Source organism: Equus caballus, chromosome 17 (genome assembly GCF_041296265.1).
Source record: "Equus caballus isolate H_3958 breed thoroughbred chromosome 17, TB-T2T, whole genome shotgun sequence".
Taxonomy (NCBI): Eukaryota; Metazoa; Chordata; class Mammalia; order Perissodactyla; family Equidae; genus Equus; species Equus caballus.
Genome location: NC_091700.1, coordinates 86,238,421 through 87,185,958, shown reverse-complemented (window position 1 = coordinate 87,185,958; position 947,538 = coordinate 86,238,421). Strand labels below are relative to the sequence as shown.

The following is a 947,538-nucleotide window of genomic DNA, read 5'->3' as shown; positions in this document are numbered from 1 at the left end:
TTATCTAACATCCTTCCTTCTGGCAATATTCAGTGTGCACATCACGTCTTCCAAGAGGCCTTCTCTGACCACCATGACTTCCCTGCCACCTTGACATTTTATTTATCATAGCAATTATCATAGTCTAGTATAAATATGTCTTGCTTGTTTATGTGCCTCACTAGTCTTTATGAGAGAAGTGACCATGTCTTTCTTGCTCATCAGTTTATCTCCAGCACATAGAACATGCGGTGATATAATAGCAGATGCTTACTAAATAGTTAATGGTTAAGTGGATAAACTTGAAAATAGCACTAGTAATAAAGTGGCAAACACAAATGCAGGGTTCAAGCAAAAACCTTGATAGTGAAGCCACAGAGACAATGTATGTAGGCTGTACTACATGTATATTTTTTAAAAAGTTAGACTAGAGAAGGGAAAGGAGAAATAATATGAAAGCCAAAAGGCCCAACACAGTTATGAGATCATCTCCTTTGTTGGATATACCAAAGTCAGCCAGCTTAGAGGCAAGGGGAAAATTAATCTTTGGTGATGTTTAAAATGGAGGTGATTTCCATAGAAACAAAGTCTATCTTCAAGTGGAAAAGAATAGGTGTCCTAGAACAGATGGAAGTGTTGACTTTCCAGGAGAGATGTCTAGAGAGGAGGAGAGGTTGTTTACAGCAAGAGAGAAATGAGACAGAAAGATAACTTGCAGGTGGGCCTGATCTGTAACAACTCAGTTTTAGGGCTCATTTTTCTCTCAATGTAATATTTCCAGCCTCTACTTCCCCCACTTAGACCTTTGGTATACATTGTTTTTTATTTTCCTCTAGCTGTTTTATGTATAACCCCTATTAGAAGTCTCTTGAGGACAGAGACCATGTATTAAAATCTTTCTGTATCCTTCACGTTGCCTAGAATGGAGCAGTGCTGAATTGATTTTTGTTGATGGATTTTTGTGTAGAATTCTGGAGAAAATTTGCATACTTTGGAAGAGACTGGTAGTTCTTTTTTTTTTTTTTTTAATATGCGGGTTGTTGAAAATGCAGCAGGAGATAGAAAATTGGTTTTATAACTGTCAGAAAAAGTTGTAGTGTTTTCAATTGAATTTATCACAAGAAAGGTCAACTGGTTCCTAAATTTTCCCTGTAGGTCTAGGGACAGAAGACTCTGGGAAAAATTAGGACTAACATTTCTGGGTTAAAGAGAATAGAATGAAATAAATTGCATAAAGCATGTAAATAAAATGTCTGAGAAACCCTTCACATAGAACTTGGCACATAATAGATGCTTGATGTATGTTGGCTATGACTATTCCTGCTACTGCTATCATCATCATCATCATCATCATCCTTATGTTCTAGAATTCTAGCTAGATTTCACTGAAGAGTGATTACTGTTATGTCAAAAAAGTGATAGTGGACTAAAGTAGAGATTTCCAAACTTTCTTGGTTGGTGGTGCTGTAGATGTTCAGAATTTTTTTCACTGTGCTCCTACACCAAAAATAATTCCTAAAAATACATAATTGTTCCATTTATAAAGTAATTAGGTCCCAACAACTTAGTGTTTCTATTTTAACAACTTCATAGCTGTTTGAAAAGTTAATACAAAGAGCTTAAAAGAAAAAACAGGGGCCGGCTCCATGGCCAAGTAGTTAAGTTCGCGCTCTCCGCTGCGGCGGCCCAGGGTTCGGATCCTGGGCGCGGACATGGCACCGCTCATCAGGCCATGTTGAGGCGGCGTCCCACATCCCACAACTAGAAGGACCTGCAACTAAGATATACAACTATGTACCGGAGGAGTTTGGGAAATAAAGCAGAAAAAAAAAAAAAAAAAGATTGGCAACAGTTGTTAGCCCAGGTGCCAATCCTTAAAAAACAAAAAGATTGGCAACAGTTGTTAGCCTAGGTGCCAAAAAAAACAACACAAAAAAAAAACAAAGAAAAAACAATATTTTTATTTCGTTCTTAAATAACTCCAATTATAGTCATGCACCACATAATGATGTTTTGGTCAATGATGGACCACATCTATGATCGTGGTCCCATAAGATTAGTACCATACAGCCTAGGTGTGTAGTAGGCTATACCATCTAGGTTTGTGTAAATACACTCTATGATGTTCTTACAAAGACAAAATTGCCTAACAACACATTTCTTAGAACATATCCCGTCATTAAGTGACACATGACCGTAGTTATTAATGGATTGTGAGTGCCTATTGGGTACTGCATACCATTCTCAAAGCTTGAACTCAGATTGGAACCACTCCTCTCAATTCTCATTTACAGTTCCACATTGATTTTTGTGCGGTACTCGCTTTTCATCTTAGCAACTGCTGGAAATCCAACTTTGCAAAGATACATGATATCATTGAAAGGAATATAGTGTGATTCTCATATTGACACTGAATTACATTGAATTAGTAGTCTTCACAGTGTCTAAAAAATGTTGAATATTTCTATGCTTCCCTTGGAAATGTAAAATATCCTATGGAAACCTATGAGTACACTGCAGTTTCAAAGCACAGTTCAGGAACCATGACTTTAAAGCAAGAGTTCCAACAGGTTGGCTAACATCAACTGTCCTATTGTTTTCTCTGGTGTGATAGTTGCATCAAGCCTCGTGTCCTGGGGCCCAAAGGCATCTGAAGTTGCAGAAGGAAGGTCTGGTCAGAGGTGACTAGACGTGTCCAGCCCTGAAACTGAGGTTGTTTGAAACCAATCCTTGAGATGTGGATGGAGACTATGATCCTCCAGAATTTCAGAAGCTTGTGGGCCAAAAAGAGAAGAACATGATGAGACAAAGAGGATGCTGAGTGCTGCCCGCTGTTTATGGGGAGGGGAACTTACCAATAACCATTGCCTTTCAAAATGGTGAATTCTGAAAATATGTGCAAAGAGAAAAGAACAATGAGACTTTTTTCAATCGTTACTAGACCACATAAATCTTTTGCAGCTTATCCCCACTCTTCTCCTATGCTAGTTAGGGGATCGCCATGAGTTCCTCATATTTACTGTTATGTTCACTATAAAATGACTATAAAATAAAAAGAAGGAGTATTTTTAGACCCTGTCTCCACTTCTCTATATTAAAGTAGTACTTCTGACAGAGAAGAGAATCCTCCCAACCTAAAATGCTAGAGGCGGCTGGCATGCTCTTCCTCCCATTGGGTTACTTGAAAGATTCTTCCGTCCATTACCTTCTGCCCATCTTCTGACTGAAGGGTCAAGCTGGATAGGAGTCCAGTAGAAATTGGATAGAAGGAGATCTACTCACCTTGCTCTACTTTTCCATAGCACCTACCACCTTTTGTCATAATATATAATCTACTTAATGTTTACTCTTTGTTGTCCATTTCCTCCACTAGAATGTAAGCACCCCAAGGACAGGGGGCTTTTTCTGTTTTGTTCATGGTACACTCTTAGTGCCTATTATGGTACCTGACATATGGGACTGATGATAAATATTTATTAAATAGATGAATAAAGTGTGGAAAGACTGCAATATGGTGTAGGATGAACAGGAAATTGTGTCTAAGACTCAAGGCCAAGCATCAAAGCTAGAGTAGATCTTCCTAAGGGACTTCCAAGGTCATTAGAGCCATGAGTGTGAAAACCAGGGAAGAGTCAAAATCACCAACTGAGAGTGCAACTTTGGCACCACCCAACAGTGTGTGCTATTGCAGAGTTGGGATTTTACGTTTCTGGGATGTTCAATGAGCAGCCCAGATCCCTAGAAAGGGCCTTTAATGAAATGGGAATAACTCTTTTTCAACAGATTCGTAAGTGGGTGAGTTTGAGAAAAAAGAAGATCCTGGTGAGATCGTGGGTGAGCTTCTGTGATGGGGGGAATATGTAAGCTCATTGATTAGAGAAGACATTGTCATCTCTGAGTGAAAATATGGACTGGATATGGGAAACAGATAAAGTGTGGCATGCGTCTAAGTGCGGCTTTGATTACAAGCTTGTATTAAAAAAAAATAAATGCAACTGGTTTTATGTCAGAGGTGGAGGTAGCGGGGTGGGGGATGGGTAAAATGGATCAAAAGGTATAAACTTCTAGTTATGAGAGAGATAAATCTTGGGGATGTAATGTACAGCATGGTGACTAGAGTCAACAATGCTGTATTGTGTATTTGAAAGTTGCTAAGACAGCAGATCTTAAAAGTTCCCATCACAAGAAAAAACATTTGTAACTATATGTGATGATGGGCGTTAACTAAATTTATTGTGGTGATCATTTCACAATATATAGAAATATCAAATCATTATGTTGTATACCTCAAATGAATACAATGCTATATATCAATTATATTTCAATAAAAAAGATTGAAATATGGGAAAAAATCAAATGGTTTTGATTTACTACAACATAGCATTCTTTGATGAAACTCTTTTTAATGCTTTTATTCTTATCTCCATCTCTTTTTGTTTCTCTCAGAGTTGCTACCCTAACTAGATCTACTTTTTCACTCATCTGATTAGGATTTATCAAATACTTGCTATATATTGGTCCTAATTCAGACGTGGAAGATATAAAGATGAGTGAGACACAGACCTGACCCTGAGGAGCTTGAAGAATTACACAGCGATCTCAAAAGTGAGATCTGTGCACACTGGTCACAAAATGTTCCCTAAGAAAAGAAGCCACAGCCAAGTAAGTTCAGGAAATGTTGGAATAACCAACTAAACATACACTTTCACCAAAGGACTTCTCAGAGCTTTTATTCTGGGAACGTGCTTTGTGAATCTCCAAAAAGGGGAATATGGTTTGTCCCGTTTGTGAATTTATTTTACTGCAGATGCTCTTATTCTAAAACCATCTAACTAATTTGGTGTTCTTGCGGATGCATTTTGGGAAACACAAGCCCAGATAAGGTTTGTTTTCTTTCCTGTTCTTTGGGTCATGTCCATATCTGCTTACCTCGTTCAACTTAACATCTTTTATCTGATGCCATCTCTTCTGAGTTTACCAAGATCCTCAACTTTGCTAACAACTTGTGAGGCATCTGCCATGTCTCAATGCTACTTTCTATTCATTTCTTGAACTACAGTTATCTGGACGTCCCTGTGGTTCCAGGATATCTTCACTGGACCAGATCTTCACAGCCCCTCTGCTCAGTCAAATCTTGGAGACCATTTGCCCAGGTTTTTCTGGCCAGCAGAGGGCTCCTGGTGGCTGTGTAGTGACCTATGGGCCTAACTACCCTTCCAAACCTTAATTCTGTCTAAATTCTCTGTTCCAATGAAAATACCAACTTCTGGAAAATGTTACTCATCTCTTTTCTCCACCAAATGCCACTCATGACAAGTGCTGCTTGAGAGTTCTCATGGTCTTGGGGGTTAGGGGGGTGCAGAATAGACAATTTATTTATTAAAGATTTACATAGCAACTACTATGTGTTGAGTACAACACTATCAAATACATGCTATTATTATCCCAATCTTACAGATGAGAAAAGTTACCTGGAGGGTTAAGTAACCTTTCCAGGGCCACACAACTAGGCCAGTGGTGGAGCCCATTTGCCCCAGGCATGCTGGCTTCAGCGTCCATTTTCTTTACCACAACACCACGCTGGTTCTAAATATAGCAGAAAAATCATACAGCAAATTAGAAGGTGTTAAGTGTAAAGGGCAAAAAAGGAAAAGTAGGACAGTCAGGGGAATCAGACAATCTGAGGTGGAGCTGGGCGCTTGCAGCTTAAATTGCATGGGCAAGACAAGGCTCCTTGAGAAAGTGCCCTTTGAGCAGAGATGTGAGGAGGTGAGGAAGTGTGTCATAGGATCTCTGGAGAAGCATGTTCCAAGCAGAATATGCAAACTCCAGGGAGAACTCTGGAGGGCACTCAGGTAGGAGGGACTTCTGTGTTCAACTGCTGTGGCCTCCAGTTTGTCTCTAAGTTCCTTCCCTTGTTTCTTAATAGTATTTCTCAGCTATGCCCTATTCTCTTTGTACTAATGGCATAATCCATATTCAGTTTGGATCAGTTGACAGCCGTAAAATGGTGGCTTCTGTCTTTCTGTCTTCAAACCCAGGACTCCCCTTGCCACCTTCCCTCTGTCAACAGTCATAAGGTGACAGATCTTTCTTTTCACTTCTAGGTGTTTCCCTATCTCCCTTTTCACTAAATTCAAAATACTGCTACCTCTCTTCAAGTTGATTCATCAAACTATGTCATTCTGATATTCATTTAGATCTCAATAGATACTCTTGATAAATTAAAAATTCAAACTTAAATAAAATGTTCTGAATTTTCTTCCAAGGATATGTGTTATGTTTTATAATAAAAATTTTATCATTATTTAAAAAAAATAATTGTGCAAAGAGAAAGCATCTGGCTTTGTTTTATCTGCTACAGAAAAGGGATCATGTCATGGATATATTCTTTACCAGAAATGGGCAATTATTTAGCCTTCCATCTGGATTAGAGAGAAAAACAGGTTCACCTTAGCAACAGCAATCTGATGCTGATGTCACCACCTTGCATCACTTGGTCTCATGTGTTCTTTCTCTAAGATCTCAAACTGGTAAAATCTCAAAGCTTTATAGATCTCGGCATTTAAAAGTCTTAATGAAAAAGGAAGAAATAACCATATTTAAATATTCACTGAGTCATTATAATCTTGAACTCTGTTAGCAGGTCTCTCTTCCACAGCAAACCAAACTGAGAAGTGTTCCTTTTTGACTCACTCCAATTTTTGCCACAGCATTGCCTGCACCCTCGTATCTCTTGAGCAGAGGCCCACAAGCTCCCTCTCTGAGCCCCCAACCTGTCAGATCGCCAGCCTCCCCAACAAGCCTCATCACTTACAAGTGTAATTATTTTATTTTGCAAAGCAGTCCGGTCCTGAGGCGATTATGGTGAGATTACAATCGTGGATCCTAGGGCTGGAAGAAATCTTACTATTCATCTAGATTCTAGTTCCTTATTTGAAGAAAACAGACAGAAACACAATGCTTGGCTTTTATTAAGGACAGAAAAGATTTTAATCCTCTAGAAGTTTGTGGTTCCTCAAAATTTCGGTGACGATTGTCACATGATGTCAGATCATGGTGGGATGCGTGAGAGCATCCCCCCCAGCCACTGCATCCGGCCCCCTCCACTCCCCATGGTCCTCTCCATACATGAAAATTCTGTACACCCAAGTTGCTGAATCACAGTAGCCAGCAATCCTTCCTGCACCAGAAATTAGGCTGAGTCTCCTCCGCTTAGAAGCTTAAAGATTGGCTTTGGTCTCAAAATAAATAACATTTAAAAATTCACAGTTGTGTAGAATCATTTAAGTTACGCTTATTTATAGTAATAAACATTTGCATGTATTGACAGGAAAAATTCGCTATCAATGAATAGAAAACTATCCACACACATATGACACTTTGGCGAAACCAGGCTCTCAGCTTTCAAAACCGCGAGCTGTGCAGCGAAGACAAAGACTTCCTTCATGAGCTTTCATCACACATTAAGCGGCATGTTCCAAAAGTAATTTTAAAAGTTCTCAATTTGCTGGATCCCTGACTAAGAAGCACAGATGATATTTTTAATCTATTTTAATCTTAAAGTTATTTTTAACATAATTAAGCATTTATAACTTTGCTTTATATATACTTTGAGTTATATAATATCGCTGAGCTAATAATTTGGACACACTTTTGAAAAGTTCTCTATTCTCAAGATTTCACATTTAAATATAATGAGAAAATTGCCTTTTGGTTAGAAATCAATATCTCCCTTTTACAGGACTTTTTATTACTGAAAATAGCAAAACAAGAGATTCCCAAACTTGTAGAAAAATGTAAATTTTATCAAATGAGCAATTAGAACACATTTTTCATGCTGAATCAACTAATAAGTACTTATTGCCCTAATTAGACTAACTGACACCCAAATACAGATTCTATCATTGTTCTCAGAGGAGACAAAAGAGCTGCCTAATTTATCTTTATGTCTCCAATATTGGAAAGATTATTATTAAGCATTCATTGCACACTCTCTTTTCAAAAGCACTTTTTAGTAATTTATCAATTTATAGTCAATCTGGGAGGTCACTTTCTTGACCTTCACTTTACAAATAGAGAAACTGAGGCACAGAAGGTTGAGGACTTTGTCCTGGGTCTCTTAAAGAACCTTGTGGCTGAGGTGGATGATGGACCCAGATTCTGTGTAAAATGTAGGCCCCTCCCCACACAGGTCCTCAGACACGGTCTAATCCTGAAACTTGAGCAAAGGTGCATACTCTTTCGACATGTCTGGGTGAGGAGTTGGCAGTGACATTTTGGTGGGTTCTCTTGTTCACACAGAGGAAAACAATAAGAGGAGAGATTGTCTTGGAAACATGGAAATATGGAGAACTTCCTGCAATGTCCTAAAGGATATACAGAGGCTAATTTAAAAATTCATAATTACATTACCCAAATCATATCTTTATGCATTTTGAATTAATTTCTTAGGTGCTTTTAGTAGCTTGGTGGCCTATTTGATTTTTTTGTCCCTACTTTTAAGAACTCTGCCTAGGGGCTGGCCACCGTGACCAAGTGGTTAAGTTCATGCGCTCTGCTTCGGCGGCCCAGAGTTTCGCTGGTTTGGATCCTGGGTGTGGACATGGCACCGCTCATCAGGCCATGCTGAGGCGGCGTCCCACATGGCACAACCAGAAAGACCTACAACTAGAATGTACAACTATGTACTGAGGGGTTTGGGGGACAAAGAAAAGAAAAAATAAAAAAAGAAGATTGGCAACAGATGTTAGCTCATAAAGAACCCTACCCAATGAACGAACCAGCTAAAGCTTGATAGACCAAAATAATACTTTGTAAGAACGTATTTCCAGTCAGTTTACGTAGTCACTGAGCTTAATGTCCAGGGCCACTGTGTGTGACCAGGGAGGTTATGCGTGGCACATCTCCAGGGCATTATTCAGGTCATAGTCAACATTCTACAGTCACCGTTCTTGAAATATGTGCACCCCTGGAGTTGTGTAATGCACAACCTGGTCAACTATACATGTCTGTCCAATCAATATCTTCAGATTAAGATTATGGTGGGTAGATATTAATAGGGGCTGGTCACAGATTTACTACTTGTAGATAGTCTTTGTGTTTGTCCTCTGACTTTTCTAGTCTTCTGTAAATCTTGTCATTATTTTCTCAAATATTTTTCAAGTCCCTGACCCATATACATCTATAAATGAGACTTCTCTACACTGCCCCTAATAGCCAAAGACTAGTAACTAGGGTTTTGATATCCCAGGAGATTGACACGATAAATCCCTGAATCAGCTTTTACTTCTAGAGTTCTAGGAACAATCTAGTTCTGTTGGACAATCTAGGCCAGGCTGCAGCTTCCTCAAAAGGCTCGAGTTCCAGCTTGATCAAAGAATCAGAGGTGTGAGGCCGGTCTCATTGCCCAACTCCCTAAGTCACAGAAACAATTCCAAGGACTGAGTCCTACGTTTATTGATTGGTGCTACCAGAGTCCAAAACTTTCCCCCACTTTTTTCCTGATAAATACAAGTCCTGCAAGATGATCTGGGACAATACAAAAGGATTCTCTTTTATATTTGTTGGGGAAACACTGCATACTACATTGTTCAATTGGAGATTCACACAGTGCACTAGCTTATTAAAGACTCTGAGAAGTCCTGCAAGAAATAAATCTGTTTAATTTTTCTTATTCTTAAACTCATGTATTTACCTTTGGTAACTCCTAATAATATCAATATTGCACTTTGGGAAATGCAAATATACAGAAAAGCAAGTTCTACAAACAATGCTTCTCTACATGATTTAAGACTCTTTCCTGATTTCACCCCCATTCGTTAGCTAGTTTTTAGCACCCAAAAAAGTGTACAAAGAACAACTTTGACCATTTACAGGTTTTCCTGAGCACTTCATAGGTTTTCACTGTATAATGAGTTAAACTTCACAACAGCCAGCATGCAGGAAAGAGAAGGAGGGATCCAGGGCACTATGGAGACAGAGGTGAGTAGAGGGAAAGGAGCCACAGATGGGTGACAAAGGGAACTGGAGGAAGGTAAGCCTGTTACTTGGCCCTGATTTATTAAACCCATCTTAGATATGGGAAAACTGAGGCTTAGATGAGTTAAATAACTTGCCCTAGTTCACACTAGCAGCTTGGTGAACAGCTTTAACCTGAACCCATATTGCCAACTCCAGATCCTGTGCTTTCACTTCATTACATTTGGCGTAATATCACACCATTGTTAATATTGCTCCTATGAGAAAGGTGTCATGGTATAGTGTTGAGTGTAGGCTCCACCTGGTTCTCAAGTTCAACTCCCATCTCTCCCATTGATTAGCATGTGACTTTGCCTGGGGTCCCTTGTACCTAGGATTCCTTGTCTCTGCAGTGGGAATAGTAATCCTCATAGGATTATCAAGAAGATTAAAGGAGTTGGTGTTCAGAAAATACTTTGAATACTTCCTAGCAATATTCAAATAGATACTCAATAGATGTTGCCAATTACTATTATTACTACTATTCATGGCTTAATTCTCACATTTTCCAAGTTTCACAGCCAAGGCCAGGCTATCAACTATCAGGGACCACTGGAATCAATAATAAAATATAATCTCCCTCTCCTTCCTTTCCCATAAAGCTGAAGGAGGGCTAAGAGATCTTAATGTGAAAAATCACACACTTCTTAAGTAGACTGTATGAGATCCTCAGTCACAACGTGGCGACTAAAGAGTGAAAATATTGAGCATGGAAGGAGAAGAGAGACAATATCCACTTGGCTTGTGCTCTGAGGCTCAGAATTGTATGAATCACAACTCAGAATTAAGGGTGATTTTTGCTGGGTCAAATGCTCTCTTGCTGATTCATTACTGAGGATATAGCTGATAGAGAAGAAGGGATGTTTACTGAGAGCTAAAGCCTTGCTATAACTACTCATTGGTTTTTATATTGATTGATTTAATAGCTTTGATCTATAATCTCAAAAACAACTCTGTTTTTTTTCGTAACAGTGGAAATGCTATTAATACTTTCCTGATGAGGTAGACTGAGCATTTTACATGAGTTAGAAACAAAGGAAAATAAATGTAAACTATTTTCCACTATTCCCAGTATTTCTCCCTTTGTGTTGTCTTTTTCTTAAGTTTGATTAAATTTAGAATTAAATTTGACATTGGTAGTGCATTTAATGCCTCAATATATTTTGATGACACATTACTGCAGCACAGAGATGAATTTCGTATTCTATTCGGGTCAGCTATGTAAATCAACAACATTAATGAGCTTTATTAAATCATCTTAGTAAAAGCTCCACTGTCTTAACTGTTTACTTCAATCTACATCCTACAAAAAACAGCTGTCACTTTCTGATGATCTTATTCTAAGTGAGGATTTTCTTCTTACAATAGGAAAATTGATACAGGTTGTAATCCAACAGAAATGTCATATTTAGAGTCTTTAAAAGAGATGCTGTGTTATAAAATGCAGGACTCATAGATCCCAACTTATTGTTAAGAGAGAACATTGGTGAAGACAAGAGTTCAAGGAGAACACTGCGCTTCTGTCATTTACTTTGTATGCAGAACACTACTCTGCAGCAACCGTTGAATTACTTTATAGACAACTGCATTGACTTGGGGACTCAGCATCTGGAAATTCTGGGGAGTCAGGCTGAAGTAGGATGAGCTACAACCCTCCTACTCCCTCAGAAAGGAAAGGGTTCCTAAATAACTTGATACGTCATTCAGCTGCTACATAATTTTTAAAAATTTTCAATATTCTTAAGAAAGTATACTTTTTTCCTTCGTTAAACAGTAAATTTAAACAGTTTATGTAAATGAATGCTTCCACAATAAATGAATCTTATATGTTCAAGGAAACAAAGCTAGGAGTCCCTCATATGGTAATACTTTGTTAACAGCTTGATTTGCTTCTATGTGCTTAGATTAAAAAAATTGTCTTCTTTTAAATAGATTTTGTAAAATATTTAATACCTATGTTTTATTATTTCAGATGAGCATTTTCCTAAGACATTTAATAACTAATCGAGGCACTGAATCCAAGCCCAAACCTTAAAACTCTCTATGGACAAGCTATGGGCCCTATAACAAATTGCAGCCCCCACCCCACATGTGTGTCTTTCACGTGAAAGCAGGGCTCCCTGAACAGAGAAGATGATCTCATGTGGTGGGGTTGTAGGAGAAGGTCACATGGCAGTTCTCCCAGAAAGGGGACATCCCTCACAGCTGCAAATGTCTGGGGTAAATCAAATCCTCAGGTGGGTAGCTGGGACTCTGAAGACAAAGTGTAGGTAGCTAGAAGAGGGCACTGGCCTTTGCCAGTTAGAAACGAATGAGCAACATCTTGTAATGCCAAGTTTTACATTTCTTTCAGAACTTATTTCTCTTGCTCATTCATTCATTATCATTCATTCAATTAAAGAGATATTTAATTAATACTGACTATGTGCAAGGCTGTGTTCTAGGCATTGGAGATCTATTAAAGAAGAAAAATACAAATAAACGCCTTCATGGGTTGGGTGGAGATTCATAATTAACTAAATGAATAAGTAAATTATAGAGTGTGTTGAATGATGATAAATGCTATATAGCATAGTAAAGCAGAAAAAAGGGATAATGAGTGCCAGGGCAGGCAATCGTTTATAGTCCGTTTTAACCAGTTGTCAGGGGAAGCCACCCCAAGAAGGCTGTATTTGATCAAGCACTAAGAAAGCCAGTCATAGAGATACCTGCGAGGTCAGTTTTTGAGGTGGAGAAAAAACAAGCACAAAGACCATAGGGGCATGCTTGCCTGGAGCACATTGGAATGGCGAGGGAAGTGGTGGGAGAAGAGGTTAGACTACTTACCACGTGGAGGTGGGGGTGATGGCTGGTGGTGCTCCAGACAGTTCATGGACTCGTATAGTATTCTAAAGACTTTGGCCTTTATTCATAGGGTTATTCATTGGTTTTGCAATTATTAATGTATATTTGAATTAACAATAGCAGGTTTTTGTTTCTACATCCATACACTTAGCAGTGTTTAAAATAGGCATTGGCAAAATACTGATGACCCCCAAAAGTCTTCTACAAAGCAACAGGTTTTGACCTTTTTACTGAAAGTGGTCTCTATTATGAATAAAGTGCTGGTTCCTTAAATCCAGTTAAAAGCATCCTTCCCTATAGCTTTCCCATCTGCAGCATAGCCCTTGCAGACAAATCCTTCTGGTCTACCCATCACTCTAAACTTTTCGCTTCTCTACAAAGAAAGGACAAGAACATCAGTGGTAGAAGGAGAACTGAGGAAGAAAGAGAACCACAAAGGGAGAAGAGTAGCTAGAGGGAGTCAACGTTGAACAATTCCTTTGGCAATGAATAAAATCTGCTGGCTGACAATACGTCGTCCAATTCTAGGGCAAAGCTACCCGTGGTGCCTACTTATCAGCTGAATGTAGCATATTAGATTGCTTTGGTTTTTTTAAAATTGAGATTCATGATAGTTTACATCATTGAGAAATTTCAGTTGTACATTATTTCTTGTCTGCCACCACACAAGTGCTCCCCTTCACCCTCTGTGCCCACCCCCCACCACCCTTCCCCTGGTAACCACTGAACTGTTTTCTTTGTCCATGTGTTTGTTAATATCTTGCATATGAATGAAATCATATGATATTTGTCTTTCTCAGTCTGGCTTATTTCACTTAGCATAATACCCTCCAGGTCCATCCATGTTGTTACAAATGGGATGATTTTGTCTCTTTTAATGGCTGAGTAGTATTCCATTGTGTATATATATATACACACTACATCTTCCTTATCCAATCATTGGTGGATGAACACTTGGATTGTTTCCATGTCTTGGCTATTGTGAATAGTGCTGCAATGAACATAGGGGTGCATATGTTACTTTGGATTGTTGATTTCAAGTTGTTTGGGTAGATACCCAGCAGTGGGATAGCTGGATCATATGGTATTTCTAGTTTTAGTTTTTTTGAGGTATCTCCATACTGTTTTCCATAGTGGCTATACCAGTTTGCATTCCTACCAGATTGTTTTGATTTTGAAAGGTTCATCTTTAAAATAAAGAGCATTTCTTTTCTTTTACTTTCTGCATTCTACAGTCTAACCTGTCAACTTCCTTGCTTTGAGTCATCTGAAAACTTTAGTGAGTACTCTTTCTATCTTAAAACCTAGGATAATGGTATTCATGTCTTTTATTTATTTAACGTTCATTTTTTAACTATTGCAGTAGGTGCGGAGGGAAACAAAGCCATGGAGATAAGGCATCTTTTCAAACAATGACAATAACAGTAATAACATATCAGTTAAAACTTGAGTGATTGCAAATATGCTAGGGTCTGTTTTAGGGATTTTACACGTATTATCTCATTTAATTTTTACAACCCTGTGAGGAAGGTACTTTATACCCATTCTACAGATAGAGAGCTAGTGAGTGGCAGATGTGGAAAGGAAACCTCCCTCATTTTGACTCCAGAACCTATGCTTATCACCTTAGTACTGCAGTGGCAGTGTTTAAAGATAACTTTTTGTTATGAAAAAATGCCAACACTAGCAGAAGTAGAGGGACTAGTAGGATAAGCTCCTACGTATGCATCACCTAGTTTCAGTAATTAGCAAATAAGGCTCGTCTTGCTTTGTCTATTCTTCCCCCCAATACTTATTTTGAAGGAAATTCAAAACATCAGATCACTTTATCTATATACTTACTGAGATGTTTATATCTCAGTATAATTATAGATAAAAGAGAAGTTTAAAAAAATATAACCACAATGCCATTAACACATGTAAAAATATTAACAGTAATTCATTAAGAACGTCAGATATCCAATCTCGAGCTGTGGTTTAACTGCAAGGCCGTAATCTTATAGGTGTGATACGACTTGGTGCAGATGAAGAACTAAACTACCCACCCACTAATTGGATCATTTGTATTCCAGCATTGACACGTAAATGGTGTTTGATCAGATGAAACCATTTTACATGCAGTTGCTTAGGCTGTGTATTTCTTCAAGTGGTGCAGTAAAAAGCAATAGGATTTAGAAAATCTAGGTTCAAGTTTTGGCTCCTATGCTGAAGTTTACCTCTTATAGTCTTAAGGTCCCAGTTTCCTATATATAAAATGAGGGGTTTGAACTATTAGTGACCTATAATTTAAAATTCTCAAATTCTAGAACTTTCTGAAGGTTATAATTTAAATATGTATATATGAATATAGCCCCAAAATATTTTATTCTATAAATAAGATTTCTTAGTGGACAAATCCTTCTAAACTTGACAACGTAGAATCATGGTGTTAAAAAGGAGTAAAAGGTAAATTATTTCAAATAGCCTTTTCTTCTCTGACACTCAACATATTTGTCTCTCTATCCACCTACTCATTCACCCATCTACTGATCCATTTTTCCAGCCATCAGTCTATGTGCCTACCTATATATCTAGCAAGACATGTGTCTAAAAGTAGTGTTTTATAATATGTGAAAAGAAACTATTATTTTCACGGAACCCAAAACATAGTCAAGCATATGGATTATAATATTATAAGTATGATTGCTTTGTTATGTGATATGGGAAGAAAAGGAATAATTGCAAACTCAGATGAGAATCAGACAGGAGAGCTTATGTGTTTCCAAAGATAAGATAGTCTTTGAAATTCCACTTTTCTTCTTGTGGGCAGATGACTCTGACCCTCAGCCTTGTTTTACGAAGAAGAAAGTGATAGATCGTTAAAAACTCATCACTCAAGGGCTTCAAGGAAGAAGTGGCTTTCAAAGAATTTTTTTTTTCTCTTTGTGGTTATTAGCTTAAGGAGCAAGAGAGAGGAAATAATCTCAGAGAGGGAGGAGAATCTGAGGTCAAAAGTAAGGAAAAAGGACAAGGATGGATGAAGAGCGATGAACTTTTATAAACAAAGGTAGAGTTCAAAAGGAAATAAGTAAGAGCATCGTACTGCAGGACCTTGGGCAGAAGGTCAGCCAGCCTCGTTCTATAAAGAACCGTTAGCCCACCTCCCTGATGCATCTGGAACTTGTCTCCAGGAATGGAGTGCAGAGCAACGTGCTTTCTAGCAAACGGCAGTTCAATACGTCTCCTTAGTTTAAAATGCTCCACAATTGCTTCATTCATCTTTTAGCGCTGTCTGTAGGTGCCAGAATATTAAACAAGATATTCAAATACAAGTAATGTTTGAGGGATAAAGTAAATTGCAAATTTTAGAGATGTGGCCAAAATTTATTTAAAACTGTTTACAGTCAAAATCATGAAAAATGTAATCCAAAAGGATTTTTGTTATCTACTGTCTATTAATATTCTATACAGAGAGATAACTTATAAAATGCAAATATTATGAGTAGAAATTCTTACAACTGTGGCGTGTCGACTTAGCTAAGCTGGAACAGTGTTTCCCCAGATTCCTTTCCTTGTATGGTTCTGGGTTAGTGCTGGCCACAAGAGACCTTCAAAGTGAGATGTGGAAGTGAAACAACAGCCATATTTCCTACACTCTGAAGGTCGGTGCAAGGCTCCATGTACTGTGGCAGATTGTGGACGTCGTGCCCGATGTACTAGCTGGCCTGATCGGTGTGGTGCATCATGCCAACTCCTTGCACCTCCAGCTCCCAAAGATCTGCTCCTTCAGCTTTTCTACTTTTCTGAGGCATGGAGCAGGTGCATATGCACCTCTATGTTGAAAGACACCAGCTTTTTCCCTCCATGCCATCCGGATTGGAGGTGGTGAGACACAGATGCAGGCTCCAATGTGTCTCGCAGGGTCCAGTTGAATTTGTGGGGCTCCAGTTAACCATTGCAGGCTCCTGTTTGTCCTTGCTCTCAACCGCATCCAGCTTTGTTCTCCATTTGCCAGTCTGGCTGGTCCAAAGGCTCTGAACTTCCAGCTTAACATTGGGTGCACAGCCAACAGCTGGCAGATACTGCACCACCAGCTCCTACACTTACACACAAGTCTAACTCCTATAATGAATCCCTTATGTTTTATTATACATAGCAATTCTGCCTCTTGATAAAACCTTAACTGATACAATAACCCTATGAAGTAGGAAAACTATTCAGAAACTAAAACTTATTCAGTGAGTAAAGGAAAAAATATCCTCTAAAATTCATACAAAGTCCCCCAAATCAGCAAACGATTTAAATATTGAGTATAAAATTGTATCTGATCTTTCTTGATTCACCAAGATACTTATTAATCAATAGTCTGTTCATTAAGACTAAAAGATCAAACATTAAATAATTCTAAATAATCAAGTAATTGTGATTATTTAATAATGATTAAATAATTAATTTAATAAAAATAAATTCTAAAAATTAAATAATAATTCTAGATTAAATACTTTAAGCAAACATTAAATAATTCTAATTCAAAAGTTACATAATTCATTAAATAATTTTTGAATAGGATAATTTTTTGGTCATTACAGAGCTTACAGGAAGATAAATTTGTCACAAATGCAACATCATAGAGTTTTGAGCTTCATTGTGTGTTTTTGCTTTGCCAACTGTAAATAAATTCTCAAAATTAAAGAAACAATATCAAAGAGAAATGTCCAAAAATCACCCATTAAGAGCTTAGCAAACAATTTCATGTATTTGCATTGCTTCAGCAATCTCCACTTTTGTGTGACATTCCCCATAAAGGCATTCTGAACTCCAAACCCACACTCAAATGTCTGCTAGATGTATTCTATTGAATGTTCCATTAGAACCTCAACCTCAAACTCAACTTCTCAACATCTCCTCACCCCTGAGCAAACATGTTCTTTCTCCTGACTTCCTAATTTCTGTTAACAGTAGAAATTGATATTTGTCATGACTTATGCCTTCCAAGCATCTTTTAAATGCACTTCTTTTCTGGCCTTCCTTGCAGTTCTGGTGAAGGTGTTTGACTTATGCTACCCCTCAGTTGTAGCCAGGAATGACTTCCACTCAGAGGAAAGTAATGGGACAGAGTAGGCACCATTTGGAATTGAGTTTCTGGCAAAGGTGGCACTTGGAAGCTTTCGGCTTTCCAGGACAGCAAGGATAGAGGTTCTGGCTTCTGTTGCCCAGTTCTGAGGTGTGAATTGTGGTGTCTGTTCTCCACGGCAACAGTAGGGTCTTTGCAGTATGCTCTGTGCACTGTTCCTGCTAAGTAGTCACTAAGCCTGATTCTTTGGACATTCTGAAGATTTTATGAGCTACGTAGGCAGGATTAAATGCTTAATCCATTTAGGGCAATTCTCTTACTTGCAATTAAGAACCTGGCTGATGCATTACATAAGAGCAAAACATCAGCATCCTCTTCAACTCTAAGCAGTTGCAAGATCGGAGTCCTTTTGTGTTTATCTGCAAAATGTCTTTAGAATTTGCCCTCTTCTTTCTCTCTCAATCTCACTGCCCAGTCAGGCTCTGAAAATAGCTAACAGGGTGTTTTCCATATATCAGAACAGTCTAAGCTTTTTGTGTGTATTAACTCACTTAATCTTTGTATCAACTCTGTGATGTAGGCACCATTACTGCCTTTAGGAAGCAGATGAGGAGACTGAGGTCTTAGAAAGATTAGGTAATTTGCTAGAATGTTGCAGAGATGGGGCTGGAAGCCAGGTTTGCCTCATTCTAAATTCCATACTATGGTAGCAACTTACACACAGATATCTCAATCCTTCCTTCACACTGACTGGAATCAGTTTATTCTAGTCATTTCAAACCAGCTGCGATATCCCCTATGCAATAACTTTAATGACCCCCTGCTGCCTCTGGATAAAGTTTACACTTGTGGCTGCCATCCAAGGTTCTCTATGTTCTAGCCACCACCATCTCTTCATCTTTATCTCATCTTCCCTGTGCATGCCTCCCATAATCAGAAAGATCAGACCATCTTACTTTTCACGGGCCACATCTTGTGTTTCCCTGCCTCGTATGTCTGCTTACCTGGTCCTTACACCCAGGACACCCCTTCAAGTTTTTGTTTGCCTAACAAGAGTGACCATGCATGGAGGGGTGCCTCTTGTGCCAGGTCCCACCTAAACATGACACAGATTAACCCCTTCATTCTTCACATTAACTCTAGGAAACAGGCATTGTAAGTCACGTGTCCAGTTAAGAAAATGGAGGGTCAGAAAGGTGAAGGAAGTTGCCAAAGGTCACCAAACTTGTAAGTGGCAAGGTCGTGAGTTGAATCCAGATATGTCTGACAAGAAGCTCAAGCTTTTAGTCACTGTGCTGTTAGCCTTCCATTCAGTCAAAAAGTGGATCAGAGGTTCCTTGGGCATGAACCTTCCTTGGTCTTCCTAGCTAGAAGTAACTTCACATCTCCGCATGCATAGCACCTGTCTCGTAAGTCTTCTATAGCAGTTAAACACTCAACTTTCATCAACGGTCGTTTGTGCACAAGTTCATTCATTCATTCAACACATATTTCTTAAGTACCCATTTGGTGCCAGGCACTGGTCTTCATGATGCAGCAGGGAGCAGAACAGGCAAACTCCTTGTCCCCATGAAGCTTACATTTCAGTGAGGAGACATCAAATTAAAGAGAACATGTAAAATACGTGAGGTGGTGATAGCTGCTATGGAGAGAATAATGTTGATAGGAATTGTCAAGTGGAGAGGGTTCAGTAGGGAACCCAATAGGAAGGGAAGGGTTTTCTGTCAAGGTGATACTTGATAAGAGATGTGAAAGAAGTAAGGGAGCCAACTATTAGAACTCTAGAGGACAAGTATTCTAGGGAGAGAGAACTGCAGGTGCAAAGGCCTGAAGCGGGAGGAAGCTTGGCACATTCTAGGAACAGCAAGGAGATCATTGTGACCAGCACATCTGAGCAAGGGAGAAAGTGGAAGTGGATAGGCTGGAGAGGTAGCATGGGCAAGTCATGCTTGACTTTCTGCAAGCAATTTGTAAGGTCTTTTGCTTTTACTCTGAGTCATGGGAAGCCACCGGAGGGTTTTGAGCAGAGGAGTGACATGACCTGGCTCACGCATTAAGGATAGACACTGAGAGCAATGGTGGGAGCAGTGAGGCCAGTGAGTTAGCTATTGATTATTGCAGTAGGCAAGACAATAGTGGCTTGGATTAGGGTGCAGTGTTTGCAAATATTTTGAAGATAAATCCAGTAAGTCTTCCTGAAGGATTGTTGTGGAATGTGATAGAAAAAGAGAAGTCCAGGATGGCTCCAAGGATTTTGACCTGACTACCATGAAGGGTGGAGTGCCATTTACTGAGGAAGGGAAGACTATGGAAGAAGCAGATTAGCGGAGGGAAATCAAGGGCTTGGTTAGAGGTATGCAGAGTCTGAGATACCTAATAGACACTCAAGAGAGGGCAGCTGAATGTGAATCTGAGGCTCAGTTGAGAGGTCTGGGCAGGAGACACAATTTTGAGAGTTTTATTTATACTAAAATCTTCCTGACTTGTGCTTGCTTAACATTTGTATCTAGCATAGAAGTAGGGGCGCAATATATAATCACAGTGGGGAAAAAAACTGCGGATAAGAATCAGGCAAATGTTTAAGGAGTTAACAACCATAACTAATTTAATTGGATCCCGATATAATCCAAATACCCATTAATATTATTCTCTAGAGAAACATTACATTACTGAAATCAAAATTAGGGGAATTATAAATACTTCAAACAAAGTAGTAGTGTATTTGTAGATCAAAGAACACAAACATATTACTCGTGATTTTTATCAAGAGAGTTGAGTATGAGAAAGAAAGCATAGCGAATGAGCACAGCTGGCTGGAAAAAAATGACTAATCAAAAAATGCACGAACAAATGGAAAACTGTCTCCAGAGCAAATAAAAAGAAAACCAATTGTAGCAGAACACTTTCGAGAGATTATCAATATTATTCCAGGAAAATGAATAAACACAAAGCTGCTACACTAATGGAATTAATACAGAAACTCAATAACTAAGACTACAAGAAATCATCGTTTTAACCAAGGATGGGTAATGGATAATTTCACTTATAAGAATATGAATCTATTGCAGAGATTATGAATTCATTCTTGAGTTTGTTCTGATTTTGTAAAAATGTAGGATATAAGGCAGAATGATTGTGCATGCAAAGAACAGTAATTTTTCGATAAAAGTAGAAGCACCATATCAAGACAATTTAGCTACAGAAGAAATACAGTGTATTGGTTACTCAAGCTAAAGAGAAAGCTTTCTCTGAGTTTACAGATCTGAGAGTTAACACGGGAGGTATCTGACCTCCCCAGTCAAGTAGCAGGCTGGATAATCAATGTCTTTTGAGGTTCTGCGACTCTGCTTTTTAATTTGCAGTATCACTGAAAGCAATTTCCTGGCATTCCACAATCCAGCTCCAGGGGCAAAGTAATTGGTGACCCTTGGTCTATGCAAACAATCTGAATAACAAAGATCACAAAAGGGACATTAGAGGGACATTCAATTTAAATTGCATGTTTCTAGGCTGCTGGCTCTCAAAGAGGGATTTTCAGAACCATATGGTGGCAAAGAATATCTTGGAAATGGGGAAGTTTCAGAAGAAAGTGTGTTTGTGGCATCATGGTAATTAGAATTGTGAATTTAGATAGTTACTCTCCTTTTGTCTCTCCTTCATGCCCACCTTTCTGTGTCCTGGAGTTGATACTCTGTTGACTGAATCACCTGGACACCAGGAGAAGGTATTTTCCTTGCTTGTTTTGAGTCGCATTTCTGGAAGTGGCTGTGACCTTCCATAGCTCCAGCTGCTGTAATGGGCCCCTCCTCTGTGGCTCCAGTAACACTTCCCCTTCTCTCCCTTTCAACCTAAAGGTGATGATGGCTTCCTACTGTTGCTAATCTCTGGGTGCCACAACATCTCTTATAGGTTGCCCCTACCGTGCCTTCACCTTTGTGGGTAGTCCCTTCTTTAAAGCCTTCTGAATCACTTAAATTGGCTTCTGTTTCCCTGAATGACACAAGAGTCCTAAGTAATTTTTAAGTAGCAACAAAAAATTGAAGGGTAGCAAATATGTAGTCTTATAATTTCCAGAACACCTTCTATGGTCCTTCAAACGCAGTGCAATCCTAATACTTTTTTTGTGCAGAAATTGTTGGTGAATTGTAGGCTCTATGCAAAGCTGTTTGCTTCCTATATCAACTGGATCCACCTCCCCATCAAGACAGTCATTTCTCGCACTTTGAGGTTTTCTATCATTCCCACAGAGGATGCTGAAGGAACAGAGCTTCAAACTTTTGTTATTGTTTTATGGAATTGATATAGGACATGGCAAGGAAAAGATTTAGGTCAAAATTATTTGAAAACTAATGTTCTCTAGGATGAAACAAATGTAGCCACTTGTATACATTTGTCTTGCTGGGACTATGGAAGTCCGTGGAGATTTTCCTTCACTTACCTTTGACTGATGTTGTCCACTGTAATGAACGTATAAAGTAACATTTGCTGTAGCTTTAGAGAGAAGAACAACATGCTGCAGAATATACGGCTCTCACAATAAAAACGGATCATCACCAAGTTACATGTCAACCGGCAATATTACAAGTGCCCGATTACCAAGAATCAACCATTAGTGAAAATGCACCTAAAACCTTTTAAAGTCACTTATCACATCTAATTATCTGATGCCAGGTATAATTATGCTATTATATATAATTTTAGTACCATGGCTTACATCATGCTAATTCACCCTATATGCCACATTGAATTTCTAGTCTAAAATTATCAACATATTGACTTCAGTAAGACTAGTAAATGAGTAGTCTAACACAGCTATTCTCAGGGAATATTTATCCATTCATTTATTTATTTGAAAAATTTTTGTGATCACTAATTATGTGTTATATAAGGTGCTAGATTCCAGTGATACAGTCACAAATAATATGTCCTTGAGGCACACATAGTGCAAAAGAGAACAGGGTTCGGAAGAGAAAACTAATTCCAAATAGGGGGCCATGCATAGCGGAGGGAGTATGAGGGGGTATGAGGGTGTTAGCTGGCATCTCTGGGGCGGGCTGGGGGATGATTGAAATCATAGGAGATAATGCCTAACTTCTCTAGGAGGACAAGGACACAGGCAAAATATTCCTGGTAGAAGTACTATCCTGAGAGAGGGTGTTGCACTTATAGGTTGTCTAGGGCTTGCTATGGCTGCAGTACAAAGATAATAGAGAAATGTGTTAGGAGAAGGGCCTGGACGGGTGGGCAAGAGCCTTAGGTGCTAAGAGCTTTGATCTGTGCTGTGTAATCTCTGGAGACCACTGAAGTTTTTAATCAGTTTAATTAATCTGGTCATTTCACAGGTATTTAAGGAGACTATGTATGGGGTACTATGTTAAGCATTGAGGATATAAGGGCAAACTAAATGGAAAGGGTCTCTATCCTGATGGAACTTTGATTCTAAAGGAGATGTGGTGGGGTGGACATTGAAAGAAAAACAATTTTAATGAATAAAATATGTACAAATTATTAATGTTACAAAGGAAATAAAGTGCTGGTGTTGAGAATGGTGGGTTAGGGGAATGGATTTTAGGTGGGGTGTTCAGAGAAGTCCTTTCTAAGGAGTTGTCTTTGAAGGAAAGGCCTGAAAGCTGAGAAAGATTCAGTCATATGCAGAGCAGGGTAAAGAATATTTCAGGAAGAAGAATATTCTAGAAGGATGTTCCAGATAATGTTATGCCCTGAGGTGGCGAGGAACTAGACCTACTCCAGAAATTAAAAGACCAATGAGGCTGGACCATAGCAAGAGAGAAGAGGGTGACCCAAGATGATATTGGAGGGTTCATCAGGAGTCCGATCATGGGAGGCTGGGAAGTCCAGGGCAAAAGATTTTGAGGTTCACTGAAGATTCTCTAGGAAGTCATTTAAAGGCAGTGAGCAGTGAGGTGACATGACATGACCCTGGCTACCAGGTAGAGAATGGATTTCAGGTAGGTGAGAATGGAAGCAGGAAGACAAAGCATATGGCAGTTGTCCAGGAAGGAAGTCATGGTGGTTGGGACTTTGAGTGGTGGCACCATATACTTTGGAGGTAGCACTGTTGTATCTTCTTACAACATTGCTGTGGAATATGGGAGAAAGCATTTAATTACAGATGATTTCTAGCTCTATGGCCTGGACAAACATGTCAATGTTGAAGCTGTTTACCAAAATGTGGTCAGCCATGGGTGGGGTGGGACGGGAAAAATAACAAATTTACACTTTAGAAATAAAATTTTACTTGTGATTTGCTGGATTTACTAAGCTTTGTGGAGTGTGTGGGAGAAGGGGAAGGGTAGGGATACTTCCACACACTGGAAGATTTTACCTTCCAAGGCTAAGAAGGCTGCCGTAACACACTGAGGAAATGACTACAAGAGGGACAAATGCTGGTGAGAACTGAGGAGCCCCTGGAGAAAGCAATGGAAGAGTTAGCTGGAGGATACTTTCTAGTCATTCAGAAGGTGCAATTTGCTTATGAAATGGAGACTCTGGTGAGACTGGTAGAATGGCCAGCAAGCAGGAAATGAGGCCCAAGAAGGAGAGAGTGGCTGAGGGCCAGAAGTGACAAAGAGCCCTAGATGCAACCTTCTGAGAAGTGCCCGTAAATTTGGCAATTACATCATCAGAGACCCTGGCAAGAGCAGCTTAAGAGGGATGGTTAGAGGCAAAAATGAATGGTTGGTGAGGAAATGACAGAGTATAGATGAATCTGTAAAGTAGCTTCATTTTAAACAAGGTTAGGTTGGAACGTTAAAACGTGGAGCAAATTGAAGCATGTTTGTGTGCTAAGAGGAATGAGTCAGTGGTCAAAGAGTACTTGAAAAGGAGGGTTGATTGATAGAGAAAGGCCTAAGAAGACAAAGAACTTCTTATTATAGCAACATCCATCGTAGATAGCATCTACCTAGTAATTTCCAGTCATTTTACCTTGAATATCATGTTTAATCCCCACAAGAACCTCAAGAAGTAGGAACTATAATTATCTACATTTTGCTAATAAAATAGTTGAGATTCAAGTATTTTGCCCATGGTTTCTCAAGCGAAGAAGCAATAACACCAAGATGCAAACTAAGTTCAGCTGCAGAACCGGTCTTTTAAGCTCTGTTCTATACATCCTTCCTACTCTTAGCTTTAATCCCAGTAGAAGCCAGCAAGTGCATGTGTCCCCACCAGCTCAATGTCCATCAACATACCTTTCAGTGTCCTGCCTTTCCACTGTCACCACATCTTGCCCTCAACCATCCCCAGGGCCCTCAGAGTGTGATCACCAACATGGCAGAACCAAATCCAGCTGATTGAGTGCATCTTTCCCTGGGGCTGGCTTGTCTAGAGAAGAAAGTACTCAGGAGAACGTGTCAGTTCTCTTGACAGTGGTGCTGCTGTTACCTTCACACCCGCTGGGCTTCCCTTCCCTTCTGACTCTTCCTAACAATCGACACACCAGGTCCCTGCCTGCAACCTTCTCTCAGAGCAGTTTCTGTCCTCTACTTAACCACCCAGCTAAAAAGGCTCTTCCTGGCCTCTTCTCAGGATCCTGGGTTTCTTGATTGCCAAACTATGGAGAGTAAATAGCGCAGCTTACCTGGGCATCCAAGAGCCTGTTCACATTCAACAATTCTTGGGCACCCTTGTCTACTCTGATGGGCTCAATTCCCTCTGCTTTCCAACTGGCCTAATCCTTGGAGTATTAATTATGTTCTTAAAGCTCTGATATTAGCCCAGCCTTCAATTCCAAATTACTTAGTCTCACTTCTGCCTCTGATTGTTTGCACTTGACACCTGCCTGGTGGACCAGGTCTGATCTTAGCTTCTCTGGTGACATTTCAGGTTCAGCCCAGGATCATATCCATCCTAGCAGCAAAAATTACACTGGAAAGATAGCGGTGGGATCAGACCAAAGCTAAATTAAATAGTTGGTACATTTTTGTGAAAAAATGAACAATGAAGGGGCTTTTTTCCTGAATACGTATCCTTTTATATGATGTCTTCCTCAATTCTGAAGATGTTAGTTTCTCATACTGTTTTCTTCCATTTGAAGATTTGGATGTTAAGCTTGAAAAGGTCAACTAACCTGCAGCAGTAACAAGGCTGACCATCCTGGGTCCAGATTATTTCTGTGTTTTAGAACTTATAGTTAAAGACTGACTGTCTTGTCTGTCTATAGCAGGGAGTCAAAATCTGGAAATGCATCATAGTCACTCCATGACCTACAAACACCTAAATTATGAATGTCCTATATATAGGAATGTCCTGTGCTGAGCCCCAAACCGTGGGCAGAACATTTTCTTTTCTTTCTTTGAGAGGCCATGGCAGATGCAGCGCGAAAGATCCCTTCTCATCCTGTGCCAAGTGTCCAGCACGGCTGCAGACGGAGTCCTCCTTCCCAGCCTCTTCTCATTGGCAAACGGGGTGTTTCCCCTACTCTTCTGAAAAAGGAACCTGTACTCACAGCAACTTGAGTTACCACTCATGAGTACACTTTCCCATAAGAACGGTGAATAGCTGCCCATGCTAGTCCACAAAAGTTCTTTTAATCCAAAACACAGCAGCATTATTACCCTTACATTTTGCCCACACTGTGATTAGATAGGCCTTGGTGGGCTGGCCCAACGTGGATAACGTGTTTTTCTGTGTAACTTAAGTTATAAGTTTCGAACAACCAACTTGTGAATGAAATTTTAGAACACAATCCTCACGTAAACTGAAAAATACTCATACATGGGGTTCAGATAACAACTCCTTTATCAGAGTTAGTCATCTATGTTTCATACACAATAGCATGGCGTCATTACAGGCACTGATTTCCAAAGAAATAAAAAATTTTCAACTTCATTTGACTTATTTTCAATGAAAGTCTTCATCTCTCATTAAAACTTTCTGTTATTATCTGTAATCAAAGCAACAGGAGCTATTTTAGCCAACTGATGATAAGTTACAATAAAAGATTAAACCAGTTCATGGTTTTTAAACAAGTAACCCATTCTCCCTTTCGTAGGGGCATTAGGAGCTGATGTATTCTAGCGAGACCATAAATTCAGCCTCAGGCTTCAAACTCTGCCAGACTGGCCTCTGAAGACTAGCAATCAGAGCAGATGATAACCAGTCACCCTGGGGGTGGTCACCCTTTATAGAAATTGGCACTTTATAACTCACAGCATTCTTTCATACACACCATTTTCTTGGACATGCAAGAGGCAGATGTTTCTTTTTTAGTGATGAGACTACTACGCCCAGACAAAGCCAGTGACCTGTCCAGGTCCTCTAGATGTCTGTGGACAACCTTAAATACCTACTACCTCTAAGCCCATGGTTTTCCTACTATATTTCACTTTCATTTTGGAATAAATATCTGATCCAAAATGAACATGACTTTTCAAGCCTCAGCATGAATAATTTGGGAGAAATTATCCTTCTATTCTCATTTTCTTCATTTGTTTTTTTTTTTTTTAAAATTCATTCTGACTTCCTTCCTCCATTGTTACAGAGAGCAAACAAAATGATACATGTGAAACATGGAACAAACTGTGAAGTGCCATCCAAAGGACAGGGAATATAATTATGCTGGTCTTCATGTAGCATTTTCATACCACTGCCGATGAACTGGAAAATTTACTCAGAATATTGTCAGCATTAGCGAGGCCATGGGGTCGGTTTCAGGAAAGGCTGAGCTTTAGCTCCTGTCACCTACTGTGGCCAGTTGGATTTGCTTTCTGTCATGCTAACAGAGCACATGGACTCTAAGCAAGGATCCACTGCGGCAGGTGGCCAGAGCCCCATGCCATCTTCTATGCTGCTGACACGCATGGTTTGAACTCCTTTGCCCAAACACAGACTAAGTGATAAAATATATATCAGGTTGGCCTATCTGGTATTTTTCTCCCTCATCTTTGTAATCAAGCATGATTGAAGAAGCACTAGGTAGCAGGTGGCCCACACAGCATCACCAGCTGCACATGCTGTGCATGTGGTTTCAAAAGTAAGCATCAATAACCATTTGCTGAAAATTGGTTAAAAGTCCTTATCTGTCCCTTTAAATTGTAATCATATTAATTTCATTTGTGTGTACAGTGGGTTGTATAGATATGCTGATAGGTGATCCAGGAAGATTAGAATATGTATGTATGCACATATATACACATGCATGCATATAGACACAATATATACATATAAGCATGCGTATGTTTTTGTACACACATATGTGCCTATACACGTGTATTCATATATGCAGATATATACATATGTATATGCACGCACACACATGTGTGTGTTTCCTTCTCCACAGAAGCAAGGAACTATTTTGATTATTCTCCTACTAAAACATTGTTTCATCTTAACAAAACCAAAATGCTCTGCTTCCACTTTGAACTAACTTCCTTCCTTCCTTCCTCCCTCCTTATTCTCTGCAATAGGCATTTACTGAGTTCCACCATGTACCAAGCACCTGCAGAACAAAGATGGAAGGTACAGTTCCCTACTCCAACAGTGAGGGACCCAGGCAATGAAACTGACCCCTAAAATTCAGTGGAAGGGTGTTTTTATGGGGCTAAGTACAAGGAGTGTAGAGCACATTTCCCTCCTTGGAGTGATAGGATATGGCTTCCTAGGTCAAGGGCTGCATGAGGTGTTTAAAGGATAAGATGGCATTAGCAGATGGAGATAGAAGAGTCCCAGAGGGACAGATGAGCATATGTGGGCAGTGGCGTGGGAGCCCGAGAAGGCATGGCTGTTTCAGGAAGTTCAGGCAGTGTTGGCTGAGAGTAAGGAAGTTAGCGAAGCCTGGGTTGGAGGAAGTGGGATGGAGGTGGGACAGTGAGAGATGAGCCAGAAGAGATCGACAGGAATCGAATAATGGAGACCATTGGTTGTTGTGATAAAGAAATTAGAATGCATGCTCCAGGAAGACCTAGCCCATGGCCCAAAGGAAATAAGAGTGGGTTTCATGAAAAATAAGGCTTCAATGATATGCATTATCTTTACTTCTCTTTTTTCTTTTGGCTTGGTTTTCACGTGTATTGGTGTTCTGGGGAAATTATACGTGCATCAGCTGCATACAGAAGATTGGTTCACTCAGCCAATTGATTCAGAAAGCTCTACGAAGCAGTAGGTCAGGTTAAGGGGAAGGCATTGTATATTTCAATCCGTATGTGGCAGATGTGGGTTCTGAGATCTAAACAGAAGTGCAGGAGGAGTGGCAGGCGTGTACGTTCCCCCAGTAGCTTTCACTGCTCTGAGATGATGGGTATGATTAAGGCCCCAGGAGTGATGATAATTCCTGATATTAGTGCATGACTGTAGTCATCTTGGGGTGCCCTTATGTCCTCTTACAGGGCGTTATTTGGGAAAGCATCCTGTAAAGGGTCTTGAACATAGATTTCTAGCCCAACTATGTAGAGGAGAAAGCCAGGATCTGGAGAGGTGGTGGAATTTCCCTGCCTTTTTGACAATGGCTACAGCAGAGCCATTTGTCAGCCCTAGTGCCTCCTAAGGATCCTCTCACCTTTTGTAAATTCATTTGAAGGACAATTACTCTGTGAGCGAACTTAGGGAAAATATTCCCTCTGCAACCTGCAGCAGCCTTGCTCTAAGCATGAATCTGCCAGTGCTGGCAATGAGAAACAAAATGTTCCCCAGCAGATTTTTCTAGTAAATCAAGGGCTACGTCAGCTCTCTGTGGGTTAGGGGCTAATATCTCAGTCCTCAGTGCATTTAAGGAAAGATATTGTATCAGTTTCATTTTCTTTCTTTTTTTTTTAGCCACATACTGCATAGTTTGAGGGTTCCCAATGGCAGAAGGAAACTGATAGGTTTGGCTTCCTAATTACATTAGGGAATAGTACGTGTGGCTCTGGGCTCTGATTCCTTATGGTTGCTGCCACAGCACAAATAGGAGATTGCTTCTCCTATTTTTGAAGCTTTTAGCTTCTCTGTTTCATTTTTTCCCCTCTGGCACAGACAAAAGCCTCTGAGTTACTTGCTACTTAGACAAAATCCTGGAAGAATATGAACCAAATGTCAACAGTGACTAACTCTCAGTGGTGGATTTGAGATGTTATTTATTTTATATCTCTTAGTTTATACTTATCTTCATTTCTTTGTAATGAGATCATATACTTTTTATAAGCAGAAAAACAATAATTCTGGATCCCATTAGGAAAATTAAAAATTACATACTATCTAGTCTACATTCCAAAAAGTACATGGTTTGTGCATCTGCATATCACCTGCACTTTCTGAGTTCTAAGTCGTCATCTGTTAGTGAAAATGAGGTAGGCTCTTTAAGAATCTCATCACCAGTGGGATAAAATGCACAGGACAGGAAAGAATTTGGAGACAGATTTCTTCCTGCTCTACTTGAGGGTGAAAACAAGCAGTGGAAGTCAATGGGTCTTGACCAAATAAAGTAATTGAGTGATCATTTGAGGAGCCCCTGGGATCCAATTTCAAGATATCATATTAACCCAGTAACACTTTTTGAGCACTGGAGCTGACAAGAGTGGAATGCTACCCTTGTTTTTCTGTGTATGAACAAAATATCAATGCCTATATCATGATTTAAAGTGATCCTTTTTAATGCTATCATCAGAGTAACCTGAAAACAGGAATAACTTCTTTCTGTAATACTAGACTAATCTTAAAAGGATTATTCACTGTGACCTCCAGAAGAATTTGAATGTACCCACAGTTGGAGAGGAAAGATCCTTTGATTAGACTGGTGAAGGCCTTAGTTAGTAAGGGGAACAACATTGTATGTCTAAGAACTCATGCATTGCATATGGTTGGATAACCACTCTGGCCTGTTTTATTAATTGACAAACCAATTTTAATGCTATTTATATATTAATATTATATGTAATTTTTATTAACAGCTAATGACAGCTAAATTATACTAAAATAACTGCTATAGTCTACTATAACCACAGTCCTTGATAGATAGGTAAACTACAAATATCCCAAAGTAAACAGTTGAGCAGTCCTCCATATTGGAGCCTAAGATTGGAGTATATTCTATAGGAAGATGGAGGGATCTAAAATAACTCTGAGGTTTGGGGAGGAGATAACTGGGTGTTGCTAATAACCAGCATTGAGAATACAAGAGAAGGGATAGGATTTGGGGAAATTGTGAGTTCAGTTTTAGACATGTTGAGTTTAAGTATCTATGGGCACATCCAAGTAGACATGCCCAATAAGTTTTGGACATATAGATCTAGAATTCAGGAAAGGCTTGGGGTAGTGCTAAATCGTTCATGTCTTATGGATCTGGAAAACCTTGCCTAATATCCCCTTTTGGACACGTGCTGCACTCAGAGTGCTGTTCCCACCTAGGGTCCCAGGTCCTAAGGCCAGACCTTAAAGAGACAAAAGCTGGGTTATCAAGAAGAGAGCGGCTAGGTAAGTGAACCTGGTTCACGAACCGCAAATCCAAAGGGGTTGAGTATAGAGGAAAAAAGGCATGGGGCAAAAGTAGCAAAAAGAGGAGAAGCAGTGAAACGACAGGTGGGCGGTAGAGTTTGGAAGGAGACCTATATTCCTTTTGTAGGTTCTAGGGGAGACTCTCTTTCCAGGCCTTTTCCGGCTTCTAGAGGCTACCTGCGTTCTTGGCTCACAGCCTCTTCATCTTCAAAGTATATCACCCCACTTCTGCTTTCATGGCCAAATTACCTTCATTCACTCTCTTGGCTTCTTCTTATAAGGACCCTTGTGATGACGTTGAGCTTAACGTAGATAATCCAAGATAATCCCCTGATCTCAAGATCCTACACTTAGTCACATCTACAAAGTCCCTGTTGTTTCCTAAGGTAATTTATTCACAGGTTCCAAGGATTTAGACGTGGACATCTTTGGGAGACGGATTATTCAGCCTACTTTTGAGATGTAGAAGGAGTGAGGAAAAACCTGATTCCCATTCAGAGGCACTCCAGATTCAAGACGTCTTTCTTCTATAAAATTATTATCTATTCAGTGAACAATATTGCATGTCAACTGCAGGTCACACACTTTGTGCTTAGCTTTCATTTTGGGAATTTTCTTAGAGCAATTCAGGATATCATGGATATGAATTTTGTTCTTTAAGATGGATATCAAATATCATTGTAAATTAGAGTATGAACACTCTACTGAACACTAAGCAACAATTGAAAGCATGAAAAACACACAAGAACACAAAAAATAATTGAGATTGCGAATGTGAAATACAAAAATAGACCAGAAGGAAATACCATAACAAATGAATAATTGTTGTTTGGTTAGAAACATGGGAATATTTAGTCATACTTCAGTCCTTTTCTCTAATTTTCAAGCATTCTATAATATAAAAAAAATAATTTAAAGCCATTTTTAAAAAGTGACATACCAAAGAATTCATAAGTGCCTGACTCAGGGAGGAGCTGGAGGAATAAGTCATTAAAGCCAAATGGAGAAAGGAGGGAAAACAATGGAAATGGAGGAGTCACGGGATTTGGGAGTAAGATGGTCACTGGGGATTAGCAGTGGAGGAGCAGCTTCCGGGGTGAAGTGGGAGGGCAGGCAAGACAGTGAGGGATTGTGTTGGAGTCCACAAGGATAGCAGCTGGAGATCACTGGTTAGGGAGGAAAAGATAGTAAAACATCATGGAAGCCAGGGAGCAATAAAGTCACGTAAAGTTGTTTAAAGAGAAGAGAGAGTTGATAAGTCTTACCAAAGCATCAGGCAGAGCTGTGTAACAAGAGCTGGGCTACGGTGAATATATGCTTCACATGTCCCTAAGATGATACTCTCTATATCTTTCAGGAAAGAGAAGCAGTGCCGAGTAGTATTGCGAATGTGAGAATAGTCTTTTCTCTCCCTAACTAACTGTGGGAAAGATACTTCTGCTTGACGAGCCTCAGTTTCCTCACTTTTAATGGGTGTGGCTTGGATCGGATGGCTGCTAATGATCACTTAAGCTGTAAGATTTTATTCCCATCTCTGAAATCTGTAGGTCCATTTAAAAAGTCTTAGTTTCACCCTCTCGTCAGGATGATTAGACCAAAGCAGTATGGTAAAGAAAAGACTGGGGATTTGGTTTCATATCCGATTGTCTGATTCTTGTGCAGGCCAAACAATTAGCTCTCTCATCTAGAAGCGCTTTTATGAAAGCAATTCAACAACGAAAAAAATTGGAAATGCCAGAGGAGGTAGGACAATAAATTCTCCCTCTTACTGACATCAGAAGTGGGTAAACACCACCTACTTGGGCAAGATCAGAAATTACCATTAAGATCCCAATCTTTTTCCTTTCATGTCCTTAAAAAAAAAAAAAGAAAGAAATTACCATTAAGAGAACAATTAAAGGAAAAAAGTGAAGATGTGTACAGGAGGATGCACATTATACCTTTCAGTCAGAGCAGGCCAAGGGGCTTTCTGACTGTGGGCGTGAAATTGTCAAAGACCAGGTGTTTGCCTCTATGTATTTAGGAGAAACACAAACGGCTATCTGGGCAGAGACAGGACCCTGTTGGGTATTTGGCAGAGTATGATGGCAGATTGGGGAGGGCTCAAGGGAAAAGTAGAGGGAGAGATCAGCATCAGTGGGGCTATGAGAAAGCATTTGCTGAACTGCATCTCCCAAACAGAAAACACCCTAGTCTCGGGCAACAAATGAAGGCAAGGAATTTTATGGGTACACTGGAAAGAGTCTTAGGTTCTGTGTAATTAAGATAGAGGTAACTAGAGTTTAAGAAACAGCTGCTGAATTTTGAGTAATTACTCAGATAGAATTCGGTACAATTCCTATTAAATATTATAATAGAAGGAAGGAATATTTGGGACACCAGAGAGACACAGAGAGGTCACTGGTACTGAACAACAAAGCAGAGGAGAAAAGCAAACTGGGGAGCCATCGGTAGCTACACCTAGATTAAACTTTCTTCAACTCTTTGTTGAAAAGAGATTAGAGTTAATAAGAGAGCTCTACTCTGTAACGTTTGATTTTGATACACCTTCATTCATGCTTGATTTAACTATATAGTAACTTTGTAGTAAACTGTTATGCTTTCATACTATAGTGGTGAAAAAATCATACTTTTTTCCTGACATTATAAAAATCTTGAGTTTAACTTTTCTCCGCATATGGCAATAGACATATCTTTACTTGGTGGAACTAGCAATGGACATTTGTCCTTTTTTTGTTTTGCTTTCGGCTGTCAGCATGCATCCCTCTCCCAAGATCAACCCAGTTTCCTTGCCAAGATGAAATACACAATGGAGGGGAATAATTCCCCAGGATGAATTCAATATATTCTTGGAAAGGTGGCGGTGTTGTGCAACCAAAAACAAAAAAACAAAAAAACACTTGATATATGCCTAATATAGTCCACTTGGTTGCCCAAAATTCACTACATCTTTATTCCCATCTTGATAGTTCAAAAAATGCCCCAAACTAACATAAGTTACCTTTCTTGACATAGCAAAAGTGCACTAATCTCCTCTCTCAAAAGGAAGATAACTCAAAGTCTTGCCAGTTACCCCATCCATCTCCAAGGCTAGATTATCTGAATCCACTCCTCCTCTTGTTCCACTGTATTCCATTGTTCTCATCAATAGTCTTCCACTTATGAGCTAAATGACATATTAGTGACACCACTAATAAACACTACATAAGATAGTGGGGACAGGGATAGGAAAAAGAAGGGAACTCAGGTAAAACATTTAATATATGGATAGCATAGCAAAGGAGAAAAAATGAGTAATAGTTGTAATTATTATTTCTGTAACCTGTCTTTCGTTGGTAATTGAGTATTCATGACTTCCTTCTTCCACCCTCTACTTCAATTTCCCTTTTATTAGAGTCCCTTGCCATGCATCTATTTCTGAGCCCTAGGTGGATCTCTCTATTTAGGTTGCATGAGTCATCCAATGGACATGGCATTACAAGGCAGCATCCATGGGATTTCCTGGGTTTCATCCATGTATCTTCCTTCCACCCTTGTGTGGCAGCAGTTTATTGTTCCCTGATAGTCAGGGTCAAAAACACCAGCCTAAATGCTAACCCTTCTTTTGCTTGTTTGTCCAGTGGCATGATGAAATAACCAGGCTACAAAGAAGTTGCTACCTCTTTGGAACCATGCTGTGTCCCCTGATGGAAGTATAACTCCCTTGGGTTCCAAACCTCTCAATCAGCATGTCTCAGAGTTATAGGGGTAGGAAACAAAACTTTTGTGAATATCTGATTGGATGTACCCATGAGAGATGTCACTTTCATGGTGGCTGTATACTCTGTGTACTGAGGCCATGACAAAGGAAGTCAAGATACTAGTACACAGAGTGAGAAGACCAGGAAGAGCAGTCCGCTTACTGAATGGTGTCTTAACAGAACTTGCTACGCCATATATTATAACTCATCAGACTCCTGGGTAGAAAGCCTCCATAAAAACAGCTGAACAAATTCTCAAGATGTGGGCTTCAGGGATAATTTCTCATTCCTGTACATGTTCAAAAGGAACAGTTTCTTTAGGGATAAAGGTATCTAAAACTTTTTGGGTAAAAACAACTTGGATTTCAGCAGTACTGTGAATTCCATTATTTCCCTTGGTTCATCCATTATACTTTCCATTAATCCATTATACTGTCTTTCTGAGTTTGATCCTATCAGATTAGAGGAAAACAACATCTCATTTAAAATACCTCATTTATTTTTTAAACCACCTGTTCAATAAACATTTACAGAGTTGTGTCTTTACACCTGTGTTAAACAGAATAATGGTTCCCCAGAGATGTCCACACCCTAATCCAGGAACCTGTGACTATGTTGCCTTACATGACAGAAGGGATTTTACAGATATGATTAAATTAAGAATCTTTAGATAGTGAGATTATCCTGGATTATCCAGATGGGTTCAATGTAACCACAAGAGTGCTTATAAGTGAGAGGCCAGAAGGTGAGTGTCATAGAATAAGAAATGACAATAGAAGCAGAAGTCAGGGAGAGAAAAAGAGGGGAGTGGGGAGAGATAGAAACAGAGACAGAGAGAGAGAGAGAGACAGAAAGAGACAGAGATTGGAAGATGCTACACTATTGACTTTCAAGATTGAGTGAGGAGCCACAAGCCAAGGAATGCAGAATGCAGGTGACCTCTAGAAGCTGGAAAGACAAGGTGACTGATTCTCCCTAAGACTCAACACCTTAATTTTAGCCAAGTGAAGCCCGCTTTGAATTTCTGACCTCCAGAACTGTAAGATAACAGATCTGTGTTGTTTTAAGTCACTAATAGATTGTGACAGTTTGTTAGAGCAGTGATAGAAAACTGGTACACCTTTGACTACACCATTTTATCTATCAACGCAGATTCTTTTGTGCTCCAGAACTGTATGTCCAGCTGACTTCTTAAAAATCATCACTTAGCTGTCTCAAACACATCTCAAGCTCAAAAACTTATGATCTTCTCTGCTAAACCTGGCAGCATCCTCTTTATCTTTGATTACCACCATCAGCTACTCAACTGTTCAAGCCAGGAAACTGGGGGTCATCTTTGATGGCTTTCTCTCATCAGCACCGAAGAAGTCATTACTGAGTCTTGTTGACGTTCCCTCCTAAATCTCTCTCAGTTTCAATTACATCTCACCACCTCCACCATCACCCCCCTAATCCAACTGCTGTTAGTGTTCATCTGCACCATTCTTGACGGGTTTTCTCTCATCCATGTCTTATATATTCTCTTTACTTCATCCAAACTCATCTTTTGTGGAGATCTGATCACGGCTATTCCATGCTCCAAACAATTCAATGGCTTTCTACTGGTCTGAAAATAAAAACAAAAATCCTCACACTGAATAAAAGACCTTGCATCACGTAGCCCCAGCACACTTCTCCAGGCTCATCTTTAGTCTCTGTTTTCCTTGCTCTCTCCTCTCTGGTCTTCTGAAGTCCTTCTCTTGACTTCTTTTTCTGTCCCTCTGACATGCCATGTTCCTTCCTTCCTAGGGCTGTCACACATGTAGTCTGTTTGCCTGGACAGGCAGAAACTGGATTCTCTGGCCCAGGCAACGATTTCAGGAGCTGGGGCTGGGCAGAAGAATGAGCAAATGGGCCAGAGATTCAGGGAACCTAGTGACCTCATCTTAGATGAGAGCAGGTGGGGGAGGGAGCAAGTCTGGAATTTAAGTCCAAGGAAACAGAGAGGAGATCCTCTGCTGAAGGGTCAACCCCTGAAGAGAGTCCAGAGAGAAACCTGGGAAATGACCTGGGAATTGAGTTACATGGGTTGAGAGAGCTTTTCTGAGCACAGTTGCATGTCAAATAAAAAAAGCAGAACCTTTGGAGGGAGTGAGGAGAAGAGGAGTGACCAGAGGGGCACAGAGAGTAGGAGAAACTGGTAGATAAGCCAAAAGAGAAGGCCGTTAACATTGTCAAATAAGGAAAGAGAATTCATGAGATTGAACAACAAAGAGGTCAGTAAGAATGGCGGGTGGATAAGTAAGTGGAGACAGTGAGGACAGTTGCCACTAAAGAAGCTGATCTGTGAAGAGATGGAAATGCAGCAGCAGGTTGAAGAAGCCAAAGTGTCACGGAAGGTTTGTGGTGCTCTTTGTTTTAAGATGGGAGAGGCTGGCACATGCTTAAATGTCTGTAAATTACTCATAGCTCTTTCTTATTGTGGAAGTGATTATCTTTAATTTTATATATATATTCAACTTTAATTTTATATATAATATGTGTAACTATATAACTTTATATATATATATAATCAAAGCAAGACATGTTACAAAGTTTTAAAAAGTCAAATGGCTCAAAAGCTAATAAAAATAAATATAATTCCCCTGTCTCAACCTTCCATCTTCAAGACTTACTTCCTAGAAACACATTCAATGTTTTAGCTGTTTATTTTGATATTTGCCATTGTATTTCTAAGTAATGTTCATTTGGGACATTTCTATTGACTCCCCACTATGAAAGATGAGGTAGAAGCATGCTTAGAGAAATCCTATGTACTCATACACATATTTCTTCTCCTCTACTTTCCCCAAATGGTTATGTAACAATTTTTTATTTAAATAAATATTCAGTGTTTACTACATAATTATTATTTGCGTTGAACAACAAAGTACACTGTTATTGCTTTTTCTTTCTTGTACAGTTTGTTTTTTCATTAAATTTCTTTGTGCTGATCGTTAATTTCCCCCCACCATCTCCAGCAGAACTGTATATTACTCAGTGCAGTCAAACGCATAGATAAATCAGTTCCATTTGGTTGTTGTTGTTGCTGTTGAAGCCTGTCCTGCTGTCATCCTCCATCTTTCTGCTTCAATCCACCTGGTTGCTCTCTCCTCATACCAAAGGGCTAACATCCTAGCAGTTTTTTGCCAGGATCTTGTGGATTAATTCCCACAGACTCTTTATGTATCAGAGTCCCTGTTTCCTCGGTTCTACGTCTTTTTCTTTCTTGATTTACTCCATTATTTTGGTAGTACAACTTCTCCAGTGAGCTTTCTAGGAACATACACATAGGAGGTAAGTTATTGAGATCTCAAATATCTGGAAATAGAAGTAATCCATTTGCCTACTTAATTGATAGTTTGTCTTGGAGAATTCTATTTTTTCCACCAGAATTTGAAGACACTGTTCCATTTTCTTCTGTCTTTCAATATTCTAACTGGGAATTCTGATGCGATTTTAATTCTGGATCCTTTATATGTTACACATTTTATCTTTTTGGAAGTTTCTGAGGTTATCTTTTTATCCTTAGTATCCTGAAGTTCAATGATAATGTGTCTTGTTTATATTTTCAGTCATTGTATCTTTCAGGTATTTTCTAAAAGTATATTTCTTTTAATTTTGGAAAAATATCCCTATTATTTCTTTGATAATTTTCTTCTCTCCTTTTTCCCTGTCTCTATTTCTGAAATGTAGGACCTAATGAATGTCTCCCTTATTTTCTTCTTTTCTTCTATTTGCCTTTTCTTTTTTACCTTTTGTTCTACTTTGTCCTGAACTTTATCTTCCAGAACTTCTACAGAGTTATTGATTTGTACTATAATGATTTCTAAATTTCAAAAGCTTGTATTTATTTTTCAGATGTTTCATTTTGATGGTGTCCTATTGTTCTTTCACAGCTGTAGTAGCTTCTCTTATTTCTCCGATAAGGATCGTGATATGTTTTTATTCTTTTGTGCCTTGTTTCATATCCATTTCTCACAGTTTGTTTCTCTTTTATTGTTTGTTTTGTCTTTGCCTCTCCAGTTAGTGAATTTTCTCAATTGTCTGTGGAAGCGTGACTTATGGTTCACATTCATGATTTATTGATTTATATTCATACTTAGGTACTTAAAATCTGTTTAGAGGATATTCACTTCTGTAGTGGCAAAGCAGCTGATTGCAGACTAGTCCTCTGCGAAGTATAACCGAAAAAAATATGACAACATACATAAAACATCTGCTGGGCGGTATCACAAGGCTACTAAGGCATATACAGGACTTGAGGGACAAAGATCTCTGAGGGAAGAGAAACATTTTGAGGTGAACCTTGCGTTCTTTGGGACTTTCCCCCTTAAAGTATTTGCAAACCCTTATGCAGCAAAAGCTGTACTTTTTGTGTAAATGATGCCATTTACCCTCTTGAAAGTGCATTCCTGATGGCCTGAGTGACTGCTGCATCCTCTGAGCCCTCCAGAGGAGAATAATCCTCAAGAGATACTTCAGGCCTTATGCAGTATATCTACTCCAGCTGGCCTACACTGCTCAGTCTTTTATGCCTTTCTCTGGATCTGCCAGAGAAATCCAGGCATTTCCACTTTACTCAGTGTGGACCAAGTGTGTTTGTCTAACAGTGAGTTTGCCCCAAGCCCTGAGATCCTGGCCAGAGTATTGAATCCTGTGTTCCAAGAAAGAGCTCCCAAATCAATGTATTCCTGCTTATCCAGCTTTATATTCTGACCCCCATGATCAATCACCCTCAAAATCTAATCCCAGGGGTACTCCACTGGACCTCCCAGTACATGTTAGCTAATTTTTACAGCTTCTTTGGTAAGTGATCCCTTCCCTCCCTTGTCAGAGCCAATGTGTCCCCAGCCAGGTAATGCTGGGATTGAACGCTGGTTTTCCACCTGGCAGACAGGAAAAGAGAGAAGCATTTGTTGCCTTCCTTGCAGGGGAAAAGCCTCTGTAGCATCTTCAGCGTGGCAGAAGTAAGAGCTTTTACTAGGGATGGGAGGATTAGGAAGGTGCTGAGATTCAGGGGTGTCTACAGAGCCAAAATTTTGGGGGACCTTTGTTTGGACATCCCCATCCTAAGTTTCAGGGTTCCAGATTTTCATAACCAGGGACCTGCTCTTAGCGTAACAAACCTACCTTGGCGGGCATTTAAGCAACTCTGGAGGTCTTGTGTCTGCTGCTTAGCTATGTCCACTTTTCAAATGGAGCAGGAGAGGGGCCCTTTGTAAGCTACCAGAGAGTCCCTCTGGCTCTCATACTTAGCCTTTTACTATGTTTTTACTATTCATAGCTTCTCATCATCCCTCTACAGGGTGTCAATACAAATTAGTAATTATTAGCCAACTCTGCTGTGGTTGTGGGCATTGTTCCCCTGTTAGCTTCTAAATACTTGATCATCCTGAATCTTTGCGCCACCAAAGGGCATTCACTTCTACTGGGACATTTTCCCACATCACTATCAGTGAAATCTTCAGTTGGGTCACCACCTCATGCCAGGGACTACTCATGCTCCACATTCCATTCAGGATGGGGGCCTCCTTGCCAGCCAGATGGTGAATGAGCTAGTCTCCAAACCTTATCTTAGCATCTGTTTCCTTGAACCACTCTTCATATCACTTTGTCAGTTCAGATCCTCTGAGAAAAGACCTCAAGGCAGGATTAGATGTGTAAGAGATTCATTGGGAGAAACACTGAGGAAGGATGAAGGAAGAGGGAGCAGGAGTAGGAAGGAAGTGCTGTCAGACTACAAAGCAGGTCTGGGAACTGTGAGAGGTGAGAGGAAAGGAAGGAGTGGATAGGAAAGCCCAAGACTGCAGTGAAGTTTGGGGAATGTCTTGGCTGGGCTGTCGGAAGTCCCTGAGCAAAGGTTGCCCATTGAAGTGTCCCCTGTCAGGCTTATACCCCTGAAATATTCAATCATTGGCTGGATGTAATCCAGGGACAGGTGGCCTTAGTGTAACTGTTCTCTCCACAGGAGACTCTCTTGAGGGAAATCTGGAGCACACTTCCATGGCTGCCACAGGGAGTCATTTTCCCCATAGAAGAATTCTGTAGTTGCCTTCCTAGGGAATCAAGTCTGGTTGCCAGTAATTTGTGAGCTGAGTGGGAGAAGGGGCTGAGGATATTATCATCAGTTTGTGGACTTTCACTGAATCCTCTTGTTTTTAGGGGAGTGACTCACCATTTCTTTCCACTAGTTGCAGTGTTTCTGAGTCTGAAGATTTCTTCTTCAATTTTTCCAGAAAATACATCTTCCGATGCTGAGCTCAGAGAAGGTGGTTAATCTATTGTAAAGTGTGCAGATGAGATTTAGGAGCCTGCTCCTTATGTAACCAGTCTTGTTTTCAACCATATTTTATAAACCTGCCTTCTTAGGTACCTCATGCCTCTGATCTCTCAGTCTATGCTGGGGTTTGTAGCACAAATCAATTTGCTTCTTGTTAGCATTTCCCTATGTAGACATGTAGCTTTCAGTTATTTTTCCTTTGCCAAGTCAATGGCCATTTATACATCCTCTTCCATCTTCCAAAGTTGATTGACATTTCCCATCCACTATAAATTTCTTTCTTCTTTTCCTTTGTTCTAGTGGGTCTGCACAATTTGTGCTCTTTTATTCTTACAGGTTTGGAGGTGGAGTAGAGGTAAAGAGTATAGGAAACCTACCTTCTTTAAATAGAAGCTCCAAAACTGGAGCACATTTAAATTCTGGTGGGAAACCTCAATTAGTTGAGAATACAGGTGATAAGGGGGATAATCAATGGAATGAGGACCTCCTGGAGGAAGGAGAAAATGGGATGTAGAAACGAAGCGATAAACCTTAGTCAAGAGAAGGGCCAAGTCTTCTATGTGACCAGAAGAAAGGCAGAAAGAATTGGGTACAGACAGTGATAAATATGGGGCTGTAGAGTTGGGATTTGAGGCCATTCCCTCCTGAATGCCCTGTATTTGTTTCCTCTTATAAGCCTATCTTCTCTCAGACTCCCCTGCCCTCCCACCAATATCATTCCAGAAACAGCTTATGTTAATGATATTTCCGCTCCATGTAAGAGAAAGCTCCCTTTTATGTCTGTTTTATACAGAACAGAGAAAAGCAAAATTTAAAAATTTATTTTATTACAGGCACTGCATGCAAAGCCCTGTGTGTACAAAAACACATGGCGTGTAGCCCCTGCCTTTAAAGAATTTAAACTACTCAGATAGATGGTGTAAAAAGACAAATTTAACATAATGTGGCAAATCTTTATGGCACAGGAATTTATTTTTTTTAATTTTTATTTTATTTTATTTGAGGAAGATTAGCCCTGAGCTAACATCTGTGTTCATCTTCCTTTATTTTATATGTGGGACGCCTGCCACAGCATGACTTGATAAATGATGTGTAGGTCCATGCCTGGAATCCCAACTGGTGAACTCCAGGCCACTGAAGTGGAACACGAGAACATAACCATTATGCCACCGGGATGGTATGGCACAAGAATTTAGAGATTGCCATGGAAACATAGAGGAGGACCCTTAATAAACCTGGGAATCAGGCAAGATTCTTCAAGGAACTGAGGCCTCAGCTAAGTGTTGGATGATTCCAAGTTAGCCAGACAAAGGCAGGAAGGGCAGACACTCCAGAAATAGGTGATAGAATAGCCAGTGTGTGGTGGCTGCATGTGGGGAACTGTAAGGCAGAGGAGACAAGTGGGAGGCTGGGGAGTCTTAGAGGAGGCTGAAAAGTGCAAGGGCTAGATCATAGGGTCTTTTTGTGCCTCTAGAAGGAATTAAAGTGAGTGACATGGTCTGGTTTGGATATTAGAGACATCACTTAGGCCATAAGGACTAAAAAGAGGGCAAGGCAGACTGGCAAGTGGCAACAAGGGCCTGAGGCAGGTGAGTGAGAGCAGGGATTGAGAAGAATAAAGGGCAGCAACTGTACCCAGGACTATGCTGGAATCATTACTCTTCCAATCATGTGTGCATTAAGACATTTGACCTCATTCCTGCAGAGCAAACCACTCTCTGCTCTGTGGTTAGTTCTGCACATTAGACAGGACGGTCCCACGAAGAGCCTAACATAGTGGTTGGCACAGAAGCTGTAGTTTCATTCCCTTTCCTCACTCCATGTCTTTAAGCAACTTCCAGTTTTCCCTACTGTCTTGCCTTCAGTAGTTATTTTAGGACGATTGGAATGATAAATAAACGGGCTTAGTGGATTTCCTTGCTTCAGATTAGTATGCACCACAGCCCATCCATCCATTGTTACACTACTTTTATAGGCAAATGTACAAACACACACATAACGCACATGTAACATACATCCCTTTCTTCCTGCACTTTTCTACCGTATTCACCATCTCCCATTGCTCCCATCCTTCATTTCTTGGGCCAAGAATCCCAAAGAGTTTTGAGGATACCCAGAAATTCAAGATGTCTCAAAGATTTCATTAAGTTTGTGTATTCATTCAACTTAATTTTTTTGAGCACTCACCCTATGACGTCAAACAAGAAAACTCCTTGCCCACGTGGAGCTTTGGAAGAGCTGGCAGGGTTGGCAGGTCTCTCATCACACCGTGGGCTTCTCAATCATTTGGAGGCAGCATGTTCTAGGATTCTTAACTGATGGCGACGAGGTAACTAACGGGTATGAGATACGTTGTTTTATTTTGCCAACAGAATAGGATGGTGATTTCATTTTTAGCTACTCTAGGAATAATTGACAGCAAATTCTCATCTAATCATGCTGTCTTCATATATGTAAGCTTCCCTGATATCTAAAGAGCATGAGGTTCAGAGCCAAGTTCAAAGGAAAATTTGCTATTTCTTCTCGGATTACATGCAGATCCAAGAATCCATCTTCCTACAGTGGGACAAGACTTGTCACAAATAGCTTGGATTTATGGGTGCTCTTCTGCAGCAGAAATCGTTTCACCTTTTGAAGTAACCTTTACAGAATCATAAAATCAATCAGTTTTATTTGACATCCAAATCAGAGCTCTGCCCTAAATAGATTGCTAGCACTTTACATGGAGAACAAAACAGAGGCGAGGAATGGCCCCAGGGCTAGGTGGAAGAGGACACTGGAACAAGAGCAGGACTATTTAGAGTTCACACAGTTGACTAAGTATCAGGCAGTGCCCTGAGTGTTCTGTGCCTTGGATCGCTGTCTGTGATCCTGGATGCTGCCAAAATAAGCTCTCCACCCGTATCCTAGGGTGGACCAATGAAAATGAAGTGGCAGGCTAAAAATGAATTGCACACAGGTTGATTCTCCTTTCTATCCTGTTTGGTTTGGTATCCACGGGAATCTGTGTAGATTTGTCTGGTGGGGAAAGGGGAACAATTCTGATGTATTCTCTGTAGACACATGGGATATTTTTGGCTTGGTAAGTTTCAAACCCCAAATGATTCATATGGTGATGACTTCAGGAAAGGGGTGTGAAGCATGCAAATGTCTGCATGTGTGTGTGTGTGTGTGTGTAGTGTACTATGTGTGCACAAGAATACATTTAGGTAGTTTCAAAGAAAATTTTTACAGTTCTAATGACTTTGCAAAACTATCTTCAAAGGTATTTGTTAAGGTGAGAAACCAATATAACATAGTGGTTAGGAAGGCCTCTGGCAATATGTTGTCTGATTTCAAATTTCAAGTCTATGACTTATAAGCTGCGTGACTTTCAGCAAGATCTTTAACCACTCTCTGCTTCAGTCTCCTCGGTCATAATGATGGCACTTACCTTATTTATGAGTATTAAATGGAGATAATATAAAAGCACTAATAGTGTTTGGCTCACGGTGAGTGCTAAGTGCTATGCACTAACTACTATTATAGTTAAGTGAGCATGGTTGAACTCTGGAGAAAACCCTAGGGTTGGAATGGAGAGGCAGTCTGTGTAAAGCTTGAGATTGGACAAACATACATTTGGATTCCAGCACCTCTGCTGCGCAAACTTGCGCAAGTTACGTGCCCATTCTGGGGACAATTATGTCCCATAATTATTATCAGAAGTTTTAAATGAGAGAGCACATGTAAATCTCCTAGCATAATGGCTGGTTCATAGTTGGTACTCAATAAATGAGAATGATCATTATTAGCATCATTTACTCACACAAATGCTTTAAATGTCATCACAAACCTATATGTAACTCTTAACTAACTCCTAGCACTTAGAATTTAGGAAGAACTCAGGCAAGTAAGGAAATGAACATCCTAGTCACAGAATAGTATCCCAAATGAGAGGAGTCAGGATGACCCCATGAAATGTAGCATCAGAATGATCAGAACAACCACTGTTAAAATTTCAGCCTTGGAGTGCTAATGATTTAGGCAGTTACTGTTAAGACGTGGTGGCAATGTAATTAAAGAATGACCAGACTCTTCTCTATTAGCAATTGGATTTCTTTTCCAAAATGTGCTAAATTGAAGCCATCTCAATGGGATTAAAGTCATAAAATTAAATGCGCCATGTGAGTTCCCTGTTGAATGGCCCTCTCAAACAATGTGTCAGCATCGCAGGGAAATGACCTCCCAGAACACCACCCCATCAGCATCTTGGTGAAATAGGGGGGCTCCTTTTAAGCATACTCACCAGGCAAGGTTTGGGAAGGGTGGCCCCAGTCATAAATGGGAAGGCAGGCTACAGGAGTAGAGCAAAAGGAAGACTGTTGGTCCTGTTATTAGACTTTCTAACTTGAGCTTTTCACGTTACGAACCATGAACCACAGGAAAGATGGAGAACTTAAAATGCAAAAGACAATTACATGGTCATTTTGTATTCATAATACCATTTGGGGACACAAAAATCTTTTGAAATACACTAAAATGGTTTGGCTTTGGCCAGCTTGAGTTTTCTCAGAAAACTATGAGAGCAGAGGGTTCTTGTTTTTGCAAAATTTTCAACTTAATTTATCTCTGGTTAAAGACATTTGGTGAAGGCTCAAACAGTGATAGGTAGAAATGAAACCATCATATCGGATGTGTGTGTGTATTTATTAAGACTTTATTTTTTTAGAACAGTTTTAGGTTCACAGCAAAACTGTGGGGAAGGTACAGAGATTTCCCATCTGCTCCCTGCCCACACACATGTATAGCCTCCTCCATTATCAACATCCTCCACTCGAGTGGTACATTTGTCACAACTCACGAACTAACACTGACACATCACTATCTGCCCCCCTGCCCCCCCAGTCTATAGTTACATTACGGTTCACTCATGATGCTGTGCATTCTATGGGTTCGGACAAATGTATAATGACATATATCCACCATTATAGTATCACACAGAATGGTTTCACTGCCCTAAAATATCCTCTGTGCTCCACCTATTTATCCCTCCCCCTTTCCATCAACCCCTGGCAACTACTGATCTTTCTACTGTCTCCATAGTTTTGCCTTTTCCAGAATGTCATGTAGTTGGAATCATACAACATGCAGCCTTTGCAGATTGGCTTCTTTCACTTAATAATATGAATTTAAGGTTCCTCATGGCTTGATAGTTCATTTCTCTTTAGTGCTGAATGATATTCCATTGTCTGGATGTGCCACAGTTTATCTATCCATTTACCTATTGAAGGATATTTGGCTGCTTCCACATTTTAGAAATTATTAATAAAGCTAACATAAACATCTGTGTGCAGGTTTTTGTGTGAATGTAAGTTTTCAACTCCTTTGGGTAAATACCAAGAAGTATGATTGCTAGATCATATGATAGGAGTCATTTAGTTTTGTAAGAAACTACCAAACTGTCTTTCAAAGTGGCTGCACCATTTTGCATTCCCAAAAGTAGTGTATGAGACTTCCTGTTGCTCCATATGCTCCTCAGCATTTGGTGTTGTCAGTATTTCAGATTTTGGCCATTCTAATAGGTGTGTAAAGGTATCTCATTGTTATTTTAATTTACCTTTCCCTGATGACATGTGATGAGGAACATCTATTATGTGCTTATTTTCCATTTGCGTATCTTCTGTGGTGAGGTGTCTGTTAAGGCCTTTTGCTATTTTTTAATTGGGTTGTTTGTTTTCTTATTTTTGACTTTTGAGTGTTCTTTGTATATTTTGGGTGACAGTCCTTTATCAGATGTGTCTTTTCTAAGTATTTTCTCTCAGTCTGTGGCTTGTCTTCTCATTCTCTTTATGTTGTTTTTCTCAGAGCACAAGTTTTGGATTTTAATGAACCCTAACTTATCAATTATTTCTTTCATGGAATGTATTTTTGGTGTTAAATCTAAAAAGGTACCACCATACCCAAGTTTATCTAGGATTTCTCATGTGTTATTATCCAGGAATTTTATAGTTTTGTATTTTACATCTAGGTCTGTGATCCATTTTGAGTTAAGTTTTGGAAGAGTGTAAAGTCTGTATCTAGGTTCATTTTTTTTGCTTGTGGCTGTCTAGTGATTCCAGCTGCACTGGTTGAAAAGACTGTCTTTGCTCTATTGTATTGTCTTGCTTCTTTGTCAAAGATCAGTTGACTGTATTTAAGGGGATCTATTTCTGGGCTGTCTATTCTAACCCATAAATCTATTTGTCTATTCTGTCACCAATACCATGTTGTCTTGATTACTGTAGCTTTACAGTAAGTCATGTAGTGTCAGTCCTCCAACTTTGTTCTTGTCCTGCAATATCGTGCTGGCTGCTCTGGGTATTTTGCCTCTGCATATAAACTTTAGAATTGGTTTGTCGATATTCAGAAAATAACTTGGTGAGGTTTTTGATGGGATTGTGTTGACTCTATAGATCAAGTTGAGAAGAACTGACATCTTAACAATACTGAATCTTCCTCTCTATAAACATGGGCTATCTTTTCATTTATTTAATTCTTTGATTTCATTTATCACAGTCTTTTCGTTTTCTTCATATAGATCTTGTAGATATTTTGTTAGATTTATACCTAAGTATTTCATTTTTGGGTATTCTAATGTAAATGGTGTTGTGTTTTTAACTTCATTTAAAAGTTTAAATTTCATTTATTCATTGCTGGTCTATAGAAAAGCGATTGACTTTTGTGTATTAACCATGTATCCTGATACCTTGCTAAAATCCCTTATTAGTTCCAAGAATTTTTATTTTCAATTCTTTCAGATTCTCTACATAGATGATCATGTCATCTGTGAACAGAGAAAATTTTCTTTCTTCCTTCCCAATCAGTATACTTTTTATTTCCTTTTCTTGCCTTATTGTTTTAACTAGAACTTCCTGTAAGAGGTTGAAAAGGAGTGGTGAGAGGGGATATCCTTACCTTGACCCTACCTTAGTAGGAAAGCTTTGAGTTTCTTGTTGTTAAATATGATAGCTATAGGTTTTTTGTAGATATTGTTTCTCAGGTTGAGGAGGTTCCTCTTTATTCCTAGTTTACTGAGAGTTTTTATCACAGAAACCATCATTTTTTAAAAGTCTTTATTGTTCATCACTGTACCCTCATTGTCTAGCAGAGTGTCTGACACACTGTTGCATTATTTTGTTTTTTGTCAACTGTTGGGGGATATGAGTGAAAGGAAATGAAACCACCTGAGATAATTACTCCCTCTATTTCATTTGACAAAGTAGTGTCCAGTAAGAACTATAAGAATGTGGTTGTCAAGTAAGAGTTACCTGAAGTTATGGAGCATTCAACCATCTGACCTAAATACATTTATGATAAGTCATTGGTCATTGGAATGGCCATCTACAAGGATGTTGCCTAGAGGGCAGCTTAGGTGCTGTCTGAACAAGCCTGAGAGGAATCCAGAAATGACAAGTCATGTGGCTGTGGGGAGAGTAGATAAACTTTGCCTCCAAAAGGTACAGCTTCACATCTGAGCTCAAGCATTTTCTGTCTTTGCTGTTTTAGCACAAATCCTTAAACCTGTCTGAGATTCAGTAGCCTCCTTTGTAACACGGTGAGAATAGAAAAAAAACTCCCCAAGAGGCTGCTGGGAGATCAGACGAGACAATGTGTGAAAAGGCTCTTTGTAAATTGCTTAAGTGCCATAGAAATGTTATTTAGTTTATTGTTTCTGTAAAGCACGACCTAGTAGTCGTTGAGAGAACGCTATACCACATTCTATTCTAAATAAACACTGATAGAAAATTGGGGCTCTAAGCTCTTATGTGTTTGCATGATATTTGAGGTCCTTCATTAGGCCTATTCAAGTCAACAAATACTTATGACATGCCTACTATGTGCCAAGCATTGTTTAAGCACTGAGGATGGATCAGAAAATAAAACATACAAAACTCCATGCCTTTGTGGAGATTACTTTCTAGCAGGAGTACAGGACAATAAACAAAGTTAAAAGTTATAAAGAATATTAGAAGATGGCAGTTTCAATGGGAAAAAATAAAGTAGGAAAGGGAGGTAAGGATGGGGGCTGCAATATTTATATAATATTCCTAGTCTCTTCTATCTGTGTAGTATCTGTTCTTTCTTCATTGCTCTTCATTTGTTGACAGTTCTGGGGAGCCACAAGGGAAATAAAAGTTAATTTGTGAATTAATTGTGTTTGCTGAGTTTTCAAGCTGATCTTTTTAAACTTCTGAACCACTTTTTATTTCATTAAAGCATACGCCAACAAAAATTTTGGATCTTCCCTTTTTTTCGCTCTGCCGTAATGTATGCTAATGCGCAAGAAATTAGTCAACTTGAAATTTGAAAAATATATAGGTTAAGGAACAAATAATATAGACACTTTCTGAGACATAGTAGTATATACTCATTCCTCAGTTCTCATTTTCTATTTTTGAAATGATCTCTACTCTTTGGGACACAAAGAACTCTGGGAAGATAGGAAAAACATTACTTCTAAGGTCATGTCTATGATCCACATAGAATGACGCCCTTTAGTTGAATACCCAGCTTTATGATTAGATATGAAATTCAGCTGTAACCTAAGTATGTTAAATGAACTGATTTATGAAAATATATAGGGGCCAGCCTGGTGGCCTAGTGGTTAAGTTTGTGCACTATGCTTCAGCAACCTGGGGTTTGTTGGTTTGGATCCTAAGTGTGGACATACACATTGCTCATCAAGCCATGCTGTGGCAGTGTCCCACATACAAAATAGAGGAAGATTGGCACAGATATTAGCTCAGGGACAATCTACCTCAAGCAAAAAGAGGAAGATTGGCAACAAATGTTAGCTCATGGCCAATCTTCCTCACCAAAAAAATGTAAATGAGTCCAAAAAAATACATGAGTCCAATTTGAGATTAATTTTACTTTTTGAAAACAATGAAATACAGGCTTTTATAAATAAAAGGAATTAATTCCCTATGGTTTCGTTTGTTCATTTGTTTTTAATATTTTATTCCCTTTTACTTTGTAGGTTTTCCTATCCGAAATTCTACTTTCTGGTTCCCATTTCTCTGATCCACCTTTTTTTTTATTTTAATAAGTCATTAATTGATCTTCTCATGTTTGGACAAGGATAACGTCAACACTGTGGAGCACGTAGGTGAATGTCACAATTGAGAGGCAATTCTGACAGGAATTTGATTTTCTTGTCTCTTTAAACAAAAGGTACTCTCCTACATATGTTCTGTTTGATTTATTTTGTTGTTCTGGTTTTTGGCTGCAATTCCTGAGATTTCAAATTGGATGATTCTTTGCTATTTTACTCTATTAATTACTATTCTTAATGTGGGTAGGTAGCTGCCTGATATTTTAATATTCACTTACTCATTAATTAAAAAAATATTATTGGGCACTTACTCTGTGTTGGGTAACATCCAAGGCATTTCTCTTATCTCAAGTCTGTAACTGGTAGCAGAGCTCAATGAGTGGATGGAGGTAGAACAAGACCTTCATGGTAGTACATCCTTCAGGTTGTTGGGGTTCCCCCAATCTGCTGTGCTGCTGTCACAATTATCCAGAAAAGGAAAGAATTGAGACAGCATGCGGATGTCTCATGCCTTATCTATCTGTCTCATCCACACCTGAAACTAAGGTGGAGATGAGAGGCGTCCACTACAGAAAGAACATTAACGTATTAATAAGCTCTAAAAGGAGCTTTTGAATTCATATGATTCATGTGCAGCCTGATAATTTATTTAATTTAGGAGGAAACATCCTAAACAATACACCTCCTAAGTTAAAAAATCACCATGTCTGCCCCTAACGTTGACTTTAACCAACACGGAATACCATTTTCATATTCCAAAGAAATTTGTGCACTGCCTTCTTCACTCCTGAAGATTTCTAACAAACTGTTACTTGGTGTTTACATAGCAACTATCCCCTATGATTGGAAAGAGTTTCTAGTTACTTGTCTTAAAACATCGATAAACAGTAGCCACGCAGGGGGCACCACAATTTCAATGATGGAGGAAGTCTACCCAAAGTAATAGGTTACAGCTTCCAGGTTTGGAAACAGACTTCAAGGCTCTGGATACCCAAAGGTGGACTCTATGTCACTTACAATACGAATTATATGAAGAGAAAATAAGAATACTAGACTTGGTGGTATATTTTGTAAAGCACATGCCTCTTTTCAATACGCATAAATGTAAACACAGTGTTCAAGATTCTGATAAACAGCGTCCCTCTCGGGGAGTGTTATAGTGCTAGTGAGTTGCTGGTACTCAGATGTCTGTCTTTTACTTTTTTTTTTTTTGAGAAATTACTTTTTTTTTTTGGTGAGGAAGATCGGCCCTAACATCTGTGCCAATCTTCCTCCATTTTGTATGTGGGGAACCTGCCACAGCATGGCTTGATGAGCAGTGTGTATGTCTGCACCCGGGATCCAAACCCATGAACCCTGGGCCGCCCAAGTGGAATGCAAGAACTTAACCGCTACAGCACTGGGCCAGTGCCCAGATGTCTGTCTTTTATGTGTCCCTACTGGTGAGAATTTGTCACTCTACTTTCCATAGTTTGTATTATTAAAACATTTTTTTAACAATTTGTAGAAATAAATCTATATTACAATGTTGAATATGCTTTTCAAACTACTCATTCCCCAAACCTTCCAGCTGAAATTCTTCTTTACTCTCTTTTCCTCTGAATAATTAATTCAGAACCAAAGAACTCACAAAAGATGTTGGCAAAATGATGTCAGGAAGTTTTCTTTTTGCTGTTTTTTCTCTTTTTTGAGGAAAGTGGCTCATTTTGGGTCAGTGCTTTAGATAATAGAGTTTAATTGTGTCACAGATAGAAAAGAAATGTAATAGCAAAGCCCCAATTAAATTAAGGTGACATTTCCCCTTTTAAGGGATTATTATAAAAACATTCATTTCTCCTTATTTCCCTCAGGCTGTTTTTGCATAGCCCCTTAGAATTTGTTTTGGAAATAGAGCTTGTTTTCTTTTCCTAAGTGTGGGAAGTAATGAGAACTGCCGGATCCTGCCCTCAGGGGGCCCACACCAAATCTTTGTATGTGGTCAAGGAGACCTGGTCCTTGATGGCATCACTTCATGGTTAAAATCAGAACTGGGTTCCCTGCAATGAAGAGGGAGAATGATTGACATAATGTCTAAACACTGACATTATTTAGAAACAGGGAAATTTGGTTAAGGTGTTTCAAGGTAGCTTAAAACAATAGCAGTTTTTTGTCTCGCAGTTCTGGAGGCTAGAAGTCCAAGATGTAGGTGCTGGCAAGCTCTTGCTCCTTCTGAAGCCTCCAGGGGAGAATCTGTTCCATACCTTTCTCAGCTTCTGGTGTTGCCCGCAGTCCTCGGCATTCCTTGGGTTGTAGACACACACTCCAGCCTCTCCCTCCAGAGTCGCGTGGCTGTCTTCCCTCTGCGCGTCTGTGTCTTCACAAGGATTCTCCTCTCTCTGTGTCTGCTGGGGTCTCTCTCTTCTTATAAGGACACCAGTCTTATTGGATTAGTGACCTCATCTTAACTAACTACATCTGCAATGACCCTATTTCCAAACAGAGGCACATTCTGAGGTGCTGGGGCTTAGCGTTTCAGTAGTTACTTCCTTTATGGAGAGGGCAAAAACTGATCTGGGTTCTGATGGATGAATATGAATTGCCAAGAGGGAAGAAATCATTTGTGTGTGTGTGTGTGTGTGTGGTGGGGGGGGTGAGTGTGTGGTAGTGGTGATAGGCATTCCAGGCAAAGGCAGCACCATTAGCAAAAAGTAATTTGTGGTTGGCAATGGCACCAGATGAGACTAGAGTGCCGCCTTGAACCTGGGCAAGAATGGCGTGGCACTGGGCCCCACATTTCAGTGTCCCTACATATCTGAAACACTGCAACAGAAAGCATTTTTCTCCTCAGTCTAAAAGAAACATTTTGCAAGTCATTGACCAGTTGAGAAGATAGGAATTACCTGAGGAGGATGCAGGAAAGAAACTGGGCCCCCAGGCCAGATGATAAGGAGTAGTTGATGAGAGCATGAAGTTATGTGTGGGGGAAGGGGGCAATCACAGCCTCTGCTCATGGGAACCAAAGGAAGAGTGGATGCTTTTGTCTAAAACTGGCCACGCAAATCACCCAACTGGGTATTTGGGCAATCTGGGTTCTGCTTATAACTGCAACCCTCTTCTCCCACCTGCTCAGGTGGTAAAGTTTTGAGAGGTGCTCAGAATTGCTTGATTTGGAATCCTGAGTTGGAAATGTGAGGTGTGGAGAAGGAGCACCTGCTTGGCCTGACAACCCACAGAGTTTTGCAGGTCAGTCCCCTTTCTGGATTTGATGAGTCTGCCGCCACTGAGGAGTCCTGGGCCTTGACCAGCTTCTACTCTGTCCCACCCCAGCAGATATGTTCTGTGTCCCTCCCAGGACCCTGCACAACAAGGCTCCCCTGGGGGAGACATTGCTCCATTAACTATTGGATTGCCTTTTATGATTTACAAATTTAAATACCTGGTATCAGAACCTCCACTTGTCCTTTTGTCTCAGCCCACAAATGTTGTAGCCCCAAGACAAAAAACGGAGAGTGGGGCCAGGTCATGAAAGGTGTAGACTGGTACTTGCCCTTGTTGTGTGATGCTCTCTCTGCTTTTTGCTTTGTTTCCCCTCAAGCTTGTAAGTACAGAGACCATTCATTTTTGTGGTTTTGATTCCATTGTAGTGGTTGTTGGTGATGGTCGTCTACAAATCTGATCAGTCTGCAGCTGAAGGTGGGCACACGCTCAGGTTGGCAAAGGAAATTATCTTCTTGGTGTCCCTTCCTCTTCCCGTGAATGCCCAAATCCCCCACCCAGGAAGCTCATGCTTATCAAGACCTTGTGTTTTGCCATCTTTCCCCAAATGCCCTGACTTTCCTATCTCCCTCACCCAATCTAAGATCTTCTCTGGTCACTCAGATCTCAGCTAGGTATTAATAATAAATCTGTCTTAAGTTATATCTTAAAAATAAATTACTAAAAAATATAACTTTGCACTCTTTACACTCTTGCAAGCAATATGCAAAGGCAAGTATATTCACTCCCACCAGCCTGAGCCAGTGGGGAGAGGCTGAGCTGCACAATACTTTTCCTTCCTTAATAACTGTCCTGACTTCCTCCTGAGGACAGCGAAAGAACAGTGAGGAGCACAAGATACCCAGCTATTCCAGTGTTTTAGGACCTGCCCTTCATAGTTTCATAATTTCCCTAAGCCACGAGCAGCAGGAACTGTAGTCATAAGACACAGAAACCTATGGATATAGAATGCATGTATTAAAAGTAACAGGTGTTAAATAGAAAATAGACTCATCTCCCAATATAGGGCATTCTCTTTGCAAGAATTCATGTGTATGAGCCACTGCTTGTGTACTGAACGTTTCCACTTATCAAAGGTTGGAGCCCAGTAAACAGTCTGTTTCCTGTTCTCCCACTGTAGTTTCCATTCTTAGAGTTGGTTTGATGTAGATCTCAGCTGGATGTGCTTCTCAAACCCTGTGTTCTGATGTTAAAATATAAAACTTTTATCTTTAAAGAAAAATCGCTCTTTATTATATTCAAAAATGGATCCCAAACACCATGCAAGTGTGTCTACCAGTTCTAAGTAATTTTCACAGCTTGGGGCAACCGAAGACATGGCAGGCACCCATTTCTCAGCCGTTCCTAAGTTCCCAGTTCTATCAGGAATGTTATTCTATCAGTGGAATGATAGAATTCAGTCATCTACAGTGTGCTATTCTATTATAAACGCATATTTTAGACACTGTCAAGGTGATGTATAAACTTACTTGTTCATTCATAGAACTATCACAATTATAATACTAATTATAATGAAAACTCATAATAATTTGTACAAGTTTTGCCCAAAACTATTGGAATCGAGGATGCTACTAAAGTGAAAGTAGTAAGAATCACTAGAATAGCTGAAAGATCCAACGTGCTCTGGGAATTTCAGATCTTAAAGGCCAACACTGACATGGAACCCACCCAAAGACCGCCCTCACCCTCTGTGGTGAGGTACAACTTAGCTGCAAAAAGAGTTGAGATGATGATGATAACGAGCAAGCAATGAGAACGGAGCCAAATACTCAAGAGTCTCTAGAAGTGGGTGGGCAAAAGAAAACACTGGGTTCTTAAAAACCAAAGAGCATAAAGTTCAACTGGATAAGTTTTCCTTTCAGTGCCATATGCCATTGGAATTAATCTGCATTGGCTTCGGTGAAAGATGACATTTTAACCAATGCCTCTCAAAGTTTACTGTGCATATGAATCACCTGGGGATTTTGTTAAAAAGAAGAAGGAGGGCTTGAGATTCCTTATTTCTAAAATCTCCCAGATGATTCTGATGCTGTTGTCCATAGACTGCAATTTGAGTAGCAAGGACCAATCAATGTCTTCAAACAAACCACAGAATATCCCATCTTCCATCTCAGACAAAAGCTTGTGTGATATTCTTCATCTCTGTGGAAAACTCAAATGCAAATTGCCTCTTTTCACTTTTGCCTAAACTATGGTGTCAGAAAAAATAGGTCTTAAAGAAATATACAGTTGTTGAGTGAACCGAAATACAGCAAATCCCTCTTCAGCAGGCCGTAAAGCCAATCTCTGGCTGCGCCCATGCTAATAAGAGCAAACTTTTAAAGCCAAGATTCCTGATTCTCATTCCAAGGTGTTTATCCTTGAGAATGAAAAACCAATGCCAATAAATATGGTTAGCTCAGCTCTAATGAAGCAAAGGGGCAGCCACCCAGGCCAAGGAGAGAGCAGGGTGTTGCAGGCAGATGGATGTTGGCCAGCCAGGGCTGCACGGCTTACTGACACCCACCTGATGCGTGCTCCAAGAGCAAGAGGGAAAGCACATCCGTGCTCAGAGAATAAATGGGGCTGAGGAGCAGCTTAAATGGTTTGTTATTGCCTCATAAATTACATTCCATAAACACAATGGTCCAAACGCTGCCTTGAGTTACTCACCTTCAAAGCCAAGAGAATTAAGTGCACAGATCCAAAAGAGAATTGATGGATCCAATATTTTTAATTTTCAAAAGATGCCTTTATAGTTGGCCGTATACCTTTTAAGCATATTTATGGGCTCACCTGCCTAATTTTGTCTGTCCGGGTGTGTGTGATTACGTGCTTCACAATCAAGCTACAGAAGTTAGTGCTACCTCATTTTCACACCATTTTCAAAGAGTGTGTCAAGGGCAAACTAAGTGCAGTTAGACAGAAACAAAGAAATGTCTGCTCTACATTTCTCGTATGCAGAAGTCATCCTATTTTGGTGGACCAACATTTATTCTTACCTTGATCCATGAATTCTTTCATTGAAAGCAATCCGAGATTTATTAGGGGGCTTCTTGCCTTTTGCAGTGAGCATGGAAGCAGTTGGCTCAGCAAGGTGAGCGAAATGCAGTTTGGAGTTTCTTTACAATTCAGCTTAAATCACACAATTGGCTTCAGAAACAACTGTTTAATTCCAGAAGACTCTTTCACGCCAGATTTAATGCTGTACCGAGATCTGTCCCTTAATAGCTAAACTGTCTTTTAAACATAGGAAAATAACTTCCTTCCCAGGAAATACAATGACTTTGGATTTAGACAAGGATAAGAATGAATAGAACAGACTTGATTTTGGACAGAAAAGTTATTTTAAACCTGGATCTAGAAATATATACATTAGCCATTGGTAAAAAGAACAGCATGGAATGAAAGCATGGAAAATGTGTTTCTAACTCAAATAAAAATAGCTGAAAAAAAAATCCTAAAGTCCATGTGTGTAATTAGTCCCATGGTTCCCTGAAATCTAAACCAAGGAAACAAAGATCTCTAAAAATGAGACCTTTTAAAGAAGTGTGGACCTTGGGAGTCTAGGCTCATCTCAAAATCGTACTTATAGAAGCTGAAGGGGCTGGAATACTTACGTACTAACTGTGTAGAAGCCATAACATCAGATCTGTCCAAAGATTTCTTTTTTGAAATCAATGCAACCTATTTACAAGTCTCCAGTGTATAATTCTTCAGCTCTTAGAATCACTTTCTTAATAAGCCAAGGTGAATTTCTGATGAATCAGCTCAACTATCCATCCATCCAACCATCCAACCATCCATCCATCCATCCATCCATCCATCCATCCATCCTTCCACCATGAGTATTCAAGAATCATTTATGTAGTATCAATCATGTGCCAAGTACTCTGTCAAGCATTAGGGATAAAAGCAGAACATGACACGCTTCTCTTCTTGTTGCCTTGCCTGCTACCTCCAGACAGATTTAATCACTCCCTCTCTTGCACTGCTGATATGAATCCATATGGTTAAAAACTCAAACGGGTGAAAAATAGGGTTAACATTCTCTTGTGAAAATTAAAAGCCTTTCCCAAAATTCTTATGAGAATTAGAAGGTCAGTTCATCTCCAGTCTAATTTGTTTTCATATTTAGTTCTATGATTGTGGGTTTCAGGGGGAAGAAATTATGCCTGTCTCACTTATTGAGTCTCCCCAGCTTCTAGACATATTAGACACAAATATTGAAGGAAGGAAGGAATGCCTTTGATTCCTGAGCACACGGCACAGTCTGGCACAGAATATTTGTCCTACAGAAATATTTATTAAGTGAAACTGAATTCAGAGTCAACATCAAGTGAGTGAGACACACATAGAAATTGATCATTGGAGTTTGGCTAAGTTCTTTTTACATAGAAGTGTGTCAACGAGTAGTGGTAGCATATAGAATAAATTTCCAAGCACAGTTTGTCTGGAAGCCAGCACATTGGCACGTTTTCCGAATGTTAGGAAATCTCACGGTAAGATGGACATAGTCAAGTTGTTGGCCACTTTGTTGCCACCCCTTTGTGAAACAGCACCAGACATCTGGGGGGAGTAATAGTTTATAGTTTGCTTCTGCCAGGAGTACACACTACCGTTTGTTCTAATCATTCAGGAAATATTCAGGTATTCACACATAGTTCTGGCCTTACTAATGATTTTCTGTTTTCTCTAAATCTCATTTTCTTTCTTGTTTTGTATTTACTGTTTAATCAAAATTATATGTAATTGTAACATTAAAATGAATTTTTTTATATAAGGCTCACTAAAAAAAAATCCCAGTAGCCTCTTCCCACCTGCCTCCCAACTACTTTTTTTAACTATTGCTATTTGACTATATCCATTGATTATACTTGCACTTATATAAATATTTTGCTCATGCTGTTTCTGTTATTTTTTTTTAGTTCTCTATAGAAGACTAGAATTTAGGTTTTTTAAATTGTCCTCCTCCCAACACACACACACACACACACACACACACACGCGCGCGCGCGCGCGCACACACACACACATTCCCATTCCCTTCCCCATACAATTATACAGTTATATTACAATGTGGGTTTGGATCAATATATGGTCTTTTACATTGCTAGGAGTTTGGAGAACACTATTTGCAGCTGAGCCATGTAGTATGGTATCATTACATTTCCTTTCTTATACTCATTTTTATGACTCGAGCTAGTAATTGTTTCCTTTTTTTTTTTATGAAGGGTGTTGCTTAGTTTTCTATGTACCTATTACTAATTAATCTCCAAACTTTTTACCATAAATGTAAATCTCCTTTTAATAGCCACACACTTTCATTGTGCTATTGATTCTTCCTTTTTGAGACATCCCTCTAGAGTGCTCTGCCTCCCTGCTCTCATATGGAGCTTATGTTCCCTGGATTTAAGGCTGAGATGTCCTCCTGGGATCTCTTCACCATCATCCTTGGGGATTCCCTCAGTTAATCTTTGTGTCTGATTGTTTCCTGGATCCAATGTCTTTTTTGTTGATATACTTCCTTGTTTTAAAGGATTTCCTCCTCCAGTAGCTTCCTGAGAAAAGTTTTAAGGGAGGAAAATGTGGAGACCTTGAATGTCTGACAATGTCTATTTTATCCTCTCATTTAGTGGATAGCGCGACTGGGTGTAGAATATTAGATTGGAAATCATATCCCCCTCAGAATTTTGAAAGCATGTGTTGATCATTCATCTCTACTTTCCAATATGCTGTTGAGAAGTTCAATGCTATTTTGCATCTTGATAATTTGTTTTTACTTTCTGAAACCTTTATGAAATTTTTTCTTTGTCTCTGGTGTTCTGAAATTTAATAGTGGTGTATACGGGCTTGGGCCTTTTCTACCTATTTTGCTCTCACTTGGTAGTCTCTTTAATGTGGAAATTCATGTACTTCCATTCCGGAAATTGTGTTTGTAACATTTATTAGATAATTTTCTCCTCTCTATTTTCTCTTTCTTTCTTTATGAAACTCCTGTCATTAGATTTTTGGACCTCTTGGCTTAATAATCTATTTAAAAATATTTTTCTCTCATTGTTCATTTATTTGTCTTTTTTCTTTTCTAGAAGGTTTCCTGAACTTTATCTTTCAACTCATCTATTGAGATTTTCCTATCACACATATATTTTTTTAATTTTTAAGATTCCTTTCTGCTTTCTGAATGTTTTTTATAAAGGCTTCCTTTTCTTGTTTCATGAATGTAGTAATCCATCTCAATCTTTTTTTTTTTTTTTTTTTATTAATGTTATGATAGATTACAACCTTGTGAGATTTCAGTTGTACATTTTTGTTAGTCATGTTGTGGGTACACCACTTCCCCCTCCGTACCCTCCCCCCACCCCCCCTTTTCCCTGGTAACCACCAATCAGATCTCCTTCTCAATATACTAATTTCCACCTATGAGTGGAGTCATATAGAGTTCGTCTTTCTCTGACTGACTTATTTCGCTTAACATAATACCCTCGAGGTCCATCCACATTGTTGTGAATGGGCCAATTTCGTCTTTTTTTATGGCTGAGTAGTATTCCATTGTGTATATATACCACATCTTCTTTATCCAATCATTAGTTTCTGGGCATGTAGGCTGGTTCCACGTCTTGGCTATTGTAAATAATGCTGCAATGAACATAGGGGTGCAACGGACTCTTGAGATATCTGATATCAGGTTCTTAGGATAGATACCCAGTAATGGGATGGCTGGGTCATAGGGTATTTCTATTTTTAACTTTTTGAGAAATCTCCATACTGTTTTCCATAGTGGCTGTACCAGTTTGCATTCCCACCAACAGTGTATGAGGGTTCCTCTTTCTCCACAACCTCTCCAACATTTGTCGTTCTTGGTTTTGGATGTTTTTGCCAATCTAACGGGGGTAAGGTGATATCTTAGTGTAGTTTTGATTTGCATTTCCCTGATGATTAGCGATGATGAACATCTTTTCATGTGTCTATTGGCCATATTCATATCTTCTTTTGAGAAATGTCTGTTCATGTCCTCTGCCCATTTTTTGATCGGGTTGTTTGTTTTTTTGTTGTTAAGCAGTGTGAGTTCTTTGTATATTATGGAGATTAACCCTTTGTCGGATAAGTGGCTTGTAAATATTTTTTCCCAATTAGTGAGCTGTTTTTTTGTTTCAATCCTGTTTTCCCTTGCCTTGAAGAAGCTCTTTAGTCTGATGAAGTCCCATTTGTTTATTCTTTCTATTGTTTCCCTCAACTGAGGAGTTACAGTGTCCGAAAAGATTCTTTTGAAACTGATGTCAAAGAGTGTACTGCCTATATTCTCTTCCAAAAGACTTATTGTCTCAGGCCTAATCTTTAGGTCTTTGATCCATTTTGAGTTTATTTTGGTGTGTGGTGAAAAAGAATGGTCAATTTTCAATCTTTTGCATGTGGCTGTCCAGTTTTCCCAGCACCATTTGTTGAAGAGACTTTCTTTTCTCCATTGTAGGCCCTCTGCTCCTTTGTCGAAGATTAGCTGTCCATAGATGTGTGGTTTTATCTCTGGGCTTTCAATTCTGTTCCATTGATCTGTGGACCTGTTTTTGTACCAGTACCATGCTGTTTTGATCACTGTAGCTTTGTAGTATGTTTTGAAATCGGGGATTGTGATTCCGCCGGCTTTGTTTTTCTTGCTCAGGATTGCTTTAGCAATTCGCGGTCTTTTGTTGCCCCATATGAATTTTAGGATTGTTTGTTCAATTTCTGTGAAAAATGTTCTTGGGATTCTGATTGGGATAGCATTGAATCTGTATATTGCTTTAGGTAGTATGGACATTTTAACTATGTTTATTCTTCCAATCCATGTGCAAGGGATGTCTTTCCATCTCTTTATGTCATCGCCTATTTCTTTCAAGAAAGTCTTGTAGTTTTCATTGTATAGATCCTTCACTTCCTTGGTTAAGTTTATCCCAAGGTATTTTATTCTTTTCGTTGCGATTGTGAATGGGATAGAGTTCTTGAGTTCTTTTTCTGTTAGTTTATTGTTAGTGTATAGAAATGCTACTGATTTATGCATGTTAATTTTATACCCTGCTACTTTGCTGTAGTTGTTGATTATTTCTAATAGTTTTTCTGTGGATTCTTTGGGGTTTTCTATGTATAAGATCATGTCGTCTGCAAACAACGAGAGTTTTACTTCTTCGTTACCTATTTGGATTCCTTTTATTTCTTTTTCCTGCCGAATTGCTCTGGCCAGCACCTCCAGAACTATGTTGAATAGGAGTGGTGAAAGTGGGCACCCTTGTCTTGTTCCTGTCCTCAGAGGGATGGCTTTCAGCTTTTGTCCATTGAGTATGATGTTGGCTGTGGGTCTATCATATATGGCCTTTATTATGTTGAGGTACTTTCCTTCTATACCCATTTTACTGAGGGTTTTTATCATAAATGGGTGTTGGATCTTGTCGAATGCTTTCTCTGCATCTATTGAGATGATCATGTGGTTTTTGGTTTTCATTTTGTTAATGTAGTGTATCACGTTGATTGACTTGCGGATGTTGAACCATCCCTGTGTCCCTGGTATAAATCCCACTTGATCATGGTGTATAATCTTTTTGATGTATTGCTGTAATCGGTTTGCCAAAATTTTGTTGAGGATTTTTGCATCTATGTTCATCAGTGATATCGGCCTGTAGTTCTCCTTCTTTGTGTTGTCCTTGTCAGGTTTGGGGATCAGAGTGATGTTGGCTTCATAGAATGTGTTAGGGAGTTCTCCATCTTTCTCAATTTTCTGGAACAGTTTGAGGAGAATAGGTATTAAGTCTTCTTTGAATGTTTGGTAGAATTCTCCAGAGAAGCCGTCTGGTCCTGGACTCTTGTTTTGGGGGAGGTTTTTGATTACCGTTTCTATTTCCTTACTTGTGATTGGTCTATTCAGATTCTCCATTTCTTCCTGATTCAGTTTGGGGAGATTGTAGGAGTCTAGGAATTTGTCCATTTCTTCCAGGTTGTTCAATTTGTTGGCATATAGTTTTTCATAGTATTCTCTTATGATCTCTTGTATTTCATTGGTATCTGTTGTGATTTCTCCTCTGTCATTCCTGATTTTATTAATTTGCGATTTCTCTCTTCTTTTCTTGGTGAGTCTGGCTAGGGGTTTGTCAATTTTGTTAATTCTTTCGAAGAACCAACTCTTTGTTTCATTGATCCTTTCTATTGTCTTTTTTGTTTCAATATCGTTTATTTCTGCTCTTATTTTTATTATTTCCCTCCTTCTACTGACTCTGGGCCTTGTTTGTTCTTCTTTTTCTAGTTCTGTTAGGTGTCGTTTGAGGTTGCTTATGTGAGCTTTTTCTTGTTTAGTGAGGTGAGCCTGTATTGCGATGAATTTCCCTCTTAGGACTGCTTTTGCTGCATCCCAAATGATTTGGTATGTCGTGTTCTCATTTTCATTTGTCTCCAGATAATATTTGATTTCTTCTTTAATTTCTTCAATGATCCATTGTTTGTTGAGAAGCGTGTTGTTTAGTCTCCACATTTTTGCACCTTTCTCTGCTTTTTTCTTGTAGTTGATTTCTAGTTTAATAGCGTTATGATCAGAAAAGATGCTTGATATTATTTCAACTCTCTTGTATTTATTGATGTTTGCTTTGGTTCCCAAAATATGGTCAATCCTTGAGAATGTTCCATGTGCACTTGAGAAGAATGTGTAACCTGCTGTTTTTGGATGAAGTGTTCTATATATATCTATTAAGTCCATCTGGTCTAATTTTTCATTTAATTCTATTATTTCCTTGTTGATTTTCTGTCTGGATGTTCTGTCCATTGGTGTTAACGGTGTGTTGAGGTCCCCTACTATTATTGTATTGTTGTTGATGTCTTCTTTTAGTTCTATTAAGAGTTGCTTTACAAATTTTGGTGCTCCTGTGTTGGGTGCGTATATATTTATAAGTGTTATGTCTTCTTGGTGGAGAGTCCCTTTTATCATTATATACTGTCCCTCTTTGTCTTTCTTTATCTGTTTTGCTTTGAAATCTACCTTGTCTGATATTAGTATAGCGACACCTGCTTTCTTTTGTTCATTATTAGCTTGGAGTATTGTTCTCCATCCCTTCACTCTGAGTCTGTGTTTGTCTTTGGGGCTGAGGTGTGTTTCCTGGAGGCAGCATATTGTTGGATCTTGTTCTTTGATCCATCCTGCCACTCTGTGTCTTTTGATTGGGGAGTTCAATCCGTTTACATTTAGAGTGATTATTGAGACGTGGGGGCCTACCACTACCATTTTGTGTCTTGTTTTCCGGTTTTCTTCAGTTTCCTTTGTTTCTCGTCCCATGGTTTAATCTGTTCTGATGTAGAGCTGCTACTCTCTGTTGTTGTCCTTCTACTTATCTCCTCTGCTCTTGGTTTTGTAGCCCCTTTCCTTTTTTGGATTTTTCAGGAATGAGGGTTTTCCTGAGGATTTCCTGAAGAGGAGGTTTTGTGGCAATGAACTCCCTTAATTTTTGTTTATCTGGGAAAGTTTTTATTTCTCCATCGTATTTGAAGGATATTTTCGCTGGGTAGAGAATTCTCGGCTGTAGGTTTTTGTCCTTCAGATTTTTGAATATATCATTCCACTCTCTTCTAGCCTGTAAAGTTTCTGCTGAGAAATCTGCTGATAGCCTGATGGGGGTTCCTTTGTAGGTTAGTTTCTTTTGCCTGGCTGTCCTTAATATTTTTTCCTTGTCGTTGACTTTTGCTAGCTTCACTACTATATGCCGTGGAGTTGGTCTTCTTGCATTGATAAAGTTTGGAGATCTATTGGCTTCTGTCACCTGAAGATCCATCTCCCTCACCAGATTTGGGAAGTTCTCAGCCATTATTTCTTTGAATAGGTTTTCTGCCCCTTTCTCCTTCTCTTCTCCCTCTGGTATACCTATAATCCTTACGTTGCATCTCCTAATTGTGTCTGATAATTCTCGGAGAGTTTCTTCATTTCTTTTAAGTCTTGCTTCTCTCTCCTCCTCTGCCTGCAACAATTCTATATTGCCATCTTCCAAATTGCTAATTCTTTCCTCCATATTATCGGCCCTACTGTTCAGAGCATCTAGATTTTTCTTAATCTCCTCTATTGTGTTCTTCATTTCCAGTATTTCTGTTTGGTTCTTCTTTATCGTATCAAACTCTTTTGTGACATAGCTCCTGAACTCGTTGAGTTGTCGGTCAGAATTCTCTCTTAACTCAGTGAGTATTTTAATGATGGCTGTTTTGAAGTCATCATCATTTAGGTTATATATCTCATTTTCTTTGGGATTGTTTTCTGTGTATTTGTTACTTTCTTTCTGTTCTGGAGATTTAATGTATTTTTTCATATTGCTTGATGATGTTGATTTGTGCCTCCGCATGGAGATAGAGTTTAGTTGCTCCTTTCACTTGTTTCAGCTGCTGCGGTGGGGGGAGCAGCTGTTTATACTTCACCAACCAGGAACCCTGTCCGTAGTTGCTAACTGGGCCTGGGCCCCTCTTCTTAGCCACAGTGGCCCTTTGGATTCCCTCCTCTGCCGTGGGGGCCGTCACGGGGGGCTTCAGGCTGCAGGTGCCTACTGTTGTTGCCCACCTAGATGCGCTCTCTCCTTGGGGTCTGCAACGGTGTTATGGGCTTTTCCAGCGGCCAGGGGTGGGATCACTTTTATTTGTCACTCGGTTGCTGTCGGCACCCACCAAATCTCACTTGTCCTCTATGGGTCGCAGGAGAGCTATTGGCATCTTCTACAGTCTGTGGTTAGTACACCTAGCTATGCTGCTTTTGCCCTGGGGTCTTCCAGCCTTGTGGCTGGCGGCTGGGTGCCTTCTACTGGTGCTGTGCAGAGGCTTTCCCTAAGGCTTCTGTGAGCCTGTAGGGTTTCCCCCTAGGCTACTAAGCTGGGTCTCTGGAACTCTCTCCAGCCCCAGTCCTCTCCGAGATCTCCGGCAATCCCTAGCCTCACCGGGTGGGCAACGGCAGCTGGGGGTCGCCCCGCCCTCTGGGCTTCTCTCCGGGCCTCTGCCGGGAGCTCTGAATGCTCAGCGTGGCCCCTCTGCTACCGGCAGACAGAGAGTTTTGTCTGCTGCCTGGCGGAGCTCCGGCGCTTCCCCTCCGGGTCGCCGGACCCGCCTTTGAAAGTTCCCCCGCCCCAGTCCTCTCCGAGATCCCCGGCAATCCCTAGTCCCACGGGGCGGGCAACGGCAGCTGGGGGACGCCCCGCCCTCTGGGCTTCTGTCCGAGCCTCTGCCGGGAGCCCTGAATGCTGGGCGTGGCCCCTCTGCTAATGGCAGACAGAGAGTTTTGTCTGCTGCCTGGCGGAGCTCCGGCGCTTCTCCACCGGGTCGCCGGACCCGCCTTTGAAAGTTCCCCCGCCCCGGTCCTCTCCAAGATCTCCGGCAATCCCTAGTCCCACGGGGCGGGCAACGGCAGCTGGGGGTCGCCCCGCCCTCTGGGCTTCTCTCCGGGCCTCTGCCGGGAGCCCTGAGTGCTCAGCGTGGCCCCTCTGCTACCGGGAGACAGAGAGTTTTGTCTGCTGCCTGGGGGAGCTCCGGCACTTCCCCTCCGGGTCGCCGATCCGGCCTTTGAAAGTTCCCCCGCCCCGGTCCTCTCCGAGATCTCCGGCAATCCCTAGTCCCCCGGGGCGGGCAACGGCAGCTGGGGGTCGCCCCGCCCTCTGGGCTTCTCTCCGGGCCTCTGCCGGGAGCCCTGAGTGCTCAGCGTGGCCCCTCTGCTACCGGCAGACAGAGAGTTTTGTCTGCTGCCTGGCGGAGCTCCGGCGCTTCCCCACCGGGTCGCCGGACCCGCCTTTGAAAGTTCCCCCACCCCGGTCCTCTCCGAGATCTCCGGCAATCCCTAGTCCCACGGGGCGGGCAACGGCAGCTGGGAGACCTCCGTGCCCTCCGTGTCTCTCTCTGGGACCCTCCGGGCGCCCCGAGCACCAGGCCGGGTCTCCCCGCCAATGGCGGGGAGAGACTCTCCCCGCGGGCTCAGGTGTGCAACTCCAAAGTTTCCCTCTGCGTTTAGGAGTAATTGCGGGGGGTTTAAGTAGGGTTCTGGTCACCTGTTTCCACCGTCGCTCCTCTGTTGTGTTCTCGCTCCTGCCCTAGATGTGTGTGGATCCTCTGGGGGCGTCCGTTGGAAGAAAGCCGCTTGCGGGTACTAGGCTGCCCGTCGGGGTCGGAGAGTTTTCACCTATTTCCACATCCTCCCGGAGGAAAGTCCGTCCGCCTTCCGATGTATAGTCGCGTGGGTGTCTCAGACGTCCTGAGATGCTGTCTGGATATCCTTTGTCAAGCGATAAGTGTCCAAATAATTGTAGACTCGAAGGGCGAGAGACAAAGAGGACTACTCACGGCGCCATCTTGGAATTCCCCCCATCTCAATCTTTTTGAAGTGTTCTTCTCTCTACATTGTCTTTAATTCCAAATTCCTTTTTCTCTCTTTCTTTTTTTTTTACCTCTGACTTTCAGGTTGGCATATTTCCTAAAATAACTGGTCGTCTCTGGATATCTGTTTACATGTCAGCGGGTCTGTAAAGTGCCATTGGAAGCTCTTTGTGGGGAGGGCTTGTTGTCAGAGGAAACTCATTATAGAACAATCTGGTTGGTCATTTTACAGGGGCACTGAAGGCTATAAGAATTTCCAGGTCCTCTTGATCTCTTATCAACCAGTCAGATTCTCCAAGGGAAAAAACTTCCAGTATACTGCCTATAAGGTATTATCCTGGCTGTCGGAATATGGGCATCAAATAGAGAAGGTGGAGGTTATCTCACAGTTTGGTGTGTAAAATTCCACTTAATTTCTCTATTTTTAGCCTTCTCAGTGGTCCTGGAGCCTGCTTGCCCCAGTTCACCAAAAGCTGATTTTGTGGGTCTCTCCCCAACTCCATGATCCAAGACATTATGTTAGCCTGAAATTAGCTGAGGTGGGAGTGTTTATGCATCTGAAATCGGCAATGACTACAAATCGTCTCCCCCTCCCCTAGCTCAAGCCGATTGTTAAGGTAACCAGTGCTCCATGGAGAACAAGGAGCCTGCCCCGGCTGTGTCTTGTCTTTCCCCATGCCAGAACTCCTCTAGTTTACTCCTCCAAAAGTACACTCTTAGTCTCCGGCCAGGCCTGGGGGAAGGGCACATGTTCGAGTGTTGTGCAGAGCAGGAGAGAGAGAGGGACTCTAACTGCCTCTTGGAGTTGCAAACCACTCTCTTGCTTTCAGCCCTTTTCACCTTCACTTCCAGGAGCACCTGGCACCGCCCCTCCCGGTTCTCTGAAGCACAGTCAGGTTGCCTCTTGTCTTTACCTGCTGCTGGCTTAGGTTTCAGCTTCCTGGGATCTGCTAAGTCAGTGGTCATTCATCCATCTGTTTTCCAACGTGCAAAATTAGGTTTCTGTTGTCTCCTCTTTGTTGAGGGCTTATATCTGTTTTTCTTTTCTTTTTAACCCTTTAGAATCCTTTTAGAGGTCTGAGGGGTGAGCAAAGTAAATACAAGTTCAATCTGCCTTCTTTATCTGAAAATCAAACTGAAGAGTTTATGGTGTGTTAGGGGCAGGCCAAGAGTCTGAGTGGTCCAGAAACACTCCTTCTACCCTGGGCCCACCCAGAAGTACCTCTCAAGACCCTGGGCAGCCCCATAGCCAAGGTGGCCTTTCTTGGGTTACAGTTAATAATATACAGGTCAGGATCACCTCTGGGGGCAGGGTCAGGACCGCATTAAGTGCGGATGGAGTTACCTCATATTTATTAAGTATTGCCTGATATATTCAGGGCTTGGCCAACTGCTACAAACTTGGTAACTCTGACTTCCTGAAAACTCCCTCTTGTTGGCCTTCATAAAACGCATGCATATTTTCTCTTGGAATAGTTTCCAAGTACCAGGGCAACCTGAAGAGATCCTGTGGATACGAGCCATTACCTGTTGGTCTATAAATTGGTTAGAATTTATTTGGCAATTGAGAAATAGCTAATCTTGCTCCTGTTCCATGCAGCCTCAAGGTTCACAACATTCATCTTGTTAAATTCAGTTTTTCAGCTCCAAGAAGTAAGGAGGCATCTCAGCATGAATAACTCTGAAAAACAAATGGCATTTCTGGGCAGATCACTTAAGAAAAACGTGTGCTGGGCAAGGAAAAAGCCTTGCTGATTCCTCTCATTCTGTGCTGGTGGACCTACCGATGGTGAGTGTAGGATGTCTGATTATTCTGGACTGGAAAAGTTTTCCACTTTTGGTTATAAGATTGGCAACAATTTCTGGGACAAAAAACACTCCTGTCACTGTAGGGTAAAGTACAATTGGAAAGTATACTCTAAATTGTTGGCCCAGACTCTTAGAGAGACCAACCAGAGACCCCGTTCATAGTGAGCTGGTGTGTGATATGGTGGGCACCTCAAGCCAGTCATTTCAATGCACTTCCTGACTTCACTTCTGGGAGAACAACTCTGCTGCTGAGACAAGAAGGAAAGGCATCCATCCCTTTAAGATTTATCTTTCAAGTGTGGGAACGAAGTTGATAAATGATTCCATCCGGAAAAAGTGGTGCCATATAGGGGTAGAAGAGTAGGCTGTCCTTCACAGAAGCATATACATTTGGAGCTAGTAATGTACGGATCCTAACCTCTGCTCCACCAGTTTCTAGCCATTTGTCTTTGGGCAACTGGCCTTCTCTAAACTTCATCTTCTTTTTTTTGTAAAATAAAGTAGTAATAACTACCTGGAGAAGCTGCTGGGAGGAGTAGGTGAAAAAGCAGGTAGCCCACAGCCTGCCTCATAAGCTCCCTAAATGTTTGCTGTCATGGGTTTTTACTGTGGGTAGCATGTCTGCCCCCAGTCAGCCCAGAGTCATCTCAATGTGGTTACTTTTGAAGGTATGGATCACGGAGCAGGGTCTACTCTCTGGGGAAGTGCCAGTGCTGCTCCCTGAGAAAGCAGAGAATGAGTTAGTGAACCTAAGCAAGATGCAGGGTTGACATTAAATATTTACTAGGCATCCAGAGCATATACGAAAGCAGATGGATTTATCTCCAGGAACATTTCACTGAACTTAAGACACGGCATTACACATCCATCTGAAGCATGAACATGTCCTCGTTTAAGCGCTAATGAGAAGGTACCTTCAGATGCATAATATTACATTCTCTTAATGCCTGCCAGGGCTGAATCTTGCCCTATCACTTTCTCTCCCCTCTGTTTTACACCCACACGGCTCAATGGCAAAGCCCCACATCTCCAAGATAAACAGCCGTAGCGACAGTGTATCTTGGCTCGAGCACAGGCATGTTTCGTCAAATCCCTACACACAGCAAACATATTGTGTGGAAAGTTCCCAAGTTCAAAGTTGGGCTTGAGTCTCTGCTCCTCTCCAGGCATTTTTAGGTTTTTTTGAGTGGTGAAACTTCTTGTATGTGTGTGTACAAGTGTGTGTGTACTAGCATACACATGAGTGCATATGGATTCGTACTAAGAATAAACCTAATTAGCCCACTTTTACTTTTAATAATAGTAATTATTTCCTACAGAAAATCACTTTGTATTACATCACATTCTGTGCAAAACATTCACTAACTCTGAAAATATGAGGTATAAGACATACACCTTAGCATAAAAATCTTGAAATTTTCCATGGAAGATAGTAAGTAATAAATTAATATAGATCCATATTTTATATGATGCTGCCTCTTTGTCTGTATGATCATAAATTGTTTTTTTTCTATTTCTAAAAAATAAACTTTATTTTAGAGCTGTTCTGGGTTCACGGCAAAATTGAGCCAAAGGTACAGAGATTTCTCATATACCCCCTGCCCTGACACATGCACAGCTTCCCCCATTACCACCATTCCCCACCAGAGTGGGACACTTGTTATTACAGCTGATGAACCTACATTAAAGTTCATAGTTTACCTTAGGGTTCACTCTTGGTTTTATATATTCTATAGGTTTTGACAAATGTCTAATGATGTGTCCATGGATTATTTTAATATTTCTTTGGGCTTTACTGAATTGAAAGAATAGGACATGAATATAGAGATTTTCCTTCCCAGGTCCCACAGACAGAATTGTCTCAGCTAAGAAACATAGAGTTACCTCTTGACTCAGAACATTTTCTAATGATATAACAAGGCTCCAACTTTAGAAAAAGTGTCTTCACAGAAGTCTGAAATGAACATTGTCAATAAATGGGTATGTTTTCAGGGACTGAGCCTGAATTGTTATCTTTTCCCTGTAACTAGTTGTTTAACATCCTTGTTTCTCAACCATTTATCCTAAACCACGGCAACTCCTATTCTTTCCAAGGTCAAGCTCACATATTGGCAGTCTAGGCTGAATGGAGCCTTAACCCATTCCTGACTTGTGGTCATTTCTTCCCCTTTTCTAGTTCTCTCCTGCTGCTGCCAAGAGCCACGGGGTCCTTGGCGTTCCTCGTTCCCATCCCCACTTGCTCCTGGCAGTATGTGTCTTTGGTTGCTGCCTCTTAACTCTGGAGCCTGCTTGGTCAACTCCTTCCTCACTCTCAGGCACCTCTCATCTCCAAACCATGAATTTCTTCTTTTTTTCTCATGAAAAACACGGCTTGGGCATCATATGATGAAATCTCTGCTGCCCTTCCTTGTGTACCCAAATGGATGCTGATTTTAATGCTATTTCTTTCTTCTTTAGCTATTAAGGGCAGAGAAGGCTCTAGTTTTCATTGGCACCATTATATTTTCACAGCGCCAAACATGTTCTAAACCATAACCAACGTGAGAAATGGACTATTTCATTTGCAAGCCAAAGAATCAGGTACATACAAGCATTTCTTTATTTAGTTAGTGGGAAAAAAATCATTCTAGATTGTCCATGTGGGACCATTCCTAGCCACTGGTGGGCTATTGCTTTACACTCAGCCAAAGTTACAGAGCTGGGCAGGGAGGCATGATTATGGAAATAGAGTTAGGGACAACTGCCAACATGAACATGCATTATATAAACACAGCTCAAATTACCTTCATACATTTTGAGTTTAGAAATCTCACCAATCCACAGATGAAAAACATTCTTGCAAGTATCTAAATCTGAGAGAGTGTAAAGTGAATGGACAATGCATTCAGCACTGGAAGTAGTTAGGCATTACTGATGTTTTGTGCAACTTGCCTACTTCACGAGCAACCAAAGGAGCAGGAGAGCCAACCACAATAGCTCATTTAACTTTTCAAATTTCCAGATGCTCTTCTTGTCTCTGCTGCCGTTTGGATGACTGCCATTATGCTCCATTTCCAATATAATCTAATGTCCAGCACTCTCCTCCAGATGCTGCTGCCCTCTACCTCATCCCTACCAAATTATCCAAAATGAATAGGGGTCTGCTGCAGTCCAGAGTACGGCAGGAACCCCCCATCTTGCTTCAGACCCAAGAGTTGCCTTTTCAACTGGGAGATGGCCATTGTGACTTTCCTTGAAAAAAATGAAAAAGAGATATCCAAACCAGAAGTAACCTGTAAGCCTCATTTTGGTCTCACCCACCTCATCCCCGGAAGTCAATAACCCCTGTGATTGGTGGGTGACTAGCTATGGTTCTCTGGAAACAAAATATGTCCTGGGCATCCCCAGCAGCTGCTCTTGACTTTGGAGAGGAGGAGAGATTCTCCATGAATTCTAATGAAAATGCTAGAATGTGGCTTGGGATTCTGAACGGGGAAAGGCTTTTTGTAAGGTCAGAGATTCAGGCAATTTCCTGTCCAAGTCATTCCCCCAACATCCTCCCTCCATGGGACCCCCTCTATAGGTCATTACCCACCGACCATTCTTAAGGCCCCCTGATCAAGTGAGATCACTGGGCAACAGCAATCTTCCATTAATAAGTTGTATTCTTAAGCTGCAAACATCGTTTTATTTTGAATGAAGAGTTAATTTCATCCATGATGCTTGGATGGAGTACTAGAGAAGTGTGTGATATCTTGTCCATGATGGACTGGATCTATTGTTAGAAAACTGTTTTTCTTTTAAAATGAGAACACTTTCTTCAAATAAAATCTTATGTGGAAGCCTAGTATACACATCAGATACAAGTGCAGCTGCTCTGGTGGAAACCAAGGTCGGTCAATTGCTCGTCCACCTTGCCTGGTGTCAGGGAGCAGCCTCTGGGATAACCATACAGAAGCCTTACAGTATCTCAGGGTATGGTCTAAAGAACTCAGAACGAGGTGAGTGGTCAGGCTCTTTTCTTTCATGAACTATTGTTTAATAATAAAGTTGGACTATCCAGTTTCAAACACCATCCAATGCCCGTGAGTTTTAGTTTATTTACATGTGAAAATAATGCTGGCCTCAAATATACAGGTTAAGGCATAACTAAGAGGATATTAGCTAACAACTAATGAAATAAATGAAAATACACAGTTAATATCAAGGCCTATACACTTACTTTACATGGCAATTTATCACTCCAGATGCACTGGCAACCACCCAGTTACCTTGGTTCTTTTCCTTTGTCACTTTTCTGTTTCTCTTTCTTAACATCCTCTGCTCTCTTCTATTCCCTTTTGGTCCCTTCTTTTCTCCATGTCTTTGTTGATCTCTCTTTTTTTCTCTCTTTTTCTTTATCTTTAATTCTTTCACTTTCTTTCTTACTACGTTTGTGTTTGGCATTGTTGTGTTTGGTTGGATGTTCTCAACTTCTATCTGCTCTTTCAGAGTCAGTCAGGCTAGCCCAGATTACACCATAATAACAAACATCCCCCAAATCTCAGATGCTTACAGCAACAAAGTTTATTTCTCAATCATTCCACATGTCCATCATAGTTTGGCAGCAGGCTCTCCTCATTGTAGTCACTGAGGGATCCAGGCTGATGGAGCAGTTGTTTTCTCAAATGTTGCTAGAGCAAAGAGAGAATGTAGAAAAGCATACATTGTCTCCAGAAGCTTCCACCTAGACATGAAATACATATCACCTCCTTCATATTTCATTGTCAAATCAAGTTACACAGACATGCTTCGAATTGATGGGGAAAGTGGACTTCTGTCATGTGCCTGTGAGATTAGAAGGTCCAAACATATGGAAATGCCCCTGATGACTACAACGGTCATTATGTAAACTCTGCAGTTCTACTTCAGAATCCTCTGCTTCTAATTTTCTTTCCCTCCAGCCTTATCGCTTGCCCTCCTCAGTTGTCCCTGTTTGAGATCCTTCCTGATTTCCTCTTCATCCTCAGCCCATCATGTGGTGGCAGCACCAAGGGCAGTCATAAGTATCACTTAGAGGCAGAGAGAAGAGTGTCATGGTTTTAAATGCATAATCTCTTGTGTAACATGATGATAGTCCTCTAAGCAGAAGAGAAGGTTGTGTCAGGACCCTACAGCTGTTGGGCCCTAGTTCAGGCCCCTCCCTCACTGAAAGATGCTTTTCTAGTAGACACTGGCCTTTCCCAGTGATTGGTGCTAAAGCTGTGCTGCTTAAGGCTCACTTGGAGCACACTCTCCCTTGAAACCATTCTACCTGACTACATATTAATAATCACTTAAACTCTCTTCCTCCATAACCATTTCTTAGCTGCCCCAAAATAAGTTGGGGTAAAATCATTCCCACTATATTTTATAAATATATAGTAAAGAAAGAAAGCAAAAATATAGAGGGGGGGGGTTACCTAGTATCAATTCTTGTAAGAATGAATCCCAGAACATAGCCACATAGTAAAATTACAAAGACCTCTCTAGAACAAAGTCAAATCTTAGCTGTCAATAAAACATTACCTGGAAGCTGAAGAAAGGCAAGTTCATTTTATTTGAGTTTTATTCATTTCATCTGCTTGGTCAGATTGCACTGGGACCAGTAAACCAGACGCCAGTATGTCTACTATCCCTGCCTCCTCTCCCCCAACCTGCTGAAGAGTCGTGTGCAGTTTTGCATCTTAGACTTCCTGGAAAACCAGAAGGACCAAAGACAAGATTGAGCACCTTCTCATTTTTCCTGAGGAACAGTTCTGATTTTTCTCAAGGCAAACCATAAAATTTTCTATGATACAGAGGAACGTTAAGTTTTCCAAAGCTGTATATTAGTCCTATTCCTTGGGCCACTAGGTATATCCTAGATTTCCCCTTAGGGTAGGTCAACGTGTTACAGTTTGCTGAAGAGTGTCCCTTTAAGTTGTTGATTCCAAGATGGAGGACAGGAAGCTGAAGTGGAGGTCAGGATGGGAGGAGATGCTCACAGGAAAGCTGAGGGCCCAGAGCAAGGCAAATCTGGGGTGTGCATGACCCAGACTGAGCCATCCACTGACTATTTCAAGTCCGTGGGGGGTGCGTAGGGAGGTGTGTCTGGCTTGATCAGCTCTAGGTTTTGAGAAACTGAGACCTGAGAAGTAGTGAGTTTTCATAGAAGTTGCAAACACTTTCAAATACATAACTGTTTTTAAGGGGCTAGAGACAAGGACCTTGCTTTCAGCATTTGATGATTCTATTTACAACTGAGAAATTAAAGGTGAATATATCATTTCATTAAGACAAGTTATTCTGTATAAGAAATCAAATAATATGGATTAATGAATGAAAAAATGCAGCGTTATTAATACTTTACTAAACTTTCCTATTAAACAAATCACTTTCTACTGTCTTGTATACAATTAATAAGAAACAGTACAGTAATAAGATGCATTAACTCTCATTGAATGAGAAAGCTAACATCCCTCGGGATTTTACCTTTCATTTTGCTTCCTTTTTCCCCCTCTATCAATGTTCCATCTAGAGTTGTTACTTAATTTTTTTCTCTTTTGTTTTGTAAACTAACCTTCTCTCTGGCTTAGCTCCTTAGGTGAGAAATATTGGCTGTGCCTTAGTTTAAGGAACTGAGTAGTCCGAGACACAAAACCCACAGAGAAGAGGTGACCGAGCTCTGGCTGCCTTGAGGGAATGCTCCGTGCCTTCTCAGTCACAGCTCTCCAGCCTCTGCAGAAGTCTGCTTTCCATCTGCCTCCAGAACAAACAGCCACGGGCCATGTAGTAGCTACCAACTCCAGTCCTGCATGGGAGTGACTCATGTCACAGAGAAGGTGAGTCATTCTGTCCTCTTAGGGAGTTTACACACTGATGGCTTAGCCCAATCATTGCTTTCCCCGCACTTGTCACCTGCCAAAAGCTTTGAGGACTTTGAACTCCATTAGATGATCTGTAGAATGTACGAGAGGAGTGACACAGTGTGTGTAAATTGTAGTGAGCACAGATGCTTCAAACAACTTGTAGGCATAATCCATTTACATTTCAAGACAGGAGAAAAAATATATGTACTACTTTTAAATGAAGAATATTCAGCATGGAAAGCAATTGAAAGAATTCTAACATGTATTATTGCCTCTAAATAAACACTACTTCCTCAAAAGAACTGATACAATTGGGTTTGGGGGAATTTTCCTGCTCTTATGAAGATGGTTTAAAATGGACTTACATTTCAGATTTTTTAAAAATTATTGAACACACATCATGTCATCAGATCCATCTACCAAATGCCATCCTAGGAACAAGCTCATGAGACGGCAGCTCAAGCTTCTGTCTAAATGTCAGATGTAGGACAGGTATAAAGGACAATTTTGATTGCAAGTTGGGGTCAAAATGATTACTTTTGGATACTTTTCCCACAATACTCTTTTTCAGAGAGCTTATGACTTATCTGTTTGCTCTAAATAAAGCATATTATTTTTCATAAGAGAAAAAACTGAGTTTTTATGATCTAAAGATGGTAAAATATAGCCACTATTTATTATCAAAAGCAAATATATTTTCTTTATAAAAGACAATGCAAAAGCCTTTATAGACATTATTTTTATCAGAATCTGCCAAAAAAAGAAAGAATGAGAAGGGCACAGAGAGTGTTGCTCAGACGCCAAACCCAAAAGAAAAATCCTGAGAGAGATAAACATTATGTCATGTTTCTGAAACTTCCTGATCATCCTAAAGTCGACCATCTGTCCCCGATGATGGAGCTCACTGGGTGAGACCTTGAGGAATGTAGCTCTTCGTAAAATTTCTGAAACGTTGAGTTTGTTCCCCACTATTCCAACTTTGTAGCAAATCTGTTACCCAGATGTAAATTTAGAAGCATCAGAGCTCTTGGCTCCCTGAAGCAAGAATTGCAATCTAGAAAAGGCGTCATAGATTCTAACAAGGGAAGAATGCTCAAAACCTAAATTACCCCAAACAAACCAGTATGCGACATAAGGGAAGCGAATGGAGAATTCGGCAATAGAAGGTGAGTTCAAGCCACTCTTACCACCGGGAGGAAAATACTGTGACAATAAACAAAAATGAAACTCACCAACATGATCCAAATGCTAAACATACGGTCCAGATTTGACAAAAAGTTCACCTTTTTTGCCAAGCATTTTCCTAAGTGTTAGTACATGACCAATTTTAAATTTGACCTTCACCAAAGGTGTGTGTGTATGTGTTTATGTGTGAATCTGTCTGTATGTCACCAGTCCTCTACAAAGAGGCAGATGGTACCGGGGGAAAAAAGTTGTCAAACAGAGAACCTCACTATAAATCATGATAAAATCCTTAAACTGAGTAAAAATGGGATGAGTCATAAAAATTCAACAAGAAAACCTTCAAGAATGGACAGGTGAAATGGTGGAAGACATCAGGAAGTGGAGCTGACTTGGAAAAATTAAGCGGGAGAAGCGCTAAGCAACAGATTCCATGTAATCACAAGAGGAGCAAGAGAATGGGTCCAGCCCCTCTGTAAGAAAGTAGATGAATATGATTGCTGCATGTGAGAACAGGAGAGATAAGAGGGCCAGAGGAGGAGATGACGGAAGGGCAGAAAGGGAAATAATGTCCTGCTTCCCAGCCATAGGGCTGCTATACCTTGCTCAGAAGGGGCTGACTGTGGGCATATAACGGGCTGGGCAGCCTCCCAAATCTGCCCATGGAAGGCCATGCAGCCCTCCGGCTGTGGATGTCCTCAGAGCCTCTATGTGCTTCTTAGGCCGGACCGCACCACATGAGAAGGTTCTTTCCACTCCACGTACAACAGTTGTCTGAGGGCAGTTGAGAGCAGTGGTTTGGGATCAAAAAGACTCACCAAAATGAATCTGACATGTTCACAATATGCCTAATAGCCATTGTATATGTGGCAATTATCCTGTAAATAGGTTTTATAAATCACTACATTGCTTTTACACTGCCAAACCAAGGTGGTAATTTTCTATTTCATTAGATTTATCATAGTCAGGATAGTATAGGATAATGAACACCATATACCCACAACCAAGAATGAACAATTATTACCATCTTGCCACATAGGCTTTACTATTTCTTTGATGTAGTACTTAAAGTAAATTTCAGCTATCATGACACTTTACCCCGAAGACTTCAGCAGCATCTCTAAAAACATTTTCCTATATAATCACCATCCCTTACGGCACCTACCAAAATTAACAACAATACCTAAATATCATGTAGTCCTTGCTCCATATTCAGATTTTTCTAATTATCCTCCACTTGTGTTTTATGACTCATTTATTCAAAGCAGGATCCACTCAAGGTCCACAAATTGCGTTTGGTTGTTACATTTCTTTATTCTCTTTGAATCTTGCAGAGCCCCTCCACACTGCCTACCTCTGTGTTTTTATGTTCATGTTATTGACTAGTGGAAGAGACCAGCAGGGGTCCTGTTGAGTGCCCTACCTTCTGGATTTGTCTGATTACTTGCTCCTTGAATCATTTATCTTGGTTCCCAACTCCTATATTTCCTGTAAGCTGGAAGTTAGATAAAACCAAGTTCAAACATTTTTGGCCAAATAACTTCATTGACGCTGCTGCGTGCTTCAGAGCAAATTGCAGCAGGACCCACATGTTGTCCCGCTTTTCGTGATGCGAAGATGGATCGCTGGGTTAAGGTGCAGTAATCTGACCTACGCAGCTCTGGCTAAACCCCACTTCTTAACACCCAAACCTGCTGAAGGAAATGCCCACCGGCCAGCTTTGCTGCGCTCACAGCAGACGTAAGCCCAGGCTAAAGTCTCCCTCAGCTCGTGCTCCCCATGCCTCACCATCCTCCCCTTTCTTGCCCTGACCCAATGGGCTAGACTGTAAGACTATTATTCTGTTTCTTGTGTTTGTCACATGATTGGCAGGAATAAGTGATAGCTATAAGTATTCATAGACTTCCCCCACCTCGTGTGCCAAGACACGGTTATATTTAAGGATAAACTGGGGTCGGCCCTGTGGCCAAGTGGTTGAGTTCTCGTGCTCTGCTTTGGTGGCCCGGGGTTTTGCTGGTTTGGATCCTGGTCATGGACATGGCACCACCCATCAGGTCATGCTGAGGTGGCGTCTCACATGGCACAACCAGAGGCACTCACAACTGGAATATACAACTATGTACTGGGAGAAGAATGAAACAAAAAGAAGATTGGCAACAGATGTTAGATCAGGTGCCAATCTTTAAAAAAAACAAAAAAAAAAACAAGCAAATTCCATTTATTTTTAAAAGAGGATAAACTAACTAATATCACCTAATCATTGGTTTGGTGGGAGGTGGGAGGGCACTGAGAAGGAAAGAGAACACAAAAGAGTGGAAGTTTTATGTGAAATCAAGAGACAAAATAAAAATTAGGAATCTAGGGAGACTTTTCTTTAAACTGATAGAGTGATAGAGCATGGTACCCGAGAGTTTACACTCTAAAATCAGGAGACTTGTATCCACACACCAGCTTTCTGACTGTCTGACTCTGCTCTTAGGTATCTAATTTAACATTGCTGGGCCCTGTTCCCTTATCAGTAACTACTGAGAATAAGAGTACTTCTCTAGTAGGCTTTCTGGGCAAATCAATGCATGGAAAATGCTTAGCACAGTGCCAGGCACACAGCAAAAGACCAATGTATAGAGGTTGCTACCATTGCTAAATCCTGCTGTGAGTTAAGGAGCCATTTGCTGGCCCTTTACTTTTCCACTGAACTCTCACAGGAGACTTCTTAAGAAAGTTGGGGGTAAGGAAAAGCCATCAGAAGCAGTAGTTGTATGGGGGTCAGGAACATTGGGCCCAAATTCTCTAAGCCCAACTTGACCCAAGGATGGGTCAGGGATGGGTGGGGAGAGCAGCTAAAATGGAAACTGTTTTTCCCCTCAATGCCACAGAGCCGGAATCTTCTCAGACGCATAATTTCCTCAGATTCTTCTTCACCACGTGGCCACAGAGTTGATGAGATTCAAGGAGCTGAAAGCTCTCTCTCCACCTCCAAGCTCCTTAGGGGACATGACTTGAATTCAGTAGGTCTCAGAGCCGTATGGCTTAATGGGTAGTTTATGGCTGACGCCAATGGACCTAGTAATCAGCCAAGACAAGGGCAGTTAAACAGAACATCACCAAATGCCAGGGAGAAATGTTGCTGCATCCACCATGGAATGCTCAGTGGGTTAGGCACACAGTGCAATACTTTCTCTTTCCTCTGAAGACTTCGCTTTCTCTTCTGCAACAACTAGCTCAGTGGGTGCCTCTCAGATGAGAAATCTCATTTTCCTTTGGGACTTTCATAATGCAGTATTTCATTTCAATAACCAAGGCAGTCTGCTTTCTGCAAAATGGAAAACCAATGAATTCTACCACTTGCAATTTTACTCTGACAGGAATTAATGTGGAAGGTTTCTCATTTTATTGAGCCACCCACAAAAGGGAGTGGAGAGAGCCCTGAATTCCTCCAAAAGCTCATATTGGAGCAAAATAACCCAGACAAATATTTATACTTCAGCTTTAAGATCATTTTCCCAAGTTCCCTTTTTTTTTTTTCGTGAGGAAGATTGGCCCTCAGCTAACATCTGTTGCCAATCTTCCTCTTTTTGCTTGAGGAAGATTGCCCCTGAGCTAACATCTGTGCCAGTCTTCCTCTATTTTGTATGTGGGATGCCACCACAGTGTGGTCACTGATGAGCGGCATCCACGTCCAGGATCTGAACATGCAAACTCCAGCCTGCTGAAGTGGAGTGCATGAACCCAACCACTATGCCATGGGGCTGGCCACGAGTTCCATTTTTAACTTTTAGTGCAGTGGAATCTTGTCAAGATGGCTACTCCCTTAAAATTGGAGCTGGTTCTGTAAGGTTTAGGCATCACCTACCAGAAGAAGGAGACACTCAACTCGGCAGACATTTATTAGGCACTTACGCCACTATTGGCCTTAGGGACCATCCTTAGACGAGCGTCTCCTAGGAGCTTCAGAAGGCGATTGAATCATGAGACATTTCCCCAGTCTCTCAATATATGGAGAGAGGGACAAGCTTGGAGAAGAGAGAGGAGAACCCTGCATGTATCTGTTAGTGTAGTTCTACAGGTGATCAACTGCTCTCCGCCTAACCCTCCCCACCTATGGCAGAATGGGAAGGTGCCCATCTTTCATCTCGTTAACAGCTCATAAAACCGGTGCCATCTGGTCACCTGTTCCTTAGAGGCAGCCCCCCCTTTCCACTGCCTGTTACAGGGACCAGAACAGGAGAAAGTAGAAAACAACCCATAGCTGGGAGCCCTGATGCCACCTGTGCCATCATGAACGCTAATGAGTATGCACTGCACACTGAAAAGGCTATTTTTTTAAAAGACATCATTGTGAGGGGATTCTTGTCAATTTTTTAAATCAATTACTATCTATTTTGGTCTCCTTTAGGGCTTTTGATCAGTCTACAGCCTCCTGGAAGCCTTAAGAGCCCAGTCCAGAAGAGCATGATCGTTTGGCTTCTTGACATCCCTCCATCACCTAAGCACAGTACCGGGCTCACGGAAGGTGCTCAAATATGTCTTGCTGGATTGAACAGAAATGGTCATTAATGTGGAATTAGAGATTCCATAATACCTTTTGTTAGTTGAATACTGTCTATATGCCAGGGACATATATGTACACTAGTTTCTCACATATGGTGTTTTACTGACTTCTCTCAACAACCATATGAGGTAGTTATTAGTCTCATTTAAACATTAGAATAGTAAACATCACAGAGGTCTCACAAAGGCAGACAGTAGATGGAGCTGAGCTCTAAATACAAGTCCATCTCGCCCCATTTTAAGCAACATGAAAAAAAATGGGGGGGAGAGAGAGAAAGAAAAAGTGGGAAGACAGCAGTCTTGCCTTCAAGAGATTTATAATCTCACTAGAGAAATAAGACACACTCCCATAAAATAATTAAATAATAGTGTAACACAGAACACAAAAAATTGCCTGAAGTAGGCACTTAGGTTTCGTGAGCAAATACAAGAGGTCAGTTGGTGTCGATGAATGCTTCCCGACGGTCAGGGAGGCAGTGAGACGAAGGTGGGCTTTAGCAGACTGCCGTGCTCTCGACAGATGGTAGTGTAAGGAGGGCTTGGGTGGGATGGGGGAGGGGCAGTAGAGCTACACTAACAGATACTTGGCACCTGGCTTTGTTCAGGTGTAATCTGCCCCGGGTGCTGAGAGGCAGTGGGAAATCACAGTGTGTAAGGGAACGGTGAGTGGATAGCTTACAAAGCTCAGTAGATCTTAAAGGAAAAAGAGAGGCAAGTAGATTTTGGCAGGAAGAGCAAGTGAGTGGCACGGTGAAAGCAGAGTTCCAGGAAGGGCTGTAGGTGGTGGAGGGCAGGATTCACTCCAGAAGGGGCCTGGCCACGGAGAAAGTACCTTCCAGTTTTCCAGTCCCCAGGTGGAGTGAGGAAAAATGGAATTTCTTCCTTATTTTAGCCATACCCAGGGGGTTTGGATAGCTCTGTGGAGAAGGCACAGACATTTGCCCTGGCTTGGACCTGAGTTAGATATGGGTAAACATTTGCTTTGCCTCAGCTGGAGAAGATGGATTTTTAATAAAGAGACAGCATGACTTGTGCCACAGAGTGTACCAACAGTTCAAGAAAAAGCCACATCAGAAAATGCCAGAATGGCAGGCAATGTCTCTTGATGTGCTGTCTGGACGGACCCCCCCTCCATCATACACACTCACACACACACTCACATTCACATACGTGTACACACACACATTCCCTTCTCCCAATGGCACCATCACCACTTTATTCTTTGGTGTCACTATGGGCCCGATAGGTCTCCAGAGGACACCTTGGGTCTGGCTCCCGCAGTCTCTGCAGAGCCCTTGCAGATTCAGCTCCCCTGAAAGCAGTGAAGTGTCTTGGGTTGTGAGGAGAGGAGGCTGAGGGCCAACCAGGCTGTGCTCTATGACACTGTCATAACGAAACCCACCATGGTATCTGTAGAGAGCGGAATTTTCATATGGCCCCATGATCTCCATCCCTCGGTGGTGTGCCATGTATAATCCCCTCCCCCGAGGTGTGAGCAGGACCAATGGAATATGGCACAGTGATGGGATGTATTTATGTCCCATAACTATGTACGCACACTTGCTAGCAGACATGTAGAGACTCTCTCCTGCTGGCTTTGAGGAAGTAAGATGCTATGTTGTGAGAGGACCTGCGACAGGGCCAAATGGCATCAACCATGAGTGGCCTCCTGCTGACAGCCAGCAAGAAAGTGGGCACCTCAGTCCTACAACAATAAGGAGATGAATTCTACCAGCAGCCCAAGTGAGCTTTCAAGTGAATTTGTCCCTAGAAGAGAACACAGCCTAGTCACTACCTTGACTGTAGCCTTGTAAGACCCCGAGCAGAGGACCCGCTTAAGCTGTGCCAGGACTTCTGACCACTGAAATTGTGAGATCATAGAGGTGCATTGTTTTAAGCTGCAAATGCAGTGATGGATAGCTAATACAGCTTTCATTTTCCTGTCTCCCCACAGGAAGCCCAATAAAACTGGGGTGATATGGGGAGCCAGAGACTCTTCCCAAAGAAGCTGGAAGGAAGGAGCATGGTATAGAGTTAACTCTGAGGACGTGGGGTCTAAAGCTTGGCTCGCTGGCTATGCAACCTTGTCAAGTCATTTTCATTCTCTGGAGCCCAGTTTTCTTATCTCTAATTTGATAGAGTTAGATGAGCGAGACTCTAAGATTTCTTCTAATTCTAATAGAGATTTTGATTTACAAAATTGATGAATGAACAAATTTAATGTTTGTTGAGCATTTCTTGAGGTGACATGCTAAACGTTATTACACTTCATTTCATTTAAACTTCAAAAAATCTCATATTCAAGTTATCATTACAGCTGCTTACGAAGATAAGTAAACTGAGATTCAGAGAAGTTTGATAATTTGCACAAGACCACATGGCTTGAAAGTGGTAGAGCAGAGAATCCGACTTATGATCTTTGCCCTGCATTATGCTGGACCAGAGTCTATTCAACTGATAACTAGAAGCAATCAGGGGACGAGCAGACAGAGAACCTCAGGAAGGGCCTTGGAGTTGTAATAATCAAGTGGAGGGCCATATGAGAAGTGATTCCACCTGACAAACTGAAAAGATTCCACATGATGGCTTTGAAAAATTTAAATCATCAGGAAAGTTCATCAGAGGTCATTTTAGAGTGAAGGGAGAAATTAGGAATTTAGGACAATATCTTCCATCATACGCTCAACGCTGATGGCTCTAAATTACTTTCTGTGGCCCAGCCATCTCTCCTCAACTCCAGACTTACCTCTGCAGCCATCCTGGTGGTCTCAATTTCCAACTCAACATGCCCCTAAACCAAAGTCATCCTTGTACCCAACGTCACCTTCAGACAGGGTCCCCACCCTGTTTCAATGACTTGTGATTCACCCTTATGTCTTTCATCCCCAGCAACTCCCTTTGCTTATTCCTAACTTCTTGGTAGTCACCCAGATCCATGGATTTCACCTCCTAAATGTCTTGAATCATTGTGCACCTCATCACCCTAACTCAAATTCCCATCACTTCTCTGCTGGTCTATTTCTATAGCCTCTTAACTTATTTCCCTATCCTCCAGCCTACACCCCCTACCTTTTCCCTCCACAAGTCTATCTTCTACATTGCTTCCAAGGTGAAGTTTCAAAACTGTAAGTCATAGCCATATTTAAAGCCCCTTAAAGACTCTCTAGCACTAACCAGATGCATTTCAAACTCCTTGATATGGCACACAAGACACTTCCTTCTACAACCTCATGTCTACCACCCCTCCTCTTCTCCATTTAACTCTAGTCTTAACCATGTTCATATTTTACCCCTTTGCCTGGATCATTCCCTGCAATGTCCTTTCATGTTTTGTCTATCACTCATCATTTCAGGGTTCAACTCAAGCGTCTCATCTGCTGTGAAGCCTTTTTGTGACTCCTCCCAGAGCGGCCATGTTGCACATCTCCAGGGTATCACTCACGCTGGACTCTAAAGGCTGCCAATCACATGGAAAATCATGTACATCATCACCCTAGAGGTTGCAATAGAGAGCACCATATGCCATCCTAAGTGAGCTTGAATCCTCTCCCATTATGAGTACAATCTGGTACCATATCTGTCTCCTCCTCCAGACATTAAGGCAAGCTCTTTAATGTAAGGGTCGTGTCTTATATTGAGTGAACAGTCAGAGGAAGTCTTTGAAAGTCAGCATGTGAAAGGACAAGGACCTAAACTGTACATTCAGATTTAGAATCCGGAAGAAAGAACAAGTTTCATGGGCCAGCTTAAGTTGGGCCATTCTGGGTACAAACACCAAAAAGAACAATGCCAACTAATTGGCTGGAGTGCCATTAGTCTGATGCTGTTGGTGCAGAAAATATAGCCAGTTCTTTCCAGCTGTTCTGGATACACGCACAAGATATTTTTGCTCTTGGTGAAAAATCTCAGTTGGCCTGATTCCAGCCACATGGAATGGATTTTTGTTTTTTGGTCAACTTAGGAGAAACTTGGCCATTTCATCATAAAATACACTTATGGAAGGTAAATTGGTGTCTTAGTAGTTTTCTGGTAAAACATAGGCAAATATTTAGGGGTTTTTTTGTGTGTGAGGAAGATTGGCCTTAAGCTAACATCTGTTGCCAATCTTCCTCTTTTTGCTTGAGGAAGATTGTCCCTGAGCTAACTTCTGTGCCAATATTCCTCTATTTTGCATGTGGGATGCCACCACAGCATGGCTTGATGAGCAGTGTGTAGGTCCATGCCTGGGATCCAAACCCCTGAACCCCAGACCACCAAAGCAGAGGACATGAACTTACCCAGTACGCCACCAGCTGGCCTTGGTAAATACTCAGTTTTAACTAAAATATACCAGTCTAGGACTGTAGGAAAACTTCATTTTGTTTATATACTAAGAAATTAGGGTTCCCATCCCACTCTGTTTCTTCTAGCTGAACAGCTGAGTGCATGGTTTTAGACTGCAAGAGAGCCTGAGACTCTCCAGGGAGTTTTAACTCAGCCACATAAATAGCGGCACAGACATCTACATATTAGGAAACTGATTCTAGAGTCTCTAGCCTTTCCCAGTTGTTTATGGGCCTCAAGTGTGTGTGTGTGTGTGTGTGTGTGTGTGTGTGTGTGCACACATGCCCCCCAGAACTGGTCTGATCTAGAAATTCCTCTGCCATGTGCTCTGGTTCAAAGTAGACCTACTGTCTGGAAAGAGTAGCTTCATAATTGCACAGTGTGTACCGTTTCTTCTTAGTTTCAGAACCTAAGATGAAGTTTCTTCAAAGTCACAGTTGCCAGACTCACTGGGAATAGAAACAGAATTCACTGAAAAGCTCCAGTCTGGGGCATTAGGAATAAAAAGACAATGAAGACATGGCCTTTATTCTCAAGGAGCTTACCTTAAATATTGGTAAACTGCTTCCTCTACTTTATTCTGACCTCCTGGAGGGTATCTCCTCCATGCCCACTTCTCCACATGGAGATTTGGGATCTTCAGGAATAGCCCAAGTGCCAGCCTCACAGGTGTGTGTCTATCTGAGAAGTATACACAAGTCTGAGAGTTTCTGGAGTTAAAAGTTTTCAGCTCAGGGGCAACTCCACCAAAGAAAATATTATATTACACACTAGGTATGCCCCTTGCCCAGGGATTTGCAGGTCAGGATTGACTCTCAGAAATCCCCAAGGCCCCTTAGATTTCTGTCTCAAAGCTGACAATGCCAATCCAGTCACAGCTGGTAGATCATACCGACGTGGCCATTTAGGCTAATGTATTTGTGTCTTTTGGGAGAGGTCACAATAACTATACTTTAAATACAAGCTAAACTAATATGGCCAGCAGCTTTGGACACATGGTAGAGGGCACTGTATGTTGAAACAAAACATTGTTCAAACTTCTGAGACACATCAGACTGCTAGTTGGACAAATTAAACCTGGTAGATATTATTACCTGAGGTGAAGCTGACAGTTTTGGGGCATGTGCACTGAGGTATTGTTGAATGTGGGGGGAATTCAAAGTGGATGTAAAGATAATACCCCAAAGAGGCACCGTGATTTCCCAATGAAGCCATGATTCCCATATGTTCTGTAGGTATAATGGCGAATGCTGACTATTATCTACAAACAGCACCATATTGGAAAATTCCGTACACCATTAGCCCTAGCTCCATTTGCCTAAATACATATTTAAATAGGGCTGAGCTCATAAACCCTTATATGTTGCATAGTCATCAGAAAGAACCTGATATACTGGAAAGTGTTTAAGACTGAAAGACAGAAAGAGCAGGATTTTAACTTGGTTCTCTCGGTAATTAGCTAGGAGAATTTGGGCAAGTCATTTCAGTTCTCTGAGTTTCATGTTTTCTTCTCCATGGGCAAAAGTTTTTGTACAGACGGTCTCCAAGACCCCTCTCTGCTTTAGATTTGGTTGTTAGCTAATTTCCTTTCCCCCTGCACTCTGTATTCATTATCCCTTACATCAATAAAGACAAGCCAAATGATGAATATCACTCCAGGCCAGTGAAGAGTAGTATGGAAATGTTAATAATAACTTACTAATACTTAAGGTAAGCTCCTTGAAGCTAAAGACCATGTCTTAATCATCTTTTTGATGAATGTCCAGCACAGTGCCCCATACATTCCAGAAGTCTGCAAAAGTCAGCACATGAAAGGACAATTTTTAGTTAGAATTGTGACTAGCAAGTGGTTGTACAGGCAAGGACTCATTTTCCAGCCTCTTGCGTCTAGGTGGGGCCATGTGACTAGTTTTCCCCAACTGAATATAAAGTCTAGTGATTTGTGTCCCTCCCAAGACAAGTGGATGTATCTTCTTCACCCTCTCTTAGAAACTTTCTGCTGAAGATGACAGAGTTCCTGGGTCCCTGAATCTCCATGTGGAGCAGAACACCCCATTCCTCACTTGCATCAAACTGTTCCAAAATTGAGAAACAAATGACTCCAAGTCATTGAAGTTTAGGGGTTGATTTCTTATGACAGTTGCTTTTACTTTAATGAGTACATAGAGAGTAATAATTGCTTGAATGCCAAAGCACATTAGATTTGCAAGAGATAGGCTGAGTAAGGAAGAGAGGGAGAGAGAGAGAGAAAAGAGACTCAGAGAGAGAGAGAAAGAGAGAAGGGGAGCAGAGAGAAGGGGAGGGAAAGAGAGGAGAGAGGATAGAGGAGAGGCGAGGGAAAGAAAAAGAAAGAGCTAGTTTTGTCTTGAAAAGAGTTTCTCTAGAAAGATTAAAAGGTCAACCTTGTAGGACTCAGACTATAGAATTTTTACAATAAGGCTGGAAGAGGGAAGTACCTAGGACATTATGCAAGCAGGATATAAGCAGTTCCTCTGCATATAAAGGGCTGAGCTTTGAACCAAGAGAGTGTTACACAGAAGAACATTAGAATGGGTCAACGTCTCTGAGTAGCTTTGATCCAGCTCCATTCCACAATCAAAATTGTGTTGGAGAGAGGGGCACATGAGAGGTTAGAAACACGGAACAGGATAAGAGGGAATCCATGACTGTCAGGGCATATGCCCACCTGACTGGAACTCTGGAAAATTCGGAACACCTTGCCTTATGTTCTGAGCCAAGATGGTGGCCTCCATGTTTAGATAAAGAGGGCCTGAGATACACTCATTGCTTCGTCTCCATTAAGTGCTGGGAAAGGCAGCCAAGACACTGAGAGGGTCAGTGGGCTGCAGAGGTCTGGGCTCAGGCTAAGAAGGAAGACATGGACCCCATAATTGGGATTGCAGCAGAACTATGGACTTTAGCAGCAAATACAAGTGCAGGGCACTAGGGACCAGCCACTCCAAATAGGCACAGTGGCCTTCACACAAAGCCCCAACTGTACCAGCCACTCCAGGATGAGTAGGAACAGAAGACTGTGACCAGACATCGCTTCTGGAAGCCAACGTACATATGCACCCTGGTTTCCCAGAGGAGAAGAAAACACTGAGGACTTGAGCATGATTTTCAATAGATTAAACTTAAACTCAGGGTTTCAGCTGGAAAAGTCTAGTGTGGAGCTGAACAATCCTCAAGAAGCAGGATTTTCCCCTCCACCAGTAGAAATGAAAGCCCACGAGGAAACAATTTCATTATAGAAAAACGAATTTACATTTCTACACATCTTAATTACAGTGCATAAATTTTATGCCCACTTAATATACGTAATTTTCTTCTAAAGATAATACAAACCTGGTTAAAAAGCCAAGGTTACTGCCTTATCCTGAAGTCTAGGAGAAGTAAATTGGAATTTGATGGCCTTTTTGTAGGGAAAATACTGTCCAGAAGTTTGAGGGTTAAGAATCGTGATCTCTATTTAATGACAAGGAGAATGGGGCTGAGAGAGACTCAAGAATGTGCTCCAGAAACAGAATGAATAAGTGGCATCACTAATATTTGAACCCAATTGGGCTCGAAGCCTGAGTTCTCCCTCTCCCCACTACAGACATGCCAGGATTCCTGGCTTCGGTCTTCCTGCAATGGAGTAGAATTGTGGGCCTGTTGCCTCCCTCAGCACAGGGGGACTCCTTAACATCTGTCCATGGCCCTCTGTGGAGGATGGGAACTGTCCTCCACTCCGTGACCAGAGCAGACCTCGTTGTGCCCCCAAACCTGCCTTCTGACTCCAGGGCAGAGAATCTTCTTGATTTCTGCAGGAGCAGAAAGGCCTGGGTGGAACCCAGAGCCATCAGGACCCAGTGCTCATCACACTCATCAGCTGAGGCCAGAAATGGGCAAACAACAGACCTGTGAGGTGACCAACTGTGCCAGATTGCCCGGGACTAAGTGGGGTGGGTAGTGCCTGGAACACAAGACTTTCAGTTAAAACCAGGAAACTCCCAGGCAAACCGAGACCAGTTGCTCACTCTGTACTCTCTTCCCCACTGGAAGGCCAGGCCAGGTTGGGGAAGAACGGAGACCTTCTGCCAGGTGGAGCATAGATGGGTAGGGGCCTCTCCTGCATGGCGAGGTCTTGGAGCCCTCCTTGTCAGTGTGGAGTTACATAATAAAACGAAGATGGAGATGATTCATCCTCGCCACCCGTGGAAGAACATACACACACCTAAATAGAATTTACAAGTGGCTCCTCTTGGTGGTATTGCACAACCAAATTAGCTCCTTTAAAAAAAAACACCCACTTCAAAGCACAACAGATGATATGTACTTATGCTCCAAATCATAAAAGTTTGCTCTAGTGGCAGAAATGGCTTAGACAAACAGGACAGAATTTGGATTGAGTTCTGAGAGAACTGTGCTTGTTACCGTACACCACCCCAGGTCTTGAGCAACTTCTGAGATTACGGCCCTGATCCAGCCTCCTCCGATGCTCGGCCTTCCCGTGAGCACACACTCTCAAGCACACGAGGTACGCCTGATTCCCTCCACTGCACGGGAGAGATTGATAATGACTAACAGAGAAGGGGGAGCACACAGGGCGCGTGAAAGCTTGCATCTGGAATGGCAGAGATCCTGACTGTACTTCAGAATGATTGATTCCTCTCAGGAGAAGCAGGCTCATAGAGGAGGACCGTAACAGTCCAGGATACTGGAGTCAAACACCCAGACCTGGGAAGGGGGCCTGCCTTGGTGAACTCCCAGAGTGCTGTCCTGCTGAGTGTATTCGGGAAATCTGTTTTGAATTTATAGCACCGCTTCTTTAGGAGGGTATTTTAAGATGCTCTGCCAACCCACAAGGGCTCCAAGTAGCTTTTGTTTCTGTAGTCACACAGAGGAGGAGCTAAACTAATTGAGAGAGTGACCCAAATTTGTGAGGATCACAGAGTGTGACAATTGGCCTGAATTCCTGCACCCTTTGCATGGATCTATATTCATGCCCATTTGGAAGTCACTCTTGGAAGCAAAAATTTCCTCCCCCACATATAATCAGTAAATAAATTATCAGTTCCCCTCCTATGTGATAATGTCGCAAGGCCTCAGGAAGAAGAATTTCAGGGGCTGAACTCTTCCACAGGCTTTTGTTAACATACACACAGCTTAGCAAAACAATTACTGTGTTCTTTCTTTGTTCAGTGATGGCACAGCGCTGCTTGTGCTCAGATATCTTCCTTTAATTGAAATAATTCAGGTGTCCTTTATTGATCTACTCAAGGTTGTAAGGGTAGGAGACTCGCCTTACAACCTTGGAATGTTTTTATTTTTACTCCTCCAAGTGTAATTTCCCAGCCAAGAGCACTTCAAATTGTCATCAGAATTCACTGAAGAAAATAAAAGGGGGAAAAAATCCTTCCTGCTCCTCTGTCTCCTCCTCTCTCAGCACACACACACACACACACACACAGAAAAGGAAGGAGGCATTTAAGGTAATGGACTGGAGTGCAGGTCCACCCAGGGGGCCTGTCAGAGAATCTTCATTTCAAAGGGCATTTTCCATTTAGTTTGTAAGTCTCTTTCTCCCTTTCCTTATTCCCAGCTTTCAATCTCCTTCATGATTAATAGATACGCCAGAAAGCTTCTTATTCTCTCTTTGGGAATTATGCCTATGACAAAGAGTAATTTGTGCAAAAAGCGTGTTGCTGAGAGAGGGTGGGCAAGCGAGGCTCAGGAGCATGTAAGGAAGAGCGGCGAGGCAGGCTTAGCACAAGGCGTGTGTGGGTGGCCTGCCAAGCGCAGCAGTTGGTAGGGACAGAAGGCTTCAGATGGACACGTCTAGGTCTGGGCTGCTGACACTCGCTCACCTGCACTGCGTCAGGCTTTGTGCCACCAAGCCGCGGTTTGCCCAGTGTCCCATCTCCAGGTCGACTTAGCTGCTGACGAAACCCAAAGGCGAGGTGCCTCACCTAACCCCTCAATGGCTTTTTCTGAGGCGCGATTCAAACAGGGGTTTGGGGATTGAATGTGATTATACTGCATGGGGGGCAGAGAGAGAGAGACTGAATCAACCACTGAATAGAAGCATGGAGAGAAAAGTGTGAGAAGAACAAAAAAGGATATTGAACTTGCTAGAACCTTGCTACTCAAAGTGTGGTCCATTGACCAGCAGCATTGACACCTGCTGGGAGTTTATTAGAAATGCATAATCTCAAGCCTCAACCCAGACCTAGTAAAAAGGAATCTGCATCTTAAGAAGATTCCCAGTGATTCATATGCATAATAATATTTGAGAAGTGCTGACCTAGGTTGTCCCTTGAGAGCTTTTAAGAATCACCAACAGCTCTTCCCCTTCCTCGGTGCTTCTGGGTCAGCAGGTCTGGGGTAGGACACAGGCCTCAGTATTTGTTAACAGCTCCTCAGATGATTTGAATGGGCATCCGGAGTTGAGAATCAATAATATACAATCAAACGATGGTTCTCAAAATGTGGTCTCCAGGGGCCAGCCCGATGGCGCAGCGGTTAAGTGCCCACGTTCTGCTTCGGCGGCCTGGGGTTTGCTGGTTTGGATCCTGGGTGCGGACGTGGCACGGCTTGGCAAGCCATGCTGTGGTAGGCATCCCACATATAAAGTAGAAGAGGACGAGCACGGATGTTAGCTCAAGGCCAGTCTTCCTCAGCAAAAAGAGGAGGATTGGCAGCCGATGTTAGCTCAGGGCTGATCTTCCTCAAGAAAAAATAAAAAATAAAAAAATGTGTAGTCTCCAGATGAGCAGCATCAGCATCACCCAGGAACCTGTTAGAAATGAAACTTCTTGGGCCCTATCCAGACCTGCTGAATCAGAAACTCTGGGGGTGGGGCCTGCACTCAGAGTTTTAATAAGCTCTCCAAATATTTATTCAGAACCACTGCTATAGAAGGACCTGAAACAGGAGTAAGAGGTGCAATACATTAAATTCCATTCAAAAACCTCCAGAAATATCCATTACGTGTGGTAGGAAGTCCAGACGTTTGAAACGACGGCTTCTCCATGAGTTAATCCAACATGACTTTCTAAACATGCCTCCCAGAACGCCCTTTAACACACGCTGCTAAAATGAGGAGATTGGTTGCTAGGGTCGCTTCAGCTACCAAACTTAGTGATTCCAAGCTTCCAAAGCTACAACTTTAGCCAAGCTCATTGTCTCCCTAGATATGGTAACTAGATATTCAACCTTTTTTGCCTACACAGGTCTCTCTTTCTTCCCGTCTCCCTAGATCAGATTCTGCTTGTTCTTTCAGGCCATGTGTAAACGCTACCTCGTCCACTAATTGGATCCCGCAGCCAGAATGAAGCTCTCTCCCCACCTTTCATCTATGGCTTGCTCATTGCATTCACTTCATTGTTTTCTATTAGTCATTTGCCCAGCGCTTTGGCTCTCAGCCGTGTGTACTGTTCCTTGCAACAGAATGGTGTTTTATCTTCCATTAACTACTCCCAGCTTCCAGCACTGCCCTCTGCACACAGGAAGTGGCGCATAAATACTGATTGCATTAAAACGAATGGTTTGAGGGCTCTCAAGAGAATTTGGACTGTAAGATGAACCATGACTGGTTTTTCAAATACAGTAAGCAGGCACTGAATTCCAAACCAGCCAGCAAGAGCAAAGGTATAATGAGTCTGTTCCAAAGATTTGATTTCAAAATAAATCAAGTCACATCCTCAAGCGAAATCCATGAAAGGAAATTATATCAAATTTTTCATTGATTGGCATACCTGGGTTGCTCAATAATTATTTTATTGGATGAATTTTTGGGTCAATATTGATAGAAAATTTTCTAGACAAAAGTTCTAGAAAACTAAAAATGTGTTCATTTCCACTCCCCCTTATATTATTAAATATACCCTTTATTGAAATTTAATTTGGCTTAACCCTCTGCCAGACACATTACAAACTTTATCTCATAATCTTCACAACACTAAGAGGGAGATATTTTTATTCTCTCTTCTCTGGGTAATATAACTTTCTCAAGGGCATCTGGCTAGATAAGAGGCAAGATAAGGATCCACACTCAGATCTTATTAAGTTCAGAAACTTTCCTCCCTCCAGCGTACAAAAATGCTCAGTATTTCAAAGATCTCAAAAGATTTACTCATCCTATGTACTACGTAGACTGTGTGTCTATTTCTCCTTCTTATGTTGGTCACTAACTATGTGCCTTTGGATGGTAAGGCAACCAACAGAACTTTGTGAGAATGATGGCTAACAAACCCTTTTTATGAAGAGTTTCAAGTGGAGAGGAACAGGAGGATGAGACAGAGAAGGAGCAGAGCATGTCTTCTAAGCAGGATGTGACAGAACTGCAAGTGTGTCTGCTAGTCCTTTAAGGAAACTACAGAGACAGTCTTGCATCTGATGAAATTCCTCATACACACAAGCATCAGCAAACCACTGCCACATGCCAAGGGCAAAGGGCAGAAAGTTTCACAATGGTCAGCTGCCATTGATGTGCTGAAGAAATCTGCGAAATATGTGATTTTGTCCTCCTATCTCCCTTTGTCAACAGCCCCCTCAGCTCATACAAAGTGCTGCCTCATTTCCTTGGGCTCTGGGATCTTTATGTTTTTAGAACATCTCCCTATAAATCATCTCCCTTCTTGCCTCTCAGTATTCCACATTTAAAAATGAACCCCCTTCTCCCCAATCTCCTACCTTTATCCTGGACTGCCAATTTGTCATTGAGTGATAAAGTTATTTCATACTAAGGAGTGAATGACTGATAGACACTCTCTATCAGGCGAATGCACCTGAAAAAAAAGACACTTGTGATCTTAAGTGAGTTTTCAATTGGTTAAACATGTAGAATTATTTTGGAAGGTGAACTTGCAAGTGTTTTTGGTTTTTGTAGGGGGAGGAGTGTGTGGAGGGTGAAGTTCCCTGGATTCTTTCTTGTTTAATTCTTGTTTTCCAGGGCAGAAAATTAATAGCCACCATTTCTACCAGGTAGGAGACTCTTGATGTGACCTAGTTTTCTGTGATGGAGTAGCCTTAAAACTGTGACTTTGATTCCGATTCTCTCTGGTTTATCTGAAAACAAAACTCATCAATATATAAATTGAACTCAGAGAGGCTGGGGTCAAAGTCAAGCACAATATAAGAACAATGAAGAACCAAGGATGTTTAGGAAAGAAGAGCTCAGTGCCACAAAGGAGAGATGAAATGGAGCGCTGGAGTCAACACCACAAACAGAAGTTGTCATGGAAACCCCCATTGGAAGGCAGGCAGTTAGATTTTGGAAACTGGATGAAGCCAGACTTGATGGCAAGAGAGAGGCGGAAAGGCTGAAGCCCCAGAATGAAGTCAGACCCTGAAGAGGAATGGAGTCATCATGCTGCCATCGTGCCCAGGAAAGTGCACATCACTGTTACAGGACTGCAGCATGACAGATCTGGAAGGCTGATGTGTCCAGCCAGGAGGTCTATGAGTAAATGTGCTAGAATCTTCCTTTTGTGGCATTACAGTGCTCATGACTCATCTTGCAGAACAATGCGATAGGTGGGTGGAATCTCTTTTAAAAGATTTCCAAGAAGAATAGGTAGCATGTCCATATGTAATTTCTGGCAGAAATTATTCCTCCTCTCGAGTATTAAGAGTAGAGGCAGGTAAGACAATTGCTGCCGGGCGTTTTCACACTAAGTATTCCCTTTTGAATATGGACATAAGGATTGTGTAGGCATACCAAAGATTGATTTCCTCATTTTCTGGCTGGAACGTATTCTGAAATTATATGATTACACAGGCTTATAACATTGGCACTCGTAATACACATGGATTGGTTTTCCATAAATTACCTCTTAAAGAAGAGTCTGTAGTTCTAAACATACACATGTGGTTACAAAAATTTTCCAGAGAGGAAAAGCAGAGAGCCTGCCAGAGGAAAGAAAGAACGCTTTCACAGCACATAGGAACTACAGAGGGCTGATTCAAAAACAGAGTACACGTGTACGTTCTGTTACCTGAATATGGAAGAAGAGATTCTTCTGGACAGCAAATAGCATACATGAGGAAAAAGTAAAACAAGTCACCATAATGTAATATGTAGGGGAAAAAAGACCAATTGACTTTGGCAATATAACGATCTGTCATGAGTAGTGCTGACCAGACTAAATGGTCTATACTTTCATGTAAAATAGTACAACGTCTATTTATTATGACGCTCGTGACTTCCTTTTGTATTTGTGACTTATACCCTACCTTGAAGTTGGGTACCACAAGGACTTGAAGTGGAATGACAGGGATAGAAAAACGCTATACTTTTAAGCAATTCATATGTTACTAGCTTAATACTACAACCCTGACAGTCTCAACTAAGGGACATCCTGAAACTTCAAGACGAGGGTGGCAGCGGAAGGAAAGAAGCTAGGACAAAACAGGGACGAGGTAAGACCCAGCCCATGGGAACAAACTTGGCTGTGTGATTTGTCAACTGGAGAGATGGGACAAGAATTCAGTGGTTAACCAACATTGATTGATTGGAGCCAAAAAGCAGATTGGAGCCAAAAAGTGAATAAAGAATGAGAGCAGAAGTTTCCAGGTGGTAACAGATATCAAACTGAGTGATGGCAGCCCTTTAGTTCCAGACAGGTTGTCTAATCTGGAGCACAAGGTCAAGAGGTAGACTGGATAAGGGCACAGAGCTAAGTTCCCTGATATGATTGACCAGCAAAATTTAGGAAGGATACAGGGCCTTAGCCAAGTGGGCTGGGATCTACCACACAGGTTTAATTCTTTCAGAGGATTCAGAATACAGCCCAGGAACAGAAGCAGAAGCACAATCCCATAGATTGATGCAAGCACAGATGGGACAGAAAGGTTCTATCTCAGTGAGCTCGAAGCTGAGGCTCGGCTTAAATTCATTTCCAAATCATTGGCTACCTGATTTGTCTCAATCAAGATTTGGCCAGAAAACTAGAAACGATTCCAGATATTTCCAGAAGAAAAGATTTAATGCAGGGAGTTAAAAGCCTACAAAACCTTTGGTAGACTTGGAGGACAAAGGTCAGTGAAAGCTGCTTTTAGAATTTAGGAACTCAGGAAGTACAGGAATTGCAGGAGACTATAGTCAACAACCTCAGATGCTGGCTGATCACAGAAGGACCCCTGGAAGCCAGGGTCGAAGGCGCACTTGGCCTCTGAGAAAGCCTGCACACCTGCCTGCTGCTGCTGCAGGAACAGTGTTGATGTCAACCTCTCTTCTACCTTTGCGTCTCCCCGGAGATTTTGTCTTCGGCACAGTCTAAGGCGGAAGCCCCTGGAAAGGCTTCTGGGAAATGTAGTTTCCAGATTTGACAGCCCTTGGGGTTCAGGAAGGACACGGAAGGAGGAAAGAGATGATCTGGCATGAGGCCTAAGTGAGAACCACTACTAATATCCTGCTTGCTAGTGGAGATGTGATCCTGAAAGGAGTCCCTGAAATGGGTTAGACGGACCCAGGATGTTGGTAAGGCTGAGTCTGGGTGGGATTGATGCTGCGAAGCAAAGTCCAGTAGATGCTGCAGAGGCAGCTGAGTGCTGTGAAAGAGCTTGAAAGGATGAGTGTGTGGGACTACGTAGGGAGAGAAAGGCAGGAAGGAGGAACATTGCGGGTGCAATGTCATGACCTCCAGGAGCCACACGATCCACATTCTGTTTTAGAACTTTCATTGGAGAACAGAGCATAAATGGGAGTCAGAAAGCACAACTAACTGGAGGCAGGCAAGCTAGAAGGAAGATTCCTATAGTAATCCAGTCATTCAACTGATAGTTATCGAAAATGTTTTATGAATAAAACATTATTCCAGACCAGGTAAAAATTAAAATAGCCTGAATTAGGACCACGGTGTTGGAACTGGAAAGGAAGAGGCAGAAATGTGAGACTTTGAAAAGGAAGTTGATAGACCTTGACAACTCAGTGGATAGTAGGGAGAGGAAAGAGGTCACACAAGACTTCCCAGTTTGTGATCTGGGTGACCCTGTGACTGCTACTACTAACGGAGATACGGAGCACAGACTAAAAGTTGGATTTGAGTAGTTCTGTTTTGGGTCTGTCGGGTGTGAAGCATGTCAGGATGTCTAACGGAGACGTCCAGTAATTCACTGAAGAGGTGGATGTGGGTCAGGTTGGTCTTCCTCACTCCTGGTGGACCCACAGGGTAGGCCTTACGTGCAGAGGGAAGTAACAATAGCCTCCATGTGTGATTTTGGATATTTCCTAGTCATATTCCCTAACCCAGTTCGATGTTTGAAATCCAACTATTAGCACTTCACACCAATAGCTTAAAGTTAAAGCCCTTTCAACTTTTGCTCTTGTGTGCCTCCTGCAGTGTGGGAGTGTGGGATTGCTCCTTCCAGCACCACCAACCTGAAGCCAGTCCTGAGAATTTATATGTCCCAGTTACTACTGCTCTCCGATCTGAGAGTATGGCCAGGAAGAACTGGAAACAGAAGAACCTTCCAATCCCACACGATGCAGTGACAGTCAGAGAGACAGGTAGGGCTTGTAGATAAAACATTCCTGCAGTTTCTCTTCTGTCTTCATGGGCTCCTTTCCTGCTTTAGAATTTTTATTTCTTTATTAATAACTTGATTGCTGAAATCTTAGAAAATTCCAAGCCTATTTCTCCCATCAAAGCAAACGGAACTCATCAGATGGAATCATGACTCCATTAAGACAGAATGGCGCATCTCCATTAAACTATGATTTACATTGTAAAACAGATTAACAAAAATGGAAGCACTCTGTTGGCAGGGAAATACATAAAAGACTCTTTTAGGGCTATCTAAATTACATGAAATAATATTGTGAGAAAACCTGGAGCGAGAGAAAACAAGAGACAGAGAAAGGTATTGATGGAGAAAAAAGCTGAGCTGAAAACCCATGAGCCAGTTAAGTGGTGTGACTCATAACTCTCAGTTTTGGGTAGACAGCTGAAGCCAGAGAACATTCAGAGCTGCAGACAAACACTTAAATTAGGCATATCTTGGTAGAGCAAGGGCTCCCACTGCAACGGCCTGTCCTGCAGCTCATATGAGGTCATTATTGGTATGCTGATTAATAGAGCTCCTGAGAGCCCCTCCTAGCCAAAAGCAATGGGTTTTACAAATGGCTCCAAGTGGACCAAAAGTACTGCTCACTTCAATCTATTCCAAAGAGTTCAGGAAAACAATCATATGCCAAGAACCATTGTATTTTCCATATAATTCTGATTGCTTCAGTGAGAAAAAGTGGGGAAAAAAAACTGAAAGTAGTGATTCCTACTGTTCTCCAGAGCTATAGGTTAGTATGGGGCCTAGAACCTTTTTCAGTCCCTCCACCAGGCTGGCGTTGCTTTAATCTTCTTCATTTATTTGTATAAACATAAAGACCTTTGGCCAAAAAGTAGTTTGAAAACCTCTGGCTTAAAGAATTGATATGTCTGAAAGAATTAGACGCTAGATGGAAACAAGATGCAGAAAGGGACGTGAAAAGATCAATGGTCATATTCCCCTGACAAGGGGATTGCTTCGATGATGCGCTGGAGCCAGCTCATTTGTAAGAGCTCGCAGCAAACAGTCTTGTACATCTCTGCCCAACTCTATATTCAGTGACGTCATGTTACTAGCTTGAAATTGGCCACGGTAGGAGTATTTACACTGCAGAAATTGGCAAATGGCACAAATCAGGGGCTTTTCTTTTCTTTTTTCCCCTAGAGAGCCAGTTATAAAATACTTACCACCAGAATTTAATCCAAAGATAATTTGGTCAGCAAAACAGCCAAAGCCCTGCGAAGCTCTGACCAATGGCCTTCTGGGCATGGTCAAGTTAGGGACTGTTAGGAAGTTTGTAGAATCTGGGAAGAGGGAAGAAGTTCTGCTTGGAAAATACACCTTTGTTATGTAGTCATAGACAAGGCCATAGATGAGGGATCTAAGAGTGGATGTGGAAAGGACCATGTGGTGTGTGGTAAGCACGGCTCAGACACGGAGTAGGGAACCTTCCTCACTTGACCAAGGACTCCAGCCAGATAAAGGAAGTTGAGAGAGTCAAGACAGCTGAGACTCAGAAGGACTCGTGCACAGGGCATTCTGACAGCTAACCTCTGCTTCCTCTGGAGTTCAGACATAAGAAAAATGGGCTTCAGCCACACATTCCTAAGGCATCACAGAGAAGTTTCCTAGAGCAAGGATCAGCAAGCCCTGGGATGAGTAACCGAGTGACGTGGCAGAAGCTCTTTCTGAGAGACTTTGGATGGATACCATCTGTCTGTGATGTCTGCGGTTCCCGCCTGGCTGGAGCAAAGAGTGGGAAATCTCTTCTGCTCCCTTTCTGGGTCCTAAGACTCCTCTGGCAAGATGTGTTATTAACCCTGAAGTGGTTTCCAGTGGGGAGGAGGAAAAGTAGAAGCTGCCAAACACAGAATAAGAAAAACCCTGGAAGACCAACGGAAGGAAGTTTCATTCAACTTTGAGGGAGAAGGTGATTGTTTGAATGAGTCTGGGGCCAGCCTGCCGTTGCTTGAAAAGCCCTTTCTAAGTCCCTCTGAGCCAAACATGTTTAAAGCGTGGGGATCAGCTCAGGCAATCAACACACAGCACCGGGGGGCCATGGAGTGAGCTTCCTATTTTAACCAGCTGCCTGGCAGTTGTGTGTCATTGTCGCTGGGCAGCCAAGCATGACAGTGCAGGCAATAGCGCTTGCTCATCTCAATCCTGCAACCCAAGTTCAAAGGCAGTGTCCTCCCCAAGAAGGCTGAGCTCAGCCACATTTTTCCTAGGGGGCAGCATGCTTTCCTGATGGCTTAATCTGGAAGAGTAAACTTTGCTTCCACAAGGAAACACTGACTTTATTTAGAAAAAGCTTTGGAGTACGGGACAGTGGCTTTAAGAGCTGATACTCCAAATAGTTAAGAAGTATGATATGGACACTGACCCAGCAGCACAGATGCTGGCCTCGGTGCTCGAGACCCCTTGCCTGCCAGCCTTAACCCCTTAGATGCCAGATTGTGGGGAGACCTGGAGGGTTCTGGAGCTGGAGCCTGAGTTCCTGGGCAGCAGAAAGACACTCTGGGAGTGAGAGGAACACTGCCACTGCAGAAATATCTCAGCGTCTCATGGCTCTGGAAACTCGACCATCTAGGACTACATAGCCCAAAAGGAAGAGTCTAGGACTTATATTTATATTTCTTAAATACGTGTTAGATTTCAAGTAGGTTCTTTATTTTCACATCTCTCTTAATCTTTTCCATTTTTTAAGAGCACCCTTTGATGTCACTGTGATGACGTTTATTTATTATCTTCTCCAAACCTGCTACGACACTAGTACCTTTAGATACAATACTGATTCACGCTCAATGTTCTATATTTGGGAACTATCTGAGAAGGATCTGAGTCTGCATTTAGCCCTAAATAGCCACAAATAAGGGAGGAGAAGCAGCATCCTTTCACAAGCCTTTGTAGGAAGTGTCGTGCCAGGGGTGGTATGACATCCAGGAGCTACAGGTGTCAGAAGAGCTATAAGTGAGCGAGGAATCCAGGTAGTAGCTGATTACAGACTCTAAGATGTGTACTATGGAGCAGTCCCCCCGCTCCTTCCAGATGGGTTGTACGGAAACATTTCAGCGTGTTTATCTGTCTGCCCAACCCTATTTAGCAAAAAATGATTGCTCTTTGCTTCTTGTTACCATGCTCAGATGATACTATGGCAACCAGGCTGCATAAAAGGAACTGAGGAGGGGGGTAGATGCTGCTTAGCAACTTGAAGATTTTTAAAAGGCAAGTACTCATTTTAACAGCAACAGTTTTTAAAATGCCAGCTTTGAGGAGAGAAAAGAGAAGAACACTAGAGACAGCAAATGGAATGACACAGGAGAGAAGTTAAAGAAAGCTCCTGGGAGCGTGGCAGGGTCTCTGTTCACTGACGGGGAAACTGAGGCGCACAGGGGGTGAGTGGTGTCTTCAGGGTCAGTGACCTAGTCAGGGGCAAGGCTGGAACTAATATGTAGACATCCTGATTCCAAATTCCACATGCTTCATCTCATCATGCTTTTCCAAAAGTAATGAGAAAATCTGAGAGGAAAAAATTTTAAAACCACATGAAACTGTCAACAATACAAAAAAAGATGGACATCTGTTTTTCAGGTGGATACTGAATGAAAAGGACAAAAATACATTTGAATGCATTTATTTAGGGCAAAAAGTGGTGACAAGCAGACAGTATTGAATTCCGATGTCCCTTGAATGAACTGGAGGTTGCCTGTTTCTGGAACACACAGCAACTGGAGGAATTCCCAGACACTGCAAGGATTCAACACAGAGCGGGTGGAAGAGAGGGGAGGGAAGGAAGGGAAGGAAGAAGAAGAAAGGGGAGTGGAGATGAGAAGGAGGGGAAGGCTTGTTCTGACTTAGGAAGAAACTGAGTGGGAAAAACAGGCCTCAAAACAGATAAGCACGTCCTTTTGACCAGGACTGTGTAACCCAGGATGGTTCAAGCTCCTACCTGCTTCCTCACTGACTGATAATTACATTTCCCAGCTCCTCTTTCAGCCCAGCGCTCCACCCTGGGAAAGAAAGTGGCTTACAACTAAGCAGTGCTCAAACATGGAGTGACTGTGGCATTAAGCTTCATGAGAGTGTCCAATAACGGCGACAATGACAACAATAAAACGTACTATGTCCAGCTAATGAGCGATCTCTGAGGCAGAACCTGATAGACCGGGTTTCTCTACCTTATGCCCTTTCCTTAACCATCTCGGCGTTTAAGAGATGCCATTCAAATCAGTTGGAAGGCCTAAATTAGGACCAACCTATTCTCCACTAGCAGAAGCTTTGTCTTTGTTTTGGGCACTTGTAGGGCGTGTAGATGGAGGTGCGTGTGCGTGGAAACCAGCCGTTGGTGGAGCTTTCCGCTCTGCAGTCCCTCCTTCGCTCATGCCTTCCACAAGCATCACAAGCATATGGAGGGCCTGCCGTGTGCCAGGTGCCCAGCGCGGCGCGTGCTGGGTCTCCTCACTCCTGTGCCTTCTGCTGCCCTGCAAGGGGAGTACCACAGTGTGAGGGCCTCAGGACTCCGAGCCCCTACGGCGCCTCCCAGAAGAGGCCACTGTTTCCTTCCTGCTAATCACACAGAGCTGACAAGACAAACACAGCTTTGGGTTCCAGCGGTCAGAACCAAGACACATGCCGGCTCTTCTCCGCCTTGTTTCCACTTGCTCCTAATTGTGCGGATGCAGAGGCGGCAGGAAACAGTAAACAGACTGCTTTTTCGTGGACTCACAGTTAGCGCGAAGGGTCTAGGCTCTTAGTAAGGCTCCTCCTACCTAACCAGACGCCACCTAGCATTGGTTCTTTATAAAGGGCCAAGAGTTTGAAGTTGGGGGAACCCTGCCCTTACTCATGACACAATAAATATGAAATGAGCGAACTTTTGGGTTCTAGTCCTAATTTCCATTCGCTCCCCCATCCAGCTTTTCATCACCCCCATCCCCATTTACAGCATATGGCACCACATTTCTTAAGAGCCCCAAACATAGCTCCCCACATCCCTTCACACGGTTCTCACTTCACCATGAGGCATTCACATCACAGAGCAACGCCTTCCATCTCGGACCACTGCAGTCGGTGATAACTGTGACTGACATTTGTAAAGTATTTTAAAACGTGCAAATTATTTTCAAATTCATTATCTCATTGAATAAAAAAACAGTTGTTTAGAAAGCAGCATCTGTTTTTATAGATCACAAGAATCAGAGAAGTTGCATAGCTGGGCTCCTCCAGCTTGACCCACCCCGGTGACCAGGAGGGAGCTAGTGAGGTTTGGGATAACGTCCAACTGCAAATCCCCTACTCTTGAACGATCTGGAAACCTCCTTCTCTTGTGGCTTCTGTTAATTAAACCTAAACCTGCCTTTTAGAGGAAAGCAAAACAAATACACTCTCTCTTTCAAATATTGTCCTTCCAAATATTTGAAGGCAGCTACTGGCTGCCCACCAGGGTCTTTCTCCCCACACTTGAACGTGCACAGAAGTCACGGGGGTTGGGGGGGGTGCGGGGGGTGCTTGTGAAGCTGCAGATTCTGGTTCAGCAGTTCTGGGGTGGGGCCTGATGCTATTCCTAACCAGCCCATCTCTTCCCAAATCAGTTGCTCAGGAGAGAAAAACAGTCATACCCTAGAGAAAGACTAGGGTATTCTTTTTGGTTTCCTGCTCCCCTGCATTTATAAAAGTTCCTAACTCACAATCGAGTACTTAACAAATGTGGAATAATGTTTGGACCGAAGGGAGGTAGACACAGTAAAATAAAATACCTCCCCTTCTTCAACCAGCCCCATCCTCGGTTTAGAAAGAGCCTTTGCCTCTTACACCTTACTAACATCTCTAAATTGGGAATCCAAGTGGCTGCCTTAGGCGGTGCTGAGGCGCTAACGGTCAGACCTACTATGAGGCGCCGAGCACGGTGCCTGGTGCAGGGGAGGGAGATGCCTTACGAAACGTAAGGATTACCCCTCAAACAAAACCCAACCAAACAAAGCAAAAATTGGAAAAAGAGCTGGGCACATAGCAGTTGCCAAAACCCTGTGTCCTCAGTGAAAATGCCTCCACTGAAAAGAACGCGCTGCAAGGAAGTCTCCTTCGGCCTCTCCCGAAGGGGAACATAATGGCTTGCTGTTCGCACTCCCGGGGCGGAGGAGCGCCCGGGCGGTCGTGCTTTGCTGCCCTCTGCTGGACGGAACGCTCAACCTGCGCCAGCGAGTCTGGTCACATCGCTGCAGCTCCCAGGGGCCCCGTGTCCTCGTCCAGCAGGTTATGCAACACCAGGCTGCAACCAGAGCACGTTTGAGAAAAGGAAATCACTGACTTCATGGCGCATCGATTAAACTCGTGATAAGAGAAGGAGAGGATAAGAAAAGAGCAAGTGCCTTCCCAAAGTAGAAGGCACCGAGCCATGTACGTGAATTCTGTCTGCGCAGGAACCTTGAAGAGCAGGGGGAGTGACTGCTGTTTTGTAAATGAAGCTCAGGGAAGATTGGGTACATTACTGAAGGAAACATAACTAGGGAGAGACCGGCTAGGTTTTGAATTAGGGCCTTTCTGACTTCAGGGTACCAGGTTTCCACACCTGGCTCTGCCATTAATTAGCTGTGGGCGCTGGACCAAAGAGTCGTGTTGGGTCTTGGTGCTCTTCATCTTTGGAGTGAGGGGTTGACTGAGGTGAACTTTGAGTTCCCTTTAAGCTCTCACATTCTGAGTACAAGCCTTTGTTACTATTTGTTCTTGTTGCATGGAAATGGACTATGAGATCATCTCCCCCAGGGGGACGGTGCATTTCTCATCAAGCAAAGCTACTGGGAGACAACTCCCACTCCTACCCGGCAGCCCCCAACAAGCCAGGTCCCCCGCCCTATTCTCCAGAGGCTACTCGGCTTCCATTCTCCTCCAAATAATGTCAAAGGCTCGAGGTGTGTTCTCTAACAGGCCTTCCAGCTTTACGGTCTGACCACTGGTGAAATGTACCAAAAGGTCAGCCTCACTCACAAGGGCACACAGTGTATGTGGAAGAGAAAGGAACATTACAAACTGAGCAGATTTATCCCAAGCCCATCGGAGCCCAGGAGCGATGGACATTTTCATTTTCTCCAGAGTGAGTCCCTGAGGTCTCACCCCGGGAGTTGGTGGGACCATTTACCTTTTCTAACTGCTTTATGGAGGTGTGATTGACAGACAAAAAGCTGTAGAGGTTTAATGTGTATAACTTGATGTGTTTGGAGATAAGTGTGCACTCGTGAAACCATCATCACAATCAAGGCCGTGAACTTATCCATCATCTCTGAAAGGTTGCCCTCGCCTGCTTTGTTGGTTGGTTTGTTTTCTTTTTGACCATTCGCCATTTACTTCAGGCATATTTGTTCTCAGTCTGAATTAATCCTCAAGGAGTTTTAGTTTGGTTCTTTGCTGGTATGAGGGGGTGGACATTTCAGTCCTATCTAGTTTGGATGTTGACTTATGACATTCCTCCAGTTCACTGGAATCTTCAGCTCATAAAATACTTTAAGGATCTCTTTTCCACATGGGGCTATGAAGCATCTCTGTCTCTCAGACAATTTAATGGAACATTTGAAAATTCAAAGACACACAAACTGGAAGGCACCTTAGAGATTATCTGATCCCATTCTCTTATTTTATGGATGACAGTCTGAGCTATTTGTTCAAATAAGCATAGTTTTCTAGAAACAATAAAAAGAGATGGACTGAGCATCTTTCCCCAAACTTTGGAGGGTACCTTTCATCCGTCAGCTGGAAGGCATTAGGAAAGCTGAGTCAACACAGCATCAGGGCAGCCACGAGAAAGTCAGGATTCAGCCTGATTATTATATTCACCAGCCCAGAGTCAGGTCTCGTGCCAAAAATCTATTAACGCCTTTTCCAGAGCTCTCCCTCTGAACATGGTGCCTGGAGGGCTCCTCTGGTCTCATGAAAACACTAAACCTCAGATGATCTAAAGGGGCCTGAATGACGTCCACCCCTGAACTGATGATAAAATGCCGATCAAACCCTGATCAGACCTCCTTAGTCAGGCAGCCAAGTTGCAGTCGGAGACTGGCAGCATCTCTAGGCTGAGAGCACATGCCAAACGTAATTGAACATGAGTCTGATAAGCAATGATGGACCACTGACAGACCACGATGCTGTCAGGACAAGGTTCCCAGCCATCCTGGAATTACAGGGAGATACTGGGAGGTCCGGCTGCACCCCAAACACTACTATCCCAGCTTAGAGAAAACTCCTACTCCTAATTCCCTTAAAAGAATTTTAACCATTTCATTCTGGGTTTTTGTTTGTTTATTTGTTGGGTGTTTTTTTGTCCCATCCACTATTTTCCACATTCATGTGGAATTTCTGTGGCTTGTTTTTTCTGTCACACCATCCAGAGCAGTAAAAAACCTACAGAGGACCAGGCAGCACCCCAGGGTGACTGGAAGTGTAGAGGCAGCGTAAGGGGGTTTTGGAAGCCCCAGGGTGAAGTTGGCCCATGTTCCAGGAGCATATTTATAACTCATCATTTTTCTTTTGGGGAGGAAGGAGGAGGAAGAGGTGGAACTGACATATTATAGGTAGCAGGGAAATTTCGCATGGACTTGTAAGATAAAGCATAAGATTTTAAGGAAATTCCTTGTTTGCCGCTGATTGCTTCCAGCTATTGACCCCTGGGTGACTCCCGTCTTGGGGGCCCACATATGAAAAATGTAAGATGAGCTATTTCGTTCCATCTACAATTTTTCTTGGAAATATGATTTCTACTACTTCTACTCCTGCTTACTGCTATTACTATGCCACCACTCCCACTCCTTCTCCTGATCACATGCCCCCCTTTTCCTTCTGTTTTAAAAGTTGGAGAAATCCTGGGACTCCAGGGCTGGGGGGCATGGTAGGGCCACTGCTTGAGTGCTGCAGAACCTGAAAATATGGAGCTTCCTTTGACTTCCCACCTTAAGACACATCTACAGGGGCAGGCCTGGTGGTGCAGCAGTTAAGTTCTCACGTTCCACTTTGACAGCCCGGGGTTTGCCAGTTTGGATCCCGGGTGCAGACCTATGTAACACTTGTCAAGCCATGCTCTGGCAGGTGTCCCACATAGAAAGTAGGGGAAGATGGGCATGGATGTTAGCTCAGGGCCATTCTTCCTCAGCAAAAAAGAGGAGGATTGGCAGTCAGTGTTAGCTCAGGGCTAGTCTTCCTCAAAAAAAAAAAAAGGCACATATACATAAGAACTTATAATGGCTGAAAATGATAATTAATAATACAGACCAAGCTGCCAACTTGGTGGCCATCAGGGCCTGCCAGCTTGTCCAGACCCCCCCCCAGACGTTCCATGCTGATATTTGAGTGACACTCGGGGGAGGTGGATGAGGCTGCCCAAGGCCAGCAGCCTTGGCAGGGGGTCCAGCCATCCCAGGCCTTTCCTTCGGAACTGAGGGCCTAATACCACACCCTTGAACCATCTGCGGCACACCAGAGGCCGGGTCTAATTTAGCCGACTCAGGGCAGCAAACAATTTTAAGTTTCTCGGTTAGGAAAACAGCAGACTTCTCTTTGGACTGATTAATCACAGATGCGAAGGAGCTTTTACTGGAAGTCTGCATGTGACAGAGATCCCAGGGAAGTCTATTATTTTCTCTCTGGATTCTGAGACACCACTTGCTGGTGTTTCCAAAAGGTTTGAGGCTCGGTCTGCTCTTAAGTGGAAAAAAATGTCATTTGTTCATTTGTTTCATTTCATTCATTCAACACATATTTGTTGAATTCCTACCATGCACTGTGCACTCTGCTAGGCACTGAGGATACAATGATGAACAACCATGGACGTGTTCCCTCCCACCATGGAGCTTTCCAGCTAGAGAGGGACACAGATGAACAAGCTGACTTGAAACAGCACGACAGCAGAAAGAGAGAGTGATATACGGCACGAGAAAGCAGATTCTTGGTCTGACTTTGGGAATCAGGAAAGACTTCCAGAAGAAAGTGCAGGGACCAAGCTAAGAGCTGACAGGATTAGACGAGTTAGATGAGGGTGGTGGCAAGAAGGTTGCAGGCACAGTCGCAGGGACCGGCAACCACCAGGTGGTGCTGAGGGTGGAAGGTTGGGAAGACAGTGAAGGAGATGACAACTGGAGGTCTGGCAAGGGCGGGAGCAAGAATCTGCATCGTCAGTGACATCCCAGCTCAGTTGAGCAGGGTCAGCCCCGCCTCAGCCTCAGGGTCCCTCCTCATTGTTTTTGGCTGGTGGGGTCAGGCCCGCCTATCCGCTGTCACTTCATTGAACTGGGGGCTGTGCTATAGATGCACTCTCAGTTGCTGGGCTCAGTTGCATAGGCGACTATGTGAATAAATAGAAGGCTACCGGCAGCTGGATTAATGTCAGCCACTCTCCTCCCAACCGAGACTTACAGATGTACAGATGAGGCCTTGGCCTCCAGTGCTCACCCCCGCTGACCAAGGGGAGGGGAAGATGTGTTATTCAAGCTGGAAACTTGCCTCAGGAGAAGCAAAGCACGTAAACAGGGATTTCTTGCTCCTTTTTTTGTTTTCTGAAATGTATTCCCAGATCTTCATGATCTCAAAAACTTTTATCGCCATGTGTATATACGTGTGCATGCACGTGTGAATGTGTGTGCATCTATGTCACATGGCCCTCCAGTGTTGGGAGGTATTGGGACAAGAGTCTCAAGAGGTCTGAACATTCCTGCTCATCTATATTCAGGTCTGATCCCAAGAAACCTGAAGGCTAAATAGAGGAAATACAGTTCGAATTGGAGCAGGCAGCGTGCACACAGCCATCCAGGCATCCGCAGACTGTGGACGCTTGAGCCCGGCCCCTGCCTGATGCTGGGGGCACCATGATCAGACTCTCCTCTAAATGCAGCTTCTTCACAGCCAGCACTGACTTATTTATGAACCCTGGATTCCCTTTTCTTCTTGCCTTGCAAAAATATTTCTTGAGAACATCCTATGCACAAGATATTATGTTGACAGCTGGTGATAACTTCATACACTGCTGGTGGGAATGTACAATGGTGCTGCTGCTGTGGAAAAGGGTCTGGCAGGGGGTAAAGTTGACTACACTAGAATTAAGAATTATTGTTCAACAAAAAACTCTACAGGGTATAAAGACAGATCACTAACCGGTATATATACACAAAAACATATGTAGCTGGAGAAAGAATTAGTATCCAGAATATACAAAAAAACACACATAAACCAATAAGAAAAAGACAAATAATGAAACATAAAATGGACACAAAACTTTGACCAAAGGGGAAACACAAATACCCAATTAAAATCTGAAAAGATTGCAAGCCTTTTAGTAACTGTGGAAATGTAAATTAAAACCACAATGAACTACTTTTTCCTAATATCCGATTGGTAATATTAAAATTCCTGTCAATTCCAAGTGTTGGGGAGGATAGTGAACTGGCAGGAGTTTAATGACACAAACAATCTGGGAAACAATTTGGCGTTATCTAGACATGGAGACACATATCCCCTAAAATGCACCATTTTCATCCTTACAAGTAAGACATAAGAAAAACTGGTGAACACTTATATCAAGGGACACATAAAAATAGTCATAGAAGCCTTCTCTGTAATAGGTGACACTGGAAACAACCAATATCAACAGTTGAATGAATAAATAAATCTGTTATATTCTTACAGTATAATATTAAACAGTAGTGAAAATGAATTACAGTTACTAGCATCAACATAGGTGATTCTTAAAACTGAATTTTGATTGAAAACACCAAATTGTAAAAAACTATATGTATAAAGTTGATTCCATTTATATAAAGGACAAAAATAGGCAAACCTGAGGAATTTATGCCACATAGATGGTAATACTGTACAGAAAAGCAAGATAGGTGGATCTTCTTTTTATTTATTTGTTTTATCCTCAGATGGGCATTCATTACCTATATAGTAAGATAAAAAAGTGTTTTGATGAATAGTCCACAAGAAGTTTCACTGGTAGGATGAGTTGGTACTTGGACATTTCTGTTCCTCAGGGCCCACTTTCTTGTCCCTCACCCTGGAGTCCATACCAAGACCGCTTCCTCTCTCTTATCCTTTCTCTCCTCCCTGAAGTTTATTTCTTTTGGCCACCACCTGAGGCTTGGGCAGTCTTGTTTTACACACAACGTAACTGATTGAGAGTAAGAAGTGGCATGGAGTGAAGTCACCTCTTCCACTGATTTTGGGAATGGAGAAGGAATGGGCAAGGAGATGCACTCCTGGCTCAGAAGCAGGAGGTGGAGTTCAGGATGACCCCACCTGCTTTCTGAGATCCATACGTTTGAATGACAAAAAACTCATTTAAAATTCGGAGACTGCTTGTTCTTCCAAGTGCCCTTTCCATTTTTCTGACTGTATCAGGATCTGTTTTGCATATCAAAGCTTGTCCCATTGCTTGAGAGGCAGGAACTCCAGGATGCTTAAACTCATCTTCCTTTGAATTTTAACAGTTTGAGTCTTCACTTACCATAGATATAAATCTGCATCACCTCATTATGAAAGTTGTTTAATTATATATGAAAATGGAATGCTTCACCTTTCTCCTACATCTTTGATCTTGATACAGTGTTTGAGTGTTTTTCAAATATTTAAATAAATTCATATTTAGTTATTTGAAGCACATTTTCAGGAATTCCTTTAATTTTTAAAAACATTTTTATTATTGCATAAGTTATAATTAAAGAAATTAGGGGCCGGTCCTGTGGCCAAGTGGTTAAGTTTGCACCCCCCACTTCAGTGGCCCGGGGTTTCAATGGTTTGGATCCTGGGTGCAGACCTCGCACCACTTATCAAGCCATGCTGAGGCGGCGTCCCACATAGCAGAACTGGAAGTTCCTATGACTAGAATGTACAACTATGTCCTGGGGGACTTTGGGGAGAAGAAGAAGGAAAAAAGATTGGCAACAGATGTTAGCTCAGGGTCAATCTTTTAAAAAAAAAACCTTGCTCCCAGGGGAAAAAAAAATGAAGGAAATTAGAATATGTAGATCAGTGGTTCTTAGTCAGGGGTGAATATGCTCCTAGGGGACATTTAGCAATGTCTGAAGATAATTTTGGTGGTCCCAACTGAGGATACGGTGTTACCAGCATCTAGTGGGTGGAGGTCAGGGATGCTGCTAAACATCCTACAATGCACAGAACAGCTTCTGATAACACAGAATATTCCAGCCCCAAATGTCAGGAGGGCAGAGGTTGAAATTTACATAGATTTACAGTGAACATACATATGCATACCTTTTTCTTTGTTTTGAATATTTTAGTCTTAGACTTAGACAACACACATCAATTTCATTATTCCTTCCTAGACAACAGCCATTTTGTTGTTGTTGTAGTTAGCCAACTGGGTCAAGGCTAGGTTTCTCAGCAGTCAATCTCTTTACCTAGCACAATGCCCTATCTGAGAACTTCTAGTTTCATCCTATACTACTTCACCTGTTGACTTTGCTTGGTAACCAAATTTAGCTGCATTAACTCTCAAGGAGTCACAGAGCTAACTGTCTTTCATTTTATATCTCTGATGAATTTTAATGCAAAGATGGAGTGTGTATCAATGTGCCGGTGATTAAGGATTTCACTTTTTCCTTCAAAATCCAAATGTTTCCACTTGCTCAAGCAAGGTAGTTGTGTTGATTTTGGATAATGAATGAAAAAAATTGTAATTAAACATAGCCCCCAATCCATGTCAGTGTTAGTTCTCAGGCTATAAGTGAACTAATCAGAGACCACAGTAGCTTCAGGAAGACAGGTGCACTCGAAGTAGCCTAAAAATCAATTCTTTTATTGTAATTAACTCTTTTAGGGGATTTGGCAGAATATTCACCTGGGTCTCGGTGGGCTGAATGCTGCGGATCTTGGAAAATAATGCCAGACGACGGTAGGCCGTTCCTTTGTACAGCGGTCTCCATCTTAAGACCTCTGGCTGGGCAATCATAATAACAAATATTATTCAAAAGGTTAAAGGGACAGCTTTTTAAAACAATGCAGATTCTCAGGCTTCGTCTTCAGAGACTTGGGTGAGTGGGTTGGGAATGGGAGCCCAGAGTATCTAACCAGCTCCCCCAGGTGACCTGAAGCAGATGGAGAAGCCCCAGGTTAGAACAGCAGCTTCTGCTTCCTAGCTTGCCTATCAGGAAGTTCCGACAGGCATTTCTTTCACGCCTGTCCTTGAGTGCAGAGAAATGTAATAATGATTTAGAAGAAGTAACCTTGATTAAGTGCTGCTGGGGAAATGTTTGGCCTCAGCCCTGTCTCTTTTGTCAAGGCAAAATAAACTTAGATGTTACATGTGAAAATGCTTACCAACTGTAAAACAGAAAATAAGCCTATTTCACGCACTCAGCAAATAGCTCGTATGTTGCCTCTCACACAACAAGGTGCTTAGTTGTATGACTAAGCAGAGAAAACTACAGAATATCAAAATGTGACTGTACTGTTCTCTCATTTAGAGCTTAGAAAACAAGGAAGGATCGCTAGATGCAGATTGACAATGTTCCACACGATGCAAGGAGCTCCAGATTCAAAGAAGATTAGAATCCTGGCGTTCCATCAAAGCAGAAGGTCATCTTTGTGAGACTCAGCAGAAATATACCCTGCTCAGAGTACATCAGCAGATTCTTCAGGAAGACTCACACATTTGGATGTAGAACCTTCCTGAAGGCTTGGGGGCCTGGCCTGGACACTTACTATCTTCAATTCCACTTAATTGCTAATTCCATGATACAGCTACCTACACCTTGTACACAGTGTCAGCCAGCACTGTCCAACAGAAATGTATAATCCACAAGTACAATTTCAAATTTCCTAGTATCCCTGTTTAAAAAAGTAAAAATAAACTGATAAAATTAATTTTAATAGTATATTTTAATTATATATACCCAAAATATTACCACCTCAGTATGTAATCAATAGACAAAAATTATTAATGAGCTAATTTACGTTCTTTTTTTGTATGAAGTCTCTGAGGCTTTGAGGTCTGGCACGGATTTTACACTTACAGCACATCTCATCTTTTCCTTTTCTTCTCTTCTTTTTTTTTTTGTAAGGAAGATTGGTCCTGAGCTAACATTGGTGCCAGTCTTCCTCTATTTTATGTGGGATGCCATCACAGCGTGGCTTGACAAGTGGTGCTAGGTCTGTGCCTGGGATCTGAACCTGTGAACCCTGGGCTGCTGAAGTGGAGTGCATGAACTTACCTCTATGCCACCAGGCTGGCCCCATAGCACATCTCATCTTAATTATCCATTTCAAGGGCTCTATAGCCACATGTGACTAGGGGCACCATATTGGATTGAGGAGGACAATTCAGTCCATTTAAATATCTTTTCTTGTCCCTTTAATTTACATTATTATCTTTTTCATAAAGGGACCTACAAGGGCTAGTGAGGTGTCTGAGGATTTTTATAGGTTTACTTTATACTTTTAAGCAGCAGATGCCCCTTTTTTGGCATAGAGCTCTGTGAGTGTTGATAGACGCATGGAGTCATGTAGCCGTGACCACAGCAGGATTCAGAATAGTTCTCTCACCCTCCAAAATCCCCTTGTGCTCTTCTTTTGTGGTCAAACTCTCCCCCACCCACACTTCCAATTTTTTCTTTTCTGTTTGGAGCAGTTTCTCCCCTTTTACCAAAAAATGAATTGAAGAAATAAAGATAGGTGGGAAACAGAAACATAGCAGGGAAGATACAACCGTGATAGTGGGAGTATATTCTTTCCCAAAGCTCATGTGCAATGAGCTCTGCTTTACTTGAAGTCACACAAGCCCACTCAGAGGGGGGCCATGTGCTTTCCCTTCCTCCACAGTCATCTGTCATTCCTCTGCAGGTGACAGGAATAGGAGGGCCTAGCCCAGAATACTCCACATGACAGATGGCAGAATTACACCAGGAGAGACCCGCAAGAGGGATGCAGGCAAGGACTCCACAGGTGAGAGCCTTTCCATGGCTAAAAAAGAGGGCACTGAAGGGGACCCCCACTGCATGCTAGGTACTCCTTTCGGGATTCTCCACTGCCTCTATCTTTCCATGGCCTCTTTGCTTTACTAAGGAGACCAACTTATGAAATAATAGCCCTTTCGTGCTTGTGCAGCTCCTATCATGGACAGGCCTGGAGTGCTGCCTTCATCAAAGTGTGGATGACCTGGGTTGTGCCAAACACCACAAGGACAGGTGTCCTTGGGCCAACTGACAGCAGTGGCTCTGGCTTTGCTGTGCCTCTCAGCGTTTCCATTCTGTTCACAAAGCCTAGGAAACAGATGGGAAGGGGCATGTGGAAGTGCCTCCCTCACATATATGCCACTATTGGCACCCAGGTTAGGGAGGGGAAGGTTGTTTGTTTGCTTGATGTCGTTCCAGGGGCACATGCCTACTGTGCTGTCCTTGGAATCATGCTCCAGAGATAGAGTTCTGCAAGTCACTCACACACCCACAAATACACGCACAGACACATCATACACACATGCAAGCACATTACCCTCAGTTCACATTGCTGAAAATTCGTCTTTGCAATTTGTGATTGTAACAATGATGGTCTTTAGACTGTCTATTCTTGGACATCGCTGTAGTATTCCCTACACTTTATATACTTCTCCTAATACATTTTTTTATCTCCTACCCTCCCTCACATAAACATAAAGTTTTGGGAAAAAAATCAAGAGATAGTGATAACATAAAGGAAAGCACTGTCCTAAAGATATATGCATTAAGTGGCCAAGTACTTTGAGTAATTATGTTGTAAAAGTAAGGTAGTAGAAAAGCAATTATGTCAGAATCAAAAATTCCTTTTAGAGCCAGCCCTCATGGCCTAATGGTTAAAGTTTGGTACACTCTGCTTGTGTGGCCCGGGTTCAGTTCCTGAGCACAGAACCACATCGCTCATCTGTCAGTAGCCATGCTGTGGTGGCAGCTCACATAGAACTAGGACTTACAACTAGAATGTACAATTATGGGGCTTTGGGGAAGAAAAAACAAGAAGAGAGAGAGGAAGATTGGCAACAGATGTTAGCTCAGGGCAAATCTTTCCCAAAAATAAATAAATAAATAAATAAAATTTAAAAATCCTTTTGACCTTGTACCTTGTCTCTCCCGCAGTCTCCCAGAAACACTCTTATACTGGAAAACCTGGAAACCCTCTAAAAGTCTGCATATCTGCACTGGATGGTTATCAACTAGTTTACCTAAGCCATTTTAGGTTTACCATGTAGTTCAACAAAACCAAGTATCCTCATTGGCATCACTTTAGAAGGGAAGATGTCCTGTGGACACGGGGACTTGTTAGGCAAAGAAGAAAAAGAGGGAAGTAGTGGAGGAAGTAATACTCTGTGTTCACAAATTCCCTTTCATTTTCCTCCTGGGCATGTGGGAAGTCCAGCTTTTCCCAGTCTGCCCGGCTAACTGAATTGTGGCTGATGAGATGTGGACAGGAATTGTTGCATGCCCCATCCAGACCTACCTTCTCAAACCGCTAGGCATTGTCCTTCTCAGCCAACCAGATCCAAGATATCCCATGAGGACTCTGAGGCCCCTGGAGATGGTGGAGCCACTTAATGGAAGGAGCTTAGGTGTTTGTTTGAGCTGAGCCTCTATCTCCAATCCTCAAACTACACTGGACTGTGAGGTGAGCCAGAAATAAAACTCTGTGAGTCTCTGAGCTTCTGGAGTTGTTTGTAACAGCATTTTTCATTTCCTAATCAATACAGGTACCAACCACCTGACTCCCAACTTTCCTCACCTCTGGTCTCAAGGTAGGTCAGTCACACCCGGTGCTCCTTCAGGCGATGTAGCTATGAAAGATATGGTGCTTATGACTCTTTAGGGACCAGGGCTTGCCGTGTCTAATTTTACTACTGTTCAATTTACTACTGTCTACTGTCCAATTTTCATTTGCTTCTTTCGGTCTACAGGGGAAATCATTAGTGACAACTTGGGTCTCCTAACGCCACTAGGGCAAATAGCAGTTACACGCTTGTTGGAGCCTGATTGCTGATGTGCTGGTAAATGTTTAAGTTGGTTCTCTGGGAAAAATCATATACATATATATAAGTACATAAGTCTACTATTAATTTTACTGATATTAAGAATATGTAGCACATCATTTACAAATAAAACATACAATACTTTTTATTGAAAACTTTGTATATCCAATTGATTCTCACAGAATGCTTTCATCGATTTTTACTAAACTCTTGCATCCATAGGCAATCTATTATTGCTGTTCAATCATGATTTGACAAAGTTGCATCCTAATCTGCTAATTCTTTTCCTAATACATTTATTGTCATTAAATCTGAGACATAGTCTCTGTTAGATTATTTCTCAGCCTCAAACAAACTATATCCACTAAAACGAAACTTCTTTCAGCTTCAGCACTACATATATGGGAATTTCACTCATTTGTCAATTACATGAGCAACTTTTTTGCTGAATTGGATAATAGTTTTTGAATCCTGGAAGAATATTTTCACAACTTTTCATGCTAGGCACAATGCAATAGCTATACACATGATGCCCTTTTATGTTTAACCTGCATTATTAATATTTTTCTCCATCAGTTTCTTAAGTCTAGATCAAGGGTTGGGAAACATTTTCTGTAAAGGGCCAGATAGGAAACATTTTAGGATTTCTGGGCCAGATGGTCCCTCTCACCACCGCTCAACTCCTCCATTGCACAAAAGCAGCTATAGACAACCCATAAACAAATGGGCATGGCTCTTTTCCAATAAAACTACAAAAACAGACCATAGGCTGAATTTGCCTCACTGGCTGTAGTTTGCCAAACTCTGTCTAGGTAATCAACAAAGCAATAAATCAAGTTTTGATATACAAGGTTTGCCAGTTTGTTTGGTGTAAATACTCCCACCATGGTCAATGCCAGACAACTGATGTGATGTCACTGAATGCGGAGTTGGGAAGACATGTGCAGTAGCAGAGCATTATGTAATATTTCTTCCATACAAACACAATAGAAAAAACTGCAAGACCATAGACTATATAATACTAAAGTGTAATAAAACAATTAGGAAGTGATATTGAGTATTTATCACCTTTTTAAAATGCAATTTAATTATAAGACTGTATAATTTAATTTTTAATAATGATTGTATTTAACAACTTGCTCACAACATTCCCGAAAACTTATTAATCAGATCTCACAAGACAGTACAAAATGTTTGTAACCCACTGCTTAACCCTAAACACTTTCTCTTCTCTGTGGCTGTTGTATCAGAGTAGGGGCATATCTCTTATTGATTGATTTTTTTCTTGAGGCACAGTTAGAGTTGTTGGAAGGTAAATATTCTTGAATCTTATCTTGCTCAAAAGTTAACTTTGCCAACACTCAAAACTTAAAGCATCCATCAGTTCTTACTCACATGTTCAAAGCTATTACAGATTCATCGTACACTTCAAACCAAAACATGCTCAATCTTTTCCTTAAACATAGTGTGACTTTAATTTATCTTTATTTAAGAGTAGATATGATAGATTATACCATTATGTGAAAAATTCTTATGCACAGCCTTTTACTCTTTTTAAACATCTACCTCAAGGTGAGATAATCAAAAGCTCAAATGTAAATGTATTACAGCAAAAGAGATCCTTACTTAGAACATCTATTCATGAGGCAATGTGGTTTAATTGAGAAGGACGCCAACTTTAGAATCAGAAAAATGTAGGTTCAAATCCGTGCTTTGATATGTGCTCACTTTATGATCTAAGGTAAATTTTTTAACCTTTTTCAGCTTCAATTTCCTATTCTGTAAAATGGGTCATGAGGTTGTAATGAGGCTTAAAGGAGGAAAAAACCCTGTGAAGTACCACAATGTTCAGCTCGCATAAAACTTTCAGTAAATGGTAGCTGTTACTGTTATTCACTAAAACTTTCATATTATCCAATTAAGTTTTCCAATCATGAAGCTGATGATCACAATAGTTATTTAAATGTCAATGATTATTCACTTTAATGGTTCTATGTTTGGATTGGGGGCCCTGTATTTCAGATACATGTGTCCTCTTTGTCATGCAGTAGGTACCAGCAGCTGTGATGAATAATCAAAAATTTTCAGATCTACGAAGTTGAACTGGCAGATATCAATTTGCCCATCTGGTAAACTGAGCTTCGTATACTTTTCAACTAGATATAAGAAGCGAAAACATGACACACTACCACTTGAAAATAATCTAGTGGCTTGCCGTCTCAATGATTTTCCTAAGTTACTTTGTAAAACCATCTGAGATGTCTTGCCATAGCTGAATAAATGCACTCAGTTTCAAGTTAGCTCCACCTTTTCCTGTTCTGTGTCAGGGATGGGTAATGGGTTTAGACATGGTATTAAAATTAAGGCATCTATTGTCTTTTGCACTTCTAAAGGTGCATCCTAAACTGTTTATACAAATGTTCAAATAAGTTTTTAGGAATATTTCTCTTATTAACTTCAGTATGAGGTAAACACAATGCCATCACATGCACTTGAGAGTTCTAACCCAGTACTTAAGGAACATATAAGCATGTGTTGGTATTGTCATAAATTGTTGTCTTTTCCCAGTGATCTCTTTATCTCCTATGGCTTTTAATGTTGATGACACAGCCTCATTAAAAAATTGACTCACGATTTCACTTTGAATCTTCCTAAACTCCCATTGAAATGTCCAAAAACATAGAAGTGAACCCTGACTTTCCATACAATCATCTGATTTTATTATTTTATCGTACCTTAGACACCCATGCAGTGAGAAAAACTCATATTCTTGACCACTTTAGAGTTGCTGATGACATCAAACTAATGTCATCATGGTGATAGATATGCTTGATACGTTTGGTGAAAGTATTTTCTTCATCATACTTAGCGTACATAGTTAAAAATAACCATGAGGTCATTTGCTTTGATTTCTTCTAACATGCTAAATAAAGCAGTCACCAGGCCCAATACAGGTCAAAGAACTACCAGAAGTAAAGGAATAAGTGACATTCTTTCTTTATGTTTCTCTTCTTATTTCCTTTTTTCTTTCAAGTAATGTGTACTTAAATATGATCTCTATTTGCTGTATTTTGGTAATCAGATACCTTATAGCAAGGTAGCTTTCTGGAGCTATCAAGTTGTATTTTGCTCCCTATATATTTTAATTCTCCAATTTCAAGCACCTAGCAAAGTCCTTAATGTTTTCTTGCCTCGGGAATTTTTGAAGAGCTGAAAGCAAAAGCCCTCAGCTTTTCCTGCTTTTCGTGAAAGCCTGAACACATGGAGGAGATTATAACTGGGTTTCCTGGAGGGGAACTGGAGACAGAGATGCCACTTTAGAGAGAACATGGGCGAGCTGAACAGGGGAAATATTCTTTAGCAGTGGGCTTTGTGAGATGTTATCAGAAATGTTTAGTGTGAGCAAAATCTTGTTTAGTAGTTTGGAGAAGAAAACTGGTTTTCATAACTGCAGAGATCATGAGAATGGAACAAGTGCTCTCTGAGTGGCAGGGCTCAACAATTTAGTGGCAAACACAGGAGAAACTCCTCAACAAGCAGTGGAATTCTCTCCTGGACAACTCTCTTAACAGGTAGATGAAACTCTACCGAGGCAAAAATGGATAGACAGATAGACAGACAGAGAGAGAGATAGACAGACAGATAGATAGATAGATAGATAGATAGATAGATAGATATTTTCCTGTCCTCTTTAAGGATAAAAAGATTTGAATATATAAATATATACATTTCCAAGACAACTTATTTGAGCTCCACATACTGAACTCCACGTAAGTATCTAAATGGATAGGAAAACAAAGAAAATATTATATGGTAAAAAAAATCTTGTAGTTCAAAAGAAGCACATGCATCTGAGTTTTCAGAGGAAAGATTCTGTGATGAAACAGATTAAACACCAAGAAAAAACCAGGAGAAAACTATTTTTAAAATCTAATTTATATTTTCAATATGATTCCCTAAGATATTATATAAATGAAAAAGGAAACAATTGAAAGCAGGGGACAGTACTTTCAGAGGGAAATCGTTATATTAAAAATGACAAATATAGTAGAGGTTCTAAAGAACAGAATGAATAGTAAATTAAGAAATTAGATAAACAGCTTGAGAAATCCTCCTCGAGCAAAAAACAGAAAAACAAACCCCACAAGTAATTACTATAAAAAAAATAGGCAAAGAGAATAGATCCAAGAGATATTATATAAATAAAATAGTATAAAGCTTTTCATACATATTCCTACAGAGAAACAGTAACAGAAAATAAATATATTTGTATACATCTGTGTATATGTAGTAGGGAGTGGAGAGGTTGGTGGAAAATGAGGAAGGATGGGTTCTGACCAGGGGTAGAATATCATGTGATCCACAATAAGCACAAAAGGTATTTTAAGTGTCTTATTTTATCTTTAAAACTCTTGCAAATTTAAATTTTATCCCAAAATATATCCAAATTTGTTTAACGTGATGAGAAAAAAAAGAGAACTGTTTCATAGCATTTTCTGCTGCTTGTATTAGCTGCTAAGAAGAGCTAAAAAAAAATTGGATGAACTTTTAAAGTATATTATTGAGTGCTAACTATATAATAAATAAATGAGTACCCTCAAAGTTAAGGAAACATGGAAGTCTCTTTTGCCTTGAGGAGTTTGCAATCACAAAATATTAGAATTGTATTTTTGATGGGATTCTAAGTGGGAAGAGACTGAGAAGAAATCCCAGGGCCTGTACAGATAGGGCATGCTATCAGAAACTCTCTGCAACCAACTTCCTCCATCATCCCCCCAGAATAACCCCTGAGACCCCAAATGGCCATGTACTCAAGGGTGAGGGCAAATCAAAATGGCGAAACTCATGGGGAATTTCATACTGGTATCAAGCACTTTGGTTCTACAGGTAATATAAAGCCTTGAATTTGGTTTAAGGAGGTCATAGCATTACAATGACCCCAGGTAACTTGCAGAAGCAAAAGTAAATAATTTCTGGAGGCATGCACCTTTAGTGCATGCCTCAACTAATTCCAGCAAATAATTTTTCATGTGCAATATACACACAGCCAAAGATAACTGGAAGCCCAAGCAAATTAGTCTTTATGAGCAAAACCAGGAGACTCTAACAAAATACCTTAAAAGGCTTCCTATACTGGTCCTATTAGAGACAGACTGTAAAACACCTAGGCTATATGTAAACAAATACCAGATAAGCTTAAAGATATCTGCAGAAACAGAAAACTATAAAAATGCAACATTGTATATTTGAAAAATAACCAGACAGAAATTCTACGAATTAAAAAGAAATTAACCGGGGCCGGCTCTGTGGCTGAGTGGTTAAGTTTGCGTGCTCTGCTGTGGTGGCCCAGGGTTCGGATCGGGGGCGCGGACATGGCACCGCTTGTCAGGCCATGTTGAGGCAGCATCCCACATCCCACAACTAGAAGGACCTGCAACTAAGATATACAACTATGTACAGGGTGGGGCTTGGGGAGATAAAGCAGGAAGAAAAAAAAAAAAGATTGGCAACAGTTGTTAGCCCAGGTGCCAATCTTAAAAAAAAAAAAAAGAAATTAACCTCTTTAGAAATAATTGATGGCTGTAACAGCAATTAGACACAGCAAAAGAGAGAATTACTAAACTGGAAGATAAATTAGGTAATTAAAGTATCCAGAGTATAGCACAAAGATACAAATGTAGCTATTATACAAAAGAGACACTAAGAGTCATATAACACAGAGTGAGAAAATTTAATATATTTGGAACCAGAATCCAAGAAGGAGAAAAAATTGAATGAGACAGAGGCTCCCCTCAATAGCAGATTAGACATGGTGAAAACAAGATTGATGAGCAGGTAAACAGGTCAATAGGAACATCCAAAATGAAGACACAGAGAGAAGAAAGGATTTAAGTTGCATAAATAGCATTAGCAATGTGAGACAGATCAGGAATATGCAACATACGTTTAATCATAGGCCCAGGAAAAGAGGACAGAAGAAATGAGACAAAACCCATATTTAAAGAGATGATAGCTGAGAGTTTCTCAGACATGATGAAAGGCACCAGTCCACAGATCCCACAAACCCAATGAACCTCAAGCAAGATATATAAGAAATCCACTGTTACAAATTATGGAGAAACTGCAGAAAATAAAAGGCAAAGAGAAAAACTTAAAAGCAGACAGAGAATAGAGATAGTTTAACCTCAAGGAAGCTACAGTTTTACTGTCAGCTGCCTTCTCAATATAGTAGAGTCCAGAAGTCTGTAGAATGATATCTTCAATGTACATTAAAAAAAAACTAACTTGGGGCCAGCCCCGTGGCTGAATGGTTAAGTTCGTCCACTCTGTTTTGGGTGGCCCAGGGATGCTGGGCACAGACACGGCACTTCTCATTAGGCCATGTTGAGGTGGCGTCCCACATGCCACAACTAGAAGGACCCACAGCTAGAATATACAACTATGTACTGGGGGGATTTGGGCATAAAAAAGCAGGAAAAAAAAAAGAAGATTGGCAACAGTTGTTAGCTCAGGTGCCAATCTTTAAAAAAAAAAACAAAAAAAACTAACTAGCAAGCCAGAATTTTATATTCATTGAAAGTATCTTTTAAGACTAAGATGAAATGATGTTATTTCAGTCAAGTAAAACTTGAGAGCATTCACCACAAACACTGCACTAAAGAAAATTCTAAAACGTGTACTTTAGGTAGAAGAAAATGATTCCAGATGGAAGATCTGAATTGTAAGAAGGGATAAAAAGCAAAGGAAGTGGGAAATATGTAAGTAACTCTAAATGGATTTGACTGTAAAAATAAAAAAGCAAGGTTTTTTCAATTTTAAAAAATATATAATTAAAATATTGACAAAAGCAATATAAAAGATGAAAGGAGGTAAATAGTGTTAAAATTTTTAAAAGATCTTTGTATTGTTCAAGATGAGGATAAAAGTACTAATTAACATTAGACTTTGATAAATTAATCTAGATTTCAATTTCCAAAGTAAAAATAAAGAATATAAACAGGATATATAATTCAGAATAAATAGAAGAAACATATGAAACGCTAAAAATATAGCCCAAAGGAAGTCAAGAAAGGGGAAGGAAAAACACGGAAGAGGCTAGACAACTAGAAAACAAAATAAGATGGTAGATCTGACTCCAAAATATTAGTCATTGTTAATTTATATGTGAATGGATTACTTGACTGACTGTTGTCAGTCTGGATTAAAACAAAACAAAACAAATACACCATTTGTTTTTTAACAAAAGATATATTTAAACAAAACAAAACAAACAAAAAACACCAGAAAGGTTGAAATGGATCCTAAATCATCCTAAATGCTTAATGTACATGCTAAATCATCACTTAGAGAAATTTATAGTCTTGAAGTAAATGTGTTAGAAATGAAGAAAGGCTGCAAATTAATAAGTTGAGTATTCAACTCAAAAGCTGGAAAAATAATAGAAGAATAAAACCTTAAGAGAGGAGGAAAGTAAATAATAAAGTTAGGAGCAGAAATTCATAAAAATAAAAACAAATATGCAACAGAAAGGAGCAATGAAACCCACCAAATAGTTGTCCTTTGAAAAAGTTTAATAAAATTGATAAATCTTTGATGAGGCTGATTCAAAGAAAAAAACAGAGAAAGCACAACTGGCCAGTATCACAACAGATCCTTCAGACATTAAAAAAGATCGTAAAAGGATATTATGGTGAGTTTATGCCCCAAACATGACAATTTAGATGAAATAGACAAATTCATAGAGAAGGTTTAAGCTAAAAACACTGACTCCAAAAGAAATAGAAAAACTAAACAATCTTAAAACCCTTGAAGAAAGTAAACCAGTAAGAAAATATCTTGCAAAAAGACCTGGCCCTGGTGATTACTGTGTCAGTTGTCAATTCATTGCTTCTTAGCTTCAAATGCACATGTGAGTATATGCCCCTCCACTCTTCCTTCTTCTCAAGTTTTGCGTTGTAGGCCACCTGTTCCAGAATGCAGTGTGAGGTGAGAAAGGATTATCTGACCCACACTGAATTTTGAGGGGTTAAGACATGAACTGTTACTGTTTTAAGCTTCTGAGACTTAAGGGTTTGTCTATTATAGCAGCAAAGTTCAATTATCTTGAGTAATACCCAAATGTATAAAAAGAAGCCTGTCCTCATATACACTAAAATATTAATTGTGATTATATCTGAGTACACAATTATATGTGAACTTTCATTTTCATTGTTCTTAGCTAGTGTGGTTAAAAAAATTCCCCTTTGATCTTCCCTTGCAGATTTGGGATTAAAAAAATGATACAGGTGTTCAGTAGTGTAGTAGAATTTTTCCAACCAAATAGATGCAAAGGTCATATTACCTACTTGGAATTCAAATAATATGTATGTTTATATTAAAAATCTCAGTGGATCAGTGGTAACTTTGCGTTGATCAGCAGGACAAACCATTATTAACCTTCAGTCAATAACTATGTCACTAAGTAAGAAATAGTAGTTGAGTCAACATCAAGTATAGCTAACATTTATCGAACATTCACTATGACTCAGGCCCATCTACTAACCCCTTTAATGCTCACAACCATCCTGCGAGGTGGATACTGTTGTTATCTCCAGTTTCCAGAGGAGATTGAAGGACAGAGACATGAAGTGACTTGCTCAAGATCTCAGCCTGTAGAAGCTGACAGAAGGATTGCAGACCTGATGGTTTGTGCCAGTACATGTGCTCTTACCCGCATGCTGCATTAGACCCTATAATGCACTCCTCTAAATGAATCTCAGAAGAAAATCTATCAATCAGAGGGAAGTCCATACCGTAGGTACTATTCTTAGGGGGAGATGGGCCAGTAGGAAGCAGGTCTGTTTCTAATTGACCGAAGTTATATTAGAGGGGGCAGGGAGGCTAAATGTGCAGGGGAGGGTGCAAAGTGCTGCTAGATAACCAAGTCCTGATGAGAAGAAATGGTCGCTTCGGCTTTTCTAAGTGTGATGGTTAATTTATGTATCAATTTGACTGGGCCATGGGATGCCCAGATATCTAATTAAACATTATTTCTGGGTCTTTTTGGAAAAGATTAGCATTCGAATTGGTGGACTGAGTAAAGCAGATGGCCCTTCTCAAAGTAGGTAAGCATCATCTAATTCATTGAGGGCCTGAAGGGAACAAAAAAGGTGGAGGACAGTTGAATTCACTTTCTCTTGGCCCAACTGATTGAGCCAGGACATTGATCTCCCGCTCCCCACGCTTAGGCCTCGGGTCTTCAGACTTGGACTGGAATCTACACCATCAGCTCTCTGACTCTCAGGCCTTCCTTCAAACTACACCACCTCTTTCCTGGGTCTCCAGTTTGCAAATTGCAAACTTCTCTGCCTCCATAATTGCATGAGCCAATACCTGATAATAAATCTCTTTATATATATATATATATATATATATATATATACACACACACACACACACACACACACACTACTGATTCTGTTTCTCTGGAGAACCCTAATACACTTAGCATATTCTGTTTATTCCCCTTCTGCTACTAGCCCGAGATGGTTGCAAACACTCCCCACATAAATTTCAAGCCTAATAATAGACAAAATGGGACTCTGGAATAGTCCAAGTAAGAGAAGTCAGGGACAGCTCATCTACCTTCCATCCTGGGAAAACGTGCCCCCTGTCCTCCAAGGTAGCTACCTGGGGACAAGAATAGAAGGTTGGGGGCAGGGGAAGGAGAGATTGATGTTCAGTCTATTCCCAAATATTCAGGACTCTTCATTTTATAAATCACTGGTATTAAGAGTACCATCATAGCCATTTGGTCATGAGAGGCGACTAGTAAGGATTAAAATATGGACCATTGGTAATTTTTAACTAATCCGGTGACACTGCAACTCAGCAGCCCTCTGCGCAGCCTTTAGACTCTCAGGAGAAGCCTTGACAGCTGTTGACTAAGTAAATTCCTGCTGCTTCTGGGCAGTTGCAGGAGTCACCCACACAAGAAGCTGCTCAGTTCCAAGTGTTGCCACCTCTACTCACGACTTTAATTTGAGGCTGTGTCTGAAAATACTACTGTTTGTTCGGTCCTTGGCATCTTTACCTACCTTGGCTTGAATGACAGTCATATCACTTGTTTTTGGCCTCATACGGATAGTTCTGGAGAACAACCGTAAATCTCTCTGAGATGACCCACCCTCACCCCCAAACTCTAACAACGTGAATTTTGAGTGTGTTTCATGACCTCTATTTTAAGTTAAATCATCCCACTGCTATCTCCCAATTTTCACAAAATTTGATAACAGGTAGAAAAAATTGTATTTATAGAGATTTTTTCCCATTAAGCATGTTTCTCCGTTAAACATTTTGAAAGACTAAACAGAAATACCCCTAAAATGATAAAATTGGTGATAATCTGAGTGATAGAACTGTAGATGATTATTCTCCAAATTTTATGAGATGGTTACTTTAGTAATGGTAAGGTTGAATAAATAAGAAAGCAAGCTGATTCTTTCACAGAAATCTTTATAATTGTTAATAGATAGATTCTTAAGATTATATCAATGCATATACACAAAAATGTGTTGTATGTGTGTGAATATATGTGTATGTCTATAAGTGTATATATCAATATGAGTGTTTATATGTATATACACATATACATATCAACTCTTAGGGCTAAAAGGACCTTAAAAGTAATCTTGCTTCCTTCACAAAATATGAAAATTATCTGTTGTGGCCTGTGGTCATTTTAAACCTATTTATATTTTAATTTTTATATTAATTGGTTGGTTTGCCTGGAATTGCAGAGAAGCAGGGAGTCATTGTATATTAGAGCCAGAGGAAACTTAACAGACCCAACTCAGGCCCCTGCCAGGAAAATGATGAATTCATAATCATAATAAGAGGTGACTAAGGAAACCAAGCCCAACTTTGTTAACAGGTGTATCTTGGGAGTAATTATGTCTGGGCCAGAAGCCAATTTCAAGATCATTCTCTTCTTCTAAGTAAAATTTCATGTTCAGTCCCTTTGCTAGGTTTTCAGAATGCCAAAACCAAACCGGCAACTGAACCATTTTAGTCACAATATCATTTACTGAGTTGGTCAACAGGATACCAAACGATTAAATTAATAGTTTTTTTGCCCTAAGTTCAACAGATGTTTTGGTGTCTATTGGCAGTCTTTCTACATGTGATATTTAGGACTTTCATCTTCAGATGTCCTACACTCCAAAGTATTATCCAAGACAGATTTAACTCATATATACACCACACTCAAAAATCAATTCGTCAATTTCAGATACATTGGAGACTGATTAATTGTGAGAGATAAAACAATAAAGCTTATAAAAGATAACATGGGATAATACTTTCATGACCCTGAGATAGGCAAAGATTTCTTAACGGTGCACAAAAAAGTACTACTAATAAAGATAAAGGTCAATAAATTGAAAAACTTCTCTTCATCTAAAGACACCACTTAGAGAGTGGAAAGGCAAACCACAAGAAGGAGAAGATAATTATTTTCAGTGGCAAAGAACTCACATCCAAAATATCTAAAGCACTTTTACATATTAAAAAGAAATAGACAGCTCAAACAAAACATGGACAAAAGATTTGAACAGTTACCTCACAAAAAAAGATATCCCAAAGGTCAATGAACACATGAAAAGTTATTCAACACCACTAGTCCTCAGGAAAATGCAAGTTAAAACTGAGATACCGCTACACACCTAGCGGATGGGCTGTGATAATTGCATAATCTGACGTTACCAAGTGTTGGTAAGAATGTGGAACAACGGGACTTCATGTACACTGTGCATGGGGGTATAGACTGATACAGGGCTTTTTAGGAGTACTTACTAAAGCTGAACATAGGCTTACTCTAGAACCGAGCAATTCCACTCCTACATATGCTTACACAAATACAAAAAAAGACATTTACCGAAATCTCCATAAGAACAATTTTCATAATAATCTCAAACTGGAAATAACTCAAATGTCCAAGAGCAGTAAACTGAGTAGATGAATTGTGATCTATTCACACAGTGGCATACTGTAAGGCAATGGATGAATAAACGCCTGGATAAATCTCACAAACATGCTGAGAACATAAACCAAACACACACAAAAATACAAATACAGTACGGTTTCATTTATACAAAGTTTGATTCTGCATTATACATCAATAAGAAATATTTACAAACAAATGAACAAAAGCAATAAACCCAGGTTTGTTATATGCTTGGTAATAACACTAACCACTCAAAAGCATGACTCTCATGCCTGCACGGAACAGACATACAACCTAGTTTACATAACTCATTCACCAGGGAACCAGTAAAAAGGTAAAGCTGACTCAGACAAGAATTAGACGAACAGGGTCATAAAATCCACCAGAGAGACATACTGAAATAATTTTCTGAGCCAGAGACAAAACCATTTAATGTCCTACGGGGCATTAACACTAACTTTTCTGTTCGATCCGACTGAAATACGTTCCAGTTGACTCTGAAAGCACACTGAGCTATTCTTTGTGGGTATCAGTGCTATTAAGCACTTGATTTATTATCTTGAAGGATTGAGTGTGTGGAAGGAAGTGGGTTGTAAAGACTGAATAACTAAATATTTATGTACTTGGAATGACTATAGGTAGTCCAAAAAAAAAGACGAAATTTTGGAAACCTGGCTTCACATTCCAAATTTTCTACAACTCCTACTGAGCCGTCTGCCAGTATATCTGAATTAGTGATGGACCATTTTAAAAAATAAATGGTACTTGACAAGAGGGTAGGGAAGAATGCGAACTCCTTGCTTTGCTGGGAAGTAAACAGGAATTAAACCGGCTGTGAGGTTGCCGTGGAGACACGCCACTGACGTAGTAAAAACCCACTTCTCAATTCTGTCACCGTTCTGCACCCACGATACTCTTCCTGAAAGGTCTGATGATGTCATGTCACTTAAATTGTTTTAATTTATGAAATTATAAGTCACCTGTTCTATGTGGTCTCAAGGCATTCAGCATTCGACAGGCAGTCACAGACCCTTTCAGTGCAGCAGGCCCTGTTCCAAATGCTGGGTGGTAGGAGGCAATGCGTAAAAAGGGAGCGGACACATTTTGATGGTAGAAGATGATTCTTTAATGGATTAAAAAATGGGTGGATAGGAGGAGAGAGATGAATTAGGGATGATCTTGGGGTTTTCTCCTAAGAAATTAGAAGGATGGTATTACAATTTACTAGGATGGTAAAAAATGTGGGAAGATCAGACTTACAGGTTGAGAAAATTAGAAGCTCCAATTTGGACTTGTTAGGTTGAAAACGCTTATTAGACACCCAAAGTGATAACGCTGAAAAAGCAGGTGCATATATGAGCCTCGAATTCAGGAAGAGGCCCAGCCTGAAGATGCAGACATAGGTGGCTCTTAAAGCCACAGGACTGGATATCACCAAGCAGGTGTATATGGACAGAAAAAAGAACTGAGGACAGAACCTGGGGACACTCCAAAGTTTAGAGATCTGGAATATGAGAAGAAAGAAAGCAAAGGAAACAAAGAAGAAGGGACTAGCAAGGTGGCAGGAGAAGCAAGAGAGAGTGGGTCCTGGAATAGGAAAGGCAGAATATCGAGGCACAGCTGAAAGCAGGTTGATTGAGGACACATGAAAGTTCTCTTCCTCCTGCTTCTAATTTCAGGAAAATAGGAAGAAGGGTTATCCACTAGGAGTGAGGATGGGGCAAAGGTAGTGGAAGTTGGGGACAGATATGGCCCAAAATAGTCTAGGAGAGTGGGAGAGTGAACCAAAGACAGCTGATGGTCCTAAGGCCACACGAGGTTAGCATCATGAAAGAAACTGACATGACAACATCGTTTTGTGTTTTTCTCCAGCCACAGCCAGGTGCTTCAGTGCAGGTGAAGAGAAAGCAAGAAGCTGGATTAACCCAGGGACTGGGCTTTCCCCAATGACTATGGCAAAGGGAGAGAGAGAGAAGAGAGCTCAGGGCACATGCAAAGCATGTATGATGGACCATGGAAGCTGAGCTAGGTAAGGAGGACAGTGCTGCTATGAGAGGGTGGAGGGAGTGGAAAGTTTGGAGGATCAATTAAATGTAAATCGTGGGTGCAATAAGTTTTTAGTTAGGGTGTATGAAGGAGTGAGTTAGCAAAAGATGAGAAGTGGCAATCTCAAAGGGGGATGTGAAATCAAGGTCAGGAAGAGGCGCAGTGCTTAGTAATGCAAAGGTCTAGGGTATGATTATGAGAGGGGAGGACATGGTCATTGGAGAAGAGGAGGCCTAAGAGCTGAGACAACAGAGGGCTGGGAAGGTCATTTATGTTGGCTCATCAAGAAATACCTCAGGGGGCTGGCCCCATGGCCCAGTGGTTAAGTTTGTGCGCTCCGCTGCAGGTGGCCCAGTGTTTCGCTGGTTCGAATCCTGGGCGCAGACATGGCACCACTCATCCAGCCATGCTGACGTGGCGTCCCACATGCCACAACTAGAAGGACCCACAACAAAGAATATACAACTATGTACCGGGGGGCTTTGGGGAGAAAAAATAAAATCTTAAAACAAAAAAAAAAAGAAAGAAATACCTCAGGACCTGTAATGGGCCACTATCTACAATTTCTATGAGAGAGGAGGGCCCAGGTCATGGTATAAGGAGACTTCATCCAGGTGAGGACTTGGTGTTGGAGTCTGATACAGGAGCTTTAAAGATGAAGTGGGGAGAATGGTCTGAAAGCAGCAGTGAGGAGCCCAGACTTAGGACTGCGAGGCATGAGAGGGAGAAACCTACCAGAGGGGCTGTGGCTGCATTATCCTCAGGGAAGACGGTATCGCATCCTAGATCAAGAGACTGGAGACATAGTTTTTGCTACTGAGTGTCCTCTTCAGAGGGCATAGTGGAGGGCAGGGGTGTGATGGGGTCAGGTTAGTGGACCTCATGGGAATGGGGGTCCAGGTGTTGAAGAAGGTCATGGCAGTCTTTGGGCTCCTTGTGGTGCTCTAAACAGAAGTAGTGGACACAATGGGGCAGTCCTGAGGCTGAGGGCTGGGGAGGGGGCAGGAGAGGTGGAGGGAGCAAACAAGTCTCTGGGCTCCTCTTCCCTCTCTCCAAGGCAGGCATGGAGGCTCATGGAGCAGTGGTGTTGGAAGAATTGATTATTGATTATTGCTACCTCTACAGAGAAGGAAAAATAGGCCTACTAAGTTTTTGAAGTGAATGCTAAGAGCCGAGAAACAGGAAGAACAGGTGTCTGCTCCAAACCCTCCTTCATCATTGCACCACTGTCCATAATATTTCTCAGTCAGGTGGAAGTTTAATCAGCTCACAGCACAACAAGGCCACATGGCCACTGATTAGAAGGGCGGTTGGGCAATAAGAGAGATGAGACTCCTTTCTGCTGAGGGCTGAGCACAGGGATGGGAATTTAAAACCTCCTTTCCTGTTTATATGAAAAGTCAGGATCCTGGTGAACACAATTTTGGAAACTGACCGTTGGTCAGGGGTAATCCACTGGCAAATGGATACCTCCCGCTGTGTTTTCTATTCCTCAGGAACCATGTGGAGAATTAATATCCTGCTTATCCAGAAGCAAGGGAGGACGGCAAAGAAGAGAGGACGCCAAGTTCAGACGAGCCCATGGCTGCTGCTGCGGAAAGTAAAACAGTATGAAGTTTAATGGGATGTGGGGAGAAGGGAAACTCAGCCAGGAACAGCGAACTGCACTTTAAGTGGAGAATGGAGAAGACTGCTGTCCTGAGATGCTCCTCCAAAAAGAGTCACCTTTTAAGTGATTTGATTTCCCCAGTAAACTGTTTGCCCATGAGATAAGTACTCAAGGCAGAGGGAGAGTTGCATTTGAAGAGATTAGTGTTTCAGGCTTTTAGATCCAGGAGGAAAAAAAAATACCAAGAATCAACTATTTCTTGAAATTGCCAGAGTGATGCTTCTCTCCCTCCAGGTAATTGCTCCTGGAGGAGGCCAGCCTTCCTGAATTAGCATCCAACCCGGATCTAAAGCTGATGGCTTCTAGGCCTGAAAGGATGGAGAACAACTGAAATGGAATCACAGCACTGCCTTACAGAGGTGGCACATTTGCCCCAGAAAAATCAGAGGGTGATTTGTCTGCAATACTCCTTGGCTGGCTGGAAATCTTTACTTGGTTTTTAAATCTTAGGTCAGATTCCCCAGGGCCCCGGCATCTCATCTCTGAAAAGCAAGGTCAATTTTAATGGTGGAAATTAGCATGAAGGAGTGAGGGTGTGCTTCAAGGGGAAGGGGAGTAGCTGTTCAAACGCTCAGTGTTTCATTCCCCTGACAGCTACCCAGGCGTTCCTGATTATTCTGGTGAGTGTGCTGGAAGAAATCCCAAAGGTGGGGGAATTCGGAAGGCAGGGCTACAAACGAAAGTTCAGATATTAAATGGCACTTAACCGCTGGATGCTTTAGTCTCCAAATTGTTCTGGGCACAGCTACCCTTGCTTCCCTGCCTAGGGAGCCCAGTAGGTGGGAGGTCCCAAATAACCATTAATTGTAGTGGCTTTCCTTGCGCTCATCCCTTGTCAAGTTGAAAGACCAAAAACAAACTGAACATTAGTGATGCCATGCACCACTCATCAGGTTTCTACAAGCCAGAGGAGGGCGAATGTGCCTGATGATCACGTATTCTGAGAACTGTCGAGATGCTGAGTGAACAGGTGATTTATTGGTGCTGAAAGCCAATGAGAGATGACTAATGGGAGCAGGACCCAGGAAATCAGTGACTAGATGATTTCCTAATGACTTGAAAGAGTCACGGTGCTTTCCTCCATCCCTAATGGAATAGCACAGGGTGCCCTTTGGACCAGGGAGAGAATCTGGATCATTAACCCTTGCTGGATGATTAAGATAAGAGGATAGTGTTGAGGCTGAGGGGAACTGCAGAGAGTCGGGAAATTCTTTTCACTGATGGAGATGCATCATAGACTTACATTTGTGGTTTCTTGGATCATGGAACACCTCCTTGGAAAATGTGTTTTAGACTCTCTCTCACTCCACGATGTGTGTGTGTATCTGTGTTTGTGTGTCTGTGCACACAGACACATAACAGATTTTACACACAATTTCAGAGAATTTATGTCCTCCTAAAGCTCACCCATTAAGCCCAGTTTAGGAAGCCCTGCCCTTTATAGATTAGGAGGGAAATGCTTTATCTAATCACAAAATCCCCTTTCAAAAAGTTTGAAATATTGTATTCAGCGTGTGTGTGGGGGGGTCTTCCTCATCAAAACAAATAAGTAGATATGGGTTTTTTTCCTCTGATTGAAGTTAAATCCCTGAATATTTATCTCCAGTTTCTCTTCCAGGCTTTCCTTGTCAATTTGTCACCTCCAGAATTAAATATGGGTAAAACTTAGTTGTCTATTAACAAAATATGTATTTAGCATTTATGATGTGCAAACAAACATACTAAGAGCACTGCCAAGTATGCAGAGATGAACAAGGCATGTTCTAGATGTTCAAAGAGATTCTGAACCTACTGTAAAAATGAGGTACTTACAAAAGCAGCTCCGATACTGCCAGGAATGTGGCTACAAGACAGGAGTCCAGGAGCATCAAAGGAGAAAGTTCATTTCTGGGCCACATGATCTGGGAAGCTTTCATGGATGACATGCAATGTAAGGTGATGCGAAAAGTGTTTTTCAAACTGTCTCATCCTCAACCTTCAGTGAGAAATACATTTCATATCACAGCATAGTACATATATATTTATATATGTATATGAATGTATTCATGTGTGTATATGTATGAATATATATGAAATAAAAATTTCATGAAGCAATATTTTCCATTATTATGGGCCAATATACTCTATGTCCTTCTCAACTCTACCGTATGGAACTTGTTTTTGTTTAACCAAAAATCATAATTGGAACCCATGAAGTTTATTTCACAACCAATGGGTTGTTACCTATAATTCGGTAGATGCTGCCTTAAAGGATGGCAAGGGTGGGGATACTTTGTATGATTAATATCACTTGATACTTCTGAAAATTCTATGCCATAGATGCCATTATCATGTCTGTTTTTCAGATAAGAAAACTGAGACTTGGAGAGACTCAAGGTCATGCACCTTTTGGTAGTCCAACAGGGATTCGAAAACAGCACAATGTGACTATGGAAACGCCCAAGACCAGGGAAAGGCATAGAGGGAGGAAACTATTTGGGGCAACGTGCAGTTTGGCTGTAGTATAGGGATAAGTAGGAAAATTAAGAGAGATGATTATTAAAAGCATCACATCATTATTATTTTTAAATATTTAAGTAAAATTCTTTGTCTTTAATCCCCTGTCTCATTCTTAACTTCTCCTTGGAAAATCTCCCTGCAATTTTAGTCTAATTCTCCCATACTTGATTTGTAGTTATATCTATTAAGAAATACAGTTCAACTCACAGGAGATAGTTGAAGACTTATGTGTTTTAATGCTCAGGAAGACAGAAAAAGAAAATATGACAAGAAGCCTGTACTCAAAAAATCTTACTTGCCAGGCAGAACTTACATAAGTGAAATAACTACAGGTATATTAAACATACACACACACATACAGTGAAATGTTAATTTATTTTTTAAAGTAAAATATGTAGGACAAATTATAGGTACAATCTGGTAGTCAAGAGAGGGAAGAAATGTTTCAGTTGGTTCTTGGAATGTTTCGGAAGTAGATGGGATTCAGAAGGACAATATAGAAGGAAGATATCATTTCAGGTAAGATAATGATAAGTTGGAGCCGAGAGAATACTTGGGTAATGGGTGGTGGTAGGAGGTAGAGAGATAAATGGGATGAGAGGTAAAAGCAACTGGAAGAGATTAGAAGGGTGGCAGAGAGATTCAAGGCTGGGCCTGGATTGTAGAGGACCATAAATGTCGTCTTAATTAAATTCTCATCTTCTATAATTAATAGTAAATGTGGACTATACATCTGATATCTCTAAACTGAGAATTTCATTCCTATAGATGAAATAGAGAAAAAGTCTAAGTATAAAAGCAAACCACAAACCTAGCCTGTGTTTATAGCTTGAAAAGTTATCTGTTGCATCTTTTAAGTTAGTATTATTTGGATGAGAATGCCGACATATTTAACTAACCTGGGGACACTTCAGAGTTAATATATAGTGATTTTTGTATTTACATTTTGAAGAAATAATGAAACACTCTCGTTTTTTCCCCCATGTTTCATTAAATGCATTAAGTTAACGGAAGGCATCTCCTTTAAAAAAAAAGTATTTTAGATTGTTGGGTTGAGGTTCTTAATAATGACTATTCCGGCAATGGTAATGAAACCATGGATAACAATCCTCTTCCTACTCCCCAAGTTATCATTTTAGTTCGGTGATGACTTGCTGGATTATTTGCCATTTATTTTTAATATAGGTGCCTGATCAATAAAGAATAGATCTCAAAGTATCCTTTTTGATTATTTGTGCCTAATTTTCAGTAACAATAAAATGGAAAGACTAATTCATGAAATAGATCCACTTTACATGGCTATTTGCAGAAAGCAAAGCAAATATAAAAAGATATCTTTAACAACTTCCAAATTCTGAGACAATTGCTCTCACAGCTTCGATTGGAAATGTGCCTCCAACAGCAAGCACTCGCCTTCCGGACTGGTCTAGTAGGAAAACGAGGGTTCTTAGCCAATATGAAAGCACCAACTTGGCTATCAGTGGGAAGTATGTGTGTGTGATTTTGAGGAGAGTAACTAGCCCGACCTTATTTTATCTATTTTGTGTGAATACAGCTAAACAGGGTTTGACCGTCAAACATTTGTTCTCAAAATCTGCACCTGTATGAAATTCAGTCAATTCTTGTTTTTCATGATAGTTATGTTTTATAAAGTTGCTGTGAACACTGAATTAGTGAATACTGAGGAAGAATACAGAATGCAGAAGAAATACAGGGTTAGGTTCCTGTGAGCCTCTGGTGACATTTTCATCAACTGATTAATACATAGCTGTGTTTTATGTGTGTTTCTGTTTAAAAAAAGCTTATTTAATATATATTACTGTTTTATTAACATTGAACTTGGCCAACAGAGCTAGCACTCATGCTAAACAAAGCTCGCTAAGGTGCAGTGCTGTCCAATATTGAAAACTGGAAGTTAAAGAGTAATGTGTATAGTGCATCTCTTTCTTGTAAAAACAAAAAATGTATAAGTATGTGTGTGTTTGTGTGTACACAAGCATGCAGACCAGAGGTGAAATATAATACTAGCCTGTTAGCATTATTTCAGGGCAGTAAAGAGTGGAATGGGGAGAAAAATATTAATTTTTTCTTTACGTATCCTGCATTTTTTACATGCAGCATCAAATAAACATGTTTTCCTAATGTGTGTAAAATAAATAAAAATGTATTTTATGAAATTTCATTTTGTTATTTATTTATAAAAGAATAAAAGTGCGAATAAAATTAATAAGCCACTAGCTTTCTTTAGCTAGGCAAAAGAAAACATAAAGAAATTAACCTTGGAAGCATTATATGTGTGACTACTAAGGAGGAGTTTTAAATTATTTAAATTAAATTTGAATTATAATCAACTAATGATAATAGATTTGCAAATCCCGATAAAAGTTTAGTTTTATAGAAAATATAAATTACCAAAATGACTTGAGAAAAAGTAGAAAACCTGGAAAAATAATAACTATTAAAAAAATGAAAAAGGTATCCAAGAATTATTTCTCCAAAGAGACTAAGGCCTGATGAGGTTAGCAGCCAATGCTTTTAAGCAGCTGATTTCAATACCATAAAAACAGGTGAGAGAAGGAAAAACCTATAAAGCTACTGTATTCATTTCATTGAAATGGATAGATATGTGTGTGTGTGTGTGTCAAACACACACTATGAAAAAGAATACATCTATCACCTTACTGGGAAAAAAGTGTGAAATTAGAGAACCAGATACTTTGAACAATGTTTGGAAGAAAAGGCGGACTGGATCAGAAGGGCATAGAAACCAGAGAAAGAAAAAGTATTAGACACAGAAAAGAAATGTGCAGACTAAAACCGCACTTTTCTCCCATTGCAGCCCCCTGGCCACCTAAACCTGGAAGGGCTCATGCAATTCCTAGAGCAGAAATTGACCTTGAGTTCCAACATGAAAAATATAACAATTTTACTCTTGTATGCATTGAATAATGTATATTAATAAATGTACAGAACTAATAATAAAAATAAGTAAATAATAATAAAAATGACAGCCCTATAAGGAGAAATTGACAAACCTGCCAATATAACGGGAAACTTTTCAACTCTTGAATAATTGATAGACCAGGCAGACAAAAAAAAATCAGAAAAGATATACAGGATTTAAATAACACAACTAATAAGTGCCATCTCATGGATGTTACTAAAATATTCACCCACGTATCTATCAGTCAGGAGCCAACCAAGGAAACAGGAGCCACATTAAGTCTTTAAAACAGGGGTAAGGGGATTTAGTGCAAGAAATTGGTTACACGTGTGATGGAAGAGTTGCAATGACAGATGGGTGTTGCTGAGCCAAGAGATTAGCAGCAGTGGGAAGCCACCAGCACTCCGAAGCTGGGATCAGTAATAACAGACAGCTTTTTCAAGCAGTTTTACCATAATTAGTTGGAGAGGGATTTGGGGTCAGGGTTTGGTTTGGTGTTGCTTTTTTAAGGGATCTCTCCCCTTGCTCCTGGAGGAAGACGTTCTCAGCCTCCTCTGCTGCTGCTGCTGGAGGTTTGAGGTCCGAGGGGAGAGCAGCTTAATGAAGAGCATATGGAGGCCCAGGTCTGCCTCTTTAATTTCTAAAAAAAAATACCTAAATATATTATGTGAGGATCATTCCCCGAAACAAATCTGCAGATTGAAGCAGAAGTACACCGTGTTCCAGAAAACTGTAATGTAGAAAGCCTAACACAGAGGCATATCCTGGGGAAGTGGTTGAACTTCTAAGATGAAGGATTTCTGCAAGCATGCAGGCAGCAGCATCGTATCACCGCAACAGAGAACACTGTCGGGCTGGCCTCCAACTCTCTCCAGGGATGCCGAATGCCAGAACACGTTGGTGCTGTGTTCTGAAGGAAAGAGTGACTGAGAACTGGTATCAGACACCTTGTCTTTCAAGCACAACCAGCCACATAATTTGGGGTTCCCAAAGCAAAATGAAAATGTGGGGCCCCTTATTTAAAAGAATATTAAGAACTTCAAGACTGTGACAGCAGAACATTACACCAAGCACAGGGTCCCTCTCTGAGAAGGGTCCCATGCTGTATCACAGGTTGCACACTAACAAGGCCAGCCCTGCTCTCTAGTATAAAGAGACACTCAGGCGTACGTACAAAATACAGTGTGGACCCTCGTAAGTAAATTATTTGATGAAAAAAATTCCAGAAAAGAAGTAAAACAGGAACTGAGAAAGAGATTGCACTGGTGGTGAGCACTGAATATCTCTCTATATAAAACAAATACTAAACAACTCTTGGAATTATGGTTACGGAATATAAATATTTGACAATAAGAGGAAGAATTAAATTGCTAATGCACTTCTCTAGCCCTGCAGGTAATCAGCTGATACTGCCTAAAATTACATTATGTATTTAATGAACTGTAATGACTCCACATTCTCAATGTTTTATTTAGTATCTTTCCTTAATTTTAGAGGGATCTTTTGTTGGTAAAAATCTCATAGAACGAAGAAACATTTATGTGAAGTTTAAGGGATTTCATTGGCTTTACTTCAGTGTATTTTTCTTGCATTAAATTCAGATAAAGTATATTTAATACTTTTTATTAAAAATATGAGACTTTTTAATGTTTATTTTTAAGTTATTTTTTGAAGTACCATTGATTTGTAACATTATGTAAATTTTAGATGTCCATCATTATATTTCATCCTTTGTATAGACTACATCGTCGTCACCACTAAAAGTCTAGTTGCCATCCGTCACCGTACACATGTGCCGCTTTACCCCCTTTGCCTCCCCTGACCTCCCTCACACTCTGGTAACCACCAATCTATTCTGTGTGTCTATGTGTTCGTTATTGTTTTATTTTCCATATATGAGTGAAATCATAGGTATTTGTCTTTCTTTATCTGACTTATTTCACTTAGTACAATATCCTCAAGCTCCATCCATGTTGTCACAAATAGGAAGATTTCATCTTTTTTTTTCTTTTGAGGAAGATTAGCCCTCAGCTAACATCCACCACCAATCTTCCTCTTTTTGCTGAGGCAGATTGGCCCTGAGCTAAGATCCATACCCATCTTCCTCTACTTTATATGTGGGACACCTGTCACAGCATGGCTTGATAAGTGGTATACAGGTCTGTGTGCAGGATCCAACCAGTGAACCCCGGACCACTGAAGCAGAGCATGCAAACTCGGCTGCTATGTCACCAGGCCAGCCCCAAGATTTCATCTGTGTTTATGGCTGAGTAGTGTTCCATTTTGTGTATATACCACGTCTTCATGATGTATTCATCCATTGATGGGCACTTTGGTTGTTTCCAAGCCCTGGCTGTTGTGAATAATGCTACAGTGAACATATCTTTTGGAATTAGTATTTTTGTGTTCTTTTGATAAATACCCAGATGTAGGATCATATGGTAGTTCTCTTTTTAATTTTTGAGGAATCTCCATACTATTTTCTATAGTGGCTCCATCAATTTACATTACCACCAGCAGTGGTACATTACATTAATAAAAAATGCTATCATTTACATTACAAATCAATGGTCTTTTACACTCCTGGAAGGAAATATGTGTGTGTAATTTTCTTTTGGTAGACTAGAAGGTATATACTAAGTCCATGACAAGGGCTACCTTTGGGGAAGGAATCTTTGGGAAGGAGAGAATTCAGACTGGGAATAGAGAGCAAAGAGACTTCAAATTTTATCCATAAGGCTTTATTATGTTTACTTTTTCAAAAAAAGATTTAAATCGAATATATCAAAAATGTTAACTTTTAATACTGGGTGGTAGGTTCGTGAATACTTGATATATGTTATTTGTACTTTTCCGTATTTTTAAATTTCTCAAGAAAAACAGCACAATAAGGTGGGTGTACTTTTAGTAAATTATGGCTGCATGTTACCCAGATATCTGCTCCAGTTATATTGAGAAACTGGAAGTGTGAAACTCCACCATCTGTTCAAGAAATCTTGACATCCATGGATAGCACAGAACCCTCAAAGACTGACATTGAAACCAGATGACAGAGCAGATATAGTTGAGGACATTTGGACAACCACCACCATTTGGCCAACAAAACCTGGAAACAAAAATCAGATTCCATCACAGACTTGGGAGGAGCATCTAGATCTTCAAGATGAAATTATCAATGCTATTGATTAAGGTTTCGTATATGACTTTTCATTAATTTTTCTGCTGGATGGGGAAAAAGAGCTTTTTTAGCTGAATAAAACTTGTTAAAAGTGCAAGCTGTTCCAAGGAATCCGTATGTCTATTCCAGTCTGTTATTATAGCATTAAAGTGTTAAGTGTGGGGAGAAACCCAGCAACATTTGACGAATCGCAGCTTAAGTGCCCCCTGCCCCACGCTGGAAAGGAATTGTTTCTCTGACTCATCTTTTGCGCAGACAAATTCATTAAAAGGCACTTACATGACTGTGAGGCTATTTCCTTGCTGAACTTTTGTGCTGGAGACCTGCTGAGAACTGACTATGGTGACAATTTCTGAAAGTAGGTGCTTGCTGTGTAAGCACTTCCCTTGGTAAATAATGCCCCAATTAATAAGTAATTGTGCAATCGTGCAGCCATTTTTTTCATTCAAAAAAAAAGTCAGATATACTTATGTTTCAATTCCATTCGCTGCTTTAATGCAGAGAAATCTACAAACTGTATGTCACAATATTGATATCCCCACGTGCTCGTATTTAGCAGAAATTTTAGATAAAATAAGTTTTGGGCTTTATTTATTAATTCAGTTCAACTAACTTTCATTTAGTCTTTACCAAGTGCTAAATACTTTGTAAGACACTGAAAATGCCAAAATGGAAATTACGTTTCCGACTTTTTAGGTGGATGTCAAACAGCAAGGAGGTTATGTAAACGTGTTTATAGTTTAATAAGATGCTAAAAGATGATGTAACTGTGAACAATTTTAACCCCCAGGAGGGCAGGACCACATTTTCCTTTTTCATAGTTATATTGTCGGAACTTAGCCTAGTGCCTAAAGCATTGACTATACTGAATATTTAGTTTATTAATGAGAAAAGTACTACAGAAGAGAAAGTACGTATGATAGAAGCCCTTCTTATCAGATGTTATCAAGGACAGTTATTAATCAGAAAGTTTGGTCAAAGTAGTTAGTCAAAGAAAAGAATACATACAAACCTTAAGCATTTTATTTAAAGTAAAACATCATTTTTTGTTTCTTGTTTTTTGCCAATCCTCTGAGAAACAGCCAAGCCTTTTCGAGTCTAAGCCCACAGACTGGAAAACTGAGACCCCCTTCTTGTGTAAACCACGTCTATCACGAATCTTCTGTGATTTCCAGTTTCAATGTGTTTACAGAGCAGCAAATCCAAAAAAAGACTCTTGTGAAGCAGCTGAGTTCGCTATTCCTCTAGATTTTTCATTGTTTTCCCAAAACTTCACACTTGTTTTGCCTATTTAGTTTTTGCACTTTTTCTTTTTTTGTTCATGAAGACTTACCTACATTGAGTCTTCTCAAAGGAGCATTCAAATCAGTTTTCAGAGAACGATATCTTTTGCTCATGCACATTTTCTTGGTTTGTGTAGGCTTCAATTAAATTGTATGATTACAATAACAGAAATCACTGGTCCAAGTGGTTTGAAGTGACTCTTGGTGAGCACATGCCAAGATGACAAGAGAAGCCAGCTGGAGCACTGAAGAACACGCCAGAGAAGCCTGCCCTGGGTGTGCTGTAGGCATTTTACACAGCAAAGGGCATGCTGGTTAATATGGAGAGTTGGGGAGTGGAGATTGTTAAGAGAGACCATCTAACGTCAGATGAGTTGAGGCCAAAGCCAGGTTTAAAAGATGGTTAAGATTTGCAGGGTAGACTAGAAAGAAAGCTCTCCTAGAGCTCTTGTAAAGATACACAGCTCTTAAGCAGGACTATGACTCCCCTTTGGGGGAATCTGACTTATTGGGATGTATCCTTATAAGGGTTCTTTTGAACAAGGAATTGCTTTTTCCAAGAGAGAGAGAAGCAGGATTATCAACCCAGTCCTTATTAAGGTGATTAACTGAGATGACTAATATAGTTGCTATCTGCATGAACCTATTAGTGAACATACTTTTTCTACAGAGTTAACATTTGACTTTGCATGGGGAAAAAAAGGAAGGAAGAAAGAAGGTGGAGAAGGAGGAAGGGAAAATACGTAAATTGATTGCAAACAAAAACTTCCTACAAGAGAAATTCTGACAGACATGGTGCCATACTCTGGTATGTTTATCGAGGGGTCTTTCGTTTCATTAAAATTGCAAAAGCAACTTTAGAAATTATTTTACTTATTCCCATGTGTATTCACCCCCATTCCTCCCCACATAGATAGTCAATCCCTTTTTAAAAATATAATTGTATTGTAAATTTTGACTGTAATATCTATCATAAGCTCATAATTTCAATATCATTATATTGTAAAAACTACGAATGATCATTACATTCCAATAGCATACCTAAATTTCCATGAAGACCCTTTCCTAAGAAAAATGGTGTTCTATATGAAGGTTCATAAGATTTATAGAATTATTATTGTCAAGTCATTAAAAAGCTATAAAAGAGTGAAGATGATCCCCTAATTGACAATTTTTCTTTAATTGAGAGGTCACGATTTTGTATTCCAAAGAAGGAAAGTGCATGAGCTGACAAAGTTTACTGTACAGATCACTAGAACTTTTAGATTTTTCCAGCAACTTCTTCTCTTATGATGCTTCAATTCTCCCGTTAGAAACCCTTCTCTGTTTCAAAACATCTAGCTTTTTAGCGAGTTTTAAGGCAGGCCCATTTCGGACCGTAGAGAAATATTTGCTCAAAACCATGGAAACAAACAAATAGAAAACCAGATCGTGGAAACAAATCTTAATTAAATCATCATTTTAGCTTTTAGAGCCCCTTTATTGCAACTAGAGAAGATCTATTTTAATGCGTTCCTCAATTATTTATGGGTAAACAAGTGTTTTAGTTTAATTTGTATAAAAATAAAACATGTACATACTCTGAAAAGTTTAAAATTTCCGATAAGGAAAAACAGAGAACTTCTGTCCTGTCCATTTTTTACCCTTCAATGATAAATCTTGTGGCCATTTTTTCAGGAATTTATCTCATGTTTTAAAATAACAGTGTCATAATGTGATTTCTTCATTTAAAAATTTAGATATCTAAGGATTCTTACTATGATAGGTGAGAACTTAGTCCTCTACCCTCTCTCTCTCCATTTTCCCCAAATCCCTATATCACAATTCTCCATTTAGTCAACCTTCATGGTTTCTATTATTATGACTTATGAATCTTATTCACAAGGGAGCCACCCTGTGCGATTATTAGAATTCTTCGCTGGCACATCTTTCTGTTTTCCTGTAGTTAATCAATGCCTTATTTTATTTTTGTTTGCTGAGTTGGCTATGTCTGTACTGCAATTTTTCTTTAAACTCTCCATGAGAGCAGAAAAACTTCTCTGGCTAAACACCATTTCTCTTCCTTTCGGTGACATCTCTCCTGGAGTCTTCTGTTTTTCTGCTCCATTATGGAAAAGCTGTGTTCAGATCTGCTGACCGGCTCTCATCCGGGGACTTTGTATTAACGTCTTGTTGAATTCCCTTCACCTCACTCTCCAGCGTCAAAGGTTTTGTTCCTTGGCTCCCAAGTTTTTTCTCTCAGTGTACTCCCTTGCTTTGGTGGAGAGCATATTACCGCTTCCCCTGTAGTTTCCTGAGAAGAGTACACAAGAAGTGAAAATTAGGAGACTGCGAATATAGGAAAATAATTTTGTTCACCTTTGCACTTTTTTTCCAAGATGGCTGAGTACAGAATTCTCTGGTAGAAATCCTTTCCTCTGGAAGTTTGAATGCATGGCTTCACGTGTTCTAGCTTTCAGTGTTATTGTGAAGAAGTCCAACACTGTTATGATGCCTGACGTTTTGTATGTGCCTGATTTTATTTTTTCTCTCTGTTACTTTTTAGATTTTTTAAAAAATACACCTACTGTACTGAAATTCGTGCTGATATGCCTTGGTAAGGTTTAATTTTCTTCATCGTTTTGGATACTTACTGACCTCTTTCAGTTTGCAAAACTGTCCTTCAGATGAATTTCTTTTTAATACACTTTTTAATAACTTGCCCTCAGTTTTCTCTTTCCCGCTATACTTCTTGATAGACAGTTGTTGGATTATCAGTTAGAAACGCATTCAGACTACCCACAAACATGAATACCAAAATCAGGACTTTTCTCACATAACAAGGAATATGGATAGAAGCTCAAAGATGACCAGGGCCATCTGTTTGTAAGATTCTTGGACTTTTCTTCATCTCTGTCAGCTTACTAAGAAAAGATGACTGCCGGCATCATATCTACTTTCCATGCTGGAAAAGGGGAAAGGGCAGTGGGTGAAGTGCCATGCAGGCCAATTCTGTTCCCTTTCATCTGGAAAGTCAAATACTGAATAGGTGGCCCCGTCTGGCAGGCTTTCATAATGGTATCCTGACAGTATCATATGGCCCAAACACTGGCTAACGCAGTGAGATTACCATTACTGATTGAGACTCATTGTAGTTCCTCCTCTGGAGGCTGGACTGGAATTTGCGTACATGAATGGGGCTTGTCAATGGTGGACTCCAATGTAGTGCACACCCCAGCTGTTTTTGTTTGGGAGCTCCCAGCAATCAATACCTATATATCTTTTCTCTGAGAATCAGAAGTTTCGCCAATACTGAACGATGTGGGCCCATTCTCGGAATCGCAAGAGGAAGGTGATGGAGGGAAGGGAAGAAGAGTATGACAGGATGAAGCTGGAGGGGGGAGCAAGAGCAAGATCATGCAGGATCTTGTGCTAGGAGATTGTGGGAATGCGGAAATGGGCAGCTCATGATCCCTGTCCTTAGGAAGGTTGTAATCTCTCTGGAAGAATCTTTATGAATTGAAGAAATCTTGATATAATGTAGTGCTAAAAAACTAGAGTTCATATTCTTAATTGCATTGTTTATTTTCCATTTAATAGTCTTCAAAGAAAAGGAAATGTTTTCAGACCCCATAGTCACCAAAATATAGCCACTATTGTCAAAAGCCAACTGGAAGTGATTAGGGATTCTTCTATAATCCTTAGTTCTGGGGCAAAATGATGTGCAAATGTTCAAGCCAATTTCCAGTGCCTGGGACCCAAAAACCTGTAAGGTTTAATTCCAAGTATTGAGGGAATCGTTTTTGTCAAAGCTCCCCACCTTTTTTAAATTGAGGTCACATTTGTTTATAACATTACGTAAATCTCAGGTATGTATCATTATATTTCAACTTCTGTATAGATTGCATTGTCTTCACCACCAAAAGTCTAGTTGCCGTCTGTCACCGAACACATGTGCCCTTTTACCCCTTTCACTCTTCCCCTGCCTCCTTCCCCTCTGATAACCACCAATCTGTTCTCTGTATCTAAGCATTTGTTTATTTATCTTGCACTTATGAGTGAAGTCATATAGTGTTTGTCTTTCTCCATTTGGCTTACTTTGCTTAGCATAATACTCTCAAGGTTCATCCATGGTTGTCACAAATGGCAAGATTTTGTCTCTTTTTATAGCTGAGTAGCATTCCATTGTATATATATGCCACATCTTCTTTATCCATTCATCCATTAATGGGCACTTACATGTTTCCAAGTCTTGGCTATAGTGGAGAATGTTGTGTTGAACAAAGGGGTGCATGTATCTTTTTGGACTAGTATTTTCGTGTTCTTTGGATAAATACACAGAACTGGAATAGCTGGATTATATGGTAATTCCATTTTTAATTTTTTGAGAAATCTCCGTGATGTTTTCCATAAATGAATAGCTTTGGGAAAACTGGACAGCCACATGCAAAAGAATGAACGTAGACCATTATCTTACACCATACACAAAAATTAATTAAAAATTGATTAAAGAATTGAATGTAAGATCTGAAACCATAAAACCCCTAAAAGAAAACATAGACAGAGCACTCAGTCTTAGCAGCATCTTTTTGAATATCATCTCTCCTCAGGCAAGAGAAACAGAAGAAAAAATAAACAAATGGGATTACATCAAACTAAAAAGCTTCTTCATGGGAAAGGAAACCACCAACAAAACAAAAAGAAAACCTACCTAGTTATTTTGCAAATCATATATCTGATAAGGGGTTAATACCCAAAATATATAAAGAAATCATACAACTCAACAACAGAAAAAACAACTTGATCAAAAAATGGGCAGAGAAGATGAACAGACATTTTTCTAAAGAAGTTATATAGATGGCCAACAGGTACAAGAAAAGATGCTCAACATCAGTAATTATTAGGGAAATGCAAATCAAAACTACAATGATATATCACCTTATGCCTGTCAGAATGGCTATTATTAAAGATAAGAAATAACAAATGTTGAAGAGGATGTGGAAAAACAGAAACCCTCAAACACTTCTGGTAGGAATGTAAATTGGTGAAACCACAGCTCTGCTTTCCATCTCATAAGAGAATTCAATCAAACTCTTGACTGGGTAGGACGGCTGTCCATTTCAAATACATTTCAGGAACAACAGAGCTGCCATTATCAGCCCTGGATAGCCTGCCTCCAGACTCCTTTTCTCATGAGAAAAAAAAAATTACCTTTTTTAGGTCACAATTATTTTTGTTTTCTAGCACACACTACTTAATCTAATCCTGTGCTATACAACATACAAGTAAGGGATTTCCTTAGTTGACAAATACTGAGCATATTATGTATTTGAATTTATACAAGCCAATTAATTAAAATTTTCTAAAAATATAAGTTTAGAGACAAGAAAAATTTACCTTGGTACCAAATCATTTGTTTAGTAATACAATTCTAGATTTAAATAAATACTGAAAGCTTCACTTTTATGATATGATAAAATTTATTACGATTATTGACTATTAAAAGACTCACCAGCAGATTTTTTTAAAGAAAATAAATAAATGTTCTATATTCCAAAATTTAAGGTTTACCAGGGCAAGAATTTTCACCCATTTTACTTAATAATATCTCCCAAGGATCTGTCATGTAGTGAGAATTAAATAAATGTGTTTTGAACAAATGAATAAGCAGATGTAGCAGGGCTGAGGTATTGCCAGTGTCAAGCGGAGGTTTTGCTTTGCTACTATATTAATATAGATTTGATTATTATATATCTAAATTTATATAGATATATAAGGAACACAAAAGCATTATATAATTTATCCTTATTTTTAGTTAATATCTAATATGTTTTAAAGTTGAATGTAATTTTAGGGTGAAATTCATCAAGGAGAGTTTTCTTGGTGGAAAAAGCAGTACAAGCAGAGGCTAAGGAGTAAAAATAGCTGGTGGGGTCTGTAGTTTGGAGCTGTGTAGGCCCTTATAAATGTCTGGAATTTATCGTCTGGGTATTGAGGTAGGGATGCACTGAAAGGTTTAACTAGCGTACAGATGTGCCCAGATCTGCTCTTCAGATAGATGAGGTCGATGGCCATGTCGGGGATGGTTTCAAAGGAGGCAAGGGGACCAGGGAAAGGCTCGTTCTTTGGAAGTTTCTGTGAGGACAAGGGAAGGGGATGGGATTGAGAAATATTTGGAAGACAATCCACAAGACTTAGTGATTGATTGTAGGATCAGGGTGAAGGATAGGAAGGTGTCAATATCTCTGGGCAACTGAATGGCTTGTAGGACCACTCACTGAAATGGGATCTAGGAAGAGGTTGAGGGTGAGGATGTGGTAACGAATTTAATTTACACAGGATGCTCATGGGATATCTAGTTGGAGATTTTGAACAGATAGATAAATGTAAAGTTTGCTGTAGAAGTTTATCTATAAAAATATGGATAAAAATTGCCACCTAAGTACATAAACACACACAGAGTTATCCATAGCTATGTGTAACTATATATTTACATGTGAAGATATAGCTTATCTTACATACTTATATATAGACAAATTTATCAGTATTGTTTATATAACCTTATATGAGAATTGAGTGCATGTTTAAATATTAAATTCACATATCTGAGATATAAATAGCTAACTGTAGATCCGTAGCTTTATCTGTGTGTAGATATTTCACAGACACAACACATACACACTGATATTCTAAAAGGTTATAAAAGATGTCAGTATATTCTAGATGGTTAACTCTGGAAAGCCACAGTGGTAAAAAAAAAATAGTCATATTATGAAATGCTTAAATTGAATATTCTGTAAAACTTTTTAACACAAATATAAAGGGTGAGAAACTCATGCAAAAATCGAGAAGGAAAGAAGGGAGGATGACTTGACTGGTACGATGACTCAGTAGGATGACGCGAGAATGCTGACGGGACAGAGCTTCTAAGGCCACAGACCAGGGCTTCCCCCAGAAAAGTGACTCCAGGATCCTACCCTCTCATCTGGGCTAAGACTGGGAGGTGAGTTTTGCTTGCCATATTGTGCCAATTATTTTAAAAAACAAGTAATTTTCAAAAAATATATGCTTTCTCTTATAAGCACATTTTCTGTACTAGACGTAGGGTCAAAGTTAGCAATAACGCCAAAGAGAAAACAGGGAGGAAACCTCTTTGGGCCTAGAAACAGCATTGCCTTCCTTTAAAACCTGCTGTTTTTTGAATTTTCTACTTGTCAGCAGCATGAGACAAGAAGATAATGTTGCATCCCCACCTTGTGGCTCTAATATGTAACATTAGGCGTCAAGAGCTAACATCCACATTGGAAATAGACATTGTTCAGTGACTTAACCTAAAATTTGTTATCTAAATCATCCCCCTTCCACTAGACCCCTCACCTGCCATACGCTACATGCACACACGCACGCACACACACACACACTCTAACAGCCTGAATGATTATTAATGATCTCACATATCTGTGCCTTTTTCACTTTTCAATGAGTTAAGATTTATACTTTAACCAGATTACAGTTTGGAATGTAAAATTCCAATGCCTGTTCTCCACAAGTTTTTTCTACCCACCCCACCCCCAACCAAGAGATCTCCCTTTTGGAAAGCTTAGTATTTAACCAGTTGAGTTTTAGCATACTTGAAATTTTCACCTTCTCAAGAACTGAATCTTTGACCTACAGGAAATTTCTGATGGGGAGCCACGTACACGACTAAAAGCATTTAAATTCTCCACTCTTTAGTATTTGCTAACTACTGTGCAAACCAAGCGTCCCTCAATGCTTGCCATCCCTGAGCCCTGCACCATGGCTAGGGCAGTGGTGGAAACAACGTGGGAGTCAGACACCATAAGGCAGACAAATCATAAAGTCTGTAGCCATGTGTCTACCATGCTCATTGATCAACATACAAAATAAAAATGAACGTGGCATAAACTGTGTTTCTCGGAGAGAGATGTCAGAGATTTTGAGATGCATATCATGTTGTCATGATATCCAGGACAGTGCACATTATTTTGCTTAGAATTCACGGTACCTTCTGAGATCAGCAAGGGTGAAGATATCTGTAGCCAATGAAATTGGAATTTTAAGGCAACATGACCAACATGCCTTAGTTTGTGCGAGAAGTGAGGAGGGGGGAAGTCAGAGGTGGGCAAGGCAATAATCAATACAATTTTATGTTTACAAAATGAAAAGGAAATTATTGTTCTGTTTTACAAAGTAGAGATGATAAAGCTTGAAAGGACACTCTTCCTGGGTGGCAGCTATGAATCTCCAGGAGGGAGTGAAGATGCTGAAATTTTTATGGTTATTGAAATGAGCCAAGGATTAAAACTGTCATGAAACACTGATCTAAGTGTGGAGAACGCTCTGCCTACTTTAGGCTCCCTATTTAAAACCTTCATTAGATTAGATATATATTAGAAAGTGGGTTGGTGCCAGGTCCAAAGAGAAAAACTGGACCATAAATATGATCCCTTATTCATATTTCCAAATTGGACGAAAAATCATTTAATATTTACATTGTTTGCTCTGTGTTATGACGTATTATTTTCAGTCATACAACTCCTCTATTACAACGGTTTTGTGGGACAGACCTCTTTAAGACCAAAGCTGTTATAAAAGTTATTTAAAAAAATATTTTCCATTTCTTTTCACCATGAAGGTAATAAATTCTCAATAAAAACAAATAAGTGCAAACACTGATACAGGAAAGTCATAATACTTTTTATCTAGAGTGAAGATTAGACATGGATTGAAGGTCGTGGCTCGGTGATTAAAATGCTCAGGACCTTCACAATCTGACAGGGCCTTTTTGTGACAGCGCCAGCGTAGATGCTGTGTCTGGATACTCGCCCTCTTCAGGCATCGCAGGGCCTGCCACTAGGGGGAAGACAAGCCCACTTTTGTCATTGAGCCTGCGGGGAAATGGGATTGAGGCTGCAAAGGAGGTTTTGCAGATCTGACAAGGAAGCAAACATCAAAAAAACCCCAAAATTTTGGAAATTTATTAAAATTTTTAGAAAAAGTCAAAGAAAAACTGGACTGTGTAGTTTCCTCAATTCAATTAAAAACACTGACAGCTATACATTTTTGTGTATGCATCCTTGCAAAACACCCTAGTGAAATAGTGTGCAAGGGTGGAGTTCCCAGGACAGCATGAGGGAGTGAAATGGCAGTAGGCTCCTTTGGGAAAGGACAGGGTGATATTGATACCCCCAAACAGTAAGCATCATCGTGGCCCCTGCTGGAGTAAGAACATACGGGATAGCTTAATAAATGGAGTCGTGGTCCAGGGTCGGCTCTCAGTGGGCCCATGGGTCACACAGCGGTAATTTTCTCAGTCCTTAGATGTATAATTGAAATGGACATAGGTTGGTTGAAAGAAAAAATATGGGAAAAGTTATACCAGGAAAATGCTAAGAATAAGGAAGCTAGTGTGACTATGTTAACGCCAGACAAAGTAGACTTGAAGACAAGGAGTATTGCCAGAGGCACACAGGGACGTGTCATGGTGATAAAAGAGTCATTTAATCTGGAGAACATAGCAGTCACAAGTAAATATGTCTCAATAACAGAGCTCCAAAATACTTGAAGCAAAAATTGACAGAAGAGAAAATATATAGTGATTTTAATGGGGCATTCTGTATTATCTTTACTCGATACATTGGGTGAACCCATGTGTTCAGGATGCCAGGAGACATCCTAATAGTAATGTTTTTTAGACTGTTGGGATGTATGCATTAGATACTAAAGAGAAAGACCTGGCTAAGAGGGGACAGCCCAGTGACATAGTCGTTAAGTTTGTGCACTCCACTTCAGCAGCCCTGGGTTCACAGGGCATGGACCCAGCACCACTTGTCAAGCCATGCGGTGGCGGCATCCTGTATAAAATAGAGGAAGATTGGCACACGTGTTAGCTCAGTGACAATCTTTCTTAAGCAAAAAAAAAAAAAAAAGCGATTGAGTGAAAGATCTAGCCTAAGGACTAGGGCAGGACGGTCACGGTGAATTGTTTATTTGGCTAGAGAATTATAACCATCATAGACCAATTTATACTGGCCCTATTGTATCAATAATGAACTATCAAGTTTATCTTGCAGGGGCAATGAGCAAAACCTGCAAGTCAAGCAGCTAGACCACGCTCAGACTCTGGGTACCCTGTCCTCAGATGACCTTGAGCTGCCTAGGAACCAAAAGTTCCCTAACTACAGAACTCAATGTGAAGAGAAAGCTGCATGGGGAACATAATGAGAAGAGAAGGGTCCTTTGATTTGTGGCACACGGGAGGTATAAGACTGTTACCCTCCCACTCTCCAATCAGATTCTGCCACACTAGTATTTTGTGTAACCACTCCCACTCCCAACTCCTCAAAAGTCCGTCCCTGCTTCAGCTTGGGGAGACAGATTTGAGCCTTGCCTCCAGTCTCCTTGCTGGTCAGCCATGCAATAAAGCTCTTTCTTCTCTCAAAAGCCAGCACTGTAGCATTGGCTTCTATGCCCATTGGACAGTGAGTGCTTGCTTGGTAACAGAATCATTCCACAAAGTAGGCACCGCCACTCAGTTTCAGACTATTTGTGATCTAGCAATTAGCGTTCCTCAGGAGATGGAATTTGAAGATTAGTGTAAGTCAAAGGATACCCCTTTGCTCCCCTCGTAGCACTAAGCATCACCCTCTGTCTTCTTACTACCAACCAGTTTGACCAAAACAGAGCCCACATCCAGAAGCAAGGAGTGATGGCATATTCTTTTGCCAAATGAGCTTCTGAAATCACAGGACCAAGTTAGAAAAGTGTGCTAATTTATCTTAGAAAAGTTCTCCGTAGTGAACCGTGAAACAACTTCTTAAAATTTAGGTAGAATTTATTTCCCAACTTCCCCAGACAGTAGAATTTACTACACTATTAGCAAACATTTTCAAGCAACAGATATTTTTAAAACCCTAAATGATTGATATATTTGTAGACAATATAATTTAACGGGCATCCTATTATTTGATTGTGAAATCATTCATGTAACTGCTGATTTTATCCTAAAGTTACTGAAAGCAATGATCACGGTAATTTTTCAGAGTGGTAGGATACTTTTGGGAGGAGAAAAGTGTACAAAAATCACAGCCATATTTCTCTGGTTTGCTAGAGGTATTTGTTCATTCCTGCTGCCTTCATGGTGAAGGTGGGGTCCAGAACCATGTCTCGTGCACTTCTACATTCCTGGACCCAGCAGAGGTGCTGAGAATGCCTTTGTGTGAGCCTCATTTCCACTGCTTTTGGTCCCACCTGCCAATGTGAGACCTTCAGCCTCTGCAAATTCTCTCCATTATTTCTATGCATTACTAGAGAGTGTCTTGCATGTGCTCGCAAGTAAGTTTGTTCACTAATTTCCTGTGACTCTGGCTTTCTGTTTTCCAGGACCTCTGCTCTGGTTGAGTCCTGTTGGCTGTGCGGAATGAGAATGGCTCTGTGCTGATCACTGAAGAGCTCCTAACACCACATTCTTTCCTCGGCCTCCCTCCCGTTCTGCTGCGTCCGAGTTATCAGAGTGGAGTCAGGTTGTCTGAAATCTGCTGCATTCTGTGGATTTGAAGTGGGGAGACAGATTCTCTCCTGCTTTTGCATAATTCTTTGTCTTCCTGCGGAAGCAATATTGTTTGTAACCAATGTCTCACAGAGATTTTAGTAACATAGTTCTCTTGCTCTCCATCATCTTTGTCTCCAGTAGATGCTAAACGTTCAGGGCTAAGAGGCAACAGTGACATCTGCCGGTAAAAGGAAACACTTTCAACCACAACTAATTTTTTTTTTTGAGCAAGATTAGCCCTGAGCTAACTATCGCTAATCCTCCTCTTTTTGCTAAGGAAGACTGGCCCTGAGCTAACATCCATGCCCATCTTCCTCTACTTTATACGTGGGACGCCTACCACAGCATGACGTTTGCCAAGCCGGGCCATGTCCACACCGGGGATCTGAACCAGTGAACCCTGGGCCGCAGAGAAGCAGAACATGCAAACTTAACCACTGGGCCACCGGACCGGCCCCGACACAGCTAATTTTTTTTTTTTTCAAAGTTTATGAGACTCTTTGTAGTCAGGTCAAGACAACGCTGATCAATAAGAACAGATCTAATCCCTGACTGGCCAGAATTACTTTATTTGTAACGTGTTGTACTGTATATTTTCACTGCTGAGTATACATTGTTTACTATTTGAGTAACATATGTAGGAGATTCTAAACAAAATGAGTGAGCAGGTCAGGGAACCGCCTAGAAGACCCCACATTTCTAGGACTTTTTAAAATTGAAAAATATTAATTTACCAGCTGCTTGGATACTATGTAGAGAGAGTTTCCACCTCCAGTTCTACAAAGGCACCAAACAAACAAACACATCTGTGTTACACTCAACCGTGGCGATATAGAACCATGGCGATATAGAATTGTGGTTAGAGGTGGGGACTCTAGAGCTACAGAGCGTGGGTTCGAATCCCAGCTCTGCCACTTAACTGCTGCAACCTTGGGCAAGTAACTAAATTTCTCTGTAACTCAGTTTTCTTATCTATAAAGTTGGAATAAAGATAATACCTACCTTACAGGATTAAACGAGCTAATAGGTACAAGTGCTTAGCGTGGCCCCTAGAATATAGTCAGTATGCTGTAAGTTTTAAGTCTTATTATTTTATTTAAATAGTGTTATTAAATGTTTTGTATTAATCCTGACTGATTATCGGAGAAGGGCTGGTAACGAAATAAATAAAACAAAGAGCTTCAGAAATATCAGATATTTCATCATAATCAACACGAAAGCAAAACGAATTCTGCCAGGGAATGCTCACATTTACAACCCTTCTTGCACATTTAAAACTGAAAATTTTTTGCTTTTTTAAAAGTTTTACAAATTGCTTTATTTTCGCTAGCTGTTGAATATACCAAAAAAAAATCAAAAGAAAAAATGGAAAGACATTTTTAGCATTAAGATGGAGTTCTCTTTCTTTTAGAATCCCAAATGAATGGTTTTATTTTATAATTTAAAAAAAGCTTTATATTTTAAGTATGAATAGATATTAAATCCCAGCTTAAATATAATATCCTAAGTTAAATGTAAGCAGATCCCCAAAACCAGTGTATTAAATGGCACCGTTTGAATCACATTAATCGAAACTTTACCTAACACAAACGACCACTGGAAGAGTGTTTCTTGATTAAGAATAGTTTACCCCTACGTTAAGAGGCAAAAAACCCCAATGACAACAATAACCACAACAACAGAGAGAGTTGCCCTGTGGTCTACACCTCTTTGTCATTTTGAAACGGAGGTTCGCACACCCCTCAGGGCCACAGCTATGTTGGAGGCCCACGGACCCCCAGGGGAGCAGAGCAGCATCCTGTCAGCATATTTTTTTTCCAAATCAACAATATGGGAATTTTATTTTTGTATTCTTAAGTTTTTATCAAAGCTATGCACCAGCAACATTAGTAGAATTCCACATCTCCATGTTGTCTAGTGAGGTAATTCAGGTCAGTTCAGAATTACATTAAAGGACAAACTAATATAAGAGAGCAAAAACTGATGGAAGTTTGTACTAGAATGACCTCAAATCTATCGCAGGTCAAAGAGAGGCACCCATCATAAAAAGACTTGTCCCGTCAAAAAACTCGAACAACAAATTTTGGTGGGCCCCAAGGACATACCTGAACAGCTCACTGATAAACTGAGCTTGATCGAAGTTTTATGACATCTGGATGAAAGCCTGGGAGGGAAGGGCTTAGTGCTTTGCTGTTTTTTGCTTTAAATACGAAACAATTTTGATCCATTTGTAAAGAATTTTATGGTAAAATCCCAGAATGTGTGCGCTTGTTGTTTGTTTCTAATTAAATCCATTTTCAAGTGGGAAAAAGGAGGCAACAGCCTGTGGATAGGGCCCACCCAGGACAACTAACCCGGCATGAGAACCTCCAGCAGCCACTGCTTCCACCACCAGAAAACGGCTCTCTTGATTTTTGCAGGATATTCAAGGGCTAGTAGAAATAGAACAACTTGTAAAACTTTTTAAAAAACAAGCAAAAATATGTCTGGATGAGATGCTTAACTAAGCACAGGCTGTCCGTTCCTTCGCACCTTCAGGCCAGCCCTGCAGGCACCAGAAGAGCGGTGGGAGAGTGATAGAAGATACAACAACACAAAATGCAGCGTGAAAAGAGAGAAATGACTAAAAACACAACGGAGATTATAAACATTTATATATATATTTAAATATTACATATATAATGCATATGATACAAACATAAAATCATATATATATAGGACACACCTCAATCACCATAACCTTGAAAACCTTGATGAAAAAGAGAAATTTCTAGCTAAAATGAGTTTTAAAAATTGGCATAAGTAGAAATAGAAAATACAAATGGACTAAAAACCAGTTAAATATTGATGTTGTAATAACCAAAAGCACCAGGCCAAACAGTTTGTACAGGTGCATACCACAGGTAATCATTGTCTTCTACGAATAGAAGTCAAGTGTTCTTTTCCCTGAGCCATGCAGCCATCTCTGAATCTTTACTAGAAATAACAAATAATATGAATTATAACTCGTGTTGAAGGACTATTTCAATTTTCTCTACAACTGGTCTCTTAGAGTGTGACAAACGTAGCCATATCTGAGGGCCTGACACCAGCCTGGCCTTATGTCTCCTCGACTCAGGCCTGGTGCATTTGAAGCAGTGAGTCTGTGGCCACACCCTGAGTTAGAGCTGCTGACCCAACTAAAGCCAATAGGTGAGACCACAACCTTCGGCATCTGTCAGGTTTTATTCAGGTGCAGTTATTGATCTGCAGACAGACATGCTGAGAAGTTTCTTAGCAGGAGGACTTTATGGAATCCTAATTATTTTAATAAACTGTACTATGTACTATTCCAGCTTAGGTTAACTTTTACAATACACAGCAGCAAAAATCACCTGCCCACCTTGGAACTGTGGGCTGAGTTCTTGCTAATTCACAGGTGGATCAATGCGACAATTTTGAAGTGGTCTTTGATATAAAACACGCACATCAGCTAAACCTACTTACAGTTGTGGCCCACAAAAGATGTGTGCTAAAATATTGTCTGAACCAGACAATTTTCTTATTGTGGAATTGTCCTTGGCCCTAATTCATCTAGATATGTAAGATAATACTGTGCTGTTACTATCCATTAAAATGCTTTTGAAGTTATAAACATTTGTTCATTCTACAATCTTTTATATGACCAGCTATAAACTAGACAGAGTTCACGATGCCAGGGAGAAACTGATGAACAAGACAGACCAGGTCCTTGCTTTTATCAAACTTGTATTCCAATGGAAAGAGACAAACAAGTAACAAATAACACAGTTTCCTATAATAAATAAAATAAAGAAAAGAAACAGGGTGACGAGGGAGTTATTTAATGGGCCTGGGGGGAAGGTTAGAGTGATATGGGAGGACTTCTTGGAGGAGGTGGTGTCTGAACCAAAACTGAATGTTGAGTACTTCAGAGTCATGGGAAGATCAGGCAAAACCCATTCCAGACAGAGCTATCAGCAAGCCTCAGGGCCTAATTTGAAATGAGCTTGCTGTGTTCTAGAAACATCCACAAGGCCAGAATACCTGGAGACAGTAAATGAGAGAAAGAGCACAGAAAGGTAGTTAGTGGCCTCATCACATAGGCCTCATGAGCCAAGGTGAGGAATCCTGAAAAGATTGAGACACGAAGTAATGAGTTTTAAAGCTAATTTATTTTAAAACAATTTATTATTACTTACAAATTATTACAAGGAAGAAATGTTCCCTAGATTTCTTTCTAGGCTTAAAAGAATCTGCAATAGTCCTTTTGTATGTGTCAGTTTCATTAGAGATAGGTGAGGGAGGTTGGAGTGAAATAATTATCACGAGGTTGGTCAGTAAAAACCAATCTCCCATGACAAAATTAGTTAGCAACTTTAGGTGAACAAACTTTTTTTTTTTTTTTACAACAAAACAATCTTAGAAATGTGATATACTATAGTAGACATTTTTAGTCTCAAGGACACACGTCAATAGTCCTGGAACTTTTTAGAACCTTTTCAAGATTACAGGAAACCTCTTGACTCCTTTAGAAAATAAATCGATGGGAACTCACCCATGAAGACAGGTATATAAGCAGAGATTTCACTTAAACTTTTGGGTAACTAGTATGTACATCAGCTACATTTTCCTCTTATTTATCTAACAACAAGTAATGCCTGTTGAACAATTTGTCTTCTCAAGCGCCCATGTCAGCAGGTCTTCTATTCTTTCAAGGTTTCTTCTTAAACTCTGAAAGGAGGCCTGTGGCTTCAGTTACATTTTCTGAACAAACAAATATGGGGTTTATAATTTACTCTTTCTAAGGAGTTTGCTATTATTCTAAGTGTAACAGAAAGCCATTGGAGGTTTATGAAGTAGGAGAGCAATACGATGTAATTCATATTTTAAAAACAACACTATAGCTGCTGCCTGTTAAAGAGATGGTGGTGGTCTGAGAGTGAAAGCAGAGAGACTGAGTAAGAGATTAGAGCAGTTTACTAGGTGTCAGATGGGCGACTCTGATGGGTGGAGTGGTAATAGTGATCAGATCTGGTAAACATTTTGGAATTGGAACCAATAGGATTTACTGCTGGATTTGATGGGGACCTGGGAGAGGTGGTAGAAAGAGTGGAATCACGAATGACTTTTAATTTTAGGGTTTGAGCAGTTGGGTGAATGCTGCTAAGATTATATGGGATGGGAACGAGTTTGCAGGTGTGGAGCAGAATCAGAATTTTGGTTAGATATCTGAAATTTAAAGTGGTCAATGAGACATCAAGATGGAGATGATTAATAGGTAGTTCATTATATGTATTTGGTAATTAGGGAAGATTTCTAGGCAGATATAAATTTATTCCACAGGACCGAATGAGATTTTCTAGGGAGAGCGTGCAGGTAGAAAAGAAAAGAGGATGAAGATTGAGCCCTGATGCATTTCAGCATTAACAGAACAGAATGGCAGAAGGGTCCAGCAAAGCTGCAAAAAAGGAGAAGCCAATGAAGGGAATGAATACCAGGAAAGCACAATGTCCCAAGAGACAGATGAATAAAATACAAAAAATGTATGGGCTTGAGAGATTGCCCCTGGACGCAGGAGTCTGTGTGTTCTGATCAGGACAGGTTCTGGGATGCTGCAGGAGCAAATGGTCCAACAAACATTCATTTCTCACTCATGCTACATGTACAGCTCAGGTTGTCTGGGTGCTTTGTTCACTGTAGTCACTCAGGGACATGGCCTGGAGGACCTTCTGTTTTGACATATGCTTCCGTGATTGACAGGGCAGAGGGAACGGTACATGGAGGCCAGGCATTGGTTCTTAGAGCTTTGTTTGGAAATGACACAGGCCAGTTCCCCTCACATTTCATTGGTCAAAGGAATCAGGGCCACAGCTAGCTTCAAAAGAATCCCCAGAAGAGGTGAAAATGGGGTACCTGTAAACAGCCCTGGTGGCTACCACGCAGAGGGCTGCTAGTAATACACAGAAGTAGGTTGGCAGTGGTGCTGTTCACCACTTCTGGACATTTAGAGACCAGAGAAGATGTTAAAGAAGGTTCTGAGATTTATTTGCCCTTTCTCTACTGTCAAAACTAGCTACCACAGGTGACTTTCATCCATATCATTTCACAGTGACAGTGGAAAATTGAGGATTGGTTAAAAGTTCTAATGCTTTCTCCTAAGACGTATCTCAGATGCTTAAAGACAACACCACACTGTCTTAGGTATGAGTTCCGAGTCCACCCCCTATATATCAGGGTCCAGTCAGGAGACCAATATTTTCACAGAGAGAATTTAATAGAAAGAATTCTTGACTAGGTAAAAGGTGATTAACTAGAAGATGGAGTAAAAGAGAACGTAAAGGTTTCACAGGGGCAGGGACTGTAGATGGCAGTTACAAACATGGCACCTGAGGGAAAAGCGGACAAAGAAGGAATCTGGAAACTTCAAGGAGAGCCCTGCAGGGCTGAGATTCAGACCTCTGGGCTGAAGGAATGGTGGATGGAGGAACACGCTGTGGCCTCTGAGAGAAGAAAGTCGTTGGAGATCACCTGCTCTGGAACTCTGAGAGCCACAGCCACTACACTCTGCTGAACACTGCTGGGACCACAACTTGCCTTATGAGTGGGCCTCACGAGGAAAACAAAGCAAAGAAAAAGCATAGTCTTGTTGTAGGCTGAATTGTATCCCCAAAAAGATATATTGAAGTCCTAACCCCTGGTGCCTGTGAATGTGACCTTATTTGGAAACAGTTTTGGCAGATATAATTAAGATATAAGATTAGATGAGGACATCCTGGAGTAAGGTGGGCCCTTAATCCAATAGGACTGGTGTCCTTATAAGAAGAAAAGAGACACAGAGTCAGATACACACTAAGGAAAGACTACCACATGAAGACACAGACGTGCAGAGGGAAAATGGCCATGTGACGATGTGTGAGACTGGGCGATGCATCTACAAGCCAAGAAGGCCACGGACTGCCGGAAACACCAGAAGCTAAGAGGCCTGGAACAGATTCTCTTCTACAACCTTCAGAGATGGCATGGTCCTGTTGACACTTTCATCTGAGACTCTCAGCCTCCAGAACCAAGAGGGAATACGTTTCTGTTGTTGTAAGCCACCCAGTTCGTGGTGCTTTGTTAGGACAGTCCTAGAAAACTCACATGCATCCTTTCTCCCACTTCCAGCCTTCCTGCCTCCCACCAGGGCTACCTGTGGGCAGGCAAGCAGAAATGAGGTTCGTGGAGTCCCCAACCCATGAAGCAGATAAAGAAAAGTGAGTATGGAGCTGAGAGGCACTAAAGTAATAACTGGTACAGCCTTGGAGACCTCGGACAAGTCGAAACACTCCTATGATGCTCAGTTTCCCCACATATTCTGTAGGGACAATGATACTATGGGGCTTCCTGAGGGTGTTGTGAGAATAAATGTGAAAACGCATACAGTTGGCTTGGTTTAGTACCTGCAAAAAGAAAGCAGTTAGTAAGATGCTTCATCATATGCTCAATATTTTCAACATGAGTTGAAGTCAAAGGAATAGTTGCTTGATTTCTGAGGGAATTTATGGTATGCCCACCCTTCTTTTGGGGATATAACAGCATGATGAAATTTCAACTCTCATAACAGTTTAAAGGCCCTGCGTTTGGAGAAGGGAAGGACACAGTTGCAACCCCTACAAATCCATCCAGCCGAAAGAGGGTACATCCGAGGCAACTCCCCCAAATATACAAATTATCATAAATCCTGAATACTTTCAGCATCCCTACTAACAAATTGAACTTGAGCAGGAAAACAGAGCAGTCAATTAAAAAAAAAGAATGTTATATAACAAACATCAACAATGCTGACACCAAAAACCCTGGGCTGCTTCGTTCTTCTAGAAAGTGCCTTCTGCTGCCTCTAACTTGCCTGGGTTGGAAATTTTTATTGCTCCCTGCACACACAGAACATTTCCCACCAAACTAAGGGTCACTGGTGAATCTATTTCACTGTCTTCCATTTGTGTTAACGAGTTAAGTTTTAAAATGAAAGGAAAGTGGAAACAAATTGTGGGTCATTCTAGAAGATAGCTGGAACAAGTTTGCTCAAGGAAACAACTTTAAGGAGGCTACAGAAATAGACTCATCTCTGTTCTCCTCAAGCATGATCATGCTCAGAATTCACAAGAGTTGACCCCAAGGAGAGGGGCAATATGAAAATTTTGGCTTTGCTAATGTACCGTATGTATTACAGGGCAATGGCTGTGTTCTGATGACGTCAGGACCCATCCCTACCAGGTCAGATCCCATAGCTTCGTCCATAAAGGCACCCAATCCCTGAAATAACAACTCCAGGTTATTGAATGGCTACCACGTGTCAGACTCTGTACTAGGCATAGGGAATACAGTGGTGAAGAAGACACAGACTTACAGCAGGGAAGACAAGCCCTGATCAGTAATGACATGTGTGATGATCGTTCTGCATCTTGCTGTGCTTAGAGCTTCTGGAAAGCACTGGTATTCAGGTCATCCTGGAACTGGCATGTGGTTCCTTATTAGAGCCTTAGAAGGTTTGTCTTAGTCCAGACTTGTTCTTGTGGAGAGTAAACATCCCAAACTCAGCGTGCTTCATATGGCCGCACACTGCAGGGTGTCTGACTTCCCCTGGCCACCAGGGGCATTTTGGCCAATCCCTGGCTGAATGTCAAATGTCCACTTGCTCTATATCTCTTAGAAATTCATCTAGGAAAGTGCTCTGAATCATCTGATTCTGAGTCACCCGGCTGTGAAGCCTGGTTCGGAGAGAGCACGCTCCCAAAGGCAAAGATCTCTAAGATCTCTCATGGTAAATGTCCATCAATAAGTGGTCATTTGAGAACCAAGTTCAGCTGCACAGGATTGATATCCAATAAAGTGTGCTGGGAGCCTGATTGAATAGGCCACTCTTCAACACCTAAACATTAAATGAAAACTCATGGAAAAAACCTCTTAAAAAGAAGCCATTCAGGGAAAAATATCCCATTTCTGATATCAAGTGCCAGCATTACTTTCTCAAGCCCTGAGAACATGGCCTCTATGTTTTGTCCGGCAGTGTGGGGAGACAGAGCTGAAATGAACACAAGACAGTTATTAGCAGAGTCAGAATTAGGACAGTCATTTCAAGGTTCCATTATTTTTGGAAGGAGGCACCAAAGACATAAGTGAGGTTTCAGGAACCAGTGAGTTCTCTCAGATGTTTGAAGAAGGAATATGGGATTGCTCTTAAATTTGTCATAGTCTTCTCCAGAACAGCCTTCTCGTTAAGACCTTTTCTTTTTTAAAACTGTGCTTCCCCTTGGTGTATTCAAATCGCTCTTTATTATCTGACTTATTTTGACCCCCCCAAGAGCCAGAAATGCTGTTACATTCTATTTCATTAGGCATGGGACCAATATTATTTTAAAGAAATATGCCATAGATCAGTACTTTTGAGCAAGGGGGCACAATGAAAGAGTCCTAATAAAATATTGTCCATTGGCAGAACCAGCCCCATGTGTGGGCAGAGCCGTTGGCATCTGTAGGACATGCTTGGAGATTTCCTGGAAGACGCTCTCTCCACCAGGCATCAGAGTCTCCAGTCTGTTGTATTCCATAAAGGCCTTTATCAAGAATTCTACCTTTTAAATAGGTTGACAGATTTTGAGAACTTTCAGTTGGGGATCGCATTAAGAAGGCTTAACCTTTATGTTTAGGCTATTACTATGATTTATTATAAACCTAAAAGTAGGGCTCTAAGGGAAAGATACGCACATAGGGTCTTTGAAAGGATTACCATATTGATCTCTTCCATAGCTAGGTCTGCTTAGTTATTGTCTGTGGTAAATATTTAATATCAATAAAAGGAGATAGCATGGTGTCAAAGTAAAGTTAGGATTCTGAAGTTAGACTTCATAGGTTTCATATTCTGGATCTGCCATTTTCTTATAGCTATGTGACCTTCAAAAGTTGTTTAAAATCACTGCATCTCATCACCTCATAAATAAAATGTGAATAATAATGGAACCAACTTTGTAGGGTAAAGTGTTACTTGTTATTAACAAGATATAATGTGGAGATCTAAAAGAGCATATTTGTACCACATATAGAGCCTTTCCTCCCCACTAGATTGTGAGCTTATGTCAAATAGGCATGAAATCTTAGATATTTTCATTCTACACTGCCTGGCGTGGTATTAGGCACTTGATAGTAATGCCTGACATTGCAATAGCCCTTAACAGTTTCCTTATGGCGTATTAGTATATGTTCAATCTTCCCACAAACTGCCAACTAGGCAAGGAGGTATTTTCATCCGTAATTTATTATTGAGAAAACAGAAGCTTCTGGTATTTTCATCTTTAATTTACTATTGAGAAAAAGGAAGCCTCCAGAATTAAATAACTTGTCTAAGTTCATCTGGTTAGAAATATCCAGAGCCAAACTCTCAACTACATTTGTTGTTATACCAAACTCAACGGCTGCCCTGTCCATGTCACCAGCTTATTCTTTAGAAGGCTCCCCATTAATATCTATGACCTGTTTTGGCTGATTGATGGGAAGACAAGTCATGGTGAATGCTGGGTGCCTGGGGGGTTCCCCAAGGAGGATTTGTGAGACACTGAGGATATAGTGCCTTTCCACAATTTTCCAGACTCAGCTCTGCCCACTCACTTGGCTTCAGGCACAGTGTCTCTGGCACCCTACTGTAGCCAAAGGATAGGTCACTGAGAGAGACTGACGGCAAGAACAGAGGCAGGTCCAAACTGGTCTCTGTTTATCCCTGCACATGCGTGGAGCTGAGGTCAGTGCACAAGGACAAGAAGGGGAAGGATGGTCACTGCTGCTCGGACTTCAGAGCCCAGCACACTGTGCCCCTGAAGACAGCAGTCTAGCTCTCATTCTTTGCTTCCAGAAAAATGACAGAGGGGTGAGGATTTGTTTTCTAAGCCTTCATATACACAAAGAGAAAAATGTGGCTGGAATGCAGCTCACTGGAGAAACATGTGCATGTGGCCCCATGGTTCTTTCTATTGATATGCAACAAGTTCATTCTCTGAAATAAGTTAAAGGAGTAAGGAGTAGTTGGCAACTGTCCTATTATGCCTGAGGAGAACAGATTATTTGCAAAGTCCTAGTATCCTCCTTGTCTCTGGTAATTAATAAGATAAAAGCTTAAATTCTGCATAGAGTCAGCTTAAAAAATGTCAGTTACAGACAGATAACTTGGTATCTCTGTCTTTGAGGAAGGACACCATGTTACTGCTTTCTTCTCCTCCCTCTCTTTCTGTGTATGTGTGTGTGTGCATGTGTGTAACAATGCTGTGGAATGACTACATGGCTCCTTTGGGGCAAATTTGCAAAGGTCTTTCTTCACAGCTCCCCTTTTGCGTTTCAAGGCATAATTATCTACATATCGTCCCCTTGCAGATGGAGGGTCATCTACTGTGGATAGAGTCCACCTGAGATGCAAGTCTCTAATAAATCACACATGTACAAATGCCATGTCCCAAAGACATCATCACTGGAGAGTCTGAGCTAGAATTACCAAGAAGGGATAAAACGTGGTGGCTCTGCAAGCTGAGACTCAAGGAGTTAAGAAACGTATGTGCCTGCAGTCATTCAGAGACAAAACAGTACCAGGAGCCAGAGGTAATCCAGTTCATTCATAGTTTATAAAATTGTTTTGTGGCATGGAACAGGGAACCAGAGGTGAGAGAAGCCATCCCAAAGAACTCAATCAAAGATAAACAAATTTTGATGTCTCTTGTGGTCTACCAACACAAGAAATAGTAACTTAAATGTTTCTTCCCAATTGATACTTCTGAAATGTTCTTGGCTTTGACTACTTTTCCCGGATTGAACCTGAGTCAATCAAACAAAGGATTTCCTAATTCAAGGCCGTGGCTGATTTCATGGGTGTGTGATCTACGCATTAGTCCAGGGGCCATGATCAAAAGGGTCCTTTGTCTGGTTTAATGTTCTGCTGTTGCTGTCTTGAAATTCTTAATAATATTGTCTTTGAACTTGTGTTTTGTAAGTGAAATAGGATGGGACAATGGAGCAGGCAAGTGAGCAAAGGAGATATATGCAATATGTGTGTCCACTGCCATTCCCTGCAGCCCTATTTACAAGTAGTATTCACGATGCTCAATGAGCAAAGAATGCTGGTGAACCCATGAGGCATGGGAGTTTAGTGATTCAAAGAAGCACAAGTATTAGATCTATGACTGGGTAAGAGGGTAAGACAGCTCCTGTAGGCCATGCTTTCCGTTGCTTGCTCCAGACCAGAAAGAAGGCAATAGCCTCCAATAAACACGAATGAGCAAGGAACACTATCATGTCATTTTTCACTTGTGTTACTTCCCTGGATAAGCCAATGACTATCACTGAAAATGTTGACATAGAAAGAAAAGAAAAGATCAGCTGACCCATAGTTTATTTTCCTTTCAGTCTTATCTCAATCTCAGTAAGATGAAGATAGAGTTGGTAGCATGTATGTGTATGAAACTGTGAAATAAAAACAGCTGAGTTAGTTTTGTGCAGTTTCCACTGTTATGGTAAAACCAAAATACACACACATGTATGATTACACATGGCTTGTGTAATTTTACGATGCTTCATATGAGTTAAATGCTCTTATATTTGCATTTAAAACCGGCATTGCACCATAGAAAGGTGAATGGTAAATTTCATGCTAATAATTACAAATGTTAATTTTTCTTTACTTTGATTGACATTAAATAGCAAATTTAAAAAAACCATGACAAATGAAGAGACTGCAGAAGAAAGAAAAAAGCTTTATATTTTATTACCTTTAAAGGCATTTTCCCCCTGTTTTTGTGAACAATAAGCCCCACATTTTCATTTTGTAATGAAAATTATATGGCTGACCCTGCTCAAGGCCTAATAAGTGCACAGGTCAGGGGTACAAAAAGAGAACGCTTAAGTGTCCACTCAGGTAATAAAGTTGGGAGAGAACACCGACCAAGAGCTCGGCTCCTTCAAAGGGCAAGTGAGTGAGGCCACTGGGCACATGTATGATCAAAACAAGCCTTCCCTGGAGTTGTCCTTTGATCGTAATGGGTCTGCAATGTTGCTTTTTAGGAGGAAAGTCTTCGAGACTCACCTCCGTCTTTATACAATCTCACACCCCTGCTCTCTACTCACGTGGATGTCACTGTGACATGACCACAGAGAATTGAGAAAGTCAGGATTGAAAGCAGTGATGAGGGAAAGGAGTGGCAATATTTCTTTTTCAAATAAATATGTAATAAAACAACCAAATATAGACATATCTCTTCAAAGAACATGACTTTGAGAGTTTTGGTGACCTACGTGCTCCTAGTTAAAAATGAAATAAAACAGAAAGTTCAGCTATAAAGACTCAAAGGACGTCTAAAACCACAGGACCAGTGATCAGTGTGTTGTGACATGGAGAGGAGGGTCAGGGAAGTTTGCAAAGGCCAGGAATAAACCATCTTTGCAGATTGAGTAGAAATGAGTGACTCATCTGTTCTCAAAGGATAGATTACTCAAAGAGCATGCATTGTCTCTGCAATTATCACTGGACACTTGTAGGAATTTCACAAAAGTCTGGATACACTTAAACTCACAATTGGGATTAAAGCAGGATTTACAGTCAGAGAGGATTTCAAAAATTTGTTTCAATTTAATGAAAAATCAATCTGGTATAATTAGGAAGGGAGGCACAATAAACAGCTTAACAGTTTTAACTAACAATCATACATCAGTGCACAAAGCAGAAAGGGCAGACTCTTGAGGACTGTCTGTGAAAAGTCAAAGGAAGGAAGAAATAGCTGCTATATTAAATTACTTGCGTTTTTATTTTTCTAAAAGTGGGCACTAAGACTAGCCACTCTAACGTTAAACATGATGCTATTTTTACACCCTAGTTACGTCCCATTCCGTTCAATCTCCTCTTATTCACACCATCTCCTCCACTAGCAGAGCCAGTCCATCATGGAGATGAACTTGTCTGGCTTATTGTTCATAAAGCCCAGCCTAGTTGAAAACTATTTTGGGTTTCTTACTCAAATCAAATTTCAGCTTGTACTTTCAAAGGTTAATAGGTTAGTGCAGTGGTCTGTTGTGTCAACAGGGCCCTGGAAAAAAATTAGTCATGAAAGCAATACCAAAAGGTCAAACGGAAGAAATTGAAAGTGCTATAATAAAGAAATTACAGAGCCTGTTATGTGTGTTTCTAAGGCATTTTAATTCAAACACAGAGGCATGACAAAGAAAATAAGATGATACTGCTCAATGTGGCTGCTAAAAGGGAAAAGTGATGCTAGCAGGGTAGGGAAATGAATTTCAACAGCTCATGATGGCCTAATGTTCTCTCGAGAATCTAATGGAAGAGGAGAAATCTTAACAGAGGTAGGAAGGGAAAGGAATCTCTGGCAACAAATTATTTTTTTAATGTTAGGCGAAGTTAACGCACTCAGCATTGGCTGCTATAGAAAATGCAAGCAATCATTACTTCAGCACCGAAGAATTTGAATCTCTGAACTTCTGTCAGAGTGTAAGTATGATTAATGTTCTGTTCATACAGCAAATAGAACAAAGTAGGGATACAGAAGTTGAAAGCAATGCTGGAACAATTTTCTTCATTCACTTCAAACTTAACCATCCTACACTGGTCGTTAGTAAAGCGATTGGGGTGAGGAAGCATCACAAGTTGCATTATGGGACTTTGGCAAAGGAGAGAGCATGGAGGTAGTTTTACTTGGTGAGCACGTTTGTGTGCATAGAAGGGGGCGTTCCTTCATGGTCTCTGGGGTAAAGACAAAGATCACGTTGGTGTGATATGCTGGTGTAGTAAAATTTCTCTTATGTTGGCAAGAGACTTGGCACTGGCCCCTGAATCTATTTGTCTTCCATAAAACCAGAAGATAGCTTAAGGAATCATGTGGTTCTGGCCCAACATTCTTTTCATAGTTTCGAAGTTCCAAAGAAGAAAACGAGGAAATAAAACCTTAACCACCACCAAAGTAAACACCAGAGGATGAAAACCTGAACAAATAACCAAAACGTGATATACAATAGATATAACTCAATATGTAAATAATATAAGAAATACGAAAGACTGAATATTTAAGGTAACAACAACAACAATAAGTTGGTTCCTTACATAGTTCCCTGGGATATCCTTTTTTTCTTAGTAGAAACTTGCTGATAAAATATTTGAACTAAATATCTGCCCAACAGAAAAACCAGTGGACAAGAAGGTGCTAAACACATTTGAGACAGTTTTTCATACACTTCCCCACTCAAACGCTTCTAATGGCTCCCCTTTGCCTGTGTAATTAGATTCATGTAATACTGACATCTGTATTAATTACCTATTGCTGTATAACAAAGTACCACAAATTTAGTGGCTTAAAACAATACACATTTATTATTTTACAGTTTCTGTGAGTCTAGGGTTAGGCATCCATGCACAGCTTAGGGTCCTCTGCTCGGGGTCTCACCTGGCTGCAGTCAAGCTGTTGGCCAGGGCTGGGTTCCCATCTGAGGCTCAGGGTGGGATCCGCTTCTCATCTCCCTGCGGTGTTGGCAGGAATAGTTTCTGTGTAGGCTCAGGATTTGTGATTCATGGCAGCTTGCTTCTTCAGAGCCAGGGTTGGAGAGAGGGACTTCAGTCTCTCCACAATACACTCCTCTGCTACTTTTTTAAGAGTCACTCATCCCCACTCTCTTCTGAGTGTACTTTCTTTTTTTTTAGTATTCCAGGAAAACTGGACCTCATGCTATTATCTGAACACTTCCTTCAATTCTCAGCCTCCATATTTTTGCATAAACTGACCACTCTTCCTGAAATTCCCTCTCAAAAACATCTAGCTTTGTATAAATCCTACCCAAGGTCCTTCTCAAATGTGTCCTGTATTCCTTTTCAAAATGTAACATTTTGCTAATACTTCTTATGACACTTGTCAATCGTACCATTTAATTTTGGTTCATTTCGGAGGAATCATCTTCAAGAAGCACTGGCTGCTGCCCAAAAGTTACATCCCAAGAAGACGACTGTCCAAGGACTGAGCCCCAGGCCCCAGACCAGATCCTCGATGCATTGCTCCTCTCCTTTCTCCTGGTTTTCCCCGCTTGCTTTGTTTTCTCATTTCAGCTCTACGTCACCCCCTCAGTTTGATGTGGGTGCCTGCCTGTCCTGGCTGTCATGTGATTGGTTTTCCAAATACTTTCTCTGCTGCGAGAGCTGCCCTCACCTGCTATGAATTGCCCTCCATTCAGTCCTCTTACCTCCACTGAAGGGCTTGGTTCTCCTGGACAGCTGGTCCCTTTATTCAGGAAGTGCTCTGCATAGAGGGTGGGAATCACCTGGGGAACTGTTACACTGCAAACCCGGGAGCCTCACTCCAGGAGTGCACATCCCACAGGATCTGGTGTGGGCCCCAGGAATTTGTTTTTTTTCAAGCACCATAGCTGCCTCTGATGCAGATAATCCACGATCTCACTCTGAGAAAAGATTGTATCTATCCAACCCCACTTTCTGTTATCAAACCTTTCTCAGATTCTCAAATTTCCTTCTTCACTCTTGTCTCAATCTCAGCAGATGATTTAGCCCAGTGGTTCTCAAACTTTCCTTTGTATTATAACCACCTGCGTAGCTTATAAAAACCCCAATACCCAACCTATTTCCCATACCAATCAAATCAAATCTGGTTTTGGAGGGTTTTTTAATCAAACTATAAATACATACAATAAAATGCACAGATTTAAAGTACACAGTTCAATGAGTTTTGACAAATGTATTCATCTCAGTAACCAACATCCTAATCAAGATATAGGACATTTACATCAACCTAGAAAGTTTCCTCTTTCCCATTTGGGTAATATCCTCCCCTCCCCGAAGCAAACACTATTCTAATTTTTATCCTCAGAGATTTGTTTTTTCCTGATCTCAATGGAATCATGATGGAGTCATACAAAGTGAGTTCCTTTGTTTCTGGTTTCTTTGGCTTGACGCAATGTTTTTGAGATTTGTTCATGGTTGGCATCAGTATTCTTTAAAATTTTTGAAGTACTCACAATGCGTAGTCAAGTTTGAAGATCAAAATTTATCCTAATCATGTTCAACTTTGTATAGTGTGTTAACCTGGAGAGCTTTAAAAAAGGCCAATCCTCATGCCCGACTTCAGAGTTTCTGATTTAGTTGGTCTGGGGTGAGAGCCAAGCATTGGTGTTTTTGAAAGCTCCCCAATTGATTCTAATATTCTGCCAGCATCAAAAACCTCTGGACTAGCTGCGGAGACAATGGAATTACTTTAAAACATCAGCCTTCAAGCTACGTCCTTATTTCTTTCTTCCCATCACTCCCAAACACTTATAACTGTCAATTTTACTCTTTCACCCACTGCACAAACCGGTTTTAGCTCCCACCATGTGACTAAAATAGTTCTCAGGTCGCTGATGATTTCCTAATTGTCCCATTCAGTCTTTCAGCTTAGTTTTCATCCTGCTAAATTCTTGACTACTCTTTTCCCATGTTCTTTTTCATATGTTCAACTGATTGGACAGAGACTAGTGGGAGTCAGCTTGGTCTTAACTAGTAACTAAAACCTAGAACAACTTAGTATTAATTAAGGTCAAATGAGGAATCAGTTATAGTAATAACTGCTGAACAGCAATAGACAATTGTAATTGCCAGATCTGTACCTATTTAAGGAGCTATGCAAGATTCAAAGAGGAGAATATGAACTCCCCTCTCTTGAGATGTAGACAATTTTGTTGATTAGACAAGAATCAAGTTTATAAGACTATTGTAGTTTATAATACTATTAAACAGTTTTAAAATGAGTAAATGCTAGACTGCGTGGTACAGACTACAAGCACAGTAAGTGTTCAGGGGAGAAAAAATATTCTGGGCAAAGACGCTCATAGAGTAGTTCGTATTTTATTAAGCCTTAAAGAAATTATAAGATTCAAGTCAGAAAGCTGGGATGGGAAGGATAGTCCAAGCAGGGACCCTGTACCAGCAAGGGCAATGATGAGCTCAATTTCTTGACGATGGCTTTCTCTATTCTCTGGCTTTTCTATACTCCTTTTATCACATTTCCTTTCATCTCCAGTCTCCATTTATCCTTGCTTCCATTGGTCTCCATTCTTCACATTAAAACGCCTCTTGAGCAGACTGGCAATCCCATCCTTAGCTGTGGCCATCCTGTGTAGTTCTACTAACTGCCTGGGTCATTATCCACCTAGAAGACACAAACTATTTCCCCAATTATACTGGAGTTGGATCTAAGGGTGGACAGTCCAGTCATTCTTTTTCCCAACAGTTGTCTAAATTCTCCAGAAAAACCCTTTGTCAAAGAAGTGTCCAAAACACCATATCATTTTGAAAACATTTAATAATCTTCAACTGTTCACATAGAAGCATAGCAAGTGACTCAGACTGGCACAGAAATGTCATACATCCTTTTCTAAGAAACAAAGCTTTGAGTTTTTTTTGTTTTCCCAACTAAGATCCCTCTAATCTGGAATTGGCCTTAGAGAATGTCTTGTCCAGCCTTTGCTTTTCCCAGATAGAGGCCTAGAAAGGGAATTTCCATTCCTAGCAATTTGAGTTGCTTTCCAAACACTAAAATTCAGGCCTCAAACTTCTGGAACTCTCTCCATTATACCGTAATGTCTTCTTCCTAACTGAAGAAATACTGCAGGAATCTGGAAGGCATTGCAATAGCTGAATTTGTTGCCTAGTAGAGTATAGATCAAAAACTTGCTTTGTTTAAACAGTACATCTTTACTGAGCAATCCATTTTAAAATCACTGGAAAACAAGTTAACCATTTTCTTTTTTAATCAAGACAATTCATCTCATAAGAATACTGCTATTATACTAAGATGTGTCATATTGTGGCCAAAGTTACAAAAGAGTTTGACAAGGCCATAAATGGTGTTTCAAAATATAGGTTTTGTTATTATTTCCACATAGTAAGGCCAACACATTAGGAAATTATTGTCATTGAAAAGATAATTTGTTATACTCACAGATCCCAAGAGGAAAGGGCATCGTCAGGAGACAGAGGGAGAGGGGCAGAAATGTGGGCAAGAGCCTTTGTTGTGGTTTCTGTGGGAAGGAACAGCTGAGGGAGGGGACTCATGCTTAGGAGTGGCTAGTTTGAATCATCTCAGTGGGCTCTGGGGCATAGGAGCTGCCCAAAGTTGTCTGGTACCTGGCCCTGGAGTGATTAGTATAGATAGTGGCCCAGAGTATCAGGGCCCAATAAAGGAGATTGGTGGGAAAATGGGCTCTGGATGGTTCATCTGCATTTGAAAGTACACTCTTTGGTGAATTTATCATCTCTAGGAATTGACTAACCCTGGAAGAGGCAGACTCACCTGGGTCAGTAAGATCCCAGAGCAAAGTATTAGATATAGAAAATAATAGACAATGGTTAAGACAAATGGTTGGGAATGATGGGGAATGATAACCAAGGGAGAGAGGAAGAGAATGGTCCATATTGTCACCAATGGTTTGTTCCTTCCTCACTCACCTCTGAGTAGGAACTAAGACTAGTTCGAATGTGTTACTCCTTCTTCCCCATGCCAACCCCCAACTCAATAATTAGTGGCTCTTTGGAGAATTCTCCTTGAATCTGTCTTCTTTGCAGAGTTTGGCAGGCTTTTTGGAGCAGGAGACTAAGATATCAGTGCTTCCTAATTAGAGAAATTCTGAGCATCCAGATTATCACGGAGATAAGCCCCATCCCCTGCTTCAAAGGAGCAGTAGCAGCACATTGCAGGTGGCACCTGTGCTGCTCAAATAGCTGTGAGTTGAAGTGCTGGAATCCAGTTCTATTGGGTGCTCGTTTTAAAGGAGAAAGTGCATTTCTGAATCTGGGCAAGAGACCAATTTTAAATGGAAGTTGAATTTTGCTCATATAAGTCTTTGACTTAGGGTTGTTGAAAGACAACTTCAAGGTCCCAAATTTGAAGCTTAAAACGCAGTCTAAATTAGTGACATCATTTTCTAATGATGTTGTTGCTGTAGCAAGTTGTTCTAAAAATATATAAATTAGATTATTCTTTTTATTCAGAGATGTTTAAGATTTATATTGGTTTATATTTTATCTTCCTGCAAATTGGCTACTTTATATGTGAAGATTTCAAGGTGTAGTAAGAAATCATATTTACAAATAAACATTAAAAGATAAAATAGACAATTAGTCATAAAAATCATCTTGTTGATGGAGCTGATTTAGAGTGTTGGATTATAGCCCATTGCTTTCTGATAAAGCCATGGCTTCAATCAAGTGGCCAGCCAGCCCCAGCAGCGTAGTAAGAAAAGAGGCTGGAGCGCTGGTCTTACACAAGCCTCCCAGGCCCTGTCTTCAGCCTTATCACTTTGACCTCTCTAATTCTCAGTGTCCTCCTTTGTAAAGTGAGACCCTTGGACTGGATTTTTTGCGTGTAAGATTGACTCTCAGCTAACGTCTGTTGCTAATCTTCCTCCTTTTGCTTGAGGAAGATTGTCACTGGGCTAATGCCTGTGCCAATCTTCCTCTCTTTTATATGTGGGATGCGGCCACAGCATGGCTTGATGAGGCGTGTGTAGGTCTGTGCCTGGGATCTGAACCTGTGAACCACGAGCAGCCAAAGTGGAATGTGTGAACTTAACCACCACACCACCGGGCTGGTCCCTGGACTGGATTTTTTAACAAAAATTTTTAAATTGTGGCAAAATATACATAACATAAAATTTACCATCTTAACCATTTTTAAGTATACAGTTGAGTGGCATTAAGTGCATTAATATTGTTCTGCTACCGTCACCACTGTCGATCCCCAGAACTCTTTTCGTCTTGAAAAATTGAAACTCTGTACCCATTAAACACACACTTCCCATTCCCTCTACCCCCAGCCCCTGGCAACCACCATTCCATTTTCTGTCTCTATGAATTTGACTACTCTAAGTATTTCATAAAAGCAGAATTATACAGTATTTGTCCTTTTGTGACTGGTTTATTTCACTTAGCATAATGTCCTCAAACTTCATGCATGTTGTAGCATGTGTCAGAACTTCCCTCCTTTCTAAGGCTGAATTGCCCATTGTGTGTACATACTACGTTTTCTTTATCCATTCATCCACCTATAGACATTTGGGTTGCTTCCACATTTTGGCTATTGTGAATAATGCTGCTATGAACATAAGTGTATAAGTATCTCTCTGAATCCCTGTTTTCAATTCTTTGGGGCATATACCCAGAAGTGGGTTGCTAGATCATATGCTATTTCTATTATTATTTTTTTGAGGAAGCATCATACTGTTTTCCATAGTAGCTTCACCATTTTACATTCCCAGGAATTGATATTTTTAAATGTCCCTTCCATGTCTAAAATTCTAGGACCCGATACTTGTTTTTAAATAATCTCTTTAAGCCATTTTCCCTTCCCTGGAAATCTTGATCTTCAAGGGAAAATGCTCAAATGTCTTTTATCCAGAAAGTCTTTTCTGACTTCTTTCTCTTACTCTTGGGTTATGTTCCCTGACAGCATCCTTATTTCCCAGGGCCAAACCCTAATCACTGTTTACAGTAACTGTTTATTTTTCTCGACAATATGAGTTCCTGGAAGGGAGAGATCATGTCTTATTTTTCTTTATCTCCTCAGTGCCTGATACAGAATAATCAAGCAGCAAATGTCTGTTGCATGAATGTGTGGATGAATTGGAACAAAACAGGGTCAAATAATTCCAACTGATGAATTGAGGAAGTGATTAAAAATAGTAAAATTGGACAATAATTTTTCTCTGAATGCAAAATACTTCCCTGGAGAGGCTGGGACTCAAATAATAATGATAAGCCTAACAGTAAAATTACCTAATACATTGCTGTCCCCACCATCCGCTGGGGAGACTTTCTCACTTGGGCTCTGGGGTGCCCGGTTTAGCATTCTTGCTCCTGCAGGCTGGCCTGCCCAGAGGATGGACCGGTTGTTTTAATGCCCATCGGCATGGCAACGCAGCAGAGGCATGCAACGCCCATTCACGGTGGAGCATAGACGGGGCTTTCTCTGCGTGTCCCCCTTAGGCAATAGATAAAACCCGTCTTTTGAGGTTGGATGGGAACTTAGAATCCAATGATTCAGAGCCTATCCACTAGAATGTTGTAGCCGAGTTTCAGAGAAGGGAAGAGACTGTTCCGGAGTCACATGGCAAGAGGGCCGCAACCTAGATCTGGAGATGCAGACACATGCTCTTCCTACAGTTACAAACTAGGCAGTTTAGAAACAGTTTGTGGGGGTCAGGTGGATAACTAGATACGGTGAAAAGACACTTCAGTGGTCTCCAATTTGAGGGGCCAGAATTTAAGTTGCTTCTATCCCCTGCTAAATAATAGGCTCTGACCTGTGTGCGAGCAGGTGATATTTCTGGACCCAGACAACCGGACTGCAACCCTCCTGGGGCAAAAGCCCTCCTGCCAGGCTGTTTTGCACCTCTGCAAATACTCCCTTTGGGCAGTTCCGCGCCAAACCCGTACGGAGGTTGTCCAGAGAATCCCCTGGAGTGGAAGCTGCTGTCCTGTGTCGGCCTCGAAAGTGGGCGAGGGAGGATGTTGTCCGCTCTCCACCGGGGCGGGACGGAGCATGCACCTGCTCCCGGAGCTGCGAGGGGTGGGAGGGGCAGGGGCGGCGCGCAGGCCTTTGCTCCGACCGTCCCGCCTCCAGGGCATAGCGGAGCTCTGAAGGCCGCTTCGGGTGAGCGGCGGCCGAGCCCGGGTGCCAGGTGAGCGGCGGGGAGCGGGGCCCCGCGGGCCGGAGGGAGCTGGGTGCGGGGAACCTGCGCTGATCCCAGAGTGGAGACGCCGGGCGCCGGAGCCTGAGGAACAGAGACCCCGGGCGTGTCCCTGCGGCAGGACGGGAGGGCTGCCAGAACAGGGCCCCCTAACTTCTTTCAGAGGCAGCAGGAGCACCCCGCATCCTGGCAGGGGCGCCTTTGGGGAAAATAAAAGCCTAGGATGGCCAGAGATTTGTCTCAGGGAGGCCTGGAGAAGTTCCGCACTATCAGGTCCCATCTCCTGCCTTTTTCACAACTAAGTGTGGGGACTTTGGGGACAAACAGAGAGCTCATCTCTGATACCGATTGATTCTGCTCCCTGGATGCATTCTTAGCTACACTGTATGGTTCTGGCTTTAAGGATATTAGCAAAGTCGGAAGACACTGCTCCCCAATCCCCCCACTCCTCAAGAAGCAAGCCAGCAAAATCTTCTCCATGGTGTGCCTTTCTTTCGTTTGGTTTGTTGCTATAGATTAAGCGAATTAGTTTAGGATTGTCTCTAAACCTCCAAATTGTATGTAAATTTTGTGTCCATAAGTGCATGTTTCTGTAGAGAACATCCCTGGATTTTATTTGATTCTCCCAAAGATGCAATAGCTAAAATCATAGCTTTGGGCACCATCACCACGGCCAGTCCTAGGGGACTTCAGTGTCCCTGAGTTGCGGTTCTGATTGAAACTTGGGATGGAGGGAAGAGCTGGGGAGAGGGTTCCTTCAGGGCTCAGGGAGGACGACTTTCACCCATGTCACAAATTTATCTGGGCTAAGAATCGGACTGTTTTCCACTAGTATGAAATCAAATTAGTTCACAAATGTGTAGACAAGGAAACCAAGATGAACCTTTGTGAATGAAAGATCTATACAAGTTTCTTCTTGGTAGCCAAATGTGGCCCAAGCTGCGAATTTTCCAAGGCATCTGAAGGACAGGAAGGGGTGCAGTCTTCCAAGTTTATACCTCCCTGGTCCACTGGCAGCCTGGGAAAAGGAGGGCACAATGGATGTTCGCTCAGCCTTGCAGCAGCACCCAAAAACCCAAGGTGGGGAGGTGTGCTGTGGTGGGTTGGGGAGTTGGTGGATAAAAAGTTAACCACAAAATTAACAGATACTCTAGAATAATCACATTTCATCATTAATCTCACTTGTTCCCACCAAATGGGCAAGAACGCTCTATGGATGTAAAGTAGTATATGCTGCCACTGGAATAGGTCCCATTTCTGGTCCTGCCTTCTTTATCTACAGAAGCCGGGAATCCCGGTCTGTGAGGTTCGTGGGCAAACTGGCATTAGGATAGCGGCCCTCAAGCTTGCATTCCTGAAACACTGATACCCTGCAGCTAGCCTCAGATAGTCACAATCTCTCCCAAATTTCAGAGAAAAAAATAGAGGCTAAAATTCTAAAAGTTTTTTCCTTTTTAAAATTCTCCCGAATCTTTGGTGCTTGCTTCCATTCATGTGGCATCTAGTTTAGTTCACACTTAGATATCTGGTTATGTCGAAGCTTAATAAATCGTGAATCCTAGTTATCATGAGTCTGTTTGTTCTAGGTGATCGGTAACCACCCTATGGTTGAGATCCACTGTGTAGCAGAGTGAGGAATACTTACACATCATTCTTGAATGCCCCTTGATTCCTTTGGGGACAGCTGATGCTCTGGGTGGTAGCAGCGAATTGCTCAGGACTCTGTGACCATCGAGGAAAGAAACTGCCTCCTTCTACTTGGCTCACAGCCCGATCAGGTTTTGTCTGCTATTTTTAACTTCAAGCCTATTTTGTAAACTCAGACCTTTCTTTTGGGGAGGTTTATGGGAGCAGGTTAAATTTCTTAGTCAACCCCCCCCCCTTACAATTGGTTAGTCAGTCTTCATTAAATCCCAAGTTGAACTGTTGTTTTCCAAAACAATAGGGTGGTTGTTTCTGCCTACAACCTGTCTTTTCCTGATATGATTATTGTTCAGAGTGGTCCCATAACACGGCAGGGGTTTATTTGGCAATGACACAAATTAATTTTGCTCATTACTCTAAAAGTCATTAAAAAACTAAACTTTATTTTTTTGAACAATGGTTGCTGCTTCACTAGCCTTTCAGCACAAGATGAATTTTGCTGGTGTTACTCACTGTTCTTTTATGTATTCAGCAAATATTTATTGAGCACCTCGTGCATGTTGGCTTCTGGGGTACCAGGTGACTTCATTTTCCGCTTTCCAAAAGTTCACTGACAAGCAGTATGGACTTGAATCTTGACTCGCTAAGTCCTGACTTCAGGAAGAGCTACTTCAGGGACTCTCTGACTCTGACCTTTTCTTTCAGGTCTAAATCACTGCCCCCTTTTCGTGCATGAGCCCATGTAAGGTGTTTGGCCAAGGGAATGGTTCCCCACTGTGCTTTCCCAGCCTCACAGCGCCCTTGCTGGTCAGTGGTGCCCGACTCCCATCACCTTGGCGCTCTGTAGGTGAGAATTCTAAGAACAGCATTGCCAGCAAGAGTACATTAACCTACAACGAGAGAAACAGTCACTTCTGATGGTAATACATCCTCCCAGGAGCCCTGGCCTTTCCCCTTGAGGGTCGTAACAGCTGCCCAGTGGCAAGTGTCCCATCCCTGGGCTATACTTTCCCCAATTCATACTGAATAAAAGTAATAGAGGTTTAAGTGCCTTCTGAGGTACATCCTAAGTGAGACCTGGAAAAGCATAGGCAAGGCCAGTCAACAGGGAAGGATTCTTCTAATGTTGGATTTGTTAAGTTGGGCCAGTCGAAATACATCTCTGTACTCTGCTGAGGAAAAGCTAGATAGTGTAGATTTTAGAACCAGATAATAGTAACGCTGACGGCAGACCCGGGATGGAGCACTGACTGCCGGGCACCTTTCAGAACACTTTATGGATATTAACTCATTTAATCCTCTCTCAACCCAAGGAAGTGGGGACTATTATTGACGTTTTAGCCCCAGATCACGCAATTTGGGATGCTTCATTTACTGAGCTCCTCTGGGATAAAGTCTAACTTGTCTTTGTTGGTTTTAGGGCATTTCTTTCCCTCTTGCCTCCTTGTTGTGAGAGGTGGCTCAGCTCTGCAGACAGACTGTCTGGCCTGTGTCTTAGTTCACTACTAACTAGCAGTGTGACCTTGAGCAAGTCACTGCCTTCTCTGTGCCTCAGTTTCTTCATATGTAAAATGAGGATGATCACAGCACTACCTCACCAGGCTACTGTGAGGATTAAATGAATTTATATTTGTAAGACTCTTAGAGGAGTGCTTTGTACACAGGAGGCACTGTTATTTTTATTATTAGCTATTTTTTCTTTTCAGCTTTATCTCCCAACGCCTCCTAATATAGCAGCCATGCTGAGCTACTGAGAGCTCCCCTGGAACTCTCAAACTCTGTCATGTCTCAGTGCCTTTGCACATGCTGTTCCCTTTACCTGGAATCCCTTTCCTTTAGTCTTGGTTGATCCAGCTGAAACGTTCCCTCCTAAAGGCCTTCCATTCATGCCCTCTCCTATTCTCCAGGTAGCTGCTCCCTCCCTTCTCTGTGATCTCAGTAGCCTCCTACATTCATCTATCAAAGGACTCCCCCATTAGCAACCTCTCAGCGTTTATTGAGCACTTATTATGTGCCAGTAGTGTTCCAAGATTTCTTACTTTTTTTTCCCCCACATATTGACAGCTTCATGAGGTAGGATTTATTTTGTTAAAATTATTTCCCTTTGCATCTCCCCCAGTAGACTGTGATAGTGGCTTGTACATCAGTGTGTGTTATTCATTTAGTATCTCTCGGACCTGGCGGAGTGCCTCATTTGTACACAGTTGGTGCTCCATATCCGTGCAAGTGGATGCATTTTACCAACAGCTATTTACATCAGAAAAATAAGCTAATTCTAAGTAATTCTTCCTTTTAAATAATCTTCTTGCTTTTTTTATTGCAGAAATTCACTGTTAAAATTTTAGAAAACACTGACATGCAGGAAGAAGGAAGATAAAAATCCCACTCCCCTCAGCCCCGGAGAGCTTAAGCAACTTGCTTAAGGACACACAGCTTCTCAAGGTCAGGCCCTCTGGCTTCAGAACCCAAACTCTTAAGGCTGCATGCTCCTGCTACTTCTCTGCACCCCCCCACCCCGAACACCCCCACCCCACAAACAAATGATGTTAGCTACTAAAATGGGCTGGAAGAGCTGAAATTTGAAAATGAAATCTACCGTACATAGAATGTTGCAATGCATGAGATCTACGTTTAAGATTCCCAGTGTTCAGTCTTTTCCTGCCTTCACCCTTGATGTTCCATCGGTTATTTAGGGTAATCCAGACTGAGAGGCAGCAGAGTGAGATAAGGGAGAAAGAAAATGGCTTGTAAGTCAGACATTGGATCCCGGCCGTTCTGCCAGACCGTTACCAGATACAATTGCATAATCTCCCTCAGTCTTAGACTCTTCTGTAAAATAGAGATAATAAAAAGTACTTCTCAGCCTTTTGTCAAGTTTAGAGGGAATGTGGTGGTGAGGCGCTGGAGATGGATTAGCAGTGGCTCTGTTTGTTGAGTCTCTCAGGTGATGCCTATGGCTTGTCCAAACAGCAACCTGGTCAAGTCGTTTTCTGCAGCTACATGTGGATTATTTTTCCAATCCTTCATTTTCATTCTCATGGTAATTTAACTTTTATATTATTATTCGATGTCTTCAGTAACTAGCCTCAGGGTTATTTTCTTAGAAATTCAATCTCTTCTCCACAGGGTCTCTTTTGAGATTAAAGAGAAAGAAGTGGCAAATTCAGGATGCGAGAGCAATTTTCACTTAAAAGTAGATCAGTGTTTTCATTGTCCCATCATTAATGTCCTCTATTTTCCTTTATCAGCGAGTTACTTCTCAGTTGATTCTACTGCCAAACTGAACTCTCTTGGATTCTTGCAAGATGAAAGGAGACCACCATGAATGAGCCACTAGACGATGTTGCAAATGCTTCTCATTTCCCCAATTATGCAGCTGCTTTTGGAAACTGCACTAATGAAAAAATCCCGCTCAAGAGGCACTACTTCCCTGTTATTTACAGCATCGTCTTCCTGGTGGGCTTTCCAGGGAACGCTGTAGCAATTTCCACTTACATTTTCAAAATGCGGCCCTGGAAAAGCAGCACCATCATCATGCTGAACCTGGCCTGCACAGACCTGCTGTATCTAACCAGCCTTCCTTTCCTGATTCACTACTACGCCAGTGGTGAGAACTGGATCTTTGGGGATTTCATGTGCAAGTTTATCCACTTCGGCTTCCATTTCAACCTGTACAGCAGCATCCTCTTCCTCACCTGTTTCAGCATCTTCCGCTACTTTGTCATCATTCACCCGATGAGCTGCTTTTCCATTCACAAAACTCGGTGGGCCGTGGTGGCCTGTGCTGTGGTGTGGATCATTTCGCTAGCGGTCGTCGTTCCCATGACCTTCCTGATCACGTCAACCACCAGGGCCAATAGATCTGCCTGCCTTGACCTCACCAATTCGGATGACCTCACTACTGTCAAATGGTACAATCTCATTTTGACTGCAACCACTTTCTGCCTCCCCCTGCTGATCGTGACACTTTGCTATACAATGATTATCTACACCCTCACCCAGGGACCTCGGACTCACAATTGCCTTAAGCAGAAAGCTCGGAGGCTCACCATTCTGCTGCTCCTCGTGTTTTATATCTGCTTTTTACCCTTCCACATTTTGAGAGTCATTCGCATTGAATCTCGCCTGCTTTCCATCAGCTGCTCCATAGAGAATCAGATCCATGGAGCTTACATTGTTTCTAGACCATTAACTGCCCTGAACACCTTCGGGAACCTGTTGCTGTATATGGTGGTCAGCAACAACTTTCAGCAGGCCATGTGCTCCATGGTGAGATGCAAAGCGAGGAGGAACTCAGAGGAAGCAAAGAAAATCGGTCACTCAAACAACCCTTGACAGACTTCCTTTACTCAACTAAAGAGAAAAGCCTGCTGATACATCAACTTTGACTTCTAAGAAGTCCAGAATATCTCCATCAACGGAACTCTTAGTAAATATTGTGTATTCAGGTAATTATGGGCCAAAGCCAGGCAGGGCTGCTAGGAGTTCTTTCACCCGTTTATTGAGATCCTCCCTTGGGTAGGTGTAAGAATGGGATCCACGCCTATCAGTAAAGGATTCAAATGTAAAACTGGAGCTATTGGGACTCAGGCCATTTCGAGAACATCTAGTCTCACCAACTTACTACGTATGTGTGCTAATTGAAGTTCACCCACTTGCCTGGATCCCTCAGTAATTTATGCCAAGATAGGAGAATGCCCATTTTTCATGCGTGGCCTCATGATCCTTCATACTGGGGCCTATGTGTATGGAACCCCTAGACTGCTCAATCCATTATTTGTATCTTTTTCAATATTCATTTTTTTTATATTATGTATCTTTAAAACTTTTTTTCCCCCAAACTTTGCTTTGAGATGATTAAACTGTATTTTTCACTAGGCTTTAGTCAATTTTGTAGATTAAAGCAAGCCTGGTATGTTACACTGGAGACAATTCAAAGATGTCAGAGCAAATAGTTAAAGCTAATACCTGTAAGATATTTGGGATATTATGTCTTTAGTGTTGTAGATCATTTTAAAAGCTGTTATTGAATTTATAAAATTCATCAAACTGTATTTGTAATTATCAACATGTCCTGAGGAAACGGGGGCACTTTTTGCGGAACAGCAGTACTTTGAAATATCCTGTATATATTGGGTATTAAATGAAATCTAACGTTGTTTTGATTTCTGTGGGAAAGTATTCCCGGAAACACTAATTCTCTTTAGATACTTTTTCTTTTGTGATTATCATAAAAATATGATCGCTATTGTAACAGCTAAAGCTATTTTTGAATTGTATATGAGCTTAATTATCACAAAGTGTAAATATTTGAGAGAACGCCTACTGTGGATATTTAAAACCCTAGTAAATGTGTTGATACTCTTAATAAACTAATTTAAAATCACTGAATAGGCTGGTAATATTTTTTTGTGAAAAAGCAGCTTTACCACAATTATATTTACATGAATCTCATGTTCTCCATGTTTAGAGAATAAAAATAATTTTAAGAATTAGTTACAGAATAAAGCTGGAATAGACGATTTAAACAGAAGGAAGGGTACCATAACAACGCTTCCTGATTTGGGGGGTTCTTCTAGGACATTACATCTCACTTAGACCTAAGAGAGGATGTTCATCAGGAACCTCTCTGTGCTGAGCATGCAGGGGAAGAAAGAGGGAGGCCAGTGGCTCTGAACATGAACTTTTCTCGATGATGGTGCTTTCTCCACGCACCACCTTCTGAGCCATCTTCTTGGGACCTTCCTATGGCACATGGAATGAGCTGTTTCCCTAGAGCACCCAATGTGCCCATCCATGCTACTGCACGGCACGGAGCAGCATTCGAAGGTCCAGTTGGAACCTGGAAGCTTGGTAGCTCTCCTCTCCCGTCTTCCTAATGTCCAGCCAGCTCCTGAGCCATCACCAAAGTGGGGCCAGATTAGCTTTTAATCACTGCTGTTGTTAGGCTAGCCCTGGGCATAAACCCCTTTCCCTTCTATCTCTTCTTATTCCGAAGATTTCACCCACCAGAGAAAAGCCACCCCAATCTCCTTCATATCTATCTCAACTTGTCTCTGTAACTTCTTTTATCCTTTTCCTTCTTCCCACCAATTTACAGAATAGCAAATATCTTTCTGATACTAAGTCTTCCACTGTATCCTTGGTCCTCATTCTGCTCTCACAGGGACTTGCTCCAACACTCGATCCCACTTTGTCAAATTTTTAACGTTTCTACTACCCTGAATAATTGATCTTAGCTTGGGAACAGGCATAATTTTCCTTTATCCTCAAAATACCTTCGGTTGACTCAGCTGTTCTGTCATGCTCATATCTGACCCGCTCCCTGCAGTTATGGGTCAGATGCAGAAGGCTGTCTGCCCTCCAGGGTTCTATTGACAGAATAGCATCACAGAGACCCCAGCTAAATTGGATTCAAAGGGTCAGTTTTATTTTCCAAACTGAGGAGTTCTGGGCTAATTGTGTTGGAGGATGCAGTTTGGAACTGAGGCCAAAAAAGAGATTGATGATACTTCTGAGACTAAAATGGGACTCGAATGACCTTGCCTTATACACCCAGTTGCAGGCAGTGTAAGAACAAAAGGCAGATCTCCGACTGTCTGCCAGAGACAGGGCTGCCCGGTCTGCTCACCACATGAGGACTGAGGTTCAAGCCAGGCTCGCTGTGCCTGAGCTCAGGGAATCCAGAAAAACCTGTCCCGAACTCTGGAGACACAGTAACCCCTCCATTTTGTTTTCAACTTTATATCACGATAGTTTTCAAATGGTCACAAAATTGAAGAAATTAGCAAATGACTTTACATGCCCATGCCTTAAATTCACCAATAAGCAACATCCTACTATTGTTATTTTATCTGTCCCTTCCCACATTTTTTTGCTAGAATATTTAAAAAAACAAATCCTGGAGAACACAGTAGTTTCACTCATAAATGCTTTAACATTAACCTCTTTCAAAACATACAAAACCAAAACAAAATAAAAAAATGGTTCCTTAATATTATCTAATATCTAATCTGTATTTTCCTTCCCCTGGTTGCCTTAAAAGTGTCTTTTTCTTTCTTTCTTTCTTTCTTTTTTGCTGAGGAAGACATACCCTGAGCTAACATCTGTTGCTAGTCTTCCTCTATTTTGTATGTGGGTTGCTGCTGCAGCATGGCTTGACAAGTGGTGTATGTCCATAGCCTGGATCTGAACCCGTGAACCTGGGCCACTGAAGCAGTGTATACTGAACTTAACCACTAGGCCACAAGTCAGCCCCTAAAAGTGTCTTTTTACAGTTGGTATTTTTCAAATCAGGGCCCAAACAAGGTCTCCGCATTACATTTGGTAATAGTCCATTAAATTTCTTTTAATCTGTTAGAATTCCCACTCTCTTGATTTATTGCCATTTGTTTACTGAAGAAATCAAGTTGCTTGTCCTGTGAAATTTCCCACATTGTGGGTTTGGCTGTATTCCATTTTGTTGTTTATCATGTTGCTCCATGCCCTGTATTTGCTGTAAATTGGAAGATAGAGGTAGAAGTTAGACTAGGCACAGAGTCCTTCCTCCCTCCCTCCCTTTCTCTCTCCCTCCCTCTCTCCTTCCTTCTCTCTTTTCTTTCTCAGAAGCACTAACCCACCTGAGGAGGTGCATAGTGTCTGACTACCCTCCATTTAATGACCGAGCAGAGGTTTCAGGATGTATCAGGCTGATTCTTCTATCATGAAGTTCTGCAACCTCCTTTGCCTTCATAGTTTGTCAGTCAGTGCTTGTTGTTGTCTCAGTCCACTAGGACTTTCACAGTGGTGACTTTTAAAATTCTAACCTTCTTCTGCTTCTGTTAGTTATGACTCTTCTGTAAAGGTCTTTGACTCATCAACTCTCTTTACCCCTTCCACTCTGAACACAGCTCCCACTGATCAGATTTACCTGTTCCTCCTTTGGGAAAGCATAAGGGAGGGATGAAAAGAGAGCTGGAAGCTGCCTCTCCGGTATTTCCTCCATAAGAGTGTAAGTGTTGACAGAAATTTTGACAGAATTTCCTTTCAATATGGGCCACATTTTTGTTCTTGAACTCTTTGGGATTAAGACTAAGATCCACAGGGCTGGAGCTGCGGCCGTGGGGTAGGAGGCCCTCAGAGGAGCTTGCCCTACTGCCTTTGTGTGTCTTCTTGGACAGAGCAGGCCATCTGGGTTCTCCCCAAGAAGGCTCTGAGAAGGGGTGGAACTAGCCGTTAATAAATACAAGGCCATGTAGCACTTGAGGTCAAGCATCACTCCCTGTTCTAATTTTATTCTTAAATTCTACCCAGCAACACCATTCAATGTAATCCACTATTATACAGTGAGCCGAAAGGGTACCAAATGATACAAGGCCAGCAACATGAAAATGCTTGAGGCTGAGGGCCCCTTCTATTATTGACTTCCCCAGGGAGAAATAAAATTATAATATGCACTGATCTATTTTCTTTAAATTCTATTTTCCTTTCTGCACTTCTGTGTGAATATTTTCTATTGATCTGTCTTTCATTAATCTTACCTTTACTGTATTCAGTTTGCTACTAAATCCAGCCTTTGTATTCCTAATGTCAGCTACTGTATTTGTTTCATTTATGGAATATACATTTGGTTCTCTTTATTAGTTCTGTCATTTGGTGAATTTTCTTGTCTTTTAATCTATTTGTCCACTTTTTCACATATTTTCTAGGACTGAATAATCATAGTTATTTTAAAGTTCTTATCCACCCACTCTAATGTCTGGATTACTTTTGGGTCTGCTTCTGTCTGCCATTTTCCACATGTTTATTGTTTACATGATCATCCCTCCTTGCAGATCTATTAATTTTTGATTGAATGACAGAAATCTCATAGGAAAGAATCAAAGAGGCTTCCCTGAGAGGTTTTATTTCAGATCCTTTACTTTTCAATTGTAAATTTTCTATTTAATTTCACTTCTGCAGTTTCCTCTTATCCACTAAATAAATCGTATTTCCCTTTAACTCTTTAAGTATATTTAAATAGCTGTTTTAATATCTTTGCCTATTAAATCCAGCATCTGATGTGTATTACTGTCCTCTGAATGCTGTGACAGATTACCACAAATTTCGTGACTTCAAAGCTCGCAAACTTATTCTCTTTCAGAGGTCAGAAGTCTGAAATTAGTTTCCCTGGGCGAATGTCAAGGATGTAGCAGCCCTGCCCGACTTCTGGAGGCTCCAGAGGAGAAGCCATTTCTTTGCATTTTCCAGCTTCTAGAAGCCACGTGCCTTCCTTAGTTCACAGCCCCTTCTTCCATCTTCAAAGCCAAGAGCATGTCGCCTTCAAATCTCTCTGACTTGCACTTCGATCTGAACATCTCCCCTCTCTCACACTGATTCTCCTGCCTTCCTTTTATTGTAACTCTTGCAATTACACTGAGCCCACCCAGTAACCCAGGATAATCGTCTCATCTCAAAATCTGTAATTTAATCATATCTGCGAAATTCCTTTTACTATGTAACGCAACATATTTACAGGTTCTGGGGGTTAGGACGAGGACATCTCCGAAGGCTATTATACAGCCTATTGCAGGGATTTCATAAGGGATAACCAGCTAAGGTAACAATAAGAACAATGTAAAGTGACATTGAGGTCAGTTTCTAATTGCTTTCTTTTTCTTGGCTATGGGACATGTTTTTCTGTTTTGAGTGTCTAATGATTTTTTACTGAATTCTGGATATTGTGAATAAATTATTGTACAGACTCTAGATTATTCTGTTATTGTCCCCTGAAGACTGTAAACTTTTAGTCTAGTAAACTCATCAAGTACTTACTACTCACGGTGAAATTACGTTGATTTAGTTTTACAATTTTTTAAGAACAGATTTGTGAAAAGCCCAAGAAGTTTTCCAAGCTCTTCTAACAAGCAGCACCCAATGGCCAAATTCTGTTTCTCCTGTGGTCTTGTCCAGACTTGGTTTTAGGCACTTTTTTAAAGCAAGCCTAGAGTAGACTTTACTCTAGGGCATGATCCTTATGCCTAAGCTACAGTTTTCTGCTGTCTCAGTGAAATGAGTTACTGGGACGTTAATGAGATTTTTCTTCTCTAGTTGGACAAGAACACCAATGTCCATTAGCATTGCTTGACCACTAGTATCTCTCATGCCATAACAGCCTCTTTTTGGTTAATCTCAAGTAGTCTGTCCCTGCAAACAGCCCCAGGAGTCATGGGGAATCTCCGTGATTCCTTCATTGTTAGTGCTCTGCTTCAAATATTTTAGACATATCAACAATGTCAAACTCTGACCTCTGCCTCCTCAGCTCAGTGGGACTTCTGTGCTCTGCGTGGACTCTAGATCTCTGCTCCATGGTCATGAAATGATGCCTAGACAGAGCTGGGATGATTGTGCGGCTCACAGTATATTGCTTTGTCTATGCCTGAAAACATTGGATTCATATATTTTGTCAAGTCTTATTGTTGTTAACAGTGGGAGAGCCTCTCCATTACATTCCACTATAATCTATCCCAGGTGAGGGAGCAGGACCCATATGGAATGCGTCCTGCCTTTCCCATTAATGCTTCTTACTATTTACCCTTCCACAATGTGGGAGAGACTTCAATTTAAACATGGCAGTTCAACCACTATGCTCTCCTCTGAAAATGACACTAAAATGACAATGGGAATATAACTATAAAAATATTGGAAATTTTGGAAACTGCAAAAGGCTGGATGAATGGTGAAACCAAGTGAAAACAAAGCTGGCAGTGGAGAGAATCCTGAGGCAGGATAATGTATTCTGCTTGACTCCAAAATGCTGAGGAATTACAACTACCAGCCTCTGAAAGAAGGTTATAAGTGAGACTGACAATAGACGGTTTGATTTAAAGCCTGAATAAGAAACAGTTATGTCCCTAGATACTCGCCTTTATCCTGGACAACCAATGACTGTCCCTTTTCCACACCAAGAGAATTCCAAGCTTTTCATTCTGGAAGGTAGAAACAGAAAGATTTGTGACTTGGGGACAATACATACAATTAAAGGCAGCATAAAAGAGAGGCCCTAAATATTGGATAGAAACATTTGGCTCTGGTAACACTAGCAGCTCATGCTTACATTTTCTTGCAGATATTGGTACATTCTTCTCCAAGGAAATGGAAAATATAGCAATAACAGATACAACTTATATAGCACTAGTAACATGTAGGCTCCATTTTAAATGCTTTCTTTGTGAACCCGGGCAGTCTGACCTCAGAGCCTGTGTGCAGAACCCCTGTACTATGCTGACTTACACAAAAGGAGAGAAGATTCTAGATACTAATAGTCAAAGAACAGCTCAGCCTGCTGACCCATAGTGATGCCCTCCAGTTGACCTGTCTTGTCAACACAGCTTCTTAGCAACTTACTCTTCAGAATGAGCAGAGTTGCCCAATACTGAGGCAACTGTTGAAAGTTACAGTAGGAATCAGAGACTCCAAAATGAACAAATAGGGAAACAGAAACACTGTAGGGAGCATAAGAAACTTTCAAAATACCAATAATTGATACTCTCAGAGACATCCTGAAACAGATCAGGAGATTCTAAAGGAATGACCATTCAAAGAACAGAAAAGAGCTCTTGGCTTCTAAGGTGGGGAGATTAGTGGCGTTATTCCAAATGCCCTCCACTGACTGCCTACAACTGGGTACGTGCTCTGCACCAGGGAGATAGGAGCACTACTGGCATGTTCTTTCAATTTATTCTGTCTGTTATCTAGAAGAAAGTCTTAGAGGCTGGTAGTATGATGCCAGAGTTATTTCCTGCTTTCAATGTAGGTGAAACACTCTCTGATTTTTGTTATTTTGTGTGCATTTCAGAGGTTTTAGGGAAGCAGAGCTTGTTAAAGTGCTGCTAGAGCACTGAGTTTCTTGGAGTTGCTCTATTTCCTTATTTTTATTTTGTCTCTATGATTACATATTAAATGATGTAGGAGTATATGTTTATGATTATGTAATAGCATATAATTAGTTTTCTGTGATTTGAAAATATGCCCATAGCCTGAACACATTGTTTTTCTTTCTGGAAATGCTCGTTAACACTACATTAATGTTTCTAAATGATGTGTTTTGGATTAATCACAATACTTTCCACAAACATTTGAAAAAATAAAATATAGATGCATAAAATATTCTTTATTCAATTCATATCCTTGCTTGTTGAGCACAGGGACTTGTGGAACGGAGGGATGTATGACCAACCAGTTTAGGACTACAATACCAGTTTTAAGTCTATACAGATAAACTGAAATCAGCACCTTTTGAATCCCTACTGTGCACAAAGTACTGTGGTATACCCTGGAGATATAAACTTTAGTAATAAACAGTTCTACCTTCAAAGATATTACAATCTTGCAAACTAACTGCATTATTCATATATGCCTTTTGGGTTGAGTATTTATGTTATGCTGCATTTACTTATCAAAACTCAGTGAAATGTTGATTCAATTCTTTTTGCCATTATAGTGTATTATTATTTTAGTTATATTCTAAAGAACTCGATCCAACGGGAGCTTTTCAAGAACATACATAATTATCTAAATCCTTCTCGCTAATAAACCTAAAGTGTGTTCTAAATGGTAAATCCTCAGAAATATTCTAGGGTGCTAATTGTACATGGTTAAATGGCCCCACTTACCTGTTTAAATCCACCTAGGAGATGAACGGTACAATAGTGTTTCATGTTGCATACTTAGTATTATCCCATTTTCAGAGACAACATCACTAATATCTGGATCTTATAACATGAGAGTCAAGAAAAAAATCTATATATGTGCCACAAATGATGCTCTGTATATCAAATAACTACCTCCTTCTTGCAAAACATTTTCTGATTCACATAGTCCATCTAAAATTTTAAATAATAGTGCTGGTTTTTTCCTCTAAATTCAGGGGTAAACCCAGATATTATTCATATTAAAGAATTAAAACAAGGCCAATGTTAAAGCCCCTTTTCAAATGTTAGCCGTTCATGAAAGCACTGCCAAAGTTCAGCTTTACGAATCTTTCTGCCACCACCCAGCCCAGGACGGCCAGTCCTACAACTTCTTTCTCCTATTCCTGGGGCCCTTTGGGCACTTTCTCATGCAGGCTTGCATCCCACTCTTCCATGTCCGTGTGTGCTTTTTCTCCCCAGTGAGAGTATTAACTCCTCCAACACATGGTTACGTTTACTCGTGTTTCCAGCTCCTAGCAGTATGCTAAAGGTGTGATATACAGAACAACAACAAAATAAGCCTCTTTTAGAATGAGAAATATCTGCTTTTTAATCCCAATTCTTACTCGAGCAATTTCTGCATGTGGAAAATTCATGCTTGAATTGAGTCTGTATTGCCTTTGAAGACGAGGGGGAAAACTTCTGTTTCGGGTAGCATAGTAGATTAATTCTACTATACAACCTTCCAATTGAAAACAATGAAAGTGGCTAAATAAAATATTTTCATAAACACCTATAAAAATGCTCACTGAGCTGCTCAGAAGCTAAAGAATCCAGAAAGGGAAAAAACAAATATAAAGGTGGGAAACTGAAAGTCAGCAGGCAGCGAAATAGCGATTTTCCAAATAGTACCTTCAAAATCCTGATGCTTTGGAATCTGAGTTTCAATACCTGTTTTGGCATGTGTGGGGTAATCATATATCCTGGTTTCCCCAGGGTGGTACTGGTTAATACCTGTTGCCATGGTGGAATTAGTAATAGCATCCATTTTTGTTGTTAAAAGTGTATGGAATGATATATAGTCATCCTAGGTATAAGAGATGGGACATAACGTATGGAACTCAAAAAGGGAGGGATTTCAATAGGAGATCTTTGAAAAACTCTGCACATTAATAGGCTCCACTCTCCATGTTAGGCTGAATAGTAAATATGGCTACGAAGCAGAAGGGGCCGCCTGTAAAATTGCCTGTATTTACTTTGACACTGGGTAGAAGGAAAATGAATTTGCCCCTGAGAAATCACAGTCAGCATCAAGCTCTCATGTACATTTGCTGTTACCTGTATGTTGAAATTGAAGCACAAGTGGAGAATTGAATTTAAAGTGATTTCCAGATGGATAGTACCACCAGGCAACTGGCAGAAGCATATGCGAAACCTCTCTGAGGGAACACAGCTTTAACCCAGGTTTCCAAGAATTCCCATTGGTAAAGATTCTAAGGAAAATGAGAAACACATTTACAAAGAAATCAAAAGAAGTACCAACAGAAAGGCACAATGGGCAAAATGCATCAGGATTAGAGGATAGAAGAATCAGACAGTCAAAGATTTCATATGTGAGAAATATCAAATCCTGATTGCAAAATAGAATGTTTATTTTGCTTAAAAAATTAAACTCCTAAAAGTTTAGGCTTCTAGAAATAACAAATAATAAATTGGAATAAAAAATTCTAATGGATGAGTGAAACAGAAGATTAGACACAGCAAAAAGAGAATGAATGAATTGCAAGTGAGATGAGAAAAAACTCTCTGGGATGCAACCCAAAGAAACAAGAAAATAAAAAATATGAAGGAGGGGCTGGCTCTGTGGCTGAGTGCTTAAGTTTGTGCACTCTGCTTTGGCAGCCTGGTGTTCACTGATTTGGATCCTGGGCATGGATCTATATGCCACTCATCAGGCCATGCTGTGGTGGCGTCCCACATAGAAGAACTAGAATGACTTATGACTAGGATATCCAACTACATACTTGGGCTTTAGGGAGTGAAAAAAAAAAGGAAGATTGTCAACAGATGTTAGCTCAGGGCCAATCTTCCTCACCAAAAAAAAAAAAAAAATATATATATATATATATAGACATATGTACATACATACATATATACATACATAAAGATATATGTGTATATATATATATATGAAAGAATTAGATCTGGAGAAGAGAGTGAGAAAGTCCAACATATATATGAGCAGATCTTCAGAAGGAGATAAAAAAGAGAATGGGGAAAAAAACAAAAACAGTTGTGTAATTAGATCACAAGTGTTTATTGTATTAATTAACAAGCAAATGTGGATTATATAAAGGAAGGCTTTGCATAGAACAGTGATGAAAATCTGTCATAAACCAAGGATTATGATTAATCCAATTCTGTTCACTTGGGAGTTATAAAAGATGAATAAATAATAAAATCAATGAATTCAAATGAAGTCAAGAAAGAAGAGGGAAAATAACCCCAGAAAAGTGGGACAAATGGAGACCATAAAATAAGATGGAAGGATAAATACAAATATGTCAGTAATCACAATAAATTTGAAAAGACTACATATTCCTGTTTAAAAAAAACAAGACTTTCAGACTACACTTTAAAGTAGAATAGTCTATGCTCTTTTAAAGAGACACATCTAAAATACAAAACAACTTACAATTTATGAAAAACAAAAAATGGAACATGCTTATAACGATGAAAGAAATAGAATTAGAAATTGTCTCATCACAATAGAAGTTTATTACTCTCTAGAAATCAGTGTAGTGCTCCCGGTCAGAAGCTCACTTTGGCCACACAGTGATTCAGGGACCCAAAAGCCTCTCAGCTCCGGACTCCTCCACTGCCTCTGGCCTCAGAGGCTGGCCATCCTCTTCCTAACCGCCTTTCTCACGTTCCATTGGCAATAACTGGTCACAGCTCTTTCCAAATGGTCTGGCTGTAGATCCTCATCATCCAGCTATTTAGGAATTAAAAGACTAGTTATTTGGGGACAGTCTTCAACCCCAATACACAAAGACAGAGCAGATTAAAGATAACTTCAATGTAGCAGCTCCTTCAGGAAAAGGAAAAGGAGACCACAGGCATGGGAATTTTGAAATCCCGCCATGCTGGCATTGTGAAGACCGTGTTCCCTGGTTGTGGTGGAAGATCTCTGATGAAACTCAATCCTGTTCTCTAGAAGAAACTTCCTTTCCACTGTTCCCCACTGGCCAGGAGATTCTGCCTCATTCTTTCTCCTCTAAGGCAGCGGTTTCAAGCCTTAGCAAGCATCAAAATCCCCCGGAGGACTTGCTAGAACACAGATTGCTGGGCTCCATCCCTCATCCAGTGAGTCTGGATAATCTGTATTTCTAGCAAGTTCCTGGGTGACTGGTTTGGGGACCACATTTTTGGAGAACCACTGCTCTAAGGCCCATCTGAAGTGGGCTGAAGGAATATGTCCTCCTTGAGGGGGCTCCATTTTCCCTGACAGTTTCCTGCTGGGGCAAGCTTTGGAGGCATGCATGCTATTTTATAGGCACAGCCTTTTTAAAGCCAGACTGCAGTTTATTTAGCAAGACAATTCCCAGAGATATTTGGTGGGCTCTTCATCTATTTGCTTCCAGTAAATCCCGGATGTGAATAACCACATTAGTTCTTCCCTGGACATAATTTTCACTCTGATTTGTATCTCTGCTCCCCACCTCCCACCATGGCCTCTCTCAATGCAATGGCAGGTACCTTGAGGCCATCTCATAAAGTAACCTTGAGTTGGAAAGAAAGAACCTTAATCTGATCTTTGCCACAGGGCCTAATCCCTTTGCATAATAGAGAATTCCTAATGGACCCTTGTGGCTCAAAGTCCTTTTCATTCTAATTTTTTTAATCCTGGTTTAGAGGGCAGAAACAACTTGCCAATCTTTGAAACTAAATTTCTGGACTTTCTCCATTCCTTTGTTTCTCTTCTCTCAAGCCAACCACTTTTTCCTTGGACTTATCTTTTCCTTTTTGCACCTTGCTATGGGCAGTGAGTATAAACCACTATACAATTACATGTCTAGCTCCTTCCGACTACTTCCTGCGGAACTACACATCTGCTAGGCACTTGCTCTGCTTCCACAATTACAGAAGAAAAAGTTTTCTGCTAATATATAATAGAACTCTATTTCTGTCTGTCTTTATTTTTCTTCCTTCCTGCCTCCACCCATCCACTATGTCAATGCTACATATTTTAGAATTTGTTAAAGTATCTTCCCACTTCAAGATACCAATTCCGTCCTGGTTAGAGTAATACTAGCTGATGAAACAAAATAGCCCAAAAATGTAGCAGCTAACACAATAGAAGGCCTTTTTCTTGCTCAAGTTACTGCTCATATAGGTGTTCCTGGTTGGCAGGCTATCTACCTACGTGCAGTGATTCAAGCATCTATGTTCCTTCTGTCTGTGGCTTCACCAAATCCTAGTATCCTGGAGTCCTTGCATCTTTGTGGATGGGGAAAGAGAGCAGTCACACACTACTTACATATAAGTGCTACATCATTTCTACACATGTTCCATTGGCAAGACCTAGTCATATGGCCTCATCTAGATGCAAAGATAGGTTACCTAAGTGCTGACTGAGCAACTGCTTCCCAAAAAAACGCTATCCTCTGAAAAGGGGGAAGACCATGAGAATCTGGCGGACAGTTACCTTTCTTTGTCACAAATACAAAGGACAATACAGTCACACTTTAGAAGGTATAGGAGCCTATCTTTAAAAATCTGGGAAGGAAATGTTTTTAAACAAGTCACAAAAAATACAAACTATAAATAAATAATTGATAAATTCAACTACGTAAACATTTAATTGCTTCTATTCAGCAAAATACACCATAAAGAGAGCAAGAGTAAAAGTCTCAAACTATTGTTGAAGGCTATCTGTTGAAGATACTTGCTATATAAACAGCTGACCCTACATATCGAGAATATACAAAGAATTCTTACAAGTGAATAAAAACCAAACAATTCAGTAGAAATCATAAGTAAAAATACATAGATAGGTATTTCCCAGAAGATACAGCATCAATGGCCCATAGATACATGGAAAGCTGCTTAACCTCACTAGAATTCAGGGAAATGCAAAATTGAACTATAGTAGATGCCATTTCTCACCTACCAGATTGATAAGTGTTTGAAAGTTGGATAATACAAAGTGTCAGTAAGGAGATATAGCAAAGGACCTTTACACTCTAATTTGTAAACGGTTTGGCATGACCTCATAAAGGTAGCAGGTACAAAGGTATTTGTTTTCTTTTTATTCAATAGTAAACTGTATATGTGTGTGTGTGTGTGTTTATGATCTATTTTACAATATAAACCTTTAAAACAATAATCTTCTGAAAATATGACGTAACAATTATGGAAAAGGTGGTCTTAGTAGTTACACCTTAACTCTACTAGACACATTTTGTAACATCTATTGCTTCTTCACCCTGCCTGTCTGTTTAGAACTGTTGCTTTCTTCCATCACTGTATAAGCAATGGATAACGTTACTTCTTAGATTAATGTGAAATGCCGATCTGAGCAAATCCACCTCATCACCTTCATCTTTGGAGGATTAGGGGATGAGAGAGTAAGAGCGCAGAGAAGTGACATCTCCTCATCCCAACACGCTGTCCTCTGGAGGGAACCCGTGGAGGTAGCACACCTTCTGTTTATGTCAGAGGGGTTAATTAAGAAGAGTTGGTGTCATTTCCAATAATTACCAGGGATCAAAATTTACAGAAGGCACAACGAAGGCCTGGCAGCTGTACCAAAATAAATCTGCCTCTGACCGCAGAGCCGCAGCTGTTACATCTCAGAACATATTTTTCAAATCACCTTGGCTTTTTGAAAACGCAGACATGAGCATAGCCTGATTCCTATCGAATTCACTGGACTTGAAAACGGGAAGAAGGGCCCCCACAAAATGTTGCGTGACTCTACTCAGTGGCCTTAAAAACTGATGTGACTCATTTTCCATTTCTCAGAGGAGTACATTAAAGCTTCTTCTCCAGGAGCCAGAATTTAAGGACAGAAACAAGCTCTTCTCTGTTAATTTTCAACTCAAATAACCAATTCTTATAATAAACTATCAAATGTAGCCTAAATGAGGCAGAATTTCCAACAGTCTGTGGTGGGGAGCACAGGAAAAGAGGTTGGAAAACTGAAGCAGAAGTTTGAACCTGTCTGCGCAACATGAGGTGAGGTCGTTCTAGAACCCCCTCTCGCAAGGCGGGCACTCAGAAAGCCTTCAAATAGCACGATGAAGGCACGGCAATCATTCCTTTCATCCTCCTCTGGCACAATTTTGCTCCCTGGTTGTACGCTGTTTTGCTTCAAAAGCCAGAAGCAAAACAACCACTAGAGGGCATAGAAAACCTTGTTAGAAATAAAAGTGCCTCAGGAAACCATCAGTGTCTGAACAAATGAAAGGCTGAAAATGTCTCTGAGCCAAATACAGCTGGCAAAGGCAGAAAGGATGCATTTTTTAATGCAATCTTTTTATAAAATATGATTGTCCTTTTGGAATATGAATTAAATTGCCAAAATTAGTAAAGGTACATATTTTCCCATTGATGTGAAATGATTTCCAATCTACCTTACAACTGAGATTAGCCCGCAGATATCAGTGGTTAATTAAAATTTCCATCTAGAAAGGTTCTTTATAAAAAGTAATGTAGCAGCTATTAAAGATTATATCACTGTTGGGTTACAAAACCAATACCTTCCTAACTTACTCTGTGTAGAAAAGATTCCAAGGGACCCTTGAACCACAAGAGATGGGGTCTAGTGTGTGGAGCTTTTGTTGAGCAAACAGTAGGATCCTCTGTTTTAGGAATCTGACTGTGCCCTGGGCCCAGTGGGATAGAAGGTAATGGTCATGTGGCTAGCTAATCCTTTGATTGGTTAGTTTACAGTGTTTGCTTGGACTGATGAGGTGGTGGTGGTTGTTATTGGTGGTGTTCATCTTGTGTCCATGTGTGTCTCTTTCCAGAATGTAAGAAATGCATTTAAGCTTTGGAATACTGCTTCATGATAAAAATGAATTGCTAGGTCATGCTACAACTTCACTTGACAACCACATTCCCTCTGTGCCTGCTGAAGTACAAATATCTCCATATTACCAAAACCACTGCGAGCCACAAGCCAACTCCCAATAAGCATTATTGCATAAAGAAGACAAGAACCCACCCTGAGGCCGTACCTGCCTGGGAAAGGATAGAGGAGAGCTTGTGGTCTGGAGAGGAGATGTTGAGGGAAGTTCTGTTTATTCCAACAGGTTTTATTAGTTTTATACCTGCAGGAAGAATGGAAGTCAAGGGAGAAATTGTCAAAGAGTAAAATATTATCTTGTGAGTTATTTGGTTAAATGGAGTTTATGGTAGATTAGAAGGAAAAGGGAAAATGAACAATGAACCAAAGGAGATACTCCATTCTAACAGAGCTCAACGTGGAGACTGCTGTTGTCTTTGTCTTTGGGAATAGAAACTGGATGAAGTGCAGATGGAAGGTTTTGGATGAGATTCTCATCTCTAGTGACAGGTGCAGTTTCCAGACCAAAGAATTCAGTGGAATCTCATCTAAAATTCCCTTGGGTGTCAGAGGATTCCCAAGTGAGCAGAAATAGTGAAGGTTAAGTTTCCTCCTAAAAAGGTGGTCCTTGTGCTTAATTCTTGACTCTGTGCTTGGCTTAGCATGTACTACAATGGTGTCATTTCAAATAAAAATTAAGAGGAAGGATTAAATGGTCCCAAAATGATGATGGTAATGATTATTATGATCGCAAATTATTTATAGTGCTTGATTGTAAGCACTTTACATATATTAACTCTTTTAATGCTTACAACAACCCCATGAATTAGAAATTATTATCGTTATCCCCATTTTACAGATGGAATTGAAGCACAGAGAAATTAGGGGACTTGTCCAAGGTGATACAAGTAGTAAAGAACAGAAATGGAATTGAAGTCAAGCAATTTGACTTGGATCCCAGCACAGGTTAAGAAGAATGTCTCATATAAGAGTGAGCAGTAGGGGCTGCCTGGTGGTGTAGTAGTTAAGTTCACATGCTCCGCTTCAGTGGCCCGGGGTTCACAGGTTCAGATCCCAGGCATGGACCTACACACTGCTCGTCAAGCCATGCTGTGGTGGCAACCCACATACAAAATAGAGGAAGATTGGCACAGATGTTGGCTCAGTGACAATCTTCCTCAAGCAAAAAGAGGAAGATTGGCAACAGATGTTAGCTCAGGGCTAATCTTCCTCACCTCCCCTCCCCAAAAGGAGTGAGCAGTAAATAAATGTTAGTTCTTGCTCTCTACACACATTCCCATCCAGGTTGTGCATCTTCAAATATACAGTAGTACCTCAAATAGTTAACAGGTCTCAACAATGTTCTTCAGGTTTAAAGGAAATATTCCATAATTTTTCAGATTCTTAGTCAGCTGCAAGGAGTTATTGGGAGCAATGAAAAGAAGGTAAGTTCAGCCACTGATGTCACCAACTCAACATCTCATCTCCTCTTTTATCTCATTCCCACTTCTTCTTCTTCCTTTTCTAGGCCTTTCCGCTACTTATAATTGTATAAAATTTGGTCTCGCCAAGAAGTTCAGAAACTTTAGTAGGACTGGCATCATGCAGTGTTGAGTCTTTCTCTGATGATAAGTTTTCCTCCATTAATCGTTTTTAAGTACAGCTTAACTAAAAATTTATATCTTTGATCCAACCTAAAGAATCTCCCCAACTAGAAAAGATTGAAGGAGGACACATGTGGTGCTGTTTGTATTGGCACAGTTTGCCTATTACCATATCTCTCTCCCAAATAAAACACTTTAAAATATAGATATTAAACAAAGACCCAGTTGGCTAGAGCATGGTTCTAACAAAATGTAGGTTTTATATCCAATCAAACTATATGAATTCACGCCTTTTGCTTACCAAGTTTATCTGTGCATCAGCCTAAAATTTCTAATCATTTCTTCAAGATAATACTTTAGATATTAAGAAGGTTTGAAAAGACCATTGAACAATGTCACTCTTCTCACAAACATTTTCTGCTTTGGTAAATGTAGCTATTTTTCAGAAATATACATGATTTTTGTCAACATGTGATGCGTTTACTGTTGTCATTTTTAAATTAATAAATAAATTTAAACTTTTTATCAGCTTTAATTTCTAATACACTACATATTGATAGATATTATCCACATTAACCAAAGCTCTTCTCCATCTTCAGAATTTTTTTGACTATAAAGTGGTCCTGAGACCAAAGAGTTTAAAGACTGCTGCTTCAGATGGCTGGCCTTAGTGGCCACAACCTCAGTGACTTATCATAGGAAGGTGCCAGGCTGCAGTGCAAGGACCATAATGTTGGAGTCTATAGACCTCAATCTGACCATGACTCACCCATTTACTGGCTCCATGATCTCAGCTAAGAGACTTAGCGTCACTGAGCCCTCCATGCCTTCACCTGTAAGGTGGAGATGATAATAATAACTACTTCTCAGAATGTTAGAAAGCTGTGTGAGTTGCCACAGACAGTGTATCCAGCCTAGTGTCTGGAATAGGGTGGGCGAGAAATACATAGCAGCTTCCTCTGTTTCCCTGAGTGCTTGTATCCACCCTGCCATTACATCATATTGTCTTTAAATTCTTTATTTTTCCCCCAAGAGTATAACAAACAACACTTGCTTATCTCTTTCCTAATTAATACTCTTTTCAAATCTTTCCTCATGACAAAATTTTATAACCAAAATTATAGCTTACATTGATATAGCACTTGCTATGTGCTAGGCATGACTCTACATGCTTCATCTGTATTAATTCATTTAATCCCCACAACAAACCCAAGAGTTAGGAGCTATTAGATATATAATTTTACACATTAATGAACTGAAGCACAGATAGCAACTAAGATCGCACAACCAATAAGTATTGGAGTCAGGACTTGAACCCAAGCTGTTTCCAGATTTTGTGGGCTCAATTTTTCCTCATAGCTCAATTCAAATCTCCTCAAGATTCGACACTGGCTCCTAAGGAATTCTGTGGGACTCCACCGGTTCCATGTGCATCCAGCTAATATATGACTCATCACAAATTGACTCAATCACTTCACTATTTGCTCATTTTAGAAATTACAACAGTGTCTTCTCTCCCCGTGTATCCATCTCTCCATTGCAAAACAGACAGACCTGCCACCGTTTAAATAGTGTCGAACGAATCAGCCCATCCTCTTCTTCCAAATGATAGTACTTTGTGATTGGAGTTACTTAAACACAATCAGATAATTGCTTCTGACAGATAAACAGAAACATTTAATATTTTCCTTCCAAATAATTGCATTTTAATCAATTGATTGGACTAAGCCCTCATTGTCAATTGCTACTTGACAGCCTGTGTTGACCCTCTCTGAATTACCAGGTTTGGAGATAATGGGATGTTGATATTTTTGCCTATATTGCCGTGTTTATATCCACAGATACTGAAACCTTTTTTTTAATAACATAATTACATAAATGCCTGACACACATTGTATATCCACTCAAGTAGTGATTTTAAAACACATCATAATTTTTAGAACAGATGCTACACAACTGCCAGAAGAATCTGAACAGGCCGTTGTTTGGTGCCATTAGAATGTTTCTCTTAATTTGCTTTTTTTTCTCACCTAGGTGTTAAAAGACTGTCATTATTTGTGTCATCTCCAGTGCCTAATCAAGTTAATTCATGGCACCAAATATTTTTCTACAATAAGACATAACTTTTATAAGTTTCCCCAAGCTAGATGAAAAGCTTAGATTCGTAGAATATTAAGGTGGAGGGGCCCTGCGGGACCATCTAATTTCTCCCTCTAATTTTACAGGTGGGGAAGTTACTGGTTTTGGTTCACAGTGGGGAAGGGAGGCAGGAGTTTGGAAGGGGAGAAGGATGGTACTTCTATTTCTTTTTCTAAATTTCCTGGCCAACTCTGATGATCAGTTTCTTCAGAATTCCTCTTTCTTTGTTCTGTTTTCTTCGATCTCTGTCCTTTGCTGTCAGTCTTCGTGTCATCTCAAACGTGGGTCACAGATCTGTCTCTTTCATGGTCCAGAAGTTCCACCCACGCGAAGCCTCCGCAGACAGTAGACTTTCATGTGGGGTAAGTGGGAGCAATGGCATGGGGCTATTGCCTCTCATGACCACATGGTGGATGAATGTAAATTGAATATTGGATTCCTCTTTTTGTAAAAGTCTCTGCCCATCTGGCAACATACATTTCCACTTCCACCACGTTCTCTTGATCTCTTTAGCTCATCCCCCAACCTCTCTGCCCTCTGTTCTATCCCAGCTCTAGACTGCCCATATGGGGGCACAGTTCTTTAATCCGTCTTTGTGTTGTTCCTGCTAACCTGTCCTCTGAGGCCTTACTTTCTGTTAGTTGCAGCTTTTCGGTGTGTTTTCCTGAATAGGAACTCTGGTGCCAACCACAAAACAATGATCTTTTTTTTTTTTTTTTAAAGATTTTATTTTTTCCTTTTTCTCCCCAAAGCCCCCCGGTACATAGTTGCATATTCTTCGTTGTGGGTTCTTCTAGTTGTGGCATGTGGGACGCTGCCTCAGCGTGGTCTGATGAGCAGTGCCATGTCCGCGCCCAGGATTCGAACTAACGAAACACTGGGCCGCCTGCTGCGGAGTGCGCGAACTTAACCACTCGGCCACAGGGCCAGCCCCAACAATGATCATTTTTTTACCCAGTCATATCATAACAGAAATATATTTAAAGGGCATTTGTGAACCATGAGGGAAAAGTATTTAATTCTACTAGGAAAGGTCAGGTAAGACAGCATTTGCTCTGGGAAATGAAGGTGGCAAGATGGAGGAGGAAAGCATGTCAGGCAAATAGAGCCACCTGGGCATGAATGTAGAACAAGGGGCAAACGGTGGGGCGTGGAAGGTGCCTGAAGTTCATGGCTCCTATGGCAGTGGGTGAAGATGATAGGCAAATGGGTCAGTGGCAGATAGCAAAGGGATTTTATCTCACGGGAAAGTATTTAGATGGGGAGCTCGAGGCACCAGGATCTGTTCTTCCGGTTCTGTAAGTCCTCTCCTAATCATACTTACTCCCCATCTACTCTGCTACTACCTTAGTCCAGGCTGCCACGTCTTTTTCCTGGCCTGTTACATTGTGTTGAGGTACAGAGACACGTAAGAACCTGATACATTAGGAAAATGGACTATTAACTCAGGATAGAGTGAAAATGTGTGAAGGAGTGATAGGAAACGAGCTGAAGAGACAACCTCTAAGAAGGAGCATTCTCGCCATCTGAACTTTTTTCCCCACTCCCCTCTGAAAAGAATATGAACAATTTACAATTCTAGCAAATTTCCAGAGTAGCATAAAGTTTATTATAAAAACAAATATCAACATAACAATATTTTATTGATAGACATCAAAGAAGCTACTAGAGATGCTCCTCATTTACAAGAACTCGTTTTAATAATGTTTAGTTATTCTAGGCCATCTGCACGAACATAGAACTAGCCTCATTATATGTAAACACATAATAATAGTAGTTATTAAAATTTGATTCTCCTTGTAGTGTACTCAAACAAAATGAGAAGCAGAGAAGCTAAGGTACCTTTTCTATGAATGTGGAATCAGGGAAATAATTAGATGTGAAAAGAAACTGTAGAGCTTGAAAATTCTTTCTGGAATACCTGAAATTTTTATCAGAAAATCCAAGCTGCCCCATAGGTAAACCTAGCTATTGGCTTAACCTTAGTCACTCAGAACTGGCAATGTCCTGTATGAGGAAGTCCACAGTCACTGAAATCATCTGGCTGTCTTTGGAAGGGTTGTCTGCCACACTTTGCTATGCCGTTGCACTGATTGAGTGAGATTGTCTGTCAAAGTCCCTGACAACCACCAAGCCCAGAATAAATGGTACCTTCCTGCCCTTGATTGGCTGGAGAAAGGGCTCTATTACCTCCACTAGATTTTTACTTTTACAAGTTATGTTTATTTGTTTTTTTTTTTTTTTTGTGAGGAAGATTAGCCCTGAACTAACATCTGTGCCCATTTTCCTCTACTTCATATGTGGGACGCCTACACAGCGTGGCTTGATATGCGGTGTGTAGGTCTGCACCCAGGATCCGAACCAGCAAACCCAGACTGCCAAAGCAGAGCATGCGAACTTAACCGTTATGCCACCCGGCCGGCCCCTACAAGTTATGTTTTGATTCTCATTGTGGTTGTATAAAACATAGCAACAGTTTGTTGGGTCCCTGGTCTCTGCCAGGCACTAGGCACAATATTTTTCATACTTAATTTCGATGGCCTCAGATATTGAATGAATGCTCAAGACTATAGAACTAATGAGCGAAAGAGCCAATATTTAGTTCAGCTTCTTGGCTTTCCAGAGCTAGCCCTCTTCTTGCACATCCCTGTTCTCATACCATCAGCTTTTCCCTGTGGGACTTGTAACTTAGTTAAAGAGCCTTAAAGCCTTTTTCTTGACGCATATCAAAAAAAAGATGTCCAATACTTTGAATCAGCTAAGTTTGGGTTAGACAGTTAAAGCATATTTACTGTTCACTCATTAGCTTTTGAAATTCCTCTGAAATTGGTAGTCCTCACTTCGCAGATGCAAGCTAAAACCATGCAAAGTGAGTTTAACAATCAGTGGGAAAAATGATGATTCTTCCTTGATCTTTAACAATTTTTGTTGGAACGTTGAAAACTCTCTTATTTCAGTTGTAAACAAAGGAAAGTGATGAAATAATAAAACTAATATGTATTTAGTATACTGTAATTAAAAGCACTAGAAACATTGAGAATCGAAGTGTTTTATTTCTTTGTTTGAATAGTGCTTGCTTTCTTCTCATCATAGAACTTACAACATGGAGCAAGCATCTTTTCCATGCCTTGCTGAATTGTCAAACTCCATTCTAAGCTTGGATTAGCTTTCAATGCTATGTACTTTGTGCCTTCAATGTTGTGAAATATCTCTGAGAATTCCCTTAATGTGAAGGTTTTTTTGCCAGCTTCACTTCCTCTGAGATAGCTTCATATTTTTATGACAATCACTTTCCTCATTTATTTTGATAAGTTCACTTTCATTAAATTCCTCTGGCTGCATATCAAGACTCTCTCAAATGGTGGCAACCTAACATTCTCACGTCCACCTATGGCTTCTATAACTCCATTTATGTTTGACTCGAATTTCACTTCCAGTGTTGTCGATTTTCATTTCTTTGTTGGCCACATTTGTTTACCAATTACCTCTTCTTTTGATTATCCTCACTGGTAAAAGTAAATGTATAGACACAGAATACCGTAATGGGGGTGTGTACATCTCTTTTAACTCTAATATATAAATTAAAAGATAAAAGTATTAAGAATAACTATAAAAAACAAAAGCAAAAACTTATTAATGGACATACAATATAAAAAGATGTAAGTATAACATCAATAACATAGAGGATTGAGGGAGGAGAGGTAAAAGTGTAGGGATTTTGTATGCAACTGAAGTTAAGTTGTTATCAGCTTAAAATAGATAGTTGTAACTCTAAGATTTACGTAATCTTATGTTTCATGTAAGCCCCATGGTAACTACAAAGAAAACATCTATAGTAGATACACAAAAGGAAAAGAGAAAGGAATCAAAGCATATCACTACAAAAAATAAGCAAGTAACAAAGGAAGATGGCAAGAGAGGAAGAGAGAGATGAAAGAACCACAAATCGAGCAGAAAAAATTAACGAAATGGCAGTAGTAAGTCCTTACCTATCAAGAGCTCCTTTAACATAAATGGATAAAGCTCTCCAATCAAAAGATTTAGAGTGAAATCAGGAAATGTGATGACTCCGGCTTTGTTCTTCTTGCCCACAATTGCTATCTATTCAGAGTATTTTGTGGTTCTACATGAATTTTAGGATTGTTTTTTCTATTTCTGTGAAAAATGCCATAGGAATTTGGATAGGGATTACATTGAATCTGTAGATTGCTTTGGACAGTATAGACATTTTAACAATATTAATTCTCTCAATCAATAAACATGATATATCTTTCCGTTTATTTCTGTGTTCTTCAATTTCTTTCATCAATGTTTTATAGTTTTCAGATCTTTCATAAGTGGAAAGATTTTGTCTTAAATTTCTTTCATCAATGTTTTGTATTTTCAGTGTATGGATCTTTCTTTTCCTTGGTTAAATTTATTCCTAAGTATTTTATTCTCTTTGATGCTCTTGAAAATTATTTCAAATTATATTACAAAGCTATAGTGAGAGAAAAGATATGGTGCTAGTATAAAAATAGACACAAAACCAATGGAACAGAATACAGAGTCCAGAAATAAATCCACACATATACTGTCAGCTAATATTTGACAAGGGTGCCAAGAATACACAATGGGAAAAGATAGTGTCTTCAAAAATGGTGTTGGAAAAGCTGGGTATTCAAATCAAAAAGAATGAAATTGGACCTTTATCTTACCCCATACACAAAAATCAACTCAATATTGATTAAAGACTTAAACACAAGACCTGAAACAATAAAACTCTTAGCAGAAAACATAGGGGACGTCAGTCTTGGAAATGATTTCTTGGATATAACACAAAAACACAAGCAATGAAAGCAAAAATAGACAAGTGGGACTACATCAAACTAAAAAGCTTTTGCATAACAATGGAAACAATCAACATAATGAAAAGGCAACGTACGGAATGAGAGAAAATATTTGCACACCATATGGTTGATAAAGGGTTATTATCCAAAATACGTAAGGAACTGATACAACTCAATAGCTAACAAACAACTCAATTTAAAAAATGGGAAGAGTCCAGCCGGGTGGCGCAGGTTAAGTTCGCACGTTCTGCTTGGGCGACACGGGGTTCGCCGGTTCGGATCTCAGGTGTGGACATGGCACTGCTTGGCAAGCCATGCTGTGGTAGGCATCCCACATATAAAGTAGAGGAAGATGGGCATGGATGTTAGCTCAGGGTCAGTCCTCCTCAGCAAAAAGAGGAGGATTGGCAGCAGTTAGCTCAGGGCTAATCTTCCTCAAAAAAAAAAAAATGGATAAAGGACTTGAATAAACATTTTTCTAAAGAAGACATACAAATAGCCAACAGGTACATGAAAAGATGCTCAATATCACTAATCATCAGAGAAATGCAAATCAAAACCACCATGAGATATCACCTCACACCAGTTAGGATGGGTATTATGTAAAAAAGAAGGAAGACAACAAGTATTAATGAGGATGTGGAGAAAAGGGAACCCTTATACACTGTTTGTGGGAATATAAAATGATGAAGCTGCTATGAAAACAGTATGAAGTTTCCTCAAAAAATTAAAAATAGAACCATCATATAATCCAGCAGTCATACATCTTGATATCTACTCAAAAGAATTGAAATCAGAATCTAAGTGATATCCGCACCCCCAGGCTCATCACAGAACTATTCACATTAGCCAAGATATGGAAACAACCTAAGTGTCTGTTGATGGATGAATGGATAAAGAAAATGTGGTATAAAGTTATGTACAATTGAATATCATTCAGCCTTATAAAAGAAGGAAATCCTGCCATTTGCAACAACATGGATGAACACAGAGGACATGCTAAGTGAAATAAGCCAATCACAGAAGAATACACACTGTATGATTCCACTTGTATGAGGTACCGAAAATAGCCAGACTCAAAGAAGCAGAGAACAGAAAAGTGGTTACCTGGGGCCAGGGAGAGGAGAAAATGTGGAGTTGTTCAATTGGTATAAAGTTTCAGTTATGCAAAATGAATAGTTCTAGAAATCTGCTGTACAGCTCAGTGCCTATGGTCAACAATACTGTATCACACACTTAATTTGTTAAGAGGGTAGATTTCATGTTAAGTGTTCTTACCAAAGAAAAAGAAATCCCCAAAGGGATGTGAGGAAACTTTGGACATATTGGATATGTCTATTATTTTGATTGTGGTGATGGCTGCATGGATATTTACATACGACCAAACTCATCAAATTGTGTATATTACATATGTATAATTTATTGTGTTTAATTATACCTCAATAAAGGTGTTTTTAAAAATCCTGCTAAGTGCAGAAAAGGAAAAGTGAATTTCTTGGAGAACTTCAGAGCTTTCTTCCTGTTCTGGGTACCTTGTGAAAGAGTCACCCTTAGTCTTTCACAACACAGATCTTTAAATCTGCTTTTTAGAGAATTATTTCCATGATCATGTATTTGCCCAGTTCTTGAAGTCAATGAAAAAACTGCTTTCACTAATATTTACTTACTGCTGTTAACAGATCTGAATGTTGAATGGCAGCTGGCCACCTCAGTACTCATTGGGAGTTTTTATCTTCCTTTAGAGATGAGTTTATTTGACTATGTCATGCCCGACATTCTTTATGATAAGTCAAGATATTTGCTCATATAAATGTTTCAGGAAGCAATACAAGGAGCCTCGGAAAGAATTCTTGAAAAGGAGAGAGATTTAAGTTCAGATTCTCCTCCTACAACACTTGAATTCTTTCTTCCTGTTCTTTAAACACAGTTCCTAAAATACTTCATCAGCACCAGCTCTCCAAATTTGAAGTGTCTTCTAGAGAGGGCCTAAAATGGGGCCCCCAAGGGGCTGACAGAATAGCTGCCGTGTCTTTAGAATGTGGCCTGTGAGGGGGCATCTCACCCTCATTGTAGTCCAGGGCCATGTTGTGATGGAATGTGGGAGAAAGCATTCAAAATTAATATCTTGGTATTTTGAAAAACCCTAATTATGAAAAAAGTGGTATTTTGACAATTCTTTCAACAAAGTGGAGGAAAGGAGGCTTTATGCTCAAGTGACTTACTTTGTTGGTTATGCTAAGGTTCTTCTCCCAGTGTGAGGCAAAGCACTTGGGCACTCAGGGGGAGGGAGGCGTTTCTGAGTTCCACAGGCAGATTAGCCACAAGACGTGCTTTCATAAAAGGAGCAACAGGGGTCGAGCTGCATAGGACTGACTGTAAACTCTATGCTTCCGCAGTCTCTCAAGCTTTGGGAGAGCTGAAGATCAGGGCCGAACAGGAACGGTTCCAGTTGTGTCTTCTCCTCCACCACCCACTTACTTCTTCAAAGGACTGAGGATGGCAACAGTCAAATTTCACATAAAAAGCACATGTTCTCTTTTCATAGATCATGGGGCATCTTGGTCAGGAAGAGTGGGCTGTGTGCCTTCCCAAGTGAAGTTATGCTGCAAGCCTCAATTTGTTTGCTTGGAAAATAGTAGTGCAATCATCTTCAGGGAAATTGATTGTCAAAGGACGCTGTAAATACTAAAAACAAAATTTAAAAAGGAGAAAGGGATCAGCAATAAAGCTATTGTTACCGAACCTGAAGTGAGTTCGCTCACCCGTTGCACAGCAAGCCAATCTTTGACACCGGGGGTGGTGGAAGAAAGTAGGAACTTTATTTTTGCACAGCGCTGAGCAAGGAGAGAGGGCAGCTAACGCTCAAATCCCAATCTCCCCGAAAAGCTAAAAGGAAGGGTTTTTATTTGGGGCTTTAGGTAGGGGAGGGGGATCATATGGCCTTGCTGGTCGGACCTTTCCCACCAGCCTGTCTTTGGCCTTGAGACACTTGCAGAGAGGAGGGAGCTCATGACCTTGCTGGTCAGCAGCTTTCCCACCAGCTCGTACCTCTTTGTGGGGAGGAGATGGTCCAGGTGCTTGTCCTTGACGGTGTCTGTCTCCATGGAGGATAGCGGATTCCGGAGGTGGGGAGCCAGAGAGTAAGCAGGGAATGAGTGTTTTGGTTTTAACCTCATATATGCTGGGTTTAATGTGGGGAAACTGATACCAGGGTCGGCATCACTATTAGTAAGGAAATGTCAAAACCAGGGATCATCAAATTAATTCAACGGATATGTAATGGGTAAATCCTGTGTGCCAGGTGGGCCTGTCTTGTATGATTGTGCAGTGCGTAGACTGCACAAAAGCACCTGGCTACTCACAAAGAAACCATGGGCTAGCAATGGCTTGGAATCAGAAAAGATTTTCAGCCCTGGGGATAAAATGGTGAACCAAATCTACAAAGTCCCTCTCCTAACAGAGCTTACATTTCAGTGGAGGATGTGGACACGTTAGCAGGCAATTATATAACAATGTGTTGGATGTTATGTAGGTGGCATGTCGTGGGCACACAAAAGAGTATTCTGATCCAGGTAGAGGCTTCCTGGAGAGGGTAGTGGATAGGCTAACACCAGAGGGTGAGTAGGATTTAGACAGACTCGCAGACAGAATGTGGGCAAGGGGAGTGTTTCGGAGAGAGGGAAGGAGATTTGCAAAAATTCAAAAGTGCTACTGAGTTTGGTACTTCTAAGGCTTTCAGTGAATTCCATTTTAGTTGGTGCATCAAGGGTAAGGATGGAGAGTGAGTCTGGAGAGGCAGGAAGGGCTGGCTCCTGCAGAGATGGTGACCCTTCTAGGGTAGTTGGAACTGGTGAGTGAATGTTTCTAAGCAGGAAGTGGCCATGGAGGGGGTGGGGTGACAGGACCTGCATTTTGAAAAGATCATAATGAGTGGAAGGGCCAGGCTGATTTATGGGGAAGAAGAGGAGAGGGCGGGTATGAGAGACTGCTCTGAATACACCCCACACTGTAGTTTTTACTTTGGAGCCATGGAAATAGTTGATTTCAACATTTAAATAAATATAAAAAGTAGTTATTTAGAACTGAAAATCAGTTGCAATGAATGGCCTTAACTATGTATCTATTTGGTGACAAAACCACACAAAGAAGAGTTTTCCAAAGTGACTTTAAAAAACAATGGATTGATTGTCTGACCCTAGTGGGATGTACCCTGAGAGAAAATGCACTGCCAAAAGAATTCTCAAACTGTTTTCAGCAGTCATTTTGTTGGAGGAAATGCGAATATAATTATTCTGAGATTTTTCTGGCTGTTTTGTGAACGGTATCAAATAGGCAATTATGTGAGCTTTCCAGCATAGTTGAAAGGAAATACAAACATATGATCAATGAGGTTAAATGAAAACTTTAAAGGCTTGAATTTGGATTGGAAGTATTACTATACATTTATGCAGTATTTTTTATTTTAGAGAAATATGTTATTTCCTACTACGTCCAGCAAAAAGGCTAGAAACAATGACCAGTCCATTTGTCGTGATGCCACAGATGCCCAGAATGTGGTCCATACACACCAAAAGGAATCGGGGATCTTGTGAGAAACAAATTATCCTAGGTCTGAGGCAGGAGATGTACAAAACGAATGTACATTTTCACACCAAAAGAGCCCAACTGATTTAGCTCCTACTGGCCAAAGATGAGCAAATTCGACCATTAATAAGTACAATGGATTAAAATACAGTGGCTTAGTCCACTCAGGCTGCTATAACAGAAATACCATAGCCTGAGATGGCTTCTAAACCACAGAAATTTCTCACAGTTCTGGAGGTTGGAAGTCCAAAATCAAGGTGCCAGCGTGCTCAGGTCTGATGAGGGCCCTCTTCTGGGTTCTAGATGGCCTGCTTCTCCTCGTATCCTCACCTGGTGGATGCAGAACAGAGAGAGGAAGCAAGCTCTCCTGTGACTCTCATAAGGGCACTCACCTAATCCTAATAATGCCCCAAAAGGCCCACCTCCTACAACTATCATGTTAGGGGGTAGGATTTCAACATATGAATCTGGGGGGACACAATCACTCCATCACACACAGTAAATAGGTTTAAATCTATGAATTCATAATGATACAATAAAGCAAGCCAATAAAGAAAGAAAACAACAAACAAAACAAGAAAACAAAACAACAGCACTCTCATTGGTCGGTATTGGAGGATGCAAATGACCGACCTAATGACCAAGGGTCCTTGAAGTCTTTTGACATAGCTGAAACCTTAAAGCTATACAGTCAGTCCCTGGGAACAGGGTTAGACCTCAGATTTAAGCAGTGTAACACATGTCTGTGGGGTCTCTGTTTTGCAATGCTTAAAAATCCCATTTATACTCTGGGCCTGAGAGCAAGCCCATTATTGCCTAAAGCAATAGGTCTCACTCACCGAGGCGACACCACCTTTCCTGTTGTAAATGCAACTAAAACTCTCTTTGGGCTGCTACCAAAAATTTTCTAAGGAACATCCATCACATAAATGAGATTTCCCAATCGTTTAAGTGCAAGGATTTCCCAGCATTCTAAAGAAATTGATTCCTCTCAGTTTAAACAAGAAAATGTGTCTTTCTTTTAAGATATAAACAGTGACAGCTCCAGAAGTACTATGTCAAACACAAAAAGGAATTTTGTCCATTAAGTAATTTCCAGAGATTGTCATTTTCTTAAGGGCCAAAAAAAAGCCAAAAAACACTAATACAAATTGGGAAAGTTTGTATTCGAGATTGGGAAAATCTCATATTTTGCTATTTATGTTACACTTGTTTCTTCTTTTTCTTCTAAAAATGACAGCAAAAAATAAATAAAATTGTGAAGCTCTGTAAGGTAAAGTAAGGTTACCAATGAGGAACATACAGAAAGTTGCTAATCCTGTGAATTTAGTTGGTTAATTGATTGTTTTTATTGTATTTTTAAATGCAGGAAGAGTGACATCTACTCAGGATACCATAAGATGTTGGGTGGCAAACCTAAGAAGTGACCCAATTTGTATCCAGAACCCCATAGCCATCTTCCGTTACCCTTTACTCTCCCCAGTTTAAGAGATACAGTTACTCGAAACTTAAACAGAAAAAGGACATCATCTTGCATTCTTAGAGTCTCAATTAGTGTCTCTTACAAATCAATAAGGAAAAACAAATAAACAGAAAAATTGTGCAAGAGATGTGAAGCTGCAGTTCACAGAACAGGAAGCTGAACGTCACTTATAACGGGAGAAAAGATGATGAAAACAGCGGTATGATGCCATTTCACATCTGCCTAACAGATAGGCAAAAAATTAGAAGTCTGACCAACCGAAACTGGGTGAGGATGTGGAGTAGTGGGAGCCCCACTCCCTGCTTGTAGGAGTAGAAATCAGCACATGTACATTGATGGAGAATTTGGCATCATCTAGAGAAGCTGAATATTTTTGATTATGAGATATTTTGAGTGTGCAAAAAAGTAGTGAAAATAAAACAAACATCTGTGCATCTACCGCCCAGTGTGAAAAACACACTGAAAATGCCTGTACATTTCTCCTGCTCCTTCCCTTTCTCCTCTTCTCGGATGAAGCCACTGTCTTGAATTTGGTGTTTGTCATTCTAACGCTTATTTCACTAGTTATGTATGCATTTATACGCCAAGTCTTTGAACTTTACATAAATGATGTTATATTATATATCCCTTCCTGCAACTTTGTTGTCTTATTTTTGTTCTGTTTGGGCTCGTCACTATCTTTTTAGGATCTATCCATGTATCCACTTATTTATATATCCATGAAAAATGGAGCTGTAGTTTGTATATTTTAACTTCTTAGAGTGTTCCTTTGATAAATACATGGTAACGTTTTTCAGTCTTCTACAGATGATCAATTAGTTTTATTTTGCCATGGTTTTTTGCTGTTACAGACAATACTGTAACATTCTTGTGTAGATATTTCCCATGAAAATATGGGTGAGTTTTCCTGAGTGTGTATGTACTCTAGTATGGAGGGGTCTAGCTCAAAATTTTTCAACCTTTAAAATACATTAGAAACTTTTACAATGCAGATGCTGATTCAGTAGGTCTGGGGTAGGAACAGAAACTCTTCATTCCCTGTAAGCTCCAAGGTGATGCCGATGTTGCTGGTCCATGGGCCACCCAGCGGACTTAAGAGATCTTATAGCTGTTTGCTTTCCAGGCAGCTTCTTAATAAATCCCAGTGCCCATCTGTCAGTATGCAAAAGAGATTCAATTTTTTCGCTCCAGTCTTGGAAGTTATTCAACGTGGTCATACACACATCTGCTCTCTTAATTCTTAATGCTGTCTTGTGTTCCAGTGATTGAGGTTCCGAATTTTATTTAACCAGTCTCCATTTAATGGACTTTGAGGTTGTTTTCCTGGGCCTTCAATAGATCCCATTCTGTCATGAGGAAAAATATGAAATGTCTAGGGACACTAAACCGTTTTTTGACAAATTTCTGCTTTAGTTCTTGCTTACCCATCCTTTTTCTCTTTCTATCAATCATTTCTTCCAGCTGAGGTTTTAATTAGGGTTACTAACCATTTTAGTTGGCTCAGGGTTTTCTGGAATGCAAGACTTTCTATGCTAAAACTGGGACAGTCCCAGGAAACAAATGGGTCAGTTGATCACCCTGTAACCCCTTTAAAAGTTCAAATAAAAGGAAAAGGAGCCACTCCCAACAGTTGCAGGTGGCTTCCTCAAATCTCAGCCAACAGTGAAGGAAGTACAATCCCTCTGCTGGGCAGACAGGCCCCCACATCTCAGCTTGGGGTTCCCTCTGAGGCCTCTGCAAACAGATAAATATGCACCTGTCTTTATCTAATGCAAGAATGAAAGGAAGGCTTTAGATAATCTACCTCTTTTTATCAAAGGGATAAACCACTCAACCTAAAAGAATAGTTAGCCACACTGGGCTTGGATTATGGCCTCATAAAACAGCAGGGTTCTTCTATTATCACCTAAATAAAGCTGCCATCAAGCTGGAACAAATAGGCCAGGCAGAGAGAGTCTCTGAGAAACAAGAAGCTACGAATTTTAAGGGCTTCAAAAATGTGCTGCAGAGTGGTGGAAGCGGTGTTTGCAGTCAGACTGGCCAGAGGCCTTGAGCAAATGACTTCGTGTCTCTGAATCTCAGTTTTCTCGTCTGTAGGGCCTGGTGCATGGTAGGTGGTTAATAAATATAGGTCCCACTTCTCTCCCTCTCCTAGGAGAGGACAAGCAGGTCATGCCAGATGGACAGAGGTGAACGTGCATTCCAAAAGGGCAGACAAGCACATCCTAACTTGACGTCGCCCAAAATATGAAGTGCCCTTGGAAAGAGGCAGTGAGAGGAATCTCCAGAGAGCATGTGGCCTGTTCCCTGTGCTCAGAAAGGTGAAGGATTAAGTCTACTGAGCACAAATGTGCTATATCCAGAGACAGAGATATTGCAAATCTGCTCAGCAGCAAGTTTGAGTGTTTCCACAAGGAGTAATGGCCAGGAGATGCTTTCTCATGCCCAAGGGAAAGATTTCCTGCCTTAAGTTTACTGCTTCATGTTGCGTTGTTGGCATTCAAAGCTATCGTTCTCCTTAGGAGGAAAAAGCCCGCTTTCGTATATTTGAAGACTGTAAATCAAAGCACCTTTCAGCTTTACCTTTCTTGGACTCAAAACACCCAATTCACATACCGTTTCCTCAGGAATGGCAAATGTATTTGTGCGGCAGCTTTGGGCTCTCCAACCACAGCTGTCATTACACAGTCACCGTGCCCAGAGACTCCGGGAGGAAGCTGTTACCTGCGCTTGCCAGTTCAGTGGTCAGGCTAAGTGGAATAAAAAGGGGCCCCAGGCAATGGGCACCCTCCTTTACTTCATGATATTTCTAAATAGAGACACAGATGTCTATGGGTTTGCTATTTTTATTTGTGAGTATCCTGTCTGCAGAAGGGCATTTAAACAAAAAAAGCAACCAAACACATCTGTTGGGGAAGGAAAACAAAATTATCATTTGAGGGTAATGAAAGGTGCCTGAGGATTACAGAAGGTCATTAAAGATTTTTAGAATCGACAGGAATCTGGAGTCTCACCTGTTTCACATCAGAAAGTGTTATCAGAAAGATAGCTATGATGAAGCCACTGCTCCTTGGCCATGGGGACAAGGAGAGGAGCCAGAGAAACTGGGAGGAGCAGCAGACAGATTTCGCTTTGTCTGGAGGTTCAGACAGCAAGAAGAAACAAAGAAGGGTGGTGCCCCATTCTGATTCCTTCTTTTTGTTTTGTCCTCTTACCTCTCTCAGTCCTCACTCCCACACTCTGGCTCTGAGACCTTTTAGTGATGGGCTTTCTGACCCTGCAAACCTATAATTTATACAGCCATCTTAGGAAGAAGCTAGGATTGCATCCTTGAAAATGTCATTCAAGGTTTTTGCAGGAATCATTTTGGTCTCCTTGGTTACTTCACCCCATCCAGATGACGTGCGCATCTTTCACAAGTACACACTGAGTGGGGGCAGTTGAGAGCTCTATGCTTCAGGCAACAGCGTGTAGACTACCCACATTCAACAGCAATAGCAGTAGAAAAGACAAACTCATAGAGAGCGGATAAGCATCTCAATAACGAAGCTTATTTCCACTTTTGAATTTTTCACTGTCCTAAGTCATTCATTCATTTACTAGACACTTATTCAGCCCTAGCCGTCACCTGCCTCACCTTCGCACTTTCTTTGCAAACACCTTTCATTCCCTTGCTCCTCTGTACCTGGTCAATACCAATACTGGAGAAACCAAATATCCACTTATTGCATTCCTGAAGCTGAGCAGCCAAACATTGGCTTAGCAAAGCACACAATTTCACGTGTTTGTCTCCCTTTAACGCGTGTTCAGACATTTCAAATGGGCATACAAGGCTGCTTGCTAATCTCATTATAGATCCCTAGCAGTCTCTTTTCCATTCATTCCCTAAACTGACTTGTAACACATTGCCCTCTCTACTCAAACCTTTTTCTTTCCCTACTCCCTTGTCACTCTCAACAGATGACCTTGCCCTAAAGTTTTGAGAGAAGTCAGAAACAGTGAGATAGGAATTCCTTCCTCTCCCTGCCACTAACTTTACCAGCCTACAGAATGTGAACCTAAACTCTTCACCTCCCTTCAATGGCAGTGGCCAAACTATCCCCGCTTCTGTCAACCACACGTCATCCATCCTTTCCTTCCTCCTCCGGAACTTCACTCATCTAAGCATCCCTGCTCTCTCCTGCATCATTAGTTTCTTCTTTGAACCAGATCATTCCAATGTGGGACAAAAATGCCTCCAATCTTTAATACAATAAACAACAGAACAGCAAAATCCTCTCTTGACAACCTCCCTATGGCTACCAATATCCTCCTTACCCTGCCCAAGCAAACACTATTGAAGACTTGTTCGGAGTTCCTGTCTTCACTCCACCCTGGCACACCACTAAAACCGCTCATTCAAGTTCCCACGACCCTCACTTTGCCGCGTTCCTCCTCCGTTTGGGCCTCACCTGATTTCGCAGCCGTCTGTGGTGCACTCGGCGGTTCTTCCTTCTTCAATCACTTCTTCCCGTTGGCTGCTGTGTTAGCACACTCTCCCGATCTTCCAGTACTTCACTGTGGCCTCTCATTCATGCACATTCATTCTAGTGGCTTTTGTTGACTCCCCCTCCTCTGCTTGGCCTTTAAATGCTGGAATCTTCCCAGGGATATCTCCCAGGACCCCTTTTCTTCCCAATCTATACTCTCCCTGGGTGGTTCCAAGTGGCCTATTTAAATGTCATTTATAGGATGAAAAGTCTCACATTTGTGAATATTCAGCTCTTTTAAATGCCAGACTCTTACATCTAACTGATTACTAGATCCCTTTACTCAGCAACGTCTCCCAGTCTTTCCTACAACGGTGAGTGACACTTGGAACTGAAAGTCAAAAACAGGATGGAGTCCTTTTTGTTTTCTCTCTTTCCCTCATCCATCACATCTAACCCATTAGAAGGGTCTGAGGACTCATCCTGCAGAAAATTTCTTGTATCAATCTACTTCTCTACATTTCTAATGCTGCTACCTGAATGCAAGCCATCACCACTACTTCTCTAGATTATTCCATTAGCCCCTCAATGGTCTCCTTGCTTCCATGTAGGTATTATTGTTATTTTACACATGAGGAAACTAAAGCTCAAAGGGGTCAAATGACCTTATATATTCATTCAAAAATATTTCTGAGCACCTGCTTTGTGCTACCAGATGCTCACCTAAGTTGTGTGGTAAATAAATGGCAGTGCCAGGTCTATCTGACGCTAAAGTCCTGTTCTCAGTCTCATACGCCATATTGCTATCAGGAATGTTTCAGAACATTCCCTCTAGAGCAAGCGACAAATACTTAGAAAATAATCCCAGTACACTGTGGATAAATACACTGGTATGTAAATATACCATGTGCTTCCCAAACAAAAGTAGACTAAGTCCCCCTGAGGGTTTTGGGAAGGTTTCCCAAGGGAATCGAAGTGATCCATGGAAAGTTCTCCCAAGGAGCCTGACGTCTTTTCCTGTACCAATGCAGCTACCTGGAATGCCTTGCGGTTCACATGCCTGGCTAACAATGAACTCAACTCTACAAAAGCATCACCTTATCTGGGAAGTCTTCCTTGGTCTCTCCACGTCAAATAACAATCCCCTTCCTCTGTGCTCCTTAGTTGTCTGGGTGCACTTTTATCATGATACTTATCATACTGTACTGCAATGTTGGGTTTATATTTACAAATAACTTTGCCAAATGCTTTCAAAAGTGTTAGGTATAATTGATAAATCTAGGTATAAATACTTGAAAAATCCATAGAGGAAGGTCTAAATATCTAAAGTGCAAAATCTGACACTCATAACCATGTTCTCCCTTACTAGCTTAAACTTCCTGAAAGCAGAAGAAGTAATAAATGTCTATTGAATACAGAGTTGAATGGAAATGTAAGCTACATCAGTCACCACACCACACTACACCAGTGTGGGAAACAAATACAGTCACTTCCCTTTGGTTTTTCCAAAGAATCGCTTAAGATTCATTTGCCCTTCTTAGCAGAGTGGTGGTGACATTCCGTACGGCAAAATGTTAAGTCTGAAACAATTATTCCCTTCCCTCTAGGAAGTGGAGGGTCTGTAATTGTGTGGCTGTGCTGCTGAGCTATCCCAGTGCTCAAAGGAAGTGACAACTAGGTGTTTTGTTCTTGTATATATATGTATTTTTTTATTCCAAATGACTTGGGTTTTAGTTGTAATTGCTGTTGAAGCTCTTCATTCAAGGCTCTTCACCTGGAATGCACCTGTGTTCAAACAGAGTCAGGTTTATGGGTGCGTGCTGCAGCAAGTGGGACCAAACATCACGGAGGCCTGCGGACCACCTCAGTAAGAGGGTGTTAGGAGGGCTTCATTATAGGATTTGGGCTTCTGCAGGGTGATTTTGGGGAGAGCACAAGGAAGCAGGACTACCCTCTGCATAGAGCACTGTCAGGGGTAGGGATTTCCAGAATCCCTTGGACCCCTGCAGGATGGCAAGGAGGAGCCCTTCCCACACCTGAACTTAGTGGTTAGACAAATGCAGTTAGAGCTCCTGGGGTGGGTCCTGGTGAGCAGACAGGTCTGTTACGTGGTGATTGTGGGGCGTGCAGTCAGCAGAGTCTGAATCTGGTGGCAGGGGTCTGAATTGCTCCTGCCAGCCCCCGGGCCCTGCATGGGGCTGCCTCTAAGGCAGAGGTCATGGAGCCACATGCAGACAAACACACTGTTGAACACGATGTGTCGGAAGTGCCATTTTTCCAGGCCTCTTTCTTTCAAGTGTGTACTTTCACACACAATAGATCCCAATAAAGCCTGTAAAACTACCACAATTTTCCCATTTTAAGAGGGGCTGGTTTCCAATTACGGGGAGGGGCTGTGCGCAGCCAGCGTTAATGCGGTAAATCATAAGGATGGGCTGCGCACGCACTGACTCCTTGCTTATGAGCTTTTAATGTCTTCCTCCGTCACTGTGGAATATGTTATTTACTCTCTGCCAGAGCTTTGACTTCTGCCCTTCTACTGGCCGTAAAAGTAATAGCCAATGTTTGCGCACAGTGACAAATCAGACAAAGCAAATATTATACCTGTGGAGTACAAATCCACCTGAACTCTTTTTGATCCCGTATCACAAGGTTATTTGGATGTGTCAGAATAAGAGGATTTGGTTCTGTTTCCTTATCAGTGCAAATCTTGCAAGCAAGCAGAGCAAATAAGCGAATACGGAGTTTGATTTGAGAGATGCAGAGAAGGGTCTCTCTCCAACTCCCCATCCTCCACAAATCTATCTCCCCCATCAGCCTATTGCCTGATTTCAAATGCTACCCTTTGCAGGTATCTGCATTTCAAGTCATGGCAAGAGTTTAAGTGGAAGGAATACATCTCTGGTTGTATAATTTGGCATCAGTCATTCTGTGGAGGAGCAACTTGCTTCATCATGGCAGGCTGAAGTCCATGGGTATTGGGCTACAATTTGCTATGCATGTGAAACTGGGTTAGGGCCCACTAGGGTCTAATGATACAGACAACTCCTTTTCGACGATGCGTCCCACTGTGGCCACTACATTCTGCTTTGGCTCAGTTGCCTCCTTAGGATTCTACATGTAAGCAAAGAGCTGCCAACATGGATTGTGATGAAAAGAATTTAATTAGCAGCTTGATGAAAAGTCAGAAATTCTAACATCCCACCTCCTAAGAAGCTATGCTAGTTCCAAGAAGCAAATTCCCAATTTGGTGGAGTATCTAAGAGCTTGGAGATGACTTTCCTAGTAGGGCTGTATTCTATGGGAGGCCCATGCTCTGACCTTGGGAAAAGAAACCAGAGACCAAGGTCAACTAGTAATCACAGCTCAGCCATTATGGAAACAAAAGAATGGAACAAGATATGTCTGGAAGGATGGAGTCAAGGAAATGTGACTCAAGGTCAAGAGATTCTATCTTGTTGTGAAGTCTGAAACATAGTTTAAAGTAATTCGTCTTAGGTAGTGAGAACTTATGAATGTGCTGGTAAAGTACAGCTTTACTCCAGGTACAAGTGATTGCTTTACTCAAGAGTGCCCAGCCTGTGGGAGGTCAGCTGGTATTATATTGGAAAATGATGCATTTCCAAGGCAGCTACTACATGTATTTCTGGTGGCCAAATCTCAGTCAACCCACACGGTGTTAATTTGTATAGTGGATGTTAGAAATGGGTTTTTATTGGTGAAAAATAGTGACCTGTTGACTAATGTGAGAGCTGTTAGAAATGCGATCCCATTGGTAAAATTCAAGGTTGCAAGTTATGTAGATGAGTTAGAATATTTTAGAGACATCCCCCACCCTTTTCTTCCCCCACATCTTGCACGGCCAGGGTATAAAACCTAGCAAGGTCTGCACAGCTTGCTTACTCGGGTGTGGCACCTGAGAGCCCTAAGTGGTCCTTCATCCGGCCCTCAGTTAGAAGGATTTCTGAACGGCTGACTAACTTTAGGGCCCAGAATACTATTTCCGCAGTGAGGCTGTGTTTGGCTCAAGAGAACCTTTCACGCAAAATAAGGCCAGAAGACTTAAAAAGATCGAAAGCAGGAACTTCATTGAGCCTAGCGAACATTTCGTGCAAATTATTTTTCCCTGCTTGCTTAATGTTGACTTAAAAAAAGTCTTGCCTGTGGATTAGCATTTATGCCATGCTTTCTTTAGAATCTGGTAGTGGGGTTGGGGTGAATAGCTACCCCTTATCTACCTCAGTCATTTTTGGTCTCCACCAAACAAACAAAAACACAAAGAGTTGTATGTAACCATTTTTTCAACTATTCAAAATGTAGTTTGAAATCACTTTCTAGAAGGATAATTATATTTTGGATATTTAAATATCTTTCTAGATATGAGGATATGTGGGGACATTTCTCTGGGGGTATGGGGGTCAGACAAGGGTTAACAGGATGGGGTAAGAAGAAGCTCTGAGTCCTTGACGTGGAGATGGCATCGAAAGAAAAAGAGCACTGGAGGGAGTCAGAGAGACGCATTTTTGCCTTGGTTCTACCAACAAACAGTTATCTGTGGTTGGGTTTTCCTTTTGGACTTCATTATTCTCAGTAAAACAAGGAAGATGAATAGCAAAACCTTGAAGGTTCCCTCTGCTTCTCAAGTTCTATGCTTTCATTACCAAAAGCCCCAGAGCGTGGAAGCAAGCAGAATTCCCCACTTCTTAGGCAAGCCACCAGGAAGATAATTCCATCCCAACAGGCTCACCTCCTTTTCTGAAGTTCAGCTAACAGGCTCTGCAGTTAGTTGAACAATCCTCTTCAATACAGTATTGTTGTAGGACAGTGGGAAATTTTAACTGTTCACAACTTAGTGGGAACTGATTTCCTTGAATTGCTGTCTTTCTGATGACTTGATAGTTTATGAACCAGAATGTTGACTGTTTTCTCCTGAGGGGAAGGGGAGGTGATAAGGAGAATAAGGGAGAGGTCATTTTGATCTATGGTACAGAACTGAGGATAAGAGTGGGGGACGAGTGTGTGTTGAGAGGGGTATAGGACATGTGTGAGCATAAGTAGTGGTTAGTCAAAGCCTGGATATCCAAAATTTGCAGGAGTCCAGGGAGTAAGAAGGAGAAATTGGGAAAGGAGAGATAACAAAAGCACATATGGTTGCTTAGCAAATTTCCTTAGGGGTCACCTCTCCTCCCACAGGCTCAGTGCCGTTACCAAAACTGCTAATGAACCTTGGACCTTGAGTTCATAGATTGGAGAGTAGAGAACTCTATTCAGATGGGGAGAAGGCTCCTCTGTCTTCAAATTCTCCAACCCTCCAGCTAGCTGCCACCTTTCCTCCGGAAGCTGCTGCTCCTTCCTTCTCTACTCTTAGCTTTATGAGCTAACTTGAAGGGAAGGCTCGTTTAATGAGAGTGTTCATGCAGAGCCATTTTGGGTGAGATCAGCTTCTCCTGCCTGCAGTTCAGAGGGAGCTCCCCTGTCTCGTCTGGGCACCTCTAACAGAAGCTGACAGCCATCAACCTTCCAGTGTTTGTGGTAATTCCAGCATTCCAAACACACTTCACAAATCTTGCTCAGAGAGCAGGGGGCTGAATCCCCTCAGAAGCCCAAGTCATGGGAGAATCTTACAGTCCAGAAACGGTAGCCCTCTCTTGTTTCCTTAGTGATCATCCAGCCAGTTGCCTATCTCTTCTGCTGAGAACATCTTCCAGCAGCTTTCTAAGACAAGGAGAACGAGAGGGAAATTAGAACCTTTGTGTGTCTGAGCTCACTTTTATGCTTCCTACTCACACTTTGTTGATCCCTTAGTGGGTAGAGAATTCTGGATGGAAAATAATTTTCCATTATGATTTTGAAGGTGATGCTCCACTCTCTGCTAGTTTGTGATGGTAGTGTTGAGAGGGCAAAAGCCATTCTGACTTCTTACCCTTCGCTTTTTGTCCCTGGAACATTTAGGGATGTTTAACTACACTGTAGGATTTTGAAATTTGGCAGCGCTATACCTTGATGTCGGTGTCCTTGCTTTAACTACGGTGGATGCTCATTTTCGTCATTTCTCAGAAATTTGTCATATTTCATTGATTGCTTCTCCATTTTCTCTGTTCTGCCTTCCTAGAATTCATTTTTAGTTGGATGTTGTATGTCCTAACTTGATTATCTAATTTTCTTCTATTTTCTTTTCCATTTTTCCAACTTTGTTTTGTTGTTGATGCTCCATTTGGCATTTTGTAAAGAGTATGCTTTCAACCATTTTTATTGTTATGTTTTCATTCTCCTCAAAACACTCACTTTAGAGTTTATTCTTCACTTTTCTACCTCAGTCTATGCATTTTTTTCCTTCCAGTAGTATCATTTCAGTCAAAAGAATCTCCAGAAGCATAAAGAAACAAACCAGATACAACACACAGACTATGAAAGTATCTTAAAACTCTTGAAATAAACATGATATTCTTCTACTTCAGTATCCCTTTGTGTCCACGTGTGTTGAGATATTCTTGTGGTTCCAGTGGCCCTTATTCAAGGTCTTATCCTACCTCTAAAATTCTGATTTAATGAGAAGTTTCAGGAAAGAACTGAGTTGTCACTGAATCCTCAAATGGAAAGAGTACGCAATCATTGTAACCAAATCAGTGAGCAAAGCTCAACTTGTAGCTCCTTCAAAACGTTGACTCAGACCACAGGAAATCAGCATTCTAGAGTGAGAAAAGTGGAGTCACCACCCTTCTGCTCAGTTCCAGAATTATGAGCCAGGATGCTTCATTTTCACCAACTGCAGAGGATCCAAGAGGTCGCTTGGAATTATCATCGTTATTGCAAACTTTCTTACTGGCAACCCAAGTTTAAAGTTTAATTATACCCATATCCAGGTACCTATACTCTGTTAGATTAATTTTCACAAAGAAATAAATATATTTTTCTGGTTGTTGTTTTCCTTTTGGGTATCAAGATCTAAATTCAATAACTACAGAGCTGAGGACACTAAAGCTTTTTTAGCCACAGGCAGTTCCCTATTTAAAAGACAGATTCCAAATTGGCATTTATCTCCAGTTCCACAGTTGGGGAGTGAGTAGTAGCATGTTAAGTGTCTCTCTACGGGGAAAAAAGGGACTGCTGGGGTCAAGGAGACCAGGAGAAAGCAAGGACAGAGGTTATCAGGTTGTCTGAGAATTAAGTCATTTCAAATATGTGCTTTTCTGTCCCTGTTGATGTAATAGTAAAAGAAAAAGTGTTGGAAAGGCCCTATTCTCTATAAGTGTGAGAACTTTTTCTATACTGCAAGTCTGTGCGCTGGGAAATCTGATTTTAGCAGGTAAATCATGTGGAAGGTATCTTGGCAGCTCTTTCTCATTCATTCCTTAAGTTGAGTCTAGAGATACAAACTGTTTAACTTCATCAAGACCAAATATTTCATCAGGATAATAATCAGATCCCATAATTATACTTTCACATTTCTGGGAATTTTTTTCTGAGGAGATAATTCCAGAAAGAAAATACAACTTGATCTGTCCTTTGCAGCAAAAATAGTTATAATTGCAGGACCATTTTGATCAATCTTAGTGTCACACAAGGGGAATGGCAGGTAAATTATGCTATTTCCTTGATGAATGTTTAGCAATAATAATTATTAAAACCATGTTACACTAAGAAAAGAAATTTACAGTTAAATTTTAGTGAGAAAACAAGAACACAAAATATTACCTATATCATTATTACAAATTTAAATGTGTATTTATATGGACCAGGAAGAGGAAAAATGCAAAAACAAAAAAAATGTTTATCAGCAGTTGCTGGCGGAAGTTTGGTTGATCTCTCTTTGTTCTCGTTTGTCGAATTGTGGTTACTGTGCAGTCTGATTCTTGAACAGCAGCTCTGTGGAGAAGCAGCTGGGAATCGTTGGTCTCTGACAATACTTCCTAGGTGTGTTTCATGGTATGCTAGCTAGGTCTAGGATGTTAAGGATTCCGTGAAAACAACACAAAGCAAAACAAAAAAAGATTTTTGACCAAATGAATGTTAAATCCATTTGCCCTCAAAAATGTCACCATAGGGCTCCTTAGAACCTTCAATATGCTAATATAGAATGAGTCTCCCAGCAGGGAAATAAATATGCAGCCATTTAAAGACACATCAGGCTACAGATCACACCCCCTCCCCCAACACACACACACAGCATTTTGTATGAGCCGTGTTGTCCAGCAAGCTGTGGGAAATTTCTGGTTCTGCCTCATGCAGTCACTTGGCTCTGCCAGAACTAAGTAAACACTTCTCCGGTGTTCATAAGGTAACGTGGTAGCTGAGCAATTTCTTTTCAACGTTCAAGTTCTCAGTCCAGTGTCGCGTCCTCGATGAAAACCTTCCCAACCCCTCTGGCAGAACCAATCCTTACTTCCACTTTGCTCCCATTCCACTTTGCCTTTTGTTGTAGCACCAGGTATTCTGTGACATTTATTTGTGTCTGCTTTTCAGCTAGAAGAGCGATTTTCAGGCCAAACTATGCTTCAGCATCCACTGAGAACCTTAACACAGCACAGATGCCCAGTCACAACCCCCAGAGATTCAGTCCCACTGGGTCTGGGGCGAGACAGCAGCCCGGTCTTATTGAAGACCACAGAGGATCAGCTCCCAAAGGCCAGATGCGAGTTTTATTTATCTTTGTATTACTAGTGCCTGTCACTTGTGGGAGGGCACAAACTGTTGCCAGATTAATGTGCCATAGCAAGGAAAAAAATGCTTGCTTAAAAACTAGTTGTCTAATTCCTCTTAGTGAAATAACATGTTTTTATTACCTAGATTCCTTCATTTGTCATTTTAGTTAGGGGAAGATGTCTCCACAGCATCTGTGAGATGAGGGAAGAAAGAACACAAAAGATCTCCAGGAGCGGGAGACCGTGAAGAGTGAGAAGTCCTCTGGTGAGAAGCAAGATGCCTGATGTTCAATATTCAGTTTTCCATTTTGCTTTAATGCCAGACCTCGCTGTTGCTCTCAAACCTGCGGAGTGGGTATTTCCGCATAACGCCCTGCAGGTCAGTTGGTTAGGGCCTGGGCTGGGCGGGCCCTCGAATTACTGCCCAAAAGGAAGATAGACCAGAGCCTGGATTAGGGCCAGGTGAGCCTGGGACTTGCCTCGGGAGCCAAAAGATTCAGGAATCAAGATAAATACTATTTTAATGCAATATTTTCAAAAATTGAAGTGACAGCAAAAACATGTATAATTAACAAATTATCAACATTTTAAATAAAGACAGGATCAGTTACAGTGGTGTGCCTAACCACACCAGAGCCTGCGGCAAAAGGAAAAATCAATAATACTAATCTCATCTTTTTTTAAAAGTGGTATTATGTTCATCATGGATTTTTGCATTATTTTTTATCGTTTAATATATTGTACAAAGTAGTATTTATGAAAAACTTTATTTATCTCGATCACTGAAGTATTTGGTGCTCTCTCCAGTTTTGTGCCTGAAGCAAGTATTTCATTTGCTTCACTGTGGTCCCAACCCTGAGATGGACACTTCGAAACTTCTCTGAAATTGGTCTTCCAGCTTTGCAGAGGATGCTGTTTGAGAACACACAAGACCCGATTAAATTCCAAGGAAGGAAGCTAGCCAGCAAAGTCCTTCGAGGTTACAGTATAAACCAACATAGATAGACACAGAATTTCTTACAGAAGAAAAAAGATTATTTTCTGAAGGGAGAAAGCTTCAGACTGATCTGGAAAAGGAATCCCACTGGATACAGACTGCGTGCAACCCCGATCTGGGGATTGTCTTGGGAGTGACAGAAATTGGAAAAGAGGATAGTGAAAACCAGCAAGAATACACCAAGAATCTACTACACCCCTGATCCATCTCAAAACAGAGAAGCAGGGCGCTCCTATATTGGGATCAGAGTCTCGAGTGCAGAACTTCAAATGCCTCAGTGCGAGGAGACTTCTGCCTCATAGCCCATGATTGTTTGTTAGGGTGAAATATAACCAGGACTTGCAGGTGCAGAGTTTGACTGTACAATCAAAAGTATAGAGAAAAACCACTGATGTATATGCATATCAGAAAGATCATTGCGAAGGGAAATACCAAAGGGCTGTCAAACACAGAAATGGAACGAAGCATTTCTGAGACTGTTTTGTGTGAAATTCTTTGGAATAAAATGAACTGGAGTGGCACAAGAGACTTATAGGAATGCCTGAAGTATTCTTTCCAGTAAAATTACTTTACGATGAGGGAGTTTGGGAGGCAGAATTGGCTGCTTTTAGGAAAAATCCAAAACTGCAGAGTCAGCGCTGAAAGTCCGAAGCAGACAGAGGAAATGGGAGTCATTATGGGTAAAAAATTCAGTGACAGGAGATTGTGTTCCTGACATGGAGGAAAGAGGTGCTATGCCAATCTTGGCCTCCAGTCAGGGCACTGTCCACTCTCTGCTAGAGCTGTGAGGCCAATAAACGGTACAGCTGTAGCTCACTGGGCAGTCCTCCTTAGGAAGCTAGAGTCTTCTGTAGGGAGTAGAAAAAGGTACAGGAGAGTGGGGACAGGGCTACCCAGGGCTTGGGGACTCAGCATGTCCCAGAGCTCGTTGGTTAGGGTTCTGGTTGTGGAGAGAGCATGCAGAGCTCTGAATGAGGAATGCTGGCCCAACAGAGTGCCCGGAGCAGGAAGAGAGCTGTCCTGCTCTGAAAGGGATGCCAGGAGAGCTTCCTGCAGAGAAGGAGCCAGCCAGCTCTGGGTGAGGGGCGCTCTTGGCTCCGAGTCCGGCCACCAAGTGGAGGCTGAACGTTCAACCTTCCCCTGGTAGAAAACCTGCAGGAAACTCCAATTCTGTATGAAACTAGGACCCCTAAGAAAAAAAGAGAGAACAAGAGCTGTGACAGAAGAAATCTTGTGTGGGGACTGTGAGAAATTCACTTCATAGTTATGCTTAAACGCATTGCTCATGGTCCACAAACTATGGGTGATGCACACACAGTTTTTGGTCTGTGTAAACCGTTTTCTCTTGGGGATCAACGTGAATAATTACTCAATGTGAACAATTCAGGTTCCCCAAATAAATGATGTGTTTCTTTCTTTCCTCCACCCCTACACATTACTTGGGGGTTAAAATTTGAGAGGCTTATGCCCTTGCAGGGGCTGCAAAGATTTTGCTGAGAAGAGAATGTAGCAGGAAAAAAAGCCAAAAAACGACTATTGTTGGTATACCGGCTGGTGGCAGAATTCTTTCCCACTGGGGTGAGGAATTTTTTTTGTTTGTAGCAAGACATCTTTAGTGTGTCTTGTTTTAGTTTGAGTGACTGAGCACCCAGGCACGGCTTAGATAGTCAGGACAAACAGAGGGACCCATGTTGCTCTGCCTTGTAAAGTGGGAGATGAGATGATGTGAGTTTCAGGAAGTCACCATGATGGATGGCACGCCCCGCTGGAAAATGGAGATAAGAGGAGATGCTGGAGGGAAAATTGAAAACAAGGTGAGTGCCTTTGGGGCCTAGAGAGAGAAATCTGCCAGGCAGAAACTCAGTCTAGAATAGGCTGTCCAATGCTCTATTTAAAGTTATCTGCTGCACTTTGCTTTGCTGTCATCTCTAGCATCACCCTCACTCACTCCACCACCAAAATCGTCAGTGAAAATCTCTCTAAACACAAGTGATTTTAGCAAATGGTGTTTTAAAGGAAAAGCACAGCAAAACCAAAAAGTGTCAGTATTCTGTGTTTGGATTGATAGTGGGGTGAAAATGAAGTGAAATGAATAGTCATAGAACATGAGCTTCAGGGGAAATTGAGAATGAAACTGAAATAAAACACGGAAACAAAAAGAGACAAGAAGAAACAAAACTCCTTGAAACTCCTCGGCCCTCGGCAAGGGGAAAATGGAGAAATTGGGCATGAGGTTTCCTCTCACGTGAAAGGGAAGCTCCAGCCATCTCATTTCACTATTACAGCAAAAGGTGACCCCTTAACTCTGGTCGAGGTGAGGACTTCTAGGTGGCTGACATAGAAACGAGAGCTTAAATGCCATCATGTATTGCATAATGGCATCATAGAATTTCTTTTCCCAGAATCATAACAATGCACTTGACAAAAGGTTTTTACATGAGTAAAGAGAACATAATTTCTGAATATTTAATGCAAAATTGCCATAGAATAAAATGATCATTAAATATGTAAATGCTTATTTACACATGCTTATTACTACCATAACTCATCTCTTATATAATACAATCTCTATGCCCTAAATTGTCACTTGGTCATAGGCTCCACAAATCAAAATCTGGGGCAGCTTCTCACAAAGAAGCAAGCTGATGGAATGCACAAAAAATATCTCCTTTCACTGCTAACAGGAGGTTTCTGCATTTGGCCTTGTTGTTCTTGATCAGAGGAGGAAAGACAGAGATGAGCACCCTACAGAGAACTGACATAATGCCAGGTGGTAAAGGGCCATTTGGATCAAAGGTAAGTCAAATATTCAGTCTCAAGTAGAGACCAGTGGTCTCCATGGTCTCCTTTAAATGTAGTGCTAAACAAAAGATTAAGAAATATTTTTAAAATTGCTATTTATTCATCATAAGTGAGCCAGTTTTCTACTTTTTCGTGAGGGATGCTTAGGTGGTATTTAATATTTTAAAAAGAAAATAAAATGAAACTGGCAAGAGCAGCCTCTCTTATTCTGACCCTCATTACTGTGTACTTTTTCACTTTCATCAAAGGGACCAGGGCTGACCATTCAAAGCATAGTCTGTGGATCCGCAGCATTTGCATCACCCAGAGCGTGTTCCGCACTCAGAATCTCAGTCCCAGAGCTACTGCATCAGAATCTACATTTTACCAGATTCCCAGGTGGGTTGCATACACATCTGTGGTGGTTTTATAACAATGAATATTTGGATAAGCTAGAACTGCATTTCTCCGGTAGCACCCCAAATTAGAGTTGGCCAAAAGAGAAATCTCATGAGATTGACAAAGCGGAAGTGGAGCAGCGTCCGTTGCTCTCTGAGGGGCCTTGTAGCTGCAGTGAGACACACAAATGCATGCTGCTGGGTCGCTATTCCACTCCACACTCAGCTCTTCTTTCTACCTGTCAGCCCTGCTAATTAAAGGAACTCCAAGCCCCGCTCCAGACATGGACTCAGACTTGGTCAGCATCCCTTCTCCTTCCCATGGGCTTCCGAGATTTCCCTGAATGCTCCAACCTGTCCACTCAGGCCAAAGCTTCAGGAAGGTACTTTAGCAACCTTTCTCTGATTCTTCAATTCCACCTACCAGACTGTACTTCCCAGCTCATCCCACAATTATAATAGGTCCAGTTCCCGGAATAAACCCCTTACTCTACGGTACCAAAGGTGGTTTTCCTTTCCTGGTAGAACCCTGACTAATAATATGTTAAACTTTGAGAAACACCGGTCTAGGTTGCATACATGATTAACAAGCAACATTGCAAATTACCCATTTTCAGCTAGCCCACTAGCCCCATCCCTTGGAGGGTTTATCTGAATGAAGTGTGTGCTTTTCAAGCAGCAGGTGCGGCGCTTTGGAGGTCTCTGGTAAATTTAGTGATCGCCTCTCATTTACATTAGAACTAGTGAAGCGGAGACAGGACAGCCTGGGAAGGCTACTGCAGTCCCTTCAGCTGGTTGGATGTTCCAGCTCAGAAAAGGCAGAAGGTCAAAGTGAACTCTTGTCACTTTGGACACCTCCTCATCCCAATCCTGAAACTTTTCCTGGTGCATTTTTGAGCCATCAGCTGTGACCTCTTTGAGTTCTATGTTGATTAGGTCTCTTTCGTTTGCAAGTAATAAAAACCAACTGAAGACGAGACTGAGGTGGTTAAAAATACTGGTGTTTTCTTCACCTAACTAAAAAAAATATCTTTTTGGTTGGGGGGAGGAGTCAGTTGAGTCTCAAGCATGATTTGATCCTGGGATTTAGATGCTATCATGAGGACTGAGTTTCTTTCCACCCCTCTGCTTTGTATCCTCCTCTGATGGCTTCATTTTTAGCAGGATTTCTTTCAATGGCTGCTGGGGACAGTTCACAGCTCTAAGTGCGGCGGAACACAAAAGAGAACACCTTCTTTCTGGTCAACCAGGAAAAAGTTCTGGGATTAGCCTGATGAGACCTGGTAGACTGCTTTGTGTCACCTACTTATCCGTGACCCAACCACTTGGCCAGGGGAAGGGATGCGCTGATGATCCAGGCCGGGGTCCACCCTAGCAGCTCAATTGGAAGCGTCTCCACCCGGAAGTACCCGGCAGTCCACAGGTACAGCAGAAGGTGGTTCTTTACAGGAAGACTAGAGAATAGCTGTAGGCAGGCAGAAATCACCAGCACCACCAGTGAAACCAATAGATGGCCACTTCAGCTTCGTGCTGAAATGCACTTTGGACTTTTCTGTATTAGGTTTCTAGAAAGGAAATATAATAGACATCATGGTTTCTAAATTTTAAATTTATTAAATGTTCATAGTCGAAGTTTTAGAAAGTGTGGGAAAGCATATAAAAGGAGAAAAATCACAGTAATCTCACCACCAAGAGAAAATCATTGTAATCATGTAGGTGTGTAAACTTTTTTCCAAGTAATTTACTAAAGAGTATTTTCCATATCATTAAATGTACTTCTACACTGTGCTTTTCAAGTTGCATAGTTTTCCATTGTATGTTTGTACTACGCAACCAGTCCCATATTGATAAATCTTTTTATTGTTTCTAAATTATGAAGAGTGTGTTTAAAATGATTACACAGAAACCTCTGTGAACATCTATAATAATTTTTACAGGATAAATGCCAAGCAGAGAACTTGCTGGGTTAAAAGGCATGAACATTTTCCAAATTTCCAACGTTTTGCCATCCATAAACGTTGCATCAATTTATGTTTCTATCAGATGTGCATTTTGCTGCTTCCTCAGCAATGATTATTTAAAAGCACATTTTAAGGGGCTGGCCCCGGGTGCAGCGGTTAAGTTCTCACGTTTCGCTTCTCAGCGGCTCGGGGTTTGCTGGTTTGGATCCCGGGTGCTGACATGGGACCGCTTGGCAAGCCATGCTGTGGTAGGCATCCCATGTATAAAGTAGAAGAAGATGGCCATGGATGTTAGCTCAGGGCCAGTCTTCCTCAGCAAAAAGAGGAGGATTGGCATTGTGAACTCAGGGCTAATCTTCCTCAAGAAAAAAAAAAGTACATTTTAAGCTTGCCAACTTGATAAGTGAAAATGATATCACTGTTATTTTCCTTTGTATTACTTCGTGAAGTTAAAACACTTGTTCATTTGAATGTTGGTGCTTTTGTGTCTTTTTTTCTGAACTACTTCTTCAGGTCATTTGCCTCTTTTAAAAATTGGAGTATTCATCTTTTCCTGATTGTTTTGTTAGGCTAGGCTTTTGGTTGTCTTTGTTAGGTTTTGTTGTCTTTCTATACTAGGGACATTAATTCTTTATATTATATTATTATATGTTATAAATATTTTCCCCAGTTTAACATGTATTTTTTAACGGAAATTGAGATGTTTACATAGATCAATCTTCTTTTTTTTTCTTTTTTAGCACTATGGAGAAGGTAAAGCAGGAGTGGCAGATAAGGAAGTGTGAGGGAGAGGATGGAGTTGATTTTTATATACTTTTCTTTAATTCTTCTCTACAATTTCCACTGATAAGTCTACGCAGCAGAGGAAAAAGCAAGAAGGGAAGAGTTGGGGAGAAAGGGAAAGAATTCGAGTATAAAACCTGTGATTGGCATTGAACATCTGTTATTTTCATTCAAAAGTATGGTATGAAGAAAAACCTCCCGAAGGACCTGCAGAACCATCCTACCTCATGCACATGGGCACGTTTTGAAGTGTAATTGACACAACTGCATATTAGTTTCAGGTGTACAATGTAATGATTCGATACTTGCTATGTTGCGAAATGATCACCACAACCAAAAACAATCCATTTATGTAATCCATTTATGTAACTTGCCTTTAGTATCATTCTTAAAAATGCCTCCTTCACCCCAATAAAGGGATAAACAGAAGAAAAAATGAAAATTCCAAAGTCTCTTCCAGGCATTCTGTGCTGTTAAACTGTTAATAATAGATATTTCGTTACCTGCCGATGTGAATTATACCAGTCACACTGCCGTCCCTCCCAATCTCCTTACCGAAGAAGAGGAAAGTTGCTGATAGCCATTTCTGACATAAAATATTATTTTGTGCTGTGTTTCCCATGTGAATTTTGGATTGTTTTCATCTGGATCCATTCATTTCTAGGGATATATGTGTCTGTTCTAGCTCCAGAAACATACTCTGTAATAACCACCGCTTGGTAGTATCTTTTATTTTCTGCAAGTACGAGTCACATTTGTTATTTTGCTTATGTAAAATTTGATTACTATTTAATCATTATTTTTTAATACACTGCAGAATAATTTTGTCAAACTAAACAAGTGCTTCTGAGATTTTTATTGGAATTACTTTAAATTTATGGATTAACTTGGGGAAAAACTATCTCTTCCCATCCAGTAGGATTTCATATTCTTTTCTTTTTCTCAAAAAGCATGATCCCCCAAATTGAATGTGCTTTAAGCTCCATGAAACCAGGGTACCTTTTCTTCCATCATCCAGAAATATCAGGCCTGGGACTGACAGCAGGGAAAAGGCTCATCTTTCCTCTTCCTGGCTGACTCAGTGGTCCTTCTGGCATTGCCAAGGCTTTCCAGTGAGGTCTGGGAAGCTCTCTGTAAAACTCTCTGCAGCCAGATGAGAGCTGGCCTTGGAACTCCCGCTCTACCATGAGAAAGAGAGAGTAGCTATCAGCCCCTCCCATGGTCTTCACTCCTGAAGGAAGGAAGACAATCTACAGATGCTCAGCCTGAAGCATCTCCTCAAGGAAAGGTGGCCAGAACTCACAGTAGCAGAACTGGTCATTTTCTTCCACCTCAGAGCAAATTCTTTTAGAGCAGCAGGAAATGAAATGGTATTCACACTATCAATTACCCCAGCTGTTTACCTAATGAACTCAGCTGCAGAGACAGCCATTTTCAAGACCAAAAGAATATAATAGGCCCATGGTAACCCTGCAGTAACAAGCACCTTGGCAAACTCAAGGTCTGAATTCACACGATTACAGTCTAGCTGCCAGGAAGATGCCATCCCATCACTGACTTATAATGCCATGTTATTTATTGAGATAATTATGCTTTTCTACCCCTCAGGGGCTCAGAATCTGAGAAAGTAAGCAATTTATCCTTATTCATTCAGTATGTGAGCAAATTTCAAATTAGAATAGATCGCTCCAAGATCTATTATATGATGAGGGGGCATCCTGCAGGCTTTGGCCTACCCCTAAAGATTCCAGGGGCTTAGAGGGCATTGTAGAAATCAGTGGGAAGTTGGTTCTTCTAAGTTCATGAAACAAATTTCTGTTTTATCAGAGCAGTTTTGCCTGGAACTCTCACTCACCGCCCCCAAATGTTAGCATCTTGCACCTGCTCTCTGAGCTTCTTTGTAACATTGTGTGTATTAAAATGACATTTTAAAAGAGCATTACATATATTCCCTATAACCCTGCAAAGGAGTTCTTGCTGCAGATGAGGAAACGGAGGCTCAGAGTAGTTGAGCGACTTCTTTGGTGGACACAAGTTAATAATTTTCTTTTCACTGAACACAATTCACTTGTTTACTTATCTCCTACCAGGCTTCCAAGTCCTTGAAATCAGGCATCTTCTAGCAGGATCTTGAATGCCCCAGGCTCTGGAGGAGGTCCTGATGTATGGTGGGAGTTTAATGATTGTCTGTTGAATAGAGGGAAAATGCTGGGCTAGAAGTCAGTAAAATGCTGGGATCCAATCTCAGTTCTAATAATTATTAGCCTGTGAACTTGGGTCTATCACTTTTCTTTGATCTTCATTTTCCTCATTTCTAAAATGAAAATAATAATACCAAATAATACTAAACTTCTGCTCTTTCTCACGGGTTTGTTGTAAGAATTAAATGAAATTTAGTGTAGGAAAGTGTCTTGAAATAAATTACGTATGTAGATAAAATGAAATCCATCTTACTAAGTATTTGTTAATAGAAATGAACTAGATTAGACCATTATGAATCTTTGCTCTCATCCCTCTTAACATGCGGATCAGAGCTGTTTTCATGACCTCAGGGTTCACCTAGTCTATTCTAGCCAATCTTTCTGATGAGCTGATCTCTAGGCTCTGGACCCTTGTGAGTGGTGCAGTAGAAAGATCTCTGACTACAGAATCAAATATTCAGGCTTAATATCTGTTTTGCAGTATAAAACATGTGGTCAAGTTCCTTAAACCCTGGACTTCAGCTTTTCTTTTCTTTTCTATAAAATAGCGATGGTGATAGTGTTGGTTGTGGTGTATACTGAGAGAGGGAGTGGGACAGGGGGCACTGACTAGATTCTCTCTAAATTACACTGCAGCTTTATTATTCTGGGATTCCATGTATGCCTTTGAGGTCTCATAGTTATTGTCAAACTGGAGTTTAAAGACAGTGGTGTGAATAAGATGGGATCCTCAGAGTTTGAGTCTTATGTATTAGCACAGAGGGTCACTGATAAAGAATGAGAATCAGGAATACCATCTCACCTTCTGTCCCTAAAAGAAAGCATTTTACATCTGGCTGTTGGGAGTAAATCCTGCCCCAGCCTTGGACATACTTCCACTGGAGTAGGAGTAAGTTAGACTCCAAATCTAGCACGAAGTACCGTCGTTCCTGGGTATCCATGGTGAATTGGTTCCGGGATACCCGTGGATACCAAAATCTGTGGATGCTCAAGTCCCTTATATGGAATGATGTAGTATTTGCATATAACCTATACACATCCTCCCGTACACTTTAAATCATCTCTAGATTGCTTGTAGTACCTAATACAATGTAAATGCTATGTAAATAGTTGTTATACTGTATCGTTTAGGGAATAATGACAAGAAAAATAGTCTGAATGTGTTTAGCACAGATGTAACTGTCATAGACCTTTCGATCCAAGGTTATTAAATCCACAGATGCAGAACACGCAGATACCCGGAGCCAATTGTACCTTCTAATTGGATGGCTTCCTCCCTAATGAGCCATTGGAGCTGGGGCAGAGAGGCCCTACTGTCAGGACCTGAATTGTTGACTTCTTCAGTGAGGGAGGGTACTTATGGGGATGTTGTCACAGGCATTTGATGTGACTTTCTGAGGCGAACTGTCAGCCCACTGCAGCTTTTGTCCAGCTCTGACCATTACTCCAGTTCTTTCTCCTCCTGGGGGTGTCCCCCACTCAATCTTCTCACTTCCCTAATGAATACTGCCCAGAAGTTGCAATTCTCCCGCACCTGTGAGAAATCCATTCCCCTTTTTGGCAGGCTTCAAAATCTGCTGCTTACTCAGAGGATGGGGTCTAAAATAAAACCGGCTTCCTTAGCAAGGGAATAATAATTTCACAAAAGTCAAAGTCCCATTTTCTCTGTTGTATTTCACATGGATTTCATGTGATTCACATGACTTGCCATATTTTACTTTAAAAAATTGATGCTTCGTGTGGAAGAAAATGTGCACTTGCAAAGTTTGTAATGGAAACTTTCCGTGCATCAGCTGTGTTCCTGCAGTTCTCCGGGACTGGTTAGTTACACACCCTGCCGAGACCTGATTCACATTCACGGTAAGAGAAAACAAGCCTCTTAAGACATCCTCGAACTTAAAGGCGAAGAAACATGCCTTCAGCTCCTCAGTGCAGCTCAGAGCCACCACATGTGTGGGAAAGCTGATGAAGAAAGACAAAAACATTTCTTAGTCATGGATTTTACAAGCTAAACCCCGGGGATTAGCTCGTGGTGGCGGAAGAATGTGAGAGGGACATGGGCAAACAGCCTGCTGAATAATTTTAATGGCCTTTCCTATGAATAAAACAGTGTTATTACTTTGTACCTTTGCTAAGGACTAGGACCTAGGACAAGGGAGGCAGGACAGAAAAAGATAGCGTTGACTCCAGTGGTGGAAAGTGTGTTCCCAAAATAATCGCTCAGGGCTGTGGCACGCCGCTGGAAGCACTATTTAAGAACAAAGAAACACGGTAAATTACTGTGATCCAAACTTAACGTGGGTCTCAGTACTGCCCCAGCAACCTTATTTTTCCTTGTAGACTGCTGCCTTCGTTGTTCACGGTGGTCATTTCCAGTCTTCTCCATTTTCTCCAAGTACTCCATGCCACCTTCCCGACAGACTCCCCGAGGACGAGGTTGGGTCCACGTTTACAGCAGAAATCAGGTCAGAACTCCCTAGACTTCTTGCCTGTCAACATGCAAACTTACCTTCCCTGGTACCCTATTAGTCAGCTAGGGTACAGCTGCTCTAACAACAGACTACCAACTGGGTGGCTTAAACGACAGAAATTTGTTTTCGCACAGTGCTGGAGGTCCAAAGTCCGAGATCAAGGGTTGGTTCCTTCTGAAGGTGCTAATGAAGGATCTGTCTCAGGCTTCTCTCCTAAATTTTGATGGTTTGCTGGCAACGTTTCACATTCCTTGACTTCTGCTGCATCATCTTGATCTCTGGCTTCATCTTCACATAGCATTCTCCTTGTACATTCATATCTATGTTCAAATTTCCCCTTTTGTAAGGACACCAGACATGTTGGATTAGGGGCCCACACTAATCCAGGATGACCTCATCTTAACTGATTACATCTGCAACATTCTGAGGCACTGGGGATTAGGTCTTCAATATATGAATCTTAAGGAGATGCAATTCAACCCATAACAGGTACCCACGCCTGATCTTTTCAGAAGCACCTTTCCTCTTCAGTGTGGCTACTCCCTCCACAGATGTTTTGGAGTCCAACCATCCTCCTCCACAGAAACACTGCCCAATCAGGCACCACCTCTCTTTTCAACAGCTACAATTACCTCTTCTGTACCAACTCTTTCTAGTCAGCCTTTAAAAGAGTTCACTTCTTTCCCATCTCAAGAAACAACTGTAACAACAGTAGCTTTCCATGGACCTCAAGTCTCACTTTAGCTTTGGCCTTGCACTCTCTTCAAATTCACAGCCTACATCAGCTCTCTCCACTGGCTGTCCCCTATTCACTCAGCCCTCGGCGGCCATCTGGCCTCCTCTCTCACCACTTCACTGAAACTGCTCTTCCTGAGAACAGTGGATGACTTCCTTTTGCTAGATGCAATGACCATGACAGGCTTCATCTTACTTGACTCTTCATCGTAGCTCAACATTGGTGACCTACTCTGACTTCTGGAAGTGTCACCTGTTTCTGCTTCCATATCTCCCCATTCTCCTGACACCATGTTGTCTTGGTTTTACTCATTATTGCCTAATGGCAAACATGGACCTTTTTAAAGTTTCTGGAGACTTCTGTGTATAGTTTCTGCACTTGGTATCCAAGAAAGAAGAGCTTGGGACTGGACAGACATTTGCCCAGCTGAGGATTTGATGAGAAATCGTGTCCAGCACTATTTAGTATGAGATGTACATTCTGTACCCATTTAGCAAATGGTTATAGGCTAAATGACTACCCTCCTCTCTCTGAAGAAAGGGTAAGATATCCCCGAGGTAAAGTAGAGACAGGTAGGATTTCAGTGCTCCTTGCTGCAGACGGTTACATGGTTCTACGATTAGCCTTACATGCGTCCGGCCTTAAGTGCAAACAACAGCACTGGCCACAGTTTTCAATAGTTTCTCTGGAGGTTAATGCACTGGCTTTCAGCGGGATTTGACACAGCACAGAACAAGGTGCCGTGTTATTAACTCCTCCAGAATTACAAATAGGTTTATGGTAGAACAGATCTGATTTGGAAATGACATGAAATGGAATGATCTGTAACTTGCATTAAAAATAGATATGAAGAAAATATTGCCTTTGCGTGCAGCTTTGTCCTAAGGGTCAAATTTATCAAATCCTCATTATTCCAGCTTTACCTCAAGGGCCCTGGGCCTTCTGTAGTCAATGAGTCTCCTCACTTCTGTAGTCAATGAGAGTCAAACACAGGCAGAAGGAAGATGGAGAAATGAGCTGAAATATAGAACAGACGAAATTGTCTGGACCTCCCTGCTGAGAGGTGATACTCAGCCCTTCCTGGGGAGGCATGGCACCCAGCCTTCAGGGTTCTGCCATGTCAACACAAAAACATTATCTGAAGTGTCTCCCTGCCTTACAGCTATTTTTCTTACTCTTGCAGAAGTCCAGAAGCACTCTTGTAATCCAATGTTCTTCAACACCCACACAAGCCCCAAGCAATTTCCATCTTTTCAAGTACTAGAACTATCACCAATATGCCACAAACATGGAAAGCAATATGACATACTGTTTATTTGTAGAGCTCCTGTAAATCAACAATATAGCACGAATATCCTAGAGGAACTGGGCAAAGAGCACCAACAGATAATATATAAAAGAAGAAATGCAAATTTCTAATCTACAATGAATAGATCCAGGTGTCACTAGTGAGCAATTTAAAGCAAAAATGAGCTGGAGCTTTTCACGTCTCAGGTTGGTGATTATTTGGAAAATATTCATGAGTGTATGGTAAGATAAGCAAGCACTCTCATGTACTGTTAATGGAACTGTCAATGGTATAACCTTTCAAGGAAGAAATTTGGTAATATCTACTGACTTCAAATGTTTCCTAGCCTTTAAATCAGTCATTATCTTTCCAAGACACAGTCCAAAGGAAAGAATCACACACGTGGACAAGGGTTTATAGGCAGAGAAGTTTGTCATATTTAGCCAAAATTGGAAACCTCTTAAAGGTCTAATGAAAGAGTAATGGTTAAACAACATTTGGTACATTATAGAATATTACAAACCCATTATAAATAATGTTCACGAAGAATATGAAAAAATATTCAAGATATAATCTTAAGGGCATGAGTAGGATAAATGGGCAAAGCTATGATCACACGTTCCACAGAAGAAGCCTCAGAGATATACAGTTCTATGAAAAGATGTTGAAACCTTGTAACAATCAGTAAAATATGAATACAAATAAAAATGAGATACTGGTTTACAGGCATCGAAATAGCAAAAATTAGAAGAGTATATTATACAAAGTGACACTAAGGATGTGGGAACTTGGGTAATGCTGGAAAGCAATGTGGTGGTACTTAGAGAAGTTTCCTCTGTGAGGTCCCTTGAACTGATAATTCTACTCACTCCTGGTTGTATATCACAGACGCATTCTTACACAGGTTCTTACAGGAACATATAAGGGGCGTTTGTCATGATATTGATCAGAGGCAAGACGTCAGAGTAAACCAAGTGTTCAACACTTGGAGGAAAAATAAGCAAAATGTAGTAAATGCATGCTATGAAGTGATAAAAATTAGATGATGTGTACCTCAATAAATCTGAAAAATGTAGGAGTAAAAAAAGTAAGGACAGGGTCTGGCCGTTTGGCCAAGTGGTTAAATTCACGCACTCCACTTTGGTGGCCCAGGCTTTCGCGGGTTTGGATCCTGGGCATGGACCTAGCACCACTCATCAAGCCGTGCTGAGGCAGCATCCCACACAGCACAACTAGAATACATAATTGTGTACCGGGGGTGCTTTGGGGAGAAAGAAAAAAAAAGAAGATTGGCAACAGATGTTAGCTCAGGTCCAAATCTTTAATAAAAAAAAAGAAAAAAGTAAGGACAGAATGAGATTTTAGTACAAACGTATATTAAAGAACATGTACATGAAGCAATGCAACATATTTTTCAAGAACAGCTGCATATATCGAAATCAGTAGGGAATTAGCTTCATCAGAAGAGAATAATAAAAGTTATTATTATTATATTTACAATTGTAATAGAAAAGGGCCTTGCTGAAATTGATGTTCAGTGATGAGTTCTTCTACAAATGAAAGGCATGATGCATTCAACACACTGGTACCTGAGATTTTAAAAAGAAAAGAATTGATATTAAACTCATATATCACACAGTCTCAACTTTATAATAAATGTGTGAAAAACACTGGAAGGAAAGGAAAACATTAAAATATTAACAACTATAATGTTTGAACGATGATTTGTTAAATTGTCTTTTTTGTGTTTATAGCTAGGTGCCAAACTTTAGCCAGCTGTGGGGTCCAGCTGTTGGGATTTGAAGATGTTTGAGTAAGTAGGGTGGGGTGGTATGGCATGGCGTGAGCAAGTTAAGATCCAATTTGGATCAGTGTTCTCATGGAAGAAGCCCAGAGCTCAGGCACAGAAGGGGCAGGAAATGTCCTCTGAAAACTCATCATATGGACATAAAGCTTAGGCCAAGGGAGAGAGAGGCCACAGCCGGGAGACAAGCAGTCCTTCTCTAGTCGGCCAGTGCCTTGGAGGAAGATCTGGCTGGGGTGGGGCTCGTTTTCTCCATTTCTGCATGAAACTCTGAGAGTGTGAATTGCACAGAGGGTACTTTGGCAACTGGAAGACTCCAGGGCTCCAGTTCCTTAGGGAGGGGCTCTGAGTGGTCATCTCAAGAACAGCCCAGGGGGTCCCATCTTTCAGTTTTGTGGGGAACAAATATCATTAAGTGTGCCTCAGGAAAGGGAATGAGTCAAAAGCCACAAATAACGGGCCAAGCTAAACTGTGAGCATGAGTCTGGGTCCCCAGGCCCCTTGGATTCCTAATACTGACTAGAAGTGAGGGAGGGGACAATAATTGTTCAGGGATTTGAGAATGTGCTTTGAGGAGAAAAAGGAGGAAAAAGCCAGTGAAATACGAATTATTACTATTAGTAGGCTTTCAGGTTGCATGAGCTGGAGAAATATGTTACATATTTTGTCTATTTTCTGAGCATTCTACGTGCAAAGAAAATTTATTACTTTATAATAAAAAAAGTTATAATAAATTAAAAAATAAAAGTCTCAAGTATAAAAGAAAGACGCAGAGGCAGGTATTTCCAAGACAAGTTCTGATAATAAATTATTCTTCTCATTCTAGGCTTACGTTGCCCGTGTCTGCTCTGTCCTACGCCTTGTGCTAGAGTCTGGGAACAAAGAAGGAGAACACTGCCCTGTTTTCAAACAGCTCACAGTCTTGTTCTGGTGGAAGGGTGTCTTAAAGTGGTTATTTTGACATAAGATATTTCAATTCTAGAGTTCAAGTTAAAGGAATGTTTCTAGGGCTAAAGATGTCACGTTTTGTGGAAGGCTGTATTCCTACACAAATACTCTTAACAATTAAAAAGTGATACTACATATGGATTTTCTTCTGCGGTAGGAAGGCAGGAGGTCAGATTTACCAGGAGTAACCATCTTCCAGAGGAGCATCTTCTTTCTGGCTAGTTTCTTGAGTCCCATGGTAACTATCCCGTAGTCCTTAACCCACAGGTCTTCCTCCTGTTCCTTTCCTCTAAATTCTAGAGCCAGGACCAGACTTTGGTAAGACTGATTGTCTTTGGTACTTTGCCTCCCTTTATCTGCCTCTTTTTCATTTCCATGGTCTTCGTCTCCTCCATCCCCACTCCTCTCCCGATGCCCCACACCTCCCATTCTGATACCCACATCCAACTTTCCACCATGGAGCCTCGTACTCTAATATCTTCTCTCCCTCCCCCTTGATATTCTATCTCAAAGTTATAGTTGAATTTTTAAAGCACATATTTGTTATCACAATGGATCTGTTAGGTGTGCTATATATTTTATTTAGTTGTTTGTTTATTTTCTGCCTCTCCACGTACCCTCTCCCGCTCCCCAACTACAATATAAATTCCATAACATCAGTGATTATTGTTTCTTATTCTCTGCTATTGTTTCACATTCTAAAATCAGTGCCTGGCTTATAGAGGAGATGCTTAATAAACATTTGAGGGGCAGCCCCAGTAGCCCAGTAGCTAAATTCAGTATGTTCTGCTTCGGCGGCCTGGGTTCAGTGCCTGGGCGTGGACCTACACCACTCATCTGTCAGTGGCTGTGCTGTGGTGGTGGCTCACATACAAGAAGAGGAAGATTGGCAGCAGATGTTAGCTCAAGGCGAATCCTCCTCAGCAGAAAAAAGAAAAAAACAATAAGCATTTGATGTAAGGATAAAGGGATGAAAGAATGAATGAATTTGAGGGAAATAATGTGGAGTAAGTTTCCAAGCAGCCCATAAACAGGAACTGGTAGATGATTGGCCATTCCTTTCACTCATTCATCAGCTATTTATAGAATAACCACTAAGTGTCAATCACTAGCACCAGCGATTCAGTGGTGAGCTACACACAATTCTTGCCCTGGAGGAACTCGCAGTCTACAAGGGTGGACAGACCAATGGAAGCAAAATGGTATGAAAAGTACTCTAATTGGGTAACCGTGGAGTAGGAGCACAGAGGAAGGGCATCCAGTTGGGAGTTTCCATAAGGGCTTCAAATCTCTTCCTAGGCTGAGGCTGAGAAGGGAGGGGAAGGTCCAGAAAAATGGGAGATGGAAAGGTTTGACATAATGGGGTTTGGGGCAGAGGAAGAAATTGTGCCAAAGCTTGAAAGTGAGAGAAGATAGCATGTTCTGGGCTTGGTGCCGCACAACTCAAGGGGACTCAAGGGGATGTCATTCACATCGCGTCATAAGTGAACAGCTCTCCTAGGCATTAACAAATATGCAGAAGCAGAGACTGCCAGGCGTTGGGGCCAGGAGGCCACAGGAGGCCTGGCACTTCATAAAAGTGCTAGCTCTACTGTAAGAGAGAATAGGAGGCTTCAGGTTGAATAGAGGGGCGGATAGGGCTGATCTTCCTAAGAAGATGAGCATGGATCAAATTGTAGAGAGCTTTCTGCCAACAAGGAGGTCCCCCTGATCATTTTACAGTAGCAGCACTGTGGCATATGGAATACACAGACAAGTGGGGGAAATGAATATGACAGTTGCTGCTGGGATTGACTGGGGGTCAATGGAAGGGGAGGGCTAGTTGAGAGTATTGAAATAGTTCAATTGTGAAGTGACTCAAGGTGTCAACCAGAATGGAGGCAATGTGAGCAGAAACAAGGGGCAAGCATGGGTAAAGGGAGGGTTTCTGGGCCTTGGTGACTGATGGTATGGGAAAGGAAACGAGGTGGAAGTAAGGAGCATCTCTGCAAGCCTGGGCTCCAGGAGAATCATGGTGACATGGTGGGAATGAGGCAGGGAGCCAGAAGGAGGCCTTGTTTGCCAGTAATCAGCCACTAGCAAGTGCTTGTCAGCCCTCTGAGCCGCTCTGTGACAAGACAACCCACATGACAAGAAATGTGTTGTCATGCTAATAACCAAAAAGGCTCAAGATGCTCCTGCTCTCAGCATTTTAATAGAAGGTGAAAAATATTAAACCAAATGAATGAATCTCTAATTGTGGAATTGGCCATCCAGGAGCAAAATAAGGATATTTAGGGAGGGAAAAATAAACTTTAAAATCCCTCCAACTCACAGTAAAAGCCTTCAGATAAGATAATAGTGAATACACCTGCCAGGATGACTATAATACAAAAGATGGAAAATAAGTGTTGGCAAGCATGTGGAGAAATTGGAACCCTTGCACATTGCTAGTGGGAAAATAAAATGGTGTGGTTGCTGTGGAAATAGTTTGGTGGCTCCTCAAAAATATATAAATATAGAATTACCATATGACCTAGCAATTCCACTCCTGGGTATATACCCCAAAGAACTGAAATCAGGGACTCGAACAGATACTTGTATGCCACTGTTCATTGCAGCATTATTCACAGCAGCCAAAAGGCAAGAGCAATCCATGTCCATCAACAGATAAGTGGATCAGAAAATTTGGTACATAGATACCATGCAATATTATTCAGCCTTAAAAAGGAATGAAGGGCTGACACACACTACAAAATACATGAACCTTGAGGACATTGTGCCAAGTGAAATAAGCCAGGCACAAAAGGACAAACATTGTGTGATTCCATTTATATGATTCCATATAGGACAATAAGTAGATTAGAGGTTACCAGGGGCTGGAGAGAGAATTGGTATTGCTAAATGCATACAGAGTTTCTGTTTGGGGAGATGAAAAAGCTGTAGAAATAGATAGTGGTGATGGTTACACAACATTGTGAATATGATTAATGCCACGAAATTGTACACTTAAAAATGGTTAAAATGGAAAATTTTGTGTTATATATATTTTACCACAATAAAAAAATTTAGAAAGTATGTTGACAAAATACGTAGGAAAAGGTATCATAAACGTGTGCCAGGGAGTTAGTATAAATATGTGGGTTTTTTTCTTGATTTTTGTGCTGTGTGAGGTAAATTTTAGCTTTTATATTTTGTAATTTGTTGTGACTTCTTTTCTCATTTTGAATAAAATTTCATGTTGTAAGAAAAAAAAAAAGGCCACTGAGCAGTTGATATAGTTGTCACAATACACTTGAAGAATAGCTGACTGTTGGCCCTCCCTCTGTCGTGTTTCATCCCACAGCATCCCTGGCTGTGGTACTAGGATCCTCTTCTCTCAGGTGAGGAAAGTGAGCTCAGCAGCTGGAAGGATGAGCCAGAGAGCTCCTCCTAATGGAAGGTGCCTCTGATTCAGAAGCCCGTGCTTGTGGATGATGCTGCCTTTCATTTGAAAACTGCTACATTAGACTATAATATGGTTCAAGAAAATAAGCACGGTGCACATTCTATAATTCCTTCCTAAGCAAATATATTATATGCAAATAACTTAAATTTTTAGACTGGAAAGAGTGACCTTTCCCTCTGAAATAAAAACTGCAATCCTGTCCTGGCTTAGCCACTGATAAGTCACAGGTGCTGGAAAAGCCATTTAGCTGCTCCGGGCCTCAGTGATAGCATCTGTAAAAGCCAAGTTGATAATATTTATTGAGTGGCCATGAGGTGCAAGACCCCGAGTGAGGCTCTGAAGGATGCAGAGGCAGCATCAACAGCTTTGCTCTGGGCGAACTCAGGATCTAGTTGAGAAGACAGGATCTAGTTAAGCAGAATGGAGAGACCCACGAAAGATGGCTGGAGCGAGAGGATGGGACATCAATTCTGTCTGAGGAGGCAACGCTTGATGAAGTGTGAGAAGGAAATTGGTAGGCATGTCACTGAGTCACCACCAGCCTTTGTTTCTTGGGGCCTTGGGGCCCAGGCTTCTAGAAACAGTGAAATCATTTTTTTCTGGTTAGCTGGTTGAGTGAAACCCCTGCTTTGGTCTCTTTCTTTCTTGTCTACATTGAATGATCTCAATCGTCTGTAGGGGATCTATAGGAGGTGCGAGAGGGGATTAGCTATTCTCCAGCCTTTGAACAGCACATGGGTGGCACACACACACACTCACTCCAGAAATGGTGAAGTGCTTTGCTTTCAGTTCTCATAGGGAGAATGCCACTGAACAGAGCAGGAGAAGGGTAGGAGGCTGGAAATCCTCACACACACTCATGTCTGCACATGTCTTTCCCACGGCCTCCTTGCTGCCACCATCTTGGTGCCACCATCTACCCTGGAGTGGACTTTCCCTTACTCCAGTTTCCAGGGTGTCTCTGTAACTCTCTCTCTCTCTTTCTCTGTGTCGTGGCCCACACCCAAAGGCTCCTTTGTTTCACTCCTCCATCCTGGGAGTCTTGACCTCTGTGAGTCTCTGGCTGGCCCTTCCTCACTGTTTCTCCTCAGTATCAGAAATCTTAGATGTAATGGGTGAGTCACTCTATTCCATTTTCCCTTTGTTTCTGTTGTTGGGTTTGTAGAGGTGGGTGTGAAGGAATTTTGGGTCCTAAGAGTGTGCAGGATGCTGGAAGGGTCATTTTTAAAGATACGGATACAGAATGGCAGCCTTTTTGTCTCTTCTCAACCTTTAATTACACTTCAAAGTCTCATTATGTGAACTTTATTTGCCTGCTATTAATTCTTGATTTTTTCAAACAACCACTCAAAGGACCATGAATAAAAGACTATCCCATCTCAGACACAAAGGGAGGAGGGTAGTTCTGGCAGAGAGAACAGAAGGAGCCAAGTAGAAGAGATGGGAATATACATGATGCATCAATGGCATGGAAATAGTCTAATCCAACCAGTAAATAGGGTCCTGGCAGATAGCAGTAGAAAATGAATTCTCAGCAGTAAATTGGGGGCACTTGTGAAAGGTCTTGGGTGTTTAGACATGTTGGCCTTCATTCTGTTGCAAATGAGAGACAACCATGAAAAGGTTCTGGACAAGTGATCATATGATTATGTCTTTGTTTTGGTTAGTTCTGATGGTTGTGTAGAATGAATTAAAAGGGAGAGAATCTATGAATCAATTTTTTTCATTTATTCAACAAATATTTATAAATTGCCTACAATATCCCAGGAAGTATGCTAAATGCTGAAACTAGACTGTGAACAAAATGGACAAAATTCCTGCCCTCACAGAGCTCAAAGGTTAGGGGTTAGAATACTGTAGGATTGTTGTGCCTTTCAACTGAGTGATGACAGTGGGAATAGACAGGAAATATGAGATAATATTTTGGAGGTCAATTAACAGGATGTTGAAAGCTGGGGTATGAGAGTAGGTGGTAATATAGTTGAGTGCTCTTAGTTAAGGTAAGATACAGAGAATAAGAAGAAAGTTTTCTATAGATTTCAGAAGGGTATGTTGTAAATATACTAAGCATGAATACTTTATAGGGCATTCCTGTGGTGGTGTCCAGATGGCAGTTGGAAATGTACCTGAAGTTTGAGAGACAGCTCAAGAACTACAGTTGAGAGACATCAGAATATAGGTGGTAGCTAAAGCCATAGGTGGAGAGGGAGTCATTCAGAAAGAATATGTAGGGTGAGAAAGGGAAATCAAAGCTCAGAACTTTCCTGAAGCTCAGAAAATGAAGCTGAGAACTTTTGACTTCTGGGTCGAAAAACAAGAAATCAGTGAGACTGAGAAAGAGTAATCAAAGAAGTAAGAAGAGAAGCAGAGGATATGGATGTTTTGGAATTCAAACAAGGCAAGTATTTTAGGGAGGAATGGCTAGAGGTAAGCACAGGGCGAAGCTCAAGGTGGCTCATGAGAAGGTCAAGCTAGTGCAAAAGCCTTGAGAGAGCAGCTTCCTTAGAGCAGAAAGATGCAGCAGGGAAGCCTAGCTTTATAAAAGGAGTGAAATAAAAGGGAGGGGAAGAAGTCCTATACGGCATTTTCCAACTCCATATTTCTCAACTTGTCAAGAAATTGTAGCTTGGGTGGCTGTGACTTTCTCTGTGACACTCATTTGACAAAATTCCTTTTCTATAATTTGTCCTATGGATCCCAAGAGACTAAACAGAAGGAGTGCAAAAGAATCCAACTTCTTCCTAAAGCCTAAATCAGGAAGCGTCTGACTTGAGAGAGGTCTTGCGCTCTCCTCCAAGAGCTGGGAGGCTTGGATTCCTTCCCCATTGTCCGTGGAATGGACTCAAGAACTGCAGTGACTGAGTGCTCTCCCAGCATCTTAGGACATCCCATGGACATGTTTCCCTCTTTCTTAGCAACACAAGGAAGTGGCTTCAGATTAAAGACAAAATTCTAACGAAGCCTTCTTTGTGGTCAAGATGTCTAGAAGCTTTTTGACTGCAAAGCTCTTGAAGATCTTACAGAAAACTGGGTCTTCTTGGACATTCCAACGTCAGTATTTCTGAGGCATCATACATCAGTAAATAATCTTTTTTGGTTCAAAATAAACTGAGTGAAGCTCAGCTGAGAGCTCTTAACTGGATGAGGCCTGCAGGAGATTTAAGGGATTAGTAACTCAAACTTCCTCCAGTCTACTTGATGACACAGCTTGATGCTGTCATAGGCACGCCCAGTACCCTTTTTTATTTGTTGGAGTTAAATTGCCTCTTCTTTCCTCCCATGGCAGTTTTCAGTGACATTTGTGGCCAGCTTAATTTATTTGTTCAAGTCTGCCCCCTTCAGCTTTCCACAGAGGTTACAAAATTAAACGTTGTCGGTACCCATAACAGCCTGACCTTTTCAATTGGAAAAGTTCAGAGCCTGGCCCATAGGGGCTAAGAGGCAATTCTGCCAGGAGCAGCTGTGGCCTCAAAGAATCAATGTAAATATTTCAACAGGTAAATAATCAATCAGAGAGCTTGGGCCAAAAAACTACAAAAGTGGAGCAAGATGCAAGATGACACAGGTGGAGCAAATTTAAAAGGAAAGCTACAGAAGTGACATTTTATAGGAATAAAACCTTGTCAGAAGAAGAGCTGTGAAGTAGAATAATCTAAGTTCCGATAAATGGCTGCTTTTCAAGGGAACTCAAGAGAACAAATGGAAGAATGTGTGAGGGCCTCCATTCATCCTGGATTTCACACTGTAAATGCTACATCATCACAGTGGCCAAATTTATTATTTAAAAACTACTCAAAAAAAATTTTTTTTCAGTCTTCAGGAGTTATTTGGCTGTTGAGTGGCCAAGTAGAAAAGAGAGCAAGAAGTGCTTTAGTGAATGAGAGAGAAAAATAAAGGCATGATTATGTGGCCTGAAAATCCCTCAAAAGTCTTATGACTAAGAGAAAGAACAAAATGGAGCTTATTGTGGCTGGAATCTTCATCACGAAAGTTCTATAAAAATAGAGGTGTGTGAGAATGGAGAGTACAGAAATAAACTCATACGTCCATGGGCAATTGATTTTCGACAAGGGTGCTAAGACCATTCAGTGAGAAAAAAATAGTCTCTTCAACAAATGTTGCCGGGACAACTGAATATCCACATGGAGAAGAATTAAGTCGGACCCTTACTTCATATTATATACAAAAGTTCACTCAAAATGCATCAACGACTAAATAGAGAAGCTAAAGCTATGAAACTCTTAGAACAAAACAGGGGTAATCTTCATGTTCTTGGATTTGGCAACAAATTCTTAGATACGACACCAAAAGCACAAAAAGCAAAAGAAAAATAGAAAAATTAAACTTCATCAGAATTAAAAACTTTTGCAATCATATATTTGATAAGAGTCTAGTATGCAGAATATATAAAAAATCTTCGCAACTCAACAATAAAAAGATAAATAAACCAATTTAAAAAAATGGGCAAGGGACTTGAATAGACATTTCTCCAAAGAAGCTATCCAAATGGTCAAGAAGCACATGAAAATTATTATGCCCAACATAATTCATCATTAGGGAAATGCAAATCAAAACCACAACGAGATACCACTTTCCATTCACCAGAATGGCTATAATAAAAAAAATAAAAAGAAAATGACAAGTGTTAGTGAGGATGTGGAGAGATTGGGGCCCTTGTACCCTACTGATGGGAATGTAAAATGGTGCAGCTCCTGTGGAAATCAGTTTGGTGGCTCGTCAAAAAGTTAAACATAGAATTATCATATGACTAGAAATGTCACTCCTAGGTATGTACCCAAAAGAATTGAAAGCAGATATTCAACCTAATACATGTACATGCATATTCACAGCAGTGCTATTCACAGTAGCCAAAAGGTGGAAACAACCCAAATGTCCATCAGTGGATGGATGGATAAACTAATTGTGGTATATACATATAATGGAATATTATTCAGCCATAAGAAGGAATGAAGTACAGATACATACTACAACAGGGATGAACCTCAAAAACATCATGCTAAGTGAAAGAAATCAGGCACAAAGGGTTACATATTGTATGGTTCCTCTTACATGAGAAATTCAGAATAGGTAAATTCGTAGAGATAGAAAGTGAATTGCTAGTTGCCTGGAGTTTGGGGGAGGAGAGATTGAGGAGTAACTGTTTAATGGGTATGAGGTTTCCTTTTGGGTGATGAAAATATTTTGGAACTAAATGGAGGTGGTAGTTGCACCATATTGTGAATATACTAAACACCACTGAATTGTTCACTTTAAAATTTAATGCAAACTTCACCTCAAAATTTTTTTTTAAAAAGTAGAGAGATGTGTTTCATAAAATTGAAGAGTCATGAATTCTATACAGAATGACTTAGACTTGCTCTTGTAGGAAACATCCAAGTCTTGTAATTGTAATGTAAAGCAATATGTTTCCATAGAGCTCAGCCCAAGGAAATATGTGAAGTAGCTTTTGAGACTTTCCCCTCCTCATTCCATCACACAGAGGCTGTGGGTGGGTTAGGGGAGGTCTATCTCTAGCCACCAAGCTCACCTGGCTCTCTCTCCCCACCCCATACTCCAGAAGGGCCCGAGGCTGCCACCCTGAACTCTCGATTTCATCCCCCCAGTAAATCTCACTTATCTTGCATGCTTTCAACTCGGGCTTGTCAAGTAAACCAGTAAATTCATTCCTGCTATAGCATTGCACTTCTTCAAGAAGGAGATTCATCAGACTCATTCTTTAAGGCTCAGTTTAGCTGTTACCCTCTCTGGGAAGCCTTGCAAGTGCTTAGGGAGAATTCCTTCTCTGTGCTAGCTCAGTTTATTCATGCTATTAGTCTCACTGTTGCAGGCCATCTGTCAACTCCCAGTGCCTAGCAGAGTGCCTGATCTATAAGGCAGATCAATTCAACGCACTTAGATTGAAATACCCTTGCCAGGTAATATGTCTCAAACTCAGTAAAAATGTACTTGTTCCTTAGCAATATCTTTGCGCGCGCGCACGCGTGTGTGTGTGTGTGTACATGTTGGGCAGAATATATTTGCTTGTGGAAGCCTTTTCATGAACATGAGTCGAATCATCTCGCCAGATGACCTCCTGTCAATGCCTACAGGTATATCAGTCTTGCTGCCACAGAATTTCTGCCCTTCAAAGAATAAATTTATCAGTCAGAAACCAGTTAATTTAACCTAATTCTGTCTTCAAAATAAATTGGGAGCTGCTTTAATGTGAGGCTAGCTCTCTGAGATGGGGATGCGGAGGGGCTGTTGAAATGTGTTTGACGAACAGCCAGTCACTGGTTGCTGGAGAACGGAGGAGACCAGGAGGCAAAGGAAACCACCTACTGCTCTGCACCTGGCTGTGATTCTGTCGCCCAGCCAGGCTAGACAGGCGATGGAGGGGCTCAGAAGCCGTCAGCCTCTGGCAGCATCCTTCCGAGAGGAGGAACAGGAGACGGGAAGTGGAGAAAGGCAAGAAAAGAAATGCAATCATTAAAGCAAAAATATATTTTTCCCCACAAATCTAGAGTCAACTCAATTACTTCAATTTTCTCATTGTATAAACTCTCTCTGAAAAATGTCCGATTGTTCTGAATGTGAGTTCAGAACCTCATGTGGAATGTAGCTGATGGCAGTGGGAGTATTCAAGGATGCGGAAGACTAAGGGGAATGAGCAAGATTGTTAGAGCATGCATTCCACACACCAGACACGGGGGCTCAGTAGAGCAGAGTGAGGGCCAATTAATTTAAACTAAAATTTGAGGGTTTTTTTAACTTAACATTACTGCTGCTGCTGCCCATAGCACATGTGGGTTCTGAGAGCTTCCGAAGACGTGTGGTTTATCTTTTCTACTTACCGTTTGGGGAGGAGCCATTTTATGGGTGTGTTTTGTGAATATGCTCTGCAATTGTTTCCACCCAGTACTCGTGTGGGGCCTTACAAGCTCAGACCACTGGAAATCATTTCATTGTGTGGCACCCTCTTACCTTGTTTGATTCTTCTTAGGAAAGCCACTATGAAAAAAAGTTAATCAAGTTTGTGATATTGATAAGAAAAGGTAAGAGGCTGGAGTCTTGGTGTGGGAGACACCGGACAGAGTGAGCTGCCAGGAAGTGGGTACATTGTCACTACACAATTTTAAAACTGTGGTAAAATCAGCGTAAAGTCAGTCATTTTATTATCGCCACGTAGTTGCAATTCTAAACCATGTCAGTGTTGAAACGCTCCTCCCTGCCAGGGCAAATCAAACCATTGGCCTGAGTATGTGCCCATATTTAGCATGATGCTGAACTGCTCATTGTAACATATTTTTGAATGTTGAATCATAGGATATTAAGATCAAAAGGCAGCTTAGATATCACATAATAATATCTCTTTCATTCTTCCTTCCCTCCCTCTTTCATTAAACAAAAATCTGAGTGGCTATTACCAGAGATCGTGTTTACCCAGACATGCCCTTGCCCTTGAGAAGCTTATAAGTCAGAGAAAGAGCCGCTGATGACTTTCTCAAGGTCTCAGGAATGCGGAGAGGCTGAGTCAGAGCAGAATCCACGGTATTTTCAAATGACCTTCCTTCTGAAGGGGTTTGGAGAAGCCACAGCCCATGAAGCACAGAAATGGCAGGGCCTTGAAATGCCTCCCAACCTTTCACCAAAAAAAAAGCATAAAATTTCTGGTATGTTTTATGAAAAATTTGTTCTGAGTTTTGCTTTTCCCCCTTAGTATGCAGGTATTCCCTGGAATTTTGCAAGGGCTTCTTCACCCCCTACTGTTTACTATAGGGATCTTTGCCAGCAGCACAATTGCACGTTCAAGTTTATGCTTTGAAGTTAGTGCTAACAGTGGTCTCCCCAGGTGCCGGAGCCGAGGCAACTCCCCCAGCACCACCTCAAATGACTTTTAATTAAATGGAACTCAGTCAGTCATGACTCACGCATTGTGCTTCTGTTTTCTACAGCTGAAGTTCTATTTATAAACCATTTAGTCACATGGGCCACTGGATTTGGAATCTAGTTAGAGCTGTGTATTATGATATGGTCGTCCCAAACATATGCATTGCTTCCATATGAGGCAGGCTAATTAATTGCTTGTGAAGGGCCATTTGCACTTCCTCACCAGGTTTGCTGTTGAGTCCTTCATCTTTCCATCTGCAAAATGGGGCTGAACACCCTCAGCAATCATTTCAGCACTGCCCATCTTGGAAACTGGCGGTGGAGTGAGCAGAATTGGCAAGGCAGCGGGGAGGTAGGAAGGCCCCTGGGTTGCTGGTTGGAAGCTGAGAGCTGGAAATAATTCTCTCTGATCTATTGGCTGGAGAACACCATGAGCCAGCTGGCCTGAGAAGATAAGGGAATTGTTCTTCTCCAGGGCTGGGTGGTGCCATTACCTAACAGGAGCTGGGCAAGATGCTTAGCAAGCGGTGCTTTTACTGTGTGCCAAAGTCTGCCCGCGTTTCATCTGGATTCCATTTTTCATCCTTTGCCACACTTTAAAAATTATTTTAGATCTTCCCTGGAGGAAGTAACCACAATTACTCCAGCTTTCCTCAGACAATTTGTTCTAAGTGTAAAGGATTGGAGCTGAGGGTGGGAACAGACCTTGAACTAGCCAAATTTGAGAATGTAAAATAAAATGCTTGTATTTCAAAAGGTGATTTGGAATCACTTTGGAAATAACAGTAGCTTTGCATAAATGCTATGTTGGCTCTCGCGTCCTCCTTTGTCTGTTTGTCTGTGTGTTTGCTCTTGCTGTCATATTCTACCTTGATGGAAGCAGGCTGGACAACTAAGAAGAAGGGGAAGCAACTGGTTTTTACCTCTGCAGGTTGGCAGCATAAGAAGGGAATTGAGCATTGTGATGAGCAATTTTGTGGCAACTAGGCTAGGCTGTGGTGCCCAGTTGTTTGGTCCGAGACCAATCTAGATGTTCTTGTGAAGGTATTTTTTAGATGTGACTAACATTTAAATCAACAGATACAATTTTGACACCAATCCCCATGTGTGCCTTGTCTAACATCACCAAGCAATTCTCCGACACCAGCCTGTGTCCTACAATTTAACTCAATTCTGACATTGTTTAGCTAGAAATAGCATCATATATCACAGGTTAAGAGCTCAGTCCCCCAAGACTGTCCCCCTTTTCAGGTGTCAATCACTAGTCCAGGTTGTCTCCTCTACTTCTGACCAATTGGTTATAGATTGGAGCTTCCCACAACTCCCATTTAATTAATTTGCTAGAATAGCTCACAGAACTCAGAGAAACATTTCACTTAATAGATTACTGGTTTATTATGAAAGGATATAATTAAGGAACAGCCAGATGGAAGAGATACATAGGACAAGGTATGCGGGAAGGAGCACAGAGCTTCCATGGCCTCCCTGAATTGCCACATGTTCACCAAACACAAGCTTCCAGAACCTCATCCTTTTACGTTTTTAAGGAGGCTTCATTATTTAAGCACAATTGAACTAGAATCTCCCGTCCCTCTCCCCACCCTAGAAGTCGAGGGGTGAGACTAAAATTCCAACCCTCTAATCACATGGTTGATTCCTCTGGTGAGAAGCTCCCATCGTTAGGTGACCCAGAGGCATTTCACCTCATCAAGAAAACAAAAGATATCTTTATCACACTCATCCCTTAGGAAATTCCAAGTGTTTCAGGAGCTCTGTGCTGGGAATGGGGCAAAGATCAAATATGTATTTATTGTAATTCACAGTATCACAGGAGACTTTGAGTAAAAGAGATTATCCTCCATATTGTGAGTGGGCTTCATCCAATCAGTTGGAGGCCTTAAGAGCAAAGACTGAGGTTTCCTAAAGAAGGAATTCTCTCTAAGACTGCAACATAGAAACCTTGCCTGAGTTTCTAACCTGCTGCCCTGAAGATTTTGGACTCGAGACTACGGCATCAACTTTTGCTTGAGTCTCCAGCCTACTGGCCTGACCCTCATGTTACAGACTTGCCAGCCCCCCACAACTGTATCCAATTCCACAAAATCTCTTCTCTTCTGTCTCTCTCAACATGTATATACAGAGTCCCCTGACTAATACAAGCATCTCACTCTTATAGCAAAGGGGGGACATGCTTCTCCCCAGGAAGTGTGGTTGAACGACTGTCAAAAGGTACCCCACCCCAATTCATCCTCCCTCCTATTTGTTTTGGAAAGTCATTGAGAAAAACAAGATTATGTATAGAATGACATAGAAGTATCCTTACCATTAGGCTGTTAACCTGGCAAATTTCTCAGATTAGTTTGCTGGGCCCTAGACCCTGAAAAGAGAGACACAATATTGACTGCTGAAAATGCAGTTATATTCTTATACTCACAAGCCCTGAGGCTCAGGGGCAGATAAGGGAAGTCTAAAAGGATGGAACAGGAGCTGGACGGGATGCCTAAAAGGAAGGTGAAAAGATGCCAGGAAGACAATTTGGTATGTTTAATAAAATTATGAATAATCAGCATTATAATGTTGATAAACTCCAACCTGACCATCTAGTCATTGGGGGACAAATATCAACTCACGAACATCACACATGTAGCACTGGGGAGCTGGGCACCAAAATACTGAGGTGAGCCTCATGTCCCTGACCACTTCCAGCCACCGTCTGCTCACTAAGCAAGGAGCCCAGATAGGTGCATGCCATTGGCCACACTCAGGGACTTTGCTTTCTTGATACGGGAAGAGACACTTCCAGGTCCTCCAGCTTTACAAGACTCCCCAAATTTCTCCTTCCCCCCATCTCATCCCTGGGAAACTAGACCCTATACTGCAGTGGGTTCTTTGCTTGGCAGTAAAACTCTTCCTCTCAATACTCAATCTTTGGTCTCTTGACATTCTTTTTCTCTTTAAAAATAATTACCATTGTCTTAGTTCCTATTCTCTTATCCCTACTTATAGCCCTTTGGAGTAAATATTTCTCCATTTGGCAAATGAGGTAACTGAGGCTGAAAGAGCTCACCCAAATGTTGGTGGACAGATTGGAGCCCAATTGACTGAGTGATGGTACTTGTGCTGACCAATAAGGGATTCCAGAAATGATAGAGATAGAAATGCCACAGCTGAGGCATCTTGGCCTAAGAGGGACTCTGTGGTAGGCCCCCATGCACAGCAGGAAAGAAGAGGAGAAAGGAGTTATTTAAAATGAAAACCAAGGGCTCTGTATTCTGTGAATTTAAATGCAGGCATGACATTAACGGCATGACAACCCAGGAATACTAATTCATTGCTCATAATTAGACCTTGCACGCCTTTACTCTTTGACAGATGCAAAGAATTTCAAAATATAATTAAACTTTCCAATACCCTTGTGAGGAGGCAGCATCATATTCATTTTACAGATGGATGAACTGAGGCCAACAGAAGACAGGTCTCTGAGTGTTAACTCATGAATCTGTGAGAAAACATTAAGGAAAGGCTGTGCTTCTTTGATCCTCTGTGCTTCAGCTCCAATGGGCTCAGAGCAGTGGTCTAGTATTTTTAGGGGAGTAATCCAGATTGAATGTTGTTAGAAAACTTTCACTCATATTTATCCATCAAAATCTCTAAGGCAAATATGTGAGACAACAGAAGAAAAGTCACTTTATATATGTGCCAGTTGCAGTGGATTTGTGAAGGGTTTCCACACACTTGCTCTGTCATAGGATTCCCTGGTGGTATTTGCTAATGAGAGAGGTTTTCTGGGTTCTCCTCTGGAGATTCTGGCAGGGCTAGAGTGGATCCTAGGATTCTATTTTTGACAAGCCTCCAGGTTACTTTTTATAACCAGGCAAGTGTGGGAAACACTGGATTAATCATTCTGTAAGTACCTCTAAAGCCTATTATCTATGTGCCTAGCACTGTGGTACGTTGCGGCAGATATACCCAGAGTATAAGAAGCAACTTCAAAAGTCCCTTTCTCCCCACTACCTGGTATAATGAAGAATGCAACAAATGTTGATTGCACTCCTCCTCAACCAAAAGCCTTAGTTCTTTGGCTAAGCTCTTTGGCTGGGAGCAATGGTAGTCACAAAGATGAAGCCAGGAGAGACAGACAGCTAAACAATAACTGTGACAGCATGAGACAGTAACATAATGGAGGTTTGTACAACCTGGTATTCTGATGAAGGAGACGAGGCAGCAGGTAAACCTGGCTGAAAGGAAGAGAGGAGAAAACGTACTACAAGGAAAGATCTGTGAACTGGGTTTTGAAGGATGAACAAGAGTTTGTCCATCAGGAGCACATTAAAGGGAAAGCAGAATTACATAAGCAAAGGAATAAAAGTGTGCATGTGTATACACATATTTTAATCATGACTCTTTAGAAGAAGGACAAGTGATACAACATGATGAGAGCACGAGTCTGTGATAGGATGTGGGAAGAGCTGATCACTAAGGGATTCTTTTAATGTCCTTGTATGTCTTGCTCATTCATTCAACAAATAGGTATTGAGTACCTGCTGGGTACCAGGCAGTGTTTTAGCTTCTGGTGATTTATCAGTTACAAACTAATTTTTCAAAATGCCTTTCCTTGTTAGTTTCCATTCTAGTAGGGGGAGAAAATCAACAGACAAATAAAATATATGAGATGTCAGATGATAATAAATGCCAAGGAGAAACATAAGATAGAGGAGAGGAAGAGGGAGTGCCTGTGCCAGTGGTTGTGCCTGGACAAGGCCTTGCTGAGAAGGTGATATTTGATCTTTGCTCTGAAGGAGGTGAGGAAGGGAGCCAAGTGGGGGAAGAATGTTCCAGACAGAGGGAAAAGCAAATGGAAGGGCCTTGAGCATGGAGTTTGCCTGGTGCCTCTGAGATACAGAGAGGAGGCCAGCATGGCTGGAATGGAAGAGGATGGGAGAGAGTGGTAGGAGATGAGGTTAGTAAGGTGACACCAGGCAGAAAGAAGGGGGCTCTGATTGTGAAGGGCTCTGTAAGCCATCTGATGGATTTTTGGCTTTTATTCTGAGTGAGAAGGAAAACAACTGGATGCTTTTAAGTAGAGGAGTGACACGATCTGATTTTAGCTTAAAGATGTTTCACTCTGACTGCTGTGATGAGAACAGCATGTAGGGGCCAAGGGCAGATGATATGAAATCAGAGAAGAGACTACTGCAGTGATCCAGGTACTAGATGTGAGTGATTTGTGGGTGGGTAGAAGTAGGGCAGGTGGTACAAAATGGTAGAATTCTTTATGTCTTTTGGGATTTGTTAAAAGGGTGGATATGGGACACAAAGGAAAGAAGGAAGTTGAGGATTTGGGGCCTCATTCTAAAAACCTCTGCAATGGTATTACCTGAACTATGGTTTTATGAAATCTTTCTGGTTTTCACTTGGAGGGTAGGTGAAAGGCATTATAACAAGCAACAAGGCAAGAGTTAAGGAAGGTTGACTAAGACTGGGTCTTTGAGTTCCAAACACAGAATCATGGTGAGAGAAGTTTTGGAGAAACAAGCTGCCAAATTTGGTGACAGATTCAATGTGTTTTGTGTGATTGGTGCATGATGGAGAGAGAAAGTAGAAGTCAGATTTGTGGCAGGAGAGAGGATGAGTTTGGCTTTGGCTTGTTGATCTTGAGATGTCTGTCATCTTTGGAAGGGAAATCATTAAAAGACTATGAGCACTTTAGCTCTGCTACATGGGAAGGAGGACGTGGCTAGGAAGTTGTGGAGACAGCTAGTGATTTTGGATATTGCACACTAATTTTAAAATGAGACTTCTAGATCTTGTCAGGATAATGATTTCTACAATATACAGGGATAGATCTTTAAATTTAAGTACCAGGGAAGCTTAGGAAATGCTTGGAGTTAAAATAGTCCAGCAGAATGAGTATGAATGTTGGGGACAGGTGAAGGGGAGTCTAGTGGGCTGTGAGAAATTCCCCAGCCTCCTCAAAATGGCCATCCACTACAAGCAGACTGCGTTACCTGTGAGTTTTGTCTTTGCATAATGTAATAAACACAATCATAAATTGTCTTTGCATTTTTAAAGGGGATATATCATATAGAGGGGATCCTTAGAAAAATTCCCAAATGGGCCTTGCAGTACTAATATGAGCCATATGGCATAATTTTTTCCCATTGTGCTTATAGGATCAGAGGCGATTAATATCATGAGGGTTTTCTTGATCAAGACAGCCAAAGTCAGTGCCCTTTTTTCTGTAAGATGTCTGTGGGTTTGCAGTAGAGACAAATGAACAATATACACAAACTCTTTCTTTCAAGTTCCTTTGTGCAGGAAGTTTATTTCCTTAATTTACATACAGAGACTAGTCTCTTGTTTCCCAAATGAATTGCAAGAAACATCTGATGGAAATTTGCCATGAGCCTTATAGGATTAAACCATGGGGGAGGTTATTAATAGATTTCATTGTGGGCAACAATCTTTGCTCCAGGAAAGGTTATTAAAAAAGATCAGGACATCCCCTCAGTTTGTGAGAATTCCCCATTGTCACCCACAGTGGCGTGACTGTTGGCTAGCGGCAAATCCCTTTGTGTCCACCCTCTCATTTAGCTATGCCAGCTTGGGAGTCCAGATCACTTCAGAATATCCAAGAATTGTACCTTTGTTAGAGAGCCAAAAACTGTACATTGTATCTAAATATTGAAATTCCCATCACAGCATAATTAAAAGAATCAAAGCCACTCTAGCCCAGAAAAAGGAGGCACTTTTAATTTTGGCAGCCCTAAAATAATCATCACCACTTTTGGGGAGCTTTCACACCTATTGATCTCCCCAGTAGCCTAAAGCAGGTCACTGGGGAGCACTGTAACGTGTTCTGGTGATATGAGAACTTTGAAGAAAGAAATGGGAACCCGAGTTTCAGTTCTGGCACTGTCACCAGTGACCTCAAGCAAAAAAATCTCCCCAGAGTCTATGAGCAATAAGGGCCACTCTCTCTCACTCACAGATTACAGTAAAGAGGAAGTGAGAAAGTAAATCTAAAATCATTTGAAAAACGAACACAATCCTTTGATGTTTTCTCAAAGGGGAAAAGAGGAAGATTTTACTGATAATATCTGGGAGGTAAGGAAGGGAGCAATCAGCTCAAGAATAGGGGAAGTTTTGTGCACAGTGGGAAACACAGATAGATTCAAAGAGAGAGCAACCCTGGCTAATTGTGGTAGGGGGCCTTCTGAAACGGCTCCCAATGGTCCCTGCCTCCTGGTCTTCATGCCCTTGTGTAATCTCTTTACCTTGATTGTTGGCTGGAAAGTGACTCACTTCTAATGAACAGAAGATGGCCAAAGTGATGGGATGTCACTTCTGAGAGTAGGCTATAAAAGATTGTGACTTTCATCTTGCTGGGACTCTCTCACCCTACCTGCTCACTTTGATGAAGTCAGCTGCTATTTTGTGAGCTGCCCTATGGAGAGATTCATGTAGCAAGAACTAAGGGTGGCCTCTGGCCAATAACCCAGGAGAACTGAAGCCTGGAATCTAAAAGCCATCAGAAACTGAAGCCCACCTACTACTGCCGAGTGAGCTTGGAAGCAGATCCTGCCCCTTGAGCCTCGAGATAACTACAGCCCCAAACGAGACCTTGATTGCAGTCTTGTAAGAGGTTGAGGGCAGGGGTATCCAGCCCAGTCATGCCCAGATTCCTGACCCACAGAAACTGTAAGGTAATAAATGGGCATTGCATTAAGCTGCTAAGATTTGGGATAATTTCTTCCACAATAGATAATTAATACATCGATTAACCTAGGATAACCTGGGATGGTTCTGGCAGAAAAGAAATGAAGGGTCTGACATCCTGAACTGGGAAGTTTTAAACATGTCACCCTGCCATGGAAGAAAAGGGGAAAAAAAAGGCTTTAAGAAGCACTGGGGCAGAGAATAAAGAGGGAAGTGTAGAAATAAATGAAGACCAACCCAGTGAGAAAAGCAGCGGCTGTTTATTCGGAGCTTGCGTTTGGCAGAGTCTCAAAGGCAGGTGGAGGAGTGGGGGAGCTTCACAGTGAAGAAAGGGAAGGCTCCAGGGGGGCCCCAATTGGAGGCAGTTGGCCTGGGGAAGCTGGAGGTGCGCTGACCAGGAGTAGGGTGTCCTGTGGGATTGGTTAGGGGTGCATATTTGGCTTTCTCTGCTTGGCCCCAAGTTGGAAGTGAGGATAAAAGTTAAGGAAGGTGTCAGTTATTTATCAAGTTCTGACCATTTGGGGTCATTTGTTGCCAGGATTATGTTTGGCTTCCTGGATTGTTGCTGGTGATAGTAGTCTGAGTTCCTACAAGTCTGACGAAAGCTGGCTGGCCTTCTGAGCTGTTGAGCAGAGATAATGGTCTGCTTGCTGCAGATTGTGGGTCAGAGTTCTGTTTTTCTATATGGTCTGGCCATTGTCTGTATATTCAGTCTCTCCGAAGGAAGAGTAGCTATGAAGAAATGAGGTTTCTGAACCAAACCAAGGAGATTCTCACAAATGAACTTCAGACATCCTTAGTCACAGAGGGGAAAAGCATCAAGAGAACCTGCTCCTTTTGCACAGACTCATAGATAAATCCACAGAGAGTACCAGAGAGAAAGGTTTGGCCATATCACCCTTCAGAAATCTGGACACGTGACAAGTCACTGGTGCGATTCAAATTGCTTGTGACCATGTTTAGCCACACTTGCTTTTCCTTTCGTTACCTGGGTCTGAAAGCAGGTTTCTACAATAGACTTAAAAGTCTTCATATCGTTGGCTCTCTGTCACGTTTCTCTCCATACAGCCAGCATTTAAGCGTACTTTTACCACTAGAACTTTCTTTTAGAACCGCTCCCAGGAGAGTCTTTACCTCCATGATCCGGAGTTGCAGTGTAGGTTTCTTTGCTAGATCCCTTTTAATACAATCTTTTCTCAGTCAGACTCTGGAGAGGTTTTTTATTTTTTTCTTTACCTTTTTACCTGCTGCTTAACTAGAAAATTACCCTCTGAGTAGGAAAGTAAATGCTATCTCATCTTGTTGCTAGAATAAAAAATTATCTTGTAACTTTGCTCTGCTGGGCAAAAATCTACATCAGATCAACACTCCCTCTTAGCAAGCAGTGGCTTTCAGAAGGGTACCGGGGTCTGGATAATAACAGCGGGGCTTGTAATCTTCCCTCTGCTAATGAGGGTCGCATCCTACCTGACTTGTGGGCCTTCTGCTGAGAGAGTTGAAGCTTCTCCTCTCTAATTAGCAACTGCTGATGGAGGGGCAAGTCTACACCTTTAAAGGTATCCATCCTAGTGGTTTGAACAATGCAGAGAACGATTATTTGCAGGCCCCATGGCAAAGATGGTTAATTAAAATAGTGATGATGCCGATAAGAGGAATGACAAATGGGGGTCCCTCATTAATGAGAATGGTCGCATTCTCTGCTCCCTTCTCCCCTTGCTCATCAGGAAATAGCAGAGCGGAGGCCCCAGGAGACTCCCACTCAATTAGGCCCTGCAGGCAGTGGAAGCTGCCAAAGGCCCTGTGAAGAGAAAATTTAACCACCTCATTTGGGAGGGAAGGAGAGAGGGCACGGCTTTAATGGAATATGCCACCGGCACTTCCAGGTCCACAGTTGATGGGCTGCGCCAACTTGAAAGACTTCTTGAAAAGGCAGGAGTGTGGTGTGAGGAAGAGACACGGGCTTTGAAGCCACATAGACCTGCGTTGGGATCCGTTTTGGCAATGTTACTCCACCTCTCAGAGTCTGTTTTCTCACTGGAAAACATAATGACTTCATCGAGTGCTGTATGAGATGATGTATGCATGTGTAGGGGAGAGAGAGAGAGAGAGGACGCACAGAACACACAGGTCACACAGTAAAAATTGGTACCTTTCCTTTGTACCTGCTCGTGTCCCAGCACATCTGCCCTGATGGACTTTATCCCTCTCAGCTGTCTCTTTTACAACCTGCTCCTCGTGATCGATAAGACCTGTTTACAGTGGTCCACACTTTGCCCACCCACTGTTCCATTGAAGGTGTCCTACAGATGTTTCTCAAGCATTTTGTGTTATTTCTTCTAGGGGCCAGACCCCTAAGAACAGGAGCCATTCCTTCTCTTTCTTTGTCATCTTCCTACCATACATCCTCAACAGACCCCCAGTCGTCACATCCAAGTTGGACATCAACCCCTCCCCTAACACCCCTAACAAGGGAAGGTCCTTGGAGGGACTCGGGGAACTAAAGAACCCTAAATCTTGCTCTTTCTCACTTGGGGAAGCCCTCATTGGTGCTAACACCTATCTTCGTAAAGCATAATCGTCTCACTATCTCCTTATCATTCTTTCCAATGACCCCATGAGAGGGATAGGCTGGGTGGATTCCCAAAGTTTAATTAACTTGGCTAAAACCTAACTTTTAGGAAGAGGCAGAACTAAAGCCATGTATTCCAAGGAAAAGTTGGAATAAACTTTCTATTTTCTGGAAATAACTAACATTGGACTTTGTATCACTCAGGGTAGTTTATGAAAATCTCAGTGGCTTAAAACAACAAAGTTTTATTTCTCCCTCATGCTACATGTCCATCCCAGGGCAGCTGGGGCTCTCCTCACTCAGTCTTTCCCTATAATCCTCTGCACTCTGAGACCCAGGCTGATGGAGCGGCTGCTCCTTGGAGCATTGCTAACTGCTGGGGAAGAGGGAAAGTCAAGCATGCCTAAGCACGTACTTGCCCTTAAAGCATTGGGCTGGAAGTGACACATTTCACTCCACTCACATTTTCATTGACCATGCCTGAGTTCAACAGGACAGGGAAGTATAACCCTCTCAGAGATACTGGTGACCAGTTACATGGTCTACCGTCGATCCCATTGCTCTTTGTTTCAATCCTTGGTGATGTAGAAATGAGTGGAGATTGGAAGTGGTCTACTCAGCCTGGATAGTGGATGTAGATATAGACGGAGGATAGTGGACCCCTCTCCATGCCCTTTGTTGGAAGCAGAGACAAAGCAAAGACATCTGCAGTAGTGGTTGCTTTGAAGCAGACAACTCAGAAGGTGATGTTTGAGCTTGGCCATCAATAACACGTTTAAATCCTGGACCAAAAGTTAACATATTAGCAACTGCAAAAGGAGAAGCTATACGGGCTGACCTCTTACCACAGAGAGTAAATTGCTGTTCCAGGTATGAGAGCAGTTCAAAGCCACATACCAATGTTTATGCTCTTCAACAGGAAGGCACTAAAATGTCCCAGTTTTTTGTTTGTTTGCTGAAAAGAAGAGAGAACCAAATAACTTGCTGGTGACAAAAGGCTACATATCCCCCCTAAGAACAGCAGAAATAGCATTTCTAGGGTGTTCAGTACTGACACACAGAAGACGGCCAGGGGCCTCAAGTAAAGAACCCAGTGGCTGAGATCTCCTAGGACTGGAGCTCCCCCAGGGCAGGCCACATGACTTCTCCCTTTGCATCTGCAGTGCATGTTGAATCTTCATCCTATAAAACTGGCTTGTTTGCAAAAAACAAAAAATAAGAACCCAAAGCTTCTTCCAGTCCATGCAGCTTGTTCTAACAGATAAACATCAGCTATATTTACTTACCTACTTAGAGTCACACCTCACCTACTTCCAGGAGGATTTGAGGCAGGGTCTGCTTTAAACAAAATATGAAATTGCAGCAGCTAGAACTTTAACCAGAGCAGAGACTGCATGGTGGGAACAGACCAAGTAGATGTTTCCACATCCCTGAAAATAGTTAACAACACTGAGCGCTGACTTGCCTTCATAGGTCCTGGGAGCTAAGGCACAAAGGACCATGTTGGCCTCTTTGGGAGTGTCATGCATCTGACAGTCTAGCTGATTATGCAGGTGAAGTGCCACTTTGAGGGCTGTCCTCTCCTGCTTTGCTGGGACTACTGGTCCCCATCTGGAGGCTTAGGAAAGGCTGAATTATTACTAGGATAGGTGGGTGTGCAACAAAATCTGTAACACCAGCCTACCCACCAAAGGTCTACAGAGCTCTCTGTCTGTTCTGGCCCCTCCTTCCCTCCTAGCTAACTCTCACAGGGAGGAAAGGAGTCTTATCCATCTCCATGTTCAGATGTTAGCTGAGAAGACCATAAGGAAATGACCTGATCTAGGGAGTTTTGTTCAATTATGTTTATCTAACATTTATTTATTGACTACATATTCGGAGCCTGGAAATACAGAAATGAAGAAGAGGGTCTGAGCATGAACACTAATTGGTTGAACCATCCTAGACCTAGGCAACCAGGGTCCCCCTTGAATAGAAGGCCCACTCTGGTCCTTCTCCCATCTGGGCCCTCCCTATAGGGAAGGATTCTGCAGGATCAGGGGGGATGTGTCCAGCTGAAACCTGTGACCCTCCCTCCTTCTAGTCTAGGTACTCAGCACCCCTACTCAAACAAGCCACAATAGCATCTGGGACCTGCACAGGCCTCCCCCCAAGATCCAACCTGGCCTGGTGGGAGTCATGAAAGGGGTGAGTCCTGGAGGGAGAGCCCACTGGAACTTGGACTTTTGCTCTGAGGTGTCCACAGACTGGAGACCACCCCCCTCACAGTGTGGGATGAAACAGGGAGTAAAAGGTAGAGCAGGGGTCTCTACCATTTGAACTACTGGGGTCCCTAGTCCTGAAAATGTGGGGATGGCCTTGTGATTGGGCACTCTGGGAGGTGACAGCAGAGCTAAGGTTAGTGAGAGGCGGGTCCCAAGTCTAGAATGGGTTTCTTTTTCCAGCAAGGGGTTAATCCACCACTGTTACCTATTTCTGATTGTTTACAGGAAGATTTGATCATGAAAGGCCAATGAAAGTGTTCAAGAGTCTGATTCTTCTTGTCTATCTAAATTACCATCTCAGGAGGTAAAGCAAACCAATTTACCTCAAGGCTTTCATCAAGAAATCTGTAGACAGTCCAGGAACCACACGCTAACAAGATAATGAGGCCTAAAGTAGGAAAACAAACTAAAAAGCCAAAGTCAAACTAAAAAGCATTGCTTCATGATAAACTCCCACTTATTCAGGCAAAAGAATCCAAGGATAGCAGTATCATGGGAAATACAAATATTGTGGTTAATCAAATGTTAGGTTAGGATTACCTGTACTCACAGAATTAAATAGGGAAATATTAAAATTATACTAAATATCATTATATCCCTTCTTCTCTGTCACTAACTTCAGTAATTGTGGCAGATTGTCCTTTTTCTTTCTTTTTTTTTTTTTAAGTTGCCAAAATGTACTTAAGGTCTCTCCTCCAAAGACTGGTTAAGAAGTAGAAGCAGGACAAAATGTGCCTAGTGGTCCCCTCCTTGTTATGACCAAAGACAGGCCCATAAGATCTTTCGTCAGGGAGTGTCAGAAATGTCCCTACAGTCATGGCCTCCTGTGTGTAATTCATGGCTTCATTGCTTTGTGATAGTATCTCAACATCCGCTTGGACTCTTCTCAACTATTGTCATTCTAGAATGTGCAGCTTACCAAAAAATTCTCTTTTAATAAAGAATTTCAATCTTTTCTGCTTTACTTCTGGGGGTAGAATAATAGTTTCCTACTCAGTCAAAACGGTTATCTTGCTATTTGAGGTCCTCTACCTGAAGAATGTCCAGGTCTCTGTTGTCCTTTAACTTTTCCCTTATCTTCTTAATCGACTCCATCCATATCCACTCGATGATCCTTTTAGGCATTTTTCCCTCAGACCACTTGGGAGAATTCTCCAGGAATTCTGTTTGACTAGAATCAAGGACAAATTTAAACAGAGAGCAAGTTGGGGGGTGATGGGTCCTAAATGCTGTTCTACAGAGTGTTTTCTTGATCCTAAGGTCAACAGATCACCATTAAGAAGGCTGAGCAGGGAAGCGATAGGACCAGGTCTTTGAAAGGGCAGTCAGGCTGAGAGGAAAGGTTTTGGAGGCTCGGAGGACAGTTATCAAATAGTAGAACTTGGGCTTTTGGTTGAAGCAAAACTGACTTCAAATCCTACTTTCAATATTTGTCAATTATGTATCCATTAGGTGCTTATTCCTTACTTTCTCTGATACTCAATTTCCTAATTAGAAAAAGTCATAATGCCTCACGGTGTTGCTGTGAAGGTTAAAATAGGCATAAGAAACTTCTGTTGGCAAATGGGATGAGATAGGAAGAAAGTCTAAACCAGGGCAGTGGGTGTGGGAAAGAGAGTAGGAGATGGTCATCAGAGATTGAATCACTAGGATAGGTAAGAGGAATTGAGAAGTGACTAGGTGTGGTGTTCTTCCTTGAGTCACCCGATAAGTTGTACAGCTCATGGTTGAATGAGGGTTAAGGGAATATGGAAGGAAGCACAGGGTTTTTTCAGATTGAAAAGGAGCAGATAATGAGTTTCATTTTGGGTACGTTGAATTGAAGGAGTGAATGGAAGACATTTAGGTGAAGACGTTCATTAGTTTACTAAGGGAATATCTATAGAGCACTTCTATCTGGGACTCATCAGAATGTAGGTCATTGTGGTCACCATGGGATTTGCTGAGCTTGCCCAAGAGAGCAAGTTGGATTCACTCTTTCATTGATTCTTTTACCTGCTAATTCATTCATCAAATGTGTACTGAGCACCTAATACACACCACGCTGAGTGCTATTAGACAATGTTGAACAGGCAGAAGTAGTCCTTGACCCTCAGGAACTTAAGTCTAGGGTATAGAATCAAAGAGGGCTTGGATGGCCTTGCCCATCAATCCCGGGCATCTAGGAACTCAGGTCTGTGTATGGCTGGATGCGAGGATGCTGAGCTGGGCATGGAGTGAGTAGATCTGGTCTGTGGTTTGGGTCATGTCACAAGAGGAGGGAAGACTGTCCAGGCTGTGAGTGTCTGAGGACAGAGAAAAATTCTGATTTCGAATAGACTGTGTACAACACAGGACAAGAAAGGTGGAGTGTGCAGGTTCAGATGGTTGAGGGTAGAAAGATTCCCTGAGGTATTTCTGGAGGACAAGGCAAGAGCCTTTTCTAAGGCACGTGTCACTTGGCTTGTGGGTGCTAAAGAGATTGCTAAAAACATTATAGTGTTTTGGATCCGAAGGACACTATTCTTTCAACTTTAGCATCTAGCCTCCAGTCTTGTAGAAATGCTAGTGGATGTTTTTTAGAATGGAAAGAAAAAATGAATACTAAAAAGAAAAGCAGGAGGAGACATTGAAAAGAGTTAAATTAACATCATTCTGGGCTGTAAATTTAGAAGGTGGTAAAGAAGTTGTGGAATCTCTGCTGACCCTCTACCAAGTCATAGAAATTATTGTGGAGGATAAAAGGTTTGGTAATCTAGGTTTCGGGAGTGTTGAAAATTATGCAAGTTTGCTCCAATTACTTTGAGTAAAATTGTTAACTAGTAACAGCAGGATGTGCAACGTCATAGTTTGATGATGAACATATCCTGTACTTTTTCTAAATTTCAGAATCTCACCTAGGGATGGCTTTCTCTCCCGGAGAACAAAGAAAATGACAACATTAGCAGAAGATCGTGGCTCTTCAGGGACAACTGAGCTAATACATCATGCTCCGGTTCAACCTTCACGTGGGGAGCAGGGTAGGGGTGGCAGGGGGATTACTGGCTATGCTTTGCAGTTGCACATGTGAATACTAACCATCAGCAGTGGCTTCTTAGAAGAATGGTAATGTATATGCTTCTGCTTAGAACTTAACTGGCAGGCTTCCTGCAGGGCTCCTGGGAGTGATGCCCTGATTTGCAAGGACTTAATGACTTCCTGTCATGTAACACCTGTAGGCACAGAGGCAAGAGGGGAGGGCATTAGCACCTGGCTGTGTCCCAGATAAAGTGAGCACATTGGATTTGTGAAGGCACTATCTTTCCTTTCCGGAAAAGAACTCTTTATGTTACATTTATTCAATCACTGTTACCTTGATATTATCACCGGTGTTCTTACTCAGAAATATTTTTAAATTATATTCTTAAATTAAAAAAAAATGTTCTGCTATCTACTACAGAAGACTGCTTCATTACCCTTTTTTCTGTGTGTTATGATGGGTTTAGTTAGTCATAAATTAAATTGAAAACAATTGCATTTTCCGAGTCCTGATAAAATTTTCACTCCTTTAATTTTTTTCTCATTGAACAGACATATTCACAGGAACTGATGACACCCTGAAAGCTAGCTGTGCCCACCGCTTTTAAACACCAATTTGTGAGGTCCTAATTTCCTCTTTATCTTCATATCTTCTTATTTCACATGCAACAAGCTGTTGGAATAATTTAAATGATCAGATACATGCAAGCGTCACCCAGAAGTGTGAGGACATTGACTCTGAAAGCAACTCAGTATGTCCACGTTAGGATGAGAAAAACAGTTGCCTAATTTTTACTCTCCCATCTCCTTTGACATAGTTATAATGCTAACTATAATAACGGTATAACAACAACAATATGAATCTAAACTTCCAGATTATTTCTAATCCAGGGTTGTTACTCGGAGTATTAAAACAAACAGTTGGAAGTAAGATGAGGGAAGCATATAAACATAAACATCTTCAAATTACACATGGGAAAGTCAAATAAATTTGGATGCATTCTTAACATTGGTTCCAAAGAAATCATAGCTTATCAAAACAAGAGAAAATACAACAGAAAAGAAGCATAAGTAGCAGAAATTATAAAACAAGAAAACAACGGAAGATAGTAATCTATAAATGATTATAATTCTCAAACTAAAAGACAAAGACTCACGCTATGTGAAGAAAAATTAAACTACATGTTAATTACAAATTAAAGTTGAAAATCATATTAAATGAAAGTAGAATTTAAAGCAAAAAGCATTAAATGATACAAAAGGGGTCATTTCATATCGAAGGGCATTTCCATCAGTAAAGACTATAGAAGTCATAAACACTCAATGACAAGTCACCAAAATATATAAACTAAAAACTGCTATGAGGGCCAGCCCAGTAGTGCAGCACATTCCGCTTCTTGGCGGCCCGGGGTTCGCCTTGGGTTCGCCAGTTCAGATCCCAGGTGCAGACATGGCACCGCTTGGCAAAAACCATGCTGTGGTAGGCGTCCCACGTATAAAACAGAGGAAGATGGGCATGGATGTTAGCTCAGGGCCAGTCTTCCTCAGCACAAACAAGAAGATTGGCAGTAGTTAGCTCAGGGCTAATCTTCCTCAAAAAGAAAACTTATGAAATGATACAAACACAGTTGAAAGATTTTAGCGTGCACTCTGTCTTTGATCAATTAAATATTTATATATAAATACATTTATATGAGTATATATACATACATGTTTTATAATTTAAATGATTATATATAAGGATAAATGCGTAATATATAAATATACGTATACAGTCATGCATTGTCTAACGACGGGATACGTTCTGAGAAACATGTCGTTAGGTGATTCCATCATTGTGTGAACACGACAGAGTGTACTTACACAAACCTAGATGGTATAGCCTACTACTCACCTAGACTAGATGGTGGCTATAGAACCACCATGAGATTATATGTTGTGTTTGCAGTTTGTCATTGACTGGAACATCATTATGTGGTGCACGACTGTACTTTATTTGTATACATTAATATTATATAGAGAGATCTCTCTATAATATATATAATTTAACAATGCAATACATATTCTTTTCAGACATCTATGAAATTTTTACAAAAATTGAACACGTACAAAGCTGCAAAGGAACCTTAGCATAGCTTAAAAAGTAGAAATTGTGCAGGCAGAGTTACCTGGGCACAAAATATCGATTAAAAACAATAAAACAAGTTTGCTTCAAAATAAAGGGATAGTTACAACCAGCAGTGAGAAGTTGAAATAAATTTCGATAGAAAACTTGATTATAAAGATAAGCTGTCAATGAAAATGAAAGGTTAAGTATTAAGAGATAGACGAAGTTGGTTTGACTTAAAATAAAAGATAAAAAATTAGACCAAAGAAATAAAAGCTTGAAAACCATAAATAAAAAAGAAAGAAATTTTAGGTGAAAAATCAAGCATAAATGTAAGATTAAAACTTAGAAATGAAAATTAAGAAGTGGAAGGGTAAAGTAAAATATATAAAATATATGCATAAATAGGAAAAGAAAAATATTATTAAAAGAATGAGCACAAACTGGAAGTTTTATGTAAGAGATGAGCAAACAGAGAGAAAAATCCGAAAAAGTAGAAAAGGAGTGAAGGTGAATGGTGAAAAACTGGAGTCTTGAAATTGAAAGAATGTGACAGAGTCAAATAACGCAAAAGCAGAGGAAACAGAGAATCAAAGGAGGTTTAAAAATTTAACAGCAGACTTGTTTCTAGGAACTTAAGAGACTGAGCAAATACAGATTCTTTTTTCAGCAAAAAACAAGTAGAAATGTTGGACAAAATATGCCAAAATAACTTTTCAAAATATAGCTGAGCTCAAAAGACAGGAAAGGAAATCTACAGGTGCTGGAACAAGGAGGAAACTCAGCAGAAGGCTGTGGAGGCCAGAACACGGGGCTGATGGAATTCTAGGTCCCTGGAGAGCAGAGTTGTGGTGGAGATGCGTGTGGAAGGTTGGCTGGGGACATACCTCCGGGGGAGTGAGGGCTGCAGGAGGGGCGGAGGCAGAAAGGGAGCTGGGATGCTTTGCAGTGGAGTCTTCAGGTGATCCTACAGGGCACTTTGGAGCTGAGATGTCACCAGTCAAAAGAGCTGGCCTTTACCTCCACAACAGTGTCGTTCAATATGGCATGGCGGGAAAAAGGTGGCATGACCTTGGGGGAGGGCAGGTCCTCCTGAAAGACTCAGCTCGGAGCTGTCAGCCCACAGCTAACACTCCCAGCATCTTGGGAAATGAGAGCTTCAGTTCAGGGCCAGGTAGGTGATTCTGGAGAGCCACTTATAATTTTCCTTGATTATATGGATAACTTTTATTTCAATTTTCTCAAAATTCACTTAGCTGCATCTACGTAATTTTGACTATCTTGAATACTTTCATTCCGAGTTGTTGGGAAGATACAACCAAGGGGTCCACTGTCCTCTCTCCAACGGGTGAACAAAGACACTTACGTAGATGCCGCTTATGTACAAATAAATTCATTTTAGTGTTATTCATATTAGTGGAAAAACTGGAAATGACCAGATTGCCCAAAAATATGGGAATGGTAAAATCAAATGTAGCTATTAATGATATTTTCAAAGAATGGGTGTTAAGATGTTAATACAGGTGTTTTGATTGCATAGATTATATGATTCTAATTTCCTAAAATATTTGTTATTTAAAATTTTACTCTAATTACTAGTGCATAAAAAAATATGAAAGGAAATAGATCAAAATAACGTTGGAATTGGACTATGGGCTTTTTTAGTATCTTGTATTTTCCAAATTATCTAAGATCATATATTACTTTGTAATCATGAAAAACAATTAAACTGTTTATAAAATAAAGAATTATACTGAATTAGATTCCATTAATTTTCAAATTTATATTTGGTATGAAAACTGATCCATGAGAGTAAAACAGTACTAGATTGAGAACAGATTTTCACTAACGTTTCAGACATTTCGTCGAATCTTACGTTCAACGCTATTTTCAAAGTGAATGGGGGAAAGAAGTGAGTCTTGAGTGTTGCTTAGTCCTTCTCTTAACTTATCTGAGGTTTTTCTAGGAATATAAAAGTCCCCAAAATGTCTTCCTCTGTGTGTGTGTGTGTGTGTGTATGTGTGTGCGCTCGCATGTGCATGCATGCAAGTGTGTTTGTCTGTAACTTCTACTGTCTTGTGGAAACTTTCTTATGGCTACTTCAATTGTTCAAAGTCAAGTTCCCTTTGCATGTAATTGTCACTACATAGAAGGACGCAGTCACATGGCATCTTCCTAAGGCTCCAAATCTCACTAACCCACAAGCAAGGAAGAAATCCACAAACCCCACTTCTACAGAACAAAAAGAAAGTGATAAATTGCACCTTTCAAGGGATTTTTGAATGAAGGAAGTTTTTCTCTACTAGAAGTTAATTTTCTCTTTCTTTGCTTATACTATAGAAACTAGTCGTTTTTTAGAAATCTGGCAAACCATACACACTGAAATTGTGGAGAGACCTAAATTAGATTCCACTATTGTTGTTTTTTTCATTTTCTGTTCTTTCTCTCTCTTCCCTCTTCTCCCTTCCTCCTTTTCTCCTTTCTGTCTTTTAGATTGAATTCCAAACTCCTTTGTTCCAATCCCTGTTTTTCTCACCCACCACTCTTCCTCAAACCTTTTCCTCATCCTTTCAGCTCCAGGTTGCCTTTCCATGTTTCGCAGTGAATGTCAATGTGCTGGGATGAGCATTGAAGAGGAGAGTCACTAAGAACCATGCTTTTAGAAGCTTATGTGTTTGAGAGCCTGTGAAATCCTCCCTGGCCTCAGAGATTTTAAATGGTTTCGATCTATATTTTCTGTGTCTTTTGTGCTTTTAAAGTTTCACATCCAATAGCCACATTTGTATCCAAAGCATGGATTTTTAGAGTTTGACAAAGCTGATCCCGCGGGTTCAATTTCCATAAATCCCTTAAAGTGTTTAACCAAGTTTTCTCGTTTTGAAAAAATATCCAACAAAAGCACAGGGGAAAGCAATTGTTCTTGACATCACAACAGTTTAATATGTTAACTTATTCATTAAATTGTGCTTCACGTCAATGGAAATCCTCAGTTCTACAAACTATCATTTTTAAATAGCAATAAGGGTTGATAATGTCACAATACAACCTCCTCGTACCCGAGTTCATATGTATTATTGCACAGAAACAAAAGGAAACATCTCTTAGGGGAAATAATTTACTATCTATTGAATAACTATCTTTACACTAAAATGGGGCACCAGATAGAAGTCCAGATTTTTTTTCCAACATTTTTCATCTCTGATACGGTAAATGAAAAATAATGCAAGCAAAACCCAGAAAGTACTTCTGGCGGAAAAAAAGAAAAGATGATCGTATGATTAAAAAAACGACAAGCGGGTGTAAGACAAACGTGACGAGACTAAATCACACAAACTCTGCTTCCTCGGGACGCGATTTTCCCCAGCAGAAACTGAGGTTTTTCAGCACTAACATCTGGCTCTTTGATGAGTTCCCACAGTGCAGAAGAACAGGTAACTCATGAAGGTTCCACTTAATGTGCCCAAGGATGACAGTGCAGTCTTTTCTACATACAGCACAGACTCAAGAAACATCTGCGCTCCTGCGTTCTCAGATCTGAGTTCTGTTACCTGGAGTCCCAGCCTGAATTTCAGGGGCTTTTGTCTTGCAGATGTTGCTGGTGTTCACAGCGAGGCCAGTTCTCTAGAAATCTAGGCACCTCTGCAACGCAGGTTGGTCCTGTCAAGGTGTGGTGAAGACGGGTCCATGTGCATTCCATCCACTAGGCTACAAAGCACACGGGTCTCAGAACCTGATCTCTTGCTCAGAAGGGCTAATTCAGTTTTAGGGAATTAGTTTAGATGTGTCCAAGGTGAATGTGGTGAGAGAATAGCTGGCTTATGTCCTGCAGAGATGGAGGAAGGGGATAAGAAGGAAGCCGAAAGTGCCTGGGAGAAAGACCCTTTGCACGCTCCTGAGAGGTGACACAACCAGGTAAAGTCATTGGACTCAGTCAGCCCTGATACCCAGCCTGGAGACTTTCAGATGGAGCTCTGGTGACCAGCTGAGGCACAGTAACTATGGGAAGGGGAAGCCTTAGAGACACAGTTGTGATCAGATCACAGTATTCTTTGCCTAAATCCGATTCAGCTTTCCCTTTGATTCAACTCCTCCAACTCAGTCAGCCTTTACTTTGGTCCCTAAAACCATTCCAATGCTCTGGTCCTGTCTCAGGAGCCTGATACCCTTTACTGCTCTTTTAAATGGCCAAAAGAATAACAGTCCACATGTCTCCAGCCTGCCCTTGTTCTTGAGGACAGAAACTGTGTATTAGTCATTTTTCTATTTTTTGATATTGCCTGGCAAATATTTAATTCCTCATCTTTCCACCTTTGTAAGACCCGCTCTCCTTTTAGAAGCCCTGCTTTCCTCTGTAGTTACCCCAGCTCTTCCTAACCCCCACCTCTGAGTGATCCCATTATACAGGACCTTCTTCTCAGCTACAGGTCATGGTTGGAGAGGAATCAGATACACTTTCTGTGTGAAGATGTTAGCTTATGACAGCTTAAAGCATTTTCTCTCTCTAGCAAATGTGCAAAGGGGCCCAATTAACACCAAATAAAACCTTCAAGAACAAAGCAATAAGTTGCTGATAACATTCCAGGGACCTGGGGAAGAAGTAGAGAGGAAGGGAGATTTTTTTGCACAGGGGTTCTATTGATCACATGCTAAGCTTCACTATTCAGGCTGCTACTGATTCTTATATTTCCAAAACTGAGCTTCCCTAAGGAGTTATGAGCACGTTCCCTCACCCTTCATTTTGAACAGTTTTTGGATCGGATGGGGTGGACATCCAGTTAGAGGTGTTGCGTGTCTCTGCTTCTCAATCTCCCCTGCAACATTGCCCATCTCTTGGACATTTCTCTTCTAATAAGAGGCTCCCTCAGTGGAGGTAGGGGGATTATGGGCCAACTCTACTCGTTTCCTTGGCATTTTCTAAGTCACTGAAGGTCCATGAGAAGGTAAGGGAAGGTAAAAAATCAATAAAGATTTAGATTTCACATTCTTGCAATTCCCAATCCCAATACTAACACTGAGCCGCATAAAGTATAGGAAAGGCTATAAAGTCAAAAGACTGATGCTCTGAGTAACTTTCTTGCTAGTAAACTAGAATCTTTGGGAAATCTTTCAACATCTCTGAATCTCCATGTCAAACTATCAAACGGGATAGTGAATAGAGGTCTTATTTAACACATAAAAATGTAGTGAAGACCAAATGAGATATTAAATGTACAAATGTTTTGAAAAGCATTAAATACCATACAAAGTTATGAATTTTTAATCTTATCCTTTGTAAAATATATGATGAAATAGACGACATTAAAAAACTGTTGAAATATTTTCAATTCCCTTTTGTGTCAGAGACTGTTAGTTTTTATCAGTATTAATTTTCACATTGCCTCTTTGATAATAGAACCCTCATATTTATCAAGGCACATGGCAACCATGAATAAAGACATTTCCTGGCCTTCTTTGCAGCTAGACGTAGCTAATGGCTAGGTTCTAGCCCATAAGATGTGACTAGAAGTGATATGTGCAACTTCCCACCATTTCCCATCTGCTGTCTTAAATGTAAATGAGATGGCAGGAGCTGCAGCACTCATCTTGGACCATGAGATGGAAAGTTGCACGGTAGGATAAAAGAGCAACAAAAGAGGGCCTGGGTTTCTGACAATGTCACATACTAGAGTTATCAAACCAGTTTGTCTCTTAAGCAAGAGAGCAATAGCTTGAACCTTAATGAAGTCACTGTTATTTTGAGTTTCTCTGTTAAAGCAGCCAAATGGGAATCCTGTCCAGCAGACGGATATTTATTTTTTAATGATCTATGCTCACCTCCTGGCTAGGTCTATCTAGTAGACTTTCTTCTCCATATTAATACTATCTCTATTCAGACTTTTGAACAAGTCCTCCTATTTCAAACCTTTTTTTTTTTTTTTTTAAAGATTGGCACCTGAGCTAACAACTAACTGTTGCCAATCTCCTTTTATTTTCTGCTTTTTCTCCCCAAATCCCCCAAGTACATAGCTGTATATTCTAGTTGTGGGTCCTTCCAGTTGTGGCATGTGGGACGCCACCTCAACGTGGCCTAACAAGCAGTGCCATGTCCGCACCCAGGATCCGAACCGGCGAAACCCTGGGCCGCCAAAGTGGAGCACACAAACTTAACCACTCAGCCACGGGGCTGGACCCTCAAACCTTTGATCAAACTATTTATGACAAAGTTATCTCCTTTAGGTAAGACAGACATTTTTATAATTTTTAAATAACACACATGATATCCCTAACCATTGCCTAACACTGATTGCTAATGTTATCAATTATTAGAGAGAATATCCAAATAATTCTCAGGGCAAGTTTTTCTCTCGTTACCAAGAGTAGGCTGCCAGAAAACTAGTAGGAGACAGAATAGACAGCAAGTATCTTAGTCCTTAAAAATAATTTAAATATATGTATACACACACGCAAGGACATCTCATCCCAATCTGGTTATTGGAGCTGCCATTGCCAAGAGAGGGGAAAGAATGTCTACTGGGAGACCTAGGAGCCAATAGGATGTGGAATTCCCTAGGGAATTTTTTTTTTTCTTTTGTTGCCTCTTCTTGGGCTTTTAACACTAATGTATCTGAAATTGATTTGGTTTGGGATCTTAAGACTGCTGACTTCCCAAAGATCCTTAGGTCCAGATGACTTCTGTTGGTCTCCCTTCCCCAAGCTTCACTCAGCATGTTGGTGTGCAGTCAATTTTCGGAGAACAAACAGCGTCCCTACCTTTTCATTTCTATCAACATGGGACCCCAGGGATATGACAAGCGTGCTGCTTTAGAATGAAATGATATGAGGGAGGAAGCCCGTGTAGGCCTTTTTAATTTGCTCAGCACTGGCCTCAGGCCAACACAAAGAGATAGTTTCTCCCCTGAACATCCTGATATCTGGTCTCAAGTGGAGTACCATACATGGTGCCTTCAGCGGCAAGGCTGTGGAAAGCCTTTTGCTATAAGTCCCGAAGTGCCTGAGGAACAGTGTGAAGCTAGCTGAGCCTGTCTCCAAGTCTCAGCTATGCATGAATTCCCTGCCAAAATTTAAAGTGAGTTTAAAAGAAACAATCCGAATGCTTGCTAACTTGTTTTGATTTTCCACATGACAAAACACTGGATTGTTATAGTATGTGTGTGTGTGTGTGTGTGTGTGTCACAGTGGCAGGCAGGAGGATAATTTGCAGCCCTGCCATTCTATGCAGAACATTAGATCCTAACAGAAATGTGAAGATAGAGAGCGAGCTGCTTACTAATCTCAGCTGTAATTCTCCTTCCCCCCACCTTAGGAACAAATCATCAGAGAGGGAAACACTAATATTTTGTGAGCTTAATCTCTACCAACCAACAAGAAATATTTACTTGGCCCTTTAACTCACCCTCATATGTGGCTCAAGAAGTACAATTGCCTAAAAAGTCATCAATCTCTCAGCTCATTGTTGGGTCAGTGACATGGAAAGGGCTGGATTTGCCCAAGGCAGCATGGCTCTGGGTCACTGCTGGCTTGGTGCTTTCACACTTGTTCCACTCAGATGGGTTGGAGATAAACCCTTCTGGACAATAACAGCTGGCTTCGTGCATGATTGGCAAGAAGTTTTGATCCCATATGGGAAATACGATGAAGTAAAAAGAGCTTGCACTTTGCAGTCAGTGAGACCTAGCTTACAATCCAAGAGGAACCTACCTACTGCCTGTGGGTTTCATTTTCTCATCTATGAAACTGAGACTAATAACATCTACCTTGTTGTGAATAGATTTAAGGTATGAAAAGGGCCTCCCACAGTTCCTGGCACAAGAGAGGTCCCCAATAATGCCTTCACTCTCATCACAGACGAGGCCAAGGGTAGTGAGAGAAGTACCTAAGCCGCTTCTTCAGATCTCTCTTTGATGAAGACACTGGGCTCCCCTCCGTGCAGGCAGGCACTCCGTGAATGCTTGTGGGTTGATCGACTCTCAACCCCAAAGAGAGTATTCTAAAGGCTGAGACGTGGCTTATGTAAAGCTGGCTTAAACATCAAACATGTTGGACATCAATGAAATAGGCTTTTCCATCTGATTTAGGGGTTTCACTCATTTTGCCTGCAGCTCCTTGAAGGGATTGATCAGATCAAGCATTTGTGATACTTCTACCCACTCTGATCCTCCTACTGGATGCTAGGCTAGGGCTCTCTATTCCTGTTTCCATACGTCTCCCTGTATTATTCAACAAACTTTGTGTTACTGTAGCTGTGACTGCAAAAAGGTGAAAATAAGAAACACTTGGCAACACAGCACATTTTTTGGTCCTGTTTTACATACTCAAGCTTGGTTTGCTCGCTATAGCCGCAGTCCCACAATAGCCAAAGTTCATGTAGGGAGAAAAACGTTATCAGGCTGGAGATAGTCAAGATGTCGGGAGGGAGAGTCTTTCTAAACTCCTAGGATGACTACCCAATTGAGTTCCATGTCTCTTGGCCTAAAGTAGAGTTATTATCTATTTAGCGACCTCTAATACGTTTTGTATACATGCTAGCTAAGCTCCTATTCTTCAGGTCAAATTCTTTTTAAACGTCTTTTCCTCTATGATAGCAGAATGTCAAACTTGGCAGGACCATACCCAAAATGACTGCTCCAAACAGGTAAAACTATGAAATAGTCCTTAAAAAACTAAGGTTCTGTAGCAGGTCTGGAAATGTTAGACATATAGTTATCCTCCCCTTAATTTATCATTCATTCCTTACATTGAAAATGAAAAGTGGTAAAGTGTGATCTCCTTAAGCATTAGTCAATAAGCACATTTTCTCCTAAATGCCCCTACCAGTGTTCATTTCTCAGGAGCCATAGGTGCCCCTGTCCTGAATCCACTAGCCATTTCCCTGAAAGATCGAGGAGGAAGCATGGATCAGGGCTAAGATGAGGGGCTTTGAAGGATGTGAGTCTCTGGTGATAGTCAATAGTAGGGTAATCTCATTTAAAAACAATTGCAATGACAAAACACATTACTCTACTCAGGACTGAAAGCACATTCCAATAGAGTTCAAAGATGAGAGCGAACAGCCAAGTGAGGGCTGGTATAAAACCTCATCTAAGGGCTGAAAAAGACTTCTTTTTCTCTCTCTTTAAATACACCAACATTTCCACTACAGAGACATTATGAAACAGACCCGTTTCAGCAGAACATCCAAGCCATACTTTGGCTTTTCATGTGTGCCTCTGTGGGTTCCAGTTGCTTCAAATATAACCTATGCTGCTGCAAAGGAGATTGCAAGGACTGTTTCCTTCTAGGTGCTTCTCTCTCCCTGACCTTCTAAAGTGGCCTAGATTGGATGCATTCCTACCCTACTTAATCTCATAGATTTAAAAACATCAGGAAAAAATGAACAAGACGGATCATCTCTGGCTGGATAAAGATGAAGACAAAGAGGAAGCAGGTTTCCAAATCAAGCAACATACAGCCAGATGTCCTCAGAATGGTCCAATGTTCTCCAAGGTAACACCACAGAAGGCCTGTGCACCTGCTCATCCTCCCCGTCCTGAGGGAGAAGAGGGCAGGGGGTCACCATCTCACCACCTGGCTGTTGTAGTCCTCAGTGACTGCCCCCTCTGTGTTCCCATCCTCCTTGGGCCACCGGTGGCCCCTGTGCTCCCGCTGCAGCCTCCGCTCCTCTCGCCTCTTTTGCCGGTGCCTCTGGTGCTCCAGTTGCTTGGTGTGGTGGTAGCGCTGCTGGAAGAGATCTTTTGCATACTCATAAAGCTGCATGTCCAGGAAGTTTAGCTCCTCTATGCGCTGGCGGGCACCCTCGTTGATCTCCACGTTGGAAGCCCGTGTGATGTTGAACTGCGTGAACGGGGAGATGAACTTGAGGTTGAATGTCCTCTCAAAGAGAAACTGTGTCTTCCTCTGGAATTCCGTGAGCCCAAAGAAGGCCATGTTCTTCAGGTTGTTTTTCGCGCTCTGCAAGAGGATGGTGTTTCTTTCACTCTCGTTCATGAAAGTCAAGTTGTAGCAGCCCACCAGGCTGAGGTCAGCTAGCATGCGCACTTGGCGGTTGTTGGCCAGGTTGTAGCTGCAGTCCATGAACTCCCGCAAGCTGACCCCAGACCAGTCGTCCCCAGGGTAGCAGGTAGGCAGTTCATCGGGGGTGGGACTTCTCCCATCACACATGTGGAGGGAAGTTTTCCATGTGGCCCCTCTCTGGACGTGTTTCCACTCGCTCAGGTAACGCGACACTGGATCCCGCAACATTGTGATGTAATAGAAATTCCTGGAAGAAATTAGAGGAAGAGTGTCAATTGTTGACAGCTATAACTCTAGGATTCTGGACCTCTGTGGTGTTTATATCAGCACTGAGTGAATGAGCTCTTCTGCCAGATGTTCATGTTAGAGCATTTGCCTGGATTTTCACCCATCAGACAAACGTTCCCACACGTACGTGTTTCCATAAACACTCGTGGACCAGTTTGCTATACCAAGTTTGCTGGGCTTTTCATCCCCACACCAGGGTGGGTAGGGACGCTGTGGTGGGATCGGATCATTCTTTCACTCAGCAGTTATTCACTGATTAAATTACTATCGGCAATAACAATACCTTATATTAAGAGAATACACCATGATTTTTGAAAGTTATTACACATCTGATGTTTTATTTGATTCTTACAACAAACTTTTGTAGCAGACATGGGACTATTTGATAAGGAAACATGCAAGGAGGTAAAGTGATTTACCCACAGTCGTGGGACTAGAAAGGGCAAAGCTGGAAGCCAATGCCCCTTAATCTTTTCTCTTTATTATATATATATATATATATATATATATATACATATACACACACACACACACACACATATGCTATTCTGGATTATGAGGTAGGTGGGGTTAGGGAAGGATATGTTGTATGTGGAAACTAAACCAACATTCGCTGAGCACCTACTATGTGCTAGGAACTGTGCTAAGTGCTTTATGGATACTAGCACAGATGGTCCTCAACATGACTTTATAAAGTGGGTTTTATTACTTTTTTTCAAAAAAGCTGAGAACACAGAGACTTAGAAAGGTGAAATATATAGCCCAAGATCCTAGAGCAAGTTAATACTTGCACTACATTCAAATCTAGGCCTATTTGGTTTCAGAATCCCTGTGCTTTCCTGTGCACCATAGTGGTATTTTAAAAACAAAAATGTAACTAATATTTATTGAGTGCCTATTAAGTGTCAGGTGCTTTAATTATTATTTTTACAGGTCTTATCTAATGACATGTTGTTGGAAAGTTGAGAAGAAAAATATTTTAATGATCAGGAAGAGATTGGGGTACGCCTGGCTTAAAAGGGCAAAAGAAAACAAGAAGAGAGCTGGAAAAGTGGACAGATAAAGACACAACAGTAAGCATTAGAAGAAAGCAAATATCGATTCAAAAATAAGAAAACCCCTCATCATTTGAGCATCTTACCAATGGAATGGGCTGTCCACCCCACTTCTGTCAGCAGGAGTGTTCAAGCAGGGCCTGGAAATCCTTTTGTCACAGAAGCCACAGAAAGGACCCTACTGAGGAACAGGTTGGACAAGAGGCCTCCAAGCTGTCTTCAGTTCCAAGAGCCTACTTTGTCCTTTTCTCCTTCCATGGGAGCCAATTTGATCCCAGTTTAATCCTAGTTCAGTCCTTGGTTCATTGAGGGGCCAGCTCCAGAAATATAAGGTCAGTATAAATGAACTCAAGAGTTCCCCTAGGCTAACAAATATGGTCCTCAAAAGTTCTGAAAAGAACACCAGGCTTCCCTGACACCTGTACAAATGACTAAAGTGCTGCTGAGAACTCTAGAGCCAAGGCTGGTGCTGGGTTGGACAGGGGCTCTGCCAGGTAGGCCTGAACATGACCCAATTATACAAGGTGAGAAGTACTTTTGTCCAAAGTGCCTGCCCTTAACCTGGCATCTAGAGGGCTGGGGCAAAGCTAGGTCATTTTTGCTTGATTCAGCTTAGTGTCTGCTCTTCAAAGAAACTTGACCACTAAAATAAATACACACACATGAGGATAGATGGATAGATGAATGGATGGATGGATGGATGATTAGAGAGAGAGAGAGAAATAATCTGTTGAGGAATGAATTTTTCTTATCACTGCATCATGTCATATTTTGTCAAATATCTGTTTTAACGAAGGGAGCCTTGTAGGTATTACTCACCTGAATCACCTATATGCTATTAGGGCATACATTTGCGGTTAAACATAAATGGTGATGTGTCTCATTCTATGTTTAAATCAAAGAGCATTTTAACTCTGCATGGAAAAACTGACCAAAAAACCTGGAGGAATTGGAAAGTCGCCACCTTTATTCTCAGAGCACTCCTCTCCACTGCTTGTTTAAGACAGAGGCTATCACATCAGAATACGTTCTAAGTTTGAAGAGAGCCAATTTGTCACCACACTTCAAAAATCAGCTTCAGGGGAAATTTTATTATTGCTTTGAAAGGAACAATGAGAGAGAAGAGGGAAAAGAAGACTATGTCACATTTTGAGTGTGTGTGGGAAGTAAGTGTCAATGGAGGTGATGAGAAGCTCAACAGAGAAGTTGAGTCAATGGAAAAGAACACATTCCCAATTCCCAAGGAAGAGAATCTGGCCTATAGAGGAGCTGAATAAATATACAAAAAAAAAAAAAACTAATTAATGAAGGTTTATTTTATCTTTAATGGAGATGCTTCATTCATTCAAGTCTAACTGATTGCTGCCTATACCATTTAAGAAAAAATATGTTTTTCAAGATTTGGGGGCAAAAGTTTTCTAACTTTGTTTTAAATTTCAATGATAACATTTTTATGTAGATAAACTCACCTAAACACTTGCATGCTAAATGCCTTCCCTGTTGACCAGACCCCAAGATCAATGATGTTACAAGCTTACTGTATGTCAGGCTCGATGCTAAGCGCATAGCCGATTTTAAGAATCCCATGAGGTAAGTGAACATCATTATTTCTTTTTTTCACTACGTGTTGAATAAACTTAAGATTTTGAGAGATGAAAATAAGCTGCCAAAGATCATACTGATAGTAAGTTACAGAACTTGAATTTAACCCAGGTTTGGCTTACTTCAAGAAGTACTCAGTCACTATATTATGAAGAAAAAAACCTCTTATTCCATGGGAAAAACTCAATCTAGTAGTACTTGCCTACTTGGCCAACCTAAACTAGATTTTTAAAAATGCATACCTTGTAAAAGCAATGAAAAAAATAAGGAATTTAAGGGTGCAGTGTTTTTATGCTGCTTTTTAAAATGAATTGATGAACTATAATATTTAAAACTATACATTTACTGTATTCAGTTATATTTAATGTTTAGCCAGACAGTTATGAAATGTGTTACAGAAACTTCAAAATCTTAAGTAACACTTGCTTCTCTTTAAATCAGGAGGAGGACTTTATTGAAATTGCCACAGACAGGCCAGCCTGATTCCTTGCTTGCCAACCACCATTTTACATTATTCTGTTGTCTTTCACTGTGACAGAATGACAATTCCATCAGTGGGAGAAAATTTCCCAAAAGGTCAGTAGGGAAAGCAGAAAATGACTGACACAGCTTCTGGGCTCTACAAGGAAACGGTGATGATAAAGTTTTGCTCAGAGTGGATGTTACTATAGTTGAAAATTATATAACATGCTGTCATTAACCCTACTTGAGTCCTATGTTGGAACTTCTTCACATTTCAATTCTACAAGCAGAGACTGAGTTTTATTTCACAAAACAATTGCGTAATAAATAGAGAAACAATAATAATGACAATGATATGTCAGGTGGGTTAAGGATACCAAACACACCAGGACAGAAGAATTTAAATCAGAGAAATCTTTGCATTGGGTCAAATAAGACCACAAATGGAAAATGTATAATTTCCCCGTTAATTGGACAAAACAGAAAACACACAAAAATATTTAAGTAGAAAATATGAATGATTATCAATTGGTAAGACTCAATCCCATTTATGTGTCTCATATTTAGACATGATCCATATTTTTAAAATAATCATAAGAGTTGGAGGATTTTAGGGTTGGGAATTACCATGGTTTGTGACATAAAGGTTAACTGGAACCTGCTCCTGGAATCTGAGAGGCTTTTGTCTTACTTGGGAAAACTGGCCACAGAGTTCCCAGTGCCTTTGTTCCATTAGAAATCCACATGGTCTCAAAGCTGACTGAAACTAGCCTGGCTTAGAATGGTCTTGGTTTCAAATTTAACTTTATTCAATTTAACATTGCATTTAACAATGACTAAACAAATTGAAGGGTAACATTTACATGAATAAAATAAGTCTCAAAAGTCTGCAAGCTCTCCTAGCCAAATAGGTAAGAGGTCAATTTGTAACTAAAACTCTGACATTAAGACATAAAAAGGTACTGGTGGAACATTTATGTTGACGAAGTACAAAGTTGTCCTTTCTTGTGGTTCTGGAACCGAGTGACTAGCAGCGTTTGGGTATTGCTTTAGTCAGGCATATTCTCACGTATGTTTGTTTCAATCCTGCAAAGCATTCAAAATAGAAAATTAGAAAAATAGTAAAAAGAAAATAATAGGGTTGAAGAAGACCCAACTATTGAAGGGAAAAAAACACTCAAAATTTGATTAATTAAATCATTTTTTCTCATCTCTATTTTTTTCTCTATTTTCATTTGCTTCTCTACTTTCAGAAAGAAAACTGAAAAAATCGTTGATGAAATGATATTTACCTCCAGGCCTCACACCCAATCTTCACTGTTTACAAGCTTTGCTCCAGTTTCATGAATCTCCTACCCACTCCAAAACAACAGAAACTCATTTTCTTCTGCTCCCATAACTCCCAATTCAGTTTCTAAGGGAAATACTTGAAGGTTTTAGTACTACTGAAATCTGCAACTTTGCTTTTTCGGCCTTCCTTGTTCAATAGCACAATGGAGTGTAAAACAAGGAATAGAAAAGAAGGACAAGCAGCTCTCAGCAGAGCCTGTTGTGGCCACAAGGCAGAGAACTTCATGAACTCCTTCTGTTCCTTTTAACTCAATCTTCTAAGCCTAGACAGTATCATCTGGTCGTCTATTTGTCCTTGCAGTTAACCAAAACTCTCCCCAGATTTTGGAAATAAAAATAAGTAAACTATTATTTTCCCCCCTCATCTATCCATTCAAGCAATAATTGAGTCCCCCTTGACCATCCGTATTTGCCAAGCACTGGGGCTAGGCAGTGGGGACTCAGAGATTACTAAGACATTGTCCTCAAGAGATCTCAGGTACCGAATGATTTTGGTAAAGTCAAAGAAATGCTAACCACCAACTTACGGGAAAGTTCTGCCAGTCTCCCTGGACCAGAAGAATCGCTAAGACAGATAACTTTGTCTCAGTGACAGCAGCCTGTCAGCAAGTCTTCCATTTGCTACCTACTTCATTGAGGGTTTGAGTGAATTCATTTAAGAATGTCTGTAAAGCAATCGCAGTTCTTTAGAATCTTCATTCTTGTGGTCCCAGGGTAATGATGGCAAATACCTGTGTACTCAGGAAGATTAGCGAACAGGGTGCCTTGCTTAGTTCAACAATCATTTTACATGATAATTATCATATGGGCCATCGCAGCTCACTCATGTTCAAAGACACAGAACTCACTTTTCCGTGCCTGCTTTAGAACCACTTTAGTGTCTTGCTCTGCTGTAAGGTAATCATATTAAAAAATTCTGACTACAGCACAAGGGCATTACTGCCTTCCTTCAGTCTCTGCTTTTTCCTTTGCTCATTTGCATCCTGCTCATCATCCTTCCTGGCCCAACTCAAGCCTCATATCCATCTTCCCTGACTTTTCCAGCCTCTAGAGTTTCCTGCCTCGCTTACTACACTTTTGACTTGCATGTGAAAGTCGTGGTCGCATCTACTCTTTAAGTCCCTTTTTGATAACTGGACCTCAGGCCTCATGTCCCACAGCACCTGACAAAAAGTCCTGCTCACAGCAGATATTCAATAAATGATGCTATGTGAAAGAAACGATTGTCACATGAGATAAGTGTATTTCCATGACTAAGCTTAATCTTGCTTTTGATAAACATGCCTTTCTTTTCTCTCCTAAAAAAAACCAATCTGATATTATTTTTGAATGTCCGAAATGCGTGAAAAGAGTAAAAAGATATATAATCTTCTAATACATCTATCATTTGATTGTGATGATTCATATGCAGAGAGACACAATCAATACAGACTTTGGATAAAAAGCAAAATATTTCATACAACAGGTAACTAGAAGAAATAAGGTTTTTTTTTAATGTTAAACTTACTAGTTTTCTTCCCTACTGCTTCAAGAATCTGTCTTTCACTAAATAGTTTATTGTATAATTGCTCATTTCTTTATTTAGCAAGTCACTTCACTAACACATGCTTATGGAGGGTTTGATATGTGTAAGGAGCTGCTCTAGGAAATGTGGAGAACAGAAAAAAAGAATAAAATGCCCTCAAGTAGCCTGGGTGTGCAGGTGGTAGATTAGAAAAAGGTATTGATGAGCAAGTTATGAGGTAAGGGGTGGACAAGGAATATTTCAGAGAATATTTAAGAATGTACAGAGAGCAGAGTGGCCTAATTAGATCAGGAAGTTCATGTTGTGCACTTCACTAAACGTTTGTTTAACAAATGAATGAATGAAAGGAGGGCATAAACTGGAACAGGATACTGAGGCCAAATTATCATGGGCTCTGAATGCAACTGTGAATTGCTAAAAGAGGAAAAGTGTTCATTTAGAAAGATTCATTTGACAACAGTGTTTAGGAAAGACAAAAGTAGGCTGAGACCAGGAGAGACATTTGGCAGCCATGGTGAGAGACCCGCAGGAAAGACCCATGCACATTGATAAGAAGAAACAAGGAATCTCACACGCCCTTCTGTCATCGCTCCCTCCCCCTTTCTCACTGTCAGCTTCTTTTAAACTACGTTTTCCTCCTCCGTATTTCCTTCTTCCCCTCTATCTAATCCTTCCTTTCTATCCTGCCGTGGAAAAGAGGCAGACCTAGTACACTCATCAAAATGGTGCAATGAATAGTGTAATAAGTCTCTGGAATCATTCCGCCTGTGGTGGTTAAAAAATATTCACTTTTATGAGTGAATTCACTCTTCTGACTTGCCTAGCGAACAAAAACACATCTGAAAGAATCTACAAAAGGCTAAGTTCACAGGGGAGGTTTAACAAATATATTCCTTCTCACATTAGCTTAAGCCTTGTAAAATCAAGCAACAAAATTAAAATCACGCTCCACAATTCTATGCATTCAGAAAAACCAGTTCAAGTAGAAGCAATTCCAGCCATCCTTCTGTGATGTCCTCCAAGGGAGGGATTTCTGCCCCCTGAAACCTGTGCCTTTCCTGCTTTGTCTTCATTCCGGTGACCAGTGATTGCCTTATCCCTCAAACAGGCTTTATGCTTTATTCATCTTTCATCCTCCAGAGCATATGATACATGACCTTATGCATCATGGATGTTCAGTTGTTCAATGTTTGTGGAATGAATGAATATATAAATTTTATCAGCCACTGTTTCAGGGATTCTGATGGTGATGCCCACGGAAAACAACTTGTTGGTGCTTCAACCAACAGAAGTGGCCCAGGCAAACGGTTTCCCTTAGCCTAGACCTTGTGAAATATATGGGAAATAATCAATTTCTCCTCCTTCCTCTTGCCCTACAGACTTTGAAATGAGTTGTCCCTACATAATCAAGTTTTGCCAAAGCTCAGTGTCTCACAAAGAACCCCCTGAGCAATTGTAAGGTGGACTTGAGGGCACCTGAAGGAGATCTTTGGTCCTCACCGTGGAATATGCACAGACACCTGGTACATCTTAAACGTTTATAAGCTGATGTGTGCATTTTCAAAACGTGAAACTTAGCTCCCCCTCCGCCCTGCTGTACTGTGTGCTGGAGTCATTTTCCAAATGCTCAGAGTGGAATTAATTTCCTGACTCTCTTTAGAGTCGCACACTCATTATGGGCTGCCCATTCTTCATTATCTCAGTAGAGAATTATCTGTACTATACTGTGTCTGATAGTGGGACTCGCAGCAGTTAGAGCTGGGCAATCACACTGCCCTTTGACACAGTGATGAAAAGACCTTTTATTTGAGCCTTGAAAACAAATTAGGAATTTAAGAATGATGATCTAAGCAAATGGGAAATTGGGAACTATGATTGTTAAGTATCATAATAAAGAACTTTAGGAGGCCGACAATGGTGTGTGTCAGAGCGACTGGTTCCAGGGGCGTCCACGATTGTGAGGGGAAAATGGAGACACGGACATGTGGTTATCTTACCTCACACAGAAGCCACACAGCCCACACCATGCTGCCATCACCTCCTCCTTCCAAAGCAGCCAGAGCCTTTTGGCTAAGTCGTTTTTATCTTACTTACTACCCAGAGATCGTGACTCTTTTCATTTGGCAAAATAATGGGGAGAGGAATGCCCACAGCACTGCCCTCAGGAAGACAGAGGCTCTGCATCCCTTTTCTTTACCTGTGTACCTGACAACTTTAAGGGGGGGGAATTCTTTGGCTGTAGCTGGTCTTTCTTTCTTTCTTCCTTTTTTCTTTTAATCATTGATCCCCCTGCACCCAGTTAGAAATGCAATGCATTGTCATTATGGAAAATATGAGCAATGCAGAACAGTAAAAAAGAAGAAAATAAATATTACTTACAATTACTTCACTCAGATATAACCACAGTTAAATATATATATTTCTTTCTTTTACATATTTGAGATCATAATTTACATTATTTTCAACCTGTATTTTAACTTAAAAATACAAGGTAAACATTTTTTACATTTTATTTAATATCCTTCCATAAAAGCATAATATTCCAACTATGGATGTACCATAATTTATGTGATCCATCGCCCAGTTTTGGACAATTAAACTGATTCTATTTGGCCGGCAGCTATTATAAACAATAATCTGATGAACATCCTCAGCCATCAGTATTAGTGTAGAGAATAAATTGCTATGAGTAGAATTTCTGAGTCAAGAGAATTGCCCCCATTTCATTGTCAAAATGCCAAAATACAGCCTACCACAGTCAGCACAGGAAAGCACAGGGCCATTTCATGAAGCCTGACATCATCGGGCGCCAGGAGATAAGTCACCTGGAAGCCAAGGGAGGGCTGTGAAACAGGCTCCTGGCTCTGCTCCCTCCCAGCTGGACCAGGAAATTGCCCTGCCGGATCATGGATCATGAGCCTAAGATGGACATTCCACAACAGCCAGGGAGGGGTTTGTGACAAGTTGGTGAGAAACACTCTTCCAAAAAGATTTATTTTGTACTTAGTGAGCAGCTGGAATATATAATTAGAGACTAAACATTTGTGGAATCAAATCCCAGTCATCAGCACTACAGCTATATTAAAGATGACATCTGGATCAGAAAGATGGAGGTTCCTCGCCCAATTATACTCAGAGTTGGTCCTCAAAGAAGCAGCCTCTTGAGAGGCAGCTTTTCTGCAATGTCCGGTGTCAGTTAACTTTAAGTATGAGAAGGCACACAGGATACTGAACCAACCAAACAAAAGCATGAAATAAGAGGCTTCCGGACGTTACTGGTTATTTCTCAGTGATGATCACTCCATCTCCCAATTTCCTAAAGGAAGAGGTAGTATTTACCAATAAGATAAAATTTTAAATCCTGTCATGTTGCTGATTTATATTGACGTGAAACCTATGAGCCTCAGACTCACTAAAATGCCACGATTTTCCGTGGTTGTCATATTTGCTTTCACTTTCCCCCAAGTGGCTCTGCAAGAATAAATTTCGGAAAATGCATGTTCCAGGGGCTTGTTTTTGCTCTCTTGCTGAGTACAGTTCTTCCCAGGACAGTTTCCAACATGCCAGGGAGGGTCCTGCTCTCATGCATTATTCAGGGACTTCTGTGATTATTTGGTTCAGAGGCGCCCTGCTTCCGCTGCCTCTCTGGGATTTGGGCCTGAGGACGTCTCAAGGCACTTTGCTCTGCAAAGCTGTGGTTTATGCATGCGGGCATCCACCTGAAGCCTGGAGCCGCCCCAGAGTGAGATAAGGCCCAATTCAGCCTTACCCGCAGCTCTAATCCCAGCCAGGCAAGGCAGAACACCAGATAGCACATTCAGATCCTCTTATCAGACCATTCGTGTTCAGCGGTGCTCTCTTCTTAGCTAATTTCTCAGACGCTGCTTTTAGGGAACGTGAGAATCACAAGGGTAGAGGCGACAAGGTGGCTTCATTGCAATTGTTTTGCACCAGCCAATTTGGAAAGCAAAAGAAGTAAAGCAGGAAATCTAAGAGCAAGGCACGTGTTTCAATATTTAGGCTTACATCTGACAGATTGACACAGCTTTTCCTAAAACATCACAACAACTAAATAAAAAATCATCTCTGCCAGATTTCGCCATGTTCTTCGGTAAAAAATTCCTCTGTGTTGGGATCTTTCTACATTCTGCCATCCAGACTGAACAATCACTTTAGCATATTTGACAAAATGCCTGAGAGATCCCCACCTGATTCCATCCCTGGCCAGCTCTCAAAGAAAGAGTGCCTTGGAGGTCATCCCCCAGGCAATAATTAAGGAGCAAGCTAACTTAAAATGCAGAAAGTTCATGTGAAATAAAAATTGATATTAACAGCAATAATAATAATGGCTGACATTTATTGAGTGCATACTATATCCATTACAGTTCTACATGGTGTACTTGTATTATGCAATTTAGTCGTCAAAACAACCCTTTGAGCTATGTAGGCTTTTAGACGATGTCTGTAATTTCACAGAGCTATGAGAGTTCTGACAGTCTCTTCCATCATCTTGTGAGCGTCAGGCTGTCTTAGAGATGTGGTTTGTGACTGAATGCTGCAGTGGTCCAGGCTTTGCTGAACTCAAAGCTCTAGAAGCAAAATGAGCATCTCAGGGTTAAGGGATTTGTGTTGACACATGGGTAGGCAGCAGGAGATGAGAGTGAGGCAGCACACTGCAGGGTTGGGGAGACAGAGGGCGTCTATCTCATCTCAGCCTCATGAGCGTACGGATCCAGACGGTCCTCTAGATATTTACAGCTTAGGAGAAGTCCTAGAAACAATTTTCCTGAGCTCAGCACACCCATAAAACCGTGTAACAAATTTACACTTGAGAAAAGGGTGTTAGAGACAAGGGGGAATGACTGCAGTTGCATTAGTTTTTAACACTCCCAAGGAATCTAGGAGCCAAAAGCTGTAGTAATCTCAGGACAATAAAGGATGGTTAGAAACAGTGATACAAAAGAATTCAGATAAAGCCAAAGCCCGTGCAATGCTATAATTCTCTTTCTGGCTTTAAAACAGATCTTTTTTGAACAGAATATTACCAAGACTCAGAACTGTGTTCAAAGGAGGTTGCTGGATCCCAGAGTTGGCTATTCCAAAGCCTTTATGCAGGAAGAGGAGATTCAATAAGATACAAGCCAACTCCATTCATTTGGACAGAGCGAGAGCGCATAATTTCAAGTATGTTGGAAACTTCACTTAAGGTGCAGTGGAAAGAAAATATGTTTGAAGTCAGAAAGATCTGGGTTTCAGTTTCAGGTCTACCTCACTCTGGTTTCACCTAGTTAGCTTATATGACCTCTGGGAGGCTTAGTTTCCTCATCTAAATAGACAGGGTATAAAGGCTTCCTTCACAGGGTTGTTGGAATTGTTGAATAAGATAATGAACGTAAAGGGCTCAGCAGTAGCTGATGCGAAGCAGATTCTCAGCAAGAGCACACACCCTCCCGTTCAGCAGCTTCCCTTCCTCCATGAATATCAGAGCCTCTGAAACTACCCAAATACAGTGAAATTTTAAACATTGAACAAGCTGTGTTAATAATAAAAAACCCAGCTGATAGTGTTTTTCTGTTTGTATAACATGTTTACAGTTTTCAAAACACTTTCCTCATCCATCATTTCATTTCATCCTCACTAAAAGATTGTATCAGATGCGGAATTTTACAGACGAGGAAACCGATGCTCAGAGATAGGAAAGGATGTTCCTGAGGTGAAACAACTCAGAAGTACTGCAGCTGGGACTTCTCTTTTTCTTCTTCTTCAGCTACTATACTCTTTATTTATTTAAAAATATTTGTTGATTATGTCTTTCAGGCCAAGCACTATGCTAGGTTCTTGGGATATAATAACACACAAGACAGCCTGACCTCAGGGAGCTGACTGCATAGTCATCTTTTGTTTTTTTTAGGAAAATTAACCCTGAGCTAACATCTGCTGCCAATCCTCCTCTTTTTGCTGAGGAAGACTGGCCCTGAGCTAACATTCGTGCCCATCTTCCTCTACTTTATATGTGGGACGCCTACAACAGCATGGCTTGACAAACAGTGCCATATCCGCACCCGGGATCTGAACCGGCGAACCCTGGGCTGCTGAAGCGGAACATGCGAACTTAACCACTGTGCCACCGGGCTGGCCCCAGTAGTCATCTTTTGACAACCCCACACTGTCATATGTTGCTCTAACATAGTTAAGTTAGAAAGAAAACATGAAATTATCAGGTCATTCTACAGTTTGGAGGTTTCACTGATTTGTACATTAGCTCATGTTCTCTTTGTAAACCATTAAAAAGGGGGACCCAGAAGAACTAGCCAGAAGTGCCAGAATATGGATATACCTTCAGGTAATATTTAAAGTTGTGGGAAAAAAAAAATCATCTGAAATAATAAACTCATTTCTAAGCAGGCAGTGGTGTGGACTTTCAATCTGGAGGCACATAATGTCTGATCTCTCTTTTTGTGATGCCAGTAGCCATTGATGATCATTCCTTAGACTATTGCAGAATGGTGATATCCAGATTCCACCATTTCTTCTTCATTTATTAGCTGCCAGGCTTCTAGGAGGAGAAACTTCCCCTTATCTGACACCCCAAGGTATAGTTCATATAGGAAAGTAGATAAATGTTTGACTCATTTTATTTACTGGTTTTCAAACTAATAGGTTGCTTTCCTAGAATCTTCTAAAGGGACTTTTTGTTTATGTTGTTTGTTTTTATGTCATTATGAGCTCATCACTCCAAATACATTGAATGAGCTTCAATACATTGCAGTCATTATCCGTATTGATGCTCAAATTATCTACATTTTGACGAGTAGGAGCTTATTCAAGATGGAACCCGAGTCTTTCTGATACACCCTTGTAGCCATTTATGCATATTCTTAAAGGAGCTTGCACATTGCAGAAGTTCTATATTTTAAAAAAAAAAAAACAAGAAAGATGGTGTTGGAGCTTGAAATTTTCTACAGCTCCCAAAGAAGGAAGCGACTACTGCCCCGGATCTCATCCTGGCCAGCATTACCTGTGCGCCACAGTCTTCTCTCTCACTCCCTACCAAGCGGTGTAACTGCTGTTTGTGCTAATCACACCCGTGCATTGAAGGGGAAATAGATCAGACACCATCTTTAACTTTTATATGTTCTATCTAAGCTCTACCATCAGAGGTTTTCTCTTTATCGTTTTTCCTCCTCTTTTTCTTCTTCAATTCACAGACACGACATTTTCCTCCACGCTAGGAACAATAGGCCGGGCTGGTGATTCCTTTGTGTCTAGATGCCAGTGTCACTCCACAGACTAATCTAGGAGAAACCAAATTCTGCTGGAGGTAACATGGAGCCCTCATCAGGTCACCTCCAAAGTCCACATAGTCACAGTAATAGCCTGAGATCCCTCCAGGAGCCGAGCTGACCACATGGACACTCAATGGGATCCTTCATCTGCAGCGGGCTCTGAAGTGCAGCTGCAGCTCTGCCTAATTAATAAAGCAGTGACGGAACTTTAGAGAAATATATGCACGATAATTTAAATCTCCCACGTTAAAATCAATTCATTCTGTCTAAACTTTGCCAAGGGGGCTTCCTTCATCAACTCAAGTGTGGAGCACAGTGACCTAAAGTTGCAGAAAATACTTTTCTTCGGGCATGGCTGAAGCACCAAAGAGGTAATAGCTTTCAACATCCATTTCTTAGAGATTTTAAAACACTCAAATGAGGACACTTATTCTACCACTTTTCTCTGCTACAAGTAAATCAGAGAAAATAATCTTTAAGGTGTTCAAAATAAATGTAGCTTGGGGCTGCTCGAGGTGGCGTTTACCTTTGTGCAATCAATATATGGATTAAAAATGAGGGCAGGCATCACTTAAGAAGCAGAATAACGCAACTGTAATTCCCCTTGCTTTGTGAACTTCCTTAAACACGCCCCCTCTGCATTTATTATTAATCTTGGTGATAAGAATCTGAGTTCAATAATCAGAAAAAAAGAAGTAGCCTGTCCTTTTAAAATTGACAGTGGCTACCATCTCTGAGTCCTCCATTGAAATGAGGTGAAATATCCTGATGCTAATCTAAAACGAAAAACAATTCATTCAGAAAGCAAACAAATGTAACCAAAAAGAGAGAAAAATCAGTAGAAAAGAGCAACAAAAAACCAGCTAAAAGCTTTTCATCAGTTTTCAGCTTAGGTTTATTATAGCCACAAGGGGGCTCTCAAATCTTTCCAAACACTAAATAAGTGCTGAGAGCTGTTTTTCTAGTAATTAATTTCCACAAATCAATATCACCTATTAATGTACATTCCAGAGACAAGCTACAGACTTCTGACACTTTACACTCAAGGTAAAGAGAGAATTTCCTATAAAAATTCAAGGGGCCCTCAGTGATTGTAAGTCAAAACCAAAAGGAGTTGCACCTGTGAGTTCCTGTGGCTGATCTAGCATAAAAAATCCCTACACTGCAAATTCCGTCAAAGGTTAAAACTGAATTTGAAGCACTGTGTACATAATGGAATACATTGACCGCCGATGGATTTTAAAGGCGCTCTGCCTCCTTCTGCCACATAACGCGCCCCCAAAACAGCCATGGCGGCTGACACACAAAAGTTAAAATGCAGTGACCCTTCCCTGGGGCAACGGGAAGCTGCTGGGGCCATCAGTTCTGGAGGTTTTCAACTCATGCTGAGAGCTTGATGGTGTTGATGGTGTTTACAGCCTGCACCACAAAAGGCCGTTGGAACAAGAGAGGTATTTTAATTTTCTGTTCAAGCCAGAAGATTGGGGCAGAATCTAGTGCGGTGCTTGGGCGGAATGGGAGGTTTCAACAGATAAGGAAAGACTGGAAACGCAGCTTTCTCCAAGGCTCCGGCAGAAGAGAGAATATCACCTATCATCCCTACCACAGGGAAAATATGGGAGCAGACGTGCTCCCAAAACATCCTGTCGGATTAAATATCAAAATCGCCTTTGTACAAACTCAGAAAGCACCTCTGAGCTTTGATATGAAATGGCTTTTGATGACTGCCTTTCCTGTAATTGTAAAGTAGTCCCCAAGAAAGGTAAGGGTTGGTCCCAGTTCTGCCACAGGGCAGGAGTACTTCCGTGCCCTGGTGAGGATGTGGTCTTCCTTCTGGACAGCTTGCGCTCCTAGATCTTGGAACCTCGGGGAGCGGGGAGGGAGGGGAGTGAGGGAAGAGGGAGACACTTGCTCCAGCAGCGCCATTGCCCCTCCTGATCCCGGTTTCCACACGTCAGGGTCTCACATTCACTCGTTTCTTGAAATTAAAAATTATCATAGAGTAAATCCCTTGTCCAGGAAGGCTAGCCTTGTTTCTCTGACTCAGACACCCCAAAGATGTGTTCTGGAAAAACAAAATTCTCTCTCATGAAACCCTACACTGCTCATCATATGCCCCCAATACAAATTGAACTAAACCTTGACGTAAACTAGGGAGATTTTTAGCTAACATTTTTTAGAGTGGGTGCTTCCCCAAGTATAATTCCCAGTTTAGTGGGAGTCCTTCATAATTTGCCTTAATCATTTTTTTTTTTTTTTTTTTTTTTTAGAATTTCAAAAGGTGCCTCCTGGGAGGCATCATGGTTTTTTCAGTTCTAATCCAGACTTCCATTTAAATCCTTCCTCTTCCTCACTTTGCAAGTTGCTTTTGTGCTCTCCCACATCTATCCCAGAATACTCTCTCTCATTCGTGCACCCTTGGAAGGTTGATCTTCTAGTGGGACATCCTTTGTTAGAGCATTCCAGCCACGACCTGCGGCTGAAGTTCAGCCTAGGGCTTGTGTGTACAGGCTGGGTCCTGACTCAGAGCCCTGCCCTCTAGAAGGGCAGCTGGGACTGAGGCACATCTTGTGAAGGAGGAGGATCAAGCAGGTGGAAACATCCAGATCCTTAACAGATTACAGGGCATTTAGTTTTTGGATAAAGCACATCTAGTCAAGTTTAAGTATATTTTTTTGAAATACATTTTGGCCTGCGTACTTAAAATAGCTCGAGGTAGTAAACAGAAGGAATTTCCCACCTCCAAGCAGAAGGCAAATGTTATAGACGGTATGTTTGTGTCCCTCAAAATTCATATGTTGAAACCCTAACACCTAATGGGATAGTATCAGGAGGTGGGCCTTTGGGAGGTAATTAGGTTTAGATAAAGTCAGGAGGATGGCACCCCCATGATGGGATTAGTGTTCTCATAAGAAAAAGAGACCAGAGGTCACTCTCTGTACCATGTGAGGATACAAGAGTATAGCTGTCTGTAAACCAGGAGGAAGGCCCTCATCAGACACCAAGTCAGCTGGCTCTCTGGTCTTGAACTCTCTGGGCTCCGGAACTGTGAGGAATAAATTCCTGATATTTAAGCCACCCAGTCCATGGTATCTTGTTATAACAGCCTGAACTGACTATGACAGCAAATGCTGGTGTTTTAGAGAAAGTAAAGGAATAAACCTTTCCTCCACCATCCTTCCCCTCTCCTAGAGAACCTGGTTACAGCGGTATTTGGCCACGCTAGCACCTGCTTTCTAAAGAAATTAAATGATCAAATGATCTGCCGTGACGGGGTGGGGTTGGGGGTGAGTTTTTGGATGACTAGTTTTTCTCAGTTTAGAATTCACTAGCCCAACTGCTAGTCTTTACTAATCAATACAAAACCTATTATTATCTCCCACTGAGAGGTGTTATGGGTTGAATTATGTGCCCCCAAAAAGATGTTGAAATCCTAACCACCAGTACCTGTGAATGTGACCTCATTTGGAAATAGATAGAGTCTGTACAGAAAATCAAGTTAAGATGAGGTCATTAGAGTGAGCCCTAACCCAATATGACTGGTGTTCTTTCTTTTTTTTTCAGGAAGATTAGCCCTGAGGTAACTACTGCCAATCCTCCTCTTTTTGCTGAGGCAGACTGGCCCTGAGCTAACATCCGTGCCCATCTTCCTCTACTTTATGTATGGGATGCCTACCACAGCATGGCTTTTGCCAAGCGGTGCCACGTCCACACCCTGGATCCAAACCGGCGAACCCTGGGCAGCCGAGAAGCGGAACGCGTGCGCTTAACCGCTGCGCCACCAGGTGGCCCCGACTAGTGTTCTTATAAAGAGGAGAATTTGGGACACAGAGACAGACAGTGTGAAGACACATGGGGAAGATGGCCATCTACAAGCCGAGGAAGTCTGAGGCTACGAGAAGCTAGGAGAGAGGCGGGGGACAGATTCTCTCTCATGGCCCTCGGAGGGAACCAACCTTGTCAACACCTTGTTTTGGACTTCTAGACTCCAGAACTGTGAGAGAATAAATTTTTGTTGTTTAGACCACCCAGTTTGTGGTATTTTTGCTACAGCAGCCCTGGGAAACTAATTCAAGGGAGATATTTATTGGAGAAAGAGATGAACATAAGGCAGAGGAAACCCACATTAGCTACCCACCTTAACAAGTCTAGTTTTTATCTATAAATAGGAATGGACCATTAAGGGTTACTAAACATTTGAGAAAAAAATGAATAAATTGATTAACTGTCTGGAAGAAATAGGTGACTTAAGAAACAAAGGAGAGCTTTAAAAATATTATTGTGACTATCCTGAAAAATTATTGCATTTATTAGACAAGAACAAGATATTAGGGAAAAGAACAAGAAAGATTTCTTAGAAATTAATTTACACTCATATATACATTGGGCCTGAAAAAAATCAATAGCTAGGACAAACGATAGGGTCCAGGAAACCTGCCAAATGTGATAGGGAGGGGAAGATGATAAGAAATTAAATTAAGTGACAAGGAGATGGGTTCTATAGGTCTAAAGTCCATCTAGAAATAATTCCTGATAGAGAGTAAAGAAAAAGAAGAAACCACGGGGAAGAAATAATAAAAGTAAATATAGAACATTCCTTAAGGCTGAAAAAGCATGAATGTTCAAATTGAAAAGGTCTGTGGAATTCAGGGGGTGTGAATGAAATTTTAGAACCCAAAACTAAAAAGAGGATCTATAAAGCTTCTGGAGACAAAAGACCTAAAAAGAGTTTACACACACGGAATAAAAATCAAATTGCCCACAATTTTCTTATCAGAACTCTAGAAACTGCTAGAAACCGAATCAGTGACTTCAAACTTCCAAGGAGAAATTATTTTAAACACTGAATTTTCAACCTCGTCAAATTATCAAGCAATTGTATGGATAAAATAAAAAATGTTGACGTGCTCAGAGAATTACCTTCTTTACACTCTCTGTAAAAATAGAAAACTATATTTGAGAAAGCATCCCAATATAAGTAATAAGAAACCTATAAAAAAAGAAGTGGGATCTGAGACACTGGTTTTAGCCTGCAAGGGAAAGATTTACAAGGATGACAATTGGATATCTTCAAGAAGAACATATGTGAGAGGAAAGTGATTCCCTTTCAACAAATACCAGGATTCACAGGTTGAATATTTTAGATAATACTGATGAAAGAGGCATTGAATTCTCCTCTCCGTAAGATAAAAGAAAGACAATTAGCAATCCCAAGAAAAACAAAAAGCTGAAAGAGAAAGTCACAATCAGATGTGAAGCAATCAAAAACATGGGAATATTTTAAGGACTAAATGGAGTGTATGGGAAGAGAATCCATTTGACTTTGGTGTGAGTTGGAGGACCCATTGTACATTTCCTTTTTTGTGAGTCCAATCACACAATTTGTGAATATTTACAGGATCACATATGCATATTATTTATTGGCTTTTCAATTTTTCATTTTTAGAATCAGCCTACAGAACAAGTTTAGAAGCCTATGTTACATTTGTCATCCTTAAAAATGAAATAGCCAGTTGGTTTACCAGCAAAATGAGTTTACTTGGGAAGAGCAGAGGAATTGCAATTTGGGTCAAGGAGGCTATGGCAAACCATAGCAAGTCCAGAGAAAAAAAAAGAGGGGCTTGCTATTATAGAGGAAAGGAGAGAGTTGGGAGGGGCTGTTTTGAACAAAAGTCCAATGCAGGAGATAGAAAGTTTCAGCTTCTCACTGGCTGAGGGTGGTGGTTTCTCACTGGCTGGAGAAATCTTTCTTCCTCCTGCTGGGGTAGTAAAGTGCGCTTCTTCCTGTGGGGGATGAAAGGTACATCTCTTCCTGTTTAGGATCTGCAGATGGCAATGAATAGTAGAACTGAGAGCTCCTCCTTTAGGGCTTCCTGACTCCATTTAAAATGTGGTTTCCTTTCTTTATTTTCACACATTGAAGGCTAGAATGCAAATGTTCACAAAATTCTTACAGAATGAAGGTAAAGCCAACAGATGTTGAGGGTGGAGTAAATTGAGGGGGCACAGAGGAAACTAAATGTGCATTAATTTCCTCCATTTCCATAGTGGAGAGTCAAGACATCTCTGGGTGACAGTGAAAGAAAGAAAGCTTTTATTCATTGAGGAACAAATCCTTGTTGAGCCCCAACACAGCAGAGGAAAGAATAGAAGCAACACACAGTAAAGAGGCTGTGGTCCAGACACCTTATCTTGACCGGACAGTGACAATGTCAGTGACAGAGTGTGAGATGGAGCATACCCTTCTCAAGGATTGTTGCATGCTGATGCTTTTTACCACTCTTGCATTCAGCCCAATTACATTACATGGGACAGATTCTCCTAAAGTCAGATGCAGAGTTCACACTATACCCCTTTGCGGTACTTTTCACCTCTCTCCTATTTCTGCTTTTATTCCTTTTCATTGATCATAGGATAGCTGTGGGGTAGGTAAACCCGTTCTTATGCTCCTATCTTTCTGGAAGTAAATTGTAAAATTTATCTTGATAGCCAAATAGCCTCAGAAGCAAGGGCTTTATGTATAGTTCTCCTGCCAGGCCAGAAATGGGATTAGAGAGAAAAGTCCATCTCACAGGCACTGTGATCAGAGAACAGGAAAAGAAGGAAGAACGCCCTGTGCCCACCTGAGTCCTCAGAAACGCCCATGACAGGAAACTGAGAACCCTACACCAGATTCCTTCAGGTTCAACTCTGCCAGAGTCACTGAAAAAATGAAACCTTCCAGTGAATCAAGTATCAAAACTACGTCCCCACAGTCCAACACCAATGCCTAAGAGGTGTGTGTGTGTTCATTTTTAAATACAAAGATAATTCCTCACATTCAGAAAGAGAAAAGAGACCATGTGTGATATTGTGATTTATAATAAGATATATTATATATTTGGTCTGTTTCCAGTTCCTGGCCCAGAGCTCCTAAAACCCTTGGAATTTCCTAAGCCATGAGAGCATAAAGGTATCTTTTGTTATGTTAATGGCGTGACTTTTTTGAAAGTCCCTAGGTAACACAAGGGTGGGGGCAGGTTGACAGGAGAACCAATCATGTGGTTACAGGGTTAGAACTTTCAGTCTCAACTGGCCCCCACCCCCAACTCTGGGGAGGGGAGAGAGGCTGCAGATCCAGTTCAATGCCAACAGGCAGTGATTTAATCAAGCATGCCTATGTAATGAAACCTCCATATAAAACCAAAGGACAGGCTTTGGAGAGCTTCCAGGTTGGAGAACACATGGAAATGGGGGGAGAGAGGCGCACTGGGAGAGGGCATGGGAGCTCCACACCCTTTATCCTTTCCTCATTTCTTGTCCTATGCATCTCTTTCATTTGGCTGTTCCTGGGTTATATCCTTTTATAATCAACGTAGTAGTAATTTAGCCATCTAGTAAGTAAGCTGTTTCTCTGAGTTTTGTGAGCTGCCATCGCAAATTAATTGAACCCAAGGAAGGGGTCGTGGGAAGCTGTTAATCAGAAGCCCAGGCCACAATGTGGACTTGCAATTGGCATCTAAACTTGGGGAGGGGAGGCAGTCTTGTGGGACTGAGCCCTTAGCCTGTGGGATCTGATGCTGTCTCCAGTAGATATGTGCAGGTGGATACTGAATTGAATTATAAGACACCCAGCTGGTGTCATAGAATTGCTTGGTGGTGGGAAACCTTCCGCCACCCCCAGCCCCCGAGCCACATTGTGATTGGAATTGGAATTATACCATGATTGGTTGACAGCTTTATAATGAGCAGAGCATCACCTAATAGAGTAACCAACATCTACAAGCCTGAAGAATAAAAAGTAATGGTTAGAAAGCTAACAATTGCTAACAGGCAAACTGCCCTTCTGTGTAGATCTTCATTGTCTTCCTGTGCTAGTGAGGAGGAAAAAAGTGTTGAAAAGTTCATTTTAAGAGTCAACTTCAGAATTCTCCTCAGGAAGAGAACTGTTCTTGCTTAATGAAATATCTACACCATGTATGTGTTTTTTTTTTTTTTTCTTTTTGAGGAAGATTAGCCCTGAGCTAACATCCAGCACCAGTCCTCCTCTTTTCTTGCTGAGGAAGATTGGCCCTGAGCTAACATCCATGCCCATCTTCCTCTACTTCATATGTGGGATGCCTGCCACAGCATGGTTTGATAAGCTGTGCATAAGTCCGCACCCAGGTTCCAGATTGGCGAACCCCTGGCCACTGAGTGAGGTGGAGTGTGCGAACTTAACTGCTGTGCCACTGGCCCGCCCTCCATGTGTGTTTTTATATAGAAGGAGCTCTGTGCTTAGCATGGCCAGATAAAGCAAGGATTCAGATACTTTCTAAGAGAAGCTACCTTGAATTTGGGGTAAGAGCAAGTAGGAAGGAAAGAGAAGCTTCAAGAGAGAGAAAGACAGTGATGGGCCAAGCATCATGGGGGAGGCATGTGGGGAAATATTGGCCAGCAGGAAGTTTCCGGTGGCAGAGTGAGTGAAAGATTTGAAAAACAAGGATGACTAATATTAACTTTTAAACTGATTTCTGTGTGATTCTGTCTTGTAAGACCTCTTTGCCACCCTAAACCATCAGTAGAGTCAGCTAAGCAAGCAAACGTTTTGTGTGAGTGGTGAATTGGGGCAATCGAGAAAAACAGGCTAAACTTTTCAGTCGGGCCAGGGTTGGGATGCCACTGGATGCAGCCTATCAGAGCCAAAGGTGACCTTGAAAAGGAATAAAGTCCTTAGAGTGCATAAAAAATTGGGGGAAGGATATGTGCTCCCCTGCTTATCCCCCAGACCCTGATTCCAGCCCAGCTTGTAGACCCCAGCCTCACCGCCAAGCACATGCACTTTCTGGCCAAGACTCTCCTGTTACCTGTCTGTTCTGAGCTGATTTTTTCTGATCTAACAGAAATTGAACTTGCTAGCTTGACTGCGACTGGGGCTTGAGACACAGATATTCCTGGTCCTTTCCTACTTCTCTCAAGCCTTAATAGTCTTCATATTTTAAGCAGAGGTTTTCTTTTGTTGGTGAAAGACTAAATTACAACAGTAGGTACGAATGGTTATTTATTATATGTATTCAACTTTCTAATTTGTTTTTAATGAGGTCTCCTATTCACATGTTTTTTATTCATTAATTCATGCAACAGATACTTACATACCTACTACGTTGCAGCCACTGTCGGTTCTATTCCATGAAGTAATTCTCCTTTTCTGTACATTGTAATAAATGTATTTGCTTCCCAGTATAGAAAAAGTTCAATAATATTAAGCTTTTCTTTGATATTCTTTTTTACAAATAACTGCGTTTTTCCTATTTACCTAGAGCTCAAGACATTCTGAACATTTTCCAAAGATTCTTTAACACTCCAGCCAAGTGGGAGAAAAAGAATTGCTATTCTGATTCAAAGATGATTTAGGAACAGGGCCCAAATAACATTAGCAGTAGAAAAGCCCTTTAAAAATAGGACCATTTCTCTGTGGTCTTCTCTGCCAAACCAGCACCGGGCAGGGTCTCCTGACAGTACCTTATTGCTTCCTCGCTAACATGCTGAATGCTATTTCCTTTGCAGCCCCGAGGTAAGCAACAAGAATGGCTTTTCATTTCTGCTGTTGGTTTTACACCAGTAAAAATGTTCATTTTACTTCATTAGCAAGAAACAGATTCGCTCTGTCTAGGGGCCCAGTGCTCCTTCATACAGAACCTTGTTTCCTTGTCACTTGTCCTAAAACAGACCCAGCGGAGTTGGAGGTCTCTAGAGGATTTGTTTGGGGATTGGCCCCATTAGTAGTACTTAGTGTACTGTTCACAGCACGAGACCTGTAATTAAGCCGCAGGAAAACAAATGGTAATTTCTTACTTTTGATGAACACAGTAATAGAAAAATTACCTAAGCTCACTGGCTACATTTTTTGTTGTTTTGTTCTGTCTCGTGGACAGTTTTCCATTAGGTAAGGGCCAAGTAGATTTCCTCACCCATAACACACACCTAAGCTCTAAGTTGGCAGCAAATTCCCCAGACATAGGGCAACTCATATTTCCCCTCTATTTCAACTTAACAACGAATCCATTTTTAACACTGTCCTAAGATTTGCTCATTAGACAGAATTCGAGCTTTGATACCACTTACTTGAACAAATTATTTAACCTTTCTGAGCTTTACTTTCCTTGTGTCTAAATGGTGGTAAAAATAGTAACAACCTCAAAGGGTTTCCTGTGAGGGTTCAATGAAACACAATATGGAAAAATCTTAATGCAGAGCCTATCACATAAAAAGCATTAAATGAAGGTCAGCCATTCTCATCATTCACAAGGTTTTATAATAGTAATAATAATAATAAATGATAACAACCCAAACAAATATCTTCATTTGTGCCTGGTGAGGGGAGAAAATAGGTCGACTTTCTCCTTCTTTCCTCCACTGCTTGGTCTCCCTCCCTCACTGAAGCGGGGAGAAAGGATTTCTCATAATGTTGGTTAGAGTCTGGAATATGGTGGAGCCATGTTTTCCTGATAGGAAGAGCTACCAAACTTTCAAAGTGAGCCACCATGGTGAGACCACCCTGTACTTGCTCCTCTCACCCTGGGGAGCCAGGATGCTCACTGTGACCTCCAGCTCTACACCGCATTCTCCAAATCAACTTTTACCTGACTTCAGCCTTGCTTGCAGGGTATTGTACGCAGTCTCAGTCCTCAATCAAGAGGAACTTTGGCTCCTATTTGGCATTGTCTCCTTAGTTAAGGAACTCCAACTGTAGCATTCTTGTGTGCTGGCCATAATCCCATCATAACTGTACCAGAATCTCACTTCAAATCCCTGGCCCCAGGCACTGTGCCAAGCTCTGTGGAAACATAGCCTCATGTAAGCTCCGTAATCCTCAGAGAGGAAGGTGTCATTATCTTTAAATTTTGGAGGACCAAGCCAGGTCCAGAGATGTTATAGCACCTACCACAGAGCTAATAAGTTTTAGTACCAGCAAGTAAATCCACATCTGTCTGGTTGCAAAGCCAGTGTCTACAAGTCTTATATGGCTCTGCCTCATATGTGCTAGGAATGATAATAAGTGCCTGGGATACCAAGATAATGAAAACACTTCCCTGCCTTCACAGAGCTCAGGGTTGAGTCTAGGAACTCCGAGTCAATACAGCGTCCCTCCACATGTGTGGCCTGCAGACCCCTTTACACATGACCTGAGCTACTTCTCTAACGTGCAGGTTCCTAGATCCCTTGTCTTAGTCCTTGGAATTGCTGTAACAAAAATGCCATAGACTGGGTGGCTTAAAGAGCAAGCATTTATTTCTCACAGTTGTAGAGGCTGGGAAGTACAAAATCAAGTTGCTGGCAGATTGAGTATCTAACAAGGACCACTTCCTGGTTCCTAGATCGTCCTCTCCTCACCGTGCCTCACGTGGAAGAAAGAATGAGAGAGCTCTCTGGGGATCTCTTCTTATAAGGGCATTAATCCCATTCATGAGGGCTCCACCCTCATGACCTAATCACCTCCAAAAGGCGCCACCTCATAATACCATCACACTAGGGGCTAGGATTTCAACATATGAATTTTGGGGGAATATAAACTTTTAGTCCATAACACCCCTCTGCCCCCATTCCTGCTGAATCAGAATGCCTCTGAGATGGGCCTGAGGATTCTGCAATTTTTAATACGTCACCAGGTGATTCTTAAAGTAATTAAAAGTTGAAAACTACTAGTTTTAAATTTAAAAGTAAAAGATAAGACAGAATAAGAAATAGCAAAGTCTTAGGAAATCCCCCTAAAACATTAATTCATAAGGATGTTCTCTTTGCCAAATGTATCTAAATTCTTAGCCTGAATATTTTCTGGAGTTGCTTAAATCCACCAAATATAATTCTTTCTTAGGAAGAATCATGTTAGCATTGGATTACAATAAAAATTTTATTACTAGGCTTCACTTTAAAAAGAAGAGGACATTATTACAGGGCTAACCAGAACCATTACTCAAACATGATAAACGCAAAATCAGAGGTCCAAGAGCTTTTTCCTTGAATCTAAAACATTAAGCCAATAGCTCAAATGGTTAGAGGTGAATCTGTAAATGCTCTTCAGATTAGCATGTATTCTTGTTTTGTTCTTTTGTGGTTTAAGTGAGAGTCACGCCACCAGTTTAGGAAAACTTCTTATCTTCTCACATCTCATTTGCACCCTGCAGCAGCCTGACTGTGCTCCCTTCTCTAATTCCCAGGCACCACTGCCTTCATATAAATCAGCAGATTACCTTCCCACATCTAGCCTCTACTCAAAACCAGGAACAGGCTTCTGAAAGAAGTTCCCATTTCTTACTCTGACATGCAAAGTTCTCTGCAATTTGGCCTCTCTCATCTTTTTTTAGACTTTACTTCTTTTCAAAATTAACTTTTTTTAAGGAGTTGACCTACTTAAGATTCTACATTCCCATATCTATGCTTTCTCTTTTTCTTTCTCTCCTACAAATGCTGAATCAGTAAGAGTAGGCTGGGTTATCTGCAGTAACGAAACAACCCCTAACTCGCAGTGGCTTAAAAAAATAAAGGCTTATTTTTTGCATAAATGGTGTGTCTATGATGATTTGGCACAGAGCTGGCCTCATCTTACACATTACAGAATCAGCAGATGAAGTAGCCATTTTGAACATCGCTGGTTGCCATGCCAGAGGATAAAGAGAGCTCAGGGAGACTCAGATTGGCAATTAAATGCTTTGACCTGGAAGTGACACGTGTCACTTTGCTCTCTACTCATTCATCAGAACTAGTCGCATGGGCCCATTCAACTACAATGGAGTCAGGATCTACAGACCCACCAGTGGCTCAAATGGGTAAAAATATTGGTAAACAGTGTTCATGACTAGCAAAAGAAAGTACTTTTCAAGTCCTATCAATACTAAAGGCTGAGCTCAAATACCTCCTCTGTTGCTTTTCCCACAGAGCCCAGCTGGATGGCAGTGGTGTCGTTTTCCCTTCACTCTTAGAACATTTATTTTTTATTTCATTTATTTGGTACTGTCATATCTAAACATTTTAAGTTATTATTTCATGTACATATGTCTTATCTCCAAAACTGCATCATTTTGGAAATCATTCACCTGATCTACCACAGTTAAGAGCACATAACAATGTTTAATAGTATATTTAGACATTGATTACCTTTCCAAATTACATTTAAAATATGGCATCTATCACACTACTCGTTCACTTTGTGCCACGATACATGAAAGCTTTGAACTCCTTATTTATCCAGTTTAATTCTTATGACAGTCATTTCAAATACTATTTCCTTAGTTGTTGGTTTTATCAAGCACTTATATTTTATTGAACACTCATTAGATATTTGCTAATGTTTTACATGTATCCCAAACACATAAGATAGTCACTGACAAATAATAAGCATCCAATAAATACCTCATTGAATAATTCATTCTGTGTTCAAAATGACCCTGAAAGAAAGAATCCTCATTTTACAGACAAAGAAATTGATTGAGGCTTAGAGATGTCTGGCAAACAATGCAGTATAATATTCTTATACAAAATAAAGCTGCTTTTATCAAAGCTGTTAAAAGGATATTATATTGATTTAGTGTAGAATTGATATTTTTAAAACTTTTATTATTCTAGCTGGGTTCTTGATGACGATCAAGAGAAATCAATTCTAGCTCACTAAGGCAGAATTTGGGTGGGGGAGGAGGTAAAGGAGAGCTTGTAAAAATGAGGAACTAGCTAAAGAATAGGTTCAGAGAGGAAAAGCAGGATCTAAGGGAGGCAAGGCCCAGCTTTAGTCCCGCTGCAGGAAGTCAGCTGAGGAAGACTTCCCACTGGCCCCTGGCTCCCCAGCTGTGGGGCTCTTCACCCTACTGTAACTCTCTGACGATTGTCGACTCTTCTTGGACCTGTGAGCCTCCTCAAGAATTGACGGGCTGGAATTGACGGGCTGGTATAAGCCTGGTCAAGCGTTCTCACATGTTTCTATCATAGACGCCCACTGGTACAAGATGGGTCCCTGCTTCTCTGCCATCTTGGGTATCCCCAAAATAAGAAGAGGAGTAAATGAATCCAATGACAAATTTCCAATACAATTAATGTGGGTTAATCAGACCCCATGAGCTGGACTGGCCTTCCCGACCTTGAATCAAAAAACTATGACCAACATTTCTATCAGACATGAAAGAGTAGAAAGTGCTTCCCTACAAATGACCCCCTAGGGGTAGGTAGAACCGCTATTCTCCTCTCACAATGAGAAAACGGAGTCTTAGGTGGGTTACCTGACCAGAACAACAACACAAAGTAAGTTAGTGGAGGCAGAGTCTAAACTTAAGTCTTTCTCTTTTCATATGCTGTATTCATTTTACTGCACAATACTGCGTTTCAATCCATATTGGAATTCAGAGAAGACAAAAACATTTTGTAGAACAGATAGAACCAAGTTTTCTTTAGTTAGGACACTGCTTCCCAACTTCTTTCATGTAGTGGCTGATGTAGAGAATGATCATTATTGTACAGACCTCTGGGAGAAAATGGATGAGGCTGTTCAGGGTGGCCTTCTGTTAAATCCAGAGCCTATCAGGTTCCATGGAAAGCGGAGGGCATCAATATTTTAGATCATATTATGTGGGAAGCTCTAATATATAATATAGCTACATGAAAAAAATTCTAGGAAGCATTTTCTAATCAATATATCTTGGAGTATAATATTAACACAGCCCATGGTCAGGGATAATCCCCTGAGCACTGGTTTCACATCTACTACTGGCCAAACTGAGTGGTCAGGGCAGAGAAAGACAGGTCCACGTGTTTAAAGAACTCAGATTGCCATAGGAGACACAACAAAGTAAACAGAAAATTGCTGTGTGGTGTGATGTGGCCACAAGTCAAGGAATGCTGGCAGCCACAGATGTTGGAAAAGGCAAGGAACAGAGATGCTCCCCTAGAGCCTCTGCAGGGATCACACCCTGCTAGCACCTTGATTTTGGCCCAGTGATACTGAGTTCAGACTTCTGGGCTCCATATCTTCAAGAGAGTACATTTCTGTTGTTTTAAGCTGCTAAGTTTGTGAGTATTTGTCACAGCTTGAGTTAGAGTGTTTTGTTGTCAATTTGGGAGCAACATTGCTCAGTCGCTGTATAGCCCCAGATTAAAATTCCCAAAGTGAAGTTATGTGAGATTTGGAAGGTAGAAACCAAGCAGCAGCCGTTACACTCTGAAGGTCATCACTGGTTAGAAGCCGAGACCCGTGCAGAGGTGAAGTCATGTTCTGCTCTGGGCTCCGTGTTACCAACTCTGCACCCACATCTCAGTCTTAACAGCTGGCCCTGTCGACTGACTGTGCCTCCAGACACACACTAGACCCTGTGCTAGGAACTCACAGAGCCATGATGCCATGAGTAGTCAAAAACCTTCCATAGGCTTCTGTACTAACCACCTCACCGCCCCACTGTGTTAGCTGTACATGTCTACCTTCAAGATTTCTTTGCGAGATTCGATTCATTCATCCATACCAGAGCTGATCAGTGATTTTTATTTGATTTAAAAATTCTCCTTTTCAGATTTTTACCTTCTAAACTCCTCCCACAACTGTGAAAGTTCTTATTCCTATAATAAATTCCTTAATATGCACAGTGGTTTTGCTTCCCTGATTGAATCTTGACTGATCCATACATGTGAGCTGAACTAGGCCTTAACCAAATGTACTTGGAAGGAGGGGAAGGACATGAGCAAAGGTAAGAGATGTGGTGACTGAGTGGAGGTTGAGAGAAGAGGGAGAGGATTAGGGTGACTCCTTGGTTTCTAGCTTGAGGTTGTTTGGGGGACCTGTGTTAGTTTCCTAGGGTTGCCATAACAATGTGCCACAAACTGAGAGTCTTAAACAACATAAATTTATTGTGTCACAGTTCTGGAGGCCAAAAGTCCAAGATCAGGGTGTCAGCAGGGCCACACCCCTCCTGAAGGTGTTAGGGAAGAATCTGTCCCAGGCCTCTCTCCCAGCTTCTGGTGGTTTGCTGGCAATTGTTGATATTTCCTGACTTGTAGATACATCACCTCAATCTCTGCCTTCGCTTCACATGGCATTTTCCCTGTGTGTTCTGCTGTGCTTTATTTTAATTGCTTTTTTAATTATCAGTGTCTATTAGTAGATCATATGCTCAGCGATGAGAAGGGCTGGATCTATTTTGTTCCCATTATGCCTCTAATACCTTGCACATCTCAATAAAATTTCTATGACTGTATGAATATATACATTAATTGAATTTTGATTATTCATTAGCCTGGGGCTTGGAAATATTTCAAAATTATTTTATGAGGAATGTTTTGGTTCTGCGTATGGACATTCTGTGAGAGAATTTACAGTGACTTGTTTGCTTACGTGTCCTTGTCAGTCCCCACCACATTTATAAGACAGAATGAATCCCACCTCTAGCTATGGGCTGGATTTAACAAGTGATATAGACATCTGCAATTTCAGGTATTTGTCAGGGAGCTTTTAAAAAAAGCTTTGAAATAGAATTTGCCGAACATTTGTTTTGAGGATAGAACTACTCATGCCTCTAGATAAACGAAAATATATCCTTGGGTTAAACCAAAGCATTAGGAGCCTGCATACCTGGACAAAATTGTATGACTTCTTATGGAATTTCTTTAACAAACTTTACTTGGATATAAATGTGACATTGTAACAACTTCATAGTTGTTCTAATGCTAACTCCATTAGATTCACCATAAGAATATTTTTGAGGATATTGGTCGCATTGCATTGTGACCTCCTGTTGGGCACCCATGGAGTAATGTCAAATTCCAAATTCTACTTCTTTTGGAAGATCTGTTTGTTTTTATCATATCATCAAATTTCAGTTTCATTACCTGAAAGATGAGGAAAATAATTATATCTACATCATAGGGTTTGGGACAAAATAAAATGGGATAATATCAACAAAATGCTTTTACTTAGCACAGCGCTTTGTGCATGATAAGCAATGAATAAGTATTGATCATTTGTCACCATCATCATTGTCACCATCACTATATTACCCTCCTGACATCTAGGATTGGAAAACACCCAGGCACATGCCTGACCACCTCCACCAAGTGGAATTACTTTATGGACAAAATAACCTTAAGTTCATCTTAATTTTTCCTACTCTTACTTTCCCCTTGAACAAATTTTCTCATTTACATATTTCTAAGTACATTTTTGTTCACACTTTTGGATGCTGGCTTACAGTCTTTGTGGGATAAAGTGAGTTATTAATACATACACACGTACATACATTAGTTTTCAAAGGGCAAAGATGGATCACAGAGAGGTGAAATGTACTCAAAGTAGCAAAGCAGGAGAAATTCCTGTGTTCTTAATCTTAGCTCCAGGGCTTTTTCCTCTAGAGCCACTGAAGCTTCTCTTTTGCAGAATTTCTACGCCATCCCGTCTAAGAGTTTAATAAGGTTTATGCCACATTCCATGCTACTTATTGTCGAAATAAAAGCTTTCCTTCTTGTTTGGCACAGAAACTGCATTGAGGGAAGGAAGGACCCTGAGAGTACAGATCACAATAGCTGGAAAGGAAGAAAGAATTCCTGGCGTGTTGTGTACTGCCTAGGTGACCTAAATATTGCACAGTGAACTGATATAAGCAGGAATTTTAATATTATTTTTAAAGAAAGAAAGTCAATTTCTCTTTTTTCCCAAAGGTAGCTGTGATTAATCTGTGGTGGTACGAAGAGGGAGTAGCCAGACACTGAGCCCTTGAGGATTTATGGCTCTGTATGTATAATAAACATAAGTTTATAAATACATTTGTGAGCTCCAGGCTGTACCCTTAAACACTCCAGGTACCTCCCTCCTCCCTCTTTATACCACATGGCCTTGGAAGCCACATCAAGGACATTCGGGGCTGCCACCTGCCCTACATTTCTCTACAGAGATTGGTGTTTCTCTCTTCTGACCACTTTAGCTGCATATCTCTCCACCCCCACCACTACCACTGCCACCTCTTGCTTTACACTTATATTTTCTCCATTTGGATTTGGTAACTTGACTCTGAACCATTTGCCTTGGCACAAGAGAACTGGAAACCCCATGCGGAATACCGACACGAGCAACTGTGCCACTGCTCAGCTTCCAGCTTACACAGCCGTGTTTTAGGTGCTAGCTCTGCTCTGCCTGGTTCCAGGATATGCCAATAGGGATGTGCCACTTCCTGCTGGAGTCAGAGGGAGAGATGAGTCCTAGACACTTTTCTCCAGATACGCTGCAGGCTACTGAGGGCAGGAGTCACTTCACTTCCACAGTCTATCCTGTTCTGCAGAACAGGAATCATGTTAGAAATGTCTTTTTTTTGTACATTCACCCCCACCCAAAACACACACACCATCTAGAGGTATATTCCACATGACTTAGTAAGTGCCTATTTAAGTAGATTATACAATAGAAACAGAATTGCAGTTTTCCTCTCTTGCTAAAGACTCCAGATGCTGGAATTATCCTCACCCCAGCACAAAACTTCTTGCCTACCCACTCTCAGTATTGGATCTAAAACTATGAACAAATAAACAAATTCTGACAAGATTTCCAATTTGAATATAGGCCGTTTGCCAGAAAATATTGAGTTCCAATCTCGGCTTTAACTCAGTCTCTTTTTGGTCTTAAAAGAGAAAAACAAAACAAAACATATTTTCTCATCAATTTGTGCAAAGTCATTCTCACCTGCCCCTCTGGGTACAGTGAGGATTAATGGTTTCTATTTCCTAACAATACCCTAGTCCCTCCCTGGTAGTAAGTTAGGGATATGGGCCCATTAGCTGCAAATGTTGCTCCAGTGGCCTTAAAGGATTAATATACTTCCCAAAGCCCTTAACTTACAAATCTGACTCAAAGAGTTAATGGGCTAATTAGTTACTTGTCAACTCTGCAGAGATGGGAAGTATTGTTATTTTGCATTTTATTAAATTCTTGAGGATTGACAACTGCAGAGAGCAGATGTTAGGAGGATTTGAAAGAGGCTGGATGATGGTGACACACAAGGTTGGCTCTTGTCAACAAAGTCTTGTCCAGCCTCTACTAGGGGGGTACGGTGATAATGTCATTAATTATATCCCATGGGCAACTCTGACAACCAGAGCAGTTGGGAAGAGATTGGATCCATCATGTAAAAGTACTTTTGATGTGAGAGTGCCTGTCCTAAAGTAAAATACAGAGTCACATGGTAGAATAATTGTCAGTTTCCACGTTATTGAGTGAGAGAGAGATTATGTAGCGATGTGTGAACTGGGGCAAGATTTAATCCACAGCATAACTGGATATGCAGAATGGTGAGGTACTTTATAGTGAGGCTTTAAATGCCACTTGAAAATATGGTTTACTGTAGAGCCAAAGAAAAGAACATGGGGAGAATATCTAAAAATGTGAATATTCTATCAATAAGAATGAGGTGAGACCAGCACAAGACATCTGAGTCAGAGATACTATCAACAAGGGGAAGTCATTGGAAGATATTCAAATTGCTAGTTATGATCACAGATTATATAGCTCAGACAACTTGTTTCTAAGGAAAAAACTTTAAAATTGCATGAGCCTCTGGATGATTTGGGAATGTGTTCAACCCCTTAGCATACCAGTACATTTTGAAAAATTGGAAATCCTACACAGAACAGTCACAGACCAAATGATGGATAATTAAGCATGCCTGGTACCACAGGAAGCATATTTTATTTAAGGCTCTTGCCAACAAAATAGCTAATTAGACTTTTGTAAAAAAATATGTACAAAGAACAGCTGAAAAGTCCTTCCCTTTTGTTAAAATGGAAAATGGCTTCAAAATGGAACATACACAAACACAAATGTGCAGTCACAGATATTGTAACTGATATACTCCCTGAGAAGTGGAGTGGACCCTCTTGGCTGTCTGGGCAATGGTCATCTTCCTTTCTTTCGTGAAAGTCCTGATTTTCTTCTGATTTCTAATCCTCTGCCCTTCCCCACGATTCAGGTAGATCCTGATAAATCTAAGCCATTAATAATGGGTCCATTGCTGCCAAGGTGGGTAGTTTACAGGTGGTATGTAGCCAGTTTTGTCAATGAGATGTGAGAGGATATTTACTGGAGGGCTTCTGTTCCTTCCTGATAAATTCCATAAGTCAAAAATATCCCTTTTCTATTGCCAGATGATGTTATACTTTGGTATGCTTCTGTAACTACTTCAGCCATCTTGCACTTATAAGGAGAAATAGCCTTTAGATAAAGCTAACACAGACAGCAAAACAGAGAGCTGGAAGAGCTCCTGATCTTGCTGTGACACACCTCTGGAGTTCCTTTCAGAGCAGTGATAAATCCCATTATTTATTCCAGTTGAACTCAGTGCTCTGTTGCTTGCAGCCAAAGGCACTCTACAAATCCAAAATAAATGGTCATATCCTGACCTAAAATTCCTTTTTGCTCTAGAAATGCTAAATGTAACGTTGTACATTTATTAAGAGCACCAGCAATAGAGTCAGACACGAAGTTGGACCCTGACTCTGCCACTGACTGTATGAACTTGGATAAGTTACCTAGACTCTCTAAGCCTCAAGTTTCTGTCTATAAAGGGACAATAACCACTATTTCATAGGGCACTTATAAAGATTATGTAAGAGAACGCATGCAAAGTGTACTCAATAAGTAATATTTGAAATGCAAACATGCATACCTTCCAAAGGCTCTTTTCAAGTAGGAAACAAATCAAGTGAGAAAATAAACACCATTCAAGCAGCAGGATAAATAAAACTAGAAAGACATATGGTACATCGGACAGCATCTGAGTATTTGACTTAAACACTATTTTTTTTACACCTAATCCAGGATAAAGTGAAAAATATTGGTATTTTTTTCTGATCTCTTAGGAACCTGGAATCTAAGGGGAGGATCTCTTAGGAACCTAGGATCTGAGAGGTGCTCAATGTCCCAGGTCTTTGAGATTGTCAGGCAAGGATCAAACAATGAGACTGAGATGGAGTAGCCAGTGGTGTAGATAGAACAAGAATCAATTGAATATGCTGACTCAGAAACCAAGAGAAGAAAGTGTTCATGAAGGATAGAGCGGATGACAGTGTTGAATACTGTTAAGAGACTAAGCACTATAAGAACAGAGAAGTGAACATATGGATTTCCATGGGGGAAGACGATGAAAACCTGACTGGAGTGGGTTGAAGAGTAAAGTATGGTTGAGAAATTGGAGACAATGACTGTATATACGTTTTATATTTTACTACAGCAAGATTAAAAGAAGTAGGGAAGTAACTAGAAGGCTACCAAAGGTGCTTTTTTCTTTCTTTTAAGATAAGATGTGCTGGAACATGTCTACCCTCTGATGGGAATGATGAATTAAGGAAGAAGAAATTGACCGAGCATAGAGAAGGGAGATGATGGCAAGAGTAAAGTTCTTGAGAAGGGGAGATAATGATGAGACATCTGGCCTTAGGTAGGAGCTGGGAAACTTTATTCATTATAGTAAGATGAGCAGTATGGCATGTGCAGACAGATGCATATATGCAGGTACTTTGATGAATTTGGTGATGGGAAAATAAGTAGATTTCTATCCAGTGACTTCTATCCTGGACAACATGATATAAAAGTCAAAAGACACAGAATTGCCCAGAAATGGGTAAATGTTGTACATTTACCTTGTTTCAGATTTCACAGTTTTGACCTTAGGATAAAAACACAGAATTCTGAGGAAGAAGAGCAGAATTTGCTTCTATTTAGAGAATGCTCTAATTGCTCAGACACTGAGCTCCGCTACTTGGATGAATAGCTTCTTTGGAATAGATGCAATATAGATGTTTTAGGGCAGGATAGTCATGAATTTAATAGGAAAACTAGTTCTCTATTATCCAACTACTTGGTGGCAGCACAATGTGGTAGAAAGAAAATAATATGGAGTCAGAAGAAATGAGGTGCACTTCCAGCTTTAAAACTGACAAACACTGTCTAATACTGGGTGGGTATTTTACCTTCTCTGCACTTCAGATTCCCTACCTATATATAAAATTATTGTGACAATAATTTGCATCTCACATATTTTATATAAAAATCAAATTATATGAGAACAATAACAACAATAATGCCCCTGATAGTAATAAAGGCTATTACTTATTGGGTGCCATCTAGGGGGCAGTAATTCTAAACTCTACTCTCTGGGGCCAGCCTGGTGGTGCAGTGGTTAAGTTTGCACATTCCGCTTCTCGGCGGCCAGGGGTTCGCCGGTTCACATCCCGGGTAAGGACACGGCACTGCTTGGCATGCCATGCTGTGGCAGGCATCCCACATATAAAGTAGAGGAAGATGGGCATGGATGTTAGCTCAGGGCCAGTCTTCCTCAGTAAAAAGAGGAGGATTGGCAGTAGTTAGCTCAAGGCTAATCTTCCTCAAAATAAATAAATAAATAAATAAAATAAACTCTACTCTCTGTGTAGGCTTTTATGGGCTTAATTGTGTGCCCCTCAAATTCACACGTTGAAGCCTAATGTCCAGTCTCAGAATATGACTGTATTTGTAGTCAGGGCCTTTACAGAGGTGATTAAGTTAAAATGAGGTCATCAGAGTGGGCCCTAATCCAATATGACTGGTGTCCTTATAAGAAGAGGAAATATGGACACACAAAGAGATACCAGGAGTGCACAAACACCAGAAAAGATCATGTGAGAACACAGGGAGGAGGCGGCCATCTGCAAGCCAAGGAGAGAAGTATCAGAAGAAACCAAACCTGCTGACACCTTGATCTCAGACTTCCAGCCTCCAGAACTGAGAAAATTAATTTCTGCTGTTTAAGACCCCTAGTTTGTGGTCTTTTGTTATAGAAGCCCTAGCAAATGAATACATACATATTTATATATGTATATATATATTAGCATGTATGTATATATATATAGTAAGTATTACGTATATATACATATTGAGGACACAGACTTAGTTTAAGTGACTTCTTTCAAGGTCACATATGACAGGTAAATTCTTACAAAGTGCATACTAATCGTAAGATTGCTGTTAAAGGTAATTGTAAAAAACTGAAGTCACAGAAACAGAAATTTTTTTTAAAAACTTAAATTTGTCTGTTTTCCAAAACCACACTCTTAGATTCCTAGCTTAAATGCTGTGAGTTCATAGCTTTTTGCTGTTGTTATTTTCAAAGCTCCAGCAGCACTGTCTCTTCCAGGTTTATCAGAATTTTTAAACATCCTTTTTATTGCACCTTTTATTCGTCCCTCATTGCAATTCTATCATTCAAACTCAATTAACCAGACTGTTTATTCTTTTGGCCTTTGTTCCCATCTCAGCTGGGATCACTCCAGGGGGTTGCAGCTTGCCAGTTCTGCAATGAGGTGCTTAGATCAGAACTCTGAGTGGGTCCCCATTTACTGGGACAGCGTTGCAATCAGATGGCGCCTATGTCAGTGCAGCCCAGGACCTCGTGGCTTCGCAAACATCTGTGCTCTTTGCTTTCCCCTGCAGCATTTCACTTCCATGAAAAGTGGAGCCTCAAATCTTCCTTGTGCATCTGCGCCTGGGCACTGGGTGACTTCCAGTTGAAGGGTCAATAAATATAATTAAAAGACTCATCCAACTGGATCTCATTCTCTGAGTGCCTTTCCTTGGAGGGCCAACTCTCTCCATCTCATAAATGGATTTTTTAAAATATGAGGGCTTTGAAAGGTTGCAGATGTCCTCAGCCTATTGATTTGCATAGTTTAATGTCTGGCAAGTTATAGTCAGGGTCCTCAGACTCATAAGGACACACCCTCACATGCAGAAATTTAACAAATAATGTTCACCTCATTATTGCCTGTCCAATGGTCACCTACTGAAGAAATGGTCATCTACTCAGCTCTCCTCATAGACACTAATAATGCCTTGACACATTAGGAAATATCAGTGAGAGAAAAACAGCAGTAGTTGGTTTCTTGAGCAACTATTATATGACAGGGCATTTCTTTACAGACTTTAGTCCTATTTCGTACAATAACATGGCAAACTGCCAACTACTACATCTCTCTCATTATTAAGGAAAGCTAAGCGTGCTGAATTTAATATATGCAAGGTCTCATAACTACAAAGTGCCCGAGATTGTCTCACCATTTCCAAGGCTCATGTCTTTTCATTCTATTAGATTTTCTTTCAGCCAATCATCACTGACATTCCAAAAATATGAGTTTTCTTTAAAAAGTTACCCTTTGAAACTTCATTAAGTTGAATGGTGCTTTCTTATACCAACAGTCTGAGCTGCTCTCCTGCTTTAGAAGTCTAGATGTTCAGTGATCCTTTGAATTATTGGTTTATTGCCATATCATTCAAAAGAAATGACAGGGTGGTTCATTTTAAAAATTTCTTTTGCGTCTGAGGTTTTGCCAAGATCTGTTTATCGCTGTCATGTGGAAAAGGAAAATATGATGAGGCTTGAAACGCTCAAATGTGAAGTTTCTCTTTTCCCATTCAAATAAGGGCCAGCAACAAATCAAAAGGCAAGATTTCATTTTCAGCGATTGACTTAGACAAAATAAAAGCTGAATAAATGCCGGAAAAATTAAATGTGGTGACTGCTGCTTAAAATATGTGAATCTTAATGCTTCTGAAAGGTAACAGACAGATCAGAAACAGATCTCCTATCAAAACTAATGGTAACATCGAGGATTATGATGATGGGGATTTGGGTTTGAGTTGCCTTTTTCCTTCCCACCATCTCAAAGCCATCAACAGATATACTAGAAAACAAACAGCACAACTGGACACGTACAGTGAGCACCGTGGTACTGGACCACTCTGTCTCATCTGTCTCATCTCCAACAAGTAGCAGTCCCTCTAGGAAGTGAAGCTCCTTGCCATTTGGTGGAGACTGCAGAGGAGAATTCAGTCAGATGCTTGTTGCCATGGGGATCAGAGTCAGGAAAAGAGCCATTCAATGAAAACTGGTCTTCCAACATAAAACCCTTCCTTTTAGATAGGATTTTCTTTGGGCTTTCTTGGGGCTAGGTTGAAAATAATTTGGGAAAAGTCAGTAACTTGAATGAGGAAGAGCATAATCTTTAAACATATTTTTGATAGTTACATTCATATTGAATTTTTGTTTGAAAAATATAAGGCAGAAATTAATGAATGAATAACAGAACCACCGACTATGTAAAATTGTAATAGCTTAGGAGTCTAGAGAATGAGATTGGGATTCAAAGAGACTAGCTTCAAATCCTGCTTCTGTCGCCTAATAGTTATGTGGACTTGAAGAAGTTATTTAACCTTTTTGTCTTTAGTCTCCTCAACTATATGATGGAAATAATAATGCTTAACTTATAGAGCCATTGGAAGAAATAACAGCCATAATGAGTATGAAGCACATTTCAAGAACCTGGTACAAAGATGACCTTAAAAATAGTAGATTTTAATATTAACATTGATTATTAATATTATTATAGTATTATGATGATAAGACTGGGTAATGAAGCCATCAGTCAGTTAAAAAGGTAGGTTTATAATATCACTTCCAAAGATAATAAAGAGGATGAAAAAGTGTGAAGGTTTTGAGAGATAATGAAAGGACTTGTACTGGAATGACTTTGATATAAATAGATTTTTTTGGAGAGTGGGGTATTTAAAAAGAAACTAAACTGAGCGTTTTTAAAACCACACAGTAGGGTACTAAGGTGGAAGATACAGATGAAAATCAATATGCTTTGCCAAAAATAAAAAGAAGAAAATTTATCAGCTGAAAGAAGCATTGCTACAATGTGCATGTTGCTTCCATCTGGAAGAAAAATGCTAGAAAGAAACTTAATATTCATGACTGACACATTTTCTTTGTACTGTCAGTCAACTGGAACCAAAATACACAGCTGGTTAGAAAGCCCATCTCTACTTCATGTTTCATCTGATGACCTTATACATCAAATCAAGAATTGTGGGCTGAAACAACACTCTTCATCTCAGTTTATTTTTTTCAGAGGATGATACAGTGACCAAATTCTGCCACAATGTAGACTGTTTCCTTTCTTCACCTTTCAAGTTTTTATCAGAAATCAACACCAGAATTCAAGAATATAAATCCACTTATCAGCCCAAAAAATAAAGGAGACAAAAAAAATACACACTCGGTCAAATATCTTACTTGCAGGCAAAGTAACTTGTCAAATAGAAGATTCATTTTTGTTTTCAGAACACTGGTCATGTAGAAATATCTTAAAATACATTTTTTTGAAACTTGGCTAGAAGTATTCAGGAAATCTAAATGTTGGAAAGAATCTTCATTGTTAAAATGTGTGTATTTTTATAGGTTGTAAGTTTCTGGAATCAGATCCAAGCTTATATTACACAGGTTCCTGGAATTGTAATCTGCACAAAGGGCTATTTATCAGCTGGTTTTGCACATACATAGAACTCATTTGCCTAATTATAAGTTCGGGGCTATGCATTTTCACATAGATGAGTGCCCAAAATTTTACTGTTTAATCTGTCATCAGGGATTGAAACAAAGGAATTGACACATGAAGGATGACACTGAAGTGTCTGGTCTCCTCAGAAAAGAAAATCAGTAGCCATAGCCATTTGTCTAGAGAGTGGAAGGTGTCATAAGTGCAAAATCAGTGGAAACAAAAGTAGTCAGATAAATGCATGCTTAAATCTTCCTCAAGTATTCCATTCCTCTTAGTGTGTCATTTGTATTCAATCAATAAGAAAATATTTGGGTAATGACAAAACTAAAATGAAATGCACTATTATCTTTAAACAATACTTTATGAGTGAGGGAGGTATTCTTAGAACCATAAGAATACCCTTATTCCCTCTCAAGGGATTACTTAAAACTAGCATAGAATTCCCATAGCATTGTAGTGGAAATCAATTCCTAGCACTGGCCTTCTGAGAATTGATTGCAGATTTATATATCTTTGCTTGCTACGGTATGGAGGAGACTGTAAAGATTCCTGGATGATGGAATGCGGTTGCAATCCTGTGGTATGAGAGATTTAATTAGACATCGAATGTGAATTGCCTACTGATGATTTTTCAAATTATCAAGGCACATATGCAATTCTCTGGCCCATGCACCAGAAGCATGAGGTAAAAAAATCCCATAAATCCCCCTTTGATATAATGGGATGCAGGGAAATATCATGTTACCATTGGCAGGCTCACAACTCACCAACTCTCCTTCCCTAATGTCTGGGCTGTTTTGTATTTCACAGATGATTGCTGCTTATTCTCTGTCTCCCAACAACCAGGTCTGTTCGCCATCACATTGATCAATTTAATACCTTAGTTAATTTCACCCCAGAATAATGTTTTTGTTTATAGAAGTCTAGCCTTTGTGGCAAGCAACAAGCAACCATGAGTTTCCAGGTAAGCAATGATATGGATGTAAAATAATAAGGGGAGCCTCTCCAATCGAAAAACAGCCCCCGCTTGCATGCCCTGTCTGCCCTCACCATCCTTGGGGAAGTGGTGGTTAGAACCCTGCCGTGCGCAGCTGTACTTCTCCACACAGCCTGTTGGAATGGGTGGGTACAGAGAGGATGCCTCATTACCATGACTTTCAGACTGTGAGATAAAGAATAATACGAAATGAATCCTTTCAGCTAAAGGTCAGGGCTACTAGGGTATGTTGATGAGATGCAAACTCACTTATTTCCCTGAGCTCAGCAATTTGCTTCATCGCCCTCCATCCTTCTAACTCACAAGGCATGGATCACACATGACCAAAGAAAATCAACTCTTGGTCATCTCAACAAATTGGTTTGGTGCCAGGAGGGAAGGAAAACTTGCTGATTTGAGAAGGATTGATGACTGCAAGTGTTTTCCAGGTATAAACCATCTGGGCAGGTGTCTTTTAACTAAGATTGATAAACATATGTTGCCACAAGTTTCTCATTACACGAGGCATGATAATGGAGAATCAAAATTTTCAATTCAAACTGCCAGGCTGCCATAGAGCAAAATCTCTCCAGCTAAACAAAGCCGTGCCAGCTCAGATAGGAAAAGCTGCTCTTGCTGCACCGGAAATGTTTTATGCCCAAGGTAAATAGTCCTCTTTCTCTCAGGAAAAGTGAATGTGGACCAAAGGTCTCTCTGTTCAGGCCAAAACACAGGTTATAAAATTACCTCCCATTGCTCATATGGACCAAAGCACCATCCTGGCCTCTCAGTTAACGACTGAAGCCAAGTAAGGGACTATTTTAGAAGTTCTCATCAGAAATTGGTGGCCAGGAGGCTGAAGAGATCAACAATTTCATAGGGCAACTACACAAAGTCGAAGACTATGGTGGCAAATGTAGGAAGTATTCCGTGGATACTAGAGGGGGAAACACACATGGTCAATTCAAAATTTCGTTTCTCCCAGAATGTCAAATGGGCCAGGGCTGTGAGCTCCCAGGGAACAATCTGAGCCATGGATCATGTTTCAATTTCAGGATCAAAGTGTTTATTTCCATTCTACAGCTCATGTGTGTAGATCTATCAGTGAACATTGATTTAAATCTTGCCGTGAAAGTGTGGGCAAGCTCTTTTCACAAAGACTGTCAAATGCTCAGAAAACAGAGTGTAAAATCTCCTTGTCCACAAAAGATAATTTTTAATTTTTCCATTTTCTTGAACTTGTAGTCGAATGACAACTCATTTTTCACTTTAAATGTAGGGTAACATTTGTGTTTGTGTGTGCATAATATATACACACATATATATGTATATAAAGTTATATGTATACATATGCATTGCATATAGTGCAATATATATGTTACCATATATATGGTATAGTATATGTGTGTGCATATACTATTTATATACAAAAATATATAAGGACACAGGAAAATAACGAACACATTAATTTGCCTCATACAACCATTATGTTGATGAAAAGTAGACAGTCAAACTCTGAACAAGGACTTACAGGAAGTCATCATTAATTTAAAACAGTTATCAGGAGTAGAATGTCAGAGATCTGAAAGCCATGATGTTACTAGAGAATGGCATGAACTGTGAAATACAAGCAGATTAGAGAAGGACAGACAAAGGAAGAGGTGGTCAGTGTTGTATTGTCAAGGTAAAGACACTCCTTCCTGCTCTACCATGCCCTAAACATTAACAATTTTCACATAAGAATGACAATGAGTATTTTTTCCCCAGATTACGTATGTTGCTACCTTTTAGAGCCTAGCATAGTTATGGCAAATAAATTTCATCCCATGTGTCAAATTTGACTGTTTGATGTGGTTGCCTGGACCCCCGTGTTGAGAAGGATTCTCAAGCTGCATCTGGGCTCAAAGAGAGCAGGGATCACGAACAAATAATATCTGCTGTGGCTGTAAGAAAGGCAAATGGTGATTATACAACATATACTCACCATCATTCCCTCTGTACCTAATACGTGCTTATTAAATATTTTTTATTGATAATAAAGAATGGAATATTAGCATGCAAGACGCCAAAAGACCAAAGGTCAGAAGTTAAAGGATAGTAATCAGTACAGCAAAGAGAAGCTTCCTAATGAAAGAGAGGTCCAACGGACGTCAATAACTTGAAGAAACTGGCTGCTGCACGAGGAAGTCATTTCTCAATCTAAGAAGAATCTATTTCATATGGCAAAACTTGAGGAGCTGGTACTAGAAATAGTAACTAAAGGTTAAAGGAAGAAGCTGTCTCAGAACAGCACCTCATATCAGTGGTGGTAGCAGGGAAAAAAACCTCTAAAAATACCATTTCATTAATAACATTAACAATTTAGAGAATCAAAGCATATATGCTCTCTTGAAATACTATGGAGATTTTTTTTAAAGGGGAGGTAGTGTTACATTCAAGGGGCAGTTAGACAACCACTTAGAATTTTGTGAGGGAATTAAGTCACGAGATAGCCAGTCACTCTGAATCAAGGTGGGCACCATAGTCACCTGTGGAGACAGTTGTGAAGCCATGTTATACAAACCTCGGGGCACGGAACCCAGGAATGCATATTTTATTATGTCCTCAAGAGATTCTGACACAGGGACAGTATTGAAAACAATGTTTTACAGAATGTCTTCTTAAGTTCAACTTGGACAAGCAAGATTTTGTAACAAATAAACAAATATCACATCTGTATGAATACTTGGCACAGTACTTAGCATGGAGTAAGACCTGAATAAATATAGGTTGAATCTGATTCTTAAGTTAGAATGCCTTGGATTTCCTTATTTTAAGTGTTCCCCTCATTTCCAAAAATGACAAGTATTGCATATAGCATGTTACTTGACATGTGATCAGGAATCAATAAATACTGATTGAATTTGAATTTTGAGTTAGTTTTCAAGACTTCCTAATTTTAAGCATTTTTTTCATTGTTAGTTCTTGTGACTTCCTAATTTTAAGCTTTACCCTCCTTTCTAACAATGAACATAAGTGTCGCATATAGTATAGAAGGATGTGCACGTGTGTGTGTTTTAGAATCCTTTTATGGAGTTAGTTTCCAGGTATCTTAAGAGACAAAGTCCTCATCCATCGAGTGGTCCGTCTGCAGCAAGGCTTACAGCTGCAGAGGGATATCTAGTGTTTCTGCTGCTCAGACTGACACTTTTCTAAAAAAAGATGAGATGATCCGAATAGGAAAAGTTGCAAGTCAGAATTGTTAAAAAAGCTGATTGTTCACTTGCATTGTTTTGCTTAGGATTAGAATCAATATTCATTCTTACTGGTTTTAGAGCTCATTGTAACTTAATCTGACTTCCAGATTACAATTGTACCTAGAGTTGCAAAAACATACAACTTTAAAAGTCTTTCTTGAGGTTCCAGTGCTGTTTTAAGGTGGATTAAGTAGAACCTGCCCTGCCTCTCCCACCAGATGCACCTAAACGTCTTTGAGAGAGTACACGGAGTAACTATCTGAGGATTCTGAAAAACGAATGACAGCAGGCAGACTGGGGAAGGAAAACAGATCTCCACAAAGCAGCGGGGAATTTGTCAATGTGTTTTGCTTCTGCTTTTTCTCGGCCTGGACTCAAAAGCAGTCTGAAGCACCCAGAGCTGCACGTTGGGTACAAACAGAAAAGTCTCCAACAGAGCTCTCTTTTTATTGTATGAGGAGTGGGAAAGAGGCCCCGTGTAGGTCAGAGAGAGTGGGAGAAATCATTGTTTGGTTTTTTTTCATTGTTTTTCTCTCCTGCCCAAGCCTTCAGGTAATCCTATGGTTTAGGTAAGTGCCTAAAGCTCTGAGAGGAGGAAACTCCCCCTCTAATCAGAGGAACTGTGGTCCTAAGAGCACTGCCGAGGGATCCCCATTGCTTTTCATTTGCAACTTCGTCCCAGAGGCACATGCAGTCACAGGAAATTTATGACAAAGGAGCCAAACTAAGTCCTGGGTTTCTCCCCAGAGGGCCATGAAGGGGTCCCCTTGGGAGCAAGAGTGTATAAGGGAGCTCCTAGAGAGGAAGGAGCCAAAGAAAGAAATCCCATTAAGTTTCGGATGAACTCCTGAGCTCACTACCAAGCCGCACATGAACAGATCCGAATCTAGAGAGCTTTCCAAACATAATAAGGTTAATCGCTGGCTAAACAAAAAAAATCAACATTCTCCATAGAAGCCCATAATATAACATTCAAGCTGTCTGGGGTACAATCCCAAATTAGTAAACATGTGAAGAATCAGGAAAATCTCAACATCTCTCAAGGATAAAGACAATCAAGAGATGCCAACCCTAAGAAAAAACAGATGTTGGAATTATCAACAAAGACTTTAAAGCAACTATTGTAACCATGCTCCAAGAAGTAAGAGTGAAAGTTATTGAAATGAGTGGAAAGACAGAAAGTCTCAGCAGAGATATAGAAGTTATAAGGAATGACTAGACTAAAAGTTTAGAGTTGAAAAATATAATAGCCTAAAAAAATGAAACTCAATGAATGGACCCAATAGCAGAGTGGTGACAACAGAGTGAAGTCAGTGAACTTAAAGACAGATTAATAGAAACTATGCAATTTGAAAAATGGAGAGAAAAAGATTGAAAAATTTGAACAGTATCTCAAGGATTCATGGGACAAAACCAGAAGGTATTTGTGTAATCAGAATCCTAGAATGAGAGTATAAAGTGTAGTGCGGAAAAACTACTTGAAGCAATAAGGGCTGTAAACATCCCAAATTTGGTAGAAAACAAACTTTTAAGCTCATAAATTTCAAACAAGATAAACTGAAAACATTCATACCCAGATACATCATAATCAAACTGCTAAATACAAAAGTCAAAGAAAAAAATCCTAAAAGCAACCAGAGAAAAGTGTCATATTACATACAGAGGAAGGATGATTCAAACGGCTCATCAGAAACCATGGAATTCAGGAAGCAGAGCAATAGCATTTTTTAAATGTTTAAAGAAAAGTACTGTCAACCTAGAATTCTATATCCAGCTAAAATATGCTTCAAGAATAAAGAGGAAATGAAGACATTCTCAGAAGGAAAACTAAGAGAATCTGTCAGCAGCAGCAGACCTGCTCTAAGAAACAAAAGAAAGAGAAATTATGTCAGTGGGAAATGTGCAACTTCAGGAATGAAGGAAAAGCAGCAGAAATGGTAGATACCTGACTAATACAAAAGATGATGTTTCTCATCTTATTCTTTAAAAATTAGCAATGGTTGAAGGCAAAGATTATAACATTGTCTAACTGGGACTTCAATTTATATAGATGAGGATTGCAAGGAAATGAATGACTATGACAACAACACAAAAGAAGAAGGACAAAAATACCTCTATGGTGGTAAAATTTCCATGTTCCACTACAAGTAACACAATATTAATTATAAGTAGTCTATAAAATATTAAGTGGGCATATGGTAAACCTTAGAAAAACACTAAAAATTGATACACAGAGAAATATTTAAATTCAATAGATCAACAAAAGTAGAACAATAAAAAATATTCAAGTGTTCCAGAAGGCAGGAATGGGGGAAGAGAAGAATGTAAAACCAAGGGAACAAACAAACAAACAAATAATAAAAATGGTAGACCTAAATCCAAGTGTATTAATAACTACATCAAATGTAAATAGTCCACACAGCAATTAAAAGAGAAAGCTTGTCAGAATGGCAAAAAAAGAGAGACTCAATTATGTGCTGTCTAAAACAACCTACTTAAAATATAATGGCCTAGGTAATTTTCAAAGATATCCATACAAACACTAATCAAAAGAAAGCTGAAGTGACTATTAATTTCAGACACAGTAAATTTCAGGACAAAGAAAATTACCAGGGATAAATAACAAAATTTCGTAATGATAAGAGGGTCAATTCACCAAGAATACATAATAAGCCTAAATGTGTATGCACCCACCATTAGAACTTCAAAAACCATGAAGCAAAAACTGATAGAACTGAAAGGAGAAATGAACAATCCACAATTCGACACTTTTCCCCCACGTATCACTATAATAAGTAGGCAAAACATCAGCAAGGATATAGAATTGAACAACATCATCAACCAATGGATCTAATTGATATTTACAGAAGACTCCATAAAGAGCAGCATAACCATATGCTAAAAACCACAAAAGGTTGATGAAAGAAATCAAAGAATAATAGTTGACCTGATATACCATGTTCATAGATTAGGTGACTTAATATAGTTAAGAAACATGCCACAACTAGAAGGACCCACAACTAAGAATATACAACTATGAACCTGGGGGCTTTGGGGAGAAAAAGGAAAAAAATAAAATTTAAAAAAAGATACCAATTCTCCTCAAATTGATCTATGCATTTAATGCAATTCCAATCAAAACTCCAGGAGGCTGTCTTGTAGATTTTAAATTTAGAATTCTAAATTTAGGTGATTCTAAAATTTAAATGGAAAGGAGAAATGGTATAGCCAAAACAATTTGGAAAAAGAAGATTAATGTTGGAGGATTCATACTATTTAATTTTAAGACTTACTATAAACCTGTAGTAACCAAGACTGAGTGTTTTAGCAAAGGGATAGATTGTATAGGTCAATGGCACAGAATAGATAACCCAAAAATAGACCCATGCAAGGATGATAAACGAATTTCTGACAAGGATACAAAACCAATTCAATGGAGGAAGAATAGTGTTTTGAAAAAATGGTGCTGGAGCAACTGGACATCCATAAGCAAAAAAAAAAAAAAAAAAGAACCTTGATCTAAACTTAACTCCTTATACAAAAATTAACTAAAAATGGGTCATTGACCTAAACTTAAAATATAAAGCTAGAAATACAAATTTGTTTTTTTTTTGGTGAGGAAGATTGGCCCTGAGTTAACATCTGTTGTCAATCTTCGTCTTTTTATTGAGGAAGATTGTTACTGAGCTAACATCTGTGCCAATCTTCCTCTATTTTGTATATGGGATGCCACCACAGCATGGCCACTGATGAATAGTATAGATTCTTGTCTGGGATCTGAACCTGTGAACCCAGGCCGCCAAAGCAGAGTGCACCAAACCCAACCATTATGCCATCAGGCCAGCCCCTATAAGAACTTCTTACACAAGAAAACATAGAGGAAAACCTTCCTGATGTTGGGTTAGGCAAGGAATTCTCAGATATAACTCCAAAAGCATAATCCATAAGAGACAAATTGATAAATTGGACCTTATCAAAATTTAAAATTTTTGACAGTGCAAACAATACTGTCAAGAGAAAGAATAGACAAGCTACAGGCTGGGAGAAAATATTTGCAAATTACAAGTCACACAAAGAACTTGATTACAAAATACATAGAGAACTCTTACAAGGCAATAATAGGACAAAGAACTCAGTTTTTAAGATGGGCAAAATACTGAACGGACATTTCAGTAAAGAAGACATAGAGAAGAAAATAAGCTTATGAAAAGATTTTCAACATTATTACTCATTAAAGAAATACAAATTAAAACTAAATTAAATACCTCTACATTCCTATTAGAATGGCTAAAACAAATAAGTACATACACACGCACATACATACATACATGCATAAATGATAATGCCAAGAGCTGGTAAGGATGAGGAATAACTGTAATTTTCATACTGCTTGTGAGAATTCAAATTGGTACAGCCACTCCGGGAAACATTTTGGCAGTTTCTTGATAAATTAAATATACGTTTACCACTCCTGTAGTAAAAACAGCCTGACCCAACTATCCTACTCCTGTCTTTACCCCAGAGAAATGAAAACTTATGTTTACACAGAAACCTGTATACAGACACATATAGCTGCTCAATCTGTAATTGCCAAAAATTGGAAATAACCCAAATGTCATCAACAGGTGAATAGATAAACTGTGGTATAATCATACAGTGGAATACTACTCATTAATAACACACAACAAATTGGCTAGATCTCAAGGGAGTTATGTCAAACGGTTACATATCGTATGATTCCATCTATGACATTCAGAAAAGCGGAAACTAGAGTGATGGGGACAGATCAGTGGTTACTGGGGGTTGGATTCGACGAAAGATTCAGCTGAAAAAGAGCTACACGAGGGAGTTTTTGTTGCGGTTCTGTGTCCTGATTGTGGAAATTGCTATAAAAACCTACACATGTGCTAAAACTCAGAATTGTAATATATAAAAAAGTCGATTTTACTGTATCTAAATTTAAAAAATAAAATAATTTAAGGGGCTGGCCCAGTGGCACAGTGGTTAAGCTCACCCACTCCACTTCAGCGGCTCAGGGGTCACCGGTTCAGATCCCAGGCATGGACCTACGCACAGCTTATCAAGCCATGCTGTGACAGGTGTTCCACATATAAAGTAGAGGAAGATGGACACAGATTTTAGCTCAGGGACAATCTTTTTCTGCAAAAGAGGAGGATTAGTGGTGGATGTTAGCTCAGGGCTAATCTTCCTAAAAAAAAAAAGTTTAAAAGACTTTTTTGATCATATGTCGAATTTTCCTAAGTTTGTAACGTGTTCTCATGCAAGTGTGTGTGTTTTGTGTGTGTGTGTTTTGCCTCCGTGTGTAACTCTACTCACCTGTATAACCACCAACAGGAGATCCTTACAATCTAATGAAAGGAACACATGCTTTGGGGGCAAACCTGAATTTAAATTCTCATCCCCAAACTTTATCCAATTATCAGTCAATATTCACTGAGCACCTCCTATATGCCAGGTATGTACTGGGTTCTGAGAAGAGAAGGGTAAATAAAACAGATGATTTGACACAACGAGAATGACTTACAAGTAGAATATACAACTATGTAGTGGGGGGCATTGGAAAGGAGAAGAAAAAGAAATTTAAAAATTAAACAAAGAGGACATTGGCAACAAATGTTAGCTCAGGTGCCAATCTCTAAAAAAAAACAAACAAAAAACAGCATGATTTGATATCAAGGAACTTATAGTCTTGTGAGGGGAACAAACAGTAAAAAGATAAACACTGGAAAAGATAAATAAAGATGATTATAGACTGTGGTGAGTGCTATCCAGAAAATAAACAGGCTGATGGGCTAGAGCAGAATGAAGGTGGGGAGGAGGCGCCAGGAGGACATTTGACATCTGAAAGATGACAAGGAACCATCCATGCAAAGAGCTAGGGAAGGAGGTGTTCCTACTGCAGGGAACAGCTAGTGTAAGGGAGCAGCCGGAAGGAAGGGTCTGGAGTGTTCTGAGAACAATAAAGACACTGATGGGGCTAGAGTGCTGTGAAGCATAGAAAGGAGAGAGATGAAGTAGCCACGTTGCGGAGACTTGTAGACCATGGCATAGTCTGATTGATTTTAAGAGCAATTTGAAGCCATTGGTTTTGTTTGTTTGTTTGCTTTTGTTTTTTCTTTTGGTGAGGAAGATTGGTCCTGAGCTAACTCCTGTTGCCAATCTTCCTCTTTTTGCTTGAGGAAGATTCTCCCTGGGCTAACATCTGTGCCAATCCTCCTCTGTTTTTTATATGTGGGACACCACCACAGCATGGCTTGATGAACAGTGTGTGGGTCCGTGCCTGTGATCCAAACCCGTGAATCCCGGGCTGCCAAAGCAGAACACATAAACCCAACCACTACATCACTAGTCCAGCCTGGGGAAACCACTGGTTTTTGTCATTGTTTTTTTGTAAGCAAGGGAGTAGCCATGACCTGGTTGATATTATCAATGTGACCTTTGGAAAGTTCTTTTAACTCTGACTCAGTTTCCACATATGCCAAGTGAGGACAATATCTACTAAGCAATATTTTTGTGAGAATTATATATATAGGTGTCTAGAATTGTGCAGGTTTTGGCAGGTGCTCAATAAAATATGGGCTTCCCTTCTTCCATTGTGTCTCTTCCTCTTTCTGTGTGTATGTGTGCCCCTTTATTGCTTTTCTGTTTGTGTGAGCCCCTCAGTTCTGTCTCTTTTTTTCTGCCATCCTATCTTTTGCCTACTTTGTCTGACCTTGGAAAGACAATCTACACAGGTCCTCCACCATGAGCACAGTCAAAGCCTCTGGTTTCTGCTGTCTCTGCCCACTTGCGCTAGTGGACTGGGAGACAGGCAGCTCAAATTCTGTTTGGTTGAGCCATATGAAATGGCTATTTCAGTAGATCACAACTGATTGAATTAGGCTGAACCAACTTCATGTGATGTAGCTTCACAGCACACTAAAATGAGACCAGCACGGATCCTAACTGTTTTGTGCTAGAGATTAGATTATTTTTGAGAACCGTCATGGTTCTAACATCCGTGATTCTAATCAAGCCCATGTTCATCAAAGACATGCCCATTCTCACTAGCATAAGTGAGCATTCACCTCGCTTGCACATTGCCTCGGTCACCAACAAATCGCTGGGGGGATCTTTTCAGAGTCACAGCACCAATGTACAAAACTTTTCCAAATACTGCATTCCATATCAAAAGCATTCGATCCTCGTTATCTTTTTATTAGGCAAATTTTATGCTTTCATTGCATGAAACACTATTTCTATCACTTCCTTGAGGATGGGCTTGAGAAAAGGTATAATGGAATTAGAGAATCAAGTTTAACTAATCCAGTCAGTTGATAAAGTTCTAGTTTTCATGTTCAATTTGAGGCACCTAATTTATAGTTCCTTGAGGATAGCATGTAACATCTATGAAATGCATTTTGAACAATGTTTTTTAGCCTACTAACTAGCTGTTTGAAATAGAAGTCCATTCTCCACTACTTTCTAAGCAAAGCCAAGCCATTTGATCTGTCCACAAGCAAGAATGACCTTATCACGCTGTAGGCGAACACAGTCCTACAACGTTGTGTGTGCGCATATCACACTCTATTTTAGCACATGCTGTTTTATCCAGCTCTCTGCCTCTCCCTTGACAAAAATAAATAGATAAAAATTAAAAAGTTACAAATCTCAAAAGCTCATTTCCTGGGGCTGGCCCCGTGGCCAAATGGTTAAGTTGGTGCACTCTGCTTCGGTGGCCCAGGGTTTCACCGGTTTGGATCCTGGGCTTGCACCTAGCACTGCTCATCAAGTCATGCTGAGGTGGTATCCCACACAGCACAACTGGAAGGACCTACAACTACAATATACAACTATGTACTGGGGGGCTTTGGAGAGAAAGGGGGAAAAAAAAAAGATTGGCAAAAAAAAAAAAGCTCACTTCCTGAAGAGCAGGTTGCAACTCCTTCCTTTCTCTTCCTGTCTTTGCTACATCTGCTAACTCCACTTGTGAAAGCCCCGATTTTCAGCAGACAGGTCAGTTAAGCAGGTCTTCTTCATTTCCGAAGGGTTTTCATTACCGCCATTAATCTTTCCCCAGATCATCATGAGGAGACAAAGCAGATATTGATACAAATAAACATGCAACTTATTTATTCATATCAAAGCTCCTTTCTTCTCAGCAGGAAGGGAATTTCAGCCTCAGTCTCCAATCTCCCAATGGTGATGAATCAAACGGCCTGCAGCGGAAAGAGCTGGAAAATATTAAGATTTAGGAGGCCTCCAGGGCCTGACTGTCCTCTGCTCTTTCTACTGAGTCTTTCTTTCTTCAGGGTGTTGACATTAAGCTCATTGGTAAGTGCTGGGGTGCAGCACAGTGGGAGTTTCTGAAGATCAATGACACACCCTCTTCTCAACTCAATCAATAACAGCTTTGATGTGATCTCATGATGCAAATTTCTTACACACATCGCTGCCAGGCACTGTCTAATCCCACTTCATCTTCCTATTCAAGAGTTTTCATGGTTGAAAACTGCACTTCTCATCCCCCAGAAAAAGGAATTTGTTTATATTGTGTCAAATTGCCTGGCAAAGCTTCATTGGCTCCGTCCTGTCCGTACACTAAGGTATCGATGTCTGAGCCCCTGGAAGACTCTTTTCTTCCTTTCACAAGAGAGAAGAAACACCTTTATTTTTCTAATACTCAATAGCCATGGGTGGTGGTGGTGGTAATCAGTTGTGGGATTCACGATTTCTTATTAGAAAAATAAAAACCATTTTGAATTTCAAACTCAGAGACAGAAATGAAGACAAGGCGGAAAATGTCAGAGATTGCTACAGCCTGTATAATACTTTTTAAACATTGGACAAAAAATGAAAAATTCAGCCAGCCAGCCTTCTTGATGTTTAGCTGGTAGGGTGTCAATGCCCTAATGGGACTAGAGGTAAGAAAAAAACCAGCAGAGTCATGACCCAATATAGGGGCAAATCAGCCCTGTTCAGGAATACAGAGACTAGCTATATCTGTGGATTCCCAAGAAAGAAATGGTCCCAAAACACAGCTTTCGTGCATTGAGAGTGAGGGCTCATTCAGTGCCATACATTCTGTTTTTATATTTTTTGTGTCATGTCCATGTAGGTGCCTAACATTCTTCATTCCTAAGACTCTTTGTTTCTTCAACAAATAATATGCTCTCCTTTGCCTTCATTTGATCACATGGTTATGAATAATTTAGTCAGCTTATAAATTATTTTGGGTCTGGTTCCTCTGCCTGTTCTTACAGATGAGAATGTCTGGCCGCTCAGAGTTCATCTTTCCTGCCATAGACAGTGTCTGCTCATTTTCTTTCTCTCCCTTCCTAATAGGGACCCAGAAATTCCAGCCTGAGGTATTTGGAGGGCTTCTCCTCTCTCTACTTAGAATGAGTGATTTGCCGCGAAAATCAGACATGCCTTCATTAAGGCCTACCAAATCCCAAATCTCCCTTTGTACGTTCACCCTTTGTAGCACTGGTTAATGGCCACTGAGAAGCTCCCTGCCAGAAGTCCATGTGCAAGAAAAGACACTACAGCTGAATAGGAACAAAGAAAATTCATTCTATCTGGCAATGACATGACGTGTTCGTGGCAACCATTGTGGAGAATATGGAGAAAACTGGCAATCCTTAACTCTGGGATAATTTTACATACTTCAGTTTCTTAAATAATTCAGTAACCTTCTTTGTGTAAACATTAACATGCGTAACTAGAGGAAATAGGGAACAGCCTCAGGCTGAGGCTGGTAAATTGATTATGTTCTCTGAAGAAAAGCATTGGATTCTGGGGAAAAAACAGTGTAGGTAAGACAAGTGTGAAAGTTCACCATCAATACGGATACTAAGATATCACAAAATATGCTGTATCATTTCTATTCATTTTCCTCACAAATTTCTGAGTTATCTACAACCATTCCTGTTTCCCATGAGAAGTTTATATTCAGGCTAAGTGTTATTGGACATGAGATAATTATTTGGGAACATACTTATGAAATAAGATTACTTTTTCAAGGTTTTAGCCTGTGATTTTTCCTTCAAGGTTTGACAACTGACTAATAATAATGCCAATAAACACCAGCAATAACATATTTGTCATTCCACTATAATAGCTAAGTGGAAGCGATTTTAGCTAAACATGATCATCTCTTGAAAAGAAAATTTGGATTTGTGAGAAATAAAAAAAAGGTTCACGTTTTCCCTAATAACAGGAAAGAGATTATTTTTGAGGCCCAAAGACAACATAAGTTGTTTTGAATTGGGCTTCATCTCATTATTGATATATTTTCATTTTCTGAACTGCGGCAGAGTTATGATCTGCCCTGGTTTCCTGCTGAGGGGTTTATCTTTCCATTTTTATAGTACATGCTTTTTCAAAAGTGTAAACTTCCAGAGCAATTTGTTTAAGAAGATACAGCTACTGAATATCAAGATGACTGAGAAACTGTCATGAATACACCACAGCTTTTCCTGAGAGCAAAGCTTTGTCCTTGGCTCTTCACCTCTGATAGCATTTTGGAGAATTTGATTCAAGGCTGCTATGTACAGATGGGCAGGTTGTTCACTGCACAAGGGCATCTGGCCAAGGGTTAAGGGAACTAAAATCTGGCCAATGTTCTGCTTGCTCAGCCATGTGCCCTGATACTGGGCTGCATCCACCTGGAAGAAGGAGTGCCTTTTACTAATTTGCACAAAGATATTTGTGAGCTAGTGGTGGCTCTTGTTTAGCTTGGCAGCTGACACTGAGTAGGAAAACTCCAAAATACTAAGATTAATTTTTGCTCTGTAAAGGGCAGAAAGAAGAGAATCTCCATGAGAAAGATGCAGGAATTAGAGATATGGAAGGAAGAATTCCTCAGAGTCAGACAAATGAAGCTATTTGCCTCTGGATAAGTCAAAATTAATTCCTTCTAGACTCAGTTTCCTCATCAGTAAATTAGGTATAATAATGTTTACATAGCAAGGTAAAGTGTATCATATAGAGGCTGGTACTCTATAAGCCTGTAATACTTGGTGGTAGTTGTTGCTGCTGTTGCTGTTTTATTGTGCTATGATTAATACCTCTTTCTTCCCCTTACTCCCTAGTAAGATTGTCACTCCATCAGAATCAGCTCATCCATACATACATGTGCAGCTAGGAATACTCAAGAGGTGAGGACACTAGCTCAAACCCACTCGGTCTTCAGCCTGCCACATATATATAAGAGGGAGGCAGAGCATTTTACTTTTCTTGAGAGAAGCTGGGTGTGCTGCAGAAGAGCTGACTTATTCTCATCCTGGACTAGTTCTCAGCCAGAGGGCTACGAGGAGTCTATAATTAGAGGAAATATTTGAGTGTTCATGAGTCTTTGCAATCCTCTGATGAGTGAGCCTGTAGCATTCACTCCATTCTGGAAGTGCCTCCCACCCAAAGGTGAAGAACTTCAGCTCTAGACTAAGGAAAAAGAGGGAAGGAATTAAGGAAGGTGATTTCTCCTTCACTCCAGGAAATGGAGGTCTTATCTGGAATGAATGTGTTAAGAATGGCCTTGTCCAGCTCTTTGCCTCCTCTTTATCTCTTGCTATAAGGTTTGGGCTGTCCAACTAAAGCTGCTGGTTCTTACTAATGCAGGACAATCACTCCTAGCTTGAGCTGAAGCAAATATGTGGCATAGTATCGAGAGGATTTACTACTGCCTGCTGTATGTGCTGTTGGTCTCTCTGCATGGATCCTTAATCCCTGCTATCCACTTTCTCTTCCCAGCTTCTTACTCCTTGATACCTATTTACCTTTTCCTTTTGGTATATCCATTCTCCCCTAGTTCTAATTGTTACAGTTCCAGATATGAGCCCTTCCTTGGGAATTGTGTCCCACGCCTGCCACTGAGACCAATCTCCTGCATGCTTGCCCTCCGCTCACTCTGCTTTCTGATCTCCTGGTCTTAGTTCTTTGCTTTAGTCTGCTGCTCTACTCATACTAATAGGATCAAGCACAGACTTTTAAAATTAATCATGTTATTCAGCAATATATTCTAATGACCACATTTCCATTCTGGGATTGAACAATAGGCCATTTAAGCCTGCAGTTTATGATTCCTCTTGGCTTCTTTCCAGTCCCTCAACTTGAATTGCAATCTGGGTGAGCTGGACAAGAAGGATTCAAATGCCCCTGCAAAAGACCAGTGTTAAGTAAGATCAAAGATTTTAATAAAGCAAATATACCTGCTTGATCTTGGGGCAAACCCAAAAGCGAAAGGGCCATGAGTTCTCTCACCCGTGTTCATGGATTTGCCCTCATGTTTACTCCTGCACAGTGTGTGGAGTACTCTACAACCCTACATTTTCATCTCTAGTCCCTTTTTACACTCTGCATTTTCGACAACTATCACATCTATCTTTGTATGGATGTTATGCTAGCTCCTTATACTCAAAATGTCCAAATTCTCAGTTCACTGTCTTCTCCCAAAATGACCTCCAAACTCAGATGCATCTTTTACACCATAGTCAGAGCAATCTTTCCAACATGAAGCTCTGATGTAGTTGTTGGCTACCTCAAAAAGCTCTGATAACATCCCATTCCCATAAAACAAATTCCCATAGAGTGAATTCTATTTCCAGTCCCATAAAAGGAATTCCCAAACAACAAATTCCAAACTTCTCAAGATGGCATTCAAAACCATGGTCTGCTTGAGGAGGAGAGACCATGGTTTAGCCAACACTGCAATAATTTGGAGGGATGTTCTTCTTCTTCTTCTTCTTTGTTTTTTGAGGAAGACGAGCCCTGAACTAACTGCTGCCAATCCTCCTTTTTTCTGAGGAAGACTGGCCCTGAGCTAACATCCGTGCGGGTCTGACTCTACTTTAGGTGTGGAATGCCTACCACAGCATGGCGTGTCAAGCGGTGCCATGTCTGCACCCGGGATCCGAACCAATGAACCCTGGGCCGCCAAAGCGGGAGGTGCACACTTAACTGCTGCGCCACTGGGCCGGCCCTGGGATGCTCTTCTTCATGAGTGTTCATCCCATGCCCATTCAAAAACATGGATATATCTATATAACTTGATGCACCTGGATAACTTGATGGTCCTAGCACCGTGTTCTGGCTCATAGAAGATACTAAATAAATAGCATTTTATTTCACCACATCTGTGCCCTTAAGACAATTTTTCAATATTTAACACCAACACAGAATCTTTGATTTCTCCCATTTATATTATATATATATATATATATATATATATATATATATATATATATTACAATATTCTGAGTATTTGATGAGTATTTGATGCTAGTGGCCCAAAAATCACATGGCTTTTTTGTTCTGGGGTCCGTTGTCTTCCTCTGTCCAATATAAAATTGCTCTCTTTGTTCTTCTTTAACTGGGTTTGCCTAGAGTACAGAATAGCATTGGAATCTACCATTCATGTTCCTGGAATGCACTGGAATTAGACATTTCACAAGCCCTATTAAAATAAGGCAAACCTCTACCTCTGGAAGGTGAACTCCAGATTTGGAATGGGCAAGGGTCCAGCAGTAGCTGATCTAATTAGCACCAATTCTGATAGCCTTGCTGAGTTTCACCTCCCTCTTGGGTCTCTCTCACCTTGATCAGTGTGGCCTGCATCAACATCTTGGTTGCCAAATGTGTACTATTGTTCAGATAGAACTCCAGCCTCTGCATGAACCCAAATATCTTCCCTCTCTATCCCTTATCAAAGCTGAAACACCATGGAATAAAAACAAAAGACTTCAGCAAATATGAAGGGAGAACAAAAATACAACAAATGAAGAACCAAATAACAAACTCTGTCATTATTACACCATATAGATTTGTGATATTTCACAGCTAGTACTTCACTATCACTGTTCATTGCGCATCCTTGTTAGAACTAGAAGTTAGGGGGAAGATGGCCTCCTTGCAAAACACATTTATATATATATAGTAGTTCCTAGTAGCCTTGCCAAAGGTTGATGCCTTATCTATAGAGGATTTTTTTCAGTCAGGTTGTGATTTTGAGCATCAAAAGCAGTCATGTCAGGATCTTCTCTAACTGCCTGGGAGAGAATGGAATGCCTGCTGTGTAACAGGACAAAGCTGCCAAGATCTTGGAAGTCTTGGCACCTTGATAGAGGAAACAATGAACATTTGTTTATTGCAACATTCCTAAAACGTACATATGCTCTCGCAATTCAGGACTGGAATCATTAGGGTTCTCTTCCCCTACCTCTCAGCCATTTTCGGTCTGCTTATTTTATACTTCTATGAATAGTTGAGCGACTACATCATTAGAATGCTTATCCGGCTTTCTGAATTCTTTCAAAAGATGATCCTTGCTTTCAATATATCATCAAATTTGCTGATCCAATGAGAGCCATTCTGTCAATGGATTAACTACTGACTACAATGCTACCCTCCATTCACAGACAATTACTGATAAAACATGTAACGTCATCAAGACTACCCTTGATAGGGTGATCAGAGCACCCACAGAAAAGCCCTCTACAGGATGTCCTCAGATCTTAGATGCAGACTCAAGCTTGATGAAAGGGAGTACTATTTCAAACTCTTCTATTGGCTTCTGACAGTTACTACACAACAATTAATCAATCCATAATTCAATACCAATTTATTGAGTACTCACTGTGCCATAGAATTTACTATTTTTTTCTAATATCTCCTTCGATTTCATCCCCACCAAGAAAATAAAGTGCTTTTTGTTTTGCATTATAGTTTTTTATATATTGCAGTAAGCAAATGTTTGCCTTATAAAACCACTATTTATATGAAATAAATAAAATATCCAATTAAGAATTATTTAATTCTGTAAGGCAGGTATTTAAGGAAAACATGAAAGTGTTAGGTCTGACTTATATTTTCTAAGTTTCTGGTCATTTTAAAAGTGAGAACATGCCAGCTTTAAAATTATACTCAAGAGAAATTGTTTGAGAATTGCTAAATGGCACAAAATATAATCAGGATCCATTTTCAATTAATAAGTCCATCCACTGGAGCTCCAGTCTGGCTTCTAGAAATAACTGAGCTGCATTGGGCAGAGAAGCCAATATTTGGAGCCAATAGCTGTGTGAGCATAGTTCTGGACAATTTATTATTCTGTACTGTAAATGGCTGGCCCATAATTCACAAGCTGAGAGTTAATGAGAATATCTGTCCCTAATACCCATAAGAAAGATAAGGACTGGTATAATGTGGTTTATCCAGTACTTCTGAGCCTTTCAAGGGCAGAAGTGAAAGCCTCTGACAGCAAAATGCAAGAAGAAATATTGCACTGACCTACAGACTTCCTGTTCTCCCATCAAACCAATCCGTGTGCACAGGCATTAAGGAACAACTCATTCTGAATGACTATTCCCAAACACCTAGATCCTTTTTAATTGCTGGCATAATTAACCTAATGATATAATTATTAGCTCCAAATAAGACGGGGGTAGAGTAGGGATAGCAATTTATTTCTTCCTCATAACTTAGCTAGCAAAATTAGAATATATATAATATTATAATATATATTATATGCAAAACTATATATAAAAATATATATTCTCTCTATATATTCTATCCTAATATATATCTATTCTATTCAAAAGTGTATATGTATATACAGAGAGAGGGTTGGTTTGGAGGAAGAAACGAATTAAACAGGGGAAAGTCCCTCAAATGACTAATTGTTTATCAGTTTATCTGCTTTTATTACCAACCTTTAGAAAGTAAATATATGCTGGGGTTTCATCAGAGCAGTAATAAATATTAACAATTACCAATTGACTAGAGGTTTTAAATGGTCCTTTTAAAGCAATGTGTCAGCAATACTGTGTTCCTAGTAAGCACAGAATGGATGTCTGCATTAATGGCTTCTCCTCTGTTTGGGGTGTTAAAGTCAGGGATGTTCTCAACGGTCTATCCTAATGGCCCTCTAAGTCTCTTTGCTATTTCCTTGAAGGCAGTTGAAATGTCTTGTAAAGAAGATGTGTTACTGCTCTGTGCCGAAATGAACCTACCAAATCCCCTGCCTTGAATAAAAGCAGATTGTGTGTGTGTGTGCGCATGTGTGTGCGTGTGTTGTTTTAGGTACCTGATAGTGAGGGGTTCTCCATGCAGGTCCTTCAGCCAGGAGTAGCGCTCCTCCAGGTGGTTCATGGAGCAGCAGCAGCAGCATCACCTCAGAGCTCATTAGAGGTGAAAATTCTCTGGTCCTTCCCATTGCCAATCTACTAAATTTCTGGAGCAGGGCCCAGGAATCTGTGTTTACAAGCTCTGCAGGTGATGTGTTTGCTCCCTAAAGTTTTTGAAGTGTCAGTCTAGAGTTTTTCTTGACTCGATATAGTGCTGTGAATAACGTGGGTATGAGCAAGCAGGTGGCAGAGACTAAATAACGTGATTGCTGGCATCTTAGATTTTATATAAATGGCTCACAGGGTCCATGGCATTGCTTGTACACTAACTGAAGAGTTTGATATTGCTTTTTATGAAGGGCATGCTCACAGGGTCTGAAAAAGTAAAAGTGGTACTAAGAGTCTTTTTTTTTTCCCTTCTTCACTGTGGCTTACGTGGCAGGAAAGAATTCATTTTATTCTCAGTTTAATCACACTTCAGTCAGGGTACAAGAAATGAAGTTTGAGTATTCATGTTAAAATTCTATATCCTCGAACAACTGTGTCTGAGGAGAAAAGAAGAAAAAGCTAGATGAGAATATAAAAGTGACGTAGTTGGAGTTTGTGATCATTTGCTACGAAAGGCTTATGTATGTACTTAAATGTACCACTTGCAAAATGCAGGCCCCAAATCACTGTTGGCAATTACTTTTCTACACGGTCAAGTAGCTGAGGGAGTGACGCTAAGCATTCTCCCTTTTGCATAGATAACGTTCATTCTCCTTTCCCTTAATCTGTGGCCTCAAAGGCAGTTAAGAGCCGTGTCTGCATGCTGAACAAGGGCAACCTACCTTCCAAGCATCAGCAAGGTAAACAAAGAGAGCACGAAGTTGGAGCTGGTGATTGGAAAAGTAATGAAAGCATTCTTCTCAGGCTCTCCGCAAAGAGTGTGAGTCTCTAAGACTCTACTGTGTCTGCCTGAATAAGAGAGGCGGGAAGCAACGTATGGTGTGACCTCAGGGATGTGTTGCTGTCCAGTCCCCAGCCTCATTCTTCTCAGCTAAAATGGGAGAGCAAAAATATTATGGCTTCCAATGGGGGCGGAAACACAAAGAAGTTATGTGATTTTAATATTAGCTCATTCCAAAGAGTCAAGGCATTCCTGGTTCTAAAACAGGCCTGGGTGATAAAGGGGTGTTGATGCCTTCTTTTTTCATTCTCAGCTCAGAGTATGTACAATCTCTTGCCTGCTAAGTAGTTAATTTCTTGGCTGAATGGGATTTTGGCAATACATAAGCCTAGCTGGCTTCATGCCACAGCCCACATTCCATAGTTCCCAGTCTAATTTCTTCATCCTGATCCACTCCACATGGATTCAGCCACCGTTTATCACCAAACACCACCCAGACCTCCAACGGGCAGAAATTTTGTCAAAATCCATATTTACTGCAACATGCACACACTCACCTGTATTTCAGGTTTGCAATTCAAGAGTTTATCAGACCAACGTGGAAGCAGTGTACAAGATGTGTAACAGGTTACAAACGGGAAAAATTTTCTGTGTTTTTGCAATTCCCACTCCCATCCCCAACAAAGCTACAGTTTCATAACTGCTCAATATCACAAATTTTTCCAAACCAGTGGTAAGATCAAGGCAAGCAGAGCTTCTGTCAAATAGACTGTGACATAGGTGACCTTTATTTTCTTAAACCTTAAGGGTGGGGTGCATGTGTGTATGTGTGTGTGTACACATATGCATGTGTGTGAACATGTGTGTTAGTCACAGTGTGTCACATATAGGTGGTATTTGGTGAATGTTTGTTGAATGAATTATTGAAAATATTTGCTGAACACTTGCTATGTAACTAGCATTGTCCTGTAGTAGATGTGAAATGAGAAGACCATGGGTAGGATTTTGATGTGGGGCTCAGGATTCTAGACATGATGGCATCACCATAGTCTCATAGCTAATGGCTATTTCTTAACTATAACTTAGCAAAGTTGCTCAAAGCCTTTGATGGATAGATGCCAAAAAAATATATGGTAATAATCATAGTGTGCATAAAAATTACACTAAAATTACAAATAGCTTGAGGTACTTCGCTCATCACTAGCTCAGTTCAAAAGCAAGAGATGTACTCTACAACATTGTCCCTATAATTAGCAATATTGTATTTTACACTTAAAAATCTATTGAGATAGTAAATCTCACGTTAAGTGTTCTTACCATAATAAATAAAAGTAAATAAATAAATGCATGTTATTCATAGCAATTATAAAAAAAAGTGAGCTACTCCTGGAGTGAGTTTCACCTATTTGTTAAGTATATTAATTCTTTCAATAAGTAGGGTTCTAACAGGACAAAGTTAGTGTATCATTTCTTGCGCGCAACTGGAAGAAGTCTCAAATAAGCTTGTCGAAGGGCAAATATCCTAGCTGGGAATGGCCTCATAGCTATAAATTGCATTTTGGTGACAAAGGGGGGATTATTTTCATCAGAAAGTAAAAAGGTTGAAGCTGGTGCAAGGTTGCCTCAGAAATATTTCTCGGTGACACCCAAAAGGAAGCTTATCCTTAGAGAAAGCTGCAATCTTTGATGGATTACAAGTGAAAGGATTCCCCTTAAAGATGTTAGAGACTCTCCAAGTCCCACAATTAGCTGCAATCATGTAATCAGTCATCTCCAAACGTTATATCACACCTAGGCTCATAGAACTTCCACTTAATAATTTTGTCAGGCAACTCCCCCCAAGGGAATTTCTGCCTGAAGAAAGTAGGGGGAAAATAGACATATGCTACAACCTTCCCAGTTAAGGAATTGAACTAACAAGCAAAAGACAATTAGCGCATATAATTAGCACTTTGGAAATTTGCTGCTGTTCAATGTTTTAAAATTCTGCCTTTTAAGATGATTAACACCATACTGTCACATTTACTTTTCAAATGGATACAAACAGAAATTTTGCATTATACAATTTTTCAATCATTTGTTTTGGTTTGTAAATTGAGGTTCATAAATGTTTCTCACTGGATAATTAAGTGTTGCCCTTTGATGTAAGTAGTAGGAAAAGAAGAGAAAACTCTAGTCTCCAAGATTTTAACCTCTAATTTTCTTACAATCTCAGGGCTACAAAAAAGAATGAAGAAGAGACCAATTTGTAGTTCTGATTGATTGACAATAGGTTCTACTGCCAGTTTATACTCAGAATGTGTATATGGAAATTTGGAAGAATTTGCCTCATATAATCAAATAAAAATCAGCCGCTACTACTCTGATTTCATTAACTGTAACAGCATTTATTACAGTGTCATTTCTACATCTTAGATGAAGCTTTTATCTTAAAATAGAATGTGTCCTCATCTCTCTCTGAGACCTGTTTCATAGTAAAACAGCTGCCAACACTCATAAAAGAAGAAAAAAAAACTCTTTAAAACTCAGAGGCTATATTTAGTACACAAAGCTTTTGTTGAATACATTACCATATTCTTCGTCAAGTACTTGGTTCCAACATACAAGGTGAATATAAGAGAGGTACATTTTGCTAGATGGAGAAAAAGAGAAATTGAGAGAGAGAGGCACTGCTCACAATATCCAAGGTAGTACTGCCAAACCCCAAAAAAGTTCCTGGAAAATTCACAGACATGCTAGTACCCGAGGAATCTTATAGTCATCTAATGCAATCTTTCCTCTCTAGAGATGAGTAAGCTGAGGATGAAGCCAATAGAGATAATGTGTGGCTACTGAGTGCTTGAAGTATGGCTAGGGCAACTGAGAGACTGAATTTTTAATTTTGGTTACTTTAAGTTCCAACTTCAATTTCACTATGTTTATATGGCCAGCGGCTACCCTGCTGGACAGCTCAGAGGCCTTTCCTACACCCTTCTCTTCAACTGGGTTTAAAGACATGGCCAATGGGTTAAAACTCAAAAGAATTAAAAAGACAAAAGTCATTTACAATTAATGAAATCCTCAAAGGCTTCTGAAACCAACCACAAACGTGACAGGCATTCCAGGGGAAAGTGATCAATAAAACAAAGACCTACAAAAATCAAAAACACTTACGAGGACTTAAATTCTTCCTTGGGAGTTGAAAGGCTGAGAAAGAGCCAAAGTTGCACAAGAGAACAGCCAGGGACCAGACTTGTCATTTTGACCTCTCAGCTAGCAAGAATTCTGCCTGAACAGAAATAGTGTGAAGGAAAGCTTGTCAAGATGCAATCAACGATTTATAAAAGGTGAGCAAGATGGTGGGTTTGGAAAGACCGAGAAGATCATCCTGCCCATCTCCTTTCCTCATCATGCATGAAATCGATGCCAAGAGGATGAGTGGGCAGAGGATGCTACTCAAGTACATTGGATTTTTATCGCTATGTTAGCAATTTGGAGTATGACCTTGGGAAGCACACCTAACTCGCTATCTCACTTGCTTTGTCTATTTAAAGAAATGATAATGAGACTTGGTTTCAGGTGCTTTGGGAAGCCTAAGATGAAAGTGTAAGATATAATCATCACTTGTTCCTTTTTCCCTTTTCCATCAGGCCATACTTCTCTCTCCTGTTAATAAGACCAATCACTTTGAAACCACAGTCTAGTTCCTTGTTATAGAATCACTCTTTGAAAACAGTCAGGCTTAACACTTTTTTTAGCTTCTTTGAAAAAATAACAATTGGAGCTAAAATTAGTGTTGTTCGTGTACTCAATAGAAAAGGCTTTAAAATATTTAAAGAAGGAGCATGACTATGTGAGGAAGTCCATAGAATCTACAGAAGTGGATGTGAGTAAACGTTGAATTAAAAATACTATGAACTATTCTTAATTAAACTACAAATCACTGTGATTCTGCAAGTATAACTGCAAGTCACTGTAATTTCTTTCATTTCTACTATTTTTCTGCATGCCATGTTTTCCTTTAAAAATTTGCTTATTTTCTAACTTCAAGGAGGTTACCCAAGGATAATTATGTTTGAAAAGCATATTGTTGCAATATGACTTGTATTCTACTTTCTTGTCCAATTTTTTCCCATTTATTTTTTATTTTGGCTATTAAGGAAACTACATGGTGTTTGGTATATAGCCAACACCAATCTAAGCACTTTACAACTATTAACTCAGATAATCAACAACGTTATAAGGTAGGTACCATTATCACCTCCAATTTATAGAGGAGGAAACTGATGCAAAAGGAGGTTAAGAATCTTTTCCAAGCCATGGAGCTCCTAATGGTGGACATGGGATTTGAACCCAGTCAGTCTAGCTCTCTTAACTGTTAGGTCACACTGCCTCATTTTAGACAGACGCTTATGTCAAATTTAAAAATAATCTCTGTAAAATTAACTGGCTTTAAAAGGTTTTTAGTAGGCCACACTGTTTTCTCAGTGCTGTTTCCCACCACCCTCTGTCCCTCCTTGCACCTCATCTCCCAAGAATCTAAACAGGTAATACGCTGCATCATCTCATGTATGCAAATCACTTGTCTCAAAAAGAGCTAAATCGCCACTTGAACAAGGGCCATATTGGGAGAAGATGTTGGCTCCAGTCTCTGTTTTTTACTTCATTGTTTCTGAAATTTAAAGCACATAAATGCAGAGAAGGCAGACTAAAAGAAAAGAAAGAGGTGGAAGGGATCAATGAAAGAGGAGAAAGAACAGTGGAAGCAATCAGGAAATGTAGGAAAAATGCAATATCTGTCAGCCTTGCAAAACCTCCTAAAATGCTCAGTTCTCGTAAGATAAATTTAGTAACTGCTAATTATTTAGAGTAGTTAAAGAACAGGTTGGACTTCAAATAAATATACCCTATTCTCCCCAAAAGAAGTGATCTTCAGTAAGGCTATTGAGCCAGTGAATAATCCTTAGTTAATTTTATTCACAGGGTGCTAAGGACAACTAAAGACCAGAGAATAAGGCTCCAGCTGGAGTCTACAGAGAACCAGCCTACAGGAGAGATCAGCACAACTGCAGACATCACTTTCTATTGCTGAGTAAATGCAATATGAAAGGTTGATAATTTGTGTCCTAACAACTCTCAATGTTTAGAACATTTTCAATAACTCCTCCACTCAATTTGATGTTATATATCTAAATAGCTACACATTTTAATGGCAAGCAATGTAATTTCTAATCTCATTAGTATATGTATATATATAGTAAAACATAAAAATAAATATAGTAAATATATAGCTATATAGGTATATATGTAAATAAATATTTATACACACACACACATATATATATATATACCATAATATTGTACTAATTTACTTCATGTTGTACTAATTCCTTTTTTTTCTTTTGAGGAAGATTAGCCCTGAGCTAACTACTGCCAGTCCTCCTCTTTTTGCTGAGGAAGCCTAGCCCTGAGCTAACATTCATGCTCATCTTCCTCTACTTTCTATGTGGGACGCCTACCACAGCATGGTGTGCCAAGCGGTGCCACGTCTCCACCCGGAATCCGAACCGGCGAACCCCGGGCCACTTAGAAGTGGAACGTGTGAACTTAACCTCTGCGCCACCGGGCCGGCCCAATTTTTATTTTTAAATTTATTATTTACTAGGCTCAGAGTTCAAGACAGAGAATTAAGCAAACAATTTATATCTCTTTCTTCCCAAGGTCACATGGAATGACAGAAAATGAATGCACTCTGTATGTGTGTGTGCGTGTATGTGTATCAACTTAAGCAAAGCTCAAACACATGGAATTGAGTAAAAGCAAGCACTCTGAAATATTATGTGTGCTCCATTCACAATATAATATTTATGTAAATGAAAATTCTCAAAACAACACTACATATTCATTTAACATATGAAATAAAAGTATGAACATATGAACTAGAAGAATGCATACTTAATTTACATGAGAGATTTCTTCAGGAAAGGAGGAAGATAAGACTGGGAAGGGGCACAAAGGGGCCTTCATCACCTATTTTTAAAAATAATTACTAGAAACAAATTAAAGCATTTGCTAATTCTGGGTGGTAGGTGCATGGATGTTTATATTTTTGCTTAGTTGAAAAAATACGGACTAATATTAATGGAAAAACAGAGGCACCATATATGCAACCCAACAACAGAAATCAAAGCTGTCTTACCAAAGGAAATCTCCAAAAGTCAACAGAGATAAGAACTGTCTTACTGAAGGAAGGCCCCAAATTAAATGAAAATATGAAATTAAAAATCAAAAAGAATAATAGGACTAGACTGGGGAGAAATCATCAGGATAATTATATAACTGTTCGTGAAACAGCTGGACCAGTTGGATTTCCACTCCAACTGTGCTCCCTGACAAAACCGGAGCAATTCGTGAATACAGAGAAAATCCTAAAAAGATTTCAGAGAGGAAAACTAGGTTGCTTACAAGAGGAGAGGACAAAATTGACATCAGCCTTCTCGGTAAGGGCACTGGATGCTAAAAGATAAAGCAGCCATGTGTTCAAAGGGCAGAAAGAAAATGAATTTTAATCTAAGATTGTGTACCCATTCAATCTATAAATGAAGAGTGAGGACAAGGAAAGACACGTTTTCCAAAGCTCAAAAACTCAGTAATTTTACTACAAATGCTTCCCATGCTGAAAGAAGTAGAAGAAGAAGAAGCAAAAGAAGAAATGAAGGATAAACTTCTTTAGGAGGAATACGAAAAATTAAAAATAAAAAAGAAGAAAGTAATTGAGCAACATAGAACTTAACATTTTAAAAAAAATAACAGAGAGGCTGTTAGACTGAGCTATTTGAAAGAGTCTCCCTGTAGCAATTCAATGATTTGTGATGTATGATTTAATGATTTAGTATATGATTGCATCATCTCCACCATCAGTTCAAACACTTTTCTTGCTTCTATAGCAAATAAAATTTCCCTATACAAACCTAATACTGTCAATGCAGATTAAAAAATAATATGTAAACTTTTAAAATCACCATTTCACAAAGTATAAAATGTTTAATTATTTTTGCAGAGCAGAATATAAATATTGTAAAGCTTGACAGTGCAAACATAATCATTAACTAAATTAGTAGGTAGAAGTAAAATGGAAGGATGAGCATGAGTGCTCAATTTCTCAACTTTCATAGCAGGAAGTCAATAAATTTCACATAAACTGATAATTGAAGAACTAGAAATAAGAGTATATAATTCAAATCATAATTGTAGCCATAAGAAGAGAAAAGATTTTTTGAAAGGAACACTTGTAAGTACTTAGAGCTGAAGACTGAGGAAAGGAGTTGTTATTATTGACTTTGGAAACATGATTATTTTTGCGATATTTTTCCATAGTCACGTATTACTTTAATAAAACCAAACATTTTGAAAAGTTTTACTTTTAAGAAGCTAGAGAACAACCCTTCTAGAAGTACAACAGACTAGATAATCTGAAGGCTCTCCTACTACATCACAACTAGATTGTGGATAAATCACAGCAAACAGACCTTGTTAAACCACTGCTGAATTTTTATGAAAATAAGGTGAATCTCCAAGTGATAAACAGAAAAACACGTTTTAAATCCTGAAAAGAGAGCTGAAAGCGAACACTAAAGCTGGAGTTGCTTGGAGCTTTAATACTAAGACTGGGATCAAGAGGTTAAATTCTGGAATAAGGCATAATTGAAGCTAAGACTCAAACATTAGGATGAGACCCTCATGTCCATAATTGGTATCACCCAGTGGCTCTCAGCAGAAATAAATCAAATCTTCTCTAGAGGAAAGCAATCCAAATTTCTCCTCTAAGGATTTCCGGACAATAAATCCAATCAAATGTAAGCTAACAACCAAAAATTAGCAACGTTTCATTTCTTTAAAAAAAGAAACTTGCATTTTTAGTGCAAACTATAGCATCATATTGTGGAGTTAATAACAAATGTAGATTTAAAATATATCACAACAGTAGCAATAAACGATGGTGCTGTGGAGTGGAATTATGTTGTAGGACATTGTCAAATTTAAATGAAGTAGTAAAAACTAACTCTAGGTAAACTGATAAGTTAAGGATGCACATTATAATCCCTAGGGTAAACATAATATACATATATAGGCACACACTGGAGGTATACTTAAAAACCCATTAGAGGGCCAAAAATGTAATATTGAAAATATTCAGTTAACCCAAAAGAAAGCGAAAAGGATAAATATAAACCAATGGGACAAATCAAACACAAATAACAAAATAGTGGACTTAAACTCAATCGTGACCATAACTATATTAAAAATAAATGAGCTAAACACTGCAATTAAAAAACAGAGATTTCTGGGGGCCAGCCCATGGCCAAGTGGTTAAAATTCCTTATGCTCCACTTCAGTGGCCTGGGTTTGTGGGTTGGGATCCCAGGGGCAGACCTACTCCACTCATCAGCCATGCTGTGGAGGCATCCCACATACAAACTCGAGGAAGACTGGCACAGATGTTAGCTCGGGGCTAATCTTCTTCAAGCAGGAAAAAAAAAAAAAGAGCAATACTGGCAACAAATGTTAGCTCAGGGCAAATCTTCCTCACAAAAATAAAAATAAAAAGATATTTCTCACTGGATAAGAATACTGACCTCAATAATCCATTAGTCAAAAAAAGATATTTTAAGGGAAATTAAAAAATCATTTTTAACTAAAAAATAATAAAAATATCAAAATTTGTGTGATAAAACCAAAGAATTTTTTAGAGGGAAATTTATATCTTAAGCTGATTATATTAGAATGGAATAAAAGTTTAATAGCAATGATATGTTTCCACCTAAAGAGCATAGAAAAAGAAAGCAAAGTAAACCAAAAGTAAGGAGAAGGAAAGAAATAAAAAAAGAGCAGAATACCATGAAACAGGAAAAAAACAACAGATGGAATTAACTAAGCCAAAATTTGGTTCTTTGCAAAGATTTTTGAAAAATTATACACCCCTAGCAAGATTAATCATGAAAAAACAGAGAAAGCACAAATTATCAATATCAGCAATGAGGGAGGGAATATCATTATTGATCTTTTAGATATGAAGATTTAAAAGAAACAATTTTATAGCAAAATATTTGACAACTTTGACGAAATAGACAAATTTCTTAAAAACACACATTTTCAAAATTGACACAAGAAAAATGGAAAAGTTGAATAGCCCTAACACATATTAAAGGAATTAAATTGTAATCAAAACCTGTCCATTAAGAAAACTTCAGCCTTGGGTAAATTAAACTGGTCATTCTTTCACTTATGGCAATAATATCAATTTATAGAAAATGTTTTAGGAAACAGAGGAAAAGTGTACAAATCTCTACACATGTCATGAGTTCAACATAACTTTGTTAACAAAATCTGACAAAGATATTACAAGAAAAGAAAATTCCAAATCAGTATTTTTCAAGAACATCAGTATATACAAAATATTAGCAATTTGAATCCAAAACACATAAAAAAGATAATATATCATGAATAAATATGTTTTTTCCAGGGAATGGAAGATCTGTTTACTATTTGAAAATGAATCAATATACTTCATATATCCATTAAATGCAGGAGAAAAATGATGTGATCATATAAATAGATGAAGAAAAGAATTGATAATATTTAATACCACTCATCATTAAAAAATTCCCAAATTACAAAGGTGGTTTGATAGCAGTTTTTAAATACAATTCATCACATTAATAAGGAAAAGTAGAAAAAACATATATCCTTTCAATGAATGAAGAAAAATCCATGGTAAAATAGATTTATTCATTATAAACAATGTTAGTAAGCTAGAAATAAAAGAAAACTTCCTGAAACCAATCAAGAATAGTTCCAAAAACCTAGATCAAAAACATTCTTACTAATAAAATGTTACAAGCAATCACTTTAAAATCAAGAGCAAGAGATGTCCACTATCTCATTCCATGCAGGTTATATTAGAGGTCCTTCAGTGTATAGTAACACAGAGAAAATAAATTTTAAAATGTAAAAACTGGAATGGGAAAGACAAAAAATGTCATTTTTCATAGGTGATATAATTATCTACACAGAAAATTCAAAATAATTAACAGAAATATTAATAACAATAAAAGAGTTTAGCAATTTGGCTAGAAATAAGAGCAATACACTTAATCCAAACACCATTAATGACAACTGAGAAAATGTAGTGTTTAAAAAAATATGTAGCATTTAAAATATAAACAGAAATATACAGTATTCAAAAATCTAGTAAGATACAGAAGACCATTATGGGTACAATTTTACAACTTTATTGAAAGACATTAAAGAAGTCGTAACTACATGAAGAGATATAACCTGTTTAGGGGCAGGAAGCTCACTATCCTAAAAGGTACAATTCTCTACAAATTTATCTAAAGATCCAAATTCCATCAGAGTTTTTTAAAAAATAAACTTACCTAGGTGATTCCAAAATTTATATTAAAAAAGCAAAATGACATAGACTACTCAAAAAGACGAATGGTTTGTGAAGACTTACCCCATAAGATTGATGTAAGGCTACAGCAATTAAAACACTCTGAGATAATTACAGGGATAGATAAAAACAAAAACAAATACACAATGAAACTGAATAGCTGATTTATGACAGAGATGGCAACACAAATCTCTAGAAAAAGAGGTGACTCTTCAAGGATGTGCTCTGGGACAACTGGCGAGTGACATGAGGAAAGAAATGAAATTTGAACACTGCCACTCACCATTCACAACAATCTGTTCTACACGTTTTAAATACAAAAGGCAAAATTTTAAACCTTTTAGAAGAAAATATCTTTATACTCCTGGAGATTGGAAAGAGTTTTGAAAAGACACAAGTTAAAAACATAAAGAATTAATAGATCCACTTAATTACATTAAATTAAGACCTTACCATCAAGACATATTATAAAGATGGAGAAAGATAAGCCACAAACTGAGAGAAGATATTTGCTACATATATAACTGACAAGGTATCTAGAATACGGACAGAAATCTTAAACATCATCATGAGAAAGACAAATGATTTAATAGAAAAAGTGAGCAAAAGTCATGACTACGCAGAGCGGAAGATCCAAGATGGCGCCGTGAGTAGTCCTCTTTGTCTCTCTCCCTTCGAGTCTACAATTATATGGACACTTATCGCTTGACAAAGGATATCCAGACAGCATCTCAGGACGTCTGAGAGACCCACGTGACTATACATCGGAAGGCGGATGGACTTTCCTCTGGGAGGATGTGGAAATAGGTGAAAACTCTCCGACCCCGATGAGCAGCCTAGTACCTGCAAGCGGCTTTCTTCCAACAGACGCCCCCAGAGGATCTACACACATTTAGGGCAGGAGCGAGCACACAACAGAGGAGCGATGGTGGAAACAGGTGACCAGAACCCTACCTAAACCCCCCGCAATTACTCCTAAATGCAGAGGGAAACTTTGGAGTTGCACACCTGAGCCCGCGGGGAGAGTCTCTCCCCGCCATTGGCGGGGAGTCCCCGCCGGGGGTTCGTGGCACCCGGAGGGTCCCAGAGAGAGTCGCTGAGGGTACGGAGGTCTCCCAGCTGCCATTGCCCGCCCCGTGGGACTAGGGATTGCCAGAGATCTCGGAGAGGACCGGGGCTGGGGGAAGTTTCAAAGGCCGGCTCTGCAACCCGGACGGGAAGCGCCGGAGTTCCGCCCAGGCAGCAGACAAAACTCTCTGTCTGCCATTAGCAGAGGGGCCACTCCCAGCATTCACGGCTCCGGGAGAGGCCCAGAGAGAATCCCAGAGGGCGGGGCAACCCCCAGCTGCCGTTGCCCGCCCCGTGGGACTAGGGATTGCCAGAGATCTCAGAGAGGACCGGGGCTGGGGGAACTTTCAAAGGCCGGCTCTGCGACCCGGACGGGAAGCGCCGGAGTTCCGCCCGGGGAGCAGACAAAACTCTCTGTCTGCCATTAGCAGAGGGGCCACGCCGAGCATTCACGGCTCCGGGAGAGGCCTGGAGAGAATCCCAGAGGGCGGGGCGACCCCCTAGCTGCCGTTGCCCGCCCCGTGGGTCTAGGGATAGCCGGAGATCTCGGAGAGGACTGGGGCTGGGGGCAGTTCCAGAGACCCAGCTTCGTAGCCTAGGGGGAAACCCTACAGGCTCACAGCAGCCTTAGGGAAAGCCTCTGCACAGCACCAGTAGAAGGCACCCAGCCACCAGCCACAAGGCTGGAAGACCCCAGGGCAAAAGCAGCATAGCTAGGTGAACTAACCACAGACTGTAGAAGATGCCAATAGCTCTCCTACGACCCATAGAGGACAAGTGAGATTTTGTGGGTGCCGACAGCAACGGAGTGACAAATATAAGTGATCCCACCCCTGGCCACTGGAAAAGCCCATAACACCGTTGCAGACCCCAAGGAGAGAGCACATCTAGGTGGGCTGCAACAGTAGGCACCAGCAGCCTGAAGCCCCCCTGTGACGGCCCCCACAGCAGAGGAGGGAATCCAAAGGGCCACTGTGGCTACGAGGAGGGGCCCAGGCCCAGTTAGCAACTGCGGACAGGGTTCCTGGTTGGTGCAGTATAAACAGCTGCTCCCCCACCGCAGCAGCTGAAACAAGTGAAAGGAGCAACTAAACTCTATCTCCATGCGGAGGCACAAATCAACAACATCAAGCAATATGAAAAAATACATTAAATCTCCAGAACAGAAAGAAAGTAACAAATACACAGAAAACAATCCCAAAGAAAATGAGATATATAACCTAAATGATGATGACTTCAAAACAGCCATCATTAAAATTCTCAATGAGTTAAGAGAGAGTTCTGACTGTCAACTCAACGAGTTCAGGAGCTATGTCACAAAAGAGTTTGATACGATAAAGAAGAACCAAACAGAAATATTGGAAATGAAGAACACAATAGAGGAGATTAAGAAAAATCTAGATGCTCTGAACAGTAGGGCCGATAATATGGAGGAAAGAATTAGCAATTTGGAAGATGGCAATATAGAATTGCTGCAGGCAGAGGAGGAGAGAGAAGCAAGACTAAAAAGAAATGAGGAAACTCTCCGAGAATTATCAGACACAATTAGGAGATGCAATGTAAGGATTATAGGTATACCAGAGGGAGAAGAGAAGGAGAAAGGGGCAGAAAGCCTATTCAAAGAAATAATGGCTGAGAACTTCCCAAATCTGGTGAGGGAGATGGATCTTCATGTGACAGAAGCCAATAGATCTCCAAACTTTATCAATGCAAGAAGACCAACTCCACGCCATATAGTAGTGAAGCTAGCAAAAGTCAACGACAAGGAGAAAATACTAAGAACAGCCAGGCAAAAGAAACTAACCTACAAAGGAACCCCCATCAGGCTATCAGCAGATTTCTCAGCAGAAACTTTACAGGCTAGAAGAGAGTGGAATGATATATTCAAAAATCTGAAGGACAAAAATCTACAGCCGAGAATTCTCTACCCAGCGAAAATATCCTTCAAATACGATGGAGAAATAAAAACTTTCGCAGATAGACAAAAATTAAGGGAGTTCATTGCCACAAAACCTCCTCTTCAGGAAATCCTCAGGAAAACCCTCATTCCTGAAAAATCCAAAAAAGGAAAGGGGCTACAAAACCAAGAGCAGAGGAGATAAGTAGAAGGACAACAACAGAGAGTAGCAGCTCTACATCAGAACAGATTAAACCATGGGACGAGAAACAAAGGAAACTGAAGAAAACCAGAAAACAAGACACAAAATGGTAGTGGTAGGCCCCCACGTCTCAATAATCACTCTAAATGTAAATGGATTGAACTCCCCAATCAAAAGACACAGAGTGGCAGGATGGATCAAAGAACAAGATCCAACAATATGCTGCCTCCAGGAAACACACCTCAGCCCCAAAGACAAACACAGACTCAGAGTGAAGGGATGGAGAACAATACTCCAAGCTAATAATGAACAAAAGAAAGCAGGTGTCACTATTCTAATATCAGACAAGGTAGATTTCAAAGCAAAACAGATAAAGAAAGACAAAGAGGGACAGTATATAATGATAAAAGGGACTCTCCACCAAGAAGACATAACGCTTATAAATATATACGCACCCAACACAGGAGCACCAAAATTTGTAAAGCAACTCTTAATAGAACTAAAAGAAGACATCAACAACAATACAATAATAGTAAGGGACCTCAACACACCATTAACACCAATGGACAGAACATCCAGACAGAAAATCAACAAGGAAATAATAGAATTAAATGAAAAATTAGACCAGATGGACTTAATAGATATATATAGAACACTTCATCCAAAAACAGCAGGTTACACATTCTTCTCAAGTGCACATGGAACATTCTCAAGGATTGACCATATTTTGGGAACCAAAGCAAACATCAATAAATACAAGAGAGTTGAAATAATATCAAGCATCTTTTCTGATCATAATGCTTTTAAACTAGAAATCAACTACAAGAAAAAAGCAGAGAAAGGTGCAAAAATGTGGAGACTAAACAACACGCTTCTCAACAAATAATGGATCATTGAAGAAATTAAAGAAGAAATCAAATTTTATCTGGAGACTAATGAAAATGAGAACACGACATACCAAAACATTTGGGATGCAGCAAAAGCAGTCCTAAGAGGGAAATTCATCGCAATACAGGCCCACCTCACTAAACAAGAAAAAGCTCACATAAGCAACCTCAAACGACACCTAACAGAACTAGAAAAAGAAGAACAAACAAAGCCCAGAGTCAGTAGAAGGAGGGAAATAATAAAAATAAGAGCAGAAATAAACGATATTGAAACAAAAAAGACAATAGAAAGGATCAATGAAACAAAGAGTTGGTTCTTCGAAAGAATTAACAAAATTGACAAACCCCTAGCCAGACTCACCAAGAAAAGAAGAGAGAAATCGCAAATTAATAAAATTAGGAATGACAGAGGAGAAATCACAACAGATACCAATGAAATACAAGAGATCATAAGAGAATACTATGAAAAACTATATGCCAACAAATTGAACAACCTGGAAGAAATGGACAAATTCCTAGACTCCTACAATCTCCCCAAACTGAATCAGGAAGAAATGGAGAATCTGAATAGGCCAATCACAAGTAAGGAAATAGAAACGGTAATCAAAAACCTCCCCAAAAATAAGAGTCCAGGACCAGACGGCTTCTCTGGAGAATTCTACCAAACATTCAAAAAAGACTTAATACCTATTCTCCTCAAACTGTTCCAGAAAATTGAGAAAGATGGAGAACTCCCTAACACATTCTATGAAGCCAACATCACCCTGATCCCCAAACCTGACAAGGACAACACAAAGAAGGAGAACTACAGGCCGATATCACTGATGAACATAGATGCAAAAATCCTCAACAAAATTTTGGCAAACCGATTACAGCAATACATCAAAAAGATTATACACCATGATCAAGTGGGATTTATACCAGGGACACAGGGATGGTTCAACATCCGCAAGTCAATCAACGTGATACACTACATCAACAAAATGAAAAACAAAAACCACATGATCATCTCAATAGATGCAGAGAAAGCATTCGACAAGATCCAACACCCATTTATGATAAAAACCCTCAGTAAAATGGGTATAGAAGGAAAGTACCTCAACATAATAAAGGCCATATATGATAGACCCACAGCCAACATCATACTCAATGGACAAAAACTGAAAGCCATCCCTCTGAGGAAGGAACAAGACAAGGGTGCCCACTTTCACCACTCCTATTCAACATAGTACTGGAGGTGCTGGCCAGAGCAATTCGGCAGGAAAAAGAAATAAAAGGAATCCAAATAGGTAATGAAGAAGTAAAACTCTCGTTGTTTGCAGACGACATGATCTTATATATAGAAAACCCCAAAGAATCCACAGAAAAACTATTAGAAATAATCAACAACTACAGCAAAGTAGCAGGGTATAAAATTAACGTGCATAAATCAGTAGCATTTCTATACACTAACAATGAACTAACAGAAAAAGAACTCAAGAACTCAATCCCATTCACAATCACAACGAAAAGAATAAAATACCTTGGGATAAACTTAACCAAGGAAGTGAAGGATCTATACAATGAAAACTACAAGACTTTCTTGAAAGAAATTGACGATGACATAAAGAGATGGAAAGACATTCCTTGCACATGGATTGGAAGAATAAACATAGTCAAAATGTCCATACTACCTAAAGCAATATACAGATTCAATGCTATCCCAATCAGAATCCCAAGAACATTCTTCACAGATATTGAACAAACAATCCTAAAATTCATATGGGGCAACAAAAGACCGCGAATTGCTAAAGCAATCCTGAGCAAGAAAAACAAAGCCGGCGGAATCACAATCCCCGATTTCAAAACATACTACAAAGCTACAGTGATCAAAACAGCATGGTACTGGTACAAAAACAGGTCCACAGATCAATGGAACAGAATTGAAAGCCCAGAGATAAAACCACACATCTATGGACAGCTAATCTTCGACAAAGGAGCAGAGGGCCTACAATGGAGAAAAGAAAGTCTCTTCAACAAATGGTGCTGGGAAAACTGGACAGCCACATGCAAAAGATTGAAAATTGACCAGTCTTTTTCACCACACACCAAAATAAACTCAAAATGGATCAAAGACCTAAAGATTAGGCCTGAGACAATAAGTCTTTTGGAAGAGAATATAGGCAGTACTCTCTTTGACATCAGTTTCAAAAGAATCTTTTCGGACACTGTAACTCCTCAGTTGAGGGAAACAATAGAAAGAATAAACAAATGGGACTTCATCAGACTAAAGAGCTTCTTCAAGGCAAGGGAAAACAGGATTGAAACAAAAAAACAGCTCACTAATTGGGAAAAAATATTCACAAGCCACTTATCCGACAAAGGGTTAATCTCCATAATATACAAAGAACTCACACAGCTTAACAACAAAAAAACAAACAACCCGATCAAAAAATGGGCAGAGGACATGAACAGACATTTCTCAAAAGAAGATATGAATATGGCCAATAGACACATGAAAAGATGTTCATCATCGCTAATCATCAGGGAAATGCAAATCAAAACTACACTAAGATATCACCTTACACCCGTTAGATTGGCAAAAACATCCAAAACCAAGAGTGACAAATGTTGGAGAGGTTGTGGAGAAAAAGGAACCCTCATACACTGTTGGTGGGAATGCAAACTGGTACAGCCACTATGGAAAACAGTATGGAGACTTCTCAAAAAGTTAAAAATAGAAATACCCTATGACCCAGCCATCCCATTACTGGGTATCTATCCTAAGAACCTGATATCAGAAATCTCAAGAGTCCGTTGCACCCCTATGTTCATCGCAGCATTATTTACAATAGCCAAGACGTGGAACCAGCCTACATGCCCAGAAACTGATGATTGGATAAAGAAGATGTGGTATATATACACAATGGAATACTACTCAGCCATAAAAAAAGACAAAATTGGCCCATTCACAACAACGTGGATGGACCTCGAGGGTATTATGTTAAGCGAAATAAGCCAGTCAGAGAAAGACGAACTCTATATGACTCCACTCATAGGTGGAATTTAGTATATTGATATGGAGATCTGATCGGTGGTTACCAGGGAAAAGGGGGGGTGGGGGGAGGGCACAGAGGGGGAAGTGGTGTACCCACAACATGACTAACAAAAATGTACAACTGAAATCTCACAAGGTTGTAATCTATCATAACATTAATAAAAAAAAAAAAAAGACATGAATACGCATCTCACATAGTGGGAAACACAAATAATCCAAAAATTTATTTTAAGATGCACAACTCAATTATTAATCAGGGAAATGCAAAATAAGACCCCAGCTAGATTCCATTTTATACTCACTAGATTGGCAAAATGAAGAAGACTTACACTACCAAGTTTTGAAGAGTATATGGGCAACAGAAAACTTTGCTACATTGCTGGCAGGAGTGTTAATTGGTGTCAACATACTGGAAAACAATTTGGCTTTATCTTGCACCCCTAAACACGTGCACAATCTGAGAATGTGCAAGTCCAGTACACAATGGTACATGAACAAGCACAGTAGTACCCAGCAAATACTTACAACATGCTGCAAATAGCTCCAATATCCATCCACAGAACAATGGATACACAAAAAATGGATGCAAAAAATGAATGTAGCTTGTGGATAAATCTTAGAAATGTTCATTGAATGATAAAAGCATCTCTGAAATGACTACATTGACTATGATACCATTATATAGACTCTAAAGAAAAGCAATATAGTATTTAGGGAAACGTAGTTTTAGAATTTTTTAAGAAAAAATGATTTTAAAAAAGTCAGAGAGTTGTTACATCTGAAGGTTATTTGCAGGTATGTGGGAGCAGGAAGACCACATGAGCAGCCTCATTAGTATTGGTAATAATCCTGCTCTTAAATTTGGTAGACAGTTTATAAATTATTTGCTTTAAAATTTTTCTATATTGAGTTATGCAAATAATTCTATATTGCTATAATTCTATATAATTCCCTATAGATAGACATATATCTTAGATTATAGATGCATATTTGTAACGATGTTTATGTATATATATTATATGTATTATATGTAGGTATATAGACCACATAATTTTTTTTAAAGAGAGAGACTACAGTATGCAATATATATACAATATATAACTCTATCCTGGAAATCAGGTTTTATTCTTTTAAACACAATATCCAATAAAATCATTGCATTAGCTATGAATAACTGCACATCTACTTTTTTGAACATTTTAGAAATCCAGGCTCCACTTAAAAATGTATTCACTTATTACAATTCCCATGTGTATATAGGTGTGTTAGTTTCCTAGGTCTTTCATAACATATTACCACAAACTGGGTGGCTTAAAAAACAGAAATTCATTCTCTCACAGTTCCGGAGGCCAAAAGTCTGAAATGAGGTGGTATTGGGTCTGTGTTCCCTCTAAAGGCTGTGGAGCAGATTCAGTCTCTTTCCTCTCCCAGCTTCTGGTGGCTGTGGGCATATCTGGGTTGGTGGCTGCATGACTCTAATCTCTGCCTCCATCTCGCCTGGCCTCCTCCTCTGTCTCTCTAATTTCCTTCTGCCTTTCTTGATAATGACAAGATTAGATTTATGGCCCACTCAGATAGTCCAGGATGATCTCATCTCAACATCTTTAAATTAATTACATCTGCAAAGACCCTATTTCCAAATAAAGTCATAGTCATAGGTTCCAAGAGGACGTATCTTGGGTGTAGGGGTACCATTCAACCCACAACAGTAGGTAATCCACATAGACTTGTTAAAATTAATAAAGGAAACCTCAACTAAAATTAGAGTGGGAATTTAGAGGCAGCTCTCATGCCCTACCATTCATTCATTACCCCAAACAGGAAGAAGTCAATTACAGACTTCAACAGGAAGAGATGTACCTTGCACTCCCAAACAGGAAGTGCAACTACTTTACTACTCCAGCGAGAGGAAGGAAGACTTCCTTCTTGCCCGGCAAAGAGCCCAGCCAATGGAAAATGCTGCAGCTCAGCTAATGAGAAGCCCTCCTCATCTAAACTTTTCTTTCCTCCAATGAACTCTCATTCTCTCCTTGCTGATGACTTCTTTTCCTTGTCCCACCTTCTTTACTATAAAAGCCTTCCATGCTGTGTAACCCCTCAGAATATCTCTCTGCTTGCCAGATGAGATATTGGCTGATTCATGAATTGTTTAATAAAGCCAATTAAACCTTCAAGTTTACTCAGTTGAATTTAATTTTTTAACATATTTTATTTTATATATTATTTTAAAATCTGAGATAATATTCACAACATATGATGAGGGTGAAAACGGTTGTATGATTCCCTTAGTGCAAATGTAGATAAAATACACATAGATGTCTGAAAAGGGTATGAGCCAAATTATGATTCTCTCTATGTGGGAAAAAATAAGGAATTTTAACTTTATAATTTTTGGTATTGTTTGAAGGTGTTTCAATGAACCTATAATTTTTTTTACAAATACAAATATTTAAGCTCTTTTTACTTTAAAACTAAAATGCTATCGACATATTTCTTTTTTGTATTTTAATATCTTCACCTATATTTCCACTTAGGTTGACAAAATTTTAAAGGAAGCTAATGCTATTTCACAGTATGCTATGTCATGGCTGGTCTCCTGCCTGTTTGGCAAAGTTTCCAGTCTCTCTTGAACATCTTTATGATTAAATGCCTTCCAACAGAAGGCACAGGGGTTGGACTCAGATCGGAGTTCAAGGCCAGTGGAACATTTCTTTTAACCACAACTTCTGGGGCTAGTCCCGTGGCAGAGTGGTTAAGTTCCCAGGCACCACTTCAGCGGCCCAGGGTATTGCCTGGGCATGGACCTAGCACTACTCATCAAGCTATGCTGCTGGCAGTGTCCCTTATAGTAGAACTAGAAGGACCTACAACTATGTACTGGGGGGCTTTGGGGAGAAGAAGAAAAAGAGAAAAAAAGATTGGCAATAGATGTTAGCTCAGGGCCAATCTTTAAAAATAGCTGCTTCTTCTGGTGAAAGACATATAAAGGACTTTAAAAGCATTATCTCATCAACAATAACATTCCTGTTGATATAATGAAAGAGTGATTGGGAGGAGGTATGTGACAGTGACTTTATCATCACTTCACTGTAAAAGACAAACAGGGATGTTGAAAGTGAGATGTGGCTTGTCAAGTTCACCTGGTGAGGAAGGGAAAGTCTACAACTGGACCCAAGGTCATCGCCACTGGTCTTGTATCACTGGAGATTGCAGCAATGGAATATTGAATTTCTTAAAATCCCTAGTTTTCCCCTGGGCTTGTGCACAACTAGGCAGCATGTATAGGAGCAACTCAAAAAGGATGGTAGTTTTAGTTGGGCCATGTAACTATCATTTTTTGACTTTTTTACCAACTGCCAGCGTTGCAATGTATGGTAATCACTACAAGGTCTCTTCAATGGTACCAGGGTAATTTAAATATGTAAATGAGAGAGTTGGGAACTTCTGATTATTTCAACTGTCTTCATGTTAAAGTGATGGCGTTTATTATGGGCAAAACACTTGTGAGAGATTTCTGCAGTTACTAAAAACTCTTTACAGAAAATAATATCTTCTTTGATTTAATTAAATAATAGTATACTGAGAGCTAAGAATTTTAAGTTTGACTTATTCTCATGTTTATGGATTTGGGTAACTGATAAATCAGTTTACTTATTAACTCTGGATTATGATATCAAGGCATATTATGAATTAAATAATAAATGCAGCAAAATAAAGCTAAAGAGAGCAGGGAGGTAAATTTATGAAAAATAAAGGTAGAAATTAACTAGAAAACTAAAAGACAGTAGAGCTCAGTAAATAAAAACATGAAATATACAGTCTTAACCAATCTGACAAAAAGAGGGAAATACAAATAATATTAGAAAAGTGGCATTACTACAGATACAAAAATGATTTAAAAATTGTAAGAGAGTACTATGTACAACCTTATGCAAGTACATTTTAAAATATACATGAAACGGACAATTTTTAATGAAAATGTAAATTACCAAAATTGACTCAAGAAGATTTAAAATACTTCAGTGGATGAATGACCATAGATGAAATTAAAATTTAGACACATCTCTATCCCTAATTTAGACTACCAACTTAGATAATTTTACAAATGAATACCAAAAATAAGGCAATGAAAAATACCTGTCTTACTCAAACTATTCCAAAGCTTAGAAAAAGATAGAAAGTTTTGCATTCATTCTATAATGCTTATATAATATTGACCCCAAAACTGGACAAGGAGAATACTCATGCACACACACACAATCCAAAAAATTAATCTCATTTATGAATTAAAAGTAAGAATCCTGAATAAAATACTAACAAAGTAAATCTAGCAGTGTGTTGGCAAATTAATATACATATGCATTTATATGTGTATGTATGCATATGTGTGTAATTACATATGTAATTATATATATAAATGACTAGATTTATTAGACTGTATATATTGTGCTTTTTTCAGTCAAAATGTGAAAAATATCTTGACTTCTTTTCATCTTCACCAATAGTATCTTATTAGTTGCACAGTATTCCATAGAAATCACCAGTTTAAGGCAAAATGAAGAATTAATGTGTGTTGCACATAAGGCATATTTGCAGTGATATTAAGGAAAAAACCAAGCACCTGACAGTTATTCATTTTATGCTAGTTTCAATAACTCCTCCACCAATGTGGAATCAACTATTAATTTTCTATTTTAGTGAGAGACTAACATGGCAGAGAGAGGAGGTCAGCAGTGACAGGTAACTCTAAAGATCTGGTGAGCTAAAAGTACTTAAATGTCTGAGCTGTTTTTCTCCTAAACTAAAGGGTAATAGGAGAGGCAGGGAGTAGGAGACACCAGAAGTTTGAGGGAGGATACCAAATACCAACTCAAAGGAAGACAATTAAAGTGAACTTATACTGGGGCCAGCCTGGTGGCACAGCAAAGTTCGCATGTTCCACTTTGGTGGCCCCAGGTTCGCCGGTTCAGATCCCAGGTGCAGACATGGCACTGCTTAGAAGCCATGCTGTGGCAGGCATCCCACAGATAAAGTAGAGGAAGATGGGCACAGACATTAGCTCAGGGCCAGTCTTCCTCAGCAAAAAAAAAAAAAAAAAAAAAGAGCTTATACTATTACAGAGCAGCTTGTGCCAACCAGACTCTACCAGTTGCTATACAAAAGGGAAAAAAAGCATGATTATTATTAGTCATTTCACAAACATTTTTGAGGTTATGCTGTAAGACAGGCAGAGCAATAGGCAAGACACAATCACTTAATGAAGCTTTAAAATGTACCCTGTAATTGATGAGACCATGCAAACATTCATGAAAAAGAAGGCATACTAGGAGAAAATATAAGGATTGCACCTGAGACATTTGTAAACTAGATTAGCTTCAAGTAGCTAAATACAACTGCATGAGTTTGATTGATTGACGCTGCATAAGATTGGTTATGGTTAATTAACTAGCTGGGACCAAAAGCTTTTTCTCCATATTAACTGAGGACTTTTTTGCTTTTGGCTTGGGGTCTGCTTCTCTAACTGTATTAGAAGGTTTTGCCCCAATTATTCACCTTTTCATAACACCCTACACACCCAGGTCACAGGGGTGCACAGCCCTGACCGGTGCCTGGTCAAGCAAGCATTAGATCCCCATTTCTCCATCTGTAGTGATTGGTCCAAGAGAGGATATAGGATCCAAGCAGGGATACAAAGAGTCTTGTCCCGGAAGTTGCACGTTGGCTTTGTAAGACACGAGTCCTCTTTATACTATGCTACACAAGGAAGCTAGCAATCTCAGGATGCCCATGGCCATCTTTCATGCTGTATGGAGAGCACTTGTTTGCAACAGCAGAGGACGAAGTAAATACAGAATGAAAGAGACAAGCTAAGATAAGAGATAGTTCAAGAAAAATGCCCTACGTCATGCATGAAGTGGGATTCACCTCCAGCCTTCCCATTTATTTGAGCTAACGAATTTGTTCTTTGCAGCAGTCAAAATTTCTGACGCTTGCAATCAAATGCATCCTGAATATGTCTTCCTAATACCCTGCTCCTGAGAGATTTCCATATGTGAATGCTTCATGCAAAACCCTAAGCATCACCATTTTTTAATTATACTGTCTCCAGTGGCCCTGAATCTCAATCTACCTCAACCACCACTGGACCCTTGTCATTACCCAGAACTGCACCATTATGAAATGCTATCCCTAATATCCCAATTTCTATTAATTGTAGAGATACACATATTTATTCATAGCTGGATTATGAAAAATCAACAGTGACAGATTACATAATATAATTAGGTGTTATAAAGTTTTCAAAAGAGTCTTTCTTATTTGGGGTAGTAATATTGAAAAAAGCTCAAATGTTCTACATAATTTCTAGCTAAGCATATGGCACATAAAAGAATAGATCTTGCTAATGATTTTCATTGCCCCTATTTTAAAACACATGGTATTCTTATATATTGATCAGTCTTTAGCCAAAATAGACAAAAAGGGAAAACTGCATCATTCCAATCCTGCCAAAAGCTAAATATAGTTGATCTTTTTTTCTTCACATTTCTTCTAGCCTTATGCTGCATTTTTAAGAAGATATAGAATTAACTGAATCTGATGAGTGACGGAAATGTTCTGGGAGCACTGGGATAATAGAGAGGTAAGGAGCTGGGCCACTGCTAATCATAACAACATCCCACTTAAAAGCTGGAATGCATCAGCAACCTGCTGTTGCCATATTGATTTCACTTAGTCCTTCTGGATGGAGTATCAGGGAGAATTTCCAGTATAAAATCAAGACAGATGGTAGGGAGGTTGGGGAAAAAATAGTCTCTCAGTGTAATGGAAGTCACAGTGAAGCTTTTTAAAAAATATTATTATAATTCCTTGACAAACAACTGACATCAAACCAAAAACATCTATTAGTACCATGGCAAGAATCAATGGCATAAGAACCTTACAGTCTTCAATGACGATCACTAGCCATTTACTTTTTATCAATAAGGTTAGACCTTGCAGGGCTATTGGTATGACTCCCTTATAAGTAGTTTCCTAAAATCACTTTACAAATCAAATGATATAATACCTTTAATTAGATTAGAATTTCAGGGGCAATCTGGATCTGAAAATGGAATTTTCAAAATAACGTTTGACTACAGAGCAATTGTTTAAATGTAAATCTTTAATAAAAAATGATCCCTGATATTCATGAATCAAACATTTATGATGACACATCATGATTTCATATAAGACCAATATAAAAGCCAAAATCATGTTATTCATGACATGCAAAAAGGATGGAAACTCAGTCTTATATGGGAAATATGCACCATTTTCATTATTTTACCTAAAGCATTGGATGTAACTAGTTTAAACTAGTTAACTCTACATAGCTACTACACTCTACCTTCCTTGCATATATCTTTCACTTACTATCCTTTTCTTGATCTTTAGAATTTGAAAGGAACTAAGGTAATTGCTATTCTATGTATTTGCAAAAACAGATACCATAGTGAAAAAGAAAATAGAATTTTGAGGTCAATGCTTTTAATCCACATCTACCACGTATTATGTTTTTGACCTTAGACAGGTTACTTAGCCTTTTAAACCTTCAATTCTTCAATGCAAAATTGGAATTATGTCAAATAGTGTTAAAGGTTATTAAGAAGATCAGATATATAATTATATAAAAGTGCCTGGATTAGTTCCATTACTTTCCCTTAGTCTTGGCAAGAAAATACTATCTCTTTAAAGTGTAAGTGGGGTTGGATAAATTTGAGATGGACTTTTTTGCATCGTCAATTAATCCAATGCATTTCGTGGGTCTAGTCCTGATACTGGGGGATTGACTCCTTACTTATGCTCCTTTTGTTTTCTTAATAGAGCTGACAATTTATGCCTATAAGGAAGGCGAGTTCAACCAGAAACTGCTGCTCCAACACATTGCTTGGGCTTTGTCTTTCTGCAGCAATGGAAAGCCTGAAGATGAAAGTGAGGCACCGGGAAGAAGGCCAAGCAAGTAGAAGCAGGGTTCCAGAGGAAGTTTGCTTCCGAATCATGGCCAGCAGCCAGATGGCTACAAGAGCAATACTGGAGTCAAAGCAGAAAGTTTCAGGGGTGCATATCAAGCCACCTCAAGTGTGAGTCAAGTTGGAGACCTATAATTTAATGCATTGAAATGAGTTCTGAGATTCTGAATATACATGAGCTGTAATTGGCTCATACTGGAAACTCTGCCCTCCACAAAGAGGTCTGGCCTTGCCCTCTTCCATCATGCCAAAGCCAGTTCACTGAGGGAACTGACTCTGTTAAGGTTACTGTCATGAGTTTTTGTGCATTGCCGAAATGTAAATGTCTCCCGCTCTGCTCTGACACAGCTCCAGGAGAGAACTGATTGATCTCTTTTAAATGAACGTAGAGTCATGTATATCTAGCAAGACAAGAGGCTATCACTTTTACAACTTGGCTGGGCACTGCCTTAAATCCTAGCACATTTTGTCACTACCATTGTTTTGTACTTTATTTGTTATTTTTTTGCCTTTTGATCTCTTCCTACTTTCTCCTCTACAGGTCGATAAGTAGGTTCAGTTAATTCAGGCTATAATGTCTGAGCTGGAAGGTGCATCAGAAAATATTTATTTAAAATTCCTCAATTTTACAACTAGAAGGCCCCACAACGAAGAATATACAACTATGTACCGGGGGGCTTTGGGGAGAAAAAGGGAAAAAATAAAATCTTCAAAAAAAAATAATAAATAAATAAAATTCCTCAATTTTTCCAAAGGCCAAGAGGTCAGGTGACTTGCAAAGGTCATAGGACTAGAGGTAGAGATAGGACTAGAACCCATATGTCTTGAGAGATCTTTTGTACTTATATAAAGCAATATATCTTCTCTTGGATATGGATCACACAATTTTCTGTGCACTTAGTAGGCCTTCAACAATAAATGTTGGGTTAGCAGTTGTTCGACAAGTAATTGCCATGTAAGACATTTGATCAGCAAAAAACTAGATTCCTCTGTGAAGTTGATGTAAGGGAGAAAACAATCTGATTTGTGCCACCATTTTCTCCCTGTTTCTTTAGATCTGAGAATAGTGAGACACAGCACAAGTGGGTAGAAAAAACTTAAGCAAAATGTGCTGGCAAATACACAGGTAACAGATTTGGTTTTGATAGGCAAATATGTTCATATTTTCCCCTATCCTCTTGGCTACCTTGCCACCTCAGAAAGTTCTGCCCTCTGGACTGCAGTGCATTTGCTTGTACGAAGTTGATATTAAAAATCTGGTTCATCAAAATAGGAAAAAAGACGATTGTCTCAAGGGGAAGTCTTCTCAGAACTGAAGACAAGCTGCTCCTTTCCAACTGAAAATGTCAAACACTTATTCATATGGTTCTTACCAGACTTGATTTATATGAGCAAGTGCCAATCCGTAACCTCCTCCTCATGCAAGTGCAAATGGGAAGCCTGTTCATTCAGCCATTAATATCCCCTTAGTTTTGTTTGATATCCTGAATAGAAAATCATTTCTTCCCTCCATGTGGGAGTTATTGATTTACCCTGTCGTTCGCTTCAAAATCTTCTAGATTCTAAATATGGTGGTGGTTTACCTGCCGTGTCGTAAAAAATACGATTATTTTCTTTCTGGTTTTCTAGAAGTTTGGCTTTAAAGAAATAAACATTGCTTACAACCTGATTTCTAATTTGAATTCATATTTTTCAAGCCAAGTGAAAATTACACTCTTTACAGAAAGAGAAAAAAATCAAAACAAGATAAAATTTCATTTGTACTATGTTTCCAAGCAACAATGTGGCTTATATATTGAAATCTATGCATTTTCCTAAGAATTCAAATGTTTTAAATTTTTTACTTCTTGCATTTCCTAAATGATACATGACTTTTATAGAAATATTCTTTAAATGAGCATTCCTAGATAATGGGGGAATTAACAGAAAAAAATGACATGTATGCAGTTGAGGCAGACGAAAGCAAGGTTTTCAGTGAAAATGAAAAAAAAAAAAGAAGAAGAAAAAGAAAAAGGGATAAGCCTGGCCCTACAGAATGAGTCATTTATTTCAGAAAGAGAAGAAGGAATCAGAAAGCCTGATTTATAGTCCCATAGTCCAATAAATCATAGCCAGGAAAAAGAGTTGTAAGGTACAAAACATTTCCTGTGATATACCTTTTCAAGCACCATATTGATAAATCTTCAAAAATTAGACCCTACCCCCAAATGGATATTACAATAGAGAGCTGTCTTGAAACCTCCTGAATCACAACACCCTCATTGTCAAACTAACAAAGAAAAGACCGCAAACTGTGTTTTGGTTTCATTTCATATAGCACAAGCACTAAGAGCTCCAGAAAAACTATAAAGAAACATGCCCCCATTTCCCCACTTCAAAAAGAATAGAAAGATCCATTTTTCACTAAGCAGGATTTCCACTGTCATTATGGGATTTTACTCACAGTATGTAGCACTCCTACAGGAGAAGAATAGGGGAAGTTTAATGGCCATGTTCTCCAGGGAAAGCTGGGTCATCTCAGAGGCTTGCTCTCCCAATACAAATGCTCAGTCCAAAGACTCACAAAGAGGCCAGAGCAAGGCAGTATCAGGATGGCCCCACGACTGTTCAATATCCTTAATATCTTAAAAGCACAAATTTTGAACCTCTCAACTTTTTTCAACTCACTTTTCCACATCAAACGACTTTCTTTTGAGGCACCTCTGATGAATAACTCGGAACAAAGAATGGCTTGAGGCAGCATAACTTAACCACTGGTTTCACTATAAGGAAACCCACCCCCTCCACTAGTATTAATGAAATCAGACGTGATCATTCAAAGCTGGCAATGAAGCATGGGGAGGACTAGAGGTCTCCTTGGAAATGTCACACTCGTTACTACAGCCATATGAGGAGATGTATTACCACTTTAAAAAAATCAGTCACATTTCTCCATAAGTCTTGGAAGATAAGAAAAAGGTTAGAGGGGACACAACATAGTATCCTGAGAAGATTCTCTGTCCACTCCAACACTGGCAATCTGCACTTGGTTTTATCAAAGAAGTTACAAGTCTTCAACATTCCCTCAATTAACATTTTACTGGACTTAAATTGCAGCATCTTGGTACTCAAGATCATGAGCTATAGCGAAAACAGTTAGGACGTAATTTCCTACTGAAATGTGTTTCACATAGAATGCACCTTCATCTAGAGCATTTTAATAAGAAAATGAAAATATCTCTAATCATAGGAATGTAATTCTATTTTATGAAAAACTTAGAAATGAGCATTTTTTTAGGGAGAAAATGACCTCAGAATTTAGAACAAGCCTGAATATTCCATTGAAATACCGTGCACTGAAATCGTGGTATTTAATTATGTGTTCTTGTTTCTCTAAAATGTGCAGGAGCTGGAAATCTTATAGTTACAGGTAGCAGAATAATGCGACTGCAGTGGCCTCAAGTACATTTATTGTTAACATTCACCTGGTATATCTGTTTTCCTTCTTTCACTTTCAATCTTTCTCTGTCCTTATGTTTTCTTTGTGTCATTTTATGTGTGTCACTTGTAAACAGAATGTAGCTGAATTTTGGTTGTCTTTTATTCAAACTAAGATCTTTGTATTTAAACTAGAGATTTTGTTCCTCTTATATCTATTGAGATTATTGATATATATGGAATTATTTCTAATCATCTTATTTCATTGTTCCTATTGTTCTGATTTCATCTGTGTTTATGTTTTTCTTCTTTTCTGCTGTATTTTGGATTCAAATTTTTAAATCCCACTCCCTCATCCTTTGCCCCTGGTTAGGACGTGGCACGCTCTATTCCTATTCTTTATTGCCGTTTGTATTAACTAGCATTCACTCAAAATAAGTGAAGCCCTTTGTAATTTTTAACAACATTATAACCACTAGCTTCACACACCCTCTCTCAATGGGATGCTGGTATAACATTAAAGATGACAAGGCTTTGTCTTGCTTATAGAGACACGGGATATCTGTTAATCTTGTGAAACCAAAGAATCACACAGAAGGCAGAGCAGCATTGGAAAGAAGCATGTCCATCATGCTCCAACAATGTCTGTGCTGAACTCATTCATGCAGCCATGTATTCAAATAGCAGATCTTTGTTGAGTGCCTCTCATGCTATTCACTCATTACTTGATAATAAAACAAAATTGCTTTATATGTAAGGAGTTTGTCTTCACTGACTATATCGTACATTTCAAAGGAAAAAAGACTTTGTCTTCTATTTATTTTCCATTCTCTCACTCATTAGTTCTCAAACCATAGTGAGCATCAGAATCACGAGAATCATCAAAATCACAGATCATTTGGCAGTCATGGGGGAGGCCTGAGGATTTGCATTTCTAACAAGCACTCTCTCAGATGAAGAGGAAGCACAATCACACTTGTATTGTCTGTCCTGTCAATTCAATGATTCACAAATGTTTGTCACAGTGAGGTAGATCGTTGGACTAGAATCGGGGCAGGTAGAAGTCTACATTTCTACAAACCAATAGGTCAGGTATTAGTGGAAAATGTCTTGATAGTGTGGTATGCAGAATAAAAGTTAATCAAAAGTAATAATAACCATGATTACGTTTTATCTTTATATTAGTCTGACTCATTTAACGCCATAAAGTTGTACCAAGAACCTAACTCTTTCAAAATCCTCTCGGGCTGAGAAGCTCTCAGAATAGATTAAGCCGTGTAAGACAGAAAGGGAAGCTTTGGGATTGTGCAAATGTTGCTCAGTGGCAAGAAAAAAAAATGCACACATTAAGAGAATTTCAAAACTTTAATCATGCCACATAATGTCAAACGGCAGCCAATTAGACACTTTTCTAAAAGAAGACATTTCTGGTGGCAGTAAATTGTTTTCAAGACAAAAAGTTACTTTTAAAAATAATAAAGAATGGATTGTTTCCCTTGTGGGTTTATGTTTCAGTTGGAGGGGAAAACGCTTAATGCTAACAAAGCATCTTTGCTCGGCAACATCATAACTGCTACTTCTAACTTCCCACAATTACGTGCTAGCTAGTATCTGGCACTTGTTTAATCAAGTATTGTTTTTGCCCCAATCTTGTTGCCAGACACACTGAGTTGGTCCATTTTGTGAGCACTATCCATCTGCTGTTCTAAGGCTGGCATCCGTCTCCCCCTTAGAGGAGAAGATGAAATCTTGTTGCTGTCGTTCAAGAACTAACTTGACTTTGGTCTAAAAAGCTCTATCCTTCTGGACACTACTTTTCTGCAAATTCTCTTAAAGAGTGGAGCAAAGGAATGGGAAAGGATGAACTAGTGATTCAGAATATCACCAAGAATATAAGTTCCTCCTTATTGACATATTAAATTACCGCTGTGATTAGCAGAGACACAACCAGAGAAAAGAGAATGTTGGGTGACCTCAAATTGGTATCGAATATTTCACACCCTTGATTCAAAATCTGTTACTCCATCCCAACTCACAATTGAGACTAGAGGTTTTAACTAATATTTTTTAATTGTTTGTAAATAATCTAATTTGATTGTTTTAAATGAGTAACGCAGCATAAAATTCAAAGATTGAAAATGTATAGATTTCCCATTTCTCTCCCAGAAATCTGGTTCCCCTCCACAGAGAAGCCTTTATCATCACTCTCTTGTGTATCCTTCCAGAACTATGCTATGCTCATATAAGGAATTCATAACACTGAGCAAATATTTATTGAGCACTCAATACGTGTCAGGCACTGAATACAGTGCGTATGTCAGTGAACAAGAGTTACTACTCCTTGCCATCAAGGAGTCTACATTCTAGTGTATAGAGACAGGCAATAGATGAGATACTGATGCTAATTTTGTAGTCTATTAGAAGATCATAATTACTATGAAGAAAATTCAAACAGGGAATGGTGGTGGGGAGTCTTGGGGAGGCATAGACATGGGTGGAAAAATTTAAGAATGGTCAGAAAAAGCTTTACAGACAAAATGACATTTGAAGAGACTTGAAGGAGGAGAGAGAGTCAGCTCTGTGGATGTTAGGGAAGAGCATTCAGGAAGAGTAAATTTGGGAACAGAGTGGGAAATGAGGTCAAGGTCCACAGTGGATCAAATCACGCTTAGATGTGTCACTATGATAAGCTTAGCTTTTATTCTGAAAGAAATAGAGAGCCATTGGAGGTTTTTGAGAAGGAATGACATGATCTAACTTACATTTTGGCAGGATATCTTGGATACTTTGTTGAGAATAACCTAAAGAGGAGCACTAAGAAAGACACTGTAGTAATATAGGCAAAAGATGATGACTGGTGACTTGGATCAGGATGGCAGCAATGGAGGTGGTGAAAAATGGTCGTATTTTAGATACACTTTGAAGGCAGAGTCAACAAGAACACACCATGGCTTGCATGTGGGCTGCAAGAGGAAGTTGGGCTGGAATCAAGAAGGACTCTAAAGAATTTAACCAGCACAACTGAAATAATGGAGGTGTCATTACTTGAGATAGGAAGACTGAAGGAGGCATAGGTCTTAAGGGGGAAGATGAGAAGTTCAGTCTTATATATCCTAAGCTGGAGATGCTTATTAGACATCAAATTGGAGATGCTAGGCAAAGTTGTATATATGAGTATGAAACCAGGGAATAGATCTGAGCTGGAGATAAAAGATTGAGTCAAAAGCAAATAGAGGGTATTTGAAGCTGTCAGTATGGAGGAGACCCCAAGGAAGTGCTTGTTGATAGAGAGAGGAAGGGAAGAAGGATGCAGCCCTGGGATCCTCCAACAATTAGTAGGGAAAGAGACAAGGAGGAAAAAGCAAAGAGACTAAGAAGGAGCAGCAATTTGGAGGAAAACCAGTGTGAGATGTCCCGGAAGCCAAAGGAAGAAACATACCTCAAGGAGGAGGCAAGACAACTGTGTCTCATGCTGCTAAACAATTGATCAAGATTGAGGTCAATGGTAATATTGATGGGAAGAGTTTTAGTGGGACAAAATGAATTAGAATGGATTGAGGAGTAAGAAGCAGAAGAGAAACGAGAGAAAATGTGTATAGATTAAGTTTCCTGAGGAATTTTGCTGTAAAAGAAAGCCAAGAAAAGAGGTAATAACTGGAGGGAGAAAATATGATCAAAGGAGATTCGTTTTTTAATGGGAGAAATAAAACGCTTGTTTGAATACTGATGCTAATGATCTAATAAAGACGGAAAATGTGTGTTTACAAATATTCATTTTCTTGCATACATGATACATAGTTACTAATCTGAACTTTTTTCCACTTAACTACAATATTCAATCAAATTTAAGTTCTCACTGACCAGAAGATACACCATTATTATTTTACTGCTATGAAAGAAAAAATATTCTGCCATTTAAATATGACAGGCTATTATTTGAAAGCCATATCTTGATTTCAGAGATGTTAAAATGTAAAAAAAAAAGGCCTCTCATAAACAATGACATATGATCTGCGTCTTGGCAGATTTCTTCTGTCTCAACACAAAGAAAAAAGCGTCTCTCATGAAAGGCTGCAGCATATTCCATTTTATCAGTGTACCATAACTTATTTAACCAGTTCTTTTTTCGTGATGATTTACTTATTTTCAATTCTCTGTCACTTAGTTTTAGGAGTTTTCCTTCTATAGAGTATAGATGTGTTTTCTGTGGTATGTCTGAGAGTCTCTTAGATGAGTTTGGCCAGTTTAAACTTTATTATATGATAGATATATTTAGTCTTAGCTCATCTTTACTGCTTTTGTTTAGTTTTTAATTACTCCGTATACAGTAGGAGAGAGCACAGTTTCCATTTATTTAGTGCAGAGAGATAGGGAAGTCTGGAGAAGGGTAGACTGGGCCCATTCTTAAGTGCCAGGAATGAAGACCTTGGGTCTCTCTACTGTTTGTTCCTCAGAATACAACATAGTGTTCTCAATCAATATCTATTCTATGTTTTGAACAAGTTTTCACGCTTTGTATTTCATATCATCTCTCATACATGCTGATGACTTTTTTAGAGCGAATGCTTATAATGAATAAGAATGAGTTAATTGGTAACAGGTATAGGTAACTGTTATGAGGAGAGTTATCAGACATGTTTCCTGATAATTTCCCAATACGATTCTCGGCATTTCTGCATTTGCATGGCTCCCTTCCCATGTCCCTGTCCCACCCCTAACACACAAAACACATCTGCCCTTCTCAGATTTTTAGAATAACAATGTTGCCTTTTAGAGATTTTGTGTGTTCCTCTGTTTTTGGCTGTAGATGGTTTTCATCATGCATCTTCCTAGGTTCTTAAAAGAAATTATGCAGGTAAATAGCACATTAGAACTTCTTGGCTAACGCACCCAGCTGAGCAGTCTACTGGATTGCACAACTGAGAGCCTGATGGTTTTACTTTTTTTGTCAACTTAATCTATTATGTTCCTAATTTGAATGAGTATAAATGTCAAAATCCAGCATCCAAAATAGCCCTGCAGCATCTCAACCTTCAGCTTTTGGGGAGAATGCCAGAATTTGTTCTCTGAGATGCTTCTTAACTGCTAATGATTAGCACCTTGAAGCTTAAAGGCACTCGTGACTCCTCATCTGAAAAAAATACCCATTAGCAGAAGCTATACTGGTATGCGTGAATGAAGGAAAACAAATTTCTTCAGACACCATGTCCTGGCGAGAGATTCACATGGTGGGTGTGCTGTCACTTGATCATTCTCTCTGCTAACGCTGCTCCAGGCATTGCTCATCTTAGTTTTGCATTAGCAAATAATCTTATTAAAAAGATGGTCATGATAATGCTGATTGATGGAGAGGAAACATGCCTGGTTTAAAACACTCATAATTTATAATCAATTGTGCTTTAACAATGTAAAAATGTCATTTAAAATGCTGTGTATATTTAATCTATTTCTGAGGGAGCAATTACATCTATATGAAATTCTAATGATTTGAACGTAATGTTCATCAAAGGATCCTCCAATTTAATTTGTCCCCTCCTCTTTAACAAATAGTTACTTTAATCTATAAGAACTGCATTCTTGAATACTCAATGATTATTAAATGTCAGCTTCTGGAGAATGAAGGTGGGGCCACTGGAGGAGCAATCATAGTTTTACCGTTTCTCACTACTAGGTGTCTTTGAGCAATCTATTTTAGAACACTCACCTAGGAGGAGAGCGTATGACCAAGCTGGGAGAAAAGTCTTTCTCCCTTGCAGCAATAATGCAGAGTATTTCCTTCATGCAGAAATATTTGTGAGTGCCTCCTGTGTGTTAGGCAATGTGCCAGATATTGCCAGGTATCTGCTGAAATGACAGATTGGTCCCTGTCCTTTCATAGCTCACGGTCTGAGGGAAGCGGCCAGATCATAAGTAAATAAGGGCGTTGGATTTGATTTCAAGTCAGTGAGAAGTCCCTGCAAGGTGTAAGCAATGGAGCCTCAGGATCTGATTTGCACTTCTACAAGGTTAAATCTGGCTGTTCTTCAAGCAGCGAACTGGAGAAGGGCTGAGTTGAAGCAGAAAGACTTAAAGTCCATGACAGTGATTCAGGGGCAAGGTACTGAGGTGGCAGGGGGTGGATTTGAAGTAGTCTCAAGAAAGTGGCAATGCGACTTGCTATTGTTTTGATGTGGAGGTGAAAGACGAAGCCAATCACAGGTCTCTTTTGAATTCATTTCCGGTTTGAGCAATGGGGCAGCCATTTTCTGAGATTAAGGAGACGGAGTAAGAATGTGTCCCGAGTCCATCGTATGCCAGGAGTTCTCCTAGAGCCTTATTTACATTATCTGTGACATTCACAAACTCTCGTATGGTGAAATATTATCATCCCCATATCATTGATGAAGAAACTGAGGCTGAAAGGGATTACATAACTTGCTTGAGGCCATTTATCTCATGAGTAATAGAGTCAGAATTCAGTCCTATGCTGGCTACTAAACTCAGACTCTCCTCTCTTCTCCCCTCTGCCACTCTTGATAGAGTCTAGAAGGACTTTTAAAATATTTCTTCCCTTTTATTCTCTTTTAATTATGTTCTTCACTTATGTCCTATGATAATTGGTGTTGGTCTTACTGTAAATATGGATTTCTTATAAGATATTTCAAATCCTATTAAGAATTCGGTAGGGTTATAGGGACATCTTTAAAACTAGTTAGTATTAAAGTTGCTATAGAATATATATATAGTATATGGATACCTTCCTTCCTTATTGTCTCCATCAGTACCTGGGTTAAGATAGTATCTAACCTATCAAAAGAAATGTAGCATCCTTAAATATTTAAAAACACTAGTGAAGGTGACTGAAAGCTGTTTTAAAAAAGTCTGTCACAAAAAAGATTTATGTTCTTTTTTTTTTTTGGTAGTAGTAGGGACTGCCAAACACACTGAATAAAGCAAATGGCATACCTGGTGACCCAATTCAGTTCTAGTAATGTTTATCTAGAGCTTATTACGTGCAAGGCACTCTACTATATTCTGAAACACCAATCACAGAATTAATTTAAAATGACTGCATATGAGCAATATCTGGAGGATTGGAAAGTGGCTGGAAAATCCATGAAAAAAAAATACTATGATAAAGGGCAACATGTTGAGCTGCAAGAAGATGACCAGAAGGGAGCCATGGGAATGAATGTCAGGTTTAGTTTGAGCTACAACTTTATTAATGATCTGGAAAGACATGTACATTAATGAAATTTTCAGATGATACTAAATAGGGAATTGCCAAGCATGCCAATGAAAACAGAGAGAGAATATTATGTGCAAAGGCTAATAAATAGCAAGAAATAAGGATAGGCATACAGGAAAGATGTAACTGCATGAAACTCCATGTTAAAAACTATCATAGTCTACATAAAAAAAAAAAGATTCAAAAAATAAATAAATTCTAATTGGATTGACCATGTACCAGAGGTGAGAGAAATCAGTAAAGTAATAAAATCCAAAGAGACCAAGGTGTTACATATACAGAAAATGAAGAAGTTGGAAAACCAATTGCTAAACAAATGGACTAAAAATATTCTGTGATGTTTTGAATATAGAAAGTATAAAACATTTTTAAAAGCCTCAAACAAGTAGTGAAACAAAAGTCAAAACAGAAATAATTGACTGAATTAAGCATCTTATGTCATGCAGGTTCTGCCTCAACTCCTTGGTTTCTGCAGTTCAGGGCAGAGGATGGCCCATGTCTTCTCTCTACTCCTCTGAGGGCAGAGCCTCCTTTTGTATCCATATCAGCTGAGATGATGTAAGAATACCACTATCTTTTAAATTAGTGAAGGTTCTGTGCTCAACGCACCTCTGGAGGTTGGGATTCCAGCCCAGATGGGCATTCTACTTATCACCCTAGAGAAGAGAGGCCCTCCTGCACCCTACCCCTACTACAGCCACTGGCATTAGCCTCTGAAACTAGAAAACTCCTCCTTTTTTTCTCTCTCTCTCTCTCTGACATACTAATTTTATTATCCCAGTTTGTCCTTGGGTTAGACAATGAAAGAAGGCTTCAGCCCTTGCTCCTCAAGCACACTTTGTGTATTCCTACATGAGATGATTCACAGTGCTTGCTAAGGCATGTATTGCTCACCTAAAGATGAAAACTCAAAATTTGATACTAAGGAAATGTCTGTCTCTTTGTCTCCTTCCATGTAATCCAAATGGAGGAGATAATTTCCATTACCACTACCATTCTGTGTTATAATTTGGTTGTAAATTGAATGGTACAAAGTATTTTTTCTAAACAGAACTAGCTTTTTACTTTTTTTTTTTTTTGAGGAAGATTAGCCCTGAGCTAACTACTGCCCATCCTCCTCTTTTTGCTGAGGAAGCCTGGCCCTGAGCTAACATCCGTGCCCATCTTCCTCTACTTTATATGTGGGATGCCTACCACAGCATGGTGCGCCAAGCAGTGCCATGTCCACACCCAGGAGCTGAACTGGCGAACCCTGGGCCACTGAGAAACAGAACATGGGAACTTAACCACTGTGCCACTGGGCCAGCCCCTAAACAGAACTAGCTTTCATTGGGCAATAACAGTATGGCAGGCCGTTTGCACATATTAGTTCCTTTAATGCCCGTAACAATCCTATGACATGAAGATCTCCAACTCTATTTTTAGAAAGCACTTCTTTTAACAAGAACCAGAAATCTCTCTCTCTCATTAGACACACATACACACAAACACACACACACACTCACATGCACAGGAAATTCAGTGAAGAAAGAATTCTCTTATCAAAAAATGGTGCTAGAACAACTGGATATCCCTCAGCAAAAAAAAAAATAAAATAAATAAACTTTTATCCACATGTTGTACCTGTACAAAAATTAACTCAAAATGGATCATAGTCCAAAAGGTAAAATGTAACACTCAAAAACTAATAGAAAAAAGCATAGGAGAAAATCCTTGTGGTCATGGTGAAGCCATGATTTCATAGACATCATCATAATCCATAAGAGAAAAAAATGATAAATTTTACTTACTGAAAATTTAAAAAATTCTGCTCTTCAAGGTACTGCTGAGAGAAGTAAAAGATAAGCCAAACACTGGGAGAAAGTCTTAGCAAATCACATATCTGACAAAGGATTTGTATCCGTAATATATAAAGAACTTGCAAAACTCAATAATAAGAAACAACAACAATAAAAAATAGGCAAAAGATTTGAAGAGATACTTTACCAGGGAGAGATATGAATAGTAAATAAGCGTATGAAAAGATACTCAACATCATTAGTCATTAGGGAAATGCAAATTAAAACCACAATCAGATACCAGTACACATCTATCAAATACTATGTATCCCCAGTACCAGACGTCAGGGCCAGTGTGGAGTAAGTAGAACTCTCATACGCTACTGGTTGGTATGTAACGTGTTATAGCTGCTTTGGAAGACAGGCAGTTTCTGAAAAGGTAAACATATGCCTACTATATGATCCATTCATGCCATTCCCAGGTATTTATTCAAGAGAAATAAAAACAAATGTTCATTCAGGGCTTGCATAAAGTGTTTCTATAATATCACCAAACTGGAAACAACCACTAGTTAAACAGACAAACAAATTATGGTATATCTATATGATGAACTACTACTCAGCAATAAAAAATGGATAAACTATCAGTGCGCTCAAAACATGGATGAATCTCAAAATAATTATGTTCAGTGAAAAAAGCCAGACCAAAGAAAGAGATATTTTATGATTTAATTTGTATAACAGTCTCAAAAATGAAAATTAATCCATAGAGAAAGCAGATCAGTGTTTGCCTGGATGAGACTGGGAGCAGGGAGCCAATGGAAGGAATGACAACAGGATGCAAGAGACTTTTGGGGCTGATAGATATGTTCACTATCTTGATTGAGGGGATAATTTCATGGTGCATACATATGTCAAAATTTATCAAATTGTACATTTTAAGTATGTGTCATTTACTGTATGTTAATTATACCTCAATACAGCTGCTTAAAAAGTTACAGATATCACCAAAGACTCCTACCTTACCCCATTTCTCCCCCTGCTTCCAAATATGTAATCACATTAAAGTTGATGTGTACCTACTTGGTACATTTTTTTTCTTACTTTCTCTACATTTTTGTGTACTCATACAGTACATACTACTGTTTTGTGTGTTTTAAGTGTACATAAATGTTAATGTGCTCATTACTTTCTATCAGTTTTAATCTCACCAGAGTGTTGTGAAGAATATATGAGCTTCGCTTCTGAAGCTGGACTGCGGTCTGGGAAGAAGCCAATATAATCCCAAGAGAGGAATAAAGCAATGAAGAGAAAACTTTTTCTAAAATGGGAAAATGAGACAGAAAGAAGAAAGAAAGAAAGATCTGATGAAAAATTTGGAAGAGAGGAGGCAAAAAGAAAGCCTAATAAAGTATTTCATAATGAAACATCAAAAGAGTTCTAGAATCATAAAATAGGAATTAAAGGAATTTAAGATGAGACCATTAAAAAGATCTAAAAGAGGCCATAGGAAATGAAAGTAGGATAAAACAACAATGTCATGGAAGATGCCTTACATAACAAACTGCTGGTTAAACAAGACCATGCTGAAGGGTTGAGAGAAAGAAGGCACTGCCACCAGGGTGTGAGGAGGAGGTACCCACAGCTATGCTGTGAAGGCACCACAGGAATTAACCAATCAGCTCCAGCTGGAAGGTTCAGAAGACCTGCAAGGAGAGTTTGTGGGTGCCAATAAAACGTTAATTATGAGCACAGCTCAAGAGAACCAACATTTATTGAAAATATTTATAAGTTAGAATTAGGTTCAGCTATAAGCATCAGACAACCCAAAATAACAGTGGCTTAACAAGATGGACTTTGGCTTCTCTCTTCACAAAGGAAATCCAGAAGCAGGCAGTGCAGGGCTGGAAGGCCAGCTCCACAGAGCAGCAAGGAGCTGCCCAGCTGTCATCTGCTCATTATGCCACCACCTCTAGGGTGCAGCCCTCCATTATGGTCCAGGGACGTCTGCTGGAGCACCTTGTGGGGGTTCCAGGGTAGAAGAAGCAAGACAGGGGAAAGAACAAGGGGTATACACCCACTATTTCCTCAGGTTTTCTGGAAGGTGCCATCCAGCACTTCTGTTTTCATTTCATTGGCCACAATTTTGTGTCATGTCCACCCACCCTCAAGGGAGGCTGTGAGACGTAGTCATTATTTATAGTAACCATGCAAAAACTAAAAATTAAGGTTCTGCCATTAAGCAAGAAGAGGAGGACAGGGACATTGGGTACACAATTAGCAGTCTTGCCACAAACTCCTTTAGGCTAAGCACATTATTTATTTATTTACTTATTATTTTTTAATGTTCACATAGCCTCTACAAGATACATATTATTACTCCCACTTCAGAGGTGAATAAAATGATGTATCAAAAGTTCAAGTAAATTATAGAAATTCACTGTATGATTAAAATCTAGATGTGTCTGGCTCCAAAGTATATATTCTTTTCACTATTAAAATTTGTAAATTTAGGGAGTGATGTCAGCAACATGGAAGAGTGAGCGGTTTTCTTTGTTTCTCCCCTTTTGAACTACAACTAAATGGACATTCACCAATCAATGGAGGATACTCATGCAGCACCTCAGGATGCCTGAGAGACCCGCACTGCTATACGTTGGAAGGTGGATGGACTACCCCTGGAGAGGTGGTGGAGATATGTGAGAACTCTCCAGCACCCAGATAGGCCAGTACCCACAAGTGACTCTCTCCCAGCTGAAACACTCATAGCACCGCCACAGTCCTGAGGTAGGGTCTGTGCATCAGCGTGACTGTGGAAACAGGTGACTGCAGCCCTAAGCCCCCTGTGATTGCTCTTTGGACCAGTGGGAAAGTCCACAGTCCCACTGTGGCCCCAGAGAGTGACTCGGGCTTAGACTTGGTAGGGAGGCCACACCCACCAAGCACAAAGGCTGGTGCGACCTAGGAGCAGACACGGTGCAGCTGGCCAGGCAAACCGCTGGCTACCTTAAATGCCTATAGCTCTACTGCAGCCCCAAGGGGGCAAGTGAGATCCAGTGGGACCAGAAGGTGGCAGAGCTGTGAGTCTGAGCAAACAAGCTCCCATCTGCCTCAAAAGCCCATAACACTGCTGCAGTCCCTAAGGGTGAGAGTGTGTCTAGGCAGGTCTGTGGGAGCAGGCAGCAGCAACCCAAAGCCCCTGTGTGATTGTTCCCACAGCTGATGGGAGACCCCTTAGGGCCAGTGTGATCCCAAGGAGTGGCCCAGTCTTGGTTAGGAACAACTGACGGGGATCCTGCTGGGTGCAAATTACATAGCTCCTGCCCTCTCCCTCCAATGGCAGTAGGTGGAAGCAGTAACCAAACTCTATCTCTATGCCAAGGCACAAATCCATGCTATCAAACAGTAGGAAAAATATATTAAATCTCCAGAACAGAAGGAAAATGACAGGTACCCAGAATACAATCATGAAGACATAGAAATCCATAACCTAAATGACAAAGAATTCAAAATAGTTATCATTTAAAAACTCAATGAGTTAAGAAGAGAATACAGATAGATAACTCAAGGAGCTCAGGAGCTACATCGCAAAAGAGCTTGAAACTATAAAGAAGAACCAATCAGAAATGTTGGAGATGAAAAACACAATGGATGAGATTAAGAAAAATCTGGAATCCCTGAACAGTAGGGCTGATAATATGGAGGGCAGAATTAACAGTCTGGAGGATAGGAATATAGAAATGCTTCAGATAGAGGAGGAGAGAGAACTAAGACTAAGAGAAATGAAGAAACTCTCTGAGAAACATCCAACTCAATTAGGAAATGCAAGGTAAGAATTATAGGTACCCAAGGTGGGAGAAGAGAAGTAGAATGGAGCAGAAAGCTTGTTCAAAGAAATAATAGCTGAGAACTTCCTAAACCTGGGGAGGGAGCTGGAAATCCATGTGACAGAAGCCAGTAGATCTCCAAACTTTATCAATGTAAAAAGACCAACTCCAAGGCATATATTAGTAAAGCTGGCAAAAATCAATGACAAAGAAAAAATATTAAGGGCAGCAAGGTAGAAGAAAATAACTTAGAAAGGAACTCCTATCAGGTTGTCAGCAGATTTCTCAGCAGAAATCTTACAGGCTAGGAGAGAGCGGAATGACACATTCAAAATTCTGAAAGACAAAAACTTTCAGCCAAGAATACTCTATCCAGGAAAAATATCCTTCAAATATGATGGAGAAATAAAAACTTTCCCAGATAGTCAATTAAGGGAGTTCATCGCCACATGACCACCCACCTCCCAACAAGAAATCTTCAAGAAGACCCTCATACTTGGAAAAAAGAAAAAAAAGGAAAGCGGTTACAAAACCCTGAGCAAGAAGATAAGTGGGCAGACAAAATCAGAAAACTGTAGCTCTCCATCAGAACAGGTTAGAAAATGCTTAATTATAACATTAACTACAAAATAAAGGAAAAAAACAAGAATAAATAAAATCTCGTCATTTTAACCACAAAAACAACACGAGAATAAAAAAATGTGATAATAACAACTTAAGAGGGGAAGAGGAAAGGGATGGAACTGGCTTAGTCTAAAGAAATAAGAGGCTATCAGAAAATGGACTATCTCATCTATGAGATGTTTTATACAAACCACATGGTAATCACTAAATAAATAATTAGAAAGGGAAAAAATTACATATAAGAAGAAAATTAAGAAACCCAGCATAGAAAATTACCTAACTGAATTGGTAGTCTGAAACACATGGGATGAGAAACAAAGGAAATGAAGGAAAACCAGAAAATGAGCAATAAATTTTCAGCATTAGGCCCCTACATTTCAGTAATCACTCTAAATATAAATGGATTGAATTCTCCAACCAAAAGACATAGAGTGGCAGGATGGATTAAAAAACAAGACCCAACAATATGCTGCCTTCAGAAACTACACTTCAGCCCCAAAGACAAACACAGACTCAGAGTGAAAGGATGGAAGGTGATACTCCAAACTAATAGTGAACAAAAGAAAGCAGGTGTCACCATACTTATATCAGACAAAGTAGACTTCAAGACAAAACAGGAAAAGAGAGACAAAGAGGGGCAGTATATAATGGTAAAAGGGACACTCCACTAGGAAGACATAACACTTATAAATATATATGCACCCAACACAGGAGCATCAAAGTACATAAAGCAACTATTAACAAGACTAAAATGAGATATCAACAATACAATAATAGTAGGGCTCCTCAACATGCCACTTATACTAATGGATAGATCATCCATACAGAAAGTCAACAAGGAAATTCTAGAATTAAATGAAACACTAGACCAGATGGACTTAACAGATATATCTAGAACACTCCATCGCCAAACAGCAGGTTATACATTCTTCTGAAGTGTGCAAGGAACATTCTCTTGGATAGACCATATGCTGGGTAACAAAGCAAGTCTCAATAAATTTAAGAGGATTGAAATAATATCAAGCATCTTTTCTGACCATAATGCTATGAAACTAGAAATCAATTACAAGAAAAAAGCTGGGAAAGGGGAAAAGATGTGGAGAGTAAACAACATGCCACTGAACGACCAATGGATCATTGAAGAAATCAAAGGAGAAATCAAATATTACATGGAGACAAATGAAAATGAAAACACACCATACCAACTTATTTGGGCTGCAACAAAAGCAGTCCTAAGAGGGAAATTCATTACAATACAGGCTCATCTAAACAAACAAGAAAAATCTCAAATAAGCAATCTCAAACTACACCTAACTGAATTAGAAAAAGAAGAATAAAGCCCAAAGTCAATAGGAGGAAAATAATAAAAATTAGAGCAGAAATAAATGAAATTGAAACTAAAAAGACAGTAGAAAGGATCAATGAAACAAGTAGTTGTTCTTTGATAAATAAACAAAATTGACAAACCCTTAGCCAGACTCACTAAGAAAAAAAGAGAGAGGACTCAAATAAATAAAATTAGAAATGAAAGAGGAGAAATCACAATGAATACTACAGAAATACAAAAAATTATAAGATAATACTATGAAATACTATATGCCAACAAATTGAACAACCTAGAAGAAATGGGTAAATTCTTAGACTCTTACAACCTCCCAAAAGTGAATCAAGAAGAAATAGAGAATCTGAATACACCAATCATAAGTAAAGAGATTGAAACAGTAATCAAAAACCTCTGCAAAAATAAAATTCAAGGACCAAATGGTTTCTCTGGAGAATTCTACCAAACATTCAAAGAAGATTTAATACCTATCCTTCTCAAACTATTCCAGAAAATTGAGAAAGATGGAGCACTTCCTAACACATTCTACGAGGCCAATATCACCCTGACACCAAAGCCAGACAAGGACAACACAAAGAAGGAAAATTACAGGCCAATATCACTGAGGAACGTAGATGCAAAATTCCTTAATAAAATATTGACAAACCAAATACAGCAATACATTAAAAAGATCATATACCCTGATCAAGTGGGATTTATACCAAGGACACAGGAATGATTCAATATCCACAAGTCAATCAATGTGATACACCACATTAACAAAATGAGGAACATAAACCACATGATCATCTAAACAGATGTAGAGAGAGCATTCAACAAGATCCCACACCCATTTATGATAAAAACTCTCAATAAAATGGGTAGAGAAGGAAAGTACCTTAACATAATAAAGGCCGTACATGACAAACCCACAGCCAACATCATACTCAATGGAGAAACACTGAAAACCATCCTTCTGAGAATAGGAACAAGACAAGGGTGCCCATTCTCACTACTCTTATCCAACATAGTACTGGAGGTTTTGACCACAGCAATTAGGCAGGAAAAAGAAATAAAAGGAATCCAAATAGCCAGTGAAGAAGTGAAACTCTTGCTGTTTGCAGACATGATTCTACACATAGAAAATCCTAAAAAACCCACCAGAAAACTACTAGAAATAATCGACAATTACAGTAATGTTGCAGGGTACAAAATCAACTTATATAAATCAGTTGCATTTCTATACTCTAATAACAAACTAACAGAAGGAGAACTCAAGAACACAGTCCCATTCACAATTGCAACAAAAAGAACAAAATATCTTGACATAAATTTAACCAAGTAAGTGAAAGACCTATACAATGAAAACTACAAGACTTTCCTGAAAGAAATTGGTTATGACATAATGAGATAGAAAGACATTCCATGCACATGGATTGGAAGACTAAATGTAATTAAAATGTCCATACTACCTAAAGCAATCTACAGATTCAATGCTATCCCAATCAGAATCCCAACGATATTCTTCACAGAAATAGAACAAAGAATCCTAAAATTCACATGGGGCAACAAAAGACCCCGAATTGCTAAAGCAATCCTGAAAAAAAAGAACAAAGCTGGAGGCATCACAATTCCTGACTTCAAAATATACTACAAAGCTATAGTAATCAAAATATCATGGTACTGGTACAAAAGTGGGCACACAGATCAATGGAACAGAATTTAAAGCCCAGAAATAAAACCACACATCTACGAACAGCTAATCTTCAACAAAGGAGCTGAGAACATACAATGGAGAAAGGAAAGTCTCTTTGACAAATGGTGTTCGGAAAACTGGACAGCCACATTTAGAAGAATGAAAGCAGACTATTCTCTTATGCCATTCACAAAAATAAACTCAAAATGGATCAAAGTCTTGAAGGTAAGACCTGAAACCATAAGACTTACAGAAGAAAATATAGGGAGTACACTCTTTTACATTAGTCTTAAAAGGATCTTTTTGGACACCATGTCCTCTCAGACAAGGGAAACAATAGAAAGAATAAACAAGTGGGACTTCATCAGACTAAGAGCTTCTACAAGGCAAGGGAAAACAGGATTGAAATGCAAAGATAACCCAGCAACTGGGAAAAAATATTTGCAAATCATATATCTGGCAAAGAGTTAATCTCCATAATATGTAAAGAGCTCTCACAACTCAACAACAAGAAATCAAACAACCTGATCAAAAAATAGACAGGGGATATGAACAGACATTTCTCCAAAAAAGATATATGGATGGCCAATAGGCACATGGAAAGATGCTCATCATCACTGATCATCAGGGAAATGCAAATCAAAATGACACTAAGAGATCACTTTACACTCGTTAGAATGGCTATAATAAACAAGACAAAAAATAAAAAATGTTGGAGAAGTTGTGGAGAAAAAGAAACCCTCATACACTGCTAGTGAGAATGCAAACTGGTGTAGCCACTATGGAAAGTAGTATGGAGATTTCTCAAAAAGTTAAAAATAGAAATACCGTATGACCCAGCCATCCCATTACTGGGTTTCTATCCAAAGAACTTGAAATCAGCAATTCAAAGAGACTTATGCACCCCTATGTTCATTGCAGCATTATTCACAATAACCAAGATGTGGAAGCAACCCAAGTGCCCATTGACTGATGACTGGATAAAGAAGATATGGTGTGTATATATATATATATATATATATATATATATACAATGGAATACCAGTCAGCCATAAAAAATGACAAAATCGTCCCATCCGCAACAACATCAATGGACTTTGAGGGTATTATATTAAGCAAAATAAGCCAGAGAAAGACAAACTCTGTATGACTCCACTCACATGTGGAAGATAAACAAACACATGGACAAAGACAACAGATTAGCTGTTACCAGGGGAAAGGGCAGATGGTGGGCACAAAACTTGAAGGGGCGCACCTATAAGATGACTGACAAATAATAATATGCAACGGAAATTTCACAATGTTGTAAACTATCATAACCTCAATGAAAAAAAAAATTGGAAATTTATGGGACTAGCCTGGTGGTGCAGCAGTTAAGTTCACACATTCTGCTTTGGTGGCCTGGGGTTTGCCGGTTTGGATCCCAGGCTTGGACCTACACACTGCTTATCAAGTGTGCTGTGGCTGGTGTCCCACACATAAAAAAAGGAGGATGGGCATGGATGTTAGTTCAGGATGGCTCTTTCTCAGCAAAAATGAGGAGGACTGGCAGTGCATGTTAGCTCAGGGCTAATCTTCCTCAAAAAAAAAAAAGGGGGTGAATTTAGGCGGCCAGCCTGGTGGTGTAGTGGTTAAGTTTGCACACTCTTCTTTGGTGGCCTGAGGTTCATGAGTTTGGATCCTGGGCGTGGGCCTAGCACTGCTCATCAAGCCGTGCTGTGGTGGTGCCCCACATAAAATAGAGGAAGATTGGCACAGATGTTAGCTCAGCAACAATTTTCCTCAAGCAAAAAAAAGAGGAAGATTGGTAACAGACGTTACCTCAGGTAATCTTCATCTCCCTCCTCCCAAAAAAGGGAAATTTAAATGTCATGACCCTAAGGAAAAGATCTTTGAGAAGGGCATAAACGTGAATGTAAAAAGGAGGCAGGAGACTGGAGCAGAATGATCAAAACTTTATTAAAAACAGGACAATTTATTGATAATTTTGTGAGGTTGTTCTTTTTTCTTTGTTTTATTTTTTATTCTTTGACATTGAGTATACTACTTGAAAAAACATTTTTGTTTTTCACCTTTTGACCCCCACCAGCCTCTGGTAACCATCAATCTGTTCTCTGTACCTATGAGTTTGCATTTTTCTAAAATTCCACATATAAGAGAGATTATACAGTATTTTTCTTTCTCTGCCTGACATTTTACTTAGCCTAATGCCCTTGAGGCCATCTACATTGTTGCAAATGGCAAGATTTCACTCTTTCTTATAGCTGAATAATATTCCATTGTATACATATATACCACAATTTCTTTCTCCATTCATCCATTGACATACATTTGAGTTGTTTCCATATCTCAGCTTTCGTAAATAGTGTTGCAGTGAGCATGGGGATGCGTATATCTTTTCAAGTTTGTGTTTTCATTTTCTTCAGATAAATACCCAGAAGTAGAATTGCTGGATCACATGTTAGTTCTATTTTTAATTTTTTGAGGAAGCTCCATACTCTTTTCCTTAGTGGGTGCCTCAATTTACACTCCCACTAACAGTACACAAAGGTTTCCTTTTCTCCACATCCTCGCCAACACTTATTTCTTGTCATTTTGATAATAGCCATTCTAACAGGTATGAAGTGATATCTCATTGTGGTTTGGATTTGCATTTCCCTGGTGATTAATGATGTTGAGCATCTTTTCGTGAACCTGTTGGCCATCTGTATGTCTTCTTTTGAAAAATGTCTATCAGAGCTTCTGCCCATTTTTTAATTGAATTGTTTGGTTTTTTCTATTGGATTGTATGAGTTCTTTATATATTTTGGATATTAACCCCTTATCAGATATCTGTTGTGCAAATGTTTTCTCCCATTCAGTAGGTTGCCTTTTCATTTTGTTAATGGTTTCCTTTGCTGTGCAGAAGCTTTTCAGTTTGATGTGGTTCCACTTGTTCATATTTGCTTTTGTTGTCTTTACTTTTGGTGTCAGATTTTTTAGTAAGAAATTGATGTGATGTTTGTGAAACATTTTTGGCTTTTGTAAGCAAAAACCTGGGCCTTTAACATATATTTTGTGTAGGTTCCCAATCCCTCACTTGTATGCCAAATCCTCAACTTCTGAAAGCTAAATTTTTTTTCTAAATCATTTATTAGCAAAACCTGACTTAAACTCATGTGAGATTCCTTATACTTATTATTTAGTTATTTGGTGTGACTGTTCATAAGTTTCATTGCAGCAACATTAATGAGCTTGACTACAGGCACTGCTGTACAACCCCTGGATGCTCTGTAACACATGGTATATGTATATTTTACCTTTAAAAGTCTGAAATTTTTGTTTAAGAAATATTTCTGGCCATAAGGGTTTGGCAAAGGTAATGTAGACTACATAGAAATATTTCTACCATTAAAAATCAAATAAGGTAATATCTGTGAAAATGCATGGGGATGAGCTGAGAAATTCATAAATGTGTAATATATTACTATCAGTCCATGGCCCAGATTGGCTCACTTGCCTTTAACTCAGTAAATCAATACATGAGGTGTGTGTTCTTCCATAAAAAGAATGTGTCTGTAAATTTATCTTGAATATAAATGTTAGACATTATTATTATTATTAGATAAATATTGTGATTTATGCTAACATTCTAATTAGCTCAGTTCAATTTGGTTGGAGGAAGATCTCCCTCAGAGACAACACTTTATGTGTGGTTAATCCCTAAAGACTTCTGACTCGAGCACAAATCACCTGCAGAGGCAAATATGAGGTCATTAACTAGATAAAGATATAAAAATGCTGCGTCTTGTTCTAAAATAATATGTCTAAGCATCTCGCACTCAGGTGACATGCACCATAAAAACACATAAACACCTCGTTCTTCAACAAGAGGAATTATCATCACCTCAGTGTAGAGGCAATCAGCATGAGAGGGTTTTGAAGAATTTTAAACTCTGTTGCAGTCTGCTTGTTAATTCACAGTCTCTAGGTCTCCACTATCTGCTCACCATGTGTCTTTCTGCAAATTGTATGACTTTTCCTCAGTTCCTGCAGTGGTTATCATTGCACGGTCTCTCAATGAGCTCTTCTAAAGATGCTCAATGAAGAGAGAACAGGAAGATGTGCTAATGTGAACTGTTCTTTTAATGACACCCTTAAACATGCGATAGGAAGGACATAAAACACTATTTCCTAAGTAAGCGGTAAACTTCAAAATACTGCAAGTCAATTCCATGTCATCATCTGAGGAGCCAGAGGCCTATCAAAACGCGAGGATTATAAACAAAAGAACAAAATGTTGATTTCCATATTGCTCTTGATCAACAAAAGAAATTTCCTTTCACAGAGCAATGTTGCCTTTTTACCATTTCAGGATGAGAATAAAAGTGAAGGATGGTGAATAGCAACCAAACAGGCTATCAGTGGCTTAATCAGTGTAGACAACCACAGCTAACCAGGTAGGTTAGTTCAACTGAAAATAAATTAGAGAGAACAGAGAAGACACTAGCGTGTCACGGAAAGGCTCCTTCTTAGTTCGTTTTTTCCCCTAGCCCCCACAAACTCCAAGAGGCAAAACATAGCTAATGCCAAACCCAAGGATGGTAGAAGAATGGACATGTACTTCTCCAGCCTGGATCTCCTCCCTGGGAGCTTTCAGGGGCTGCTTTAGACAAGCAGCAGCATCCTGTAGGGCTAGAGTCTCTCCTTTCTGTATTTCATTACCACCTACTACATGCAAATTGCTATGAGTAATACAAAAAGAAGGAAGATAACCATGGCCTTGTGGAGCTTATAACCCATTTTTCTGAGATAAAAGTACAAGAACAAAACAAATTCTGTAGAAGGCAATACACATGAGTGACAACTGGGTCTTAGAACCAACATACATTATTGCGTTTAGAGGAGAGGGGGATTATTTAGGATTCCTCCAGAAGCCGAATGACTTCTTTTTTTCACTGTCTCCAGTGTTCCAGTGACCTAAAGAGGAAGCCAGGAAGGGGAAAGAGTGGGCCAAAACAAGGGAGCCAGAACGGATGCTTTGGCATCTGGGGTCCCAAAGACGCACACCTCTAATATTCAGCACCTTGTCAGCAAGGGTGAGAGAGCGCCCCCTTGAGTCCAGGGCTGCCTGGGAAGGTGTGAGTTCTTCAGCAGATAGGAAGGAAGGTAGAGACAGAGGCTGTTAGGGAGACTGGGCTCTCAGGGTGGTGGAGAGTGTAGTGTGTGGGTGTTCTTGTCCTGGGCTTAACTCAAAGACTCTCTAGGACAACTTTGTGGAAGTCCACAGTTGTAGGTAACACCATAGGTGCTAAATTATTTAACGACATTTTCGTTAGTCCTGCAAGCAAGAGCACCATAAACCTGGAGAAAGACTGATTCACTGAAAAAGCCAAGTACAGATCACATAATGTAAAACAGTAATTATGCTGGCAATTACTCATTTTAAAGTCTAAGCAAGCTGGCTTTAATAAACCACAAACCACATATCACCAATACTCTCTTTTTTATTGCAATAAAACAGCACTTTCAAGCTTGTAATTGCTTTATCAACCTAGAAATAGAATGTTGATGAGATTATTTCCACAGGGTTCAAATATTTATGAAAATCCTAATAATTTTAAAAGTCAAAACACAAACAAAAAACCCCATGAAATAAAACAGTCTCTCCATTGCTTTTCCTGTTTTCTTTAAACCAAGAATAAACTTGCCCTCACATTTTCTACCTTCTTCAAGTAGGAGCTTCTTAGTCGCCATTTCAAAGAAAAGATATTGTGAGAAATTTGGATGGTATGTGTCTGGGCTATTTCCAAAGGAAGAAGCTTCTTTATGAAGGTGCACCTTTACTAAAGCTTTTTACTAAAAATCTTCATTATTTAAAGAAATATGTTATAGCTTGAAGGAGAGAGGGAATAAAAAGTGAGAGAGAGGCAGAGATGGCTGATGAATAAAGTGGAAATGGTAGCCACAATGGCTAATGTAAGTATTTATCAAATGTCTTAGTCCATTCAGGCTGCTATAACAAGTACCATAGACTGAGTGGTCTCAGTCTATATAACCAACAGAAATTTATTTCTCACAGCTCTAGAAGCTGGAAGTTCAAAGTCAGGATGCCAGCATTGTCAAGTCTGGTGAGGGTCCTTTTCCACGTTACTGACTGCTGACTTCTTGTATCCTCATATGGTAGAGAGCAGAGAGAGGAAGCGAGCTCTCTAGTGACTCCTACAAGGACACTAATCCCACCATAAAGGCTCCACTCTCATGACCCTTCTAACTCTGATTACCTCCCAAAGGCCCCATCTCCTAATCCTATCACATTGGAGGGTAGCGTTTCAACATTGGAATCTTTGATGGTACACAAATTTTCAGTCCATAACATCGAATATAGGCATTCATTCATTCATGCTCTCATTTAACAGATTTTAATAAGGGCCTCTCCCGTGTCCAGCATTACCTTTTTGGAAGTTATATCAGTAGTTATTCAATCCTTTCTCAAATTAAATCTCACTATACAAACCATACTGAAGAGGTTCTTTTATAAAGCTAGTTGTATGTCATAAGTTCAAGTTTATAATCTTTATTTCGTATAGTCAGTCACCAAACAGTACGGTTATTTTTATGAACCCATGAATTTATTTTTAAAGATTTGCGCCTGAGCTAACATTTGTTGCCAATCCTTTTTCTTTTTTTTCTTCTTCTTTTTCCCCCAAAAGCCCCCCAGTACATAGTTGTATATTCTTGTTGTAGATCCTTCTGGTTGTGCTACGTGGGATGCCACCTCAGCATGGCCCGATGAGCGGTGCCATGTCTGTGCCCAGGATCTGAACTGGCAAAACGCTGGGGCACTGAAGCAGAGCACGCAAACTTAACCACTCTGCCACAGGGTGGCCCTGAACCCTTGAATTTGAAATTTGTAGTTATGGAAGTCAGCATCCAATTTATTTTTCCCCTCTCCCTTTTATTCGTTGGTTCCATAATATAGAAAAAAATCTTGGTTCATGCCAAAAAGGAGTCACAGTTGGTAAGAGTTCCTTAAGAGCATGACAGCATGTCTTGTAATCTCAGGGTAATCTTCAATTAAATAAAGGTGGAAGAAAAGCTTTGATCTGAGGTCTGCACAAAAATGATTTGACCTGGCATTTATTTATAGATTCAATAAGTCACTGCTAGAGATATAGCGGTGAGAAACTATCTTTGTCATCTTCGTGGAATCTAAATCTGGCAGGGGAGATAGACATTAAACAAGATTAATTCACAAATTATTATTTAATAATTATTGTAATAAATGCTAAGGAGTGCTATTTGAGTGTGTAGCTGGGATGTTGACCCAGACGGGCGATTCAGGAAATCTCAGGATTTGATGGTTAGTTGGGTGTGGAAGGCTGGGAAGAGAGAGGTCAAAGACTATTGGGTGGAGCCTGAGACAGGGAACCCTGAGTGGAGTGGGGCTTTTACTATCACTTTATTTTGCAGGGCAGGAGGAGTCGCACGTGCTGATCTCTAATGTGTTAAAATTTGGATATGATACCTCTGAGTGTATTTTATATTTTTAATTTACAGCTAAATGATGTACTAAAACATGAAATTTGCCCCCACACATGTGGAACTTCTAAAGCACCTCTCTGGGATCCTCATGTCGCCTTCTCATCAGAGACATTCTTGAGGACATACTCCAAGGTTAAGTCTAAGATCACCACTTCTAGCTCGATACCAGCAAGTTCTGTCTCGTTTCTGAGTGTTGATTTCCCCCTCTGTGAAATGAAAGCAATAAAGCCTACCTCATGAACTTGTGAGGAATAAATAAAATGAAACATGAAAGGCACCTGGCACAGCACTTAGTAACTAACAGCCATGTAGTACTTGTTACAGTTCCATTTCCTTATCTCTTTCTTCTTTATCCATCTGCAAAACAAGAATGAGGATGGACACTTGCCAGGGTTGGTGTGAGGATTAAGTGTCATTCTCTATGTGAAAGCATGGAGGATGTGGTATACTTTCATAAGGTATTAGGGGGAAAAAACTGGAAAAAGCTTGAGAAATATTGTACTTCACACTCACTTGGGACCAGACACTTTATTATTCCCAGAACCTGCTGCCTCTGAGCACATAATCTATCAATTATAGAAGGGCCGATATGTTTCCCATTTGCCTACCCAAGCACTGGTCCCCAGTAGGCATTTGTCTGATATTTGCTTCAGGCACCTGGACAGCAGAATCATAGGATCTGCCACACGAGTGTCCCTACTCTATGAAACTATACTTACTTTCTCTTCCTTGACTACATGTTTTTTCAGAGTTAGGGGTTCAAAAATTGAGTGATGTACACTGTTCACAAATTACTCCTGGATATTTACTGACATCCCCCACACAAAGGCCTAGATATTCTTGTGCTGCCCAACATCTGTGTAATTTCCCTCCAGAGCCTCACAGTTCAGACTTTGGATTTGCTGCTGGACCCGAACGTCAGGCCCACCTGGATGGAGGGAAGTGACACCAGGTGTTCTTCCATTACCGTCTGCTGTTAGCTCACTGCTTCTGCGGCTAACATTTGCCTTTCTACTTGGCCCACTTATCCACACTAATGGAGGGGTAAGAGCATCTGCTGTCTCTACCCAAGTTTTTCTTTTCTTTTTCACTTTACTTTTACTGTATGCTGTCTTTTAAAAGTCTGAAAATCACCTTGTGTCCTTTCTGGAATGAGAGAAGATATTAAATGGCATAGAGATAGGCATATATTTAGATAGATGGATGTCTATATAGATGATAGACAGAGAGATGATAGAGTAGATAGGTAAATAGAGAAATAGGAAGAAGGAAAGAAGGTGATAGATAGAGTTGTGGGCAGAATTCTAAAGATGCTCCTACCCAGGTTATTCAATCAAGCGCTAATCTGGGTGCTGTTTTGAAGGGATTTTGCAGAGGTAATTAAAGCCCCAGGTGGCTTGAAGTAATCACAGAAGCTCTTCAATCAAAGCAGAGAGCTTTCTTCAGCTGATAACAGAAGTCAGAGATTTGAAGTTTGAAGATGAGTGAGCCACATGAGCAGAAATGCAGGTGGCCACCAAGAGCAGAGAGCAACCCCTGGCTGACAACCAGCAATGGGACTTTATTCCTAAAACTACTAGGAACAGAATTCTGTTGACCATGTAAATGAGCTTGGAAGCAGATTCTTTCTCGAAGCCTCTAGACAACAACCCAGCCCAGCTAACACTTTGATTTTGGTCTTGTGAGACTCTAAATAGAGAACCCATCTAGGTTCACCAGACTTCTGACCTACAGAGCTACGAACTAAATTTGTGGTAATTTGTAATGTGGCAACACAAAACTAATACACGTAGACAAACAGATAGATACCACTGCCAGCATTTTGCGTTAATTAAGATATTAGAAAGTTGAAATTAGCTACTCAGCGACACATCATAGGAGGACTGGTGGTGAGTCTGGATCAAGTACACCCTCTTGCTTATTGCTAGAGACAGAATTTATGTGGTGCTGTTTGTTGCTATTTCTTCCAGAAAGATTTCAACCCCAGTTTAATCTAAAGCCAAAGATTCAAAAATTCATTTAACATGCTATGTAACAATGATGGGTTAGAATTTCAAGTAGTTCCTTTCTCCTAGCTAATAGGCTCTTCTAGTCATCTGTCCAGATTCATTTCTACTTAAAAAAAAAAATCTTTCCTAATTATATCAGTCCCTCACATGGAATGCTTGATATTATGGGATGTTTGAACAATTCAAGGAAATAATAATGGTAGCTAACTCAAGAAATAAAGGCAATTAAAATTTCCAGGAAAAGCAAAAAGCAATATGAGAAAAATAAAACCATGATTCACTGTTTGGATCGATTTTAAAACCACACTAAATAATCACAATAATATAAATATTCCTTATTGATTTTTTTCTCAGAATTAGCTCAGAGACAAAGAGTAGAAGATTTAATTATGATTATGGAACAGAACTCAGATGTTATCAATCTGAATAATGTAAAAGCACAAAAGAAAAAGTCTCAGAGGTGGAAGGGGAGGAGAGCAGTAAGAGGAACCACCTTAGAAATTAGAGGAGAAAGAAACACAGCCTGTAATTGATGGAACAAGAAATGAAGATTTACATGTAGCGTGTTTCTTAAAACTCAATACGAACCAACCAAAAACGTCTTGATATAACCATGTTTCAAAATTAAGAATGGAAGGCAGGAAGTGGTATAAGTGAGTACAATCATTAACTTTTATCATGGGAAATAGATAATGTTTCAATTAGTAGGATTTTGACCATAACTAGAGATAGAGCAGTAACTGCTGGAAAAGACACCTAAAGATAGTCAAGAATGGTTGCCTCTAGGGAGGGGTACAAGGAATGGAAAGGAGATAGGAAGGGAACTATTATGTGTTTTTTAAAATTTTAAATTAGAAATATTTCAAGAATTCAAAATAAAAAAGAATAGATAATAACATAATAAACATATAGGTACACCCAGCTTTATCAAATTTAGTATTTTCCCTTGTTTGCTCCAGATTTTTTCTAATTTAAAAAATGTTAACTTTTTTTAATTAAAAAAAAGTAAAATACAATTGGAAGACCCAATGTACCTCTCTCACCATCATCTACCCTCACTCCCCAGAGTTAAAGACTAGCTTGAGGATGGTGTTTTATTTCCTTGAATGTTTTGTTTTTCCCTTCATATGTATAAATCCATAGCATACATAGTATTATTTTGCATTTTTTAAACTTTAAATTACCAGTTTGCCAATTTTTCCTTCAATATTATTTCTTTGAGATTTATTCACGTTGATACATGTAGCTCTGCTCCATTCAGGATGTTTGTTTGGTTTTGCTATTTAGTATATTTAGCAAAATGCTATTTGCATTTTGTGACTACTCTTATTTATTAATCCTTCCATTAATGGACAGTTGTGCTGTTTCCAAATCTTCACTATTATAAGCAATCATGAATATCCTTATAGATCTACTTGTGTATTGATACACATGAACAAGGTTGTTTTAGGCTACGTACGTAGCAGTGAGTTGCTAGAGAGGAAGGAATGTACACCCTCAGTGTTATTACATCTTACCAAATTAATACATGTACAGTAGCGATGCCAATGAAAATTCCTACCAGCAACACATGAGTGTTCCTGTGGCTTCACAATCTTTCCAACTCTCGGCATTCTCAGACATTTTAATTTTGCTTACTTGATGAGGTAAAATGGCATTGCTTTGCTTTATTCTGCCTTCCCCTGGCCATTAGTACGGGAGAGCATCTTTTTATGTTTATTGGACATTTGGGTTTCCTCTTTTGTGAATATCCTCCTCCTACGCTTTGCCCACTTTTCAATTCTGTGATTTGTTTTTCCTTGGCAATATATGGAAGTTCTCTGTACACTCAAGATACTAATCTTCTGTTGAAATATACATTACACATATCTTTTTTTAGATTGTCTTTCCACCTGGTATGTGATATATTTTTATAGAGAAGTTATGCGCTTTAATATAGCCCTAATTTATCCATGTTTTCCTTGAAAGTTTGTGGGGTTTTCTATCTTAAGAAATCTCTCCCTACCCAGAGGTCATAAAATATTCTCTGATATTTTCCTCCAAAAATTTTGTTTCATTTTTACATATAATTCTTTAACCTCATGGAAGCTATCTGGGGCCTACTGTAAGGTAAGAGTCTAATTTTGTCCTTGTGGATAACCAATTATCCAAGCATCACTTCTAGATTCACCCATTCTTCTCCCATTGGCTTATATACTACCCATGTCATACCAAGTTTCCATACACATGAAGGAGGTTTCTCTGTTCTGTGCTCTGTTCCATTAATCATTTATTTTCCATCATCAGATCTTCTAAAATATTTACTTTAACCATCTATGTATATTAACTTCAAAATAATAAATACTAATAAAAATGGAAAATCTAATATTTTTTACTCTAAAAGTAGAGAGTATTCATTTTTCTTTTGAGGATCTATAAAAAAAGTGCTTTCAGTAAAACCACGGCTGGCTGCTTCTACCAAAGCATCACTCAAAGCTACAGACTTTCACAAATAGTCACAAAATTTTTGAACACACATGCCTTGAAGAATATATTTTATTTAAAACATTGGATAAATTACTCAAGAGCATAATCCCCTCCCTTGGTATAAGATAAGATTCATATACGGGAGGTGTTCAGGATCTATTTTTGGAGAGGAGTTATAAACGGGCTCTAATGTATCTTTTGGAGCCATTGAGCCTTGCCAGGTAAATTATGTGTGTTTTAAATATCCCTGAATCTATATTTACAGTCATATGATAAGTGGTAATGGCTCCAAAGAGAAATGTTAAGATCTAATGGACATTTAAAACAGCCCCTAAATATGTATTTATGCAGGGGATCCAAAGAGACTCAAAAGCAGTTTAGTTCTAGTTGATCAATGGAGATCAATGGTTATGAAAGATGTAGAATATTTAGAGTCCATATTTAAAACTCCTATAACAAGCAGGCTTACAAGATTATGGTTATAAATGCTTCTCTGTAGCTTGGGACAGATGTGGAATTTTGAAAATATCCCATTAGTATCACACCAAAAAAAAAAAGCCAAGAAAGTTTAGCACAGAAAAAGATGACATTTCACAATAGTAAAGTTGTGGTACCAAACAAGGAAAGCTGGTGCATCCTTTTTATATCTTCAAATGGATTTTCATTTTATGTTATTCGGTAGGAGTCATTTTGAAGACCACTTCTTCTGAAAAAAAGCTTTGAAGCTTTACTGTTTTTAAAAATCTCATTTGATTCAGTTTGCACAGGCCTTGGTTTCTATTTCTGTTCTTTTCTCCCTTTAGAATCACTTACATTTCCATTGTATCGTTTGAATGGAAGAATCGAATCACACCTACTGAATCCTTCAAATACCCTGGAGGTTTGGGAGGGAGAGGATGTCCTAGAATCAGAGTTTGCATCAGATTCTTGGAAAGCCTTTATTGGCTAAAAAGTGTCAGGAAACTGGGGGGGACATTTGGACGCTATCTAACAGTTGTCTATCAACATATGAAATGGAGTCACCTTGACTGATGTGGATAGTAAGCCAACACTTCTTCCTCTGGAAAAATGGCTATTTGACCCTCCCAAAGCATTAAGGTGCAGTCCTGGTAGCTAATTCATTCTCTCACTGTCTGGCCACACACCACCCCTCAACCCTCACCCTAGAATAAGAGACTGTATGCTTTTGTTTAAGTGAGCTAATATCTCATTGAGTTCGTTACATAGAATTCCTATCTAACAGAGTCTAACACTGTGAAACTCAAAATTCCATAGCTCCAAATCATCAAATGATCCCAATCCATCTGTTCCCTGCCTTACTGGTATTCTAAGTTCTTACAAGACTGTCACATCAGGAAGTATCTACAGAGATACTGGTGTCAAGAAAGGTGAATCTGTATCTCTCAGTGTTCATTAGTGTCCAGGCCCTAAAACTCATTTAGTTATCTCTACTCTTCTCCTTAGTTCAATTCAGTTCAATTTAGCCATTTTTCATGAATCTAGGCAGTCCTTACACAATTCCTAATCTATAGGTCACTGAGTGAAGTGAAGAAAAATCAGGACTGGTTAATGCAATAGATAAGAAATGAAATCAGACCACTCCTGGATTATGCACCTTTGGACAAATATGCCATATTAGAGTGAAGCATCTCTTATCCCAGAAAACTGGAGTTCTACACAATTCATACATTATTCTACTGGGGCAGAGAATCATAAGAAATCCTAACTTCACACATAAAATACTAAGTGATCTACTCAATCTATTGCAATTATACTCAATGTCACTCTTTATATAGGATATACCAGAGATGATAAAACAATTCAGGTTGATCACAATCTGGATTATAAAATCACAAGGTATGGATATAAATAAACAAGGAGCCATAAAGAATGACCCACAGGGAGAGTGTGGCACAAAATATATTTGGAAACACATGGAAAGTCTGGAATGAGATGTGCAATGATACATAAATAGAAAATAGTGGGAAGGCGGCCCCTGGAAAAGTCCTATGGATATGCAGGTGCTTAATTGATGCTTTGGATGGTAGCTTAATAAGGAGACATCCTTAGATGTTAGGAGAAAAAAAAATATGTATGCAAAGTAGAAACTAAGAGGTTCATAGGAGGACATGAGGTGACAAAAGTCAGAGAGAAAGAAGACAAGCAAAGATGAGGACCATCTTGTCATAAGTGCTCATATTCTACTTTCATATAGAGAATTACTTAATAAATTTATACGTTTCCCACATAGAAAATTATTCATCTCAACATAAAATGTCTATTTATTTTTTCTTGTTTTATTACCACATATTACTTTATTAATAAATTATACATATATTTCAGAATTCATGCATTATGTATCATTAGAGTGCTTGCTTACTTTATTTTTACTACGTAATTAGATGAGGATTCGGTGTCCTGGCTGGCCAGGCTCTGAGAAGTTGGGAGAGTGGATCATTTAGCTTGGGCTATTAGGGACTATATGCTGAGGTGTGATCAACATTTGGGAGACAGGTGAGGCTATGGTTACTGGCCAGTGCAGATAAAGGTCTAAGAAAGATGCCAAAACTGAGTATGGAACACAGGTCACTCACTTCTCTTTGATCTGGGCTGGTTACACACAAGGCATGTCAGATGTACGACAGACTTAGGACAAATGGTAATTTTTGTTGGTGAGGCCAGCAAAAGACCAGTCAAGGTATTGAATCATTGAGAAATCTGAGAGAAAAGTGCTATTCTGATACCAGTGTGGTCCATCCACACTGGCTCAATTCACTCTGAGATAGCTCCCGAGGGACAATTCGTTTAGGCCTAGTTTCCCAGTACGGAGCTAGATTCAGCTTCCATCCAGAATTCTCCATGTGGTCCTCACCATCACCGGAGAAGCATTTTTCTGCACACAGAGAACTTCCTGTGCCTCATTAGGGGTATCAGCTTGGATTTGAGAGGGGTACTTGCCTCGGAGGCAGCAGCTGACAGGAGGTGGAAGTATGACATGGGGCCCACCACAGTGGGGTCAGCCTTCTTCTCTTCAAGGCAAGAGGCTGGAGGTTGGACTATGCCTGGTGCTTAATAAACATTTAAAAAACATTTGTTGAATTGTATATGAAAGAATGAGTTATCTGCCTATCTGTGTATTTATTTGCAGAGAGAATCCCCATTGTTACATTGACCTGAGAAAGGCCAAGGCCTGATACAGCCCAGTTTTATCACTTTAGTCTCTGGGACCTGAAACAGTCAGCTCTTGGCTGGCTGTGCTCAGGAAGCCTTGCTGGTGGGTGTGGGGATCAGGGGTGACCCAGAGCCAGCTGCCTTCAGGAAGAACTCTGCTAAGTCAGGCCCCTCAAGGAGTTGACCAGTTCAGGCTGGGACCTGCCTGATGTTTTAATATCTACATTTATTGTTAGATGACACAGCTTAGTCCTTTGTCATATTTCCTTTGGCTATCTTTTTTGCCATTTTCAAAATCTTGAATTGTACAATTAGTAGGCTAATTATATATAGCAGGCAAATTAGAACAATAGTCATTGCAATAGTAATTAACACCACCAAGTGATTATTTACTATGCACCAGAATTGTTTCAGCTACTATACCTACCTGACCTCTCCAAGTGATTGAGAAGCAGCATAGAGTGGCAATTAAGGATGGAGACTGCAGACTTAGGTTCAAATACAGCTCTGCCACTTAGGGTCCTTGTTTGAAGTATAATTCATTTTCTTTACATCTTCTCCAAGTTACAAATTGGTAATTATAATAAGGAAGATAGAATATCCTATTTCAATTTACCACTTCATGTAGATATTAAAATTAAATAGTATCTTAAAATGCTTCACCTTGAGTTATGTATTTGACGTTTATTGATTGCTTACAGTTTGAGCTCAGGCTGCTGTAACAAAGTACCATAGACTGGGTAGCTTAAGCAACAAACATTTATTTCTCACAGTTCTGGAGGCTAGAAGTCCAAGATCAGGGTGCTGGTATGGTCAGGTTCACGGTAAGGACCCTCTTTTTGGTTTATAGGCAGCACTTTCTTGCTGTATCCTTACATGGAATCATCTCCCTCCTGTTTCTTCTTATAAATCCCATTCTTGAGGGTTCTACCCTCATGACCTAATTACCTCCTAAAGGCCCCACCTTCAAAAAACCATCACATTGGAGATTAAGGCTTCAACATAGGAATTTGGGGGGAAGCACAAACATTGAGTCCATAGTACTCACCATTGGGAAAGGTTCCAGGGACACAAAGATGAATAAGATACAATTCCCACACTGAAAGAAATTGTAGTCATGTGCATGTATGATTGTGTGAGTGTGCGAAAGAAAGAACATAAGAGGGAGACACACTGGGAAAGGGTGAAGAGATGGTGTTTAGGAACAGGGTGGGCAAGGGGTATCCAAACATTTTTTTCTCCTATCCTTTCTTCTAGCCTATAAACAACTGAACAGCATCTACTTTGTAACATTGTCCTTCCATGCCCTTGTCCCTCATTGATAGGCTTATCATTTTGCATCTCCTCCCATAATCTGTTGTGCTGGAAAACTGCTCCCCAGACTAGCTGAAGAGAACAATCACATTCCTCTAGCTCAGTTGATGTGGTCTGGCCAGGATCCTTGGGTCCCTCATCACTGAGCTATTCTTCCCCTGGGGATCAACGTCTCTCCAGAGAGAACCAGGTGCTGGGCTGTATATGAGGGCTGCTTAGTTAAATAAAAGCCTGACCTATGTGTATGGAGAGAGCAGGAGCCATATGAGGAAGGAAAGAGAGGATAGTACTATTGGTGATGAGAAAAGAAGTGAAGGATGTGCTAAGAAAATTGAATATTGTTGATGTCATGTATCAATACTTTTTTGACTTTCCTCAGTGAGATAATTAGCCTGACAGAGGCCAGAGAAAGAGACTGGTGCATTCTCAAACTGGACTGTCCACGCCTTGGAAAGTCAGAATACTATTATTGAAAAATCCATGTTATATGCTATAAATACGAGGTCCAGACTTTCCTATGGTCTCTTGTTTTTCAGAAGCCTAATCAAAGTCATTAGCTGTGTTCAGATAATTATGGGAAAAAAAGTAAAGTGGCTTCTAAGTGCAATGTTTATTCATTTTCCACAAACACACTGCAAAGTAGCGAACACGTAAATAAGAGTGTCGGAGTGATTTCTGGCCTCTGTTTACTTGAACTCATGACACCAGCACTTAGTGTTTTTCTGCAGGCTGGCTGAAAGGTTCACAAATCCAATATCCCCAGGAGTTATTTCATTAGATTTCCTAACTTTAAAGCCCATCTGGATGACTTCACTCCTTTGCAACTCTTATTGACTGACGCTGATTATGCCATCAGCAAACCTCACTAACTCCAGTTCTTCATCTAGATCGTTAATGGTCAATAGAGGGCCTGAGATGGTTCAATACTAACTTCTTTCCATTCAGAGGACATTTCATTCAGAGGACTTTGTTTTTCCCCACACGCTTAGCTTGGTTCTCTATAGGGAAAAGGAGAGTGAAATAAACAAATCCTGGATCCTACATTCTTCCTATATGTACAGGAGCCCTAGGATTGTCAGGACATCTCTACATGAGCCAAGCATACAGGGTGCAGAGGAGAAAACTTCCAGTGTGTCTGGCTCCCAGTACATGTGCGTAGAAGCCAGAAGGAGGCATGGCCAACATGAACCACTGACGAGGATTATTTTAGGCTGGTTACCTTTAAAAACTGCAGACAGGAAGGAGGCTCTGAGGAGTGGAATTTGCTTGCCCTTTGATGAGAGACATTAGCATTTGTGAAGGAAGTCTCCATTTGTGGGGGTGTCTCCCTCTCTGCACCAGGAGGAAGGAGGGATGACCTTATCTCTAGAAACCCTTATTGGGGAAGGCAAGGAGTCTTGTTTATTGTGCTTGTCTGGTAACCTCATGTAACTGACTCCCCCCACCACCAACTTCCTCTGGGAAGCATAGGACATCCTGACTTAATCTGATCTGATTCTTATCTAAAGTTATAGGACCACCCAATAACCAGACCCCACCTGCACTGATACCATTTTAATGACATTTTTACATATTCTTTGCTTTGTCTTGTAAAGAGATAACTCACATACCTATGCCTTAAATTTAGCCCTACCCTCAACCCATGTTTGCAGCAGCTCTTCCTGCCCGTGGGTCCTGTCCCCATGCTATTCCACACTATCCTCTAAATAAAAGAGCACTACTGCCAGACCTTGAGAGTCCAAGAAATCTTTCTTTCAACTCCTCGGCTCACTGAGCCCACATCACCACCACCACAGTCTGGTGCAACAGTTCTCTGGTGTCAGCTCTTGGCTCAGGCTGGCTGGATGCATCACGATGTCATGGGAGGTTTGAAAAATGCAGAATCTTGGGTCCCACCGTAGAGATACTAATACAGTAGAACTGAAGTAGAGCTCAGGAATCTTTTTTTTTTAAGCTACTTAGGTGATTCTAATGCAAACCGAAGTTTGTGAACTGCTATTCAGAAAGTTTTCAACATCTCTCCTCTGCTCAAAAGTGCCAAGGGTTGGAATGAGAAGAAAGATTATCTGTTGGTGCAGACAGAAATACTGTCTTGTAAGCATTCTGAGCAGGTTAATAATTTGCCACTCCTCTAAACTACTAGTTCCTCTAAATTAACAGTCTTCAAATACTTTTTTTTTTTTTAAACTTATTTGTGGGAGAGGCAGAATGTTGCACAGGGGATAGAAGTCGATGATGGGTTCTTGGGGACAGTGGTCAGCCTTACCTTCCTTGTCCTGAGAAATTCAGCTCTGGTCCCAAAGGCATAGGCGCCTCCTTCTGCTTAGCAAAACAAAAGCTCTGCAATTAAATGGATTCCCTGTCTTGAGAACAAATTTACTTGACCCTTAGTTGTTACCAAAGCCTTCCTCTTGGGGACCTCAATATCACCCCATTTAACTCATCACCTGTACTTCTTAACCTACACAGTGCTCTCCCTGGTCAATATAAGATTTTTCCTTGCTGTTACACTTCCAGTGATGTTGTAGCTTTCTGAGATGTTTTGAATGCTTTTTTGTTCGGAGACCCAGGATACTAACAGCTCTGCCTGTTCCTCAGTGCATCTCCAGGTGTAACACATGACCCCAAACACAGCTTCCAGGAACTGCCTGCTCGTTTTCTGGGGGTGTGATCCTGGGAGAAGAGAAGCATGCTCATTCCCTTTCTGCTCTGTGGGGACAGATGTACTAAAAGAAGTAAGTTTCTTTTTTTGTAAAGAGTAAAAAAGGCAACTCAAGATTATATTTTGTGAGAAGTGCCACAGGGAAAAGAAACAGTGGATTATTCTGAAAGAAAATATTCCTAGATGAGCCTGGACTTGGCAAACTCTTGTACTGAAAGTAGAGAACTAGCCATATCTAGGAGGGAAAGAGGGTGAGCGCCAGGGAGAAGTGTCTGTCACTGTCATCTTCCTTTGGGTGAAATATGCAAGAGTTTAATGATGGGACCTACAGCTGGAGATTCGACGAGACCACCGTCACCTGTGCAGGTGTGCAGAGCACCAGCAGAGAGGCTGGACAGATGCTTGAGTGATTCGCTGGAACACGAGCAGACTGCCGAGCAGAAAGCAGCTCCTCATCGGTTGGGAGTGACGGGAGAGTATGCTTTTCTGCCCACCTGTTAGGTTTCTCCAGTACTTCAGGCAAGGGCTTGCTTTGGGGAAACTGCACAAAGTAACTCTCTGAAGATGCAAGTCATGGAGAGGAACGTGAGGCCTTAGCTGGAAGCCACCCACCTTTGAGTTTCACACGTGGGCGCATAGAAGGGCCATCAACATCTGGGTGCGAGGGAGGAACGTTGAGAGGCCAGGATGGCTCAGTCAGTTCCAGTGTCTTTGCAGCACCCTGATGTAATTGCTGATTTCAAACACTCTCAGGAAAGAAAATATGCTAAAATGCACAGTATTCCATGAAAGATATCACCTGGAATAATTTGAGTAAAAATCACATTGACAGAAGAGTTAAACTGAATCATTATTTTGGCTGCTTTTACCCTTCTAAAAGTTATTCTTACATTGGTTTATATGCAATTTAAAAAACCCTAAGAAGTTAGAGGGAACAGAGGGATGAACAGGCAGAGCACAGAGGATTTGGTGAAACGATATTCTCCATGACACAATAATGGTGGATACATGGTATTATACATTTGTCCAGACTTATGGAATGCACAACGTCAAGAGTGAATCCTAACATAAGCTATGGATTTTGGTTAATAATGACATGTCAATATAGGTTCATCAATTGTAATGAATGTACCACACTGGTGGGGGATGTTGATAGTGGAGGAGGCTATATGTGTATGGGGACAAGGTATATATGGGAAATCTCTGTACTTTCTACCCAATTTTGCTGTGAACCTAAAATTGCTCTAAAAATAAAGCCTATTTTTCAAAATGTACAAATAGAATTTTTTTTTTAACAAAATCACTGCTTAGACAGTTTCTGAAAAGAGGCCAGATAGCACCCCCAGGGATCCCAAGCAACTTGGACCCTTAAAGGTTCCATTCCCATCCCTGATAGAGACTTCAGGTTGCCTATAAAGCTTAGTTGCAGGTTTAGGCATTTAGGAACTTGGGGGAATTTCTCTCTCTTCTAGTGCTCTGACTCTTCTAGTGTCTGGTGTCTCAGTTTTCATAGTTTTCATCCTGCTCCCTCATACCTGGCTTCTTCTCTGCTAGGCCCCATGAGGCTGACTCTTCAGGTGCTCTGGACCTGATTTCTTCCTCTGCCTGCTCTTCAGCCCAGGCCCTAGAGTACTCAACTCAAAAGCAACATCTTAATTCCAATATAGAATTTTGTACATATTGCTTTCTACGTGGATGCAACAATCTTAATTTCTGGTCTTTGCTCCTCAGTCCTCATCAAATTATAACTTATTAATCTATAATTATCTCTCCACTTGAGGCATCCACACCAGTTTGATTGATCTAACTACTGAAGTTTGTCCTAGGTAAGCAGTTTAGGGCAGTCTAGCTTGAAAATGATTCCCATAAACTATTTAGACTAGATCCAGATTGAGTATGGAGAAACAAAAGACTTCTAGGTTGAGAGTTATTCTGGAGACAGAGAGCAGACACTGTAGGAATGTCAGGTGCAGAATCCCATCTAATCTGTGTAAAGTTGACCAGAAACAAGGCTCTCTGTCTGCTGATATTGCAACCCCCTGGGATTTTTGGTTTGGGACAGGTTGTGGAGTCACCTGATATATTTGGGGTTAATTAGAAGTGCCTACTTAGAACTACTTAGAGGGCAAGGACTAATACCAACATGTTTAAACCAAGTTCTTTTGTACAGAAGATATCTAGCATCCTTTAAGTGTCCCCAAAGTGAAGAAAGTAATGGCAACAAATCCAGCAAACAGAACACAATAGAGCACTTGTCAGGAAGTAGTGGTAACATTGATGCCTGTGAATTTGCTGCATTTTCTTTGTTATCCCCACTTTAAATGTATGAAAATATTTCCAGCAATTTTATGCTGAACAAAAAGCAAGCACTCAATCAGGCTAAGTGCCTCTGATGAGAGCATAACATTATTTTCATTCTCCATTTTTAATTAGGATGCACCAGAAAATTGTAGGTTGGTTGCTCTTCTCACAACCTGAACAAATGCAGATGAGCAGAGCTGCTTCTCAGGTTAACACTGAAAGTTCTCAGTGTCATCTATTAAATACAGATCCTAAGCAAGCCAAGTAAAAGCATCAACGATAAGCAATGCCATGTCAATAGATCATTTAGAAAAGTCAGTCTTTGAGTGGAAGCTATCTCATAGATACACATGGTTTGGTATTTGGAAGCAGAAAGTTCCTGGCAACAGAGCTTATGCCCAGTAGTAGAAATTAATTTTAAGATTAATATAAGCAAGTATGTCCAATATACATAAATATTTTAAATCTAGAAGAGAATGGGCCTTGGAGACCCTATAATTTAATCATTTTGTTAGACAAAGAAAGAAATCTTAGACGAATTGAATGGGCTAGCTCAAAGTTACAGAGCAGAAAATAACAACAATAACAGCTCCTCGTGCTTAACTTTCATAGTTTAAAAACATTCCTGCTGGGACCGGCCTCTTGGCACAGCGGTTAAGTTTGCACGGTTTGGATCCCAGGTGTGGACCTAGTACCACTTGTCAAGCCATGCTGTGGCAGACATCCAATGTATAAAGTAGAGGAAGATGGGCATGAATGTTAGTTCAGGCCCAGTCTTCCTCAGCAAAAAAGAGGAGGATTGGTGGCAGATGTTAGCTCAGCTCTAACCTTCCTCAAAAAAACCCCACAAAAAACAAAACAAAACAAAACATTCCTGCTATGGAAACTGAGGCCCACAGAATTTAATCGACTTGCTCAGGTCTCTTACTCACTTCGTCTTTCATTTCCTCTGCTCCATGTCCAGCTAATATGCCTTGTGAACTTGAGTACTCCTGGTATTTCATGGGAGATATTTAAAAGCCCCTTAACAAGATTTAAATCCAATGATCTTAGTTTTATTTCTTTGGGACACTCACTGAAATCAAAAGACTGAACCCTCCAAAGTCTCCTTTTTCTGTATACACAAGCAAGTTATGTGTTCAGTAGGTTTTCAGCAGAGAGATGTGCAGCAGGCTTGATACAGCTGTGCTGATGCCCAAGGTGGTATCAGCAAGAGAGAGTGGACGATCCTCATCATATCCCAATAGTTTCCACATTATACTTTAAAAGTAAGATGTTATTGGTTAATATTATTCATTTGATTGATTTGCACACTCATTGATAGTATTTCTTTTAAAAACTGCCAACTGAACTATTTGGAAATATTGTCCAAAAGGCCATTCTGAACATGGAACCACCAGAATGTTTTGTCTGAAAGGCTCCAAAGACTATGAATAAAGGTAGGAAAATCCCTGCAGATAAACAGATTCCTCTTACATTATCTTACCAGGATGACTACAGATAGCTTTTGACATGAGAAATGGACTATGTGTTCTTTCAGGGTCTCTTCTACACTTATGATTCTTCTCCACAACTAAAATGGAACAAACAACCAATATTGCCTCTATCTGACTTCACCCAGATATTTAACACCATAGATATTGCACAGCCATACTTACTGGTCCTCTCATCATCTTCCTCTTCACATCCTCTCTCTGTCCACCTGCCTAAGAAGTCCAGTTATCACCTTGATCCAGCCTCTACCCCTTCGTCTGTTGTGTATGTTCTTCGTTGTTCCCTTCACCTCTCCTTGCCTATAGTTAATTCTTGCATATTCTTTGTCTTCCTCATTAAATTATAAGTAATTTGGTCATGGGGGTCCTTTTTATTTCCACCAAATGCCCAGTATCCAGTAAAGTGCTCTGAGTATTAAATTTTGACTGACTTTTCCTGTCAGCTTTGTGAGTTCTATAACTTTGGATTTTATTTTTGCTCCCAGGAAAAAAAATCTAAGGCAAGTTAAATATGTATATTTAACCACTTCCAATAGTTATTTAAAATCCAGCCTCTTCTAATTTTATTCTTAAATACCATAATTAGGATTTGTCTATACCTAATGTAGAATCTCAATGAGCTACCACATTATTCCATTAGTCATTCTCTACTTCTTCAGACCAGTAATTAACATTTCACCTGTCTCACATTGCGCATAGTGTCTTAGATGAAATGAAAACAAAGCGAAAGGCTGGTTTTAATAATATACCATGCCAGTTGTCATGATAGAAAAGTTGTGACTTTGGTAAGTATAGTACTTTTGTTAGATGGTAATTTTGATGGATAGATCAACTCAACTATTTAAAATAGTTGATTATTATCTAACATGTTTCTTCTCACCAAATCAGGTAAAATAAAATTGTTCTGCTTATTATGATGATCAAAACAACTCTGTGAGTAAACCATTCACCCTCAAATTGTGACCACGTCATTCCGGGAGGTGGAAACCAGGTCAATTGTTTCTTCTGGTGAACTAAATATGACCCAAACGTCCCAATGTCCTTGCCTTACATGAGTAAGGAGTTTACATTCATTAAGTTATTATCTAGCCTAATGATTAAACCCAATGAAATAAGAGTGAATCATTCGCTCGGGGGGAAGTGTGTCATCTATTTTAGGCCAAAAGGAAACAATTTTGCAAATGACCTTTTCCAGAGCGATAAGCAGTCCCTTTCGAGCCAGGGGGAATTAGCCCTCCTCTTCCTTACAGGGAACAATTTTCCTCCTCTCCTGCACAGACCCAGATACAGCAAGATGGCAAGCAAAGGACTCAAGGTGTTTCTTTCAGCTTTAGGAATAACACAATTATTCATTTAGGTTTCATATATTAAGATAAAAATCAGCCTTCACAAAAATGTTGACAACATCCATGATAGGCTGTTTGAATAAAAAGAATTGAAAACGAATATTGTAAAGATTTGGACATAACTACAAAAAAAAATATGAAATAAACGCTCAGGTCCTAAGTAAGGGAGATATGTCAGGTACATACAAATGAAAAATAGTTTAGGAGTCGAGAGTGTCAATAAGTTCAATAAGATTCAGCAAAACTATTGTCACCAAAACAGCTAATGCAATCTTAGTCCACTGCTCAGCAGAAATAGTGTTTAAAAGAAGTTATGCAATAAGCTGGTACTTTAAGCACTGAGTAGGCTATATATGGTATTTGTGTTTGCTTCTATGTATCACTCTTAAAAAAGTATAAAAACATATTATATCAGGGGCTGGCCTGTGGCCAAGTGGTTAAGTTCATGCACTCTGCTTCGGCAGCCAAGGGTTTCACCGGTTCGGATCCTGGGCGCAGACATGGCACTGCTCATCAGGCCATGCTGAGGCAGCATCCCACATAGCATAACCAGGACCCACAACCAGCATGTACAACTATGTACTGGGAGGCTTTGGGGAGAAGCAGAAGAGAAAAAAAAAGAAAAAGAAGATTGGCAACTGATGTTAGCTCAGGTGCCAATCTTAAAAAAAAACAAAACAAAAATATTTAAAAAATATTATATCAGTCTCTGGAGAATATCAGAGTATAATATAAAAATACTCCAAAAACAAATGAAATCACTCATCATCCTACCATTCAAAGATAACCATTAGGTAGTAGAATTCTGTGTTCAAAACCATTTTCCCTTATGGTTTTAGTTTAAAGGTATTTTACCATTATCTTTAAGCATGCATTATTGCTGACAAGACCTCTTTCAGAGGTTAGTTGTACTTTTATTTAAGTTTTCTCTTCACCTGGAAACTTTTAGGATATTTTCTTTATTTTTAGTTTTCTGAAATTTCACACTGGTACGTCTAATTGTTGGCGTTATCTCATTTGTTCTATTCAACACTCAGTGGAAACCTAATTGGAAGGGTCTTGGCTCTCTTTACCTCTAAAAATTTTCTTGCATTGTCACTTTTCTAGTTTCTCCTGCTATATTCTTTCTTCTCTTTTGGTGGCACTTTTAATTGTGACATGTTTAAGTGCATGGGTTGATTTTAATGTCTCTAATATTTTTATCTCACGTTTTCCCACTGTTAGACTTTCATATTTTTGCAATACATTTTCCTTTTTTTTCATACACATACACACATTAATTTCTGAGGGTATCTTTTTTCTCTCTTTCTCTTGTTCATGACGTCTTTTTCTTGTTTTATGAATGTATTACCTTTTCAAATCTCCCTAAATATAATAGTTATAGTTATTGTAAGTTGTCTTCTGTTTCTTGAATTTCCTGTTTCTTCTGGGGCAGTTTTTCTATGCAGTCTTTCTTTTTTTAAAATGCTGCATTTTCCCTCAAGTGTCAGAAGATTCTGATTGGCCATTTATACGTAAGGACATGGAAATAAATAGAGGGTCTGCCTGAGAGGCCTGTGTGTGTCTGTGGACTGCACTTGTTCATTACGGTTTGGTTTAGTGTGAGCAGATCTTGAACTTGCTGTCAGGCTAGGGGCCTCTTCTAAGAGCCAAATGAGGCAGGCCTTACCCTCATCTGTCAACATCCGTGTTGGCTGTCCTAATTCTTCCCAGATGTTAATTCTGCTTCCTTAGTGAAAAACTCTCCAATATTTTGCTCAGGTTTAAAGGTTAGCTGTGTAGTTAGTTGCACTTTTATACAAAAGCCCAAGGAAGAAAGGTGTGAGGAGATCAAAAGACCTTCATAAATATCCACTTTTCTGCCTCACTTCCCAGTCCTGTACAAAAACCATCCCTGGGGTTCTGCCAGGCTGCTCAGCTCCCTACTCTGCTGTTGCCTCGACAGTTTATTATATATGCTGGGACTGACTCCTCTCTGATTTATCAGAACACATTCTTCCATCCATTTTCTGTCTTCTACTGTGATAGTCAGGTTTATGTATCAATTTGGCTAGGCTTCAGCTCCCAGTTATTCAATCAAACTCCAATCTAGCGGTTGCTGTGAAGGTATTTGTAGAGAAGATTAAAAATTCACCATCAGTTGACTTTAAATAAGGGAGATTATCCTGGATAATCTGGGTGAGCCTGATTCAATTAGTTGAAAGCCCTAAGATCATAGCTGAAGCTTCCTTGAGAAAGAAGACGTTTTACCTGTTGACAGCAGCTTCAGTCTATGCCTGAGACTTCCAGTCTGCCCTTCTTGACAGCCCGGCCTGTGGATTTCCCACCTGCCTAGAGAGCCACGATAGTCATATAAGACATTTCCTTGCAATAAATCTCATAATATATATCTCCTACTACTTTTTTGGTTGAACCCTGGCATCTAGAAATTTGTTGAGCTCTCTCACCTATTCAGAGACTCCAATCCCTGTATAGTTCTCTGTACTGTTATAGACTTATTCTAATATATTTTAATAAATTATTGTGAAAAAAGAAGAAATGAACATATATTCTCAGTCTACCACTTGGTGCCAGAAGCCTCTGATTATTTAACTCACTCATTAGGTTTGGATAATTGGGTTTTTCAAAGATTTTGTTATCATCATTGTTATTATTTTTATTAATGCTGTGTTGCACATCACTGTGTATGAACCTTGTACATCTCAATATTTCTTCATGCTAACTTCCTGCAAGAGGCATTCTTGGATCAAAGGGTAAGCACATTTTACAATGTATTGCCACATATATCCAAATTGTCTTCCAGGAATTTTATGCATATTTCTCATTCCCACCTGCCATCTGTAAGAGTGGCCATCAAACTTTCTGAGGGGCCATGACTGGAACACCTTCAAATGAGACTGTCGATCACAAAGGATAGAATCAGTAGAAGACCTGCACTCAGAAGAACTATGTGTGGTTGACCTAGAGAAGACTCAGATGGTGCATGAGAACAGTCTTCAATATTTTGCCTCAAAGGAGTAAACCGGGACCAATGAGCAGAATCTAAAGAAAGAGATTTTTTTTCCTGGCCAACACAAGAAAGAACATTAAATAAAAAATAATTTAAAAATAAGACAATAGTATCCTTAGATTAAATGGGTTTTCTCATAATTAGTTCTGTTCAAGCACTTAGCTGGTATGTTATCAAGCATCAAACAACTGGGGCTTTGAACCAAAAGACTTTTAAGGATACTTCCAACTCAGAGCTTCTAGGTTTCTGTCTTTCTGTGCAGACCAGTGTGTGTGTGTGTTTGTGTGTGTGTATCCCTTATTTTGATACATCAAGATGGTTTTTTTCCGTAAGATTTAAAACTACGGACATGGAAAGAAGATATGATTATCTGCAAATATAAGGATATTACTGCTTAACATCAGTCGCTATTAGAGTTTTAGGTCTGTAGGTTATAAAGAGATGTGAGGGCCACAATGAATGTGTATTAAGGATCAAATCTGAGCCTGCATAACTTTAATTTAAAGAGGAGTCTGTGACAGGGCTAGAGCCCATTTCCAAATGAAAGGTGTTCACAGATTGAGAATGTGAATATGAAAGTAGTCCATTCTTGCTTTAACCTTTGTGAGAGATGGTCTCACCCCCAAGCTGTGTTTGTAGCCAATCATCATTTTACCAAGAGAACAAATAGCTGAAACAATTTGGATTATGCAGTAACTCCAATGCAACTCTAAAGAACCTGGCTAATTCTTTTTAATGGCATAACAAAGTCACATATATCTGATCTTAGAGAAGGTTCTTTTACATTCAGTGATGAGGTTGGAATCTGTTCTCATATTTTTATTAAAAACAGGTGAAACAGGACAGTAAGCTTTCTTGTCTGTCACTTGTAGAGTATAGAAAGCAGCCTTATCTACATAAAAGTGAGGTAATATGGGCTGGCCCCGTGGCCGAGTGGTTAAGTTCGCGCACTCCACTGCAGGCGGCCCAGTGTTTCGTTGGTTCGAATCCTGGGCGTGGACATGGCACTGCTCATCAAACCACGCTGAGGCAGCGTCCCACATACCACAACTAGAAGAACCCACAACGAAGAATATACAACTATGTACCGGGGGCTTTGGGGAGAAAAAGGAAAAAATAAAATCTTAAAAAAAAAAAAAAGTGAGGTAATAGATGAAAGGTGAATTCATTTCAGAGAACTAAAATGAAATTGAGAATTGGGATTGTAGATGGACATCAACCCTTGGGAGTCTTTGTATCTAAGTATGAAACCTAATTTTTCAAATTGGGATTATCATTTGGCCACAGATGACCTTTTCAAGCAAAAATTCCAATATGACCTTGGTAAAATATACACCATACCATGTCCCGCAAATAGTACATTAGAAAATACACCAGTCTAACAATATATTTTCTCCTACACAGTCATTTTTGAGAGTAGTGATTGGATTTGCATAATTCTGAATACAAGACATCAGATAAATAAAACACAAAAGAATTAATAATAGGAGACCAAAATTAGTAAATAAGTAAATGGAAAAATATACATTTTTGTTTACTTATTTGACCAATAATAGCTATGCCAGAAACAGAAGTAAAAAATGAACATCTGTTATTTCATGAAACATTATTAATATTTATATAGAAATAGTTGCTCCTGAATCATTCAGTATGGAATCTTAATGAGTGTTTAATTATTTTCGTCGTCTAGATTTGCACAAGCTCCCTGAAAGCAATCTGTGATTAAAGTTCCCAACAGATTCAGGAATCTGTAGCCGTCCTAATAGTGGCAAGTGTCCTTGAATATACTATGAAATCAGCAAGGCTCTCAAGCCTACATAATTCTGTAGAAACGAAGAAATTATTTCTTTCCTAGAAATATTTGTTATTTGAATGAATCTGAAAATTTTGTCTTAGGTGATTACTGAATGATCAATCTTCATAGTAAACATGATTTCGTTCAGTCAGGGCAGCAGGAGTAAAAGCACACCATATGTAGGCTTTAGCTCAAGTTTGAAGGCTCTTTCTCTCACTCGCCAGTTTTGTGACCTTGAGTGTACTTCTCAAGTTTATTGTTTAACTTCTGCCATCGTTTTTTGTAGAGTCAGAATGTTAATACCTATCTAATGGTGATTGATTAGGGTAAGAGTTAAATGAGATGAAATAGTTCCTCGGTTAAGAGTTAGTTAAGAGCAGATACTCATGTAAGACTTAATTTCTTTAGGGCACACATTCACCAAATTTGCTATTTTTCTTTAAAATCTCCTCTTTGCTAAGTTAGTGGTCAGCCTGTTCCAATGATATAGGATGAGAAAAGGAAAAGAGACAAAAAGTAGAGAAAAGAAAAGAAAGAAAAAGAAAAAAAAAAGAAAAAGAAATAAAAGAAAAAGCAAAACTAAGCAGAGTTGCCTGAGCTGGCTAGTAGACATAAAATATGCTAGGCCAATTTTGCCATCTTACAAAGTCAAAAACTTAAATTATCATGTGTTTGTTTAAATTCCAACCAATTGTCCCTTCCTTCTGTTCTCTGCATGTGACTACCGGTATTAAGAAAAGATACAATGGGGTTCCTTCGTTGGCCAACAATTTGAGAGACTATGGCATTCAAATGAGCGAGGGTAGGGGCATATAGAAGTTGACTACCAGTCTTACATTTAACACCCCATTTTAAATCCTTTATCTTCGGTAGCCTGTCACCAGAGCAATCGTTTACACATGGCCCTCTGACAACTTATCAATCACAAGACAGCTGCAAATTAAATATTTTGGCTGAAAACACCCCCTCCTTATGTCAGGACACATTAATTTGAAATAAACATTTTGCCGAGATGTGAACTGAAGCAGATCCATTAAAGGCTAGTAGTCATGTGTTTTGATTTATTACTTTCTGATGTAGTATTTGCTCTTGTGCAGAAACCGTAATAGGTGACCCATGTGATGGATTCTCCGTGGGACAGGAAGGCAACCGGAAATTACAGAGGGCTTGCTGTGTGCCAAGGACTGTGTTAGACATTACTTTTCATATTTCCCTATAATAATCTATAAAGTAGGCATTTATTCCCAACTTTGGAATTGAAAAATTTGAAACCTATCATAGTCAGTCAGTGACAATAAGAAGAATAAAAGCCATATTCAGATTTTTTACTTCTATCTCTTGTGGGTGTTCATTTCATAAGGGACACGACCTTCCCATGTATTTGGAATGGATTTTCCTCTATCCCTATCCCTAGGTAATTTCCATGCTGAGTAATGATCTCTGCACAGAGGCACTTTGAAATATGATCCAAAAATGCATTTCAACAATTTCAGAAGTCCTTGACAGTGCTTGAAGGGTAATCTCTACTCAGGTAAATGAAAGTAAACATTACAAGATGCCAGAGCCAAGAGTATTTCCTCAGTATTCTCTCCTGGTCTGGGAGACAACTTTCATTTCCTATGATCCATGAAGGTCCCAGGGAGCACACGCAAGATGTCTGTGTTGTATTTATAAGATAACCCATTATCTGGTTTCAAATACCAAGTCGGAAGGGAGTCATGCAATAGTGTCTAGAAAAGCTTTTGTTACGAAAACTCAAAATACCAATCTATCAAACAAAGATGACTTGATTGCATTTTGAATAGTAAATCATACACAGCGCACTATGTCTGCATATAAATTATAACCTGAATAATGAAACCAAATCTGTAGTATTTTTGTACTCTTGCCTAATGTTTGGAGTCCATCAGTTTTTTGTTTCCAGGGTTTTTTTTTCTTAAGGGTGATTTTTTTCCTGTAAGTTTCTATTTCATTTCATTCAAAGATTCATTCATGCTTTTAAATATAATATTGTAAAATAGGATAGCATAATGCCCCTTTTGTAAGGACTAAGTCAAATATCTCAAATCTGTGACATAGCAACGTTTACTGCTTAAAAGGGGCTTTCTGTCCACAGCACCCATTACAGGTTTTCTTCACTGTAATTCGAAACACAAGCAATTAAAAGACACTTAGCCTTTGTCAAAATGGGCCAATTTTCCCTGCTTGTACCCTCTTTCCTGTGATTCTTCAACCTAGTAGCCAGAATATGATATAGCTAAATTACTGACATTGATACAAAATCAAAACTGGATGCTGCATATTATAATAAAAAAGGAAATACAAGTGGCCACCATCATCTGAAGTTAATTTTGTATATCTTGACAAATAAACTTCAGGATGCTGAATAAAGAAAGAGTATTGAAAGAAGTAACCTTCCTCTTTCTAGGAAGAAGATGAGCCAAGTTGCACTGCATATCCTTCATACTTGTAAATTAGGTACATTATTTCTATATGTCAATTAACCACATGAACAATTACAAAATATTCCCACAAACACAACTGATGGTCTAATGACTAAGCAACCAATTAACTCATCTTGGGGGGACCCTTTTACCAAGCTATGAAAGTGTGCCTGTCCTTACATAGATCACTGACAACATAGTTGGGATATAGGGCATGTACATAAACTACACCAGAGTATAGTTTATAATAAAGCTAAATTTGCTACCGATCAGTATTTTAGAAACTTAGATGATACTAAGATATGGGAAACAAAGAAGAACTTGGATTTTATTGCCCAACAAATTTGAATCTAAATTCCAGTCCCTCCACTGACTAGTTGCCAAAGAGATTAGTGATACCCACCCTCCAGGACCCCTATGAGGATTGGAAATGATAATCATTTGCTTGGTGCTGACCATGTGTACTGAGCTAACCGTTATAGATGCCACTTTATTTACCTTCAGAACAACGCTGAAGGGTTACAGAAGGTTGTACTTTGATTATCCCCATTTTACATAAGATGAATCTAGGACTCAGAGAAATTAAATAACTTGCCTAGGTCACACAGTTGGTAAGGAGCAGAACACAGGCAGAATCTAAAGCATGACTCAATATCCATGGCTCTTCACTGTCTCATCACCAGCTTTCTTACAGGAAATACAAGGACCTGGCACAGGCCCTGGAGATAATAGGTGGTCTATAAATGGTGGCTCTCTGGACTGGGGTGATAGGAAAGGCTCCAAGGAGGGCAGAATTTCAGGTGGATTTGGAAGCATAAGTAGGATTCAGATAAACAGGCAGCAGTAGGAGGATGCTTAAATTGGGGGGTGGGGGGTATGGGGTAAATAAGGATTGGCAAAGCATCCTTGGTTTGTCCTAAGCAGACCACAGTGGCTAGCTGAAGGATATATGCCAAGGACTAGTGGGGCCCTTTGCATAGTGATGGGCAACTTATTTAATGAAGATTATAAATATATTTCATCGCACTAAATAGGTCACCATAGAGGAGAGAGAGTTCATACACAACTGACAGATTCATAAGTTCAAAAACACCTCATTTATAAAAACACTCTTAAATTCAGAGGTTGTGAATTTGACAGCTGATAGGGTTAGAATAAACCCCTCTATCAAGTGAGCATCTGTTCTCTATTATTCCTTCAGCAGTATCCTTCAAGACCTGAAAGTTAGGGGCAGCAGTTAAAAACAGAAGGAAGAAAGTACCTTCAATCTACCATCCTTGGGGTCTGCACTAAATAATCCTACCTCTTCATGCCATCAGCTGGGTGAAGCCACGTCAATCACAGATAACAAAATACATTAAAAAATAAAAGCACATTTTATTTGCACATAAAAGTACAGCATCCAACTGATCTCCCACTGCCCAGCTTAGTATCACCAGGGGGAGGTTTGAAAGATTTTGGCTGACAAAATTGGAGCCAGAAAGAGTCAATTCCTTTCATAGATCTATTATCCAAATGGTATGAATGAGGACTAAACCAGTGTTTGACTATCTCATTCACTATTTTAGCCAATTTTTAGTGAGAAATTGCAATGTCAGTCATTGTGTCTCACTGGCTTTCTCTTCTTCATTTATTGCCCATGCCCCTAAAAAGACAGAAGGTCTCAATCCTTGACATCCTCCCAACCTTTTACTACTCTATTCCCAATGCCACCAACTAGCATGACTGCCCTTGTCCAGGATAATATTTAGATACATCCAGCCCACCATGTGAACAGCCTTTTGGATTGACATTCACACTAGCAGATCATTTTAGAGATGGAAAGTGCTTCACATTTTTCAGAGATTTGCTGATATGTGAGTTGGAAATATATAATCATTTCTGCCCTTCATTTCCTACAAATTTAAAATACCAAAGTGAGCTCAACTGTGGGTATGTTTAGAGACATTCTGCATATGGTACTCATTCTTTAAATCCACCCTGTCTAGATGTGTTACAAACATAAGTTGCCCAAATTCAAAGTAATTGACTTTCAGCCAACTGTGACCAAATCACAAAAAAAGAACATGCCATGTGTTACAGCTCAAAAACCCACCCCAAACTCAGAAGTTTCCACCCTAAGAAAACTTTTAATAGCCTGCCTTGAAACCACACACATATTCTACCATGGATAAAAATAACATATTCACTGGGGGTGGAGAGCATAAATTTATCCCACTGCACAGATTATTTTTTTAACAGAATTATTTTGTCTATTTGTTATACTGAAAATATTCACAAAATGAACATCTTACCATCATATTTATACAAAGAAAATAAAGGTTTTTCTAGCTGTTTCAAAATACATTTGGTATTTGTTCAGTGTTTCTTTAGAGAAAAGGAGAAAAGAGAGCCTGGAGGAACGGGAGCAGCAAGCATACATAAATTAAATTGCACTTTTATCTCTAGTGAATATTAAATACCAAAACTCACATTTTAATATATCTGATTATCACATGTATTGGACTCCAGAATGGGGAATACTGTAAAAAGTAACTATAGACCATAGATGGCAAATAAAATGTACGTATACCATATGGCTATGAATCCATTCCTCAACACCAGTGTTATACAGAGTTATCTTCTAAGTCTGTTTCCACAATGGAAAAATGAAGCTTCAGAGCTATAATTTTACATATGGACAACGATTAGAGGACTGGGGCAAACATATGGCACTTTAACTTTTCTTGACTGTAAGCGTGCTTGCTTTATCAAAGAGCCTTTTCTGTTTTATTATTTAGTTGCACAGATCATGAGCTTGCTGATGGAAGGGGCTGTCTTGCGCATGCAGTGTCTTAGGAATGGAAGTTATTAGAGGTACTAAATTAAAACAACAACAACAGCAATAAAAAAATGACTATCAATCCTTCTCAGACGTGCCTAGCCAACACAAGATAGAACATTAAACCCGAATAGGTTCAGTTACCTTGCATTCAATAGAAAACTACAATAACTCAAGACAGTTTTTAGATGGCTTTGGCCTCTGAGCAGTATGTACTCAGCACCATTTCAGCACTATTTACACAGGTAATAAACCATAATTATTAAAGGGGAATAAATGCATTGCTGTGGGCTAAACCACAATCTGGTCTTTCCATCAATAAAAATATCTTTTTGCTTGTGACAATCTTTCTCGTGGCTCGAAAGGTCATCATTTGCCTGAATAAATAGGCAAAGAGGAAGCTTTTCAAGCTGTGTTTGTAAAGAAAATGAGACCCCAAATTGGAGGAGACATGTATGGTAATGAGAAAGTGTGATGATGAGTTGTGCATAACTGCAGGCAAACGCCTTCCTCCCTGTATGAAAATTTAATGATGGGTTACTTTTCCAATGGGAAAGTAATAACTAGGTAAGGAAAGTTGTACACTCCAAAAATGAAATTATTTTCAGTTTTAAAATATAACCTCAATGCTATATACCTGCAATTTTGTCTGCCACTGTCATTAACCGAACACGTAAAATGAACATCTCATTCTTTGAATTACTCTCTGGCCCTTATGATTTGGCAGGGAGTTAGACAACATGACATAGATGTGGATCACATTTCTCAGCTCATCGGAAGTTCTGGCAAATTATTCTGGGCAAATGAGGGAAAACAGGAATGAAATGCAGTAGTTGTCATCTTTCCCATGGTGTGTCTGTGTTTAAGAGATGATATTTTACCTGCTTGAGGTATAATTCTACTTCTTTTCCCTTTTAACCCCGTCATGGAATAGGTGGACATAACTCATACATGTCACACTCCTACAGAACGGGAGATCTCAACTGCACGATGCCTCAAATATTATTGATTCTCAGCATATGCTAACTGAATTAGTGAAATAATGTCATGTTTATTCTCTATGCAGTATCTAACACAGACACTACATGCTGGTGGGATGGAGCCCACAACATAAAAAACTGATTTGAAATATAAATTTGTGCTTGTGATAAAAAATATTGAGTAAAGCTACAAAATACAATGTGGGCTTCGTCCTTCCATGTTCCCATGCCAGATATTTGAGAATGAATACTTCTTCCACAACCACAATCACTCATCCTATTTCCATCGTTTTTTTGACCAACAAAACCCAAGAATGAGGAATAAACTATCTGCATGTAATCGTTTTGAGTTAAGTTAAATAATTTCTGTTCTACTTAATGCCAACATGATTGGTTTGACCTGCATCATCATTTTTCATTGGTTTGTTTTGGAATCATGGCAGAGAGAATAACAGTTAAATAATACTTACATATTAAAAATAGAAGACTGCCAGATTAAGAGAACCAGCCCCTGACAAATAGATCACTTCTGAGTGCTGTGTGCCGAATACTCATTTTGTATATTGATCACTTTTTTCACCCATATGTCTTTGCTAAAAGCTAAAGAACCAAATAAAAAAATGCTTTGCAAATATATTTGTGTTGTATGTGTATACGTGTGTATGTGTGTGTGTATTATGCATATCATACACACACAGCATTTTCTTATTGTGGCTGTCCTGGCAAGCAGCCCTTAAATCATCTAGTAACTTCTTGCTTGGATGGGTCTTCTGATGGCATCCTTGCTGTCATATGCCACTGTGAATTGCATTGTAATTAGCTGTACATTTCATGTCATGGAGCTGCACTACCAAGTGATAACAGGTTAGGGCTGTCAGTTCAGGTGTCAAGAGTATGAAAGGATATTAAGTGCAGAGATGACAAAACAATGGAAATACTTCAAATCCGGGAGACATTTAAAGTTTGGTCCTCTATCAAGCAACAGGCTACCTTTGCAAGAGAATCTATTTGTAGGATCAACAGGCCCTCCTCACATCCCTCACAAATGTGTGCATAGTGAGAACTTTGTTCTGAGGCTTGAGTTTTGGAGAAGCCTCTAAAATTATACACACAAGTCCCCCAGCCCTGATTCCACTTACATTTCTGACTGCAAGTAAAGACCTCTTTTCAAAAGTGTTCGATGGTATCAAATATTAATGCCAACATTTTATTTAGCTACTTAGTTCAAAAATTAGACATCTATTGCCCCTATGCATGGTGTCCCTGGATATACAGAAATGTAGTTTAAAATAGACCATCTTTTGGAACATCCATGTAGAAACCAGTGAAAACTGACATTATGAAAGAAATCAAAATACAAAAGAAATGAAGAGAAAAGATAACTATTCTACCCAGACTCCTGGAAATTATATGTAATAGAAAATATAGAACTTTTTACTCTGAGCAAAATAGTTTAGTTTTTGAGGCAACAAATGCATGTGTGAAATCAGGATTTAACTGGTGCTACCCAAATCCACCTTCTCCAAAATTACAACTGCTAAACTATTTCTAGATAAGTAAATATTAAAGGACTTGTAGAAAGTGACTTAGCTCTCAACCTTTCAGATTTCCCAGTATACGAAGATTATTTCAATTAGAGAGGTATGCAGAGAAACATGGCATAGAAATGCCTATTTCTATTAAAAACAAACACTAGCCTTCAAATTCATCCACCCATGTTTCAACTGTTTTCAGATTCTCTGTGGTTGGTAATTCTTATACCCCAAAGTTTTTACAAACTGAAGATAAAAGTATTGGGTTCTATTATGCTAAATGACTTAGGAATTGTTTAGGTGTTGTTTTTGTTATCATTAAAGAAGGTTTTCCCCCCTACAGAAAAATGTAAGACTCTTTCTTACGCAAGCGATAGTTCAGTAACACCAACAGAAATTAAACACACAATGAGAGTATTTCCCCAAGACTGAAGATCGTTTCACAACAATGTAATGACTTAGACAGACAAACTCAAATCTATTAGTACGAATGGCTACCAACCTTGTTCCCACAGTGCGCACTTGCTTGGAACAAAATGACAACAATAAGTGAATTCTCAATGTATCAAACCAATGGCGAAGTAATACCTACTAGTATTCATGCTCTTACAATGTCATAATGAGCATGCAATAAAAGGGAGACTGCTTTAGAGATGTCTCCATCAGTAAAAATTCTGCCAAGGCACACTAAGGTTTAATTAAAACATCAAAATGTGGGGGAAAAGCAATTTGATAGATAAATTTGAATATCATAGCATTGTCACTGAGCTTTTGTAATGAGATTAGATTCCTTCTTTAATTGACATTTCCAACAGAGGCACAAGTAAGACAGATTTAATGGGAGTAGTTATATATAGTTGGACTCTAGTTGGATGAACAAGTGTTTGACATTTAAATATTGTAAACGATGTATTATATGCTTCCCTCACTACCTCACTGTCAATGTGAAGAAGGATAAGCAGATACTTTAAGTATATAAGGTACGGGGAATAGCACAAGTGATGCAAGTAAACATTATGATAACACTGTTGCATCAAACAGACCTTCATGAAATCATTTCCATTCAATGCACACAGGGTGTTATACAAAAAAGGAAAAAGCCTCACATAGACTCTCTAAAGGTAATTTAATTTCCTGTTTCTAAAAAGGAATGGGAGGATACAAAGTTGCTTCTGAAAGTCTGTCAAAGATTTTTTTTTTTTTAATAACACTAATAAGGTGCTTTTCTGGAATTATTTTCATTTGGCACTAAAAAAGACATGGGAAAAATCCATCAACTAATGCAAGGCTGCATCATTATCAAGACAAAAGAAATAAACCCATCATTTATTTTAAAATATCAATACGAGAGCTTCTTTCTTTATTAGCCTGTAATGAGGTCTCCACCATGAATTCACCTTAAGTACTTTAGCTTAATGAACAAAATTTGCTATTATGAAGTGTCTTTTGTATCAAGTCTAAATTCCAGGTACTGCGGTTCCAGGATCTATGCTCTATCCACTGCATTCAGTTCTTTAAGAGTCACTGGTGGCCCCTGGAGTCAAAGTCACTCTCCTCCATTTGCCCACTTTACAGCTGGAGCTCCTCTGATAATTCAGCCTGTATCAAAGAATCATTGTGTTCCTACAAACCTTTAAACACAACTGCACAGGAACAAAGAATAGACTAAACATAGAAGAGGAATAAAACATTTAGCTTCAGGAGGCAAGGCTTTACCAAGCATGGTGAGTATGAAGAGAAAATAAATGATATGAAGATTGCATGCTTTAAAAAGTTGTCATGATGTTACCCAAATATTTATTCACAAAAACGATTTCAGTGAATGCAGTATGTATTTGTGAATATAAAGAGGTCATACATTCATTTCTAATTACATACATGTCCGCATATGGACAGGTATCCTTAGCATCTAGACTGAGCCCTGTGCATTAATTAACGTTTTGGAAAGGAAAAATAATAAGTAACATTATGAATTTTGTTCTATTAGTTTCCAAAATATTTATGAAGCACCCAATATGGTCCAGACACAAAGATAAATAATACATTTCATTGGTCTCCAGCAGCTCAGTCTATGGAATAGATAAGAATATACCCGAGCAATTACATTAAACAGACCCTTGAATTTGCTTGAGTAGTCAGCCAAGGCTTTGCACAAGGACTAATGCTGAACTGAATACTAAAGGATGAGGAGGTATTCTTCACAAGGATGATGTGGAAGAGAAAGGAGAAAAGATTTCTAGATGAGGCAAGAGAGAACGAGGACTATTCGATAAATGGCCACAAGTCAGCAAGTCCAGACTTAGTCAGTGGTTTAAAAGTGGGCTGCATAGCGTCTCTTGGTACAGGGGCTGGTGGGGAAGGAAATGGAAGACCGAGTGTCAGGGCTCCTTGCCCCCACCCTCGAGCTTAACTGGAGCAGCCCCATTTCATTCATTTTTCATATCAGGTTTTAAATTGGATTTCCTTTGAAGAAGTAGTCTGCTGCTAAGAAAATATATTTGGAAATTATTTCATTAGAAACACATGGTCCATGATGGGATGTATTGGGGATGATAGTAAAAACAGTCTAGGTTAATTAAGAGCCTTGCATGCCCATTCAAGAGGGTTGGACTTTATGACAATAAGGCCAATGAAGGGTATGATCAGGTTAGTGATACAATCAGTTTTGCTTTTTTGCAAGGTAAGTCTCATGGCAGCAAGACAGAGAATGGTTTGCAGTGGAGGTAGAACAACAGAATCTAAGAGAGCACGAGCATCTACAGCAAACGAATCTGGGATGGAGAGAAGGTACTGTCAAGCATTTGAGTGTGGGGTTGAGAAAGAACAGTCTCAATTTCCCAGACTTGATAAAGGTGACTGTTTGAAAACAGGTGTCATAATTCCTTATTTCACAAAGCATTCTTACTTGATCAATGTACAGCATATTTTGGGGGCCTAGTTTTATTTCTAAAATGCATGCATCTAGCTAATCCAAACAAAATTTACATTATCAGGTGTTATTATTCTTATTGGAGCCAAAAGTGTGGAGAACTCATATAAGCAGAGCCCACTATCCCAACTAGTCAAAGGACGCAACTACCTATGTAGCATGTTTTGATGATTTTAGGAAAAAACGACCTAATGATAGTAAATATTCCCCCTCCCATTTTAAAGATTTTTAAACTGAGGCCCAGAACACTGAAATACCTTATCCAAAGTCATATAGGTAGTTAGTGGTGAAGTCGGTATTCCAAATCATGTTTATATAGCTCCAAAGTCATCATGCTCTTTCTCTATCCTTTCCTGCCCTACCTACATACTCCCAACTCTTTATTATTTTATATGATGCATGACATTCCAGCAATGACTTTTATGAAATATAGAGGCCCTGGAAATTTAAATATCCCTGAAGTGGGAAGAAAAATATGCCCATGGTTAGACAAGGGGATGGTTGTACCAAGATGGTGGGTCAGCCTCTCGTGTAACAGTCTTCTTCACAAGTTGGCCATGGTGGCCCACGCAGATATGATCAAGAGATGTAGTCTCACCTCTTAGGAGTATAGTGGTGCTAAAACCTACCTTGGCTGTGCTAGCATACTGTCTCCCTTCTGTTGAAACATATTCTACTGTATTTGTATAATGGAAGTGTCCTCTTCCCTGTGTCCCCAGATTGGACTGCACTAAAGGGTCTTAGTTCATCCCAGAGTAGGAGTCCCTGAATGTCTACCACTGGGCTTCTAATAACATTTAGTTTAAATTCATTCTCTCTAACCTCTCAGAAGAGTCTTGTGATCACATGAAGCTTACAAATGTGTGGAACGATTGACAGGTTATATTTGTCCATATTTCAGGGGTTCTAATGCAGTGCAGTATCTAATTGGGATGTGAGGAGGTGTAGCTGATCCATGTGGTGATGAGCTGACAAGATTCATGGATGCCATCAAGAGGTGCAAAATTCGAGCCAGCCCTGATGGTCTAGTGGTTCAGGTGGACCAGGTTCACTTTCTGGTCATGCAACCACATCACAGCACTATAAGAGCTTGTAACTAGGATATATAATCATGCACTGAGGCTTTGAGGAAGAAAAAAAGAGGAATATTGGCATCAGATGTTAGCTCAGGGAGAACCCTTTTCTGCAAAAAAAAAAAGAAATGCAAAATTTGCTGAGAGCCCAAGGACTGTGTGGCAGCCTGTTTGGGTCACTTGTCCCCCAGAAAGAGTTGCTAGGATGGGCCCACAGCCTTTCACAGCCACTTTTCCCATCGACAAACACTGCACCTCCCAGGCAGCATACCTGTCCTGGAGGGCTGTGCTGGGATGGGCTCCAGGGCTCCTTCCTCACAACCCAGAGCCATATCCCTTTTCCATCCCTTGCATTCCTTTCCCATGTTTCTACCATCTCTGCTTTTAGGTGTGGAATAGGGTCTTTGGGGTCTTGGGCCTCCCATTTCTTATTATGCCCAAACTCTTCCAATGGATTCCAATGCTCACAAAGGTCAGTACCTAGTGTCTTGGAACTTTTCATCATATTATTGGATCCCAGCACATACCAGATCCTTAAGTGTTTGACGAATGAATGTGTGATGTCTACCTCACAGAAAGAAACGACAAAGAACAATCTGCTGCTGTATATAGCACGGTTGCCACAGTAACCAGCGGGTGACTTCCATGAAAGAAGGTGTCTGTGGGGGAAGAAAGCTAAGGGAGAGCAGCATTTCAATGGAGTTCTTCATAAAACGAAAAAGAAGCACACCACAAAGACTAGTGAGCAGCAGCAAGCACTAAGGATAAACTGTCTTTTGCTCGGCCTTGCAGCAATTGCTGAGGTGGGCTGGGCTTTGAACATTTGAGTGGGCGTGGATGGTGAGAGGGATAGGGAATGTGGGAGTAAATAAAGGCACCAAACATGCGCATTGAAGGTATCTGTGTAGCCATTTTACATTAAGAATCTATGTAGTCCCTAGGGGAAAGGGTAGTGAGGAGTTCCTGGTCCAGGCTCTTGGGGTGAGACAGATGTGGATGCTGGCTTGGGCTTTAAACAAGCCTCCTCAGAGCTTGTTAAGGAGATGCTCATGTTTCTCAACGTTAATTAGTTAATTAGTTCAATCATCAGTCAACTTTTGACGGTTACATTAAGGTGCTCAGAACCCAAAGATAAGTGCTGGTCCTATCTAGCAGCCTAATAAGGAAACAGGTTGGAATCTGACGATTATATCTCCATGTGGAAGTGAAATAACAAGCACAGAAGAACTTTGCTGAGACAGCCAGATGGTGAGGGCGTGGTGGTGAAGAGAGCAGAGCCACAGCACTGACTCCCCTGGTCCCTACAGGAGTGACTTCTTTATTCTATGACCAGTTGAGGAAACAGGTGTAATTTTCCTATCATCTCCACGCTCACGGTGATGAGAGCTTGACGCTTTAATGAATTGTTTTATAAATAACAAAAGCATCCATTTGAAATTCTGCTTTCTTTGTTCCCTCTTCCTAATGCTGTGAGGGCTGCACAAATAGCTGAATTGATAAGAAAAATAAATAAATGATGAAATGCATAGCGTGGTAATTAGTAGGTGCACAGTATCGAAGCAACTTTATATTACTTTCAATTCTTCACGTTGTTCTTGAGTTCAGAAGGCCAATCTTGCTTTTATCTGGTTTTAAGGATCAGCAAGAATGCTATAATAATGTATTATAAATAGAAGTATTACCAAATGTTGCAGGTCCAAGTCCTAAAGCTATTTCTCTACATTAAAGAACTCAGTACGAAACAATAAATAAATAAACGTTTTGACCAAGTACAATATTCACTTAAATTTGAAATGAGATTTATGTGAGTCTAGTATGACTCAAGTTCTCGAGGAGAGAAAAAGAGATGTAATCAAATATTTACAACACAATGTCATAAGACATATAAGAGAATTGAGTGCAAAGTGATATGGGCTCAGAGTTGCTAATAATATCTGAAAATAAATCTCTTTTAAAATGAAATCCTTCACAGGGAATGAAAATGATATGCAACCTTCTCTTTCACTTTAATTTTTCTCGAACAAAAAAAAGTATGATATACATGTGTGTATACAGACACACATACACACGTATATAATATATGTGTGTGTACATATATATGAAATGAAATTTAAAATGTGAGAGACACTCATGACCATTGTAGGAAGACCGGTCATTCACATTCTGTTTAATGGAGAGGCTTTTGGTCCAGCCAGATGTCACATCTGCGGGCAAAGAGTAGGGGGGACACAAAGCCAACCAACATAGCAACAGAAATTCTGACTCACTTACCTCCTCTTTTAATGGTATTTCTTACCTGACATTTTATCCCATCTGTATTGGTAGAGAAGATGTGTCTTAACACAAACCAACCCAAACAACCTGCTTTAATACAGAAAACTCTGACTTCCAAAAGACAACAATGTAGATGTTCTTGTACTTTAGCTCCATATAATGTAATCTAAGACCCAATTGATGTGTCAAGCAACTTTTTCTTTTAATCTGAAAATTTCCCCAATCACCCATAGAGATGACCCGTGCTCTGCCGCAGAGATCTGCTGCATGCTTCATGATGCAGCATTGGACGAAAAGCAAATATAAAGCCAAGTTTACTATGGCTTTGACCCTCCTCCTGTTTCTAGTTCACTTGGAGAGATTTTCTAACCAAGAAAACCTGCTGATCACCACACCCAAGGAAAGGGTGCTGGAAGAACCAGAAGAACTTTTTGAGGAAAAATCACAGCCATCTAAATTACTCCTCCGACAGAGCAATGGATCTTACAGGTGAAAGGGAGCAGAAGGTGTCATTTATCTTGACTTCACAAGTCTTGTCAACTTTTCTTGGTCTTTTCTGAAGAACGCAATCACAAATAATTTAGAAAATTGTGACTTAGACCTCAAAAACTTTGAGGTAGACGACCACAACCTGGCAATGAGGATTTAAAAAAAAGAGTTATCTGTGTCTCTTGGGAGTGGAATGGGAATCATAAAGCAATTTATCAAGGAAATTTATTGAGCCTAGTACTACCTGCAATTGATATTAGGGATTCATATCTTGGGTAATTCACCTTCATTTAATTCAGTAAGTATACAGTTTAACGGAACTGTAACGGGGTTGAACATTGTGCACTGGGTGTGTCAGTTATGTTGTTTGCCCTCTGAGTGTTGGCTTCTGGTTCAGGAAGCTCTGCCCCGCAGAACCTGTTATGAGTTGAACTGTGTCCCCCCGAAAGTTCATAATTTGAATTCCTAACCCCAGTAGCTTAGAATGTGACAGTATTTAGAGATAGAGTCTTTAAAGAGGTAATTAAATTAAAATGATGTACGCTGTAATCCAATATGACTGGCATCCTTCTAGGAAATTTGGACACAGACACACAGAGGGAAGATGATGAGAAGACATAGGGAGAAGAGGGCCATGTACATACCAAGGAGAGAGGCCTGGAATAGAACCTTCCTTCACAGTTGTCGGAAGGAATCAACCATACCAATACCTTGATCTTGGACTTCTAGCCTTTAGAATTTTGAGAAAATAAATTTCAGTTTTTTAAGCCACCCCATCTGTGGTACTTTGTAACAGTAGCCCTAGCAAACTCATACAAAGTCCTGTGCCAAGAAGCAGCTCTGTGTTCCCTGTGGTGCACAGTTGGCTTTTATTGGACCAGGGATTAGCAGTGAGTGAGGGTAACTCATCTATAGGCTGATTGACCCTGTTGGGTGGCCAAGAGCACAGCTCTCAGCCTAACTGGACAATGATAGTGAGCTAGCCAAACAGTCTGGCTTGCTCCAGCATTCCCACTGGTGGATAGAGTGGATTGATAGTCAAAATCTAAAGAGGGTGCAGACGCACACAGAAAAAAGCAACAGCACAGGGAGAGAGACCATGTGGGCTGTTAGGGAAAACCAGAGAGAGAGGTTAGCCCGTCAAGCTGCTTCAGACTGATTTCCAAATCTAATTCTAGTCCTCATTTAGCCTTACAATAACCTCTCTTGCCTTGTTACTTTTCTTTTTCATTTCACATATGTTTATGTGTTTGTTTATGTATTTATGGTGAGAACTTTTAAGTTCTACTCTCTTAGCAAATTTCAACTACACAACACACTGTTATCAACCATAATCTCCATATTATACATTAGATCCTCCGACCATATTCATCTTACAGATGAAAATTTGTATCCTTTTCCCAACCTCTCCCTATTTCTCCCACCCTCTAGCCTTTAGCAACTACCATTCCACCCTCTGTTTCTATGAGTTTGAAGTTTTTAGATTCTACATATGAGATCATACAGTATTTGTTTTTCTCTGTCTGACTTATTCCACTTAGCATAATACCATCCATGTTGTTGAAAATGGCAGAATTTCATTCTTCATTATGGCTGATTAATATTCCATTGTAAGCATATACCACACTTTATCCATTTATCCTTCGATGGGCACTTAGGTTGTTTCTATGTCTTGGCTATTGTCAATAATGCTGCAAAGAGCACGAGAGTGCGGATATCTCTTTAAGATAGTGATTTCATTTCTTTTGGGTATATACCTAGAAGTGGAATTGCTGGATCACATGGTAGTTCTATTTTTAATTTTTTGAGGAAACTCAAAAAGTTTCCATACTGGCTGCACCAATTTATAATCCTACCAACAGTGCATCAGGGTTCCCTTTTCTCCACATCCTCGCCAGCATTTGTCAGCTCTTGTCTTTTTGATAATAGCATTCTAACAGGTGTGCGGTGATATCTGGATGAGGTTTTGATTTGTATTTCCCTGTTGCTTAGTGATGTTGAACACCTATTCTTTTTTGTTTCTCTCTCTCTTTTTTTTTTTTGCTGAGGAAGATTCACCCTGAGCTAACATCTGTGCCAATCTTCCTCTATTTTTTAGTATGTGGGCCATCAGCACAGCATGGCCACTAACAGAGAAGTGTAGGTCTGTGCCCAGGAACTGAACCCAGGCCACCAAAGTGGAGCATGCTGAACTTAACCACTAGGCCACCAGGGCTGGCTCACATGCCTTTTCTTTTTTCTTTTGGTGAGGAAGATTGGCCCTGAGCTAAGATCTATTCCAGTCTTCCTCTATTTTGTATGTGGGACACTGCCACAGCATGACTTGATGAGCGGTGCATAGGTCCTGGGATCCAAACCTGCAGACCCTGGGCTGCTGAAGCAGAGCGTGCAAACTTAACCACTACGCCATTGGGCTGGCCCCCAAAGCACCTTTTCTTAAAACACTTTTATGTAACCAAATGTCCAGGAGAGACTTGATCTTATATTATTTTGAAATGGGGAAAAATTGTTATTCTAGGTGGTAGAAGGAGAAGCCCAGAAATTGCAAACTAGATTTGCCTTTGGGAGAGATCATCCTTTGTTTGAAAAGAAACCTTTTTTCTCTTCAAGAAAGTGGGACCTTTTCACTCTTCAAATATGAGAAAGTTCTTGCCCATTTTACCATTTTGTTCTGAGGAAGCCCTATAATCAATGAGATAACCCAAATGCCCTTTCTTTAGAATGAAATCGAAAATTTAGTCTTTAGTATTAGAAATTGAGTATGGAATAGACATACATTTAAAATAGAATACATATATACATAGAATATAGTGAAGAATTTTTCCCTCTCAAAATTAGAAAATATAGTTCTTGATTTCCTTAACTGGATGTAGCTTTAGATTTAGAGATTTGTAAATGTATAGAATTAAATTTGCACTTAAAATTACAAATTATACCAGGGGTGTGTGTGCATATTTTTTTTGTTTGTTTGTTTACATTCTTATCCAAGCCTTAGCTTCTCAAAGGCCAGGAGTGGAGACTGAACTCCTGCAATAAAGGCCTGCAGGCCTGAACTTCTCTCCATCTCATCCTGGGAGAAAGGCTGGGCATGACAAGGCAAAAGCTGGAATGGGTTATTTGGACGCTACATTTACTGTTATTTCAGACTGGGTTAAACATGGTAAATTGAATCCATCCATTTATCTCTGCTTTCTTCTGAAACGTGATTTTAAAAAAATTTTAAAAACTAAAGAAATGAAAAGGGCATAAATTCATAAGGATCTTTGTCTTCAGGATGGGAAAGGAGACAATAGCAAGTAAGAGACGTCAACAAAACTTTTTACAGCAGAGCTGGAATATAAGTCTATGGTGTGTGGAGGGAGGAATGAGGACGGGGCTAGGCCAAGAAGTGAGCAGAAGAGCACTGCTGACCACACAAAGCCTCAGAAATTGGAAGTACCATGTGCTTCTAAGGCTCTTCCTCCATCCTGAAGAAGGAATATTTATTTCTACTGAAACTAAATCAGAGTATGTGAACCCAGGAACATTGAGTCCGTTTCAGGGCCATGAAAGAGAGGACTAGTGGACGGACTAAGTGGAAGTCTGCTCATGAACAGTGAGAAGCCTGGCCCCTTTCCCTCCTCACCCCCTACAAAACCAGGAGCTTGGCTCAGCCTCCTCAGGGGGAAGGTAGAGGGTTCCTCTCTCAGAAAAAGGACCAGAAATATGAAAAAAAACACACACACAAAAGACTTAGAGAAATTGACACTTGGAGGTCATCCAGCAAAAAAAGCTGAGTCACTTTGTGATCATCTTCTTAAGTTTTTATTACCTCACTATTAAGTATGAGGAGATAACCAGACATTTGAAGAAATCTTCCCACATGAAAGAGAGAGGTAAAAACAAACCAAATTTTTTTTTAAAAAGCACTTAAAAGAAAAAGAGATTATACAGAGAGTTAAAAAAAACTAATTAAAAAAATCCTAAGAGATGAAAAAAGACATTATGGTCATGAAACAAGAATTGATGCTATAAAGAGGGAGAATACTATATTAGATATTAAAATTTTAATATCAGAAATATAAAATATCAATAGGAGGATTAGAAGATATAAGTTAAGGATATCTCTCAGGAACTGGAACAAAAAATTCAAGAAACAGAAAACGAGAGAAAATATAATTAAATCAGAGGATTCAGGGGGCCAGCCCCGTGGCCTAGTGGTTAAGTTTGGCACACTCTGCTTTAGTGGCCAGGGTTCGCAGGTTTGGATCCCAGGGGTGGACCTATACCACTCATCATCCATGTTAACTCAGAGCTAATCTTCCTCAGCAAAATAAATAAATAAATAAATAAAAATCAGAAGATTCACCTAGGAGAGCCAACAACCAATGAATAGAAATTCTTGAAAAAGGTAGGATATAGCAGGAAAAAAACCAAAGAATCAATAAAGAAAATATCCCTGGAATAAAAGACATGAGTTTCTAGATTAAATTGCCCACAAAGTGCCTACAAAGCAAAATGATTGATAAAAACTAAAGCCAAAACACATTAAAAATAAATTTCTGTTGTCTAAGCCACCCAATCTGTGGTACTTTCTTACAGCAGCCCTAGTAAACTATTACACTTGGGAACTGCACTACGGCAATTGTCTTATCGAGGACATGGGTCCAGGACACATCCTTGCAGTTAGGCATAGATTCAGTTGAAGGGAATTGCCACTGTCAGTCATCTTGGGAAGAGGGTAAATCCTGGTGCAGGAAATGAGTAGACCTTGAAATATATAAGGAAGAAGAGACTTTCTTCTGATTTGAGTTCTAAAGAATCTGGGAGATGATGGGTGATGGCATTCAGGCCTGGACTCTAAGCTCTGAAAACACCTGGAGCATTCCTAGTAATGAGGTGAGCTAGATCCCCTCAATCCATGTGGAAGCAGGAAGGGAGTCAGCCCAGCAGAGATTCTCTTAAGGTCAGATTTGGACAGAGGGAGTCTCTTCTACTCATAGCTGTAAGCTACTCTCTTGTGATGTACTTTCATTATCCCTGTAAACGCCTAAATTTCATAGCCTGTTCTTGCTGCACTGGGGGTCTGATCCCAGATACTAGAACACATGGCCAAGGAACAGCCAGAATGGAGCATCAGTGGTGGACTCCTAAGGAGGACAGCTATGCTATAAGGTCTTTGGCTGCACAAACAACACAATATTTTCCATTTCTGTTAGCTGCTCATTATCTATTTGGCACAGTTGGCCAAATGGCCAACTTTCTTCCAAGGACCAATGGATTATTCAAAAGCCTAAGAAAATGTCTGATTACCCAAAACAAAATTTGAGTAAATATAAAGAGAATAATTCAATATTTTATTTAATGAACCAAATCTCTAAACCTCATCCATCTGTACCCATATACCTGACATCCATCCAATAACTATAGATGAACTCTCCCTGAATGGATCCAGGATCAGTATGCCACTTGTATACCAGATTCCATTCCCTCCCTGGCATTTTCTCTCTAGCAGTATCATTTCTCCCTTATACAGAACTATTTCCACTACCATACATTCTTACTACAAGATCTTATACCTTAAAAAATTTTATTCTTGATCTCACATTCCTCTCTGCTGTTCTCTGTTCCTCTTTATATTACTCCCTGAAAAGGATGTCTATGTTCACTAGCTCTTCTTTTCATCCACCATTCTCTCTTGAATTTACCTCAAATAGACTTTGTCCCTATTACACGACAAAAAATGACTTTGCCAAGGTCAACAAGGACCTCCTCTTATTCAACCTTTAAGCAGCATTAAACACAGCTGGGTTTAATCCTTAAAGCATTTTCTTTATTTGGTTTCCAGGACACCACATTCTCCTAATTTTTCTATTTCATGCTGTCCTCACTTCTTCTGAGACTCCTTTGCTGGTTCATCCCCCTCTTTTCAGATCTCAAAATGCCAAAGTGCCCCTAGGGCTCAGTTCTTTCTATATTAACTTCACTTTCTACACTTACCCTTAGGTGATCTCACACAACCCCTTGGCTTTGAAAATAATCTATAAAATAACGGCTCTCAAATTTAGATCTCTGGCCTCAATTTGTCTCATCAACTCCACATCAGTGTATTCTATGCTACTTAAGCCTCAATTTCCTGCTCCTCCTCCCAACCCCACTTCTCTCCCATTCATCGTGTCTTAAGGAACAGCAGTGCAATTTTTGTTGTTGTTAGAGTCGTCCAGTGGGTTCCGACTCCTAATGACCCTGTGTACAGAAGAGCAAAACCATGTTCAGTCCTTTAGTGCCATGCTCTCACCTTCTGGTGCTGTATCAGACAATGCTCCACTGCTAGTCCAAGGGCTTTCATGGCCAATTTTTTCTGAAGTAGGTGGCCGGGTCCTTCTTCCTAGTCTCTCTTAGTCTGGGAGCTCTGCTGAAACCCATCCACCATGGGTGACCTTGCTAGTATTTGAAATACCGGTGGCATAGCTTTCAGCATCATAGCAACACGCAGCTGCCACAGTATGACAACTGACAGACAGGTGGCGTGGCTCCCTGACCCGGAAATGAACCCAGGCGTGGCGCGGAGAGCACCGAATCTTAACTACTTTAGCTGGCTAGTAGCGCAAGTGCCTAAGTCAATAAAACAGTTTTGAGACAATTTCCTATTACTTTTGCCTTAGGACATAAGGTCTCTATTATGGACCTCCTTTATCAAAGAATGTTTAATATTTTAAAATACTACCTTTTTCAGAGCAGGATCCAGAGCAAAATAATGACAAGAAAAAAACTTTTTTTAAGTGTTAAAGAAAATAGATTACTTCTATCCAAGTATAGGAAAGTTGAAGAGCCATCAAATCACGCATATTCTCTGGTTACCAACTCTTCAGAAATTAAAGAAGAAGATACAGGTTTAAACCATTGCTGGAGAGACTGAGAGGCACAAGGGAGGGCTTCTTCCACCTGAGCCCAGAAGGCTCCCAACTAGAAATAGGCCACTAAGGAAGGGGCGCCACATTGTCCCTCCAAGCGCTTACAAGACTTGAGTAGCGAACAATCTGTTCTGGAAGATTTCAATACACTGTGTCCTCCCTGAAGGGAGGAAGAAAGATCCAATGACCTCCTGAGGGCCCAAATAAGTCCTAGATTGACAGTGCACCATCACATTAGTGCTATGTTTTGGCGACACAGTGCAGCAAACATTTAACATTAAACCCAGTCGCCATCTGGGACCTTTCTTGGCCTAGGCAAACTCAGAAGCCATACAGGGTTTACATCCAAGGAGATGTACACAGATGTGTATGCCGCCAGCATAGTTTATTTTATTTTGTTTTAATACATAGTGCCCTTCAAGTTTCCTTTTAAGTCTACCACAAATAACAGGTTTTAACACATCAGGTGATATTTTGCTTCCTGAAGCATTTAAACTAATTTTCTATTACCAATGCAAATGTGTGCTTTCCAATTTACCCACTGCACAATAAAACCTAATTTAAAGCAATTAATGTTCATTAATGGCCCCATCTGCATGTTTATCACTTTATCCTTAAATACTTGAGACATGGTATCCATATTTTATAGCTCACTTCCTATCAGCAAGAATTCTTATCCTCAAGGGTAAATGTAAGACTAATGTGCCAAGATCTCATATCTTTATAAGAAAACTACATTGCCTTTTTTTTTTTTTTTTGGAAAAGCTAGATGAACAGGTTGAATGTGCATTATACAAAAGGTACCTAATAGAAAACAGAGGCTTTGTAGGTTTGTACTTGTGTGCTCAGCTCCTCTGTTGTCTTCCTTTTTCTCCTGAACTGGTGTGGCACAGCAGTAAGTGTGTGCCGCCCCCATTCTGCAGCCCTCTGTCAAGATTCAGCCAAGAATGGGATGGAATGCAGCGGGTAGCAGCACTGTCAGGTTTTCCAGCCTTCCCCGGAGTTAGAAGGGGATGCCTTGCAGGGAATGGGCATGTGGGCATTGAGTCTTTTGATGTGACAAAGCATTCTGAGCCTGTGCATTACCATCAGCCACGTATTGCTTTGCCACTTCTTAGTTGCATTAGCAGTGTGCATTTAAGGACATTGTCTAACCTTTTTGAACATCTGTTTTCTCATTCTGCCTGATTAGGTTTTTCTCAGGACTGAATAAGATGATATGCTAAAGGATAGAAGTATGTTGTAATTAAGAGGGTGGTCTCTGCAGGTCCAAACTTCCTGGGTTCAAATCCTAGCTTCACCTCTCACCAGCTACGAGTGCCTCAGTTTTCTCACCTGCAAAATGGGCATCATAACAGTATCTATCTCAAGAGGTTCTTGTGAAAATTAAAATGAATTAATACATAAAGAGCTTAAAACAGAGCTTGGCAAAGAGTAAGGACCTGGGGAGCATTAGGAAAAAAACAAAAACAGTAGGTACTTTGGAAATAACAGCTATTTTTATTAAGGCTTTTCCCTAGCGTCACAGTCTGGGCTTAGAGAGAATAATTCTGGCACAAGGCTCATGCAGGTGGCTGGTCTCACCACCCCCTCCCATCCTAGAGGAAGGCATAGTAAGTACCCCTTCTGTGACACTATTATGGCTAAAGCCCTAACAGCCAAATGCATATATAATTCTTGCAAAAAAAGAGAGAAGAAAAAAGTCAATAATATGTTTATACCATTGTAACAAGAAAAGCAAATGAGTTTGGATGGGATATTTTTTATAATGTTGCTGAGCCAAGATCAACCCGTCTGAGTTCTCTATTCCTAAGGAAAAAAAAAAGAAAAGTTAATAAATGTTTCTACACGTGTGATTTCAGTGAAATTTACATTTAGGAGTCATTATCATTTTGGTGGAAGGCAAAATGATATTCGGCTTGTCACCGGAGGGGCAGATGGAGATGGAGCTTAGGAAGTTGACACACTAGCTGACAGAAATGAGTAAAATTTACGTTCCAACCAACTTAATGGCAAGCAATTATCTCTGAACTAGGATAACAAATGTGCTTTTTTATCCTCAAAAGATGACATGCCTTATACAAGTTTCCAGAAGGCATATTTTCTGTAAAGAAGCAACTGCTTCTGTATTCAACATTTAGCACAAGAGTTTAATTGGATACTGACCCTTTCAGAAGATTTTGTTACAAGTTAAAGTTAGATATTAAGAAAACTGAAAAATCTACCTGAAGTTGTCTGCTACTTTCTGTTATCTATTTCTCTGTTTAAATATTGCCTTACAAATGTACTTTTACTTCACATTCAATACCGTTAATAGATTTTGGCATTAGCAAAATATGAATTACTCTATACACAATCCATAGTCATACTATTTTATGAGCATCATAAATAAAACAAATACAAGTGAAAATCTGGTGTTTATCTTGGCTTAAAAGACTATCTTAGCATAAGAAAGCCATTTTTGATTCCATGATTAAAAGACATCCTATATAACAAAAAAATTGGCAAATATACGGGTGTAATTTATCACAGATGAAATTGTATAATTAAAATTTATTGGTATAAGCGCTTAAGACAACTTAAATGTCACATTGTGTGAAATGTTTTGACTCATAAATTTATTCTACATATAAAAGTAACCAAACTAGATGGACTGTCCTATCTACAAATTGCATATCTTGAAACAAGATGAAACACATACATGAATGACTTTTATTTACTTATTTTCATGAAGGCATAAAATATAACTACTATTTGGTAAAGAAATAAAATTTTGAAAATTAAGTTACACAGAAAGACCAGAAATATACATTCACAACCTGTTAGAGACAGAAATGACCGTAGTTACTTTCTAGTTCAAATCACTCGTGTTAGAAATAAGGCAGCCAAAACTCAAAAGTGTTCCTGTAACATTCTAACTGTGGTATTAAATAACATCAATGGTAAAGAGAAAATAAAAATATCTTCAGCCATTTGAAAATTAACAATAACACTATTTTAATAGTATTAAAATCTTAATCTAACAAAAATATTGGAAGAAAGGTATACCAGGAAAACATAAGTATGAAGGTGATGTACTTCAATGAATTGAAGGTGGTCCTCTCAGATCAAAGGAAAGAGCAGAAGAAAGGAAAAGGAAGAAAAGAAATAATACTGAGCAGCCGCTATATGTCAAAATCACAGTAACATAACTTATTCAAAAAGACAGTTTAAAATCTGTCTTGCTAGTCTTACTAAACTTGCTAGTCAGTGCCCTTGGATGAATCATGCCCAGTGAATCTCTGATACCACATTTCAAAGTGAAGGTGATAATACCTAAGCTATTGTGAGGACTAAATGAGATAGTGTACGGAAAGTATTAAATTATTCATGCAGTATTGTAAGACTATACTGTTCTCTTGGCTCTTCAGATGGGTTCTGTCACTTAATGCTCATGACCACACCATGGCACAATATCAGTGGGAGAGCTAGATTCAAATTAGGCCTGTCTAGTCCAAAACTCAAGCAATTCTCATATCTTTAGCCTCAAGATATTTGTACATATTGGTCCCTCTGTTGGCAACTCTTTCCCCACTCTTCTACCCTAAATTTCCTACTGCCTGTTCAACCCTCTTCATCCTTCACAATTCATTTTAAATATAACTTTTTCAGTGAACTGTCTGTCCCTGGAGCTTCTATTATAAGTTCTCTTAATATTCTGATATTTTTCCTTTGTTGTACTTATTAATAATTAAAGTTAGTTAATTAGTTTTCTAATTATTTTTAACTACCTTCTCTCTACTAACAGGTAAGCAGCGGGAGAAGGGGCCGTTTCTTTCTTGCTGATCATCATGCCTCCAGTCCCTAGGAAGGTATCTGGCACAATGTAGGCATTCAATGAAAATTTTTTGGATACATCAATGAATGCATCAGTGGATAAATGAAGAATGAAGAGGAGCTTTGGATTGGCAAATATTTTTGTTTGGTTTTGTTCATTAATGACAGAATATTGAACATGAAAAAGAAGGAATGGACAAATTTAAGCTACAGTAGAGAAATTACGAGAGATTGAGTAAGGTCCCTGAAGATGTCAAAGGATTTGATCCAGGGTACAGGAGCAAGAATTGCTCAGGAAAGGGAAGAGGAAAAATTATGACACTGAGGTAGGAAAGAGGATGGAAAGATCATTGCAGATGCAGAAATATTTTCAAAGGAGAGCCCTTCATAGACATTCTATTCTCTGTAAAGTAGGAGATGGCATTCACATGTGAGTGAGTGAGAGGAGGGAGATGGGGTTTTGAAGAGTTTAGTGAAGAGAATGGGATAAAGTTATGAGCCAGAGACACAGAACTCCCAGGAAGCATCAAGCATGCAGCCAAAGTCAGAGACTGTGAATTTTTAACATTACCAACCTACACTGGCTTGGGGAGTATTTTCTGCTGCACAGTTCAGCAACTAAGGTCTTGAAGACAGATGGTTATACTCAGTATAAAGATGATAGTGATGATGAAGAGGAGGATGAGAAACATTAACTCACTGTTACCCTGTCAAGCACTGTGCAAAGCTGTTTCTATGAATTTCCTCATCTATTATACATACACACACACACGCACACACAATGTTGTATATATCCATTTTTTACAGGTGAGAATACTGAGGCTTTGTTATACAACTGTAGTAAGGTATAATTTACATACCATAAAATCTGCCCATTGCATGTGTAGAATTAAATGATTTTTAATAAATTTATAGAGTTGGCAGCCATCAACACAAGTCAGTTTTAGACTGTTTTCATCATTCTAAAAAATTCCTTGAGCCTGTTTGCGCTCAATTCTGCTTCATTCTCCAAACCCAGGCAACCACTGATTTCTCTATCTGTTTCAATAAATTTGCCTTTTCTGGACATCTCATGTAAATGAAATCAAATAAAATAGAGATTTGTTTTTGTGTGTGGCTTCTTTCACTTAGGATAATGTTTTTGTGGTCAATTCACACTGTAGTATGTATCAGTATTTTGTTCCTTTTTATTGCTGAATAGCATTTAATTATATAGGTACCCTACATTTTGAAATTCATAAGCATTTGGATTGTTTCCAGTTTTGGACTATTATGAAGAATGTTGCTGTGAACATTCACGTACAATTCTTTGTGTGGACATATATTTTTACTTCTCTTGTGTAGATTCCTAGAAGTGGAATTTGAAATTGCAAGGCTGTGTGGCAAGGTCATGTTTAACTTTTTAGGAAACTGTCAAAATGTTTTCCAAAGTAGATGTACCATTGTATATCCCCACCAGAAATGTATATGTCAAATGTGTTTTCTGTGTCTATTGAGATGGTCATGTGGTTTCTGTTCTTTAATCTATTAATATGGTTATTACATTGGTTGATTTTCGGATATAAAAAACTTTGCATTCCTAAAATAAATCCCACATACTCATGGTATATAATCCTTTTTATACGCTACTGAATTTGTTTTGCTAATATTTTGCTAAGATTTTTTTTCTTGTGATGTTTTTGTCTGGCTTTGGCATCATGGTAATTCTGGCCTGAAATAAAAAAAGAAAGAATGAGGTGAGAAGTGTTTCCTTCTCATCTATTTTCTGAGTTTGTAAAAACTGGTATTTCTTCTTTAAATATTTGATAGAATGCACTAATTAAGACATAAGAGGCTAGGCTTTTGTTTGTGGGAAGATTTTAAATTACTAATTAAATTTCCTTAGTTCTAGTCTTTTCTGATTTTCTATTCCTTCTTGAGTCCATTTTGGTAATTTGTAAACACACGATTTTCTGCTCTAATTTTTATTATTTCCTTCCTTTCTTCCTCTGGATTTAGTTTGCTCTCCTTTTTCTACTTTTTTAAGGTGGAAGCTTAGGTTATTGAGATTGGAAACTTTCTCCTTTGGTTTTTGGTTTGGTTTATAACTTTCGTGTTATAAACATTTAGAGTTATAAATTTCTTTCTACGCACTGCTTTAGTTGAACTCCATAATTTTCATTTGTTCTGTTTTAGTTTTAATTCAACTCAAAATAATTTTGATTCCCCTTTTGGTTTCTTCTTTGACTGATGGGTTATTTAGAAGTGTATTAGCACCCAAATATTTGGCACAGATGTCTTTCTGTTGTGGATCTCTAATTTAATATTTTTGTGGTCAAAAAACATACTTTGCATGATTTCCATTTTTAAAAAATGTACTGAGAATTATTTCATGGCCAAGCATATAGTCTATTCTGGAGAATATTCCATTCCAAAATGTGTATTCTGCAGTCCTTGAGTGAAATGTGCTATTAAGTCAGTTAATAACATTGGTTGATAATGTTGTTCAGTCTTTTATACCCTTGTTAATTTTCTGTTGAGTTACTTGTATCACTTATTGGAGTCGGGCATTGAAATCTCCAACCATTATTTTTAATTGTCTATTTCTCCTTTCAATTCTTTTATTTTTGCTTCAAGTATTTGAGGTCTCTGTTATTAGGTGTATATGCATTTATAATTGTTGTATCTTTCTAATGTATTGAACCTTTTTAACACTAAGAAATGCCTCTCTTTGTTTCTAATGGTATTTATTACATGAAGGTTTATTTTGTTTGATATCAATATAGCTACTTCAGACCCATTATGTTTATTGTTTCACGGTATATCTTTTTCCAATATTTACTCTCAAGCAATTTGTGTCTTTGCATCAAAGGTGCGTCTCTTCTAGACAGCATACACACATCACAAAACACCAAAGAAAACTTAATATTTCTCTCCTTAATTAGCACCCTAAGGATTTATATTACAAAGCTAGTAAAGACATCATCTACCCTGACCAATCAGTTGTCAGGATAGGTAATGAGATACAGAAGTTTTAACACTGTATTCTTTGGGAAATTTGGATACCATTCCTTTTAGGTAACTCTGCAATGTGGAATTAAATGTTTAACTGTTCTGACAGAACGGAGATGAATGATTTTGAGTTTCTTAGTAACTGTCTTCTTTCACTGTGTTTTTAATGACTTCAGATACTGTGTTAGTTCTAAGGATACAAGGAAAACAAAAACATTTCACTATATCATAAGATTCCTTCACTGAAATTGAAGAATGCACTTTTCTCTTTTTGCTTACAATATTGTCAAACAGGTCAGTGACTGATATACCAACAGAGCAGGTATTTGACTTTTTACCGTTAATAATTTCCTGACTCTATTAGACACTGCACTGAGAGTTATGACTCATTGCTTCTTTTCAGCCACTACACGTGGTCATTTTGTCTTCTCCTTGCTCACCAACAACAAGTACTCTTCTCCTAAAATCTATGCTTTCAAAACACTTGTAATAATATATTACTATCTCTGTCAATCCAATTGCATCCAATTCTAATCATTTAATATTAGGAGACATATTTCCATGTCACCTAGGTTATTATTTCCACTGGCTGACATGCAAAAAGAAAGACGCTGTGTTGCCTAAAATGTCACCAGGCTGGGATTAGTGCTCTGAAGAAATCCATATTTTTCTGAACCTCAGGAAGGTAAGACTGAGAACCATCCAAGGAGCTGAGTGTAAGGAGCACCATCTTGGAATAAGTAAAGGCAGATACATCTTTTTTGATCTCTGCCTTGGGTAGGTTGAAGATGTCAAAGTCAGCATGTCTCCTACAGACCATTCCAAAATATCTAAGAAGACTATCCTTCTTCAATGTGATTGCTAAAATTGCTAGTTTCCAAGCAATACATAATTATCTGACTCCAACCATGGTCAATTTATTGACTGTTTTATTCTCTTCATATTTCTAGGCCTTTGAATTTATGTCTGAGACACCTTCATTGACTTTTGCAATCCAGGCTAGCAAGTCTACCTGCCACACCTCATCAGGCGATGACAAGGAGCAAGGGGAAGTTCCTCTTGAAATTTGACAATCATTTATTTGATTAACAATAATTACAGATTTAGGATGGCTCCAATTTTGGATATAGGGCAAGTACTTAATATTTTAAAAGTTACTACAATTTAAAGTTATTGAATACTGGAGGTCTCTTCTGAATTACAGACTTGTCCCAGATCAGGTCTGTTTCCTTATGAACAGGCTAAAATGATTTTCTGTTTGTCAAACAAGCTAAAATAATGTTATGTTTGTCAAACTTTTATTCATCAATAAGAAAAAATGTTTTTATAAGAGTTTACAATTTCCAAAGCACTCCTATGTCCATTAACATGCTTTATTCTTATATAATTATGGGAGGTAGGTGTTATTGTGCTCCAATTACAGCTGAGACTTATGATGTTCAGTTAATAAGTGGTAGAATCTTGATTGGAATTCAATTCTTCTGATGCTGTATTAATGTACTTCACACTATACAATAGAAGTTCTCTTCATTAAAAATTTAATTGTTTTGCTATTCTTACAGCATTTGTGTGGAACAAAGGTGCATAATGATTCAGTATATGTAAGCGAGAAAATAAATTTAATACTTGAGTTCGCAAGCTGCAAGGGATTAAGTAAATTTTAGTGCATCTATAAATTAAATCCTGTCTATCTATTAAAAGGGCATTATGTTGAATATTTATTGTCATGAAAATATAATCATAATAAACTAAGTGGAAAAAAATTTACAAAAGACTGTGTAAACAGGTTAGACAATCCAGAAATAGATGCACACATACACAGTCAATTAATTTATGACAAAGTTTCCATTAAAATTCAGTAGGAAAAGAATTTATTTTCAATAAATGGTTCTGGAGCAACTGGATATCTATATGAGAAAAAAATGAACCCTGCCCTATTATTTCACACTGTATTTAAAAATTAACATGAAATGGCCTATGAACCTAAATGTGAATAAAAAACAATAAAATTTCTAGGAGAAAACAGAATATCTTCGTACCTTCGGGCAAAAAACAATTCTTTAATTAGTACACAAAAACAACATACATCAAAGAAAAATGATAAATTATACTTTACTAAATTTAAGAACTAATTTATCAAAAGACACCAGGAAGAGAATGCAAAAAATAACCCAAGGAGAGAAGATATTTATAATACATATATTCAATAAAAAGCTTATATATAGTATATTTCAAAAACTCCTACAAATTAATATGAAAAAGACAAACCTACTTTTTAAATTGGACAAAAGTATTAAACAAGCACTATGCAAAAGAAAATATCCAAATGACAAATTAGCAAAAATCAATATAATTAATAATCAGTGAAAAGCAAATGAAAATCACCATGCAATAGAACTACATTCCTTTTAGAATAGCTGAATCCAAAAGACTGATGATACCACTTGTTGGTAAGATTGTGGGGTCACTGGAACATTCATATCTTGCTGGAGGAAGTCTAAACTGGTGCAACAACTTCGGAAAACTGTGTGCCATTATTCCCCTATGATCCAGCAATCATATTCCTAAGCATACGTCCAAGAGAAACAAGTGCATATATCCATCAAGAGACATATACAAGAATGTTCACACAAGTCTTATTCATAATATCCAGAAACTAGAAGCAACCCAAATATTTATGAACAGAAGAATACATAAATAAATTGTGGCATGCAATAGAATAGTAGACTGTATTAAAAATTTAACATGTTAATGATACATGAAATAATATCAATAAATCTCCTAAGACATTAAGTTGAGGAGCCAAACACAAAAAAATTCATATAGTATTATTCTATTTATATGAACATCAAGAATAGGCATAATTAATCAATGGTGATAGAAGTAAAAAAATCATTACCTCTAGGGGGAAGGAGTACAGTTGAACATCCTAGAATGCCAGGAATGTTCTGGATCTTGATGCAGGTGACAGTTATACATAACTGCAAAGTCAGATGTTGCTTCAGTTTCGGTGTGCTTCCTTACGGCCAATGCCTTTTAATTGTTGTATTAATGTCTGGCCAGCCGCTAGCTGTGGTGTGCTGCTTTTTCTTCACAATCGTCTGGACGGTAATTTTGAATACTGAATTTCCACTTGTTAAAACAAAGTTTTAGAATAGATACTCTGCCATCTCCTTCCCTTCACCTCTTTCTCCACACCTACTGCCAGGTAAGATTCTGAAAGACTCCACTGAACACCTCTGGTGTCAGCAGGACCATAGCCAGGAAGCTTCTGTACAAAACCTCATTTTGCAAAAGTCACTGATAGCATCTTTAAACCGCCAGCACGCACAGCAAAGCATTTTTTAAACTTCCAAAAATTTCTTTTGAAACAATGATGACGGTATACTTGAGCATACTTGCTGTAGTCTTAATATCTTAAAAGTGAAAGAGTTCTAGATAATGTCTTTTTCCTGTTGCTTTTTAAAACTATCTTTGTTATTTTTTATAATTTTGCTTTGCAATAAATAAAAATCAGGGAAGAATATGCCTCTTTTTGCTTGTACTGAATAAATATCAGAACTGGCTGGCATCTCACTTTCTTGCTTTGCCATTTGAGGCATTTACTAGAAAAAAAAGCCACCGAGACACATGCACATGCATTCTCTCTCTCTCTCTCTCTCCCTCATACACACAATTAAAAGAAGTCAGAATAACCCATTTGGCCATGACACATCTGGGTTTTGAGAGCTTGCATCTAATGGAGAGGCATCCCAAATATGGCTTTAGAGCAACCATGAGACTGTTTTATGTATAACATATGTGAAACCAGTCAGTTTGCTATGAAATTTAAGATTTAGAACCGACCTAAAGCTTGGAGCTCAGGACATCAGCCCTAGTTTCTCAGTACAGCCAGTTATTCAGAGAATCCAACCAGGATCCCTATGGCATCTTTTTTATCTTTCCTTCTCCTTTCTCCATTCCAACAGAAGGGCTCAGAGTGGAGCACTGGCCAAAGGAGAGAGTTATATTGTAGCCCGGTCCTTGAGCCCAGAGCCTTGGCCCCATACACACCTATTCCACACTGTCATATTTTGGTTTCATTTAGTTTCCTGGCCCTTATTCTAGTCCCAAAGTGAGTAGAAGTTTGAACTAAGTTCAGAATTAGTTCCAACAATGTATTCCTACTCATTTTCTTTGAAGATGAGTTTCACTAATAACTTCTGAACCTGAACTTTTGATTTGTGATAGCAAAAACATGAGGCTTCCCTTAATAAATGAAAGACTATGTGACATAACTGGTATATTGTAAAGCATCCTGAGAATTCATGGATGAAAAGCATTATTGAAGAATAAATTATTAATTGCATTAGTGGTCTGCTCTGTTCAACTCAGCATATAACTTTATATCTGGCATCTAGGCCCATTACTGTAATTTATTTTTCTTGTATTTTAAAAATATCACATGAGTATTTTTAATAACGCTGTTTCAAAAGTAGATCAAAGACAATCTTCATAATTCTCTTAGGTTATGAACAAAGCCACAGAAATATTAGTCTAAATTGGAAGCTCTTGAGTGGATTTTATCTATTGTTATGTTTTATACATTATCTAATTTCCTCTTGGAAACCACAGATTCTGAATTCTAACTGTGGTTACCATAATAACAATGAAAATGGTGACATCTATTATGGCCATGAACTGTGCTCAGCCCACTCCTTTGTTCTTGAGATGCAGGATCTCCTTTCAGAAGATGTAGAGAGCCCTGAGCAGCCTGACACAAGGGTGACGGATAAACAAGTTTGGGTGACACACTTCTCCTCTCTATCATAATGTTGTCTGACTGTCTCTCCCTTCACAGACATCCCAATTTCCAGGAAGAAAATATGCATCTGGTTAGTATGGAAGGGACGGCATCTGTGGATGTTTGGTAGTTTCATTTTACTCTTTATCCACAATGCCTGGTCTTCCTCAGCACCAGCAGTAGTGATAGGCATCATTCTACAGTCAGAATTTTCTTCCTGGAGACAGCTCATTACAGATGTATTAGACGGTCTTCAAACAATCTTGTAAACAAAAGGACTAGTTCTTTTGTACAGGCTTCCAAGAAGACTAACTATTCTGGGATAGAGAAGAATGAAAGAACCTAAGCCAAAATCAGCAGTCCTCCCTTTGACAGCCTATTCTCAAGTTTTGAGTAAGAATTCAAAATGATGATGATGATTTCTATGGTATTCACCCTCCTGGAAATAAGCAATAATCCTGTGCATTCCAAACACTCTGGTATTCCCTGTTGAACTAGACTTTGAGGCACGTTTTCTAACATATCAGAAACGTCCCCTGATTTAGCCTCCTTAAGGAACATTGACAACCTACCCACTGTCAGGGGTTCACAGTTTCTCTAATCACTGTCACCATGAGTATGTTAGATTGAGAAATTCAGTTGAACTGAAAAGCATAAAGTAAGGAACTAAGATGCTCATTTTGCTCTCCCCTGACAGATATTGGCAGAGAGAAAATAAAAACTTAACAATGTCCTAAGGGCTCAGGTGATCTTTTCCCTCCACTTATAAACACCTCTAAAATAACGAAAATTGCTGGTGAGCCAGTGAAGACAGCCCAGAAATTCCTTCTTCAACATTTTGTAATGTAAACTCTTGAGGGGAAAAATTGGCACTGCCCTTGTCAAATTAAATAATTGCTTCAGACATGCTAACTCCAGGCTTTTTTCTAATAACGATGGCTTTAGGAACTGGCACATCCAGTAGGTATAAAAGAGGCAAAGATGGGACGTGTGTTCTTACAGTGATGATTAAAAACGAACCATAGAAAGTCTGCGTCATTATAGATCTCTTTTGTTTCAATCAGGATATTTGCTTTTTGCAAGTGGTGATTTTAAAAACAAAAATCTCCAAAGATTTTATATATTGCCTACTACTCAGCCTCTGTTTCTTTGAGAAGGAATGGAACATAAGAATCAAGCAAACACTGTGAACAGACAATTGAGTTTTCCAATTCTCTTGGTTCAAGATCAGGATGAGTAATAAAGTGAACTTCCCCTGCCTTTGCATTCACCTCAGAAAAGATTTTAGCAAACACAAGACCCCAAATAGTACTGACGTCAAACTTATTTTTTTTAAAAAAGCATTTCTATTTTCTTGCAGAGCAAAGGGTCAACCATCAGTGTTTGGTCATCAATTCATTGATGATTGTTATGATGTGATTGGAACTTTGTGACAACATAAGAAAGTCCTCCTCACTTCCTCTATCAGTGCTGCTGGGTTTTACGGCATTTCTAAAGAGCAACTAAATATCAGGTCTAAGATGGTCTGCCAAAGCCTTTTAAAATTTACATTTTTAGAGCAATTATGAGTCCTTTTGCTGACTGCAGCAATATTTTCAGAACTCATACCCCACAAAAGTCCTCAAAGACTGAAGGCACAATTCACATCACAGATTACCAGGCACTTCTTTGACTAAAGCCAATCTTCCCTTCAAAAAAACATACGAAACAATTTGTTCTAATGCACTGTACAGTCAAGAACAAATAGGTGAGATGCTTTCAAACCATAAGCCTGTATATCAAGAATTCAATACAAGGCGATGATGGTTATTTTAACCATCAGCACCTTTTCTTGTGTGTACCAAGTACATCAAAGCAGAGTCATATCTTAAAGATCAAGCATGAGAAAGCATACAATGGACAGGAGGAGGAAGGAAAGAAGACAGGAAGGAAGGGAAGAAGAGAAAAGAAAGGAAAGTGGAGGGAAAAGAAGTGAATGGATGGAAAGGAAACAAAAAGCATGTCTGTGCATCTCTTCCCAGGCCTCAGACCCTATTCGAAGATTTACTGATTTGATGATGGGCAGGGAGTTAATCTATGTTTGAATGAGGGAGAATGGATTTACATTCAGTAAAATCTGTTTTTCTCACAGAAGAGTCATCCAGAATGCCCCAGGTCTAACTTTCTCAGTGCTCCAGAAGCCCTAACCTCTTCCTGGAGAGATGGTTGCTCCTTGAGATGAAAAGAGCGTTAGGAACTAATAAGAGGGCTGGCCTGACAGGCACAGTGTCAGAACATCTGTGACAAAGGGACAAGGGCAAGAACTGGAAAAGAGTCCTTTTTTCTAGTTCCCATCAGGAGGCCTATGGAACACTCTCACAGCTCACAGCATGTTCCCTGTGCCAAGAGGCCTCCAAGGGGCCTGTGCTAACATGTGACTCTTTGACACACACGGCCCATGTCTTGCACTAGATGGCCATGACACCATGATGCTTCTGCCTGTACTTTCTGTTAGTTAACTAGAGAGCCTTCTCAATACATTTAGCCCAAGGGAAGGGAATGGTATTAAGCTTCTATATGTACCAGGGACTGCATACCAAATTATATATATATCTACACACACAAATGCATGTGCTTGTGTATATATGTTATATATACATCAGGTATATACATATACAAATGTGTTTATATATATGTATACATATACAGAGAGAGAGAGACTGTATTATATGACTGTATTATATACAATAGTAGAGATTTAATACAGTATTATAATATAGATGTATACATACATATGTATACACACACACACGGTATATAGTAGAAACTTAATACAGTATATTTTATATATTCACAGATGTGTGTATATATATATGTGTGTGTGTATTTATATACAGACTATTATATGCCTGCATTATATACAATAGTAGAATTTAATGCAGTATATATATGGGTACACACGTATGTCTAAGACTGTATACCAGGCATTAAGCTTCTATATCTGATATGTGTCATGACACTAACATATGGAGCCAAATATGGATGCACTCATTCATTCCACAAGCATTTACTGAAGACTCTCCTATGAACAAAGAATTGGACCACACACTATGGGAATAGAGAGCCAAGAACAATATGGTTTCTGTGGTCCAAATGAGCTTCAAGCCACATGAGGGAAAAGGCATGTAAATAACTCATTGAATACAAAAGAGTATGAAGCAAATACCCTGATATAGATAAAACCAGAAGCTGAGAATGACTGAAGGAAAGGAGGGATTATTATGACATGGTCCGAGGGGCAAAGGAGACAGCGAAATGTTTCTTAAAGGAGATGCTTTTGAGCTCATTTTAACAGCTGAAGAAGTAAGTTCTGTGAGCCAAAGAGAAATGTGAGCCAGGGCATGAGATGAGGAGGGTATAACATGCTGAGCAATGGCAGGTAGGTTCACTGACCTGGAGTGGAGTTGCAGCAAGGGACCCAAGCCAAGGACAGCAAGGGGGTCAAGGTTGTTTATCATGCGGATACTATGCTGAGTCAAGATCAGAAAATGGGGCAATAACTGATACGTCAGGAATGATCATGTAAAAGACAAGGCATTTCAACTAAGTATTGAAAGATAAATATGATTTATATAGTCGGAAGTATGACGAAAAAGGACATCCTAAGAAAAGAGGATGACAATAGGAAAGAGGTAGAGACAAGAACACGTAATGTGGACTTGGAAAATGGTGAATGGCATGACTAGGATAAAAACTTTTGCTCATTCCTGGCACACACTAGGAGCTCAGTGAGTACGTGTTGAATGAATAAATAAATGACTAATCATAGGGAAGTAAGGGAGAAAGAAGTTTCAAAATATGGTTGGAGTCAAACCTTGAATACTAGACTAATAAGTCAGGGCTTAATCCGGTGGGCAATGAGGAGACCCAAAACGATTTTAAAAGGAAGGAGTGACAGGATCAACACTGTGATCTGGAATATGAATCTGGAATTGAGATGAAGGACGGATTAGACAGAAGATATCAGAAAGAACAAGCTATTCCTGTATCACAGACTCATGTTAACAGGGATTTACATAACAGCAGGAATTTAATGGATAGAATGAATGGAAGAAATATCAGAAAGGCAGAAGTATCTACCGCTATTACACAGCTTTACCAGGCTTATCCTCTCACTCACAGCAGGGTGTTGCAGGCCAGTAAGTATATACCACAAGACCTCCGGGCCTATTTTGGCCTGGGTTTTCACACTTTGCTTCCATTCTTGTATGTCAGTCTTCTGACCCTTTAGCTCTATTGGCTGTTTCCAGGCAAGTTTCCACATGCCTCTTGGACTTAAAGTTCTACTTCCCAATTTGATATTCAGCACTCATTGTTGTACTCTTTCAGTTCCTGGTTGTTGCAGATAAGCACAGCCCTCATCTCAGCCTCAGCTGCGGGACCAAAATCCCAAAGGTGACCCACTTGTTAAGAACCTACCTTATTCCTTGAGACACTAGAAGCTTGAGGACTCACCAAGGAAGAACTTAAAAGAGGAAGGACTTGGGCTGGCCTGGTGGCATAGTGGTTAAGTTTACGCACTCTGCTATGGCGGCCTGGGGTTTACGGTTTTGGATCCTGGTCACGGACCTACACACCAGTCATCAAGCCACACTGTGGCAGCATCCCACGTACAAAATAGAGGAAGACTGGTGCAGATATTAGCTCAGGGACAATCTTCCTCATGCAAAAAGAGGAAGATTGGCAATAGATGTTAGCTCAGGGCCAATCTTCCTCACAAAAATCAATCAATAAATAAAAGAGTAAGCAAGAAGGGGTATGATAGGAAATGAAATCACAGGAAGTCTGAGACAAACCTTGCAGACTTTTACAGGCCACAGTGAGGACTTTGGCTTTCACTCTGAGTGAAGCAGGACCCACTGGATCATTTGAGCCAAAGAGTAACATGATCTGACTTACATTTCCAGGGATTACTCTGTGAATTCCGAAAAAATTATAAGGAGCAAGTATAGAAACAGACCCATGAGGAGGCTTCTGCAATAATCCAAGGAAGACAAGACAATGGCCACACCAGGACACAGCAATGGAGGCGGTGAGAAGTGAGCAGAATTGGGATATGTTTTCATGGTAGAACCAACAGGACTTCCTCCTGAGAAATTGGATAGGAAGTGATTGGATTGGATAGGAAGAATCAAATGGGTTTTTTTGCTTGAACTAGAAAGATGGAATTTCCATAAACTGAGATAGAGAGGACTGTGATTGCAGAAGATTTGTGCAGATGATTAAGAGTTCAGTTCAACCATGTTGAGCTCAAGATGTCCAATAGATATCCAAGTGGAGATGTTAAATAGGTAATTAAATATAAGGGTAGGCAGAGAAGTCTGAGATGGATATATAAATTGGGAAGTGTGCAATTATAAACTTTATGTAAAGTCATGAGACAAGATGGAACTACCAAAAAAGTAACTATAGATGTAGCAGAGAAAAGAAGAGGACCAAGGACTGAGTCCAGAGGCACTCAACATTAAGAGATTGAGTGGAATAATGGCGCTGTCCCTAAAGGAGTAAGAGAAAATCTGAGTGTGGTGCGAGATGACTGGTTTGATAAATTAGTTCTATTTTATACATGTTGTGTTTGAGGTGAAACTACGAAATTCAGGTGACAGCTAATGGTGTGCTGGGAAATATTTAACAACTGGCTCCAGGTCAGAGGAATGTAATTTGTACCATTTACCAATTTCTCTGGTGTAAATACCCCTATTATGACTAATTTTGAGCTACCAACTTGAAGTCACTACATTTAGTGGCAACTGGAAATATAGGACTAAAGACCAAACCAAAAATTTATTAAATATATTTTGAGAAATCATCTCTAGGGAGGGAACAATTAAAGTTATTGGAAAGGATAAAATCTTCAGAGGACATATGGTGATAAACAGGAGAAAACTAAAGGCAAGATGTGTGTGAATGCCCTTATCAAAGGGCTCAGATTTCAAAGTGGAAAAAGCAAAGTTAGGGGCCAGCCCGGTGGTGCAGTGGTTAAGTTCGCACATTCCGCTTTGGTGGCCTGTGGTTCTCCGGTTCGGATCCCGGGTGCGGACATGGCACTGCCTGTCAAGCCATGCTGTGGTGGGCGTCCCACATATAAAGTAGAAGAAAATGGGCACGGATGTTAGCTCAGGGCCAGTCTTCCTCAGCAAAAAGAGGAGGATTGGCAGTAGATGTTAGCTCAAGGCTAATCTTCCTCAATAAAGAAAGCAAAGTAAGAAGCTAAGTTCCAGAATGGTTTTTCAAGCTAGGATTATTTTGCTACTTCTGGAAAGTATCTCTTCTTTCTTTTTTTTTTTTTTTTTTTCCACTTTTTTCCTGATAGGTGAAAGTATATCAGACTCAGATAGGAATTTTTCCTTTTAGCCTCTCAGAGAATGGACACAAGTTCGTCATCATGTCCATAGAAGGATTTCAGTTTGAACTTATTTAAGAACAATTTTACCCACTTTCAGCTTCCTTAAAATAAAATGTCATCAGAATATCTACATACTCCAACACATACACCATTTGGATTTCCCAAATGGTCAATGTGGTTTCCTAGATGTGCTCAAAAAAATTTTTTTTAAGTCATGTGACATCTGGTACAAGGTATTAACAGCCAAAAGACCTGTTACACTGATTAATACTAAGGAAAACCATTAGGAAAAGGTAGAATCCACACAATTTGCTTTTGTATGTGTGTGTGTATAACTCAACTTCATTGATGAAGAATAAAATCAAATGAGTATGGTTAATTCTTAATTATTTAGATAAAAATCATGCTATGGATAAATAGAAGAAGAACCTGACCACCCACTTCTGAAAAATTGGCCATGAAAAGCCTCTGAACAGCCGTGGAGCGTTGTCTGATACAGTGTGGAAAGGGGAGAGGATGGCACAGAAAGACCAGTCAGGGTTCCACTCTGCTGTGCACAGGGTCACTAGGAGTTGGAATCGAATCAATGGCACTAACAATGGATAATTAGACATATGTTCTAACAATCAGACTTATGATACAACTTTTTAAAAGCTCTATTTAGCTTTGAGGTATACCATACGTATGCTAATCACATTTCTAGAATTTTTCAGGACAATCTCATTGTCCTCATAAATGTATTTGTAATTGCCAAACCATGTATTCTAATTTTTTCTTTGGAAAACATGAACACTGTCAGCACATTTGCTTTGGGCTAAATTAAATTTAGATCCCACCCCCAGTGTCTGCTGGATGGTGGAGAAAGCCGACCTAAGTCTAAGAGCTACTCGTGGAAAAAGCGCTAAAAACCTGACCCATGTGTTCATTGGGTCTGCAGTCCCAGGAAGGCTCCGCTGGTCCAAGCTGCTGTAATACTAAATGTTTTCTCAAATTATAGTTGAATGTCCCCCCTAGTTCTTAGCAGCAGCTCTGAATCAAAAGAGCTCTGTGTTCTCAGGACATTGAAATTATGACTTGAAAAGAAAAAAAAAAAAGCCAGTTATTGCATTTTTCCTGGATGGAATATCAAGTCAAAGACAGTGAACCTCTTCCAAAAGCCAAGCGTGGCCTCGCGGTTAGGGGTCCTTGTGCAGTCTCCCTCAGGGCCCATACATGAAATGAGGACAATACGGAGACCCACGTGTTCAGATAATGGATCCACTTTCATCCACATAAAGGGATGAGGAAGTCTCAAATTATTAACAGTCCAGTGCTTTTACAGCTCCCACCTACCACACACTTATCGCTTTCAGATTTCTCCTAATTGAATTACTGAGAGCAAACCAAATGACCTTAGTTGTCCAAGCACTATTTATCACATTTTATTTTAAATGAATTACATTATTAAAAGAAAATATTCTCTGAATCTATTTTCCATCTTATAGTAATTATATCCACGGTGTCCTAATTTTTCTGTGACTTTTCTTTTCAAGAAACAACTATTAACTTTCAACATAGTCAGTGACCTTGTTTGGATGACTCTGTCCCCTCAGGTGACCTTGAGGCAAAAATTATAGAAGCATCAATTGGCAAGTTCGCCAGCATTCAGCAAAGTATGAAAAGGGTAAGAGCTCTTCATTTCCCAGCACTGGCATTCATCATGGAAAGACACATAAAAAGAAAGGGCAAATTCCAATGACATGCATCCAATAAATTGGAGACTCTTGTCATAGTAAACGCCAATTCAGCAGTTTATAATCACAATGCATAACAAGGCTACGCTCCTTATTTTTTAATCCTCAAAACTGGGGCGTGTAGTACTGCTCCTTCTGTTTCTTCATTTATATCATTGAAAATTCTAAGTTTTGTCTGCTATGAGATCATCTTTCTGAGTCTGTTGAATTTCCTGTTGGCTGTTAGTAACAAATTGTTTTTGTAATAGCATCCAATTAAGACTCATAGATTTTGAAGAAATCTGAAAGGTCACTTAGTTTCAAGTAGACCACTGTGCAAACTGAACTAGAGAGTAAATAAACTACCAAATTGTTTGTAAACTATCTGCAGGTATAACAAACCCACAGCTTCTCCTAGCAATTTGCATGACATTTCATCCCCTTTAAGCTGGCAAATGGGGTCCGAATTCTCTTGCCTGAATGGGAGTTAATTTCAAAACCAACAATCAATCATGAATTGATTGTTGAATTCATGAACTCGTGAATCATCACTCCTAAACACATTTGTTTATGAACTAAAAGAGTTCATAGTCCAATACAGATTGCATCAGTGGATAGAGATCCACACTGAGTGATGTTCTCTATCAAATGTGATTGATTGTTTTTCAGATAGTATGAATCCTATAACCAAAGTACGTATAATAATGTCAAATACACTTATGGAGTGCACATGTCTGGGCACTCTCACCTCAACATTATATTTCACCTAAGTGGAATAAGTGAGATAGAGCAGTAACATGGAGCAAGCACTGGACAAAAGGAATCACAGGTATGGGGTTAAACTCCAGCTCTCTGACTCTTATGAATTCTATTAGTCAGTCGCCCCAACTCCCTGAGCCTCAATTTCCTCATTCATAAAAGTATTTCTGGAGTCATATAATCCTATAGGTCTGGGCTGCTAAAGGTAAATACCAGATTAACAGCAGGCTTTGCTCCTCCTTCTCCTAAAACAAAACAAAGCAAAGCAAAAAATACAAAAACAGAAAAGATAACAAGGACACAATTGGCTTTACTTTATATCTGAGATGGTGCTGAAATTTTCATCTTTGCAGTACTGCTCCCCTAGGCACTGTGAGAGTATTTAACAGCAGTGAGAAGCAACATGGGGTTAACCCATGCTCAGGTATTCTGATGATGCTCTGAACCCTATTAAACAACACATTTCTTAAAAATTGTTTTTCAAGTCTTAGTTTTCAGAATCTCTTTATGGTTTATCTCTAGTGACCGAAGCACACATATTAGGATTTGAACAGTTAATATTTCTGGTATGGGACTGATCCTGGTTATTAGGCAGAATATTTCCTCCACCTAAATCAGAATTTTATTAGAGATTATCCTTCAAAAAACTGCCATTTATGAAAGTACATCATCTCTGCAGAAAGATCCATGAGGAAAACCATTTCCAGAGATTTCTCCTCTGAAGCATGGTTTGTCTATTTACTATACCAACAGGCAAACAAGAGGCTTTAACAATTTTGTTTTCTTGAGTAAGATGCTCCTATGACTTTACTGATCCTAAAGTACAGCCATGGGTTCCTGCTATTGATTTTCACATCCAACGTGGAGTTTGCTGGCCACATGTTATAAAGCCAGTCCCCACCACATCCCATCAAGAATGTCAATCAGTTTTCTAGGCTGCTTCTACTCTCTGCTCTCCATCCCTGGAGGCAAAGCCCTAATCGTCCCACATGAACTCTAGCAGAACTCCAAGCCTACAGGCAATGGTGGACTCCAAAATAGATTCACTAATAAGATGAAGGTCTCCTGCTCATATGATGCTATTTCAGGCATCTCAAGGGCTTCTCTGCCTTAAAATCAAAATTCTACTTTTCTCACTGATGCTTCAAATTCCTTTAAGAGAATAAAGACATGACTCGATCCAGGACACATTTTCTTGTGAGAGGAAACATGTGACCTGAAATTTATATAATTGACTAATCTGACATAATTGATTAATATCAAATTCCTTCCTGAGGATGGACTTTGATGGAAAGCCCCACTGGCAGGTGAAATGGGAAAATTACAGTAAAAGGAGATGGAAGACACCAAATATTTTGCTTCCTTTTGCTTCCTTATCATTTGTAATACAATAATAATGATGTTCATTTTATGAGGTTATTGAGCTAATTAATAGCAATAAACAAACACCGCTTATTGAGTCTTTCAATAGTGAGAGGTAGCATCAGTGAAAATACTGGTAAGGACACACAAAAAGCCTCTCCTTTATAAACGCAATGAGAACACTGGAAAAAAATTGTTAGAATTGACTTTTTTATAATTCTGAAAATTAGCTAAAGACTTGTAGCAATTTATAGGGCATTTAAAAAAAAGAATAAATCTCATCAAAAAGAGCAGGTTTCATGGTGTTTTAAGTTGTCCTATTCCCACCTCCACCCCTAGATTTGCAGTACTCATGAAGACCAACAGCCACAATTACAGTTAAAGTCAGCAGTGTGGCAGCCATGGGAAGGGGTAAAATAGAGTTGGAGCATCTTCAAAGCCCTATTCCTTGAGAACTTGTCATTATTTGACTTGTCTAGTGGTTCCCTGAAAGACACCGCATACAAAGCTATTTTTATATGACTTAACTTGAAGTTTACTCAATGTGAAAAGCCTTTTCCCAGGGTGTTTGCCAAAAAAAAAAAAGCAATAATCAGAGGTAATTGTTTAACATTGCAGCTACCTGAGGCAGAGGATAACAGTCAAGACAATAGGCTAAACAAAAAGCTTAAAAAGAAAAGATGGAGAATGACATGTCCATTGGAGGTTCTGAAAACCTCCAATATATTCCTGGTAATCTCAAAGCCCATGTGCATGTGTAGGACTTTGTATATGGCTAGGAATGTACGGATGCTCAGGAAGACCTAAGAAAGTCTAACCTCTTGCTAAATTTGAGGCTCTGTGCAAACATAAAATGAAATCTAAGAAGGAATAGCCTAGCTGAGTGTTGAAGGTGTTTCTCAGCACACACTCGAGCCTTTGGCAAAGGCTTGGGGACTTATTAGTTCCAGGCATTAAAGGAAATCTGTTTAATCATTAGCTGACCATTAAGATAACTGAGCAGAGGCTTCAGTGACCACACACAAAAAACAATACAGAATTTGTTCAGAAAAGTCACTAAACAAACAACAAATAGCAACAGCAACAAACCCTGGGGAGTGGGGAGAATCTGATTTCCAGAGGTGCCACATTGTATTAACTAATGTTCAGTTTTCAACAAAAAGTGGAAGACATGCAAAAAACAAGAAAGTATGGTCCATACACACACAAGGAAAAAAAATCAATCAATAGAAACTGTCCTTGAGGCAGGCTAAATGTTGGGACTCTCAACAAAGACTTTAAATCAGCTATTTTAAATATAGTCAAAGAACTAAAAGAAACCACAGCTAAAGAACCAAAGGAAATGTGAGAAGGATGTTTTTACGAAATAGAGAATATAAATGAAAAGATAGAAATTATATTAAAAAAACAGAAATTCTGGAGATTAAAAGTACAGTAAAGGAAATGAAAAATTCACTGTAAGAGTTCAACAGCAGATTTAAGAAGCAAAATTAAAAATTAATGAGCTTAAAGATAGGTCAATTGAGATTACCTAGTCTAGAGCACAGAAATAAAAAGAAAAAACGGAAAATTAAAACAGCCTCAGAGCATCAAGCAGACCAACATGTGCACATCGGGAATCCCAGAGAGAAAGAAGAGAGCATAAGAAAGGGACAAAAAGAATATTTTAAGAATGAATGACTGAAACATCCCAAATTTAAAGAAAATCATTAATCTACATGCTCAATAAGCTCAATAAAGTCCAAGTAAAATAAACTCAAAAAGATGCACAACTATACATGTCATAATCAAATGATTGAAAGCCAATGACAAAGGGAGAACCTTGAAAGTATCAAGAGAGAAGAGACTCAAAACATACAAGGGATCCTCCACAAAAACTAACAGCTGAGTTCTCACCAGAAATCATACAGGCCAGAAGGCAGTGGGATGACATAATCAAAGTGCTGAAACAAAAAGACTGTCAACCAAGAATTCTACATCCAGCAAAACTATCCTTCAAAAACGAAGTAGAAATTAGGATATTCACAGATAAAAATTGGGAGAATCATTTTCTTGCTTTTCTACCATATAAGAAGCCCCTCAGGCTGAAATAAAAGGACACTAGACAGTAGCTTAAATTCACATAAAGACATAAAGAACATTCATAATGGTAACTACCTAGGTAAATCTAAAACACAGTATAATTTTTTTGTTTGTAATTTGTTTTTTCTCCTATCTGATTTAAAATACAACTGCATAGAGTAATACTTATAAATATGTCTTGTTGGGCACAAAATAAAGATAGAATTTCTATCACAATAACAACACAAAGGAAGGGCAAGAAATAGAGCTATATAGGAGCAAAGATTTGCATACTATTGAAATTGTATTGGTATAAATCCAAACTAAAACCTAAGACAATTGTAATTCCCAAGGTAACCACTAAGACAATAACTCAAAGAAAATATAATAAAAGAAATAAGGGAATTAAAATAGTGCACTAGAGAACATCTGTGTAACACAAAAGAAGGCTGTAATGGGGAAAACATTAAAGACATAAGACAGAAAACAAATAGAAAAAAGGCAGGGTAAATTCTACCTTATCAGTAATTTCACTTAACATAAATGAATCAAACACTCCAAAAAAGAGAAAGAGATTGGCAGACTAGATGAGGAAAAAATATGATCCAATTATACATTGTCTACAAGAGACACACTTTCAAAAAGACAAATAGGTTGGAAGTAAAAAAGATATATCACGCAAACAATAACCAAAAGAGAACTGCAATGGTTATGCTAATATTAGACAAAATAGAATTTAAAAAAAAACATTGTTACTAGAAACAGATAAGGACATCTTACAATAATAAAAGGGTCAATCCATCAAGAAGATACCGCAATTACAAACATATGTGCACCCAACAATAGAGTCCCAAAATATATGTAACAGAAACTGATAGAATTAAAGAAATACATAATTCAAAAATAATAGATGAAACTTCAATAACCCAATTTCAATAATGTACAAAACTACTAGCAGATGACCAAAGGAAATAGAAGTCTTGAACAACACTATAAACCAATTTTATCTAACAGACATCTTTTGAACATTATTCAACACAGAAGAATACACATTCTTCTCAAGTGCACATAGAACATTCTCTAGGATACACCACATGTTGGACCATAAAATAAGACAATAATTTTAAACATATTATGAAAATAGAATGAATTAGAAATCAATGGTCAGGAAATCTTTTAAGTGACTTACATGCATTGTTTTATTTAGTTCTAAAAGTATCCTATGAAGTATGATATGATTAGATAGGTGATGTATGATTAGGTGTAATAATTATCCACTTATTACAGATGAAGAAACTCCACTAGAGAGGGTTATATAACTTGCCTAAGATGAAACACTTAATAAGAAACAAAGTTGGAAGCTAAACTTAATGTCTTTGTCATATTTGAGGTCTCAGCTTAAATGTTGCCTCATTAGAGATACTTTCCACTCACACTATACAAGGTCCCTCCTGTAATTCACTTCCACAGCATCCTATTCTCTCTCTTCATGGAACTTTTCCCAATGCTAAATTATATATAGATAAGATCTGTAGTGTGAACAACTTATGCTGGTTGCCTAAGACTTTCCTAGAGTTGACATTGATAGCCCCAAGTACTGGGAATCTTCTCAGCCTGGGAAAACCAGGGTAGTTGGTCTCACTAAGGAATAAATAAGCTAACAGTGTTTCCTCACTGACGCCACACAACTAGGTGTTCCCTTCATGAGTGATAAGAGCTGTTACCCAGGAGATAAGAGAGCTGTCGCCAACCCTCTTTCCCCCCGACAACCCTAAGTGGCTATTAAACCTCACGAGGGTCTATCCACTACAAGGTACCCTTCTCAGTCACCACGGAAACACCATGTAGAAACCAAACAAAGATAGGATTTCAACCCAGGCTTTGAACAAAAACAGAGACTCTGCAAGAAAACACTACCATTTTGCGAGGAAGAGAGAGTGCATTACCGTTTGTTTACTAGTTTACTCTGCTTCTTTCCAAATGGGGTTCACTCCATAAGAGCAGGGCCTCACATTTTTGTTCACCACTGAATATGCAGCAGCTAGCAAATGCCTAGCACCTAGTGAGTATTCAATAAATATTTGAATCAATGACCATGAGACTTCTAAGGCCTCGCTTTTAATTGCCATCTATTACCTGCCTTGATTTAATGCTTTAATTCGCCTGCCTTAATACAAATACAAGCTAATAGTATGAACGACTCACAACATGCCAGGCATGATGTAATCTCATCTAATTGACAGAACAAGTTTTTGAGGTAATTATTCCCATTTTTCCAGATGAGGAAACTGAGGTTAAGAGAGATTAAATAACTTGTCTAAGACCTCAAAGTTGATCTCTATTTCATCCACGTATGTGCGCTGTAATTTCTCAACTTCATCATCCTTGTGGCCAGAAATATTTCTGTATTCACACAGTATAAAACACAAAACATCAAGTGCTTAACAAATGCCCCTTATATAGACCTCTTCTCCAAGCCTCCAATATTGTTTATCATATCAATCTGGAAGGCTAAATATTTTCCTCTCTGACATGAAGGTAGTCAGCTGGGCCCCTCTCCAATTAATGAAGTTCAAATTAACACACAGTTTTGTAATAATAACCTCTGAATTCATCAAGCACCAGCAAATTTTGAGTCCAGAATTATATCATTTGCCAATGTCTTTTTTTTCTTCTTCTAATTTCTACAGGGCAACCAAGGAAACTACTTTCATTCCTTTTTTTATTTTTTATTTTATTTTATTGTCCATAACCAATAGGGCTCCAAAATGTCTCCTTTTTCCCTCTTCTTCTTTTTTTGAGGAGAACCTTCAGATATACATGCATGATGTTTAAACTACACTCCCTAAAGCCGAATATAATTTATCTTCACACAGCAGAGAGAAGGGAGGAGAGTAGAAATCTTCAAATATATCTATATTCATAGCTAGCTTCTACTGAACTCCTGCCCTTGTCAGCTTTTTTAAGAACACAATTTTCCAAATGCCACTGCTTTCTGGGATTCAGGGGAGGGTAAGAGAAAGCTTTCATTTCATTAGATTTGTGTCAACTCCATTCTGTGTTTCTAGCAATAGAGACTCTTGGAAAAATATGCTGAGCTTCCCTTCAGGGCTGGCTGCTGCAACACTGGCACCACAAAGCACCAAAAGTAAATAAAATGGCTCACATTGTGCTCCAGGCACAAGGGGACCCAAGAGATAGGATGAGAAATCCAGTTGATGTGCCCAGACTACCTCCAATTGCATGCTGCTGTTTTCTCAACAGTCAGGGCTGCAGCTGTGGCCAAATGGCACACTTGGATCCAAATCCCCCCCTCAGCTCTGTGTAGGCAACTTCATCCAAAGTCAGTAGGTGTGAAGCGTGTATCTAAAAGTGACATTTGGCAATAGCGCCATTTAGTTCTCTTATTGGCCACATGCACACTAAGCAGTAAGTGCCTTTCTCCCAATTCCTGCACAAACGTGAGCCTGTTTGCTATTATCAGCTGGCAGTGCTTGCTGTACAATTTCCTCACTTTTTAAAGCTTTTTGTGTTTTGCCAATCAGAAGCACATTTTGCGAGTCCCTGGCAAACACAAGTGTACTTTCTTCTTGGCTTAAACACTTGCAGAAGCCACATGAAAGAAACAGCTTGCAGGGAAAGGTTGGGATTTCATTACCTCATCGAGGAAGTAGTCCTCTGCCCTTCTAGCCAGGTTTTGAAGGGATTGTATTTCCCTAGCTGAAGAAGTAAAAGTGCAGAAGGGTAAGTGAAGGAAAGAGCGGAAGCTTTGCCTCATTGGAGAAGTATTTTCCCATCCTTTCCTCCGCTCTTCTCCCTCAGGCAGTTTCCACATCCTGTGTGCACCTCACACGGTATTAGGTGGGGTGGGATTTACCAGGTACGTCTCCCACTGTTCAATGTGGGTCCCCTGAGGCAAGACCAACATAGCATTTATCTCATATTTCTGCCATACTGCAAGGGGTCTGGCAGTTGAGGTAAGGAAACATTTACTGTTTGTCGACTCTGTGTTAGGCATCGCATCTTCTCCCACAGATGGGGTGGGGTTGCATACTTCCTCCCCTGAGGAACTTAGAGTCTAGTCAGGACATGGATGCATAAGCATAACATTTATGCACAAAGTGAGCAGAGGCTACATAGAGTATGACAAGGGTGCCAAAGGGAACACAGAAGATGGGTATGTAATCCTGGGGGTATAGTCAAGAAGACTGCTGGCAGAAGAATATGCCAGAGCTTAGTCCTGAAAAATAAATAGGAATTAAGTCAAGAATTAGCAGGGAGAGGGGGGTTGGCCCCGTGGCGCAGCGGTTAAGTTTGCACGTTCTGCTTCAGCGGCCCGGGGTTCGCTGGTTCGGATCCCGGGTGCAGACCTATGCACTGCTTGTGAAACCATGCTGTGGCAGGCATCCCACATAAAATAGAGGAAGATAGGCATGGATGTTAGCTCAGGGCCAGTCTTCCTCAGCAAAAAGAGGAGGATTGGTGGAAGATGTTAGCTCAGGGCTAATCTTCCTCAAAAAAATTAAAAAAAAAAAAAGAATTAGCAGGGAGAGGAGAGAGTTCCAGCCTAGGCAGCAGAGTAAACTGCAAGAGGGCATAGAACAACATGAGTAGGCAGGGACTTACAAGTGGTTTGCCCTGCAAATTTCAAGTGCCAGGCAGGGAACAGCAGGCTATTAAGACTGGAAAGGTGGGCAGTGTCCAGGTAACCATGAACGCTTTTTTTTTTAAGTAAATAATTTTTGAGAAAGATAGAAACTGAAAGATTTCAACCCTAAGAGAAACAGGCTCATATCTGTGTTTTAAACAATTTAAATTGGGAACTTAATAAAGGGCATGGATTTTATTTGGGCAAGACTGAAAACAGGGAATTCAACTGGTAAGCAATTTTAACCATCTTGGTGAAAGACCATGGGAGCCTATATTAGCACAGTGTTATTAGGGCTGAGAGTCAGACCATGCAAGAAACATTGACAAGGCAGAATGCAAAGGACATTGTGCTGGTTGAGAGGCAGGAGTTGTGTTCTGAGATACTCATCAGGCCTTGGGCTAAGTGAGCGTGAAGCTCAGGAAAGTCAGAGATTAAGAGTAAATTATGTAACTCTTAAATTTACGGGAGTAGAAATAATCCTTGAGAGAAGATGAGATTTCCCATGAAGAACTGGTTGAAAGAGATAAGCAATAGTTGAGAATCTTTGGGGGAAAAAACACCAGTTAGCGGTGAGTTGGGGAATAGGTGCCTCCGAAGGTGCTGAGAAGACATTTCAGAGACCTACATGTGAGACAAAAAGTGTGAGTTCTTGGAGACTCAGCAGTAAAGATTTTCATAGAAAAAGTAGAAAACAGTGTTAATGCCACATTGCAGTAAAGTCAATATAGAGTAATGTCTAATAGCTTTGGCAATAAGGAAGTCTTTAAAGGCCTTTTCTGTAGCAAAGACATTCATACATATAGTTTAATAAATATACGAATGAACGAATGAGACCAAGTCTTCACAGACTCTATTACCTTAAGATGTAAAGAGTGAGGCTTCATTTGTCGGATGAAGATTGAGTTTCAAAGGAGCCCAAATCTCTAGCCTTATTATCCTTATTTAGTATTGGTGACACAAAGCAAGTTATTCTGTCTCAAGCCTTTTCTTACTGACTTTTCTTCTCCATACCCCGTGCCACGCACATTAGCAATGACAGACAAGGCAAGCACTAAGGTAGAAATGCAGAATCCAGGGATATGTTTCCTCCATCACTTGTCACATATAGGACCCGCGTCCACATTTACACATACATTTGGGGTGACAGATTGGCACACCCTGTTTGGATACATCAAGAACTAGATTCCATAAGGTCAGAGTTTTAGTACCAGCTCTTTAATTTCCCAGCTCAGTGCCTAGAGCTAAGTCCATTAAAACATTTCTGGGCCTTCATGTCATCATCCTTGAATTGAAGTAATAGACTAAGGACTTCTAAATTTTTTTCCACTTTCAAGTTTTCCTAGAGTCTTCACTTTCTAATGCCTTTAGAGCATACTCTATTTACTTAATAAGTGCTGAACAAAGATTTCAGTCACTAATTCAGTCTTTTGAGAGCAAAAGTTTTATTCTTAAGCAAATAGAACTGTGTGCTGTTTGTTCCTGAATCGAGCTGAGATTTATTTTGCTTTCTGCCATTGCACTTCATTTCTGCTTTCCCTGTTGTGCTTGTACATATGCCTTCACTTTATATTCCTGCCTTTCCCTCTGGATGTCTGAGAGACACCGGTCCCTGCCAAAGCATACAGTCATGCTGACTGATCCATGGAATGGTACCGAAATCCATTCCTCCATATTTTGACTCACCACAGGGAAGAGGCACACAGCCAAATTTGCAGCTTCCAGTGTTAGAAGAGAGACAGGAAAGCAAGACGAAAGAATAAGGAAAGAATTAGAAGAGGTTCTGATTACAAGTGTGGCTTGCAGCACAGTGAGAGGGACAACACAAACAAATGACCTGGCTGATTTCACTGTAAACATGCACATCTCTTTCACGTAGTCCCAGATTTTTACATCTACTAATGTCTTGCCTGGTGTATTCAGATGATGCACCATATGGACAGAGGCAATGTTTTCCTTAATCCTTAGTGTAGTGTACAGCCTGAACTATCAAATTTCCATCACCAACACTAACAATAAAAAGAAATAGCATTGCCGCTGAAAAACAGTGATTTGCTTTCAGTATGGAAGCTGCTAAGGGCAGGGATTCTGTTTATGTTATATACTGTTCTCAGAGCTCACCAGGCAGTGACAAAATGGCAAAACCAGAAAGCCTATCTTCTTTCATTGGTATCATACATTTAAGCCCTCAGTGGTTGCTTAAATTCTCTGTGTTTCCAAGGGTTGGTGCTTTGGAACTGCTTTGCAAAGGTATTTTAGAAGATTGAATTGCAGAAAGCAAGAAACGTTTTGATGTTCAGAAAACAAGTTATATTATGCGGGATTCTGGTGACCCCCCCAAAACAACTGTGCACCAGATTATCTTCTTGAATCGAAAGAGCTCTCCCTTAGATCCAATCATTGGAACACCCCACTCACTCCTATCTCAACTAACCTGAGCTCTAACTTGCATGGATTTCCAGATACATCTACATTGGGTTTGCCAAATGGCAGCCCTTCCCAGTCTGCTTTAGCATTCATAGTCCCTTGGTTTAATTTCCAGGAGATTTTCATGAGCCCCGCAGCACTGATTCTGACATCCTATCATTGCTGGAAATGTTTGAGAAATATATGACATCTCTTCAAAACTGTATAGAAATTAATGGGCTTTTTGAGAATTTTGCAATATTATCTGGGGATATCTGGAGAAAATCTTGATTGACGTTTAAGAAATATGGCATATAGCCAAAGTATACTAAAGTTAATTGCATTTTAGGAATTTCGCAACATGTCTCAGATATCAGTAGATAACTAAGATGTTACAGACTGGGGCGGAGGACCCTAATGATAACAGAATCTTCCAGTAGAATGACTGGTAGTAAGGTTGGTGCAGAGAAAAAGAAAAATGGAATAAGTAGCTATTTCTTTTTCCACACAAACAAGATTGTTTATTCTTAGAACTTTCTTGTTTACCTCATTAAATTTTAAGGCTTTTGGACAAAGTTAGTGTGTCTTATGTTCTCAGTCTTTTGAGAATGAAATTTACAGCATTCATTACTGTTATTTCATGATAAAAACATTCATTATTGCTATGCCCTTTGATCTAAACAGGGCCATGGGATGCTAAAATTTTATTTTTAGAAATACCGAAGAATTGATAGATGATATCCAGGCACCAAGGAGAGAACAGGTCCATAATCCATGCTAGACTAAAACCACTCTGAAGGACTGAGAAATGCCTGGGAAAAGATGAACGGTTTTGTGTACGCCTGGCCCCGCTGTTAAAATTAAAGAGGCCTGCCTGAAATATTACCACTAATTCCCCAGCTTGTATGATTACAAGCCAGTTCTGTAGACCTTTATTTCCTCACAGGAAATTAGCAACAACCTCTATCTCATATGCATTTGCACTCTCACATTTAGGATGTTTCTGCCTGGATTTTATATTTAAGAGTACTGAAAATCAATGATTTCTAATTATAATGGTGAGCTTCTAAAAAATGTAAAACTCAATAAAATAAATTTCATTCCTATCCCTATTCCAATGGGCACTATAAAAAAAAGGCCTATTTAGAGAGGACTTCACATTGCTGAGAGTACAGCAAGCTAAATTTCCTGTTTCCCTTTGAAAGCTCCCAAAACCATTGAATAAAATCATTTTTAAAACACAGATTTTTAAAGCCATCTTGGAACTCGTGAGGAAAAAAAGAATCACAGATGAATTGAACCCCCCAAAATGAAATAAAATCCAGTCCCCAGAGAAATAAGCCAGCATCAAAGCCTCAGCTGTCCTGAGGGTATTGGCCAAAACTTGTGAACTTGACTCTCTCTTTGGATGGCTTGTCAGGGCACAGAAGGTGAGGGATAAGAGCCAGGGTTTGCTCACAGTGTGGAAGGTAATAGAGCTCTATGTAAAGCTGAGATTCCAAAGTAGAAGGGTAAATAAACACAATCCTCAATGTCAGGAAAGAGAGTAGGGAACTTGACTGTCATCACTTGATACTAGGTATGAGGAAAAAGAACTCTCCCTGAGAATCAGTAGTCACAAGTCAATTCTCACAGAGAATCTTGGATTTGTGACCCACATTTATGCTTTCTATGTGTATTGAAAATACACAGAAAATAATTAAATCTGCAGCCAGAGTGGAAGTAATCCTGAACATCCTCTCTAGAGGAGCTCAACATCAAGTGGGAGCTCTAATAGTTCTCACGGATAATTCCAAGAAAAACAAGGAAATCATAATAAAAAAGATTATAAAACACACAAAAAAAGACAGCATACCAAGAATGAGAGGTGGCATAATCATCACAAAGATCTCAGATATTGAATATATAAAAATACTCACAATATAAGAGAAACATATTTAATATTCTGTAAGAAATAAAAGACTCAAAAACATGAAAAGACAAGGTGACACTTTTGAAAAAGTCAATTTTTAAAAGAATATATTGAACTTACTGATTTTTAAAATGGAATTTAGAACTCAACAGGATAAATTGGCAAATTCAACACAGCTGAAGAGAGAATTAATAAAGTTGAAGATAAATCTGAAGTAACCAACCCAGAGAGACAAATATTAAAAATAGAACAAAGTTGAAAAGAGATAGAGAGGATAGGCTGAGAAAGTTTGAAGTACATCTAAATGGAGTTTCAGAGAGAGCTAATGAATAAAATTGGGAGAATAAAATATTGAAAGGAATAATAACTAATATATTCAACAAGTTTTGAAAGATACTGGACTCACATCCAAGAAGCTCAATGATTTCCAAGCAGATTAAATGAAAAGAAATCCACACCTATACATAATGAAAGTAAAAATATATAACACTGAAAATAAAGAAGAGATATTTAAAGGAAGCAGAGGAAAAAATGAATACCACTTACAAGGAACAATTATATTTATGACTGACTTCTCAGCATAGCAATTGATACCAGAAGACAGAGTGCAATGCATGGAGACAAAGCAACTAGTACCCTAGAATTTCATACCCAACACAACTAACTTTCACAAACAAGGGCAAAATAAGGACATCTTCAGAGAAGCAGAACCTGAGACTGTTCATCACTTACAGACTATCCCTAACTGAAACTCTAAAGGATACACTTCAGGCAGGAAGAAAATTAGTCCAAATGGAAAGTCTAAAATGCAAAATGGGATGCTGAGAAAAAATACTAGTAAATATATGATAAATACAAACAAACATTGATGTATAAAGTAGTTTAATTTGTGAAGATTAAAAAAACATAGGACTTAATAAGTGGAAAATAATAGTATATAAGTTGGGAAGGCAATGATTAAAGCTAAAGCATGCTAAGGTTTTTGTATCATTTGGGATGAGAGTAAAGTTATGATTAATTCTAAGTGGTGTTATTTATGCATGTTAAAATATCCATAGTAACCACTAAAAATGGCATAGAGAGTAAATTTCAAAAATAAGTATAGAGATAAAATTCAAAAGGAAGGAGGAAATGAGGAAAAATTTGAAAATAAGGGTAGAATAAATTGAAGGGAAAAAAAAGGTAAAATAAAATCCCAATACAATAACTCATCCAATAACTTTTTAAGAGTTTATTACAGTGAGCACATACACACTTCATTCCTATATATATATGTATACATATATATATACACAAACATACACATACACACACATTCTGAGCAGGAGAGAAGGCAAAAGGATGAAAACAGTTATGTCAAACAAATACTAACCCAAAATATCAAAGAGAATAGACTTTAAAGGGAACAAGTATGAGCAGAGATAAAAGTCTCTTCATAATGACAAAAAGTTTAATTAATCAGTCAGGCATAGCAATTTTAGACTTATATGAAACATATTAATGTAGCTTTGAATATCTAGGACAAGAACTATATATTTGAAAAATAAAAAACACACATGCTTCTGAAAAACATATGGATCAAAGAAGAAATCATGATGGAAAATTTTTAAATTAATTGCTAAATGATAATTAAAATACTGCATATTAAAATGTGGGATTCAGCTAATAAGTACTGAGGAAAATTTATAGACATGTGAATGTATTTAAAAGGATAAAATATTTAAATTAATGAGCTAAGTATCCAACTTAAAAATTTAGGGAGAGAACAACAGAATAAACTCAAAGAATGATGTAGGAATTAATAAAGAGCAATAAAGAACTAAAAAACAAACATATAATAGAGGGGATCAAAACGCTAAAAGTAATTTTTTTGAAAATAACAACAAAACAAGAAAACTGCTGGTAATATTAATTTAGAAAAAGAGAAATAAAAACAAATGGAAAATAATTGGAATGAAAAAGAAAATAAAACTTCAAGATGCAGAAGAGATTTAGCTGATATTGAAAGGACATTAGAAACAAATTCAGCCAAAACATTTGAAATCACAGATAAAATGGATAAGCTTTTAGAACATACACGTGTAACTTATCAAAACCGGCTCAAGAAAAGTTAGCAAACTGAAATGGTCATGTAATCATTAATGCAATTAAATCCATGGTTTAAAATCTTTTCCCAAAGAAAACACCAGGCCTAAATTACTTTACAGAGAAGTTTCCTAAACATTGAAGGAGTGAAAATATAAGGCATACAGAAACTCTTTCAGAGAACAGAAGAAGCACACACAGTCTCTAACTCATTTTATGAGACTAATAGAATCTTATATTCTTGTCTATTTTTTTGCTTTTGGCTCTTGTTTTGAGAGGATAAAATAATAGGCAAAATCATGGATATAGTTCCAAAGTTCCTAAATAAAACATTAGCAAAAAACCCTAGCATTACATTAAAAAGATATTCACCATAGCCAATTGTCTTCAATCCATGAGTACAAAATTGATTACTCTAAATCACTATAACAACAGATTAAAGGAGAGACATATATGATCTTCTAACAGATGCATAAAACCATTGGTTATAATTCAACATGCATTCTTGAATAAATCAAAACAGAAACTCTCTCAGCAAACTATTAATAGCAAGAAATACCCTTTACTCGTTAGAAAGTCTTTACAAAAGCACATACGATAAATATAATATTTTGAAATAATTAACTTGAAGGTCAGAAACAGGACAAGGATGACTTCCATCATCTTGCTTTTCTTTTTTTTTTTTTTTTAGGAAGATTAGTCCTGAGTTAACATCCACCACTAATCCTCCTCTTTTTTTGCTGAGGAATATTGGCCCTGAGCTAACATCTGTGCCATCTTCCTCCATTTTACATGTGGTATATATCAAATATATCTTATAAATTAGATAAGTGGTGTGTAGATCCATGCCCGGGATCAGAAATGGTGAACCCTGGGCCACTAAAGCAGAGTGCACAAACTTAATTGCTACGCCAGCCCACTATCACCCTTCTTTTAAAAAAATCCCATGAGAGGTCCCTGCCAGTAAGTAAGAAAATAAAAATACAAGAACTAAAATGAAAAAATAAAACTGTCCTCATTTGCAAAAGATATGAGTGCATCCATAGAACACGAAAACATATATACAACAGATTATAATTAATGAGATTTTAGCAAAACTATTAGATACAAAATAAATATTTAAAATTAAACTGAATTTCCAATAGTCCTGCAATAGCTAAGAAATGTAATGTTTAAAATGCACTGTTTAGGGGCCAGCCCGGAGGCATAGTGGTTAAGTTTACATGCTCTGCTTCAGCGGCCCACAGTTGGCAGGTTCGGATCCTGGGCACAGGTCTACACACCACTCATCAAGCCATGCTGTGGTGGCGTCCCATATACAAACCAGAGGAAGACGGGCACAGACGTTAGCTCAGGGCTAATCTTCCTCACAAATAAATATATATATATATAAAATAAAGTCAAAAGAAAAAAATACACTGTTTAGAAAAGCAACAAATCATGTTAAGTAACATGGAATAAATTTAACCAATGATATGCAATACTTGTTAAAATTTACCATTTTTAACCAAAATATTAAAGGCTACAAAAAAATTGACAGGAATGCCAAGTTCATGAATAGAAAAACCCAATAATATGAAAATTACAATTCTTCCCAAATTTTTATATACACAAATAGATTCTAAAATTTATATATATTAAATGATCAAAAACAGCCAAGATATACTTGAAGAAGAAAATAAGGTGAGAATACCTGTCCTAACATAGCTCAGTACTCACTGTATAATAAGACAGTAAGATATCAGCTCAAATACATACGGATAAGCCAATGAAGCAGTCTGAGAGCTTTTAAACAGAGCTATGCATATATAAAAAGTAATGATTGATGGAGTTTGTTGAAAAGCTATAGAGAAAGGCACACTTTTAAATAAATGTTGCTGGTGAATTAATTTTCTATGTTAATAAAGTAAACTTGGACTCCCTACCTCACACCATATGCAAAAAATCAAATCTAGGCATATTAACAGACAGTGTAGGAGAACATCTTTGTGAAATGGCTGCAGGATGATATTTGTAAACAATAAACAAAAAGAGGAAAATATTGATAAACTGGACTAGGCTAAAAGTAAGAACTTCACTGTATAAAAATAACCATAAAGAGAGCAAAAGGACTAACAGAAAGTTGAATGTTATTTTCAACACATATGATGTACCAAAAATTAGGATCCAGAATATATAAAGAAATAAAAAGTCAATGAAAAGAACAGAAAGTGAGCAAAAGTCACAAATAATCACTTCACAAAATAAGATACACAAAAAGGTTTATATACATATGAAAATATATTCAGTCTGATTAGTAATTAGGGAAATGCAAATTAAAAACATAATGAGATCCATTTAATACCTAAACAGCAAATATTAAATTGTCAAAATTTAAATATTAAATTGGCATAATTTTAAAAATTGAATGTTTGAAAGAATATGGAGCTATGAAACTTTCATACAATACTCGAGAATGTAAATTGGCATAATAATTTGGTAAACGATTTGTTCTACCTTGTAAAATTGGACATGTACATGACTTACAACCCAGCAATTCCATTCCTCAATATATACCCAAAGAAACTTCTGGACCCATGCACCAAAATTCTGGTTCAAAATGTCCACGGACCCACTGTTTGACAGCCCAAATTGGAAACAACCCAGTGTAAATTAACAACAGAATGGTCCAAAAATTGTGTTATATTCATTCAACAGTATATTTTATGGTTGTGTAAACAAATAGTACACCAGCGGAACACTCCAGCGTGGGTGAATCTTAAAAATAGTACTGAGCAAATAAAAGTGAATTAAAAAAATATCGTATTATTCCATTTACATCAAGTCCAAGAAAAGGCAAAACTAAAAAATATATTATCTATAGTTGCATATGTATGTAGAGGTATAAAGAAATCCAACCCTATCAATAACACAAAAATCAGAAGTGTTACTTAAGAAGGAAATATGGGTTCTGTGATGTGATGAGGTCCAGAGGACTTCTAAGGTACTGATACTATACTATTTTTTAAGCTGGGTGATGGCACCCGGTTTTTCATTTCATTATTATTCTTTAAGCCATACACATATGTATGTATATATTACACATACTTTTAAATATTTAACATATTTTAACAGCAAAAAATAAAATATACTTCACCATAATAGCACATCACAAGAAGGCCAACTTTTATGTGATGTTTCACGTACCTAGCAAAATTCTACCTAAGATAGATACTTAGTAGAGGTGAGGTCTTCCTAATTAAGAAAAAAATAATTACATAATCTCCACAAGTCGAGGGCTATTTCCTAGCTTGAAACAAAATAGCACTAAATAAATGCTTGTTGAATTGGACTAAATTAAAATACAGATAATACAGTGGGCAAATGTGTGGCATTGGCTATTTTTGGTTGTCCATCTTAGCCCTTCTTTCTTGGCAACAGTATTCCACTTTTCATTTGGACATCTATCCCTCACCCACACAACCTACACGCTACTAGGAAAGGTGACCCCACTGTCAGCAACCGAGGCGGGTTCTGGTTGGTTTAAGCCGATCAGCATCTCCCAATCTTTAGCAACAGTGTCTGGTTCAAAGCAGTTAATGAAAGATGAGCCCATGAGATACAAGAAATTACTCACCAGAGGCTGGGGGCGTGGGAGCAGCACAGGAGTCCTCCTAGGTCTCTGAAAGATCCTCAGAGAGACACTCACCCTGTCTGTTGGACATATGAACAAGATTGGCTACCCATCCCTGCCCCTAGATGCTGCTGGAGTCACCTCCGTGACACCTGGGGAGCCAGCTTTAAATCAAACTGCCAGATAGGGCAGGGTCAGCCCTTCTGGTAACATTATTGACTAGGTAATTAGAAACCCACTTGCAACAGAACACTTAGAAATGCCAAATAAAACATAACAAACATCCTTTCTATGTGCACGGCTGAGCCCAAAAGAAAGTAAGGGACATCTCTCAGCCAAGCCAGTTGATGAGAGTGGAGTCACCTTCCCCAGAAGTACGTAGGTTGCATAGGTGAGGGATGGAAATCCAAATGAAAAATAAAATAAGGACGGAACTGAAGAGCAGGAAGGGTAGGCTGGTCAAGGGGCTGAGACTGGTTCCAGCTGCTATAACCAGCCAGTCAGTACCAGAAGCTTGCATTTTATAGCTCATGGTGATGTCTTGGGTTTGCAAAGACAGGAGAAGATGTCTTAGGTCTGCAAAACGTCAGAGCTGTGACTGGGATGCTATGTAAGGTTTATGCCCTCACCCCCCAGAACAGGGAAATACACTGGTATCTGAGTGAATAAAAGTTTCCCTGAGAATATGTGCTCACAAGTATGCTCTCACATAGCTATGAGATCTGAATCTTTACTACAGCATAATACAAGAACTGACAATCTGAAAATTTAACATACAATATTCTTGGCTAGTAAACCCCTGAGATTCCTGTCCCCAATGCCCACCCTAATGCTCTACCCAGGCTGCATGGGATTCCAAGAAATAAAGCTCTGAGGAAAATAAGTTCACAATCCAAAATCACCAAATAAAAATTGGAAAAAAATCCATCACGTAAAAGTCAACAGATAAACAGAAATAGGTCTCCAAATAGATTTCAGACAATAGAACTATATGACACAGAATAACAATTAAGTATATTTAAGATGATTGAGAACATAAAAAGAGAATTCAAAAATATCTAAAAAGCATGAACACTACCACAAACCCAAGTAGACTTGAAAAATAACCACCTGGAATTTCTAGAAATAAATTAATTGAAATATAAAACCCAAGAGACAGATTAACAATTAAATAAGGCCTAGATGAAGACAGAATCAGTGACATGAAATATAAAGATGATAAAATTAATAAGAAAGCAAGAGTGAGAAAAAAAAGTATAAAATATGAAAGAAAGGGTCCTAGAGAATAGAATATAAAGGCTAACACTTAATCATTATGAGTTTGAAAAGAATTTATATATTTAAGATGTGAACAGAAGAGATAATATAGAAAGCCATGGGAAGAGAGAGAAATAAGATATTTAATGATTTTTTTAAAACGTGCTTGATCAAACCTTGCCTGAAGCCCTTTACATTCCTCAACTTTTCTGTTGTTAGCCCGTACATATTTAATCCCATTTACGTTGAGTATTTTGTTATTTGCCAGCTGTTTTCCTGATATGGATAGTAAGATAGTAAAACTTAGACTGAGAATTTTTTAAAAGTAGCTAGTCACGCAACATCTGGAATAATAGGCACAGATAAAGCCAGCTGAAAGTAAACAGGAAGCAATATTTCTCCCAAGTACATACTACAGCTATAAAGTGTCATAACAATTCCCTTCTTTGAATGACCACTGCTTTTTTACTCACTGAGATGCTTCGTTCTCTAAAATCATTAAGTATCAAAACTTTGTTTTGGGGAAATTACATCAGTAAAAGTGAAACACCCCACTCTTGCCTAGAGGATCTAAACCACTTTGACACAGACAAAGCCTCAATTTCCAATCCAGGTGCAGAGCTTCAAATAAGGGACTCTAGACACAACATTCTACATCTATCTTCACTTTGTCGTTTCCAAGGAAACAGGACCTTAGATCCACTTCACAGTCCAGACTTGATATTAAACCTTTTGCACACAGCCCTGCTTTGCTTTGAGCCTATCCAAACACTGCTTTATTTAAATTTAACCTAAACTTTGTTATCCCTCAAAATCCTATAATAACCTCTAGCTTTTCCTTTGTTTGGTGAGATGACCCACAGTTCCCCTGGTGAGTGGTCTCTCTCATTGCCATGGTGCCATAAACCTGACTTTGCTGAATAAAAGCTCATTTCTGGTGATCTCAGGCTGATCAGCTGGGTAAGGAGATAGATAGCACAAACCAAATAAACCAAAATATAAAATTATATTCTTAGCATTTACCTAAAAAGTGTTATAGAGAGAGCAATACAAAAGAGGTAAATGATAAAAATCACTGGGTTGGTCTGAAACTAAATAAGGAGGGTTGGCACTGATGATCGCTTTTCGGAGAAGGCTAGTCTTGAAGAGAGAGAGGAAGAGGTTCTTATGCTCGAATGAGAACACGGAACAAGGGGCAGAAGTGCTTTGACACAAAGCCCCCTTGCTTCTGTTTGCAGCTGGACGCACACTTCCAGATAGGGACAGTTCCTTATGCAACACAGGTGGCCCACAGGGCTCCCAGAAAATTGAGTGCAGCCTAAAACAAGTGCCAAAGCACATTTGGGGACCCAGCTGCTTCCATGGTCTAGGGCTGAGCTCCTGGGCTGAATTTTCAACAGCAAACTGACAGTCATAAATGTCAATCCCTAATCAGCATAATCCCCTTAGTTCTCCTAGCTTAGCTCACAGGGAGTAAAGGTGGCATCAAGAAGATTTCCTATTTTGGAAAAAAATAATAATTGCTAAACTGGGATTGGCATAATATTAGCAGTATTAACGTTCTATAGGGCTTTTATCTCCAGCAGGTTCAAGATTACTTAAGCATTTGTAGGAGTTAGATTTCTTTGTCATCAGGACAGAACACAACATTTTGGTGCCTTCTCTGATCGCTAAGGATGGTTATTTTTTAGGTAGGGGAACTAAAGAGAACATATCTGGAGTAATGCCGCAGTACAAATAAATTAAAAAGTGAAGTAAACGGAGACGTAGCTCTCTGAGATCCTCAGTTTCCAGAAAGCCCTGCTTCCCCTCTTGCCTTCTTCAGGTCCTACAGCCTCGACCTCGAACAATGATAGTGATACCCGCAACGCATGGGTAGGCTGAGTAGCGTCTGGAACTCAGAGTACTTTAGTAAGTAAACACTGAGGAAAACTACACATGAACCAAGCACAACTGCATTTAAAAAAATAGCTTGAAAACAGTTCTAGTTCTAACTAGTTCAGCTTTAGATTAACTAAACTAATCTTGGGCTCTACCAGTCCATGTCTATGCTTTCTAAGCTTTTTTCTTTCTTCCTTTTTTTTTTTTTTTTTTTGGTGAGGAAGATTGGCTCTGAGCTAACATCTGTTGCCAATCTTCCTCTTTTTGCTTGAGGAAGATTGTCACTGAGCTAACATCTGTGTCAATCTTCCTCTATTTTGTATGTGCGATACTGTCATAGTGTGGCTTGATGAGCAGTGGTAGGTCTGCGTCCAGGATCTGAACCTGCAATCCTCCAGCTGCCAAAGTAGAGTGTGCGAACTTAACCACTATGCCAACAGGCTGGACCCTAAGCCTCTTTTTAAAATGCCAAATATGTCGATTTTCTTGACTAAACCATATTGAATAAAAAGCATCAAAATGTGTGTCAAGGAGGTTGATTCTAAATCAAATATTGAGAGATTGAGGACACAACTTTCTTTTGTAGCAACAGTTTGGGGGCTTTAAATAACTCAGATAGGTCATGCATGGACACTCTCCATCTCCATTGGGTAACCTCATCACCAAACGCCATCAGCTTTGCAGAAGATGCAAAGTGCGCCTCACCTGTCAATCTCTAGCAGTGTCAGCCTCGCACAAGAACAAGACAACCAGCCTCTCAGAAAGGGGAGGGATCTGCCAATTCGCCTACCTTGTATATTTCACAGACAGGAAATTTTAAAAGGCTTCAAGTCCTAAAGTTTGGTTGTTTACACTGATCCTGCCACCGATATGTTGCTGGGGTCTGCCACCTGTCAACTTTGTGCAACCTACCCAAAAGGAAGCCGTAAGGGTGCATGTGCCATTACTGTAGAATATGGGATATTAAAATAAAAAATATTCCAGCTCTTTGATTTCCTCTGATTTTGTGGGTAATACAATAACCAGAATGAGATAGCTGAAACCAATAAAATCTGATTTATAGCATTAAAGGCAATCTTTATAGCACTTATTTATGGTACATTACATCTAAAATCCAATTTCACAGGCTGCTGTTTGAAACTTTCTGTTCAATCATAAATACACTACATACACTGTACCTCAGTGCCATAGAGTCAGATTATATAAATGTCTGTATCTCCAGAAGGTATTAAAATTCGGTTACTATGGTGGTGAGTGAGCTTGACAGTAATTTCCTTAACCAACTCTTCAACCAAAAAGATCCAGTCAGCACTTGAGAAATACTGAAAATGCTAGCACATTAAACCAAAAAAAAAAAAAAAAAAAAAAATCACTGCTTAGATAACTCTACATTCTGGAATGAAATTAATTGGAAAGAAGTCAGAGAGAAATGGGATAATTGATGATGCTGAAGGATACTTGCATTAATGTCATGGGGTGCATTTTCAAGCCAATGAGCAAAAGCACTTCCTTGCATGACACCATCGGTATTAAGAAGAGACACATGGCTAAGCCTATACATGCTACTTTGGAAATATAACCTTAAGTGTCTACATTCATACACTTCAATGGAGAAGACTATTTTCTGTTCAATTACTATAATCATTGTCAAAGAGAGGGCAGAGAATGCAATCTGACTTTCAGAGAACTGTCATTTGAGTCTTAAGCAACTTCATATTGGTTTAAAAAGGTTTTGGTCTTAAAAAAAAATTTCAACTCACCATACACTTTGCTTGCGCTGTATTAGATAAATGTAAATGGAGAGGCTGGAATTTTCACCTGACCTGACAAGCAAGCGGACTCTTGCTTTGCGAGAAACTGCACCCCTCGGCACTCAAGTTTTGTTTCTTAAATATATCTCAACCTCATTGTCATCCAGCAACATGGACCATGGACCCATCACCTAGCATATGTGCTATGCTGGCAAGTCATTCCAGAACACAATTCAGAACTCAAATGTAAATGACAAAAGTGACAGGAATAGTGAAAAGACTGAATACCGACATAACTAACACTTAGGAAGCCTCTGGCACTTGTCAAGCATTGTACTATGCCGAGAGTGCATCGGGATTCTGTGGCGGCCTGAAGTTAACACAGTTTGAGGGTCCTCCTTAAGAAAAAAGAATACAAACTTCAAATACAAAATCAGACTCAAAACACAATAGTATTTAGAAGGCACTTGCATAAGTGGAGGTCCAACACTTGAGCCTCATTAGCGACATGGTAAAAATGTCTCTGGATCTTGCTTTTCATGTGTCATTTCCAGTCCTCACAAAGGCCCAGCAAGGTGGGCATTGTTCTACAGAGGAGGAAGCTGAGGCTCAGATAGATTACCCTAGACGACTGAGTTAGGAATCCATTCACTGGGATCGAAGCTCAAGTTTGTCTACATGGAAACTCATGTGCGCTGTTGAGTCTCTGTTTAAATTCATTGAGGTTTGGGTTGCGTTACCTGGACTCCCCTGAGACGGGATGGTATTCTTAGCTGTTCTAGCCCCCAGAAAATTCACCATGTGAAGGGAAGACCTAAAGAAGTGGTGCTGAGACTTGCACACGGGTGAGAATCACCTGGAGCGCTTGTGAACCCACAAGGTGCTGGGGCCCACCTCCAGGGTTTCTCAGTCAGCAGGTCTGGGTGGTGTCTGAGAATTTCCCAGGTGATGTTGACGCTGCTGGCTTGGGACCATAACTTTTAACCCCTCGTTTTGACCTAGAGAAACTGAATCAATACTAACATTCTGTCCATGTTATCTTCCTCCAGTGAAACCACAATCACTGTAGTTCAGGTTTACTTTTACCAGCTCAGCTAACAAAGAGCTAAACCCCGTCTATCCCTTCATGAAAGCCTTGGGCTAGATTAACAGTGGCTGGAATCCAAAAGATGCTGAAAAGGAAAGACTTTAGTGAAGGATTATGTGGAAAGTAAAGACTAATTCTTAAAAAGCAATTCAACCATGATAAACTCAATATATTTAAATTAGCCTCACAATAGCACAATTTAAAATTGCTGAGTATCTGTAGTTAACATAAACTCACAGAAATACCCTAATTTTCTTTTCTGTAAACTAATAGAAAAATAGAATCAGTGAATATCATGAGAAGCCAAGGAAAGAGAATTGCCAAGTAGAGAAAAGAAAAAAAAAACACTAAGAGGCTAAGGGCAAGAAATGTCACTTGAAATTGAGTTAGTAGGGTTTAATCAAGGTATTTAAATGCATTCTACAATAGAGTACAACTTACAGTCTGTATTTAAGCCTGATTCAATATAATAATGATGGGCTTGTATTACAGGATAGCTATTCAACGATGCTTATGAAATGATTGTAGACAAATTATCTCTATGACATACTACAAAAGTCACATCGATAAATAAGTTTAAGACGCAGCCCTAAGTGTATAAGGGTTCGGAAGACTCCAGCTCACTCTGAACTCCTACATCTCTTGCACATGTTTATGAAAAGAAGAGATGACCCTTTTGCCACTAGTATCTCATGAATTATTCTGTAGTGAGCATCCTGTGTATTTGTTTTTTGGTTGGAAGCTTATGAGGCTCTTTGATTACTCAACAAAGAATTACTGATACCTACTAGGAGCCAAGGATACACAAATTAATAAGATACTGATCCAGCCTTCAAAGAATTAGTCAACTACATCATTTTCTGTTTACTTTACTTGAAGAAAGGAAATAGAATTAATACAACTATGCAATAAGTCATCTCAGAGATAGACAAAAATAATTTGAGCTTTGGGTTCACGGAGTTTTTCTTCTGTTACTTCTGTGTGATCTATAGAAATGAATGGTCATAGATCTACAGTTTTCTCACAAAGTGGTCTTTCTATTAGAAAACAGGCTAATTTCTAAGAAATACTGTGAATATGGGCTCTGGTTAGAATAGTTTCTGCTTCCAGGAGCAGAGGTTCATAGGGAGGGTTTGTGTGCATTGGTGTTTACGTAGGAATTGTTTAAAGAGGAGGAATTGTTGGGAGTGCCGATAATTAGAAGAAATTGAGAGTTTTTCCAAATAGAAACACAGATAGCCACAAAAGCAACCACTGATTTTCTGAGAAACTGGTAATAAAATGTAACCTTTGATCTGATATAAAAGAAAGTTCTGCATTCTCCTAGAAAATGTACCATCAGCGGCAATAAATCTTAGCTCTGACTTCCAGTCAATTATCTAGTTTCTGAACCAGTACACAAGAAAACAACAAATTCCCAACAACTATCATGGGATATAGGTACCTTCACATGCAAGAGATTCCATTGAAAAGACATATATGCTTCATAATACCAACATTCAATACCATTAGTACTTTCTAAAAATGGCCTCTACAAATTTATTTTTCACTTCACATTTCATAGGCGGATGGTTTAAAAAATACTGTTTAGCTAAAAAAAAACAAAAACTTTTCCTAACCGGTGTCAGCTCTGTTTCCATTAATCTGGAATATCTGGAAATAATTCTTTCGATTCTCTCAAAGTTGTTAGCAGAAAGTTCTTGTTGATTATAATTAAGAGAAATCAAAAATTCCTAATAGAAGCAGATCACTTAAAAGATGCAACTACTTTACCAAAGTAAACTTCAGGTCACGTATATAAAAAGGTGTCAATGTTGACATGAAACCAGCTTTTAGTACTTTCCATTTGAAGAGATGCTGTCCATTTGCAGACTGCCTAGGATGACAGGTCCAAACGCACTTCACGGGTGTCACAAGGTGCCATGAAACTTTCATGTTTCACCAAAATCTTCTAACAGATTCCTCTAATGGTCATGTTTAGTCTGTTTCCTTTAGTTTTAGGTTCACATCAAGTCTCAGATCTTTGAACTAGAAGAGACCTTGAAGATGATTTAGTCTTTTCTCTTCCAACTCCCTTTCAGACATGATTTATTGAGACCCAGAAAAGTCTAGTGATATGTCCAGTGTCTATATCTGGATGACGAAAGGGCCAAGCTTGATTGAAACCATGGTCACAGGATTCACCGTCCATTGGCATTGCTCTCACTATGCCATTTGATCAATGATATTACATGGTGCCCTGACACCTTCTTTGGAATTACATGCTCTCAACAGCTATCTGAGGGTATTGCATCCAGTCATTTGAAGAGTAAGTAAAAAGAGAAGCAGTAATTTGCACATGGAATTCTGAATTAGCTACCCTTCATGTAACTCACAGAACTATTTCTAGGATTAACTGATATAAAGCAGGTAAACTGTTAAAGCAACAGGCTTTGTATAGCATGATGCAATGTAAGCATGATACAAACGTAACGAAATTCAAGACCATAAAACTTAAAATGTTGTTATATGAAAGTTTCTTAAAGAAAAACCTAGATGTCTTGTCAAAGATATATGGAATACCACAAAATATTTATGCCAAATTTTATCCACAAATAAAATGATTGGATAAATTTTAAAGGTATATTATAAATAAATATTAAGAATAATCTTGTTACAAAAATGTATCTGAGATGGAAACAAACCTGAAATTCAGCAAAAGCTTAAGCAGCATTTGTAGAATTTTGCTTGCTTTCTAAAACTGTACCAAAATGTCAATTCTAAGAGGAAGAAGTTAAATAAAACCATAATCTCACATTTTCATAATTAAAAGGAAATGCATTTTAAACCACCTATAAAATGATAACACATTATTTTATTTCCTGTCAGCCATTTTTATATATATGCAATTGTGAGCCTTCAATGGCCGTAGAGCAATTTATCGCGTTAACAAGAAATCAGTTTCTCACAAATTAATAGACATTTTCCTCATGAAATATCAATTTGAAGAAAGATTCACAACATGGTAAGTTTCCATTATTCATGCTTTTTTCTCTGTCTGGAAAGCCTTCTACCCACCGTCACCACCAACAGCCCTTGGCCCAAGTTGCCCCCACCCTGAGTCAGCCTTCCAAATACCCACTAACCTCTTAGGACACCTAACACCCTCCCCTCCACCAAGCCTTTCCTGTCACCTCTCCCTCTTTACCCAGTTCACCAAACTCATGGCTCTATGTTCCTGCTTGTGCCCTAGTGATAATTTTTGTACTTACTCATGTACTAGTCTGTCTCTTGGACTGTGAACTCTGTAGACGTAGGGAAACCTTCCACATCTTTATACTCACAGCACAGTTCTTGGCACTTGCCATGACCAACATAACCTTGCTCAGTTTGATAAAGCTAACATTGCTCATCAAATACCTTTTTATTGACTATTTCCTACAGTGCAATTAAAAGGAGGAAATCTTAGAAAACAAGCTTTCTTTTGATTAATTTGCTCAACTCAGCACATAACCATAAAAAAGCACTCAAGTATTTAATATTTAGTACTTACTGCTGAGTTTACAATAATAGTGTTTTAATAGAAATTGGAATCATGCAGGCTGATTAAAAAAAATCCAGAGAACTTAAAAAAAGTGATATTCTCAAAAAAAAGAGTACGTGGTGATTGAACAAAAACAAACTTTCTGATTTTTATCTTCCTATATTTCCACTGGTTTCTGAACCTCAGAAAGAGATGCTGTGCCACCACATTAAATTAATGTAGCCAAAGTTCATTTATTCATTAAATCCTGAGGGGTCAGGCCACATCCTAGGTGCCAGGGAAGCAGCATTAACAGTGAACAAAACTAAGTTCCTGCTTTCAAAGGACAGTAAGACCTAGCCAGTGATGAAGAGGCCAGACTGCTGGGTTTGAGTCCGAGCTCTGCCATGTCTGAGCTGTGAGATCTTCTGTAATTTACTTAAGCTCTCTGTGCTGCAATTTCCTAGTCTATAAAATGGGAATAATACTACCTATGTTGTGGGGTTGTTATGAGTATACAATGAGTTAATATTTGTAAAGTTCTTTAAAGAGTGCCTGGCATATTTGATATAAGTGTTTGACAAAATTTCAAGGTGCTCAAATTCTACCAAAAAGAGACAGACATGAAACACAAACCTATATAATAGGTCAAGAAGTGATAAATGCTGTGAAGAAATAAGAGGGGAGAGAGAATAAAGGATGGAGGTCATTGCTATTATATACCAGGTGGTCTCTCCCAGAGTGCCTCCCTGATAATGTGACTTTTGAGCAGAAATCTGAATAAATGAGGATGGAGCTCTGCAACTTCAGGATGAGCATTAGAGGAAGGGAGACGTACAAGTGAAAGGGCTCTGCGGAGAAAAATGGCTTAGAGCCTTGAAAGAACCATAGGAGACTAATGAGAACCACTGAAGCAAAGGGAGTGAGGAGGAGAATGGCTGGAGGCCAGGTAAGAGCAGGAAATCCCACAGGGCCTTGCAGGTTATAGGAAGGACCACACATTTTAACCTGTGGGAGATGAGAAAGCACTGGAGGATTTAGAATGGAAGGGTGATGTTATTGGATTTTTGTGGTAAAAATATCTGTGGTAAAATAACACAACTGTGGCTGCTATGTAAGGAAGAGACTCTCAGGGGTGGGTCAAGAGTCAAAACAGGAAGATCAGTGGATGAACAACAGTCTAGGTGAGAGATGATGTGTCTTTGATGAAGACGGTAGTGGAGGATGAGAAAAGAAGTGGCCAGATTAGTATTAATTTCTAGGTGTAGTCCTCAGGATTTCCTGACTGACGGATGTAGGGTGAGAGAGAGGAGTCTAGGATGATTCCAAGGTCTCTGCAATGACGGAGTTGCTATCACTTGAGATGTGCAAACTAAGAGAAAGTTTATCTGTGTATCCGACACAGGTCAGATCATTTTCCTCCTCAGAAATCCTCAGTGGTCCCCTGCTTACTTTGTGAAGTAAGAATAGAATCCCCTGGGCATTCTATTCAAGGTCCTGCCTGTTGACAACGCAGTCTTGTCTCCATCCATTTTGTTCATGCTCTTTATGCTCCAGCCAACCTTGACTCATTCCTGGTCCCCAAACCTTCACAATTTGATGACTTTTTCATGATATTCCCTTTCCTGGAAGCACTTCCTCCTCTTTTGTGCCTAAGAAAATGTTACTTAATCCTTCAGTGATTAACTCGAAATCCCAACTCTCCGATGAAGCCTTCTCTGATATTGCTTGGTAGAAAGCTTTGGACTTTGTACTTCTATCATACATATTTCACTTCACCTTAAATTATTTGACATAGTTGTTTGTTTTCCTGTTTCACTGAAAAGACTGAAAGCTCTTTGAAGGTAGACATCATACCTTATTTAAGTCAGTAGGTCCTCAATTTCTAACACACTGCTTGCATTAGATAAGCATTCATACTTTTGTTGAAATGAAGCTAATTTTTGTACCTCTTAAAATATCTTTGATATGAAAAGCTCTCTTTAAACTGTTAATTTTATAATTTTGTCATTTTTAATTTTATCAATTTTCTATATAATCCAGCTATTTCACTTCTGGGTATTTATCCAAAGAACATGAAAATGTGAATGTGTAAAGATACATGCACCCCTATGTTCACTGCAGCATTATTCACAATAGCCAAGACTTGGATGCAGCCTCAGTGCCCATCAAGGGACGAATGGATAAAGAAGATGTGGAATATATACACGATGGAATACTACTCAGCCATAAGAAACGATGAAATCCGACCATTGGTGACAACATGGATGGATCTTGAGGGTATTATGCTAAGTGCAGTAAGTCAGACGGAGAAAGTCAAATACCGGATGGTTTCTCTCATAAGTGGAAGATAAAAACAACAACAACGGCAACAACTAACAAACACACAGATACAAAGATTAGATTGGTGGCTACCAGAGGGGAAGCGGAGAGGGAGGAGGAAGAAAGGGATGACTGGGTACTGGGCACATGCGTATAGAGACAGATGTTAATTAGTCTTTGGGTAGTGAACATGATGCAGTTTACACAGAAATTGAAATATAATGGTGTACAACTGAAATTTATTTAATGTTATATAAACCATTGTTACCTCAATAAAAAAATAAAATGTTGAAAAAAAGAAACATAAGAAGTTTATGAGAAAACCAAAAATTGCTTTTAATTTAAAATAAATAAAACCACAAGCATTTTAATTTAAAAACAAAAAAAGTAATAAAATTTTCTTTTTTTATAAAATGTTGATAGGTAAATTAGAGAACAAAAGAAAGGAAAGGAATAATGGAAGAGAGCACTGATGTGTCTCTGTTTTTTTGTGTGATTTTTAGCCTGATACATTTCTTTGGCTGATCATGTGGTTAATACCCTTGAGCTTTACATGATAAGGTTAAAAATCTTTCTCTGATATCCCAGTATATAGTTCAGGAAATATGCCGTAGTTTTTAGTTTTTCATTTTTTTTTCAGCATAGCTACAAGGTTCTCTGGGGACCAGCTATAAGGCAAAGATTTGGTACTGTCTCTTCCATTTCAGAAAACTACAAATTATGTGCTTTGAGACACAAGGAAGTAAAACATTGATTGTATAGAATATTTCAGTAGAGTAGAAGATATTCTAATTAACATGATAATCAACACAGGTCTTGTCATTGGAACAGATTGTATAATCGAACATTCCTTATGGATTTTGATAAACGTACTTTCTTCTCCGAGACATTTCAAGCTTCCAGTGCTATTTCTCTTTTCTGGACACAAGGTGTACAATTAAGACAAAAGAACAAAGGAAGAACCCAATGCTAACTTATAAATTAGCTATCACTTGATTATATGAGGGAATAACATGAGTCCCTCACTCTTCCGGGTGCTGATTAGAATCAATCCTATCGGGGACACTGGAAATCAGTAATGGCCTGAGAAATTCTCTATCATTTTTGATATTCATGCATAAACCTCACCCTCCATCCCAAAGTTTTGATTAAAAATAAATAAATAATTCTACCTGGGGCAGGAAGATCACAAAGTTTATATGAAACAGTCACCTTTTATTGAGCACAAACTATGCCAGGTTTAGAACTGAGCATTTTATATATAAACTCTTAATTTTCACAACAACCCAGAGGGTGGCTAATTTTATCCCCAAGTGCATAAATTGAAGCTTGGAGAGATTAAGGAATTTTCCTAAGGCTACAGAAGTCATTAACTGTAGGAGCTGGGATTTGAACCCAGACTATCTGATGCCCAGTCACTCTTTTATGTTATGATCTATTCCCTGAGATCTGCCTATGTGCCTGTGTGCCCTGCACTGTGCTGTCACTAGGGACACATGGGTGAAGAACAGCCCAGCAACTGCTCTCATGTACTTACCTAACAGCTCCACAAGAGAGAAAGGAAAATGGCTCCTATCATGTATGTTTTCTTTAAGATTTAAGGGGAAGGCTATATTGAACTTCCTAGTTCATTTTCCATCATCACATTTTATTAGAACAATTAAAATATTGTATATTTCAGATTAAAGTATCTTTTAATGGAATTATATTCACAAGTACATTTTCAAAGAATATAATGATTTTTTCCCCCTGTTATATTCCCGCTTTGTAACTGAAGATAGTGTTCCTATGACCTTGGAAATATAAAACTCTATCTGAGAGGACCTGCTGATGAATCTACTGCACATATTGGGAGGCAGTGTCAGCTGAATTCTGGTCCTGACATTGCCATGATGGACTCGGTTCTCTACTGTAAGATGTCCATCACAGGCACGCCTCAGTTTATAACAGACTGTTGTCTCCACCTATTATCTATGCTTTGTAGCTCATGGAAACATTTTGCCGTGTCATCTCTCTGAACACAGGTTCCCAAAGACATCCATACAGTCTGTTTTGAAACTAAATTTTACAAGGATGTAAAAAAATGAAAAATAAAAATCCTCCAAGGTAGAACCCAGAGCGAAAACCTCTCTTTACAACTTAGTCCTATCTGTCCAGACATTGTCAGAGTCATATTCAACCAAACAGAAATCCTTGACTTCTTATGCTGGACCAATTAAAATATTGACTTGTTTAATTTTTCCAAGTTTCTTGTTTGCTTGGTCTTCAAATTTTAATTGAACCTTCTCTTGAAAAAAAGTTCATAATATATCATTTACTCTATACTAGATATTCTGTTTAGTAATATGGGGAAAAATTGGGTGTGGGAGATCATGTGAACAATGTGTGGGGCCCAAGAGACTTAGGAAAATGTAAGTATGTACTATTTCATAGACAAACTCTAAGGAGTAAATAAAAAGCTATGGCTTCAATTCATCCAGTCAAATAGAAAGAAGACACAAGTGAAATCTGATGGGATTAAAATGTGTGCCTCTAAGATGGTTCATTTATTTTAGACGTGATGATTGGTGCATTGTAATATTATTCAGAATTTAGTCATTATTTCAAAATAATATTAATATATGATAGGCTCCTGTAATCGACAGGAACATTGTTACTAATTATTTTCCATTCCTTCTGCACAACATACCCCTTTTCTTTAAAGGGAGTAAAATATCTCTACTGATAGGTAAAAATAGCCTCAGGTTCCAGAACCTATAAGAACAGGAGTGGAGGCTTTTCAAATCTGTTGATAAATTATTTAAAACTGACTGAGCCAGAAATTCACCAGAAGAGAAAATATTTGGTAAATGATGTAGAAATCTTAAAAATCGTCAATACTGGAATATTTTAAAGCCCCTTCCCTTTTCTTCTCCACCTCTCATCTCATCCATCAATTCTCCAAACGTCAGCTTGAACCCTCTGGCCAAATCCTGTTTCAGGGAATCTACTTGTGGAAGTGGCACAGCAGGCACTGAAGATGCCATTAAACGGACATCTGCTCCTGGATACATGAACCTTAAATGGCCCATAAGCATATAATGCACCATGCCAACTTAAGAGAAATAAAAAGGCAGAAGCGAGAAAACAGAAACAAATTAAAAATATACTTAAATGAAATTTTAATTTAAATGTATGCACACACACACACACATTAATATGCTCAACTTGGTTTAGATTCCTAGCATTGAGTACAGAATTGGAATACCATAAGCTCCATCCTTATAGTAACATATGTTTTGCATTATTTTTAAAGAACTAATCCTTACATTCTTTTTGCCAAGGCATTATATTATCATTACACCAAAGCCATTTACATCTCTACAAACTTTGATCATACAGAGAAAGGATCTCTTCTTGATTTTTTCCAAATAAGCCCAAACATATCTTACAAAACAAAGCTACACATCACCCAATACGCATTGTCACTCCAAAGAACTAAAATTCTTTTCCCAGCACCCTGACCCAAAAGATGCTCTCACTATCTCCATCTCTAAAATACACTTGAAATTGACGGAGAGTTGAATTACACCCACTGCCTCTATTTTTAAAAATATTTTTACAATGTAGCAAATTGTTTCCACTCAGTAAAAATGATAGATTATTGTATAGTGTGAAAAAAATTAATGAGCAGATGGAATACCAGCCCATAATTCATTAAAATATTGCACTGGGTTAATTCAGCAAATAAAAATGGAGAAGTGAGCAGATGGCCATTTATAGTTCTCTTGATTTCTTAAACTACTTCTTTACAGCCAGAACTGCTCCTATATTTAACTTGAAATGCACAGCTCTTACCATATGCACAGTAAGTAAGCATTCATGTGACCTCATAAACTTTTCATATTACACAGCAATGATTTTTATGATTTAGTTAAAGGAACACTACACACTTACAGAGTAAGTTATTCCCATATCTCCAATATTCTGGGGATAATGTGAATTTCCTAGACTCAGTAGATCCTTGCCATCATTATCTGGTCTGAAGTAGGTTCAAGTAGTCACACAGGTAAAATCTCACAAAAGGAAGTGATCAGCTTTGTTATAAACGCTGAAGGATGCCAATGCCAAGCACACAAAATTATTACAGAGTAGGTGGTGTTTCTCTTAAGGCAATGCTTTTTCTCCATCATACCCCAATCCTATAACTAACTGCCTTTTAAAAAATTCTATCATCATGTAGAGCAAATGGAACTCTCACACAAGTAAACTGAATCAACCACTCTGGAAAACTGTCGGGCAGTATCTACTATGGCTGATCATATACACGCTGTAAGGCTCAGCAATTCCACTCCTAGGTATATACCCAACAGAAATGGTTGCAGGTACCCACAGAACACACAGATACGTATATTCATAGAAGCGCTATTTGTAAAAGCTTGAACCACGAATTGTGACATAGTTATAGAATAATATAATATAACATAGATATATAATACACAATGAAAATCAGTGAACTCCTGCTACAAAAATAGCACAAGTGATGTCACAATGCCACAGACATAAAGCTGAGCAAAAAGAAGACAAACACGAGAGCATAGATCGTGCAATTCAATTTATATAAATGTCAAAGTTCGACAGACACTCTGTGATGACAGAGATCAGCATAGCGGCTGCTTTGGAAGAACAGTGACCAGGACAGCAGGGGGCTGTTGGGGCTGGCCAGGCTCTGTTTCCTGATCTGGGTGGTTGTTACATATGTAGGTTCCTATTGTGAAAATGCATTGAGTGTCACACTTACGATTTGTGAACTTCTTAGTAGGTACAATAGACTTTAATTTTTTTAAGTTCACTTTAGAAGATAAATGAACACTATTAAAGAAAAAACTCCTCTATATCAGTGCCAAGTATACTGAAGAAATTATGCCAGTGATTTACAGCAAGAGTTGTATTGTGTCAGAGTTAACACAAGTGATATAATAAAATGAATATTATTCTAAGGTTTTTCATAGAATTCTCCAACGTCCAAGTTCAAAGAAAGTCCTTGGAAACTTCACGTGATGCCTCTCCCCTGTTATAGAAGACACGTGCTGTTTCTCCCAAGCATGGGCCCTTCCTCCTTCTGCTGAGTGCCCTACCTTTCATTTGTGAAACTCCTTTCCCCAATTCTCCTCTATGTGGTTTGTGCCCAGTGACACTCTCTCCAGCTCTGCAGGTGAGCGCTGGGTGACTCAAGCCAGTGTTTCTCTTAGGAACAATGTTTTCATTGGGGCAGGACAATCCCTTGTTGTATGGGACTGACTCACGCATTGTAGCATGGGTTACTTCCCTGGACCTTACCCAAGATGCCTGTAGCCTGTAGGACCTGTAATTCCTAATACACGTAGCCTAGAGTTCACCACTGGTTTTCTTCAGAAAATATCAGAGACAACAGACCAGGCATAAAGTCTTGTTCATTGTTATTCCACCTAAGCCTAACAGTGCCTTGGGCATATTAGCTTTTCAATAAAGGTCATTTGAATTTATTTGGCATATATTCAATGAATGTTTATTGAGTGTCTTTATGTGCTAGGCATGATTCCTGTCAGTAGGGATACAGCAGTGAATAAAACAGACCAAATCTTGCACACATCGCTTCTCTTCAGGTAAGAGAGAAAGAGATGATTAAAAAAATATAATAATAAATGAATACAAACAGAAAAACTGCAGATAGTGATAAGTGCTCTGAAGTTAAGAAAGCAGGGTAATACTATAGGAATAAAGCGGAAGGGGGCTGGGTGCATCAGTAGTTCTCAACCAGGGGTGATTCTGCCTCAGTGACATTTGATGAGGCGTTTTTTGTTTTTTGTTTTTTTTGAGGAAGATTAGCCCTGAGCTAACATCTGCTGCCAAACCTCCTCTTTTTGCTGAGGAAGACTAGCCCTCAGCTAACATCCATGCCTATCTTACTCTTTTTTATATGTGGGACACCTGTCACAGCATGGCTTGCCAAGCAGTGCCATGTCCGCACCCGGGATCCGAACCGGCAAACCCCGGGCTGCCGAAGCAGAATGTGCACACTTAACCACTGCGCCACCAGGCTAGCCCCTGATAAGGTATTTTTAATTGTCACAACTGAGGGCATCTAGTGGGTAGAGGCCAGAGATGCTGCTTAACATTTTACAAAGCACAGGACAACTCCTCCCCACAAAGAATTACCCAACCCAAAATGTGAACAGTGCCAAGGTTGAGAAACTTGACTTTAGATAGAGTGATCAGGGAAAGGCTCTCTGAGGAGGTCCCATTGGAGCTAAGACCTGAATGATGACAGAGAGCCAGGCGAGCAAAGTTTAGGAGAAAGAACATTCCAAGTCAAGGGAACAGCAAGCGCAAAAGCCCTAAGGTGCAAATCAGTTTAGGTAGTTTGAAGAAAACAAAGAAGAGTAAAGGGGCTGAACTCAACCAGGGAGAACAAAGGTACATTCAAGACGAGTTTGGGCAGGTAACAGGACATTCAAGAGAAGGTTGGGCAGGAGGCACAGACTAGATCATTGAGGGCTTTATGAGTTATGGTAAGGAGTTTGAATTTTATTCTAAGTACAAAGGGAAGTCCCCAAAAAGTTTCAAGCAAAGAGATGACATAATCAGATTTTAAGAAATCACACCACCCGTTGTGTGGAGAATGGCTTGTAGGAGGGCGAAAGTGGAAACAAGCGGTGAGTAAGAAGACTGCAGCAGTGGTCCAAGAGAAACAGGATGACGGCTTGGATATACATATGCAGAGTTGCCAAATAAGATACAAGAAGTCAAGTCAAATTTGGATTTTGGATAAACAATAAATAATTTTTGTAAGTATATCCCATGCATTATTTGGGACATGCTCATAAAAAAAAATTACTTAGTATTTATCTGAAATCCAAATTTAACTGCGCATCTTTTATTTTTATTTGCAAAATCTGGCAACTCTATGCATGAATGGATGAAGATCTGCATAAGTAAACACAGGATAATATACGTTTGGAAAATGAGCTAACCTGCTACATTTTTCAAATTAAAAAATAAAAGGTTCTGCATGAATGGTTTCTGTATGTGGAAGAAGGATATGTTCAAATAGATATTGTTTATATAGGAGATCAATTAAGTACCTAATCAATTTTGACATTTACCTCTCCCTCTCATTAGTTTAAAATCTCCAACCAGCTTCAGGTTATCCCTCCAGTAGCTCAGTGAAAGCTGGAACATACATAATAAATTGGTTCTGTGGCCCCCTAAGCTGTTTTCTGTTCCCATCAACCTGGAACCAAGAGTTCCTGGAACCTACCTTGTGGTAGGCTTCTTGCATGATTTTTATTTCATATGTGAAGTAATAAAATTTCCAAGTTCTGTCAATTCTTTTGCAATTTCTCCTTTTTTTTTTTTTTTTTTTGAGGAAGATTAGCCCTGAGCCAACTGCTGCCAATCCTCCTCTTTTTGCTGAGGAAGACTGCGCCTGAGCTAACATCCGTGCCCATCTTCCTCTACTTTATATGTGGGATGCCTACTACAGCATGGCTTTTGCCAAGCGGTGCCATGTCCGCACCTGGGATCCGAACCGGTGAACCCCGGGCCACCAAAGCAGACGTGCGAACTTAACTGCTGTGCCACCAGGCCGGCCCCTCCTGCTTATTTCTTGCATGGTTACCAGGGTTCTCTCTCTTATTCACTAGTATCATCATGTCACTCTCAGGTTTAAACCTTCCAATGTTACTTATCATTGGCAAGAATTGGAGACTGGTCATTCTTAGGCTGCATCAGGCCAGCAGGTATCTTTAATCTGGCTTACACAGTAATAAAAAAGAGTCAATGTTTAAAATTGAGCATTTTCTTTAAAATCTGGGTGTCTGGCTGTATTTGAAAGATCTGAAGATCTGGTCACATCACATCTGCACTTACTCATGGCTATAACCACTGGAGTTGAATACAAACTTTCTCTCAATAGGACACACGGGTCCTCACCTGCTTAGGTGACTTGGCTGGCATCTGACATTGTGGCTGGAAATGGATTACCTCAAACGCCTTCACAGCTAGCACTGGGGACCCCTGGAAGTTCTTCTCTTGTTCCCCACTTCAGGTCAAAGCTCCGTGAGGCCTCTAGCCCCAACAATCTCATTTTGTCCCCTGCTTCTTCACCTCCAATAGCTGTGAAAACCTGAATCCACCTTTTTTCTTCTTCAATCCAGATTTTCTTTTTGTTTATTTTGATTTCCCATTTAAAATCGGTTTAGAGCAATCTTAACATTGTTCATTATTTTGATTTGCTTTCTGAAAGTTCACAGGCGTGTATTCCCTAGGTGTTTCTTAGGCGCTTGTCTCATCTCGCCAAGATGACTGCGTCAACTCCCTGAGGACAAGGGTCCTCCCAGCTGCTCCTTCTAGCAGGTCTGGACTTCCCAAAAGCATGCAAAGTTGTTGTTGCATGAAATGACTATGCTGCAATCTAATCAGCATATAAAAAGAAAAGGGAGCCTGAATGTATTCCTTTTTCTAATGGTATAGAGGTATGGTTTCAAACTGGTAATTTTTCCTGAAATCAATTATTAAAAATAGTATGTAAGAAATAGACACTAAGCCAGCTCTTTTAAAGTTTCTGTTTAAAGTAATTTAATAAAGCCCCTCTATTAAACCATATTATCTCATTTTATTCCACAGATATATTTGATTCTATGACCAATAAAAACTAAAAATTCTACTCATTTTGCTCTTACTTCTTATGAGATTATTAAAACTCAGAGATTCAATTTTCCATCGTTTTAAGAAGGCTGGTTATTTAAACGTTAAAGGCTTGAAATGAGGAAATAAAGCATTCTCTGGCTTTGTATGTATCTGTTAGAAATAGAAGGAAGGAGAGGCGAAGTGTGAATTATAAGAAAAAATTTTCTAACTGTGAGCAGATATCAAAACCCAGTCCTTTTAAACTGGTATGTAGAAAACAATGAGTTTTAAATAATTTACTTAAATCATATACCTTAAAAAAAAAGAATAACTTTTGAAGAGAGAGGTCCAAAAATCAATATTTCCTCAATCACAAAGAAGTTCTTTCCATACAATAGTTACTTGGAAAGAAAATTTTTAAAAGGTTCAAAGTAAAAAATTAATTAGTAAGAAATCCACTCACAGCAGGGATTATCAAACAATCTGTGTTTTCCTAAATCAGCTCCTCTTGATGCGTTGTCAGGATCATGAGGCATGACAAATTTTAAATGGGCTCACTGCCGAGAACTCATCCATAAGCTACAACCATTTCGCACAAATGCACAAAATCTGAAGCAGTGAATAAAGCAGCAAATACGCGTGGTTTAGCTGCTCCCATTGTGCAGGCAGTTAGTGAAGATGAAAATAATAACATTATAGACAAATCTTTTAGGAAAGGCTCATACTTTAATACACCATGTGAAATGATGGATTGCATTCTTCGTAAACTTATATACATGTGGTTTGGAAGATGCTTATTCATTAACAAATAAGAAAAAAAAATTCCTCAATCAAATAGAATCTTTGGAGTCGGTATAGAATTTCGGGGAAAAAGTATTCGTAGAAGGACACTAGTTTCTGATTGGATTAAATCGTACACATTAAGGGAAGAAAAGTCAAAGAAAATTTGAAAAATCACTAAACAGAGAAAATTAATTATCAACTCAAATATAAGATAGCAGCCAGTAATTATTCAAGGGAGATTATATTGTTCACTACCCAGCACAAGACTGACTGATATCAGAGAATTCACAGAGAATCTTATCATATACCACGTTAGTTAGCACTTGGGAGGGATCGTAATGAGTGTCTAAGGCCTGTCACTCTGGAAATACCACCGGGAAAGGCTGTACAGTGACTTGCACAAGGTCGCCCAATTTGTCAGTGACGGAGAAAGGGCTAAAAGTTAGGCTTCCTGGTGTGGAAAAAAATACCGACATTTCTTGAATTAGCTGAGCTGATTATTTGCCCTGATAGCATCTTGCTTGTTGTTGGCTTGTGGGTATATTTATTTAAATGAAAGGTTAAGCCAAATATTCTATCTGTCCTAAGAATGTTTGAGAGAGGTTTAAAAGGCTCTTTAGTCAGGGATGTAAAAACACTATTGCCAGCAAGAGGAGACTAGGAGATATTGAGCAGCGGAGAAGATTAGGAAAGCAACTCTAAGAGAGTCTCAGTTTCAACCTAATCTGAATATCTTTGAGCAAAGTGAGGTCCAGAGAGGTGATACAGCTGGTTGCTGGCAGAAATGGGACTAGAATGCAGTCTACCCGTCCAGTCCAGGGTTCTTTCCTCTGCATCTGGTCCCTGAGTTGTGTGTTCAGGGAGAGGCTTCATTGTAACATTGAGAAGGAATTATTCATTGAATAAGATAATCATATTAAATGTAAATGCCAACACCATACTCGAAAATCTGACGTAGATGATTTTTTGGTTATTCGGTGTTGTGCAACGTGTCTATTACTGCTTTTTGAAATTAGAATGGACTAACAGCCATTGCCTTAGCATACGGCTCACGTGTCTTTAATGCACTAGTTCATCATGAGCAAACAAGGACCCAGGCGGCACCAACGACTCACAGACTCTAGGATTGAAAGTCATGTCAAGCACTGGCTGAACCAATGCACTAAAACTTCATTGATTCAGACCATTTGGGAGGAACGGGGTATGAGGCGGGGGCAAATCAATGGTAAAAAATGTCTGAAATTAAATACTTTTAAAGAAATACAAACTAATTATTTTGAATTAGTAAAAGTAACCATTTAAGTACTGTCAAATATAAGTCCTTTAGGGCTTATTTTAATAATTGAATAACTCATTTGTAATTAGCAAATTGTTTATATGCAAATGACATCAGAAAGCATTCAAAATTACATTAAAAATATGCCATCAAATCTTATTTGCTCCAAACTTTGCATGGAAAACTTTTCCCTAAAGAGAGTAGAGAGGTAAAATTTAGTCTAGTTCTAGTTAAGTTGTAAAAAGTCTCATAGTAATAATGCTCTTACTACTTACTATAAGAAGTGATAATAATAGTAAAAATAATTTATTTCTGGGGCCAGGCCGGTGGCGAAGCAGTTAAGTTCGCATGTTCCACTTTGGCGGCCCAGGGTTCGCCAGTTCGAATACTGGGTGCAGACATAGAACCAACCGTTTGGCAAGCCATGCTGTGGTAGGTGTGCCACATATAAAGTAGAGGAAGATGGGCACGGATGTTAGCTCAGGGCCAGTCTTTCTCAGCAAAAATAGGAGGATTGGCAGATGTTAGCTCAGGCGCTAATCTTCCACAAAAAGAAAAAAGAGAAAAAATATTTTAAAAAATAAAATAAAATAATAATTTGTTTCCACCCCTCATAGGCAGACCATATGTATTTTCTAACTTTTGCCCTAACAGAGCTCTGTGCACTGAGGGTTTTCTACCAGCATAGAGGTGAAGATATAGCAGCAACGAGTTCCACAGCCTAGACTAGAACCCAGGTCCTCTGACCCCTGCTATGCACCCTTTCACTCTTCCACGTGCTCTCCATGATGGAGCACAGTGCTCTGGGTTAGGCCAGATGAGCTCTAACATCATTTTTCGCCCTCAGGGTCTATATTTCTATGGCTTTATGGGCACCGTGACCTCAAAGAGTAAGGTACACATTACACATATGCACAATTGAGGCTTAAACTCGCTGGCTTTCAGAGACTCTGGATTTCCCTTCAGTGGGCTGTTCAGTGTTCCATGGATCGGCACCTGTGTTCAATACCTTCAATCCTTGTTGATATGAGGTAGGCATAACTGTTCAAATTATCTTTGGTTCCTCCAACTCTTTTCCCTAAACACCAGGTTTAATTCATAAAGGAAACTGAGTCAACTATCCCTTAGTTATTCTAACAGCAAAATAAAAATGGTAGTTCCCTATCCACCATTAACATTACCAAGACCTAAAGTTATGGATAATCTCTTCTCAGGCAACAATTAACTGTGAGCTTCAATTTGGCAAGGATAACAGAGACTCCAAAAAAAAGAGTCTTGGAGATTAATTTGTCAAATGGAGAAACAAAGTGTGATAAGGACAGGTGTTTTTGCTGCTAACTATTAATAAAGAGGAAGCTGAAATAAACTTGCCCTATAGTTCAACTGTAGAGTCTCTTTCACATTATCCTATATATATATACCAATATTATGGTTATTATTGGCCTTACTTACATTGCTATAGATACAATCTTAAACATGACACAGTTTAAAGTTTACTAGCAGTGCAATGTCACCTCTTAGTTTTAGAATATGATGGAAGGGAAATCTTTTTCAATTGATACATGTGCACATGTCTAACTGGCCAGTGACATCAAATTTGGACAACCAAATCAACTAATAATTGATTAACATGCAGAGTTGACTAATATGCATACAGAGGAGAAAAGATGACTTGAGCCTTAAATAATGCTGTGAATGGATTAAGTGAGCACTCCCTTCATCACTCTATCAGTCCTTTATCATCTAGATTTTTCTGCTTGATTTCCCACCATACATATCCTCCACCCCGGACCTCCTGAACTATTTACTCACAGTTGCTTCAACAACTATTTTCTTGCCACTATTCCTTTGCAAATGATGTTTCTCACCTCAAATAGCCCCTTTCTCCCTTCTCTTCTCTACCTACAGAATTCTACTCATCTTTAAAGACTCAGCTTACATGTCACCTCCTCAGAGAAGCCCTAAGTAAATGTACATTAATCTATATTCAAAAGTACTTTGGTCAAACCATTACTATAGCACTGGCCATAATCAGTCATCACTTGATTAGACATTTCATCCATTAGATTGTACATTCCTCGTGGGCAGCATCATTGTGTTATTCCTTGTTATATTTCTGCTACTCCTTAGCCATTTGCCCCTTACACTTTTACCCCTGACCAGTATGCTTCCCAGTATCTTGCACAGTGTTGAGCATCAAGTAGGTCCTATAAATGCCCAATGGAACCAGAGTAGTAGTGGCCAATGGACAGTCGGGATCTAATGGGTAGTTAGATTTGTGTGTGTTGAAAACCCTCCCAAATATAATGCATTGACCCAAAGTCTCAACTCCCTGACCTTTCATTTAGGCTGTAAACCAGAATGTATGAATCTTTGTTCATTCTTTTAATATGCTATACACTTATATTTCAGCCTTACATTAATTCAGGATATTAATTCCACCAGTGCTTTTGATGGAAGCTATAATTTATATCATTGAAAAACCTTTCTGTGGCTTAATATTCGGAGGTGTAAGAATACAAATGACACTAAACATTAATTAGGCAAAGAAATATGAGTAAAGAAACTGTACTGTGTATAAACTTAGGGCCAAAATTAAGGCTAAAACATTTCACAATTAAAATAGGATCAAACGAACAAGTGTCACAGGTCATGCATTAATCAGAAAGGATGCAAACCAAACCAAAGGCACATTTATTGCTTAAAAAATATCCTCAACTCTAAAACACCTACAATTATTAATTATTTATAAACAAGAACTGGAAGTGTTGACATTGTATATTCCCATAAAATGAAACATAAAATAATAATGTCTCAATCCTGTACAATCCCATCAAGTTAATGATACAGTTGAACAAGGATCCTGTGAAGTTTTAGGTGGGTAGGCACTGATGACCACCTAGAAATGGCATGTATTGTGTTAATATCTCAGTCTCCTCTCGCTTTAAACAGTGTCTCTCTTTTTGACACTAATACCATAGAGAGACAGTATGAAATGGCCTATCCAGCCCTGAGATATAATCTTGACATGCCACAAACTTGCTGAGTGACCCTGAGCAAGGTTTGTATTGCTCTAAGCATAAAGCTCCCAATTTAAATAAAAGGGGTAGAATAGTTCATCTTTATTTTGTTTCAATGAATATTCAATCATTTCTTTTTGTACAGTTTATTTGATTTGTTTTCCCTGACTGTACTCCTCACTCAGAGGAAAAGAGTGGTGGTCTGGTGGTCTGATAAAAAACATATGCAATTTTTAGCATATTTGGTAGCTGCAAAGTCAGTTTATTTAAAGATGTTATTCATTGTCATGCTTCCAGCCTCAAGTAATAGAAAGTCTAACTTCATGCAAAAGTATTCTCTCATATAATAAGATACCTGGAGTGTGGATGGGCTCAGGGCAGGGTGAAAGATATCATCAAGGACCCAGGTTCTTTCCACATCTTTGGTTAATCAATCCCCAGATACCACAGAGAGAGGCTAATCAATCCCTAGGTTAGTCAAGGCCTGGCTGAAACTCCAGGTATGGTTAGATAGTGTGACATTATTCTTACTTCTAGAACAGAAGAAATTCTGTCCTTTTTATTTTAATGAATTTATTATCATAGGCTACACTGACCTTGTTCTTGAAGTGACTAAAGTTCATCAATGCAGAATGCATTTCAGATTGCAGTGGATTGCAACCAAGCGTTATCTGAAATATCTGGAATAAAATTTTCAACGAGATAAATATAGTACAACACCAAAACAAAATCATAGCTGCTATAGATTAAAATATGGCATATGGTATGTACAGTCCATTCCCAAACCCACTGTTCTCACATATCACCTGTTTTTGTATTGGTAAATACTATATTGCAGTCTAAAAATGGACTATGTGAGGAGACAGTAACCATACTATCTAGGCACTTGAATGTAAAGATTCACATAGTTAAATGGTAGTATTTGCCAAAAACACTGTAATATGAATACATCACAGAATATTTAGCCATGTCCCTATTTTATATTTCCAATAACATTCTAGTAGCACTCACGTACATGCCTTCTGGAGCGTATATAATTGACAGTTTCTCTGTGTTGGAGTCCTGGTAGTGGAAGTCCTCCTGGGTCATAGGGTATGTACATATTTTATTTTCACAAATGCTGCCAAATTACCTTGCAAACTGCTTGTACTCATTCCCATAAGCTGTATATGAGAGTTTTTGTTTCACCACATTCTCATAAACACACGATATGAAAAGACATTTTAATGTTTACCAATCTGCTGGGCACGAAGTGGCATCTCATTTTTGTCTTTATTTGCACTTCCCAGGTTCCCAGTGAGATTAAACTTAAACACTTCCTTATGTCCATTAACCACGATATCTTTCTCCTTCTGAAAAAATGCCTATTTGTTCTGTTGGCCTATGTTTCTATTAGGATATTTTCTACTTCATATTGACTTTGTAAGTTTTTCATATATATGTTGGTTCTTGCGTGTTAATGCCTTTTATTCCTCTACTCTCATTTTATTTTTGTACACCTTTATTGATGTATGATTGACAAACAAAAATTGTCTACATATTTTGGTTGCACAATGTGATTTTTTAAAGGAGTACAATGTGATAATTTAATATACGTACACATTCTGAAGTCATTACCACAATCAACTTAGCTCACACATCCATCATCTCATATAGGAGTACAGATATCTCTTCGAAATACTGATTTTATTTCCTTTGGATATACAACCATAAGTGGAATTGCTGGATCATATGGCAGTTCTATTTTTAATTTTTTGAGAAACCTCCATATTGTTTTCCATAATGTTTGTACCAATTTACATTCCCACCAACATTATTCAAGGGTTCCCTTTTCCCCACATCCTAGCCAGCACTTGTTACTGCTCGTCTTTTGGCTAATAGCTATGCTAACAGATGTAAGGTGATATCTTATTGTGGTTTTGATTTGTATTTCCCTGATGATTGGTGAAGTGGAGCACCTTTTTATATACCTGTTGACAATTTGTATGTCTTCTTTAGAAAAATATCTCTTCAGGTTCTTTGCCTATTTTTAGTGAGGTTATTTGTTTTTTGCTATTGATTTATGGGAGTTCCTTATATATTCTGGATATTAACCCCTTAACAGATATATGGTTTGTAAATATTTCCTCCCAATCCATAGCTTGCCTTTTCACTCTTTTGCTTGTTTCCTTTGCTGTGCAGAAGCTCTCTAGTTGGATGTAGTAACACTTACTCATTTTTGCTTTTGTTGCCCATGCTTTTGATGTCATACCCAAACAATCATTGCCAAAGTCAAGGAGCTTTTCCCCTATGTGTTCTTCTAGGAATTTTATGGGTTTCGGGTCTTACATTTAAATTTTTAATCCATTTTGAGTTAACTTTTGTGTATAGCATAAGATAAGGGTCCAATTTCATTCTTTTGCATGTGGCTTTGCCAACACCATTTATTGAAGACACTCTTATTTCCTCATTGTGTATTATTGGTGCCATTGACAAAGAGGAGTTGACAAAGAGGAGTTGATGTGTGGGTTTATTTCTGGTCCCTCTATTCTGTCCGTTGGCCTACATGTCTGTTTTTACACCAGTACCCTACTGTTTTGATAACTACAGTTTTATAATAAAGAAATAAAAAGCATCCAAATCAGAAAGGAAGAAGCTAAATTGACATGAATCAATCTTATATACAGAAAATCCTAAAGACTCTACCAAAAAACTATTAGAAATAATAAATTCAGTAAAGTTGCAGGATACAAAATCAGTATACAAAAATCAGTTGTGTTTCTATAGACTAATACTGAATTATCTGAAAAAGAAATTAAGAAAACAATCTCTTTTAGAATAGCATTAAAAGAATAGAATACTTAGGAATAAATTTAACCAAGAAGGTGAGAGATCTGAAATAGTACACTGAAATAGCACTATAGTATTTGATATAGTATCTGATCAGAAAGTATCTGATATAGTACACTGAAAACTATAAGACGTTGATGAAAGAAATTGAAAAAGACACAAATAGATGGAAAGACATATCATGTTCACGAATTGAAAGAATTAATATTATTAAAACGTCCATATTACCCAAAGCAATCTACAGATTCAATGTAATCTCTATCAAAATTCCAATGGCACTTTTCACAGAAATAAAAAAAAATAATTCTAAAATTCATGTAGAACCACCACAAAAGACCCCAAACAGCCAAAGCAATCGTGAGAAAGGAGAACAAGCTGGAAGCATCACACTTCATGATTTCCTTTATTCTCATTTTACAAGGATTTGGGAAGGGGAGAGAGGAGAATGGACGTAGCGAATCTATTATGTCAGCCAGAAGTCCTGAGCTCTCCATACCTAAGACCCTCTTCCCTCTGTCATACATGCTGGTTTATGTACTTCAGCTGCAGCTAGAAAGTTACCATGGCCTCTGACCTGTCCCTTTAATATATCACCCACAATAGCACTTTTAACTTCTTCTCTCATCAAAGAGATAGATGGAGAGAATGCTTTTATTCTGCTGCAAATATATGTGGAAAATGGACATTTTCCCATGGATTTAGTAGGAAATTCAGTTACTATGAGTTCTTTAAATAATTTGGACTTTCTATTTGTTCTGTTCTTGATATGTTTGAGCACTATCCCAGAGGTCAATTGAGCACTTATCTAGGGTCATGAGGAATAGCTTGCCTGTTTTAAAACTGGGGATGGGGATGAGGGAAGACTCAGTGTAATGAGATAGTCTGTCATTTCCATAGATTTAATTAAGAGCTCTTTATTTTAGATTTGCCCAGATCGTTTCATGGAGAAAGCATCCCACATTAATTCTCATGACCTTGTACTTTCTTTCTCTTTTATTTTCATGTATATATTGCCATGGTTTTAAAGAGTCGCTCCATTCAAATAGGGAATTTCTTCTGGTTTTGTGACTAAGTGATACTTAAGCAGTATGCCAATGAGACATTCATTATGCAAGGTGCTAAGGCAAAGCGCCCAATGATCTGTGAAGAAAATAGAGCTTCATCTCTGGTATTTGAAACTACTTTCCAAGACAGCTTATAGCAGCTCACCACGAAGGAAAAAAATAGTCTCGAGTAATTTTATAAGACAAAAGAATAGCGAGTATGTACTATCTTCACTTAAAAACACATAAACTGAATACAGTCTGAATTTTTCCCAAAGAAAGAGTTCCTGAATAGGTAAAAGAAAAGTTCTACAAAATGCATCAGCCAGAAGTACTGTGCTAAATTGCCCAATTACTCATGCTCTATAGAAACTTTCAAAATGCAGTTCACACCACTTGCTGAACTTGTTAGTTCATTTTCAATTGCAAGGAACAACAAAGTGGTTTCTTTTTCCTATTTTTGGGCAGTGAAAAATGAGTTAGGTCATAAACTAGATGTGTATCATTATCATTTATATCTGAAGAGGCTACAGCCAATTATAGCATGTCCTGTATATCTGCAGGGCAACAAATAGAGGCAGGAGAAAAGTCAAAATGGTGTTTGCACACAGGCTGGCCATACTGTTATGGCACAGACCTGAGCCTCAGGGCCAGGGCAATGGGAGGGGAGCTGGTGATTATGGTGCATAAGAGGCTCCTTGGGCTCAATTCTCTTCCAAAAGCCCATCAACCCAGAAGAATATAGCATTACAACGGAAGGTGATGAATTTTGGCATCAGGCATGCCTCCCCAAAACATGGCCATTAGCAAGTCACTTAATCTTATAAGAGAAAAGGGTATGATAATACAAACTTCACAGGGCCTTCATCAAGACTAAGAGATACAATCCGTGTAACATGGGCAGCACAGTGTATTGCACCTAACAGGTGCACAATTAAGTTCCTTCAAATCCCCCTCTCATGTTACATAATGGATCCCCGTTGTTAAACTGGGTGTTATTATTATGCTGGGAGTCCACGCCAAAGAGCAGGGCACCTTTCAAAACCTTTGAGCAGCTGTATATAGAGTGACATGATTCTGCAGGACTGTCACAGACCCCCTATACCTGTACACCGACTAGAGCTTCTGCCAGTGAGTTCTGTCGGCGTGACCAGCCCTCCCTTCCTTTTCTTCTATACTTGAGAGTCTTCCTCACAAATGTAACTTGAAGCATTTTTTTCCACTGCTACAAGACTTCCTCAAGCATAAGAGGAAATACCTGAAGTTGGGAAAGCTTTCTCAAAAAACATTTTTTAAAGACTAATGGGTGCTTGCTTTGGCAGCACATATACTAAAATTGGAAGGATACAGAGAAGATGAGCATGGCTTCTGCGCATTATGACATGCAAATTCATGAAGCCTTCTATATTTTTGTTGCATCACTATTTTGCACATCTGAAACTAACATAATATTGTATGCCAATTATACTTCAATAAAAAAAAAATAAAGACCAGTAAGTGTTCATGCTGAAGGAAGAGGGATCAAAAAAATAATAACTCTCAAAGCAAAACAAAAACTGTCACTCTGTCACCATCAAAGATACCTGGGGTCTGATTTCTTTTTAAGGTTTTCTTCATTCCTTTACAATATACATAAGTGTGATAGGTTTCTGTTTAACCAAGAATGGGATCTCACACAACGTGATGGAAAGAAATTGAGCCTCACCTAAGCCACTGCCAGACCTATGTCATGAGATCCTTTTTATTACAACCGCTATATAAGATGATTACAAGTTTGATTTATTAGAAAAATTAAATCGAGATCAGAAGAAAATATTTCATTGGTTGAATTACCAACTAGTTTTCCACCCTTAGGCTCTTTTTCTGTTCTCTTAGCTGGATCCATGGCTCAGTCCAGCCCTATCTCCAGGGGGCAGCTCTTGCCTTCTTTTTCTCAGCCAGACCTCAGTCAGAAACCTCAGTTTCTCTCTGGATCCCTGATGTCAGCCTTTGCTGCTTTCTCTCTGTGCTCCCTGACCTTTTATGAACCAGAAACAAGGAGCCTCTTACAGTTCCTCTAAGATACTTGAGTTTCCTGCCCTCTTCCCCCCAAACTGCCACATGGAGGGCTGCTGGCTCCTTACTTCTGGATGAAAGACGCTCATGTCACTCACACTGTCCTCTTGCCTGTTGTATGTACACAATGAAATACAACTGATAATTTTACTGAAACTCAATTGCTAGGAAAGATGTTTTTCCTGTTGTGATCCCAAAAGAAAGAGATTCCATCTGCTTGATCTGAACTTTGACTCTATATTTTAAAAATCTGAAATGTCAAGAACAATGTGATAAAGACTATTTAGAAATTTTGGGGAAATAAGTCTAAATTCACTGGTTAAACATTATCACTGATGTTCATTATTTTATTTTTAAAGAGCTACCATTTATTGAAAACTTGCCAAGGGCTTGTTGCTAAGGGTTTACTTAATACGAATCATCTCATCTAATTCTCACAAGGTAACATTATTCTCATTGGTGATTAAGTAACATGTCCCACGTATGGCCACTAATAGGTGAAGTGCATATCTTTGAGCCCAAGCCAGCACACCCAGGAGCCTACAACTCAAACCCCCGCAGCAACACTTTCCACGATAAATAACATATCTGTCCTTCACCTAGCAGGTTAGACAAGCTTCAGGGTTGTTTCCAGCTATAAGTCTGTGGAGGGCCTGCACTGAAACTCTCATAGATCTCAATTCAGGAATATGCACATAGGAATCATGAATACACGCTTTTTGATTAAGATGATAATAATTAAAAATAAAATTATATGAATGATCATATGGAATACTGATTAAACCAATTTAAAAAAACCCCTATCACCACTCCACTAAAGATGCATTTTAGCATCTTGATGATTTAATAGAAGATTGCTATATTGCAATTCCCAGCTGCACAAAACCTATTCTCAAGGATGATCATTATAATCTCGTGCTTTATTAAACATCTGAAAGGAATGGCATAATGGTTCTTCAAGGACAGCTCCATTAGGAAAAAAAAAATAGAATAATCTACAGTATAATGTGTTTAAAATGCTTTTTAAAATAGTGTTGTCATTAAGGTGATCAGCACCTGGGTTATTCTCATTGAAACAGCCTGAGGTCTGCTGATTAAAGAGACAGCTATGCCTCCTTTTCCTGGCCCATTAAATGAACCAAAGATATAATCTACACATATCTTCCTGTGGTCTAGTTTCATTAGGATGAAAATCTTCAAAGACCAGTTAGATATCAGTGCAATAAACTAGGCTGGGAAATAAAGGAGTGGAATGATACATAGCTTTATCGACCAATAAGATTTAATTGACTATATATCTTATCACTTAGAAATTGGTCAAAATGGCCCCAAAATTTAGTTTGATGCTAATAGAGCCATATTCTAAAGTCAGAACGTGATTTTTTTAAAGCACAAGCCCACCATTCTTCATCTTCTCTTGGCCAAAATTATATCAGGCATTTGGAAGGAATCTTGCCCAATAATTAATTAATATTCCTCATTTCACATCTAAGATTACAGGTGGGACTCTATGGGTCTGAAAAATGAATAATAAGATTAATAAGACTTACATTTCTATTTTGACATAAAATATCCAAAAAACTTTGTTTGTTTCCATTTTAAAATTCTGTTTCCAATTTAAAATTTAAAACATCAACAATATTATGATTCCCATTTTTCAGATGAGGAAAATGAGGATCAAAAAGATTTGCCTGAGTTGACATGAAGCCTAAATGGCTAAAAGAGGAGTCTAAGCTAGACCATCAAACTGGCCCTAGGCTCTTTATACTACACTATCTTTTTTAAGTTAAAATTTCCCCCTCACCTGGCACTTGCCATCCTGCCTAAATTCTCCAGAACATTATTGCATGCTTTGTAAATGAATCTGTAAATGGTTTGTGAAAAATGAACCTCTTACACTCAGCAGGCAGCCGGCAGTGATAGCTGTTATCTGCCTGCTGTGAGACTTAAGGCAAGTTAGTAAATCTCTCTGAAACTTAACTTTCTCTTCTTAATATCAAAATAATAACATACTTGCCTTTGAGAGAATCAACGAAATAGCATATCAGAGGAACTCTCACAGAACTTGTCATCTAGTGAGTTCTCAAAAATGACCTATTTAACATGCATCTCAATTTGAGGATTTTCAGAACCTTCATGATAATTAAAGCTGTGAATGGAGTTTTTTCTTTTCAAAGATGGGATTGTTGGAGGTAAAGGAAGTGAAGAGTGGACTCAATGGCATGCTCATTTATAAAATAGGAAACAAAAGAGCATTGGGACGAGATAGAGACAGGAAAAGACCAAAAATTTCAATAGCAAAAGAGCAAAAGGTAAAGGCTGAGGGAAATCAAAAAAGAAAAATAATGATACCTACACATATGCACATATCAGCCTGTGAATGATAACTGAAAGACCCAAGCAGATAAAGAATTTACATATTTTGTAAATCCTCCTGCCAACACTATGAGAGAGCTATTGTTGTTATTGTACTCATTTTATAGAAGAGTAGATTGAAGGACAGAGAGGTTAATACGTTACCCAAGGTAATACAGCCAGTAAGTATCAGAGCTAAGATTCAAACCCTGGCTGTCTGACTCTAGAGTCCATGCTCTTATTCCTGTGCTAGTCTGCCCCTGCTCTAAGCTAGGAGTCAAAGACAGCAGAGAGGTTAAATGGGTACTGAAAATACTCAATTACTCAACTAGGGGACATCTGCCTTGAAGGCAAAAACCACCTGAGCGTGCCACAGTTTGGACATACCTGGCCTGGTGCAGGGGTCACTAAAAGCTTGGAACAATGAGACCACAGTGCAGACGCTGTTCTTCCCCATGCACTTGCCAAGATTGTTGAGGGATCACTTAGGTTGAGTTACTGTGGCTGAAAGACATCAAACTTCCCAGCAATCCATTTTAAACATTGGGCATGTGAGGACTGTCCTTTCCTGGAAAGCTCAGAGAGGCCTGGGAGAGCTGGCTGCAGCACCTGCGGGCTTCCACCTTGCCGTGGCATTTTCGTGGTTTGTGTTTGGCTACTCCTTGTCCTCCTTACTCGTCAACATGGCCGCTGCAGTTCATTCATCCCAAGCTGCTTTAGATGTCTGCCTGCCTGCCTTTACCAAGCAGACTCCAACAGGTGGCACCCTCCAATACCGCCTCTGCAGTTGGAACCAGTACCAGTTCAGAAGGGTTGAACCATTGCTAGTTGTGTGACCTTTACCCTCCTTGAGTACATCTCCATCTATAAAAATTGGTACCACAGGACCTGAGTCCCAGGGTAGGTGCAAAGGTACAATGAGATTATATCTGTGAAAATACCTGGTGTTCTATAAACATTTGTTGGATCTGGATGTCAGTAGCAAGTATTACTTAAGAACAGCTAGACCCTCACTGCTGGGGGCTCCATCTCAACTTTAAAGATGACCTATAAATCACCTGGATTAAGCAGTTTAAGAAATTGGATGTGACATCAAATATAGGGCCATCTCTTTTCAGCGTATGCAACAATGGCAGTTTGCTGTAGCCACCGCTGCCGACAAAAATGAGTGCAGCCAAAATATCCTGAGCCTTTATTATATATCATTAATGTCACTTTTAGCATTGGAAAACTGCTTTCTGTCATTTTTGTGAGTAATGACTCACCAGTGCCTGCAACACAGTCACTATTGTTCACTCTTCTCATAGAAGTGGATGGTTTGGAACACAAAAGGGTTGGTATGAGAATCAGGCTGGAACTGCCTCACCTGCCCTGCATAGTCCAATCACGCCTCACCGACCAGGATTAAAATACCCTCATGTTTGCAAAACCAATAATTTTCTCAATTAGCCCAAAAGTATATCCAAGCAGAATTTTTGTTATTTTTTAAATGATCAAGGGATAATTCCAATTGACAAAGTTAGGGATAATGAGTTCTGGACAAATCTGAGAGTGATTATGGAAATTTGAAGATGCTCATTCAGACATCAATTTCTAGGAATGGATAGGTAAGAAAGAGGGTAAAATCTAAATAAAATATTGTTTATGCTAAAAAGGAACTTTAAAGCTAAGGAAATGGGGGCTATAACTCAAAACAACATAGTTACACATCTAGTTAGGATGAAAACTAGCATTAAAACTGGTCTTTTTCGAGCCGGTCAGTGGCATAGTGGTTAAGTTCATGCACTCTACTTCGGCACCCAGGGTTTGCTGGTTCACATCCTGGGGGCAGACCTAGCACCTCTCATTAAGCCATGCTGTGGCAGCATCCCACATAAAATAGAGGAGGATTGGCAACAGATGTTAGCTCTGGGCCAATCTTCCTCGCACACACACACACACACACAAAAGCAACTGGTCTCTTTCCTTCAAGTCCAGTGTTTTTTTTTTTTTAAAAACACACTACAAATATAGGGGTATGAAAACCTAAGGAAGATGTTACTTTATGAACAATCAGGATCCTCCTACCCTAACACCAGAGAAAACCCAGCTGCACCTCTCTCCAAGTTTATGAATAGCCTAGGAAGGGCCCATAATCAGTAGTGGGTTGATGGAAAATTCATTTCCATTGTACTAAGAATGGTCTAGATTCTCTAAAGCACAGACCCACCTCAACTGACCTTCAGACCCTTCCAGAAATTTTCCATTTCTCCTTAATTCATATGCACAGGAGATCAAGATATAATGATCTGTGGTGCTCACTTAAGGTGGCTGAAATTCTGGGCAAATAAATTGTTTGAAGCAATTTTCCCACTAAAATCTCTAGGATTTATTATCTCTGACTGGCATTTATTGTCATTGACATCTGTGAAGATTTTCAGACAAGAATGTATCGTCTTCCACGTCTCGCTCCAGTTCAGTGCACTGTATTTCATTCAGGACTTTTTTTTTTAAAAGAACCATCTGTTTAAAATGACTTTATTAATTCCTTTTGGTGTATCTTTTGACATGTCTACAAATTACAGATTATAAATTTTCTTATAACAAATCGTTCATAGAGCTCTAGGCAGAACCTAACATAAGAATCTAAATATAGAAGAGGTATTTACATATGTACCCAAGTAATTCACACATAATGGAAGCCATGTTTGCTCCCACCAAGATCAGCCATAGACAAGCTTTGATAACACCCAACACAATGCAGCTGCACAGTTTCTCTTAGGGTCTAGGGAACTCCGCTAGGTGTAGAAAGGCTGGATTTTACTCTCATTATACATCTCTGTCTTATCTCATTGTTTTCTTTAAAAGTATCATATTTGACTTGAAGTGTAAAGCATATGATTTCTGGAAAGTTTGCACTGAGACCATTATTCCCTTATCATAAACCATGTGACCACTGGCCCTGCTTCCATTGGTGTTCAAAAAGCAGAAGGAGAATTAGATCTGATACTGCTTATTTATAAATACCCATACTGTATCTCTTTATTCTGAAGTGTGTAAAATTCTTCAACCACCACATCCCATTAAATCCCACAGCACCTTTTCCTAGTGCATGACGGGAAGTACCTAAGGGGGTTGGGATTATGATGGTGGGTGATGTGCCTGGAGAGCATGAGCTGCTGATGAGAGAGGGAGGGGCTCCTATGCCTCGAAGCTGTTGAGAATGGGCTGTGCTGCCATCTTACAAGGTTCCTTCCTTGACCCCACGCCCACGGATAAGGAGACTCTGCCCAGATTCTTCACCAGAGAGCCCAAATAAAAAGTTTTTGTGCAGTGAACACTGGATTTGTTATAGCAGAGATAAAGGACTTCTGTCAGCTATTTTTTAGCTATTTACATTCTAAATAGAAAATAGATGTATGTACTTGTTTGGCTATGATACTCGTATGCATCTTAATTGTTAACTTTTACTGTTCTCTCTCTATATATGCCATTGTAGTTTATATATCCAAACATGTTTAAGTCGTATATATATTTTTCTTTTTTTAATGCAGAGCAAGACATGATACCTTCTCCATGAAACTCTCATCTCTTGGCTTGGTGACACTTATACTTTCCTGGTTCTCATCTATTCTGAATGGTCCTTTCTCCATTTCTTTCTCTTGTTCCTTGTTGTCCTTCTGTCTCTTAAATGAGTATGAAATCCCAGGTCTGACCTCTCTCTATCTCAATCCCTAACATATCCCCTGGGCTGTGGCACCACATTGTAATTACCCGAACATGTTCACATCTATTTCCAGCTACCTGCCTAATCAACCTATTTGTATTTCAGTCTTCAGCATTCATTACTTAGCCTAGTCAAGTGCATGCACACACACACACACACACACCCATGCAGGACCAACTCCTTCTTCTAATTTCCCTAATGCTATTTATTGTACCAATATTCTCTGAGTCAATCAGATTCAAACCCACAGCCATCTTTAATTCTTTTCTCATCCTCACCAAATTGTTACCATCACAGGCACGTCATGATGGTGGCAGAGTTGCACATGCTTTCTGACATGGCCTTCTTCTTTGCATCCTCATTTAATTCACTTTGGATAAAACTAAGCACCTCTTTGATTGTATTACTCTTACTCATAAAATATTCAATAAGACTGAAACTACCACATGAAGCTTCAATGGAATTAATCTGACACAAGATTCTATCAAATGTAGGCATGTCTGTGCAAGATTACTTTTCTATTCCAACCTTTTGTCTCTTTGCTCTCCTAAATACCAACAAGCCTAGAGAATGTTTTCCTATCTGTACACCTGCTCTTCCTTCTGCCTTCTCCCCTTCATCTACATCTACTGAAATTTTGCCCTCCTCCAACGCTCAACTCAAACAAAATTTCCTCTAAGAAGCCTTCCATGCACACTCCTGGGGACCTCTTTTTCTGCTTCTAAACTGCTGTGGCACTCTAGAGCACTCACACCACCTCTATGACAGAGTGCCTTGACTTGTCCTCACTTGTACCTTTGTCATAACTCACCACCACAGTGTCAGCATCTTGAGATGGAAACCAAGCCTTGTTGACCACTGTAGCTCTGAGAGCATCCCACACATGCCCTTGTACATAGTCAGTAAGCATACATTGAATTTTGAAGAACAGGCATTTGAGGTCCCAGGAAGAGGGAGGAGACACTATAAATCAGGAAATATAGGGATCCCAATGTAGAACTGACAGGGGATAAGGAAAATAAAGCATGCATGTGGGACTTACATGGACCCCTTCAAATATACTTTGAGTTCCATGAAGCCAAGTATCTTCAGTGAACCCAGTGTCCACACCCCAAGAAGAACCCACTGATCCCTAATGTCAGGCTTACCTTTCCCAGCCTCTACCTCACTCCTGTCCCTGCAGCTGGACAACTCAAACCCTTGTTAGACTCCAAGGGCCTTTGCTACAACTTCTGCTCCAGATCTTTATTTTAGCCATTATAACTGGGCTTATCTCTTCTTCCACCTAATACTCCAGGCTGGTAGCTGAATTCCTTTGCTTTATGTTGTGTGTATGCCTTACTAATCTTCCCTTTCCCCAGTCCCTTGAGTTTTGGACTCTAGTTTGTGTTTCTCAAATCCGTCCTGACACCTCCTCCAGCATAAGCTCCTACACTTGATCCTCAGCCAGGCGCCATCTACCTGCTGAAGTGGCTCTTGATACCAAGTGCCACTCTCCTGTAAAGCCACTACCAAGCTCCAGCCTCCTATGCAGATCCCCTATCAGTCCTTCCTGTGGAGTCCCCCTTGTGCTGGCTCTTCTTGGCCTGGATATCTACTTTGGCAGCCCCACCAGATTTGCTCCAAGAGCAGGCAGCTGGATGTATGTCCACGGTGCCCACAGCACCCAGGTGGGAAGGTCTGGATTAGAGCCCTGGATCCTTGCCTTCTGACCCTTTCTGTTCTAGTTGACCTGGCTTGGACCGCAGATGTGACAAGTTGGCAGGAGGCCTGCTGCAGAGAACCCAGAAATACATAGCACAAACCCATGCCACTTTCAGAGCAGTGGGGCTCAGCTGCTGCCTCTAGCTTCTCTGGCCCTCAGGCAACCCCATAAGGCTGTGGTCAGAAAAATACAATGGAACATACTTCAGAAAAGGGGAACATTTTTAAGAGGAAAGACATTGAAAATATCATTATAAGCCACTATACCTCCATAATAGGTGTATAGCATGCACCTAAGCAATAAATACATGTACTTTGAATTGCTCCAAAACCATTGAAATAAACCAAATTTCATTTTTAATGCGTGCAATAAAGTTCTTCCCTAGGATATCAGTTAAGATTGCTCTAACTTTAAGAAAAATAACAACTGAGTTGTTCTGTATTCCTATAGCTCAGAATAAATAGATCAACTAACTTTAAAGTTGGCAGGTTTACAGTTCTCACAGAGAAGAGAAATTAAAGCCAAACTGAAGATAAAAAGTAAGTATTTTTTTATATTTATGAAGTCTTAAAATTACAGAGCTGAACATACAAGGTCAATGCAGAGCTGGCAGAGAGCTGAAGTTAGACACTTCCCACATTAGTTTTATTTCCTAAAGTGAGAAAGTGCGATCTAGGGGGTGGAGATGTGAGCTGAGCAGTAAGGAAGGGTGGGCGTGGTCCCAATGCTCAGGGCAGAGTAAACACTTACAGGCACATCCTCCACTCAAGGCTTTGACTAAATCCCTTCCCAAAGATATGTCAAAATATGAATTGTGAAATACAGTGCTCTCCCGAGTATTGCAAATTATCGTGTCTTTATTTTGTGTTTATTTTCTGGAGGATTTGCATTTCCCTATTCATCAAGAGTAAGCTCCACAGCACCAGATCTCTCCTTTCCTTCTTTATGGCCAGAATCCCAGTGACCACAGACAATAATGCCTGACACGTGGCAGTTGCTCAATAAACATTTGTGGAATGAATGAATACATTTTTATTCCTATGACCCCTCTCAAGGGAGCTCACCAAGCCTAGCATCTATTTCATGCTCAAAAAAAATTTTTTTTCTTTTTCACTAAATATACAAGGACATCCAAGCACTGTAATTTAAGGGGTTGCTTTCGAAGGTAACATTTTATTTTATCACCTTGAGAGCCTGAATCTAAAGCATGGGTAAGAATATCAGTCTTCCTTGTATTTGTCTCGCTGATCACTAGAAGTTTATTAACAACTAACTGTCTTGAATTTGAATTTGGTTTCCACAAAGCTTCAAAGAATCAGCACACTCTGAGTAAATCCTTGTAGGATATTAGTTTTGGATATCAAAGGATAGTTAATTTAGCTTTTTTTTTTATTACATGACAGATTTGGACAGAGTTAAAGGTTAAATTTTACCTTGAATGTCTACATATAACTGACAGTTGATATTAATAATTTTATAATTACTGAAACTATGATTAGAATTACCTAAATATCTTGTGCTACTGAAAACTGTCATATGATTCCTGCTCATTCTTCTGGGAGATGACCTGACTTTTGAATTTTCATTACCCTTAAAATTATCAGCTTCAAAACAGCATTTATGAAAAGAAATTAACATAAACCTTTAAATGAGGTTTTTCTGAAAAGCTTCTTGCTCGTATAAAATTCAAAGTCAACAATGAAATTACCTAAATTAATCATTCCTTCATTCACTCAACACATAATTATTGAGCGTCTGGCGTGTGTTGTTTACTATGTTAAGTTCTGGGGATGTAGGAAAAAAAATCTCACAAGATACTGCCCCTATCTTTGAGGAGTCTGGTGGGGGATTCCATGCTCATTTGTTGATTTAGTAAGCATTGGTCTTTACAAAGACAGCATGACCTGGGTTCACATTAAGCTTGAAGCTCCATGAGGGTAGGAGCTAGGCTGTGCTGCTCACCGTTGAATCTCTAATGTCAGAAGTATTAATAAGGATGTACTAATGTGTGATGCTTTCCAAGGTGCTGTAGAAAGACAAATGTAGGAACAGAGCACAATACACATTGTGACAGGTGAGAAAATAAGGCAACACACACACTGCTTTATTGCCTAGAAGAAATGCCCAAGTCTGCCTGAGGAAGGCAGAGAAGGTCTCTCAGGGCAGACACTGTTGGGGGAAGCACCGTCGGGATGAAGCATTATCATGCCAGGCATGAGACAGTATTCCAGGCAGACAAACAGCATGTGCCAAGACATGGACGCGTGAGAGAACACGGCGTGCTCTAAAGCCACAAATGTTTTGCTGCAGCTGGCAAGGAAATCTGAAGACTACTGTAGATATAATCAGGACTTTTCTCAGGTTTTCTTATAAACTATTACCTAGGAAAAAATAGTGCTTCTGCAAATAATCTAAGTGAAAAATTACTATTGGACTAAAGTTAATTTCTCATAATTATTTAAACAAAGGATAGAGGAACTTTCACTATATCGTTTACAAAGTTTAATTAAGAGTTTTCTTTTCAAATATTAGTATTTTCTATTACTTCCAGAAAAACAGTTTAACAATTTCTATATAAGCCTGGAATCAAATCAGAGCCACAGCTGTTCCTCAATGTAATGAGGATTTAATATTCTAATCTTCTATAATCTGAAAAAGCCAGCATCGAAAACTGCAAACCTCGTGCCACCATTTCCCCCAGTCTGACAAACTATCTCAGCTGTGTACCAAAAACACACAAATTAATACACGCATCCAACCAACAAATAAACGGTAGTTCTTGGAGGCTGTAGGCATTGTTTATTCTGTGTGCACACCCAGGAATAATTTCTCCTGAGTGCTTAAGAAGACTAAAACCAAAAAGACAAGGGAGATCTGGCCATCCTTGGAGAAATGGAAGGGTAAAAACAGCTCCCCTTCTTTGGGACAGGACTGTGGGGATGAGGGATGGTGGGGCCAAGGCGCAGTGAGGGCACTAGCATCTCAGACTCAGCTGTGAGTGGAATGACTGAAGATCTGAGATGTTTACGTTGAAGAACTGTGTATCAAGAGAAATAAAGGTAAGTGTCTTCCATTGTTTGTAGGGAAAGTGTGACGGTTAATTTTATGTGTTGATTTGACTGGGCTACAGGGTGCTGAGATATTTATTTGGTCAAACATTATTCTGGGTGTTGCTGGAAGGGTATTTTTGGATGAGATTGACATTTAAAACAGTAGACTGAGCAAAGCAGATGGCTCTCCCTATTGTGGGTGGGCCTCATCCAATCAGTTGAAGGTCTGAAGAGAACAAAGGCTGGCCCTCCCCACAATTAAGAGAGAATTCTCCTGCCTGATGGCCTTCAGACAGAATATTGGCTCTTCCTGGTTCTACAGCAGCTTCTGGTCTATGGACATGAGCTGGGATCTCAGCTCTCCAGATTTTGGACTTGCCAGCCTCGATAACCATGTGAGCCAATTCCTGATAATAAATCTCTATAGATAGATACATAGATAGAGAGAGATAAAGACATAGATATACATATAGATATAGCTATATCTCCTATTGGTTCCATTTCTTTGGAGAACTCTGACTAACACAGAAAGTAATAATGAAGGGAGAATAGCATGAGAAAATATGAAAAGTTAAGAAAGTATAAGACATTTTGGGGTGACAGTGGATGGGTCAGTTTACATGAGCAGAGTTCTTAAGGGGCACTGTGGAGAAGAAGATGGAACAATTGGAGCCATGGGATTGATTCCTGCAGGTGTCCACGTCATTGGATGTCTTTCGGGGGGGAGGGTAATTAGCTTAGGAAGATGTGTCTGGACTCGGTGTATAACCTCCTGAAGGAAGAAGAGTCTGGAAGCCCCTGTTCCAGTCACACACTGAAGAAGAGTGAGCTCCTCCATAAGATCCCAAGTCTGAATCGAAAGAACTCAAAAATATTTGGAGTTAAAAATGAGGTTGGCCAAGATGGTGGGGGTGGGGGGAGCTGCACTTCAAGTAAAACAAAATCATTGAACAAAATGTAATAGACTGGATTTGTCTTTCTCTAAACATCACAATTTTGAAATTTTTGCACTTTTCTGCATTTATTCTAAATAAAGCTGCACAGTGGAAGAGAATTGTCATGACTTCCTTGGGTGCCTCTGTGACAGCTGCATCTTTCAAGCAAATCTGTAGGATAAAAAATGGATTCTCAGACCTGAAAACACACCAGGGTACTGTAAGTCTTTTAAGCCCAAAGCAAACGACAGACCAAGCAACACTAAGGCCTAAAACTGGAACCTTCCGCATGCAGTAGATACACTGGCCAAAGCCCCCACAACTCAGACTACAAATGAAGATGAGGCAAACACAATCAGGGTGGCAGATAAAGCATTGGGACTGTATAAAGGGCAGAATTAATTTAAATGCTCTGCAGAAATACTTAAGTTGAATTCCCATTCTCTCTCTCTCTCTCCCCCAACTCCCCTGCCTCCCCGTTGGCCTTTCATTTTTTGGACAACAAGGGAATGACTACGGTTAACTTTATCATGTTTAAGTTTCAAAAGCAATACTAGGAAAGTAATAAACACCACATTAATATAGCGCCCCTAATTTGTCTGTAATGAAAGACATCTACGGATGGTAGAGCTCTGTTTGCAGTGCCTTTTAAGGAATAAAGAAATACTAGACCAAATGGCTGGGCAAACCCAAAAAAGGGGAAAGAGATGCTAGAATTGCTGATGGATCTGCTATGAGCTGTTTTGGTACCAAGTTGACATCCTGATGTTAACAGGTGCCCGAGCCACACCTGAGCTTACCTAACCTTCACCCATGTCCTACACTACCCAGCTCTTCTCTCCAGGGTTAATTTCTTCTAGAAAATATTTATTGTACCCTAGTGAGAGGAGTTCACTCCAGTGTCTCCTCACTTCCACTCTGTTCCCACAGTGCTTGTTAGCAACAGCAAGCTTTCACCTGACTACTCCTATAAAATAGCCCAACTGTTGCCAGGGACAATGATGCCACAAGATTTTAAGAAGTAAAACCTAGACCACTATACTTTTTGCTTCTGTGATTTACCGTTTTGTCTCTGGCTTTAGTGGTGGGCTACCCACATGGTATTCTCCTCCTGCTATTGTTTGTAAAGGAATAAACGAGGGCCGCATGGCTGGAACAACTGTGGACATTGCTGGCCCTCTAGGAGTTTTCATTATAATGTTCCAGGCCAATGCTGAAATATGTATTCTGGGGTAAGTGCCTGTTGTGACTTGGGACTTTATTTTAAATTGAATCTTTAATATGCAAATATGAGATTCACCTGGGGTACCATAAGAATGAAATCTATCCTCCATCCTGTCTTGTGCTGTTATATCAGAGAGAAGAAGAGTAATTTTTAACCCACCCCTACAATGGTTTTATGCAAATTCTTCAAGCTAGGCAAATTATTTTTGTGTTAAAATTTTTCAACCCCATAAAAACAGGAGTGAATTTATGCGGCATTTTAAAACGATGTTAGGCACATTGTAAAGCTATTTCATCTCATTTATAAAGAAGAGTGAACATAAAAACAGGCCATGGCATAATTAATAGTGAAATGATTTACAGTACCAACTCCTTCTCCATACATATTTATGTATTTTCTGTAGTCTGGTGCAAGTTTTTCCCCTCCAGACCCCCAATCATTGCTCTTGCCACAGGAGAGAAAATAGTATCAGGCAAAACTCACAATATGGAGATTAAAGTCTCTAACACACACTTACATGTGCACACACACACACAATGGTTCCCAAACTTGGCTGCACCCTAGAATTTCCTGGAGGACCCTAGAAAATACTGATACCTGGGTTCCACTCCCAGAGGGTCTCCTTTAATTGGTTTTTGGGGTAGTCTGGGGCACTGAGATTTTTACAAGGTCCCAGGTGAGGCTAACGTACAGTCCAGACTGAGATCTACTACATTAAAAGTATTTTAAAATAATTAGGCAAATCTACACTATGGAATTTAAATCACCACTGTTATTGAATAACTTGAAGAATAAGGTCAGAGGCCACGCTGTAGGTTGTTCCATTTCTAATTCACCCTGCAATTTATGAGTTATAGCAAATTCAAGAAATATTTCTTGAATACCTACCATGCGCCACACACTGCAGTAGGCCCTGGAGTTACAAGAATTAATAAGACAGTCATGCCCTGTCTTCACAGAGCATGGAGTTCAGCAGACATTTGTGGACAGCTTTTCCTCCTTCCTGTATTCCAGCTACTGTTCTATCTGCTCTTGATGGCTAGGCTGTATCAGGAGGTTCTTGAAGTAGGTATTGGATTTTTCTACTTGGAACTTCTGTTTTCAAATTTCTTACAAATACAGATGAAAACTAGTGAACTCATTTACCTTTATAACAGCAATAAGAACACAGGTAATAAACTGATTTGAAACCAATTAACATTTCAGAGAATCACCTGAAAGATAAATAGGAAACATTAGCTCCTTATGAAGGTTTGATCTTCTGTTGTGATGTTGATGAGAGAAATAAAAGTTCAGCACAAACTATACTGACCACTCTTAAGGTAATAATAGTCTGATCTCCATCGGAAGTATTGAGTTACATCACTCTTCTCCTTCTCATGATGATTGATGTGGTTTTCAGCATCGTTTGAAATAAGCTCTAAAATATTTCCTAAGCTTTTCAAAAGAGTAATTTAGCCTATAAAGGGTGTGCAGAATAGTAAATATGCCAGCATCATTTGTAGGATGTCATTAATTTCTCTTTACTATGTTCAGCTGAAAACTCTGCTCACAATGGTTTGATGAGGTAAATGGAAATAATTGCTCCATTCTTACATGGGAGAACATGAGCACAATGAGCAGAGTTATCAAACTCACAATCCAAATAAGTAGCAGAAATTCGAGCAAGAATTGATTCAAAAGAAAACCAAATTTTAGTCTTGAATAGAGCCCACCACAACTTTCTCATGGCTGACACAGGCTGCATAAATAATGCCAGTAAGACCTGGATAGCAGTATACAGAGATGCTCTCAAACATTTCTATTATAGATTCACCAGGCAAGGAGTACATTTCCCATTTTGTAATTATCAAAAATCCCTCTGGTTCTCTCTAGAATACCAATTTTGAAAGAAGTTTCTTTATTGTTATAAATTCCAAATATTCCTTCTAGTATAAGCTTCATTTCAAAGCAATACATGCGTGAATTTCTACAAAGGTTCATTTTTAAATAGGATAATGAGCCAGAGACATAATGCCCAAGTCACTCCTGGATAGACTGCTGAAACTTCCAGGCCAGTAGGAGACCACTTATCACGTTCCATCAGACATCCACCAATGAAGATGGCACTGCAGAAGTAGATGCAAACATTATGCGTGCACAAAAGGGTATAGAGATGAGGGACTCAAAGCTGGAAGATATTTGTATTTTGGATTTTTCCATATTGTGGGTCAAGAAGGAAGACTAACAAAGAATTTTCTTGATGATCATAACAACAACTAAAAATAAAGATAACTAATAGTGATTTACATCTGTTCAAGCCCCTACTTGATCATTTTCAGTGACAAAGCATTCACCATGTTGTGAGGGAGCTTCTTCTACTGTCAGACTGTTCTAGTAAAGAACTCCTGTCTCTCCGCCATCAGTTCTCTCGTACAACACAGTTTCTATCTATTCATTCTTCCATATGCTAGCCATGCAAATATTTAAAGAAACTTACCACGTTTGCTACGTCTTCTCTTTCTGTGTTAAATTTCCCAGTTCCAGAAACAGTTCATTGTATTATACAGTTTTCAGATGCCCTTCCATTAAATTCAACTACTTTGAATGCTCTCTGGTTCATAATTATCCCTGTCAGTGAGTTAGTCTCCAAACTATATACAATCCTCCAGATTTGAGCTTACCAGTGCAAATGTCTGTGGGAATATATCCTCCCATGTTCTGGGCACTTACCCTTTCATTGCTATGCCATGCTGTGGACATGGGGTAACTTCACGTCTGCTGAATCCTCAGGGTCTTTTTTCACAGCAACCATTGTCAAGTCACATCAGGTTTCCCCAATCCTGAACTAGTGCAGATGAGGTTTAGAATTCAGTACTTTATACTTATTCCCTGTCATATTTCATATCCATGGTTGAAACACACCATTCCAACCCATTAAGAAAAAATTTTGATTCTGTCATCTATTTTTGTCCTTAGCCTATTCAATGTTTTTTTAAAAAAGTAACTCATATGAAGACATGTTTTAAAATTTATTTGCCATCCTTCATAGATTGTCTCTTAGAAAAACTCAGAAGTATGTTTTCTATGTGTAACTGAAGCATAATTCACCTACAATTTCCTGAAATGCTACTTGGATAGAAGAACAGATCCTGAAACAGATTCCCTTTATGTAATAATTATAGAATATCCTGGTTAAGAAATTGGTTTGGCTCCAGATTCAAGGGAAAATATATTAATTGCAAAGTTTTTGCTCAATGTTTGTATAGCTACGAGACGGCCCATATGGAGTCAGTGGGCCCTGTAATGGTTCCATTTTTTTTATATTCCCACAGATTTCAGTGTAAAGACCAAACATTTGCAGAACAATAAAGTTCACGAAGTTGTTCATGATCTCTTTTCTATGGGCAGGGGAAACTGTGCAGATTACGCTTCTCTTTCAAAATATGTTTTGACCGTCTAATCTCTGAGCATTGTTCTTAAGGTTGAGTGCCTATTTGGATGCTGCAGTTACCCAGTGGATGACTCCAAGATGAGTAGACTTATCACATGCTGGCAAGGAGACATTGAATCAACCAGACCTGAGCGAAGGGGATAGCTAAAGTCTCTCAGGGGATTATTCTAGACTGAATAAATCCAGTATTGAGTAGTGTACTGCTGGGGATGCTGTGTCCCAGATTGTCGGGATGGGAGATGGGAAGAGAGAGAGAATCCTGTCTGTGAGTGGGGGTGGCATTCTCTAAATGGAGCCAAACTATGGATGTGTGAAGATATAGATATACACATGTGAAGAATTAAAACTATAATGTCTTTTGTTTCATAGCACTAGTTGCTAACTGAAAGCATCTTTTTTATTTGGTCTTCATTTTTTTATCTTATTTAATCTTGTTTATTTGATTTTTTTTGAGCAGAGATTCCTATCATATTTTTTCTCTTGTGTACCAGCATCTAGAACAATGCATAGAGAGGCTCTCAATTACTATGTGTGGCTACACGGCCTTGTTGACAGACAGACTGAGACAGGGTAGGACTTGAAAGTGGCAGAGCAAGGCCCTAGACTATGTCCCTGAAGGAAAATCCCTATTAAAGATTGAACCTCATTAGTCCTTTTCCCTTGAGCGCACACCTGAACATGTGAGCAGTAAAAGGATAGAGTGGTAGAGGTGAATGCAATCACGCCCACATTTACCACTCTGCTAAAGTTCATGAGAGGGAAGATACACCAAATATAGGGGACTGTGGTTAGGAGGTGGCAGAAAGGGACCAAGAATGAAGTGAATGCCCCTGATTCCATCAGGAATATGACATCAAGCTCCTCTTTCCCAAATATGCCGGAAGAGGTTGATTCTTGAAAGAGTGGGAAGCTGTTACTTTTATTGTGTATTTATATAATCATGAATACAATTACCAAATGGGACTACAGATTACCTTTAAGGTGACATGAATCTAACACTTTACATATAGATGATCAATCAAAGGAGTCCATCTGACTCTATTATCATGCCGTCCAATTTCTCCCTACTCACTACAGGCATATCTATATGGGTAAAAAAGCTACTGGATATGTTAAGAAAACAAAAATATACTGTATCTATGGGTTATGGTTTTTCTCTTCATCTGCCAGTCCACTAATCATACTCACAAATGTGAGGAAGTAACTTTGTCATGTCTGATACTTAATGTGTCAAGAACCATCTCTTTCTTATGTAATTGTTCAAACATAATTTATTAAGTATTTGTTTCACAGGTTTTTTTGCCCCTTGGCATCCTTGATTCAAAAAAGTTTCAGATCTATAGAAATGCATAACTAATCCACAGGAGGTAAAGCATATTTGATCCAATAACACTAGGGACAAAAATAAAAATTAAAAATCTCTCAGGAAATGTACACTCTGTTAAACTTTACTCCTATACTGTTACATTTCAATTGACATAAGAAGAGCAATTGGTAAATTGGGGAACTGCCTCCAAATCAAAGGATACAATGAGTTGTAGTCTACCAAGAAAATCTCATCATGAATAATTTAGCACTGATGAAGACACTATGTGTTGGGCCCTGGGCGACTATTTTGGGCATCACAGTTGCAAGCCATAGCTTATGGGGAAACATTCCCAGAGATTCCATGAGGTCACACAGCATCGGTGGATTTGAGGAGGCACCTCCCATTCAGCCGTGGGCAGACATCATATCATCCCATTTTCACAGGTTTCAGTAAAGTTATTATTCCTATTTTGCATTTTTACAGCACCTGTAATCACAGCTCCCAGGCACTATACATTGTTAATTTATTACAGTCATTTCATTTTTGCTAGTTAACTCTCGGGTCTCCTTATGTGTAAAGCTCTAAAATCAGTAAGAAGAACTGAAACTCTGAGACACTCAAACCAGTGTACATTCTCAGGAACCAGGAGACCTGGGTTCTACTACTGTTTTTCCACTCATTGGCTCTATGACTAGGGAAAGTCAAGTCACTTCTGATTTCTAGGCCAAAGTTTTCTCACAGGAAAAATGTCTGGGTTGGACTAACTGGCCTCTAATATCCTCTTCAGCTCTAAGATTTTTCTGGTTTTGTCTATCAGAGCTCTCAGGAAGATGTGTCTGACATATATCTGTGCACAGATATGTATTAATCTGTTCCTGAGGTCATGCTTACTCTACATTCTCTAACGGCATCATCCATCCTGGTGCTCGCAAGCTGACAGCTCCCTGTGGAGGACTCCATGTCAAATCTAATTCCTTAAGGTCCTTGGAACCAGAAATAAATAGGAATACCTAGGGCTAATTTAGATGTCCCAAGCTAAGCAAAGGGAAGTGAATCCTTCATGAGATCTATTTTAGAACAAAAATAGTTTGCAGAGTGCAGTGAAGCAAATGGCATTAAGTTACAAGAGCATGTTAGTAATTAGTGGTATAGCCGGAAAATGTCAATTTAAGAGATTATCCTCAGTGAGAAATCCATCGACAAGGTCTCTTTGGCTGAGGAGGAATTGGGGATATTGGATTAGATAGAGGGGGTCAGAAAATGCCCCTAAACATTTCTTGCCCTTCACATGCTTATCATTTAGCAGATAAAATGAATCGAACATTTCAGTGAAGAGATAAGTTAAAAAAGAAAAAGAGAGAAACATACGAATTGACAGCACATGATAAATAGCTGGGAAATCTTGAATAAGTTTTATACCCAAGTGCTCTAACAACCTTAGAATGGATATTCAGGGAAAGGTAGCATTTGTTGTGGAAAGTGGCTTAGAAGAAATAAATACAAAACATATATTGGAAAGTATTTGGGAAGAAATGTAATCAGGTTGAACTTGCCAGAGAATCCAGTGAGAGTGTCTAGAGTAGCACTCACCACACAGCAAGGCCCGACCTGCCAGAAAGTTTCAGAACTCTGCCTGGCCATCCCAAAGTTAGCTTTCAATGTCATGTCACCATACAGGAATTCTCCATAGACGTGAGGTTTTAGCCAGCATCCACAGCCCCCTTGCCTGGCCTGTCAATGACCTATATCCAATATTCCACTCTTGTTATCCATTGGAGAGACCCTGAGAGTGAAGGAATAAAGTAGATTCTCACAGGAAGAAGGTCCAGTCTCTGGGCCATAAGAAAATACCAAGCACATTTATGGTGTAGGCCATAAGGGAGAGGTCTTGGGGGGGTGGGAAGTGGGAAATGCAAAATAAAAACAGTAGTTAAGGACATTATCTAGGGAGCAGTAGTTAAGGATGTTATCCAGTAGAACAAATGGATGTGTTAAGATACCAAAGGGAGCCACTGTGGCTTTCTGAACCTAGGGGTGGTTACATGAGGGAAGTCAACACCTGCTATTACTCAGCCAATTATCCATTAGAGGGTTTCCCTTTTCAACTCCAAGAACACATTAAAATGGAAGCAAAACAATGAAGAACAACCTGAAGAGAAACAGACTTTAAAATGAGCACCTAAATTGAGTTATGCAAATGCTTTGGTTGGGTAGGATTTTGCAGCCATTGTAGTCACATCATGGATACAAATTTGGGCTCAGATTAAAGTTTATGGAGAAAACTAGTAAAACAATGAATGTTAGAACAGGACACAAACTTTTTAAGGGACTTTTTAAGTTTATGATTTCCCTATTTCCCAACCAGGCTGCCCAAAGTGTAGAGCATCTCCTTTATGTTGACCACACTTTTTCTAGACGGCCTTGGCATCATTGTCTGTTGAGAAATGCTCTGCTGAGTAATCTGGGATAAGCAAGCCACTCTTACACCTGCAATGATACCACGACCTAGAGAAACACTGGAACAGGAAAATGTTGAGATCATGCAAAAAACACAGAACAAGAAACCTGCCCAAATATAACTTATAGAACAGTCAGAGATGCAGTCCTCTGTAACCTACCCTCACCAAGAAACGGTGGAACTAGCAAAAACAAAAAGAAAGAAAGGAAAAAAACACTGAACAAGCAGAACTGGTAAAAATTTAGAGATAAGGTTTTTCCTAGTTGAAGTCTTGAACTTTCTATAAGATCTAAATATTACTAAAATCAATTTCCATATACTCAAATATTTCACTAGGATATCTCATCATATTTTTAAACAAAACTATTTTCCTCTCAAATTTTTAACAAATTTATAATGCAAAAGATCTCTATCATTAATACATAAAGCAGAAGAGAGGCGTGGCCATCATTTTTTTCTTCAAAGTGTGATTAGAATTACTTCATAAATTATTCACATGTTCTTCTAGAATAATAAAACAGCGTCTCTTTCTACATAAATCACATCACTTATTTGGAGTATGTAGTAAAGTTCCTTTAAAATGTTGTTTTGATAACACATAAGACAAGGCACCTCAAGTTATGATTAGTGTTTGGTTCATCCTATTTTGAAGTACAGTGTGAGTATCACACTTGCATTAGCATCTGCTTCATCTGCATCTATTCCATGTGGAGCATAACCTTTAAGGTATGCCAGGCCTTCGGCAGAATTGTGAGGTTGAAGGGGTGAGTCTCTTTATCTCACTCCCTCCACCTTTTCTGGTACCCTCTCTCTCCTTTTAAAGCATCACTACCCACCCACACCTTGCACCACGCTGAACCTGTATCTTGCCATAAGCCTCTGCAAGCAGGCAGACTCTCTCCCATGCTCATTTATAAAACAGATTTCTGACATCCAACCTACCATCAAAAATTTATCAGTTCTTGCATTGGTTTATTTATAAAGTGGCTTTACTTGAGACAAATTAATGAAATTAACTGATCCAGGCTAAGACAATCTTTTTCTGTTGTATTATAATTAACATTTAACTATGTGAATAGCACCCTACTAGTCATTAGGTAAGTAAGTCAACAATACAAGGGTGTGTGAAACATGTTCCCTGTCCTAAGAGAAGTTTATGATCTTATGATCTATAGGGAGGGAAATGTGTATAATAGAGTGAACAGCCAGCCATGGTGGTCTGGTGGTTAAGATTTGGGGCTATTACCACCACGGTCTGGGTTTGTTTCTGGGTCAGGGAACCACGCCACCTGCCTGTAGGTTGTCATACTGCAGTGGCTGCACATTGCTGTGATGCTAAAAGCTATGCCACCACTATTTCAAATACCAACAGGGTCACCTACAGTAGACGGTATTTCAGCAGAGCTTCCAGACTAAGACAGACTAGGAAGAAGGATCTGGTCACCAAAATTGGCCATGGAAACCCTATGAGTAGCAGCAGAGCACGGTCTGATATGGCACTGGAAGGTGAGAGGATGGCACAAAAAAAAATGGGCAGGGTCCCATTCTGCTGTACACAGGGTCACTAGGGGTTGGAATATACTCAACTGCACAAAGAACAAAAAAATAGAATGAATGGTTTGAATGGGGGTGCAGCACAGAGAAATAAATGCCCAATACAGGATGAACATGGAAGTAGATGTAACCGGGAATGGGGATCCCTTTTCAATCATGGCCCATAATAAAGTCTTCCTCAGCTCTTGGAGGCAAGAGAGGAGTGCTTTAGCCTAACTATCAGAGTATGGGCTTCTTAACAACTTCTCATATCATACACAGAGCAAAGTGCCTGCCAAATGCTGAACAGATGATTTTTTCAAATGAGAAGAGGCTAAAAGGGAGGACCATCAGGTATAGTCAAGTAGTCAGGTATCGTCAAGATTTTCTCCAAAAAAGTAGGCTATTGGTATTTTTTTGAAACCATACAACTTAGATAGACTATGCATGGGACAGCCCCTTTTTTTTTGCATAACTATCGTTGGAGAAACTACTGCTCATCACAGACTCTTTGAGATCCCCTCAGACCACATTCTACCTGGCTGTTTCAGGTTATCCTAAAAAGAGGATGGCAAGCATCAACCTGTCTCTTGGGAGCCATAGTTTTCCACCTTGTTTAGCCAACAGAAGTCAGCATTCCAGGCATCGCTTTGCCTCTCCCCTCCCCAAGCACAGATGGAGAAAAGCCACACTCTCTAGCTGTCTAGAGAGAAACTAAGGCCCTCAGCTAAGAATGCCCTTTATATTTGATCACTCAGGATCTGTACAGTTTTTCTCTAAGCATCCCTATGCGTGCTATGCATGTGGAGAGAGAGCATCTTGTTTTTATGTTGTCTATAATAAATTATAAGTGTAACAGCAGGAGCTTTCTCAATACTATTTGTAAATGCAGCCAGAGGCTATTAAGTGATTGGTGTTTCAAATAAATATAATTAGTAAATAGCAAAATAACATGTTTGTAAACTGCCTTTGGAAATATGTGATTAGACCAAAGACAACGATTTCTGCCAAAGCTTCTAAGTGTTTCCAAGAGATACCAAGAAAATGATTTAACAATTTCATAACAACTTTGAAAAATTTCCACGTAAATCTTCTAAGAAGGTAGACAGCACATTTACTTAATCCAAAATCCTTTTGAGTGTTTCATGTGGAAAATTTAAGTGCAGGGGTATGCTTAAGTGTGCATCATCATTTTTCCTGGAGAGTTCAAATGTGCTTGATTATTGACTATAAGTTGTTAAATTGGCAGTTGATGAGGTTAAGAAGAGTTATAAATACACCTCCATGTGCAGAGTGCTCTCAGGCTGTAGAGTTATTCTCAATTACTAACACTTAAAATTATTCCAGCAAGTCAATCAGTTTGGAGCAAGGTGAACTCATCCTGCCCTTCTCTCATACTGGCATTATGAAAGGGAGTTTGCCCCTTACCAGCAAGGTGCTTCTCATTGTCTGGCAACGGAAACTGAAGAGTCACCCAAACCCATTGATTCTTCCTGAGAGATGTAGAGAGATGCTCCCGTTTATTCCTTACTCATCTTCACTTATCTCACACCCAATGTCTGCAAACCCCTGCTTCACTCATTTCTCACTTCTCAGCCTCTCACCGTCAATCCACATTAATTACTCTTTCAAGAACTTCACTTTTATATGTGACTTCCTGGTAAAGAATATAAAGTGGCTCTCTATGCATACACATCAAGCCACAAGCTTAAACCCTACCTAGCTTTCAAGATTCTCCAAAATTCAGGTCTACTCATCCCTACATAATCTAATTTTCTACTAAGGCCCAGTCAAACCTTCTACTCAAGTGGGGCTAGCCTCCTAAATATCCCTGAGGGCCCACTCCCAGGAAAACCTCCATTCCTCATGTCATTCATGACTTTCTGCCCACAGTGACTTATCTTCTACGACCTAGATACTTTCCCACTAAGTCAGATTTCTCCATACAATTCGAGCAGGCCCAACTTTGAAATTCTATGCATTTGTGGTCTGTGCTGCTTTTCCCTAGTATGTTGTTCCAGTATGTGTGTCTTTTTTCTTGTCTCTCCCTGCACTTAGAAATTCCATCTGGGAAAAGAGCAAATTTTATATCTCTTGGCTCCTCAAAGAGCATGTAAATAATGATAATCATGATGATGATGATTATGACTACAATGGTAACTAATGTATATTGATTCTTCGCTTATGTGGGAGGCCCTGTGCTATCAAATGTTAATAAATTATTGCATTTAAATTTCATAACAGCCACATGGGATAGATACGATTAAATGTGCCATTTAAAACATAAGAAAAATGAAGACATATGAAGGTCAGTTTGATTAGCTAGTCAGTTAATCAAAACTGAATTTCAAAGAGGTAGGTATACATAATTATCCTTGAGATATTTACTAACACAGTATATTCATCTGGAGTACATTCAGAAATATATGGTTCTTAATTCTATGATAAGAGCATTCAACTAATTTAATGAGCATGCATTTACTCATTCATTCATTCAATATACATTTGTCGAGCCATCTCTACGTGCCATTGCTAATTTCTAAATTATGGGGGTTAAAAAAATCAATAAGATAAGGTCCCTGCCCTCAAACAGCTCACAATCTTGGCATTCCACAAATAACATCTATAGTCTTATTTCCCATAAGTTGGAGCCTGGGGGAGAATAGTGTGGGATGCTAGAGAAGGAACATTTTAAAAGGAATCAAGATCTAATAGTCACTTTAGGGCCTGGATGATCAATGTTTCATAAGGTAAAAAATGATGAGAAAGGAAAAAGGTATGTAGGGAAAAGATAGACTGGGTGAGTGACTGGGAGAGCTCCAACAGAAACTTCTGAAAGAGCAAAGATCGAATACGGATTTCTAGAAAAATAATCTCTGGACCCTGGGGCAGTGTGCTAAAGCCCATATCTATCTGTCCATTGCAGAGGTGTGAATGTGCGCAAAGACCTCAAGGCCAGATCAAATGAGACTGTGCTTCTTTCCAGTTTGGGGGCCTCTGGGGATTACTTTAATACTGAGCACTTAGTCATCATGTTTGATGGCTTCGGCAGCCTCATTTATCAAGGATCTATAGTTAAATTTAATTTTCCTGTGAGTGGAGGACATCCATGGCAGCCGGGCTCCTTGTTGCTGATCTGTCCCCGTTGATGCCTTCTGAAGTGGAAATGATGGATGCCACATGTTCTGGCTGTGATTAAATTTGCTTTGACAAAGCAGCATGGAAATCTGATTTTCAATAGACTTCTGCATTTCACCTAGTGCTGAGTAAACAGATACAGAACATAATGCTTACATGGCTGTCAGGCCGATAGCTAATTCATTGTGCCCATCTAATCAGGCTGTCCATTAAATTATTATCTGTCAATAACATGCAGGATCATTTTTGAAACTCTGAGGAATGGGAAGCTTGTTTTTAAGTAAATAAACATGGAGGGCTTGACAATGTCTGGGGACTTTCCTCGGAAGGTCCAAATAACTCATCAATCTCCACGTCCCCACCCCGCTGAAGAATCAAAGCACCATTTAAGAAGTTTTTAGTTTCACTTCACTTGGCTCCCATTTCAAATGCAAACAACATCATCCAATTACAACAGAGAATGAAGCTACAAACATTGACACTTTAGCTCCCCAGTTTATCTTTAAAGGAGAATGAAGCAGAAAATCACATTAAGTATGCATCTTACGTTAGAGCTTTTAACCTCCTGCCTAGAAATGCTGAGTGCAGACCACTTCCTGGAAAAGGTTCCACTGTTGGGGAAACACTGGAGAGCTGTCTTATGAGGCAGCACAAGTGGCAGAGTGTGCTTGTTAATGCTTGTTCTGTCTAATCAGTGGTGGAAGTATAAAATCTGGGTGTCTTGTACCATTAGGAAAGGTCCTCTTTCTTATCCAGGACAATTTTTCCTCCTCCAGACCTCCTCACTTTCAGTACTTTTTTACTTCCTGAAGTTCAGGCCAAGCATTTTCTCACCCTTCTGTAAGCCCTTCTAGAACATCTGGCCTTCCATCAACACTCTCTTCTTAAACCCATTCCTTGCCAACCACCCCCATCATCCTGAAATATATTTGCCAATGGAACCCACAGACATCATACCTTTCATATTACTCAGGAGCTGAAAGTGTGCAGCACAGTTTTATATCCACACCAGCTGAAAGAACTTGAGCAAGTTTCTTAAGCTCTCCAAGCCTTACATTTCTCGTTGGAAAACTAATAAGTATATCAAAGTGCAGTTGCAAGGATTAAACGGAATAATGTATGTGTAGAATAAACCATTTTTTCCCTCATTAGTTACCCCTTGTGACGCATCAGATAGGAATTTCCCTCTCTCAGAAGTACTGGAAAACCAGTTATCAGTCTTCTCGTCAGCCATTCTTGCCTTTCCACAGAGAAAGGGTGACCACATGATGAGGCTTGGCTGTTCTTTAGATCCAGCTGGAGCAGGTCCTAACCCTCCTGGGAACAGAGTGGGGCTGGGGTGTCTGAAGCGGCCTGCAGTTACCTGTCTGGCTCATCAGCTTTTGGAGATAGGTATGTTTTATTGAGGAAAGAAGAGGAAGGGATCACATACTGGCCTCAAGTCCAAGTCGTGTTCTTCCACCCAGCTTTACCTGTAATAAAACTAATATCCAACAGTTGTGTTTATTTCTCAAAGGGAAAAGGACTCAGGAGACAGGCAGCATGAATCATTTATTGCATACATTGCCCCAACAATGATGACTGGCACACAGCAGCTACTCCATTTCTAGTGGCTTTAATAATAAATAAGTAATTCCAGGAGATATGGAGTGGGAGTGATGTTGCTTGTTTCATCTAGCTTCACAACACCCCGGGTAGTCAGATAGGGCAAAGAAAACCTCCATTTCATATGTGAGGAAACTGAGTTTCACAGATGTTTGGTGATTTGCTCAAGTTCACAAAACTAGTAGGATCCAGGACAAGAAGAATCAAGCTTTGTAATGTGTGTTCCAATGCACTTTCCGCAAGCACACTGCATGTGCGTCCAGGAGTGGAGGGATACCTGCAGCAGTCCCTAGGTTCTGAAAATCCCTTGGATCTCTCACTGTAAGCTTTCTTTACAGGTTCCATGACCTCAGGCCACTGTGTTACTTTCCTTATTCTAAAGCATTTTGTTGCCAAAACACTAACACCCTCAAGGAAGTTGGCATTTCCATAATGCTTACTGTAAAGATGGCCATGTATTGGCCCATGCCATGTCACAGCTAGAAAGATGGTCCTGGCTGCAACAGCACTAGTGGATCACAGTCCACACTCTACCCTGCTGAACTGCACTGGGAGAGCAATAAATATAAGAAACAGTCCAAGGCTTAATGTAATTATCATGAATGGAAACTTATGCTAACTAACACCCAGCCAAGACTGAGATAGTCCCAGAACACTCCTCTTCTAAAGTTTGGGCTTGTAATGATCTTACAATGACTACTCAGAAAAGGATCAAATCTTCCACAGTATGTCTGAAAGGCAATGAAGGGACGTCTATAAAACATGATTTATTCCAAGGAAAATCCCATTTTTCCAAATATCAGTTTGTCACCAAAGCAGGAGAATTTGAATCTCTCAGAGCCTGGCTGTGCAGACGAGGTGGAAGGTCTGCAAACTCTTATTTTGCTGCAAATAAATTCATTGTTTATTAGGAGAGTGATTAGAACAATGATGAGGGCAGAGAGGAGGAAGAAGATGGAAAGAGATATGGCTATCAATACAGATTGGACAGTTTCTGATCAGCATTGAATGCTGCTCTGAAGATGAGGCATTTATAAGCCATTTGGAGTGACGTAAACCTTTGCTACCCAGTGTGGTCAATGGACCAGCAGCATACCATTCAGACGAAACTTGTCAGAAATGCAGAATCATCAGATCTACTAAATCTGAATCTGCATTTTCATGAGACCCCAGGTGATTCTAATACACATTAAAATTTGAGAAGCATTCACTGTTAGGGCTTAATGGATTTTAAAATGCTGATTGATAGTATCAGATCTGTTTCAAGTCATGGCGGAGAGGGGAACAACAATATGGGGATAAATTATCAATAAAGAACTACACCAGGGCAGCCAATTGGGATTCTATTGTAACAGTACAGGTGTGTGATGATAAAGACCAAACTGTTGCTGGAAATGGAATGAAGGGAATAGATTTGAAAAACATATCAGAAATAGAATGGATTTGGAGACCGATCAGATAAAGAACATCTGTGGAAAGGAAGAATTAAGATGAAGTTCTAAGGCTTCCATCTTGGGTCATTTGTCAAATAAGGGCTTGTTCACCTTGTATTCATACCTGGAACAGAGAAGGCATGCATTTTATATGAGTTGAATGACTGCAGGCACTATCTAGGCCAGAGGATTTCAAATCATGTCCCACGAACACCGAGGGATCTGAAGAGATGCTTGAGGAGCCGCCATGGTGGGAAGGAGGAAGTCAGGTGGGTAGTACTCCAAGTCCTTACTCCCAAACTTTATTTGTGAAACATACAATGACAACAACAACATATCCATCATATTTTTCTCAATTATCTTACAAATTTGATTTTTATAAATTATCTTACAAATACGGTTATGATCACATAATTTGAAGATAAGTCCCAACTCTAATGTGTGGGCTGTTACCTTCTGTATTCTTGGATTCATGTTATTCCTTGAGGTATTGAGACAGAAAAAACTTGGACACACCTGGCCTTGTTATTGGCAACCTCCAGAATAACAGAGGGGAGAAGGAAGAATTGTTTAGCATAGGCAATTTGCTTTTGGGTAAATAAAAGGTAAGGGTGATTCTCTCCGAACTTATGCTAAGGAAATAATTCAATAGAAGAAGGCTGTTATAAATGTAAATATATTCAATTAAAATCACCTAAATGTCTTACAAACAGAAATCATAAATGAAATTATGGTGCTTTTGTTTTATAGAGTAATATGTAAACTTGAAAATGATAGTTAAGAAGTTTAAGCCTCCACATGGAAAAGTTTACAATAAAAAGAAAACCAAACAATGAAGAATATAAAATGTAAGATTGCTATGGTTGCAATTATATAAATTCATATAGCATGTGATCAAAAGGTAGAAAGGCACATAGATAAATAAGAATGAGGTAGAATATTATAGATATCTGAATCATCGGTAAATGTTACAGGTTCTACCTTCAAAATGTATTTTGAATCCAATGCCTTCATACTATATCTACCATCACTACCTTGATCCAAGATTCCATCTCTCCCAACTGGCCTCCATACCTTCTCTTGCAATCTCTTCTCTCCTCCAGTAGCTACAGTAATATTTTATATATAAATTAGATCTTGTCATATGCTATGCCTAAGTTCTACCTATAACTTCCCATTATACTTAGAATACAATCCAAATTTCTAACTTTGAATCAGCAGTTCTCAAATTGGCCTCAGGAGCTCAAATTTTATCATTAGCAGCAATTAAATGTCTAAAATTATTGAGGACCCCAAAGAGCTTTTGTTTACATGGGTTATATCTACTAATATCTACTATATTTCACATTAAAACTAAGAATTATTTTAAATATTAATTTACTAATTTGTTTATAAGTAGCAATAATAAATCCATTGCATGTTAACATATATAACACATTTTTATGGGAGACAAATTATACTAAATTTCCCCTAAAATAATCAGTGAGAAAAATGGCATTGTTTTGTATTTTGTAAATCTCTTTAATGTCTAGCTTAAAAGAAGACAGCTAGATTATCATATCTGTTTCTGCATTTGATCTGTTTTGATATGCTATTTGAGTTGAAGAATAGGAGAAAATCTGGCCTCCCACAAACATGTAGTTGGATAAGGGGGAAATATTTTAATGTCATTTTCGGATAATTGTGGACATTTTTCTTTGGTCCTGCATGCAAACTTGATGAGTAGTAGTGTCTTCACGGTTAGTTGCAAGGTGGAATCTGATGCTTTAATCACAGAAGTTCTGTAAGGTATTATGGTAAATACATTGGTCTGTCTTGCACTTTGAATGAATCTTCTACTCAGGCTTGATTTTTGACATTACACATTGGTCATTGGGAACTATCAGTTCATTGAGTTAAGTACAACCTCCAAATGTTTACATATTTCATTATATAATATAAAAAAAATCACATTTGTTAATATTACCACCAATCTCATCAGTAAAGCCTTTCAGTATTAGGCATCTGTCATGGATGCTGATACAGGCTTTCCAAAAATTCTAATTTTCTCCTGAGAGCTCAAATTTTATCATTAGCAACAAATAATGTCCTTTGCTCTTTGAAGTGATAGACTCACTTTCAAAATGATGGGTTCACTTTTGAGAAACTGTCTGCCAAATACCTACGTCTGAATAACCATAATTTGTAAGACATTATCCAAGTAAAAATGATGTTCCATGGAAAACATTGTCAGTTCAGCTCACAATCAATTGCACCAGTGCTTTTCCTGGGGTCAACAGTCTTATTTGGGTCTGCAGCAGAATTGTTTAAAGTGTACTTCCCATTTCATTACAAAGAATGTTAAAATGATGTGTACTCAAAGCTCAAGATTTAATACAATTAATAATTACACTGCTTTAGCAAGGTCATTCCTAAGTGAACCTGGCATCCTGAGTACTGGTCCTGAATGGCAAGGAAGACACAGTGACTACTATAGTTTAGCACTCTTGCCTTGATAGGCATTAAGGCTCCACCCTTTCCTTTCCATCAGGAGTGCAAATATTAACACAGTAAAACGGTTTTGACCTTGCAGATGCCCCTGAAAGGTCTTGGGATCCCCAGGGGTCTGAAAACCACACTTTGAGAACAACTCTGCCCACTTCTCAAGGTATCTCTTACCATTCTCCTTCCCTACTCTACCCCAGCCACGCTGGCTGTCTTGCTATTTCTTGAACACACTGATCTTGTTCCTGCCTCAGGGCATCTACATTTGTAGTTTCCTCTGCTGGATGCTCTTACCTGCAATGTTTACCTGGCTGGCTCCTCCTCATTCCTTCTACTTTCTCTCCAAGATGCTTTACCTGAACCCCTATCCACTTTAGGATCCATCTTCCCCAGCAGACCCTCAGGAAATTTTCTGCCTTAACCTGCTCTGGTTCTTCATGTCACTCATCACTAACCAGAACTCCATCAGGCATTAATTTGCTTACTTGTTGATTATCTGCCTTTCCCATTAAACTATAAGCTCCATGAGAGCTAGGACTTTGTTTTATTCACCCCTACAGCTCTGATGCCTAGAAAAGTGCTTGGGATATCATACTCAATATATACTTCCTTTATGAATAAATTAATTTACTTGAAAAACTCCCTTCAATGCTGTTGCTATGTTATTTTTCGACAAATAAAAGGAGAGTCTTCTGAGTCAATGCTCTCCAAGAAAAAGATAATGTGAGCAAGAGATATAATTTTAGATGTTCTAGCAGCCACACTAAAAAAAGTAAAAAACAAGTGAAAATGATTTAATAATCTATTTTATTTAACCCAATATATATAAAATATTATGATTTCAACACGTAATCAATATAAAAATCATTATTATGTTATACTCTCTTATTTTTCTTACTAAATCTTTGAAATCCTGTGTGTATTTTACATTCACAGAACATTTCCATTCAGATTAGCCACATTTCGAGTGCTCAATAGCCAGCAGTGACCAGTGGCCACTGTGTTTGAGAGCACAACCTAAGAAAAGATGAGGGGAAGCCAGGTAACAGCATTTGCTTTCTCCCAAAACTAATGGAATGAAGAAAAAAATTACAAACAGTAACAAAAAATAATAATAATATTTACCAGCAGCAACCAAATAAAGAAAGAGTCCAACTTAATACCATGAGTTTTGCAAAAATGGCGGCCATGAATGAGGCAGAAAATCTTGTCATGGCTCCACACTTCTAACCATCCTTACCTCAACCCCTAGAAATGGTAATAGGGAAAGGAGATGAGTTACCAATTTGCTGAGAATTTTCACTATTACTTTCTAATGTAGAGAGGATTAGAAAGAGGAGGTGAGCAGACAGCTAAGCCCTTAACTATCACTGTTGGATCTCAGCAGAATAAAATAAATCCTGCACAGCACCACAGTGACTCGAGGGAGTAATTCTAAGTCTCCACACAGCATCCACAGTGACCTTTCTAAAATGCAATTCTGATCATGACACTCACCTATTTTAAATCCTTCACTCGTGCACCTCATCCTCCCAAGAAATTCCAAGCTCGTCAGCACACCACACAGGCTCATTGTGGTTGAGCTCCTGTGTCCTGTCTGGTCTTCATCCACTTTCATCTTCATCCTCCTATCTGCATCACTCACCGTCACGTCACCAAACAAGTGTCAGTTCTCTAAATCAGGAACATCTCTGTACCTTTCGCTGAGCCACTCCATTTGCTCAGAATATATTCTATCTTCCCATTTCCTGCCTAACTCCAAAAATCTTCCAGACTCAACTCAGTAACTTACCAAAAATCTTTTCTCTTCCCCCTAGTTTACCTAATGATGGGTCCCTGTTTTTTATGTAGCGTCCTGGAAACCTCTAGATTAGTGTACCCATAGCACTACAATTGTGACTTTACTTGTACATCTTGCTGAAGTGAAGTGCAAAATCCTTGAGATCAGGAACAGTGTCTCTCACTGTTTTGTGTCCAGAGCCTACCACAATGCCTGGGTCATGGTTTACACAATGCACAGTTGTAGAACAAGTGAATTAATATGTTTAGACTTGTTGTCCTTGACTGGTTCTCATCACACTTATAGTTAATAGGTACATAACAAAGAAAATTGATAATGAGACAAAAACATTCCAACTAGGCAGAATAATAATTCCAATTGAAGTTCTTTCAAAGTCACAGATTGCATCTGAAATAACTGATAGCAAAACAGATCATTAAAGATCCAAAATTGAGTCTGGGATGTGTGTGTGTGTGTGTTTAATACTGAAACATTAGGAATATGTTCAAAGCTTTTGTGTCAGTATATTTTTCAGTAGCTGGTGTGCTCCGTTGGCTGTAGAGGGAAGAGTTGTTCTTCCTGGTGTAGCCCCAGAGTGGCCACAAAGTTCAAAGTTCATTGGTAACCAGGACAGGTGGGGAAGTGAAACAGAAAATGAGATGCGAAATTAAAGAAATACACGAGTCCCTAATCTCCCATCTCCATCCTAGCAAGTGCTGACAATGAGCAGCTCAGAATTCACCTTGAGGCAAAACAAACTGAAGAACTCTTTTTTTTTACAGAAATTAAATAATGTGCTTGTGGAAAACTAGTGTGGGTAGAGAGAAGGATTGAGGGTCAACTCACTAACCTATTTCATACCCAAACAATCTATATTTAATTGATGCTGGAAGAAACATAATTCAGGCAACAAAATACAACTTGCAAAACATGAATTATTATCCTTGTACATTTTAAAGAAGATATTGCTGCCATAAAATAAAAATAGGAAGCAATAAGGGAGAATCGCATGCAAAAAGTAAAAGAATGTAACTACCTCTTATAATTATAAGCATACAATTATCAAAATAATCCAAATAAAGCGTTATAAATTATTTTTAGGAATTTGTTTAGAATGGAGACAGAAGAAAAGGAGACAGAAAACAGGATAAAATTTAAGAGAGAAAGAGAATCAATGTAGGAGAGTCAACATTGAACCAATAGGAGTTCCAAAAAGAGAGAACAAATAAAACAGGTGAGAGGATACAATCAAATAAATAACAGAAGAAAAATTTTAGGACCAGAATGAAAATAAAAAAAAAAAATTCTGCACCTGGGCACATCCTTGTGAAATTTCAGAACAATCAAGATTAGCAGAAAATCCAGAAAGCGTCTTGAAGAAAATAAAACATGAAGATTATCTACAAAGTCACGACTGTTAGACTTTTCAGTATCAACACTAGATGCTGAAAGGCAACAGAATAGTGCAGTTCCAAGTCCTGGGGGGACGTTCCATTTTCCTAGAGCGCTATGCCAACCCAAACTATAGGTTAAGTGTGAGGATAAAACATTAACATGCTCAGGCATTCAAAGACTCAGAAAATCCTCCTCCTAGGCACCCTTTCATAAGAAGTTATCAGAGTATGTGCTCCAACAGAGCAACCCACATTGCTTGTTTTATGGAAAATCACAACCCTCAATAAAAAGGAATGAGCTATCGAGCCACGAAAAGACATGGAGGAACCTCAAATGCATATTCCTAACTGAAAGAAACCAGTCTGTAAAGGCTACATTCTGTATGCTTCCAACTACACGACATTCTGGAGAAGGTAAAACTGCAGAGACAGTAAAAAGATCAGTAGTTGCTGCGGGTTCTGGACAAGGGAGGGAGCGATGAATGGGTAGGTACAAAGGATATTTTTGGGCAGTGAAAGTGTTCTGTATGATACTGTAATGATGGATACAGGACACTATATGTTTGTCAAGATCCACAGAACATTCAACAGGAAGAGTGAACGTTAACGTAAACTACAGGCTTTAGTTAATAATAATGTATATTCATCAAGTGTAACAAATGCACCACACTAATGCACGATAATAACAATAAGGGAAACTGTGGTGGGAAGTGGTACATGGGAACTCTCTGTACTTTCTGCTCAGTTTTTCTGTAAACCCAAAACTGCTCCAAATATAAAGTCTATTAATTAAAGCAATAAATTGCAACCCTGTCCCTCACCAGCTCTCCTTTATTCTGATCTACAGTGTCTACTTTTTTTCCTATAGCACTCATCAACTTCTGACATGTCAATATAATTTACCTATTTTTTATTGTTTATTTTCTGCTTTCCTGACTCTAATGAAATTTCCACAAAGATAGGGATTTTATCATTTTATAAACAAGTATAACAAAAGTGCCTGGAACAGCGTCTGGCACACAGCAGGTGCACAAAAAGTAATTTTTCAATAAATATGAAAACAAAATAAAACAAAAAAATGCAAACAAAAATAAGGACAGGGATTCCTGGAAACAGGAGACACTATCCAGGATACAGTGAAAGCTGCTTCTTGCATGATGCTATGACACTGAGCTGCAGACCTGGAGAGAATCCCACCAACATCGGAGCAGGAAGTGGGCAGGCTTTGGGACAATGTCTAAGATATAAAGTAGATTCAGCAATGTAGATAGACAGATAGATAAATAGATAGACAGATAGATGAACCACTGTTATTCTTAATCTTAGTAATATCATAAAGTGTATGTAAGGAAAAAAAGTAATTGAAAATGCCCCCAAAATAAAAAAGAATAAATAATTTAAAGTTAGTCAAGGAAGTCATAAGAAATTAAATAAAATGTGGCCTGCTTTCGAACGTTTAATGGCATTTTTAAAACAAGAATGCATTTGGTCTTGAAGCCTGAAATATTCTCTTCTAGGTAGTATAAGATTAGGGACATTAGCTTCTATATTTCTATAGGATCAATCACTGTTTGAATCACATTTGCATAATCATAACATAGATGTTGATAACTTTTTTATAATCTTAGAATTAACTTATAGACAGAGCAAAATATTTAAATATTGGTTTCAGATGAGGGGGTAAATTTTATAAACCCTGGTGATATGAAAATAATGGTAAAGATAGCAGACTTTGGGATTTAGAGGAATATATGGACAAAAGTCTAAAGATCTACTTTCCTTCAAGTCAATGTTGTAGTGGGCAATCGTGAAACATTGCCTAAACTGGATGGAACAAGGAATAGAGGATCAAATAGACTATTAAAAGGTAAACAAAAGAATTATTAAATATAATAATAAAACAACCATCAGTTAAGAGAAGTAGAGGGAAGGAAGGCTGGGAGAAATCAAATAATCCTTCATTTTTCATTTTGGGGGTCAAAAAGTAACACCTAAATTTTCCAAGTCAAGATCTAAGTGTATATATATATGCTTACAATTTAGCATTACGTAGATAACCACCAGCAGAACGAGGAACTCCATTTTCAGAATGACTTCATGAGATAAGTGTTATTATTTTGCCTACTTTATATGCATGAGGGAATTGACACACAACAAGGTTAAGTCATTTGCTTAAAGTTTCACACCTTAATAACTCATGTAAATGGGATATAAACTCATTTGGCCTGACTCCAAAGTTGTGTTTATATCTATTATACCATACTGCCTCCTGAGCTATAAATGGACAAATAAAGGTCACCTCCCCAAGCAAGTTTAAACTGCCTAAGAGCAGAAATATTTGTTATTCAACTTCATATATACCTTTTGGTGGCCAGTTCATTACCAATCACACCACTGGAACCCAAAAAATGGCCACTGGTCGGACCGTGCCCAGAAACATCCATTCATTTGCTCCTCTGCCCCCCAGTGATAGGTCAGCACATGTAAGAGTTCTGCTTAGATGCAGTCATTTAAAGCATAGAGACAAGACCTACCCCAAAATAGCCAATCTCTGTACTATAATTTAGAAGAAGCATAGATCACCAAGTGAAGCCATAATTCTTCTCCAGTAGACAGACAATCAAACACTATACCAATTTCCTGCCAACCAATTAGGAAAATGTTGGAGTCAATGAGAACTGAGACCACCATTCATTAACAAAGTGATTCAAATGCAGCATTAACCATGCTTTAGACCAAGAGGATTCTTCAGGCATTTCTCTGCCCTGCCCACGAAGAACATATCTTCTGAAAGCCAGGGAGAATGAATTCCATTACCCTGTGCTAAGTAAATAGCTTTTAAACAAGTGTTTTATCATTTTAGACAACTTACCAATAAAAAATAAAATAAAACAGAATGCACATATTTGGACCATAAACTCTCTATTCTAAAGTCATTTTCAGCCAAAATGTGAAAATAAATGTTTTCTAAAGCCTTGTATATAGAAAGGATAGGGATAATGTTCCAGAACATGGAAACGTGTCCATTTTAGAAATAAGTGAAATGATTTTAGCATGAATGCTCCTTCATAAAACAACCTGAAAACTATAAGATAACTTTGAAGGAGAGGCATTATAAATGGCAGCCTAATAAATAAGAAGTTCAAAAACACTACTAGACATTTCCTTTTCACATGACAGTTGCATTTAATGGGAACACCATACAGACGAATAAATTATTGCTGCCTTAATCCAGTCCTGCTAATTTCTACAACTTAAATATCTAGTTAACTACCCATTTAAGATAAATAGCTACTTATACCAAGCAAGTAATCCAAAAGAATCTTTGCAGAATTTATTTTTACCACCTCAAGGAGAGGGAGGAGACATGGTGGTGAGGTAGACAGAATAATATGCTTTTGTGATATTCTTTATAAGCAGTTTCAAAGTTGCTATATAAGATACCTAACATACTACATAGGTGAAATAAATAGTACTGCTTTTCTGAATATCATGCTCTAAGCTACTAAATCAACTAGTACTATTCCAACTGCGTCCCATAAAAAGGGGAAGAAAAATTAATTTGTAGTCATGTCCACTACCTCATGTAAGACATATTTAATTAATATTTGAATGGTCTTAGTCAGAAAGAAATTTAGAATGTTCTAGGTCTGTATAGGAGATAGTGTCTCTACCATGGAGAAGGAAGCATTTCAAGGAAACCCAAAATGATCAGAGAAAATACTTACTTTAATAAAAGTACATGGGCCACTACAATTATCTAAGCTTCTATGTCAAGGAAAGTTTAAAAGCCCCATCTGGTAGATTTGGCTCCCCCTTCCTGCTCCCCAACCCTGACCTCCATGGGAGGTGTATACTTCTCTGCCCCATATAGGTGGAAGTGATGATATGCTAATTCTGACCAAGGCCTCTTGCCCTTTTGAGAGCTTCCAACTACTGCCATAAAAAGAGCATATCCCTGGTAGCCTGCTGGTCACAGAAGAATGAGAAATGTGAAGCTGACGCGTACATCACCATGGCTTTGAGCCAAGACTAGCTAACCCAATGGTTGATCACTGACCCCCAGAAAACCCGCAGATCCATCTGTGAGAAAAAAGTTCTTATTGCCATATGCCACTAGATTTGGGGGTAGTTGGGTTACACTGCATTATTGTGGGAACACCTAAGGTTAACATCCAATAATTTTGAAAACTATTTAGATTGTCAATCCACCAAGACTAGAATAAATGCAATTTTTTTCAATAAGTTCACTGAGGTTCTAATGCAAATGATTACTCCAAAGCAATAACAGTTCTTCCATTATTTTTTCTTATGCATAGAAAAGAAAACTGAAACTATAAATTAAAACTTTACTCAAAAAAAATAATGCAAATTTAAGAACATTTAAATTTCAACAAAATATATCAGGGATGGAAAATGCTTTGCTGTTTAATAGCTATTTATTGATCATCTATTAAGTGCTCAATAGACATGGGAACACAGAGATGAGAAGTATAGATTAAGTAAATGAGGCAGTGTCAGCCACGTAGTAAGTATAATATAAATGTTAATGCTGTTACTATCTTCATCATCATCTAGACAAACAATTGAGTATATTATAATAACGATATATACAATAACTGCCAAATGGAACTCTGCACAAAGTTGAAACAGGAGTTTACAGCACCAACAGGCGCTGTCTGCTTTAGGGAGTCTGGACAATCTTTTAGAGGAGGTAGCATTTAAGGTGAAAGTAGGAAGATGTCTAAGAGTTTGCAAATACAGGAGCAGAGAAAAGGCATTCTAGCACATATAGAGGCACAAAACACGAACACACTCAGCATGCGTAGAATGAACGAAGCAGAAGCGACTACTAAAAGGTCACCAAGGCCATCCCCTCAGGCCTAACATTAGCAAGGATCTCACTAGCTCACTGCCTCAAGTGATGGTCTGATCCCCATGATGTGGACTAAGGGAGCCCTCCTAGTGGGCTGCATACTGATTCGATAAATATAATTGCTTTCTTCCATTCTTACAAAGGAATTACAAGAGACTCCACAGATCTGATTTTTATTAGAGCTGCGTGTTAGTGACTTATTCAACTTTATCAATATTTGGTATTCATAAACAAACGTTATATTATTCCTAGTGTTAGTGTGGGCTCTAGTGAAGGAGAATAATGAGGCTGGCTGCCACACCAGCTACGAAGCTCCTTCCTCTGAGGCGAAGGCATGCATAAAGATAGATCGAATTCTTACCCATTTCAGAAAGGACGCTTTGTTTTTAGTGCACAATCAGTGTTGCCTTGTGGTGGCTCTGACTTTCAATTGCTACCCTAGGTTTTTTATTATAAATTACTGTTAGTTTACCTTCATTATTATTAACACTTTTTACCTGAATTGCTTGCTACTAGATAACATCACTTGCATGTCTAATAGAATCTCAAATTTAATTTGCCAAAAATCGAACTCTTCAATTAATAACACCATGTCAAAATAACTAAGGAAGTAAATCAATAAAAGGTACTTCACTCAGAGTTACTATATGAGTCTGCTCAAGCTGCCATAACAAAATACCACAAATGGGGGCCAGCCCAGTGGCATAGTAGTTAAGTTTGCATACTCCACTTCAGCGGCTCGGGGTTCGCAGGCTCAGATCCTGGACGTGGACCTAGTACCGTCCGTCAAGCCGCACTGTGGTGGTGTCCCACGTAAAGTAGTGGAAGATTGGCACAATCTTCCCCCCAACACACACACAAAAACAACACAAATTGGGTTTGTATGGGTGTGCAGAGAAATCTCTCTCTCTCTTCCTCTTCTTCTAAGGCCAGCAATCCTATCAGATCAGAGCCCCACCCTTAAAACCTCATTTAACCTTAAATACCTCCTAAAGGCCTCATCTCCAAATATAGTCACATTAGGAGTTGGATTTCAACATATGAATTTGGGGGGGACATAATTAAGTCCATGGCAGTTACCTATGGTAAATTGCATCACCATTCACCCCAATGATTAAGCCAAGAAAAACCTTGAAATTGGACTCCTTTCAAACTTTTTTTTTATCTCATATTGAATTTAGCACCAGATCCCACTGGCTCTACCTTCAATATAAAGCCCAAATCCAGTAAATTCTACTCTGCCCCAGTCTCATCAACCTAGTTCAGGCCTGTGTCATCTAATCTCAGGATTATTAAGATTGTTTCCTATTTGTCCTCCCCCCACCTTCATTCCACCCCTGAGCTCCCAAAATCTATTCTCTACTCAGCAGCCAGAGTGATCCTTTGAAAAACAAGTTATGTCCTATCACTCTCCTACCCAGATCCCCCACTGGCTTTCCATCTCACTGAGAATGAAACCCAAACCCTTCCCACATCCCACGGGCTCATGAGCAGACTCCTGCCCACTCTTGCAATCACATCTCCTCCCTGTGGCGCCTCACTCGCCTTGCTGCAATCACGCTGCATTCCCCGCACTCCTCCACACTCTTCAAGAACCTTCCTGTCTCGGGGTCCCTGTACTTACTCGCCCCTCTGCTCAGGGACATTTCCCCCTGATAGTCACATGGCTCTGTTTCCCATTTCATCTCTCTCAATTCAAGTCTCTGCTCAAAGAGAGCTCTTTCCTCTTTGCCCTGTGTAAAATGCCTGCTTACCTTGGTTTGTTCCCATAAATAATACTATATGATATTTATAGTTACGTGTTTATTTGTTTATTATCTATCAATCTCTGCTAGAATGAAAGTTTCACAAGGCAGGGAGGTTATTACCCTCCTCCCTCCCTCTTCGTTCTCCTTCTCTTAATCCTCCTTGTCCTCCTCCTGCTTCTTCTCCTTCCACTATATTCCTTCCGCTTAGAATAGGACCCAGACCATACTATCTATTTAAGTAATGTATATTGAATAAGTGAATGGATTTAGGTTGTTAGGGTTTCTTGGTTAGCCCAACAAAGTAGTGATACATATTGCATCAACATTATTTTAACCTAGAATTTTCCAACAACTGAACTTTAAGATATCTATGGGCTACAATTCAAATGTAAACCATCCAACTCCTCACTTCTAAACTAAAGATGCAAAACTAACACTCCAAATTTGCTCATACTTTATCATTGGATATTTGTGGTTATTTTTCCATTGGAAAGTAGGACCTGAGAACATGGACTACAGATAAAATGTTTGAGATCCAGTGCACTAACCTGTAATGAACAAACTCTTAGCAAAAATACTAATGAATAATCCTTGATAGTTGCACATAATATGTCCTTATTTACATACATATTTATGTATGCAATATACTTTATGAACATATCTACTATACAATGTGAAGCCCAGACCAAGAGACCTGAGAGAAGATGCATACCTCCTCAGACCTCAAGCAGAACACAGATGTTCTCCAGTTTACCTGTACAGTTGCGAAAGAAAGCTTCAGGGATCCTTGGATTAGAGTAACGAGATATAGAGTCATGGCCATACACAACAAAGGTGGGTAATGATTCTGAAAATCACAGATAGATACTGTGAAAAATCAGGGAAAGACTGCTGGAGGAGAAACCATGCCACACATCTAATTCTATCGTTTACCATGAATATTTTCTTGAGGGAGACGATGGCATATAAGACAGAGGGAATGAAGAAGACTGACATGCAAGAGCCACATGACAATAGTAAGGTTTCTTGACCTAAAAAGTTTTGCTCTGAGCCATAGCAACCTCTTGAACTCCCAACCTGAGAGGAGTATCCCCAGTGAGACTGAGTGAGAAGAGGCTTTAGATTGCTTCATCTCCCAAACATCCAGCTTTCATTGTCCACATGTGCTTCCCTTCAGTAAACAGCTGTCCCCATTACCATAAGTAATCATCTAAAAGGATCCAGTAGCACAATTATGCATAAACTCTGGGAGAAGAGAGGAGTACAGGAAGATAAGCAAAGGCACCTGGAGAACATACATCACAAGAGTCAATATCCAAAGAAACAGGCAGAGTTCAGATAATTCTCTGCTGCCTCAAAGAAATTATTCCCAGTATGATGGCTCTAAAAGGAAGACCTCAAGAAAGAGATACAAGTGTTCAAAGAATCTTTAAGACAACAGAAGGAAATAAAAAGTAAGTTGGCATAACTCAGACAAGAAGTGGAAGGAAAAGAAACATAAACAATTACAAAAATTAGGATAAATACACGTAAAATGAATGTGAAGATCATGGTAAAAATCACACAAAACAAAATAGAAATTAACAAAGATATTTAAATGATTATGTGAATGAGCAAACACATGAAAACAAAGAATACTCCAAATGAGTATTATTGGTATTCAAAAAGAAGAGAACAAATAAATGAAAAAAAGTGTTCAATGACATAATCGAAAAAACTTTCCTAAAATAAAGACTTGAATCTCTAGATCTTGTCCCAGAAAAGAGTGCACAGAAAGATCAAGGCCAAAATATATTGTGGAAAGCCATTGAACCTCAAGGATAAGGAGAGATATTATAACAGATAACCAATAAAGGAGGGGAAAAAGAAGGCATTCAAAAGGGGAAAAACACAGTTTGATCTCAGATTTATCCAAAGCAACACACATTGCTATGTAATAGTGCAGAAGTCCACAGAATTTCAAGGGAAAGAGGCTTTACAATAATTTTAGAATCATCCAATTGGAGTAATAGAAAGATATTCTAAAGCTTGCGAGAACAAAGGGAAAACAACTTCCGTGGAGCTTTCCTTAAAATCTCTGAGGAGCAGGACTGTCACTGCTTCTGTAGGGGAAGGCCTGCCCATACCATAAGAAACGAAGAGAGAAATGAGAGGTTGGAAATCAGAAAGGGGGGAGAAAGAGAAAACAATCCTTATTATTTATAGAGGATGTAATTGCCCACACAGAAAAACCAACAGAATCAACAAACTGCTAGAATTAGTAAGAGGGTTCTGTGAAGTTGATAGACACAAGATCAGCTTATAAGAATGGTAACATTTTTCTACATTAACAATAAACTACTAGAAAATATAACTAAGAATTAAAATTCCATTCACAATCACAATAAACTCATGAAATGTCTAGGAATTTTAAAAGAATTCATATGTCTCATGTACAAAAATTTTAAACCTACCGAAGAGATAATAGATGGACAGTTTACACTCTTGGATGAGAACGCCTAATATTAAGAATAAGTCGGGCTGGCCCCGTGGCCGAGTGGTTAAGTTCGCGCGTTCCGCTGCAGGCGGCCCAGTGTTTCGTTAGTTCGAATCCTGGGCGTGGACATGGCACTGCTCGTCGGACCACGCTGAGGCAGCGTCCCACATGCCACAACTAGAAGAACCCACAATGAAGAATACACAGCTGTGTACTGGGGGGCTTTGGGGAGAAAAAGGAAAAAATAAAATCTTTAAAAAAAAAAAAAAAAGAATAAGTCAAGTCTTCCCTAATCAATCTAAAATTCAATGTAACAAAAATCAGAATTCCAGTTGAATTTTTGGTAGATTTCGATAAACTCAATCTAAAACTTATTTTTAAATTTCAATAAAAGTTGCAGGAACAGCTAGTTCAGTATCACAAAAGAAAAGCAAAGAAGGGGGGCTTGCTCCAAGAGACACTTTTAAAACACATGCAAGTCATAGTAATAAACACAATATGATACTGAGGGAAAAAAGAGAGACTAAATATATAATCGTATATCTTTTTAATATAATAAAATTGGTACCTTAAATCAATTGATGAATATTAGTCTGCAACGTAAGTAATGCTGGGAAAATTAACTCACTATATGAAGGAAAAAAAAACTGCATTCCCATCTAACAGTGTGTACAAAAGTGGATTTCAAACCAAAATGTAGAAATTAAAGAAATAAAGTTAACAGTAAATAAAGTAGGGGATTGTCATAACCTAGCGATGCAGAAAGACTTCTCAAACATAAGCCTCAAAGCACTGACATAAAGCAACATTGATGGATTTGATTAAATAAAAAATAAGAATTTCTGGTCAACTAAAGACATCATGTACAAAGTTAACAACACAACAACAACGTGATAGACTGGAGATGTCTGCAATCTAACATCAATAAGAGAATCATATCTAGAACGCCCACACATCAAAATCAAAGAAATAAAATCAAGAACCACCTCCACAAAACAGGCTAAGTAGACATATAGGCAATTCAATGGAGGAAGAAACTCAAAAGCTAGCGAGCTCAAACCCACTAGTATTTAGAGAAACTCAAAATAAAATAACATTGAGCCCTTACTGTAAAGCCAGCAGATTGACAAAAACTGGAAAGCTGCCTGATGTCAGCCATTGGAGGGATGTGAGAATCAGAATCCTCATGCACTACTGATAAAATTTACACAGCTGCAGGCATTCTGGAGCACAAACTGGCTGGTTAGACAAACCAATTAGATGGACACCACATTCTCACACAGTTGTATGAGGGACATATACAAGCAAACCCATCTCAACACAGTTAGTTGGGGCAGAAAGTTGGACACAAGCTATGTTGCCATGAATACATCCCTGAAAACATAAATGCGGAGAGGGTATCCTAAGGATTAGGTGACCACGCATCTCGGGGGCCTGGCTCAGCCACATTGTATGTCCATTGTCCTGGCATAATTATTACTAAGGCCCTTTTTAGCCTCAAAAGTGCCCCATCAACTAACTACACACAAGACTAGGCAGAGATAAAAGGAACAAACTAACGTGCAGAAACATGGATAAGACCTAAAAATATCATGTTGAGTGAAGAAGCAAGAAATTCAATGAGGTTAGTATGTCATGTAAGTAAAATAAAACATTATGTGTTTTTCAAGAAAGCAAACTCATATGCATCAAACACCTGGGATATTCGTTAAACACATTAGAATGATTATCTATGGAGTAGGGAAAGGAGAAGGAAGTTAGGGGATAAAAGAGAATAAATAATAACAATAACAGAATAATGATAAAAATTCTTTTAAAAGAGGGATTTTGTGGCATGAACTAAGGAACAGGATTAACCCACCCTCTAGACCTGAGATCCAAAATTACAGAGGTGGGGGATGGCTACTGCTTAACAGAGCCAGCCAATTAACAAATGAATCAAAGCAAAAATCTAAAAACGGAAAACCAGCAGTAGAAAGGCTGGAGTTGAGAATTCTATTAATTTAAATATCCCATTACAATTATGAAACCATGGCGATTAATATTAGCCAGGAAAAGGCAAATGTTATCAACCTTGGTCAGGTAAAACCTAATCATGTAACTAATAAAAATAGTGGGTAGTGGGGTATAAAAGCGTAAAATTGTGCTAACTTGTTCATCTTTCATAGCAGGGAGTGCATAAATAAAGTCTAAATTTCAAACACGTAGGTATAATATACATTGTAATTGAAACTTTTAAAGCTCTTTATTAACTCATTTTTAACTTTGGATTCTCTCAGGTTCCAATATTCCTCGTGAACAATTTACCTAAATTTCAACTCCTTTGGGTTCATTCAGCTTCTTTTGTTAACTTCAACTAAAATTCAACTGAATAGTTAATATTAAAATTTTATATATAGTGTAATACATTCTAAAGTTATTTCAATTTTATTTTTATCAACCTGTCTACCTATCTGCTTAGGGCAACATCTAGAATGATGCCCACCAAATGTTAGCAATAATTTACTTTCATTTTCCTTGTGTAAAATTTTAAGATGCTTGTAACCTTTTTACAGAAACAAAAAAGCTATTACTAATAAAATGAGAGGAAAATAGTGAGGAAGTGGTGACAATAATAGAATCTTTCTTATTAGCTGTTAGGCTCTAAAAGTAAGTAGAGATAGAGGAAAGAGAATCAAGCTGCATGTGCCAAGTTTCCCAGAGCCATACTTTAATTGCAGAAAATTGAAAGCGAAATGTTATTCTGAGTGAGAGCCTAGTTGTAAAACTCTGCCTCCCCCTCCAGAGATCAGATTATCTTCTTAGGATCTCAGAAAGGCATAACCCAACCAGGGGCTGGTTTTACTCCACTGTTCACTACTGGAAAGGCAAAACCACAAGAGACAGTGAATGGAAACTTTGTCAAATTTGTCATCGACAACCAACCACTCTCTACTCTGCTCAGGGCACACATCATTACATTTTACATTAAAAGGTAAAGTTAACCAAAATAGTGCCCATGATAGATGCACCAAATTGCCACATAGAATTCTGCAACAGAGGCTGCAGAGTAGTAGTCCTTGATATTCATAGTTATTTGAGTTAAATGAAGTCTGACATATTTCCACATGGAAATAGCAAGGAGAAATATTTTTTTTCAGTCTATTAAATTTAATTCATTGTGTATGTTTTCCTTCCTTATCAGCAGTTCAAATTAATTTTTCTCATTGTCAACAGGCTGACAGTCTCCCACATCTTTAAATGCAAGCACATAATATTTGTTAGGACTAGCCGTACCCACGGGTGTGGAAAACAGCATGTTCATTCCATTAGGTCTTAGCAAGGCTCCAACAATTACACAAAATAATTTATCCCTCGATGATCAGGTACATCTGTATCTAACTCTGCCTGTCAATTTCCATTTCAGCAGAAGAAATTGTGATGTTCTCGGGAGAGGAGTGATTGGTTTTCAATTACACACTGCTACAGGTGGAAGTCATCTGAAAACCATAATACCAGCATATGGATAACCTGCATGGCAGCATAATGATATTTGTGTGTACTTTACAAGTGCTTATCCAGGACTATGACAATGTAATCAGTTTCATAGGGGGCACAAATAACATGGATCTCTCCATTCACTGATTGCATTGAACACTGAAATAATGATCATCTAAATGCAAGGGTAGCATTCAATAGGAAAATAAATGATAACTGCAAAGAAAGGTTTCTTATCCTCTTTAAGAGATGAATTAATGGCAGACACAACCCAGAGAGGCAGCCTGCATGGGAAGTGTCCCCACTCACATACAGTGTGTGGCGAAAGTGCATTTGCCATTTTATCAGGAAAATCTTATGGAATCAGAAACGCTGTTTTTGAAAATTAATGCTCATTCCAACATCCCTCTACTTCATTTTTTCATCTGCAAAATGAGGAAGCTGACACTTTCTCATTCTTATCTCTTAAGGGTATTTTAAGGACAAATGAAAGAACAATGTAAAAGCAGTTAGAGCTTTTGGGAGAAAAGTTCTCTGCTAATCCAAGCTGTTACTATTATTATCACCGCCAACTATACAGTGGTTTCAAATCCTAAATCTAAAAGCTTTTTCAGACATCTATTATTAAAATCTTATAAAAAAAAAATCCTGCATTATTTAGCTCCTTATTAGAGGTGGGTAAACTGAGACCTAAAAAGAATAAGAAACTTCCTCAAGGTCACACAATGGCAAAGCAGGTAAAGAAACAGAAATATCGATTCTGTGTGCAACACCCCACAGACACAGTGGCAAAATGAATTTCAGAACCATTAACATGAGAAAGAGCCTGAACCAGCAGCTTTTAAATTTAAAAAATATCCAATTAAAAACACTAGTCCAGCAAAAATCTTACAGAAGCCCTTTGCAGAAAGAGTATGGATAAACCATTTTGCCTACCATTTCCTAGTTATATTTCTTGATGCGACATACATTTTTTATTGAGAGTCAACAAGAGAGATGTACTTCTATGTGTATATTTTCCCTGCGTACTCAGGAACGGATTTTTAAAAGAGCCCTCAAAATGTCATCATTAAATACCCTGAGGTCCAACCATGTGAAGTTGTCTTAATTTGCTATACATTTTTAGAATAGATGAAGGAAATAAATATCTTCCTGCAAATGTATTTCCCTCAATTCATTTAAATTCAAGTATTTTCTGAGTGCTTTGCATACGCTGGTATTCTCTGGGTGACAGAGAGAGCTGTAGGGGGATGTTGGCCAAAAGGCATGTGTAGACTGGAGCCCCACGGCACAACTGGACGACACTCACTTCTATCCCGTGGAATATTCCAACTGACAGCCTGAGGTATACTTCGAGAATTCTTAGAAGTATCTCCCAAACTCAGAGCCCCACCACACATGACTCATTTCTGGGAGGAGTCTGGAGAGAGTAGTCCCACAAAAGGGCCCACTTTCATGAGCCTCTTGCTGCTCTTATTAGCGCTTTTTCATTTTAATGGGAGCTTGCTTGCTCATATTTTCTCGCATGTTTTTGACGGATTTAAGCTGCAGCCTGCCAATCTTCCGGGAATTCTCCCATGTGATCACACGGATGTAAAGTAACAATTGCAAAGGAATAAATTTGCTCCACATTAAAGATATTTTCAGCTGCTTTGGGACATCATTTCGAAAATTTTGGAAATGTTTCCGTCATGTTGGATAAGCATTATTTACACCCTCATAGGGAGGATGTCACCAAAATTCAGTCCTTGAGTAGATAATAAGAGCTTTGGGTCAGAGTGTTTACATTTGGGGCAATATTTCCCAAAAGCGGTAGGCAGAGAAGCTGGGCTTTCAGTCATTTATTACTTTGAATTTTATTTTTACATTTCACAGTTTCACCCTGAAATCCTAGTATTATTTCATTACCGTTGCATAAGAATTATACAACAGGATTTTATACATTTCATACATTTTTGTAAGCTGTTCTATCACAGATGAACTTCTTTGACGTTGTGGTCTGACACGTGCTCATAACAAACACACTGAAAGCAAAAAAAAAAAAAAAATGAGCCTCATTTTCTAAGTGGGAAAGGCCGTATTTAATTATGTTAGGTACTTTGGCACTAGGTCGAAGCAACGAGAGCAAGGGTGCCACTGAATGTCCCTGAGGTGGCGGTTTGCGCCTTGCCATGATTCTGTACCAAAACCACTTTTCCCCTCTCTTTAACTTATTTTCTTTTTGTGCCTCCCTCTTTCTGACTCTGTCTCTCTGTCACTCAATGTCTCCTTTTCCTGTCTACATCCTAAGCTTTCTGAACTCTGCTGCCAACAGTCATTGCTAAGCAATTGCTAACACCTATTCAGATCTGCTTCAAATATCCGCAGTTGCTGAGCCGCCCCACAGTAACACCTGTTACCACAGGCACTGGCCACTGGAGAGGCAAAAGAGCGTAAGAACTACAGGTGTGTGTCGCAGTGTCTGGAGTCGCGCTGTCTGGGTTCAACCCCGCCTCTGTCGCTTATCAGATATATGATCATTGGTCAACTTATTTAACTTTGCCATGCTTTAGTTCATCTTCTGTAAAGTGGGAATAATAGGAGCAACTACTTCATAAGGTTTTTGGAATCATTAAATGTCTTCATAAATATAAAGTATTTAGCACAAATGACACAATAAAAGCTTAGTAAATGTGAGCTATTATTATTAGTGCAAACCCCCTCTACTTTACTACCCCGTTGCGGCTGATTTCTTTGCTGTGCTAGAACACACCAAGCTCACACACACCCCTCCCAAACAATGATCCCTTATCCCCCAGGCTGGAATGCCTTCTCCATGATTTTCCAGTTATATCCCACCCTTCCTGTTACGGTCACCTCTGCCATGAGCTGTTCTTGGGACATATCATGTCACAGTGATCTCCCCCTACTTCTTCTGTATCATTTACACTCTCATATCCTTTCATTGTCAATTAGATACTCTAATGTGTGGTTCTGTAATTATTGTCCATGTATTCATGTTATCTTCATAGCTAGATGACAGCTCTGATCTAGGTCTCATGCGACAAATGCTGACAAATGGGTAGTTCCAAACAGGTGTTAATTCACTCTTTTGTGAACATCCTAGGGGGATTTGCTGTGCATTTAACAACAAAAAAGGGAAGCTTTCAAATTTTCTCTTTCTTTTCTTCTCATTCAATCTTAGCATTTAGAAAACAAGCTATGCATGCAGGAGAGCTTCCAACCATCACATAGTATAAAGCTCACTAAGAGCACCTTTCAAATACAAAGTTTGGGGCCGGCCTGATGGTGCAGTGGTTAAGTTTGCAGGTTCCGCTTCAGCGGCCAGGGGTTCGCCGGTTCAGACCTCGGGTGCGGACCTATGCACCTCTTGTCAAGCCCTGCCATGGCAGGTGTCCCACATATAAAGTACAAGAAGATGGGCATGGATGTTAGCTCAGTGCCAGTCTTCCTCAGCAAATAAAAGAGGAGGATTAGTGGCAGATGTTAGCTCAGGGCTAATCTTCCTCCAAAAAAATAAATAAAGATAAATTAATTAATTAAAAAAAAAGATACGAAGCTCTTTTGAAAAGGGCATAGATAGAGGGTAGATAGGATGTATGTGATTTAGTTGTTACACTCCAGTTGTAGTCAATTGACCTAATCAGGAATTCCCATTCCAGGAATGGCAGCTCACACCACTCCAACCACCCTGTAGAGAAGATTCTGTTATCCATGCCTCACCCAACACCAGAGGATTTGCTAATTCATATAATGAATGTCAGAAATGAGTTTTCATTGGTGAAATTCATGGTTTGTTCATCTGCACTAAGGATGCTAGAACTGGGTTCTTGTTGGTGTTCAAGATACACGGTTTAGCTAAATTAATTTTTTCCTTTGGTGAGGAAGATTGGCCCTGAGCTAACATCTGTTGCCAATCTTCCTCTATTTTGCATGTGGGATGCTACCACAGTATGGCTTGACGAGCAGTGTGTAGATGGCACCCAGGATCCAAACTCACAAACCCTGGGCCGCCAAAGCAGAGTGCATGAACTTAACCACTACACCACCAGACTGGCCCTTGGCTAAAATATTTTAGAAATATTCCCATTCCTGAATGAACAAGGTATAAGAAGCACAGAGGCCTATAACTTGTACTACGAGGGCTAGGGTCTGTTCCTATTTCCCAACTTGGCATTGGAAGACCTCTGGTTGCATAAAGCCACCTACAGAAACTTCTATAGAAGCCTTCCTTTGGAATATTGTATATCTGACTCCAGCAACTCTTTCCAGCAAGGTCATGGCTGAGTTCCTAAAAGAATGGAAAGCTGGGTCTTCATCAAGCTTACAGAGGAGGCTGTATGTCTGCTTTGTTCCTGCTTGCTAATTAATAGGTGCTTTAAATAATAATAGTAAAAAAAAAAAGTTCATTTGTGAGAAAATATCAGGAGGGAACCAGTACTTTGAACCATTTCCCTCTACATGTCTAAACTTCTGATTTATTCCCATTTAGAGTGTCCAAAACTGCCAAATGAAAGAAAAGAATGTGATATAAATGTGCACACACATGAACAAGGTAGGATATGCTGGCACTTTACCAACCAGAAAGCCGTGGGAATCAAATCAATCGATCAACTAATACTTACTGAGTGCCTGCCAGGTGCCCAGAATCATGAAACTACAAGCTATCAGGAATTGGCATTTCAGATATCATCTAAAATAAATCTCCAATCTGGTCAGGAACAGTAAGCTAAATGAATACCGCAGTCTACACAGTGAGGTTAGAGTACCTGAGGGTTCCTAGAACATTGTTATTTATTATTCCAGCTTTTCTTGAGGGGGCAAAGTTAGATATCTGTCATACAGGGCCTTAACACACAGTCATGATTTATGGTCCATGTATTTGATTATAGGTCTAAGGAGAGAAGAAAAAGGCAGAAAAATGTAAGTAAGAGTATAAGAAGCAACATGACTAAGTCTCATTTTCCATCAAATTTTGCTTCATCCGCTATTATAATTTTATGCTAGATTACAAAAGTTTTGTGGTATGTATGTGTCAAGGGTGAAGTTCACAAATTGCCTCAAGCCCTAATCAGCCAACAATTCAATTGGACTCATTTGATGCTTTATAGGACTTTAGGTTCCTACATTCATCAGGATTTCTTAGTTTATCAAAAGTGTACTAGATAAATTAGGAAAATAATAAATCCTGTGTAATGTGTTGTTCTTATTTTGGGAAGAGGCAGCATACAAGGTGGACAGAAAGAACCCAGGTTCTCTGGCAGAACTTAGTTCAAATACTGGTTCAGGGAGCACTCACTATGGGCCAGTCTTTGCTGTAAATTTTTTGAATATATAAATCCTCACAAGTGCCCTGTGAGTAGATTACTAGCATTATCCCCATTTACAGAGCACAGCACAGTTACATAACGTGCCCAAGGACAGCAGCTAACAAATGGCAGGAAGTAGAATTTGAACCCAGGGGGTTTGGCTCCAGAATCTGTTCTCTTAAACACAGCATCTGCTCAGAGGATGAAATGAAAGTCCGCATGAAAAACTCTATACAGTAGTAGGCACTCAATACATTTTACTCCACTTTCCCTTATTTAGCAGCCAATTTTATGTGCTGTGGGTGCTCAAAGAATAGACATTCATCTGGTAAGCAAACAGACCATTAGGTTCTAAACAGCAGCACAGACACAATATACTAATGATCTCATCAGCCACAGGCACCAGAACTATCCAGGCAGGTGAGGGTTAGATAGTTTCTCTCCCTCTTCTCTTTCTCTCTCTCATCTCTTCACCCCCAGAAGACATTGTATAGTCAGAAGGTTTGTGGGCTCTATTTTTTTCTATCTCTATCCATCTCCTCCCACAATTCCTTCCACTCAAACTTTCTCTACCAAAGAAAAATTGAGATTGCCAAAACGTGTCATAGGCTGTAATGCATTTCACAGCTGATGAAGTCTACAATTGGTGAAAACATTTAAATAATATGGCCACAAATTTCTTTTCTGCAAGCCAACTACAGTTATGTTTATGGCTTTAATATTATTGGGCAATTGTATTTTAATAGATTTCATGTTGATGCCGTACAGAATCATTAGATCTATGAATGGAAACTCTCTCTAGAAAACATATGACACAGAGTGCTAATTCATTAAATATGGGGCTTTTCACACCATTTCCAGGATGGCAGGTAGACCATGTGTTGTGATGGTACTCATCCTGAACAGTGGCTGTCATCATGGCTCAGTCATGTCCCAAGACTTGTGCTTGGTCAAAAGCAGTTTATCTCGCAGTCACCATCCTCTCTCATCTGGATTACTGCAACAGCCTCTACCTTTGACCCCCTTCTGTCTATTCTCAACACAGCAGACAGAGTGATCCTTTCAAAACAGAAATCATTCCACTTACAGGCATATAAGAAAATTGAAAACATAGGACCATACAAAAATTTATACATAAATGCACATGGCAGAATTATACATAATAGCCAAAAGAAGGAAACAACCCAAATGTCCATCAACTGATGAATGGATAAACACACTGTGGTATATCCATATATATAATGGAATATTATTTGGCAATAAAAAGGAATGAAGTACTTATCTATGCTACAACATGCATGCACCTTGAAAACCTACAACATGGATGCTAAGTAAAAGAAGCCAGTCACCAAGGACCACATATTATATGATTCCATTTATATGGAACATCCAGAATAGGGAAATCTAAGACAGAAAGTAGATCAGGGACAGGCAGAGGGGGACTGGGACTGACTGCTAATAGGTACATGGTTTCTTATGGGAGTGATGAAAATGTTCTGAAATTAAATAGTGGTGATGTTACACAACTCTGTAAATATACTAAAAACATCATTGAATTTTATACTTTAAAAGTGTGAGTTTCATGATATGTGAATTGTATCCCAATAAAACTGTTATTAAAAAAGAAAAACAGATGTCAAATCATGCTCCTCTTCTATTAAAACAGTGCAGAGGCTCCACAGCCCATTCAGCATAAAAGCCAATGTCCTTGAAGTAACCTTCAAGGCCTTACATGATCTGTCCTCACATTCTGACCTCATCTCCCACTGCTGTCTCCTTTGCTCACTCAACTCCAGCCACACTGGCCTCTTGGCTCTCGAACAAGTCAGGTGCACTCATGCCTCAGGGCCTTCTCCCAGGCTATTCATGCTGCCCAGAAGCTGATCCCCTAGGTAGCACAGGGCCTCTTCCCTCACCTTCAAGTCTTTGCTCAAATGTCACCTCAGTGAGGACTTATCCTGAGTACCCCACTTAAAACCACTGTCCTTCCCTGCCTACCTCCCTAATTCTGCCTTATTTTTCCCAATTTCCCTTATTGCCTTTAAATTCACTAAATAATTTACTTAATTAAGATATTTATTGTATGCCTCCTTCCACTAGAATGCAAGCTTCATCAGGGTAGATATCTGTGGCTTTTCTATTCACATCTATATCCCCATGACCCAGAACAGTGCATGCCTGAGACACAGCACATGCTCAGTAAGCACTTGTTGAAGAAATGAATGAACAATCTTTCCAATTTAATTCTCTCCATCACAAATGGTCCACACTGACCCAAATAGAAAATTCACAGAATCCAGAAGCGGAGATCTTACATTATACATTCTGTTGAACCTGGATTACTCAGTCTTCCCTAGATGACACTCAGTATTCCTAATCACAAATTACAAGGAATATAATATGAAGGAGATTTGATTCAGCTCAACCAATAATTAAGAACTGGGGACACGAGCTACACAAGAAGGGCATGATCATTGCCCCTGTGAATTTCACACTTCATCATAAAAGGTACAAGTTGAATAAGTAATTAAAAGTACATGATGTTACAAAGGGTTAGTATGGGTTGCTGCGGGAAGAAATGACATGGGAACTCACCTGTCTAGATCTTCAGGGAATGAGATCAACAATAAACACATAAATAAGATATTAACAGTAGAAATGCTATGCAGAGAATGGAAATCTGGTGATCTAATAGCGGCTGGGAGGTGACTTTGGGTAGACAAGGAAGGAAGGCTTCTACCGAGAGGGGACATGTACTGAGATTGAAAAGACAAGAAGAAGCCAGTCAAAAGAGGCGCCGAAGTGTGTGACAGGCACTTTAAGAAGGTCAGTAAGGCTGAGGCTAAAGCCATCAGAGAAAGCAACATGCGATAGAGCTGGAGAGGTAGGCAAGAGACAGATGTGAGCCAGCTCTAAAGCCTCATGTGGAGTTGATAACATTACCCTATGAGCAACAGGAAACTGTTGCAGGGAGAGAAGCAGGACACAATTGACACAATCCGATTTTACTTCTAAATCATCATTTTGGGGGCTTGATGGTTAAGGAATTGCAGATGTCTGAGAGTAGGAGATGGGGGAGTAGCTAGAAGGCGGTTGCAATCATCTACTCAAGGGAAGGTGGTTGCTTTGGCGTATATGCAGGAAGCACTGTGACTTAATGAGTTATTCCTTACATGAGGGTTAGGGAGTGATTTAAAGGTGGCACTAATTATGCAACAATCTAGAATATCTCACTGCTTGTATCCCACATTTCTCAGGGATGAACATGAGCCTGTAGGATCAACCCTCTCGGTTCATGAGTCAGAACTCACTGAGACAGGTGGTAATATTAGCAGTCCTGTACCCACCAGACTGTGAGGTCTACTACGAAGGCAAGCATACATGCCCTCCTACCTACCAATGGCTCCCTTCTCCTGCCATCTGATGTGTCTCCCTGATTCATTCTCTATTTTTCTGGATGGACTGGAGATCTGTCCTGATACCCTAACCAACCCTTGCTACCCTACTGCATGCCCTGGCCTCTTGATGGCCACTCCTCGCTGTCATGCTCCACCCACCCGATCAGACTAGTTTGGGTATTCTCTCCAGACTGAATCAAGTCCAAATTACCACAGCTTTCTTGAACACCACCATTGGAGCAGTAAGTTACTCCTTTGGGGTAGTCCTAAATTTGTGTTAGTCTCCTAGAAGGTGGTTATGTTTGGTCCTGGCTTTCTGTCCCTCACCATTAACTGGTACCTCTGAGGTCCTAATGAAGTTTATTCAAACTTTCATAGGTATCAACCCCTGTTTCAGTTGTCTATTGCTAAGTAACAAGTCACCTAAAGCTTAATGGCTTAAAAAACAACAATATATTCTTCTTATGGTTCTGCAATCTGGGCTGTGCTCAATTATTGTGCATTTTCTGCTCCATGAGTGTCTTCTGGTGTTGGAATGTCTGAGATAGTTTTTCATTGATGTGTCTGGCATCTCACCTGGGTTGGCTAGAAAAGTTGGAGAGGGGTATGGGGACAGGCACATCTCTTTCCACATGTCCTCTCCATGACGCTTACTTGGGCATTGTAGTCTCAAGTAGTCAGATCTCTTACTTGACAGCTGCTTCCAAGAGGGAAGAAGACCCAGAGTGTCATATCTGCCATATTCTTCCCGTCAAAGCCATCGGCAGTCTAGCCTATTCAAGGAAAGGGAACAGACCCCACCTCTTGATGGGTAAAGCAGCATGGGTGTACAAGAGGGAAGGAGTTGATGGTGGCCATCTTTGGAAACAAGCTCCCAGAGCTTCACAGAGTAATTTCTAAGAACTCACCCCACAGTCTTCACTCCATTCCATTCACTCCATTTCCAAAATCAAAGATAAGATGAATACCAGGGATAAAATGTGGCCACTCGAGTCAGGGGTGGAACATTTAGGAATGGGATAAAAAGGATTTTAGGTGGAGCACGGCCCTGTTCTTAGAACTCTTTTTACTGTGGGGAATGCTCTTTGGCTCACTTCCTTTCTTCTCACCTCTTCCTCTTATGTGGCCCAAATAGCAAGGCAGTGCTGGGGCTGCCTCCCACTTATGAGTCCTTCTGCCTCTGCCCATTGCCCCTGGGCAGCACAGTTACTAGGGAAGCTCAGCCAAGGACGTCTCAGAGCAGGACTGCTCACACCTGCCTTGTGTCCAGGCTTCATGCTGAAGGGGTGAGAGGGACCACTGTCCTGTTCATCAAGGTAGAAGGTATCTGAGAATAAGTCCAAACCTTTATGAGTTAAAAAAAAAAAGCACGCTTCATTCCATATGTATATTTTCCACAAATCTAGTATTAGAGGTATAAAAAGGATGTATTCAAGAACACTAAGATTCAGGTCCTGGCCACACACTTACACAATTTGTGGCCTTATGAAGTCATATCAATTACACTACCCCTGCCCTAGACTGGAATGATATTAGCGTTTTCATTAAATGGCTCTTTAAGTAAAGAGGCAATATGCTCTTTTCATTAAGCTTTTAATAATCTTAGCTTGAATTGGATTAAAGAAATCACTAAAGGAAGCCATCAACAAAACAAAAACAATCTCTCTACTTATTCTGTGGCTATTTTCCTCATCAACTCTTTCCAACTAGGACAGAAAATCACAAGCCCTCAGTGTTTAAGGTACTGTTAAAATTCCAAGAAGGTAATGGTAAAGTAAAGGTGTTTTCTCTTAATGAAGTCTATTATAAAATATCGGCAATAGGAGAACTGCTAATTAGCCCAAAAATTAAATTTTTTTTAAAAAGGAGGAATATTTCTTACAAGTGGCAACAGCTCTCAAAACAAAAATCCTCATGATATAGCATCCTCTTTGCTAGCACTGAAAGAGAATTTCTCATTCCATTAACAAATTCTGCACCAATAAATTCTTGAACTCATTTAATAAGAACTGGGTGTTATAAATGGGCTGTGGAAAAAACATAAAAATCTCCCTCAGGGTGATTGTGGAAAAGGAAACAGTATAATATCCTTCGGGAGGAGTGAAAAAGATGTCAACACAGAATAAGAGAAGAAAAGCAGCAGACCAGCTAGGAGAGGGAGAAACAGGGACACAAGAAAGGGAAGGATTGGCATAGAGTGACCAGACACACCACTGTATGCAATCAAACGTGATTTGCCCTTATAGCAAAACTATTCCTAATTGCATTTACACGTCACTTAATGATGGGAATACGTTCTGGGAAATGTGATGTTAGGCAATTTCATCATTGTGCAAACATCATACAGTGTACCTACACAAACCTAGATGGTATAGCCCACCACACACCCAGTAGGTACTACTATATGGTACTAACCTTATGGAACCACCAGACGTCATTGACCAAAATGTCATTATGTGGCGCATGTTGTATTCTTCATATTGCTATAGTCATTAAGCATATATCAAAGAGAGGTCTCAAATAAAGGTCTTTCAACAGCACTAGTTATGCCAAAGCATAGATTGTTAGTGGGACCAGTAGCAATATGGCAGTCAGTTTTATCCATTACCTCTTTGTTAATAACCCACACTAATGGGGTTCCTCCAGTATACGTACTGAAGCATGTACTCAAAAGCATGCTTTCTCTTTTTCTTATCCCTTCCCTTGTGTGTGTATGTTTTTCGTGATTCTGAAACTTGGTGTTGAAAAATTTCCAATGGACCCTACCTAGCTTCTGAGATTGGGATTTAGCAAACACATGGCAGTTCCAGGTATCTCTAATTGTAATAAATTCCACAGGTTATTCTGATATATCACAAACACAGGATCATTGGCACAGTGGAAAGACTTGAACAGAAATTAAGGATGGTGGGTTAGAGTCTTGACTCTGAACTAACGGCTTTTAAGCCAGGACCATGAGACCTTAAGCAACTCACTTAGCCATTCTGAAAAAATTATAATAATACTTAGTCTTTATATTTGTTTTAAAATGTGAGCTATTGACATTCATACTTTAATAAATCATAACATATCTCTCATAACTTTCTATACCTGTCTATCTTTCTATCATCCTACCACTCTGATTTCCAGCACATCATTTGAATTTAAAAAGACATGACCATTAAAAAAAAACAAGAAAGAAAATGACTCTTTTTTCTAGAGATTTTTGGCAAAACAAAACCACAACACATTTAATATTTTGCTATTGAGGAAACATGTTGTTCTGTTCATATGTTGGGATATTGCCCACCATATATAAAGGTCAAGAGGGTAACTTTAGTTTTTTGAACCATTGAGTGCCAATACCACTCTGAATAAAAGTTAACCCACACTGTGCCACACACTGTCACAAAAAACATGATAACATTGATCTTGAGAAAAGTTGTGAAGAATAAATGCAATAATGAGTCACTTAAACCCTGTAAAACATTCTAAAACCTAAATGATTATCATTCTTAGGTATATATATATATATATAGCAAAGTACTCTATTGTGATTTTTTAGAATATTCTATTGACAAAGATGTCAGAGAATTACTTTGAAACCTTTGAGGGAAACCTTGAGAAGGATAAATAGAGGGATGCCCAGTATCACTAAGGTAACCTCCCTCAGAATAGTGAACTGTCTGGGAAATGGGCATAGTCAAATCTTTGTGTTTGAAGAACAAAAAGAGACAAGCTGCCCAATATCTGGGTATATGTCTCCAGAAGCAGTGAAGGAAGAGTGGTTCTAGTTCTGAAAAGAGACTAAATGAACTGAACAGCAAGAACCACAACCTTGAGAAGCCAAGTGAAGGGTAACTTTTTCTGAGCATGGCTCTGAGAAATTAAAGTTGTTCTTTCTCAAAAGTCAACATTGGCAGAGCGCCCTTGGCCAGTGTGGAGATGTGAATTAGCAGCATCTGTCAGAGCAGGGTGCATGATTTTGTCAACAGCCACCCAACTTGGCAGCCGCAAGCAATAGCATTAGCAAACTGAAGAGGATTCAATTTCTCCTCTCTTATAATGGAAATTGAACTGACCTTTCGGCCGCCATTTGGATGGGAAAGCCCTCAGGTTTCATGGAAATTTTAAGAGAGGAAGGATCCCCGAAAGGGAAGATACTGTACTTCTTGCCAATATATAAGAAGATTCAAATCAATTTTAATTTGTGTTTAAAAGTCATGGAGGAGTTGAAACTCAGTTATATATCTACAAATATGTATTAGGGTCTCAGTAAAGGTATTCTTCAAAAAAATAAAATTTTCCTTTAGAAATGGTGAAGATATCTTGGGACTGATCATCTGTCTGTACACACTAGAACTAAAAATCTACAAGGAAGAAGACAGATATAGACTGCCCATAAAGGCAAAGTACTAAACGTGCTAAGGAGGAATCAAAGGACACGCACTCTAACATAGGACCAAGTCAGAGTCAGGGAGGAAGACGTACCTATGGCAGAGACGAGTATCACACAACAGTCCTAAGCCCAGCCTCTGGACAACTGGTATACCTTCTTAATAGAACAAGTTTTGAAGTAAAATGAAATGCTAACCTCTCTAAAATTGGCTGCAAGAACTGAGATTCTGTCCAAGTGATATAGAAAGAGTGTCACTGCCTGGCGAATGTGTGGATTTAACAGCAAAAGCAGTAAGAATGAACCAAGCGCCTGAAGAATGTGGACTAACCCACAAAATGATGGCATCTGTGAAACAAGAGTTGAGACATCATGGCAGTACCGGGCGGAACAACACCAGCAACAAAAGCAATCGGACCTACCTACAATCCACATGCAAGAGCGGAAAAGAGAAATTGGGAGCTTTCATCCTCTGGAATATAAATACAGCCTTGAGATGGATAAATGTAGTAGCGTCCAGAGTCATTAAGGCAACCTCTCTCATTCAGGGACCCAAAATTGGAGCCCCAGTAACAAAGTCTGGGTTGAGACTAGATTCACTCACCTTTTTTTAAACCAGATTTTAATTTTTCTGTTTGGCATAGGCTTAGAAAAAAAGAGTTTAATAATGTCTACATATGTCATACTTGGGAGAAATAAAACACTGGATGATGATGTCTACTGATCTACTGTGAAGATTAACATAAATGACATAACAAGACAGTAGCCTTCATTTCCAAGGCCATACCTTCACAATATTAGATAGCCAGGCTGACACAAATAAATGCTTGCTAAATATGATATATTTACTAACAATGGGCCCTCAAGCCTCTATGGGTCACATATAAGCAACGTGGGAAACAGAAAAGCAGTACAAGAGTGCCCAGTTGCAGTTATTCAAGAGGGGTGAGATTTCCAGTGCTGGGCAAGAAAAATGCATAAGATATTTTCCATTCAGTTGAACTCAATTAATTTTTATGTGCCAGGCACAACTAACTGTGTACCAAGTACTTTCAAAAGATGCACAAAAAAACAAGGTAAGGATGTAACTTGGGTGAATGATAGATTTTATAGCCAATTACTGGGCAGAAGTTGGAATGAGGCATGACTAAGGAAAAGAAAGGTCAATGTTTGTTTATATTGATTACCTGGGCAAAGAGGACAGTTGGGGAAGTGCCATGGAAAGATTTATTAATAAACATTAATAATGATTCCTATTGTACAATGAATTAATTCTCTCAGTGGAAGACAATAAGCAAGTGATAACAAAGTTGTCCAGGAAATTCTTGTGACACATCTATCAGCAAGAGTGGTTAGAACTGAGAGATCTGGAAATGAGACCAAAATGAGCAGGGGCACCATGACCATGGCTCACCGAAGGGTTTAGCATACGACTGAGTCTGGGAGAGGACATGTGTATAAGGTTGGGTGGTAGGAAATATTGCTAACAGCTAGGGTGTAACTTGTCCCTAGACCTGGCCCAGTAGGACCCACATGTCTGTTAGCATGCAAGGAGAGGATGTAGGTAGGTAGTGACAGATAATCCATTTGCAAAAGATGTCACATTCACGGGCAGACAGCTGGGAACATCCGCTTTCACAGTGCTCCTCTCAGAGTCTCATATCTGTACATCTGCACTGTATTGGGTGTCTTATGCACATTAATAATACAATTATAAAGTTACTAATAACTCTGTAATAGGACAATCCCCCTCCTCCCTTTGAAAACAAAGTATCTTTTCGCTTTTCCTGCTCTTTTATTAATGGTAGTGAGAAATGTATCCCTGAGTCCCTCTGATCTGCTACAGAATACTGAAACAGTAACCATGGAAAGAAATACCAGATGGTATGCATATGGCTTTAGGAACAACTTTCAGAAATGGTCACTTTGGGGTTTTTTATTTTTTTAGCTTTTCAAAATGTATTTAGTTAGCAAAAAATAATGAAACAATTCCCTCAAATAAACGGAATCTCCCCTGGACTTAATTAGCAAAAGTAGAATATTCAGATTAACATGGATCTTCTCCAGAACTGGTCCAAGAAGGTAAATTATGTTAAGAACTAACTTATACCCTATTGTCTCCCAGCCTGGTAGTCAAGGAAGTCGTTATAGTAAGTGTTCAGAATGGCTCACAAGCAGTCACAAGCCACACGCTCACATCCTAAATACACAGTAGCAATAAGGCCCTTGTATGGTTCGCCATAGATGGCTCACCCAGGCTGTCCAGATGTGATTCAGTATTGATTACTTGTACAACAAATAGCGCAATATGCTCCAAGACTTGAAGCAGCACAGCCTGACTGTGTTAAGACAATAATAGAAACAGTGCGTGGAGTTATCAATAAGCTTGCCTACTACCCTGCAAACGCTGTGAAAAGAGTTATATTTAATGGATTACCACTCTGCAGATATTCTCGGGAGTTCTATTTATAGACCAGATGATACAGGCAAACCAACAAAATATGTCTCTCAAGTGATATCATAACCATGAAATACAATTGTTTAGTACTCAGAAAGACAGAGTCTGTAACCAGGTCATTTAAACACCCTCTCAGCATTTTCAGCACCATAATATACATATTAATATTTTAAACACATTCTTAGTCTGGTCAATGCAAAATAGCCACCTCATAAATCTTTAAGCATTGCAATATCATTTTCATTCTAATCATTTTAATATCCCTAAAATTCTGCCCTACATATTTGCTTTTATTTATGATCCTTAAAAATACATTGAACATATTTGTTTGTAGTTTAACTCTTTGTGACAATTCAGACTTTAGTTCATTCTCTGAGGTTTAGGTTAGGACGCATATGTTCTACTTTCTTCTTTAGGATTCTACCATGAAAGCATATGTCAGATGCCCTCATTCTGTTGCACACCATAAACATGTAAGAGTTCCAGAATTAAGATTCTGGGTCTGAACACATTACGGATGTTTTCCTATTGAATTCAGTTCAGCTGCTGCTAAATCCAAATATGTTTTAATGACTCTAACTCCATGAACTGGCACCAGTGATTATAATTATTGTCTGTATAACTGAAAGATCTACGCCTCAGAAATGTAATATACTTGTCCGTATATGAGGCTATTTAGTGCATCTCTGGATTTCTTTAATATGCCAGGGAAGGTTCAGAGATGAGTATGAATGGAAGGACTGGATGGAGCTAGTTTGCTCTGCATAAGAAAACAGAGTAAGGGGTGGGCCCTGTGGCCTGCTGGTTAAGTTCTCCCTTCTCCACTTCAGTGGCCCAGGTTTCCAGGTTTGGATCCTGGGCACAGACCTACACCACTTGTTGGCAACTCACATACAAAATAGAAGAGGATTGGCACAGTTGTTAGTTCAGGGCTAATCTTCCTCAGGCAAATTAAAAAAAGAAAATAGAGTAAAATTTATTTCTATACATACGAAGGAAGCTGCAGAAGCAAGAAGAAGAGAGAAAAAAGATTGGCTGAGCTACGTGAAAAAGGACATTTTAAGAATAGTATTATTTGATATGCTACAGTATACTCTTTCCTCCAAACTTCAACAAAACCTGCTCCAAATATATAAGACAATATAGGAGTACATATGCATTCATGTACGTGTGATTTAAACAAGGTAACATCAGTGCCTGGTAACTGGGAAACTCTTAAAGAATGTTAGCTCTTATTATGATTCATATTAATATTATTTACCATTTACAACGTTGCCTAAAGACAGAGACTCACAATATAACAACACACATAAGCATTGCTATGAAAATGACAGGTTATTTTTAGAAAACATGGGAAAATACAGGAAAAAAAACAATTTCACCAGGAACTGTTATGAACTAGTTACTATAATTAAAAACAAAATTTAATTCTAAGTTTCTTAGTTGGTAGTCAAAAATAGAAATACACTGTTTTTGGTTTTAGTTTTTACTAATTTGAGAAAAAATACATGTTTGTATACACAGAAAAAAAAATTCCTGGCACAAAATCTTGTGAGTTTATTGTGTGTCTTGATGAATTAAGAGCCATCGAGTAACATGAAGAGCTATTTACTAACCATAGTTTGTTCTGTAAATAGTCATTTTGCTATAAAAAGCCTGGATAAAAGCTGAAGATATAACATTAAATCATAACTTCAAAGGCAGTTCTTTAGGGACAAAAGCTAATAGAGGCCAGAAATGCTATTTCCTCGTACTTCCATATAAAGATATATCTTAGAGAACCTAAAGGAATGGTCTGGTTAACATGCCCATTGTAATATCATTTATTATTTCTCATGACTATTTCTGAGTATCACATACATTGCTAATCTGTCTCCTCAGTAAATAAGGCACACATACTCCAAAGACCACACACACTGTCTTAGACATATAGTACCATATGCATACATTCTTGAATTTTTTTCCATGTATTTTCCTTAAGAAGTTAAAAAGAAAAAAAAGGAAATGCTTTTTAAGGACTCCAAAATTTTGTGGTGACTGATGTGAAACATATTGACATGTATCAAAAGTAAGATTGATGTGGAAGCATTCAAAGTGACCAAGAATATTATTTCAATTACATGTGTGTTCCACTTTAATAAGAAAAGCTACCATATAGATGACAGTGATTATTCACTATATAAAAGAAGATTTGATTGACAAAAGGTTTCATGGTCATGTTCTCACTCACTGAGTGCATTTTCCTGATCTTTATAAATAGCCAACTACTTGATGGAGATGAAGTAGAGAACAAAGGAAGCCCATCTTTGAAAACATAAGGCAGCGTTGCCCATGGACATTCAATCAGAAGTTATAGCAGCAGTCAATGGGGAATGATGAATCAACTTACAGTCTAATTTTCAAGAACCCATCTCTCTTACTAAAGCTACTTGATTTACAAATATCAACACACAATCAAAGTAACACCATATAGTGTATATCATCAATAACTTAAAGATTTCATCTTAGAGCCATCATAAGAGGTATCAGGTTTACAAGTTTAGGATCATATTCTTGAATATTAAATATTAAATAATATTTAATTATTAGAGAATATTAATTATAGAATTAAGAAATATTAAGAATATTAAAGTTCAACAGTGAACCAGATAAGTAATGTTTGTTTTTTGCTAAATATAACTGAAGCACAGAAGAAAACATAAACAGCAAAACTGTCCTTTCTTACCTGTTACCGGAGAGAAGAAGTCAAGTTCACAGGGTCCATACACATCCAAGAGAGGAAGCCGAAGGAGGAGAAAAAAATATATAAAGGATCATTTTGGGTAAAACTAAAGTGTAAGTAACAATAAAAATGACACATTTTTCAGGAAAACCATTCTAAAAGCATCTGACTGTGTGGATTTGTTCAGTTAAATCCCTTTTTTTTCTGCCAAGTAAACTTGAGTTGATTTGTCTATAATGTGGTTGATCTCTCACAGTACATGCTTTCAGGTGGTTTCTGAACAGCTGTTTCTGTTCACGACAATAGACGTACAAAACCAGTCTCATATTTTAAACATAATTCGACTACAGAAAACCTTAGTGGAAAACAGTGAACATGCCTTATGATATCAATGTGCACTCACACAGCTGCAGAAACTCTGTAGTCATGCTCAAAATCACATGAAAAAGGGATTATGAGCCAAATGTGAATAATCTAAATGTGACCCACGATGTAATTATTTGCTCCACTTTTGTAAAATATTGATTTGTATCTCTTAAATATTCTGGAAGCCAATGCTAGGAGCCACAGCACAAACATAGCCTTTGTCCTTTAACATCTAATATCCTACATGAACATGACATTCATATCATATAAATGGGTAACTGGACATCATCCAGAAGTTCTGCGTTTGAGATCATCAGAAGGATCTCCTGACACCAGCCGCACTAATAAGCATTAGACCCTGTTAAAATTCCTTGTTTTTACTTTGCAGGGATATCACATTTAGAAATTAAATTTAAGGCTCATAACCCCAAGCCAAGTTCAACTCAACATGTGCCCCAGGAAACCCCAAATATCCCCATGGAGTTTTACCTTTCTAAATAACATAGCTCTATTAGAGTTTTCTTATTTTTTCCATTTTCTTCACCATTTTATTTTATTTTAGGAGAGAACAGGAAAATACACACACAAACAGTCAGCTCTCCCTTTAAGAACAAATAAAATTCAACTCCAGTGGGTTTGAGATACTTCACAACAACCTGACCATAACTGAACAGGGTCCAACCTTAGCCATTTCATCCTTATTCACCTTATCTGTATCCTTTCCAGATAATGCCTCACCTCTTAAAGTTCTTAGTCACCCTGTCCCTTTATCTAACTTTTGCCAGATTTTACATTCCCTAAACGAGAAATTCTGCCTATTTCTGAAGTCTGACTCAATGGCATTGTTGCTACTAAATCATACCAGTCATCCTAATTTAACTGCCTTTACAGTTGAGAGGTTACAGATCGGGTGGAGGCTGTTCTAATTCCCCAGGCTCCCCAGCCACTGATATTGAACCCTTTGTACCTCTAATCCATCTATTCAAAGGCTCCTGCTGTACAGAGAATTAATAAGGAAGTATATACATTTCCAAACAGAATTTGGGAGCTATGAGGTATCTTAGACTATGCAAACTAGGTCAAAGCAACTCCATATGTGTTCATAACACTAATGTTCATTCTTTCATTCATAGCTTTCCTTCCATCCATTCATTTACTCAAAAACAATTTAATGATCATTCACTATGTCCCAGGCACCTGTGTTAGGTACTAATGTTTAAAAAGATATGAGGCTAAAAAACTCTTCTCTCAAGGATGCTCTTCTCTTGAGTGATAAAATAGCCCACAAAGACATACAGTAATATAATGTGATGATTGACATAATAGTGAGCCAAAGAAAGATATACTCCAAAATTTCTCATATTGAATATGTTTACTAATTCTGAGAGTATAGTTTACTTTTCTTTCGCTATAAAGCTAAACATCTCTTTTAAAAATAAAAATCTGATGATGTCACAATCTTTATTTAAAATGCGTTAGTCACTCCACATGACCTTGCATGGATGGTCTATAGGGCCTCAGGTGCCCTGGATTTGTCCACCTCTCCTACCTCATCCCAAACCACTGCCCACTTGTTCTCTGAGCTCCAAACATGCTGTCCTCCTTTCAGTTCCTCAAAGATATCATACTCTTTCCACCACTGGGCCTTTGCACCTGCTGCTTCCTCCTAGTGGAATACTTTCCTCATAAGCTCCACCTTTCATCTGGGTAATTCCTTGTCACCCTTCAGATCTCTAGGATCACTTCACGGACTACCCTATCCTAAAAATCTGGTCATTTCCACAGTTAAAAGCTTTCATAAAACCATATTCCTTTCCGTCAGAATTTAGGTATCAGTTTGATTTCACATTTTCATTAGCGTGATTACCTCATTAATGACTGTAAGTTCCATGAAATGGTGACCACTTGTGCTTTTGCTTATTATTATTGTCTTTGGTGCCTAGTATCTGGCACACCACAAGTATTCAATAAACATTGCTTATTACCAAACCTATTGACAGATTAAGAACTTCTTTTAGTGTATGGCATGCTTAAAGTAACACTAGTATAAAATGGACTTTTGTTGGGGATCATCAAAGAAGACAGAAAAAAAGTAATCGGCATTTAAGACATGGGCATAATGCATATTTTTCTTTATTTAACAATTTTTCCTAGGGTCTTCCATAAATGTAACAATATTAACAACCAAAAGGAACACACTCATGCAGTCTAATATCTCTGTTTAGTTTTATATTTTCCTATAGACTTCTATTTTGCCTACTTCCTTATATTTACTGTTTCATTGAACTTGAAGTGGAGAAAGACAATTGCTGTATGGGACTGAAGGAAAGTCATTTTGCAAGCTGCTCAGGATCCAGACAGATTAAGCTGCCTCAGCCCAGGAAATGACCTTAATCAAGTCATTTGATTGTTATGGGCTTCTAACAGCTCTGCCTGGGAGACCAAAGAAGACCTTAGTCCCCATAGGACAGACAGTGCTATATCCAAGCTGAGCTTTATGGAAAATAAAAAAGCAGGAATGTGAATCCTAAGATATTGAAAAATATTGTCCTATGAGCAGAAAATACATTCTGTTTGGTTTCAAGGAGACAGATTTGAAAGCTAATGATCTCAGTATCATAACCAGCCTCCCAATCACTCTCCACTGGAAGGTACGGCAAAGAAAGCAGATTGAAAGACAAAAATAATGAGCCTGCCTTTGCCCCTGGAGAAAGGACCCTGAAGATCAGTGTTACAGGTAACCGGTAAATATCATTGCCAGTGTAGAAATAGATAACTCTCTCGGTTATTATTAATAGGAATATTTATAAAGCGTCCACAGTGTATGAGAGGTGCTGTGAACAATATACTTGAGGACAAGAAGGGAGAAAGAGAAAAGAGTATTTTGCTGAAATTTTCAGCAGTAGTAATGGACGCCCCCCCCTCCCCGCCCATTTGTATTCTTTTATTTTTGGAGTTGATGAAGCACAGAGGGTGGAGATCTAAGAGCAGAGGAGCGAGCATGTTGCGAAGAGGACAGAGGTGAGTAGGACACAGAGAGAACAAAGAAGGGAAGAAAGAAACAAAGGTGAGTGAGGTGAGAGCACTGGCAGAGAAAGAGAACTGTGAAAAATAATTAGTTTCCCTTTAGAGCTTGTCGCATAGTGCTTTCCAAAGCACTTCGCACACACGAGTCTATCCCTCCTCAGATCCAGCCCATGAGACAGACCAGGCAGGGATCATCACCCTAGTTCTTCTTTTCTACTTTCTACAAGATCCCCCAAGGCTCAGAGACGATGATGAGGCCAGCCCTCCATAAACCATTTTTAAAGGTAGACTCACACCAAGATGGCAGAAGGTGAGTAGGAGTGGAGGTGGGGAGAAGTGAGGTAGAGAGGGCAAGCCCCAGAAGGCTAAAGGATCCAGTGATGTACAAAGAGACACTTTAATAAACATTGTATTGCCCGCAGGACAAAGCAGTGAAATTCATGAAAGCAGCAGAGACCTGAATGCCCTCCCCAATTTCATAAATTAGCCCCAAACTTGGAAAGCTAATCCACTGCTCCACATAAACTCTATTCTCTTCTCTCCACACTCTTAAATTTTTAAAGTCAGAGCTTGCCAGTCCTTGTAGTAGACAATACTAGTGTGTTCCTGCCATTTGCTGGCCTCATATGAATAGTTCTCGCTGATGCGATGGAAGCAGATTACAGCGGGTCACTTTCGGGCTAAGGTCGTGCAAAGCTCAAGCACAGCTCCCCAGGCTTCCTCTGCCCCTGTCATGGTGATCACAGAGGACTTCTTGTGTTGAGATGGAGCTCACACAGGGTTGAAGCAACTGGATCCCTGAGCATGTAGGACAATTCCCTGAAAGAGCTGCTTAGACCTAAAATGGACTCTATGTGAGACAGAAATAAGATTTTGCTATGCTAAGGAGATTTGGGTGCTGTTTTTATAGCAGTGTAACTCAGTTTAACCTGACTAATTCACTCCACTTGTCCATATTATTAATCACCAAGTTCTCTTAATTCCATCTCATTTCTCAAATCCATCTAATTCTAACCCTTGTCACTATCTTAAATCGGGTTATCATTCCCGCTGACCTGTATTAATGGAAGAGATCTCCCTGCCTCTGGTCTTGACCCATTCTAATCCATTCTCCTGTACAGCCAGAGTCATCATTCTAAAGTGCAAACTGGAGATTTTTTTGTCTAAAAAACCTTTATCTAAAACCATTCAATTGTTCCCCATTGTTCCAAGGATAAAATGCAAACTCCTTCAAGGCCCTCCATGATCGGACCTGTTCACCTCTCCATTCTCCTCTCTAGACATTCCACTCTCTATGCCTCAGTCCTATAAATATCTAAGATTCCTGGAACTACCAAGGCACAGACTCATTGTTCTTTCTTCCTAGAACGCTGTGGTCCACCCTGCCCAACCTTTTCTAGGCTAATTCCTAGGAAACCTGTTTAGGCAACACCTCCTTTCCTGACTTCTCAAGGCTGAATTGAGTGTTCCAGACTTAACCTCTGCTCACCCCTCTTAATGGTCACTTCTTCAGCATATATAATCGCCTGTCTCATTGACACTCCTGTGCTAGATGGAGAGCTCCTTGACACGGGGACTGTTTTCCAGTCACCACTCCATCCTCAGGGCCTAGCACGAAATAGACCTTCAACGAGTATTTGTCAAATGAATACATGATGAATGAATGCTTAAATCCAAGCTTCCTCTCTCCCAGCTTCCCTTCTCAGTTATTATTCCCTTCTGCATTATCTCAGGCATAGAACAAAAGGTATGAGAAAGGACTTAAATTCTGATCAATCTGGCTTTAAATTCTTCCACTACCACTTGGAAACTGTGTGACCCCAAGTAAATAACCTAATCTTTCTTAGCCCCCAAATCTCCAATTGTGAAACGGGAGTAATCACATGTCCATTATGGAGTTGTAAAAATTGGAATTGTGAACATAAAACAGCCACAGAGTAAGAGGCACAAAGCACATGCTAAATCTAAATGGTAGGTATACCGTTATTCTTGTTATCATCATTATTACTAAAAATCGTGTAAAAACTAGTCTGATGGCAGCAATGGAAATGCACTTACTTGGACGTGAGATCGGCTTTCATTTCAAGCAGGAGCAAAGAGTAAACAATGAGACTGGAAATTAGTCTAGAGAACTATATGGGGGATAATGGACTTCTCTCCACTCCCCTGCCAGCTTCCTCTGTCCTCCTCATTCTTTATATTTTTCTAAAGACATTAATTTTTAAGCCACTCCAAATGTTCCTTCTGTTTTTGCCTGTTAGGACTCCTGCCATTACCCCCTGCATTCTCCATGTTCTTTTCTCTTGTCACCCTTAAAACTCATCGCTGCACATAGCTCTTTTACTATCCCTGGCCAGGAAGAAGTAGGTAGTCAATGAGCACAAGTAAGACTGAACAATCTATCCTCACTTAAAATGCTGTCTAGGGCTTCTAAAGTCCACATCGGTCATTCATTCAACATATATTGACTGAGTACCCACTGATACAGGCTTGGGGTACTGAGCCGGGTGCTATTTTTTCTTTAAGCAAACATTAATTAGTTACAAACTACTGGCCATACCCAATCAGAATAAAATTTCTTGGGGAAAAAGTCAGCCCCCTTCCATACTCAGTCCTTCTTGATACCCAGACAGAAAGAGGATTTGTTTTATACTATTTTGTTATTGTTTTTAATAAATCAAATTGGTAGTATAGTATTTAATTTTCAGCATTTATGAGACTTGCTTTTTAATCATGAAAATTAGTCAGTTCTTTGATTGAACCAAAGACACCAGGGCACGCATGCACGGATGTCAGTTCTGCTATTCTAGGAACCTGACCCATCAGTACATAAATGCGTTTATCTCTTTAAGCCAAGAATCTCACAGGTGTCAATAAAGCATAGAGCACTGTCACATATTAAAGGACATGGTAATTTTTAAAATTTGTTTTCTGTAACTTGAGGTTGTCACTGCTAACGAGGTCTAATGACCAAAATAAAAAGTCAGTTACTATTCCTCCCTTCTTCGCCACGAAACCAAACCTCCCCGCCCCCGACCGCCCACCGTCTATATAAATGAAATGAGGCAATAATATTACGGAGAGTATGCTGGTCAGGAATTCCAAAGGCTTACCTTTCAGTCACGCTAGTGAGACTGTGATATGTCAGGGAAATTAGCCTTTGTCAGTCTCTGGGTCCTCATGAGGAAAATGGAAAGAAATGCTATATGACCAATGTAGCAACTAAAAGGAGTTAATTTTTAAAAAACAACACACACAAGAAGTTGATGAGTAACTAACCTTTCCTAGTAACTCATGTCTAATACTAAAACAGCCCTGACTTTCAGGAAGATCCTCCTTGCAATTTATTCCAAGTTTGGTATGTGTGAAATGCTCTGAATTATCTAGAGGAACTCAAGGACACTATCAAATCAAGGTGTTGTCATTGTAAGCTCCACTCCTTCATCCTTTGATACAAACTCTTCCTCAGAGATTGGTTTCCCATCATTAACAGCATGAATATATTTCCTGTTCTATGGTTCAAGATACTACACCACCAATAAACCCCAGCCTAGGGAGAACCATTTGGCAACATTCACAAGATCTAACGTCACCACTGCTAGTAAATGGTCTCAAGAAATGATTCAGGTCTTAGTTCTCTGTCTCCTTTGGCAACCCCTCCATTGGATTTGTCTAGGGATCCTGAATAGCTGTGGAGGGAAATTAACTTAATTATCTGTGTTCTTGGAGTGTTAAGCTTCCAGCAAAGATGAAGATAGCTTCTTATCATGTCTGTGTCCAATTTATTCCTTAAATTGAAGAGCTTTCACAGCTAGGAAGAAGCATCCTTCATCCCTTTCAACAAAAGAATAGTTACCTCTTATTTTCAGATGGTAGCTGCTTTCTTCAAGTGAAAAATCTACCAGCTGCCAAGGTCACTGTGCATCTCATCTGGTGACATTATGTTCTCCCGAAGCAGTGTGAATACAAAAGTTGAGAGACCAGTGTGGTGTTTGCTTGTTTCACGGTTCTTCCCACCTTTCCTCCTTTCAGCCATGTGAGGATTTTTGGACGAGGTTAAGCTAATTATCACAAGTACCATTTCAACTTCTGAATTCCTCATTTTGGAATATGACCACAGATGTCTTTGTGCCTCACCATGTTTAACAAGGGACAAAGTTACAATGATTTCATCTGATTTTTTTTTTCTGTGACCGTTGTTGAATGAGTAAAGTCCCTAATTAGTCCCTAATTAGTACACACCATTAGTGGAACAAATGCAGAACCATTCAGGAGAGTTTCCTTTCCTTTGTAAGACTGGCTGATGGGTAATGCTGCTATTTTCTCAGGGCTATATTCCAGCCAAACAGCTTCTGCTGACATGTGCTATAATGGACTGCTGATGGTCAAGGAGCAGGCTGAGGTCTCCAGAAAATAAAAGAAAACTTGCAAAAACTAGCATGAAGGACACATTACATGTTTATTATCAAGCAATCAAACTATTATGTTTGTATCAGTGCCCAAGGCCTTAAAGAAAACATGCATTCATGGAACCTATTTTAAAAATACTATCAACCTCCTGTCATCTCTGTTTCATGTGCCCAGAGCTACATAAGCACACACTGTCCTGTTAAAAAGGCTTGCTTAGACCAGGGAGCAGGCTTTAAGACATCATCCACCTTCTTGGTCCAAATGCAAAATGTAGAAGACTAAAGAGTAATGATAGCTCAAAGAACTGATATGTTCCAAACCCAAGAATGCTCAGGACACTTTGCTATTGGATATTGGAGCAGGAGTTTCCAAATGCAAAATATATATTAAAAGGTCTATTTAGAAGCAAACAAAAAAAAAGCCTCACTGGTGAGAGGATAGAGTTTGCATTTCACACTTGAACCTTGCTTTTTCTAATTGGGGAAATTCCTATAACTGCTGACTGCTTCCCTATAAGGTAATATGTTTCAATAGCCAATGAGTAGACAAAACATTTAGGATTTTGAGTTCTCATCCAAGCATGGCATTTAGCTTCTTTTTGATCTTATACAATTTTTAAAAAATATCCTGTGCCATAGTTTCTCATCTGAAAATTAAAAATATGAAGAGCAATCCAATGATTATTTGAGAGCAATAACTAAAACAAGTTTGAGCTAGACACAATAATTGTTGTAGGTTACTAAGATTTTCTTTTCATCCTTTTCACATTAATTTGAACACGACTCCCTGGAACACACATTCAGTGAGGTCAGGATTTCTGGGTTTCTGATTTCTTTTCATTATCACCAAATTATTCTTCCCCCTAGTCTAGTGAGTACAAGCAAGCAAGGAGCTCCAGATGATTAACTTATTACACTAAACTTATATTACTGTAGACGAAATGCTATTCACTTCTTTGCATTCTCACAAAAACATCAATTCAGTAGATTTGTGTTAAGCCAAAGTTATCTCCTAAATCTCATAATTAGGCCCACCCAGATTTCACACTACTCACTTCCTGGGGCCCTACACTTGCTCTTTGTCTATAGGACCTGCCACCAGTCCTTTTTTGTTTTAAACACTTCCTATCCATTTGGACACATCACTCCAGTCTCTTAGCTAACCTACTCAATCCTAATACCATCACGCCCATCCATCCTTTGCATCAGACACTCTCTCCAATACCAGGAGCAATACCTTCTTCCTCAAGATTCACTTTCATCTCACTGTGATCCTCTCCAAACCTTACACATTGCCATCAATAACAACCTCCTGTGATTAAAGAGACTGTGACTCTGTACTGGGCTTGATGCAGAGCAGTAATATTAAGATGTGTCCAACAGGGGAAAAGAAAATTGAAGGGGGGGAGGGGGTACATAAAATGAAGAGGATTCATTGACCAGCAAAAATCAATGAAGCAAAAGTGGACCATTTTCCTCTCATTGATTTTCACTGCTCATTGTATGTTGACAGCCATCTCTGCAACTTGCCACTCCTTTTGTAGATCCCAGGGAGGGCATGTGGCAACATGGGAACACTCACACTCGGTCAAGCCCTTCCCATTCCACCAGGTTATAACAGACTGGAAAGAAATTCACAGTTCAGAAACAACTACAGTTTCTCACTTAAGAGTAAATTGCAGCCAACACCTTTGTGAGCAACGCTGTCCTCACCAGATTCTGATGAAATCACAGCACAGCCCTCGCTCAGTGGCCTCTTGATTTTGCCTGGCCGAGTTCTCAGTTATGCTGTCCTGTGGGAAACAAGACCTGGCCTCTTCCGGACTCAACCTCCCAGTATTCTAGAGAAATCGCATTTTACAAAGAGCACCATCCATCATCTGCAAAAGCCAGGAAGTTTAAATCCCTGCCAAGATCAGGGGCAGATATTCTGAGTAATTGGATGCTGCCTCTGTAACCTAACTGCTGCCTGAGCAGCTGGAGACAAGAGGTGAGGTGATGAGAAAGCTTCCGGGAAGAGGCTACGCTGCCAGACACTTCAGGTTCCATCTCTGAGGCAATCAGGTGTGTGTCAAATTCCCTACCTATTTTTAAACAGCACATGCATTCTAAAACAAGTCAGCATATACTTTTTTAAGAAGTTATTTACCATGATGTGTCATGCAGTCACTTAGGCTCAGAGAAGTTCAGATAAAGATAAACTCCTTTTGATACATGCCTAGAATATGCAGGAACTCAGCCCTGGCAACATTCATCACCCTTTGTTTATCTAATAAGAAAATGACTCAATAACAGCTAAGTCCTCATTTCCTTATTAGCATTCCACCAGGGGTACTCAAGGCTGTGCATTTAACTACATCAGTCAATAACAGGGCAAGAATGCTCCTGTGGAATTAAACCTACCCATGTTCAAATAGACATTGCCATGCAAGGTAGTGGCCACAAAATATTTACAGGGAAGTGGGAATGGCACAAACTTGGCTTTGGAAGGGACTTATGGTTTGAGCATGTGTTTGTAGTCCTAAATATCTAGATGCTCTCAATAAAAGAATAATGCCTACAGAACCGAGCCAATAATGGCATATTGGCTAAGGTCCAGCGTCTCTGAACTATAGAAATAAGATATTCCTAACATAAGCTTACTGGATGACCCCAGTGAATGAGCTGTCCCACAAGTAACAAACCACCACTTTTCCTTCCTTCTTTCCATCCTCTCTCCTTCCCTTCCTTCCACCTTCTTGCCTTTTCATTCTTCTCCTTTCCTTGTACAAACAGTGACTGAATGCCTGTGTGTGTTAGGTCCTGTGCTAGTCCCTAAGGACACAAGTTGACTAAGGTATTACCATAGCACTTGGGGAACTTTCCGTTCTGTCTGGAGGAACAGATATTTAAAGCAACGATATAGCACAGACGGATAATTACGATAGAGGTAAACACAAGATGCTAAGAAGCACAGAGGAGGGGCATCAAGTCTGTTTGATAGAATCATGGAGGGCTTCTAGAAAGAGGTCTTTTCTTGACTTCAGTTTTTAAGGTTAATAAGGAGTTAGCTAAATGGAGAAGAGGAGGAAAGTCAGAAAGAACAGAGTCCAAAAAGGCATAAAACAACATGTTAGGTTCAACAGTTATTCAATTTGGCTTGAATCAAACTGTACAATTATGAGGACCAATGAAAGAGAAATGAAGCTCAAGACATTAGCCAGAGGCGGTTGCAGACCTAACAATCTAGAATACCTAGGTAAGGAATTTGAACTTTGCCTTAAAAACTAAAAGTTCATGGAAATCATTTTAGCAATTTAGGATTATGGTTGTTGAGCTTGCCCTGTCTCTGGCTTTAAAGCATAGAACAGGACAGTTGCCACTTCTGAGCCCAGGCCTATAGGAGCATCCTACATTCTGCTCAGGATTCTGCCTGAGAGGAGCAAGCCCCAGGTAGCCTCTGTCCCTTCAGGCCAGGTCCCAGAATGAGTAGACCCAAACCTGACTGCCCCACACCCAACCAAACTCAGCCAAATTCAGCCCGACCTCAGCTCCTACAGATCCATGAGCAAGAAAAATAAATCCATGCTGTTGTGAGCCTCTGAGATTTGGGCCATGTTTATTACACTGCCTTATTGTAGCAATAACTGACTGATATAAGTACTGAGTCCATTCTTCCCACTTTTTTAACCAAAATAATAATGTCATGGTCAACTCAGACCTTGTAGACTTTGTAAGGAATTCATTTTAGATAAAAATAGCTCTTTATAAGGACAATATATCCCATTGTGGGAATAAGCAAAGTGTAGAGGAATGTTGAAGCTATTCAGGATAAAAATCACTTCTTTGTCAGTAAGAAATATTAGTGTTTTGAGAGTTTAGATTGCTTAAGGAAATGAGACAATACTGGGAGAGAGAGAGGTTCAATCATTCACCAGATTTTTAAGTGAACACTGAAGTGGACATCTACTGGAGTGTCTGCCTAGCTTTTATGAGTAGCCCACAAAACCCTCAGGGTGGATCGCTGGAAGCCATGTTTCTACCACTTGCCCCTGCTGCCCTGGCATAGAGAACAGGAACTGAGGATGTAAAAACTCAGAGGAGAGAAAGGAAAGCTGATAAGTAGGGAAAGCTAGAAGAGAGGGGGAAAAACTGGGGCCAAAACACAGAAAGAAGCAGAAGCTAGTAGTTATTTGGCCCCAGAGGGCAGAGTGGATCCAAGATAAATTGTCTTGGTTCCTACAATTGTCTATTCTTGTCCTCGGTCCCCACAAAGCCTGGTGGTACTTCCTGCTTTTTGACCCAAGACATAACTCTGAATCATCATAATAAATTCCCTCTTTGCTTCAGATCAAGTACAGGTCTGTTACATGAACCTCAAAGAAACATGACAAAAACAGGTATTTACGATGTACCATACATGTGCTAAGCATGAGGGGTACAAAGGATAGATGAGTGAATAGATATTTTCAAACAGTTCCTAAGTTATGATGGAAATGCAGATGCTATGGGAGTTATTTCCCAGATTTGGAGGGGTCCAGAAAGTCATCTTGGAGGAACTGATATTTAAGCTGAATATCAGTTGAACAGCTCACCAGAGAGGGAGTAATCAACAAGGTCAAACATGACCTAAGTGACCAGTAAGAGTCTGAGAATTGGCCTCTCAGTTGACCAAGAAAGATCATTGGCTAATAATTAGAGAAATTTTGTGGAGTAGTCAAGAAAGAAGCCTGACTGCAGTGGGTTGAAGAGAAGAGTGAGAAAGTAGAAACAAAGGAGGAGCCATGACCATGGAAGAGGCTGGGCTTTCGATGGAGGGGTACGTGGGATGGAATTGAGAAGTTGTTTGTCGTCATTGTTTTCAAAGTGGGAAAGGTTTGACATTCCAGACATGAGGCATAGGTGTCACTGGCGACATATCTAGAAGAGGATATCTTTTGTGGACAAGGATGAGGAGAAGGAACAGTACAATGAAATTGGGAAATAATGTGTCAAGAAGATAGAGATAGTCCATTCAGAATGTGCAAGTTTAGTCAAACTAAACTGTTCTTACTATAAACCAAATGTTTGGGAGGAAATTATTTGGGGGGGGAAATGCATTATCATCCTCAAATGGAATGCCTGAAAACTAATTACTATTCCTAACTTATTCATCCCCAATGCCTCACCAACATGATCCTTCTGTAATAGATTCATATTTCAAGGTGTAGAATTTTTTAAAATGTGCCAACTAGCAATAACACAGAGACAATCCTCTAGGTATAACAGCAATTGGAAAAGTGAATATGGAGAGAGTTTTAAGACTACTAAATTTACAGGGTTGGTTTCCTTATAGAACTCTCATTTCTCAAGGGTACTGAATGGGTACTAAATAAATAATTGACAATTTATTTTTTATTGACTTTGAAGTACTTTCTATAAGGACGTAGCATATTTGATTAAGATTTCTCTTGTTAAATTAATTGTATTTTTAGACAAAGGAAAATATTAGCATAGAAAGGGAACTACCTGTTGTGAAATGAGCAAAGCATAGAAATAAAAACAGTGTTTCACCAACCACATTTCCTAGAACCTTAATTGGGATGCTTTTAAGCCCCTGTCCTGCCCCTGCCACCACCACCATCACTACCATTACTACTAACACCACCGTTACCACCACCGTCATCACTACCACCATCCCCACTGTCACTCCTACCACCATCTCCACCACCATCACCACTACTACCTGTACCAATATCATCACCACCAGCTAGTTTCCTAACAGGATTTCTGAACCATAAGTTGCTACAAGAATCAATAATTTTAGACATGGCTCATTCAATTGCAACAAAATTCTGTGCTACCTTTTCTCCTGCAACCCCTTTCCTGCTCTTATTTGTATAACAAATATAATAAATATACAAATGCAGGCTAGTGGCAAGGGGAGAAGTGGAGAATTAAGCTTCAGGGTGAGAGGAGGAGGAGCAGAACATCAAGTAACCACGCCGCAAAAATGACCTGACTCTCAAAGCATGCTGGCCTGCTGCAGGATGGATTTTTTGATAGGAACTTACAAAAATACCATGTGCATCCAGGGCTTTATTTTTAACGTCCCAGCATTGATCAAAAAAAAAAAAAAAAAAGGGATTCAACTAAGCCAATGATGGAGAAAACTAATTTCATGGTAAAATAATTCTAAAATGTATTTAAGGTGCACTGGCAAGACCATTTTCAAAGAAATCTGCATTACAAAACATGCAACGGAATTGAAGACTCCATTCAGACAATCTCCAGCTGCTAAAGCAAAACTGTTATTCTTTAGCTCTTTCCCACTGTTTCATGTAAACAATTTTATGAGGGAGAAAAAGCTTTCTTACCACATCTGCCCTTGTCAAAAGAAAGGCACAGCATGGTGTAAATATTTTGTTTTGTTTCTTCCATTAGCAAATACTTCTTTTCTCTAGTAAAAGACATGAATAAACAAGAAGAAAACAGTGGTGCTGAAATTATTTACTAGCTTCCTTGAAGGAGATCAATATGGAAAAGTAATCGAAAGTGGGTTTTTTTCGGTCTTGCCAAAGAGAGCAGCTCAGCGAAGGCTTATCTTGATGTGAAGAGGTGCATTTTATGTTTAATGCCAAAATACCCAAAGTAAATATTTTACTTCTTGAAAGTATCTAAAATTCTAAATTATGGTTCCCATAGCTTCTGCAAACAGGGCTCCATAGTATAAGTACAGTAGATTTTTCCTGTTGTTTATGATGATAACACCTTGCCCCACCGTGTGTGCGTTGTGTGGACTTAAACTTGCAGTGAGAACTCTCATTCCAACACAGCCTTGTATTAGCATGTCTATTACTCTCAGTGTCCCATTTTCCTTGTAGAAAAAGGAGATGTGATTGATCACATAATGATGTATGTGTGTGTGTATGTGTGTGTACCCTGTTAAATAAAATTCAAATGGCCACACAGAATCATTCAATTAAATGGCCACATAACCAAATAAATGTTCCATCAGTTCAATTTTTGTATTCTTATTCACATTTATTTCAATTTAAAGACACCCAATTTCTTGCTTTCTGAGCCTTCTCACAATTTATGAGAAAAAAAAAAAGCCCATTCAAGATTCCTAGCACATCATGCCATACATTGTTTGTACATTTGTTTCTAAGCCTGATTTGTCATTTTCTTAAACTTAAGGCTTGAAGTTCTCATTTAGGATTGTGTGCAGCAAATTCTGACATTTTAAAATGCAAACAGCTGCTGGGAAAAGTCAACAGTAAGGTATGTTTAAAGAAAACAGAAGTTTGAATCATTAGGAAGGCACAGCCCTTGGATGTCAACATAAAGAAACACGAGACTGAATAACAATGTATCACCCCAGAAATGGGTCTCTAATGAAGTCAGTTCCAAATTCCTGGGTTTCAGTTGGAATCTTGACACTGACTAGCGCCGTTCTCAGTCCATACCTATCCCCTTGCACCAACCTTGTTCTCTGCTTTATTTGGCAGTGAACTTGAATGCCATGTCTGTAGTGGGTACAGTGGGTTTAGAGTCTGCCTACCCAGTTTTTAAATTCTGACTATACACTTTAGTAGTTGTATGAATTTGGGCACAAGATTTGACTTCCCTGTCTCCATTTCCTCATTTGCAAAATGGTACCAAATAGTATCCATGAGATGTAGTTGCTATGAAGACTTAGTGAGTTAATATATGAAGACTGCTTATCACACAGGAAATGCTAAATTCATTCTGTGGTTGTAATTATCATCATTTATTACAATAAATTTTATGATTTTAAATAAATATTGTATATATTTAAGGGGTACAACATGATGAGGGGTTTTTTTGTGATTGTGTGGTAAAAGAATCTGAAATCTCTGAACTAATGCAGTAACTATAGTCATCATGCTCTACATTAGATCTCTTAGCCTTACTCATCCTGCATAAAAGCAACTTTGTAACCTTTGACCAATATCTCTCCTTTTCCCCCACATCCCTGCCCAGTAATCAACATTGTACTCTCTGTTTCTATGTATTTGACTTTTTTAGATTCCACATGTAAGTGCAATCATGCAGTATTTTCCTTCCCGGGTCTAGCCTATTTCACTTAGCATAATGTCCTCCAGGTTCATCCATGTTGTTGCAAATATCAAGATTTCTTTTTTAAGGCTGAATAATACTCCATTGCCTGTATATATACCATAATTTCTTTATCCATTCATCCATTGATGGACACTTAGTTGTTGCCGTATCTTGACTATTGTGAATAATGCTGCAATGGCCCAAAACCTCAGGCAACAAAAGCAAATGCAAACAAGTGAGACTACATCAAACTAAAAAGCTTCTGCACAGCAAAGGAAACCATCAACAGAATGAAAATGCAACCACTGGATTAGAGAAAATAGTTTCAAACCATACATCTGATAAAAAGTTAATCCAAAATATATAAGGAACTCCTACAACTCAACAGCAAAACAACGACAACTCAATTAAAAAACGGCTGAAGGACCTGAACAGACATTTTTCCAAAAAAGATATACAAATAGCCAACAGCTATATGAAAAGGTGTTCAACATCACTAATTATCAGGGAAATGCAAATCAAAACCATGATGGGATATCATCTCACACCTGCTAGGATGGCTAATATTAAAAAGATAATTGCTGTTGGAGGAAATGTAAATTGGTACAGTCATTAAGGAAAACACTATGGAGGTTCCTCAAAAAATTGAAAATAGAACTGCCATATGATCCAGCAATCCAACTTCTGGGTATATACCCAAAGGAAATGAAATCAGTACCTCAAAGAGATATCTGGGGGCTGGCCCAGTGGCGCAGCGGTTAAATTCACACGTTCCGCTTCTTGGCGGCCCGGGGTTCACGGGTTCGAATCCCGGGTGCGGACATGGCACCGCTGGCACACCATGCTGTGGTAGGTGTCCCACATATAAAGTAGAGGAAGATGGGCACGGATGTTAGCTCAGGGCCAGGCTTCCTCAGCAAAAAAGAGGAGGACTGGCAGCAGTTAGCTCAGGGCTAATCTTCCTCAAAAAAAAAAAAAAGAGAGAGAGAGAGATCTGTGCCCCATGTTCATTGCAGCATTATTCACAATAATTATTTAATTATTATTATTAACATGGCTGTTTATCCCTTTAGATTATAGGTTTCTTGAGGTAAAGGAGCGGGCCTTGTGGATTTATGTCATCTCAACAATGCCGTGTACATGGTAGGTGCTCAACAAATTAAATCCATCCTGCCTTTGTTTTTATTAGAAACTCAACTGAGGTAAAGATAAAAAATGACCAGAAGGACAATTATAAAAGAATAATGAGAATTCCAAAAATATCCCATGTTTCAGCATGATCTTGCTTCTCTTTTCCTATGAGACTAATTAAAGAGAAACAGGACTAAGGACAGACTTAAGCAGAGGATGGTGCCAACTGCTAATATGGCATTATTCCTTATGGGTTGTCTTGCAGTCTTCTCCCTTCACAACACATCAAATGGTGATGCTTGAGGGATACCTTTGCATTTAGACGCAAAAAGAACACAAGAAGAGTTGGAAAGTGCAGTCACATTTTGACATTTATTATAAACAACAAGGATGAAATTCATGTGTGTGATACGTTGAAGTCAAGCAAGCATAGCAGACTCAAAGAGAGCAGAAACATTGCTAAGTCCAACCACCGATATGCAAACAAGCCCCTAGACAGACCACCTAATGTCAATCCAGACCATGCCCCTTTCTTTGCCCAAAATGAAAAGCAGAGCATGACGTCAAGTTGACAGGAAAAAGGCAAAAAACCCAGAAAACTCCAAGCTTACTCTGAGTCTGAATAAGCTTGTCTCCCACTCGACTTACAAATGGAAGTCAGAAAGAACAAACTAAAAAATACATATAAAAGTGAAATCATTGAAACAAAGGAAACCAGTGTCAAGTGACACTGCATATTTTTCCTTTCTTCCCCAATATTTCTTGCTAAGAGGTATAGAAAAATCAAATTCTACTTAGGGGCACCACCATTTTCTTCTACCCCCAGGAAGCTTTCATATGTGATGCCTGTGCCCTTCCCATCGAAGAATTTTTTCCAATTTAAAAAACGATAACACAGTCTGTGTCATTTCTTTTTGACTATAATTTTCATTTTAAAAGCTTAAACAGAAAAATTCAAAGAAAAAAATTAAAATTATCTGTAAATGTATGGCTCAGAGAGAGTATTGTTAATATTCTGCTTTATCATTTAATTTTAAAAATTATATTATTGGAAAAGTGACCACAATCTACATAGAACATATGAACATTTTAAAGAATTATAACAAAGTAAACACCTATCTACCCAGGTTCAAAAGTAGAAGCCTACACCACATCTTAGAAGCTCCTTGTTGCTCCAACCTCAATCACTCCACCCTCCTCATCATACCCTCATCCCCTCTCCCTGAGCCTAACATCTGTTTTGCCATCTGTGTGTTGCATCCCTAAATAGTATATTAAAAATTTTGCTTGTTAACTTTACACAAATGAAATCATATACTATGTATTATCAGAGGCTTGCTATTGTTCATTCATCACAATGTCTGTGTGAGATTCATCCACGTTAAAGCATGAGCTGAGTTTCAGTTATTTTCATTGCTGTGTAGTATTCCATTGAACGAGCAGCCCCCATGTATTTCTTGATTCTACCACTGATGGCCATTTGGGTTGTTTCCATGTTTCGCTGCTAAAAATATTTTTATGTATATTTCCTGGTGCAAGCATGCAAATGTTCTCTAGGGTTTCCACATAGCAATGAACCTGCTGGGTCCATGAGTTAGGTACAGGTTCACATTTACCAAGTAATTCCAAAGTATTTTCCAGAGTAGTTATACCAATTTTTACTCCCAAGAGAAGTGGATGAGAGTCTCCATCTACAATCTAACACTTAATGTTATCTAACTTCTTAATTTTTGCCAATTTGGTGGGTGTCTGTAGTTTTTACACCGAAAGTTGGAGCATCGTTTTTTATCAGCTTTGCCATTCAAGTTTCTCTCCCTCTCTGTGCAAGGATGCATGAGTGTGAAGTGTCTTGTCAATATCATAGTTTATTTATCATGGATACTGTGCATAACTACAGTCATGCATTGCTTAACGACAGGGATACATTCTGAGAAATGCATTGTTAGGCGGTTTCATCATTGTGTGAACATCATAGAGTGTACTTACATAAACCCAGATGTCTTGCCTATTACATACCTCGGCTCTGTGGTACTAACTTTATGGGACAACCATTGTGTACGCGGTCCATTGTTGACTGAAATGTCATCATTATGCAGCACATGACTGTATGTGCTGTTTCTAAATTAATCAAAGGAGATAGGAAGCTTCTCTGACCATGTATGCCTTTAAAACTTGAAAAAATATATGGCAATGATTAGAAAAAAATACCATGGTCAATGGCACCATTATTGACATAACTGCCCAAATTAGAACTAGAAATCACTCTACTCCTCTCACTTTCCATTACTCTACCTTCCAGTAGGTGATCAAATTCTACTGAGACTACTTTACTACTTCTTTTTAACTTCATTAGGTCTAGAAACGTTCCTCTCCTTCCATGATATAAACATATAACTATGTATTGATATGTTCTACTTTTTGAGAGACATCTAGGTTGTTTCCATTTTTTAGCTATTACAAACTGTGATGCTATGAACATCTTTGTACAACAATGTGAAAGCATTTCCCTAGGATGTATATTAAGAAGTGGTATTTAGAATTATGGGAGTCTGTGAGTGTGTAAGTTTACTAAGAAATCCCAAAAGTGAATAAGGGTTCTCCATTGCTATCACAACCTCATATCCCTTTTTGGTTTAGTAGCTTTAGTGTGTGGATAAAGGTATCTCATTGTGTTTTTAATTTTCATTTCCCTGACTAATAATATTATTTTACATTCTATCATATGTTTGTGAGTCTTAATTTTCTGTTCTTTTTTTTCCTATTTTTCTACTGGATTGTCTTTTTCTTGCTGATTTGAGTAAGTTCTTTCATGTTATCTGTATACCAGTTATTTGCCAGTTTTATGTGTTGCCAGTTTGTGGCTTGCCTTTTCACTCTGCTTACAGTGTCTTGATAAAGAGTATCTTAATTTTAATATGGTCAAATTAAATCCTTACCTAATGGTTTGCATTTTTGTGTTTTGCATTATTTGTGTCTTTAAGAAATATTCTTCTACCCTGTGGTCATAAAAATATAAACCTATATTTTCCTCTAAACATTTTATACTTTCCTCTTTCGCTTCCAAAATTTTAATCACTTTAATTTACTTTTCGTAAGGAGATAGGCACCCAATTTCAATTTTATCTTATGATGAACTAATCATTTGCCCTATTACCGTTTACATTTGACCAGGTCTGCAATGCTACCTCTATACATAAAGTTTTCTTATATGCCTGGATCTACTGGGACACTCTGCATTTTACTCCACGGTTCTACATAACCCTGCACATTGTCTAAAGTGGAATATAGACTTAAGCCTGATTATTTGAAAGAGCTTGCCTCACCTTGTTCTTTTTCACGGGTGTCTTAAGTGTTCCTTGAACTTTCCTTTTTCAAATAAATTTTTTTTAAGTTTTATCTAGTTACATAAATACAGGCAACTCTGTTGAGGTTTTTATTAAGTTGGCATCGAATCTATAAATCAACTTGGGGAAAATTAACATCTTCCTGTCTAGGAGAATGATATAACGCTCCATTTATTTATATTTTTTTGCAATAAAATTTATAATCTTCTGTGCTTGTTCCCTAGTTCTATCTGTCTAACTTCACACATCATTTAAATGAGAATATAATATTACACAGTTTGTTATATTTATTTCTTGTTACTCTATATATGCCATTACACTAACTTCTTGGGGGTTCGCATATAGAAATGCAACTCACTTTTATATCTTGATTTTATATCCAGCAACTTGCTAAACTGTCTTATTAATTCTAGTAATTTATTTATAGATCTTTTTGAGTTTTCTACATAGACAACCTTTGAACAATGACAGTTTTGTTTCTTCCTTCCAATTCTTATTTTTTCTTTGTCTTATTACATTGGCTGAAACCTCCAGCACAACATTGACTAGAAGTGGTTGACAATGGGCCTGTTTAGCTTGCTCTTGAGCTTAAAGAGTGCGTCAACATTTTCCCATTAGGTGACTGTTTGCTGTAGTTTTTGTGGAGATTCCTATTACCAGACTAATGAAGTTTCATTATTCTCCTCGTTTGCCAAGAATTATTCTTTATAAATAGATGCTGAAGTTTATCAAATTCTTTTTTTCCTGAATCCATTGGGAGCTTAAAAAAATTATTTAATATGTTTTGTGTGATATATTACATTAATCTATTTCCTAATATTAAATAAATTTTGAATTCCTGAGATGACATTATACACTATCTTTTTTTAGAATTGTCTGGACTTTGTGTGCCACAATTTTAATTAGATATTTGTATCTATATTCATGAGGAGAGTAGTCCATAATTTTTCTTTCTTGTAATCTACTTTCCTCCTTGCCAAGTTTCTGTCAAGGTTACACTTGCCTCCTATAACTAGTCTGGGATTGCTCCCTCTTCCTTCTCAGAAAGAGTTTGCGCAACATCGCATTACCCAAGCCCTGACCATCCAGTAGAGCCACTTAGCCCTGATTTGAAGGTTCAAGGTCTCATGGATTTGGCAGAACCCTCAGGGTGAAACTCTCAGGAGCTCATCCACTTTGCAGAATTCCAGCTTTCACTGTAGTTTTGCTTTCTTCAGATTCATTCTTTTTGTGTTAGCTCAGCAATACATTTTAAAAGATTTCCACGATACGTTTTTCACCAGCCTATGGTTATTTTAATCAGGTGGTCTTTAATTCTGTCAGAAATGTATATCAAAGAGGCTATGTTCTGCTAATGACATTTGACCTGACCTTACTTCTGAGACCATGTCTATTCAAGCCCACCTACCATATGCCAGATCTACTCTGGCATATAGCTGAGGTTAGGTATGTTTATTAAAAGAACAAATGAATACCGCAACCACGTTGAACATATTTTATTGCTGTCCTTATCACAATACATCATAATTTTTACTTACAGGTTTATCACTTCTGCTGAACTGTCAGGTTTTGAAGGATACGAAGCTGTTTGTGTCTGTTTATATGTCTTCTTATCCCAAATGTCTAGCACATAAATATACTGAATAAATGAGTGAATAAATATAAAGATAAATCAATCATTTTAGTTAATTTGAATATATGTAGGTTAAATTTTACTCAGATGCTTTTTAATCAAATAGGTAATTAACGCAATGCAAGGAAACCAAGATGTAAATTATTGAATTCTGCAGCGAAGTAAATTTACCGTCATTTAATTGGGTTTATCTCCCATTTTGTAGAGTTGCTTATGTAAATCTCAGATAATTAAAAGTCTACAGTGAGCTGTTCAATAGCACTTAGGATGCTTTTTCTGTTTCTGCCCCCAGGCAGCTTGTTTTTGGCAGTAGATGTCCGGCTCACATGCATTATTTGAACATAAATTATACTTCTTGACAAGACGCTCTGAACTTGAAAGAGGGGATTCAGGTAGGCCCATGCTGAGTAGTCATGCTGCCAGACGTATTTTCTTAACTAAAAACTACCTGTAAATAGAATTTAGAGTCATATGAGCTATCTACTTCTTAAAGCCACTACTATATGAAGTAATGGCCTCCCATAGTTTACTACTAAGTGTAAAGATATAAAAAATCAATACCCATGCACATCTAGATCTCTGAAGAAACATAAATGCATCTTCAATAACTGAGAGCATCTGGTCTTAAAGGGTGTGTAGACCAGGGCAATGGCCGCATGACCCTGCTGTCTTCAAAATCTGAAAACAGCAAGAGAGCACAGAGAAGATAAACCAACTACATATATATTTACAAAACATTATGGAGTCTTACAGAAAATATATGAGCCCTGAGAAGAAAAATGTTCCAGGATGAAGCTTAGTTACCAAACTAAAAGATATTTTGTTCTATAAATAAAACCATCAACCACTTAAATAAGTAGAAGAATTCTGAACAAATAAATCACTTTAATTTCTTTAAATTCCTGGTACATGTCTGAGTCTGAAGCCAGACTTCTCTGTCCATTGTTGGGTTTGCTTTCTACTCCCACAGACTAACAATGACACAGTGGCTCGGTTAAAACACACAGAAGAATGGTTCAATCCTGGGGAAAACAACACCCTTGCACTGAAATTATTTTTTGACTGTTGTGTCATGTATAATATCTTGGCTCTATCTTGAGCTCTAAGTAAAAGAATCTAATGAAATTCTTGCCTTTAATAATTGCAACATATTGAATTTAGCTAGTCAAAAGAATTTAAAATAAACCAATTTGCTCATTAATCATCATTATAGTTACAAAGAGAATCAAGCAAATAACTTTTCAAAATGTTTTTCAGGTCAAACTTCAAATCACTCCTGCAACTTCCAAAGACTGAATTTTTAAGGGTGGTTTACAAATATACGCACACACTATAACCAGTTAATTAAAGCCAACCCTAATTACGCTGGTATTCAATTTATCATTTTTAAGTTACAAAAGCAAATGTGAGCACTGATCACAGCCTGGAGGGCATCATTCTTGGGAAGGAGCTCTAGCCATTTGTGTGCCTAAAGCTAGAAAAGGGGCCTACTATGCAATCTTACCAAGACTAGTTGAAAACAAGGGGAAATTTAAAATCACCCTTTCATCCCAGTGAATATGTAGGAGTGAACACATCGCACCACAGCAACAGTAGAAATAACATGGCAACAGTGGAAATATCAGAGTCTATCTTTATTCCAAAACTGCATGCCTGGTCCTGATATCAAGGATATGAACTGACTCACTTAGAATTGTACCTGTATTTCAGATATAGTCAGTACTTCTCCTTATTGCTTTATACTCTACCCTGAAATCACTATGACTTCCACAGTTTGTTGGACTTTTCCAATGCAATAACCAAGATGATCTTCATTATAAGCAACTCCACGATGATCTTTACATCCCTTTTTTGAGGTCATTCATGTCTTTTGGGTTCAGAAAAAGATAAAATATATATATTTTTCTTCCCTTGCTTAATGACTCCTATAGAAATTTGTTTTTTCTTCCTTACTTGTGATAAAATTAATAAAACTCAAATGAGTATGAGTTATAATCTCAGAAGAGCATCTACTGCCACATCCCAGCGTCGCTCCTGTCAAGACCAATTACAAACCATGAGTGTTCTCCCCCTTTTCACATCACCTCTTTTGTACAAACCTCCTCATTCTGATCAGTGTCTCCTGCAGTCTCCATTTCCCTGATGGTTTTAATAATGTCCCAGCTCTCTCAGAACACGTACACCAGGAAATGGAAATATGATCTGGGAATTTCAAATCTCAAACTGCAATTCAAAGATCATTCTTTTTTTTGACTTGAGAACCTGACAAATGTAACAGATTGGGTAGGACAGTCTCTTAGAATCTATTCCAAATGTTGAAAAAGAAAGTCAAATCAGAGCCAGAGCACCTTGAGTCTGAAATGCAGCTGCTTGCCAAGGCTTTCTCCCTTCTCAGTTACCTCCTCCTCCTTTGAGTGAGTCTGACTTTATCTTTGCACTCAGAGAAATGGCCCTATTAGAAGGACTGAGCAGAAAACACCTAACGAAAACTTCTTTGGGTGTTTTGTTATGAGACAGAAGCAACATAAATCAGACATCACACAGCCAATCCATACACCTTATATCGTTTTGTTACTACAAGTATGATTATATGAATAAAGGCTTAAAATAGAAAAATATAATTTGGCATTCCTAATACGAAGTGTATTCTTGATTCCAAGTTATCAGCCAACTACCCTTAAGCAGAGTAAGGGCTCAGCAAATGTTTTTTGAATGAATAAAGGTAAGACCACACTGTGGGAATACAGAATACAAAACAAGAGTTGTGTTCACCTGGATAAGGATAAAAGGAAACTCACCACCATGCTATTAGCCAAAATAGTTCTTAAGTTTTTTAATTCTATTTTTCCCATGTTCCTAAAACTATATGCAATACTTCAGGAAAAAACATTATCTAGCAGAATATGATGGAATAGGAATATTATCCATTAGCTACTGAAACCAGTAGCTAAGGCCCTCTTAGCATTCTTATTGAGGAAAAAAAACAAAAACAAAAAAACTCAAAGAACACTTGACATGCCAAAAAAAAGAAGAAGATAAAGAAAAACAAATTTTACTGTGAAAAACACCTACATGCAATTTATACCTTAACTAAAATATTTTAAATCTTCTTACTCAAGAGTATCTAATGGTGAGATTTCCAAGTCTAAATTAACAGAACCACTTCTCCTTGATACAGAAATAGGTTCCTATTGATCAAATTCAGCAGAGGGCAAACTAAGCAGTCTTGTCTGCCCATCTGTATGTGTTTTGCCAGCTCAGAATATCCCTAAAGAGGAACAGAAGTGCTTGGAATCAATACTGTCCAATCCAATTTTTTTTCATGGCTATCAAAGAGAGTTCGGTAATTAAGAAGCAATTCCATTTAAATGTCTAGCACCTATACTATAATCAACAGGGACTCAGATGATTCTCTGTTTCTGAAATACCATTTATGTGTTCACTTTGTACACCACATTTATGTAACTGCCACACTGTCACCAAGCAAAATAACCGTTTTCTCCTTCTACCACCTGAGCTGCTAGAAGTTGCAAGTTAAGGGAAATCACTCTATACTGTTTGAGGTGTGGGATTCTTTTAAAGAGACCCATGCTGGGATTATGAAGCTTGCGATGTTAAGCATTTTTGCAATTTAAGCTAAGTGTTTCCACTGAGTGTTTTAAAGATAAATGTCAATCTGACTACATTCAAATGATAGAAATTTTCCATTAAAAGGATAACTAAATAATTGTTTGACCCCTGAAGTACACTTCAGTGCAAGAACAAATAAGAGGAGAGATCCTAACCAGGGTCATTTAGAATCAGTCTCCGTGTAACGGATAGAATTTAAAGTTATCTGGTCTTAAAGGGTGTGTAGACCAGGGCAATGGCCGCATGACCCTGCTGTCTTCAAAATCTGAAAACAGCAAGAGAGCACAGAGAAGATAAACCAACTACATATATATTTACATTTATCAGCATTTTTTCCCTATTGTTTTGCTACTTTATTAAACTATTCCAAATACAAATTCAAGAGATTAGAATTATTTGCATATACTACAGATTGTTATGGTACTAATTCAGAAAGATTAATTTACCTCATAAACATGCAAAAAATATAAATATGTATAACACCTACATTTTCCAAAGGAAAACTCTAGGCAGTAACCAAGTACTTAAACTGAGATTGAAAAATGCCAAAAATCAGGACTGCATAGTAAAATCCATGACTCATGCTGAAAAAAATTAGATGTAAATATAAATAAAGTTTTAATAATTTTAAATAAATGAACTACCAAGAAAACCTCAGTTTAAATACCACCATCACCAGGGAGGAAAAAAAGCTTTTGCCAAGCTCCTAATTACATAAATCGCTTTCTCAGATGACTTTAAAATAAGGTAGAAGGGAAACTGTCCTCTAAGAACTCAAAATCTAGACTATCGGGGCTGACAAAGTTAAGGACATGTATGATAGATATACATAACAGATATTAACAGAACATATAAATAAGATTAAATATCATATAACTCATCACTAAGAAAAATTCACTTGCTTATTACTTGAGAAAATGCATTTACACAGCAGTAATGTGTGTAATTGGATTGGAGGGCTGCTGGACATTCAAATCTGGATATAATGGGCCACTTTGCCTCATCTGAAAACTGACTACAAATGGACAATGCATGTTCTGATTAATCCACTCATCTTCATCTTTATACAGTAGAAACGACTTATAACAAAGGGTCAAAATGCTGATTATACACAGCTAGATCAATCTAATCTTCTTCAGTTTTTCACAGCAGTAATTCTAACAAAAGGATCAAAATACTGATCATACAGTCACTCTGTTCATGGTGCACTCACTATGTTCATTCCACCCCACCCAGGTAATAAGACAAAACAAATTTGTTCTTTCAAAAATTTACCTAGAAGAGTCAAGTTTTTATAAGTCCATTGAAGCCTCAGAGTCCAACTAAACATGAATGTAATAAGAAGCATTCAGAGAAGTTGACTCTTCCACAAAAGAGAACACAGCTTCATCACTCTGCCAGGAACAGCTCAGAGATTATATTTAACTCAAGAGGCCTAGGTTTGCTGTCAGCCTGTAAAAGATATTTTTCTACATTTTTCCACAGTAATTCCAATGGCTTGATTACTTCTTCTTTGCCGAAAGTACAGACTTTCTGTTTGCACAATAAAACCAAGCATTAAAGAGTTTTAAATTGACCTAAAATCCAGGAGATACCTTGACCATGGATAAATGGTGCACATTGGTTTACGATAAAGACAAAGTTCTAAATTATCTAACCACTAAAATTTTATGTCAAAACTATACTGAAAGTACTATAAGTAGCCAGTTACTGGAGTTCAAGCCTTACAAGCACTCAATTTCTTTTAAACTTGTTTCATCTATCAAGTGCTGCGGACACAAGTGTTGCCTACACGGTAGATACTCAGTAACTGATAGACTGACGATGCTCCGTCACCCCCTCGCAATGGTGAAAACAACATTCTATGGAGCTAACATTTATTGGGGATGCTCGCACCCTAAAAGACGTCTTGCTGTATTTTACTTCATTTTGACATCATGCCAAGTGAATATATTTTAAAGCAAAGTGGTCTTGCTTAATACGCATTAGTAAAATTAGTAGTCAGATTGACAGACAAAAATGAAGAGGAGAAAGCTGAGTTCCCATCCAGAAAGCAAGAAAAGGAGGAATTTACATCTCTCTTCCTCCCACACGCAGTTAATTCCTTGAACTTCAATTTATTTGAGCATATCAAGGACATTGTATATTCCTCTGCTTGGCTGCATGAAGGCAGACATCATATTTTTCAGGGTTCAATAATATCATTCCTCAGTAATATCAGAAGTGGCAGAAATAAAATAAGAGGAGAACTAGATAGTTAGCTACCAGACTCAAAGTCTTGAAATGCCAGCACTCCTGCTATTCCTAAACACTGTCCTCAAGACATGAGGATTCTACTGTCCACAGCGACACACAGTCACATTGGCTGCAAACTTACCTTTTCCAATGCAAATTAATTTCTCCATTCATTAAAAAAACCCTAAACGTTTTAAGTTGTAAGCAGAAAGCCCTGATACTTTAGCAGACACCCATTCAAATGAAGATGGAACATCACACATGAGCAGATTTTAGTGTTATAATCAATGCAACTTAAAAACATTGATCTGACACATATTTAGTATTATGAATAATCATTGTGCTGCATGGTAATTAGGGATAAATGCTAAGTCGTTCACATAAATGACTAAAATTAATGTTAGGTTTACACAGCAAAATCAAATTCTCATGGTACTACACTTTTCATTAAATTACTACCAAAATCAATGTCTGCTATCATATACAGTAGCTCTCATATCCACATTGAAAAGGCAAAGTTCTCAAATCCTAGCTCCTCATGGCTGGTGGACACTCCCACCCTGCATCACCATGGACCCCACTATGATTTCCTTATTGACCCAGAGCTGAGGCACATTCAGTGCCTAACACATGCCCTAATCTCCAAACTCTTGATCCACTGGTCCCATGAAAGCACCTAGTGTAACACATTCTACTGTTGACAGCATCTACTCTTGACAGCCAAAGAGCCAACACTACTAAAGCTGGAAAACCTGGGCTCAGAAGGCCAAGAGTGAGCACGGTAGGGGTCAGAGATTAGAGATGAGGGTAAGAGAGAGACTCTTCCCCTTTCCTATTAACTTCTCTCAAAGATCTTATACAATTCCTTCCAATAATACCCAACAGGGCAAGATAAGGAGCATAAAATTAGTGGGAGGAGACTCAGAAAGGGAAGTGTAGTTCTCCTTAAGGCACTCTTTTCTACATCAATGTTTTGATCAAGCCTGGTTCTTAACCACAGCCAGCAAAAGTTGGTCAAGAAATATTTAAATTTTTCAGACTATAGAGGTGGAGGTGAGAAGCAGTTTTATATGCTAGGGGTGCTGTGATGAAATCCTAGTTTCCTGTTGTTGATTTCCAAGTGTGTAATGACTTTTGACCCCTTTCAAATGAACAAAGTAACCGGTGGCTAATGAGATGACTTGTGGCTGCCATAAAAATATTATACTAGCACCAGTTTTCTTCTACCTCCACATGCTACTAAAAGAACACCTCAGATGCAGTATTTGTGGAGAAGTAAACTGAGGCAGCATCCAGTCACTTTCACTTGGCAGTGTTGACAGACAGCTCTCCAAGGTATTTCCACAATCTTATGTCAGCTTTTGTTCCAGCAGAACTTTTCAAGGGTGTCTGTATGGCAAACAGCTCTAGAAGATAAAGATAGTGTCTGCCTCCAGGGCAAAGGTTGGTCAGGTTTACACACAGTCCATTATAAAACATTGGGTTTCCTATACTCAGGGGTCCCTCAGGTGTGCCACAAACCCACTGTGTGCACAGCATCTCCCTGGGCCATTCCTCCTCACCCTATGGGACTTGGTGGGTGGGAAGGCTGGGGGGAGAGGAAGGAAGAAGAGGAACCAAAGCAATCAGGAAGCTCATTACATTTGTCATCCCATGAATAATAAAGTCCTTTGTCTCTGACCCGAGGGTCTCACGTCTTTTGCCAGCATCCATGAAACTGTGGCAGGCTAACTTGTTTCCTTGCAAGTAGAGTAAAATCTCATCTCTACAAGAATAAAGTTTGATCCCTGGGAGGATAAGATCATCTTCCCAGGTAGCAGGGTAGGAAGTTGCTGTGGATTCTCCAACTGCCTGGGGCAAAAAATATAGGAGTATGTCTTATGCCAGCATAGGTAGTTCTGGTGCTGAAGGGAAAATAAAGAGCCAGGTAAGAAAGAACTTCTCCAATACCTTGGGGACCACCATATTGTCCCAAAGTAATCTAATAATTCCCTTTATTGTTCATTAGAAAAATGTATATTATTTTAAGACACAAGACTCCTTTTTATTCCTAACAGAGTAGTTGGTAATTCAGATAAAACTAAGACACATTCAGAAAACTGACACTCTTCTTAAAACTCATTTTTAAAAATAAAACTACAATGACATTAAAAATCATATTTTTATTCCCCCATATTAATTTGCAATCTTCCCACAAAATATTAACATGAAGCTCAATCATTTTCCTGTCACTGACTTTTTTGTCAATCTTTTAAAGTGAGAAAGGGGAACCTTTATCATTCTCTGCAGTATAGAAAAATGTCTCCTTCAACATGGGTTTCTACTGCTTAGCTGTATCATTTGGTTGGAGCACAAACTCAGTGATATTGTTCCAAATGATGGCTATTTACTCTCAAGTTCTGAGCCTCTATGAATTTTACAGGTTTACTATATAGATTCTGCTGATGATTATGCTTCTCCTTGGTTAATTAACGCTCTGCAACATTTAATTTTGCATTACGTAAATACCAGTAAAGAGAGTGAAAAATAAAACTATATGCAAATTTTATGCTCATTGCAATGCACAAATTAGGCCATAGAAAAATCCCTGGATGGATTCAGAGACTTCTTGTGCCAGCTACCGCCTTGAAAAAAATGTTAAATTATTTTTCATCAATTCAACAGAGGTAAAAACGGCCACATAAAACTAGACTAAACAAAAAGAAGTCAATGAGGCTGCTACACATAAACCTTTATACCAATGAAAGACTGTCAAAACATTTCAAAATGTCAGAAATTCATTTAGAAATTTACAGTATCTAAAAATTAAAAAAAACAAAAACCTGCCTGGTATAAATTTGCTTTTCTGTAAATTTAGTCCCAGCCTCTCATTATCACAAAAATATCTGTCTTCTCAATTTCTAGAACTTCATCTATAATGTTCATTTGCAGACTACAAGCTGTTTGCCAGTGTCATGTCCCAAAGGTGGTCTCCTTGATCACATTATTTGAAGAACATGGCCTCAAATGACAAAACTGTACACAAGAACAATCAACCCTGCACAGGATGGCTTTTCAGAAAGCTTTTTAGAAATGCATAAATCAGAGATGCATTTGTGTTAGTTAATCACTGCTAATGAAGCTTGAGCCGAGAATTCAAACTTCAATATTTAGCTAACATTCTGAAGTGCAGCATCTGAATTAAACTAATGCCATTGCTTGGAAAGCTAAGATAAGGCATTTTTACATATTCTAGATTTGATGAAAACACTCAGGCCTGGATGATTATGACTATGTGTGTTACCCTTTAGACCAGAGCAAAATGGAAACACAGAGATAAAACCACTCTTTCTTATATGGGAAATCCAAAATAAAAGCATATTTTGGCTTTTTTTAAAGATAAAATTACGTGATCTATGTCAACATCATTAAGGTTTTCTTCTTTTTAATTATAGGAAAATGGGTAATGTGACTATCATTTATCCCTTATTTTTTCCTATATAACATCAGGTGATTTTTAATATGTTGGAGGAAACAACGTTCTATGAAACATGAAAAAAGCCAGAAATAAAATCACATAAGTATAGTTGCAGCCATAGAAGATGAAATCTGCGTCCAAAATATTGGTTGATCTTTTGACATGGCAAAAATTGGCTGTTGGTTTCAGCTGGGGCCTTCACAAGGGACTATGAAGAGTCCCCATTATGACTTACGAGCCACAGCCAAGTGTTTGTCTAGCGCCAGAATACTTGATACCCGCCCAAATTGTTTTGCCAATAACATAATTTCACCTCTTTAGCAGAGACGCCAAATGCTCTATGACAGGCTACAACTGCACTTTTGCCACATCGACTTCATAATGAGCAAGGACAGTCACTGCCTTTCTCTCAGCAGAGAAAACATTGCTAGAGCATAATTTCTTATTAATCATAGGCACGGTTTCTAAGGACACTTAGCCAGAAACCTCTTGGGCAATTTGTAGGCTCAAGACAATCATCTCAACTTCTTGTATGACTGGTAAATATTTGTACTGAAGAATGAAAGATAGATGGCCAATCTCCCGGACATGGAAAAAATACTCAACAGTTATTCCAATCCAGCCAGAAAAAAAAGCATAGAGGTAGGTAGGCAGGGTCTCTATTTAACACAAAATGTTAAAGACATCTTTATCTAAAAATAAACAGATCTCACAATGATTCTATAAAAAGTCAACCATGGTGAGATATTTCACAAACATCAATGTTCTGTTGAGATGAACAGACAAGTTTTTAAATAAGTCTCAAAACAAATCATAAAAGTTCCTATGGCAAATACCAGCAGGAAAACAAGAAAGTAACAGTCCATCAAAAGCCTCATAAAACTGATAAAAAGCCAGCGGTACACCCAAAAAGAATTATTTTGTTTGAGCCAACTCATTTATTAGAACTACCTATCTCTCGGAGAGTAAGTTTCCAGATTCACTGAAGTACCACTGAGCAAAACATTTGTTTGAGGTCAGAGTAAGGCAGGCACCACATGGAAAGACTAGTGGGGTCTTTGGGAGCAGAAGGCATAAACATGGGGAAAAGACAGGAATACAAATTACTCGCTAACTTGGGGCTGCTCTGTGATGTGTTTCTTAAAATCCAAGCTATACACTTCATCGGTAGTTTTCATCAGTCCAATCAGTTTTAGCAAGCAATATAATGTAGTGCATAGCACCTTTTACGTGTACAAAATTCTAACTTTGAAATTCTATGATCTCTTTCTGTATAGGTGAAGCGCAACAGAAACACCCAACATTGTTCAATGTCTTTGAACGTGTTCCTAAGAAGTAAGTCTATTGTGATAAACAGTTAGATAGCCTACTACCTGCACTCTCTTTAATAAAACACATCTAAATTGGTAGAGTCTTCTGAAAATTTAAATATAGGTACATAGATAGATGATAGATATAGATATATACATTTACACATGCATATATATATATATATGGGAGGATGGTCTTCTGAAGATAAACAAATGTATATGTGTGTGTATTTATTTATTTCAGATTTTACATGGGCCCACCTTATAAAGAGGTCAGTTTAAATTGTTATTTGATAAAAATGGAGCCATGGTCCATGAGGTGGAGTTGAGTAAGGGAGATGGAAGACTGAGTCACAAGAAGCATCCTCTCTTATAGGAACTCTACAAGAAGTGGAATCATGAAGACTTGTAGCAGAGACACAATTTTTATTTCTCCCAGCTTGGCATGGTAGATGTCATAGCATTAACAGTGTCTTCCTGGGGTGAAAGAGGAGAGAGGACCTTTCTTGGACAATAGTTGATACTCAGCATGTCTACTCTAAAGGTGTCCAGACAATAACCATTCATCCCAAAGATGGGGAAAATAAGACATAAAAGTATACCTCATCCAAAAATTACACTCATTCCATGACATATAAAGATGAACAAAAAAAATATTCTCGTAGTCTAAAGGAGACAGGAAATTAAACTTAATTGCAATACAACCAGTGTACCAGTGTAGAGCTATGGAAATAAAGAGGAAGGGCACTCTGTTGGGGAGGACTTAGACGTCGGGTGGGAAGGCTCCCCAGGGGAGGATCTCTAGAATTGAGTTTAGAAAATCAAGTAGAGAGGAAGAGAAATTTCAGGAGCATTAGAGGGAAAAGACATGGGGCAAATGAGAACATGATTCATTAGAAACACAAGTGGTTTAGGATGGATAAGAATTCTTTTGAGTATTTCTTAGGTACCATGCATTGCAATAGACATTAGAAATACCCAGAAGGGGGCCAGCCCGGTGGTGCAGTGGTTAAGTGTGCATGTTCCATTTCGGCGGCCCAGGGTTTGTGGGTTCAGATCCAGGCATGGACAGGGCACCGCTTGGCAAGCCATGCTGTGGCAGGCATCCCACATATTAAAGTAGAGGAAGATGGGCAGGGATGTTAGCTCCGGACCAGGCTTCCTCAGCAAAAAGAGGAGGATTGGCAGCAGATATTAGCTCAGGGCTAATCTTCCCCAAAAAAAACAAAAAAAAGAAAAGAAAAAAGAAATACCCAGAAGGAAGGCATATTCAGAAGATTGGTGAGAATGAGGACTGAAAGTTAAGCCAGAGGCAGACTGAGACAAGCATTGGGTGCCATCTTAAGTATTTCGGTCTTTAGCGTAGGTGATTAAAAAATCACTGAAAAAATTTAAGCAATGGGAAAATACAATCATATTTGCATTGGTAAGAGATTTTGGTGGCATATATGGGGAAGGCGAAAATGGTTGATTATTTAAGGAATAGATACAATTAGGTGGGTCTATCTAAGAAGCATAGAATTTAACACTGTAAAATGTATGTTTAGTGGGCTGATTCTTAAAGGTAACCCAGAAGCTTTGTGCCAAGAGAGAAAATAAATTATATAATCCTAAATTTTTAGTCCAGCACTAAAGATAAGAGGATGTGGGAAGAGTAACAGCTCTGGCTTCAACCAGCTGCATTTACTGTACCATGGACAATTAGGTAAAGAGTCTCCAGTGGTAAAACTCAATTGCATCCTCAGAAAGAAGAGCACCACCTCAGACTATAATTACGTGAAAATGGAGAAAACACTCTGGAGACAGGAGTACACAAAGGTAGGCCTTCTGGGAGCTGAGAATCAAGACACAAGGGGAAGGATAGAGGAAGAGGAAGGGGCGGCAGAAGGGACTGGCTTTGGAGAGTCACATGGAGGGAATGCAGGAAAATTACATCAGTGCACTCTGCCTCCAGAAATCCCTCAGCTTGTAAACTTGTTGAGTGGGACTAAAGTAGAGTTGATGCTTTCCTGAATCCCTTATCTTGGGCCAGGGCAGGCCCAGAATGGAGTATGGAATATGGAGAATGGAATGAAAGATCACCAGAGCATTGCAAGGAGACCCGATAACTGACTACTGCAATAGTCCAGATGTTGAAGGCTGTAGCTAGGAAATGGATGAGTTGCATATTAAAGAGATAGAAGAAAAGAAGACTTGGGGAACACCTGGAAAAAGAGGTGTGGAAATGAGAGGACTTTCAGGTCTCTGGCTGGATAATGAGGTCAATGCTAGTCTCACTAACTGAACAAAGGGATGCAGAGGAAGGACCACATTTAGTGAGCAAACTGCTTGCCTTTCTGGTTCAGTTTCCTTTCCACATCTATAGAATGAGGGCATTGTCCTGGTGAGCCCTAACATCCACAGCAGCATTGGCTGTCTTGGCGAATAAGAATTCATCAAGAACATTCCATTTCAGCTAATGGATCTCACCCACACAACTCTTCTGGACCCATCAACATGCTTATCCTTTTCTACTGCCAAAGCTGTGTGTGCATTCAGTAAAAAAGAAATCCCTGGGATAGGAATGATGAAGCCCAGTTCAAGGGTGTTAGGAGTGCCAAGCACTCTTTTTTAAGAGGGAGGTCACAGCACGGACCTTGTCAATCATGTTCCCTTATTATTATGAGAGAAGAAAAATACTCCCACTTGTAACCCTGCATCAATCTTCTCACACATAGAGACTTCTTTCAATATTAAACAGCAGCAGTCATAGAAAAGCATACCTACCTATTTGAAGGTGTTACTGTTGGGTAGGGCAGTATGCACAGTAAGACGCTGCTGATTAAATTTAGTCTCTGTTCACTGGTGTAAAAATAATCCTGTCCATAAAAAAAAATTAACTTACCTTGGAACTCAATTTTTCTTTTTCTTATTTTTTTTGGTTTTGGGTTTTTTTTTCCCCTTTGGTAAGGAAGATTGGCCCTGAGCTAACATCTGTGCCAATCCTCCTCTATTTTGCATGTGGGGGACAGCCACAGCATGGCCTGATGAATGGTGAATAGGTCTGCACCCAGGACCCAAACTCACAAACCCTGGGATGCCAAAGCAGAGTATGCAAATTCAACCACTATGCCCCTGGGCCGGCCCCTGGAACTCATTTTTCATAAAAAGTATGGATGTTAAGGTTGATAGACAACTTGCACGAATTCCGTAAATGAAATGTTTTTTTATTTAAAAAACCTAACATAGTTTTCAAAATTATTATTTCAAAGTGATATGAAGGAAAATATATAATACAGCATATTCCCACAGGCTTATTTTAAGTCTTTAATAAGTAATGTTGTGGTAACAGTGGGTTTTAGTTGCTCTTTAAACAAGGCATTTTAGGTTTACTAAGATATTATCTACAAAACTTCAAAGTTTTTTTTTAAACATAAATGTTAAATATAAATGAATAAAACCTATTTGGTTGTCATATACTCTGGTTACCAACTCTGATGTCAAGCATCCCTCTGACACACTTTTTACCCAACTGACTGTTTTATTTCATAAAAAAATGTAATAGCTTCAGTGTTTTCTTCTCCAGTAAACACTGGGTGATACCTGGTTCAATGCTTTACAGCACAAAATTACGCCGAAGAAAGGCCAATGTAATAGGTTTGACCTATTATTTTTACCTATTTCTTTCCAATTTCCACAACCTATTGCAGCATCGAACATCTCTAATGCGGAGTAATTCAGTTCTGCCTCTAGAATCAAGCCCTAACTATGGTGAGGTCATTCACTACATTTGATACCCCCATTTTTTTTTTTTTTAAAGATTTTATTTTTTTTTTTTCCTTTTTCTCCCCGAAGCCCCTCCAGTACATAGTTGTATATTCTTCGTTGTGGGTCCTTCTAGTTGTGGTATGTGGGACGCTGCCTCAGCGTGGTTTGATGAGCAGTGTCATGTCCGCGCCCAGGATTCGAACCAACGAAACACTGGACCGCTTGCAGCGGAGCGCGCGAACTTAACCACTCGGCCACGGGGCCAGCCCCTGATACCCCCATTTTTTAACAACTTCTCTTTACATTTAGATTATGCTTGTATTGAGACAGAGTATAGTATGCTCCAAATCTTCTGATCGTCAAAGAATATGTTTACGAGCTTCAAGCGCAGTTTGAAAATGAGAAAAATAAATCTTCAAAAATGCCGTTTCAGCAGACACCATCCATTCAGTCAATTTAGAGGAAACTACCAGACGAAACCGTTGGTCTAGCAGAGTAACAATATCTGTTTTATATACCATATAATCGTATACTTGTTCATGTTCAAATCCTTTCATTGCCCACAAAAAGGTGAACTCTACTGAATATATTCCTACTTAAGAAACCCTATCATTCAGGTATCCTTCTGAACCCAGAAAGCACAATGTAAAATGTCACTTACATACAAACTCATTTGTGTTCTATATGAATAATAAAATTTCAAGATTTTAGCATTAAGAAATTAAGATTGACTGCTTAATTATTAGGCTGATTTTGATACTCAAATTTTGTTCAGCTCACAGAAACTAGAGTGAGATCTCACAGTTTGTCAATTTTAATTAAACATGTAATGTACATTAGTGAGAAGTCCTCATTATAATAAAACTCCCTTTTTGGCTTGTTCCCATTTCAGGGCACATTCCAGAAGAAATGGTTGGTGCTTTGAAATCTATGCACCATGTGACATAGCCCATCACTCTGGTGATTCCCAAGGAACCATATGGTCTAACTGGGCCACATTGTATAGTGCCTCCCTTCACACATCCCAACCCCATGGATCCAGTGCATTAAGTAATTTATTTTAAAATTTTGATCAAAGTCACCTGCCCATGATTTAAAAAGCAAGTAGCCCAGAAGGATCTTTAATAAAAAGAAGAGGCCCCTGCCCCCCATTCTACACTTTTGTCCACCTCTCCTCATCAATTTCTTCCAGCTGTTCCAGAAATCAGTAATATGGGAATAACAATAGTGTAAGTAGTTCATCGTGAGGGTAAATGAGCTTATATGTGTAAATACTTAGAGCAGTGTCAGGATCATAGTATGCACTGTGGAAGTGTAATCTGCGATGATGATACTTTTACAGGATCAGGATGGACAATATCAAGATCTACGACAATTATATTCTGTTCTATAACGGGAATTAAGTCTGTGCCTACAGGTTGACTCCAGAAGCTAAACACTAGTCAAGAGCACTTACTTTATTATAACTGTGGGGAAAATTCTTTACTTCTCCATTCAAGCAGCATATGTTTACTGAGTACCTTCTACGGGCCAGCCGTTCTTCAACAAGCTGGGAACAGAGTAGTGAAATAGACCAACATGGTCCTTACATTCTAGCAAGGAAGAACAATGAGTAAATGAACAAACAAACAACACAATTTTAAATAGACATTGGTGTTGTTGTTCCCCACCACGCCCTATGACTTCTGAAGGAAAATGTTCAAAGAATTATTCCCGTGGTTTTTTTTTTCCCCATTCATGTACTCAAAATCAACTGACATTTTAGTTTGTTTCACATTTCCATGACGCTTTCCTGTACACTTTTCCTGTCTTCGTTCTTCTTGTTGAAAGTATACTTTTTTCACCTTGTCTCTAATATCATTCAATTTACTCATTCTTTCTGTTGATTGAAAACCTTCCCATTTTCCTCAAAGCCCAATAATCTCCTAACCTAATTTGGGCTGGTTATTTCATATTTGAACCATGAGTTTCTTGTAAATTTTTTTTATTTCAAATTTAATTTTATATGCTCTTTGTATTATATTCTCAAATATTTTCATTACTGCTAATTGTACTCTTTATTATATTAAATTCATCATTTTCAGAGACTCCTACCTCTTGAAATCCTCTTTCTCCTCACCCATCTGGTCTCCCTGGGAGTGCTAGGGAAATGTCATCTTGAGATTTTCCTTTACTGCTCTCTTGGATGCACAGTTTTTTCTGAAACCCATAACTGTTTTGAATTCTCATCCTCTTTTGGCTGCTATGCATTGTCAAGTAACTTCCTAAAAGTACATGTCTGAAATGATTTTATCCTGGCCTCCTGATTGATATAGAATTCTTGGCTGAAAATCTTTTCTTTCAGCTTTGAAAGTCAATGTTCCATTGACTTCTAGGATCCAGTTTGCTGAAGAGAAGTCAGAGGAAAACTGGATGTTTTTCTTTTAGGTGGTAAGTTTAATTCTCTCTATTACCTGTGATGTCCTAAAGTTTTAAAATGACATTGTTACTCTGTTCTTTTCTCAAAGTGAAAATTTGCAATTTTTTTTTTTTTTTTTTTTTTTTTTTTTGCTGAGGAAGATTGGCCCTGAGCTAACATCCATGCCCATCTTCCTCTATTTTATATGTGGGATGCCTGCCACAGCATGGCTTGATAAGCAGTGCGTAGGTCTGGGCCTAGGATCCAAACTTGTGAACCCCTAGCCACCAAAGTGGAGTGCATGAACTTAACCACTGTGCCACCAGGTGGGCCCCCCATGACAATTTTTAACTCTGGGAAGTTTTCTTATATTATATAAGATTTATTCCCATAAATTTTTTTCACTTATTAATTCCTGGGATTCCTATTAGTCAAACACTGGACATTTCAGATTAACTTCTATGTCTCTTATCTTTCACGTTTCCAGTTTCTTGTTTTTCATTCTACTCTCTTGCATATTTCCTAAAATTTAACTTCTAAATCTTCCATTGTATTTTGTATATCAAAAATATTTTTTTTTTAATTTTCAGGAGTTCTTTCTCATTTTCTGATTATTCACTTTTACAGCATCTTATTCCTGTTTTATGGATGTAATATCTCAAGTCTCTCTGAGGACACCAATTATAACTTTTTTATTTTCCATGTGTTCTATACTCCAAATTACCTGCTTTCTTTAGAGTCAGTTTTCCCATATTTTTTGGTAGGTCTTTTTCTAATGTTGAAGACTTTCCTGAATCATCTTGTGCTTCTTTGTTGTTCATTCATAATAATAATGGGGCCTCCGTGTTTGTAGATGAGATTTTTCAACTGGGAAATTCCACTTTAGGGTAAGCAAGTGAGGAATAGTCAATGAGCCCATGGCTCCCCAAGTATCACCACATGGAAAGCTTTATTTTGTGGCATAACAACTTCTCTATTAGTTTCCTTGGTTCTCCCCACTCAAAAAGATATGTTCAGGGGCCAGCCAGGTGGTGTAGTGGTTAAGTTCGCACATTCTGCTTCAGCAGCCCGGGGTTCGCCAGTTCGGATCCCAGGTGTGGACATGGCACCTCTTGGCAGGCCATGCTATGGTAGGCATCCCACGTATAAAGTAGGGGAAGATGGGCACAATGGTAGCTCAGGGCCAGTCTTCCTCAGCAAAAAGCGGAGGACTGGCAGCAGATGTTAGCTCAGGGCTAATCTTCCTCAAAAAAAAAAAAAGAAGTTCAATTTTTTTTTAAGTTCACTCTCTATTTTTTATCTACGTAATAATAAGTGCTGGAGAAAAGGGCGTGGTAGTGAAGGGATTAATTAATCTACTTAAAGGTCCCAGTTTTCAGCTGCATTTCTCCTTGTTAATCTCTTCTTCTTATAGTCTCTAAGGCTACAGTCTTGCTGGGATTCTTTAGGTCAAACCACTGTAGCCTCCACTGCTCTAGAGGCCACAGGTAATCACAATATTTTAAATCAGGAAAGGCATCTGAATTCTGAACCACGTGACCACGCAGATGATTTCTGAAGATTGCTGAGAAGTTTCATTAGAATCACCTACAGGCATTACGGGTCTGGAACACTGGTGAGGTCTTTGAATGGAGTCAATATATTTTTATTAAAGCGGTGCTCCTTGTGAACAAACTCCTCTGAATACAACATGTAAATAACATTCGAATGCCCAAGTAGCTACTCTACCATGAGCTAAAGTGGGTCAAACACGAGCCAAATAAGAAAAGAGAGAGAAAGAAAAGAAAAGACAAGACTAGAAGTTATGAAATCTGGATATGGATTCTGGCTCCATCCCTAACTAGCTATGAGACCTTAAATAAGTCGTTTCACCTCTCTGGACCTTATCTATAAAATAAAAACTTCACATGAGAATAAGCAGCATGATGAAATAATAAGTCACAGTCTGAGATTTTTGTCAGAATATGGTTAAAACTTATGCATATATTAAACCTATAAATAATCTTGTTTTACAGACCAAAGGTATAGGAGAAAAGAAATCAAATTATTATACAATGAATCGAGTGTACTGAGACACAAGAACCAGCTTGAACTGAAAACAGACATCAGTCCCTTGACAGAGTGGAGTATATATTGAGTGAATGAACAAGTGGCAAGAAATATATGTTTAGAGCAATGAAACTCTTAAAAGATGAATGTTGCTGACATTTGTAAAGAGTAAAAAGTCATGACATCATAACAGAGTGTCCCCCAGTGAGTTCACTGTTAAAAGTGTTTCTCCTCTCTAAGACAGGTTGGAGATTTCCAGTAACATTTGTCTGTGCCTCTAACCGTCAAAGGAATTTATTGTGCATTTACACAAGCAAGAAAGAAAAATTAGAAAAGAGACCAATCCTCATACTTTTTAACATGAGAAGTATCCCCAGCAGACTTACTGGGAAAACAAAAGTTCTCGTTAAATAATTTAAGCGCCTTTTCATCTGAAGTATCGAATCGTCAATAGTAGTTCTCTTTTCCCTAGCATATCATGAACTGACTACAGCAAGAAAGATACTGAACAAGAAAAGGCAAAGATTTAATCTAGCATAATAAATTTAACTTTGCATTCAAACCTTCCCATCATTTCTGAAAACAGATGTTGGTAGCTCCTACCAGCCCTGTTTCTGATCACTTGTTTCCACCGCAAACAGTCGTGAGGAGTCAGAGATGTCAAACCTTCTGAATTTAATCCAAGAATGAAGCATTCCCAAGTGTCCAGTGGTACACTAGCTCCTCTGGGATGGGGACGTGGTAGAGCTGGGGGGGAAGAATGGAAATGAGAAAGAAATGATAACACCTTCCTTGCCTCCAGAAAATAGAAAATTTTCAAGGCAAAGAAGACAAAACATCGAAGAGGCTGAATAATGAAATGAAGCGGCTGATAGTGATATTCAGCAACTAGTAAGCAACGTGAGTGAATACCATGAACGACAAGGGACTGAGAAGGGAGAAGGAAGAGATCAGTGTCGCCTGGGTAATCAGGGCATCTCCAGGAAGGAGGGAAAAAGTAACACCATGCAGGAGAACAGGCTTGACTTGGTTATGTGTGAAGAAGGGGGGAGGCATCTTGAGTTGGTAAACACGGCACTCAAAGAGCAGAACTACGGAGGTCAGTAAAGGGACAAAGAGGGAAGAGACCATAGGGTGGCTTAAGTTGTTTGAGGAACACTCTTAAGACATATTTGTAACCGACCTGGCCTTCAAGAGCACTGCCCTGAGGCCTGTTCCCATAATGAATTTGTCAGGATAATAAGAAGGGTTAAAAGAGAAAAATAGAAAAGAGGAGGAGGCCCTTCTTGTCCCCTTTAATATCCTCCACTTGGAACTTTATCAATAAATATATTTGAGTGTTTACTTTTGCTACTGGGTTTTCTTCGTTTGCTAGGGCTGCCATGACAAAATACAATAGATTGGGTGGCTTAAACAACAGAAATTTATTTTCTCATAGCCTGGAGGTCCAGGATCAAGGTGTCAATGAGTTGGTTTCTCCTGAGGCCTCTCTCGTTGGCTTGCATACGGCCGCCACCTTCTCACTGCGTCCTCAGATGGTCTTTCCTCTGCGCACATATATCCCTGGTATCTCTCTGTGTCTTTAAATTTTCTCTTCTTATAAGGACACCCCCAGATTAAATTAGGCCCACCCAAAAGACCTCATTACGCCTAAATAACCTCTTTAAAGACCCTATCTCAAAATATAGTCACATTCTGAGGTACTGGGGGTTAGGGCTCCAACATACAAATTTAGGGAAAAACAACTCAACCCTGGACATGTTTTTTATAAGTTTTTTAATCATAAGAGAAATGACACTGATAACCATGTAGAATATTATTAAAACGCAGCATGATATAATGGACATAGTTATAAATGAGAAATGTAATTTAAAGATATGGATTTATATAAAAGTACAGATAAATACATTACAATTTAAACAATTAAACTCCAAAATCTTGCAAGACAGAAGAGTTACAAATTTAACCCAGGAAATGGTAATGTTTATCTTTGATTTCCCTTCCATCGGACTGATGAACCGTCTCAATAGATAAATTTAGTGGTAAGGCATTTGGGTAAAATAAATGACTGTGTCTTAGAAAAATGTAAGGCAGAATAATGTAGTAAAAAGAGCTATGAATTAGGATTTGGGCATTCTGCATTCTCGTCTGAGGCAAAAGAAGAGGCATCTAAAGAGAATTAGAAAGAAAAGAGTGAGAGGAATTAGGAAAGAACAGTATTTTAGAAGCCAAAGAGATTAGAGATTCTAAGAAGAAGAGGTCAGCCAAGAGTCCACTGCTGTGAACAGATCAGACAAATAAGGCCTGTGAAGACTCTATTTGACATTGCACTTTGAAGTTCACTCCTGACCTTCAGAAGAGCAATGTTAGGAAAGTTGAGAGAGTGAAAGGCAGATTTAATGGGTTGAGAAGTGAACAGGAAACAAAGTATAGAGAATTAGTGATTTTTTTACGTTTGGCTTTTTTTTTAAGTCTAACCACTGGAGAAATATGGTGGTGGCTTAGGGGAATAATGGACAGAGTCTTTTCCTTTTTTTTTCTTCTTCCTTTTTTTTTTTTAGATGAAACCAGTTTCTTTCCAGGTTTAAAGAAAGGACTGTGCTGAGAACTAGGGTTTGAAGGATCAAAGGAGTGAGGGAATTCTCCACGGATTCCTCTAACCAGTGTGCTAGAAACTCCCAGCATTGTCTTTGTCATTCCCTGCACTCAAGGGGGTGGAATACAGACAATTACCATAAGTTATCTGTTTTGAGGCTGTTGGTCCAACTGAAAAGGACACATGGGGAAAGGAGCACCTTCGTGTCCTTGGAGAGTCTGAGAAGGCCTCTCAAAGAAGGAAAGTGGGAGCTTGCAGGAGGAGTAGTGTGTCAGGTTAACAAGAGAGAGGAGGCATTTCATAGAGAAGAGTCTATGCAACATCAGAGACATGGAAAACCACAGACAGACTCCATGGACAAGTTCATCTTAGAATGGAATGGAGATACTTCTATCTCAGAGAGGAAGGAAAAAAGGAAACATGGAGACTGATATGGTCAAGCTTTGAGAATGAATGGAGAAAAAATGAGAAGAATTTATGTCTAAGGGCCTGCATTTTCTCAATTTTTTTCTTAAACCACATTAGCTGTGGGCCAAATTTAACCACCACATTTTGAATTTTTACTTTTAAAACTACCAAAGTGGTTCAAGGGATTGTTTAGCATTAAATATTCACACCCTCAGAAAAAGAGAAAATAAGATAGATTGGGGTAGAGGGTGGGTCTGAGAATTTGCCCAGAGAGAAAGGCAAAAAATTCAAGTCAGGCAGACAACAATGGTTCCATCCATCAAGACAAACAGCTCAGTCATAGGTGCACACAGGCATTATTTGATCAAGAAAGAGATCATCAAATCTAAATTTTTTCAATTAACCTTTCTTATAATTTAGGAAGAGCATTATCAAGAGACCAATAACCTTACAGGGGAGATAAAACATAAACAAAAAAATTGGTGTATAAATTGAAATATGATAAGTGCATAAAAGATGAGGAATGTTCACTCTTCAGGAAAGCAACCAAAAAGTACGGTTAATCCTATCTAGGGATCAGATCACCCAGAAAAACTCCAGAGGGAGTGTGGGAAGCATGAGGAGAGAATCATGGATCTTAGAGTTAATAAGGTCAAGATCTGGCAAGACTAGAATTAGGGCCACAAGCAGCAAGAAGGGACTGAGATATGGAGCCACCTGTAACACTTCCTGGCACCCTTCAGAACTAGTCTTCAAGTTTGGGTGACCTTGACCTGGATATGGACGCCACTCAGTCATCTGACTAGAGGGCAAGGGTGCTCTTGGGAGTCATTCGGACAACTAAGCCCGAGGCTGAGGTAGCCACAGTCAAGGAAGGCAGGGAGCTGGCACAATTGCTGCGATAATTAGTTTTGATGTGCAGCAAAATGGGACGAAGAAAAATCCTGAGCGGTACATTCGTTTGCTAGGGCTGCCATAACAAGACCCACAGGTTAGGTGGCTTAAACAACAGATTTCTCACAATTCTGGAGGCTAGAAGGCTGAGGTCACGGTGTCGGTAGGGTTGGTTTCCTCTGAGACCTCTCTCCTTGGATTGTAGATGGCCATCTCCTCTCTGTACCTTCATAGCATCTTCCCTCTGTGTATGTCCGTATGCTCAAATTTTCTCTTCTTATAAAGATACCAGTCATATTGGATTAGGGCCCATCCTAAGGAGCTCATTTTAATTTAATTACCTCCTTAAAGACTCCATCTCCAAATACAGTCACATTCTGAGGTTCTTGGGGATAGAACTTCAACATATGAATTTAGCGGGGACACAACTCAGCCCATAACAGGTGGTAATTATAGGATTCTTTTAAAAATGCACCAGGCAATCAATGCCTTGGTCAAAATTTAGTCAGAGGCATACTTGCCTAGCTTTGGAAAATACAGGAATTTTTGAGTGACATTCTCCACTATATAAAGATGTCACCCTTGCTCAGCACAGGAACTAGAACACTAAGTACAGCTTTGTTATAGACTCTTTCTTAATAAAACAGAGAATTTTATCATCCAATTACTTTATCTCAAATAAAAACATAGAACACAAAATCAGTAAAAAAAGAAATGTGTTTTTTTAAAAGAAAAAGGAACAAATCTAAATAGTCTGTGGCTTTGGCTAGGTGCCAGCATCACTTTTCTTACTATTTATTAGCCAAACAGGCCTACTTAGGATTTAAAGTCAAAAAGAGGAGGAAATATTGCCATGCACTCTTCATTTATGATTTTCACTATTTTAAGAGGGCTTAAAGACCTTTTACTTTATACAATTGCCAGTAATTGTCTTTATAGTTTTATTGGTATTAATTTCATACAGCTCATTTAGAATGTCAAGCCACATATGCAACATAGTAATAAAGTTATTATTACTGCATAGAGATATAATTGTAAGTAATTTTGATTCTCTCATTTTTGTCCTCTCACTTTCTTCTCATTTCTGCCCACGTTTTATAAGAATGAAGATGAGCTTGCTGACCTTTTGCTAAAGAACATTTAGTATGAAAAAACTGATGATTTTGTCCTGATTGAGCCCTGTGAAACTTTTATTTTCTAACTCCATTAGCTTTTTCAGATAAGTCTGATTATAATATTATTGAATTACAAATAAATTTCTAAAATCAGAGGAGAATGCAAATGTTACAAAACAGTAAATAATTCAAATAATATGGAGCCCCTTTTAGAGAATGAACCACAATTCAATAAGATGGTTTTTCCACTGATAATATACTAGAGAAGATATTATTTAAAAGAAAAGAATAAAGAGATAAGAGGAAAAATAAAATTTCTCATCATTTGTTAAAGATGTGATGACATACATCATTTAATATAATACAATAAAGTTTCTCAGTATTACTTCAGCAATTTAAAATGTGTAGTATATGTAATCTATGCCCACTAAAGCAATTTGCATATTTCTACAGGCTTCATTAGCAATAACTTTGAAGGACTTTGTGAGTCTATTAATTCTTACAATAGAGAGCACACTAGCTGGCCCAAGGTAGGGATAAGGTATCATTTTGGCAAATATTTTAGTTTCAGATATAAAAAGGAAAAGGAAAAAAAAGGAAAGTCCTATTTCCAGGCCATGTGCTTGGGAGGGAGCAGAGTAATACTCATTTCTGGGCAGAGTGATCCAAATCTGGACCCTTAAAAGGGGAAAAAAACCCTCACTAACTTCAAAACTTGCACTGGTGGGGGCATGACGTGGGATGAGTGAGATGTATCTTTAGTGTTGACCACAGCTTTGTTCTGGGAAAAAGACAGACCATTGAGTTAAACAAATGTAAAACAAAGAACATATTGGTCAGTGGAAGTTTGAGAATCTGGGGCTATGAGGAGCTAAGCTGGCCTGCAAGAGATGATTATGTAATAGGCAAGACTTGCAGTTGCAAACACGATCTTCTGATTGGAGAAATAGTACTTGGCAACCATTGTTTGTTCCTGTAGCCACGTGTATATTTTATGTAAGCTGTTTGCTCAGAGGTAAGCAGAGCCTGAGAACATTCAGATGGTGGAAGATCTTTGAACTGAAACTGGACTAAGCTTGAGAAAGCTCACCATGAAAGTCCAACACACGACATTCTGTAAAAATGAAATCCACATTCAGAAATGTCTAAATTAAAGGATCTGTCCTTTGTGTCTGTAATTTAGAAGATGTGAGGAAGAGGTTTATTAATATAGGACTACAAGCTTTCTGGAGTGTGACTGTCTTTTGGGAAGGAAAGGCTAAAACCACACCTCTGTGAGTAGAGGGTAGGATCTGAAGGAACTGGGCATTCCTACTGTCAATCATCCTGGAGGGAGAGACAGTGAGACTTGGAGGGTGCGACTAAACTGAGAAGAGAGGATCTCCATTTTATCTCTTGGTGTTGTGTTCTTAGGTCTAGACCCCAAAGAATCTACCTTAAGGATAGACAGAGATGGTGGAGGAAGTATGCCTCTTAAACATGGAGACACGCAAGGAGCTGGCAAAAGAGAACCCTGTGAACAAGCAGGGCAACATTATGTGGCTGAGCAGAGAAGCAGCTCCAGATGGAATGGCTGAATGAGCCTACAACCTTTGAGAGGAGCCATAGCTAGTGATAAATGAGAAGTCCGTCTGGGTGGTGCACTTTCCCTGGGCCACCTCAGACCTTGTGCTGTAGAGAATTACCGGAAATCCAAGGTGGTAAAAAGAAGAGCAGGGCCCTCTGAAACTAGCACAGAGGGCAGTGATACAGCAGCAAGAGCCCAGGTGCCAACACAAGTGGATACTTGGAATAGTGGCTCTAATCATGGCAATGATGAGGACTAACTTACTCTCTGCTGTGGAGCAAGGGGTCAGACAGTGCCCAGGCTGGCATCAGAGGCTCATGGAGATACCATCCTGGAAAAATATTAGATAAGGGAGGTAATCCTGAAGAATCCAGAAGAGAGGGAATTCACTTACTACAGCTTTTGAGGCAAAGGGAGCGGTCTGAGTTTAACCGATCAATGTGACATCATTTGTATTCCCCATGCTCGTGAGACCTGGGAGACATCTGCATTACACTTAAAATAAATAACTCCTATGAAGCCAGAAATTAGGGGGCTATTCTAATTTCAGAGATGGGAAATTGAGAGACTGTGATATTTCCTCAAACTAAAAAGGGTAATACCCCAAATTAGAACTCAAAGCGTCTAACATTCACAGCTATGCTAAGACACTGGCTGCAACATTGTCTCGGAGAGTGAACACAAGGCAGGCATACTACATCAAATTGTGAAAGCATAGTGATCTATGTCAATTTGGACTCTACAAATGAGCCCCTAGATTTTACCATGCCTTTCCATCAGGGTTTATTATCTGTAAAGGGATTTAAATCTACGATAGAAAAATATTTCTGTGAAATCCAGTAACACACAGTGCTTAACCATAGACGAATTTTATAAACTGTGATTTGTCAAACAATTCATGCTTTCTCCCAAACACAAGCTCCTGCATTATTCTGACAGCAAAAAGAGTTTACCTAGTCCCTATAATTTTCTACTGAACCTACAGCATATCTGATTTACCTGGATTCTTAGAGGGCTAGGAATTTAAGCCCCAAAATCACTTTGTGACTGAAAATATAAAGTCTTAGAGCTAAAGGGACTGGAAATACCATTTTCCTGGACTTCATATAAATACCACATATATACCAATTCAAGTTGAGCAGAGACACTGACTGAACTCTTTAGATACCTCTAAGAAATGAAATTATACAGGAGAGAAAGCAACAATCAATCAAATTCACAATTATTGAAGGGCAAGCTCTCTTCTCAATCTGCTATATTTACATTAGTAAATCTGCTAAAATGACTTGTAGTTGCTCATTTAGTCCTTAAAAATAATGTAGCCGTTGGTATCATCATAGGGGTTAAGTTCTTTGTCCAAGACCACACAGCTGAACAGCAGAGCTGGTATGCAAAATGGATGTATCTAACTCTATCTCATATGTTCCTTTTACAACATCATACTTCTTCCATCTGTAAGTTTTCTGGTATTTAACCATTGTTTCTGTCAGAAAAATTTTATTCTGTTCTAAATTTCATTCACTGCCATTTAAGCCTGTTTACTTGAAATTTGTTCTTGTAAAGTTTTGAAACAGCTGGTCACTGTCGTTGGTTTAAGAACTCCCTCACATACAGTACTTGGAGATAATTAAATCTCCCATCAGCAATTTCTTCTTTTGGCTGAATAAGCCTTTTCTAATGTTTCCTTAAAAAGATTTCTGCACCTTTAAATATCTCGCAGCATCCCCATATCACGCTGACTTTTACAGCTGGAACACTGGCACGTGATTTTTTTAGAGTCATTTATAAGTCCAAGGACCAATCCTTCCCTCTATCCCACTCATGTTCTTAAACCAGCTGTCTCCTGTTTAATGCTTCAGCAGCTTGGTTCTCCCATTGAGCATTTTGTCCTCTTTGAGTTTCACTATGTTTGCTGGGACCATTTTCTCCAATTTGCTAAGAAGCTACTTCTATTTCTGAGGAGCCCTGAAGATCTACTGTCCTGGTGAAATCCTTTGCCTCTTCTATTTCAGTGTATGTCCCTACGTGAGAAGCACCTGTTATGGGCTAAATTGTGTCCCCTTCTCCCTTAAAATCCATATGTTGAAGTCCTAAGCCCCAGGTTCCTCAGAATGATACTGGCCCTGATATTGGTTTCCCTACATTAAACCCAGCATATATGGGGTTAAAACCAAAACGCTCATTCCCTGCTTACTCCCTGGCTTCCTGGCTCCAGAATCCACTATCCTCCATGGAGACAAATGGCTAAGGATAACCACCTGGATTTGTTATCTCCTCCCCCTCATCTCTGCAAGTAGTCTCAAGGCCAAACACAGGCTGGTGGGAAAGCTCCAACCACCAAGGCCATATGCTCTCCCTCTCCTACCTAAAACCCCAAATAAAAACCCTTGCTTTTAGGTTTTTGGGGAGTTTGGGATTTCAGCATCACCTGGCCTTTCTCTTTGCTCAGTGTTGTGCAATAATAAAATTGCTACTTTCTTCCACTACACCCGGTGTCAGAGATTGGCTTGTTGCACTTGATTGGCTTGAGCAAACTCACTTCAGGACCGATATCAAGAATGTCACTATGTTTGGAATTAGGGCATTTCAAAGTACTTAAAGTTAAATAAAGTCTTCAGGGTGGGCTCTAATCCAATATGACTGGTTTCTTGATAAGAAGAAGAGATTAGGACACAGACACATGCACAGATTAAACACCATGTGAAAATATTATAAAAAGACAGCCATCTACAAGTCAAGGAGAGAGGCCTCAAAAGAAACCAACCCTGCTGACACATTGATCTCAGACTTCTAGCCTCCAGAATTATGAGAAAATAAATTTCTGTTTTTTAAGCCACTCAATCTATGGTACTTATGTCAGCCCTTGAAATCCAATATAGCTCCCTGTAATTTGTCTTGTTTCACTAACTATATTATTAATTATGTAAGGAACCCCATACATGCCAATATCATGTAACCCTAACAATGAAAAGGGAACACGACTTCTGTGGGCTTCATGTCCAAAATGCAACTCAATCTATCCATGCATAGGCATCAGACAGTCCTAAATTGAGAGGCACTCTACAAAATAACTAACCAGTACACTTCAAGTGTCAAGGTCATGAAAGCAAGGAAAGGCCCAGAATTGCCACAGAATTGAGAAAAGTAAGGAAATATGACAACTAAATGCAATGTAGAATCCTGGATTGGATCCTGGGATCAAAACAGGATGTTAGTGGAAAACTGGTGAAATCTGAATAAAGCCTATTCTTTAGTTAATAGCATTGTACCAATGTTGATTTCTTAGTTTTGATAAAGGCATTATTGTTATGCAAGATGTTAACATTAGGGAAAGCTGCGCAAAGGGTATATGGAAATTTTCAGTTCTATCTTTGCAATATTTTTGCAATCCTAAAATTGATTCTAAATTAAAAGTAAAATAATAATAAATACACAATAATAAGTATCATACTATAGATAATAATTTATCATAATATAAATCATATATTATAAAATTATTTTTAGGTACATAGACTATAAAATAATACGTTTTAAATAAAATAAATGAAACAATAAATAACCACTAGGAAAGAAAACCACCTATTTAATCACTGAAATATCCTCTGAAATAAACTCTATGTTAAAGAAAGGAGGAGAGAAAGAAGGAGTTGATATTCATTGAGATCTACTGGATGACAGGCCCAAGCACTTAATCCTCACAACACCGTAAAATATGACAACTGATGAAACAAGCTCAAAAATAAAGTAACTTATCCAAAGTCACATAACAAGTGAGAGACCTGAATTTCAGACTCAAGTCCATTAAATCCAATGCACCAAGCTTGTTCTACTGGTTAAGTAATAATTTATATGTCCCCACAATTAAACATTTATCTCCTTATAGCTGTTCTAACTCTGTGGTTCCCATTCTCGGCTGCACACTGGAATCACCCCGGGAGCTTTAACGACTCCTGAGGCCCAGATTCCACCCCAGGAGATTCTGATGTAAATGTTTTGATGTTCAACCTGATCTCAGGATTTTAAAAAATCTCCCCAGATAATTCAACATGTAGAGAACAAAAACTCTACTAGTTTATCAGTGTTAAAGTCATAAAGAACAGAACTAAAACTTGCCCAAAGACAGGGTGGTCATATCTATCATTTGTCAGGAGTAAGCAAATATCATCAAAATCAATTAAATTTGACTCGTGCAAAATATTCTTTATGGGAACAACAAAAGAAGAAGAAATTCTTTAAAAGACACATGGAGAACAGGGAGCAGCTTTAGAAGGGCTGTCATTAGCTACTTGCATATAGTGCCAAGAATTTAGAAGCAGTTGACTTAAGAGGAAAAACTCAAAACTCTTCCAATACTAAGAAGAAAGTAGCAATCTTTTGCCTAGTAGAAGTCAAATGACTTACAACCTTTGATTTTAATTTCCTCTGGTCCTTTTAAAATGGCAAAGGGAAACTATTAGGCAATGTAAGACTCTAATTGAAAATAAACATTTTCCTGCTTTTGAGTGGAATTAAAGCTGGGAAGAACTGAATTGCTTCAAGGTGAGGAATGAAAACAGAAAGCACCATCAAGAAGGCTGCAATGAGGGTGTTTGGAAACCATTCTGTTTGCTGAATTGTCAGCCAGGCAAGCACTTACAGACAATTACAACCCTAGAAAACAAATAAAAAGTGTGTAAGTAGGCACTTTGATACTTCTTCCTAATTATAGGGTTTACGAGCTGGATTCTAAAAACACAAATAGAGGCAATGTGAACAATAGTAACCCTGAAATGAGGTTATGAAGCTTATTAGCTTTACATAATTACACAGCTGTGACAGGTGGAAGAGACCCCTGCCTGAAGCACGGTTCCTCTCCTTTTCACTACTGGGTCTCAGAGCAAGGGTGCCACCTTTTTATTTTACCTTTCTTAAAAAATACAATTTAGGTTGAATCAGATGGAACTGCCAATATTTGACCTATGAAAATGGCAGTACGATATTTTGAGTTACAATATGAAGATCTCCATCTCCCTTCGGTTTCTCAGGGGCACAGACTTATTTTTCTAGAGACTTTGAAACATCTACAGCACCAAACATAGAGCTGTGAATAATGGAGCATGCTTAGTAAAGGTGTATGCAACAAATGAAAGAAAGTCCCCAACCTACACAGAAAAACTGTATTTCCTAACATCTAACCAATTGAAAAGCCCTAGAAACCACCAATTGTGATATATATCCCAAATAAATTTTCATTCTGGTAATTGGCCCAGATTGCAAATTGCATCTGCAAATCAGCTGACTGTCTGAGGTTGGTAGAGAACGATTATTTACAGTCCCTCCTGATTCGCTTGTGCAGTGCTTGGAAAGCCAGTGGGGTTAGGAGTCTTTCACTGTAATTGTACACACTCAAAAAGGCTTGTAATTAACCATTTTACATGTCCATGATCTACAAATGCTAATGATTGATTTTTCATTTGTTTAAATATAAGAAAGAGAATCTAGGAAAACAAGAACAATCCACAGAATGACATGAACTCATTCTTAGTTGTCTAAATTTTTTTTGAATGAAACTTGTGTATGAGCTATGTCACACAAACATTTGATCTTTGAAAAGTCAAATAGGGACATGGCAAATTTTTGTCATATATGCCAAAGAGAGATTTCTCTAGGAAACTTCATTAAGAGGAAGAGCTGCAAAGTTCTTCAAGGCTTCAGGCAGCAAACTGCAGGATGTAATAATAAAAGCTCACATTTATTTGGTGCTTGCCATGTTTACTGTTATAGTGCTTTAAACATATTAGCTATTTAATCCTCAAAACCATCTTAAGAATCTGGTACTGTGTTTATTCCACTTAATGGAGAAGTGAGAGGCTTCGATAGGTCATTTTCCCAAAGCCACATGCTTCTTAAAAGGCAGAACCTGGGTTCTGTCCCAGGTGGTGTCTCCCCCAAAGCAAGTGCTCAGATTCACCACTCTCCTGCCTCACACGGGTAGCTTATACCAGCCAACCACAGTTTCTCTCCCCGTATGCCCCCAAAACCTGCTACATTGAATCCACAATACTATTCCAGAATTATATAACCCAGTTGTGCATTCTTTTGATGTATATAAGTAGGTTAATAGCACCTATCTTGAGTGTTACCTGATAACAAAAAAAAATGAGAGGCATCAATCTTCCATATAGGCATATATTATAAGTTTATGTTTATCACTTCAGGGTTTATTGCAAGTTCATTGTGTAAAAGAACACTTGTCAAAAAACATGAAGATGTGCCCATTGAACGTATATGGTGTTTCTAGATGAAATGCTAGCAAATGGCATTAGAGTTTATATACATATATATATTTTTTTTTCAGGGGAAGATTCGCCCTAAGCTAATGTCTTTTGCCAATCTTCCTCCTTTTCTCCCTGCCAAAGCCCCAGTATATAGTTGTGTGTAGTTGTAAGTTCTTCTGGTTCTTCAATGTGAGCTGCCGCCACAGCATGGCTACTGACAGACAAGTGGTGTGGTTCCACACCCAGGAACCAACCTGGGCCGCTGAAGCAGAGCACATGGAACTTTAACCACTAGGCAATCAAGTCTGGCTTTATAATTCTTTTAATATATGTGATGGTATTTTGTGCTTAGAAACAGACTAATTAAAATCATTTACAGGTATAATCATTAAACAAGAATTGGTTGGACTCACATTTTATCAAAATAAGAGTGAATATAAATTGAGACATCTTCATTTTAATTGTAAATATTCCATTGTTCTGGAATTCATTTATTTGGTAATATCAACAGTGGGAAAAAAATTTATCTCTAATAAATGTGGCCATTGTAATTGGATTTCATAATTCTGAGCTACTTGGAGAATGACAATGCTTTATAGGAAACATACACTTGTAATATAAATATGAATAGTCCCTGGGGTGGTTCTGAATCCAGTCTTCATGAAGCATAAAATGAGGATAACAGGCTTAGAGTATTTAATGCACATGAATAATTTGGATTATTGCAGCCAAGATACAATTGCATGTTTGGAGAATGAAGTAGCCTCGGAACCCCACAGGTTGTGTTATCATGTAGTCACCTGGAGTACTGCAGTGGCCTCATAATTGGTCTCCCTAATTACATGTTATTTGCCCCCTGTAGTCTATTCTCAACATAGCAGCCAGTAAAACATAAGTTAGATTAGTTACTCTCCTGAAGCGTACCATCATAGGGAAACTAAAATATAAAATCTTTACAATGGCCAACAACATCCAGCCCCCATTCTGCTCCAGCTACACTGGCCTCATTGCTGGTCCTCGCCCTTGCCATGTGGGTTCCCATCACAGAGCCTTTGTACTGGCTGTTCCCTCTGCCTGAAATGCTCTTACTGAAGAATTTCAAATGACTGGTATTCTCACTTTATCCAAGTGCTCAAATGTCACTTCCCCAGAGGGCTTGGCCATTCACCCCACCTCAGAGTCACCCTCACCCCATTCCAGCATTCTCTCCACACAACTGACCCACTTTACTTTTCATTTCCTTTTCCCTGCCTGAGAGCATGTACCATTTGTTTACTTGTTTGTTTCCTATCTTCCTCACTAGCAAATAAATTCACTGAGGTCAGGGACTTTTTCTTGGACCCAGGATCCAGAACGGTGTTAAGCACATAACAGGCATTCCATAGAAATTTTTGGAAGGAATGAATCTGAAAAATTTAGTGAAAGTCTGCTAATGAATACCTCATTTTCATTTAAGATGAAATACCAGAATTAGAATGAAGATGGGACCCTCATGCTTAAAGAAAGCAGAATTTGCAAATTCACGGATTCTATCTGGATGACCACTTTCCCAAAACCCAAAAAATCTTGTGAAAAAATATATAAGCTCCTGAAAAATAAGAAAGGAAGGCTTTTTTTCTTCATTTTTTTATTACCCATTGATGACTTTTGTTTCAATTATATATTTATTTCATTTATGATGTTATTTACTGTTAAATATGTATGCTTTCTTTAATGTCCACATGAGAAGTATATTACCTATGATCTTATAGTAGTATTATATGAGGTAGGTGGTAGGGCTAGATGCTTAAGAAAGCAAGTAAAAAAGAGAAAACATGCTTTAAAAGTAAAGATAAATGAGAGTATTTATCTTTTATTATTACCTCTTGCTAGTTTGTTATTTTGGGTCCCTCCTATCATATGCTTTACGAGCTTGCATGTAATTCCAAGAGTATCCACATACCTCATTTAGAGGATAAGAGTGGCAGGTAGTGTATGCATTCCTAGATAGGAGCCGAAAGGAATTAGCTCTAATGCAAGTCACACGACAGAAAGTCTTCATGGAGATGCACCACACAGTGACAGTTCTTCGTTCATCCTCTTCAAAATCTCCTGGAATCATGACACACCTTCCACCATAGCTTCTTCCAGACACCATTCTTAACTGTTGAACATCCTGCCCATTCTGCACGGATGTATATGTACCCTTCATAATGTCAAGAGACTTCCACCAATCCTTAATCTCCTGATAAACATTATCTTCTATTTTCTAAATCATCACTTGGAGGACTCTTAAGCCACTACAAAACCCACATTTAAACATCCAAAAGGATATTCTTGCTTTGCAGAAAAGTTCACCAAAGTACAAAACACAGAACAAAGAGAGAGGACACTACAGACTAAACCACATGTGTTACAGAACCCACCCAACTCAGAATAAGGCTCATTGGCTACGAGTTTGTAGTGTGATGAGCTAATGCAGTCTGGCCAGGAGTGGAAGGTACTGTCTGCCATGACTCTCGCAGGAGGAGGATGCATGGCAAAGAGCATAGACTAACAATGTGCTATAATTCTGTTTTAATACAAAAATACTGCTAAGATAAATAGTGCTAAAATGAATCATCATTATGCAGGGAAGCACAAAACGTGCAAGATATTCTGAAGGAGGTGATAATTGTTTCACAAATGATAAAACAAGTTATGTAAAGATATGAAAAACTGAATTGTGGAGAAAATGAGCCAAGGCACAAAAACATGCATTTATTCAAATAAACATTTACTTCTCTATGTGCCAAAGGGGGGCATTCAACCAATACTTGAATTTATAAACTAGACATATGGATGAGAAGACATTGTTCTCGACCTCAAAGAGCTTGCAATCTAGCATGAAAAACAGGTATGCAAACAAACAACATGTTGACTGTTTTACTAGAGCTGCTTGTGAAATACTATGGGAACGTGGAGGTGGGAGACACCAAATTCTCCCTGGTGAGTCAAGAACAATTTTCCTAAAGATTACTAAGATAGAACCTAAGGAGATGAGTGCAAGTAATTGGGCAAATCAGGCACAGAGAGCTTTCCAGGAGGAAGGAACAGCATGTGCCAAAGTGAGAAGGAAAATGGCACATTCAGGTCATTGAGTATAGGAGCGGTCAGATCATAAAAGGTCTTATATACCTTGCTGGTGCTTTTGTAAACGCGACACCACAGAACCTGGCTTTTCTCTGTCCAGGCCCAGTCAAATGCAAAATGGTCAAATTTGCTTTTTTTTTTTTTAATTAGCTGTCCCATTTTCTCCCTACATTTTTATGCAGCTCCAGTATTAAGGTCCCCTCTTGCTACAAAGACTTAAAGGATGGTTTCACATCAAATTAGAAAAGGAACTCATAATTACTAATTTACATTTGTTGACTAATTACATTTTAACTGAAAAGCATTCACACTAAATTGTTACAACCGAATATTTTTATGATCTTTTCCTTGCTTCTATAATTATGCAATGAAAGGCTTTTCTCCTCAATAAAGGAATTTCAGGCATCTGCCTATTCAATTGACACTTGAAAAAAAGTCGGACTTAAAATCTGTAAAAAGCCTCAAGATAGTTAAATCAATCAAGAAAGCATTTCTGGGGGCCCTCCATGCCCTAGTGCTGAGCTTTAGGCTTCCAAAGATGCAGGAGTGGGTCAGGTCCCTGGCGCCTTGAAAGGACCGCCAGTCAGCAGGGAAGGGCTTGGTCTTCAGGAAGCTGGGGCCCGCTGGTTTTCGGGTGTGCAGGGACTCAGTGAAGCCAGGAGTTAGAGCTGAGAAACAGGAATATGGCACATGCAGAGAGGCTGCCGCTGCCTAGTAGAGTTCAGACGGCTTGTTTTTCGTGTTTCCACACACTATTGCTGCTTGTGTCCTCTCTTTCAACCATTTCTTCTCTAGCTCAGTATTCACAACCCACAGGACTTGGTCAGGATGAGCACCTGGGCTGATGGAATCCCTGAGTCGTTTGCATCTCTATGGCTCCTACTGGGACACAGGCAGAGAGAGGAGGTTTGGTTGCTGAGCCCAGCACTTGGGGAGAGAGGGGCTTTCCTCGTCTCCCTGCTCTGAGCCTGAAACTGCATTCCCCGTTTTGGATTACAACTCGTTCTGGCTAAACCCACAGCTCGGAACTCACTGAGAAAGTCAGAAGATGCAATTTAACATGTTTCTCTATCTACAATCAATCCAAATTACTTGCAGCTTCCATATTTGCAAAATCACCCACTCGCTAAAATTTATTTGTGACACCAAAATTAATACTCTCTGTGCTTTTGTGGTCGTTGAGATTGCAGGTTCAGACTGGCAAAAAATTTGAGTCGCCCAACATGCATGTTTCCAACCGAGGTCAAACAAGGTGACGCCCTGTCTGCTTGTTTCAGGTCTCACACTGCAAACAAGTCTCTTTCTCGTGCTCTATTTAGGGCCTACTTTTGTGCTTTTTCTTGGTAATTTTGCTGCTTAAAATGGCTCCCAAATGTAGCACTGAAGTGCTGTCTGGTGTTCCTGAGCATGAGAAGGCTGTGATGTGCCTTACAGAGAAAATACCCGTGTCAGGTAAACTTCCTGTCAGGCACGAGTTACAGTGCTGTTGGTCGTGAGTTCAATGTTAATGAATCAACAATAGATTTTAAGTAAGGTGTCTTTAAACAGAAACATACATAAAACAAGATTGGGTATTGATCAGTTGATGAAAATGCTTGTGACCAGAGGCTTACAGGATTCTAAACCCGCATTTCCCATAGGAACAATTAGTATTCATTAATTCAGTCTTCACAGCAACTCTACAGAACATAACTACCACAAATGATGAGAATAGACTCTCTCGCTCTATTTATATATACATATACATATATACACATACAAACATATACGTATATATGTGAAATTGGCTATATATACATATATAAATATATTTATATATCTTATATTTTTTTCACTGTGCTGGGCCCTATATAGATGGTGGTCAACAAAACAGAGATGGCTCCACCTCTCATGGACATTAAAGTCTAGTAAAGCAGTAAAGCATTAATTAGCAAGCCCCTTTGGGCTGCTAAATGGAAAGCCACATTCTCTAATCAGCTTCATCAGCAGTAAAACTTGATGTGTTTGTCTTCACTGTTTGATTCCTCTATCTCTCTCTCTCTCTCTCTTTCTCTCTGTCTCTCAACTGGCTATGAAACAGAGTAACGAAAGAGAATTGCAATAGAATGTAAGTTCAATGGGGCAGGGATCTTTGCTTACTTTGCTCTGAATCCCCAGTTTCTAACACAGGTACCTTGTACATAGTCGACACTCAATAAATGAATGAATTTACTGGTCCACTAAATATGTATGTGTAAGCTGTATAGCTGGTACCTGTAAGAAAAGACACCAGAAGCAAACTACAAAATAATACTGCTAAACATATCTACCTATCTGATAATAATTCTTCTAATTCCTGTCCTCTTGCTAAGAATTTCTGAATGTGTGCGGGTAGCAGAAAAGTTACCCCATGCCTCTGTTGATGAGCAAGCAGGCAGGCCCTCTAAGGGAAAGCAGAAATTAGTAAATGAGCTGTCCAAAAAAACATCTGGCTAGTTTCTGTTTTAAAGAAGGATTCTTCTTTGTGACTATCCAATACCTTTATGTTCTCCAATCAATCAATTTATTGAGCTCAGCTGCTCAGTAAATTTGGCCTGTATAACCAGCAATGAAAATACTTTAACCATTTCAGAGATGATCAATAATAGTAAATACCATTAATGAAAAATGATCCATAAGTTGTTTTGTCGTTTTTTTATTCACAACCCTATGGTTATTGACTGCAAAATTTATATCATTCAAGCTATTAATCTTAATATCGGGTTAAGTAGGGCATCCCTAACCCAACTATGCAAATGATTAAAAAATTTAAATGGAAAAATATTTTTTCAATTGACTGCAAATATATTTTAATGCACGCATCCCAAGATATTGGCAACACCAACTGGATGAGAAGAGGCAGATTGGCCAGGTGCCATTTTGCCACTAACTAAAAAAGCTAAGGACTGCTCTGCAAATCTCCTAAATAAAAAAGCAATCTAGTTTCTGGCAAGGAGATCAGCAATGGCCATTTCATATAAATGAATCTGTCATGATTTCATTTGTGCACAAGCTCGATCATCCAAAATAGCAGAAACAGCAGGCTGTGGTGTGGCTTTTCTTTATCTGTTTTTGATAGACTGCTTCTCCCTTTCCTGCCCCAAATGATGACTGCCATCGATGAAAAATTGTACTGTGCAATTGCAAGAAAATTATTCTCAATTTTAATAGCCAACTAACTTACCAAAGAGAAATTGTACCTTTTATTTTGTGAGTGCTTTACAGATACCTAACACAAGATCCAGTACAAATGCGATCTTCCCTTTATATAGTTTCATCAAAATAAGATAAGTGGAGTATGACAGGCTATAAAACACATTCTTTGCTCATTGGTATGCCCACCTGTTCCAGATCATTTGCAGGGCTGCCACTAACAGAAGGAAGTGGCATAAATGAAACATGTCTTTTTTCAGTAAGATTCTCTTGCAAGATCCACAGAGAACATCAACCACTATTTTCTAAAGTCAATCAAAGGTCTTCTGTGCCAATATGCACATCTCAACAGCTATGCAAGCTGGTCATATTTCCCCCAACTCTGGCTATTCCACTCACGTGGTGACTAAGCTGCTTCATTAGTCAGAACCAGCAAAGACAGAGTTCGGAAATGGTGTGCCCTTCATTCCAAATAAAAGCAGAGCACTTTATTTTTTCTTTCCTTCAAAGGCAATGAAAATTGCTTTAGATTAGCAAGAGGATAATGGAAGTGCATCACTGAGCTATGAGAGGCTTAAGAGTTGTACTATACTGTGTCCTTTTCATCAATACGACTTGGGGGCTCCTCACGGATTCCTGAGATTTCCCAGGCGAAGGAGTAAGATGACTCTACCTCCCTCCCTCTCCTCATCTGCTCCCACCACATCTGTACTGAACATCATGTTCCCAGACAACTTCCCTCAGGAACTGTAATTTTCTGATTAATGTTACACTGTGAAAAGATTCAGAATGGTTGAGCAGGTCATCTCAGTCCCTAAAGAGCCGTAATTGTAAGGCAGCAATATCCTACCCTGAATTTTTTTCAGTTATGTGTAAAATATACTATTTTTAAATGTATCCTTTTGGGGAGTTAATTATCATAGCTGTGGAGGCTAAGTTAAGACAAATAAAATTTGTTGAATCCTTAAGAAATGTCTTGGTTTTGGTTGTTTTCCTCATTTTTTTTTTTAAAGGGATGGAGAGTTTAATTTCCTGCTCAAATATCACAGGGTTCTAAGAAAGGCTCCATCACTTCTTATAAAATATACCATTTTTTTGAACACCTAAGAGTCACTTTTGTGCAAAATGAAAACAAGCCCTTTTTATTCAGCAAGAAGGAGCACTATGTTGAGAAAGAGTACCGGAACATGAATAAAGGAATTTGAGTTGAAGTTGATCACAAAACTAACTAAAATTTGGCTTTGAGTAAATAGACCTCTTTGGACCCCATGTTTTCCTTACACAAATTCAAAGGTCAGACTAAATGATGGCAAGATCCCTTCGAAGTCTAAAATTCCATTATCCTACTGGGTTAAAGAGCAATATAAATAAAATCATTTCTTAATTGTTTAACACTTAGTAAACCACAATGAAATAAATGTTCTCTTTGCAGGACTGGTCTATGTGAAAATGTTATTTTATTTTTTATTTTCTGACTTCAAATGCATTATTAAAATACCTTATTTCTTACAGGTATGACTGAACAAGGCCGTTAGTTCTTAGTTTTGACTTTGCCATCCTCTGAAAGAAATTTGGCTATTGTCCAGTTTAATTTATGTAACACTTTGTTGCTAGTGTTTAACATAATTACAAACATGACATGCATTCATAATTGAAACCTAAGCTCTAACCATCTATTTTTCATCTCATCAAAAACTGGCTTTAGGAAGAAAGGAATTCCATAATGGATTTTGGTAAGTCAAATGCTAGACAGCAGCAGTAATAAAAATTATTCACAGGACAACTATATTAGGCATCATTAGCCAGTATGGTTCTAGACGGATGATGTTTTCAAATCTTAGGAGATGGATTTAGACCCAAAACACAAATCATAATGATTATCACATGACATATATTCAAGCCTTCAATCTCCACCAAATATTATGTTATTTGCACAACTGTAACCTTTATAAGCAAATTCAAGAATGATTTGAGAAGTAAAACAAAACCAAACATATAGCGAATACCTGAATGCTATTGAAATTAAGTAGTAAAAATTTCTTCTGAAAATTATTTTGCTTCAATAACCTCTATAAATTCTTAAATTTAATATTCTGTAGGAATTAATGGATAGTTTGAAAATTCTTAAGTGATATTGCATAAAATAAGGCACTGGTTTTATAGCTCTTTCACTCCGAATTTCTTCTCTGACATTTACTAAGATTATCCTTCATGCCACAATGGTACCAGTTTATTTTCTGCTCATTCTAAAGACAAAATCGTGTGCTTTAACCAATTAAATTTTACACCATGTATATATACCCTTTCATTTTATTTCTAGATTATTTTCAGAAGCATTCAAAGTATTGCTATTCATAAATTTAAGAAACACCTTGACTAATCAATGAATAATATTCATAAAGACATGAAACTAGATTGAGTCCAAGGCTGGAACCTCAAATTTCAATTAAAAACAATGTCAGCTAACGGGGCCCAACCCCGTGGCTGAGTGGTTAAGTTCACACGCTCTACTTCCGTGGCCTGGGGTTTGCCAGTTCAGGTCCTGGGCATGGACCTACACACCGCTCATCAAGTCATGCTGTGGCGGCATCCCACATAGAAGAACGAGAATGACCTACAACTAGGATATACAACTGTGTACTGGGCTTTTGGGGGGAAAAGAAAAAAGCGGAAGATTGGCAACAGATGTCAGCTCAGGGCCAATCTTTCTCACCCCTCCCCCAAAAAAGCATACTTTTAAAAAAAAAAGACAAGCAATGTTAACTGATAATGAGGTTGAAACACAGAAAGCATCCCTTTAAAAAGGCCCTTCAAATAGAAGGGGGCACACATAAAATGCTCATGTGTCCACGTGTCTAGAGTGCATTGATGGACATGTTCTCTGGGCCTGAAACAAAGGTAGTCCACTTTCACTCTCAGGAGTAGAAAGAAAGTAACAGAGGGAGAGACTTATTTGGAAAGAAAGTGGGAGGAGAGGATATCACATGAGGGGTCTCTATTTCATTCTTTCAACTTTCTTTCTTCAATTGTTCATTCAATAAATATTGATTAAATACTATGTCTGTTTTATATTTACATTGATAACATATGCATATGCACATACTTACATTTGTAAGTTTTAATGGAATTTATTTCCTATAAAAACTGACCATTTCAAACTGAGCTGGAGATGTATCTACTGAATGCCTATAAATTACTAAAAGAAAGAGATCCAATCAAAGTCATCCAATACTCTCCTCACTCACCTTCTCTGTGGCTTTCAATATTCTCTTATTGTAATAATCTTAATATTGTAATAATCCCTTAATAGTCTCTTATTAAATTCTCTTTTTATGACTTCTATAATAGATTCTCTTGATTCTCTTCTTAGCTCTCTGGACATTGCAGCTGACTATTTCTATCCAAGAATCTTCTTAATTCATCTTATCCCCTAAAAATCAAGATTCCTCACAATTATATCAGCCACTCTATTTTCTTTACACAAACTCTCCCTCGGATGTGCTCCCATCCCAACCCTCAACTTAGAATCTTTGTCTCTAATTTAGACCTTCTTCCTGGACCCCAAAGACATTTTCAGTCCACTGCTGGACCTCTCTTCTTAGAAATACCTCATGCCTGCACCATGTGCACCACCTTCCTCTGTTTCCTAGCCTGTTTCTCCTTCTATACTTCTTGCCTGTGTAAAGAGCTCCACCATTCCCCTGTAAGCTAACCCTGAAACTTCAAGTCATCTTATTCTTTCCTCTCATTCACCCCTCCCTTTTCATCTGGTCCTGTCATCACTTTTTAACATTTCAAATCCATCTTCTATCCATCCCCATTGTCTCTTCCTCTGTTCACGTCCTTCTTATTTCTCACTAGAATTTCTGCAATATCCAATTGATCATCCTGCCTCTAGTCAGATTTCCCACTAATTCATCTTCCAGGTGGGTAGTGGAGCAGACTTTCTAAAACATAAAACTGAGTGTGTCACCCCTGTTCAATGCAACCTCCATTGGCTCTCATATCTTTCAAGGTGAAATATCGACTCAATACAGAAATTGCACCTTGTGCATGTCTTTGACTCATCTCCTGCCATTCCCCCACAACCTCTTTTGGCTCCAGCCCCACCAAAATTCTTGCATTCCCAGAATTTGCCATGTTATTTCACCCATCTGAGCATTTGCAAATATCTTTCCTCTATTTGGGATGTTCTTCTCCCCATTTCAGCTTATTTAAGTCCTAAAATATTTTCCATGAAAATTCTTCTGATTCCTGTGTCTGGTTTAGAAGCATTCTTCTCTACAACCACCTGCTCCCTAACTGGCAGAGGGGACATTGCAGAAGCAGCTTCCTCACTGCTCCAGATCACTGCATAAAAATCTTCACTGAAGTTTGGGGAGATTTGTATTCTACTCTTCTCCAAATAAAATCTTTTGCTTTTTATTCATCAAATGTTGAAACTGGTTGATATCTTCAACATATAGATCAGTTTTAAAATGATTTTTTTCACTTGTTCTGGAATATCTTATTGTGCATCTTAGTTTTACCCCTGAACTCTAGTTGACCTTCAGTTGGTTGCTCTTTTTAGCCTAAATCCCACCAATGATGGTTTGTGTCTTCTCTGACAGTGAGGGCAAAGAACTTTAATCTGGAAATATCCTCATTCCTAGCTATGAGCACCAAGATTCACATAAAATTTCAAATTATACAGCAAAGCATTTCTCACTACTTTTTTTAAAAAAAATCATTGTTTTCTTCTCCTATCATTTCTTAATTATAATGAATTTGGAAAATATGACCTTCATAATGTAACTAAAGTTAGACCACCATGATTAATTAGCATTTAAATGTATTTGCCTCCAGTCTTTGTATTTATATTCCTATTTTAACAAGGTGATACTATTCCCTATGTATGTGCTATTTATTTAATAGAATGTTACAAGGCACTTCTTATATCATTAAATGTTGTATCTAAATGTGGCTAATATTTCATTGTGTACAATTGGAATAATTTGGTTAACAATAATTATGATTAACAAACCATAATTTAACACTTCCCTATTACAGATATTTAATTTTTTTCAATTTTTCACAATTGGAGGTAACATTACAACCAACATCCAAACAGTACATTAAAGTATTTTCTCACAATTTCTCCCCAGGACAAAGGTTTTGTTTTGTTTTTTTTAATCATTATCAATTTGTTAAGTAGCATGAGGCATCTCATTATGGTTTTAATTTTTATTTCTTGAGTATCAGTGAGCTTGTACATGTTTTTACACGTTTATTAATTTGTATTTCTTTGGAAAACTGCTTTTTCATTTCTTCTGCTCATTTTTAAGTGGGAAATTTGAATTTATTTACTGATTTGTAAAACACTTTTATATTATATTACATTATATTATAATATCATATATTTCAATCTACTCATGCATGTTTTCTAAGTGTTTTTCACAATTTGCCATTTGCTTTTCAACTTTGAGCAGGGTATCTTTTGATTCTTTTGATTTATAGAAGCTGTAAATATTTATGTAGTCAAGTCCATCATTATTTTCACTGTTCCTTTCACTGCTTTTATATACAGAATGTCTTTCTACATACAAATTTGAGGAAAATATTAACCTTACGGTGCTTTTATGATTTCTTTTTTCTTTACACTTAACTCTTTAACCTATCTAGCATTTACATTGAAATACTGTTTGAGGTAAAAATGAAACTTTTTTCCCCCATTAAAATTATCCTTATTTCTGCTTATTGAATAAGGCTTTATTTTCGCACTTGTTTTTAAGACCATATTATCATAGACTATTTTGTTTTGTGTAATAGATCCTTTTAGGGTCTTTCTGTTTCCAGGTTCATTTTCAAGTCTTACTGATTTTGTGTCCTTGAATAAGTCAGTTCACTTCCTCATGTCTAATTCCATTATCTGCAAAACAGAGCTAGCCCTACTGCAGATCATTTTAAGATTAGAGATGATTTATAGGAAGTGCTTATCACAGCACATGGAAAGTTGGAAGCACTCAAAAAATAGAAGTTCCTACTTATTGTTTTATTTTTTTTTACTGATCTATATCTCATCTTGTGCTAGTACCACAATGACAAACACACTTTGAAATTTACCATTTGTTCTGACGCATCAGCCATGAGAAAACTCTGACACGTTTACCTACCACGTAAACCTATGAACACCCTCCACCCAGGTGTCATAAATTTAACAGCTATTTGAGCACCTACAATGTGCAAGACATTGTATTAGGCACTGCTTCTCCTATGCACCATGTAAATGAATATTTGTTTATTCAATCAAACATTTATTAGCCCCTGCTATAATCAGACACAGTATTAGAGATTGAATATAAGCATGGGCTACTTTGTCCAGAATTCCCATACAATTCTGACTCTGTGCATGTCAGATATGAACAAATATCTCCCCTTTGGGGAATTCATTGAGATAATCTCCCTTCAATATTCAACTCAAATACCTTCTCCTTCATGAAGTCTTCCCTGACTTCCCCATTATTGTTTACTTGGAATCCTCTGGCTGTTTCTCTTCATTTCTCTTTTATAGTAGCTCAAGTGGCACTTTCCTCTGGCCCCCCAGAGCATTTACACAAGGTTCTATCAGGGCATTTTTGTCTCAATGCTGTGTTTATCTGTTTGTCCATAGGTCACTCACCCCCTTGGATTCTCTCCTCCTCAAGGTCAGAGCTTTATCTTTTTCACATTTGTATCCTAGCAAACCACTACCCATTCAATAATGAGTAAATACAGATGATGTTTAGTTTCTTTCCTCATTCAGGATGTGTTAGTTGAATGAATTTATCATATTGCATCTCATATTTTAGCTACATGTGTATTTGCACAATGTACTCTAGGTTGGGGAATATTTTTCATTCATTTTTGTATATCCAACTAGCTCATGTTGGTCCTCACGTAGGGAAGAATAAATATTACACTTTATTTATACACTATCTATTTTGAAATATGAATACTGGGGGGAGAATAAGACATACTTACCATTATCAGTATTGAAAAAAATGCTAAAAATCCCAAATATCATCAATGTTTAAGTTTGAGTTGTAACTGAACCTTCCCTGAATCCTGAGTCTTGAAATTTTATTTAACTCCTAAGATTTTTATCTCCATCACTTACTAAAATATTTTTTATCATTTCTTTTTATAGTTTCACTTATTATTTAAACTCAGTATGATTCTTGAACTTTCCAAGTGTTCAGGTCTTATCGCCCCATCTATAATGTAATGGAAGTTCATTACGGACAAGGACAATTTCTTGTTCTGCTTTACACGTCCCACAGCACCTAGCACAGTGTCTTGATCTTCCTAGGTCATCAAAAATCTTATTTATTGATTTAAGTAATTAGCATTTTACTCAGGGATACGTTTAACAGATTACTGAAGTGAATACAACCATCCAGCCAGGTGTTTTAGAATCAATTTTGTTCTCAGAACCCCACAGCACTGACTTATTTATTCAATGAGTAATTTTGAGCACTTTGCCAGGCATGGGATATAAAAGATAAACATCTATTGAGCTGTTCATACGTATTTGATATTGGTTACTTCACATAGTCTTACTCATTTAATCATTACAACTCTATGAGGTGGATACGATGATGATTACCATCTCACCAGTAAACAAACAAACAAACAAAGCTTAATAAAGCTGCCTAATTTAAACAGGTAGTGAATAGCTGAGAAGAGATATGATTCCAATCTACCCAAGAGCCAAGCTTAATATCTTAACTGTTATGCTATACTGCCTATAGAAGTATACAAGGATTTATCACTGGAGAGATGAACTACGGTTTATGTTTCCTCAGATGAAATTGATAAAAACTTTATAAACAGCTCTCCCCTGTAAGCTTAAAGTTCCCAAATAATATTAAAGTATTCGCAATATTAAGAAATTATCACTTTAAGTTTTAATATTAATAAATATATCCACTTCTAAGATGTTCCCTGGATTTAAAGTCAAATACCGTAAAATAACGCAACGTTTTGTATATCACTACACTGTAGAATATTAATACAAATATCTAGAGGCTGAAGTGGAGCATAATTATTAGGATACAACTCCATTGAACTCAAAAAAACTATATTTCAAACGTACACTAGTACATGTTTCTTGTCTACAGAAAATGTTTAATAAATTTTGACCTAATGAGTCAATATGGAAAGAGAACAAAGGTGATTTCCTCCACAACATCCCAAGAAAAGCGTATGGATTGTGCCAGATCAAAAACCTATTTAGAATAACTTCTGACAACTAAAGATTCCAAATATCTGATTTGCACCTTTATCTAACTCAGAGATCTGCATTCTCCTCACCCCACAGGGCATGAAGACATGCTGTGCTTACATAAATTGTCAGTGTTGCTCTTTTTTATTTTACAGTTCTTGTTGCCTAAAACGAACACTAACTGCGTTTTTAAAAATCAGGCTATTCCAAAGGAAATTGAGAATAACTATAGAGCCAGTTCTTACCTTTGTGTTAGATTTGTCTGGGTTGAACAGCTCCCTGGTTGTGAAATGCAAATGATAGCTAAAACATTCTACTAATTCCGAAGTTCCAGCGCAAGATGGATATACATAGCACTTTACTGTTCCAGTTTATAGCTAATGGATAGCGCTGGTATTTTCACAGACATGGAAACAAATTAAGTACTACAATTTCATAAAGCTAAGCAAAAGGTACAGGGATAGGTAATAGCTGTTTTCACTAGTATTTGAGAAGGAAGAAATCAGTATCATTGAGCCTAAGAATTATGGCACAAGGATTTATACTCTTCAAAGTACTAGTTGAATGTTTTCTTTTTTCTCTTTTCATATGAAGGAGCTGTCACAATTATCTGTGTGTGATACCAGATTAATGGCTGAAGAAAAATATAAAACCAATTAGAAAAGGCTGAGATTGTAATTAAACTGAACTAATCCAAAATAAACACGGCAGTTTAATGCCATTAGTATTCCAGCTCCTTAAACAGTTGTGGAACCTAGCATAAAAGGATTACAAATTTCAAAGAAACTAAATTAATCACGTAACTGAAAAGTGAATTGGAAACAGAAAATCCCAAAGTCTTATTGAACAAACTTGAGAATTTTACTTTTTATTGTTCTAAGTTTTCAAAACTCACCCCTGAGAGTTTATAAATGTGAATGACTCTTTAAAAAGTAACTAAAGACCACACCAAAGGTCCTTGGTAGACACTGGAGGAAAATGTAGGCAATTTTCAGAAATCCTATTGTTCCTCCAAACACATCCCTTTCTATACTGCCAGGCCTTTGAACACCAGTGGAAACAATCATTCCAAAGATTCCTGTCTCACTATGCCATAGGCAATCTTCTCCCAAAAGAAATGCAATTTATATCTGCAAAAGAGGTAGAAAATGTAGCAACCATATGGATGTACTTATCATGTAAGTAAAAGAGTTTGTCGCCTGCTATCAAGAAATCATTATTAAGAAGTACTCAAGTCTGGTAGAAAGTTCCTAAATCTGATTTTATTCCATTAACTCACTCTCCTTGCTTCTCCTAGAAGGAAGGCATGGTGCTAGATCCAGAAGGTACAAAAATGAAGAGATATGGATCTTCCTTCTAGGACTTCCCATTGGCCATGACTAAACATAATAACATCATATTTCCACATATAGCAACACCTTCATATCGTTCATCCCCCCAAAATAAAACATTAACAGTTGTAAATATTACAAACGCTAATCAATTAAAAATTTACACAGCTGTCTGTGTGAACTAAGTTTTCAAATATTTGTAAAAATGATGATGTATATAGACATAAAACACAGAAAGAGTCCTAAACATAGGAAAAAGAAAAAACACGTATACAAAATTTGGCTACTCAGATGTTCCCTGCCTTGGTTCTCTCTGGATATAGTACCTCATTTCATTACCCAACCTTGCCTCCCCTGGCGCTCCACTGTCCTGTAACTCACTCTGACTTTAGTGTAAAGTGTTGATTGCACTGTTGCTGTTTTTAAGGTGCTGACCCTTTCCGAGCTGCTTGGCTCTTGGCCTGATTTGGTATGCAGAACTCCCCAACTTTTCCTTCCAAACTTTTCTTCCTATGTTGCTCTATAAAATGTCTGCCATTCCTCTCATGCCACAATTCTCACTTACTCTAAATTTCTTTCCCAATCCTTCATCACACTGACAGATGAGAGACTGCAACAAAAGTTTCAGAAATATATCAGCCCACTCTTTAAAATGTTAAGTAATGTCTCTCACTGTCTTCAAGTAAAAGGGGAATATTGAGCGAGGTCTTTCTAGGACAGGAGCTGCCTCCTGAGAGCATATTAGGCTCTTCTGGAAACTACCTCATAATTTTCGGGTCACACAGTATAACACTAAATTGTATCCTCGGGGCACATAAGGCACAGAGCAGCCTCCAAAGGAATTAATCTTCTTCCTAGGGAATAGATTTTTTTTTTTCCAAAAAATAATGTTATTTAAAATGAAATCATTGGAGGATGACTTCCTCGATCCTTTATACGGGATTTGGAAAGATTGCTGAATATTAAAAGGTATGGCCTTTTAGAAATGTTTTTAATTGCAACCCCTCTCATATGAACAACAGATGCTGAAAGAAATCACTATTCTACAGAAACAGTTCATTTTAAAATAAATCAATTAGAAGACGTTAACTGAGACAAATACAAATATCGAGATATTTCTCATTTATATTCAAAGCTAAGGATTAGGCGAACAACCCAATTACTCATCCAATCTGTCCATTTAAGCACCTGTCAACTAAAGGGATTAATATGCCTTATGTTTATGGAATCAGGGGCAGCTCTGTCACAGTCTTTGCTTGAGAACCATTAACAAACACATTTTCTAAGTATGTATTAACATTTCTTAGCTGTCACTACTGTAATGACCCCGGTACAAGCTAATGAAAGCATTCAACTTTCACAGCTACATTATTGTACATAGAAAGTAATGCTGCCCCCCCCCCAGAAAAAGACAATTGCTCCCTCTTCCTGAAAGCAAAGACAAAAAAAGCCAGTTATTGAAAATACCTAATTCATAGAAACTAATTATACTCTCATATTCTCACAGGGATTTTTTTTCTCCTTGAAGAGACAAATTAAAACAAGTGTAGGAAGGAAATGATTAAGTCACAAGGTGTAAAAACGTAGAGAACTACATAATGTAGACTCTAAGTTACTGGAAATACCATATGTAGCATCTGCAAACGATCATCACTCTCAGATGATAGCAACACCTGCTTTGGCTCTGGTTTTGGTGTGAAACTTTGAAACAAAGGTATTGATAATTTACTGAGTCTATTTGAGGATAAATAAACCACTTTGGCAGTGATTTCCTTCCATTGACAAATGGAATAAATACATAATAAATGTGCTGTACATAGCAAAGAATTTGATTGTTATATAAGTATTCAAATCACATAAAAATAATCAATAATAAAAACAAACAAACCAATTAAATATTGGCAAAAGACTTGAATAGACAATCCCCCAAAGCAGATGTATGAATGGCCAATAAGTTCATGAAAAGAAGCTCCTCATCATTAGTCAACAAGGAAATGAAAATTAAAACTGTAATGAGATCCTCTTCATGCCCACTAGTATGGCTGAAATGGCAAACTGAGGTCAGTGAGGACATGAGCAACTGGAAATCTGATACATTGTGGGTGAGAATATCAAAAGGGTAAAACTATTTTGGAAACAGTTACTTTCTTCAAAAGCTAGGATGTGCCTACCCTATGATCCAGGGAGTCTGCTCAAAGGTGTTCCCCGAGAGAGAGGAAAACATATATCCAGAAAAAGATGTATATAAGAATATGCATTGCATTTTCCTTCATAAGAGGCCCCAAACTTGAAACAACCCAAACGTTCACCAATAGGAGAATGGATAAACAGGTTATATGTACACATAATGGAATACCACTCAGCAATGAAAAGGACTGGACTATTGACACATGCGACAACATGGATGAATGTCAAAAATACATTGCAGAAAAGAAGCAAGACACAAAAGAGTACATATTCTATGATTCCATTCATCTGGAGTTCTATAACAGGCAAAACAAATCTTTGGTGATAGAAATCAGAATTATCTTTCTCCGGGAGACAGGAGATTGACTGCAAAGGGGCATAAGGAACTTTCCAGGGTGATATAAATGTTCCGTATCTTAACCGGACTGTGAACTACATGAGTGTATATGGTTGTCAAAAGTCATCCAACTGCACATTTAAAATCGTAGATTTTATTGCATGTAAATTTTGCCTCAACAAACACAGACCTAAAAATGGTCAGTCTCATTTACATTGACTATTTCAAACCACCCAATGATAATAACTAAAACTTATATAGTTGCATATACACCAGACTGTTGTAAGCTGTTTATGTATATTATCTCATTTAATCTACCCAACAATCTTATGAAGCAAATGCTACTATTATCTCCATTATACAGATAAGAATCTGAGGGGCTAAGTAATTTGTCCCAAGTTCTCATAGATTGTACATCCATCTATATCTTATGTAGACATTAATAGGTCTAAATGTATCTTACATCAACTTCAATGAGTCCTAAGTAGTTCAGAGAATTTGGGTTGATGAGCTCTTCAATTCACAAACTACCGAACTAGTATTACACACAGTTACATGGTAAATAAAATAGTCACCGTAGAGTATTTCTGATTCATGAAGGTGTATGTTTATGACAATTATAACACTCAACAAATAAAGCTATGCAAAATTGAGAAAGGATAGTTTTTACCAAGATTCATTGAGTACATTCAGGCACTTTCAGCCTGCAGAGGAGGACAGATGGACATATCTCTAGGATAGTTATCAGTTTACTAAGGGACATCCATCAAGGAGGCCTGATAAAGCTGGGATTCTGAATGGTGACTTAGATGATGAGAAAACAAAGAATGCTTATTAAGTCCACACTGACATCCAAATTGGAGGGCTTAGAGGATTGGACACAGTTTCAAATGACCCCTAAAAGTGGGACTTAAAAACAGGATGATGGTCAATTGAAACAAAGGCAAATCTTTTCAACTAGAGAAAGAAAAAAACCAATTAGGTACAAAAAAAGGGAAAGTCTTCTGATGAAAGATTCCCAGTAAAAGCAGGATGCAGCCTCTTATGTACTCTCCCAGTCTCCACATCATTTTAATTACTTTGATGTCTTCCCTATACCAGCTTAAAATAATTAAACATTTAATAATCAATGTATTTTAAGTTAGAGATACTCAGATTTACATTCAAATAATTTCATTCATTCCAGAAAGGTGTGCTTAAAAAACATTTTTTTCTATATTTTAGTTCTTTGCACTATTTCTATCTTCATTATCTTGCAAATTAATACTCTGGGTCCGGAAATCAGGGAGGCTGGGTCTGGAAATCAGGGAGTAGGTTACTCTTACGAGGAGGAAAAGAAGACGCCCCGAAATCTTTATTTTTTTTTTAAAGATTGGCACCTGAGCTAACAACTGTTGCCAATCTTTTTTTTTTCTACTTTATCTCCCCAAATCCCCCCATACATAGCCGTATATCTTAGTTGCGGGTCCTTCTAGTTGTGGCATGTGGGAGACCGCCTCAACATGGCCTGACCATCAGTGCCATGTCGGCACCCAGGATCGGAACCCTGGGCAGAGCCCGCGATCTTAACCTCTTGGCCACGGGGCCGGCCCCGCCCTGAAATCTTGATGGCATGTAACTCAAGGACATCATAGTGACAAGATGTGACAAGAAGAACAAATTGTATACAAACCACAATGTATTTTCCTGCTCCTGAGTTTGTCAGAGAATTATCTTAATCTCCCAGCTCCAAAACCACAAAGCCCTGAACCATTGGTGGGATTTTCCTTCCACCATTCAGTCTCAATGCCTCTTCTCTTTTCACTCCTTCCCTGTGACCTCATCTTCCCTTCAGCATCCCTTTTCTAATATGCTCCTGTTATTAGGTCTCTAATTGCAGCCATTACCAACTCCCCAGTTCCCATCAACTGTGATAAGTTCCTGCTATCACTCCTCTAATTATATCCATTACCCACTTCCTTATCCACACTAACCAATTAATTAATTAATCAGTTAACAAACATCAAATTAATACCTATCAAGGCACATTACTAGATGCTGGGGGGGATAATAATTTGTATAGGATACTCTGTCCAAAAGTGAAGGAATGTACAGTCTATTTAGGGAACCAAGAATATGAGTGTGCGTGTGTGTGTGTGTATGTGTGTGTGTGATTTCAGCACTACCAAATCAAAGGGAGTTTTTGTGCTGTGTTGAGATGAGCAGAGGCAGCCCCCGTTGAAGAGATGGAGAACGTGAGCTTCCCTATCTGAAGGAAGAGCAGAGTTCAAACTTGTGGGTTTGTGAGCTGTGTGAACAAAACCCAGAGGTGGAGACGATACAGCCAGTCTCCCCTGAAAAGAGTTGAGACAGTAAATTAAGCCATATCTCTGAGGAAAGAACTTAAACAGCAAGGTGCAGAACTTTTACTTATTCTATAGGCACAATGAGTCAATGACTCAAAGAATATTGCACCCTCTACAGAACACACACAAGTAAACATATTAAACTTGGGTCCCCCAATCCTATATCAGAAGTTAATCTATGTATAGCCCTTGAGAAGAGGAATGTCATGGCCAGTGGCTCTAACCAATGGACATGGGTGATTCTTGGATACCTCCAGGCCCATCTCCCCTCTGGCAACTGTCAGGATCTTCTATAACGGGTAGGGCTCTGGTTAACACTAAAGTATTTTCTTTGTATTTGTACAATGCAACTTTGGGCTTTTCCTCACTTCCATAAATAAACAATATAAGGGATATTTACATAGATTAAGAACCTCTTTCAGTTCAAACTTATAAAAATCTCAGTGAAAATTTCATAATGCACAGAGGCAATGGTATGTAGTGTAAAGTTGGTTCAATTTTCTCATCTATACAATAAAAGGGTTAGACAAACTCTAACATCTCTTTGAGTCTAAAAGGGTCTGCTTTATCTCTGTTACCTCACTCACATTTTAAATTTGTTGCTAATTAAAAATTATTAATAGTTCTTTGAAAATTTAAAAAAATTAGCTGTTATTTTTCTCTAGTTACAAATTAAATTTAAGATATACCTTAATGTCTAATATTAATGAGGCAAAAATGGGTCAAAGTTAGACAGCTATTCAGAAACTTGAACAGATGTGTCTATTAGTTATCTACTGCTGCATAACAAATTACCACACATGTGGTACTAAATGTGGCTTAAAATAACACACATTTATTATCTGGAAGTTTCTAGGGGTCAGGAGTCTGGGCACAGTATACTGGGTCCTCTGCATAGGGTCTCACAAGGCTATAATTATGCTGTCAGCCAGGCTGCATTCATTTCTGAAGCTTGGGATCATCTTCCAAGCTCATGTGGTAGCTGGTAACATCCAGTTCCTGAAATCCCTCTCTACTTGCTGGATGTCATCTTGGAGCCACCCTCAGTTCCTAGAGGCTATCTTCAGTTCCAAGCCACATAGCCTTCTCTGCTGGCCTCTCACAACATCAGGGCCAGCAGGAGAATCCAGCACTCCTATCTCCTAAGACAAAGTCTTACATAATCTAACATATCCACAGGAGGGACATCCTATCACCTTTGTCAAGTTACAGTGTTTACTATGCCCAAGACTGTGTGCCTAGAACCAAGGATATAAAAGTAAGTAAATAAATAAACAAAAAATCCTGTCTTCAAGGACTCAACACTGTTGAGACTGGGAGAGGTCAAGTCAGACAAAAAAGCAGTTTTAATGAAATAAGTGCAATGATAGCAATGTGAATAGGCACATTGGGGTAGAGCACCTGAGTCATGGTTTACCACTGAAGTCAGTATTCAAAGTCCAGCCTCTGAACGCTTTCTGTGAATGCATTGCTAAGGGTAGTCTGACACACTGGCAGGAAAGAGCCACATGGGACCTAAAGAGAAAGACAACATATTCATATCATACCAGCAAACTTAGCACTAAACCACCGACTCAGAACTGAGAATAGAGTTTAGTCTGCTATTAAAGATAAATTTGACCTGACCAGTTTGGTTTATCACAAAATAGGAACAATTACAGTCGCTAGAAACTTCACAGGGATGCTGCAACACTAATAAATACTCCTCTTTGTTGTTCTCCAGAAATACTACAAAAAAATTTATAACAGTATTATTATAAAAAACTAATTTATCTTTTAACTCAGATGCTGGAAAAAGAAATAGAGTCTCTCCAACATCCTCTGGAGCAAATAGAAATCTTCCAAATTATATAAGTGCATTAGCCAAAAGCTTTCCATTTGAGACGACTACAAAGCAATAAATGAACAAATAAAGACAATAGAAAGACAGAAAGATCTTCTTGGTGTAAACAGGCAGAGGCAGCAATTATTTTAATGTTTTACCCACCTTCACCACTTTTTTTTTCCCTACAGTTAACAAAATAAAATAATAAAATAAACCCATTGGTTTTCACACTGTATATAAAACTGAATGATTCTGAGAATTTGCTAGTACAATTCTCTCACCTTTGTGTATATTTTTCTTTAAAAGATCTTAGCCTCACTTTGTACAAAAATGAGTTTGAACTTGCAGTATTCTTACACTCTTCTGTACCAACTAGACAATGTACCACAAGGCAGGGAAAATTTAAATAATAAGATCACTCTCAAAGCTCTTTATTACAAAAATTATTGGCAAAAAGCTATAATCATGCCTTTCTTCATGTTCTGCACAGTGAGGATTACACAATTTTATACAAACTATATTTCTACCAGATACGCTCCGTGTCACCTCTAAAGTTAATTTATCAAACTTTAGGTGTCGTTTTACAAAAATGATATCATGCTGATTTAAAACTAAGACTACAAAAGAAAAAAGAGCCTCTACCCTGTTGAAAGTCAAAATGAAAGCGGGACAGGAGTTAAAATTGGAAGAGAAGCTTAATCTGAAAGAGTGGCCATATCCCCTTATCCCAAGATGCACTAAGAGTCCTAAATACGACCGAATTCTTGATTACTTGCTGTGGCCATTCCATTCTAGAACAAATCCAGAAAACTGGCTGAGCCTGTCTCCACCCAAAGCACTTCTCTGAGTAGACATTAAGGCCCACAAGAACAGCCATGGAGAAGGTCAAGTGGCAAAGGAACAGAGCCACAGCTACAGCCAGACATCGGCTTGACCCTGCTTCCTCAGTGCAGAGACAGAGAGGAAGCTGAGAGAGCAGGGGCTACAAGCTGCCAAGAGAGGTCAAGAATACTGAAGAAAAAGCATATTTCAGTTTCTCTATGTTTTCCCAGTCATTTAAAATTGATACCTTATAAAAAATGTCACGGGACAAATGACTGACATCATTCCTTCCCCATAACTGCTTTCATTATTGAACCATTTTCTGGCGTGACAGGTAGAAATGGTGATCAGCACTGGCCTCATCCACTAAGACGAAATCTTGGCCTGTCTAAACTCTGGTTGGCTCATTTTCCTCATCCTGACCTGAAAATTTTACTTTTAACCTGGAAGTTCATGACTAATATTGCATAAGGAATGAAAGGAGATTTTATTCTTGCTGTGGCTAAACAAGCCCATCTCCCTTGCTTGTCACAGGTTCTGCAGGCTGCATTCTTTTTCCAAGAGTAACTCGCATATTCACTATCACAACTAAAAGTAGCCACAAATTTTAAATTCTTCAGTGCTTAGCTTTTCCTTCTTTAAAAAGTGAAATTATCAAGAATCTTCCTGGCAAGCAAGCAATTTTTTTATCCATTTCAAGTAATACCAAAATTACATACTTGTCTACGAGCATTATTTCAAAATTTATAGCATTAGGATGAAGATGATAATTATTAAGAAAGGACTCAGCCCTTAAAATTAAAGAAATTTAGCTTTATTTAAACCATTCACTACTTAAGTTATTATAAGTTGTATAGCAAATCTTCACACATTTAGTAGTTTCCTGGATGATTACAGTACAATAGCCTCCTATCTGGGGTCTCCCTAGGTCCCCTCTGGGTTACTCCCATCCCTCTATGATCCATTCTCCACACTGGAGGCGAAGTGATTCCTTTCAGAACCCAAATATCCTTATGTAAGCCTGATGCTTTAAACTCCTACTTTTGTAGGATTGGCCTCCTACTGTTTGTAGGGTAATGATCAAAACTATCAACATTGCATTCGAGTCCCTGAGGGTCTGATTCTTCCTACACCTCCAGCCTCTTCTCCTGTCAATCTCCCTGATACTTACTGCTCTTTGGCCATACCAGCCATTTTCAGTTCTTTAAATGTGCCATGCCCCTATCCCACCACAGAGCTTTTGCACAGGCTATGTACCCATTTGGTATATTCAACACTCTCCCCATCTTCCATTCCAAGCTTATTCACCAAGTTAGCTCACACTAATCCTTCAGATTTCAGATCATGTGTCACTTCTTCAGGACACCATCACTTCCTTCAAATTCACCCTCTAGGTAAGGTGTCTTTGTTACAGCCTTTCATAGAATTGTGTTCCTCTCCTTCATGTCCTATTTGTTTCATTATTGTGACTAAAAGAGTCCACCCCTGTTGTGATTAGGACAGGGGCTTCATCCTCTCCCTGCTCATCATTGCATCTCCATCGCTGACCATCATGCCTGGTGCAGAGGAGATGTTCAATAATTATTTATTGAATTGATTAGTTGATCAATCAGTCCTTTCTTGTGTGGTTGGACTCAGGTCAAAGGATAAGAAAACAGTGGAGCCACACTGGAAATTTGTAAGGCAGTCAGCCTATAGGTATGGATTGAAATAAACTGTTTATACCACATACAAAATGCTTAATAAAGTATTGTTCTCTGAGAGTAGTCTTTCTTCTCAAGTAGAGAGTTTGAATAAAGACGTCAGAAGAGAATGATGAAGGGAGGGGAATGGACAAAGTTAGAAAAGCAGTTGCTGCAGCAGAGAGTAGATGTTATTCGTTTAAGCCAAACTGTAAATATATTGTAATAATGTATCTTCACATTTTTGCAACGTAGTTCAAGCATCAGACACCTTCCACACCCATTATTTCACTCTTTCTTCTCTCTTTCCTCTCAGCAGTCAGGTGAGGTGGGTTATTATTCACATCCATTTTAAGAATGCTTAAACGATCTTAAATGATTTCTCCAAGAGCTCCAAGGAAAAGCCAGGACTTGAGCAGGTCTTCAGCACCTGGTTCCCTTCTTTTCCCATGCACCTTGCTAATTCACCAGTGTGTCCTGTTACTTAATCTGAGAAAATGTAAAACCACTCTTACTTCCAAAAGGAGTTTCAGTAGATTTCCTCATTGAGATCGTGGGAATGAAAGTCTATCCTTCATGAAACATTAAACTTGAGAAGAAGACGAAGCTGTGGATGCAACTCACTTATTCATTTGGCCTTCCACGTAATATTTACAGTGAATTCTCATTATTCAAAGTAGTTATGTTCCATAAAGTTACTACAAACACTGAGATAGTGAATATTGAATCACTGCTCCTAGAAGAAATACAGGGTTAAGTTCCTATGAATCTCTGGGCACAAGATTTTCATCAACTAATCAATACATAACTTTGTTTAATGTGTGTCTCTGTTTAAAGACACCTCACTTTAATACATATTCTTGATTCATTAACGTTGAATTCATGGCCAACACCACTATAGATCATGCCTAAACAAAGTTTATTTAACACACGTGTTTTCTCCCTAAGGTGCATCACAACCTTTTTGTGCTGAGGGACACTAGACATCTCTTCAGCAAGACGTTTAGGGGCCATTTTAAAGAAAAGAATCACCAATAAAATGGACAAAAATGTGAAAAATGTGGTACTAAATAGACCCTAAAAGTACATTTGCTTACAGTATAAGAGCTGAAACAATAAGGCAGAGTGTCAACCCCAGCGAGGAATGTACACTTCAGGTCACTCAAATTTTGTGCTTCTCTGTGCATGTCTGTGAATGACCGTGAAAGCTCCGTGAGTGTTTATTTTGGAGTTTCAAACAAATTCCAGCAAGTAGGCGAATTCTCAAATATTGAATCCACGAATAATGAAGATCAACTTCATCTGTGCTCCTCACAATGCAAGATTATGGGCATATATAGCCAAAAAAATTGGTCTCTGCACTTATATATACTGAGAGTAAAAAGTGACAAATAAGAATGCAATGCTGTCAAGTGAGCATAGAGGAAGAAGTGCACCTTGAAGATGAAGCCATTTGCTGGACTATGGTGGGAGTGGGGGGGGGGGGACTAGAGAGGGAGTCCAAAATATTACATGAACAGAGACGTTTGGGGTGGCTGGGGTGTTAGGCATTGGGGATCAGCGTGGAGGAAAAGGCAGAACATGGGATTAAAGGGGCAAAGAACATGTGTATGGATGCATTGGAGCTGGAACTTTAGCCTATTCATGGTGTGGAATAAATGACAGATTTCATGCCACAGAGTGATTGGAAATTTATAAAAATAACTTGGTGATGTTAATGAAACTGAACTGCATTGGACTAGGGGAGGAGGACAGAGACTAGTGGCCAGTTAAGAGGCCATTGCAAAAGTCAGCCCAGTTGTGATCCAGCCTGAATTGGCACAGCTGCAAGGAAAGGGGAAGGAGGGGTGTATGTTGGCATATACCTAAGAGGTAAAATCAATGGGTTTGGTGACATATTGACTGCGGTAGATGAGAGAAAGGGAAGAGTCTGTAGATAACTGGAAGAATGATCTAAGAATATTGCACGGTACCTTTAATGATCTCAAATATTTTTAATACCTATGAGCCCTTATATGCGATTGTGAACTTCTCATGGAAAAATATGATTCAATTCATGCTTATAGGACTGAATTAAATATCTTATACAGGTTTGAGTGATACTAAAATTGGAGAGAATAAAAAGACAGTTTGTATCAATACTAAAGACATTCTTAAATTTCACTGAAAGTAAAATGGCAAAGAAAAATAAATTAGTTCAGGGCCGGCCCGGTGGCTCAGTGGTTAAGTTTGCACATTCCGCTTCAGCGGCCCGGGGTTCACCAGTTTGCATACCATGCTGTGGCAGGCATCCCACACATAAAGCAGAGGAAGATGGGCACAGATGTTAGCTCAGGGTCAATCTTCCTCAGCAAAAAGAGGAGGATTGGCGGCAATGTTAGCTCAGGGTTAATCTTCCTCAAAAAAAATACAATAAAATAAAATAAAAAATAAATAAATTAGTTCAGTCCTAAAGAGTCATTGATACTACAAAATAAAAGGTAAGAAGCAAGAAAAGAAATCACAAACCGAGCTCAAAAGTGATGGTTTGATTTTTGGTGACCTCTTACTTATGTGCCTCCTTGCTGAGTTGGTCCTCAGTAAGCATAAAATTATTTAAAATGTTCTGTTTTCTCCTGGAATGTGGAAAGAGCAATGACTTAGACACAGGAAACCAGAGTTTAAGTCTTGACTTTGTCACTGTTAAAATCATGGCCAAGTCTCTTCTAGCTAGCCTTGAGTTTCCTCATTGTAAAACAGTTCGGCTAGATGGTTTTTACCATTCCTTCCATTTCCAATAATCTTTCACCCATTGTGCTAATTAAGAGCTTAAAAATTATATACTCATATTCTCATACATAGCACTTTTTGTAGAGGAAAGATGAGTTTAGGGAACTAGAATTCACTAATTACCTTACTAGATAAATGCCTGAATAATTTTTTTAAATACTAGGCCTCCGTGTGTTCCATACAGATAAAAAATTCCTATATATATACCCACGGTGGCAGGTTTTTAAAATAATTAACAATTATTTATATCAATGTGGTATACATATCTATTTCTAACCTACAAGTTTATTGAAAATTTAACAATTCATAAGATTTCCACAAAGCTTTCCCAGCTATGTTAGGTTAAGGATGTAGATAATGGTAAGAAGTTTCAGAAACTTTTAAAAAGTATAGGATAAATGACACTTTTTCCTTTGCTGTTGTCAGAAATTTTAGGTATGATCACATTTTTCATCAGCTCTAGGCCTATGGGCCCATTCTAATTTGAAGGTGTGTTTACACAACTTGCTTTGTTTACACAGGTCTTTGAAATCATTTCAGTTAATTATTCCTTATAAGCACCATCTTGTTTAGTAAATCAATATTGCTTTAGCATATTCATGAAGAATATATTTATTAGGTATAAATGTAACGGTAATCCTTTAGAAACTATATGACACATCAGCCTGGTGAATATTAAACTCTTCTAATTACAATCCAGGAACTCACTTCTCTTAGAACCATGTCCAACTTATTACTCAAATAACTCAATATAGCTACTTTGATTCAGTCTGGATATCTATATAGAATTCTTTCACACCTGATCCATGATTAAGCTCCATACATGCAAATGTAACACACACTAATTTGGATGTGACCAAAAGTACATGATTAAATACCTTGAGGTTTATTTTCCAGCAAACAAACCACAGATGAATCTATGGCAGTCAAGGCAGACCAGAGGGTAGTTGACAGCTTAAAGGCCATCAGAGTTCGCCAAATGGTTGTTTTATACCAGAATGGGTGGTAAATCCACTGCTGGGGACTCTATGGCTGTAAGACTCAGAGGCCAAGGCTACACCAGATGGCCAGCAATCAAAAGACCTGGTGCAGTCAACTGCAAATGGCCCCTAATATACAAAGTGGGAGAAAAGACGGGCTTTATGGAACTCCCTGTTAGAGCATCAAGCAAAGTTTCTGTGCATTGGTTGATCCAAAATAAATAAATAAATGAACAAACAAATAATCAAACAAACAGTAATGCATGAAAACCTTACATCTAGTTATTGATTGATTTTGCGTGGGCAGACAATATTTGGGGCCTTGGGGTAACCGGAGTGATCCAGTTGGTCCATGACTGTAAACATGTTTTTCTCTCAATGTAGAATAATAAAGTACCGTGCAAAATTTAAGAGCCCTTCATAAAAACACCAGTCTCCCCACTGGATTCTGTTTAACATGGATTTTGGCTGTATTATAATTCTCTGCAATTCTGATTCATCTTTTTGATTTCCAAAAGAAAATGTTTTAAGCAACATGCACAGATGGACTAAAAATAGCTCCATGAGAAGAATGATCTCTGTACAGAATAGCATGACGATTCAAACCATCTAATCTTATATGTAGACAAAGGGTTTAAATGACTAATTTTGCAAGTGTGGATTATTTGCTTTGAAGATCATCCATGGCTGATTTAAAAATCTGAAGCACTCAACACATTCCTGATTATCTTTTCACAATGCTCAAGTTTATTCTGAGGGAAAACCAATTGATCATGGTCTTACACAAACATAATAAGGATGATATAAAAGGATGATTTTTCAAAAGTCATGTTATGCATTCCAAAGCTATATACTAGTGTATTATCTGTGCCACAGCTTCTTTTCAATGCAGAAGACTGTCAAGAATTACCTTCCTTTGAAAAACAGGCAAAAGGCTTTAAAATAAGGAAGGCATTACAAAAACCGAATCAACTCATAACTGTTTCTTAAGCACTTGCCTTTGGTCTTGCAATTTGCTGGTGATGTAACAGACAAGAAAAAATGGTAAAAGACATACATCTGTGATAAGGGAAGTTGGAGTCTTATTGGACAAGAAGACTCACACACACTACAAAAATTCCAGCATCTTACAAGGCTGAACATTCATAATCAAAGGAATCTTATAGTTTATAGACTATAGGGCTACAGAAATTCAGGAAAGACAAGATCATTGTGAGCAGGGTTAATCAGGGAAGATTCCTGGCAGGGTGTGGATCATGCAAGTGCCCTGGAAGGAAAATCTCCTACTTTCTTCCTGCGCCCAGATCACCTGGCACAGTGCAAGGATCACATAACAAGTTTCTGAATTTAACTGAAGAGAAAGTATGGTTTTCAATAACAAAATGGAAGTGAGAGAACATTCAAGCCAAGAGAGCAACATGAGGAAATAAGTGAAAAAAGTAACAAGTCAATGTCACCTATATAGTATTTTTGCTAAAATGTTTAACTGGAATATAATCTTGAGGAAACCATCAGACAAATCCAAATAGACAAAAATTCTGCAAAACACTGGATGGGTACTCTTCAAAAATATGTATGTCATGAAGACAAAATATCATGCAAGAGTGTTTTAGATTAAAGGATACTAAAGAGACATAACTACCAAATGCAATGAAATTCCTTTATTAGATCCTAGAAAGGGGAAAAACAGCTACACAGGATTTTTTCCCTCTAAATTGGAGAAATGTGAATATAGACTGCATTTTAGATATTACTGAATCAGTGCGGAATTCTTGGATGTGAAAATGATTGTGTAGGAGAATGTCCTTATTTTTAAGAGATGTAGCTGAAGTATTTAGGGGTGATGTATCATGTCTGCAACATACTCTCAAACGGTTCAGTAAAAAAAACAAATCTATAAATAAACACACACCCACGAAGAGAGAGAGAAAGCAAATGTGGCTTTGGTGAATATCAGTGAAATAAATAGTTGTGGGGAGAGAAAGAATGAGTCAGATGGGACTAGATTAGGTGGATGGATGGTACTGAGAAATGATGGGGCTGGGACTAAGATCTGTGAATAGGGAAAGAGTGAGCAATTGATGGAGATCTTTGAATTATAAAATGAGGAACTTGGCCTTGACTTGGAAAAATCAAAAGGACACAGAATACACAATAGTCTTTGGCTTAAAAGTAAAACAACGACCTTACACATCAGAAAAATAAATATGGCAGCACTTGGCAGAAAGCACTAAAAAAAGGAATGATTTGAATGCCAATTAGAAGAGTCTCTCATAATAACCAAAGGAGACATAATAAAAGCTTGAACGAAGCAGAGGAATCAGGAGGAATTCTAGGTGTAGATGGATTGTTTACATGGACGATGAATTAATTTAGGATTGTTTCCCTCACCAGCCTCCCCCAAAACCTAAGGCAGTCCTTGTCATCTCTCCTGATTCCACTAGAACTTGACCATGGTAAGATCCCACTCTGGCTGAGATCTTTCTCACAGGATTCAAAGCCTCAACCCCAAGTAACTTCCAATAAACAGCAAACTTTAGGAGAACAGGGACCATGTCTGTCTGGTTCAACATCAATGCCCAGCGTCTGCATAAGAATCAAAGGGACGGTAACAAACAGGAGTCAAAGGAGAAAAGGAGGTCAAAAATGACTGTGAGACTGCCGACATGGAGGATGAGAGAAATGGAGACATTCAGAAGGACAGCCCGCTTGGGCTCAAGGTATTATTATCCATGTTATTGCAGAGGTAAGATATGTCAGTGGAGTGGAGAAGTCCCAGGTTATATCAGGAACTGTCTGCAGCAACAGTTTTCTTCTCAGATTGTTTGTGGTACGGCTCGGTTTAACATACAGTAGATAGACTTACTCACATAATTAGTTTGTCTGACTTCCTGTCAAATCAATATTTATTCATACAAATCAATCTTGTGGCTTTGTGCCTGAAGGCATTTGGTCAACCTATGTCACTATAAAGCAACTTTCCAAGGTTTTTCTTCTATGGATCTTTTTTTTTCCCTACAAAATTTATTCCCAGTCTTCTCTTTTATTATTGCCTAATTCATTTTTGTTTAGATTTCAATTTCTTTACAGCCAAACCATGCTAGAACTTTGGTTTATGTATTTTTCTGCATGCATTATATGTACACGATAAGAACCCAAATGGACCTGGGTTTGAATCCTGGATCTGCTACATACTAGATAAACGACTTGGACAAGTTATTTAACTTCTATAAAATGGATATATTAATACACACCTCATACACATCTTAATTAAATAAGATAATTCATGCATATTATAGTACCTGAAAAATAGTAAGCATTTAAAAAATAATTCTTGTTTCTACTAAGATTGTCCTTGGTATTAATTATACTTCACAATATAAGATAACAATCCTGTGATCAAGGACAGCATTGCTACACTCTTAGAGATTAAAAGATGGACAAAGAGTTTCAAAGAATAAATTTTGAGGACCACTGTCCAAGCCCTCTAATTCCATCAATGTCCATAGAGATTAAGTAACCTCTCTGTAGTCACACAGCTTAGAAGCAGTAGAGATCTAGTCCATCAGGGTCTTCTGTCTTCCAGGCCAGGGACTGCTTCACCCACTTTCTCACAGCGCTATCCAGCTGGAGAAGAGCTAGAATTACTACCAATATGCTTTTAACACATTCCTACAACCAATTCTATGCTGCACTGTGAACAAGTCAGCAAAGAAGTATGTTCTTTGAGGTCTTATAAACATGAAATAGCTGCTGGGGCAGGGGAAGACAATTTTTTTAAGGGCAGTTTAGTGTTTTTTGACAAATATTGACAAATATTCTTTTTTGGGAGCTAGAACTTCTCCTTAGGGAAAACTTATTTTAATCTGGAAAGAACCACTTTAGGAGCCCTTTTTAATTATACAAATCCAAAGCAACTTCCCAATGCTTTATCTTTGGGATATTCAACAGGACTTAAATTTAACCAGAATCTGAACTTGAGTTAGTAAGTGGATGGAATCTCTTTGTCCCTCACCTATAGCCGTTGGTACAAGAGGTTAGAAGTTGTTGAAAAAGAGTTGGACACATTTGCATCTTAGGGATCTTCTGGGATGAAAGGCATTAAGAACTCAAAGTCTTCTCTCTGCTGCTCAATGTTACTGAACCCTGTTGAGTTAGTCCTGACTAACACCAAGTTAGAGAAGCCCCTGAGATCAAATTCACCATAAGAAAGAGGAGCACCTCTGGCTAGGCCTAACACAAGGGTAGGGAAGGAACATTCCCACCCACAGCGATAGCCACAGCAATGGACAGGGTTACTTAGCAATAGAAAAACTCTTCTTGGCAAAGGAAGCAATACTCCCAACTGCCTGATGCCAAGACTAGTGAGAACCAGCCTTTGGTTTTCAGTAACCATCCTTGACAGTCTTGGATATAACATAGGAGGAGTACCTGAGGAGGAGCAAAATTAGACTTACTACAAGTAAGGCAGGAGCTCAGCACTACCGTTTGAATATTAAAATAAATATAACCTTATTTATAGTCACAGGCTGAAAGACTAAGGACACCTCATTGTAATACGATATAGGTTATATTAATAGATCCATCTCTGGCTCAGTCAGAGGTCTCTATCCACAGAGGTCCCTTTCCTCCATCTTTTATGGTTTGCTTCTGACTCTGGTAGCTTATGGAGTTCCCAAGAGGTGTCCCCATGTGGTCCAAGCTCCCCCAGGAGCTGTCTCAGTGCCACCTCTGCACTGCTGAGAGCCACCATTTGCCCTGGACTGTCTTCCTTTCTTCAATGTTTCTTCTCAGGCTGCTCTGGGGCACAGGAACCCTACCCCAGATTGCTGATGCTCTCTCAGGCTTCACTGACCTGACTTATGAGTCTCTGGGCTCCCCCAGGCTTGAGCTTCATCCTGATTTCTGACCTCCTCAGATACTATCTTCCCACTAATATTTTCCTGAGACCAACTCCACTTTATATTCACCTCTCTTGGCCTACTAGGAACTGCTCCCTTCCTCCATGTTCTCCTCTCTTTTAGAGGTCACACCTCAGAGCCATTTGGCCCCCAGGATTTTTTCCTTTTAGGTTTTACACCAATAGGTGTTCAGCCTTCAGGTTGTGCACAAACTATCAAGGGCCTGGCAAAGAACAGAATCAGTCAACAACCTCACACTTGACCCAGAAACACAGCTCCCCTCTGAGCTTCAGCCTCTGTTGCCAAGTGTGGCTCATTGTTCCAGAAACTTCTCTTCCCATAATGGATTCTTATAATCTCCTTTGCAGTTGGGTTCTTTTGAGTCCCTCTCTCCCATTCCCACTCCATCTATCACCTCTCAGACTTGCCTCTATGTGGCTGAACGTCAATCTGTGGGACTAATCTCAATCACTGACACTGAGGTGTTTTTCTTGTACATTAGTTCCCTTAGCCTCATACAAATCAGGTGGTACAAATATACATCATGGTATGGGGGTGGGTTGTCGGCCTTTCATACCTAGTCTGTAGATTCATCAAGGATATGCTATTATACACACACTGACACACACACACAAAGCATATAATTAAAAAATATATGTATATATTCTTTCACTTTCATCTGACTATTCATGTCCATTAATAGAATGTACCAAAAAAGAAAAAAAAACTAAATTATAAATTAATCCTAGATTGAAGGAAGTAGTAAGTAGAGAGATGAACTTTCCTTAATTATGTAGTTTTTTTATAATTTTGACATTATTGGTCAGATACAAATATCGATCTGAAAAGTAAACCAGCACGATCAGCCAGAAACATTAACTGATGTCTGATATCTACAAGGTAAACTTTTTTATACTCACCCTTTACTGGAAGTGCATGGCACTTGGCCTTCAATTACCAAAGTGATATGACTACGTTTGACAGTTATGCTAGTTATATTATCACAAATCTTACTAAAATTCATTAATTTTCTATATTGATACATAGCCCTTGACTCTAAAGAAAGAAAGGAAGTTTCAGTTAGAATGTAAGAGAGACCTCAACTTATGTAATGGAGTTTACCAAGATATTTTTCTCAGAATATTATTATCAGGATACAGGAAATACTCTCTAAATCATATTCGGTAATGGTTTATTTAATAAAACTGCATATTTATGGATTATGTAGTTAACAAGACACATTCATTTAAAGTCATATCTCTTTTACAGAGGAAGAAACATAGTTGCAATGAGATAAAAGTGAATTACTCAGTCACAGAGTAGTGTGTAAGACCTAAAATTAAGGTTCAATATTACATGCTGCCTTGACATCTGGTAAAATTGGGAGGGGCTTCAGTGACCTAACTGTAAGCTCCCCTCCCCACTCTGCATCCATAGCAAAGATCCTCTAGCCAAACAACCCTCCTTATCAAGCATGGTTCTTGCTTCTCGCTGAGGAGCAGGTTTCAGTTCCCTGCCAGCTCACAAATTGTTCAAACAAACCATCACATCCTCCCCCGGGAGCCAGGAGACACCCTACCCTCTTGCTCCTACAAAGCCTGCCTCCCACGCTCCTGGTTGTCATTCTGTTCCTGAAAACAACCTCTGTGTGACCTTGTACGGTGCACTGTCCTCCTCCCCAGGCTGTGAGTACATGTAACTAAGAAACTGTTATCTGTCCAGTGTCAGATGTCCTGTGTTTGACCATCCCCATCCCCATAGGGTGAGAAATTCCTCACTCACCAACACGGTGGAGAAGAGGTGATCAAAACACAGAGCAAGCACATGGCAGAGAGGATACTGCAGGCCAGGCTTTCTGACTCCAGAACCACTGCCATTCCACTCCTCAGAGCTATCCCCACATATGATGACAGTCAGCATTTGTGAGAAATTTCTATGTGCCACACTCTGTGCTGAGCTCTTTACATGTGTTATCTCATTTAAGCCTCATAACTATCCTGTGAAGTAGGTACTATTATTCTTCCCATTTTACAGACAATGAGATTAAAGCACAAAGAAGCTGAGCATGCAGCTAGTGAAAGATGAAGCTGGGATCCCACAGCCTGTACTTTTAAGGCCACTGCCAAAAGAACTACTGGCCTCAGAATGAACGAGTCCTCTGGTAAGTGGATTTTATGGAAACAATCTGTCACCAGATGAAAAGAGTTGAAAAATATAAGTTTATGAGTACAAAGTTGGCTTTTCCCTGATTTCCGTTCTGCTAACCAGCACTAAGTAAACAGTGGTGTCTATCGAGTATACAAACTGAAGGAAAGGCTTACGTCCAGCATGACTGAGGAAGAGCAGCACACAATCCATATATTATTACCCTCTATACACATAGTTTCTTATTAAATATTTCAAAATAGCTTAGTATATTTTAGGTCCTCTCCTTTTTCTATGCTATAATCATTTCAAACACAGATATAATTACACACAATGGTACATGTAGCTCAAGATACCTTTGCTTAGATTTCTTGAATCCAGCTTCTGTGGTTCCATCTACCTGCTGAACATGTCCGTCTCAAACTCAGCACACTTCATTATGTCCATATCTTTCTCCCTGAACTAGACTATGATCTGTGTACAACTAGTGACCAGGTCTTACTCATTTCTTTTTTATATTGCTAAGATTCTGACACCAACTCCAACATGCAAGGAGGTTTTCCCCACACCACCAAGCAATTCTCAGACATCAGCTGGGTGTCTTATAATTCAACTCAGTTCTGACACTCGCTACTTGGAATTAGTATCAGATTCCACCGCGTAAGACTTAAGTCCTATAAGCCTGCCCTTGACTTCAGATGCTAATCGCAAGTCCAGGATGTCACCTGTACTTTTGACCAACCAGCTATAGTTTGGAGGTTCCAACAATTGAACCTTGATAAGCCCTTCACCTTGGATTCAATTAATTTGCTAGAACTGCTCACAGAATTCAGAGAAACATTTTATTCACTAGATTACCAGTTTATTATAAAAGGATGTAAGTCAGATACAGCCAGATAGAATAGATGTGTAGGGCAAGGTATGGTGGAAGGGCATGGAGCTTCCATACTCTCTCCGAGTGCACCACTCTCCTCAAATTTCCACATGTTCACTAACCCAGAAGTTCTCCAAACCCAGTCCTTTAGGTTTTTATGGAGGCTTCATTATGCAGGCATATTGATTAAATCATTGACCATTGGTGACTGAACTCAATCTCCAGCCCCTCTCGCCTCCCAAGAGGTAGGACTGAAAGTTTCAACCCTCTAATCACATAGCTGTCTCTCCTATCAACCAGCTCCCATCCTTAGGTGCTTTCCAAAAGTCACCTCATTAACACAACAAAAGGCACAGCTCTGGCTCCTATCTTTTAGGAAATTCCAAGGGTTTTAGGAGCTCTGTACCAGAAATGGGACTAAAACAAAATATACATATCTTATTATAAATCACAATATCATAGTCACCAAAACCTATCTCAGTCCCTCAATAAATGTCTTTTTAAAAGGAACAAATAAATAAATATAGAAGTAAATAAAGTCAAGCAAGGAATCATTTATTTTTAAAACATCAAAGTGTTAGTAGCTACTTCATTTTGTCCAAAACTAGTTTTTCATTTAGAGGCTAGATTTTTTTTTCTGAACATTTTGACAAATGTTTTGAATACAATTTACAGTTTTCATACAAAGTGATAAAGTAGTTCCTTAAAAATAATTTTTTAAAAGCTTATCTTTAAAAAAATGTGATAATTTGGAACTATTGTCTGTTATAAAATCCATATGTCATTTATGAACAAAACCAAACATACACCTGCACATTCAAGGTCAACCAACTGAAACTGTTGATGACCAACACTGAAACAGAATCTCCTATGAAGCAGTGAGCTCTTGACTGAAAATAGAGTGTTTGATGGCCACTCATCAAGGGTGCAGAACAGAAAATTTCTGCCTGAGCAAAGGTTGTAACCAGACTATGGCTTTACAGAAACCACAAACATCTTATTATTCTAATATAAACTGGCTTTAGAATATTTTCCTTCTTACCCCTTGGTTCTCTGCTCAAAAAAAAAAAAAGTTCTTTTATGTACTAGGCCATGTCCAAAAGTCTAGAAATTTTCCTCAAAAGAAAGTTTTTGATAAAGCACAGACTCCTTCTAAGCAATATTTAACCTGGTTCTGAAACTTAAGATTGTGTAAGAATCCCCTAGAGAGGTTATTAAAATGCAGATCCTAAATCCCAGTATACCTCTCACACACCCCACACCAGAGATTGTAATTCAGTAGATCTGGAATGTGGCTAAGGAAACTGCATTTTTATTGGGTACTGCTTGATTTGGGGGATGTATCAACTACACTTGGAAAAATATTGCTTCAGAAAATGTGACGCAGTTTGAATAGCAAATTTAAACTTAAGACTTTTGCAAAACCATTTGTGGTGACACAGAGAATGATTTCACAGGAAAGGGGCTTCAGTCAAGAAAACCTGTTGCAATAATCCAGATGAAAGTTTATGTAGGATTGAAGAGCATAGTATGGAAAGAGGATAGTAGGAACACTATTTAAGAGGTTCAATATTTGCAAACTAAATCAACAAGAGTTGGTGATTCAATAGTTAGGCACAGTGGAGTGGAGAGAGTTGAGGTGAGAGACAAGGAATATTGAAGAACAACTTAACTTCCAAAATTCAAGCTTTGGAGCTTGAATAGCTAGTGAACCATAACAAGGGCTGGACTTAACACCCCACCCACTCCACAACTAAGGGCCTTCATGCAAAGCATAATGTGCAATTGGCCCAGAGAGACCCTAACAAGATTAAGGATATGGTTTGGGAATGGACAGTTAAAGCAGAAAGGAGGGAAAGCCACTGGATGGAACAATTCCCAGGAATCATGAGGTAGATTGCTGAATGGGTTGCCTACATGCATGATGATTCTTCTAGGATTGTTTTCCTAAAAGGCCTCCTAAAACCTCATGGAAGCTCTCACCACCTCTCCTGATACTAGGTCAGATATTACCGAAGTTAGGACCCATGGCGGGGGCGGGGGCGGGGGCGGGGGAGGGTGTCTTTCTGTGGGATTCATAACTCCCAATAGACTGCAAGATGGAAGAGGGCAGGGATGGTTGTCTCATTCACTGCTGTATGCTTAGCACCTTGGACAGCACCTGGTACTTGGTTACCATGACACCTAAAGTCCATTCTTGAGTAATATTCTTCACTTCATTTGTGGAAACACGATTAGGAGTTGTCTGTTCTTGTTCTAACATTCACCAATACTGGTAAATAATATGACAAGACTAACTTTATAAGTGACAACTCAGTCTATTAATCTCATCAAAACTTAGCAAATAAAGTAAACTAGGATTTCTTTGGAGATTTCCCAGTTGTAAAGGAGGAAAAATTCTACCAGGCATTTTATTGTATCTCTCCTTTTGCTAACCTAAGTTGCACGTTATTCTATAATAAAATGTTTGCCTGATTTTGACTAACTCTGGTTTTAACATGCTGCTTGGTACACCTACTCTGGATTTTCTCTTGCTCTTCAATGATGTCATTTTTTGTCACAGCCACTTACTTTCCTTGTTCTTTTTATAACAATGCTTAAGCTGTTTTGACTGAAGATGTGCATTAGATGGAAACAGCACAGATATCAGCACCTGTATGCTAACGCTGCGCCTTAATGTATCATTTAATTCATTATTTTACATATTTTACATCTATATTAGGAATTGTTGCTTCTGTATTTAGAGAAAATATCTCAAGAATTACTGTTTTTATTTCTTTTGTAGAACTCTGCACCTAGATCTCATTAAATTCAGCAAAAATAGTTGAAAACTACTATCGATAATTACATGTTGGGGGGGAGGTGTTCACTTGAAATTAAGCTCTTTTTCTTAAAAAGAACAACCTCCTGATTTATCCAAAGAACTTGAAATCAACAATTGAAAGAGACTTATGCACCCCTATGTTTCATTGCAGCATTATTCATAATAGCCAAGACGTAGATGCAATCCAAGTGCCCATCGACTGATGAATGGATAAAGAAGATGTGGTATATACATACAATGGAATACTACTTAGTCATAAAAATAAAGACAAAATCATCCCAATTGCAACAAACATGGATGGAACCTGAGGGTATTATGTTAAGTGTAATAAGCCAGACAAAGACATACACTGTATGATTTCACACATATGTGGAAGATAAACAAATACATAGACAAAAAGTTAATGGCTATCAGAGTGGAAGGAGGTTGGGAGTGGGCGAAAGGAGTAAAGGGGCACATATATATGGTGACTGACAAATAATAGTGTACAACTGAAATTTCACAATGTTATAAACTATTATGACCTCAATAAAATAAAATAATTTAAAAACTTAATTGCATTCAAAATACCAAGAAAAAAAGTAAAGGGCACCATGTAATTGTATGTTTTCTGCAAAAAACAAAACAAAACAAAACCTTAACTTTCAAAAGTCAAAGTTTCTAGGGAAAGGGAGAGTGGCTAAGGGAATAAATAAGCATTTATGGAGAGCATACTATATTCCAGGAATTTACAAAATTTTCATGACATCCTCACAATAATTCTGTGACATTGGTACTGCTTTACCCATTTTGTAGATGAGTAACTGGAGCTTCATAAAGGCGAAGGAACTTGCTGAAGATCATAGATAATGGCATAATCAATAAATATCATAGATGCTGGGAAAAGGCTGATCCAGGATTCAATACCTAGTATGTCAGGCTTTTGCCATGCTACCAGGCTTGGACATTTTTGAAGCAACACCATTTTTTCCTAATAAGTCATTACAGTCCATTTGAGAGCATGACACACCAACGTTGTGTGAATTTGACACTAAAGAACAAACTTATCCCTGTATTGAATCTCTGTGCCATCTGACTGCTTGACATGAAGGATAATACAATGGCTCCCAAGTATTTGTCCATTTACCAAGAGCTTCTGATAAGAGTTTACAGTAACAAATTAGCATCTGTAGTTAATAATCCTAAAGCAATTTTAGATATCAATCCATAAAAAGCACAAATGTACTTAAAGCATATTTGCACATTTGTTCTACAAAAGATAAAATACACTTGTATGCTAGTTGAGCCAAAGAGGCAAGTTTATTTTCTTTACTTAGCTTAGTCCCTAAGATATTATTATCCACCCTTTTTAACTCCATCTGCTCTTATGACTCGAGTGATACCACTTACTTGGTGGAAGCCTAGATAATGTTGATAATTTGGGGTTCCATATGCTTCTGGAGGCATGGTTACCATATTGCCTGACTTGCAAAGTTCAGAAAACAGATTATTAAGGAAATGAAATGCCAGGAACTCAAAACACTGAAGATAAAACATGTAAATAAATCCAGAGAGAAATGTTGGCTGAAATTATCATTGAAATATAGCCTTAAAAACATACACACAGAGAAGCTTTTCTCTTTATGGGGCCTCTGGAATCACTAATTGGATGCTAGTATCACAAATAGTAATATTTATAAAGAAAATTTCACTAGTGACATCTAAGTTGTTTAAGTCCATGGGATATATTTTCCACATCAAGTAAATACCAGCATTCAATTTTCATTCAAGGTCAAGTGTAGTTAGTATATTACAATTTTGCAGAGACTAGGTGGCACATGTTAATTGGCTTTTATTTCATGTTGAGAGATTTTAATAAGCAATAAAGACAAATAATTGGGAACCAAAATAAGCACCCTGCTATACACACTGACCCAGGTCACAGGCTTGAAGATAGAGATTCTTAGAGAGATCACGATAATTTAATAAATGTGCTTTACTGAAGAGCAATTTGATCTACTCAGGAAGGTTAATTCATTAAACGAATATTTTTTGGACATCTGTCATTATACTTTCCTAGGCATTGAGATACAGCAGAAATAACTGAGATATAGCAAAAATAACCAGAGAAGATCCCTACCCCCAAAATATGCTGGGATGCAGAGTGGAGGTAGACAATAAAAAGAAAACAAGGAAGCGAGATCATCATAGATCATGATAAAGGCTATAAAGAAAATGAGCAAAGTTATGGGAAGCAACTAGGAGTCTGAGGTGAGTGAATGAAGGGGCAGGTCTTTACAGAGTGGTCAGGCAATGCCTGCTGAGAATGTGGCATTTTTGCTAAGTCTTGAAGAATGAAAAGAAACAAGGAAAGAGAAGAGCCAGAAGAATGGTGTGTGGAGCAGAAGGAAGTGCAAATGCAAAGACCCTGAAGCAAGAGAGAGCTTTCTACGTTCATGGTAAAGAGAGGGTGCCAGTGTGGCTAGAATGTGGCACCTGCAATGAAAGTGAAAATGGGGGCAGGGGCAGGTCTTCCTTGTGTGACATGAAAGACTTAGAAATGACAACGATAAGTAGAAGCTCCTTGTAACTTGGTTGACATATAAAATTAATGTAGTATATCTGGGCCAGTTAATGAGTTAGAAGAAAAGAACAATAAGATTTTAGAAGTGGAGGGGAATTTATGGATTATCTATTCCAGGCCTCATTACATAGATATTGACCATGAGGGCCAGTGAAGGGACAGTGGGGTCAGTGAGGAGGGGAGTCAAAACTCCAGGGTCTCTGACATCTGGTGACCTTTTCTTGATGCCCGCAGGACTACGGTATTTACCACTTGAGACTCTAATGGTTTTATTCTCTTCATTGTCCCAGAGCAAACATCTAGTGGTTGAAGAAAGCTCTTTTTGAAGATGGAAATTAAAAAGAACAAGAGAGGAGTACCACATGCCTACAGGAAGAACGTCTTGAAGGCCCTCAGAATTTGCTCTTTCTCAGACAAAATACAGCTTTGAATAGGATCTACAGAAAGGAACAGGGACAAAGATTCAGTGAGTGCCTCAAGAAGGAGAAATTTGATGAAATTACAGACAATGAGAAATCCTACAAGGTGCAAAAGATTTAAGCAGCAGATACCATTAGCTAAAGTTGGAAAAGACATGAAGTTTGCCAGAGATATAAAATAAACACATAAGAAACACATTAAAAACAACTTTTAAAAAATTCAACATTAAAAAAAATCTCCAATTATTGATTGTGCATTAGGTCAGATTCTCTTCCCAATGTATTTTAAAATCCTTTTCAGTTCTTTTTTGGACTAATCAATATAAAGAAAAAAAATATTATAGAGACTAAAACAATAATATAAGGACACATGATAGGATATTTACTTGAGGAAAAGACTAACACTGGTTAAGACAGGCCCTCTCTTTCTGGAGAGTGAGAGCTTGGACTCGTCTGGTCAAATTGTTTACCTGCTTGGACCAAATAACTTTCTGAGTACTGCTCCTTCTAAAGAAACTAATTCATTTTGTTCTCCCTGAATTCAGAGCATGATTAACAGGGTCAAAACTCTATAAGAGAGAAGGAAGGCAAACTTTAACTAACATCATGACAAAATAAGATAACTCCAACTCAGAAGTTGTGATAGTCAGACACAGCAGTGTTTTTAACGTCGATATCAGTTTGTCAGACAAACCATGATTTGTATACCCCTGGGATTACATTGGGAAAAACCCAGCCACTTCTTTCAATCAAATTGATGAAAACAGACATGATTGAAATAAGCAGAGAATGCTTGAGGAAGATTTTGCTTAACACTCACAGCTTCACATAAAAGAATCCTCTTACATCTCCTTAAATCACATATTTGTTAACAATATGAACAAAAATCTAAATGGTCACATTTTCAAATTGGTAAGGAATGCAAGTAATGAGACACAGAAAATAGAAAAGCTCACCCTTCAGAAAACTTCATGCCAATTTTAGACTTACAAATTCTTTAAGCAACAAGCACTATTTAGACTCATTCTTGTTCTTTTAATAAAAATAATACATAGCCAAAATCCTTTTTTAAAATGTTTTTTTAAAAGGTATATATATTGCTAGTCAATGTACGTGTACACTAAGCATGGTCTCCAAATATTGGAGTTTGAAGATCATGAAGTTTAGTTTCAAGAAGGAAAGTATCTTTAGTCGGGTGAATGGTGGCCCTCAAAATAATATGTCCATATTCTAACCTCCAGGAGCCTATGAATGTGATCTTATTTGGAAAAAAGGTCTTCGCAGACATAATGAAAGATCTCAAGAGGAGATCATCTTGGACTATTCAAGTGAGCCCTAAATCCAATGACAAGTACCCTTATAAGAGACACACAGAGGAGAAATATGAAGAGAAGGAAAGAAGGTCATGTGAAGATGGAGACAGAGACTGGAGTGATGCAGCCAAAAGCCAAGGAGCTCCTGAAGCCACTAGAAGCTGGAAGAGGCAAGGAAGGATTCTCCTCTAGAGCCTTCAGAGGAAACACGGCTCTCCCCTCACCTTGACTTTGGATTTCTGGCCTCCAGAACTAAGAGAAAATAAATCCCCTTGTTTTAAGCCACCAAGTTTGTGGTAATTTATTACAGTTGCCCTAGAAAACTAACGTAGTATCTTTCTACTCTTTTTCTTAAGGACTATAAAAGCACTATGGTGACATTAAAAAAAGATTTGACCATAAGATCAAGACAAATCATCTATATGCACAACAATCTAATATTAAACAAGTATTTTCATTTTAGCATACTGCTATTGACTCTTTGTCGATATACTTAGATTGTTGTCCTCAAACTGAGCACATGATGTTTCATTGTTCTTTTTTCACTAAACATTCCATCATAAGCATTTTCATTGCGTCTATAATGCTCTTCAAACGTATTTTAATTTCTGTATGAATTCCACTGAATTTATATACTATATATTACTTTAACATTTTGTAAGTTTTGAAGATCTGGACTGATTTTTATATAACATTACTCACAAATGATTTTCAACAAATGATTGTCAACAATGGTCAGACACAAGACCTAGATATTTTTGATGCAAAAAAATATATATATTGCTTGAATCCTGCCCAGAGAACCATCAGTCAGTCACCCAACAAGTATTTCTTGAGCAACTACTAAGTACAGCCACTGTTCCAGGTCTTCGGGATGTTGCAAACATGAAGGAACATGAAGAAAGTACATGGGCTTTTGGTTTATATGACAACCAAAAGGTGAATTGATAAAACATTGCCAACACGTTTTATAAATACAATAAACTGATAAAATTAATAAACAAAGAAGGAATAGAATTCTTAGCAAACTGGAAATAGAAAGGTACTTCCCAAATATAATAGAAGGCATCTCTCAAAACTCTACAGCAAACATCACACTTCATTGGTAAAATGTTAGGAGTTTCTCCTCTAAAATCAGCAAGAAAAAAATAATATGGTCTGTCACCACTTTGACTTAACATTGTACCAGAAGTCCTAAAAGCACTAAAACACAAGGAAAAGAAAATAAAGAATTGAAAAATAGAAACTAGAATAACTAGTTTCTAGAATAACTTGTAAATGATATTACTAACTCTATAGAAAATCCTCCAAATACCTACAGACAAATTATTAGAATTAATGAATTTAGCAAGATGGCTGAATATAAGACATTAGAATACCAAATAATTTCTTAAAGAAGGTACAGAAAGCATAGTTATCCATGAAAAGACTGATGATTTTGACTACGTTAAAATTAATCATTTCCCATTAAGACACCATACAATGATATCTGCAACACAATAAGTTGATATATCCACATATATGGCTTGCTAGGAATTAATATTAGAAATGTATAAAGAAGAACTACATGTTGATAAGGAAATAAAAAACAATCATTAGAAATACTGGCAAAAAACTTGAACTGGCCTTTCATGGAAGTGAAAACTCAAATAGCAAAAAAACATGTTAAAAGATGTTTAGTAATCAGAATAAAGCTAATTAAGACCGCCATGAAATACCAATTTATATACATTAGATTGGCAAAAGTTCTAAAGGCTTACAATAGTATGTGTTCACGATATGGAGTGGAGTGGAGTCACAAGTAACCCAATATCCATTGCCAGGAGAATGACTAAATCAAACTATGCTATGGTCACACAAGTGGCAGACTACACAGCAATGAAAATGAGTGGAAATAGGGCCATTCACAGCAGGAATGACTCAGAAACAATTTCAAGTGGAAAAAAAACAAACTGAATAAGGTAGCACAGAGTATATAATTTTTATAATGATCAAAATTCAGAAAAACTAAATAATATATTGCTTAGTAATACATGCATAGAGCAATAATAATAAATATTTTAAAAATGGGAATGATGAAGACAAAATCCATAACACTAATTACCTTTGAGGGAATCAGGAGATATAAGATTTTAGAGGAATACACAAATAAGTTCAATAGTAATGCTAATACTCTAGTTCTAAAGTTAGAAAATTTTTTCAGGGATTTTCATATTATTCTTATGCTTCATAACTTACATATATAAGTTTTTCATATATTGAAAATATTATATAGAAAGTTTTGTTAAAGAAAAAGTAGGAATAAACAAAAGACCAACAAAATTCCACTGCTCTAAGGGTACAAAAAAAATTTGCAAATAAACAATTACAAATATCACTGCTGAAAATAATTTAATAAACTACTAAGCCTATATGATTTTCTAAATATAGTTTTCAATCCTAGGTGTACATTAGAATCACTTGAAGTGATGGAGATTTTTAAAAAGAGCAATGCCTGGGGCCAGCCTGGTGGTGTAGTGGTTAAGTTCACACACTCTGCTTTGGCAACCCAGGTTTGGATCCGGGGCACAGACCTAGCACCTGTCAAGCCACACCATGGCAGCATCCCACATACAAAATAGAGGAAGACTGGCACAGATGTTAGCTCAGGGCGAATCTTCCTCACCAAAAAAAGAAAAAAAGTAAAAGAGCAATGCCTGAACCCAACCTGAGATCAAATAAATCAAATTTACAGGGCTGGAAACCAGTGATCAACTTGTTTGTTTGTTTTCTTTTGTGTTTGCTTTCACCTTTTGCCAGATGAGTTTAACGTGCAGCCAAGATGACAAATCACTGATCTAGACCAAGCCTCTTATTTTCTGTTGAGAAACTGAGGCCAGAGGGAAGTGACTTGCTATATCAGCAGAACCCGCAAGCTTCAAGCCATCCACTAACTCATCAATAGGAATAGACTGTCATGGAATTTCACCAAACTTCTACTAAAACTTAAAAAAGGGGCGGAAAGGGTACAACATTAAAAAAAGATCTTATTCTGAAAATAGTCACCAGCACTCTGGCATTCCAGTTCTCCCCACACATTTTCTCCAGGCAAAAATTATATAAAGCTTCATCTTTTTTTCCCTCCCTTTATTGAGTGTGTGGAGGTGGGGCGCCCTGCTTTAGACTCTTTGCTTGGCTTTGTACTTACTGAAGTGCAGCAGAGCCCTAGAAATTACCAAAGAGGTGTCTAACAGCCTCGTCCCTGTGCTCATCAGTCTTTTTGCGCAACTGCTGCCCAGATGACAGAGGCCAGTGAGGTGCTGACAAATGTGCAGGGCTGGCTAGAAGGAACACAGACAAAAAATACAACTTTCAGCATCTTCTCTCCCTAGGCTTTGCCCAGAAAGGCTTCAGTGGCAGCTCAAACGATAGCCATATCGTAGGATGCCAGATCATACTCACGCCAAGTCATCAGACAACTGTTAACAATACCTAAGGCAATTGGATATGTTAAGGCGTCTGCTTTCTGCTTCACTGTGCAGAAAACTGGGGAAGGAGGGGGTGATCTTTTGATTCAATAACCAAATATCCTTCTGCCCACTCTCCTGCAGTTGGTTTTGATGGGGAATCAGCCCATCGCCATGGGGGAGTTTTGCTCAAAGTATTTTCGGTCCCTCTCTCTAACATGCTGCAGGAGGGCTTGCCTCCACTAATGGAGAGTTTGGGTTTTGTTCTAGGGGAAGAGATAATCGTGCTGAAATGCACTGGGTCCATATCATCCTTCCACGATTACGAGTGCACACATACCCCACTTCCACGCCCCCTCCCCAAACACACAACCTCAAGGAGGCACCATTTTTCTGTCACAGACTTAATGTTTCTTAGTCCAAACACAGTACCCTGTGATGGAATTGATGTCTCTCCTAGATCCCGGTGATTTTAAGATAAATGTTAGCTGTGAGTGAAACATGTCCCTTCCACATTTATACCAAGAAATAGGAATTCTCAAGTTTGTAAAGACTTGGATTGTTATTAATATAAACAGTGACAGGTATTAACAGTTTCCATGTGTCCTGCTCTCGAACCTTTACACAACCCTCACAATATCATAACTAACTTAGTCAGAGTTAGTCTCCTTTCATTTCCCTGGCAAATCCAGAATGTTTTATCTAAACTCCAAAACAAAAGAGAAAGAGAAAAGTGGATGGGATAATCCCCAACACAGACAAATTCTAAATAATTGATAGTTGACTAAGGAGAGAAAATGCATAACTATGACTGACAAAAATCAAATTTTTACTCAGTTTCATTATGTTTCTGTTAAAATGAAGAATTACACTGTAGATCCTGAATTATACCACATAATTTTAAATGAAGGAGAAAATTACAGTTTTTTAAAAGCTCTGAGCATCAGGCTTGCTGGCTCGAGTCTGGATTAATGCCTATGATGTGAGAGGTCCTTTTTTCATCGAACATGTCTACCAGCTAGATTGAAAACATGTCTTCTTCGAATATAGTGAAGCTTAATACAATATGTACTTACATACAATATTCTTTGATACAAGGCAGTCGTCTTCTTATTACTAAGTTCTGAAAATGTTATTATTTATAAGCACCCCATCTTCAATCCTAATTGTGTGGCCCTATGACCAGAGAGACCTTTATTTTGGAGTGGGTAATAGGTTGTAGCCTGCAAGTGTAGAAGGAGAACTTCAATTTAGTGAAACATTATGCATAACAAAGGAGAGAGAAACTTAGATTGTCCGATTGTCCGAGGAAAGCAGGAAAGCAGCAGCCAGCAAGGCCAGGCTCTGTGGGGTGGGGTTGGGAGAGGGGGTGGGGGTGAAGCAACCATAGGGAACCTTGACCAAAGCCATGTGGGAAATTTTGGGGATTCTGGGGATGAAATGTTGTGCTCTATGAACTCTCTCTTAGACCTCATACACTTATAAGGGAAAAAAACTAAAAATCATGAAATCATTGTTAACATCTAAGAACTGGACTAGTCTTAAAAAAAATGGGAAAAGAGCTAGTAAGAACTGAGAAGCAGGAAATTAGGAGTCTGAATTAGAAAATAAGCATAGTAAGATTGTACTGGCATCACAGTCAACAGCTATGATTTGAGTAAAATGAGGATCAATGTTTAATTAAACACATTAAGCACAGGGAACAAAACACACAAGCATCAGATTTACAAAAATAAAATTTGAACCCTATCATCCTATAATCAAAAGATTTAAAAATGCAAATCTTACTATCATTCATTTTTCAATAAATATTGCTTTTATAATATCACTGTTATCTAAGAATATAATCTTAGAGTTAAGTAAGTTTTACCATCTGGAATTAAGATATTTGTTTTACTTTAGCTTTTTCTTTTACAAAAAATATTTTTAAATACTGCTATTAATCTAAGTTTTACATATATCTTTCTTCATACAACAGGAAAATGCAAATTGTAATTATTTGCAGCTCAATTTAGCAGCTTATTCTTTAAAGTCATTTTTCTTAAGCGATGGTTCTTGGACCACTCACTCCAGAATCGTCTGGGGTACTGATGCCTGCCTCTCACCGCCAGAATTCTGATGTAATGGATCTGGGGTACAGCTTGGGCATGGGGAATTTTTTAAACTCCCTAGGAGACTCTGATGTGCACTCAAGATTAAGAGTCACTTCTCTAGACTCACTGGAGAAGAACTTCTGGTCATGGGCCCTAGAATCTGCAGCCTTACAAGATTCCAGGTGATTCTTAAACACAATAAATTATACGAATACGAAAAAATGTTTTTGATTTACACTAATCTGAAAAGGATTCAAAGATATTCAAATGACACTGAACAATATTCAGTGTCCTCCATTTCTTTGGCCCCTCCCTAGAGAAGGAGCAGAACAAATTCAGTAGTAGATACGATCATTTTAAATATCTCTTTTAAATGCCTTAGTGTTTCCAAAGGATTTCTTTGTAATTTATCTCCTTTAATATGACAATAACTTTGTGAGGGAGTCATGTTATGTTCCTCGTTTTATGAGTTATGATCCTTATTTTTAAATATTAGCAAATCTAGCTTTAGGGCTTTTGACTCACCCAGAGTGAATTAGCCAGCAAGTTGTGAAACTGGAACACAAAACTCCCAATTTCTTCCTGAAATATCTGCTCTTTCCCTTATATGCATGATGACCATATATTTTAGAAGGAAATCATAGTTCCTGGTCTGATAAAGGCACTAAACTTGAAAATATTCACACTTCATACTCAGAGCCTCTCCTTAATCTTCCTATTTCGACAGTTACAAATAACAGTTTTAGAAGCAATAACATTTACATAGTGCATGCTATATGCCACAGTTGACAAAGTGTTTTCAAAAAGGAAAGTCATAGAATATAAACAGAATAATGTAACAAGTATGGTTTTGAGCTCCTTATTTATAGACCTTTTGTTTTTACCCATGACTCCCCAGTGCCTAGTACAAAGCAGAAAAAGAGAGAGAATCCAATCGATACTTGTTAAATAAGGTCAGGCCTGATATTGGTACCCTACCTCACACTGTTCTGGTGAATGTGACAGGCTGGTATGGAACATTTGAAAAGAACACTCTAAGAATATTCATGGCCACAACACACATCCCTATAGATTAAACCACACCCAGAATCTCCATGTGGGTGGCATACTCTGAACATGAGTGTGTTAAGGTTGAATATTTGAGACCCGAGTAAGGGGGAGTTTGCCTCCTAGCCCCAGCGAACTACATCTAAAATATGTCTTCCCAGACTTGTGTCATTGACATGTGGACATTCTGACCCAAAACTTCGCCTAAACTTGATGTAGCAAAAGAGAGTGCCTAGTCCAACTCTACTGGATCACTTTGGAGGGAAAGGAAGAATCTGTTTCAAAGATTGTATATGTCCCTTTAAATAAGTACTTACAAAATCCAAAAAAATAATTTATCCGCCCTTGGCAATTCTGTATTATACAATGTTTACTACCTAGAAGGGAGATTATGAGTGAGTTTTAAAATAAATTGAGATAATCTATTCCTTCCTTTCGGTGTGTTATAATCCTGTGTTATGTCCAGGATGAGCACAATCATTGACTTGAAGTCTTAAAATGTTTTTCTTCCAATATTTTCCCTCTTCCTTTTTTCTATTGTGGTAAAATATAAATAACATAAAATTTATCATTTTAACCATTTTTGGCGTACAGTTTAGTGGCATTAAGTCTATTTACAATGGTGTACAACCATCACTGTATCCATTCACAGAACTTGTTCATCATCTCAAACAGAAACTGTATCCAGTAAGCAATAACTCCCAGCCCCCACTCCCGCCAGTCCCTTATGACCTCTATTCTTTCTATCTCTACCATAGTTTACTTATTCTACTTACCTCATATAAGTGGAATCATACAGTATTTGTCCTTTTGTGTCTGGCTTATAATGTCTTTAAGGTTCATCCATGTTTTAGCATGATTCAGAATATCATTCCTTTTTAAGACTGAATAATATCCCATTGTATGCATACGCTGCATTTTGTTTATCCATTCATCTGCCAATGGACACTGGAGCTCCTTCTCTCTTTTGGCTGTTGTGAATAATGCTGCAATGAACATGGGTGTACAAGTATCTGTTTGAATTCCTAAATTCAATTCTTTGGGGTATATGCCTAGAAGTAGAATTACTGGATCATATGGTAGCTCCATGTTTAACTTTTTGAGTAGTCACCAAACTGTATTCCATGGTGTCTACACTATAGTACATTCCTACAAGCAATGCAGAAGGGTTCCGATTTCTCCACGTCCTCGTCAACATTTCTTTTTCTTTTGTTTTTCTTTTTTAATAATAGCCATCCTAGTGGGAATGCTTCCAATATTTTTATAAACTATTTTCAAGTATGTTGAGTAAAATAAATTATTAATTCATTCAACTTATCCGATAGTCACCAAAATAAAAATCAAACATGGCAGATTTTCTTTTGTTGTATGTTTCTTTTATGTTATGGTTTTTAACAGCAACTCCAGTGAGGGAGAATACCAAGTGGTCTCTTTTTCCATTTCTAAAAATATACAAAAATTGACTACATAATATTTATTGAGCCCTAAAACTTGCTGAATGGAACACATACAAATAAAGGGACACTTTTCCTCTCAACTATAACTTGACAAAGTATCATGATAAAAAATACCTTAATCTTTTGACTCTTCCATTCTCTCTGAACTTTATGATGAAGGGATGTTTCTTGGTAATATTCTGAAAAGGCTGATAGCTGCTATTGGTTACACGTAACCACACAAGTGTCCAGAAGATAAACCTTTAGGAGGATGCATAATAAGGAGAATGTTGTACAGATTAGGGTAAATGCCTTTGGTTTTAGCAATCTGGTTTCACTGGGAAATTAGTATTTTTCTTGTGGCAGAGAAGGCCAGCTGTGTACCTTTTCCTCTTCCATATTTCCCAGTGCTCTTGCAGCTATGTGTGGCCATGCAATTAGTTCTTGTCAATTTAAGTTTAAGGGAATGAAGTGTGCCACTTCTGGGTCAAGTTTCTTTTCTTTAAACTTTTAATGTTAAAATAACTATAGATTCTGAGGAAGTTGCTAACAAAAACTATACAGGAAGATTCCATGCCCCCTTCACCCAGCCTTTCCCACTGGTAACATCCTGCAAAACTCTGAAAAGTTGCAACTTGACAATTGCACAATCCATAGAATGTGTTCAGATTTATTAGCACTCGTTCATGTGTGTGTGTGTATGTGTAGTTCCATGCAATTCTCCCACATGTGTAGCTTCATGTTACAGTAGCAATACCACCCCAATCAAATCACACGACCATTCCATCACCCATGCTAGACCTTTCTGGTCACAATCTCCCTCTCTCATCCCTAACCCCTGCCAACCACTAATCTGCTCTCTACATCTATAATTTTGCTATCTCAAGAAGGTCTTACCAATGGAATCATTCAATATGTAATTTTTTAGCACCAGCTTTTTTCACTCTGCATAATGCCTTTAAGATTCCTCAAATTTGTTGCATATATTAATAGTTTATTGCTTTTTATTGCTGAGTAGTATCCCATAGTATGGATATATCCCAGTTTGTTTACCTATTAACCTACTGAAGGCCATGTGGGTTGTTTCCAAGTTCCGGCTATTATAAATAATAAAGCTACTTCTAAACATTGCACATGTGTATTCATTTCTCTGGGATAAATGCCCATGAGCTAAGCATTTTCATAAGCAAGTATGCCTCTCCCACTCTCTCCTTCTCTTCTACCAGTAGGATGCAAATGACAACAGGGCACTAGGCATAACACAGAGTCACCGAATGGAAGGGGCCTCCATTCGCGAATCACTGAGTGAAGGAGAGCCTCGTATTGCTTAGGAATATTCCCATTGGACTGTTAAATAAACTGGAAATAAACTTTCATTGTGTTTGGGTCTGTTACAGCAGTTCAGCCTATCTCATACTACTAACAAACTAAACAAATCCTAATGAATACAATACATTCTAACTAAGAATTAAATCTATTTTCTGTAAATAAATTATATTCAACAAGAACATCTTTTTAATTTTAACCATTTTGTTAGAAATCTTTATGAAACGTTATTTACATCATGCATTTATTTAGAAAATAAAATCATCACGACAGCATAAGCACAGCAGTAATATGGGCTGTGCAGGTAATGCCTACATGAGATGATCCCCAGGTGAATGGCTTATTCAATTTCTCTGGTTCATTTGTCTCCCTCCAATATCATCCTTCCACCAGATTTAACTCACAACTTCTGCTCTCTTGTTCCCTAGCCCAGTGGTTCTCAAACTTAAGCTGCATCAGGATCACCTGGAGGGCTTGCTACACCCAAACTGCCTGGCCCACCCCCAGAGTTTCTGGTTCCTTTGTATTTTTAATGAATTACATTTTTTAATGAATGCTGAAGCTGTTGGTCTAGCAACTACATTTTGGGAACCACTGACCTAGGAAATCAGCAAAAGCAACTTCCACTGTTTTTCAAACAAGAGCAGCAAGACCCTGAAAGACTTCATGGGTGTGTCTCTACTGGGTGAGTAAGTTGCCTCAGGGAGCCAGACTTTGTAGCATCCACTCTGGCTACAGAGGAAGTGGGTATTGTTTGTTTTGTTTTTCACTTGCTTCCAGCTTCTCATGGAATCTTGGCAGTCAGACCTTAAAGGTTATCTAGAGCAACCTCTTCCCAAAGCAAGAATCTCCTATACACCCAAAATATTCCAGCAGCCGCTCTCTGTTTTTAGCAATTCCTGGACTGGTAACTTACCCTTGCATTATTTTCAAATAGTTGAGGCTGTCAGATGGGAAAAGACTAGTTAGGTGTTACTTTCAAATGATGTAAATTAAGATCCAAATTCAGAGAGGATGAAACCATCTTAGCTTTCCCTACAGCTTTTTAAAATGAATCTTTAAAAACTTCTTACTCACATTTTTTTCTATTATGCATTATTCAGAATAAGAGGAAATAAAGTCATCAAAGAAAAGCCAAAAACATTTTTATAGTTGGATCAGCAGGGGCTTGTGATAAAGTAAGGCATCAGGAGATTGGGTTGGAATCATAGTTTTCTACTGATGACTCATGTCATTTAATTACTGTTAGCCTGGACTTCTTCATTTGCAATATGGGGATAAAAGTGTGCCTCTTACTACTCACAGGTGCACCACATCAAATAATGTACGTATACCGAAGCACTCTCTAAACTGGGATAATCAACTCGTTAGCTATTAATAGCCTAATTATTCATATTATCACTTTATTTAACTATTATACCATTCTTACATAATGTTTCCAATAATATTTTAGTCTCTTGTTTAAGAACTCATAAATATCTGGTATATAAATGCCTTTTGATTCCTCTTGCACTTTTTTTAAATTATACAAAAACATCATAAATCACGGCTGTCTCCATCTCCTGAGAATTCCAAAATAACTGTGATGTTCCGACCTCTCTTAACCTCTCTACAGCCGTTCATAACAATGGCTGCCCCAGACTCAAGCCCACCTACCTTGGCAGCCATAGGTGGCTCACCTGACAGGATGTTAGCATCTCTCTTTCTGATAGGAGGTGATCGAAATTTTTTCACTGCCCTCCTTTGGCTCCTCCCACCTGTATTAATATCAGAGATTTACCTTGCTTCTCTGCTCCTTTCCCACAAACAGCTTGAAGGTCAAATCTTTCTCAAAGCCCTAGAGGGATTCAACATGAATCCCCTTTGTCCTGCACCTCAAGAAAGGAGCACTGAGTAAGACATTGTCCCCCTCCCCTATTTTTGCCAGTAAGTCCTACAAAATATCCAAAAGGCGCCTACCCTTTTGGCCCAAACACTCAAGTATCCTGGATCTTTTTGTTTCCTCCCTATAAAGCAGAGTCTCTTTTCACCTGAAACATCAACCTTCTTTTAACCTCAAAGTGGAGCTCTTTTAACCTCCCCAAGAAGGTCGCTAGCTGAATCTCTTCTGGATTGTGCCAGCACCCAACCCTTCAACAGGTCTGGCTCCTCCTCTCCCAGACTCTGCTTAGGAGCAGCTACAGCCAGGAATACTGTTCACTTCAACTCTGCCCCATCCCCCTAAAGTGTGTCCTCACTTTCTATCTGGATGACCCAGACTAAGTCACTTCCCAGACTTGCCCTTGGACTCAGCCCTGTCCAGTGGTGGGATGGTGGCTCTAGTGTGACCCTGTTCCTTCACCCCATGCCCAATCCTGTCTTTACTGCTGGCTTCTTCTCTGCTGAGCCTTCCCTGGGCCCAGGTTGGAGGATCTTTACCAACCCCTGCTAGGGACTAATTATAGATAAAATTGCTTTGCAACTTGGTATCTTTGGAGGTGTTAATCCATTTTCTGCTGGTCTACCTTATTAGGCCAAATCTCCCGGAGTTTTTCAGTGTCTTCAGCATGTTTAGACCAAGGGTAGAAAGAACTCCAGAATCTATGTGAAGTCCCCCATCCCTTCATTGCAGCCCAACCACTGGTGGCCATTCCTGACAACTTATATGTCAATGAGAGGACATGTCAATGTCATTCACTGAAGTCTTGTTAAAGCCAGACTGCTGGGCCCCACTCCCAGAATTTCTGATTCATTTGCATTTCTAACAAGTTTCCCAGATGCTATTCAGAGAACCAGTTAATGGCTAAAAAAAAGAAAACTTGAATGAGAAACCAAGGTTTTCTAAAAGCATACTGATTAATTAATCTGCCTATACAACTAGATAGTTTTCCACATTCCTACACAGAGATCCAATCCAAAAAATTTTAAGGCAAATGTGTTTATGAAAAGTTGTTCAATACTCTGACTGCCGGTCAATTCTGGAGCACAAATAATCCCGTCAAATTCATAAGCAGTTTTAGGAGGAAAAAGGTGACCCTGGGTAAAGATGCTTCAAAAGTACCTTCATTCACATTAACCAACGTAATTTGTTTCTAGTAAAAATAAGAGTCCCATTCATCTAGTTAGGTTCTTCTAAAACCCCCTCCCCAAAACACTGTAATATCCCACTGATGGCAAAGATGAAGTCAGCACCAAGGACATACTAATGCATCAGAAACAATGAAATCCATACTTAACACTTTTCGTTTCATTTTGCAAAATTTCAAACCTAGAGAATGTTAGAATAAACACCAATGTACCCTTCCCCTAGATTTATCAATGATTTTTTGCAACATTTGTTTTCTCTCTACATATATGTTTTCTTCCTTGCTTAGCCATTTCAAGGTTGGTCCAGACATCAAATTGCATCTTCTAAGAATAAAAATATTTTCCTAAATATGTACAAAATCATTATTACACCTAAGAAAACTAACATTAATTCAATTTATAATCCAACATACAGTCTATACTCAAATTGTTCCAAGTGCTCCCAAAGCCCCAAAATGCCTTTTGTAGTTTTCTCTCCTTTTTATTTTTAATCCAGCATCCAAATGTCATGCATTGCATTTCGTTGTTAGGTCTCTCTAATCTTTTTAATTTAAATATTCCCTCTGCTTTTTTGTGTTTCATGATATTAATGTTTTTAAAGAATCTAGGCCAGCTGTCTGTCACAATGTCCCACTTTCTGGATTTGTCTGATTGTTCCCTCATGATTAGATTTGGTTTAACATATTTGGCATGAACTTTACCTAGGTGATATTACATCAAATCAGGAGACATATGACACCATATGATACTAACTTTGATCATATGGATAAAGTGATTTCCACTATACAGATACATTTTTCACTTTGTAAGAGATTAACCCATGAAGAGATACTTTGAACCATGTGAATATCCTGTTCCCCACCACCTTTATCCAAAAGACTTATTATCCAGTGATTATCCTTGACTTGTCAATTATTGATTTTGGGTTAAACACTGAGAGTTTTGTACTCTATCTTTTCTTCTATATCTATTAATTAGCATTCTCTGTAAAAAAGGGCTCTATCTATCTATCTCTCTATATAAATGAGATACAATGATATGTCACTATAGACTCATGCTTTTACTTTTTGTTTAATGTGGAACAATACATCGTTATAATTATTCTTTTTTGATGTTCAAATTGTCCAGATTTGGCTAGTCATATCTACTTCATGCCAATTCCTAGAGGTAGACACATTCTCACTTTGGTTAATTTTTTGTTGAGTTGCTTAAATTTTTCAATGGGCTCTCATTTTAAATGGATTTTGAGGGGCTTTCAAGATGGTGGCATAGGTGGACTCTGAGCTCGCCTCCTTCCACAGACACAAACAATTTACGACTATTCTTGGAACAATTACCCCTGAGAGAGAACAGAAAACTAGATAAAAAGAACCCTCGCAACACGGACAGTCCTGACTGAGGTAGAAGAGGCAGAAATTACTTCTGGAGAGAAAAAAAGCCACCTTCACAAGCTGCAGCACTTCACAGCCTGCAGGAGCAACCCTAAGGTACACACCCTTCCCTGGAGGAGCGAGGGATCTGAGTGGGGGAGCGTTACCACTATAAGCATCCTTTGGAATCAGCACAACTGAGATGAGTATCATAATATCTGGCTTTGCTGGCTATTAACTAGAATGGGGAATACCCCCAGAAAAGCTATGGACATAAGCAGAAAAAATCCAGCTCTTAAAGGACCCACACACAACTTCACGCATTTCAGAAAACAACCTAAAATCACCAGAAAGGTGCACAGTCCTTTGGTGAAAAGAGAATCACCGGAGAGGCTCTGGATACATCTCAGTGAGAGGTGAGGCCTCTTCAGGAACTGAGACATTGGTGGCAGCCATTATTGTGACCTATTACAAGCGTACTGAGACAGACACTGGCAGATGCCATTGGAGTTCCCCACTGGCCTGTTAGCCCAGGGTTGGCCCCACCCACTAGAGCACAGTTTTAATCTAGCTCAGCCAGGGCAGGCAGACTTCCCTAGGGACTGGCCCCACCAAACAGCAAGCCCTCAGGCAACTTGTGGGCCTATTAGTCTGGGTGCCTGCATCTCCTACAGTCCAGCAAGTGGGTCTGCCTCTGCAGGGCAGGGAGTGAACAATGAGTGGAGTGTGTGGGGTGTTGGTGGAGTGTGTGGGGCCTCTGCAGTGGGGCAACTGGGTCCACTTCAGGGGGTCAGGTTGCACACTCAGGGCAGGACTGTGTTGATGGTATGTGTGGCCACATGGGCAGTGGGGCTTGTCAGTTGCAGAAGACTTGGCTTCTCAAACAGCCACATAGGGCATTGGTCTCACCTTCCAAAACCTGAAATAATTGTGTGCTCCCATGCCTGGGGAAGGCCCCACTCAGCTGCAATCCTGAAAGAGCTGACAAGAGCCTTGCAGGCCAGATGCCTACAGCAATTGTAAGCCCCTGATCTTAGCAACCAGCCATGCTAAGGGCTTACTCGCTTAATAGAAAAACTGCAACAGGAATGTGCTATTAGACCTTGCAGCCAACTGTGCTGGGGCCCCCCACTCCCACTAAAGTGACTGAATGGTCTACAGCAGCCACATGCAGCTGAGAATGACAACCAGCTGGTCAGGGGGATATCCTAGCCTCCCTGGGCACCTACACCAATAGTAACCCTGCCACAACAGAAGAACACATGTAACACATACAGGGGACACCCATGGAACATTTGGAACTGGTTACGAGAGGGAAGCACACAGCTGGGCCTCATAAGGCATCTCTTACATAAGACCACCTATCCAAGATCAGGAGATGTAGCTGACCTATGTAATACATAGATATAAGCACAGAGAAAGAGGCAAAATGAGGAGGCAAAGAAATACGTTCTAAGTAAGGGAACAGGACAAAAACGCGGAAAAAGAACTAAATGAAACAGAAATAAACAATCTATTTGATAAAGAGTTCAAACAAAAAGTCATAATGATGCTCACTGATCTTGGGAGAAGAATGGATGAATGCAGTGAAAACTTCAACAAAGAATTGAAAAATATAAAAAAGAACTAAAGAATACAATATTGGAAATGAAAAATCCACTAGAGGGACTCAATAGCAGAGTAGGCGATACAGAAGAATGGATCAGTCAGCTGGACGAAAGACTAGAGGAGATCAGCCAAGCTGAAGACAAAAAAGAAAAAAGAATTAAAAAGAACAAGGATAGTCTAAGGGACCTCTGGGCAACATCAAGCATACTAACATTCATATTATATGTGGCCCAGAAGGGGAAGAGAGAGACAAAGAGCCAGAGAATCTATTTAAAGAAACAATAGCTGAAAATTTTCCTAACCTGAGGAAGGAAACAGCCATCCAGGTACAGGAAGAATAAAGAGCACCAAACAAGATGAACCCAAAGAGGCCCACATAGAGACACATTATAATTAAAATGTCAAGAATTAAAGATAAAGAGAGAATCCTAAAAGTTGCAAGAGAAAGACAACAAGTTCCATACAAAGGAAACCCCATAAGGCAATCAGCTGACTTCTCAGCAGAAACCTTATAGGCTAGAAGGGAGTGACATGATATATTTAAAGTTCTGAAAAGAAAAAACCTACAGCCAAGAATAATCTACCGAGAAAGGTTATCATTAAGAAGGGAAGGAGAGGGGGCTGGTCCAAGGGCACAGCAGTTAAGTTCACATGTTCCACTTCAGTGGCTTGGGGTTCGCCAGTTCGGATCCTGGGTGCAGACATGGCACCGCTTGGCAAGCCATGCTGTGGTAGGCATCCCACATATAAAGTAGAGGAAGATGGGCATGGATGTTAGCTCAGGGACAGTCTTCCTCAGAAAGTAGAGGAGGATTGGTGGCTCAGGGCTAATCTTCCTCAAAAAACAAAAAAAAGGATGGAAGGAGAGACAAAGAATTTCCCAGACAAGCAAAAATTGAAGGAGTTTATTCACCAAAGGAGTTTCTTACAAGAAATGTTAAAGGTACTTACTTAAGGGGAAAAGAGAAGACCACAAATGGGAATACAAGAATTATCAAAAAAAATAGCAATACAATTGCTGGTAAAGGCAAAAATACAGTAAAGGTAGCAGATAAACCATCTACGATGATAATATGAAGGTCAAAAGACAAAAGTACCAAAATTACCTATTTCCATGATAAGAGAGTAATGGAAACACACACACACAAAAGAGGTTAGGTATGATATCAAAAACATAAAATGTGGGAGGAGGGGAGTAACAGAGTAGAGCTTTGAGAAAGAGGTCAAACTAAAGAGACCATCAACTTAATATAGATTGCTATACATAGGTTACTATATATGAACCACATGGTAATCACAAACCAGAAACCTATAATTAATGTGCAAATAATTAACAGAAAGCAATCCAAACATAATACTAAAGAAAGCCATCAAACCACAAGGGAAAAGAGCAGGAGAAGACGAAAGGAACAGAGAAGAACTACTAAAACACCCAGAAAAAAGTAACAAAATGGCAATAAGTACACACTTATCAATAGCTACTTTAAATGTCAATGGACTAAATGCTCCAATACAATGGAATAGCATGGCTGATTGGATAAAAAAAATATTGGATAAAATTGGATAAAAATATAACAATATATAAGACCCATGTATATGTTGCATACAAGAGACACACTTCAGACCTAAAGATACTCACAAACTCAAAGTGAAGGGATGGAAAAAAATACCCCATGCAAATGGCAATGAAAGAAAGTAGGGTAGTAATACTTAAATAAGATAAAATAGACTTTAAAACAAAAACTGTAACAAGCGACAAAGAAGGGCACTACATAATGATAAAGGGAACAATCCAATAAGAGGATATAAACATTCGTAAATATCTATGCACTCAACATAGGAGCACCTCAATATATAAAGCAATTATTAACAGACATAAAAGGAGAAATAGACAGTAACACAATAATAGTAGGAGACTTTAACAATCCACTTACATTAATGGATAGATCATCCAAACACAAGATCCATAGGGAAACATTGGCCTTAAAGGACACACTTGGCCAGATGGACTTAGTAGACATATACAAAACATTCCATTCAAAAACTACAGAATACACATTCTTTTCAAATGCACATGGAACACTCTCCAGGATTGATCACATATTAGGCCACAAAACAAGTCTCAATAAATTTAAGAAGATTAAATAATACCAAGCACTGGTGAATTCTACCAAACATTCAAAGAAGAGTTAATACCTGTCCTTCTCAAACTCTTCCAAAAAATTGAAGAAAAAGGGATGCTTCCTAACTCATTCTATGAAGCCAACATTACCCTAATACCAAAATCAGACAAGGACAACACAAAAAAAGAAAATAACAGGCCAATATCACTGATGAACATCAATGCAAAAATCTTCAACAAAATGCTAGCAAATGCAATACAATACATTAAAAAGATCATACACCATGTTTAAGTGGGATTTATTCCAGGGATGCAAGGATGGCTCAACATCCACAAATCAATCAACATGATACACCACATTAACAAAATGAAGAATAAAAATCACATGATCATCTCAATAGATGCAGAGGAAGCATTTGACAAGATACAGCATCCAATTATGATTAAAACTCTGAATAAAATGTGTACAGAAGGGAAGTACCTCAACATAATAAAGGCTATATATTACAAACCCACAGCTAATATCATTCTCAATGGAGAAAAAGTGAAAGCTATCTCTCTAAGAAGAGGAACGAGATAAGGATGCCCATTTTCACCACTCTTATTTAACATAGTATTGGAAGTCTTAGCCAGAGCAATGAGGCAAGAAAAAGAAATAAAAGAGATCCAAATTGGAAAGGAAGAAATGAAACTATCACTATTTGCAGATGACATGATTTTATATATAGGAAACCTTAAAAAATCTACCAAAAAACTTTTTAAAATAATAAATGAATATGCTAAAGTTGAAGGAGACAAAATCAACATAGAAAAATCAATTGTTTCTATACATTAACAATGAATTAGCAGAAAGAGAAATTTAAGAATACAATCCCATTTATAATTGCATTAAAAACAATAAAATACCTAGGAATAAACTTAACCAAAGAGGTGAAAGATCTGTACACTGAAAACTAGAAAACATTGTTGAAAGAAATTGAAGAAGACACAAAGAAATGGAAAGATGTTCCACGCTCTTGTATTGGAAGAATTAACATAGTAAAAACATAGTCCATGCTTCCTAAAGCAATCTACAGATTCAATGCAATCCCTGCCAAAGTTCCAATAACATTTTTGACAGAAATATAACAAAGAATGATAAAATGTATGTAGAACAACAAAAGACCCCGAATAGCCATAGAAATCCTGAGAAAAAAGAACAAAGCTAGAGATATCACACTCCTTGAATTCAAAATATAATGCAAAGCTATAGTAACCAAAACAGCATGGTACTGGCACAAAAACAGAAACACAGATCAACGGAACAGCATTAAGAGCCCAGAAAATAACTCCCTACACCTATGAACAGCTAATTTTCAACAAGGGAGCCAAGAACATACAATGGAGAATGGAAAGTCTTCAATAAATGGTTTTTGGAAAACTGGAAAGCCTGAAAGTAAACCAATATTTTACACCTTACACAAAAATTAACTCAAAATGGACTAAAGACTTGAATGTAAGACCTGAAACCATGAAACTTCTAGAAGAAAACATAGGGAATACCCTCTTTGACATCAGTCTTAGCAGCATATTTTCAAGTACCATGTCTGATCAGACAAGGGAAACAACAGAAAAAATAAACAAGTGGGACTACATACTAAAAAGCTTCTGCACAGCAAAGAAACCATCAACAAAATGAAAAGACAACCTAACAATTGGGAGAAGATATTTGCAAACCGTATATTAGATAATTGGTTAATATCCAAAATATACAAAGAACACATACATCTCAACAACAACAACAAAAAACTAACAACTCAATTAAAAAACGGGCAAAAGATCTGAACAGGCATTTCTCCAAAGAAGATATATAGATGGCCAACAGGCACATGAAAAGATATTCAACATCATTAAATATCAGGGAAATGCAAATCAAAACTACAATGAGATATCACCTCACTCCCGTCAGAATGGCCATAATCAATAAGACAGGAAACAAGTGTTGGAGAGGATGTGGGGAGAAAGGAACCCTAATACACTGCTGGTGGGAGTGCAAACTGGCACAGCCACTATGGAAAACACCATGAAGATGCCTCAAAAAATTAAGAATAGAACTACCAAATGATCCAGCTATTCTACTGCTGGATATTTATCCAAAGAACATGAAAACATGAATGCATAAAGATACATGCACCCCTATGTTCATCTCAGCTATCTCAGCACTATTCACAATAGCCAAGACTTGGAAGCAGCCTAGGTGCCCATCAACGGACAAACGGATAAAGAAGTTGTGGTATATATACACAATGGAATACTACCCAGCCATAGAAACAATGAAATCCAGCCATTTGTGACAACATGGATGGACCTTGAGGGTATTATGCTAAGTGAAACAAGTCAGAGGGAGAAAGGCAAATACCATATGATCTCACTCATAAGTAGAAGATAAAAAACAACAACAAACTCATAGAAACAGAGATTGGATTGGTGGTTAACAGAGGGGAAAGGGAGAGGGAGGAAGACAAAAGGCACGATCAAGCACATGTGAATGGTGATGGATTTTAATCAGTCTTTGGGTGGTGAACATGACGTAGTCTAAACAGAAATCGAAATATAAAGATGTACACCTGAAATTTATATAATGTTTTAAACCAACGTCACTGCCTTAAATAATTGATTAATTTTTAAAAATTGATTTTGATATTTTCTATGAGAAACTATTCATACTGTTTAGGTAGGTGAGTAAATGATTGACCGTCTGAAGGTAGCTTGAATGAGAATAGTCCAGAGTAGTGCACTTGGAAATACTGATGTACCATTTGGCTCTACATTTGGTAGCAAGTGGGGCTTTAATTCAGTTTTAATGGGGTTTATTTCAGGATATTTTATTTAAATAAAGCTATTAATGCTAACAATAAACAGGGATTAAAAATTAACCTCAATCTCACAAATCTTACCTTACCTTTTCTTTTCTAAGTCACCTCTATGCATTTTACATTGTTGTAATATGCATATTTACATATATTAGTTGTTTTCACCTAATAAAAATTTACATATATTAGTTGTTTTCACCTAATAAAAATTTTTTAATGTTTCAGAGAGATCAGACATAAGCTTGAAGATATATAGAGTTTCACATCATATATCATAAAACCAAACCCTATCACAGACTAAATTTTTGAGTTAACTAATTTTTAAGATAAAAGTAATATAAGTACATGGCAAAAAAGGGAAGTCAAAGAGTACAGGATGGAATATAATAAAATGACATTTTCTTTCTATTCAAGACTATATCTATCCTTTCTCAAAGTCATCCTCTTTTCACAGCTTCTTGAGTTTCCTTCCGGAAATTTCAAATTCATAAAAATAAGTGTAGGTGAATCCTTTGTTGTTGTTATTGCTAAACAAATGGGAATTTACAACCAGTGTTCTGCATTTGACTGGTGCCCTGAACTGAATTTGAGAAACTTTCACATCAGAACACACCAGTCAGCTAACTCACTTTCACTGCATAGTTAGACTATAATTTATTTAACCAGTACCATACTGATTGATAGTTTTCACATTTCTTTATTTGCTTGTTTTTTACTGTTGCAAGCAATTGTGTAACAAATATAACTGCATATATATCTTTGGGGGCATGTGAGAATGTGCATTTAGAATAAATAACTAGTAGTAAAATGACCGTCAAAAGATCAAGGTATTTTTTTTTAACTCAAAGTTTGCCTGTTTTAATGGCAAAGGTTGGATGTCATCATATTTGAGTTACAAATGAACCAAGTACACCTGAAATACCAAGTACAGCTGACAACACTCTCAAATGCAATAAAAATACAAAGTATGTGGGCAGGTTACACTAGGAGTCATAGGGTGAAAAGGTATATTTAGGATAACTCAAAGAAAGTACGTTCAAGCTCCAATTTACAATTTGTGACCCAAAATTACTTTATAAATTGCTTGAACTTACACTGCACTTTTACATAGAAAGTTTTATAAATGGTGGCATGGGTCTTGGGCCAACTCATAGCAGCCCATTTATCCCATAATGTAGATAAATGGTAGCATTAATTGTACCACAGGACTTCTATTTAGTGTTGGTGCTCCAGGGTGCAATCCTCCATTATCTGCTCCTCTTGAATTAAACGTCCCCCTGGGTGATCTCAGACACCTCCACCTCCACTCCACCTCCATCACTCACCAATGATTCCAAGATCTGTATCTCCATTTATCACCTCTGTTGAAATCTCCAGATCCATATTATATATTCTACTTTTGATTGGACATTTCCACCTGGAAAACCCACATGCACTTAAAATTTAGCAAGCTCAGAGCTAAACTCATTATATCCTGCTCTTCCCTCACTTTCTTAGACTTGCTCCTTTTCTTGTTCACTTGTTCTCCATGGTTAGAATCTTGAGGTCATCTCACAGCTCAACAATTTCATCATGCTATGTATTTGAAGATGCTATCTCTGTCTAGAATCATCCTCTTTCCCATTCCATGGCCAGAAAAACTCGTCTTTCTTCTTAAAGACCCAGCTCAAGCGTCTCTTCTGTGAAGACTTGCTGACCCCCTTGCCACAATCCCAGAACAAGCAGAGTGAGTGTTTCAGGGCACATTTTATTTTGAGAGATATTATCAGTAGTGTATGAGAGTTATCTCTTCCCCTAGACTCTTGGTAATACTATACAGTAGCAAAATTCTAATCTCTGCCATATGCCAATGTCATAAGTGAAAATTAAGTTTAATTTCTTTAAATATGAGATAAGCATTTTTCTCCATGTTTATAAACCCTCTATACTTTTTATCAATCTCCATCTCTGTGATTTTTCATTGATTTATAGGTCTGTCCTTTATGGTTTTGTAAGAAGTCTCTATAAAAATGAGGAAATTAGAGCTTTGTCAGTTGCATCAATGAAAGTATATCTTTTTCCCTAGTTTGATTGCTTATGGTATATTTTCCATATGTAGTCAAATTGATCACTATCTTGTTATATTACTTACTGGTTAATAAAGCTTTCCCCACTTGTTAATAAAAAGTTTGATAACATTATCTTCTAGTACTTTTATGTTTTCATGCTTTTATATTATAGTACTTTATCCATGGAAATTGGGTGTAAGGAATGATTGAAGCTGGCTTTATTTTTTCCCAAATGGCTAGCCAAGCTGACACAATATCATTTATTGAATTGCCCCCACTAATCTGAAATGTCAACCATATTCCACCCTAAATTCTCACATATATTTGAACCTATGTCTAGACTCTATTTGGTTCCATTAATTTGTCTCTCTGTTGCTATACCAGAACTGTTTTCATTATGGAATATTTAAGTACGTACTGGGTCTAGTAGGCACTCCCTCCCTTTCCACTTAGAGTTGAGGACTTGGGCCCTGGTCCACCTGGGTAGTGGAACATACTACCTACATTCAAACCCTGCCTCTGCTATTTACTGTGAGACCTTGGACAAATTAAATTCTCTGTGCCTCCATTTCCTCACCTATAATGGTTATAATAATAACAATTGCCCCATAGGGATGTTGGCAGGCATAACTGATATAATTCATACAGAATGCTTAGAATCATGCCTGGTAAAGAGTAAGATTTTAATGAATGTTAACATTTTCTTTCCAGAAAATTTTCTGGCTATTCTCAGATTTTTATTTCTCTATGTGAACATCAGGATTGATTTGCCAATTTTCAAACATTCTGAAGTAGCCAGCTTCCAAGATGACCCCAATGATTCACGACTCCTAGAATTTATGCCCTTAGGTAGTCTCCTCTCACATTAAATAGGGCTGACCTGTGTAACCAATAGGATATTGCAGAAATAACAGTGTGTGACATTCAAAGCTAGGTCACAAAAGACACTGGTGCTTCCACCTTATGCTCTCTCTTGGATCATCGCTCTGGAAGAAGCCAGCCGTCATGTTGTAAAGACATTCAAGCAGCCTCTGGAGAGGCTGACATGGAAGGAACTAAAGCTTCCTGCCAACAGCCATGGTCATGAGGGTGAACTATAGGAATAGAGAATCTTCCAGCCCAAGTCAAGCCTTCAGATGACTGCAGCCTTGGCTGCAACATCATGAGAGACTCCAACCCAGAACCACCCAACTAAGTTGCTTCCACATTCCTGACACACATAAACTGTGTGAAATAATAAACATTTATTGTTGTTTTAAGTCACTAAGTTTGAGTTAATTTTGTCAAGCATATCTAATATATGTTCCTATTAGCAATTTTATTGGGAAGGCATTGCATTTACAGACTCATTTATAGAGAACTGACCTCTTCGCAATATTGAACATTCCTATGCAAGTAGAATTTCTGTCTTTCCATTGAGTTAAGAGTTTTTTTAATCCAGTAGAAATTTTAAGTTGTGTTCATCTACATCTGGTACAGTTCCTTTATTATTTTTGTTGCTATTTCCTTCTATTTTATTCTCTAAATTGTATTGATACTATCAATTTTAATGCTATTAATCTTCTATTAACTTTGTAACCAGCCAACTTGCTGAATTTTGTCATTTTTCCAGTAGTTAGACAACTGTTTGGGATTTTTCAAGTGTATAATCATATCAGTGCAAATGATAATTTTGCCTCATATTTTCCGTTTTATAGCTATTATTTCTTTACAGCTATTATTTTGTAATTGCATTAGCTGAAGTAATAAATATTAGCTCTATAAATGTGTTGTGCCAGAAGACATTATAAACCATCAGTATTTATCAGTTTGATTTCTTCCATTATTCTGAATATTCTTATAGTTAAAGACTGCCACCTTCCCCAATTTGGTTGAAATGATTAACATTTTTATTTAATAACATCTATTTTTAATAGATATATTAATAATTAATTTTTAATTACACCGAATCAAACCTTACTTTCAAGTTCTTAGTAATACGACTAAAAAATGTAAGAGATGACAGTCATTGTTGTCACAGTTCACTATCTTTCATTTACTATCCTTAATCCTACTTGACCTTTAACCAAACGATTTAATTATCCTTCTAACCCAAGGAAAGTAGAAATCAGAACTACAGAAATAAATAAAAACGTGCTTCTACATGAAAAAGGTTAAAATTGAAAGGGAGCAACATATGGACACTGCTTAGGAAAATAAAATATTCCCAAATAAATTTTTCTTTTAATAACTTTCAAAAGTAAAGCAATCAATGAAAGATTTAAGTTGAAAAACAATTTCAAGATGGAACAGGATAGGAAGGAAGCAATGGGGAGCATTTTTGAGACCCAGGAAGATGAGAACACTACAGGGTAACTGATAAATTGATTTTTAATAATGTTAGAAGCTTGCAAACCCTCTCTCCTCATTGTGCTACACTAAGAGAATACACTAGCAGGTGTTAAAACACCCTCCAAGGATTTTCAATTTCATTATTACATTCACGTGAAGGAAAGGAAAGCCAAAATAACGCCTAGGGAAGTAAAATGTTCATTATTACCTACAGTTGCTTAGTGTCAGTTTTTTCCTTATCTATGTCTACCAGAAGAACGTCTAGCACTTTATACAGAAGGCAAAATCAACATCCAAGTTTAGAGTTGGAGACTCTGCATTTTACAGATTGTAATTCTAGAACATTATCTTGCAAATAAATGATAATTCTGCTTGAGAAGACATTCTTCTATGCTTTACTGACAAATGTTAAGCCAAGACTTTCCAATGTGACTTATCACAATGCCAGATTTATAAGCAGGTTTGATCAACACTAGCAGAATCATCTTACACCAAACATTACAGGATTTACAGGAGTACAGACCGTGACGGTAACATGTAAGCTGGCTTTTCCTGTGCTTAATGTAGAAACACAGACGTGTTAAGCTCAAACCTTTTCAAGTCTTAACATCTGTTGTGAGCATGATGAAAAACAATAGGCTTGGGAAATTAGATTTGTTTCAATACTAATTTCGGTGGCCTGACTCAATGTAGCTACAGGAGTGATATGAAGAATAGCAAGAGTAAGAAAGACTATTTAATCCCGGCCAGGAAATTTGTGATTGTTGGGACTCTGCAGATTTGAAGCCTCAGTTAGGACGTTGCAGAATGTTCTTTTCAAATACCCAACTATTCCCTTCAGAAGCACAGCGTAAGATTTATTGCAGCACCTTAGTCAACAACTAAGGAGAGAGGGTTTCATCTTCACTTCCTATACCATCTGAACTGGGGTTATATGAGTTCCTTTGAAATAAATATTTTGTTGATTTTCTGTACCCCCTTTCACAACTCCAGCTAACATTTACACCAACAACAATACATATTGGGTTTTTATATCAATAGATTCTCCTTAGTCTTTGCTTAACAAACATATCAAGGTCTTAGCGTTAATAATTCAATCACATTTTCTTTGTAAAATTTTCTCTTCCTCTTTTACTTTTCCTGGACAGAAATAAACAAGGTGGTTTAAATTTTTGTCTTATGTTGCAATAAAGTCTAATAACAAATATATGAAAAATAAACTTTCTTTAAAGAAAAATGACTGGCAAGCTACAACTTGCGCCAAGCTACACCATCAATATACTTTCAGAAGTGGAGTGAATCTCAGTCTCAGGGGGTTGAAATATAATACCCATGGATATTTCCTTTTTCAGGAAGTGTTGTGACATTCTATTTAAATGTTTGAAAATGTGATGCAGAGCTTTTGGAGAGAGTTGTTTTGAAAGAGAGAGAAATAAGCAAAGAACAATATGATTATAAAACAAACAAAAGACCACCACAATAACTTCCTTAAAAATATAACATAGAACATACAAACACTCTTGATTTGCTTATTTTAAATTATGGAGAAAAGCCAAAAATCTGAGAACAGATTGCTTTATTTTTTGACTTTAATTTATCAGACCAATCCTGATCAACAACTCAAAAAATGTTAACTGAAAATTGTACTAATATGTTAAGATTATTGCAAATTCAAAATTAAAGTTAAACATTGGATTGAACATGAAATCAAATCTTACATTTAAGTTTACAAATTTCTGTTTATGGGGAGCATAACATTTAGGGCATGAGTAGTCAGTCAAGGACAGAGAGTTCCAGGATGTAAATGTCATGAAATTTTAATTTTGTAAACCTTACACTTGTTCAATCTCTTTCCCTGTTAGTTGACTGTATTCAAAACATCCCTAACTTTTATCTGTGACATAATCAGTAAACCCCAACTGCCACATGAGACTAAGGACACTTTGATTAGCTATCAGGCTTTTCTTCACTTTTATTCTTCCTTGAACAGTACATCAAATCTTCAGGAGCATGTGTGACCTGAAGAGATCTAGACATAAAGAGATTGGCTGTTTATGCAAGTGCCCACCACTTTGAAGAGTGCCTTGGGAAATCAGTCGAGACCTTTCTGAAGTTGGGCTATTCTAACTGCCCTGGATGCTGGCTCTCTGGGTGGCAAAGTAGATGCCTGAGGTCCTTGTGAAGAAAAATCTGAGTCCCTCTGTGAGCGAGCATTTCACAACACAACATTTAGCAATGTTTCATTGAATCCACCAGAACACACATTGGTTTCAGTAACTTTGACAAATAGTTCTTTGGGAAAAAAATGCTATGGGAGGCATATTTGCCAATTATGTCACAATCCAAGCTAAGTTTCACCTTACATGGTTTGTCATTGATTAGTATTATTTCAAATGCTGATGTATTTTGAAGCACATTCCCTCAGACCCTCTAAATATGATACAACCCACAGCTTTCAGTGTTATGTGAATAGCTAACATTTCTTGATGCTGAGTAATTGGAACTGCAATAATAGGTCCTCAACCTGACTCTAATGGATTTTGAATGTTACACCTCCCTAGATGGCTTTCTCTTTTGCAGAATCTATATCCAACATTCTTGAATTTTCCAGGAAAGTGCTGCTGTAATACTGCAGTAAAGCAAGTGTTAGTAGTTTTCCATGACCTGTAGATTTTCTGGGGCAAACACCTCCTGCCACATTTTTGCTGACTCCATTGCTAAGAATTCTCTGATTGTATATTATTGACATTTGCATTTATTTATTTCTTCAACAAATACTTACTGAATTCTTTCTCTCTACCAAAGACTTTGCTAGGTGCTAGAGATACAGAATGGATAAGAGATTTATATCCTTTGCCTTAATGGGCCCAAAGCCAATTGGAAGACACCAATAATTAAACAATAGCTCTTCAGTATACACATTCTGGAATAGAAAGCACACAGTGGGGTCACCCAGCCCAGTCATGGTGGAAAGGAAAAAGTGAAGAAGGGAGTCAGGTAAAGTACCTGGAGAGAATGTCATTTAACTGGGATCCAGAAGGTGACAGGGGAAAAAAAGAGATAGCGAAAGGAGGCAGAGGATAGGAGTGGATTTTTCCTAACCATAGACATGTATAGTATGTTCTGTTCCTCTTAATCCTAAGGCCAAAAACAATGTGGCATTACTGCCCAGCATCTGTTCTAATTATACTATTAATTTCTATTAATGTGAACTGTGGTCCAGTCAGAAGGAACGAATTTATCATAGATTCCAAATATCAGGAAATCTGAAAGTATAAAATTTAAAAATGCCCCCAAACTGCAAAGTCGGAATATGTACACAGGGATGCTTTCATCAGGCTACTGGCTTCATTTATGAAATTCAATTGTCTGAACAAAGACTGATGAAATGATGATAATTTCATCAAACTGGGTCTTAGGTGGAAAAGAAACAGCAAAAGAACCTAATGAAGCATGAATATGATTGAGATAAATGGTCAACAATTGCATACTTTTGTGGGCAATGTCATTATATGTTTCTTGACAGAATGGAAGTTTGGGCAGATAAATCCAGGAAGTAGGCTGTATCAGTTATCTATTTCCGCACGACAAATTACCACGAAACTTAGCAGCTTAAAACAATGCACACCTATTATCTCATAGCTTCTGTGGAACAAGAACCCAGGCACAGCTTACCTGGATCTTCTGCTTTGAAGACCATCTGTATCCTTGACTTCAGAAGGACCCACTTCAAGCTTATGTAATTGTTTGCAGGCTTGAGTTCCTTATTGGATGTGGGCTAGAAGCCACCCTCAGTTCCTTGCCATGGGGATTTCTCCACCATGACAGCTTATTTCATCAAATCATATAAGCCTAGAAGCCAATAGAGTCCCCTATCAAGATACAAGTCACGATCTCTTGTAACCTAATCAGAAAGTGGCATTCCTTCAATGTTACTCAGGGGAGGAAATTACATAAGGCCATTAATGCCAGGAGGCTGGGATCACTCAGGGCCGTCTAAGAGGCTGTCTGCCTTACAGGCTGATTGATGGTCCAGTCTCAGTATGTCTCAGGCAAGTGTAAAGTATGTTCAAGTTTTAGCACAGTTCCAAATCTCTAGCAAGAATATACAAATATGAAATTACAGTACCTGTTTTTCTTGGCTTTATGTTTTTAAGTGTTGCAGGACATTTGGTCCTGTCTAAACTGTCCATAAGACATTTGATCCATGCCAAAAGGTCCCTGATATTTGGTCCTGTCCAAAGCATCCATAAGACATTTCGTCCAGAAGACATTTGGTCCATCAGACATTTGGTCCATGCCAAAAGGTCCTTGATATCTGGTCATATTTGGTTCTGTCCAAAACATCCATGAAAACATTGGGTCCATCCTAAAAGATTCTTGACATTTGGTCCTGTCCAAAACCACTTGGCATAGATGTTTTGTAGAGGACCAAATATTAAGGACATTTTGGTGTGGACCAAACGTCTTATAGACATTTTGTATAGGGCCAAATGTCTGCTAATCTTTTAGAGTAATATTTAGTATGGTCACAAGTATAGCTGGTTCCAACAGATAATTTTATCATGGGTAAGGAATAAAAATACCTTACTCTATAGGATAGAAATGGATGATATGGTAAATATCGTCCTCCAGTACACATGAAGGAAACAGTAGGAAATGTAAATGGTAAATATGGGTGTGGGAAAAATGGATTCTACTGGACAAATAAAATTCTTGCATAACTAGTGGCTTTTGAAATCCACTGGCAATATAACATTCTCATATTATTCCAATAAACAACACTAGGCACTAGATATATGCACACACACTTAAAAATTAATCTAGTCACTAAGACAAACATGCTTTAGAAAAAAGCTGTCTGGCCTGATAACAACAGCACTCTGAAACAACAATATGAATAGGAATATTTCAGGTAATTTGCTAGAAGCTATATTTTGTTTTCTAAGTAATTGCATTTCTCAAGGATTGATGATAGCCTTATGAAAAACAAGGCACTATGAGCTTACTTTAAGAAGATTTCTCCTGAAGACTGCCTAACATAGTGCAAATAGATCTCTAAAACAAAACAAACATCAAAATGTCTCTTAGCACCCCTCTTTCTAGTGTGTTTCTCAAATTCTGCCTTAATCTGTGCTGTGGGGTGAGAATATTACTAACCCCAATGTTTCTCCAACATGAAACCTGAAGATAAGTTTATTAGAAAATGCGACCATGTTCTACTACTTTTGTTCAAACCTGATCCTCACACAATTGAAATAGAAATTCCTGTTTTGTCTTATTATTTACATGTGGAAAAGCAAATAATAAGAGAGAAAGCCAAAAGATCATGTCATAAGATAGCTCATCTATCTATGGGCAAAACAGGCATTCATCTAATACCTCAATCAACAGCCTCATCACACTGATTCTTAGGATGGTATTCTACAAGACCAATGACATGATTCACAAGCAATGTCTCTCATTAAACAGAAACATCCAATGTGAAAGTAACATCAAAAGGAGGACTGAAACAGATACCAAACACCTCTTTGTAATAGAGGACAGTTCAGGGTCAGTGTACACTACTAACCACCACAGGAGAAAGTACAAATTTGATAAACGTACCAAAATGCAATACACTCACTCACCATGTTTAAAAAGGAACCAATCAATAACAAAGGGAATGAGCAGTAGCATTACATAACCAAATCTATAAGTACTCATTGGTCAAAATAGAGTCCTTTGGTACGAAGATCATAAGCTTTGATGTCCCAAGTATCTATCAACTACCAGTTGTCTGACCTTGGGCAAGTTTTCTAAATTTTGAGACTCAATCTGTGAAATGACAATTATACCTACTTCTCAGAAGTTACTTAAGTAAGTATCCCTATCTTCTGATTATTTCTATGGTTTTTCTAGTTTCTTTTAGTCATAAGTAAAATATATTATATTGATTGTTGAAGAATTAGTTAGAAAAATTGCTATTTTCTTTGAGCCCAAATTTCCTCATCTGTAAAATGAGGAGGAAAATAGTGCTTATCTTAGGACAACCTTACAGAGTTCTTATGAAGATTAAAGTGTTAATATTTTTTAAAAGCTTTATCTGGCACCTCCATACACACAGCTATCCAACATATACTATACAGGTGTATGTTAAATAAAGCAAAAATAGATAAAAAGTAATCAATGAGTGACTAAAGGATACTATGAAAAAGGACTGATGAAGAAGAAATAAGGGGAGTGGAAAGATAATTAAAAGTTTAAGAGTGAGAAGGAAAAGATAATGGGAGGTATGGTCATGAGAATAATAGCCTTGCTCCCCTCACCAGCAAAGATATCAATGTCCTATCTCAAGAACCTATGAATATGTTACGTGATATGGCAAAGGAGAATTAAGGTTGCTAACCAATTGACGTTAAAACAGAGATTATCCTGGATTATCCAGACGAACCCAATGCAATTGCAAAGGTCCTTAAAAGTGGAAGAGATTGGCATAAGAGGAGGTCAGAGTGACACAATGTGAGAAGGACTGGACCTTCCATTGCTGGCTTTGAAGATGGAAGAGGGCCACAAGCCAAAAACTGTGGGCAGTGTCTAGAAGCTGGAAAAGGCAAGAAAACAGATTCTCCCTTTGAGCCTCAAGAAAAGAATGCAGCCTTGCCAACACCTTGATTTTAGCCCAGTGAGACAAGTGTTGGAATTTTGACCTATAGACACCACAGTTGTTTTGTTTTAAGCCATTAAGTCTACAGCAATTCATTACAGCAGCAATAGGAAACTAACACAGATAGGCTGAGGAGTAGTAAGATAGCATGTCTCTCAGGCAAAAAAGGAACATACTAATGAATCTGGTTTTCATTGATGCTGAAGAGTAAGAAATCCCTTCTATTGGTAAATAATTCTCTTTGTATGAAAGGAAAGTTTCCATAAAACTTTGGCTAGTTTGGCAGTTATGATAAGTCCCTTTAAGAGACGAGAGAAGTAGTACAATATTGACTACAGAATACAGATGTGGAGTCAGAAGACATGGCATTTAGCCCCTGAAATACTTAGAAATCCTTTCTGAAACATATCAGTTATCTCTAAATTAGAGTCACAGATGGAAGTATTTCTTCTTGAGTAACACAAGCCCAACAATAGTGAGAAGAACAGAATTGTGCCCAGATAAACGATCTGCACTTGACACAGCATGGCTTCTCTCTAGACAGGGTGAATTTTTAGCTGATAATTAAGCACCAAATGAACCATTTGAAAATTTCAGTGCCATGAGCAGAAGAAAATTAAATTAAATCAGAATTAACATATTAGGTCTGGGTTGAGTAAAGACAGATATTGCCTTGTCTGGATTCTGTCTTGTTAAGGAGAAGCTATTCTTCAAAACATTCAACTCTGAAACACAATTGATAGGATGACATTAGCAAGTAAACATGATAATTGAATCATTTAAGTTCAAACTAATGTGCAACAGAATGTTCTATTGGTTACAAGGGTAACGCTTCAGGGAAACTATATGAATGTGTTTGTTACTCAGTTCAACTCAACACCTACTGTTGATCCAGGCATAATATTAGATGCTTAGACTTTAAAACTAAGACACAGTCCCTTCATGGAATTCATAGTATAGATGAAGGGAACATAAACAAATAACTAAAATATAGCAAATAAGATGCAAAGAAATACAAACTGCCATTGAATTTCAAATCATGAGAGTCCAAATTTGGAAAGTAACCATTTGCCCATAGATGCCCCAATCTGTGAATGAAAAAGTTTTTTAAAAAATTTAAATCAATAAGTTCTTAATATTATTTTCACCCACATCCTGTTATGAATCTGATGAAAATCATGGACCTTCTTTGGATGGAAGACAAAGGAGTTTGGTTGTCGCTGATGGTGAAGGCTATGAAACCTCGTCTATTAGTACATAATTTCCATTGGATAAAAGAAAAAGTTCAATGGTGGAGAAAGGGTAACAAATACGAACATAGTCACACATGGATGCATTCAACTTCAGGATGTTCGTCTGAACTCCTGATTTAGAGCATCCTATATCAACTGAAGATATGTAAGCTACAAGTCATCTCTACATATGGTAAGTAAAATAGACAGACTAAATAATTATTTTAAGCAAAGTTTATAAAAAATTTTACACCAACGGTAGAAGAGAATGAAAATGCATCCCATAGAGTTTGGGAGCCCTTCTTAGCAAGAAAGACATATTCTCAAAGTTTCAACCTTTAGTTTTTAAAAGTCCACAAGAATTTTTATCCAATTCCATAATATATTTACTTTCTTACATAAAAAATGGCTTACCTGCTTACCATTCAAGACATACTTACTATAGCCCTTCAATCTCCATTTCTCAGCCCCCACATCTCTCCAAAAAAAAAAATTTCTTTCTGGTAAAGTTGACAGCACAGGTAGATATGCCTAGTGTCATATCCACCCTAGAGCTTCACAAAACCCAGGGCACATTACTGTACATCCCCAGGGTAAGAGTATCTCAGATCAAAAAGCACCGTGGAGAATTTGTTAGAGTGGTCTCTTCATGGAAAGGAATTTGTACATAATATAATTTACAAAATATAATAAATTTATATAGGGGCTGCTTCTGATATAATGAAAACTACCCACATATATGTATGCACGTATATTTATAAATTGGTTCTTTCTAAGGTTCACATGGTGCCAGGTTGCCCACGTGAAGAAAAACTAGTCATTCTACAGAATTAAATAAGAGCCCTTCCCACGAGCAGACAAAAAGCAAGCCTCAAGATTAAAATAAAGTGATTTTTAATTGGGTTAAAGTTTTAAATTTATTTTATTGTTTTAATTTATACATTTAAGATGTAACTTAAAAATTAACATCATTAACATTTCAACCCACTTTTTAAACATAGTAAATGTTTTTTAAAGCAATGCATCAGATTTCTTCTTCCCCAATTGAAAACTGGCCAAATTCTGCGCACAGATCTAAATAAAAAGAAGAACATTTTATAGATAATTTTTATTTTATGAGAAATGAATGCCATGTTCCCCCAACACTGCCGAGGCCTGTTTGGGAATAAATGGCTGATTTTTTCACATATAACCAGAAAAGAATAAATTAAAAAGACCTTTTTTATTTGTTAGTTTAGCCATTAGGTCTGAGAATAAAACATCCAACATTTCTCTAAAAAATAAGCTGGAAGCTAAGAAAATCCAAAATGCTTTTTTTTTTTTTTTTTTTTGCAAATATTGACTTAAGAATGAGATTAGTGATAAGTATATATCCATTCAAAAACCATTTACTGAACATCTATTATACAACACTGTGTTAGGTCATGAGACCAAAACTATAAAACGCATTGCGAGGCGCAGGCAGAGGACAGCGTTTGCTCTGAGAAACAGACACATAAACGAAATGACGCCAAGGGAGAAGTGTTTAGGAAACCTGAGACTGATTTCAAGGACCCCAGCCAAGCCCACCTAGTTCAGCAAATCTCAGTACCTAGGACAGCAGCGTGCCTGTCTCTGCATCGCGATCGTCAGAGTCAGATCAACCTGGCTAACACTGACTGCTCGCTCCCTCTGTGCCAGGCACTCTGCTGGGTGCTTCACATACACTATCTCATCCAATCTTCCAATCAACCTGATAAGGTAGGGATTATTACCATCCTCAAGTTATATTTGCAGAAAATGCAGCTTAGAGAGGATAACATGCCCAAGGGTACACAGGTGAATTGCAGAGCTTATGTTTGTACCCTTGTCCATCCCTCTCCAAATCCTCTGCCCTGAATCAACCACCACCTGCCCCTTAACATGTAAGGTGTCTTTTGGATTGTGCTGCTTTTTGTTTTCATACATTGAATTCGTTTCTGCAAAGAGCTCCAAGACCAGGACTTCTGGGTGACACGTCCACTTCTTAGATCCTGATAGAGTCCTCTATGATTCAGCAACATGTGGCTTAAAGATAAATGATCTATTTCCAACATACCTAATATACAATAGTCAACAAGGACCCAATAACTGCAAATTTTTTAAATTTAAAAAAAAAACTAACTCAGAAAAAGGGAGACTGGAAAACAATGCACAGAACTTTACAGTCCACGTTACTCATAATACCCAGCTGGACAGAAAGAGCCAGGACTCCTGTCCTAGATGTGAGAGTTAGTTCTTCATCAGCAAACTTGTCAACCCCAATTCTGCTCTCTAGAAAGACTTTCATGATCCTTTCTCTTCCAGAGTCTATGGTTATACCCACAAGGAGCATCATCCTTTTCCACTGTCCTCCAAATCCACACATGAGATGACTATTAAATAACCCCTTTGCAAGATTTGGATAGCAACCCATTGTTAGTTCAAAGTGAACAGGGGTGGCGAGGGGCGAGCTGAGGATTTTTTTAGGAGATGAACAGTCATATGTGAGTTTCTTTGGCAATCCACTTCTGCAATAACTTAATAAACTCCTGGTCTAGTTGATGCCTACATAGCCTTTCCTTCTGGGAACTGCAATCTCTCTGCCACAGGTTCTGGGCCCTGCCTACCCCTTGGCTTTCAGTTTACAGTGCTCTGCTTTGAGGCAGTAAGAAACCATAGCCTCGGGCAGGGAAGCGCCCTCAGAAGGCCTTCTTTCGCCTCAAGCCTGATCACCTCGCAGGTCCAAATGCTTAAGGAGAGGATTTGGGAGATCCTGACAGCACAGGCTCATTTCAACTCCTGTTAAACATCCACGCCCCTGCCTCTGCTTGCTGTAGAGAGAGAATTTGGCTTTTTAATCAACTGACACAGATTTCAGGCTCTAGCCAAAGACGATATCTTTTTTAAAAACTAATTATTCTTGTGCCTGTTTTTTTTTAAATAGACCACTTTCAGCTCTGTGTTTTCCCTTTCTTGTAGGTTATCACCAAAGGTTCCACAGAGAAGCCAGCACACTCCACATCCTGAATTTTCCTACTATTTCCCTAACACTGTAGCCTTGGCAAGCACAACATCTGGATCCCAAGGTACAGTAGGCAGCAGTTTAACTGCCTGTTTTGCAAGCACGTAATCAAAATCACCAATTTTTGAACCCATAAATAAAAGGCCACTCCCTACCCGTGACTATCCAAGACCCCAAAAGCAATGAGCCTTGTTTTGAAAGAGAATTTCAATATAACATTCCTCCAGGAATGCGGTAGATGGAACACATATGGGTACCACCATTCCCTCCTGGATCCCCCTAAATGACAAGAAAGGGGTACCAGTAGTATAGCCTGCAACTAAAGAGTTGAAGAGAAATCCACTGGAGTGACTGACACCTGAGAAAGCTGACACCTAAGCTGGCAGGAGGCAGCCCTGAAGCTGAAGATTTCACACCCCAAAAGCCCAGGAATTAGAGGCACTAGAAAACTCTGAAAGTAGGGAACCATATGGACAGCTGACAAATATTGGTAATACTGGTTGAAGGAAACACTCAGGTTTCCAGATCCTCTCTCCAACTCTTCCTGGACAGGTGACTACCCCTCTCATGCTTCAGCAGAAAACTAGAAGACTACTCTGGAGGTAGCGAAAGAGAAGTTCACATAAGTACTGTGCCCTGAAAACCAGGGATATGTGAAAACCTACAGAGTATTCTCAACAGCCATGCATGTACCTCCCCTGTGAACTGACAACCCAAGAGAAAAAGACCTGCACATCCTGAAAGTTGGAAGTCCCCCTGCAACATGGCTCATCAGTCATTTTTAAATTTTCCAATTAGCCTTTTCATGTCTTGTTCTTAGGCAGCAATTTCAGCCAAAGACCACCAGATATTTGAGGAATGCCTCTAGAAAAACTGAGGCCCAACGTAATCAAAATGAAACAGGAACCTAGAGGTAGCAAAGATAATGAAGAATAAATCTTCAAAATTCTATTATAAATATCACCAGAGATATAAGAAAGGGTATCACATATATAAAAAAGAAAAAGGAGATTATAAAAATATTCATTAAACAAGTGTTCCCAGTGGCCTGATGTCCCCAACAAAAAAGAATTCTTAAAAATGAAAATTTTACAGCACACATAAAAATATTACTTAAAGGGTTGGAAAATGAAATTGAGGAAATCCTCCAGAAAAATAAGTCAAAAAGTTGGAAAAGAGGGGGGAAATTATAAGGAAATTAGGTAATCATCCAGAAATTCCTACTTGCAAAAACAGTTGCTCCAGAAATAAAGAAGAGAGAAAATGGAGGAGAAATTAATAAAGAAGTTTTTTTTATTGTTCCAGATTCTAGAAGACGAATTTCCAAAATGAGAGAACTCATTGAATGCCTAGCTACAAGAATGAAAATACACCTACCTCAACACACACCATCTAATGCATCATCTATTGCACATCATCGTCAAATATCAGAACACTGGGAACTACAATGTTGCAAGTGAGAAGAGGTGAGGTCACCACACAGGATCAGAAATGAGAACACCCTCAGCTATCTCAATATCACCGTTAGAAACTAGAAACAGTGGAAATGTGTTTTCCAAGTCACAATTAATTGTAAGAGTAGAAGAAAATTTTACATCCCACGAACCCTCTCTCAGGATGATACTAGAGGATGTGTCCCACCCAAATGAAGAAATAAACTTAGTAAAAAGGAATCTGAAAAATAAGAGATTCAAGATAAATGACAGGTCATGGGAACTGCCATTTCAGAGACTCTGAAATGAAGCTGACAGCAAAATCCAGAAGAAATGTCTTCAAGAGAAAAACAAAACTGATCAATTATTTCATGTGTTTGGATGTATTGAGGAGAGATTCATACTTCTGTCAGAGTTGAGAACAAAGTAGTGACTGGTCATAGAAAACTGATCGAAGGAGAAAGAAACAATTATTAATTCCAGGAAGGACAAAAGATTATGTAATTATACTATACTTCTTGGCCGACCTGTGAGTAATAGTTCTTATAACAGTACAATCCCAAAGATTGACTTAAAAATATTACAATAACATAATAACTTTAGATGTTTGTATATGTAAATTCAGCTTGAAGATATAAGGCTAAAATCTTATCTTTCTTCTATAGCAGTATATTAATTTTCTAGGGCTATGTGAAATAAGAAAACATACATATTGGTCTCTGCCCCTGGATCCTGGCAGAGCTCCTGAAACCCTTATAATTTCCTCAGTGATAATAGCACTAGAAGCATCTTTTGTTGTAATATTTGGTCTTTGACCCCGGTTCCTGACACAGAGCTCCTAAATCCCTCGGAATTTCCTGGGTGATAGGAGTGTCTTGTTCTAACAAGCTTCAGGATGGGGGCTGGTCACCAGAAAGACCAAGCCATGATTAGAAGCTTGGAATTTTCCAGCCCACCCTTCAGGCTCCAGGAAGGGGAGAGGGACCAGAGATTGAATTAATAATCTATCACACCCAGTGATGAAGGCCCTGTGCCTGGACCCTTGCAGCTGCTGTCACTGTAGAGCTGGGGTGTGCCTCCACCCTCCCGGCAGGTGAATGTGGTAGGTGAATGTGGTAGGTGAATGTGTTCACCAACCCAGAAGCTCTCTAAACCCCATACTTTAGGCATTTTTAATGGAGACTCTACAACCCCCCCCCCCCTTGGATTTGACTATTTGCTAGAACAGCTCACAGAACTCAGGGAAACACTTACGAGTTTATTAAAGGATGTGATAAAGGATACAGACGAACAACCAAATGAAGAGATATATAGTGTCACAGAGAATTGCTTGGGGTAGGAAAAAAAAAGCCACACATCTGGTGTCATAAGTGTTGTGAGCATGGCAGTGTGAGAGGAAAGGAAAAGCACAGGAAGAATGCGTTTTTCCTACCTGGGCTGCTGTTACAAATACCACAGACTGGGGGGCTTAAAGAACAGGAATTTATTTCCTTGCAGTTGTGGAGGGGGGAAGTCCAAGATCGGGGTGCCAGCAGGCTTGGTATCATTCCAAAGCCTCTCTCCTTAGCTTGTGGACGTCCCTCTTCTTCAGATGTCTCCACGTCTTCCCCCTGTGCATGTTTATGTCCTAATCTCCTCTTCTTATAAGGTCACCAGACAGATTGGATTAGGGCCCACCCTAATGGCTTCATTTTGACTTAAACATCTCTTTAAAGGTCCTGTCTCTAAATAGAGCCACACTCTGAGTTACCGGGGGTTAGGCCTTCAATATGTGAATTTTGTGAGGACACAATTCAGCCCATAATGACCAGTAGGTCAATATATAATAATCTAAAACTGAAAAATCATGTTATTAGAAACATGGAGGCAAATAGTAGAAGAAGCTCAAAGAATTCAAAGTAGTTGTCGCTCCAGAGTGGGAATCAGGTTGACAGAGGATGGAAGGGAATTACTTTCTGTTATAAGTCTTAGAACTAGTAGTCTTTTTTAAAAATATACATTTAAATATAGTAAGAATAAAGAAATTCTAACATTTCAACACAAAAATAATTGTTAAAATGTGATTAATAACCAACAATACTTCATTACCAATTAGTCAAAACTTTCAGCTTATTACCAGATGCTTGAGGTCCAATAATTTATGACATTCAAAGCATAAATAACTAAGAAAATGGTAATAAACTAACCAGAACTCACAGTGTTTTAAAATGTCAAACACTTAGGTTTATTACTTCCCAGGCACCAATAATCTAAAGAAAGGCCAAGTGTATAAGACAGCATGAGCCTGATCAAAGAAGAGATTATTCTACCACTGATACACACACAAGGAGTATTTGTCTTTGTTTTCTATACATCTTTTGAAAAGAACAAAAGAGTGAATTATGCAAGCCATTAATATCCTATCAAAGAAGACCCTATCGAAGAGGCTGGGGGAAATAAATCTAGAGTGAAGCATTACACCAATCCCTACGCGATTTACAAAACTATGCTCTATAGGCAGCAACTTAGTCAACTTGGGCCATGTGTACCAGCCCAAACTGCCCCCTCATACATGCCTTATTCCAGAAGTTAGAATCACCATGGAAACCTTCACCCAGCTGTAGCTAAAAGAGAGCTGGTGTGGGCAGTAAGTAGAGTGCTATTTACAGCGGTACCAGAGAACCAAAGACACAAGGGATGAAAAGGGAGGCCCGTGATATTGGGACAAGCTATTGTGCTGCTCAGTTGGCAAATCCAGCAGTCAAGCATGTCACTGGGGCAACACTACCACTTGGGCTGATCACTGAGGTCTGTTCAATCCACTGAATGACTGGTATGGTATTTATGGTAAATAGACCATGACTTGAGACACCTCCTTGGTCAAAAACAGGCCTGGGTGACTCCAGAGACTTTTCAATGCCTTTCAACCTGCAAGTGTTCCAGTGACAGCTTACCCTGAATATGGTTTCTACCTTATCCATTGGCATGGTCCCAAGGCTCTCCTGCTTGTAGAGTGGCCCTCAATAAGCATATGACACCTCCCACACCGGCCACCCTCAATTAGCAACAACCAACACCCTCTCATGTCAACAAGAGCCTCAGCCTCCAAGGGACATCAAGATGCCCAACAGCTGTGCATTGGCCAATTTGCATACAAGTTTTGGGTGGTGCTTTCTAAGGTCTTTGAGTTTCTTGATAACCTGCCTCCCCTGCCACTCACCAACACATGGCAGAGCTGTGAAGCATGGACTAGGTACTTGAACAACTATAGAGAACTTATACCTACTGCAATATAGTTTTTTTTTTAATGCTGTTTTGATCCAATTTTGAGGACCTGGACAGGGGCCAGTCAACTCTCCTTGCCCAGCTAATTAAGTCCACACTCCAACCATTTCCCTTATCAGGTTCTCACACCCTGGGCTATGATGTACCTGCTCTAATTGCCCCAGGGCCAGGTACCAGACAACTAGGGGCAGCTGGGATGGCCCTAAGCCCACAGAATTATTCAAATTATTGAATCCACAGAGAACTCACGAAACCTAGCTAATCACTCCACTTGCCATGCATAAGCTGCCCCCTGCAGCTTCATGTCGCTGTTACCCTGCCCCTGGGAGCACTCTATGCAGCCCGGCCTGGCAGCCTTCTCTTCTTTGGAGCTGTAAGCAACAAAGAGTTCAGCCTTCATCTATCTGAGGGTCAATGTGCTGTGTCTCACCATCAAAGGAATCTTTAAACCTTATAAAATGCCTGCCCCAAAACCCACATCTTACAGAATGTGCTTATAACGACATACTGAATCTTTCTACCCTGGACACAATGAAGGCTTCCATCCCTGCCAATTTCTACTACAAATCCCAGAACTACTGTTACTCCAAAAGCTTGTCAGCAGCCAGGGAAAGCTACAGGCTTCCTCAAAGCCCTCAGTACCATCCAGCATTGCAGACCTCCCAAAAGAGAGGAGAGATTTGGCATCCAGACTGTGTCCCCCACACCCCGCCATCGCCTTTCCTCTGCTGGTACCTGACTTTTACCACAAGTCTTAACAGTAGACAACTCTAAAGAGTTATTACTTAAGGTTAATAATCTGACAAGAAAGGATGCATGTATTCCATGGAAGCTGCCATACACTCGTTACTCTGAATTATAAACACAGAATCTTTGTGGAAAGCCCCTGCTTTGATTCTGGGCTCAGCTGTAACATGTGTAGCTATGGTCCTAAATATCAGCGGATGACCCAAAATAAGTACCAGCGATGTGCCTGCATTTCCATTTCCTTTTCTCAAGTAGATGTTTTCAAATAAATGTTGACCTACGTGGCACTGACAGAACATATAAATGGGCACTATGAAGTCAATGCATATTTGACATGCTAAACAATCCCCCATACGAAATGTGAAAAGCCTTCAATTTGTTTCGTTGCAATCCCTTATGACATGGTGGCATTCTCCAAATTCTCATGGATTGAGCAGAACTTTTTCAAATGAGATGTCCAAAGAGGGTCTCTAACGATTGAGGGAAACTATAGCCAATAGCAGAGGAAGACAGAACGCCCACCTAAAACAAGGACGTTTTAAACGGTGCCATGCAAACTAAATCCTTGGGAAAAAGAACAACATATCCAAACTTTGTCAGGCTCCACAAAGACCAAACAGATTTTTCGAGTTTAATAGACGACAAAAATGAAATCAAGAAGGTGAAGAGACTTTCTCAAGGTCACCAGTTGGTTGGTAGTAAAACCAGAGCTAGAACTAAGATCCAAAATTTCCCAGGTCTGCAAGAGCCGCATATACTCAGACCTTCAGTACTGCTATGTATGATACAAAACCGTCATGTATCTTCAAGTGAAACAAAATTTAAAATTACGATAGGAAATTTGGAGAAAAGAAACCTAAAACATGAAAGAAAGTAATTAAATATATCAGATCTGTTTAAAATTAGGAATCTTCATGAATAGAGTAAATTGGATGATATTCAATATCACTACTTGAGTAGTTTTCCCATTGTCTCTAGTCTAGAATTCACTTAGTACACAAGTTTCCCTCCAACTTCATTATCACTATGGCGTTTTAAGCTGCTGATCTCTTCTTGGATCTTTTCTTTCTTACAATAATTTCAAACTAAATTAAGTATTTTGAAAATATAGTTCTGTGTATATATTACCATATCTTAAGATGGATAACGAATACAGAAGGGAAAAGATTTTAACATACAAAACCACTTCTTACTAACATTAAAGTCTGTCAATTTAAATGAATTTCACAAAGTCTTAAAAACTTTCTCAACACATTTAAATGACTATATTTAGCCCTTCAAAGAATAACCCTTACTTCCAGGTTCCATTCATAGTCCCAATAGTTAATGTCAAAAGTTTAAGATTGTGTAAAAATATTACCTTACCTCAGAAAGCTCTGAAGGGGTATCATTTATCTGAGTTTCATTTGCAAAGCAATATTTATCAAAAATACTTCTTACAGTCTAACACTAAATAGTCAAACATAATCTGTTCTTTTATTTGTAAAGTCAGCCCTCTAAATGATACATTTAAAAAAGCAGTAAAACTATACTTTTTATTAAATGTCTGAGAATGTTACCATACACCCATGATTTTACTGGTAATAGATGGAAATTTTCTCTAGATAATTAAAATCTAAAGCTCTTGGATTTAAATAAATTATCAGTCCTAAAATAATATACCCAAGCTATTGAGAGTAATAAAATTAAAATAAGGTAATATATTAGTTTCCTACGGGAGTCATAACAAAGTACCACAAACTAAACAGCTTAAACAACAGAAATTTATTGTCTCACCTTCTGGAGCCTAGAAATCTAAAATACAGTCATGTGCCACATAACCACACTTCGGTCAACAACGGAAGTATATACGATGGTGGTCCCACAAGATTAGTACTATACAGCCTATGTGTGTAGTAGGCATATCACCTAGGTTTGTGTAAGTACACCATATGCTGTTCATGCAATAACAAAATTGCCTACTGACACATTTCTCAGGATGTATCCTTGGTCATTAAGTGACACATGACTGTAAAGGTGTTGGCAGGGTCAGGCTGAGGGAGAATCCATTTCAGCCCTCTCTCCTAGCTTCTGGTAGGCTCAGGCATTCCTCCATTTGTAGATGGTGTTCTCCCTGTGTCTTCACATCATCTTCCCTCTGTATGTGCCTCTATGTTCAAACTTCCCCTTTCTGTAAGGACACAGTCTTTAGATTAAGGTCCACCCTAACAACCCCATCTTAACCTGATCATCTGCAAAAAAACCACTTTCCAAATAAGGTCACACTCACAGGTACTGGGGGTTATGATTCCATTATATCTTTCAGGAGGGGGACAGAATTCAACCTATAACATGTACTAACTAAATATTATGAAATCCCACAGCATTGGCAATCACTTCCCTCAGAATTCTTTAATTTACCAAAATTAAGGATACTTTATGCCCCTATCCTAAAGATAGTTATGAAGCCATCAATCCTGTTGGTGAAGCTATTGGCCACATAATAAAGCTTTTGAAGATGTCTAAAAGAGGCGTTTCTACAACTTCCATCAGCCTGTTTGTGCTCAACAGCTGCCTCTGTCAGTTTCCTCCTGGAGTCTAGCTTTCTACCCTCTACTGCTGCAAATCTTCGTGGCTAGCACAGAGGTACAGAGGATTGATAAAGTAGCCTCCAGTTTCTCAGTGTGTTCATTTAAAGGAGATTCGTCACCTCACATCCTTTGTGGCAAGAGGGAATTTATAATAAGACTGAAGGCCCAATTTAAATCCACATTGTATTCATGTAACAAATATTTATTGAGTTCCTATTATGCCAGGCACTGTTCTTGACATTGAATGAAATGGACAAAAATCCCTTCCTTGATGAAGCCCATATTCTGCTGGGAGGAGTGGATAGAAAATAACAAAATAAGATGTAAAATATACAGCATGTTAGAGGGTTATAAATGCTATACAAAATAAAGAAGGGAGGAAAATAGAAAGTGCCAGAAGGCAGCATATTGCAACTTGAAGTAGGTTCTTCAGAGAAGGTGATGCTGAGTAAAGATGGGAAGGAGCCTGGCAGTAAACACTTCCTGCAGAAGGAATAGGAAGAGGAAAGAACCTGAGGAGAGTTTGTGTTCCAAGAAGAGCAAGGAGGCCAGTGTGTCTGGAACAGGGTGAAGGGTCCACTAGACGATTCAAAGTAGAGGGACTGAGGAACATTTTTTTCTTAGTATTCTATTGCATTAAATAAGGAAGCCAAAGGAAAACAACTCTATATTTCTTTTTTCTTTCTCCCCAAAGCCCTAGTACATAGTTGCATACCCTAGTTGTAAGTCATACTAGTTCTTCCATGTGGGATGCCACCACCACATAGCTTGATGAGCTGTGCGTAGGTCTGCACCCAGGATCCAAACCAGCAGACCCTGGGCTGCAGAAGCAGAGCATAAACTTAACCACTCAGCTATAGGGCTGGCCCCACTATATTTCTTTTTTAAAAAGCTGAATTTTGTGGACTGGCCCAGTGGTGTAGTAGTTAAGTTCACATATTCCAATTGAGCAGCCCAGCATTCACAGGTTCAGATCCTGGGCGTGAACCTACACACTGCTCATCAAGCCATGCTGTGATGGCTTCCCACATACAAATAGAGGAAGACTGGAACAGATGCTAGCTCAGGGTCAATCTTCCTCTAGCAAAAAGAGGAAGATTGGCAACAGATGTTAGTTCAGGGCCAATTTTCCTCATACACACTAAAAATGTTGAATTTACTAGAGAGAGTCCAAAAAAGCATGCTGATTACTCATCATAACCAGGAAAATATGAGAAGGAGTAATCATGGAAAAAATAGGACCTGGACCAAGGAAATGATCCTTGCTGCATACCTCAGCCCCAGGAAGAGGTCAGAAATCCACATTATAGGATCCAAAGTTGTGAGGCAACCATGAGTTTGATAGGGAGCATCATCAATGCCAAACTGACCTGCCATGAGGGGCCTCAGCACAGAGGCAGCGGCTCACCAGGGCACCAAAGACTTTAGACAATAGATTGATCCAGGATCCCACCCACTGTGGGAAATCAGGGTCCCAGCATCCTCCCTCTTCCTTGACCCTGGGATGCTGGGGCCAGCCCAAAACCCTCCAACCAGCTGCTGGGCCGTGCTGAGACTGGAAGCTGCTGACAGCGTAAAAGTCAGCTCAAATGCCCTCCTGAATAAAGATAAATAAAACACACTCAAATGTCAGAGAAAAATTAGAGTGGGAATCAGCATTGTGATGAATCTCAACCCGATCTCAAAGATAACACAGCCCATTTTCAAACCTTCTGTGTTTCTTTGTCAGCTTTCTGTACACATTTATGCCTCAGCACTGTCTATTTCCATAACAACAATGCTATGCACAATTCTGAAGAGTAAGTAAAACTTATTAGAACTGGATGTTCTCAGATCTCAATGAAAACATAGGGTGGGAGACAATATGACACAGGCACTGTGAAGGTTTGGAATCTCTTCCTCCAACAGTTCACTTTTGGGTCAGGAAATGCATTCATATGTCCTTGGAGCTGTGAACGAGAAGTAAACAACAATTTCAGAATCCAAAGGGGAAGAACATAAGACAAGCACCTTGCTAAGAAAACAGTGAGTAAAAGATCAAAGTGTTCATGTAGGCATGAGAGTGACTTTTCAGGACAAAAGCAGGAGGATTCCACATGAAGCTGCATATTAATTCTCCAGTGCACAGCACCAAGACACAATGCCAGGGAGTTCTCTGATAGATTCTTTGAAAGGAGTCATTTGAGGAGTAACCGAAAACCCCACCGCCATTGCCACTGAAGCACTCGCAAACCTCATCAGAAGCCAAAACCGCAAACTCATATCTGATGTCCTCAGAGAACAAAGGAAAGCACTTTCTGGGGCAGCAATCTTGTTTTTCCAGTGTCAGAGAGCTCTGGTATTGGTAAAATTTGTGACTCCCAGCAAAAAGCTATAGAAAGACTGTTCTCAAGTGCCATAGAACCAAATCTTAAAATGTACCTGCAAAAGTCATAAAAAGTCTGGTAATTATTGCTTTTGGTGTTGACATTGTAATGTTGAGGCTAAGCATAGACTTTTATTGTAGTGGGTTCAATAACAAAAACCCGATTAAAAGCTAAGGACATGGAGCAATTAGAACCCTTATACCCTGCCAGTGAGAAGGGAAAATGGTGCAGCTGCTTTGGGAAACAGTCTGGCAGTTCCTCAAAAGGTGGAACATAGAATTCCCATATGACTAGCAATTCCATTTCTAGGTATGTACCCAAGAGAAATGAAAACATACACCCCTTATAAAAATTTGTACATGAATGTTCATAGCAGCATTATTCATAATAGCCAAAACATGCAAACAACCTAAATATCCATCAACTGATGAGTGGATAAACTGTGGTATATCTATACAGAGGAATATTATTCAACATTAAAATGAAGTACTAATACATGCTACAACAACCCTGAAACGTTGATGAACCCTGAAAACGTTGATAAATTAAAGAAGCTAGTTACAAAAGATTACATATTTTTTTATTCCGTTTATATGAAATGTCCAGAATAGGCAAATCCATAGAGACAGAAAGCAGATTAGTGGTTGTCAGGTGATGGGGGAGGTTGGAGGGAAATGGAGAGTGACTGCTAATGGGCACAGGGTTTCTTTGTGGATTAATGAAGATGTTCTAAAATTGATTGTGGTGATAGTTGCATAACTGTGAATTAACTAAAAACCAAGGAGTTATACACTTTTGATGGATGAGTTTTATGGTATATCTCAATAAAGCTATCATTTTAAAAAGCAAAGTACAGGGGCTGGCCCTAGTGGCATAGTGGTTAAGTTTGCATGCTCCGCTTCAGTGGTCCAGGGTCCAAGGGCTCAGATTCCAGGCACGGACTTACACACCACTCATCAAGCCATGCTGTGGTGGAGTCCCACATACAAAACAGAGGAAGATGGGTACAGATGTTAGCTCAGGGACAATCTTCCTCCAGAAAAAAGAGGAAGATTGGCAATAGATGTTAGCTCAGGGCCAATTTTCCTCACCAAAAAATAAAAATAAATAAATAAAAGCAAAAGACAGCTATTAAGCCAGAATTAACATTTTCCTTTGTGAATACCTATATGCCAAAAGTTGTTTTTTCTTTGAATGTCATCTTTAGAACTTGGGCTTAACAGGTAACCAACACCTAAAGAGTGATTCTTTGTGATTTAAGAATGCCTGTCCATTTTTTCCATGTTGCCTTATATATAATATAGAAAGTTGGGAAAAAAGAGAAGGGGGTAGGCGTATTTGTTCATCTGAGGAGAAGAAATGTCCAGAAGCCAGAAAAGTAGCATCTGTTCCTGCTGGTTGTGACTAAAATTAAGCTCTAATTTAGCTTTCAGCTAAAATTATCATAATTGAAATAAAACTAACAAACTAGATGTGACTTGCAATTTTCCCGTCATTTAGGGGAGAAGAGGCCAAATGGTCAGTTCAGAATAGAAAGCTTCTCCCCCGATGGGTGGCCTTATGGTTTTGGACGAACAAGGACCTTCTCCACTGATCGAACTACACTTCTTCCCAGGTGTTCCAAATCCATGATAAATAAGTTGTATCTGGAGAAAACTGAGGAAGGCAATGGAGATGAGCACCCTAGGATAGCTCAGAACCCAGGGAAATTGTTTTTTTTCTTTATTTGACTATTCTTTCTCAGTTCTTTCTTAAAGAGAGACTTTCATACACTCGCAATTATACTCACACACACTAAACACCCATAAAGGTGTATTTTGTGTGTGGGGGGGGGGGGTGTGCACATGTGTATATAATCTTATTCCTACAAGTTTTGGTTTAAGAAAACAAAACAGCACTTATCACAAATATGTACTCCAAATACGTCTTCAATACAAATTGTAAATATTAACACAATAACGATGATTTTAAAAAATACAACACAGAAGTGAGCACTCCAGGGTTCTGGAAAGAAGCCAAGTGCTGAAGTATGTCTGGCTCGTTCCATAATGGTGTCAACTCCTGTTTTCCTTACAAAGGGAAAAAAGGAAACATGGTTTTATTATAAAGAAAACCCACTGACTTCATACATGGCTTGGAAAAAGTCGCATCTCTCTTGGGTATCTATTATACCTATTCAAAGGACTAGCAAGCTTGCTATTGAAAATGCAGAGGAATACAAATATCCTCAGCTGAAAGATGCTAAGTCAAATACATATTCACATGATTAACATAAACAGTCGTTTAAAAACAAAATGTCATTTTCATTTGTTATATTGGGTGACAAGGAGAATCAAGCAAAAAGAAAAGAAATTAAAGCATACAAATGGGGAAATTATACCCTGTATTATAGAAAGCTCTAATTTCATCATGAGCTTTGAAACATTCTGTCTAGAAAGATTTGTTGGAATCTTTCATTTTTAATTTCTGAAAGAGGATCTTATCTAAAAACCTAAATGCAAACTATGGCAGAGCTGTAATTCTAAATGTAAATAAAGTGTTTAAAAGAGTATTCTTACACTTCAAGTAATAGATCCCTAGCTATCAAGTTAAATAATGTGTTATGTTTATTCTTATTTATTCTGCAACTATTAATCATAATTGGCTATATTTAAACTTTTCTATTTCCACAGAAGTGATGATGGTCTGGTTCTTTCTGTTTCTTTGTAATGGCTTAGGTCATAACCAACCAATATCAGTTGTCAAGATCTTAGAGAAATATGTCTGAACCTCCCAAGAATAATTAATCTAAATCCTTTGTGCAGACACTGAGTGTAGTATGATATGAGTCACTGATTTTCTCCTCTACAGTTGATATATTCAGCAAGAAGAAAGACTTCTCATTTAGTCGCAATTGTACTTTATTTTTTCCCAAGGTCAAATACATTTAGGTAAGATTTGTTCATCCACAGATAGATCTAATGCTAGACTTCAGAAATTTTAGAATTTCTGATACATTCTACTTTGTTGACATTGGTGTATTTTATTTGTTTCTGACTTTTGTTGTCTAATTTATGTATTTATTATACTTTGAAATATACCTATGAGAGTATATTAAAATGTACAAATTAATTGTATAGTTTAAGAAACAGCAACAAAATATTTGTATTTGGCTCACAGACCAAGAAGTAGAACATTCCCATATATCCCAAAATTATTTTTGCTACTTTTGCATGTAACCTTAAACAATTCATAGTTTGATTTTACTTGTTTTTATATTTAAATGGAAAAATACTAATTATATTTCTTCCTAGATTTTTTTTCATTCCATAATACGCTTTTGAAATTCATCCATGTTGATGAGTGTAGCTACTGTTCATGATGTTGGTTCATTTTTCACACAAAATATCTACCCTCTCCAAAGATGTATACAATAGTCCCCCCTTATCTGCAGTTTTGCTTTCCAAAGTTTCGGATACCTGTGGTCAACCACAGCCAAAAATATTAAATTCGAAAAATAAACAATTCATAAGTTTTAAATTGCACACTGTTCTGAGTAGCATGATGAAATCTCTTGCCCTCCTGCTCTGTCCTGCTGGGGACAGGACTCATCCCTTTGTCCAGAGGATCCACTCTGTATTTGCTACCCGCCAAAGGCACTCAGGAGTCGTCTAGGTTTTCAGATTGACTGTTGCAGCATTGCAGTGCTTCTGTTCAAGTAACCCTTATTTTACTTAATAATGGCCCCAAAGCACACAGGAATAGCGATGCTGGCAATTCAGATATGCCAAAGAGAAGCCATGAAGTGTTTTCTTTACGTGAAAAGGTGAAAGTTCTCGACTTAATAAGAAAAGAAAAAAATTGCATGCTGAGGTTGCTAAGATCTGTGGTACCTTCTATTATAGTATATTAATTGTTCTAGCTTATTACTTATTGTTAATCTCTTACTGTGCCTAATTTATAAATTAAGCTTTATCATAGGTATGTATGTATAGGAAATAACGTAGTTATATAGGGTTTGGTACTATCCGTGGTTTCAGGGATCTAGCGGGGGTCTTGGAATGTATCCCCTCTGGAAAAGGGGGGACTACTGCAGACTGATTTGCCTCTTTGCAATAGAATGAACATTAGGTCAATGGGCCTAGTCTGTTGAACCCAGCAATGTTGAGTTCCATGACTTCAAATACATGAAGTAAATAGTTCTCCATTTCTCTTTCTTCCTCTTCCTCTGCATCCGACCCTCATATCCTCCCTCCAAAAACAAGCCATTCCTTGTTTTTCTATCTTGGAATGCTTAGAACAAAAAAACGATACAGCACTAGGATTCAGAACATAGGTAGAGCCAACTGAGAAAATGCTAAAAAAAATTTTGCTGTACAGTTCTTTTCTCCTGCTCAATCATACTGCCAGAAATAGCTAGCAACAGCTGTATCTTGCCACCTGGGTTCCTACCTCCTAGTGACCACATTGCAAAAGGAGGGTTTGCAAGAAAGCATGAAGCTAGCCTTTAGCTGCTGGAAGATACGTTTGAGTTAGGGTAGAAGTGAGTGAAAATGCTATCCTCTTAACAGCTGCCCCAGAGACTCGGGTTTAGGAAAATATCTTGATAGGTTAATTGATGGATTGGTGAAAACCTGAGAGTGTGGATCTGCGGGAGCGAAGGGTAAATTTTTTCTAATACTTAGCATTAGAAATAATCATAAATTTGGAGTATTAGGAGAAGAGTTGGGAAAAAGAGAGAAGTCAGGAAGATGACGCAAGGCTGGAGCAACATTTGGGGTAAAGGTATTCAGGAAAAGCATTCCTGATGATGGGACAGATGAGTGAGTTTTAAGGAAAGATATGAAAAATAATCAAGTTAAACTTATTTAACTTTATTTTTAAAATCACGTTAAAAGAATTCAGTTAAATTTCTTTACATTCTTGGAAACAAATCTCCCAATATCTTAGTAAAGTGTAGTATAGACAATAACTGCCTTGTGTGAGTGGTTTTCCTTCTGGAAATTAAGTAAAAGAATGAATTTATGTCTAGGTTGATGTGAGGAGAACAGAAACAGGAAACATGGCATGTAAATATGACCCATAAACAGCTAACCCTGTGAGAACAGGAGACTGGGACAGGTGAGCTGGAGAGCCACACGTGTACTTCAGCCTGGAAAAGGCCACAAAGCCTGGGGAGGGTTTTGGACACATGCTTCGTGTACAGTGGTGGCTCAAGTCAATCTCATCTACAACTAGAGAGATGAGGAGACTCCAACAGACGTCTGGGTGGGGAGAACAAGAATATATTAACCTCTTTCTAGTTTTTTTCTGGGAACATCATAAAATTAGAGAACAAGGCAAGATTATGAATCATAACGTGCTATTTTTGTGACGTAAGGTAAGAAAGTAACAGGAGTTCGGAAAGGGAATACATCAGCGAGAAGCAGAATATTTGAAACCATCATGTGGGACATAAATTTGTCTCAGACTTGAGAAGAATCTATGGCACTTAGGAAGATGGGCAGAAAGAAGGAAGACAATGTGGGGGGTGAGTGGAGAAGAACTGCATGGGCATGTTCATATAAACGAGAATTGACTGACTGAATGACATCAGTGCTGAATGGAGGTATAAATAATAGGAGGAAATCCAGAGGAAAGGATGCTTAATTTTGTCTGACAAAAGAGCTCTCTAAAGAGGTAGGTTTAGAGCCTTTAAGGATGATAAGGATTTAAATGGGCAGACAATGGAGGAGAATTTCTGTTTCTCACAAGATAGCAGATAAAATAAACTTCCTAAAAATGTTGGATAAAATTCTTTTAAAAAAATCCATTCTACTGCATGACTGAGCTTGCAAGACAGTAAGGAAATAAAGCAAATCCTAGGAAGATAATGGAAAGCAAGAAGAAGAATCCATTGTGGTAAGCAGGCTCTCAATTCAACAATTACCCTAATGCACTTCCAGTTCCCATTAACCTACACAGACAGCAGTCTACAGGCAAACACTACCCAAAAGGAAAGTGATATTGCTGTTTGAATTAACTTATATTAACTTAAAATGTATTTACATTTGAAAGCAATAAGAAATTTTAGTGAAAAAGAAAATAAGTAGATAATGCTAAAAGATTCAGTCCTCCAGGAAGACGTAATAATCCTAAACTTGTATACAGCTAATAACATAAATTCCAAAAAAATAAAGCAATATTTGACAGAACTAAAGAGAGAACTTGAAAGATTCAATATAATATTGGGAGATTTTTAACAGAGATCTTTCAGTAACTAACTGATGACACAGAAAAACAACAGCAACAAATAAAGTAAAACAGATATAAAACAATCTGAATGAAATTACTGAACTTAAAATAATTTATACATATAATTTATATACACACATACACATACATCTGTGGAACATTTATAAATACTGATCAAATACCAGGCCATAAGATGAGTCAGTACATATTTCAAAGGATGGATATCATACATATCACATTCTCTGCCAACAATAATGTAATCAAGTGAGAAAACAATAACAAAGAAAACTTAGAATAAAATATCAAGATTGGTGATTTTTTGAATACATAAATAACTCATGGGTCAAATAATGAACCAAATTGGAAATTGGAAAATATTACATATCAAAACCTGAGAAGCCCAACTAAACGATTACTTAGGAAGAAATGTATAACCTTAAACGTTTGTATTAGAAAAGAAGGGCTGAATATCATTGGGCTAAGCATCTAATTTAAGAATTAACAGAAAAAAATCCAAAGAAGCTGAAAGGCAGTGGCAGGTCAGGTTATGCAGTGGTGCTGGCTGGAGCACTAAGAAGCTCTATTTTACTCTCCAACTAATGCAGAATATTTGTCCTTTTGGGAGGGGACAGGTGTTGTATAAGTCAGGAATCTTTGTGTTGTACATGACAAAAAAAAAACTCAAAGTGGATTAAACAAAAGAAGGAAGTTACTGGTTGATGAAAATGAAAAGGCTAACAGATTTATTTAGGGGCTCAAACAGTATACCCAGAACCCACTCTGTCCCCATCATGAAGCCCACCCTTCTCCACATTGGTTTTATTCTCAAGTTCTACTTTGTGGGTAGATGGTTGCCAGGAGCCACAAAATCACATCTCCCCTGGATTTACACAGCCCCAGAAAAACCTCACTGTGTCTCATGTGCCATCTCTGAATCAATTACTCTGGACAGGACATTGCAAAATGTTCTATTTGGGCAGGCCTGAATCATGTCCACTTCAAATATACAGACCTCAGATATATGATATATGTGCAGAAAAGAGAGTTTCTCAAAGAAAAGCCAGTTTCTCAAAGAAAAGCCAGTTTACTTTTAACAAGATGAGGAATGGATACCTTCGAGCCGAAAAATGAATAACCATTTCAACCTGCTTTAAACCCACATTTCCTGTGACAACTCTGGTGATAGCATCAAAGAATGGGTGGAGCGGTGGCCTCTTTGCTTGGACTAACTTCATCTGCTATCTTGCCTTCTTCATTTAAGACTTCTGGAAAGTGTCCCCCCAAAGTGCCAAAGGTTAAATCTCATGTGTTTTGATGACTAGAGAGAGACATGTATTCTGCCATTCCACAGTTATAGAGCTTGTGGCAGGTGAAATGAGAGGACAGAAATGAAAGAACACATAGGAGAGCAACATCACCATGGTTCTTCATCAAGCCTCACAACTCTAACTTCCCTGGCAATTCCCTTCCAATGAGTTGGAGTGAGATGCTTGAATTCCTTTAATTAATGTCATACATAATATGGTGGTATGTTACAGCTTAGTGTCAAATATGAAAATTAGTTATCAAATTTACCTATTAGGATACTTTCTGTTTATTTGTCTTCTTGGCTTCGTTAGAGTTATCTGGACCTGAGGTAAAACTACTTTTGAATTTCCACTTATAAGTATGATCACATGATTTTGAGGGGGTGGTTTTTTGTGGTTTTTTTTTTTTTTTGGTGGGGGGTGGTTGTAGGGATTCACTTAATGCCTTTTGGGAAGGGTAGATGTAGTATAAACAACATCATAATTGCTGGGAACCCTCTAGCTTCTAACAAAACAAAAACACATTTTTGTAAGTGAACTATAGTTAAATGAATATCAAGGGTAACCCTGTAAGAGAAAAAGACAGGAAGAACTTAAAAAAGTCTCCTATGCAACGAGGACAGTGTGCAGATATAGGTGTGCACAAGTGTTTTTGTGTGCATGAGTGTGTGTGTGTGTAAAGCAGGGGAGAAGAGAAAGAGAGGCAGCTGCAAACCTTTCCTTCATGTCCTTGTTAATTATATGGATAATGTGAGCACCTCCCATTTCTTTCATCACTGTCCGGTAGAGTTAACTTGTTTTCTCCAGCTCATCTATACTCTAAATCCTTCCAAATTCCTATGAGTACCCAAAAAGTTAAGACATCCCTTCAGCCTGCTGCAAACCTAGGACTTTCAAGCAAAGGATAGATTCGTTGACAGTGGAAGCATAGGGTCCTCACAACACAATGATAAACAAAATTTCGTTTCAATGATGTTTAAATTATTCTAATGTCTTTGGAGAATATTGCTCTCTGTTGGGTATATGTGTGTATATACATATATATGTATATATGTGCGTGTGTAAGCTTGTGTTTATATTTAAATGTTTCAAGAAAATCAGCCTGACAAAATGCAAAGAACAACTTCAAAGAGAAAGACCTTCTGAATTCTAGTCACTATATATATTTATGTGTGTGTGTGTGTGTACTGGGGAGAGAAGGGGCTTATAAACAACAGAAATTGATTTCTCACAATTCCAGAGGCTGGAAGTTCAAGCTCAGAGCGCCAGCATGGTGAGGTTTTGATGAAGGCCCTCTTCCAGGTTGCAGACTGCCCACTTCTCTCTGTGTCCTCATATGATAAAAGGGGCATATTTTTTAAATACTAATTTGAAGAGCAGATTTTAAAAATACAGATTTTTAATAGCCAGAAGAAGAAAATAAAATTCTCTAAGATCCACTACCTAAATAATCACTGCAGGTAATTCAAGGATATCTTCCCTGTCTTTATATTTTATGCATTTAGAAATTTTTATTTACGTGAAGTATATTTAATTGCATACTACATACCTACTGTACATAAGTTTTGTAAACTAGTTTCCCACTTAATATTTCTCTATTGATTTTCTCTAACAATATTCCTCTCAAAGTCTCTTATTATAGTTAAAAATAAGGATATTGATATTAATCTGTTTTTAAATTTTAAAACAGTGAATGCAGCGTTGAGTAGGAACATATGTTCTTATTTAATTTTTATCAAAATTTAATTCAAATGATAAAGCACAGAGAGAATATGTGATAACTGACAAAATCCAGACTTTTTACCAAAACAACTATGCTTTAACACAGTCATTTTTAATCTTTTTTAAGTCACAGACCTCTTTGAGAATCCAGTAAAAGCTTTGATCCTTTCTCCAGAAAAACATACATCCATGCAACATTTTGCAAACTGTTTCAAAGAGTTCATATTAATATTAAACCTGTCTATGGAGCCCCCGTGAGCTATAGAACTTGATTTAAGTACCCCAGTATATGTGAAAAATTTGCTGCTATTATAAAATAACCTTACTCGGAACAGGAATTCAATGAACTATTTCTAATAAACAAATAAGCATCAACTTCTTAAAATGTTACATTTACATCTTTATCACAGTTAAAAATGAGGTTGCCATTTTGATCATCATTGATGTTAACTATCATCTCTCAATTAGACAGTACTTACTGAGCACTCCCTATGTGCCATGCTCAGCACAGAACCGAGCAGATGCTAAAATAGATGCCCCCTCCCTCAAAATGTATAACTAAGTGAGAAAAAACAAATAATAAAAACCAGAAGGTGATAAATGCTAAACTAAAAGTAGGTCAAAGTGCTATGTCATCCCAGTGCCTAACCTAGAATATTAGGATAAAATTTAGGAAAACAAATATTTGCAAACTATGCCAAGTGTATATTTGATCAGAAAATCCACTTAGAAAATATTTTAAATTGGTTTTTGCACAGTTGACGACTATGTAAATATTTTGTACAAACATAGGAGAAACATCCAAATATAATTTCTCTTTCTTTCCCTCTAGACAAAGGTTAATTTTCCTAATCTTCCCCAGAAATTCCTTGGGTTCCTATCAGTAAAACTCTCTTCAGTCAACATGTGTATGCAATTCCTCCGTTGTAACGAATTACATCATGCATGCCACAAGACAGCAAATTGTCATGGACAGACTCTTTGCCTCTGAGAATAGCATGCATATTTATGACGCTGTGAACTTGAAAAGAACAAGCTAATCTTAACCAAACATGGCTGTTGAGAGGGGTTCTTGCTGGATCCCGGACATAAGAGTGTACAGGAAGAAAGGAATACAAATGGAATGGAAATGGAAAGAAGAATGAAAATGGCACCTCAGAAATTACCTTAGCCTCTATCTTGCACTGTCTTTTACATAAGTCTGCCACCTGATGCAACACTTATGAATTAATTACAGAAAGAGAAGAAGAAACAATGTTGATTATTTTAATAACCTTTATACTAATTTTTAAACTGTCTACAACTCAGATGCTTTATTTTGGATATTTGGTTGCCTGTATTGTCTGTTTGGATATTGTGATTGCCTCACATCTACAGCATTGTCTTGGTACCAGCAATAAATATTTTATAATTATAATTACTTGAATAAGAAGAACTGAAATGAATCTCAATAACTCTTCTAGTAGGATAATGAATACCAAATTCAAAGATCATCAGAAGTGCTTTCAACAAAGCAGTATATAAGGCATCGATCGTGTTCCTTTTAATGTAAGGCCTAATGTCAGTTGAGTAAAACGAAAATCCTCTAAGGAATCAGTCCTCTAAATGTAAGAATAACTATTTTCTTAAAGATTGAAAAGTGTCTATAAAGTACAACACTAACATTTTAATAAATGCTTTCTCTCATCTTACTGATCACCATATTAAAGTAGTAGTTAAATGTCACTACTTCTTGGTATTGATACCCTCGACTCTTCATCTTCTCTCTCTCTTTAAAATAAATTAGTTCTTCATTTCTCAACAACTGATGGAAGTAATGTGAATCCAAAAAGCAGCAATTATGCAAAAACTAAAGTCAAAACGGTTTTCTTTTTTTTTTCCCCCTCTCTAACAGCTTGTAAGCATAATTAATCAAATCAAGCTTCCCTCTCATCGTGGAGAGCTGTAATTTCAAAAAGCAAATTATAGCATTCTTGCAGTAGCACATATAGAATATATTAAGAAAATATGTATATAAAGTAGGAGTTTGTTCTTGGTAATAAATTTTATTTTATTAAATCTCACTCTGTATCATGAATTAATATTCATATTATACATACTGCCCATTGAAGGAGCTATCTTATTGGGAATTTTGAGTAACTCAAGATAGAATAAATTAAAAAATTTCTTATGTCACAATAAATCAATCAAAAGAACAAAATTAATGGACACTGCATCCTGAGGAATAATCTCAAATACATCTAATGTATTATATTGGCATTTTTTTTAACATACTCATTACACATGTAAAAACAAAAAGTAGCATTAAAAAAATAACTGTCTACAGTGTTCCAAAATGTCAACTTCTAGTGAGATAAGATTCTTTTCAGTTTTTCCAGGGAACAAGATTTCATAATTACTCCTCTTGTTTTCAGAAATGTATGGACATCACTCCCTCCGTTTTGAAGATTCGCTGTCTATGTGCCTAAATAATTGCCCAAGATTATAAATGCAGGAAAAGCACTGAAATGGTAATTTGCTACCCAAGAAGTGATATTATAGAGGGCACTTTCTTTCACTGAAGCATATCTTAAAACCTGTCCTCTTTCTTGAAGCCTCTCTAGACTAATTGAATGTATAACACTAACAGAAAATTCATGGCTTACTACCACCCTTTCCTATATAATTATTCCCCTGGGAGTTATAATGGTATTAAATCATCTATTTGACGTGTACATTTTTTTATTTTAACATTGATTGAACTGTCTGCATCTTCCTTGTTTTTACTTGAATCAATGTTTCCTGTCTACTCTGTACCCAACCCAGGACCAGCTCCAGATGAGGCACTTTCAAAAGCTGCCTGGTATAAATGATAATGATGAAAATCATTTGTTAAGGTCAAGATTTCTTATCATCTAGAATCCAGTTTTATAGGGAGGTAAATATATTTTCTTTTAAAAGTGAAGAGCTTATTTATTTACGTTAAACACTTCCTGACGGAAATCCTGGAACACAAAGAGAAACTATCGACTTGCACACTGAAGCAAGAGGGCATATGTGCAGAGCAAGCAGACAAGCTTCCTGAACAGAAAAACTGATTGAGAGAGAAATCCCTCACCAGCGGTCAACAGGACTCTTGTGGTGCTCCTGGAAAGGAGAAACGACCAATGAGCACTTTTGCTCTGAGAGAGACAGTATTTAACTCACCTTCATACAGATCATTTGAAGCAAAAATAATTCAAACTCATTTTCATTGGGAGGAAATAATACACCATGAACTAAATAACAATTCATACCAAGGCAAGTAACAAACCAATCTTGAATCAATTAGGAAAAATGTCCAAGGTATATTATGCATATTCTTGTGGGATACATGTAGTTTGAAGTACAAATCACTAATAATTGTTTTTATGTCTAACAATTGCTAAGGATGTTGTTAGGTATGATTTACATGGGATTTGGTATTAGATTCTAAACCTAGTTATATATTATTCTATATAAATATGATCATGTAAAATAACTTACATTATTTTCATTTTCATATATATTAGAAATTCAATATGCAATATGTATATTTACACAGTAGAATCTGTACAGATCCTAAAGCATAAATTGAATAATTTCTTCAAATACTGAATTGTCTAAAACTTGATGAGAAGAATAAAGAATAATGCAAGTTAGAAAACTCCATAAATGGTGCATTTTATATGTTCTTTGTATTTCAACAAAAATTTGCTAGCAAATATATTGCATATAAAATATAAAAATTAAAACATTCATGAAGTGCCTTAAAACTAGATGTTTACTTAAAGGATAAATATGGATTTTTCAGAAATATTTATAAATATATCAAGCAAATATAAATGATAATATTTGACAACCAAGCTTATCATTGTCAACAACGTTCCCATAAAATTTTTTTTCCAAATGAAAAAGCCATTAGGTTTTCCAGCCGTAATAAGATCCAGGTAGACAATACCCGTAATCTGTAGATGAGAATTAATTTCAGAGAAATTACTAGACACCTCTGATATCTTGACAAATCAATAAATGTAGAAACATGGAAATATGCAAAACTCAGAGCAGGAAAATTATTAGAAGAACATCCAGTAGTGACTGTCATGTAATTGAGTTTTCAAGCCTTGAAACTTATATATCTTATTCTCTATCTTCTTCCCCAGGCAATCAAGAGTTTACAGTGCGCTCCGAAGACATCCTCAGCTCCCATATGATCAACATTCCACCCTCCCACCATCATCAGCCCCATTAACTCAGGCAGGTCTCCATGAGATGATCACTTGATTAGACCTTGGCACTGATCCATAACAAAAAATTAAAGGCTCCTCAGTCTATTCACGTCTCTGATGCAATGAAAGGCATTTTATTTTTTTTTATTTATTTTTCTGCTTTATCTCCCCAAATCCCCCCTGGTACATAGTTGTATATCTCAGTTGCAGGTCCTTCTAGTTATGACATGTGGGGCGCTGCCTCAACGTGGCCTGACAAGTGGTGCCATGTCCGCGCCCAAGATCCGAACCAGCGAAACCCTGGGCCACTGCAGCAGAGCACACTAACTTAACCACTCAGCCACGGGGCCAGCCCTGAAAGGCGTTTAAAATCAAATAAAAATCTAAATGGAAAATTAGAGAGAAAATATCTAGAACAGGAGATTCTGGAACCCTCTGCTGTTTGTTTATTCTAGATGAGATGCAACTCCACCCTCAAAATTGTCCACTAAGGAATGTAATTTGTCAATGACTAAATAATAACACGAGCACCAATTAAAATGAAATCTGCATTAGGTAAAAAACATAGACCAAAGCTGAATATATCTGAAAGGTGCAAATTGCACTTTTAAGGTACATCTTCCTAGCTCTATTCATTAAAATCTTAGTGAATCTGACAAAATATTACAAAACAAAGTGAGAAAAAATCATGGCCAAAATAAGCGCAAAACCCTAACTCAATTCTTCCACAGATTTATCACGTGCTTCATTTTTTCAAATTCTTACAGATTATCATATTTTCTCAGTTCTCAGATATCCTTCCAGTGCCATACAGGTGCCTTGATTCTCCCCTGACCCAGAATGTGCTTCCCTCTCCATTTTGTTTCTTCATGTTCCTCAAGCTCAGGGACTCTTCATTCATCCTCCACAAGGCCACAGCATGCCTCATGCAATAAGTATTTGGTATTGAAATGATAGCAATATTTCACCCTCGGTTGTAAAATGGGCTAACTATTTTTCAAAAAAGCAACAATAGCCCCATTTCCTTCCCATACGACTAGATTGGAAATAACAGTGTGCAGCCCTAAAGGTCAGGACACAGAAGAATGAGAGCAAGCCCAGATCTCTAAGGCCCCCTCTACATCCAAAGTTCTCTGATTCTTCAATGAAAGAGTCAAGTTGGACCTTGCTCTTTCCTGGCCCTGTGCATTTAATATTCACAAAATTATTAAAATAGAGTATAGATCTTTATAGAACTATAGGCATCAAAATATATCAGAAATAATAATATTAAACTATATTTTAACAGAATTAATGTATTTTTTAAATGAGGGAAATTTCCAGTTCAACACTCCAGATGGAAATTTCCAATTCAACATTCAAGAATAGTGGTCAGAAAACTTTTACTGTAAAGGGTCAGATAATGAATATTTTAGGCTTTCTGGGTGATATGGTCTCTATCACAACTACTCAACTCTACCATTGTAGCACCAAAATAGCCATGAGTAATATGTAAATGAATGTACATGGTTGTGTTCCAATAAAACTTCAATTACAAAATCAGGTACTGGGCCAGATTAGGTCTGAGGGCTGTAGATTGCCAACTCCTGTTCTCAGACAAAATCATAGGCTTATAGAACATTAGAACAAGAGCTAGCCTACAAATTATCTGGTTTAGCAACTTTTCTTGTAATCAAGTTATTATATAGCAATGATTGTCCTTTGTAAAATACATAACATTTCATTGAAGAAAATTTCTAAATAAAAAGGACAAAGAAGAAAGCAAAAGTCACCTCTAATCTCACTATACTGAGATAGCTACTGTTAACATTTTGGTATTTATCCTTCTAGTCACTGTGTATAAGTCTTATATGTACAAATTTCATGTTTTTTTCATATTATACATGTACTTTCTTGTAAAGTAACTATCACACTACATACGCAATTTTGTGAACCATTTATCTATTTAACAACTTTTCATAAGCATTTACTCACATCCTTAAATAACCTTCAAGAGTATAATTTTAAAGGGCTACATAATTTTATCATCAGCTGCATATGCCATAAGTCATTTAATCAGTCCCTTAATACTAGACATTTCTTTACAGTTGCTATGCTATTATAAATAATTAGACAATGGAATCTCCTTGTTCATAAATCCCTGTATGATGATCTGATTTCTTCCCTATGGTAAATTCCTATACTCCTGTTTGTGAAGTCAAAAAGTATGAAAAACAGTTTTTTTTAATTTTGTACCTTTTGATACATATTGTGAGATTGCCTTCCTGGGTGGATTTTTCAACTTAGCCCTCCATCATCAGTAAACTGCAATACCATCGCCATGCAATCTTATGATGTTCTTTCTTTTTCTGATATTGGCTACCTTGACAAACTTAAAATGCTACCATATTATCATTTAACATGCATTTCTTCCATTAGTGAAAAGACTAGACATTTTTCCTTATTTGGAAAAATTATTTCTTATTTTGTGAATTTCAGCTCTAACTTGAAAGATAAGGAAAATACTGAGGTTCAGAGGGGTTAAATATTGTCTCATGGTCACAAAGTTAGAGAGAGAAAGATCCAGAACCAGAACTCAGGTCTTTGGCTGATAGGTCAAAGCTCTTTCCATTGTACTATACTACCCTCACATTACCCATCTATAAGCTGTATATTTGGATTGGTCCTATAAGGCTCAAAAATTGTTTCTAGTTCAACTTATTACTTAGGATTTAAGTACAAGATAACCAATAAACTTTCCTTTTCCTTTGTTCTTTCTTCTTACCAAAGTGTTTTAGACCAAGGTCTTACTGTAAAGGCAATTTTTATAGTGAGCTGTTTTATTTAATTTGTACCTTTAAGATGGAGTATAAGCTAACATTGTGAATAACAAATACATCAAATACAATATATATTTCCAATACTATATGGATTGTTCTTAGAGACGACCATTCATTTTGGTTTGGCCAGGGACTACCTCAGTTAACACCTCTTATCCAGTATAATAATTAACAGCACTCTGTTTCATTCTCAAAAATTTTCCCATTTGGAAGAGAATGCTAATAATAGGTGTACTCGACAACTACTGCATAGCAAAAGCAAGTGTTCTAAAATCTAGAACATTAGATTTTAATGACTTCTTTCTAACGGTGCTTCTGGTATTTTTCAACATCTATGCAAAGTGTGGTCCAATTAACATTCTAAAAATATTTCTCATGAAGTCATTATAGTTTTACTAATATTAAAAATCTTTCAAAGTGAATTAAAATGATTCATTTTTATTAATAATTAATTTTTAGTTTTGCAACCTAATAGAAAAAACATGATTATTTTGTGAACATATTGAGGTATATATATTTTTTTATATAAGACCATAAAGTGACTTGATAAAAACACCCCAGATACATAATAAATATTCATTTTCTCTAAATTTTTTTTCATGAAAAAAAGACTAATATCTTCCACTTATTTAAGAGTTCTAGAAATTTTATTTCTATAGATGAAACTTCGTATCACAATTTGGAATATCTTAGTTGTCTGGTCTGGGTTATTCCATTACTATCATCCTTCAAAATATCAATGTCACAGTGATTTTTTTCTTCAATGCAAACCTGAGTATGCCACTCTACTAAATGCTTCATGGGATCCTGGTAGCCTCCACACCAAAGCACAATTTCTAGCTTATTCCTCAAGTCATTTCATAATTTGCACTTGCTGCCTCTACAGCCTTACCCTTTGACACTCCACCAAACAACCATTGCACACTTTCTCATCTATTGTGCTTTTCCCACTCTGTTCCGTGGTCCTGGGATGTCCTTCGTAATCAATCCCACTTGGTGGCCATTTTCTCTATGCATGGTGACTTTTACACATCCTTCTAGACTTTGCTCAGGTGGCACCATCTGTGGGAAGCCCTCTACGAAGAGGATCTGGTACTACTTCTGCAAGTTGCTTCTCTGCAAAATCCCAAATAACATCTAACACACATTTATTCAGCTTCAGCCATGTACAGGCATTGTGCTAGATGCCAAGAATGCAGCAGTGAATATGACAGACACAATCCTACCTTCACAGAGTCCTACATTCTAAACTTACATTATGTCGCCATATTTTCATTGTTGCTTTACTTGTACCTTAGCCAATAGATTACAAATTCCATGCAAGCAGAGACTATCTGGTTTGTCTTTGAATTTCCTAGGGCCTGGACTATGGTTTGGAATTTAGTAGGAGTTTATCCTACCATAAGAAATAGCCCAAAGAAACATGACATCTGGACTTCTAGTTTCCCCAGAGTAAAAATATCTGAAAGAATTACTAAAACAGGAGAGCTGGATGAATTAGTGTGTTTAAACTTCTAGCTTATTTAAAAAATTAAATATTCCAAAATATATTTTTCTCTACCACTATTGAACCTACATGTTGAAAAGGCATATTGCTTTTCCCTCACCTCCAATAGGTATTGCTAAACTTCATTTTTTTCTCCCTGCAATATGAAATCTCTTTCCCTTAATTCCAGGTGTTTGGCAGAAGTTAAAGCTGCCACGACAAAGAATAGGTACTCAGCTTCACTTCTGCTGTGCTGTTAGTTCCTGCCCTTAAAATAGGTAGGGGACACAAAGGTCAAACATGATAACCTCGTTCCTTGTGACAGGTCAACTAATATCTATAAAGTTGAAATGGAGTTCAGTAATAAAAAACATTTTGCAAGTGCTGTAGAACAATTTGGGTGCTGTTATATCTTGATTTAGGTAGCAGACTCTTAGAGATGTCTCTGGATTCATAGAATGTGCACAAGAAGAAGGCAAAGCATTCAGCCCTAGAGGACCCTCTGTGAAATGAATAAATACAAACCAATAAGTTTGGTCTCAGAGTTAGTGTTCTTCATCAATGAGCCTAAGGAGAAAATGTACCTCACAATATTCATCTTAGCATCAAGCTTCTAATAATCTGTAACGGTAGGTTTTTTTGCCTTTCCCATTTCTCCATTTCCTTCCTCCCACCATCTACTATGTGTTTTGTGTGTGCACATGCAAACCCATGGTCGTATGAATGCAAATACACCTCTGTTCACCTCATTTGAAACTTTGTATTTCCTCTCTATTGAAAATCCTAACACCTTAGCATTTAAGCACACCAAAGAAGAATCCGTGAAACAACCACTGTTAAATAAAGTATCTCTGTGTTTAAATCCAACAAACTTGAGCATTTCAGAAATTGTCCAAACACATCATATCTAACCAGCTAAAATAAGAAATTAATCACTTCCCCATCCTAATCCAGAGTACACTAACAGAACAGACAAATTAGCAGTTTTCTTTAAGAAATTTTCATTTAAAATAGCTACAGCTTTGTAAATAATGTTTAATTAAATGTTTAAGTTTGAAAATAAGTGATTCCATTCATTTATTCGTTCAAAATACATTTGTTGAGCATGTACCAAATACAAGATTATGTGCTACGCATAGTGGAGAACAGGAAAAGCTGAATCAGCAATAAATTGTTACCAAGGATCTCCTCCTCTGGTAGGTGAGATTATGAATGCCAGTTGAAGTGATGATAAAGTGTTCTAGGAGTGTAGATGAGGCGTGAGCATTGCACACTGAGGGAATCAGAAATGCCTTCGTCTGGGCTTTTGTCTAGATGCTCAAAAGTCATCACAGATGAGGGAGAACAACATGCCACTTAGAAGAAGGAGCATCAGGGCAGGCAGGAAGTATGCAAAGCAAAATACAGAGAATCAATTCCATTTGCACAAATCATGGACAGAAGGAACACTGAGGACTAACACTGGCAAAGTAGATTTGAGCCAAATCATGGTGCACCTTGAATGCCAAGAAAAGAGCGTTATTTACTTTAACTTACACCCTATGGGGAAACTACTAAAGTTTTTTGAGCAAGGATGCAGAGTTTGGCTTTAGCTCAGTTAATTTGATAGAAGAGATATTTCTTTCTCGGAAAAGAGTCGAAGAAAACAAAACAGGTGTTTATCTCTGTTTTTTCTATCAAAGAGATATTTCTTTCTCGGAAAAGAGTCGAAGAAAACAAAACAGGTGAACTATAGAGAAATTTAGAATTAGAAAGAGGGAAGTCAAGAAAACTACCTCAATTTTTACAGTAAAATAAATTGGTCATTGCAGAAAGCAAGTAGATATGGATGAAGTTAGGATCCAATGCTAAAAGGGAGTGGTGATTATAAAGACTTGCAGATTTATTAGGAATATGTTAGAGTAAGAGGAAAGGTAAAAAAGAGTTTGTTGAACATATAGTTGAGAAGGTAGATAGGAGCCAGTCTATGACAAGCCACTGAACAAAATGCTAAGGACTCTAACTTTAATACAGCAAGCCATGGAATACAGCAGAAGATGATTAAATATGCAGTTAGAAAGATAACCTTAGTAGAGGCATTGAAGATAGACAGGAGAGTGGATAAACTGGAGACAATAAGACCAGATTGCAGGCTAACGCAACAAACTAGGTGAAAGACAAGGATATTCAATTAATTGTGTTAATAAAACAAAGTATAATCAACTTAGAATATGGGGAAGGGTAAATCCAGCAAAATTAGCCAAAGTGTTCCTTGTAAAACACTTCAACGAAACTATATAACTTAAAGATATTTCATATTATAAAATAGATGCAAATTGGAAAATACTCGCACCCATTCACTCAAAGCAGACAACAAAAGGAATTTCAGGGTAAAGTAATCATGATCTTAGCCATTTAAAGTCATTTTAACACTATGTAAATTACTTTATTAATTCTAAAATATAGAAAAAAATAGCCTGGAAAATGTTGATACTTTATAAACACTGGGAATTTTGTTCCAGCTTTTCTCTCCATAGTTCTGCAGTTCACAAAGATATGCAGATTGCCACCAACTTCCCAGGAGTCTTTTCTTGAGGGTTATCCAGGAATCTAAAAAAATTTAGCTATTCCAAGAATCCATTTTTAAATCTCTAAGTCTAAACTCTCACTGAAGGATTCAAATGTTAAGCTAGAAGGAATGGGAGCTGATCACTCCTCCAGGGAAAGCCGATAGATACTTCTGATTTTAATCCTAGAAATTTAAAGGAATCACAAGCCCGCTGAAGAAATCCTTTTAAGGATGTAGAGTATAGGTTGTCTTTTCGTTTTGTTGATGGTTTCCTTTGCTGTGCAGAAGCTTTTTAGTTTGATGTAGTCCCATTTGTTCATTTTATCTTTTGTTTCCCTTGCCCTGTCAGACATGGGACTTGAAAACACCCTTTGACCGATGTCAAAGAGCGTACTACCTATGTTTTCTTCTAGAAGTTTCACAGTTTTGGGTCTTACATTCAAGTCTTTAATCCATTTTGAGTTGATTTTTGTGCATGGTGTAAGGGAATGGTCTACTTTCACTCTTTTGCATGTGGCGGTCCAGTTTTCCCAGCACCATTTATTGAAGAGACTTTCCTTTCTCCATCATATGCTCTTGGCTCCCTTGTCAAATATTAGCTGTCCATAAACGTCTCGGTTTATTTCTGGGCTCTCGATTCTGTTCCATTGATCTATGTGTCTGTTTTTGTGCCAGTACCATGCTGTTTTGGTTGCTGTGGCTTTGTAGTATATTTTGAAATCAGGGAGTGTGGTACCTCCAGCTTTGTTCTTTTTTCTCAGGAATCCTTTGGCTATTCGGGATCTTTTGTTGTTCCACATAAATTTTAGGATTCTTTGTTCTATTCCTGTGAAAAACGTTGTTGGAACTTTGATAGGGATTGCATTGAATCTGTAGATTGCTTTAGGAAGTATGGACATTTTAATGATGCTAATTCTTCCAATCCAAGAGCATGGAATACCTTTCCATTTCTTTATGTCTTCTTCGATTTCTTTCAACAATGTTTTATACTTTTCGGTGTACAGATTGAAAAAACCACCTAACAATTGGGAGAAGTTATTTGCAAATCATATATCAGATAAGGGCTTAATATCCAAATTATACAAAGAACTCATACAGCTTAACAACAAAAAAACCAACAACTCAATTAAAAAATGGGCAAAAGATCTGAACAGAGATTTCTCCAAAGAAAATATACGGATGGTCAACAGGCATATGAAAAGATGCTCAACATCATTAGCTATCAGGGAAATGCAAATCAAAACTACAATGAGGTATCACCTTATTCCAGTCAGAATGGCTATAATTAACAAGACAGGAAACAACAAATGTTGAAGAGGATGTGGAGAGATGGCGAACACTTGTACACTGCTGGTGAGAGTGCAAACTGGTGCAGCCACTATGGAAAGCAGGATGGAGTATCCTCAGAAAATTAAGAATAGATCTGCCATATGATCCAGCTATCCCACTGCTGGGTATTTATCCAATGAACTTGAAAACACAAAGGCATAAAGATACCTGTACCCCTCTGTTCATTGCAGCATTATACACAATACCCAAGACTTGGAAGCAACCTAGGTGCCCATCAAGGGATGAATGGATAAAGAAGATGTGGTATTTATACACAATGGAATACTACTCAGCCATAATAAATGATGAAATCTGGCCACTTGTGACAACATGGATGGACCTTGAAGGTATTATGCTGAGTGAAATAAGTCAGAGAGAGAAAGTCAAATACCATATGATCTCACTCATAAGTAGAAGATAAAAACAACAACAAACAAACACATGGCAATGGAGAATGGATTGGTGGTTACCATGGGGGTTGGGGGAGGGCAAAAGGGGTGATTAGGCTCATGTGAGGGGATGGGCTATAATTAGTTTTTGGGTGGTGAACATGATATAATCTACACAGAATTCGAAATATATTATGATGTACATCCAAAAGCTACATAATGTTATAACCCAATGTTATTGGAATTAAAAATAAGTAAATAAATAATAATAAAAAAAGAACGTAGAGTATAAATGGAAACTGTAGCATATGAGTCAATCAGGTATTCAAAGTTCAGAGCGATGCTATGCTGTTCAATAGGATTTTCTGCAATGATAAAAATGTTCTGTTTGCCTGTTTGCATTATTCAACGCAGTAGCCACTAACCACGTGTAGCTCCTGAGCACTTGAAATGTGGCTAGTGTGACTAAGAAACTGAACTTTGAATTTTATTTAGTTTTTATTTAAATTTAAATAACTACATTTGGAAGGCTTCTGTATTGAGGGCTCAGGTCTACACTAAATTATGACCACACTCTTGAAAACCCAATCCAAAGGATTTGGTAACAGCAGAAAATTCTATTAACATGTCTCCAAAGGACACAAAGTAGGTCCTCTATTAGCAACTTGTTTATGGGAAATCAGAGCCTCTCCTATTTGTGTAAGTACACTCGTTCTTTAATGACAATCAGCTAATCAAACCATGATAGTTCCCATTTCAAACTCAAGTCAGCAGCTTACCTCAGATATCCTTGTTAGGGCATGCTAATGCTTTCCATTTTATATTTACTAAACACCAAAACTGTCCATAGAACAAAAAATATAAACACAATGTTCAATAAAGCCTGGCAGGCTTTTAATAAGACACACGGGAACATACTAATCCAGATTTCTGTAGGCAGATACTTCATAAAAGGTTAATCAAAGTGCTGGGCAATGTGGGAACATCTGTATCAGGCTCAGCACTATTTTTTTAAAGAGAGCTCAACATCTGCACTGCAGGCCAGGATCGCTCCTTGGGGACAACCCTGACACCTTGAAACAGAAAGATTTGCAACTGCATCAACTGTTGTTATATTAACATAGCTTCTCTTCAGCAACCACTTCTAAATCACAATGACACTTGGGGAACAAAAAAGGAAAACACGTCTATGTTCTGATATTGAATATTTTTCTTTGTAAAAAAAAAAACAAGTGAACAAACTATTAAAGATATATTATCTCTGTTAACAAAAGGAAAATACTTAAGACAATATTATCATCAAATTGATAAGGTTTCAATGAAACTATTTTCCTTCTACTTATTACATGTAACCTGTTTAAAAGGTACAAAATACCTGGCTATGGCCATCTGGTGAAACAGCTGGAGTGTAAAGCCTGTCCATTGATGTCCCTCTTGTGATTGTTACCAGGACCCTGGTTTTAACCACATACTATTTATTAAAAAAACAACCAATTATAACAATCCAATTGTTTTGTTTCTTGCTATGGCTCCTTTAACATAACTCTCATTCTATTCACATAACTAACAAAGGAAAATTTAAATTACAGAGAAATAAGCAATGCTATTAAGGATCAGGCAGGCTTTCTATCACACACCTTCTTTCTGTATGGTATTTACAATACATAAATACAGCCTCCTCAATCAGGAAAAAAAAGCCCACTTTCATTACCAATTTCCATATTTTTTTACCTTAAATATACAGTCCATGACATCAGAGTATTTTTAAAGAATCTGAAAAGTAAAGTTACCCTACAAATGGTGACAGAATAAAACAACCTCCTTTAGGCTATTTTATGTAAGTATATAAGCCTATAATCGCAGTCTTTTTTCACAAACTCTAATCTGAATACTATTTCCACCAATTTCTTCACCCATCTATATTGTTCTATCTAGGTTGACTCCACTGGGACGAGAAAATGACTGTTTTTTGTTTTCTAGTTTTTTCTTTTACCTTAAGGTATTGCTTGTGAACCAAAAAATAATACTGTAGTAACTGCAGCCACATTGAATTACTACTTTATACCATAAATTAGAAATATAAATGCACAGACATATTAGTGAACTATCAACAGAAGGGGTTCAAGACGCCTACACAGAAACTGTTCTGAAACTAACCTACATGTTGTATTAGTAACAAATAATGATCATATCACTTACCTAAATAACCATCAACATTAGTATAATGTATACAAGTAATTCTCTGTATAGAATTCTCACCATATAGAATCTTGCCTATAGACAAGAAGGAATGCCAAAATAGCATTACCAAATCCGTCTAAGCTTGAAAACCCAAGAAAGGTAATGCCGTTCCTCCAGACATTAATAGTCCCATTATTGGCTCCCTAAGCCACAATAGATCTTATATTTTAACTATAAGTTAAAGATACTGCCACCACTATGCAACCTCAAGACTCCTGATAATTCCAACATAAGAAAAGTCTATGGAAAAGTAATGTCCTCTATCGCCCCCTTTCCTCAGTCTGGGGAATTTCGAACGGAGATGATGTGGGCATCAGTTTCCTGTGAATACCTTGCATCTCAGCCTCCCCCATTCTGCATCATAGAGATCGTGGTTTCTGCATAATTTACAGTTTATTTTCTTACCAATATTTTCCAAAGGTGATACAAAAACTAATCCTAAACTGCTTGAGAGCTGATTGCGACATGAATATCTGAGAATCACGTCTTCATAATATTGTTAAAGAAAAATATTTAATATTTATTAAATACTACATTAATAACAACATGGTGACTCTGCATAAATACCGCTATACAGGCAACCTGTGAGGGGTGCATATGTATGTGTATGTATTATCTGGGGTGTGAGCTTATATGCATTATATGTGTCCATGTATGTGTGTGCACATACAGAAATTTCTTAAGAGAGTCACCTAGAGGTCAGGTCATCTAAGATCACTATATGAAAATATGATGCTCACTCTCTCTCTCTCTACCTGAAGGAGTCCCTGAAAAGTTAAGTTGGATATACCCAACTGTTAAGTGTTGAAATCTACCAGGGACCATTCCCTTGCTCTGAATTTCAAAAATTAGGCATAAGATCGTAGAAAAGCTCTAAAAGCACCAGTACTGGAGCAGCAACCATTAGCAGCCCTGACTTTCAGAAACTGTTACAAGAGTTGCTATTTTTTTCAGAAGGAACATCAAATAATTGTTAGATAAAATCTCCAAAATATATTGAATGATGAAGCTCCTAACTGAACCTAATTTTTTAATAATTTTATAAGTTGTTCTCGCTCTATTTCAAGGTACTATCGTTTCATAAATATCTATATTACCTTTTATTAATAACATAAATCTTGATTTGGTGGAGAAGGGTGTCATACCTTCTTAATAGCTCTACATTCTCTGTTTTAAAAAGAAACTTCAGGATGTCATTATCACTAAAGGTCATCATCCATTAATTGTAAAATAAATCTGTGGCTTGAAAATTAGGACATGATAATACAGCATATAAAAGCAGCAATTCATGTTTAGCATAAACTATTTTGTCTCTAAGAAATATTTTAATTTCTTTAGAATTTTCATTCTAAAATTTGAAGTCATTTGAAACGGAACAAAACAGTAAAATCGTTTTTCTTTCCTAGTGGATAATTAGGAAGAAGATTAACTTTATTCTAATAATCTTGCTATTTATCCACCAAGTTGAATTCTGCATTAGAATGAGTTTGCCTGGTGACAGAGATTTTATCTCTCTTAGTCCCGAGTACCTATATGAAGCCCAGCACAGTGATGAGCTCAATAAACGTTTGTCAATCTATTGACTTTATTTAGCTGAAATACTGTATATAGAGTTTCATACTTGTAACAGAAATTTAACTAAAAGTAAGAATTTAAAATATTTCCATTTCTTTCTATAGATTAAAAAGTGCCTTGAATAATCAAAAATGGATTGGCTTTAACAAAGCATTTTTAATTTAAATGGCTGGGACATTTTTTGTTGTTTTGTTTTGTTTTTAGGTGAGGAAGATTGGACCTGAACTAACACCTATTGCCAATCTCCTTTTTTAGCTTGAGGAAGATTGTCACTGAGTTAACATCTGTGCCAATCTTCTTCTGTTTTGTATGTGGGATGCCACCATAGCATGACTTGATGAGTCCACACCCAGGATCCCAACCCACAAAACTCAGGCCGCTGAAGCAGAGTGTGAACTTAACCACTATGCAACTGGGACAGCTCCTAAAGGGCTATTTTTAATAACAAACACTTGAATAGACATAACCCCCAAAATCCATGGTGAGTCAATGTATGACTTGAAGGATGATTAAAATTAAAATTACAAAATTTACCTTGTTAAAATAAAATAACTAGACTATCATTGCCCTTGAGGTAGAAATACTAAATGAATACCATAAATGGCATAATTAAATGTCACTTTTAAGTAATGTAAACTTTCTAAAATTATACAAATGTACTTCTCTGACTTTTGAAGACTTCACGTTAGCATTATATGCTGGTGGTCCTATATTGGCTTACAATGAATACCATTCTCAAATAAGTCAACAACTGTTTTATAATAAAAGTGTGCCATGATATGGTAATTATAATGCATTTTTAAACCCCTCTTAGATATTTACAATCTCAGAAGTCAAGATTTTCTAAACATATTTAATCACAGAAAATAAATTTGCAGCACAATTCTTAGCATCTTGCAATATAGCTTTCCTTGGAACATCAGTTTGACAAATGAAACAGAGGATGGATAAACAAGAACACGCTTTCTGCCAAAAAGACAATCATTGGCATCTTCCTGGATGGTGAAGCAGATCCTTCTTTTATACCAATTTCATGTGAATAGAATCCTGCCTAAACAAGCCTTTCAAAATCAATCACGTTCCTGTTTGAGTTTTGCTAGTACTACTTCTTATTCCAGTTTTAAGTCATTAACAGAAAGTTCCATCATGGCAGAAAACAGTATTTCAATAACTCTTCATATCATTAGGTCATGAAAATTTTTATCTTCTGAGAATCTAATGTTTTTTAATAAATGCATTTATCTTATTCACTTGTCCAGACCATAGATGTTTTTATTAAGAACAAAGTTTATTATCGAACTAAATCCCAATCAGAGACTCTAGATACCCAGTAAGATTTCTCTGCCTTCCCCCTAACACATCGATTTTCCTTATTTTCTAGTCCACACTCAAGAAGATAACAGTTCCCATCATATCTCAATATATGGGCCGCAACAGGGATGCTGAGAAGTCAGGTGTGCCTCTTTCTAGCTCCTCACACAACCACTAACCCTTGTCACCAACACTAAATAAGACTAAAGCTGGCAGCATCTAGCCCTTATTCTTGTATCATGACCATTTATTCATTTAACAAATATTTATTGAGTATCTACTATTTGTCAGAGACTGTTCTAGGCCTGGGGATACAGTAGTGAATGAAACACAGAGGGCCTTCATAGGGCCCACATTCAATGACAGAAACAGACTATAAACAAAATAAGTAAGTAGAATATACAGTATGTGATATTCATAAACGCTAAAAATAAAAGAAAAATAGGCAAGGTAGAGGAACATAAAATGTCAGGAGTAGGAGTTTGAAAATTTTTAAAGAGTGGCCAGGAAAGGCCTCACTGAAAAGGTGACTTTCGAACAGGTGATGAGAAAGAAAACAAGAGAACAAACCAAGCACATAGCTGGCAAAAGAGCATTATTCGGCAAATGCAAAGGCCCTGAGGTGGAGTATGCTTGGCCTATGAGGTGCAGTGAGGAAGTCATGTGACTGGAGCTAGAAGAACAAAGGAATAGTGGTAGAAGATGAGATCAGAGAGGTAACAAACCACATTATGTGGGGCTTGACATGTCGTTGCAAGGACTTTAGCTTTTTCTCTAAGGGAGATGGGAAGCCAAAGGTAGGTTTCCAGCAGAGGAATGAAGTGCTCTCATCTCCATTTTAATGGATATTCTGGCTTCTATAATGGGAATAGACTCAGAGCGGGGAGAGAGAGTGGAAGTAGGGAGGGCAATTCAAAGGCTACTTCCTCCCAATCCAGGCGTTAGAGACATGATGGTAGCTTTAGCTAGAGCAGTGTCAGTAGGAGGTATGTGAGACATAGATGAGTAACTCTGAGGTTTGGGCAATCTTCTTTTACTGTGGCAGATGCCTTGAATAATAAATCTACTGAGGAGGTCAATCACCTTGTCATATCACCATTTGGATCTGCACTTCTTTAAAATGCCTATTTACATCTTTCTGCTATTGTATAGGATACAAATCTTCTGCTCCTTCTCGGCTCCCCTTGGTCATATTATCTGCTTCTTAGACTCCACTAACACCATTGGGGTCCAGCCAGTCACAAGCCCTGCATGTGTCAGGCCATCCCCTTGGTCACTACTGTGCTGGGCTGACCAGGTATATGCTCAGAGTTTTTGGATCTTTTGTTACCTCCAGGCTAGTGTGGAACACCTCAATGAGGAACTCGAGAATTGGCATCTGGCGGAGTCATTAAAGTGGTCCAATGACGCACTCAGAAAGCTAAGTGCCTATAGGGAAAGCATTGGCCAATAGAAAACAAGACACAGAAGGGATCTAGGCAGATAAATTCCCTCCTCCCATGGAATTCTCCAAAGCTGTGTTCTCCTTACAGCTCACCTGAGAAGTCCCATATGCTGAGAAAACACACCTGCTAAGCAACCCACTGTGTCTTATTGTGTCCCGTGAACAGTAACACACCATTTCAACCACATCACATCTTACCTTGCTTCTCCTCCTTTACCTGTCACCCTTACTGACCTGGGTTTGCGCCTCACGAATAAAGCACTAGCACTTTAATCCTGACTCAGATTCTACTTTCTTGGGGAAGGGGGCAAAGAGAGCCATCAACGTGTCAAATTTTTAAATTTTTTTCTTTAATTTTTTTTATTGCGGTAACATTGGTTTATAACATTATATAAATTTCAGGAGTACATCATTACATTTCAATTTCTGTGTACATTTCATTGTGCTTACCACCCAAAGTTTAGTTGCCATTCTTCACCATACATGTGACTTTTTACTCCTTTCATCCTCCCCCCAACCCCTTCCTCTCTGGTAACCACAAATATAATCTCTTTGATTATTATTATTATTATGCTTACATGTGATATACATTGGAAATAACTTCTCAAGCTATGGCCTGTCTATGTCTTTGTAGCATCTGTCATACTCAAATTTTTCATTTTTATGTAGCCAAAAGTGTTTTCTTTAATAGCTTCTGGACTTCTTATCTTAGCTAGAAAGGTCTCCACAACCTGCGTGTCAAAACGCGAATTTTCTTCTAGAATTTTATTTTTAAATTTAAGTCTTTTACTCATCTGAAATTAATTTTATATAGGTATGAAGTAATGGTACCCATTTATTGTGATTTCCAGTTGTGTGAGCACAATTTATTAAATAAATCATCCTTTTCGTTGTAAAATAAAACGTCAGCTTTATCATATAAGTTTGCACATATATTGAGATCTATTTCAGGGTACTTATTCTAGTCTACCCATCTATTTCCACACCATATTGTTGTTATTACAGTTGTTTAATACTATGTTTTGGCATCTGGTAAGAAAAATGACTCTTCACTATTTTTCTTTTTATTTTAATTTTTTCTCAGATATTTACTTTTCCTAACTTTGAAATCTTTTTATTCAGTTTTAAAAATAACTTGAGATTTTACATTAAATTTCATTTAATTTACATATTATGAACAGGATATTAGTCCTTTTCTTTCTTTATGCCTGTTTTATATGCTTGAATACTACCTTATAATTTCATTCATATGGATTATGAGATATTCTTGTTAAAATTATACCTAAGCATTTTAAATTTTTTGTCATTCCTGTGCCTGAGATACTTTTACTATTTCCATTTTTAAGCGGTTACTAATAGTACAAAAAATTTTTTAACATTTTTCTTATAATCAAGCTCTTTATAAAGTTCCCTCATCAATTCTAGTCATTCTTACTAGCATATCTTGGGGTTTACAGGTATAAAACAAATATCTTCAGAAAAAAAATCTTACTTTTTCTTTATACTTATAGCTATTATTTCATTTTCATGACTTTTTGCATCTACTCCAACCTACAAAACAATGTTAAGTGATAACAGCAATAGAAGTCATCCTTTTTTGGGAACAACCAAAAGAGACCCTGAATAGTCAAAGCAATCCTGTGAAAAAAAGAACAAAGCTGGAGGCATCACACTCCCTGATTTCAAAGTATACCAGTAAGCTGTAGTCATCAAAACAGCATGGTACTGGCACAAAAACAGACACACAGATCAATGGAACAGAATTGAGAATCCAGAAATAAACCCCACATTTATGGATAGCTAATTTTTGATAAAGAGGCCAAGAACATACCATGAAGAAAGGAAAGTCTCTTCAATAAAGAATGTTGGGAAAAGTGGACAGCCACATGCCAAAGAATGAAAGTAGACCATTATCTTACACCATATACAAAAATTAACTCAAAATGGGTTAAAGATTTGAATACAAGACCTGAAACTATAAAACGTCTAGAAGAAAACATAGGCAGGACACTCTTTGACATCAGTTTTAGCAGCATCTATTTGAATATTTCTCCTCAGGCAAGGGAAACAAAAGCAAAAATAAACACATAGGACTATATCAAACTAAAAAGCTTATACACAGAAAAAGAAACCATCAACAAAATGAAAAGGTAACCTACTGATTGGGAGAAGATATTTGCAAATCATATAGCTGACAAGGGGTTAATATCCTAAATATATAAAGAACTCATACCACTCAACAACAAAAAAACAACCCAATCAAAAAATGGACAGAGAATCTGAACAGACATTTTCCCAAAAGATATGCATATGGCCAACAAGCACATGAAAAGATTTCAACATCATTAATTACTAGGGAAACGCAAATCAAAACGACAACAAGATATCACCTCATGCCTGTCAGATGGCTATTATTAAAAAGACAGGTAATAACAAGTATTAGAAAGGATATGGGAAAAAGGAACTCTCATATACAGCTGGTGGGAATGGAAACTGGTGCAAAAAAGTATGGAGATTTCTCAAAAAATTAAAAATAGATAGCATATGATCAGATGACCCAACTATTATGATTTATCATATGATCCAACTATTCCACTTCTGGGTATTTATCCAAAGGACACAAAAACACTAATTCAAAAAGATATTTGTACCCCTTTGTTTAGTGCAGCATTATTCACAATAGCCAAGACCTGGAAACAACCTAAGTGCCCATCAACAGATGAGTGGATAAAGAAGATGTGGTGTATATATATATATATATATATCTATATATATATCTATATATATACATATACACAACGGAATACTACTCAGCCACAAAAAAAGATGAAATCTTGCCATTTGCAACAACATGGATGGACTTTGAGGGTATTATGGTAAGTGATATAAGTCAGATGAAAAAGGACAAATATCATATGGTTTCATCCCTGTGTGGAAGAAAAACAAACAACAATAAACAGATAGATACAGAGAGTAGATTGGTTGTTACCAGAAGGGAAGGGGGGCGTGAAAGGGGTAAAAGGGCACATTTGCACAGTGACCGATGGCAAGTAGACTTTAAAAAAAAGGAAAGTCGGCATCCTTTTCTCTATCCTGATTTCAATGAATATGAACTTAGTGTTTTATTATTTAGGATGATGTTTGCTATTGGTTTTAGTAAACAGTCTTTACCATACTACAGTATTTTGCTTTTATTCCTATCTTGCTTACCATCGGGCCATCCCCTTGCTTAATTTTTTTATTAGGGATGGCTGCTAATTTGTCAGAAATTTTTTCAATGAATGCATGGATTTTTCTCCTTTAATGTGCTGATGCAGTAAATTATATTAGTAGTTTTCCAAATATCCGATCCATCCTTATATTCCTAGAATTAACCCTAGTTGGTCATCATGCATATTTTTTAAAACATTACTGCATTGCTGGATTCTACCTGGTAACATTTTGAATAATCTGGTCCAAAGTACAAATATTTTTTAAAATAATCCTCAGAATAGACTATAAAAAACCTATTTAGGGGCCAACCCAGTGCATAGTGGTTAAGTTCACACACTCCACTTCAGCGGCCCAGGGTTCACGGGTTCAGACCCTAGGTGCAGACCTACACACCACTCATCAAACCATGTGAGGCAGGGTCCCACATACAAAACACGGAAAAATTGGCACAGATGTTAGCTCAGGGACAATCTTCCTCAAGCAAAAAGAGGAAGATTGGCAACATATGTTAGCTCAGAGCGAATCTTCCTTAGCAAAAAAAAAAACAAAACCCACTATTTAAACCTAAGAGTTTTTAACAATTTAAGAGACAAAATAAAATGTAAAGCAACCCATAAGAACAAACTCATATGTATATTCTTATAACAAAGGGAAAAGTCAACAACAGAGAACACAATTTTCAGATCAAGCTCAGAGAAGAATGACGTCAGTGGTTCTCAAACTTAAGCATGGATCAAAATCACTCCAAGGAGTTGTTAAAGCACAGATTGGCAGGCCCCACCCCACAAAGTTTCTCATTCTCTAAATCTGGGGGGACGCCTAAGAATTTGCATTTCTAACAAGTTCCCAAATGCTGCTGATGCTCCTAGTCCAGGGACTAGATTTGGAGAACCTCTGCAGTACAGCACTCGAAGCTTAAAACCTTCTAATTGCTTAAACTTTGAAACTTCAGCCTCAGCATCTGAAAAATGGAGATAACCATCATGCCTCACAGGATTACTGTGAGAATTAAATAATCTAGTGCATGCAAAGGATTTAAACAGAGCCTAGCGCACAGTAAACATTAAATAAATGTTAGTTGTTATTTTTCACTAAGAAGTAAAGAATTAAAGAGGAAGAGGGAGAGGAAAGAAATAAGAGCTAAAAAGGAAGGCGAACACAACATCCAATGCCTGTGAACTATTGCCATTTTATGTCAATATCTAACATAAAAATTAATGGCAAGGAGAATTAAATTAAGAAGGAGAGCAGGAACACTCATTCTTGTGAGGACAAAAACTACTGCCAAGATTTTCAGCACTGACTCTTAAATTCTCTGAAAAGAAAAAAAAGTCATCAATGCTACTTTAAATTTGATGTTAGGTATTATTCCATTTGGAAATTTTCTCCAAATTACTTTCCACATATAGCTCAATATTAAGTAATGACTTACATCGAGCTATATGTGCATAATGCTCTTTAAAGATCTTAAAATATCTCTAAAGAGATAATGTTCCTTAAGGATCTTAAAATAGTCAAATATTAAAATATTTCAAGATATTATATAAGATTTTCCTATATATTTTTATGGTTGAGGCTACTTGAAATGAAGTAAATCAGATTTATTTCATAGATATTAAACATTTGGAAGTGCACCTTAATAAAAAAGATTCATTTCGATTTTTAATTAGGAATTGGACAGGGACTTGTAGGATGTTATATAGAAGCTCATCTGATTTACTTTTATGAGAAAACGTTGGGGATTAGGGACTATGACTGTTGGAGTCAAGTTCTACTGTCGTGCCTTGGCAACGAAAATCTCTTTGTGTTCCGAGGTCCTCCTGAGAACAGGTTCTGCCCAGGGAGGGGTGCCACCCAGAGCTGGGGAATTCAACTCTCTCCCAGATCTCTTTCCTGCTTTATACAGCTCAGCTTGGCAACTCCTCCCCACAACACACACACACACACACACACACACACACACACACACACCATCTCTCCTCAGGCATAAAGACAGGCTTTCTTACCATCCTGAAATCAGGAGAATTAAGTGTTAATCCCAGTTTTCCTCTGCACTCAGCTCCCAGGGCAGTGGAGGCAAGCATACACAAGCATATCTCCCTTCAAAAGAGGGAGGGGGCCTTTTTTCTGAGGAGTGTGAATTGCCCAAGAGAAAAGACTTAAAGATACTAAATTAGGGCAAAGGGGTGATTAGGCTCACATGTCTGGTGATGGACTATAATTAGTTTTTGGGTAGTGAACATGATGTAATCTACACAGAATTATATTATGATGTACATCTGAAAGCTATATAATGTTATAATCCAATGTTACTGCAATAAAAAAATAAAAAGTAAAAATAAATTTTGGAATTAACATTTACTTAGCTATAATCAATGTGAACCCTTTGGAGTATATCCTGCTAGATAACTTTCCTGTTATCTATTCGTCATTTTGCCTATTGATCTAGATATTCTACTTATGTGTGTTTTAAAAAATATAGTCTATAGCTATTTGGGAATCTGCTTTTTTACTTAATGTATTGTGAACATTTTTACATGATGTTAAATATTCTATGATATTATTTTAAATGGCCACATCAACCAGCCTCCACGTCTCCCACGCACACACCCAGAGCTTTCAATCATTTTAGGTACACAGAGAAAGAGAGGGGTAATTAAGGAAGGAAACAAGAGGACATTCTAAATGAGAGCGATTTAAGGGTTAAAGGATTCAGAGTTAAATAGTTCAAGGAGAAGAAGAGAGGTTAAAATAAAGGATAAGAGGGAGAGAACTGTTAAAAGCTACCCAGAAAGCAGCTCACTCTGCTCTCTGAGATTGCGACTTACCAGACAATGTCAGCCTCAAGCCACAGGTGGCCAACTTGGCCACTCACTGGGAAGAATGAAGCCAACACCAAGGAAAACAGAACTGAGCTGCAGAAAAGGGGAGTACGGGGGTAGTTTATAACTTGATTAAGCCCTGGATCTACCCACATCTGAAGCTAAAGAACCATAAGAATTCGCCAGTCATATGAATACAGAAATTCCCCCTTTTGGCTTAAACTGATTTGAGATGAGTTTCTGTCACTTGAAATTAAAAGACATCTTGTCCTTTAATTAATCTTCAACTCTTTTGTCTCCAAACAAGCTAGAAAGACTCTCAAATCCACAACACATCCTTCAAATCCATCATTATTTAGAGTAATGGTAAATATTATGTGAAGTAATTCAAGTTACTCCTCAGAACACTAATTTCTCTCACCAAGGCAGACAACTACTAGAACCTAAGAGCCCCATTCCCTATTCTACACCACTTTATTAAATAACATGTAATATGTGGCCATACTTTCCATTTTTTCAAAGGCTAAATGCCCCTTCTTAAAGTGAAAGCTGATTGTAGTTTCATAGTTTAACATTGTGAATTCAGAAGAATAATAAATAGCACTAAGTAACAAGTATTTTTTAGTCTCTCTGAAAGTAAAATTATTGCTAAATAGTATATCTTTAAGAGGATCAGAAGTGTCAGCTGCTCCTTGAAATTTATGTGCTTGGGAACGGGAGGATGATAAATCATCGGCATATCAGAGTTGTAGATCTTCCAGCTGAATCACATTGAAGAGCTGCTCGAAGCTCTGTCACACAGCCTCCTGTTCTTCCCTTACAGGTTGATTATCCTATAGTATCAGGACCTCACCAGAGCCAAAGTTTCACCAAGTGATGAAGCCCAAGACTAATAAGTAAAAATATGCATTCAGTCTTAGAGCCCTCATATACTAAGATATACATAGCTAACATACATTATCATTGTCTGAAAATCCCAGTTTTCCAAAAAAGATGACCAGTATCCTCTATACAGGAACTACAATAGAGGAACATCCAACTGAGCATCCACAGGGGGAAACTTGACTTAATATTACCCAAGAGGTTTCCAGACAAGGACATTGCTCATCATTGCTCTTAGGTCAAAGGGAGCCAGCCCCATAATTGTTTTCACAATCGCTATCTTTCCACTAAGGTTTGGAGGGAGAAATAAACGTAAAGAAAATGTAAGTTTTCAGGAAGGTATGCCTGAACTTAAACAACAAACTATTTATTTTAGAGTAAGCCACCATCCATTAATTGTGAATAATCTCTACCCTCTATAACTTTGCTAGTCAAAGTGTGACACAAACCAGCAACAGGAACAAGACCTGGGAGCCTGTTAGAAATGCAGAGCCTCAGGTCCCACTAGAGATGTACTGAATCAGAATCCAGATTCTAACAAGTTCCCAGGGTGATTTGTGTGCATGTTAAAGTTGAAAAAGCACCGCTCAATTAGGAGTAAATCATAGAAATTTCTCCAAAACATAATTTTGCCTGAAAAAAAGCAAATCATAGAAAATTATACACATCAATACCCATTTCGAGATTACAAAATAAATGAAACTAAATGGTATATTGTTTGGGGGTTCAAATTTTTGTGATAAAAGTATAAATTAAAAAGAAATTTAGGACATTGGCTACCTCTGGGGTGAAGGAGGTACAGAGACAGAGTAGGAAAGAGGACAAGATAAAACAACAGTATTGTTCTCATTCAAAACTGAAAGGGTGGATTCACAGGTGTTCCTGTTATTATTATGCTGCATATATTTTGTATATTCAATTATTACATAATAAACATCTTCAGAAGTGAAGAAACACAACCTCAACTAGAATGAAAATAATGTTCTGTAGTCATAAAATAACAGCTTTTGCACAGGCCAGGTATATGGAGAATTGAAAAGGACTTACTTAGCAGCCTTGTAGGGTGTTACGAAGCAAGAAGAACAATGATTTAGTCCTGATGGGTAGTAAAGAATGGTTTATGACTTAAGAATGGAAAGGTAACAAATAGCGAATACATAAATACACTGATAGATCAAACATTAGTTTGCATTTTGCTTCAAGGTAAAAAAGCCCCACTCTGCATCACTGAAATCTTTCTGAGACATGAGAAGCAAATGGTGAGTCTGGGACAGCAGATGCTTGGAACACAGTGAAGAGATATTCAAGAGATGCTGAGCCAGGTTATCCATCAGGGACTTTGGGAACCATGGACAGCTGTGGAGTGAATGGATATTCCAGCCAACAATGATGCCCTCAGGTAACCAGGCATGTGTTCCTTATTTGCAATTTTGCGTTAAACAATAAGACATTTTAAAAATTCATGCTCACAACAGCCCTTTGTGTAAACCCTGAATTCTAACACTCTGCTTGCAAGGAAAGCAACCTCAGTGCACAAACATACAGCATCAGGTTTTCATGATACTCATCCTAACCTGCCATTGTTTCGCTAACTTGCTTTCAGGTCTGGTGCCTCATGAGAAAGGGAATCATCAAACCAGGGATCCTACGTTTCTCATAAAAACCTTACATGAGAATTTACATATTCCTTAACATAAACAGCGCACCCTAATCCTGACATGGAGAGGTAGAGGGAAAATTAAATAGATATTGTGTTCAAAAGATGTACATTTGATTCCTGGCATCCCATTGCATGGGGAAGAACCACCTTGGGTAAGTTGACTCACTCCACTAAATCTAATGGGTTAATCGAGTAAACCAAGTTTTTCTCTGTCCTGTGGGTCTCATGTTGAATAGGCATAGATGTAACTCCTGAAACATTCTTCTCTGATCTTTACTTCTTCACTACATCTTGATCTCTTGAATATTGACCTTCATCTGTTGTTAGTTTGTGCTTCTGTCAAAGCACATCCAGCTGGACTCCTTCTGGCCGTCTGACCTTGGCTGGATTTCCTGACCACTGACCTTTTCTCTCTTCCATGGGATACTAACTCCAGAAAAGTCATCTCATCCTTCTACCTCTATTCACATCCTTCCACACCTATGCATAATTGGCCCCAAGGTGAGGACTCATAGCATGCTTTAGTCCCATTTTTTAAACCAAAGTAGATACTAAGTGTGAAGGTATTTTGAAAAGTTTAGAATAGTTACTGAGAAGAATTAGGAGATTAAAATAGAGCAGAGATTAACCTATCAAAAGGATTCATAAAATTTATTAAAATGAATGATTTTCCCACGTATCACAGAATTTTAGAACTTCACATATGTATTATCACAACCAGAGGTCATAAGTCTGGCTATATCACCAAGTGGACCCACTAGAAGATTCTTATTACAAAACTTCTTAAGCTTTTCCTGTAGAATTGATTGGATGTGATCTTAATTTTCATGAGAACAACAGACAATTATGCAAAATATGATGACCATAGTTACCTGATGCTTTATGAGGGAAGTCCAAAAGAACCCACAGTGCCAAGTAACCTTGGAGAGAATCCAATATAACTCCTATCTTTTCCCTTTCTGGAAATATGCCTATGGTCATATAACTAACTACTACCAGAACCAGAACTAGAATCCAATTCTTGGTCTAAAAATAACTTCAGTAATTTTATGATGTCTAGTAAATGCTTCTGAATGCAAGCAATTTAACCACTTCAGACTGGTAACCCTGGGCTATTTTTAAAGCCATCAGGACAAAAATTTCGCAATGGCCCTGAGAATTCTGTTGTAGTGCTAGAGTGATATTACCACTGGTCTTTCTCTGCACAGTTCTCTAAATCACTCTTAGTGCAATTTTACCTATTTTCTTTTGTCGGTACTGAAAAAAGAATGCATATTTGTTTTTATTCCTCACCACTGCAATACTGAGATTTATGAGAAATTAGCTGGTTTTCTTCACAAAGTTCAAGGCATTAACCATCCTTAAAGATATAAATTCCTGTTGCTACACTGTAGTATGCTAAAAAGAGCTGCCCTTAAGAGAAGCAGTACTATCAGAAACCAATACAGTCAGCCCTCCTTATCCCCGGTTCCACATCTGTGGATTCAACCAACCACATATTGAAAGGCCTACAGTGGTTGCATCTGAACACGTACAGACTTTTTTCCTTGTCATTTTTCCCTAGACAATATAGTATAACAACTATTTACAAAGAATTTACATTGTGTTAGGTATTATAAGTAATCTAGAGATGAGTCAAAGAATACAGGAGGATGTGCGTAGGTTATATGCAAGTACTACACCATTTTATATAAGGGACTTGAGCATCTGAGGATTTTGGTATATGTGGGGGGTCCTGGAACAAATCCCCCACAGATACAGAGGGATGCCTGTACCTACAATTCAGAGCACCTGTCCTTATTACTCTGATTTGAATCTTACATTGAAACTATCATTTGTTTCATAAAGACGTGGTATCTGAATATGTGTGGTTGGTCCCTCTGGAATGTCAGTCACATGGACCTCTTATTCTATCTCAACATTAGCTGTTGCTTCAGAAAATAACTATTATGTTGAAGTACACCAGGGTAAATTTTGCTTGGGCCACAAAGCCTCTTTTAAGACAGACTATACGAGACCTATCCTCTAGATTACTCTCCAGCTGAAAATACATCCAGCAGGTTTTGTGTTACATGATACAAGAGAGAGAAAAGCATAATTCACTTTATATTGATTACAAAATACATACTTTCCCACAACTCTCTGATTGTTCAAACAATTTAGTGAAAATCTACTTTTCTATTTCATTTGTTGTTGAATGGAACACATCCTGAATTTGTCATGTCTTCTTTGTCTACACTGAGTCCCTCGAGTCAAGGTAATCAATCAATCAATTTCTAATATAATGCCTTACAGATCGCAGTTACACATCACTTCACTGATAGAAATAATAAACCCAGAATGGAGAAATGGTAGATATTTTTTAAATGGACAGAAAAACAGAAGGTTTCATTGGCAATATTTTGGCAAATATATCTTCAAAGACTAGAATATACGGCCAAAAAGAAATGGTTCGTTTCATGAAGAAAAAATATTTCATCACAGCCATTAACTGCCAGGTAAGAGACATGTCAAAAAAGAAAATTTCAGTGACACATCACTTTTGCAGAACCATCCAGGAGCTAATACTGTGCACAAAACAAGCTTTATGTTGACAGACAATAAGAACCTGCCAGTGTAATATGTTGCCAAGCTACTGACTGAGGGCACCAAGGCAAAGAATTGACAAACCCAGAGGCTACGTCCACATACGACTGAAGCCACAAGAGCAAAAATTACATTTTAGGGAGTTGTGATTCTCTGCCATTTTTAATGCAATTTACCCATTTCCAAAAATGTATAATATCTCCTATAAAAGTAAAATATTAATAATCTTTAAAAAATTAAAGTAGCAAAAACTATAGTTTTATGAAGTGACACTGAGAAGAAACCCTTACGCACCAAACAACTGCAGACATAATGAAGAACTTTCAACCACTTCCAAATTATGCCCAACACTGAATGAAAGAAATATACTGATTGAATGCCAATGACTATCCTTTTTATGTGATAGTCAAAGGACAAGAGAGCAGTTATAAGATAAAGAAGGCAAGAAAGAAGAAAGGAGACCAAAGCAGGAAGAAAGTAGATTGGTCACTAACAGAAGCAGAACAATTCAATGGCAGGAATGGCCATGGCTGGGGTCTAGATAAATCCTACTCAGCTTTAGTTCTCAATTTGGCAATTTACTTTCTGAAACAACCTGTTCTGCCCCCTCTAGACAAGATTAAATTTTCCTCATAACTCTTTCAGAGTACTCTCATACACCCTGAAACCTACCCTTTGTATCACTTATAATTTATATAATTATTTGTTTAATGTTTATATTCTCCTACCCCTCAATTATAAGCTCTATAATGGTAGAAACCATATATATCCCCAAATCCAGAATACCTAGCATAGAGTATATATGCTCAGTAAGTACTATAATAAATGAATTAAATATGATCATTAATGTAACTATTTGGAGACACAGCATAGCATAATGATTAAAGGCAGAAACTCTGGAGATTGACTGCCTGGATCTGAATTCTGTTTCTGCCATTCACTAACTAAATGAACTTTGGCAAGTTCCTTAACTTAACTGTGACTTTGCTTTCTCACTGCAAAATGAAGTTAATAATGGTACTTTCTTCACAGGGTTATGGGAATTAAAGACAATATTTGTAAAGTGGTTAGAACAGTAAACAGTCATATTAACCATTACATAAGTATTAGCTAAATAATTATACTTGAATGTTAACAAAACTTAAATTTGTTTGTAAACAACAAAAATTGAATGTTTAAATATATTAACTGTGAATCCAGATTTGGTGTTCCCAAGTTCAACAGACACTACTACCAACAACACATGTTCTAGCCAATATAATTGTGAAGAGCAAAAGTAAAATTTCTCCATTGAGATTTCAAATAACTTGTTAAAAATTATCTCAAAGTGTTCAAACAATAACAAGTAATACTCAGAAACAGCCATAGAATGGATGAGAGAGTGACATCAGCAAAAATGGAGAAGTAAAGATCTCTGAAAATTCTCTCTCCATAAAAGCAAAGAGAAAATTGGCAAAAATTGTCAAAACCAACTTTCTCAGATTTCTACAAATTATTCAAATACTTCCAAGAACTTGGGGAGCATTTCTTCAAGAAAAACAGCTGCATATCAGTAAGAAATTTGTGGCATTTTGACTTGCCATCCCTTGCCCTCCAGCTCACATTTATGTGAGAAATCAGCAGCCTGGCAGCCACCAGAGGGAAGTTGGAGGTCTTTCAAAGCCACATTCCCAAAGAATTATCATTATTTGACCTGAATGGTGCTTCTTTGTAAAACCCCACTTGAAAGTCTTTCTTCTGCATCTGACCTGACTCAAGGCTCACCCAATGCAAAAAAACTTTTCCCAAAAATCCTTTTCTCTTGAGGGCATTTGTCAACAGCGATTACAGAAAACTGTTCAAATTTGTGGCAGCCTGAGGTGACAGACAAAAACTGGAGCAAATAATAGCTAACTAAAAAGCCTAAAAGGAAATTCTTGGGAATGAGATGTCCATACAGGCTTTGAAAAGCTCCCACATATTCCTTGGAAACTAGAAGGCCAGGTACATGTGTAGCACTGTGCACATGTCCAAGGCTGAATGTATGCTCAGGAAAGACACATGAAGCTCTTACTTCTGGCTGATCTGAAGGCTCTATGCAAGCACGAAGTGAAGACTAAGGCAGAGTTGTAAACTGTTTAGCTGATTGTTGCCCCTGTGCCCCAACATGCACATAGACCACCTAGGCAAAGACTAGGAGACTCATTGGTTCCAGGCATTTAATGATATCTCTATCCAATCATTTGCTGAACTAAAAAGAAACTTCAGAGGCCACCTGTAATAAAAACTACAGACTTTACATAATTGGTTCAGAAAAATCACAAAACAACAAACAAACAACTACTACCACAAACAGGAACGACAACAAAGCCTGAAGAAGGAGGAGGGAATTTTGATTTCCAGATTTGTCCATTATATTTAAAATGTTTAATTTTTCAAGAAAAGAAGTGTGAGACATGAAAAGAAACAGGAAAGTACGATGCAAACACAATCAATCAGTAGAAAAAAATCAATCAATAGAAACTGTCTCTGAGGCGGCCAGATGACTTACTACAAAGACTTTAAATCAACTATTTTAAATATGATCAAAGAACTAAAGGAAATCATATCTAAAGAAATAAAGGAAAATAGGAGAATGATGGCTCACCAAGTAGAGTGAGATAGAAATTATAAGATAGAAATTATGAAAAAGGACCAAATAGACGTACTAGAGGTTGAGAACTACAATAACTGACATGAAAAATTCACTTGAGAGGCTCAACATTAGACTTGAGCAGGAAGAAGCACAAATCAGTGACCTTGAAGATAGGTCAATTGAAATTATCCCGCCTGAGTAATAGACAGAAAAAGAATGAAGAAAAAATGAACCAGAGTCTCAGAGACCTGTGGGACACCATCAAGCATACCAACATATGCATATGGCATGACCCAAAAGAAGAGGAGAGGCAGAAAGAGACAGAAAGAATATTTGAAGAAATAATTGTCCAAAACTTCCCAAATTTAATGAAAAACATTAATCTACACATGCAAGAAATGCAACAAATTCCAAGTAGGATAAATGCAAAGAGATTCACACCTAGACACATCATAACCAAACATTTGAAAGACAAAGACAGAATCTTGAAAGCACTGAGAAAGAAGCAACTCATCATATACAAGGGATCCTCAATAAGATTAATAGCCAATTTCTCATCAGAAACCATGAAGGCTAAAAGGCAGTGGGATGACATATTCAATGTGCTGGAAGAAAAATAAAACTGTCAAACTAGAATTCTATGTCCAACAAAACTATCCAGAAATTAAGTTGAAATTAAGACATTTGCAGATAAAAATTGAGAGGACTCATCACTAGCAGACCCACCTTACAAGAAACACTAAAGGCAGTCCTTCAGGCTGAAATGAAGGACAATAGCACGTAACACATAAATAAATAGACAAAGAAAGAAAGAATACTAGTAAAGAAAACTATATAAGTAAATATAAAAGACCACATAAATGTATTTTTGTTGGTGATGCTTCATTTGTTCCCATCTGATTTAAAAGACTACTGCATAAAGCTATACATATATATAATGAGAACAGCACAAAAGAGAGAGTAGGAAATGGAGCTATATAGAAGTAAGTACTTCTATATAGTGTTTTACAATACTGAAATTAAGTTGGTATTAATCCAAACTATATTGTTATAAGTTATGATGTTCATTGTAATCCCCAGGGCAACCACTAAGAAAATGATTAAAAAATATATAGTAAAAGAAATGACAAGGGAATTAAAATGGCACACTAGAAAATATCTATTTCACACAAAGGAAGGTAGTAATGGAGGAATAGAGGAACAAAAATAACAAGACGCATAGAAAACCAAAAACTAAAAACAATCTCTGCCTTTAATTGGAGTGTTCAGTCCACTTACATTTAATGTAATTACTGATATGGTAGGATTTACATCAAAAGAAAGTGGAATGATTATACTAATATCAAATAAAATAGGTTTTAAGACAAAAATTGTTATAGGGACAAAGAAGGATATTTTATAGTGATAAAACGGTCAATCCACCAAGAAAACATATGAAATTATTAGAAATTGTAATATATGAAAATATAAGAAATTAAAAACATACATAAACTTAACAACAGAGCCCCAAAATACATGAAGCAAAAACTGACTGAAATGAAGGGAGAAATAAACAATTCAACAATGATAGTTGGAGACTTCGAAATCCGACTTTCAATAATGGATAGAACAACTAGACAAAAAATAAACAAAAAAATTGAACACTATAAAGAAACTAGACCTAACAGACATCTATAGAACACCTCCCACAACACCATCAGAATACACATTCTTCCCAAGTACACAGGAAACACTCTTCAGGATACACCATATGTTAGGACATAAGGCAAGTCTCAATAAATTTTAAAGTATTCAAATCATTCAAATCATCATGTGTATTCTCTGACTACAATGAAGTTAAATAAGTAATATCCATTCACTGTTTGATATAAGTGGAGACACTCTGAGGTAGAGAATAATCCCCATCCAGGGCTTCTCTTCCTGCTGCTTCCTTACATGGAATGTCTCCCTCTACTCTTCTGCTGAATCTAAATTCTATCCATCTATATTGGGATATAGGGTTGGCTACTCTAACAGGAAGACCCCAAATAACAATGGCTTAAACAAGATATTAGTCTGTTTCTCTCACATATAAAATTCTCAGCTGGCATGACAACTCTGTTTGATGAGACTGACAGAGGCTCAGGCTCCTTCTATCTTATCTGCTATATTCACATGACTCCAATATCACAGCCCAAGATGGCTGCTCCACCTCCTAGCTATTTTATCTGTGTCCTACCCACTAAGACCGACAAAAAGTAGAACTGGGTGGGCATACTTCCTGGCTTAATCTCCTGATCTAGAAGCTACACACACCGTTCTGCTTACAACCCACTGAACAGAGCTTGGTCCCATGGCCACATGTAATGCAAGAGGCCTGAAGAGTGTATCCTTCAACTGGGCCCCTAAATTCTATTCCTATCTAACAAGGGAAGAACAGATATCAGGGCAAAGTAGCAATCTCAGCCAAACCATCCCTCAAGTCTCCACTCCAGTTCCATGTCCTCCAAGGAGCTCAAAGTCTATTCAAGCTTTCTTAAGTTTCTGAAATTACCTTATCTCAATCAGTTAACGTGACACTTGGAAATTTCAGTCAGTTATTCTCTGATTGTTTCGTGTATGTCCAGTCTGTCTGTTCCTCCATTTATATTGTAAGGTCTTTGAGAATAGGATCCATACCCTAGGCTGCTTTTGACTCACTTCTCTGCCTCTATGGTGCCTGGCACAGTGTCAGAAATACACTGGGTACTACTATATTGTTACTCGATGGTTAAAATAAAACAGGTAAAATACCTGAAGAACACAAAATTACATTAACATTTCAATAAAAGTGTTCTGAAAAGGTATTGAAAATGTGATTGCTGAAACTCATGAGTAAGTTGATAAGTTGTAGTTCTTTCAAAATACAGCTAAAATCATTTACAAAGCTTTGAATCAGGTTGGATAACCTATTACTTATAACGTTGTAGCCATTTAAAAAAAAACTAAGCTTAAAATCACAGCTGATTCATTTTATTCACAGCTGATTAATTACAAGACGATCAAAATTAAGCAATTGATGTGAAACTTCAAAAGAAATTATTGATTCTTCTCATAAGCAACAGCCAATTAAAACAGTATGGTGCAAGCCTGTTCTAGTTCTTAGTATTCTAATTTTGGATTTTTTTCTCTTCATTTTTTTAAACAAAGAACATTATATGAAGACTTCAAATTAGCTCTTGGCTTTTGCTATTCAATATCAACCACTCACTGAGTGCCAATCACTTTGCTGAACCTTTGTTAAAAAAAGAGTTTTGCCCATGGCACCACAAATGAAAAGAGATGATGAGATAATCATAGCAAAATCTCACTCCGGTGTGCTGCCTTTTCTTCCCTGATGAAAACCCCACGGGACATTGTTATGAGGGAAGAGGACATGATGATTCAAACACCGGAAACTGTTTCTTGTCACACAAACAAAACACAAGAGCCCAAAAAGATGAGGACTTTTAACAAAACAAGTTTAGCATATTAAGATTATTATAGGTCTTGAATTCCACATATCCTACTGGAAGCTCTACTTTTGGGGGGAAATTGAAATATGGAGCTTATTATATAAATGGCAGGATTCTAAGATGGATCTCCTAAGACCTGGTAGCCATGTCTTCAGAATATCTCCTATATTGAGTATTCACTATTATTTAAGATAAAAATTAAAAGCTCAAGGCTACCAGAATTAGCTCATACATTGAAAGCTCTTGAAATCGCTATATAACTCATTTCATTTTCCATTCCCAGAAACTGAGTACTTTTTCCCACAGCTGACCACAGTCTAAATTGTCTATCACTATATATTTTTCAGTTATTATGAAAATAGTTTTCTAGCATTAAAAGAAAGTAATTCACTCATTAATCTAGCACCTAAATATAACTGTCTCCATATTTGCATTCTCTCATAGCCTTTATTCATGTTTTTCCACAGCTATAATTGTAGTACAAATGTAATTTTATGTTCTATTTTCCTCACATAAAATTAAATTTGTGACATTTTCACATTGATATATAATCATCATAGTTATAATTTTAATGAATGCATATATTCCATTTAATTAGTACAATGTACTTAACCATCACTCTTTTCCAGGGACATTTGGAAAATCTGACACCTTTTTGAAGACTAAACTTTTTTGAAAGATGGTATTTGTTGAGCACGTACTTGAGGCTCCCCATTGTAACAGAAGTGGTGAGAAATACCCAGAAGGATAACACATGATACCTGATTGCAACCAATTTATAATACACCAGATGAGATAAGACAGAAGCAGAGAACAACACTCAACCAAGACTTCAGGGGAAAGTTAGATCTCTTGAGCTAGTCAAGGAAGGCTTCACTGGGTAGGTTGAACTTCTCTGGGGCCTGGAAATATGAAGAGAGAGTGTTTGAATGGGTAGGGAGATGGGGAGGGAAGGGCATTCCAAAAACGGAAGAAGATTATTTGAATATGTCAAAACAAGGGCTTTGGCAAAAGTGGTGAAATCTGCCCCCAGCTAAAGCAGGATTGGACCTGTAAGTGGACACTTCATCCTTTCCATTTGTGAGGGTTAATGGGATTCAGGGACAGAGAACCGGGTGAGTGAGTAAACCCATCCTCTTAGCAGTGTTTGTCCAACAAGAGTAGGGAGGGAGGTAAAGACTCACTTAGGTAATTCTTCCCTTATCAATGAATCCCTTGGGTCTTCCCCTTCATTGTGTAGTTTCATTACAATCACTGAAATACATAGGTGTAGCTCACAGCATAATTAAAACTACTTGATGGCCTATTTTTTAGGCATTAAAATATGAAGAATATCACAACATGGAAAATATTCATCATATGTTGTTAAGTAGAACACAAAATATGAAAGTGTATATAACCCACTACCTAGAAAGCAAATAGGGACATAAAATTAAAAATGATAATGTTTGGATCTTAGATTATGACTTGACCCAAGGAAGGGGGTAGGAGAAGCAGAGGGTCCCTTCTCATGGAGATTTGCCCCCATCTACCTTGATTCTTCCCCAGTTCTCCTCTCCTCTTCTCATTCTGTAGGACCTACATCTCTTCCAGGGTGGGAGAAACTTGGTTTTATATCATAATGCATTTTTTCCAAATCTACTGTCTCTTTCATGCATTTGCAGCCAAGTCTCTCTAACTATTATATCTTCCATTATCTTCCAATGCCTATGTGTCAATCTCCCCTCAACTGTAACAGCCCTCTCCTGAGGCAGTGAGCTAGAAGGCTGTAGTTACCTGGCCCAGGCATGGCCATGGCATATGAGGATGTACATAAGGAAAAACACAATCCTGAATACTTTCAACTATTAGACCACAGTACCCATAAATGTTCTTTTTAAATTTTATTGGAACTATGCCTGACAATATGCCCTGCAATATCAGAGTTAAATGTAATTCATTATCAATTCCAAATTACAAAGCAGTATCTTCAAACACACACCAGTGGGAGTAAGGCATTCCCCAATTATTTCTGGTATCTTTCAGAACTCTCACCCCAGGGTCAGCTCAAGGATGGAGGTAATTGATGTAATGAGGAAAGCCCTGGGTTGGCCACCACACATTCAGATTTTCACGTGAGTAGTTCATCTGTGTGGATCAAGTAGAGAGATGATATTTTTGGAAAGGCCTTAGGTACTATAGCTTAGGTTCTGGAATAAACATGAGGCTGTGGGAGAAATTACCAAATAATTCAGAAGAACCATCTGAGTAGGCTGAGGTTCTGAGTGTGGACTCTGGGCTAGGTTTCTCAGGATCACAGCCCTTTGCAGGGTTGAGAATGTGGCCCACCAGTTTTCACAGTTTTAACAGGAGTGTTAATAATGCCTCCTCCAGAGTTACTCAGACGCAACCCTAAGGTCTCTATTCACCCACTGTTAGTTACAGGGGTATTCTTCTCCAGCCACACTACACCACTCTTCATCCCATTCTCAAGTGCTTCTCTCAAATATAAAGAAAACATGGTTCTGTGCAACCACTCTGAGCCTCACACTCTTTCACACTCAGCCTGGTCTCCAGTCCAGTGTTTCTCAAGGTGGAATGGAACACACATCTGGATCAGAATCATTTACAGCATGTTACAGGTTGAATTGTGTTCCTCAAAAATTCGTATAGTGAAGTCCAAAATCCATATGTTAAAGTCTCCCAGTACCTCACAACGTGACATTATTTGGAAATAGGGTCTTTACAGAGGATCAAGTTAAGATGAGGTCGTTAGGCTAGACCCTAATCCAATATAACTGTGTCCTGATAAAAAGAGGAAATCCAGAGACATGTACATATAAGGAGAATGCCATGTGAACATGAAGACAGAGATTGGGGAGATACATCTACAAGCCAAGGAACACCAAAGATTGCTAGCAAACCACCAGAAGCTAGAAGAGAGGCCTGGAACAGATCCTCCCTCACAGCCTCAGAAGGAACCAACCCTGCCAACATCTTGATCTCAGACTTTTAGCCTCCAGACTGTGAGACAATAAATTTCTGTTGTTCAGGCCACCCAGTTTGTGGTACCCTGTTATGGAAGCCCCAGGAAACTAATCCACAGTGCTTGTTAAAAATGCATGTTTCTGAGCCCAAGGAAAAGCTAAAACTAGAATCTCTAGGTATGACACCCAGGAAGCTATAAAGCACCCTAGATGATTATGATATGCTTAAAAGCATAAGAACCTTCTACATAACCTATGCCAAATGTTAAGCCATAACACCAGCATAGAATTTTCTAGAAAAAATTAGCTGATCGAGATTATAGAAATTATTTTTTGACAGAAATCTAGATGTATACCTCCAATGAAATGAAATAACTAACCTCTATACACCAACTTATACAAGATATTTTGACATGCTTTACTGTACTGAGTCCTCACAACAACTGTGAGGTAGATAGGGTGAATATTTATATTAGTCCCATTTTCTAAATATAGAAACTAAGGTTCAGAAAGTTTCCAGCTTGCTGAGTGTCACACATCCAAGAAGGTGCTGAACTAGATAAGGCCCCCAGCCAGTTGGGTACATGTCAATAAATGCTTGCTAGGTGTTGAAGGTCAAAGCTAATCAATGGGAAAGATTAGGTAATGGGATCAGAGAATGGCATTATGGTTCCAGATAGCTGGGCTGTTGGGAGCATGGTACCAGATAGGGTAGTGTTCTGGGTCCTGCCAGCAACTGAGGGAAGGCAGACGCTGTCAGGCAAGATGGGATCAACAAGGCATGATGGGAACAATGGGCTGATCCTAATGGAAGCAAGCTAACTCACTCCTACCCCACATCCACAAAGCTATATCCAGGCTGGGCTTAACAGGCATGAAAAGACTTTGCAAACCTAATATTATGTATGCTTGGGAATTAATTCAGAACCACCACAACCACTAAAAAAACAACAACAAAAAAAGAATGTTACTGGCATTTAGATTATTTAACTTCATAGCTACTGGCATTTCAGAAAAGCCATGATTGTCACCTTGAGCCTTACATAAAAGCTAGTGAAAACAAAGGAACATAACTTTAGTAAACAAAGATTTCAAAGAAGAATGCTTTTAACCAAAATGATAGCTTATGGATGTTTGTTTCAGTCCCTTTACATATTGAATTTTTTACTCTAGATACATAATCCATTCTTAACATCATGTAGATAAGAGAAAACATGATGTGACACTTTTACTTTAGAAACATTATTCTATTGATTAGAAATTTCAATAGAAATGGGGGGGAAATGAATACATGGAAATTCTCTGAAAATGCACTGCCTGTTGCTGTATGACTCAAATTCCCCAAATAATTATTGGTAGGGTCCACTGCCGCCTAGTTGTGTAAACATAAATGAGCCCAAGATAACACCCAAAGCTCAAAGAGTAATGACAAAGGTGGAAGAGATGGTCTAGTCAGGCATGAAATTGATTTTATAATAACAAATATCTGTTGCCTTCCATGTGCTAAGTAAATAATTCTGAAGCAGGGGGTAAAGATAATAAAAACAAAATCATTAACTGCTTCTACTAAATCAAACACAGAAAGAAACTCATTGTCATATTGACCCTGAAGCCTGTTTAATGGCTAATTAAAGCAATTATTTTCATCACGACACAGCCCTTAATCATAGGCACCTTCAGAATTGTGGGAGAGTTTGGCTGCTAACCTTCTTGGGAGCAGGCTTTCTTCCATACCCCCCAAAATTTACCTTGAAAATATGGGAGGCACTCTGCTCAGGAGAGAAGGACAATAGGGCAACCCAGTGCTGGAGCCTGCAACCAAATCATGGACCCCGCAATCCAACCTTTGAAGGCAGGCTTAAGATGATGTAATCTAACTCTTTAGTTGTTTCTTTTTTTAAGGACTTAGCTAATTGCAGATAATGTAAGTTTACGGTCAGCTTTAAAAAGTCACTTTGAATGTCATCATGTCACTTATGTCCCCACAGCTGAGCTCGGTTGATTAGAATATAATTCTACAGAGAGCAGAATTTCTGGTTCAATGCCCAGGTGGGTCAGTTAGCTTTACTGAGTCCCTTGGCCCCATAACTCATCATTTTTCCACCCAGCTATTTTCAAATGTGAGGCTTTTATCCAAAAGGAATCACAAAAGAGAATATGGGGGAAAAAAGAATGTTATAAATTTTTACAGATTCCAGCAATACCTCCAGAAAAGCTCTGTGCAAGGGTCTTATTAGTGGTGTCTGCCCACATCCATGAGCACACATGAAGTAAACATCTAGTGTTTTTGTCTTCCTAGCGCCCCACTCTTCTTCTCAAAGTTGTTCCTCTCCTTATCCCAATGTAGTTCCCAAAGACCCTGCCTTGGTCCTAAGTGACTCAACCTCCTGGTCTCAGCTGGTTGGTTAAGAGGTTGACACTTTTCCAAAACTGAGCCAAACAGAAATCCTTGCCTGGGATTTCTGAAATTGGATTCAGAAAACATCTGTGAGTCTGTCCTTCTTGGTTATGGAAGCAGTCAGACTTAGAAATTAGGAGCTGCTGGTGGCCATAGTTCGCCCCCCTGTGGAGGAAATTTGGCTTCAGTTAGAAGCAGTGAGGGCTCCACGCAGGGAAAAGCAGAGACAGAAGGCCTGGCAGCATTCAACCTGATCCCCTAGCTCTAGTTGTGCCTGAGGCTCAGCTCCATCTGTACACTCCTATTGTTTTATTTTTTAACATTTCTTGGATTCCAAGTGCTGCTAAATTCCTTTGTTTTGCCTCAATGCATCTGAGTTGAGCTTCTGTCACTTGCAGTCCAAATAATACATATGCACTCATTTAAAGGCAATAAATCAAAAAAGAGAATGCCACCATCAGTTCTGGTATTGACTCCATGAATCAGTCTGGATAGGCGGTTATGCTTCAGTAACAAACACCCCCAATCTTAGTAGCTTAAAATAACAAAGAATTAGTTCTTAATGACTACATGTCTCTGTTTGCTCAGGACAATTCTAGTGTATGCCTCTTGTCTCAGCCAAATTATTAATAGAGCCTCCTCTAAGTCTCAAAAGTGATATGGTTTGAATGAAAAACTATACGGTCACACTATTTACTTACCTATCCAACACATGAGGCCAAGGCTGATAGAATGGTCACTATCTAGGACCTTGCCAGTCAACATAGTAGAGGGAAAAGAGAGTTCTACTGTCTTAAACTAGCAATTAAATGTTCCAGACTAGAAGCAGAATCTAGAGGCATCATGTCTCCTAACAACTCATTGGCCAGAGCTAGTCACAGCCCCACCTCATCGCAAGGGGCCAAGAACTCAAATTATTTGGTTAACAGTACTAAGGACTTCCAAACTCAAACTCTCTCTTCTTGTATATCAATTTTCCTATTTGTAAATCTATGATTCTTACTCATTTTTCCTAATGGACTATTGTGTGGGTCCTTGGATTAGATTAGATTATTTTAGTTTATGCTTCCTTTTCTAAATGTATCTCTTTGACAACATGCATATTTCATTTGACATTCATTGGATGCCTTTTGGTTAAACATGGTGCCAACCCTGGAAGGATAACATGATGAATAAGACATGATCCCTGCCCCCAGAAACTTAAAGCACTTTTTAGTATTCTTTAGAGAATCTTTTAGTCCATTATATTAGTAATTTACTAAGTGATTCCTTTAAGAACTGCCAGAGTTAATATCCCCAAGGTATGGTTCACTCACCTGGTAAGACCTACTAAAGAAAATCTCTATGCAAATGTAATATAGTTTATTCTCCTAATTTAATTTTAACTGTATAGCTTATATTCTTTGGCAATGAAAACTCTGATCTTAATTAAATAAGCATAATACAGAAAATCTTAATATAAAGCACTTGCAATGTCCCTTAAATAGAATTTACTTTTCCATTATACCTAATGGAACTCCCTCCCCCATCTAGAATTTCTGTCTACTACTACTAGGGCACTCAGGACTTAACATTCCTTGTTATGACTAAAGCTCAAACTACATCAAGATGTTCTTATTCCTATTGCTTAAAGTGTAAACAGGAATTGGGGAGGAGGAAGTCATATACTTCTTGCCAGAGATGCAAAAGCAGAAAATGTGCATCTGGCATCAGAACTGGAACTTGAAGTACATTTTCTCACAGAATATTCTATAAGGTAGTGAGCTATTACATTATTAGCGCTATATTTTAAAAACATTATGAGTGAAATGAGCTTTAATGGACCAGTCTAGAGACCTCACCACCATTTATAGACAGAAATATGTTTTAAATTCCAAGCAACTAAGTTAAACATTAACTTTCAGAATACTGTTTCATAAGCTGGTTTATCTGAATGCGACAGGTACTAGGTGAGGATAACTGATGGGGATGTCCAAATAAATCCTTTCTCTAAAGTCAATTATTCTTTATCATGGCTGTGTTATATACTTTGAACACCTGGCCTCAATCATTTAACCAAGATGCACTGAGCACCTCCTATGTGCAAGAGAATATTCTAGGTGCTGTGATATGTTAATGAGCAAGAGAGATAAACTGTCTATCATCAACTTGGTACCATCTCTGCTCCCTTCTGCAGATTCTCTGCATTGCAGAGATCCCTGAAACCAGATTCTTCAGAATGCCCTTCCCAGCATGGCACCAGCTTAGAGGCAGCCCATGAGAGGAGCCCATGTGGGATTTGGACATTTCTGGTAGCATCTGCAGGCAGATTTGTGGGCAAAAGTCTAGTTCTTGAGGATCCCTAAGATCAGCAGTGGCAGTTCCCACTGAGACTTGGAGATTTGCTGAGTTAGCTTCTGGGCAGGTTCCTACAAGTCAACTGTACCCAATCATCTGGTTCCACGACCTTCCAAAGAAGTATAAGCTTCCAGCTTCTTGTATAAAAGCTTCCTATTTGGATTACCTAGGTGGCTTCTGTTTCCCCTACCAAAAATGACTCATAGAGCACCAGGGAACACAGTCCCTGCCTTTACATGCTCACATTCTCATAGAGAAGATAGACATTCACTAACTGACTACATACATAATTATGTGATTGTTATTGGTGTGTTGGAGCCAGGTTTTAGCAGTGATCAGACCTGTTTGCTAAATTTCCAGAATTTCACAAGCCAGTCATTAAATACAGTCAATATTAAAAATTAAGTTATATAAACTTTCAATTAATTACATGAGAAACAAAAGTAATACTTTAAACCCAACATTTCCTAATTAATTTACAGTTTTCTATGCTCTTGAAGTTACTTGAATACATATTTGCATCTTTATGGTGGAAGTGACACTTGAGTTGAACTCTGCAAGTCAGTTAGGTTCAGGGTTGGGGGAAGAGCATTCCAGGAAAAGGAAAATCAGACACAAACTCTGTGAGGGGAGAAAGATCTTGGTCCTGACAAACAAGAGAAAAGCTGATGGGGACCGAATGAAAAGAGAGAGTGTATGGCATTTAGCTCCATTCTGTTCAACTTTCCTTTCTTGTCAGTCACCATGGTCTGCCTTACATTGCTGTTATTTGTGCATTTCTTTTCCCTGTAACTCAACAAGTCTTGTTGAAGACACAGACCATGTCTTCCTTATCTTCTCATTGCCAGGTGCCTACCACAGCTCTTTACATACCCCGAGCATATTTCTAAATGAGTGACTGAATGAATCCTCATAACATTAAACTCAGTAAACATGAATAGTTAAATCCTCAGAAATGAAGATAAAAGTCACAATTCAACTTTTTAAAATTAAACAAAAATAATAAGTTTTAAGTGAAAAAATACAATCTAATATGTATAAGCACTAACTTTAAGTTATAAAAATCAAAACTGAACTAACTTAAACATATTCAACTTAAACAAAAATATTAAAGGATGAGATGTGTATTACTCTACTCAGGCTGCCATAACAGAAAACCATAGACCAGGGGACTTAAACAGCAGAGATTTATTTCTCACAGTTCTGGAAGCTGGGAAGTCCAAGATCAAGGTGCTGGAAGTCAGGTTTCATTTTGATGCTCTTCTCTTGGCTTGTAGACAGCTGCCTTCTCACCATGTGTGCATGTGACCTCTTCCGTGTGCACCCGTGGAAAGAGAGAGCGATCTCTGGTATCTCCTCCTCTGTTATAAGAACACCAGCCCTGTCTGTCAGATCAGGGCTTCACTCTCATCACTTCATTTAATCTTAATCACCTCCTTAGAAGCCCTATTTCCACTAAAGTCACATGGAGGGTTAGGACTTCAATATGTGAATATGAGGGGCTGGGGTCACAATTTAGTCCATAGAGATATGGTTTAATAAAATATATATCAGATATTTGGGTCAAGAAAACAAAGAAATCCTTTCTAAAATTATATCAATAATCATGATAGCCATTACTGGATATAGATATAAGACATTCTCTATTATACAAAACTGAAATATGCCAACTTGAAATGGTATAATTTAGTTATATCATTTATACTATATATACTACATCATATATATAACAACTTATAATCTTATATATCTCATATATCTTATATACCTTATAATCTTACATATAACAACTTATAATTTTATATATAATATATATAACTTAATATGAAAAATTTAAGCAAAACAACCCTACACACACACATACACACACACTTCAAAAACTACCCATGAATCACATCCCTTAAAAGCTGGCAGTTGAGTAGGTTGACCACAGACAGTATCTCTTTCATTCCCGAAGGCAGCAGCACTTTTGCTGGTAAACAGAAATATCACAAATAAAAGTATGCCATGAACCACCCTTGGCTTTACAGCCTGGGAACATTCCTAAATGATTTTGTGACTATTGTAATATTATTTTAATGTTCAGTGCTATTATAATTTATAATTGTTTTTATATCCCATAACAATATGCCAAAATGCATTGAATAGTGATGCTGTTAAATGAGTCCCCAAATCAAAAGCCATGGAGTGAAATTAGATGTGATAAAAAGCTCTGAAAAGGGTCAAAGTTTTATAGTTTATTTATTCATCTGTTATTTTTATGTTATTTGATATACATAAAAAGTATATTTAAAAGTAAAATTACACTACAATTGTGGTAAATTTATGAAGTCTGGAAACGCATCCCCCTGCATAGGAAAATTAGTGTTGAATTATGTGAGTTTTGAAAAACGCAAGGTCATTATGATCCTATTCCTCACATAAAATGTGACTGCTTCCTGCGTACAACTGAGAAGCATGGACATCTCTCAACCCAGAGGCAGGATTGAGGGAGTCACGGTGCTGCTTTCCATGAGACATTTGTTCCTGCCTGTTCAGAAATGTACATCTCTGTGATTATGCAAATAATCTATAATACAAAAATTGTGTCCACTTCCTTCACGTAGCACCAGGTTGGAATTGAGAAAATAATATAGGGAATACTAGACCCAAATGAAAGTTGTCTTTAGCTCTAGCTGAGCTTTTGTTCTAAAGTCACTTGATATGTGAGACACACCTCCATCTAGAATCACTAATGCACAATTTTTCCAGGAAGCAAGATGATCTGATGTCCTTTGCAGCCTGATAAATGTAGGTAATCGTTGGCAGTTCAAAATACAGTGATGTTAGATTTCATCTTTTGTTGAGTCTAGCCCCCCTGCTCTAATCAACTACCTCAGCCACTTGGAGAATTACCTGATACGCCTGTTGGTTGCTGGCTCTCTGCCACAATCCCTTCCTCTCAGCAAGATTTATCAGAAGGCAGCCAAGAGAAACAAGACTGTGTTCTTGGGTCAATGGTGGGAGCCCAGCTATACCTGGTTATCTGTCTTAAAGCCTGATTCTTTTTCCACCTCTAACTCGTCCCTTGATAAGCCCATTCCTTTGAGGTCTTTCATGGCTTCAGTACCCAGAATCTGTTTCAGATCCATTCCTTCCTATCAGTAAGGTCTTCCACGTTCATCACAAAAGTAACTAATTTCCCAGCAGGGATAATGTGCCCCCTGGAACCCGCCCCCCCCCCAATACATACACACACATAATTCTTGATGTCTCAGCCTAACAGAATTTCTCACCCTAACTGGAACCACCTCGCAAATGTTACAATACAGCACTTAGAAAATCAGCCTCATGCTCTAAATTTTACAAAATAGTTTATACTAGCAGGAAGATAATTAATAGATGCAACCTAACAGTTGAGTTCATTGTGGTACTTAAGGTAACCACATGGTATTTCCACCGTACAATGCCTTGACAAAAGCCTGACAGATTTTTAATAAAATAAAAGATATTCATGCAGTCAGAAGAACAGATTTTCTGCTTTCCCACTGAGAAAAAGCAGAAAGGAAAATACTTAATAGAAACCAGAGGAGGTTCAGTTAGATTTAAAGATTTAGAAATTGTTATATAGGATTAGGTGAAGAAATCCAAAATAGTCTCTCCTCTTGATGTATAAGAAGAGAGATGCCTGTCTATCAGGAATGCTTAGAAAAGATAACTCAGGACAGCCAGACTGACAGTTCCTTTGAGGTAGGCTCCAGATTTATTTTGTTCTCTTTTGATGTATCAATAACTGGAATGTATGTGGCATACAGGTATTTATTGAACAGACATTCAATAAATATTTGTTAAATGAATGAATGCCTAATCAAAATCTGAAGTCAAACATATTATAGTGTATCCATTTTAGCCTCATAACTGTTGAAAGTGAGAGAGATCTTAGAAATCTCAAGTGACGTGCCCACAGTCAAATAGGAAGACAGTGGCAGACCTGGAACTTGGGTCTTCCAGTCCTAAGTCTTGTCAATTAAACAACCATGGAATTCTGTCCAAGGAAGAAGAATTAACAACTTATATTCCCCCCAGAACATCAGATGAATCAACATATGAGTGCCCTGAGTCCCAATAAGTGGCAGTAGATTCAGACCAACCAAACTAAACACATTGTGTCCACTCCTAGCCAAGCATTACTGTGGTGCTCTTGAATACATGGTTATTAGGTACACATCTGGAATATTCTGTGAGGTAGGGATTGATATCTCCATTGTAGAGACAAAGAAAAAACCACAGAGACATTAAGCAAACTGCCTAACGTTCCTCAGGTAGTAGAGATTTGAAACCAGATATTTTGATTCTACTTTAGTTCTCCTTCTACTGTATCTTGAGAAATCATGAAATTGAACAATTAAATGAGATGATCATCTATTTCATCATCCAGATGAGGACACTTTTTGAGAATGAAAGGACTATGACAACAAACATAAACTGTCTCTGTCTTGTGCAAAATTGGATGAAGATCACTCTGGTCCCATCCTTTGATCCATCTCCCCAAGAGAGCAAGTCTGCTAATTCACCACAATCCGAAATCACTCCATCATAAAGCATTACTGCTTTTGGATCAGCCCATGTGTCCATAGTTCTTAAAATTCCTAAATAGGAATCTTCACTTTGCATACTATAAAAGTAGCTGGTGTGTCTGACGGGATTCTAAATGAATCAGAGTCAATAGTGTTGTGGTGTATTAAGTAAACTAGGATTGCTTAAAGAAAGTCAATTTCTATTTAAAATTTCCAAGTAACAGTAAACTCTTTGCCTGTTTAGGGTCATATCAATAGCACTTTTCAGGGGACTGAGAGAGGAGTGCAAGTAGGTTAGAAGCTAAGACTCCAATTTCCTACACAACACCACGATGTCATTCTATATTTATATAATGGCTTTGGGCTGGGAATTTGAAAAGAAGGGGTTATTAGCTGGGTAACTTCTCAGTGAATGGTAGAAAATGTCAATTCCCACTTATTATTGCTTAATTAGAACTTTTTAAAAGTTATTTTCAAATTTCAGCATTTTGAAATGTCAACTTGTAACACTTGCAAATAATTTTTTAAAACCTGTGCAAACTAAGCCTTATAACTTTGCCTTTCAGAAATAACCCATGGTGACACTGGGCTGCTTTGGAGAACTGCAAAGCCTCTCATCTCCAACAGCTCACTTCCTTGTGCTGTAAAATAAAGCTGAGAAAGGACCTGAATTGGAGTTTCATAGGATGAGCTCAGAGTCCATCAGTTTCCCTTTGTTTTCAGCTATCCCTCAGGGTCGAGCTCCACTTAATTACAGACAGGGCATCTTTAAACAGAGACTAGGTTACTCATTATTTGGTGTTACCAGAAATAGAAGTAATCTAATGTGCTGTGGTCCATGTGCTGTGTAAATTTCCTCTCAAGTGTGGACAAGCCAGGACCAGTCAAACACTTCTCTAGAAATCTGAGGGCTTTCTATAGCTCAGGAGAAGTTGGCACTTTGTTGTACAGCCTTTGGAGCACCTTTCAGTAAAAGCTAGTTAAAAATGGTCTCCTTAAACAAAAGGTAAATTTCCTCCCATGATCTGTATTCTGAGATCGCACCCATTTCCACACTTCCACACCTCTTCCAGTATGTGCACAGCCAGTTCGGGGAGCCATAGTGATATCTGCGTGAATGTGGAAGATGGATTCTTACCATTCTTTACTAGGAGAAATTGCATTATTTGAGATTAAAACAAAAAACAATTACCATAGGCATAGGTTTGATTTCATTAAATCTGGTTAAGAACCAAATCATTTATTGTATAAAGGAACAATTACAATCAAGGTTTGCTCATAATTTTCTTGATTTTTCCCCCAAAAAGCACATGCTATCCTCAGACACATAAGTCACAGAGGGCCGAAATATCTACCTAGACTCCTCATGGGTTTCAGATTTACCCAAACACTTAAACACCTCTGTCTGACTGTTAAGCCACAAAGTCCAGACTAGGACAAAAGGTCCCTCTGTCCAACAGTTTTTTCTAATAGAAAATGTTTGCCTTCTATTCATCCTAATTTTCTTTATATTTTTCACCCACTAACAACTATCTTTTTTTTTGTTTCCTCACTTTCATTTCAGAAGAGTCAAATAGTTAAATAACCTTTCTCCATGTCCTGGGGGTGAAGGTACCTAGCAGTGATGTTGACATCTTACTTCTGAAACATTCCTGAATGACAGTTATGATCCACCTTTCTGATGACCTTCGTTCATCCCAGATAAACACCTCAAGGGATAAATCGTCTGTCATAGTAATGTACATTTACTCTCTAAGATGATTCTAGGACTCTCAATGTACCTTTCTAAATGCAGTTGATCCTTCTCTCAGTTTCTTCTGTGAGAAACTTGGTTCAGGTGACCTGTGTACTTGCTGTAAATTCCTAACACATTCACCAGACCTGACTGAAGTGGATTAGTCTAGGACCACAAAATACCTTTATTTTCATATTTCAATGTCAAAAAAAAACACAAAACACCAGTTTCCCTATCGATAGCCTCTACAGATTTCTATCTTCACAACACTTACCAAGCTTTGAAGAACAACATTTGAAATACCCTGAAGTTCAAATGCTTCAGTCTCCCAACTTTGTAGATAAGAAAGCTAAACCCAAACAGGGCTGAGCAACTCAGGCACAATCAGCTGCCAGAGCTGAGGGAAACACATCTCCTGTGCCTTTTCCATTTCATCACGCCGTCTCCCCACCCGCACCGTGTTCTCTCATATTCATAGACATTTAATACTAAAAAATCTATTATCAAGGCTATTTGCTAACATTTTAAAAACAGTAGTGTACAAGCAATTTTCTTTTTTCATTCACAGCTTCATATCCCCTTTTCCAATCTGTACTTTCCTGTACCTCATTTTAGCCCAACAATGTGAAGCCTACCATTACTTACAAATACATACCTAAAAAACTGTACTACTTTAAAGTGTTTATATTAACTTCCCAACTACTAAACAAAGAATCCACTTCTGTTATGTTTTATTAAACTTATTGGTATTTACTAATGAATTACTGTGAAGCCAAATACAAAATTTTTAGGGTACAACCCAAAGACATTTTGAAAGTAATGGATTTGTTAAATTGAATAATCTACCAAAAAAATCACCAAATATATGAATTTCTGTTCTTATAAATAAATCCCATTTGGCTCTTACTGTAAATCCCAGGAAGTCACCCACTGTAAAGAGGATTCAAATAAGAGGCAAACAGACTAAACTATAAGAGAATTCGCTCAATGAAAAGAAAACACTTAAAAGGCCATTCAAGCTAGGAACCTAGCAAAGCAGCTACCAAATGATGTAAGCAAGGTCATCAAAGAATATTCACATATAGTAGTAGTATTGAACGCTTTGCTTTGTTTTAACTGGTGGTAACAAAAGATACAATAAATGAAAGGTTCAGATTTTTACTCACTTTGTGTATCTACAGAACTCAGAACAATATAGTCATCACCCAAGTGAGGGCAGAACCAAGAAAATAATATTTTATGGAAAATATTGCCATGTATCTAAATCTTGGTTTAATATAGCCATTGGTTTAAACTTCATATTGTAATATAGATTTAATTGGCACTAATAAACAAGAGCAAAATTTTACCTCTCTTCTTTATCTATGACTACTCTCTAACAGAGATGCTAATCAATATCTACTTTTTTATTGCTTATTGAACAACTGCAAGTAGAAAAGGGAGAAGCAAGATGGATGGAAAATCCAAAATTAAATGATCAAAGGTAAATGTTTATAAAGACATGAGCTAGAAAGCACCAAAGAAAACTTAAAAGGATGATATATTAGAGTGGTGGCTTTCAGATGTTAAAACACTATCTTTATAGTTAAGTTAGAAAATCTGAAGGGAATACAAAATATTTTTCATGGCTCTTAAAATATAGAAGAATCTCTAATGATACAACTCAAATCTGAATTGAATTTCTCTAGATTTTACATCCAATCAGTCCCAAAGTCCTATCATTCTCATATCCTAAGATCTTTTGAATCTATCCCATTGCTCTTCCCAGAGCCACTGTGTGCTCCCACATCCTCCTCTGTCTCATTTGGAATACCACAGTATTCACCTAGCTGACATTCCATGTGGTAGCCAGAAGGCCCTATCTAACTTTGGTCCCATCTGTCCTTGCTTAAAATCCTCTGAAGGCTCTCCATCACCTTTAGGATAAGTTTCAGGTGACTGAACATGTCTTACAAGGCTTGTCATGATTTGTCCCCCTGCCTACCTTTTCACCGCGGATTCCACCATGTGCCCCCTTCCCCAGCTCCCAAAATAAACACACACACTCTCTGCTTTCCAGATATGCAAAAACACAGAACACAGCATGCTCTCTCCCTCACCCTCCTCCCCACCCCCAAGTTCTTGCACATCCAATTCCCTCTGTATAGAGGGCCCTTCCCCCCACTATATCTGCTGGGTAGACTTAGCTCGAATATCTCTTCTGTGAAGCTTTCAGGCTTCCCCAGTAGTGTGATGCACTGCCTCATTTGTGCACTCAGAGTGCTTTGTACAGACTCTACAATGCACTCGTTATAATGTATACTCTCTCCTTCCAGACTATAAGCCCCTATGTGGAGGGGACCATGCCATGCTCATCTCTATTTCTCAAGTTCTTAGCATAGTAACTGACATAGAATGGTGATTTAATTAATGGTTGATGAATGAATGGATTTAGTTAGACCATTATTCATTCAATATTGAATAAATAGCTCTTTAATATCTACTATATGTCAGACACTGTGTTAGGGATATACTAATAAAACGGCATGGTCTCTATGATCAAGAAACAGTCTAATAAGTGGTAGGGAAAAGGAAATTGCCTATACCAAGTGCCACTAAGCACACTGCTTTGACATACATGATCTCACTTAATCCTTACTCTGACTGCATAAGGGGGTGTCAATCCCATTGTACAGATAGGCTCTGAGAGCTTAACAAATTGTCAAGGCTCATACAATTAATCCCAGAGCCAGAATTTCAATATAATTCCACCCACTCCAAAGCCCACACCCCTTTTTTCTGTGTCTCTCTATTTTTCTAATGTTTACATTTCTCGGGTTCTTTGTTGTTGATTTGTTTTTATGTCTGACATGAGAACTCGGAACTAGATAATAAGATGACCTTGCTCAGCTCACTCTGTAGCAGTGATTCTGAAACTATTCCATCCAGGACTTAGAGGCAGTCATTGCCAGATGCTGTACTGTCAGTTCTATGAAGGTTTCCGTTTTCCTGCTTCATTCAGAGTACTCAACAATAGACATACTAAATCCACTATGATCTCATCCAGACTTCAATAAAAAATTATCATTTCAAAACCTCTAAGTCCTGAGGCTGGACCACTGCATTTAAATGATATAGTGAATTGCCCAAGTCAAATGGAATTTAATATTTTATGGCAATGATTAAAATATTGATGATAGAGATGACAATATTAACAATAACAAAAATGACTGCAGAGGCATCCCTGCAAAATTCAATGACACCCAAAGAATAAAGTAAAGAAAAAATTACATTTGTCTCTTGGATTCATTATCCCAGTAAAATAGTGGCTCTCGTTACACAGAGATTTCCATCTTTAAATCTCCTGTGCAATATATTTCCTACTGTTCTCTCGAATGCCCCAGTGCTGTCCATAGCCCTCACTCTTCTTTTGCTCTTCCCTTTACTCTCATATCTATGCCTGTGAGCATTTCAAGCTTAATATCACCAGCACTTGATTATATGTAGAAGTTTCATTTATATTTTTTACTTACAAACTTTTATATAGTTCTTGCTAAATATCACACACTGTTATAAGCATTTTACAAATATTAATTCATTTAATCCTTGCAAGACTGCTATGAAGTAGCTACTATTATTATCTCCATATTCCTAATGAAGAAACCGAAGGGAAAAAATTTAAGTAACTTGCCATGGGTCACAAAATTGATAAGTGGGCAAAGCAAGGGTTCAGACCCAGGCAGTCTGGCAGCTAGAGCCTTTGTTCTAACCCCAAGACTAGGCTGTCTCTCAGATAAATATGATAATCCATATAGCAATCCTGAAAAGGAATATCAGCATGGATCATTGGAAAACTGCAAATAATATTTGAATAATCTTTGACTTCGAATCATATAGCTTCATATTCCAGGAGCTACTGCAAGACTAATTAAATGCCTCCTGTGGATACACAGTAGTTAGACAGTGAAGGCTCTTCTGGGAGCAGGGGTATTAGGATTAGGAAAGGAGAATCCTCTGATCTCTGGATAAACCCACTCAGGTCCCAGTACCATTGCTCAATTAAGGACAAACAAGGGTGCTAACCACCTGCCTCCAGAAGGAACCCAAAAGCTTTTGAGAAAGGCAATCCTCAGGAGTAAGTCCACTCATGCTGAAAATGTGGTTATGACATTAATTAATGTGGTTATGACATGAATTCAACAGAAACAGGAAGCCCTTTTGAGAAATGCTCTACCTTAAATTAAACCAGATCCCAAATGAAGAACCATGAATAGGGTGACCATCTATTTCCTTTTGCCTGGAACAATTCCAGATTTCACCAGTGGTCCAGGCATAAATATTCATAGCATGCTCTTTAACTCTCAAAATCATACTAGTTTGGGTGATATGTCACAACCCTCACCATGGATAACCAACAGTTGGTTATAACTCTTAATACCTCCAGGGGAGAATTCTCTCTGCAGATAAGCGTGCACAGCTTATCTAAAAATCTCTAAACTTACCATATCTGTTTCTCAACTCTTCATCTAAAATTCAGTTCAATTACTAATTCACTTTAAACATCCTAACCAGGGAAAAAATTAACAACGACAATAAAATACTTCTTAACTATGTAACAACCTGTACAAAGCCCCATAAAGGCATGAAAGATATGGTCCCTGCTCTCCAGGTGTGCACCATCCGCTGGATAAGAAGAGGCTGAAGTTCCATTGCTGGCCCCCACCATGCCACCAGCACTCTGCTACACTCTGTGAGCATACTACTTAATCCTCACAGCAGCCCTGTGAGATGAGAATAAGTACTCTTTCTTAAGAAAAAGAAAAACTGAGGCTCAGACGTCACTGTTGAACTGATAAAGTAAACTAATAATTTGGACACTTTTGAAATAGCATAGAAGATTTAGCCCCCACCTCTATCACAATTTTGAGATGACAGAACGTTTTAATATACACATGACAAGAGTCTTCAAGATTTTTACAACCTTGAATTTTATTTATTATACAGTGAACTCCATTCCCTCTCTAGTACCAATTCTGTGTGCACATATCACCTGAGGAAACACCAGGCTAAGGTATGGCCTCACCATTGTCTGTACAACAGCATTTGTGTATGCATTTGAATATTTAGTTGCTTTTTTATTTTCTGTTTTTATTCAGCAGAGTGAAAGACATAAAAATGAAAATGCTAATACTGGTACTAATACAATTTAGGAAATATGTGTTATCATTAAGCATGCCAAAAGCAAGACATCAAAAGCTCATGAGACATAAGTTGGTCAACTGTGAGTTTACTTGTGAAGCGAATAGCAATTATTCAATGACATACATGAAATGATGGAACTAGGGCCAAACATTGTGTCTACAACTTGAGGAGTAAGGGTAGAGAAAATGGAGATAATTGTAAATTTGTGAATTAAGAATCAACATCAGAAAAGCATTTAAGTGATTCACATGCAAAGAGAAACTCAAAAATCACTAGCTCAGTTGATATGGATAGTTTTCTACAGATTTCTTATCAAGAGAAAACAAAGGCTAGTTTCAACTTTTCTGAGCAAATTTTGTGCGAAAGTCAGGAAATCCCCATTAAAGTCAGCATCAAAATTGCCTGCTGAGTCTGCTGAAAAATTACAACCAGAAAGCCCACCCCACTGTTAAAATACATTTCTCCTGTCTCCTAAAGTCACACCAATTAAGTTGAGAGATCTAAAACCTTAGGTAGGAAATTACTTTTAAAATAAATTCACATTACATGTATTTAATGCTTAATATAGTTTTTAGTATATTAGACAAACATATATACATTGTAAAATTTGAAAAGAAAAACCTAGGTCCTACATACCATACTTGATGCCATAATTAGGGATTTTATAACATTTTCACTTCCAAGGGATAGTCTCTGCTAAACTCCCTGCTATTAACCTGCTGGTCTGTGTTATTCAACTTTTGTACATGTTTCCATCCTTGTTTTCAGGGAGACATTCTGTAATAAAGTGGATAAAAACTGTTTGCTCTCACAGGGAGCCTGTGGTAGGGAAGGTCCCATAGCCCTAATTTAGACCACAAACTCCCTGTGGGTGGAGATTGACTTGTCTCTGAGTCTTCATTCAGTGCCTTGCCTTGTTCCAGCTAGGTGGCAGGTATTAATTGCTTTTTGAATGAATTTTTAAGAGTCTAAAAAGTTAAGAATAGTTCCAAAAGTAAGAAAAATAGAATGTCTTTTCCAACCTAACTTTCACTATTTACTTTGACTCACTCTTTTCACAATTGTTTTTTAACAGCTGAAATCCACATACAATAATCGCTGAATGTTGGCTTTCTATGCACTGCTATGGAGAAAGCTACAAGGCTAGGAATCAACCTAGTCAGCTTTTTTCTTCTGGTTTTCAGAACATAGCCTTCTCTTTTCTGGAACAACTTGAAGTTCCTTCTTCTAAAGCAATTTTTTTTCCTTTGAGGCAGAAAGTCTCCTTTCTGTGCTTCCTCTGAGCTAGACAGTTTCTGAGCTTCTCTCTGGAGTCTGCCCAGCCCTTTGAGCTTTTCAACATCTTTATACCTTACAGGTCCCAAATGACATCAGTTTCTTCAGCTGATTCCAACCGAGTTCTTCCAGCAGGAACTGTGAAGATTAACTACAAATTGTCTTCTTAAACGGTCAGACTTTTTCGAAATAAGGTAGCTTGCTAAGCAGTAATCAAGAGGGCTGTCCATTATGTATTTGTTAAAAGGAAAAAGTATATTACAAAGCAATATGCCATTTTTTGGAAAAATTATATTTATAATAATTGATTTACATGGAGAAAACTGAAGGATATATTCCAAACATTGGAATTAAGAGCAGACTCACCCTTTTCACTCTCCATATATATGCAATATTTGAAAGTTTAATAAGTAGCACATATTTCTATTGTAATTAAAACAATAAAGAAGAAATGATTAGGCTTTTCAATATGTGATGCCTTTTGTATGTAAGGCCCTGCCCTCGAGACCAGAGGTACGAAGATAAATTAAATGTGACCCAGCCATGGAAGAACTCACCATCTCAGGGAAATAGACACATACACAATCAGCAATACTATCATCATTTTGATCTGGAACCAAAAGAGTAAATAAATATTAGCTATGTAATACCTAGAAAGAAAATAATTCATTCACTGGTGCCACTGAATCCTGTAAAGGAATTCAGAGTGAAAAGAAAGATGAAAAGTCAGCTGGTTTTTGGTGGAACCTACACATGCTTTATAGACAACAAGAGGTGGATTCAAATTCTTGTTGAATCTTTAACCATCCTTTAGACATCAAGCAAATCACCTAATCTCTTAGAGCAGTGGTTCTCAGAATCTAATATGTATAATCTAACATATGGAAAGATGATTGTAAAAAAAAAATGCAGATTCCTGGAGAATATCCCTGGAGTTTCTGATTCATTAGGTCTTGGACGGGGCCCGAGAAACTGCATTTCAACAAATATCACAGGTGATTCTGGTGCAGACCATCCATGGATCACACTCTGACAAACATTGGCAAGGAGCTTCAGTTTCCCCATCTGAAAACACACATGCTAATGCCTACATTCTTAGGGGTTTTGTGGCACATAAATCAGACCTAAGAAGGGTGGTTCTATTTTTCTATAACCTAGAAATCTGTAGAGATGCCTTCAAGATGCCGATGGAATCAGCTGGAAGCCAGTCCTCTCTGCAGTGGGAGCTCCTGTAAGTGCCCAGTGACTAGTCAGATTTTCCAGAGCATGGAGGAGTTGGAAGCTGAATCAGTTTCCTGGGGCTGCTGTAACAAATTACCATAAACTTGGTGGCTTAAAACAATAGAAATTTATTCTCTCACATTTCTGGAGGCTGGAAGTTCAAAATCAAGGTGTTGGCAGGGCCACGTTCCTCTGAAGGCTCTAGAGGAGAATTCTTGCTTGCCTCTTCCAGCTTCTGGTGGCTCCAGGCATTGCTTGGCATTGCTCTAATGCCAGCCTACATCTTTACATGGCCTTATCCTCTGGGCTTCTCTTTTGTCTCTTATAAGGACACCTGTAATAGGATTTAGGGCCCACTCAGGAAATCCAGGGTGACCTCATCTTGAGATCCTTAGTTTAATTACACTTGCAAAGCTCTTTTTTCCAAAAAGGACACATTCATAGGTTCCAGAGGTTAGGACATGGACATATCTTTTTGGGAGCCACCCTTCAACTGACTACAGGGGTTTAATGGGTTTTCTCTCTCTCTCTCTGTGGTTCTATAACCAACCTCTGCTGAAGTAATTCCGTTTCTAGACCATCTTTCACCCTACACAAACTGTAGGACCCCAGACATGGGATACGGCCCGTCTCCACATTTAAAAAAACATTTTTATTGTAGTAAAATACCCATAACATAAAATTTACCATTCTAAGCATTTTTAAGTGTACAGTTTTATGGCATTAAGTACATTCACATCGCTGTGTAGCCATCACCACCATCTCCAGAACTTTTCCATCACTCCAAACTGAACCCCTTAAACATCTGTGTCCCTTAAACAATCACTCCACATTTCACCCTCCCCCTACCTCCTGGTAACTTCTAATCTACTTTCTGTCTCTATAAATTTGACTACTTTAGGTACCTCATATAAGTAGAATCATGCAGTGTTTGTCCTTTTGTAGCTGGCTTATTTCACTTAGCATAATGTTCTCAAGGTTCACCTATGTTGTAGCATGTGTCAGAATTTCATTCCCTTTTAAAGCTGAATTAAACTCCATTGTTTGATTACAGCACATTTTGTTTAGTCATTCATCTGCTGATGGACACTTGGGCTGTTTCCACCTTTTTTCTATCGTGAATAATGCTGCTCTAATCTAACTGTCTCTAAATTTTGACGTAGGAAAAATTCACCCACAGAAGGCTGTTATATATGCAGCACATTTTATTGGACAGATGAAGACATTTATACTGCAAAGAATATAAACAACCTAAATTCAACGATCAAAACAACTTGTCCTTACAAAGTCCTTTGGCCCTTGCCACCAACTCTGTTTCCAATTCTCTGTAAGTTTTCCAGCCACTTTCTCTCTTCCTTCTCCTTCCTCTCTCCTCCTACTCCATTTCTCTCCTTCCCTTCTAACTTCAAGTCTCTGTTCATCATGTATTTGGTGTTATTCAGCTACCTTTTCTCAGTTTGTCTTCTGTCAACCTTTTTTCCCAGAGTCTCAATTTGCAGCATCAATTGGTTTACAGAGCATTTTCCTAGGCAAAGTCCACTGTCTCCTAAGAGGGATTTCTGGGGCCCGCTGTTAAGATAATAGGCTTCCTCCATGCTATGTTACATTTAAAGTGGCATTGGGACACAAATGTAGAAAGGCAGCTGGTTGAAAATGGGAGACAGGAGGATGAGAAAGAGAACAAACAGGGTTCCAGATGAAGAGTTCAGTAGAGGGATAAGAAAGAAAGTTGTCTTCAGGGGAGAGAAGAAAGAGAAGGCTCGGGACAATGACCCTTCAGAAGACAGAAGGAGGAATGCTGCCAGCAATAAAGAAAACTGTCAAGAAATCCACAAAAGGTTATAAATGTATTGGTTGATAGAATAAGTAGCCACATCAATCACACTAGATGGCAAATGTGAGGATTAGTCATGCAAAAGGTATCAAGACAACTTCACTAGTACAGGCTACTATAGAATTTATATGTGTATGTGCTCAGAACCGAAATACAGGCATCACTTATCTGAATTCAATCCTTTTCTGAAAATATATTGCACAGCAATTATCAGGTAGTGGGAGCCTATCACTCTATTATTTTAATTGGGAAAATTAATATGTTGCCAACCCATCCAAACACCCATCCAGTTTCCCCAAATATCAATAAAACACTTGTAAACATCTATATGGCAATCCAAATCCACCCAGGATTTCTGAATGATATAAATTAAATCATTTGAAACACCAATTACCTAATTCTTGAACACATAGTGTTTAGAGGGTATGTTTGTATACAGTAAACAAGGAATCCGTCCTTACAGTATCAAAGAGGAATTATATTGTCCTTTCACATATGCAAGGAATACATACTATAATGGAAGTAAACAATGACATACCATGTTAGAGACACCAAAGACCCAGCTAAATTAGACCCTGTTTAAAAGTGCTCCTAGATCCTGGGAGAAAGAAACTGGGACTCAGGAAGGGCTCAATCCTCAGGCAACAGGATGGGGGAGATAGTCAGAGACAATGCAAACACTTGTAAACAACCTGAGCAAAGGACTTAAGATGGAAGCCCACTCACTCTTGCCTGATCTCAACAACTTGTACACACATGCATGTCGACTATGGTGAGACGTGGATTCGGACAGTAAGTTTAGGGTAAAAGGGGCTAAAAATTCTTATGGCAAATATCTGAACAATGAGAGTTTACATACAACTGTATGACTTTAAAAGGAAAACAGACTACAGGGAATTAGGTGGTGATCTTAAATATCCTCACACTATATTAATTCTGAATTAAATCCAAAATTTAGGTTTTGTCTCTAAGGGATTAATGACATATAGAGTGAGAATCCAACTGGAAGGTATACTGGAAACACAATTTTTAACCCTATTATTATAACCTTAAAAGATTACGTAAAATCAAAAGTTCTCTCAAATTAGCTGAGTATACTGAAATATGAAGCTGCAGTATGTACTTTAGATTCCCAGATTCAATAAAAAAGAGCCATATTAAAAATAGGTTCTGTTACAGATGAATGGGTAAAGACAATATGATGCACACACACACACACACACAAACACAATGGAATATTATTCAGCCATAAAAATGAAGGGAATCCTGCCATTTGCAACAACATGGATGGACCCTGAGGGCATTATGTGAAGTGAAATAAGTCAGACAGAGAAAGACAAATACCGTATGATCTCGCTTATATGTGGAATCTAAAAAACGCCAAACTCATACAAACAGAGAGTAGAATGGTGGTTGCCAGGGGCTGGGGGGGGGTGGGGGGGTGGGAGAAATGAGATATTAGTCAAAGAGTACAAACTTCCAGTTATAAGATGAACAAATTCTGGGGATTTAATGTAAAGCATGGTGACATAGTTACCAATACTGTACAATACTGTACTATGCACTTGAAAGTTGCTAAGAGAGTACAACTTAAACATTCTCACTGCACACACACACACACACACACACACACTCACACACACAAAGGTAATTATATGAGCTGATGGATGTGTTAGCTAACCTTATTGGTGATAATTATTTTGCAGTATAAACGTGCATCAAATCATCACGTTGTACACCTTAAACTGACACAATGTTATATGTCAATTATTTCTCAATAAAGCTGGGGAAAAAGCAGGCTGTGTTATGTTGTCATGTTATTTGATTAGGGCAGTTTAAAGTCATTCACTACAAAATAGGAAGGGAAGGAGGAAGGGAAGAAGGGAGGGAGAGAAGGAAGGAAGGAGAGGGAGGGAGGATGGGAGGGAGGAAGGGAGGGAGGACGGGGTTGCATTCAAACAGGTGCTTGAATCCTGTTAAACAGACACCTTGCCATCAAAAGGGAAGAACCCAAGGACTGGAGAGGTGTTCTGGGGTGCAGTATGGGAAAGAAAAGTTCTTCTGGGAGATTTTTCGTGAAAGCCAAGATTTTAAGTACTACCTTAGGAAAAGAAAATGCCTGATTGGCTTTACAAAATGTAGCCCTCCCAGCCAGGGAGAAATGAAATACAAGAGTCTCTCTAAAATCTGTCTAAATCTCTATACAGCATCACAGAAATGTAAATACTTTGCTCTAGCCTTTTCTTTTTTTTTTTAATGCAACCCAGTCCTCCAGGTTTGTTTTTAGCAGACTCTAAGTGAAATCAATTACTATTCCCAAGAAATAGTCCCACTGAAAAATTATTTTTGAAGCCTGTCACATCTTTTACACTCTCTGGTCCATGAAGTTACAAATCCTCTCCCAAAAGAAATCCATTCCATCGCGAGGAAGAAGCTGAAGTTCTATGTGTCCAATCTTTTCCAGGGATCTGAAGACAATTTCATTCTTCTGTTTTTAAACATCTTGAAAAATCCTTACATTTGCTTGAGAGGGCAGATGGATGTTCCCTCCCCTCACACACACACAAAAGGAAATAAACACAGTGAATTTAGAGAAGCTACAGGGGCAGCTTCTGTGGTAAATATTTCAATCAAGTCTACATTTGTAAACCTTTCTTGACGTATCTGCCTTAAAATCATGTAATCTAAAATCAGGGTAAAGAAATCGACTTCAATAAGCCATATCGCCCCTGATTCCATGGGACTGCCCCTAGGCCAGAGCAAAAAGGTAGCTGCCTAACCGTTTTTTAAAATAACCATGGCAACTGTCTTTAATAATATATTTCAATGTTTCAACCTATCAGCATCAAAAAGTCCATCCTGATAGCTAACCTAATTTTCTTCAATTGCAAAATAATATCATTCACAGGAAAGGAGGAAAGAAAAGAGCAAAGAATTCTGAGTCAGAGGACCTGGTTTCTCACGCTATATTTGCTGGGTGACTTCATGCTGGTTATGGGTCTTTGTTTCCTAACTCTTAGAAGAAATTACTGGACTAGATGGTCTTTACAGATATGGCTCTACTCTAAGAGAGAAACTAACTGGTTAGCCCAGGCCAAACACAGCAGTCATTCATATATGTATGTATGATACATAATTAGTATTTTATATAGCTTTCTTTCACTCAGACTGACCAATCCTAGTCTTTTTTAACATTTCCAAAACTCTATTCAGTTTGTTTGTTCTTGTAGAGAATAGTATTTTTGACATATTAACTGATGAGGTTTATCCCTCTATATTTCCTATTAGCCCAGGACACTCCTCCATTCCCACATTATTGTAATCTAGGAGACAGGTAGGCATTTGGGAGTTTCTATTTCAGAGAAGAACCAAAGAGGCAAATTCTTGACTTTTGCATCTAGAAAGCCAAGAACCTAGCATGGACAAGAGACTCATTTGGAAGAAAAATATGCTGTTTCCCAACCCAACCAGGAGACTACTACAGTTTGCATGGGGTGTCTAGGAAGCCTAGATAAGCCTAAGGAGTACCGGATGGGTGAGGAGGTGGCTCCAAGGGAGACCTAGACGCTGCACACCTTATAGTCAGAACAAAGAAGGTCTGCAGCAAGCTGTAGTGACCAACAGGTGGGGTCCAAAGAGAGGACCAGAGCAGATCCTCATGTCTTGGCATCTACAAAGACCCTCCAAACTAGCTGGAACCTATGAGAAAGTGGAAACCATGAATTGACTGAGGAAACTCTGAATTGACAACTACTACTTTGAATTGTCAAAAGACTTGAAATGGGGGCCTGCCCAGTGGTGTAGCAGTTAAGTTCACATGTTCCACTTCAGCGGCCCGGGGTTCACCAGTTCAGATCCCAGGTACAGATCTACGCACCACATATCAAGCCATGTCATGGCAGGCATCCCACATATAAAATAAAGGAAGATGGGCACAGATGTTAGCTCAAAGCTGATCTTCCTCAGCACAAAGGAGGAGGGTTAGCAGAAGATGTTGGCTCAGGGTTACTCTTCCTCAAAAACAAATAAATAAATAAAAGGCTTGAAGTGGAAAAAAATTAAGTTACACCTATTGGAGACCCTAAGGTTGTGGTCCTAGTGACATACCTCTTGCACTCATCTCCCACTGATTCAATTCTCTGAATCATGCATAAGCAATAAGGTCCAAACTAGACATGATGACCGAGGAGCCGGCTGTAAGTCGAATCTGAGAATAACCTCACTATTTGCAATGCCATATTGTTGATTCCAAATCAGCATTAGAAGCCTGATTTCGATCATCTGAGATGATTTTGCAAGAGCACACAAAATTAGTGCCACAGTAGCTGATGTCATTCATCACAAGAAGGTTATGAAGTAAAATTCACTGCTGCCAGAAGAGATTAAAATTAACGTTCAGCACATGCTGTGACTTCCCAGCATAGACAAGTGAATAACATTTAAAGTTAATAGGTATTAGCAGCAATAACTATTTTATTTTCAAACACAGTTACACCTACCTTAGAGAGAAAATGTAATATATCCAGATTTCCCTTAAAGGAAACTGACAACAGTTCATTATCTATGTTCGGAATATATCATATCTGGCAGACTTCTGTTATAGGCCACCCATAGTCTTCAATCCCTACTGGAATTCACCTCAATAATTAGCACCAGAGGCTTCAAATTTCAATTCTATTTCTTCTGGTAAAAGTTTAAAACTAGCTTGTATAATCCTCTCCCCATCTGTGAATTACCTAGAACTAGAGGAAGAAAGGTTGGTTTGTTCCCCCTTTGATTATTACCAAAACAGATGGAATGCATCACAACTCAGTGTGCTTTGTATTGTGATAGCATTAAGCATTTCTGATTCATCACAATGTCATCTCCTATTCCCTATTCCCGTAAAGTTTTTAGGAAATCAATTGCATTATTTAGAAGTAAATTAGCACACCTTCTTGATTGCTTTAACGTAGTGGTCATAAGGAAAAAAAAATCCCTTATCATGCAAAAGATCTCCACTCTGCAACTGCTACCTGCATTTCTATTACAAAACATTTCGATATGATAAGTTTATTTTAGCATAAAGTCATTAGAACAAAGCAATCACTTTGTCAACCCCCTTCCCTACTCAGTACACGTAAGAGGTTTTCTAATGCCATAAAGCTGAAGTTCAAGAATGTGCACTATTGAATTCATATTATTGCACTCACAATGGTGGAAGGTAAAAAAATCCAACAACTCTGAATAATTACTGTTTTTTCATTGACTCTTCATGTAAGGGTGACGTAATTTCCCCAAAGGAATGTTTAAAATACTGTGCAGAAGTTCAGACTAGCTTTTTAAAACAGTTTTGTTATCTTCCTACATTCACTTTAATTTGAAGAAATTAAAATTCTCACGAGGCCCTTTTTCACTTTGTTTATCCTGAAGGCCACAGCTCTCAACATACAGGCTTATCAGGAGATAATGACATTTCCAGAATCGAGGCAGATCCCTCCTTCCCACCTCCCTGAAAAAAAAAAAAATGAAAAGATTCTAAGGAATTAGTTGGCACAGCTAAGCCAATTTATTTTCAACCTAGGTAGTCAGATAAGTCAAATGTAAGTGTGATAATATTAACCAATTTGACAAGCATCCTGGGGAAAATTTAAATTCATAATTTTTTTAAAGAGCATCTAATACCTTCCAAAGAACTATTAATTTGTATGTAAAGATGTTCATACTTAAACTAAAAGCTGTTGTGACTGGATGTAGCTAAAAAGACACCACAGTCCCACCCCCAGGATGCTCACAAATTTAAATGATTGTCTAATTACACCAGCAGCAGCTATTAGCAGTCTTGTCAATTATTTAAAACTCTGACAGCTTTGTTGTTCCAAAAAGAGCTATCCTATTCCCAAGGGGCCAGTCAATAGAGTGGTATCGAGGTAGTTTAACAAAAAGTTTCATTAGTCAAAATAATTCAACTACTGTGGCAGATCAAGATAACTTACTATGGCTGAGCCTTATGCTGAGCACCTTGAGAATATCAAAGAAGTTTAAAATACGATCCGTGCCCTTAAGGATGTTACAATCTGCTAAGAAAATCAAGAACACTCAAGAAACAATCAGCAAATAAAAATGGAATTTTTGCACTAATATTTGTCATCTCAGTAGCCACTAGCTATATACGGCTATTAGCACTTAGAATGTGCCTAGTCCAAATCAAGATGTGCTATAAATGTAAAATACACACTAGATTTCAAAGACTTAATACCAAAAAAGGGATATAAAATATCTCAATAATTTTGTATTGATCACATGTTAAAGTAAGTATCTTGATATATTGGGTTAAATAAAGCATATTAAAACTTATTTCAACTGTTTCTTTTTACTGTTGTAAACGTGGCTACTAGAAAAATAAAAATAAAAACTACATAGATGACTTGCATTTGTGGTTTCTTTTCTTTTTGTCCTGGACAGGGCTGGTATAGATTACAAGTACAAGTGGAGTTCAGAAAATTCATGGAGGGCTAGCCTTTAAAGGATCCAGAGGACTTTGGTAGGTAGAGTTAGGAGGCAGACATGTTCCAGACAGAAGCTAGAATGTTAAATTCTAGAGGCAGAGGGGAGATTGGCCTGGAAGTGCGTTTGAAGGTGTGGATATTTGGGTAATGACCAAGTTTCTCATCTCACTTCTGGTGAACTTTATAAGCCATGTGTGGAGATACCATGGAGAAGTACAAGGTAAGTTTATAAAGTCTTCAGTGGGAAACCAAGAAGTTGAACTTCTATCTGCCATTCTCCAAAGTAACCTTGGGTAAATATTTATCATCTCTGCCTCTGATTATGCCCACAGTTCCTTAATATTATGTAATTTGTCATATTTTTCTTAATGCCTATGTTATCCATTGACTTGAAGAATTTTCTGCCAATAAATGCTTGAAGAATATCACACACCAACCAGATGGATATCACTCTAGAAGCATGGTCAGTCAACCTCAAGACTGGCTTCTCAATCATCACCTGAGGCTCCCGTTCGCCACAACAGCTAGTCCAAACATTATACTCTCTTTGGACACACTCCTCACCCTTCCTGCACTCTCATAGATGTTCTCATCTCCAATCCCATAGAGACAACCTACAAACCTACATCTAGCAAGCCTTTTCTTGCTTCCTTTCTGTATTACGCTGGTGAAGGTAGAAGGATCCTTGAATAATGACGCTTCTGGGGACCTAACCTATGCCCTTTTCTCTTTTCACCCTACCTTCCCTCCCTAGACCAGTGGTCCTCAAACTTTTGATCTCATATACCTACTAAACTGATATTGCAAAACCTCTCTTACTTTTCTAAGTTGACATCCAAAAATTACCATATAACTTCATATGGGATATCATTGGCAAAAAAATATAATTGTCCTCATTTTGTAAATTTTAAAACATTTAAAAATATACCGTTACTTCATTCTTTTAAACATGTCCAATGTTTAAAATGTGTGAAATCACCATAGTGATTTCATTCCCACCTTTATCCAGTAAAAAATACATGAATTAGCTCTTCTTTAACATTAGAAAATGTTACATCATTCCTTTTGCTCTTGGAACTCATAATTCTGTTCTACTTCTCCAACAAAATTTCAACCCAATGTAATACATTTTATGCTTGAAAGTCTTTTATTGATCACCATATCACACATCTCTGCAAAAAGAACATGTTGGCAAATCTATTTTTTTTTAGTCTCCTGGGACAATAAGTTTCTAAGTGATAACATTTTTCTTCTGGATCGAGTTCTCATTAAATTACCATTATATACAATTGATAAACACAATGTAACATATTTTATATTTTGACAGATGTTTATTAATTATACAAAACAGAATTTAGATGGAACTATTAATTAATAAAAATTGGTTTTTAAAATTATTTCATGAGTCCATGGATAATGTAACATTGCTAGAGTGAAACCATGTTCTGCATCAAGTTTATTCCTGTTTTTCATTTTTTATGTAAATGCCTAGAACATTTTTCACATAAATAGGTAGATAAAAATGGAAGTTTTATCATAGCAATGTCATTCAATTATTTAAACTCCTTCTGAGTTATATGCCAAAAATCAAATAGCGATCTAGCACCAAAAATTATTTTTAATGATCTATCAGCTGACAGTTCTATTAGGCATTCCTTTCATTTCACAGAGAAAAAAATAACAACAGAAAGTAACTGAGTTGCAAAAGGATTTATTACCCATTTGGGTCATTCACTTTCTCCATATAAACACTATTGCTTTTGTGTGGGGCCCACAGAGGCACCATGGCAAGTAGGAATAAATTGCAGGCCTGTCCTTCTTTTGTCAATGGGAAAAGAACTCTGTAATAGGAGATGTGGGGAAGAAGAACCTACCTGACCACAGAAGGATTCTCAAGAATATTGATTTTAGGAAGACAACATACGGAAGTTGAAGACCTAGCAATTGGATTCCCTTAAAATTATTTGTGTGCCCACATAAAACTTGGAGTCTTTATGTACCCCGAGAAGTACATGTACCTCAGTTTGAAGACCACTGCTCTAGGTTTTTCACTGATTCCTATACTTCAATTACAATATGTCTAAATGCTGATAACTCTCAAACATATATCAGGTCAGTCCTCCCTTCTGAGATTCAAAACCTAATATCTACTGACATACTGGCCATTCTAACTCATAACCATTTCCTGAATCTATCCACTGGTCTCTATCCTCCATCCCTACCATCCCTGCCCAAGAAAATCACCAGGCGTTCTTGCCTGGAATGCCATATCAACATTCTCACTCACTCATCTCCTTCCATCCAGTCTTATTTCCTTCCCACCCAATATCCACACTACAGCTAGAAGAGTTAAAAGGACAAAATAAAATTGGATCATGTTCTGACTCTCCTTAAAATCTTTAGTGGTGTCCCAGCATTTAGGATAAAGTACAAACTCCTTTATTATGATTCACAAGGCAATCCAAATCTCCAGGAGCATCTCTGCTACTTTTCTTAACACTCTATGCTCCGGCCAGTCTGGACTTCTTTCCATTTTTCAAAGATTCCAGGACCTAAATACATGCTCTTTCCTCTGTCCCCTTTGCCTAATTCCTATTTAAATGAAAGTCTTAGTTTAACTGTTATTTCCACCAGGAAGCCTTCCCTGATCTCTATGTTAGGTTAGACCCTTATAGACAAACGCTCCCGTGATATTTTTATTCCACCATCACAGCACATATCATGTGTTCCTGAAACAATCTGTCTAATGCTTCCTTTCACCTTGAGACTCTTAACTTTATACTCAAGGACCACATCTATCCTACATAATAGAATTGAACCTGAAATATTTTCTATATCTAGTACTGAGTCTGAATTATTGTGAGTGATACATAAATGAAAGTTGGTGAATAATAAACATTTCCCTATTAATTCATAATCATAATTTTACTATCAGTATATCCATTATTCCCTAACCCAAAATTTGTTTGAAATATGTCATTCTCCATTATCACCTGAAGGCAAGTTCACGGTTGCTTTCTGATGACTCATAAAAGCATCAACTATTTCAAAGTGACTAAATATAGAGATCTAAGTACCAAGAGGTCGCTGGTCTATTGTTTAAAGGTGCTGTTAAAGAAAAAGCCAGCTCTCTTGAGAGGACACTGATTGTAGCTTTTACCAGTATTCCATTTAGATAGAATCAGGTCAGCCATCTACATGGATCCAGGTAGGAATTTCATTGATTTAAAGGTTTTCCTTCCCCTAATGTTCTAAAGAGGCTTAAAATAGAAGTTATTAATTTCTGACAAATTTCCATATACTGTATTCATGTCTGCCTTGCCTCTTATATATAAACTCTTTGTGTGATAACATTCATTATTTTTATCTGCATGCTTACAGTAAGTGACTATTAAGTATTTCAAATTTCTTTTGTACGGTAAAAATTAGCAAAAACAAATGTATAATTGGCTTTAATAAAACAAATGAGTGCTATGCAAAAAGTAATATATTTGCTAAGAATACAGTTAAATTGTTTTCTCTAGCAGTGTTTGCCTTATTAAACCACCCAACACAACTGCCTTTATGGATAGCATCCTTCACATAAAGTAGTGCAATATGATAAGCCAACTGCTGCTAAATGATCAATTTCATTTATGTAGCCAGACGAAGGGCTGCTCTCCCATCAATACTCTAAGGCATAACACAGTCACCAAGGGAATTCTATGATAATCGGTAAGCATCAGTCATGAAAGGAGTTAACCTTCCTACTAACCATTTCCATGGTAGGCCTTCATGTACTCACTGGTCTGCATGTAGATAGTGAGGACCTGCTGCTATCTGTATAAACTTTCTCAACTTTAATGTCTTTGTGGCTTCTGTTCTGCATTCTATCCTGAGTAGTTTTATGAATTCTATTTTTGAGTCGGCTTGCCTGAAGAGATTTTTTAAGTCTAAGATCTCCCACAAAAGGTAGAGAATACTGAGTTCTGAGTATTCTTTCCTCAGACCTTTGCACTGCCCTATTTCCTCATCCCCACAAAGATATAATCATTTGTCATTTTTCTAGTTCTAAACCTCGCTATTGTATTTCCTATTTCCCCACATTGTGCTGCCAATCCTTACCACTTATCATGTCACCCAGGTATCATGGTAATCATCTTACAATCTGCATCATTTTTATCCTTTCTCTTCACACTGGCACCAAACAGAACCAACACTTGGCAAATACTGAGCTATTCATTCATTTCACAAATATCTATTGAATGCATATTATTTACTATGCACAAGCACAGTACTCAGTACTGGAGTGAAACAGTGATCAGAGGAGACTTCAACTTTGACCTCAAGGGGCTTCGCACCTAGGAGCCTAGAGTACACATAATAAACATATAAATATACATAATTCGAGATGATAAGTATTGTAAACTAAAATGGTTCTGTGCTAGAGAATCATGATGCAGAGACCAACTTTCAGCAGGAGGTTGAGGAAAGTCTCTTGGAATTTATTATTATTATTATTATTATTATTATTTAAAGATTTTATTCTTCCTTTTTCTCCCCAAAGCCCCCCGGTACATAGCTGTGCATTTCTAGTTGTGGGTCCTTCCAGTTGTGGCATTTGGGACGCTGCCTCAGCATGGCTTGATGAGTGGTGCCATGTCCGCACCCAGGATCCAAACCGGCAAAACTCTGGGCCGCAGAAGCGGAACGTGTGAACTTAACCACTCGGCCACAGGCCAGCCCCGGAATTAATTATTTTTAATCTGAGACCTAAAGAATGAGTTTTCAGTAGTAAAGGGGATAGAGGAACAAAATGAGTTTGGAATGATAGACCAAAGAGCCTTGTAAGCCATAGTAAGGAGTTCATAGTTCATCAAAGAGACAAAACAAGATTTAACTTTAAGAAGAAAAGCACTTTTGGCCGAAGAATGGGTGAAAGGTGGCAAGATTGGGAGCAGAGGAAGTTAGAATGCTGTGGCAGTAGTCCAAATAAGGGAGTATGTAGTGTGGATATTGATGACAGAAATGGACAGTAGTAGAAGGTTTTGAGATATATAGACGGCGAAATTTATAGATTTTGGTGATAAGTTGAATGTGAGAGGTGAAAGGGATGAATTAAGGATGACTTCCAGTGTTTTTCTTAAAGAGGTGAACAGATGGTCATAGTCTTGACTGAGATGAGGAAGACGGGGAGAGGAACAGATTTGGAGGAGGATGGAATCCAAGGTTCCATTTTGGACATGTTAAAGTTGACAAGCTGTAAGACTATCAACTGGAGATGTCAAGATGGCAGCTGGAGACAATATTAAATTCACGGGTAGAGAGTGATATCTATTAGAGAGAAAGTGTAAAGAGAGGAGAAAGAAAAGGGCCCAGGTTTAGCTAACAAGAAGACCAAAATTTTGAGGCAAAGTAATGAAAAATCATCAAGTGAGATAAGAATAAACTAGAAGAGTCTGAGGTTAAAGAAGACAAAATGAGATCATGTTTCAAGAAGGGAGGGGTCAACTGAATTCAGTGCTGAGTGAAGTCTGAGAACAAAAAGAGAAAAGATGTGGCCACTGAATTAGGCCATGCAAAGGTGATTTGTGACCTTGACATGAGCAGTTTCAGCTGAGTGTTGGAGTTAAAAACAAGATTTTGGAGGTGAAGCATTAGAGATAGTATTTGTAGACAATTATCTAAAGTGGGTCATTACTAAGAAAACAGGAATGGAGCAGATGTTAGAGAGGAATACGGGACCAAAGATTTTAGGTTTGTTTTTATACACTCATCTGGTAACGAGGAAGCGATCAATGACGCAAGGAGAAGGGATAAGTTAGAGAAGGAAGACCTGCAGAAGGCAGAAAATTAGGAATAGGATCCAGCAGAAAGTAAAAGAACTGGCTTTTATAGGAAGAGGAGAGATATGTCCTCTACTGTACAAAGAGGGAGGAATAACATAAGTGAGTTTATAGATTTGGTAATGAGAAGAAAAATAATTGTCTTCCTGATGGCTTCTATCTTCTCAATGTTGTAAGAAGCAAGGTCACTAGCTGTAAGAGAAGTGGGAAGAAGAGGTCTGAGAGATTTGAGCAGAGTAGATGAGAGGAAACAGCCATTTCAGGAAGTGGGGAAGTGAATCCACTAGAGAAATATAAGTAGGATAGCAGTTGTGTACTGACTGGCTACTTCATGTTTGTGATCACGCATTTAAAATTAAACCAGGCAGCCCTCTTGTGTGTTTTTCCTCCAGGAATATTCAGCTGCTGTGGTGCTGGCAAGGAGATAGTGAATGACAGATTCACAGTGTCAGAGTTTTTCTAGAGATAAATAACATAGGAAGAAAAGTAAAAGAAGTTGAGGGATTTTTCAAGGAAGTTATTAGGGTAAATAACCATGGAATCTAAGCTGGGTAAGGAGAAAAACGAAGACTATGGTGGAGATGATGAATGGACAGTGAGAATGTATCATGGCGGGGGGTCGGGGCAGTAGAAAAGATGATTGAGAAGGTAGAGGAACCAAGTTGGATGAGTGAATGGGTGTTATAGTCACTGAGAATAGAATAATGAGGAGGAACTAAGACTATAAATTAGGAGCTAAAATCTTCAATGAATGAAGAAAGATGATCAGGAGATCAGGGGATGACAGCATGAATTTGGGGGTGAAACTGGCATACATATTTGGTGTAACACTTACAGCATTGGGGGGTTTTGATGGAGGGAAGAGGAAAGATCAGTCTAAAAACAGTAGGAAAGAACAAGGGAAAAACCCATCCCTCCTCACACCTTTGTTTTTTTAATTTCATTGGAAATTTTTTTATCGGCCTTTTTAGATCAAAAGAGAAACATATTTACCACAAAGAATGCCCCTATCATACTTCTTCTGGAACCAGCACATGGCCTCCTCTTTCCTGATTCTGTGTTTGGCCCTGTCCTGCCTTTGAGGTACTCAGGCTATGAGTGAAAAGACAGTTTCTATTTGATGGGGTTGTAGAGAAGCCTACCTTCAAATGCCTGCTGACTGCCTACTCAATATAGTACAAATCCTTGTTATCTTGCAGCTCAACCATAGGACTTCTTAAAAGCCAGATTTCCAGATAGTCCTCTAATAGGCATTTTTCTATTAGTGACCATAATGACGAAATAGGCAGTATCTACCCACACATTCAGATATGTATTTTTTTTCCCATATTGTACAAACAGTTTGGGAAACTACTTATTTTCCACTTAACAATGTATCATAAAGATTTTCCAACAACATTAAATATTCTTCTACAACAAGATCCTAATAAATTCACTGTATTACACTGGACAAATCAGCTGAGATTTATTTAAGCAATGTGCTATCGTTGTACGTCTAGGTTGTTTCCAAATTTGGGATATTATAAACAATGCTGTAACGAACACCCATAAGAATAAACTTTTGAAGATACCTCTAATTATTGTTACCTATGACAAATCCCTTGAAGTAGTATTATTTGGTCATAGAAAACGGATGTTTTTAAGGTTTTTGAGACATATCATCCAATTATCTTCAAAGAAAGTTTGCATAAGCTGCATCTAAGACTTCCCTTGTACCTTGCCAAGCTTGGGTATATTCTTTGTTTCCTTTATTTCTTTCTTTCTTTTTTAGATTAAAAAACAAGGACCTAAAAGGAAGAGTCTTGCTCATAAGTTAGTATCCATTCCAGAATCTGGGTGTGTTGATGTGCCAAGGTCTGTCCATTCCGACACGCAGTAGGTAACAACATTCCCTACACACACTTCCCCTAAGATGCCTTCCTCTAGCTTCTTTCTGCTCCTGCATCCTGAATGCGAATTATCTTCCCTGCTGTCACTTTGACCATGTCAATCCTTTGCACAAAATCTCCTCAAAGCTCCCCGCATTAAATTTAAATTCCTTCACAATTTTTATTTCCCATTCACAGACGTGCTCATATCCCATCCCTAACCTCCTAAAACCAAGTCATTATTAGCTTGGTTCCCAACCTCATCAAATCCCCCACTCCTATCAAATTTAATTTCTGAAGGAAAGCTTCCAGGTAAACACAAATTGCTATCATTTCATCTTGTTTCATTATCTCTTTTATTATTTTCCCTGTTTCTTCTGTGTTTTCCCTCTTCCTCATAACTGGTTTCACTTTTATTTGTTAGGTATCATTTCCAGTCCTCATCACTGTATCTCTTTCCATTTCAGATTTATTTTGCTGGAGCTCTTCAAACTATAGTGGCTTTCTTAGGTATTTCAAACCCTTTATAATAAAATGAATGCTCTATACTTGTCAAGTTCAAAATTACATTTCCCACTGGCTATTGCTTTCAATAGGACAGTAGTAGTTACTACACAAAACTAAAAGAATAACAAGAACAAAGAACCAATATTGCAATATTGTAACATCCTACCCATTCCGGTAGACATGACAAACCCTTTGCAAGTGGCATGTTATATAGCTTCAAATGGAAAGGGTCTTTTTCTGGGTGGAAATTCTACTCTTGATAGCCTGATAGTGGTCCCACTTAGGGCAGGAAGTTAGAACTTTGTTCTATTGAAATTTTTTGTTTTCCAATTTGTAGGAAAAAGAAATATTTCTACACCACAATTAGAGGAAAATGCATTATTTAAATAAAATCTAGTGCTTTAAGAGGGTAAAACATGTATCAATCAAGCAATAGATTCTTCTGCATTGACATCCAAAAAGAATGTATAACATGCTTATTTAAATTATAGAATTAATTCTTTAAAGTTTTCTTGTTTGGTGTGCATAAAATAAGGAGACCTCTTCTTTAGCTGACCAAGACCACACACACTATAAAAGATACTGGGCCTAAACATCCCAACACATCCACCCTGGGATCAGGTTTTCCAATTCACTTCCAAACAACTTTTTTAACCAAGTCTCAGTCAGAACCCCAAGACCAGCCAACAGCGTCCCTGCCCTGTCTCCTTGTTGTCATCGTTTGGCACTGCCCCAAGGGTAATCGTCTTTAGGTACCAACCATTTTTCCCATTGTCATCTTCTTACTGCTCTTCCCTTCATCCTGATTCTTCCCACAGCCAATCTCCCTCCAATCCTTGTCTCTGGGCTCTCTGGAAACACCCCTGCCCAGCCCCATTCTCCCTCCTGCATATTTTCAAGCTTATCTCAGAATGCTGCAATTCTTCCCAACTCTATCTAGGTCTTTCTTTTCTAGGGATTCGTTTTCCCCTTTTAGCCCTCTCTAGGGGAGACTGCTCATTCTCTCACACCACATATGTAAGCATTCTGTGCGGCATTTTCTCTGCCATTTCCAAATCATTACTTTTCCACTCTGTATCACATTCTCCTCTTCAGAGGCTCATGGCATTTGTCTATCCCACCCCCAACACGTTCTTTACCTCGTTATTATGATCCTACTGTGACTCTCACAACCGATGAGGACTTTGGTATCTTTCTCTAGTTCTCAACTCTGCCAACCATCTGAACACTTCCTTAGCAACCCACCCTGACAGCCACTGTCAGACATTGCCATCTCTCAGGCTACCTCACCTCTGTCATCTTATACTGCAAATTCACACTCTCAGAGTCTCCGCATAATCTTCTGACATTCCATTTTTCTCACTTGGACACCTTAAACCTCCCTCCCGAGACTACGAGCTCTCTCTTTCCAAATCAAGAATGAATCAAGATGGCACCTTTCTTCAACTGTCCTACCATATCCCCTTTAGTCCAACTACCTATGTTCACCCTACTTATACCCAAGAAGACAAATATGGCTGATAACAGTACACAATCATTCACTATCAATGTTTTAATTTCCAATTTCAGGGGGAAAAAACAGCTTTTATTTGCCCGTTATGACTGCTCAGTCCAGGGACCAAGGCTGGCTTCAGAGAGCCTTAATCCCCCTATACTCTGCATTATCACTCCTCATCAAAGCCTCTCCCCCAAATAAACACATACTCTAAGTAAAAATAGTGAGTATATGCAAGTGCAGCTTCTAGAAAATACCCTAGTTCCTTGACCTTGAATATCCCTCTAAACATCACCTTGTCATTATCTTTAATTCAGTTTTCTTGAAAGATGCCTACACTCATGCCTCTACTTCTTCTGTTCACAACCTATCTTCCCTTGGTTTCAATTCAGCCCCCCTGCTATCCTCTGGATATTGGCCTCCACCAAAGTGCCATCCTTGGACCTCATCTTCTCACATGGCTCAATCTCCCTGCCCAGTTTCCCCAGCTCTTAAGGCTTCAAGTATAATTTCATAATGATTAACTCCTAAATCTCCATCTCTGGACCCATATTTCACCCAGAGGGCTGGATAATTACACTTGGAACCTCGAATTCAACATCTCCAAAAACTGAATTTACCTTTTATCCCATTACATCAATCCACTGATCCCCATCTGGCTGATGATCACAGGATCTACACAGTTTCCAAACCAGTATTTTGAGAGTTTTTTAAGACTCCTCCATCCCCCGCCCCCTGCTACCCTCTTCATTCCCATTCTCACAGCCTGTTTAACTTTACACCCCTTTTCACATGGATTAAAACAATGGATTCTTAAATTGTTGCCCTGCCAATCCATCTTCTACACTGTGCCCAAAGAGAGGACCAATCTGGTCATATCACTACTCTGCTCAGGGTCCTTCAACAATTCATCATTACCCACAGGACAAAGTTCAAACCCCTTAATAGGACATGAAAGATCTTTCAAAATCCTAACTCTGATACCTGCTCAGACTCCTTTCCTTATTGCAGCCAACATGCTCTCCCTATTCTCTAGCCATGTTGAGTTACTTGCATTTCCTGAACATACCACAAGCTTTCCCAACTCTGCCCCTGCTGTTGAGATTTCTCTCTCCCAGCCGGTTACCTCATACTCATCATTCCAGACACAGCTCTAATGTTGTCTCCTCTATGAATTGTCTCCTCGCCCTAGCCCCCCAAGCAGAGTCAAGTACCTCTTCCTTTGTGCTTTCTTTGCAAATTATATGTCCCTTCATTTTAGCATTTATAACTTTGTGGTACTAAGAGCCTAAATGGGGTCTCCCCTTAGAAACTGTGAGATGCTAGATGGCTGTAAATTATGTTCTACTCTATTCTTCATGTTCCCAGTATCCAGCTGTTATGAACTGAATTGTGTCCCCCCAAAATTCATATATTGACCCTAACGCCCCAATGTAATGGTACTTGGAGATGGGAACTTTGGGAGGTAATCAGATTTAGATGAAGTAACAAAGGTGGAGCCCTCATGACTGGACTAGTGACCTTATAAGAAGAGGCACCAGAGGTCTCTCTCTCTCTCTCTGTATGTGTCTCTCTTCCTCTCTCTCTCTGTCTCTCCCCCCATCTTTCTCTGCCATGTGAGGACACTAACAAGGTGGCTGCCTGCAAGCCAAGAAGAGATCCTTACCAGGAACCAAATCTGCTGGCACCTTGATCTTGGACTTCCCAGCCTCTAGAACTATGAGAAATAAATTGTCTATTATTTAATCCACCCAGTCTATGGTATTTTGTTGTAGCCACCCGAGCTGACTAATACACCAGCACAGTTCTCAACTCACAGAAGGTAGTATAATAAGTAATTATTGAATGGCCAAACGTACACGCAGGAATTAAAAATGCCACGTGCCATCCAACAGCAAAGTGACAAGTCTCACAAAATCAGAGGAAGAGAAGCAGTATCTGTCCTGAGCTTACAGCATAGAACATGGCACACAAACGAACTGATAATTAATTTTGCTTTGGGGTATATTTGTAGCTACAGAAAAGAGCAAAGCTGAATTTTGAAGCGGCTTAAGTTTTGGTTCTCTCACTATCACCTCCTGAAACTCTTTCTAAATTCAAAAAGCATCTTCTTGCAGTCCTTGTGTGAGCTGCACGTCTCTTGGGACCTCTGCCTTCTCAGGATTCCCTCCCTACCCAGACTGCTCTCCCTGTACCCACACCCACACTCCTCTGTGACAATGGTTTCTCCTGAACTCATCGCTCCCTCTCCCTGGTCCCTCCTCTTCCTTCCTGGGCTGGCCAGAGAACTAGTATCATTGAGTTTTAGCATTTAATTATATTCTCTTTTATAATATTGGTATGTCTTTTTGCAGTTGGCTTTTTCTTCACCTGAATGAAAAGGTCCCTGAAGGCAGGGACAACACTTAAATTTTCTGTGTATCTACTCCAGCACTAAACACAGCACTAATTATGCAGTCAGAGTTTCATGAAATGCATTACAATGGGGTTGGCAAACTAGGACTCACAGGCCAAAACGGGCCCACTGCCTGTTTTTGTATGACCCACAAGCTAAGAATATTTTTCACATTTCTAATTTGGTTGCAAAAAAAAGAAAAATGAAAAGAAGAATATTCATGGCATGTGAAAATTGTATGAAATTCAAATTTCAGTATCCATACATACAGTTATACAGAACCCAGCCACACTTATTCATGTATGTATTGTCTGTGGCTGCTTTCGTGTCACAACAGCAGCCAAGTAGTTGCAACAGAGACCATATGGCCCACAAAGCTGGAAATATTTATTATTTGATCCTTTACAGAAAAAGTTTGCTAATCTCTGCATTGGAAAGTTGAAGCAATTGAATTAAGTTCACTGAGATTATTGAAATATTCCCCCCAAAATACCTTCCCCCACACAATAAACCTTCAAAATGAGTAAGTAGGGAAAAAAAATCACAAGTCTCCTCCTGGAGTGCCCAATTGCAGAACTGCCCATGGCATCATCTGATACTGTGAGATCACAGAGGAACATGAATTTAGCAGAGAAGGTCACGTCCCTGTATCATTTTGCACTAAAAGTCTTTCTAAATGTGAAGCAGTAAGCAGTGAAGGCATCCTGCAAATTCCTTACCTAGATAATCTATACTGAAATTAATGTAAGAAGACATCAAAGAGCTCTGTTTCCAGCAGTTTAAACCCATGTTGTGCAGAAGGAATATGAATCATGGATTGAAAACAATGAAGCTTCTTGTCTAATTAATCATTTTTATGCACTTGTCTCTCACTGCAGGATAGGGATCAGTAAAAAATGACCCAAAAGAGCTGAAACTTCCATAGCTGCCTTTGCCTCCTGCAACACTGTGAATAAATGAAAGTTAAAGCCAGTGGTGTCAGAGCACCGAGATCCTTCGATCAAACGATGAGAGATGCAGGGAACTTGGGACTTGACTAAGTTAATAAAGCACTGCCTTTACCTCGTTGCAACATCTGTACTTGTCTGACCATGGCCATATAGGTGCCAATGCATTAACTCAATCGGCTTTCTACCTGAAATCTCAGCTTAATTAGGACCATTTATCAAAATGACACCTGTTTCAGAGGCCAGATCAAATTGATTACTGTTGTTCTGCTGGATCTCCACAAATGCTGTTAAGTACCTATTTTTAGAGCAAAAGATGGGTAAATATTTATCCCAAAGCTTGTAGTAAATATAGGATGTTGACAAGAAGAAACATACCTGATACATGAAAAACATCCGCACTTAAAAAGTAAAACTATATTTTCACTTTTGTGTGGAACCTGCAAAATATGGGATCCTGCAAAATTGATGGTTTAGGGCTTATTCTTTCAAAGAGACTAGCTAAAAACAATTCTAAACAGATAAAAACACTTTATCACCAAGATAAAGTGATTAATCCTAAAAACCACAGATTTAACTGGCCATAATTCTAAATATAAATCCATTACAAAAAACATAAAAATATTTACGCAGAACACTAGATAAAGTCACCATGGAACATCAAGATTACTTGGTTAATATGAATAATTTTAAGATGAGCTGGCTCCTATCAATAATATCCATTGTTAAAATGCTTGAAAAATATCATTTCATATCTTAGATTGATATTTCACCTTACTCTATGCATGTGCCACACATGTGCATTTACACCAAGGTGTCTAACCTAGATTAAGGCCTCCAAAGCATAACTGTGCCCATATATTTCTTTAAACAGAAAAATATTACACTATAGATGACAGAAATTGAAACTATAAAGTGTATTGTCCCATTTAAATGGTACGTCTTTAGAAGAGAGTTCACATTTTTTAACAAAAATATAAACAACAACAACAAAACAAAAGATGATGTAAAGCCTTTATTTCCTCATTTAAATCCTGAAACTGTTCAAGGTATTTCCCATTTGAAATATACATAAATCTAGTTGTTAGCTGTTTTTAAATGCTCTAAATTCCTTAAGTTAGTCCATCAAATCCATTTTTAAGAGTGCCATGCTTCTCCAAAACTAGTCGTCTTACACTAAAGTGACACTCTGCTTGGGTCTTCATTTAATCCTCATTATTCTACTACCATACCCAGAGATTCAACAAAAAGCACTTACCAAAGATCAGCCAAGTAAACCATATTTCCTAACATATTACCCCAGGATTCACTATAATAAATGATTATGTGCTTATTAGCTACTTTTCGACAAAGTCTCCATGCTGTTTTAGGTTCCCCTTTCTTTTTTTCCCCAGTTGAAGTACATTTTCTCATCTTTCTTAAATCTTAAGATACTTAATAATCAATGTTAGCCATTCACAAAGAGAAAATAGAGACACAAAAAACAAAAAATCTGGGTAAACAGAATTGCCAGACAAAGAGGGAATACGAAATAAAAGCAGCAATCAGTTTGCAAACTGAACAGAAAAGTAAAGTTATTAAAATGAGATGTTATATCAGTGGTATCCCGATGCAAATAGGAACGGATATACAAGAACTTTAAGACAGACTGCTTTCCTTTTCCAGCACTGCTCCTTCCATTAAAAAAAAAAAAAAGAGGGACATATTCAACATAATTACCTAAAATAATCCTTTCTATGCAGTGAGAAAAATATTAAAATGCATAATGTTCATTTCCAGTAAAAATGTTCTACTTTGGGAAGAAGCATGACTTTGAGAAGATTGAAATCTGCCGTTTCTTTATTTGTGGACTTTGGAAATTATTTGATAATTCATGAACAGGTTTCCAAAAGGAAACCTCCTAGTGCAGGTAATCTATCATGACAGCATCAGCATTTCTACATACTTATGTCCCCCAGATAACTTAATTAGGCCAAACTCGATTTGATACACATTTACTTCTCAAATGGCCTTGCAGATGAGTACACCTGTCAGGTACGACCAATTAAGTCTACTGTCTACAAAGGATATCCGTGATCAAAATTCACATTTTAAGTTCCCAAAATACTTACAACACACTTGGAAGAAATGTTTTATTCTTAGTGACTCCCTCAATTGCCAACTTACAAGCTAATATATCACTGTGCATAAACCATGCATTCAACTTCAGAATAATTCAATTACCCTTTGGAAAAATTAAATGCAGTCCCAGTAACAATGCAAATATGCTCTACTTAAACATTAAAGTCTGCCCAAATTATTTAAGAATAGCCTAAAAGAAATCTAAGTAATGGATGACAGAGAGGACGTTCATTTTTAGAGAGTGTAAGATTCTTACGAGGACCCTGTAGAAGGATCACCGGTCTAAGGAATCAGGAAAAAATTACCTGACCCTGTAACCTTGGGCCAAGCACTGGCTATCTCTAATCCTATGTTCCTTTATCCTAGAACAAAGATAATTTATATTCTGCCTAGAAAATAGCAGTGTGAACATATATAAAAATGCAAGATTTTATTAATTTCTAATAGGTGCCAAACAGCTAATCTCAAATTTCTCATGTTAGAATTTGGTGCAAGCTTCAAGATGTTACTAGTCCCTGTGCAAACCAGCAATGCTCACAGTGATCGGGCTCTGGAGTCTCATTTGCAATCATTAGCCTTAAGAACCACAGGATAACTGAAAGCACTGTAGATGCTAATATCCTGACATAGAAATTAGAACATCTTGAAAACCCACAGGTAACATGTAAAAGGAGTTATGTGTGCCACTAGGATGGACAGCTTGCTGCTATTGGGCTGAGTCATGCTCGTATATGTTCAGCTAATTTATCCTCTGCAAAAAGGAGAAGAGGAAAGGGGAGAGAAGAATGTAAGTGATTGAAATATTCTGCTTCAGATTATATAAAGAACTAGCTTCCATCTGAAATAAATTGCATGGCTTGGAGAGACTGGAGTCCTTCAACCAGATATCCAAGGCAAGCATTTCTGATCTTTTACCATAGCAACTACTAGGGTCAGTTATATAGTTATTGCCAAAAATTGTAGTGTATGTTACTGTAACATCTAAACAATTTTTTTCCTTCCCCTACCACTTCCCAAGTTAGACACAAATAAAGGAATAACCTTAAAGATGAAAAACAGAAAAGTTTTTCCCTGCATTCATTCCAGAAAGAACATCCAAGGGGTTATTTTGTGTCACCACAAAGTACAGGTATTCTGTTCTGAAAGTAATTTCTCTGGTCCCATCCATAAATGTCAATACTAGAGATGATTCTTGGACTCAGGCCCAGACTTGGGCATCAGAAAGATGCTCTGCCTACCTCAACCCTGCCAACACCAGTGTGGAAATTAGCTGAATGGTGTCAGTGGTGGTTTGAGCCACCAGGGCAGGCAACCATGTTACAAAGAGCATTGGAATATGTTGTCTTGTTCTAGAGTTGGGGGCTGTGCTGTCCCGTGCTACAAGAAGGCCTGTGTGTTGTCAACTCAGTAGCAGGTCTTTTGCTAGACAGCCAAGATCACATTTCCTCTTGCAAAACAAGGGTGACTCATCATCCATCCATCTCTGCTTCCCTCCTTCCACTTCACTCACGATTTATCCCATTCTTATCCTCATTGGATTATGCAACTCTCACACTAATACTGAACATTCAAACCAGAAAAATCATTATTTGTTTGCTTTGACGAAGTAAAATATTCCAAAACAAGCATGGTTTACAACAGTAAGAGGCTACTTAACATACAAACGCATCCTACAAGTCACAAACAAATACTAAGGCATATTACGTGGTTACACTCCATTTCTAAACCAAAACACATAACACCAATTTGCAGTTTCAAGAGGTGACAGCACCAGAGAAGCTCCTGGCTTGAGACCTTTTACCAAGTTCATATCCATAAACACCACTGAAATAGACACACATGAGCAACAAGAAGAGTCATTTCTTCCGTGAAAAGAAGTCCTATCATTAAAGTGTGTGAGTTGAAGCATGCTTCCAGATAAATGAGAAATTAATTTCTGAGAGGAAAGGGATAGAAATCCAAGAAATTAATGGCACAGAGGTCCCAAGTTTTAAACTGCCTAATTATTCATCTAAAATTTGCTAACACACACAATAATTCTCTGTAGATAAACTCACTTTGATTATTCCATTACTAATTCAGCCATCGGGGCAATTACTAGCTGAGATTAATTAGACCTGAATAATATGCTTCTGTTTAAACAATAGTACTCTAAGAGGGAAATTCTCCAGGAATGAGGTAAAACGACTGCACCCATTTACCTGGTATGAGTCCAGTGGGCAACTTTCCTTAAAGAAAGTTCGAGACTGAGGTTAGCCTTCACTGATCTTGTTAACTCCTTGCTTGGATATTGACCTTGCCCTAGCTATTTTGGCTCTGGTTCTCTCTAAGCTTTACGATGTTCTTTAATTTCCTGTGCTATTAATCTTCAGCCCAGGAAAGTGGAGCTGATGTTGTACCATAAGAAATGTTGCTCATCGCCTTTCCACACAGATATCTGTAGTGTCTTATAAGGTCTGGAAATTATTAAAGTCCATTTCAAGGCCTTTACTCCTTTGTCTTATGTGATTTGTGCCTTGTTAGAAAGGAAATCAATTTATTCCCTGTTACATCATGAAGTGACTAAAAGGAAAATCATATTTACTTCAGCATCTCTGGATTTTCTTATGAACTTTTAAATAAAGAACCGAGATTGGCTTTTTATGGTTGCCCACGGAAAAATAACCTCAATTTTATCCAATTGTAGTGTCAATTTCACCACCTGTATTTCAGAATTTGAGCAATTTTAAAGTCATCATGCTACTGTTTACTGTTCAACCATCTAGAATCAATTATAAAATTAAAAGTTACACCGAAGTTATCATCCTAAAATAAAATTTAATATTACAGTAGACCCCCTTTTTCATGGTTTCGCCTTCTGCAGTTTCAGTTACCATGGTCAACCTCGGTCAGAAAATATTAAACAGAAAATTCCAGAAATAAACAATTCATAAGTTTTAAATTGAGTGCTGTTCTGAGTAGCGTGATGAAATCTCACGCTGTCCTTCGCCATCCCACTCAGGATGTGAATCGTCTCTTTGTCCCGGTATCCACACTGAGTAGGCTACCCAGCCATTAGTCACTTAGTAGCCATCTAGGGTTATCAGATCAGCTGTTTCAGTATTGCAGTGCCCGTGTCCAAGTAACCCTTATTTTACTTAATAATGGCCCCAAAGCACAAGAGCAGTGATGCTGGCAGTTCAGATATGACCAAAGAAAGCCATACAGCACTTCCTTTAAGTGAAAAGGTGAAAGGTCTTGACTTAAGAAGGAAAGAAAAAAAATAGTATGCTGAGGTTGCTAAGATCTATGGTAATTTTTATTGCCAAATAGCGTTATAATTGTTCTATTTTATTATCAGTTATTGCTGTTAATCTCTTACTGTGCCTAATTTATAAGTTAAACTTTATCATAGGTAGGTATGTATAGGAAAAAACATAGTATAAGTAGAGCTCGGTACTATCTGTGGTTTCAGGCATCCACTGGGGGTCTTGGAACATATCCCCCACAGACAAGGGTGGACTACTGTATAATTAGAGTCAATTGAGTTTTTTCCACTTTGAGGGGGAGAATATAATCACTTTTTTCAGTCATCCATGCTAAAGAGGCAAATAACCTAATGTAGGGACTATGTCTTATTCATCTTTGTATCCCATCACCCCAGTACATGTAATCTGCTAGGTTGCTTACATCTCACAACCTGCTGATAGACATCCCAACTGTCTAGAGTTCCAGGGGCCAAATGTCCATAGCCTCTTTCCCTCTGACCCATGAGATTTTTGGAAGTATCTCTTACCTTGCTGGACTCCGGAGGCCACCAGTTTAACCATGCCACTCCTTACTGTCTGTACCATGTCTTTCCTCTATTGTTTGCTGGCTGCTGAATGAACTTTATTTAGAGCATTCATTTGAGTCCATTCCCCAAATCCTGCCTCCCTCCATAATACTGAAGATCAACAGAATTTGAATAACAAATTCACTTCACTAATATTTATTGGAAGCTATCATGAGCATTGTTCTCGGTGCCTGGAACACCACAGTATTTAAGACAATTACAATCCTTAGCTTGAATTCTACAGATGGGAACAAGCCATAAACATGAAACAAATAAATGACAGTTTCAGGGAGTGGTGATCACCACTCAGGATTGCTGCAGGATTGGTACTGCTTTTCCCTGACCAGTGATCTGAGTCATAGTCATAAGTACCCCACACAGATAGATGGTAATTTGACAGGGTGCAGGGCAAATAAGGAAGGTGCAGGGATGGTGCAGTACCCTGAGACCAGTGACAGCAGGGCTGTCACCACCACAGACCTGAAGACAAAGAAGTGGAGTGGTTACAGGGACCTGGAGCAAGGGACTGTGTGGATAGAGCTGCCTGATATGTGCTATGACCTTGGGTGAAGGGGCAAAGCCAGCCCATGACAACCCTTGACTTCACTTTTCTCCCTCCCTCCATCTCCTACTGATGCTCCCCATTGGCCAAACTCAACAGTAAGCCAGAGGCAAGCAATGCCTTGGCATGGTGTGTTCAGGTAAGCTTCCCAGTATTATGGACCAAATGTCTGTGTACCCCCAAAATTCATATGCTGAAACTCTAACTCCCAATGTGATGATATTTGGAGGTGGGGGTCTTTGGGAAGTACATAGGGTTGAAGGAGGTCATGAGGATGGGTGCCCTCACCATGGGATAACACTAGGAGACACTAGAAAGTTTACTCTGTCTCCACGCACGTGCACCAAGAAAAGGCCAGGTAAACACACATTGAGAAGGCTGCCATCTGCAAACCAAGAAAAGAGCTCTCACCAGACACCAAACCCTGCAGAACCCTGATCCTGGCCTTTCCAGCCTCCAGAACCACGAGAAAATAAATCTCTGTTGTTTATGCTACCGAAACTATTTTATTTTGTTATGCAGCCTGAGCTGACTAATACACCAGGAGATAAAGCAGGTGGAGCAGGGCAGAAAGCAAATCTCAAGAGACAAACAGACAATACTGAGCATGCTCAGATGTATTTTATAAATTAAAAGTTATCACTAGCTTGGCTCAGAGTATGGGCTGGCTGATATGTAAATTATTAATTCAGTCAGATAATATGTTATTGCTAAATATGCTGTGTGCTAAGTTTCTTTTAGCCACCTAAAGATAGAAGCCTTCCTCAAATTTTCCTTTGCCAGCTTGCAAATACTTAACAGTCAAGTGAAAACTTTTAAAGGAGTTGGCAAAACAAATGTTCATTTGTGCTCCAGTATTATTATGGTTTTAAGAATATTTTTTGATATTTAATTTCCTAATGAGGTTAGTGTTTTATAGTGGACTGTCATAGTTTTAGTAACCACACATTTCCCCAAAATAGGATGCTTCAACCCTGAGGCATAAAAAAGTGGGAAAATCATGACACTGTCAGACCACATTAATTTCAACAATTACAGAATTAAATTCATGAAGCCAGTGGAACAGCCTTAAAATTTTACATCATATGGCATAGCTATCTAATATGTGAATTTATAGAAGCCTGGGGCCAGATAAAATGTCACAGATTTATTAGGGGATATAAAGCTATTAGCAGGGAAAGAAGTTAAAGTTTCTTTAAAGTTTTTTTTTTTTTAAGATAAACTGTCTGTATGGAGAAGATCACCACAAACAACCTAGCTATCTCAAATAAGCTGATAATTTAGAGAAATGGAAAATCACCACCATTTCTAATTAAAGCTCTTCAAGTGGCAGAAAAAAGAAAGGTGACTTTAGATGTTCTCTGAGATAACTGCTCTATCTTACACCCTTAAAAACTGTGTCTTTCTTTACAACTTAAAAGCCAAGAAAACAAATCAAAAAATTTAAAGCTTTAATGACACTTTAAAATTCTCTATTTAAAAAGGTTTTTCAAAAATATTTTCCCTCTCACTGATCTTTCACACAAATTTTAAAAATGTATCTAATTTCATGTTTATTATCTGCAGGGAAAGGATGACAAATAAGATTTAATAAGCAACTATTATGTACCAAATTGTACGTTGGTTGCTTTACATATATCATCTCATCTCATCCTAATAACCACTTTCCAAGATAAACATTATTTTCGCCATCTCATAAAGGCATCTGCTGTCTACTTGGTCCATCTCCAATTCACCAGAGCCTAAAAGAGCGCATGGTACTTCGGAGGCACTCAATAAACATTCTTGGAAAGAATGAGTAAATGAATGAATGAATGATGCTACTAGAGTTTAAGAATCCTACCTATGTCAATGTGAGCTCGGATTTGTCTATCTCCATCACCCATGCTTTTATCAACATACCATGTTGAAAGAATAGGGTTCAAAATACAGTCACAGGTAATAATCACCACAAAATACTATTCTCGGGAAATGCAACCTCTATTATCTCCAGTAATTTGTTCATGTTATTTAGATGATGTTCCACCTGTAAAATCCTTTATAGTATTGGAAGGGAAAATGGACAAGAGAGAAGGAAAGAAAAATGCCAAGACTTTCACAGGGCAATTATCTAAGGTGGGAACTTTAGGCAGAGGTGAAAGAGAATAAGACCATCTGGGAGCCAGGTAAGCTATTTAAGTTAGTGATGTTCTGGAAACATATACTTATATGTAAGGGTCTTAATTTAGGCAGACTGTTCAAGGGGAAGATGTACAGGAACCTTCAGAGGTCACAGCTGGTCCTAGGTCACTATCATGTGAAAACAAGCAGCCCTGTAAAGAGATGGCTTGGGGAGCCACAGGTGCCTTTGTGGGAAAAAGAAAATGGCACACCAGACTCAACCATGAGCTCTAGGTCCTTGACTAAATTTAATGTCCACTGAGAAGTAGTGGGGACAGGGACTGGAGGGAAAAACAAAATTGGGATAAAGACTGTCCCTGCCAAGAGCAGTCAAAGCCATGATGAAGAAAGAATGGTGCATATCCAGACTTGGTTTAGCACCAGGAAAGCCCATCTGTCAAGTGATGGACAGCAGCAAATAATATCAGACAGCACAAGACAAAAATACTCAGAAGCTCCTTAAACGGCAGCCCTTTAACAGACGCCTTCCTAATTAAATGGGACCACGTTGCATTTCTTCCTTTCAGTCTCCAGCTCCAGCCAGTTCCCAACTTATGCTTTTAAACATATCTCTAACGCTTATCTTCTCCCCCCCAAGGCAACAAATGACTTGGACATAGAACATTCCATAAATGGCAGTTCCCAGAGGAAATGCGAGGTCCTAGAAACAGCCAGATTAGTAGAGAGAGACAGACATCATACGCAGTCATTCTCTTCTAGATCTCATCCCTTGGTCCCTCCAGGTCTTTCCACCTTTCTCAACCCTGCTCTCTGCCCTGAGGTTCATCTGTATGGATGGCAGCATTGGGCCCCTTTCCCCCTGGCTGCCCCTTGGGTCTGGCAGATGGAGAGCCCTGGCAGGAGACGAGAGGGAGGGAGGAGAGTGAGGCCTGGGTATTTATTCTCCTGGCTCCCTCCCTGCAGTGTCCCCTCTACCTGCTGTGTCCCTCACCCGACAGTCATTAGTCCTCTTGAGGTGGCCTGCTCTACACAATTTTCTCTCCTCTGGTTTCAGTGACCTCCCCCTTCCCGCCCCTTCCCTGGTCCCTTATCTCTGTGGACACAGAGATGGTGAAGAGCACAGCTGCTGCCTGTCCTGAGTCCCCGAACTATCTATAGATCTTCTATTCTATCTTGATAGTGAGTCACTTCATAAATGAATTCACCCTGAGTTATTTTAATTTGAGAGCAACATCTCCTTCATATCTTTTATATTAGGACTTTGGCTCACATAAATTTATTCATTCATTCATCAAATATTTATTAAATACCAGCAGTAAATAAGATGGGCAAAGAAATATATATACACATGTATATATATACCCATGTATATACATATGTATACACACAGATATATAGTCACACACACAAACACACATACATACTGCTTGTCCACAGCATATCATTGTTAATAACAGTCCAGACTCTGGAGTTACACTATCTGGTTTAAAATTCCTGCCCTATTCTTAACTAACTGTAAGATTCTGCAAGAATCTGCTTAACCTCTCTATGCCTCAGTTTATTCATTTGTAAAATAAAAAGATAGATGATAGATGAATAGATAGATGAAAGATAGATAGATAGATAGATAGATAGATAGATAGATAGATGATAGGATCTACTTCCTTAGATTGTTGAAAGGATTGAGTGAGATAATACAATGGAAGCCCTTCGTGATAAATACCAAATAAGCCCTGAATAAATGCAGATTTTTTTATTGCATCCTGGAACTTACATTCTGATGGAGGGGGATAGATGAGTACATCAGTTTTACCAGTCTCAGTTATACCATAAACAGGCAATGAAGACCTTGAGTGCAGTACTTTCATTCTCTGAGATTCAGTTTTCTCCTCCATTAAATGAGGAAAATAAACCCTATCTTGCAGTTTGAGGAAGAATAAATTAGACTATATATGTAAAACACCTAACACAACTTGTCACCCAATAAATGCTCATTGTCTTCTATCTCTTTTACCCCTTAGTTCAAGTCCCTTGCTCTTAGACTAGATATGATGTTCAAAATTGACTTCTCCTAGACTGACCCCTGGAAAATTGCTGGCTTTCGTCTTGCTTCCTGAGATCCCACAACTGCACCAAGGCAGGAGAATAAGCAATTGGATAATTGGGTGAGTAGGGCTCCAGAAACACATCCTGGAGTTGCAGGCAGGGCCAGAATTAGAATTCTGAGCTCTGTAGAGGAGACCAGCATGTCAGGGCCCAGGGGAAGAGTGGGGAGAGCAGGGAAAACAAGGCAAGCGCTGAAGGAAAATTAGACTGTTGTTCTGCTTGTATTTTCCTTTCCTTCCCCTTTCATTTTCCCTTTGTTTTTAGTAAAAGTCCTTTGAAAATGGTAACCTGTCTTAGTGTGCTAAGAGAAAATAAGAAATAGCAGACTATCCATGTTCAGGCCAGGATAGTACATGTTAACAGAAGTCACCTCTATGTTGGGACATGGGGACTAGGATGGAGGCAGCCTTCAACTCTTTCTAAGAGGTGCTGTCTGCCAGATTACATCCCCCGCCACCACCTCTCCCATCTCCTCCCACCCCATGATGACATATTTCTTAGCAAAAGAAAAATCTAAATATGGTAACACATTCTCTTGTGTTGTTGAGTCATAGGTGTCTCATATTATTTTCTATACTTCTTTGTACTCATGAAGTATTGCAAAAATTAAGATAAAACTCCACCTTGCGAAAGAATCAGAATTTTCAACAAATGGTAAGCACAATAATATTTCTCTAATTACTATTTATCAGAAAGGGGAAAAAAGGTAAGAAATCTCTAGTAGCCAATAATCAATTCACTCATTGAGTACTCATTCACTGAGCCAATAGTTCAGTGAATCGTGGAGCACCCATTCAGTAGAACATGATGCAGTCATTGAAAGGACTGCTTAAAGTGTAGGGTTATGTGAAGAAGTAGAATCAAAAACTTATACGCAATGCAAACAAATAAATATGCTAGAATGTCAGCATTGATTGCCCAGAAATTGCAAAATAATGATAATAGTTAACATTTACTATGTATGTAGTATGTTGTTCATATATGTTAACTTATATAATTCAACTTATATAACAACAACCCCATGATTAAATACTACTATTATTCCCATTCTATAAATGATGAAACTGAGAAGCTAAAGAACTTGTCAAACGTTATACAACTTGCAAGTGGTAGACCTGGGATTTGAACACAAGCAGTTAGTTCTAGAAGTATGCTCTTAACTACTATGCTATACTACCTCCCATAAATAGGCTAACAATAAGAATACCTACCAATTGTTAAGGGCAGCAATCATCTCGGTTAATCCTCACAAGAACTTTCTGTGTAGATATTACCAACCCCATTAAAAAGATGAAAAACTCAGCATCAGAGAGGGCTAAGTGATTCATCCAAAGAAACAAAGCCAGGAACTGAGAAATCAAGTGATAGCCCATGTCCTAATTATGACACTATATGTTGATTCTTCCTTGTACTATTTTCTAAATCTTCTACAATGAACACATATTACTTTGATTAAAAAAAAAGCCGAAGGGGCTGGCCCCGTGGCCGAGTGGTTAAGTTCGCGCGCTCCGCTGCAGGCGGCCCAGTGTTTCGTTAGTTCGAATCCTGGGCGCGGATATGGCACTGCTCATCGGACCACGCTGAGGCAGCGTCCCACATGCCACAACTAGAAGAACCCACAACGAAGAATACACAACTATGTACCGGGGGGGCTTTGGGGAGAAAAAGGAAAAAATAAAATCTTTTTAAAAAAAAGCCGAAAAAATCCAAAAGAAAAGCTACTTTCAACAACAAAAAATATTTAAACCACAAAGTAATACAACATTTTAGATTAAAAAACAAAGTTTAAACCCCCATTTTACAGCTCCCCATAAGTCTTTTTTAATATTCATTTCTCACATTACTGTAAAAGAATACATACAATTTTATATCACCAAGAAATAATTTTGACTGGTAACACTTGGGAAAGGCAACATTTCTTTATATGATTGGTTGGATAAACCCACTGCCAACGGCAGTTCACATCTAAAATTCAATTTAATGGAATGACCAATGATTTTCTCTCCAAGCTATCCAAGTTGTGTCTCATTACCCATTAACAACCAAGAATTACTAATCACTGGGAGAGCTGAAAGCCATACATAGGCACAGACAGATCACTAAAACAGAGTCCTCTCCTTGGAGAATATTGCTTTTATGCAGCATCACAAATTGGACAAAACAGGTCCCTGATATCTTGAAGCTGCTGTTGTGATGCAGACAGTGAGAAAAAGAAACAACAGCCTGAAAGGCAAGCTGCTTTTGTCACCATCCGTACCCTATCCCAAAAAGTTGCTCCATCTCTCAAGACTGCCTCACTCCTACCCCAGTAAATTGGGTCTCAAGGTGGAGTGGGGGCAGTGGCGGGGGGGGGGGGGAATTAGACACAATTTGTCAGACAAACTACACATAGGCTGGCACCCAGTATCTGCGACTGCTCAGCCCACCATTCCAGGCAGTACGTCTCTCTTTTTTTCAGAATTCAGTTGTATTTCAATGGTTTAACATCAAATTCTTGATTTTGCTCTTAAAGTTATAATGGTCATCTTTAATCACTTTCAAATAACAAAACTCTTTGCTTGATTTCCTTTGTAAAATTTTAGAGATAGATATTTCCACTATTTGCAGGTCTCCTAATCATGCTAACTAGAGAGATATTCAGGCCACAACAAGTTTACCCACTGGTTACCTACTGGCTCAGTTAAATTTCAGCCAGTTCTGGGCCCTCAATAATATACATCCACGATATTTAATACACTCCTTTAAAATGTTTTTGGGGGATGGGTGGCCCATCCTTAGAAGTTAATCAAGTTAATATAGACTTTATAAGCAATAAAGCTTTTCTTAAAAAAATTGTAACAAGATGGCAAATTTTATTTACCAGAACTCCAGGAATCTGGAGGAAACAGTTCAGCATGGCAGGGCTACTCCCCAAGAGAGAAGCAGTCAGAGATGAGGTGAGATTATACTTCAGGGGACCTTGGTAGGGTATATGAGCAACTGTGCCTCCATGTAATTCCTCCTTACCACTGCCTCCACCTACCCCATCTCCAAATGAAATCTTGCACAAGTTATTAATTCACAAAAATGCTGCGTGTGAGTAGATTTCTTGTAGAAATGGTCCAAGGGTGGAATTCTGGATCCTGGCCTGACTGGTGCAGACTTACGAACCAGTGATGCATGGTTTATAAGATTAAAAAACTAGAACCAGCTACAAAAATACAAACTCCAGAAATGAAAGAGCAGAGAGTAAAACTCTAGGAGAGTTTCTTAATGACTTTGAGTTAGGAAATGGTATATTAAGAAAGAAACTAAAAGGAAAAGGTTGATAAAATAGGTTAATTAAATGTAAAAATTACAATCCAACCAAAGGCATCATTTTAAAAGTGTATAGAGAAGCCACAGATTAGGGAAAAGATCTTTGTTATAGATGTAACAAAGGATGAGAACCCAGAATATATAAAGAATTCTTACAAATCAGTAAAAGAAAGATCACCACTGTTATGGACTGAAACTTTGTATCCCTCAAATTTATGTTGAAATCCTACCCCACAATGTGATAATACTAGGAGGTGGAGCCTTTGGGAGGTAATTAGATCAAAAGGGTGGAGCCTGCGTGAATGAGATTAGTGCCATTTAAAAGGGACCCCAGAGAGCTTTCTGGTGCTTCTCCACCATGTGAGAATATAACACGAAGGTAGCAGTCTTAAACCTGGAAGAGGACCCTCACCAGAACTCAACCATGCTGGCACCCTCATATCAGATTTCCAGTCTCCCGAACTGTGAGAAAGAAATTTCCATTGCTTATAAGCCACCAAGTCTATGGTATATTTGTTATCGCAAACTGAACTAAGACAAACACCAAAAAAGGCAAAGGCTATTAAAAAATAATTCATTGAAGAAAAAACTTCAATGACCAATAATCATATGAAAAGATGATTAACCTTATTAGTTATCAGGAAAGAGTAAACAAAAAATACAATGAGATACCATTTTATATGTATCAGACTAACAACTAAAATTAAAAAGTCTGAAAATATCACTGCTAGTAAGAATATGGAGCAACTAGAATTCTTATATACTGTTGATGCAAGCATAAATTGAGAGCAATTTGGCAATATCTAGTAAAGTTAAAGATACGTATGTCCTACGACCCAGCAATCCTACTCCTAGGTAGACATCCTAGAGAACATCTCAGACGTGTGTACATGGAAATTTGTACGGCACCCACTGTTTTGGAAGATCTAAATGCCCATCAACAAGGGAAAGGATAAATAAAATCGGTTAAATTCATATAATTCAAGCATATAGTGCAATAAAAATAAACTATTTCTATATGTACTAATGTGATCAATCTCTAAAATACAATGTTAAGCTAAAAAGCAGATTGTGAAAGTATAGCAGGCAGGCATCATGATGGCTTATATATAAAGTTTTTAAAATATGCAAAATGATAGTCATTTTTTTAGATATGCATGTGTAATGTAGTAAAAGTATAAAAATATGCAGAAAATGATTACACCAAACTCAAGCTAGTTACTACATCTGGGAGAAAGGTCATGAGACCCAGAAGGGTCCACAGGGATCTTCAACTGTATTTGTCAGGTTTTATGCCTTAAACTGAGGATTTAAGGATGTTGTTACATTATTCTCCGTATTTTCTATAGGTATAAAATATTTCACAATAAAAAAGAGAAAGTAAAAGAACCCCACTAGTCAAGGTAGCTGTCATGGGTGAAATAAGGACACAGAGGACACAGAATATATGACACATATACTCTGTAATACTATTTCAGTATCAAAATACCCAAACTTAGCATTTGGGACCCTTTTGCAAAAGTGAATGAGTTTTGCTTATCTCTGAAAATCACTAAATGTACTTAACTTAAACACGTATGTACTAGGTCCACATACAAAAGCAATTCCAGGAATTTTCCTAAGTTTCTCTTCTTTTGTAGAGGGGCACTGCTTTTGAGCGATTCAGACACACACTGAGATTCACTATTCACTGACATCAAAATGTCCTGAGCTGAGGCAGGAGTCAGTTATGGACCACCGAGTAGGGGACATAAATTCACTTACCACGGTCTTGACCTCAACAGCCATATCACAGGTAGGAAAAAGGAGATCCCACAGAAGCACAATGCAGAACCTTCAGGTCTGGTTGGAACAAACGGTTAAGAATACATCCCCAGCAAATTTAGAGAAAAGAGCAAAGGTGCACAAGGACCATAAAAAGAATACTATGTGTGGACACATTAGTGGTGCCCATGAATCATGCCCTTTTCATGGCAACACGATGGGAAATAGATGACAAGTACATGTACAAGCAGGCCAAAATTTTAAGGAAAATCTGTGGCTGTCTTATGAAAACCCCAATGGGTTAAACTGGATTTTTTTCCTTTGAAAAGTCAATGTTTGGATTTGTAAAGTCCAAGATAAGCCAGTACAAAATAGCATAAAAATCCCTTGACCTAACTCACCGTTTATACATTAAGTCAAACCAAAAATAAGTTATCAGCTGCTCTGTCAGTATAGGAAAATCAATATTTTCCTATCATACCATCTGCTTTAGTGGTGCAAGTTAATAAATTTGGCTGGTGAAATTTTCTTCTCTCTTTGGATTCAGGAGAGAGAAAATATATTTTCAATAGTTAATCTAGTCACTTACTATATAGAGCAATGAAAAATGAAATACTATTATTTGAACATGTGAGTTTGCCATGTTTGGTAATAGAATTCTTCACCGCTGAAGACACAAGCCTGTATTACATCTGTGATTCAGTGAACTCCAGCCCAGTCCTCCTGCTTCCCAACTTCTTGCCGCTGCCCCCCACCCCCTACCACCAAAAACAGCATCAGCCAATCAAGAGAATAAAATAACCCAAACTCTAGGAAATGACTTAGCATTTGGGACCTGTTTTCAACCTGAATGTATTTTGTTTTTCTCTGAAAATACAAAATTGACTACTTTATATAACTTGAACACATATGGACTAGATCTACAAACAAAAAAATTCAGAGAATTTTCCTAATTTTCTCGAATTTTGTAGGAAGACATTCTTATTGAGACAGACACACACTGAGATTCTTCATACCCTGATAATATGTATCTTGTGAAGAAAATAAGCTAAATGTGACTTCAACTTTTAAACCATAGACAGATAATCATTTTGGAAATAGACTTTCATAGGAATTTTCAAAACAATGAAATATATATTGCATACCTACTTCATGCTTAGCATACATAATGACTTCATGTTTTCTTATATGTGCTGCTGTAGTACCCAAGCATTAAAACTGTTGCCAGTATTCCAATTCCTCTTTTATAATATTTCAAAAATCCTACAAAAAGCTTTCTTTTAATTTTTACCCTAGAGATATTTTCCTATTAATGTGGCTGGCAGCAACAGACCAGTCAGATAAAAGCTTCTTTTGATGTAAGTTTTTAAGTTAGCAGGAAATATCAAAATTGGATCATCCTAATCAGGGAAGACTCTAGTTTGAGAAATTGTGAAATTAACAGAATCTTCTTGCTTCTAGTATATTCTATGATGTCAAGAAAATTGTCAATCCATTCTGTAACTTTATTTCCAGTTGCCATTTATCTCATCCTGTGGGGTTGTTGAGAGTTAATATCTATAAAAGGTTTTGTGTTTTCTTGACAAAAAGAGAGTAAGTAAAATAAAAGCAGCAGTATATCACTGCAACATGTAGACATTTAGGTAGTTCCATGAAACGTGAATGTAAAATTTTAAGTTTCCCAGAAACACAATATAAAGACAGCCAGCTATGGTGCCATACTTCCACGAGAAAATAGCATTCGCTTTATTGTCTTTTTTTTTCCCTACAGGAGAAAAATACAAAGATTTTTGGAGTATGAAAGTATCTAATAAAATAATGATAAACCATATATTTAAAAGCTTTCAACATTTTCATAATATAAAAGACATTTAGACAATACATAACTCCATTCTCTGAAAATTGGAACAGCTAATTCAGTCCTGCAAAGTACTCAGCTGGGATTCAACAAGCCTGTTGTACATCCATTTATGTAAATATGAAAGAGCAAGCTAAGAATTGTAGCCAGGGTGCAGTCACTAGAGGTGGGCATGGTGACCCAACTCCAGAGGTACTGTGGACCATGGTTTGGAACAGGGTGGGTGAGGCAGGACTGGTTGAGAATTGATAGTGGTAAGGTTTCCAGAAGCCCAAGGGTCTGAATTTTATCTTACCAGCCAAATAATAACCGTAATAATAAAAATAAAGGTAATAATAACATAATGATAATGATGACATAAGCAGGCAATTAAGTTGGTGTCATAGAAGAAAAAATATAGGAAGACAACATCTGTTCCCCTTGACTTCTACTAAGGCTATGGGTATGTGAGAAGGGGATTGCTAAATAATTCGGAAACCCAAGATCATACCTCAGGACATGCCAAAGATGACAAAATTGACTGTGACTCCATAGTGGCTAGCAGTGAAATACATTCTCCTAGGAGGTTATGAGGAAAAATCTCTTCTCTTGCCGGTAACCACAAGTTGAGTGAAAGACATTCAACGTTTGAAACTTTAGAAACATGAAAATACTTTGAAACAAAAACATTTGGCTTACATTTGTCACTTCCTTAATTTCTAACATAAATTATTTTCTGCCTTTGAAACTTTTTTCTGAAAACTTGTCCCAAGCATTGGCAAGGGTGTAGGCAGATCATACTTGACCCACACAGCAAAACGGAACACACAGAGAAAGAGATATCCCAACAAAAGCCGTATTCTGTAAGACCATTCATTCAACAAAAATGTATTGAGCACCTACTGTATTCTAGGGCAGTGAACAGGACAAACATGGCTGTTCTCATAGAGGGGCAATCTACTAAGGGGAGGCAGACAAAGAACAAACAAATAAATGTCCCTCATATTTTCAGACAGTGATAATTCAGCAAAGGAAATTAAGAAGAATAATGTGGCCAAGTCTGCCAAGAGGTAACGCTGCATCACTGTATATAGGGTGGTCCCAAAAGCCTCTCTGAGCCGGAGCCAAGGTCTGAACACGAAGGAGGCGGCAGAGTAAAGGCAAGCATCACTAGGCTGGATCAACTTTGGAGCATTTGAGGACATAAAAGCCTGGGTGGATGGGTGACATGTGAAGAGGTCAGGGAGGTGGCAGGGGCCACATGGGAAACCTGTAGAAGGGCCTGCTGAAAATGCAGAGCTAAATGTTCTTTATTTGCTACAAATTCTCCCAAAAAGATACAGCTAGTTTTGCTACTGTTAGGCCCACTATTCCTAAATCCATCTATTCTCATGGATCCTTGTCCATAACAGATGATGGGCTTGGAGTAGAGTCTAGGAATAAACAACAACCAAGCGATATTTTCTCACTGGTAACCAGAAAATAGTTGGAAAGCATCAACCACATGTTACACGATGGTGCCCTTATATAGCAGTTATTCAATGACCTCAGGCCTTCACTATAGAATCGAGCATGGTTGGGTGGCTAGAACACTGGCATATGAGTTAGAGATCTGGATCTGGCATGAGCCCTGCCATTGCTAACCCACGATTTCTACAAATTGCTTAACGTCTCATTTTCTCAATTCCCTCACTTGTAAGAGCAAGGGATTGTATAGGTCATCTGTCTTTCCATCTCTATTACAACATTGACGTGAACATTACATCTCTATTGCTATAGTCAAAACTTGCTTATTTATGGTTGAAAAGCCTAATTTAGTATTGTGTCTCAAGCCAAATTAAAAAATCAGGAATAATCTGTTACATAATTGTGGAGAGTACATAAACTCATGAGGTTAATAAGGGGCTCAGTGAAGCAGTAATTTAAAAAACAGCAGCTTCACTTTCTAAAAAGTATTCCTGCTAACTTCCCTACATGTTCTATATTTCTAAGAAGATGTTTGTACGTGGAAAAAGTCTGCCTTATTATCTGTGGTATTAACAACTATTCCCAAAATAATGGAAGTAAACAAAGAACAATAATAATTTTCAGTTTACCTAGTGCCCTTTTAGCTGAGGATATCAAAGTACATTATGTACATAATAGCAAATAAAAAGATTACCACCACTTAGCACTGGCTAATGAGTTTTCAGCAAAACATCCAAGGAAAATTGCAACCATTCTTATAGAGTGCTTCCTCCCAAACTCAACCACAATAAATAAAAACCAAAGTTACTAATCCTCAGGCCTCAACAATAATCAGCCTAGTCATCAAAAGGAAAGAAAATATTTTATTCTAAAATACTTGGTACTACTTTAGTCTCTGAAGAATCAGTTGAACCCTAGGAAATTAAGTTATTAAAATGTTAAATGTACATTTCCAGTCATCTCCTTTCTGATAATTCATCTTACAGAAATAATTGCTTAAATATGTGCCTATCTAGAGACAATGATGTTCAGTGAAGCATTGCAAGTAATAGCAAAAGTTTAGACACAGCCTAAAAGTCCAATAGCAAAATGATTCAATAAGGTGTACCATATACATATAGCAGATCCTTTGTAGCCATGAAAAGAATGATTTTTTAATAGGAAAATGTCTATGACATATGAAATGAAAAATGCAAGCTGAAGACCAATATAGTATTTAGCATGACTCAACGTCAAAGGGAAATAAAGAAAATGCGGAGAAAGGAGCTTTAATATTTTATTACTTTAGAATTATAAAAGTAATACAGATTTTTGAAATATTCAAAAAATAGAGCAACAGATGAAACCTACAGTAGCGGTTTGGTGTGTGTCATCTATTCTTTTTTTTAAATGATTTGCCAATATATGCACATTTTTAACCAAATTTAAATCTTATGACACATATTAATCTGAAACTTGCTTTTAAGCCTTCATACCACCCTCCTTTAATAATCATATGACAGTTTATAGTATGAATGTACCAAAACTTCTTCAACTGGTATTCAACTGGTCTCTTTTTGATGGATATGAATAGCTAGCTTGCCTCCATTTTTTTTTTGTTTTGCTTTACAATCATACATAATATTTTAAGATATGGGTATGAATATAGATACTACACAGATAGTAATCTCTGAGAGGTGAGATTAGAGGGATGTATAGAGACTCTGGTTTATTTCATTTCTTGATATAATCCAAAAGAAGGGGTGGAATTCTAAGTGGTATCTCCTAATTTTATATATTTTCCAGTGCTTTAAATTTGAGCTCTACTTTGAACTCTCTTTCACTAGGAAAGTGTGCAAATCTAAATCCACTACCCGTGTTTCCCTCTAAGCTTCACTCAAGGTATTTGGCATATAGTGTATGGCTTCTAGCATCCATCCCACGTCAACAAGTCAGCCTATAAGAAAAGAGTTCCATTAAGAAGGGGATGCAAAGCTCTAATTTGGAAATACAGAAAGCAGATGGTAGAAATAAATTAATTTTAAAACATTAAATCTACTGTAGAATAATTTAACAGTATGGGATTTATATTAAAAGGGAGGATCAAGCCCAAAATGCCTTATAAGGAGAAATACAGCTGGCATCATTAGTAAAAGACAGACAGTAAATGAATGAAGGAATGAATGAACTGGATTAATGAACTGAATGAATGGGAGGAAGCCTTTATCATTGATCAGTTTCCTGAATCTTCTCAATGACCTATGATGAATTTTCCTCCTAAATTCATCTTGAAGCTTATCACATGCCAAAAAAGATATCTGACAAATCAGATGCATAATAATAAAGAGCAGAACTGAGAATTTCCAGACACTGTTCCAGGCTTTCTATTCTGGTGACCTGAGTAATTTCCCCAACAAGCAAGTCAGTTCTAAATCCCCAGCAAATCAAGTAGGATTAGACTGTCTAATCATTGAGATCGGTTCCTAAAATCTTGAGAAGTGAAAATTCCTTGGGAATTCTTGGGATAGTAGACACAATGGAAAGAAAGTAACACAGATCAGAGTTGTTCGCCTTCTTAAGGGAATCCTGGAGGGAAAAGTTGTAGTTGGATGGGAGTGGCTGTTCCAATTCAATATGTTGGGGTTGTATCAGGGATCCTGAAGCACAAATTATCATAGGGCAGTGAGCAAGGTGCCACAACACCATGGGATGGAGGATATGACATGCAATGTCATTTCAACAGAGGACAGCAGTGGCAATAGTTGTAGATGATTAGGGTAGGGAATACAGACTGAGGCATCTGACGAAATCCGTGCAATGACATAAAGAGGAAATGGATTGCAGAGGGGATAGTAGCTAGAAAGCATTAAAACCTTTGATCAGGAATTTCAAATGGATATGAGGAGTACCTGACTAAGGAAAAGACATTTCCTCTCACCCCCTCTCATCGTTTCATGGGGCATCAAGATATTAAAATGCAGTTCTCTCATGTGATTCATTATAACATGTTTCATTGGTGTCAGAACAATTCATTTTTTAAAAGAGATTAAAAAGAGGATTTAGGGGATGAAATAATCTTTTATAGCCACTGCAATGTATCATCGTACTCAGCAATATGCAGGTGTTAATCTTAGAGTGCTTATTTTAAAACAGATCTCTACTGAGATGATTTGGCTCTTTAAACTCATCATGATTTTAATTTTAACTAAATGTTTCATTTTATTTCACAACATACAAATTCTTAATTTTGAGGTCACAATTCCCTTGATACAAACATCTAATATTTGTGCCAAATAATCTATTATATATATATTTAATATATATTATATATATAACATACATACATTTAAAAACAAGTATTTTTTGTGCATTTGCAACACTGAACAAGTTCAACGAATATACAGATGGAAATCTGTTTTATATTGAAACCTGAAACGAAACTGTGCTACTCTTATTATCTAATAAATATTAAATATCCACCCTCATCACCTTCATGAAAAAGCATTCATACTGTTTCTACATGGTGCTTGCTGAGTGTTACAAAAGCAAGCAATACAGAGCCGTCAGCTCATTATTTAGTATCTTCCCATTCATATTTGAAGCTTACACTCTAAGAATAGTGCTAACACCAATATATTACGCGGTTCATAGAGCTATGTACCTTCAGCACCGAAAGGATTCTGTGCAACAAGAATTAAAAATTAATGTAGCATCATTCATGCAATGGCACCAAAACACAACTCTCCATAAAAATGATGGATTCCCACTTTCTTATATCAATTTCTAAATTTTCCTATTTTGTTAAATTTCTTGTGGATTTCACAAGTAAAGACCAATATTAGTCACAGAAACTTGGGGTGGAAGATACCATTATTCCAACCAGCCTAATATAGGATGGCTTCTTCCATGAAAGGGACTTAGAAATTTGAAACGGAAACTAACTGAAAAGCAGATATGCTCTCATCTGAATTTCTGATGATGCCATTTTTCAGGCCAAGTCTCCTTTTAGGCAAGGAATTTTGCCCCTTACATCAGATCTTAAATAGCTCCATCTATTTAGTCACCATCATCAGAAATTCTAAGACATGCCAGAGCTCAGAGTGAAACAGGCGCATCTGCATACAGTCGTCTGAGCAATGCACACCCAGTCCCATGCACAGCTGGGATGTGGTAATAGATGCTTAGCAGGCTGTCATTTATCAATTGTGTCTCTAATCTCAGAGATAACTGGGCAACATACCATGGCCACCTGTCATAAACTCACAGCCATAAGTCTTCTGGCCTGGGCTTTGTCCTGAGAGGCCCATGGGTATCACCAGAACACACACAAAAAGGGGATGGTGGGATCAGGCAAGGAATAGAGATGAAAGATATAGTCCAAGGAAAAGTTGGATCATATATTGAACAAAAGGAACTTGGGATGAATCTGAAATGAGAGGCATCCTGGATGGGATGTAAGGTATACTTTGTAGTCATCCATTCAATAAATACAACCAGGCACTGTTCTAGCTACTTAAAATACATTAGTAAGTAAAACAAAGATCCTTTCTCTCTTGTAGCTTGTGGAAGACATACAAAAGCAGAACCTATAATAAATAAGAAAATAACATAGTTATAAAATAATAAATAATATGGCAAAAGGAAATAGTAAGCAGAATAAGAAGGACTGGGTATGCCAGGGTTGGAGGAAAGGAAGGGAAAGATGGCAAGTTATAACTTTAGGAAGGATAGTCAAGGTAGGCCTTACTGCAAGAATATATTTGAGCATAGACTCATGGAGGACTTAAGGAAATTAACCATGTGAATATCCAGGGGAGGAGCTTTCTGGGTGGAGGGAGGTACCAGAGCAAAGTCCTAAGGCAAGAACATGCCAGGTCTGTTGAAAAAGGCCTGGGTGGCTACAGTCAGGAAAGCAGGGGAGAGGAGGGTAGCAGATGAGGTCCCCAGGGTAACAGGAGTCAGACCAGGTGGACCTTGAGAACCACTGCAGGTGCATGGATTTTACTGGGAGGAAAATGGGCAGCCGTTACAGAGTTGACTATATATAGTTCCAAAGATTAAGTCCACTTGCTGGCTCCACCCCCAAATATGGGAATCATTTTGGGGACATTAGGGCAAAGAGCTGAAATAGCTTTGCAAGTTCCAGTTCTAATACTTTACCTTAAGGGAAGCAAATTTTAAGTGAGAGTATGGAATTAAGCGTGGTGTGTAGTTCTTGAAGACCTTTTCCTTGGAGATTTGAAACATACGTATGTAATTCATTATTGGTGTCAAAAATATATTTCCACTGCTAGAAGAGGCATAGAAGTCTATTAATCTGAGAAAGTTTAATTTTAATCTTATTCTCATTTGTCTTGCTAGAAAGCTATTCAAATAATCATATTAAACCAGAATCTGCATGTCCTTTGACTCTGACACTGGCCATAGCACATTACCAGGCTTTTCGCTACCAAGTATGAATAAGATTATCAGTGGTTTGTTTCCTGGTAAGACCTACCAGGTCTACCTTGTAAATTTCAGGTACAACTTTAAGATAAAGTATATTACAATTTGCAAGAGTCTCAGCCATGTCTTAGAACAAATTATAGTCTAGCTTTTAAAATTAAAAATGAAATGATATACGCAGAAGTGATGCAGAAATCAGAACCAAAAAAATCAATAGATGTTTAATGGTTCTCATTTCTTTATGGCTCATATTCAGTTATTAAAATGAATTAATGCTGACTAGGCACTCGGCTACATAATAGCCCACTAATTCCCATCCAATGAGCTTATAATTAATTTTTAAAATAATATAATTGCGATCCCAGGGAAAATACGTAACTATCAAGAGATCCTGTGTGGTTGTTCCTCTTTTAAGTAAAGCAAACTATACCCTTTATACAAAATCTCATCTTCACTGTAATTGTTTAGTCAGATACACAGAGAATACAATTTCATGTTGCCAAAGCCCTATTTTAACTCAATAAAGCAAATTAATTTACATGTTTTATACATAATTTTATACACAATTTACATAGATATACTTTAGCCCTAAAAGCCAAAGAAAGTTCCTATCATCTATTTATCAAATATATTTAGATCATCCATCCTATCATCAATGAACCAGTCCTCGATGAATCACACAGATCCATCTAGAGGTCACGTGGAGAAGAGCAATACAGTAGTCCTCCTTTAGTCTCGGTTTCGCTTTCTGTGGTTTCACTTACCCCCAGTCAACCATGGTCCAAAAATATTAAATGGAAAACTCCAGAAATAAACAATTCATAAGTTTTAGATTGCATGCTGTTCTGAGTAGCGTGATGAAATCTTGTCGTGTCGTCCCACTCTCACCCGGGACAGAAATCATCCCTTTGTCCAGCGGATCTATGCTGTATACACTGCCTGTCCGTTAGTCACTTAGTAGCCATCTCCGTTATCAGATTGACTGTTGCACCATCACAGTGCCTGTGTTCAAGTAACCCTTATTTTACTTAATAATAGCCCTAAAGTGCAAGAGTAGTAATGCTGGCAATTTGGACATGCCAAAGAGAAGTCATAAAGTGCTTCCTTTAAATGAAAAGGTGAAAGTTCTTGACTTAATAAGGAAAGAAAAAAAATCATATGCTGAGGTTGCTAAAATCTATGGTAACTTTTATTACAGTATATTGCTATAATTGTTCAATTTTATTATTATAACAATATAATTATTGCAGTTAATCTCTTACTTTGCCCAATTTATAAATTAAACTTTATCATAGGTATGTATGTATAGGAAAAAAACATAGTATATATAGGGTTAGTACTATTTGCCATTTCAGGCATCCAGGGGGGGTCTTAGAGTATATCCTCTGTGGGCAGGGTGCAACTTCTGTAGATTCAGCAACATGAGCCTCATGATCGCGCAGAAACACTAGTCAGAAAGTTGCATTTTGGAGCAAGGAAGGCACTTCTTAACCCTAAGAAACAAAGGCTGTGAGAAGATTGGCAGCTGACCATTGAGAGGGCTACAGGAGAAGCCCCATCCTGGAGACCAGCCAGGTTTCAATTCAAGTCAAAGAGATAGGGAAAATACTTGGAGATTTGAAAGGAATAGGGAGAGAGAAGAGTGGAGGGTTGATTCATAAAGAAGATAGTTTGGGCATGATGAGTGACCAGAGGAGCTTGGGTTTGTAACATTGATCAAAGGAAAACAAGCACCTGGAGCATGAATAAATTTAGCCCAATAGTGTTTGGGAGTCGTAAATAATCAGACTTGAAAGAACTCCACTGTGGCCCACACTGGATGCCCCGGAGCCACAGTGTGAAGCTGGGCTCTGATTTTCCTAGTGTCCACTATGGTGGTGGTTGGTAGCAATGGGCAAATATAAGCCAACAGCCCTTTGCCCAAAAGGTAGGTTGTTTGCACATCTGGTTGGCACATCCCAAAGCAGAACCCACCACTATCACTCTCAATGGCCTCATGATTGACAGAGGTCAGACAATAAATGGATGAGCCACTAGGCTAGTGTTGATTCCTATAGCTTGGATGCAGTGGTGGCTGGGGACGAGCTCCTAGTACAGGAAGTCTGCTCACCTGTCCCCTTTATACCTTGGATTCCTGAGTGCCCGGAGTTCCTCTGTCCTTTCCTCAGGACCCCGGATCCTTGGGCAAAATTCTGGTGTTTGTCTGGCACTTCATGTCTGTTTGCACTGTCCCTTGTGCCTTTTCTCTCCTACTTTATATTTTTATAGTTTTCTTCTAGATGCTGTTTTGCTTAACTGTAGACTTAACTGTGATTTGTTGTATGAAATTAGCGATATAAAAGACAGAAGTTTTTTCTTTCTTACGTAAAAGTAATCCAGGGATGCAATTCAGGGCTAGTATGAAGCTTCATAGTGTCATTAGGGTTCCAAGTTCACGGCTTCCACCCTCAAGATCATCACGTCTGAGTCGCAGGCCAGGAGGAAAGTCAGAATGGAAAAAGCCATCCACCTGAGTCAGGTCCTTTTAAACAATGTTCTCAAAACCCTCACCCAACACTCGACTCACCACTCACCAACCAGAATTGTTACATGGCCACATCTAGCTGCAAAGAAGACTGAGAAAAGCCATCTGTCTCAGATGGCAATATGGGTAGCTAAATATTGAGGTCCTGTAACAAGCAAAGAAGGAGAAACGATTAGTGGGTAGAATCCAGCTTTGTCTGCCACATCTGTGGAGCTCTGCTTCACTTGTGATCCTCTTGAGAAAGACACCTCAGAGATCTCCCATGCTCACTTAGGACAGCTCTCCCAAGACTGGCACTACTGTGCTCTAGGGTGAGCATTCACACCATTGTCTTCCTAAGTCCTTGCTCTGACCTGCAGTTACCAAAGTCACCAACCAGCATCAATACAGTCCTCAAGACCCAGGAAATCATTCATTGGTCCTATGGCCTTGGGAAGTTATTGATTCCCTCCATGATGTTTAGCATCACCTGTACAAGAGGACAATAAATGTCTACAGCATAGGTCTGTTGTGGGGATTCTGATCAACAGAGTGCCTTTTCCCTTCCTGTCTGATTTACCTTCCAGGCAGTAGAGAGTCAAGGGGACATTTGCGGGGGGAGGGGGGCATTTTGGGAGATGCCAATCAAAAATCCAACAGACAATATACACGGGTCACAATCCAAATAGGCGAGGCAAAGAGGGACAGACTAGCTAAGAAACCAAAGTGATGAGGACAGCAGACACCCTCTAAGAGGAGAGAGTTGAACAGGAAGGTGGGAGGCAGGCCCTAGCAATCCTGTGGGCCACCAGGGGTGGCTGCCTCAGCCTTTTATAGGGACTGCAGAGAGGAAGCAGTTAATGTGCTGACCCAGCGTGACACTTCACACTAAATCACTCTTCACTTTCCCTCACATCTGTGCTCTCAGAAACACACTGGAAGAGTACAAAATCATGGCTTATACTTCAGGAAAAAGCACACAAGTAAAAGCAGATCTAAAATAGAAAGAAATCATTTGGTTCCTGAGATTGATGAACTCAAGTCTATTCTTAAGAGCAAAAATAAAATTGCTTTAAACTAACATTTATCAAGAGCATATTTCACTATGTGCCAGGCACTGCTCAAGATATTCTGGTGCCTTGTTTCATTTCATCTCATAATAACTTTATGTGAGGGATACAACAATATCTCTGTTTGGCAAATAAGGAAACTGAGGCACAGAAGGGTTAAATTACTGTAAGCAATCGATGAACACTTGGAGCAATTGGGGTGTGGGTGACAATTTATGGAAATGGAACAAGTGATGCTTTTCAGGCACTGGCTCTACAACAAATGCTCCATGATGTTGACCAAGCTGGCGAGGAGCTCACATCCACCCTTCTAATCAAATAAACTTAAAAAACAAAGCCCAGAGTGATCATCCAGGGCCGTGTTTTACATCAAGCAATAGAGCCCCACGCACAGTGCTGCTTGCAGTTACTCACAACGAGGTCGTAGTTCCTTCCTGACAGAATTTATGCACACACTTGAAGATTTGTAGGGCTGTGAAGATGGATTAAGCATGCCACTGGGAGTGCACTTATGCACAGAGATGAGAAGATGCTCTGGAAAGGATAAACTATTTCTGCAAAGAGTTTTTTTTTTAAACCTTCGAAGCTATACAGTAGTTCCTTTTATCAAGCAAAAGCTCAAAGATGGCATTAAAGATTTTCTCTGTTATTCATTGCTATTTTCAGGAAGCAGGGAAGTCTGCAAAAAACATGTTCCATCTTCCAATTTGACATCCTCAAATAATATAATTTCCTACGTGTGTCTGTTAATGTTATTTTTGTTTCCCTTTTTAGTTTTGACATTTCAAAAACAAAATCCTTGAAACTAACAGATGAATCTTGAACTAGTAACAATGAAAGTACCATTTTCCCACCAACACATTGCTCTCTTGAAGGAATCAATAAAATTGCATTTTAAAATAACCATCACACATAATATTCACATTAATTCCATGAGTAGCACATGACCTCTAAGTTTAATCAATAACAAAATACTAATTAAAGTTTGAAAATGGGATCAATTTACCTAATAGGAATGATAGATAACTGTTATAAGAAAGGCTAAAGGGAATAAAGAGAAACGAGGGACATAATAAGACGGATTTTCTAAGTAAAAAGCTGTCTAGAAAATAGAGACTTCCATGCTTCCCCAGGTTTATAATTGATAAAGTGCATCAAAGGAATTATTTTAAAAATTTAGAGACCAGGACTAAATATCTTCAAATATATTCTGTCTTTTTGACATCTCACTTTTTGGTTTGGTTTCATGGCCATCAGGTGTAGGCAGACACAATACATTTCCTGCGAGCAGATTTTTGGGTCCGCTTCATTTTACAATATCATACAGATGATGAGATGAGGACAGCAGGGAAGCAATTGCAATCTGTGACATGGCAGCAAGTAAAGGGGACCAAGGCTTTGGGAATGGGCTGGGGAAATCCACCTCACAGGATTGTTGTGCAGATGAAAGGAGAATTATATAAAGCTCTGAGCACAGTGCCTAGCACACTGTAAATGTCCAATAGCTCATGTCTGTTGTTATTATTACTGAAAAGCAACAAAATTATTCCTAGATTGCACATTTTGAAGCTTCATGAGCTCCTCAAGGAGTTTCACTTAATGAAGTAGCAGATTACCAAGTGTATTAATTAGCTCTGGTGTCCTGAAAGAGCTTACATAATTTCCAAAATAATAAGATGGCTAGAAAGGGGCTTGAGGAAATCCCATAAGAAATTTCACTACCCCTGTTTCTAAATGCCCTGTACACTTACACAAAGCACACTCAAATATAAATGTCAACTCTAAGACATAGGCTAGGTCCCTATTGTTTTCAACCTCTCTCTCTCTGATTTCTTTTTAAAATATGTAACATCTTCTCTGGTTTTGAAGAACAAGCTCATAATCAGTATCATCCTAAACATTTAACACATATCCATGACACAGTCTCTGACCCCTTTAAATCGACTGCCACTCTGAGAGTTCAGCTTTTCTGCTTATCCTGAGTTTCTCCATCACCTGTTCACAGCTCTCTTAGAAAACTTACACCAGAGCCCCTTCATTTTTCACATCCTCGGCCTTTACTCAACCACTTGTTCCCCTTGTTGTTTTAGTTATTTATACCACCTTAATGATAGCTGTAAGAAATACAGGGAGCTTGAAAATGCTGGTTGAATGGAATTAAACTGGCTAGCAATGTTCCCTTTGATTTCTCTAAGCTTTGAGTAGAAGATTCTACTCCAGCAATAAAAACATGAACAATTTGGGGCAGGCCTGGTTGCATAGCGGTTAAGTTCGCGCACTCCTCTTTGGTGGCCTGGGGTTCACCGGTTCAGATCCTGGGAGCAGACCTATACATCGCTCACCAAGCCATGCTGTGGTTCCATCCCACATACAAAATAGAGGAAGACTGGCACAGATGTTAGCTCAGTCACAATCTTCCTCACCAAAAAAAATCAAGAAAACAAAAAACATCATATTTGGTCAACATTATAGCCCTTGATGAACATATTCATGTCTCTACTGTAGTACTAATGATAAAAGTATCATTTGTCAGGGACTTTTCTAGGGTTAGGGTTAGGGTTAGCTCTTCGAAAGCAAGAAGCTTGTTTTGTTCATTGCTGAATCTCCAACACCTCAAACAGCACCAAGCAGATGGCAAGTACTCAGTAAATACTTGTTGAATGAATAAATAAATGAGTGCATGAAAGAGTGGGGAACTCATAGGGAAAGTAGGCTCGGGAGGCACAAAGAGTTCAATTTTGACATGAGGTACTAGAGGGGTATTACCAATAAAAGTATAGGTCTCCATCTGGAAAGTAGTTACTATGAAGTTCAGAACAGAGTCTATGCCGGAGAATGAATTCAGTCATCAATGTACAGATGGTAACTGAAGCCATGAGACTGAAGGAGCATGCCCAGGCAGACAGCAAGTAGGAAGGAAGCGGGGAATTGCACCTAGAACAGTATCTGGCACACAGTAAACACTCAATAAGTACTTATTGCACAAATTAACAAATGAATGGATGGATATGTTATAGTTACTTGAACACACATCTGATGCTATAAACCACTATCCAAATGTCATTTGGACATCAAGTTTGGGCTATTTATCTTTTTAACACGTAGGGTCTGCTGGATAGTCCAATAAATGCCAGTTGAGGCAATTCACAACATATTATGAATTTTTATCACCTAATTTATTTCCTCACTGGGTCCAGAAGATTTGAGTCAATGTCTGGTAGATTGCTCACAAATATCCACTCTCCCTTCTTGCTGCTGATCCACCCCTGCCCTGTGGAATTGGCCACGTGATTCATTTCAGCCAATGGCCTGTGAGCAGACATGATGTACATCACATTATGTCATGACTTTAAATCCAATTGTGTAGTCAATTCATCCTCTTTGGTTCACACTCACTGCCAGGAGATGTCCCAATTAGGAGCTGCTTCTTTCGGTCTGTGTTCCAGAATGATAACACTCATGGAATAGACCCACAGTCATCCAGCAGCCTGGACAAAAGCCACAGCAAATCCACAGCCACAAGTAACACGAGCAAGAAGCAAATTTTTGCTGCTGTAAACCACTGAGATTTGACTTATTACTGCAGCAAAAGTTGACTGATTCTTGGACCCCCAGAAGACACTGAATGCCTCTGGGATGAAAGTAAGGGAGTGGGAACCTCACAGACAAGGATCTCATAGACAAAGTTCTTATCAAACAACTCTCCTGAGAAATAGCCCTACATCTCTGCCTAGAAGGGAGTTCAAGGCGAGAGGATGTGATTTTTACCTTACTTAGTAGAACTGAAAATTAATGGATGAATAGTCCAGGAATTTATATTCACTATGAAATGGGATTCAATTTGAATCTGCTATTGTACACTCTATTATGACCCCCATGGTCTGTTTCCCTATCTTTCATTCAGCCCCCACTCACCACCTCTGTTTTGGATGTTTGCATTTTTAAGCCTACAGTTCTTAGGCTCCTCTGAAAGAAAATTCAATGAAACTATAAACATAAAGAAGTATTAAAATTAAAATAATGATAATTGAATAATCAACTTTCATTTCTTTTACAGTGCTATAATTCATATAGATTTAATCAAGGCAATAAATTTTACTTATAGAAAATTCTAGATGAAGAAAAATAAACTGAAATACATTTTCCATTCTTGCTTAATTAAAATGATTCCCTCAAATAAGACAATATAAATACTTGTATTAAGAAGCTTATTGTCGTTGGCTATAGCTACCTATTTTTTATGATGTGACAATAAGGATCTTAATATTTTTATCAAAAGTTAAAATATGAAATAGTAGATTGGAAGAAACCTTTCAAATTAGCATAAAAGTAACCTAGACTCTCAGATCCATATCCTGTAATGAACTCATCCAATAACGGGAAATAAATATCCTAAATGGAGTCATCTGGTAACAATAATAAAATACATATTGATAACTATAATGATAAAGCAAACTTACAAAGAAAATGGGTTAAGAATTACTTTGCAATGATTCATAGTTTACAGAGGAAAAGAAATGCCATTCTGAAGAGTAATATGCCAGAGGTCCTACAAGGCACTTTCTACATATTCTCTTTTGTTAACTATATCTAAATAAGAAGTACAACATTATCTCTGTTTTACAGATGAGGAAAATAACTCAAAAAGATTAAGAAATTTGACCAGGTTTCATTTAATTTTCTAGAAATTTTACTCTAATTTTGAAACAAAAACGTTATATATAATTTTAATGAAGACTGATATTCAACTTTATCTAAAAATTGCTATGGACATCATACTTACTAAACTATAACCCTATACATAATACTGAGTTAAGTTCTCTAAAGTTGGCTATATGAAACAGACTATATGGTAAGCAATACTTGTGGTAGGATTTAAGCGATCATCCCAGGAATGCGGGCCAGACGCAACTCACATGACCCAGTGCTGCAGAGAGAAGGGAAGAACTCCAGAAAATAGGCATGTATCTGTTTTTATACTGTAAGTCATTCTGTATATAATCAGCAGCACTCTGAAATGAAATGAGTAGAAATCAAATGGCTAAAAGTTGGTGGTTGCCAGAAGAGGATCAACATAGATACCAACCTCCACTTAAAAGAATGTAAGCTCATTTACAGGTGTTCATTACCAACGGAGGGAAAGAAATTGTCACTGAATTCTGCTACCTAGGTAGCAAGGTCTTTGACAGCAGCTTGACAGATAAAGAAGTAGCCAGCCAAATCAGAAAAGTCAACATGTCCTTCAGCAGGCTGGAGACAGAACAGAACACCAACGTGGCATTGATCTATCAATCAAAGGGTAGTTCCTGGTGTCAAACCCACAATGTGTCAAGGCAGCAAAGAGCTGCCAACAATAACACATTTACAGCAAACTGGTCATAAGAACACTGAGTCATGCTTCACCAAGAAGAGTCACATAGGCAACAATCGAGTGCCAGGACTTATCACATAACCCCATGTGAAGCCACGGGGTCACATCACAGAAAACTTGGGCTTTGGAGTCAAATAGACCTGGATCCCAAACTGGCTCTACCACTTACTAACTGGGAGATCTTGAGCAAATTGTTTACACTTTGAGCATCAATTACCTCATCTGTATAATGGGGATAATGACTTACCTTTCTGGCAAAGAATAAGTGAGACAGAATAGGTAAGATCTGGCATTTAGAAAGTGCTCAGTAAATGTCAGTTACTTATGTTATTAATCATTTGATCCACTTGGAAGTGGTGTTCTCAGCAGTATATTTACTCTTAACCAGATATGGGATAGAAATGTGATATCACAAAAGTTGCTGCAAGGTGAACAGAATTCAGGCAAGTACAAAAGACAGCAGAAAAGTGTTTTAAAAGCACATGGCAGCACAAGCTTAAAGAGTGTGCCTTTCCCTGCAAAATGCTGATAAGCAGCAGCTGCTGCTGCCACCAAGCTAGAAAACGTGTTAGGATGCCTGCCTTGTAGCGACGGTACTGGACAGATTATGAGAACAAAATCCTGGGCCCCCAGTAAATCAGATCTGATCATAGCTAAGAGAGTCCTGTGCCACAAACCAAGAAACAGTGTTCACAGCAAATTACATCACAGAAACTGTTAATCACAGTGGCCTCTTCAATCATATCCACCCTCACAGCTAGCATCATCTCGGGCAGCATCATCTTTGAACCTGAAGGACAATAAAATGAAAATGCTCCATTGGTCCATTGTTAATAAAAGTGAAGAACATACATTGAGAGTTATGAGTATTCACATGTAGACCTAAAAAAAGGAGAAGAGACTTATATATCAGAGAGTCTGATTAGAAATAGATATTTGAAGGAACATTCAGAAAAAAAAATGTAGCTTCTCTCAGAAAAGGGGACATTACACATTTGCCCATGGAGTCAAAAGTAATAGAAAATAGTGACCCTGATGTACACGATTTACTTGGATTTTCAAATATCTTTAGATAAGGCTGAGAGTCCTAGGGTATTTTTCATACCCACACACAAGGGTCTCCTTAGTGGAAAGGCAGCCAGACATTACTTTGAATCACATCAAACTTTCAAGACTCGTTCACACAACCACTACTGGGTGCATAATAATGTAAAGTCAAAGTTCAAACTCGTGTACGTGTGCCATAGGCTCAGCAGGAAAAAGGTCACCAGAGACAGGTTAAAGAAACATTCAATCCTCGCCTACAATCACACGTGCCGTCTCCTTCAGAATTCCTGCCGGCCGGGGAGACGCAATAGGGCAAACTCTAATGGAAGCCCCAGAGCTCCACTGTTCTCAGACCGTGAACCTTAGATGAGGGAGCATGCATTCTTGGTGCTCTGAGCCATCTTACTTCTTTCTTTTTTCACAAAGAGAACACACTTTGGGGGACCTTGTCTGTTTTCACTGCACATAAGAAAGGTGATGTCTCAAGAAGAAATAGCCAGACTAGTTTGCTCATTGTTAGGAGGAAGAAAAATTATATATACACATATATATGTATATTGTGTATGCACATATATCCATATACATGTATGTATGCACACATATGTATATGTGTTTTTGTGTACATACACATACACTCATTATAGACACAGTGTCTCAGGCTACATAACAACATTTCAGTCAACAACAGACCACACATATGATGATGGTCCCATAAGATTAGTACCATACAGCCTAGGCATGTAGTAGGCTATACCATCTAGGTGTATGTGAGTACACTCTGTGATGTTTGCACAACAACGAAATTGCCTAATGATTCATTTCTCAGAATGTATCCCCATTGTTAAGCAACACGTGACTGTATATACATATACAACATATACACATAAATATATACACACATACATATATACACATATACATAGACACACCTACACATACATACTCATACACATATATACATACAGACTTAATTTAGACCCACGCCACTTTTTTTAGCATCTCTGCCCAATTCAGGAGGAGTAGATGGACTCTATATGTGTGAGTAAATGTTTCCAATTGCAAACATCACATGGTGAACATCCTCACATGATAAAAAGCAAGTTAGCAAAAGCAAACAGAAAGAGACACAGAGTCAAATTCAGAAAGCTAAATAATTTCAAGTGCCTTTATTTTATCCATCTCTAAATTCAAGCAAAATATGTGATTTTGGAATTGAACAACTGCCACTGAAAAAATTACGTGGAGTATCTGTGTGTTTTTGTATACCACCCAAGTGCTTACTCAATTAGTGTGTAAGAAAATACAGCAAACTTACATAGGTAAAGCTCACCATGATTAAAAATCATAACAATAAGAATGTATGTTTTTATAGCACTTTAGAATGTTCAGAAGGGTCTCTGTCCCTCAGCTGGTGGACAGTGAGGAAGCAGCTGTCATGCCAAAGGCAGAATAACAGACACCCAGCCGAGTTTGAGTCCCTGCGTCGCCTCTCACCAGCTTTGGAATATGGGAAATGAAGTTCCTCTTGTCTAAAAGGCAGATAATCATACCAACTTCTCTAGTTGCTGTGAGGCATAAATAAGAAAACACTTGGTAAACGTTAAAGCACTCTACAAATAAGAAATAGAAACACAATCTTTATAACTACTCTAAAGTGCATGGCACAGGTATTATTATCCCCGTTTCACAGTAAGAAACTCGGTGTGGTCATGTGACAGACAAACAGCGTTCTGCAACATCCAAATTGGTGCCTGGCTGATCCCAGTTTTCTTCTCTTAAAGTAAAATTCCTCGTTTTTATTATCAGTTATTAAGATCACATATTTTAAATTATGTTTGGAACAAATACACAATTTCTTCAACTCTATGCTTTTACAGTATTTAAACTGTGAAAGTGAGAAATGTACAAATATTTATTCTTGTCCATTCATTCAATAAATTCACTGAATATCTACCAGGTTCTCTTCCCTGTGCCAGGGCTCTGGGGGTTTAGCAGAGAAGATGAGATCCCTGCCCTCATGGAGTTGGTATTCTCTGGGAGAAGATAGTCAATAACCAACCAAGCAAATAAGAAAGGACATAGCATGGTAAGTGTGCTGAAGAAAATAAATAGCGGGGTGAGAGAGAATACCTGAGGCTAGGGAGAAAGGGGAGGGAGGAAGGACATGCTAGAACAGATGGTGAGAGATGTCATCCTGGCAGGAATATCTGAAAGACTAGAAGGGCAGCCTAGTAAAATCATGGGGGAAGAATGTTTCATGCAGAAGGAACACCAAAAAATGGCTGGAAAAGACTTAGTTGGAGACCAGCTAGGATATTGTCGCAGGAGTCCAGGGGAGAGAGGATAGTCTCGTCTAGAGACATTGTGGCAGAAACCAAAAACAGTGGATGGAGCAGAGAGATATTTTGGGAGTAGAATCACCTAGACTTGGAGATGGACTGGATGTGTGGATGAGAAAGAGGGAGGATACAGACTTTGCATGTGAGGACCTGGGTCAATGTGCTGTAGGTAATAATTAGAAAAGATGAGATTAGACATCTATTTGAGAGAACATCTAAATACAACAGATGGCATGTTAGGAGATTTTTAAATTATTATTTTTAATTGTGGAAAAATACATATAAATTTTACCATCTGAATCATTTTTAAGTATACGTTCAGTGGCATTAAGTACACTCACATTGTTGTGCAACCATCATCACCATCCATCGCCAGGATTCTTTTCATCTTGCAAAGCTGAAACTCTGTATCCATTAAACAATAACTCCTCATCCCCACCTCTTCTCAGCCCCTGGCGACCACCATTCTACTCTCTGTCTCTACGAATTTGACTACTCTAAGTACTTCCTATAAGTGGAATCACACAGTATTTGCCCTTTGGGAAAATGGGGCTAATTTGGGGGGCGGGGGGGGCTAACACATAACCCTTAGAACTGGGGAGGAGAATTGATAAAACACCTCTAGGTACCCACAGCGATTTCCCCTAACATACACTGAGTAAACTGAAGATCATCCAGAGACTTCTCCACCTGAAGCATCTAAGTTTCTCCAAGTCACTGGCGCTGGGGTGAGACCCTGTGGAAATCAACATGTTTCATTTTAGTCTCTCTCACAAACTTACAAATTTTCCCCTCAAAGGCTTTAAGATAGCACTCTGTAATTTCAAAGCTTATATTTTCAATTCAATCATTTTCCAAGAAAATGGAGGTTATCAAAATGATTGTTATTATCCACAACATTTGGTAACAGAAAAACAACAGGGCCATGTCCACGTTCATCTCTATTGCCATCTAGAATCAGCTCTCATACAATTTCTATCACTTCTATAATTCACCCAGGAGGAGCCTACTGACAACAGCTATCCTCCATGAAATGGAAATTCTTAATCTCCAAATACCGGATAAAGAAAGAAATTGCAGAAGACTTTGAAAAGGAAGCTAATAATTCTGGTTTGCGTGACTGGGCTGGCTATTTTTCTGCTTTTCTATTTTATTTGATTCCTAATCTGACAAAAGTCTGTAGTTCACATGGGAGCCTTCAGAGATAAGAAGGTAAGACTGTGACATTATTTTGCAACTAAACACTAGTAGGAGGAATTTTCTTAAGGATTTCATTTGCTTACTCACAACCGGTATATTACATTTGATGTTTTGTCTGTTGCAGATTGCTAAGAATTCTATGCCTTTCATCATAGCAGGTACTGAAGGAGAAGAAAAGGCAAAGTAAAGATATAAAGTTCTTTACCATCTACCACAGATATAACAGCAAATGCAGTAATAATTAAACTAAAATAAAATCAATACTCCTCTTCATTAACATTCTACTTCACAAACTGAAGAATATTACCCATGAATATCTAATTGCAGTTTTCCCTCATGAAGTTCTATTTTGAAACCTCTGTCAAACTGAAATTGAGCTCCCTGATCACATTACTGAGCAGAATTATTTTAGGAATAAAGGATTCTTGTCTTAAATCATTAAGACATTGCCTTTATGGCCCAGCATACTTTCAGCAATTGCTGGAATTGCTGTGCCCCAGAAGTGATAATGAATTGCAGGGTTCAACATCATTTTAGGAAAAGTCAAGGGTTGACAATACAGCAAAGCCTCAGAAACGCAAATTAATTGAAGGGATCAATTCATGAAAAATGTTATTTTGGAAATGTTTTATATGAACAGCAAGGTCTGGTCTTGAGAGGTGTAGACCAATAGTCACAAATTCTAAGTCTGATGTTCTGATTCTGTCACCAACTACTTGCGTCATTACATGAGTCCTCCAACTTCCAGGCTGCAGTTTCTCATCTAACAAAATTTCTTTTTCTAATTCATAGGCTTAAGGAGCAGATAAAACAAAATAGGGTAGGTATGAGTGCTTTTAAAACCAGAAAGTACTAAACCTATAAGGTATCATTTAGTAAAACTAATTACTAAGTAAAAACCATCAAGTAAAAATTCCTATGACAGCCTGCAATGAAAACAGATAAACTGAAAAAAACCAGGACAGAGGTATGGATATAAATCCAGAGACTCTTTTTCAGTCTAGAGAAACAGTTTCCAAGGGGTGGGAGTTCAGAAGCATGGATTCTGTTCTAGTAGAGGCTTGGGTGATCACAAGAGTTCTGAAATGGAGGGGAACATCTCCATCCAGGATTGGCCTTCCAGAGCCTGTCATGCCTCCCGTGTAGTTTCAAGACAGGGGTTTCCAGCAAAAGGCTCTGCACAGCAGACCACCTGCAACTCTGCTAGAGAAGGTCTGTGAATATGCTGGAGGCCAGCGAGATAATCTGGAAGCTTCTGGCTACTGAAGTCAAACAAGGCAGAAAAAGTCTCTTCTTTCCTGAGGAAAATATTTGGAGTAAAGTTTTCCCAGTCATTGCTAACTACGATAATTGCATTTGACATTTTAGGAGCACGACTCAATAGCTAAAACACATAAATGTAAATGACGTGCAGGAAGAAATATAAATGGGCATACATTCAAAAACCATTGCTCCTCTCCTGAAGAAATGTGCCTCCAAAGCTGCTCACAGTTGCAAATTACTGTAATATACCACGAATTTTGAGTAGGAACATTTTTTTCAAATATAGTACCAAATATTGTAGAAAATAAAATCTCTAATTTCAATTATGTTGAGTAACTTATGTAATAAGATAACAAGTCTTTCTCTACTACATGCAGAGTAATGTTTAACAACTGAAATCCAGTCAGCTGCTACTGTTCACTAAATAATAAATGCACGTGTTAATAGAACATTAATATTAGTACCTGAAGTAGAATGTTTCTTTTTTATTGAGGTAACACTGGTTTACAACATTGTATAAGTTTCAGGTGTACAGCACTATATTTCAACTTCTGTATACTCTACACGGTGTTCACCACCAAAAGTCTAGTTTCTATCTATCACTGTACACAGGTGTCACTTTATCCCTTTTGCTCTCCCCACACCCCCATTCCCCTCTGGTAACCACCAATCTGTTTTCTGTCCCTATGTGCTTTTTTGTTGTTATTTTTGGTGTTTTTTTCTATCTTCTACATGTGAGTGAAATCATATGGTATTTATCTTTCTCCGTCTGACTTAGTTTGCTTAGCATGATACCCTCAAGGTCTGTCTGTGTTGTCCCAAATGGCAAGATTTCATCTTTTTTAATGGCTGAGTAGCATTCCATTGTGCAGATATACCACATCTTCTTTATCCATTCATCCATCAATGGGCACTTAGGATGTTTCCAGGTCTTGGCTATCGTGAATAATGGCGCAGTAAACATAGGAGGTACATAGATCTTTTTGAATTAGTGTTTTCCTGTTCTTTGGATAAATAACCAGACATGGAATAACTGGATCATATGGTAGTTTTATTTCTAATTTTTTGAGGAATTTCCATAATGTTTTCTATAGTGGCTGTACTAATTTATAATCTCTATCAAAATCCCAACAACATTTTTCACAGACATAGAACAAAGATTCTTCAAACTTTTATGGAACAACAAAAGGCTCCAAACAGCCAAAGCAATCCTGAGACAAAAGAACAAAGCTGGAGATATCACACTCTGATTTCAAGGTATACTGCAAAGCTATAGCAGCCAAAACAGCACAGCACTAGGGGCCAGCCCGGTGGTGTGGCAGTTAAGTTCGCATGTTCCACTTTGGCAGCCTAGGGTTTGCCAGTTCAGATCCCCGGTGCAGACTTACACACAGCTTGTCAAGCCATGCTGTGGTAGGCATCCCGCATAAAACAGAGCAAGATGGGCATGGATGGTAGCTCAGGGTCAGTCTTCCTCAGCAAAAAGAGGAGGATTGGCAGCGGATGTTAGCTCAGGGCTAATCTTCCTCAAAAAGAAAAAAAAAAAAAACAGCATGGCACTAGCAGGCAGACAGACACACAGATCAGTGGAACTGAATTAAGTTCCCAGAAATAAGCCCACACATCTATCAACAGCTAATTTTTGACAAAGGAGCCAAGAACATACAATGGAGAAAGGAAAGTCTCTTCAATAAATGGTGTTGGGAAAACTGGACAGCCACGTGCAAAGGAATGAAAGTAGACCATTATAATATACCATACACCAAATTTACTTAAAAATAAAGACTTAAATGTAAGACCTGAAACCATAAAACTCCTAGAAGAAAACATAGGCAGTATGCTCTTTGACATCAGTCTTAGCAATATCTTTGGGATATGTCTCCTCAAGCAAGGGAAACAAAAGCAAAACTAAACAAATGAGACTATATCAAACTAAAAAGCTTCTGCACAGTAAAGGAAAACATCAGCAACACAAAAAGGCAATCTACCTATTCAAGAAGAAATTTGTAAATCATACATCCGATAGGGGGTTAATATCCCAAACATGCAAAGAACTCAAAACAACTCAACAACAAAAAAACAAACAACCCAATGAAAAAATGGGCAAGAGGATCTGAGCAGACATTTTTCCAAAGAAGGAGTGAAGATGGCTAACGGGACATGAAAAGATGTTCAACATCACTAATTATTAAGGGAAATGCAAATCAAAACCACAATAAGATATCACCTCATGCCTGTCAGAATGGCTATTATTAAAAAGACAAAAAATAAGTGTTGGAGAGGATGTGGAGAAAAAGAAACCCTTGTACACTGCTGGTGAGAATGTTATGTTTAAAAAATTAAGTATGTCATGGTCAATGAACTCTCTCCACAGCACCATGCCAAATGCAGTCATACATTTTGCTTCCATATAGCTGTTCATAAACATCCACATAAGAAAGAAAGAAATGAAGGAGGGAGGAAAAGAAGGTGGGAACAAAAAAAGACAAGCAAGCGAGCAAGCTTTATATGTGATACTTTGATACAATTGTGGTTAGTTTAAATCTGACTCACCACTTGATAGCTGTGAACAAATTATTTAACCTCTTTAAGCCTCAGGGCCTTAATCTGCACTAGAATAAAGATAGGAAAGGCCCCTGCCTCATAGAATTGTTGTGAAGACTAAATAAATTACTCCATTTAAGACTTGGCTTGCTGCCAGCTACATACATGTCCTCGATCATTCTTATTGTTTGTATGTCAAAGGCTTGCTATAAAGCAATTAATCTCATGATTTTCAAGATTCTATTGATATCATTAAGAACAGCTGAAAAGGTTTTATAAATACTTATTAACCCTTTTTTTATGGTTCTTCTAGTACACGTTTTCATTTAATGAAGAAAATATTCATAAAATTACCTTTTTCCTTTTAATGGTTACATGGCATAGTAATTTAAATAATTTTTTAAAAGTTAATCTCTGATTGATTTAATCCCCTATTCTAGCTTTTTTATATCATCAACAACCAAAAATGAGCATCCTTTGTACAATTTCCTGATTTTTTTTCAGCACATATCCCTAGAAATAGCATTATTAGTTCTAAAGGACCACATATTCTGTTACACATTGCCAGATTTTTCTCTGAAGTTTGGACTAATTTTCACTTCCTCCAACACTGAACGACAGTGCCAATTTCTCACACCCTCCCAATAAATGAACATTATCACTACTTTAACACTTACCAATCTGATGATATTAAAATCTCAGTTTACATGTATTTAACTTCCAGTGAATTGAGCATATCTTTACATGCTTTTCACTTTGCTCATCCTTAATTGTGAGAATTTCCTCTTCAAGCCTTTTGACTGTTTTTCCATTATTTTTCTTTTTAATGAGCTGTTCATCGTTTTCTTAACGATTTAGAAAAAAATTTTATACAAGTACATTCATCAGAACTGGGTTGGTGGGTGTGTGTCTGTCAGAAACACAAATATAAACAACCATAAGCAAAGGAAGGGAATTTTTGGCAAACGTAAGTACAATGCAGGAGGGGCATTGAGGTGCCAATCTTGGGACTGGCGGGCACCAGTAAATCAAAGGGCACCAGGACTCTCTCTGCATCCACTTGTCTACCTCTGCTTTTCTTCTGCACATTGTCTCAATTCTCTTCATTTCTGTTTTTTATTGAGGTCATATTGGTTTATAACATTGTGTAATTTCAGGTGGACCTTGAGGGCATTAAGTTAAGCAAGATAAGCCACACAGAGAAAGACAAACACCACATGAATTCACTCATTCGTAGAAGATAAGCAAACACATGGATAAAGAGAACATATTAGTGGTTACCAGAGGGGAATGCGGTGGAGGGAAGGGCAAAAGGGATAAAGGGGCACATATGTACGGTGACAGACAAAAACTAGACTATTGGGAGTGAGCAACATGCAGTCTATATAGAAACCCTTTCTTATTTCTGTCTTTCCAGAAGGAATCCCTAAAGTTTTATGAATAAAAGCTACTTTATTATTTTCAAAAGCAACCCAAAAAAGTGTAATTGAGGTGGAAGAGTTCTAGCAATAATGCTCAATATCAGAGAAGGGAAGCAGACATAATTTCCACTCTCCTCCTGGTAAGAAGCTGACAAATATGGAGGAAGGCATCAAGCTGCGGGCTGAGAGAGCCACAGTGTAGCACAAGGCATCTGATCATCTGCTCTGGACCCCCTCACTACTGCACACAAAGTGGGTTTTGTTGGTTGGCTTAATTGGGGGTGCATGTGTGTCTGTGTGTGTGTGTGTAGTTAAAAAGTCACATAATTGCATTCTAAAACAAGGAAACATAAAAAATACAAATAAAAGTTTGGAAGGTAGGAAAGAATGATACATAATAAATGAATTTCATTTCAAAACTAATGGAAGAAATAGACACATAACTATAATCTCAGACAGACTGTGGTGAGTACTGATTTAGACATGACAAGTAAAAGGTGATAACATTGAGAGAAATTGGTTTGATCCTGTACATTGGCCCTAGGGAGAGGAAGGGGCTATGGGTGACCTCTGCAAGACGCTGAACTCCATGAACACAGGGACCATGCCTATCTCGTTCACCACAGTGTCCCCAGCACCTAGTACAGAGCCTGGCAGGTGTAGGCACTGATAAACATGTGTTGAATGAATGACTGGATGAATAATGATTTCAAGATTAGGAGCACACAGAGTGAAAAGACAGCATCACCAGGAACTTCAATGGAAAATACAAAGACGATGCTAGTTTGCAGCAGGGAGAAGAGAAAGGATAAAGAGTCTGGTTACTGATGCAGCGAGTTTGCTGATGTTTTTGCAGAGTACAGAGTTAATAGCGATCTTCAACAGTACAGTCTCATTAGAGTGACAAAAAAAACAGTTTAAATGGGATTGAGACCATTAAAAATATAGTCTGGATTTCTTTTTTCAAAGCTACTTTGTCCAGGGCACACTCATGCTCAACTCTCACTTTCCTACCCACTACCATGGAGACTGTATCCATTCAGCCTTACCATCCATCTTATTTTACTACTTAATCGAGTTTGTCATTTCCCAATCTGGAAATTTCTCTGTTCAAACCTGTTTCTTTATTACCAATGTAAAAATCTGAGAGTCTCTGCAGATAATATTTTATTAACCCACTAACTTCATCCACTTAAAAACACATTTCCTTAGCATTAGCCAGTCTCTCCATTTCTTACTATTTGGCCCAAAGCCAATATAATTCAGCTTTTAAAATATTCCTCTATCAAAACCTGGTCAATAACAGTTAGAAATCTAAAAGAAAGATCCAGCTTTAGTTTTAACTTCATCAGACATGTACTTCACAAGGCAATAGTGTCTCTCCTCAGAGGAGAATTCCAGTCTTCCATGTGCTCTACTCCTACCTGTAAAGAAGTATTCCCGGTCTGCAAAAGAGCAAGAACAGAGCCATTTCCTGGGCATCTGATGAGAATCATGCTATAAACAGGGAGATTCACTCCAAACTAAGAGATGTCAAGTAGAACATGCACCCCATGGGCTATATGGTAATCAGGCTAATCTACTGAGACTTATTTTTGAAACATTTCCCACCCTCATAGATACTGAAAGCCAGGACAGGACATTTGCCCCCAAAATGAAATCTAAGATCTGCTCTGCAAAGAATTTACCAAGGCAGATGATCGTTCCAAGGCAGGGGTGGGTGCCCCCAACGTGAAGGCCTCCTTCCTCTGGCGTTTGAACAAGTAGGGCGTATCCTGTACACCCTCAAGCAGTCTGCCAGTTAAAACTCCCCACCCAACTACATGGAGCCAAGTCAGCTCTCCTCACAGGGAAGGGGTCTGAGGGATAAAAGTCCCACTGAATCACCAAAGAAATCCATGCTGCCTACCTATCTTTAACCCAAACTGGCTTTTGATTTATTCTTTCATATTTTTAATTGTGAAAAATTCTGAACATGTACAAAGGCAGAGAGTCACCCTCATGTACCCCAAAAGTATTAATTCATGGCCAATCTTGTTCCCTGTATACCCCAACCTACTTCCCCAATCCACAAAATCGTTTAGAAATTCCCATTCTATTACTCCATCATTAAGCATTTTGGTATGTATCTCCAAAAGACAATGATTGCCCTTTCAAATCATAACCACAATACGTAAGTCACAGCCCCCCCAAATCAACAATTCCTTGATATCATCACACAGTATATGCATACTTGATTGTCCTATAAATGATCTCTTTAAAAATACAATTTGTTTATTTGAATCGCTACCAAAACAAGGAGCATGCATTACGCTTGGTTAAGTCTCTTGATTTCTTTAGTCTATAGATTTCCTTTCTGTCTCTTTTTCAATTCCTGACAAATTAAATTTGTTGACGAAATCACACTGTTTGTCCTATAGAGTTTCTCAAAGTCTGGATTTTGCTGACTGCCTCCCCACGGTGTCACTTAACGTATTGTCCAAATTTCTTGTACCGTGATAGAATTATCAGAAGCTTCATCTGATACTGGCACAATTTTTTTTTTTTTTTTGGCAAGACTACTTCAAACATGATGTATGTACTTCCATCAGGAGGTACATAATGTCTGGTTGTCTCCCTTTTTTGCAAAGTTGGCAGCCATTGATAATCACTGCCGAAATCAAGTCATTCATTAGGGTTACATAAAAAGATGACTTCTCATTCTATTATTCCTTCTTCACTGATTATCTGAAATACTTCTATAAAGATAAGCTTCCTCTCATCAAACATTTGGTTATCCTGGATACTGTTTACAAAATAAATACAAGATCAATGCTAATTCTTTCCCTTTATTCACCAACTTCAAAAAACATGAATTTTGTATCTTACAAAGGTGATCCATGAATTTTGGGCAACTTTTTGGTCGGGGTAGTTGTTTGTTCTATTATGAATCCATGGATTTAAACATATTTGATATGTTTAAATTCATTGCAATTATTCTTTTTGATGTATAAACTGTCCCAGCTTTGTCCAGTAGGAACCTACACAAATTGGCTCCTGAGTCCATTTGACATGACCCTAGCACCTTTGACAACTGCCTTGCTTTACAGAATGACAAGATATGGTAGGTTCATCTTGTATATTTCTTGCCCTTGACAAGAGAATCAGCCATTCTTCAAGGAGTTCTTTCATTTTAATGAAAGATGGTATTTAGAGACAACCACCTAGGTGCTGGGGGTGTTCACTGCTACTGGGTTGGTCATTGTGCCTGAAGCATTTGGTGGAGAGAGCTAGTAACACATACATACAATCATGCATGCATGCATACATACACATAAATACATGCACATACATACACACAAAATACCTCACAAGTTCATAATGATACTTCCAATTCAAAATTGGAACTACAGAGCTTTAACTTAATCTCATTGATCTTATACCTCATAAGACCCATCCTCCCTGTCAAAAATCCCAGTCCTCAATAACACCAAGACAATTGCTAGTTTTCTCTATTGTATCTTACACAAACAACAGTCTCAGAATACTAATTTCGAAACTTCCTTCAATAATATAATTGCTGAAAACAGTTTAAGGGTTTTTGCAATTATTTTCATCCGTGGGGCACATCCCTTTAAGGATATACAGATCACTGTGTTTCAAAGTACTTGGGATAGTTCATCCCTATGTGGTTATGTTGCCAACTGAATATGCAATCAGATTCATTTATCTCATTTTACTACTGATTTGGGGGGATTATCTTTTAAAATTTAATTTTGTATTATAATTATGTAAAACATATATATGGTTCCAAAGTCAAATTTACAAAATAGCATAACCATATTCCCTCTCTCCCCAAAGCTAACTTTTTAAAATTTAATGGTTTATCATTTCATTTTTTAAAATTTAAGCACATATATATATACTTATACCTCCCCTTTCTCAGTAAATAGTATCTTACTATACACACTTTTTTCATCTTGCCTTTTTTTTTAACCTAACAATATATCCCATAGATCACTTGATAAATATATAGAGGGATCTTCCTAATATCTTTTTGCAGTATCACAGTACTCCATTCTGAAAATGCTCCATAGTTTATTCAACCAGGCCCCTATTGGGAACAGCTGGGTTATTTCCAATCTTTTACAACTATAAATAGTGCTGTAGACAATAGCCTTAATTATATATATTTTCATACTTTTGCCATTTCCTACAAGTGGGTAGCCCTTCATTTTAAAATGTAAACAGAGAAATAAATGTTGCAAAAACATTTAAAAATAAAAAGTAAAACAGAAGAAGATCGAGGGGCAGAGAAATTAAAAACTGACTCCAGAGGAAGTAAAAATAATAATTTCAACCCCTAATCAGTATCCTCAGAATCAAGAGGATATCACAGTCATAAAATGAAAATAAACTGCTTTGAAAATGTGAGAAATGAGAAAACAAGAGAGAAATTAGATTTTATTTTAGACAAAATCAATAGAAGGGCTGGAAGGTTAAATTGAGAAAATCTCACAAAATGTTGAATGAGTAGTCAAAAAGGTTAAAAATATGAGAGAAAATTTAATAGGCTTGGAGGATCAATTCAGATCCTACAATTATCTACTTTCCAGGGAAAGAGAACTCAGGAAGAAAGAGGAGGAAACAATTTTTTTTTAAACAGACAAAAACTTCTCAAAGCTGATAACTGGACTGAAGAGACTCACCAAGGGTCAAACAGACCACGAACTGATCTAGCCTTGTGAAAATATGAACTCCAAAGAAAGAGAAAGTATTTTTAAATTTTCAAAAGAATGAAAAAAACTACTCCAAAGGGAAAAGAATCAGACTGGTATCAGACTGTTCATGAACAGCACTGGATGACAAAAAAAAAAAAAAAAAAAATGTACTATTACGTTTTAAGTTCCCAGGGAAAATTAGTTTAAGCCTCTATGTCTCCTCCCACTTAAACATTCATTTTAAAGTAAATATTAAATAAGACAAAATAAAGACATTTACAGTAATGTAAGGACATAGGCATGCATCCGCCTGCGCACACCCTTTATGAGAAAATTCAAAAGGACTCAAAGAAAAGGAGTATTGGGGATCCAAGAAACAAGTAACTTAACCCAGCAATGCCATGAAAAGAAACCCTAAAATGGCAGATGTGCAAACCAAAAATAATGTCTTTAAGATGAGAACAGCGGCCAGCCCGGTGGCACAGCAGTTAAGTTCACACATTCCGATTTGGCGGCCCGGGGTTCACAGGTTCGGATCCCAGTTGCAGACGCGGCACCGCTTGTCAAGCCATGCTGCGGCAGACATCCCACATATAAAGTAGAGGAAGACAGGCACGGATGTTAGCTCAGGGCCAGTCTTGCTCAGCAAAAAGAGGAGGATTGGCAGCAGATGTTAGCTCAGGGCTAATCTTCCTCAAAAAATATATATATATGAGAACAGTTTCTATTTCATAAAATCCATAATTTTTAGCTGGAAGATTTAACAGTATGGTAAAGAAGGCTTATATTCATTGTGTCAACAAGCATAAAGCAAAACCACTAGAAACTCCAAGAAAAATAAAAAGTTAGGCTAAAGCCAAGGTCCAAATTTGAAGCAAACTGAATCTTTGGCCTGATTCTGAAGAACAAATATGGACTTTTTTTAAAAGAGAGAGGGAGAAATATCCTTTTGACTGTAATTCTCGGACGTCTTACCTTGAGAAGCAAGAGTTCAGTTACACAGGATTACATTCTTCTCCAAAGGTCAAATCATACAGTTGATTCTATGGTGAATAATACTTACTTGATCATAATTTGTAAATGTTTTTTATCGGTTTTCAACTACTTAAATATGTACATCCTGATAATATAAAAGCAATTGAACTAAGGGTGGAAAGAGACAAAGTAGTCTAGAGGTGTTAACTTTATATTAAAGTCAGAAACTCCAACTCAAAATCTAAAAGTAATATAGATGGGTAAATGTGGTCAAAGGTACAAACATCCAGTTATAAGATAAGTCAGTCTTGGGGATAGAATGTACAGGATGGTGACCATAGTTAATAATACTGTATTGTATATATGAAAGTTGCTAAAAGAGTGGATCTTAAAAGTTCTCATCACAAGAAAAAAACTGTGTAACTATATTTGGTGATGGATGCTAACTAGAATTATTGTGATCATTTTGCAATATACACAAACATTGAATCATTACATTGTACACCTGAAACTAATATAATGTTATAGTCAATTATATCTCAATAAATTAAAATAAAAACATAAAAATAAAAATTACGTATATTATAAAATTATATATATATAAAATTGTACAGGGGAGAGAGGAAAATCTGTGAGATAAATTCCTCTCCCGTGACTGGGATTCATGAGATACTGTCTAAAGTTGATAAATATAAATAAAATAGTATAAATGTATAAACAGAAAAATCGGGAAGTGATTGCCTCTGGGGTGTAGTACTAGAGTTGGAAAGCCATGTACTTTTCATTTAATACCATTCTGCATACTTAGAATTTTTAATGATAATATTTTAATGAAAAATAAATTATGAGAATGAATAAATAAATGTGAGCTGGTATTTATATGCTTTCATTTGCAACGTGTTTCCCAGAGCACTGAGGAAGTGAAGACTATTCTTATCTGCTGAAAACCTTCCAAGAGTGGTGTTAACAGGTGATAATTTACTGTGATGCGCAAAACGCAGTGTGACAAGCATCATTTACCTATTGCTAACACATTCCCCTTGGAGCTTGTTCAGCATCCTTCTGTCCATCACTCTCTTGCTCTCTTTTCCATTTAATTGGTCATAATAATAATAATTAAAATACATTACATATTGTCTTTATTATATGATCCCTGTTCTGTACTTAAAATTCAGGTGAGTGAAATATTTACTTTTCTTTTACAGAAGGTGAAATGAAGTTGTATAATTTGGAATGCTATTCCAAATTGATTTCTCTCTTATTTACTAGTCAGCAATGAAAATGGAAATGATATTTTTTTCTTTAATTTTTATTGAAGTGACGCTAGTTTATGACAGTATATAAATTTTAGGTGTACATCATTATATTTCGATTTATGTGTAGACTATATAAATTCACCACCCAAAGACTAATTACCATCCATCACCATACACATGTGCCCAGTCACCCCTTTCACTCGCCCCTCTACTTGCCCTCTGGTAACCACCAAACAAATCTCTGTATCTCTGTGCTTGTTTGCTGTTGCCGGTGTTGTTGTTTTTGTCTTCTATTTATGAGTGAGATCATACGGTATTTGACTTCCTCCATCTGACTTATTTCACTTAGCGTAATACCCTCAAGATCCATCCACGTTGATGCAAAGGGCCAAATTTCGTGCTTTTTATGGCTGAGTAGTATTCCATTGTGTATACATACACCAAATCTTCTTTTTTTTTTTTAAGATTTTATTTTTTTCCTTTTTCTCCCCAAAGCCCCCCAGTACATAGTTATATATTCTTTGTCGTGGGTCCTTCTAGTTGTGGCATGTGGGACGCTACCTCAGTGTGGTTTGATGAGCAGTGCCATGTCCGCGCCCAGAATTCGAACCAACGAAACACTGGGCCACCTGCTCCGGAGCGTGCAAACTTAACCACTTGGCCACGGGGCCAGGGGGTCAGCCCCACCACATCTTCTTTATCCATTCATCCCTTGATGGGCACTTAGTTTGTTTTCAAGTCTTGCCTATTGTGAATAATGCCACAATCAACATAAGGGTGCATATATCTTTACGCATTTGTGTTCTCATGTTCTTTGGATAAATACCCAGCAGTGGAATAGCTGGATCACATGGAGTTCTATTCTTGACTTTTTGAGGAATCTCCATACTGTTTTCCCTAGTGGCTGCAGCAGTTTGCATTCCCACCAGCAGTGTATGAGGGTTCCCTTTTCTCCACATTCTCTCCAACATTTGTTATTTCTTGTCTTGTTAAGTATAGCCATTCTGACAGGCATAAGGTGATATCTCATTGTAGTTTTGATTTACATTTCCCTAATAATGAGTGATGTTGAACATCTTTTCATATGCCTGTTGGCCATCTGTATATCTTCTTTGGAAAAATGTCTGTTCATATTTTGATTGGGTTGTTGTATTGTTGTTGTTGAGTTGTAAGAGTTCTTTACATACTTTGGAAATTAACCCCTTACAGTATCTATGATTTACAACTATTTTCTCCCAGTTGGTAGATTGTCTTTTCATTTTGTCGATGGTTTACTTTGCTGTGCAAAGGCTTCTAAGTCTGATGTAGTCCTATTTGTTTATTTTTCTTTTGTTTCCCTTGCCTGATCAGACAGGGTATTTGAAAATATGCCACTAAGACTCATGTCGAAGAGTGTACTGCCTATGATTTTTCTAGAAGTTTCATGGTTTCAGGTCTTACATTCAAGTCTGTAATCCATTTTGAGTTAATTTTTCTGTACGGTGTAAGATAATAGTCTACTTTCATTCTTTTCTATGTGGTTGTCTAGTTTTCCCAACACCATTTATTGAAGAGACTTCCCTTTCTCCTTGTATATTCTTGGCTCTATTGTCAAAAATTAGCTGTCCTGGGGCCGGCCTGATGGTGCAGCGGTTAAGTGTGTATGTTCTGCTTCGGCGGCCCAGGGTTCACCGGTTGAGATCCCGGATGTGGACATGGCATCGCTTGGCAAGCCATGTTGTGGTAGGTGTCCCACATATAAGGTGGAGGAAGAGGGGCATGGGATGTTAGCTCGGGGCCAGTCTTCCTCTGCAAAAAGAGGAGGATTGGTGGCAGATGTTAGCTCAGGGCTAGGCTTCCTTAAAAAAAAAATCAGCCGTCCGTAGACACGTGGGTTTATTTCTGGACACTTGATCTATTGCACTGATCTGTGTGTCTCTTTTTGTGCCAGTGCCAGGCTGTTTTGATTACTTTAGCTTTGTAGTATATTTTGAAATCAGGTAGTCTGATATCTCCAGCTTTATTCTTTTTTTCTCAGGATTCCTTTGGCTATCCAAGGTCTTTTGTTGTTCCATAGGAATTTTAGGATTCTTTGCTCTATTTCTGTGAAGAATGTCATTGGAACTTTCATTAGGGATTACATTGAATCTGTAGATTACTTTAGGAAGTATGGACATTTAAACTATGTTAATTCTTCCAATCCAAGAGCATGGAATATCTCTCAACTTCTTTGTGTCTTCTTCAATTTCTTTCAACAACATTTTATACTTTTTGGTGTATACGTCTTTCACCTATTTGGTTAAATTTATTGCTAGGTATTTTATTCTTTTTGTTGCAATTGTAAATGGGATTGTATTCTTAATTTCTCTTTCTGCTACTTCATTGTTAGTGTATAGAAACACAAACTATTTTTGTATGTTGATTTTGTATCCAGAAACTTTACTGTAATCATTTATTATTTTTAATAGTTTTTTTGGTGGCTTCTTTAGGGTTTCTATATATAAAATGATTGTCATCTGTAAAAAGTGACAGTTTCACTTCTTCCTTTCCAATTTGGATGACTTCTATTTCTTTTTCTTGCCTCATTGCTCTGGCTAGGATTTTCAATATTATGTTAAGTAAGAGTGGTGATAGTGGGCATACTTGTCTGGTTCCTGTTCTTAGATGGATAGCTTTCAGTTTTTCTCCATTGAGAATGGTATTAGCTGTGGGTTTGTCATATATGGCCTTTATTATGTTGAGGTAGTTTCCTTCTATTCCTATTTTATTCAGAGTTTTTATCATAAATGGATGCTGTGTCTTGTCAAATACTTTCTTTGAATCTATTAAGATGATCATGTGGTTTTTATTCTTCATTTTGTTAATATGGTGTATCGTGTTGATTTCTTTGCAGATGCTGAACCATCCCTGCATCTTTGGAATAAATTTCACTTGATCATGATATACAGTCTTTTTAATGTATTATTGTATTCGATTTGCTAGTATTCTGTTGAGGATTTTTGCATCGATGTTCATCAGTGATATCAGCCTATAATTTTCTCTTTTTGTGTTGTCCTTGTCTGGTTTTGGTATCAGGGTAATGTTGGCTTCGTAGAATGAGTTGGGAAGCTTCCCCTCCTCTTGAGTTTTTTGGAAGAGTTTGAGAAGGATATGTATTAAGTCTTCTTTGAATGTTTGGTAGAATTCACCAGTGAAGCCATCTGGTCCTGGACTTTTATTTTTTGGGAGGTTTTTGATTACTGTTTCAATCTCATTACTGTTGATTGGTCTACTCAAATTCTCTTGATTCAGTTTTGGAAGATTGTATGATTCTAAGAATTTACGCATTTCTTCGAGATCATCCAATTTGTTGGCATATAGCTTTTCATAGTATTCTCTTAGAATGTTTTGTATTTCTGAGGCGTCCATTGTAATTTCTTCTCTTTTGTTTCTGGTTTTATTTATTTGAGCCTTCTCTCTTTTTTTCTTGGTGAATCTAGCTAAAGGATTGACAATTTTGTTTATCTTGTCAAAGAATCAGCTCTTAGTTTCATTAATTTTTTTCTATTTTTTTAAATCTCTAGTTCATTTATTTCACTCTCATTTTTATTATTTCCTTCCTTCTACTGATTTTGGGCTTTGTTCTTTTTTAACTTCCTTTAGCTGCACTGTTAGATTCCTTATTTAAGATATTTCTTTTTTGTTGAAGTAAGCCTGTATTGCTATAAACTTCCCTCTTAGTACCACTTTTGCTGTATTCCACAAATTTTGGCATGTCATATTTTCGTTTTTGTCCTCAGGTATTTTTTTATTTCTTTTGATTTCTTCATTGCCTAATCATTGTTCAGTCATATTTTGCTTAATATCCACATATTTGTGGCTTTCTTGGTTTTCTTCCTGTAGCTGATTTCTAGTTTCAAACCATTGTGGTCAGAAAAGTTGTTTGGTATTATTCCAATCTTCTTAAATCTATTGAGACTTGTCTTGTGGCCTAATATTCTCCTACTTGGAAAATATTCTATATGCATTTAAAAAGAATGTGTATTCTGTGGTTTTTGGGTGGAATGTTCTGTATATATCTACTAAATCCATCTCGTCCAATGTGTCATTTAAGGCCAATGTTTTCTTATTGATCTTCTGTTTGGATGATCTATCCATTGGTGTAAGTGGAATGTTAAAGTCCTCTACTATTACTGTCTATTTCTCCTTTTATGTATGTTAATAATTGCTTTATATATTTAGGTACTCCTATCTTGGGTTCCTTTTACCATTATGTAGTGCCCTTCTTAGTCTCTTGTTACAGCTTTTGTTTTACAGCCTATTTTGTCTGCTGTAAGTATTGCAACCCCAGCTTTCTTTTCATTGCCATTTGCATGGAGTATCTTTTTCCATCCCTTCAGTTTGTGGGTGTCTTTAGGTCTGACACATGTCTCTTGAATGCAGCATATATATGGGTCTTATTTACTTATCCAATCGGCCACCAAACATATTTTGATTGGAGCATTTAGTCCACTGACATTTAAAGTAGCTATTGATAAGTACGCACGTATTGCAATTTTGTTACTTTTTTCTGGGTGTTTTAGGAGCTCGTCTCTGTTCCTTTCTTCTTCTCTTGCTCTCTTCCCTTGTGGTTTGATGGCTTTCTTTGGCATTATGTTTGGCTTCCTTTCTCTTAATTTATTTCATATTTATTTTAGGGTTCTGGTTTGCAATTACCATGAGGTTCATATATAATAGCCTATTATATTATAGGTTATTATTCTTTAATCTATATTAAGTTGATGGTCTCTTAAGTTTGACTTCTTGCTAAAAGCTCTACTCTTTTACTCCCCTTCTTCCACATTTTGTTTTGATATCATATTTAACCTCATTTGTGTCTGTGTATCCATTAACTTCCTATCATGGAAATAGATGATTTTAGTACTTTTTTGTCTTTTGATTTTCATAGGTGCTTGATCTGCTACATTTACTATATCTTTGCCTTTACCAGTGATTTTTTAAAATAATTTTCTTATTCCTATTTGTGGTCTTTTATTTTCTACTTACATAAGTCTCTTTAACATTTCTTGCAAGGTTGGTTTATTGGTGATATACTCTGGTTTTTGCTTGTCTGGGAAACTCTTTATCTCTCCTTCTATTCTGAATGATAAACTTGCCATGTAGAATATATTCTAGTCTGTAGGTTTTTTCCTTCAGCACTTTAAATATATCATACTACTCCCTTCTAGCCTGTAAGGGTTCTGCTGAGAAGTCAGCTGAGAGCCTTTTGGGATTTCCTTTGTATGTACCTTGTTGCCTGTCCCTTGCAACTTTTAGGATTTTCTCTTTATTTTTAATCCCTGACATTTTAATTACAATGTGTCTTGGTGTGGGCCTCTTTGGGTTCATCTTGTTTGGTGCTCTCTGTGCTTCCTGCACCTGAATGGATGTTTCCTTCCTTAGGTTAGGAAATTTGTCGGCTATTATTTCTTCAAATAGAGTCTCTGGCCCTTTGTCTCTCTCTTCTCCTTCTGGGACACCTGTAACATGGATGTTAGTACACTTGATGTTGCCCCAGAGGTCCCTTAGACTGTCCTCATTCTTTTCAATTCTTTTTTCTTTTTTCTGTTCAGCTTGGGTGATTTCCTCCAGTCTTTCATCCCCTTGCTGATCTGTTCTTCCATATCATCTATTCTGCTATTGAGTCTCTCTAGTCCATTTTTCATTTCCATCATTGTATTCTTTAGTTCTGATTGGTTCTTTTTTACATTTTCCAATTCTTTGTTGAAGTTCTCACTGTGTTCATCTATTCTTCTCCCAAGATCAGTAAGCATCCTTACCACTATTAGTTTGTACTCTTTATCAGGTAGATTGTTTATCTCTGTTTCATTTAGTTCTTTTTCTGAGGATTTGCCCTGTTCCCTTATTTGGAACTATTTCGCCTATATCTCTGTGCTTATATCTATGTGTTAGGTAGATCAGCTATGTCTCCTGATCTTGGAGAAATGGCATTATGTAAAAAGATGCCTTATGAGGTCCAACAAGGTGTTTCCCTCTTGTCACCAGTTCCAAATGTTCCCAGAGTGTCCCCCAGGTAGGCTACATGTGTCCTTCTGTTGTGGTGGGGTTGCTCTTACTGCAGGTGCACAAGGCAGCTAGGCTGTCCCCCTGGCTGGCTGGTTGTAAGGCTTAGTTGCACATGGCTGCTACAGTTCCTTTGGTCACTTTATTGGGCTGGAGGAGCCCTAGCACAGCTGGCTTCAAGGTCTAGTAGCAGATTCCTGCTGTGGTTTTGCTGTTAAGTGAGTAGGCCTCCAGGGAAGCTAGTTGCTAGGCTCAGGGGCTCACAATTGCTGTAGGCCTCCAGCCTGCACGGCTGATGTCTGCTCTCTCAGGAGCACAGCTGCATGGGGCCAGCCCTAGGTGTGGCAGCAACAACTGTTTCAGGCTTTGGAAGGTGTGGCAGAACCCCTATGTGAGAAGCACAAGTCTGCTGCAGCTGACAAGCCCCACCACCCACAGGCCTATGTACCCAATTAGTGCAGTCCTGCCCCATGCGCATGCCCTGCCTGGCTGAAGCAGACCCACTTGCTCTGCTGAAGAGGTCCCACACACTCCACCAATGCAGGCCTGCCCCTCATGCACACCCTGACCCACAGAGGCAGACCCACACACCCCATCTATGTAGGTCCACAAGTTGTCCCAAGGCCTGCTCATTGGTGGGGTCAGTCCCTAGGGCAGGCTGCCTTCCATGGCTGAGCTGGATTAAATCTGTGCTCTAGTGAGTGGGGCAAAGTCCTGCACTAACAGGCCAGGGGAAGAACTCCAATGGCACCTGCTAGCATCTGTGTCAGCACACCCATCCTAGGTCACAATAATGGCTGCTGCCAATGTCTCAGTCCCTGGGAACTGGTCTCAGCTGCCTCCTGCCACCCTGAGCTGCACCCAGAGGCTATCAAATGAGTCTCTCCCCAAAGGACTACATACCTTTCTTTCTGGTGATTTTGTGTTGCTCTCTGGAATGGGTGAATTTGTGTATTGGCCCTTTAAGAGCAGGCTTTTCTTTGTGTTATGTTTGACAGCTTTTCTGGGGGTATTCCTCATTGTTTTTAATAGACAGAAAACCCAGATACCATGACAATCATCTCAGTTGTGCTGAGTTCAAAAGCTGCTTATTGTGGCAAAGCTCTCCTGCTCAGATCCCCCGCTCCTCCAGGAAAAGCTTTGTACCTTAAGATTACACCTGGCCATGAAGCACCATGGCTAGAATGTAGCTTTTTCCTTCCAGAAAGATGTTTCTGCCTCTTCCACCTCAGTCAGTGATGTAAATTATTGTTGTGGGTTTTTTTTTTTAATCTAGTTTCTGGTTCTCTCTCAGGGTTAATTATTCCATGGGTATTTGTAAATTTGTTGTGTCCATGGGAGGAGGTGAGTTCCAAGTCCTCCTATGCTGCCATCTTCCCAGAAATCTCCCTCTCTTTCTTGAACTAAATATTATTGTCCTCTAGACCTATTTTTTTTTTCACCTGAGAATTTACCTCTTCAAAGAAGCCAAGTCTTCCTTGTCCTCAGAGAAATCACTTTGTTCTATCACACTAGGCAAGCTTTGCTTGAGTATTCGATGATTCCACCCTTATGATAACAGGTTTTATCTCTTTGATAAGTATGTAAATGAACCTGATCTTTCTGTGGTGCTCAAGTTCTTTAAAGATGGGAGTTAATCTTAGGAAATTTCAGGTAATCAGACACAATGATATATCAACTCACACACTTTAACAAATATGTTAAAAACTTTATCCTTAATTAATTCAAGACTCTTGGTTGTGTTGCATCAATTCCCTGATTATAGTGATTTGAATTCCAACCAAGGTCTTATTTTATAACTGTGCTACAGTAGACAAATCTCTGTGAGACTCAGTTTCTTTCTCCATAAAATGCGAATGATACCACCAATTTCACAGATTTACATCCCTGACCATCCTATCTAAAAGGACATCTCCATCATCCTCTTTCCCCTTTATCAGATACATTTTTCTTAGTCATAGCACTTATCTCTATCTGCTATTACTCTATACATCTATTCTTTGTTTACTACCTGTCTCCTATACTAGATTGTAAATTTCTTGAGGATAAGGCTCCATGTGCTTTGTTCACATCTATATCTGCAGCCTTTAAAACAACGCTTAGCCCATAGCAGCTGCTCAATAAATGTTTCTTGAATGAATGGTTGAATAATAAGTTATTGCTGAATGACAGAAATGACTCAATGTATGCAAAATGCTCGGCATTGTTAGGACATAAATACTCATTAAGTTGTATGAACCCAACTACTTCATAAGCAGAACCATTAAGTTTATTTGTTTGTTTGTTTGCTTCTTGCCTAGGGGAAACACAAAAAACATTTCTGAGAAACTAAGGGCTCTATGAACAGATGAAGTTTGCGAACCTCTACTGTATGAGTTACGGACAAACCACATTATCATATGTAGACCAGAAAACAAAACTCATAATTTGACCAAGAAGTTCAAATATATTGTGAGATTGGCTGGAGGCCCACTGAGAGAAGACTATTGTTAAAGAAAAGATATTCAAGTAACCAGAGAGGCCCGAGCAAGCTTCTTGGATGCTGAATCAAAGAGCGTGCAAATGAACCCCTCGGAGGGTATTCCATTCCATAAGAACAACCCCTGCAACTTGGGCCACCCTTCCCTATGAACAAAGAAAGAAAGAAAAGGCATTTTGAACACACTATGCTGACTCTGAACTGTGAAACTACTCATGCATGGCAGATGCAAGAGATGGGAAATGAAAAGAGGTAAATAGAGGAAGGTGAGGGGGGAGGCTGGTAATAAATTTGTGGAAATTCAGGATTTCATGTACTTTGCCCTCGACCACCTTCTGTAAGGTTTCATATTAATAAAATAATATTGGCTTTTTAATTCAACATTTGAGCTTTTCCTGTGATACCCAATCCTAAAACTACATGATTTAGTGGTCTTAACCAAAAATCTAAGCTCTACATTTCTTCATTAAAAGATATTCATCTAATTCACATGTAGATATATTTAAAGTATCCCTTATTGCAGCCTGGCCTGAGATTAAATCTTTCCCAATCTTTTTTAAAAAAAAAAAAAATACACGTATTTTATACTCAATTTTTTTTTTTTTTTAAAGATTGGCACCTAAACTAACATCTGAGGCCAATCTTCCTTTTTTTTCTCTTTTTTTCTTCTTCTTCCTGAAGCTCCCCCGTTCACAGTTGTAATCCCTTCTAGCTGAGCTATGTGGGATGCCACCTCAGCATGGCCTGACAAGCAGTGCTAGGTCAGTACCCAGGATCCAAACCAGCAAAATCCCAGGCTGCTGAAGCAGAGTGAGTGAACTTAACCACTCAGCCACTGGGCCGGCTCCCCAATCTTTTTTTAAAAATAATTTTATGGCTGGCCCCATGGCCTAGTGGTTACAGTTCTGAATGCTCAGCTTTGGTGGCCCAGGTTTGCTGGTTCGAATTCTGGGTACGGACATACTCCACTCATCAGCCATGCTGTGGAGGCAGCCCACATACAAAATAGAAGCAGACTGGCATAGATATTAGCTCAGAGCTAATCATCCTCAAGCAAAAAAGAGGAGGATTGGCAGCAGATGTTAGCTCAGGGCAAATTTCCTCACAAAAAATATTAATAATAATTTTAATACAATCTCATTGGCACACATGTGTGTGTGAGTGTGCTTGTGTGTTTTAAATAATATAAACCCCTTAACCTATTGTTCCTATTTTTCAGAGATTCAATACAGTTCCCTCCACCAAGTTTCTGTGCTATATCAAGGCCTCACGTGCTGTCAATTGCCGATTAATCATTTTGGGTTTTTTTAGGCTTCTAGAATATAAAAGCATCTATACTGCCACCACCACCCACACCCCCATGCCTATCAGGTAGGCAGTTAAATGGGTTCACTATTTTCCCATCCCCGTCGTCCTCTTCCATAGCACTGAGTTCCCCTAGGGAGTGCCAGTGAGGCCTTTAGCAATCTGTGTCTTAACTTTTCCCTACTCATCGGGTTTTCTCCAGTTGTTAGCTTTAAAAAATTCCTCTCCCCCACCATTTTTAAACTTCAGGAGATCTGCAAACTTAAGAAAATTCCTTGGCTGCATCTTTGCTCCAGCAGGAACAGCTCACCAACAGGATCACGTGAAATGACTTATTTTTAGGCAAGAGGAAGAAAATGTAAGTAAGCTGAACTGTACCAATATCAAGTTTCTGTTCCCCATTTAAAGTTTTCTCTTCCCTTGGAGGCAGCAGGCCAGGTTCAAATCCTAGCATCACCATTAACTGTGTCACCTTAAGAAGGACACTGAAACTTCCTGATTCCCAGTGTCTTCATCTGTAAGATGGTGACAATAATACCTTTTTCAGCTGATGGTGAAGACTGAATATAAGTGAGTGACAGGTGGAACACACACAGTGTCATTTTTCCCTTTTCCCTTCCGGTGTTGTTTACTCTTGATATTGTTAATTAACTGCTAATCAATTAAACACAAGTCATCAGTATGGATTATATGATGGTCTTGAAATAATACAGGTGGAAACACTAAAATACAAATAAAGTGGTTTTATTTTTGTCATAGGTGAGTTCTAATTCTTCCTCATAGCCATGCTCCCATCCTTCAACAATACTATAGGCAATAATTTTAACTAGATAGGTTAACAAAAATATGCTAAATAAGCAAAACAGGCTTATTTAGATAGATACCCTTGCTTCTGATCCCTGTTCTCCTCACATCGTGTCCGTACACATTTTAAGAGCTAGCTCACCGCTGGGAGGAGATCAGCAGAGAGCATGTGCAGTATTAAAAACATTCCCGTCAGAGCTGGGAACTGGCGTGATGGATGATATACTCGTTCAAGGTTCCTTTCCACTCTGTGATTCCATAACTCTACCAAGGCAACTTCTGAAATCCCAATGCTACCAAACAATTTTCCTACAGCAGTATTATTTAAACAAGGGACTTTGATTTACAGAACAGACAGGGTTGTCCTCAGTCTAAACCAGAATGAGAGAAAAACACTGCACTGGAAATCAGAAACTCAGAATTAAAACCCCACTTCACTGATCATTGGTCACCTGATCTGCAAAACGTGGGCTGAGCTCAGCAAACACTTACATTTCACTCAACTCTGAAATTCTGATTCTAGGATAAGGTTGCAGCCCATCACAGTGCTAGGTACAACAGAACCATTACTCCTGCACAAGTGGTCTGTGACCACTGCCACTTCCAGCACTGGTTATCTCTGAGAAAGGGGTGGAGGCGGAGGACAACAATTAAAGAAAAAAAATAACAGATTAGGATCATTAGATTCTCCCTGCTCTCTATTCTAAAATAGTAACTTTAAATAATTGGTCAAAGATGTGCCTTTGTGTACCAGAAACATTCAGAAAATGACTATGTATGTCTTAAAGATAATGATTCTCCATATCAATAATGCTGTCTTCTTTGGGAGCTCAGAAATTATCTAAACTGCTGGCTGCCTTAGCCATCTTTCCTTCTAGACAGCACTTCCTCCTCACATGCCCTAGAGAGTGGTTAATTAGCACCATCATAGGCCCAAAATAAATAGGAGACTAGTCTTCACTGTCTAAAGCCCAGATTATTTTAATATTTCAAGCGTAACCAAGGCAACCAGAGTTTAAGAAACATAATATCACTGCCAATAAAACTTCCCAATTGGTTCAATTTTGTAAGACAGTCATTCTTTAAAACTGAAAAAAAAATGGTGCTAAGTTTTAACAACACTTGGAAAAGTTTTCAGTATTAACTTCCAGCTTTATAATCTAACTAAACCCACACCAATAAAATCATAATCATCATTGAGCACTTCACACACACACATGAACACATGCATGCACAGTCTACTTATATATCAGAGATACCACATCTTTAGGCATATATTTATAAATAGGCCCAAAGAGAAATTTCCATAGAAATGCTCATTTCCATAAGATTCCTCACATACTGCATGACACTTGCATATAACATTTTAATTAATTACCTATTCATGAAACACTTGGGTACTTGCACGATTCAGCATGATTAATGCAGCGTTGGTGTGAGGACATAGTGAAGATTGTCTAATAAACCCTTCCTCAAGATGCTTCCTATTTGCAAAGTGCTGCAGCTCAGTAAGTGACCCAGAGGCCTGGCAGAAGTGCTCCGATCTGTCTGCACAAGATCTGACCTCTTCCGGCACTGTTTGATCTAGGCAGGTGGATTGCACAGGAGATTCTCAGGCTATGAGGAAAGACAGAGCGAGGGCACATGGCGCCCCGCAACCCCCAGCAGCCAATTCAAATATAGACCACCATCTTCCTCCTGAACAAATACCGGAATTATGACTGCAGTGGAGAAATACTCTGGAGAAGGGGAAGAAGAAGAGTTAAAGGTGTCCCTTTCCTAATCATCGCTACCATTTATTCAGGCCTCCTGTGTGCCAGAGCTGGGCACTCTACAGATATGATCAACACATTCTCCAACCTCCCTGCAAAATGCGCATGAAAACCATTTATCTGATGGGAAATCTGGAGCTCAGGTAGATAAGGGACAGGGACTTGAATCCTAGTTTTTGCAACTTCAAAGAGTGCCCCTTGCCTCTCCTTTAACGGAACTAAGTTAGGAAGTCTTACTGTTAAGAAAGATTTTTGTATTCCTAGTTGATAGACACGAAAGGTTTTAAGAGCGTCACTTGTCCATTCACCATCTCAACGCAAGAAGCTTAGAGGAGAGAGAATTTCCTCCACGTCGTGTTGGCTGACCACTCAGAGACCTGCGAGGCTGTACCAGTGAGCCGAGGGGTTAGGGAAGGAAGTGGTTGGTCAGAGCAGTCTAGCAGTTTGTTGGCCATCAAAGGGTCCCACAGAAGAGATAGGACAGAAGTGGGTAAAAAACTGCTACAGATTTCTTCACAACCACTCCATCTTCCAGGTAGTGGACATTAGTGGTTACATGTTTCTTCTGTGTTTTATTTTGCTCTGCTTTGCCTTGCCTTGTCTATTCAATCTTCTCTTTGGCTGGGTAGGTAGGGCATTATCTCCAGTTATGTGAGTCTTGGCTTTGGTGGAACTCATTAACCCATTACCAAAGCCACAGTGGGAGCCCAGGCCCTCCCTAGTACCCAGAGGCCAGGGCCTGGGGGTATGAGAGAGATAACCCCCTCCCACCACCCAAGGACAGGGTATGGGTGTGTGAAATAATTCACCCCCTCCCTATTACCCAGGGGCCAGGGCCTGGGGGTGTGAGAGAGCTAACTCCCTCCTCATTATCCAAGGTGTGTGGCCTTGGCTCTGCCAATGAGATATTTCAGCCCATACTTTGCTCTGGAGCAAAATTGGAGGAGTGGCCAGCCTTTCTTCATGGCAGCTACAGAAGTGTCTGGTGGCAGTCACATCTCTGTTGAGCAGTGCCAAAGATCTGTCTATACTGTCCCTGCCAGAAGATGAGGGACTGCCTTCTCAGGACCTGCTGTGTATGTTTCAAATCTGGTTCTTCAGCTCCCATCAATTCTGTGAGCCCCCAGTAGCTTAGAAAAAGGCATTTTTCTGCTTAAGGCAACCAGCATTGGTTTCTGCTACTTGTAGTCAAGCTAAAGACTCACACACATACACACACACACACACACACACCCTCGATGCTGTGGTAGACTACATTATTGTTCTTAAATGTTGACCAAGAGGGTTTTAACATTCTCCTCAGCTTTATAAACTTTAGACAGACTTCTTCCTGACTCTAGGCCCCTGACCTCCCATTTCTTGAAGCATTTACTTTAGAAAATTTGTAACTGTAAATTCTTTCTCTGCCCCTTTGAGACGTAAACATTTTAAAAGTCTCTGGCCAGTTTTGCAACCTGGGAAAAGCCATTTCTTTGAAAAGTAATCATCAAGGAAGATAGGGCCCCTATCTCCCAGTCTCTGTAGGAGGGCAGCAGCCTAATTTAGGTGGGTGCCTTGCTCCAAGTTGTAAAACTACCTCTTGTCATGAAGATAGGAGAAAATGTACTTTTTCTTTTGGTAAGCAAACACAGATAGCCAATGATCCCCAAGCTCCCACTCCAGCTCTTAAAAACCCTCCTGCCCTTTGTTTCAGTGGAGTTGAAAGCAGACTGTTCAGGTCTCTCTCTGCTATCACAAGGGCCTTGGATAATGTCTTCCTTGCCTGCTGAGCTTTGCCCAGCATAAATTTTGCTTTGACAATATTCACTGCCCCTCCCTAAGAGAGGACCACATTCCTCCCCCCACTGACACCAGGTTTGGCCCATGAACTTACTCTGGTCAATGAAAAGTGAGCTGAAGGGAGATGCTACTTCCAGGTGAAAGCTCTGGGACCTAGCCTTTAGTTTGCCCAGTCTTCTCTTTCCCAGATAGAGGCTGATCCATCCACCTGAGTTCTCAAGTGAAGACAACAGAAGCATAATCAAGCTGACCCACGTGTGCACATGCAGCATAAGCATGAGCATCCTGGCAGTTGTAAGCCACTAAGATATTGGTATCATTTGTCCACAGCACAGCCAGCAGTCCTGAGTAGTCACATACCCTTTCTGAAATTTTGGACTGCAAAAGGGAAGCTCTGGACTGGACCAGTTGTCTCCTGGAAGCCTGGCCTCTGACACCACCTTCCATAAACTGACAGTGAGCTTCAGAAGTCCTCCCGGACAAGACACTCCAGAGAGAGTACCAGGCAAACCGTGGGGCTTTAAAAGCAGCACGTCTACTGCACCAAAAGAGGTAAGCTTGTATCAACAAGGGGCCACCGGAGGCCTTGGGACAGTCCCAGGTCATATTTCAAGGAAGTCTTTTTGCAGTGTTATTCTGAATGCAGTGAGAACCCTGCTCACATTCTCCCTAAAAGAATTTTGGAAAAAGAATTATGCATCCCCTTTACATATTTTTAACTTGTCACACAAAATTTTTCATCATAACTTTAAAGTTAATTTTTTGTTAATAGGAGATATGAAATATTAAATATTTCATAAGACAAATATAAGATGAGGGTCAACTTTGAAATCAATATTTCATGACATGCTTTGATAAAATAGGTTTTAACTATCATATTGAAAACTGCACCGAATCTAAAAGGAACCACCTGCAATATGAATTTGTGCTTTTCAACATATCTTTAAAATTTTGTTAGTCCTGGAAAACACGGATGTTATTTTTTTTAAAACTGGTACCTCTAGCCTACATTGCAAGGCCCAGCTTCATCTTTGTAAGATACAGAAAGGCAAGAAACCCATCAGGTTTAAGTTTCCTTGATTAACAAGAAAACTAATATTTCTAATCATCTTTTTTTTGGTACAGGGAGGTTTCTTTTTTGGTTTTTTGTGGTTTTTTTTTTTTGAGGAAGTTTAGCCCTGAGCTAACATCTGCTGCCAATCCTCCTCTTTCTGCTGAGGAAGACTGGCCCTGAGCTAACATCCATGCCCATCTTCTTCTACTTTATATGTGAGATGCTTGCCACAACATGGCTTGCCAAGCGGTGCCAGGTCCGCACCAGGGATCCGAATGGGTGAACCCCGGGCCGCCGAAGTAGAATGTGCACACTTAACCGCTGGGCCACCAGGTGGGCCCCAACATAGGAGGTTTCTAATCCTGGGGAAATGTACTATATTAACACTTCAGATGGGTGAAAAGTAGGCCTTTATTTTGTAAAGTGAGAGAAGGAATATGCAAAGCCCCGACACTTTCTCAGGCAATTTTAGAAAAGAATAAATGCAGAAGTTGAGAATCTTGAAAGCAGCATGTGACTGTAAATTCTTAAAACTATCCACGCATGAGGACCCTTGGAAAGTGAGCATGCCCTATTGAAGAATACCTTTTCTATACATACAAAACACAGTTGGTGTGTATGTGACAAAGAAGCAGATGGACAGGCTAACTCTCATGGGTGCTTTCTAGATTTGCAAAACAAGTTTGAGCGGAAAGCCTAATCCCATTTCACATGACTCTTCCCCAAAACCAGGAAGGAGGCCTCATTGCAATGGTATCCGCAGCAGCTACACCACGAATCATTTCTGAAGCACCACTGAAGACGAGAACTGTGTTCCCAGAACGCAAATCATGTATCTGAGAGTGCCAACGAGACCATAAAATGTTTTCCCAGTTCTATACATATTTAAGAACTCATGGGTAATATATCTAAACTCTTCTACTAAAAAGACCCCTGCTAGCAACTACACTTTTGAATAAAGAACTGTCAACACTGGCAGATTCAGAACTTCTGCTGAGAAGAATTTACCACAACAGAAAAATCTAAGTACATCATGTCATGCTACTAGTAGTTTAATAATAATATATTTCCAGGCTAGGGGGAAAAAAGGTTTTTTATTAAGCTAGGGATACATTAAATATCATTATAAATTAATCCCATGATATTATTACAATGGCATTTTCTGAACACAGCACTATAGTTCAACAAACCACCTCAGCAGGCACCAAGGAAAATATCATATACTGGTCTGGTTTAAAATATGTATATATAGATAGATAGATAGATACAGATAGATAGATATAGATATAGATATCTCAGAAAGACTTACATACCAAAATGCATTGAAACAGCACAGAAAAAAATATTGTATCTTTTTTATATGCCCACTGCCCCATGAAAGCAGCATCTTACTCCAAACACAAAAGAACAACTCTATAAAATCAATTCTCTCCTCCTTTCTTAAGAATTGATGACTATGATGATTCTGGCCTTGTTAGAAGTTTAGGGTCAGATCCTAAAATAAGGTTTTACATATATTGACATCAGATTATCTGGGAGACCTCTTATTTGATTTATTCAGCAGCTGTAATGATTTAATCATACATTTCTTTTGGGAAGGGGGTGAGGTAAGAATTTTTTAAAAGCCACATTACTGTTTATATGGAAAAGCATTAATAATAACAAAATACAATGGTTAATTAACATATCAAACATAAACTAAACAACATAATCCAAACACAAAATATGAAAAAGAACTGCTGGATAACATAAAATGCATTGCCTTTCATCTTAACTGTGATAAATTTTTAATGGGACAGACCTTGTACCACAATCAACTTTGATTTAATAAAGTGAAACCACATAGTACAACAATTGTATATCAAATAGAATGCTTCACACCACATTTCATCATATTTTCCATTATATGATGCGCTTGAAATCCTTCAAGTACTGCCTCTGTGATCTCTTCTCTACCTCTCCTCTGAGCTTCCAGACTTACAGTTTCCAGTACTGGATAGACTGCCTGCACAGCTATTTTTCCTGCATTTCCAAACTAAAAGGTCCAAAACCAAACTGAGGTGCTTTGCCTACAACTTTCTCCTTCCTATACTCAGTAGTCCCATCACCTATCTATTTACTCCCTTAGGATCCTCTTCTAGTCTCCCATTTTCACATTCTTTGTCCAGATATTTGACAAGTGCTTCAATTTTCTCACACATTCAACTATTCCATTCAACACTTCAATTCATTTTTTTATATTCCCATTACTCCACCTTTCCTCCTTTTTTGTTTTTTTACCACTGTACTGTCATCTCATTAGATGGATGTTGGAATTTATGAATCCATCCTCCATGTCATTTAAATTTTCTATCATTTTTTCCATACCCTCATCTCTGCTGCATTCCAGGAAAATTCTTTAGGTTGATATTCCAAATCACTGGTTTACTATTAAGCTGTTTCTAGGCTGTTATGTAGCCTATCAGCCATATTTTCATTTTAATAATTTTATGGTTTATTTCCAAGATCTCTGAATGGGTTCTTCATAAGTATCTATTCTTATTTTGCAAATACTTGTTTTGATTTTATAAATGTGAAGACATTTATCACCCTGAAGATACTAAATATGTTCATTTTAAAGTCTTTTTCAGGCTATTCTATTATCTCTATTTCATCAGGAAATAGAGTATGTGTTAAGTAATTGTGATCTCTTTCATGATGGTGGCCTTCCTCAGGTCTTTGTAATGCGTACTGACTTCCTCTTTCATGTGAGAAAATTTCCCCTGTGCTCTATGCTTAACCCCAGCTGCTTTCTTCTTTTAGCAGAGATATATATTCGTTGGTTTTATAGTCTTTCCTTTTACATATTTTTCTGAGTTTTGTGTGGAAAGGGAAGATTTCAGGATATGCTTCATTTATCAATCTTGAACTAAAGGTCTCTTATCACATGTTCAGAGGATTTTGGCAATAGCCTCCTAAGTCATCTCTGCTTCCCTGGTCTCTCAAGTCACACTGCAACCAGTGCTATCCTCAAAAGTCTCCTAAAGACCTGATCTTGAGTTTGGTGTTATTCTTTCACCTAAAGAGTAGCAAAACATGTTCCTACATCCTTCACTCCCAAGAGAATAAAGAACTCTGCAGTAGGGATCTTAGCAGAGACTATAAAGGGTAAACTCCCTAAATTTTAGCCCCATCTCCTTTTCCAACCCATTTCCCTATGGCATCTCTTCACAAATGCTACCCTCTAGCCATCCCAACTAATCAGAGAATCTATACAATTTCATGGTTCCCTGCCTTTGCTGAAGTTCACTTCACTTCCACATCCCACTCACTTACCAAGATCCAGATAAAATCCTACTATCTCTTCTATGAAACCTTCCACAGACATCACATTATCTGGGCCTCCATAAGATATTACCCATATCCCTGTTAGTGTACTTATCTCATTCTGCCTTAATGCATTAGAATGCCCAACGAGGCCATAACATCTTTAGGTGAAGGTTATTTGTTATTTCTTTCCATATTTCAAGCTGCACCTAGAACAATGCTCAGCACATAACAGGCAATCAACAAATTCTTTTTAAATGAAAGATGACCCCTGTTCCACGATTAGAAATGCTATGTGGCAAATATATATTCATAAAATTAAATTCAAGGAATTAAAGGAAGTAAAGACATTCAAACTAAGATTCAGTATCATGGCTTTAGATTGTAGGAAAAGGAAATTTCCTCTTCTTGAAATTCTGAAACTGTACCAGCCTCAAGTACCACCTCCCTTTCTAAAAAAGCCCCCAGTGATAGCCCAGTCCTCTGGGTTCTATTACATGCCTGCATGCCTCTTTCATTGCATTTACCATGCTAAAGTGCAACTATCTGTGTATCCATCTACCCCACTAGATTATATCCCCTCTGAGAGCAGAAACCAGATACAGTGTTCATCAGAGAACATATAAAAAGTATGTTGACTAAATAAATGCCTAACTACCACATTTTCCCTTATATTTCCTCAGAATAGCCCTGAGCCATAAGGAAAGCTGGTATTATTCTCATTTTCCAATAGATAAACTAGAGTAAACAGTTTAAATGAAGTTAAAGTTAAAAGGAAGTTAAATGAACTCATGGTCACAAGGGAAAGGAACTTAGTAGCAGAATTTAGGTCTTCTTGAAATTAATCACCACCTTTCTAGATACTCCTACATAATACAAAGCATCCATGGTCAGGAATGTAAGAATGGGACAACTTGAATCTCTTTACATAAAGGAAATAGCCTTCACAATAACATAGTGAATAAACTGACCTTTAAATAACCCACAGAGTTCTGTTTCATCCATTCACTCAAGTCTAAGAGCTTCCAGAACATAACTATATCATAAACAGTCAGTCATCCATACACAGATTAGCACAGCATCATCATTTGTAGGTGCTCAGGGCAACCATATTAATTTAACCCGTTCAGAAGAACTTTAAAAAACTATAAACATCACCAGATTTAGTTTATGTTAATTTCTATCATATTCAGCATTTTCATTACACACAACATCCTCTACTAAAAACAAGACACTTCTACTAAAACCTCACATAGCTATTTAGATTTTCACTTATTATTGCTCTTATTATTCATTTTATTAGCTATTGAGTGTTTACTACATGCCAGGTATGTTGCTAAAAGCTATATAAATTTTCTCATTTACTCCTCATAAAAATATTATGAATTAGATACTATCATTACTGCATTTTAAAAATGAGAACTGGGGCTCAAAGATACAATATGCCAAAGGTCACACAGCTAATAATAGATGGAGATGGGAATAGTTCTTAGTCCTTTCTGGTGCCACACTTCTGGCTACTACCCATTATGGACACTGTCCCACATTAGAATTCACTTGAAAGATATATTTGATCAGATATTTTCATAAGTCTCACATTATCATCACATTGAACTGCATGAAATAGCTATTTTTGTAGACCAAAAATGGTCAAGTGGCTCAACCTAACAGAATAAACTTAAGATATTCGTATCTGCAGCTTTTGGTTCTCTACCAATATATTATTTTCTTTTATTTTGTATAGTATATGTATTTAATGACTCCTGAAATTATTATTATTACAAATTACAGTATAACCAATAAGACATAAACTCGAGTCAGTCCTTTAAGTAATTCCCCAATTCTCATCACAGATTGATTATATGAAAAACACAGTGGAAATATGTGGCCAGGAATTCTCCCCCTAAGAAAATCATTTCCAGATCAGCATATGCTAGAGCTATGGACAATGACTGGTTTCTGCAAACCAGCAATGATTTATTCATAGGGTATCTCCAATTCCTCTAAAATGCAAATAGACAGACTAATTCCAATAAGATAAAATAAAAGGTAAAAATATATAAGATAGTTAATATAATATAAAATGCACATAAAAATAAATAAAATAAACGCTAGCAAATGCTAGCATTTGGGAGCAAATATTCCCATTGGCAAAAGAGTTTTAAAACGACGGCATTTATGCAACCCACTCTCGTCTTTTTCACCTTCATTGATCCCTGTGTCTTTCCTCCTTGTCTTAGAGGAAAAAGCGTCCTGCTTCTTCAAGAACTAATCCTCCCATTCATGCTCTTTCTCCCCACCTCTGTCACCTTCTCTGTGAATTCTCCCCTCTCTCAACTGCTCTGTACCTCTGTATCCTCAACTGCTTCTTCCCTCCCTCCTGGCTTTAGCTCTCAGATCAAACACAACATGCCCCGATCTCCTGTATCTGCAGACATACAACCCCTTCCCTCAGACCTCTCCTTCCCCTCTTTCTCCTCTCAACCTGCCAAAAGGATTAACCAAGTGATAAAGTTCTGCCTATACTTCCTCACTTCCCAAGCACTCATTATCCTAAAGCAGCCTGGCTGTTGCTCTCACTTCTCTGAAATCCTTCCCAGGGATGTCACCAGTGACCCCCTAATTACTGGTTCCATCCTACTTCATCTCTCCCAGCTTGTGTTAATGCTGTTTCTTCTCTCCTCAAACACTCTCTCTGGGACTCATTAATACTAAACTTTCCTGTTTGTCTTCCTACCTCTATGACTGTTCCTCTCCAAGCTGTCCTTCTTTCTCCATCTTATTCACAGGTTTCTTCCTTTCCCTTCTTTCCAAGAGTTCAAGGTTCTCCTCATTTTTCTTCTATCTTTACTCTCCCCATCTCTCCTCAATATATCCCAGGATGCCCCACCTCAAGATGCTCAAAGCCACATTAGCTTTTCTCTCCTCAAACTCACTCTTTCTTCTTTTTGCCCTAACTTAGATCCAGTGCATTTCCCAAGCAGAAACCACCCAGTCATTTCGAAATCTCTTCCTAACCTTCTTCTGCAGCCTTATCTCTTAACACCCCTCATTTGCAGCCAAACAGTCATGGAGGCACACTCATCCTGGATGGCCCCAGCTTTTAGACCTTTATACATATTGTATACACATATTACACATACCTTCACTTAATATAGCCCTTAAGCTTCAGATTTCTGTTTGTCATATACTTTGTGAAGCTTTCTCTACTCTTCCTAAGAATATTCATTTCCTCCTCAATCTTCCCAAAGCACTTTGTATATAATTTACAGCATTGTAATTTTTTATTATTTTTGTTTTATTATAATCATTAAACTTTTTCTAGTACAGTTTACATGTAATCCTGTTAAGAGGTAAGGGCTTATATTAAGCGATTTATTTGGGTCCCTTTGAATACTAATAATTTATTTCATAAGACACCAAAAACAATTTCAAGAGGTAATTAACATTTTTATTCTTTTCTTCCTGAAATAAATGTTATCACAAAATATGACCCTTTAAGGTTCTTGTCCAGAGAAGATTAACTCCACTGAACAATAAAACAGCTTCTCTTGAGAACACCCATCAGTTTCCCAAGTCAGCCAACTGCTCACTGTTCTTTTTTAACTCCTACTTTAAAAGTCCAAAATGACAAATTAACTCACAGGTCCCTGGGCAAATACTTCATCGCTTTCGGAAATGTCAGTGCTGATGCCTATTCCTATTCAATTTTGCCTCATTCTAAACCAATAGAAATATCTCTTCCTGCCAGCTTACATTTTGTTTTATAAAATTCTTTTTCTCCTCTGTTATTTTTCAGGATATAATTTCTTTGATAAACTTCTCCTAAAATTTAAACTTTTGGGAATTAAAATCTCTATAATTTCATTATCCTTTTAAATGACAGAAAGAAGAAACTGAGTTCCAAGCAAGAAGGGAATAAAAATGAAAACTGGAAAAATCATATGCAAAGACTTTTCCAAAGATAACATTTACTAAATGGCATCAAATATTAAAGAAATAAGAAAATAGCTTAGTAATTAAAGACATTATTATCTAACTTTAATCCTCATCAAAACCCTGCAAGGTAAATGTCATTATCCTTGTTTAATAGATCAATAAACTGAGGTTCAGAGAAGTTCAGTAGTTGCCCAGGGTTACCCAGATAATAAATGGGAGCCTCTTGTCGTATGTTGGAGTGATCTGAAGTAGTTTTCTCAGGAAAAACTGACCTGCCTGACGGTCACTGCCTCTGCTCACTGGCATGTGATTCCTGGTCAGGCACCATATTCCCATAAGAGATCGTCAATCCTATACTCTGCCTGCACTTATACTGCTCACTGCGCTAAGAGCTTTAACACATTTTTCCATTTAAGTACTGAACGAGTAATGAATGGGGCAGTATTATTCATTGCCCTACAGATAATGAAACAAAGGTCAGGACCTGGAGTTCCAAAACAAACCCAACATCTCCCAGTTGGGGGAGCCGACTGTGTTCTCAAAACCAACTCTGCTGCCTCCTTTGACCGTCAACATGGCCAGTGCTGCCCTAAATCAGCAGGATCCTGCCTGAGAATATCACCAGGAACTTGACTCTACCATTCTGAAATTTGATAGTAACACGTCATATTCAATCCAATCGGTCTTCTAGGTGTTCTAAAACATATCCTCCTATCATGCCACCCAATCAGAGAGCTGTAGACTTTTCACTCTCTGGATTTGTTGTAACAATGCCTGCCCTCACTGAGCCACCTTAGGGTTTTCAGCCACTTTTTGCACTGAGGGGCACTATAAGAAACAGTAGGGTGCAGCAGTAAAGCACCCATGCCTTGAAATTAGGCTGCTGGGTTCCTAGCCCAGGTCTGCCATTTACTATGTGACTTGGGAGAGTCAGACTCTCTGTGTCACAATTTACTCACCTGTAAGATGGGGATGATGGCCCTACCCATCTCAAAGAGCTTCTGTGATTATTCAGTGAATTAACACCTATAGAGTGCTCAGAATAATGCCTACTACATAACAAAGTTCAATAAATATTAGCTGGATGTTTTACAGACTGTTAGATGACTCCATATGATGAGAAGAGAGAATCAGAAGGAAAATCATGAGAATGTAGCTTCATGGAAGCTGAAGGGAAGGCATGTTTAAAGGAGAAAAAAAATATGTTCCTGATCCTTTCAAAGGTTACTGGATGAGTCTGCTCGGGCTGCTATAAAAAAATACCACAGAATATGTGACTTAAACAGCAGAAATTTATTTTCTCACAGTTCTAGAGACTGGAAAGTCCAAGATCAAGACGCCAGCAGCGCTGGTGCCTGGTGAGAGCTCTCCCTTGGGTTGCAGACATCCCCCTTCTCTCTGTTGTGTTCCCATGGCCTTTCCTTGGTGAATGTGCACAGGAAGAGAGACTTCCACCTCTCTTGTGTTTCCCCTTATAAAGACACACCGTATGACACACAGGGTCCCACCCTTATGACCTCATTTAATCTTAATACCTCCTCAGAGCCCATATCTCCAAATATAGCCACAATGGGAGTTGACCTTCCCCTCATGAATTTTGGGGGTATACAAACACTCATCCATAACAGTCACTGGAAAATCTACCTTTGGGTTTGGCTAAAAGGAGGTCTTCGGTGAGCTTAAAAAAACTTTTCATGACTCTATGACTTATTCACCAAACAATATAGCATGTTTATGACTCCTCTCTATTTGTTCAGGGAAGCATTTTGGGAAGATTAAATGCAATCCTAAATTTCATATATTTTGACAGAAAAACAGCACAATAAGCCAAGATAAACTAACCATATGTATGTTGTTGGCCACGGAAGATAGAAGTACTTGGTATATACAGAAAAAATCTTTTTCCTGTTATCAGTTTTTCATTATTAAAAATTACTGCCATTCTTAGCCTTTAAAAAAAGATCCTTAACCTTTTTTAAAGGAAAACTTGCCAGAAAAGCATGGACATGAATTTTCATTGTATAAATTATCCCAATCAAAATTTGTATTAACCTCTGACATCTTCATCCTCCCCTAGTACTGAATCTAGGGCTAATTAATACCTAATAAGCTTCAGTTTTTGCCCTAGAGGCAAAGATAAACTTGCCCACAAGGCAAGAATGTATTTGCCCAATAGTAATCTCAGTGAGGAGAATCGCTTTTGGCATCTCTTTTTTAATTTTATAAGACATTTTGTATAAAATATAACAATAGCAAAGAAAATTTGTAGAATGTACAAACAGAAAAACAATTCAGGATATCACCTCTATTAGGCAATCACTACTACTATTTGGGCTTTTCCTTCAAGTTTTTTTCATGCATATTTTTATAAAACTTTAGTTATGGCGTACACATAATTTTATACTCTGCTTTTCTCAATTAACACTACTGTAAGCATTTTTAAAGTTGGTACATAGCCATATATGTGTGTGTATGTGTGTTTAGCCATACATATATATATATATATATATATGGAATACTCATGTATTCACTGTACAATATATAACTGAAAGATTAACTTAACTATTTCCATGATGACAGGTGCCTCTAGTCTTCATAATTTTAAATAACATTGTGATGAACATTTTCCTGCATATACTTTTTTCTGTCTTTGTATTATTTTCTTAGGTTTAATTTCCAAAGGTAGAATTGGAGGTCTATGGGTATAAATATTTATATGACTCTTGATACATATTCTCAAACTGCCTCTAAAAGGGTTGTACCAATTTTACTGCCACCAATAATCTAGGTGAGTAATCAGTGTCACTAGACCCCAGTTCTCTGTAGGAAAAAGTTATCCTATCACAATAGGCAAGAAATAAAAAAGATACTTTGCTGTATTAATTTTTACTTCCTTTATTACAGATAACATTTTTCTTCTCATGGTTATTTTCCCGTTTTACTTTGCCTTTGTGAGTCATCTATTCATTATCTTTATTTGTTCATCTATTAGAACCCTCATTTTTTGCATTGATTTGTATGAGGTCATCTCCTTTACTGATAAAAACATTTCATACTAAAAGTAGGACTATTAGATGGGTCCTTGACAGTTTGATGATGTTGCACTAAGCTGAATAGTGACATCACACTCACTAATAAACGGAAATTAAAATATTTTAGGAACACTTCACTGAGTTCTGACATTATTTCAGGGACATTTTGGAGGCTTTAAAAGTCTTTACTTCCCTGAAACTTACCTGTTATAATTATACTTATCTTTTAAAATTAAAATAAAGGGTTTTTTTCCAAACATGGCAGGCCAGCCAATTAAAGACAAATTTGCCTTATTCCTTATCCCTCCCTGACCTTTTAATGCATTGTTGAAACAATTCAATGAATGCAAATAAAACTGATGATTCTGCCACTCTAAAACTGATGCTTACACTAAATCTCAAATTACCTGACATTATGTAATATAAGCATTATTATTAATCACCTCCACTCAAGGAAAAATTATTAAGTGCCAGATAGTGTGTGAAGTGTTTTAGATAAATTATCTGATTTTCTTCTCAAAAACAAACCTTCGATATGGGTATTAGCTGCTCCTCTTTACAAGAGAGAAAACATGACTTCAGGATGACTAACTACCTGGCCAAGGCCAGCCAGCTAGCAGGCAATGGAGAGGAAGGCAAACCCAGGGCCTGTGTCCCTGACCACTATGCATACAGCCTTATATTAATGCAGCCCTCATCAAGGCAATATTCTGTATTAATACTGATGAAAACAAACTCAGAAGTGGACATTTTATCAAGTGCATTTAGTATATACATTCTGATTGGAAATTCCTCAAATGATACCTTCACTAACAAAGGTTAACACCACTGATTACATTTTTAAAGTTTAGCCTCTTTAACTTACCAAAATTTCAGACAGAACTTTTCATACTAATAGTTTTAATAGCAAAATGAACATTTATATAAATATTATAAAATTCTCAAATTAAATACTTTCCTCACTTTTCACATAGTTTGCATACAGAACATTAGGTTGATCCAGGTAAACCATCTGTCCTAGAAATTTACCCAATTGCCACATCTTCTAACCATTTTCAGAGGAAGTACAACCCACCTCCCATACAGCAGGGGAAAGGATGGGTACAAGAACTCCAGCCCAGCTGGTGGAGAGACATCCCGAGTGGAAACCAACATGTCTCTCCAGCAGAATATCCCCTCAACTAACAGATTTGATAGGTTATTCTCAATGTTTGGTAACCTATACTCTGATTCTGATGATTGAACTAGTGCTTCTGAACTCTAATTCATCTTCCATGCTCTAATCAGTAACAACTCAACACCTGTTATGAGGGACAACAGGATCAAGGCAGCATCCTAGGCCATTGTGGAGAAGACACAGATAAGACACATATGCTGCCTTTGAGGGCTTTACAATTTAGAGGTGGTGTGTGAACGTGTGTGTCCACGTGCTCATGCTGGGCAGGGATGTGAGTAGAGTGAAACTTGTAAACAAGGTAAATACCTTAAATCAGGTACCCCAATGCACCTGGAGATTCAAATGAAGGTGAGAGAACATCCAAATTCAAGAGGACATGGTATTCCAGGTGCCAGTGAACAATGGTTGACAATTTAACAGGTAGCAAAGGAAAAGAGGGAGGCCAATTCAAGGAAAGCAATCAGTATGAGTTAAACTGAGGATGTAGAAAAAAGTGCAAAGCATTTTTGGAGAATTATAAGCAGTCAGGCCAGGCTAGAGCACAGAGTATGTGTATGAGAATTGTGAGAACTAAGGCTGGAAAAGGGGGAGAGAGTCAACTCATGGATGACCTCGACTGCCAGAGGTAAGCTTTGGAGATTTAACTGAGAGAAACCATTGGACATTTTGAGCAAGAGAGCAATAAGATCAGAAACGCAACTTAGAAATGGAATATGTCACATAAGGAATCAAAAGCATATAGAATAGACTGGTGTTAGGGAATGTAGAAAAATAAGGAAGGGGCCAATTAGACATATATTGTAATATCTCAGCTAGAAAGAGCAGGAGTCTGAACTAGGCAATAACAACAAAACCAAGATTTGAGAAACATTTTATCCCATAAGGTCTCAGTGGTGTGGCACTACCTGGATATAGAGGAAAAGAAAGAGTCAAAGCACCTTCATATCTTGCTGTTGAGAGATGGAAGCGTAATAAAGTATTCAAGAGCAGATTGCTTTGGAGATAAATAGATGATTAAATTTTGAATACAGTGATAGCTATGGGTTGAATTGTACCTCCTCCTCCCCCTAAAAATATGTTGAAGTTCTAACCCCCAGTACCTCAGAATGTGACTTTATTTAGAAATACAGTGGGTGTTGCAAGTGTAATAAGTCAAGATGAGGTCCTCCTGGAGTAGGGTGGTCCCTTAATCCAATACGACTGGTGTCCTTATCAGAAGAGAAAAAACAAGAAACAAAGGGAGGCAAAAGCCATGTGAAGACACAGACATACGAAGGACCATGGCCATGGACAGTGGAGGCAGAGATTCGAGTTATGTAGCTGCAACACAAGGACTGCCAAGGATTGCTGGCAAACAAGGCAGAGAAAGATTCTCTCCTACCGGTTTCAGAGGGAGCATGGCTCTGTGAACAACTTGGTTTCAGGCTTCCAACCTCCAGAACTGTGAGACAATAGATATGTGGTGTTTTAAGCCAACCACTTCATGGTACTTTGTTATGGGAGCCCTGGGAAATTAATACAGTGATTTTTTTAAAATAATATTTACTGAATTTTTTCCTAAATGTAAAACAGTCACCTATGATCCCTCCACCAAAGGGTAGCCACTGTTGACATTAAAATGAAGGCACTTTAAAAAAACGATCATGAACTACTTTCATAATCAAAAATAAACTTTCATTTTTGTGTCCTTTGACATAAAGCATAATGAAGCAGGCACTAACAGTTCACAGTGATCTAAAAATCACTAAGAATAGTTTTCTACTGTAACAGAAAGGTGTTATTTTTAGCACCTCAGAGCCAGATCATCAATAATTGGCATTCTAATTTGAAAGTCATCAGGATCTGTTTGTTTAAATGATCTTTGATCAATTCCCTGCCAAGTCGAGTTTGTTTCCCTGCCCTTCAACCACAGTTTCCTATTCCATTTTCCAAATTATACACTATATTTCATCATGAAGGCTAAATTTTCTCAAAGAACAACTGAATCCTGCTTTTCGCTTTGGTGCCAATTCTGTTTTTGCATCTAATAAAGAGGATGTTTTTTCTCAGTCTTCCTTGCAACTCATACATACCTAAAGAACACTTTTTGTCATTTGTGGTGCATTTCACCATCTATTCACCATGTGTTTCCTGGTTTTATCCTTACATGCCTTCATTGCCTTATTTCTGGTTTAATACTCCTTTCTAATCCTTACTCTTTTGGGCATTTCAAATCTGCAGCTCTGTGCAGCTACCCATGTTTCATCCTGTCCTCTTGTTCCTCTCGCCACCCTTACAAGTATTGCTTTAAGAAATGCTGTAAACCAATGTTACCTCAGTAAAAAATATATATATATTAAAAATAATAATCTAGTTTGCACGGATCCTTCCACGTATAGGTCCTTTTCTTATACTTTATTTAAGCTTACTGAAGTTGACTTTCCTGAAATTCATTTTCTTTAGATTGCTGTTTTCACTTGTTTGACGCTTACACAAAGACTACCAAACTTTAAATGCATTTTCTTAATTAACTGAAATTTTCATTAAAGAAACAGCTTTTGTATGCAAGTCAGAGGCCAAGAGTATCTAAATACCAGCACAGCTCACCTCTGGTTTTTGCTCTTTCTCCAGACCCTACTCAGAGGTGTCTCTACTTATGTTCCAGATACACTCTCCTACCTTTAATCCATTAACTGTGCTATAATCCTCTCGTTAAATAAACAGTTTGTCCAATATGCACTTTGGATGATGGTTAGTGAGTCTTCACTCTCATTATAACTTTCAGGACAGCTGAAACCTGGCCACTTCTGTAAGAGATAGTTAATAAACTAGCCAAAGTGCAGGTTAGCTATCGATAAGTGATTCTGAGAAAACTGAAAAATAAAGGTAAAATGGGAAAAACATACAGACTTAATTTATCCATGAAAGTGGATTTCTTACAAATGACATTCCCCGCAGAGATTAATAATTAAGTCAATCCTTCATTATGTGCTCTGTTGATCACTATCAAGAATGACAAAATGCATTTTCCCTTTCTTCAATTAAAATATGTGGAAGTAAGTACAGAAATTTGAGAAAATGAAGGTTTGACTTTTAAAAGTCCCCTCGACCATACCCAGTCACTTTGTTGGCTTTTCTTCATGTCTCAGCATCTCACTTCCTTATCTGGAAAATACAGTGAAGTCTTCTGGTGGCGCTGACGATGGATGGCACACGAGCCTTCTTCTGCAGCTTGGGTCTCCCAGTCAATGCCTCCTCCCGCCTGATTCACGTTCAACTCCATACAACGACTCAACACTAGCTAATGCAATTGTTTCCTTATTAATGGCACTAAGTCCTGTGTTCCCTGAAATTTTTTAACTAACTTTAAATAAATCAGAACATACCTGAAAAACAACTTTTCCAAGAGATTTCTGCACAATGTGACTACACCTGGGTATGAATTAGTTTATAAAATTGCTTTTGTCCCAGGCTAGTGTGAGAGCCCTGGGAAGCAAAGCCAGGCAGGAATGAGAAGAATGAGACATAATCTCTGTGACATGATTTATAACTGTATCTTGAAGAGATCCTAAAATATATTAGGGAGCATCTATCAGAACTTTCTGTCCAATTTCTTTAGGTTTTCTAAAATATTTATATTTCTACCTTTTTTTTTTTTTTTTTTTTTGCTCAGAAAGATTTGCCCTGAACTGATTTGACTGTTGCCAATCTTCCTGGTTTTTTGCTTAAGGAAGATTAGCCCTGAGCTAACATCTGTGCCAATCTTCCTCTATTTTGTAGGTGGGTTGCCACCACAGCATGGCTGATGAGTGGTGTATGTCCACACCTGGATCCAAACCCACGAACCTGGGTCTCTGAAGTACAGCACGCCAAACTTAACCACTACATCATGGGGTCCGTCCCATTAAATTTCTACTTTTTAAAAAGAATTTTATAGATAACCAATTTCAGGATCACATCTAGTCCATAGGGTACATTAATTGAGACCTTTTACATATGACTATTTGATAGTGATCACCACCTGCAGAAAAATGGGGGTCTCTAGAGTTCTCGCCTTGAAATTTCTCTCCTGTTTGTCTCTTAATTCTAGAGGAAATCTTCTATGCATTAAACAAAAGTGAGGCATGTTTTTCTACGATGTAGAACTGCCAGATTAATAGAATTATATGAATAATGGGTCATTACATTTATGTATCAAAAACTTTAGCCACTGATATTTCTGATAGCTACTTTTCATCATATACTTAGAAATCTTAACATAATCAAGTAATGGGTCTCTAGTATTGAATATGTCCTAGTAAACTGACAGATGCACTCAGATAAAAATTGTGAATATGCTATATACCAGATTTTAATATTATTATTAATTCTCATATCAATTCTGTATGACAGATATTTTATCCTACATGAACTGATGAAGAAATAGAGGCTAATAAATTAAACTAGCTTGCCAAAATCATATGGTTAGTAATGGCAGAGCTGGGATTTGAACCCCACTGTGTCTGATTTCAAAGCTTTTCACTATGTCACGCTGCCTTCATTTGCAATTAGGTTTAGGATTCCCTAAGTTCATGAAAGACAAACATATCATAAATTAAAATCAACGGTACACTGAAAACCTGATTTTTAACTAACAGCTTTTGGGCAAAATACTTTCCTAATGTTAATAAGAAAGACATTGACTCATCCAACTTCTGTTTCGTCAAGCGCTTCCCTCTATCACCCAACCACATTAGGATGCTGGTAAGCACTAATATGAACAGGAGGTAGACAACAGGAAGAGAGAGAAGAGAAACAGAGGGTCTGAATAATCCACAAATGGGTAACCATCTCTAAACAATCAAGAATAAACTGAACTAAATGATCTGTTTAGAGTCTGTCTGGAAAGGGAAAACAATTCATTTTCCATCACAAAGAACAGTCTTTCTTATTTTTTCAGTAAATTGTATTCATTTTAAAAGTGAAAAATGATTTCAAGTACTTGAATCATACTAAGCATTTTTAGACATCTCTTCAACTTAAATAATTTAGAGATTCAATTCTAATCACTTGCAGTAAACCACTTACAAGTATTTAAGGTTATTCTTGAAACCACCCTGTCTGTTAATACACACATATCAGATCATTTGCCTAAACATAAAGTGGTTGAGGAACATTTAAGTATCAAAGTTTTTGTTTTGATCTGTGAAAAGTTTTTGGGAGCTCTGTAAATTTTGAGAGCTCCTTATATTATTTCATAGCGATATTGGCTTCATTATGCAATGAGAGTGAGGCATTCAATCGCTGCTATCAATAGGATCTGTGTTCATCCATAGAGACATTTCAAATGAAGCAAAAAACATTTGCAGACTACATTATGTTATGATAGTGAATGATTTTAAAAGATGTCAAGTTCTGCTTAAGGAGTTTTATATGAAATAGCATTTATATTAGAGAAAGGTTTGGGGGGGGTGAAAGATGTAAGTCATCAGAAATTTCATTTATTTTTAAATACAATTAAGCTCTCAGAAAGCATCAGCACTTTAACTTTGAAATATCTTTTTTTAAAGACATTACTGAAATATCATATTACCATTTCTTGATTTTCTAATGCACCTCTGAAAATGAGTTCACTTTAATAAGTCGGAAGATTTGTGAGGAAAAACAGATGAGAAGCACAAAGGAAGGATAAAATATTTAATTGCATTAATTGTACTTTCATGATATGCCATTGTTTCTGACATATATTTACCAGATTTATAAACTTCCAGACAATACTAAGATAAGATGTGATCATGTGCATCAGAATTGCCTATAGCCACAATTCACACACCTTTTTGCCACAGGTAAATGGAAGTGCAATATATACCCTTCTGATTGTGGAGAGGATCATCCATGTCCTTGTGACTATCATATTGCATGTGATATCATCAGGTTACACTTTGGTTGAGGACTGAAATAACCGCCTTAGGAGTTACTGACTTGATTCCAGATCCTTTTCAATTGGTCTCCTTTTACCTGCACTAATCCTGGAATTTGGATGCAAAATAATAAATTATTACTTCTTTGGAAAAAAGTCTTTTCCAGGAGAATGACCTATCCAAAAGTGGGAAATAACAATAATACTAAAAATGAGCAAGGAAAAATATACGTGATTATTTTCATATATTTTTCAAAGAATATAATCTTTTTTAAATGACCATTTTAATGGAAATTGATAACTATATTGATCTATGCTGTCACCTTCATTTCCTTCTACTATACTAATGGATAAAAATAAGACTTGAAATTACTCATTTACCCAGGCTCAAAATAGATACTTGATTTAAGGGTCAAGCAACACACCTAAAACATGCACTAAACTTTATGTGCCTTGTGAACAGAGACACTACTTGCTTATTTTTGTATTTCTCATAGCACTGAGCAGAGTTCTACTAACACACGGTAGGCAACTACTATTTTGTTAAACTGAGAAGTAAATATATATATATATATATATAACTTTGTAATTCTTGTTTATGTTATATATGTTAAGTGCTGTGCAAAACTCAAGAAGAAAAATTATTCCTTACTATGAACATTATTTGTAAAAAATGATAATTTGCTTACATCTAACAAATTATTGTAATTTATATGTGTTTCTTGCTGAATCTTTCAGTATTTCAGGAAAAAAGTTTTTCTTCCCAACTGACAATAGGGAACAGCAGCTCATCCTTAATTCATTAAGTGCCATTTTTACCCACTTACGTTTGTCAAATTATAGGATTCATTATAACAGGGATATAGAGTTATGGCTTTAGCTCTTTTTGTTCTAATCCTTTTTTCACATACTCTTTCTTTTGATTTGTGACCTTCATTACCAAGAGAGCTCGCTTAATGCTTTCAGTTCAGTTCCAGGAGGATAAGCAGTCAGATACCGTAGGAATTATTTTACATACCATAGTTATTAACATGATTACTCAGACAAATTATATTAATATCCAAGGCACTCCAATACTTCCAGGAAAAAGAAAATGCTTCTTTATCAGAATCTTTCCTTTAGCATAGAGAACACATTCTTAACTATCTACAGTTAAAATCCCCAAGTGTAAGTTTCCTCAGCCAAGCAGAAATGCATGGCAGCTTGTTTAGGCATAGATCATCTAGTTCATATATTTCTTTTTTTTCTGATTGTAAAATAATGTACTCTGGACAATAGAAAATGTTTGCATTAAATAAAATCACCCACAATCCCACATACCCAGAAATAACCATATCATTCTAATGTTTCCTTCATCTTTTTTCTATTCATGTTAAAGCTATTTTGTGCATGTAAATTTAAGATTATTCTATATTTATAACTTTATATCACTTTTCACCTAAGATTATATCGAGTACTTGCCCTGTAATTAAATAATCTTCAAAAGCATTATTTTAAGTTTAGCAGAAGATAAATGTACCATAACTTATTTTAACATTCCTTTACTAAAACCCTACAAAATGCAAACTAACCTAGAGCGACAGAAAGCTAATCAGTGGTTGCTGCGGGTGAGGGAAAGACAGGGCAGGGGAGAAAACTTTTGAAGAGTTGCAAGGAAACTTTTGGAGATGATGGATATGTTCATTATCTTTGTTGTGGTGATGGGTTCATGGTACATACATATGTCAAAATGTATCAGATTTTATAAACTTTAAATATTCGCAGTTATTGTATGTCAACCATGCCTCAATAAAGCTGATAAAAAATAATTTTTAAAAATTCTCTTATTGTTGCACACTAAGATGTTTGGTTCTGATGTTCAACTATTATAAATAAAGTGGTAGCAAACATAATTCACCACTTTATTTCAAAGAAAATATAACTTTGTACATTTGAAGCTTATTCATAGATTTGATGACGAGACATTTCAATTCTTGTGCAATTCACAACAGATTTTATTAATTTTTTCTTAAACTCATTTTACTAAAATATTTACTACACTACTTAAGATTAGGACTAAAAAGCATTTGGGGAAAAATTAGGTAGACTCTTAGTTGATATTATTAGAGCTCACATTGAGGACTTTCCATGAGCTAGACACGATATTAGCATTTTACATTACACAGCAATTATTTTCTTACTTGTTTCTTTCAATAAAAATAGGTAAAATGAAGTAAAAATATGACAATACTAAGTAATGAGGTCAGGAGGAAACTTACCTACAGAATTCAAAGTCCTTTGGATATGTTTGGCATTGTTCCTATAGCTGTCAAGAAATAAAATATCCAGAGGGGCAAATGGACAAACTATGTATTCACATATGAAATGCAATAAAAATAAAAATGCACATATGAAATGCAATAAAAAGGAACAAACTACTGATACCTGCAATAACGTGGACGATGAACCTCCAAAACACTATAGTGAGTGAAGAAAGCCAGACACAAATGAGTACACATTGTATGGTTCCATTTATGTGAAGCCCAAGAACTGACAAATCTAATCCATAGCTACAGAAGTCAGAAAGAGGCTGATGTATGGGGGTGAGGATGTGGGAGTCAATTAAAAGAGGCATGAAGGAACTTTGGGAAAATGGCTACATGGGTGTATACATTTGTTAAAACACACATATAAGATCGTGCATTTTATTATACATTAGTAATCCTCATTAAAGAAAACTGGAATAAAATAAATCTCCAGAAAGCTAAGAATTAGCTGTAAAATTATTCCAATCCAATGCTCATACCTTTTGCCTAGTATAAGCCTGAATTACATTCAACAAATCCTACTGGATACCAGAACAACAATCACCACCTGAATGGCATATAACCAATGATGCTGCTGAGGAGAAAGGATTTCCTTTTCACTATTAAAAGAATTAAAATTAGATGAGGAAACCTATTTCAAATTCAAATACCCTATTTGAAATAAGCTAATCAGATCATTTAAAATCCAATTTAAAGGCCACAGGTAAAAATGAACATAAAGCCAAAGAATCAAAGATCCTTCTAACCTCTCTCTAAAATTAGCCTATCATGGTCCACTTCGAAGCAGCATGTCGTGTGGTTGAATGGTTTTCATATTACAACTGTTTTTCTTCCATAAACATAGCCAACGCTGGCTCCCTACAAATTTCACCCATTGCATCTAGTTCTGCCCTAGTTAGCAACCCCCTCTTCCCTGGCAGCCCTAGGGAATATCTGCCAATAGCAAGCAAATTTCCTTTAAGTTTCTGTATAATTAGACTAAGTGATTCCTTCAACTCTTCCTCATATAGCACGATTTTTAAGTTACGTCACCATTCTATTTTTAAAGGATATATCCCAGAACAGACTTATGATTCCACACATAGTCTAATCAGAACAGAGAGCAGTTGAGTTCTACCTTCATTCATCCATACTTCTATTTTAGGTTTTAACAAAAGAAAAGGAAAGGAAACCTCTTAGTGATAATCACAGCCCTCATGTTCCCCGTAATGTGAGAATGAAGCAGAAGACAGAAACATCCAAGGTTCTCCCACAAACCTGCCAAGAGAGGTGGTAGGTCAAATTCAACATACAAAGGAACTGAGATAGAACAGGTTTCAGGAGCATGACCGTGGTCTCACTATAAAGCTTCCTTTCTGAATGGTCTTTTGGAAGTTTCCTGAGCAAAGTCAGGCCTCACAGTTGCCCTTCCGCTGCTGACCTCTTTTTGAAAGTAATGTGGCACACTGTTGAACAACTTATCATTCCAATGCTGTGTCAGAGAGAATGGTTATGAGAATATCCAGCTCCTAATAAACAGTTGGCCAATATGGGAAGGGAGGAAAGAAAAACTTACTAATTCTAATATAAAATCTTCCATAAAGAGAATCATTATTGCCCTTGGATAATAAACCTATTATATGAAACTCTCTGAGTATCAATGACAATATTATTTTTCCTGGAGAATCAACATTGAAGGGAAATGGAGATATTCTACAAAGTGAAAGGAGCAACTTTTAGGGACAGTCAAGAGAAAAACATCCAAACTCTGATTACTGAGAAGAATTTCCTTGCAATTTTCATCCCCAAGAAAACGTTTGGGAGTCTGTAATTTAAAAAAAAAATAATGAAGAAATAGACCATAACAGGAAGACAAGAAACAAACAAATAATACAAAAAGGTTCTGAAGATTACAATGCAAAGAATTGTTATGATAAAAACCTATAAAACAGATAACACCAAAACCTCAAATAAAAAGAAAAAATATTACACTGCTAAAAAATATAAATGGGTGAAAAGTAATAGTCAGAAAAAAAGAGAGAAAAAACATATCAAAGATAGAAAATTAAAGGAAGATAAATGAAGGTAAAACCAGGGCACCAAAAAAGGGGGGTAAAAAATAAGACAAGTAATCTTGTCTTACTATACCATATAGAGTATAGTATAGATTACCATATAGAGTATTAAAAGAATTAGAAAAAGAAATTCAAACATTAAAAACACCTAAAACCATAAGCTGAGACATTTAAGAGTGTAAATTTGCTAAGAAAATATAAAAGAGATTTTGACTTTTTAAAAATTAATATGATAAAATTCTCACGAAACTAAGTATAGAAGGAATGTACCTCCATATAATAAAGGCCATATATAACAAGCCCACAGCTAACATTCTACTCAATGGTAAAAAATTGAAAAGTTTTCCTCCAAGATGAGGAACAAGGCAAGAGTGCCCGCTCTCACCACTTCTATTCAACATAGTACTAGAAGTCCTAGCCAGGCAATGAGGCAAGAAAAATGAATAAAAGGCATCCAAATCAGAAAAGAAGAAGTAAAACTGTCTCTGTTTGCAGATAACATGATCTAATACGATATAACATGATCCTAAAGAAGCCACCAAACAACTTTTAGAACAAATGAATTCAGTAAAGTTGTAGGATACAAAATCAACACACAAAAATCAGTTGCATTTCTATACACTAACAATGAACTATCTGAAAAGGAAATTAAGAAAATAATCCCAATCAAAATAGCACCAAAAGGAATAAAATACTTAGGTATAAACTTAACTAAGGAGGTGAAAGACTTGTGTACTAGAAATTACAAAACATTGATGAAATTAATTAAACAAGACACAAACAAATGGGAACACATGATGTTCATGGGTTGGAAGAGTTAATACTGTTAAACTGTCCATACTATGCAAAGCGATCTACAGATTCAATGCAATCCCTATCAAAATCCCAATGGTATTTTTTACAAAAAGAAAAAAAACAATTTCAAAATTCATATGGAACCACAAATAGTTATAGCCAAACAGAATAGCCAAATCAATCTTGACAATGAAGGACAAAGGTGGAGGAATCACATTTCCTGATTTCAAAACTTATTACAAAGCTAGAGTAATTAAAACAGTATGATACTGGCCTTAGGACAGACATACAGACCAACAGGACAGACTAAAGAGCCCATAAATAAATTCATGCATATATGGTAACTATTTCAACAAGGGTGCCAAGAATGCATGATGGGGAAAGAATAGTCTCTTCAACAAATGGTGTTGAGAAAACTGGATAGCCTTGTGCAAAAGAATGAAATTGGAACCTTATGTTACACCTTGAAAAAAAATCAACTCAAAATAGAGTAAAGGCTTAAACCTAAGACCTGAAACTCTAAAACTGCTAGAAGCAAACATAAGGGAAAAGCTCCTTGACATTAGTTTGGCAACAATTTCATGGATATGACACCAAAAGTACAAGCAATAAAAGCAAAAATGTGTGACTACATTAAACTACAAAGATTCTGCACAGCAAAGGAAACAATCAACAGAGTGAAAAGGCAACCTACAGAATGGGAGAAAATATTTGCAAACCACATATCTCAAAAGGGGTAATCCCCAAAATATGTATTAAGGAACTCCTACAACTCAATACTAAAAATACTTATAACCCGATTTAAAAATGGCCTAAACTCTTGAACAGACATTTCTCCAAAGAAGACATACAAATGGCCAACAGGCACATTAAAAAAACACTCGACATCGCTAATCATCAGGGAAATGCAAATCAAAACTACAGTGAGATATCACCTCACACCTGTCAGGATGGTTATTATCAAATAAACAAAAGACAAGAAATGTTGGCGAGGACGTGGAGAAACTGGAACACTTGGGCACTATTGGCAAGAACGCAAAGTGGTGCAGCTGCTATGGACAACAGTGCGGAGGTTTCTCAAAAAGTTAAAAGTAGAACCATCATATGATCCAGCAATCCCACTCTAGGAATTTATTAAAAACAATTGAAATCAGGGCTCGCCCCATGGCCGAGTGGTTAAGTTCGCGCGCTCCGCTGCAGGCGGCCCAGTGTTTCGTTGGTTCCAATCCTGGGCGCGGACATGGCACTGCTCATCGAACCACGCTGAGGCGGTGTCCCACAGGCCACAACTAGAAGGACCACAACGAAGAATATACAACTATGTACCGGGGGGGGCTTTGGGGAGGAAAAGGAAAAAATAAAATCTTTAAAAAAAAAAATTGAAATCAAGATCTCAAAGAGATATTAGCACTCCTATGTCCATTTCAGCACTATTCACAATAGCCAAGATGTAGAAACAACATAAATGTCTGTCAATGGATAAAGAAACTGGTATATACATCCACAGTCATGCATCACTTAACGATGGGGATACATTCTGAGAATTGCATCGTTAGGCAATTTTGTCATTGTGCGAATATCATAGAATGTATTGAAGGTCAACAAAATTTGCCACCACAAAATGTGTCTCTTTAACATGAGGATTATTTTAAGCTGATTATTTTTAAGAAACAAAAGACTCAGATAGTTTTGCTTGTTACCTCTCCCTTAACTGCCTAAAAGAATTCAGATTTAAAAAACCTGTCTCAGGAAGTGTGCTGTCACCTTAGCATAATATGAACTAGATGGTAGACAAGGAGGAACCTAGAAAAGCCTGTTTGTTGGACTCCCCTCTGTGTTCTTATGTTTCTGTGTGGCCAAACAAACACTTATTTTCCAAACACTTGCCCTTTTTCAGCTACTTGTAAATTGCCTTCCTTCTCTTTGAAGTCCCTGACTCTCTCCACCCATAACATCTTCTTTTGTCTTTAGCTGAGGACAGTATTTAAGGTGAGGACTTCCACCATTTTGGCAAGTTACTCAGTTTTCCTGGGTTTCTCCCATGTATACTTGTTATTAAACTTTTGTTTGTTTTTCTCTTGTTAATCTTTCCCATACCAACTTAATTCTTAGATCAGCTAGAAGAACCTAGAAGAACAGAGGAAAATTTCTTCCTCCTCTATGGTACTTACACAAACCTAGATGGTATAGCCTACTACACACCTAGGCTAAATGGTACTAATTTTAAGGGACCACCATCATGTACATGGTCCATCATTGAAATATCATTATGCAGTGCATAATACAGATGAACATATTATGAATAATATGGATGAACCTTAAGGACATTATGCTAAGTGAGATAAGCCAATTATAGAAAGACAAATACTGCATGATTCCACTTATATGAGGTACCTAAAACAGTCAAAGTTATAGAATCAAAGAGTGGAATGGTGGTTTCCAGAAGTTTGGAGGAAGGAAAAATGGGGAGTTACTAATCAATAGGTATAATTTCAGTCAAACAAGAAGAATAAGCTGTAGAGATCTGCTGTACATCGTACCTATAGTCAACAATAATACATTGTACACAAAATTTTTTAAGAGGGTAGATCTCATTTTTAAGTATTTGTCCCACAATAAAATAATAAAACTAAATTAATTAATATGTTAAATAAGTAAAATAACAAAAATAAATGCCAGGATTTTTTAAGTTAAACCAAGAAGATTTTTTAAAAACCCTTTAAAGGAAAAATATCTCAAGCAATAAGTGGACTAACAAACTAAGACAAACAATCTAAAGGAGAATAAATGGAAATGGAAACAGTTTAAATGAATAGAATATAATCTTTAAATAGTAAAGTAAGATATACACTTCTCTTAGATACACTTAAGAACGTGTTTTTAGTTCATTGCAAAGGCAGCAGATCTCCTGCAGATCTGACCTTCCAAGACTTACAGTTCCTGGCAAAGGATTTCAAGACAGTTTTAATAGAAAGCTGAGGACAGTGAGCTGACAAAAGCCTAGAAAGATCACAAACAGCACACTTCTCCTGGGAGATGCTCACCGGAGACTTGACATCAACTGGCCCTCAAATACCTTGCTTGGGGGTAGGGAGAGGGAAAGGAGGAGATGACTAAAATGCGGTTAGCTGAGATGGGCTGCAGATCCATAGCATGGAGTGTGGGGGTTTGGTAAATTGCTTAAACATTTCAACTATCTACAGAGAGTGAGGCATCAGAGAGCAAGACGTTGAAAATCTGAGAGCAGTGGTACTCAAGGAGGAAGTTCCAGACTAGATAGGATAGGATAAAGAGCTCAGAGAAAGCTGCAGAGAAATTCATTAAATGTAAATCCTTTTATAGCCAATTTTTAATGCAATACTACAGAGCTCACTGTAAAGCCCAAAGCTTAACCAATAGGGCCAATAATGCATACAGATTTGGGGATATAGTTGCTCCTGGCATTACTTCAAGAAAAAGGTATCAGAGAAAGACAAGTTTACAATGGTTGGTTAGGGAAGTTATTTCTCCCCATGGTATTCACCCCATGTTTTGTAGACCCTAAAACCTTCCCCAACCAGGATCTGGTAACCCCTCCCCAGTTACAGCATATATAATTAATCACTTTCCCAAAAATGTTATTTTGCCTACAGGACAACATAATTTGTTTTAATGGTAATAAATTCTAACCCACACAAAGAGTCTAATTAACCCCTCAGGCATGGTTCCTTCTGGGTCAATTCAAAGTAGTAGCCAAGAGTATTCTCACTCTCTCTTAAAAGGCCTAGGGTTCCAGGCCACCTAAAGCGGAAGGAGGAGTGGAGAGGTAAGCAGCACTCAGCTCCCTCCCCACATACACACATGCCTTTTCAACTGAAGCAAAGCACTTCTGCTATTACCTCCTTTAAAATGCCTAAAAGACAAAATAAAATAAATAAAAACATTCCCTGCCAAATAAAGTTTAGAAAACCCTAGGATAAGTTATTGTATTTACCAAAAGTTACGATCCTTCTCCCTCAAATTACGCACTCTTCATTTTTGGTGGAAATATCTTTAAAACTCTTTGCTGTTATTTTCCCCTCTCAAACTACAGAGCTAGGTGAGTCAGTCTAACCTTCTGCATGAGGAACTGCAATTTAAGACATGCTGCATTAGTTTGTTAGGGCTTCCATCACGAAGCACCACGAACTAGGTGGCTTAAACAACAGAAATCTATTGATTCACAGTTCTGGCAGCCAGGAGCCTAAGATCAAGGTGTTGGCAGGATTGGTTCCTTCTGTGGGCTGTGAGGGAAGGGTCTCTCGCAGGCCGCTCTACTGGTCTTGTAGATGGCTGTGTTCATGCCCACAGGGAGAACACCATTCTTGGAAAATACCCTATTTCCAAAAAGGTCACATTCTGAGGACTAACTGGGAGTTAGGATCACAATATATGGATCTTGGGTGGGGAGGCACAATTCAACCCATAACACACGCTACTGTACATATGACCATTATAGTTACTTAAGATAATAATTCAGATGAACTTTTAAACATAGGACTAAATGCTCCAAATTAACTTTGATTCTTGGTTCCCAGTCATTCTTGGTTCCATACAAACTAACAAAGAGACAGATCCCAGGGATTTTGAAATGACTTTATTGTAATATCGCCACAAGAATCAGCAGAGACCATGTTTCAACAACTCAAACTCCAAATTATATTTTAAAAATTATGCTACAGCTTCTACCCTCTGTAATTTAGTTATCAGATTGTCTGGATGCATACTTGCCTGCTGTAGCATCCTCCTTGAGAAATAAGAAATGATCTTCTTGCAGAAACTGAACAACCATGGCCAGAATAAACCACTCCCAATATTGCCTATAACACCACCAAAATTGTCATTTTTAAGAACAGCTTTGAAGGAGACATCATAGAAAATGAAACAGAGAAAATTTTACTTCCAGAATTATTTTTGGAAAAGCACAGAAATAAAAAAATACTTTTAATGAGCCTCTAGAATGAAGGGAAAGATCCCAGGTACACCTAAATTTAAAAATGACCATTATTAATCTTTCTGCATCAAATGACAAGGGGAATGTGTGTAGCTCTTAGCAGAGAGAAGGAATGGGAATGAGGGAAGACAGAGGAAGGAGAGGGGCAGGAAAAGCAGAGAACCTGGAGACATAGGGAGGCTGCATGGTATAAGATGTATTCCCACATGAACCCCCAAATTGCCAGTAAACTAACAAATGGAAGTGGGCATTCTGGGAACTTGAAAAGAGCTGAGCTTTGCACCCACATGGGGCGAAACCATTCAGCACACTTCTGGAGGAGCCAGGTAGGGAGGAGCACTTCAGCTGACACCTGGGTTATAGGAAATACGTTCTTCCATCTAGTTATCTCAGGATGCACTTTAAGGCTAATCCACCCTGGGTGTATCATGATACACCACTGCTCAAGACAGGGACTGTCCATGAGAGGACAACTATAGGACAAGCAAACAGAAAATCTCTGTTCTCAAAATATTCTGGGCCACCACACTACTAGTAGATCATGAGAAACAACCTAATACTTAATTAAGTCTACTAGTTATAAGCACATTCAAAACTACTTTTAGAAGAAAGTTCTGATCATGCCTGTGGGTCCTCCTGCAGCCAGGAAGCTTACTCTTTAACTAGAAAATACAGATACAGCTTTTACATTCCCAAAATAAAATTTTGACCTTCCTAACATAGCACAGTAGCTGACATAAGTAAGCACTCAATAAATATGCATCAGAAGCAACTCAGGTATGTTCAGACAATATTGATTCCCAGGCTCCAACCCAAACATACTGAATCAGAAACTCAGGGATAGAGTTGGGTGTATATAAGTGATTCTGTGGCAGTAGATGTGGGGATCTTATTTCAAAACCTCCAGGAATGTGCTGGCTGTCACCTTCTCACACTCTCTATGCTTGAACTCTGAAGCAGTCCAAATTACCAGAACATTACATGTCTAGTTGGCCTCGCTCAGCTTCCCAATCAATCAATGGGCACACAAGGCATAGATGAAACCAAGAAAATATGTGAAATCTTTCAAGGAGAGTGCCTAGAATAAGAGCAGAACTAAGGACATATACCTGAACAACACCAGCATTTGAAGGGGGATCTGAAGGAAAAACAGAACTTTAGAAAGACACAAAAGGGAATAGTCAGAGAGATAAAAGGAGAATCAGGAAAGCCTGATAACAGAGTTTCAGCAAGTCGTTAATTAATCAAATAGAGGAAAAGTAAGTATCTGTTGGAATTACCATATTAGATATCATTAGTGACCTCAGCAAGAGGAATTCTACTGGAGTGGTGGAGTCTGAAAGCCAAGTGCAGTACACTGAGAGTAAAGAGACAGTAAGGAGACTGGAAGAAAGTGCAGAAGAGTCGAGAAGTTGGAATGAGACAGAACAGAATGAGACATGCTCAGTCAAGAGTTGTTGTTGTTATTATTTATGTGTTAAGGAAGAGAGACAATTGAGATCCTTTCAAAGAAAAGAGATATCAGGGATTCAGAAGGAAGAGGTCGCTGTTGATGGAGCAAATACACAGAGGAGGTGGGAGGTCAGAGCAAGGGCTCAGGTGGGTGGCTTAGTATGAAATAGAGAGCCAGACACATTGTCTTTGGAGAAAATACGATGAGTGGAAGGTAGCTAAGTTTTTAGGTGGAAGTGGGAAGAAGTGAGGATAACCTTGATAGATCCGATTTTCTTGAGGCAGCATGAAACAAAGGCCATTTGCTGAGAATGAGAAGTAGGCGTGAGAGAGGAGATGTTGAAGGGGGAGCCTAGAGAGTTGAAACTTTGGACTCATTACCAATGAGAGAACAAGTATAAGGATGAACTGATGACACTGAGGCTCAGCTGATCCAGAATCCCATGATCATGCCATGGCAAGACTGCATACTTGTGTGTTTTTCTCCAACAGGGTTCAGCAAATAGCGTGAGGGGGAGAAGAAGCAAACTGTGGCATCAACCCTGATTCTAGATTTTGCAAAGTGGGATGCAGCAGAAGGATGAGGGCAGCACAGCTAAAGATACTGGTGAAAGAATAGTTTGGATGATAAACCACATGCCCCTACTAGGTTGGAAAGGAATAGAGGTCAAGAGGGAGTTAATTGGTAGATGTGGCAAAAGGAGAGAAGCTAAGAGATAAATGGTCTACTTGAAGTCACCAAGCAGGTATACTGCAAGTGGAATTATGAGAAAGGAAGGAAGGAATCACCTGCACTTACAGAACTAAAATTAAATAGCCACGGTCATTGGTTAAAATGGCCTGACAGAACCTTGACCACATGCTGTTACTTGTGTAATTTTATCAAGTCAATTACAAATGACCACATTAAGTGATTTTGTATATTTTATAAAAACTGTAAATGAAGATCCAACCATCATGTTGCTTATTTTTATTTTGCCTGCACCATACCTTATGCTATGTAGGATTTGGGTGCATTTTATACAAAGTTACAAAAATGTAGCATGATAGAATAAATTTAAAATAAGTAAGAAAGATGGAGAAATGGGTTAATAAAGTTAAGGAAGTGAGATGGAACTGGAATTGAGATTGGTCTATGAAGCTTAATGCTCCCTAAATTAAGATCAATGCAATAAATTCTTAGAATTTGGTGCCAGATGAAAGTTTTCTCCTAACACACTAGTCTACTTACTAGTTTTAAACATGGAGAGTTATTTAACTCATCACATTTCCATTTGGATCTTGACTCCAGGAAATTTGGAAGTAAATATTTTCCACAACTGTAATAACCATCCTTAACCCAGGTATTTCTATTAAAACTAATACCTGCCTTCGTTATTTATATCTTGCTCTTTATCTTTGATTTGAAAGATTCTTGTGGAATTTTTAATTGCATGCCACTTCAAACACTGTTGGAGTAGGTGCAACATAAATTAGAAATAAATATTCAGAAATCTCATTCCTAAATAGTGGTCTAGATAGCCATTGGAGCCTTACTGGAAATGCTAGCTCCATACTTAATTTCAAATCCTAGAAATCATTTCTCAAGTTATCTCACTCTAAAATAGTACTTTTCTACATATAGCAGAATGTGACACAGTGAAATAGCCTCCATGAGTTTGGCATATCACAACATTTATCAGTCTATATTCAGGAGTGGAATATCAATGACAACATTGTATACATTAAACCTATAATAAATTATATTGCTTATCAGCGCCTCTGTACCACCTGCCACTATTTATTTGTATCCTGTCATCAAAAGCAAGAATCTTTAATAGCCAGTAGTAAGCAGTAGTAAGGCAGGTGTGGATAGGTAAGGAAATTGCTTATTTACACCATGTCTTAATGTGAATGACTCGTTAAATCAGCAAAATATGTCTTTACCTGGTTACGCCCCTGTCATGTGACCCACAGGCCTCTGGCTCAAGAGTAGAAATTCAAGGCTAACCCTGAACTCCATACCAAAGAATTACCCATCATCACTGGCATTAAATGCTTATAGACGTTTCAGGTCAAAGTTGCTAGGGACAGTGTCAAGAGGGTGATGTAGGTCGACTCTGAACTCACCTCCTCCCACAGACACAACAAATTTACAAATGCTCTTGGAATAATTACCCCTGAGAGGGAACTGAAAACTGTATAAAAAGCACCCCCACAACAAGGAGCAGTGCTGACTAAGGTGGAAGAGGCAGAAATTCCTTTCTGGAGAGAAAAAAATGTCACCTTCACAAGCCACAGTGCTTTGCAGTCAGCCAAGAGCAATCCCAAGGTATGAAGCCTTCCCTGGAGGAGCAGGAGATCTGAGTGGGGAAATGTTAATGCGATAAGCAGCTTTTGGACTCAGCACAACAGAGACAAGTGTTATAATATCTGGCTTTACTACAAGAGGGAATGCTACCAGAAAAGATATCTGACATAAGGGGAAAAAAAGCCAGCTCCTAAAGCGCCCATGCACAAATTTACCTGTTTCAGAAAGTAAACTAAAATCACCAGAAAGAAAGGTGCACAGTCCTTTGGTGAAAAGAGACTCACCTGATAGGCTCTGGGTGCATGTCAATGAGGGGTAAGACCTCTCCAGGGACTGAGACATTGTCAGCAGCCATTATTATGACCTACTACAGTCATGCTGACATAGACACTGGCAGATGCCATTGGAGTTCTTCCCCTGGCCTGTTAGTCCAGGGTCTGCTCCACCCACTAGAGCACGGATTTAATCCAGCTCAGCCAGGGCAGGCAGCCAGCCCTAGGGCAACTTGTGGGCCCTCATATGCAGGGTGCCTGGATCCTCTGCAGCCGGGCAGCGGGACCACCTCTGCAGGGCAGGGCATGCAAGAGGAGTGGGTGGAGTGCGTCGGTAGTTGGTGGAGTGTGTGGGGCCTCTACAGTGGGGCAACTGGGTCTGCTTCAGTGTGTACACATGCACAGGGCAGGATTGTGTTGATGGAGTATGTGGCCATCTGGGCAGTGGGCTTGTCAGCTGCAGGAGACTTGTGCTTTTCAAACAGCCACATAGGGGATCAGCCCCACCTTCCAAGCCCGAAACGATTTGGTGCTCCCATCTCTGGGCACCACTCAGCTGCAATCCTGAGAGAGCTGATAACAACCTTGTGGGTCAGAGGTCTACAACAATTGTAAGCCCCTGAGCCTAGCAACCAGCCATGCTGGGCGTCTGCTCACTTAACAAAAAAACTTCAACAAGGAATGTGCTATTAGATGTTGCAGCCAACTGTGCTGGGGTTCCCCCACCTCATAAAGTGACTGAAGGGTCCATAGCAGCCACATGCAGCTGAGCATCACAAGCTGGCCAGGGGAACAGCCTAGCCTCCTCATGCACCTGCAGCAAGAACAACACTGCCACAACAGAAGGACAGAGGTAGCCCATACAGGGGATACTCCTGGAACATTTGGAATTGGTGACGAGAGGGAAGCACACAGCTGGGTCTCATAAGGCATCTCTTACATAAAGCCACCTCTCCAAGATCAGGAGACATAGTTGACCTACTAATACATATGAATAAGCACAGAGAAAGAAGCAAATTGAGGAGACAAAGGAATATGTTCCAAATAAGGGAACAGGACAAATCCTCAGAGAAAGAACTAAATGAAACAGAGATAAACAATCTACCTGATAAAGAGTACAAACTAATAGTGGTAAGGATGCTCACTGATCTTGAGAGAAGAATAGATGAACACAGTGAGAATTTCAACAAAGAATTGGAAAATATGAAAAAGAACCAATCAGAACTAAAGAATACAATAATGGAAATGAAAAATTCACTAGAGGGAATCAGTAGCACAATAGATGATATAGAAGAACAGATCAGTGAGCTGGATGAAAAACTAAAGGAGATCACCCAAGCTGAACAGAAAAAAAGAATTAAAAAGAATGAGGACAGTCTAAGGGACCTCTGGGACAACATCAAGCACACTAAAATCATATTATAGCTGTCCCAGAAGGAGAAGAGAGAGAAAAAAGAGGCAGAGAATCTATTTGAAGAAACAACAGCTGAAAACTTTCCTAACTTAAGGAAGGAAACAGACATCTGAGTATAGGAAGGACAGAGAGCACTAAACAAGATGAACCAAAAGAGGCCCACACCAAGACACATTATAACTAAAATATCAAGAATTAAAGATAAAGAGAGAATCCTAAAAGTTGTAAGAGAAAGGCAAGAAGTTACAGTGAAAGGAAATCCCCTAAGGCTATCAGCTCACTTCTCAGCAGAAACCTTACAGGCTAAGAGGGAGTAGCACAGTATGTTTAAAGTGCTGAAAGGAAAACATCTACAGCCAGGAATACTCTACCTGGCAAGGTTATCATTTAGAATGGAAGGAGAGATAGAGTTTCCCAGGCAAGCAAAAACTAAGGGAGTTTATCACCAAGAAACCAGCCTTATAAGAAATGCTAAAGGGACTTATTTAAGAGGAAAAAAGAAAACTACAAATAGAAATAAGAAAATTATTTTTTAAAAAAAGCAATTAAATCACTGTAAAGGCAAATATACAGTAAAGGTAGCAGATCAACCACCTGTGAAGACAATATGAAGGTCAAAAGACAAAAGTACTAAAATTATCTATTTCCATGATAAGAGGGTAACAGATACAAACACACACACAAAAAGGAGGTTAGATATGATATCAAAAACATAAAATGTGGAAGGAGGGTAGTAAAAGAGTAGAGCTTTTAGCAAGAAGTCAAACTAAAGAGACCATCAACTTAAGATAGATTGTTATATACGTAGGTTATTATATACAAACCTCATGATAATCACAAACCAGAAACAAATACACCAAAAATTAATATGAAGGAACCCAAATAAAATACTAAAGAAAGCCATCAAACAACCAGGGAAGAGAGCAAGAGAAAAAGAAAGGAACAGAGAAGAACTACTAAAACTCCCAGGAAAAAGTAACAAAATGGCAATAAGTACATACTTATCAATAGCTACTTTAAATCTCAATGGACTAAATGCTCCAGTGAAAAGGCACAGGGTGGCATGTGGCCCAGTGGCATAACAGTTAAGTTGATGCACTCCACTTCAGTGGCCCAGGGTCCGCCAGTTCAGATCTGGGGCACATAAATATGCATCACTTATCAAGCCATGCTAAGGCAGACATCCCACATACAAAAGAGAAGATGATAGGCACAGATGTTAGTTCAGTGCCAATCTTCCCCCCCCCCCCCAACAAAAAAGACAGAGGGTGGCGGATTGGATAAAAAAACAAGACCCATATAAATGCTGCATACAAGAGACACACTTCAGACCTAAAGACACAAACTGAAAGGGAAGGGATGGAACAAGATATGCCAAGCAAATGACAATGAAAAGAAAACTGGTGTAGCAATACTTACAGCAGATAAAATAAACTATAAAACAAAAACTGTAACAAGAGACAAAGAAGGGCACTACATAATGATAAAGGGAACAAGAGGATATAACACATGTAAATATCTATGCACCCAACATAGGAGCACCTAAATATATAAAGCATTTATTAGCAGACATAAAAGGAGAAATAGACAGTAACACAATAATAGTAGAGAATTTTAACACTCCACTTACATCAATGGATAGGTCATCCAAACAGAAGATCAATAAGGAAATATTGGGCTGAAATGACACATTTGACCAGATGGACTTAGTAGATACATACAGAAAATTCCATCCAAACACCGCAGAATATACATTCTTTTTAGATGCACATGGAACATTCTCCAGGATAGATCATATATTAGGCCACAAAACAAATCTCAATAAATTTAAGAAGATTGAAATAATACAAAGTATCTTTTCTAAACACAACGGTGTGAAATGAGAAATCAACTACAGGAAGAAAATCAGAAAAGCCACAAATATATGGAGATTAAACAAAATGCTACTGAACAACAATAGGGCCAATGAAGAAATCAAAGGAGAAATCAAAAAATACCTGGAGACAAATGAAATTGAAAATACGACATGCCAAAACTTATGGGCTACAGCCATAGTAGTTCTAAGAGAGAAGTTTATAGCAATACAGGCCTACCTCAACAAATAAGAAAAATCTCAAAGAAACAATCTAACAGTGTACCTAAGGAACTGGAAAAAGAAGAACACACAAAGCCCAAAATCAGGAGAAGGAAGGAAATAATAAAAATCAGAGCAGAAATAAATGAAATAGAGTAAAAAAAATAGAAAAAATTAATGAAACCAAGAACTGGTTCATTGAAAAGATAAACAAATTGACAAACCTTTAGCTAGACTCACCAAGAAAAAAAGAGAGAAGACTCAAATAAATAAATCAGAAATGAAAGAGGAGAAATTACAATGAATGACTCAGAAATACAAAAGACTATAAGAGAATACTATGAAAAGCTATACGCCAATAAATTGGATAATCTAAAAGAAACGGATAAATTCTTAGAATCATACAACCTTCCAAAATTGAATCAAGAAGAAATAGAGAATTTGAATAGACCAATCATCAGGAAGGAGATCAAAACAGTAATCAAAAGCCTCCCAAAAAATAAAAGTCCAAGACCAAATGGCTTCACTGGTGAATTTTACCAAACATTCAAAGAAGACTTAATACATATCCTTCTAAAACTCTTCCAAAAAATTGGAGAGGAGGGGAAGCTTCCTAACTCATTCTATGAAGCCAACATTATCCTGATACCAAAACCAGAAAAGGACAACACAAAAAAGGGAAGTTATAGGCCAACATCACTGATGAACATTGATGCAAAAATCCTCAACAAAATACTAGCAAATCAAACACAATAATACATTAAAAAGATCATACACCATGATCAAGCGGGAATTATTCCAAGGATGCAGGGATGGTTCAACGTCCACAAATCAATCAACGTAATACACCACATTAAAAAAATGGAGGATAAAAATCACAAGATCATCTCAATAGATTCAGAGAAAGCATTTGACAAGATAGAGCATCCATTTATGATAAAAACTCTGAATAAAATGGGTATAGAAGGAAAGTACCTCAACACAAATAAAGGCCATATATGACAAATCCACAGCTAATATCATTCTCAATAGAAAAAAACTGAAAGCTATCCCTCTAAGAACAGGAAACAGACAAGGATGCCCACTATCACCACTCTTGTTTAACATAATAGTTGAAGTCCTAGCCAGAGCAATGAGGCAAGAAAAAGAAATAGAAGGGATCCAAATTGGAAAGGAAGAAGTGAAACTGTCACTTTTTATAGATGACATGATTTCATATACAGAAAACCCTAAAGAAGCCACAAAAAAACTATTAAAAATAATAAGTGAATACAGTCAAATTGCTGGATACAAAATCAACATACAAAAATCACTTGTGTTTCTATACACTAACAACAAAGCAGCAGAGAGAGAAATTAAGAATACAATCTCATGTACAATTGCAACAAAAAGTATAAAATACCTCAGGATAAACTTAACCAAAGAGGTGAAAGATCTATACACTGAAAACTATAAAAAATTCTTGAAAGAAATTGAAGAAGACACAAAGAAAGGAAAGATATTCCGTGCTCTTGGATTGGAAGAATTAACATAGCTTAAATGTCCATATTTCTTAAAGCAATCTGCAGATTCAGTGCAATCTCTATCAAAGTCCCAACATTTTTCAAGAAACAGAAGAAAGAATCCTAAAATTTATATGGAACAACAAAAGATTCCAAATAGCCAAAGAAATCCTGAGAAAAAAGAACAAAGCTGGAGGCATCACACTCCCTGATTTCAAAATATACCACAAAGTTATAGTAATCAAAACAGCATGGTACTGGCACAAAAACAGACACACAGATCAATGGAACAGATTCAAGAGCCCAGAAATAAACCCACACATCCGTGGACAGCTGATTTTAAACAAGGCAGCCAAGAACATACAATGGAGAAAGGAAAGTCTCCTCAATAAATGGTGCTGGGAAAACTGGACAGGCACATGCAAAAGAATGAAAGTAGACCACTATCTTACACCATACAGAAAAATTAACTCAAAATGGATTACAGACTTGAATGTGAGACCTGAAACCATGAAACTTCTAGAAAAAAAATAGGCAGTACATTCTTTGACATTGGTCTCAGCAGCATATTTTCAAGTACCATGTCTGATGGGGCAAGGGAAACAATAGAAAAAATATACAAGTGGGACTACATCAAACTAAAAAGGTTTCACACAGAAAAGGAAACCATCAATAAAACAAAAAGACAACCTAACAATTGGGAGAAGATATTTCAAACCATATATTTGATAAGCGGTTAATATCCAAAATATATAAATAACTCATACACATCAACAACAACAACAAAAAACACAATTCAAGAATAGGCAGGGGCTGGCCCCTTGGCCGAATGGTTAAGTTCACGCGCTCCGCTGCGGAGGCCCAAGGTTTTGCTGGTTCCGATACTGGGCACAGACATGGCACCGCTCCTCAGGCCACGTTGAGGTGGCGTCCCACATGCCACAACTAGAAGGACCTGCAACTAAGATATACAACTACGTACCAGGGGGAATTTGGGGAGATAAAGCAAAAAAAAAAAAAAAAAGATTGGCAACAGTTGTTAGTTCAGGTGCCAATCTTTAAAAAAAAAAAAATGGGCAAAAGATCTGAACAGACTTTTCCCCAAAGAAGATATAAAGACGGCCAACAGGCACATGAAAAGATGTTCAACATCACTATCAGGAAAATGCAAATCAAAACTACATCACACACATCAGAATTGCTATAATTAACAAAAAAGGAAATAACAAGTGTTGGAGAGGATGTGGAGAAAAGGGAACCTTCATACACTGCTGGTGGAAGTGCAAACTGGTGCAGCCACTATGAAAAACAGTATGGAGACTCCTTGAAAAATTAAGAATGGAGCTACCAGATGATCCAGCTATTCCACTGCTGGGCATTTATCCAAAGAACATGAAAACACAAATGCATAAAGATACATGCACCCTTATGTTCATTGCAGCATTATTCACAACAGTCAAGACTTGGAAGCAACCCGTGTGCCCATCAAGGGATGAATGGATAAAGAAGATGTGGTATGTACACACAATAGAATACCACTCAGCCATTAAAAAAACGATGAAATTTGACCATTTGTGACAACAGGGATGGCCCTTGAGGGTATTATGCTGAGTGAAATAAGTCTGAAGGAGAAAGTCAAATACCATATGATCTCACCCATAAGTAGAAGATAAAAACAACAACAAACAAACACATAGAGACAGAGATTGGATTGATGGTTACCAGAGGGGAAGGAGGGAGGGAGGAGGGCGAAAGAGGTGATTAGGCACATGTGTGTGGTGATGGATTGGGTTGTGAACATGAAGTAGTCTACACAGAAATCGAAATATAATGATGTACTCCTGAAATTTATACAACGTTATAAACCAACGTTATTGCAATAAAAATTTTTTTTAATTTTTTAAAAGTTTTTTATACATTCCATTACTGAAAAAGAATAAAGCAACATCTACTTTATTTTTTCTCTTTATTTATCTTATTTTACTTACATATTTCACATCTATTCAATTAAACAAGGAATGGGACAGGCCAAAATAAGGAAGCAGACTGGTGGGGCCTGCGAAGCTCGGCTAAATGATTTTGTCCACAGGGACCTTTAATGCCTGGAATCAGTTCTCCCGTCAAGTCCCCAGTGGTCTCCTTGTCCTAAAGGATGGCCCTCTTGAGATGGTTAATAACTTCACAGCTAAAATCGCTGTTCCTGGCAATACAGTGGAACAATGGGCTAGAAATTGCCACCAAGAGAGCAATAAGCCCCACTTCTAAAAACTATTAAGGAAAGCTCCTGAACGTTTTACTTCTTTTCTTTTTAATATCTGGGATGATTCAGTCCCTATATGACAAATATGAGAGCTTAAATCCATGATCTTCAACAGGCTTTACTTTATGCTATCAGGCAAACCTCCTAATCAGCCCATGCATGCAACAACTCATGGTTCAATCAGCTCTGCATTTTTAATTTTCTAAAACAACCAGGTGGTCTTTTTCTATAATGTTTCCAAGAGGGAGGCACAATAGAGGACGCTTATCTACACTATTTTGAACTCTCAGCAAACTAGCTTTTCTGGAACAAGCTTCAAAGGGATTTTTCCATCATATAAATCTTTTATCTGCATCCTTCACTCATGAAAATTAAGGGATAGCTGGTATAAAGTCAATCAGAGCTATAACAGCTTTGCCCCTTTCACAAAAGATATCACTCCAAACTCCTTGGGCAATAAACCCTGTTTGATAATTCCAGACCCCTCCAAGGGAAGAGAAGTTATATATACTCTAATCATACTCAATGCCAGATTTCCAGGAATGGTTTTCCTCAATAATGGAAACTAGTTAAGAAAGTTCTCATGAGTTGACATGAAGCAGTTTAAAACAAACTAACCAGTAGCAAAGCCTGAGCATTGGCTCCAATTTTCCTCTTCCAAAACTTTTTCTGATACTGCCACCAAAAAAAAAATATCACTCATTCACAAGACCATTTATCCAATGCTCTCTTGAGTACTGAAGAAAAACTCCATTCAATTTGAATACTTTTTACTCACCAGTTGATAGTAGGCGAGGAACTCTATTGCAAGTGAACAATATGTGGTTGCTCTACTATTTAAGAATACTCAATTCTTCTAAAACAGACAAGCAAAACAAATAGAGTGTATGGAACTCAAGAAGCGTTATGCACAGATAATAAGTAAGCTAATAGCTTAAGAGAAGAGACAAAATTCATAGGATGCATTAAGTACAGATGAGTAGCTTGTGAGACACAGGCATATGATGTGTTAAATATAGATAGTAGGTTAGTAACTTGTTAGACACGTTAAAGATAGAATAAATGAAATGTATGATGGAACAAGCAAAGGTATTACTTTTTTTTTAATTGCAGTATAACATTATATAGCTTTCAGATGTACATCGTGATATATTTCAAATTCTGTTTGGATTACATCATGTTCACCACCCAAAAACTAGTTATAGTCCAACCTCCCACATGTGAGCCTAATCACCCCTTTTGCCCTCCCCCCTTCTCCCTTCCCCTATGGTAACCACCAATCCAATCTCCATTGCTATGTGTTTGTTTGTCATTGTTTTATCTTCTACTTATGAGTGAGATCATACGGTATTTATGTAGAGTGAAATTAGTCAAAGGTACTACTTTTTGATTGGACGGTTCAGAAAGACCAAGTCTTAAGGTAAAATCACACCATTCTGGGCTGACAACTATGTTATCCTTAAATCAGCGGCCTAATATGGTTCAATTCTGGCCTCACCAGTGCTCTCTCCAAAATAATGCAGATAAAACCCAAAGATGTTCAGTAGGCTAATGGGCAAGGTAAGGCTATTGGCAGGTGTACTTGCCCTTGCATCTTTCTGACAGAGCAAGGGTGTCTCCCCAGACACCTTCTATCTGTCTTTTGGGGTTCCTTCCTCAAATCGCAGTATTATCCTCATAGCCACAGCACCAGTTTGGAGGCTGATGCAGCAAAGAAAGAGACAAGATATATGAACATTATATAACCCTGAATTCAGGTTGTGGGTTTCCTTTCACCCCACTTGCATACTCTCCTAAGTGTATTAACTCACCCCATCTTTTTTCTCTTTATTCTCATTATATGTTTTAAATTGATTTAATAAACCACATGATCGCAGCATCTTAATTTTGTCTTTCTGTCCAGTGGTCTCTGGTAGTCTATTGGGAGGCTACCATTGCATTGCTGTAATTTCCCATACAACAATGTGAGTGGGGAAATATATTAGGTTAAGCAGAATATATACAACATATCTTGTTAGAGGGTTTGTAAAAGTATAATCATAGGATTATGTTAATTGAAATATAGTATAATAACAGATTTAGAAGAACATTTCTTCAAATGTTGTCTTGTGATAACTGAAGATAACAGTCAAAGACATAATTGGGAAGAAGCAAATGCAGACGGGTAAGTGTCTGGGCTTCTGAGACCAAATACAAATGCAGATAGGTAAGTGTGCGGGCTCCTAAGATCAAATCCTGGTTCCACCACTTCCTATCTTTGTGACTTTGGGCAAATTTCCTCTCTGTGCCTCAATTTCCTCATCTGCAAAATAGGGATAATAATAGTATTAAGAAAAATAATAGTAACCCTACCTGAAAGGGTTATTTTGATGATTAAAGGAATTACCAGCATGTAAACCTCTTACGACAGTCAGATCATAGGAAATGCTTTCTATTTTTTAGCTATTGAAAAAGAAAGAATGAAAGTTAGAAAGTATCACCAAAGGGAACAAAGTCTTGAGTGATAATGGCTTGCACAAACATTACTAATCATTGACAGTATTGAGATTCTCTTCTTAGGCTAATGCCATTATAATGGATAAAAATCACAGCATATAAAGCAATAGTAAGTAAGCAATATGGAGTAACACGTAGTCTTGTGAGTTCCTCTTCAGGGTTGGGATGGATTTTAGGAGGGCTTGAGTACAGGATGAAGAGTGAGTTCATCTGGGGAAGGGCTTGGTTGGTAAATGAAAGGTGATTCAGGGAGTCCAGCAGCTGAAAACTTTGGGGACCAGGGCCAGCTGCTCCCCCAAATAGAGAGACCACAGCCAATAGAAACAAGCCTCTGTTCATGAATCTGTAATGTCCTATTCATAACCACTCTTACCAGGAAGAGACCTTGTACAGGAGGAGAATTGAGCTCACTCTTTTGGTGGCTGTTAAGAACTGGCCTGGGCTATTGGCAATGGTGGCCATCTGCTGCCTCATTTGCATCAAAGTTCTAGCCACCCAGAGGGAAGGAGAATGGTCACAAGGTGTTGACAGACATTATAATTCAATAATAGCAAAAAGAGTATGCCTTTTCTATAGACATCTCCATTCTGCACCTCTCAGGATGACACTCACCTGATATCCTAGCCTCACTCTTCACCTGCTTGGCTCCTTGATAAGCCTCTAGTAAACTGTACCAAGAAGCCCATAAAACCTAGCTCCTTGGATATATCTCAATTCAGCTAAATTAAGTATGCCTAAATTCAAAGTATTAGTAAATCAGCAACTCTGAAATTGCATACTTTTAAAACTCTGAAGGGAAATGAAGGCATTCTAAAACCTTAAGGTGGTTGGGAATACACTTACAAATAACTTAAAATTTTCTTTGGGTAAGTGCACAAACGAATTTAAATCCTCTGTGACCAGTTTTCAGAGTATCTATTTTAGGAGGTCTGGTATGTGGAAAATGAAATTCTTGATGCCCAAGTTTTATTAGTCATTTTTCCTATCCAGCCCAGGCCAGTTAATTTCATTATAAGCCAATGGATCTTCATTAGTTTTGAAGCCTCCTATATTCAACACAAACCTTCTCCAGTTTCCAGATGAGACTGATCTGCTATGTCCTAAGATATAACTTTCTAACGCTCTTGTAATACACGTCCTTTAGCTATGTCAACCTCCCATATTTTTACATTCTAACTAATTTGTTCATGTCAGGCCTTTTGTGTGCCAGAGCTAGTAATGGTTCTGCCAAGCTCCATGCATAGAAATTTGAACTGAAAAAAATGCTTATAATTGCGTATTTTTCATGAAGAAACATAGTTGCCTAAGTCACAGGAAGAAATACCAAGTTAAATGCATTTTTTTCTTCAAAAAAATTAACATTTATAGATTTTTGTCTCCTGATTAAATTCGAAAAATTCAGAAAAATATAATAAAGAAAATAAAAGTTGTCCAAAATGTCCCTAACCAGAGAAAAACAGTTTTAACAATATGACGTATAAAAAACAAATTGAAGGAAATTGTATACACACATTTAGGTATTTTTTTAGATAATAGGACTCAGAGCATACAGAATATTTTATAAACAGTTTTTTCAGTGTTTAATATATTGTGAACATCTTTTCATATCCTTAAAATATTCAAGAATATGCTTTAAATGACTGCAAAAACTGCACAGTCCTTGAATTCATTTCCTAGGCTGCCATAACAAAGTACCACAAACTGGAGCGGCTTAAAACAACGGAAATTTATTCTCTCACCAGTCTGGAAGCTAGGAATCTGAAATCGACACCTTGCCAAGCTCCCTCTGAAATCTGTAGGGGAATCCTACCTTGCCCTCTTCCCAGCTTTTGGTGTTGCTGGGAGTCTTTGACATTCCTTGGCTTGTAGCAGCACAACTCCAATCTTTGCCTTCAGTGTCACCTGTGTCTCTCTGTCCTCACTTGCCATCCTCTCATAAAGACATCAGTCATATTAGAGTAGGGTCGCACCCTACTCCAGTATGACCTCATCTTAACTAATTACATCTGCAAGCACCATATTTCCAAATAAAGTGCCATTCCGAGGTACTAGGAGTTAGTATTTCAATATATCTTCTGGGAGAGAGGACACAATTCATCTTTAAAAGTCTCCTATGGTAGAACACAGTTTCCTTTTCTTTTTATTTCTTTGTTATTATATTTAATGCTGCAAGTTGTCTGTGAAAGTAATTTTAATCATGATGTAATATTTCAGGACTCATTAATCCTCACAACAGCCTCATTCCCATTTTACAGAGTGAAAATTGAACAGAAATATTAAATAACTGCCCAAGGGCACTCAGACAACAGACAGAAGAGCCGCCAGCCTGTTGGTTCCATAGTCTTTGAGATTAACCATATTCTAACAGGGAATGAGATAGACCCAATGCAAATTTCATTTAACCAAGGGGTCAAAATGATTGAAGCGATCAGGCATTCTTTATCTCAATCCTGAAGTATTTTAGCCTATGTTAAAACTTACTTTCCTCTAATATTTTTTTGAATCTCAATTTTGCTATCCTAAACTCTAGTAATACCACCATATCTGGCATCCAAATCTTTATAATTTATAAAGTGCATTAATATCTATTATATTTAATTCTATTTAATGAAGAGATATTATAATCATGAGCATTCTTAATAAGGTTATTCTGGAGTAAATTATTAGTCTCTTTTTCCCAGCTTTCTTCTAATGTCTCCCATTATTTTAAATTCCTTTAAATAGCTTTCATATGCTACATTAAAGTAATTGAGTTATTTAATGCTATTTTACTATTTCTAAAGATTAATTTTTATTACACTTTATAGGTATATGAAGCACTGGAGACTATAGATTTATTCTATGTTATAATTGTGCTGAACTCTTATTACTATGATAGTTTCTGGTTGATTTCTCAGGGTTTTCTATATACCTAATCATGTACGCATTTAGTAACATGTTATTCATCTAGTCCTTCCTATTTTTTCCACTCATAGTCCTGAGGCAAGCATCTCTAAAACTGTTAATTGAGAGTATTGATAGAAGATATTTCAACATTTTCCCCAGTTCTCTTTTCATAATTTCTCCTTTTCCAGGTTAGAATAAGTCTGTACTTCCTTCTCCTGGTTTTCATCATCATTTTTTCTTTTGGTGTCTGTATTAGTTTGCTAGGGCTGCCAGAACAAAGTCCCACAGACGAGGTGAATTAAACAACAGAAGTTTATTTCCTCACAGTTCTGGAGGCTGGAAGTCTGAGGTCAAGGCCTCAGCAGGATTGGTTTCCTCGAGACCTCTCTCCTGGCGTATAGATGGCATCTTCCCCCTGTGTCCTCACGTGGTCTTGCCTCTGAGTGTGTCTGTGTCCTAATCTCCTCTTCTGATAAGGACACCAGTCATTGGATTAGAGCCCCTCCTAATGACTTCATTTAACCTTAATTACTTCTTTAAAGGCCATTTCTCCAAATACAGTCAGATTCTGAAGTACCAGGGTTAGGACTTAAACATTTGAACTTTAGGGGAACACAATTCAGCCCATAACACACTCCCTATTCTTCACAGATTTATCTCAATCTATTTTCTAGATTCATGCAGTCTGTTACGTGTTTTTAATTCAGTGACTTAGTGTAACAGTTTACAACGAATGTAAATCTTTACTTCACTGCTCTAAGCCCATCCTTTGGAGCCTGTCCTCTTTTTTGGTATTTCTGCCGCATTTCCATGTGCTGTAGTCATTCACCATCACTGCATATTTTTATAGATATTATGTTTTCTTTTCTGTATTCTCAGGTGGATATCATCACCCAGTCTTCTCTCTTTGTGCTTCTTGATGTTTGTTTTACACCTCTACCAGTGCAAAGCCCTGGTCCTGCAAACGTGTTCTTCCTCTTTGGTGTTAAAATACTTTCACAGCGAGATCTGGTTCTTTTATTTTAAATTTTCATTTACTGTTTTCCAAGGTTATTTTCCCCTTGTGATACTTATTATGATTTTTGTAATTCTTATGCTATTACTTTGGTATGTTTAGACCACAGGAGGCATCTTACAATGTTAATCCTTTTCGCATTTTCCTGGAAGTCCTTGTCTTATGAAATATTCAAGCCAAAATAGTCTCTTTCATGCTACAGAAATCAGGACCCTTAGGACTCCATTCAGAATAACTCTCAGAGCACTTAAGGAGGTAAGAAGCAAGAAGAGAGAAAGGGAAGGGAATTAAATTACTAATACCTACTACAGCCTAGAAACTTCATTTCACAATCTCATTTAACATTCAATCCTAAAAATTGGATTAAATTATCTATCTCCTTTCACAGATGAGTAAGTTGAGACTCAGGGAACATAGTGACTTTCTCAAATTTGTATATGTAGTAAACGATAAAGCTCAGAGTCAAAATTAACTTGTATACTCCAAAATCTATGTTTTTCCCATGACTTCACACAAACTCCCATCGATCCTTAAATACATTTTTACCTCCTGCCAAGTTGCCCTGAGCCTCTCTGTATAAGTAGAAAGATGAGAAGACAATTCAGTTCCCAACAAAACTACAATAGGATGGTGGTTCTCCCACCTGCACTCTTCAGGCTTCCTCTTTAACCAACAGTTTAAAATAGTGGTGTGCAGGAATTCATTGGAAAGTTTACTGCAATTTAGCACTTGCTATGAGGAGTGCACCAGCAGATATTTGAAAATTCAGTTCAGCAAGCATGTGTTGAGCACTTTCTGCATGCCACACGCCATGCCAGTTGCTTAGAATACATAGATGAATAAGTCACCCATGTACCATTGGAAAATTTATGGTTTGGGAATCAAGTAGGGAGTGGAGACTGCCACATATTAAACCTGTATTGGGGAGTTTGCCATACTGTTATTCCCTTCTCAAAGAACCTGCCCCAGGCTACATCTGTAGTAATTAGGAGACAGCCATGTGCACCTCATCACCAGGATACTCCCTCCCACCACCCCCACACCCCAGTTGGGTCAGGTGAGGTGTGCCAGTCAGATTTCTCAGCTGAAAATTTATAATCAGGCCTGTAAGAAGCAAGTCAGGTAGTAGCAGTGTAAAAGCAGCCAATAAATGAAGAGAACATAAATGAAGTTGTGTCAGTGAAGGAGAACTAGGCTTCATGCATTCCTACTGCCCAGTTCCCAAATTTGACCAGACTCTTAAGTCTCTTCCTGATACCCACTGTTCTATCGTCTGCTCTCCAAAGACATTGCTGTGGCTGCCAGCATCTTAAATAAACACCACGTTAAGTATGAGCTGGCTAGATGGATTTCTGTCACTTGAAAGTAGGTGAGCCCCAACTAATACAAAAATGTAACTATAATGTGATAGATGTCATAACAGACATATCAACAGGGTTCCATGTCTGTGCCAAGAAAGAGCTCCTGACCCAGCCTCAAGAGATGACACCTGAACTGAGTCCTGGAAAACTCATAGGCTGCACAAAGGCACAGAGGTTGAGGGAGGCAGATGAGGCTCAAGGTAGGTGCAAGGTCAAGGAGGAACAATTCTTATGGTTACCTAACTATTAAGCCAGACTATCAAAAAGCCACATATCTGGGCAATTCAGTAAAAAACATTTACTGATTGTCTACCATGAACCAGAATGTTATAAAAATAGGTAAAATTAGAGTTCTTGTACTAAAGGAAGCCACGGTCCAGTGCCAATGGCTTTGCTCCCTACACAAAGACTTCTGAGAAGTCAATGTCTGTTTATTAGGCCTTGGCTGATGGTGTTTTGTGAGAAAACAGTGTTTTGTTTATCTGGGGATTTTTACACCCTTTTATATCTTATTAGAATCAACGTTATGCTAACACCTAATACTGACATAGCACTTTATATATGCCCAGCACTTTTCTAATCACTTTACAAATATTAACTCATGCAATCCTCACAACAATAATGTCGGTACTATTATTATCCCCATTTACAGATGAGCAAACTGAGGCACAAAAACGGTAAGTAACTTTCCCCACAGCTAGTAAGTAGAAGAACTGGGATACGTACCCAGCAATCTAAGAATCCACATTTTTAACCAATATTCCATACTGTTTTTAATAATAATAAAGCAAATAGGAATGAAATTAAAATTACCCACACTTTCACAATTTTTTTTTTCATTTTATCATTTTCTCTTGTAGAAGTCATAATAAGGATACAAAGCTGATCACTGACTAGATACTACTTTGTGTCTTCTTCTTTTCTCCTCCTCCCCTCCCCCTCCGCCACCTCCTCCTCCTCCTTCTTTTTCTTCTCCTTCTTCTTCTCCCCAAAGCCCCCCAGTACATAGTTGTATATTCTAGTTGTAGGTCCTTCTGGTTGTGCTATATGGGACACCACCTCAGCATGGCCTGATGAGCAGTGCCATGTCTGTGCCGAGGATCCAAACTGGCAAAACCCTGGGCTGCAGAAGTGGCGTGCATGAACTCAACCACTCAGCCATGCGGCCGGCCCCTGTATCTTCTTTAATTTAACAACACCTCAAAATTTCCTGATCTGCTGATTTTCCTATTATCATTTTAATGGGGACATAATAAGCCATCAATTTGTTGTACCATAGTTTAACCATTGCCCTCCCATCCAAATTGCTAGGTGTTCCCTGGTTTTCCATTTCTTTGCCATTATTAATAATGGTGGAATGAATATGTTTTTGCATACATTTTTTTCCTTCTCTTGAATTATTTCCTTAGGATAAATTCCCAAGGTTGAGATTCCTGGTACAAATGTTGATGGGCAGTTTTTTGATTCCTGATATATAGTCAGACTACTTCTCAAAAATGAGCTGTGAAAGGTTGCAAACTTCCAAATGGATCCATTTCACCACAATTTCATGAGGACTGGATATTATGTCTATATTTTTAAATGTTTGCTAATTTAGTAGGTGTAAGTTGTGTGTCATTTTTAAAATTTTTATTGTAGTTGCATTGCTGGTGAGGTTAATATTTTCCTAGTTGTTTACTTACTAACTGAAGTTCTTAATGAGAAAATTGTACATAAGTTTTGCCCAATTATCTATTGAGAATGTACTAGTTTTTCTACCCATTTGAATGCCTTTAAGAAAGTCATTAATCCTTTCCTGTCATACTTTGTATGTTTTTCCTCAATCTGTTTACTGGAGAGTGAGCTTTCCAAGGTCCTGGAAAGCCAGGCACTGAGACACTGCTCCATGATAACTGGGCTCTGAGTCAGCCTTCTCCCCATAGATGAAGCTGTGACCTTGAGGAGGTTCAGTTTGGCTCAAGAATCAGGAAAGCTTGACCTTTGTAAACGCCTCCTTAAATTTACGGGAATCAACTTTTGTGTAATTTATCCCTGGTTGGCGATATAAGCCCTGAGTATAAAAGAGCTAAGGGGCAGCAAGATTGGAGCTTCTCAGATCTGGAGGGACCCCACAGGGTTCACCAATGCCACCAGCAGCAGCCCCAACACCCACTCCTCATTAGAAGCTCTACAGACAGAAGAGAGCTGTTGGAACCACTGCCTCTGCTCCTCCTTGGTGTCACCTCCTCATCCCAATAAAACCCTGCATCCTCAGCTAACTAAATCAGAAGCATAATCTCCTCTTACAGTGGAACGTGTGTGTCTACAGTATTTCTGCCAACCCTGACTCATGGAATCTCTACCCATTTCTTTCTCATTTTATTTCAGTTATGTTGTTTTCACTGTACGTGTTTCACATTTTTAACATAGATAAATCTTTCAGGCTTTCCCTTGTGCTTTCTTTTATCCCTTCATATTTTGGAAAGGATCACTCTTTCCAAGGTACTCAAATATGCCCAATTTTATATTATCCCAAAGCTTATATTATTTTTTATATTTAACCACTGAATTCATCTGGAATAAATTTTGCTATATAATATGAGATACAGATCTACAAGAGTTTGCCGTATTTTAAAACGTTGTTGGGGAACTGGTTATCAAATGAGTATTTCTCTCCTTATTGTTTTGTGATAACTACTATCACATAATCATTTCATAAATATAATTGTATCAATTTCTGGAGCTTTTCCAATTTATATATATTTCTAGCTATGCATCAATAGATACAGTTTTAATTACTGTTTCTAACATGGTTTATATCTGGGACTAACTCCACCTCATCACTTTCTTCTTCAGTAATATTTCTGGTATCCTGTGCGGTTTTTTTCAGAATGCTTCAAAATGATTTTATCAAGAAAAGGCCTAGTAGATTTTTTACTCTTAAGTTTACAAATTAACTTGATAACAATTTTCAGTCTTTATAACATTCATTCTTCCATTCAGGAAACATTTCTTTATTCATTCAAGCTTTAATTATATCTCTAATGAAACGCTGTAGTTTTCTTTATACAGGTCACAGTAATCCCTAATGAAGCTAATTCCTAAGTGTTTTATATCTCTGTCATATATTAAATGAATTTTTTCATTATATTCTTTAGTCATTTATAGCTGATATGCCAAAATCTCTGTTTTAGGGGCCATGTAAATAACAGCCTTCTGAAGAATGTTTCTATATCTCCTGCAAAACTATTGTGAAAACAATGTTCGTGATGTTGTCTCATGTCCCTTTAAGCAATAAATTCCTGCCAGAGGTCAGAAAAAGGAGGATTCTTTTTCCTGAGACAAACTTAACCCAATGACAAAGCCCGTCTTAGCATTTTATTTTTTGTCTTAGCAGCTGAGATATTAAAAGCTTAAGTTCATGTTCAACTGCACAAGTGAACTAAACTTAGGTGCCTGGCACACACATTTTTCTGTTCCTTGTAATTGGTTTTGGTTTTATTCATATTTTTAATTGTCCTATTTTAATTCTGTAATCCACCTCAAATTGTCTTTGGAGGTAGGCAGTTAGCTGAGGAAGGTTATGTACCTTAATATGCACATTCACAAGTAATTAAGCTACATGATAATTGAATAGTATTGTTCATCTGTTCCTAATTATATATGCTAAAAACGGAGTAATCAACCTTCTTCCTTCAGGACACACTGTAAATCCACTCCTTTGTATCCCACTCAAGAAAGCATTTACAGAACGTGAGAGAGATCCCCCGGTCACCTTGAGTCCTCTTTAATTTAAAAGAAAAATATAATCATTTTTCATAAACTTCGGTACTTACAATATTTTTAGTAATAAATCACTTAGGGTACAACTTAATAATTGGACAATGTGCAGCAAACGGCATGCTATCAGAACACAAATGGGTGAGGAACGGGGAAAGGATTTTGGAGACGTTCCTTGACAAGGTTAAGTAAGTCACGTGCATTTCTTGAATCATAACTTCTGATGTCTTGACCGTACCCTTTAGGCAAAATTAGCTACTCTTTATTCTAAGTTCTGACCACTCTTTAAAATGACTCCATTTCCTCCAAGGAAGACTTTCCTGCCCCCACAGGCTATGCCTAATCTCTTTACTGTGCTCCCACGGCGCCTACATTAAGGCACATCCTCCACTACATGACACTTGTCCATTTTTCAATCTGTCCACTGTAAGTTCCTTGAGACCAGCGACAATGTCTGACTCACCTTTTTATCTCCAGTGTCTAGCACAGTATCCTGCACTTCCAACCTACTCACACTGTATCTTAGTTGTTCAGATTGTTGTCTCCCATCAAGAAAGAGAGCTTTTTGTTTATCAGCAGGGCCTTAGCCACCTCTGCATGCCCACATTTGCCCTCTTACTGAACACTAAGTGTAAGGACTTAATAAACACTGGTTGTGGTGCACATCCACCATCTGCACCTTCCTGTTCTAGCTTTCTTGGGCCACTTTTGGATCTTCACTCCCAGGCTCTTCCTCAGTCCCTCTCAACCTTTCTCACACCTCAAAGTCACTAACACCAGGGTAACTTATTTACTGCTTCCAACCCTCCTCCAGAACAGAACAAGAGGATATCAAAGTCTAAATAAAAGCAAGTAGCTCTCCTAATGTGGAAAGAAGCTTTAGACAAAAGACAGGCCAATCTATCTACAAATGAGGCCGCTCCCACATATAAGTAATGCATAACCTTTTGGAAACCATAATAATTATCCCATAATGCATCCTTCTCCTTGCCCATTTCATCAAAACCACAAGTGGTCTGAAATAGGTGAACCCTCCTTTATGAATGGGGGTTGTCTCCTCGAGAAACCTTTATTTCTCAGAAACCTATCTACTCACATACTGACATACGACCTGCTGAGTCACAGTTAGTCTCTGGATTCTAGGGCCCAGCTCACATTCAATGGTCAGACTTTATTTCCTATTGGGTCATCTGTCCACTAGACAATCTCATGTATCTGGAAACATAGGGACACAGCTGTCCCTCACCAGGGAAGTTGTCAGAAAACAGAATCTCAGTCCCTTTGGCACCAATACTTAAAATAAAAAATGATTTTAGATAGAAAACCTTACAAATATTATTCACATTTCTGCTTTCATAAAGAGAGAATGCTGAATGTTGCTTGATAACTATAACTGAGTGATATATATAAATGGAGTGGAAGTCACAGGATGTAACCTTTCATGGAAGGCTGCCCTCTGACCTCCTTACTGTCCCAGAGTTCCTATGCCCCTAATGGAATAATAAAGGGTGTGGAGCTTATGCCCTTTTCCACAGAGCAATATTCAGCTTCTTCCATCTCTTTCTTTAATTTCCTATCACCACTTCTTTTCTATCTTATTTCTATTTTCTGCTCTCTTCTCTCCCATTTGTTCCTTTCCTTCTTGGCTCACCACAGTCCTGAAAAATTCAACAGCTTTGAAGTCTGTTGAGGAATTATATGTCCATAGTCTTCTGGAGCACATCGTTCTTCATCACCCTCTGCTCATAGTTCTACCACTGTGGGCCTCCTTCCCTCCAGCACCAGGCTCCCTACTTTCCTCTCCAACTCTACTTTTATCATTATTCTTGAATTCAACATTTGTGTGGATACTCCATCCAACATCTGATTCACACCATTCTTCTACCTTCTTAGCTCCAGTGATCACTTCTTGCTCCATCTCAGGCACCCATTCACATAGATCATACAAGTAACATTACCCACTCCAGCTCATCCACTTCAAACACCCTGTGGTCTGACCGTCATCTCCCATAGTCCAGCACTCTTACACCAACACCTACTAGAATTCCACAGCAAGACCTCTACCATCAACCCTAACACATACTATTGACCCTACCATTTTTCTTATTATCTCTCACCCACCCTTGTATCCTCACTTGTCTCCTAACCAGCCTAAAATACAGGATCTGGCACTATAAATGCTCCCTTGCACACAGCCATAACTACCCTGTTCTTCCCTTGGTAAAACCCTAGTCCTCGTAAACCCAACTGTGCACCTCGTCCATGCCTCCACCAGAGCAGCTTAACGTTGCCGAAGAAAAATCACAGAATCATGCTAACTGGACTGGTTTCAAATTTATAATCACAGGTCTCAAAACAGAACTCAATCCTGCCAGACAGCTTACTTCTCTAGGAAATTGTTTTCCCAACTTCTGAGATAATTATTCACACTTTCTCTGCTCTCCTCAAATTTCAACATTCCTTCCTCTCCTCCCCACTCTCAGCTAATGACCTTGCTTTGTACTTCACAGAGAAAAGAGATGCAATCAGATTAGGACAACATCATCTTTCAACTATCAATTCACCAACCTTCCTGTATCTGTAGTCAAAGACTCTGCCTTCATTTCTGTTAAAAAGGGAAGAAGATAGTTGAGATCCTATGTTCTGTGATCGTATCATCCCTCATCTTCTTAAAAACATCACTCCTACAATCACCCCTCTTTGCTTTATCATTCCTGTGAGCATTCAAACAAGGCTGAGGGTCTCTCACAAGGTTGCAGTCAAGCTGTTGGCTAAGGCTGTAGTCTCTGAAGACTAGACCAGGGCTGAAGGATCCCTGCCAAGCTCACTCACACCGCTGTTGGCAGGAGGTTTCAGTTCCTTGCCATATGGGCCTTTCTACAATGCTGCTGAGAACATAGCTTTACCCAGAGCAAGTGATGAGAGGAGAGAGAGCATGCACACCAAAACAGAAGCCACAATCCTTTTATAAGCTAACCTCAGAGATGGCATCTCATCCCTTCGGTTGTATTCTATTCATAAGAATTAAGTCACTAAAGTCGATATTGGGGGTGAAGAGAGGAATTAAGCTTTACCTCTTGAAGAACAGAGTAGCAGGGAATTTATAAACATTTGTAAAAGCATCACTGTTTAAGAATTTAAAGTAAGTGTAAATGTGGTAATGAATAAAAAATAGTTTCCTCAGTCCAGCATATGTTCAGGGTCCCCTGTAAACTGCTCCATAGCCATCCCAATATCGCCCTATCTCTTCAGCCAATTCAACCCTTTACCATGTGCCTTGTTAATGCCTGAAAACATTCAGACTCTTTCTTTTAGTATATCTTATTCAGAACTTTTGTATATAGTTCTGAATATCATGAATTGACTTAAATGTTGTGATGTAAATATTTCCAAGTCATTTTGCCTGTGACTTACATAATCATGATTTCAGTCCTTGAGAGCCAGAACCAAGTCTTGTCCTCAATCTGCATCCCCATAGTGCCAGGTATTGGGCTATGCACAGTCATGATTGAATGAATCAAACTAGCTGGCTAGCTAGCTATAGAAAGAAAATGACTTCAAAATAAAATTAGATATTATTATATCTCTCTTGTCAACTAGTCAATGTTTTTCAATATTGTTTAAATTATAAGGATTGGCTGTCTCAGGTTTTGCTGGGTATCACAGCTCTACAACCTTCCCCATTCTCTTTTCCTCCTCCTACATCCTTGTCCTCCTGTAGCTTAGAACCATCTGACTTGAAGAGTTGGTCCCACTCCAATCTCTGGAACCAATCCACAGTCCTGACCATGGATGTGAGAGCACTGATTAGTCTAATCCGGTGATTAGTCTCATCCACTAATCTAATCCACTGATTAGTCTCAACTTAGCCTTGCACCTTACTCTAATCACTGGTTTCTACACTGCTTCAGAACCCACTTTGTATCGCTTTTATGCTTTTGATTAACTAGACTCTTTGTCTTATGTTTGAGTTCCATTCTTGATAACTGTTTTAAGGATACTCAGGGATTTATTTTAATCAGTTATGGTAAGAAATGCAGACAAGGAAATGACTGACACAAAGGAAGAAGTTTTTTATACTCACAGACCCTTAGGGACAGGAGGCACAGTACACCACATGGGGAAGCACCAAGTTTGGTCAGGAGGCAGAGGAAACAAGGGGAAAACCTGGGCCTTTATTGTGGTTTCTGGGGAAAGGAACGAGTGAGGCAGCGTAAGCAGGTTTAGGACTGCTAGTTTGAATAATTTCAGCAGGCTCTAGAGTACAGGGACTGTCCTGAGTTGTCTGGTACCTGGCTCGGGGGTGATTAAGGCAGGGAGGATAGTGGCCTGGAGTATAAGGGTTTAATAAGGGAAGTGGTTGCAGGTATGGGCTCTGGATTTGTTAGTTTTCATGTGGAAGTCATGCTCATTTACTATCTCTAGGAATTAGCTAACCCTGGGAACGGCAGTACCTCCAGGGTCAGCAAGACCACAGATGCCAAAGTATGAAATACAAAAACTATAAAACCTGGTTGTTACAGTAACCCACCTAGGTCTACCTTCGTCCTGCCTTCCTCCTGCCAGTACACATACAACCTACCCAAACAGCTATCAAATACACACAACATCAGCACAGCCTAGAGATTAAGAGATATGGTTCTGAAATCAGATACACTTGGGTTAAAATACCTAACTGCTCCACCAATTAGTTCTGCAACCATGGGCAAGTCACTTAATATCCCTGGAATTCATTTTCTCATCTGTATAATGGAGATGATAATAATGCCCACTCAATGCAGGTACTTACGTAAATAAAGCACCTTGCCTAAAGCAGAGTAAGCCATCAAAACCTGTCAGCAATAATTACTATTTCCTCTGCCTCTGATTTCCCTGAAACTGTATTGTATGTGATTGATACATAGTAGATACTCAATAAATGTATGTTGAAGTTGACTCAACTAACAAAGAAATGAATGAAAAAAATCAATGAAAAAGCTCAGTACTTTGACCAATCATAGAAATGCAACACTTTTAGTAGATGTAGGTTAGAATAATTGACAGGCTAGACCTTAGAAATGAGGCCTGGATTTGAAGCCTAGCTTTACAATTGAATCCCACGTGCCTCTCTAAAACAGGATGGAGAGACTACTGGTAGCCTGTCCAACATCCATCCCCCCATTCCCTTGCTGAGAGAAGCCTGATTTTATTCTTCTGTACAGCAGTGATTTAGGGAAGGGCAATCCTACCCCCATCTTCAGGGACAAATGCTGGAGGTCCCATTCCCATTGCCAGTAATTGGTTTACAGACGGGAATGTGACCCTTTCTGATCTAGTCTTTTCCATTTGGCCAGGAAATTCTCCCCGAAGAACTGCAGCCTTCTTGCAACCATGAGGGAGGCACCGTATGGTCCAAGTCAGCAAGGTCAGGGTAGCAGAGTAAAGATGTGAAAAAAGCACTTGGGGCCTCTGTAAATAACAATAGCTAACATGTAATAAGTGCTTACCTTGCTTCAGGTATTCCTCTAAACGTTTGTGTGCATTAACTCATATGATCCTAACCACTAACACCAGGTAGGAATGGTTTTATCACTGTTTTACAGATCGAGAAACTGAGGCCTGAAGAATTTATGCAAATTGTGCAAGCTCACATAGTATTAAGTGGTAGAGTCAGGATTTAAACCCAAGTTGGGCTTCAAAACTTAGGGTCTCTGCCTCATTGCGTTACTGGATTTGGAAACTGCTACTGACACAGAATCAACCAATGCTCTCTGCGCTTGTTAAGAGATTTAAAACGTCTTATTATTAAGCCAATTTGAATTTCAGTCTTTGTCAAATGCAGCTGATGGCATCCTAATAAATATACTCAAATTCATCACCTGTAAAATGAGGAGACTTCTATATGCCTCATAGGGTTGCTGTTAAGAGTTCAACAAATGATAATGCCTCTCTCTTCTTCTGGATCATCTCCTACTGCCAGGCATCACAACACTCATGGTTTTCCAACAGCTTACTGAACCTCTTCCAAGACTCCACTCCAATCCGGGGGCTTCTAGGTCTCCACCCATGCAGATGTGTGCACCCTCCTGAAGTGACCAGGCATGTCCCACATATGAAAACCAATCGTTGCTAAGCAAAATCATTCTGCTAATAGACCTTTATTGGAAAGCAAACTCTAGATTCTAGAAGATTTTATTTTCTAAAGTAACTTCTTGCTTTCTTTGTAATTAGCTGCAAAACCAAGTATGTAGTAAACAGCTCAGTGGATTATCACATCCTGAATCAGGTTAAATGAAGAAGAGTTACATTCTCAGTTCCCTTTCAGGACAAATTAACGGATAGGTATAATTTATAGCCGTCAGATGAAAATAATGATAAAGTCACAAGTAAAAAATTTAAAATATCAATTTTAGGATAACTTCCTCAAAAGGGTAAAGCAATGGAAAAAAACCTTGTGCATCATGATCTGTGCCAAATCTCGGGAAAAAAGGTTTCCTGGTGGTCTAAGGAAAAGACTCACACATTTCAATAAGAATTTTGTTATATATTATGTCCTGTTTTAAAAGAAACTGCTCATTACTCTAACAAGTTGTTGAGCTGAATGTGTAGTTTGCATATTTTTCAACTGCATCTTTGTCATTCTCGATTTTTGAAACTCTCCATAAAAGCTGAATTATATATTCATTGCATTTCCAAAATCCAACTTTCCTTCCTTTTCCATTCTATATCAAAAGGCTTCTCACCATCAATGTAAATTTAAATTTATATAGTACTTTATACTGTATAAAGTGCCTTCAGAGTCATTTCCTTAACCCACAACAACTCTAAAAAAAGAGAGAGGATGCATATTCTTATCCAAATTGTCCAATAAATTAGTAAATTTATGTATGCTTGCTTTCTTTCATTCTTTCATTTATTCAGTCAGCATTTATTTGATAGCCATTATGTACCAGGCACTATCCTAGGCACTGAGGATGCTGAAGGGCACAAAACAGTCACTAAATAAAGAAACGAGTAAATGAGGAAGCCTGGATTGAAACTCTGGTTGCTTGATTACAAATATAGAGCTCTCTTCAGGATACCACTCTGCCTCCCTGGTCCAAATTACTAACGCAAAAGTTCTCTTTGCCATCATTTTGGCAGTTTGATTTCTTGGACTCAAATCTCTTTGGGTTTCCTACAGGTCTCAGATTTTTTCCCACTCCTCTGAAGTAGTTCAGTGGCCAACTGTCAAAACAGCATTTAATAAGTACCACACTCAGAGCACTATTACAGACAGTTAGGGAAAACCGTCTCCTATCCTCTCAAAACAAGAGAATCATGGAATTAAAAATTAACTCTAAAAAAGAAACATATAAAGAACTGGAAAAATACATTCACATAAAATTTAACAGTACAAATTAATATCCTGCAAAAAATCTATTCATTTTTGTAAGCAGTTGTCTAGCCACACAGTGTTTCATAGGCCAGCATTTCGAATGACTCCCCTTTGCCTGTTTTCCATCTCACGGCACTCGCTAGTCAGTTAACTTGTTCCATGTATCATTAGTAATTCATGACTTATTTGTGAAACTGCAGGGACAGCACTACTACAGACCCCATACAATGAATATCTTATTAGGAAGAAATTAACAAATGAATTGTTGCTGATCAATAGGCGTTGAAGAGAAAATTACAATGATAGTAAAGCCTAAATAATTTATACACAATATTGATTTTTTCATTACATTAATTATTCTTTACAGCACACATAAGGAACTTGGAGAATAAACCTTTCAAAGCAAAGAAATTTATCTACGGCGGTGTTGTAGGCTTAAGCTTGAATTTAAAAGGCAAAGATTGGGCCAAGAGAGTTGACAAATATTTTTAGATTAAAAATGCATCAGATAATAAATTTGACACTTCCAATGTACCTAAGTTCCTTCATGTTGTCAGATGCTTTTATACATAATATTTTTGATACTTATTTATGAATAGAAGTATTGACAGAAATGTTTATTAATATAAATATTAGAAACAGAAATATCTCTTGATCCACCTCTTTCATTGCATATATGGAAGGCACAATGACAAACTCAATGGAGCTATGTGGGAAAGAAAACCTTAGAGACACCACTCCCAGATTCTATAAGGCACCTGGACTTAAATCCAGTGGAACGGAGTGCGGGCTCCTTAGAGCTGATAACTTTCATAGCCAGCAGAAAACAATTCCTGAGGCAATTTTATCATGGCAAGTAAGTTTCATATAGAGGCTAGGGACTGAAGATGATCCTTGTGTTTACAGACCATTGCTGACTCTAGCCACCTCGCAAAATGGTATTCCAGAGAACAAAAGTGTGCAAAGGGGGGTTGGGAAAAAGATGATGGATTTTGGTATGTTCTTCATGGATGTTATTGCCAGGAACTCAAAACGCCGTCCTATGGATGGGAGAAATGAACTTAACACATATGCACCAATCTCAATACATGTATTGGGAGCAGATATTGCACTGAATATTGTTTTTGTTGTCTACAAAAACATGCTGAAAAGTGTTTTGCTCATGGCATTTTGACTCTTGGAATTAAAGCAGTGAAGTGATAGTTCTTCTGTCAAGTTTTCTCAGATACTAACTTTATTGGACAATTCTTCAGTATCTAATGTTAGGAGATCCCATGCTAGTAATGTTATGCACAGAGAGGTGCACATATGTACACTTTCAAGCATAACAATATCTCCCCCAAAATAAATATGGAAACAGTGTTTCAAAAATCCTTTCAAATTAAAACTAGAAAGATTATACCAGTTTCAAATGTAATACAATTTGCTTTCTTCCCTCACCTTTTACCTTCAGAGACTTTAAGCCATATAAATATTAGTTTTAATGTTCTTAACAGTCGTGGAAGAAAAATCTAAGCAACAGAAAGAACTGCATCTCACGCATATGCTTTTGCAAATTACATCCAGTTTTACAAACTGTTTTGTCATGCCTTAACTAATATTGTTATATGACTTCAAATTCATAAAATACCACACACAGATATAAAATGCGTGTTGTACACTATGCATCAAACTACAGACCTAACTGCCTAAATCTGTCACTATTACCAGCTGATTCTGGGGTACTAAGGTGACAAAACACTCGAATTTAGCACTATTTTTATTACGCAGCAAAAAGTCACTTGCCTGTGGTGACTGCTCCTTTCCTGAGCACCCTTTGCTGCATACACCATTCTGTAGTTGGAGACTAATGGTCTATACAGAAAACGTGCAGTACAGGTACTAAAAGAAAGGGTATTTATTCTCGGTCTCATTTGTAGAACTGAACGGGGTATTCATAAAATGAATTAGAAGAAATATTTTAAGGTACTATGCTAGTTATTCTCCATTTTCATCCCTCCCACCCCCGCAACCCCAAATCCATTCTCCATCTTTCTCTGCCTTGCTGAAACACATGGAGCATATCAACTAGCTCTCTTGTTCTTTAGCTTCTTGCTGGACTCAGCCAATAGAAAACAATGGAAGGAGATGGACTGGTGGGAGGAGAAAGTGGTCAAGACAGTTCCTCCCCCACCTCTTCCTCTTTGCCTCAGCTCCATACTTCTGGCAGTAGCTGCTTTTACAAACAGCTCCTATAAGGAAGCCCTTCCTCCCACTGAGACTGTAGCTCTTGTCAGGCTCCCAGCAGACAGTGGATGCTGACCACATGGTTCTCTCCCTCTGCTACTTCAGGCCCATGGGGGTTAACAGTTTCACCTTGTTATTAGTTGCAAGGTACCTGAGGTCCAATGTTGGTGCCTCTACCCCATCCATACCTCTGTAACTAGTCCCTCTGCAACCCCAGAGTGTGCCCCTGCTTGCTTCCAGGATTCTAACTAATACAGCTCCAATGTTTTAAAACAGTAACCTTATACTGAAAAAGAACGTATAAGTAAATTAAAAAAAAATCAGCAGCATTTAAATATACCAGCGCTCCAAGTCAGATAGCCTCCTGGATAGTTGATTGCTTCCCATAAATGTACTAATGAGACAAACATCGCATACAAGATAAATTTCTGACTTCTACTTTCAACATTACCTTCGGATTCAGTTCTTTTAGGACTTCATTCTTCACCTTGACTACTTCCATCCTTCCTCTCTCCCTCCTCCGTAGCATCCTTCTAATTTACACTCTACATTATCACTGTCTGTTCTCTCTCCCTTGGCATGTCACCTTGTTCTCTACTGCATTATAAGGATCTCACCTTCAGATTCCCACACATGCAGCAAATTACCACATATCTATCTTTAAAGTCTTGTTGACTTTTCTTTCTAGGTCTATGTTTTCACTTTTGAAGTAAACCTATAAAATTCTAAAAGTTCCTAATTAGACTCCACAAAATATAGAAGCTATCATCCAGGCTTGCAGTCAGACATCCATAACCTTGAATTCTTTGGAAGATACAAATATGGAAGACATCAAGGTGGTAAGCATTTCTACCCTCTATGTTTATCAACTAGAATGCAGGGACCACCGTGAACATATGGTGTAAAGTGCAAGGTTCTGACAACAAATGACACAGTATTTACCAATAAAAGCATGGGAAGATGTTAATAATCACAATGAACTACAAATATATGCCCACAGGCAACTCATTCAATTTCACTGAAAGATAGGTTCATTTATGAATTTAATTGTATGTGTTTAAACATTTTTGTTGCTGTTTCATTAATTTCCCATAAAAAAATAACATGATACACTGAAGAAAAGAAAGATCATAAGTTTCCATTCAACAGCATTCATTAAGTGCTCGAATGTCCATGGCATACTAAGAATTAACATTTACTTTTATCATTTATGACTTTTCTTTCGCATCACAGCTTGAAAGTTCATTTTTGCATCATTCAAGATGAAAAGTTCCAGATTCAAAAAGGATAGTACAGGTTGACCTATCATTTTATTTTTACACAAAACAGCATGGATGTATAAGATGAGTTCCACGATAAAATAATAATAGCTAACTCTTATATGCGTCAGGCTCTGTCTGAAGATGTCATGTGTATTATCAGTGCTCACCATGAGATAGTCCTATTATTCCTCCCATCTTCCAGAGAAGGAAATTGAAGTACAGAGCAGGTAGCTGACTTATGCAGGGTTATGTGACAGTAAGTGATTGACCCAGATCAAAATCCTGCTAGTTTGACTTCATTTTTCATGCTCTTAAACATTATCCTAATTACATTCACCAACTGGGCATCAGCACAATTTTCAGTGATTTTCAGAGGATGATAAATTCGTCATTGATTTTATCCCTTGAGGACTTTTTTCCTAACTTAGGGTCTTCTCCCACTGCTCTCCAGTCTCGCAGTCTCTAACTACAACCACCACCACCACCTGGCTTCACCAGTAGTAATCCAGAGTCTACATTATTTGCACTTTTCTCATCCTCCCATCCTACATCAAAGTTTCCATGCTCTCCGTTAAGGCTGATTTTTTCCTAAAGTGAGAATGAATGATGAGATTAACCCTCCCAAAAGGCGAGTACATCTGTTTGTACCCAAATGAATTTTTGATTTGTGGCATACTATCTAAGAGGAGAAATGTCCTCCAATGGTCCAATAAGCTTTGGCCTCTGTACTTACTTTCACTCATCTTCTAGAGAATCAGGGGAGCTGACATCTTGCTAATTATGGAAGGCAACTACTAAGAATTAGAACTTGCACCCAAAATAAGAGTCACGCTACAAAATGTTTGATAATTCCATCTTTTAAAGAATCACAATCTTGTTAAGTTATGCTGATATTTTTACAGGGTATTCTAGAACATGCCATATATTTTTAGCTGACATTGATTGAGCATGTTCTACAGGTCAGTCTCTGTGCTGGGAACTTTACAGGTGCTTTACTGAGCAAGTGAATTTGCTAGAGGAAGACATAAACAAACGATATCGTCTAAGATAAATGTTTAGTACACTTTCCAACACATAGTTAAATGCTGAGCTACAATTAAAACAAAGTTATATTAGCCAATTAAAATCAACGGAGAATTCATACATGATAAACATCACAAACCAGATAATTGATTACAACAAAATATTAATTTGGGTTCCCCATTTAATTATTTTCATACTAAATCTATTTCTTGGCCCAATAATTTATTTCATGACTTTTAAAATCACATTAAGATTTGCCAGTCTCAATTAAACCTGTGTAATGCATTATCAAGTATAAACAACTGTGAAATGCCATAAGATTCTGATTGTCCTTAGCCAAAATGAGATGATAATAATTAGCTTTTGAGAATAATAAAACAAGCCTAAGATTAAGCAAATCCACACTGTTAGTGACTAAATTTACCTAGCTTCCAATTATTAAATGAACGTTTCTATGTCTCTAAAATCAACCTCTTCAAAAATCCCAAGGAAACCATCTGGAAAAAGGCAGAAAAATAAATTATTACCATTTACAGCTTCCAGTTTTATCTTCACAACCCAAAAAACTGAATGGGTTTAATTCAACCTCCTTCTGATTTATAGCAAATATTGGTGGTTTGAACCAGAAGCAGTACTTTAAGAGACTCTGTAATGAGCATGTAAGTGGCTATGGCACATAGACAGAACAATCTCTTATCTCCTTAGTCTTACGCTACACACAAACCTGATGGTGAAAATTAACCTTCTTTGCAGTTCAACATTTCTAATTAGAAGAGACATCAAAAAGATGATGCTTTAGAAGGCACTAGGGGCCGTAATATTCTAGATAGTCTTTGAAACAGAGCTCTGCAGCCTCACTGTATATTTTAGCCTGCTGTCTAAAGGAAAAGCAATAACCAGATGATGTTTCAAAGTGGTTACGGCTTTTTGTGGCAAGTTGTGTTATATTTTCTCATCTTATCTTTTTATACTTATTATTAAGAAGCAGACATTCTAGTACACAGCATCTATTTATTGCTCTTGGCCCTGAATGTGTAAGACAGTTCACGCCATCAGACTGTGCTTTATCAAAAGTTCCCTTGGTATAATATTTAAAAATGTTTGAGAACTGACTAGTTCACTTATGATCCCTTTTTTTTTTTTTGGAAGTTGATTTTATTTTCTCTGCATAGAGCAGAAAAGGGGAGAAGAAAGAAGATGCTCTGAACTCAGCGTAGATTAGAATACAAAATCTTAAAATAAAAGGCCATAGAGGCTAAGCCCTTCCCCAGGAAGGAATTCCTCTTACAACATCAATGGCTAATCAGCCATGGCTAAAGTTTTCACCACTGGGGAACACTTCACAAAAGAGTTCATTCTCATTTTAGACAGTTACAGATTTTATGAAGTTCTTTCTTACTCTGAATTGCTGTCCTTATCCTACTTATTCTAGTTGCGTCCTCTGGAGAAATACAGAAGAAGTCTCCTCCATCTTCCCACATCCTCCTTCTTGGAGCATGGGAAACAACCTTTATTTCTTTCTTTATTTTTCCCATCTCTGTATTAAATATCAATTCTTTCAATTATTCCTCATATGACATGGTTCCCAGATGCTGCAAATAAACTGGAGTTGTAGTCTGACTTAAAAACGTTCCTAAATGGAATGCAAAGAAGAGATCTGAAGTGTCATTTATTTCTCACTTATTTACACCTATATCTGACACAACTGGAAGGACTGTCCAGAACCCAATGGTCTACCCAGGAGCCATATCTATGCTAGCTCTCCTTCTTGTGATAACACACATACATATATACATACACACACACACACATACCAGGCATGGGGATGGTTCTACGATGAAAAGTGGGTCAGAGAACCTCATCTCCCTGGCCACATTGATTGGTTGAAAGAATACTCACAAGTTCCAAGCTAGGCTAATCAGAGTCATTCCTCAAGATTTCAAACTGGAACTCAGAGAAGGCCTACTTTCCTCTTGGCTTGTGGAGCTATTGGAGATGACAGCTATTTACCCATTTAATGAGATAAGCCAATTTGGTAGAATGAAGTCAATATGCAAAGGAGAGTAGGGAGAAAGACCCAAAATCTCCAGTTGCAGTCATTCCTGAAACCAACTTTACCACTACCTTTCCTGTGGTCTGGTTATTTAAGCCAATAATTCTTCTCTGGCTGAATTCAGCTAAATTTAGGTTTTCATTTGCAACACCTATCTATTACAATCTATTACAATATTCATAGGGTTCCAACTACTCTAATAGGACCAATAAAACGTGGGTCATAAAAGAGAAAAATTGCCATCCCACCCTACAAAAGGTATGGATGGAATCTCTTTCCAGCGTTATTTAAGAGATACTCTTATGAGAACAATACTCACCAAAGAAGATCAAAGTCTATCTTCCCTAACAGCCTAAGCTCCATAGGGCTGACAATATCTGTTCAAAATCATATTCCTAGAACTATCACGGTGCCTGGCACACAGGAAGTGCTTACGACACCCTCCACTATATTTTCCATAGTAAACAGAAGGAACAATTGGCAAAACATTGAATATAAATCACCAAAATGAAGACACGAGTTCCCTGGGGAAACCTTAGACATATCATTTCACCGCCTTAGAATTAAATTACCCACCAACAGTATAAATCGTGGGACTATAATATCTCTTCAGTCTTTTTTAGCCATAAAAAAAAAAAGCTGTGATTCTATGCATACTCAACAATGGTAAAGAAGAGTCTTCTAAAGACCTGGGCATGCAGATAAAGAGAAAATGCACAGTAATAAAGAAGGAAGCATAAAGATAATAAGAAAGAATAACCTACCAAAGAAATAATTGGGGGGAAAAGCAAAGGAATAATAATGGGAAGAAATCATCAGTGATATGATAAAAGAGGTCATTCAGATGTGCCATTTTCCTATTAGCTTCCTATCTTATTCTAACCAATTTCTGTGATCAGAAATGCCCTCTGCGCTGGATCTAAACTGCCAGCCTCTGAGCCTTGCCCCTTCCTGGGCCCATATAATCCACAGGATGGCTCCTTCAACCTCACCATGCATCTCCTTTCAGAGTTGGCTTCCCACTTCTACCTTTGGTCCTAGATGTTCCTACCTCCTCTCTCACTATTCCAGTTTTTCTTGTCATCAACAGAATATATACCCAATTATATCATGTGTCCTCCATCCCTGTTTCCTATCTTGTTCCCTGCAATAACTGATGCCCAAATGTCTATAACTTTCAATTTATTTTTAAAGTTTGGAACTTTGGGTTCTGTCTTAATACAAAAAATCATACAATGGCATCTCTAGAAATTAAAGTGACCCATTTACACTGAGCTGCTCTAAGGAACTGACCTTGATCCTTTTGTGAAAGAAGGTCTTGATGATGGAAAATATTGTTACAATTGACAACTAATGTCTAAGTCTTACTGTATACCTGCATATTAAGTACTAAGTATCATATACTGGCATATTATACTATGCATAGACACTATGCTAAGCACTTTGCATGCATTTGGCCACTCAGTTCTCATAACACATCTACGAGAGAAGCACTAATTATTACCTATGCTTTAAAGATGAAGAAGTTGAGGCTTAGAAAGAGTACTGTGTAACTCCTGGTTACACAGCTAGTAAGCACAAGATCCATATCCATCTGACTCCAGAATCTTTGCTCTTACCATTACCTGACCCACGGGGGCACTGATCCTTGTGAGAAACAGGGAGGGAAAGCTTGGGGAGAACCAAAAGCAAAGAGACTAGGAAGTTAAAATCAACATGACCTATTCTTGATTTTGCTTAGAGTCAGCCCTATTTGAAAAAGAAACTTGTTCCCATTATGTAGCAATAGATTATCTGCCATTTTGCATTGTGGAAATGTACCCTCCATTATCCAGGCTAATCTAGTTGACTGTAGAATGTTATACCCAGACATTCCAATGACAGACAACTAATTCAATCTTCTCTGTGAGGAAGATGCTACTGAACATCTCTTCAACTTTTTCCCTATAGCTTTTGATGCAGGACACCTCACATAAACCACAACTACTCCATCTAGATGCTGCAGCATCTAGAGAAGAAAAGTAACTAAGAAGGGGAGAGTGGAGGAGGAGGAAAAGGAAGAAGGATCATAAAAGTGGTACCAAAAAACACACTATCACAAAAATTAAAACAAAACAGTGCAGGGTGATTATCTGATAACTTGTGATTCAGGGAGACACGAGTGTTCATGGTCCATCGCTAAACAAAGAAAAGCATTTGACTGTGCAATAGAAACCATATGTTCAAATAGCCGAGGTGGAATTTTCCCATGTTACAGAGCAGACAGACACTGAGTTTCTCCTATAAAAGTGAGACCTTACTGCTGTAATCTATGCGTGGTCTGTGGCAGCAGCATCACTTCATCACTAAGCAAAAGTCCAATTAGTTTTAGATTCTATAATTTCTAATTCCTTCAAAATCTTCACCTGTCTACTAAGACTTTTATATACATTGGTCGAAAATAATGCTGATCTTTACTGAAGAGTCATTAGATGCTTCTATTGATAATCAAAGTCTCTAGTTTTAGTGAAATAGAAGCTGGACATCAGACCAGCAAACTCTTTTGGATCGTTCAGGAATTAATACATAGGCGCCTAAAAACAAAAAGTGCAATTTGGGGTGAAATGTAGCAGAGATTGTCTCTCACTAAAATATTAGTATTGTATGTTAGAAAGTTTGAAGTAAAACTTAATTGGAAAACTGTTTTAAGCTAAAATAGAGTGGCAGGATCTAAAATACTACACAATTAGAAATCTTTAAAAGTAAAAAGGTCTTTAAAATATACTAAGGGAGGAGTCTCATGCCTTCATTCCCAGCCCAACCAGCCTCTTATTCTAACCAATTTCCATTAAACAGTGAAAGGAGCAAGGAGGAGAGAAAGTATTTGAAAAACTGCCAGAGGAAAAAAATCCCATAATGAAATTTTGCTCATTCTTGGAGAAATGAAGTAGAATTAGATGCTTCAGTGGTGGTGAATTCCAGAATCTGGGTAGCTTCCAGTAAGTGAAGCTTTTCCATAATGTCAAATGCAAAAGCTAACTGATATCAACATATTGAGCTTGAGTTTTTAAATTTCTACTTCCTTACACCAAATTGTTTGAAACCTTTAAGATAAAAACTTCAATAAACTAGTGTTTCAAGCTTTTAATATTTTAGTCCCTTGAGCAAGCATGTCAGATTAATCTTCAAACTGCACTGGGCAGAAAGAACATTCAACCAAATTCTTAAGCCTATGCCTCTCTCAAAAGATGTTAATAATGTAAGCAGTTTCATTGGCTATTCAGATTTCAAACTTTCCTAATTCTCAGCAGTATTACTATTTAAAAGTGGGGGGTGGGTGGCAGAGAAAGCCATTCTATCCTGAAAGGAAGGGATTTTACTTATTACATTCTTATATTCACTCAGCATTTAGCACACTGCCAGGCACACAGTAGGCATTTAACAAATACTTTTGGAATGAGTTGGTGGATTGTCCTGGGGGGAAGTGGAAATCTTGCTGAGAACAGCATGAGTCCAAATCCTGGCATTGCTCAGCAACAAAGACCATCTCCAGAATTAGGGTTATCGAGGTAGAGCAGGAATTTTGAACGCATATCTTCAAAGCGGCATCAAGAGGATTGTTTCCTGAGCTGGCAAGCAGCCACCCAAGAACCACTTATGGAGGGATTAGTCTCGTCTCTGGCTTCAGCATGCCTGGAAACCTCCGGCCTTGCCTCTCTATGTCAAGCTCCCCTGCCTTTTACCAGGTTTGGGTTTCCACTCACATAACTTAAGTACAAGATCCGACCTTGTTGGTCTAACCCAGGCTCCTTGCCATTCTACGGTTTTCCCAGCGTCTGCTCTGAGGGAGGTCACACCATGCTGGGCACAAGGAAGGACACACACAACGGCTCCGGACACCTTTGAAGGTGAAAGGGAAGTGGCAGGAAGCGATGGGGCGAGGGGAGGAGCGAGTTCAAGACCAGGGCACTATCCAGAGGCTTCTTATCCCTCTCCCAAAACCAGTGCCCCAATCCCCAGAAGATGCTGGGGAACCACCAGCACGCCTAGAGAGCGCAGGGCCACCCGAGGTCGGGGAATGGGGGAGATGGGCAGGGAAGTGGCAGGAAGCGGGACGGGGCACGGGACAGTACCTGGTGTGGCTGTGGTTGCGGGGACAGTCTTTCTTCTCCATGATGGCCGGCACACAGTTGGTGAGCTCCGTCCAGTCGGCGTGCAGCCCGCAGCTCCAGCCGGTGGAGAAGCGGGAGAAGAGCCACGTCTCCTTCTTGCCGGGCCGGTGGCAGGTGCACTTCTTCTGGCCCGCTTTGCAGCTACACGGCTGCTCCAGCCGGATGTTCTTCACCAGGTGCCGGCCGAACGTGGTGCCCCCGGTCTTCTGGATGTGCAAGAACACGATCACGTCGCGCCCTTTGATGTTGAAATCCACGAAGCGGGTCAGGTCCTTCAGGGTGAAGTTAAAGCGAGGCACGAACCGGAGCAAGGAGCCGTTCTCGGGGGCCTCGGGGTCCGGCTCCTCTTCCTCCTCCTCCCCTTCCTCCTCGGGGTCCCCCGGGTCCTCGTCTTCGTCCTCCGACGCCGCGACCCCCCGCGGCCCCTCGGGAGGCCCCCGGGGCGGTGGGGGCAGCTGGGGCCGCCGCTCCCACTCCTCGAGGGGCGGCTGTGCCCGGCGGGCGGGTCCCGCAGCTGCAAGCTGGCCGGCCTCCCCCGCGCGGGGCTGCTCCCCGAAGTTGGCACAGGAGCTGGTGCAGGAGGGGGACACGTACTGGTACATGATGACCACGAAGAGGAGAGTGAGCACCGGCGTCAGGAGCCACTTGTTGAACCTTTCATCCATGGTCCTGCTCTCAGGCCGGCAGACGAAGCGGCGGCGGCAGCGGCGCGGACGGGCGCCCGCTCGGAAGTTTCGGGGACTCCGGGGCGCGGCTCCGAGCCCGCCGCTCCTCCATGCCCCTGACGCCGAGGCGTGCGGCTGGCTGGCGGCCCCGCGGCACCCGGGGGCTGGCGGGGCCGGGGCCTGGGAGCCGAGCGGGAAGGCGGGCGCCGGCGCGCGGCTGCGGCGTGGGGAGCCCTGCGCTGCCGGGGCGCCCGGCTCGGCCGGATCCCTGCTCCCTCCCGGGCGCGGCGCGGGCTCTCAGGCGACGCGGGGCATCCCGCCGCCGGCGCTCGGGCGCTCAGGCGCAGCGGAGCGCAGCTCGGGTGCTGGACCTGCCCCGGGCAGCTGCGGCCGCGAGCGCGGGGGCTGCATGAGGCTCGCCAGGGCGCCGGCCAAGGGCGAAGGCGCGGCCCGGCCCCGCCGTCCCGGCCGGCCGCGGGCACCGCGCCCCGCCCGCGCGCCCGGCGCCTGTGCCCTCCGGTCGCGGGGCGCGGGAGGCGCGAGGACGGCCGGCGCACGCCGCAAGTTTGCCGAGGAGCCCCTGCGGCCGCTGCGGGCGAGGCGCCTGTGCGGAGCCGCCTCTCCAGGCGAGTCGCACTGCTGCTCCGGGTCGGTCCGCCCAGGCGCGGGCACGCAGACACACTCGCACACACAGGCTGGCACCGCCACAACCCGCCAGCCGGTGTGACGGGAGCCGTGCTACCCGCAGCAAAAACCTGCCCTAGGTACGGAGCATGCGCCAAAGCCTTCCCCAGCCCCGGAGGAGTTTCCAGGGGAGGAGTCGGCCGCTCCACGGGGCTCGGAGGAGGCAGCTGGGGGTGGGAATCCCTTCAGCCGAGAGCGAGAATAGATTTGGGGGAAAGGCAAAGGCGGAGCGAGGACAGGCCCAAGGAGAGCGTCGCTGGCGCTGATCTGAGACCGCCAGATCTGCAGTTTCTCAATCTGAGTGGACAGAAATCTGGCTGGCCTATTTGCAGGGATAACACCTGCACGCTGCTGGGCAGACCCACCTAAACCGGACTTGACACGAGTTGGCCGGTCCCTTGTCGGCAAGGGAGACTGGCTCCAGCCCGCTTTTAATTTCTACCCAAGACATTCTAACTGGTCCTCAAGTTTTATTCCAGTCGTTCCTTAACTACAACTGCTCCTCCACAACTTGGTCCAACTCTACAGCTTTCTTCAACCAGCATCCATTCATCAGTTATCCATCAGGAGCCTACGTATCTCAGGCTCTGTGTTCAACACACGCTTCATTTCTTCCAGCACCAGACCATCCAGCCCACAACCATGCAGTACTTAGAACGTAAGAGGAGTTTATGGGTCACCTCCTAAAATTCATCCTGCTAATACACACTGAGCTCCAAAACGTGCGAGATTCCCCCCTTCCCCGCAACGTGGACCATAGGACCTACTCTTAACTGTATTTCATAAGCTAAATAAACTCCGTTTAGATGCAAATGTTTTTTAAAACTTTATTTTGCAAACATTAAATTTTGCATCTACCTGAGAACCAAATCTTTGTTGACTAACAGTCTCTGTTTTTCAGATAATGATTAGGTGTAACATCAAATTGAAGTAACTGCCCCTCCACAATCCCTGGGCCTGCCTGACCCAAGAGGAGAGTGGCAGGGTGTTGAAGGCGGAGACAATGCAGTTTGATTCCCAGGTGCAGGCCAACATGTCCCTCCTGGCTACCCTGCCACTCCCAGTCCACTACGCCTGGCATTCCACGCCTTCACAGCAGCCAGGCTTCCCACCTGGCCTCTTCGGGGATCTATGCGGTACTTGACTCTTCCTGAGACACAGTGCTGATCTCTTCCATTTGTCAGACTGTCCCCTTCCCAGCCATCAGTTAAGACCCAGATCTCTTCCAGAGATGCTAACGCTTTCCCATAGGGAGTTATTTTTATTGTTCTGGGCAGGTGAGATTCTTCTCAACAAAGCTTTCTTCCTCTGCTTCCTTTCCTCTTTTCAACTCTATAAACAACCACAAACAGTGCCCTTCCTGGTACTGTACGAGCCTATATTAGTAAGAAAGGTGTTGGGTAAAATGAATCAGCTGTTTTAATGCTTAGTTGATTCTATTTCTTTTTCTCTCACTTAAAGTTTAAAATTCTATTAACGGCATCACACTACACTCCAAAGCAAGAAATTGATAGAACAAAAACCCAATAAAACCCAACAATTATTTCCTGAGTGCATCTAACTAATGGTATTGCCTCTTTTTAAAAATGTTACCTTTGCTTTGGCAAAGTACAAATTCATTATATTTTTTATATTACTTTATTTTGGAAGTTTCTCATTTTCGATAAAATCACTTGATATCACATGGATAAATATAACCTTGTTAGCTACCCAAATGTATAACCTGAGTGCTGGTGGCAATTTGTATAATAGAAAGCACTTTCCTAACCATTATCTCATTTGCGTCTCAGAACAACACTCTAAGGAGATAAGAGAAGTGTAATATCCCATTTCAGAGATGAGGAAACTGAACCAAGGAAAACTAGATGACAGCAGATCCAGGATTAAAAACCACTAACATCCCTGAAATATGTTCAAATCACCATTGAAGAGATCCAATGAACATCAACAACAGAGACCATAATTCCTCTATCCCCTCTTGAGACTGTGTCAAGAGGCAGGAAGAGATGATAGAATTGCAATAGAACAATTAAATTATCTTCCCCCTCTCTCTGGCTTTATAGGCAAAGCTGAGAAATCTCTACATCCTGTAGTATTTTGGCACCTAGCCTGTGAGTTTCCAGATAGACAGGGGAAAGACAATAACAATCTTAACATGATTATATCATTGTCAAAAGAAATTATTTAGGAGAATTTCGGAAGAAGAAATTATGACAAATATAACAGCTATATTGCTAACAAAATGTATGTTTCCATAAATAAGTGTACCTTTAACCCTTTTCAAAGAATGTTATCCCAGAAGATGTTTTTGCTTTCAGCAAAATAACTGATGGAGCACCACCATTTCCTTGAGGTAACCACAATGAAAGCAATGCAGAGAAGCAAGCAATTACGTAGATAACTCAGGCGTGTACCCAAGTGCTCATTTTTAATGATAGGTAACTTTGGTTGTGTAAATACAGACTGCCCCAGGTGTGGTCTCCCTATTACAGTTGTGGAACTTGGTGGGAACCTAATCGAAGCTGTTAAATCACGCAATAAACAGGCTTCCTTATCTACAAGGGCAGACCTCACATTCAGGCGAAAATGAATAGAAACTTTCTAAAATTGAATGCTCTCCAGGTAAAAAGAAAAAGACATGTTTGCATTCAGCCTACTATAGTTACTCCACGATGACACCAGCTGGCAATTGTTTCTGGCTAACAGATTGCAGCTACTATGATTCCTACACAAATTATTAAAATAATAAAAATAATGTTTTCAAAGAGCTTTCCTCCACTTCCTTTGCCAGTCTAGCAGTGAGCTTAACACTATCTGGGAAGCAATTTGTTCACCTAATTTTATGCCTTAATAAGCTTTACTACAATTATTGTCTTGCCTGATTCCTTCTCTGTCTTTACTTTAGTACTCTTCCTCCCTGTTCTTCTCAAATATTCTCAAATCCATTAACAACATCACACTCCCCTAGGATTCAAACTTTTGATTAGAACAGTCCCCATTTAATCAAGTTCAATTGGGAGATAAAATTGCGTCTCAACTTCTCCATTTTCCCTTTGGTGCCAGAAACTGCCTTGGAGAATGTTGAGGAAACCCTGGAGAGATTAACAACCCAAACAATCACAGAGAATAGTTTTGGATCCCCTGCACTGGCACACAGGAAGATAGTGATATGAATGCTCTTCCATAGAGATGAAAAACAAAATAGGTTATGTAAGTCATTGGCAGCATGAATCTCTCCTTCAAGAATACAAAGTGCTCTTAGACACTGAAATGACTTTTTTTTTCATTTTTGTAAACAAACCAAAAAAAAAAGCCCCTGTGGTAAGCAGTTTTACAGATAACCAGGAAAGCAGTAGCTTTCTTTTTCCTGAGGAGGTTAAGCAGAAGAGTTTGTATAGGCAAGGCAAACTACAGAAAGGATTGATATACACTGAATGTATTCCAGTTCACCACATGATTGTAACTTTGGGGCAACCACAACCCTATATACAGCTTCCCATAAAGTTCTATTTATATGAACAGTTCATTCTTTTCTTCGTTATATAACTCTCTTCATCCACAACAGAGAGCTGCCTATGAGCGATGAATGGAAACTATGCTACCTGTATTCAATTAACTCAGCATAGTGTAAGCAGTTGCAATGATCTTTTCAAGGTAGATATTCACTTATTTCTTCAACAAGAACTTGTCAAGCACCTACTGTCTACCAGGTGCTGTTCTGAGTGCTTTGGATACAACATTAAACAAGACCAATAAGGATCCTGCCCCCATGTATCTTACATTCCACCAGTGGAAACATAAACAATGAGTAATCAAACAAGATCCAGTCGTTTAATCCACAGATACTTATTGAGCCCCTACTACGTACCAGGTGTTTTTAGGTATTTGGAATACTTTAGTGAACATTGAAGGCAATCATTTTTGTCCTCAAGTGTTCAAATGCTAGCAGGGTAAAATAGCTGGGCCTTGTAGACCACGGTAAGAATTTTACTCTGCAAGAAATGGGGAGCCACTGGAGGATTTGAACAGTTTTAAAAGGGTCATTTTGACTGTTTTGTTGAGAACAGACTATGAAAGAGCAAATGTAGAAGCAGGAAAACGTTTCACTTAAGTGGCTATCTCGTAACCAAGACAGGGTGGTAGCAGAGGAGGGGTGGTAAGTGGTCAGATTGCTTGCATTTTTAAGACAGAACTATCAGTGTTTCCTGGTTGTTTGAATATGGGATATAAAAGGAAGAGGAAGCCAAAGATGACATCAAGGTTTAGGGCCTCAGCAACTGGAGGGATGGAGTAGCTGTCAACTGGGATATCAACTGAGATCATTACAAGTGCTATCAGGGTAACTAAAGAAAGTGATATAACAAAGAATAGATGGCAGAGGTGGAAAGAAGGAGGTAGTCCTTTCCATTGGGCAGTCGGAAAAGACTGTTGTTATGTAAAGGCAAAGGAGCCAAGCTCTGAAGGATTAGAGTAAACCAGCCGTGCCAAACATCTTAGAGAACAGCTTTCTAAGCAGAATGACAAGTGCAAAGGTCTGGAGTGGGAAAGACCTTGGTGGGCTCAAGGTAGAGAAAGGACACTAGACAGGGTGGCTGGGGGCAGATTATTCAGAGCCATGATAACGGGTACAAAGGAGCGCTGGGGAGTTTTAAGCAAGGAAATGATATGACTGATGTTGAAAGCTCACTCGGCTTCACGAAGAATGGATTAGGATTAGGAAGGATAAGAAAGAAAGACAGAAAACCAGTTGGGAGGCTAGCGCAGTTTTCCAGGCAAGAGATGATGGGGGCTTGGACGAGGATGGGAGCAGGGGAGAAAACAATTTATAGTCATCAGTCCACAAACTCGATATGGAATGATCTAACTTCCTTCATTTTCTAACAACAGAATGAAACTTTGCCAGTAAGATTCCATTTCCTGAGATAGAGGAAAATTAAAAGCATCCAACTTAAGTTAACTCAGGACTTCTTGGTTAACCTCTGTCTCTTTGGAGTCAATATTCAAGTTTGCACTTCATTCCCCTTTCTCTTTGCCTTCCTCTAGGTGATCTAAACTACGGGAATTTATGTAGCATCTTGGCAATGGCTGAAGGAAAGGTGGTCTGTGGGGAGTATCCTGTTCCCACTGCCCTCCCTTGATATGTAGTTAGTCTCATCTGGACTCAGGTATAAGTCTTGATTTCTGCCGAGTGTTCTGCTGCCCTGTTAGAAGCTTAGCATCATGTCCACATGATCTGCTCCTTACTCAAGCGAACTATGAGGCCTTTTTGTCTGCCAGCACCTTCAGCTCTTCTATGCCCTTTTCTCAGGGGCATGTTTGCATCTAAATCAGTGGTTTTCAACCCCATCAGACCCAATATTCATTTTTGTTGAACAAATATTTTGAAATAATACCTTTAATAATCTCAACTTAAATGTCATAAGTAATAGAATCTAATTACACACATAATTTGACAAAATTAACATAAAATGCCCTAATCAGTAATATAAAGGAGATTTAAAAAGTAATTAATAATAGAACTCTGTACATTTCAACATGCAAAGGCTCAGACCTACCTAAAGTAGTCAACATAAAGAAGCGGTCAGATGCTTGTGTCTCTTAAATATCTTGTTTGGACAAAGAGAAGGAAGATCAGAAGCCATCCCTTTCAAGAAGAGATCGAAAGAGCAGAGGTGTTAGTGGATACTAGAATTAAAAATAGTGGTAGGGTAAGGAAGAATAGACTTGACTTATAAATATACATACAATAAGAAAAAGCGGGAAATATCCTTAAATGAAGCAGAGATGACACACCAAAACAAATTACAGATTTTTGGAGTGAAGAAAAAAGGGAAGTATGATTCTCACAAATGAGCTAGGTTTTCTTTTTAAATGTCAGGTCAAAATACTTCTCTATAATATAAAATATCTCAAAAAACATACTTTGAAATCCTACTACGCATCAAAGCTAATCCGATTTCTGAATGTAGTGGAATATTTGAAAGTCATGTGAAGGCAAGACAATCCTACCATTGCAACCACCAAAGAAATACCAGTAGAGACTCCCCATCATTGTGAGAAGCCCAAACACTCCCCTAGGCATTGACATCACCCCCATTGAGAATCTAGTAACTCCCCTTCCTTTCCTCTGTCAAAGTAAATTAGTTTGGGGGAGATAAAAATGCCAAATCAGTGCATATTTTTTCTCACTCAGTCAGACTTTGGCTCTTGATAGGTAAAGCCACACTCCTGGAATTTTTTTAAATGGTGTCTACTTTTTTCTTTAAAAAGTCTGGTTTTGCATTTGAAACCAAGACTTGCAGACATGAATTACCCAAGGCCGCATAGCTAGTAAGTGACAGTACTTAGATTTGAACCAGGTGGTCTGACTCAGGGATGGGGAGAAGTGACTGGATTCAAGATAGATGCTAGAAGCCTAATCAATAGGACTTGCTGAAAGATTGGATAAGGGGGAGTGAACAAGGGATGAATCAAAGACGATTCTGAGATTTGTCATTTGAGCTACTAGCAGGCTGACAGTTCTATTTACTGAAAAGGGGTAAATGAGAGAGAAACCAGCTGGGAGCCTGGGATTCAAGAAGGGTGAATTCTGAGTTCTGCTTTGGATAAGTTAAGTGTAAAATACTAATAGACAGTCAAATGGAGATATCAATCAGCTGGATATGGGATCTGGGGCTCAGATATGACTGGACAGGAGATAAAATTGTGGTGGTTTTAATAACATAAGTACCACATAGCAGTGAGTGTTCTATAAATGTTTGTTGAAAGAATCTGTGAAAGATTAAGTAAGCAACTACTGTGGTCCAAGAGAGAAGTGAGACACAAACAAAAGGAATGGCAGTAGAGCAAAAGAGCAAAGATCTGAGAAACATTCTAGAGGTAGAATCAATAGGATCTAGTGACTAAGTATGAAGAGGTAAGAGAGGAAGAAATTGAGGATGACTCAACGTGTCCTAGGTTGGAAAGCTACATGGATGGTAATGCCATTAATATGGGAGGAGAAATACATAAAGGACTGGCAGGGAAATCAATGTAGATAATTATTATTCTCAGCAAATTAAAATGTTCTCATTTTTCACACAACTTTGAGCAAACATTTACATTTCATTTTAAGGAAGCGGGCTTTAAAAATATACCTTCGTTTTTCTGCAGCAAAACAGATAACCTTAGCTTAATTATTAGCTTTGGAAAGAAAAGTCTAGGTAGAAGTCTATTTTGTAAAGACTATTTTCACTTTCCTAATGTTTCATATGATAAATCAGGATGCAATGCTCCTCTTTTCTACATTGGCAATGAATTTTATCCTCTCTCTCTCTCTTGCTGTCGAGAGAGACAGAGAGAGAGAGAGAGGGAAATGTATCTCTATCTCTCTCTATATATCATAAGAAATCAAGTATCTAAGGCAGGCTCTAAGAGACACCATGGGTAGTTGTTCTTTGCTCCCTTAGGATGGCGTTTTCCAACAGGGAAAGAGAGAATCTGTAGGCTGCCTGAGGGCAGGCTTTAATTTGGACTCTATCTTTCTAAAGCGCTTAGCACATGCTTCACACTTAATAAGTAGGTGAATAAGTATTCTTTGAATAAGTTAAGCAATAAATATACTCTCCTTTTAAATTGCCACAGGAGTTTCCACAGACTTCCTTGCTAACATGCACCTAGCCTCAAACCTCTGACACTTCTCACTTGTGTCTTATCTAAGGTGGAAGTGAGCATTGATTCCCTTGGCGAATCATTCAATTGTGTTCCTACAACCAATAACAATCTTTTTAGTATGATCTTTTGCTACCATTTCAACTGATGTTCCCATGGTCTGATGAATTACACGAAAAAAACCACCAAAATTCTATTACGTATATATATGAATATATGTATTCATTTATCAAAAAGACTGGTCACCTTGCCATGGAAGCATAGTAGCTATCGGGCAAAATTATTTTTGCTACCTTCTAATGATTATTATACAGAATCCTATTATCTTCAAAACATATACATATACCTTTGTTTCCCCTGAGGAATCAAGCAG

The 947,538-nt window shown here is 38.9% G+C and overlaps 2 protein-coding genes, 1 non-coding gene and 1 pseudogene across 4 annotated transcripts; 2 read left to right on the top strand and 2 right to left on the bottom strand.

Annotated features, from left to right (window-relative positions):
• Window positions 1–176,081: 176,081 nt before the first annotated feature.
• Window positions 176,082–183,177, top strand: OXGR1 (oxoglutarate receptor 1). Of its 2 annotated transcripts, XM_070240061.1 has the most exons (5): window positions 176,082–176,136; window positions 177,732–177,923; window positions 178,495–178,636; window positions 180,113–180,231; window positions 181,038–183,177. In XM_070240061.1, exon 5 carries the CDS (start codon window positions 181,111–181,113, stop codon window positions 182,122–182,124), a length of 1,014 nt encoding a protein of 337 aa, XP_070096162.1. In that variant the 5' UTR covers window positions 176,082–176,136; window positions 177,732–177,923; window positions 178,495–178,636; window positions 180,113–180,231; window positions 181,038–181,110; the 3' UTR covers window positions 182,125–183,177. The 2 variants fall into 2 exon arrangements, with proteins under 2 accessions (XP_070096162.1, XP_001490523.2); XM_001490473.4 differs by lacking the exons at window positions 177,732–177,923; window positions 178,495–178,636; window positions 180,113–180,231.
• A 93,388-nt stretch (window positions 183,178–276,565) lies between these two features.
• On the bottom strand, window positions 276,566–938,955 carry HS6ST3 (heparan sulfate 6-O-sulfotransferase 3). Its single transcript, XM_023621737.2, has 2 exons — window positions 938,128–938,955; window positions 276,566–280,860 (listed from the first exon to the last, which is right to left on the bottom strand). The coding sequence occupies exons 1-2, from the start codon at window positions 938,829–938,831 to the stop codon at window positions 280,152–280,154; spliced, it is 1,413 nt and encodes a 470-aa protein (XP_023477505.1). The 5' UTR covers window positions 938,832–938,955; the 3' UTR covers window positions 276,566–280,151.
• Window positions 444,866–453,591, bottom strand: LOC102149986 (ubiquitin-conjugating enzyme E2 variant 3 pseudogene; annotated as a pseudogene).
• LOC111768715 (U6 spliceosomal RNA) lies at window positions 506,938–507,043 on the top strand. The gene has a single exon (XR_002801186.1). It is a non-coding gene; the product is annotated as a U6 spliceosomal RNA (small nuclear RNA).
• Window positions 938,956–947,538: the final 8,583 nt, after the last annotated feature.

What these genes read in the sequence shown, in the direction of transcription:
- OXGR1 (XM_001490473.4), top strand. Translation starts at nt 181,111, where the DNA reads ATGAATGAGCCACTAGACGATGTTGCAAATGCTTCTCATTTCCCCAAT.
- HS6ST3 (XM_023621737.2), bottom strand. Translation starts at nt 938,831, where the DNA reads ATGGATGAAAGGTTCAACAAGTGGCTCCTGACGCCGGTGCTCACTCTC. An exon ending in CGCAACCACAGCCACACCAG is followed by an intron (nt 280,861 to 938,127) that starts GTACTGTCCCGT and finishes AATTTCTTCCAG; the next exon opens with GAATTTCTATTACATCACAA.